At 35.6% G+C, this 1153433-nt stretch overlaps 5 protein-coding genes across 11 annotated transcripts; 2 read left to right on the top strand and 3 right to left on the bottom strand.

The window, feature by feature from the left end:
* Positions 1 to 49445: 49445 nt before the first annotated feature.
* On the bottom strand, positions 49446 to 117114 carry MTMR6 (myotubularin related protein 6). Of its 3 annotated transcripts, XM_051986566.1 has the most exons (15): positions 116929 to 117111; positions 109179 to 109295; positions 107243 to 107405; positions 105663 to 105820; positions 103151 to 103279; positions 100327 to 100461; positions 96373 to 96486; positions 95079 to 95211; positions 94436 to 94545; positions 84845 to 84970; positions 79688 to 79737; positions 78986 to 79186; positions 77226 to 77357; positions 77016 to 77142; positions 71402 to 73811 (listed from the first exon to the last, which is right to left on the bottom strand). In XM_051986566.1, exons 1-15 carry the CDS (start codon positions 116950 to 116952, stop codon positions 73548 to 73550), a joined length of 1983 nt encoding a protein of 660 aa, XP_051842526.1. In that variant the 5' UTR covers positions 116953 to 117111; the 3' UTR covers positions 71402 to 73547. The 3 variants fall into 3 exon arrangements, with proteins under 3 accessions (XP_051842525.1, XP_051842526.1, XP_051842524.1); XM_051986565.1 differs by lacking the exons at positions 71402 to 73811; positions 96373 to 96486 and adding an exon at positions 49446 to 49641 and having other exon boundaries at positions 116929 to 117114; XM_051986564.1 differs by lacking the exon at positions 96373 to 96486 and having other exon boundaries at positions 116929 to 117109.
* A 21227-nt stretch (positions 117115 to 138341) lies between these two features.
* Positions 138342 to 199777, top strand: NUP58 (nucleoporin 58). 2 transcript variants are annotated; one of them, XM_051986563.1, is made up of 16 exons: positions 138342 to 139315; positions 146216 to 146364; positions 148987 to 149022; positions 154182 to 154334; positions 155008 to 155142; positions 156577 to 156687; positions 157469 to 157493; positions 160115 to 160180; positions 160967 to 161141; positions 168534 to 168613; positions 171597 to 171715; positions 172127 to 172209; positions 179069 to 179270; positions 184920 to 185021; positions 186822 to 186917; positions 199506 to 199777. In XM_051986563.1, exons 1-16 carry the CDS (start codon positions 139206 to 139208, stop codon positions 199586 to 199588), a joined length of 1725 nt encoding a protein of 574 aa, XP_051842523.1. In that variant the 5' UTR covers positions 138342 to 139205; the 3' UTR covers positions 199589 to 199777. The 2 variants fall into 2 exon arrangements, with proteins under 2 accessions (XP_051842523.1, XP_051842522.1); XM_051986562.1 differs by lacking the exon at positions 199506 to 199777 and adding an exon at positions 188367 to 190626 and having other exon boundaries at positions 138349 to 139315.
* A 36763-nt stretch (positions 199778 to 236540) lies between these two features.
* On the top strand, positions 236541 to 243487 carry SHISA2 (shisa family member 2). The gene is made up of 2 exons (XM_051986561.1): positions 236541 to 238679; positions 242730 to 243487. Exons 1-2 carry the CDS (start codon positions 238343 to 238345, stop codon positions 243281 to 243283), a joined length of 891 nt encoding a protein of 296 aa, XP_051842521.1. The 5' UTR covers positions 236541 to 238342; the 3' UTR covers positions 243284 to 243487.
* A 17337-nt stretch (positions 243488 to 260824) lies between these two features.
* Positions 260825 to 1030221, bottom strand: ATP8A2 (ATPase phospholipid transporting 8A2). 4 transcript variants are annotated; one of them, XM_051986556.1, is made up of 37 exons: positions 1030132 to 1030221; positions 896753 to 896897; positions 838516 to 838615; positions 835028 to 835126; positions 833422 to 833467; positions 832404 to 832444; positions 830575 to 830648; positions 827200 to 827269; positions 826275 to 826402; positions 823820 to 823931; positions 817679 to 817844; positions 813857 to 813984; positions 812919 to 812996; positions 809946 to 810034; positions 808965 to 809009; positions 808155 to 808230; positions 795552 to 795657; positions 794203 to 794285; positions 792159 to 792208; positions 787896 to 787965; positions 784045 to 784129; positions 782734 to 782873; positions 763871 to 764009; positions 749825 to 749889; positions 669392 to 669564; positions 537841 to 538024; positions 531829 to 531939; positions 456609 to 456683; positions 450513 to 450635; positions 446446 to 446524; positions 425134 to 425195; positions 424438 to 424494; positions 418563 to 418670; positions 307748 to 307836; positions 299704 to 299808; positions 274374 to 274465; positions 260825 to 266508 (listed from the first exon to the last, which is right to left on the bottom strand). In XM_051986556.1, exons 1-37 carry the CDS (start codon positions 1030205 to 1030207, stop codon positions 266411 to 266413), a joined length of 3567 nt encoding a protein of 1188 aa, XP_051842516.1. In that variant the 5' UTR covers positions 1030208 to 1030221; the 3' UTR covers positions 260825 to 266410. The 4 variants fall into 4 exon arrangements, with proteins under 4 accessions (XP_051842516.1, XP_051842518.1, XP_051842520.1 ...); XM_051986558.1 differs by lacking the exon at positions 1030132 to 1030221 and adding an exon at positions 959767 to 960002; XM_051986560.1 differs by lacking the exon at positions 1030132 to 1030221 and adding an exon at positions 897227 to 898097.
* A 62013-nt stretch (positions 1030222 to 1092234) lies between these two features.
* RNF6 (ring finger protein 6) lies at positions 1092235 to 1103553 on the bottom strand. Its single transcript, XM_051986555.1, has 4 exons — positions 1103471 to 1103553; positions 1098068 to 1098279; positions 1097065 to 1097172; positions 1092235 to 1095157 (listed from the first exon to the last, which is right to left on the bottom strand). The coding sequence occupies exons 2-4, from the start codon at positions 1098258 to 1098260 to the stop codon at positions 1093392 to 1093394; spliced, it is 2067 nt and encodes a 688-aa protein (XP_051842515.1). The 5' UTR covers positions 1098261 to 1098279; positions 1103471 to 1103553; the 3' UTR covers positions 1092235 to 1093391.
* Positions 1103554 to 1153433: the final 49880 nt, after the last annotated feature.

Below are 1153433 nucleotides of genomic sequence, written 5' to 3'. Positions count from 1 at the left end.
GGTTTTCTTTGTGGGCCAGATGCTTAGACCAGACTGGTACTTATGTGATGCAGCCAAAAGTGTCAGTTATAGCATCATTTCTCTTTCCAATGTTTATTTGTCTGGATGGGTAAAGAATCTATATGCTAATTTCATGAAGCAGATATTGAGGAAAGGAACATGAAGTTAAATTCTTCCATAATCTAAAGATTTGATACTCATGCTGAAGGGTACAATGCAAAACTATAGACAGAATAGCCAAGCGCTAGAGCAGGGAAAGAAAAGCCAGAAACAGAGCATCATCGCTCAGGAAAAACAACAAGAAGGAATAAGGTAGGGCTTTCAATATTCTCCATTCTCCCCCCGGCCCCATACGCTCCCTTCTGCCTTCTATCCAACGTGCTTCTTCCCAGGATCTTAACCCGGACTCGGACCCAGATTTCTCCTATCTCCGGCTCACTTCTCATTGATCCTTTCCTCAGAGCTTTTTGCAGGGTTATCCCACAGAGCTTCTTCCATATGCCTCTAGCATAAGAGATCCACTTCAGGGACAGTGGATGGGTGCAGAAAAATAGGGGAAGAGAAAAGACAAGCAATGACACTTGAAGGGGAACAATAAAGAGATTTCTTCTTGAAAACTGCCAGAGTACTTAGAGCACAACCTCTGTATGGATGGGCATGCCATATGCTTATTTCTGCAAACACGGAAATGACTGCCCTCCTGGCACTCATGACTATTTCATACACCTGGAGACAAGCCCTGAGTCTACAATGTTGACTCTTAAGCTTGTTATCATGGGCCCACATTCCCATAATGTGGTCTTAGATCATTCTGCCATGTCATTTTTATCAGAGCAATAGAAGCTGGGAATAAAAGAGTTAAACCCTTTTAAGAAACAGGAGCCAGTGTTCTTCCTTAACTGCCTAATACAACCAGCTTTGCATTATTCCCAAACACTGGCATCCAGCCTGCTGAGTTAGGGAACAACAGACGTTCCTACACAAGGAGAGTACATAATCACTATAGTGATTACTATTCAAGATACTCTGCATATCCCAAACACATAGATATTCCTTTTTTCTAACCTTCTCTTTGTTTTTGCTCGAATTGGCTCTATAGTTGTGTTTATATAGATATGAATATAATTAATATATACATGTGTATATAATGTATATGTGTGTACATATGTGTGTACCCTCATACATTCCTGTGTACTAGGGCAGTCTTGACAAAATTGTGTAGTAGATTATATAGCTCTGGTACCTTCTCGTTCCACCTTTAGAGTCCGTCTCCATCCTGGCATTTCTATCCAAGGACCTTTATGGGTAGCCATGATGTGTGCCATGTCCTTGATCTCAAACTAGCAATAGAGGTTATAGAAATGACCTGCAAATAAACTGTTAGCAGACAAAAGGCAATTATAAAGCCTTATAATCTGATTAGAGTGGGTGAGATTTCAGTCTTGTGACAAGGCAAGCCAACAATACAGTTTAGGACAGGGGGAATATCCCAGTCCAGTCCTTATGTATGGATGGAGGAAAAATTGCCCGTGAAGAATGATTTGCAGAATGCCAAGAAGTACATCCTATTCCCCGCTGGTTACCATGTTGCCTGACAGTTATTCATTCATTCGTTCAATAGTCACTGAGTGCCTACACTCTGCAAGTTACTGATTACTGTTAGGTCTTGAAGGCTTTTCAGAATCCTTCTTAAAATGTATATAGCTTTACCTTATCTGCCAAACCCTCAGTAAGGATTAGTTGACAACTAGCTCTGAGCAAGACCTCAAGGAACAAGATACAGAATGTAGGTCTGTGCAGAAAGGGGAGGAAGAGTTGGAATTGGGGTTGGCAAGAATTTAGGACGAAGGCACCGGGAAAAAAATATGAGGGATCCAAAGAGAAATCATGCAGATGTCACAGGGTTTGTAATCAGACCAGTATTTCAGCAGCAACATGGCAGATCTTTAACTAGGAAAGGTCAGCTCTGTACTTGAAGTTAAATGGACAGTACAGAGAGGCTCTGGCAGGACTCAGCCAAGTATACTAATGATTACATTCGAAGAAGTCAGTTAAATTAGAAGAAGCAAATGATCACAGATCCAGACACACAAGGCACAGAATCAAGCATATTGGGAACCAAGCTTGAATTTGGGAGGAAAAGGAGGAAGGACTACAGGAAAAGGAATTAGGCAGATCAGAGGACAAAAATTCTAGGCAAAATTCAGGAACAAAAATGGGGTATGATATTGAGCCTATTTAGGAAAAGAACTCATATGCACATAAAAGTACCCCAGCCAGATTGCCCCAGAAGTATCCCTTTATTGTTGCCTGCCCCTGGGGGTTAATTTTCTTCCATGAGGGAGAGCAGATACTTTCTTCTGTTAGAGCCCCTGTTACAGTTGGAGTCACCCCCACTGGATATTAATGGTAAAGTATATACTTTTGGATTTAGCATTAAGGAGATCTTAATGCAAATCCTGCCTCGATAATTTATTGGATTAATAACACTGTTCAAAACATTAAAAAAAAAACTATGCCTCAGTTTCCCCATTTGTAAAGAACAACATTGTTGTGAGTCTCAAATAAGAGAAAATGTGTAAAGTGTTTTGAAAATCTTACAAAACTATTGAAATAGCAGGAATAAGACATTTACTAGCTGTGTTATCTGGGCAAGGAACTAAACTTCTCAGGTCTCAATTTCCTCACTTCTAAAATGAGAAGGCACTTTTTAGCACTCAATGGCTCCTAAAATCCCTTCCAGTTCTAAATCTATAATCTTATGGTCTTCTGCCTCCTAACACCCCTTGGTTCTCCCTTTTAAATGTTTTAGCCCAATTCCCTGGGGTGGCAAGGGACAAAGTCTTTGGCACAAATGGGAGGGATGGTGGTGGAAAGAATAGGCTGGGGGCAGGGAGGAAGAAAGAGGAGAGGGGGAGGCAGAAAAAAAACAAAAAAACAAGGGAGAAGAGGAGAGAAAACTTATTTTGCTACTGTCCTGTGGTAAAATACTTGCCTGTACCTTCCTGGTAAAGTCTGATCTCCAGCAAATTGTCTTCATTTTCTTTAATATACCTTTCCAGACCTCACCTCAATGAATAATAGAAAGTACAAAACAACAACAACAACAACAAAAAGAGTAAGTCAACAAAGGATTGTCAAGTTGAACTTGGCATCTAAGGATGTTCTAAGCATCTAAGGAGTTCAACATTTTAGGAGTCCACCCAGACCACTTGGGGTCTGTGGATTGATATCAAGGAGTCACTGAGCCTGAGTGGGAAAATAAATTACATCTTTATTTCAAGATGATTAATTTCCTTTATATTCCTGTGTATTCTCTCTTATACATTTAAAAACATTATTCTGAAAAGATATCTAATACACTTCACCAGATTGCCAAAAAGATCCATAATACAAAAAGGTTAAGAAACCATGAAACTACAAAAAAGGAAATCTGTAATGGATTGTACAGAAGAGAAAAGTAAGAAGCATAAATCTCAGCACAGCAGCATTTATATTCTAATAATTATATAATTATGATTTTTATGGTTTCTAATTTGAGACTTCTCCAAAGACAGACTTTCTGTGATGCAAGAGTAAGTTTGGAGGCTTTGCTAACCATGTATTTGAAAGGCCAAGAATGTGTCTAAGAAAATAAAGACATCAGGGATGACTGGAATATACTGAAAGTTGTAACACTCAGAATCCCTGATTCCCAGAATTCTTTGGTAGTTTGGGGGCAATTGTTCTTACATGGCTAAAGACTCAAGCTTTCAAAATTCAGTTTTGGCTTCAGAGATTAAAATTAGGAGTCATAGGAAAGGCTCCCCCTAATATAGAGTAAGGTCTCTAAACCACTGGATCAGGAAGTGAAGTTCCAAAAAAAAGAAAAAAAAAAAAAAAGAGCCAAGACTGCAAGCTAATCTAGCTGCACTTACAATAGTTTTCCTCAAAATCATTCTTACCTAGAAGTATCTCTGATCTTGCTTCCATAGAATCTGGCCCCTAAAATTGAGACTATCCTATGAAAGCTAAAAGGCCTCAAAGTTGGTGGGTGCTAAAAACCAGCTTTTATTCAAAAGCCCATTGTTCAATTTTCAGTGTGAATGTTTACACCTCAGAAGTTGGTAATCTCTACAAATCAGGGCTTGATTTATTGTTTGTTGATTATTGAGACTTTAGAAAGTGACAAGAAATAATAAAACAGATTAAATTTTAAAGTGCACCAAGTGTAATTTTTTTTTCAGAGATTCAGCATACCTTTGTTTCGAAACTACTTACTTCTCTAAAAAGAACATGAGAAGTCATTCTATTAGGTTGAAGATGAAAAGGCTGGGAAAGTTATTTTGGGCTTCTTTTGTTTTGTTTTTAACCCAGTGAATTGTAGTTGATCCTATGGCTAAGGACAACTACTTCTAAAAGAGTTACAAAAAGTGAACAGATGTCCAGGCTTTTGAATTAAAAGAACATTGCAGTCTACTCTTTTCATGAGGAGGAAATAGCTATACAGCCACATGAAGAAATAAGACTGTGTCTGACAGCATCCAGCAAAGGTGAGTCCAGCAGAACTATATCCAGTAAAGTTTATGTGTCCAATAAACAACATCCTAACAAAGGGCAACCAAGAGGAAGCAACAAGGGACTCTGACGTGGATAATGTAAACACCAGATGATGGTAGGCAGCAAAAGTTAGGGTTTGGCCATGTGAACAATTCACAATGGCCATTCTCTTTGGCAAAAGGTAGATTTGTTTAGGGGAATAGTTTACAAACAAAGTACAATAGACACTAGGAATGGTAATATGAAATAGAGTGGAAGAGCATATGAAAGACAAGTTCCTTAGTGGAACTCACAATTATCCAGTAGAATTATCACAAATATCCAGGAGAAAGGGAGCATCCCATAAGGCTGGAGCATGTTCTTAACTGGCAGGCTCAGTCCTGAAAGGGACTTAGCACCTTAAAAGAGTTAGTTAGTTGTAAGGAGAGAAGTGGGGTTGAAAAGCAGAATGGAATTAAAGGAGATACCACATGGAAGGGGAAGGGAAAGGAGTCCTGAAGGAGGGCAGGAGCAAAGTCATAGCCCATAAGTAGATTTTATGGGGAAATTTTAATTTCAGAGATGTGACTTGGATTTCTGACTGGACATGGTAAGGTGAAACTGCTCAAGTTCCCTATAGAGGGTAGTTCTCAGGGATTTGACATAATTTAGCTTTCTGACTGGATGATCTCCCCAGAAGGTGAGACCATGAAGCTCAACTGGTCTCTATTGTCTCTATTACTACCTACTTCCTGCCTGCCTCGGGGATCAATTCTTTAGTTTCCCTCTGTCCAGCACGCTATTCAGGACCTCATCAATAAATACCACTAGACAACATTGACACTGTAATTTAGGAAAATGCATAAATTGTCTCCTTTCCCCCTATATTCTGGCCATATTTGTTGCCTAGATATATGCTCCTCCACAAATGTTCATCCATGTGTCCTCTTTTCTCAGGATGGCATGTAAATTTGTGGGAGATTTATGAGGGAAATGTTCTTTGCAATGTTTCATCCTATGCTGTTTCACTAAATGCTTTTGTTTTAAATAAATTGTGTCTAGTAAAGGTAAGTACATCACTAAGATCTCTGGAGCTATGATTTTGTCATTTCCACTAATAATATCATATCCATTTCAGATATATTAAACCATTTAACAATGCCAAGGAATTTAGTAGCAAGAAGCTTCATTTATGTGTCTTTCGATAGGTGTGGCTATACTGTCTACAGAAGTGGTTTCCAGGCTGCATTTCTACAAAGGTTTTTTCATAAATGACTGCAGTGGGCTGAAAGTGTTACTCTTGGCCTTAGGGTGCTGGGCTTTCAAGATAGTAGTCAAGGAAGTGGTGGTGGTCTTGGAAGTGTGACTTTCTGGGGCATGCTCCTCCTGCTATTTCAACCAAGCTGATTTGCTGCTGCATGAGTGGCAATTATTAAAGCTAACTGAGGCTTTCTCCACAGGTACACCTTCCCTAGATCAGGACTTAATTTTTTTTCCCATTTACAACCCCTTTTCACCCAAGAAATTTTTACACATCTTCAGATATTTGGGTACATCAAATAGGTCTGCAAATCCAATATTTACTGACAATAAATCAAAATTCTGTGACCTTTAGTTATGTGGTAGCCCCCCTTTAAGAAGTTTAAGAAGCTTTGCCCTATTTGATGGCTATAATATAAATATTATCCCCATTTTATATATAACAAAACCGGGGGTCAGGAAGGCTGAATGACTTATTAAATTCACAACAAATAAGCATCAGATCTGGGATTCTAAGCCTGGTCTTCTAAATCTAACTTAACTTAAACACAATTCATTCCCAAAGGAAAATCCCATCTGAATTCCAAATAACTAACTTATAAATGGTTTGTCTGACTCATTTGTCAGGGGTTACCACTTCCCTGATTCTGAAGCATGATACTAAGAATGAGGGAGGTGAGAGATAGTCCCTGTGCTCAGACCTAGAAAACCCTCATCTGGAATATTCTCATTTGGGTACCATATTTTAAGAAAGGCATTGACAAACTGAAGTACACAGAGAGAAGAGTGACTAGGGTGGTGAGGGGTGTGGGAAACATGCCATCATAAGGATTTACTGAAGAAGCTGCTTTTTCCACTGTAACTGGCCACTGCTTCCAGCCAGGATTTCTTTTTCCTGTGACTCATTGCAGAATGGAATACATTTTTTTTGTTCTTAGCTCCTCCCCTACTTTCCTGTTCCGGAAACAGCATACAATCCTTTTCAGTGGGAGCTGTCCAAGACAGAAGAAATAGTCAAAGGACTTTTGGCAAGGTCATTGCTTTTCTATAACCCTGTTTTCTTCTTTGTAAAATAAAAGGGTTTGATTAGATCAAGGATTCTTTACCTGGGGTCCATGGACTCCTAAGGGTCCAATAGATTTCAGAGAATCCATGAACTTGAATAGGGGGAAAAAAACTATAATTTTATTTTCATAAATCTCTAACTGAAATTTAGCATTTTGTTCTATTATTTTAAAACATTCTAAGAAGGGGTTCCTGGGTATTCCCTGACTGTCAAGGGGGTCCATGACACAATAAATATTTAAGAACCTCTAGACCAGATGGGCTTTCAAATCCCTGACAACTTAGATAGTCTGTGATTCTTTGAGTTCCTCTAAAAGTTTTTAATGCCACCTGTCATGAGGGCAAACAGATACTACATAAACCAAATGAAAAGGAAATGGAAGGCCGAGAGGAGCCCTCACAGGCAGATAAATGTGTCAAGTACTGGCTGATCAAGATCAGTCTTTCACAATTTCTTCCATGTTTCATAGACCCACAGAAGTCTTCACTCTTCAGGAACAGCTGCTGGTCTGGTGCTTACTTGAAATCCTAGTTTCTATTAGCTGAGCCCACATTACTGTTTTGATATTCCACAGAGCAACTTTAATGTGGAAATATGTATAGAAGAACTGCACATGGTTAACCTATTTGAATTACTTGCTGTCTAGAGGAGGGGGATAGGGAAGGAAAGCAGAAGAATTCAGAACACAAGGTTTTGTAAGGGTGAATGTTAAAAAACTATCTTTGCATGTATTTTGAAAATAAAAAGCTATTATTTAAAAAAATAATAATAATATCTCAGACATCACATTCAGGCCTATCCAACCCTAAGGGAGTGAGAAATATAATATGTGTGTTGGGGGAGGGAACACACAAAGGAAAAATCGAGCAAGAGCTGAATGCATGGCATCCTTGTGTTCATGCATCACCTGATGGCTACTGCTGGGAGAATTTGTAAAGATCCACCCAAGCGTTTTTATTGGAGGGACAAAGGAAAGAATTGGGAAGCAGTATTCTCTCCCTCTCATTCCCTCCCAACCTTCAATAACTCCTACCCCTGCTGTGATTGTAAACTGACTTTCAGAGTATCTGATTTGAAAATAGCAGGATTATTTCTTCATCTGAATTAAAAACTAAAACAGATTACATGCTGACTTGTTTTAATGTGTTTGTTTTCTCACTCTCCAGGATTTGGGGTTTATTTAATTTCCTTTGCTAAATTCTTAATGTTCCTTCCATTTCATTTAGCTATTTTCTAAATTTGGGTCTCCTAAAAACAAGGCTGCCCTTGGTTGTTTTTTTAAATAGCTAAAGATGCTCTAGTTTTTGCCATGGATGAAACAATTCTCAGCATTGTTTTGGTGTGCAGTGGAGTGTGTGGTGGAAAAACTCCAGAAGGGCATTGCAGCTCCAAAAAGGCTGTGCTACACGCTGGGACTGAAAACAAACAAAGAGAAGTAGGAGGTCCAAGAACAATAAGAATGGGTTAAAGGATGGAGGCCTGGAATGGAGTGGGGGAAGGAGGAGAGAACATCTAGAAGAAATAGGGGAGGAGAGAAAAGGGAGAAAGAGAGAGAAAAAGATTTGTTTTAGTAGAGGCTCTGGACTTAGAATCACATCACAAAACTAAGTTCAAGTCTAGGTATTGGCCTTCAACAAGCCTTTAAACCTCCCTAAGCCTCAGTTTTCTCATCTGTATAATGATACAGTACAGTTGAAAGGAAACAAAATCTACCTTTGTTCTGAGGACTTCAACCAAAAGATCAGCAATCCCTGCAAAGCAACAACCTTTCAAAAAGTCAGTTATATTGCAGACACTGCGCAATAAACTGGCATTATAGGAACGTATCTGGTGATATTCTGAAACCATCACAAACTTAAGCCATCTTCAAACTATTACAAAGACTGGTTTATGGCTTTTAGAACCCATGCGTGATGCCCTAAATATCCCTTCATTGCCTTTGAAGTTTCTAGGGGGCAAGAATTCCAGGATCAGAGTTTCTAGGCCCCCTAATCCAGTTTATCAATTGAAGCATGGAATGGCACTGAACAAACAGTGCTAGTGCTATTACTTTTACTGAGTTAGAGCCAAACAAAAATATTCATATGAAAGCAATAAGATAATGCATTATCTTTAAACCACTTTAACTGCATTTTTATAGTAGGTTGTTTTTATTTAAAATGAATTTAGCTTTTGAGACTTTCTAATAGAAAGTTTCTGGAATGGAATTTGTCAAATTTGGAGCCTCTAAAAATAATATGCTTTTACTGAAATGCCTCCATGGCCTCTGAGGGCAATGGGACAGATTCTCAGAGATGAATGCAATGGTCAAACATGCCTGAGTCTGCCAGGGGCTGACTTGCATGGACTCATTGGAGGAGAGGGTTACCTCTGCCCAGGAAGATTCTGGACACTTTATTAGAGCTCTCTTTTTAAAATTCCTTTTAATGTGTTGTTCTTTGGGATTTACTCTTATGTATTGTCACGATTTTAAGGTAGGAGTTGCCAAGAATAGCTTTTGTAGGCAGAAAGTGCTATGATAGGGAGGATATGTCTTCTTTTTCTTCCTTATTTGTGCAGCATATTACCTTTTCTTATAACTCAAATGGGAGTCCATTAAAGCTGGGCCTTCAGCAACTCACAGGCCAAGGATGAGAAGCAGAGGAGTATGGACATAAGTTTCATTAGAGATCGCCTTGTCTAACTTTCATTTTACACAGTAAAGTACTTGGCCAAAGTCACACAAGATAGACAGTGTAATCCAGATTCACACAGGTAGCAGCATTGGGCTTCAATCCTAGGTATTTAGATTCCAAATCCTGTGTCCCTTCAGCACCACTCAAGTGCTTTTTAAAAAACACACACTTTTAATTATAGTACACATTACAGTCTTAGCCATAGCCTTTATTCTGACTTATTCAATTTAGCCATATTCTTCCCACCATGTGTATGCTCAAGTCCCACCCTCAGTCCTGTCTGAACTTATGGTTGCTTGATCCTCCTGTGTTCCTCTGGCTTCTCCTCCACTATATCAAGCTGTCACAGGACAAGGAGTCGTCGATGCATCTGGGGGAGGTATCTGTCTGCCTTAGCTACCAATGGCCAAAGAGTTCTACTGAAGCAAGGAAAGCCCCATGGACCAGAAGGTCTGCCACAATGAGCTCTAGGAACTCAATTTCATTTAAGGACTATGCACCTGTTATCTGTGGAATACTTGAAATGCAAAAACAAAACCAAATAATCCTTATCCTCAAGAAGGAGATACTGCACTAAAACACCCTTTCTAATATCACCAATTTAGAGTTCAAAAGGGCTAAAAGTTGTAGAATATAAACCCTTTGTGTTATAGAACCAGAAAAATTAAGTGACTACATAGATAATAAGTAACAGAGTAAGGATTTGAATGCTGGACCTCTAACTTCATTCCTCTGCTTTTTCCACTACACAATCCTGCCCTCATCCCCAGGCTGAACATTCTGCACATCCTGACCCTCAGCCCTCCAATTCCTCATCTCAAAATTAAATTGCCAGGCTTCATATTTGACATCCTTGCTATGTGGACACAGCATCCTCTGTAAACATTAACGGATTTACTTCTGGCTTAGGCAGAGCAAGTAAATACTAGTGGCAGTCTAAAAGATCCAGGGACATCTATTTCAGTCTAAACCAATGATCTAGGAGACCCGCCCCTGCAGGTCTATGAAGGGAAACATTCCCAGAAATACAAGGATTTGTGAAAAGTCATATTCTACCCATGGCACCCTACCTATCACTCAGAATAGCCACTGCAGGCAGCATCTAGTGACAGCCCCTGGACAGATCACCCGCCTCCCCCCAGGATGTTTGTAGTACAGGATAGGAAACATGTCCCCACATAAGTCATACAATTGTGGAATCCCTATTTTAGGACCCCCAATTCCAACCATTTTGAATTATGTTAATTAACACAGAGGCCCTGCAGGAGTTTTTGGAAAAGAACCAAAAGAAAGAGTTCAGCTGGAGTAACTGAACTTTGCCAGAGACCTAGTGTTATTTATTTTGCTTTATTTTTATCTTTTGTCATTTATCAAGAATGATTAATTTAGACTGCCACAACCATAGAGTCTTGAAAATCATCAACATCCAGGATTAATGAGCCAGTTGACAATAGAGGTGATATTCACCAAATTAGACCAGAGCGGAGTAGAGAGACGCACAGAATCTGGCACAGTTCTAGAAGTACAATGAATAGATATTAGCCTCTCTGACCTGGTATGACACATATGATGCCTTGCCGTTTGTACAACACTCTGTTTGAGAATTGGCATTTTAAATTTTCTGGCAATAGGAGTAGTTGTCTATTTCATTGTTGACTACAATGTCAACCAACTCCTTAAACACTGGGCAGAATGTCAAATTGGTCCAAATCATCCTTCAGCACCTATGTCAGAATAAATTAAAGAAACATCCAGTTGAGAAAAAAGAAATGGAATTCTTGGGGCATTTTAATAGGTCACCAGGGAGACTGGCTAGATACAGAGAAAGTAGAGTTCATCCTGCAGCGAGGGCAGCCTGACTCAGCAAACAACCGACTGAGACTCCTCACCAACATGAGATACTAACCATGTATTGATTTCTTAGTCTATAACAGACATTTATTTGATACCTACTACCTGCCCACCATGCTAAGTGCAAGGGATACAAAGAAAGGCAAAAACAAGCAATTCATGGTCTTATTAAGGGATGACAAGATGTAAACAATTAACCACGCAGAGTCCAGAGCAAATGCAACAAAGTGGTGCAATAAATACAGTGCCGGACCTACAATCAGGACCTGAGTTCAAACCCAGCTTCAGATACTTACTAGTTATCTTATTCTAAGCAAGTCCCTTAATCTCTGTCTTCCTCAGTTTCCTGAACTGTAAAATGGGGGTAATAAAAGTATCTTCCTTCCAGAGTTATTGTAAGGATCAAATGAATATCAGTGTGAGGAGTATAGCTAGATCATAGAGTAATTGGAAGGAAATAAAGTGCAGGAAGATTGGAAAGTAAGAAGAGGCTGGGCATTTCCTGGCTTTCTGCCCTGATGTTACCTCTCACAGACCTAGTGAACACTAGAGGGAGAAAATATATGTGGTTCAGTGGTGGAAGCAATGTAGCCAGAGGGTCCAGCTTTGGATGTTGTCTCTGACTCTTATTACTTTAGGGTCTCAGTTTCCTGAACCACAAAATAAAGGGATGAGACTGGGTAACCTCTAAGGTGCTTCTGCTCCTATATTCCCTGCAACAATTTTACCCTGGTCCTTAGTTTGTCTCCTAATGTGCTCAGAAACATTTCATCATGGAGAAGAAGGTACCCAGAATGACCATGGAGACTGCCCTCTAATGGGCCATGTTTTCCTTCTCTACCTCCTGTCCTATCTGTACTTCTCCCACAAGTTAATTTGTTGGGGTTGAGAAAAATGATTATTAATAACCAATAATTGGGAGATATCCAGAGTTCTTCCTTTTTTCTAAAGTCCTCATTTCAAAGTTCAGTCTCTGAAGGATATTAGTGATGAAATTGAATTAATTTTCCCCTCAATCTTAGACTCCACCCATTGGAGAAGTCCACTGTGCTCCACATAAGTTTGGATATATGTAAATTCTTTGATTAGATCACCCAAAGTGAGGCAATTTAGAAGCAAATGACATAAAATTATATCCTCCAGTCCTTCATTAGAATAGGTCCACCTCTTATTGTAATATTCACTCTCTCTCAATAATTATAGACCAGTCAGATTGATTGTCATCCTTAGGAACACCTACTCTTCCAAACCCACTGCCATGATTGGTCTTTGGTATTTGAGAGTATCCCTGACCCATCTATTAATAAAATACTAACATTATTAATAAAAGTGATTAATCACATCTCTCAAATATTTTAAATATCACAAAGTTAGGAGGTGATATATTTGAACTTAGGTATAAACATCAGAAAATAATATCATTTGAAAGGCATCCCTGGATATCAGACAACCTAATAGTTTATCAACCCTGAATATACTAACTAGTGTTCTTTACTAGCACTAACAAGCTTAGCAGTCTGCTCTTTAAACTGCATTTAGGCAATCAATCAACCAACAAGTATTTTTTAATTGATTATTATGGATCAGACACTCTAATAAGTACTGGAGATAAAAGAAAAAGCAAAATCAAGTGCTCCCTGTGATGGATAAGTAATTTGAGCCCTATTTACTCCAATCAGTATTATTCAATTTAATGTGATTCCATAGGGATAATGAATATTAGTATTATCTATTAAGATACATTTAATCAATATAATCAACTAGTATTCATTCATATTTTATATTTTTTTATATTTAGGGATAATTAGATATAATAGATTCTTATACTAGGCTCCAAAACCAAAGAGACTTACCTAAACCATGAAATTCTGACTAGAAGACTGGAGATTCTTTTGGCCTGATCAGTGCATGACCAAGGCCAACATGGGTGAGAAGATTTCCAGACTTCTGTCCCTAATTACCATGACTTTGTCCAGTGTGAATGAGATGTCCTAATGACTTAGAACATCCCCCGATTTATTTTTGTACTTCCAGACTACCCTTTCTTGCCTAATATGAGTAGGCACCTATTCTATGACTACTTAGAGAAGAAGATGACCCCTACCATGTCCATCCTGTGATCACCTGTGCTGAGGCCTTATTTCTGGCCCTCCTGGAGGATCAAAATCAAAGTCTATCAACCAGTGAAACTCTATAACTCATTTTGCTTCTTCTGTATCATCTGGCTATGAAGTACTATAAAACTAAGATCTCTCTAATGTCCACTCATTGAGTGACATTAGTGAAGAAATGAGGGCAACTCATATCATGTGAAGAATCGAAGTCCCATTCAACAAAGTGGGCCATGTCTCTTTAATAAAGTGCTATTAGCTCAGAGCTTTGTTTCAGTTTCTTTTATTGTAAAATGGATGTTTGGGCTGCCCAAAAAGTTTACATTCTAATGGAAGAAACAATACATGCATACATACACAGTGTGGATATGTGTATATAGATACATATATACATATATATAATGTGTGTAATGTATATATAATATATACATGATATACAGTGTATATGTAGTGTATATTTAACATATACAGAGTAGATATGTGTGTGTGTGTGTGTGTGTGTGTGTGTGTGTGTATACACACAGAGTAGATAGAAGGGAAATTTAGAGTGAAAAACAATAATAACTATGAGGAAGAAGGGAATAGAACTGGAAATGGAAGGAAGTAGTGCTTGAGCTGTCTCCTGAAGGAAGCAAGGGATTCTAAAAAGAAGTGATGAAGATCACCTACACAGGCAAGGAGTTGGGAAATGTACCAGTTGAGGAACAAGTAGGTCAGCCCAGTTAAACCATAAGAGCATGCAGAAGACAATAAGAAGACTGAACTGAGCTAAGAGAGAATCGGTCCCAGATGGTCTCATGCTTGTACATCCCTCCTGGCAATTGGCCATGCTCCCATCTCTGCCACAGAAACCCAGAAATAGGCCACATGGATCTGCCAAGACCCAAAACACAGTAATCTAGGCCTTTGGAGACCTTAACTAGGGCACAGTGTCTACTGGTATTGCCAGTTTTATGAAGCATGTGAATAGATCCAGAAGTCCATGTGATGGCCAGCAATTTTTTTGTAACCCTGAATTTTATCATAGATTTGTATCCATTTCAGGAAGTTGATGGTATTTCGACAGCAGGCACTCTGACCAAGATAGCTTACTTCCTCTTCTCTGCTGAATTCTACTTTTAGTGAAGAAATGTTTCTGACTCCATAGTCTTCCTTTTTACATCATTTCCATTAAAGGCCTCTGATCGGCTTTACACTTCTGAACAGCACTCTTCACAGCACCGCAGGCTAAGGTTTACTTTTCTAATGACACATTATCTAATGGGAAGAGTGATCCACTTGGATTCAAGAACAATATCCCTCTCCCTATACCTCCAACTTAGTATAACAGGGTAACTGTTTGCCCTTTTTTTTCATGAGCTGTATAGCTTTCACTGTCCATTTTTTCCCAGGATGGTTCCCACTCCAGTTAACGACAGTTGGAGGCTACCTTGGATGATGTAAACCAAACCCTACAGGCAGTCCACCATCATATCCCTGAGGAGCATCTAAGCATAGGAAGATAAGTCTGGCTACATGTCCATAACATCCATTTCAAGAAATCTTCCAAGAAACTAACAGACAGGACAATGGGGCTCCTTCCCCAGGTAGTGACCCTATGGCCAACTGGGCTAGGATAATCCATGTCACTCTGAATCTACCCCATATTCATTCTGTTGTTACTATAGCAGACTCACCTCAACATCAGACCATATGCCAACTCTTACCCTTACTCCACCTGCTTCGCCAAATTGCTGCTGGTATAATAGCAAGATTGGAGAAGGAAATGGCAACCCACTCCCGTATCTTTGCCAAGAAAACCTCAAATGGGGAAACAAAAGAGTCAGACAACTGAAAAATGGCTGAACAAACAGAACTATAAGGAGAAAAACTTTTATAAGAGAACTTATAAGAGAATTCATAACTTCATATGGAGTTTTCTTGATAAAAATACTGGAGTGGTTTGCTTTTTCCTTCTCCAGCTCAATTTACAGATGAGGAAATTGAAGCAAACTTACCCACAGTCAAATAGTATCTTAAGGTAAGATCTGAATTCAGGTCTTCCTGACTCCAGACATGGCACTATTATGCACCACCTAGTTACATAGTAAGTGCTTTTTAAAGTGCTTGCTTTTTAATTCTTTCATTCATAGGATTTAAAGTTAAAAAGAACTTTACAGATCATCTCCATGGATTCTTAAGACTTCCAAAGGGTTTGTAGATAGATTTCAGAAAGCCTATGAACTTGAATAAGGAAAAAGATTAATTTTAATTTTACTAATCCTATGTGCATTTAAAATATTATTCTGAAAAGAGTTTCATAGACTTCACTAGACTATCTAAGAATCCATTCATGATGCAAAAAAAAAAAAAAAAGTTAAGAACTCTTGACTTAATCCAACTCCTTCACTACAAAGAGGAATTTGGGATTAGAGAGACATTTGGGTGTCATGGTCAAGGTCACACAAGCAGTAAATAATAGAGCTAGGATTTGAATTAAAATCATTTATTCAATTAACCAATTAATAAAACACTTCACCCCCAACCCCAAAAGTGGAATGACCAAGTGTTCATTCTTTGGCTCAAGGGTGGGCTAGTAAATATTTAACAACTAGGCTCATTATAGGCACTTAATAAATGTTTATTAATAGATTAATTGAATAAATACAGTACTATCATGTTCAATCACTTCTGTATCTTGGACTAGCATTAAACATGTGAGTTCTGGTCCTGATTCTGCCACTGAACAGCTTGGGTAGCTTTGAGAAAGTCACTTAGTCTCAATTTTTCATCTGTTTAAAAAAAAAAGCAAGGGATTGGATGTAGTATTGGGAGGAATAAGAGAATGGAAAAAAGATAGATTGGTGTGATGACTGTGTATTTAAAATGAACCAGAGTCAGGAATTCAGGTTAAGGAAAAAATCTTCAATCTTTATTCTCAATAGAGGTAAAGAAGGATTGAGATAGCAATATGGGCAGCTGCAATAGGAAGCCAGCTAGCAGAGGGGGATCGGAGGTGAAGGGCGGTTGCGATAGCAATGTGAGTAGCTGTGACAAGATGCCAGCCAGCAGTTTCTCTTTCCACTTCCCTTTCCACTTCCCTGCCTCCACCCACCAAAATCGTCATTTCCTATACAACACATCAGGACTTGCACAAAGAGTGGGCGGGGGCCATTCTTTCTCCAAGCTTATATATTAATAGAGTATGGTCCAATTACTATTTAGTCTCATGTGCTTGGGACCTCAGTGCATCAACTCAAGCCTCAGCCCATTACATCTCCTGCTTTCTTTTATTTTAGAACACAGGTGGTCATGCCATCCCTGACTCCTCAGGGAGGTCAGAGCCCCCAAGGGGAGGTGATCACAACCTCCCTGACTTCTCAGAAAGGGAGGTGAAAGCACTAAAAAGGAGGTGATCACAACCTCCCTGACTTCTCAGGAAGGGAGATGAAAAACACCAAAGGGAAGTGGGAATTGCTAGCGGGTCTCTGAGCTGAAGGGTCTTATTAGAAACAGGTATGCACAAACCCATCAGCATGGGAAGTATTATACAAGCACACAGCAATAATGCAGAGGCTATTAGTGATGACTCTCCCCACAGTCAGTGTGTGTGTGTAACAAACATGAATTATATACCCAAGTAACGGTATAACAAACAATACAAATCAACATGGTGTTGTAAAAGATTGCCAGAAGTCCTAGAAGGAGAGTATGTAAACAGCAGTCACACATACACCTCTTCAGCAGCCAAGAGATAGTCCAAAACCAATCTATTGTCCATTGCTTCACATGTCAGGGAATCCAATGATCCCCCCAAGTTTTTGAAGTCCTGCAAAAGTCTTTTTATGTGTTAGGGAATCCAATGATTCCAGCAGATTTTGAAGTCCTGCAACACTTACCATTTCTCAGAAAAATCCAATGATTCCTGAGGGCTTTCAAGTCTTATGTCTCAAAGAATCCATTGATTCCCGAGGGTTTTCAAGTCCTACAACAATCTTTTGTCTCAGAGAATCCAATGATTCCCGAGGGTTTTCAGGTCCTACAACAATCTTTTGTCTCAGAGAATCCAATGATTCCCGAGGGTTTTCAGGTCCTACAACAATCTTTTGTCTCAGAGAATCCAATGATTCCTGAGGGTTTTGAAGTCCAACAATTTTCTATGTCCATGAGTCAAACGCCATAACTGCCACGCTCTTTCAATGGTGAGCACAGTCAGCAACAGAACCACCCGATATTTCTTGGGTCTTCTCCTTCGTTTCAAGGGTCTTCTCTGTCTCTCTGCGATGGACAAGGTGAATACGGCTTGTCGGCCCCCATCTGATTCCTTCTCCACCTGTAGAGATACAAGCAAACCCTCTCCCCCAAGTAATTAGCCTATCTGGTCCTTTCTATTCACCACTTTCTGGGTCTCTCCACATCACCTAGCGATTATCTAAAGATAGTAGAGCTGCTCGCACTGGACACTGCCCTTCCTGTGGGTTATAAAACCTGTCTGCCGGAACCAGTGCATCTTTGTCAAAAATCAAGAAGTTAATAGTAGATTGGAAACAGAGAGGATCTTAGTCTGTGTCTGACCTTGATAGGTAACTTGGAGCCTTAGATTCCCCAACTATAAAATGAGGACATTAGACCGGATAATTTAAAAAGGTTCTCTTAAGTTCTAAATCTAAGCTTCTAAGATCCTCTAGTGACACAATGCTAAGCTCCCTTCAGTTCTAAAATTCTATCTTTTGTAACCTCAAGTTGAGGCACAAAAGGGGCAAAGAAGGAAAGTGAAGCTTTTCTTCTCTCTGCGACTCTAGACAGAGCTTTTGTTTTATGCTAACAACTATTGCTTAAACTTAGGTAGTTGGTTGTCTTTTACTAAAAAGGGTGCAGGAGGAGCAGTAGACTTTATTTTGTTTTGTTTTAGTTTAATTTTTTATTATAATTTTCATTTCATTTTCTTTTTTTTTTCACATTCATTTTCATTTCATTAAAAAAAAACCATAAAATGACTTGTATGTACCAAAAAATATTCCTAGCAACTCTCAGGACAAAAAAATTGGAAATTGAGGAAATGCCCATCAAATAGGGAATGACTCAATAAACTATGGTATGTATTTGTGATAGAATATTATTGTTTTGTGTGAAATGATGAGCAGGATGCTCTTAGGAACAACAATAACAGTCCTCTATGAACTCAAGCAAAATGAAATGTATAAAAAATAATAGCAAATTGGTTCTGGGATGACCAGCTATAAATGACTTTGCTATTCTCAGTAGTACAATCATCCACAACTACACTGAAAGACTTATGAAAAATACATTCCCAGAGAAGGAACTGATTGTGTCTGAATACAGATTAAAGCATTCTGTCTTTCTTACTTTATCTCTCTATTTATTTATTTATTTATTTTTGCTTAGGCAATTGGGATTAAGTAACTTGCCCAGGTCCCACAGCTAGGACATATTAAGTGTCTGAGAACAAATTTGAACTCAGGTCCTCCTGATTTCAGGGCTGGTGCTCTATTCACTGCGCCATCTAGCCGCCCCTTAACTTAATTTTTCTTGAGAATTTTATTTCCATTAGCAAGGGAGATCTATGCTTTCTTTCACAACTTGACTTTTAGGAAAATGTTTTGCATAACTTCACATGTGGTTTTTTGTGTGTGTCAATAAGGGAGAGAACCTAGAACGCAAAAAAAATTTTTTTAATACTTTTAAAATTCATTTTTGAATGTAACTAGGGAAAATGTTAAATAAAAGAAAAATTTACAGCGCTCTGATTTTTTTTATTTTTCATAATAGCTTTTCATTTTTCAAAATATATGCAAAGAAAGTTTTCAACATTCATCTTTGTAAAATCTTGTGTTCCAAATTTTTCTCCCTCCCTCTTCTTTCCCTGCTTCCCCTAGACAGCAAAAAATTCAGTATAGGTTTTTAGTTTAATTTTTAGAAAATTTTATATCCATTTCCAAATTCTCTCTCTCCCTTTTATCTCTCCCCTATCCACTGAAAAGTCAAGAAACATGATTATTCCCTATTATACAGATGAAGTCATACAAGACATATTTCTACATTAATATGTCACAAAAGAAAAAAAGGAACACAATTTTTAAAATTAAAAAACATTATTTAATATGCATAGAGAGTCTGTAGTTCTCTCTGGAGATAGAATTTTTCATCATCAGTGCTTTGGTTTTATCATGGATTCTTATATTGATCAGAGTGGCTGTCTTTCACTATTGATTATCATAACTATTGCTTTACTATGTACAGTGTTTTCCTGGTTCTGCTAACTTCACTTTGCCATCAGCTCACATAGGTTTCTTAGGTTTTTCTGAAACCATACATGCCCTTTGTAATTTCTTAGAGCACAATAGTATTCCATCACAGTTATATACCACAACTTGTTCAACTGTTCCCCAATTGATGGACATCCCCTCAGTTTCCAATTTTTTGCCAAGGACTTGGGTCTTGGAAGTGTAATAGAGGAAGAAATGAAAGAACTCAAAGATCCCACTCTGGAATTTTAAGAAGAAAGATTTTAAAGAAAAGGGAATCTAAGGTTTAAAGTAATGGTATCACCACAAGCAGTAGTTTGGTTGGGATTATTGATGTTGTAATAAGCCATTGTGGAATAAAGTATGTGGAATAAAATACAGGAGGGGCAGAGGCAGAATTGAGAGAAGAGAGTTTGGAGAAAAAACAAGAAATATACTAAGCCTGCTTTCTAGCAGGGGTTGAATGCAGGAATTGTGTTTCTCCTTATGCTGTCTGCCATTTTCTTTATAGCCTCATTCCCTTCTTCTTCCTAAAAGATATTGTTGTACTAGCCTTCACATTATGGTTCTGTAATCTCCACATGTTCCAAATTGTGAACACTATATAAAAATTATTTTAAAAATAACTAAACAAATGTTGATTAAACATCTGCCATGTTCCACTTACTATGTCAAACTTTAGAGCAGGGGTCCTTAATCTGGGGTAGTGAACTTGCTTGTTTTTTATGAATGTGTTGATAATTGTATGAAAATATTACTGATTTCTTTTATAATGTTATATATTTTATTTTATGAACTTAAAAATAGTACTCTGAAAAAGGCCATATTGCCAGAGGTATACATGACACAAAAAAGATAAAGAACCCCAGTTGTAGAAATTTCTAGGTAAGAAAAAAAAGAATTCCCTGACCTCAAGAAGTTTAAATTCTATAAAGGAAGATAAGCCATACTACTGAGATGTGCTGTAGCCACCTCGAATTAATTACAGAGAGCCAAATACTAAATTATCACTGAGAATATTTATATCTCAAAAATCTGCACACCATCCAAAACAGAGTTTAATTTACTATTTCATTGGTTGCCTAGATATAACATAGTGATAAAGAAAATATTAATAATGCAGATTAACCTTAAAAGTATGTCATGTACTCTGAGGTATCACTATACACCTCTCAGATTGGCCAAGATGATGGGAAAAGATAATGATGAATGTTGAAGGGGATGTGAGAAAACTGGGAACTAATATATTGTTGGTGAAGCTGTGCACTGATCCAACTGTTATGGAAAGTAATATGGAATTATGCCCCAAAGGTTATCAAATTGTGCATACCCTTTAATTCAGCACTGTCTCTACTGGGACTGTATCTCAAAGAGATCATGAAAAAAAGAAAAAGGACCCACATGTGCAAAAATGTTTGTAGTGGCAAGAAACTGGAAACTGAGTGGATGCCCATCAATTGGAGAATGGCTGAATAAGTTGTGGTATATGAATGTAATGGAACATTATTGTTCTGTAAGAAATAATCAGCAAGCTGATTTCAGAAAGATCTGGAAAGACTTATATAAATTAATGTTAAATGAAGTGAGTAGAACCAAGAGAATACTATACACAACTACAACAAGATTATGTGATGATCAGTTCTGATGAATTTTGCTTTTTTTCAACAATGAGGTGATTCAGGCTAGTTCTAAGGGTCTTGTAATGGAGAGAGCCATCTGCACCCAGAAAGAGTACTGTGGGGACTGAATGTGGATCACAGCATAGTATTTTCACTTTTTTTGTTATTTGCTTGCATTTTGTTTTCTTTCTCATTTTTTTTCCTTTTTTTGATCTGATTTTTCTTGTGCAGCATAATTGTGGAAATATGTATAGAAGAAATGCACATGTTTAACATATATTGGATTACTTACCATCTTGAGGAGGGGGTGGGGGAAGGAAGGGAAATTGGAACACAGGGTTTTGCAAGAGTGAATGTTGAAAACTATCTATGCATATGTTTTGAAACTATAAAGTTTTAATAAATTTTTTTAAAGTATGTCATGTATACATTTTCACACCCACAACCCAGAACTGGTTGCTAAATATTTACAAGCATACCTCTCCTATAAAAATGTATACAAAATAAACATAAGATAAATTTGGGGAGGAGTCACTTAATAGCAGCTGGAAGATGAATTAGGTGGTACATGAGCCAAACTTTGAAGAAAACTGGGAGTTCTTTGTTGAGGAGATGGGAGGTGGTCATTGTAGGCATTGGGAATAACCAAAAGAAATCAGGAAGGAGAAATGGGCCTGTTGAAGAATATGATGACATGTGAAAATTTTCATTTTAAGGGTAATGATATTAATAGCAAATGAAATGAAAATGAAATATCTTTTCAACACTTACAGCAAGTTGTTTGACTTACTAGACTGTGCTGTGATTACACAGTGATTTCCTGAGAACAACCTTAAAGTGGATCAGTCATTCTGAAAACTTTGGTATAAAATAATATTTATAAAATACTTAAGGTCATAAGTATGTCATCCAGCTCATTAGACCAGTCATAACTCTCTTGTCACATAAACGAGAACTACAATGTAAAATATTCTTCACTACATTATTTTACCATTTTCTTGAAATGAAAAATGAGAACATTTTGTGAGAACTCTATTAAGGGTGGAACTGATAACTACCAAATTAAAAGTTCATTTATACTTCTGGCACTTGAGGAAATGTTGGATGTGAAGATTTTTCAGAAATGTCCTAGAAAATGAGAAAACATAGGAAAATGGAATCGTGGGATTTAGGGTAGGAGAGCATCTTAGAGAACATCTCTATTCCAGCCTCCTCAGTTGATCTCTAGATCAGTGTGGCTAAGGTGTGGGGAGGGTTAGGGCTGCATACATATCTATGACTAAGGATATTTTGACTGGGAAAAATGGTTGAACTCAGAGTCACAAAGCTAATAAGTGGCAGAGCTAAGACTCTGGTTCCAAATCCAGTGTTCTTCCTAACATACTACATAGAGCTAACAAGCTATGTAGATGACTCCAACTTCAGCCTTTCTTCTCAGCTTCAGACTTGTATCTCCAACTGTCTATTGTATATGAATGGACTGTCCTAAAAGTATCTCAACCTTAAAGCATCCAAAGCAAAACTCATTGTCTTCTTTCCCCTCTAACCCTTACAAACTCATCCTTCTCTTAATTTCCCTATTTCTATTGAAGGTACCACCAATTCTTCTGGCTACCCAAGTTAACTATCATAGTCATTCTCAGTTTCCTTAGTCTCTCTTAACCCACATATCCAATTATTTTCAAATATTGTTGATTTTACCTCCACAACATGTCTTACATTTGTGCTGGACCTCGTCAGAGAAACTTGAATTCAAATCTGGCCTCAGGGACTTCCTATCTATGTGACCCTGACAAGTTACTTCATCCTATTTGCCTCGATTTCTTCATGTCTAAAACGAGCTGGAGAAGGAAAAGGCAAATCCCAATATTTTTGCCAAGAAAACCCCACATAGGTTCATGAAGAATAGGACACAATGAAAGGATTCAACAACAAAAGTGGAAGTAATAATAGCACCCACCTCCCAGGATTATTGTTAGGATCTAATGAGATAATAATTGCAAAGCACTTAACACAGTGCTTAGTACATAGTAAACATTATATATAAATGTTATTTGAGATAGCTAGGTAGCACAGTGAATAGAACACCCATCCTAGTGCCAAAAGGACTTGAGTTCAAATCTAGCCTCAGAGACTTCTTAACTATACTCTGAGCAAGTTTCTTAACTCCAATTGCCCCCCAAATAAATAAATGTTTTGTTGTTGTTATCTACTCCTTCACCTCTTCTGGAACAGCTGATTCAGGTCCATGTCACTTCTCACCTGGACTATTGCAAAAGATTTCCCATTGGGCTCCTTCCTCAAATCTTTCCCCATGCCAATCCATCCACTGCAAAGTTGCCAGGGTGATATTCCTAAAGCACACTCTGACTATGCGACTTCCCTGCTCAATAAACTCCAGTGGCTTCTTCTTACCTCTAGAATACAATGCAAACTTCTCCCTTTGACAGTGTAGCTTCTCATAATCTGGTTCCAATTGATGTTTCCCAACTTTATCATATCTCACTCCTTTTCACTTACTCTTTTGTCCAGACAAATAGGATTTCTCATTGTTTCTCCCTTGCAACATCTTTACATTGAATATCACATTTCCTCCTTGCCTGTACTTCTTAGAATCCTAGTTTCTTTTAAACCACAAATCAAAAGTCATTTTCCATATGAGCTGTCTGTGCTCCCTACAATTTACCATCAGTTTCATGTGCCTAAGCTCCAAAATTACCTTATATTTATTTTGTACATTCATCAATCAGTAACATTTCTTCAGTGCCTATTATGCACCAAGCACTCTGCTAAGGGCTGGGAATACAAAAAATATTCCTCAAGTAACTTACAATATAACCGGGAAGTCATGTAAACAAATACAGAGATAGATAATAGATAGATAAATAAATAGATAGATGATAGATAGATAGATACACACACAGGATAAGTAGAAAATGATTAAGAGAGGGAAGACACTGGAATTGAGAGGGGTTAGGGAAGGCTTCCTGTAGGAGGGATTTTAGTTGGGATCTAGAAGAAGCCAGGGAGATCAGTAGATAGAAAATGTTTTAGGCATGAGAGAGCAGCAGAAAAAACGCCTGGACCATTGTGTACATAGATAGATAGATAGATAGATAGATAGATAGATAGATAGATAGATAGATAGATAGATGGCATGTCCCTTGGAAGAATAATCTGCTCTACCAGAAGGCAGGAATTATTTCATCTTTGTCTTTGTATCTGTAGAGCCTACCACAACACCTAACATTTAGCAAGTGTTTAATAACTTTTTTTTTTACTTATTTTGCAGATGTAGGAATTGAAGTGTTTTGCCAAGGTACATAGATTTAGAACTTCAAGGTACCTGAGTAGTAATCTATTCCATTCTCCTCATTTGTCTAATAAGGAAACTGGGATCAAGCTACATTGCATACTTATGAAAGGTCACACAGAGAGGCAAGATGCGAGGGCATCTTCTTGTAGGAAAAGAACAAGTCTTTATGAAGTCATACCACATCTAAAGGAATTCTCAGTAGTCTGCCCTGATGCTTGTAAGTAGTACCAAGCTCACTCAATTTCCAAAGCAATGACTTTGTGAGTAGACTTCTGGAAGGGACCACAAGGGAAGTAAGTAATTGGTTTACTCTATTTCCATGGATGTGGATGAAGTAAAACAGGGTTAAAACAACAAGTGTACAGGCAGAGAATCTACCCAATATGTCTATAGACTGAGGCATATTACTGATGCTTTGGAGGAAATCTTCTCTTGAACTTCAAGCACCTATAAATTCAGGACCCAAAAGCAGAAATGGCTAGTGGCAGCTTTTACTTCTCTCCACAATCCCAGTCTCTGTACTATATTTCTTAGATCACCAATCCTGGGATCAAGAGAAACAAACATAGAATGAATGTGAAAATAGAGCCATCTTCACCACAGTTCCTTAAATGAGGACATTTAGACCACCTTCACTTTTGGTCTCAGTTGTTCCCTCCCCATCACTCAGAAATATTCTCATTCATTAAACCCAGTCGAGTTGTACAGCTGGGCAGAAATCAAGACACATCAGAGAAACCAAAAGAGTGTCATCTCTGCTCTGGGAACCAGTCTCATTCAGATACATTCATAATTTCAACAGAACTTTGCACAATTTTGTTCCATTTTATTTTAAATGAATGAGTCAGAGCTGAAACAACATCAGGCACTTGGTTGAAGTCTAAGGAAAGAATAAGAAAGATTTTTTTTTAACCAATTGAACCAAATCTAGAATCCAAAGTTTGGAAGAAGATTCACACTAACTCAAAAGTAGACATTGATTTCTATCAAATTATAAAGTAATAAAACCCAGGTTTGGAATTTTGGATTTGAAATTATCACTCTGTGGCTGGAAGGAAAAAAATCAATTAGATGAGATTAACTAGATCAGAATGCCACTCAATTTTAAAGTCTTACATGCTACTCCTTTTTCCTCTGAATAATCCTAATTGAATATATCTTTGAATTGTAAATTGCATTTTTCAGCAATGGAATTGGAGTAAGAATAGTCTTCTCTGGAAGAAGGATTTTATTGATTAGACTTTTAGTTTGTAAGGCACTGATTTTTAAAAAAAAAATGATAGTGATAGAGATGGTAACAGACTTTTTCCTACCAATTTTTAATTCTCAGAGCTGGTGGGGGGAAGCTCATTTAACCATGACAACAGAAGTATCTATTTCCAATTATATTGTCATTTATGAGTGACAGCCCAGTGGGAAGCTCAGCAAAACACAATGAAGTCCCTACATATCAAGTCCTATTCAAGAATATAGTCTTTTTCCCAGACCTGAGAGGATAGAATTGGAAAAATATACCTTACTCCATTCACATGGCCCTTTTCATCTATTTTGGGGGGAGGTATTCATTAAAGGTTTCAAGATCAGAATTTTATTAATGGTTAACCAAGGAGCACCACTAATGATGCACCACAGGGGCATTTATTCCTCCCTGTCCTGCATCACTTTGTATGTGGTTCAGTCCTGTGGAGCCTAGCCTCTAATTAGAGGAATTAAGCTCATTTCTTTTATTCACTTTGGCTCCTTAGACACTTCCATCTTATTCCACTGAGACTATTTTAGTTTTGACTTATGTCTAGGGTCTTACCAAAAAGGAGGAACTTAAGGTACAATATGAGCTCATTTCTTTTATATGCTTTGGCTCCTTAGACACCTCCATCTCATCCCACTCAGACTATTTTAGTTTTGACTTAAGTCTAGGATCTTATCAAAAAGGAGGAACTTAAAGTACAATATGAATCAGATATGGGAGAACTAATTGATTCTATTTACTTAAAAATTAATATACATAAAAGAATCACAAGCATACATTAATAGAACAGGATCCAGAAATTTAACTTAAAATCACTTGTACAATCTGCTTAAAATCTGATGCTTAAATCCTGTTAATATTTATAAAACTGGCTATTAAAAGCATTTTGCATCTCATGTCTACTTTGCACTGTCCATTATCTAGTCATTATCTACTAATAAATAATTCAATTCTCTTATGAGTGGCTGACCCTCCAATGCCAACTTCTTCAGCTGCCAGCTACCTCCAACTACCTGAAACGCAAAGTCTTCACCTTTTGACTTCAAAAGCTCATTTCTAATGGTGAGCATGTCTACCTTAGAAAATCATTCACCTAAGAGCAGAAAAGAACACAAAAGAAGCAAAGGCAACCAGGGACCTAGGTATACCAAATGTCTACAAATATCTAGGAAGGTATTCATCCCCAAAAGATTCAAGGAATGAGTCATTATGTTTGCAGAGACCCCTGAAGTTTCCAGAGGAGATCTGGAAATATACTCTCTGGAATGTCTCCTTTAAGACCACTGACTTTCCATTGTAAGTATCAAAATATTATTGATCTTCATCAGAGCTATTTTGCCATGGAAAACAAAGATCTATTTCATCATATTCCATAGATAAGAAATTGTCAGATAAAGAAGCTGAGTTATCAATGGAAATAATATAATAGTGCTAAAAGTTCCTAAAAAGCATCAAGATAAAACTGAGACACAACTCCAACTATGCTCAAATAAATCAAGCAGTGTTTTGATTATACTTCAACATCAGTATCCTTGAGTGGATACAGAACAGTTTTTCAGTTTCTGTAATAGCTATTGGAAAAAAACATTCTCATGATAGAAGAGCTTTATTCACAGAAAGAAATTCATTTAGGACAGGATATAATAATAGTTTATGTGATGGGACCTTTAAGTCAGGATAAATTGAACAGTCTACTTATGAGACTCATAATCACTTAGAAGAATTTGAGCTAACTATTTCCACAGCAAAAATCAAGTGGATAAAAAAATGACTTTTGTCCTCATTATTGTAGGCAATTAATTGAGTGGACAACCTATACAGCTCACCTATTATCACATTTATCTTGGATTAACAATGAAAATGAATGGTCTATGAAACAAATCCAAAATTGAATAGGAGGAAAGCAGGCTAGCTTATCTTTTGAGAATTGTGCAATATTTTAATGACCCCCCAACTTTCTTCCCAAAACACTTGACTTTTTAACCAAGAATCCTTCTGATCATGTGTATGTCTACAAAGCATGAAATAATATAATGTAGAAAAAATTAAAATTGGTGGTCACTCACAGAGCAATGGAAAGGTGGGTATAAATAGGCAACAAAATATTTCCAGTGAATATTTTCACTATTTGAACAACTTAAAGTACTTAGCATAGTGCCTGAAACATAGTAAGTGATATATAAATCCTTATTTTTTCCCCCTTCCTTTATGATTGAAGGGAACTGACAGCAGAAGCTCACATTGGAAAGGTCAACCATCAAGTGGATTGGTCCCTCCCCATAGAGGATATCATTTGTAGACTTGTGACCAAAAAAGAGGTGAACTACTCATGTAGCAAGAATGAGAGATAAGTCCATGAACACCATTAGTGTCCATAAATTGTGAAGAAAATCACTTTGACTAGAGTACCTGGTCCAAGCATGGGGACTGGATTATGGAAAGACATTGCCGAGAGTTGAAGCAGTATGGGAAGGTATAGATGCACTGCTCTCTTTACATCAGTGAGATCAGAGATCCATAGAAACATCTAAGTATTTTGTGGTCTAAACTATTTGGTCCTGGACTTATTCTAAATCTTTTAATTAGGCCATTGTTTTTATATTCACATGAACATACAATGGCCATTTCCTCCATTGTGTCTCCATTCATGTTGTTCTACTCTCAGAAATTCCTTAAACATTTTCTGTTCTCCTCTTCACCAATCTAAATCCCAACTCACCTGAAATTCTAATGCATCCATACGAAGCATTCCATTCCTAGTATCTAATATCTCATAATATCCTAATATCTCATATTTATGTAAATTTATGCAATTTACAGTTAATAAAGCATTTTCCTTGACTCAGCTGTTAGAGCTAATCCTCAAAATGACAGTGGAAGATTGAATCATGAAAGAATTATTATTCTCATACAATACATGAGGAAACTAAAGTTCAGAAAGGTTAAATGACTTATTTACAGTCAGAGTTCTGGAGTTGAGAGGGACATTAAACGTCATTTAATCCAACCCTTCATTTTGCAAATGAAGAAACTGAGGCCCAGAGAGATATTTGCTCAAAGTTCACATAGATAGCAAGTATCATTGTCAGGATTTGAAGCCCCTACCTGTTTCTTGATGTCAGGATCCCTAAGCCAAAACCTCTCTCCTTTCACTCCTCTATTTTTACTATTAGGAGACATCCTATTTTCCAGAGCTAAAGCCCGCCAGCAAGTATAACAATTCTTTGGGCTCTTTCGGTAGGTGAACTCAGCCACAGAAAATCAACAGCCAAAGAATTGTTTCCTGAACTCAGACAAGCATCTGCAGGTGCCATGTTCCAGCCATGAAGTCCTACTATCAATCAAACATATCTTATTGTTGCTGTTATCCTTCATTGTCAGAGGTATAATTCACTGTGTAGTCATTGATATATGTATTAAGATTTGCCCACTCTAAAGTAAGTCTCCTACTAGAGGATATATCTAATTTCCCTCTTCCAACGGAAAAAAGAAAGTTTTTTGCTTATTGACTACTGCTATCTCTTTGTTTTTTTTTTAATTTTACTTTTCAGATTTAATTCTGGTTGTGATAACACATGTAAGCTCTTTGATATTTTCAGAATTAACAGAGGTTGTATAACCTCTTTGATTCTTTGGTCATTTTTCTTTCAAAGTTGATAGTGAGTTTCTCCCAGACTCTGCATTTTGAGGATGTGCCTAAACTAATCACTCTCTTTCCATTATTTTTCTTCCAATTCTACCCAGATCTTCTGATTTCAAGTTCAGGGATCCTTCCTTGAACCATAGTCACATAATTATCATGCAGTAGCAAGAAAGCCAGGATTTAAGTCCACTTCTTCATATCTCAAGTCAAGGTTCTTTCCAACACCAGTCTCTCCAATCTCAATTGTTTCCCTCTCCTTATTCAACTTCTGACTCTCCAGATTTCTTCACTTTTGGCCAACAATCTTTCCATCATTATGTCTGCCTCCTGTTTGGTAGCAGATCCTCCCATTTGGGGGAAGTACCTATGCCATCCATCCTTACTCCTTTATTCATCTTCCAGTTCTACTCCTGATACCTTGGATTACCTTTCTTTTCCATCTTCCTTTTTTCAACTTCTTTTTCATATATCATCTTTCCCCATTAAAATGTAAACTCCTTGAAGTCATGAACTGTCCTCTTTACTTATACTTATATTCCCAGTGATTAGCATAAGTGCTTAATAAATGCTTGTTGAGTCCTTTAAAATGTTATAGTATTTATAGCTCTATGATTCCTTGGAAAGACCATGTCTTATACTTCTCATATCCCATCATCCTTAGTGCCTACCATGATAAATATAACATGGTAGTAATCATAGATATTTATTAATGAAATATTATAAGCAGACTTTTAAGGTCCACAGGGCAACTGGGGCTTTTTGCCCCATATCTTCCATTATCAACCAATAAACAAGGATTTGTTAGGTATCTATTATATGCACAATGCTGGTAATATGAAAACAAGAGTGAAAGTCTGTGATCTTAGGAAGCTTTTATTCTACTAAAGAAAATAAATGTACATATAATTTTTACACCTCACTATGTAGTACCAGAGAACCCTGAGACATGGCCTACCCTGACACCATAGTGTCTTCTTCTTGGAATCACCTTCCCCCACCTCAAAAAAAGAGAGGGAGAGACAGACAGGCACAGAAGAAAATCAAAAACAGAAACAGACAAAAAGGAGACAGGAGGAGGAGGGGGAAGAGGGAGAGAGAAAGAGGGAAATTAGAAGTGGGGAGGCCACAGTATAGGGGGAAGAAACAGAAAAAAAAGAGAGGGGACAAAAGAGAGAGAGAAAGAAAAAGAGGAGAGGAAAAAGAAAAGAAAGACAGACACAGAGAGACAGAGAAGAGAGAAAGAAAAAAAAAAGAAGAGATAGAAAGGAGAGACAGAAGGAGAGAGGCAATAGGCTCTCCCTTTATTGATACAATAGTAATTACAGTTGAATTATCCTCTTCTCTGCCCTCTCTTCAATTGAATTTGTTCCCAGTACAAAGTTTCCTTTTTAATAGATCTGAATATAAGATGATGCAAAAAATAACTCAAATGGAGGAAATGAGAGGTGGAGTAATGGGGGAAGGAGAATAAGAGACTATAACCAACTGGATAACAACCATACAGTTGAGGTTTACAGAGCACTTTAGTGTCATTGAGCAGTGTAAGAAATTAACTGATATAGTCAAGAAACTTGAAAACTCTTTCCTCTCTATTTAGAAAATTATTCTCTTATAAAATAAAATGTTTAGCAGGGAACACAAAAAAACCCACAATTTTGTTATTACCTCATTAAATTTAACTTAACTTTTCAAAGACAGACTATGTTACAAACATAGTTTCATGTGCTTTTTTGTTTTTTGTATCTTAAAATGTTCGTGTTTGTTGATAATTGTTTAGTATGTAATAAAAATAACCATTGTAAATAGAAAAGAAAATCTGATAATATGCTCCTTCTTTGATAGGAGGAATAAAATAGTGTGATACTATTTGTACTCAAAGATTATCATTTGATCTGTGACTTCAGTTTCCTCTGACATAGCCTGGTGCTACTTACTGGTCACTGCCTCTCTCGGAATCATTCTTTTTCATTGCTTTTGTTAAAAAGAAGCCATCCTTTCCATTCAATATTTCTGCTTCATTAGATTAATTTCATTCCAGATATCAATAAACTCATGATTCCTTTTATGAAAGGGGTTCACTGGAAAGGTCTTATGTTATTTTACCTGGACCATCTAATATTGATTTGTCAGATCTTTTCTTTTTTTTTCATCCACTTTCGGTTAGAATGGAATGTCTAGCAACCTGATTTCAGTACGCTTTTTTGTTTGTTGCTTTTCTTTATTTCATTTAACCCCACTAGCCTCCAATAGATAAATATTGTTTAAAGATCAGCTTCAAAGCTTCAAAACACTCTTTTTAAAAATAAAGGAAGATAAATACTTAGAGATATGCATTCCTCATAGTTAGGGCATGATAGTAACATTAAAATAACAACATTACTTGGATCGATTTGCAACAATGCTTTATTTATAAAACTATCCAAGAATTCCACTGAAGACTTAGACAAAGTAGTAGCAAATTTCTTCTAGGAAAACAAACAAACAAACAAACAAACAAAAAAAAAAACCCAAGATCTTAAGGGAAATAATAAAAAAGAGGAGTGAACGACTAGCAATTCCAGATACTAAACTGTAATACAAAACATTTATCATCAAAGTTATTTGGTATTGATATAAAAATAGAAAAATAGCTCAATGAAAGAGATGAAATAAAGAAAACCCAGAACTAATCATAGCTTTGTCCAAGGAAAAGTCTTGACTCTAAAGATGGCTACCTATTTCACTTACCTGTGGTAAATATTTCTGAGGACATTGACTAATTGCATCAAATTTTCTCTCACCTTGTCAGAATATGACACTAGTCATGAATATGTAAAATATCATTCAATTCAAAATTCATTTTGATCTAATTGGCAATCATGACTCAAATTTTGAGATGTACCAACACCCATTTCTATTAAAAACACTAGAGAGTACAGGAATAAATGGAATTTTCCTTAAAATGATCAGTAGTATTTATTTAAAACCATCAACAAGTATCACATATAATGAAAAAAAAAACTAGAACCATTCTCAATAAGATTGGGGTGAAACAAGATTACCACTATCACAATTACTATTCAATATTGTTTTAGAAATATTAGCTTTGGCAATGAGAAGAAAAAGAGATTTTAAAAACTAGAGTAAGTAATGAGGAAACCAAATTATCACTCTTTGCAGATGATATGATGGTATTCTTAGAGAAGCATAGAGAATAACTAAAAAACTACTAGAAATAATTCACAACTTTTGCAAAGTTGCAGGATACAGAATAAATCCACATAAATCATCAGCATTTTAATATATTATCAACAAAGTCCAGCAGCAAAAACTACAAAGAGAAATTCCATTCAAAATAACTGTCAATAGCATAAAATATTTGAGAATCTATCTGCCAAGTGAAAGTCAGGAACTATATGAACACAATTACAAAATGCTTTCTACATAAAGTCAGATCTAATCAGTTGGGGAAACTATCATAGGTGGGCCAAAGGCATATAATAAAAATGTCAATACTACCTAAATTAATCTATTTATTTAGTGTCATAGAAATCAAACTTTCAAGAAATTATTTTACAGATCTAGAAAAAAATAACAAAGTTCATCTGAAAGAACAGAAAGTCAAGAATTTCAAAGAAATTAATGAAAAAAAAAATGCTAGTGCAAGTGGGCTAGCTGTGCCAAATCTAAAACTATATTATAAAGCACAGTCATCAAAACCATTTGATACTGGCTAAGAAATAGAGTAGTTAATCAGTGGAATAGTTTAGATTCACAGGACATATTAAACAATAACTATAGCAATCTAGTGTTTGATAAACCCAAAGACCCAGCTTTTGGGATAAGATCTCACTATTTGACAAAAATTGCTAGGAAAAATGGAAACTAATATGGCAGAAACTAGACATTAACCTACACCCAACACTTTACCAAGATAAGATTGAAATGGGTACATGATTTAGACATAAAGAGTGATATTTTAAGCAGATTAATTAGTGATAATTAAGCAGATTAAGCAGATAAGATAGTTTACCTCTCAGATTTGTGGAGAAGGAAGGAATTTGTGACCAAAGAAAAACTGGAACCCATTATTGAACACTAAATAGATAATTTTGATTATATTAAGTTTAAAAGTTTTTGTACAAACAAACTAATTCAGACAAGATTAGAAGGGAAACAATAAATTAGGAAGACATTTTACATTTACATTGTTAAAAAAAAAAGCCTTATTTCTAAAATATATAGAGAATTGAGTCAGATTTATAAGAATTCAAGTCATTCTCCCATTAATTGATTATTTTATAAATAATCAAAGGATATCAACAGACACATTTCAGATGAAGAAATTGAAACCATTTCTAGTCATATGAAAAGATGCTCTAAATCACTATTGATCATAGAAATGCAAATTAAGACAACTCTGAGATACCACTACATACCTCTCAGATTGCCTAAGATGATAGGAAAAGATAATGATGAATGTTGGAGAGGATGTGGGAAAACTGGGACACTAATTGTTGGTGGAATTGTGAACAGATATAGCCATTCTGTAGAGCAATTTGGAATATATTCAAAAAATTATCAAACTGTCTATATCCCTTGATCCAGCAAAGTTTCTACTGGATTTATATCACAAAGAGATCATAAAAGAGGGAAAGGGACCCACATGGGCAAAAATGTTTGTGGCAGCCCTTTTTGTAGTGGCAAGAAACTGGAAACTTGAGTGGATCAGTTGGAGAATGGCTGAATAAGTTACGGTGTATGAATCTAATGGAATATTATTCTATAAGAAACAATCAACAAGATAATTTTAAAGAGATCTGGAGAGACTTACATGAACTGATGCTAAGTGAAATGAGCAAAACCAGGAGATAATTATACATGGCAACCACAAAATTATATATGATCAATTCTGATAGACTTTTAACAATATCTTGTCTACCCATAGCCTTTGTGGCAACTCATTAAGCTCTTTAGAAGCCCAACCAAATAAAACAAGTATTTGGTTATAAATACAGATAATGATTCTGCAAAGTTGATTGTGAAGGACCACTTAGATATATAGAGAACTATGATAGTGTTGTACACCCTAAGGAGAAAATGTATAAAGAAAAGAGTCATCAATAATGTCAAATCTGCACAATCAAGAAGGGTAAGGATGGAGAAAATGGTTTTTGCTATATTTGTTAATCAACTCTTATTTAGTTTCCATTCCCTCTATCATGGAGAATGAGTTTGGTTTGGAAAGGATAAATCAAAACTAGATTACTCCCTCCTAAGGCAAATGATTCTACTTTCCTGAGGTATTCAAGGAGAACTAGCATCTCTGATTCCCTTTTCAGGCTACTCATTTATCTTTGGTGTTCATCTGTCACCTAACATCCATCTAACCAACCTAACATTGGTTACAAGAATCTGTAATATATTCAGTGGCGGGACCTGGGGGGGAAACCCTTTCCACAATCAGGATAAAGTAGGTCCCCCAAAAAGATAAAGACTTTTCCTATGAAAGAGGCAGATGAGAACAATTTGTTCTGAATGTGGCTGAAGTAGACATTGTAGAGCACGTAGGGCTTGATCAGATATCAAAGACACCGAAGTCATCCACTGATGGCCAATCATTTTGACTTTTGTCCTCCCATAGGATTTTGGTGATTACACAATTCTACTTCACTTAAATACAATTTACTCCGAAGTCAAGACATCATCCAAGATGTCATTAGTCTTCTTCAAAAAAGAAGAGCAAACAACAGTAATTAGGAACATTTTCCTTATATCAATAGATTAGTCCAAAATCATTTTCTTTGCAACTTCCATCCATTACTTCTAATTCTGTCTTCTGTAATTCTATTCAAGAAGAATAAGCCTAATAGCTTTTCACCATGATGCCCAAAGTTGAAAGCAGTTTTCATGATCCATTTCCCCCATTATCTTTGCTCAGGATTTTGAATCTTTGGTTGTATCATGGATCTCTTTGACAGTCTGGTGAAGCCTAGGGACCTCTTCTCACAATAGTGTTTTTAAATGCCTAAAATAAAATCCATAGGATTATAAAGTTGAGTCAAGTGTTTATTAAGTGCCTATTAAGTACTAGGCACTGGAGATACTGAGAAAGGCAAAAAGCTTCCCTACTCTCAAGGAGCTCACTATCTAATGGGAAAGATAATGTAAATAGCTATAGTCAATCAAAATATATAGAGGATAAGTTGGAAATAATCAAAGAGAAGGAAAATTCGAACAGGCTTCTTACTGAAGGTGGGATTTTAGCTGTGATTTGAAGAAAGCCAGGTAAGCAAAGAAGAAGAAGAAATAAGGATGAAGGGAATTCCAGGCATGAAGTACAGTTTGTTAAAATTCATAGAGTTGAAAAGATGGAACACCTTGTAAAAAATAACAAAAATGAGACCAGTGTCACAGGATCGTAACAAAGGAGACCGACTCATTTGAAATATAGTTATTAAAAAATTTTTAAATAAAAAAAATAAGATTCATGAAATCTAAGTTAAGAAACCTTGGACTAGATAATATTTCAGGTTCCTTCCCACTCTGTAATTCTGGGGTGCTGTTTTAGATGCTAATAGTCACTGTGCATATTTCACTTATTATATTGATGTTGTTTAACATTTGTGACTCACTCCTCAAAGCCCATTCATGGGGAGAATCTTATTGGTGAAGAATGATTGTTTGATGATCCCTGCTTTAGTGAGGGACAGGTCATATATCTCTTCATATCTTTTTTTAAATCTCTTTATATTCTTCATATTTATCATTTTTATAGGTGACTATATAACTATTACCTGTCTATATAATCCAATGGATCTAAGAACCTACCAATGTAGACATTTTCCCTACTGATGAAGATCAAACTCCATCCATACTTGCCCATTGATATCTCATCAGCACAGTATATAATTTAGTAATTTCTACCATCTTGGAAAAGCTTTGGGTATAGTTTCAGGAATCAACTCTGTATGTTTTTTAAGAACTAATATAGCTCAATATAGAGAATTATTAGGCTGGACACTTAATTATAAATTCTTTTATTATAACAACCCTTAAAACAAAGAAAAACACATGAATAAATTATGTTATTCAGTCATTACACTTTAGAAAAGTAATTTTTGTACCATTACAAATTTTATTTTTTATTATTATGCACCTATGAATAGTTTTGTATTATTTGGCTATAAAAATATGGCCTTTTCCTTTGTTAACATCTTTACAGAAAGTATTATGTAATGAATAGAGAGTGGATATTGGAAAAAAGAAAAGGGTTCAAGTTTTGTTTCTGACACATACTAGTTGTGTGAACTTGGGGAAGACACAACCTCTAGATCCCTTAGCTAATTTTCTAAGACTATAAATAGTAGGTGAGTTGTTCAACATCAGAGGAGGGAATTTCCATGCCAGGAGTTTCCTACACAAATGAAGGTACTGATCCATCCTTGGCTTATTATCTTGACAATGAAATCTTTGGACTAAAAAGTAAAATCAGTTTTGTAAATCTATTTTCTTTTATCATAATAGTGTAAGCTTTTTGTGGAATATAATGCTACCAACAATGCAGTAATGTATTTCCCTATAATACCTCTTTTGTTCTCAGTTGGTCAATGAAGTATAGTTTGTATAAAAGCCTCTGACAGTGAAATTATACATATATCACAACAGGCTATGTCCCTCTCTTGGTGAATGTATACCTGATATTAAGGTTTCACCTGGCTACCAGTCAGGTGACACCTGAACTTAGCACTAAGGAACCAGCTCATATTCATTGGATTCCCAGACCTGTCCTATACATTAGGACTTCTTCAACTTTTTCCACTCTCAACTCCTTTTGTCCAAGAAATTTTTATGTGACTCTAGTTATGTGTATAGATATATACAATCCTAATTTCACAACCTCCATATTCAGTTACATCATGAACCAAAGTTTAAGAACATTTGTTCTACATGGGTAATCCTTTACTTGCCAAACAATAGAACTAGAGAAAACAAAACCAAATGATAGTCTTATCATCATCTTATTATTTTATTATCATCTCTCTCTGATGATAACTTTCATCCAGCTCCACTCTTTCCCCTGAACTTCAATCCCCATCACCAATTGCCTAATGAACATTTCAAACATCTCGGAAACATTTCAAATTCTACATGTTCAAACCAGAACTCATTTTCTCTCCCCAAGACCCTTTCCTCTTCCCAACTTTCCTATTTCTGTTAAAGACATAAACATTCTTTCAGTCTCCCAGGTTTAGAATCACAACATTATCCTGTACTTCCCTTCTCCCTCCCCCTATCCTCACATCCAATCTTTAGCCAGATTCTGTCATTTCTATCTTCATAAGATATTTCTCACCCAATCCTTCCTCCCCATTCACACAGGTACCACATTAATTCAGGCTCTCACCCATCAGTTAGCCTAAGCTGTTGCAAGGCTTCCTAATTGGTCTCTCTGCCTCTCTCCACTTCAGTCCATTTTCCACACAGCTGCCAAAGTGATTTGTCTTAAGTGCAAATCTGACCACATCATTTTCCTCACTCAATCAACTCCAGTGGCTTCCTACTTTCTCTAGAATAAAATACAGACTCCTATGTTTAGCTTTAAAAGTCTTTACAATTTGGCTCTAATTTATCATTCCAGCCTCAAAGTGCATTACTCCCCTTCCCATACTCTTCAATCCAGCTAATTCAATTCAAACTAGCCTTCTCATATATTACACTCTCAGTGCCTTTCTATAGGTTATCTCCAAGACCTGGAATGCATTCAGTCCTCACCACCACATCAAAGAATCACCATATTTCTTTTTTATATCACTCAAGAACCATCTTCTGCAGCAACAACTTTTCTAATCCTTTCAATTGCTACCATTCCCCTTCACATACTAACTTATATAACAATAACAACACAACAACACTTAGCACTTACATAGTGCTTTAAAGTTTGCAAATACACATACATACATATCTCATTTGATCCTTACAACAATCTTGTGAAACAGATGCTATCATTATAACATTTTACCAAAAAAACCATAGGCTGAATTAAGTTCTTGTGCCTTTTTTCAGGATCACGTAATCAGGAAGTGTCTAAGACAGAATCTCAACTCAGATTTTCTTTATTCCAAGTTCAGTACTTTAATCCACTGTGCCACCTAGCTATATTTATTTGTATTTTCTGTGTGTATATATGTATATAAACATGTACAAAATAAAGTTAAAGAGAATAAATAAAATAATATGTAAATAAATATATAAATTAAGGATTTGCTTTGTTCTCCATTCCTTGAGGGCTAAGTATATTACATTTCATTTCTCCCTTAAGATTTTCTGGTATCCTTAGAGGGTTAGGGAAACTCTCACCTCTGCAATTGGCTAGAGCCCCCACAAGTTGTGTTACCCCAATTTTAGAGACACAGTAACTAGCACCGTAGTTTAATCACAATACTAGCTTAGCTTTTATAAAGAAAAAAATTATTTCAAAAATGTAACAAGAATAAGCACACAAGCATTTCCTCCCAAGTGAGTTAAAATATAAGTCTGATCCCTCTCTCTTCCTCACATATCAAAGTGGTGTGGGGAGATTATGGCCAGAGGTTTGGGGAAGAAATGCTTCCTCCCAGAACCTCCACTTTGAAGAATGTCCCTAACTAGTCATCCTTCATTCTTAGAACTTTACTACCATGCTCCAAAGTAGTACCTCCCCAACCATCTTTTAGCTTCCTCTCATATATACCCTCTCCTCCTCCCTACCATGAGAATGTAAATCTTTGAGGGCAGGAACTGTCTTTTTGTTCACATTTGTATTCCAACACTTAACACAGTGTGGCTGTGCTACATAGTAGCATAGTAGCATACATAGTATAGCTAATATAGTAAATGCTTAATAAATATTGTTGATTTGTTTCCTTGATTTTGGGTTACCCTAGCTAACTCACTTAACAACTTGGTAAGTCACACAATTCTCTAAGACTAGAAGCTACTGACCAGTCATTGGTGGAGATCTGGGGAAGATCTTAGATTAAAAAGACCAAGGTTTCATCCTATATCCAACCATCTCCAGTCATTCTGATGTCTATCTCTCCATTGGACCCATATAACTCTGGAGGAGAAAGTCATGTGGGGCTGGTGACTTTTTACAGCCCTCCCTCCCTTAAAGCCAATTCATTTACTTGCAAGACATGACATCACCTTCCTGATGTTACTTCAAGAACAAAGGATAAACAACTCCCTTCCCTCCCCCCACAAAAGACTATTAATACTACTTCCAGCTTACACATTACATTATACATGTGTTATTTCTAATAACAGCTATTTAAGATATGTAGGACAGCCATTACTTCCATTTAGAGATAAACAAACTATAGCTTAGTGGGAACCTAATTGTTTGTAATGCCAGAGAAACTGAGGCAAGACAGAAATTGGTTTTTAATCTTGTAATTGTGAAGAATTTAGGTTAGTTGACCAGGATGGGATTTATGTCCAAAAATCATTCGGGCCCTGAGTGACTGAAGCAGGGAACTTTTACAGCTACAATCTTATAGGGGAAACAAAGGTATGATGGGGAGAAGGAGAGGACACTGGGTGAGTGGACAAGCCATAATTCAAGGAAAGGATCGTAACTTAGTCCTGACAGGATAAGGGTCAAGATAAGAAGGTCCAGGGCAGAAGACAGCCAGGCAAAGGATAATACTCAAAAGAAGGGGGAATTATCCCAGCAAGTATTGAGATAAGATACCTGGAACTTTATGACTCAATGGTATTTCAAGGTTTCTTTTCTGACTCAGTTCTCCCTGTCCTAAGACAAGGAAAAAGGGGAAGGGCTATGATAATTTTATTCAGCAATTCGGAGCATAACAGTTCCAAAGGTATACAGCTAGGAAGTGGTAGAACCAAGACTCAAAATGGAGTCTTTTGGTTCCATTGTTCTTCAGAGTATCTTTCTAAACTAGGAGCCCTGTCCAGGAATCTGGGCCAGGAAGCCAGGTGCTTAGTCTATTTATTTAAAAATAAAAGGCTCGGTTAGATGGGTAGATGTGGACATTGAGAAATCAGAGTAAAGGACTGGACTAGGCCAAACTTTGTTTGACAAATACATGCAGGATCAGAGAAAGGCAAGCACTATTTTTAAATTTTTTTTTTTCTTAAGCAAGCACTCTTCTTTAGGCTGGCAAGCTGGGGAAGGTGTCGTAGATGACAAATAAAATGATATCAATAACCAGAGAAGTGTGTAATTTATAGCATGGGTCAGAGCAGGAAAAATCAAAGAAGGAAGTGAGATGGTAGCCAAGCTGAGATCAGAGATAACAAATTAGTTACACCCAGAGGGATATCTGGTCAGTTTGGTTCCTTTGGGAAGGTGACTTCATATCTAGATGTCTAGGAATCATCAACTGTGTCTTAGGAAGAGAATAGAGTAATATCATCAGAGAGGATAGCAGTCTCCTCTAATATCTAGATGAGCATGGAATCTTCAGACCCTCTGGTTATCATTCTCTGTATCCCCTAGAGTCCAAAGCTCTAGAATGACACATTTTCCCATAAAGCTAAAAAATATATTTACCACTGAACTGAGGTTTTGTTTGTTTCATTTTGTTTTTTTGGTTTCCCTCTAAATTGTTTTCTTTTTGAATTTTTTTCAGCCCTGAAAATATTCATATCTTCTAAGAAAGAATATTAGGAGGCATGTTCCCACAGACACTTGTCATTCAGTCATTAAGTGGCTACAAGAGAACAGTTATGGGTCTTAAGATAGAGCACTGCTTAGAATCTGGAAGACACACCTTCATGAGTTTTAATCCAGTTTCAGATATTTACTAATTGTATGACTCTGCAAAAATCACTTGACCCTGTTTGCCTCAATTCCTTATCTGTAAAATGAACCGGAGAAGGAAACAGAAAATCACTACCAATATCTTTGCCAAGAAAATCCCAAATGTAAAGTTAGACATGACTGAATAATAAGTGAACTGAAAGTACTTATTGTGTGGCAAACACTGTATGAAATGCAGGGGGAATAAAACAAGATAAAATACATTCCCTAGCCTCATGGTCAAATGGGAGAGACAACAAGCAAACAAATATGTATCAAAAAGGCTACATTCAGACACAAAATGATAGGTCATAATTAAGAGAAGGAAGATATTAGAATTAAGAGGGGTTGGGAAGGGCTTCCTGTAAAAAATGGGATTTTAATTGGGATTTAAAGGAAGCCAGAGAAGCCAGGAGACAGAAATGAAGGAATTTATTCCAGGCATAGGGAACATCCAAAGAAAATATTCAGAGTCAAAAATTTTATAGCATTGTTTTTTAATGATATCAAAGAATTGGAAACAAGATATATGTCCATTCACTGGGGATCTAAATTATGGTGCATGAACATAATGAAATAACATTTTTACTGAAATGATAAATATAGAAGCATGGAAAGGCATAACTTTACATAAATGGAATGATCAGAATCAGGAAAACAATATATACAATGACTACAACAATGTAAATGGAAAGAACAACAAATCAATTAAAAGAGATTATTATAAAACTATAATGACTCAGCCTGACTTGAAAGAAGAAATATGAAAAGGAACCTCCTTTCATTCTACCTCAGAAATAAGAATCTACCATTAGTCAAAGAATATAAATAGGCAGTTTTCAGAAGAAGACTCCTCATAGTCATATGAAGAGATGCTTTAAGTCACTATTGCTTAAAAAAAAAAAAAAAAGGCAAATTAAAACAACTCTAAGCCATCACCTTACACCTATCAAAAACAGCAAATACTGGAGGAAATGGAGTGAAGGAAGGGGAAATTGGGACACTAATGAATTGGTGGAATAGTGAATTGGTCCAAGCATCCTGGAAAACAATGTGGAAGTAGGCCCAAAGAATTATAAAACTATATATAGCCTTTAACCTAGCAATATCACCACCAGGTCTATATTCAAAAAAGATCAAAGGAAAAGGAAAAGGACATATATGTTCTCTTTCTGTCTCTGTCTCTATCTCTGTCTCTCTCTTTCCCCCTTTTTCCATATATATCAACTCTTTTTGTGGTGGCAAAGAACTAGAAATTGAAAGGATGTTCATCACTTGGGCAATGGCTAAACAAATTGTGATACATGATTGTGATGGAATACTATTGTGCTATGGGAAATGACAAACTGGGGGTTTTCTGAAAAACATGATAAGGTGCAAAGAAAAGTAAGAAGAACTAGGAGATCATTGTGCATAGTAACAGCAATGTTTTAATGATGATTAATGGTGAAAGACATTACTCCTCTCATTAATAGTGATCCAAGATAATTCCAAAGGATTCATGATGAAAAATGCTATCTCTAGAGGAAGAACAGATGAACTCTGAGAAAGGAAAGAAGGGAAGGAGGTAGCAAGGGAGAGAAGGAGGAAAAGAGAAAAGAAATAAGGATCTACAATTTGGAACACCACATATAACATTTTTTTTTTGATATGTTGATTCTTTTACAAGATTTTTTTTCTTCATTTTTATACTTTATTATAAGGGATGGCTCTCTGGGAGAGATTGAGTTGATTTTTTTTTTTAAGATTTTAAAAAATTTTTAAGGAAGATCATTAGAGTTGAATCAGAGTTGTATTCAAATCCTGACTGCCACTTACCACTATCACCTTGGGAAATTCAATTAAATTAAAAAAGCAAATTTTTAAAATGCCTACTACATGCAAGAACTGTGGTAGATCTCAGGTGTAATGCTGGAAAAAATGAGGCAAGATAGAGATTAGACAGTTTTTAATATTTTAATCATGGAGAGTTTGGGCTGGCAGACAAACAGGATCCATGGCCAAACAGCCAGCTGGATGCGACTCTTGTCTCAAAGCATCCAACAATGAGCAAGGGATTCCAGAGATTCTTATAAGGCTCCAGAAATCAGGGAAACAAAGACAAGGGGGGAAAGGCAGAGCATTGGCGAGCAGAAACTCCAGGAAAGACCATAATTTCAGTTCTGACAGGTTGGAGATAAAGAAGAAGGATCATAAATTCTCATGAGTTGGGAGTGAAGAAGCTAGACACAGAAAGTCTGGACCAGGAGATGGGGGGTACCATCTAGATATTTGAGATAAGCCATCTGAAGTTTTATGACTCTTTGGAATGCTAGAGTGGCCAGGGCTCTGCAGTCCTAATCTTAATGGCCAGGAAGGGGGGTTGCTACCAGGGAAATTGAAGCAGAACAATTCAGGGACACTGAGGCAGAACACAGGAAAACCAAGAAAAAAAAATAGAATACATCTCTGATCTCAAGAAGCTTATATTGTATTAGAGGCAGAGTACAACAAATAAGAGAGAAATAAAGACATAATTTGAAAAAGAAAACACTAACAAATGAGGAATTCAGGAAATAAGAATAATAATGTTATTTATTGTGTCTGACTCTTCTTGACCTCATTTGGGGTTTTCTTTTTTTATTTTTATTTTCCCCAGTTATACATTAAAAAAATTATTTCCCTTTGGTTATACATGAACATTCTTTTTTTTTTTTTTTTTTTTTTTTTTACATATTTTCTTGTGAATCTTATTGGGAGAGAAAAATCAGAACAAAAGGAAGAAACCACAAGAGAAAAAAAAATAGAAGAAAAAAGAAGAGAAAAATGAACATAGCATTTGTTGATTTACATTCAATCTCCATACTTCTCTCTCTGGATGCAGATGGCTTTTTTCAGCCAAAGTTTATTGGGATTGACTTAGATATTTGTGTTTTTCTTAGCAAAGATACTGGAGTGGCTTGCCATTTCCTTCTCCAGCTCATTTTACAGATGAGGAAAGTGAGACAAACAGGGTTAAGTAACTTGTCCAGGGTCACATAATTGTATCTGAGAATAAATTTGAACTCAGGAAGGTGAGTTTTCCTGACTCCAGGCCTGACTCTCAATCTATTGATCCTCCTAACTGTCCTAGTCTCTCAATTACATTAATATTAATCTTCCTGAAGATTGTTTGACTGTTAATGGAACAGCTTTAGGGGATACTTACTAGTTTCTCATGCAAGTGACTGAATATGAAATTTAAATCTAAGCACTCCAATTTTGTCACTTTAAATTCTTACGTTTAATGTGGCCTTCACTTATGGACAAAAGGAAAATTTGTATGTATTTAAATAACTAAATAAATGTATTTTTGAATTCCCTGGCTTGCTGCAAGCCAAAAAGGGCCTGTACTGCATGGAACTAGAAGTAGCCATAGGCATCTGGCTTTCAGGATGGTTCTTTTAATATTTTTGTTTTTTCTTGTTTTTTTCTCTTTCTTTGTCTTCTTTTTTTCTGTGGTTATAAACATAGAACTAAATAAAGATATATCATTTTTGTGGGATTTTTATATTTATATTCAGAATTAATGAATGCCAAAAAGAACATTTCCATATTAAAAACTAGAACAGAAAAAGAAGATGACGCAGTAGATAAAGTGCCACTCTTGGAATCAGAAAGATCTGAGTTCAAATCTGTGGGACACTTAGGAGCTGTTTGACCCGAGGCAAGTCACTTCTCCCATCCTCATCTATGAAATGAACTAGAGAAGGAAATGACAAATCACCCCAGTATCTTTTCCAAGAAAAATCCAAATGGGGTCACAGAAACATGACTGAAACAACTTCACAAAATTGAACAAATTGAGAGACTTAAGGTTCTAGGGATTGTTCTGCTTGCCACTTTTACTCACTCTGTTACTGGCAGGGGCTTGGGAATTGCCCTTTGACTACCTCTGCTTCCTGGAATTGCTGGCAACTCCTTACATCTTTTTCAGACTCAAGACCAGGCCAAGATGGGAAGGAAAAAGAGAATGGGAGGGGAGGGGGGTAAGGAGGGGAAGAGAACAAAAGAACAGGAGAAAAAGGAAAAGACAGACAGAGAGACCGAGTCATAGAGACCCAGAGAGAAATTCCATATTCTAAGTCTGTTCTTCCAAACTATCTTTGACAAAACCATGAACGGATGATCTTCAGCCTAGATGCTCTTTGGCTCTTTCCAAGTCAGAGGGAAATTCACAAACAATAATTACAACTTTGAATGTGAATGGGATATTTATAGCACCTCTTTAATATAAGAATAGTATATAAGATATGTATATTATATATAATATATATTATATTATGTAATCCTATAGTAGAACCTCTAAAATATAAGAATAATTGGACTTCTAGAAAATCGTACCAAAAAGAGAATCTTGACACAATAATGCAGGAAATAATTCGAGAAAATTATCCCAAAGAGATAAAACATAAGGGAAAAATAGACATAGCAAAGATCCAACCTATCACTACCTCAAAGAGATCCTTTGTGGAAAACACACAGGAATATTATTGCCAAATTTCAAAATCCCCAGATCAAAAAAAATAATTTCCAAGAAACAAGAAAAAACAATTAGAGCTACAATTAGAATTGTACAAGATTTATCAGCTATAATAAAATTCCACAAGTCCCAGAATTATATCTACTAACAATAAAAAGAACTAAACCTGCAGCCAAAAATATTATATCCAGCAAAATTATTTATAATTTTGAATGAGAAAAAAATGGTTATTCAATGAACTTGCAGATTTTCAGGACTTTCTATCAACCACACCTGAACTTAACAGAAAATTTAACATATAAGAGCCAATACAAAAGATCAGTTTTAAGGAGCTCAACATGGACAAACCTTTAAACGTGGACAACTTATTTATTTATTTTTTACATGGGAAATGTATATTTAAGATTCATATCAATAATAGAGTAGCTCAAAAGAAAGATTGGCAGAGTTAAGGTAAAAATAGTAATCATGTTATTTAAATGAGATGCAGAAGAAGAATAGACACAGAGGCATTAGAGGGAGGCTCCAGGGGGAGAGAGGCTCAAAGTTCTGAAAACCTACTCACATTGAGAATGGGTTCAATAGGCAACACTACAAATGTGCCATGAAGGATATAGTGCTCTTCATTTATAAAGAAATAAAGGGGAGGAATGGGCAGATGGGGAAGCAAAGAGTAAGGGAAGAAGACAAGGAAGGGATCATTGGGTAGGGGAAAGTTAAGTAATAGCAAGGGAAGTTATGGAGCAGAATTTAATTAAAGAGTCAGTAGGATTAGGAAGGACATGTGTGTATATGTGGTATGTGTGTGAGAGTATGTCTTTATGCATGTACATATGTCCATATGTATACATAAATATATCTTCTTAACTGTAAGAAGGGGTAAGAACTAGGAAGGGGTGGGTAAATCAAAGAGGAAAAAAAAATAAGGTGTACAGCAGAGAACCAAAGAACAATTTATAAGGAGGTAAAGAAAAAATGAGTATTCGTGAATATAATTTTCTAATACATATATTTTCTTGATCTGGTAATTTGTTATTATATATTTTGAATCCTCCCTGATGTTCTGCTGGGCACATGACAATGTTGTTTTGTTTTGCTTTATTTTGTTTTATATTCCTTTCTGTTTTTCTTTTTTTTCTTACTCTGTTTTCTCAAATAAAATAATTTTTAGAAAATAACAAAAAAAAAAAAAAAAAAAAGTAAAGAAAAGAAAAGCATGAGTGACTAAGCCCTTTGGGCTCTTATAAATACCGAAATTAAAAATAAAGGACATATGAAGAAAGATGCTATCTGCATCCTGAGAAAGAAATGATAAGTAGAAGTATGTATAGAATAATTTTACTTGCTTATACCTATTTGGGTTTAATGGCAGCCATTTTAAGGGCAAGGTTGGGGAAGGGGTAGAGTAGAGAAGAAATTTACATGATGAATTACATATTTAAAAGGAATAGCAAATTGTATAGATTTGTAGTTTCATGTGCAGTCATCTTCTTTATTGTTCTGTTATAGACATGTTTGTTTCGTTCCATAAATTAAACATAAAATAAATTCTTAAAAAATCTTATGGGCACATACATCTTCAGAAGGGCCAATCCCACAGAGCCAATGCTTTAGGTGGAAACAAAATATCTCCTACTACATTTATATATCCAACTAAACCCCAAGTCCTCCAAAGAAAAAATTGTATCTTATCTAAACTTTGAGTCTCTACTAGTACCTAGTACTCTAAATAGTAGACACATAAGAAATATTGAAAAGAATTGCTCTTGTGCTGTATTTTTATCCCTTATATCAGAATCTGAATTATATTTCTATATGTGTGCATTTATTTTTCTTGGGAAAGCAGTACTTGAAATTGAACGTTTAAAACTCAAGCTCACAGATGTACATTCCCAATATATCTTTGTTACTACAAACACTTGTACTGGTTAGTTCACAAATTATAATTTCACAGTATAAAATGTCCCCTCCTTATTCTCATCTTCATAAACACACACTGTTGTGTAGAATTTTCTCTTGGAGACCTTTATTTTATTTGGAGATTTCAATTCTTGTTTTTTAATTCTATTCCTGTCCTATCTGTGAGTTGGGGGAAAAAATAAGTCTGTAAATATTTGAGGATAAAACATGTATTTCCTGATAACCCAACCTTAATTCTCCCACATGACTCTCACATTTTATCAGTGTTTTGCAAATTCCTAATAAAGCCTTTTAAATTTTTGCTTTATGACTCTGAATGTTCATAATTTAAAATATTGTCAGACATATATTGGATCATTTGTTATCTAGGGGAGGGCATGGAGAGGAGAGAAATTGGAATACAAGGTTTTGCAAGGGTTAATGTTGAAAAATTATCTATGCATAGCTTTTGAAAATTAAAAAGTTTTAATAAAAAAAATAAAATAAAATATTGTTAGAGATTTCCCTCATGAAATTGCTTTAATGCACTATGCTTCCAGGATAGGCAAGTTCAATTTCAATCCACAAAGTAAATCCAGAATACTGAAAAAAGACCCGAGTTGGCATTTTCTTTTCTGCTTCTGTTTGAGAAAGGAGATATGATGATTGCTTGGCTCTTATTTGATTTGTAGATTAGTCTTAACATAGTAGAGTTGTTCAGCCTCTGAAAGAACATATAGGAAATCTGAGCACACTCCCAAAACATCACACTACTCCTGGGATTCCAGTTTCAAATGAGCAAGTTGACACTGGCTTCATTCATTCTCAATTCCTTATTGGTATTTATATGTTGCACCCTTTTCAACACTTACCAGCACTGCACCATGTCAGGTAAGTTAGAAACAAGATTCTATGTGATAGCTATGAAGTTCCACTGGGCAGTCTCCAGCTCCTTACTCGGTGAAAAGAAAAAAAAAAAAAAAAAAAATAGGTAGAAGCTCAAATAGCTGTGTAACCTTGACCAAGTCACTAATTTCTACCTCAATTTCTTCAACTGTAAAATGGAAATAATAATAGCATCTACTTCTCAAGGGCATTGTGAGGAAGAAATGAAATAATATTTGTAAAGTGCTTAGCACAGTGTTTAACATGTAGGTGCTATATAAATGCTAGTTATTATTATTAGTTGCTGTACATCAATTCAATAATTCCAATTCAACAAATTTACTGCTTTCTTATGTCCAAGGCATCATGCTAGTCTAACAAGGCTGTCTCCTTCATATAGCAAGGCTGTCTCAATCTACATGACTCAAAGGGAAGCAAAAATAGACACAGCTAGTGACCCTCTCTCAATCCTTCTTCAAAGGTCACTCTGTTCTCCTCAGGCAGAGTGGGTGCCAGCCTCAAATTATGTCTATCTGCTTCCTTAATTATTATTGATCTGAAGGGACTTAGTTTTCTGGTTCAAGGTAAACTCCTAATTGCCGTTTCTTGACAGGCAAGGAGAATCCCAAGCACTGATTGGATCCAAGGCTTGACTGCTTTCCTACCAAATGTCAGTTCCATGATGAACACTCATATAGCAAATAAAACAAAACAAACAAACAAACAAGCATCAAATCATTTATTCAAGTTGATAGCAAAATAGGAATCAGAGGAAGTATCCATAGGATAATATATACCCAACAGTGCAGAGCAAAAGGAGCTCTACCACTAAGAGTGAGGTAACTCAGTTCAACAGAGAGTCCAAAGCGGAAACTGTCCAAAGTCTTTTGTGTAATCACCTAAAGATAGGGACACACTGGGGACCGTCAGTTCCTCTTATGCAGATCTTTTTCCAGAATTCTTTTTTTTCATTGACCTGAAGTGAGGTTAACATGATTTATCTTCTGTCTTGAAGCTGAAGGTAAGAAGTACTAGAAGTTAGAAGACTCCCAAAATACTTAATAGCTCTGGAAGACTGAAGAGAACAGATCTCTCTTCTTCTCTCACCAACTTTGCCCTCTCTTTGGGCTCCTCAATGCAGGTGCAGAGTATCAATCTTCATAAGGGGGGGAGGGGGGAAGGAGGGGGAAGTTTCCTGCCACTGGTCTTTTGAGACAGGATTAGACTAGAAAAAAAGATAGCTTCTATCCTCAAAAAGTTGGTGATCTAATAAAGGGGAATTAGACATACCTGCAAATAAATATTTTAAGACAAAATATGGCTTCAAAAGAGAGGAGAGGTATTAGGGGCTGGGACAAAGGAGAGAAGGATAAAATTTTACTGAGAGAATTAAAGAAGGCTATGCGGAGGAAGTGGCTTTTGGACTGGGCCTAGAAAGGCTCAGCCTGAGGAGTGGAATAGGGCAGTATGAACAATATCCTGAGAAAAGGCACAAAGGAGAGGCAGGACAAGGAACGTTCTGGGATTACTAGATTACTCAATTTAGGGGTAAGGGAGAACAGTGTGAGAAAAGACTGGAAAATGTAGGTTGGGGCCAAATTTCAAAAGGCATTGAAGGCAAAGCTAAGAATTTTGACTTTATTCAAAGGCAACTAGGAAATATTGAAGATTTTTGAGCTGGGGAGTGATGCAATCAGAGCAACAGATTGAGAACATTACTTGAAATAGGAAAGAAACCGTTCTTTCCTAGCTGTAACAGTTTCATGAATTGATCAAAGAGTTATATATTGAAGAGTATAGCTTAATTTCCACAACCATGCAAAGATTCGACCAAAATTTTTAATTTTTTAAATTTTATTTTAATAATAGCTAATACTAATAATGGCTAGCATTTAAATAATTCATTAAAGTCTTGAATGGGACTGAATGAAGTATTTCTCAGTATTTGAGACTAAGAAACATGATCCCTATACCCAGAGCCCGGAAGATGAGTTCTTGGGCCTCAAGTTTCAGGAAGTCACATGATCTGTATTCCCAGACCTTGAACCCGGGGAGGCAGGAAGCTAGTGAAGTTACAGGAAGTGACATAACCCACAGGAAGTGATGCAACCCACAGGAAGCAGACAACATTAGTGACCATTGGTCAAAAATGGTTACGTCCTTTTAGTCTATCCAATGAGAAAGCTCGGATCTGTTGCTTTTTAAATCCTGGACAAATTGGAAGCTGACCGGTTCCGGGAGCACATGGCAGGAGTTCGATGTTTCCCGGGTGTGTCTGGGCCTCTCCCTGCAGGGACTAATGCTTTCTCTTGGTACCTGAAGATGGGAAAGGGGGTCTTGCACCCGTCCCACACAGTCTGCAAAGGACTGTACAAGCATTTTCTCATTTGATCCTTGTAACAATCCTGAGAGGTAGGTGTTCTTAAAATCCCCATTTATCAGATAAGAAAATTGGGACAAACAGAAATTAAATGACTTGTCCAAAGTAAAACAGCCAGTAAACAGGCATTCCTGATTCCAGGTTCATTTACCGCTAACTACAGTGCCCCCTAGCTGCTTTTGTCTGATTCCTTATGGGGATGCAGTAGTGATAGGTTCTACCACGGCCGGAGAAGCTTTGTCTATAATGCTGCCAAGTCTATCCCAACTGTCTGAAGACCAACACAATTAAGTAAAGAGACATTATCAAGGAGGCTGGATACTTGGCGAAGGGGAAAGAAATAAATCAAAAGAATAAAGAAAAATAAAATATGGCCCTCAGCCCTCCAAGACTTCGTTTATATTTCTGCAGTGACAGAGGCAGAGTAGTAGAAAGGAAGTAGAAATGACTAAGAATCTTACCATTTATTTTTAATTTTTTTCCAATTAACAAAATCTCTTTTTCCTTCCTCCCACCTACTTTGCTAACAAATATGCAGAGTCAAGCAAAATAAATTCTACCTTGGTAATATCCAAAAAGCATATCTTTTATTCTGCATACTGAGCACATGAATTCTGTGTCAGGAGGTAGATATCATGTTTCATCATGTTTTGGACAAAAAGACCTAACCTATTTGACTACAGAGATCACTCATAGCAGAATTATTTATTAGACTCTTGAGAAGCGGACCCCATCCTGTCTGTGAGCCAAATTTCTCAGCAGGATAGGGCCAGAGCCTTGAAAATGCTTACAGCTTTTATACATTTCAGACAAAGAACCTCCAAAATCCCGCCCTCTACATCTTGTGAATGGTCACATAAGTCTACTGTTCCCCTAGTTGATCAGTGGAATGTAGTAGAGGAGGTGATGTTCAGCTTCTTCGGCCACTCCCTTCATTGGACAATGGAATGTAGTCCAGGCCTTATCTAAACCCATGTGACTGCAGAGAAGCCAAAACTGAGGCCTATAAGGCTTGATCTACTTTAGAATCTGTAAGCTCTTCACCTTTTCCCACACAATCATGAATCCTCTGGAATTGTCGTTGGTCATTGCATTAGATTAGAGATCCTAAAGTCTTACAAAAGTTTTTCCCCTAACTTTACTTTTTTTTTAACATAATTTTTTTTTCTCACCAAGAAATAAAACAGAATATAAGGAATAAAAAGAATAAAACAGAATGCAAAATATCTTATAATAAAAACAGATCTGAAAAACAGATCAAGGAGAGAAAAATAAGAATAATGAGACTACCTGAAAGCTATAACCAAAAAAAGAACCTTGATACAATGACGTAAGAAATAATACAAGAAAATTCCCCTATAGAACAAGAGGGAAAAGTAGAAATAGAAAAAATCCACCAATCATCATTTCACTGAGATCCTTTTGTGGGAAATACATAGGAATATTATTGCCAAATTTCAACCCTCCCAGATCAAAGAGAAAATTTTGCAAGGAATAAGAAAAAAGCAATTCAAATATGCTGAAGCTACAATTAGAATTATACAGGACTTATCAGCAGTCACAATAAAAAAAAAAAAAACCACAGGTTCCTGGAATCACATATACCAGCAATCACAAGAACTAGGCCTGTGGCCAAAAATACCATATCCAGAAAAATTATTTATAATATTAAATGAGAAAAAAATGAGGCATTCAATGAACTTGCAGATTTTCAGGACTTTCTATTAACCAAACCCAAACTCAATAGAAAATTTAACATATAAAAACCAATTATCAAAGATCAATTTCAAGAAACAACATGGACAAATTGTTTTTTAACATGGGAAATATATACCATATGTTAAGATTGACATCAGCAATAGGGTAGCTCAAAAGTAAGATTGGGGCAAAGTTAAGGTAAAAATGTTAATCATGTTATACAATAAGGTACAGAGGAAAAATAGCCAAAGAGGTATTAGAAGGGGGAGGAGGACTCATAATTCTGAAAGCAGAAATTTAAAAAGATAACACTTCATATATACTATGAAAGATATAGTGTTCTCCAAAATTTATAAAGAAATAAAGGGGCAAATCATTATTAATCAGAGAAATGCAAATTAAGACAACTCTGAGATACCACTACACACTTGTCAGATTGGCTAGAATAACAGGGAAAGATAATGGGGAATGTTGGAGGGGATGTGGGAAAACAGGGACACTGATACATTGTTGGTGGAATTGTGAACACATCCAGCCATTCTGGAGAGCAATTTGGAATTATGCTCAAAAAGTTATCAAACTGTGCATACCCTTTGATCCAACAGTGTTTCTACTGGGCTTATACCCCAAAGAGATACTAAAGAAAGGAAAGGGACCTGTATGTGCCAAAATGTTTGTGGCAGCCCTGTTTGTAGTGGCTAAAAGCTGGAAAATGAAAGAATGTCCATCAATTGGAGAATGGTTGAGTAAATTGTGGTATATGAATGTTATGGAATATTATTGTTCTGTAAGGAATGATCAGCAGGATGAATACAGAGAGGACTGGCGAGACTTATATGAACTTATATGAACTAAGTGAAATGAGCAGAATCAGGAGATCATTACATACCTCAACAACGATACTGTTTGAGGATGTATTCTGATGGAAGTGGATCTCTTCAATAAAGAGAACCTTAATTGATCAAAGATGGACAGAAGCAGCTACACCCAGAGAAAGAACACTGGGAAATGAATATAAACTGCTTGCATTTTTGTTTTTCTTCCCGGGTTATTTTTACCTTCTGAATTCAATTCTCCCTGTGCAACAAGAAAACTGTTCGGTTCTGCACACATATATTGTATCTAGGATATACTGCAACCCATTCAACATGTAAAGGACTGCTTGCCATCTGGGGGAAGGGGTGGAGGGAAAAAATCGGAACAGAAGTGAATGCAAGGGATAATGCTGTAAAAAATTACCCTGGCATGCGTTCTATCAATAAAAATTTATTAAAAAAAAAAAAAAAAAGAAAGAAAGAAAGAAAGGGGGGGGAGCAAAAGGTAGGAGAAGAAGACAAGGAAGGAATCCATGGGTTAGGGGAGGTTAAGTAATACCAAGGTAAGTTAAGGAGAAGATTTAAAGCAAAGAGTTAGAAAAATAGGAAAAATCTGTCTCTGTGTATGTAGATATCTATATTTATCTATCTATAAATATATTCTTGCTTAACTATAGCATAATTGGAAGAAATTGGGGGAGGTGAAAAAGAGAAAAATAAAGTTAAAAAAATGTGTAGCAGAGAACAAAAGAATAACCTATAAGGAAGTAAAGAAAATATATACACTCAAATATAGTTTTTTCTACTATTATATAATTTTTTTTGATCTGGTAATTTATTATTATATATTATGAATCCTCCCTGTTGTTCTGCTGGGCACATGACAATGTTCTATTTTGTTTTATTTTCTTTTTCTGTTTTTCTATTTTTTTGTTCTTTTTTTTAATAAAATAAAAAAATTTTAAAAGAAAATTAGAAGAATATGGAACATACTACTTATCAGCCTTATGGATAGGACAAGGATTTATGAATAAACAAGAAATAGAGTACAGAACAAGGTATAAAATGGAAAATTTCAACAACATTAAAAAATTATTTTTTGTACAAATAAAACAAATAGAGCTAAGATCAGAAGGAAAGCAGAAAAAAAATTTTTCTCTTCCTCTCATAAATAAAATCCATAATTTTTAGACCATCTATAATCTTTAATATAGCCAATGTATTCGAAATGTGAAATATTTGTCCAGTGATCAGAAAGTAGGTCAATTACTACAGGAACTGAAACATATTCATTATAACAATCTCTATATAAAGAAAAACAGAAGACAAAAGGAAATCACAATTAAATGGAGGAATGGTTAACAGGCTCTTTTTTTCTGGAGAGATGAATAAAAGACTGGATAGAGTTGATTTTTTTCCATGCTTCCAAAGGCAACAAGAAATGGCATTTCATTGGACATTTGGTCCTCCCATATTTCAATGCTCCTAATTCGTATTTGCAACAACAACAAAAAAAGCCATAAATAATGTTTATGTACCACCATCTGTTGCAATAGATGAAAAGTACAGAAAAATTCTTACCTGCTCAAATAAACTCAACATACATGCTGAAAAGTAATGTGGGGTAGCACAGAGGTCTCCAAACTTTTTAGGTTATGTGCCCTAACAGTAAAGGAATTTTAGCATATCCAAATGAATACATATTTACTTATTTATAAATGTTACAGGTGAACTATGGTTACTAATAATGATGTACATTATAAAACTTTTACACACAAAAATTTTAAGGGTGAAATATTTTCAAAATTGTTTTATTTTTAATGATTTTAATGATTTAAATAATGATTTAAAAATGCTTTAATGAAAGCACAGAAATTGTGCTTTCACTAGATAATTATAAATAATGATATTTTAGTGAGATCATTGAATATGAATATGCTTCATTATTTTTTGATATCTTGGCTTAACACTTTGTGAAACAGTGATATGAAAATTAGGTTTTAAGTTCAACTGAGTTCAATATTTGCTAAATGGCTAAACAAAAGACTTCACTAAGACAAAGAGATCCAAATGGAAGAAGTATATTGGTGGCTACAGTTACAGACTCACAATACATAGTTTTTCTTGAAATTCATCTAGTAAACTTCTATCATCCCTATCATCCATGGCTGTTCTCACAAAAATAATAGACAGGTACTATATTTTTATATTTGTTAACAGTGGGTTCAAAACCTATTGAAAATTTCATTTGGAAAAATTTTAAATAGGTTAGAAAAGTCTGTTTTCAAGTTACTCAAGTTAATCTTACATAAGCAAGCATTTATTAAGCATTTATAATGTACCAGGCACTAAGTGCTAAGTGTTGAGGATACAGAGAAAAGGTGAAAAAAGTCCTTGCCCTCTAGAGACATATATTCTTTTAAAGATTTACAGGAGTAGCACAAGAGAGTCAGGCATAGATGGATTGCAATCCACATCTCTGGAGGGAATAGTCATATCAGTGAAATCTTTAGATCCAAGCATGTACAGATTATGACTTATTTTCACAAATTCCATTCTGGACAGAAATCTTTTTAAAATTTTTATTTTTAATTTATAAAATAAAACAAGTATTTCCATAACGTTGTAGGATAAAAAGATGATTGCACATGAAACTAAAAATCTATCATGTACAATTTGCTAATCCTTTTAAATATAAAGTTATGTGAATTTCTTTTCTTTTCTTTTCCCTCCCCCACTCTAGAGATGGCTATAACAAGACATATATATATATATATATATATATATATATATAATATATATATATATATACATATAATTATAGATACATAAAATCATTCTGAAATACTTCTATTTATCAGTCCAGTGAATGCAGATAGATATGTCTTTTGTAATTAATTTGGGTATTTATAATAGTCACAATGATTTAGTTGCACAAAAGTGCTCTTAAAATAATATTGCATCATACAATCTTTTCTTGAATTTGCTCATTTTGCTCTTCATTAGAAATCTATTTCTTAAAGTGATTTGAATAAGTATGTTTGGAAGAAGCATCCTAATCGCAGGAAAAGGAAGCTTTTAAAGTAAAAAGTCAGATAAATCTTCTTTTACTCTTTCTTTTTTTCTTTCTTTTCTATTTTCCTTTGAAAGACATGAGAAAGAAACAAATCTTTGGACTTAAAAATCCTGAAAGGAACACTGCTATAAATTTCATTACTTTAAACCCAAATCCCTAGGAACCAGAAAATGAACACTAAATCAGAAGGACTTAAAATGAAACAGATGGTTTAAGAGGAAACAGAAACCAAGTCACTGCAGAGTTGGAAAGTGGGTTAAAACATTCAACAGGAGAAATCATGGAGAAATGTCGCATCATACAGCATGCAAAGAAGACTTGTTCTTAAAGAATATTGGGCCTCTTGTAGCAACAAAAAGAAGATGCATTAAACATTTATTGATACCGTCTACTTTCACTTTTAGAAAGCATTTGGCAAAGATCCACTTGGCCTGATTCCTAGAACAGTGGCACGGTACTCTGGCTGCCTAGAAAATTGGCTAAAGAGTAAAAGATGTTATCTAAATGGAACCTTTGTCAAATTGGCAAAAGGCTTTTAGCCCAGTATTGCAGGAATTTCCATTATAAACCCAGATTCTTATTAAATCACATCAATATTGGAATTGAAAGAAAGAAGAAGAAAAAACTTGAGTTCCAAGTTCTAAAAAATACTAAAATATTTAAACCTATCTTCAGTTAGAGCTGGAGATTTTTCGTGGTGTTTAGGGAAGATGGAGAGAAAAAGTTTGGGAAAAAAATTTATACAACAACTTCAGAAAACTAGAGAATTATAAATTATTTAAAATCCATTTTGTCCTTTTTCATAAAATTAGTAACTATATTCAATTTTAAGAATCAATATTCTTGATCAAGTATTTATTTTTTATGCCCTTATTTTAATGGATGTAAAAGCATTTACTATATTCCTTCTGTGTCAGGCAAAAGGCAGCAGGGTATAATGGAGATAAGATCTTGAAACCAAGAAGACATGGATTCAAGTCCCACCACTAATACATATAAGCCTATTGTTTTCTGGGCAACTAAGTCTATAAATTATAGAAAAATGCTGACTTTGGGGGATAGAGGGATTTTCCTCACCCAGGAGTTTTTCTATATTGAGGAAATCAAAGCTTCAGTCCCTATCCCTATATGACAGATAGTAGGCTAAGTCCTGGAGATATAAAGATAAAAAGGAGCTCAAAAGCAGACAAGATGTCTGTGTATTTTCTCTCTTGATGTCTCCTCACATTGGATGCAAGGGCATCAAGAGCTGGGCATGGAGTCAGGAAGACATCTTTCTGAGTTCAAATCTGGCTTTAGACACTTTACTAGCCATGTGACATTGGACAAGCCACTTAACCATGCTTATCTCAAGTTTCCTCATCTATAAAATGTGCTGGAGAAAGAAATGGCAAACTACTCCCGGGGATCTCTGCCAAGAAAACCCTAAATGGGGTCAACGAGAGTTGGACATTATTGTACAGAACAACTCCCCCAATTAAGGTTGTTAGCACCTTCAGAATAGGAATTGTCTCTTTTTCTATGTATATCACTTGAGTTTAATACAGTGCTTGGTACAGGATAAGTACTTACCATTGCTTTTGTATTCATTCAAAGGCAGATACAGAATAAAATGAAATAAATATAAGGAAATTTAGAGATCAGTAGAAATGGAGGAGGGGAAGGCCAAATGCAGGGAGATCAGGAAAGGCTTTTGTGTAAAAATTAATACTTGAGCTGAATGCTTGAATTAATGTTTGAATCTAACTCACACTTACCTGACAATCTTGCAACTTATTTTCTAAACCCTATTCTTCTAAAATCATTTTTAATTCTTTAAGACCTTATAATTTTGTAAATGAAACTGCAGGATTACCAAAGATGGACACATCATAGTGGAGAGTTCTGATAAAAGGTGATCCACTAGAGAAGGAAATGGCAAACCACTCCAATATCTGCCAAGAAAACTCCATGGCCAGTACTAAAACGCTAAACAATATATCAGAGATGAACTCTTGAGATCGGAAATGCCTGGTATTCTATGGTCCAGATGGATATGACTGAATGACAAATTATTTAAGCAGTAATAAATCTATAGATCTATAGATCTTCTAGATCATCCTCAAGCAGCAAAGAAATCCTGCCCTTCCTTGCAGTGACTATTTTGGGAAAAGTTTTCTCCTGAACTTGGAGCAGTACCAAGCATATGAGCATTGAGTAGTAGTCAAAAGTTTAAGTTGAAGGCTGATGTTAATTTTTGCAAAAAAATATATTGTTTGTTGTTGTGAGCTTTTTCTTCTTAAAAAGCAGCCAGGTGATAAAAGTTCAGATCTTTTATTATCTCCAATATAGCCCGGTTAGCTTAGAGGCCTATCTCTCTGCTTGGTTCCAAGAGCTCTCTCCGAATGTCTTTAAATCCAAAGGTCTGGTCCTTCAGCCTCTGCCTCTGCTTTCTTCAGCCTCCAGCCAGCTCCAGTCTTCATGTCATTCCGGTGAAATCTCGACTTGCTCTTGGAACCAAGCAGAGAGATAGGCCTCTAAGCTAACCGGGCTATATTGGAGATAATAAAAGATCTGAACTTTTATCACCTGGCTGCTTTTTAAGAAGAAAAAGCTCACAACATTTTGGCGCCCCACGTTGGGCGCCAAATGTTAAGAGTTCAAATGTTGGAGTTTGTTCTTCTCAGAGCGCAGCCGGTTTAGAGGCTTGGAGCCCTTCGGATGTCTCCAAATCCAAAGGTTCTGTCCTTCAGCCTCTGACACTGCTTTCTTCTGCCTCCAACCAAGACAGAGATGGAAGGTCTCTCTTATCTCCTTCTGGGGAGCCCTGCCACCAACTTGACGCGGAGAGAGGGCTTCTGGTGTAGCTCCACTGAAGTCCGTTAAAGTGTTCTCTGCACAAGAGTCGTTCCTTTCGAGTCCAGCGCGATCAGCCAGCCAAGAAGAAAAAAGTGTATTCTAGAATGGCTGTCTCGCCTTATATGTGAACCTTCTGAGAGAATGGGATTATAGGTTTTCTCCCATAGTGCTCTCTGGCCCAAAGAGCTTTAAGGTGTGGTGTAGAAAGTGTACTTTTTGAAGCTAGCATACTTGTGGAGTCCAATGAGTAAAGGTGGGAACACAAGCCTTGTCTTGATTAGTTCTACTTAGTACCTTGTTTCAGGTTCTGGCCAAAACAACTTCTTGTAAGATTAGATCAACTCTAATTACTTAGCAGTTAGTAAGGATTCCAACAGTTTGTGCTTGTGGCGCTCAACTAAGTTGAGTACCATAAGGCCGACCTCATGAAAATCATATTAATCTTGAGGCTTCTTTTAGATTGTATTTCCCCTAGATTGCAAATTCCTTGGCAGGGCAAGGATTGTCTTTTGTACTTTTTGTATACACAGCATTTAGCACAGTGCCTGGTACATAGTAAGTGCTTAATGTTCATTCATTGATTGATTCTTTAATTGCCTGTCTTTCCAGCATTCTCAAATTTTTCTCCTTTCCAGGAGCTTCCTGTCTCTCCCAAGCATACATAGATTTCTCCTTTTGTAAACTTGTTTCTTGGCCTTGCTGTTTTTCTACTGAGATTTGCTGTGATTTTCCTCATTCTCCTATTCATTCAACATATATTAAAAGTAACTACTATATACAATGGGTTTAAGTGGGTTTAATGGCTTTGAAGACTGATTCTGGTACTTATTAACTGTGTGACCTTTAGCAAGTCACTGCACTACAATCTATCACAGAGGCTGAGGAAATCAAAAATCCTTGAAATATCAGTACTTGAACAATCAATACCTGAAGTATCCAAACAATGAAATATCAATGTTCAGATCATCTGGAGGGAGAAGGGGAATTACAAAGCCTAAGGCTGAGCAGGTGGATCTAGGTACTGAGGCCATGTTTTGTTTTGTTTTTCATTCTTCATAATCAATGACAGACTTTTCACTCCAGTGGTTTCCCTTAAGTGCATCAGCACCAGAAGAACTAAAAATACTTTCATTTCATTTGCAAAAATGAGGAAAGATTAGTGAAGAAGAAGAAGTGACACCATAAAACTCAACAACAACAAAACAGAAATAATTTTATACAAATTTCTTGCTTCTTAAAAGCAACTCTCACTTTTCTACTTACAAACTTCTGCCATACTAGTTTTAACTAAATCCATTCCTACAAGCTAAATTTTTCATTACACAAAGTAACCAAGCTATTAGGAAATATCTTTTTAAATATAAGTAGAGGGGCAATTAGATAATGCAGTGGGTAGAGCCCCCGCCCTGGTGTCAGGAGGACACCTGAGTTCAAATCCAGCCTCAGGTACTTAACACTCACTACCTATGTGACTGCAAGTCACTTAAACCCAACTGCTTCATTACTAAAAAAAAAAAAAGTTAGTAGAAAACATGGAATAGAGTATGTACAGACATATGCTGTCTGATGTGTTGTCACATAGTAACTAGGATTTGTTTCAATATTTTTTCTTGTAATAAGGAAGGAGTATGAATAGCAATTAAAGGGAATTATTTAGTATAAAAACTAAAAGTCAACAACACAACTACAAAAAATATATATGTTTATAAGGTGATTCTTAATATGAAAAATGCAATTATGGAAATTGTTCCAATAACTTTTTCCTTTGCTAAGCCACCATCCAGCTTTCACCCTCTAATTCACCACATTCTCCATGTCTTTTATTTACCTATCTCCTCCGTACTCTCCAGTTCTCCCTTCATCATCCCTCTGTAACACTAATGGGTGACACTGCAGGGAGGACTGTCCTTTCTGCTCCCTCCTTCCTTCTGGAAAGGGCAAAGCCAAACCTCATCCATGCCTGGACTATTTCACCCACCTTTTTCACAATCAGCGGCTAAAGATTTAATTACACACATTCTGTTAAAAGGCTAGGCCATAGATCACACAAAGTCCCAAATTACTCTTAGGCCTGACAGGCAGTGTTTATCTCTTTCATATACCTGCACTGCCAGTCAGTTTTCAAACTCCTATCTCACTTCCTTGTTTGTAGCAACCCTTTTTGTAGTGGTAAAGAATTGGAAATTAAATGGATTCCCATCAATTACGGAATGGCTGAATAAATTATGGTTATATGAATGTTATGGAATATTACTGTTCTATAAGAAATGATGAGGGAGCAGCAAGGTGGTGCAGTGTGATAGAGCACCAGTCCTGAAATCAAGAGGACCTAAGTTCAAATTTGGTCTCAGACACTTAATACTTCCTAGTTGTGGGACTCTGGGCAAGTCACTTAACCCCAATTGCAAAAGGGAAGGGAAGGGAAGAAAGGAAGAAAGAAGGAAAGGAAAGAAGGAAGGAAGGAAGGAAAGGAGGGAGAGAGGGGGGAAGGAAGGAAGGAAGAAAAGAAAACACATTCCTTATAGTTATTGTCTTCACTTTTGAATTTGTACTCCCATCATTAAGTAGAGTGAATAATAAGAATGCATTATTATAATTGCACAGTAGTAGTAAACATTTAATACCTTTTCATTCATTTCTTCATTCTTAACACCCTCTTTCAGGGGGATCTCAACAATTTCAGGAGTTAAAATGTCATTGCTATGCAGATGACTTCCAAAATTATAAATCTAGCAATAATCTCTTTCCTGCAAATAACCCCCCACCTAGATTTCCAATAAGCATCTCAAACTCATCATGTCCAAGCAATAACTAATCTTTCCTTGTTAGGTCTACCCAGACTACAAATGTATTTATTTCTGTTGAAGGCATTATCATATTTCTTATTTTTTTATTTATTTTTATTTTTTATAAAGCTTTTTTATTTTCAAAACATATGTACAGATAATTTGACAACACTGACCCCTGCATAGCTTTCTGTTTCAGATTTTCTTCTCATTCCTCCCACACACACCCTAAATGGCAAGCAATTCAATATATTTTAAACATGTTAAAATATATGTTAAATTCAATATGTATAAATATATTTCTACAATTCTCTTGCTGCACAAGAGAAATCAGGTCAAAAAAATAAAGTAAATAAGTAAGAAAACAAAATGCAAGTGAACAACAACATAAAAGAGTGAGAATGTTATGTTGTGATGCACATTCACTTCCTACAGTCCTTTCTCTGGGTATAGATGGCTCTCTTCATCATGAGATCATTAGAACTGGCATCAATCATCTCATTGTTGGAAAGAGTCACATCCATCAAAATTGATCATATAATATTTATGTTGTCATGTATAATGATCTTCTGGTTCTGCTCATTAGCATCAGTTCATGTTAAGTCTCCCCAGGCCTCTCTAAAATCATCCTACTGATCATTTCTTATAGAACAATAATATTCCATAGCATTCACATACCATAACTTATTCAGCCATTCTCCAACTGATAGACATCCACATAGGTTGCAGTTTCTTACCACTATGAAAAGGGCTGCCACAAACATTTTTGCATATGTGGGTCCCTTTCCCTTCTTTAATATCTCTTTGGAATATAGACCCAGTAGAAACACTGCTGGGTCAAAGGGTATGCACAGTTTGATAACTTTTTGACCATAATTCCAAATTGCTCTCCAGAATAGTTGGATTCGTTCACAATTCCACCAACAATGTATCAGCGTCCCAGTTTTCCCACATCTCCTCCAACATTCATCCTTGTCTTTTCCTGTCAACTTAGACAATCTGAGAGGTGACACCATCATATTTCTAGGCAAAATCTCCAAGTTACCCTTCCCTTCCCTGTCTCTCCTTCCCATTAACATATGTACTTTTGTCTTAAGTCATAGGTAAGCGCTTCCCCTCCTTTAAATATTGGCAACAGTCTCACTGCATTTTCCCAGGAATCTGTAGAAAAAATTAATTCATATTTATGGAGGGGGAGGAGGCCAAAAGAGAAAGGAGGCATTTAAAAAAAAAAAGAAAGAAAGAAAGAAAGAAACACAAATATTAAAAGCAGAAAATTCAAAAAGGTTTGTAAAAAATTTTAGGATTACATAAATTTACATATAAATATACATGTAAGCAATACTATCACCTCTCTCCTTTCCCCTTCCCTTGACTGGATTCATATGGTACTTCTTATATATATAAAATACACACGCAAAGGAAATAACAATTTAAAAATGTACATAGTTCTGAAGATAGATTGTAGATCTCTGAGGTTGTCTGACTCCAACATTCTTAGACTGCCCATCAATTTCACTGTGCCAATTTTCTAAAGCCTATGTGCCCTCAAATGAATGAATAAATAAATAAAGCCCTAACAATCTTATCTCTTTGGACAAAGGACAATTATGTTGCACCATTTAATAACAATAACAAAATTAAATCATTTAAAGTATTTGAGATAACTTAACCATTACAGACATCACCTCCTTCAGCTTCCTCTCCCTTCTGACTGGAAGGTGAAGTATCAAACTCCTCCAAGTGACTTACTTTATGGAAGACAGAAACTGGAATCTCAGCTCACGCCATTTTGTATGGGAACAAGACATCTCCCTGCACATTATCTCCAGTGTCCCATCTTTCATTGCTCCTGCCTCTATTTATGTTGTCTTTTCCCATTAGATTGTAAATTCCTTGAGATCAGGGATTGTCTTTATATTAATTGTATTCCCAGTTCCTAGCACAGTGCCTGGCACATAACAGGCGTTTAATAAATGTTTATTGAATTGAATTGAAGATGGACAATGGTGGTGGGGGTGGGGGTGAACTGATTTTTCACATCCTTTTGTTTCCTTCGGATCTATATCAACTGAAGGCACACAAGGAGGTTAGAATGGAGTACTTGTGTTCAATGAAAACAATGGTTTTTCTTTACATTTTGTTGGGAACTACAGCTGTAATCTACTTCTGCATCTTACTCCCTAAATGGATTCATTCCTCAGTTACCAAAGCAATTTTTAAAGTACAGATCTGTCTATATCGTTCCTCTGCACAAGAAACTTCAATGGCTCCCTATTGCCCCTAGGATAAACACTTGCTCTTTTGTTTCCACAGATTGGTTCAGCCTATCTTTCCAAATTTACTTTATATCACTTTCATTCACATGCTATGTTTCAGTCAAACGAATTTACTTGCTGATCTCCCATTCAAGCCTATTTCCCTATTCTTATTCATTTTCTCTTATTCTTGGAATGCATATTCTCCTCACTTTCTAGTTTCAAGATTGAGTTCATGTGCTTGTCTTAGTCTACATTATTCTATAGCCTTTTCTGTCAGCTCTAATTATTGATACTTTCTCCTTCAAATTATACTGTATTTATCTTTTTAAATATATGTTCCACTGCCAAGTAAAATGAAAGTATCTTGAGGACAGGGATTTTTCCCCCCAATTTTGTCTGTATCACCAGCATCTACCATATCATTTTGAATATAGAAAGCAAGTTGAATCCAAAAGTCTACTGAGTAATCATGTCAAGTGAGCTATCTCTGTTGCCAATCATAATAAAGTTCTCCAAATATTACTTGTCAATATTATAATTATGACATAGAGTCCTAGAATGCTATAAAACTTCCTCCGTGAAAGATAACAATGCAAAAGCATCTAACTAGCCACATTGAAAAAAATTAATGGATGAAAAATGTTAGGCATTGTTAGGCAGCTGGCCAAACTAGTTTGTCTGTTTTTGTATGTCTACATATACAAACACACATACAATCCATAATGAAAATAGTTGTAGGCCCCCAATGAGAAGGCAGAGAGACTGTAATCATCTAGATGGCATTTCACCCCCAGTGAAATTGTAGATTCAATGAAAAGTAGGGTGATCCAATTTCAAGATGAAGCAATGAGGCTACAAATGAGATTCAAATGAACATGCCCCATAAAGATGATTACATTTGAACAAATGGAGAAATGGGGGAATCAAATAAATGTGAACAATACAGACAAGATGAAAATGGCTTTAGCATAGGGTCTGGTTCAGAGATGTATCTGAAACAAGATATATCTGAAGACTAGAAACCTACATGGAGGCCCATATGCTAACTTGAAAGCAAGGAGTTGAGGTAGATTTTAGTATGACAGGAAACAAGGCTTAACCAAAGATTGTATGATCTTTTTTTGAATAATTTTGTAAGAAAGTCAAAGCTTTGACAGACTGATCCAAAAAGTTCTAACTACTTGGGAATTTAACTTTTGAGACCCAGAAGCTTGTAGATAGGATATATTTATGTAAAACAAGACTTGGTGACTAAGTGCTTGTGCTTAGGTTTATAATCTAGTGATTTGAGAAATGGTCTCAAAGTGAGATTAAAAATTTCAAAGTATTAAAATAAACCTTTTCCACAAATTCACTTAGAAGATTCCTCTTTGTCATCCTGAAGAAATCTTCTAAGGTATAAGGGTTTCATGAATGGTTTTTGACAACCTGGGGAGTAGCATATTTACACAAAACCTACAGTTGAATTATATTAACTCTGTCCATAATATATAACAACACTCAATGAAATAGAATCATTCAAGATAACCATTCCTATTTTTAAATGTATCTATGAATATAAATTACAAAGTCAGTTCAGTATATAATGCACAGTCCCAATTTATCAAAGGTTATCCTAGCCATAAAAAGTATTCACTCAGGCAGGTTTAGAAATATGCTGCTGAACAGAAAAGCCCTACTTGGTATGTAATAATATGCCTAAACTTTAGCAGTCTCCTTCATCACTGCCCACTGAGGTTGAGGATTTAAGAGAAAATTAGGAAGATAGGGAGAAGGAAAAACACAAAGAAGAATTCAGTGTTCTGATACCAGATATGCCTTAGATTTTGTTTTGCTCTCCTTTATTTTATTGCCAGTCATTTTCTCTTCTCAGATTCCTGTATTTTCCCCTTCTTTTTCCCTTTCCCCATCCTTATTAGCAGATAGCTACCAATTATCTATTTTTCCATTCTCCTTTGGCCTCTACTTTAGGTCTAACCTTCTAAAGAACTGCCCTAAATATATCACTGATAACAATTCCCCACAATAACCCTACTACTATAAAATTTCCAGGCTCTAAGCTTTGAACTACCCATATATATTGTGCAATTTTTTAAGCTAAGATATATAGTATAAAAGAAATACAAAACTGTAGCATTATTAGTCCCTTGGTTCAAACTGTTTAAAACAGGAAATTTAATGTCATCTTCACAGTCAAGATGTTTGTAACCTGTATTACCCCAAATATTGCTAATTTTTGACCACCTTTAATGTTTTATTCTCATATCTACTTGTAAAATTGTAATGTCTGGGCTAGGTTTCTGAAGGTCCTTCAGAAGGGCCTTGATCTCAGCTGGATTGTCACCATGAGGATGAACAAGAATAGAGTCCAAAGTCTTTATTGTCCCCTTCACAGTCTGTGTCTGTCATAGTCTGACCCAGTCTCCTCCCTAAGTCTGACAGTCTTAAACAGTCTCTCCCTGAGTCTGATTTTGTCCCCATTTAAATATCCTATTACAATTACATCATTACAGTATACTGAGCATATGTGAACTAAAGAACCATTACATCACCATGCTAAGTACTAAGTATATGTATACTAGAGAACAATTATCTCATCAATTCCACTGAGTTAACATCTTGTTTCAAGTATATTTCTCCAAAGTTCTGGCCTATTATATCTTCTGCTTTCTTTTGTTTTAGAACACAGGTGGTCATAACCTCCCTGACTTCTCAGGAAGGTGAGAACACCAAACTAAATATTGTTAGCAGGTTTCCTCTGGATTGAAACAGGTATACACAAATCCATCACCATGGGAGGTATTATACAAGCACATAGTTATATAACACAGGCTAGTAGTGATGTAACAAATAACATGAATCAACATGAGGAATTATACATGTCCATAAGTCCTAGAAGGAGGCTATAGAAATAACAATCACACATACGCCTCCTTCAGCAGCCAAGAAATAGTCCAAAACCAATTGTCCATTACTTCATGTGTCAGGGAATCCAATGATTCCTGCAAGTTTTTGAGTCCTGCAGTAGTCTCATCAACAATTTTTGATGTTCACTGTCATGCTCTTTTAGTGGTGGGCACAGTCAGAGATGGAACCAGATGTTTCTTGGGTCTTCTTCATGTCAAGGGTCTGCTCCGTCTCTCTCTGATGGACAAGGCGAATATGGCTCCCATCTGATTCCTTCTCCATTTATACAGATACAAGCAAACCCTTTCCCCCAAGCAGTTAACCTACCTGGTCCCTTCCATTCACCACTTTCTGGATCTCTCCACATCCGCTGGAGATTATCTAAAGATAGTGGATCTCGCACTGGACACTGACCTTCTGGTGGTTATAAAATCTGTCTGCTGGAGCCAGTGCATCTGGCTTTAATTAAAAAATTAATAGTGTAAAGAGCTAAATTTAGAAATTCTCTAGGGTTACCTGTGGCTTCCCCTTTTATTTTTGGAGTAGAGTCTTAATGTCTCTGTTTCTCCTCTTTACTATTGCCTGTCCTTGAGGATTAAAGGGTATGCCAGTGGTGTGTAAAATTTTATACTGTTCATAAAAGTGCAAAATGTTCAGAAGTATATGCAGGTCCATTATCTGTTTTTATTGCTTGTGGTATACCCATGATTGCAAAATCTTGTATAAGGAATTCAGTGACTACTCTTGCAAAAGTGAATCCTGAAAAGGTGTCTACCACAACATGGATAAAAGACAACCAAAAGATTTATAATGGGTCACATCCATTTGCCAAATTTCACTGGGTCTCAGACCACGAGGGTTTTTCCCTGGAGGGAGCATAGGAGCGTGGAAAGGAAGGCAAGCTGTACAGGCTTTTACTATGCTCCTAGCTTCCTCTTTTGTTATACCAAATTGCAAATGTAAAGCTCAAGTAGCCTGATATTTAGACTGAGATTCTTGGGCTGCCTGAAATAAAGGAGTATTGGCCAACATAGATAGAAGGCTATCTGCCTTTGAATAGGACCTGGAAGTCCACCATGAGAGTGGACATGCAAAATATAAATCTTACCTGGACACTTTCTCACTTGCTCTTGAAGTTCCTTAAAAAGCTGATATTAGAAGCTACAAATTTTATTTGGGCTATGGCAATTCTTTGTACACAAATTCACTCTAATTCAGTAGGTGAATTCAGTAGGTGAATAGGCTGCTGAACAGAAAAGTCCTACTTGGTATGTAATAATATGCCTAAACTTTAGCAGTTTCCTTCATCACTGCCCATTGAGTTTGAGGATTTAAGAGAAAATTAGGAAGATAGGGAGAAGGAAAAACACAAGGAAGCTGAATATTTTTGTATGTCTACATATATAAACACACATACAATCCATAATAGGCTGAATCAGATACTATATTTACATCTCCTGGATAATAAATAAGAGCTAGAATGATTGCATTTAATTCATTCTGCTGAGTGGACTGAAAAGGAGTTCTGATTACTCTCTTCATAGTTAAATTATGAAAATACAAAGCACAAATGTTATGTTTGGATGCATCTGTAAAGATAGTTGGTCCTTTAAGAGGAATTTTAGAAACCTTTTCTTCAAGAATCCATTGCCAATAGTCAGGTTATCTTTAATGGAGACCCGTGTGTAAAATTTGGAGATGTGGCCAATAAAATCTGCCATGCTGGGATCGTTTCACTGTATACAATAATTTGTGCATTGGTATAAAAGGTATATATCATGTCAGGTCTTATCCCAGATAATTGTACTACTTGATTAATGGCCTTTAACAAAATTCTAGCCACAAGCACTGGGTAAGGAGTAAGGCTTCGTTCTGGTTGTGCCAGGAGGTTCACCCACTCTATCACACCGTCTCCTTGATGAAGGACTGCTGTGGATGCCTCTTGTGTAGCAAAAACTGATATTTCCAAGGGTTTTTGAGCAACTCTTTCAACCACATTGGATAAAGCCAGTTCAACCTCTCTCTGAGCCTCTTGAACTTCTTTTGTAAGCTGGCGTGGTGAGTTTAAAGCACTGTCTCCCCTTAAAATGTCATATAATGGTTGTAATTAATAGGTACTTAAGCCTAATACTAGACACATCCATGGTATATCTCCTATCAATTTCTTAAAATCATTTAAGGTATTCAACTTCTCTGTTCTTGAAGTAAGTTTTTGTACTGTAAGCACCTTAGGATATACTTCACATCCTAAATATTGAAAAAGAGTGTATCTGAATTTTTTCTGGAGCTATATGCAATTTGTAGTTCCTTAGTGTTTCTATGGTCTTTTGTAGACATGCTTCTAACATTTGCTCCTCAGGTGCACATCCCAATATATCATCCATGTAATGTAACAATGTAACTTTTGGAAATGCTTTTCTTACTGGGGTAAGAGCAGCAGCAACATACATTTGACAAATAGTAGGGATATTTTTCATTCCTTGTGGCAAAACTGTCCATTCATATCGTTTATAGGCTCAGCTAAATTAACACTGGGTACTGAAAAGGCAAATCTTTTCATATCCTCTTTATTCAGAGGGATAGAATAGAAACAATCCTTAATGTCTATAACCCAAAGAGGCCATTCTCTAGGCAATTGAGATGGAAGTCCAGGCTGAAGAGTTCCCATAGTTTCCAAATGTTTATTTACTTTTCTCAGATCAGTCAACATTCTGGCCTTCTACATAAAATTATCACCTTTTGGGGAAACAGGTACAAGAGGTTAACTTCCTGTCTCAGTGATTTAGTGGTGCTATCCAAGTCTCAAGTTTCTTTCATTCTTAGATAAATCCTATGCATAACATATCTGACCTTGATGTTTAGGTACATATGCAAAGGCAGAATTAAATAAGTTTCTTAAAAGTTGCTTCTAGCTACATATTATGATCTTCAGAGTGTTATCACAAAATTGTGAGAACACAGTAACTGGAAAATGAGGTAGGCTATTTGACCCCAGCAACTCTGTACCAGCTGAGGCTGCTCTGGGGGATTTCTGGTTTTCTTTTTCACAAAAAGTGATAATAAGTGTCCTTACACAAGTATACAGTTGGCACTTTGAAATACAGGTTGCCATCTTTCTTGAGATAAATCACTGGCAATGTAATTTTTTATACACAGATCCCCTGTTCCATTTTATTTCACTAGTCATGGCACATGTAAAGTCTTACAAAACAAAAGGGTCAATTAAAGAACTAACAACAGAATGAGTAACAGAAAACTTGAGTTTGGATGATCATTACCATTGATAAGAATTTGCCCTATTTTATGCCACATGTATCTTATTTAACTGGTAGCTAAGAGGAAATCCCTTAGTTACATGAAAGATTAGGCTACAAATCAACATTACAATCTATTTCCAGAACTAAGAATGAACTCTTCATGTCCCAGCATTACTTCTTAAGCTATTGATATCTTCTATTTTGCTTCCCCTATCAAAATACCCCTCTTTAAAGGGGCCAAAGTTGACAGATTTTTTCTACAGTTGTCTTTCTTCTCATATATACTATCAGATCTCACACTAAATGAGAACAACTGCTTTCCTGGTTTCATGCAACTTTAATCTTCCCAAACTGAAAATGATTAAAAAAAAAAAAAAAAGATGAAATTCTGTTTGCATCATCAGAAAATGACATGGACATCATGAAAATAGCCCAATAATTTTTAGCAAATGTATTAGTTGCAGACTACTTTCCCTTTTTTTTAATCCAGTCTTTCTCTCCAAAAAGGAATTAATCTGCATGTCCACTTTGGATATTTTTAAATGAAATTTTTTTAACAAGTATATACTGAGTGAAAAAATTAATAGTGCTAAAATTTATATATACCATTATAAATCAATAAAAGTGAAGAGAATCTCAACAAAGAACCAGCTCTTCCTGATTTTTTAACTGGATCTTTTTCATTCTTATGCATAGGGAAAAGGGAATGGAACAGACTGGCACTTTTATTTAAAAAAAAAAGAAGAAGAAGAAGAGATTTCAAAATAGAAGCTATACATTTAATTAACTCTATATAATATATATGAAATAATATATATGTTATGATTCCCATACACATGGAATGTAAAGATAACTTTACAAGACATACACACAATCTCATTTTTACCAACATTTACTTTGTAGGACACTGTGAATGCTAAGTGATTTGTGTGTATATACTGTCTGTTTAAAGATTAAAACAATAAACCAGCAAAATACAAGAAATTTGCCATCAAAGACTTCAATACCCAAATCAGCAAGTAACAAGGCACCAAAGTTTCCCTTTATTAATGGATACAAAAATGATTATGCTCCCTGTCCTGAAGCTTGTAGTTGGAAGGGAGAGAACATTGCTAACAGACAAATTGAACATGTAACATTTTTTTGCTAGTATTTATAAAGGAGTGTTATTATTATGTAGTGTGCTCTGGAAAGCCATTTAGGGATTACATAATAAATTCTTCTATAAAGTAAGGCTTTTTTCCTTTTGAAAAACTTTAATGCTTTTGAAAGATTAAAATTCATCATAACAGATTTAAGAGTAGGACAGAACATGAGGTTTCCTATATAGCTTTCCCAACACTCATTCTTAAATTGTGCTACCCAAGTTACTCTGATTTAGAGCACATTAATTAGTTGAGATTGGCAATTGTGTGTGATCGTGCTTTCTTGGAAGGCTGAAATAAATTTACAGAAGTGGACAAATGATAACTCAAAACTCTTTGTTTTTTCCATGTAGTGATAAGGTACATATTGTGAGAACCATAACCAGATGCTAATTTTTGTGCTTATACTACTATTCAAAATAAGGCATCCACCATTTGTTAGTAGTACAGTTTTGAAAACTGCTTTTCCTTTTTACTAGGGAAACAGTGATGATTATATGAAGCATATAAAGGCTAGGAATAGAGGAGATAAAGGAGAATTTTATTTTAGCTGTGAATAAGCTGTTATAAAACTTGTCAAACAAACCTTTCAAGATATGTTATTAAAAGTCTTTTCCTACGGTTTCCCCTCTCATTAAAAAGAGAAGAAAAATATCCTATGCTCAAGTGAATTATTTTTTGAAAATAACACACTTTTAAGCAAACCTAAGCTACCTGTTCCTCTTATTTTGTTGTTAAAAGATTTTATTTTAACTAAGACAAACTAAGGACAACAGTATATGAGGGATAAGGCTTTTCTTCAATGACAGTCTATAATGTGTTTTTCATTATTTCTTTAAAGAATAAAATGTATTATAGGGTGTTATTGTTTTGGGCTCTTTATACTTCACACATTTTTACCAAAAAAAGAAAATTCACCACAGCAAACTGATAATTCATGAAATGCAATAATTGATACATACAAGCCACAGTCTTAAATATCCTGGCACATGCACTTGAAACCAATAATCTATACATGTAAATGATCTAAAATGGTAATATAAAAAAAAAAAAGGAATGGAAAAATCATCAAGTTTTACTAATTTTAGATTTAACATATTTGTAATTCTCAAAACTGTTCAGACCATGAGATTCTTAGAATATTCTATATTCATATGAAAGTTCTTAACAAGGCTACTCTTGCTCTCCACTCCCCATACATACACACACATATATGTGTGTGTCTATATATATATACACACACATATATGTATATGTATATATATATTAAGGCCCGTTTCAGAATATTTAACATGGCACTTCAACTTTAAACATCAATATTTACCAAATTCTGTAGGAATCTATTTTTTGTGGATAAGTAAATGTATCATTTCAGTTACAGAGTAAATAAAAAATCATTTTGTTGACTTTTTTCCCCAATTAAAATTAAGGTAATTCATGTTCACAGAAACACAGAATCATCTAGCTATAATAAACATAAACATCATAAACTAACATCAATTTTCAAGGCTACAGTGCAAATTGCATTTTTATTAACATCTCTCAAATAGTGCTCATTTCTTTTTATCACAAATGTCATCCCTTTCTAAATGAAATCAGATTGACTTATTCCCCTCACAAGAGCAATTTGCATGCTGTTCTATTCTAAAATCTAACATTAGATAAATTAGCTTTTGGTCATGCAGCACAGACCATCCTTTAATAATCCATCTCTTGCAGTTTAGTCCGTCCAAAAAGAAATACACTTCACTGTGATAACTAACAGGTCATCCTTGCTACTCCATACTCCAAACTGACAACTGCAGGTTCAGTTTTGGAAAACTCTTCAGCATATTCACTATAGCGATTGTCTGCTGTGTTGCTGCCCTCTATAGTTCGAATAGCATCATTCACAGGTAGCAGGGTCTGCTCCTTCTTAAAACACAGGGAAGGTTTCAGGGCTGGAGAGTCAGCATGGATACAGTGCAAAGATTCCTTGGTAAGAACTGTATCAGTATGCCTGGCTTTCTGCTGTTTGATTTTCTAAAACAAATTCAAATTTGAAAAATTACTGACTGTTAGGCCTTTTAGGTTTAGGTATTTATTATTAAGTTTAAAACTTGTAAACATTAATAAAAACAAGTTCAAATAAATAAAAGATAGTTATAAACACTGGCTATTTAAACACATTCTCATTAAGTTACAGTATTAAAGTGTTTTTTAATGAATTCAGCTAGATAGGACATGAAGGAAATCATTCAATCTCATCCTTACACATAATGTAGATATGCATCATTACCCAGAAAAATGTGCCCTATGCAATATAGATTCTTATATTTCTCAAACTTGACTTTTCATGGAAAATAGTTTATAACAAAGAAATTAAGATACCTATTACATAAATATTCTCTATAAAGCTTTTCCTGATTTCTCCAACTGCTAGTGCCCTCAACTACTAGTTTCTTTATACATACAAATGTATATCCTTATTATATATGCATTTGTCTCCTTTATTAAACTATAAGTTTCTTAAGAGAAGAGATTGTTTCAGTCTCCACATTTGTATCCTCAGCAGCTAGTACAATGTCTTAGTAATAGTAAGTGCTTAGTAAAAATCTGTTCATTGATTGATACTTCATATGTAAAAAAGAGTAAAAGAGAACATGATTGTGGTCTAATATCAGTTAGTTTAATTATGAACTATGACATAAAAAGTCATTTCTAATACTGAGTCCAACAAATATCTGATGTGCAATTTATAGTATATTCATTCCAAATCCACAACTCTTATATGATTTAGCTCAATAAACATTTATTTAAGTGCCAGGTACTAGGAATACAAAGACAAAAACAAAACAGTCCCTCCTCTCAAAGAGTAAGTCCATATAAAATAATTTAAAAAGCAAGAGAATAAGGATGAGAAAATAGCCTATGATAAGAACTGACATGCAAGCTGTACTCTAAAGGAAACCGGACATGTTATAAGACAAAGGTGACAAACTTCATAAACACGCTTATCTAAACTATCCCTAATGTACATAAATATTTAATAATGCTCTTCCCTACTATTGTTTGCTATGTTCCTATGAAGGACTTTAAAGTCTTCACACTTGAGGCCGATAAACTTGATTGATTTCTGACAAAATTTTGACAGCAAATCATTAAAAAAGAATGTCATCTATTTTTATAGAAAACATGAAGAGAAGTGGACTAAATGATAATATAAATTAGATAAATTTAGACTTGGCTGAATTTCTGGACTCATTAAGTAGCCACTAATTGTTCAGTGTCATCTTGGTTGGAAGTCTCTAGTTGAGTACACAAAGGATCAGAGTTCAACATGTGGTATGTGTTAAAGTAATGACATGCTCATCAAAATTTCACATGATATAAGGCTGTGAGAGAGATTAACACATTCTATGAAAGTCAGAATACAAAAAGATCATGACAAAAAGATCATGCTAGAGCAGGACTTCTTTAACATTTTCTACTTTTCACTTAGGAAATTTTTATGTGACTCTGAATATAGAAGTATTCAAATCAAACAATTCCTAATGACCATAGATGGGGTTGCAATTCACAGTTTAAGAAGCTTTGGGCTAGAGCTGAATCCAGAAAGGTAAATTCAATAGGAATAGAAGTAACTTCTTAAACTTGGGTTTATTTTTTTATTTTTTTAATAACTTTTTATTGACAGAATCCATGCCAGGGCAATTTTTTACAGCATTATCCCTTGCACAAACTTCTGTTCCGATTTTTTCCCTCCCTCCCTCTACCCCTTCCCCCAGATGGCAAGCAGTCCTTTACATGTTGAATAGGTTACATTAAACTTGGGTTTAAAAAAAAATCAAGAGTGCCAGGAAAAGCAAAATTAGACAGTAGTTTGTCTGAAAGAGATACTAAGATTTTAATGGGCACTAAGTCCAACAATTCAAAAGTGGAATGTGGTAGCTAAAACAAACAAATAAACAAAAAACCTAATATGGTCCAGAGCAACATTAAGAGAAGTCTAATTTCCAGAAATAAGGAAGTGATAGATAATCCCTCAACTCTGCCATGGCTAGACCAAACTAGATCTATAGTCAGTTCTAGGTGACAGTTTAAGAAGGAAATTGATAAGCTGGAGAATGTCCGAAAAAAGGAAATTAGAATAGTAGAACAGAATCCACATCATATAGAAAAAGCTGAAAGAATTGGGGATGTTTAGTCTGGAGAAAACTAATAGGGAACATGAGCTACCTCCAACTATTTGAGAGCTCTCATCATATGGACAAGGGATTGAATTTGTTCTGTTTGGCCCCACAAAGCAAAACAAGAAAAATAGATGAAATTTGCTAGAAGGCAAATTTTGGCTTCTTGTCATGAAGCCATTTAAGTAATATTTAGAACCAGTCAAAATTGGAATAAGCTGCTTTTGGAGATAGTGGGTTCCTCTTCATTAAAGATCTTTAAGCAGAACTGATATGAAAGGATGGTTTTTTAAAAGATATATATTCAGAGAGGGACAGCTAGGTAACATAGTGGATAGAGCACCAGCCCTGGAGTCAGGATGACCTGAGTTCAAATATGGTCTCAGACACTTAACACTTCCCGGCTATGTGACCCTGGGCAAATCACTTAACCTCAATTGCCTCAGGAAAAAAAAAAAAAAAGATATATATTCAGAGAGACTGGAATAGGTGGCCAGTGAAGTCTCTTCCAATTAAAATTCTATGATTCTATTCACTTTCCTTAGATTGGAAAGATAGAAAAGAAAAAATATTTCTCAGAAGATAAACTGAGCCTTTCAATTGCTTGAATTCCTTCAGACTCACCTTCTGTAATACTGACATCTCCCCTTTTGCTATCTTTGGATGCCCTCATCCTGTGAGTCATTAATTTCCACCATAGCATCAACCTCTAGGGAAAATATTTGAGAGATTGAGCAAATCTATGTGAAATGGTCTCCAAAGGAAACTGTCTGGGAAAAGTCCTCCTTGATGAGTGATAGATCAACCAGATTTTCTCCAAAAGTCCACTTTAGTTTTCCCTGATTTTAACAATTAACATTCTCTGTTTCTCAACTTACTTAATAAGGCCCAAAAGATAAAATAACTATATAAATGATATAAACTACCTTCTTTAAGGAAAAAAAAAAAAAAAAAAACAAGAAAGAAAGAAAACAGAGATTGGTCTGTGATAATACTATTGACTTAAAGAACTGAACTTAATAATTCAAATTAATATCATGTTTTTCAGAATACTCACAGATTCTAGTTCTTTAATTTCTTTTTCCAGTTGTTTATTTTGATCATTCTTGTTCATAATCAGCTTAAATACAGATTGCCTAGGATGCAATGTTCGGTCAAACTGATGGTACATATTCCTCCAAAATCTCAAAGGGAAGAAAATACAATTATTTTACTAGATTGTCTTCATAGTAAAAGATTATGTAGATGCTCAGGCAAGACTACTTACTTAAAGTTGAAAGGCACTGTATTAGGCTCCAGTACTGTAAATTTCTGAGAACTGGGAGTGTAGAAAGGATTTAAGTACTTTTCTTGGTCATCCAAAAGAAAGGGCCACAAGGAATAAGTCTTCTCTCTCAACCTAATCAACCATAAACAGAATGAGGAAGTTCTCAAAGTAGATAAAAGACACACCATTCAAACTCATTTTAGTTCAATATTGTGATTCATGCCTTTTACTCTTCTATACTCATTACAAATACAAATACAAAGCAACTAAGTTTTAATTAACTCAATAGATTAGAACTCCTGGAGTTTTGTCTGATTCTGTCCTCTTTATCTCTATTATCCAATCTGTCATCAAGAAATATAAATTACCTCTTAAATATTTCAGTTTCTATTTAAATATTTAACTTTCTCCTTAATCTCCATTGCCACTGCTACAAACTTAAGTACAGATCTCTGTGACTTCACACATAGATTTAATGCTGGAGATTCCTTGCAAGGTACTGGCAACTCTCCTCCAATCATTCATTTAACAAATAATTTCCCAACACTTTTTTACATGTGAAGCACTGTGCTGAATGTATAGGGTGAGATACTAAGACAATGCTGCCAGAGTAAGCTTCCTTAAACTCTTTCATCACAGCATTTCCCCATTCAGAAATCTAATCATTTCCTACTGCTTACATGGAAGTTAAAATGTTTCTGTATCACTTTCAAGGTCCTCCACAGAACCTCTTTATATAACTCCCAGGTACTATCAACTTAATTAAGTTACTATACCTAAAATATTGCTTAAGAACAGGAGATTTATACTGAGAAGGAACAAGTTCCTCCTACAAGGTGACACATTCGAGGAGTGAGAAAGAAATCCTCGAGGTTAGAAGAGTAAGAAAGTGAGTTAAAACAAGTTTCTGATTTAAACTTTATTACTAAGTAGAGGTATGAGTCTCTACAAGTTACAAGATTTCTGTGCCTGTTTTCAAGTATAAAATGTGGAAACCAAACTGGATAAACTGTCAGATTTAAAATTACATAGTTCTACACAGAGTGATTCTTGAAATAATCTGTGATTATTATAATGGCTAAATATCCTCAAATATTTCTATTTTTATTTTAATTTATAAAATTATTTACTGGGAATTATAAGAAACCATTTTCTTATATTTTAATTCATAGTTCAAAGTTTTATCAAATTTTCTTTCCTCCTCCAATCTAGTCCAGTAATTTCATCAGAGTATGGAACTTCCAGTAGGAAAACTCTAATCACTCATGAAAAACAGTAACTCATTTATATAAAGCAAAGCTTCTTAAACTTTTTACACTTATGACCCCTTTTCATTCAAGAAATTTTTATGCATATATATGCACGTAAAGTATATATAGAAATCAAATATTTACTGATAATAAATCATAAAGAAATTTATTTTAAAACATTCTTTGATATAAATATAATTTTACCACTTATTAAAGATGAAAACAAATTTGCATACTAATGAGATAGATTTGATATCTCTTACTGTTGCCAAATTTTTCCAACTCCCACTTTTAGTTATGAGACCCACAGTTTAAGAAGTTTTGGTATAGAGAAGATGCTTGGGATTTGAGAAATTAAGTGATCTGCCCTTGGCCACACAGAGCAAAGACTTGAAACAAGATTTTCATAAATCTAAGTCCAGGTCTCTTTCTATCTCACAATAATTCTGTACTTATCAGTCCTCAGTTTGCTAGATTTTTTTAAAACCCACTTAAAATAAATAATCTTACTTGAGATCTTCTCTTTCTTTTTGACAATTCCCAAGGAAGTTTCCAAATTGGCATGAATGGACATGCTCATGGATCTGAAGAAGAAATGCTTCATTGTATTCAAAAGCTTGTGGGAATTGTTCTGTCAAATGCCACACACATTCCAAAAACTGAGTAAACACTGGTGAAACTTCCTTTGGGTCACCATCCAAATGGCCACACCTATATAAGTCCCCCAAAGCAAAAAGTTTTTAAAATGTATGTGAAAGAATTTAATCAAGTACATATTATGTAAACTACATACAGGAAAAAAGTCCAAATATTTTTGTTGTGTTGGCAAATGAAAAGTGGAATTAATTTGCTTATAATAAGGTGTATATATACATATGTTTATTTATTTAATAGCAAGCCTTGCAAATACATTTCAATCATGACAGACTAAAATGTCTGCTGCATTCAATGTTGAATACTAAAACTTGTACTCAATAATTGAGTTACTTTATTTACATATCATCCAACTAGTCATTAAAATAAATACATCTAGAGAATTGAGAGCAATTTATTCTGGTAGGAAACATATTAGCTTTCTTGTAAGGAATAACATAATTTATAATAGCACTGATATTTCAAGTGCTTTCTGTCATTAGAATTCAATTCAAATAAATTATACAACATTTTAAGATTAAAATCATCAATTATACAAATTATACAACTATTCTGTACCTATCTGAAAATTTGTGTCCAAATGAGATCCAGTCTTTCTCTATCAAAACCTAGAAGAAAAATAAATTACCAAATGATTTCCAAAAACTACTTTTCAATCTATCTGAATGATCAAAATACATTAGGCATTTTTCCTAAATAGTTACCAAAAAAAAAGTCAAATTCTAGTATTTTCCTAATTGTAACGTTTTCTTTTCCATATCTAACACACTACTGACAAGAAAGAACTATTGGCGCTATTGATAAAAACAATTAGATTCCTATTATTCTTTAATAATGCTGCAGCTATCATTAATACAACAAAGGCGGCTTAAAAACACTGTTAAGAAATTATTTTAAGAGTACACCTTAACGATGAATCCAGATGTCAGTATCAACTAACTAGCTGATTCCTATAGGGTTGACCATAGACTTTAAAAAACTTTACAAAAGAAAAATTGCAGTCTTTGCTCAAGGAATTTTTTAGGTTAAAAAATAAAAAGAAGTTTATACTTGTGTAAACACAAGTTGACACAAAATTGTAATGAAGTGGATTTTTATAAGTATTATGAATGTCAGATTTTTGAGAGGATTCACAGAGAAGGTAGATTTAAAAGTTTTAAAGTATACTTTATATATAAAATAAATATATATTTAAGTATATCTAAAGTATAAATACTTTAAAAAGTATAAAAGAATGAAGATAACAAGAAGACACCTAGCTTCCCTTAATGAATTCAAGTTAACTTGGCCCAAATACATTCCATCCTCTAATTCTTTAAAAAAAAAAAAAAATGGCCAATGTGATTGATGAATTACTGTTAGTAATATTTCAAAGACCATGAAAAATTAGAGAAATACCACAAGACTGGAAAAAAGGAACATATTGTCCCAATTTTCAAAAAAAAATAATAATAAGAGAATAAAACCTGTATATTATAAGCCAGCAAACTTGACTTTTGATTTCCTGGGTGAAAGGATTTTTAATAAGCAATTATCGGGCAGAGATTCAGAGGTCCCCTCTTCTTCCAAAGTCTAAACTTTAAGTTGTTTTCTGGAAGGGCTTTACTAATAAGATTGCATTGATTCTGTTCTGGGTCAGACATCATCCAACTTAGCAAGAAATTTAATCTAGGATGGGCAAGTCATATTGTTCCAAGCTTGGATGGAGACAGATCCTTTTGTCTAAACAGTCCAAGGTTAAATAAAGGTAGTCTGAAAAAAAATAATTTCTATGTCCAAGGTTCACTCTCAGCCCCTCCTTGAACACCTAAGGACAAATAAACTGTGTTGGATTAAGAAATAATCCTCTGGCCTTATTAGTTTATATTGATTTTAGCAAAGCTTTTAATAAAATACAGCATTCTATGAAGAAGATGGAGAGATGATGATTAGAGATGATGATAAAATCAGATTCAGAACAGGTTAGATGGCAGTTCTCAAATAGTAGTTGGTAATGGTTCAATGTCAACATAGAGGGCCTTTAGAAGAGTATCTTAGGCATCTGGGCTTGGCCCTAGACTGTTTACCATTTTTATCAGCAGAAGATATAGATTTTGTGGATAATACAAAATTTAAAGAAAAGAAAAGAAATGGAGTGTGACAAATATAAGAGTCAGGATCCAAAAGGATCTCAAAACACTGGAGCACTGGTCTGAATCTAATAAGATGAAATTCAATAGGCTTTTATCCTTGGAGAGAAAAAAATAAACTTAAGTACAAGATGGAAGAGAAATAAAAGGTTAGACAGTAATTATTCTGAAAAATATCTGGGGGTTTTAGTGGATTAAAAACTTAATATGTTAACAGTGTGATATATCAGTGAAAGAAGCTAAGAAGATCTTGGTTACATTAAGAGTGGCAAAGCTTAAAATAATAGAGTTGTATCAGTGCATTCTGCCCTTAGGAGCTCCCATTTGTGCTCAAATCTGGGCTCCATATTTTTAAAAAGACACCCAATAAGGTGGGGATTATTCAGAAAGGGCAACCATAACAGTAAAGAGCCTTGAACCTACGCCACATAGGATCAATTGATGGAATGTGGGGTATTGAGCCTACATTAAAAAAGACTTGAGGGATATTCATACTGTCTTCAAGAATTTAAAGTGCTTTGGTCAAAGATATGAACAGGTAATTTCCTACAAAGAAAACAAAGATATTTATAGGCACAAGGAGAGAAATTTTTTTAAAAGTTGTGTGTGTGTGTGTGTGTGTTTTTTTTTTTTTTGGGCCGGGGGGAAAGAAAGGGGGGAAGTTAAGGCAATTGGGGTTAAGTGACTTGTCCAGGGTCGTACAGCTAGTAAGTGTTATGTATCTGAGGCCAAATTTGAACTCGGGTCCTAACAAGAAATATAATTTAAAACAACTCTAAAGTATCACCTCACACCTATCAGATTGGATAAAATGAGAGAAAAGAAAAATAACAAACGTTGGAAGGGGATGTGGGAAAACTGGAACACTACTGTAGATGGAGTTGTGAACTAATTCAACAATTCTGGAGAGCAATTTGGAACTAAGCACAAAGGCCTAAAAATCTCACATACTCTTTGAGCCAGAAATACTATTCCTAGGTCAGTATCTCAATAAGATTTTTAAAAAGATAGGGGAGAGTGAAAAATCGTATTTATATTTGTTCATTCTGTAGTGGCAAATAATTGGAAAATGGGGGATGCCAATCTATTGGGAAATGGTTGAACAAGCTATAGTATATTTGTGATGGAATACTATTGAGCTATAAGAAATGAGGAGGAGGATGCTTTCAGAACAATCTAGAAAGACTGACATGAACTGATATACACTGAAATGAGCAGAACCAGGAGAACACTGATAATAGTAACATCAATATTGCATGATGATCAAGTGAATGACTTAGCTATTCTCAGCAACACAGTGATCTAAGACAATTCCAAAGGACTTATGATGAAAAGTGCTATACCCCTCCAGAGAAAGAACTGATGGAATTTAAAGGAAGATCAAAGCATACTAATTATTATCTTTTTTCGGTTTTTTGTGTTTGGCTTGTTAGATCTATATTTTCTTTCACGAGATGAACAATGTTTTGTATTCATGCACATGTAAAACCTATATCAAACTACTTGCCATTTCAAGGAGGGGAAAGAAGAAAAGGAAGGAAAGAATTTGGAACTGAAAATTGTAAAAAACAAATATTAAAAATTGTTTTCATATATAACTGGAGAAAAAATTAAATTAAAAAAAAAAAGGATGTAAAGTACTAAAAGAGAGATTTATTTGTTCTGTTTAACCCAAGAAAGTGAAAGTACAAGTAAAAAGATGGAAATTGCAAAAATGTTAATTTATCCTCAATATCAAGAAAAAGTTCCTAACAATTAGAATTCTCCTAAAGTGATACAGCTTGCCTTGGTAAATGGTGAGTTCCCTTCCTTGAAGATCTTCAAGGATATACTATATAATCTCTTGTCAGATATGCCATAGTGGGGCTTTCTTTTGTGTATTGGTTCAATTAGATTAGCAATTGAAGACAGAGCAGTTGGGTGGTGCAAAAGATAAAATGCTGAATTGGGAAGGAGAAAGACAGATAAGCAGGGAGATATCTAAAAAGTTCAAATCTATCTTCAGATACTTTCAAGCTGTTGTGACTCTGGACAAGTCATATAATCTCTGTCTGCCTCAGTATCCTTACCTGTAAAATAGGGACAATAAGAGCACCCATCACAGGATTGTTGTTTATAAAGCATTTAGTATAGTGTTTTGCACACAGTAGGAATTAAATAAATACTTATTCACTTCCTTACTGAGTCCTTTCCAGCTCTCAAATATTATGATTCTATAATTATTTGTGCAAAATGAATTGGTTAACTTTGAAAAATATTACTGTTGCAAACAAACTGTGAGATTGAAATAAAGACATTCAATATCACAAAGAAGGCAAGTAACACAGCCAAAACTCAAATACACATTCTTGACTACACAAGTTTTTAAATAGTAGAACTTTTAGGATAAACCGACACAAACTCATTATGCCAAGAAACTCTGGCTTCTAAAATTCTCAGACACAAATTTCACATTATATTAGTTCATATTTAAATAATTCAAAATAATAATCATATGTACAGAAGCACAAAATCTCAGAGATGTGAAAGTCTCCAGAGGTCATCCAATCTACTTATATTTGAATAAGAATTGCCCTATGCCATCTTAAGCAGTTGGTCACCCAGGCTTCCAATGAACTCTTCAAGAGAGAAAGAACTCACCACCTCCTAGGACAATCCATTTCATTTTTGGATAGCTCTAATAATAAGTTAGCTTGCCTTTAAACTGCTCCCCAAATCTGATTCTCTGCAGCCCCCTAATTTGTTCTAGTACTGCTCTTTAGGCCAACCACAAAGTCCAACCCCTTTGCTGCAAGATAGTTCTCCAAATACTTGAATGAGGTTTTCAACATATCTTCTAAGTCTTTTGTTTTTCCCCAGGATAAATATCCCTAGTTCCTTCAACTAATTTTCATATGGCATGTTCTCAAAGCCAACTATCTCAACTATATAGTTATATATAGAATTATATATAGTTCTCAACTATCCTGATTATTGTACTACAGAGATCTTCCAACTTGTCAATTTAAGTACTAAAATATGGAACACAAAATTGAACACAGTACTTACTTTGACCAGGACAAAGCACAGCAGGATTATTACACTCTTATCTTAACTTCCTGACATGAAACAAAGTTTAGAAGATCACTAAATAAAAACGTTGTCTTAATTTGTGTTAGTTGTTGTCAGGTTCAATCACTTTTTGTTAAAAGATGGCAATGTGATATTGTATTTAACATAATACTTTAACATATATAACATGTATTGGTCAACCTGCCATCTGGGGGAGGGGGTGAGGAGAAAGAAGGGAAGAATTGTAACAAAAGGTTTTGCAATTGTCAATGTTGAAAAATTACCCAGGCATATAGCTTGTAAATAAAAAGCTATAATAATAATAAATAAATAAAGATGGCAATGTGTAATCTTGTATAAGTAATTTTAGCCGAGGAATAAGAAAAACAATTTTCAAAGTATAGTACTTATAAAAAGATTTAAAAGAAAATTCTAGTACACTCTTCATAAATTTTACAAAGTCACAAAATTGCATTTTGTACAGATTATGCTACCAATGGGAAACCTTCATACTAAATGTCAAATAAATCCTCACCATGAATCCTTTGATTGTTCTATAATAGGAATCCAATAAGAGAGTTCCAAGGGAACAAACTTGCGAGGTCCTGTCCCAACCATCAGAACAATGTACCAGCACACTTGCACTTTCATTCACTATTGCCTGAAAAAAAAAAACATTTGTGTATACACCAGGAGAAAACATTTTACTTGAATAATTAACTCTACTAATTATAAATCTATATAATCTCTAATAGCAAGGTCAACTGAAAAGATAATATTTGTCACAATGTTCTATGTTGAATTCATTTAGAAAATGTTCCTTGCCAGGATAATATAAATTAGGTCCTAAAAAAGTGCAATCTCTAGGGAACATACTATAAATATAACTTGTATTTCTAAAAACTGAATAAAAGTAAATGTTTCTTTAAAGATAAGGCTTATTAAAACTTATTCTAGAAAAAAAAGGAAGGATTGAAAAAGATAGCTAGTAAAATTCAGAAGTCAAGTATCAGACATAACTTCAGCTTCTAAAAAGTTTAATCCTGAAAACAAATATCTTCACATTTTTCAACTATAACCCAAAAAAGTCAAAAAATATTCAGAAGGGCTAATGAATTATTCAATCAACAAGTGCTGATTAAACTACTTATTATGTGTCATGAAATAAACTAAGGGCTAGGGATACAAAGACAAAAAAAGAAAAAGTACCTGATCTCAAGGATCTTTTATAATCTAGCCATGGAAGACACAAAACTGGTATCAAGGTGAGGAATAGGGGGTGAAGAGACAAAGAACCAATTCATGTAGAAGCTGGTACTTGATGGACCTCTTTGATAAAGAGAGCCTTAATTGATCAAAGATGGACAGAAGCAGCTACACCCAGAGAAAGAACACTGGAAATGAATATAAACTGCTTGCATTTATGTTTTTCCTCCCGGGTTATTTATACCTTCTGAATTCAATTCTCCCTGTGCAACAAGAAAACTGTTTGGTTCTGCACACATATATTGTATCTAGGATATACTGCAACCCATTCAACATGTAAAGGACTGCTTGCCATCTGGGGGAAGGGGTGGAGGGAAAAAATCGGAACAGAAGTGAATGCAAGGGATAATGCTGTAAAAAATTACCCTGACATGCGTTCTAGCAATAAAAAATTATTAAAAAAAAAAAAAAAGAAGCTGGTACTTGAGATATTCCTTGAAGGAAATTAGAATTCTAAGAGTTGGAGAGTAGTGCATTCCAAGTATGGGAGATAGTCAAAGCAAAGACATGGAGAGAGGAGGTGGAATACTAGCAGGAAAAGTAAAAAAGTGCAACTAAGGCTGGGCAACAACAAGCATCAAAGGGAGGAACATACAATAAGGTTGGAAAGATATGTTAAAGAACAATGATCAGTATTAAACACCGAAAAAGAGTTATTTGATTCTAGAGATATTATGGAGTCAATGGACACTATTAAAGTAGGGAACAATATGGTCTTATCTGTTGTTTGGTTGTTTCAGTCATGTCTGAGTCATCATGATCACTTGTGGGATTTTCATGGAAGAAATAATGAAGTGATTTGTCATTTCTTTCTCCAGCTCATTTTACAAATGAGGAAACTGAGGCAAACAGAGCTGTCTTGCCTAGTAAGTGGTCTACTGGGTAAGAGTCTGAGGCCGGAATGAAAATCAGGGAGATAAGCCTTCCTGATTTCAAGCCCAGTACCCTTTTCCACTTTGCTATGTAGTTGCCTAGGTCATCTCTCTACTTAAGGAAAATCATTCACAGTGTATGAAAAATGCATTGGAGTGAGAAGAAATGTGAGGCAGGAACATCAATTAGGAGCTGTTAAAATAGTTCAGAGAGGTGGTGATGAGAACCTGAACTAGAGTGGCAGTTATATAAATTAAGTTTTAGATAAAAGCAATATTGTAGAAATAGAAACAAGATTAGAAATTGATTAGAAATAGGGGGTAAATGAAAACAAAGAATCAAAAATAGAACCTTGGTAATTAGAAGGACCATATCATCAACAGAAATAGGGAATTTTGGAAGAAGAATGGGACTAAAATGAAAAATAATGAGTAACATTTTGCTTAAGATCTCTATGGGATACCCAGGTCAGAATTTCCAAAAGATAATTGATGATGTAGGCCTAAAACTCAAAAAGAGAACAGGACTGAATAAAGAATGAATTCAGATTCATCAGCCTAGAGATAAGGAGAGATGAGAGAGAGAGAGACAGAAACAGACAGATAGAGACAATGAGAGAGGAAGACAGAGAGAGAAAGAGAGAGAGAGAGAGAGGAGGCAAGGAGGAAAGAAATGGGAGAGGGAGATAAGAAGGGAGAAGGAGGAGGAGAACACTCAGGACAATACTTTGGGATTCCCATTTATGACTGGTGTTGTTTAGTTGTTTCACTTGTGTCTGATTCTTTGTAACTCCATTTGAAGTTTTCTTGGCAGAAATATTAGAGAAGTTTGTCATTTTCTTTTCCAACTATTTAAGGCAAACAGGGTTAAGTGAATTTGCCAAGGCAGAGAGCTAGGAAGTGTCTGAGTCTGGATTTGAAATCAGGTCTTCCTGACTCCAGGCCCAGTATTCTATACACTGTACCAGACAGCTGCCCACATATCTAGTTAAGAAGCATAAAATAGATGATAATCAAATGAAGGAACCTGGGACAGAGTAGTAAACCACAAAAGAACAATGCCACAAAAACCCAGAGAGAAGAGAGTTTGCAGGAAGGGGAAAAAGGTGGTTAACATATGCTACAGAGAAGTCAAGAAGGATAATGATTAAGAAAAGGCCATTATCTTTTTAACAATGAGATAACTGAGGCTAGTTGCAATGATCTTGTGATGGAGAGCCATCTATAGCCAGAGATAGAACTGTGGGAGCTGAGTGTAGATCACAACATAGTATTTTCACTCTTTTTGTTGTTCTTTGCTTGAATTTTGTTTTCTTTCTCATTTTTTTCCTTTTTTACCTGATTTTTCTTGTTCAGCAAGACAACTGTATAAATATGTATACATATATTGGATGTGACATTATATCTATTTATAGATATATAGATATAGATATATATTTGGCTGAGGCAATTGGGGTTAAGTGCCCAGGGTCACACAGCTAGGAAGTATTGTGTCTGAGGCCAAATTTGAACTCAGGTCCTCATGACTTTAGGGCTGGTATTCTAACCATTGCACCCCCTAGCTGCCCCCATTTTTCACTATTTCAAGAATTGTAAAGAATGCTATACAAAGAACCTTACAATGGGAATAGAGAAGAACAGGGTTCATCTTCAGAAAAGGACACTGAAGTAAAAAAAAAAAAAAAAAAAGCCTTTTCTACCTCAAAGAATTATGTTAAATGGCTACCTACCCAGAGAGAATTTATAGAACTCAAAAAAGACTTTAAAAATCCAATGAGATAAAAAATGAGGAAAAAGTGAAAAATAAAAGCCAGAAAAAACAAGAAGATTATGAAAAAAGTTAACCCACTAGAAAAGATAAAATCTTAAAGAAGAAAATAATTCTTTGACTGTCAACATAAAGTTATTATTAAATAAAATAAAATTTAAAAAAAGAAAATAATTCTTTGAAAATTAGAATTAGGCAAGAGGAAGCCAGTGAAGCTACAAGAAACCAAGAAATAACAAAATAAAATATAAAGACTGAAAAATAGAACAGAATATGAAACATCTTCTAAGGAAAACAACAAATCTAGAGAACAGATCAAAAAGAGAAAATGTAAGAATAACTGGACTACTTGAAAGCTGTGACAAAAAAAAGGAACCTTTGACTCAATAATGCAAGAAATAACCCAAAATTTGTCCTAGAGTGATAAAAGATGAGAGGAGAGTAGAAATAGAAAAATCCATCAATTACCATCTCAACGAAGAGAAACACATAAGAATATTATTGCCAAATTTCAAAAACCTCAGATCAAAGAGAAAACTTTGCAGGAAACAAGAAAAAAACAAATATAAGTAACAACCAAAACTATACAGGAATTAGCACCAGCCATAATAAAAGCCCATAGGTCCTAGAACCATATATACTGGGAATCAAAAGATGTAGGCCTGAAGCCAAAAAATATCACATCCAGAAAAATTATCTGTAATACTGAATGGAAAAAAAAAAAAGACATTCAACAAATTTTCAGGGCTTTCTCTCAATAAAACTCAAATCTAAGCAAAAATTGAACATATAAGAACCAATATCAAAGATTAATTTCAAGGAACATATGGAAACATATGTTTAAAATTGACATCAGTAATTGGGTAGCTCAAAAAAGAAGATTGAGGCAGAGTTGAATATGATCCTGCTCTAAAAAGCAAAACTATCCAAAAAAAGAGTAAAAACAGTAATTATTTTTTACAAATGAGGTGCCGAGGAAGAATAGATACTGAGGCATTGGGGGGGGGGGGGGGGAGGGGTAAGGCTCATAGTTCTCTTATGAATTTCTATGAATCAAACTTACTCACATCAGGAATAAGTTAGATAGGCAACACTACATATGTACCATGAAGGATATAGCACCTCCAAAAATCTATTAAAAAATAAAGGACAGAGATGGGGGAAGGGAGAAACAAAGAGTGGAAGCCAAGGAAGAGATCCATGGTTGGGGAGAGGTTAAGTAACAGCAGGTGAAATGAGCAGAACCAGGAGATCATTATACACTTCGACAACGATATTGTATGAGGACATATTTTGATGGAAGTGGATTTCTTTGACAAAGAGACCTGAGTTTCAATTGATAAATGACGGACAAAAGCAGCTACACCCAAAGAAAGAACACTGGGAAACGAATGTGAACTATCTGCATTTTTGTTTTTCTTCCCGGGTTATTTATACCTTCTGAATCCAATTCTCCCTATGCAACAAGAGAACTGTTCGGTTCTGCAAACATATATTGTATCTAGGATATACTGCAACATATCCAACATATAAAGGACTGCTTGCCATCTAGGGGAGGGGGTGGAGGGAGGGAGGGAGGGAAAAAAAAAATCGGAACAGAAACGAGTGTCAATATAAAGTAATTATTAAATAAAAATTAAATAAAAAAAAAAGAGAGAGAAAAAAAAAGTAACAGCAAAGCAAGTTAAAGAATAGAAATAAAGTGGAAGAGTCAGCAGGGATAGAAAAGAAGAAATACTAGACAAACACTACAAGTAGTATTGGGGAATTAAAAAAAAAAGTAGAGCTAGTAATCATTGATCTTAGACAAAGTCAGACTCAAAGATTCAATCAAAAGAGAAATCTATGTCAGCCAAACTAATATTGGTTTAGGTACATGTTTACATATAAGTAAATGGGCATGTGAGTGTGTGTGTGTGTGTGTGTGTGCATGCAGCTCTATGTATGTGTGCATAGAGATATTTGAATGTGAAAGGGTCTGTGGTTGGGTGTGAATGTATATGTGTGTATATATGTATATATCTACATATATATGTAAATATATCTGTGCTTAATTGTAGCCTACTTGGGGAATGTGGGAAGGTGAAAGGGGGGAAAAGGAAAAAAGCAAAATAATTACGCAGCAGAAAACAAAAGAACAACCTATAAGGAAGCAAAGAAAAGATGGACACTCATGAATCTAATTTCTTCTATTATTATATATGCTTTATTGAAATGGAAATTTATTGTTATATATTTTGAATCCTCCTTGATGTTCTGGGCACATGACAATGTTCTTTTTATCTTGTTTTGTTTCTTTATTTTCCTTTTCTTTCTTTTTTTTTCTTATTTTGCTTTTAGTGCAGTAATTTTTTTTTTAAAGAACGCTGTACACACAGCAAGTAGTAAACATACTTAAATACTGGCAATAATATAAAGCTTTGTCTTCCTACAAACTGATAGCTATATAGACCATTCCATGTTCATTATCAAAATCTCAGATAGGAAGAGGAAGGTCATAGACCTTGCCTAAAATCACACAAATAATCAACAGCACAACTTACTTAAGAACCCAAATTTCACTTCTAGTCCATGAAATCAAACTACTTCTGGCAATGTCACCTCTACAATTCAAACTGCTGACCAAGGGCAAATAACTTTCTGAATATAGATCAAGATCAGCCAGTACAACACAATTAAGTGGATGCTAAACCACCTGACCTACAAACATCTTTGCTCTGTTCTTTGACATGTAATAAGCAAGTGAAATGATTTTCATTATGTCTTTACTATAAATATAACTTATGGGGAAAATAATTTGCTAGGAATAATACTATATGTGTTCATTTTAAACTATTTTCACTAGCAAAAGTTTTGAATTATAAAACTTCCTTGAATTCAGTATTCAGGATGCACATAGATCTTGTAATTAAATCAAGTAAAATAATATAAATGTTTCCTGAGTAAAACTCCCCTAAATCTAATTTAATATTTGTTTTTCTTCTATCTAATTCTTTTTCCTTTTTTTTTTACACAAGGTCATGGGATTAGTGACTTGCTTAGAGTTATACAAAGTGTCTGAGGTCACAAGTAAACTCAGGTCTTCCTGACTATAGGCTCACAGCTCTATCCACTCTAGGCCATATAGCTGTCCTTTACCTACATTCTTCATGACAGTGTTTCCCAAGAAATTAATTGTGGTTTGAGAGCACTGTTCTTTGGAAATAGCTAAGGAAATTACTAGAAAGGAACTGAAGAATGTAAAGTTCTACTTTAAGTGATACTGCAGGTACTATCAGTGGAGCTGATCTTCCAGATTTAGTTTCTTTTATGGATTTGTTAATTCATTCCTCTAAATCCCAGACACTTATTTAATATAATGGTATATCTGTATGCCTTTCATACTCACAGCAATAACTTTGCCAAAATACTAAGCATTAGTAAAAAATCTTATTTTAAAAAGTAACTGTATATTCACAAAATCCTAAATCATCTTATATACATTAAATGATATTCTAAAACAATGAAACTAATTTTCAAATGCAAATATGAAAAGAGAGGAAAGAATATCATAGGAAGGTCAGAGAAATGCTACAATGAATAATTTTACAACAATATTAAAGGTCAACTCATTCAGTTTTGCACAAATAGTTGTTTCAGGCCAGTATAAAAACAATGAATTTACTTTGAAGGAATGACATCAAATTTTGTGTGATACAGAAAAAAAAAAAACAATTAAGTGTTAAACTTGGTATATAAAAAGGATATTTTTGCACATAAGTAATGTCAGGACTGGAGGGTTTTCCAAAGACTCCAAACTCATTATTTAACAAAAATTGCTAAGAAAATTTCAAAATAGTATGGCAAAAATTAGACATAAACCAACATCTCATACCCTATACCAAGATAAGGTCAAAATGGGTTCATGGTTTAGACATAAAGGATGAAACTATAAGCAAATTAAGAGAGTAAGGGATAATTTATTACCTGTCAGATCTTTAGAGAAGGGAGGAATTTATTACCAAAGAAGAACTAGAGAACATTATGAAATGTCACATGGATAATTCTGATTACATTAAATTAAAAAGGTTTTATATAAACAAAACCAATTCAGTCAAGATTAGAAGGGAGACAGAAAGCTGGAAAATAATTTTCACAATCACTGTTTTTGATAAAGGCCTCATTTCTTACATATATATATGTATATATATGAGTCAGATTTATAATCAAAGTCATTCTCCAATTGAGAAATGGTCAAAGGATATGAACAAACAATATTCAAATGAAGAAATTAAAGCCATCTATAGTCATATGAAAAAATGCTCTAACTCACTAATGATTAGAGAAATGAAAATTAAAACAACTCTGAGATACTACCTCATATCTATCAGGATGACTAAGATGACAGGAAAAGATAATGATAAATGTTGGAGAGGATGTGGGAAAACTAGGACACTGCAGCATTTTTGGTAGTGTTGTAAAATGATCCGACCATTCTAGAGAGCAATTTGAAATTATGCCCCAAAGAGCTATCAAACTGTGCAATTGCCTTTTGATGCAGCAGTATCTCTATTAGGTCTGTATCCCAAAGAAATTATAAAAAAAGGAAAAGGACCCACATGCGCAAAAATGTTTATAGCAGCTCTTTTTGTGGTGGCAGGGAACTGGAAATTGAGTGGATGGATACCCATCAATTGGGGAAAATGAATCTAATAGAATATTATTGTTCTATAAGAAATGATTTCTGTGAGTCTTATGGATTGTACTGGTTTCAAGGGAAGGTGGAAAGATTGTTTAACACCTCGCAGAAAAGGAAGAAGAGTTTTTGAAATTGTCTAGGGGTTCTGTTTTGAGTTCATTTTACATTTTCTATTAGGTTAAATAAAACTAGCACTATATCCTAAAAAAAAAAAAAAAAAAAAAGGACTGATTTCAGAAAAGCCTGAAAAGACATGAGCTGATACTGAATGAAGTAAGCAAAACCAGAAGAACACTGTACACAGTAACAGAAAAATTATAATGATAAACTGTGATAGATTTATCTCTTCTCAGCAATGTGATGATCCAAGACAATTCCAATAGACTTGGGATGGAAAATGCCATCTCAATCCAGAAGAACAACTATGGAGACTAAATGTGGATCGAAGCATACTATTTTCACCTTTTTTTTGTTTGTTTGTTTGCTTTTTGTTTCTCATGGTTTTTCCCCTTTGTTATGATTTTCTTTTACAATATGACTAATATGGAAATAAGTTTAAAATGAATGTGAATGTATAACCTATATTAGATTGTTTGCTGTCTTGGAGAGAGGGGAAGTAAGCAGAAGGAGAAAAAAATCTGGAATTCAAAACTGTACAAAAATGAATGTTGAAAACCATCTTTACATGTGAGTTGAAAAATAAAATACTATTGAAGGAAGAAAAAAGATTGGAGGATTTTTTTTTACATGAATACATAAAGCAATTGAGGAAGATATATCCATGACAACTGCACAAAGGGTTACCTAAATAGTTGCTAGATTTATTTCAGTAAGTTAAAAAGGTCAGACTACTACAGTGCTTAACAATATTTGGTGCTTAATAAATGTGATAGATTTATTCATTCATTTAACAGAATTATGGTGATGAAGATCTCTAAGTTTCTGAGCAAATCTACAAAAGAGGAGTGAACTTTAATCCTATGAACCTTTGCCAATATTTTAATTCACTGAACATTTATATTAGCTAGTCTGATAAACAATTTTACTGACCAAATTTTGTCCTGGTCACTTTCAGCTATTCCTTAAAAGTGAAATTCACCCTTGTAACACAAAGATCTGATGCCATCAAAGGTATATTTTTAAAAGTGCCATCAGTTCTGAAGATAATTAGCAATCAACTTGGAATGAAGAAATAATTTTACAAGATAAATACTTTCTTAAGGACAACATTCACATGGACATATAAATTCTGACATTTATTTTTTTTTAAATTAGCCTCCTTTTTTTAGAATAGTATCCCCATCTTAATAAAGTTACAAGGTAACTAGACTATCTACAATTTGAAATGTTTTGTGCAGTATTGCTCCAAGTAAACTAGATTATAAAAGAAAAGCAGAAAAGATATTGAAGAACCTATTTTTGAACACATTAGCATTCAATACTAATTTAATTGGAGAATGACTTAAAAAATACAAAAGTAATGAAAATACAAGGTAAGTTAAAGCTCTCCTCCTTGCTTTAATTATAAAAGTAAAAAGTTACTTTGGCTAAGAAGATAGCAGCATCCAAAACAGCTTTGATGTGACGAAGCCATCCAGAACTCTCCAAACCCGAAAAGAAATCACTCACAGAAAGACCTTTAGTCCCATTGACTAGAAAAGATAAAAAGTATTTTTATTACAAAACTGAATAAATTTCTACTTTTCTTATTCAGTCTGGTTAAAAAAAAAAAAACTAAAACCATTGCTTTTATTTTCACACTGAAAAATGCATGATTATTGAGGCACAATTATAATGTCAGACTATATCAAATAAATAGATAAGATTTCCTGTGGAAAAAAAATATTATCATTTCTTTTTTTGGTTTTAAAAACAAAAAGGATCATTAAATCACAGGACTTGAAACTAGGAGAAAGAAATCATTTAGCCTAATCCCTCAGAATATGGTAGTGAAACTACTTTTAATTTTTTTAAAGTTTTTAAAATACTTTATTAACTGAAACAGACTTAACTTGATTTTCCTAACAATAGCTATAAAAGCAGTCTAATATTAAAAAGAAACAAGATATAATCTTAGGTTTTTGCTACATTATACTAGTTATTTTTAGCATAACTTTCTAGAAAAAAGCTCTAAATAATTATGTAAAAAAAGTAATAATAAGTAATAAGCAATAATAAATCATACCTTCTAATAGTTTCTGCAAACTAGTTCTCATTACATGAATATTTTCAATTCCAACGAACTGGAATCTAATGTTAGAGTAGTTGTCTTCATTTTCATAACCTTTTCCAGCTGCTCTGTTAGCCATGGCATTCAGCTAAAATATAAAAAATAAATAAAAATTTTTTGAACCAAAGTTTATTTTTTTGAATTTGCTTTCTTTTAAAAATGTTTTATTATAAAATTACATGAAAAGATGTAAGCATGCCATTTTTAGCTAGCAGATACTTAAACTGTCCTCTTGCTAAATTTAATTAATGAAATTGATTAATTAAGAAACTATTTTAAACAAATGAAAATGTTACTTTTTTTTCCTAATAATGAAGAAAAATAATGCTAGAAAAAATATATATCTTTTAAAAAGGAAATCCCACAAGTTAAATTAATGAAGGGTAAATATTTCATGACTGAGGAATGCAGAGTTCAGACTTGAGCTGCTCTACTGTTTAATTTACTAGTTAAAATGTTTATAATATGTAATTTTCATATATAAAGCAATTTTCACTTATCTGAATCAAAAGTAATTAAATTGCTATACCTAAACATAAATATATAAATATATTTTAATTCTTCTAAGTCTTTTGGATATTCCATGATATAATAGAAAAAAAAATTATTAAATTTTTCTTATAATGTTTATAAGACATGGTCTAATGGGTCAAAAAAGAAGGGGACTTAATCATTTGATCTGGCCCATAGGCTAACAATCACTATTGTTCCGTATGGCAGAGTTATGCATTTACTAATTCACTGAATGTAATTGGTATATTATTTTTTTAAATGAAGCTATAGACAAAAATGCTTCCAAAATTATCACTACCTGATTTCAAGCCTGAGAGAGTTGTAAATTAACATGTATAAAGAGTAAATCATTCTCAAACCTATTTTTCTAAATGTCTTACATTATAATTAGATGCTATCTACAAACTAAAAAAGAACTAGTTCTAATAAATGACTCCACCCATTAAACTAAGCCAAAAATATAAAACTAAAGACTTTCTTACTGGAAATGTCACCAAAACTTTTGGTCCTAAAATATCAACTTTTTAAAAATTATTTTCACAAGTTAGAAGTTTTATAAGTTTATGCATTTTCTTCCCTTTGATACTTCATAATATTAGTCATTAAGTTCAACTCATCTTCCTTTTCACCATTTCTTTTTCATTTGCGACTGCAGGATGAGGTAAATTATGTCTAAAACAACTATCATTCCTTTAAAAAGCTGCCTAAGAATAGTCTTGGGCTCTAGATCGCTCACTCGCGCTTTCTCATCGCTTTCTCTTATTTTCTCATCTCTCCAGATTTTTGAAGAAATCCTCACTACAATTCTGCCAATGTCCTTTTTTGAAGCCCACCAGCTCTGCATGCGATGCTATAATAAAAATTAAAAGTAATGTTAGGTATAATGATCTAATTGGAAAGTTAAAATTAGTTCAATGTTCAGCACCCAATGTGAATTGATTTCTATTTTGCTTATTATACTAAGAAAAAAGTTTTCAGGTGCTGAGCCTATATATCAAAATTTAACTTTTTAATCAGCCAAAAGAGAATTTTTTTGTTTAATATTTTCATTCCTCTGGCTCAGTGTTTTCTAAAATAATTCTCCATCTGTTTTCCTAAATCTTTTAATGCACACTTTTCTCTAAATAAAATTCACTATTTCATTAATTAGGAAATTTCTCCAATTTACACTACTAAAATGGAAGACATCTAAATAACTCCATCTTCCAAATATGCTTTGTACTATATGGCAATATAGCTAAATTATAAATGCATATCATTAGCAAAATCCATTTTACATGGAAATTAAACTTAACTCAAACAAATTTTTTCATACTGGTAAAAATATAACTTAATCATTATTACATAAATGCCTGTATTTTAGGCCAATTTGTCAATCAGTTGATCTACAATTAAGAAAAAAATAGATTGAATTTCTGATTTTGTGAAAATTACTACCTAACACAAAAAAAAATCAGTTTATATTATATTATCAAGAAAATTTGTATAATACATAATTTTTACATATCAAACAATTTTTACTTATCACAATCACAATTATTAAATTGCTACATCAATTAAGCATACAAATATGGAAAACAGAATTGCTGGAACCCAACAAACCAAATAATAACTCTTCAAAATTTCCATGAAACACACTAAAAACATTAGAAATAATCAAGTTTTCAAAGGTTCACAAGTTACATACACATACACCAAAATATACTAAAGATGATAATTGTGTATTGCTCAGAAATTGTTCTTATTCTGTGGTGCTATGCTGGACTGATATTCTGCAATACTAATATGCTGTAATGATCATTATTAATCCCTATGAAAGAAAAGAGCAGAAATATAATTTGAAAGAGGATATAAGATTACTACTTCTCTCTAGAGCTCCAAAAGCAGTATATTGCTTGAACCAGGAGATCAGTATACACTTCAACAATACTGTATGAGGATGTATTCTAATGGAGGTGGATATTCTCAACAAAGAGAAGATTTAATTCAACAATTGATCAATGATGGACAGAATCAACTATACCCAGAGAAGGAATACTGGGAAATGACTTTGAACTGTTTTCATTTTTGTTTTTCTTCCCAGGTTATTTTTGCCTTCTGAATCCAATTCTTCTTGTGCAACAAGAGAACTGTACAGTTCTGCACACATATATTGTATCTAGGATAAACTATAACATATTTAACATATATAAGACTGCCTGCCATCTAGGAGAAGGAGTGGAGGGAGGGAAGGGAAAAGTCAGAACAGAAATGAGTGCAAGGGATAATGTTATAAAAAATTACCCATGCATATGTTCTGTCAATAAAAAGTTATAATAAAAAAAAATATATTGCTTGATATCTAAGGTAAAAGAAAAAATATGCCTCATCACTTGCCCCACCTGCAAAAGGTTTAATTGTGAAGTATGTTCTGAATTTCAAGCAAATAAAAAGCTAGAGTTTCATGTCCTACTCTATGACATCTTTAAAAATAAGATAAACAGTTATTTTAAAAATTCTTAGGCAATGATATATGGCTACTTTATCATTATATAAGAATTATCAATTAATGCAATCAAACAACCAGATAGTGCACTAAAGTGACACTTTTGAAATAATTTTAGCTTAGCCCCATTTAAAGAAACTCTAATTTTATGTTGAATAAATGTTAATTTATGTAATACATAATATAGTATGCAAATGTAAGGTACATTTAACAATTTTTAAAAACAAATAGAAAAATGGCTTGTATACATTTGTGGGCCCAATTTTTTCCCCAATATATAAAATCATGGTTTAGTAACTCTAAATTTAGACTCTCTAGGGAGATACTTAAGAAAGAATTGGAAGTATTGAAAATTCCTCAAAATTTAATTAAGAATACCTAATGACAATTTTATTTCACAGAGAATCCCCCAAAGAAGAAAACAAATTATCTTTGCTCATCGTAATCAACCTTACTTATAACTGACACAGATCCCAATTAACATATTATCTAAATGATATTCCTTAAATATTATGCTATATTATTTTTTTTATCTCTACAAAAAGCTATCTCAAGACTTGTCTATTTATATTTTAACCCCTCCCCCAAATATTTACATTTTTATTTGTCACATGAAACTTAAGCAACTTTGAAGATTATGGTCAATTTTGAATTTAATAAGGCTCCTTTCTAAGTTTAGCATGATTCTCCACATCATAAATATATGCAGTAAAGGAAGTGGCTTTGACTATTTTCCCACTTTGGGCAATTTAAAAACGTTTTTCTCATTTTCAGGAAAACACATCTTTAAAATAACAGAAAAGGAAATACCCTCTACATGTGATAATTATGAAGTTCTGTCCTTTTACAGCTAACATCCATTCAAATGCCAAATACTGGATTAAAAACTAGCAACAAGGCCAAAAGCATCAAATCACATTCAAGGAAGATTAAAATACTATATAACAGCTTTACTGTTACCACATGTTTGAGCTTTAAATTGAGATCTAAAGAAAAAATATGCCTCATCACTTGCCCCACCTGCAAAAGGTTTAATTGTGAAGTATGTTCTGAATTTCAAGCAAATAAAAAGCTAGAGTTTCATGTCCTACTCTATGACATCTTTAAAAATAAGATAAACAGTTATTTTAAAAATTCTTAGGCAATGATATATGGCTACTTTATCATTATATAAGAATTATCAATTAATGCAATCAAACAACCAGATAGTGCACTAAAGTGACACTTTTGAAATAATTTTAGCTTAGCCCCATTTAAAGAAACTCTAATTTTATGTTGAATAAATGTTAATTTATGTAATACATAATATAGTATGCAAATGTAAGGTACATTTAACAATTTTTAAAAACAAATAGAAAAATGGCTTGTATACATTTGTGGGCCCAATTTTTTCCCCAATATATAAAATCATGGTTTAGTAACTCTAAATTTAGACTCTCTAGGGAGATACTTAAGAAAGAATTGGAAGTATTGAAAATTCCTCAAAATTTAATTAAGAATACCTAATGACAATTTTATTTCACAGAGAATCCCCCAAAGAAGAAAACAAATTATCTTTGCTCATCGTAATCAACCTTACTTATAACTGACACAGATCCCAATTAACATATTATCTAAATGATATTCCTTAAATATTATGCTATATTATTTTTTTTATCTCTACAAAAAGCTATCTCAAGACTTGTCTATTTATATTTTAACCCCTCCCCCAAATATTTACATTTTTATTTGTCACATGAAACTTAAGCAACTTTGAAGATTATGGTCAATTTTGAATTTAATAAGGCTCCTTTCTAAGTTTAGCATGATTCTCCACATCATAAATATATGCAGTAAAGGAAGTGGCTTTGACTATTTTCCCACTTTGGGCAATTTAAAAACGTTTTTCTCATTTTCAGGAAAACACATCTTTAAAATAACAGAAAAGGAAATACCCTCTACATGTGATAATTATGAAGTTCTGTCCTTTTACAGCTAACATCCATTCAAATGCCAAATACTGGATTAAAAACTAGCAACAAGGCCAAAAGCATCAAATCACATTCAAGGAAGATTAAAATACTATATAACAGCTTTACTGTTACCACATGTTTGAGCTTTAAATTGAGATCTAAAGAAAAAAATATGCACCTTTTTCACAAGTCATATTGTAGCTGTTAGGAATATTTTATTTAAATACTACTCCACACTATTAGAGATACATACTTTAGGTCTGGTGTCCATGACATACATATACCGATTGCTTGGGTTGGCTTTATTGATGGCTTGCAACATGTGTTCATCCTCCAGACACCTGGCACTGAAACCTGAGAGAGGTTGACTGCATCTGCAAATGGCAGCCTAATTTTTTTTTTAAAAAGGGAGGAAGAAAGGAAAATATAAATTATTTAAATATCACTAAAATATGTTTTAGAAATGCTGAAAAGGAAAAAGAAAACCATTTACTTAACTTTAAAATAAATTTGTAATACCAATTGAAGGACATTAGTTTTAAGACACTATCTCAAGAGATAATCTCTAATATTTTGGCTTTTCTAGTCATTTTCTTAGGTCCCAAAATATTACTTATCTAGTTTCTATAAGATTATAATAGGTCTGAAGACTACATAAAAATAAAGTATATCCAAATCTAATGACCCTTTCTCATACTGAAATTAATTACAGTTTATAACACCTAATCAAATAAGATAATGCACATAAAGTATCATTACAAAATATCATTACCATTACAAGTGCTATATAAATGTGATCTAGTGTCACTGTTCTTCTGATTATTCTCTAAGTGAAGTCTGTCATTTCAAGGATGGATAAACAGTTAATTAACCAACAAACATTTATTAAGAACCTGTTGTGTATATTGACTAATATCTTTAGTGAATATCAATGCAAAAATTGTAAATAAAATTTATCAACATATCACAAAGACTATATGCTATAAACCTGCTGGATTTGTACAAGGAGTACAGGACTAGTTGAATAGTAGGCAACTATCAATATAAATGACCATATTAATAACACCTAAAATTACATGATTAACAGGTATATAAAAAGCTACTGACAAATTACAACATTCCTATTACAAATACAACAAAGCAGAAGAGTAAGCAGATCTTCCCTTAATATTACATTAGAAGTATCTACCTAAAACCAAGTGTCATAACATATAATTGTTATGGGAATAAACAAGAAGTAGAAAGAGAAAAAATATAAAATCTAGTTAAAATAACTATAGACAACATAAAATAGTTGGGAATCTACCTACCAACATTACATATAGTAATTATATGAATATAATCACAAAGTATCTTTTATTCAAATAAAGACAACTCTAAATAATTGGAGAAATATTAACTGCAAATAGGTAGGCCAAACCAATATCATAAAAATAACAATTCTACTTAAATCAATAAAATTATTTAGTACCATACCAATCAAACTACTAAAATATTATTTTATAGAGCTAAAAAATTATGACAAAATTCATCTGGAAGAACAAAAAGTCAAGAATATCAAGGAACGCGATTTTAAAAAAGTGAAGTTAGGTGGTCTACCCATACTGGATTTAAAATTGTACTATAAAGTGCTAATTATCAAAACAATCTGGTACTGAAGTGGCAGATCAGTGGAATAAATTAAGTACAGAAGACAGTAGCAAAAGACCATAGTAATCTAGTGTTTAATAAACCTAAAGATCCAAGTTTTTCAGATAAAAACTCACTAGTTGACAAAAACTAGGAAAACTAGAAGATAGTGTAATAGAAACTAAGTAGAGACCAATATCTCACACCATACACCAAGATAAACTCAAAATGGGTACCTGGTTTAGACTTAAAAGGAGATACCATAAGCAAATCAGGGGAGAAAGGCATAGTTTACCTCAGATTTATGAAGGGAAGAATTTATGATAAACAAGAGAGAGCATTACTATATGTAAAATGGATAATTTTGATTACCTTAAATTAAAAAGGTTTTGCAAAAACAAAAACCAATGCAACCAAGATTAGAATAAAAACAAAAAGCTAGGAAACAATTTTTATAGCAAGTGTCTCTGACAAAATGCTCATTTCTCAAACTTAGTCAAACTTGAATGTTTTACACAATTACACATGTATAACAAAATCAAATTGCTTACTGATTAAGGGAAGAGAAGGGGTAGGAAAGAATTTGGAACACAAAATTTTTATAAAAATGAATTTTTTTTACATGTAAGTGTAAAACAACAGTAAGTGTAACAACAGCTAATGCCCTCTTTCCAAAACTGCCTTGCCTTTAACTGGCAAAGCCTTTAACAACTTTGTTTACAATTAACTTTATATTTATGGCATATATATTTTTATCAGTACCTATTATTTCCCATATTATAATATAAGCTCCTTAAGGAGTAAAAATTGTTTCATTCTTTGCACTTATAGCCACAGAACTTGTCACAGAGACTGACACATCATAAGTGCCTAATAAACATTTGTGGATCAAGTGACTGGCAGAAATAGAAAAGTCTGGAAGAGACTTAAAAGTATGAGAGGAATGGTAATTGAGTTCTGATGAAATGTCCCTGGGATATTGTTAAAAATATCCAACAGGCACTGATATTGCAAAAACATATGGATATTTCAAAATCTACTAACTATTCAAAAAGGATATATGAAATTATTGATTTGGAAGTCCCTCCAGTAATCTAAGATCAAAACCCAGAGAGGCTTATCCAACCTGGACAGCATGTGTACATGTCCTCTCAGAAGCTCACTAAAGGGATGAATCTCAAACCTTCTCTGGAAATCTAAATTTCCTCACCTGCAAAAAAAAGGAATTAAACTATATGACCTTTGAGGTAATTTACAGTTCTAAATTTATGATCTTAGACACTACAAATTACTGGATGTCTACTTTGATTTACTTAAAAGTTTTAAAAATTTAATAAAGAAAATGAAACCTGGTTTCTCTCAGTAAAATCATTAGAAGTTTTTACACCTAGTTTCTATTACTTTGGATCAGTGAAATTTGAACACAGACTCATAATGCAACTTTGTACCTGTTTATCTTGATGATAATATGATAATACTGGGAATCTTCCTTTGCTCCGGAACTTGGAACTACCAACAATTGTTGGTTTATTTGCTGCTCGGGGAACATAAAGGTCTCTGGGATAGGTTTCACAAATCTGTAATAGAGCAAATAAATTTAAACATTTGATGCATATTCTAAAAATAATATACATAAAAGTTGCCAAAAGAAAACTCTGTATGTGGATTTTTACTTTTAAAAGTTATCTGATCCACCAGAATGTCCCAAAACCCTAATAACTAGAAAAAATATATCAAAATACCCCTCAAGGCATATTTATCATATTTATCAAATCACCAAAGTTCCTAAAAAAATAAACTTTAGAGGCAGCTAGGTAGTGCAGTGAATAGAGCACTAGCCCTGAAGTCAGGAGAACCTGAGTTTAAATCTGACCTCAGACACTTAACACTCCCTAGCTGTGTGACCTTGACTCAGCAAAAAATAAAAACAAACAAATTTTTAAAAATTAAATTAAATTAAAATAAAAAACTTTAGGAGAAGCTGTGGAAAGATAAGTGTACATTAATTTATTGCCAGCAGAGGTATAAATTGGTTCAATTCTTCTGGAGGACAATTTAGTATTATGTAAGAAGTTGCTAAATTGTCCATTCCTCTTAGTCCAGAGGTTATTAACACTGTTGGAACTGTACTCCATTCCCAATAAGATCAGGAGTGAAACAAGGTTGCCCACTATCACCATTACTATTTAATATTATATTAGAAATGCTAGCTTTGGCAATAAGAGTTGAGAAAGAGATTAAAGGAATAAGAATAGGCAATGAGGAAACCAAATTATCACTCTTTGCTGAGGATATGATGGTATACTTAGAGAACCCCAGAGACTCTACTAAAAAGTTATTAGAAACAATCCACACCTTCAGCAAAGTTGCAGGATACAAAATAAACCCACATAAGTCATCAGCATTCTTATATATCACTAACAAAACCCAACAGTTAGAGTTACAAAAAGAAATTCCATTTAAAGTAACTACTGATTGTATAAAATATTTAGGAATCATCTGCCAAGGGAAAATCAGAAACTTTATGAGCAAAACTACAAAACATTTTCCACACAAATTAAGTCTGATCTAACCAACTGAAAAAATATTATTAAATGCTCTTGGATTGGGCGAGCAAATATAATAAAGATGACAATACTACCTAAACTAATCTATTTATTTAGCGCTATACCAATCAGACTCCCAAAAAACTACTTTGATGACCTAGAAAAAATAACAACAAAGTTCATATGGAAAAACAAAAGGTCAAGAATTACAAGGGAATTAATGAAAAAAAAAATCAAATAAAGGTGGCCTAGCTGTACCAGATCTAAAATTATATTATAAAGCAGCAGTTACTAAAACCATCTGATATTGGCTAAGAAATAGACTAGTTGATCAATGGAATAGGTTAGATTCAAAGGACAAAACAGCCAATAACTTTAATAATATAGTGTTTGACAAAGCCAAAGACCCCAGTTTTTGGGATAAGAATGCATTATTTGACAAAAATTGCTGGGAAAATTGGAAATTAGTATGGCAGAAACTAGGCATTGACCCACACTTAACACCATACACCAAGATAAGGTCAAAATGGGTTCATGACCTAAGCATAAAGAATGAGATTATAAATAAATTGGAAGAGCATAGGATATTTTACCTGTTAGACCTGTGGAAGAGGGAGGAATTTATGACCAAAGAAGAACTAGAGATCACTATTGACCACAAAATAGAAAATTTTGATTATATCAAATTGAAAAGTTTTTGTACAAACAAAACAAATGCGGAACTATATTCCAAGAGGGTTCTTCACAGCAAGAAAAGATCCATCTACATAAAAATGTTCTCAGCATTATGTGTACCCAAACAAAATAAGTGCCCCACAATTAAGGGAAGGCTGAATAAATGATAAATATGAAAAATTCAGAGAGACAAGGGAACATTTCTGTTAGGAAGAGCCCAAAAAAACAAGTCACATAACTACAAAAATGTAAATAAAGTTAACATAGAAAAATAAAAAATTTCCAAACAAATAAAATGACTCATCTCATTACTATGATGTCAAAATTATAGACTAATTTTCTCCTTTTCTGTAACCAAATGATAAACTAATTTTGGAGGGAGGCCCCCTAGGAATGTACTACCACTAAAAATATTTTCATTTTAAACACAAAAGATATTAGGTGAAGTGTTAGTTAATTCCAGAATAATAATATTAGGTTATTAAAAAACTTTACAGCAGGACTTCTTGACTTTATCATGGATTTTGGTTACATTATACTAAATAACATACTGCAAAATGTAACTGGTTGAAATAATTTTACATAGCAAATGGCTATATAACATAAATCAAAAACATAAACCAAATATTATCATACCATTCTCTGATCTTTTCCCCTCTCCCTCCCTAATTGCTGCCCTTCTCCTCCAAACACAAGTGATTTTGGGATCTCTCAGGAAAAGTGTCAAATCTAGATTTACCTTGTAGTCTTGGTTTGCATCAGATAACTTCCAGTTTAAATTGGGAACATCCATTCTTCTATATTCCTCAGCCAAGTCAATGAGTTGCCAACCTTGAACCTGTTCAGACTCATTTTGCTTGGGATTATAAGAAAATGCATAGAGGTCTTCATATTTTGCTATTGAAAAAAAAAAGTAAATTTTAATAGAAGAATCTTCAGAAAAATAGCTAAATTTTAACATAAGTAAGGTAGTTTTGAAGAGATTTCTATAATAAAACTATCTCCAAAGAGATGTCTATTGCTTGAAAACATTTAAACACAACTTTATTCTAAAGTTTTTTAGATTCAAATATGTTTATATATACAGCAACTTATAAATTGTTTTAAAATATCATCTAATAATACAGGATGAAATTTAGCAAACTAAAAAACTTCAGATAGATGAATAACTTAGTATACCATAAATTTAATTTCTCTACAAAAGCTTTTCTTAGAATTTTTAAAAAAAAACTATTTTAAGCAATTAAGAACACTGGCAGGCACCTATCTGTTCATCTACCATCTCTCCCAAATGAGGTAAAATGTATTCATGCAATAGTAGTACTGTAATTAAAAAAAAAAAAAAAAAAAAAAAGATAAGAATAGCAAGAATGCATAAATCCTAAAGGAAACAGGATGATTCAGGGGCTCAAAAACTAAGAAGGCAAAAATTACAGGAAACTCAAAAGTGTCTACCTATCCAGTTAGCAGCCATTTAGTGGTACCAGAACCAAATTTAAAATGAAATAAGTGAGGTGATGTCATGAGTCCCATGACTTATGGCAGAGAGAAAAAGAAAGGAAATAGAATCAGAGAAGAATACAGGCATATACAATTGCTCCCAGCTCATCCTAAAAAGCTAGAGCTAGTCAGTTTAAAAAACAAAGAGTACCTAAGTACTAAATATTCAATTTTAGCTCTCAGGCAGATCCATTTAGAATAGAAAGTCATTCAGATTCCCAAAGCTAAAACAATGATTAAAAGTCACTCCTTATGTTCCATATTACTATAGACTCTAGGATGTCTTTCTCTGTTAAGCATATTACCTAGAGTATTTCTCTATGTTCACATTTCAAATAACCATTTCCTCTCTCCCTCCATTACCCCCCCCACATGCATACATAGCCAAGACAATCTATTCTTGTTGCTATGAGAAACTGTGCACAAAGCATGCTAACTAAAATACCCTGTCCTAAGTTATTTCATGCCCTCTAATGCCAAACATGATACTATTCACCCATGTCATATAATGCCCATTTAAAATGTGTTATTGCTCTACTCATTCCCTATATTGTCCCAAAGTATTTAAATGAATCTGTAAAAAGTATTATTCCTCAATATCTTAAAATATTCAGATCATCTCTCTGGGCTTTATTCTAACAATTCAGATTAGCACTTATCTGACTGTCTCCAAGTTAAAAATGATTTTCTAAGATAAATTATTCAAGAATCTGTACTGTATATTACTCATAAAGTCAAGCTAACAATAAATATCAAGATATTAAATATTCTATTCTAAAAGTGATTCAGTGATCTCTTGGATCTAAGTAGAAATCATACCTTGTCTTGAAAGTTGTAGCAAAGAGTTATAAATATCATGGCAATCTCTTTCTCTTGGAACAATGAAATGTACTATTCTGAAGTTTTTACACTGAATCACAAGGGGACATCCAGCAGTGGTCAAAGCAAGTTTCTCTACTGCAGCAATGTGATGATGCAATATCTGTAGTATACAAGAAACATTCAGATCACCAATGTGAAAAGATGAAAGCAATTTATCTTTATGGTCACACATAAATTAGTTTTGTAAAATATGTTATCTTAAAAGGACAAAAGAATACAATATACCAGAATTCAAAACCAAAAAAAGTAATATTTTAATCACTTAAATGCCCATGGTTTGTCCTCATGTAAAACTTTGTTTTGTACTTCTCTAATGTGCTTATTAGTATGTACTATCAGGAATGTCAGTTGTTGATGCTTATATATTATCTATTTCTATAGGATGAAATAAATGAGTTAATATCATGGGCCCTATGACTTATGGTAGAGAGGAAGGGAAGGAAATAGAATCAGAAAAGAATATAGGCATACAAAACTGCTCCCAACTCCTCCTAAAAAGCTAGAGCTGATCAGTTTAAAAAACAAAAAGTACATAAGTACTAAGTATTCAATTAACTGCATGTTGTTTAACTAAACCTTTCCATCTCCTCCTGAGATAAGCATGCTGCTCTGTATACAATGTGTCCTTAATAAATGTCTGTATAAACAAATGCTGTTAAGTATAAATTAAAGCACACAAGAAAAATGCTTTATAAACAAAAGATAAAAGATACAAATCTGTATTAGATATATTCTGACTCACATTCAGCTCATTTTTTAATAGGAATTTTAGAAGACCAAGTTTATTCATACAGATCTATATATGGGACTTCACTCTTTAAAGGTAATTTTGTGACTATTATTTTTGATTACTATTAATTAAACATTGCTTTACTCTTTTTTCCTTTAGGTTTTTTTTTTTTTTTGAGGGGGAGATGTATGTTTTCTTTCACAATGCGACTTTTATGGAAATATCTTGCATAATTTTACATATGCCTTCTTAATGTGGGGTGGGGAGGAAAGGAGAGAACCTAGAACTCAAAATTTTAAAAAGAAATGTAAAAAAAAAAAATTGTTCTGCATGTAACTGAGGAAAATAAAAATATTTCAAAATATTTTTTAAAAATTGGATTAAAATACCACTATCTAGTTAGATCAAAATAAATCTGGGCCAATTATGATGCTGAATTCATATCAAACCTAGTTTTAGGAATAGCAGAACCAATTTTAAAAGGCTGAGACAGGACAGTATACCATAAAGATAAGCTTTACCAACTAGCTACTTAAAAAAAAGAGAAATGTTTGACCTCTAATACTGCTTTTAGTTTTATGGAATTAAAAAATATGATTTTTTTTCTAATAATACCTTCTATCAATATAGTACTTAATAAAATACTTTCTCAGAAATTATCTTATTTGGCTTTCACAATAATCCTGTGAAGCTGTCAGCATCAAAGAAACTAAAACTCATGGAGATTTTGATTTGTTGGAGATCATAAAGCAAATTGATATTGGAGTTAAGATTAGATTACTAGGTTACAATGTTAAATTTTCCTTAATTTATTCATTCTCATTTTCTCTTATTTGCATAATGCTTACTAAAATTACAACAAAATGACAAAAAAATTCACCTTAATAAAATCTGATCAAAATAGAAGGGATCATAGTTTTATAAAAGACTGCTTCCATATTCATACATAAAAATTCCTGTTACAAGAAGACCTATGTTTGTCAGGAAATAAGCTAGAAGTAGTTCACTATACTTTTTATTGTAAACACAAAAGGCTGTTGTTGTTTTAAGAAAAATTTCAATCGTTAAAATTTTCCAAGTCACAGTCAAAGGGCAAAACGGCTGTTATTACCCAGCTAAACAGTAAGGATCCAGAATTCTTACCCAAGTTTCTTTCTGAAGAGAATCTATAAATAATAGATGTGTTGCTGTAAGGTAGAGTGTTCCTGTTAATGACTTGTTGCTTGTGCTGAACCGGTCAAGTAATTTCACTTGTTCAACCTAAAAGGAAACAAACATATGATTTTAATTCCAAGAATTGTACAAACACTCTCCATTATTCAATTTAACAAGCATTTATTCACTTCATTGTAAGAATGACACAACACAAAGTTAAAAAAAAAAAAAAAAAGACAAAAATCCTCATCTCCATAGGAAAAATGTCAGAGACAAACTTGATAAAATACAAAGTGTCTACAACAATGTGCATAAAGCTATTAACACTTAAAACAACAGTAAGACTTTGGGGACACAATGTATTAGAATGTGTTGGGACAAAGAATAAACATGGACAAAAAAAAATTTTTTTTTAACTTTTTATTGACAGAACCTATGCCAGGGTAATTTTTTATATTATCCTTGCACTCACTTCTGTTCCGATTCCCCCCCCCCCCCTTCCTCTACCTCCTCCCCGAGATGGCAAGCAGTCCTTTATATGTTAAATAGGTTACAGTATATCCTAGATACAATATATGTTTGCAGAACCGAACCGTTTTCTTGTTGCACAGGGAGAATTGGATTCAGAAGGTATAAATAACCCGAGAAGAAAAACAGAAATGCAAGCAGTTTATATTCATTTCCCAGTGTTCTTTCTTTAAGTGTAGCTGCTTCTGTCCATTCTTGATCAAATGAAACTGAATTAGCTCTCTTTATCGAAGAGATCCACTTCCATCAGAATACATCCTCAAACAGTATCGTTGTTGAGGTATGTAATGATCTCCTAGTTCTGCTCATTTCACTTAGCATCAGTTCATGTAAGTCTCGCCAGTCCTCTCTGTATTCATCCTGTTAGTCATTTCTTACAGAACAATAATATTCCATAACATTCATATACCACAATTTACTCAACCATTCTCCAATTGATGGGCATCCATTCATTTTCCAGCTTCTAGCCACTACAAACAGGGCTGCCACAAACATTTTGGCACAGACAGGTCCCTTTCCCTTCTTTAGTATCTCTTTGGGGTATAAGCCCAGTAGAAACACTGCTGGATCAAAGGGTATGCACAGTTTGATAACTTTTTGAGCATAGTTCCAAATTACTCTCCAGAATGGCTGGATGTAGTCACAATTCCACCAACAATGTATCAGTGTAACATGGACAAAATGTTACAAAGAAACAGAGGAAAAAGTACTTTCAGGAGGAAGAAGCCGATCCAAGCCCTAAAGTAAGAAAAAAAATTTCAACAACCACAGTAAGGTGTGTGGATTGCATATAGGATGCAAAATACAAGCTAATACAGGATTAATTAGTACAGTTCAGCTGACATATAAAATGATTAAAATAAAGTTGGGAAGAAAAGTTTAAAACTAGATCACTGAGTTCTTAAGTGTTTGGCGAAGTAGTTTAGAATTTGTCCTATAGTCAAATAAATAACTAATGAAGGTGTTTGAGCAAGAGAATGGCATGTCTTACACATTGGAAAGATTGTTTTCAGAACTGTGTAAACAAAAAAAAGGGAAACTTTTTAGGGGGCTAATATAATAGTCCCTACAAGAAAAGATGGAGTTTTGAATTATAGTGGCAGTATAAATGGAGAAGAGAGGGTAGGCTGGAGAGATTATGTACAAATAGAATCAACAAAACTTAGCAAGTGATTAAATTTAATGGAAGAAGAAGAAGGAGGAGGAATCAAAAATTATTCCAAGGTTTTGAAGCCAGATAATTCAGGAACCAAAGGTACCTGCCATAAACAGAGACAGGTAATTAGGGTTAACAGTAAGGAATTAGAAGCATCAAGTTCAGACCACTCTTTCTAGAGATATAGCAATGAAGGTAAGATAAATAAAAATAAATTGTAATACAAATACACACAATCATTAAATGATTCCTGCTGGGAATTGGAAGATATACACAATTCAGATAACACCCAGTTCCTATCTCCTGAAATTTGTAGTTGAAATATAAAAATCAACAGCTTTAATATACAATGTTACATAATAAACATATTACAATTACCAAAAAAAAGTGCTTCATGTAATCTGAGAGATAAATTCTTTTATCAATTAGGGAGCAGAGGAAAGCTTCCTGAAAGAAATTCAATTTGAGTTCAATTGAGATGAATAGAAATTCAAACAAAGAGAGGTAATTCCAGTCATAGGAAATAATCTGAACAAATAACAATTATAATAGAAATTTAGATAGCAATTCAGGGTTGGCAAAACACTTTACATATCTTACCTAATTTTGATCTTAACAATTCTAGATGCAGGGTTTACGGGCTAGATTTCTTTCTTTAAGAAAGAAGGACAAACAACTCTTTGAGACTTACATGAACTGATGAAAAGTGAAATAAGTAAAACCAAGAAAACATTGTACACAATAATAATACTGTATATGCTGATCTACTATGAATAACTTAACTATTCTCAGAAATACAATGATTCAAAACAATTCTCTAGAACTTATGAAAGATTCTGTCCATCTCTTGAAAAAGAACTAGTAGGGCCTAAATGTAAAACAAAGGTACTTTTTCTTTACTTTTTGTTGTTGTTTTTTTCTTTTTGGTTTGGGTTTTCTTTCACAGAATGACTTACATGGAAATGTTTTGCATGACTACACATGTATAACCTATGTCAAATTACTTGCCTTCTCAATAAGGGAGAGAGAGAATTTGGAACTCAAAATTTGAAAAAAAAAAAAAAGTTTAAATTGTTTTTAGACATACTTGGGAAAAAATAAAATATTAAGTAAGATTTCTAAAAAGTCTATTAAAAGGCTATACTGCCCTGGGCCTTTACTTTTATTGTCTCCTTACTTTAGACCTCTGTATTAATTAAGCTGCAGAACTATTGGGAAGGTATTTTAAAATAATATTATTTAAAAGGCACAAAACACTTTTAATATGTTTTTCTCATTTGTTCTCTATGGCAACCTGGAAAAGAAGGTGGAGTAAGTGGTGCTATTTCCATTTCACAGATTAAGAAACTGAGGCTTACAGAGGCTAACTTGTTCCAAATTCACAAAGCTATTAAAAAGAAGCAGAACTAAAACTCAAATCTCTTTAATGCAGAGCCAATGCTCTCTCTACAGTGTTATCTATACATATTCAACTTACCAGTAAGGAATGAATCAGGTACAGAGAAATAAAAAGCCTTTTATAATTTAAGTGATACCATCTCAGCAAAAATGTATCAAATTCATGCTATCAGTTAATAGTTATGATGGGAATGAACTCTTATCTATAATTCAGTGTCCTGAGCAAAAAGCTCTTAATCATTGCTTTTATGGGCGTGCTTTTTTTTTAAGCTACTACAATGATTTCCGAAATAAGATATGTATCTTCCAATGGCTAAGTAAAACTGTCCACCAGGATATAAAAAGAAATTACTAGACTATTTATGTTTATCTTATATTTAAAAAATAAATTAAGCTTTCCTAATAATTAACATGCGGTGCCCTTGCTCCTTAGATCAGCAGGTCATGTATCTTAAGCCAAGTATAAATTCCACAGTGCAGAAGGGTTAACATTAGGGCCTTGTTTATTTGTTTGTTTTCAGTATACTGAGATGTACTGCAGTCCAGTTGGATGAATTTATATATGTTATCTAAGTTTAACTAAAATTAGTCCTCATAAATTAGATAAGTGGCTTAGAAAAACTTTTGCAAAGTAACTTTATATTGAAAAGAGTAGTAAGAGAAACACAACAAATAAAAAAAAAAATGATGGCAATGACACTTCTCTACTCCTAATACAATCCCTTCATCAGTCACATTACAATATAAACACATTAACAATCTAATTAGATCTGACAAGAAATCAGACAAAAATTTCCATATTATTACAAATGTAATATATAATATTCCATATTAATTGAAATATACTTGGATCCATTGCCATTGATGAATCTTATCCTAAAATATTTATTTTCTTTGACATACCTTAATTAGTAAGACATTTAAAAACTAAGCTTTTGTTAGTGAAATTATGTCACCTAAAAGAACTCACATTTTTACACCTGAAAAATTTGGGGAAAGAATTCTCTGATCTGTATAAAAATCTCCCAAATAAAGAGTTTCAGTGGGTTTCAAATTCATTCTTCAAAGATATAAAAATGTAACACCTTCTGATTGATCTGCAATAACTGGTTAATATCAGGGATGAACATTTACTAGCAAAATTTCAACAAAAATCCATTAAGTAGTGGACAGGATTAAAAAATGAGTAAGCACCAATAAAAATAAGATTGTTTTCAGCTATAACAGCCATGAAAATCAAGTATCAAAAGACTTTCAATAGTGTGTATATGTAAAAAAGGGTTTTATGCTGTTAAAATGAAAAACTGTTTTAAGAATATCTATATCTCACCTTTATTTTTCTTGATCCTGTCTCAGCTAAGAAAAACAACTTCACAGCTAAGATTTTTAAAAGCTATGTTCTCAGTCTCTGATAGGTTTTTAAATAAATTTTATTTCATTTTTTACCCAAAAAAAGGAATATCTATATTTCACCTTCATCTTGTTATAAAGTTCTATTTTATGACATATAGTACAGGAAATGAGAGGCAAAAAATTAGAAAGTTGGAGGGGGAAATGAAGTACTGGCTGACTGAAAGAAGCATAACTAAAAGTATGAGAAAAGACTAAATAACAGAGGAGTCAGAATTATAAAAATAGATAGTAAGTCAAGAGGTATTTTTATTGTGCAGGTCTATTTTAGTATAGGAACAATAGATCAACAGCTCTTTAAGGCAGTATTATACAATACTTGCATGGCATAAAAATTAAAGATACATTACTTAGTCCCTATCTCCTAAATTCTAAGAAGCATATTTTTTTAAGAAAGCAGTTAAAAGCACAACAGATTTCTGAAAGATTTCTATGCATAAAAGAATCAAATTTTTAAAAGTTTTGAATTTGAAAAAATAAGCTTCAATAAAAAATTCACTTTTGGGGAAGAAGACCTGCAGATTCTAGATAAATCTGGTATTTTAGTACTTCAAATTTGCAAACTGTTTACGGAAAAATGATCATAATGACCCAAAGAAATCAACAGACTCGTTTCTCCAAAGAAAAAAGAAGGGACTATTTTTTATCAGATTCAAAACCCATAGCTCTACTATCATTTATAGCTAAACAACTATATACAAAGATAAAATTGTTTCATTGCCTTTAGTTAGGCTTTGTTTCCAAATGTTATCTTTTAAAATTGACTATCTTTTAAAAATAGAATAAGGGGAAAACTACAATTTAAAATGAATAAAACCTCAAACAATGCCAAAAAATAAATTATGCTCTGAATTGCCAGTTAATATTAGCAATCTTTTTATTCTGAAGGAGGTCTATATATCTAAGTTTTATATTCTCACTTATTTAATTTGTCTAACTAATGAAATATGGCCTATTTCTAAAGGACAAGCTGTTGAGCACTGCTTTTGGGATATGTATCTCTAATTAAAGGCTCAGATTTCCAAGAGAAAGAGAAAATACTATAATGAGTCCTAGGAAGTGTTATTTCACAAGGAATTTAGAATTATATGATTATAACTGAAAGGGACTTTAGAGAAGCTCTTACTCTCTTCCATCATTATCATCCTTTATTTCTTCTATTAAACTATAAAGATATCACAGTTTGATTTGAAATAGTATGGCATGATCAGTGTGTCAGAGGAAAAAAAGTTTGTATAATGAATTGTCTTTGTGTATTTCTCATTGTTTCTTGGTAGGATTACCTCATTAGGGCTAAATTAGCTCAGTAAACAGAGATGGCTCTGAAAAGAAATTGTCTCTAGTTTAGCAGGGCTCTTTCAGAAATCCAATCAGCCATTTACAAATTTGTGATCTTTCATAGATACCAAAAATTAAACCTGGAATAAGTTAGTATATTTATTCTTAAACATAAATATTTAAAAGCCTCTTATGATTAGTCCTTTTATAAAATAATTCAGTTTAAATGTATTTATAGTAGCATAAATAAATAACAAACTGACAGTAAAAGTATATAGGTATGCCAGGAAATTTGAAAGATAGAAAGTTTTTAAAACAATTATTATGCTTTGTTGCCGAATACGCAAACCAAGCTACAACTAATGAAAACCATGCTGATTGCCCAGTCAACAACACTAAGAGGAAGGAGGATAGTCTAACCACATCCATTCTGGGGGTCCATTAGAATTCATTTCCTATATATGTTACTGGATTAAGTCTCTTAATAATCATTTTTATTTATTTGGAAGATAAATTTGACTAGTAAAATGATTATAAAATCACAGAATTTGAGTTGGAAGGGAAATCCAGAGTCATTCAGTCCAAGTCATGCACAAAAGATACTCTGAGCACAAAAACCTGAGATGTAGTCATCCTCATTCCATGAGGCTGGAAACCTCATGAAGACTGAATTAAAGTGTCACTTCCTCCTATACATGGTCTTTTCCAATCCAATCCATTCTATTTCTCTCCCACTCCCTCCTCCTGGAAATTTTCCTGTATTTACCGTGCATATATTCTGTTTCAAATTATATGTATACCTATTGTGTGCCAACATATCAAATTAATTATTGTGACCCAGAATGAGGTCATTTAACCTTTCCTCATCAGTAAAAATGGAAATAACAGTACCTAGCTTCCAAGGATGTCTTAAGGACTAAATGAAATATCTATAAAGCACTTTCAATATATAAATGCTAGTTATTGTTATTCTTTATAGGATGCAAACTTCTTAAGGCTCAATTCTATCAGCAAAGATTACTTCAATATCTTAATAGTTCGGTTGTTTAAACACTTTCAAATCTTAAATTTGAACTACATAAAAACTTCATTTAAAAATAGGAAATCCAGTCGAAAGCAGAACAATAAGTTATGTACAAAGGAGTTAGTTATCACTGTTGATTTAATTCTGTATTTTATATACAAAGACAAAGTATGATTCTTTTTGGAACCTAGATACTTTAAATAAAAAAGATTCGAAAACTAGTTTTGAAATAGTTGTGATTGGAAAAAATAAAGGTAACAGTGTTTATCACCACCACTTCCCTAAATGAGTGGTATTTTTTTCAGATGGGCAGGATTGGATTGATGATTTCAGCAAAACACAGGAAGTTAAGATTTATTTTTCCCGGTAGTTTATTGTACAATTTTGAATCCAATCCTTTAACCAAAAAAAAAAAAAAAAAAAAAAAAGGTGGGGGGGGGGGGGAGAGTGAATCTTTTCCCTTTCCCTCCCCTCCCCCTGTCCCCGAACCCTGCAGTCAAACTTAAAAACAAAAGACAGGAAAACCAGCTAACATACTGGCATAGTAAGCATCCAGGGTTGCCCTAGGATGGAGAAGGTGGCAAGCGGTTCCAGGTGCACAGACTGACTGCTCATCCCTGACCTGCTGCCTTTTCTTTACAGGAAAGTGTGTCCGGGCGACGAGAGCTACAAATGAGAACTTCCTTAGACCTAAAATTCCCCAAATTATCCCCGTCTCAAGGGCGGAAGAAAGGGTACACAGAAGGCCTCCCTCCTTGGCAAGACCGGCTATGTTCCTCCGGAACCCCAATGCCAAGGCAGGTAACACTTCTGTCACAGAAGCAGGAGATGTCAGGGCGACCCCCGCCCCCTCAAGCCATAGACCCCGGGCGGCCGCCGACCCGGTCCCTCCTCTCGGAGCCAGGAGGGCGACGGAGACTCCCTACGTCCCGCCTGCGATCTACCTTGGTCGTGCGAATATGCTCCATCCCGAGGCCGCTTCGGACAGAAGGCCCCAAAGCCTGCTTCACGGGTGCACCATAAACCTGAGAGAAAAGCGACGACGACAGCTACAGACGTACAAGCCACCGCGACCGGAGTTACGGCACCCGGCACGGCGCGCCTCCGCCCACCAACCTGCCCCGCCCCCAACCTAGCGGATGTACGCAGCCGCAGGCGCCCGTCTCCTAGAAACACATTCCGAAACCCAGGCAAAGAAGAGAGAACGAGTTGGGAGGAGAGAATGCCAAACAGAAGCCAGCTACGTTCTCTTCGCTAGGCCGAGTTCCTCACAGCGCCTCCTTTAGGTCGGAGGAAAAATAAGCTCACTTACTGTTGACCAGGAATCCGACGGGACTTTTGGATTTTTTAAAGGGGAGGTGAAGGGATGCTCGGTTGAATGTCCGGATCTAAATTCTGGAAGCCTTTTCCCTCAGGCCTATTACTAAGAAATAAACTTCAAAAACTATGAAATAATGCGGGAAAATCTATCACAACATCTTTTTAAAAATGTAAATCAGAATTTTAAAAATATATATCTTAAACAGTCTTTCAGTTTCAATTTATATTTTCACTGTGAAATAGAAAAATTGCATCTCTAATTTGACTTTAAATAGGACCTTTTGAATTTTGTTTTGTAATTATTCATTTTTAGCATTTTTTTCCTGATTTTTAGTTTTAAATTTTCTCCCTCTCTCTAAGTCTCCCCCATCCACTGAGAAAGCAATTAATATGATATCAATAATACATATGAAATCATGCAAAACATTTTTCCATTTTAGTCCTAATGTTATGCCACAGTTTTCTTTAACTGTCCTGACTCAGTTTCCCTGTCTCAGTTTCCTTAACTGTTCTGTCTCTGACCCAGTAAAACTAAGGATTGTTCGCTCTTGGGTTATGAATTAGCAAGATAAAAGAGTAGATCTCCTGATTCTTTTATGGATTTACAATATTCCTTTAGAATATTCCAAGACCAACCCATGATATCTTTACTTCTTTGTCTCTGGAATTTTTAGGTTTTATGGCTTCCCCTCCCTGATAAAAAAACTTTCCCTCCCTTTCTCTTCTTTGTCTCCAAAAATGTATTTAAGAAGTTGTTGTTCCTCCATTCATTGCTGGAGAATGGCATCTGGCAGCTGTATGCTGGACGCTGGATTCTTTGGGTCCTCCAGCCCTGGGACCAATATGGATTCCTTGGTCCCAGTATACTTATCTCTGTCTGACTAGATAATCTGAGACAAGAGTCCTGTCCAGTCAATCTTACTCTCCCATTAATAAAATATTAAAACTCTCTAATCTCTCTCCTGCCTCAGTTTCTCCGGCATTACACTATCACAAAAAAGCAAGAAAAGTAAAGTATGAAAATTATACTTCAAGCTGCATTCAGTTCATCTGTTCTCTCTCTGGAGATGGATAGCAATTTTTCCATCATGAGTTATTTAAAATTAGTTCTTAGATTATTGTAATCGTCAGAATTGCTAAATCTTTCACAGTTCATCATCCTTAAAATATTGCTGTTTCTCTGTATTACAATCTCCTGTTTCTGTTCATTTTACATAAATGCTTATGTTTTTTAAAAACCAGTGTTTCTTATAGCATAACAGTACTCTATCATAATCATATGCCATGACTTAATCAGCCATTCCCCAATTGATGAGCATCCCCTCTGTTGGAATCCTTACTAACTGCTAAGTAATTAGAGTTGATCTAATCTTACAAGAAGTTGTTTTGGCCAGAACCTGAAACAAGGTACTAAGTAGAACTAATCAAGACAAGGCTTGTGTTCCCACCTTTACTCAAGGGAGTCCACACCTTAAAGCTCTTTGGGCCAGAGAGCACTATGGGAGAAAACCCATAATCCCATTCTCTCAGAAGGTTCACATATAAGGTGAGACAGCCATTCCAGAATACATTTTTTCCTCTTGGCTGGCTGATCGCGCTGGACTCGAAAGGAACGACTCTTGTGCAGAGAACACTTTAACGGATTTCAGTGGAGCTACACCAGAAGCCCTCTCTCCGCGTCAAGTTGGTGGCTGGGCTCCCCAGAAGGAGATAAGAGAGACCTTCCATCTCTGTCTTGGTTGGAGGCAGAAGAAAGCAGAGTCAGAAGCTGAAGGACAGAACCTTTGGATTTGGAGACATCCGAAGGGCTCCAAGCCTCTAAACCGGCTGTGCTTTGAGAAGAACAAACTCCAACATTTGAACTCTAACATTTTGGCGCCCAAGCGTGGGAACCAAGGACCCTACTTTCACTGAAGAAGTCTCCAGTGACCAGGAACTGAGTGAGTACAACCTTTTTTGGCTGAAATGGGACAGATCCTAGGTAAAGATTCTCCATCCCCCACCCCAACCCCCCCAACCCCAGACCCACCCAGGAGTGGTGCTATAGAAAGCCTGCTTAAGCTGATAGAAGATCAAGGGCTACTTGTAACTTGGGGACAGGCAGCTAGACTTCTGGCTACATTAAAACGCACCTCCCCTTGGCTCTTAGAGGAAGAGAAAATCTCTCTAAAAAACTGGGCATTGGTTGGTCAACAGCTCTCCGCATATTACAATGAAAACGGTCCTCATTCAGTTTCCATTGAAGTATTCTTTTTATATAATACGATACAGATGGCCTTAAAATACCGTATTTGTTCTAGGAGAAAAGGAAAAAACTCTAGGAATAGCCAAAGGGGGAAGCCTGAGATAAAGGAGGAAGACAAAGAACAGATTAATGGCCATATCCCCACAGGGCAGGGAGACTTAAGTAAGGCTCAAGGGTGGGGTGAATCTGAGGCAGCCTCAGCCCCACCTGAGGAGCAGGTAATTGACTTTCCTTCATCAACTCCACCCTCCCGGATGGAGGGAGGAGGGGTAGTGGGGGGGGGCAGTGACAGCATCAGCACCTCCCCCCCAGCATCTAGCACCTCCCCCCCAGCATCCAGCACCTCCCCCCCAGTATCCAGCACCTCCCCCCCAGCATCCAGCACCTCCTCCTATGAGTAGATTGCAAAAGGGACTAATTAAGGCCAGAGAAGAAGGGAAAAATGTAGCAGAATTTCAACACCACATTTTTCCTGTAATTCAACAGTTTAATTCTTCAGGTCAAGAAAGTAGAAGATACTCACCTTTTGATATAGAAATCCTCAAAGACCTGAAAAAAGCTTGCACTCTTTATGGGGCTACATCAGCTTATGTTAAGATGCTATTACAAAATTTGTCTTTTGAAATCTTGACCCCTAATGACTGGAAATCGATAGCAAAAATATGCCTAGAACCTGGACAGAACTACTTGTGGCTTTCTGAATATAGTGAGCTCTGTAGGATACAAGCCCAACAAAATATTCAAAGTGGAGTTCATACTGCAATCACCTGTGACCTACTAACAGGTACAGGTCCTTATGCAGATGTCACAGCACAAATTAGTTATTCTGTAGCAGCATATCAGCAAATTGCTGATAATGCTATCAAAGCGTGGGCTTCTCTTCACAATAAAGACGACAAGGGGGGGGCCTTCACAAAAATAACACAAGGGCCAAATGAACCCTTCGCTGACTTTGTGGGACGCTTGCAGACAGCTATCATAAGAACAAATGGAGAAAATGCAATAACAGACATCTTGATAAGGCAACTTGCTAAGGAAAATGCTAATGAGGTTTGCAGAAGAATTATACTAGGACTGCGCAAGGATGCTCCTTTAGAGGAACTCATAAGACGCTGTGCCACAGTGGGCACAGGTGCCTTTTATAGCCAGGCTATGATGCAGACTTCCCAAAATCCAAACATGAGAAGACAGAATCTCTCTTGGCAAGGGACTTCCAGAGAGACTCGTAGATGCTTTCAGTGTGGAAAAGTAGGACATCTGAAAGCTCAATGTTGGTATAGAGATAGAATGGGAAGACAAGGTGGGAGAACAAGACCCCAAACCCCATGTCCAAAATGCAACAGAGGCTTCCATTGGGCCTCAGAATGCAGACAGATTCAGGGAAACGGGATGAGGGGCCCAGCCCCAGGGCCCAAGGCAAAAAACACTTGGGGCATGATGGCAGCCAATGGTGCACCCAGAGAGTGCCTAGAAGTCCAGTACCCAGACATGACCAATCAGCCAGAAAGCCATATGATGGGAGAAGGGGATTACACAGTCAACCAGCCAGGAAGCAACCTGATGGCAGAAGGGAATTACAATTGGGGAGAATAGAGCTGTATGCAGCTGGAACAACTGAGATACCCCCTGGAGAGGTGAAATCTGTTCCTCTTCAGCCTATGGATCCCTTACCTCCAGGCACAGTAGGCTTGACCATTTCACCTCCTTGTATGTACAAAACAGTGTCCATCCACACACTGATGTGGGAAACTGGGGAATGTGTAGATAATATCCCAGTCACTAATACAGGTAGACAATGTGTGACTTATCACCCAGGAGACGTAGTAGCATCAGGGTTACTCATACAGAATCCTAATAAGCAGCCTCGTGATAGTCACCCAGGTTCTGACTCCAGACCACAAAAACCAGAAATATACTGGACAGCAGCTGTAACAGCTGACCGACCTATGTTCACTATCTATATAAATGGCCTACCATTGGAAGGATTGGTAGACACAGGTGCGGATCGTACAGTTATTAGAGGTGCCAGTTGGCCCAGTCACTGGCCAAAGATTAAAGCAGATACCTATATGTCTGGAGTAGGAGGATCAATAGCAGCTGAAGTTAGTGCTGCCGCTATGAGATGGACTTTTGAAGGCAAAACAGGAGTTTTTACTCCTTTTATAGTTGAAAAAATCCCCATCAATCTGTGGGGAAGAGACGTTTTACAACAATTGGGGTTAAAAATGAGTACTTCGGTTTTTTAAGCAGGGCTGCTGTTGAAGGCCTGCCAACACTTTCACCTATTCCTATCCAATGGAAAACTGATACACCAGTGTGGATAGAACAGTGGCCCTTAAGTAGCGATAAAATTCAGGCCTTATTAGATATAGTACAGGAGCAGCTTGAACAAGGGCATTTACAACCTTCTCTAAGTCCTTGGAATTCACCAGTGTTCGTTGTAAAAAAGAAATCGGGAAAATGGAGGATGCTCACTGATTTAAGAAAAGTGAACGAACAGATGGAAACTATGGGAACTCTTCAGCCTGGACTTCCATCTCCTACTCAGCTTTCTAGAGAATGGCCTCTTTGGGTTATAGACATCAAGGATTGTTTCTATTCCATTCCTCTGGATAAGGAGGATATGAAGAGATTTGCCTTTTCGGTGCCCAGTGTCAATTTAGCTGAGCCTTATAAAAGATATGAATGGACGGTTTTGCCACAGGGTATGAAGAACAGCCCCACTATGTGTCAAATGTATGTTGCTGCTGCTCTTGCTCCAATAAGAAAAGCATTTCCAAAAGTTATGCTATTACATTATATGGATGATATATTGGGATGTGCACCTGAGGAACAAATTCTAGAAGCATGTCTACAAAAAACCATAGAAACACTAAGATACTACAAACTTCATATCGCTACAGAAAAAATTCAAAGGCATGCTCCTTTTCAATATTTAGGATATGAAATATATCCTAAGGCACTTACACTACAAAAACTGTCTTTAAGAACAGAGAGGTTGAACACCTTAAATGATTTCCAAAAATTAATAGGAGATATCCAATGGATGCGTCCAGTATTAGGTTTAACTACCAATCAATTGCAACTCCTATATGACATTTTAAGGGGAGACACTGCTTTAAATTCACCACGCCAGCTTACAAAAGAAGCTCAAGAGACCTTGAGAGAAGTTGAACTGGCTTTATCCAATGTAGTTGAGAGAGTAACTCAAAAACCCTTGGAAATATCGGGTTTTGCTACGAAAGAAGCACCCACAGCAGTCCTTCATCAAGGAGACAATGTGATAGAGTGGGTGAACCTCCCAGCACAACCAGAACAAAGCTTTACGCCTTACCCAGTGCTTGTGGCTAGAATTCTATTAAAGGCCATTAAGCGAGCAGTACAATTATCTGGGACAAGACCTGACAAGATATATACCTTCTATACAAATGCACAAATTAATGTATGCTGTGAAACCATCCCAGAGTGGCAGATTTTATTGGCCATGGCTCCAAATTTTGCACATGGATCTCCATTAAAGATAACCAGACTACTGCATAATTGGCAATGGATTTTTGAGGAGAAGGTTTCTAAGGTTCCTCTTGAAGGACCAACCATTTTTACAGACGCAGCCAAACAAAATATTTGTGCTGTATACTCTCATGATCTAACCGTAAAAAGAGTAGTCAGAACTCCTTTTCAGTCCACTCAGCAGAACGAATTATATGCGATCATGCTAGCTCTCACTTATTACCCAGGCGACATAAATATAATATCTGATTCAGCCTATTCAGTAGGTGTGGTACAAAGAATTGCCACAGCCCAAATAAAATTTGCAGCTTCTAATATATATAAGCTCTTTAAGGAACTTCAAGAGCAAGTGAGAAAGCATCCAGGAAAGATTTATATCCTGCATGTCCATTCACATAGTGGACTTGCAGGTCCTATTTTTGATGGAAATTCAAAGGCAGATAGCCTTTTAACTATGTTGGCCAGTACGCCTTTATTTCAGGAGGCCCAGGAATCCCATTCTAAATACCATCAGGCTGCTCGAGCTTTGCGTTTACAGTTTGGGATTACAAGAGAAGAAGCTAGGAGCATAGTGAAAAGCTGTACAGCTTGCCTTCCCTTCCAAGCTCCTACACTGCCTCCAGGGAAGAACCCTCGTGGTTTGAGACCCAATGAAATCTGGCAAATGGATGTGACTCATTATAAATCTTTTGGTCGTCTGTCTTTTATCCACGTTGTGGTAGACACCTTTTCAGGATTCACTTTTGCCATACCAGCAGCAAAAGAGACAGCCCGAGTGGTCACTGAATTCCTCATTCAAGCATTCGCAATTATGGGTGTGCCACAAGAAATAAAAACAGATAATGGACCGGCATATACCTCCAAACATTTTGAACACTTTTGTGCACAGTATAAGATTCTACACACTACTGGCATACCCTTTAATCCTCAAGGTCAAGCAATAGTAGAAAGAAGAAACAGAGACATTAAGACACTCCTCCAAAAACAAAAGAAAGGGGGAGCCACGGGTAACCCTAGAGAACTTCTAAATTTAGTTCTCTATACCATTACTTTTTTAATCTTTGATAAAGATGCACTGGCTCCAGCAGACAGGTTTTATAACCCACCAGAAGAGCAGTGTCCAGTGCGAGCAGCTCCACTATCTTTAGATAATCGCCAGGTGATGTGGAGAGACCCAGAAAGTGGTGAATGGAAGGGACCAGATAGGCTAACTGCTTGGGGGAGAGGATTTGCTTGCATCTCTACAGGTGGAGAAGGAATCAGATGGGTGCCTACGAGCCGCATTCACCTTGTCCATCGCAGAAAGATGGAGCAGACCCCTGAAACAAAGGAGAAGACCCAAGAAATATCGGGTGGTTCTGTTGCTGATTGTGCTCACAAGAATTATTAGATTCCTGGCACATGAACTAATGGACAATGGAATCCTATTGGACTGTTTCTAGGACTTATGGACATGTGTAAATTTTCAGATTGATCCTTGTTATTTGTTACATTACTACTAGCCTGTGTTATATTGCTATGTGCTCATGTAAATTATGTATAATGCCTCCCATATTGATGGATTTATGTATACCATGTATATCTGTTACAAAGTTCTGGCCCATATTGATGGATTTATGTGTACCCCCTCAGAAACCCCCTATGTTTTAAAACAAAAGAAAGGGGGAGATGTTGGAATCCTTACTAACTGCTAAGTAATTAGAGTTGATCTAATCTTACAAGAAGTTGTTTTGGCCAGAACCTGAAACAAGGTACTAAGTAGAACTAATCAAGACAAGGCTTGTGTTCCCACCTTTACTCAAGGGAGTCCACACCTTAAAGCTCTTTGGGCCAGAGAGCACTATGGGAGAAAACCCATAATCCCATTCTCTCAGAAGGTTCACATATAAGGTGAGACAGCCATTCCAGAATACATTTTTTCCTCTTGGCTGGCTGATCGCGCTGGACTCGAAAGGAACGACTCTTGTGCAGAGAACACTTTAACGGATTTCAGTGGAGCTACACCAGAAGCCCTCTCTCCGCGTCAAGTTGGTGGCTGGGCTCCCCAGAAGGAGATAAGAGAGACCTTCCATCTCTGTCTTGGTTGGAGGCAGAAGAAAGCAGAGTCAGAGGCTGAAGGACAGAACCTTTGGATTTGGAGACATCCGAAGGGCTCCAAGCCTCTAAACCGGCTGTGCTTTGAGAAGAACAAACTCCAACATTTGAACTCTAACACCCCTCAATTTCTAATTCTTTGTCACCACACTGTTATGAGTATTTTTATGTGTACAGGTCCTTTTTCTTTTTCTTTGATCACTTTGGAGTACAGACCTAGTGATGATATTACTGGGTCAAAGGGTATGCACAATTTTGTAGTCCTTTGAGCATAATTCCCAATTGTTCTCCAAAATGATTGGATCAATTCAGAACTCCAACCAATAATTCATTAGTGTCCCAATTTTCTCCTTATTCCCTCCATTATGGTGTTTTTCTTCTTTAATATAATAAGATATTTTATATACAAAGACAAAGTATGAGAGAGAGTAGGTTTCTCGGGGGAGGTTTTCTGGAGGCAGCCTTAGTTTCAGTTAAAAGTAATAATCACCCAAAACGCAGCCAGGTGATAAAAGTTCAGATCTTTTATTGTCTCCAATATAGCCCGGTTAGCTTTTCTTAGAGGCCTCTCTCTCTCCTTGGTTCTAAGAGCTCTTGCAGCTTTGTCCTTTGCTTCTGCCTCTGTTTCCTTCAGCCTCCAGCCAGCACCAAGTTGAATCTGTCTTGCCTCCAAAGAGCTCTTGCAGTTTTGTCCTTTGCTTCTGCCTCTGCCTCCAGCCAGCACCAAGGTAAAAGTTGTAATGAATCTTTCTTGCCTCCAAGAGAGGGCTTCTGGCTCTCCCAGAGTGCTCTGTATCTGGCCCAGAGTGCTCCTGTCCAATGTAATTCAGCTGAACTCCCTTCACTAGGCCTCTGCTTTCTTCTTATATATCAGAAAGAGGAATTATGGGTTTTCTCCCATAGTGCTCTCTGGCCTTAAGAACTTCAAGGGAGGTGTGAATTTGGATATCTCATACTAAACCCTGAAATCTCCCAAACATGTGAACTCCAATGAGTAAAGGTGTGAACACAAGCATTGTATCAATTAGTTCTACTTAGTACCTTGTTTCACATTCTGGCCCAAAACATCTTCTTGTAAGATCAGATAATATAATCTATCAACTCTAATGAGTTAGCAGTTTGTAAAGATTCCAACACTCCAGGATTTGTTATTTCTGATAAGTGTGAGGTGGTACCTCAAGGTTGTTTTAATTTACATTTTCTAATTAATAGTGATTTAGAGCATTTATATATGATTATAAAAAACTTTTTTATCTTTTGAAAACTGCCTGTTCAGATCTTTTAACCATTTATCAATTGGGAAATCTCATGAATGTGTTAAAGAAAAATTAATTCAAAAAATGCAAATTATGCCAGTAGTAAATTGAATAGAATTGTAATAAATATGAAACCCAAAAAATAGCCTAATTAAAAACACTGGATTTCTGGCCAAGATGGCGTAGAGACACACACATCTACTTAAGCTCTGTCTTTTCTCTCTGAATAATTTATTTCATGACAAGCCTCAGAATTAGTGCTTGATTGAAAAAAAAAAAAAACCCACAAATAATTACCAAGAGAAGATATCATTGAAATTCGCCAGAAAAGGTCTGTTTTTGCTCACAGATGGGGATGGATAGATTGGACACAAACTGAAGGCAGGCAGCAGCAGCACAGCAGATAGAGTAGGCAGGCAGCTCACAGTTGAGCAGACTGGAGGGGGGTAGGGTGTGATCTCAGCCATTTCTGCGGGGAGATCTTTAACACAGTGTTGGCTACTTTGCCCTGGCAGCAAGCCAATAGACAAGCAGAGAACCTAAAAACACAGGGGGTAAAGATTATAATCTTGAAAAGCTGGGGTTTCTCGGGACCTGCCTACACCCACCCAGAGTGTCTCAGCATGCTCTCAGAGTGTCAGAGTTTCAGAGTGCAGACGCAGTGTAGCCATTGCTGGCCTGCTAGTGCCTCGCTGCTGCCCGTTGCAGTCTGTAGAGGAAGCTCAATAATACCATCCAGCCCAACCACCACCCCCCCCAAAAAAAAAAAAAAAAAAAAACAGACTGCATTGTTTTTCTTGTTTGTTTTCTTTGATATTTTTGACAAAATGAGCAAAAAATTAAAATGGACCCTAACCATTGATAGCTTCTATAGAGATACAGAGCAGACTTTAAACCCTGAAACCCTTTAAACCCTAAAAACAGACTGTCTCCAGATGAATCCCCAAAGAAGAATATGATCTGGTCCTCAACACACAAGACTCTCATAGAAGAAATTTAAAAGGCTCTCACAAGAGAGCTAGAAGAAAAATGGGAACAGGAAAGGGAAGCTTGGCAAAAGAGTCTGGATAAGTCATTGCACTTATTTAAAGATAGAGTGGATAAAGAAATCAAATCCGTGAAAAACAGAATTAGTGATTTGGGAAAAGAAAATAGCTCTTTAAAAAATAAAATTGATGAAATGGAAAAAAATTCCATAGAACAAAATAACTCACTTAAAAACTTAATTGGACAATTAGAAAAAGATATAAAAAAGTGAGTGAAGAAGATAACTCCTTAAAAATCAGAATCGAACAAATGAAAATGAATGACTTAAGGAGACACCAAGAATCAAACAAAACCAAAAAAATTAAATAATAAAAAAAATGTCAAATATGTTCTTGGGAAAACAACAAACCAGGAAAATAGATCTAGGAGAAATAATCTGAGAATCATTGAAAAATGTGATGAAAAAAAGAGCCTGAGCACTATTTTCCAGGAAATTATCAAAGAGAACTGCCCAGATGTTATAGAAACAGAGCATAAAATAGACATTGAAAGAATTCATCGATCACCTACTGAACAGACCCTAAAATCAAAACTCCAAGAAATATAGTGAATATTGCAAGCGGCTAGAAAAACCCAATTCAAATATAGAGGAGCCACAATAAGGATTACCCAGGATCTAGCAGCGTCCACATTAAAAGATTGAAGGGCCTGGAATATGATATTCCAAAAGGCTAAGGAACTTGGTATGCAGCCAAAAATAACTTACTCAGCCAAAATGAGCATCTTTTTCCAGGGAAGAAGAGGACATTCAATGAAATAAGTGAATTTCATCTGTTTTTAATGAAAAAACCAGAACTAAACAAAAAGTTTGATCTACAAATATAGAACTCAAGAGAAATCTAAAAAGATAAAAATAAATCTTGGGAACTATATTTCTATTATAAAGATATATAAAAAACACATGTATACATTGTTCTAGAAAATACAGGTAGAAAGGAAATTGTAGCTAGAAAAGGGTAAAGTGGGGGTACTACATCTCATGAAGAGGCAAAGGATTTATTATATCTGAAAGAAAAAATAGAGAGGGGTGAACATAGTGTGTAGCTTACTGACATCAGAATTAGCTTAAAGAGAAAAATATTAGACATATTCTATTTATGGTGAAACTTCTCCTACCTCATTGAAAAGTTGGAGGGGAAAAATGAAAAGGGAAGGAGTAAGCTAAGGGTAAGGGAATACAGAAATCATGAGGAAAGGGGTAAGATAGGGGGAAGAACCCTAAGGTGGGAGGAGGGATACTAAAAAGGGAGGGCTATGAGAAGCAAGTGGTGCTCACAAATTTAATACTGGGGAGGAGGGTAAGGGTGAAGGAAAGGAGAAAAGTGTGATGACCGCGTATTTAAAATCAGCCAGAGTCAGGAATTCAGGTTAAGGGAAAAATCTTCAATCTTTATTCTCAGTAGAGGTGAAGAAGGATTGCGATAGCAATATGGGCAGACAAGAAGCCAGATAGCAGAGGGGGATTGGAGGTGAAGGGCGGTCGCGATAGCAATGCGAGCAGCTGTGTCAAGACACCAGCCAGCAGTCTCTCTTTCTGCTTCCCTTTCCACCCCCCTGCCTCCACCCACCAAAAACATCATTTTCTATACAACACATCAGGATTTGCACAAAGAGTTGGCAGGGGCCATTCTTTCTCCAAGCATATATATTAATAGAGTATGGTCTAATTACTATTTAGCCTCACTTGCTTGGGACCTCAGTGCATCAACTCAAGCCTCAGCCCATTACAGAAAAGCATAAGCAGGGGTTAACAAGATGGCAAGTAATACAGAATTGGTAATTTTAACCATAAATGTGAATGGGGTAAACTCCCCCATAAAGAGGAAGCAGTAGCAGACTGGATTAAAAGCCAGAATCCTAAAATATGTTCTTTACAGGAAACACACTTGAAGCAGATCAATACATATAAAGTAAAAGTAAAAGATTGGAGCAGAACCTACTATGCTTCAGGTGAAATAAAAAAAGCAGGGGTAGCCATTCTGATCTCAGATCAAGCAAAAGTAAAAATTGATCTAAATAAAAGAGATAAAGAAGAGCACTATATCTTGCTAAAGGGTAACATAGATAATGAAGCAATATCAATATTAAACATATATGCACCAAGTGATGTAGCATTTAAATTCTTAAAAGAGAAATTAAGATAGCTGCAAGAAGAAATAGACAGCAAAACTATAATAGTGGAAGATCTCAACCTTGCACTCTCAGAATTAGATAAATCAAACCACAAAATAAATAAGAAAGAAGTCAAAGAGGTAAATAGAATACTAGAAAAGTTAGATATGATAGATCTTTGGAGAAAACTAAATGGAGACAGAAAGGATTACACTTTCTTCTCAGCAGTTCATGGAACTTATGCAAAAATTGACTATATATTAGGACATAAAAACCTCAAACTCAAATGCAGTAAGGCAGAAATAGTAAATGCATCCTTTTCAGAACACGATGCAATGAAAATTACATTATAAAAAGCCAGGGGATATTAAACCAAAAAATAATTGGAAACTAAATAATCTCATACTAAAGAATGATTGGGTGAAACAGCAAATTATAGACATAATTAATAACTTTATCCAAGAAAATGACAATAATGAGATGAAATACCAAAATGTGTGGGATGCAACCAAAGCAGTAATAAGGGGAAATTAAATCTTTACAAGCCTACTTGAATAAAATAGAAAAAGAGAAGTCAATGAATTGGGCTTGCAACTAAAAGTGCTAGAAAAGGAACAAATTAAAAACCCCTAGTCAAATACTAAACTTGAAATTCTAAAAATAAAAGGAGAGATTAATAAAATTGAAAGTAAAAAAAAAAAAAACCTATTAAATTAATTAATAAAACTAAGAGTTGGTTCAAAAAAGGCAAGAGAAAAATCAAATCGTTAGTCTTAAAAATGAAAAGGGAGAACTCACCACTAACGAAGAGGAAATTAGAGCAATAATTAGGAGTTACTTTGCCCAACTTTATGCCAATAAATTCGACAACTTAAATGAAATAGAAGAATACCTCCAAAAATATAGCTTTCCCAAACTAACAGAAAAAGAAGTAAATATCCTAAACAGTCCCATCTCAGAAAAAGAAATAGAACAAGCTATTAACCAACTCCCTAAGAAAAAAATCCCCAAGACCAGATGGATTTACATATGAATTCTACCAAACATTTAAAGAATAATTAACTCCAATGCTATATAAACTATTTGAAAAAATAGGGATTGAAGGAGTCCTACCAAATTCCTTTTATGACACAGACATGGTACTGATACCTAAACCAGCTAGGTTGAAAACAGAGAAAGAAAATTATACACTAATTTCCCTAATGAATATTCATGCTAAAATTTTAAATAAAATATTAGCAAAAAGATTACAGAAAATCATTCCCAGGATAATATACTATGACAAAGTAGGATTCATACCAGGAATGCAGGGCTGGTTCAACATTAGGAAAACTATTAGCATAATTGACTATATCAGTGACTAAATTAGCAAAAACCATATGATCATCTCAATAGATGCAGAAAAAGCATTTGATAAAATCCAACATCCATTCCTAATTAAAAAAAAAAAAAACACTTGAGAGGATAGGAATAAATGGACTTTTCCTTAAAATAATCAGGAGCATATATTTAAAACCATCAGTAAATATCATGTAATAGGGATAAACTGGAACCATTCCCAGTAAGATCAAGAGTCACAAGGTTGCCCACTATCACTATTATTATTCAATATTGTATTAGAAACACTTGGCAATAAGATTTGAGGAAGAGATTAAAGGAATTAGAGTAAGTAATGAGGAAACCAAATTATCACTCTTTGAAGATTATATGATGGCATACTTAGAGAACCCCAGAGATTTGACTAAAAGGCTATTAGAAATAATTCACAACTTTAGCAAAGTTGCAGAATACAAAATAAATCCACATAAATCCTCTGCATTTTTATAAATCACCAACAAAATCCAACAGCAAGAGATACAAAGTGAAATTCCATTCAAAATAACTGTTGATAGCATAAAATATTTGGGAATCTATCTACCAAAGGAAAGTCAGGAATTATATGAGCAAAATTACAAAACACTTTCCACAAAAATAAAGTCATATTTAACCAATTGGAAAAATATTAAGTGCTCTTGGATAGGTCAAGTGAATATAATAAAGATGACAATACTACCTAAACTAATCTATTCATTTAGTGCTATACCAATAAAACTCCCAAAAAACTGTTTTGATGACCTAAAAAAAATAATAACAAAATTCATCTGGATGAACAAAAGGTCAAGACTTTCAAGGAAACTAATGAAAAAAAAATCAAATGAATGTGGCCTACCTGTATCTGATCTAAAACTATATTATAAAGCAGAAGTCACTAAAACCATTTGGCATTGGCTAAGAAATAGATTAGTTAATCAGTGGAATAGGTTAGGTTCACAGGACAAAATTTTCAATAATTATAGTAATCTAGTGTTTGACAAACCCAAAGATCCCAACTTTTGGGATAAGAATTTATTATTTGACAAAAACTGCTGGGAAAACTGGAAATTAGTATGGCAGAAATTAAGCATGGACCCACATTTACCACCATACACCAAGATAAGATCAAAATGGGTCCACAATTTAGGCATAAAGAAAGAGATTATAAATAAATTAGAGGAACATAGGATAGTTTACCTCTCAGACTTGTGAAGGAGGAAGGAATTTGTGACCAAAGACAAACTAGAGAGCATTATTAATCACAAAATAGAAAATTTTGATTATATCAAATTAAAAAACCTTTGTATGAACAAAATTAATTTAAACAAGATTAGAAGGGAAGCAACAAACTGGGAAAACAGTTTTACAGTTAAAGATTCTGATAAAGGCCTCATTTCCAAAATATTTAGAGAATTGACTCTAATTTATAAGAAACCAAGCCATTCTCCAATTGGTAAATGGTCAAAGGAGATGAACAGACAATTTTCAGATGATGAAATTGAAACTATTTCCACTCATATGAAAGTGTTTCAAATCACTATTGATCAGAAAAATGCAAATTAAGGCAAATCTGAAATACCACTACATACCTGTCGGATTGGCTAAGATGACAGGAAAAAATAATGATGAATATTGGAGGGGATGCGGGAAAACTGGGACACTGATGCATTGTCAGTGGAGTAGTGAATGAATCCAACCATTCTGAAGAGCAATCTGGAATTATGCCCAAAAAGCTATCTGTGCATACCCTTTGATTCCGCAGTGTTACTACTGGGCTTATATCCCAAAGAGATAGAAAGGGACCTGTATTTGCAAGAATGTTTGTGACAAGTCTCTTTGTAATGACCAGAAACTGGAAAATGAATGGATACCCATCAATTGGAGAATGGTTGGGTAAATTGTGGTATATGAATGTTATGGAATTTTATTGTTCTGTAAGAAATGACCAGCAGGATGAATATGGAGAGGCTTGGAGAGACTTACACAAACTGATGCTGAGTGAAATGAGCAGAATCAGGAGATCATTATACACTTCAACAACAATACTGCATGAGGATGTATTCTGATGGAAGTGGATATCTTCAACAAAGAGAAGATCTAATTCAATTCCAATTGATCCATGATGGACAGAATCAGCTACACCCAGAGAAGAAACACTGGGAAATAAGTGTGAACTGTTTGCAGTTTTGTTTTTTTTCTGAACCCAATTCTTCTTGTGCAACAAGAGAACTATTAGGTTCTGCACACAAATATTGTATCTAGGATATATTATATTTAACATGTATAAGACTGCCTGCCATCTAGGGGAGGAGATGGAGGGAGGGAAGGGAAAAGTCAGAACAGAAGTGAGTGCAAGAAATAATGTTGTAAAAAATTACCCATGCATATGTACTGTCAATAAAATTTATTAAAAAAAAAAAAAACACTGAGCAATTTTCCAATGTCAATCCTGATGACTCCCCTTGCAATGTCAATCCCATATATACATACTCAAAGACCAATCCTATGAGCCATACAAATGAATATCATAGAATAGTGATTAGACATAATTAAATTGATATAGTACACTCTCAAATTCAGGTAGCTCCCCCTACCACAAAGGCAAGAAAAACAAAGACTATTCCAAATATGCACAATCTAAATTCCAGATTAAAAGGATTAATTGATTGAACTAAATTCTCAAAAAGTTCAAGTTTAAAAGTTAAAAGAGGATAAAATACTTTTGACCACAGCCTTACACAAAAATAAATCACAAAGAAAACATTCCTAAATATTCACTTATATAAACAGCTAGGTGGTATTGTTTGTTCCTTTAAATTATGTCTAACTCTGTGATCCTACTTAGGTTTTTTTTTGCAGATTATTGAAGAGATTTGTCATTTCCTTCTTCAGTTCATTTTTCTTTCTTTTTTTTTCATAATTACAATTTTGAAATGGAATTTAGATCAAGAATCAATCAACTCCAGGGATGGTCTATAAATTATCAACTAAGTTGAGAAGAGATTCCAAAAATTAGAGCAAAATGATGTTATAGCTGAACAATTCCCTCTCTCTTCCTTTTTAAAAAAATTTTTTTTAAAGCTTTTTATTTACAAAATATATGGATGGGTAATTTTTCAACATTGACCCTTGTAAAACCTTGTGTTCCCTCCACTCAACCCCTCACCTAGATGACAGGTAATCCAATACATATTAAATACATTAAATATATATATTAAATCCAATATGTATGCATTTTTATACAATTATCTTGCTGCACGAGAAAAATTGGATCTGGAAGGGAAAAAAAACTGAGAAAGAAAACAAAATGCAAGCTAACAACAGAAAGAATTAAAATGTTGTGTTGTGGTTCACACTCAGTTCCCACAGTCCTCTCTCTCTTGGTGTAGATGGCTCTCTTCATCACAAGATTATTGGAACTGATCTGAATCATCTCATTGTTGAAAAGACCCATATCCATCAGAATTTATCATTATATAATCTTGTTGCCATGTACAATGATCTCCTAGTTCTGCTCATTTCACTTAGCATCAGTTCATGTAAGTCTCCCCAGGCCTCTCTAAAATCATCCTGATGATTGTTTCTTATAGAACAATAATATTCCATAACATTCATATACCATAACTTATTCAGCCATTCTTCAACTGATGGGAATCCACTCAGTTTCCAGTTTCTTGCCACTACAAAAAGGATTGCCACAAACATTTTTTTTTTTTTTGCATATATGGGTCCCTTTCCTTCTTTTAAGATCTCTCTGGGATATAAGTCCAGTAGAAACACTGCTGAATCAAAGGGTATACAAAATTTCTCACATCCCCTCCAATATTCGTCATTATCTTTTCCTGTCATTTTAGCCAATCTGTCTCTCCCTTCTTTCCCTCTCTTTCCTTCCCTTTCTTTCTCAGCAAAGAACTGCTTTCAGGGAAAGAAAAAGTCTCAGATTTGTCCTTGGCCAGGTCTCCTGCACCATTACCACTATCATTTCTATCCCTGTCCCTTTAGCCAGAGGAGAATCTTCAGAATTTCCAAGATCTTGAAGATTTTGAACTTCTCTTTTGTTTCTTGTTGATATTATAGTCTAGCATCAGTGTCTACAATTAGGAGTTTAGACCAGATGGACTGGAATAAGATTTATCATCCTTAAGGGGAATTTCTTGAGCATCCACAAATGAGAAAAAAGTATTTGATTTCCAGAATTGTTCCACAATTATGCTGCACAAGAAAAATCAGATCAAAAACAAAGAAAAAATAAGAAAGAAAATAAAGTGCAAGCCAACAACAACAACAAAAAGTGAAAATACTATGTGATCGACACTCAATCAATAGGGACTGTGAGTTATTCCTTTGCCATATATGTTCTTTGAGCCTGAGTTCTCTTTTTACCCTGGACTCTATGTTTTTATGGGAGAGTTTGTTATTTACATCCTATGTAGGTATATCAGCTGGTCCTATTGTATCACTTTAGTAAATAACCTTTTCTAAAAAAGTAACTTTTGGTTGATAATCTGTAGGAAAACATGCCTGAATTCTCAGGGAAAGCTGTAATTATTGAAGCTCCAGGAACAAGACTTATCTATGAAAAAGGGAATGGAGATGAAAATCTTGGATGCTCAGAATTATATGGGATACATTGGTAACAATATTGTTTTATGAATCATATTAGGAAAGAAAAATCAGAATAAAAAAGAAATCATGGGAGAGGGAAAAAAACAAACAAAAAAGAAGTGAACATAGGAGGTGTTGATTTACCTTCAATCTCCATATTTATTTAAGAAAGACCTTTTTGTAGAAGATGATGGAGCTGAATCTAAGGAAGGAAAGAAGGGATTCAGTGAGTCAGAGGTCAACAGAAGACGCATTTCAAGCAAGGGGGACAGCCAATGCTGTCTTTCACACAGAAAGAGATGAATTCTCATGTATGAGATACAGTAGCTGTGTTATTTTTCAATCACGTCAGAATATTTGTGAAAATACTGGAATGGTTTGCATTTCCTTCTCTTGATCATTTTATAGATGAAGAAACTGAGGCAAACAGGATTAAATGATTTACCCAGAGTCACACAGCTAGTATCTGAGGCCAGATTTAAACTCAGGAAAACTTCCTGATCCTAGGCCCAGTTCTCTATCCACTTTGCCATTTATGTGCTTAATGAAAAACAGAGGTCTTTTTTGGCTGTGTAGTAAAGTACAGCAAAGGAAATAATTTATAATCAGGATGGAAAGATAAGTTGGGGTCAGATTATGTGAAGAGCTTTAAAATCAAAACAGAAGAGTTTATATTTTATCCTAGAGACAATAGGTACGATGTAAGTTTATTGAGTAGAGGAGTTACTGTGGTGTTCTCTTCTTTTGTATAGTGTGTGATGGTTCGCTGTGGAGCAGGTTTCTTGGGGAGGTTCTCTGGAGGCAGCCTTAGTTTTGGTTCAGAGTAATAATCACTCCAAATACAGCAGCTGATAAAATCCAAATGTTTATTTCTTATCTCTTTCCTTGGGCCCAGTTAGCTTTTTTAGAGACCTATCTCTCTGCTTAGTTCCAAGAGCTCTTGCAGCTAATCTTTTGCCTCTGCCAGCTTTGGCTTCTCTTCTTCCAAAGGTCTCCAGCCAGCACCAAGGTGAAAGTTGGAATGAATCTTGACTCTACCTCCTAGAGTGGGCTTGTGGGCTTCCTCAGAGTGCTCCTCTCCGACTCCTGGCACTCTTCCGAACTGACTCTGACTGACTCACTGAAGCTCTTTTTATGCTCGGTGTAAAAGGTTGACTCTTCCTCCGAGAGTGGGATTATGAGTTTCTGACTTGTGAATCTCATACTGAATACTGATATGTGAATGTCCCAAAAGTGTGAACTCCAACGAGTACTTAAATACATTAGTGACTAGAGAATTTGCTAAGTACCATGCTAAATTAGGCAATTGACTTAATCACTTTGTAAGGATTTGCTCTAAGATGTGAACCAATAAGCATAGTATCAATTCCATTGAGTTAACACTAGGATTCTAACATCTCCCTTGAGTTATCACCTTGTTTCAAGTTCTGGCTCATAACAAGTTACATCATTAGGTTTGAACTTAAAAAAGATTGCTGGCATTTGTGGAAAAGAGCAACTGGAAGGGAGAGATTTGAGACAGGGAGAGCAATTAAACCTTTATTGCAATCATTTAGCTGAGTGGTGATGAGGCCCTGAATTAAAGTGATGATTATGAGAGGGGAAGCAATAAATCAGATGTGAGAAATGTTGTAAAGGTAGAAATGGAAAGCTCAAGCAACTCCTTGGATTTGTATGATAGGAGAAAGAAGCACTCAAAACAAAAATGATAAAATTTGGAAGAAAGGCTGATTGATTGGAGGGAGGGAATAAAATGACTGCTTTGGGGGACATGTTGAATTTGAGATGCCTACAATGTTCAAAATTGTCTTACAGATAGTTGGTGATGTGGGACTAGATATTCCCAAACTGGCTAAGGCTGGATCAGGGAGTTATCTGCATGACTATTAAGCTCACTTGAGCAAGAAACCCAATCTCCCAAATTTGGGCATTTTCAATGGCTGTCCCCCAGGTATGTAATATTCTTTTCCTTGATGCCGTCTATTTGCTTGCAAACTTCAAGTCCCAGCTAAAATCCCATTTTTTTTTTACAGGATATCATTCCTCTATTATCTCCAATTTACCTTGTACATATCTTTTATATAGTTATTTGTAGGTTGTCTCCTCTATTAGACTTTGAGTACTAATAAAGCAGAAAGTCTGATTTTGTCTTGGTCTTCTTTGTCCCAGCACTTAGAAAATGTTTAGTACAAAGTAAGTGCTTAATAGTCTACTGACTGACTGAGCATTTTTTTTTTTTTCTGGCTGTCCTGGAGGCACTGAGCTCTCTCCTTTGACTACTCCAAATGGCCTTCTTGACTTGCTACGTGGAGACTAAAAACTCATTTCTTGCTGGGAAGTCTTTCCTAACCCTTCTTAATTCTAGCACCTTCCTTTATTTTCTGTGCTTTTGATTAAAGACCCATGGAGCACATTTCAGTCATTTTAAGAATGTTAAAAGGATGATAGAGGATCAATCAGATCAACAATGAAGCAGCAGCGTGAGTCCAGGTGCTAGTGTCACAAATGAAATTGAGAGTTCTGACCTTATACAAGAAGGCAGTGATTAAAACTTAAGTATTAACATGTACCATAAAACACCATTAAGTCTTTTGTATCGTAGTTACTTTAGCCTACAATTGCTCTCCTTAAAACCTTGGCAATTAATGCAAAGGCTCACACATAGAACTTTGATTCGTTCTCATCCCCCTTTTTTGTTTAATGGGGAAAGACTCACTGATGTCACCATGCTTTGTTATATATATTGTTTTTATATTTGTTTGCACTTACAAGGTGGTCAGAAACATCAATGAAAGGACACTCAAGGTCTCTCGAGCAATTTAGAATTGATTGTATGACATGGGAGATAACACACAGGACCACCCAGAACTGGATTAGCTCAGAAGAAAATCGAGATGTGCAAAGTGAGAGAAGCCGTGCCAAATGTTCATAGCGACTGCTTGTGTCTGACTACGGTTGAGTATCGGAGCTCGTAGTGGTCTGTTCAGCCAGTCCCACACATTGTAACTGGGCTCAACATCGTGATGTTATTTTGGTCCTCTTCCAGAGCGCAGGACAAAAACCAACAACCAGCTTGTTTTATATATTCGTTTGCTAGTTGTCGCCCTCATTAGACGGCTTGTTCCTTTAGGGCAGGAACTGAATCTTGCCTCTTTTTGTAACCCCTGCGTTTAGCACAATGTCTGCACATAGTAGGCGCTTAACCTACTAAAGCGCTCTGGCACATCGTTTTCTCAGTAGTAAAAAGAGATATGAGTGGAAAACATATAAAGTCCCCTCTTGTCACCCAATTTGTGGTGCAATGATTCTAATCCAAGAGCTCCATTCCCAAATTTGCCCACGAATCAAACAAATTAAGGCAGGGACCCAGGAACCTAAATAGAACGGCGGCTTTGGAGAGAGCCTGTCCCTTTAAGACGCGCACTGCTGACGTCTGGCTCTCTTCCCGTGGTGCATCGCGGTGGCTCAGCCGGCTCCCGCGCGGCGGCGTGCGCGGGCCCAGGGGTTGCGGCCGCTTCCTCGCTCTTCTTTCCCGCCCCCTTGTTGAGGGTCTAGAGGCCGCCGGGCCTCTTCGAAATTCTCCCTGACCCGGCAGGCCACGGTGAAGGGGATGCTGCGGGTTCCCCAGCGACTCTGAGACGAGAGACGAGGCTCAAGTCTCGGCCGGCCGGCTTCAACCATGTCGACTGGGTTCTCCTTCGGGACAGGGACGCTAGGCTCCACGGCCACCGCCACGGCGGGCACCGGGACCCCGGGAGGAACCTTCTCCTTCGGGACGGGCACTTCCAGGTAAGCTCTGTCTTCCTCCCCAGCCGCGCGCCCGTTAATTCCGGGCTCTGGGGGGCTCGCTTTTGCTTCGGTCCAGCTCGAATGCGGGAATCCGCCCCGGACTGTCCCTCCTCATGCTCAGCCCTCTGGCCTGATGTCGGGCTACGGTCTTGTACCTCTTCCGAGGGCGGAGCTGCCCCTGTTCTCCCCACCCCAGCTTCCTTCCTTTCCCCTTCCACTCTCCCTTCTTTGTCTCCCCTCCCCCTCTTCCACTCCCCGCCCCCCTCATCTCCCACTTACTCTCCCTCTCCCAAGCTCTCAGAAGATCTGTTTGATTCTGTCCGCGACCTTCCCTTTTTTCCCCTGCGGGAGCTTCGCTCTTTGATCATCCTTTTTCCTCTTGGGCTCTGGTGGGATACAAAGCGAGGTTCTTCATGAGACATCTGGGGTTTGACAAAATAGCTTGCAAACATTGCTTTTCTAGTCTTCGCGAGCCTGGAGGCAAAGGATGGGAGCCTAGTGATGGATACTAGGGGACAATGGGGAGAAAAGGAGGAATTGGGAAGGAGAAACTGATTAGAGTGCCAGCTCTATATTTTAGCTTCTTTGTAATCCTAGCGTTTGTGTGACATTTAGCAAATGTCTGGCACAGAGTAAGCATTTATTAAGCACGAACTCTGACAGACACTTTTATTGCTGGGGATACAAGGAAAGGAGGGGAATGGTCCCTAAAGACACATAAATGATGGGGATTATTGGTAACTTCATTTTGGACGCTAGAGCAAGGATTCTTAATTTTTTTGTTTGAAACTTACAGAAAGATTCTAGATGTATAAAGTAAAATATACGGGAGTAATTTTTCTCCCACCATTCACTTACACCCTGATATGTATCCTTAGATCTCAGATTAAGAACCATTTCATCCGCAGATTTGATAAGGAGTAATAGGGCTTTGAGTTTAGACTTCAGTTATATATCAGATAATGAAATTCTTAATATTAATGCAGCCATCTTAGTGGGCTTCCTTCCTCAATGACTTATAGGAGCATGAGTGCTTAGACTTCTTATTTGTATAGTAATAAACATATAAACATGTTTTTAATTTGATAGGAGTGGAGAAAGCAGTGAATAGTTAGCTTCAAGTTTTGGAAGCTTGAATACCTGAGTCTGAGACCTATTGCTGACACAAACTGACTGCCTAACTCTGGACAAGTGGTAACCTCCCAATGTCCCAGGCAGTTCTCCAGGAGTATAAATTTAAGGGAAAGAACTGAATTTATATACTAATGAAATCATAGATACTGGATCTTTTCCCTGGGATAGGCGTAAGACAAAAAATACAAAGGTCTGATAATAATGATGATAACATATTTATATAGCATCTTTTTGGGGACTAGTCACTATGCTAACAACTTTCCAATTATTATCCGATTTCTAATTTTACAGATAAGTAAATAGGCTAAGTGATTTGCTCAGGATCTCACAGCTATTAAGTTTCTGATCACAGCTTTGAACTCGGGTATTCCTGACTGCAGGCTCAGTGCATTATTCCCTGCACCACCCTAGCTGCCTCACATGAATGGTTAAATATTTATCACTAATGTTTTGCATGGATAGAATAGTATTAATTTTTTTTAACAGCTTTTGGTATTCATGATTGTTTTTAATTTTTTGATGTTTATAGCACCATAGTTCTCACACTACTGCTTAAATTTGGACCTGTCTTTCACTCCTGATTCTTTCACATTCATTTCATGATTTTCTACCTCCCCACTCTTGGATCTCATGCCATATCTTACATATATGCCTCTTGCAAGTTACTGCTGTTACTACATTTATTTGTTTGTGTCTTACATGTGGCCTTTTGGGGAACAGAAACTTAATACCATTTATTTCATGACATCCTGAAGTCATAACTGATCTACCAGCTTGAAGTACTTTCTTCTCTGATCTTTACTATGTACAGAAATTTCATAGTGTATTATAGAAAGGGAGTTTAGTGATCTTCTAGTCTATTGTGATATAGTCACTCCTCTCCATAAGGAGACAAACTTAATGAGTTTGTGACTTTCCTAAGGAGGTCATGTAGTCAGCGAGTACAGAACTGACTTCAAACCTAGGTATCCATACACTTATTCTAGTGCTGTATCCATTTGGTCACTTTATTACATTGTAACCTATTTTAGATCAAAGATCAAAATCTCTTAAGAGGGTTTACTCATTTTTTTCCCTTGTATTTCCAGCATCTACTACCACTAGTATTCTGCACTTTGTTCAATTGTTTTCAATTGTTTAACTTTTCATGACCCCATTTGAAATTTTCTTAGCAAAGATAGTGGAGTAGCTTGTCCTTTCTTTCTATAGCTCATTTTATATTTGAGGAAACTGAGGCAAACAGGGTTAAATGACTTACCCTAGATCATATAGCTAATAATTATCTGAGGCCAGATTTGAACTCGCAGAAACTCCCATTCTCAGCACTAACTGCCTTTTCTTCTGTTCTGTACAGCAAATGCTTACTAAGCGTTTTTGAATTAGCCACTTTTATATTTCCCATAATTTGTTGACAGGTAGGTACTGAATGGACTGGTTGAATAAAATATAATTTTATTTATTTATATTGAAATTATCTGCATTATCTTTCAGAATGCAAAATGTAAGTTATCAGTTTAACACCTATATTTGGAGTAGGATCAGACCTATAATTCACTAGTATTCTCAAATAAAGAAATAGGTTCCAATGTAGGTCAACATTTTCTTTGCAACTCGTAGTCTTAAGAGAATTAAGAACACAGAAAAGTGGCCAAATTATTTATCACACAGTCTGTCAGAGGCAACAAGTGAACTCAGATCTTCATGACTCCTAAGTTAACTCTCTGTCACTGTCTGTTAATGAGGAAAGTTGTATACTTGATGGGGACCAACTGAAAATTGCCCTTAATTGTATCTTTTCTTATCATCCTTATCTTTTGGTATATAATGCATAAATGAGGAATACTGTAGCCATAAAGTACCACTAGAAGGAAACTAATTTAGTACTATGTTATTTTAGTAATGCACTTATTGCAACTGAAGAAGATAGTGTATATTAAGTAAAGTACATTAATGAATCTTCAATGTGAGTCTTCCATTAATGGAAATCATAACTTACCCCAAACATTATCATAGTGATTCTTGTTCACACCCTCCCACAAATTCTTCATAGGTAGCTTGCTCAATTTGGAGCTTTCTTGACTTCAGATTGTAATGCCAGAAAAACTGAGCAAGACTGAGATTAGAGAACAATTTAATAGTTTATTAAATGGAGAGATTTACTGTGATCAAATGGATCCATGTTTGGTCCCAGGACTGAATGAGACTATCATCTCAAAGAATACAGCCCTGAATGTCGGATAACAAGATTCTTTTGTAAGGTAACAAGAACAATGACATAATGGGGTACATACCTGGATGGGGATGACCTAATGGTAGGAGGCACCTAGGATGATATAATGGGAGGTACTGGTGGAGAGGCTCCTGATATTCTAAGGATGTCTAAAATGGATAAAGACCTTTATCCCATTAAACATTAAGAGGGAATAAGTTTAGTCTAAGGTCTGGATATAAGACCATTATCCTATCAAACATTAAGAGAGAATGATTATAACCTGAGGCAGAGTAACTAAATAGGACAATTAGGGAAACTGGGTCAGGATATTAAAAGAGAACTGTGGCACAACAAGATCTCTTGACATTATGTAACTAAATAAAGCAGGAGGAGAGTAATGGACAGTTTTTACTTAATATATTATTTAAGAAAATTTGGGATGTACAAGATTGATGCTAGTTCTGTCCCCAAGGCCAAGAATATACTGAAAAATCCTTTAAAAGATATTTGAAGATAGCAATCTTGTTATCTCTGGAGCTCTTCTTCAAACTAACCTTCTTAACAAATGACATGATTTCAACTATGTTTACATGCTTTTTCCTCTGGTACTTTAAATGATACACTTAGAGGCATCATATTCTCGATGTGTTCTGACTAGGGTAGAGTATGACAACTCTATAACCAGTACTCTTTCTTCCAAGACCTTCCATTTTGCCATGTCTGTGGAAACTCCTTGATAAAGGACTGATTATAACCTGAAGAAATACTTCAGAATCTTTTCACTGAGAAGATAAACATAGAGAAGTGCATTGGAAAGATGGCTAAATTTGAAAGTTGAACCTTGATTCAAATTCTAGCTGTATGTGACCTTGGATCTGTCACTCAGTAGCATAATAAATAACTACTCTATGCCAAACATTGTGCTAAACCCTACTGATACTAAGAAAGGCAAAAGATGGTTCTAGCCATCAAGGAGCTTATAATCTAATCATCTCTTGAGTTTGTTTCCCCATCTGTAGAATAAAGGAGATTGAACTAGATATTTTTTAAGGTCCCTTCCAGCCTTTTATATGAACTGAAGACATAGCAGGAAAACTGATTCTGGGATTGCTACATTATAATAATAGTTCACTTTTTAAATTTTTGTGTCCTTTAGCTTATTTATACTTGCTTCTGAGTTGATGGAAAGAAATGAGCAGGATTGATTGGATTAAATGGAAATTGCATTAATCATTTCTATATGCCCCATTTTCTCCCCCTGCTACTGCTGCAATCTCTCAGTGGATTATTCTCTCCACCATATAAAGAATTTTTAAAGCTTTGAGACGTTGAAGTCTTGATAAAAGTATTTTAATAGTTTTGAATGGTGTTTACATGTATCTTGTCTAAAATAAATGGAAAGGTTTATCTGTTTAGTACTTTATTTTTAATAAGTTTGCAGAGGAGAGGACTGCTAGTCACAATAGCTGATAGAATGATTATACTTGGACTCTCTTAAGATAGGATAAATAATTATGTAATGAGCTTCAGTATTGCTCGGGCTGCTTAATTTAGTTCAGGGCTTCATAGGGACTTAGAAAAGGAGTGCAAAGGAGATAAGACTCTCCTGTCCACTTTCCCTACCATTTGGTAGCAAATATTTTCTAAATGGGTATTTTTGCGATATCATCTGCTACACCAGAAAAGTGAACACTCCTCTCCCGCTTTCATAAAACTTAGGAGCCAGATTTATTTGTTTAATGTTATTCTATTTTTCCAAATTCATGCAAAGGTAGTTTTCAACATCCACCTTCGCAAGATGTTGTGTATCCAGATGGTATATGTAAAGTATTCTATACATGCTAATTTTTAGATAATTATTGGAATTCCATCTTTTATTGCTTTCTTTTCCAACAACTTTGGAATGATTTGTATCCATTTCTTTGCCAAATTACCCATTAAAAACCCTCAGAGACAGAATCCTTTGATCAAACTATTTAGGGGGAAAGAAATTCAAGAAAATGACACTGTCACTCAAATATCTATGTTCTGATTAGTAAAAATCAAGAAGGGGAAAGGTAATTATAAGTAACAAGATCATCACTAAAGAAAAAAATAAAATCACATTCTCAGTCATTTGAAAATTTTTCCAAGGAAATTTTGGCCCTTTACTTTTGCCCCATTCTTGTATTTAATGGAGAATTTTGAGAGATCACAGTTGACTTGGAGACTGTTCAGTTGATGTTAGTTGATAGTCTGAAGCATTAACCTCATCTAATTATTTGTGTAATCTTTCCTCAACTTGCCCTTTACCCATCTGCCAAAATTATTTTACTAATGCATAGCGCTGATCATGTCAGTACTCTGCTTTAAAACCTTTGATGACCCCTTGCTAATTGTATTAAGTTAGACTATATCCACCTAACATGATATTTATTACTTGGTGACAGTGGATTTTTTGTGGGAAAGTATGAACATTCTTGTACATCTTCTTTACATCTTTTTTTCCAGCCTTATCTTAGGATGCTTTTTTTCCTCATATGCACACATTTCTATCGAACTAGATAATTCTTTGTGTCAGGTTCTGTGCTTTTTGCTTATGCTGCCTGTGGCAATGTTATATTGCTCTGTTCCACCCCAGTCCACAATCTCTTGAAATTTACCAATCTTTAAAGCTTGTCTCAGCTTCCCTCGCTGTTTTCCTGGCCTGAAATAATCTCTCCTTTTTGGATTATTTATGAAACTTTACCTTGCCTGCATATCCATTTGATCAGTGCAGAGAATTTCTGGTGAGGAAACTTCCTTTAATTTATAATCTTAGAGAGTTGTATTGAGTTCTTAAAGGTTAAGTGACTTGTCCAAGCTTACCCAGATAATAAGGGGAAGAAACTGGACGTGAATTCATCTCTCAGATTGAGGCCAGAACTCTATCCACCAGATACATTTATTGTCTGTATAACTTGAAGTACAGCTAAACAATATTAAAATGTAATTGGAAAATGTTTAGCAGACTAAAAATATATATATAATAGAACACAGTAATATAAATTTGTAGTTTTCTAAGTCAATATGCTGCCTGAATGTATCTGCTTTTCTTTGACACTATTGTACTATACCATGCTAATATGCTCCTATATTTTTATCATTTTCTTATGGTTTCAGCTAGATTGTGGGAGAAAAACTCAAATAGTTCTTGAAGGACTAGACAATGTCTTATTCATCTTTGTATCTCCCACAATTTAACAGTGCTATGTGTTCAATAGGTGCTAGATAAATGTTTGTCAAATTGAATTGTTTATATGTTATCCTGAGAGCAAATTTGCATCATGGAGATGTACATGCATGTGTCTATCTCCATGTATTTTAAAAGACAGAAGAGGTATATTTTTAAACTACTTCATAAAAAAAATTTGTATTAAGATTATACATTGTATATGATATACCAAAATAGAAGAACACATTGGAAATTATAAAACTCACTTTTCTCTTTCATTTCTGATAGTCTCGTTATTCTAGTCTATTGTATTGACTAATCATCTTTGTTTTGTGTTTTTGTTTTGTCTTTTGTTATTAAGTAATAGCACCCCAACAGTAGGACTTAATTTTGGGTCTCTTGGAAGCACAACAAATCCAACAACTACAACTGCTCCTTCTGTGGGTTTTGGAACTGGACTTTTTGGTTCAAAATCTACAACAGGATTCACTTTAGGAGGCACTAATACAGGTAGGGAATAATTTTAACTACATGTTTAATACAAATTTGCGAATTAAATTTCTAGCTTTTATGCATGTTAATTCAGAACCCTTTTTTTCAGCTTTGTAGCATATATTTCTGTTGATAGGTTTTGTGGTTGATTAATGATTGCTCTTATATTCTTCAGCAAGAGGTATATTGGGCAGGTGGGGATGGGAGAAGAGATGATATTAATAGACTGTGAAGGTTGAAAGGGATAGAAATTAGAAAATGGAAGGAGAAAAAAATCTAGCTAGTCAGCCTAGACCTGTTAAAAGACTCAGGTGTACATAAATGTTGTAACAATGAGTAGATTGCTGGAGTGAGTTAGACCAAGATTACACAATTTGAACTCATTTTTAAAGTGAGGCACTCACTGCAGTGGAGTAGAGCTCATAAGCCTCCAGGCATAGCTCATAGAAGTGAATGACCTACAATACATGTCTGTTCTTAGTTGGGTAGATAGTTATTAATATATGAAGCCTCAATAATATTGTAACTTAATTACTGACACAGTTCTCAGTAATAGCACAAAAGAATGTCTGCTTGTACATTGGAAAATTTTTGCCTGTCCAGTAGATCTAAAGTGGTACTTTAGGTCCTGTTGTGCATGAGAGAGATTTAACTTCTTCACATAAAAGTATCTTGTACTATTAATGCAATTTGTAAGCATTTTTTCTTCTTTTATAGTTATAGTGGTGTTTATGTGAAAATAATTGGAAATTCAGATACTATTTGGTTGGTTCAGCTGTTTAATGTTTAAATTTAATTTTATATTTCATCTCAATAGTTTGGTGAGGGTTTGTGACTTAATCTAGGTTTAACTTCATATCATAATTTTTAAACAATTAGAATCTCAGAAAGTAGGTATAAAATACAACACTATAGTGAAAGAGAACTTTAATTCACCTTTGGGTTTACTATATTGGACTGTGAGCTCTTAATAGTGAAGGCAAATGAAGATCTGGATTAAGTTACTTATCCAGGGTCACAAGGCAGGACTGGGATCGGAACCACAGGACTCTGACTCCAATCCCAGTCTTTTTTCCAAGTTAAAGCTCTGCCCATCTCTACTAAAGCAATGAGAATATATTTTATACCCCTTGTGCTTTGGATTGTTAATTTGGAAGAAAACTTTATGTTGCATATTTGGAATGTATAGAAACATGCAGTTAGTTTCCACTGTGGATATACCCCAAGGCACTGCCTTAGGCTCTCTTAACTTCTCTTGCTGTACTTTCTTTTACAGAAAAACTTATTATTCCCATGTAGATGACTCCTATATTCATAAATCCAGCCCTACTGGATTTATGCATTTCTGAATCCTAAGCCTATATCACCATCAGACTATTGGACATTTAAAATTAAATGTTTTTGTTAGTATCTCAAATTCAACATCTCAAACACTTCTTTTTCTTCCCTTATTTTAAATTTCCTTATTTTTGTTAACCTTGCAATTTGAAACCCCACAGTCATCCGTGACATCTCCCTCCTACCTCCTATATTCAGTAAATTGACAAAATCAAATTCTACCACCACAGTATCTTCCAAGTTCATCCCCTGCCTTCTGCTTTACATGGCCATCCTTACTTAGTTCAGGCCCTCAACCTGTTTGCTGGATTTTTGCAATAAAATTCCTAGTTAGTTTCCTTGCCCCAAAGTCTCTCCTCTATCCTCCCCATACAATTACCAAAATAATATTAAAACATGATTTGATCACATTATTCTCTTAATCTGTGTACTCTAGAGGCTTTTATCTTTACGATAAATTACAACTCATTCACATGTCATCCAAATTTCTTTATATACCATGAGCCTTTCTTAACTTTTCAGGTTTACTAAGCATTCCCCTTCTTTCACTTGGAATTTGCCAAATTGTCCTTCTTGCAGTTTCTTAAACACTTACAACATTACATTTCCTGTATCTGCTGGAGTGCCTCCTCTTAGACTCTTTAACTTCTTGAGAGCTCAGCTCAGCACTATCTTCACATGTAGCATCAGCTTCTAGGGTTTTCTTTTGAAAATTACATGGTATACAAATTAGATGTATATATGTTGTCTCCTCCAATTGAATATAAACCCTTGGAGAAGTAGGACTGTTTTTCTTCTGTCTTCATATTTACAAGTGTCACAGTGACTTGTAATGTGTACTTATTGATTGATATTGATTTTGAGCTTGCTTAATGGTTGCAGTGAAGAAGAGTTTTGTATGCTATTCAATCAGTATATATTTAAACCAAGCACTTCGCTACCTATTGGGAATACAAATTTTAGAAAATGTGAACAGTCTCTACTCTTAAGGAGTTTATTATTACTCCATTCCAGTAAGATGACATTAAGGTACTACATTTTTTTGTAGATCATTCCAGATCTTATTGGAATGTTATAAATAAAGTGTGAGACTTAATCTAGAAATCCTGGGTTCTTATCTTAAGTCATCCCAAGCCTTGGTTTTCTCATTATTAAAATGAGAATAGTAATATCTGTTGCACTGATGCCAAGAATTGCCATAAGACTCAAGTAGTAATAAAATATTTTGGAAACTTTAAAGCAATACATAAATGTCATTAATGATCATCATTGTTAATAATTCTTATTCTCTTTTATTTTTAGGAACAGCAACGACTCTAGGTACAGGACTAACTCTGGGTAAGAGCATTTTGAAAAAAGATCTGAAACTAATTATTTTATTGAGTTTAACCTTTTGGGCATGATATTCTTGCAATTCTGCTTAACTTTATCCTCAGAGCTGTGGATATGTGAAATGAAAATGCAGAAATAAATGAACATAAGTCTTTTGAATAATAAGTCTTTTGAAGTCTTAAGAATCTAGAAATTGTATTTTCCTGTTTTAACTGGCTTTCATAGTTTTTTTCATAGTGAATTTTTTTAAAAAATATACTACAACTGCTTTTCATGATTCACTTCAAGGACCCATCTTTAATGGGAAAATCTTTATACCTAAAATTCACCAAACGTGGTATCAATAATTAATTAGGAATAGTCATTTGAAGTTTGTTTAAAATTTGAACTCTAGTGTCAGTGCTGACCTGTGTGCCTAATTTCTCTATACCCTTTCACAGCATATGCAGACCTGTACATTGATTCTGTGCAGGAATCTTTCTAGTATGTTGACAGGGGTATTGGAGAATGTCTGGCAGTGGTTATATTTAAGTTAATTATTAACTGAGGTTTCATTCAGTCAGTCAGTATCATTCAAAAAACATTAAATACCTACTACAAGCTAGGCACTGTACTAAGCTAACATTGTTAGCATATAACTGCCTTTTCTGAAATAAAATAGAAGATCAGAACTGGCCTTCTATGGTGGTTTTGCCATTTGCCATTGAAATCAAGTGCCTTCTATACTTCCATTGACAAGATCCACTCTCCTAATGTTACCATGAAAGGTTTTATGTTTTACCTCTGCCTGAAAGTGCTGGAGATTGTTGGTCCTGATTGTTAGTGCCTTTTTCTTATTTTGACTCCAAAGTTTAAGAACAATAATAATTGGGCTTAAGAAAAATAATTTAAAATTATATTTGTTGTGTTGGCAACTTTTAAGAGAGCATACTTTTTAATATAATAATGGCTTTTTATTTTTCAAAATACATGCAAAGATAGTTTTCAACATTCATCCTTACAAAACCTTGTGTTCCAAATTTTTCTCCCTCCTTCCTTCCTTCCTTAGATAGCAAGAAATCCAATATAGATTAAACATGTACAATTCTTCTCAATATATTTCCACATTTATCAGAGTATACTTCTTTAAAAAAAAAAAAAAGGAAAAAACCCCTATTTTTATTTTTGATAGTCTGATTTGCTGCTCTTACTTAACCTTCTGCCATCTGTTTGCTTAATAACTATTTGATGATTTCAGTTATATCAATTTTTTGCTAAAATTTATTTTCATTATTTGGGTCAGCAACTATAGTTTTAAAATTAATTAGAATTTGTTATTTGGGATAAGTGAATTAAAAGGGGAAGGGAGGGAGTGTCATAGAATCATTGTATTCTAAACTTGGTCAGACTATTCTGACCATACGTGGAGTAGTTGAATGAACTTCTTGGTACCCAGGAGGGGCAGGCACCCTTAGTGTTAGTGAAGGAACTCCAAACTATTACCATACAAAGATCAGTGGGAAGAAGAATACTGGATTTGTAAACTTAGTTTTGAAGTTTGAATCTTGGCTACACTATTTCTTACCTGCATGGTGTTGGATTATTCAATTAATCTTTCTGAAACTCATTTTCTTCATAAAATGAACAAGTTGGACTTAGATGTCCTATGAGACTCCTTCCAGCTCTAAATGTTGTCTTATCCCAGAAAACTGAAGACCTGGTTTAATGTGAAAAAGGGTAATGTGATGTTATGGGTCTTCAAATATTTGAAAGATTGTATGTCATCACCTTGGTCGTAGAAGTCAGGGTTAGCATTAAGAGAGAAAAATTCCAGGGAACTAGATTTTGATTTTTTTGTATGGAAGAATTTCTTACTAATTAGTGCAGTTCAGATTACCTTGTATAATAGTGACTTGAAGTACACTGAAAGACTTCAAACAGAGCCTGGATGACTACTTGAGAGATCTTGTAGAGGGGATTTGTGTATTAGATAACAACATAACAACAATAATGGTAATAGCAACATTCATAGAAAGTTTTGGTATTTGAGAAATTCATGATACATATTAACTCATCTGATTCTCACAACAATCCTGTTAAGTTATTAGGCAGAGGCTATTTTTAGCTTCATTTTTCAGGTGAAGAAAGGGTTACACAGTTAAATAAGTGTCTGTGACAGTTGAACTTGTATTTCCTGACCCTATTTCCCCACAGTATATTCATTGTACCCCATGATTTCTAAAGACACTTTCAATTTTAGAATTTACTGCATAGAAAATAAATTTTGACCATGTTACAATACTGGCTTCCTGGGAATAATAGACCAAAAATGGAAACTAAATAATTTAATCCTAAAGCAAGAGGAGGGCAAAACAACAAATCATAGACACAATTGATAATTTAATCCAAAAGAATGACAGTGTTGAGTCAGCATACCAAAATTTAGGGGATACAGCCAAAGTAGTTATTGGGAAATTTTATATCTGTAGATAGATGTTTATTTGAATACAGTATAGAGATAAAGAAGATCAGTGAATTGGGCATGCTAAAAAAAAAAAAAAAAAAAAAAACTAGAAAAAAGAATAAATTAACTGCCCCTCGATTTGAAATTATGAAAATAAGAGAGGAAATTAATAAAATTGAAAGTAATAAAACTTTTGAGCTAATAAACAAAACTAACAGTTGGTTTTATGAAAAAACCAACAAAATAGGTAAAGTTTTAATTAATCTGATTAGAAAAAGGAAAGAAGAAAATTAAAATGCCAATATCAAAAATAACCACCAGTGAAGGAATTAAAGCAATAATTAGGAGCTACTTTGCCCAACTCTATGCCAGTAACTCTGATAATTAAGTAAAATGGATGAATACTTAGAAAAATATAAATTGCCCAGATTAGCAAGAGGAGGAAATAAATTAATTAAATTGTCCCATTTTAGAAAAAGAAATTGAACAAGCAATTAAACCACCCCCTAAGGAAAAAAATTCCAGGGCAGATGGATTTCTAAGTGAATTCTACTATACATTTAAAAGAATAATTCCAATACTGTGCAAACTATTTGGGAGAATGGGAAAGGAGGACTCCTACCAAATTCCTTTTATGACATAGATATATTGCTTATGTCTAAACCAGGTAGGGTCAAAACAGAGCAAGAAAATTATAGACCAATTTCCCTAATGAATATTGATACAAAAATCTTAAATAAAATATTAACAAAGAGATTATAGCAACTTATAGCAACCAGGATAATACACTATGACCAAGTAGGATTTATACCAGGAATACATTGCTAGTTCAGTATTAAGAAAACTATTATCATAATGGACTATATCAGTAACCAAACTAACAGAAATCATATGATTATCTCAGTAGATGGCAGAAAAAGCATTTAACAAAATACAACACCCATTCCTGTTAAAAATACTAGCAAACATAGTAATAAATGGAGTTTTCCTTAAAATAGTAGTATCTATCTAAAACCATCCACAAACATCATATGTAAATGGGGATAAACTAGAAACATTCCCAGTAAAATCGGGTGAAACAAGGTTGCCCACTGTCATCATTACTATTGAATATTGTATTAGAAATGCTAGCTTTGGCAATAAGAGAAGAAAAAGAAATTAGAATAGGTAATGAAGAAACAAAATTATCACTTTTTGTAGATGATATAATGGTATATTTAGAGAATCAACTAAAAAATACTAGAAACAATGAACAGTTTTAACAAAATTGCAAAATACAAAATAAATCCACATAAATCATCGGCATTTCTCTATGTTACTAACATAGTCCATCAGCAATAAAAAAGAGAAATTCCATTTAAAATAGCTGTAGATAATATAAAATACTTGGGAGTCTACAAAGCCAGGAATCCATTTTCACACAAATAAAGTTAGATCTAAATAATTGGAAGACTATCAAATGCTCATATGGGAAGGCCAACCTAATATAAAGCAGTGGCTTCTTTTAAAATAAGTTGTCTTACTCAACACTATATATTAGCACTTAAATTTGCAAAGTGCTTGTAGTTTTATTAACTGAAGTGAATAAACTGGCATCATAAAAAGAGCGCTAACTACAAATTAAGAGTTGTGGACCCTCATCTTGGTAATGCAGCTAACTGGCATTAAGAACTTAAGACGAATCATTTCACCTTTCTCGGTGAAAATTAGGAGATGAAATCAAAATGATTTCTAGTTTTGCTTGAGGAATTTTTAAGTTCTCAGATGTGTTCACTTTTTAATTTAGTCTCATTAACAACAGATATACTTTAGGAAGTAATGAATACTAGATGTATATGTATATGTATACTTTTGGGCTTGATGATGATAACCTGAGTTCAAATCTTTGAAACTTGTATTACTCTTAGCCTTAGTTTTTCTAGCTGTAAAATTACATAAATAATACCAGTAGTATTATAATCTTACAGGTTTGTTGAGAGGCTCAAATGAGATCAAATATGTAGAGTGCTTTGCAGAATTTTAAATATAAATAAAATAAATAATAAAAAACCAAAAATAAATAAATAAATAAAATGAACAAAAAACAATAAATAAATGAATAAATGAAAGAGTATTAGTTATTATTTTCTCTGTTTTGCAGTCCAGTTTTTAGGTGTGAACATAAGCAGCCTAGAGCAATTATTATTTTGGATAATAATTCATGTGGACTTTTAGTGGCATAATACTATTCTCCCATTAAAATGGACCTTTTTTCTCTTCTCCTGTCCATTTCTTAGGCTCTTCTTAGGCTTTTTCTTACTATGGCATCCCAGGACTAAAAAGGTTATCAAAACTTTTATTATATAGTCATATCTATTTTGATCAAGAGGAGAATTCACAAAGAACCCTTCAAATAGCAAGTCCTTAGTTTTTCTATTTTTCCATATCTATTCATAGTGACTTATTTTTCCATCCTCTCATGACAAAATACATTAGATCTTTTCTTTCTGCTTATTATTTTCCTTGCTGGTTTCACTGGTGTTTGCTGAAATTTTGAAAAGCAAAGTACTTCATATGCATCATCTCATTTGTTATTTGGCTCAAAGTGGGCATTTAATAAGCTGTCATACAGTCTATGAGGAAGGACTACAGGTGGTATTATTATATCCATTTTACAAATTAGAAAATTAACAGTTACAGTTATAGAATATTTATATAACACCATGAAATATTTTTGTTACAGGAACTCCTGCCACTACATCAACAACAACAACAGGTTTCAGTTTAGGATTCAATAAACCTGCAGCATCTGCTACACCATTTGCTTTACCTATTACTTCTACCTCAAGTGGTCCTCTCTCTCTTTCATCTGCCCTTACATCAACTCCAGCAGCAGGTAAGGATCACTTCCGTTTCTAATAGCCTTTCTCTAAATTCATGGCAGAAATATATGTTGCATTAAATTGGAATGCTTTGATTTTATTTGGTTGAAGATAATTAATACTACTCATTTTAAGAAAATTAGATTTTGTGAAATTTGTAAAACAGGCAAACTTGGCCTTTCTTAATACATGTGTGCCTATATACATACATACATACATACACATTTTTGCATTTCTAAATTAACTTTTTGGGGAGAGGAAAAATCAACATTATTTAATTTTAAGTGCAGGCTTAAAAGTTTTTATTTTGTTCTCAGGGACGAAGATAGCAATTGGTGTGTGTGTGTGTATGCATATATAATGAAGATTAATAACAAGAATGTATTTATAATTGTTCTATTATAGAGCAATGCTGGATAAGTTTTCTGTATTTTGGATTTTAAGGGCAACTTGTTATTCTAAATATTGCAATATAAATACATAAGTGCTGGTAACTAAATGTTGTCTATCAAGTAATGGATACTTTTTTTTTTTTTTAGCTTAACTTGAAAATTGCCCAGAGAAAAATTTGTGCCCCTTTTAATGTGATTTCATTCATTTAGGAGTGAAGTTGTACTTTTATTCAAGAAAATGCTATAGTCTATGAAGTAGGATTTCTATGCTTAGTCTTTCTTTTTTTCATTTCAGCTTCCACAGGCTTCTCTTTAAATTTGGGTGCAACACCTGCCACAACTACAACTTCATCAACGGGGCTTTCTCTAGGGGGAGCCTTAGCTGGTTTGGGAAGCTCTCTTTTCCAGAGTACAAACACAGCATCATCAGGTGATTGATTACTTTTGTTTCAAATTTATTTCCTTTTCAAATGTTAAAAATCCAGTACTAAAAATAATTTGTCTTTCTCTTATCCTTAGTTGCTATTTTCAGCAGGTTTATTTTCTTAGAGGATGAAAGTCTCTATTTTTCAACATAAACCTTTAAAATATTTTATTTGTAATTTGTATATGGCATTTTTTATTATTGAGCAATTTGACTTTATTTTTCAAATGTGTTTTTTCTGTTTTTTAGAATTTGTTGAACAGCTAGTGGTGTGCCAAACTCTAAATGGATATTACAAAACTATTTGAGGAGATCTCTAACACCTAAGAAAATTGATGTTTTTGTCAAATGACTATTCTCATTTCACTTTAAATTGGGATGTTGAATTGTAATGTTTTATGGTTTTTGTAACTTCATTCCATGTTATTTTTATTATTATATTTTTTGGGGGAGGAGACAATTGAAGTCAGATTTGAACTTGGATCCTCCTGACTTTAGAACTGCTGCCCCATATTCTTAAAAGTCATTGTAGTACCAGAGAACTTAGTTCATGGGGGGGATTGTGTTTCTGCATATCTATACTAGGTATCAATAACTGATTGTTATTTTAAGTAGCATTCTTTTATAGGTTGATTATAGTTTATTAAAGTTACTGCATTCTATAGAAGAAACACTTTGAATTGGTGATGATGATGACCAGATCATTTTTATCCTTGTTCATATTGATTTTACAACACTGTTATGTTATCCTCACCAATTAAATTTTCAGAAAATTACTTTAGAAGGTCCAAAAAGCTTTATAATTATAACATTGAAATGTAATTATCCATTATAAGAAAGTGAAGGAATTTTTTTTTCTTGTGAATAGTAAGTCAAATAGTTTTATACTCATGGATTTGTACTCTTATTAACTTGGATTTGCCTTCAACATTCAGCAGTGTATATTTTAAAGAGGTGTCCAGCCTTGAATTTGAGAAAACACGTTCAGTCCTGTTTCTGACACATACTTGTGTTACTATGGGCAAATTGTTGCTTCTCATTGCTCCCAGGAAAAATTCTAAGAAAGTTACAGACAATTGCTAATCTGCATATGTAGAGGAAGTTTCCAAAAAGGCCATCCAACATATTGAAGAAATCAACAGTCTGAAGTAAAAAAACAACAACAAAATTCCAAGTAACTTCAATTTCTACAAAAAGTTACTTTATTACTTTTTGGGTAAAATTGCTGGATAATGTAAACACATTTTGTTGAAATTTCAGTTTTCTTGAACATATTTTATAAAATATCTTATTCTGGATTTTAGCTGGTTTTCTTTTGTTTATTTCTCCTAAAAGCCAAGTGCAGAAAGATAATTCTTCGTTCTAGTTATTAATTTTTTTTACTCTGCAATATTCATAATCCATTTTTAGACATATTTTCCTTTCTATATCATTTTATAGGACTTGGGCAGAATGCTCTGGGCTTAACATTGGGGACTACTGCCACTCCTTCAACCGCTGGCAATGAAGGGCTTGGTGGTATAGATTTTAGTAGCTCTTCAGATAAAAAGAGTAAGTATTGATTTCATGTCATTTACATTTGTATTTAGGGGAAAGTAGAATGGGTATTGAAACCCAAACCACAAAACCAATCAGTGAAAATGCTTTATAAGTATAAAATAGATTATGAGTTACAATTTTAGTCTGAGTTTTGCTGTTTTTATTTTAAATTTTCCTTGATTTCATTGTTATTGAAGTAGGTGTCATAATTTTGGATTTGAATGTAAAATCAAAAAAAAGAAGAAATCTCAAATATTAAGGAAATAGTTTATTATACATTACAAATTTACTAATTAATGATAGACCCTAAGACTTAGAAGTAAATAAAGGCAGTATCTGGCCAGAGTGTGTTCGTGTAGAGGATTGTAGTGTGGGCTGTTTTTTAATAGTACTTTCATAAATGAACATACTTTGACTGATTAAAAAAAGAATTTTACTTTTTGTGGTACAGATTTTAATTTTATGATGGGTCAGATCACATATCTCCTATGGACTTGTGAGTCCTCACTAAAACACTTTCTTGAAGGGTGGGATCAAAACAAGGGTAGAAATAGACTTTTCAAACCTTTCTTTGGACACTAAATGCCTTATCTCAGAAATATTTTAAGCAAATTATTTAAATTCATAAAATCTAATAATATTGGACATTTACAAATTTCAAATGGGGCCAAGACTTTTTTTAGGTATATATAGTCATAGATTCAGACCACTAGCATTTTTTAAAAGTTCTAATACTTGTTTTTGAAAATTACATATATAATATATTTTAATACTGTACTTCTTTAATATTTAGGTGATAAAACAGGAACAAGACCAGAGTAAGTAGTTTTTATTTTTATTTATTTTAATTTTTTTTTGCTGAGGCAATTGGGTTAGGTAACTTGCTCAGGGTCACATATAGCTAAGAAGTATTAAGTGTCTGAGACCAGATTTGAACTCGGGGTCCTGCTGACTTCAGGGCTGGTACTCTATCCCCTGCTCCACAACAACTTAGCACTTAGCTCCTAAGGTTTGGAATAAGATTGCTATTTTCTGTTCACTTTGGAAAATTATTTTACCTTCTTGTTCTTATTGTCTTTCTAAAATGGTATAATAATCATTTATGACATAAACAAGCTAATACTAATAAATCCTATAATTATTTTTTTCTCTTCAGAAATTTTCATTTGCTTTTCTTTTGGCCTAAACTCCAAACTTAAATCTTTCAATCAGGGTCCTTCAGTCCTTCACACTCTTGTTTCCTGTGTATCTCTCCCTTTCTCTTTCCTTCTGTCGTCTCTCTCTCTCTCTCTCTCTCTCTCTCTCTCTCTCTCTCTCTCTCTTTCTCTCTCTCTCTCTCTCTCCCCCCCTCCCTCCCTCCCTTTCCCTCTCCCTCTCCCTCTCCCTTTTCTGTCTCTCTCTCCCCCCTTCCCCCAACCTGGTTTGGGTTTTCTGTCTGTGTCTTTCTCTCTTTCCCTCTCTCCCTCTCCATTTCCTTCTTCCTATCTTTTGTTTTTACACCACTTATATTTCCTTATTTCCACTTTTTTGCTACCACAAAAAACTGTTGCTATTAATGTTTTGATGAATGGAGCACCTTTCTTTTGATTACTGACATTCTTGGAGCATGTGCTAATCATGGAATCTCTGGGTCAAAGGGTATGGACACTTGAGTCCCTTGGTTTTGTGTGTGTGTGTATGTGTGTTTTAGTTTTTGAACATAATTCTCAAATTGCTTTCTAGAATAATTGCACTAAATCATAGCTCCACCATCAATGCCTGAATGTGCTGGCTTTTAACAATCTTTCTAGCATTGACTATTCTCATCTTTTTTCTTTTTGCCAGTTCTCTTGATAGGAGTTGAGATCTCAGAATTGTTTTTCTTTTTCATTTTAGTCATTTGGAACATTCTTTCATGTGATTGTTAATAGTTTGTAATATTTTTTTTAAATTCTTCTTTTGAGAACTGTTTATCTCCTTTATTGGGGAGTTATCTAATTTTTTTATTGATTCTTATGAATATCCTATGTTCCATTTATCTGATTTTGTCCAGCAATACTACATATATTTGAAGAATGTAAATAAAATTTTTTATAATACAAAATATAAGGTAAATCCACCAAAAAAATCTATAATTGAATATTATAAGTAACAAAAAAAGGAAATTAAGTTAGAAAAAGAACATTTACAGTAACAATGTAGCATTAAATATTTGGGCTTTAATACATATTACAGTGGCTAAGGCAAGGACATGAGTTCAAATTCTGATTTATCACTGAATAATTTTGTGTAAAATGAGACAGACCAAATAGCCTTTAAATTTCTTCTAAGTGTGAATGTGCAATGTCTTTAAAATAATTTTGACAAATTAGGAAAGAACTGAACACTTGGAGTTTTTTTTCCCTACAATGGTTATATCAAATGAATATTATATAAATGTTAATGCTTTTTAGTTAAACCATAGCTTTAATGAAAATAATATTTGACATACAAATAAACTAAAGAATTAGAGAAAAAGAAAACAAAATTCATATAGAAATTTTTAATGGAGAAATTATGAAAGGAAAAAGATCACTTGATACCTTGCTAAATTTTAAAATTGTTTTGAGTAGTAATAATAGACATTATGTAGTACTGGACAAAAGCAGTAAAGTAGAACTCTAAGTAATCCAGATACAGCATCATAGTACAAAAATGTTTGGAGTTTGATAATTTTAGATGAGGAAATTGAAATATTGGGGAGAAGAATAAAAATTGTTGGAAAAAAATCAGGGTGTTGTAAAATAGGTTTGGATTCACACCTTGTGTTACAAAAAATTAATACATATTTGTTACCTGAATTAGATTGAGGAATTATCATGTTGGATGGATTAAGTCAGAATTCTTCATTCTGGCATTCAGATAGCCCTCCAAATCTAGCTCTGCCTCATTTATTCAGTTTTATCTCCTTTAGTATTCTTAATAGATCTTTTACTCAAGTCTTGCTGGCATTTTTAGTAGCTCCCCTCATTTCTTCTCCTGACCCCAAACCCACCTCTAATGTTCATATCACGTTTATGTTTTTACTCATAAGCTTTTAGTATGCCTCTACTTACCTAGTTCATATAACAATAGCTTATGTTTTTATTCTGAAGCTTTAAAAAGTGTTTCTCTTATAACCATTTTCATGATTTTTTTGCTAAATGAAGTTGGGATAACTTTTAGTATTTTATGTGCATGCTAACAACAAGGAATTTATTGATGAATTGCTGATTTTATGGGTGTCTTAATAATTATAAGATAATCATATGGATGTCTTAATAACTATAAAGTTAATTAAAATTCTTCCAAGAAAGGACCTATGTAAATGGAAAATATTGTTGTCGTGCATGATTTTTGCCATTGTTTTACCTATTTTTGAAGCAGTTTTAACTTTTCTTTTTTTTTTTTGGTTAAAATAAATGTATAATGTTTTTCTTAGGGATAGTAAAGCACTGAAGGATGAAAATCTACCTCCTGTAATTTGCCAAGATGTTGAAAATCTTCAGTAAGTTCTAATAAGATTAGAAATGTTGAACTTAAAAGATAAGCATTCAAGTTGAATGTCTGTTTTCCTTGAAAATTTGGAGTTTGAACAAAAACTTAAGTATATATAAAAGAAATTTAAGCACTAGAGGACAGGAAGCAAAATATGACTGTTCTCCTTGGCATTTTATAGTATATTATGGTTTTATATTCAGTTGTTCTAAATATAGAGTTTATTGATAATATACAAACCAACCTAAAAAAAATATTGAGAATTCAAGCTGACTATTGCCTCACTGTTATCTGAACCTCTGTATTGGTTCCTGATTTGAGAAATGAAATAGCATAAATATTGCTCCTAAGCCAATACCTTTGCCCCAAACTTTGCCAGTTATTTAATGGCCTGGGTTGGCGAAAGTCTGTATTCTCTACTCTAGGACACAAAAGAGCAATGTCAAACTTTTACAAATATATAAACTTGCTCCAGTTTTAAGCAAGTAAATTCCAGTAACCTTAGGATACACTAGTAAAAAGTAAATCAGATTAAGTTAGATATCAGAGTTAGTTTTAAAAAATAAAATTCTGGTGCCAGGGGCTTTATTTAACTAGTTATGCAATATATTTGTCTCTTTCCCTCGACCTCCGAGGGGAATGGGCCTAGATTGTATTTCGGCAATAGGATAATGTAGGTAGACTTTTTTAAGTATATTTCTGACACTGAGATTTTGACGTTGGCCAGCTTATCATTAATTGTAGTTGGTTTAGAAAATAGATTTTTTGAAATTATATTTTCTTGAAACTTTTGCAGGAAATTTGTGAAAGAACAAAAACAGGTCCAAGAAGAAATTAGTCGAATGTCTTCTAAAGCAATGCTTAAAGTCCAAGAGGATATTAAAGCCCTAAAACAGCTTCTCTCGTTGGCTGCCAGTGGATTACAGAGAAATACTCTCAATATTGACAAATTGAAAATAGAAACTGCTCAGGTATTGTATAGTTGTTTTAAAATAATACAACCTAATTGAAACATTATGAAAACATCTGTCTCCATTGATCAGAATAAGAACTACATAAAATATTGAATTCTAATAATGATGCATGGTGGATAGCCATAATCTCTTAGTAACCCACATCTTCTAGAATCATTTAATTCGTAGTCAACAAGAGATACATTTTAACTCACGTATTTTCTATATTTAGAATTGGATAAGACCTAGTCATCTTATCCATCACCTTCATTTTACAGATAAGGAAACTGAGGCCCAAAGAGGTGAAATAATTTATCCAAAATCACATCAACAAAAGAGGCAGATTTGGCACTTGGAATCAAGTTGTCTGCTCCAAAACTAGTATGATTCTTTTTTAAAACATGCTACATTCCCTCACTTTACATGTTACAAAGTAGAGATAGGATTTGTTTAAATACTCAAAAATAATACCTACCTGGTCCCTTTTTTATGTTGGCAGATTCCACACAAGTTGGAGAGAAGTGATAGGTGATTGTTATTGAGTCCTTTAGTAATGTTTGACTTCTCACAACCCCATGGACCACTTCATCCATGGAGTTTTCTTGGCAAAGGTACTGGAATAATTTGCCATCTCTTTGTCTAGTGAATTCGGGCAACTAGGGATAAGAGATTTTTTTCAAGGTTATATAGTTAGTAGGCATCTAAGGCCAGATGATTCTAGACCCAGTACTCTATCCATTGAGCTACTTAGCTGCTTCTTGGCAATAGGTAATTAGCTTTAGTTATGCCTTTAAACCAAATAATTATCAAGTACTATTAGTGATGAATATGCTAAAAACGTAAAATCCTATATTAGAAACATAACATTTGACTTCTGAAGTCTTAATATGCTTTCAGGGGATATAATGGCCACTTCTAGGTTTTATTGCCCACTTCAGCTTCTATGACAGCTTGCTAGTAAGCTACTTAGTATTACTTCTCTGTGGTATATCTTCTCTTATCTGCCACCAGGTATTGACTACCTTAATTTACAACAAATACTATTTATGAAACTGAGAAGTCTTTGTATTTGACAAAAATTAAGTGATGTCACTAGGAAAAGGACTTTGTGGGTAGGGGGTGAGTGTAGTTATAAGGAAGAGAAATCTTAAAAAACAAACTGGAAAGTTAGAGGTAAGTAATTTATCAGTCGTAGAGTCAGGCTTCTAATACAGTTTAAATCCTCTTAATAATTCTTCAAGTCCATAGAATAGCCATAATTTTGGGGGCTGTTGGGATCTGAGAAAATTGAGCATATGTCAGATTTATGATGGCAGTCTAAAATAATTTCAACAAAATTTTATAGCCTTTCCCTTTAAGTAACCTAGGAAGGATAAGATTTATTACAAAACTGATCCATTTTGGACCTATTGTAAGGAATTCTGGGTACTAAAGAGGCCTTATTAGTTTTAGGTTTTTCCCCTGTAATGCATTCATATAGTACAAACTGGTGAGGCTAGTATTCTATTATAAAACAGTAAAAGTGTTTGGGTGCAAGGAGGGAATGCAACTAGAATTGTGTCTTATGCAGAAAACTAGAAACTAGATGGGAAAGCATAGTAGCAGCAAGCTTTAGGATAAAGATCAATGAAGCCAGAGACGTGGGTGATTGCCATTGGAGTATTTATATTACCTAGGCAGAGAAAATGCACAAGGAGTTTGGAAAAGAGATCACAGGCTTAGCACATTTTGTTGTAGTGTTAGAAGACTTCAGTTATCTGAACATCCATAGCTAACTTTCTATGCCAAAACTAGTGGGACTAATTATTTCTTGACTTGAATTCATGATAATTTCATCCTTCAAAAGATTGAACTAAAAATAGGAAATTTTATTCTGGATTAAATTCTTAACCAAGGAAGAACTAGTTGCTAGAGTAGAAATGTTAGGAAACTTTGGAAGAAATGACCACATCATTTTAGAATTTTTGAGGAGAAAAAAGCTGATAATAGTCTTACATACTTTGTAGATTTGAAAAGAACATATTTCAAAGGTTCTAAAGACAAGGTAATATCCTGTGTACTAAAAATTTATTGGGGAAATCACCCTAAAAAAAAGGGAATTTCTCAAGAATTAAGTTATAAAGAAACAATTTTGATAACAAAAAAAAAGGAAATTTCCTAAAGACACTAATACACATGCAAAGAAAATTGTTAATTTGTACACCCTGCCTTCAAGGAGCTTATATTCTAATTGGAAGAGACACTATATATAGGAAGGTGCATTTTGGGGGCAGATAACAAGACTTGGTGTCATAATAGCTCTAGTAGTAGAGTAAATAATAACAAAGTGAAGTAGATATTATTTGAGGTCAGATGTTATTTTGCTTCTCTTTTCCCTGCTAGAGTGATTGTGGTGTTGTGGGCAGAGTAAACACTTAACACTTAAACACTTAGATGCCAGAAAGACCTGGGTTCAAGTCCTGCCTCCTACACATACTTGGTCTGCTACCCCAGGCAAGTTATATGATCTCCTAGTGTTTTAGGCAACTCTTTGGAGACTATAAATTGCAGAATAGTTGCTGATCTACATTATAGAGAGAGTTTACTTTATCTGGGAATTTTCTATACCAGTGAAATCATAGGTCCAGGTCTTATTCCTTGTATTCATTTTCTGCCATGTAAAATGATACTTTGCTAGAAAGGATACAATAAAAATGCTTAAGAAAGAGTTGATATCTAAAATAAATAGGTTAGTAAGAAATGACTTACTTTTATACGTTTGTCATTTGGAGTAGATTAAACACATTCTGGATTGTCTGAAGAACTGGTAGAAGGTTTGACTGAGTTCTTGTTAAGGAGTCACTGAGAGGGAATTGGAGAATGGATTATATTTTGCTAGTTTCAAAAACAGAAAGAAGAGACTACACATTATAGCAAATGAACATGACTTGAACTCACAACTAAATTCCAGGGTATATTATTAAAGAAGTTTCTAATGACCATTTAGATAAACAAATTATCATTCACAGTAAGCATTTATAAAGAGCCTGCTTGACACATGCATGCAAAAGTAGATAATCTCTCAAGGTGCTTACTGTGGGTGTTATAGGATATTTGGAAAGAGTTACTAGCAGAGCTTCATCAAAAGTAGGTCTTGCTTGACTGAGTTACTTTTTTTGATAAGGTTATTAAACTAGATATACATTGGGACAGCCAGGAGAAATTTTTAAAAATCAATTTAGAATATAATTTTTTATGTGAAATTTTACAAAAATAATGTTAAAAGAAACTTATGAGCAGCATCATGTCATAAAATAGAAGCATTAGAAGGTAAAACCAATTAGAAAAAATTGGGGTGGTATCCAGATAAGCAAAACAATTTTGAGAGTATTGAATAACAGCAGTAAACAAAAGAAAAAGTGGGAAAGATCTGTAAATATTAATAGTGAACTATTTCCAGTTTTACAGAAAATAGATTGATTGCACTTTGACATCTGACATACCTCATTTCCACCTGTGCTTATTATAGAGGAGGTAAAAATTCTAGACAGAACAGAGATGGGACATGCAGCTAGATTTAAACCAGGTATATCTCAAGGATTTCACTACTGCAAGTTACATACTTGTGAGAGTATTAAGAATAGTAGAGAGAAGAGATACCAAAGATGTAACAAGAATCAAATTTTACTAATACTGACAAGGCAACAGATATTGTTGACAATCACCAGCCTGTATGTCTTCTTTGCTAGCTAGGTAAGATTCTTGGGAGAACTTTTTCTTTGCAAGATGGAGGGCATTTGTAGAGGGCTGGAACTCTGAAAAGGTATACTTGAATCTAAGACAGCAGAGTACTTAAGTATAAGTACCTACTCAGTGTGAGGTAATGGTTCTATAAACATATACTTAGATGGTTTGGTGATATGATGGCTCTCCTCACAATTGGTGCCTGATAAATGTGTTATGGTGAGGTAATCTTAGGGAAGGATTGGAGGGCTGAGGGAGAGAGTCAGTCTGTCTGCAGCAGCACGCTCAGCAGGGAAGACTTCAAGCTCCAGACTCCAGGATCCATCTTTGACAAGCCACATGGCAGCTTGCCTGCCTCCTTCACTTCTCCTAAAGACCAACGACTTTGACTGATCCTGACTCTGACTGATCTGAGACTCTCCAGAGAGCTAGCCCAGACATTATAGACATCATTGATAAAATTATTAGAAGGGAACAGTTAGGTATTCACAAATGAACTACATCTTTACCATCATATAATTGACTGAAAGATGCATTGAATACATGAACCTACTGTGGTCAGTATTTATTCATTATAAAAAAGACATTACCTTTGTGACTCTTCTGATAAGGGGTTGGAAGGTTCATCTTGTAATTCATTTGTAGCAATTTGTAGATCTTATCCAAAATTTAAATGGGTTCTTTTCCGTAAGAAATTCATATGACTTCATCATCATCTGAGTTTAAAACTTGCTCCAGATGCTTAATTGTATGTTGACCTCAGATGACTCCCTTAACTTTCTGTTATTCTTTGTACATCACAGCTATGTAAGATATCTTAGATGTCAATCATAAGTTGTACAATATTGTACAATGATCTCTTGATCATATATATGACAAGATATAAAATAGGAAGATGGATTCTCCATTGTAAAGGAGAAATCCTTCACAGAGCTTAAGCAGAAGAGGGATTCTTTGTGCATGGTTTTGTACTTTGTGACTGCTCTGATTTGTGGATAACTGTTATGGTTGCATTAAGTCCCAGAGATGCAGTCTCCTGGATAAAATCCTTAACAATTGAAAAGGGTTTGGCCTACTCAATCACACAGGAAAAATAAGTGATTGAATATTATCCTGCCTAGATTATGACATACTGTTGAATAAACAACCATTAAAGATTGTCCATCACTGTGTATAGCTGAGACAAGTACAAATGAACATAGAATTGGGTCCAAATAAGAAGAGAATAATGGTTTGCTTTGTCTTGAGGAAATTGCAAGGAACTTTAATGACCTCAAACTTTCTCCAGAAACAAAAGTGCTTTTTAATGCTGACATAATAGCTGTCACATTGCATGACAAGATTCATAAACATCTTGACAAACTAGTCTCTTTCCATAGTTTCAGTACTTTATCATTAACTTTTTATTAGAGATTTCAATATGTCTAATAATATGTCCCAGAGACATCTAAAACTTCAAATGTATAGAGGGCCACAGATAGTCAGGGAACTCTGGGTGAGACCCTTCAGCCCAGAGGGAACCTGCTAACAATGTCTGATTCGGCCCCCCATTTCCCCTAAGGGCTCTCCGCCTTCCTGAGAAGTCAGGGGGCAGCGAAGCAAAGTGATACCAGGTGGCAAACTATATATAATAGCAAGTTGCTTATGTGGTCCCACGTACAGTATATACTTAGCGTATGCCCAGTGTTGTTTTTATTACATAAGGATATTAGGGTATATAAAGGGAGAATGTCCTTGAAATAAACATACTCCATTTTTCCACCATCCTCAGGAGTCCCACTTCATCACTTCTTCATTAAGATGGTATATTTTAATCACCCCATATGGGGGCGCTAGAAAACAATGATACATTCTGTCATCCCAACTTGGGGGCTTTAGAAAGCAGTACACAACAAAAATATCCAAAACAGAACCTTTCCTTATGATTCCACTTCTCTTCTGAACTTATTTCTATCAAAGGCACTACCATTATGCTTCAAGTCACCCATTTTTTCAGTTGTTGTTTTTCCTGAATCTTCACATCCCTTGTATCTAGTCAATTGCCAGTCATTAATTCTCCACAATCTGTCTTTCATTCATCCCTTTCACTCTGTGTCTTTGCATGGCTCTTTTGTATCTGGAGTGCTCATTCTCTTCATATCCTCCTCCAAAAATGCCTTATTTCCTTCAAGACCTATTTCAGCAGAAGTAAGTGTAGACAATGAAAGAACCAGGACTTAATTGGAATTACTATATTAAATTTATTTTATACTCATAATAGTGATTTATGGTTTCATATAAAATTCTCTTAATTCTTTGTAGAAATAAATCATTGTTTCATATTTATTGTTTCTTATTCTGTTAAATTCAGATTAAAAAAAAAGTTTGTAAAGATTCAGCTGCCTTTTAAATAAAACTCTTACTAATCATCCCTGTTCCTAGTATCTCTTTCTCCATCCAAATAGGTGTGTATTTGTTTTGCATGTACCTGTATGTTTGACTTCCCTTGTAGTGTGTAGAGCATTTAAGGGTAGATAGACTTCATTTTTTGTCATTGGATTTTTAGTATGGTCAGGGACAGGAGCTTAGTAAATGTCTTGTTGATTGATAGAACCTTGGGTTCAGTTAAGTAAAATGAGATTGAATAGGGATTAAGTATAAAGTTTTACAAGTAGATTCAGACTTCAGAAATATAATATGGGGAAGGCTTAGGAAGCGGTCTATATAAAAATGCCTATAGCTTTTTTTTTTCAATAAAAGATAAATTATTATTGATATATTTTGGTTTTATATTGCCATTTCTCTAGAAACCAAAGTGCTTTTTAATGCTCACACAATAGCTATCACATTGCATGACAAAATTCACACCTTTGGACCTTCCATCTCTGCAAAGGAATAGGAGGAGGTATCTTCTTCTGTTTCTTGTCTGGGACCATACTTAAAATTTTGCAGCACCCATTTTCACTTGTTTTTGTAATGATTCTTTCCAATTACATTATGGCTAATCCTTGTATAACTTGTTTTCTTGACTCTGCTTTTTTCACTTTATATCAGACACTAGAAGAAGAAAGCTATTATTTTAGGAAGCATATGGAAAACTATGGTGTTCAGGACAGTAAAAATGACAAAACTTTGCTAGGATTTTACCATGTTGTTAGTGTTGTAATCTATTCTGACCTTTGTGTTTTGCGAAGATTATTAATAGGTTGGAAAATTGCATAAAGTAGTTTGACCGAGGTTGCTTAACGGCCTTAGGCTCATATTTTAGGAACTGGGGATTATCCTAAGGTAGAGAAAACTTGATAGGTTTTTCAAGTATTTGAAGGAATGTCACATTGAAAAAAAGTTGAGATTTTTTTAAACCACAAAGAGCAGAACTAGAAATAAAAGTTGGGAGCTATAAAGAGGACAATAATTAGAAAAAGGGAGTGGGAACTGCAAAAAAGGCAGTGTACATTTGACAAAGTATTTTCTAAGACTTGAAGACTTGAACTCATCTAAAATTGTGCGCTGCTTTGGAAGACCTTCAAGCAAACAATAGATGTCAACTTTAATGGTTTAATTTAGAGAGGATTCTTATTCACATAGTTTGGGCTATTTGAGGTTCCTTCCAGCTGTGAGATTCTATGGAATAATTGAAGGTCATCTGTATTTTCTACAACAACAAATAGCTAAAGTATATTTTCCCCTCTTTCCCTGCATCTTTAGGAGTTAAAGAATGCAGAAATTGCCTTAAGAACACAGAAAACCCCACCTGGACTTCAACATGAAAATACAGCACCTGCAGAGTAAGTGAATGCATTTTATACCAAATTAGCATCTCACTCTAAGCTAGTGTCATTTGCTTATTACTTCAGCAGACATTTTTGATTACTTATGTTCATTTGCTTTTTTATGTAACCTAACAGTTTTTTCACCAAAATGTATTTTCCAAATCATTGAAACTTCTTCCTTCAGGTGGTAGTACTTTAAAAATCATTGCAAGTTTTCCAGTATTACTTATTTATACCATGTTCATTGAAAATCTTTCTCTGTTGTTATACTTCATATACTCGTTAGCCAGAACAGGAAAAATAATATTCCTCTTTTTTGTTGACTGGGATTCATAACTATGAATATCAGTCATATTCTGGTGTATTTTCCTGATAGTTATATGAGGCTGAGACTTCTCACCTTGGAGTAAATGGATACACCTGCTCTTGGTTGGTTTTGGTATTTCCATCATTATCACTAGTTAACCTAAGGAGTCTTGTAGTGCACTTTCACCATTAGCAGCCATTCACCTTCAACCTTTAAATTTGTCGTCTCTTATTTGCTGTGACTCTGAAGTCCTATGACCAAAGCTATAGGTAACTTTGTGTTCAGTAACTGACTACAGAACCAGTAACTGGTCACTCAAAACATTGTGCTTGCTTCTCTGTGTTTAGAGGATTAAGATACTTGGGATGCTGAGACTTAGAATTTGCTTTGTTAAGTAACCATCTAAGCACCAGTTTTCCTCATGCTTTTAAAATAGGATTCAGTTGCTAAATTTTTTTAATTCTTCAGCAGCATTTCACATCTTTCTTCTTTTCTATTCCACCTTAATGGGAAATGATAGAGCAGGTCTTTATCCATTCTGCCATCTCAGATAGCTAGGACCTCAGATGGCTTGGTCTTTGTGTTTTGCAGCAGGACATTAACAACTATATGAGCTTTTTGTGAGAGGTGGCTCTTGAGTTCAACCTTTGACAAAAACTAGAACTTCTATGATAAAGCTTAAGAGCACTTTATAGTTAGGAGTGGTAACTTGTGCAAAGACAAAGATGAAACATTGCAGGACAAATGTAAAGAATAGCAAGAAAGCAATTTGTGTTGGTCTGTGGTGTTTATGTAAATCCAGTGCAGCAAGTTAGCAAAGTTAAGCTGCAGCCAGCTTATGAAGTGTTAAATAGAAAAGTTGTTTTTTTGTTTTTTTGTTTGTTTTTTTTTTTTTTAAGGGCTTAAATGGAGTAGTTAGCCTTGGAAAGGTGAAGGATAATGTCTTCCATTGTAATAATGAGGAAAGAGGGTTAATAGTCATTTGAACATGAAAAAGAGTGTCTTTTAAAGATGGATTTTTTAAAAAAATCTATAAAGCAGAATGTAGACCAGATAATTAAAATTGCTAGTGGAATCAATTGATCAGGTTTTTTGACCAAGGTGACAGTTGACATTCTAGAAACAGGGAAAGTTTCAGGATTAGAGAGAATGATAGGGGCAAAGACTTTAACTCAAGTTCAATAAGTTTGTTAAATGTTTCGATTTCTAATTTTTAGAGTTTTATAACTATAAGAATGGGGTGGGAGAAATAATAGATGAATGACTTAATTGGAGTGGGCAACATTAACATGACAATTCCCTCCACTAATGTAGATCAGCACGTCTATAACTTAAACTCTTAGAGAATTGTGTGAGCTACTGAGGTGTTGAATCATTTGACAATGAGGTGGCATAGAGGATAAGAGTTCTGGATCTGAAGTTGTGTCCGTAGACACTAGCTGTGTGGCCTGAGCAAGTTATGAAACCTCTCAGTCTGTTTTCTCATGTAAAATGTGGACAATAATATTATCTATTTTCCAGTACTGTTGTGAAGATCAAATGAGATTTGGGAAAGGGGAAGCCTTGTAAAACTAGCATAATGAATTACTGTTGTTATTATTAGTCACACAAATAGTATGTGTATGAGGTAGGACAAGTCTTTTTGACTCCAATATTAGTTAACTATTCGCTGGTGCTACCTTCTGAATGTAAGAATATAGGACTTCTGTTTGATGTTTAATATATCAGATTATTGTTTTTAAAATAAACCACTATAGGCCAGTAAGATGGCACCGTGGATAAAGCATCAACCCTGGAATTGGGAGGACTAGAGTTCGTATTCAATTTCAGACACTTAACAATTACTAGCTTTGTGACTCTGGGCAAATCATTTAAGCCTAGCCACCTCACAAAAAAAAACAAATAAATAAATAAATAAAAAATAAGCCAGCACTTGGATACTGGGATAAGACTACTTATATTTCATGCTAATGCCTTTGTTTTTGAGATGGAAAGACACCTTAGAAATCATGTAGTACAGTCCCTTTATTTTATTTTATTTTATTTTTATTTGGTTTTTTTGTTTATTTATTTATTTTGCTGAGGCAGTTGGGGTTAAGTAACTTGCCCAGGTTCACACAGCTGGGAAATGTTAATGTCTAAGATCAGGTTTTAACTCAGGTCCTCTGATTTCAGGGCTGGTGCTCTATCCACTGCCCCACTTAGCTATCTCTTAGTCCCTTCATTTTAAAGTTGAGAAAAGTGAAAGTCAAAAAGCTTAGTGACTTGCTCAAGTCATCCAAGTGTGTATTGGCAGAACTAGAACTTAAATCCTACATCTAACTGTGAGGTTAGTGCTTTTCTTGCTGCACCATGAAGTTTTTCATTTATTTTTGTTTATTGTGCTAAATTACTTAAGGTAGCATTTTTGTGTGAATCTTCATTGAAAAAAGCAAACTCCCTCTACTAATGCAGATTGACAACCTTTTGCAACTTACAGTCTTAAAAGAACAGCTTGGGCCATAGAACATCAGAGTTGGGACTTGAATTCACATCTTTCTCTGGCTAGATCTCTTTCCATTACTCCATGAAGTCATATTATTATGATTATATGTTTTCTATTAACATATATAAAATAAATGTCTCCTTTTCTCTTGCCCACTCCCCAACATAATGTCATTGATCTGATGATATTTAAATGCATTCATATAGCTACTTCAGAATCTTGGTTGGACAGTTTGAGGTACAGCTACAACAGTACAGACAGCAGATTGAAGAACTGGAAAATCACCTTGCCACTCAAGCAAATAATTCACATATCACTCCACAAGGTAATATGTTCTCTGTAATCATTTTTCACTGCAGCTTTTTCAAGATTGGAAGTTGAACTATATTATATAAATAAAATATCAGATGCTAAAATTGGTATTTTGGAAATGCTATTTGGAAATTTGCTTTTGAGGTTTTTGTTTGATTTGATAACATTTTTCTTCGTTAAATACAAAATACAAGGGATTGGAGAATTTGTAATAATAAAAAGAAGCTCCGTGACAAATATGTTATTCTATTAGTTTTACAAATTTAGCTTTTTCAGGCATTTCTTTGTACATATGTCTGTATGACATCCTCATTTTGTTTATAAAAATGTTAATGTGATTTTCTCTTTACCATGTACTACTAGAATTCTGTTTTGAACAATAGAAGTAGTAACATTTTTTACTAATATAAATTTTATCTTATAGATTTGTCAATGGCTATGCAGAAAATTTATCAGACATTTGTAGCTTTAGCTGCACAACTTCAGTCTATCCATGAAAATGTAAAGGTATGTCTTAATCTATAGTATGTATGTATATATTTAATAAATGTGAGATGCTATATATACCTCAAGTTTTAATAGTCATATTTGTAATATTAAGAACTGTTTGACTTTTTCAGACTAGTTTGTTACATAGTACTTTCTCATTTTTGTTTAGTTAAAAAGAATGGCTATTTTGATGACCAATTTTCAAGATGATTAAAAGAAAGACAGATTTCATTAAATGAAGAAAAATTATCAAGTACTTTAAGAATATTTTCCATATTTTTAATATTTTTATATTGCTTAACAAAATTTGAGTTCCAAAATCTATCTCTTCATCCTGCCCCTCACTTTACCCAGAAAAAGGGAAGCAATATATCAATTATACATGTGAAATAATGCCAAAATATGTTTCTATATTAGCCATATCATGAGAAAAAATAAAAAGAGAAAATTGGACTTCACTTTGCACTCAGAGTATATCAGTTCTCTCTGAAGGTAGATAACATTTTTTCATCAAGAATCCTTTGGAATTGTCTTGGATCATTGTATTGATCAGTTATCATCTTTAAAATATTGCTTTTGCAGTATACAGTAATCTCGTTCTGCTTACTTTACTTTATATCAGTTCCTATCGGTGTTCCTGAAACCATCCCCCTCGTCATTTCTTATACACAGTATTACTCTGTCACAATCATATGCCATAATTTGATCAGCCATTTCCCAATTGATGAATATTCCTCAGTGTTCAGTTCTTTGCCACCACAAAAAAGCTGCTATAAATATTTTTGTATGTGTACGTTTTCCTTTTTCTTTGATCTCTTTGAGATACAGATCTAATAGCCAAAGTTTTATTACTGAGCCAAAGTTTATAATGTCTTGATATATGATGTCCAGACTCTTTTTTTTTTTTTAATGGCTTTTAGGTAGTCCAACAATCTTAAATTGTCTTTTTTTGTTTATTTTCCAAATACATTTTTCTGATGCAATATTAAACATTTTCTTGTATTTTTTCATTCTTTGAGTTTTGTTTTACTTTTTGATGTTTCATGGAATCTTTGGTTTCCAATTCCAGTTTTTAAGTGAAAGAAGCCATCAATCACTTCCTGAAAGAGACCCCAAAATAAAATTTTTTTAGTCAAATTCCAGAACCTCCCAGGTCAAGGAGAAAATACTGTAAATAGCCAGAAAGAAAAAAATTCAGTTTGCATCAGAATTACCCAAACTGCCACATTAAGAGTACAGAGCTTGGAATTTCTTCAATGAGCTTTTGTACCTCCTTTTCCATTTATCCTATTCTGCCAAATTAAAAAATTCAGGTACATTAACCATTTTTAATTATAAAAAACTAATGAAACAAAAAACTGGTAGCTTTTGATTATATTGAAAATACACTTTTAGAAAAAATAATAATAAACTGACTTAGATGGTTATTTTCTGCCTTGTTCACATGAGAGATGAACTTGTTGATGTAGCAATAGTCTTTCAGAATTTCAGCTACCCTAAATTTTCATAAATAAGGAACTGGAGGAAAAGTAGCTTCAATGGACTCTACAATAAACTTCACTGTGCCATTTCTAAGGTTCCATAGGTCATTTAGGAAAAACCAAAAATGATTGTAAGCTTCACATGTCATATCCAAATAACCAAGTGTGGTTTAGTCTTTACTTATAAGTAGACTGTATACATAAATTATAAAGTAATTATGAGTAATTCAAAATTATGAATAATTCTGTAATTTTTTTTAAATAAAGCATCTGAGGTTATTTTTAAAAATCAGCTGCTTTTATGATAGTCTGAGCATATATGTCAGAAATTTCTTCTTTAGACTAACTGAAAAGAACTTGAATATTGATACATAAGTCATCTTTTTAGGCAATCTAGTTCTTTAACCTTAACTCTACCACTTCCTATGACAGTCAGTGGTTGTTTAGGGCAATATACCATTCACACGAAGCCAGAAGGTCTTTCCCCACATTTGTGAAGTAAGTAGCCCTAGAAAATGTTGCTGTGATGATGCTAGCAATCTTGGTACCGTCCTCAAGCTATGTACAAGATAGGGGAAAAAGTGATTAACCAAAAACAAAAGCATTAGAATAAGAGAGATTGGGAAAGGTTTCCTGTTAAAGAATTTTAGTTGTCACATAAAAAAAAAAATCCAGGAGGGCCAGAAGTTGGAATGGAAGAAGGACAGGGATGAGGAGAAGCCCGAGCAAATGCTTGGAGCTGAGAGATAGAATGTGGTGTTCTTGGAATGGCCAGGAAGCCAGTGCCACAGGATTGAAGAGTATGTTTTAGGAAGGAAGGTATTTAAAGGGCTTTGCCAAACAGTAATTTGTTTTTGATCCCAGTGGTGATAGGGAACCAATGGATTTTATTGAGTAGAGAAGGGGCATGGTTGATATTTTAGGAAAATCATTTTGGTGACTGAATGTAGAAGGAGGCAGGCAAACCCACAAGTTTACAAAGGGACAATTATCCATTCATGAGATAAGGTGTACCTGTGCGGTAATAGTGACTGTGTTAAATGAAAGAACTGGGATATAGTTGAGATATTTCAAAGGTAACAGCTTGGATATAAGGGATGAGGGATGGTGATGAGTTCAGAATGACCTCTAGGTTGAGCCTAGGCATTTGGGAGAATGGTGTTGCCCACTACATTATTAGGGAAGTGGAAGTGAGGAGAGGTAAGAATGTTAGTTGGACATGTGAAATTGGAAGTCAGCAGAGATTGGGGCAGGATAGGTAAATATGAGAATCATCAGCATAGAGATGATAATTAAATGAATGGAAATTGATGCGATCACTAAGTGAAATAATATAGAGGGAGAAGAGAAGGCAGAATGCAGAATCAGGCCCTTGCCACTCTTCTCTTTTCTTTCTCAATTTCCTGTCTTTGCTTACATCTCTTAGGTATCCTTTAAAAATCTGACTTTTAGATATCCTTTTAAAATCTGACTTTTACACCAGGGATTCTTTGTCTTAATGGCCTATAAGATAGACTTCCAGATATAATCCTTCCACTCAGATTTCTTAAAACTCAAGTCTAATCTTGTCACAATACTAATCCCCTATCCGAGTTTCTTCATTCAGTAAATTCCAGTGGCTCCCTAACTTGTCCCCTTACTCCCATTTTTTCACATCTTCTTATACCTTAAACTGCTAAAATATAAGATTGTCCTTTCCAACTCTAGGTGTTTACTCTGGCTGTTTCCAGGCTTGGAATTCACTCCTTCCTCATCTCTGCCTCGTGACTTTTCTTTCTTAAAAGTCCTGGCTAAATTCCTACCTTCTACAGAAAGGCTTTCCTTATCCCTCTTAATCCTAGTTCTCTCCATCTGTTGATTATCTTCAGTTTATTTTTCATGTTATCTCTAGTCCTTTAGGGTAGTTAGAGATGGTAATTAGACTATTTTCTTTAGACTATGAATTCTTTGATATCAGGAATATCCTTTGCCTTTCTTTTCTCCCCAATACTTTGCATAGAACTTGGTAGGCACATAATAGCTGCTTAATAAATATTTATTACCTGACTTTCTGGAAAAAGTGATACTTGAACTGGGTTTTTAATTTAGGTAGGATTTTATTTTGCACAGGAGTATCAAAGTTGGAGGTATACATATATATATATATATATATATATGAGACTACAGTAGCAGTCTTGTACATATTTTGATGGAAAAAGAGAGAACCAAACACAAGAATAGATTGAATGGAAAATGATCAAGACCACAGCTTGATGAGTTAGCTTTTGCAAAGAGAAGAATCACCTCTGAGATTAGAGAAAAGAATGAAAAAATGCTGAAGACATAGAAAAGTCTTGCAATATAGAGGAGGGGCCAAAGGTCAATGTTTGAAAAAGAATGCTCTCTGGAACCAGAGGTGTCAGGTATAAGATCTGGGACAATCCAGTTCACATAGACTCCTGAGTGAGACCTGAACCACTTTACTGTAATCAAAAGAAACCTAAGTTCAGAATTGGATGCTTTGTGTTAGAAAAGACATTATTAAGCTAAAGAGCAACCTGAGGAAAGTGACTTATCCAGTGAGATCAGGGTTAGTTGGAGGAATTGAGGATATTTAGCCTGAAAAAGAGGATACTTACAGGGGCTACCATAATCATTTTCAATCAGTCATCAAGCATTTATTAAATATTACTATGTGCTGAGTACCAGAGAAGACCATTAATACCTATACCAATCAGGAAAGGCCTCCTGCAGAGGATGAATTCAAATTGATTCATGGAAGAAACTAGGAAAAGGTAAGAAGCAAAGATGAGAGAGCAGGAAATTCCAGGTGTAAGGTCAACCAAAGCAAAGCCACAGAACCAGGAAAAGTGTCATGGGTTAAGTCCTGCACTTAGATAATAGTTGGATCTTGAGGTATTTTGAGGGCTTCATGTGGATGGGGTATCAAACTTATACTTTACAAAAGGGAGATCTATTATGTTCTCAGATATCAGAGTGAGAGTGGTGGTAGCACAGGAAGATAAAAAGGCCTGCTTAGAAAAGAAATGGAAAGGGAAATGGGAGTTTGGCCTGGTGTATTTGATTGCTTTGTTGTCTATGTACAGTCTCTGTATAGAGTGGAAACTGAGAAAATTTGTTAGTTTTTCAGTAGTTGCTCTCAAATGACAACCAACTGAAATTTTCACAGGAAAATTCTTTAGATTTTTACAAAAATGGCAAAGGGGCATTCTGGTATTATGTTTGATAATTAGTTCAACAAGACATTTAGGATCCTTGAGTTTTGTGTGTGTTTTTTAATTATATTATTTCCTTAAGCGTATCCTACAGAATATCTCATTTTGAAAAAATCTAATTTGTATAGACAATTTACAATAGTTGGATCAAGATTTGACTTTTAGTCATAAGCATTTATTAAGTTCTTACTACATGTCAGGTACTGCTAAAGTTATACCTCTTTTCTCCTAATACCTTGTTAATGTTGCACAAAGGATATATAATTGTTTGAAACAAGCTCAGTTTCTTTCTCTATTTATAATGATTCACTGATATTGACAAAGTAAAAAGTTTTCAAAGGGCTAATTTTTTATTCAGTATGTATAATTTCTATGAATGTAGATCATTTCTCGGTCTAGTAAACATATTTAATTTATAAAGTCTTGAAGCAATTATTTCTAAATAATGTTAATCAAAGATGTTTCTAGTTTTATTAACTCCTTTATGTAAAAATTGGAGTTCTAAGATGGATGCTTTGTTTTGTTTTTTGGTTGTTGTTTGTTATTGTTTTTGCTGAGGCATTTGGGGTTCAATGACTTGCCTAGGGTCACACAGCTAGGAAGAAGTGTTAAGTGTCTGAGACCAGATTTGAACTCAGGTCCTCCTGACTTCAGGGCTGATGCTCTAACCACTGTACCACCTAGCTGCCCCAAGTAGTTATTTTTTAGTGATTTCTACTGCACCAAAAATGGAAGTTTGTAAAAGATATGAATATCTAATTTTGTGCCTTAAGTCAGTGTCTAGATTGTTCTGTGCCTTTGGGGCTCTTGTATTCCCTTCCTCGCCTAATGGCCAGTTAGAAAATATTCACTTGAGCTACTTTCACTGGCAGCAGAAAGTTGAAATTGTAGAGAATACATGATTTTTATTTCTATTCTTAAAGGTGATAAAATCCTACTTGATTATACATTTTATTTACTGATGTCCTCAAAGCAGAAGTCATTTACACAATTATTTCTAGCAGTATAATAGCAAATACAAGCATAATTTGATGGGAATTCTACATTTTTCTTCTAGTACTTCTATTTTGTAGCTATGCATTCAAACTTATTTTTCATCTTTTTGATAAAAACTTTTCATTCTCCTCTAAGCAGGAAATCGGGTTCTATCCATTCCTTTACCAGAAAAAGTTGACCAATTGGGATTGAGTTAGTTACCAGGAGGAGAAATAGGTTTGAAATAGCTCTAAAAGTTTATTTCTTTATTCCAAAACTTAGCTAGATTTTCTTAGATTTTATTTGTATAAATATAACTATACTATGTCTACTCTCAATGTGGCAAACATAGAGAAGTAATACATAAAATGAATAAAGAGATTTTTAAAAAATAAATTCAGGAGAGAGCATACCCTTGCAAAAATTTGTCAGTTTGTTTATTTATTTATTTTTAATATTTTATTTTATTTTATTTTATAATAACTTTATGTTGACAGAATCCATGCCAGGGTAGTTTTTTTACAACATTATCCCTTGCACTCGTTTCTGTTCCAATTTTTCCCTTCCCTCCCTCTACCCCCTCCCCTAGATGGCAAGCAGTCCTATATATGTTAGATATGTTGCATTATATCCTAGATACAATGTATGTTTGCAGAACTGAACAGTTCTCTTGTTGCACAGGGAGAATTGGATTCAGAAGGTAAAAATAACGCGGGAAGAAAAACAAAAATGCAGATAGTTCACATTCATTTCCCAGTGTTCTTTCTTTGGGTGTAGCTGCTTCTGTCCATCATTCATCAATTGAAACTCAGTTAGGTCTCTTTGTCAAAGAAATCAACTTCCATCAGAATACATCCTCATGCAGTATCATTGTCGAAGTGTATAATGATCTCCTGGTTCTGCTCATTTCACTTAGCATCAGTTCATGTAAGTCTCGCCAAGCCTCTCTGTATTCATCCTGCTGGTCATTTCTTACAGAACAATAATATTCCATAACATTCATATACCACAATTTACCCAGCCATTCTCCAATTGATGGGCATCCATTCAATTTCCAAAATTTGTCAGTTTAGATGGAAGATGGTTAGTGGGGTGTGGCTATGGACTCTAGGATACATTGTTAATAATGTATTTCACAATTTATATGACTATTAGATACAATGTAAAGCCTTTTTGGAAACTTTTTTTTGTAATTTATCCTTTTAGATGCTCAAGGAACAGTATCTTGGTTATAGAAAAATGTTCCTGGGAGATCCCATGGATGTTTTTGAGGCAAGACGAGCAGAAGCCAAGAAGTGGCAGAGTGCTCCAAGAGTTACTACCGGCCCCACTCCTTTCAGCAACATACCAAATGCAGCAGCCGTTGCGATGGCTGCAACACTCACACAGCAGCAACAGCCTGCTACAGGTCTGAATGCATTCAAGTTATAGCTTATTAGTGTTACAACTACAGTCAATTTGTGTACATTTTTATATAAGGTCTTTGTGTTAGTATTTAAAGTTTCTATGAGTAGCTGTTATCTAGAGAAATCTGATCATTGTGACAAAATATATATGTTAGAAAATGCAGGGTAGACTTAGCAATAATAATAAATCAGTTAGGTATTTAATGTTGTCAGTATTCTTAATGGTATTTGCTGAATCACTCAGTACCTTATGGGACTTAATCTTTTGCTATTAAATTTCCCTAAAGAATATACTATTAAATTCTAAAATTGTAATTATATAGTACATAACTTCAAAGTCAGAAATAAGCAATCCAGCTACACGTTACATTTTCTTATGTAAAGCAATTGATTCATTTTCATCATTCACCATTGTATTTGGCAACCCACATGTACATATAAAATGAAGTTTACTTTTGCTGAAGGTATGTTAAAGGTAATACCGGTGTTATGTGTGTGTTTGTGATGACTGGAAGGCATATGTACTCACTCACCAAACCAATTTTTGAAGAAGATATGTGTTAGACCAACTTTTGGTCTAGTGCCTTGAAAATGAACAGAAAATGATGAAAGAAAAGAAAACTATGTGCGTGTTGAAATTGCTTAGGTTAGGTTGAATATAAAAAAGATACTTGAATAGAGGAAAACTAAGCTGATTATAAAATAATGGTTGAGAAGGATATAATCAGATTATTTTTAAATCTATTTCTAGGCAAATATGCATTTTAGGCTCAAATTAATTTTTGTTAGGTTTACTCCAACTCTTTTAATCTTTAGTCTTATTGCTTGCCCACTTTCACAGACCTGTTTTAGCTGTGATTGGCTGCACTAGATTTTGGTATATAGAAGACATGTACTTTATTTAAATGAAGATGATATTTCTCCTTTTTCATGGAAATAGATTTTTACAAAATATAAAAAACTAAGTTATTTCTTCCACAGCACCTTAGTTTGTTCTGGCATATATGTACCAAGAGGCTAGGTCTAACAGTAAGTTAAAATAGTGCAAGAAATTTAAAAAAAAAATTTTTTTTTTTAAATAAAATCTTGACTGTCCTATGGCCTTTCAATTTATATATAGCCTCCATGATGAGAATAACATGGATTAAACATTTTAAACACCTGTCCTGTGTAAGGTATTATGAGGGGTATGAAGATGAATAATGTGATCCCTGCCTTCAATGAGCTTGCAATCTTGTATGTTCTTTGATGTTTGCTGCTTGGTTGGATTATTATTCTCACTTAACTTCATAAATGAAAATGATATTGCTGACCCTCCATCATTAGAGCACCTTGAATTTTTTTTATGAGTGGTGATGGATTTGCACTGACCCATAGACACTTTCTACTTCCTGGCCATTTTGTGACCAGTGGTGTGTATGTGTGTGTACATGTACACAATAGATGACTATTATTAATGTATGATCTCTGGTCATGAAACAGAAGAATGTTAATGGTCCCTACAGAAAGCAAATCCATAATTAGGGAATCATTAGCACTGAGCACTGAGTTAACTACAGAATTAGAATAATACTAATTTCTTTCCTGCTTATAGAAATTTTTGTCAGTATCCATCCCAGGCAGAAAAAGTTGGGAAAAGTCAGAATTATTAAAGTATCATGCCAAAAATTAATTCTTCTGCAACAGACAACCAAGATAAATTATAATAAACTGTTCTGTCAGGGGGAAAGTTAAAACATCCTAATGAAACATAATTTTATTTTGAAAGTTCTTGGGGTTTTTTTCTGGTTTGGTAATATATCTATTTATTTATTATGAAGCTAAAGTTAGAGTGCCTGTTTAATTACCTGCAGAAACAATTTTCCCCTTTGCCCATATGCTTTCATTTTAAGATGCTGTCCTTAGGCTTTGGGGAAAATCAGTTATACCTTTTCATCATTGCAGAAATTCTGATACTATGAGTTTTCTCTTATGAAGCCTATGACTTTTCAGTTTGAGACAGGAATACCCCCAGCTTTGTTAGCCTTGTCAGTATTAAAGATAAATGAAATAGAACTCTTCAGACCTGAACAGCTGAGCAGTTTTGATAACCAGACTGTATTATGTTAGAACTTTGCTGTGTGTTCATTCTTTTCCTCCTTTTAGAGGTATTCTATGCCTACGATGCAGCCATTCTATTGAGCTTTTGCCCAGTGGAAAGCTTAAGTGATCTGGTGCAGTGATTGTCAGTATTAACATTTAACGGGAAAGAGTGCATGTATAAAGCAGTATTCTGATGAGTTTATTGACTGCTCCACTGTAAACTGAGTTCATTATTGATTTATATGCTCTGTTGTTCATACTGCAGAGGTAACTTATTCTTTTGTCCATGACTTTTTGGATCTGTTTTAAATAAGGGAAAACTCTTTCTCTAATACATGCTAGTAGAAAGTTTTAAAAATCATCTATGAGCAGCTAGGGTATTTTTTACTGTTTTCAGATGCCACTACTGACTTAGGCAAGATTTGAGCCATTTTCTAAGTTGTCAGGTGCTTTTTTGGTTTTTAAGAATAGATCCAATCCTTGCCCGTTGAGAATGTAAATATATGGGTGCAGAGCTGACTTTTTAGACAACTATTTCTTGCGGATGGTCCATATATCTTTCCCAGAGACAAAAATCAAATAGATGATCTGTTGAGGTCTTTTCTTAGTTTAGTTTTGATTTTTTTTTTTAATGTAGATATAGTTGTAGTTCTTAGGCAAGTGTGTTCTGTGGCTACTATTTTTCTGGAGGCTGAGGAGTACTGGAGATGTTAGAGAGCTGCTTGTAAGTGAACATTGTACATATGAGAAAAAAATGAGGATAACAGTTCTTAGATAAGTTAAAGGACAATGGGAAAGAACTCTCAATTTGCTCAACAACAGTTTCCTTAGCCTTTTTATAAATTAATGTATAGTAATTTAAATGTAATGTTTGCAGTATAATTGTTAACTGAATAGAGATGAAGAAAATCCTAACTTATTGAGTTATCATTCGCTTATTTTAAAAAGTATTTGATGTTTACATAATATGAGACTTTTTCTCATACTTGGCTGCTGTTCTTAAAGAAAGCTGAGACCATTTTGTTAGGAATTCACATTTCTAGCTTTGAATATAGGTTTGGAAATCTTAGGTTTTGTGTTAACCTGGAAATCCTAAGTCTTCCATCCAGAAATTTTAGGGGTTTGTGATTTTATTATTTATTAACCAAAGGAACATTCCCCATTAAATCAGTAAGTATGAAAATTTTCAACTGTGGGGAGGGGTGGCATTTGATTTTTTTTTTTTTTTCAAATAGGATTTGGTAACTTTAAAGTAGCATCTTGAGGTGTTTGGTCCTTGAACATCTTAAAGAAGTTTTAAGCACTTGCCTTTTTCTGTAAGTCAGATGTAAAAGGTAGAATTTATTGATAGAAAAATAGTAATTGCAATGTTAAAGCTTTGATTGAATTGTGTGTGAATGTTATGTGGTAACTTTGGTAAAATGTTACTGTAAGTAAAGATTCACTTTGGGCAATCATGATGGCCTATTACTACTTAAATGGTTTCTTAGTGGAGAGTTTATTTATTAAATTAACAGTCCTTCAGGTATAACTATTTTGAAAGTATACTTTTTTTGAAGTATACTTTTAGACTTGTTAGAATAACTCTTTTCTGAAGGAGTTGTTTCTCATCCTGTAAATGAAACCAGTTTATGATAGTAGCCAAAGAATGCATTATCTGCTAGTACTTTGGCACAAGACAAAGTTTTCACTATTTGAAAATGATGTACATTTGCCTACTAGATTATAAATGATGTTGCCTTCAGAATTTTATGTTAAAGTACAAAAATCAACTGAAGTATATATCCTATTTCTGTTGTACAATGAAAAAGCCTGTCAGCTTTAGGGATGGGTTCAGACCTTTTTTTTCTATAGCTTGACTGTTGGTATTTAGAATAACAATGTTCTGTTGGTCTTAAAATATACACACAAAACAACAAAAACAGTATGTCATATTTGATAAAATTCTTGATTCGGAGGGCTGAGAGATGTGGTGTTTTTATTCTTCTTCTTGGTCTTCCACCAGCAGTGCCTCCTATTAATGTGCAACTTGAGGCCTTCCCTTAAACTTGAAGAAACTGGACATATGTTTTCTGCATATTTTGTTCAAATTATGAAATTGTCTTTAGTTTATTTGTACTGTCATAACAGTTTTTTAAGAGCTACTAAGCAGATATCTGAATCTCAAAAAAATGGATGTAAAAAAATCAATTTTTTAACTTATTTTTTAAAAATAGTAGTGTAAGGACCTTGGCTGCTATCAATTATGTTACTTTTTGTTTTATGTTTACAATCTATTTGAAAAATCCAGTTTATCTCATTATTTTAGACAGAACAAAGTTTCTCAGCTATGGTTACCCATAAGTACTTTATAATTTAACACTAATTTTTGAATATACAAACCTTATTCTGCATTGGACAACTTGAAGATTTTGGTTTCTTTTAAAATTTAATTTTTTTAATGTGTGTTTTACTTGAGTAATCTCCTATCCCCACACTTTGAGATGCACTGATCACTGTGTTTGAAAATGACAAGACAATGAAGATTGTACTGTGCAGAAAACCTGTCGAATCATTTTCATAAATCATTTATCAAAATGAGAGATTTTTAGACTTTTATATTCTGGGTCACTAACACTGTTTAAAGAAGAGGCTAGTTTGTTTCTGTCCTCACCACACTCAGCCTAAACTATAAACTAACAGATGGGAAAAGAGTTTCTAAAGAATCTTGATCTGAGGTATTCCAAAATTACGGGGAAAAGTTTCTGAATTGAAATCTTGAATGTATTTATTGAATTGGTCAAGGTACACAACTGTGCCTTTGTAAATGTTTATTAATCTATCATATTTATTAATCAGGTGATTTGAATAATTTAATTTTATGGAATGGTGTAATGTAGCAGAACTTAACAACAGAACTCGGATATCACTTTTTGTGAACAAGTTTGAATTGTCATGTTACTGTGTAATTGATTTACTTTAAAATGAACAATAAATTTAATAAAATAAAACACTGTCTTGTTTTTTATCCATTTATTGTACATATAAAATTTGATCTTTCAAATGCAAAACCATAGCAAGTTTTTAGTTTTCATTCTTAGTATGATAGTTTTACAATGTTAGCACCAGTCTTTTTAAAATCTGACACTAACAGGAATCAAAGTTGCTCTCTAAATAAAGAACAAAATCCATGAAATCCTACACTTGATTCACTATCTAATTTTGCTTAAAAGGTGAGTAAGAGAGTTAAAACAATTTAAAAACTAAACCAAGAAAATTTGAATTGATAATACATTAAATATTTTTGTTATTTTTGGTGTATAATTTGTTAGATTAGATGGTTTATATTAATATACTTTGTAAGTTCCTTTCCATGTGGTAATACTGTCTTAGTTTTCTAGTATAAAATCTTTATCTTAGATTTCTCAGGGGGAAAACATAAGTTAGTTTTGGGAAAATTTTTGAGACTCAGAATTTAAAATTTTTAACGAAATTTGTCTAAAATCATGTTCATTCTTAAAATAAAGAAACTTAAATCTTGAAAAGAGTAAGGCAAGCTTTTTTTTCCCCATTTTTTTTTTTTATACCAGGGCCACAGCCATCTCTGGGAGTTAGTTTTGGAACACCATTCGGCTCAGGTATTGGCACTGGCTTGCAATCAAGTGGCTTAGGTTCTACTTCAAATCTTGGAGGTACACTTTAACTTTTCTAATGTTTCCTTTAACCTTTATATATCTGAACTGGTGATTACAAAAATTCTAAATGAGGATCTTCTGATGCTTCAGAAGTTAAAATTAGCTCTAACAGGAAAGATTCTCCTTATTTATTCCTTATAGTGACAGCCTCAGTGAAAGAAAATAGATGATTATTGAGGCTATGAAAATTCAGTATACAAAAAAAAAAAAAAGTGAAGGAGATCAATATAAAAGTAACATTTTAAATTATATTAATTTAATTAGTCTATAGTGTTAATAACCCTTTGGAAGCCTTAACTATTTTCTCTTAGTTAAGCTTAAAAAATTCTCATTTGTAAAAAAGGGAACATTTTAAGCAATGAAACACATTATAGTACAGAAAATAAAAATTGAACAATTTATATAAATTTAAAATTAGATATTAGCTTATTTATGATAAACTAAAAGTAATTCCTGGTTACTAGCTTTGCATATCTATGGCTGTTATTGCATTGTAAGTTGACTTTTAACAATGAAGCATAGTTCTTTGTTGAATGCCTGGTTATGCACCTGCATGTTTAAACATTGCAATATAATGTTAATGTTGCCATAAGATAATCCAGTGGTTAAAAAAAAAAAGCAACCATAATGTATTTCAATACTTTTGGCATAGTGAGTTGAGAGAGTTGATCATACTATGAATAAGCTGTTTCTGTATAGCATAGTTCCCCCGTGTTATAGTTCACAAAACAAGTTTTTCTTGGGGAATGAAGTTTTAAGTTGTAATTAATGAAAAAAACAATTATTCTGAAATTGTATCATGACCTTTAGATGTACAGATAACTGTAATGTTTAACACTAAAATGTCAGAGTCAGTATTTGAATAAACTGCTTCAGAAAGTTTTGTGAACTAATAAAAAGGTTTTTATAATGTAAAAAAAAATTTCAAATTATTTGTCATATAACTTGTTAGGATTGTTATACAAGCTGGTTTTCTTACATGTGATCTTAAAGGAATTCTTTATAATTCCTTTTGCAATTTGTATGGTTGGGGAAAAATACAGTTTGTTTTTGCATTTGTGAAAATAGTTTTACTGTCTACATAGAAACATTTTCTATTTTGTATCAGGACTTTTGGAACATGATAGCTAATTGGATTTCATGAAGAAATGGAAACTAGTACAGATTTAATATTTAATTGAAATTTTTGCATATTAAAAGCAAAATAAAATGAGCCTTTAATATGTAAAAAAAAAAATCTGTAAACATTGAATTCTCTAATAGTGATATGTGTCATGAAATTTAGAGAATCATTTTTCATTAAATGAAGTGATTTATAAAAGGGAAGTACTTTTGTACCAGATGAGCTGGAATTAACTCATGGTGTTCATTAAAAATGTCTAGCCCATTTGATAAAGAAGTTAATGGCTATGTTTTTGTTCGTGTTTTTGATCAGTTACCTGTTTTCTTATTTAAAATGTGAATTGTTAATATGGATTCTAAATGAGTGCAAATTTGTTTAATTCAAAATTAATATGATTGTTTCTTCATGACCTCTCCTAATTAAAGGAAAGTTTATGTGTCTGTGCAGTACTGATTTGAGCAAATGATTGCTAGATCAATGTTTTGTATGTAGTTATTTCAACAATTACGTAAATACAAATTGCCAGACAAGTTTTGAAATTAGAGTATATTTACATAGTTATATATACAAGATTGTATTTGTAAAACTTTGGACAATTTTAGATTTTATTTGTTAGTAGCTTTTGACTTATCTTTTATGTGCCATTGTATGTTTCTCTACCACCCTTCCACTAGGATTTGGAACTAGCTCTGGTTTTGGAAGCAACACCACAGGGGCCTCCACATTTGGATTTGGAACAACAAATAAACCCTCAGGAAGTCTTAGTGCAGGTTTGTTTGTGTCTGAATTTTAGAAAAATTTGAAAGTGTAAATAATTTGATTTAAAGATTTAAATAATGCTTTTATTCCACATATCCAAAAAAGATCATTTCACCCTATATTATAGTATACAAAAATATACCTATATAGATTTTAATCTTTGTCCTGCCTCTTCTTAAACATGTCAAATTTTTCAGACTTCTTAATTTAATCCCCCAATTATTCTCATCCTTAATAATGATAGCTGTAATAAAAATACCTAGAATTTATGTAGCTACCACTGTAGACTATGGTCTCTGCATAGCATTTTACATATATTATCTTTTATTTCTATTGACAAACTTGGGATATAGGGTTATTTTCCCCATTTTACAGAAGGAAACTGAAGGTAAAAGAGATTTAGTGAGCTGTCCAGGTTCCCCAAAGCACCAAGTCTCATCCTTTATTCATTGTACCACCTACTGCCTGCCTTCTCCAAATAGCAGTTCTTTTGGACACTAGTGACCCATTTCATTTGAAATCATTTAGCTCAGCTTAACAAATTTTATCATGAAATTGCTGCCAAATATTTAATAAAATTTGCCTATGGAACATTCTGGGGAAGGATTTCTGTTCCAGAGATAAGACATTTAGCAGTAAATGTTCCACTTGACCTTATTTCATGTGAAACCATAAGTCTGTGCCTAACAGAACATCTATTAACATTTAACACTTTACTTTTAGAATATAAATTTTGACAGCTATTAATACAAGGCCTCAAGTGAAATATAACTTTGGAACAGTTTTGGATTAGTACTAATAATTGATATTTTATGTTTCTTTAAATGTTCATTGTTTGATAATAAATAGCATGCCCCTAAAATAGCTTGTATTGATACGTGTTTATTTTGAAAGACATTTAGTGTGTGATTGGCTATGTTTCAAATGGATATGTCCAGCTAGCCTACTAAGCTAGTTGTAATGCTTTTCCCTTTTGAGGGCTATGAGGATTGCTGTTCTGAAGATGATAGTGGTGGTATGATTAACTCAACTAGAATGTCTTGTCATCTTAATTACCCAAAGGTAATTTTATCAAACCAGGCTTGCAAAATTATTCATCTTTTCAGTTTGTCCCTTGAAACTAGACATTGTGTGTGGTGGTGGGCTGCTTGGTTGTAGAAGGGGAGGTGAATGAGGCTTGAACGATTAAGATAAGACTCACTTCTTTCACACAGAGTTGAAGTGGTTGTGGTAGGCCTTCAGAAACAAAGCCCTTGGCCTAGTCTGCATGCTTAATCTCTGATACCAGAAAGATTTTTCTTGCCTAATGCCACATGTTAGAATTTTAGTAGCCTGAGATTACTGAGTGAATTTAAATTTCTTTCAATTCTTTCAGATACAGAATGCTTTTTCCAAGAAATATATGAAATTGTTGTTGTGATTTAATTTCTGACATAAATATTTTTTCCCCTACACACAAGGCTTTGGCAGCTCAAGTACAACTGGGTTTAACTTCAGCAATCCCGGCATCACAGCATCAGCTGGCCTGACATTCGGGGTGTCCAATCCTGCCTCTGCAGGATTTGGAACAGGAGGACAACTCCTTCAGCTGAAGAAACCACCAGCTGGAAACAAAAGAGGAAAAAGATAAACATTTGGGTGGGCGGGGCAGTAAAAACTGCAACCGCTCTATTCATTCTATAAATCTATTTTTCTAGGAACTGATGCAACAATTAAATTGCATCCCAAGAGATTTATAAGGTTTTGATATTTTTCCCTACTCTGAAATTTAAATTGTATCCACACCAGTCATGATGAACAGCTATTTTCTTGTTAATATTAACTCAATTGTGTATTTTTATTATTTTAGTTCCTAGCTTTAGAAATGTTTTGATGATATCACTGAGACAACTTGTAAAACCATTATTTAGCCTAATGTTAGCAGTGTTTTTGTTAATAAGGCCTATTCATAGACATTGATGCATCTTTGATCCTTGTACATATATAAAGTATATTCTAGTATGGATATAAGAGTTCATAATTTCTGGGGTGTTTTTTTTTTTTTTGTTTGTTTTTGAGAAGGCCTTTTGAAATCTACTGCAGGGCATTTCTGTGAATATGTATGTAAATATATACAGCATAATGCACACATGTGTGTACATATTAAAATATATATTTACACACGTACAAATCTTGCCTCAATGTTATCTTTACCCCCTTTTGAATATTTCCTTTTCCGTGTTTTTGTTTTCAGAGCCTCATTGCTTATTAAGATATTATGTTGTCTTCCATTGTTAACCAACAGTCTCCTTCATTGCCGAGCTGTCTTTTCTCTCTTCATTTCAGCCTTCACTTTTCATAGCCACTTCAAAGAGAGGACTTGCATCATCTGGTCCTGTGGCATATGCCAAGGGCTTTTAAAAACTTATCTGTTCCTATGTTGATCAGCATCCTGGATGAGAATGAGGTTTTAAAAGCTTGCTTTCTTTCCCCTCGCCCCCCCCCCCCCCACCTCCCCTTAGATTCACTTTCAGGAGAATATTTACAATTCTAGACCGTTGGTTTAGGTGCAAAGAACTATGAAGCCAAAGTTCCCAATTCTATGCAGGTGATGGATGCACTGACTTTAATGGCAACTTTTCTAGCCATTTCAATATGGAGTTTTTTCACATAGGGCTACTGACATCAGCACCAAAAGAAATGGCTTTTATCAGCTCTCAGTGTCTTAAGTAATTGTTTAATATGGAAAAGAGAAATAGTATGTTTTGAGAGGAAAATATTCATTCTTGCCAGCATCTATAAACTACCCCTAGTCTTTCTAACATAGGGAACTCCATGTTATAACAAGCTAATAATATCAAAGCATATCTGTGTAGTTAGTGTTTCTAAAGTAAAGTTTTAGGTGGAGGTTGGAGGGGAATCCCTTTTAAGGAATGAATTGCCTTATATGAGATATATCACAAAAATAACTTCCACCATCAATCAGTGTGTCATTTATCTTGCAAGTACAGGTATAAGATGGAGTGTAAGCATGGAACTTCATTGACAATAATATACTTTTTTTATATAGAAGGGTTTTGTATATAATGTGCATCAAATCAAATATTACAGGATCATTTTCACCAAGACAACTTTTTTTCTAAAACAAGTGTTGCATATACATGTGTATCTATCTGTCTATCTATATATATATATATATATATATATCTTACATATATATATATTTGGGGGGGGTATGTCAGTTGCTTTTGATTGTAACAATGTTGTCAAGTACCATTTTGTACGTTTGGAATGGTTCTACATACAGTGATTGGTCCTCATTGAAATGGATTATCTCTTCCTTGATAAATTTTAAAAGGGGTATATTTGTTTTTTTAGTACTAAAATTGCTTTCACTTTTGTTAGTGAATCTGAGATTAAGGGGGAGGGAGATAAAGAAAAAGCATGTTATTTGTCTTTTGAACATTGGACATTAAAACGTTGCATTCAAACCAAACTTTTCTTCAAAAGTTGTATTGCATTGGGCTGCAAAAAAAACAACAACAATCTTGGTATTTGCATTTCTCTGTTATTGCTTTTTTTTTTTTTTTTTTTAATGTTAAATTTTAAAATGTTGAACCACTGGAATTCTTGTACCATTTGTGAAATTTTTAAATGTGCTGCCATTGTCCACATTGTCTGCACTTTGTCTGCAACCTACCACTGTGTAAACAATAAAATTTATTGCATCAGTGCTCTAAACTCTTATAGCTATCACTTGCCCATTAATCTGAACACTTACTAGTGGTTCTTAGAATTTTAGCCTCTTAGTTGGATGGGTTATCTTGATGTATTTTAATAATTGGTTTATATTCTTTTAAATCCTCCAACAGTATCTCTTTTGTGTCCTCCACATCTGTTTGTTTGCTCATCACAAAAATGAGCATCATGTCAATTTTTTTTCTGAAAAAATGTTCCCCTTTTTTGAAACAAGCTAAGTTCCAGTAAATACTACAATAATGACTAGTGTTTTGCTATGTGGATATTCGTTTTTAGAACAAGTTAAATTTGTTCATTTGCATTTCTTAGTATGTACATCTAAGAATGGTATCCTTATATAGCATTCTCCAATTCATACAAATGCAGAATTACTTGATCAAAAATGTCCCTGAGGATTGAGAACTGCAAGTATACTTTTGGTCAAAAGACTCTAAAAACTTACTTTCTCAGTGGCACATGCAGCTTTTCTTTGTTCAAGGAGAGATTCAGATAAACCTGCCACCATATTGATTTTGCCATTTCTTTTGGGAAGAGTAACTGGTAATTGATTTACTTTCTGTTGCTACTTTAAAACAAGAAATTTAGTACCCAGCCTTCATGTACTGCTGTGTACTGTATTGGGGAAGTCTCTATCAAACTGGGTAATTGGTTGTTCTTGGCTTGTGTGCTTGGCTGATTGGGGGCTCTGTGATATGGTAAGCAGATAGAAGGTATACCGTAATAGGTTGCTAGATTTTCCTTTTACGCTAAATGTCAAATGTTTTACTTAACACATCAATAGAAAAGAAACTAGCTAGCATTATGGTTCCATAGGGGACCATTCCCCAGTGGAAGTAATATAACATTGAGTGGGAGGGGAATAGACAGGTTTTAACATGCTTTGCCTGCCCAGGAGTTCTTTGTATTTTTAGCAATACCAAAAAAACCAAAACTACTTAGACAATCATGTGACAATGGAGTACTTCATCATGAACTATGTGTATGATCTAGTTCATGGTTCCAATTTTGCTTAAATATTTTTCCATTTTGCCTTGTTGATTATTTACCTAAAGACTAATAATATTATATTTGCAATGAATTTAAAAACCTTTGGTTGACTTAGAGGGTATTATGATTAAGAACATGTGGATTCAGGGCTGGTTCCAAACTCTTAAACTATTTATGAAAAGTACCTAGATCTGTCATAGAAATATCCAGTTAACTTGTTACATATTAGAAGCCAGCTGGAATCAAGCCATAGGAGGACTAGCAAGCAAGGGATTATGACCAACCACTAGCCAAGAAAATGTATATTGAATTGAATAAAAATAAAATCACTATGTGCAAAGTACTGAGATACAGTGGTATACATTGAGAAAAAGCCAGTGCCTGGCCTCCCCAAGGCAGATTAAAATGTAGACAAATAAATTAATACAAAGGCATGTTATAGGTTCAAATTAAATAAATACCCTACATTTAGGGTCCAAAGGGGCCTTAGGAAATTATCTAGTTTACTAAACTTGATCATGTTATAAATAAGCAAATCAATTCACAGATTGTGATTGAGTCAAGTAGTAAATGGATAAACTGCGATTACATTTGGTATCTTCTGACTCCCAGTCCAAATGTATATATTGCTCTGTTGAATTTAGACTTTATGCTTTGTCAACTAAGGTGGGGAGGGGGTCAGGAGACGCTGGAAGTGGTGGTGCCTAAGTTGAGGCTTAAAGGATTTCAGCAAATGTTGAGAGGAGTTTATAACAAAGATGGATTATCTGGTATTGGCATTGTTGGCATTGTCTGGCATTGTTATTATCAAAGTCGGGTAGTAGTTCTGAAACTAAGTACTGGTGTAATGTTCATCAGATTATTTGGTATCAGATTCCTTTTCTATAGGGTGAAAGAATCGGAAAATGGGAGACAAAATGAGTATCATATCAAAATGAGTAAGTCCAATCTATAAATGTAACTTTTACTAATACCTACAAATTATTTTTATTATTTGGGTATACTACTAGTCCAGTTTGTCAGTATTTCTATTTAAGCATACATGCCAAAGTAGTTTTATTATGCATCTGAACAATGTGGGAAAAATTAGACCATTATCAGAAGTAATAGAGTGGTCCCAAAGGGTTTTAGGATTAGATCAGCAAATGATTTTCTTCAAAATCATATTTCAAAATTACATTGAAATTCTTTTTTACTTTGGTAAAGTCACAATGACTTGCACATAATGTTTATTGGATTGGATTTTTTGAGGTTATAAGAGAATTATAAATTTTAAATTGGTAGAAATTTACAGTTTGTACATTGCAGTGGGAAAGTACTGTATCTGGACAGAAAAAAGGTTCAGATTCCTGCTCTCCCTCTTACTGCATGACTAGGTAATTGAGCATTTCTGAATATCTTGTTTTCTTACCTGTTTAAAAAAAAAGAAAGGGAAGCCGGACTTGATGACTTCTATGTAAGGTCCTTCTTCTGACCCCATGATCTTTTATGACCCCTTTGTTTTAGATAAGTAACCTGAAGCTGTCACATAGGTAGGCATTCACAGTGGTAGAATTGGTATTTATGCCCAGTTCTCTGACTCCAGTCTATCTTACTTCCATTTTGAGTGCTTAAATATTTCATTATATAAGCCTGAAAGATTTATGATGATAGTAAAGGAAGTTGCATTTATAGGCGTAACATTTCAAAAATGAATAGTCCAGTATTTTTAATCAGTAAAAGCTTTTTTACACTAATGACCCATTTGGCCCTTTTGCATTGAATACTGCCAATGTGGAAAATATACCCAAATAATAAAAATAATTTGTAGGTATTAGTAAAAGTTAAACATTTGTAGATTGGACTTACTCATTTTGATATGGTATCACAATTATAAATAGAATAAAAGAATCTGATACTGTAGTTTAACACCTTTCCTTGCATTGTTATTTCTAACATAGACTGGGATCTAACAGGCAATTTTCAAGATAATTTTTTTCCAAAATCATTTCTTGATATTTTTTATTTTTGTTTCTCAATCATTTAAACTGTTAATCCAGATCCCCAGAATCACAATTGTATAACAGAGATAGAGTAGACACTAGGAGTTGAGATGACAAATTACACCAGAAATCTTTGTTTCTTGTACACAATTTGCCTTAAGATAGAAAATAAAATTCACAATTCAAGAGCTGGGGGTATCTCAAAAGATGACATAGTCCATTCCATGCCTCAGAAGAATCACCCTTACAGCAATACCTAAATGGTCATCCAGCCTTTGCCTGAAGATTTCTAGTGAAAGAAAGCCATGCTCTCTCTACTCCTCGCCCTAGGACCATTCTACTTTCTTTGGAATAGGCAGCACTAATTAGAAATGTTCTCTACTAAATTTTAGCTTTCATTTATTGTTCCTATTTCTGCCCTTCATGGTCAAGCAAAACAAGTCTAATCCGTATATGTGATCTATTTTCCAAAGACTTAGAGAAAGTTATCTTGTCCTTCCTAAGTTTTCCCCCCTCCCAATAGGCTAAATCATTTCTTTTCCTGACTAATACATTATAATTATGAACTACTTTTTAGAATTATACACTTTTAGGAACAGGTAGGTGGCACAGTAGATAGTGGGCCAGGCCTGGAGTCAGGAAGGTTCATCACCCTGAGTTCAAATGTGGTCTGGACACAACTAGCTATGTGACACTGGATAAGTCACTTAACCTTATTAGACTTACTTTCCTCATCTGTTAAATGAGCTAGAAGAGAAATGACAGACAGTATATTTGCCAAAAAGAAAAAAAAAAGGTTATGGCAAGTCAGATACAACTGGGGGGAAATGACAACACATTACTTCTAAAAAATGTTTGATATATTTTGGTTTTATATCACAGATAGTCCCAAATGTTGAACAAACAATTATAAAAATGAAGGGAGGGAAACAACTCGGCCTAGATAGCCAGTATATTAAAAATTGTGATTTCATTGATAAAAGGAGTTGACACTTGGAAATTTCTAGTCTTAGAGCACTGAGAGGTTAACTGATTTGCCAGGGTACCTCAGAGGTAATACCTGAATCCAGGTTCAGGTTCTATCTGCCTTGTTCTATCTGCTACAACAAGCTGCCTCAAAAAAAGACTGACATTCTGTAGTAGTCTATCCATAGTTCTCAACCCTTATTTTTAAAAAAATATGGAGCGGGGAGATGGCTTCTCATATCTTTTCTTTGGGGTCAAGCTTATTCGTTATGTTTTTATTGCATTGTTTTTATTTGTTTTCTGTTTACATTGTCATTTAGTATATTTGTTTTTCTAGTTCTATTCACTTTGTATCAATTCATGAGTATTCCTTTCTGGATCTTCTATTCCTTTTCTAATCAATTTTACTAATTTTTACTAATAAGATTCAGCTAATCATGTTTTGCTGATTCTACCTCCATAAAATCTCTTCACTTTTATTGACAACTTATCATCTTTGCAAATGACTCTCATCTAGCAAACCTTAATCTCCTGAGTTCCACAGGTTTGACTGCTAGCCATCTACATTTGAATCTCAAATTCATTATGTCTGAAATAGAACTCGCTATCTTCACCCACAAACCCTCCCTTCTTTTTAAATTATTACTGAAAAGGATGTCCACCATTCTTCCAGTCATCCAAGTTTGAAATCTAGGGGTCATCTTCAACTCTTTGCTCTAATAATATCTCCATCCTCCCATCCAATCAATTTGGTTTTTAGAGTCCTTCATAAACTGCCCCCCTCCCATTTCCAGTCAGCCTTACACCTTATTTCCCTCCTGTACCCTTCAGTCCAGTTGCCCTGGACTTCTGGCTGTTCTATGAACAAGACACTATCCTCTGGCTGTCCAACATTCCTAGAACACTTCATGTCTGTCTCCTGGCTTCGGTTAAGTCCCAACTAAAATTCTGTCTTCTAAAGGAAGCCTTTCCCAACCTTTTTTAATTCCAGTGCTTTACCTCTGTTAATTATTTTCCATCTACCTTAAATATTTGTCCATATTGTTTCTCCCACTTGATTGTGAGCTTTTTGAGGGCAGCCCTTAGTGTGAGTGCAAAGCCCAATGTCTGACACACAATAGACATTTAATAAATGTTAGATTGCCAGCCCCATCTTGTTGATTTTACCTCCATAATTTATCTTGTTGCTGTATCCTTCCCCTCCACTCACAGCTGCTACTCCAAGTCTTTGTTGTGCTAGCCTCCTAATTGGACTTCTCACCTTTGGCCTTAACTCTCTCCATCTTTCATGTAGCTTCCATATTGAAACTCTTACAACTCTGGTCTGATTGCTTTATTTTCCTCTTCAAAAAGCCAGTCAGAGTCTCACTGTTTGCTCTAGGATAAAACACAAACTCTCCTAATTGTCATTTATAGTCTCATAATCTGGTTTCAGCTTGTCTGGGAAGCCAGGCTAACTACAAATGCATTTTCATGCCCTCCGAATTCCAGCCAAACTGACCCACTTGTTCCCAGACATGTCATTCCACTTTTCAAGTATGTACTATATAAGATGCCTGTCCCTCATGAGTAGAACCTTTTCCCTCCATAACTTTTTTTTTCTTGGACCCTCTAGTGTCCTGTAAGTCTTGGCTCCAGGGCCACCTCCTATAAGACTAATTCTAATTCCCCCAGAATTAATAGCTTCTCTGAAACCTCGCCCCAATTGTATTACATTTATTTTATACTTACCTGTGTACATGTTTTTCCTCTCGGTAGGTGTAAGTTCTTTGGGTACACTTTTTTAATTTGTATCTCTAGGGACTCATCTGGTACTTGATTTTTGTTACCTAACATTAATTATACATCTCTCCCTCATATTGTATCATTAGCAAATTCAATAAGTAAAAGTATCCATGTTCTTATTCAAATCGTAGACAAAAGAAAATTTTGAGTGGGACCAATTTAAAATTAAAGCCATATTCCATTTTACTAACTTTAACCTTCTTGAAACTTTGTATTCATAGTAAGAGATAAGAACTGTGTACTATGCAAAAAAGACAATGAATTCAATTAAAGCCAATGTTTCCACATAGAGATACCCTTTCTGGATACGTAAATTCACATTTTAAGAAATAAAACTAATCATCTTTTTCTTGTGGAATGAAATCTTCCTAGAGGTGTCCACCTCAAGGCCCGAGGACAAAATGTAGCCTACAAAACTTTTGAATTAAAATGCATTGGGAAATGTTTAACAAAAATAAAAATACAATAAAACAATATTAATTTGTATTTTTTTAAAGTCAATAGCAAATTTGTTTTTGAGGTTAACATCACTCTTCTAGACTGTTTCCCAGTAGATACTGGGATTCCCACTGATTCCCAGTAGATACATGATTTCCTTATATGATTTCTATAGAGATGCTATGGTTACTACATAGTATTGGATCTCTTAATATTACTATTGGAAGGGCAGCATACCAAAGTAGTTCTCCTTGGAATCAGGGATACTTGAGAGTAAGTCCTCCCTACATATATTATGTGATCTCAGTCAAATCACAACCTCTCAGGACCCCAGTAATTCTCAAAAGATTGTGTTACCTATCTGTTGCTGAGGTATAGCCATGTGCATTGGAAATTTCTTAACTGAATGTTCTCTGTGCTGATGAAATCACAAATCTGCACCAAAAAAAGTATTGATCCACTGTAATATTATTGATATGTAATCTAATTTGTAGCCTAGCTAACCTAGTTATAAACATGTTCTTAAAATGCTTATACAAGAATCATCTTTAAAAGCTTATGCTTGTAAGTCACTTTGGACATGCAAAACTATAGAAATATTCATTGGGTTTTAAAGAGTATTTTGACAAATATTAACTGAGTTAAATGTATTATGTAGATAACAGTAATTAAAAGACTGCCTTACATATATGTTATGAAGAATCTTCAAATGAATTTGGATTTACTGTTTCAATTATGTAAAAAAAAGGTTTTAATAAATGGTTTTCTAGGTATTAGATAGAAATTACATTTACTGTTTATAATTCTTTAAAAATTTCTGTTATTCTTGATGCATCGCTAAAAAATTGAATTCCATTCATTTAGAAATAGTTTTACAAAAGTGAGCATGAATACTGCTTTTCTTCATTCCTTTACTTGGCTCCATTTATTTCTTATTTCCCTGTAAATCAGGATTTCCTGCCTGCTTAATTTCCTTGATTATTTCATTACTTTGCAGAAACATCTATTTTATTAAGTGTCATTTCTAAAATATTAATATGAGGCTGCCTATATAGTGTAGTGAATAGAGAACTATTCTTGACTCCTCAGACACACATTGGATGGGTGACACTGGGCAAGTCATTTAATGTTTTCGTGTTCTAAGTGATAAAGAGAATGAATGGACAGTTTCCCAACCCAAGAGTCCCTTATACAAGTGATAGATCCATTCCCTGACACTATGCTAATAAGACTTGAAATCTTGCTTATCTAGGTTTGCTTTCTAATATTCTATAAGAATTTCACATTAGTTTTCCCATATTTTCACTTTTTCCTACCTTTTTACTCTGTTTTTCCTCCTTTTCTATGATTCCTATGGATTATAGAGTTATACAGTTATAGAGTCTACAGTTATAGTCTTTATAACTTCACATTTTCCTTCTTCCTTCTTCCTTCCAATCACTTTGTCTAATTACTATAGAAGTTCTTTCTATTCCCTTGATCTCTTAATATCTTTGTATAGAAAGGAAAGGGAGATGCTATTCCACAATGAACAGATGGAGAAAGATATGCAAAGAGATTTAATCTTTTTTTCAAGATACTATACTGAGATATTCTGACTCCCAGACTACCATGGCTCATCATTTATATAATTTTAGGGATTTATTAATGCCTTTTGTCTTTTCACATCATAGCCACTTTCAACATTTTCCTACTTCCCCTTGTCACTTCCCTGGTCACAAAGAAAAAACAGTTAAGCCAAACTAACAAAATAAACTCATCTTACAGTATATTCAACACTTAATACTTGTGGTTCTCCACCTCTCTTTTGAAATTAGCAACTGTTCCCTGAGACCAGGACTGGTTACATTCATTGCCTACTTCCTCATATTTAGATATACATTTGAATTATTTAAAAGTTAGTTGGAAAAGGTAAAAAGCAAAACAATACTCAGGTGTGAGAATTAATTCATAATCATGCAAATTTGAATACTTTAAGGAAAAGCCAAGAATCATCTCCATCTCCCTGAAATAGTGAATTATTTTATTCTAATATATTGCAATTCTGTTCAATTGACACCAGATGGCAGGAGAAACCATCCTTTCTGTAGAGTTGGTTTTCTTTAAATGATGTTTTTTTTTCCTTTACATTTTCCGTTTGTCTTCTCCTCCTGTAGACATTTGAATAGTCACAACAACAACAACAACAAAAAATAGGCAACCACTCTGTAACTTTAAAGCCTCTACTGGCATGAACCTATCGTTTTTATGGTAAAGTAGGTTAAGAGCAAGAGGCTTAGCTGAAGGGTATGTTCGCATCTTCTGTTGAAGTTGAAAATAGGGAACTGACTTTTAAGAGCAATACTATAGGAAAGGAATGTTTGAGGATTTTCAAAGGATTTGTCAAAGAACAAAGCAGATGTGGGCTTGACTTGAAGAGGCATTCCTTACTCTGGCAGGATTTCTTCCAGTCCTAAGTTGTATGAAAAATAGATAGGCAAAGATATGCATACAAGTATATGTGTGTACATACATATATGGAACTTCTGATTCTAGTCTCAGATCAAGTTTCACACATGGCTTTTTAAGCACCCAAACAATCAACCAATCTCTAATTTGCTTCTTGGGAGGTGTAAAGAGACTAATATCCTGAAGAACTACTTGATTTTTACTATGCTTGAAAAAGAATATTGTTTAAACTGGTATTTTTCCTCTTTTTCTTAGATAATCACCAACCAATATCACTTGAACTTCCTCAACCCAGTGTCATACAGAGTAATGAACTTGGAAGAAAAATTCAGTTCTGAACAGTTCTACTTTGCAAAGAAGTTCTGAACCAATGTATTTCAAGCAAAATTTCTAGATGTGATTACTATATTCTCTAGAGACTTTTCATCTTATCATGAAAACAATTGCACTGGAAAGTAGGCTGACTAGTTCAATGGTCTTTTTCTTAGTTTCATGATATCTTGAGTAAAAGTAACTAATTTGATAAATTTGGTAGCTTTCTGCTGGCTTAAGGAAAAAAATGCTCTAAATTATGAAATAAAATAATGCCCTGTTTACTCATGAACATCTTCCCCAAGAATCCATCCTTTCCACCTATTTTGAGAATTTGAAGAAATGAAGAGAAATATTCTCTTAACAGCCACTCTCCCCTCTTCTTCAATACAACATACATACCTTTTTTTTTTTTTTTCCTCCTTTCCTATCCTGAAATAGCAATTACAGCTGCCTGTTGAGACTCTTGGGGGTTTTAAGACCATTAATCAATTTCACAGCTGGAGGCAAAGCATTTTCCATGGGGAACACTTTTTACATGAAACATTAGCTGTTTTTACCTTTCCAGGGCAGATAGGGGGTTAAATTAAAGGAGCAGTATACAGTACCTGAATTTAACAATGACTAGGATAGAAGAGAAAGTAAATCAGTAGCTTCTACCTCAGCAGAGTTGCTTCCTTTTCCCCTTCTTTTTCTATTTTCCTACCAGAACCACATCATCTCCGGCTCTGTCAGAAGACATTGGATCTATGAATTGGGGATGTAATAGCTACCTAGTCCTCCTTCCCTTGACAAAAGTATTTAGACCTATACCTGAAATGAGGAAAGGAAATCTTAGATGGAAATGGCATATTCTATCATTTAAAAAATAGTTATATTCAAACAAATCATTTCTCTTTCCCTCCTTTTGTGTGCTCTTGTGAACCCATTAAATATATACATTAAAATCTTCAGATAGTTATATATGCATATAAATATAAAATTATGCATATATTAAACACACACAAATGACATGTATGAATTATTTGTATACTATATATGCCATAACAAATGTGTAATTATACATATTAAGATATAGGACTGAAAGATGAATATTCAAATAATTTTAATGAATTTGCTTTATAAACAAAATATTAAGGTGAAAACAGGAGGAATTCTGTAGGTGAATGCTTTAAGATGAAGGCACTACAGAACCTATCTACAGAAACTAAATAGATATTATTAAACAGAAACATCAGTGGAATATAGCCTTCCTGTTGTTGACATCTCTCTTTTCCTGGGTGATCAAATAATTAAAAGGGGGCTGTGTGTATCCTTTCTAAAAGGGGAGTACTATTCTTTAATTCTCAACTAGTAGATGACTACTAACATTTCTAAAAGCTAGTTATACACATATATATACTAGTGGATGTTAAATAGCCATCTCTTAGAATACACAGCATAATTCTAAACTAATCTGCATTATTAATATTTTCTCTATCAGATTCTTTAATCCAGACAATCAAGATAAATCAAACACTGATTTGTAGCATTTACTGATTTCAGAGGCATGAACACTCACTGAAAATTTGGTAATTGATTCTTATTACTATGACATCTTCAATACTTCAGAGATGAGTAATTTTGACAATCTAGGTATGGTGTCCATCAATGCAGAGTATAAGCCATTTACTACTTAAAATACAGTCTTCATCAGCCTCTGGCCAATTCCAAGGTGGGTCTCATCATCCTTAAATTGACTGGTCCTTGAAGTGCACAGTTGTTGTTGCCTATCTGATCTCAAAGCTTTTTCACCTGGGTGGATCCTCCCAAAGCATATATTATATTGGAATAGCCCTTTAAGAAACAAAATTACCACACAATAATGAGACCGCAAAGTAGGACCCGAGGGAAGGCTTTTAAAATATTCCTAATAATAGTAATAACAGCTGCAGTTTGATAACACACCTATAATCTCAGCCACTGTGGATGGAGGTTGAGTCAGCCAGATTTCTTGCTCAGGAGTTCTGAATTGGACTAAGCCAATTTTATATGCACTGGGTTTGGCCTTAATAGGATGAATGGGATAAGGTATGAACCAGCTTGCCAAAAGAGAGATAAACTGGCCTAGGTTGGAAATAAATTGACCTAAGCCAGTCGCAGCGGTACCAGGCCCATGAGTTACCCTTATGAGAGTGGAGTAGTCTAAATAACAACAATCTACAAACGTGAAAGCAGCAGCAATAATGACCTTCCACAGTTTTAAGCATTAAAAATATCCTTTTTAACCTATTTCAAAGTAACAAAAAGTGCTTTACAGTCACATTGGATGTGCAAGGAAACTGACTTCTCTACTTGATTTCTAGTTGGTAGAACTTGTCAATGATCTGATTCTAGTCACCAAAAGAACTATGCCCTGGGAAGTCTATATTTTCCCCAGTGGTTTTGTACTTTGTCTCATTAGAGAGGTAATTCTTAGGAAATGCCAAGCTCTGGGGCCCCATCTGCCCCCCAATTCTACTTTCTCAGGGTATCTATGCCATCTTGTTAGCCCAAGGCAGGAATTCTTAACCTTGTTTAGGGTCATGGACTCTTTGGAAATCTGTTAAAGCCTGTGGGCCTCTTCTTAGAATAAAAGTTTTAAATGAACAAGTCAGATTTCAAGGGAAATCAATTACATTTAGTGCAATCATCATCATAAAAAGTTCATAGATCCCAGATTAGTAACCCCAGATTGAAGAGTTGTAGTCGATGCAGAAATTACCATGAATTCTCATCTACTGGCAATCCTGCCTTTTCCATATGTCATATTTTTCAGAATCCTGGTGATACTGAACTTAAAATAAAGGAATCAGAAGTCTCCTCTTCTGTACAAACAGACATGCTCAATTATTGTATCTAATGTTTTATTCTTTTGACAGAGTCAACAAAAGAAACAAAAAGAACATACAAAATAACATGTACCATGCAGGTCACAGGCATGCTCCAAACCCAGACGTTTGAGGAAAGACAAATTTGTTCAATTATTTTGCTGGAAGTAGGCAAAGCAGAGGAAATAAAATGCATCCCCCAAATAATAAACGCATGGACTCCACTCTCCACCTTAGCAGAGGATGAGATGGAGGTGGGACCGGGACAGAGATCTTCAGAGGCTCTCTTTCTCTTCCAAGGCAACAATCTCCAGTACTATCCTTCCTAATTTGCTGTGGCTGGGCTGCATAGGTCCATGACTATCCTACCAGCTCATTCTTCATCACTAGGGAAGTTGTGGATGTAGATAAGGGGAGACTCGACATATAGAATCTCTCCACTCCAGACACATCTGTGCTTCTATATCCTAGAACTTCCTTTTTGTGCAAAATGTATGTCACTGTTCTCTGAGTTTCTTCCAGTTGACACATTGAGGAGTAATACTGCCAAAAGCAAGAGTATCCATGAAAATTTTGGTGCAGGGCAGTGAACAAGGTAAGTGTCTAAGGCCCATTTTTAACTCAGGTCATCCTGACTCCAGGTCCAATGCTCTATCCACTGCCCCATCTAGCTGTCCTTTTCAAAAATATAAAATATCCAAATTATCAGAAGATCAGATAGAAATTAAATAGCTCAATCTCAGAAAAAGAAATAGATCTAGCCATAAAGAAATTCCTGAAGGGAGAAAATAAGTCCTGGTCCTGAAGGATTCTCACAAGAATTTTCCTAACAAACTTTTGTAGAACAATTAGTACCAAAAATACCCAAATTGTTCACCAAAATTAAGAAAAAGCCAACTTCTTTTATTAGACAAATATAGTCTCAAGACTATATAATTCTAAGAACTATATATATATATACACATATATATAGTTCTATATACATATATATATAGTCCCAAGAACTATACATCAATATTATTAATGAATATTAATTCAAATAAAATCCTAACAAACTATAGTAATTCATCTAAGAAATCACCTCTAATCTGATGAATTTGCAACCTGGGAGTTTAATTTAAGGACTGCTGGAGTACCAGCCCTGCACTGGAGAATCTGAATTCAAATGTGGCCTCAGACACGTGATGTTGTTTTTTGTTCTTTATTCTGGAAGAGCACCATGACATCAGGGAGAGGATGCCATGACATGCAAAGTGAATTGAATTGGTGTGAGAGAGGGCTGGTCAAGGTCATCTGTCTCACTTTCCCTCCAGAGCCATCTGGGTCCAGTGGCCAGATATAGATCAAGATGACTAAAGATGGCCCTGGATGCAGTGGAAAACTTTATCCTTTTTAATCTAAGTCTTCAACTGGTCTCAGTTTGCCTGTGGTTGCACCCATTCAATACTAAGGCTAGGTAGCAATTAAGGCAAAGAGTCTCCTTTTTCACCTGGTTAAAAAAAAAATATATATATATATATAAATCTGGGAGGGAAGATCCTCAGGGTTTCTGGACAAAGCAGAAATGATTGCTCTTTACATTTAATCTGAGTCAATCAGGACCCAATGACGAAATGGGGCTTGGCCAATAAGTGATCAATCAATACACTTGATATGTACAAGCTGTGTGACCCTGGGCAAGCCACTTAATCTGATTGTCTCAGCAAAAGAAATGTGAGTTTCTAATTCTATCTGTATTGAAAATTTGAATCAAGAGGGACATGTGTTTTATTTTGACGAATGAATGCCACAGTTTAGATTTTCTACTACTTTATAATGTATTAATATCATTAACATAAAATCAAAGAAAACATGGTCAATCCATTAAAATGTATCATTAACTTAACATTAACAAAAAGTATTTCTAGTTATTACTTCTAAGAAAAAAGTTTTGGGTGAGGAGAAGGAGAAACTGGAGAAGCATATCAGCTGAAGAAGAAGACAGAAAAAAATTGGAGGTGATTAGGGAGGCTTTGGACTTGGGACAATGGCTAGAAGCTGGATTTGAGACGAACTTGGGAGAACTTGAGAAGAAATTGGCAAAGTAGGTGAAAGGATAAAACTGAAAAAAAAAAAGGAGAAAATCTAAAGCTGAAAGAAGAAAGAGGAATCATTTCACGAAATGTCCTTTTAAAGAAAAACAATGAGAAATACCCCACCAACCCACTTTATGTGCTTGCCAAGTCCCCTTGGCCCACAAAGGATCTGTGATCTCACTGATTTTGGAGTTTTCCCCAATGATATAGATTACAAATGATCTATCCCTGTCTGTCTTGTATGGCTTTCTTCCCTGTCCTCCATAAATTCAATGCACGATTTTCACTCAACATGTCAGAAGCCTTTCTCTATATCTCTTTACATCAGCAACATATCAGTTACCAATGAAGCACTCTAGCTGTATATCTGTCATCCCGAACCCTCACCAAATAAATAATCTGCTCTATCTATTGTACAGCAATTTGATGGCATCTCTTACTCTTCTTCATTGAAGACCTTCACTTGTGATGCCCACGTATTTAAAATCAACCAGAGTCAGGAATTCAGGTTAAGGGAAAAATCTTCAATCTTTATAGAAGTGAAGAGGTGAAAAAGGATTGTGATAGCAATATGGGCAGCTGCGACAGGAAGCCAGCTAGCAGAGGGGGATCGGAGATGAAGGGCCGGCAATAGCAATGCAAGCAGCTGTGACAAGACGCCAGCCAGCAGTCTCTCCTTCCCCTTCCTTTTCCACTCCCCTGCCTCCACCCACCAAAATCGTCATTTCCTATACAACACATCAGAACTTGCACAAAGAGTGGGTGGGGGCCATTCTTTCTCCAAGCTTATATATTAATAGAGTGTGGTCCAATTACTATTTAGCCTCACGTGCTTGGGACCTCAGTGCATCAACTCGAGCCTCAGCCCATTGCACTCACTGCTTCTATGGAAGCTGCTCACACCTACCTACCCATTATTCTTTGGGGTATTTCTCAACTTCAACTCTTCACAGATGAGTTTTCCATGTCTTAAAACAAAATTAGTCAAATATTGACATTAAAAAGAGGAATCATTGTTCCTAAGGTATGCTTGCAATCATTAAAGAAGTTTTGTAATATTCAGAAGTAGTCCAGCTTTTTTTCTTTCTGTTAAATTCTGGGATCAGTTTGCATAGGTCCATTTTTATGTTCTGTTCCAATATTTATGTATAAAAATATATGTATATATGCAACTGGATAATCTATGTATTTACATAGGTACATACATTTATACACACACACACACACACACATATATATACACATATATATGCACATACACAAATTCTATATGTTAATCTTCCAAATACATAATATAATCTGAACCATAGATATTTTTAATTGATTTGGTATTTTCTAGCCAGCAAATCCTTTTGAGTAGTTAGAGATATCTTCCATGAAGATCTGCAGTGGTCTCAGCTTGATGCAACCAATGTGATGTCATCCACAAACAAGGACATCTGAAGGACTTCACTAGTCCAAGACATCCCTCTTGAATTTGGTCTCTGTGCTGGAGAGAGCAGCTATCACAAATGAATGCTTTTCCTAACCCTGATAACCCCTTTTTAGCCCCAATCATATGAAAATAAACATTTAATTTCTTATTCTATAACATTTCTACCCAAAAGTATTTCTGTCTCTTTAGTCACTTTGCATTTTGAATATTAAATGTCCATTCTTTGATATTTTGACTCATCTTTGCAAGAGACAGTATTTTGGGATGTCAGCTGATGTTCTTTGCTAAAATATATTCCAATTTTTCTTCTAATGTCTTATAACCACCTAATAATAGGTGTTTAATGTTTACCTCTTGCAATTATTTGTTGTCTGAAAGATTTGTTCTTTGATGCTGCAGTTGTGAAATTAGCTTACAATGTTTCTTGATAATTTGAACTTGATGTTTTGTGGGTTTTCTCAATCTGAACCATACCATCTGTTTTTAGTATTTTTGAACAAATTTTCTGAAGGATTTCTTAGAGTTTGATATTCAGTTTTCTTTTTTGGTTATTCTTTTCTATAAAGTCTATAGTCCTTAGATTATCCCTGAAAGCCCCATATCCAAGATCAGCATATTGGCTTTGTAGACCTTTCTCTTGTTTTATGACTTTCTGAGAGCTTTCAATGTATTCTTCCAATCTTGGTTTTGCTCCATTACTTTTTCTTTCTTTTCTGCATTTTCACATTCCACTTCTAGTGTTTTCTTTTTCAGCAAATCTACTGAAATGAAGAATATTTCTGCTTTTAATTTTACTTTCTCTAGTGGTTGGCTAGGAATAGCTAGTTTGCCAATTTGTTACTTAAGAATTCAATTTTATGTCATTTTTATATTTTAAGCGAAAATTAAATTAAATTTAATTTTTAATTAAAATCCAATTTTAATTTTATTTAAAATTAATTTAAAACTAAATTAAATCTTAATAATTAATTAAATTAATTATTCTTTGCTCTTAAACATTCTGGATATTCCTGGAGTTTTCCATTTTTGTTTCCAGGGACTTTGAAGAATCTGTTTTGTTATTTCCACCTTTCCTAGGAAATTTTGATTCTCTTTCTTCTGTTCTGAGAAACATATTTGCTGAGGAACAGCTAGGTGATGCAAGGGAGAAAGCACTGGTCCCAGAGTCAGACATTTACTAGCTGTTTGATCCTGGACAAATCACTTAACCCTTGCTTCAGTTTCCTCATCTATAAAATGAGCTGGAGAAGGAAATGGCAAACTACTCCAGAATCTTTGTCAAGAAGAAAACCCCAAATAGTGTCACAAAGGGTCAGACACTATTGAAAACTACTAAACAAACAGCAACTTATCTGTTGTGGTGGATCTTATATTTGAGTGTTTTTTCATTTCTTTTTCTCACTCTTTGCCTTTATTAACCAGTCACTGAGTATTATTTTTACTGCTGAAAATATACTTACTACTTGTTCTTTCCTTTCAGAATGTCTAACATTATTATATCTCTTTTCTAGCCTTTGTTTTGTGTTCTCCATTCTTTGAGACCCCTGTTGTTGGATGAGGTATATTTTCCACAGGGATAAGAGTGGCCAGTTGGGACCACTATTTACTGCAGGGAGATACCCAGCACCTACTGAGGTAGGACTCCTTAATCAGTCCCTTCTTTTAGGTTCTGGGTCCTCATTGTGTAAGTGGCTTTGTTCAGTCCCTTGTTCAGGTTCTGGGGCTGATTGTGAAATGGGGGGAGGGTCTCTTGGGACAGTGCTGTGAAGGGTGCCCCAATGCAGCCAGAACTCTTCACTTTTCTCTCTTTCTCTTTCCAGACTTCATTAGAAAGATTCATTTTCATTAGCTCAAATCTAGCCTCAGACACTTGCCAGCCACTTAACTCTCCCTGCCTCAGTTTTCTTATCTGTAAAATGAGTTGGGGAAAAAATAGCAAACCACTCAAGTATTTTTGCCAAGAAAACCCCCAAATGGGATCACGAATAGTAAGATATGACTGAAACTACTCGACAACAACAAAGATGCAGCAAGACCAAATAAGAAAAAGTTGATAAGACAAGGCAAGAAGTAAATAAGAGATGAGAAGTTGGGTGTATCAGCCACTAAAGAGGTGATAAAAAGGGTGAAAAGGAGAGTAACAACTTCAGAGTTAAATACCCTTACAAACACTTTGTCCTAAGTATACACCGATTACACTAAGTATACAATATATTGGTATTTTTGCAGCCATATATGTTTAAATTTGTGTTGATGTCAGTCCTAGAAAGAAAGTCTTGGGGCAGCTAGATGTGCAGTGAGTAGAGTGCTGGCCCTGAAGTCAGGAGGACCTGAGTTCAAATCCAATCTCAGAATATAATACTTCCTATCTGTGTGACCCTGGGCAAGTCACTTAACCTCAATTGCCTCAGCAAAAAAAGAAAAAAAGGAAGAAATGAAGGGAAAGAGGGAGGTAGGGAAGGAAGGAGGGAGGGAGGAAGGAAGGAAAAAAAAATCTCTCTGTGCTTCTAGAGATCAAGGAGAACTGATGTTCCTTTGAAAGTGGAAAGAAGGGTCAAAGTGTTAAAAAAAAAAAATAGTCATTCAATAAGAATTTATTAAGTGTCAGACACTATGTTAACTTTTAGGGATTCAAACAGAGGCATCAGTCTGAGTCCTTGACAAGCTTACAATCTAATGGTGGAGACAACAAGCAAACAAATATGTTTCAACAAGCTATATGTGGGATAAATAAGAAATAATGAACTGAAGAAAAGAATTAAAATTAAGAAGGTTTAGGAAAACCTTCTTGCAAAAGGTGGGATTTTAGTTGGGTCTTGAAGGAAGCCAATATAGGTAGAGATGAGTTAGAAGAACATTCCAGGCATGGGAGACAGTCAGAGAAAATTCCTGGAGCACAGAGATGTCCTGTTGGAAATCAGTGACACTGGATTAAAAAGTACATGGAGGAGAGGAAGGAGGAGGGATTTTTTATTTGATTCTGGAGGTGACGGGGAGCTACTGGAGTTTATTGAATAGGGAGGTGGTGTGGTTGTACCTGTGGTTCAGGAAAATTACTTTGATGGCTGAATGGATTGGGAAGAGATTTGTGACAAGCAGACTTGCAGGTTGCTACAATAGTGAGGTACAAGGGTATACACTAGAGAGGTGGTAATGTTGGGGCCGGGGAGAGGGGGAAAAGGGGAGAGGGGGAAGGCAAGATTATATACACATACATAGAAAGGTTAAAATCAATAGAATTGATTTTCCTACTGAAAAATATTGGATGAGTAATTGGATTGGATAAGTAAGGTGGATACAATGAGGCATTGAGAATGACACCTGGACTGATGCCCTGGGAATCTGAAATAATTGTGATTGCCTCAACAGCAATAAGGAAGTTTGAAAAAGGGGATTGTTTAAGTGAAAAGATATGAGTTCAATTTTGGACATATTTAAGGTATTCACTAACTATTTTGAAATGTCTGAAAGGCACTTGGAAAATAAGAAAAAGAATTATTAAAAAAATAGGAAATATGTGAGTTTTTTCCCTTTTGATCTAATTTTTCTTGTGCAGCATAATGAATATGGAAATATGTTTAGAAGAATTGCACATATTTAATCTATAGTGGATTACTTGCTGTCTAATGAAGGAAGAGAGAAAAAATTGTAACAAAAAATTTTGCAAAGGTAAATGTTGAAAACTATCTTTGCATGTATTTGGAAAAATAAAAAGCCATTATAAAAAATTAAAAATAGAATGTAATAGTAGCTTGAAGAGTAAAAGAATGTCTCACGGAAGAGATAGACAGAAAAGATCTCTGAATGCTGAAGCTAAGAAACAAATATCAAGCTCTTCCCAAAAAATATAAAGAGCATATTTCAAAGCCACATAGAGTGGCTATGAGAAAGAAAGAATAAAAGCAATAAAGATACCTAAAAGTCCTAATATTCTAATGGATCTGTAATCTCAATTATGTAGACATTTTCCCAATAGTAATAATAATTAGTAATAATAGATAACATTTATATAGCATTTACTATGTGATACTGTGTTAAGCACTTTACCTATATTTTCTCATTTGATCCTCATAACAATTCTGAGATGTAGATGCTATTATACCCATTTTATGGTTGAAGAAACCTAGTTAAACATGATCACACAGCTGGCAAGTATATGAGGAAAGATTTGAAATCCGGTTTTCATGATACCAGACCAATGTGCTTCCAACTGCCTCAGTGATACAAGTTGATGGACTCTGAAACACATTCTCCCTTAATTTCACTAAAGAATCATGTGATGTGATATCTTCTCTCCTTAAGTACTCTTGAGACTGCAGGTACCCTAAAAGAGTACATAGTGTCCATTACTCTTCCTCCTTCTTACTATGTGACTAGCCCTAACCTCCTTTTTTATTATACATTTTCAGAGTAAAATTCTTTACACTATATTGTTTAGTTGTGTATGACTTTTCTTGACCATATTTAGGGTTTTCTTGGCAAAGATAATAGGATGACTTTCCATTTTCTTCTTCAGTTTATTTACAGATGAGGAAATTGATACAAACAGGATTAAGTGACTTGTTTAGGGAAACACAACTGGTGAATGTGTAAGGCCAGATTAAATTCAGGAAGATGAGTCTTTGTAATTAACTTAGAACTCTATTCACTATGACACGTCTTAGCTGTCCCCTTTATGCTATGCCTCTTTTATTTCTCATTTGTAATGTTTTGTAGCCTGCTAAAAGTCACTGTGTTCGTTTTCATTGACTTTTAGATAATTCTCAGTTTCAGTTCCTTATGGATTGCAGCTTTCAATGACTTGCAGCCAGCTTTCATTAGGAAAATATTGGTATTAAAAAGACAAGCGCATACCCTTTGATCCAACAAGGATCTATATCCTAAAGAGGAAAGGATCTAATTGTACAAAAGTATGTGTGGAATAGAAAGATAAGGTGAAGAACTTACAGGAATATGTGAATTCTTTTTCTGTATTTTATTTTCATTACTTCTGTGTTTCCCCCATGACCTGTATAATATGTGCAGGCCCATATTTACTTGAGCCTTGGCCAGCTATACCACTGTCTGCTTAATTATCTGAAGCCTAAAGGACTGAGTTTCTGTTCCTAGAAATCAGATGATTTCAGGGAAACAGAAACCTTCCATTCCAATCTTTCTGGATAGCAACAACCAATTAGATGCCTCCCCTCCCCTTCTCAATGCTCTCTTACTTGTAATGTAATCTCTTGTATAAAATCTGTATATCTTTACTACTTCTTTAGCTCTCCTACCATGAGCTTTCTCTTTCCCTTATCCCGTGATGGAATGGCTTATCCTCCAGAGGCTTAATAAACAATCTTTCTGCTTTCTACTGAGTGATCTCTGAGTAGTCATTTTGGGTAAGGGTCTTCTACATCCCACACAAGTATTTATAGCAGCCCTTTTTGTGATAAGAAAGAATTGGCAGTTGAAGAGATGCCTGACAATTGGGTAATGGATGAACAAGTTATGGCATATGAAAGTAATAAAATACTATTGTGCTATAAAAATGACAAGCAGACAGATTTCAGAAAAACCTGGAAAGACTTATATGAACTAATACAAAATGAAGTAAGCAGAACACTGTTCACAGCAATAGCAACACTTTTCAATGATCTAATATGATTGATATTGTTCTCAGCAATACAATGATTAGAGACAATTCCAAAAGACTCATTACAGAAAATGTTGTGCACGTCCAGAGAAAGAACTGATGGAGTCTGAATGCAGATCAAAGTATTTTATTTTAATTTTCTTTATTTTTGGTATGTTTTTTTTCCTTTTGCTAACTATAATTTTTTTTTTGCAAACTGTTTCTTCTTTCACAACATGACTTATATGAAATCATGTTTTACATGACTGCATATCAATGTACCTATATCAAATTGTTTACTATTTTATTATTTGCTATTTTATTAAATTAGATGGCACAAGGGGTACGGTACCAGCACTGAAACAGGAAGACCTGAGGTCAAATTTGAACTCAGACATTTAATTTGACCCAAGGCAAGTCACTCAACCAGGACTCTCTTAAAAAATGTTTTTGTTTTTGTATTTTTAAAGACAGGTATGGTATTTGTTTCAGGGAGAATCTTGAAATCATTAAGAGAACTTGGCAATTTCTCAAAAGCAATTGAATTCAATCTTCTATTAAATTCATGGTCTAGATAATGGTTCATTTGCAATAATAATAGGCACTCTTTTTCCATTTAGTTTTTTCCTCATGGAAAGTTAGGACACTCTTTTGAATGATTGTGGATCTTATTTGGGACACTCTGCAGAGTTCCAAAGACTTAATGAAATCATCATGATGTCATCTGGTAATAGAAGGATATGGAGGACCTCACCACCTATAAAAAAAATCCCTGTTCAACTGGGATCTGTTGCTATCCAGCATCCATAACAATGTTAAGTATCTTTGGCAAGCATACATATCCCTGTTTTTTATCCAGAGAGTTTTCAAATAAAATTATATCTGCTGTGTGTCCACCAAAGCAAACTGTATAATTTTGACATGTATATGGGGTAATACCTTTTTTGAAGAGCTTCTCTAATTGAGCTTTCTATTTTATCAAATTGAATGTTCTTATTGAAGCCAACAAATATTTAATATAGTAGGATTTTCTACTTTACTACTATAAATCACTTGTGTAATAATAAATAGGTGGTTTATTATGGAATAACTCTTGTGAGAGCCTGCTCATTCCCTTTCAATATGGTCGTCAAAGATGCTCTCAATAAACATATAGATTTTTCTCATTACAATTTCATATAGATGGGAAGTTATTGATCCTCTCAATCAAAATTTTTTTGGTAACAATAAGGTTAACGACTTTTTACCTGTGCTTTGGCATCCATCCTTTTTTCAGATGTCTTGAGAATTTATTCTTTAATAGATCAACATTGTGTGGCCTCCAGCACAAAGTTTCTTGCTATCTAGTATCATTGCACTTTCTCAACATGCATATCTGTGACATTTTGTGGTAGCTCCACTATTCTTAATAGTAAAAGAGCTGATTGTAACAATCTTCACAAATGCTTTTCATTTTCCATTTCTTTGTTGTTCTCCTTTCTGTTTCATTTTTAATTGCCTTCAGCACTATTTTGCTTAGTTTGGATTCTTCTTAATCTCAATTTTTTTTTTTTTGCCTTTCCTTCAAATGCCTTTTGCTCTTTTTATGAGCTGATATTGCTGATAATAATATTTTAACATCTTTCTCTGTAATGTTGTATAAATAGTTATCAATTGTTAACTGGTATTGTTCTAGACCACCACGTTCTCTTATTTGACAAAGAAGTTGAATATTTTCTGATAAATATGGTTTTTTCAATGTTGTTTTAGCTTGTTATGGCAAGTGCCTGAACTTTTAAATCAAATTGGTATGATTTGGTGTTGATGTTCTTTCCCCAATCCATTTCCCTGTTTTTAGCATCAGTCCCTTGCTAGATCAGGTTAGAGATTTCAGAATATGACCTTCCTTGAACAAAATGACCAAAATTAATACAAATTGGAAGAAAAGCTATAAATGAAAAAAAAAAAAGAATAGAATGCAATGTGTTTTAATTGCATTCTATTCTTTTGTTCCTTTAAAGCTTTTCTCCCAACTTTATATTTAATTTTTATCTTTGATCTAAAAATAATTGTTCTCTTTCATTCCTTACTTTTAAAAATATTTTCCAATATATATATTATCATGGAGTCTCCAGTGGACTCCCCAATGGTCATCTTTGTTTTGAATGTAAATTTATATATTTTTAAAATTGAAGTCATGATTGAGCTCTTCATAGAACTTTTTCTTCATTCTCATTCCTGGCTATAGAAAATGCAATTATTTTCATAATGGTCTTTTTGCAAATATTTATTATGATGACTTCCACATGAAATTACCAAATGTCCCATGAGACTGTGCTAGCTTTGGATGCTGATAAAAATAATTTTTTCTAACTCCTCTTCAAAAAGACCCTATCCACTATTCTTATTTGAAACTTCCTCTTATCTTCTGATTTTGGTTACAGTGAACATGTCAACACTAATATAATTTGAATCTTCCATTTGAATTTCTATTTGTTGACTACTGGATATGGCTCTCCCATTTAAAATTCTGACAATGTTCATAGATGATCTATAACTTGGGCAAGTCTTAGAATTCTTTGCTCCCTTTAATTCTCTCTGCTACTTTCACTGTGAAAGTGGAAGGAGGTCACATTATGTTAATTATTTTATGTTTCCCTTAGGTTTTTCAGTTGTTGTAGGTAAGAATTTATCAACAAATAATCTGCCTACAGAGCTATCTGCCTAGAGACTGGTTTGTAGAAAGCAGATACAATCTTTTTTTTTTTTTATTGAAAATAAGGCTTTGATTTCTTTTATATAACTATAATTTCTCTTATTGTTCCTTTCCCTCCAACTGTAGAAGAGCCATTTTAAATAACTAACAATATTTTTATAAAGAAAAAAGAGGGAAAATCAATATATCATTATATTGGAAAAATCTAAAATTATGTACAATGTAAAATATGTATGGCCTCCCCTCCTTCTCAAAGGAATAGGACTGTCTTCTCATATCTTTTCGTTGGAGCCATGCTTAACTTTATAATTTTGCAACTTTTACTTTGATTTGTATGTGTAGTCAGTCTTTCCATTTTGCATAATTATAGTCATTGCATTTTTTTATTCTTGTAAGGTCAGGGAACTTAATAGTCCAGAATGAAGTAAGAGCTATTACTTCACTCTATCACTTCATTTAGATCTTCCCATATTTTTCTATATTCTTCTCCTTTTTCATTGTTTAAAACCACGGTAATATTTTATTAAATTCAGATATCATTATTTGTTATTCCATTCTTCAATTAAGGGGCACTATTTTGTTTCCTATTAGGCAAGAATTAAATGAAGTGAAATTTAATAGGGATAAATGTAAAGTCTTATATTTGGATTTAAAAATTCAATATTATGAGTAAAGTGACTCACCTGGAGTCACACAGCTATAGGTATCTGAGGCCTGATTTGAATTTAAGAAAAATCTTCTGACTCCAGATCCAGCACTCAATTCACTATGCCACCTCGTTACCCCAGTGTAATCTTAAGTTTTATTAAAGGAAACATAGTGTACAAGATTAAGTTTGCTGTTTTCTACCCTGATCACACTACTTATGACATAGTTGTGTTTAGTTTTAGGAAGGACATTAAAGGTAGAAAATGTTGATAAGAGAGCAACCCAGAAGGTGCAAGGTCTTGAATTCATTCCATATGAAGGTATGTTGTAAGAAATTTAGCCCAGAGAAAACTCAAAAGACTTGATGCCCATGTTTGAGTATTTTAAGGGCTATTATGTATAAGATAGATTTGGTTTGTTCTCCTTGGATCCCCAGGGGCAGAGCTGGACGTGGGTGGAAGTTACAGAGGAAATCAAGGTTTGATGTAAGGAAAAACTTTCCAGTTGGAGCTATCCAAAAATGGAATGAGCTGCCTTGAGAGGAAGTATGTTCCCCTCTTTTCCCCCCATCCATGTTTACACATAGTGGATTTCTCTATTTAAAAATTGTTTAAATTTAAATTTAATTAAAATGTTTAGCTCCACATTCTCTCCTTCCCTTCAACCCTAACTTAAAAATGTATTTGCTCTCTATCCCCAACTGAATTAATTTTGGCTTTATTTTACTTTGTAATTATAGACTTGTCATTTGTGTGTATAGTGTTCTGGTTCTCAAGATTTGTGTCATTTCTTGACCAAACCTTCAATAGTAAATTTGGTGCTGAGGGAGAACATCATAAGATACACTCCAGGGATATAGCCTCAATGGAAAAAATAGCAATTCAGTAGTCAGAGGATCTGGGTTTGAATACTGCTTCTACTGTTTACTATCTGTGTAATATTTAGCAAGTCACTTAACCTCCATCAGCCTCAGTTTCCTCATCTGTAAAATTATAGTATTAGATAATATCACACTTCAAGCTTGAACATTCTATAAAATCAACTTTTAAAGAAAAATTGAAATTATTAAAAGAAAAAAACTTAAGGAAAAGACACTTTGGACCTTGAGAAAGAGGACATCCCAGGATATTCTATCTCATTGAAGTCATAGAAACCTTGACAGCAATCTGTGGGTAAGAGAGGGACAGATCTAGGTCATAGATCTAGAATACTATCTTCCAGAGGAGGATTTTGATAGTTTCTAACTAATCTAATCATGAAAAGTGGGTGCTAAATTTAGTTGCTTCTACCTGCTTTAAAAGTACTGCCAGCAACTTCTAAAAACTTTGGAGCCCTAGGAAAAAACTCTAATTACTGTTGTGTCCTGCTTTCTATAGCCCCCAAGTTGGGGTAACAAATGTACCATGCTTTCTAGAGCCCCTAGGCCAGGATGGTTAAAATATATTGTCTTAGTGGAGAAGTGAGGAGGCAAGACTCCCAAAGATGGTTTAAATATGGATTCCATTTATTCCAAGTTCTTTCACCCTTATGTACCCTCATACCCTTATATAACCAAAGCAACACCACATATGTGCTAAGTTTATACTGCGAATTTGGGACCACATAAATAACTTGCAATTGTACATAGATGTCTCTTTGCCACCTGGTATCACTCTGCTTCAATCACAACACAGGTTGTCACCACTCCCTGACTTCTCAGGAAGGCTGAGAGCCCTTAGGGGACATAGGGAGCTGAACCAGACATTGTCAGCAGGTTCCCTCTGGGCTGAAGGATCTTATACCACACCCAGAGTTCCCCCACTATCTATGGCCCTCTATATCTCTCCCTTTCTTTTGTTTTTAATTGAAGCAGGTATATACCAGTGGTTAAATTCATCAGCATGGGAGGAATCACATAGGCAAGTTATAATATCATACAAGCAAGTAGTAACATAACAAACAATATGAATAAACAAAATGCTATAAAATATTTCCATGAGTCCCAGAAGGAAGGTGTAAAAAATAGCTATCAAAAAATAGCACACATACACCTCCTTCAGCAGCCAAGAGATAGTCCAAAGACAATCTATTGTCTATCACTTCATGTGTTAGGTAATCTGATTCCTGCAGGTTTTGGAGTTCTGCATCAGACTCATCATGACTTAGGGAATCCAATGATTCCTGCAGATTTTGAAGTTCTGTATCAGTCTCATTGACAATTATTTTTGATGTTCATGAATCAGTTGCCATACACATAGCGTTAACTGCTATGCTCTTTCAGTGGTAGACACAGTCAGTGATGGAACCATCTGTTGTTTCTTGGGTCTTCTTCATTTCAAGGGTCTTCTCTTTTTGCATCTCTGATGGACAAGGTGAATACGGCTTGTTGGCACCTATCATGTTACTTCTCCATTTGTGGAGATACAAGTAAACCCTCTCCCCCAAGCAGTTAGCCTATCTGGTCCCTTCCATTCACCACTTTCTGCATCTCTCCACATTACCTGGCGATTATCTAAAGATAGTGGAGCTGCTCGCACTGGACCTGTTGGGTTATATAAACCTGTCAGTCAGAGCCAGCGCATTTCCATCAAAAATAAAAAAAATTAATAATATATAGAGTTAAATTTAGAAGTTCTATAGGGTAACCTGTGACTTTCCCTCTCTTTTGTTTTTGGAGGAGCGTCTTGATATCTCTGTTCCTCCTCTCTAAAAAAAGGTATTTGCCTGTCCTTGAGGATTAAAAGGTATGCCAGTGATGTGTAAAATATGAAGTCTATTATCTGTTTTTATTGCTTGTGGCACATCCATAATTGCAAAGACTTGTATAAAGAATTCAGTGACCACTCAGGCAATTTCTTTTGCTGCTGGTATTGCAAAAGTAAATCCTGAAAAGCTGTCCACTACCACATGGATTACCCAGATTTATTTTTTACAGCAAATACAGGGAACTTCCCAAGGACTTAGAGAAGGTTGTATGTGTCCTTGGTCAAGTTGTTCCTGTATTATATCTGAATTTTTTCACTGGTTAAGGGCCACTGTTCTACCCACACTTGTGTATCAGTTTTCCATTGAATGGGAACAGGTGAGAAGTACTCAATTGTAATCCCAACTGTTGTAAAATGTCTCTTCCTCATAGATTGATGGGGATTTTTTTTAACTACAAAAGAAGCAAAAACTCCTGTTTTATCTTCATATTTCCATCTCAAAGGGGTAGTACTAAGTTCAGCTGCTATTGATGCTCCCATGCCATGGGTGTTTGCATAGTCTTTGGCCAATGACTGGGATATTAGCTATACATTCCCTATTTTTCCACATCAGTGTATGGATGGATACTGTTTTGTAAGCACTTTCAAGAGGTGAAATGGTCAAGCCTATTGTGTGTGGAGGCAAGAGATTTATAGCCTAGACAGGGACAGGTTTCAGCTCTTCAGAGGATATCTCAGTAGTCTCAGCAGGATACAGTTCCGTTCTTCCTGATTGCAATCCCCTTCTCACCATGGATTTGCTTAAAGACTCTCTGCAGTTGCCATCATGCCCCAAGTGTTTTTTGCCTGCAGTGCTGGAGCTGAGCCCCGCCTCTTGTAATGAGGACATGGAGGTGGACAAAGAGGCTTTATGGGCAGTGCCAATGGTGTCATTGCCCCTCCCACTTCTCCTCTCCCCCTCTACCCCCCCATGAAGGCCAAGTTGAGGAAGGAGGGATGGTCAGGAAATGGGGAATACTCTCGGGGCCATGCTCAGGTGTAGGCAAAATTGAAAATGAGCTTTGAAGGCGAAAAGCCAGCTCATCAGCAAGGTACTTAAGGTACTTAATTCCTTTTCTGCCCAACTGACCTTGCCCTGAAAATCTCCTAGAGCAGTAACAAGCATTATAAATCAGTAAAATACTAAAAAAAAAAAAAAAAAAAAAAAAAAAGCTTCCTTAGCTCTGCCCCAGGTGCTGAACCCCCCACAGCTACAGGCACCAACCCTCTGCTTGTTTTTCTCCTCATACTTCCTAGTTTGACCACCCAAGTTAAAATCTTTCCTCTTTTTAAAACTTGTGAGATTCCTTAAAATCAATTTTACTCCATTGTATTCAGTTAGTCGTTCTCCCACTAACTTCCACATCTCTGGCTCCAAACTCTCCTTCTTACAAAGCCATAGAGACTTGCACTCCAGAGCATCTGAGAACTCAGTGATCTGTTTCTGAGTTACCAACAAATCTTGCTTCTCTGATAACCTAACTAAGCACCCTTCATATTCCCTTGAGGGGAGGCTCTTTTCTTAGTATTTGCCCCATTTCAGCTGAAAAATGAAAGTGACTAGTTTAACCCTTACCAATTCTTTCCACTTGCCTATTTTTAAACTTACTCTTTTCCCGGGTCACAGGGACTTCTCCATTGAACTCCACCCAATGTGTCAGAACTGATGTGTATAGGACCTCACCTAGAGTCCCATGTTTAGGTGCCAAATGCTGTGTCCTGCTTTCTAGAGCCTCCAAGTTGGGGTGAGTAAAATATTGTGTCCTGCTTTCTAGAGCCCCCACACCAGGGTGATTAGAATATACCATTTCAGTGGAGGAGTGATGAGGTGGGACTCCTGAGGATGGTTAAAATATGGAGTCCCTCTGGTGTCACTCTGCTTCAATTGTTTTTGTAATTTTTTAGAACAAAATCTTAACTAGGGTCAGAGCACATAGTTAATTTGGAGTCAATCCAATTTTAAAATTTATTTCATGGCAATCAACTATCACTTAATCCTGTAAGATACAACTTTGTCCCATTAAAAAAAAATTACTCATTGCTGTCTGAAGTACTAATATCTTCAACTTTTTTTCTTAAAAATCAATGAATTGAATTTCATAAAGTGCTTTGAGAGCTACAAGAAAACAGGACAAAACATTAACTTTTTTGATTTGGTAGAAATATAAACCACATTTCCAAAACCTTAAGAGAGTTAGTAGTGATTCTAGAAAGTGAGCTGTTGCTAGAAGAATTTGCAAGGAAAACCTTTTCATTGGCATATAGTACTGTCTCACTAATCCATTCATGCCCAACTCTAAGTGATCCCATTTGGGGTTTTCTTGGCAAAGATATTGGAGTAGTTTGCCATTTCCCTTTCTAACTCATTTTACAGATGAGGAAACCAAGGCAAACAGTATCCAGGGTCACCCAGTTAGTAAATGTCTGAGACCATTTTTGAACCCACAAAGATGAATCTTCCTGACTAAAAAACAACTGAACACAGCAACACTAATCCAAAGGGCCTCGAGGGAAGACCTTTCTAGACTTCTTTTCTCTCTGGGAAGGAATGAATCTTCTTGCTCCAACTTCCCTGTGCCAGGATAGAATATTATACCTTATCAAAGCATGCAGCTCTTTTTCTGAATACTGAGCAATTGGAAGAGTGCCTTTTCTAAATTTGGTAAGATAAATCTCCAACACATTGACTTTAAAATTAAGCCAGATCCTTGCTCTCCAGTTCGTTTCCCCAGATTACCAAAATCAGTCTCTCAAACGATGATGAAAACAGCAGTTAGCAGTACCTTAGAGCTGCCTGATCATCATGCATAACTTGGAATCTGGCTTAATCCTTCTCTTCCCATTAGACAACATCTGGATTATATTTTCTCAGAAATGAGTCTAGCTTCAGCAGCTCAAGTTAGACTTTTGGAAAATGCCTGAAGGAGTTCAAAAGGAAGTAGTTTGTTTCTCAGCACCTATTATCCATCCTCTACTGAGGGAATATTGAATATTTAAGCACATATGAAATAATATTACAGAGACTGGGAGTTCTTTTAAAACATATTCAGCTCTCTTTTTCCTGTGGTTTCAACACTCAGTAGTGTGACCACTGCACTCAGTCTCTCTGGCCAGACCTTTCCAAGTGGAGTGAGAAATATTGGCTTCATTACACCTCATAAATATAATCACTCATTGGCCCCAGCATATCGATGTAACCATTTATTCAGATTGTGCTTAAACTATCCATTTGGCTCTACTAAGACCATAAATGTAAATTGTCTAAATCTGAAACTGATGGGGCCCATAGGTTTTGGATGTAGAATCAAGGTCAGAACACCTTTACAAAGAATGCCAGGTGTGTAAGAAGGATTCCCAGATGGCATAGGTCAATTGCTGCTCTCTACCCTCCCTCTTCCTCATTTAGGAAGAAGTGGAGGGGGATGGGGAGTGAGAAAAAACTTTATTTTCAAGTAAACTGTAAGTGTAAACATATAGGAAATGTGCTATTATGTACTCCTATCCCCATCCCACACTGCTGGACCCAGAATTTCTGTAGAATGTATGACCTGGGCTCCCTAGAAAGGGGAGAGAGCAGGTGGGAGGAACTCTGATTCTTTTTCTCTGGGTTCAAAAGACACAATCTAAAAAATTCGAGGATAATCATCTTTATCTTTCCTTCTTGGCCAACTCAAAGACTCCCCCCGTCCCCCCCCCCCCTCCCGGCCACATGTCTCTAAGACTTTAAGTGATGAAGCAGACATGTAGAAAAATTGGAAGTTACAGATGTATAGGGGAAGCTGGCTCCTGAAGATGTCTAGCTTGTCTCCAGAGACTTTCTTCTTGTGGAGATCATTGCTTCTTCCTTAATTTGAGTTGAGATCTCATCTCACTCTCAGCAAAAAGATCATTCATTCTTGTGTATTTTTTGCTATATTCTAATCTGTAAACTCCAATGTCTTTTTGTACTTTTGCTTGGATAAATGATTCAACTAGTTATTCACTATTTACGATGGTCTTGTATAACCAGTATTTGTTGGAAAATAGTTAATCTGACTAGTGTAAAGTAAGAGCTGATGATTAGGTCAGCATCTCTTATGGGTCAAACTTATACCCCAAGGCCATCAATATATAAGGGAAGAAAATACATATAATTCTAGTCCAGTGTTTCCCTTAAAGGCTGGAGAAAAGCATGCTTAGTTCTTGGTCCTCCTGAGAAGTGACTTTCTTCTTTTTCTCCATCACAACCTCGATTCTGCCATAGGTCCCACCATTAGGTGCAAGTTTTTTCCCAGGCATTTTTCCTTTCCTTAAAGAGAGATGACACCTCAGATAACACCAGTCCAAGCCCCTCAATAACTGCATCTACTCATTTAGATAAACCATATGGAATATGTATCTTATATGAGCACACATCTTGGTGGTATTGGCTGGAATGGTTTGGAATCATTTATCTGGTGGAGAAAAGGGTGGGCTGGGATATCTTTGGGAAATTGTGAGGTTATTTGAAGAATTCCAAGCTCCCCCTGAAACAAAGACCTGGTAGATAGATCCCCAAAATATTCCAGTAGTATCCTTAAACAGTCAAGGAGAAAGACCCTTGAAAATCCATTGAATAAATTCCCTTAGGTGAATTATGAGAAATTGTGGATGAGAGTTGTTCAGGAATGGATGAGTTGTGGTTTGCATTGTGGAGAGAATATCCACATTGATGTGAATATGAATATGGTATGAATCCATAGAATATTGGTGTATCTGTTACATAATAATTGGCAATAAGAGAGGCAATGTCACAGGGTGGATAGAAAACCTACTTTGTAATTAATACGACCTGGATTTAAGTTCTGTCTTGACACATACTGATTGTGTGACCCTTAACCTTTCAGTATCCCAGGCAACTCTCTGAGATTTAATTTCTAGAGCAGATGCTCACCTTCATTGGCAAAGGAAGATTCCTTATTAAAAGTTTCCCCATAGCAAGAAATCACAAGTCCTGACAAAGTAAAAAGAAAAAAAGTAACAATGTTATTCAGTTAAAAAAAAAAAAAACAACCAAAATCCTGTATACAGAACCAACATTAAATCTATTCTCAGTTTCTATTCAAGAATGTTAAAATGTTTATTTTGTTTGTCTGTGGATAAGAAGATTGAAAGAGTACTAGAAAGGAATCTTCAGGGGTCAACTAGTCCAGATCTCTGCCTTCAGGCATTAATACAATTAAACTACCCAGAATTGGAGATTACCTGGACTGATTTTTAAGGACTCTGGGGATGGGGATTTCATGACCCTTCTCAGTAACCTGTATTAATGCTTAATCATCCATACCATTCAGAAATTCTTCCTCATGTTGAGCTTAAGTCTCTTTGGCTACAATTTAAACCCATTTCCTCCAGATCTGTCCTCTGTGGAACTGGACAGCAACTGTCTAGTGTTCTTAACAAAATAACCCTTTAAAGAGTGGAAGCCAATTATTAGAGAGTCTGTGATACTTAGCTCTGCAAACTAAATATTGTAACACCTTAATTGTTTCTTCAATGGCTCTCTTTTCTATTCCTGTTATTGTTATTGTTTTTGGTTGTTCCTCCCCCCCCACCCCCACTCCGCCTAGTCTCATGTTACAGGAATGAGATGATTCTGTGTTTGAAATCAGATTTTTTTTTAAAGTATCACCATATTACAAAATTAAACTCCTTTATCCATGAAAGTCACTGGGAGATTGAAGCTGGCATTCAACATGCCAATGAGTTATTTATATAATTTGTTTTGGCAAGATGCCTGAAGTTGTCTGCCGGAATTATGAACCAGGATAATCATTAACCTAGAAAAAAAAGTAGGAAAACAATATTAATTGACTTCCTTTGATAACAGAGAGATTTGACAACATACTGCTAGAAGTTTTTCTTACTTTATTAAGAAATGGGTGGGAAAAAAACACATTAATGTAACAAGTCATCACTTAGATTTAAATTGTATTTCTTTCAATTTCATAATCTTTCAAGTCTTTTTGAAAGTAAAAGAAAAAGTTTTTCTTCTCATCAAGTTATAAAGGCAACATAAACTAAAACTCTAAAAATAATTATGTTGTAAAGAACAAAAATTTACTCTAAAGTTGAAAAATAGCTGAACTTCTGAGACAGGAATTTTGTTAGTATTACAAACTCTCAGATGAGAAAACTGCCTCTAGATATGCATCTGCTCTGAAACTTTTATTCTTAGAAAGTTACCTAAGACACTGAGATATTGGGTGATTTGCCCAGGGTCATACAATTTAAACAGGCAGGACTTGAACCCAGGACTTCCAAATCCTGAAGTTGACTTTTTATTCACTTGTCTCCTCTGTTATCCCTGTTCTCTCACTTATTTTTAATATCTGTTTACTTCTCTCATCCCTACAAAAATGCCTGTCTCTTCCCCATTGTGAAAAAAATTCCTGACCAGCCATCCTGCTAGAATTCCATTTTTCTCCTACCTTTGGTGGCTAGATTCCTTGAGAAGGAATTTCTTCTAGAATCCTTTTTCTATTACTCTTCTGAAGTCTGTAGTCAGGTTCCCAGCCTTATTATTCAACCAAAACTGCCTTCTCCAAAATTAACATTGATCTCTTAAATGACAAATCTAATGGCCTTTTCTCAGTTCTCATCCTTCTTCACCTCTCTGTAGTCTCTGACACAGTCCATTACCCTCATCTCTTTGAGAATCTCATCTTTGAGGCTTTGTGACACTATTCCCTCCTGGCTTTTCTCCTCCCTCTCTGACAGCTCCTTCTCTGTTTCCTTTGTAGGATCTTCATCCACCTCACTCCTGATAATCTTGGGTTTTCCCTCAGGGCTTTGTCCTAGGCCATCTTCTCTTTTCTCTTTATACTATTTTACCTCATTATCTTTCACTTTCAATTATCATCACTATGCAGATCACTTTCAGATCTACTTGGCCAGCCCTACCTTCTTCTTCTGATCTCATTTCTGCATCTCCTCCCACCCATTATATATCTTAAACTGGAAAATCCCTTAGAAAGATTATACACAATATGTCCAAAATCAAGTTCATTATCTTTACCATCACCTCAAGCCTGGACCCCATCTACCCCTCTTCCTAATTTTCCCATTGTTGATTATACCATCTTCCTATTCACCAGATTTGCAGCCTAGATATCCATTCTCCCTCTCTCCTTATCACTATATCACTATATATATCACTATATATAATCTATTGTGAAGGCCTTTGCTAACATCTCTTGAATGCAGCCCTTTCTCTACTCTGACACTACTACTATCCTGCTGCAAGCCCTTATTACCTCAAGTATGGATTATTCTAATAACCTGCTGGAGGGTTTGTTTGCCCCAAGTTTCTTCCCACTCCAGTTTACCTTGTACTCAGCTGTCAAAGGGACCTTCCTATGACTGACTATGATAGACTTGTCTCTTATCAGCAATATAGTGATCCAAGACAATTCCAATAGATTTGGGATGGAAAATGCCTCTGTATCCAGCGAGGACTGAAAGCAGATCAAAGCATACTATTTTCATCTTTTTTTGTTGTTGTTGTTTGTAAGCTTTTTCTTTCTCATGGTTTTTCCTTTTTCTGACTTTTCTTTAGCAAAATGACTAATATGGAAATATGTTTATAAAGATTGTACATGTATAACCTATATCAGATTGCTGCCAGGTTATCTTTGGGAGGGAGAAGAGGAGGGAGAGGGGAAGAATAAAATGGAACTCAAAATCTTACAACAATGAATGTTGAAAATTACCTTTACATGTAATTGGAAAAATAAAATACTATTGAATTTTTTTTAAAAAAATGTAAAAAAAAAGTGATGCATGTCTGATCATGTCACCTTTTACTCAAATAAACTCTAGTGACTTCCTATTGTCTCTAGGATCAATCTCTGGTTGATATTAAAAGCAGTTTATTCTCTCCTCACCTCTTCAGTCTTTTTACACCTACTCTTCTCTTTCTCCCATGTGCTCTGTGAACCAGTAACTGGCCTCTTTGCTGTTCTTCACACAATAAACTCGTGTTTCCTAGCCAGTGAAGTTTTCTCGGCAGCCCACTAAGCCTAGAATGCTCTTCCTTCTCATGCCTGCAGCCTGGTTTCTCAGACTTCCTTTAAGTTCCAGCTAAAATTCCACCCTCTACAGGAAGTCTTCCTCTTTATTCTAGTGCCTTCCCTCTGTGGATTCCCTGATTCATGCAGTTTGTGTTTTGTTTGGCCACAGTTGTTTCTATGTTATCTCCTCTGTTATATTATGAGCTCCTCGAAAGAAGCAATTCCCTTTTGTTTTAATTTGGATCCTTATTGCCTACCATATGGTAAGTGGTTAATAAATGTTTATTAACTGGATTTACCATTCTGTTTCTCTATTATGAACATATGCTCTATCTATTATCTAACTCTATAGCTATAAAACTGTATCTCCATCAGGTTGCATGATGAATCAGTCACTATTTGATTACAATTCATCTTTAAAAGATTTGGGATTTTTAGTGACTGGAAACTTGATACAAGCCAACATTGTGAAATCCCAAAATGGTCTCAAGATTACTTGAGATAAGGATTTCTGAAGTAAAGTAGAATAAAGCCAATCTGGTGTTCATACCAAGTGACATCATTAGGGTAAAGTTTCCAGGAGAAGGGGGCTGCCAGGCTTTTTAAGGATGGACAAACAAGTCCAGATCAGAAATGAAACAGATCAAAGCTTCTCTTTTGATCAGTAGTAGAGTCAGACCCACTGGACTTAGTGGCTAAATATCTGGGTTTGGAATTAGGAAGATCCAAGTTCAAAATTAGCCTCACACTTAGTGTGTGACCCTGAGCAATTTACTTAACACCCATCTGCCTGTTTCCTCAACCATAAAATGGGTACATAATAATAGCACTTCTCATGGTACTTGTGAGCATCAAATGAGATAATACAAGTAAAGAGCTTAGTACATAAGAGGAGTTTGTTTTCTTCTTGACAATTTGGCACCTACGACATGGGTGAAAAAAGGACATTCATTTTCCAAAAAGGGAAAAGAAAAAAATGGCAACTAAAAAAGTTATCCATCGAGACAAGCCTTGATTGTCTTGATTAGTCTTGTTATTGTCTGCCATGGTGAGATCACTTTGAGAATATTATATACACTTCTGGTCATCAAATTTTCAGAAGCTGCAGAATATACAATGACATTCTGGAGAACATTAGGAGAATGGCAATGAATTTGATGAAAAACCTTGAGTTCTCTAGTCTCTGCATCTCCAAATATCCACTATGCTAAATGAGGACTAGTTGAAGTTCCTGGACATATTTAGAGGAGAGAAGGTTTAATAAGGATAAATAATTGGAGGTCTGTTAAATGAAAGAGGAATTATACCTATTATATTTGAGTTCAGAGGGCATATATAATCAATGGAGAAAAGCTGTAGGGAGGCATCTTTAGAATGAAAGAAAAGAGAAAAAGATGTATTACTACTAAAGGATATCTAAAATTGAAAAGGTTATTTCAGGGGATCAAGAGCTCCCTCTCGTTAGGGCTTTTTATTCAAATGTTGGACAAGTACTGATTAGAGTTAAAGGATCTAGAGTCAGATCTTGCTTCTGATGTACAACCTAGAGACCAGAGTCACTGGATCATAGAACATATGGAGGATGGGGAGAGGAAGGTGTAAAAATTCTGAAAAGGAAAGGAGAGAGTGATAACAAAGTGCTTTAAACACCAGAGGGTTTTATTTTTGATCCTGGAAATGACAGGAACTGTGTAACCTCAGGCAAGCTACTTATTCTGCTTATCTGTAAAATGGGGGATGGTTGTGGACTAAATGGTCTCTGAGATCCCTTTCATCTATAGAGCTATGATCCTATGAATTCTTGCTTTTGATGAGGGGGAGGAACTACATGATTGTGGAGTCTCTTTCAACTTGAAGACTATGATTTACATTCTCAAATTTGGAGTTTCAGAAACAAGTTACTTCTGCTTTATACTTCCTGGCCACTTTAAATATCCTTTATCTAGTCCACAGGTATAGTTACTTAAGTAAACTGAGAACCTTTAAAGGAAAGACTCCACTAGGTGCCTGACTATGACATTTATAGGTGGGATACTATGATTTTAATTTTAAAATAAGGGGATCTGTATAAAATTTGTTTAGCCTTATATCCAATACTAGCTAGCACTGGCTTTGGCACTGGTAGGACCTGACTACATTTCAGGACTTTCTAACTGATGATTAGGACATCAGGTTTGGACTTCCTGTATTGTTATTTACTAACTCTGAATGAGGGTCTAAGTGAGGAGATGAAAGTCTGGGACAGTCTCCTGTGGTTAAGTGGAGTTAGGGAGGACAGATATGGACTGTATTGTTTGACCCATTGGAATGAGATCTGGCAGTGAAAAATAAATTCTGACTTGTAAACATTTATAACCTGATTAAATGATTTATTTATATGTGATATGTGAAAGATCATGATTTTTGTGTTGTATTGAATCAGAGGAAAAAAGGGTCATATTATCATTGCTGTTAGTTTCCAGAGTCATAGAATGCTAGACCACATATCCCCACTTCCTTCTTTGTACAGATAAGAAAAATGAGATACAGGAAGGTCACACAAATGGAAGAAAAGCCATGGTTAACCTAAGGCCCTCATCCCTTCTATTTCATCCACTCAGAAATTGCTAGTGCTTAGGTTCATGCCGTAATTATGGAATTTAAAAGGGGAGACTCATGAAAAACGAGGGTAGTCCTGAAAAGCAGAGATATATGGGCTATCTGGTGGGTCCTTTGGTTGTTGTGGTGATGGACTCTCTGCTTTCTGCTAAGCTTATATTGGCCACATGGTGGCGTTTAATTTTTCAATCAAACCAACTCATAAAGACCGACTAACAATTCCAACATAGTAGCACACGATGATTACATATCATAGAATCTTGAAACGTTGACACACAAGTAGCAGGTATGTATTGTTCTTTCCAGAGCATTCTCATAAGGGTACCAAATAACACCATGTACTCCAGGCTCGTGTTTAGAGATGAAGATGCAAGTTCCATAATGGGTAGAGGGAAATGGTCACCATACTACCACTATTGTTTGAAGTGTGTTTTTCCATATGAATTTCCACTTTCCAAGAAATTCCAAAAGCTTGGAGAGGAATCAAAAACTATTAATGTTCAAGCTTTTCCTTGACAAAATTGTTGCTCTGAAAGAGCCTTCTAGATCCTCATCTTTAGAAGAAGAGAGAAGTGATACCAATAAAGTCAAGAATTACAAGATCAATAGTGATCAATAGTGATAAATTGGGCCTTTCTGAGAATATTTACCTTCAGGAGAAGATCATATGCTTTGCTCCTTGCCCTCACAAAGTCCAATAGACATTGACCATTTGATACCAAATATGGAGATATCCTGACATTATTGAGTCTACATAACAAGAAGGGTATATCAGCAGCAGATACAAATATCGTGGTCATATATATGGCTTCCATTTCATAAAATTTCCATGTCAGTTTAACTTCAAGCATTAGGCCTTGTTGAGGCTACTCAGAATTTTTTAAAAGTTTGATCTTTAGAGAAACTAAGTTGTTGTTTTAAATTTTTCATCCTATGTGGTAGGTGAAAGGAAAGAAAACATAAATTGTGTAGGGATAGGAATAAAACCTTTACTAAGCACTTACTATAGGCAAAGCACAATGCAAAATGCTGGAGATAAAAGTGGAAAAGAGATGGGGCCAATGGGTGGATGGGGAAATGTTCAGAGGTCTTAAATTTTATAATCTAAATCTAAATCACTTCATAAAATCAAGCAATAAGTATTTATTGAGTTTTGGGGGAATCATATATTTAGAATTGGAATGAACTTTAGAAATCATCTAGTGCCTTTTGCCTCCGCAGTCCTGCTTTGTCTCAACTTTGCGGAAATTGAGAGAACCTTTGTTTCCTTAGGCAGCTAGGTGGCATTGTGGATAGAACACTGGATCTCACAGGAGCAAGAACTGAGTTCAAATTCAGCCTCAGATACTTATTAGCTGTGTGAGCATGGACAAGTCACTTAACCCTATTTGCTTCCGTTTCCTCATCTACAAGATGAAAGGAAATGGCAAAGAATTCCAAGAAAACCCCAAATTTGGTCAGGAATAGTTGGATACAAGCAAACAACAAAAATATAAGTGGTGGTCCCTGCTCCTGAGGGCTTTATAATCTTGTTGGACAGACAAAGCTGACACAACTGGTCAGACTACATCTGGAGTATTATGTTCAGTTTGGGATTGATTGAGTCAGATAATATTTATTAATTATGTACTAGATGCCAGGTAATGTGTTAAGTTCCAGGGAATTCAGAGTAAATTAAAATCAGTCCCTGTTCTCAAGGAGTTCACTCACTGTCTAGTGAGGGAAACAGCATCTAATCAACTGTGTACAAATAAGATAAAGATAGGATAAATTGGAAGTAATCGTCAGAGGGGAGGTAATAGCATTAAAGGGGATTGGGAATACCTTCTCAAAAAAAGTGGAACTTAGTTAGGAAGTGGAGAGGAGGAGAAGAACTTTGCAGATTTGGGAGACAAGCAGTGAAAAATTCCAGAAATGCCAGTTTTGGAAGGATATTGATAATGGCAGAGAATATAGAAGATATCCACAGGGTGGTAAGATGATTGGAGACTATGACAAAAAGAAATGAGAATATTTAGGCTGGAGAAGAGAAGACTGGGGAGAACAACCAGCTTCAAGTGGAAAAAAGAGATCAGGCTTGTTTTGCTTGAATCCAGGAGGGTGGAACTAGGAGCATTGGGTTAATATTAGAGATTTTGCCTTATTATAAGGGAAAAAAATCTCCCAACAAATTAGAATTATGTCAAAGTATGATGTGCTTCCTTGGCAGGTAATGGTTTCTCTTTTGCTGAACATTCTCAAGTGGATGTAGTCCAGTCTCTTGGCAGTTATATTGCAGAGGGAATTTTTGTTCAGTTATGGGTTGCACAAGATGGTATCCGAGTTCTTTTATCTCTGAGATTTTCTAATGTGTTTTTAACGGCAGGCAGCACCAACTTTTAGTTCTGTATCTCCAGTAGGCAAATATGTAATCAACAGAGATCAATCCAACATAATCATACCTCATTAAGAAAGGCAGGTTGGTACAGTGGGTAGAGAGTTGGGTTCAAATTCTATCTGTGACACATTTACAAGGAATGTGAAGTTACATTCCTTGGGCAAATCATTCAATTTCTATGTCTGCAGACAACTCCCTAAGACAGCAAATTGTAAAACTGTTATTGCCTCTCTGCTTAGGTAGGAGGAATGTCCTATCCAAACAAGTAAACAAAAAGCTTCAGTAAGAAATTGGAGTGTGTGTATGTATATATATGTGTGTATATGTATGTGTGGATATGTGTTTGAAAAATACACACAAATCCCATAAAGTCAAGGGTTAGATCAAAGAACTGAATTTGAAAATAGAGAATGTAGGAGTAAATTACTTTCCTGGAAGTTAGAGTATAACTTCATTACAGGAATAAGAAATGAGGGAGAAAATTGAAAAACTCAAAAGAAACTAGAAAGATTTTTTTGAATTTTTATAACCAGTTTTATTCAGATGAGGTTTGGGAACTGAAAGACAAAATCAAAAGAAATGTAAATTAACACATTTGTTTGGGTTTGAAGTTTCATTTGGCACTGAAAACATTTTAACTTAAAAGAAGTCTTCCTGGTAAACAAAATGTAAATTTGCAATAACTAGCTTATTTTTAAAGGAGAGGGAAAAAATGAATGAACAGTAAGGAAATCTGCTCTCTAACATACTAATGTCTGGTTTGGAGATGACAAGTACCATCTGAAATGTGCAGGCATACCACAGTCCCTGAAAACTTTCTGAAAACTGGATAAAATAGGATTACTGCCATCTGATCTGGAAGACCAATCATTTAGCAAGCTCACAAATAATTGTTGAATTATTTATGTATGTTTCTCTCATACTACTCTCATACTACTGAGGATCTGTTAGGCATTTTGATTTTAATTTCGCTAGTCCTTTTAAAATTATCATCAGCCCCCAGAGACCAGTTGGCAATGTGGATAGAAGACCAGAGGCATTTGAGACAGGAAGACCTAGATTCAGGTCCTCCCTTTGACATAGACTATGGGATCTTGGGCAAGTCCCTTAACATCTTAGAACTACCAGGCCTTTCTTCAGTTTAAAGAAAGAATTTCCGCACCAGAAATAGCCTACATAGATAAAGACAGAGTGTTGTAGTGGAAATTGTAATGGATTTGAAATGAGTGATACTGGGTTCAGATCTGAGCTTTGTTGTTCATTACCCTTATGATCTTATATATTATTTAATCTCATTAGTCCTCAGTGTTCATCTCTGTCAAATGAAGGGTTCTTCTAGCTCTAAATTCTGTGATTTTCCTAAATCATACACCTAATTCCTTCATACTTTGCTACCTCCCACCCCTACTCTCCTCCCTGACATATACAATGAACAAAATAGTGAAAGGTAAAATGATACTAGAATCTTTGAACTTTCCTCCAAATAATCTCTCTGGTTTTGTAATATTATTATGACCTATTATATAATATATAATTTGCACATTCTTCAATTCTGCTTTGCTTATAAAATACTGCACCTTCTCAGATGAGGACACGCCATGTTGGTCCATCCTGGGTTAGTATCTTCCATGTCTTCCACAATCAATTCTAAAGTTCTTAAGAGAGACTTTGAGAATGTTTTTGTATTGCCTTTTCTGACCATCTTGTGATATGTGAGTTCTCCACAAAATAATATTTATAATATTTTTGCTAAGCTTACATTGGGCATTCAAAAATGTGGCCAGCCACATTGCTTTCTGCAGTAGAGTTTGAATCCTTGGTTCAAATCCAGTTCAAGAAAAGATCTCAGTGTCTGGTACCTTAGCCTTAATTCCAGTCTCTCTCTTGAGTTACAGACTCACATCATCAACTGCCTTTTAGACATATCAAACTAGATGTAGAAATATCTCAAACTCACCATGCCCAAAACAGAACGTAATACTCTTCCTCCTCAAACCTTTCCCTCTTCCAGACTTCCCTATTCTGAAGATACCTCCATTCTTCCAGGTTCCTATGTAATCTTTGTACATATTATCAATTACTCCTTTGCCTCCCTCACTTATCTAACCGGTTGCCAATTGTATTAGATTTATCATATTTGGCTTCCTTCTATGTTGGAATATTTACAAATTGTTAAGTCATTAGAGTTGATAGAGACAATAATTATCTAATTTAGCATGGTTCAGTATCCTTGATCTAATCTTACAAGGAGATGTTTTGGGTCAGAACCTAAGTAGAACTAATTGATATAATGCTTGTGTTCACACCTTTACTCATTGGAGTTCACAGGTTTGGGAGATTTCAGGGTTTAGTATGAGATATCCGAATTCACACCTCCCTTGAAGCTCTTAGGGCCAGAGAGCACTATGGGAGAAAACCCATAATCCCACTCTCTGATATATAAGAAGAAAGCAGAGACCCAGTTAGGGGAGTTCAGCTGAATTAGATTGGAGAGGAGCACTCTGGGCCAGACACGGAGCACTCTGGGAGATTGAGAGCCAGAAACCCTCTCTCAGAGGCAGGAGAGATTCATTCCATTTTCCACTTGGCTGGCTGCAGGCTGGAGAAAGCAGAGGCAAAGGACAAGCTACAAGAGCTCTTAGAACCAAGCAGACAAATAGGCCTCAACTAACCGGGTTATTTTGGAAGGAGAAAATAAACGTTTGCATTTTTACCAGCTGGCTGCATTTGGGTGATTATTACTCTTAACTGAAAACTAAGGCTGCCTCCAGAAAACCTCCCCCAGAGAAAACCATCATTTATATTTTAAAGAAGAAGAACACAACACTTCTACCTATGCAGAGATCTTAGTACAAGCATCCATCATGTTGCCCATATTACTGCAATGACTTCCCAAGGAGTATCCTTTTCCCACTCCAATCTGTCCTATACTCAGCTGTCAAAGTAATTTTCCTTAAGGAAATCACAGATCTGAGCATGTCACTTCTTTACTTAATAAACTTCAATGGCCCCTATTACCTCTAGAATAAGCTTTTAAAATTCTTCACAATCTGGCTCCAACCAATCTTTCCAGTCTCATTGTGCATTGATTCCTTCTGCTCTCTTTGACTCATTCAAATCAGTCTCCTCACTTAAGCACTTGTGTGGCATCCTATCTCTGGTTTCCATGCCTTTGTACTGGCTCTCCCTCCATTTCTGGAATGCATTTGCTTCTCACTTCTGCCTTATAGAATCCTTCTTTTCCTTCCAGACTCAATTTTCAAGCACCACCTTCTCTGAGGAATCTTTCCTGCTCTTTTCCCCTTTACAGTAACTAATGTCAGTTTCCCCTGACTACCTTTCATTTATTTATTTTGTATTTATTCTCCTTTCATTAATTCTGCATATATTCATATTCATATAGCTTCTATAGACAGCTACAAAGACAGAATGTTAGACCTGGAATCAGGAAAATCTGAATTCAAATCCTGTCTCAGATACATCCTATCCCTATGACCCTGAGTCAGTCCTTTAACCTCTGCTGCCTCAGTTTCCTTAACTAAAAATAATAATAATAATAAAAAACACCTAACTCCCAGGATTGTTGTGAAAATCAAATGAGATAATAGCAAAATGTTGACTCTTTTCAACAATGAGATGATCCAGGCCAATTCCAACAGACTTGTGATGGAGAAAGCCATCTGCATCAGAGAGAGAATTGTGGGGATTGAATGTGGATCACAACATAGTATTTTTCATCTTTGTTGTTGTTGTTTGCTTACTTGCTTGTTTTTTTTTCTCTAATTTTTTTCCTTTTTGATCTGATTTTTTTTGTGCAGCATGATAAAAATAGAAATATGTTTAGAAGAATTGAACATATTTAACCTATATTGGTTTACTTGCTGACTAGGGGAGGAGAAAAAGAAGGGAGGGAGAGAAATATGGAACACAAACTATCTTTGCATGTATTTTGAAAAATAAAAACAAAAAATAGTTGCAAAGTGCTTAGCATAATAAATGGCATATAATATATATTTTTTCTTCCTTCTTGTATTCTCCCATTAGGATGTAGATTCCTTGAGAAGAGGGATTATTTCATTCTTTCTTTTAAATCCCTACCTCTTTGAAAGCTACTGGCACATAGTACAGATTTAATAAATACCTATCAATTGATTAATTAATCTTGAAGACTATCTAGACCTACTCAAACTTTAACAGGAATTCATTTTCACAACTGAAAAGTGGTCATTCCAACCTGGCTTGAAGACATCCAGTGAGGGGGAATCCATTAGGACTTGAGCTATTCCATTGACCTTTGGATTGACCTTTCCAACAATTAGAACAAATCTAAATCTGCCTCTTGTCAACTTCTTTACATACCCCCTACCTCTTCCTTCCTCAAGGCTAATTTCTGTCTACATAATGGCCAGAAAATATTTGAAGATAACCACCATATCTAAATGCTAAGTGCTTATTAAATCATCTCCCAGTCCTCTCTCCTTAAAGGCCTCAGTCTTTTCTTCTCTAGGTTGTTTAGTTGCTTTTCAGCCATCTAACCTCATTTGGGGTTTATTGGTCAAAGATACTGGGATAGTTTGTCATTTCCTTCTCCAACTTATTTTACAGACCAGTAACTGAGGCAAACAGTCACTTAACTTGCCTAGACTCAGTAAGTGTCTGAGGCTGGATTTGAACTCAGGAAGAGAAGTATTCATGACTCTCATGAGAGTCAAATTTTTCATAAGGTTGTTGGATTTTAAGTATGAGATAGATGACTTAAAAACTGGTACAATCTTTAAATGGTAGAATTATATAAGATTGTATAAAAAAGGAATGACTCATTCTTCTAAAGGGCTCTCCCTCTCTATTTCTGCCTCATTTTTCTTCCTGGCTTCCTTCAAGTTCCAGATAAAAATCCCACCTTTTAGTGATAGCCTCATGTTTAATTCTAGTGTCTTCCCTCTGAGATTATCCCCAATTTATCATGTATGTCTGTATACATGTCTATATGTCCATATCTTATATAAACATAGTTACTTGCATACTGTTTCTATCATTAGACTGTGAGTTGCTTGAGAAACTGTTTTTATCCCTCTTTGTATGGATAGTATTTAGATCATAGCCTGGCATAAAGTGGGTATTTAAGTGCTTCTTGATTTGACTAGCTTGATAATAGCATCTACCTCATAGGGTTGTTTGAATATAAAATTATATATGTTTGTATATATATATATATATATATATATATATATATATATATATATATATATAATGCTTTGCAAACTTTAAAACTGAATGCAGACTGAAGTATGCTTCCCCCCTCACTTTCATTCTTTTTTTAAATTCAAGTCTTCTTGCACAAAATGACTAATATGGAATGTTTTACATGATTGCACATGTATAAATTATATTGGATTTTTACCATTTGGAAGGGAGAGAGGCAGGGATAGGATTTGGAACTCAAAACTTTTTTTTAATGGTTTTAACATATATTGAGGAAAAAATAAAATATCCTATCAAAATCTCCTACAACATCAATATGGCCTACTATTATTATTTATGGTCACTAGACTCAATTTCAACTTCTAGAAAGCAGCCTGGACCTGCCAGTTCTGGAAAAGGAGTTTGTTTGTTTTACTGCTGAGTTATCTACTGTGGCTGTGATAATGGAGTATCTGAACGGTTTCATACGAGAATGCCTTTTACCTACAAATAAAATAGCTTTGCTTTCTAAGTAACATAAAATCAGGGAGCTAATAGGGAATTTAAATTTTACCTTAAAGATTATTTAATACAATCTCCTTATTTTACAGATGAGGAAAATGAGGACCCTCAGAGAGGGTCTACAATCTGTCTGGTGTTCTTTCCACTAGACTTAACTTAAAAAAAAAAAAACCCACAAACCCAATAACAAAACAACAAGTTTTTAAATCACCCACACCTGTTCCTTCAGTTTTATTAAAAAAAAAAAAAAACAATGGCTGAAGAAAGGCAGTTCAGATTGGTAAAGTTCATTCAAGTTCATAGGCTTTTGTCTTAATTCTTCCCTGATCCGTGAAAGCAAAGCCCTGGTGTTTAAGAGGCTAAGTGAGGGAATACAAATCTTTTTCTACCTTCTCTCTCCTAGAAGTTCCAGCTCATTTTCCTCAACTTCAAGATTCTTCTAAGAGCTGAAGTCGAAGAAAGAGTCTCACTCTTTCTCTACGTGTGTGGGGATTTCTTGGAGGAAGGAGGGAGAGAGGAAGGGAAGGAGACTGAAACGCATGCGCGCTTCTGAGAGCCAAGTGCCTATAATAAGAGAGCAAGCGAAAGGGGCAGTGAGCGCGAGCCGGAGTTGTGCAGTAGAAAGAAGGCGAGGGGAATGTGCGAGCAGCTGCCAGACGTCTCCCCAGCCTCCGCTGCCACCGTTCACTACCTCTCTCCACTGCGTGGCTTCTCCTAGTGCCCGGGAAAAGGACAGAGGCAAATAAAAGGGGCAGTGTTGGGGATCGGGGAAGCCGCAAGAAGGAGTGGTTCTGGTGGAGAGATTGCAGCGCTGTGCAGCCTGGTGGGAGCTCCCATCGGCCTGCAACTGGGAGAAGGGAGCAAGCCCTGGAGCTGCTCCCAGCGGCGGCAGGAGTACCCCCATCCCAGCCAGCAGGCACCGCACCGGCACCGGCACCAGCACCAGCACCAGCACCAGCACCAGCAGCGCACGAGACGAAGAGGTTCAGCCGGCCAAGTTAGCCGAGAGTAGGACGGCAGGAGGCAGCCGCCGCCACTCTCCTCTTCCCCCGGAGCCAGACACGAGCTGCTCCTGAAGCTGGTCTAGGGGGTCTCCGGTTTCTTTCGGCAGAGGGCTTGTTGGTGTTGGTGGGGGAGGTGCTTTTTTTCAGCGGGGTCCTCGGACTGAGTGTCCAGGCATTTCACATCTGCCCTCCATGGGACACTGGGCTGCTCCTCAGAAAGGGTTTCCTTGCACAGCGCGAGTTTTTCAACGTGAACCACGCGGACAAAGTTTGGAAATGAGAAGGGAGAAATTGAGGAGCCGCCGCACTTGCTGTTGCACTTGCTTGTAACAAGCGCCCTCAACACCCCCTAGCCCACCTCCCTCGCGCGCTCTCCTCTCCTTTCTATCTCCTGCTCTCTGCTGGTATAAAGCGGGTCCCGCCTCGCCTGTCACCCTGGAATCTGATTGCTGGTATCCCTCGGGAGTATAATTAATTGGCCCAGTGGAAAGGGCGTGGGCCCCGGGAAAGGAACTCCCTAGGTGCTTCTGTTGGCTTTTGCGGGGCGTATCCTCGGTGGGATGTCCGTGGAGTTGACGCTTGCTTGGGAACACCTCTAAGAGCCATCACTCCTCGCCACCATAGTGGGGACGTCCCCGCAGTTCCTCTGACTTGCCACAGGAACTACTACCGCCTGGGAGCCACCAGGCTTCCATTCTCTCAGACTCCTGGAAGCTCCTGCCCAACTACTCTCCACCGCGATTGTACCTTATTAAGACGCTGGAGAATGTGGGGATGATGGCTTAGGAGCCGCCTTCTCCATCAAATCGTCGATCACCCGTGTTCGGTTTCCCCTGGACTGGAGGGGGAAAGAAGGGTGCTGACCGCATGGAAAGGGGCGAGCTCCGCCAGGACTTCTTCTGAACCCCTTTGTGACTGTCCCTTCTACTCAGCCCCGGGATCTTTGTCAGAGCCCCGGGTCCGGGCGCTAACCGACATAAGTGTCCCCACGGGGTCCCTCCGCCCACTGGAGCCCAAGCTCCGGGTGGTGCCATGTGGGGCGGACGTCTGTGGTGCTCTTCGTCCTCCTCCTCCTCCTCCCCCACCCTCCTGCAGCTGCTGCTGGCGGCGCTGCTGGCGGCAGGGGCGCGGGCCAGCGGGGAGTACTGCCACGGCTGGCTGGACGCGCAGGGCGTCTGGCGGATCGGCTTCCAGTGTCCCGAGCGCTTCGACGGCGGCGATGCTACCATCTGCTGCGGCAGCTGCGCCTTGCGCTACTGCTGCTCCAGCGCAGACGCGCGGCTGGACCAGGGCGGCTGCGACAACGACCGCCAGCAGGGGGGTAGCGAGCCCGGCCGCTCGGACAAAGAGAGCCCCGACGGCGCCGCAGGTAAGCCGCGGGGACGGGGCCCCTGGGCGGCGCGGGGGGTGAGCGGGTTGGTTGGGTGAGGACCTGGCTAAATTTGGTCACCTGAGAGCCGCACTAGGGCCCTGGACTAGATGGGACTTCAGCGGAAAGACCTAGCTGGCTGACCCGGGTTGGGGCAGAGCTGGAGGGATGGAGCTCCGGACCCGACAGTTGGTTCTAGTCCTGCAGCTGGCAGGAGCTACTGAAGTCTGGCGAGGCACCCCGTGCCTTTTCGGCCCCTAGTTGCGTCATCCGTGTAAAAGTAGTGAGTTGCAGTAAATCATCTCTGCTACTAAGGATGTTGTGACTTGGTCCTCGATTTTAAAGAGAAACTTGAACCCCTATCACTGTGGATCTCCCCCATCCTCCTCCTTTTCCTCTCTCCCTGACATACTTCTGTTCCCCCCTCCCCCATCTTCTTGGAAGGTCCCCAGAAGATGCTTCCTGACACGGGATCAGTTTCACCCTATTTGAGGCTAAAGAGTTGATTAAAGTATTTCTTGTAGAAGAACCCATCCAAGTTTTTGCACCATTTTCTATTCCAGGCCGGCTATTCCCCGCCCCCCAACATAGAGACGTCTCCCGTCTTCCTCTCCAATTAAGCAAATTAAATTGTGAGGGAAAATAGAAAAGGTGGAGTGAATAGCAGTGAATCTAAACAGTAACTTAACTCCTTTCCCAGGCTGGGCCATGTGCCTGACAATGTCAGGTACTGCTCCATCCCCCTCCTTTGGTGGAAGAAACCTGTTAGCTCTCCCCTCTGCAGGAAGGGGGCCCTGCTGGACTTTCCAGTGGGTCAGGCTGTTCCTCCTCCATACAATGAAGGGTTTGGATTAGGTAAACAAAATTTAAACTTCCATCTCTTAGGACTTTCTCTAGTACAGTAATCGGACCAGGGGACAATTAAGTGGAAGTTTCTTAAATATAAATTGAATGGCCTTCACTTCTCCCCTACCCTGGCCCCAGGGCTCCGATGTTCTGCAACACCCATTTCCCTTCCTCCTTGTGTGCTGGCAAGGATAGCTGGCACCTGCACCTGAAACTGAATTGTGTTGCATCAGATGCCTGGCCAAATTGCCTGAGCCCCTGCAGAAGATGTTTAACTTTTTGTCTTTATGGCTTTAAAAAAAATTTTTCCTTTTAAAAGCTCTGTTCTTCTGAGACATTCTCTCTCCTTCCCCCTCCCTCCCATTTATCCCAGGTTCACCTTCTTTAGAGTGTATCCTCAAAGGAGTAGGATACTAGGGACTGAGTATTCTAGGCAGAGGGCAGATGGCAAACTTATCATCAAGGTCAACTCTCCTATGAAGCTGAGTAATTTATTTTAATTTAAAGGAATTTAGAGCACCCCTCATTTCATTCTGCCCCATTCTGTTTCTCTGTATCTTGAACTCACAGGAGACTATAAACTGCTGAGATGCATTATGAGAGGCAAAGAGCTGTTTCCTGTGACTGTAAGAAAAGAGCTCCTTTAAACTTCACTGCTTTTCAGTCAAGCATTTTATTACTCATACTACTAACCATTGTTTTGCCTTCTGTCTGAAGGGAGGAGAGGAGAATATACTGTTGGAAAATGTCTCAATTTAAAATGCCAACTCAGCTTTATACACACGTGTGTGTGTGTGTGTGTGTGTGTGTGTGTGTGTGTGTGTAATAAAGCATTAAGGAATGTGCCAAAATCATGGGGTAGTCTGATATTTACAAGTCTGTAGAGCTCAGTTTAATAGTAAAAGAAAAAAATAAATAAAAGGAGACCTCTTGGGACAAATCCCTGCACAACAATTGCTTCCCAACTCTGCCTGAAAGCTTGTCAAAATTATAAAGATGCTGACATGCGCATTTTGGGGACTTCACTGCACTTTACAAAGCTTTGTTCTAAAAAAAAATTATGCTTCACCAAATTTATTTCGCACCAATACTGTCCTATCTTGTCTAATTAAATGGTACCAGAGCTCATGGGAGCACTGTATTAATTATCCCTACATGCTGGTATGCAAGTCCAATTAAAATTCCTTGAAAGTGAACAATTATTATTTTTTTTAAGTGAGTAACACTTCATTACTTCTGACAAGACCTTAGGATAATGTGTGTGTGTGTTTGTAGATATAAAGTATACTAGATACTTAACCTTTTGATAATATATAAGGCTAGATTTCTTTAGAGGAATGCAAAGAAAGATTAATAAAAAGTCCAGCATCTTGTTACAAACCATTGGCTAATTCCAACAGTTAGGACGGGTTTATTCTTGGACAACTTTGGTGTAGCCAATTCTATAGCACCTGTTAGAACTCAAAAAATAAATCATCCCTTTGGGCTAAATTTTCATCATGAAAAACAAGCTTAGATCTAGGTGATTCTATAAGGTGTTATATTTTAATAACTTTGACTCTAGGTATTTCAGAAGTCATTAAGAACAATATTTAGAAGCACTGCTTAATTTGAGTGAATTTAGTCTGTACAGTGCCAAGGAATTTGGCTCATTCATTCAATGAATGTTTATTGTTTATTTAATTCTTACTAGATGCATGGTGTTGTAGAGGGATATCGATAAGTATAAAAGACAGTCCCTGCCCTCTAAGAGTGTGTAATCTAATAGAAAGATGTCTATAAATCACTTCAATATGGGATAAGTGTTATGAGTGACTCAGATGAGTACTAGAAGAACTCAGTGGACTCATCAAGAGTTTTTTTCCTCTTCCCTTTATATTTTCCACATGAGGAACAATTGATAAATAGTTCCAGTATTTCAGGATTTACAAAAGATTCACTGCTTGTGAAAATAATTTTTAAAAAGAAAAAACCCTGATCCTGAATGCTCGTTTTAAATCAAAATCTTGATTTTCAGAAGTTATTTTATGTGGAGGATGAATCTAACTTGTCAGAATTCATACTGTTTGTTTTATTTTATGATAGTTTCTTCCATTTTCTGGGAGCTCCCTATGATCCCCTGGTATCGGTTCATTTTTTCTATTGTCTTGGCCTGCTCATGTCTCCATAAATTCTCTTTCCATTCCTCCAAAATTATCTGCTTTTTACCCATGTAGTCTCTCCCCTCTCCCCCCAGGCTTTTGCCTTTTGCCTGAAATAGCCTTTCTCCCTGGTCCACATACCTGGCTATATCCCTCCCCCATCACTGAGTTTATTTTATCAAGGAAATTTTCTAAGACATCTGATTATGATTTGGGACTTTTTATTTCTTCCTCTCTCTGTTGTGGTAAAGATGCCTAAATTTCACCCTTCATTCAGAAGTTGTAATGGTTGATTTTGCACTGAAGTTGAGGTTGTATAGTCAGTGAAGAAAGTTTGCTATCCAAATAATATCAAAAAAGAAGATTGCAGAGGACATACTTAACCTAAAGATTTACATTCTCAGAATTACTCTTGTTATTGTTGTTTTCAGCCTTGTCCAACTCTCTGTGACCTCATTTGGAGTTTTCTTAAAAACTAGACTAATCTTCCATTTCCTTCCTGAGCTTATTTTACAGATGAGGAAAACTGAAGCAACAAAGGGTTAAGTGACTTGCTCAGGGTCACATAGCTAGTGTCTGAATTTGGATTTGAACTCAGGTCTTCCTCAACCCAGGTGCGGTATTCTATCTACTGTGCTACCTAGCCTCCCTCAAATATAAATATCCTTCAGAACTAGTTTGATTGGTCATGAGGATTTGTTCTTTTTGTATATTTGAAAATAATAAAATTATGTTTCCTTTAGAATTATCTTCTTCATATTTTCCATTAATCTAAACAAATTTTACACCCACATTGCTCATGTTTTAGGGACTAGATGATGTCTTTCTGAACTATTTTGATGTTTATTTGTTTTTTAATCTGTGTTTGTTATAAATCTCAATTCCATAGCCCCTAGCTGAGACTTAATCTTGTTAGGGGTCAGGAAGGGAATGAAAGTCAGAAAGAGTGGAGAACTCTTAAGCTATCAAGGCATGACCAAATCCTACCAGTATTTTAAGTATTAGAGCTGGATAAACATTGTTTAAGAGGAGTCACAGTTTTCTATCTGTATCCTTTCTTTAGTGCCCATCTATGTGCCCTTCCTCATCGTGGGGTCTGTGTTCGTTGCCTTTATCATCCTGGGGTCTTTAGTGGCCGCTTGCTGCTGCAGATGTTTGCGTCCCAAGCAGGAACCCCAGCAGAGCCGAGCCCCTGGAGGGAACCGACTGATGGAGACCATCCCCATGATTCCAAGTGCCAGCACTTCTCGTGGATCCTCCTCCCGTCAGTCAAGCACCGCTGCCAGCTCAAGTTCCAGTGCCAATTCGGGTGCCAGAGCTCCCCCAACAAGGTCACAGACCAACTGCTGTTTGCCAGAAGGGACCATGAATAATGTATATGTCAACATGCCAACTAATTTCTCAGTCTTGAACTGTCAGCAGGCTACGCAGATTGTGCCCCACCAAGGGCAGTACCTGCACCCCCAGTATGTGGGCTACACGGTACAACATGACTCCATGCCCATGACACCTGTGCCGCCCTTCCTGGACGGGCTGCAGACTGGATACAGGCAAATTCAATCTCCTTATCCCCATGCCAGTAGTGAACAGAAGATGTACCCAGCAGTGACTGTGTAAACTCACGGACAACAAAACTGGCTTTCAGTACCTAAGATGAACAGGCAAGAAATACTTTGGGAATGAATCCACATACGATCCATATGGGGGAAAAGTTGCTAAATGGAAATCTTTGAATGTTGGATGGCATTTTTTTTCTTTGGAAAGCATTTCTTTTTGATGGGTTCATTTGCACCAAACACTATGACAGTAGCTCTCAATTAACATGTCCAGATATGTTTCATTCCAGTGCATGATTTTTATTGGGAAAAAAAAGATTATGTTGAAGGTGTACATGTGTTTTTGATAACTCTGTGTGTGTGTGTGTGTGTGTGTGTGTGTGTGTGTGTGTGTGTGAAGAGAAATGCTTGAGCCAACAAGTGCCCTTTAGGTACAGTAGTCAGAAGAATTTTGTAAGTTGCTAGAGTAAGATGGTTTCTTTTTCTCCCCCACTCCTGCCCCTTCACTTGTACAAGATCATGATATTTGTTACCTCTTTTTCTTTTTGACTATTTTATAGACAATCAATTTGGCAGTGGAAGACAATATAATGCAATCATAAATGAAACTGTCCATTGGATCTCAGCATTTCCCAGGCACATCTTAGTTTCGGTGTAAAATTATGTATTTTGTCTAGTTTTGTGATTGTGAAAAGCTCCTTTATTTATGTAATAATCTTATGACAAAATGGTTTTTTATATACAAAAAAGAAAGTCACCATTCATTGAAATATGGTATAGAGGCTTTACCAAGGAAGACTCTGGGGTTATTTTTAATCTTGAAGAAGATTAAAGAAGGGTGGAATAGCAATAAAACCATGAACTCTCTTCCTGATTGTATTTTAATCTGACTTTATCATAGCATCTAATAAGGTGCAAGACTTGATAATTCACCTTAATGATATTTTATGCTTTCAATTTAAAAAAATCAGTTGCTGCCATTCCAAGTTACTTTTTGCTATGGAAATTTGTCCATCTTGGTATTTTGTTCTGCTTGGGTTTTCAGAGACTGAATTCCTGGACAGTAGTAAGTGCATTTCAGCTATAGATGAAAAGGAGGGTCACTATTTCTGCCTAAACCTGGTGAGAATGATTTACTGTTTATATATGATCAACATAGATAAAATAAAATACAAATTTACTTAATAGGACTTTTTTTTTTGCCACAATCCAGATGTTGAGTGGAAAATATATACCATAGACTTAGGACCTTTGGCCAAAATTAGAATATCTAACAGCTATTGGGGAATAGGCAAATATATTATATACCCTTCAATGAAACTTTTCTGACATGGCTTACTATTTCCCCCCTGGACATCAAGGACTCATATCAAGACAAAGGTTTACAAATATGCTAACTTTATTCAGTAAGGAAGTTAGGCATTTCTTGTTTTCTTCTCTCTTTCAGTCTCTCTGCAAGAAGCACCCCATTCATTGCACATACCCAGATAAAGACCCTTGCTCTGATTTATGAAATTCAGGTGAATCTCATTGTATATTGTTTACGTAATAAAAAAAGTAAGTTAAGTATGTGGAAATTATTTTATTAGCTGGTGGAGACATAAGATTCTGATTGTTAATTAAAATTTTGTGAAGTGTGGTATTTTACATGTTTTATATATGTCATGGATAATGCAAGACTATGTCAGTATCTGGTATGATTTTAAAATTTCAAAAAAGGATTCCTAACTAAGATGTTTTTACAATTGAAGAAAAAATATTGTTTCTTAATAAATATTTTATGGTGTGAATTTATGGGATGTTTGGGTTTTTAAAATCTCATTCACTCATTTTTCAAACAGTTCTCTGATTTGTTTTTTGGAATACATCTGTCAAACAATCTAGGAAAGGTTGCTGAATAAACATTAGTAGTATATATTCCTGTCCTCTTGATAAGAATCTACTCTTACATGTAATTGGCCACAGTAAATTTTTCAATCTAAACTCTCAGAGGAAAGAAACTTTCTTTTCCATATTCTGTGGGTCACACTGATCCAAAATTGTTTAAGTATTATCAAATGGTCTTAGTAGACCATTTTGGATAGTGAATTTCTTCTACTGTACCTACATGGAAATCACAGCATTACAGGAAGAGACTCTTGTTAGAGATGATCTAATTCAGTCTCTTAGCCAGTTTAGGGATGTCCTCTATAAACTATAAACCTAATCTATGCTTGAATTCTTGTAATGATGGAGAGTTCAGTCTCTTAAAAAAAGCTGTCAATTTTCTTTCAGTTCATTGTTTTTTTTCCTTAGGAAAGGGGAGAAAGAAAGTAATTTTGGTATTTCATCTAAGCAAATACTAAAGCAATTCCATTCTAGTTCTGAGCTTAATATTATTTGTGTCACTGTGTGTGCCTGAAAAGAAAGTCTCCTGGTGCTTTGGGGCTGCTGGTCCTCTATTGTGCAATAAGGTCAGGAGCAACCCTACTTGGTGAGAACAAATTTGCCCATTTAAATGAAGTAAGTTCATTGGGCAGAGTATAAAAAGATACATAATGTTGGGGGATGGAGCAGGGGGATTTGCATCTCTCTGTTCTGATATATAGGAGACTTCTTCCTCCCTGACCCTTTCCAATTTACAAATTCAAGAAATGTTGTTCAAATGTGTTCAGTATCCCCTGCTAACTCATCACAGAGTCAAAGGTCTCCTTTTCCCTGGTACTACCCCATTTCCATTTCACTGTAGTAGAAAGAAAACTGGATTTGGACTCCAGGAGGGCCTTAAGTTCAAAGCCTCAGTTTTGTTACCTGGAGCAAATCACATAACCTTTCTGAGCTGTCTAAACTTCTTCACCTGATAAATGGGGAAAATAGCACAATTGTGGGGCTAATTATATAACTCGCACTTCTGACCTATTTACCTATAATGTCCAGGCTAGCTTGGAGGACTTCTGGACAGCCTTCGTCTCAGCAGGATAGTCAGGAATAGAGTCTAAAGTCTTTATTGTCTTTGTCAAGTCTGTCTCCTTCACAGTCTGTGTCTGTCACAGTCTGACCCAGTCTTGATCTTAGTGTAGGAGTGCAGGAGGCGGAAGAGTCATCAGGAGGATGGTCAAAGATGGAATTTCTAGTCCTCTCAGCCCTTAAATACCCTATTATAATTACATCATTACAGCATACTGAATATATGTGAAGTAGAGAACCATTATACCACCATGCTAAGTACAAGTATATGTATACTAAAGAACCATCATCTCATCAATTCCACTGAATTAACACCTTATTGTAAGTATCCTTGTTTCAAGTATACTTCTCCAGAGCACTCTACATTTACCTTGATGTTAAGTGACCTGAATGTGCAAATTGTGAATGCCAGATACCCTGAGAGTTAAATAGTTCCCAATTAAATTTTAATTTTAATTTAATTTAATAATGCATTTCATACATTATATGGAAGACTTAAATCCTGATCTTTCTGGTTTGGAGGCAGGCTCTCTACAAAGAATCTTTTCACGAAATATATTTTTGTTTTAAGCTGTCCATTTCAACCTCTTCATTCTTATTGTTCAGTCATTTCAGTCACGTCTGACTCCTTGTGACCCCCATCTAGGGTTTTCTTGGCAAAGATACTGGGGTGGTTTGCCATTTCATTCTCCAACTCTTTTTACAGATGAGGAAATGGAGGCAAGCAGGATTAAATGACTTGCCTTTAAGTGTCTGATGCTGGACTTGATGCTTGGCATGCTATCCATTCTGCCACCTAGCCATCCTGATACAGCTTAGTCCTTTGAGATATTTTTGAATTCTCGTCCTTTGAGGATTAAATCACTGCCCAAGGTCACATAAACATAAATGAAAATCTGGAATTTGGACCCAGTTCCTCAAATTCTAATGCTAGTACTCACAGAAATAGAAAACCATATATCTGGAGCTAGAAATAACTTCAGATTCCATCTAGTCCCATGCTTTCACCTTACAAATGAGGCATCTGAGGTCCATTTTAAAGTCCAATTAAGAGTTTTCAGGGAGATGCTGCCAAGGTCATATAGGTCATGCAACATTCCCAAGGTCCTTCTCACTCCAGGGCCAGTGTTCCATCCACTGCCCCATTGTGGATGCTTTGGGACAAATTCACTACTTCTTTCTTATACAAGTTTCCTAATGTTTCTTTCCATTTTCCTAAAGCTTCTGTTGAAACATCTCACACAGCTTCTAATTAGATTATAATGTATTTTATGTTAGCTAAGATTTTGGTTGAGAGGTGGACACTCTCCTAGTCTCATTAGCTACTTTTACATGATTATTAATCCCAGTGTCTATAGTTAGTTTCAATTTAATTTAGCAAACATTTGTCAATACCTACTGCTTTTCTCTAACTTTATGGAATGCATTCTGAAAACTTCTGCTTCCAAAGTCATTGATCTTTCTATTATACTTATGACTTAAAGAATAATGGGAAATAAAATGTGCATATTTAAAATATGGAAATATGTTTAAAAGAATTGCACATGTTTAACCTATATCAGATTGCTTGCTGTCTTGGGGAGAGAAGAGGTAAGGGAGGAAGGGAGAAAAATACAGACCACAAAGTTGAATGTGTGTTGAAAATTATCTTTACATTTATTTGGAAAAATAAAATACTATTAAAAAAAGAAAATGTGCAAGAAGAAAAATCAGAGATTTTAAACACAGGAGACTAGTCTCACTGACAAAAAATTAGGAGACATGTTTAGGGGAAAGTTTAAACCAGGTTTTAATTGCAGAAGATGAATTTTTTTGAACTTTCCCCCAAATATTTGGGCTGCATTTTGAATCCTGTAGCTCTTCTTATACCCTGACTAGAGATTAGCATAGCCTGATATAGTAGGGAAGAATTGATCTCATAACCTGATATGGAAGGGAGAGTTGATCCCATCCCTGCATGGGACCTTGTCACCTCTCTGGAACTCAGTTTTCATATCAATTAAAATAAGGAATTAGATTAAGTCTAAGATCCTTTCTGCTTGAAATCTTTCAGATCATTTTCAGAGTAGGAAACTGAGTCCCATAGGAATGAATTTTCTTGCCTAGTTCAGTCTGCTAATAAATGTCAGAATGAAGATTCAAATTAGTGTCTTCTGATCTCCTGGCCATTCCTGTTGGAAGAATACAATGTTCAGGACTTCCTGGGCTCTTGTTTATCCCTAGATGATATTCCCCTCAAAGGCAAGATATCTTGAATCTTTTGATGCTAAGGAAACAATTAGCTGTTTGTAATTAAATGAGAAAACTGACCCGTTAGTTTTCTGATTTTTGTTATTGGAAAAAATAAGAGTTTAATAAAGATTCCAGATTCCAAACACATGGGATGAATACATTTCAATTAAAAAAAATTTAAAGCTGTTCCCCTCTTCTCTTTAGCTAAGCTAGTCTTTTAGTCGTCTAGGCTTTTGCAGAACTTTGCCAAATGCAACATTTCCCTACAAGGTTAACTTGAACTTATCTATATAAAATTGGACACATTTGGTTGGATGATTTCCAGGATCCAGACGTTTGTGTCTTACTATTCAGGAAATCTTTTGCCTTAGGGTAAGGGCTTAGCACCTGCGTCTTTTTCAGAATTACTGTCTCAAGATAACATGAAAAGCCCAGTGTTTGTTATTTAGTTGCTTTTTATCCATGCCTGATTTTTTGTGACCCCATTTGGGGTTTTCTTGGTAAAGATACTAGGACAGTTTGCCATTTCCTTCTCCAATTCATTTTACAAATAAGGAAACTGAGGTAAACAGGGTCAAGTGACTTGTCCAGCATCACACAACTAGTAAGTGTCGGAGGCTAGAATTGAACTCAGGAAGATGATTCTTCCTGACTCCAGGTCTAGCATTTCATCCACTGCACCACTTAGCTGCCCAAAAAGCAGGGGAAAATTAGCTAATATTAGCTAATATTTGCAAATATTGCTAAAATTTGAAGAGAGACAAAGTGTATGCCCACAAAATGAGGACCAAAGCAGATAGAATAGAAAAGGTGAAAGTGATCTTGGGAACCAGGGAGCTGAAGAAGGGGATGTCAAATTCCCTTAGTTCTTATTAGCTCTTAAACTAGTTCCCTTTTTCCTGTGTTTCTCAGTCAATTAATATATGTCAGCTTCAAGCATTTGGCAGCAACAACATAGAATTCATGTGTAAAATACCAATGACTAAAAATAAATGCTGTGACTTGATGCTTTGTTTGCTATTTGTTTGTGTTGCTGTGGCTATAGGAAAAGGATGACTGCATTTCTTTAAATTCAGATTCTGTGCCAGAAATTTAATAGTTTTATGATTCTGAGCAAATCATTTAATCACTCTGCCTCAGTTTCCTCATCTGTGAAATGAGGTTAATAATAGTACCTGCCTACATAGGATTTTTATAAGGATCAGATGAAATAATTAATGCTAGTTATTATTATTAGAATGGTTTGTATTTTAAGTTCTTCATTCATTTATATTGGACCTCTCTACCAGACTAGGCTGAATCAGAATTGACTTTAGTTTCTGTAAGGATAGTATTAACTGACTTTTACAGACTTAATGCTTTAGGGGTTTATAAAGCATTTTACATACTTTTATCTCCATCCAGTAATTCTGTGTGGTAAACGGCATAAGTATTATTATTTTCATTTTGTTGAGGCGGAATCTCTTCTATAGCCAGGCTTAACCTTTTAATAAGCATCAGAGGCATTATTTGAACTCTTATCTTTCTTAACTCCAAGTCCAAAACTCTTTCTGCTGTTACCATATAAGTAGCATTCTTGCTTATGCTCAATTCTAGATGAATGTCCCTCTGGTTTCTTTTTAAAGACAGGGAGGAAAAAAAAAGATTAGGAATGGACATGGTGAGGAGGGGGGGGTTCTTTAGTGAGTAAAAAAAAAGTCAAAGACATATGGAGTGGTTAAGTTCAGTAATGTTGGGATGGAGAGTGTATTCATTCTTATATTTATTCTCTTGGATGTTCTAAAGAGAAGAATTTAAAAGGGCAAAAGGTCATATTTTCTCTATTATCCCCTTCCTCTGAACCCTTCAGCTATGGACAATGAGCTTGTTAGGGTTCACTTTGTCTATTTCTTTTTTGCTCCTAATAGTCTCTAATAAAATTAGGTCAGTATATCGTGGATGTCTAATCTATTTTAATTGAGGTAAGATTTAAGGAAGAGTGGGTGCTCTCCCCATGATGCTGTCGTGTCTGACTCTTTGTGACCCCATTTGGGGTTTTCTTGGCAAAGATACTGGAATGGTCTGCTATTTCCTTCTCCAGTTCATTTTACAAATAAGGAAACTGAGGCAGACAGGGTTAAGTGACTTGCCCACAATCACACAGCTAGTAAATAAAGGATCACACACACTCCAGAAGTAACTTACCCTCTCTTTTTGCAAGGTTATTATAAAGACCAAGGATGTACACAAAGGGCTTTGTAAAAGCAGTTCTAAACCTTTTTGGTGTTATAGTCTCCTTTGGTATGGATTATAGACTTCTCAGAATAATCCCCTTCCTTCCCCAGTAATTGAAGGAAATGCTCAATTTCACTCATGGATTAGTGAAAACATAAATGTAAATTTTTTCCATCCGAGTTCACAGACCCCCTAAAATGGATCCATGAACTGCTAGGTTAAGAATCCTGCCTTGAATAGATAAACAAATACAAACTCTTTTAAATAGGGTTCTTCAGGGGAGACAAAAGGAAGGAAGAGCTTTGTTTTTTTTTTTTGTTTTTTTTTTTTCCCCTCCTAGTTCTGTTTTATGAAAGGACTTGGAAATACTTTTTTTTTTTTCTTTTTTTGGCCAGACCAGCAACAAAGTATTATTGTTTCTCTGTTAGGACTTGAGGATACATTTCTGTCAGGCAGTCCTGTGACAAAGTAACATGGATTTTCAAAGAAAGTAGAGGCTTCGGGGGTAGAGAGGAAGTCAACAATCTCACAGTATGGCACGCCAGGAATGCCCAGAGCTCCTGCCAGCTGTACCACATGGTAGTGAGTCTGTTGGGCTGCCCACATACTTTGCTGGCATACCAGATTTCCTGCAAGGGTCTTCCCTTTCCTGGGCTGCCAGTGGCTTTTTCTAGTTTCTTTTCATCTTTACGGCAGATGCCCAATTTCATGGGCTTTGGAGATGAGGGCTGGGAGAGACTTAGGTAACTGTTATTAAATTCTGAGTTTCACCAGCCTTCCAAAATCCAGATTGCTCCCTCTCTCAATTTGTCTTCTCGGCCGAAGAAGAAACCAACACTAAAACCTGGCATTGGGTTGGAACTAGACTGGATGAAATTCAGGGAATTCAGAATGATCATCAGTTAAATTTTTTTCTTATTCTTGATATTCTCTTTCCCTCTCCTTTCAGTCAACTGAGAATATAAACACTACTGTGATTTGAGTTTATGTACCAAATTGAGTGATTCTGGATGATGACAGAGGCAGAAATTGTCAAATGATATTTTTCAGGAAAATTAGGTAGTGAGGTAGGTATACATATTTCAGTTGATTTCCTTGGGCATATTTCCAGTAAGCTGCCCTCAGTTATGTTTAAGGAGTGTTAAAAATCCAACTAGCTGCTCTCAGTTGTTCTGTTAAAAAATTTTAGGCATTTGTGTATATTAAATTTAACTCTACCCTGCCAGGTCTGAATAACTGGGAGATACAATTACAAAGCTTTGTGTAAGGCTGTGGCTGTGGGAGTCAGTGTACTTTTCAGTTAAAACTTCAACACTTCTGGAAATGTAGATCCAAGATGAACAAAACCTGGGCTTATATCAAGAAAAAGAGAAATGTAAAATTAGAGCTTTCACTTTTAGTGCCAGAATAAAGATACCACAACATGGATAAAGCCATCAGGATTTTACCTAAGATTAATGCAGGATTAAAAAAAAAAAAGTAAAGGAATCCTAATTTGAACTGCCTTGGAAGTGTGGGTTTTTTCATTTAGAAAAATCATAGGTTCCACAGTGTTATTTATTCTGCAGACAAAACAGCATAAGGAGACTGATTACCATCTGTATCATGTATACATAATTACCACATATATGTATACATGTGTGGACATAATGATCACTGAAAAATTAAAAACAGTAAGAGGACATTTCATTTAAGTCTCTCTTCTCTAGAATCTTTAGTGATTTAAAAACATTTGTAATTAGGTCCCCTGCCCCTTCCCTTTCCACGCATATTCCATAGTTCACTCATGTCCCATTATTGTTTTATTAAGTTGGGTCAAACCCTTTAAGTTCTTTCTTTCTTTCAATATGATATACACAGCCTTTATTTATGATCTATCTTAGGAAGTTCTTTTCTTCTTCAGATTTTTCTCCCATGAATCCATTACTCTAAGACCTTTTCCTGAGTTATTTAGAATTCATTCAGATCGGTAAAGATCACAGATCAGATGTGTGAAATCCAAGGGTCCAATCTTGTGTTTAAATGGGACTTTCTTCTCTAGAGAATTGAAGACTCCACAGTAAGATGTTCCTCAGCTTCTAAAGCACTATTCCATTTTCCAAAGTCTTGAGTTGTCTTATCTCCTACCTCTGTGCCATTTCTTTGTAGGCACAAATGCTGTCTCCTATTCACTCTTGCATGTAGGGTCTTTTTAAACATTGCATTTGAAGCTAATTTGTCATTTAGCATCATTCTAGAATGAAATTTTAAAACAGAGGGGCTTAGTTTCCATCCATAGGACTTTTAACCAGAGTAAATCTGATTTGCCTCTCTGAAGCAACACTTTTGGGGTGGAAAAGAGAGCCTGTTTTATGCCAGTTTTAGTGTATTATCTTCCATGTCAGTTCACTCAGCAGGCTAACAACTTTCCAGCCCTAAATGTCACGGGACCTTCAACCCTTAGAATTTATTCCATTCTGCAGTGACCTTAGTGTCCAATGTTTTATCTGCTCATGTGTCTTGCCAAGTCAACAAAAATCTATTAGGATCTAGGTATTCTTCCTGTGGTTTTGTGATTATTTTAAACTAAACCATTCAGTCTTTTTGGCTTAATTTTTGGAGCTCAGTGGCCCAGTGGATAGACTATTGTTCCTGGAGCCAGGAGGACTTGAGTTCAGGTTCAGTTTTAGGTACTTTTTAGCTGCATGACTCTGGACAAGCCATTTAACTTCTGTCTGCCTCAGTTTCTCCATCTGTAAGGCAAAGACAATAATAGCATCTACCTCCCAGGTTTGTTGTGAAGATAAAATGAGATGATATTTGTAAAATGCTTACTAACCTTTAAGTGCTCTATAAATGCTGCTGCTATTATTAATTATTATGTAGTCCTGGGCAAATCACAAATTCTCTGACCTCTTTTTAGTTCTTTCATCTGTTAAACCAGGGATAATAGTGTTAGCACTGGCTCTCTTACAAGACTGTTGTGAGAAAAGCACTGTGTAAACTAGAATGTCCTACCTATGTAAATGCAAGCTATTATTATCTGCCTTTTGCTGATGAGATGGTGCAATTGTGAAGCCACCAGACCATCATTTATTAGCTTCTCCAGCACTACAGTCAAATCAATCCAACATTTATTAAGTACCTGCTAAGATGAAGTAGTGGATAGAGACTGGTCTCAGCTCTTGGATGCAAATCTGAACTTGATCAAATCCTGGCTATGTGACCTTGGATTTCTCAGTTTTGGAGGCCAGAGTTGTCAAACTCAGATAGAACCAGGGACCATTAATCCATAAGAATCCCTGCAAGCTGACTATTGACTTAGTTTTTAAAAAATGTAATGCTATTGATTTTATTGTATTTTCATTTATTTTGTTAAATATTTTCCATTTGCTTTTTAATCTGGTTTGGGCTGGGCATCAGCATGTTTGACTCTGTCTGAAGTGCCCATTATGTTTTCTTAATTGAAATTTCCTTATATCGATGAAATCAAAGGTCCAGGTCCTCTCCCTTTGTGGCAGGAACTCTATTAGGTTCTGAAAATAAAAAGGGGGAAAAAAGAAATATATTTAGTATTTCAGGATTTTATACAATGTTGGAGTAGGGTGGGGTAAGGAGACCAAGTGTAACCATGCAATCATATACAGAATTAATACAGAATAAATGCAAAGAAGTTAACTAGAAGGAGGGGGATACTTGAAGTTGGGGGCAATCAGGGAGGGCTTTTGCTGCATTTGAAAGAAGAGAGGAATTCTGTGAGCTGGAGGTCAAGAGAGTACATTTCACACCCAGGTCAAAACAAAAACAAAGATGGAGTATTGAGTGTGAGGAGTCTAGGGCAGTGCCCTTTGATTAGGGGGAGAAATGGCTCTACGAGGCCAGGAAGGTAGGTTGGAAGGAGGAAAGCTAAAGAGAACAGGGGAATTACTGCATTTTATTGAGTAGGGGAGAGATGGGGTTAGCTCATCAGGAAAATCTTGGCAGCTGGGGAGGAGCATGTACTAGAATGATTGGAACAGGGACTCTCTTAGGAAACCAAAGAACTAAGATTGAGAAAAAGAAAAAAGGAGGGAAAAGACATTCCCTGGAACCAGGTTAGCACATTTGAAGGCTCTGGTCAGGGGCTTGCAGGGCAGAGCAGGGACAGAGGGATCTTTGGGAGGAGCTGCTAGATAAATGTGAATTTCTAAGCCAGGAGGTTTAAAGGTAATTTTGTAAAAGGGCACATCAGACCGCAAATACCCTGACATTGATTTGACTTGACAGTGGAACCTAAACTCACTCACCCCGACATCTCCCTCCCTTTTTAGTGGGACACTATTTCATCTTCTCATTTCGGATTTCACATCTATTTTTCTTTTTATCCACCTTTGTCAGCTAACTAAAGGGTTAACAACGGCCTGCCTTTCATAGATTTCTAGGAGGGCCAATTGTGTAGAAGAAAGCAAGTTCTCTTTGCTTTGTTTTTATGAGAACATTTTTTATGGTGACCTTTATGAGCAGGGCTAACATTTGCTACTTCTTTCTAGGCTCTCTTTGATCATGATTTGATTTGGAATGCTGGGTGCTGGCAGGACACAATGCATTTTATGTGAGAATCTCAGAAAGCTTGAAAACACACCAGTCATTTTAGCAACATCTTCTGAAATCTTAAATTGCAAGGAGGGAAACAAGATAGAGTAGACATACTAGCCTAGGTTGGTATCTTATGGGCATTTATTTGGACAGTTTTGCTAAGACAAGAACTTTAAAAATGCAGCACTGACTTATACATTTCAGTTTTAGGCAGCACTAATTTATGGTAGGAGTCCTAAAGCATGGAGGGAATCACTCTAAGTATAGTAATTTTTTTTTAAATAGGTGAAGGGAATTGGTGGGGAGGGGTAACCTGCTGTAGTGCCTGGTGAAGAAAAAGTTAATTTATTCACTTATAAACCTTTTGAGTGGAGAATATATTCATGAAATATTGGAAAGATATCCATCTGTTGTTCTAATCCAGTTTTTAGTAGCCAAGGCAACATAGGTGGGCCCGACCTGACTTCTAATTCTTTTTCTGGCCCTGGAAGAATTATGTAGGGGTAATGGCAATGGAAGACCAGGTGTATTAGGCAATTTGTATTAATTGAGATGACTATTTTGGAATCTCCAATAATAATAGTGAGAATAATCATTGACACAAATTGTATTTTACATTTTACAAAATCCTTTATGTATTATTACTCATTCAAACCAAAACCCTGTCAGACAGGTATCATTATAGATATTAGTGTTCCCATTTTACAAATGAGGAAATTGAGTCTCAGAAAGTTTGAGTCACTTGCTCACAACTAGTATCAGAGGCCAGATTAGAATTGTGGCTTTCTAACTTCCAAGCCCACTGATCTATTCATAATGATTCCCTATTTCAAACCTTATCATAGAACAGAGTTCTGTTTAAGCTAGGTCTACCTTGGGCAACACTCTAAGGGGTTTAATTAATAAAACCCTCATAACTCTTTATAAAGCCTTGCTATAGAATCCAAGAACAGTGAAACTCCAGGGCATTTAATTACATGTGAATCAACTCTAATTTGACTTTTTTGTCAAAGATTTTTTGTTGTCTTTCTTTTAATAGCATTGCTCAAAGGAAAAATAGAAATAGAAAGCTTCAGTTCATTTCAGGAAGTCTTTATCCAATAGCAGGGGCTTTGCATCATGCTGTGTGTGTGTGTGTGTGTGTGTGTGTGTGTGTGTGTGTGTGTGTGTCTTACAGGACCATTTGCCTTTGCCCCGTCCTCACAAGACTTACAGTCTAATTGGAAAGTACAGTTTACACACTTGAAACAGGAAACGATACATGGTTGGTTACATGCCATAAATAGGAGGTAGGGATGCTGACATGTCAGGAGCAGTGTGGTCCAAGTATCGAACTTGGATTGCCTTAAAGGATGGGAAAGGTTTAGCAAGGAAGGGACTCAGAAGGGACAGAGAGAGTGGGCTGTGGGTTTGGGGGGGTAGGGATTCCTGATTATAATAGTAGTCATGATATTGGGGTGTCACGGAAGATGAGAAGGGAGAAGTGAGCTGGGTGTCTGGTTTTCCCACTTATTTGTTGCCATAGTCAAAAGAAAAATACCAGGAAGTTTTAAGATGTTCTGTTTTTTTTAAATAATAAAAAGGGGGATTCAATGATGTCTGCCAATTAATAGCATCATAGAAGAGCCTTAATACAACCCTGCCTGTTGTTAGGGGGTCTGTCCTATGGGATCACCTTAGAACAAATAGTTTTTGGCACTGTAAAACAGTCTTGCTCTTTATCTTTATTTTTCACTTCCTTGAGGATCCTGATGAGTTATTGGTGACAGTTTTTTTTTTTTTTCCTTTTTTTTTTTTTTTTGCTTCTGGTGAAAGAGATCTGCTTTTCCCACAGTTTTGCAAAAATGCTGATTTGGGCCGGAGGACAGATTTAAGTTCTGGAAAGCAGTGAAGAGAAGGAAGAGGAGAAGGAGGAGGACTATTTTAGTGAAACCCAAACTGGCTAGGCTTGTTGTGCATTAAGTTTTAGCTCTGAGGATCCTTAGCAGGATTTGCTTCAGTCATAACCACGGGCACAAGCTTTAACTTTAAAGCTTGAGCGCAGTTCTGTTAATCCTTCGACTCCTGGTGTAGGCCCTGCTGAGTGGGGAGTGAGAGAGCTGGCTTTTGGCAATGAGAATCATCAGACTGAGGATCTAGCTTTCCTTGGTCAGCCTGGGGTACTGGAGCTGGGAGAGCCCTGGAACAGTATCCCTTGGGTGCTCACAGCTGCCAGAAAGTGGGTTTATTCTTGTCTCCAAAAATAAGAAATGGGTTGAGTCTTTGCATACCTTCTCCTGCGTCCATGAGCTGCTAAGCCAGATTCTCAAGGTTAAGAAGGGCTTTTTTTCCCACTCTGGAGTAATGTGCATTTTTGTCTACTTCATTTTTTCCTGCAGGATTGTTATATATTTATACACACACACATGTATATTTAAACACAAAATACATTGTGGATTTGAATGGCTTTAAATCATTCATAAAGAGAGGCACTTCTGCTGAAGACTTATCAACATAGTCCTATGGCCTCTTCTATCAGCAGCATGCTGATATTGGGTCTCTCTCCCCAAATTAATTGAAAAATGGGATCACATTAAAATTTTTTCCAGCTAAAGTATTAAATTAATTTGCTCGAAGGTGGTTTCCTTTCAAGATGAGTGAGGGCTCCCACCCCCAATCTGGTGCAATTATAAATCCAATATGAAAAAAAAAAATTCAAGTGCCTTTCCTACAGTTGTCTTCCTCTAAGTGATTTGCAAGCGGCTTCTGTTACCCACTCTGGGAGAGAATGGGGAGTTTAACTGCTTTGTTCAGGGCTAATGAACTGCTCTCATTCAACTGACAGGAACACCTCACCCCTCTATTCAAGGTCCATTCCGAGAACAGCTCCAATAACTAACTATAGCCTTTGAGCCGACAGGCACCAAGTGCAAAATGTGTTAGGTCTGCAAAAGAATTTTTAATCAAAGTTTAATTTATGCAGAAGGACTATTTTGAAAAACGGGAGAAATTCACTTCATGTCAGGGATGATTCAAGGTTTCCTGTCTGCCTATTTATACAATTATTTTATGGTACCTCAAATCTCATCACCTCTTCTTTGAAAAAGCAGGGATAGTCTGTCTACCCATAATTCTCTTAACAAATGCTAGGTGGAAAGCTTCTGGGACTCCTTGTTCCAATATGGGCCGATATAATTGCCTTAGGTCTTCCTTTGTGCCTTGTAGTCCTTTTTAGCTGCATCCTAATCTCAGGGATGACCAACCTTTTAATGCTACTACTTTTCCCCGAGTCTCTTCCATTTACCTGTACATAGCTTGCTTGTACAGAGTTGTTTGCATATTTTCTCCATTAGACTGTGAGTTCCTTGAGGGTGGGGATTATGTTTTTGCTTTTCTTTACATTCCCGGCACTTACTGAAGTATCTGGCATGTATAATGAGCTTAATATGGAACCAGAGACAAGTTACTGGAGTTGAAGCCTTTGGGACGACTTCTCTTGATGATTAGAATACACATAAATGATATATGGACTTCTTTCATTCAGGCAGTAAACATTTAATTGCCTATTATGTGCCTGGAGTGGTTCTAAGGACCTTTTAGAAGCTGGAATCTTCTGAGTAACCTATTTTAAAGGCTGCTGTGCTTTAACACTTCTGGCCTGAACTGGAGGACAAGGAGGTTTGAGTCTAGTCATTTTTTTTATTCTGAGAAGTTGGGAACCCCAGCTACAGACTGAGCAGTCCCTGGAGCAAACACTTGGCTTCAAAATGAAAACATTGGAAAATTCTCTTAAAAGGATCACATGTATAACAGGAGGTAGAAGGAAAATTTCAAAAAGAAAAGAGGCTCTTTCTGAAGGAAGGTCTCCAGACCTTCCTCCCTCTTGAAGAAGTCTACCAGTTTATTACCAACCTCTGTGTTGATCCCTCTCCCCCTCCAAGCACATGCACATATGTAATAACATTTTAAAATAAATATCTTGGGTGTGAATAATTTTCCAAACTCTTTTGAGTCTTTTCCAGGAAGAACATGCTAATGAAGACATCGCCTTAGACAGAAACCTAGTATTCATTGACCTCTTCCCAAGTGCAACAAACCTTCATTCTATAAGCACAAATGGAGGCCGAGGGTTCCAGCAAGCTACAGAAGCAGAGACAAATTCTGCAAAGGCAGATCCAGGAAAAGAAGTCTTGTGGCTTTCAATGACGCTTAGTTAAGCCTTTGGGAATTGATTTTCATGTCTATAAATGTGATGCAACCTATGAGGCTGCTGATGGATGCAGAAGGGCGAGTGTTTTCTCTCCTGTCTAGGAGAGGGGCGGGAGACACAGATCTTCCCATCTACGTGGGGACTTATGTCTCCTTATGAGTCCAACATAAGAGTTTCATCTGTAGCATTGGGTGTTGAGAAGCACCAAAAGCTGAAAAGTTCTCTGCACCTGTGCCTCTGGCACTATGGCCACAGCTGAAAGGCCTGAACTGTGGGCCCCAAGTTCATCCCACACATACTACTAGAAAATGAGATTTCTTATGATTGGGAAAGCAACTGGAGCCATTGTGGAGCTGAGAGGGACAAGCCCGGAGTCTATCCCTGTACAACTTGGTATTTCCTTAATGGGTTCTAGTTTTTCTTTTCTGTCTCTTTTTGTGTTTCTATTTCTGTCTTTGTCTCTGTCTGTCTGTCTGCTGGTCCGTCTCTCAGGCTATGGGAACAAGTTCAATGTGAGCCATAAATTGCAATGGAGGATGTGGGCCTAGGAAGCATCTTAGCCATAGTCTAGTCCAGGGGTCCTCACACTTTTTAAATAGGGGGCCAGTTCACTGTCCCTCAGACTGTTGGAGGGCCGGACTATAGTAAAAAACAAAAACTTTGTTTTGTGGGCCTTTAAATGAAGAAACTTCATAGCCCTGGGTGAGGGGGATAAACGTCCTCAGCTGCCGCATCTGGCCCCCGGGGCGTAGTTTAACCTCTTGATTTTATGGATGAGGCAACTGAAGTTTGTCCAAGATCATACCCGTTTTCTCATAGCAGCTCTTGTACATGTGAAAATGTTTGTGGCAGGAGGTGAAACAGATTCCTGGGCACCCAGACCCCCTTTTATCCAATCAAAAAAAATTATATGGTAGAAATGCAACTTGCAAGACTGTGGAATGGAGCTAGGGTGCTTATAATGTTTATTTTCCCAGGGAATGGCATGGGAAGTTTTCTTGAGAATGGAATTTCCACTGCACAGATTGGGATGATCAATCATGTTGCACAGTTTAAAAAAGGAGGCTAGGTGATAATAGGACGAGGGACTGCTTATCTCACATCGCCCCTTGCAAAGAATCCTAGGAAAAGCAGAGGTTAAGTGACCAAGGCAGAGAATTAATCTCATTCTGAAGCTCCGTTTTTATTGTTGTTAGCAAATCCAAGCGGAGGGTCCCCTCACCACATCCATCCTTTTTTTTTTGCTTTTTAAAGTTTATCCTGAGTGCTCTGAAGCTACCCTAATCTGTAGCTCATGACTCCCCTACACTCCTGCCATCTTAATCATATTTTCTTTAAGCCACCAGTTCATGAAATCCAGGAGAGGCTGCACCTGCTGACAAAACCATTCTGCATTTCAATCTGGGGTCCTTGATGGCAGCAACTGCTTATTAATGGAGAATTCCAAAAGAAAACAGAGTCCAGTCATTTACTTTAACAAAAGGTTTATTTGAAACAGGTTTGTGCAGACATACACCAGTCAACAGGATTGATCAAAGCTACAAATCACTAAATTCTCCGAACCCTCTAAAAAAGAAAACAAAACAAAACGGAAAAAAAAAACGCAAGTAAATGACCTTCATTTGTATTCACTCCAGGAGGGAACCCAACTCCACTGTAATGTGCTCCTGTAATTTAACTACCAGAGGACATTAATAGGACGTGAAAATGGCAACACTTCTAGGGGGAGGGAAAGGGAGAAAACCTCATCCACCACCGAAGCTCCCGCCGCTCTGCTGGGAGCCAATTAAACATTCCCCTACAGCACTGCTTCACTCTGCATAACCAGATTAAAACCTCCCCATCTAAAACAATATTTAAGCAATCCAAGCACAGATATGACAGACAAGGGAGCACGTGACTTAACTTGCTGATGAAAGAGACACAATGATGATTCTGTCATTCAGACGGCAGAATATTTGACCTCCAGCAACAATGGGCCACACTCTAGTGAAATGCCCAGGACCGTGATAGGCTAATCAGCGCACTGACCGGACTGTTCCCCTGGGTCTTCCAGCCCTGAGTGTGAAGACCATCTTTGTGTCCCTACACTGGCTTTTTTATTTGCTGGGCTGCCATGTTTAGAAAGGGGCCAGCCAGCATGAACTCTGGGCATTGTGGGTTTGATGGGATTTTTTTTATTTTTTATTTTTATGAAGCATCCATTGCCGACAAAGTATGAAAGGGAGAGAATGAGGTTTAGTATTTGCACTAACTTCCTGATAAGAGAAAATCTGCTTATTCCCAACACTTGCGGCTTACAAAGCTTGGATTGCTTTTATGAAGTGGGATAGATTTTTTTTTTTCTATTTCTGCCCAATGACAATGGAATTGCACAGTAAGACATTCCATCTCTCTCCAACTTGACCAGCTCACCTTCTAAATGGGTTTACCTTATTCTATTCCTGAGGTTTCTGTCCAGTTTCCTTTTCCTCTCTTCCACTTTGGGAAAATTACCTCAAAGGGTCACTAATCAAAGTGATCTTGGCTTGACTCTCATGTTTTTCTGGGAATGACTAGTTGGAGATTAACCTCAAGTTCAAATTTCTTTTTTCTTTTCCCTCAGTCACAATAACCCTACACTAACTACATGGTGTGAATGCCTGAAGTATTTATTTGTTAACCTTTTTAGTAAGCTCACATCCCTTCCTTCACTGGCCCAGAAGAAATGCCTTCCGGTAATTGTTTGGAATACATGTGATCTTAGTTTGAAGTTTATGGTAGAAATGCAGGAGTAGATATCTCACAGGTAACCAGGGCAAGGAGTCTGCTTGTGAGAATAAGGTTCTTTGGTGGCTTGTATTTAGCCTCCTTCCTTTCTGACAGTGCTTAAAGGGGATATATCACTTCCATAGGTATTGTTTGTAGATAATTATTTAATTCTAATTATTAACTGTAATTACAAGTTAGATCTCCTCTTTTCCAGTCTTGGTTAGGACTTAATGTTCTGGCCAGTTGTTCTTACTTTTTTCCAGTAGCTTTTCTTGTTTCTCAGATTGCCTCTTTGATTCCCAAATCAAATGCTAATTAAGCATCCTATACTTTGAGTTGCTGATTTAGAGTGAGTTCATCTAAGATTAGGAGAAAAAAAAATGTGTGTATGTGAAGCTGGCTCATTCTGGACCCCAGGGAAAAACATGCAAAGAGGATAAATCATCAGTCATGTTTGCAAAGCCCCAAAGTTTCCTCCATTATAGAAGAAGCTGAGCCAGAGAACCCAATTTGAGCCTGTCCAAATCTCTGAAGGGAAACCAGGGCCATGTTTCTTTTGTAAACCTTGGATTTTTAGTAGAGGAATAGGGAAATAAATAGAGGAATGGGACCATTAAAGTTTTGGTCTTGAATCTGGACAAGTCCTATAGAGCCTCTCCCTCTCCTCTTTCATAAAACTTAAATCTTTGGCAACATGGGGAACCCTTAGGATTGTCCTCAGGCTCCTACTTCATAGATGTCTTCCTCCTATCCCTTTAGGACAGAAAAATAACCAGTTATTTTGGATGGAATGAGATTAAATCCTCTTCCCCAAGGCTACATCACTTAGATGAATGTCTGCCTTAGGCCAGTGTTGGCCAAGCACTAAAAATCCATTGGAAAATTCCCAGATTTTCACTCTTTTTTAGTCCCTGGTTTAGGAGCTCTGTATGCCCCCTACTCCCACTTCTCCTCTGTTCATTTGCATGAAGTATTCTCTGCCCCTTAATGATTATGATGGGAGACCTGATTAACTCATTTCTCTGATATGTTAGCATGTCAGACTTCACCCAGTTTCCAAATTCTCTTTTTGTATTTTTCTATGGATCTCAGGAGAGAGATGAAGGATTCCTTACAAATGCTGAGGTTAAATCACTCCTTGAATTACTTGAGGACTCTGACCGTGAACCATAATTCAAACCTTAGCTGAAATGTCTGCAGTTGTTTTCAAAACAAGGAATAGATCCCATGGAACAAGACTGTGTGAGGGGATTCCGGGCAGACTTAGGGGCTAAGATCTGAAAACTTCAGATTCTAGAAAATCGGGATGAAGACTCTTTCTTCATCATGGTTTCAAAAGCAAATTAAGGGGTCATTGTTGTAATAAATGGAGATTTTAGTTGCCTGAAAAAGTCAAGTTTGTGTCCACAACAGATATATCCAACACATTTCTCAACATTAGCAACTAACACTCTGATTTTTTCCCACTATTTCTCCTTGACAAGTTATTACCGATTTCCACTGCCAGCTCCCTACAGCAAGACCTGAAGCCTTGTCAAGGAAAAGAAAACGTCAACAGACTTCTCAGCAGTGCTCTGCTAAAACCTTGGTTCACTTTTAAAAATATTACTCTAAAGGTGTTAAAGAAACAGTATCTTCTATCCACAACGTGCAGATATGGCATGGTACCTTGATTTCTAACCAAAACTTTTGAGTGCTTTCTTTGCTGAGAGGGATGAGAATGAAGAGGGGAACGGGAAGGAAACCCTGAGCATCTTAAACTGAAGAGAATGGGGTAGGTGCCTCAATGGCTCCCCAGGACTTAGTTCCAGCATATTGGCCAGGACTTGGGGCTGAAAAGATCAAGTCCTTTTTGATCAGATCTAAAGTGTTAATCCAGATTGCCAAGCAGAAAGCTTCAGTTTGTTCTGCTCCACCACTCTGCCCAGTCAATCACCTTTTCCTGGCTACTTTCAAAGGCCGTCTTTGCTAGCATGAACATCTCCGCAAATGAACCCAGAATTCAGTTTACACAGAGTGATCTGTCCTTTCTTTTTGCCCAGAAGGTCCAGAACATGCTAACTCATTATTCACGCCCACCAACTCTCAAGTCAGTTGTGTAGCCCAATAGATTAAGGTTTGTAATGGTTCCAGAGAACAAGAATGCTGGGTCTTGACCCAGGGTGGGTTTTGTAGGATTAAACCTGATCCAGATTAGAACCCTACAGTCCGGATAAAGTTTGACCTGCCGGCCCCCATGTCACACACTGGATGGCCCAGGGACAGCTCCCATGTGGGATTTCTACTGAGACAACATCCAGCACAGGCCTCTTAGCCCAATCTACTGCTTCCCTCTGGGGAGGTTTTGTGCATGACATTCTGACCTCCATTTAGAGATAGGGAAAAATGACCAGCCTCCAAGTCTGCACTGGCTAAGTAAATCACATCAGATGACATCTGCTCCTCCTAGAAACTGGGATCATTCATTTGGCTCATTGGACTGAGGGAACAGGAGGTGTCTTCTCCCTCCACTCTTTCCTGTTCTATAGATTTCCTTAGTCTTTATTGAGAATGGTTCATTTTTTAAAGTGGAAAATATATTTAAATCTCAGTGCAGGTAATGTGTAGTTGTTGGGTAAAAAAAAAAGAGAGAGAGAGAGAGGTTAATGGATTTGATTTGGTAAGACTGAAAAAAAGCCAGAAAGAGAGCATTATTTCTTATTCTATCCTTTCCAAGCAGGATTAATTCCTCAATGAAAGAATACTTAAGATTCTAGAACTATGCAAATCTGCCCCGGTTTTCTTTTCTTCCCCATGCCCTGTCTTCTACCAACACACAAATACACTGGCTGTTTGCTACAGGTATATGAAACAACAGCATCTTTTTGTCGTCATTATCTTAGTCACCGTGAGTACCAAGTGGTCAGCTTCCAAGAGCTGTCCTGCATTATGCTATGGACTGAAAGAGCACATCAGTCTCCTTGGCATGTGGGGAAAGATTCTTCTGGACTGGATTTTTCTGAAGGAGATTAGCTCTTCATGGCTCCCTTCCCTTCACCCCTTTGATCCCTGACCTCTCCGTTCCACCATTCCATCCCTGGCAGTCTTTCTTTCTGTTTCCCTTTTTGTTCCTTTTACCCCTTCCCCTTCGATGGAGAAGGGCATTCCATGAGCCCCTCCACTGCAAAAGTTCAGGCTGGGATTGCTAACTCTTTGTCCTTTGCAGGAAAAAATAAACAAGGCATCGTGAGTGTGGCAGGTGAATATACAAGATGGATTCTGAAATCCCGGCTGCTTGGGGTGGACTCCAGCGGCAGGGGCTGCAAGGGCCCCCGCCTGCTGGCTGGGATTGGGAGGCCGTCAGCTGGACAGGTAGGAAGGGTGCTTCTCCCATGGGCTCAGCTGCCAGGTGAGACTGCCTTTTTAGGACAGGATTAATGCGTAGAGTATACGGGGACAGTCCTGTTCCCTTCTATGATGGGAGGGTCGGGACAGTGGGGGCGAGAAAGGTATTTCTCACATCCGGGTTAGGGTCCCGTTGAATTTGTGGGCCAGAAGCCGGAGGGTCACATGGCCGGGAGGGCTGCAGCATTGGGTTACCAGGCCTCTGGCACACCTGGCCCGCCATGCAGGGGATCAGAAGGACAGAAATACTGTCTGTGCAGAGGGGAGGAAAACCCTGTAGAAGGGGCGCAGCTTGGCTGCAGAATACGTTATCGGGACCCCCGTGTGTTAGCAGTGCTGGGGAAGAGGCTAAAAAGGGTAAGATAAATATTCTCAGACTTGTCATCCCGTTACATATTTGTGATTTTGTTGCAATCAAGAAGTTTATGTCAACTTCATACAAACAAAATTTAAATCAAAGCGAGGGGAACAACCAGCCTGGAGTAAGGTTTACATGCTGCTGGCGCACTTCATCTGCAAGTTAACAAAACAGGAAGTTTCCATGCCCCCATTCCAATTAAAGCAAGATAGGTTTCTCACGGAACATAAAATTCTTTTACCTTTCTCCCAGAACAACTTGTACCGATGTTTAAATATTGGTGAAACATAATGTTTTTAATTTCACACCTCACAGAGCACAGTCGAATGCTTCATAACAACATCAACAAAAGTTAGGCAGAGCATTGCAGACAAATTGAAACAATAATTTCCCCACCATATGTACTCAGGGCTAGCAGAGGGGAGACATAATTAGCAAACTTGTTGGCTAAGGCCACAGAAATGAATTCTCTTTCTGATGTTTGCTGCCGGCCTCGGTTAAGTATGCTGGACGCCATCAAACGTCATCAATTCGCGGTACCCCTCAGGGAGGGCAGCGTCCTACTGCACGCTGGCTCTCTGTTTGGTGGTGTCGTAGGAGCGGACCACTTCGGACTGGGAGACCACTCCGTGCTCTTCCTGGGAAAAGGCGTACCCATCTGCAAGAGAGGAGCACGGAGCAAATCAGCGCAAGAACACAATTCGGCACCCTGGGGGTGAAAAAGCTGTCACTGTGCCACAGAGAGCTGCGATACTGGCCAGGGAACCCTCCACCCAACGGAGCCGGCCCGGAGGGGAGGCCCAGAAGGTTCTCACTGGTCACGGAAGAGTTTGACTTTGACCCCTGGAGGGCCATTTCCCTCCAGAGTAAGGGTTCTCACCCTGACCAAGGATGGATTTGAAAGGGTCTGTAAATTGGATGAGGAAAATATTCATCTATATTTATACTAACCTCTGGTATTTTATTTTTATGATTTTAAAAACATAATTCTGAGAAGGGTCCATGGACTTTACCAGACAGATAGTCAAAAGCGTTTCAGACACAAAAAAAGCTTTAGCACCTTGCCACAGAGACTGTGTCCCTCAGAGCAGTTTCTGGCTCCATCTTCCTAAGCTGTTTCCCTTTCCTTTGCTGAAGGGAGACGCAATAACCCTGGGATAGACAGGTTTCCCAGTCAGGACCCTGCTGCTGCCAACCTCAGACTAAGATGTGTTAACAGGGGATGCACTGGTCCGTATCTAGGTTTTCCCAACACCAATCAAGAGATTTCTGCACCGGAAATGCCAGACTCTGCCTGTAACTGAAGGCTTGCAGAGTAATTTACAAAGTTATAAACATGCTGGAGGAAAGAAAAAATATTAATACTGAAAGTTGGCAAAGCAATTTCACGATGCCTGAAGCATTCCTCGGTTTTTTACAAAATCAGATTGATTCAGACTGGCAATCAAATATTTAAAGTGGGTTCCTTCCAGTTTGAGTAAATAAGGTAACATGCTGAACTTCTTAAGAGGAATTTATTGATCAGCAATTCAGGCCACAATAGGCTCAGTTCTTGCATGTGGTTCAAAGGAAGGATGGCATTCATAATCCAGGTTTGAGGGAAATTTTGGATTCCTCTTTCCTTTCTTTTAACATATTGGGCTTTTAATATATCAAGAAGGCAACGAAAGGGCCAAAACAATGCATTGTTGGCTGGATTTCATAAATCAAGGGGTTAGAAAGTTATCACATCCAAATGGTAAACACTATAACTAAACGGAAGCATAATAATAATAACAAAGAGGTGAATACCCTCATCCAGGTTTATCACTTTAAGCTAGTCTATGATTACCTGACTCATCACTGATAACGGGACCATTAATTAGCAATCATCCTTTAAAAGGAGAAAAAAAAATATCAGTCATGCAAACTTGGGATCAGGCAATGTCTACTGGATTCTAAAATAAAGCAAATTTGATGGGTGGATGAATTGCTCGTTAGATGTGTGGCAAATCACACATGTGTGAGTAGCTTGACAATAGTGAGAAGAAGCAAAAACAAAGAAGGAAGGGAAACTTCCTCCTTTAAGACAGAAGAGTGAAGGGCCGACTATCTTCAGGACACATTGAGATCATCCATTCTGAGCCATTCTCAAGCCTCTTGTATCCCAAAGCTCTATGTGTCAAGTTCTCAGCCAGCCTCTTGGCTCTCCTACAAAGGATGAGGAACAGCTTCTATTTTGGCTTCCAAGCAGCAGAGCACAAGGAAAGAACCAAGAATTAGCAAGGTTGGAGCTGTTGTGTCCATTGGCCCTGGCCTAAAGGGACTCGTGGCTGGCTTTGTAGATTGGGTTGAGCTGATAGCAATGCTGGGTGGGAACTAGGAAAATATAATGGAGAGCCACCAAGAGCCTAGGCAGTGGGAGAAGTCATGAATAAGCTAGAAAGAGAGAAAAGGGAAATGAGTTTAAGGGGAAGAGTTCAAGTAATTGAAACTCGGAGGAAAAGATGGGAGAGGAAAAATGGAGGTAAGAATCAAAGGCAAATTATAACTTTTCCCACCTCAAATTCTCAATAAACTCGTGTAACTCCCTATCACTTCCATGATCAAATATAAAACTCCTCTGTTGGTGTTCAAAGTTTAGCCTTCCCAGTCTTTTTACATCTTTCTCCAGCCTCTCCCCATGGCCCACTCACACAATCTACTGGTCTTCTTGCTATTATTCCATCTCTGAACTTTATACATTTTCTCTGGCTATTCCCCCATTTCTAGAAGATTCTCCCTTCCCCTCTCTCTTTCCTGGGGTCCTTCCAGAAGCCCTTCCTGATCCCTCTTAAGTCTACCACCTTGCTTCTGTGGATTAGTTCCAATTTAGCTGAATATAGTTTGTCTAGACCTGGCTGCCCCCCTCCATTAGAACACAAACAGCAACTGCCTTTTTCCTTTCTTTGGATCCCCAGCACTTGGCACAGAGTAGGTTCTTAATAAATGTTTGCTGATTGAGTGACTAAAGAAAAAAAACAGTGAGAGAATGAGGTAAGGAATAGTTTTTGGAAACTCTTTTAATAAGTAGGGAACTCCTCAGTAATTGGATATGTGAGCCTAGGGTTCTTCCCTTGATCTGTGCCTGGAAATGCCACTGACCTCCTCGGTCAAAATGAGTCCAGTTTGTGGGATGATCGTGTGTCTGTTTCTCCCCTTAGCTCACACCGGGGGAAAAAAAAAGTTTATCTGAAATCTTTTACAATTAGCTTCCACAAAAGGTGGTTTTATAAGCTTAGCTTTGATTCCGAATGCTTTAAGCCTTTTGTGCTAGCTGCTGGACCTCCAGGCCCAGAAACTACTTTCCCTCTTCTCAGTTTTCCCAGAAGCTTTTATATTTTCTTGGTGTTGCCTAAGGAATGGACACCATCGACATTTTCAATCAACAACCTGGACAATGAAAACTTCCCTCTCCCAGCTAGAGCTGGGCTGCTCCAAACCTCCTTTTCCCCTCCAGGCTAACCTTTCAAACCACACCTCAGGTTCCCTGCTCAGAACAAGGTGCTCTTTGTATAGAGTCTTTACTTCAGTCCAAGTAAGAAGCCTTTCCTCTGCAATTTTCAAAGCTAAAACTAATGAGTAATACCACTTCCCAAGGTAGGTAATCAGAAAGCAATCCTTTACGTTTGGACTTCTTGGGCATTTTTTAAAAACAGCATTTCTAGTAAACATCTGATGGTTTCTTGCAATGTTCAAGAGTCAGCAATTCCGGGACACAATGAAGGCTAACATTCTCTGGGTGTCTTCTGGTAAATAATTCTCTTCTTTGTGTACCTTTTTTTCTTCTCTAAGAAAAGGGACATAAAAAACTAGCTCCTGTGAAGCAGAGTTATAGGATGTTACTTCTGGGAGGGACCATGAAGATCCCTGGGTTGACCCATTCATTTCATACACGAGGAAGCCAAGAGCCGGAAAGGATGTGACTTGGCCAAAAAGCAAATTGAACATGAGTTCCACAGCACGGGCTCTTTGGAAGGAAGCAGTCCAGCCTTTTGGGGTTATTCTGAGCTTTCCTTCAGTAGGCAGACTCATCACTGATCAAACTCTTTTTGTCCCCCTCAGTACTCAGTTCAGCTTTTAGTATGACTAGAGAATGACTCTTCTTCTCCAGCTTTGTGTCCTTGTGAAGTTAGGAAGCCTTAGGTAAATGTGAACTCTCATCATCCTTATTCTCAGGTGGGCTCTGGTCTCACATCTCCAACTAGACCTGGAAGGGTCGCTGCAGGTCTTTGCTAATGCCCCCGGTGCTCAGCCAGCAGACCCTCTTCCTCAAACCCTTGTTTATTCAGAATAAATGCAAGATTTTGTTTTATTGATTATTTGAACTGGGAAACACTGGGCAAAGAGGGCAGTATCTTAAGAGCTACTTGTTCCCATCACTCAGTAGTAGTAGTGATTTATTGGGAAATAAGTTGTATGCATTTCATTGTACACAATCCATCTACTGTGGAGGGGTGTGTGTGTGTGTGTGTGTGTGTGTGTGTGTTTATGGAGGGATGGCCAGTAGCAAGTCAGAAAGAGAAAAGGAAGGGACTATACTGGGGAAATAAACTGCACATTTCCTTTGCAAAATTTTGAAGGAGGTATATGTGTATGAGTGAGTAAATCCTATATATCTGTCAGTGCAAGGAGAGAGAAATGGATGACTTGAACTGATGGTCAACTAGTGGCAGATTTCCCAAGCCTCAGTTCTCCTAGCCAGGATCCCTCACTGTCGGTGGCCAAAGAAAGGTGGCTGTGCAAACCACTGGCCAACCATGGAAACACAGCTGCCCTTTTATTTATTTATTTATTTATTTTCTTTTTTTAAAAAAAAGAAAAGAGTTTTCATCAGAAGAACTTGGATGGGCATAAAAATGAACACTGACTTGAAAGAATCAATGGTTTTTGTGTAGAAGCAATATGGGGGATGGAGGAAAGAGCTCTGGAGTTGGAGTCACCAGGACTTCAATCTGCTAATTGCTACCCGTGTGACCTTGGTTTCCTCATCTGTTAAGTGTGAGTTGGTTTGTAGGACATGGAAGGCCCCTTCCTGTTTGAGATCCTAGCTGTTGACTAGGGACAAGTAATTTTGCCTCTCTGGGCCTCCTCTGTGGAAGAAGACAATCCGCCGACTTGATCTCTGGAGTCCTTTCCGGCTCCAAACCTGTGCTTTTCGTGTTAGCACACTATGTTGTCTAGTCTGAGAAAGGCCGGCCTGTGTTCCTGCCCAGGCCCAGGATGCCCACTGGGTGTGTGGCGCTTGCAGGGTCTGCGGGCCTGGGGATTGTGGGCCCTTCCCTCGAGGGCTGGCGCTTCCCACAGGCATTCCAAGGGGGTTGCTCAGTCCTGCAGCCGGGGGAGGTGTGTGGCCAGGAGGAGGATTTTTCTTCCTACCCAACACGTCCAGGCCACCGGGCAGACAAAGGCTGCAGAGGTCACTGCCTTGGAAAAGCAAGGAGCAGCCAGCCAACCTCGAGCTTCTCATGATGTAAAACACCCGCTGGCGTTTCCAGAGGGCCGGGAGCCAGCCGGCTCCCACGGGCTGGCCGCTCGCCTCTCCGGAGGAAAGGGAAGCTGTGTCTGTGTTGGGAACAGAAGGCCTGATTTCCTCCAAGAACCCCAGGTAGGAACCAGACCAGCTGTGGGAGAACAGGTAGACAAAGCCACCTAATAGCCCGCCTGCCCAGCCCCCACAACATCAGCATGACAAAGATGCATGACTCTTCCATTCGGGACAGGGTAATGAACTTTTAATTGCTGTTTGCATCCAAATGCTTCAGCTCACGGGAAACTTTTTTTTTTTTAATTTCCCATTTTCATAAATCTTGCAGGAAGCCATAACAGCCTTGAAAGTAATGATGTGGACCCAGAGTATATGCTCAGTGGAGCCAGCTTGGAGCTTTCTTTTTCTTTCCTCATGCATATACTTCCTAAAGATCTACCACGACCAGAAACAGGGGAATAGGGAAGGGAAAGATGGGAGAATTTCCGAGCTATTTTCACCTCTCTCTAGTCAGGATATGAGATAAGACCCAGAAATCAATCATATCATTTCTCCCTCCCTCTCCCCCTCCTCTCCCCCACACCCAGCCCCATTAATTTAAGTTTAAATGCTATTCTCTAGTGGACTTTTAAAATCCAATAGGGTTCTGGTGAAATCTTATTGAAGACACAGACTTCTATCACTGAAGACAGGAGGTGGTCCTAATGATCAAATTTCATCAGCAGTTTTTTTGTGGCTCTTGCTCTGGGAATCCAGTGATGGTTTATCCTAATACTACAGGGTAAACTGAGGCACAAAGAAGCTGAGGGGATTATCAATGGATGGGATGGTGAAAGTCACACATAACCACAGAATGTTAGAGATGAAAGGGACCTTACTGATCCCCAACTTCTTGCAGATGTGGAAACAAAGACCCAGAAATGTTTTCAAACAACTTTACCTAATTCACACAGAGAAGAGTAAAACTTAGAGGCAGGAATAGAATTCAAGATTTCCTGAATCCCAGGCCAGTGAATTTTTATTATATTATACTATTGATGGCAGTAACAAGGAAGAGAAGCTTCTTAAAGCTCTTCATTTCCAGAAAAAATTAATCACTAGATAACCATTTCTGTTTAAAAAAACAAAAAAACTGGCTCTTCTTTGAGTGGTGAATTACTGAAGTAAAAATAAGATTTAAAAAACCTTAAAAATAAAATATTTTATTGTTTAAAAAAATCACCCTCTTCTGAGTCTTTTTTTTTTTTTTTTTTGGGTTGGTAGACAGTCTTGCCTCAGTACTGTTGGCTGCTGACTGATCAGGGTGATGTTTGCTGAAGGTATGATAATTTTTTTAAAATAAGATTTTGCAGAGGCAACTATGTCTCCCAGTGCATGGAGTTCTAATTTCATTTTAGATACTTCTCAGCTGTGGGACTCTGGGCAAGTCAGAATCTTTCTCTGCCTTAATTTCCTCATCTGTAAAACGGGGATAATAATAGCACTTACTTCCCAGGGTTGTTGTGAGGATCAAATGAGATAACATGCAAAGCACTTTTAAAGTCTTAAAGTACTATATAAATGCTATTATTACCATTAACAATATTATTAAAATTAAGTCATTTTTACATCTGGAGGTCTATTCACTATGCTTCCTGGATTGCCTGTTGTATATTCCTTCACATTCCCTGGAGTCAGAAGATGTGCTGCAGTAATTAATGTTTAGGAAATGAGGTTTCTTCCCCAAGAGCACGGACTTAGTTACTCCCATGAAATACATATCCTAAGTTATGTATGACCCTGTGTATGTTCCGGATGACCATTTGAGCCTTTATTCATTTATGAAGGGGGGAAAGGAAGGTTACCAAAAAAAAAGGTCTTTTTTTGGTTTGCAAGGTATTTTGGAATCTTAGCACATACAATTCAGCTCAGATTGTTAACACAAATCCTTTCAATGTCTGTGCTATGTACACAATGATGTATTTTTACAACCATTTACCGATTCATTTTCACCTTCTTGTGCTGCCAGCTATTTCCTCCTCAGCCTCCCTAGGGAGGGGGGAAGTCAAAAGATGGAGGGAGGGAAGCAGGAAGAGGGGAGAGAGGAAGGCAGGGAGGAAAGAGGGACAAGGAGGGAGCCAGGAGGGCAAGGGAGGTGGGACAGAGGATCGGGACATCCAGGGAGGAGGTAGGAGTGGGAGAGCCAGGGAGATCAGAGTCCAGGAAGGCAAAAGCAAAGGTCATTTGACATTAAATGGACCAAACAGGAAGTGCTGATGCTGCAACTTTGAAAGTCCTTCCATTACAAATGGTCTATACAACAAGCTACTCGGTTTGTTCTCCTTTGCCAAGATTTCCGAAGCCTCCAGATTGGTTCTTTGGGCACATTCCTGTGGGTTTCCAGGCCTCTCTCTAAAAGCTGGAGGTAGTCCACACCTCAGACTCTGATAAACCTTCAGTTCTTTGAACATTCTCTCCTAGAAGAATTATCTGTGCATCCTGGCCTAGGGAGGTCTGCCTCAAGGCCCAGGGGCTGTGCTGGCAGAAGGGCCTTCTTCAAAGGATGTGGTGTGCTCCTGCCAAGCTTAGGTGTCATTGCCAGGAGACTTAGCAACAAAAAGGTGCGAAAGTGTAAGGGAAAGCAGAGGAGAAAGAATGGGACTTGGATTAAACAACTTTAAGGTTGGACCATCACAAAAGTATGGTTCTATTTATATAAACCAGAGTTTATAAATTTTCTTTAAGAAAAAAAACAGAATTCAAAACAAAGTATTTTAGCTTAAAAAAAAATCTTTTTTGAGTCACTTATGGAGGGATCTTGAAAACATCATGATTTTAAATATAAGGATTTTGTCATTCAGGCATTTGATTGGGTCCCAGGGAATTACCTACATTCAAGCTATACTTGCCTGGAGCCATCTAGACTAATTCCACTTCCAAATTTATGTCTCTGAGTTGGCAGCTCAGTCCTTTCCCCTACTCTCTTAATTAAGCCTCCCCTTTCTCTTTACCTGTTTGGGTTTCAGCCAGTTACTTACGTGATACACCTTGCTGGATAGAATTAGAACGGAAGAGAGTCGGAGGCGTTTTTCTGCCCAGTCTCTTTAACAAGTGATCTCGCTCATTCAAGCTGTAAGGAAATCAAACAAAGGTCACTCTCCATCTCTTTTAAGTATGTCTCAGAGATACTCGCTGAATAACTTCAGGTTATAAAATAAAACAGGGGAGGGTGGGAAAGCAAGTTTCTGCACCTCAAGAAAAATGTCTTTCACAAGTGGTCCCCTTATTTACAAAATATGCAATCCTTCGGTGAAATCTGTTACTACATTGGGCGTTTTTCTTTAAAAAGCTCACACAGCTCTGGCCTTCCTCTTCCACTTCATTGATGGGTCCTACAAATGCCCTTTTCTGCCCACTTCCCAGGACACCTTTGAGAGGAGGGAGGGTGTATTTTTTTTGCTCCCCATTTTTAAAGTTGCTATTCCCACTTGGGAGCTTGTTTTTATGAACACCAAAGTCATAAATAGCACCAGTTCAAACCTCCTATTGCTTGCCTTTTGAAAGGCTTAAGAAAAATTTCTTTCTTAAAGAACTCACTTCTTGTGTTCAGATATGCAACACCTGAAAACAAAGTGAGTTTCTGTCTAATTCACAAAGATAAGAGTCATCATCATCATCATCATTTTTGTAAAAGGCAAAAGTTTTGTACTATTTGAAGAGAAACCAGAGTACCATCCTTATTTCAAAAATAACTGTTCCAGGGGTTGTCTTGACTTTGGGCGCCATGATGACTCCTGTTACTAAGCTACTAAAGCATCAAAAAGGCTGTAAAATAGCCCCATAGCTAAATGAGGTTATAGGATGTCATTAACAACAACTAACATTTATAGGGTGCTTTTAAGTTGATTTGTGGTTCATGATCTTGTTTGGGTCTCACAACAGCCCTGTTGAGGCAGATGCTATTGTTTCGATTTTTAAGATGAATAAACTGAGTTCTGGGGAGGTCTGATATTGGCATATAAAGGACAGGATTCAAATCTAGGTATTCCTGTCTCAATACTTAATCAAACCTTCCCATAAAGGGGCTAAGCATGCCCCCATTCCTTAATTTCTGGGAGTCTTGGCAGAGTCATTCACTTGCAAGTAAAAGGACCCCAGACAAAAAAGAGAGAGAGAGAGAGAGGGAGAGAAAGAGAGAGAGAGAAAGAGAGAAAAGAAAGAAAGAAAGAAAGAAAGGAAAGAAGGAAGGAAGGAAGGAAGGAGGAAGGAAGGAAGGAAGGAAGGAAGGAAGGAAGGAAGGAAGGAAGGAAGGAAGAAAAATGACTGAAGACACTACAGAGGTCAATATCAGTGGGTATGAGAACAGAAGCCAGATTGCAAAAAGTCAAGGCAAGAGGAGGAGAAGGATATGGAAGCAGCCAGATCGGGGGGAAAGGCTCTAGAGGGAGCTTGGTGATTACTGCTTTTTATTTGCTTTGTTTTGTTTTTGTTTTTTTTCTAAAATCACTGGAAACGGATTCATCCCAAGAAAGTTATAGTTCCTTTAAGGCATAAACCATCTCATACAGATTATTAAGGTTCTCAGCATAGTTCTCAATAATAATAATTTTAAAAAGGGCCCCAGACCACATTTTCAGGCCTCGAGGGGCAGAGAGTCTCATAGATCATACACAAAAAGGCTATATTCTCGCTAGCCCTGGTGGAGAGAATATCTTCAGTCAGTCTCTGGGGATTCTGAACTGCCTTAGCCCTTCTCTTAAAGCTAGGAATCCCAATGAGCAGGACCTGCAAGAGCTGGGCTGTGGTTCCTGGGTCAGGGTCTTTTTTTTTTCTTTCTTCCCTTTCTTTCTTTCTTTTAAAGAATGCCTCAGATTCTGTCTGGCTTTGGGATTTTACCTTGCCTCCCAAGATCAGGAAATGAGGTATGCTCCGCACTTAGGATCCAAAACAGACTATTTTGTAGTTGTAATCTTCGATAAGATCACAATGTTTAATTCAACACCAATTAAAAAGAAGCCTGGGCTTAGCAGAGCCAAGCAAAATGTCTGAGGGCTGATGAGGCAAAATGCTTTCTCTATGCCATCATACTGGCTTTGCCTTTTCTCTCAAATGCTTTTTTTTCCTTCCTTTTTCCACTGGCCAAATTAATCTCAGCGGACCCCTCCGAGCACCTGCCCTTGACCACAGTGACCCTCAGATAAACGAGGAGCTATTGTGTTCACGCTTGCCTGTCCCCATGCAGTCACCAGCAGCTTCCACAGCAGGAAATGCAAAGTTTTATGAAATTCCTGTCACCCTCCTTGCCTGATCCAGCATCAAAATGTCTCAGATCCTTTCACAGAATACAGAACGGATCCATATTCTTGTCCATATTCTAAGGTCCAGGGTTCACAAGAGGCAGTTGGAGCCTGACTAAATGCAAGGCTGTGCTGGACCATCCTACCTCCTACCCCACCACCCTACCAGGCCATGATAAAAGGCTAACTTCTACTTTTGTAGGAGAGGAAGGAGAGGAGAGGAAGAGGGGCTTCTCAGGCACCCCTCTCTATTCCCCCCATACTGACAGCTCAAATCTGCAGAGCCCTCACATGCAGAAGCTTCTCCCAGTACTATGGCATCATAAAAATTTCATTTACTTCCAGGTAGCAAATCATCTGACAGATGCTTTAGCCCTGTTTTTCTTCATACAAATGCCTCTTAACTTAGTTTCTCTGAACAGTCACATTTTTCTTTCTCCCCCATGCCATGCTTGGAAAATGCCACGGGCTTGGAGATCAAACATCAGAATGAAATTGCACAAAGTTGGAGTTTTTTCCAAGGCTCAACATCTCTCACAAACACCTTTTTCTAAGACTTTTTAAGTAACTGTGGATTTTTGGGGAGGGAAGCTTTTGGTTTTAGGTTTTGGAAAAAATTGTTAAATATTTCACTTTGAAGTTATGGAAGAAAAGCGAGTAAACCATCTGTACCTTTTAACCAGAGATCCCAAGCATATGTTCCAAGCAAGTCAAATACAGAAACAAAGGCTCAAGAGATGCCAGGACAGAGCAAACAAGGAACTGGGAACAAACTGTCTGTCATGATAGCATTTACACGGCATCTAATGTGTACCAGGCACCAGGCTAAGTGCTTTTTACAAATATTACCCAAAAAATACAACTAATATTTACAAATATTTGATCCTCACAACTAAGGGGTCAGGGTCATTATCATCCCTATTTTATAAGTGAGGAAATTGAGGGAAACATGTATTAAATAACTTGCCAAAGATCACAGCTAGTAAGTATTACAGGCTGGATTAGAACTCAGAACTTTTTTGACTCAATCCACTGAGTCACCAAAATGCTAATGATTGGGAAATGGCTGCAGAAATGATAGTATGGGGGCAGCTAGGTGGTGCAGTGGATAGAGCACCAGCCCTGAAGTGTCCTGGCTGTGTGACCCTGGGCAGGTCACTTAACCCCAATTGCCTCAGCAAAAAAAAAAAAAAAAAAAAGATAATATAGAACTATATAGTGGGATGCTATTGTGCAGCAAGAAATGAATATTAATTGCTATTCAAAAAAACACATGAATAGTGTATATGCAGAGCTAAGAGAATAATACATATGACTACGGCAACATAAAGAAGAAGATCATTATAAGTGATTGAAAAATTCAATGGTGGCCCTGAAGACTAGGTAAGGAACAAATCCCCTTCCTGGCAGAGATGTGGGGAATTCCAGGATAGAATATACTGTTATATTTGGTTACTAAATTGTATATTTTTGCTTCGTTTTCTTTCCCCATTCAATCTGAAGGAATAGGGGTTTAGAAATGTGATTTATAAAGATGGAGAACATTCCAATAAAACATTCAGAAACATAAAACATTAAAACATTCAGTGACTTCCTACTATGTGCTGCATACTGGCAAGACAAAGACAAAATGAAACAATTTCTTGTCTCAAGGAGCTTATGTTCTATTGAATATAGGGGAAGGCTCTCAAAGTATATAACCAAGACTATACTATGTCAGAGGCACAGACTTTCCCCGTTTTCACTGTCATCAATAGGTATAATCTGTCTGGGGATACCTATTATGCATCATCCACTGAAGCAGAGAATTTCTCCTATGCTTCAAAGATAGAAATTGATTTTGTTCAAATAAAGTATTCCATATCTAAAGGACATTTGTGTCAGTGTACCTTAGTGATGACGGAATCATGTGGTTTGTCTCTGATTTGCCTTTTAATTGGGGAGGTAAGTGGCTTCTGTGTATAGTTTTAAAATAAAGTATTCTTGCTAATTAGGTGCTAAGCTCAGTATTGTTATGCCTTTTTCCATTTCTAGTTCATTTGAGATGGTCTAGGGCAAAACTTCCTAAACTGTGATTCTCAACCTCACACAAAATTGAATGTGGGGTCGTGAAATTATGATTTATTATTAGTAAATGGCTGATTTGTATTTCTGTTTTATATACCTATGTGTGTCACATAAACATTTCTCAGGTGAAAAGGGGTCATGAGTAGAAAAAGTTAAAGAAGTTCTGGCCTAGGGGTAGCAATGTGCTTTCATTCTCAAAAATTCCTTTTATAGAAGGAAGATGACAGAAGTGTTGTGGTGACATCATATATATTTTTTTAACTTGGAGGGACCTAAGGGATAATTCTAATCCAATTTACCAAAAACCTCCTTTTACAGAAGAGGAAACAGAGTGACTTCTGTTAGCAAGCTGCCTTTAGGAAGTCAAAGCATAATTTGCAGTGAGCAAACCTGCTGAGGATGATGGAATAATTACAACTGTACTTTAGGATTTTTGTTCAGTAGCCATTCTTCTCTGTCAGAAATCACAGCTGAAGCATCAATAGGAATGCAAACACACACATACATTCTCTCTCTTTCTCTTTCCTTCTCTCTGTCTTTTTTTCTTTTCTCCTGTCTGTCTCCCTCCCTCTCTCTTTCTCTCTCCCTCCTCCTCCTTCTCCTCCTCCATCTTCTTCTTCTTCTTCTCTCTCTCTCTCTCTCTCTCTCTCTCTCTCTCTCTCTCTCTCTCTCTCTCACACACACACACACACACACACACACACACACACACACACCACCACCACCACCACCACCACTTGTATTTCTCAATTAACTGATGGAGACTGGGAATCAGATGGCTTGGAAGGAATTCCCCAAGAAGTCATTTAGCCTGACATGTCCTTCATTTCAAACAGGACCTTCTAGTTCTAAGGAACCCCAAGTGTGAAAAACCAAACTGATTCTGTTTTTCAAGGCTTCTGGAGAGTGATACTCCACAGAGGCACCTCACTGTATCCTTTAGTAGCTAGGAAAAAAGGAGTGGCCTAAATCAGAAATGTCAATTTAACGTCCTTAAAATTGAGTGTCTAGGAGAGATTATAATGTTCTAAATATGGTCTCATAGGGTTATGGGGGGACTATCCCATCCCTTTTCTGTATGTGATCCTTCAGTCAATACAGCCCAAGATATTTTTCATTAGCTTCTTATCTGCTTTATTATTTTATTTAATTACCTAACTTTAGTGGAACTTACATGACATAAAAATTTACAAGTCTTTGTCATGCCATTGTCTAGCTGCTTCTTTTCCAATTCTATGCTTAGGCAATTAATTTTTAAACTGAGTTTTACTTTAAACTTCCTGCTGTTGCATTTTTTTTTCCTAAATAGATATGGTCCATTGTTCTATCCTTCTGATACCTCATTAGAATCTCAGTGCTATTAACATTATCTGCAGATCCAGTCTATCAACTCTCTCTCAACTCTGCAATTGTGATAGGTTTGTTATCTACACCTTTACTCAAGTTATTGATAGACTAATAGAACTTTTTGACATTTGATCTAGAGATCTCCCTTCAGACTAGCATTGACTCATCGTTCATTAATTTTTGAGTACTATTGCTCATTCATTTCTAAAGTCATCTGATCTAATATCACTTAACCCATCTTTTTCCACAGCACTATGACCATACTAATTTTTAGAAAGAGCTTAAGTTATTCTCTTTGAAATCCATTGTTTTTTAAAAAGTCATGGGACCATAGAATTATAGATATAGAGCTGCAAAGGAATAACCTAGTTCAATTCCTTCTGTTTACAAGAGAGGATGCTAAGGTCCAGGGAAGCTAAGAATCTTGCTCAAAGTCACACAAGTAATAAATATTAATGATGGAATTTGAACTCAAGCCCTCTAGTTCCAGAATCATTACTCTTTCCCCACGGTAGCATGAAGACCAGAATATGTATTAAGCCTATATGTCACTTTTAGGAGTTAAAGAAACAAAATTTTCCTCTCCACATTTTGATCATAATTACCCTCTGTTTATTGTTACCCTGTGTTTATTGTAGCCTTCTTTAAGAAGCAAGAGGTAAGTTTAATAAAGAATGAATTTTTCAAGATGTTACCTCAATATTTTCAGGCAAAGTATATGAGAGGGAAAGTCAGGAATTCTTAAGAATATATCCAAGGATGCAAGAAAAATTTCCACCTTAAAAAAAGCGGTAGATTTGTATATCCTTAAATTAAGAAAGGTTGATAGAAGAAGTAATGAGCTGCAGAGGGTTGAGAACAAATCTCAAGGGAGAGCCACACAAGGCCTGTTCTTGCTTTGGATGGATTTGAAGAATGAAGTCGATATACCCACTAATGCAATGAGATATCCATTTGACCTAATAGCATGCAACTTAAATCAATCATGGATATAGGTAAGTGTATGGGGGGATACCTGGTAGGAAGGTAAATCATAAAGGAATACAAGGTTAACCTCAAGGGACCATGCTGTCCTGTCACTTACTTCCCCTGAGACAGCAATCTAGCAGAGATTTCTACAGATAGTTGCTGCTGAAAAGTAGTACCATACTGTCTCTTTCTGGGTTAAAGAAAAACCAATAATCTAACCTAGTTGGTCTCTATGAATTCTTTTTCTAGTTATGTTGCTGTACTATTTTTCCCTTTCGAAATGGTGCTAATAAATGCGATCTAACTATTGCATTTAAGAGGGGTGGGTGGGAAGAAACTCAAATACATCTCTCCTGGAGGCACATTACCCAAGGGAAAATCAGTCTATTACAGGCAGCTCTGTTTCTGACCTCATTAGCTGAGCAGGCAAGGTAGAATTTGAATGACAGCCCCAGTGCATATGGAAACCACAGCCTCCTAGGTAGTGAGGTTCCTCTCAAAGCAGGGAAGCCATGGGACTGAAAGCCTGATGGTTGTGAAAAGGTCAGGCCCCAGTCCTAAGATTATCAAGAAAAGAAGATGACATCAGAACAAGGAGTGAGTGACTGAGAGATGCAATAGTGTGGCGATGGGCATGGGGACAGTAAAAAAGGAATAAAGTGGGAAACCAGAATCTCAAGGGAAGAAGACATTTAAAAAACACAATGGTGATGGTCCAGAGACAATCTATGTTAGACTGCTATAAAAAAAGGAGTGGTTGGGTCAGTGGAACATTATCTGTAGCAAGTGATGAAAATGCAGGGAAAAGGAATAGGGAGTTGGACTTGGGAGTCAGGATGATCTGAATTTGAAAACTTCTGAGTTTCAGAAGGATCCTGCTAATTGATAGTCACATAGAACAGTGGTTCTCAAAGTATAGTTCAGAGAGTCCTGGGGTTTCAGAGGGTCTATAAATTAAAATTTATTTTTTATTTCTATTTTTAAATTTTATTCTAATTTTATTTCAAACATAATAAATATCTATAATGAAATGATTTTAGCCTTTATGAGCTTTGTGACTCTGTGGTCAAAGAACTTCTCATGCCTTGGTTTCCTCATCTTTAAAATGAGGGGGTTGGAGTCTACACTCTTAAGGCCCTTCCAGGTCTAAATCATGAATCTATGAGTTGAGAGAACATAAGCATGGTATTATTCCTTACCTTTTTCCTCAGAGCCACAGCTTCTCTTCCTATATTTGGGAAAAAGAGTAAGCTACATCTTATTCTGGAGGTAGCAACAGGAGACTGTGGCATAAACTATTGTTGGGGGAAAGTTGCTTTTGGTGAAGGGAAAAAAAGTCCTAGCCTTAGGAGGACTGCTAGGACTTAGGATATCTATAAGAAAGGCTATTCTAGCTAAGATGCAATTTTACACATAGAGCAAGTACCTTTGATATATTGTACAATGAGGGCTTTAACCTTGTTAGATTGAGTTGGGGGTAAAGGATGCTGCAGAAATAGCAGAAAGGAGACAAGGGACTTAGAATGCTTAAATCCACACTTCTAAAGAAATTTAGGGTTTTAATCTAAACTTCTTTGAATCTGAGATGGAATCAGACTTAAATCAGTGTTGAACCCAATCCATCCGTGTCTCTTCATCCTGTGAAATTCCAATTAAAGATCTTCCAAGGATCTTCCACCAAGGATCTGCCCAATATGGTGGAGGCTTTCCTCTTGTCAAGATCTTGTTGCATTTTGTGGGTATCAGTGAACTCTTAGGCTATCTCCCATTATTTCTGGCTTCCATTACATGAATGAATATCACAAAATGTCAAAGTTCAGAGGGATCTCTGAGGCCTTCTCATCCAATCTACATCAAAGAGAGGCAGGTGACCTTGCACACTCACTCATTTAAATCCAATTCACTTGTATATCTCAGCATCACCTCCTTGATATGATGGTCCTTATCAAGAATGAAGGGCAAGCAACACTAGAACAAGAGTTCCAGCTTTGACATAATAAATGCTCATACGTACATATGCTGCTTTTATGCTTGCAGAACATTATCTTATTTGATCCCTATAACTTTGTGAGGGGATTGATATCATTACCATTTTACAGATGAAGGATTGCAGAAACAACCTAGGAATGAACAGAATTTATTTTCTAACTTGGACCCATGCACATTTCTTATGCCTTTCATGAATTTCAGAAGGATCCTGCTAAATGATAGTCATGTAGAACAGTGGTCCTCAAAGTATGGTCCAGAGAGTCCTGGGGGTTTCATAAGGTCTACAAGTTAAAAAGTATAACTTTTATTTCTAACATGGTAAATATCTATAAATATAACCCACAAAACAAAAACTCTTTGAATCTCAATAATTTAGCATAAATATTTGAAAATAAAAGTTTGAGAACCACTGATATAGAACTCAAAAAAGGCTTGTAATGGTAGGAATGACATTTATTCCTCTTCAGTGATTTGCTTGTTGTGGCCAAGATAAGTATAACAATGATCTTAAGAATAAACAACAAAGTAAATAAAGTAAAATTGACAGGTGGACAACAAACTATGCAGACAGAGAGAATGAAGAGACTTTCATTTCTGTTAGGCTGGCCCACTATAAACTCTATGACCACATTTGGTCCTCCAGAACAAAAAGAAAGGTGGCTTTTTTCCTCCAGAGGTATAGTGACCAAGAGAAGGGAAAGGACCACCCAAAGAACCTTAACTTACAAATATTTTTTAAGGGCATGGGGAATTGTGCCTCCTCTAAGCAAACAATAATAAGAGTTTCAGATACAATGAATAGCTATTTTTATAGTACTACAGATACCAGAGATAAAGGACTGAAAGAGACCACCAGCTGTGGGTCAACTTTGTCAGAGTAGAACCTCCATATTCAGCGGTTAGACACACATATCTTTATGGAATTAAAATGAGCTACTATTGAGGAATTGTCCTCCCAATACAGGGATTAAAGGGTTCCATCTACCTTTCAGATCTCTAGGAGTCCTGCAGGGAACAAGTTAGCTCCTAGAAGATGCAGGGCCTGTTCATAATGAAGCCTCCCTGCCAGGCTCAGGCAGCCAACAATGGTTGGGCTTGAATTCTGCATGCTTGGGGAGCTAATTAGGCAGTTAGGGGATGCTGTGTGAGGAGGAGTAGGAACTGGAGTCAAGACCTGTGTTCAAATGTAGCCACTTATAGGCTGTGTGGTGTTGAGCAAGTCACTTAACCCTGTTTGTCTCAGTTTCCTTCTCTGTAAAATGAGCTGGAGAAGGAAAGAGCAAACTAGTCCAATTCTTCTGGCAAGCAAACCCCAAACGGGACCACAGAGAGTACAACATGACTAAGCAACAGCAACAACAAACAACAACATGTGGTAATTTCAGCTTATGTGTCCCCATCAGCACATGAAGGATCTGGTAAAGGTTTTCCAGCCTTTCTTTTATAGGGACTCCAGTGCAAAAAATATGCTGGAGAATATGGATCATGTTGGAGAAACAAAGAGCCCCAAAGTTCTGTAGATTACTTAGAAGTCTTAACTATGTATTCTGAGTTCTTTATGATAAGAGAAGGTTAGAAGGTGTTGGATGACAAATACTCAAGAACATCCCCAACCAGGGATGGCTCACATCCCTGTGCTACATTATAGTTTGGAAAGCATTTTCCTCCCAATGATGTTGCTTAGGCCTTTAGTGCCATCTGCCTCCATTTTAGAGATAGAGAACCTGAGTTTCAGAGTGCTAAAGGCACTTATTATTAGAATGTTATTAGAATGCATTACAGCAGCAAGCATTGGTTGGGGAATCTAGGTTTCTGATTTGAAATTTAGTGTTCCTTTTCATTACATCACTTACATAAGATGTCAAGAAGAGGTATTGGGATGGATAAAGCCTTGGGTCTGGAGTCCAGAAGACTTGATTTTCAATCTGGCCACAATTGCACAATCTACGACCCTGAGAAAGACATTTAACCTGTTTGCCTCAGTTTCATTTCATGTAAAATGGGGATAATGAGAGCACCGTGGTTACTGAGAGGATCAAATGAGAAAATATTGGTAAAAGGGCTTAGGACAATGTCTGATACACAGTAGGCACTTAATGCATACTAGCAATTATTATTGTTATTGTTAGAAATGTGATTATTATAACCAATTACTATTGTAGAATTGAGCAAAAGAAAAGTTAAGTCAAACATAGGGGCATATGTCTAAGCCATGGGGGAAACTCCCAAGGGAAGTGGCAGAAGTTTCATCACAGGAAGCATTGAAAATTAAATTAGACAGTGCACTGAATATGCATAGGCAAAAAATGAGCTAAATGACTGTATATTTTTTTTGCTAAGAAAAAATAAAACAAAATAACACAAACCACTGATTTTTGAATGCTACCTGTCCAGATGGCAAATTACTTGTATGTTTCCCAGTTAAGCTTAAGAAAATTTAAATTAAAGGTGAATTTTTATTTTTCCATGAACTTAAAGGTGGGAAAATAATTCACTTTTTTTTCTAGGTTCCATAAGGTCCCTCTTTCCTCCTCATTCCCTTAAGTCTCCCTTTCTCCCCTCCCCCACCAAAACAAACAGGCCTTAGGTCTGGACAACAAACATCTGTCTTTACAAATTCAAATGAGAACCATCCAAACAAAGAGAATAATTCAAAGTTGGCCACAGCATCCCTCGGGCTCATTTGCTCCAGTAATTAAAAAAAGATGAGCTTCACCACCAATTAACCTACTGAGCACTAATTAACGTTAATGAGCTTTGGAGGTGGCTGGCGAGCCTGACCCCTGTGTCCGGGCGGAACTCAACAGCCGGGCGGATGGCAAGGGCAAGCTCACCCAGAGGAGCAGCTTAAGGTGGGTGCAGGTGAGAGCTCCAGGCACTGGCTCCCTGGCTCCGAGTCATGGACACAGTCTCACCTGGACACCCCCAGACGTGTCTGCTTGTTGTCCTACACACGCACAGATAAGGCTACTTATGAATTAGCTGTTGTTTCAGCCTCTTTCTGCAAGCAGCAGATGTCCCAGATCTAACACCCAGCTTGGGTCCTGGAGTAGAACAGATGATGCCTTTTGCCGTTCCCATAATTTTCTCCTCCCTAAAGCAGACGACCCTATTTATGTTCCTGAAAAAATTCCAGAGTCCAGTAACAGCACCACAAATATTTGAAATTATTTGTTTTCCCATCATCTCATGTGAAGTAATGCAATATGGGCAGTCAAATACTACTCGGAGTTATTAAAAAAAAAAAAAAAGCCCTCTGGCAAGATGATTTGTGGGCGCCAGGCCTGCCAGCCCATACCTTCCTGCGACTGAATGTACAGCAAACATAAAATAGACACAGGTCTCAACAACTTGGAGTTGTCATAAAAGGCCCCACTATCACAGAATTCGGGCTGAGCCAAGAGCTGAGGAAAATAAATGTATAACTGCTTTTTTCATCGCCTGCAGGACTCTTTCCCAGCTCACTGACACCTTAGCTTTCTCCCACTCACAGGTGCTGAATCGCTGTGTCTTAAAAGTCTTTCCCGGCAGAGCTGCCACAAAAGTCACTTTTAGGTGATAGCAATAGCTGTGGAACAGGTGTCCAGGCTGACACCCTCCCTGGTGCTGGAGTGACTGTCACAGGCTGGACACTTAAGCATTTTGACTTTGCTTTCTGGGTCATTAACTTGTGATGGATTCCCATTAACTTTGTAGGCAGTGCTACAATTTCACTATCCATACACCTGCACCCAGCTTTTTTTTGACTAACTCCTTTGTTTCTAACTGTCAGCCACCATGGTTCAATCTCCAAAAGCTTCTCTTGCAAATTTGCTTGCATCATCCTTTTTGAGAAAGTTATATTCCTTCAAAAGAAAGTGATCTTAATCAATGGATTCTCAAACTTTCTATATAAGAAAAGGGCCAATAGGGTGATTATTTGTAGGTTAGTAATGTCAATGTTGGCAATAAAAAACTCTGGAGAGTTTTAGAGAGTTGATAGCACTGGCTTTTAAAGTTAGAAAAGTATTCCCCTCTGAGCTTGTAAATGGATTAAAGGCATTCACAGAATCAGTTCTGGAAGTCCTGGAAGAGGAATGAGAGGAGATGAATGAGCAGGAATATAAAAGGAGATGGGTTATTGGAAGCAGGATCTCAGTAACATACCCCCACCCCTTTTTTATACCATGCTATCTTTTAAATACTTCTATTGTCTACAAGGAGAGTTCACCCAGCATAGTGGACAGGAGATCCATCTTAAGAGTCCGAAAAACTTGAGTTCCAAACCCATCTCTGACATACTGGCTTGAGACTGCGACATCATTTAATTTTTCAAAGGTTATGATAATAACCCTCTAAGTCTATAAATTGCAGAACAGTTGCTAATCTGGGTGAATAGAGGGGATTTTTTCATTGTAGGGCACATATAATGAAAAAATCACAAATCTGCACCCTTCAAAACTGAGTAATCTCAGTCATTCTGTGGTGATCCTAATTTAATAGCCATTCCAGAACTACATCTGTAAACTATGGGAGACTAATGTGGTATCTTACTCAATAGCTGGCTTAGAAGCGTGGGTGGACTCAGGCAGAGTCATTAATCTTTTCATGGTATGATAGAAAGAGCAATGAATTTGGAGTTACAAGAACTGGATTCAAATTTCAGCTTTGCTACTTTTAACTTTGGAAAACTTACAATCTTTCTAAAACTTTACCTCTCTGCAAAATGAGATGGTATGACTAGACCCCAGTGTCTTAATTTGTGGCTTGTGACCCCATATAAGGTCTCATACATGAATGTGGGAGTTGTGAAAGCATGATTTTTTTTTTTAAATCAGTAAATGTTTGATTGGGATACTTACTTTATATACCTGAGGTCACATGAAATTTCTCGGGTGAAAAAGAGTTGTGAGTAGAAAAAAGTTTAAGAAGCCCTGGACTAGGAGAACTAACTCTCACTTCCCCTCCAGCTCAAAATCCTTTGATCCTTACAATCTCCAAGGGGGAAGTTACGCACATATGAAATAAATCCACAGTTGTAAAGATTTGGACTCATTCATAAGTCATAAACAGAGAAATGAGAGGTTCTGACAGGTCATCTGGTCCATTTCCCTTGCTCTAAACAGCACTTACACAATTTCTGGCAACTATTTTCTTAAAAATTTCCATGGGAGTCATGTTCACTGCTCCCCAAGAAGCATCGCCTCCATTCTCTAAGTTTACTCTGATAGGCTCAGCTGAATCATCCTCCCCTCCCCCTCCAAGAAGCAGAAGGTAGAAAGGCTTATTGTTGTAGAGTCTACCACACAGAAAAGAAAGGAGGTGGGGAAATAGAAGAATATGAAGAGAAAGTCTCTTTCTCTTAACTAGAATTATTTATATTGTGACTTTTTTTCTAGAGTAAGCTAACATCCAAGTTCTTACTCTAGCCTTTGTTCCTCACAAGTGATTTAAAAAAAACAACAAGTTATGAAATGTGAAAATGTAACATAAAACTAAATTCAGGCTCTAGTATCTATTCTGTGCACTGAGGAATAGATTAGTCCAGTTATTAGATGCAGAAAGAGTATATTTGTGTTCCTAAAGTGGGCTGGAGGTAGGGAACTGCTGCATTTTTTAAAAATAAAAGTAAAAAGGACAGCTTCTTTGCTTATGGGGCTTCTTCTAGATGACTTTTGATCTCAAGGCTGGTGAATATCTCAAATTTCACAGAATTTTATGTTTCTTGTCTTTCCTTCCCAAGCCTCAAAGGACTGAAAGTAGAATGAACGCTGCCAGTAGCAGCCATTTATTATTGTAAAGATAAGAAACAAGAGGCTTATTACCCTTCTTGCTCAAAAGGCTCTGGGGCTGATTGAGTCAGTAGTAAAGTTTTCAAGTTGAAAGAAAGTCAGAACCTGGCTCTATGACTCTGAAATCCACAGAAGCAGAAGGTGATTTTCACAATATTCAACTACATTTTATCTGAACCAGCCCATTTTTATAACTAATAATCCAATTCCCATAATATTAATTCTGTATGTTGCAGCAAAATGTCCTACTGGCCTGGTGAGGTTTGAAGTTAATTATGAGGGAACAAGCATTGTAAATGTTACATGCATGTGCTGTATGTGACTTCCATGGCACTCCAGAGTACTGGGCCTAGACTACAGGAAGACTCATGGTCCTGAGTTCAAATCAAACCTCAGACACTCACTAGCTATGTGACCCTGGTTGAATCTCTTCACCCTGTTACCTCAGTTTCCTTATCTGTAAAATGAGTTGGAGAAGAAAAGGGAAACTGCTCTAGTTTCTCTGCCAGGAAAACATCAAATGGGGTCGGAAGGGAGAGTCAGAGCTGAAAAGGCTGAGGAGCAGCAGCAGCAGCCACCACTGCTACAAAATTCTCCTCAGGAAAAAAAAGCATGGAAGCCAATTTCTAGCATGTGGGCATCTTTCCACACTGCAAATGGTATTCTGCTGATGCAAAACAAGTATAATGTAGCTCACAAATACTACCAAATGAAATATATGCTTCCAAACATCACTAGGTTAAATATACAAAGTATCCTAGAGACATTAAGAACATCCTTCATAGCATATGTTTGGGAGAGAATGAAGAATATTTAACAAAATATCTTTCTCATGCTCTCTCTATCCAGCTGAGGGTCTTCTTTCCTCCTAAAAATCAAATTTCCTCTTTTGGAACACCACCATCATAAGCTGAATGTACCAACTCGAAGGCAGCGTTTTGTGTCCAAAATTATTCTGATACTTTTGCCCATCAAATATTCCCTGGGTAAGATTTTTTTATTTCACTCCAAAATACTAGAAACTATAGAAATGCCAAGAAATAAAGGCACGTGTCTAGCAATGCTTACCAATGGACAAAGGAGCAGAGGATCGCATAACCTACAAATGATAAGAGATCTTACCATCTACTTAGTCCACTGAACAAGAATCCCATTTGGCATCTCAAACGGGTTATTGGTCCAGTCATGGCTGGAAGTATCCAGGAAGCAGGAGTCACCTGCGGCCTATGAGGGCCCATTCCACTTCTGTATAGTTTTAGAGGCAAGGAAAGTCATCCCCACATCCAGCTTCAACTTGCCTCTGCCCCTTCAATCTGTTGCCTCTAGTTTTAATTCTGGCCAATCTAATTTAATGCATGGTAGCCATCTTCAACTACTTGTCTCACAACAACAGTATCTTTGAAGCATTTTAGAGTTTGCAAGTGTTTGGGGCTCTACTCAGGACAGCCCTGGGAGGTAAGACACTACAATTAACCTCATTTTTCTTGGAAAAATTGGGGTACACACAAGTTCAGTGACTTTCTTAGTATCAAACAGGCGGTAAGTGTCTGAAATGAAATTTGATCTCAGATCTTCCTGGCTCCCAGACTCTCTCCATGTTCCACATGGTTGTGAAGACAGCTAGCAAGTCACCCCTACGTCTAAAGAAGACATCTCTTCTTTTTGTCCCTTTGATTAAGACCTTTGCCTTTAGGGCTGCTTTCCTAGGGACCATAATTTTGGTGAGCAGAACTCAATGAGATCCTCCAGATTGGTCTGGCTCTGACAGAGGCCTACAGGAGCATTTTCCTCTCTTGTTTTGGGGATTCTGTCTTTTTGAATATAACAATATACGAGGGTGATTTTTGTTGTTGCTGTGTATTATATGGTAATTCATATTGAGATTCTTTTCCAGCTGAGTTGCTGTATAGCCACGTATTCCTTGTCTCATATTTGTGGGGCTGACTTTTTTTGAAACCAAATGTAAGATTTTACCTTGGTAGTATGGCTTATTTGTGTCTTTAATCTTATTAGTAAAGAAGAAGAAAGCTTTGACTCAATTGTTCAAATTAGTTTCTGAATATACCTTTTCTCATCAGGCCCTTTCCTAAAAGAAATCTGTGAGGAGGGCTGAAGTTTAGCTCTGCATTTTATCTGAGCTTTCATGCCACTATTCTGCTCTGGTGATTCCAACAGCCCAAGGCAACCACCACGTCTGTATTTTTGGTGAAGGTGCCAAAACTCGGGACTCAGCACATGTAAAAGTCTGTGGGTGGGACTCAGGAAGGCCCTTTTGCTGGTCATTCATAAAACGGCATTACTGACCCCAGACCAAGGCTTAATTACTATGGGGCTAGAGAATAAACTGTTTCATTTTCCAGGCTAAGAAAGAACCCAAGGAGTTAGTCATTAGTAAGTGTGAATAATACCCAAGTAGCACCACCCCAGGGGTGTTAAACTGGGCAAAGGAAGAGGAATTACCTGAATAAACACTAGCATTATGAGCACAATACAAAATTAGCTGGCTCCACAGGCCATCTAAAACTCAAGGTCCTTCCATTAAGCGCTCACTCCTATCCCTTCCCAGACCCAGGAGCTCCAAGAAAGCAGAGGCTATTTTTTGCCTCTCATTAGGTCTCCAGGGCTCATCACAGTGCCTGGCACATAATAGGAACTCAACAAGGAAGGAAACAAGCATTTTCTAAGGCCTGCTATACTCCAGGTACATGCTTGGTACTTCACAATGATCCTCTCATTCCAAGTGCTACTCTTATTCCATTTTACAAATGAGGAAACTGAGGCAAACAGCGGTTAAGTGACTGGTCCAAGGGCCACACAGCCCTTGTTTGAGGTTGGATTCTCACTTAGGTCTTCCTGATTCCGGGCCTGGCACTCTCTGAGCAGAGTCCCCAAGCTGCTACAAATAACAATAAAAGAGAAAACAGGTAGCCTGGTTTAGTAGATAAAAGAACTGAAGTCAAAATCAGGTAGACCAGGGCCCACATTTTGGTCTTGACATCTACTGACCATGTGACCCTGAGTGACCATAACCACATCAATTATGGAGGCAGCTCTCTAAAGTTCACTGGGTAAAGGGAATGTCCTTTTCTGGGAGTTCTCTATACCAGTGAACTCCTACCTCCAGTCCTATCCTTATCCTACTCTAGGCAAGAATGGAACAATGGATTTATCAAAGTGCCCAATCCATACCCACCAAAGAGAAGATTATAGCTTTCTAGCTTATGGAAAACCAAAAAAGAGTGAGTGGGGAACCAAAAATCTGCTCAGGCTGCTGTGGACTTTCAAAAATTCAAATGTGAATTCTAAATTACCCTAGGAATTTCCCTTAAAATCATGTTCTCTCCTTAAATTTGGTCAGTCCATTATATTCAGTGATTACAGGCGGGAAAGTCTAATCATCATCCAGCTTGCACAAGAAGAACACCAAATAAGTCCATTTTATCTCAATTACTTTGGGATTGCCCACACAATGAGCAGAGTCGGGTTTCTGTAGGATTATGTCCAAGTTGTAACTCAATTTTAGCAGGGGTTTCTGGTTATCAGTTACCAGCTAACTGGAATGTCTTACTTTCTGAGATCAATCAGACCTGAAGGAGAAGGAGACCCAGAGGAGGGTCTTTAAATTGAAAAGCAAACAACCTACTGATAATGAAGCAGAAATGCAATCAACCAAGATCTTCTGAGAACCTCTTAAAGAGCTCATCTCTAACTGGAATGTTTAATGCTGATATCTTCACTATGTAAACAGCATAATGAAATAATCTCTGCCTCTGTAAATCTGCCTTCCACTGCTTCTATTTGCTGGCCTTGAGGGGCAAATGAAATCGATGTTTTACAAAAGGAGCCAAATGGTTCCTGGGTGTTTGCTGAAAGGATGCAACCAACCATCAGCACTAATTAATCTGCTGCTGAAGTCTGCTATGGGAATGGAATTGATCTCGAAGAAGTACATATTAATCAGGAAAGATGTGTAGTTCACATGTGATTATTGCTTTTAAGACAAAAGACAAAAACAAATGTATTAAGAGGTGGCGTCCACAGTGCCCTTCTCATCTCAGCCCTGAGTGAACTTTAGGTCACTGGATTTACCTCTGTGCACTAGCTTCCCTTCTCTGTAAAAGGGACAGGGGGAGGGGGAACCACATGAAAACCTTGCCTCTCAAGTACTTTGTGAGAAGGCTGTAATTAAAACCCTACCATAGCACTGGGCTTTAAAAAAAAATTACTTTCCCCACTTAAACCAACCACAAAGGCATTTGTGTTAAAGTGAATTGAATCATATTTTGCTGCATTTCTTGTGAGTGGAAGTTTAAAACTATTTTATTCATTTTAAAAAATGTACCCATGGGTCCAAAGACCTCTGATATCTTTAGTTACATGTGATAGCTCAGGCAGGTTTTACTTTCTTAAGATTGACTTTTTTCATAGCTCTTACTCCTACACCTCGAATGCAAATATGGTCACCAGGAAATCCCATTTGGATAATCCAGTGTCATTTCCTGGACCATTCATTCTCTTTGTTTCACTAGTGCTTTCCTTTACCTATTCCAGAGTTTTCCTCAATTAGGATGGGGATTTAAATCAGCCTCCTCTGCTGGTCAAGTTCACTGTCTAATTGTTCATTTAACTAGGAGCTTTTCCTTAATAATTAAAACTCTTCTTCTTATCCCCTTGACCCAATTCAATTTCACATTAAGGTCTGTACTGGAAATGTATCTTGCTCCTTTCAAATATTCCATGGAAATTATTTCATTCCTATTTCTCAGTAAGGCACCTCTTTTCTGGACTATACCAATATAAACTCTCTTTTGTCCCTAATATCATATTACTTAGCTTCTGACTGCTCATATCCCTTCTAAACTTCAGGGATTCATAAAGTAACAAGACTTCTAACTCTTGTACATTTTCTCTCCTAATTCTATTCTTGTTGAAAACAGTTTCGATATTTCTCACAGGATACTCTGCGTAAATTATTTTAAGAATGCTATTCTCAGACTTATGATTTCTAGATAGCTATCTGTTTCTTTCCCTGTTCTCCTTTTCTTCCCTCCACTTCTCTAGTTGTGCTCTTCTAAATATGAAATAATGATTTGTGGCATTCAGGTAACATCTAATACTGCATCATTCATGCCATACTACTTTTTAAAAAAACTGACTTCTTGAGTTCATACTAGAATTTTAATTAACTTGAATATGCTTTAGTAATCCCCCCCCCTTTTTTTTCCTCTTTAAATTCGTAAGATCATAGTTCTGAAATTGAAAGGCACCAACTGGCCTCTGAGGTCCAACCCCTCATTTTACAAACGAGGAAACTGAGGTCCAGGCAATTGAGGCAATTTGTTCTAGTGTCATTTTGATAGGATGAGAGGCAGCATCTGAACCCAGATTCCCTGACTCCCAAATCAGCACTTCCTCCTATGCATTATGGTTGCCATAGAGAAGTTAAGTGATTTGGCCAGATCACACAGAGGGAGGAAGGAGTCCTATACAGCAGATAGGAAACCTGGCTTCTAGGTCTAATTCTGCCAATAAGTCATGACTGTAATGGGGGTGGTTGGACTAGGTTCCTTCTGGTTCTGACATACCATCAAACTTAAATGTGGAGGGAATCTATGATTGGAAGCCTGGCAGAAGTGTGACTGGTTTGAGACAGGCTTCTTTACTGAAATGGCAAGAACATTTGAAAAAATGGATTTAAAATTTAAGAAGCCAAAACAAATATCTTCAAAAGAAAATGTCCCCCTCTCAATATTTTAAGATTGCTAGTTTGCTTAAAAGTCACATTCTGTCTCAGAAGCAAAACAGTATCAATTTGGTTTTTGTTTTTGGAGATCAAGATTATTCTTTGTTATACAAAATGTCTTGAGATATATTTTTTTAAGTTAAGTCCTCACTTAAAACTGTGTGTTTTTGAATATATTATTATATAATTATATTACATTATATATAATATATATTTTGTTACACATATAATATATATACATACACACATATATTTTATATATATATATTATATATATATACACACACACACACACATACACACATACATATATTTTTAATCTTGGTACCAAACTAAGCCTGGCATGGGGAGAAATGTCTTTTATTTATCTGAAAAGCTTGCTGATGGATTTCAGATTCTGTCCCACATTACATCCCACAAGGGCCACTTAGAGACCTAGCCCCAGGTCCTGGCTTTTCAGATCCCACCAAAAGTGAGGAGTTTGCAGCCTTAGGCCAGAGGACCAAAGCAAAAGCTGGCTCAGTCCTCCCTTTCTCAAGGACTCTACTGAGCAAGCAGACCCTCGCTGCACAGGCTGGGGCTGGGGGAGAAGAAGGGTGTCACCGGGACAACGGCTCATCTGTTTTCACCTCTGAAGAAGTACTACTGGAGGGGCAAAGAAGATAACTATCTCTGAGAGGGTGAAGGTAGCCTTGCCAATCTTTACCAAAGCACAAGAGTAAGTTATATTGGGTGAAAAGCACTTAAGTGAAAGAAAATCCCCCGGCCTCACTGGTGAAAGGCAAGAGCAGGGACAGGAACATCTGATATTTAAACCAGACTGAAGCAAACTGCAGAAAATTGTCACTTCACTGTCTCCTCTCCCTCAATGATAAAGATTAGAAGGGAGGGGAAAATGACCTAGATTAGCACAAGGTTTAGTCTGCAGTGCTGAACTACGTTTAAATGAGAGGTAAAGCAAGATAACATTTTCATCTGCTAAAACTATATATATTTTTTGCTTGTTATAAAATCTATCTCCCTGTCCCTCCCTTCAGGGTTGAGGATACAACCCTGAAATTTCAATACTATTGAAAATGATCAAAATATCATTTTATGAAGTGTCTTAATTAAGCCACACTCTTTAAAGAAAAATTTAAAACTAAAGCTATCATTTTGAAACTGAATTCGTTTGCCCTCCCCCCAAGCCTTAATGGGAAATCTCCAGGAGATGCTTCTATAGTAAAGGGAAATAAAAAATTTAGCCCCCCCCCAAAAAAAAAAAGTTAGAGAGGAAATCTATTTTTGATTTTGTACAAAACAGTATAAAGTAAGTTTTATATGGTTACTGTGCAACATAAGAGGAAGACCTTATTGCTTCATTGTTGTTTAAAAGATATTGCTGGATACGACAGTTTGTGAAAAATACAGTTTGCTAATAAAAAAGGATGTAATTAAATGAAAATATTTAAGCAAGGAAAAATCATCTTGCTTAATAAATAAGCACTGCTCTGCTTCCTTATCCTTTATTTTAAAACTTCTAGTATCTCATTAATAAACAAACTAAACATTCTTAGGTACTAGGATGAATAAACCATAGATCTTGACAAGTAGAACTCAAGCCTATGGATCTAATTGCTTTTCCTTCTCTGTGTACTTCCACTACCTAAAACACAGAGTTCTCATGGGACTCCTTTCTTCTGTCACAGAGTACATATATTATTCCAGTAGAATGTAAGTTTCTTGAGGGCAGGAGCTATAGCTCTCATTTTTCAGAAGTGTAGAATTGAAACATCCCATTCAGACCTTGACAGCTAGCATTTACTGTTTAATTTAAAATAAAAAGCTTTTGCTTTTTTCAATCCCATTCTTCAACCCCTTAAGGCTAAACAATAGTGACATTTCAATATGATAGTTAATTTGATAATCTTATTGTTTAAATGTGTTAATGGAAACAGAGCACAAGGTTTCTAGATCTTCCTCCTTCCCTTCCTCCCTTCCTTTCTGTATCCCTGTCTTCCTACCTCCCTCCCCTTGTCCTTCCCCTCCCTCCTTATTCCCCTTCTTCCTCCCTCCCTCCTTCCTTCCTTTCTCTTTATTTCCTTCTTTCCTATTTGAGGCAGAATTTCCTGAGAAATTCTTAGAGAAGAACTTTCAGGTGCCTTGGGAGATCTTTTCTGAGCATCCAGGACAGGGGCCTGCTCCCAATCGGGCCACCTTGGGCCTTTTAGAAGGACTGGCCTCCAAGAAATCCATTCTCATGCAAACTGAAAATGTTCATTGCCAGGGCTCTTCCTTTTTACTTCCAGGCTAGTGGTTTCCTCCACTTTCCCTGATTTAAGAGTTGTGAGCAGCAGCCCCAGAACTCTAACAATGTCTCTTGGCTGCAGCTTTGCACAGATAATCCCGGCCGGGGAGAGGGTCCTGGGAAGCCTATGGTCACCACAGACAGTCCTTCTCCCCTCCACCACCCTTTCATCAGATACAAACGGACTCCGGTTACTGGCTTTTCTCTTAGAAAGGATCTAGGTAAACACGAGTATCCGAGGGGCCAGCAGGGGCCCTCAGCAGGTCTGAGGAGAGAGAGCAGGGGAGCTACAGCACCAGAATGCAGCTCCTGGTCATTTTTAAACTTAGTGTATGGTCATGGTTGCAGAAGCCATCTCCCCTGCCCCGTATTATTTCCCCCTGGCCAGGCCAACGGCACCAATGGAAGCAGGTGTGAGGGAGGGGGCCTCCACACAATGGAGACAAAAAGGAACAATCTTGAGGCCCAAATCAGGAGGCTCTGACACAAGCATAAAGCCAGCACCTCTCCAGACTCCAGAACTTCCCCGTTGCTCTCGTTTGCAGATGGACCACACAGAAAATCTGGGAACAATTAGGAGAGGGAAAAGCAAGCTCATTGGGAGGTGGAATTGGGGGAGGGATTCCTTACATCATCTTCATGCAAGTTATGGGAGCAAGTTATGTTTGGATAAAGAGAGATAAAAGAGCTTGTAGTCCGAACTTAGGAAAATAGGAGTCTGTGAAAATACTGAATACATACCAGGAAAAAAAAATCAGGAGCGGACGAAGTTGTTAAGTTTTTATGACTAGACAATATGTAAACACAAATGAGGAAGGTGAGCAAAGTCTAGACAGATGTGCATACAAGGCAGGCTCCAACTTCCTCCTGATAGAGTCAAACAGTATTTCAATCTGCCTCAAAATTTTAAACAAGGAATTATCAGCAATAAAAATGTCTCTTTTCAAAACTACAAGTAGCAGATAGTTATTGCTAACATTATCATTAAAAAGTCCTAAATAAATATGGAAATCCCTTCAAATTTCCCAAAATAACACCTTTGAAAAGAGTTGAAATACTTCTCTTTTTATTGTGTTTCTATAAGATAATTAAGGTTTTTTCTATTTTTTCAAAAACCGATTTTTCTCTGGCCCTATCCCTAATACACAGGAAGGATAATGGCAAAAATTTAAATAGCAACTAATGAAAAGCCCTGTCCAGAAAGTCTCTAGGAATGTCAACATCTGTAACTGCAAAGGAAGAACTCATTTTCCCATAGCTAGTGTTCTGCTGCTGGACCATTTAAAGACTGGTCAACTGGTAATTTATTCTTCATCTTAGCTTATGCATGGCTACAAACATTTGTCCTTCCATTTGTGAAACACTGAGATGTGAAATTTTCCTCTATAATCAACTCAGTGTTATGTTGCCCTGATTTGTAAAGAAATTTTTCATTATAATGATAAAATCTTTATTTTGGGGAGTGATTCAGACTTCTCAAATTTCTTACTTCACACCTCAATGAATACAGAATACAAGTGCCTTGTAGGTTTCCATCTTATCATCCAATGACATGTTCTTATAGTTCTTAGTTGTTTTTTATATAGAAAGCTCTTGAAACAATTCCAAAATGATCCATTCAAACAAACACTAAAACCTATATCTCTTTGTGGGATCTTTTTTTCTGAGTGGGAAGGGCAATTTATTACAAATATAATTTATTAACAATTCTTTATTAAGAGCTTATTTTTAGTTTACAAAGAAGGTTTCTTAAAATTCAGTTTATTGTTTCGCTTTTGTGATAATAAATCAAGAAACAGTGGAACTTTTGTCTTTGGGCACTGTTGCAATCAGAAGAGATGACATAAGAATCAGTTATAACACTAGATTAGATTATAAGCTCCCTGAGGGCAGAGACTATTGTGGTTTTTGTCTTTTTAACCTCAGAACTTAATAGAGTACCTGGCACATAGTAGGTATTTAATAATAATGCATGTCCCAATTATTAAAGAACTCTTTTCACCGAGGGATGTGCATAATTCCTTTATTTCCAAAAAGACATCCCAAACTGAAAGAATGTTGATCTTGTCTATTAGGATGCAAACTTTTCTCAGGCACCAGGCTTTCTTCTCTTTGCTAATCTATGTCGTTTTTGTCAAATCTAATTTAATCACCATAACTGAGCATGCTACAGAATGATTCCATGCTGTGAACAAGGACTCATTTGCATGCCCTACTCTCGGAGATGGCTGGCCTGCTGGTGTGCAGAAGGCAGAGGAGGTGAGGAGGGGCAACCATTTAAACGTACACACAGAGAGAAGCTCTAGCTCACGCGACAGCCATGCTGCCACCGGGAAAAAAGAATTAATAAGCTGCTCAGGCCCACTCCAAGTGGCATGGTAACAAGGGAGGCGCATGGCCCTTGAAGATCAGCATGCTGAGGAATCCGCATTGGCAGCCCTGTACATTAGCAAGAAACCAAACAGCGCATAAATCCCCAGCAGAGGCGGCCTGGGCCAGACACCCAAACAGACTGCTTCTGCTCTCCAGTCCTCTGGGGGACGCAGCTGAGCCTGCTCTTATCTGCCTAAGTCACAAGGACCCTTTCCCGTGTCCGCCCTGGGCTCAGTCTGGTGCTGACAGGCCCCAAGACGGAATCCAGGCAGTGGAGAAGGAGCCTGCCCCAAAACGGGCCTGGTGGTGAGGAGAGCCTGGGCTCCACACTGCCACACACAGACAGGGGCTACAGCCTCACTCCTGCTTGCTCCCGGAGGTGCAAAGGCTTTTCTGGGGGGAGGGGGGAATCACAATTATTTTCAAAACTGGGAAGATGGAGAAAGACATGGGAGAGAAATGGGGAAAGGGGTAGGGAGAACTGATACTTTTTTTTTTTTTAAAATTAGGATGGAATTGCCCCACCTCTTTCCATTACTATCACGAAGCATAGTTTTCCCCAGTTCTCTGGACTTAGTTTCCAACTCCTGAACCTGCTCCAGCAAAGTTTTATTGTAGGTATGCTTGGCCCTGTATCATAAGGGAAAGACAAAAAGAGAAGACAACACATGAGGTTTACACAGCTATAGAAAAGCCCCCTAGTACCCTCTCAGAACGGAGACGGTCGTCCATGGCCACAGGAAGGCCTGGGATGTAACGAGGCGCTCAAAGCCTCCATGCAAGATATAGGGTATATAAAGTGGGAAGCCTTACCAGGATGCTGCTGATCAGAGCTAGCTTCTGGTTTACGAAGAGTATCATTATTCACCTACTTCACACAGCACTTACTCTTGTATGAACACCCTAATGATCTAGGGTTGAGCTGTGGAGACTCAACATAGACATCATGGGATGGCCCAGCCCTCAGCCATTCCAAGCAAAGGCCTGATGATTCACCGAATACTCAGCAAGTCAAGCAAGACAAATTCCCAATCTGTCCTGGAAGATCTTTTCATTGAAGAGGATTAGAAGCCTGATTCCAGGAGCGGATCATCCTGGTCCTTACAAACCTCATCCCAACGGTCACTCGTGGACAGTGCTTCGTTCCCTGAACCTAAGCTGTGAAAGAAACATGTGTGTGTGTGGCGGGGGCTTAACTGTGCCGGGCATTGCTCTCCTGCCTTTTCCATTGGCAGCCATTACACAAATTGTAACATGGTAGGGAGGTTTATCCTGGCAGAGCTCATGCTGAGGGAGTGAAGACTGACCCCAAACCTGGAAGGCAATGACAGTATGAAAATACCCGTGCTCCATTTTTTTTTTCTAGCTAACCACCTTTCTTTGATTGTATGATTATCTTACTTGATGGGCTTATCTCCTGTGAAATGAGTTGGATGTTAACAGTGCTCACAAAAATAAAGTTTACATACTAAAAGATGAATATACACCTAAGAATTTCTCCCCTTCCTCACAATACCATATATATGTATATATGTACACATATATATTGCATTTGAATTCTAGACATTTTCTGAGCTGTTCTTTCAAGAAACAGGCTTACCTCTTCTGTTTGAAGATATTAAAACACCATAGTTTTGATTTAAGACAAAACATATTACTGTTCTTATAATAACCTCCATATACTTAAAAAAATCCTAAAACCTTTGTCAATATTTTCCCGCAACTTGTTGACCACAGGATCTCTTCAAAGTGGAGAGACAAATCATTCTGGGCCTAGAAAATTACCACTTGGTAAACAACATGGTCAAAGAAAATGGAAAAGAAGACAGTCAGAAGCCTTCTGGGAAGATCTGGGCATGGAAGCTGTAAGATGGCAAAGAATTCAGATATTATCTACATGTCCTAGGATTCCTAATTTGTTAAACCCTTTATTTATTTAAAAAAAAAAAAAAAAGAAAACAAAACTTGTGCATTTGCTGTACCACAAAATAGATTCATCTGAACCCATGAATAGGAACTGAGCCTAGTGAATAGGACTCAAAGGTAGCAGAGAGAAGACTTAGCATATCTGGCCAAAGAATGAAGACAAGTGAGCAATTTCATCTAAGTCACCAATGGTAAAATCTTTATATTCAAACAAAAGTGAGCAGAAGGCTTTCAGTCTTCATTTCTAAAGCTAGGTTTTATAGAGTTTTTAGGTGATAACAAAATATTCACAAATTCAATTATTAATACTTTGAAAATAAAAAGAAACTTTTATCTTCTTGATGCATAAATTGATGCATTGATATATATATATATATAATTATCTATACATAACATGCATATTTAAAAACTAACCCATATGACGTAATTTTTAATGGGACATAATTTAGCTGTACAGATCCCATTATTTTTAATGTCATGAAGTGTCCAAGATTTTTCAAATCTTAATTGCATAGTATACATAGCAATATTTAAGTGAAAGATAAAACACAAACTTCTTACACTCTATATTAATCTATACCTAATGAGTACTCCAAAAGTACCGTATGTGTGTTTGTATGGTTTATTCTTCTATTCACAGAGTAACTAATATATCAATAAAAAGATTATCATTTAATATTTAAATAAAGGAAATACCATCATATCAATGAGACTATCATTACACATAAAATACTGTGACTTAGAAGGCAAAACTATGGCAAATTTATGGAAACTAAATAGTATGTGTGTGGTAGTGGGATAATCAGAAGAACACTGAATGACACTGCCACTTAATAGGGCTTAATATCATCAATCATTTTGAGCATTTCCTTTTCATTATACCCATTTTTGATAGATATTATTTGCAAGTCAGGCCAGTTGCACTTAACTCAAAAGGTAAGTACAGGAACTATTTCCCCAGCTTACAGATATTAGTCTCACAAGCTATCTTGTACACCCAAATACTGGCTGTCCTGTATTATTTCTGGCAGGTTCTTCCCAAAGACTGAGAATTGGTGGCTCTGAGCCATAATCCCTACTGACCACATGGGAGATGGTGGGAGCTGAAGCACTGGCAAGGAGGTATTTTTTGGTCTCCATCATCTCTTTGAGAATGGGGGTTCAAAGGCACTATGACCGAGGCTTGGGGGTTGTTCAAGATTTGGATGATAGCAGTTTTCTGGGTTATGGAGTCTTCCTTGCCCTCTCTAGCTCCCCTATCACTACACATTTGCTATTGTATCAAGTAAATCTGGGATTTTCTAAGAAGAGGAAATTCTCCATTGTCCATCTCTAGTCTCAATTCCTAAATTACACACATCCTGAATGGGTTTCTGGCACCTCTTCACACCAGGCCTGTGCTCTCTTAATTCAGCGTACATTGTGGAGTGCATTTCTTCCTGTAGAAATGATGTTATAAATGATGTTTAGGTTCTCAAACTAGTTCATAAAAGCCATTTATAACCAACCTACAAGGTGACTAGAATACTACAAATCTACAGAGGTATTTTTTGCTTTTATTTTCCTTAGTAACTGTAGATTAATATTGCTCCTAAGGCAAAATGTGTTCAGAATTCCACAATGACTTAGAGAAAAAATTTTAGAATATATCAGCATTAGTGGTAGGGACTTATTGACTCTAGATTAATACTGTGTTCAGTATGGAGTGGTATTGGTCATGATGACATATTATTGATAATAATTATGTTTGTTATACTGTATTTAGTTTGGAGTAGAATTAGTCATGATGACGTATTATTGATAATAATAGTTTATTTGTATAGCACTCATTTGTTTGCATATTTTTAATGTCTTCTTTGCTCATATAGAATGCTATAAAATAGGTAGATAGCTCTAATTAGGCTCATTTGGTGCACGAGTCAACTTTAAATGACATGCTCAATGTAACATACCTACTAAGTGTGAAAACCAAGATGAAATCAATCTAAGTCTCCTGACTTAAAGTCCTGTTCAACTCTCACTTCTCAACCCCCTTAAAATGTTCTAAAATTGGACAAAATCTTTGTCTAGTAATATATATTTGTGAACTGTATTAGACCTCGTACTAAGATGTCAAAAGGTATTTGCAAATTTATCACTGGCATCATACTGAGGAATTAGTACGAATCAGGACTCAGTCTGAGACGAGCTTTAAATGGAATAAGATTTACTAGGGCTACTTTGACCAGTCCCTAACTAGATTACATAGATTAAGCAGCAGTGGATTAAGCTCTGGTACAAACCTCTGTATATGTAATAGGTATTAGAATCACCTCTAATCAGTGAGCAGTTTTTAAGTTTTCAATTGCCTTAGAAATGTAAATATTAGAAATTTTTTATTTTCCATGGTTTTTTCATTATCTTAGTTTCTTTTCTTCCTTTCACACAAAGAACTGTTTCTTTTTCCTGAGATGTACAGATGTACAGATCAAAAGGAAATGTTAAATCTTCTAAGTGCTCTCACATGCACAAAGATACTAGTTAAAAGGAAAACAGCTTAATTATATGGTTCAAAATTTACTTGTCATTTCTATGGTTAAACTGTTGCTTTAATTTTTAAATTGTATCTATAGGGGATTATGGCAAGGGCAAAAATGGTTGGAGTGATGCAAATTTAGGAAATGAGGACTAAATTCCCGAAGGAGATATAATAAAATAAAAAGAAATCCTTTCAAATGAGTTCATTGTCCTTAAAAGAGCCAACAGATGATTTTGAGACAAATAATGAATTTTCCAATGTTGAGAGGTAGACAGTTTGGGAGATTATATAAAAAAGCCATCATTGGCAAATAATTTGGAAGAATGTAAACCAAAGATTTCTACTTCTGTGACCAAATAGGTTTTTTTTTAAAGTTAGGGATCATATTTATCTGACAAAGCAATTTAAATTAAAAGTAATAATAATAATAATAATGATGATGATGATGATGAGAGCTAGCATTATATATAACCCTTTATGGTTTACAAAGTACTTTACAAATATCTTATTTTTTCCTCACAATAACTCTGGGATTTGGTATTGTTATTCATACTTTACAGTTGGGGAAACTGTGGCAGACAGTGATCATAGAGCTAGTAAGTGTCGTAAAGTTGGATTTGAATTTGAGATTTTAAGTGCATGTCAAGCACTCTAGCCACTGTATCACCTACTTCTACTTCGAATTGCCTCTTTTTATCCTTAGAAGCTAGATTAGCCACAGGTAAGGAGAGATAATGTGGATAGAAAATCAACAGGAACCCAGGAAGTTGGGGTGAAAGAATCATCTCAAAGACTCTTGGCAACAGCTGAAAAAAACTCAACTTTGAAACAGGACAGAATTTTCCAGCTTTTTCAATATGAAGGGGCATTATCAAAAATGAAATTGCTCTGTTCTTGGTCCAATCCAGGAAGCAAGGAATAATCCTTCCAACAAAATCTTACAAGTATTGCTCTAATGGCATATTACATACTTTGTCACACAAGATTTATCTCAACTGTAAATTTATAATTATTTCTCCTAAATGATGAAGTTCAAAAATTGGGAATGTGGTGGACTTTCAGTCATCAGGGTGACTGTCTATTCATAATAATATGGTAAGCAAGAAGAAAAAACACTGCATGGTTTCCAAAACAGAAATTTAGGAATTGAGAGTAAAGTTAAACAATGTGGCACTAACAGAGCCAAGTATTTAATAATGTTTCCTCTTCTCAGAAGGGGAGGGAAGACATTCCAGATTTACTTGACTCAGCAGCAAATGTTTCAAGCCCAGGGCTGAAGCTCTGGAGCATGGTATGAGATAAGTGGTCTGTATGATAGTGGATTCTTCAAACAAAAGAAAACTGTAGAACTCAATTTGCCAAAACATTTTAATTTGGGACTAAGATGCCTATCCCAAACTGGATATCTACATCCCCAGGGATTCTCTTGGTGCTAGAACACTTGCAGGATCTCTGCCAAACCTCCTCCACTGCTGGCAGTACCATCTGCATTAGGTGATATCCTTTGTGTTGTTCATATGTGGATGCACAGGTCTGGCTGAAAAACAGACAGGCCATGTGCAAACACAAAAGTGACCTCTTCATGTTCCCTTAAAGTGTCTTTTTTCCAAGAAGGCCCTTGGTCCTAGCTCAAGTTTTGTCTGGCTAAGGGAATGTACTTTTCCTTCTTCCATATGTGAGGTTGGAAACTGTGTCATTTCCTAGTTAAAATATAAATGGTGTTAATTTTACAATGACAGAGGCAAAAAAAAATCCTGTTTTGTTTCTCAATGGTGATAATGACCTTCTGTTTAAAACCATTGGGAAAAAAATACAGAAAATCAGAAAGTGGGGGATAGGTTTTGGTCTAGTGAACGTTTTCATCTCGGCACATTCTGTCTTAAACATGGAGGTTGTGGAGGAGGGGGTGAGGAGAGTGAAAAGGGAAGTAGAGATACTCTTGTTGAAATCCCATTAGGCAAAAACTGAGATTTAGCAACAGAATTTTAGGAAACTAATTCTAGATAATTAAATCTTAATCAATCGAGACCACTTTACATCAAAACCAAAGCCTCTCATTCATTAGTGGGAAGAAGTCATACATGTAGGTAAGTCTGAAGGCATACTTGTCAGGAGGTGACTGGTACTTGATTTTCTTGCTTCATACAGAATATCTGGTGGACAGTGATTACATTGTGCTAGTCTGGGGCCATTTCCTAAAAGAGCAAATATGGGACATAGCAATCCCTTCAACTCTCAGTTACACTCATTTTATGCCTTTTCTGACTACCCTTAAAATTTCAGAGGATTCAGAGTACCATTTAATGGAAAATATTTTGGCACTTAACATAGTGAGAGTATGGCAGCAGCAATGGTCATTAAATCACTGTCTCTCTATATATTGTCTCTATAAAACTGGACTCAGACTAAGAGCCCAAGAAGAAAAGAAGTACTTAATTTACCTCAATAGCTAAAAAAACCCAAAAAACCTTAGTGACTTGCTGACAATTTTACACAGAATATTTTGGTTTTTTATATATTTTTCACATTAGGTATCATCAGTTGTCAAGATAATGCCAAAATGAAAAACTTCTTCAAAAGATATATCCTTAACTGTCAAGCAAGAAAAATTCTCATTGAAGGTGGGAGGAAGGGAATGACAAAAATGAAGCTCAATGTCTTTTCTTGGAAGCCTCAGATTAAAGCCATAATACTCTACCTCTAGGTCTCCCACCCATAATTATGCTTTGTCCTAAATGTAGCCAGGTTAGGAAATCTTTATCTTCAGGAAAACTTGCAAGCATTTGTGGGAAGTTTGGGTACCCATAAAATAAAAGGAAAAATTGTTCTCTTTAGACCACTGACTCCTTTGCTTATATATTAAGGCTATAATTTACAATGTTTTGTAACTTATTTCATTGTTTCATAATATGTAATAACTGTTCCTGACACTGTGCAAATCAAAATTAAAAAAATAGGATAATTTATCTCACTCTCACATATCATCTTGGAAATGCTTCGTCTTTATTTTTTTACTAATCATAAGTTGCGATGGGTTCCAAACACTTTTCGTTGTGTTTCTTTGTCTCCCCCTGACCCTTGATCATGTGTTTGAGTATCTGTAAGTCAATACTTAAATGAACCTGGGGAATTGTTATTTGAAGGAGTCCTGCTATGAATTCTTTTGATAAAGTGAAGAATCCTTTTAAAATTTGAGATCATATTATTTGCTTACTAACGATAGAGGTACTTTTGTTTAAAGCACATTAGGAAAACATCCAGAAAATTAGACAGTGAGGCTTTTGGTTTAGTGAGCTCTGTAATCAACACTCATTCTTTCTCTAAAATGGTGGAAATGCTTTGCTGTTGAAATCCCCACATTCAGGGTCTGTAATGGGATTCTTAAGAGACTGATTTAAGAAGAAGAATCTTATTTGACTGAGACCATTAAAAAAGAAAACCCAAACAAAGGAACCAGTCTATTCATTCACTACCGGGAACTAGGAGTCTTCCAACTCTTGCAGGTAAATCTGAGACCACACCTGGAGGACGTGACTTTTATTTGATTCTCCAGGAGACAATGACTGTATCACTACTCTTAGGCCAAAGAAGCAAATTTGGGAAAGTTTTGCCTTTTTTGGCTTTCTGTTTTTATTTTTAAGTGAGTTTTACAACCAACCATGCCTAGAATAACTGCTTACCTAGTTAGGACTCCTGGAAAGCAGAAATAAAAGATTTGAGCTCCCAAGACCTACCATTATTTGCTATTATCTTAAGAAAGAAAATAATGACTTGTGAGTATTGTTAAAAGCAAATTTAGCTGGGTAGAGAATGAGGTAAAAAGAGAAAGGAACTCTTTCTTTATAATAATAAAGGATGAGAATGAAGAAAATGAAGGAGTAAAAGTCTGCAGATACTATGTTTCTTTTCTAAAATGAGATTTTCATAATAACATTATATTCTTATTGAGATATATTCAGGCAAGATAGATCAACTAACCTCAAATGGAAAGTTTCCTAAGAATTCCCAGGGCATTTAACATTCTCATCAGACTATTAGCTTAATCTGAATGATGATGCTGATACTGAGAGAGAGATTATGATCATTATTAATACATTTACAATATTATTTCACTTTTTAACTTACGCTGTCCATGCCAAATCTTTAAGTAAGCATGCCCCGGGCACCAGAAGCAAACCCAGCCAGAAATATCCACATTTTAACACCATTCCTGCCTGCAAAGAAAAAGAAATCAATTCTTAATATCAATACTTTTACCTAGATCAGTCAACGGAGATTGTTTTCACAACTAGATAGAATAGTGTAATGTCCAATTCCAAGGGAAGCAAACGTAGTCCCCAAGATCGATATATTCATAAGGATTTTTTTTAAACCAAAGTCCATATCCTGTTATGTAACATTAACAGTGTAAGACAGAATATGGCTGACCATTGGCTTGGTAAAGAAGCAGGTAGGGAAATTTCTTGGTGATCACAGAGGAAGGATTCTAAATGGTGGCACCTGTGGGCCACAGAAACAGAACAGAGATAAGAGGTCTTCACATTTGTGATTGTTAGTAAATACAATCCTGAGGCACACATGTCAGAAAAGTAATTCATATTCCAAGCACAATAAAGTAGTGGACAGCCAGTGTGTGAAGTTTAAGTTATAAAGGAAGGTCAACAGACATTCTAGGAGACGTTAGACAATGGTATAAAGTGGATAAGACAATTGCCACCCCAGGCAATATATTCTAAATTGCTCATCAATGATAATTAATGACAACACAGATAATAAAGCTAATATGGATTCAGGCATTTAGGATTTGAAAATACTTGGCACATAAGGCTTAAGTGTGGTGGTCTGACTTGGAGACCGCATAAAAGCAATAGCAGAACGGAGGGAATCTGAAGGAAGCTGTTGGGATGAAAAGTGTGAGGGTGAGGCTAATTTATGAATCTTGCTAAGGGGGAATTTTAAATGATGGCAAAACTTCTTAAACTGTAGTCAGGACCACATATGGGGTCATGTGATAGAATGGAGAGGATTGTGAAATTATGATATATTATCCATAAATGTTTGATTTGTATACCTATTTTATATATTATATTATAATAAAAATATAATATTATAAATATATATTACATATATATATCTGCAGTTGCATAAAAATTTATTGGGCAAAAAGGGTTTGCAAGTGGAACAAGTTTAAGAAGTCCCATTTTAAAGGACAGGGTTTTTTTGTTTTTTTTTTTTAAATTTTTATTTAATAATTACTTTATATTGACCGAATCCATGCCAGGGTAATTTTTTTACAACATTATCCCTTGCACTCGTTTCTGTTCCGATTTTTCCCCTCCCTCCCTCCACCCCCTCCCCTAGATGGCAAGCAGTCCTATATATGTTGGATATGTTGCAGTATATCCTAGATACAGTATATGTTTGCAGAACCGAACAGTTCTCTTGTTGCACAGGGAGAATTGGATTCAGAAGGTATAAATAACCCGGGAAGAAAAACAAAAATGCAGATAGTTCACATTCGTTTCCCAGTGTTCTTTCTTTGGGTGTAGCTGCTTCTGTCCGTCATTTATCAATTGAAACTCAGGTCTCTTTGTCAAAGAAATCCACTTCCATCAAAATATGTCCTCATACAATATCGTTGTCGAAGTGTATAATGATCTCCTGGTTCTGCTCATTTCACTTAGCATCAGTTCATGTAAGTCTCGCCAGTCCTCTCTGTATTCATCCTGCTGGTCATTTCTTACAGAACAATAATATTCCATAACATTCATATACCACAATTTACCCAGCCATTCTCCAATTGATGGGCATCCATTCATTTTCCAGTTTCTAGCCACTACAAACAGGGCTGCTACAAACATTTTGGCACATACAGGTCCCTTTCCCTTCTTTAGTATTTCTTTGGGATATAAGCCCAATAGAAACACTGCTGGATCAAAGGGTATGCACAATTTGACAACTTTTTGGGCATAATTCCAGATTGCTCTCCAGAATGGTTGGATTCGTTCAAGGACAGGGGGTTTTGACCAGAAGGTTAGAACCAGATTTTCTGGGCACAGAAAATTATGTGAAAGATTGTTTCTCTTCTTATCACCCATCTGTCCTTTGTGGCTTTTGGCTAGCTTATTTGTGAATAAAAAAAGGACAAGACTAATTTTAGGGATGCAACACTCTATTATTATATATAGAAGTAATATTATGAACTTAATTCTGGGTAATTAGAAGGGGAAAATACTTTTGGGAACATTTGGTTTTACCACATGTATTTAGTCAAAAAAATGACAGTGGTAAGCAATTATAAACTCTCCTCTTCTCCCTTCTATGAATGTGCTGGATCTTTACTTGGAATTACTGAAGCTCAAGAGTTATTCCTGAATTCTGGCATCCTGAATATTTTCTGCCTCAATAAAGTTCCTTTTGCTTATCACTTTCCCACTTTATTTTAGGAAAAGGGACATGGTGAGAACAAAGTAATTTAGGGTAGCTGTGTCAGAGTTCAGATATATTTAGTAGTAATAAACTTTGGTAGGCTTGGTTAAGCAGCAGGTGTTCCCAGATGTTGCTATCATTTAGAGAATCCAAACCCCTGTAGTGTTTGCAGAATGACAGATAATGTGTTTTTTTTCTCTGTAGTGATAACCAAAACACATGGCATGTTAAAATACTTCAAGATACCAAAATGCAGGGAGATATTAAGTTTCTAGTTTCCTACAATCACTCATGCACTCTCTTTACCATTCAAGTTTCCTACAGTGTTGCCAACTGTAAATCTAAATTTTCTAAACAGGGATAAAGGAACATCAAAGTCATACTTTGTGAAATGTGTTCAAGAGTATTCTGCCACTGACCTATTTCAGAATCCTAGCAAGGTGGCAATTAAACAGTTTGTACTGGAAAACCACTCTCCCTCTAACTTAATATGTGGTTCCTGAATGAGTCCTCATATACCACTTTTAGGAAACTGCCAATTCCCAGAGGGTGAAAATGGAAACCAGGTCCAGTAGCACAGAAGGAAGGCACCATCCTTTGAGTTCTTCCAGGCATGATACTAATCGGGCGTAATCTTCATTTCTCTTTATTCTTATGTCTATTGATCCCATTAGTGTTCATAGGAAAGTCAGCACAGTGGTATGGGATATAGAATTCAGTGGCAGAGCTGATACTTCATTACCATATTTTCACTTTGTGAGTGAAAAAAAGTAAATGTGTCTGAGAGATAGAGCTAAATAAATCAAGTGTACTGTGTGGAGCCCTAATCTTAATGGTGCAATCTACACTTGCCTAAGGGACACTCCTGACATCTTCTTACCTACAAGAGTTGCCTCTCTGTTTTTTTTTCCCTTAAAAATTTTGATAGATGCTTTCTCTTTTAATGTTCCCTTCATTTCTAAATACATTGCCCCTTGCCCTCCCAGAATGAACCGTGCCTTGTAACAACAACAACAACAAAAAGATTAAAAAACCCCTTACCAATACAATGATTGAGTCTGACAGAATAATACAACATTCTACACCCATAGCCTCTCATTTTGTGCCAAGAAGGGGGGAAGGCAAATTTTTTTTCATCCCTTCACTTCATCTCTTTCATACTTCCCCTTAAAGTACTTCAGGCAGTACTTTAGTAATTATAATTATAAAGCATTAAGTTTCATATTTTTAGTTTTCCCATTCAGATTATTATAATAATTTACACTATGGTTCTAATTCTGCTTACTTCATTCTGAATCATTTAAAATGTCTTCCTAAATTTCTCTGTTTTCTTCATATTTATAACTTTTTTTTTTGCGAGGCATTTTGAGTTAAGTGACTTGTCCTGGATCACACAGTACGTGTTAAATGTCTGAGGCCAGATTTGAACCTAGATCTCCCTGACTCCAAGGCCACTGCTCTATTCATTATACCATCTAGCTGCCCCATATTCATAATTTCTTGCAATACAGTAATAGTGAATTATAAGCACAAATTACCAATCAGTGAGTATATGCTTTGTTTTCAGCTCTTTGCTTCTATTAAAAGTGCTAAGAATATTTTAGTGTATAAAGAACCTTTCCTTCTGTCTTTGATGTCTTTAAGGTCTAGTATAGCATCAGATTAGTTGGCCAAAGAGTATGGACATTTTAGTTATTTTATTAGCATAATTTCAAATTACCTTTCAGAACAATTAGACCAGTTCACAGCTCTAGCAACTATGTATTAGTATGTCTGCCCCTCCAACAGTGATTGTTCCAACTCTTGTCACCACTGTCAATTTGCTGGGATGCGAGTTGTGTGACTTGTGTTTCTTTTATTATTGGTTTGTTTAGAACCATCTTTTGTATAGTTATTAATAATTCACAAATATTCTTTTGAGAACTGTTTCTTTGACCATTTCTCCACAGGGAAAATTAAAAAATGATCAAAGAATATGAAGAAACAGTTCTCAAAAAGAAGACTATTAACAACTATATATAATATATACATAAATATATTTATGTATACATATACACATATATACTTAATACATAATATATACCTCTTTTTATAGGCACATACATTTATGTTAATTTTCTATCCATTTTGGGTATAGGTAGCATAACAGACTGAGAACTGGAGCTGGAAGCAGGAAGACCTGAGCTCCACTGATGCTTCAGATATTATTAGCTGTGTGATACTGGTCAAATCACTGAACTTCTCCCAGTTCCAGTTTTCTTATTTATAAGATGTGAATTCTAATAGTAACTTCCTCACAGGGCCATTATGATGATCAATCAAATGAAATACTATGTGTCATATTTTGCAATCCTTAAAGTGTTATATAAGTAATTAGCATTATCAGAGCTTCATCAGAGATATGCAATACAAAGGTCCCCCCCCAATTCCAATCAACAGCTTCCTTTCTTAGTCTAACTGCTTTTTGAAAGCAAAGGCTTTCCAATTTCATGCTACTGAAAAGATCTATTTCATCAGGGTGGTAGAGTAGAAAAGACTCCGAGTCTGGGACCAGAGAACCTGAGTTCAAATCCTACCTTCTATGTAGTCTTATATAAGATACTTGTAGAATCTCAGCTGCTTTACCTATGAAGCAAAGGACTAAACGGCCCTTTTAGCTTGCAAACCTTGCCTATGATTTTCTGATGATTTCATCTATTTCTTATTTCATTATTTTTTCATTCTTATTTCATTAAAAACTCTCTTACCAGCCACAGCTATGAATACAACCTCTTCTATTTCATTTACTGGGTCTATATAACAAAGGAATCATAAAAGAGGGAAAGAGAGCCATATGTACAAAAATGTAGCACCTTTTTTTGTGGTGGCAAGAAACTAGAAATTAAGGGGATACCCATCAATTGAGGAATTACTGAATGAGTTGTAGTATATGAACATAATGAAATTGTATTGCTCTAGAAGAAATGATGGGGATGCTGATTACAGAAAATTCTGGAAAGACTTACATGAACTGATGTTGAGTGACATGAGTAGAACTAGGAGAACATTGTACAAATGTGATGTGATGATCAATTGTGATGGACTTAATTCTTTTTAGCAATATAGCCAACTAAGACAATTTCAACAGACTTGGGATGGAAAATGTCATCCTTATCCAAAGAAAGAATTATAGAGAGACTGAATATGATAAACAAACTACTTTCACGTTTTTTGTTTGTTTTTTTCCCTTTTGTTTTGAATTTTTTTTTAAAACATGACAAATATGTAAATATGTTTAACATGATTGTACATGTATAATCTATATTGAATTGCTTGCTGTTTTGGAGAGGGGGAATGAGAAAAAAATTGGAACTCAAAATCTTACAAAAATAAATGTTGAAAACTATCTTTATATGTAATTGGAAAAATAAAATACTATTGAGAAAAAAAACAAAAACCATAATGATGTGACCATTAATATTTTGGGTACATATTCCTTTTGGATGCAAACATCCTTTCTATGATGCTATATTTTAATGACATTAATCTTAAGGAAGATCTTTCTGATCCTTTTCATCACAGAATTAGAGTTGAATCTTGGAATCGTAATAACCTGAGTTCAAATCCTCATTGTGGCAATGCTAGTTTTTAATCATGAAGAAGTAGCCTAGATTTCTCAGTGCCCCAGACAGCTCTTTAAAGCTACAAATTGAAAAGAAGTCATCGATCTATATCAGGGGAGAGACTTTCCATCCTGGCAGGTCCCCACATCAATGAAGTCACAAGTAAGGATTTTACAAAGAGATAGAAAATAATGTTCATTTTTTTAAACATTTCTAAAATAATGGTAGTAATGATAAAAATGCTAATTTTTTTTATTTGGAAAACTATAGTATATAAGTATGATGGATCATAGCTGGATCTGTCCAAATTGACTAGAATGACTACAAAGCTGTGTTCATTGCAAAGCTACACCTTATGCTACAATTATACACTAATGGTATCCTATAGAGTCTTGAACAAATAAATACTTGTTGAATTAAAATAATTACTAATTATTTTAGTTGTAGCAGATAGTTGTTGTTTTAACTATTCTAACTGTTCTAATAATAATTATATTTAACTAAAAACTAAAGTTGTTTTAACTATTCTAAGATTGCTCTTTTAATTCATATTCATTTTAGTTTACAAAGAACTTTTACTTTGATTATCAGCTGTGGGAATGTGTTATCCATGCTGAAATTAAAAGGCGACTAACTCTGTCAGAGTTGGGAATTTAACAATCGACTTAGAAGAAATACTAGAACTGTTGGCATGTGTATGGAATGCAAACACCCTCCTTAGAAGTTTTTCAGCTTTTCTGCCTCTCTGTGAGCTGGTTAGAATTTGCTCAAATTCTGTTCATGGGATCCTATTTACTCCTATTTGTAGTCGTAGGATTGGATTTACAAATGAGAGGAACTTTAAGGAGAAGAAGCTTTTCCTGGAAGAATGGTTTAGACCATGTGAATATATGGGCTTTCTGCGGGTTGTGTCAGAATTTCTAGGATGGGCTGTACAGTTATGAGGTGACAACAGTACCCGGTCTTGCTTTTGTGACTGCTTAGGATAAGCTCACAGCAGAGATCTGTCTGCTACAGCAAACAAAGATTCCAGGGAGAAGAATGTATGAAGTCCTGAAGAATGATGTGTCTCCCAAGGGCTTTTCTTAGGCTACTGCTCTGATCCTATTAACACAAAGTTAAATTCTCCTATCAATCAAAAGTAGCTCCCTGCTGTTCTTCTTAGGATATGGACTGTGGGCAGGTAAGTGTATGATCGTGTTTGGGGGAGCTCCATCAGCAGCTCCCAATCCATCTGTGGTCCAGCTCATCAATCTTAGGGTTTTGCCTGAGGTACTGGAGAAATTAAATGAGCCTTAGGGTCGCTCAGCTTCTAAGTTCAGAGGCAAAACTTAAACTCAAGCCTAGCACTCTCCATGAGACTAAGCTGCTGCTTCAATTATTCCAGTCTTACACATTTCAAATAATAGGACTCCAAAGTGGCCTGCCCAATGCCAAACTCCCCAGGAGGATTCATGACAGAGTTCCTGTGGGTGATGAACCTAATAAGAAATCGTGATGTTTTTACCTAAGAAGCTAGCTTTTAGACTCTACTAAGGAAGATAAAAATGGCTTTATCCCAAGGCTCAGCTGTGAACCCTCCATTTTCTCTAATAAATATAATTGCTCTGTGAGATATATAGTACAAACGTTATTATCCAATCAGCTGACAAACCTTGTTGCTCCTACCTCTATAGTTTTTCTAACACTGGCCTCTTCTCACTACTCAGATAGCTACCCCCTCACATAAGGAACCTTATAATTTCTTTACTTAGATTGTTGCAATGGCATTTACCCTTCTAACTTCCCTCTCTTTGTAGTTCCTTCCCACTCTGGTTCATCCTTTCAACTGCTGTCAAAGAGATTTTCCTTAGGGCAAGTCTGACCATGTTACTCCCCTCCTAAACAAACTTCAATAACTCCCAATTACTTCTCTGACTCAGTCCTTTACAATCTGCCCCAATCTTTTCTGTAGAAGTGGATTTAGTTGGGACTTGAGGGAAGCCAGAAAAAAACAGAAGAAAAAAATGAGGAAGGAGAGCTTTTCAGTCATGGCAGACAGCCAGTGGAAATGCCTGGAGCTGGGAGATGGAGTATCTGATGAACAGCTCTTCCACCTGATTTTCTACTCTAACTCTCATTTAGATTAAGGCCTTTCTGCTGTATGCCAAGAGCACTGATATGCTCTTTTAAATGGTATTCCTTACCCCATCTTCAATCCATCCTCCATCCATTGCCACCGGGACAGCCACCTTAAAATAGGACTTTGTATGTTCCCTTCCCAAGACATCTGTGGGAGCAGTCCAAATTACCTAGCCTGCCATTTAGAACCTTCACCCTACCTCTCTGGCCTTCTCTGATCATAGTCCTTCTTGAGCTCCATTTATAATGATCTTTGCTCATTCATGATCTACTCTGAATACGTCAGGATTTCTACCTTCACACCTCCATTAAAAATGCAGCCCAAGTCCCACCTTCTACCCCTGCCATTTATTCCCTTTTGGACTTTTCAATCAACCATTAATTCTGCCTCAGTTTCTTCATCTATAAAATTAAGGGGTTGGGTGGGATGACCTCTAAAGCCTCCTCTAGTCCTCCATCTATAATCCTATGACAGGATCTATAATCCTGTCATAGGATTATAGGCACCTATGAAACTGTCTCTGACAACTCTAACCTTTGGTGATAATTTTATCCCATGGCTTCCTATACTAGCATCTCTTATATTCATTTACTTCTTACTGTATGGCATTAGTTAAATTTTATAACTGTGCTATATTCTTAACTAGACAATAAGCTCTCTGAAAATGGAGACCATGTCTTATTCCTTTAAACAAATCCCCAGGATTTAGGCTATTGTTGTATCCCTTGTGAATGCTCAATAAATATTTGTGGAGGATGGTGCAACGGAAGAATGCTTAGCAAGAGCCTTAAGTGTATATATTCTCACACATACTTCAAAACTTCAACACCTCAAGCTATAGGAAGGGATCCTGATTTAAATAACTACTTTCTGAACCACTGGCAAAGTGACTACTGTGATCAGTGCTTCAAATCTTTATAATCTCCAAGAATTCAAACACTTGAGAAGAGGGTGGGAGCTACCTACCTACCTCTCCATTAAGGAGCCAGAGAAATCAGATGAGTTACTACAATTGCTTTTTTGACTATAAAATCCATTTTTTGGAAAATGCAATATTTTAATGAGAGAATCTTACCATCCTCCCACCATCAAAATAAATATATTTCCCTTTTCCTGAAAGGATATGTGTTCCAAATGGTTGAAGTTAGGAGGAGGTATATAGCTCAGCAATTAATTGATACTTTTCAATTTCAGCTTCTAAGAGTCCTAGTTTATATACTTTGTATATACTTTGTACCAGTCATTTCCATCTGGTCAGACAATTTTCCTTAGTTTAAGCTTGTTAAGAGTAGGAAAACTTAAGAGGAAGTATCTACAAGTGTTTTTCCCCTCCTGTTTTTTTCTTCAATTCTGACAGTCACAACTGAGCAGGAGCCAGGAACCTACAGGGATTCTTTCCTCCTGACTTGGTCCTTTTCTTTTTACTACTAACCTTCTCTACCTGAAATTCATTCCTTCTGTCCACTTCACTGTCTTTCTGCTTGAGAAATGACTTGTGCCAGACAGAGGTTTCATAATATCAAAGTGAAATATGCAAATGATACATTCCTAGGTCCCAAATATGAGGAATTTAACTAATAAATTAACTCCTTTCACCAGGGATTTAAGGAGGCTTGAGAGAGATACTCTGATTAATATCTGTGATTCCAGAGTGCTGGTAAAACAAACATATGAGCATTCTAAGGTGTTAATTAGCTTATTCAAATAATTTGTTAGAGAAACTAGTACTAGAACTTATCATTTCTGGCTACTCTCCCATAGGACAAGAGCAAATCAAAATATCTTGTAAGACAGCTTCTCCAGTGGAGACTGATCAATAGGTCATATAGACTACTGGTATAGCTCCCAGCAAAGTGCCAAAGTTATATCAATAGTTTTTAAGATCTGCTGGTCCATCACTGGAGGGAAGGAGAAGTTGTCTTATAAGACCTTCATGGGATAGCAGTCAGGCATTAGGTCCCTAGTCTCATTTATTAGCTATTTATTATCTTTAGTTTGAATAAATATTTCAGAGTAGCTGGCAAACCAACCACCAAAACCCAAGAAATGAGTAGCTGCAACTCTCTACCCTTCAGGGCCATCTTACATGCTACCTCTTCCACAGAACACTCTCCAATTTCCCACTGAGTCTGGGGAGCTCATTCCTCTCCACTGTAAGAGCACTTTCCAAGTGTAGGAGTCCTGAACCTGCATCGGCCCTGCTAGCATTCTACGCCGCCTCTTCATGCACCGGCCATGTCAAGTTACTAAGGGTGTTTATGGGCATCCTTTATTTTTACATCTCCTTCATTTTCTAATACGCTCTCCTTTTTGAGACTCATCAAGAACCATTCCTTTTAATAAACAAAGAGACAAAAAGTTCATTTAACCCAACCAATATATTAATCAAATCTGACATTTTTGTCACTTTGATTCACTTTCAGCGTCATCCATCTATGAATGGATAGAGGCAGGGAGCACCTTCTTATGTCTGTTCTTTGGGGCCAAGTTTGGTCATTAGCGTCAATTTATATTATTGCAATGACTATTTTGTGGTTCTACATACTTTACAGCAGTTCACATTTTACATTTATTTTGTATTTATCCTGTTGTTCAATTGCATCCAACTCTTAACAGAGAAACTGGAGTGGCTCACCATTTCCTCCTGCAGTGAGTGGCTCGCCATTTCCACCTGGAGTGAGTGACTCACCATTTCCTCCTGGAGTGGCTCACCATTTGCTTTTGGAGTGAGTGGCTCACCATTTCCTTCTCCAGCTCATTTCCAGAAGAGGAAATTAGGGCAAACAGGGTAAAATGACTTGTTCAGTCACACAGCTACTACATGTCTGTGGTCACATTTGAACTCAAGTCTTCCTCAGTCTCCGCCCAACCACCGAGTTGCCCAATATTCACTCTACTGGTTGGTAAAGCCAAGAACTGTGTATTACTTTGGTATTCTCCTCAGACCCGATCACAGTGCTCAGCACATGGTAAACTCAACATGGAATGAAATTGTTAGAATTTCTTCCTTTTAATTATTGATCTTGCCCTTGAAGGCCATTCTCTCCTTTTATGCCTCCCTTCTCCCTCCTCTCCAAACCACCGCAGACACTTATTCTGCAGAAACCAAAAAATAGACCCTGATGAGGAAAAAATGTGAGATCTGCACCTTTTCACAGTGCCAAGTGAAAGGGAAGATCAGGTAGAAAAAGACCTAAATCCAGAAAATATCTTGATCTCTATTTTCAGAAAATCCAATTCCTAATACAGTGCCTCACATGCATAAGATCCTTATAAATGTTTGCTGAATGCATTAATAAATATCTCATTAAGTTTGAGTAAATTACTAATGATGAAATTCTTTTCATTCTTGTCAGTATATCCTTATTTTTTCCTTCTTGATTCATTAGGATGAATCTATTGCTTATCCACTTACTTTTGAGAAACTTCTGACCCAGGCTCTTTCCCAAATCTTTCTGAAAGTCATGTTAGAATATTAATTTCATAAATGCAACAAAATAGACTTTAGAGAATGTGTGTATCCTTTGACATGGTGCTAAGGCTTTACCATTCTGTGCTAAGAAAGCTGTCATGCATCATTACCCAATAAAACAAACATTACTGTGTCTTACTGCACAATTAATAAACAACATGACACTGTTCTGTTATTAGAAAGTAAAGAATGTAAACAGACTGGAAAACTTTGATTTCATGCTTCTTCAGTAGTGCAGAGCAACTATTATACACCGGATACCAATTGTCATTAATTATTGAGCCTATTAAACAAAAATAATATTTCACATTTCAAGTGATCCCAGAGGGTACCAATAGGTTATGAAACAATTATTTCTGTGTATGCCATGTAAGCTCTATGTATGAGAGAGGGGAGAAGAATTTGTATATGAATTGATGGCAGCAGTTCTTGAGGGATTTCAAGCTCGTGTAAAACATAATGATGCTGACTGTACCCCACTCCTGTAGAATGGTTTGTCTCTCCCTTTGTGGCCTGTGAAGACTGTGTTAGCACCCTGGATACTTTAGAATCAGCCGGAGTCAGGATCAGTGAAAGTCCTTGATCTTTATTCTTTGTGGATGTGAATGGAATGGTGATCCAAAGTAAGAGGAAGCCAGACAGGAATCTGGCCAGGAGTCACTCTGGCTTTCTCACTCCACCCTTTTTTTCCTCCTCCCAAAATCTCTCTATAGGCCAACAGATCGAGCCAGCACCGAATGGTGGGCGGGCCATTTTCCAAGCAAATGCTAATAGAGTATTGTCCAATTGGTAATTAGCCTTAAGTGCTCAGACCTCAGTGTATCTGCTCAGTTTCAGCCCATTGCAGTGGCCTGTGTGGAAAAACTAATATGTTCACTTGGAAGGTGAACAATTCATGCCTCGATGGCTAAACTAGATTCTGTTCAGGCTCTTCACTTGAGATGGTAATGACTAACATTCTTACTGCATTATTAATGCAAATAATCAGTCATATACTAAGATTCTCAAAAGACCTATAGCCAAAATCTTTAGTACAAATGCCCACTATGTGCTAGGCATTTGGGCTATCAAGGTGAATAGTAACAGCCCCTGCCCTCATTGAAACTGAAACTTAGTGGAGAAAAGGAATCTATCTGAACTTTTGTGATACAAAGTGCAATGTGAGAGATGCAGTCAGAATGAATGCTAACAGTACATTTTGGAAGGGAAAGCTCAAAGATTGCTTCACGGGACTGGGGGCACCTGAATTGGACCTCAAAGTAAAAGGTAGTTTTCACATCTGGTGCTGAGGAGATGACACATTCAGAGGCACAAGGACAGCTGGGAAAAATTCATGGAAATTGTGGGGGAAGGGGATGTACTAACAACATCAGGAAATAGTCTCATTTGGAAAGAATATAGAATAAGTGAAGACAAGTACATTGAAATAGAGCTGTGGAGGTGGGATGGAGTCTGATTTTGGATGGGCATGAATGCTGGGCTAATAGTTTCACCTTATGGCTGATGGAAGGCATTGAAAGGTTTTGAACTTGTGTGTGTGTAAGAGAGAGAGAGAAAAAGAGAGAGAGAGAGAGAGAGAGAGAGAGAGAGAGAGAGAGAGAGAGAGAGAGAGAGAGAGAGAGAGAGAGAGAGAGAGAGAGAGAGAGAGAGATTCAGAACTTGGCTTTCTTGGCAATTGATTGAATATGGGAGATAATAAGAGAGAAGAAAAGGTCAATGATCCATTTTTTTAGTCTGTGTGAAAAAGGGTAGAAGAAACAAGGAACTGGAAGAGGGAAAGCTTTTGATAGAAATGTATGTTTTGAATATACAGAATGTGAGAAACAAGTGGTATAAATGATTTGATGTGTCTAATAGAACACTAGAAGATTCAGGCCTGGGTTTCAGGGGAAAGAATTTTCCAGTTTAGGGCTGGATTTCTGGGGTCCTTTGAGCATATGATCTAAGAAATTAGTCATCTGTATAGGTCATAATTGAAGGCATAGAACTGGATGAAATTGCCAAGGGAGAGGGTACACAGAGAGAGTAGAGCATCTTAGTGGACAGTCACACTTAGGGAAGAGGAAGATGAATAAGGAGATTGGGACTAAGTGGTCCCATAGGTAGGTGGAGAACCAGAAGAGAGAAATGTCACAAAAGTCAAGGAAGGAGAAAGTAATTAATGCCAAATTCTGCAAAAGCATCAAGGAGGATGGAATGTTTGAAAAGCCATTGGACTTGACAATTCAGAAGTCAAAGGTGACCTCTGAGAGAGAGCAGTTTTTTGCTAAGTAGTGGGGGGAAAAAATCACATTACATGACACTGAATGAGGAGGTGGTGAGGAAATGAAGAGAATGAGGGCAGGCTATTCTTCCTGAAATTTTAGAAAAGGAGATAAGGAGATAGAATTCAATGAAATAATATATATATAAAATACTTCACTGACCTTTAAACACCATATATGTAAACAGAAATTATTGTTATCACAGAGAACAATTGCTTGAAGTTACAGTATTTTTTTTTTCTTTTTAGTTTTACTGAAGATAAGGAGGACCAATCATGTTAATATGTATAAAGGAAGGAGTTAGAGGTGTGGACTGAAGATGGGGGGGAGAGAAGAGAAGGGATGGTGAAGAGAACAGAGTCCTAGGAGTCAGGAGGGAAGTGAAATCAAGACCTCAAGAAAAGGCTTAGTAATGGCTGGAGTAATGAAAGAGAGAAACCAATGGAGTTGAGAAAGCTTTATTTTCATAGTAAAATAGGAGGAAAAGGAATCAGCTTTGCTACGCCATCACAAAGAACCCAGGGAATGTTTGGGCTGCAACGTCTGGTATATTTCAGAGAAATATAAGGATGTACAATGTTCCCAGACAGAAGAATCTTTAAAAAAGCCTATGGTAAAGAGAGCTAGGGTAGGTGACCAAGTGTTCTAAGAGGACACTATCCCAGGTGAGGCAGGAGAAAGGCAGTGAGCATTGATGTGGGGTCTACGGGTGCCAGACATTGTGCTGAGTGCCCCACCTCTGTCTCTTCTCTCTCTGTACACACACACACACACACACACACACACACACACACACAATTTTATAGTTAAGGAAACAGAGGCAGAAGCTAAATGACTTGGGGGTTACACAGCCCCAAGTATGTGAGGCTAGACTTCACTCAGTTCTGCCTGACTTTGGGTCACCAGTTATCTATTCTCAAATAGGTAGCATTTACTTGGTGCTTAGTATGTGCCTTATTATATACAAGTAAGCAACTTCTTTAAAGTCACAAAGCTATTAACCTTAGCTTCAAGCAAAAGAAAGGAGGTATCTGTCTGTCTGTCCACCCACCCTTCCTCTAGGTATGAATCTATCCGTCTAGCCAGCAGAAGCAAGAAGCGAGCCAGATGAGAGAGAAGAAAAAGTTCATGTCAAAGGTGTTGGGGAATGAGAAGGAGCCTGAGGACTAGAAATGAAGGAACGAGACAAAGGAAAGAAGAAAAGGAAGCTCAGGAAGCCTTCAGATGGGAGGGGCTCTCTCCCCTTCCACCTGGCAGAAGGTGAATCCTCACATACCCCTTCTTTGTCAATGACCACTTGTCACCTTGCTCTGTATACTTCCTATTTTGCCAGGGATCCTTTATTCTCTAAGATAACCCAAAGACTTATTAAAAAAGTAGACATAACTCACTCACTCTGTTTGCACTTTTGTTCCCACTGCAAGCATAACTCAGACACAATACACATATCTACATTTAGGCGTGAAAGTTAACACCTTATACAGGAATATGAAATACTACATATGTACAACAAGGTTAATTTACAGTTGTCATGGGATCCATAACTTTGCAATTTCCTGGCTTTGGTCTGGATAGTATTTCAGACTCAACATTTCATTAGCATCATTTTTTTCCATTGACTATCTGAACTTTTGATTAGTTTTCCCCAATGTATTAGTTTGCATATTTCTAGGCTGAATATCACATTGTAAAAGTCCATTTACTTCCTCTTATTTCTCTTGGTTCATCTATAGTTTTTATATCTACCCTCCTGGGTCTGTACCTTCTTTTTGCTCTGTAAATTAAAGCCCTTTTAACTTTCTCTTTTGGTTACTGTTAAAAATGTAAGCAGAAAAAAAACCAAATTCTTTCATTGTACCCTAATGGAATTTCTTTGGATACGTTTCCCTTTTCAAGATATTTCAATGTACCTCTTCAATACAGTTTTTCTTCTCTAATTTTCAATCCTTCTCAATGTAGTCCAACATTCACATACTTGATTAAGCTTTCTGCCATCTGGTAGCTGACCACATGTTCACATTTCTGGCAGTCCCTGAATCTACTTGTCTTGAAATAAGATTAAATGTGTAAACAAAGATTTATGCAATATGTTCTTAATAAAATCATCCTGTCTTCTTTCATTCAATGGTTCTTCCCCCTTAGAGGCACTTACTTCCCTATGTGTCCATTTTTAGATATTAATGGTCTTCTCTTCTGATATTTACTTCATTGTTTTAATTAAAGTTAATTGGAGGTTTTATAAAGATCAGATCACTTTTCTTTTTTCAAAACCTAGAATTATAAATTTTTTCTCTTTTCATCATCTGTGACTCTTTTCAGCATTTGACACGTTAACACAATACCCCTATCTCCTGCTTTTATATTTTTCTTTTAGCTTCTATAATTCTGCTCATTTTTGCTTCTTCTCCTGTCAGACTGCTTCTTTTTAGCCTTCTTTACTTTAAGTCTTGGTCCCTAACCATGAGTATCTCTCCAAGATTCTTCCCTGGGTCCCCTACTTTTCTCTCTTGGTAGACTTTCTTTTGGTTTTATCTGCTCCTAAGAATGAAATGATCATTTCCATGCAAATGTCTCCTAAATCTATTCATGCAATAGGAAGCTCTTTTCCAAACTCTAGTACATTAAAAAAAGATATATACTAGATATTTCCATCAGTGTTTAAAACTCAACATGTTCAAACAGAACCCATCATCTTACCCCCTGAAACAACCTTTTCCAAATTTCATTATTTTCGCCAAGGGTAACCCTACCCTTTCAGTCATTCAAGTTAACAACCCAGAAGACATCCCTGATTATTTTCTTTCCTCCATCTCCCAAATCCAAATAATTGTCATATCTTCACATAGGATCATAGATTTAAGCTAGAAATCATTGTAGAAGCCATATACAGATGGGGAAACTTGAGTTTCCTTGAGCTGACTTGCCCAAAGTCATTCAAAAAGTAACAAGCTGACTTGGAATTTGAACTCAGATTCCAAATTCTACATTCTTCACACTGTATCTTGCTGCTTTAATTTTACCTTTATAACATAATTAATTTTTTACATATGTCTTTTCTTTACAAAAGTGGCTACTATCCTGGATCTGTAGAACTTTCTTCTCCTCTGAGAACCTCTCATCACAACTTCAATAGCCTCTTAGTTCACATCTCTGCTTCCAATCTCTTCCCTCCATCTTCCACACAATTATCAAAATAGTTTCTCTAAGGAACACATCTGAGCCTGAGATTCCCTGGATTCTAAATTTCCAAAGGTTTTCTACTTCTTATAAAATTTAACATATAAATGTTTCTGTCTGTCATTTAAGGTCCTCACCAAATTGGCTCCTTCTTACTTTTTCAGCCTTGATATTATTAGGACCAATTTAATAATCATTCAGGAAAGCCTATTATTGTGATCAAGAGACACTGTGCTTGGTGTTAGAGATACAAAGACAAAAATGAAATGGTTCTTGGTCTCCAAAGCATGGACATTCTACTGGTTACAGGTTAGATGTTACCATCCATCCCTTCTCTTCTTTAGAAACTCTTCCTTTTAGCTAGACTGGATGACTAGTTGTTTTTCTGAAAACATTCTATCTTCCACTTCTACAAATTCACACAAACTGTCCCCTGATTGATAGGGATACAATCCTTCCTCATTTCTGTCTCTTGGAATCTTTGACTACCTTCAGGATTCATTTTAGATCTTCTGTATTCTTATCTAATTCCCAGTTAATGTTGTTTCCCTCAGGTTACATTAAACTGATTTGTGTAAAGGTTGTATTTCCTAATAGAATGCAAAAAAAATTTAAAAAAATATTCGTTGAATTGAATTGCTACATCATACTCTTGGCTGTTTCATTTTTATTCAATGAATAATTACCTCAATCCCTTCTTTATCTCTTCCTTTTAAAAGTGAGGTAGCAGAAATAAAGTACAGGGCTCAAAGTCAGAAAGACTAGATTCAAATTCTGTGTCATATCATAAGTCATGGGACACCAGACAAAACATTTCATCTGTCTTTATCTCAGATTCATTATCTTTAAAATAAGGATAACTACAGAACTTAACCCACAGGTTTGCTAGAAGATTCAGAGAGTTGAATGTAAAGTGATTTGCAAATTTTAAAGCACTATCTCATTGCTGGTGATTATTATTACAGAGATTGTAAGCTATATCTTATTCATACTTATGGTTTGACATACGTATGGAAGGTACTACTTGGCAAACATTTATTGAATTTTTTAATGTTTTCACATGGACTTTCCTCTTTTAAACCTTATTTTTTCCTGCTCAAAATTCATTAATAAACTAAGTCAACATTTTCAGCTTATTCATATTTATCAATGGACTTACTTTTTCCTTAGGAAGAAAAAAGCACATACCCTACCCTGTTAAAGTTTGCATACAAATTATTTTCTCTCCAAGTTTCTAAAGTAGCAACAGTTGAGTTTACATCTTAATCTCTTATTTTCTATGAAATCCTTCACCGACTATGTCAAGAATGGAATAGGGGAAGTGTCAAGAAGAGGTTACCTGAGAAATATGTTTTTTGAATATTTTTCTGTTTACAGTGATCACATTGTATACAAATCACTGTCTTTTGTGATTTTCTTGTATAGCCAGTACTGGCAGGGAATATACTGTACACAATTTCCTTTTCTTATTGTGATTATTGAACATCCTCAGGTTTTAAGAGAGAACAACATTTGTTCCAGGTTGTAGAACAATAAATTAAAAGGTACTGGGAGGTATGAAACTAAATCTGATGAGATTTGCCCTCAAGGATCTGAGGACAAACCCAGAGCATCCTCAAGTTTACTTTTCAGTGAATGCACAGTTAGATTTCATAGATCTATGAGGCTTTATAGGGTTCACCTAACCCAAAGGCAAAACATGAAACCTCTCTAGGAAACTACAGAATGCCCTGCTGTCAACTAACCTGGAGCTTGCTGGATTCTATACTTCTCCGTCTTATAATGTCTTGAATCCACCTACCAGAGTGGAGAAGTCTATATGATCAATGGGGCAGCTGGGCAAGGACTGCTAAGGGAAAATAGCAATGGCTAAGAAGGTATTTCCCTGCTTCATGTGGGGAATAAAAAGGAGGGGAGAAATCAGGCTTGCCTTGCATGGCTTTCCCAGGTGGGCCATTAACTTTCCAGCAAACATTCAGAAACACTGCAGAACTCTCCCTTCCCAAGGGCTCACCCGTGTACTAGAATAGGGAGAAAGACTACACTTTGAAGCCTGGGTGCCACGATGTCTCTAATGAATGAACATTTTTAGACCTTGGGCTAAACTAAACTTTGTGGGAATACGATACCTTCCCGTTCCACTCAGTTTTCTTTTAACATGATGATTTACTGTTTTTCTTTTAATTAAAGGCCACCAGGAAAACATTTGTTTTGAGTCCAGAGATGCAGTCCCACTGAGGCTTATTTTGTAGAATGCTCACAGTGAAGGTTCAGGAGGCCCTGTCTGCATCTCCACAATGAATTACTTCCGCAGACACACAAGCCTAAAGCCTCCTTGAATCCTTCCCCATAATCCCCAACATCTGTTCTATGTCCAATCCAGGCCAACTGTGGGAATCAGCAAGTATCTGCTGTCAGCGTTAGCACAGATGAGTAAACACACGAGTGCCCGTGTCAGCTTGCCATGTGATTTCAGCTGAAAATGCCGGACATAAAGTGGGCTTCTCATTTAAACCATTTGCAACATAAAGGAAACACCTGTTTAGGACCCATCCAAAATAAATGTGCTCCAAGTCTTTTAAATGGGTCAGGACTGACAGTGATAGTTCAATTTATGGCACTCTTTTTTATGTGCAGTTTGGTCCATGAATACAATGTGCCCCAAATTCCTTTCCTATTAATAGTCTACATGAGTAAGCTCTTTTCCAATATTTCAATTTGAAGTGGTTGGATTTTAAGTTGACTTAAATCTTAGTCTTTTTTGGAGAAGATGTGGAAATGTTTATAAAGTATTCATTTTTACCTCTAAGTCTCTAACCTTTTCCAGTAATGAAAAGAAAACTCTTTTGGAATTCCTTATACCATTTATTCTGAAAAGGAATAATACTTGAATTATACACCAACAGTGTAATTTATCAGGTTTTAAGCACAACTTTTTTCTTTTGGGCCCAAATTTGTGATTTTTTTGGGATAGGGAAATCCTTGGTGACAAAATGCCCTTATTGCAGATCAGCAATTGTTGTGTTCTAGTATTAAAGTTAAAAAAATCAAGGAACTTGTCTAGAATCACACAGTTAGCAATCCCCCAGGTGGCACATGAATCCCAGTAGTTGTGAGTTAGAAAAAAAGACTTTTGCTACACTGTATTGCATCTCAAGCTATATGAACTGTTGTTCATATATTTAAGGAAAAATGATATAAACGGGTGCCCGTCTGAACCCATGTAATAGTAAGAACCATACCCACGCATTTGGGTATGCATTTGTATAGCATTTTAAAATTTACATTTTTTTTTTTTTGTTGCAACAATCATGTGAGATTTCAATCCTGTAATAACGTGGTGTTACTCTATCAGTAGGTTGGCATTCCTAATTCTTCTACACCACACAAATTTAATAATCTGAACAAAAAAGAAGATAACTGACATGTTTTTCATGTTTATTGGTAACTAGAAGGAACAAAGATGAATACTTTAAAAGATTTTACTGGGAAATCCCACTGAGGGTTTTCATTCTATACTTCTGATTGAAGTCACAGTTTGATAACTAGCCATAATCTGTAGATAGTTCTTGCAAAATGTAATCAAAAGTATAATAGGGAAATATCTTTATAATCTATTTCTCAAATGGTATCATAAAGAGTCAAACATGGCTTAAACAAATTAACAAAAATAAAACATCCCATTTCCTCTAAAGGAGGAAACATCCAATCACTAACTACCTGTTCTACTAGAAACTACCAATTTTGAAATTTTGAGTCACATGAATACAGTGCTTTTCATGTAATAGGTGCTTAAGAAGTGTTTGCTGAAATTAAGACAACCATGAGATACCACTATACATCTGTCAGATTGGCTAGAATGACAGGGAAAGATAATGCGGAATGTTGGAGGGGATGTGGGAAAACTGGGACACTAATACATTGTTGGTGGAATTGTGAACACATCCAGCCATTCTTGGAGAGCAATTTGGAACTATGCTCAAAAAGTTATCAAACTGTGCATACTCTTTGATCCAGCAGTGTTTCTACTGGGCTTATACCCCAAAGAGATCTTACCCACGTTTACAAAAATGTTTGTGGCAGCACTTTCTGTAGTGGCCAGAAACTGAAACCTGAGTGGATGCTCATCAATTGGGGAATGGCTGAATAAGCTATGGCATATGAATGTTATGAAATATTATTGTTCTGTAAGAAATGGCCAGCAGAACGATTTCAGAAAGACCTGGAGAGACTTACATGAACTGATGTTGAGTGAAACGAGTAGGTCCCGGAGATCATTATATACTTCAACAACAATACTATATGATGATTAATTCTGATGGACGTGGCCCTCTTCAGTAATGAGATAAACCAAATCAGTTCCAATAGAGCAGTAATGGGCTGAACCAGCTATACCCAGCGAAAGAACTCTGGGAGATGACTATGAACCACTACATAGAATTCCCAATCCCTCTATTTTTGTCCGACTGCATTTTTTATTTCCTTCACAGGTTAATTGTACATTATTTCAAAGTCCGATTCTTTTTGTCTAGCAAAATAACTGTTTGGACATGTATACATATATTGTTTTTAACATATACTTTAACATATTTAACATGTATTGGTCTACCTGCCATCGGGGCGAAGGGAGTGGGGAGGAAAGAGGGGAAAAATTGGAACAAAAGGTTTTGCAATTGTCAATGCTGATAAATTACCTGTGCATATATCTTATAAATAAAAAGCTATATAAAAAAAGAAATGTTTGCAAATCATTTTTAATCAGAGAAATGCAAATTAAGACAACTCTAGATACCACTACACACCTGTCAGATTGGCTAGAATGACAGGGAAAGATAATGCGGAATGTTGGAGGGGAATGTGGGAAAATGGGGACACTGATACATTGTTGGTAGAGTTGTGAACGAAGCCAACCATTCTGGAGAGCAATTTGGAACTATGCTCAAAAAGTTATCAAACTGTGCATACCCTTTGATCCAGCAGTGTTTCTACTGGGCTTACATCCCAAAGAGATTTTAAAGAAGGGAAAGAGACCCATATGTGCAAGAATGTTTGTGGCAGCCCTGTTTGTAGTGGCTAGAAACTGGAAAATGAATGGATGCCCATCATTTGAAGAATGGCTGGGTAAATTGTGGTATATGAATGTTATGGAATATTATTGTTCTGTAAGAAATGACCAGCAGGATGAATAAAGAGAGGCTTGGAGAGACATCAATTGATGCTAAGTGAAATGAGCAGAACCAGGAGATCATTATACACTTCGACAACGATATTGTATGAGGATGTATTCTGATGGAAGTGGATTTCTTTGACAAAGAGACCTGAGTTTCAATTGATAAATGATAGATAGAAGCAGCTACACCCAAAGAAAGAACACTGGGAAACGAATGTGAACTATTTGCATTTTTGTTTTTCTTCCCGGGTTATTTTTACCTTCTGAATCCAATTCTCCCTGTGCAACAAGAGAACTGTTCGGTTCTGCACACATATATTGTATCTAGGATATAGTGCAACATATCTAACATGTATAGGACTGCTTGCCATCTGGGGGAGGGGGTGGAGGGAGGGAGGGAGGAGAAAAATCGGAACAGAAATGAGTGCAAGGGATAATGTAAAAAAAATTACCCAGGCATGGGTTCTGTCAATAAAAAAGTTATTAAAAAAAAAAAAAGAAGTGTTTGCTGAATAAAGGGAAATGTTTGGAAATAGAAAGATGAATAACAAGCAGAACATTCTTCATTGCCTTTGTAATGAAGAAAAAAAGATGCACCTTTCAGGGACTAGGACTTGATTTTTCTGACATCATTGAAGAGAACAAGGCAGCTCTTGCACTCTCTCTCTCTTTATACACACACACACACACACACACACACACACACACACACACACACACACACACATTTCCACTGTCGGATAGACCTGATTGTTAGAAAATTCCTCCTTATATTAAGCTGAACTATATTCCTACCTATTGTTCTTTCTTTTGCCCTCATTAGGCAGACAGCATATCTTTCAATTTTTCAAATATTTGAAGATAATTATAGATCCCTTAAATCTTTTCTTTTCCAGGTTAAATATCTCTAGATCCTTCAGTTATTTCTCATAAGATATAGTTTATATGCCAGTGTCAATATCTCTTTAAAATTTGGCCTCCAGACATGAACATGATACTGTCCGTGTGACTTGAACAACACAGTGTACAGCGGAACTGCTTTGTCTAATAAATAGTATGACTGCAATTTTTACTTTTTAAAAAAATATTTTATTTTATTTTATTTAATAATAACTTTATATTGACAAAATCCATGCCAGGGTAATTTTTTTACAACATTATCCCTTGCACTCACTTCTGTAGCGATTTTTCCCCTCTCTCCCTCCACCCTCTCCCAGATACAATATATGTGTGCAGAACCGAACAGTTCTCTTGTTGCACAGGGAGAATTGGATTCAGAAGGTAAAAATAACCCGTGAAGAAAAACAAAAATGCAAATAGTTCACATTCGTTTCCCAGTGTTCTTTCTTTGGGTGTAGCTGCTTCTATCTATCATTTATCAATTGAAACTCAGTTAGGTCTCTTTGTCAAAGAAATCCACTTCCATCAGAATACATCCTCATACAATATCGTTGTCGAAGTGTATAATGATCTCCTGGTTCTGCTCATTTCACTTAGCATCAGTTCATGTAAGTCTCGCCAGTCCTCTCTATATTCATCCTGCTGGTTATTTCTTACAGAACAATAATATTCCATAACATTCATATACCACAATTTACCCAGCCATTCTCCAATTGATGGGCATCCATTCAATTTCCAGTTTCTAGCCACTACACAAAGGGCTGCCACAAACATTTTGGCACATACAGGTCCCTTTCCCTTCTTTAGTATCTCTTTGGGGTATAAGCCCAATAGAAACACTGCTGGATCAAAGGGTATGCATAGTTTGATAATTTTGGGGGCATAATTCCAGATTGCTCTCCAGAATGGTTGGATTCGTTCACAACTCCACCAACAATGCATCAATGTCCCAGTTTTCCCGCAACATTCATCATTATTTTTTCCTGTCATCTTAGCCAATCTGACAGGTGTGTAGTGGTATCTCAGAGTTGTCTTAATTTGCATTTCTCTGATCAAGAATGATTTGGAATACTCTTTCATAGTGGTAACAGTTTCAATTTCATCCTCTGAAAATTATCTGTTCATATCCTTTGACCATTTATCAATTGGAGAATGGCTTGATTTCTTATAAATTAGAGTCAGTTCTCTATATATTTTGGAAATGAGGCCTTTATCAGAACCTTTAACTGTGAAGATGTTTTCCCAGTTGGTTGCTTCCCTTCTAATCTTGTTTGCATTAGTTTTGTTTGTACAAAGGCCTTTTAATTTGATATAATTAAAATTTTTTATTTTGTGCTCAGTAATGGTCTCTAGTTCATCTTTGGTCACAAATTTCTTTCTCCTCCACAAGTCTGAGAGATAAACTATCCTGTGTTCCTCTAATTTATTTATAATCTCGTTCTTTATGCCTAGGTCATGGACCCATTTTGATCTTATCTTGGTATATGTTACCAAGTGTGGGTCCATGCCTAATTTCTGCCATACTAATTTCCAGTTATCCCAGCAGTTTTTATCAAATAATGAATTCTTATCCCAAAAGTTAGGATCTTTGGGTTTGTCAAACACTAGATTGCTATAGTTGACTATTCTGTCTTGTGAACCTATCCTTTTCCACTGATCAACTAATCTATTTCTTAGCCAATACCAAATGGTTTTGGTGACTGCTGCTTTATAATATAGTTTTAGATCAGGGACAGCTAGGCCACCTTCATTTGATTTTTTTTTTCATTAATTCCCTTGAGATTCTCGACTGTTTATTGTTCCATATGAATTTTGTTATTTTTTTCTAGATCATTAAAATATTTTCTTGGAAGTCTGATTGGTATAGCACTAAATAAATAGATTAGTTTAGGGAGTATTGTCATCTTTATTATATTCGCTTGGCCTATCCAAGAGCACTTAATATTTTTCCAATTATTTAAGTCTGACTTTATATGTGTGGAAACTTTTTTGTAATTTTGCTCATATAATTCCTGACTTTCCTTTGGTAGATAGATTCCCAAATATTTTATGCTATCAACAGTTATTTTGAATGGAATTTCTCTCTGTATCTCTTGCTGTTGGATTTTGTTGGTGATGTATAAAAATGCTGAGGATTTATGGGGATTTATTTTGTATCCTGCTACTTTGCTAAAATTATGAATTATTTCTAATAATTTTTAATTTCTAAGAATTTTTAGTAGAATCTCTGGGGTTCTTTAGGTATACTATCATATCATCTGCAAAGAGTGATAGTTTGGTTTCCTCATTGCCTACTCTAATTCCTTTAATATCTTTCTCGACTCTTATTGCCGAGGCTAGTGTTTCTAATACAATATTGAAATAATAATGGTGATAATGGGCAACCTTGCTTCACTCCAGATATCTTACTGGGAAAGGGTCCAGTATTTCCCCATTGCATATGATGCTTACTGAAGGTTTTAAATATATACTCCTGACTATTTTAAGGAAAAGTCCATTTATTCCTATGCTCTCAAGTGTTTTTATTAGGAATGGATGTTGGATTTTATCAAATGCTTTTTCTGCATCTATTGAGATGATCATATGGTTTTTGTTTGTTTGGTTATTGATATAGCCAATTATGCTAATAGTTTTCCTAATATTGAACCAGCCCTGCATTCCTGGTATAAATCCTACGTGGTCAAAGTGTAATATCCTGGAGATGATTTTCTGTAATCTTTTTGCTAATATTTTATTTAAGATTTTAGCATCAATATTCATTAGGGAGATTGGTCTATAATTTTCTTTCTCTGTTTTCAGCCTACCTGGTTTAGGTATCAGTACCATGTCTGTGTCATAAAAGTTTGATAGGACTCCTTCAATCACTATTTTTTCAAATAGTTTATTTAGTATTGGAGTTAATTGTTCTTTAAATGTTTGATAGAATTCACATGTAAATCCATCTGGTCCTGGGGATTTTTTCTTAGGGAGTTGATTGATAGTTTGTTCTATTTCTTTTTCTGAGATGGGACTGTTTAGGATATTTACTTCTTCCTCTGTTAGTTTGGGCAAGCTATATTTTTGGAGGTATTCTTCTATTTCATTTAAGTTGTCAAATTTATTGGCATAAAGTTGGGCAAAGTAACTCCTAATTATTGCTCTAATTTCCTCTTCATTAGTGGTGAGTTCTCCCTTTTCATTTTTAAGACTAACAATTTGATTTTCCTCTTTCCTTTTTTTAATCAGATTTACTAAGGGTTTGTCTATTTTGTTGGTTTTTTTCATAGAACCAACTCTTAGTTTTATTAACTAATTCAATCAACTCTTACTTTTTAAAAAATCATCTACTGTATAATAAATTTTGCTTGAGACTCACTTATATTCTGTATTTATCATTATATTTTAGATTTTTTAATGTTAATTAATGGGCAACAAGTTATTACTCATTCTATTCTTTTTATTTTATTGAATTCTCTAAATGATTCCCATTTAAGATTATGATCACTAGACTTGCTTTTTCTTTATTTCCTTTTTAATTTTTATTCTTTTCAGTTTTCAGTTAGGACTTTGTCCTTGTTATTGGTTTTGCTTATACCATTCTTTTACTGTTCTACTCCATATTTCTATAGGAGCCCACCTTTCATTTACCTGACATCCCAAGTTTCTTGAATGAATTAAAAATGTTAATTTCTGTGTTTATTTTCCCCTCTCTCTTTTGACTCTTCTCTAGCCAGATAAGCATGCAGTACATAATTCAAAATTATTCTCCTATGCCTAACACTTAAGTCTTACCTTCTTTTGTTTTAACAGCCTCCAAAGACTTTTCATTTACTTTGTCCTTATTTCTAAACTTTTAAAAGCTATTTTGAGTTTTCTCCCATCTATATGATGTACACCTTCATTAATTTCCTCTTTATGTCCTCTTCATTCTTTGTAAAAGATAGAGTTTGTCTAATAGCAAATTTGAGGTGCCTTCTCTATCTCATTTCTTTTATTGCATTTATTGCATGAGATATCGCCTCATATCCTCTCTCTCTTCCTGAAAGTTTATTTATGTATTCATTTAATTTCTCTTACCTCTTGTGATGCCTTTTAGTTTTTAGAGCCTTTAGCTATGGGTTCACATTTTCAAAGCCACACATATTCCATTATCTCTTTGGAATTTGTTTAAAGTGTGTATGGCTATAGTCAACATTTCTTTTATTTGAATTATGAATCCATAATAATTTTTATCACAAGTTTGCTATTTCCAATTCACCAACCAATTGTCCCTTATTAGTCAAAGTAGAAACTACCCTCATCATTGTTATGATCTTATTGCAGATGGAATTATCAAATTGATAATTTATCAGATTCCCTACTTTTAGGGGAATGAAACATCCATACAGATGACTTTTATGCCAGTTTTACATTAAAGTATTATGCATATCCTCCACTTGGCCAAGTGGTCTACTATAGACTATAATATATTATATTAAGAAGATATGTTTATGCACTAAAGTCTGTGAGCATGAAAGTGATTATATGGGGTAGAAAGCATTCCTATAGGTTAGAAAAAAAGAAGAGAAAAACAGATTCTCATATAACTAACTTTCTGTGTTGGCATAAACTATTTTTTCTCCTGCATATATTATTATTATTCACCTTTTCTATTGGCTTATTGGGAATACAATTTCTGTTTCTCTCTCTCCCTCTCTCAATGCACCCCCTTGTAATATACCCTGTGCCCTCCACAATAGAAGTTTTATAGTTTTAAAGGGCGCTTATTCACTCTATCTCTATATTCACTATAATCTCATTGGTATGAGTGGATGCTCCCAATAATGATACATCATCCCTATTTTCCATTTGGCCAGATGGCCTCTATTATAGCATTATAATGATATAATTTCTACTTTTCTCTCATTTTACTAGCAGCTTGGAAGGCTTTCTGTATCATACTTCTGCTCCAAAGCTAATAAATTATCATGCATAAGTATATCCTCTTGATAGGCTACAACTTTTCTACTCTTCTCAGATCATAAGCAAGGAATTGCCAAAGTCTCCGTTTAAAGAAGGCTCCCATACCAGCTGAGGCATTTCCCACAAGCTTGCTTGGTTTGATTTGGATAGGACTCCATCAAGCCCACATGCTGGTTACCTTCCTTGTGCACCCCTTCCTCCCCCCGCCTTCAGTTCTCTTCTGTGTGTTGCCTTCACTCATTAGATTGTAAAATCCTTGAAGGCAGGACTGTCTCTTTTTTCATACTTGTATTCACAATAAGCTATAATAACTGTCACATAGAAGGCACTTAATACATATTTATTGAGTTTTAATTAGTGTTTATTAAAGGAGTATTTATTGATACCTACTCCCTCCCCAATAACTAAATGATTTTTGAGAATTTGTGCCCCAAGTTTTTTTAACCACACTCTAGCCAACCTGGTAATAATGAGACTAGACTCTATGAATTTACCTAAGCTGGTCCTCAAACAACAGACATGCCCATTTCTCCCCCTCCTCAAAATTCAATTTATCCATCTTGATAAAGTAGGTAATTCTTCTTATTCTTAAGCTCTGTTTATGATAACGCTGAGATAACTTATTAAAATCAAAAAGCCATTTCACAAAAGTCCCAATGAAACCAAAAGGACACATTTTTGTTAAAGCTAAACATAACAAATCCACTAAGTTGATGGTTTCACCTCTCAAGAGGATAAAGATGTTTTTGGTCTCTAATTCTCAAATCTAAATAAATAATATCTTTAGTTTTCTAGTCTCATTTACATATTCCAGATCTAGCTTCATGGTCTGGGCGATGTTTTCTGTAGTGTTCCACATTTCCCTCCTTTCCCCTGCTCCAGCTGGAAAGATCCTTCCCTACTTCACTTACCAAGACTACTCTTTGAGGTTTTAAGGCTTTTTGCCCAGATTCTGCAGTGAACAAATTCACGTGCAAGGAAATTTTAGATTTACCATTTTGGGAAATCTTCTGTTGTCCTTGAGCTGCTTGAATCTTTCTATCTTGGTTGGATCCTGTGACTCAATTAAGTACTGGATTGTTAAGGCCGGTTCAATTTCTTAGGTAGAGCTTATTTTCTCTGCTAATTGCTCTAGATCAGCACCTAGAAATAATTCTTCCCCTAAAACTTCTGTGTCTGGTCAGTGGAAAATGTGGGCTGCTGCCATCACAAACCTTTTCTTATGTGTCTCTCTGCAAATGTCTCTAGCATAACTAAACTTCCCTTCTTGTTTAAACTTTGCTCATGACTGTAGCTTCAGGGGATGTCTCTGGACTCAGGGACTTCACATTCCAGAATTTACAGAGTTAAGATGCTGAAGAAGCTGTGTCCAATGGATGAACACAACTCGGAGGACAATCTTGACTGACTTTCCAAACACGTTTTCATATCTCACTCTCCAATGTTTCCTCTCCTTTCTAGCCTCAAGTCACTGGGTATAATCCTTTTTAGAATTCAGGTCCAGAAGGTCAAAATTATTTCAACATACAGTAATAACAGATAATTTCCATCACCAATGAGAGGTCATTTTCCCACACCCCTAAATACAGCAGAGATACCAGCACGTCCTTTAGAGATCTGCTTTTGAATGTATATATAAAAGAGAGGCAATAACCAAAAAAATACAGACCATCCCAAGTACCACCCCCCCCCACCAACCAAATTACTATTCTGGGTCTATTACCTCTTCCCTTGATTTTCTAACTCTTAGGAATGGTCTGGGGAACAATTTTAGGTATGTATATTCTGTATGACCATGGACATGTTTTAAATTCTCTGAGGCTCAGTTTCTGAATCTATAAAATGGGAATAATAATATTTTCACTATTGACTACACAGGGTTGTTGTGGGGAAGAGTACTTTGTAAACTTTAAAGAACCTTATAAATGTGATGATCTCAACAACTACTTCCTATGCCAGGCCTTTGATAATTGAAGAATATTCTGGCATTAACTAGACTGAGAGAGAGATAGGTCCCATTATTTGTACCTGCCCTGGTTCACACCAGTGATTTTATAGCTAAGGCAGAATTGGCTCAATCTTTAGGAGGTGACTTCAGAAGGTGGGGGCTATGTACCAAGGCACTGATCCTGATAGCTGGCTTTTTGTTGAATACCTATGTATACTTTAAACTCCGGGGTAGCTATAAAAAAGGGTTTTCTCCTTTTGGGAATCCTTGTATGTTACTTCATAGTCACTTTTTAGGGAATGGCCAGATGGGCAGAGAAGGATGAGATGTATGCTTTTGTGTTGAACAGTCAAAATACCCAGAACAAATCCTACGACTAACCATACATAATAGAACCATTCTATTTATTCAGATTTTTGGAGTATCAAAACAGTTCCTCCAAATGCTTGCTTTGGCTTGCTCAGAGTTTTAATTGGGGCTCCCTAAAGCTCATTAGCATGTTAAATCTGAGGGAAAAAAATCAGCAGATTTTGATATCATTGACTGTAAAGTATTGTTTTAATATGTTTGGAATCTCTAACTGCAAGGGTCACTATTGATTCTAAGATCTAACCTAAAAGATGTTTTGCATTTTTTTGGAGGATAAATGATTAGTGATATTGAACAATATTTTTTTCTTGAGGAGTGCTGTGTCCAAGGTGGTTCAGGGTGATCTTCAAACAAAAGCTTTCCTAGAGCTTCAAAATTATGTGATTTTTCATAACCAAGATGTAAAGGAATGAAGCTAGAAGTAGAGAGATGGCTAAGGAAGCTTATTGTACTTGGGAAATTAATCTACTTAGTTTTGAATCTGGGTCTGGTTTTCTTGATGGCAAATTCAAACTAGACTTAATCTATTTATATATCTGAGTGGTCCCAGAATTTTAGACTGGACAGAAATTCGGAGATTCAAATTTCATCCAAATATCTACCTTGTTATCTGCTTTGATGGCCATCTCATTACTCCATCTTCTCATCTTTCCTTTCTTTATTATTTTGTAGTGCCCTCTCTGGAAGGACAACCAGAATGTTTCTGCCTATAACTGGGGTGTCTTTGAACAGAGATTGGAGAGGACTCTCACAGCCCATGAACTCACCTCCTACTTTTCAGAGATGACTGACACCATGAGTCTTTTCATTTATACTCTTTTATATCTTAAAATTTCTCTAAATTTTCACTTAACCTTTTCGTCTTTCCCCCACTCTTAGAGGCTGAGGCACTTCTTACCAGTTAATTCTTCCTCTTATCCACTCTATCCCATTCTGTTTCCTTTCTGAGATCTCTCTAATCATACTCTTTCTCTTATTTTCAATTTTTCTCTATCTCTTGGAGCCTTACCCAGAGCTTCTAAATGTGCTTCCTTATTCTTAAAACACATACATACACATATCTTTTATTGAATCTGCTATCTGCTCCATCTCCTCCCTTTAACTCCTAGGACAAGTTAGTCTACTCCTCTTTGCTCCCCTACTTGTTATAGTTTATTTAACCATTTACATCTACTTTGTTTCCAACACTTTAAGTATCAATAGTATTTTATTTTTCCAATTATATGTAAAATAGTTTTCAACATTCATTTTTGTAAGATTTTGAGTTACAAATTTTTCTCCCTTCCTCCTTTACCTTTCCTCCCCAAGACAACAAGCGTATTTCCATATTAGTCATGTTGTGAAAGAAAAATCAAAACAAAGCATGAGAAAGAAAAAGCAAACAAAAAAAGGTGAAAATAGTATGTTTCGATCTGCATTTTGTCTCCATAATCCTCCCTCTGTATTTTGCTCCCCTTCACATCTCAACTCTATATTCTGTTTTATAAACCCACCTAAAAGACCAGAGATTGTAAATCACTTAATTAGTAAATCTAATTGCCCTTTTGAATTTCTCACTTTTTTTGATTTTTCTCTAGTAACAATAATCTCCCACTCTTTTTTTCTTACTATTCCAGAATCATAAAATCTAAGAATTGGAAAGAACTTCCAAGCTCATCAAGTCTAAGAGTTGGAAAGAACTGAACTCCCAAACTCATCAAGCCTACCCCATAACTGATCAAAAATCTCTACTAGAAAATACCTTTGATACCTTTTCAGGCTTGTTTCCACTTGTAGACCTCAGATAAAAGGAAACTCACTACCTCCAAGATAGACCATTCTACTTTCATTTTTGTTTGTTGATTTGTTTTCTTTTCTTGATTCTACTTTCAATAGCATGAATTGTTAGGAAAATTTTCCACACATAAAACCTAATCTATAACTTTCTATACCTTCCATCTGTCATTTTCAGTTTTGCTTTCTTTTAATCACATCTGTGTCACTAGTTTTTCCTAATTCTCCTACTTCTCTGCCTAATCATCTTTGCCTCCTCCAAAAGCTCATTATCCCTTGTATTAAGTATATTTGTCTTTTAAGATTCTACATTAGACTATCTTCTCTCTCTGTCTCCCCCGCTTTCTCCATCTCTTTTCCCCACTCCACTCTCTGACTGTCCCTCTCTAACACACACACACACACACACACACACACACACACACACACACCCCTTACCATTTCCTTGTTGATGTCATCTTCTATTAAGGACTTAATTATCATGTTTATAAAGATAATTTCCAAATTTCTATATCCAGCATGAATATCTCCTCTAATTTAGCCTCTTATTTTCCCTGAACATCCCACAGTCATCTCAAATTCAGCCTACTGAAAATTCAACTCATATTCCCCCTCCCAATTTTTCTATTTCCATTAATGATATCCTCCTTCTAATCATCCCAGCCATCCAATCATTTTCAAGTCCTGTTGATTCTACATTCATCAATCTCTTGAATCTGTTCCTTCTCTCCACTTGCACAGATATCATCTTATTTCAGGCCTCTCACCTCTAAATTTGGATTAGTGTAAAGTTTCCCAGACTTTCCCTTCTCCACTCCATTCTTCATACAGGTACTAAAATAAATCTGGAAAGATTATTCCCCTCTTCAAAGACTTTCAGTGGCTCCCTACTTTGTGGCTTATAAGATAAAACCCAAATTTCTTGGATTTACAATTAAGGCTGTTAGCCTCCTATCCAGATTACTATACTTAACTCTCCTTTATGAAATTACATTTGTGAATGAGGAAAGAATTGGTGAATACACAGAGAAATTCTGAAGCAGAAAACTAAACAGCTAGAGAGCTTATGTTGGATGGTTGCAATCTTGATAAAGCAGGAGATTATATCAATGAAAGAGTTGAAGAACTAAGAAGCATGAACAAGATTTGAGACAATTCATATGAAAACTACAGTAGGGAATTAATAAAAAAAATTAGGTTTAAGAATTGACTTTCTAAAAAGTGAATGAGCAGAAAATGATGAAAAGTATTCTGCACTCACTGTTTATTTTTAATTATTGTGCTTATATTCTGGGGCTTATATGATGCAATGGAAAAAAAATCTGAAACAAATTAAGTCTAAAAACCTTGCGTAACATGGACATTTCTCCTATAGAGATTTCTTTCTTCAGACTTGCAAGCATGCTTTCATCTTTATTTTTTAAAAAAAATATTTAAGAGTCCACAATTTAGTGGTTTCTGTGTGTATGTGTGTGCACTCGCACACGCTATACAATCGTAAAACAAATCAATAATTTATGACAGGATCTTATGTTGCTAAGGTAAACCAATGAGAGCAAACTGGAAAATTTCAACTACAAAGTGGTTCGAACCACAGTGGACTCTGTGTTTGATTCAATTTCATGTTTATTTCATTGGTGTACTAAAATATATGTGTGGGTTTAAACCATTTTGTAGTTGAAAATTTCTAACCCAAACCCCTCACATTTACATCTAATAAAATGATTTTCCCATGTGTCTCAAAACACATAACATGCCTATATGGCAAATTGCATAATAAAATCACGGAACTCTGAATCATTCTAAACATTTCGAACACAGACAATTCCAAAGCTAGGCCTTAAAAAAAAAGTACATCATCTACACTCCTGTTACTTCCTTAGAATTCCCAGCATTATGGGTGAACTGTTGGCTCTCCCAAACCATCTGCTACAAGAAGCCAAAGCAGTGTCAAAGGTGGCTTCCACAGCTAACATGGAACTACTTTAGAATTGCCAGCAAGGAATGTGGGTTTTGTAGAACTTACTGATTGTTTTCTCTAGGGTTTGAAAACATAACATTTCCATGCAGAGGAAACAGTTGAGGGTTTATTTTTTTCAACTTCATGAATATTAAAAATGATATAATAGAAGCCAAAACATAGGAAAAATGAATACAGCAACTCCAAATGTGGGTGTTCTGCTTGCAAGGCAATCTGTCTCTTTGTGAAATGTTTGAAGCCAAGGAAGGCAAATAATATAAACATGACACTGAATCAAACATACAATTCAAATGGAAGTGACTCCAAACTAGGTCTGGGCTCAAGCCACACTCTACAATAGAAGAGAAGACATGGGAAATAAAAACATTATTATACAGGGAAACTTCATGGCAGAAGGGTAGGACACAAATAGAAAGATTTCAAGTGCCAATTCTCTATTAAGCTTCAGATTCATTCAGAGTGGATTGGGCCTGGATTTCTAGGGTTTTATATTTCCCTACTTCAATTGAACAGCTAATAACCAAAGACTGTTCTAGATAAGGCCTTATAAATATTTTAAAATTTTCATCTGTTGAGAGCCAAGAATTACATTTCTTAACATGTTCTCATCTTCCCTGCAACCACCATGATGGTATTTCTCATCAAATTCTGCTGGCACCAGTAAAAGGACGTGTTTAGAGAAGTAGTAATCATTTGAGATAGATGAAAAATACATCTAATTAATTCATTTTCCTATTGATAGGCATGTGAATATTTTAATGGGGAGAAATACAGCTCTCAGCATACAAATTTTTTTTTTTATTTTTTTGCTTCTAATTGTAGATTTTATTATTTTATTTTATTTTTTGTGAATTGATTTGGGGGGGTTTATTTTTTATTTTTTTAAATTATAGCTTTTTATTTATAAGATATATGCACAGGTAATTTTTCAGCATTGACAATTGCAAAACCTTTTGTTCCAACATTTCCCCTCCTTCCCCCTTCCTCCTCCCCCAGATGGCAGGTAGACCAATACATGTTAAATATGTTAAAGTATATGTTAAATATAATATATGTATACATGTCCTAACAGTTATTTTGCTGTACAAAAAGAATCAGACTTTGAAACAGTGTACAATTACCTATGAAGGAAATAAAAAATGTAGATGGACAAAAATAGAGAGTTTGGGAATTCTATGTAGTGATTCACACTCATTTCCCCAGAGTTCTTTTGCTGAGTGTAGCTGGTTCAGTTCATTACTGCTCTATTGGAATTGATTTGGTTCATCTCATTGTTGAAGATGGCCACGTCCATCAGAATTGATCATTATATAGTATTGTTGTTGAAGTATATAATGATTTCCTGATCCTGCTTATTTCACTCAGCATCAGTTCATGTAAGTTTCTGCAGACCTTTCTGAAATCATCCTGTTGGTCATTTCTTACCGAACAATAATATTCCATAATATTCATATACCACAATTTATTCAGCCATTCTCCAATTGATGGCTCTACTCAGTTTACAATTTCTGGCCACTACAAACAGGGCTGCCACAAACATTCCTGCACATACAGGTCCCTTTCCCTTCTTTAGTATCTCTTTGGGATATAAGCCCAGTGGATCAAAGGGTATGCACAGTTTGATAACTTTTTGAGCATCGTTCCAAATCGCTCTCCAGAATGGCTGGATGTATTCACAATTCCACCAACAATGTATTAGTGTCCCGGTTTTCCCCACATCCCCTCCAACATTCATAATTATCCTTCCCTGTCATTTTAGCTAATCTAACAGGTGTGTAGTGGTTAGCATACAAATTTACACTGTAAAAGAATTAATACCAGAATTCCAAATACAGTGAACTTAAATAATACCATCTCATATTTGTTGTGATAACATATAGTTTTCTAATCATTTTCATTAACTCTTTTGATTTTCACAACTCTGTGAAACATTTTTAATAGAAGAGAAGACTGGAAGTCAGAGACTTTCAGGATCATACAATTAGTAAAGAGCAGAACCGAGACTAGAACCCACGTCTTATGACTTAATCAATTTAGTATTCTTTTCCTGGTGCCTGCACTGCTTCTCAGAAGAAAGTAATGACCAAAAAAGTAGAAAAAGATTTTTAGTGACCTTGAATATTTTTTCCCTTCTTTGAAATTTGTTGATCTTTAGACAAAATTCTTTTTGTTTCTTCCCCATCCTGACTTCTCAAAGGAGAATTTTTGGAGTTTTTGATTTTGTAGCTGACTATAGTGATGAGTGAGGGAAAAAGCATAAAAAAGGCCACATATAGATAAATAGAAAAAGAGTCAGTAGAAAGCCATACAAAAATAAAAAAAAATCAACTACAATTTAGGAATGTAGGGTTTTGGAGAGTGGGTAGGAAGAAAAACTAGATACTGTGCATACTTATTTTTGAAACCAGTAACAGGCAGCAGTGACAGAGATTATTTTAAGTCTAGCCAATTAAATGAGAAAGAGTAAGGGATACAAAAAAAAGCAAAAGGTGGGAGAAACAAAGACGGGGAAGGAAAAAAGGAAAGACTATAGAGAAAAAGGATAGACAAGACATTCAGAAGGAGAAAACTGGAATGAGAGGGGCTAAATAAATAGCCTGATTATGGCAATAAACAGGATTTTGTCTCACTGTTACAATCTAAGTAGGTTGTGGTCATCATGAGTGAGTGTTTTCAAGCATTCTCTCACCAGACATTGAGTATCTATAAGTTACAAGACTCTAAAACTTTCTATATAGTTTAGAAGGCTGCCTTCTGTACCTGCTTGTACTGCTTGTCTATTTTCAGGCTCCAGATTTACTTTTGAAATAAATATTTATTTTTTTCAATGTAGAAAATGATAAAACAAAGTTTTACCAGTATAAAAAAAGAATGAGTTAGGTTTTGAAAATTCCTTTAGGACCTCAGAATATTAAAAGAAATGTTAGTTCACCTGAAAAGTAAATTGAAAAGTCCCTTAGTTATCATCTGAAAAGTGCTTTGACATTCAAAATTCATCAAATTCTTTCTTTGAAAAAATACGGTTGTTTAATTTCATGATGTCTGAAGACAATATTTGCAGTTATCTTTATTTTGAAGCTATTCTTTTTTGGCTATTTGGATCCTAATAGAATCAACATATAATAAGAACAAAACACAAACTGAATAGCATGTTCAGGGGGAAAACACTTCAGGAAAAATGGAGTAAACTATTGTTTATAATTTATTGGCCAAATTTAATCAAATCTTTAGAGCTTCTGCTCTGGATGAGAGAGTTAACAGGAGACATTTGGGAACTAGAGAGAGAAATTATTTTGTGAGTTGCTTTGCTAAGACCAGAAAAAACTAATTCCTACAATGATTTCCAAGTGGCAAGTAAAATTTAAGCAGAGGATCAAATTTGGCTGGCTAGAGGTTGTTCATCCTTGGGTAGCTATTTGAAAAGTAATTCTCTTTGGTCTGAATTTCAATCTCATTGTTAGATGGTATCTATGCAGTCATTTCACTTTGTGCTTGTCGAAATAGAAAGTAATTTTGTGGACATATTCTCATCCAGGTTATAATCTGCAGTAAAGAAACTGGAATCCTTATAATCTGCAGTAAAGAAACTGGAATCCTCTAATACTTTAGCCCCTCTGAGACTTCCTTAGCTTGAGTATGCCTTCCAATAATTCAGATTAGAACTCCGCTCCTTCTGCCTTTCTCATGGGACCTGCCTTTGGGATCCAAGTATCTACTATAGAGGGTCTCACCCCACATACTTTGACCTTCCTCTGATTCTCCTGATATTTCCAATGACACACGATAAGCTGTCCTTCACTATCCCTTCCTCTCGCTATGTAACTAGCTCACCTTTTCCCCCCCAGTCATATATTTCCCTGATACACTGTAAAAGCAGGAATCTAACCACATTCCCACTACTCAATAAATACCAGTGGCTCTCCAGCACCTGTAGGACCAGGCCCAAAGTCGTTCAGCAGCTGCCCCCTGCCCTCTGCTTTACTGGGCTCCTTACACCTTATAACTTCTCTTTTTTTTTCTCACCCCTAAATTCTCTTATTCAGTTTCCTGGCTGTTTCTTACTCTGGGCATTTTCATTGGCTGTCCTGTCCTGTATATTTAGTGTTCTCTAGCTCCTCATTTCTACCTCCTAGATTCCTTCAATTCCCAGCTAAATCTCATTTTCTACAGGAAGCCCTTTGTGATACCTCTTAATTCAAATCCTCTCTGGGTTTTTTCCTATCTCATCCATAACCTGTTTGTAAGTATGTATGTCTTAGATATGACTTGTCTATACACTGTCTCCCTCATTCTCCTTGACACCAGGTTCTATCTTTTGCCTCTTTTTGTATCCCCAGTGCTTGGTACACAATTTTCTGTGTACCAAATATTTAATCACTGATTGACTAATCAATAAGGTGGAATATCTACCTTGGATTTATTTTACACTCTTGTTAAGGAGAGCTAAAATAATTCCCTATCTTGTACTTTGCTTTGTCTTTGGCTTCCCTGGGAAAACAGGAGGGAATGTAACTTCAGCTACAGAAACTGAAACACAGAGAGGTCAAATGACTCATTGCAGCATTTCCAAACAAGTCAACACCCAAATGGAGCTCAAATTCAAGTTTTCTGACTCTAGAAATCTCTGAATTCTGAAAAATGAAAATCAATAATATTAATCATTACAACATAACTTATATTTATATAACTCTTTAAGGTTTGGAAATACTTTTTATTTCATTTCAGGGCTATAATGATCCAGTAAGGTAAGTACTACAGATATTATTATTCCCTTTTTATATATGGGCTATATATAGCTCAATGAGATGCACTGACTTATCTACGGTCATCCAGTATATGTTGGAGGCAGAATCTGAAGCTAGGTCCTCTGGATCCCCACTTTGGTACTCTATTGCTTTTGAGGTTCCTTTTACTGTTAATCAGAAAGAGGAATTCAGTAGGAACAAATGCAACCATTGTGGATATTGTGTTTTGGTTAGATGAGATATGTGTTGGCTGGTGATTGTTACTAGGTGATCGGAACAAATTTTTTCCAGGGATACTGCATTAACTTGTACAATGCTAGCTGGGGTGAATCCACAGTGGAGGATCTTTATACCACCATATACCATATACCACCAAACATGATTATTACTTGGGCTTTCCCAGTGTGATCCATGGAACTTTATTTTTATAACTCTGATCTATTACCATTTCCTTCAGGGCCAACTTTCCATGCTATTTCATGGCAATATAAATGAGGTAGTAGATCCTGGCTTTCCTTAATCTTACCTTATCCCATACTAAAAAATGTACCCTGTCTCAGATTCAGGACCAACAGGAAAGAAAACCAAGACGGGTTCCTTATAAAATGTTTTCTCCAGGCATTTCCTTTGAGCCAGCTCTGCACCAGGAATTACAGCAAAATTTTCTTGTTGTCAGAAAATGTGGCTAGGTCACATTGCTTGTGATGGGTACAGATGAACAACAAATGTGTGTAACAGACTAAGCCTCCCACTTCTTGGGAAACCATACCCAGGAGGGATATTTGGAAGCATCCAAGCATATGCGACATGGCACAGTATTTCTAACAGCAAGCCAAAAAATAACACTTCAAAGTTGCTAACATTTTTGCTTAATACTGTACTTTCTGAATAAGCTCCAGTTATCACTTATTTGTAAATTACAAATACTTTGTGGCCCTGTATGGAGGCAGTTGGTTTATAGGAAACCTAACTACTCTCCCCCTTGACTAGAAAAATATACCATCTTTTGTCATTTAAAATAGCTGCAATTCCATAATGTGATAGCTGTCAGCTTACTTCTACTTTTACTTGGTTCCTTGAAACCCAGATATCTGAAGATTTCATCATCCTGTCACCAGCTATAACTAGCACATAAAACAGTGAAACAGAAAATCTTGGGAAAAACCAACCTATTCCTCATTTGAGTTCTCATAAAGATGCACACGATTCCAAGCAGGTGATAGTGTTTGCATTTTGACTGATTTAGAAGCCAAAGCTTCTAATAAGCATCACCAACTGACCATATAGGATCTTTTTGCTGCATTTTATCTCGATATTTTATAAGATAGAAAGTATATGAGAGAGATATGGTCACCAATGAGAGCCTGGATTTTTCCTATTTTGCTCTAGGCCCTGGAATACTTGCCATTTTTCAATTTTTATATGAGATTAGGAGAGATAATTTAAGAAAAAAGAACTCTACTATATTTGTGGTAAACTCAATTTAAGCTAGTAGCATGGGAGTAGCAAACTTAAACATTGCTGTCCTAGATTTTAAGCATATTCCCCACCCTTGCACACCTCTGATCAAATAAATGACAAAATATTTTCCACACTATAAATATAGCACATATTCTTGCTGCTCAACATATCACATAATCAATCAAAACCATTACAGGCCAGCTTCTGGGAATAAGCCTTTTATGTTAACAACAATATTTTATAGATAAACAAATAAAATTAGATCTTTGAATGGCTAGTTTGCTTTTAGTTCAGTTTTTCTGACTAGGCTTTTTTTTTTTTAAAGGAGTCCAAAGTTTCAATTATATGCTATCTTTAAAAATAGCTAGAACTAAAATATTCTTGAGAAATGTCATCATAGAGTAGATGCCCATTGACTGAATAATGGTTAAACAATTGTGTACATGATTGTAATGGAATATATTACTGTGCCTTAAGAAATGATGAATATGATAAACATGTAAGCATGGAAACATAAATGATTCAAAATGAAGTAAGGAGATAAAAGAAAACAATGTATGCAATAATTACAACAATGTAAATGGAATGAACAACCATAAAGTAATCAAAATCAAATATTGAAAAATTATAAAGAACAAGCCTGGTCTCAAGGAAGACATAAGAAGATACTCTCACTTGTTTGCTGAAGCTGTCCATAGGTGTGAAACATTGCATCTTATCAGACTTTTGATGTACTGTATCAGACTTATGAAGTACTGATTGGTTTTGGAGACTTTTTTTGTCTTGGAGGACAGAGGGAGATGAATCCCGAGAGGAATTTTGTAATAAAACCCAAAAGATATTAATAAAAATTTCTTTTAAAATAATGAAGTGAATGTCGCTGGGTGTGACATAGCACAAGCCTGTAATATGTACTATTGGAGAAGGTGGGTCAGTGGATTTCCTGAGCTCAGGAGTCACAGTGGGTTAAGCCAAGTGTGTGTGCACACTAGGTTCAGCACCAATATGGTGAACCTCTGGGGATGGGAGTGGGAATTTCATTGTCCCAGGAGAAGAACCAGCCTAGGCCTGAAAGAGAGTAGGTCAAACCTCTTGTGTTGATTAGTGGTGAAGACTGAAAGACTGAGGCGCTCTCGCCTTAATCCCCCAAACTGAATGTTGAAGAATTACAAAGAATAAGCATAGTTCTAAGAATGAGGTATGAGAAAACACCTCTCCCTCTCCAAGAGGAGAGGGTACCTACATTTTTAGATTTTTTTCAGTGTCCTGATTGATTGTATTAATTTTTCCCCTCTAGGGTTTCAAATAGTAGGAGAAATTTAGGTGATCGTTAAAAAAATTGTCCTCAAACTTTGTTGTAAATTTTCCCCCACAGAATTCTCCTCCAGAACTCTGTGAGCTAGAGGAAAATTTTATATAAGAAAAAAGATTAAGGTGATTTTGTATGTATTTAAAGAAAAGAATTATCACTAAGAAATAATAATGACTAAGAAATAAGAAAAAAATGTAATTAAAAAAAAGGAACATAAGTCTTACTTAACAATTACCTCTTTGTTGTAGTTTACCTTTCTATGTTGGAAGAAATTAGGGAATCTTGTCCTGTCCAAATCCTTTAATAATGGCTCTATTTTTGCCTGACAAGTGGAAAGGTTAAATGTTGAAAACCTGTCACTTAGATTCTTTTGAATTCTAAAGAAAAGAAATAAGGTAATCGCATAGGAAGATGGCTAGGTGGTGCAGTGGACAGAATGTTGCAGCCAGAATCAGGAAGCCTCATCTTCATTTGGGTTTAAAATACAACTTTAAATATATATTAGCTATGTGAGCCTGAGCAACTCATTTAACTCCACCTGTCTTAATTCCTCATCAGAGATAGCAAACCACTCCAATATCCTTGCCAAGAAAGCCCCAACTGGGATCATGAACAGTCAGATACAACAGAACAACATATTGGCACAGAATTTTATATATTAGGAAAAACACCATTTTCTCAACATTCTTCCCTTTTTAGTTTGGAAACACTTACTTGGCATGGAAATGACCTCTACTAGTCATCTCTGAACCTGATTGCCAGGATCTTGGCTTCTTCATAGGTCAATCAGTCACATGGACAATCATCCCAAAGTTAATTTTTGGGTGTGTCCAGTTTAAAGAGTCAGAGAACCAAAAATATTCCTAAAAATCTGTAATATAGAAGGGGGATAACACAATTCTGGGTCATTTTAAGACTTACAAAGCAATCTTCTTGCAGCAGTCTTGTGGGATAAACTGTACAAATATCCCCATCTAGAGAGGTTAGGTGACCTGCCTAGGGTCACACAGTTATTCACTGGCATAACTGGACTTCATTCTAAATCCTGTTTTTATTTAACATTCCATTCTACCTCCCAGTACACTCTATATCATGAGATCTTTGGGTACAAAAAGATTTTTAGAGGCAAACTAGTCTAATCTCCTGCTTATAGTCAAATGAAATAAAGCCAACAAGATTTTATTAAGTGCTTACTATGTGCCATCCAGTAAGGTACATAAACAAGCAAAAAGATAGTACTTGCTCTCTAGAAGCTTACATTTTAATGGGAGAAATCAGCATATAAAAGGGAGCTAAAAAGCAAGGGGGGGGATGAGGGAAGATGGTAGGAGAAGGAAGCTACCATGCGCAGGGAGGAGAAGCCTGAAGCATCAGGAGAGCACAGGAATGGGTCCATTCTACAATATTCTTGATGAATGGTCATCTTAGTCTGCAACGTTAATTTACCTATTACTTCCTGAGGCAGCCAAATTCTAATTTTGGACAGATGAAATTATTAGGAGATCTTCCTCATATGGAACTGAAATTCATTGTCCTGTAATTTTTATTAGTCATTCCTTACTTTGGAGCCACAAAGAATGAGTCTAACCTCAATTCTATATGATTTCCATTCAACTGTGAAAATAGTTACCATATCATCTCTCTTCTTTCCCTTTATTCTCTGGTCTAGGTAAAATAGAACCAGTTTCTTCAATAAATGATAGTCAATAAGAACCACAATGATCTTATTACACCTAGCCAGCTAGTCATTAATATAAGCACCTATTATGTGCAAAGATACCACAAAAGGGAAAAAGTAGATCCTGTTCTCAAAGGAACTCACTGCCTAAGAACGTTGACAACATGCACACAACTATGAATAAATAAGTTATATATAGAATAGATTGGAGATAACTGACATCAGAAAGAAAGACTTCCTGTAGAGGGTGGGATTTTAGCTGAGACTTGAAGGAAGGCAGAAGGTAGAGATGAAGAGTTAGAGCAATCCAGACCTGGGAGTCAGAGTCAGGAGGCGAAGGATCTAGTTAGAACAAGGAGGCCATTGTCGCTGGAAAACAAGTATAGAGGACAGAGGGTTTGAAAGAAGGTATAATAAGGTGTAAGAATGCTGGAAAGGTAGGGAGGAGCAGGATGAAGGACTCTGGATACTGCAGGATTTTATATTTGATTCTGGAGGTGACAGGGAACCATTGGATTTTACTGACTTCTCATTCAATATATGCTACAATCAGACCTGTTCTTGGGGAAGACCAATTTGATAGGTGTGTGGAAGATGGAGTAGAGTAGGAACAGACCTAGTGCACAGAAACTAGCAAGCAGATATTGTTGTAGTTGGGGAATGAGTGATAAAGGTCTGTTCCAGGGTGGTGGCAGGTGTTGGAGGAGAGAAGGAAGTGTGTATATGAGGGATGTTATGGAGATATAGTCTATAAGCAACGACTGCTTTGTTAATGTCTCTTCAAAATAGGAGAGGCCCTAGACACAGCAATGAATTATGCCTTCATGTCCCCATGCATCCCCTTCCTTCTGTATTTTTTCTTACCTTAACCTGTCAGTTATTTTTTACTATAGATTTAAATCAATGGTTCCTTGTGGACATTTGCTTTTTTAGGTTTTTAAGGTGAAAGGTGTTGTCCTTTATCAGCTGAATTTCAAGCCTCATCCAAGAAGGTGGGGGGAATATTATTCAGAGGGAGTGATATAAATGATCCTCTTTGTCAGTCAGCGCTGTCTCTTAAAGCTATTGCCATGCCTTTGTCTTACTCTAGAGCAAAAAACAACATCAGCCTCTCAAATGTTACTTGACCCTTTTAAAAAATAATCCAGTCAAATTTGGAACTCTCAACCACTTATAAAATTGAATCACTCAGGTTTATTATTATATTTTTAATATTATAAAAATATTCAAGTAGAATTTTGGATTTTTCTTTTTAACTAACTCTGAGCTCATGTGTCATGAAATCAGCATAAAAAATAGTAGATCAGCTTTCATAACCATGAATGCTTTATTCAAATCCTATAACCATTTCTTTTTCAAGCTAAAGAATTTCTTTCATGCATATGAATCCAGAACACACAATCACCTGGTCATTTTCATCTGTTAGATAGATCTTAATTTTTTTTTCCTTTTCACTTCATCTTACATGAGTAAGTCCCCGAAGTGTAGAGATTTATCCTGTGTTTTACTCTAACAATTTGCAGAATTGTGGCTTATTTCCTCTTTCAACTCATTAGCTATATAATCTTAAGTAATATATTTTCTAATATTGGCCCTTAGAAAGAAAGCACTATGTACAAATTCTTCTTAACTCTGTGTAACAATATTTATGTTCTTATTCCCTGTTGGATAACTTCTCCTCTCAAGTTAAACTAATGGGAAAGGAGCTTTTGTTTTCCTGAGTAAATCTAGAAGAGAAATACACAGATATGGATCACATATCCATAGAAATTAAACAAATCATACCATTTGTGTGTGATAACTTAGGAAGTCTTTTCATCCGAAAAATGAAGGATATGTTCTAGATTTCTACTGTTTCTTCCAACTGTAAATTGCTAAGTTTTGATTTAATATAAAAGTCCAGAGATTAATATAATATTAATATAATACAATAATAGTACATATAAAATTCAATAAAAATTTAAAAAATACACATAGCACCATATGACCCTTGTTTCTGACATTTGTCCTTTCTCTTAGTTCCTTCAGAACTATAAGCCTCAGTTTCTCTGGCTCGAGAATTTAATTTCCCTTTTTTGGTGATTCCTTTTGGTCCAATGGATGCCAGACACAATTTCTAACAGTAAACTCTACAAAGGGATCCAAACTTGTTGCAATTTGATTTGTTACCTGAGATTTGGTATCTTATACAATCCTTTAGTTGGCAGCAAAAAAAATGTGAGCTCTGAATAGGAATTTGACAATTATGCAAGCTTACATTAACTCATCAAAGCAACAAATAAAATTTTTTGGCTACCTTACTTCCTGTTTTAAATTTCTCTCCCCACTCTTTTTTATTTTTCTTTTTTTTAAATCTTTCTGATGTCCTTGTTAAGAAGCCTCTAATCACATCTCTATACCTCTAGCATCTTGAAGTATTTTATTTTAATCTGAATGTTTCAGGAAACCTATCCTTCATGTTGCCCTGGCGCCCTTTTATTTCTAAAATGCTCCTTATCTGGCAGTCAGTTTAATCTATTTATGTGGTTTGGCCAGGATTTCCACTTCATAAAAGATGAATTCATTGAATCTAAAAACACATGTCCTTCTACACATAATCATTCTCCTCCCCCAAACATTCCGTCTCATGTCATTTTTTTCTCTCATTTTACCTCTTTTTATTGTATGCAGTTTTAGTGTTTTCTAATATTCAGAGTTGGAAAATTGATTCTCAAGAATCTGCTCAGTAAAAAAAAAAAAGGTATGATTATGGTGACATGTCTAGTAGTATGATTATGATATCAAGCTACATTTGAATTTGTCACTTGCATATCCACCTGAGTTCCTACCCAGAACTATTTCTCTTATTTAATGTATGACAGTAGGGTGAAAATCAATTCTCAATTAATTTCACCAAGATTGACTTGTTTTTGGATAAGACCTGTAATTTTATTGGCATTGGGAAATACCAATTAGGAAAAACCTTCTACTAATATATATGGTACATGCTCTGCAACTAAAGTCTTAGATCAGGCCATGAAAAAATCAATATTGTCAAAATCTGTAAGATCTTTCTGAGCGAAAGGCAATATTTCTATACATTATGTTAGCTCAGTAAACTGTGGCTAGTTTTCTTTTTTGTAAGACCAGTAAACTAAGAACAATTTTTACAATTTAAAATAATGTTTTATTATATTTTAAAATATTAGAAATAATTTTAGATACTCAAATTTCAAGTCAAATTGATGTAGAATTGTCCAGCAACATAAGCATGCATGTGCAGCACAGGTTCCATCAGGGATATGTCAACGAAGACAGCTAACTTGCAAAACATTCTACATCTGTAATTTGAGCCTCCCCAAAAACATTGTAATGATATTACTGATGTAATTCCCATTTTATAGAAGAGGAAACTGAAACTTATGAAAGTTGTGAATTGATCATTGTCATCATCTACTCCACTGTTTTGAGACTTCTTTGGGACATTTGGGAATGTCTTCCTTCCCTAGGAAATTTATCAATGGGAAATCTCATGATGCTGCAAGATTTCTGATGGGACATTTTGACTAGAAGGCAAGGCCATGGGTTCCATTACCTGTAAGGTTGAGCTGAATGTTCTCTCAGGTCCCCTGATTTGAAGAATCATAGAGAGCTGGATTAAAGTCAGGTAGACCCAAATTCAAATCCCTTTTGTGACCCTTACTATCTATATAGCCATAGACAAGCTAGTTTATCTCCATGAGTCTTAGTTTTTCCTATAAAACCATTATAATTAGATCTGTAATATCTCCTTCACATAGTTTTATGAGGTTAAACAAGAAAATGTTAGTAAAGTATATTGTAAAGTTTAAAGTACCTTTTGTGTCAGGTATCATTATTGTCATTATTCTGAGCCTTTGTTCTTAGCTAGGATTGGTGCCCAGAAGTAAATGTTCTGAGTTGGATATATGCTATTTACTGGCAAAGAAGAAAAGAAAGAAATAAAAGGAAAAAGACTGATAAATGATGGGGGATATTGTGACTGAAAAAGTAGATGAGCTTATACTATTCAATTTAGGTTAAAGCTAAGATCTTGGAAGTTTGGGAGAAGCTATATACTGAAAAAGATAAGGAAATGAAAAAATATTCCAATAAGGACTATTAGAAAACAGAATAAAAGGACTTCTTTTAAGAAGAATGGGCATGGAGAAGAAAAAGTGAAAAATTAAATTCACATGCACTTATATAAATATCCACATTTACACTTATGCAAATATACATATATAAATATATGTGTATTTTTATGAATATTTGTGAATATACATAGATATAATCCCTTCTCCCAAATCCCCCCCCCCCCTTTCCCAAGATCATTCAAAGCTAAGTTGGAAGAACTTTTGGAAACTAGCACTAAATTCTCAGCTAGTGGACAGCTCCCAGGTGCCATGCTTATTCTACAAGAATTCACGCGTGTCAAATGCAATCATGTCAATGGCTTTGATCCAAAGTAGGAAATTCATAGAATGTTTCTAATGGGCCAGGTGACATCAGAAAAGAAATGATGACATGTGATTCATAGGTATGAAAACATTCCTGCCAGAGATCCTGTGAGAAAACCTGGGTACAGCTGTTGATCTTGTATGTTCTGGTGGAGTAAAAATGTTTCTTCTTCTAAATGTTTCCTCAGAGAGAACATCAGGCAATTTACAAAGCAAAAGGCTGGGGTTAGTTATGCAGACTTCAGTCTCAGACATGCTGTGCTCTGCCCTGGAGAAGACCTAACCAATGATTTTTTTTTTTTGAGTGGCTGAAGAATGGTAAAGAGAGCAAGTTCAAATGGAACATTTCTAATGAGTTATGGAGAATTCATCCCTAACATTCTTTATTCTTCCTTCCCCACATTATTAGCATTTATTAACTCAAATGCTTCCTTCTTTCCATCTTGCATTTAATTTGACTTAAAGCTGGCCAAACACATTTTTAAAAAATAATAGAGGGCTGAAAAATATCAGCTCGAAATCCCAGGATCTCAAGGAAACCAAACTAAACATTCATGTAAACAGATATGTGAACTCAATGAAAAATATATTAACATAGCCTAACACATTCTATTTATTAGTGGGAAATAACTCATGTTCTCATTCTAGTGATGTGGGAAGGCATTGAGCTAGGATTTTAGAAATGAAAGAGAACACAATCAAGTTCCCACATATAACTCACATTTTCCAACTGAGGAAACTGAGGACCAGAGAGGTCATGTAATATAGCCCAAGGTCCCACGGTTAATCATTGGTAGAGCTGGAAAAAGAACTCTGGTCCCCGACTTTGTCTATACTCCATACTACTTTCCAAATAAGAATGAGGGTCTCAGGCTGAGTCAAAAGTTAGATGTAGCTCACACACCATAAAATGCTTTTTTTTTTTTTTTTTTGATATGGTGGATTTGAACCTTACATACTCATGGAAATAAAAGTTGTCTGGGTTTATGCCCAATTTCCAATTACTGATGTACTACTTCATGACTACTGTAATAATAAATTACAATACAAAAGATCTCACTAATACCCCTAAAACTGAAGTAGGGAGAGAGAATTTTTCATGCCAGAACATTCTGGGCATGAGATAAAAGCAGAGAAATAAAGAACAAGATTAGAACGGAGTATATTGGGTAAGGAACTGCAAGGTCATTCTCCTTGAATGGTTGGGTATACAGAGGAAAGAAGATGGAAAGATAGGAAAGGGCCAGGTTATATAGGGCTAGAACAGCATCCAGAGGGGTTTATATTGAGTTCTGTAGATAGTAAGGAGACACTGGAGTTTACTGAATAAAGGAGTGAGTGTATGCGCGCACGCGCGCGCGCGCGTGTGTGTGTGTGTGTGTGTGTGTGTGTGAGATAGATATGGTCAGATCTACATATTAGGAAGATAACTCTGGGAGCTGATTGGAGGAACTGCAGATTACTTATAGGGCTGACAGAAGAGGTAATTTGATGGAGAAGATCAGGTTTGGAATGGGATCGAAGAGGGCCTGAAGAAGGATTTGCCTTGTCCAGAAGAAGGGCCATCGAGGTGGAGCCAAGATGGCGGAGAAGGCACACTCCATTTTCTAAGTATCTCTCCTACCCTCATGACCAACATTATATTCAGCCTCAAAAATAGCACTTGAGTGGTAAAACCCACTTAGACTAGAAATACAACAACTCACCAGCTGAAGAAAATCTGGAATTTTGTCAGAAAAGATTTGTCCTGAGGGGCTGGGGAGAAGATCAGCACAAGCAGGGAGAGAACCGGGCGGGAGTGTGTGCACCCCAAATCGGAAGTGACAGCACAAATCGCAGCCCAAGCTCGCAGCCCCAACCTGCAGTACGGGGCTTTTCCTTGGGGCAGTTGTGAACCTGCCAGGCAGGAGAGGCACAGCCTCTAATCTACACAGTGGGGGGCTTGGCTTGGGGTAATAGAACTTTCAAAGGGTGATTTGCTTCTGGACAGAGACACTTCCGGTCTGAACTGGGGCCCTCCACTGGTCAGCCACTAATACCCACAGCCCCATAGGGGCTTTGGTCTCGGGTAGTGACACTTTCACCACTTAGTCTCTAGTCTTAGATCAGTTGCTAAACCCCACAGCGGGATGTGGGCTTCTTCCACTGGGCACTTCCCTAGCTTGGCCGTGCTGAATCACTTCTGGTTGGGGAGGGGGGGAACTTTTGCCCAGAGCACTCCCATACCTCTCTACCTGAAACCTGTTTACATCTTTCCCTACTTTGCAGAGGAAGCTGGTAACCCCCTTGCTCTAAAGGCAGACCCTAAAGGCTTTAAAAAATGAGTAAAAAAATTAAAAGGACGATTGATAGCTTCTATACAGAAAAAGAGCAGGTTTGCAACACCGAGGATACTAATAGCAGTCTCCAGACAATATCCCAAAGGGAAATGTTACCTGTCCTCTTTTACATAACGCTCTCCTAGAAGAGACCATTAAAAGTCTCAAAAGAGAGTTAGAAGAAAAATGAGGAAAGGAAAGAGAAGCTTTGCAAGAACGTAACAACTTGCTGAAGTATGAATTGGAAAAGAAGGGCCATATCTCCATCTGAGGCAAAAGGAAAGAAGGTAACAACAAGAGAAGGCAAATGAAAGAAGAAGAAAAGAAGGGGATAAAAAAGAGCTCTTGGCAAATCGCCTCCTTTTTTTCAGTGAGTATGAGGCAAGGTTCTCAGTTGAAAGAGCTGGGAAAGCAGATAACATGGGATGCTGAAGGTGGTTAAGTTTGCCTTGCTGCGGTGAGGTCCTGATTGTAATTAAGCAACAAATCTGTAGTGGATCCAGTTAGCAAAGCTCTGTATTTTCTCTGGCTCTTTGCAGTAGCCTGCGTTTACCGGTGAACAGACATAGTAGGGAGCAGGAGTAATCCAAGTTTTAGGCTTGTCAGGGCACAATAAAATGATAAGAGGGCAAGGAACTCAAGGTTAGAGGTTGCTGTGGGATTGACCTGACTCGCCACAAGATTGAGATAGGGAAGGGCCAAGGAGGTAACTCAGGAAAGAACCGAGAGGGTGGCTGGAGTTTTATGGTGAAGAAGATTATCCTTGGGATTGTAAGGGAGAGGGAGAATGAGAGCAGACTGGGACCACGTAAGAGAATTTCAGACTTGATGAGCTGGAGGTAGAATGTACAGGTATTTCACAGGCAGCAGGCACAAGCAAGTCAAGAGAATGATTACCTCTGTGTGTTGCTGAGGTGAAGTGCAAGATGAGTAGAGGAGGAAACTGAGGAACCAGAAAATCAGGGTATTTGAGGGTGCGTGTGCGTGTACGTGTGTGTGTATACCCATACACACATACATATATATACATATACAAATATTTGAGAGAATATATATATATATTTATTTGTATACATATATCTATACAAATATATACAACCTTGCTATGAGGAAAGGAATTAGAGTGAAGACAAAAGCTATGAGTATGGCACTAGATACTGCACTCACAGAATGTTTACCGTGGGACAAAATCTCAGAATTTTGTTAATTCTGAATTAATTCAGAATTTGTTAATTCCCCAATGACTTTTTTTTTTTTTTTTTTTTTTTTTTGCTGAGGCAATAAATTGCCTAGGGTCACACAGCTAGGAAGTGTTAAGTGTCTGAGGGCACATTTGAACTTGGGTCCTCCTGCACTCTATCCACTGCGCCACCTAGCTGCCCCCCAATTTACCTTTTAATCTGGTTCAGGTGAGGGCGTTTTGCACAGGCACTCTCACCAAATTTCCCATCTCTAGGCTGGGGGAGGCTAAGCCTTGAGGACTGAGTTGAGGCCCATTGTCCGTTGAAGGGAGGGAGGTGACTGGGATTGCTCAGAGCCCTCACACAAATGTTAACATCACGGTAAGTGGTAATGTTATCATTGAGCTGGCCATCTGAGGCAGGTGCAATCTAAGCACAGCTTTTGGAGCATAAGAAAAATCCCTGAGACCAATTGAGGCCAGACAGCTGAACCCAGGGCTGACCAGAGGCATCCTGAGAAGGCCGACAGGTCGGATCTAGAGCTGGCTTAGGGGTCCAAGGAAAATCCCACAGATGAAGGCAGTGGGGATAAGCAGGTAGAATGAATCTAGGGCAATACAGTGCTCCTTGAGAAATATTAGGAATAAAGGTGAGGTCACAGAGTTGGATCCGGGTGACTCAGAGCTTTTAGGAAATTCCTGGAAGTGAGGGCAACAGCCATGGGCTGGGAGACTGAAACATTCCTGGGAATTCCAGTAGTTTATATGGAAAAGACCTGGGGACTTGTAGTAGATGGCATGCTCAATATAAATCAACAGGATAAAACTGAAGCTAAGTTTCCCCCCTCCTCCTCAACATGATCTTAATTAGGTTTCATTCACGGAAGCATAACATCCAGAAAAGAAGTGATAATTCCCCTGCAGTTAGCTTGGACCATATTTTGAGTTTTGTGTTCATTTCTGGAAATATCATTTTGGGAAAGACAATCAAGCTGAAATCCATCAGAAGGAGGGTGACCAAGACACTGAAAGGACAGGAAATCATATCATGTAAAGATTAGTTAGAGGAACTTGGATATTTGGCCTGTAGGAGATTTAGCAGGGATGTGAAAACTATCTTCAGTTATGTGAAAAGCTGTCATGGGGGGTGTGTTCTGCTTGCCCTAAAGGAACAAGAAACAATGGGAATTGCAGAAAAGCAAAGGTTAGTTTACTGTAAGGAGAAAACTTTCTACAACTGGCAGGGCTGCTCTCTGGGCTGTTGGCCAGATCTCTCCTTCACTGGAAATCGCAAGATGACTACTTATCCGGGATAGAGTAAAAAAGATTCTTGTTCAGTTAGAAGTTAGATCATCTGAATTCTCTTTTAATTACGAAATTTTGGGTTCCCTTTCAGATTAAACTTTCTTTGTATCCTAAATATCTAGCATAAATGAAAACTATTATTAAAGACATCTTTAACCACAGTTTATTTACAGAGGAAAAAAAGGTTGAATGCTGATATTTTATTTAGTATCATTATTCACAATCAACAGGATTTTTTTTCCAATTTAATTCTCTGAAGTCATCAATTGCTATCTTTTCATCATGGACACAAATACATGCACATTTATGGAGTAATCTTGATTCTTTTTGCAAAGTGTAAGGTTTGGAGGATTTTTTTTAGCTAAAGTTGTCAAGTTGGAACTAATTGTTTCAAAGTTTTATATATATATGCATGTGTGTTTGTGTATTTGCAATAAAGAAAAATGAAACCATACTTAATTTGAAAGATATGGTCAAACTTGAATCTAAAATAAAAGTTATCCCCTGTAAAATTAATAGCTGAAAGAGATGCCAGAAATCCAAATTCAATTTCCACTTATATAAGTGAAGCCTTTTGAATCTGTTTCCCTCTCTTCAGTTATGACTCCATCATCTACCATATAAGTAGTAGATAGCTCACTATTTGTTCTTAAGCTGCCAAACTACTAACTGAATCCTTTTTATGTACTTCTTTGTCATCTTGTGGATAAGTCTAAAAGCTCTCAGTGCATTTCCTCCTAGTTAAACTCAAATTAGTCCCCTCTACTGGACCCCTACTAAGATGCCTTGGTACATCACAGAACTCTAACTGAGAAAATCTCTTTTTTTAGTCTCTGCAAATCAGCACAGTACCTGCTACTCTGACTAGGCCTATGCCATTATTTATTACATAATAAGCTCTTGCTGTTGAGGGTCAATTATTCCATTGACCAGGCATTACAATAATTCTGGGTAATTAAAAGAGGTACTTATGTGAATCTGGATGCATATTGAAAGAAACATTAGTTCTTTTGTTCTCTTGGCAAGTCTATTGTCCTGAGCCAGGCCTAACCAATTAACATCTTTTGCCAATCCCTGTCAGCTGGGACTTGGAAAAGAGTGAAAAGAGGGTCAGTCAGATGCTAATTTAGATACAATTGTGACAGCACAGTTTGGGGGGAGTTGCTCCAAAGAAGCCACCGGGGTTTAATGAAGCAAACAGCTTGGGTCCCTGTGACCCTGCAGGGGTAATTAAAAAAGGGCTGCTCTGTGTTCCCCTGCCAAATAGGAGAGTGGCATCATAAGCCTGTCTATTAAAGAAAGGAAAAAAAAAAAGCAAAACACAACAAAACCCACAACCTTTTTAAGAGATATAATCATCCATTTAATCTGCTCATTAAACAAGTCTCTCATGCGGACTTAACACAAATTAGCACTTCTCTAAAAAGGTAAAATGTGACATAAATCAGAGGCTTCCCATAATTCCAAAGGTCACTATTCATTTTTTAAAACTGCAAGCTCAGTTACTGTTCATGTATTAATATTTTGGGGTATCAACTTTTGAGCAAAGAATGTTGTCTTAATTCATTTTGAGTGACTAAGCCTTCAAAGCTTTCCAGCCACTTGCATCTGTTGTTCTCCCCCCAGTGATCTTAAGTACAGACAAAAGGGAATTGACATTCTTCTGGTTTTAAGTTCTCTTGGTAATAGCCTATATTTTAACTCAAACTTCTGTCCCATGTCTCCCTCACACTGTTCCTTGCCTACTCCCCAAATCTGCTAACACATATGAGGAAAGTAATTCAACAGCTAGGTTGGTTTCAACTCAGCCTTGAGTTCCATGGGAAACCACAAAACAATGTGTGTTCCTTCTGGGGGTTTTAAGCTACCATTTGGTCCAACAGAAACACAGTTTTGGATGCGGTTGCTCAAGATGTTTCAAGCATCATGAAGATTTATGATTGGCAGGAGACTGGCAACACAATTTCCTGGAAAACATTTTAAATCTTTGTTCAAAGGCACAAAACAAAGATACACATAAGTCTTCCCCAGCTTCCTGAACCCAAATCTCTCAGCTCTGAGAAGAGCAGCAAAATTTGTTGTTACTTAACATTTAGTCACTTATATTTCAATGCTTCAAAATGTTCTGTTATTTTGCTTTCAGGGAGGGAAGCCTCATGTTATTAAGTGGTCATTCTGGCTGGATCTTCACAGTTCAGAGCTGTTTACTTGAAAAACAGTCAGATGGGGATTGAGTACCCACTAAAGAATTATTTCATCCTTAAACGAGCAAAAAGTTCCATCTTGGATTAGTTTTTGCAAATGTAAACATGACTCTCTGGTCAAAAATCTTTTGGACCACAGGGAAAGTGATTCTACTTTGAAAAGGCAAAGTATATTTTGCTCTGAAGTTTATTCACACAAAAAATTTATCAAGTTTAATGGGTGGCTCTTAAGAAAAATAGGGATCACTAAATCCTTGCCTTCATTCCATTTCTCCCCCAAACATATTTGAGGTGGGTGCAAACAAGATAAGACATTTGTTGGTATATGGCTACCTTAGTATATCAAATCTAAAATTACAGTACTAAAATAACTTGAAGACACACACACATATATAAATTAAATAAGATATTTTTCAGAATGATAAATTGTCAATGAAGAACACAAGTTCATTTTGTCTTCTAAAACTCTTTTCATCTTCATTGATTTAGCCCTTACAAGTTACGGAACACATAGTGTTATTCAAACTCTGTTGGTCAAACAAACTCTCAGAAAAGTCCAGGAAGCTTTAAAATGCTGCAGAGGCAAATGGGACAAGGATGATGTCTGTCATGGAAGAATCGCTCTCCAAATGTTTATTTCTCTTGAGTAAAACAGCGGTCAATTGGTATTTGAAATGTTTTCTTTATTTAGAGCTTGTTGCTTGAACAATAAGTCATGACAGCTCTGGCTCAGCCCCCTTGAGGCCTGAAGCAAGTGAAGCCTGAAGTTACCATTCAGCAGCAGCAACAGCAGCAGCAGCCATGAGATGTCTGGAATTTGTTGTGTGCACTGAGCCTTAAAATGGAACAGCTGTTGTGAAAGGCTTGTTACAAGACACCTACGGGGACATAAGGCTTCATGGACAGCCTTATCTACCCTGAATAGGAGGGGTAATTATGGCCTTACTGAACCCTTGCCAAACAAGAAGTTACAAAGACAGATGAACCTAAGAGAACCTAAAAGCAAATGTGGATGACATCAGGACTTCTTTCTGTCTCATTAGCTGTGCAAAAATTCCTGAATGGCTAAAACCATTGCAGAAGTTACTAAAGTTAAGTGTGATGGACACTCGTACTTCTCGAAAAGTTGTTTTTCTTAGCTGATGTGTCCATTTGCTTCTTGCACTAAGGTAAATGCAAGAGAGATTTCTGTTAATACTCTAAAAAGCGGGGTCAAGAGCTAAAATGGCAGAGCTTTGAAATGGCAGAAGTTTGAAGACCACTGGTGGGTCTTGTGAATTATAGTAAGGACTAGGGCCTTGCTGGAGAGGTTCAATTTTTTAGGTCCCATTGTTTTATCAGACAACTTTCTATCTGCTCAGACATATTTCTAGAACACAGAAATAAACCAGATTCTTAAAAACCAAACCAACCAAACAATCAAAACCAACCTTAATCAAACAAGACAGAGTTAAAGTGCCTAAATTAATTCAATGAGATAAAAAAAACAGGAAATTACTGACGCAGTTTTCACTCTAATGAAGCTCTCAAGCCATCTAGCTGCCTCTATAGTTTCCTATCACAGCCTAGGATTAGAAGGAATGGAAATTTAGAAGTACCCATGCTCAAAAACCAATGGGGTGGGAAGGGAGGGAAAACTTCTTAAGCCCAAGAAACAAATGGAAGAGGGTCTTTTAATAAAAGCTCTTAAAGCCTATCTAGGAAAAAATAGGTATTTTGGCAAAAAATATGCCCAAGACACATAGAATTTTAAAAGCTGGGAGAGACTTCAGAGTCACTAATTTAAGAACAATTAGTAACTTGCCTAGATCACATAGTTAGCAAAGCCAAGACTAGTACCCTGAACTTTTGAAATCTTAAATTCAAAGCTCTATCTTTTTTTGCAACCCTATCTTTCTTCAAATAATATGATTACACATATTTAGCAACAGAGGATGAGGTGATATTGGGGGAAATTTTTGAATTTTAGAGGTAGAAGGAAGTCTTAAAATTAGGCATTCAATTCTGTAAGCATTTATTAAGTTTTCAGTATTCGGTGTCTTTTGGTTCAGTCATGTTCAGTCTTCACATCCCCATGTGGTGTTTTTTTGGCATAGATATTGGAGTGATTTGCCATCTCCTGCTTAAGCTGCTTTTACAGAGGGGGAAATTAAGGCAAACAGGGTTAAGCGACTTGACCAGGATCACACACCTACTAAGAGCTGGAGGCCAGATTTGACCTCAACTCTTCCTGACTCTAGGCCCAACACTCTATTCACTGTGCCATCTAGCTGCCTCTATAGTTTCCTATCACAGCTTAAACTGAACTATTACAATTTAAAACTGTACCAATACTACAGTGGATGTGACAAGGGATGAAATGTATTCAGGAGGGAGCCAGGTTTTCCTGAGCATCAGCAGGAAGAAAGAATGTACAAGAAAGATTTAAGATAAAGGAAAGTTAATAAATAAATCAAGGATTACAGAGAGTGAAACATAAGGAGAGCAGAAAAAGACTCAGGGTAGAGTTGAGGTACATAGGGATTAGAGTACAGACAGATTTTTATATCTGTAGAAAGTGTCAACTGCAGGGAACCAGAAGAACAGAAGTTAGAAATGTGCTCACACTAGGACAAGTGAGAGAAATGAGAGGACGAACAGCAATGGTGGCTAGAAAGACCGAGTGGTAAAAGGCATTGATGGTAATGATGGCTAGAAAAGTTACCATTAGAAGGGGAATGAGGTATTTGATCTTGAGTAACACCTCAGTCGGGGTAACTTTTACTTTTTCTCTTGATTTTTTTTGTGAAGGACAGAGAAAAAGGAGCAGAATTTTTCTGCATTCAGAGGCCCATTTTGTACTGTTATTTGTCTTTTGGCAAGATGGCCAAAAAATTCATGACTTACTGGAAAACTTAACAATAAGGTTCATCCTTGGACAGCAGACATGGCCTATTGCTCGGAGTTTATTCTACAAAGGATAATAAACATTTATTAAGTGCTTACAGTGTTTAAGGCTCAATGCTACATGCTGGGGAATCATGAAAGATTACGGTTCTAGTCTCAAGGGAGATCATAGTGTAGTGGGAGAAGATATATATATGATGTGTACAGTGAAGTACCATGTAAGATAAACTGTAACAGAGGAAAAATTAAACCAAAAAACCCCCCAAGCCAAAAACAAACCCAAGAGCTATTGTTACATAAGTTTAGAATTTATTAGCATATTAGGATTTGCAGGGCAAAAGGACATTCAGTTTCAAGAAGAAATGTGGACTATCCCAATTAATATTTGAGCCAGAAGACAAAGGAGTTCTGCCTCAGAATCATGGAAAGACAGTTTGTAAGGGATAGAACAAGAGGAAGAAGCTGAGTCTGCATGAGATAAGTAGCCGAGGTAAAAGTGGGAGTGGGGAGGTAGAATCCTCAGTCTCCAACTGGGACTGGATGAACTGAACAGCCATGGAATGAGGGTAGCAGCAACTCAACCCTGCTTGGGATTAATTAGTGGAACTGGAGAGAGAAAGTACAGCCACTTCTGCCACAAGGGAAGAGAGAAGGGAGCTGAGCTGTGACAGAAAGGCTAGAGACCATGGGGGTAGGGAGGCACAAGAATGGTGGAACAAAGAACCTGGAGTGAAGCTGCAGCTTGCCTCTTCAAGGGCTGAGGACATTTTCAAAAAGGCTATTCTTTCCCTACTTTTCCCTTCCCATTCCTGTCTGATAATGGACCTTGCATAGTCTTTTGTTGTTGTTGTTGTTGTTTTCTTTCAGTTAAGTTATTTCCTTTATCTTGATTTGGCTTCATATTAAAACTGATGGTTATTCATGAAATCTTACATCTATACTTAGTCTATACCAAGAATGGGGAATAGAAAAAACCAGTGGGTTTAGGTAGGAATGCACAAAATTTAAATTACGGCAGAGAGTGAAGCCTCTTTCCAAATATTAAGATTTTTCTTAAATGGTGACTCTAATCTATTATTATTTTAATAAAAACTTTTCATCTGATATAAACTATGAAAGAATAGGGAAAGCAATCTTGTGATCTTTGAGAGCATTATTTTTCCCTGGGCTAGAAGTGTGTTTAATTTTTGTAAAGGGATGTGGATGATTAGATTAAGTCTCCCAGGAAGAGCAAGTTAGGACCAATAAAAAGGTCACACTCAAAAATGGTCTCAGGCAACTTCCGGTTAAGATGGCAGAGAGGAGGCACACAGCTGCATAAGCTCCACGCTTTCTCTCACTATCCATTTCATTACAAGCCTCTGAATTAATACTTGACTGAAAAAAAACCCCACAAACAGTTACCAAGAGAAGCCATCCTTGAGATTCGCCAAGAAAGGTCTGTCTTTACTGGAGGGCTGGGATGGTTTTAGATCGGGTGCAGGCCGAGGGCAGCGGCAGTGAGGGCACGGGAGCAGATGGGAGAGGGGGTGGGGAGTGATCGCAGCCGTCTCTGCGGGAGAGCTTTGCTACAGGTTTGGATACTTTACTCCAGCAGCAAGTCAGCAGCCCAGCAGAGAAGCTAAAAACACCGGGGCTGAAGAATACAACCCCAAACAGCTGGAGTCTCCCGGGACCTGGCCGTCCCCCCCTTCCCCCCCCCACCCCACAGTGACTCAGCACGCTCTGGGATCTCAGAGCGCAGGCGCAACACAGTCCTGCTAGTGCCTCACTGCTGCCTCCTGCAGTCTGTAGAGGAAGCTCGATAACATACCCAGCCCCTCCCCCAAAGAAAGACTCCAGTTTTTTCTGTTTTTCTTTGCAAGTTTGTCTTTGATTATTAGATAGAATGAGCAAGAAACTGAAGAGGACTTTAACCCTTGACAGCTTCTATACAGATATTATCTGTACAGGATTAGTGAACTGGAAACAGAAAACAGCTCTCTAAAAAACAAAATTGGCGAAATGGAAAAAAATTCCACAGAACAAAAGAACTCAATGGGACAATTAGAAAAAGATTTTTAAAAAGTGAGTGAAGAGAATACTTCACTGAAAATCAGAATTGAACAAGTGGAATTGAATGACTCGAGGAGACAAGAAGAATCAGTCAAGCAAATCCAAAAAAATCAAACAATGGAAAAGAATGTGAAATACCTTCTGGGGAAGACAACAGACCTGGAAAACAGATCCAGGAGAGACAATCTGAGAATCATTGGACTTCCAGAAAAACATGATGAAAAAAAGAGCCTGGACACTATTTTCCAGGAAATTATCAAAGAGAACTGCCCAGAAGTCATAGGAACAGAGGAAAAAATAAACATTGAAAGGATTCATCGATCACCCACTGAAAGGGATCCTAAAATCAAAACACCAAGGAATATAGTGGCCAAATGCCAGAACCCTCAGACGAAGGAAAAAATATTGCAAGCGGCTAGAAAAACCCAATTCAAGTATCAAGGAGCCACAATAAGGATCACCCAGGACCTGGCAGCATTCACATTAAAAGATCGAATGGTGGGCCTAGAATATGATATTCCGAAAGGCTAAGGAACTTGGTATGCAACCAAAAATAACTTACCCAGCGAGAATGAGCATCTTTTTCCAGGGAAGAAGATGGACATTCAACGAAGTAAGCGAATTTCATCTATTTCTGATGAAAAAGCCAGAACTTAACAAAAAGTTTGATCTACAAATATAGAACTCGAGAGAAATCTAAAAAGGTAAAGATTAATCTTAGGAACTATATTTCAACTATATAGATGTATAAAGAATACATGTATACCTTGTTCTAGAAATTGATGTGGAAAGGACATTGTACCAGAAAAAGGGTAAAGTGGGGGTACTACATCTCACAAAGAGGCAAAGGAAACCTATTATATCTGAGAGAAAGAATGGAGGGGGATGAATATAGTGGGTATCTTACTACCTTCAGAATTGGTTTTAAGTGAAAAATCTTAAGACATATTCAATCTATGGTGAAACTTCTCCCACCTCATTGAAAAGTGAGAAGGGAAAAGTGAAAAGGGAAGGAATAAGCTAAGAGGAAGGGAATACGGAAATGGGAGGGAAAGGGGTAAGATAGGGGGAGGAACTCTAAGGCGGGGGGGAAGGACACTAAAAAGGGAGGGCTGTGAGAAGCAAGTGGTGCTCACAAGCTTAATACTGGGAAGGGGGGAAAGGGGAAAGAAGGGAGAAAAGCATAAACCGGGGTTAACAAGATGGCAAGTAATATAGAATTGGTCATTCTAACCATAAATGTGAAGGGGGTAAACTCCCCCATAAAGAGGAAGCGGTTAGCAGAATGGATTAAAAGCCAGAATCCTACAATATGTTGTTTACAGGAAACACACCTGAAGCGGGGAGATACATGCAGGTTAAAGGTAAAAGGTTGGAGCAAAATCTACTATGCTTCAGGTGAAATCAAAAAAGCAGGGGTAGCCATCCTGATCTCAGATCAAGCTAAAGCAAAAATTGATCTAATTAAAAGAGATAAGGAAGGGCACTATATCTTGCTAAAGGGTAGCATGGATAATGAAGCAATATCAGTATTAAATATATATGCACCAAGTGGTGTAGCATCTAAATTCTTAAAAGAGAAACTAAGAGAGCTGCAAGAAGAAATAGACAGTAAAACTATAATAGTGGGAGATCTTAACCTTGCACTCTCAGAATTAGATAAATCAAACCACAAAATAAATAAGAAAGAAGTCAAAGAGGTAAATAGAATACTAGAAAAGTTAGATATGATAGATCTCTGGAGAAAATGTAATGGAGACAGAAGGGAGTACACTTTCTTTTCAGCAGTTCATGGAATCTATACAAAAATTGACCACATATTAGGACATAAAAACCTCAAACTCAAAGGCAGTAAGGCAGAAATAGTAAATGCATCCTTTCCAGACCACGATGCAATGAAAATTACATTCAACAAAAAACCAGGGGGAAGTAGACCAAGAAATAATTGGAAACTAAATAATCTCATACTAAAGAATGATTGGGTGAAACAGCAAATCATAGACATAATTAATAACTTCACCCAAGAAAACGATAATAATGAGACATCATACCAAAATGTATGGGATGCAGCCAAAGCAGTAATAAGGGGAAATTTCATATCTCTAGAGGTCTATTTGCATAAAATAGAGAAAGAGAAGATCAATGAATTGGGCTTGCAACTAAAAATGCTAGAAAAGGAACAAATTAAAAACCCCCAGTCAAACACTAAACTTGAAATTCTAAAAATAAAAGGAGAGATCAATAAAATTGAAAGTAAAAAAAAAAACTATTGAATTGATTAATAAAACTAAGAGTTGGTTCTATGAAAAAACCAACAAAATAGACAGACCCTTAGTAAATCTGATTAAAAAAAGGAAAGAGAAAAATCAAATTGTTAGTCTTAAAAATGAAAAGGGAGAACTCGCCAGTAACGAAGAGGAAATTAGAGTTACTTTGCCCAACTTTATGCCAATAAATTTGACAACATAAATGAAATAAAAGAATACCTCCAAAAATATAGCTTGCCCAAACTAACAGAGGAAGAAGTAAATATCCTAAACAGTCCCATCTCAGAAAAAGAAATAGAACAAACTATCAATCAACTCCCTAAGAAAAAAGCCCCAGGACCAGATGGATTTACATGTGAATTCTACCAAACATTTAAAGAACAATTAACTCCAATGCTAAATAAACTATTTGAAAAAAATAGGGATTGAAGGAGTCCTACCAAACTCCTTTTATGACACAGACATGGTACTGATACCTAAACCAGGTAGGCTGAAAACAGAGAAAGAAAATTATAGACCAATCTCCCTAATGAATATTGATGCTAAAATCTTAAATAAAATATTAGCAAAAAGATTACAGAAAATCATCCCCAGGATAATACACTATGACCAAGTAGGATTTATACCAGGAATGCAGGGCTGGTTCAATATTAGGAAAACTATTAGCATAATTGACTATATCAATAACCAAACAAACAAAAACCATATGATCATCTCAATAGATGCAGAAAAAGCATTTGATAAAATCCAACATCCATTCCTAATAGAAACACTTGAGAGCATAGGAATAAATGGACTTTTCCTTAAAATAGTCAGAAGCATATTTAAAACTGTCAGTAAGCATCATATGCAATGAGGAAAAACTGGAACCTTTCCCAGTAATATCTGGACTGAAGCAAGGTTGCCCACTATCACTATTATTCAATATTGTATTAGAAACATTAGCCTCTGCAATAAGAGTCGAGAAAGAGATTAAAGAATTAGAGTAGGCAATGAGGAAACCAAACTATCACTCTTTGCAGATGATATGATGGTATACCTAAAGAACCCCAGAGATTCTACTAAAAAGCTATTAGAAATAATTCATAACTTTAGCAAAGTAGCAGGATACAAAACAAATCCCCATAAATCATCAGCATTTTTATATATCACCAGCAAAATCCAACAGCAAGAGATACAATGAGAAATTCCATTCAAAATAACTGTTGATAGCATAAAATATTTGGGAATCTATCTACCAAAGGAAAATCAGGAATTATATGAGCAAAATTACAAAAAAGTTTCCACACAAATAAAGTCAGACTTAAACAATTGGAAAAATATTAAGTGCTCTTGGATAGGCCGAGCGAATATAATAAAGATGACAATACTCCCTAAACTAATCTATTTATTTAGTGCTATACCAATCAGACTTCCAAGAAAATATTTTAATGATCTAGAAAAAAAACAACAAAATTCATATGGAACAATAAAAAGTCGAGAATCTCAAGGGAATTAATGAAAAAAAAAATCAAATGAAGGTGGCCCAGCTGTACCTGATCTAAAACTATGTTATAAAACAACAGTCATCAAAAGCATTTGGTATTGGCTAAAAAATAGATTAGTTGATCAGTGGAATAGGTTAGGTTCACAAGACAGAATAGTCAACTATAGCAATCTAGTGTTTGACAAACCCAAAGATTCTAACTTTTGGGATAAGAATTCATTATTTGATAAAAACTGCTGGGATAACTGGAAATTAGTATGGCAGAAATTAGGCATGGACCCACACTTAACACCATATACCAAGATAAGATCAAAATGGGTCCATGACCTAGGCATAAAGAACGAGATTATAAATAAATTAGAGGAACACAGGATAGTTTATCTCTCAGACTTGTGGAGGAGAAAGAAATTTGTGACCAAAGATGAACTAGAGACCATTACTGGTCACAAAATAGAAAATTTTGATTATATCAAATTAAAAAGCTTTTGTACAAACAAAACTAATGCATACAAGATTAGAAGGGAAGCAACAAACTGGGAAAACATCTTCACAGTTAAAGGTTCTGATAAAGGCCTCATTTCTAAAATATATAGAGAATTGACTCAAACTTATAAGAAATCAAGCCATTCTCCAATTGATAAATGGTCAAAGGATATGAACAGACAATTTTCAGATGATGAAATTTAAACTATTACCATTCATATGAAAGAGTGTTCCAAATCACTATTGATCAGAGAAATGCAAATTAAGACAACTCTGAGATGCCACTACACACCTGTCAGATTGGCTAAGATGACAGGAAAAATAATGATGAATGTTGGAGGGGATGCAGGAAAACTGGGACACTGATGCATTGTTGGTGGAGTTGTGAATGAATCCAACCATTCTGGAGAGCAATCTGGAATTATGCCCAAAAGGTTATCAAACTGTGCATACCCTTTGATCCAGCAGTGTTACTTCTGGGCTTATATCCCAAAGAAATACTAAAGAAGGGAAAGGAACCTGTATGTGCCAAAATGTTTGTGGCAGCCCTGTTTGTAGTGGCTAGAAACTGAAAACTGAATGGATGCCCATCAATTGGAGAATGGCTGGATAAATTGTGGTATGTGAATGTTATGGAATATTATTGTTCTGTAAGAAATGACCAGCAGGATGAATACAGAGAGGCTTGGAGAGACTTACATGAACTGATGCTAAGTGAAATGAGCAGAACTAGGAGATCATTATACACTTCGACAATGATACTGTATGAGGATGTATTCTGATGGAAGTGGATTTCTTTGACAAAGAGACCAACAATGATGGACAGAAGCAGCTACACTCAAAGAAAGAACACTGGGAAATGAATGTAAAGTATTTGCATTTTTGTTTTTCTTCCCGGGTTATTTTTACCGTCTGAATCCAATTCTCCCTGTGCAACAAGAGAACTGTTCGGTTCTGCAAACATATATTGTATCTAGGATATACTGCAACATAATTAACATATACAGGACTGCTTGACATCTAGGGGAGGGGGTGGAAGGAGGGAGGGGAAAAATCGTAACAGAAGCGAGTGCAAGGGATAATGTAAAAAAATTACCCTGGCATGGGTTCTGTCAATAAAAAGTTATTATTAAAAAAAAAAAAGAACTGGGGAAAAATGTAGCATAAGAATGTAATGGAAAAATACCTTGTATTACCATGTGATAATAAAGAATTCATAGAAATAGGCAAGATTTGCATGAACTTATTCAAAATGAAATTAGTAGGACCAAAAGAACAATTACAAACAATGGTTATAACAATGCATATAAAAAGATCATTGAAATTAACTCTTGAGTGTAAAAAAAAAAGTAAAAACTTATAATGGTACTGAGGAACTGATCATAAAGAATTGAAACATCTCCCTTTCTCAGCAGAGAGGTGTGAGGACTATGATGGTAGGATGCTGTATAGATTGTCAGACAAAGTCACTATATCAAGTATTTTTGCTTGACTTTTTTCTTTGTTACAAGGAAAATTTATATTTCAAGATAAGGCAGGAAGAGAGGGTTATTTCCAGAAAACATAAAAGGAAAACACATATAAACTTATTTATCATTTTAAATGGTCTTTAAATGATTCTCAGCATACTGGGTAGATCTATAGAAATAAGTGGGACAAGGGGAAGGGAATAGCATTTTTATGATACCTACTATGTGCCAGATATTGTGCTAAGCGCTTTTTGCAAATACTATCCCAGTATTCCCAGGAGAAAGGTATGAAACTCACTGCTAATGATAAGATGCATATTGATGAGATCCTAGTTATGTTAAAGTAGTGGATTATAAAGTACTGTTACTTTAGGGATTTCAATAGTGGGGTAAGTGGTTTGAAAGCCTGAGAGCAGAAAACGTCTGGAACAGGTTTTGTGAGGAGTAAGTAAACTTGAAGATGCACAAAAGATAAATAAAACAACTGAAAAAAACTCAAAGTTTGAATAGGAGACTACTTCAGGACACCTCTTACTCCCAGGCACAGAAGGAAGAGCATGAAAAGATGGTTCAAGCTGCTAGATATCTAAGGGAATATCACTTTCCTCTATTCAACTAAATAAGCAATCCAACAGTCTGATTTTGGTATCTGGTATTCAATTTTAAATTTTAAAGTGCTACATACATCGAAATCATTTGGCCTTGTATGATCAAATGGAGAAAATCCCTTGAGTCTTTTCCTTGCACTAGTTTCTTTGGAATGAGCTCATTTTCAATGACTTAAGAGTGTAATTATAACTTAATTAAAGTCATCTTGTCGGTCTCAGAGGATTTTTAGATCCTTAAATTGTATCTCAATTTATAATCCCATAAGTAAAATCTTACTGTGCATAGCAATCATTTGAGTGCAACTCTTCTTTTTTTAAAGCAGTTGTCAGATAGCAATCAATAACAAACTTTTCAAGAAGTTACTTTTCTTGATTGATCTCTGCTATGGTTGTGATCATGAGTTTAAAAGAATTGATGCAATTTTTCCATTTGTGATCTAAAATGCACATGGTGTTGATATTCAATTGCTTCCCCTCCCCCAGAATAGAGTGCTTTCTATATGAATAGGAAGAGGGTACTATCTGAAAAATGTCTTTTATTTGGGCCAATAATATAGTTGGCCTGAACAGGCTGAACCACAATCTCTACAATTTCTACAAATGTTAAGCTTTCTCATGCCAGTGTGGAAAAAGAAAGAGTATAAATATATTACATATCAGTAGGATTATTTCTTCTGACTATTTCTTGCAATTGTGGATATACGATGGGGATCTATTTGCTTTCTGAAATGTAGAGATGAGAGTTAGGGATTAGAATAGTTTCCTGGAGATTCATTCAGTAATCATCATTTTTTTCCTGCTCAGTGAACTTTATAACTGGCCCATTAAAATCATATACTCTTGATTGTTAAGTATTTGCTTATTTATCTTTAACTTCTCCTGTTAGCTTAGGTCCAGAGAGTCCCGAATCCATCTTAATATACTAAAATTATTGTGAATTATATGTACTTCTGAATCTCCAATTTTGATACATTAGCTAATACCATATAGCTGATATTTTCATCTGAATCATCTGTACGTGCATTATTAAATAGAAAAAATTCCCTCAAGAGGCTTAGCAGTGATCTATTTTTTGCCCCCCAAATGATCATTTACAAATAACCACCATATCTTATTTAAAAATAATTTCTTAGCCAGCAAGCCAGAAGCATTCTCCACAAAATGATGGTAGTTTGGTTAATAAGCTCGAGTGAAATGTAATCTAACTTTATAAGTCATCTGGAGCAATTTTCATGTTCTTTGTGCCATATTAAGGAATACTGACACAGACAACATTGCCTTTGAAACTAGTGATCTTCAATCTTAAAGATTTGAATGTGTGGAGAAAAACTAGTGAAAACTTATGAACATTTCTGTATTTCTATTAAAAATGATTTTTGTCCTTCCCATTTCTGGCTTGGTTCTCTTCTAATATTAGCTGGAATTAAAAAGGACACTTTTTATTTGTAGTTAATATCTCATTTATTGGAAGGAAGGAATAGAGAATCTGAAAAAATATTTTTGAGCTGCCAGAGATCTGAGAAGTCATCTATATTTGAAACTAAGGCCCACAGAGATTAAATAACTCGTCCAAAACCACACAGGCAATAAATGGTAGAGATTAACTATATAACAGCCAGGACTTCTGTAGATTGAAGTTTCAAGATTTGCAAAGAACTTGACATATTCTTTTATCCTTTAAATGATCTTAAAATCTAGCTGCTATTACTATCCCCACTTTATAGCTGAGGAAATTGAGGCAGGCAGAGATTTAAGTGACTCGCCCAGAGTCACAAATAATCAAGTATATATCTGAGGCTGGACTTGAACTTAGCTCTTCCTGAGTCCAGGTCCAGGATGCTATCATACTTTCAAAGTCAATCATTTGTGTGAGTATGTATGTATGTATATTTTTAAAACTACATTTTAAATGAAATGTTTTTTCCCCTATTGCATTTTTTTTGAGAAGGGGAATGTTACTTGAATTCCCTTTTCTAGAAAAGTCCTTCAATTTAACAAAAGCCTCAGGCCTTCCTTGGTTATTTTCTTTCCCTACTCTTTTCTGTCCTCTTTGTGACTCGATTTTCAAATCCTCTTATTCCCCTCCCACTTGTCACCAGCAGCCCAGTAACCATCTTCCAACTCTCTAACAATGGTCATTGGCTATCTGGGCTGACCTAAAATGACCAAGTATGAATCTGACATGCTTCTCCTAGTGCTCGCTGAGCTGCAGATCAGACTAGCTATTAAAAACAGCAGCAGCCACACAAACCAAGCCAGACTCCCACAATCAGGGAGTTTCTCCTCTCCTCCCAATGCTCCAGGGTGATCAGAATGGAATCTGACTGGCTTTTTCAGGGCCGCCCCGATCTCTAGGCAGAGTCCAAAGGCACCCCTAGAGCACTGACAGCTTCCATGAGAAGGCGACCCTCAAGAATCCAGCCTCTGCCTAGTCCCTGCTTTGGGAAGGCAGGCCAATCTCAGGCTTCTTTGGTAACTGGACAGGTAAGGTTCAAGGTATCAGCTCGACCATAACTTCTCTTAGAGTTCAATCCAGCACTTTATGCTATTAAAACCACCACCACCTAATGCTATCAGTGCCTAAGCCAGGAGGAGACAGAGACCCCAAAACTTTGCAGGGGATGAAAACTCCAGAGAAAAAATGCAGCCATGACTCCAGTACAGACCAAAAGGCACAGTTGTTAGAAGAAGGGGAGAAAAGAAAGGAATGACAGGAAATGTGAAAAGAGAAAGAGTGGGAAAAGATAGATGAATAAAGGCTATTAAAGTCATATCAAATTAGGAAGCATTTATTAAGATCCTCCTAAATGTCAAGAGTCATGATAAACTCCTGGAATACAAAAAAAGATTCAAAATCCAACAGGGATGATAGGCTTTAAAGTAATTTATAAGGAGAAATGGAGCTTCCAATAGTTGTCATTTGTTAAGAAGCTATTTCCTAACTTAATTGAATTTTTTTTTCTGAGGTAATTGGGGTTAAGTGACTTGCCCAGAACCACATAGCTAGGAAATGTTAAGTGTCTGAGACCAGATTTGAACTCAGGTCCTCCGAATTTCAGGGCTGGTGCTCTATCTACTGCTTCATCTAACTGCCCCTGAATTGCAATTTTAACAGTCTTAAATGTGATCTTCAGTATTCATTTAACTGTATCCATATACATCTATGTAATTCTTTACCTTCATATTCAACTTGTAAATTTTCATTCTAAGCTAGATTCATTCACTGTATTTCACTAAATGTCTTGATTTCCTGATAAACATTTTATTCTCTGTCTTTTACCATAGGCATATCAACAAATAATCTTTCTTTGTATAATACATGGAGATGTGCATGCTTTGAACTCACTGGATTATGATGTGAACTCCTCTGCCCTCCTTTACTTTTTCTATATGCTACCCCCTCTTTTCTGGTAAAGAAGAAAGAAAAAAATCACGTTCAAATCAGTTAACAGGCTCTTTTTGGTTGTACGAAGTTGAAAGGATTGTTCTCTAGTTATCAATAAGGCCAGTTCTTTGGACAATAAGCTGAATATTTCCATTATCAAGTTTTTGAACTTGTATTTGATATCTATGACCTATGGTGAAGTCTTCAAATTTCTCATTTTATTTGCAGTTGTGCAAATGATTTGAATTTCAGGAAAGGTGAAGGTTGATTTTGCTATATAAAATATGCTGTTTGGATGTTTTTTTTAATAAAATAAAATTTCTATTTTAATTTTATTATTTAGCTTAGAACGCTGTTTGATAAACTTAATATAAATTTAATATTTACTATTGACTTTACTCCAGGATTTAATTTTATTTAAATTTCTGATATAGTAGTAAAATAACTTTGGTCATTCAGTTTCCTGTTGCCCTTTCTGCTATATGGGCAGTATGGTATGTTGTAATCTGGCTAAAAATTTAAGTACTGAAACGGACTTAGCAAGGGAGTCCTAGGCAGCAGTGGATCAGCCTTCAAATGAGAACTAGAATCCATTTCCAGAGTTCAAATTTCTATTAGACAGCATCAGCCTTTCAATTGCTAATTAATGTAAAGATGATGACATCAGTGTTTCACATTTTTATCACATAGGAACTTTGCCTGACACTACCAATATAATCCTGAGCAATAATCTCTTTGTTTCCTAATTTGTGAAAATGAAGGATTTGGCTTAAATCTCTAAGATCCCTTTCCAGTTTTACATCCCATGATCCACTTTATAGATTAGTAAACTGAAGACATAAAGACTTGGAAAGGAAACCAAAGGGCAGATGGCTAAAAATGTCAGTGCCATAATGCAAACAGTGATCTCTTTGAGTTCAGTGCCTCACCATGTCACATACTATTAGGACAAAGCCCTTTGTGAAATTAGGCCTTTATTTGAATTTATGACACTATATATAAGGAAATTCAATAATAATTGTAAAGTACTTTGTGTAGTACCTGGCACATACTGCTATTTAAATGTTATATATCTCATTATTTTTTATTGTTAGGAAGCTATTCCTTAATATGTGGGTGATTTTAGATAAATCATGTCACTTTTCAGGTTTCTCACTCATAAAATGGAAACATACATCAGTGGCCCCAATCTCTTTGAGTATGAGGAGCTCTCTTTTTTAAGTCTAAAAAAAAATCTGTCATGCTATTAATACCTGTTGATTGAGAAAAATACATAACGACAAAATGATGATTCTTGGTATGTGTAGATTTGGAAACTTGTTTAAATAACTTTATGTCCTCCCTCCAATTCCACTGAAATTTTTGTTTGACAAGGAATCACTAGAGTAAGTAATCTTTGAAGTCTTAGCTCTAAATCTTATGATCAAATTCCCATTTTCACTGGTTGTATCAGACAACTACCAATTGGCAAGAGATGACCAACAGATGGACTGAATGCTGTACTGCTATCTTTATAATGGTAAGAGAATAGAAGGCAGGTTCCTAGTATGTTTGATGGCTCCCATGTTGAGTTTCTAGAGAGATGAAAATTGCACAAGAAAAACAGTCATAGGTGTCTTGTGATCTGGTGTAGGAATACCACCTTGATGAAATCACAGATCCAGGGAATTATTAGGACTGATTCCTAGGCTCAGTGATAGCACTGCAAGCTTGTTAAAAACCAGTTTTTAAACTTAAGTACTATTTTGCTTTTAGCAATATTAACTAAGGAAAAGAAAGTCTAACAATAAAAACATTTTCAGCTGGAAATCTAAGTCAAATGTGAAGAGATTAAAATAATTTTTTGAAAAAGACAAGAGATATTTCATAATCCACCACCTGACAGAGAACACGTGGCATATCACACAATGGAAGGAGTTCTCTATCCTTGCAGACCTTTATTTTTCCAAAGCTCTGTTGAGTTGTAAAAATTCATTCCAGGTTGCAACTTGGCAAACTAAATCTTAACCTGGGAGCAATAGTTTAAAACAAATTTTCATAACATCTGTTGTGTCATTTTTAAGTGATACCTTCTGTTGCCATAGAATTCAAACATAGCTTTGTTTTTGAAAGTGAAATTTCTTAAGCTTCCCTTCCAATTGTATGGGATATTCATTTTTGGCAATAAAAAAGGCTCCCATTAGGGACAATGGATCCAAATGTCTAAGTATTCCTACCTCACAGATCTATGTTCAATTCCAGTCTATTCCATAAAGACAAAATGAATTCTGAAAAGTATAATTTCACTCCCCATAATGAGTTTCCCACAAAGTGTTATAAATAAGGGAAGTTCCTCCTCAGGAAAAGCCCAACATGAATCAGAGTTACAGATAGTTATAGCAGAAATGTTTAGCTAAAGAGAGGATGGTGGTTTGCCAAAATGTCTCTGCTGTTCATGTTTTTCACTAGCATAAAATCTTAGTTAAAAAGAAATGCAGAAATTATGATAGTAGCTTCTTGGAAAGAATGTTTCATATACATTCCTAAACACACTCTAAAATAATAATTTATAGTTCTATGTAAGTGAAGAACACTTTAATGATCTACCATGGACACCTTAAGATATTTTTCTATTCCTGGTGATCTATTTGTACTGATCCATATTTATTCTCTCCCCAAAATGGCCCTTTTGACTAATGACAATTTCTTGAAAGATGCTTGGCCAATGTTAGGTGTGGGGTCCCTCGTCATTGAGTAGAATGAAGACAAGTAAAACACCTTCTCACTACTATCATGCTTTCGCTAACCTAGGGATATTCATGTGTTTTAAAGTCACACAATTGCAATCTTAATAACATAGAAGGCAAATGATAATTTAATAACATAAATAATCTAGAGTAAGAGGGGGCATGAGGTTTTTTTTTTTAAGTTGTTTATAGTCATGACTCCATTTTTTACACCCACTTTTGGCTTTTTTCTCTCATCAATGTTTTACAATCTGATTTGCTTCTCTATTCAATCTATAGACTGTTCAATGAAAGGTAGTCTGTAATCTCATATGCACCAAATTTGATATACCCTTTTCAATCCTTATTTTCCTTGATCTGTCTGTAGCAATTAACATAATTTTATCATCCCTTTCTTCTGTAGGATCTTTTCCCTTCCCAATTCCCTTTGAATTTGGAAAATTCATAGACACCATATCCTTTACCTTTTGGTTTTCCACTTCTCTCTTCAACAACTATTTTTCTCTGTCTTATTATTTCCTTATTTTTTCCTGATCATTTAAAATGGGGGTTTCACGAGGAACCATTTAAAAAAGGGACTTCATGAGGAATTATCTTTGGCTTTTTGTTCATTCCTTAGGCCATCGTTCTTTGAAATTTCATTTACTTCTACAATTTCAACTAATGCTGCTCTACAGATGATTCTCGAATATCTTTTCCTAGTCCTTACACCTCTCTTCCAAGCTCCAACTCTACATCTCTTACTGCTAATAGGGCATCTCTAACTTGAAGAGTTATTTTCTTATTTCAACATTCTTATTTCTTCTTTCTTATTCTTATTTCAACAAAATGTTTTAAATCAAGTCTATTTTTTTTTCACTGAGACTTCTTCCTCCCTTTGTTACAATATTTGTTACAACAGCAACATTTTTTTTTTCCATCTCTTTTACTATGTTTGAGACCCTAGTGTTATCTTGAGGCCCTCATATCTCACATCCGTGGAGTTATCAAAGTTTGTTGGGTTTTTTCCCCTGTCTCTCCAATACCTCTAATAGTTATCTTCTAAAATTGATACAACTAAGAGCATACTGAAATCTTGCTATTGTGTACCGGTCCACTTAAATTCTTTTGTTCAGAGTTTACATATATTTGTATCTACCATCTTTTTTTCCCCCCCTGGACTGCTGGATTCCTTTAGGATGTCATCAACCAGTAATTCTTTAAGATGATTTCTGAGATATTTCATACATAAAAAATTCTTCTCAACTATTTTCAAGCTGATTAGAAATTATTAAAGAATAGTTCATGAGGCTCCTCAGGCACATCCTTCTCAACCTATGAGAATACACTTATTCTTTTTCTCAAATTTTATCTCAGCCAATCCCTCTATTCTGGCTTTCTACAAAGCCCTTGGATGGCTCCTCTTTATGAACTCAATGAATTTCAAACGTTTCATCATGGTATTCAATATCTCCACAATGTGATACAAAAATATCTTTCTACATTCATCCCTTTGACAGTTTATATTATTGTTACACTGAACTATTCATTATCCTCACCTAGTCCATGCTGTCCCTTCTTTATGACTTCTTCCCTATGTTCAGAATGCACGATCTTACATTTTACCTTACTCCAACATCACTTTTCCAAGAAAATCTCCTCCCAGTTGATCTTGACCTTTCTCATATTAGACTTAACATGGACCTCTTAACACAGATTGTCTTTATATCTGATAAGCATGCCATTTGTGTCTTCATCCAAGACAAAGATAAAGAACTGAACAAAATTGGGACAAAGATTTTATTCAGTGCCATTTTACTATATAGATTTCCCATCAGGCTAATCTCTATCTATTAATCATTCCTCTTTGGCTCTGGTTTTTTAACCAATTTGAAGCCACACAACTATATTTATATATAATCTGTATTTCTCCACTTTGTTCAAAGAGATCATGAGATTTTGCTAAATATCCTGTTGAAATCCAGGTAAAATGGGTTCTTTTGTTCATTAATCTTGTAATTTGGTTTTTTAAAAAAGGCTAGTTTTGTGATTTGTTTTTGATTAACACACCAATTTCCTTAATTATTATCCATCCTATAGTTTGAAGAATCTACTTTTTTTCCTCTTTTGGAAAATTAAGACTTTCTCCCATCTTCAGTCCTCAAGTCAGTCAGTCAACAAGCATTTATTAAATACTTTGTGCTAGGAATTGTTTTAAGTTCTAAGGGTACAAAAATGAGTAAAAATAGTTCTATTCTCAAGAAGCTCATGATCTAATTGATGAGATAACACATGATTTGTTTCCTACTCTCCATAATTTTTTTTAAAGAATACAGATATGGGTGGCATTGTGGATGGAAGGCATTCATTTAGAATGAATCATCGATGAATAAACATTTATTAAGCACTTACTATATGCCAGGCACTGCACTAAGGAAAATCTGAGTTTAAATTTCTCCTCTGACACTTACCAGCAATGCCAACCAGGGCAAGGCACTTCTCCTTTTTTTAAGTCTCATTTTAATTTGTAAAATGAAGGGATTGGATTCAATGGCTTCTAAGGGACCCCAAAATACCAAATCTATGATGCTATCATCCTAAGACAGAGGATCATCAAGCAACAATCAAATCTACTTTTGGTAACCTGGGATCTGGGGCTTCAACTTCACGGGCTGGTTTTATGCCTCAGCCAACTAGCCACTTTCTTATCATCTTCACACAGATTTTGGCACTTTATTTTCTATTAACTATTTTTGTTGTATATTATCCAGAATGAAGATAATTCTCTGTAAGAGAAAAGTGCGCTCTCTCTCTCTCTCTCTCTCTCAATCTCTCTCTCTCCTCCTCCTCCCTCCCTCCTTCCTTCCCACTGTCTCTTTCTCTCTCTGTCTCTCTTCCTTCTTTGCACAGAGATTATTTTATATCCCACATAATAAATAGTCCTGTTGCTACTTTAATCTTCTTTTCCCCTAATATATTTAAAACAGTCTTTAACTTGTTTTATATTTTAGCATTGCTGGCATTAATTTTATAGACTTGACCTCCTCCTTTCTATTCATCTTGAGGCAAATAAGTAAAAGATGAACTGAAGTTGTAAATGTGGGTGACTAAGAGGATAATGGTAAATTTGACAGTAAAAGGAAGTGCAAAGTCCTTTTCCATCCTTCAAATCAAAACTTGAATACCAGCCTTATCCAGCTGCTCCAGTCAACATCCATTTATTGTTTCTATCCTATATGCCAGGCACTATGGCAAGTACTAGGGATACAAAGACAAAAATTAAAATTGTTCCTTGCTTTAGAGACAATCAACTGGCACTTTTAATTTACTGTTTTAAGCTGTGGAGGACTTGAGCTTTTGGGGGGCAAACACCATCTCATTTAGACTAGCATTTCCCTGACCAAGCCATGGTATTATGAACTTGGTAGACACCTGAAATTGATACACTGTTTTTGATGAAAATCTTAAGTGACTTACAAAGTGTGAACAGACTAAGTTGGTAGAAGTAGAATAATTCAATATCAACATTCAGATTCTAGACTTGTAAGCAGACTGTTGGTTTTGCTGCTCCCTCTAACAATGCAAAACAAAATTATTTGGATTGAATTTGAAGACTGAATGCATGGTAATTAAATAAGAAACTGATTTAAGGGCTATCCACAAGTATTGGATTATACCTTTAAATTAATTTTAAAAGAATAATTGTTTAGTTAAAAGCACAGAAACTTTAAACAAAAGAAATTAAAATACTAAATGAAAAAAAAAAGTTACCATTCAAGCCAAACAGGAACCATGGCTGAATGCTTTTCAATGGCATCAGGGTGAATTGAGGACAGAAGTTTTCCCTTAACTTTTAAAAAGCCTTTCCATTATAGGTCTTAGGTCATACTTTTAATATTGCTTTTATGTAGACCATATAAATATATTATACAGTCAACTAGTATATGAAAAGAGGCTCTGGGTTTGCCAGTTGGACAGATATTATTAAACTTACCCAAGCTGCTTTATTAGTATTTTTTTCCCTTGGAAAACTCAACTATATAAAGTATAACCACCAAGTCTATGTATGTAGACCATCTTCTTGTTGAACACAGGAATTTCCTGGCCTTTTCTCTTGGCAAGTTAGGTTAGTGCTTGGAAAAAGAGTTAGAATGGCAGTATTATTCCAATCTGCCCAGATTTCTCCACCAATGGCTCCTAAATTCTAATCAGCCAAGGCCAACCTACAGGAATAAATAGAATGCTTTCCACACTCATTTAAATTTGGACTATGCTGCCTTTTGTGATGCAGTCACTAAGCCTAGAAATGTTTTTCTCATAGACAACTAAACAGCTACCAGATGGCACCAGAGTAATCTGGGCTGGTTCCAAGTGAGTGGCCCAGGAGTGAGGCGACTCCAGGAGGTCTGATCCCCAGAGCTCTTCGTTTACCAGTAGTCAGTGTCCAACGTACAGGCCTGAAAGCGATTTCTTGTGGCTCTGCAAGGCGTCGGAGGCATTTCATGCCATTGGGTTAAATTTAGTGACCTGCCTTCAAAAGGCAGACCAGCCTGCAGATGTGACACACAAAAGTGGAAAGAGGGGCAGGAGAAGGAAGAGAACAGATACAAAAGGGAAAAACCACAAAGCAGGCTCAGTCCAACTAAAAGCTTTCCCCAAATGCCATGTTGACATTTACTACCTTACCTTCTAGAATGAATAAAAAAGGCAATTTGGATTCATTATGCAAACCCACAACAAATCTCCTTATCCTGCCTCCACCATCCTACCCCCTTTTGTTGTTGTTGTTGCGGTTAATAATAATTTGGAAAACTTTCTGGACATTCATGAGTAGTTGCAGATGTGTAAAGATGTGCCACAGACCACTTCATCAAGGGACTGACAGGCATGCGTGCCAGTTTTCTAAGTAGCAATATGGGCCTGCATCTGAAGCAAAGAGCCTCAAAACCATTTGTACAACTCTTAAACCAAGAGATAAAAGGCAGCATTTGCCAGCATCCTCGTCTAAGAGATCACACTTTTAATCCAGTCTTTATTTCCTTGTACTCCTTTTGTAGCTATTTGATTCAGAATTTCTCCTTGGGATTCCAAAAAAAGCAATTCCATTGGATTATCTCCCCTTTACAATAAATTATTTAAACACTGTCCCTGAACAGGTAATCAAGAATCCAGGCTTTTATATGTGAATAATTAATTATCTGGAGCAACACAGATAACCCAGATAAAGCCAATTTATAGACACATAAAATTCCAAAATCATTATGGTAAAATGATGTTTAACATAATTTTGTAGACTGCATAGAGGCCAGGGGGAAAAAGAGGTGATTCATGTATCCATAAAAGGCCTGTCTTGATCAAACTCCTCCCAGCATCTGATTGTGATTTCTAGTTCTAATGGGATACAAAGCAGTAGAATCTGTGAAGAGGAGGGGGGAAAAAAGATACAAATATTTAAAAAAGGGAGTTGGAAGGGAGTTAGAGATGGGCAGATCTTGAGTTTCTTATTGTTTAAAATATCTTTATTTGACTGTTGGGAAATTACTTTTTTGTTCTTGTGACCATAGAATAGTGGGAAAATGCCAAATGAGGAGTTGGAAGAGCTGGTTCTATTCCCACATCTAACACCAATTCATAGTGTCACCTTAGATAAGTTATTTTACTTTTCTGTGATTTAATTTGTCAAAGAAGAAATCTGGAATAAAAGGGATCCAAATTTCCCTCTGAAATGTGAGAGAAAAACTTGAGTCTAAAACCAGATCCTATTTAGTGAGGTTCAAGGATAACAAAGGCAGCTCAGATAATTAATTCTCAAAACAAATTTTTAGCTTTTATATTCACCCTAAACTTGCGATCCATTTGAAATACTGAGGGGATTTTATTTTAAGGAAATAGGAAAGGGAAAAACAATAGTAGAAATAAAGCATCTGCTAATTTGTATTTTGTTCAGCGGATCAATCAACAATCATCACCCATCAACAATCAACAAAAGTGTAAACAGCAATGACAGGACAAGGGGATAGGGAATTCAACAGTAGAGGAATTAGATAGCTAACTATAGAGTCACTATTGAAAATGGAAGAAAGTAAAATCAGTGCAGGAATGATAGCCTGGAGAGACCAGTAGAGATAAGTAAAGGAGAGACCAGAAGTCAAGGCCATGTGAAGCATCAGGAGAAATGCTTATGGCTAGATAAAATAATTTCAAAATTCTTGATTATGGGCCCAAGGAAATGCACATGCTGCTTAGGCTCATGCATCTGTCATGTCTGCTGCTATTGCAGTAGAAAGAAAAATTAAATGGCAGGGCAAGGAAAGAAGAGAAAGAATGGTAATCAAAATAGACTGGCAGAGCAGCCAGAGCATCATGGCAACAGGAGGATCCCTGAGGGAAAACCAAAACTTTATCCACGGGGAGAATAGACAAGCACAAGGAAAGATCCACTAGGCTAGTAAAAAAATTAGGAACTTAAGAAAATCAAGAATGTAGCAAGAAGGAGCAGTAACTATAGTTTCATTTCCTTAGACTTTCTTCCATCCACCTTCCAACAGCTTCTGAATCTCTTCACCATCATTCCTCATTTGTCTTGTCATCCACTTCAACTCCCCATAATACCAAGGGCCTTTCTGTCTTAGAACATCTTCCTCCTCTAGCTTTCTTCGCCCACTGATTGAGTTCCTTTTGGGATCTCCATTTTGGGAAGGGATCCTAGCTGACAATCCTTCATTTCCTTCTGGCTTTGCTTTTGACTTCTAAGGTTTTTAGCCCTGTGTCCCAAGGCATTCACACTTCCTGCCCTTTTCAGCATCCTTTCCCTTCCCACCCTCCTCCTGCCATTGAGCTAGCTGGTAGGACCAGAAAAATGATGAACTCTCTCTTGTTTTTAGAAAACTATTGGAAGAGTATAATGAGGGATGAGGAAATGACATCCATTTTGGTCATTTTCTTCTTTGGAAGGATTTGAAACCTCCTTCTACCCCAATGATCTTCCAATGATCATCTCTTGGTCTTTCCCAAGCTGCTACTCATCTGTGGCTCCTGGGCTCCCAGGCAGGATAAGTATCTACAGCTCTAGTAACTACCCTCCCATGTCAGGCCTTCTGATTCTAGAGGGCAACACTTTTTACACAGACGTGGAAGGTTAACCTTGGGAGAACCCTTTGACCTAATTAAGGCTTGTTTCTTCATTTTGCTCTTAGAATTTTCAAAGAAAGCAATGGGTATCGCACAGGCCAGGGATAGGAGTGACCTCCCATTAGCTTTGAGGGAAAGTCATTAGGAAGAAAAAAAAGAAATTAAACATATAATTTTGAGGAGGCAAATATCTATTTAGTCTTTCTCACAGTGATGTTCTGTCATGCTGAGGAATATTCTAAAGGTAGCAGCTCTAGTCTTTTCTACTAAAACTTTTATCCAAATAAGTACAGTGGTAAAACTATTCCCTCTCTCTCCCTTCCACAGCCCATCTTTTGCTAGACTGCTAATGAACAGTGAAATTCCCAAGAGGCAGTTAGGAAAGGGGAATAAGAGGAGAAGCAAGGGACCCAGATAATCCTCAAATGAATCAGTCTCTAAATATTTGGGAATTGGCTGCTGGAGTGGATGACTGACAGGAGAGAATGAAATTCTGAAGCTGCCTCCCTTCTCCAACTATCGTATAACAGATCCTATCAATCCCAGGGATTTGTATGAATGTGCAGAATCTCATTGCAGTACTGCCCCGAGGAAGAAGTGGGAAAAGAATGATTAAAATTCAAGTTGCCCTAGATTGCTAAAGCCAGCCAGAGGCTACTGACCCAGAGGCAGATATTGAAAGACAGCAGTGGTGAGCAAACCTTACAGTTGTTCTACCGCTAAAATCTCCCATTAGATGTTACAAGTTAGTAATATTGATGGCACATGCTGGGTAGGAAAGACAAAAGAAGAGATGCACCTTTCCTCCCTCCCCTACCCCCCCCCCAATATCTGAAAAATGGAAAGGGAGCAAAAGGGGAACGAGCTAGCTAGAAATGTAAGCAGCCTCTGCGTTCTGTCCTCTCAGCTCCTCCAAAGTTAAAAGCAATGCAGGTGCCCAAGTAATCAATCAAACCTCTCAATGGCTTGTAAATGTTATCTGGTGTGCTCTCTGGATACACACCTGCAGGTCCCACTGGGATTAATGGGACTTCCATACAGCCGCAGCTCGGTGAATCTCTTTTAATTTGAGGAACCTATATGAAAGCATTGTTCTCTAGTGGTTTAGAAATGCAGAGCAAGGTCAGCAGACCTGGATCTGGGTTCTACGGGACAGCCACCAGTCTGGCAGAGCCTCAATTGAACATCTGCTTGGCATTCTTACATGATCACCAATTAGCCCCAGGGGAAAATGGTAGCTAAGATGTGAGGTTGCAGGGATGCACAAGACCCGTCATGGCTCTCAAGTAAAGCAGGACAAGGCTTTTTCATTGTTATTTCCATCACTCAATCAAATACATTTCTTATACACTTGGCAGCCCGCTGCCCCCGAGGAGCTGGTAATCTAGTGAGGAGAGATGGGTATGCACCTAGGCACACACATGCAAACGGATACAAGATAACTGGGGGAAGGGAGCTGGGAGCACTAAGAATGGCTCCAGGTAGAAGTGGCTCTTGCTGAGTCTGGGGGCACTCGGGGTTCTGCCAGGGCTGAAGCCAGCAGGCACAAAGGCAAGGGGAGGAGAGACAATTGTCTTGTGTGGAACAATAAGAAGGCCTATCTGGTCGGATTATGGCATCCATGCAGGGGAGTAATGTGAGATAAGGTGAGTTAGGGTGAGTTAGAGTCAGATCTTGCAGCTCTTTAAATGACAAATCAGAATGTATATTTGATTCTGCAGGGAAGAGGAGGTCTTTTGGATTTTACTGAATAAGGGAGTGACATGGTCAGATCTGAACTTCAGGAAGACCACGCCGGCAGTTGCATGGAAGGCAGATTGGATAAGGGAAAGGATAGAAGCAGGGTGAAAGAGGAGGAAATCATTGCAATAGTCCAGGTGAAAGGTGACAAGGGACTTGCTCAGGGTCATTGTGCAATAGGGTCAAGCACTGGACATGGGCCCAGGCCTTTCTGACTCTGATTTCTTTATCTGATGCCAATGGCATCGTTATGCTAAATAAGCATCCTTTCTTGGGCCACTAACTGATCTATCTGTGCTTCAATCCTTTATTGAGAAATTCAGTTCAGTTTAAACCTTTATTAAATGCTCTCCAGAGGAGGATAGCTACTATAATGGATAGAATGTGAGACGTGGAGTCAGGAACACGGGAGTTCAAATCTTGCCTCATACCTTAATAGCTGTGAGACCTTGACCTTTTGAAATCTCACTTTCCTAATCTGGAAAATAAGAGCAGCTATCTTACATGGTGGTTGTGAGGATCAAGTGAGCTGAAGAGCTCTGCAAACCTTAAGGTATTCTGTAATTGCTAGTTATATGGTGATGAGGATGCAGCTGCCTTCCTTTCTGGCTAACCATAATACCATACACTTTTCTAGCCTTCAAGGAAACAAAAATGGAAGAAACAATCTTTGGCCTCAAGTAGCTTATAGTTTAATAGCAGAAAAAAACATTCATTTCTGAGCATTTTATTTCATTAGCAAAAGAACTTTTCATTCATGTCTTTTTTTTTTTAAAGTTTTGAAATATAGGCAAATGACTTCATGTCAGTATCAGTTTTAGAACGACAATCTAAAAGTGAAAGAGTTATACAAAAAGTGGACCCTCTGTCCTGACTAAATTATAGCTATCGTTACCTATGTACCATCCCCTGCAGTCTTAGCAGCCAATTTTTTTCCTAGCAAGATTTTTTTCTGTCAAAGAAAATCCAATATTACTTAGGTTAAAACCACCTGGTTTCTAGTTCTCTAACATAATTCCTTAAAATTGATGGAACAGGGTTGTCTCTCATTTCTGAATGATGTCATAGAATCTTAGAGTATAAAATAATCTGTGAGGTCATGTAGTTAAACCCTAATACTGTAGATTTAACCCAAGAAGTTTGAGGGTTTCCCTTAGGTTTTAACAATTTCTCTAGGTTGTTCTTCTTATCAAGTGTTCTCTAAGGCTTTACCAGCATTCTCTAAGATGGCTCTCCCTGGTAAATAGTGCATAAAAATGCACTAATAAAGAACAAACCTAAACTTATTTGACATGAAATACAGTTTGTTCAAGTATCACTGTTGGTTCTATGTGAAATGGTTTCATAACATTCTGCACTGTACTAACAGCTGTCTTTGGGAGCTGACTATTTGACTTTGCTAGTGAAACCATAGCAACACAAGCAAAACCAGTAAGCCAACATCAAAACTCTCTTTGGGCCAAGCAGATCCCTTGATTAAACCTGTTCCTCTTAATTCCAAGGTAGTGGGCCGTATTCTTCTCCATACTAGTCAATTAGATATAGCAAAGACTGTAAGCCCTACAGGTTCAGGAATCATGCTTTAGCCCTTCTTGCATCTCCAAATATTTTCCTCATTGACTGATTTACAGTACAACCACATTAAGATTTGTTGATTATAATAAAAATGGATGTCTGTAGAACTCTCCGATATGTGACTCATTCGAATTCAACATAATAAGAATGTACCAATTAAAAGGTTTTTAAAAATTTTCCTGCAAATATTAAAATGTGTATTACCTATTGTGAACTAATAATAGCATTTGAAAACTATAGTGGTTTTTTTGTTCATAGATGAATAAAAGCACCATACATCCCTATTATATTTTCAAACAATAATACTTGGGTTTTAAAAAATATACTATAAACATTATATTGGAGGATCGAATTTCATTTTCCCACAGTAACAGAATTTTAGAACTAGAAAAAAATCTTCAAAGACCACCTAGGCCAACTCTCTCAATTTATTGAAAAGGAAACTGAGGCCTTTGAAGGTTAAGTGATTTGCCCGAGGTCATATAATAAGAGGCCCGGCTAGGACTCAAATACAGACTTTCTGACTTCAAAAGTTGTTTTCTTTCCACCCTGGTATGGAAGATCTCAAATTGCTCTTGTAAAACTTCAAGTTTGTTATGAATTTTACTGTTGATCTAATGGCCCTTCTTAAAGTTAAATTAAGTCTCTCAGTTCTCAAAAATTTTATTACACTCACTTAACAGATAAAGAAAAGTTAATTTTTTAATATTAACTTTTAATTAATATTAAATTATTAATATTAATTAATAATTAATTACCTTCTCAGAGACTTACTTACACAACTACATTGGACATCAGAGATTCTCTCATCCGATGATTTTATGAAAAAAAGCTGAAGGCCAGAGATGGGAATGGCTTGCCGTGGCCATCAGCAAGTCTATAACAAAGATGACCAGAGCTCAGGTCATCCGGTCCTCAGATTAGTGCTCTTTACAAATCAATGCATCAGCTTCTTTATTGTTTTACTGCCAGGTCATAATTGCCTCTCAACCTAAACAGAACTATCACTTTTTTCCAACAGAAGTCCTCCTGAAATTAGGCAAAATCATGTCCTTGCTCCTAAATAATTACTACATATGACTGCCAGACTAACAATAAACAGGTAAGTGTGATCTTAACTAGACATGAGACTCTCATACTTGGAATGAAATGAATTGCCCTGAACTTATCCAACTCAACCTTTCCAAAAGTCCAAATTCCAAAGACGATAAATGAATACAATCAAGTTATGAACCCAGTGAGCTGAAATTTATTATGGAAATGCTGACGGTCTGTGGAATACAAAGATGCTGACATATTCATTTTAAGCCTCTGGCAACTCCCCCACCCCATCCCCTTTCCGAACTTGAGCTGTATTTGTAAAAATACCCAAGGAAATCAGGTAAGCCCAATGCTTTCCAATGATTAAGATCTCGCCTATGAAAAGGAGCCTCCAGTTTCCCTTGGTTTGGCACTTAGCAGCTCTTTTTCAGTCTTCTTAAAATGATAACTACATCTTTTCAGTAAATATGTTCATTATTGTTTCCTCTCCTGGCTGCAGAACTGTCTTGCCTGATATTTCTCAAAGAGAGCCAGGTTTTCTTGTCCATTGGCCCCTGCATTCCTGCCAAAGCCCTGCAGAAATCAGAGCTGCTGCAGCTGCCGGGGTTTATTTACACACATTCCTCCCACAAATTGAATTAATGAGCATAATTTAACTCAGGCGATGTCCTCCACAGCTCTTGTTTCTCTTTGCCCCATTCGATAGTTCTTTCTTCTTCCCTTCCTGTAACTACTCCTGAAGTCCTTCCAGGAGGAGGCTTGTGTAGCTCTGGTAGGAAAAGTCAAGGCTAGCAGTGGAGACTGGTAAATAAATACACCTCTAACTGAGCAACCAGAGGTAGAATTCTGGCCCACGCTTCTTTGGATCATCCACAGAACCACCTTAGAGTTCAATGGGACCTCAGAAGCCATCTTGTTCAACCTGTAATTGAATAGGAAATCCCAACCAATGCTTTAGACCTTCAGGGGAGGAGAACCCATTAGCTTCTGAAGCAATTCAAATTTATTAGGTTGCTCTATCAGCTCAAAGATATCGGATCCCACTGCCTTCTGGGGGAACCTATATCAGTTTGATTCTATGTACTCAGTATAACTTATAAAACTCCAGGGCAGAGCTAAGCCAGTTATAATTCCTGTTACTTCCCAATACAATCCAAGTCTCATCTACAAACCAGAATCTGAAATCATTCTGGGACACTTAATTTTTACACAAAAAGTAAAAATAACCTCCATGAATGGCTTCAGCAAGGTATGGCTGTTTGCAGGAGGTCTGTTTATTGCATTGGACATACCAATGAGGAATTTTCTGTATATTATGCCAAAGGTAGAGCACAAGAACATTTCTCTGAAGTCTGTACAAGGAAATCAACAGATCTTTTGTGTATTAACACATTACATAGCTTTGCTTGCAATCCGTGGCAAAAACCTTTATAAATTCAACTAAAGGAGAAAGAGAAGGGAAAAAATTAGAGAATGAAAAAACAAAAGGAAAGAAGGAAGAAGGTAAATTATCATCACTTTACAAACAAGTGTCATTGTACTAGATTTCATTCTTCCTGGATTTGAATACATGCAATGCCTCCAGCGATAAATACCCTTAACCTTGGACCTAAAAACTGTTTGCTCAAGCCCCTATTAACTTAATATTTGGCTGCTTCTATAGAGAATGCCTTTCATGTTGAATTATATGTGAAAGTGGGATTGGGGTGAGACTTTAAAGGGTAACTTTCATTTATCTTTTAAGTCCATTTCACTGAGGATCCAGTAAAAAAGAACAACATTTAATTTAATACCCAAACCACAAAGACGGCATATTCCTTTTGAAAAGTTTTGATTCCTGCTGCTGGAAGGAATCCTCTTCAGCTCAAAAACCTCTGGGCCACTCAGGGTGGATACGATCACATTTCCCATTTCTGGGTACAGAATTTATAACAATAAATACTCTCCTTTTGGGTGGAGAAAAAGTAACTTACTGCCAGGATGCCTGTATTGTACTGGTTATTTCATCACATTTTAAAAGTTCAGGCTTGTTTTTTTTTTTTTTCCTTTTTTTCCCACATTGGAAATAGCTGAATTTGAACTAAATAGGTAGCAGAGACAATGAAAATATCTGTCCTCCTAGGAAAAAGATTGTCTTTAAGCAGTTGTCTTCTACATCCTTACTCTGAGAAGTAATTTCTTGTTGAGAAGGATAATTTGTTTTGATTGCAGTAAATGATCTATTTAATTTGAATTGTAATCCACCTGTCACTTCACTCATGTGATGTACTATCTAGCATATAAGAATGCTAATTAGTCTTTGTCTTTTATTGTTTTGTTTTTTGCTTGATCAATACTGATAGATTGCCAAGACAATTATTCTTTCGGAAAAATATCAGAATGTGTTTTTAGAACATCAGAGAACTTCTCATTGAACATTATTTGTAGATTATCACCCTATGGATCAGTGACTGAATTTCCTTGAAGCACAAATTTTGGATAATTCCTGACATTTAATTCAAGATCAATCAACTAGTCCCCTGACATCTAATCAACTTCATTCCTTCGTACTCCTCATTTTAACTCCTGTATGCCAGCAAGTTCATTCTAAGTAGCTTGGTAAAGTGCACAGTACATGAGATTTGATCAGATCTACCTCTTCCCTGTGTGACACTGGTAAAGTTGGTGAATCTCTCTGGGACATAGTTTCCTTATCATAAAGTGAAGTGGCTCACTCTACACCTACTTCACTACCTCTAGATGACTGGTGTCCCTGCTCTAATTCAGCTTCCTCCATTCCAGAGACAGTTTTCCTCCCTCAATCGTGTCACCTCTCTCACTGAATAGATTTTAGGGGTCCCCTATTACTTCCAAAATCAAGTATAAAATACTCTGCTTGACATTCTAATTCCTTTCAAATTTGTCTTGTTTTCTTCTGCCTTCTTCTACTGGGAGGACTCTCACTGTCCAGCTATCTGGGCCGCTGGGTGCCTCTCACACGGGACAGTTTCTCTCCTGGTTTTTGGTCTTTGATGGCTCTGGTAGACCTTGAGAGATGGAATACTCACCCTTTTAATTTCTGAAGCCTGGCTTCCTTCGAGACTCAGTTCAGACTCACATTCTGACCCCCAACTTAACTCCCATCCCACCCCCAAATCTTCCCAACCCGAATCATCTATTGGAGATTACTTTCCATTTACATTACATGCGTATTTTATATTTGTGTGTCTTCCACATCCATAGTTGTTTACATGTCTCCTCATTAGACTGTGAGCTCAAGGGTAGAGACTGTTTTTACCTTTCTTGTGTACTCATTGCTTTGCACAGTGCCTAGCTTCTAGTTATGTGCTCAATAAATGCTTTTTTAACCTGATTTTAAAGATCCGACCAGCTCTAGGTCTGTAATTCTATCATCCTTCCTGACTTTCTGTCCACATATTGTTTGTTTCCACATCTATAAATCTACTCATGCTGTGAATCCTGCTTACACTGCTCTCTCATCTTTTCTCTACTAAGTGTTTTCTTTAAGAACTATGTACCGTCACATATTTCCAAGGTCATTGACCAAAAAAAAAAAAAAAGTTCCATATACACCAAAATATTTATAACAGTACTTTTTTGTTGCAGCAAAGAATTGTAAACAAAGTCGATACACATCTACTGGAATATGGCTAAATAATCATTGCACATGAATATAATGGGATATTTTTGTCCTCTACAAAATGGCAAACATGATGAATACAGAAAATTATGAAAAGATTTATATAAACTGATGGAAACTGAAGTAAACAGAGACAGGAAAATAATATACATGACTATTAATATTGTAAATGGAAAGAATAACCATCAACAGAAACTGAGGAATGAACAAAATAAAAACTGAATAAGGATAAAACAATAGAAAATGAGTATTATGGAATTTAAATGATTAATTCAATAAAGGATTTGAGAGAAATTGTGAAGGGGAAAAAATATCAGGTTGGACAGAGAAATAAGAGCTATGGAAAACATCACTGGGACTAAATCAGGCTAGTCTGCTATGGTAAATATAGTAGGTCCTTAATAAAGGCTCATCTATTCCCTCTTAAGATAAGTCACTTAAAAGTTATGAAACAGGAATATATTATTGAGAATACATCATACTTGTTTACTGAAGAACAGTATATATAAAGTGAAATATATTTTAAAAAAGAAATGTCAACAAGTGATTTGGAAGATTTAATTTTCTTGAAAGAGCTAGTCAATTGGGTTATTCAATGTCTCTTTCTATTTTTCAGTAATTAAAAAAAAAGAAACATTTCCAGAGTGCTTATAGGAAACTTCTCTTATTCCTGTTTTCTCCCTTAAATATTGATGGTCAAAATGGACTCCTCAATCCAGGAATAAGAAAATATTGGGTCCCCTTTGAAATTGGACAAAAGGAATTTTAAAGCAAATAAAAGTAAAAACTAGTTTATTGCTGTAGGTCCTAAATTGTGGCACCTTAACCTTGAAAGGTTTTAAGTGATGAAAATATAAAGAAAATTTAAGTCCAGGAGGAGCTCAGACACAGTTTTGAATAGTGAAGCTAAAATAGGCTACTAACAGGAAACTTGAATATTCAAAATAACATGCCACATTCAAAATAGCATGAGGTTGAGCTGTCACCTAGTCAGAGAGCAATTTCTTCTATTAGATTATTGGTGTCTCTCAAGAAAGCATTAAGAGAATGAGGGAGTGAAATTATAGAATATCTCTTTCTGAAGGATAAAAGTTGTATAGAAAATTTAAATAAGACTAATAATATGAGTAATATGCCAATATTTTTTGCTGAAGCTTTTATGGTCTCTGTCTCTCCTATATAATGATAATAATAAAAATAAAATCAATAATAATAATTTGCACTGACACAAGGACTAGACTTGGAGTGAGGAGGACAGGAGTTTAGGCCCTACCTCTCTCACAAATTAGCTGAGTGGCTATGGGCAAATCACTTCACTTTTCAGTTCACCAGATGGATTTAAGATTATGAATTACAGATGATTTGAAAATCTGCACTGGAGGAAGATATTTCTATATTAATTTTCTTATATGAGGAAAAAAACCTATAAATTGGGATGAAAAGCTTTTCATTTTTGGCCTCTCAATACCTCCTTCCCCAGGTCTTATTACATTCAGTAGACTTTTAATACTTAAACTCACCTCCAGTTTCCCTGGTGTCCCTTAAGGTTCAGTTTAAATGCTACCTTTTCAAGAGGCCTGCCTCCCCTCCCTTTTCTCCCCCATCCTATCTCCCTAATCCACCTAGCTGCTTATTTCTTTCCCTTTCAGACAACTAAGTTGCCTTTTTTTTTTTTTAACTCCTCATCAGTAAATAATTATTAAATTCCTTCTGGGTGCCATGACCAATACCAATCTGGGGGGAGGGTGTAAAAGCAAAAATGCTATGATCCCTACCCTTAAAGAGTTTACATTTGATTGGAAAAGACAATGTGCAAATATAAAAGTCTATACAAATAAGTAAAGGATAAATTAAAGAAAAGGTATCACTAGCAACTGGGTGTTTCAGGAAAGATCTCACACAGAAGATGACATTTGAGTCAAGTTCAAAGGTAGAACTAATTCTATTGGCCAATACAGAAACAAGCAAAACCCCATTATCAGCTTTTTACCTAGAATAGTCAGCAATATGGTGCCTCTAACTCTGCAAAGGAACACATTACAATCTGATTTCCAATAAAGAAAACACTTTAAAAGGTAAGTGTCTGTTCATGTTCTGGAGGGAGAAATAAGACAATCACAGTAAACAAAGTTGGTCTTCAGTGCCTATCAGTTCTCCGCAGGATGCCCACTCTGTTATTAAAATCTAATGAAAGATAAAGGACTGGACACTAATAATATATGCTTCACTGTGAGTTGTGAGGGTTACCCCTTAGAGATATATACACACCTCTTAGCTCTTGCAGAATAAAAGGATTTGTTTCTTGTTAAAGAAATTCTGAAAAGGAGTAAGTGGGAGTAGTCCTACAATCATAGCATCTTGTTGAAAGTGGCCTCAGGGACTAACAAGTCTGGCCCATATCTAAAGAAGAAACCTTTCTGCAACTCCTCCAATGAGTAATCATCCAGCATCTGCCTGAAGACTTCTAGGGAGGGGAAGCCTGCTACTTTTGGTGCAACTAATTACTTCTCTAAAGCAACTTTCCCCTCGAATCAAGCCTTTCTCCCAATTCCAATTCATTGCTTCTAATTCTATCCTCTGAGGCTAAACAGAAGAAGCCTAATTCACTGTAGCCCTTTGAATACCTAAAAACCCCCACCATATTCCCTGCAAATCTAGTTGCTGTTGCTGTTTCTCTCCTCTCATCCCCCATCCAGCCAAGGTTAAACATTCCCAATTTTCATCTGATATGAAACTTTAAAACCTCATGGTGATTACCAAAGTCCTCTGGAAAATGTCACCCCTACCTAACACAGTACTCTAGATGAGATCTGACCCAGGCAAAGTACAGCAGTACCACAGCAATACCATCACTTCTCTAGCCTGGACACAAAGTCTCTCTGAAAAAAGCTTTCTTGACTGCCACGTTACAGGATTGACTCATAATGAGCTTTTAGTCCTTTCAAATCCCCAGTCTTTTAAAGATGAGCCTACAAACCAAACTTCCCCCACCTTGTACTGGTGAAATTCATTTTATGAACCAGGACTTACGTTAATCCCTGATATTTTTTGGAGTCCATGGTCCTGAAACCAAAGCTTCTAGGTGCTTGCTCTTGTTGAAAGAATTTTCTAAAGAGCTTATTAGGTCTCATTTCTTAACCATGGAATGAAAGGCAGCAGTACCCTTTGTTTTGGGCATGTGAGGAGGGGAGTGGGGAAATAACAGAATCTGGGAGATGACAAGAACCAGGAGTCTAGTCCAATAAGACCTCAACAAAAAGCCCTTCTGTATCACAAGACATTCTGTACCCAAATCAACAGCGTCATTTTCTGAAGTTTCCTGCAGTAAGTTTAGAGACAAATTTTTAAATACAAACGCAGGCATTATTTTTCTAGAAAAAACTAACAATTCAATATCTGTTTTTTAAACTAAAATGGGCATAATACTTCAGCTATTGATTTTATGAGACTGTGGTAGAGACTGCTTTGCAAATGTTAAGGTTCATACAAATTCTTCTTGGGAAAAAAACCTTAATTTTAACAAATCAAGATACTTTTCTAATTATATAATGTTATGTTCAACATTAATAATTATTGTACATTATGAATTATCAGGCTTATTTTATCAATGATAGCTTGACTAGGTCTTTGTTAAAATTATTCTTTTTAGAGATTTCTTCTTCAGGATTAACAAGTTTATTTTTCTAAAATTCAATTATGATACCCAGATGAAGTATTCAAGTTTGACATTTACTTTTCTTTAGCTGGGAGAAGGATTCATTTAAAATAGTTACATGGTTTAAGAGATGGTATGAAAGAGTACTAATTTTTTCCTTCAAGTTTTAAATTTTTTTTATTAAATTTCCATGTTGCTGGCAGAAAATTCAAGAATTCAGAGCTGTTATGATAGAAGGGAAATGCCTGTGGTCAATCTTAAGAAGCAAAATGAAACATTCTTAATGTTATAACCAATGTTTCCCATTAACTGTGTACTCTTTCGACTATTAAATTGTTAAATTCCTTCCTTTTATATTTAATGGTTCCACCTGGCCTTCTCTATCAAATTAAAAGATTGTCTGATCTTCCCTGTATTACTACTCTACTCCCTTCCACCCCTCTTTCTACAGTACCCTTCATGGCACTGTGATTAGTTTATCTAACTTAGATGCATTAGTTTGTATGCCAGCTTTGTGTGTGTGTATATGTGTATGTCTGTGTCCACACTTGCACACACTCATAGACTCTAAACTTTCCAAACTTTGCATTACATCAGGCTATTATTTCCTTTCATTTATTAAATCTTGTGTTCTGACTGCCTTAGCATTCTTAGGCCACTTGTCTAGCTTGGCTTCTGGGCTATTTCCACAGTGATAGGGAATAATCCCCCTCCCCAATCTAGTTCATAAAGTAGCTTTCTTCTAAACTATTTCAGAAGTTCCTCATTGCCCAGAGTAATTATAGGCCAAGTGCCCACTCATTTTCCACCAGCCTCCATTTCTAGCTAGATCTGAAATTTTTACAGCTAACTCTGGCTACCCCAATTATACATTGTAGCTTGCTACTTTAAAGTGCACTCTGCCTTGTCATGTGTATCTTACTCTTGCTGAACCATTCCCTCTCTTTCTCAAGGAGTTCAGGATATATTTTACAGACTTGCTGTTCAGGAAGGCTTGGACCTCATCCTCAATTTTACTGACATCCCTTGGGGATCTTTTTAATTCCAAAGAACTCATCTCCACTCTACTTCAATATCTACAATAGTAATCACATATTGAACTTCACAATAATCCCATCTTATTGTCTTTAAAAAATTTATATCACCTCCATGATCTTGAACTCTGAATCCTCCCTCTTTGATCATTATCCCCCATTTTATCTAACCTCTCTTATTCTCACACATATACTCTCTCTGTCTCTCTCCTTCCCTCTTTTCCTCCTCTTCCTCCCTCCCTCTCTCCTCTCTGTCTGTTAATTCCTTCTCCCTCCCTTCTTCTCTCTCTTCCCCTCTCCTTCCTTTTCTCCCTCCTTCCCCCTCCCTTTTTCTCTCTCTTCCCCCTTCCCCCCAATCTCCTTGACAATCATAATCAATCTTGGATTGTTTTTATTCCTACTACTGGAGAATGTCTATCATCTTGATGACTGGGCCCACTATAAATATTACTTCATTTTTTCAGATTCCAAAGTTCTACAAAACAAAATGGCACAGTAGCTAAGTCTTGAAGACCCGAGTTCAAATGTGGCTGTACACACTTACTAGCTAGGTGATCCTGGGCAAGTCACGTAACCCTCTTTGCCTTAGTTTCTTCATCTGTAAAATGAGCTGGAGAAGGAAACGGCAAGCCACTGCCCAGAAAACCTTAATGGTCATGAGTGTTGGACATGACATTAAAAAAATGACAACAGCAGCATCTAAAACAAAACTCCTTTTCCCTCTCTGACCCTCACTAGTTATAACAGAATCACAGAACTTGAGAGTTGGGATGACCCTTAGCAGTCATCTGGTTTGCTTCATACATGAAAGACATCCCCACTATAACATATATAACAAGTCATCATACCCTGCTTCTGCTTTGAGACTTCCAGGGTAAGGGTAGAAAAGAAAGCAGCATCTCTTTTTAGATAGCTTTCTTTGTGAGGAAGTTTGATTCTTGGCTTATTTTTGTTTTTAATGATATTAAGCCTAAATTAGCTTTCTTGCAATTTCTACTTGCTGGTTCTTGGTTTTGTCCTTTTGAGTCAAAAGAAAAATAAAATCTAGTCCCTCCTCAGTTGACAGGCCTTCAAATATTTGAACACTCTTCCTGAATCTTGTCCAATCTAAACATGTCTAATTCCTTTAACTAATCCTTTGGTGTTGTGGAATCAAGGTTCTTTACCACCTTTGTTGCCATCCATTGGTCATTGTTCTATTTATCAATATCCTTCTTACACAGTGGCGTCTAGAAGTTAACACAATACTTCCAATGAGGTCTTATGAAGGCAGACTACATTGGAACCATCCCTTCTCTATTACTGGAATTAGCATTTTTTGTCTGCGACATCCCAATGCTGATCCAAATGACTTTATCTAAATTATTGATTAAAATGTTAAACAGAGCAAGTTCAAGCACAGAAACTTGGGCTATTCCCCTAGAAACCTCGCTATATTGTTGTCAAAGCTTTAGTAACTACTCTTTTGAGCTCAACTATCAAGCCAATAATGAATCCATCATTATATTTTTGTTCTATCTCTATCTTTCCATCTTCTATATGAGAACAATATGAGACATTTTATAGAAAGCATTGCTAAAATCTAGGTAAATTTGTATCCACATTTTTCTCATCTATTAGTGTAGTAATACTATCAAGAAAGGAAATGGGGTTAGTCTGGCATTACCTGTTCTTATTGAAGTAATTCAAACTTTTTGTAATTTCCATTTTCCCCTCTAGAAATTTACCAACCTTCCCTGCAAAGCTCCTTATAGAACTTTGCCAGAAATTGAAGTTAAACTTATGGGTCTATATTCTAAAAGTGTTTCAGAATATTTTTCAAATATCATTGACAACAGCTTAAGCAGGTCCTGAGGATGTAGCCAAATAAGTTGAATTCAACAAAGGGAACCATGTGCTCTTACTATCTCCTCACTTATCTTGGGCATGAAATTCCCATTAGTCTTCATATTCTATGAGCTCACCTTATCTTATGCACATTTCTTTTAAAAATCTAAGTTGGTAGATGAGTTCCCTGGCCATTTAAATTGGTGTCTTTAAACAAACCCTGCTTTTCCTTTTCATTTAAATTATTTTCTATTGCTCTTTAGAATTTTATTCGTAAATATCTCTATAAATCTTCCTGGGCTGATTTTCCTGAACAATTTTAGTTGATGGGTACTATCCATCTTTTCTCCATCCATTTGCGCAATTCCATACTATGCTTAGAATTTCTTTTCTCTGTTACTTCTTTCTATTAGCATAGCTATGTAAATATGTAGCAGCATATCTGCGTGTATATACATATAAATATATGGATATATACATATATATACATACACACATGCAAATATAAGTAAGAGGCACATACTGAAAGACTGACAGTTTAGGAAAAAATAATTATTAATCACAAGTAATAGCTTTCATGCAGAAGTGCATGCTTTAATCTTACTCCTAATATTACTTTTTAATGAAGTTTTTTATTTTCAAAACACATGCAAGGATAATTTTTCAACACTGACCCTTGAAAAACCTTGTGTTCCAATTTCCATCCATCCCCCCACCTCCTCCCCTAGATGGCATGTAATCCATTATATGTTAAACATGGTAAAATATGTTAAATCCAATATGGGCATACATATTTATACAATTATCTTTCTGCGACTTCCGGCCAAGATGGCGGAGAGGAGGCATACAGCTGTGTAAGCTCTGCGTTTTCTCTCACTATCCATTCCATTACAAGCCTCTGAATTAATGCTTGACTGAAAAAAAAAAACCCACAAATAGTTACCAAAAGAAGCCATCCTTGAGATTCGCCAAGAAAGGTTTGTTTTTGCCCGAGGGCTGGGATGGTTTTGGATCAGGCGCAGGGTGAGGGCAGACAGCTGAGAGCACGGCAGGCAGCTCACAGCCGAGCAGATCTGAGCGGGGTGGGGTGTGATCGCAGGGAGAGCTTTGCTACAGGATTGGATACTTTGCTCTGGCAGCAAGTCAGCAGCCCAGCAGAGAAGCTAAAAACACCGGGGCTGAAGAATACAACCCCAAACAGCTGGAGTCTCTCGGGACCTGGCCATCTCCCCCCCCCCCCCCACCCCCCACCCCCCGCCTCCCCAGTGACTCAGCATACTCCCAGAGCGCAGGTGCAGCACAGTTGGGCTAGTGCCTCGCTGCTGCCCCCGCAGTCTGTAGAGGAAGCTTGGTAATACCACCCAGCCCCTCCCCCGCAAAAAATAGACTCCATTTAGGGGTTGTTTCTTTTTTTCTTTGCTAGTTTGTCTTTGATTCGTCTTTGACAAAATGAGCAAAAAATTGAAGAGGACTTTAACCCTTGACAGCTTCTATACAGAAAGAGAGAAGACTCTAAACCCTGAGGAGATTAAAAACAGACAGTCTCCAGGTGAATCCCCAAAGGAGGAGATCATCTGTTCCTCAGCACAGATGAACCTCATAGAAGTAATTAAAAAAGCTCTCACAAGGGAGCTAGAAGAAAAATGGGAATGGATAATGAAGCAATATCAATATTAAACATATATGTGCCAAGTGGTGTAGCATCTGATTTCTTAAAAGAGAAACTAAGAGAGCTGCAAGAAGAAATAGACAGCAAAACTATAATACTGGGAGATCTCAACCTTGCACTCTCAGAATTAGATAAATCAAACCACAAAATAAATAAGAAAGAAGTCAAAGAGGTAAATAGAATACTAGAAAAGTTAGATATGATAGATCTCTGGAGAAAATGTAATGGAGACAGAAAGGAATACACTTTCTTTTCAGCAGTTCATGGAACCTATACAAAATTGACCATATATTAGGACATAAAAACCTCAAACTCAAATGCAGTAAGGCAGAAATAGTAAATGCATCCTTTTCAGACCACGATGCAATGAAAATTACATTCAACAAAAAGCCAGGGGAGAGTAGACCAAAAAATAATTGGAAACTAAATAATCTCATACTAAAGAATGATTGGGTGAAACAGCAAATCATAGACATAATTAATAACTTCACCCAAGAAAACGATAATAATGAGACATCATACCAAAATGTATGGGATGCAGCCAAAGCGGTAATAAGGGGAAATTTCTTATCTCTAGAGGCCTATTTGCATAAAATGGAGAAAGAGAAGATCAATGAATTGGGCTTGCAACTAAAAATGCTAGAAAAGGAACAAATTAAAAACCCCCAGTCAAACACTAAACTTGAAATTCTAAATTCTAAAAATAAAAGGAGAGATCAATAAAATTGAAAGTAAAAAAACTATTGAATTAATTAATAAAACTAAGAGTTGGTTCTATGAAAAAACCCAACAAGATAGACAAACCCTTAGTAAATCTGATTTAAAAAAGGAAAGAGGAAAATCAAATTGTTAGTCTTGAAAATGAAAAGGGAGAACTCGCCACTAACGAAGAGGAAATTAAAGCAATAATTAGGAGTTACTTTGCCCAACTTTATGCCAATAAATTTGACAACATAAATGAAATAGAAGAATACCTCCAAAAATATAGCTTGCCCAAACTAACAGAGGAAGAAGTAAATATCCTAAACAGTCCATCTCAGAAAAAGAAATAGAACAAACTATCGACCAACTCCCTAAGAAAAAATCCCCAGGACCAGATGGATTTACATGTGAATTCTACCAAACATTTAAAGAATAATTAACTCCAATGTTAAATAAACTATTTGAAAAAATGGGGATTGAAGGAGTCCTACCAAACTCCTTTTATGACACAGACATGGTACTGATACCTAAACCAGGTAGGTTGAAAACAGAGAAAGAAAATTATAGACCAATCTCCCTAATGAATATTGATGCTAAAATCTTAAATAAAATATTAGCAAAAGAAAATCATCCCCAGGATAATACACTATGACCAAGTAGGATTTATACCAGGAATGCAGGGCTGGTTCAATATTAGGAAAACTATTAGCATAATTGACTATATCAATAATCAAACAAACAAAAACCATATGATCATCTCAATAGATGCAGAAAAAGTATTTGATAAAATCCAACATCCATTCCTAATAAAAACACTTGAGAGCATAGGAATAAATGGACTTTTCCTTAAAATAGTCAGAAGCATATATTTAAAACTGTCAGTAAGTATCATATGCAATGAGGAAAAACTGGAACCTTTCCCAGTAAGATCTGGAGTGAAGCAAGGTTGCCCACTATCACCATTATTATTCAATATCGTATTAGAAACACTAGCCTCTGCAATAAGAGTCAAGAAAGAAATTAAAGGAATTAGAGTAGGCAATGAGGAAACCAAACTATCACTCTTTGCAGATGATATGATGGTATACCTAGAGAACCCCAGAGATTCTACTAAAAAGCTATTGGAAATAATTCATAATTTTAGCAAAGTAGCTGGCTACAAAATAAATCCCCATAAATCCTCAGCATTTTTATACATCACCAACAAAACCCAACAGCAAGAGATACAAAGAGAAATTCCATTCAGAATAACTGTTGATAGCATAAAATATTTGGGAATCTATCTACCAAAGGAAAGTCAGGAATTATATGAACAAAATTACAAAAAAGTTTCCACACATATAAAGTCAGACTTAAATAACTGGAAAAATATTAAGTGCTCTTGGATAGGCCGAGCGAATATAATAAAGATGACAATACTCCCTAAACTAATCTATTTATTTAGTGCTATACCAATCAGACTTCCAAGAAAATATTTTAATGATCTAGAAAAAATAACAACAAAATTCATATGGAACAATAAAAAGTCGAGAATCTCAAGGGAATTAATGAAAAAAAATTCAAATGAAGGTGGCCAGCTGTACCTGATATAAAATTATATTATAAAGCAGCAGTCACCAAAACCATTTGGTATTGGCTAAGAAATAGATTAGTGGATCAGTGGAAAAGGATGGGTTCACAAGACAGAATAGTGACAAACCCAAAGATCCAAACTTTTGGGATAAGAATTCATTATTTGATAAAAACTGCTGGGATTAAGTGGAAATTAGTATGGCAGAAATTAGGCATGGACCCACACCTAACACCATATACCAAGATAAGATCGAAATGGGTCCATGACCTAGACATAAAGAACGAGATTATAAATAAATTAGAGGAACATAGGATAGTTTATCTCTCAAACTTGTGGAGGAGAAAGAAATTTGTGACCAAAGATGAATTAGAGACCATTACTGATCACAAATAGAAAATTTTGATTATATCAAATTTAAAATCCTTTGTACAAACAAAACTAATGCAAACAAGATTAGAAGGGAAGCAACAAACTGGGAAAACATCTTCACAGTTAAAGGTTCTGATAAAGGCCTCATTTCTAAAATATATAGAGAACTGACTCTAATTTATAAGAAATCAAGCCATTCTCCAATTGATAAATGGTCAAAGGATATGAACAGACAATTTTCAGATGATGAAATTGAAACTATTACCACTCATATGAGTGTTCCAAATCATTATTGATCAGAGAAATACAAATTAAGACAACTCTGAGATGCCACCACACACCTGTCAGATTGGCTAAGATGACAGGAAAAAATAATGATGAATGTTGGAGGGGATGCGGGAAAACTGGGACACTGATGCATTGTTGGTGGAGTTGTGAACGAATCCAACCATTCTGGAGAGCAATCTGGAATTATGCCCAAAAAGTTATCAAACTGTGCATACGCTTTGATCCAGCAGTGCTGCTACTGGGCTTATACCCCAAAGAGATACTAAAGAAGGGAAAGGGACCTGTATGTGCCAAAATGTTTGTGGCAGCCCTGTTTGTAGTGGCTAGAAACTGGAAATTGAATGGATGCCCATCAATTGGAGAATGGCTGGGTAAATTGTGGTATATGAATGTTATGGAATATTATTGTTCTGTAAGAAATGACCAGCAGGATGAATACAGAGAGCTTGGAGAGACTTACATCAATTGATGCTAAGTGAAATGAGCAGAACCAGGAGATCATTATACACTTCGACAACGATATTGTATGAGGATGTATTCTGATGGAAGTGGATTTCTTTGACAAAGAGACCTGAGTTTCAATTGATAAGTGATAGATAGAAGCAGCTACACCCAAAGAAAGAAAACTGGAAAATGAATGTGAACTATTTGCATTTTTGTTTTTCTTCCCGGGTTATTTTTACCTTCTGAATCCAATTCTCCCTGTGCAACAAGAGAACTGTTCGGTTCTGCAAACATATATTGTATCTAGGATATAATACAACATAATTAACATATACAGGACTGCTTGTCATCTAGGGGAGGGGGTGGAAGGAGGAAGGGGAAAAATCGGAACAGAAGCGAGTGTAAGGGATAATGTAAAAAAATTACCCTGGCATGGGTATTGTCAATATAAAGTTATTATAAAATAAAATAAAATATTAAAAAAAAACAATTATCTCGCTGCATAAGAAAAATCAGATCAAATAATAAAAAAAAGAAAAACAAAATAAAATTCAAGTAAATCACAACAAAAAGAGTTGAAAATATTATACTGTGATCCACCCTCTTTTCCACTCTGGGTATAGATGGCTCTCAAAGATCACTGGAACTGGCCTGAATCCTTTCACTGTTGGATAGAACCACATCCATCAGAATCGATCATGATATAAATCTTGTTGCTGTGTACAATGATCTCCTGGTTCTGCTCATTTCACTTAGCATCAGTTTACTAACATTACTCTTGACTTAGGTTAACTGGTTAGAATATGCTAACATCATTGGATTCTTTTCCTTCTAAAGTATAAGATGTCATGTGACCAACAAGATGGAGAGCTAGACTTTTTCCCTTTCTTGAATCTCATGATTTTTCAAATCTCTCCAAAATATGAATTATGTAATAGAGATAAAGCAATTTAAGCTATTTCCATAGTTTAGGATTCCAGGAACCCAAACAAGGTAAAAATTCAATGAATTAACCTCAAAGAATAGTAAAGATTTAAGGAACTAATAGCAAAGAAGGCTAATCCCAATCTTTCACATGTTCACCATTACATTAGGAATAGATTACTGCCCTATTTTTGGCAGAAGGGTTGTACAGTCCACTCATGAGTTTGCAACAGAACTCAATTCTATACTCCATCCTACTGCCCTCTTCCTAGTGATGTGGACCTGAGGATTTGGAACAGAGATCCAAATTGCAGAAATTTCTTCAGGCTATGACAGCAATTAAAGAGTATTATAACAGCAAGAAAAAATAAGTTCTATATTACCTGAGCTCAAAACTGAGGAACAGAGGGAACTGAGTCAGAACATATGTGTGTATGTGTGTAGGGGGCTCTGTAGTACCCCACCATGCCTGAGGGAAGGAGCTTAGTATTCAATATAGAAGTTTTGTGCCTCAAGAAGAAGGGCAAATTGTCTAAGTCACCATCATGGTGACTTGATTATTTTTGTTGCTCTTCCCGGAGCATCTCCAACCTCACATCCCTTTGAAGACAGAAGAACTAATACTGAGCAATATTTTTAATGTGGTTTAATTTAGGGGCGGAGCAATATTGTGGAAAGAGTGTAGACTTCACATTGGGATAACTCTTGGTTCAAATCTCATCTTTGACACTTAGTAGCTGAGTCATGGGTGTGTAATTTCCTGTTCTGAACCTTTCCACATTATAAAATGGGGACAAGAACGTCTACAGCATCTTCCTCACAGAGTTGTTGTGAAGACTAAATTCTCTGTAAACCGTAAAAGAGCTCGATGAATGCCTACTGTGATCACTATTATCAGGGTATGAAGCATAGACTTTGATGCCATTGACTTGGCAGATGTCTGAAAACATGTATAGCACTATTTGAACATGAGTACTCCATATGCATACATTTTCGCACTGAGAATGGAAAGGTTCTGAGGCCACATCAAGTATACTCTGCACTTAGTGGGCATAAATAAGGAGAACAAAATCAGCAGGTCCTGTGAACATCAATTTGTAGACAGATTTCTCTAACTTCAGAAAGAACCTACAAGTAGAAGCCTTACAACCTAGTGTATAAGCAATCGGATACAACCCAGGATGAAAGTAGCCAATCTGGTTAATCAGTATGATGAGAAATCAAACAATAATAATTTAAAAACAAACCCATTATCCCTAAAATGAAACTGATGGCTGAACTATGGGGTCCAGGGTCCAAGCTAATGGAAAGCAGAGCCGGTGTCCTCAAAAAGTGCTAAGACTTTATGCAACATACTAAGTAAGAGAAAAAAAATGACAGAAAGGTGGTTGGTCATTTTGGACAAAGACCTCTCAAAAATGCTACTTTTAAATCAAAGTTTGACTGTATTTCCTAGATCCTTTTCCATCAGTCACTTTGCTACAGTTCAGGGACATTCATTTAATTAAGACTAGTCAGAAATACAGAAAGACTGAGAAGGACACAATTAAGGCTGGCAGATGGGCATGACATTGAGAAAAGCTCAACTGGGTTAATTTTGCCTTTCAGCTATGCTGATGGCCAGTGTGGTTAAGGCCCAGGAGGACTGCTAGTGAGAATCTAAAATGAAAATTTCTGGAAGAGGAATTAATCTAATAAGGGTTGATTCAATTCAATGCAGTCCCAAGAGACTAAGAGTAAATCAGGGATTGTGACCCTGGCTTTTAATATATGGATTTGTATTTCTTGATAAGCTTTTTTTAAAAATAAAAACACTGATTGATTTCAAATGACATCCAAATGATAAGAACTATGTTTTTTTTTTTCCATGTAAATGGAGTATAGGCAATGCTTAGCAGAATTCAGGTGATGCTAACTGACCTCAGGTTCTGGAGCCCATATTGCAGCTAGGGACAAAGTTCATTCAGTGGCAGACCTGAATCCTTGGACTGACACTATCTCTTAGATAGATGTCTTTCATCTCTTAGATGTCTTTCAAACCAGATCATAATTTCTCTAAAGACTGGAATTGGACTGGTCTTCTGGGCTGAGGAGTTTTTAAGTAAATTCTTTTCAGTACTGATCTTTTAGTCTTTTCCTTATTTAAAATATAATCAACATTTAGGTAGAAATTTAGGGTTAAGTAGAAAAGCTAGGGTTTGAATCTGGAGAGAAAATATCCTTTTCATTACATTGTAGCCCCTTTTACAGGACAGGATTGCAACCATGCCAATAGAAATGTTGCCTTTTCTTTTCAGGAAAGGATGCTGGGCCCCCCAATCACTCACAAGTATGCTTGGGTTCCTCCACTCCTTCTCAGGGAAATGCATGTGGGAAGACATATATAGGGTAAGGACACATAAGGGATGAGAGCTTTCTGTCTGAAGAAGAGGAGGTGTAAAGAGAAATGGAAGAGAGGCAACATAATGCAGCTGAAAGAACACTTTATTAAGAAAGGCGTTGGATGAGTATTTTTGCTTTGCCATTTTATGACCCATGTAATCTTGAATAGGTCACCTTAACTTCTCCAGCCTCAATTTCCTCATCTCAAAAGGGGAGGAGGGACAGGGGACTGAACTAGATGACCTCTGAAGTCCCTTCCAACTCCAAATGGTCTTGCTCCTATGGTCTTATGAATACCATGGAGGGTGTGTATCCATATTAAAGTTTTGTAAGCAGCTAAAATTTAACACTGAGAGTAAACTTTCTCATCAGATGTTGCCAGACAGACATTCTATCTCCCGCCTTAATGCTTTTTGTGCAAGCTGATCCTCATGTCTAGAATGTATATTTGTACCATCTCTTTATTTCTCTGTACATTTTCTCTACTCAAAATAAGGAAAAAAGGAAACAAGCACTTACTATATGTTTACTATGTGCCAGAAACGATACTAAGTGCTTTACAATGATTTCATTTGATCCTCATAACAACTCTGGAAAGTAGGTAATATTATAATCTATTTTACAGTTGAAGAAATTGTGGCAAACAGAAATTAAATGACTATTCCAGTTACATGGTTAGTAAGTGTCTGAAACTGAATTTGAACTCAGGTTTTTCCAATTCCAGCAATTAGACTGTTATCGTAATATAACTCCAATATTATAGTAATGCAACATATCCACACATAGCTGTATATGTATATATTCCATTGCTATGAACACACACACACACACACCACACACACACACAAATATGTTTTTGTGTAGATGTATATGCTACATATAGTTACACCAATAAGAAATAGCCCCTGTAAGAGAATGATTTCTGCAGCCAAGTCTCCTATATTAGTTAGAGCCTTCCCTTTGCTGAAATCAAGTTAATCAAATGAGGGGGAGAAAGTATGCTAAACAAAATGTAGGAAGAAAGTTATTTAAAGTCAATTCATTTTGTACCTAAAGGTAATAATGGGAGGGAGTTGTAATATACTCTGATTGTTTGGCAGAAAGTACGACTGTATCATCATGCAAAAGACTTGGCTGCAGTCCCTAGACCATGGCAAGCTCTGATCCTTTTGAGCTGGTAACAATCTCAACAGAAAATGGTACAGCAGACTCTGTGTCTCTGCATATGCGCATAAGACAATGGGGGTCTAAACCAACAGTGTCACCTTAAACAATAAAAATATAGGTAAATTATTGCCAAGAACTATGACAAATATGTTTATTTGTTGCAAATAGAAAAAAAACAGTCCCGAATCTAAGTGCATAATTAATATTACAGATTATCTTTCACCCCTCTGGCCTATCTCAGCATCTATCAGGTTTGTCAAAAACAGAAGTCAACTTCTGTTTTCCAGTTTTGGAAAAATGCACACAATCTGGATACTCAAGCAGAGGATGGTTTTCACTAATACATTCTTTTTGATAACACTGAGAAAGAAAGCACATGAAAATGTGTATTCCCATAGGAATTTGTAGTAAAGAATTCATTAGTTTTCTTTCAGTCTTAGGAGTTTAGATTCGTAGACCCAGAGATGGATGAGATCTCAGAGGTTATCTACTTCAATCCTTATACCTAAAGCATGAATCATTTTTGTATTTGTGCTTTGCAGATCTTAGCATGCCATATACATGTTAGTGTTTACTATTCTAATTACATATTCTAAACATGACCTAGCCAAAGCAGAGTTATCTCCTTTGTCTACATGCTATATTTCAGTTAATATAGACTTGTATTTATAAATTCTATTCCAAGCTTATAGCAACTCAGACTATGTACAAAAAGGGCTTGCAGAAACTTATAAGGACCCCCAAACTCTGCTTGTTTTACAACTTAACCCTTGAAGAAAATGTTGTTGATTTCATTTAAAACTGTGGAATATTTACCAACAGCTAAAAGCCAGTAGTAATTTAAAATCTGTTAATAATATTATCATCTTAAGGGAAGATTTTGTGATCAAACAAGAGATAGAATCATGGGAATTAAAGTGAATAATTTAGATTACATGAAATTAAAAAGGTTTTATACAAATGAAACTAATGTAGTCAAAATTAGAAGGAAAACAGTACAATTAGAAAAATTATACCAATTTCCCTGATAAAGGTCTTGTTTTTCAAATATATAGAGAACTGAGTCAAATTTGTAAAAAATATGGACCATTACTCAGTTGGATAAATGGTCAAATGATACAAAATAGGTAGTTTTCAGAAGAAAAAAATCAACACCATCAATAATCACATAAAAATGCTCTCACTATTAATCAGAGGAATATGCAAATTAAAATAATTTTAATATATCATCTCACACCTATAAGATTAGCTAGCATGATAGAAAAGGAAAATGACAAATGCTAGAGATGAATGTGGAAAAATTGGGACACTAATGCACAGTAAAGTTTTTTTCTTTTTTTTAAAAAATTTTATTTTATAATAACTTTTTATTGACAGAACCCATGCCAGGGTAATTTTTTACAACATTATCCCTTGCACTCGCTTCTGTTCCGATTTTTCCCCTCTCTCCCTCCATCTCCTCCCCTAGATAGCAAGCAGTTCTATATATGTTAAATATGTTGCAGTATATCCTAGATACAATATATGTTTGCAGAATCGAACAGTTCTCTTGTTGCACAGGGAGAACTGGATTCAGAAGGTAAAAATAACCCAGGAAGAAAAACAAATATGCAAATAGTTTACATTCATTTCCCAGTGTTCTTTCTTTGGGTGTAGCTGCTTCTGTCCATATTTTATCAACTGAAACTGAGTTAGGTCTCTTTGTCAAAGAAACCCACTTCCATCAGAATACATCCTCATACAATATCATTGTTGAAGTGTATAATGATCTCCTGGTTCTGCTCATTTCACTCAGCATCAGTTCATGTAGGTCTCTCCAAGCCTCTCTGTATTCATCCTGCTGGACATTTCTTACAGAACAATAGCACAGTTAGTAAAGTTATTAACTAGTCCAACTATTCTGGAGAACAATTTGGAACTATACCCTAAGAGTTATAAAATTCTGACCCAGCAGTACTACTACTAGGTCTCTATTTTAAATATGAATATTATGGAATATTATTGTTCTATAAGAAATGATCAGCAAGAGGATTTCAGAGAGGCCTGGAGAGACTTACATGAACTGATGCTATGATGCTATGTGAAATGAGTAGAACCAAGAGAACACTGTTCACAGCAACAACAAGACTATGTGATGATCAATACGATGGACTTGTCTCTCTTCAGCAATGAGGATTCAAGCCAGTTGTGTTGGAGAGAGCCATCTGCAACCAGAAAGAGGACTATGGGGGGCTGAATATAGATCACAATACAGTATTTTCACCTTTAAAAAATACTATATGCTTACAGAGAAAGAACTAATAGAGCCAATGCAAATTGAAGCATATTTTGTTGATTTTCTTTACTTTTCTTGATTTTTTGTTTTATTTAAGATTCTTTTGCAAGATGGCTAAAATGAAAATATGTTTTGTATACCTGCACATGTATAATCTATATCAAGTTGTTTGCCTTTTCAAGGAGGAGGGGAACAAAAGAAGACAGAAGGGAGAGAATCTGGAACTCAAAATTAAAAAAAAAAGAATCTTAAAAATTGTAAATATAATTAAAAAAAAACAAATTATTTTTTAAAATGTTTTTACATGAAACTAGGAAAGATTTAACAACATAAATAAAAATATATTTCAGAGTTCAGATCTCTCAGTATGAGAAATAGGAGCCCAAATTATCTCTATGTCTCTGTTAAAATCAATTGAGTTTGTCATCTGATCAAAGTTTAAAGTTCCAACTGGAGAACAATATTGGAGTTTCAATTAGACTAAAAGTGAAAGTCATCCATGAATGGGTGCAAGACAGTGCTGAGAGTTTTCTCTTTCTGCAACAAGGGAAAATGTTGAGATTTCTATATCAACAGAACAGACCAACAAGGGCAAAATGGCCAACATGTTTCTTTGCTCATGAGATCAGACACTTACACTGTATGCGCACATGGTTAGACGTATATTCTAAGTTACTTTTATCCTGTATTTTGTACAGACAAATGACTGTCATGGACCAGGGACTGGCTGAGAGGGAAACTTAGCTCCAAAGATGAAGTTAGTAGTTTTTAGCCTTTGAAGTTAAAGTGTTTTCTTTTAAGCCCCCTCCTCTTTTTTCACTAGCAATGAACAGGACTTTCAAGGAGAAACAAGAAAGTTGGTGAGAAAAATTTTTCCACAGTCCATGCTGTTTGGTAAAAACTACCCGTATGGAAAGTTCAGCTCCCTTCAGGGGATTACTGCTGTTGCCTGACTGCATCTTATTTTCTCTGGCTGATTGGGTACATAAGACCATTGTAAAGAATTTAAGTATACTATCTTCTGCTATAATAACACCAAGCCCTAACTGAGGTAGACAGAGTGGCAGAAGATAAATGGTTCACATATAATAGAATGGCAGAAAAGTTTTGACATTATTATGAAAAGTACAAAAAGTCAAAGATATTCTGCAGACAATAGTGAGTTTTATGCCAAACTACATTTGCTCTCAAGAATGAATAAATAAAGCATTTATTAAGTACTTACTATGAGGGAACAATAATATTCCATTACATTCATATACCATAACTTATGCAGCCATTCCCCAATCCAATCCAATTAATCTCGTACACTACAAACCAAGAGAGGGACACGGCCCTTCAGACTTGAACAAAACTGTTAAGAAAGTCTCAGGCATTAAAAGTAACTATAAGGCAGTTTTTTGATCTGGATTTATGATCAAAGGATCAAATAGGTTAGAGCTGAAAAGTACCTCAGAGGCCATTTGTTCAACACACTCATTTTTGCAGATGATTAAAGTTAAGTGATACGCTCAAGATCATACAAAACAGTAATTGTCATTGGTGAGATGTAAATACAAATGCCCTGATTTCAGAGCCAATCCTTTTTAAAAATCACATCTCCTTTATCTGTAGCCATACCAAAATCCCATGTTTTAACTTTTGTATTAATACCTTTAATTAAATTAATTTTAATTTTAATTTAATTTAATAATTAATTAATAATTATTAGAGACAATCTTTATTTTTCCTCAAGTTGGAGGAGGATTTCTAAAAAAGTACATGTTTGTTGACTGACAAGTCCAACAGTCATATAATTGATAGGAAAAGTATGATTCTTTGTGGAAAAAAATTTATCCCTTTTTTCCTATACAATTTCATATTTGTGCAGCCGATTCTATCTTTGATTATTGTTAAAGGTTCTCAGTAGTCCTGGAACTTTCGTTATTTTTATACCTATTTAGACTCAGGAAAATGGAAGAACAGGAGGCTTGCCCCACACTCTCCCATGTCATTTTTAGTTGCTGAAAAAAACTCAACCCATCCTTACGTTTCAGATCAAATGTTTCCTTCTCTATGAAGTCTTTCCTGATTCACTGTTTGATCTTTCCCTTTTCATTCCTTTTGACTCATAATAGGACAAAAATGATTTTTCCCTTCTAAATCCTACTAATTTGTTATACTTCTCTACATGCTCCTCATAACCTATTTTACATTATAATTGTTATGTAATTCTTATTCTCTCTCCTAGATGGAAACATTCTTGAGGTCTGATATCTTCCATATTTTCTTCAATGCCTATACTACAGTTATCTGCAAATGTTTATTGAATAAATGAATAAATGTTTAAATTTCAGGCAGAGAAAGAGGACAGATAACCTTTTTGATTTAAAAAAAATTCCCTTTGAATTTGCTGGTTGATTTAACTTAATATGTTTTCATGTTCTATATTAGAAGGTGCTTTAGGAAAGAGAAAAACTCTTTGACAACTGAGAAATACTTGATTCAATTGTTGTTCTTTCCTTTGCCCTCAAGGACAAATCTGTATCTCTCTGCCCCTTCTCCCCCCTTCCCCACGACCCCCTCCCCCCAGCAAGAAAACCTTCAAATATAAGGGACAAGATACAGTAAAAATGGCTTCTTAAACTCTATTAGAAGCAGCATAATCCTTTTCATAAATCCTTTTCAAAGAATTTTCATCTGAAAGGTTAAATGAAGACATTTGATGGCTAGAGACAATCATATTTTCCGAGTATCCTAAAACACTGCCAACCCTAGCAAGAAGTTTTGACTAGTGTAAGACAATGGCTTAGTTCTATAGCTCTAAAGAATGTAATCATTTTGCCACATTGTACTTAGAAGACTTAAAAGAATTCATTCACAAAAATGCCTGAAAACATAAGTTAAAAATGAAAACATTTTTTTTTAAAGAAACCCTTTATATCAGCATCCTCTTAGGTATTTTTCAGTTGCCTAGAACCATGCAGACAAAAATGGCCTAGACAAATCCTAAGGCTTGTTTTAGGAAAAAAAAGAGAGGTAATTCATTTTATTAACTAGTGCCAAACCCAACTGCAGTTTACTTGATCATTGGCCAGTGTTATGACAGCATTTAATTCTTCTTGTGTCTACAGAAAACCTTCCTGAAACCTAATGCCAGCTTCAATGTCCATACTCTCCACCTAAGTGGTCTTTCAGCATTTTCAAAAGGTGACTAAAATGACTTTTTAAAAAATCACCACCTTCTTACATACTCCAAAATGACAATACAATGAGTCCAAATAAATCTGGATGGCATCAGGATAGGAGGGCATTATTCAGAATAACTCTCAAACTGGAAAGAGACACTGTATTATGACACCCCTTTCCCAAGAGCTCTCCTCTGGTGAAAGAATGAAAATGATGAACAGCTCTTTAATGCCTTAGACAGGAGAATTCCAACACAGAAACATGACTACACGAGCATTTGACTCCATTAATGATCTCATTCAATCACTCAGAATAAAGCCTGTGCACTCCATGAGCCATACTCCACAGTATTGTTTTACTCACAGCTAGATATTAATGTCACATCAGAAGATATCAATCAGGATAGGTAAACAAAACAGAAAATGGTAAAGTAACATGAGCTAAGTAGAAAAAAAAACATTTTGGAGACAATTTTCAAGCAAAAGTGAAATGCTAATTAATGCTTAATTTTCTTTGCTTTGGGGCCTGACATCAGAGCAGATGTTAAGTCACAAAACAATATACCAGCTTCTTCCTAACCTCATTTTAATTAATAGAAATTTATCCCATTTAACTTTTTAATATATGTTTACCCTCTATTTAAACAATGAAAATCTCAGTCATTACTGCATCATGAGCTTTTTTTCAAGGTAGACAAGAGTCAATCAAATTTAAATTATCAAAGGAACTGGCTTTTGTCTTGGTCAACATGCTGCTTTCTTCTTGTCAATTGTTACTCTCTATCTAGGTTAGAAAATTGTCCATGGCAATTGACTGAAGCCCCACCAATTGTTTTTCTTTCAAAAGTCCAGAAAATTTTACACAAATACATGCACGCACACACGTACACACATACACACATATATCTAATATATATATACATATATAAATATACACACATATATGAGTAGACTTAGCATTAAAAATCAATGGGATGAACATGTAAAAGAAATACAGTAAACACCAATATTTTCTACAGTAGGTATTATTGTAATATATGCTTTCCTTCTCTCCCCTTTTTTTGATCAAAGTAGCATGTAATACATTAAATACATTTGATGTATTTCTTTTCACAAAATATACCTGCTAGGAAAACTCTTTCATTACTTAGCCTAATGTCTTTATTAGTGAGATATTTTAAAATTTTAAGCTATTTCTTTGATCTGTAGGAGTTGGTAAAAACCTGGAATACATTCTGGTCTCTTGTTTTCTCATTTAATTTTACAGTACAATATGTTCCCAAAGTGGGGAACCCTAGTGCTACAGACAAATCTTAGCTTCATTCTTGTACCCAGAAAGATATAATATCCTATTATCCAGAGAATGTCAGAAAATCCTAAAGTATAAAACTGATTGCTATATGCTGAAAAAAAAAAAAGCAGTCATTCACAGGGGGTAAATACAGCAGTCCTGTTCCTCAGCTTTGCCAGGCCATGATTGAGCTTTGGCCCACAGCCCTTGGAACAGCTCCAGGAATGTAAGTTTGGACCAGGACAGTCTCAGGCGCTGCTTCTAGTTATCACCATTCTGGACTTCAGTGCCAAAGATGCTCAGGCAGGCAGGGAAGAGATCGAAAATCACAAATATGTTTGCAAAAGAAGGTCTTAAACATCTAGTCTCAAATACAAACTATATAATTTTTAAACTAGTCACACATTTTATATAGCAAATGCCCCATTCCACAATGATTGGGATAAGAATTCTGGTTAATATTTTGGTTTTTCAACCCTGCCATATATGCTGTATACAGATTGTCAAATTTCAAACAAGTAAATCCAGTTAGTAGCTTATATTTACTCTCTTCTTCATGAGTCAGAAAACCACTGCAGATTTCAGAGTGCTTTGCTGTAATCATGATGAACCTCAGCTCCCATGGTTCAGAACCTTAGCTATGTGGCAGTGCTAGCTGAGGAGCAGTTTCAATTTCAGTTGGATAGACGTATTTTTATTATAAATATCAAACACTTCACATAACATTCATCTGGCTCAGACAAACTCGGAGGGTTCTTTTGATTCCTGGCCTTTGCTTTTCTTCGTCTCTCTTGATGTAGGCAGGTAACTATAGCTATGATTGCTGTCAAAGATAGTAAGGAACAAAGAGCACTCTCTGGGAAGCATGTTCATCCCCTAGGAGGAAGCACTAACCTGTCCAACCATGTCTGGGGCGAGGGGGATGACGGGCCAGAAGGTTGAGTAGACTCCAAAAAATGCCAGCCAGAGTGCTATGCTTCCCCAAACAGCCAGGTGACTGAACTACGGAAGAAAAAGCAATAGAAAAAAGATCAGTTCTTTCTATTCTGAAAGGTTTGGCTTATTACAGATTTCCCTTTCCTTCAAGTGAGAATCTTGAAGGTAAGTCCCTGCTGCCACCAAGCTTTTCATTCTTTGCTCAGACTACAGATTTTAGCTATGGATTCAAGTGATAGCAGACAAAAGTAGTACTAATGACCATCTTGTACAGATAATCCTTTCCTTGCAACCATCTTTTAAGGATGACTCTGTCACTATATCATCCCCATTTTATAGATGGGGAGATTGAGACACAGTGACATCAATTGACTTGTTCCTAGTCATCTAGGAAATGTCAAAGTAGGGACATGAATATTGACCTGATTCTGATTTCTTCACTTTCTCCACTGTTGCATTGTATCTTTGAGAAGGCCAGGAAATTGAATATAGGCTCACACTAAGCCTCTACTCCTTCAGCTTATCATACCAATTCAGGGGTTGATTATTCAATTTGGAGCTTCTCTATGCTTTTGTGCTCTTTCCTAGGCAGCTAGTAGTGGATAGAGAGCCAGGTCTACAGTCAGAAAGACTGACTCCAGACATTTATTAGCTGTATGACCCTGGTCAAGTCACTTAAACCCTGTTTGCCTTAGTTTCCCCATCTGTAAAATGAGTGGCAAACCACTACAGTAAATTTGCCAAGAGAAACACAAATGACACAACCAATATGACTAAACAACAACATTTCTTGTATGCTCAAGAATACTATATATCTTATAGAAAACAGCCTTCCAGACATGAAATTCAACTTCACAAATTTTTCCCCTTTGGAAATGTTCGATAAAATTAGTGCAATCTCTTATTAAGTGCTAAATGGAGGAGCATGGCCAGAGTCATCTTCAGGCTTTACTTTGAATAATAAAGTGTGCATCAGAAACTAGCAAGATAAGGAAAAAAAATATGTGGCAGAAATGAACATTAGATTAGTATTAGATTAAGGAATAGACTTTTTCCAGAAAGATACTTTTCTATATTTCTCAGTGGGAAATGTAATTTTTGTTTTTATTTATGATACTCATTGTGATGGAGCTGGTCATAAGCCTGTGAATGAGGCAGTGCAACTATTATAATCTTCATTCTACAGATTAGAAAACTAAGGCTCAGGTTTTTAATAACTTGCCCCAGGTCACATAGTATAAATCAAAGCTGAGATTTGAGCTAGAATCTCTTCTAAGTTGGAGACAGAGCACTAAAGCTTTTTTTTATAACACCACAAAGAAAAGTTTAAAAGATCCATATGTAAAATTCAATTAGCTAAACATTAGCAAAGTACATGCATTTAAATATGGATTATAGTTAGAGAAAGTAAAGTTATACATGGAAAAAGTATTAGACTCAGGGCCATAGCCAAGTTATTCCTTGCCATGAGCCTCAGTCTCCGTATTCGTAAAAAGAGACTATGCAGCTTTTATGAAATGTTATGAGTAAAATTCTTTAAAAAATTTCAAGTTCTCTAAACATGTGATTTTAATTTTGTTGTTAATTGTTTCAGTTGTACCCAAACTTTTGTGACCCCATTTGGGGTTTTCTTGGCAGAAATACTGGTAGAGCTTGCCATTTCCTCCTTCAGTTCATTTTACAGATGAGGAAACTAGATTAAGTGACTTGTCCAGGGTCATACAGCTAGCAAGTTACTGAGGGCAGATTTTAACTCAGATCATCTTGACTTCAGGGCTGGCATTTAATCTTCTGTATCACCTGCCTGTTGCCCCATGATTTTAAGAGTTGTACCTGACTGCATCAGATCTAGCCTAAAATGAAGCACTTCATCAACAAGGACTTGTTAAATGCCCACAATGTACTGTGGGCATCTGTATTCAGTTCTGGGAATACAGAGATGGTAAAGTCCCTGCCCTCAAGAAGCTTTTTTTTTTTTTATCAGAGGAGATAATATTGATTCATGTTAGTATATGCAATATATATGCAAAAGAAATGCAAGATAATATGAGGGAGCAACCCTGAGAACTGACCATGATCAGCTCATGAAAGGCCTGTACAGAAGGGTACTCAGGCTGAGTTATGAAAGGAGCAATGCCTGAAGGAGCAGAAGAGAAGCAGAATCCAGGCCCCGAGTACAGCCTGAACAATGCTGGGGACTAGGGATGGAGCATCACTCAGGATGATCCACAAGAAGGCTAGGAGGCTCTCCTGGTCTTCCCAGCTAGCTGAGCCTTTACTCTAAGGCTCCCTCCCTTGTATTCTGCATATGCCTCATATGTACTTATTTATTGATATGCAGTCTCTTGTACTACTCTGTAAGCTTCTTGAGGGTAGGGACTGGTGTGTGTGTGTGTGTGTGTGTGTGCCTTTGTACCCCAAGCACTTAGAAAAGCACCTAGCACATGGGAGGTATTAAATGTTTGTTGACTGGTTAGGCATAAGAGCATATGGAGGGAGGTAATGTATAATAAGGGTAAAACAACAGGCTGATAGTAAATTGTGAAGGACTCTAAATATCAAAGAGAGGTTTGTATCTGATTCTACAAATAACAGGGAGCCAGTGGAGTTTCCTGAGCAGGGGAGGAACGTGGTCAGACATATGCTTTAGAATCCCGTACTTTTATAGCTGTGTGAAGGATGGATCAGACAGGATAAGTGACAGGGAAGAGACAGAATGATGTTTATAAAAATGCAAAGAATCTCTCTAAAAAATAAAAACAGGAGAGAGAAGGCAGTCTGCAGCTATAACACTAGCTAAAACCACTTATGGGTGTTTCGATGTGAGACATGTGAGGCAGTTTTAAACAAAGCACTTTTACAAAAAGAAAAAAAGAAAAATTCCCTATTCCTCATGCTGACTTTCCATTTCTAGACCTGCTGATCCTAGAGTCTTGGTCTCTTAGGGTTTGTGTTCCATGAAAGCAATCTACCTGATGATGGAGATGAGCATCAACCCAAAGCTGTGAACTTAATACTTTTTAAATAATGCGAGAGTCTTCACTTACAGACTCTCTTGCAGCTGAAATAATAACTGCTTTGCAGTTCTAGGCCAGCAGGTCAGACCCTGGCACTGTACCTTAGGTGAAGGCTGTCTGCATGGGAGTGGGGGAGATCTGCCCCATGGACAACTCAGCTCCCTCCCCATGAAAACACACCTTCACACACTTATACTTTCTCATGAACTACACACAGTCTTCCTCATCAGGGAGGTTTGAGAACACAGAAATCCTTTTCATAAATAGGAAGTACCTCACAACTAGAAAGACAGGGGTGACTTACAAAGTGACGAAATTAAAACAGATTTTTACTTGGATCAGTGAGTAATGTTTTAGACCAGAGAGAGATAATAATAGTAACTATCATATAGTTACATATATCATATAGTATAGTGATATACTATCACATAGTATACTATGATATACTATCATATAATCCTGGGAGAGAATTTAAAGCTATCCAATAATAGAGAATGCAGCAAGTCTCCAGGGTAGGGTTCACTGTCAGCAATGAAATCTTCTGGCTCCCCTAATGACTGTGACTTTCTTCGTACCCCAGATAAAAGAAGCATTGGGACCCTACAAGTTGGATACGGACACTGACAGGGTTGGAGAAGGTAATAATAGAAAAGGCTAGAATCTATATTTTCTCTCTCTGTTGGCTTAGGTCTGTGTTAATCCCTGCATCTGGCCCCTGTTTTGGAGGGGGAGCTGATGAGAGTAAATTAGGTATCTTTCAGAACACAGTCCACAGGTGAATGCTCCCAAATGGATTCCCAGAATCCCAGTGATGGAGGTAGTCCAACAAGTTCCAAATAAGAAGCCCTGCTGAGATGTGCTCCAAAGATGGTCATCAAGTCTTTGCTTAAGGATCTCAATGAATAGAGACTCTACCACCATTTAAGGTAGCTCATTCTACTGTTGGATGATTTTAATTATTTGGTACTTTCTTCTCACAAGAAGCCTGAGTTCACCTCTTTAATTTCCATCTTTTGCTCCTAAGTTTGGTCCTTGAAGTCAAGAACAACAAATCTAATTCTTCTTCCACACAGTAGTCCTTCAGAGAAGCCATCATGTTTCACCACCACTCTACAGAGCTTTTTTCAATAAATAGCGTTAGTTTCTTCAATTTAATCTCATACAGCATCAATTTGAGGCCCTTCACAATCCTGGATGTCTTCTTCTCCAGGTTGTCAAAATTTAAAAAAAAAATTTAGTACCTGGACCTTATCTGCCTTTTGTTATTTATTATTATTATTATTATTACATAGTATCTAACATAATTTATCAATCAATAGCTTATCTAACTTATCTAGTTTACCAATAGTTTATCTCCAAGATATCAATGTCCTTAAAATTTGGTGGCTTGAAGATGTTACCAATACCTGACCAGGTAGCGAACCAAGTAGTTGGATTACTAGCTTCCAGGTTTTTATTTCCTTTAGGTAACTTGTCTTTAGTCATGATTCATCCTTTGTATACTCAAGAAGTTGATTTCTTGTGATCATAGTATAAGACTTTATCTTTATCCATATCATATTTAATTTTAAATTCAGTCCAATGCTTTGGCCTGTTCATAATCTTTGTGTATTGTCTCTGTCATCCAGTGTATTGGGTAATGTTTCCAGCTTGGGCTTACTTAAAAATTCCTTTGGTAAAACAACATGATAAATATATATTGATAATTTAAGAAGTATAAGGCAATGTGACACTGTGGACAAAGAGTCTCCCAATTAGAAAGGCTTAGGCTCTACTGACACCCTTGACACTATGAGATGTGAGTTCCTGGGCAAGCTATTTAAACCCCCCCAGGACTTAGCCCAACTTCCCCTCTATCGATGAAATCACAAGATCTGCTCCCAAATAACTGGGAAGCAAAGAAATTATAAAGTGAAAATATTTCTTTCTTTGCTAGTCTTTTTTGCCAGCTTTGGGAGTAGGGTCTTGGATCTATGAATTCATCTTTTTTTAGGAATCCTATATTGTAGAAGGTCCTTATATTCAACAATTTCCTACTGCAGTGTATATCGTACTCTAAGAAGCTCATTTCTGAAAGCCTAGAGAGTATCTGGAAATTGGTAGTTACAAAATTTTCTCTTTACTAAGTTAATATTCATGTTGAAATATTGAGCTTACCATGTTATTTCACAGGATATATATAAAAAGAAAAAAATGATCTGAAGACTATGTCAAACTTTAGGAAATGAAGTAGAAATGGGAATTTAAAAAAAGGGGGAGAAAATAAGAGAAACATGGGCAAACAGTCAAATAAATGTGAAGGTATGAAGATACCAACCTTATTAGTTGCTTTTGGAATACCCGCACCCATGTTATTCCCCAAGCAGAGAGGCTACAGATCAGTCAGGCCTCTTGCTACATTATTAGTTGCCTCAGGAAAAGGATATGTGGTAAGCAATATAATCTAACTGTTCATAGGTGACAAGCTTGTAAAACCTGATTTTCTTCCCTCACAATATTTAGAGTGTACCTTGGCACAGAATGATGCCATGTTAAATTTCATTATAAACATGTGGGTCATTTAACACAGGTCTCAGTTAATGGAATGCTAAATGCAGTCTATTTCAAATGCCAGGCATGCAAATCCAACAGTCAGAAAACTTCAGATGGGAAATTAGCTGTGATCTAGGATCAACCCACAACATGAAAATGCAAAACACAAGTTTTATCTGTCACCCAAATTGCCCTGATTTTCAATGAGAAATCACAGCATACACAGTGATAATGACAATGGATAGTGCTGGCACTAAGAAAGGCAATACAAAAAGAATACTTACCTTGGTCCACGCTCTTGTCTCCAAACCAGCTTTCAGACAAACAGTAACAACAACATACTGTGGAAAGAAGAATGGAATCAAAATGTGCTCTTGTGCTGTCAAATTTCCCTGGAAGAAATCACCTTGCCCCAATATTCCCTCCTAGTAGTCTTGATGATATAACTATTTCAAAAAATCTGGCTGCTGAGGAACACAGGAACTTATTTTCTTCACTCTAGCCTACCCAACAAAGATTCTCATCTTGAGTAGTCCCCTTCTCTTCTGACCAAGTCTCAAGGCTTAGGTAACTTGAGGTCTTATCAAACCTGCTTATTTTATTTTCATCCACTTTAGTTAAACAAAACAGACCATTTGCAGGGGTTGTGAATAAATACCCAAGATTTTTATTTCTTTGGAAACATGTATGTGTGTGTATATATATATATATATACACATTTGTATATGTATACACACACACACACACACACACACACATTTATATTTGTCCTCAGACCTTAAATCTTTTACAAATAAATGGTCAAAAATCACTCCCTAGTAACTTTTGTCCTTCAGGAATGTACATCAAATAATTAAAAGCCCAATAAATAGAAATTAATCAATAATAAATCAATAATCAATAAAAAGAGTAAGGCCACACACCATTAAGAACAGCACACCTCAAATATTACATAAAAGGAAGTATATTGAAAGACTTACTGTATAAACAATGTTTCCAACAAATAAATAGTCTACAACACGACCACTTGCAAATACCGCATCTGAAAAATGAAAAAATCATTAATAAATCCAATGATATAAATATAATTTTTTGAGGAAAAAATCATCTTAAAAAAAATTCAGGATTGTTAAAGTTGGGAACACATATTCTCATATATATAGTAAAAGAGATTACACATTCCAATGTATAGAATAGGTATCAGAATCTGATTTTATCCAGGGAACAAATATTGAGCAGATGATATGATATTTATATTTTAAAGTTGTATTTTGTGTGATACCCTATGTTTCTTTCTCTTCTCAATGCTTCTAGCTTCTTTCGTTTCAAATTCCTTCCAAAAAGCTACTGTTAAATATATATATATATATATATGTATATATATATATATATATGATTTATTTTTCTTTTTAAAACAAGAGTTAAGATAAAAATGGAACATCTTATTACCCTGGCATGGATTCTGTCAATATAAAGTTATTATAAAAATATTTAAAAAAAGGAACTTGGCTTTTATTAGCATTTTTTCATATGAACCTTGACTAGTAATTTAATTCTAAAACCTTTGGTAAAAAATAAGTGGAAAATTAAGTATCTTTAGAAGGTATGAATCTTGGAAGTTTTTCAAATGTCCATTTCTTATTCTTGCTGGGCCAGAATAGAAGCTCTCGATAAGATGATGACTACATATACGCCAAATGAAATTATGATTTGGAAAATTCTCAAACATGATCATTAGTCCCATTTTATATGCAACTAAATTAGAAGTACTTATATTGATTTAATACTCCATTTTAATACTCTTGGGTAATAGGAGTAGAGTTTTATAAATTCAGATTTAATTTTTTTTTTTGGTCTTTTCCAGAATAGTAAGTACAGTATACAGCAATAACAAAACTGTTATTCTTGATTTCATTTCATTTCATGATGAAGGCCATGCTTAGACAATTATTTGAAATATTATAGAAGACTCACAGAAATAAAAAATCCTATCAGATATGAATCAATTCAAGGAGTTAATGGCATAGAGAAGCTGATTTGAGAAGATTTTAGAATATGTTTTATGCCTATGCAATATAAGAAAAAATAAATACCAGAGCTAGGAAATTCTGTGTGTATAAGAAATGAAAAAAATTTGTAAATGGAAAAGTACCCTTTCATCGATAGAGGTAGAAAAATTAGTTCTAAACAATAAAATCAAGTGACTTAGGGAGAAAGGGGGGAAATAAATGATGCAGAATGCAGTAATTTAATGGGGATATTTCCAGAAAAGAATAAACAATAAATTAGGTATACTACAGCCAAAAAAATTTAAGATTCCTGTGCTTTGAATAAAAAAAAATCACAAAAATCAGGGATGTGGGGAGAATTCTGTAGAGGCTACGGTTTTTATACTTTATTTACTTTAGGGCACCTCATTATTAGAAAGATAAAAATAAGAATGGGGAGTTCAGAGAAATAGAACATAGATAATTATGAAGAAGAGGGGCAAACATGTAGAAAGAAGTAGAATAATGTACTGTTTTGCTGAGGTAAAACTGGTGTATGAGAACACGTAACTATCTACAAATGGCTGGGGCTTAAACATACATAGGAGAAAAGAAATACGTAGTTTTTGTTTGAATAAAAAGGGTTCTGAAAATAAAAGTAACTTGATGGAATCAAAATTTAGATGCCTTGATATCCAAAAAAAATTTCTCTTTTGTGAGATCTCTTGGGATAGACCATTAAGAGAAATAAAAGAAACTCTTTCTGGGGGGCATTTAATGATAGGCAGACCAAAGATGTAAAATATTTATGAGATAATTTGGTATCAAAAAAGGAAAGGAAGCTGTACCAGACTTAAAACTATATTATAAAGCAGTGGTCATCAAAACCATTTGTACGGGTTAAGAAATAGAGTGGTCGATCAGTGGAATAGGTTAAATTCTCCTCTTGCTGGATATTTAGGCTTATTTTCACTTTTTTTTTTGCCATTACAAATAATGCTGCTATAAAAATGACTATAGTAATCTAGTGTTTGACAAACCCAAAGACCCCAGCTTTTGGAATAAGAACTCATTATTTCACAAAAATTGTAGGAAAACTGGAAATTAATATGGCAGAAACTAGGCACTGATGTACATGTAACACTCTATATCAAGATAAGTTTGGAATGGATTCATGATTTAGACATAAAAAGCAATAACATAAGCTGATTAGAAGGATAAAAGATAGTCTACCTCTCAGATCTGTGGAAAACGAAGGAATTTATAGCCAAAGAGGAAATAGAATACATTATAAACTACAAAATAGCTAATTTTGATTATATTAAATTAAAAAGTTTTCATATAAACAAAATCAATGTAGGTAAGATTAGAAGGGAAGTGGAAAACCAAGAAAAATTTTTACATCCAAGGGTTCTGATAAAGACCTCATTTCTAAAATATAGAGAATTGACTCAAATGTATAAGAATATGGGCCATTCTCCAATGGATAAATGGTTAAAGGATATGAACAGACAATTGTCAGATAAAGAAATTAAAACTATTTCTAGTCATGAAAAAAAATGCTCTAAATCACTAATGATCAGAGAAATGCAAATTAAGACTAATCTGAGGGACTACTATACACTTCTGAGATTAGCTAAAATGACAGGAAACGATAATGACAAATGTTGGAAGGGATGTGGGAAAACTGGGACACTGATACATTATTGGTGGAGTTGTGAATGGATCCAGCCATTCTGGAGAGAAATTTGTAACTATCCCCAAAGAGGTATTAATTGTGCATACTCTGATCCAGCAATGTTTCTACTGGGTCTATATCCAAAGAGATCATTAAAAAGGGAAAAGGACCCACATGTACAAAAATTTATGTAACAGTCCTTTTTGCAGTGGTGAGAAACTAGAAACTGAGTGGATGGACATTAGTTAGAGAACGGCTGAATAAGTTATAGTTTATAAAGGTAATAGAATATTATTGTTCTATAAGAAATGATCAGCAGGATGATTTTAGAGAGGCCTGGAGAGATTTACATGAACTGATGCTAAGTGAAGGAAGCAGAACCAGGAGATCATTGTACACCATAATAACAAGATTATGCAAAATTCAATTGTGATGGACATGGCTCTTTTCACCAATGAGCTGATTCAGGCCAATTCCAATAGATTCGTGATAGAGAGTCATCTGCATTCAGAGAGAGGACTATGGGGACTGAATGGATCACAACATAGTATTTTTTGTTGTTGTTTTCTTTCTCATTTTTTCTGTTTTTGTTCTGATCTTTTTTGTGCAACATGATAATTGTGGAAATATGTATATTAGAACTGCACATATTTAACATATATTGGACTAGGGTAGTCCAGGTACTTGGTCTACCAAGTCTTGCTGTCTAGGGTAGTGTATAGGGGGAATGAGGGAGAAAAAATATGGAATGTAGGGTTGAATGTTGAAAAGTATCTTTGTGTATATTTTGAAAATAAAAAACTACTATTTAAAAATAAATAATTGAATGAATAAATAAGAACTTCATTAAAGTAAAAAAAAAAAAAGGAAAGGGAAAAAGTAACTGTTTCATCTTTAATTTGTGATGTTTTACCAAATGCATTCCTTCTATCTATGATAATGAATGCCATTGGCTTCATTCTGCAGATACTACTACTTAAACAGAATTTCTTTTCCTTCATATAAAATTAAATTAAGATAGTATAATTCTGTATTGTGATTAAAAGTATGTTGGTTCTGGATAAGAGAACCAGGGCTCAAATTTTGGCATTATTATTTACTGTGTAATTTTTGATGGGTCATTGGGTTCTCCTGTGACTCAGTTTCCCCAACTTTAAATAAGGGGATCAGAGTATGATGACTTTCAGCGTCCCTTCCAGCTCTCCAAATCACTCTTCTGAAGTAAAATCAAGTGCCATACAAAGAATTTAAATCCAGAGAGGTAGAACTTCCTCATAAGTCAGGTCTAATGCTATCTTGAAATAATATTATCTTATTAACTGGAAAGGGAAGGCAGAATAAGATCAAGGATAGATAGATAATTTAGGAGTCGGGAAAACCTGGGGTCAAGGCCTCTCTCTGATGCATATCAGCTGTGGGATTGTGGACACAGTAACGAAGGACCTTTCTAAGACCAAGACTTTCTATATAGAACAAGATTTGCCGAGTAACTTAGAAAATAAAGCTGATTCAAAAACATCAAAAACATCAATTTCAAGTGGGAAATCTACCCAGAATATGCTTTTTCACTGACTGCAAATGAACCATTTTAATGGCAAGTAATTTTGGACTCTGTTCCCTAGTTATAAACTGCCAAAAAAGTTAGCCTTGCAGAACACAAGTTCTAAAGAATTTCTTGTGGATAAAAATCATCATAAGCCAGAGTCCACTGAGAATTCAAGGTTATACAACATCAATTAAGTTATTCTATTTGTTCTTGATGTAGATTGCCTACCATACAATTCTAATTTCTTTGTCTGGTTTAAGTCTAGTGTTGGGATTCCACCATTTCCCTCAGGGAAATTTCTTTCCTATAGTATAGCTGATGTCACTATTAGTCAGTAGTCCCCAATTACAAGTTATTTTCTAAGGTTCACATTTACCCTCCTTCTTCTTTGATTATTCCTGCAAATTTTTTCATTTAGAAACATCCTTCAAGTATTTCCAAATGTTCTCTTTTGCCTCTCTCTTAATTAATTTATAAATTATCTGAGTGTACCAAACAAGAAACCCTGGATGTAACTTCTAGAAAGTTTTCAACATAAGGGTCATTGAAAACTAATTTTAAAATGTTACTGTGGCAATATGATTCCCCCAAAACATTTCTAATTCCTAGTCTTAATAGTATATGAATTATTTTTTCCCTGTAGTTTTCTGTCCTTTTCTGGATTCTTCTTTAGTTTACTGGCTTTGTTTTTTTGCCTATCTTCCTTGATTATGCAGTCTATGAATCATACACTCTACTCGGTGATGCAAGGAACTCAAGAAGCCTTGAATTTGAATCTTTTCTCAGATACTAACAAGTCACTTAACATCACTAAGTCTTTCTGAGTTAATCTATAAAACAGGAATAATAAACTTAACTTACAGGGCTGTTGTAAGGATCAAATGAGGATAACATAAGTAAAAACCATAAAACACTTTATAAATATGAATAATAAGAATACTGATTATTATTACAGGCCAATGGGAAAGCAGGAGCAAGACAAAGAACTCACATTAGTCAATTTTGTTAAATATATAAGATGCATGATGGCAAACTCTGGGTAAAGGAAGAAAATGAATTCTGAGGCTATGTGGTGAATGTAATTTTCCACACTATCCCTGCCCCTTACCATCAATGACAAGTGAGAGCTTGTTTTATCAGTTCGTTTTAGAAACACTTCTGCTCTTTTCTAAAACAAAGTTCTACCTCTAAAAACAAACACAAATTCCTTTTGCTACCCCGTAGAGAAAACATTTTACTCAACACTAAAACAAATTTAAAGCTGGGAAAGATCTTAAACAGTCATCCATTTCCCGCCTTTCCCTCTTCCTCACCAGAATCACATCTTCATCAATCAAGACCTATGGTGGCCTCCCCTAATCTCAGGGTTCATCAGTCAAAGAGAGACAATGACTTCTCTCAGTGATCAGCTTCAGTGTTTAACATTAACTATCAGGGAGTTTTCTTATGTCTGACCTAAGTCTCCCACTGAAACTTCAGCCCACTTCCTCTTGTTGATCTTGTTACTACTCAGAAGCTATGAAATCCACATTTAGGATGGTTGTAGAACTGCAAGGCTTAGTTATCTTTTTTGTATTACTTAAAAAAAATCCCTAAACCATTTGGTTTTCATTAATAGCTAAACTTTAAATTCTAATGTCAAATGGTAGTATAAAACCTGGTTCGAATAGTCTTTTGTTTTCACCCTGGCACCACATGATATAAATAAATCATAGTTAAATAGCTGGAAAATGGCATAATCTGCACAAGAGGAAATAAGGTTGAAGATGGGGACATTTATTTCACTGTTGAAGATTCTATGGATAACATGTATTTCTTTCAAATGTTAAATTTTCAACATACACTTGGAGAGGTAGAGTATTATCATAGCTAAAGAACTATCTGAAGAGACAGAAATACCACAGCTCAAGTCCTTCTCTGAAAGATATGGGCAGTGTGACCTGGGACAGGTCATTTTATCCTGTCAGTGCCCAAAGGTACTTTCTAAGAATATAAATTATACACAATAGAACCAGCCACAATTCCAGAGACCTAATAATGAAACATGCTAGTCACCTTTAGATAGAAAAATAATAAACTCAGAATGTACATTAAAGCCTATTTTCTTTCTTTTATTGTTTTGGGATGTGGCCAATGTGGGAATCTTTTATGCTTGATTCTATGTATTTGCAAAAGGTTTTATTCTTCAAATTTTCTCTCTCTCTCTCTGTACATATGTATATCTCTACAGGTTATTTCAAAAATCTTAGTGTAGTTTTAATATGTAATATATGTTACATAGTACATACACAATACATATGTAACATTACATAATATGTGTTTTACCTAATATGTATTACATAAATACATATTTAATACAATAATAATACAGCTTAAAATAAAAAATAATAACAATAATGAAACTTAGGGTGTCACAAAAGTCTTAGTTCAGCTCTTAAATTTAAATAGCTCAAAACTGCACTGATACCCTGTATATACATAGATACATTAATTTATTTTAAATAAAAGAGATGTATAAAGTTTTAAATACTATTTAATATCAATATTAAAAGTTTTTTTTTAGTCCTTGTCTTCCTACATTAAAGAAAAAAAGAGATTTAATATTTCTAAGGTACCTACTATCAATAAATAAATAACTTTTTATTTAATTATTTAACTATATTTTATTTTATTTTTAATAAATATAAATGAATTAATTTTATTATTTTATTATATTATAAAAATAAAGTTTTATAACCCAAAAGATCAGGTGAGCTCTTTATCCTTCTTGTACTATGGGAATGATGAAAGTGTTGGCTAGATAAGCAAGATTTTACAATTCAGTGTTATAATTATCATCATTTGTGGATATGTCAGATGAGAGATGGATTTGGTATGTATTTCTTCCTAAATGCTATGATGTCAGACTAGAAGATACAAATATTAAAATGGATATGTCTCAGCTTAGGGTTCTTAACTAAGAAAAAATCTCCCTTTTGTTCAAGTTTAAGCATTACAACAAGAGAATATATTCTCATTTAGATCATGCTTATTTATTTTGGGCTCAGTTTTGCCTTAACAGGCAAAATATATGTATATATTATTATCATATATAATTAAAAATATATAACATGTATAACATATATATTGTGATGACCGTGCTAGCACCCAGGATACCTTAGAATCAGCTGGAGTCAGGATAAGCAAAATCCTTAGTCTTTATTCTTGGTCTTTAGGGGTAGAAGTGAAGGGGATGGAAGAGAATCTCCACAACCTCCTTCTTCCTCAACCACCAAGTGACCCTGGCTTGTCTTACTCTATCCCATAGTCCCTCCTACAATCCTCTGTATACACCAATCATCGAGCCAGCACAGGATAGTGGGAAGGCCCATTTTCCAAGCATATGCCCATAGAGTATTGTCCAATTGGTAAATAGCCTCAAGTGCTCAGCTGTCCTGACCTTAAGTGCATCGACTCAAGAGTTTCAGCCCTCTACAATATATAGTTTTAATAGTTATATATATTTTTGATGGGCCAACCTGATATGGATGAAAAAAACACAGTAAGAGGACTCAGAATAACAAGAGCTCACATTTATTTAGTGCTTTAACCTTTACAAGATATTTCATATCACAATCACTCTGAGAGCCAGATGGCACAGATATTATCAAGCCCATTTTATAGATGAGGAAACAGATTGAGATGAATAAGGTAATTTGTCCCCGGTGACTCAGCTAACGTGACCAAGCTGAAGTGTGAACTTGTTTCCTGACTCTAGCACACTATATTCTTTCAGGCGCACTGCCATTTCTCTCAGAAGATGACTCCCTGGCTCCCGCACATAATGGCTGTATAAAATAGAGAAAGTACACAACTTCTCTAACTTTCAGTTTCCTCATTTAACAGAGACAATTAAACTAGGTACTTTCAAGCATCACTACAAAGCTCAAATGAAATTAACACTCATAAAACTATGCTATAGATTGCAAATGCTTTATACACATTACAGAATCTCAATAAAATTGTTTAAAGTGATGTGACTCTGGGCAAGTCACTTAACCCCAACTGCCTCAGGAAAAAAAAGAAAAAGAAAGAAAAGAAAAGAATAAAGTGAAAAAAGACGACAGATACCATCCAGGATGATTAGTTGATAAAGTGACAAGGCCAATGTGAAGTTAAGGATAAAAACGATCTAAATGGAGTCTAACCTCCAGGGAGCTGCCTTACCAGTGAGACGAGCATGACCCAGGTCAGGGCTCTCACCCAGGTTTGTGAATAGGACTACTCAGAGGAGACACACTATGCTCTAACCCGGCAGGGGTCCTCAAACTACAGCCCATGGGCCAGATGCGGCAGCTGAAGATGTTTATCCCCTTCACCCAGGGCTATGAAGTTTCTTTATTTAAAGGCCCACAAAACAAAGTTTTTGTTTTTATTATAATCTGGCCCTCCAACAGTCTGAGGGACAATGAACTGGCCCCCTATTTAAAAAGTTTGAAGACCCCTGCAAAAAGTATGGAGCACAACCAGTATCTGCCCTCAGACAGATGTGTACTGAAGGTCTTTTGAAAATATCTGTGGAGGGAAAGAACTGTACACAGGCAGTTAGTGGTGTTTCAATATCACTATATGAGTAGTATAATATTTCAGCCTACCCAGAGGTGACAGTTTTATAACACATAATTGTTAGTAAATGTTAATTAAAAACAAATCATTTCTGTATTTTACTACTAAATAGTAAAAACTCCCTAAAACTATTAATCTGCCCAGAGAAAATTTCTCTTTTTAAAGACAAAGTTATTGTGGACAACTATAACTTTTCTGAAATGCCCTTTAAAAAGGAGGAATACGATCATATTAACATGATAAAATGATATTGATATAATAAATATAATTAAGACAGCTGATTTTAGGTAAAATTGTTTACATTCATTTTTAGTTTAAAAAAATGGCAGCAAAACAGAATCAAAATGACAAACAGTCTATACACATAAATGACTGTGTCTACATTGCCAAGGATACCCAATTTGCTGGGATCATTTCTCTGGGAGTCATTAAAAGTCTCACCAACCCTCAATTCCCATAGTCCTGACTTCTGTAATACTCCACTGCTGCCAGAGCAATTTTTTTTTTTTTTTTGAGAAGCTGCTGTGGAAGTGTCCCAGCTGCTGGAGATTCTGCCTGTTTTCCCTCTTCTTCCAACATTCCCTTCCTCTCTTAGCTTCAAATGGGAACTAAGCCTGTTTGTTTCTTCATGGCTCAGAGAAAGCCATTCTTTCTCTTATTATTCTTCTACTTATCATGGATTCTTATTATGTTATACTGACTGACTACCACATAGACATCTGAGGGGGATGCCTGGGAATATAATTGCATACTAGATTGACAGGAAAAGTCTGTTTTTTTTTCTTTTACTTTGTAATCAATACGAGTTTTCTTAAAGTAACTTCTCAATTCTTCTGAAGCCAAGAGCCCAAGTCTATGAATTATCCAGGCTCTTGACTCCTACCCTCCTCTTATTAGCAAACCTGGCCAGAGATCATTTTTAAAAAGGATTTAGAGCTGGAAAAGATCTTAGAGATGAAATTAAAATCTCAACTGTTCTCCTTAATAGCAATTTTAGTAATAGGAGGATAGGGTAGAAGTTAAAATAGGGTAGAAGTGAACAATTTAGATTAAGACCACAAAATAAAGAAGTTCAAGAAGTTCAGTCTTTTCTTCATTTATAGAAGCTGGAAGCTCTCCTTACCCTTGACAATGAGCATTGTCTTAAAAATTAAAGTGAGGTTTTAAGGTTCTTTTCATAGGACCAATTTGTTCAAGTAATTTGTGCTCCAAATTAACATACTTAAAGGGAAGGCAACAGGCATTTATTAAGTACTTATGGTATGTCAGATACTATGTTAAAATCTTTAACAATATCTTATTTAATCCTCATACCAACCCAGGGAAATAGGTGTTATCATCATCCCCATTTTCAGTTGAAGAAACTGAGGAAGACATTAGCTAAATGACTTCTTCACAGAAGTTATATGTTTGAGGTCACATTTGAACTCAGGTTTTCCTGACTCCAGGACTACCACTCTATCTGCTGTACCAATAAGCTGCCTTAGTCATTACATTTGACAAGAAGTGTGAAGCTTTTTTTTTTTTTTTAAATAATGAAAGTATGGAATTGTTGAAATAACTTAGCAAAACAGCTATCCTAATTCAAATTTGGCTTTACAAAATCTTGCTACATGTGTTTGTCTGGATTTTTCTAGAACAAAAATATATTTGCCAACAATTATCAAATGCCTTGTTCTTAACAATTCTTCATCCAGAGAAATGTGTGATTACTCTTCTTTCTACTCTTTTCCTTTGTTAAACCAGTTTTGCATCCTTGAAAAAACATTTCCTCTAGTACAACAGAAAGTATCTTTTTTAGTTGTTTTGTTTTTGTTTAGAAAAAAGTCTTAGGTGTGAAATTTGAGCAAGGGTTTTTTAATAAGTGAATCATGACCACTGGGTTTCCTTTGACTACATGCTATTTATTTATTTATATCAAGAAAATACAGCAAATTAGTGTGGCACTAATCAATCAGATTCTGGCAGCCACACTTTTCAGACTGCTCTTTGCTATCCAGATTCAGCTTAACATGAAATAATGGAGACCTTTGGGATTCAAATGTAGAACACTTCATCAATTTCATTTTGACAAGAAACAGGGGCTCAAGTAACACTATAGACAGTGAATGGTCCAATTCTCTCTCAACAAGAGAAGTCCATACGCATAATGACACATACCCAGAGAGCAATGAATCAAAATTTTAAGATAAAACTCATGGACTGGGGTAGAGTAGCATATTTCTAACCCAAATGGCAGCTCAATATTACTGGAACCCACTAAATCTTCAGTAGGATTATTTCATGGGGTATTATCTGCTATCTTTCCTCTATTAAAAAGATGGGGCTATAAGAATGAATGAAAAAATTTAAAGTTAAAACTCTATTTCTACAGGTAAAACTTTTTTTTCCTGCTTAAAGTGATTCTTTTGGAAACTTCAAGAAAAATATGGATGTATGTGTGCATGCATGTATAGGTGTATAAGCTGATTTAGTATTCTTTTGTGAGTAACCACTTTCCAATTCTAGAAGGAACAGTTAATTCATTTAGACTCAAAGCAGAAAACATGAACATGATTAGTCCATGGATAAAACTAAGTTGATAAGCTACATCCAAGGTTTGCCATTTAAAAGCAAATTTACTTTCCAAATCAAAGGAGGGTACTACTGATAGATTATGTGAGCAGGCTGTGCACACTGGAAAGGTAGATGAGAGGTTGTGTGGAGGGCCCAGTGTAAATGAACTGTTTGAATGAAAAACACATTTTGAAGTTTCAAGGAGATCTCGCAGCTCCCAAAGCAGAGAGGAGGAAGTGTTCTAAAAGGCAACATGAGCGTATTTGTTAACCCCAGTATCTCTAAGTACTAAGTAAAATATAGTAAGCAGGCTTGTAGGAAGTCCTAAAGATTCTTACTTCCCAAGATTGCTGATACATTTCTCTGGTAAGGACAACCCACATCAGCATAAAAAGCTTTGGGTTTGCCTAGGGTTTAGGTGCTTTCTCCACTTTGATTCCAGAGTTCTAGGTTTGGTAGCATTTGGATAGGGGATGACAGGGCAAGGCAAGCAAGAACAAAAAGGAAGAGGGGTGGGCCAGAGTGCTGGGATAAGAGGAGGAAGATCTGGGTCCTAGGTCTATCCCTGAGCCAAGCTGACTAGCATGTATGATCCTCAGAGGCCACTCTGTTGAGACTATGGGTTTTCACAGGAAATGCTGAGCCACAGTGCAATATGAAGTCTCCTCACTGCTGTTTTCCTTCTAGCCAGATAACTTAGCAGCTTGTCCCTATTTCTGTCTGGGAACTTTTAGTTCCCCAATTTGTGTTGCTTCAATGCACCTTACTTTTGGCATAATCTTAATTTGCAATGGTTATTATCAAATCAAATGGATTTTACTTGTAAGCATACATATATATTATTATATTTACAAATAAAATCCATTTAGGGGCACATAGGTGGTACAGTGGATAGGATGGTTAGTCTAGTCAGGAAGACTCATTCTTATGAGATCAAATCTGGCCATTTACTAGCTGTGTGACTCAGGGAAAGTCAGTTAACCCTGTTGGCTTCAGTTTCCCCATCTGTAAAATGAACTGAAGGAGGAAATAGCAAATAATTCCAGTCATTTTTACCAAGAAAACCCCAAATAGAGTAAGAAAGAACCAGACAGAACTGAAATGACTGAACAACAACATAAATTTGATCAGTAATGTTGATTGCCCGAGGAAGGCTTTTAAAGATTAAAATGTGATGTAAAGAGCATGAGATATGTAATGAGGAGACCAGAATTCATATCCTAGTTATATGCTATTAAATAGTTGTGGGATTTGGGAATAAGGTACTAAGAATTTTTTTTGTACCTCATCTTTAAAAAAGAAATGATTACTCAAAATTTTTGACTACCTCATGGAATCGTTTAGAGGTCAATTAAAAATATACTTAAAGTGCTGCGTAACTCAAAATTCTAACATTATTATACTTATAGTGTTATCTCATTCTTGTCTTGTTCAATGGAGATGAGAGAAATAATCCTGTTATTCTGTATTTTTTAAAATAGCTTTTTATTTTCAAAATATACGTAAAGATAGTTTTCAACATTTACCCTTGCAAAATCTTGTGTTCCAAATTTTTCTCCCTCCCTTCTCTCTCCACTTCCTCTTCTAGACAGCAAGTAATCTAATATATGTTAAAACATATGCATGTAATCTTTTATATTTAATATTTGTGGGTTATTTTGCAGTCATATAAAATAAGTTATTTTTGTGACTGAATAAAAGTAACAAAGCATAAGCTTACCATTGGAGAGCTCATTGAAAGCATTTTAGGTGGTCATCGTTTACCAATATGGTTTGGATTCTTCTGCTAGGTCTCTATTCTGAAAGCTTTTCATTCCATGTAGATAGGAGATGATCAAACTAGAAGCATGTATTAAGTATCTACTATGTATCGAGCACTGTGCTACATGATGGGGCTATAAATACTAATATTTATTTTAAAAGTTATTCTTAAATTTTTGTGGATCAAGGTTATGTTCTGTAGGTGACAGTAATTATAATGGTCTAGTTTCAGTACAGTTTATTTGTTGAATTTCTAAGAGTATTGAATATCTGTATCTCTAGTAGGGGGTTTGTCATCTGTTTATGAAGGATAGCAGGCTTCTGAAATATAACCTCAAGCCATTTGATTGAATATTTCTAGATGTTGAGTAGATGCCAGTTTTAGGAACCAAAAGTAGTATGGTGTGCATTTTTTATTACTTCCTTGCATAATATGTTTTGATTACCTTGCCAGAGTTTCTTAAGTGAGTCTTTCTGTAATTACTGGGGCTAATGAGGGGTTCTTGGATTGCTCCTACGGCTGTCAGCAGGCGCCATGATGCATGGAGCACCAGCTGGAGCCAGAGCTCCTAATTCAAATGTGACCTCAAACACTAGGGGTATGGCCCTGCATAAGTCACTTTGCCCTCCTCTGCTGTGGTTTACCTCCAGGGTTACTGTGAAGATAAAATGAGATAGTAATGATAAAGCACATAGTCTAGTGATTGGCACCCAGTAAGCACCATATAAATGTGATTGCTGCTGCCGCCATCATTATTATCCTTATCCTAGCAATTGTCCTTGCATTTGTTCAGCTCTCCTTTGCTGATTTATTATTGATGGAGTTCCTTTCTGGAGGACCTTTTGATTCTTTTCTTTGGGCCATCTCCTATCCCAGGAAGTAAATTTCCTTCTCACTTGTGTGGTATAAAATCCTCCTCCTTCCTTCCAGACACACTTCAAACATTGCCTTCTCCAAGAACCTCTTCTTGTTCCCTGTGATTACTAATGTCCTCCTTTCAAAATTATCTTCTTTGTCTTGATCATTATTCTGCATATATTTACATATGTACTTGTCTTCTCTATTGGAATATTTGCAAGTAGGGATTGTTTTACTCATTGTATTTGTACCCACATCCATTGTGATACCTGATTCATAGGAGCCACTGAAAATATACTAGTTGGCAGATTACTGTTGTCAAATTTATGGTTAATGTTAAAGTTGAGAAGGTTTACATTGACGCTCCTGAATGGAGCTAATTGCTTTAACTGTGAGAGTTTGAATTCAATGAGCTTGTATTTTAGAATTCCACATATTAATAATTCAGGCACAACTCTCTCCATTTACATAGTTCTTACTTTGTGCCAGGCTGCTATATTCTTTACAATTATTATTTCTTTTGATCTCTTATAACAACCTTGGGAGGTGGGTGATACTGAACAAATAATTTAATTATTTTCTCCATTTCTTCATTTGCATAATGGAAATAATAATAATACCACCGATTTAAGGGTATTTGTAAAGCACTTAGAACAGTTACTACCACATAGCAGATACTATGTAAACATTAGTTATTATTATCCCCATTTTACTTATGAGGAAGCTGAGACAAACAGGTTAAATGTCATTCTAGAGTCACAGAACTAGTGTCTGGGACTATATTTGAACTCAGCTCTCCCTGACTTCAGGCCTGGTCTTTTATCCACAAAGTTGCCCTTCTTAATAGCTTTACATTTATTTTGTCTTGCCTGATGTAGACCAAGATATTTTAAAATATCAACCTTCTCTATTGGCTCAATTTTACCTTTAAACTCAAGTTTTAAAGCTTCCAGTCTTTATCTTTATTAGTTATTAAAACTTGTAAACAAAAGTCTAAATGACATATAACTGAAGAAAAAAATCTATGAGGTAGAAAAGCTATTTTGTGTGTGTATGTATAGCCATAGAGCTTGATATTCATATATACTGAGGGTTTAAAAAAGATACTATGGACTACTTCTCTCCTTACTTTGGAAGCCATATATAATTCTATTGGGTACAGATGATAATTTGACTTAGGGCTAGGCATAGTCTAGGATAGTATCACAGGCTCAGGCTCCAACTGGGTCCTTGAAAAATGACATGACCAAGCCACAAGAGCACAACAGAGGGGCTTTGGGACATCAATAAAAGCCCTTCCGGAAGAGTATTCTGGACAGATGCTGGAGTAGGTCAGAAAATCCCAAGCTCTCCAGATTTCCTTTACAAACAAAATAAAAGCACACACTAGTGAAAAACAAGTAAGACTAGGGCACAACAGGGGTACTCGTACCACAATCAGGGAAGCCCTGAAGAAAGACTCCAAGATTGCATTTAATCAGTGTGAGATACAAGCGCCTCCAGACTAGCTCCACAGAAACATCAAATGGGGTCGCCTGGGGCTAGCCAGGTTTGGCTGGAGCCTTAGCGGGGACCACAGCAGCTTTCACCTCTTGAACAGTGTGAGGAGTCTGGGCTGTGCAGGCTCAGCTGGGCTGTAGAGAAGTGGCCCTGGGGGACAGGGAGCCAGCACCAGTGAGTGCAGAAGCAGTAGGGCAGGGATGCTGCTGGCTGTGGGTTGCAGGAGAGGGAGCTCTTGGTTGGGGTTCCTGCTCAGAAAGGAGAGCTGAAGGGAAGCTAGAGGCACCATCCCCCCACCCCACGATCAGAGGTGGCTACACTAACAAGTTCTTATTTTTAAAAAATGAGCAGGCAGTCAAAGATTCTGATAAAGGCCTCATATCCAAAATATATAGAGAACTGACTCTAATTTATAAAAAAACAAGCCATTCTCCAATTGATAAATGGTCAAAGAATATGAACAGACAATTCTCAGATGAAGAAATTGAAACTATTTCTAGCCATATGAAAATATACTCCAAATCATTATTATTCAGAGAAATGCAAATTAAGACAACTCTGAGATACCACTACACACCTGTCAGACTGGCTAGAATGACAGGGAAAGATAATGTGGAATGTTGGAGGGGATGTGGGAAAACAGGGACACTGATACATTGTTGGTGGAATTGTGAACACATCCAGCCATTCTGGAGAGCAATTTGGAACTATGCTCAAAAAGCTATCAAACTGTGCATACCCTTTGATCCAACAGTGTTTCTACTGGGCTTATACCCAAAAGAGATACTAAAGAAGGGAAAGGGACCCATATGTGCAATTCTTGGAAAATTAGAATTAGGCAAGGGGAATCCAGTGAAACTATAAGAGACCACCAAGAAATAACAAACAAAATATAAAGAATGAAAACATAGATGAAAATCTGAAATGTCTTATAAGAAAAACAATAGATCTGGGGAACAGATCAAGAAGAGAAAACATAAGAATAATTAGACTATCTAAAAGGTGTGACCAACTATGACCCAATAATATGAGAAATAATCAAATAAAATTGTCCTGAAGTGATAGAACATGAGAGGAAAGTAGAAACAGAACAAATTCACCAATCACCACCTCAAAGAGATCCTACAAGGAAAATACATAGAAACATTATTGCTAAATTTTAACATGCCCCCATCCCCCAGATCAAAAAGAAAACTTTATAAGAAACAAACAAAAAAGCAATTCAAATATGCTGGAGTACAATTAGAATTGTATAGGATTTATCAGCAGCTATAATAAAAGACCGCAGGTCCTGGAAATAACATATATTGACAATCAAAAGAACTAGCCCTGTATCCAGAAGTATCATATCAGCAAAATAAAGCATAATCCTGAAAAAAAAATGGATATTCAATGTATTCTCAGATTTTCAGGATTTTGTCTCAACCAAACTTGAACTCAACAGAAAATTTAACATATAAGATTCAACAGCAAAGACTAATTTCAAGGGACAAGGATAAACTGTTTATATTTTATATGTGAAAATATAAACCATATGTTTAAAACTGATATTAGTAATTGGACAGTCCAAAAGAAAGATGTGGGCAGAGCTGAATATTATATGCCTCTAAAACATAAAGCTGTCTGGGAAAAAGTAAAAATAGAAATTACGCTGTACAAATGAGGTGCAGAGAAAGTACCAAGACAGAAGCATTAGACAGGGAAGGTGGTGGTAGTTCTGAAAACCTACCCTCCCCCCCACAGTAGTGGGACAAGTTGTGTAGATTAATGGGAAAAGAATAAAGAGGGAGGAAAAGGGTGGCATAGAATAAGTGAGGTAAAAGAAGGATGTTTAGATTAATGGGAGTGGTATAAGGTGGGTAGATTAATGGTCATGGGATAAAGAAAGAGGGAAAGGGAAGGATCCATGGGTAGGAGAAGTTAAGTAATGGCAAGGCAAATCAAGGAACAGAACTAAAATAGAAAAGTTAGCAGATATAGGAAATAAGAGTTATATGTACAAACACAACACAAGGATCAGTAGTAAAAGTTATTAGAATAAAACAAGCAGGGCTAGTAATCACTGGTCTCAGACATAAGTCAGACTTAAAGATTCAATCAAGAGAGAAATCAACCTTATATGTCAGCTATATTAATATTTTAGATGCATGCCTATGTATGTATAAATGCATATGTACGTGTGTGTGCTTGTATGTATTCATGTAGATGTGTGTGTGTATGAATGTGGGAGGGGCTACTTCTACAGTGATATGGAATAATATATTCAGTGAATAATATATATGTTCATGCTTGCTTGTGGGAGGTAGAAGAGATGGAAGGGGAAAAAGAGAATAAAATAAAAAGTATACAGCAAAGAACAAAAAAATAATCTACAAGGAACCAAAGAAAAAATGGACATTCATGAATATATAATGTCTTCTATTATTATATTTCTTGAAATGGAAATTTATTGTTACATATTTTGAATTCTCCTTGATGTTCTGCTAGGCACATGACAGACAATTTTTGTAATTTCTCTTTTTCTATCTTAATTTATTTTGTATTTAGTTTTGAATAAATAAACAAATAAATATTAAAAAATTTTTTAAAAAGAAAAAGAAAATGTAAAAAGTGAAAAAAATAGCCATTAAATTATGGTATAAGTGTAATGTTACTTTAGAGTAATTATTGAAATGACAAATTATACTTTATCACATTTGGGGCTTTTTGGTATATCTTTTTAATTTTTTAGCCAACATAACATTTTCTTATTTTCTTTAGTAGTAAAAGCTATGAACACTTTTCAAAAATATATGAATCTGTAATTGGATCATGCCTACATGGACCCTGGAATTAATTTTTGGTAGTTCGATGCATTCTGTTAAGGAAGGGTAAAAGGAAAATGGAAAATTGTTTTTCTGGGAATTTACATATAACTCAGAAGCATTTAAGCTAAGAATTAATGTATCTGATGTCACTACTTTCTAGTTTGGTAGAGACTCTAGAGTTCCAGTTATCATCTTTGAGGTAACTATTTTTGTTGTTATTTTGAGTTTTAGTCATGTCCAACTTTGTGATTCCCATTTGATATTTTCTTGGCAAAAATACTGAAGTGATTTGCAATTTCTCTCTCCAGCTCATTTTACAGATGGAGAAACTGAGGTAGAATTAAATGACTTGCCAAGGGTCACACAGCCAGTATCTAAGGCCAGATTTAAACTTAGGTCCTCCTGATTCTAGACCCAGCAGTCTTATCCACTGAGGCACCTAGCCACCCTATTTATTTTTACCTATGTATTAGTAATCATTTTGCAAGCTTTCTGTTATCTTTAACAGCATGTTTTTACTGGGACCACAGAAATGACCCAAAATTGATAATTATGAGGATCATAATAGTAGTCATAGTGGTATTATTGAAGTGGAGAACAATTTTCTATGTGGACTTCAAATCAGTTATCAATAATATTTTACTGAAAGTATTGAGTTTAGAATGAAAGGGCTTGCATTTGAGTCCCAGCTCTGGGTAAGCCACATAAAGATAAATGATCAAAAATACAGTTCTTTCTCTCAAGAAATTTACATTAATCTGAAGAGAATACAGGAAAAAAAGCCCAAATAATTAAAATATGCAAAGTAATTTCAAGAGGAGAGAGCACTGGCACTTAGAGGTGGTGGTGAGGTAGATGATGGAGATAAAATATAGGAAACAGCTCCCAGTAGTGCTTTGAAGGAATCTAAGGATTCTGGGAAACAGAAGTATCAATGAATGAAGGCAAAGATGTGCCTTCTTTTCTTCAAGACCTGGGACAAAGCCTTAAGGGATACCCATGCTTCCTGGGTGGGAAAAAGATAATGGGATAGCTAGTTAGTAGTCAGGGATACCTGAGTCTGAATGCTACCTCACATACATACTAGCTGGCAAGCGGACAAGCCACTTAAACTCTTTCAGCCTCAGTTTCTACATTTGCATCACTGATTATTCCTCACATTTCCTTAAAAAGGAAAATTGCTCTCCTCTTTTCCATTTGGCAAAGATACACTGATATATTAATAAATATGGTTAGATGAGGAGGAAGGTGACAAAAATTTGGAAAAATCATTCATATGGCTGGTAGCCATTTTCAAGTCTTTGGGGAGCGGGAAAGATAAAGGCTGCTCTGGTTAAGTTCCAGTTTCAGTATGTTCCCTTTCATGCCAGTAGCATAACTAAGGTTCAAATGGAGAGATGTAAATGGGCTCCATCCCTAGGCAGAAAGTCATTGCTGCCATTATTATGTTGGTTTCTGCAAATTTTCTGCTTAGATGACTTACATGGAGAACCTGAAAACATGAAGTTAAGTGATTTACCAAAAGTCATCCAATCTATTATGACTAAAGGAAGAGAGCTTTAGCAACCAAATGTTCACAGAGGGTCGTATCTGTCCCTCCAAGCAAGCCCAGACAATTAATCTTTTTGTTGGCTACCTATAGTTAGAGTTTCTAAGTGGCAGGACTTTGAAGGAGGTAGGAACACACCATGCAATGTAACTAAAAGGGTCCTGCAAATGAATTCAGCATGTAACTATTATAGTTTTTCTATTAGTCTATAAAATTTTTAGTATGGGTTCAGAAACAAGGACAATTTAATACTTTTTCAGGCTCTATTCGCTACTGTTTTGTGATTCTTTTTGTCATTAAAGATGTCAATTCTTTTGAAATAAAAATTATACTTTAAGTCCTCAAAAATCAAAAATAATTTTAACTTGATTTAAGAATTCATTGGTTGACTTTAATTGTCTTTGACCTTTATTTATTTAATTATTTATTGGCAGAAAATGACTTCTATAACTCTACATTGCTTCATGGCTTAAGGATGTTCAGATCCATCGTTATGCTACTTAATCATCTAAAAGGGAAAGTGGGCCTGATGTTATTATACACAGGGACAGTCAGCTTGCATGGTGACTTGGCAAGGCATGCAAATTCAACATCCTTAAGCACTTAATGGGTTAAAATATATCTCAAGAAGAATTAATCATTTCTGTTTGAAGCTGAAAAAGCTTTTACACAGAAACACAATGAAGGATGGAAACTTTATATTCTTTGGTTCCTTGGACAATAAAAGGCCTTGTCTAGTCAAGACTTGGAATAATTTTTCCCAGGGGGATTATTACTATTTGAGGGGGGTGAATAGTATACTCTTTCATCTGTTGGAACTAAAGACCTCTGTCTTTTTTTAAGAGGGCATTATTTTGGACTACATTTTGGGATAGGTCAAGAAGTTCAAAAAACATACAAATAATACACTTCCTCAACTCCCACCTTTTAGCTCCAGTGAGAACAGACTAAAGTCAATGTGGTGAATTGATCTTCATCCAGAATTCAATTTGAAATGCTATTTCATTCTGGGGAAGTGCTTGGCCAGAAAGTACACTAGGACTTGAGAGCTACTGTGTGAATTGGAATATAGGCCTTGTTTGGGAAAGGGATAAATCTTTAAACTCATTGACAAGAGTTTCATAATAGAACTGTGCCTTCCATCCAACTTTGTGAGTCAAGCATTTATTAACGATTAGGTGTCTTTCACACCTTGTACTTCAAATCCATGTCAGACATAAAGAGAGCTGCTTCTGAAGGTCAGAGATGATAAATGTCTGAGTCTGGAAGTTATAAGCCAGAGGACTGCCTATCATCATTAGATTTAAGGGAAGTATTCTCCTCCCACCCCAGAATTTGTTGTACCTTCCATTTCTGTAGAAAAAGAAAAAAAAATGGCAAACACATTGGCACCAGTAAGACTGAAATGCTACTTGCTGACATTTGAAATAATGAAGCCGTTACCATGCTCCAGTACTTTCATTGGACCCCAGAAGAGAATGATGGAGTGGATCAAGGCGTTGATGCAGTGACCCCAGAAAACCTAAGGGAAAACAAACCAAGGGAGTCAGGAGGCTGTCCCAAACTCTTGACCTCTGTCTAACTCTCAACAAATGCCTTATTGTGAAGTTTACTGGCAGCATGTCACAATTTTCCAAAGCCAGAATATTATTCTTCAAAGTTTTCTAAATGCATTTGCTCATTTACCTTTAAGAATCAAATAACTGCTACTGCAGGATAACACCATTTTACTTTAAAAATATACACATAAGCTTGAGGCGTTAATAGCTAGTCCAAATCTTAATAGTTTGCTGTGCTCAGACTTATTTCAATTACTCAGCAACAGTAAAAGTTTGTTTTTTTAAACCTCTTTTAAAAACAAAAAAACTCATCTCCTTACTAAGTTATTTCTTTAAATGCTCCATTTTGTATGCATTTTCTTATAAAATATTACTTTATAAAGCATATCCTTATTTTTATTTCTTAAAATTTGAGAACTGCTCAGCTAAAAATAATTAGAACATTTCTTATTTTCAACAATAAATGCATACATCTTTAAAAATGAATTCAATATTTATGACTTCAGAGATTAGTCAAACAATGGAACTGGAAAGTCAGATTATTTTCCAAAACATATGTATCTCAATCATTTTTTCTAACCACAGAGATGACAGAAAAACTAGAGTGTATTAGTGTTATTTTAAAAATCCATGACAGAGACATGTTTAAAATAGGCAAGTTTAAATGATATAGTCAACTGTACTGAGCGAAGTGAGACTTATAGATAAACATCTTATAGTTTCTCTTCTTGGCTTTGTTTTTCTAAAGGTTGGTATTTGGAAACTAAGAATCCGGAAGAGAACTTCTATACTTTCTAATGTTTGTGAGGAGGAAAAACTAACAGCAAGATGACCAGAGTATGGTAATATCACTTGCATGTATAGGTCTCTGGGGTGGCAAAGAAAATATTTTTTCTTACCACATGATTATAATAATCCTTTGGGAATATGCAAGGACTCAGGAGAGGCAGTAGGCCTGGCATCCAGAAAGATCTAGTCCTCCCAGTCTCAGCTCTTAGTTTCATACCCTCTGAGGGCATCTCTATCTGCTCTGGAGTAATGTATTATTTGTTTTGTGTATATACGCTGTCTCCCACAAGGACCCTATTTTTCCTTTTTCTTTGTATCCCTAAAATTTGAATACACAGTAAGGGCATAATAGATGTTTTGTTGATTTTGATAACCTGAGATTTTATTTCTGCTGTGTGACCAAGGACCAGTTGCTTAATATGTCAATTCATCAGGCAACTCTTTAAGGTTACAGATAAGCTGCTGATCTGCACTGGGTGAAGGGGGGGGAGGAGGGGAAGGACTTTTCACACTAGGAAATCATTATATAGATGAAGTCACAGAGGAGATCTGTAATAAAACAAGGCTCAAGTTTCTAAGAGGTAATATGGAGGGGAAAAGCCCCTAAATAATCAACAAATGGTGAAACCAACAAATTGTTCCATTTATATAATTACAAATAAAAGTCTACCTATTTACCAATATTACATTATAGGACTGATTCTTAGGAGAAAATTATGAGTATAATTAATATTGATACTTAAGCATAAATATCAATGTTTTTAAAATGAAGCATTCATAGTTAAAAATTCAAACAAACAATTCAAACAAAATTCAGACAATTTTTAAAAATCTTGCCTATAGTTCGGTCTCCCCAAGTAATGAGATCAATATATGTTTGGACTGTCTTTTGAAACTGAATATTCCTTTCATGAGAGTGTCTACTCAGTGATATACACTAGGAAAGGTAGGATTAGCAGTTTCCCCATCAGAAAACATTACTAATTAAATAGATGGTTTAAAGTTACTTAATACATTATTCCATTCTTAGTGTAATGGTAGATTTTGGTGAGCTAGAAAAATCACAGAGTTTTTCAAACATTGCAATGTCTGAGTACTCTAAAAAAGAAAAGTGGATTATCAGTTCTAGATTATATCTTAAACCTATCAAGACAGAAGTATCTAGTCCCATAACAACTTTTTTTTTTTGATATCAAAAGCCACAAATATAAGATCTTTACTATCTTCCTGAGATTTTCTTTGCAATGTATTGGCTACTCTCTAGAATTTTGAAATATAGTCAGATGTGAGTGATAAGGCAGAACATTTATTCCACTCAATACAAAAAAAAAAATCTTACAATGTTATTAAGGGGAAAAAAGGTAATGGCAAAGTTGAAAGGGAATACCAAAAGTTCTTTTGGTGACTAAAGTAAAGATTGTTGATGACTGCAGAGAATAATCCCAGAATAGAGAGAGAATTTTCGCTCTGTCACAAGAAGATGACATTTTCTGGTTTTAAAAGTTTTTCTTTCTCCTTAATTTCTGTGTATGACTAAGGTTACCACCTGGCATACAGAAATAAGTCCCAGGCTGCTTGTTTTATTTTTTTTGTTATTGTTGTTGCATAACTTTTGAAATGATACTCCAATTTATTTTTGGGGCCTCTCATTCCTTTTAAATATCCGCCTTTGAGCTCCAGGATCACTGAGAAACTTGACCATTTGAAACAATGTGGGAATAGGGTAGGCAGGAGAAGAGTACAGAATAGAAAGAAAAATAAACAACTTAAAACACTTGTATATAAAGCTAGTTCTACAGAAGCTGGGATAACCAAAGTACAAGATAACTGAAAGTAAAAAACCAACAAAGAAAAAAAATCATAAAAATAAATTATCCTGGCTTATTATCCAGTATTTAAGGCTTTGGAAGTTCCTTAATTCTTGTTCAAAAATAATGCTACAGATAAAGGCATAAAATTTATGCTAGCAATAGAGACACCAATGAGATGTTTTATTGCTCACAGAAATCATCACAAATTAGGACAGATACAATCAGGAACTGAAGACCTATTCTGCAATAGAGATAATAGAATCAAAATGGCAATTTCCATTATTTCCAATCCCCAATATGATAGAATTTGTACTGTGCTTGTTATGAAGAAAGCCCCCTTGGAGAAGGGAGCTAAGGGAGGTATTTGTTAGAAAGAACAGGGGAGTGCTATCTGAATTTTAATGGTGCAGGGGAACTCTCAGGATACAAATACTAATTAGGCTAAAAATAGTCTTAAAAAAAGGTCTAAAAAATAAAAAAAAGTAATTGAGAACCTAGATTTCACTCCTATACAATGTATAAACAAGAAAGGATTCCCTGAATCCAAAAATCAAGCATCATTTTAAACATATAATTTTGTCAGCTAAATTTATATATACTCTTCTAATTCCCTTGTAGGCAAATTTTCACAACACAAATTTAACTTATATCTTTGTCTCTTTTGATTGTCAGCCTCTGTTAATCTTGATACTTCCAGCTTTACCCACAACTGGCAAGGAATATGACAGATTCTCTGTTGTAGCTCAGACACCATCTTTATGTGCAGCTCAAGGAAACCCTATTTTGTCTTTGGATGTTTTCCTACACATTGGATAGTCCAATTTTGGAACACACCTGTGATTGATTCTATCTTTGAATTCACTATTTACCAGCTGCTATGGGGCCCTTGAATCATACTAAGAAACAAGAGGCCACTCAGTGAATGGGCAGGATCTAGACATCCAGATAAAGGGTTTTGTAATGCAAGGATCATATAACCTTATTTAGAGTTGACCATAAAGCTTTCGACTTTCTATTCCAAATTGGTAAATGAAGGAAAAGATGAACAAAGATTAACAACTGAAGGGATCAAAACTTTCCCCACTGTCCTCCAAATTAAGTCTTTTTCTCCCCATACTTCCTATTACCCCTCAATTCCAGCCATTCCTTACTTTTTTATTGGTTAAATTATATGGAGAGGAAATGAGCCTAGTGTTCTAATCTCCTGTGGTTCAATTCCTTAGGAGAAACTGTTAGGTACAATTCAAAGTCAAAGGGAACAAGAATGTAGAGAGCTAGAAAGGCAGGAGAGGGAGATGGGATCATGATGGCAGTTTAGAAAGAAGTACCTTCAATAGCATTTTTTGCTTACCTTTGTGTTAAATCCCTCAGCATTCTGGGTAATCCTGTAGAGCTGTGGAAACCTGAGCATGCTCTCCTGAGTACAAGCTCGCTCAAAGATTCCCAGAGTGAAGGGTGGTAACGCAGTGAAAATCTATACAGAGAGAACAATGATCATTAAAATGGTCTGTTTGTTTTGCGCACTTTCAAAGTATTTCAGGTTTACAGAACGATGACTTAATTTTCCTGTCAAGCCCCAACCTGAGAATCCCTGATTCAAAATTCTCTAAGCACCTTCAGCACAAAGGAAGAGAATCAAAGGATAATTTCTTAATCTTATTGTTCCTTCCTTGGTCTAAAAATGAATAAATTGAGTCCCTTGCAATTACAGGATACAGAAAAAATTAGCAAACAAGTCCAGATAGATTAGTATCCATTTTCTTCTTCAATATAGGCTAATGACTGTGCAATAAATCCCAGTCAATATCATGCAACTACATTTAATTCCAAAGGAACTCAAGGTATGAATGTGATTTCCTAGACAAAATTTACAACTTAAATTGTAAATTCCAGTCTAGGAAATTCTGTACCTCAAATGTCAGGAAAAAACTTAGATTCATTTATAAAGAGCAAAAACCTAAAAAGGCTATTTGAAAATTATTAGCATGTAAACATTTACATTATAATCCCAATTTCCTGCCTTAATGTTATCAAATATACTTTAAAGATATTATCTATCTATCTATCATCATCATCATTATCATATCCATATGCATTTGGTTTTGGTATTTGGTCACTATAGGACCTTCCTCCCTCCATTTACACATCAGCAGAGATACCCTTGATCCTCAATTGATGTTCACAGTGACATTAGAGACAGGCAAAAGATTCCAAGGAAATCTTTAGCCTACATAAGTTAGAAGGAGATTGAGTATCTATGCCAGGGAAAGAAAAAAATTTTTGGTTAAAAAAAATATAATTTTAAAACAAATAGAGATGAAGTGATTAAGATTAATGAAAATCTCAGCTTCATCACAGGACCCAATCCTGGGTCCTATCCAAGGAACAGGGTCCGACATGGTTTCCCTAATTTGTTTTACAGGTACCCTTGAATGATTTCGTTAGGAGCTTCCCATAGCTTCAGCATAATGAACTACATAGTACTCCTGGATACTTTCCCCATGTCCTAATGAGAGCTGAAAGGTTTAAACAGGAAGCAAGAAACTGTCAAGCCCAAGAGAGAAGACCCCTTCAAGAATAATCATTATCCAAAGGAGAAATGATTTAGACAATCTGTCTATAAGACCCGTGTCCAACACACAAAATAGACTACTGAGTGGCAGCATGATGTAGTGGATAGTGTTGGCACAGGAGTCAGAAAGACAATGACTGTCCTAACAGTCATTATTGTTATTTGTAACCACAGGTTAAGTCTTTTAAGCTCTTAGAGACTAAATAGTATCTAAATACTATCCTAAATAGTAAAATGCAGATCAAAGAATCATCTAGACCAAATAACTTAAAATCTTCAAATATAGCTTAATAATAATAAAAGATAATTTTAGTACCTACTTCATAGGATTATGAAGATTTAAAGTTATGTAGACTCTCTCTAAACCTTGAAGTGTTATATAAACACCAGCCATTATATTTTAATATTATAAAATGTGAATCTGAAGGACACTCTACAATCACAAATTTGAGCCCCATTTAAAAAAATATGCCACATAGGGGAATATCCAAAGACAGTCAGATGACCTGGGTTTAAATCTCAGCTGGTGCAATAAACTAGCTATGTGACCGCAAGCAAACCATTTTACGGCTCTGACCTTGATTTCCTCACCTATAAAATGGGAGGCATAGAACTAGATGGGGATTTTTACACTAAAGAAGATAATCTTGGAGTACAGAGAGCAGTGGTCTTCACATTTTGAGATCTTATAGAACCTTTGGTTGAATTAAAAGAAGGCTGTGGACCAATTTATTAAATGTCATATCTGTGTACATACCAAAAAGGTCACCTTGGTAGAACAGTAATTAGGATGGTACCATTTTTAATGCCAAACCACAGAATGATAATATAAAAATTTATTTATTTATGAGAGGAATCCATGAAGGGAAATGTTACAGTATGAACATTAATGTAAGACATTAGCCTCTAGATTACCTAGAAGGCTCATAAGCAATTTCTCTGGCCATTTTGGAAAAGCCATTGTTTAAATGCCTATGGGAGCAAATATTATCTGCAGTTGTTATTACATTTATATTTAAAGTATTTACCTCTATTCTAGGCAACATTTTAAACTCCACTGAGTTTTCCAACTATACCTAGCAAGGTATACTGTGAGAAGGAATGTGCTTGACTTCATATACTTTAACTCATTTGCAGGTGGGACACATTGCTATAATAAACATTTTCAAAAAACCCAGTAAAGTGAGGCTTCTTACATTTGAAAACATACAACTACCTGAACTACTTCTGTAGGGAAAAAAGGAATGAGCAGAACGATTCTATGTTGAAGTATGAATGGTTGAAATTTTAAGAATGACAATAGTTATTGCTATTAATAACTCAAAAATCAGGAGGAGGGCGGCAGATATGCCAGTTCAATTCTAGCTCTTTTTTTCTGTTAAGTAGTAGATAGCCTGAAATAAATCTTGGCAAATAGTCTTGCCAGAGAGGCTGGCATAATGAGGTAAATATTTTCTATTAAGTTGCCATTAGAGTCAATTAGACTAAGAAAGGTATTTGGAAATGTGAAAATGGCTATAGTACATTAAGAACTAATGCTCAGATGAAAGAGCCAGAGCATAATGAGAAGTTGCAAAAATTAAGCTAAAATATCAAGCCAAAGAATTCAGAGAGCAGCCATAGTATAGTAGGAAGGCACTGGGCCAGAAGTCAGTGGACCTGAATTCCAGTACTGCTTTTGTTATTCATTAACTTTGTGTTCACAGATAGGTCATTTCATCTATATAATGGCTTCGATTTTTTTCATCTGTAGAATAGAGAAATGCACTACAGTAATCTCTCAGGTTTATTCTACTTTGAACTCTGAGATAGTCTGATTTGAAGGTAAAGAAGAAAAAAAAAATCTGTGTTGACTAATTTGGACTATTTAAGGAAAATTTTGAATTTACTGAATGAACAATCACCAGAATAAAGTTTTTAAAGAATTTTGCATGAATGGCTCCTTTGATTCTATTTGTGACTACTGAAATTTTGGGTTGTAAATTCCTTTTCTGAATTCAAAAGAAATCACAGAATTTTAGTGTTGGAAAAGGAACTCAGAGGTTACCTTACCTTACCTCAACCTATAAACCTGAAGCCACAGTGTCTGACACATAGTAGGCATTTAATAAAATACTTGGTGATTGAGGGAATGCTACCAAAGAGTGGTCCAAATAATTTGTGCAAGGTCATATATGACTAATAAATGCCCATATTAGGTCCAGAAATCAATTTTGGGCTTTTTCCATCTATCATGTTATCTTTGCAAACTATGAAAATTAAATTAAAATTCAATTATGGAAGAATTATCAGAGAATTATTAAGTTGAAACATTTCCCCTAAGCTATTATAACATCTTAAGCTAATCCCAACAAATTCATTTACTGCTTATATAAATCGTTTCAAGTTGTCCTTAACATAAGAAGATATTATTGACCTAGTACCATAAGAGAATAGATTCCAGACTAATTTCTGGTAGAGACTTAATTCACACTGATTCAGTCCACCTGCCTTCCAAATCTTATTTCCAGTTGCATGAATCTGAACATTAGTGATTATATATATATATATATATATATATATATATATATATATATATACACACACACACACACAAAATTCTCTAACCAACTGTATTCACCAACTATAGATTCATAGAAGTATTTCTAACACTCGACCCTAGTGTTATGTCCAAAGACTTCTAAAGCTAACTACATAAATGCATGCAGAAAACAAGTTCCCAAAAGGCATAAAAGCAACTTAAATAGGGTTGTAGGTACAGGAGGTATTTGTGTCAATGATGCTTTTGTAGAGAAAAATCATAATATCTGAGAATTAGAAAAGACCTTAAAAAGGCATCTAATCTAAAAAGTCATCTAGTCTCTTATGAGACAAATTTACCCATGAAACAGAAATGGATAGTTGCTTAAAAATCTGAACTCAACAATATGTTGCTTTTAGAACATTAGAGAGATACACACAAAAATAAAATAACGGGCAGGAATAGAATTTATTGTGTAAAAGAAGCAGGAATAGTAATTGTTATCTCACACAAAGTTGAAGTTAAAAAAGATTTAACCAAAATTGAAAAATAGATAAACTACATTATATGTTAGCCATTTTATCCAATATTGTTTTAGGCCATTTAAAACACTCTAAACAATATAAAATACCTGAACATATATTTCTCAAACCAGATACAGGGACTATTTGAACACAAACAGAAAACACTTTTTTATACAAATAAACAGATCCAAATAACTGAAATATACCCATACAGACACAGTTTATGGGTAGGTAAAGCCAATATAATTTTTATATCGACATTTTTTTACCTAATCTATTTATTCAGTGTCATCCCAATTAAATTACTAAAAATTATTTTATTGAGTTAGAAAAAGTAATAACAAAGTTTATTTGGAGGAGCAAAAGATCAGGAAATTCAAAGAAAGGAAAGAAAAAGAAGTAAAGGAAGTTTAATTCAGCAGTATCAGACCTTAAAGTCTATAATGAAGGAGAACATTGTTAAAGTGTAAAAAGGATTATTTGATTATTTTAAATTAAAATCTTCTTGTAAAAATAAAACCTATGTAGCCAAGAATAGAAGGAATTCAGGAAACTGGGAAAAAACTTTTATAGACAATCTCTCAAATAGGATGTGATTGGAATATTGCTATGGTGTTGGAAGAAAATGATGAGCTTGTTGATTTTGAAAAACATGGAAAGACTTGGAACTATGTGAAATAAACATAGTATGGCCTTACATATGTGTTTGAGTATATATGTATATATGTGTATGTTTATAGATATCTATGTACATGAAGATATACCCCTGCTTAATTGAAGCCTTGTTTGGGAGGGGGAAATAAAATAAAAAGTGCCCAGCAGAGAACAAAAGGAAATCAGCAAAGGCTAGGTAGCTCTAAAAACAGTATGTAGTATTTATTATTATATAGGTTTTCTTGAAATGGAAGTTGATGATTATTTTATATTGAATCCTTTCATGATCTGCTGTGAAACATAGCAATTTTTTCCTCTTCTCATTTTGCATTTAAATTTAAAAATTTTTAAAATTGCTAAATAAAAAAGTTTTTTTTAAAAAACGTTATCTAATCTCATGCTCTCATTTTATAAAGGAGAAGCTGAAGTCCACAGAAAGGATAGTATGTCGGAGAGCTGGGCTTGAACCCAGGTTCTCTGGCTCAAGGTCAATTATTCTTTTCACAATGGTAGCCTGCTGTTTAGTATCTCTGAAATGCTACAGTATAAGCTAGATTTCTGTTAACAATTCCTCCTTGTATTTACTGCAAAGTCAATATTGTTGTTTCTGAGTTCAGAAGCAGTCCAATAATTGAATAAGTTTAAAATCATTACAACAGTAAAAATGTTACATTACCATTTTTTTTATAGGATTCAGAAATATGAATTCATTCGTTAGTCTGATTTAAGTAGGAAAATAGTCTTTTACAAATCAATATAGTACAAAAAGAAAAACAATAATTATGCATTTTATGTGCATCCCTATGTTTGTAAATTCAGAAATAATTTTTCTGCAATGGAATATGTTTAGGTAAATTTTAGAAATTTTCATTTGGCCTAAAGAAATATTAAAGTGTCACAGCTCCAATTGCTAAAGAGGTTGCAATAGTATTTTATCAAGATATATGGAGTAATAACTTCATGGGGTGATTCCAGAATGATCTGCCATGATTGAAAACACATGTGTAGAGTTAGTGCTCCTGCAGGATGTGTTGCGGCCACAAAGGCCCTAAAGATGTATTTGTAGTGCATGATATGTATACAGATGATTGACTTAGATACACTTCCCAGACATAAACAACAATGGAATGTTACTGAAGTTCTGCAGGCTATCAAATGGAAATAGAGAGTGCTTACCACATTGTACAAGCCGATGCACCAGCGTTCAAATAAAATCTGTCCAGAAAATCCATTAACAAAGGCGAACCAAAGCTGAAAAAGAAAAAAAGTTGTATGAAGCTTTATATCAATATTGACCTAAATGTTTCCATACACTGAAGAGAAGTGGTATGGAATGTGGACCACCAGCTGGACACAGCTGCTAAGGAATAATTAGCTATAGAATCACAACAGTTGTTCTTTCATAAAATGCATTTTTTCAATAGATCATATAATCAATATTTTGAAGACACTGTCTGAGATCTTCTAATATTTCATTGTATAATTTGCTAGAAAATGATAAAAATAGAATTGCACATGATCACATTCAAATAAAAACAAATTAAGTATTATTACACACATATATGGCATATCTATAGGTTTATAAATAAGTAAGCAGATAAAATTAAGGCATTTATGCTATTCTTTGTTTCTATCTTTCCTATACTCTCATATTTTGTTTTTCTTTTTTCTTTATTAGTATTTTATTTTTCCAAATACATGTAAAGATAGCTTTCAACATTTATTTTTATAAAATTTTGAGTTCCAATTTTTTTCTCCTTCCTTCTCTTATCTCTCCACCCCCCCCAAGGCAGCAATCTAATATGGTTTATACATGTACAGTCCTTTTACATATTTGATGTTGTGTAAGTTGCAACAAAAGGAAAAAAAAACACAAGAAAGAAAAAGCAAACTAAAGAAAGGTGAAAATACTAATTTTTGATCCACATTCAGTCTCCACAGTTCTCTCTCTAGATGTAGATGGAATTTTCTATTCAAAGTCTATTGGGAATTCTCTTAGATCACTTCATGGCTGAGTAGAGCTAAGTCTATCCTAGTTGAGCATTACATTATCTTGTTACTGGGTATAATGTTCTCCTCTCCCTGTTCACTTCACTCAGCATCAATTCATTAAGTCTTTCCAGGCTTTTCTAAAATCAGCCTGCTCATTATTTCATATAAAAAACAATAATATTCCATTATATTCATATGCCATAACTTATTCAGCCATTCCCCAACTGATAGGCATCTACTCAATTTCCAATTCCTCGCCACTCTAAAAAGAGTTGTTACAAACATTTTTGCACATTGAGTCCTTTTCCCTATTTTATGATGTCTTTGGGATACAGACCCAGGTGTGATATTGCTGAATCAAAGAAAATGCATAGTTAGCTTGCTCTTTGGGCATAGTTCCAAATTGCTTTCCAGAATGTCTAGATCAATTCACAAATTCACCAACAATGCAGTAATTTCTCAGTTTTCCCACATCTCTTTCAACATTTATTATTATCTTTTCCTGTTATTTCTAATCTATAGTCAATTTTTCATATGACTATCAATGTCTTTCAGTTTCTTCATCTGAAAACTGTCCATATCCTTTGACCATTCATCACTTGGGGAATGACTAATATTCTTATAAATTTGAGTCCGTTCTCCATATATTTTAGAAATGAAGCATTTTTCAGAAACACTGGCTATAAAAAATTTTCCCCTAGCTTTCTGCTTCCATTCTAATCTTGACTGTACTTGTTTTATTTAAGTAATTTTTGTTTAATTTAATATAATCATTTTGCATTTTATGATGTTTTTTAGTTCTTTTTTTGGTCATAAATTCCTCCCTTCTCCATCTATAAAATGTCAGTATCAGGCAGCAGCTTCAAACCCAAAGTGATGGGCAGATGTGAAGTAATAGTGGAACTGTCGGATTAAGCATACGATTAAGAATAGTGATCCGATGATTATGTGGAGGCCATGGAAGCCTGTTGCAACAAAGTATATTGAGTTATAGATACTTTCTCCAAAGATCTGACAGTCAAACTATCCTTTGCTTTCCTAATTTGCTTATTGAATCACACTTAATGTCTAAATCATCAACCCATTCCCACATATTCTTTTAAATACATATATGTGTGTGTGTGTCTATGTTTATATATGTCTTATGTGCTAACTCCTTAAGGTTTCTTGTCTTTTTTATCTGTGTATTCTTCTCAATTCCAAATATAGTGCCTCATATAAATCAAGAGGTTAAAAATAGTTAATAGTAGGAACACACAAAAAAAAGAATATAAAGCATGTCTTTGATTGAAAAGTGACATACAGACTATAAATGTAATAGGAGTTCAAAGAATCAAGAGCTCATTGCAATATCAGAATAACTTTAACAAGCTTCATTTAGATGAGATTCTAAATTAGGCTTCAAAAGAAAAGTAGGTTTTCGACCTTTTGGAAAAAAGAGAGGACAAAGTAGCTAAAAGATAATCTGATCAACAGTAAAGCAATTATAAACTATCATAACCTTGCATGTACAACTCCTAGCAAGGTGGAGCAACCAAACTTGTTGACTGACTACATTTAGCACCTTTACAAACATATATTAAATGTTTACTGTGAACCAGGTCCTGTATGCTAAGAATACAAGGATAAAAATGGAAGAAAATTATATTCTGCTGGGGAGGGAAGATATGTTGTTTACACAAATAGGTAGGTTACAAGTTAAACTTGTAGAGGGCTAGAACTCTGAAAAGGTGTACTTGAATCTAAGACAGCAGAATACTTAAGGCTAAGTACTTATTCAATGTGAGATAACAATTCTATAAATATATACTTAGAGGATATGGTGATGTGATGGCCCTCCTCAAGATTGGCACCTGCTGAATGTGTTATAGTAAGGTAATCATAGGGAAGACACTTTCTGCCACAGTTCCAGAGTCCAAGATCCATCTTTGATGAGCCATGTGGCAGCTTGCCTATCTCTTTCACTTCTCCTCCTAAAGACCAAGGACTTTGACTGATCCTGACTTTAACTATCCTGAGACCCTCCAGAGAGCTAGGTTAGGCATTATATAAACTGAAGAAAGGAAGAATACTAACAGTTGGGGGGAGGGAGGGGTTAGAAAAGACTTGATCACTGAAATGTGCCTTGAAGGCACATAATTTGAATAAATTAAGCCAATTATAGTGGGTTGTAGAAATTTTATTACATAGATTTTTGTACTAATGGTATTAATTTCCAAGGTTCATCTGTATTTGATGAAGGTATTTTTTTTTGTTGTTGTATACATGTTTAAAATATAAGTCCATATACATTTTTGAATAACAGAATAGTATATATAATATATTATAAGCAAGACTAATTGGCATAATTGACAACTTTGTAGAAGGTAATTAGGATAATTGCCACAAAATTATCAATTGAAGATATCTCTAGACAGATATGTACACTATGATAAAAGTTAAAAATTTGTTACTATAGAAATTTTTGACAAGAACCTGCATCAGGATCAAGAAGAGAATCCAACATGGCAATAAGAGATATGATCTACAATCACATGTCAAAGAGTGAAAACTTAAGTAAGAAAATCAGTTTCACTAATTTGCTTCACTTACTCTTCTTTGGGTTGACTACAGGTCCAGTGCTCTTTCCACTGCACCATCAAAGCTACCTATTTAAAACAAACATTACTAAAATGTAATGCAATATATTTCTTTATTGGTTGATTGGGTGAAACTAACAGACATTTACTTTTTCTTTTTTAAAATAGCTTGTTATTTTTTTAATACATGCAAAAATAGTTTTCAACATTCACCTCTGCAAAACTTGGTGTTTCAAATTTTTCTCCTTCCTCCCACCCCCTCTCATAAACAACAATCTAATATAGCTTAAACTTGAACAATTCTTCTAAACAAATTTCCTTTGCACTATGCAAGAAAAATTAGATCAAAACATGAAAGGAAAAAAAATGAGAAAAACAAACAAACAAACAACATTTTTGCACATGTGGGTCCTTTTCCCTACTTTATGATTTCCTTGGAATACAAACCCAGTAATGGCACTGCTGGGTCAAAGGGTATGGGTAAGTACAGTTTTATAGTCCTTTGGGCAGAGTTCCAAATTGCTCTCCAGAATGGTTGGATCATTTCACAACTCCACCAACAATGCATTGGTGTTCCATTTTTTCCATAAGTCCTCCAACATTTATCTTTATCTTTTCCTGTCATTTTAGCCAATCTGGGAAGGGTGAAATGGAACCTCAGGGTTGTGTTTCTTTGCATTTCTCTAATTGATAGTGATTTAGAACATTTTTTCATATGACCAGAAATAATTTTAATTTCATTGTCTGAAGACATAATCTATGAGACAATGTCCAAAATAAGCAATGAGGAATGGATAAAAGAAATCTATAGACACTCCTTAAAGCCTTTGTTGTTATTCAATCATTTAGTCACTTTGGACTCTTTGCAACCTTGTGATCCATGAAATTTTCTTGGCAAAAGACCATTTTTTTTTCTCCAGTAGTTTAAGATAAACAAGGTTAAGTGATTTATCTAGAGACACTACCAAGTGTCTTGAGGACTGATTTGAAATCAGGTCTTCCTGACTCCAGGCCTAGCACTCTATCCACTAAACCACACAGCTATCCCCTAATCATTTATTATGTACCATAAGGTCAAGGAAAACATTATAGACATGGGAGATCTCTCAGTGCTCTAGACCACAGAAGTATATGCAAAAGTACAGAGGTAGTCAGCCATATACTAAGAACAGCTAGCAGGCCAATATGTCTACAATAGAGTACATAAAGAGAAATGACATTATGGAGAACTTTAAATACTGAATAGAGGAATTTGCATTTTATTAGAGTGGTCATAGAACTGAGTAGGTGATCAATATGGTGAGATCTGTTCCAGGAGTATCAATTTAACAGCTATATGGAATATGTACTAGAAATGAGAAAGATAAAACAGAATAATTGGGAGGATATTGTGGAAGTGAGGATGGACAGAGTCCAAGGGTATGGAACAGCAAATGAAAATGCCAAGTTGGGAGATACAGTATCTAGTCTAAGGAGAAATAAGTTATGGAGGCTCTTTAAAGCCAAATAAAGGATCATATATTTGATTCAAAGATCCATAAAAATCATCCAGATGGAGATATTTAGCAGGTAGATGGCAGTATGAAACAGGAATTCAGAAGATAATGCTGGAAATAGATTTGATTAAGTCTTCTACTTATTTGTGATATTAGATATTAAGATTTGTGATATGATATTAGAAGCTAATAAGATCACCAAGAGAGGAAGCAAACAGAAAAGAGAAAAGGACTTAGGAAAGCTGCAGAGGGGACATCTACATTTAGTAGATGAGGGGAAAAGGACGATCCAGCAAGGGAGACTGAGAAAGTTGGGTCAGGTGGGTAGAAGGGTTAAAAGAGCAATGGAAGAGACAAGAAAAGGAAGTGTGCCAGAGGAGGTGGAGTTTGCAGTCTGAAAGGTGCCGCGGACAAAGATTCTTCATGGCAATAGCTGTACCTAGTAAGAGACAGAGTTTGGCACAAGCCTACTGGGACTGTGAGAATGCTGAACTGAGGCCAGGTTGCTGGCTTACTCTGCAGCCAGAGGAGTGGACCTTTATCCCATCAGGTTATCTACTGGTAGGTACCCAGCAGAAATGTGGGCAGCGTTAGGAGCAAAAAGGAGAAGAAAGGACAGGTCGATGACATAAGCAGCATAGAATCCAATTCCATCCTACTTCCTTGATAGTTACAGATCTAGCTAGACAAGAGAATCCGAACACAATGAAACACTGTTTTCTTAAGGGAATCCACAAAAGTTACATATTTTTAGCATTGGGAGAAGGTACAATCCATCTTTTTAAGGGGATAGAGTGGATAAGTGCTACACATAGGAGGCAATGGGTAATGATTCAGATCTGAAGCCTGGGAGTATTATAGTCAAATCTTTTTGACCATCCAACAACAGAAAGGAGGAATAGGGCAAAATATGAGGGAGTGGCCTTGAACTTTCAAAAATGTGAGAAAAAGGTTTTATTTTTAAAAAGTAATAATGTAAATTGTTTTTTTTTCTTTTACTTTGTGTTACAAAAGCAGCTAGACAGAATAATTTAAATTTGATGCCTATGAGAACTGGCATGATAATTAGAATAATGTATTTAGCATCTTTTCAAGATAGTTCTATTCAAATGAAAAACAGACAAAACTGAAGATCTAGGCTGAAGCTGACCTATTTTTGGAAATGGTTCAAGAACTTTTAAAATGATATCCTTGACTCTGTACATGCTGTAGAGATAATATATATTAGTAATATTATTAAATAATTCCTTAATCATGACAACTCTGTGGGACATCCTCAAACCTGTTTTTTTTTTAAATTCATCTTTAATGGATTATCAACTCTTGTCATAACTCCTGATCTTTCTCCCACTCCCAACAATGGGCACATCTCCCCACCAACACTGCCATGTATTTCCTTGGTACATATTTTTAGTTATATATGTAAATGTTGCCTCTGGTGAAGTGGAAAGTCCTTGAGGGCTAGGGACCATTTTATTTCTATCTTTGTATTGCCAGCTCTCACATGGTGCTTCACAAGTGCTAGACATTTAATGAATTCTTATTGGTTTGCTCTCTTTCAGGTACTAGCAAAAAGAAATGAACATTACAGTTGCTTTAAATAGAATTTATTAGATGAAACAACAGAGATGATTAAAAAACAAAAAAGAGAAAACAGATTTTCATAACATCCCTTCACTCTAACTAAGCAGCTGGGTGACTCAGTAGACACAATGTGGGATTTAGAGTTTGAAGGATTCAAATTCAGACACACAGGTATGTGACCTTGGATAAGTCACATGGGCTTTCAGCCTCAGATTTCTCATCTCTAAAATAGAGATAATTATACCATCTATCTCATAAGGTTCTTGTGAGGATCAAATGAGCTACAATATGTAAAGAGCTTTGCAAGGTTTAAAGTATTATATAAATATTCGATCTTATTATTACTAAGATGTAAATTAAATTAAATATGACCACTAAACATTCTATGATCCAATGAACTGAAAGACCTTATAAAATACATATACTCTATTTCTGGTACCTCTCATAACCACTAATAACTTACTACCAAATAAACAGGAACCAATTTTTCCAACTCTTCACTCATGCTAGGATTTCAATAAATTCTAATTCTAATCAATAAAGCTGACATCCTGAACAAATTCCTCTAATTCTTTGGTCTATAAACTTTCTGGATTAACTACCTCATAGGCAAAAATTGAAGGGGTATGTAACCCAAATATGTATATGGATATCATATGTTTATAGATATATAAACTTATTTTTAAATTATATGTCTTATACTCTTATTGAACTTAAAATAAGAATTAAAAGATGATATAATATTGGTAATATTATATAAGAAACAACTGACATTTGTTGAGTAGGGGAGTGACATGATCAAATACATACTTTAGAAAGATCACTATGGTAGTTGTGTGGAAGACGGATGAGAGAGAGAGACTTTATGACAGGAAAAACAATTAGGAGATTATTGAAATGATCCTGACAAGAAATGATAGGAGTCTGAACTAAGGTGGTTGACATCTGAGTGGAGTGAAGATGGCAGATTTATGAAATGATGTGAAGGAAGAAACAACAAGATTTGACAACTATTGGGATGTGAAGTGAGGAAGCTGTGATAGTCAGTATGCCCACTTAGCCACTCGAGATAATTGTCCAGAGAATTGTTGGGTGATGATGGCTGAAGTAGGGCACTCAATGCTGTGGTGGATAGAGTACCAGGCCTGCAGTCAGGAAACCAGGAAGTCAGATCCTCAGTGCCTCAGGCACTTCCTAGCTGGATAACTCTGAGCAAGTCACTTACCCTCAGAAAAGGCAACCCTGGAGAAAGAAATGGCAAACCACTTTAGTGTCTTAGTCAGGAAAACCCCATGAAAAAAGTCCCTGGGTTCAAGTGAGTCAGACACAACTGAAGAGCAACAGTGGGTGAGTGGACAATGCAGCCACGCTAGCAACAAGGTCATAGCCCCTTACCTTGAGGAGGACTGCCCATGGACCACTCACCACCCACAATCCCCGCTCTCTGATTAGGTCATTGCACTCTACTTTGGGATCAACACCCTAAGGAATAGTTCTATCTGGTTCCTCATCAGAGTACTTTCTGAAGAGTTTTGGTGTTTATACTCAATTATCAATTCAGGTGACAGAAATCACATGCATCTTTCTTCAAGTCCCCACATAGTGTGAGGGGTTCCTACCCCCAGAACGCACAACAGAGCAGGGGATAATCAGAACCAAGAATTTAGTAGGGAAAGATACAACAAAAACAGGGGATGGGTTTGGTATTTGCCTTGTTTTGACAAAATGTTTGAAAACTAAAACTTGATTACATTTTCATTTTGGGATGATCCCACCAGGTGAAATTTGAGGAGAATGAGAACATGCTGTATTTTTAGCATCTTTACAAATTGAATTGCCTTCCCTTTTATTTAATTGTGTGAGAGGCTTGTTCAAGTTGTGTGACACGCTGTGCCATAAAATCAGTCTTTCACACTAGCAAAAGCCAATCTACACAGAAAGTATGGGCACAGTACAGTTCGTAAACACATGCATGTCATTTTTAATGGAACTCTAAGCTATAAAGCAGTACACTTACGTGCCTACAACTATACGCATCATATTATCGGAACGGAAGGACAAAAATCCCCAAGTGATTGTCTGTAGTTTTTAAAATTGTGCTTGTTTAGAGAGGCTATATTTTATTGTCTGAGGCTAATGGAAAAAAAGTCTTGTACCATAACCTTCTTGTTAACAAGGAATATTAAATACACATAAAGCTGAGTGAGGCAGAGTCTGGCTCAGTTTGACTCAGACTTAATACGTTGGTAGGAAAATCTGCCAAGTCTTACTGACTTGCCAAGCTCCTGGGGTTTTCAGATCTCAAGCACAGTACTGCTAAAAGCAAACTGGCCCAAAGTTATTAAATGGTTTTTCCTTCTTGGAAAAAAAAAAGATTCCTTTTCACTTAACTATTACCTGACTGTCAAAAATACTATTACCAATATTATCTAATAGAATATACTTATGTCTCAGAGAAATGTCCATCTCAGCTGTAAATGACTTTGTTATTTTCAGTAGTACAATCATCCACAACTACTCTGAAAGATTTAGGATGAAAAGTCCCATGATGAAAAATACCCAGAGAAGGAACTGCTTTGAGTCTGAAAATAGATTGAAGCATTCTCTACTTCTCTCTTTATCTCACTCTTTGTTTTTAACTTATTTTTTCTTGAGGATTTTTATTTTCATTAGGATGGGAGATCTGTTTTCTTCCACCATTTGACTTTTATGGAAATGTTTTGTATAACTTCACATGTGGTTTCTTAATTGTTGGTGGGGATAAGGGAGAGAACCTAGAAATCAAAAACCTTAAAAACCAATGTAAAAAAAAATTGTTACATTCAGTAATTGGGAGAAGGTAGTAAATAAATAATCTTTTTAAAAAGAGAGAGAGAATGTCCATCAACCTTCTGCTGACATCTGGATTCTCACTTAATTCAATGGGTTATTTAATGGGTAGTGATTACCACCATCCTAGGCTGTTTGTACATGAAAATGGTGTTAAATTTGGAAAAATGATAAGGTGTGCTTGTCTTTAGACTATTTTTTTAAAAAGGTGTGGTGGTAGTTTTCTTACACATTTGTTCAAAGCACAAACAAATTCATTTCTCTGATGTCCTAATGAGAAGACTTACAAGTAATGATTTTGTAGCTTATACATGAACTGGTCTGAAAATATAATATTATAACATATATGATATAATTATAATATAATATAATAAATATTTTTAAAATTAGGATCCTGAATTTTAAAACAGCATCATGATAGTGACCCATTCATGTGTCTGAAAGTCTGTGTCATCCATGATTATTAACAATTACTTATTTAACTAACAAGAATTTATTAAGCATCTACCACATACTAGGTACTGGTATGGCATATGGGATACATAGACAATGCTAAATAGTTCCCAACCTCAAAAAGTAAGCATTCTCTCAGGCTGCACCTGAGTTGTGGGACAGTGGAGAGTGCTGTATCTACAATCTGGAACATGAGTTCAAATATGGCCTCACACACTCTTATCACCAGCTGTGTGACCATGGGCAAGTCACTAAACTTTTCCTTAACTGTAAAATGGGGATAATACTAATCCCTACCTCCCACGAGTGAAATGAGACAATATTTGCAAAACTCTTAGCACAATGCCTAGGATATAGTAAGCCCTATATAAATGTTAGCTATTATTTTATTATCAAACAAAGAATAACTTCATATTTTCAATCTTTAACAAATATAGACCTTTACACAGACTACTTACCTAGCAAGGACTCTTTTACTTCGGTGGTTACAAAACAGCTAAGAAAATATACAACAAAATGCTAGTTTAATTAAGAATAAGGTCCTATGATTTAAAACATTTTTTTCAGCATTGTCAACAGAAATATGGTTCACTTTTGCTAATGGAGATGAAACCAAAAAGCAAAATTTAATGAAAATAAAACAATGTTCAGTTCTTGAGCTTTCTGAATTATTATTTTTTAATGCAAACCAAAAATATCAACGTGGAAATCCAGTTGTATCTTTAAAATGGTTTCCACTTCAATTAAAAAAAAAAGGCAGGAAAAGAAAAATTTAAATGATTATATGCAAATAAATTTAACACTACATTTATATGTTTCTTGAAAAACATAAAAGTTTACATTTATATGTAAACTTCTCTTAGCTCATTCAAATGATAAATACTGTATAAAGTTTAATTTTATGGATGAATATGAAATAGGAAAGAGAAGCCTTGTAAATGTTAAGAAATTTCCTTCAAACATTTACTTTCTCAGTACAACAGAATGTTTCTATTATTTAAAAAATTCGTGTTCACAATAAAGGGACATTAGGTAAATACAAAATTAGGATTTTTAAAAAAGAGTTTAATTTTGACCAGATGGAGCATGCACAATTAAATTGCTTTTTTAATAAACGATTCTTGGCCCAAAAGATTTTAATAGCTCTAAATTGTGTCAAGGACTACTTAAGATTTTTATAGTTCAAGAATTAGACTCTTCAGACCAAATATGGTATCAGTGGACCAAACAGCTCAAGAGACTAATAATGGAATAATAAGCCTTTCATTTAGAGGTCACTAGTTAGAATTTTTTCATTTATTAATGGCACCGCTATTACCAACTTTTTGATGGCCAAATTGTGGTAAGGGAATTTTTTTTAAAGGAATGGCAGCAATATGTATGAATGATTTAATTTATAAAAGTAAATGAGACTACAAATTCTATTACTTATAAAACAAGATTTTCGATTAATTGCTAAGTCAGGGTAAGAAAAATGAACAGCAGGTCAATGAGTGATGTACAGGAAGTCTGATTCCTATAAAGATGACTTCCTATGATCTGATGGAGCCATATTACCACATTGTATACCTTTTTCTTACAAGAACGGTGGCAAGGAGAAATCTGAAAACTTCTCTAAAGCAGCAGATTTCAAATTTTTTGGTCTCAGGAAAATTTTTTTATGTTTAAAAATCATTGAGGATTCCAAAGAGCTTATAATGCATATGGATTATATCTATCAATATTTCCCACCTTACAAATTAAAATTAATCATCTAAATATTTATTAATATACTAAAACATAAATAAACCCATTATTTGTTAATATAAATATTTTTTAAAATAACTTATTTAAAAATTTTAATGAGAAAAAATTTTGATGAGAAAAGTAGTAGTTTTGCATATTTAAGCAAATCTATGATATCACTTAATAGAAGATAACTGGATTCTCATATTTGCTTCTGCATTTAACCTGTTGAGATGTTGTGTTGGTGAGAATATGTGAAGAAAATTCAGTCTCCAAAAGCTATTTAAGTTGGAAAATGGAGGAATATTTTAATAGGCAGATAATGTCTAAGAATTATTATGAAAATAGTTTCAAACTTGTGGACCTCCTGAACAGGTCTAAGGACTCATGGGGATCTCTGGACTGCACTTTTCTGAAGCCCATAAGAATCCTTGTACAAAGAATTAAATAGAAATAATTTATAGAACTTTTCAGTTAGAGAAATAAAATAAGGTGGTAAAAGAACAATCTATTCTGGAAAATCCATTAAAAATAAGTTGGATTTTTTTTTAAGGATGTTCAATGAAGAAATGAGAAGTTCTTTGGTAATATGGTGATTAATTTCATTTAAACTTTGTTTAAGGCTAAATGAAGGTCAAGAGATTTGGATTGTCAGATCCTAAGAAAACAGACAGAATCTAAAGGAGCTCAGCAGAAAACATCTCAAATGCTATCTTCATGATGAAATTTTATATAATGGAAAGATATACACACGTGTCACACAAACTGCACTCCTCCCCTCCCTCATAAACACAAACCCATATCATATAAAGCATTTCATTCACATCCAGTACCAAAGTAGATGAAGATAGGCTAAATCAATCTATACAACTTAACTTCCCAACTTACTTGCTCATCAGTCTACCTATCTGCATGAATTCATGGCATGATTTTATATAAATATAAAGCTTTACACTGGGATTAAAAAATCAATTGCATAAGTATAGGAAGGGAGAAATGTTGTTAGAAAACAATTCACATAAAAAAAAAGATCTAGGGGATCCTAGTGAACTGAAAACTTAATATGAATGTGAATGAATGAATTAAAAAGCATTTATTAAGGGAGAAGGGAACAAGCATTTATCAAGGACCTACTATTAAGTTAATTTGTAATTTATCAATCTCATTTGATCCTCACAGCATCTCTGGGAGATGGGACTATTTTTCTTAGGTTTTGCTTTTTTTTTTTTTGTGGAGCAAGAGGAATCAAGGCTTTGTGAAGGAAGCTACTGATCCATTTTCTTTTTGCTTGGCCTTCTTTCATGTTCCTCTCCTGAGTTTGAAAGGGCCTATAATGGGAGATGGGGAATTGAGAGATAGGGGTCCACTCTGATCATTGTCATGACTACAATCACCAGGAGGTGGAGAAGCCAGGTGAGGGGGCTGCTAATTTAAAAGTTTATGATCAGCTTCTGGCAGTGGTCATGGAATGTTTTGATACTATGAATCTCCAAGAGCAAACTCCTCAGATTCACAAGATGAGGGATGTCGTGCCAGGTAGTTTGATCACAAACATATGGGAAGAAAATGAGGGAAAAATCACAAGCATTACTGATGTCCTTTTTCTTTGTCCTGGCTGATTCTAGACTTGTAAAGTTACTTAATGAATCTGCTACCATTTTCCTCTGGCCCAGCATTGTGAAGCTTAATTCTTCTTCATATCATCTGTAACAGTAATTTGTAGGGATTTCTTCTGGCGTAGGAAACAGCAAAGTATTTACTTTCTTCATTTTCAAGCATAGACTTATCCCCCATGACTGCCAATAAAGGTGCCAATTAGTAGCAATATCCATAGAGACAACTATTCTGTGTGTCACATTTGGGATATCATCTCAGCTCAAACAGCAATGGCAAAAAAAAAGAAATAACTCTTATTTGTACTGATCTGGGGTAGATTTATACTGGTGACCCAGAAATGGAGAGCTTAGTCTTCTGTAGCACTCCTGCATTCCCTAGCCACTGAATATTGTTTTCCCAGCCACCTTCTTTCATTCTCCTTACTTGTATTTTCAGAAAGAGAAAATGATATTTTCTCAATACATTCTTCTCCTTCAACAACTGTGAAGGCCACTTTAATTGCATTTTATTGCTTTATGCATAATTATGACAATATTAATTCTTGGAGTAGTAGGAAATAATTTATTTAAAAGAGCTTGAAGGCAATGGAATAGCAAATCATCCATTCTAAATGAGTATATTTATGATATCATGATAATAGACAGCTTAACAAGGAAAAGAAATATTTTTCAATTCTGCTAAAGGGCATAGAAAGCTAATAAAGTCAGGGTATCAATAATTGCCACAGGCATCAATTATAGCCACAGTAGATGCCTTTATAATATAAAGAAGTTAAATTCTTACAATGTCCTGTCTTACTACATACATTTTTATTTTATCCCTTCACTAAAAAGGTTAATTGATAGTTTAACTACAAAATAAGACTTACATATCCTGTGTGACAAGTCAGGAATGTCCTGATTAAATTCCTCTTACAGAAATCAGTCCATGAAGGTCCTGATACAGTAACCTTCAGTGCAGTAATAGAATATGCACATAAATGTTAATTCTGCAACACACATTTTATCTAGATTTATCAAGGCACTAATTTCTTATATTGTTTTTGTGATGGGGGAATGGCCAACAGCTTCCTTGGCTGATGCAATGTCCATATGTAGAGAAGCTGAATAGTTTGCTTTTGAGACAATTGTGATGTCATGGAAATGGAGAAACTGACATTCAGTTATTAGTTCTGGTCTACTAATGATGTTAGTGAATGGGAGGGTCTGCATTGAAAAGGCCTTCCACCTTTTCTCTTGTTCCAGTCTTTTGGATTGCTCTGTTAACTGTTGGACTTCCCTTTGCTCAGTGTCAGATAAAAGTCTATAGAGTAAAGTGGGAGATCTTGGGGTCCTCTACCCTCTGAAGTTGTATGGCCCTGAGAAATGAACACCATTAATTTCTGCATTTACTTTTTTTCCTAAGTTAAGGAAATTCATCTAGAGGTTAAAAGAGGAAGACAGAAGAATCTTGGAACTAGCATCCAGGCTGAGTTTTGCAGCCAGGCAAATTTTAATGTCTTCGAAGAGCATGGAGTGGTCTTTGGGAGCCAGGGTGGGGTAGCTGAGACAAGCACTTCCCTAGCAGTGTAGCACATCTATATCTCAACTTGGCAAGACCAGTGTTGTGTAGAAACTGTGCTAATGGAGAGCCACTTTTCTCAGAGACTGAAGGGACATAGGAGAGGGTGCTCTTGAGGTGTTGAGGAAATATTTGTACCTTTTTCACAGCTATATTTTCAGTCACTATCCCTTTATGAAAACTAATAAATGTGTTTAAATAGAATTGGGATGCTGATCATTGCCCCCCCGCAGTTTATATAGGGGAATACGACTATTGAGGGTTCAAAGCAATGGCAGTAGGAGATATCCTAACCACTCAAGGTTGTTCCTGGAATACCAAGAGGAAGCTGAAGTTGGCTTCTGAGAGAGTGAGCCAGAGCACACTAATTTTTTAAAGCATCATTAAAGGAAAGTCAAGCAGTTTTTCTTTAATTTGTAGTAATAGCTGACAGCTTGTTCTGTTTTACTGTCAGTTTCCAACCAAGTCTGTCAGCAACTAACATTTTATTTAGTTAATTCAATATTTCAATCTATTTACCTTTTTATATAATTATGTTGCAAGTCTTTTAACAAGCATCAAATAGAATATTTGATATGAGATAAAGAAATCACAGATTATGAATTTCCAAAGAGGCTACCTTTTCTTAAAATGAATGCTGGGGAAAAAAATGCCCTCTTCTGACTGCTATTTTCATAAAAAGAATAATAATAAAGGAGCAACAAAAGAGAATGGCCAGTGTAACACAGATTTCAAAACACTCAATGTGGCCTCCACTTGCTGCCAACCAATGCCTGTAGTGGGGAGATCTGACAAGTCTGATTCCAGAAGAGTCTTCAATTCAGAGCACACAAAGGTATATACCATCACTGTTGCCAGTCCATTTCCACCCACTCCTGAGCAAAGAGAAGCCTTTAAATTAGCTGCTGAATAAAAAACTGAAGTAAATAAAAATGATTCAGTGAAGAAATTCACTCTCTTCTCAGATGGTCTGTGAGGAGGGGGAGAGAACCCCTCTTACCCAGGCCAATATGTCACCTAAATAAATAGGGTGACTGGTTTACTCTCTGTTGTTTCATTCTTGGGGAATCAGTGAAGAAGACCAAGTGCCTTAGTCCATGAGTAAGGTGAGTTTGTAAAGGTTGAAGTGCCAACAGAAATCCAAGAACTGTAATGCCAGAGACCAATCCTGAATGAGGTAGTAGAAGGAAATGGGCCCTGGCTTGAGGAGAGGGGACTCTGTTCCAATTGAATAGTCTATTAAATGCTGCTTGTTTGTTTTTCCTTCCTACTATGTAACAAACAAAAAGTGGGCAAAGGATACACTGTATGTGCTGTGAGAACTGAGCCCCACAGGCCAACTGGTCCCTTGTCATACTAATAATCTCATTTCAGCCATAGAGCAATGCTATGAGGTTAATGCTACAGTGATGAACCCCATTTCTCACGTGGAGAACTTGAGGATCAGAGAGACCAAGTGGACTTGCCCACATTCAGGCAGAGTGGATTCGAGCTTAGGTCTTTCTGAGCACCATATCAATATTCAATCCATTATGCCTTGTGAGGATCATATCTGATACTTGTCAACAGCCTCTCATATCAGCAGATTTGACAGGTCCACCATTACTGCTAGAGATTATACTCTTTTCTTACAATACAGTCAATTAAATTCTATGACATTCTCTCTCTCCTCTGTCTCCCACCCCCTCCATTCAGTTACCAATCACTCTTTCTAAGATGCAAGTGGGTCCATATTACCCTGCTACTCCTTAAGTTCCGGTGGCACCACATTGCCTAAAAGAACAAAGGAAAGGGTTCTTGTTGGCACTCAAAGCCTCTCTGCATCTGGTTGTGCCTCCTTACCACGACATATTCTGTGATTAATGACAACGCCCTTCCTTGCATGGGACAATCTATTGCTCGACTCTGGACATTTTCACTGCTTGTCTCCCAGGTCTGAAACACTTTCTCCATGTCCTGGCTTCCTTCAAGTGCCAACTAAAATCCCATCTTCTGCAGGAAGTTTTTCCTGAGCATCCTTAATGTACAAGTCTTTCCTCTGTTAATTTTCACAAATTCATCTTTTGTATAGCTTATTTGAAGATAGTTTTTTTTTATATATAGTCTCTTCCAATACATTGTGAGCCTCTTGCAAGCAGAGACTATATCTTTAAGACTTTCTTTGTATTCAAGTTAAAAGAATCCTTTTTCCTTTCTCTTTCCTCCCTCTCTTCTGTTTTTTTCTCTTTGCCATCAAATAAAGGAATTATTCAGCAGTTCTAGTGAATTAGATCTATAGTAAAGACCCACAACATATGTCTCCTTAGTATTCTCTATTTAGTCAGCCGAGTGGGCTGCCAGCTTAAATGAATTAATTTACTACTTTTATTTATTATTATTACTAATTTATACTATTTATTCTATGGGTTTCACAGTCAAATACTTTCAGTTAAGTATACTAAAGCTGGAAATGTCTAAAAAATTATATTGTTTGTTTATTAGAAATAACATTTAATCATTATATCATATTCCAGAGTTTAAATTTGTTCAATCCATCCTCCTCTTCCTCTTCTTCTTCTTCGTCTTCTTCTACTGGAAGTTAGAGATCATAGCTTTTCAAGTGTCCATTCTTGCTCTCTATAAACTTTTCATATTAGTAGCAATTTTCACTGACACTTCATCCCATCTATAAACTGATGGTATATTGCTATATTAAGATCTGACTATCTTCTTCATCTAACCCCCAGAAAAATGATAGCAATAAAAATATATTCTCTAAGTAAGCTGAAAAAAGCTAGATTTGCTAAATTCAAACAAAAATTTTGTAAAAATATATAGCAAACAAAAGCACATTCAATTATGTTGCAGTGAAAAATATTTATTAATGTACTTTTCACCATAAATATTATCCTGTTTGAACTGCTTTGGAATAATTATTTGTTCTTTATTTGAATACAAACAAGAAAGCTTATTGTCTGCATAACTGAAAAACATGAATAGAATATCAAGAGACAATGATCTGAGATAAGTAGAAAAAAAGAGCTTTCTGATATGCACATTTATATATATATATACTCACACACATATCTTATATGCTTCTCTGACTATAAGAATGACTGTGATTAAGAACAATTCTAAACAGTAAAAATGGCTAGCACAGAAGGGAAGGGAATGATCACCTACTACTTAGATGTACATATTATAGAAATTTATAAATTTTTAAAAATTTTTTTATTATATTTTATAAAGATTATCTTATCAATCAGTCAGTTTCATGAGTCAAAACACACATACACACATAAACCACAAAAAACTAAGTAGTGCATTAATTTAATATTTCCTAGAATCCTTTAAAATCTTTATCATTTCCTCTTGTAAAGTGTCTCCTTTGTCTACACTAAATCCCTCTTTACAGGGAAGAATCTATATTTTATTTTGTTTGTGAATAGTCTATTATAGTATATTGTACATATTGGGACTTAATAAATGTTGCATTTATTTAACTTAAATGATGTCAACAAACTGACAGCAAGTTAGGTGCCTTGTGGTTTCTATGAGCCATAGATATTTTGGGAATTCCTAAGAAAGAATGAATGTGACTTCAAAAAAAATTAAATAGAAGTAAGATGATTTAAGAAAACCCCACAGTTACAAGGAATTACATGCAATTTTCAACATATAGATCAATTCTATAACTTAAAAAAATCCTATTCAACAAAAACCATTTTAGATAAAAAAATTTTTTTCAAAGTACTTCCCAATGAATGATCCACTTATTTTTAGGCAGTTTTTGACATAAAAAATTATAAATTTAACTTTAAAAAATGTTAAGTAGTCTAGAAGTACTATGTATTACTATATCACCATAAATGAAAAGAAAAAGAGATTTCATTGAACTTTAAAATAACAATCAATAACAATGCCAAAGAAAAAGTGATAAAATTATGCCCCTCTGCTCTCAGAAGAGCAGTGGGAATCTATAAGAATAGAACTTCACATACATTCCAAAAATGGTTACTATATTGGCTGTTTATGTTTAATTCTTTTTTCTTTTTTACTTGAAAGACTTAATTCTGGAGGCAACTGTGACAGATTGTGGTGGGGATGATAAAACCACACATTGTTAAAATAAAAACCACTAATAAAAATTATTTTTAAACATAAAAAGAAGCTACTTAATATTAATAGCACATGCATATTGGGAGAGGGAACTCAATCTACAATAACAATGATACAGACCTAACAATTAAGTTTCAGAAATAGTTCTTTGTGGGCAAAAACATAATTTTTCACAAAAAAATTTTAAGAACACTATTTAAAAAGAAGATAATTAAGATAAACTATTTTTATATTTTTTATCTTATTGCATATAAAAAGGATATTATATATACTATTTATTTTTATATATTTTATAAATCACACCTATTTTTAGCTTGGCATTCAAGGTTCTCTATAAATTTGTCCCAACTTTCTTCTTCAAACTTAATTCTTTTTTCACATATAATCCTACATTCTGGATTTAACCAAATCAGTCTTTGACTTCCATTTCATGATTAGTACCTTCCTCCCTGATTGGCCTGGCTTATGTACTTCACTGCATTTGGATGACCCTCCAGGACTGCTAAAATTCTATCCATCTTTCTAGGTCCAAGTGGAATAGAAATTGACAAGTGGTCAATTTCTCTATGAGATCTTCCTTGATCATTCTAGCCAGAGGCAACTTCTCCCAATAATTAGAGGTAAGTAAGTGGCATAGTCATTTGACTTTGTAGTAAAGAAGAATGAGTTCAAATTCTACTATAGAATGGGACCTTGGGCATTTGCCTCAGTTTCCTCATTTGTAATTATGCCTACAAACGTTGTTGTAAGAACCAAATGAGATAACGGCTATAAAGTGGTTTTGTAAACCTTAAAGCACAATATATGTCAGCTATTATTATTATTGTCATTACCAGTAAACTCATTTAATTCTTAATTTGTTCTATTTTTACATGAGCCACATATTGCTTTTTACTATAGAAATTTACACATACACACAAAGTCTCTCCAAGCTAGATTATAAATTCTCCCCATTTAAGAAACATATCTTCATTTTTTTATCCTTCCTCTCTTCAGCACAGTGTCTCATGTAGAATGGTCTTCCTATAGTATTAGAGTAGCTAATAATTCTTTTTCAACTCTTAATCCACGTGCTTAAAAGTAACTTGTTTAATTACTAATACTAATAGTATTGTAGCTAGATAGAGCAGCAGACTGAGGGTTGGGCCTCGTGTCACTTACTAATTTGAGTCAGTTTCCTCAACAGTAAAATAGGGATAATAATAGCATCTACCAACAAGGGTTATTTTGAGAATCATATGAGAGAATAATTGTAATGTGTTTTCCAAACATAACACATCATATAAAAATTATTGTAACTACTTCTTATATCTTGATCTGGTTACATACGCTGTAGTAGTAATTCAAAAGTATATTTTTTCTCTTCCTCTATTAAGAGACTAAGGAAGGAAATACATATTTATTAAGCACTTGCTATATACCAGGTACTGTGCCAAGCACTTTACAAAATCTTATTTGATGTTCATGACCTGGGAAATAGGTATGAGTTTTCTCCCATAGTGCTCTCTGGGCCAAAGAGCTTTAAGGGAAGTGTGAATTCACAAAGTTACAAAGTTTACTTTGTGAAGCTGGCATACTTGTGAACTCCAATGAGTAAAGGTGCAAACACAAGCATTGTACTAATTAGTTCTACTTAGTACCTTGTTTCAGGTTCTGCCCAAAACATCTTCTTGTAAGATTAGATCAACTCTAATTAGTTAGCAGTTTGTAAGGATTCCAACAAATAGGTACTCTTATTATCCCTGTTTCATAGTTGAAGAAACTGAGGCACACAAGATTAAGTGACTTACCTGGGGTCATAGAGATAATAAGTATCTGAAATCATATTTGAACTCAAGTTTTCTGACTCCAGGCCCAGCACTTTTTACTGCACCATTAAAATATACTATAGTTTCCATTGAATAGCAGTTTAAGTTGTTAAGAAAATGTCAGATATTCATAATTATGTTATTCATTTCCAATAAATCATATTTTAAACTAACTTAGGCTTCATTTACTAGTAGTATTTACATTATTAGCTGCTATAAATGTCATAATGCATCTATCATGAATCCTTGTGAAATGAAGGTTAAAAATGAGAATCATATTTAAATAGAAAATAATTGGGCAATAATTCATAATATATTTATTTAGCAGTAACACAATTCAATAGGAACAACTTTGGGCTGGGAGTTAAGAGACGTAGGGTTATGGTTATGGGGCTACCAATGCATAGGTGTGAAAGCCTCATAAATAAAAGCACAGTTGGAATGCTTCCAAAATCATACAGGTTGAACTCATTTGATACCAAGTCTTTAGACCATTGTTAACAGAAATAGTAGCTTGTGGTGGCTCTCATAACTAGTGGGAAAACAAACAAAATGACTTAATGGTCAAATAATTTATACACATCACATTAGAAAGGTAAAGCATTATGAACTATTATATAATAAAAATTATGCAAAATATGTTAACTACAAGGATTATGCTGTTTTGTCCCTAAAGAATTATAATTTATTCAGTTAATTCAAACTTTTACTTAAATATTATAAATCAAGATCACTTTTTCAAATTTTTAAATAGCATCTCCATTTCTGAATATACCACCTCTGCCTGATAAAAATTTTGAAAAGGGGGAGAGATGGAGAAGAGAAGCCAGGAACTTATCTGAGTTCTTCCAAGTTTCCCTTAGAAACAATATTAAATCAAGCCTCTGAAAGTATTCTATTATGACAAAATCCACAAAATGAGGGAATGAAACAATTTTCCAACTTAAGATAACTTAGAAGGACTTCAGGAAATATCTGTCTCACTGGGTAAAGGAGGAGTACAGCTTAACACTGGCAGTGAATAGACAAGCCAGTGGGAGGCTCTTTGCCATCGCAGAGATCTGCAACAGGGACCCCTTGATCCTGGCTCAGCAGGACAATGGCACAGCAGGTCAATTGTGAGCCCTCCAGCCCCAGAATCAAGAGAACAACAGGAGCAACTAGTTTGGGTCACCCCAGCATACTGAGCAAACCTCCAGTACCTCAGCAATATCTAAGGTTCCGAGGACAAGAAGCTTGGGACTGTGTCTCCTCTTCCCCAGGAGCAGAGTTCAACTTTAAAAATCACAAAATAGACCAAAAAAAGAACAAAAAACAAACAAAAAACAAATAAAACCTTGACTGCAGAAAGTTGCTATGGTTACAGATCAAAATACAAACTTAGAAGAAGACAACATTGTTAAATGCCTAAGTGTGAAAGAGAATCCTCAAAGAGGAATATGAATTGGGCTTAAACCTGAAAGCCATGTTGGAAAAGCTCAAAAAAGATTTTCAAAGTCCAATAAGAAGTAGAAGAAAAATTGGGAAAAGAAATGAGAGGTACGCAAGAAAGAGTCAACATCTTGAAAAAGGACAAAAATGGATTGAAGAAAACCATTCCCTAAAAATATGATTGGCCAAAAGGAAAAAAAAATCTACTGAAGAAAACAACTCCTTAAAAAAAGGAAAATTGGCATTTGACAAAAATCTCTGGGAAGACTGGAAAACCCAGTATTTCCCAGAATATGGGATGCCAGAAATTAGGCATTAATCAACACCTAACAACCTAATTCTCTAAATCACTATTCATGAGAAAAATGAGAATTAAGACAACTCTGAGGTTCTATCTCACACCTCTCAGATTGGTTAAATTGACAGGAAAATATGATAATAAATGTTGGAGGGGATGTGGAAAAACTGGGACACTGATATATTGTTGGTGCAGTTGTGATATGATTCAACCGTTTTTGAGAACAATTTGGAACTATGCCCAAAGGGCTATAAAGCTGTGCATACCCTTTCATCCAGTAGTGTCTCCTGGGTCTGTATCCCAAAGAGATCATAAAAGTGGGAAAGGGACCCATATGTGCAAAAATGTTTGTGGCAGCCCTTTTTGTAGTGGCAAGAAACTGGAAGCTGAATGGATGCCCATCAATTGGAGATTGTCTGAATAAGTTATGGTATATGAATGTTGTGGAATATCATTGATCTGTAAGAAATGACCAACAAGCTGATTTCAGAGCGGCCTAGAGAGAAAGACTTACATGAACTGAAGCTGAGTGAAGTGAGCAGAGCCAGAAGAACATTGTATATTGTAACAACAAAATTATGTTATGATCAATTGTGATGAACTTGGCTCTTTTCAATAATGAGGTAATTCAAGGCAATTTCAATAAGACTTGTGATGGAAGTGCCATCTGCATCCAGAGGGAGAACTATAGAGATTGAATGTGGATCAAAGCAGTATTTTCACCTCTTATTTGTTAGCGTGTGTTTTTTTTTTCTTTTGATCTGATTTTTCTCAAGTTTTTTTTTTTTTTTTTCCTGCAGCATGATGAATAAAGAAGTATATTTAGAAGAACTAAATATGTTTAACCTATATCAGATTGCTTGCTGTCTTAGGGGGAGGGGAAGAGGAAGAAAAAATTGGTATACAATGTTTTGCAAAGGCAAATGTTGAAAACTATCTTTGCATCTATTTAGGAAAATAAAATACTATAAAATAAACTAAAAATACAGTTGGCAAAATGTAAATGGAGACACACAAGCTAGCTAAAGAAATTATTTCCTTAAAAATTAGAGTTGAGCAAGTGGAAGATATCAAGAATTCACCAAACAAAATCAAAAGAATGAAAAAAAAAAAAAAAGTAAAGTAAACTGGAAAAACAACTGACCTGAAAAATATATCCAGGAGAGATTATTTAGAAATCATTGGACTACCTGAAAATCATGATCAAAAAAGGAGCCTGCACAGCATTTTTCAAAAAATTATCAAGGCAAACAGCCCTGATATCCTAGAACCAAAGGGAAAGAGGATCATTGAAAGAATCCAACAATCACTTTCTGAGATTCTAAGATGAAAACTCCAAGAAATATTGTAATCAAATTCTAGAATTATTAGTTCAAGGAGAAAATACTGCAAACAGGCAGAGAGAGACAATTCAATATCAAGAAGTCAGTTAGGATTACACAGGATTTAGCAGATTTAAATGAAAGGGCTGGAGGACTTGGAATATGATATTTTGGAAGGAAAAACAGCTAGGATTATAACCAAGAATCAGCTACACAGCAAAGTTGAATAAAATCTTTCAGGATAAAAGATAGACATTCAATGAAATAGAGGATTTTCAATCTTTCCTGATAATAAAACCAGAGCTGAACAGAAAATTTACTCTTCAAAGATAGTATTCAAGAGAAGTATAAAAAGGTAAATAAAGAAAAAAAATGTTATTCAATAAGGTTAAACTTTTTATATCCTTACACAGGAAGAAAATACAATTCTTTAGATCTCTGTCTTTATTAAGGCGGTTAGAAGGGAGTACACACAGACTTTTAATGCAATGATATAAAAGGGGGGAAAGCAGTTCAGCAAAATTAACTTCTATGTCAATCAACCAAATACAACCAAATGCATAAATTTCAATAAGCATTATCTTCTGTTTCAGCAAAGAAAGGATACATTTTTTCATCTCTTCTTCAGTCAAGCTTGGATATTATAATTACACAGAATTAAAACCATCCATCTACATTAATCTAGTGATATGTCTATTGTTTTCCTTATTATGCTCATTTCACTCTTTCAGTTCATGTTTGCCCATGCTTCTCTGAATTATTTATATTCAAGTGATAACATTTTTAAACACGTAGCAGAACATATCTATCCAAAATAGTGTTATCCTTCAAACAGTAACCTTTTGACTTATTCAAATAATAATCATTGCTCAAAACATTCTTACATTCCTCTATTTGGAGCTGTCTTCAGAGTCAGTTCATGAGTTAAATTAGAAAGTTATTTCATACTCATTCTTGTTATTGATCAAATTCTATTACCTAATTCATTGAGGAAACTTGACTCCAAATTAATTTTGAATGTTCCCCAAAAGCCAATCCAATCTCATAAGATAAAGATTTTCTATCATGGAAGAGATTTTAAAGTGCCATATACTTCGAAGGCAATTCTCAAAATTGAGAATTTTCTAAGGCTATAGTTGCTTGGGATAACTATTTGGACAGGATGTATAGATTCTTATGATTATCAATCAATGACATCTTTTTATAGCCATCCTATAGACCTATCCCATTTAAAATTTACTGAATGTCTTAAGTATTTTTTTTATTTTTGTAACCTCTTCACAATCTCCCTGGATCCCCAAAGTAAGTAAATAATAAAAGCTGGAGAGTAACAAGACTTAATCAAGTACATATGTATCTATAATATATATGCATACATACACGTAATTTTAGATTTGTAACATTTTGCAACGTCAGAACAAATTCAAGTCTACTGATATGTTAGCACTCAGAAAAAAACTGTCATGAACATATCGCTATGCATTTTCCTACATATTAGGCAAAAGATAGCTAGGTTCCTAAATGAAAGTGCCATATCTATTCCACTTAAAAGGCTTAAGCATTGAAATTCATGGTCTACAATGGAAACATTCATTTAAAAGAAGGACAAGAAATAAAGTTTCAAATAAGCATGGAGTCTACACATACATATATAAAACACATCTGTAACAGATAAATGACCTCAACAAAGGACAAGAGACAGTTAAATATAGTTTACTCAGTTAAATATAATTTTAAAAACTGTTAAGTGTACTTCAATTAAATTCAAGAACCTATTCTATATAAAGGGGTATATAGTGTGTTATAGGGCATACAAAGATGTAAAAAGAATCATCTACTCCTTAAAAGCTTAATGTCTAAGAGAGTAAGACAAACACACAAATTTCTACTTGAATATGAAACATTCAAAAAGGGAGGGACATATAAAGTGCAATGGGATTTATAGAAGGGATAGATTATTCAGGTTGGGGCTCTGTGAGGGGATCAAGAAAAGCTTTAAGAAGGAGGTTTTAAGCTGAGATAAGGAGACATGGGAAAAGACATTCCAGAAAGATGAAATAAAAAACTGAGGGGATGAAATGTAGGATACATGTAGAGGACTTTAAAGACCTTATGTGCATAATGCAAAGTTAATTGACCCAGAAGAACAGGATGTGAACATATTACAATAGTTCTGTGAATACAGGCAAGTCATTTATCCTCAGTTTCCTCATTGGTAAAGTGAAGATAATAAGTACAATCTATCTTAGGGTTGTTATTAGGAAAGCACTTTTTAAACAATGACCTGGTTATTGTTATATTATTAATAGGATATCAGGGAGGAAAGAAATATTGGGGTACCAATATTCAGGCTGAGGAATTCAGAATTAATGTGATTTCTCTAACAATAATAAAGAGAAAGTAATCAAGAAAAAGTTTGAGCTGAAGTAATTCACACTTTGAAATAATTTTTAAAAAGACATTTTTCATCTTTTTGAGCTTTTTCATTGTCAACTTAGTCTAATATGGCATTTTAACTTGCCCCATCCTGCTCTACTTCTACTTACTAATTAAGAGTTTAAGCATATTTCTGGTGTTCCTTATGAACAAATGCATTAACAATACTTCCTGATTTAACATGTGAAACCATTTCATATGATATATTTCAAAGTTGAGGAAGGCAATAGAGTCATACAATTAACATTTTGTAATATTTTATATATGACAGAGATCACCCAAATAATTTGAGGGATTGAAATCAATTCTTGGGTAATTTTAAAGAACTGATTAATGCTAATAAAAATATGTGGCATTTTGTCATAAAATTTTTTCTGCCAAGTTTTGGTTTTTGTATAACTATCACTATTGATCTTTTGTTTCAAGCAAATGTGTGTGAATTCTTTTTTTGTGGGGGAAAGAATTACTCTTATTTGGAATCTGTATATTCTAGACCATGGAGACAGCTTAAGTTGCTTTATCTTTGGTGCATAATTTTTATTTTCAAGAAGAGATCATGGAAATCAGAGAAAATATCTAGTCCTCCTTGTTGTTTACATCTTGGCTGCCCCACAAATTGCTCTTGGATTGTTAAAAGATGACTACTTTCTCTGCTTATTCCATTTTAGTTATTATTCATTCTGAATGTTCTTTTAAGGACATATTATAAAATGAATGTTTATAATGAACACAATAGTAATTGGCTAGTATTCAAAGAATCACTCTCCAATTAATGGAAACTCTATCTCCTTACTGTTTAATTTTTAAATATTACATTAATATTTTCTTGCCAAGTTTTTTAACCTTCAGATCCTCCTCAGGATTTAAGTTTTGTCCCAATTTTTTTTTAGATCCCAAATTAAAAGATTCTGATAAGATTGCAAGAAGAAACAAAGAAGTTCCTCTTTGGTCCATTTGAATCTCCCTAAAACTTGAGCCTGAGGAGCAGGTAGATCCCGAAAGTAGTAGCAGTTATGGGAGGTCGTTGTTGAAGGTTCAAGTGGAACTATTAAATTAGTCAGAACTGAAATCAAAATAATACAAGACTGAATTGTTGGGGAAACACAAAATCAAACCAAAAGAGAGAAGAATAACACTTTTTGTCATAAGCCTGTTTCAATTACACATATCCTACTAAATGCCAGATATGCAGGAATCCTGCGGTTTTCAAATCCCTAAAACAGAGATAATTCCTGTACAAATACCTGAAAGGTATGGTGAGAATCACCCTACCAAGCAATGAGAATCTGTTATATTACCATGTGCTGAGTCCTGTGGTCCATAGGTACATATGCGACAAGTTTTTGCCATCACGAAATTTATATATTCTCAGGGAAACAGAAACATTTAAGTTTATAAAAAGTAAACACAAGGCAAAGAAGAATTTGGTAAACTAATAAATATGAAAGGGAAAGGCACCAAATGTATGATTTAATTAGTGTAGCAAACTCTCATTTAAGGAAACTCACTGATCTACAAGTGATAGTCAGAGACACCTGATATGCTGAGAGGTTTAAATGTCATTTTCAGAGTCACACAGCCAGTGTGAGTCAGATATGGTACTTGAACCCACGATTTCTTGGCTCCAAATCTAGCTTTCCCTCCACTTCTCTCTAGCTTTTCATCCACTGCCTCTGTAGGATTATCACTTCAAATTCTACTTGTCATCTTCAAAGCAATCACAGAGTGAGAAGCACAACTTTAAAGGAAACCTGTTCAAAACTCAGAAGTTCAAAAAAGCATAGATGTAGTAGGGAAGATACTTTTAAACTCCAGAAGAAGCATGAGCTCCAAAAAAAAATCAAACCATCTTCACTAAAGCAGGATTCTTTGGTGGTTTCTCACTCAGAATTAAGGAAGTTAGGAGAAGCCCAGAAGGGGGCTTTTGAGAAGCTCTAAGATTTGATAGTCATTCTTGATTGTTTATACTATGACTATTTTATGTGTTAGCTTATTAATATTCATTAGAAATACTACACTAGGACTTCCGGTTAAGATGGCAGAGAGGAGGCACACAGCTGCATAAGCTCCACGCTTTCTCTCACTATCCATTTCATTACAAGCCTCTGAATTAATGCTTGACTGAAAAAAAACCCCACAAATAGTTACCAAGAGAAGCCATCCTTGAGATCTGCCAAGAAAGGTCTGTCTTTACTGGAGGGCTGGGATGGTTTTAGATCGGGCGCAGTCTGAGGGCAGCGGCAGTGAGAGCACGGGAGCAAACTGGAGAGGGGGTGGGGAGTGATCGCAGCCGTCTCTGCGGGAGAGCTTCGCTACAGGTTTGGATACTTTGCTCTGGCAGCAAGTCAGCAGCCCAGCAGAGAAGCTAAAAACACCGGGGCTGAAGAATACAACCCCAAACAGCTGGAGTCTCCCGGGACCTGGCCGCCTCCTTTCCACCCCCCCCCCCCCCAGTGACTCAGCACGCTCTGGGATCTCAGAGTGCAGGCGCAACACAGTCCTGCTAGTGCCTCACTGCTGCCCCCCGCAGTCTATAGAGGAAGCTCGATAACACACCCAGCCCCTCCCCCAAAGAAAGACTCCAGTTTTTTCTGTTTTTCTTTGCTAGTTTGTCTTTGATTATTAGACAGAATGAGCAAGAAACTGAAGAGGACTTCAACCCTTGACAGCTTCTATACAGATAGAGAGCAGACTCTAAATCCTGAGGAGACTAAAACAGACTGTCTCCAGGTGAATCCCCAAAGGAGGAGATCATCTGTTCCTCAGCACAGATGAACCTCATAGAAGTGATTAAAAAGGCTCTCACAAGGGAGCTAGAAGAAAAATGGGAAAAGCAGAGTGAGGCTTGGCAAAAGGAGAGGGAAGCTTGGGAAAAGGAGAGGGAGGCTTGGCAAAAGAGCCTGGAGAAAGTTAAAGAGAGAGTGGATAAAGAAGTAAAATCCTTGAAAAATAGGATTGGTGAACTGGAAAACAAAATTGGCGAAATGGAAAAAAATTCCACAGAACAAAAGAACTCAATGGGACAATTAGAAAAAGATTTTTAAAAAGTGAGTGAAGAAAATACTTCACTGAAAATCAGAATTGAACAAGTGGAATTGAATGACTCGAGGAGACAAGAAGAATCAGTCAAGCAAATCCAAAAAAATCAAACAATGGAGAAAAATGTGAAATACCTTCTGGGGAAGACAACAGACCTGGAAAACAGATCCAGGAGAGACAATCTGAGAATCATTGGACTTCCAGAAAAACATGATGAAAAAAAGAGCCTGGACACTATTTTCCAGGAAATTATCAAAGAGAACTGCCCAGAAGTCATAGGAACAGAGGAAAAAATAAACATTGAAAGGATTCATCGATCACCCACTGAAAGGGATCCTAAAATCAAAACACCAAGGAATATAGTGGCCAAATGCCAGAACCCTCAGACAAAGGAAAAAATATTGCAAGCGGCTAGAAAAACCCGATTCAAGTATCAAGGAGCCACAATAAGGATCACCCAGGACCTGGCAGCATCCACATTAAAAGATCGAAGGGCCTGGAATATGATATTCCGAAAGGCTAAGGAACTTGGTATGCAACCAAAAATAACTTACCCAGCGAGAATGAGCATCTTTTTCCAGGGAAGAAGATGGACATTCAATGAAGTAAGCGAATTTCATCTATTTCTGATGAAAAAGCCAGAACTTAACAAAAAGTTTGATCTACAAATATAGAACTCGAGAGAAATCTAAAAAGGTAAAGATTAATCTTGGGAACTATATTTTGACTATATAGATATATAAAGAATACATGTATACCTTGTTCTAGAAATTGATGTGGAAAGGACATTGTACCAGAAAAAGGGTAAAGTGGGGATAGTACATCTTATGAAGAGGCATAGGAAACCTATTATATCTGAGAGAAATAATGGAGGGGGATGAAAATAGTGGGTATCTTACTACCTTCAGAATTGGCTTTAAGTGAAAAATCTTAAGACATATTCAATCTATGGTGAAACTTCTCCCACCTCATTGAAAAGTGAGAAGGGAAAAGTGAAAAGGGAAGGAATAAGCTAAGCGGAAGGGAATACGGAAATGGGGAGGGAAAGGGGTAAGATAGGGGGAGGAACTCTAAGGCGGGGGGGAGGGATACTAGAAAGGAAGGGCTGTGAGAAGCAAGTGGTGCTCACAAGCTTAATACTGGGAAGGGGGGAAAGGGGAAAGAAGGGAGAAAAGCATAAACCGGGGTTAACAAGATGGCAAGTAATATAGAATTGGTCATTCTAACCATAAATGTGAAGGGGGTTAACTCCCCCATAAAAAGGAAGCAGTTAGCAGAATGGATTAAAAGCCAGAATCCTACAATATGTTGTTTACAGGAAACACACCTGAAGCGGGGAGATACATGCAGGTTAAAGGTAAAAGGTTGGAGCAAAATCTACTATGCTTCAGGTGAAGTCAAAAAAGCAGGGGTAGCCATCCTGATCTCAGATCAAGCTAAAGCAAAAATTGATCTAATTAAAAGAGATAAGGAAGGACACTAGATCTTGCTGAAGGGTAGCATGGATAATGAAGCACTATCTATATTAAACATATATGCACCAAGTGGTGTAGCATCTAAATTCTTAAAAGAGAAACTAAGAGAGCTGCAAGAAGAAATAGACAGTAAAACTATAATAGTGGGAGATCTTAACCTTGCACTCTCAGAATTGGATAAATCAAACCACAAAATAAATAAGAAAGAAGTCAAAGAGGTAAATAGAATACTAGAAAAATTAGATATGATAGTTCTCTGGAGAAAACGTAATGGAGACAGAAAGGAGTACACTTTCTTTTCAGCAGTTCATGGAACCTATACAAAAATTGACCATATATTAGGACATAAAAACCTCAAACTCAAATGCAGTAAGGCAGAAATAGTAAATGCATCCTTTTCAGACCACGATGCAATAAAAATTGCATTCAACAAAAAACCAGGGGGAAGTAGACCAAAAAATAATTGGAAACTAAATAATCTCATACTAAAGAATGATTGGGTGAAACAGCAAATCATAGACATAATTAATAACTTCACCCAAGAAAACGATAATAATGAGACATCATACCAAAATGTATGGGATGCAGCCAAAGCGGTAATAAGGGGAAATTTCATATCTCTAGAGGCCTATTTGTATAAAATAGAGAAAGAGAAGGTCAATGAATTGGGTTTGCAACTAAAAATGCTAGAAAAGGAACAAATTAAAAACCCTCAGTCAAACACTAAACTTGAAATTCTAAAAATAAAAGGTGAGATCAATAAAATTGAAAGTAAAAAAACTATTGAATTGATTAATAAAACTAAGAGTTGATTCTATGAAAAAACCAACAAAATAGACAAACCCTTAGTAAATCTGATTAAAAAAAAAAGGAAAGAGGAAAATCAAATTGTTAGTCTTAAAAATGAAAAGGGAGAACTCGCTACTAACGAGGAGGAAATTAGAGCAATAATTAGGAGTTATTTTGCCCAACTTTATGCCAATAAATTCGACAACTTAAATGAAATAGAAAAATACCTCCAAAAATATAGCTTGCCCAAACTAACAGAGGAAGAAGTAAATATCCTAAACAGTCCCATCTCAGAAAAAGAAATAGAACAAACTATCAATCAACTCCCTAAGAAAAAATCCCCAGGACCAGATGGATTTACATGTGAATTCTACCAAACATTTAAAGAACAATTAACTCCAATGTTATATAAACTATTTGAAAAAATAGGGATTGAAGGAGTCCTACCAAACTCCTTTTATGACACAGACATGGTACTGATACCTAAACCAGGTAGGCTGAAAACAGAGAAAGAAAATTATAGACCAATCTCCCTAATGAATATTGATGCTAAAATCTTAAATAAAATATTAGCAAAAAGATTACAGAAAATCGTCACCAGGATAATACACTATGACCAAGTAGGATTTATACTTGGAATGCAGGGCTGGTTCAATATTAGGAAAACTATTAGCATAATTGACTAGATCAATAACCAAACAAACAAAAACCATATGATCATCTCAATAGATGCAGAAAAAGCATTTGATAAAATCCAACATCCATTCCTAATAAAAACACTTGAGAGCATAGGAATAAATGGACTTTTCCTTAAAATAGTCAGGAGCATATATTTAAAACCATCAGTAAGCATCATATGCAATGGGGAAAAACTGGAACCTTTCCCAGTAAGATCTGGAGTGAAGCAAGGTTGCCCACTATCACCATTATTATTTAATATCGTATTAGAAACACTAGCCTCGGCAATAAGAGTCGAGAAAGATATTAAAGGAATTAGAGTAGGCAATGAGGAAACCAAACTATCACTCTTTGCAGATGATATGATGGTATACCTAGAGAACCCCAGAGATTCTACTAAAAAGCTATTGGAAATAATTCATAATTTTAGCAAAGTAGCTGGCTACAAAATAAATCCCCATAAATCCTCAGCATTTTTATACATCACCAACAAAACCCAACAGCAAGAGATACAAAGAGAAATTCCATTCAGAATAACTGTTGATACCATAAAATATTTGGGAATCTATCTACCAAAGGAAAGTCAGGAATTATATGAGCAAAATTATAAAAAAGTCTCCACACAAATAAAGTCAGACTTAAATAATTGGAAAAATATTAAGTGCTCTTGGATCGGCCGAGCGAACATAATAAAGATGACAATACTCCCTAAACTAATCTATTTATTTAGTGCTATACCAATCAGACTTCCAAAAAAATATTTTATTGATCTAGAAAAAATAACAACAAAATTCATATGGAACAATAAAAAGTCGAGAATCTCAAGGGAATTAATGAAAAAAAAATCAAATGAAGGTGGCCTAGCTGTACCTGATCTAAAATTATATTATAAAGCAGCAGTCACCAAAACCATTTGGTATTGGCTAAGAAATAGATTAGTGGATCAGTGGAAAAGGCTAGGTTCACAAGACAGAATAGTCAACTATAGCAATCTAGTGTTTGACAAACCCAAAGCCCCTAACTTCTGGGAAAAGAATTCATTATTTGATAAAAACTGCTGGGATAATTGGAAATTAGTATGGCAGAAATTAGGCATGGACCCACACTTAACACCATATACCAAGATAAGATCAAAATGGGTCTATGACCTAGGCATAAAGAACGAGATTATAAATAAATTAGAGGAACATAGAATAGTTTATCTCTCAGACTTGTGGAGGAGAAAGAAATTTGTGACCAAAGATGAACTAGAGACCATTACTGATCATAAAATAGAAAATTTCGATTACATCAAATTAAAAAGCCTTTGTACAAATAAAACTAATGCAAACAAGATTAGAAGGGAAGCAACAAACTGGGAAAACATTTTCACAGTTAAAGGTTCTGATAAAGGCCTCATTTCCAAAATATATAGAGAACTGACTCAAATTTATAAGAAATCAAGCCATTCTCCAATTGATAAATGGTCAAAGGATATGAACAGACAATTTTCAGAGGATGAAATTGAAACTATTACCACTCATATGAAAGAGTGTTCCAAATCATTATTGATCAGAGAAATGCAAATTAAGATAACTCTGAGATACCACTACACACCTGTCAGATTGGCTAAGATGACAGGAAAAAATAATGATGAATGTTGGAGGGGATGCGGGAAAACTGGGACACTAATGCACTGTTGGTGGAGTTGTGAATGAATCCAACCATTCTGGAGAGCAATCTGGAATTATGCCCCAAAAATTATCAAATTGTGCATACCCTTTGATCCAGCAGTGTTTCTATTGGGCTTATATCCCAAAGAAATACTAAAGAAGGGAAAGGGACCTGTATGTGCCAAAATGTTTGTAGCAGCCCTGTTTGTAATGGCTAGAAACTGGAAAATGAATGGATGCCCATCAATTGGAGAATGGCTGGGTAAATTGTGGTATATGAATGTTATGGAATATTATTGTTCTGTAAGAAATGACCAGCAGGATGAATACAGAGAGGACTGGTGAGACTTACATGAACTGATGCTAAGTGAAATGAGCAGAACCAGGAGATCATTATACACTTCGACAACGATATTGTATGAGGACATATTTTGATGGCAGTGGATTTCTTTGACAAAGAGACCTGAGTTTCAATGGATAAATGACGGACAAAAGCAGCTACACCCAAAGAAAGAACACTGGGAAACGAATGTGAACTATCTGCATTTTTGTTTTTCTTCCCGGGTTATTTATACCTTCTGAATCCAATTCTCCCTATGCAACAAGAGAACTGTTCGGTTCTGCAAACATATATTGTATCTAGGATATACTGCAACATATCCAACATATAAAGGACTGCTTGCCATCTAGGGGAGGGGGTGGAGGGAGGGAGGGAAAAAAAAATCGGAACAGAAACGAGTGTCAATATAAAGTAATTATTAAATAAAAATAAAAAAAAAAAAAGAAATACTACACTATATCCTTTTGCCTTGACAGTGGCTCCTTTCTTACCTCTGCCTATTAAAATTCCTGGTTTTTTTCAAGATCTGGCTCTTGTGCCACATCCTAGGCAAGTTTTCCCTGATCTCTTTAATGGCTTTTTGCTGTTTTAAATAATAGATTGCACTTATCTTTTCTTCCCATTCCACTCTTCCTTATGAATACCAAATACTTAATAATAAATATTTCTTGAAATGAACTTAATTCATATTTATAATGTATTACTTGCAAAGCATATTTTTCAAGATAATTGTAAATTTAGCATTGTGAGAATTATTATATTCATTTTATAGATAAGAAAGCTAGGGTCCAGAGTTTAAGCAATCAGTACTCTCTGTCCCTGTGCCACCTCCCTCTGATTGGAAAGGTTAGAAAGTGAAGAGTTCCTCCTAAGACTTCTATTTAAGGAGGGCATCCAGACCAAGGACATTTTCCACCTGGGTCTACTTCTCTAAAATTCACCATTATATCTCCTTCCTTATTGCCACTTAGTCTTTAAGTTCTTATTTGTGTTGGTTCTTCCCATTAGATCAGGGGGAGGCAGGAGCTGTCTCTCTCTTGTCTTTTTAAAAAATTCTTAGCACTCAGTACAGTGCTCGGCCTAAACAGTAGGTCCTTAATAAATGTTGATTGGTAACTTGCCAATGACCAAGCAGTTTGTGAAGAGCCAGGATTCAAATACAATTCTCCAGTTTCCCTCTTTGCAGCATACCACAATGCTTATCCTGGTCTATTCTCATCATTTGAAAGAAGTGAGTACTTAAAGGAAAGCAGCTGGCTAGGCAAAAGTTGATTTAATAGAATATGGGGAAGGAGATGATACTAGGTGATGTTTCTGACTATCCTTGAAGAACAAAAAAATGAAGCCTAGGGAATCTAGTGGGGACAGCATTGTGAGGGTCAAGGTGAAAGAAAAGGTAGACAGTTTATAAACTATATGGCTGGGATCCAAACTGAACATACTCAGAACCTCCTTTAACCCACATTCATTATTTTTCTTGTCCCAAGAACTGCTAGTGACAGGCCTGATAACAGTTCCAACACAAAATGTGCTTTGTTCCTTTAGAAAGTCTAAGGAATACAAATTATTCCAGTTCTTTCCATCTGGGATCTTGCCTTTTAGTATCCTCTTTCCTAAATTAAAGATGGTCTGGGAAACACATAGGCCAGGGATGAGACAAAAAGATCGAAAAGGTATTTATAATTCTATGGTAATGATTAGGAGCTACAAAGAGAATGGTGCTTGAAGAGAAGGAAAAACTATCACAAAGCTATGGTATAATGGCCATTTAAAAACTAAAGTTCTTTGAAATTATTTTCTCTCTAAAGTGTTATAACTGTTTCAACTTGTCATTCTACATCAAGGATGGCAACTTCAGCAGTGGAAGCAACCCTAAGAAAAAACATATCTTTTTTTACACTCTATAGGCCAGATGGACTAAACAGAGATAAATCAAAGTATATAATTTCCTCAGCTAATGTTGAAGGTCGCCTATATTAAATGTAGGTCCCCAAAGCAAAGCTGTGGTATTTCTAAGAGTGCTGGGTGACATTTTTCACAAATAATGGATGTTTCCCTGAGGGATTTTTGAATTATGTGGTGCCTGCTCATTTCTACAGTATCTTCAGAGTAGAAAAACTACTGTTTCTTGCAGAGCAAATGAAACAGACCTAGCATGTTTTCGGTCAAGAAGCTCAACCAGTGAATAATCTCAGGGACAAAATCCCTCATATGTTATAGGAGTCAAAGACTAGGCAAAATAAAATCAGGAAAATTGCCTAGGTATTTAAAATGCAGTTTCTATCCTAAAATCAAATTAATAAAATAAAATAATAAGAGAATTATTTTATCAGTAGTTACAAATCCAAGTCATAGCACATATGCAGAAAGCTAACACTAATTCATCTTTGAAAATGCCACATTTAACCTAGTATCAATATTCTTTCCACTTCATACTCTTCTGATGCCCATCATTCATTCTTTTAAAAAAAAATAATACCTGAAGTCAAGTCAAAAGCATTTATTACGTGCCTAATATGTGCTGGGCACTGCACTATCTATTCTATTCCTTATTTCCTTCTCAATACTTTCAAATTAATGCCTACAATATTAAAACATTCCAATCCCTGATGCTAACATGTGTGCCTAACTACTCAAAAATAAGCATTTCTTTTTTGGTTGGGCAGAACTAGGGGTTATGGGAGCTCTTTCCCAGTAATTATTTGTTCACCACTCATACATTAATATGTTCCATACTAGAAGCATTGCAAGGCATCCATCATAGGACTAAAACAAGCTGACCCTGATCCTCCAGATGGTCACAACTTTATTCAACTCCAGTATTCAAGGTTAACTGATCCTTCCACTATGCTACCTAGTTAATGCCTACAGAATTTTCAAGTTACTCTCAAGATTTACAGACCTGTAATTTCATTGGCACTGGGGACTACAGATAAAGAAACTTCCTGTACCATTTAGATTACCTTCTGTCTTGCAATTTATAATTTTAAGAGAGTTGCCTAGGGTTCTGAAAAGTTAAGTAACTTTCTTGGGTTCATATAACTAGGATGTGTTAGAGATTGGACTTGAACCCTGGTTTTCCTTAAAAGGTTCCTATCCTCTATATTTCTCTGTCTCAAAATTTGAAGTCTAAGAAATAGTTGATACTTAGTAAAAAAAAAAAAAACATGTTAGAATAAAGTCTCCTTCTTGCAAGATGTGCCCACAAAGGCAGGCCATGCCAATGGCTATTTATATCTACTTACAAAGTGATCATGAATAGCAACTCAGCCTCCAGTCAGAAAACATTGTGGAACCAAGCTATTTTCAAAGAGGAAGAAATAAGACACATAAAACAAAGAGCTCATTCTCTTTTTCTTCTATGTGTTTTTCTTTTTCTTTTTTTTTTGCCCATTAATTTCATTTATTTATTTATTCCTGAGGCAGTCAGTTCAGTTTTTGACAGTTATAATCGGAAGTTTTACTCATTATATTCAGAGCTAATTTCTGGATCAAAACAAGAGAAATGTAATCTTCCTTCAGTATAATAGCTGTTCACATACATGAAAATAACAATTACACATTCCCCAATGATAAAAAAAGATTTACAGCTAGAAGGGACCTCAGTTGCCATTGAGACTCAGCTGCTCATTTCATGGATGAGTTTAGAATAGTTTCCACAGTTAATAAACATTTGGGATACAGTTTGAAATTGTCTTCTCAGCTCCATATTTAGCACCCTACCCACTTTGTAGTATTGTCTCTATTAGGATTCATTCTTAATCTCCACTCTTACTGTTGATAGAAATGTGACCATGTGTGACTCAACATATCCCTTAGCATATTATTTTTCTTTAAAATGATGATAATGTTGTCTCAATGGCCTGCTTCATGGGTTACTATGGAGAAAGTGCTTTCTAAAAATTAATGAACTATTCAAATAGGAATTAAATGTCCAGTTCTTAAGTAAGACTATATATAGGGATAGAGAATATATCTGTAATTTCACTAAAAGAGGAAGTTATCTGATAAGGAAATTTCATGTACCAATGCAGCTAGGTACCTTTCTGATTTCAGAGAATTACATTGAGCACTGAGAGGTTGTCATTAGCCAGTAAACATTCATTGAGTATCTACTCTATGCTAGATACTATGTTCAACAAGGGGAATCTTTTTTTTTTTTAATAACTTTTTATTGACAGAACCCATGCCAAGGTAATTTTTTACAGCATTATCCCTTGCACTCACTTCTGTTCCTATTTTTCCCCTCCCTCCCTCCACCCCCTCCCCCAGATGGCAAGCAGTCCTTTACATGTTGAATAGGTTACAGTATATCCTAGATACAATATATGTTTGCAGAACTGAACAGTTCTCTTGTTGCACAGGGAGAATTGAATTCAGAAGGTATAAATAACCCAGGAAGAAAAACAAAAATGCAAGCAGTTTATATTCATTTCCTAGTGTTCTTTCTTTGGGTGTAGCTGCTTCTGTCCATCCTCGTCAATTGAAACTGAATTATCTGTCTTTATCGAAGAGATCCACTTCCATCAGAAAACATCCTCAAACAGTATCGTTGTTGAGGTATATAATGATCTCCTGATTCTGCTCATTTCACTTAGCATCAGTTCATGTAAGTCTCTTCAAGCCTCTCTGTATTCATCCTGCTGGTCATTTCTTACAGAACAATAATATTCCATAACATTCATATACCACAATTTACTCAACCATTCTCCAACTGATGGGCATCCATTCATTTTCCAGCTTCTAGCCACTACAAACAGGGCTGCCACAAACATTTTGCCACATTCAGGTCCCTTTCCCTTCTTTATTATCTCTTTGGGGTTCTTCTATGTGTTTTTCAAAGATTTCCCTAAAAAGACTTTCTTTAACAATTTAGCTTAACTGATTGATAAGGCACCATTGCTGATGACAGAGAAAGTTCATAGCTCAGGAAAAACTATCAAACTCAGGGGAGTTAACTTTCATCTTTATTGCACTGGAACACAACTGTAACTTCTTCAACACATATAACCCTGGCATGTCCATGGAGAAAATGCCTTTAGAAAATGCAACACTGGAATTTTAAAAGTAAAATCAAGAATCTTAGCAAACTTTCCTGATAGTTCAATGTTTCTTCACGATTCTTATATTAAATGTCCAGTGTTTGCCAAAGACATTAGGTAATTAGGCAATCCTTGGGCATAATTATATAAAATCCTATTGACAAGATTAAGGCAAAGTACAGAGCAGAGAAGGAGAGTTCTGCAGGGAAGCAAAGGCCCCAAAGCACAGGTATGTCCCAGAGAGAACACACATCCCTCTCCCACACACACCTCCCCTTCACACCCACACACACCCTCACACTCTTCCCCGACATATACACATCTCAACACACCCACACACATACATACAACTCTTCCCACACCCACATACACCCCCTCCCAATTCCTTTCTCTAATATTTAAGGATGAAGGGGTCCTTTTGTTGCCAAAGTTACCTATTCAATTGCATTCCCTATTGTGTCCACATGGAGACAGAAATGGCCATCCAGTACCAAGAGGAGTGAACAACAGCTATGATTGTTCACAATGGGTCCATCTTCCTTTTAGCTCGTTTCCACCACAAAGAGCTGGTCTCTGGCACTGTTCCCCTGATTTCACTTCCTTACCACCACTCTGAAATCCCTTTTAAACTGGCTTCTGTCCTTGTCTTTACTGGGGCTGCTTTCCTCCTAGTTCTTTAAACTCCCTAGCTTATTTTCAGTCTCCATTCTTCCAGATGTTTCTGACACAACAAATACTGCTGGTCACTATTCCTCCCAGGCACGTCCACCATGCCTTTTAGATTCCATGGCACTGATTTCTGGTGTTTCTCCTGTTTTTTGGCTGCTTAACCTCGTTTATCTCAGTCTGTGTTCCCCCAAGGTTCCATCCTCGATGCTCTTATCTGCTTTCTCTCTCTCATGGGATCACCTATGTCCAATGATCTTTTCTGTTCTAAGGATTTCCAATCTATACACCCAGCTAGAACCTCTCCTTTGAGCTCCAGTATTGCATCTCCAACTGCCCAGACAAATATCCCCACTTAGGTATCATATCAATACCACAAAAAAAGTGTTGAAGTCTGTTATCTTCCCCTGAAACCTAGGTCTTCATATAATTCCCTTCTTTCTGTTGCTAATGCACCCACCTTCCTCATTCATATATAATACTTGGGAGTCTTTTGATTATTCCATCATTTAATAGTTTCCAATTTCTTTCAATTTTACCTTCCCACTCTTCTTCAATCCTTTCCTCCCTTTTGCATTGCCCCCACAGTGGCTCCTCTAGACTATTGTAACAAGACCTTATAAATTAGTTCCCTGCTTCTACTGTATTCTCTTTTCAATCCATGTTTCAAATAGCTGCTCAGTGAACTGATGGGTATATAGAGATTTAACTATATTTTTCTCCTTGTCAAAAGCTTTCAGAAGTTCTCTGTTAATCTGGGTAAAATGTTGGCTCCTTAGCCTGGCATTTGCAGACCTTCCCAATGTAGCTCCTTTTCTTTTCCTTATTTCCACATGACTTACTCATTTTTTCATCTTCACTATTTTCCTTCATATAGTCTATATACTCTAAACAAAATGTATTTCTAGCAATTCTGTGGTCTCATTCTGTATTCTTTTATATATTCTCACAGACATTTCTACATTCCTAAAACATAATCCATCTACATCCCTACCTACTGAGGGTTTAGCTTTGGTACTAGCTCTTCTGTGAAGCCTTCTCTAATCTTGCAGATGAAAGATATGCTCTACTCAAATTTTCTTATAAGCACTATGAATTTCTCTCTTGATCATCACATTCTGTATGGTAGAATATGTATTTGTATATATATGTCATATATCACATATTTCAGGTCTTTGAGGCCTCGGTTTTGTTTTTTATTCCTGTAGCCTTTGGGCCTTAGTACAGTCTCTTATACTTTTCTTAATGGGAGGTGGTTAGGATGAACATATTAATAAAATACTTGTTACTTAAAATTAAAAAAATAAAGAAAATTAAATCTTAAAAAATGGAAAATCCCCTTTATCAACAGAAAACAATTGCTCTACAACAAATAGTTGTAAAGAATTGCACGAGAGTGTTAAGAAGTTAAATGACTTGCCTTGATTCACATCTGTACCTATGAGAGATAGTATTTGAACCACTTTAGCTGCCTCCCTATTGTCTTCTCTACACTAATTCTCTGCCCTGAACATAATTATCACTTAATATATGTTTGTTGATTTTATTAAGCAAGAGAACCTATAAATTAAATTCTTAGAAAATGTGCATGTCTGTTGGATGTTAATTTTACTCAGGTTCAAATAAATTAACTCCCTTCAAATCAAATTACCAGCTACAGAAAAACTTAATTTGGATTAAAATTGATCTAAATGTATGTCACTCACTGTGTCTAATTACAACTTGCTATATCAGTCTTTAACATATCCAAACAACCACATGATTAAAACAAGCAGAAAGTAGCTATATAAGAATTCAATAACACAAAATGCAGACAATTTGTATGGTTGCCAAGTTATGTTAAAAATGTTTTCAATGAGTTTGAGAAGGAAACTGAAAAATAAAATAAAAGACATCTTAAGTTAGATACTTTTAAAGAAAAATCATTCTTTGTTCTTTAGGTGAGATTCTTTCACCTTGTTATTTATGCTCTTCAACTCTCTCTCTGAAGATCTGATGTAGGAGCTAAAGGTAACAAGGGTAAACATAATATGCCTACTGGGCCACATTTTCTTTTATTGGAAGAATTACAGAAGATAGAGTTCTTTAGAAATAAGATTTGAAAAATACCACTAAAAAGTGTGCTGGTCTTCAGATCATTCTATGTAAGCAAATATGTAAAAGTATGTTGTACCTTAGAATTCCTTAAAGCATACCCATTGCCTCAAAATCACATTGACGCAGAACATCAAACATTTAAAACAAAACAAACTCCCACTAAACTTCTGGGCCACTATTTCATCAATTCTGTTCTTCCATACCAGCCTCTATATAGCTAGACATTCCTAATAGAGCTCATCTTGGTAAAATCTGTGTTATCTTCCTCTTCCACAAAGGCTAGTTCTATAGATTGGTGGGACCTATTGGTGACACTGGAATAATTACATAGTAGTCCTATAAAGTATGAACTTTAACTTATTGGCTCTACCACTAATTTTATCTTCTAGGAAGCCAGTTTTGTTCATCTCTGAGAGATTTAAGAGATGAGTATATCTGGGAGATACTTCTGGTTTCATCCCAATCTTATCCTTTGATAGGCTGAGATAATTCTCAGTGGGAAGGCAGTTAAGGGGCAAAAGGAAATAATCAACATTGCACATGAAGTTTTTTTTTTTTTTTTGTCTCCCCAGGACATCAAGAACATTTTTGTTATTAACCTTTTGACTCTACCTCTTTAGATTCAATTCTAATTCTGATAAACTATTCTCTAAGAAGGACCTTTCAGAAGAGGACCTCACTTTGGCAATATGGTGAATTCTATGGACTGCTTTTCGGAATTAGTTTATTGTCTATATTCACAACTGAAATAAATGCTAAATTTCAGTTAAGAGTTTAGGAAAAAGAAATGTAATTTTTTTTCCCGTTCATATTTATAGACTCCTGAAATTTATCCAGGGATACCTTGGGGAAGAACTTTTATTATATAGTGAATAAAAACTTATAGGGAAGAATACTATTTTTGCTTGAACAGTTTTCCAGAACATAATTCAACCTTATAAATAAATGTAAGGCATTTGAGAGCTAACATAAATGACTAACATTTGTATAACAATTCCAATTATATTATAGTTTCAATTATAAAGCAGTTTGCATAAATTTCATTATTTATTCTCTTAACAGCCCTGTGAGATGAATAGTACAATGATCATTATGCCCATTTTACAAACAAGGAAGCTGATGCTCAAAGAGTTTTGACATCACATATTTGAGAAACTACAGACCTTTTCTTTTCTTTTTTCATTTTTTTTATTTTGAAAAAAATTTCTTTACAACATTATTCCTTGCATTCACTTCTGTTCTGACTTTTTCCCTCCCTTCTTCCACCAGATGGCAAGCAGTCCTATACATGTTAAATATGTCACAATATATCCTAGATACAATACATGTGTGCAGAAATGAACAGGAAGAATTGGATTCAGAAGGTAAAAATAACCTGGGAAGAAAAACAAAAATGCAAACAGTTTACATTTATTTCCCAGTGTCCTTTCTTTGGGTGTAGCTGCTTCTGTCCATCCTTGATCAATTTCAACTGAGTTAGATCTTCTCTTTGTCGAAAAAATCTACTTCCATCAGAATACATCCTCATACAATATTGTTGTTGAGGTATATAATAATCTCCTGGTTCTGCTCATTTCACTTAGCATCACTTCATGTAAGTCTCTCCAAGTCTCTCTGTATTCATCCTGTTGGTCATTTCTTACAGAACAATAATATTCCATAAGCTTCATATACCACAATTTACCCAACCATTCTCCATTTGATGGGTATCCATTCATTTTCCAGTTTCTAGCCACTACAAACAGGCTGCCACAAACATTTTTACACATACATTCCCTTCTTTAGTATTTCTTTGGGATATAAGCCCAGAAATAACACTGCTGGATCAAAGGGTATACACAGTTTGATAACTTTTGGGGCATAATTCCAGATTGCTCTCCAGAATGGTTGGATTCGTTCACAACTCCACCAATAATGCATCAGTGTCCCAGTTTTTCCACATCTCCTCCAACATTCATCCTTATTTTTTCCTGTCATCTTAGCCAATCTGACAGGTGTGTAGTGGTATCAGAGTTGTCTTAATTTGCATTTCTCTGATCAATAGTAATTTGGAACATTCTTTCATATGAATGGAAATAGTTTCAATTTTATCATCTGAAAATTGTCTGTTCATATCCTTTGACCATTTATCAATTGGAGAATGGTTTGATTTCTTATAAATTAGAGTCAGTTCTCTCTGTATTTTGGAAATGAGGCCTTTATCAGAACCTTTAACTATGAAGATGTTTTCCCAGTTTGTTGCTTCCCTTCTAATCGTGTTTGCATTCATTTTGTTTGTACAGAGGCTTTTTAATTTGATATAATCAAAATTTTCTATTTTGTGATCAATAATGATCTCTAGTTCATTTCTGGTCACAAAATTTCTTCCTCCTCCACACGTCTGAGAGGTAAACTATCCTATGTTCCTCTAATTTATTTATAATCTTGTTCTTTATGCCTAAATCATGGACCCATTTTGATCTTATCTTGGTATATGGTGTTAGGTGTGGGTCCATGCCTAATTTCTGCCATACTAATTTCCAGTTTTCCCAGCAGTTTTTGTCAAATAATGAATTCTTATCCCAAAAGTTAGGATCTTTCAGTTTGTCAAATACTAGATTGCTACATAGTTGCCTATTTTGACTTGTGAACCTAACCTATTCCACTGATCAACTAATCTATTTCTTAGCCAATACAAATAGTTTTGGTGACTGCTGCTTTATAATATAGTTTTAGATCAGGTACAGCTAGGCCACCTTCATTTGATTTTTTTTTTTTCATTAATTTCCTTGAGATTCTCGACTTTTTATTGTTTCATATGAATTTTGTTGTTATTTTTTCTAGATCATTAAAATATTTTCTTGGAAATCTGATTGGTATAGTACTAAATAAATAGATTAGTTTAGGGAGTATTGTCATCTTTATTATATTCGCTTGGCCTATCCAAGAGCACTTGATATTTTTCCAATTATTTAAGTCTGACTTGATTTGTGTGGAAAGTTTTTTGTAATTTTGCTCATATAATTCCTGAGTTTCCTTTGCTAGATAGATTCCCAAATAGAAACTATAGACCCCTGAACTATACAGGGGCTCTTTTCATTATTGCCCTTCCTACAAATTACTATAATACTGTGAATAACAAATGATGAAATTTGCATTTCTTCCCGGCATCAATCTTTAATTACTTTGGGTTGACTGCTATATGTTCCCAAGAAACCTATTTTCTGTCAACACAGCCATATTCTCCAGATTATTAAAGATAATACATGCTTAGTAATTAAAAAATGACTAAACTGACCATCCCCAAAATGAGAAAACATGTAACATTCTTCTACTTTTTAAGCCACAATGATAACTTCTTTTCATTTCCTTTGCATTTCTTAAGAATTCTCTACTCAAAAGGCACTCATTTCAACTAAAAATACACATCCAGTATATTCTCTGACAGTATGCTGACAATCTGTCAACCTAAACTGTCAGTTTAGAGTGGTATTGCAAAGTTGACTAAATACCTTCTGAGCAAAGGCGTTTCCTATTTAAGTAAATTAGGATTTATAATTGTTACCATAAAAAAAGTTTACTTAAAGGTCTAAAATAAAAGATAGCACAGAACTAGATAAATATTTTATTTTTCCTTCTAATCTAATCTTCTCATCTCTACAATTTTGAGCTAATAAAGGAGAAGTATGAAATTTTGATGAGTCTGTGTCATATTTAGAGAAATTTCTACTCTTAATTCTTTTGCTTTGGAGACTCACTGGGCTTCCAGAAGATACAAAATGGAAGCCTCCATGAATACACAATTTGAAGCTAGAGATGCTGTATAAGTAAGTTTCCTCAAAATTCTCCCCTTTTTGAGAATTCCCTTGCTTGAGAGAGGGTCCAGTAGTCTCTCTTTTGTCTTAATTCTTAAGGAGTCTCAGAGAGGTATTTTTATTTAGGCTTGGATTAAAAACTTATTAAAAGCAAATCCTATGACAAAGAATAGCTTTATATACAAGTTCTTTCCATGTTCTTTTGGATGGCTCACATCACTAGTATTTTGTTGTTATGATTACATTATTAATTTTCCCATTTAAATTCCCTTTCTGATCTCCATACATATACTCAGCACTGTCTTCAATAAAAATACTGAAGTCCTTGTTCATTGTACTACAGGTGGATAAAGAGAGAAGAAAACTGAAATCTTCACAGCATTTAGGTTCTGTTAAACAGCAGTCATCCTTGACTATCTTTCCCACTTCAAATATTCAAACATCCATAACAGAACATCTGCCTTAACTCCCAGACATGTCATAAAAACCTAAGGAAGTAAAAAGATCAAGGAATTTAAAGGAAGAAAGAAGTGGAAGTGGGTTATAGATCATATCTACCTTTTTTTCCAGGTGAGTTTCAAAGTATTTTTGGCTCATCATATTGAATCAATGTAACACACTGGAATCAGAAGAATCTAGTTACTAATTTGCATGAGCTTGAGAAAGGAATTTTACAATGAGAGCAGTTGTTATTTCTCCAGTCCTTTCCGTAGGCTGTCATGTATCTCCTTGGTGCCTTATACAACTACCCAATGAGATGTGTACCAAAAGTGTCATTACTTCTCTTAGGGAAAGAAGCTAAGGCTCAAGTATGGTAAGCTATTTTCCCTACCCTGACTCAGAGATGGGAAGAGAATCCAAATCTCTGCTGAATTAAAGTATAGCTCTTTCCTTTATTCCAGGGATAGGGAACATTTGGTCTATGTTATTTAAGGTCCATGAAAGGTCCCTAAAGTTACTAAGGCAACTGCAGAAACATTGAGCTAGATACAAGAACCTCCTACTGCTTGAGTTCTATGAGTTGATAATTTTATATGTCCTATGAATGATGTTGTAAATATCCAAATGGTCCTTGACAGAAAAAAAAAAAAGGTTCCCCACCCCTGCTCTACCCCATGCTTCACTTCTCTAGGCCTTGGTCTAGAGAACTAAAGAACTAGAGAACTAGAATTAGACTTAAACTAAGGGTATTAAGAAGCCGATTCTCAAATTATCTGAAGGGAAGGACAGATACCATATGCTTGGTGGCCAACAAAACAAGTACCTACTAACCAATATTCCTACTGTTCTACTGTTACAAAAATCTTAATGAGAATAACCAACACAGATCTAGGTCATTTATAATAAAGGTATGAGGATGAAACAAAAAAATGTATTTTATATCAGACCATATCTTCAATATCACACAATATATTGAATGGTATAATAAACTAGATTTGTTGATTCTTTAAAAAAATTGATTAACTATGACAAAATATTGGCTTAAATAATCTTTTTTGATGAGTTATCTTGCTCTCATGCAACAAAATTATATGTGATTCTATGAAAGATGGAACAAGGAGGAATTCTGATTCTTCCCAACCACATCAGTCTTCCTACTTTTTGGCTGTCATCCCTATTTTCCCCAACTAGAAACTCAGATTCCACCCTGTGACATCTGACTCTGATAGGTGAGCTTTTGCTTTATCCTCTTCAGAATAGGTTCCCCACTGTTCCTGGTTATCTTTACATAATTCTTCCTGTGCTCAGGCCATAATTCTCCTCTGCTTTCTTATCAGAGCCTTAAACTTGGGCTCTGATAATAGGTGAATAACAGGAGGGTTCATTTTGTCCTTTCAACTTCCTGGCCACCTCTACACCATTACCTCCTTTCTTCACTCTGTGTCATCTCTCTCTCTTAGAATGAAATCCATTTGAAGGGACAGACTCTTTTGCTTGTTTACCTTTGTATCCCCAGCATTTAGCACTCTGTTGGTCTGACAGTAAGCACTAACTAAATGAGTATCCATCTACTTGTTTGTCTATCCATTCATGATAAATGAAGCTTAATATATATATATATATATATATATATATATATAAAACTTGCTTAAAGTTTTTTGTTACTGTCACAAAAGATATGTAATGCAGAATCCAAATGTAAAAGGGATTCCTTAAAAAAAGTGAGGTTCTTTCCAATTTTGCTTTGCATATCATGTAGTGCTGACATCATAAAGATCTAAATGAAATCCATTAAAAAAAAATAAACAAAAAAACAACTTGCCTAAACTGTCCACAAATTGGCTAAACTATCCACACAGGAAAAACTGAGTGGTTAACAAATATCTTTTAATCAGTGTATGATTTGCAGCTCAATGGACAATCCCAGAGCTGTTCCATTAGGATATTTGTGTTTAAATATCTTATATCCTAGACAGATACTGAATATGGACAAGAAACTGAGTCTAGAAATGAAAAGAAGAAGAAAGATGGGGTGTATTTCCTTGGGGAAATTGTGTAATGCTTTAATAATCCCCAAGTTTCTCTCAGAAACAAAGACTCATCTTTTTATCACAAATATTCTTCCAGTGATATTGGATGACTGTGAGTCATGGAATACCACAGTTTCTCAATAATTCAAGCTGTAGGTCACCCAAAGGGCAATAGAGAAGTGCATGATGGGTGTGACTAGCTCCCGACATATCACCAATAAACAAAAGCCTAAACATTTACCGACATGGCCAGTGTACTGGCTTGTTTTGCTTACTATACTTATTGGTAACAAGGGAAAAGATTCCTATTTGTGAAAAGTGTATGTATGTAGGGCAGAGACTGGGAGAGTTGGTTAAAAGTAATAGTGATGCAAAAAAATGAAGAAAAAAGCATAGAAGAAACATTAAAATGCATAGAAGAAAAAAACAGTTCAAAAGGAGACAAAAATAAACTGAATTATTTTGCTATTGTATGTTAAATTTGTTAAATTGTAATAAAAATATGAACTAGAAAACTTAGTTTTTTGTACTCAAATTACAGAAACTTTGTTTTGTAGACTAAAATGTTTATGTTTGAACTTGAGTTTATAATAAAAAATCATAAAAAAAAGATGATAGCCTAAGAATAGGAGCATAAAGAATATCAAAAAAAAAATGTATGGCTAGAAAAGAAGGTGGACTTCGTAGGGGCAAAGGAATAGAATTATATATTTAGAGCGAGAAGGAATCTTACTGGCCCCCTAATTTTACAGATGAGGCTCAGAAGAGTTGAGTGACGTATCCAGAATCACACAGCTACTACATGTATGGGATATACATTTCTTTATCCCTTTGAAGTCCAGTCAAGTTCAGACATTTTTAATAACTCAGAGCAAACTTTTTTTTTTGGCCGGGGTGGGGGGGGAGCGGCGGGGGGGCTGAGGCAACTGGAGTTAAGTGACTTGCCCAGGGTCACACAGCTGGGTAAATATTAAGTGTGTGAGAACAGATTTGAACTCAGGTCCTCTTGATTTCAGATCTGGTGCCCTATCCACTGCATTACCTAGCTGTTCCCTGAGCAAACTAATTTTTAAAAGGCTAAGGCTGGGTATTTTCACATTCCCCCCCTTCTCAAAGAGAAGAGACTGATTAAACCAAATAATTGGCTGATAAATATCTTCCCATTGGCAAAGGAAGTTTTCCTGAGGCAGGACTAAAAATAAGGCTTATTTGAAAGCTTAACCTTAAAAAAAACCCAAAAAACTTCCCCCCCCAACTTCTTTTGATCAGTGTAATTTTAAGCAATTGCTTAAAACAAGGATAAAGATGATAGTAGAATATATTTCTACTATGTTTAATATATGTTGGATGACTTGGAATCTAGGGGAGGGCTTGGGGGAAGGGAGGGAAAATTGGAACACAAGGTTTTGCAAGGGCTAATGTTAAAGAATTGTCCAGGTATATGTCTGGAAAAATTAAAAAAAAAAAAAAAAGCTTAAGTAAAAAAAAAGAAAAGATGATAATAGAGAATACACATAGTCTCAAAAAGCAATTCATTCAATGGTTTTTGCTAAGTATTTAAAACAATCAATCAACAGGTATTCACTATATGCTCAATTTTAGATAAGGTGGGTCACATAAAGGAAAGAATGGACACCACTTTTGTCCTCAAGGCACACATGACCTGCTAGAAACCATTAAGATGCTAAACATCTGCTAGTTTTTTTGCCATCACAAAAAGTCTTGTAACTATATGACTTTTTACTCTTTGGTCTCAATGCTATCAATGGGCCAAAAGGCATGTACTGTTTTCCAGAATGGCTGGGTAAATTCATAGTTATACTAATAGTGCATTAGTGTGCCTAGTTTTTCACAGCCCCTCCAACGTTTATCATTTTCCTTTTATTTCTGGTCATTTTTGCCAATCTGATGGGTATAAAGAAGATTGAAGGATGTCCGTCATTTGGGGAATGGCTGGATGAACTGTGTGGTATATGAATGGAATGAGATGCTACTGTGCTGTAAGAAATGAGGGAAAAATGATTTCTAAGATTCATGGAAAGATTTTGTGATGTGATGCTGAATGAAATAAATGAATTTGAAGATTTTTATGAACTGATGATGAATGAAAGAACAAGGACCAGGAGAATAATTTTTAGAACAATGATAGAAAAGACAGTTTTGAAAGTTGTAAAACCTATGATCAATCATCATTTATGATTTCAGAGGGCCATTGATAAAATCTCTTGACAGAGAAGTGATTAAAATTTAGGCTTCAGAATAAAACATGATTTTATTTTTTTTAATCAGAGCCAATGAGGGAATTTGTTTTGCTTGACTATATATATTTGTTATAGAAAAAAAATTTTTCCCAATGGAATGGAAGTGAAAGAGAAAATATTTTTGTTAATTACAAGAACATGTAAGTAATTATGGTAGTTGCTATAAATACATAATGTGATCAAAAATGAAGTTTTCATGAAAGGGATATATTTCTTGCTAGACTTTTTAAGTTGATAAAAGCAAACGAGAAAACTTCACAAATGAAAACTTCTGAAATGAAAATGTGGCCTACAATGAAATGACTAAAACAGATTATCTATCTCTATGATATGCGTAGAAGACTGGGAGCAGCATGGTATAGTAGACAAAGCCCTGGACCCAGAATTCTCTTCATTTCCCATCTATGTGACTTTGGGCAATTTATTTCAACTGTCTGGTTCCTCATCTGTAATGTGAGGGGGTTATATGAGATGGTTGCCAGCATCACATATCCAGCTCTCAATGTGTTTTTTTGGAAATGCCATGTGCAGATGGTTGGCAGAGAATACTGTGAAGCAGCCACATCATTCTGTTATTTCATAATTTGAGCTGAAGAATGACCTTAGGGTATGAAAGCTGTTCCTGGATCATAACCACAGCATAATTATAGTGTTATGGTTTTGTGTGTTTTTTGATTTGCAACTTTTAGAACTAGAGAATAAAAGCTGCCTTGTTACTTTTCCTGGTTCTTGATGATGAGCCTTATCAGCTTTGGTCAGAAATACAAATGGTTAGAATACTAGAAGGTGCTATGGATCCATCAGTTTGTAGCAACTGGGTAACAACTAGCTAACAAAGACTGGCAATTTGTTTCAACAAATAAGTGATGTCTGGGTTAATTTCTTGCCAGGATCCTCCCCCACACACAACTGAGAGAGCAGCTCATACAACAATCTGTCATTTAGGTGCATTGATTTAAACTTTTCTTGGTAAGTTCAGCCAGTCAGTTATAGTATATTTTCCATTTCCGGATTATACTTACTGAGGTATACAGTCCATTGCTGCCCTGTACCTGTAGAGAACCTGCTCAACAAGTATGATCCTAGAACTCCAAGGATAAGTGATGACTGAGAACATATTCTTTTAAGTCTACAGTTAGGCCTGGTGGGAAATCCCTGCGATCATCACAAGATTCTATTCACCTGAAGGCCATGACATCCCCATTATCTATATCACAGTGGCCTAAAGCTTTCAATTTCAGGCAGTGAAGTAGTGTTTTCAGTCAATTAGCAAATATCTTAAGGCAATGCCCTACTTGGCTTACAGAAAGAAGCAGATGTCTTGCTCCAGTACATACTGATGAACTGGTATCAATCAATGTGAGATGGTTTAGCTTGGAAAGAAACCAAGAATCTTCATGTGTCAGGGACACAAGAAGGCAACCTCTTTCACATGGATTCCTTCCAGGTCTATTTTACTCAGAGCCTATACTGATGGTTTAAAGTCTGGGGATTTAAGGGACCAGCACTTCAGTTTAAATGTTTAATGTTGAATTTCACTGTTATTGATGTAATTCAGGAAAAGTTATCGCAGCTGCAAGTGCTAGAGGCTGTGTGATTAAGTCACCAGCTCACTAGAGATCTGGGAAAATGTATCAGTTACTTTGAAAGAAGACTAATTTTGGAATTAGGGGGCCTGAGTTCAAATTCTACTTCTGATGCTTATTACCTGTGTGATCTGGCCAAATTATTTCACCTTTCTGGCCCTCAGCTTTTTTTCGTCTATAAAATTAGAGAATAACTGGCCTCTGAGAATCTTTTTAGTTTTAAATCTATGATCCTCTGATTCATAGTCCTAGCTGTAGTATAAGAGGGTGTGGATAATACTGCCATATTTTCACTGGCTCTATGATTTTGAGTAGGTCAATATAAAATCTGGGTCTTTGTTTTTTCAAACATCAAATAAGAAGCTCAGCACTGGTGCTCTCTATTGTTCCTTCCAAATCTAACAATTCATGAGTTCATTAGATTTTAGTAACTTTTATTACCATCACTATCACTATCATCATCAACATCATCATCATCATCATCATCATCATCATCATCATCATCATCATCATCATCACCACCTCCAACAAACACTTTTTGGAGAATTTTTGTGGGAAAGGAATGGTCTGACTATGCTATCAATTTGCTGCAGACTCTGACAAATCATGAATCTGATATTTAATAAATGTTTCGCACAATATTGTACTATACTATAGTCAGAAATGAAAAACAGTTTGTATAACTGATTGTAATACTAATTTAAGAAATTAATATCAAAAGAAGGCATGATCCTATAAAGGCAGCAATCTTGAAAGAAAATATTGATCATTACTCCATAGATCCTTTGCCCTTCTGGCATGAACTGGGATATGCACTTATGGGCTTACGGAAAAGCAATTTAACTTATTCCAGTACCTGTAAGGAAATATTCTGCATTAGCTCTATTTTGGGGCCTTCTAAAAAGTTTACCAGTTCTTCCAATGAACATTATATAAATCTGATAGGAGGATACTCTTGGACACTATCAGGAAAAAGATGTAGACAGTCAAATTTGTTGCTAGACTGGACTGAAAATAATTTACAATTGAAGAAGGAAAATAAATGGGCTACAGAGTATCTTTGTCTTGATTTGATACTTGTAAAAAAAGGAAGGAGTTAATTGAATTAGGTACTTTGCTAGCGTTTGAAATTTACATTTTGCCAAGTCTAGCTCTATTAGCTGTTGTGTGTCATTTGAATGGGATTTTACAGATAACTTTTAAATAATCTATCAATAATAGATTTTCTTTAGTTGTGGTCTATTGTTAAAGTCTAATAAATTTACATGTTATATTTCTCTGTAACATTAATTATATTTTTTGTTTTAGAGAAAAAAGTATACATATTTAGCTTCAAAAACCTTTAACTGAACCTTAGCATTTCCCTTATTCACTGGAAAACATTATTCTGAGTTTGGTGAGGGAAAAAAACATATATTTAGTGCCTTCTATATTGCTATCATAGTAGCACTTACAAACATTATCCCATTTTATCCATAAGAGTTGATAATAGGCTTTATTAGATTGCCAAAGGAGGTCAATTACAGAAAACAGATTAAAAACCTTCACTTCAGACAAGGAAAATTTGGTAATATAACTACATATTCAAAGAGTTTTTTCTTAAATCTTAAAAAAAATTTGTTATCTATTGAAATACTCTAAACTGATCAATGATTAATTTATTGAGAGTATACTGTGTGTCTGACATTTTGTTACTATGTTAGGTGCTGTGGAGGACAACTGTTGTAATGTAGTTTTTATTCCCAAAGTGTTCATTACTGCTAGCTTTGTTGTTTCTGTTAATGATACTATCATTCTTCCATTCAATTAGTCATCTTTGATTATCCTTCCCCAGCGTATTTCACCATCTCTGTCCCCATCAAATTGACTGAAAAGTCCTGTAAATTCCCTACATCATCCCTTCCTTTCTACTCTTATTGCAGTCTTTCTGATTGAGTCCCTTATTACTTCTTGCCTGTTCTAATCTAATAACTTCCTTGCCAGTCTTCTCACCCCCAATTTATCTATTCCCTAATCTACTTTCATACAGTTGGAGGAAGAAGTATTCTGATATATCTGGAGATGTGAGAAAAGTTACCAATAGTATCAGTCACATTCCTTCTGGGGACTATCTCCAATTTGTCCAATTTAAGTCTTATTGGAATACAGCTGCTTGCCTGCTGTCTCTCAGATCAAGCTCCTTCTGGGCAGGGGCTACTTTCTGCCTTTCCAAATTTATATAAAGCACTTAGCACAATACCTAGCACACAATAGGCACTTAAAAAATGTCTGGCAGACATTGCCTCTATCAACTAACTATCCCTTGAATAAAAGAAAAATAGAATTTATTAAGAGTTAGTACTGTGTGTTAAACACTGTGGATACAATTAGAAAAGGAAGCCAAAATCTGTCATCAAAGAATATACATTCTACTAGGGGGAGACAATACATATAAAGGAGAGATGTTTTGGTCTGGCAAGTTATCAGAATGCTAACAGGTGCCATGGAAGCATTAATATGCCCTTTCTAGGAACATTGAAATGACTGACAATTGCAGTTCCAGAACTGGAAAAAGAGGAAGAGGGGGAAAAAAGAGTTTTGCAAGGGGCAGAGCAAAAGATAACAAGTTGGACTGGGTGGTCCCGTGAGCTTGATGAGCATCTATTTGATTCCCCTATTAGAATTCTTGATAAACATGTTGGGATTGATGACTTTGTTTTTTCCCTTGCATAACAATGTTTTGTTGCCTCAAGTTAACATTCAACTATTGATAGCAACTCTGAGGAAGGCATTCTAACAAGTGTTTGGCTTTCCAGACCATGTTTTCCTCTGTTTGCTGGTGAGGATGTCATTTGAGACAGAATTGAAAGTCTTGTATATATGTTCTCTCCACCTTCAACTATGTTGCACATCTCGAACTGAAGTATGGAAAACATCACCTCTTCATTGCAAGTAAAAAGAAAAATTTCATTTGCAAGGTTGTATGTCAAACTATTCAAATAATATCAATGACAGATTTGCTGGTTTACTGTGTGCCCCTAAAAAGTCAGTGCAAAGTTACTAATGAGGATGTAGGATGGGAAATGTGACTTTTACTGGTATATTCAGAGTTTTGGAGATGAAGTTATTAATATAAGAGTGTTCTGAACAAATATTACCAAATGCATATCTATGTATTCAACTTCTACTCCTTTAATGAATTTTAAAATGTGATTAAATCTAAACAACCTTTATTTAAAAGCTCACTTTAAATCATTTAAAAGTACTTAATGAGAGCTAACCCTAGGTGTCTTAATTTTATTAGGAATTTTGGGATACAAAAGTAGCTGGTGACATAGCGCACCTCTTCAAAATGTGTTTATATTTCTTCTATATTATAACTTGTAGGATAGATTCATTTCTGCCAAACTGATTATATGCTTTAAAATATCTTGTTATCTACTGATTCTCACTTTAAAAGAGGTGATAGATTTCAGGGATTGTAGACTTATCAAAGCAGCTGGGGAACCCTTACCCTAGGATATTAAGCTTAGTCCAGGCACAAGCCCATAGCACTTGGTGTTATTTGGCTATGGGACCATATAGGTTAAGTGCCTATGGGTCAAATGGTAGAGAAAGTTACTATAGGCTAGAAAGGCAATGGAGATAATGGAACTTGTTCCTTGTCCACAGCTATTGATGTCCTTTGCACAGAGTAGATGGTCAATAAATACCTCTGTAATGGTCCTTGACCAGTAGACTACACAGACTTTTGTGGAGGTGCACAATTAATGCAAGGAGTCCATAAATCTATAAATTAGCAAAAAATTCTGGAGACCAAATAATGTTCCTCTCAAATATGTTTTTATAGTGTGCCTACTACTGTTATACATAAAACACATTCACTTAAATGCACAACTGAACTTAGGATAGCTTTCCACCATTATGCATTTTCTTAAGCCACAGATATAAATAAGAGTACAACTAATTACTATGGTAGTTTGAGAGATACTCCAAAATACTGTGAACCACTGGTCTATTGAATTGGTCTAGTCTTTTAAGAATGATACTACTATTAATCTAGAAAGAGCTGAGGTTCCAGAAACAGTTCCTCTCAAAGATGCCTGTGGGATAGAGAAAGACCATGAATTGGATAGATGGCCCCTCTGGTTCTTTCCAACCCTCAGTTTTTGAATGGCAACTGAATCATTAAAGCCTCCCAAAATAAATTCTAAGATTAGGCACGTAAAGGAATTTTGATCTTACATAATAGATGAGAAATTGATCTATTATTCTCTAATCATCAGCTCTCAAATGAAAGACTGGCAAAACTTTCCCCTACTTTATGATTTTATGTGATTCCTGATAAAGAGATCTTTATTTTATTAGATAAGGTAAAAAAAGTCAGTTCAAATGGGCTTACACATTTGAAATTTAGGAGAATTTATTAATAGTAAGGATTATAAACTAAATAACTTTGACAAGTTAACTTTTTACTGGTTTCCAATATATGAAAATACTTTATGATAAAGTAAATCAATTTTTAATTTAGAAATACTGTTATTATGCAGCATTTCAGAAAGACTCATATTTCTCATTCACTTAGTCTCACTTACCCAAGGCCACTAGGCCAGTTGCTGTGGGCTCCTGTTTTAGGGTTATGTTCCACACCATAGTTTAGGACAGAGTTTTCTAGTGTTATCTAATTCTAAGACTCATTCAAAGAAGAATAGGCATGAACTAATGGCCAAAATTATTGCATGTTTGCAAACAGAACTGTTAGAAAGATTTACTTTTTTCCATAATGTCCACGTCAAAGCCATCAAAAATCAATACTTATGTAGTGAATTTGTTCCAACTAGGGAGTGATGGAGAAAGAAGTATTTTTTTTTATTCTACCATTTATGAGCTAGATGTGTTTGCTGATGATTATTTACATATAAAACTTATATAAAATAAAATTTACATAAAAAGATGAAATAATATTTTATCATGGAATTAAGAGATAGCTACTGGAGTATATGAAGTAGAATAGAGTTGTATTTAGAAAAGTCATTGGCTCTTCTTGGAGTGGGGAGAGACTTGAAGCAGGAAGATCAATTAGGAATCTATTTCAACAGTCCAGACAAGTGGTCATGAGGACCTGAACTTGGGTAATTTCCGTGTAAGTAGAGAGAAGGGGCTAGATGTGCAATATTGTCCATTGATTCAATATTGGGAGGAAAGGAGGAGAGATGGTGAGGAGTCAAAATTCACTAGCCACTGCCCTCAAACTTAGAAATCACCAATAGAGGGATGCCTGCTATTGTTATTAGGTAATCTAGAGGCTTTGTATTAGCTTATGCAGACTTTTCCAATGATACTAATTCAGTTGCTGTTGGTCTTAATTGCTTTTAGGTTATAAACTACCCTGAAAAGACTATTGAACAGGAAGAGGGTATAGAATTGGGAAATGTTAGGGAATAAAAATAGATATGATTGTGTTAGAGATTAAACTCCTCACCTGGCTAATATGGGGAAGATAGGATATGATTCTCCTTCCAATTTTTTGATTCAATGTTTATATTTATTAGGCTAGTGCTCCAAAGTTCCATATTGAAAACCACCAAATGAGAGAGACTGCAAAGATGTTCTCCACCATAAGTCTATGCTTCTACAATCATATAACAATAAATGCAATGAAGTGATTATTTTTATTATTTTGTTTTGCTGTATGTTTAATATTTTGTGTTGTTATAAAATTGCAATACAGTTTTGAATAAAATGAACCATTAAGATTATTAGTATAAGTTATCCGGTGAGGGAAAAAAGTATGACAATGTTTTTGGTTAAAAAAATGGTAGAGGGAATGCAATGTATAATGTTTGGAAACTACAAACCCAGGATTCTGCTGCCTGGTCAAGTCTGCTATGTAATCAAGAATCCTGGAATTATACATAATGAATTATACTAAAAAATTAGACTGTTGGTAAAAAATAAAAAATAATGTTCTACTCTTCAAATACTAGGTCCTATAAAGATTTCTCAGAGATTATTTGAGAGCTATAATATATTTTCTCTTCAGTATTAAAATGAATGTATATTGATGAGAATTATGAAAAGGATAGAGTGATAAATGTTTTTTGTATATATTTTACATTGAAGACATTCATTACTAAAAAGATTACTAAATGAGCTATAGAAATATCAACAGGACAGAAAATCACCACGTCTTTAAAAATTCCCTCTTTAAAAAATTCAAATCATTTAGTATATTGCATACTTGGAATCAGCATGAAATATTAGACAAGATGTCAGGACAATGGGGCTGGATCTGATGAACTCTGAAATCTCATTAGAGCTTGAGATTCTAGGGTTTTTATCTGGAATGAGCAATCATTAGATATGTGATACTAGCTAACGTTATTTGACTTTAATGGACCTTAGGTTTTTTGTTTGTAAAATGAGTGGAATGGATAAAAGAATTTCAAAGGCTTTGTCTTTATTCATTCTATGATCTGTTCCATGTCCTAGGAATACCCTAAAACACGAGCATATCTAATCCGTTCAACCTGCTTACTCAAAATGAAAAAGAAAGTATTTCCCTGAACAGTGAAATAATCTGAATGGCACTGTAAAACTGCTAGATTAAGAGTATGAGATTCAGCTATGAATATAATTTGCCCTTTATTATAACAATATTACTATTTGCCTCTCAACCTCCAGTCTCTGAGCTCCCTGGTTTTTCTCACCTTCAACAGGGAACCTTTCCTCAATCTTCTACACTGATTATCTTAATTTATCATCACTACGTTTGTAGCAGCTCTTTTTGTGGTGACAAAGAATTAGAAAATGAATAGATGCCCATCAATTGGGGAATGGAAGACTAAATTATGGCATATGAAAGTAATGTAATATTATTGTTTATGAAAAATGATAAGCAAGCCAATTTTAGAAAGGCCTGGAAAGATTTATAGGAACTGATACTGAGTGAGACTGCGTGATGATCTACTTTGAAAGACTTGGTTCTTCTCAGTGGTTCAGTGATCCAAGGCAATCCCAATAAATTTTGGCTAGAAAATGTCATCTGCATCCAGAAAGAGAACAATGGAAATTGAATTTAAATCACCATATGTTATGTTCAATTATTTTTGGTTTTTTTCTCTCTCATGGTTTTTTTCCTTTTGTTCTGATTTTTCTCTCCCAATATGAATCATAAATGTATATTTAAAAAGTTAATATACATGTATAACTAGAATAAAATAAAACCATTAATAAAAAAGAATGCACTTAATAAAAGTTTATTTAACTAAAGAAATTTGTCATTGTATATATCTTATTTGTAATAGTGGTTTTTATGATTTCTCTCTAGTCTTTAAGTTCCTTGAGGATAGAAACTTTTTTCATCTCTTTGCGCCTCCCCCCTCCATCCCTCTTAGCACAGTACATGATACAGGGCAGGAGCTTAATGTATGCTTTTTTGTCTGAGTGATATATCTAATGCAAAACTCATTCTCTGTTGTATTTATTATGCCAAACATTAAATTGAGAAGCAAAAGATGATATTTTGATGAACCCATGCTGATGAACCCTCCTTACATCCTGTGTCTCTAGCAGGATTTAAGGTACAATTCTTTAAGAAGGATGGGGTCATTTTAGCCAAATCACTATTCAATCTGCACTACTTTAGGGAAATAGAAATTTTGGATTTTGGATTTCTCTCTCTAACTGACTCTCAGCAACTCTGAGGATTAACATAAATAAATGAATATTCCCCAAACAAGAAGTCAATCATGGATTAAAGCTGAGAAGGGGCAAGCCTACAAGCCATTTCCTGAGAATTATTTTATTTTTTAATGCAATAGGGAACTGAAATGCAAAGAAAAAACCATCAGAGTAGCTACAGAAAAAATGGAGTTATAAAACAGCTAAAGGGAATGTGAATATGTTTTCAGAAAAAAAAATCAGAGTACAGACACCTTTGAAACTTCTTTGGATCAAGCTGACAAAATATGAATGAAAAATATTTCATCATACTTTTTTAGATATATAGAGAAAATAAAAAATTGGAAAGTATTGCCTAATATTTAATCTATTTCTTGAAATGTTATATTTTCTCAAGTTTTTTTTTTTGTTTTTTAGCTGTTTTATGCTGGTCCAGATTTTCATGAGTAATCTTAGGTGGTGCTCCACATTAAAAACCACAAAACAGTAAGGCTTCATATTTCCCCCTGATTTTCATGTGGTTTAAAAAAATTTTTAATTTTTTTTCAAACAAATGAATTTCTACTTTTATCAATCTGAGTTAAGATTCCAGACAATGCATGTCTCTAGACTTATAAAGGCTTGCTAAGCAAGGAATGTGGGCAGTGAATGTTTGTTTTTAGAGTAGAGAGTAAGTAGCATGCCCACATAGAAACACACCAGTCTCCAGGTACTAGTTTAGTGAACTAAGGGACAGGTTTAGTCCCAACAGCCATTTGTCACTGTCACCTTTGAGTAAACAGGTTCATAGTCTGGTATACAAGTGTCAATTTATTTAATTGGCAACCCAGTTTTCTGAAAGAGAAATTATGCTCAATTCAGCCTTCATCCTTACCCACCATGTCCAATCAACCTAGCTGCCAAGTCTTGATTGCCATAACAACTGTGGAATTTCTTCTCTCTACTTCTAAGACCACCCCCCTAGTTCAGACATTCATCATTTCTTGACTAAATGACTGCAGTAGCCTCCTAAGTGGTCTTTCCATCTTCCAGTCTCTTCCTTCTTCAATCCATTCTCTAAAAGGCTACCAAACTGATATTACTAAAGCACAGGTTTGATCCCGTCTCTTAGATTTGGCACATGAAGCCTTTTAGAATCTTACTCCTGCCTATTTAAAAACTTTTACTGAACTTGCAATTCTATGTACATGACACTATCATTCCTGTATCCTCATGCAAAGAATAGTCCACCCTTCCCTCTCACTACTCACTGGAATCCCTCATTCTCTTCAGGGTTTAGCTCACATGCTTACTCCTATACAAGGCCTTTCCTTATTCCCTAGCATTTTCTTCCAATTCCTCAAATTCCTTTGTATTTACTTATCTGCTACTGTACTCTGCCACCTTCTCCAACCTCTCAGATCATAAACTTGGTGATAAAACAAAACATCTTGTCTTTGCCTTCATAGCTCTCTTACAAGCAGTGTCTTGTACATAGGGGTTGCTTTAAAATGTTGCTTGAATTGAAAGAATCAAAACCCAACTAGCAGCAAACATTATTTTCCTCCTTTTTTTTCTAAAATATGTTTATCTTCCCCTTCTACAAAATTGTCACCTTTGCATAAGAGGTATAGTCTGGTATACAACTGTCATTTTGTCAACATATTTTTATAAGCCATTTACTAAAGTTTCTCTTCAATATCTTATTATGGCATCAATCAGCAAGTATTTATGAAGTGCTTAACATGTTGTACTAAGCACCAGAGCACAAAAAAAGGACGAAGGTTAGTCTCTGCCCTTAAAGAGTTCACACTTTAATGGAACATGGGAGGTAATACTCAATTCTGGAAGGCTACCTGAGTGAAATATAGGCTCTAAGAGGCCCTGTTCCAAGCTGAAAAGGATTTGGGGATGGATTCAGCAATGTGTTGCCTATATAGATTGTTCTAAAGCTTATCATTAGGTTCACACAGTGTGTGACCAATTTTTCAGTCTCAGGAATCCAGAACAAAATATCCACCAAGTTAGAGTGGGGTTGTGATCTGTATTATCACTATCTATAAAATAATGATTTTTACAAACAATGATTCATACTTTCCATAGGCTAAATACTTCTACTCCTGAGCCTTTGTTTCCTCAAGTATAAAATGAAGGGAATAGAACAGAATTCTAAAGTCCCTTGCCTTTCTAAGATCTATGATTCTAGGGAATGCTGCTAATTAGCCATTTACTTCTTAGATATAATGGAAGATCTGTTCTGCAGGTGATACAAGTATTAGCATAGACTTCCGGGAGGCAAAGCCAAGATGGTGGATAGCAGACAAGACTTTCTGTAACCTCCTCTGACCGTCTCTCAAACCAACAGCAGATTAAGCTTCTAAACTGGTTCTGGAGTCAAAGAACCCACAAATATTTGGAGCACCAAACATTTCCAGAAGCAGATACCTTGGAAGAACGTCAGAACAGGTCTGTTTCAATGGGGTAAGGGCCTAGCCGCCATTATCCAGCACTAGAAATCAATGTGCAGAACTGCCCAGGGCAAATTAAAGCAGCTGTCACTTGCTCTTTTGCACTGAACAGACCTCAAGCCTTAAAAAAAGTAAATGAAAAACAAAAAAGAACTCTCACCCTACACAGCTTTTATGGAGAGAGAGAAGAACAGATTTCAAATGCTGAGATTCCTATAGGCAGAGCAACTCCAGAAGAAGCCCCAAAGGGAGACATGAGCTGGTCCCCATTTCACAAGGCTTTCTTCAAAAATTGTACAAAGGATCTTAAAAGAGAGAAGAAAAATGAGGAAATGAAATGAGATCGTTGCGAGAAATAATAGAAAAAATAGAAAAAGAATGAATGAACAAAAATATTTAATTGGCCAGTTATAAAAGGAGCTTAAAAAGATAACTGAAGAAAATAACTCACTAAAAATTAGAATTGAACAAATGGAAGTGAAAGACTCAATAAGATTTCAAGAATCAGTCAAACAAAAACAAAACAAAAACAAAATGAAAAAATAGAAGAAAATATGAAATATCTCTTAAGAAAAAGAACTGACCTGGAAAATAGATCTAGGAGAGACAATCTGAGGATTATTAGACTTCCTGAAAGCCATGATGAAAAAAAGAAGCTAGACATTATCTTACAGGAAATCATAAAAGAAAACTGCCCTGATATTTTAGAATCAGAAGGTAAAATAGCAATCGAAAAAAATCCACCAATCACCTCCTCAGAGAGGCCCCAAAATTAAGTCCCCAAGGAATATCGGGGCTAAATTTCAGAACTATTGTATGGAGGAAAAAATATTGCAAGCAGCCAGAAAGAAACAATTTAAATACCCAGGGGCCACAATTAGGATTACTCAGGATCTAGTAGCTTCCACTTTAAAGAATCTAAGGGCCTGGAATCTGATATTCTGGAAAGCAAAGGAACTGGGATTACAGCCAAGAATAAGCTATCTAGCTAAAATGAGTATTATCTTTCAGGGAAGATGGAAATTCAATGATATAGGTGAATTTCATCTATTTCTAATGAAAAGACCAGAAATGAATAAAAAAATTTGATTTCCAAACACAGAACTCAAGAGAAGCATAAAAAGGTAAAAAGGAAAGAACTCTTGAGAACTATAATTTTGTTGGGGGTATACTTAGAGAATGCAGGTATAATTTGATTTTATTATGATAATATGAAAAAGAAAGTAGAGGCAGAAAGGGGATCATACTAGAAGAAGAGGAAAAAGGAGGTAAAATAAGGAAATTACATGCCATGAAGAGGCAAAAAAAACCCTATTATAATTGAGGGAAAGAAGGGAGAGGGGATGAGCATTGTGTGAATCTTACTCTCATCAGATTTGGCTCTAAGAGAAAATATCAGCCATATTTGATATCACAAAGAAACTTGTCTCACCTTATAGGGAAGTAGGAGGGAAAGGGGAAAAGAAAGGGAAAGACTAATAGAAGGGAAAACAGAAGTATTAGGGGAAAGGCATAAAAAAGGGGGAAGGGCTCTAAAGGGGGAGGATTGTTTGAGGGAGGTGATCATCAAAAGCAAAATACTGGGGAGGAAGGAAGGGGGAAAGGAAAGAGAAAAGCATAATTTAGGGAAAATAAAATGGCAGGAAATATAGAATTAGTTATTTTAACTGTGAATATGAATGGGAGATGAACTCTCCCATAAAGCGGAAGTGGATAGCAGACTGGATTAAAAGCCAAAATCCCACAATATATTGTTTATAAGAAACACATTTAAAGTAGAGGATACATACAGAGTAAAGTACAAGGATGAAGCAGAATCTATTATGCTTCAGGTGAAGTAAAAAAAAGCAGAGGTAGCCATCCTGATCTCAAATTGAGTAAAAACAAAGATATATCTAATTAAAAGAGATAAGGAAAGAAACTACATCTCACTAAAGGGTACCATAGATAATGAAGCAATATCAATACTAAACATATATGCACCGAGTGGTATAGCATGGAAATTCCTAGAGAAGTTAAGAGAGATGCAAGAAAAAATAAACAAGAAAACTATAATAGTGGGGGATCTCAATCTTGCTCTCTCAGAACTAAATATATCAAAGCACAAAATAAGAAAGAAGTTAAAGAAGTAAACAAAATGTTAGAAAAGTTAGGTATGATAGATATTTGGAGAAGATGAAATGGAGACAGAAAGGAGTTTACTCTTTTCTCTTTACTCTTTTCTCACCAGTTCATGCATGGAATTTAGACAAAAACTGACCATGTGTTAGGGTATAAAGCCCTCAAAATCAAATGTAGAAAGGCAGAAATAGTAAATTCATTTTTTCCAGTCATGATTCAATAAAAATCACATGCAATATAAGGCAAGGAGAAAATAGACCAAAAAGTAATTGGAAACTAAATAATCTCATTCTAACGAATGAATGGGTAAAATAGCAAATCATAGACACAATTGATAATTTCATCCAAGAGAATGACAATAATGAGACAACATACCAAAATTTGTGGGATGCAGCCAAAGTGGCAATTTATAGTTACTTGAATAAAATAGAGAAAGATCAATGAACTGGGCTTGCAACTAAAAAAAAAAAAAAAAGCTAGAAAAAAGAACAAATTAAAAAACCCCAATCAAATACCAAACTTGAAATTCTAAAAATAAAAGAAGTGATTAATAAAATTGAAAATAAAAAACTATATATTGAATTAATAAATAAAACTAAAAGTTGGTTTTATGAAAAGACCAACAAAATAGATAAATCTTTAGTTAATTTGATTAGAAAAAGAAAAGTTGTTAGTCTTAAAAATGAAAAGGGAGAATTTTCCACTAATGAAAAGGAAATTAGAGCAATAATTAGGAGTTACGTTGCCCAACTTTATGCCAATAAATTTGATAACCTAAGTGAAATAGAGGAATACCTACAAAAATATAGGTTGCTCAGATTAACAGAGTGAGGAAGTAAATTAATTAAACAGTCCTATGTTAGAAAAAGAAATAGAATAAACTATTAATTAACTCCCTAAAAAAAAAAAATCCCCAGGACCACATGGATTTACATGTGAATTCTAACAAATATTTAAAGAATAATTAACTCCAATACTATATAAGCTATTTGAAAAAATAGGGAATGAAGGACTCCTAACAAATTCCTTTTATGACACAAACATGGTATTGATACCTAAACCAGGTAGAACAAAAACAAGAGAAAGAAAATTGTAGACCAATCTCCTTAATGGATATTGATGCAAAAATCTCAAATAAAATATTAGCAAAGAGAGTATAGAAAATCATCACCATGATCAAGTAGGATTCATATCAAGAATGCAGGGCTGGTTCAATATTAGGAAACTATTAGCATAATTGATTATATCAATAACCAAATTAACAAAAAACATAATTATCTCAATAAACACAGAAAAAGCATTTGATAAAATCCAACACCCATGCCTATTAAAAACACTAGAGAGCATAGGAATAAATGGATTTTTCCTTAAAATAGTCAGTAGCATCTATTTAAAACCATTAGTAAGCATCATATGTAATGGGGATAAATTGGAACCATTCCCAATAAGATCAGGAGTGAAACAAGGATCACCATTACTATTCAATAGTGTAGAGGGCCACAGATGGGGCTGGGGGGGGGAGGGGCGGGGAGGGAGGAGGGGAATAATGGGCAAGGTATAAGACCCTTCAGCCCAGAGGGAACCTGCTGACAATGTCTGGTTTGGCTCCCCACCTCCCTTTGGTGCTCTGACATTTCCTGAGAAGTCAGGGAGGGCATGACCATCTGTGTTCTACTTGAAGTAAGGGATACTTACAGCAGGGTGCCTTACTCAGTGTGATTGATGTGATGAGATAATGGTTCTCTAGTTGGCACATGCTTAGTGTGCTGCAATGATGTAATTATGCCAAGGTATTTAAGGGCTGAGAGGACTTGAAATAAGGACTCCATCTCTGGCCATCCTCCTGAGTCTCCTGCCTCCTTCACTCCTCCACTAAGACCAAGGCTGGTCCTGAGATCCTCCAAAGAGCTAGTCTGGATGGTATATTTTGGCACCCCAGCATGGGGGCTCTAGAAGCACATTACATTTTGGTGCCCAATGTGGGGCACTAGAAAGCAGGACACTATACAACAGTGCATTAGAAATGCTAGCTTTGGCATAAGAGAAGAAAAAGAGATTAAAGGAATTGGAGTAGATCATGAGGAAACCAAATTATCACTCTTTGCAGATGATATGATGGTATACTTAGAGAAATGCCAGAGAATCTGCTAAAAAGCTATTAAAAATAATCCACAACTTTAGCAAAGTTGCAGGATACAAATAAATACACATAAATCATCAGCATTTTTATACATCACTAACAAAATCCAACAGCAAGAGATACAAAGAAAAATTCCATTTAAAATAATTGTCGATAGGATCTATCTACCAATGGAAAGTCAGGAATTATATGAGGAAAACTACAAAATACTTTCTACACAAATAAAGTCAGATCTAAACAACTGCAAAAATATCAAGTGCTCTTGGATAGGTGGAGCAAATATAATAAAGATGGCAATACTTAAACTAATCTATTTATTTAGTTCTATACCAATCAAACTCCCAAGAAAACTATTTTATTGACCTAGAAAAAACAACCACAAAAAAAAAAAAAAAAAAAAAAGGTCAAGAATTTCAAGGGAATTAATGAAAAAAAAAATCAAATGAAGGTGGCCTAGCTGTACCTGATCTAGAACTAATCTATAAAGTAGTGGTCATCAAAACCACTTGGTATTGGCTAAGAAATAGATTAGTTGATCAGTCGAATAGATTAGGTTCACAGAACAAAATAGTCAATAACTATAGCAATCTAGTGTTTGACAAACTGAAAGACCCCAGCTTTTGGAATAAGAATTCACTATTTGATAAAAACTGTTAGGAAAATTGGTAACTAATATGGCAGAAACTAGGCATTGACCCACACCTAACACCTATAAGGTCGAAACGGGTTCATGATCTAGACATAAAAAATAATATTATAAACAAATTAGAAGAACATAGGATAATTTACCTCTCAGACCTGTGGGGGAAAAAGGAATTTGTAACCTAAGAAGAACTAGAGATCATATTGGTCACAAAATAGATAATTTTGATTATATTAAGTTAAAAAAATTTTGTACAAACAAAACTAATGCAGACAAGATTAAAAGGGATTCAATAAACTGGGAAAACAATTTTACATGAAAAGATTCTGATAAATGCCTCATTTCTAAAATATATACAGAATTAACTCAAATTTATAAGAATTCAAGCCAAAGGATATGAACAGACAATTTTAGATGAAGAAACTGAAACTGTTTCTAGTCATATGAAAAGATGTTCCAAATCACTATTGATCAGAGAAATGCAAATTAAGACAACTCTGAGATACCACTACACACCTGTCAGATTGGCTAGGATGACAAGAAAAAATAATGATGAATGTTGGAGGGGATGCAGGAAAAACTGGGATACTGATGCACTGTTGGTGTAATTGTGAACAAATCCAACTCTTCTGGAGAGCAATTTGGAACTATGCTCAAAAAGTTATCAAACTGTACATACCCTTTGATCCAGCAATGTTACTACTGAGCTTATATCCCAAAGAGATCTCAAAGAAGGGAAAGGGACCTGTATGAACAAAAATGTTTGTGGCAGCCCTGTTCATAGTGGCTAGAAATTGGAAAACGAATGGATGCCCATTAATTGGAGAATGGCTGAATAAGTTGTAAGTTGTGGTATATGAATGTTATGGAATATTATTGTTCTGTAAGAAATGACCAACAGGAAGATTTCATAAAGGCTTGAAGAGACTTACATGACCTGTTGCTAAGTGAAATGAGCAGAACCAAGAGATCATTATATACTTCCACAACAATACTATATGATGATCAATTCTGATGGACATGGCTCTCTTCACAATAAGAGGATCCAAATTAATCCCAATTGTTCAGTGATGAGAGCCATCTACACTGAGAGAGAGGACTGTGGGAACTAAATGTGGACCACAACATAACATTTTCACTCTTTTTATAATTGTTTTCTTTCTCGGTTTTTTTTTTTTCTTTCTAGATCTGATTTTTCTTGTTCAGCAAGATAACTGTATAAATTTGTATACATATATTGGATTTAACATATATTTTAACATATTTAACATGTATCTGGCACCTAGGGGAGGGGGTAGGGGAAAGGAGGGAAAAATTTGGAACAGAAAGTTTTGCAAGGTTCAATGTTAAAAAATTACCCATGCATCTGTTTTGTAAATAAAAAGCTTTAATAAGAAATTATACTACAATATATATATATATATATTAGACTCAAAGAACAGTAACACAGCGTGAAGTGTTTTGGTTATGTTTGCTCATTTACCCTACCTATTCTGAACTGCATAATAATGTATGAGGAAGAGAAAACAGTTAAGATGAATTTTAAAATTTTCATTTTTAAAACTCTTAAGTACTTAAAGAAGGGACAGTTTCATTTTTGTCTTTGAATTCCTAACTGTTTAGTATGATGCTTTTTTATAAAGTAGGAAGTTAATAAAGTAAGCATATGTTGAATTGAACTGAATTTATTTCAGGAGTAAAAACAAAAAATGTTGTTGATGTTATATTGCAGAATCTACAAACATATAAGCAGATTATTGTGCGCTGATAACAAACAGGATTCAAATTTAAGGCTGAGTCAGTCAGGCAGAGAGGAAAAAGCAGAGAAACCAAATGAAATTTCTTACATGAATGTTGCATTAAATAACATAGCTCTTCATGAGCTCAAATTAGCAACAAGAGTAAATTGCACTGAATCCCAGGAAGAATGTCAAATTCAAAGAGCTATACTTCCTCCTAAGCTTTCACTCATTTGGGTGATGAACATTCAACTCTGAGGAAACAAAGCCCCAGAGAACTTAGTCAATTAATAAAATGGGTTGACTTAGACTGAAGGGGCTACACTATCTTTAAAGAACAAAGCTCTATTATTGTGATGTGGTCCAAGTCACTATTATATGGTTATGACAAAAAGCATCAGGTAAAGTGTGAAACAAGGAGATGTACCCTTGCTATAAATATAAGCCAGTATAATGACTAAATTGAGAAGGGATTTCTTATTTATGGTCAGATAACAGTTTGGAAATGACCTTGTAATGACTGACATAGTCTTTTGCTGTAGTCTTTTAAAATAGTTTGGCTTATCTCTCTAAACAGGAAAGACAAACAAATGGATTCAGTATTTCAACATGTATCTGAATGAAAATCCAATAGAGCTGATTCAATAGGACATCTATCTGGAACGAATTACACACACACAGACACAGACACACACACACACACACACACACCAGATTCCATCCTCTGAGCCACCTTGCTACCCCAGAGGAGATTTTTTGAGCACAAGCATTTTTACTGGTGTGGCTATTCATCAATGTCAGGCTATTGTCTATGGAAGTCAAAATGTAGGCACTACACAGAGGGCAATGGAAAGGTTTTGTAGGTGAGAACAAGCTGCAGTTTAACCAAAAAAGAACCCCAAATAAGAGGAATGAAGGAGATCTTCAAAGAATGGCACAGCCGGATAAGGAGATAGGCTAGATTCAAGTAGGGCAAAAATGAGGAAGCCCAGCTCAAATAGCTACCAGCCAGAGTGTTTTCACTGGAACCCTCAAGAAAGAATGAGGAAGGCCTCCAGCAAATTAGGGAGCCTATTTATAGTAAATTCATAAGTGGATATAGATAAGAAAGGAACTGGACTGGAAAGGCACAGATGGGTTAGTCTGTATCACTGTAAGAACCCTCAGTGAATGAAATTGCAGATTCATTTGAGATATCAAGCAGCTTAATCAGGAGCTTATAGGATCTGAAGAGAAGGAAAATCATTTGATATACATATTAACATAATGATTAGAATGTATGGCAATATATATGTTATAGTTTCCCTTGAAAAATGAAACTTTATCTCTGTTACTGAGTTTTCTTTGTATATACTGTAAAAGTCAAGGGAAATGCTGAAGATATTAGATTGATAGCTCTTTTTTTTTTTTCTTTTCTTATTCTTGACTTGAAACAAAAAACTTGATTTTGTTGTTGTTTTATCACTTCCTATTCATCTCTAATACCTCCACCATAGTTTAGACCTTTACTACTTCCCCCATGGACTATAGGAAATCCTCAATTTACAAAAATTCCAAAAGTTTGTTTCTAATTTGGGGACTTAGAATGCATTTTTTCCAAAGAAATGTTATTATAATAATAGTTAAGTTCCTTGTATAGACCATAAAAAGTCTAATTAATCCTTAATGAAGTATAATTATGGTGTGTGTGTGTACCATAGAAACTAGTTAGAATTTTAGTGGCAGGACCATAGCCCTTTCTGAATAATTTTTACAAAGTTTTCTTATAGAAATTTTTAAAACAATTTTTTAAACATTTTTAAAACAGATGTCTTTGAGAGCTTTCTCCCCACTCCCAATATTTATGTTTAATAACTAAACAGTGGTGAGGAGATTTTCCCCCCTGGAGGATAAGGAGAGAAAAGACTTGTTTTAGAGACAAGATCACATCTGGCTAAGAGCAAATCACCACAGAAATCTGTTTCATCCAATCTAAGAGATATGGGTGAAGAATAAACTTAAAGTTACTATATAAAACTGATCTGTTATTGTTAACAACAATCATTTTATGAAATAACATCTCTCTCTAGTTATTAATGAGAGAAATATGAATCAAAACAATTTTGATTTCTGATTTTCACCTCTTAGTAAATTGACAAAGATGAGAAATGAAAATTCTATGAGAGAATGGTCTATAAAGTAAAAGTGCTAGGGAAGAAAGAGATCTTAACTTACTGATGGAATTAATTGTGAATTGGGTTAATAATTGTGAAAAGATAATTCAGAATATATCATTATGATAAGCATTATCAGTTAGTATTTATATACTATTTTAAGGTTTGCAAAGTACTGTTCATAGTTCATTTCATTCTTATGATAACTTTGGGGAAACAAATAAACAATAATCCTTAGAGATAAGGCTATTATTATCCTCATTTTACAATTAAGGAAACTGAGGCAGAGTTTAGAGACTTACCCAGTATAACACAGATAATAATTTTGGGGGGCTTTATTTAAACTTATCCATTGCGCCATGTATCTGACTCCAGTTACATACATAAAGAATTTGACCAAAATGTTTATACCCTCTGACATAGATTCTATTGCTAGACATATATATCCTAAGGAGATAAATGACAAAAAGAAAAGCCCCATAGTCATCCAAATTTTTTATAGTAGCATTTTCTGTAGTAGCAAAGAACTGGAAATAAAATAGATGCCTGTCCGACTGCAAAATAGATAAACAAGTTGTGATATGTGCATTTAAGAAAATATTACTTTGTTGTAAAATACAATGAAAAATAAATGTGGAGAAATATTGAGAAGACTTTTATGTGAAGTAAGCAGGAACACACTAATATACAATGACTACAACTGTAATAATATAATTAAAATTTAATGCTGAGAAATTATAATGATCAAGCTTGGCCCTCAAAAAAAAAAAAAAATGAGGTTAGCACACCCTTCTCTCCTTCTTTGCAGAAATAGAAAACCATGGGTGTAGAACACTATATATGACAAACTTTCTTGATAGAGGATTTAGTTTTCCTAAACTATTTTTTTCCATCTTTTTTGTTATTGTTGTTCTAAAGGTTTGTTCTCTGGGAGAATAGGAGTACAGGTGTTTTGGGAAACATTGGTGAGATAAAAAATAACATGAATAAAAATTTATTTTAAAAACATTATGGAAGGAAACATTTTATCCTAATCTAATCTAAAAGCAGTCACAGGTTTTTTTCCTTTTGGCTTTCAAAGCTACATCTTTTGGAAACATCAATATGAAGTTAAATACGAAAGTGACAGTGAAATCTAAATAGCTTTTTTTCTTAAATTTTTAATGTGCTTTAAAGTGTTTTTTCAAAGTAGGTTTTAAACAAATGTTATTTGGCAACAAATTTCAGGACTGAAAGTGCTTACTCTTTAAATCTTAAATTCCTTTTGCATTTTAAGTCAGAGCAGACTTTTGTTCTTAACCCTTACAGCCTCATCTTCCTGACACAGCTAAAAGCCACAAAGCATGGGTGATAGTAGGTGTAAATAAGTAGGAAGGAACCCCTGGAGAGTAGGAGGCTTAATGGGGAATGTCTAGATAAGAAGTCTAGACTATCTGTAATTGGTTGATAATGGGAGACACCAGATAAATAAGAACTTCCCAAAGCCAAAGGCTATGTAAGTTTAATATATACATGAAATTTGGGACGAAGTATGGGGAGTGGATACTGGGAGTCTCTTAAATTACTTCAATCTAATTATGTACTACTCTAAGTTACATATGGGCAAGCAGTCACTCCTATCACAATTGGAAAAGCAGAGACGAAAACATTTTCTAAGGGCTCAAAGGAGGCTACACATAGAAAGGAAGAAATAAAAAGATCAAACCTGTGAGAGCTAGATTAAGTGACCTCTAAGGTTCCTACCAGCTTTAAAGCTTTGAACCATGTCCCTATAAGAACTTATTGTTTCAAAAAAGAATGGATGTGTGAAATATGGACAAATCAATAATATATTTCTTTAATCTTTCATTTTAAACTTGAGGCTTTTTGTACATTGACTAAAACCTCTCATCCCAAACTTCATTTAAGATGTTTTTCCATGGAGTATTTACCATATATTTGCATAATACAGAAAAGCAAAAAACTTTAACAAAAGGATTTCTCTTAAAGAAGTAAACCCAACTTAATCTGCAGGGCTTTAATTATTTATTTTTAAAGTGAAAAGTGGCATTCTTTAATAAAAATAAACCCTATTCTTTGATTTATAGAGAAATTTTTGTTTGTACAGAATTGCCATATCCTAACAATCACCTCACTAGAGAATCATCAAGCTGATGTCAGTTAAGATAGGGGAAACATTAGCCAACATTCTAACACTTGCTTTTATACAATCTTATCAGGAGATAGTGAGAACAGTTAGGCCATATCCTATAATATCTGCATCTACCATTTTCAGGGACAACCATTCAAGGACATAAAAAAATAGCTGCTCTAATTATTAAGTCTAAAATGATTATTAGTTGGTTGTCAAAAAAGAAAAAGCAAACCTTCTATTTCAGGGTCATATAAACTTATAGAACATCACACTTAGACTCAGGGAGACCTGTGCTCAAATGTGATCCCTAGTGTTTAATAGTTCTGTGACTTAGGCAAATAATGAACCTTTCTGCACCTCAGTTTTCCATTTGCAAATAACATTTGTAGAGTGTATGTGAACCATAGGGCAGGTAGGAGGCATAATATATAGAGTAATGAATGGGACTGGACTTAAGAAGACCCGAGTTCAAATCAAACCTCACTTCCTAGCAGTGGGACACTGGGAAAATCACTCAATTTTTGTTTTCCTTGGTTTTCTCATATGTAAAATGAGCTGGAGAAGGAAATGGCAAACCACTCCAAATGGGGTCATGAAAAGTCAAATACAACTGAAAAAGAACTGATTGATTTGGGAATCTTAAAGCAAACACAAAGTATGAGTCATTACTAATGTTGACTGCCCAGCACAGAATCGGGTAGGCCACAGATCAAATTAAGACTTAAGTACTTAATAGCTGTATGAGCCTGGATAAATCATTTAACCTCTATGTGCCTCAGTTTCCAAATATGTAAGTGACATATAATAACAACAATAATACCCTACTTTCAAGCACTGTTTTGAGGATTAAATGAGATAATAATTATAAAGCACTTAGTACAGTGCCTGGCATATAGCAAGAACTATAGACATGTTAGCTATTATTTTTATTATCATCATTATTAAAAACTATAATATTCAAGATCAACTTTATGCCCACTGCTACCACCTCCCTAAAATTAATTGCTTGTTTTCCTCTTTATTCTTTTTTCTAGGAGAAGGGACTCTTGGATTGTTTTCTGTTAGTTTTCTCAGAAGTGATGGCAGATATTTTCAAGATTTATTCGTTCTAAGTTGGAAAGAGGTTCCCTTTTTCTAAATAAGTGTTTCTGGACAAGAATACACATATGCTACTACTGCCACAAAGCTGCATTTCTTTGCATATGGCATTGGTACTCACAAATAAGTGACCTTCACAGCAGCAGGAACTTCAATTTGACTTTGTGTGATTGTGAGAATTGTCACTTTGCTTAGCTTCAAAAAACATTGGCTTCAGGGAGTTATTAGAAACTGTCAATGATTTCAGCAATGGGATAGTTTACCTTCAATAGTATTTAGTAGCTAAGAGGCAAGATTTACTTTGGTACAGAAATTGACCCATAAATAGACCCCAGGCCTGATACTTTTATAGCCTTTGATCTTCAATGAGCTGTCCTGTCTATCAGCATCCTGGAATCAGTTTGACAACAAAGGCCGAACTCATTTGATATATTTAAGCAAACTTGATATTTTTAAGTAAAGTAACCAGAAACACTGAGAGCACAGAAAAATGGCAAGCCCAATGTCAAAAATGGATACAGACACTAAACTGTGTCCATGGAAGAAAAGACCTGGACTGACATAGGCTTTGCTGTGGCCACGAGGGGGTGGCCTATGTAGGTGGGAGACTTTGCCACTTAGTGTTTGTAATCCACTTGGCTTCAGCCACCTTTGGGAGCTAGAAGGCACAGATACATTAATTTGATGTTCCTATATATTGGTTTGGAAATAGAGGGGGATGAATTCTTTTTTCCTCTTCTTTATGCAGGTGATGAAGTGAGGATCACAAAAGTAGTGGGGGAAAAGTTCTGTTCCCCCAATCTGTTACAGGAATGCTTAGAATGGTCCCTAATAGCCGTGTTGGCTATTTTTCCATTTCTCAAAAAATGATAGTGATGTACAGATTGTTGATTCCCAGAGGCATCTGTATTTGGCACAGAGGTACATCATGACTCCACAAGTTATTCATGTCTCACATTATTTCAACATATTAGAATGACATCCTTTTTACAAATATTTTCAAATCAACAAATTATTTTTACTGACATTAATTAAAATCCAGAAATATTCCCATTTCCCCATGCTTTAAACCACTCTCCAGCTACTTAAATCTCTACCAAAGACTCATCTCTTTCACGGACAATTATGTTTCCATCCTTACCTCAATAATATAAAGCACCACGTTCTTGTAGAAGCAATATAAGATGCATTTGGTCACTCGATTATAACTCCAGGCTCCATGCACCAACAGCAGCTTCTCCAAATAGGCAAACTGAGAAGAGAGAAGTAACAGTCAATTCAAGAAGCTAAGAGCTCACCACTTAATATAAATCATTCAATGGCATTTTGAAAGACCTCAGGCTCTCACTGCTAGGTCTGAAGTTTTCCTTTTGTGCAGAAGGCTCAAAGGTCGAGGTACTGGGACAGAACCTACAAGATTGGGATGGGGGAGGTACAGTATCCAACCCTGGGGACAATAATTTGTCCTGTTAAACTAAAACTACTGCTTAATCTCCATTTTATGAGAGCACTTAAGCATTTAACATCTTTGCCTTAAAGCTGCTACAGACTGTTTGGCCTATCATTTGCATAGTTTAAGTAACAGAGTTTAGGGACCTTCATCTTTGGAAGAGGGATTAAGTCCCCAATCTTTAAAGAGAAGAGGATTTTAAAGGGAATGGAAAGTTTCAGTTAAACCATTAACTTTCTGCACAACCAGGGACAAATGAAAACAACTCCACTTTAATTTTCCTACCCAGAGAAATAGATACCTCCCTCTCCTAGGATTAAGCCTTCAGGAAAAACATACCCAAAAGGCCAAATGCCAATAAATAAACAAACAAATGGATGAATAAATTAAAAATAAATAAATAAATGATTATTCCCTGATATCCACTTTCTGAAAGTTAACATGAAGCAGAGGTCTAGCCAATAAGGAAAGTGATATGAATTAACTAATTTACAATAAGATGACAGGAAGACAGGGACAATTCAGTTATCTTTATCAGAGGGACTAGCATTTTGATAGAGACCTGTAGGCAAAAGAATAAACTCTCACCTTGGCACAAGGGTTTTTCTTGACTTTTCCTGACTGTTAAATTATTTCTAAGACTTACTTTCTTTTTATTGCATTGAAAAACCTTAAGGGTGAGCCTTGGTATGAGAGCAGAAATATCACTCTAACATTCTTAGGCTCTTAGCATGAATATATTAAAACTAATTTCATTCCCCCATCACAGTTTGGGAATATTAAATATACATTACTTAGGGTCCTCCAGTTCCCCTTAGAGTTTCCTTGAACTAAAACCTTAATCTCCTACTTCTAGTCTAAGGGTCAAGAGGACTCTGTCTCAACCAATTGCTGTTGTCAGTACAAAAGTACAGTACAATTCAAATTCCCATTATGTACCTAGAAGTGGCAGTTAAGACTATTTGACAGTCTATGAATATTAAAAAAAATTCATCGAATATTGTGAATCTTTTATTAGTTTCAGCCTGCTGCTAAAGTGCAATTGATTTTTTTTAACTAAAAAGTTATGATTTCAAAACAATACAAATAAGAGGAGGAAGTATATAGTCTAAATTACCTAAGGATAACATACAAGAAGAGGTGCTTCTGTCTAGTGTGAGACCATATTCTCAGGTGCTATTGCCAAATATCTGTTGCAAATAATACCTTAAAATCATAGTAAGTAGTATCATACTCAAAAACGAAAGTCTTGATGCAGAAACGCCATGAATAAGCACATATAGAAAAATAAAACTCTTCATAAAGGCTCATTAAGGATTCCAAAGGGGACTAGGAATCATAAAATAACTAAATAAAACAAATATAAAGGAAGTTTGCATTTGACCTAGACCCCCAATAGTAAACATCAATGAGCACAGAGAACATCTGCTTGAATCATCTCTAATGTCACAATTTTTAGCTTTGGAATGATTTATCTTCAGAAAAAAAAATTCCTAAATCAAAATTCTACTTTTCTTGGGGTGCTTTAAAAAATTAAGAAAGTAGGGAGATAAAAGGTCAAAGAAAAGAAGAAAGTTCTTATTTGTACAAAAATATCTATAGCAGTTCTTTTCTCAGGGCAAAGAATTGAAAATTGAGCGGATGACCATCAACTGGGGAAGTGGATGAACAAACCATGGTACATGACAGTTATGAAATACTATTATGCTGTAAAAATGATGAGAAGAACACATTCAAAACAACCTAGAAAGACTTATATGAACTCATGAAAAGAGAAGTAAGCAAAACCAGGAGTATATCATATATAGCAACAGCAATATTGTAATAAGGATAAACTATGAAAGACTTAGCTACTCTAATCAAGACAATGATTCAAGACAATTCCCATATGAAAGAACCCATATGAAAACTGTTATCCACCTCCAAAGAAAGAGGGGATGAACTCTGAATGTAGATTGAACATACTTTTAAAAAAACATTATTTTTATTATTTTATTTTTTTTTCTTTCTGCTTTTGCAATATAGCTAATATGAAAATATGTTTTGTATGACTTTAAAAAAAGTAGGGGGATGGATGACTCTCTCTAGAAGGGATGTCTCTCTCTAGAGGAAAGCATGAAGGCATAAGCTAAATCCTACCCTCATTTATTTAATAATAAAGATAGTAAGCAAAGTTGTATATTGCTGGAAGGGAGGTGGGAAAAGAAAAAGGAGTTGTCACTCAAGGGGTGGCAGTGGTCAGAGTATAGATTCAGAAAGATTAGAAGCATTGTATATCTCTACCTATGAAAAAGCACAATTATACTGGGAGAAAAAGACAAAGTCAATCCTTAGCAAAATTGTAAAGTAGACAAAGGGCTTCCAGGTCTTTCCATCCCTTCCTTTACTGTATTGAAGCAGTGCATGTTCTTCTTAAATTCCCATTACCTACCGTTGTTCTTAGGAAAAACATTAAAAATGTATTCGCATTAAGTTATTAATGACCAATAAGGCTAAAAGTGTTACCTTTTGCTTGGATCTTTTATATTTTAAAAGATGACCAAAAAAATTGATCTTCAAAAGAGGAGAGTAGAATTTAATAAGATCATAAAAGTAATCTTGGTCATGTAGTCCTCATTGGACTACCTCATTAGACTACTGAGGATACTGAGGCCCCAAATAACAAGATGGTTTGGCCAAGGTAACAGAAAGAAGTCACAGAGCCACAATTTAAAATAAAATAATGACTCCTGCTTCAGGGTTTGTTTTTCTACTCTATTATGCAAGGTGAAAGAGTAGGGGGAGATCCAAGACCTGGAAGACAGATAAGGAGGAGGTATAGAAGGCTGAAACTATAGAATCAATGTGCTGAGGTCAGGACTGTTGAGTGCTTGAGGCTAACTACTGATTGGACAATACTCTATGGGCATATGCTTGGAAAATGGTCCTTTCCACTATCCTGTGCTGGCTTAATGATTGCTTTTTACAGAGGATTGTAGGAGGGACTAGGGGGTGGAGTAAAACGAGTGAGGGACACACTCTCAGCAGTAGACAAGGAAGAAGGTGCTTGCAGAGATTCTCTTCCATCCCCTTCACTTCTACCCTAAAGACCAAGAATAAACATGGACTTTTGCTTATCCTGACTCTGGCTGATTCTGGGGTGTCCTGGGTGCTAGCGTGATTATTACAAGAATAAGCCTACATTTAAGGCTAGTACTGACTAGGCAGAGATTGAGAAAGAGAGGGTCTACAGAAGAGGCCACTTGTCTTTTCCACAACCCTTTGCAATTAGAAGCAGCCAGCTGCAACTAGAGCAAGAAAATCAAAAGGCCCTGTTTGAGAACACCCCTCTGCTTTCCATTCAGTGTTTTAATCTGAAGCAAGAAATGCTCAAAAGTCCAGTTCTTTTCTCATTAGCATTTTGTTTTCTGAAAGAAAATCTACTTTCCTAGATATTCTTAAATTGGGAAGATAATTACCTAGAATGCCCAGAAAATCTCATGAGATTCTCTTTCAGTCCTACAATTCTGTAAGTCAAATATTTTATAACTTCAGGGTCTATAACATTTAGTCTCTGTTATATTCTAGGAAAGCAAGATCCTCAAAGGGTTGTTTTTCTTATTGTTGTTGCTATCCTAGGCAAAGTCACATGTAAGAGAGTATTTGTAATATGAACATCACTGTTCATGCACATATCTTATTTTCTAGGACACTTTACCCTCTGCTCTCCAGCAGATCAGCTAATGTTTCAGAGACCAAGTTTCAAGTTTGCACAATCATGGCATTAATTCATAGAAGAACTTAAGGATATGATCTTCCTTAAAGGGGAAAATTTTTCCTATGTTGCTCAAAATCACAAGGATTTCCTTAGGCACAGTAAAAAAAAAAAAAAAAAAAAAAAAAAAAAAAAAAAAAAAGCACAAAATTATGTGGGACCTTTAGACATTACCTAATTAATCTCAGGATCTTGAGGCAGATGAATGTCTAAACCAGAGGCGCTATAGGACTGCTTCTGACTCTTTGTTGCATCATGTGTGCCCCTTTTAAAATGAAAGGGGAGACACTGATACTGATTCAAAATATTAGGTCTTTTGAAATACCTTTATCATTATAAAATGAGGGTACTCTAATTCTTATCATTGTTATTATCTCTAATGTTTCCCTAGAGCTTATTATGTGCCAGGAACCATATTAAGCTCTTTACAATTATTATCTCATTTGATTTGCACAACTACCTTGGGAAGCAGGTATTATTATTTCTGTTTCACAGTTGGGGAAATTGAGGAAAACAGAAGCTAAATAATTGAATAGGATCCTCAGCCATTAAAGAAGTCAGCTTTTTTGGATGTCAAGCCTGGGTCTCTCTGCACTGTGGGGCCACCTAGCTGCCTAAGCAACTAACAATAGAAGAAAAGATATTTCTTGATAGCAATATATTACATTACATACCGCTAGGATAAGACAGAAACTCCAAACTACTTTTCCAACTTAATTACATTTTACTTATTCTCACTCAATTTATAGTCCAGCCAATTTGGTCTTCTTCATGTCCCTTCTGCATGATCCCCTATTTTCTATCTTCACCCCTTTATCTCAGAATATTCCCATGTTTGTAGAGCATATATCTTGTTCTTTTCTCTGCCTCTTAGAATCTTTAGATATCTTTTGGATTCATCTACAATGCAGTCTTCTGCTTGAGGCCTTTCCTGATACCCCCCTCCAGGTATGAGGGCTACCCCCCAGGTACTTTGGGGATGTTTTCCGAATATATATGTTTTCTGAGTACGTACACACACACACACACACACACACACACACACACACACACGTACGTATGTTGTTTATCTCCCTATAAGTTCCTTGAAAGCAAGGATGGTTGTCTTAATATTACAATCTAGCACATTACAGGTATTTAACAAAATACTTGTTGATGGTGGATGAGTTAAAATATGGTTCAAGCCATTAGGAGTAAAGGTTTATTCTTTTTGTCTCTTGGATACCACTAAGTAAGAGATCAAAGCATTTCTTTCTAGTCCAATTGATAGTGACCACATTAAACATTCTGGATGTCTTCAAAATGGAGCTTTTGGTTTAGAGAGGAATTACATAAGATAGACTAGGTTTGTGTGTATGGTTATAAATGCTGCTGCTGAATACAGTCATTAAAATCCAAATGAAATAGATGTTCCCAGGGAAAATAACTCATGAAGGTAACAGCTAAACCAAAAGCTACCCTTGGCACTGAAAACAATGAGATGAGCATATTAAACTGGAGTGACTGAGAAGAAATCGTTAGAACAGAAGGTGGAGGCCTGGGGAGGTATGGAACAAACAAACCAAGAACTGCTCCACAATTAACTGGGAGAATGTGGGGACACAAAATTCTTTACCAAGAGACACTAAAGTAAACTGCAAACGTGGGTGGGAGGAGGATTATTATTAGCAGGACTGCAGACGTAGCTGTCATGAATGGCGCCTCTTTCCAATGACAGAACAATGTGGCAAGTCCCACAGCTGGCCCAGAGAAACTTAAGCTGTAGGAAAGGGTACTTCGAACTATGTTAAGATCAAAACCAAAAGGAAACCCAGATAGGCTGGCGGTATCATTTTTAGATGGCCAGCCTCACAAAAGCAGCAGAAATTCTACAGGACAGAACCCAGGGCGTCTGCCCAGCTGACATCTCTGTCAGCAGGCCCCAGCAGCTGTTCCTTCATGCTTCTGACCTGCGCGATGGCGTAATCGGAGGAGTTTGTGGCCTGCATGCCCTCATTCCCACTGATCCCCACACCAACGTGAGCAGTCTGGATCATCCCCACGTCGTTGGCGCCATCCCCTATGGCCAGGGTGATGGCTTTCACGTGCTTCTTCACCATGTCGACAACTTCAGACTTCTGCAAAGGAGACACTCTGGAAAGGAGGACAGAAAGAAAACTCCATCAGACCCTAGTCATGACCACATACATCTTTCCAAGGGAGACAGCTGTAATCTACATTTAGCTTGCAGAAGAGGGAAGCCATTGGAAAGTTTCCTGATTTGATACTCAAGCTTTAGGGCCTATGCCAAAAAAGGTTTTTAAAAAAACACCGGGAGCTTGTGGCTTTCAAGTGTTCTCTGACTTCCCAGAGGAAGCGCCCAATATGAGCCTGACTCGTGATCACACTTCCCAAGTGCCTGTCCTAGGTTATGAAGGTAGTTAGAATACTCCAGTTGCAAAGATCTTAAGAGAATGTCTTTCCAATCAATCAGAAGACCACCCTGACAGCACTTTTGAAAGTTGTGGGTCATACACACATTCCTATGCAAGGGAAAGAAGTATATGCAGCAATCTGCTCTCCATTACAGAAGGAAGACAGAGCTGGCAGAGCAAGGAGAAGTGAGAGAGGCCCTGAGAAAAGGGAAAGGCAAAGGGGAAGGGGTAAGCCTCTTCACCTTGTTTTTAAAAGGAGATTAAGTTTTAAAAGAGCCAGAATAGATTTAAGGAAGAAAGATGAGAGAGTATTAGATCTACTCCTGAAGAAATGCAGCCTTAAAGGATGGGGACAGAGGGAGAAGAGAGAATATTATAATAGCCTTCATGAATCCAAGTTTTCCACTTGGTTTACTGGAGTGCAAAACATTTCCACAGAACCCAAGAGGCTGATACCACATTTTGGTCAAGTTACTGACATCTTTGCCTCCAACTAGTTTTCAACAGTGCATGTGTCTGTACTCGGATATGGGAGGTGGAAATGGATAGATCAAATACCTGAATCATTCTGCAAAAGAAAAAAAACCAAGTGGGTAGCTTTCTGAAATATTCAGAGGGTATTCTGGCAGTGCTGGCAAGTAAATGGCATCTTATTGCCCTTTGAATTCCACAAACATGTTGGAGTCTTGTTTACTTAAAACATGTATATACCTGTATGTATAGTGTGTGTGTGCATATGTGTGTGTGTGTGTTCAAGCAGACTCTACCAGATTTGACAAAAACACAAGCAAAAAAAAAATTAACCTTTACTAAAATGTCCAATAAATTTTTAGAGAAGTCACACAATATCTTTCCATGAATATTATTAGGCATCATTCTCTACTCGCAAGAGCACTTTTCCCAGCAAATTAATCACCTAGCAAGATTAAAAGATATAGAACCTTAGTACTTTGAGACATGAAAGGGATTTTAGATGCTGATCTGCTACAACCTCTTCATTACTAACTCTAATAAGTAATAATTGACAAATTTTGAATTTCAAAGAATGGGCAGAAAATTGATTTTAAACAAATTAGAACTTAGTAAAGTAAACTTCACTGTCTACCTGACCATGGCTAGGAAATAAGCAAGGAAGTCTAAGTAACAACTGGAAAGGTATAAGGGACTACTTTTAAGGGTTTACTTTTGTTAGAGCTCTTGGGATAGCATAACTGGAGACGGGGAACAACAGGGTCTGGAAATACTCTTTTTGCTAAAGTTAAAAAGGGTTAAGTGGGTAGGGGGCTTTCCAGGAGATGACCAGCTATTTAACAGAACTGGGGAGCTCACTGAAATCTATACTAAACTGGGAATCTTTAACTCCATAGCAAAATAGGAAAAGGAATCCTCACCTACCTCTAGAAATCGAGAGTCAAGAGTCCAAGCAGCCCTAGGCCTATTCTGCCACTGACTTACTTGAAACAAATCAAAAAACTGTATCAACAGAAAAAAAGCTCAGATCCCCAAATAATAGGATTCTATTAGACCTGTCCCAGTCTTTGGGCACTAAGTTAAAGCAATAAGTTAAGAAAACTGCCTAATTTCTAGCATTTAATTCTCTTATCATATTTATCTGAGAAGTGAGTTACTCAGTAAAAAGTTACTCTTAGAAGATCTATCTGTTGACCCAAGCAGAACAGACAACAGATGTTTGTTCCCAAAGACCAAAAGTAAAGGGGAAAGAATCTAACTGGGCTATAAAAATGGTTCCCAGTGTTTTTAAGCATAAATTCACATCAAGGATTTATTATACCCTCAGCTATAATGCACTGGAACAACATAATTCATATATGTGCTGGAGGTTCAAAACAGACTTCAAGCAACTAATTTCTAAAGAACAGGATAAATGTCATTGCTCTTCAACCATCTATACTTAAGTATTGAACAAGTTAAATTATCAGCTTTTTTTAAATCTTAAATTTGTGAGCTGTATTCAAATGACACATTTAAAACATATCCCCATCAGACAATATCTAGATGCTGGCATTCATTCTATTATGATAAACTTGAGGGCACAAACTAGATATTTTTTGCCTCAACTATTTTGGTTGATAATGAATAAAGATGCAAAATGAAGAGCGCTCAAATATGTATTTCTTCAAGTAAATATCCTGTAAACTTTCTTTGTGACTTATGAAATGACATAGTAAATTTTCATTCTATTTTAAAAACAATTATAATAATTCATAATACGGGTATATCTATATTACAGATACCTTTCTACAATCAAATATTATACTGATTTTTATAAGCTGAATCACTGTATTTAAAGCAACTTAAGTTCAACCAACCTTTTTTTGGTGACATATCCTCAAAGCAAGGCATGCTTTTATTCTCATTATGTGTGTAGGTAAGTAGTTCAAGTAATATTTGCCCCATTGAGGAAGTCAGCTGGTGCAGTGGACTTAGAGTCAGGAAGACCTAAATTCAGATTTACCTCAGACACTAACTATTCAATTCTGACCAAGTATATCACTTGTAAAATGGGGATAATAACAGTAGCTACTTCTCAGTGTGTTTATGAAGATTAAAAGAGAGTATTTGTAAAGTACAGTGCCAGACACATAATAGACATGACAAATACTTATTCCCTCCTCCCTTCTAACTCCTATCCAGGGTGATGTTTAATAAAGAATTAGATTCTAAATTACATGGATGAAGCCTGGTTCAAAGCTCCAAAAATAAAAATCAAGTTCTCTTAGGATTTCCTTTGTAATAATCTAAATACCCCAAAATCCACTTGAGATCCTGAATGTTGCTGACTGGAAAGCAGAGTCAATTAAACCTCAGACTATTTTTGTGGAGAAGTCAGAAATAACCTGATAAGAGAATTTCATTACTATTATGAAAACAAAAACAGTGATAATAACTAGCATATATATGGTACTTTAAAGCTTGCAAACTGCCTCACAAAAATCATATCATTTGATCCTTACAACTATCCAGGGAGATAAGTACTATTATTAGAGATAAGAAAACAGACACAATGAGATTATATTAACTTGTCTAGGGTTTTAAAGTTACCAAGTATCTAAAGCCAGACTTAAATTCAGATCTTTCTGACTCCAGGTCTAATAGTCTATCTACTGTGTCACCTGCTCTAGGCTAAGAGTGAAATATTATTATTCAAAAAAAAGGCCATTCTTTTCAAGGCTAATATTTAGTTAACTGTAATGGAACAGTCTTAGAATTTCAGAGGCAGTCTTAGTGTAGTAGAAACAGAATGCATAATCAAAAAGTCCAGGTGCATGCCTGGCTTTGAGTGTACGAGTTTTCTCTTCTTTAAGATGGGGACAATATAGCACCTGTCCTATTCTTGGAAGATGGATTTCACATTCAAATATCAGGTTCAACTAGATGATTCTACCCTAAGCCACCCATCCTTTGAAGCTACTCAAACATTTCAGATTTACTTCTGAACTCATACCACAGAAACAATTTCTTGGCTAGAATTCTATTTCCGATATTCTACAAATCACATCATCTAGTTTCATTTGCCAATCTTACCTCTTTTTAAGTGACATAATCAAAATAAGTATCTATTTTAGTAATTTAAAATAAATCCACTTATTCAAATCCCAAACCACACAGGCAATTCTATAAAAGAAAATAACTATTGGCACCTACAAGATTTTATAATGGGCTGTCCTGTTCACTTAAAAACAGATTTCAAGCAACTCAACAGCTTTTCTTTGGAAACTATCCTTGCCACATCAAATTCATTATTTTTATTTTTGCATGGATAGTGGCTTTCGCTTCTTTTTTAGGAACTATAAAAATCTTTAAAAATCATTCATATCTTAAAACAACAAATATATAGCTATGTCATGAATCTAAAACCTATTACTTCTACTAGGCCATACTTACACAAACATACTTTAAGGCATTTCTGTGGTCTAAAGCATGGAAATTTAGTTCTTACTCTGAATCAGTTTCAGATTTTCAGAAAAGTGGAAAAGACAATCAGCAGTTCTAGGTCAGTACTAGAAGACTGCTCTTAGGCTACTCTTTTACAATGAGGAATAAGTAGAATAAACACAAAAACATGGGTAGATCCTTGAGATGAACATTTATTATTTGGAGGAATGTACAATACTGAGCAATCTTGCATGAGAAGACTTTACAGATGAATGTATTTCAGGAGCAATTCAGAGGAGATTTAGAAGCAAACAAGGACATAGATAGAGGAAGTAATATATTTTTAACACCATAAAAATCTTATGGGTTAAAGTGGTAGATATCACATGGGAAGAATGAAAGAATTAAAATGCTGGAAAGATAACTTGGTTGCCAATGAGACCTTGAAATAATAAATAAGTGAATTTCACCCCCACAAGCAGAAAATTACTACATTAAATTTTACAATTAAAGGAAAAATGTCAATATAAATAAGAACATATTTGAGAAATAAGGCAAAAATACCAGTGGTACTATATAATAATGATGTACTAGGATTAGAATATGGTCAGTGACACTAGGATTATAAAATCATAGATTTAAAGCTGAAAGAGACCTCAGAAATCATTTTGTCAACTCTTTCATTTAATAGATGTTGAAACTGAACTTCAGAGAGACCAAGTGATTTCCACTTCAAAGTCCAGAGAAAACAAACAGAAGTAACCATCTAAATACTTTCTTTTTTTATTTTAATAGTATTTTATGTTTTCTAATACATGCAAAGAAAGTTTTCAAACAACATTCATCTTTGCAAAACCTTGTGTTTCAATTTTTTCTTTCTTCCTTCCTCCTCCTCCTCAAGACAACAAACAGTAAGTTATAGATAAATAGGTACAATTTTTTAAAAACATATTCCCAAACTCATTATGTTGCACTAAAAAATCAGATCAAAAGAGAAAGAGACATGAGAAAGGACAAAACAAACAAACAACAATAACAAGATGAAAATACTATGCCTCAATCTACATTCAGTCTCCATAGTTCTCTCTCTGGATATGGATGGCATTTTCCATCACACATCCATTGGAATTGTCTTGAACCACTCACTGTTGAAAAGAGCTAAGTCCATCACAACTGAACATCTCTTAATCTTCATATTACTGTATATAATATTCTCTTGGTCACCTAAACACTTTCTGATTCCAAATCAAGAATCCCTTTTCATGGGGTATCACACTGGCTCTCACTAGAGAGCCATTATTTTAATTATTATTTCATAATACAAAGAAAATGGATTTAACCAAGAGACTTGAGGAGAAAAGATTAAGAAACTTGGCCAAGATCACAAAACTGCTTAGTGGCAGAGCAAGAACCAGTAATGAATGATTCTATGTGTTTACTGCCTCACTAGGTTTTGTAAGACATAATATGGTTGGCAAAAGGATGAAGAATTTTCAGTAAGCATTTAAGAAATGCTTATTGAACAGATTGATTTTTGACTCAAAACAACTTTGGAAGGCCATCCATTAAGACATAAAAGAACTGCAACCTGTTTTGATAAAAGAATGAAACCACACATTTCTGAAGTATTGACATATTTACAGAAAAAAATAAAACATTTAATGGTGTATATAATTATAAAGGGCTGAAACTTTGAATAGGTGCAACTGAATCAGACAATGGAGCACTTAAGGCTAATTACCTATTCAACAATGACTCTATTAACATATGTTTGGAAAAATGGCCCTTCTCATCATTGGTGCTGGCTCAATGTTTGGGGTTAAGAGAACTGTAGGCAAGGATTAGAGGGTGGGGTGATAGAGGTCAGAGATTTCACTTTGCAGCAGGACAAGGAAGAGAGAAGTTGGTGGTGAGCCTCTTGACAGCTTGCCTGCCGCCTTCACTTCTCCCCCTAAAGACCAAGTATTCTGATTCTGGCTGATCCTGAGGCCTCCAGGGAGCTAGCCTGGACTTTACATATAATCACTTAACTCATGAATCATCTGTGTAGATATTCCTTCTACTGACAATGATCATAGTCTTTCTCCTACCTTATTAAATAGTTCAATGAGCAGATGTTCATCATTCTATAACCTGGTGATGAGTTTTTCTGAACTTTGTATGTCTGGCGTCTGAGGATCAGCCTATTCTTATGTTGCCAGCCCCCCTCCTGAAGTTTTTAGTTCAGTACTGCCTTGTCATTCAAAAGAACAGTATTATAGAAACAGCTTCAGGAAACTGGGGGTCTCTTACTAAATGCCATGCTACAAAGAGTCAAAGTAACAAAGTAACAGAAAAAAGACTCAGAATCATTCTTTATCAGCCAATAAACAGCCAGTCAAAAACATTTATTAAATATTTATTATTTGCCAATCTGTTACTGCATTCCTTACAACATTTATGTAACCCAAGTGATTTTTTTTAAGGGACATAGCTTATCAACAGGCAGCTACATAGCAAAATGGATAGAGTACTAGGCCTAGGGTCAAGAAAACCTGACTTTAAATTAATTCTGTCTCAGATATTAATTAGCCATATGACCCTAGGCAAGTCATTTAACTTTTGTTTGCCTCAGTTCTCAGTTTCCTCACATGTAAAATGGAGGTAATATTAGTACTTACTTCTCAGGGTGGATGTGACAACAAGTGACATAACAATTACATATTACTTAGAAAAATGTTTGGCTTATAGTAAGTGCTATATAAATTTTACGTATACATGATGCTATAAAGTCATCAATTACTGTAACATTATTTTTATATTCTTTACTCCTTAACTAGCCAAACAACATGTCCTAACCTTGGATTGTCCATAAAATAGAATCGACAGTAGTATGGCAAAAGGATATGTGGAAACTTTTTTCATGAAGTAGGAACAAGATAGTCTCTTCCTTCTAGATCTAATTACAGCCATGATCCTATGGCATAGGGACATACTGTCAAAGTTGTTGACATTTTAGGTGTATTTTCTGAAAAGTGACCTTTATTAGCAGAAGGCTAATGATTTTGTAATCAAGTATTGACTACCAAAAATATTGCTATATCCAATATTCTCTTTTGGAGAAAATGGGGGCATAAAATTGATGCTATTTTATAAAAGACAAATTTACTGTGCTTGTAGGGAGTAGAACAATTAAGGTTATATTCAAGAAATAGTACTACATTCCAAAAGTAAAATACTTTGGCAAATTGGACTTCCTCTAAAATATTTTAAAAGTTGAACCACTCATTGCATAAAAACTTAATGGGTTCATTGTTACGAATTATATACAGTTTTCTATTCATTGGAACTGACTTGCTACAGTGTGTTTCCATTTGGACTGGGGTGAGAAGAATGGGAGAACACTCTAGGAAGGCTGGGATTTAAATAAGAAACATTAGATCCTTCTGTACCCAGGTTGCAATGGGGAATAAAATAGCACATTTAAATACCTTAATGTCTTTAACACAAAATACATTCATTTGGTACCCTATTTCCTTGAAATACTTTATTAATGCACACTAGGTATTCCTAGGAGTTTGCCTTTCTGGAAGTTTATGTACCTGTCCCCACTTCTACCACAAGCTTCACTAGCATTTCAACATCTCATGCCTGATCTCTTCTGCAAAGAAGGTGAATGATCAGAAATAGTGCAAAAAGAAAGCTGAGAAAAGTCAGATTTCAGAACAGTCTTTTAGAATCTAAAGGACCAGGCCCAATAAATTCATCTGTCTCTGAAAATGACCACTAAGATTTAGTAATATGGTTTTAATTAGACCTGTGCTTTACCTGTTAACAAAGCAAAATGAACAAAAGGCCAGCTGAGTAGGCTCTGGCCTGTCAACCCTCTGACTCCTTGTAAGTTTCCAGTTCAAATCAAAATATGAGAATCATATTGAAACAGATGACAGCTGCCAGCATGGCAAAATGCTTCACACCCTGTTTACTTAGTTCAGGGTCTAATGTATCTTTATTATTTCATCTGAGAAACTGTGGTTAAGACATTTATAAGAAGAAATTGGTTTAAAAAAGTATAAGCCTGTCTGTCACAACTTCCAAAGATAATGATAATAATAATAATAGATGCTTATGAACTAATCATCAATTAATCAGACATTACAGAAAATGGGATGATAGGCTTTTGTTTTCCATTTTCCTCTGTTCTCCCCACATATGATGTATGTGTAATAACATAGGAGTGCATCTTCCAGTTCCTCTTTATCTATCTTCTTACTATCTCTCTGGCTCATTTTCCCCTTAATCTGAACCCACCCTGATAGGTTTAGGCTTTTCAAGGGAAGCATCTGCTACAACCACACAGAGAAGAAATGTGGGATGATGGTGATATATTAGAGCCCAGAGGAAACCATCTTTCTGAAACACCCCACTTAAGCTCTCATGATAAGAAACTCAAAGAAAAACAAGTATAAATTCAAGACTTCACAAAGAGACTATCAGAATCTTGCAGAAGATTTGAGAAAAGGCAAAGTAGGAGAAAACAAGATACAAAAAAAAAAAAAAAAGTAAGCCCCAGTCCAAAAGCAGGAAAAATCAGACCAGATCCTGCTTCAGCAGGTACCATCTCAAGAGAAAGGGGCAGACTTCTGCCCAGTGCCCCTGCTCTAGCCACAGCAGGAAAAAGGGCTGGGGGACACACCTGGAAAAGAAAACATCTAAGCCTGACAGGAGACCTCCTACTAGCATCATCAGCAACATCTGACTGCACCCTGCCAAGATTACCCCCAGATTACAAAATTTAGGGTTTGGATCCACACAAGGAAGGAAACAGAACTAGTAAGGGACATGACCATATTTAAGCCCCCAAACCCAGCAATTCCTGCCAAACATGAGACCTCAGCTTAGTCACTGCATCTAGCATCAAACAGAGTCTCTACATACAAACTTCGAGTACAGAAGGAGCAGTGTCTGACCCAGGCATAAAATCCCAATCCAGAAACTGACGCTGCAAATAGGAGTAAACAGAAGAAAATAAAGAAATGTCATAGACTGAGAGAGGTCCACAAGGGAAATCTACAAGTGTAAGTAGAGCCCCACAGAAAAAAAGTCTTAAAAAAGAGTAATAAAAGCAGATAAAATAACAAAAATATAATGCTAAAGGAAACAACAGCTAAGGAAGAAAGAAGAGCCTGGACAATTTGTAACAATGGTAAATGTTTTCCAAAGATTGAACTCCCTAAAACTTAAAGTGTGCTAGATAAAAAGTAGTGATTCCACAACAAAACAAGAAATATTAAAACAAGCGAAAATTAAAACAAGAAAAAAAGAAAATGAAAGATATCTCCTGTCAAAACAAGGAACCTAGAAAACAAATCAAAGAGAAAAATCTAAAAATCATCAGCCAAAAAAACTAAAAACAACTTTCTCCCCAATCCCAATAAACTGAGGCCTATGTATCATAATTGGAGAAAACATAAATGAAAACTGCCTAGGCCTATTAGAACTAAAGAACAAAGTTAAATTAGGAAAGCATCTACTGTTCTCCTAAAAGAAACCTCAGAATGTAAAAAACTCTCAGGACTATCATAGCCAAAAACCAAAGGTTCCAAGTCAGAGAAAACTGCAAGTAATCATAATAAAAGAGTTTAGGTATTGAGGAGACACGGTCAGGATCACACAAGACTTGGCAACTGAAATTATGCAGAGGAAAACTTGTAAAATGATATACTAAAAGACACTGAACTAAGAATATCCTTCCCAGTAAAAGGAAGTATAATCCTAGAGGAGAAAATGGTTTTGTAATGAAATAAAAGATTTTTAAATGTTCTTGAGGAAAAAGATCCCAACCAAATAAAACACTTTGAAATGAAAATTCAGAAGTAAAATGAAACAATCAAAGGCAAATACATTTGACTGATTGGGAGAAGTTATATTCATTAATACTTACATTCTAATAGAAGCAGAAGAAAGTGTTGTTTCTCTAAAATCTACAAACTTCATAAAGAAAGGCAGCCAGGGGTTAGGAGTATTTTTCTTCTGATTTAAAGCAGAAAAAGGAATACACGGAGAAGGAAGAAAAGATGAAGGTAGAACTTCCCATGTTACATAAAGAAGTGCATGAGTTAAAAGGAAACACACAAGGAAGGAGGTATGGGAGTGGAGAGCTATCCCTAGATGCTGAATAAAAATGGTTGAAAATGCATACACACATACAAACACACAGAGTTCCAAGTAGAAATATATTGTTAATAGGAAAAAAGGGAGGAGACAGGCCAGAATAAGTGAGCAATCATACAGAAAATAAACTGTGTTGTCAGGAGATGGATCTTGAAGGGGAATTAAAAAGAAAGAATCAAAGAGAAAAAATCTATGATGAGAGGCAGAACCAAGAAGAAGAGAGGCAATGGAGAAGAAACAGATCACCTATATACTACTAGGAAGCAAAAACACCTTTTTGCTTCAGCTTTTTTTCTTTGAAAAGACTAATACAAGGAGCAAAGAAGGCATGAGGACAGGGTAGAGGTAAATATACAACAAACGATTTCAGCAAAGAGAGTGATTGGATGGATTCATCTATAAAAGGGAGGAAGATTAGCAGAATGGATTAAAAAGCAGATGTCAAAAATATATTGTTTATAAGAAATATCAATAGAGTTAAAATAAGAGGCTGAAATAAAGTCTATTACAAATTAGATGAATTAAAAAAAAGCAAGGGAAGAAATCATGATTTTAGATGAGAATACAGTAAAAATAACAATAAAGAGATAAGAGAAATTACATTTGTTATGAAGGCACCATATATAATGAGTTTTTAATCAATACATGGCAAAGCATCTAAAAAATTAGAGAAAATGTAATTGAATTAGGGGGTGAAGGGAGGGACAAAACTATAATGGGGGAATACAGTATGTTCTGTTCAGACTAATAAATTGACAAAAAAGATAAATAAGAAGATTAGGACTTTAAAATTTTAAAACTTAAAAGGAATTTGGTAAATACTATATGGAAACAGACAGAAATATACACTTTTCTCAGAATTGCATTATCACCTTCACAGAAAATAGAGTTACAATACAAAAAAGTATTGTGGTGGATAACAAATAGTGGGATATAAAAATTCCACAAAAAATCAGAAAAGAAGAAATACTCAATGTAAATTTTACTAACTACAATGTAATAAAATGTATATTCAATAAAGAACCTAGAAAAAAATCAATTTAGTTGGAGACTGAATCACTTGATCCTAAGGAATTTAGGGGAGGGGAGTCAGAAAATAATAGAAATAAAAGAAAGTTTCATCTAAATAATGATAGCATTGAGACAAAATATTAAAAATTTGGGATACAGCTAAAAGAAGAGGGGAAATTTATCTCTCTAAATATAATTATCAACAAAAAATGAAAACAATAGATAAATAAATTAATTTTATAATTAGAAAAAAACTAGAAAAGTAGTAAATAAAAATTCAACTAAATACCATATCAGTAATTCTGAAAATCAAAGAAAAGATTAACAAAAATAAAAGCAAACAAAATATTGAATTGATAACTGAGATTTAGGGGGGTTTTTTTGGAGGGGAATCTAAATACATAAATGGCAAGTCTGATTTAATGCTTGGAATTCATAGTAATTGAAGATAAAATGAATTTATCAGAAATTATTTTGCCCGATTATATGCCAACAAAACAGACATCTTAGATGGATGAATATTTACAAAAATACAAATCAACCTGATTAAAGGAACAAAACATATGTTACTCAAATACTCCATAAAAAGACTGAATATGGGACTTCCGGCCAAGATGGCGGAGAAGAGGCACACAGCTGTGTAAGCTCCGCGTTTTCTCTCAGAATCCATTTCATTACAAGCCTCTGAATTAATGCTTGACTGAAAAAAAACCCCCACAAATAGTTACCAAGAGAAGACATCCTTGAAATTCACCAGGAAAGGTCTATTTTTGCTCGAGGGCAGGGACAGTTTTAGATCGGGCACAGGCTGAGGGCAGGCAGCGGCAGTGAGTACGGGAGGCAGCTCACAGCCCAGCAGACCGGAGGGGTGGGATGTAATCTCAGCCATCTATGTGGGGAGAGCTTTGCTACAGGATGGATACTTTGCTCTGGCAGCAAGTCAGCAGCCCAGCAGAAAAGCTAAAAACACCGGTGGCGAAGAATACAACCCCAAACAGCTGGAGTCTCTCGGGACCTGGCCATCTCCTCCCTCCCCCCACCCCCCACCCCTCCCACCATCCACCCCCCACCCCTTCCCCAGTGACTCAGCACACTCCCAGAGCGCAGGGCAGCACAGTTGGGCTAGTGCCTCGCTGCTGCCCCCGCAGTCTGTAGAGGAAGCTCGGTAACACCACCCAGCCCCTCCCCCCAAAAAAACAGACTCCATTCAGGGTTTTTTTCTTTTGTTTCTTTGCCAATTTGTCTTTGATTCTTCTCTGACAAAATGAGCAAAAAATTGAAGAGGACTTTAACCCTTGACAGCTTCTATACAGAAAGAGAGCAGACTCTAAACCCTGAGGAGACTAAAAACAGACTGTCTCCAGGTGAATCCCCAAAGGAGGAGATCATCTGTTCCTCAGCACAGATGGACCTCATGAAAGAAATTAAAAAGGCTCTCACAAGGGAGCTAGAAGAAAAATGAGAAAAGGAGAGGGAGGCTTGGCAAGAGAGTCTGGAGAAGTCATCCCACTCACTTAAACACAGAGTGGATAAAGAAATAAAATCCTTGAAAAATAGGATTAGTGAACTGGAAACAGAAAACAGCTCTCTAAAAAACAAAACTGGTGAAATGGAAAAAAATTCCATAGAACAAAAGAACTCAATTGGACAATTAGAAAAAGATATTTAAAAAATGAATGAAGAAAATACTTCATTGAAAATCAGACTCGAACAACTGGAATTGAATGACTCGAGGAGACAAGAAGAATCAGTCAAGCAAAACCAAAAAAATCAAACAATGGAAAAGAATGTGAAATATCTTCTGGAGAAAACAACAGACCTGGAAAATAGATCCAGGAGAGACAATCTGAGAATCATTGGATTCCGAGAAAAGTATGGTGAAAAAAAGAGCCTGGACACTATTTTCCAAGAAATTATCAAAGAGAACTGCCCAGAAGTCATAGAAACAGAGGGTAAAATAGACATTTAAAGAATTCACCAATCACCAATGAAAGAGATCCTAAAATCAAAACACCAAGAAATATAGTGGCCAAATGCCAGAACCCTCAGACAAAGGAAAAAATATTGCAAGCAGCTAGAAAAACCCAATGCAAATATAGAGGAGCCACAATAAGGATCACCCAGGATCTAGCAGCATCCACATTAAAGGATTGAAGGGCCTGGAATATGATATTCTGAAAGGCTAAGGAACTTGGTATGCAACCAAAAATAACTTACCTAGCTAGAATGAGCATCTTTTTCCAGGGAAGAAGATGGACATTCAACGAAGTAAGTGGATTTCACCTATTTTTGATGAAAAAGCCAGAACTTAACAAAAAATTTGATCTACAAATATAGACCTCAAGAGAAACCTAAAAAGGTAAAAATAAACCTTGGGAACTATATTTCTGCTATAAAGATGTATAAAGAATACATATATACCTTGTTCTAGACACTAGCTGTGGAAAGGACATTGTACCAGAAAAAGGGCAAAGTGGGGGTACTACATCTCATGAAGAGGCAAGGGAAACGGGGATGAATATAGTGGATATCTTACTGCCTTCAGAATTGGCTTTAAGAGAAAAATTTCAGACATATTCAATTTGTGGTGAAACTTCTCCCACCTCATTGAAAAGTGAGAAGGGAAAAGTGAAAAGGGAAGGAACAAGCTAAGTAGAAGGGAATACGGAAACTGGGAGGGAAAGGGGTAAGATAGGGGGAGGAACTCTAAGGCGGGGGGAGGGATACTACAAAGGGAGGGTTGTGAGAAGCAAGTGGTGCTCACAAACTTAATACTGGGATGGGGGGTAAGGGGAAAAGAAGGGAGAAAAGCATAAACAGGGTTAACAAGATGGCAAATAATATAGAATTGGTCATTTTAACCATAAATGTGAATAGGGTAAACTCTCCCATAAAGAGGAAGCAGTTAGCAGACTGGATTAAAAGCCAGAATCCTACAATATGTTGTTTACAAGGAAAAAAAAAAAAACCTGAAGCAGGGAGATACATACACAGTAAAGCTAAAAGGTTGGAGCAAAATCTACTATGCTTCAGGTGAAGTAAAAAAATCAGGGGTAGCCATCTTGATCTCAGATCAAGCTAAAGTAAAAATTGATCTAATTAAAAGAGATAAGGAAGGGCACTATATCTTGCTAAAGGGTAGCATGGATAATGAAGCAATATCACTATTAAACATATACGCACCAAGTGGTGTAGCATCTAAATTCTTAAAGGAGAAATTAAGAGAGCTGGCAAGAAGAAATAGTGGGAGATCTTAACCTTGCACTCTCAGAATTAGATAAATCAAACCACAAAATAAATAAGAAAGAAGTCAAAGAGGTAAATAGAATACTAGAAAAATTAGATATGATAGTTCTCTGGAGAAAACGTAATGGAGACAGAAAGGAGTACACTTTCTTTTCAGCAGTTCATGGAACCTATACAAAAATTGACCATATATTAGGACATAAAAACCTCAAATTCAAATGCAGTAAGGCAGAAATAGTAAATGCATTCTTTTCAGACCACGATGCAATGAAAATTACATTCAACAAAAAACCAGGGGGAAGTACACCAAAAAATAATTGGAAACTAAATAATCTCATACTGAAGAATGATTGGGTGAAACAGCAAATCACAGACATAATTAATAACTTCACCCAAGAAAACAATAATAATGAGACATCATACCAAAATGTATGGGTTGCAGCCAAAGCGGTAATAAGGGGAAATGTCATATCTCTAGAGGACTATTTGCATAAAATAGAGAAAGAAAAGGTCAATGAATTGGGCTTGCAACTAAAAATGCTAGAAAAGGAACAAATTAAAAAACCCCCAATCTAACACTAAACTTGCAATTCTAAAAATAAAAGGAGAGATCAATAAAATTGAAAGTAAGAAAAACTATTGAATTAATTAATAAAACTAAGAGTTGGTTCTATGAAAAAACCAACAAAATAGACAAACCCTTAGTAAATCTGATTACAAAAAGGAAAGAGGAAAATCAAATTGTTAGTCTTAAAAACGAAAAGGGAGAACTCACCACTAACAAAGAGGAAATTAGAGCAATAATTAGGAGTTACTTTGCCCAACTTTATGCCAATAAATTCAACAACTTAAATGAAATAGAATAATACCTCCAAAAATACAGCTTGCCCAAACTAACAGAGGAAGAAGTAAATATCCTAAACAGTCCCATCTCAGAAAAAGAAATAGAACAAGCTATTAACCAACTCCCTAAGAAAAACTCCCCAGGACCAGAAGGATTTACATGTAAATTCTACCAAACATTTAAAGAACAATTAACTCCAATGCTAAATAAACTATTTGAAAAAATAGGGATTGAAGGATTCCTACCAAACTCCTTTTACGACACAGACATGGTACTGATACCTAAACCAGGTAGGCTGAAAACAGAGAAAGAAAATTATAGATCAGTCTCCCTAATGAATATTGATGCTAAAATCTTAAATAAAATATTAGCAAAAAGATTACAGAAAATCATCCCCAGAATAATACACTATGACCAAGTAGGATTTATACCAGGAATGCAGGGCTGGTTCAATATTAGGAAAACTATTAGCATAATTGACTATATCAATAACCAAACAAACAAAAACCATATGATCATCTCAATAGATGCAGAAAAAGCATTTGATAAAATCCAACATCCATTCCTAATAAAAACACTTGAGAGCATAGGAATAAATGGACTTTTCCTTAAAATAGTCAGGAGCATATATTTAAAACTGTCAGTAAGCATCATATGCAATGGGGAAAAACTGGAACCTTTCCCAGTAAGATCTGGAGTGAAGCAAGGTTGCCCACTATCACCATTATTATTTAATATTGTATTAGAAACACTAGCCTCTGCAATAAGAGTCGAGAAAGAAATTAAAGAATTAGAGTAGGCAATGAGGAAACCAAACTATCACTCTTTGCAGATGATATGATGGTATACCTAAAGAACCTCAGAGATTCTACTAAAAAGCTATTAGAAATAATTCATAACTTTAGCAAAGTAGCAGGATACAAAATAAATCCCATAAATCCTCAGCATTTTTATACATCACCAACAAAATCCAACAGTAAGAGATACAAAGAGAAATTCCATTCAAAATAACTGTTTACAGCATAAAATATTTGGGAATCTATCTACCAAAGGAAAGTCAGGAATTATATGAGCAAAATTACAAAAAACTTTCCACACAAATCAAGTCAGACTTAAATAATTGGAAAAATATCAAGTGCTCTTGTATAGGCCAAGCGAATATAATAAAGATGACAATACTCCCTAAACTAATCTATTTATTTAGTACTATACTAATCAGATTTCCAAGGAAATATTTTAATGATCTAGAAAAAATAACAGCAAAATTCATATGAAACAATAAAAAATCGAGAATCTCAAGGAAATTAATGAAAAAAAAAAATCAAATGAAGGTGGCCTAGCTGTACCTGATCTAAAACTATATTATAAAGCAGCAGTCACCAAAACCATTTGGTATTGGCTAAAAAATAGATTAGTTGATCAGTGGAATAGGTTAGGTTCACAAGACAGAATAGTCAACTACAGCAATCTAGTATTTGACAAACCCAAAGATCTTAACTTTTGGGATAGGAATTCATTATTTGATAAAAACTGCTGGGATAACTGGAAATTAGTATGGCAGAAATTAGGCATGGACCCTCACCTAACACCGTATACCAAGATAAGATCAAAATGGGTCCATGATCTAGGCATAAAGAATGAGATTATAAATAAATTAGAGGAACATAGGATAGTTTATTTCTCAGACTTGTGGAGGAGAAAGAAATTTGTGACCAAAGATGAACTAGAGATCATTATTGATCACAAAATAGAAAATTTTGATTATATCAAATTAAAAAGCCTTTGCACAAACAAAACTAATGCAAACAAGATTAGAAGAGAAGTAACAAACTGGGAAAACATCTTCACAGTTAAAGGTTCTGATAAAGGCCTCATTTCCAAAATATATAGAGAATTGACTCAAATTTATAAGAAATCAAGCCATTCTCCAATTGATAAATTGTCAAAAGATATGAACAGACAATTTTCAGATGATGAAATTTAAACTATTACCACTCATATGAAAGAGTGTTCCAAATCACTATTGATCAGAGAAATGCAAATTAAGATACCACTACACACCTGTCAGATTGGCTAAGATGACAGGAAAAAATAATGATGAATGTTGGAGGGGATGCGGGAAAACTGGGACACTAATGCATTGTTGGTGGAGTTGTGAACGAATCCAACCATTCTGGAGAGCAATCTGGAATTATGCCCAAAAAGTTATCAAACTGTGCATACCCTTTGATCCAGCAGTGTTACTTTTGGGCTTATATCCCAAAGAAATACTAAAGAAGGGAAAGGGACCTCTGTATATACCAAAATGTTTGTGGCAGCCCTGTTTGTAGTGGCTAGAAATTGGAAATTGAATGGATGCACATCAATTGGAGAATGGCTGGGTAAATTGTGGTATATGGATGTTAAGGAATATTATTGTTCTGTAAGAAATGACCAGCAGGATGAATACAGAGAGGACTGGCGAGACTTACATGAACTGATGCTAAGTGAAATGAGCAGAACCAGGAGATCATCATACACTTCAACAACGATACTGAATGAGGATGTATTCTGATGAAAGTGGATTCCTTTGACAAAGAGACCTAACTCCGTTTCAATTGATAAATGATGGACAGAAGCAGCTACACCCAAAGAAAGAACACTGGGAAATGAATGTAAACTATTTGCATTTTATTTTTCTTCCTGGGTTATTTTTACCTTCTGAATCCAATTCTCCCTGTGCAACAAGAGAACTATTCAGTTCTGCAAACATATATTGTATCTAGGATATATTGCAACATATTTAACATATATAGGACTGCTTGCCATCTGGGGGAGGGGGTGGAGGGAGGAAGGGGAAAAATCACTACAGAAGCGAGTGCAAGGGATAATGTTGTCAAAAAATCACCCTGGCATGGGTTCTATCAATAAAAAGTTATATATAGAGAGAAAGAAATTAATCCAAAAAAAAAAAAAAGAATGATTATGACATAAAATGAAATCCTCAAAGAAAAAAGTCAGATGAATTTACAAATGAGTTATATCAAAAATTAATAGAAAGCTCCAATATTATATGAACTGAAATAATAAGAAAAGGAGGGATTCTTCCAAAATATATCTATGACACAAATATGATTTTTCTAGGGATCAGGGCAAAAGCACAAAGCACAGAATGAAACCTATTGTACAATATCTCTAAAGGATATTGATACAGTCTTTGCTAATTGTGACAACAACATGCTAAAAGGATTAGTATTATCAACTTGAATTTCTCCCAAGAATATAATGTTGGTTCTATATAAACATAACTACAAACATATATGAATCTGTTTTTAAGCCCTATTGAAGTGCTGAGGCTGGTGAGGAGGAGCACTAAACAAGCTAAACAAGGAGTGGCATTCTCCACTATTAATTCATAAAGCTATTACATTTCGACCTATTTGCTTTCTTTGAATATAGACTGAGCTGTCATCCCTCTATCTCTGATATTTATAATTCCTTTTTTCCCCTTGTATATTTACTGGGGACTGGAGAAATGTCTGTTCCTCCATGTTGATTTAGAATAGTTATGTGATTACTGAACAGTTATGCATTGCCTGATTATGGCTTAGCTAACAAAAAAGACCATTTGGTTACTTTCTATGAAATGTTTTTCACTATGGAGACCTGTTGGTGAAACAGGAAGTGTTAGGGAAAAATAGGTCTTTAGAACTCTGTATAAGAAAGACTAGCTTTCTTCACTGTCACCTACAGTTGAAAATATTGGCAAGAGAAAGACTATAATTCTCTTTGTACTATCTCCTGCTCTCTGAGAGGTAAAGAAGAAAAATTTCTGATCTTAGCCAAAGGTCCCGGTGGTGTGATGGACTACCAGACACAGGCTCCAAAAAGGAGCAAAGGGTATTAAAGCCCAAGTTAGAGATGGAGTATTGTCCTGACTACACATTTTATTTGTATCAGGGATGGGATGCACTCCAGATTTATGAATGGAAATTTTAAAAATGTTTTTCTTATTTTGCCTTGTCAATATTAGGTTAAAATTAATTTACACTTCTTTTCACATGACAATCATCAATGTCCTGAATCACTCAAACCAATTATGAAATGTCAAAATATAGAGCAAGAAGAAAAGAAGTAAAGGGCAGGGAGTATTTTATTTTTGTCTTCATATCTCTAGCACCTAGAAAGATACTCAGTACATAATAGGTACTTGCTAACTTGCTTGTTGATAGATACAAGAAATTAACAGAAGTGGTCTAATATGAATTTCTGTCTAGTATATTTTTTAAAGTTTTAATTAAAAATTAATGACTATCAAAATTATAGGTGAATTTGGTTTACCTATAATACAGTAATGGGAAGGAAAGGGACTCTGAGCAAGTCACTTAACTTCTAAATGTCCTACGCAACTCTCTAACACTACAAATTGCATTGAAGATGAATGATAATTTGTTTTTTTGTTGTTTTTTCTCAAAAATATTTTATTTTTCCAAATATTTGTAAAAATAGTTTCCAACACCCAGCTGTGTAAGACAGTGTTTTCCAAATTTTTCTTACTCTCTCACTTAACTTTCCCCTTCCCCAAAAGAGTAGGCAATTCAATATGGGCTAAACATGTGCAATCCTTTAAAACATATTTTCATGTTTGTCATGTTGGGCAAGAAAAAATGAGATCAAATGGGAAAAAAGGGGGAAAAGCAACCAAAGAAACCAACAAAAATATGAAAATACTACACTTCAGTCCACATTTAGTCTCCATAGTTCTCTCTCTGGATGAGGATGGCATTTTCAATTCTAACTCTATTGGAATTGTTTTGGTTCATTGGATTGCTTGAGAAGAGCGAAGATCTTTATAACTGATCATCTCATAATCTTGCTGAAACTGTATACAATGTTCTTCTGGTTCAGCTCACTTCACTCAGCATTAATTCATTAAGTCTTCCTAGGCTTTTCTTAAATCCCCCAGCTCATCATTTCTTTTTAAAATTATTTCATTTTATTTAAATTTTAGATTATACATGTGCATTCTTTTTTATATACTTCATATGAGCCAGGATGGAAGAGACAACCCAAAACAAAAGGGCAAAACCATGAGAAAATGGAAAAAAAGGTTTAAATAGTATGTGTTGATTCACATTCAGTCTCAATATGTCTCTCTCTGGATGTGAATAGCACTTTCCATCCAAAGTTTATTGGGACTGTGATGGAACACTGAATTGCTAAGAAGAATCAAGTCTATCATAATTGATGATCACACAATCTTCTTGTTGCTGTATACAGTTTTCTGGTTCTGCTTGCTTCACTCCACATCACTTCAGATAAATCTTTCCAGGATTTTCTAAAATCAGTCTGTTCATCTTTTTTTTTTTTTTTTTTTTAAATAGAACAATACTCCATTGCGTCATAAACCATAACTTATTAAGGCACTTTCCAATTGAGGGGCATCTATTCATTTTTCAATTCTTTGCCATCACAAAAAGAGTTATTATAAATATTTTTGCACAAGTGGGTCCTTTTCCTTGGGATACAGATTCTATAGTCCTTTGGTCATTCTTCCAAATTGCTCTCTAGAATGGCTGGATCAGTTCATGATTTCACCAACAACGCATAGTGTCCCAGTTTTCCCACACCCCATCCAACATGTATATTAATATTTTTCTGTCATCTCAGCCAATCTGAGAGATGTGAAATGGGTACCTCAGTATTGTTTTAATTTAATGTCTTTAATCAATAGTGATTTGGGAGCATTTTTTCATATGATTAGATAGAAATGGCTTTAATTTCTTCATCTGAAAATTATTTATATCCTTTGACCATTTATCATTAGGTTATTATGTTTTTTGTATTATAAATTTGTATTTATATTGTATTATTTGTATTATAAATTTGACTAAGTTCTCTCTATAATTTAGAAAGGAGGCCTTTAATCAGAAACATTGGCTTGTAAATTTTTTCCCTTTCTCCTTCCTTTCCAATTCTGGCTATATTGGTTTTGTTCGTGCAAAATTTTTTAATTTAATATAATCAAAATTATCCATTTTGCATTTCACAATGCCCTATAATAGTAGTAATATAAGAATTCCCTATAATTCTTTTTTAACTATAAATTTCTCCTTTTCCAGAATTATCATTATTCTATTACATTCATATATTCATAACTTATCCAACCATTCCCCAATTAATGGGTATCTATTCAATTTCAATTCCTAGACAAAACAAGAGGAGCTGCTACAAACATTTCTGTACATGTGGGTCCTTTCCCTATTTTAATTAGCATTATAAGAAGGAGTTCCTCACCTAGTGTATATAAAGGAAATATATCAGATAGGCAAAAAAAATTAAATGACAATTGTTGGTATGCATTAAATATGTCAGTGTAGTCTTCACTGAATTCCAAATTGGCCTAATTAATCTGGAAAACAAACTGGAGATACCTAAAAAAATCACTCAATTCTAGATAGTTTTTGATTTAGCAGGCATCTACCCCAAAAAATAACAAAGACAGAGGAAAAATATTCTATAAACACAAATATTCATGATTGCATTTTCTGTAGTAACAAAGGAGTGGGAACAAAGCTGGTACTTATCAGTAGAGGAATGGTAGAACACATTATGGTTTATAGTGTAATGGCATATTAATGTACCATGAGAAATAATGAGAGGAATGGATGGATAGAAAGAAAACTTCTAAGACTTATATGAATTTATACAAAGTAAAATAAGCAGATCCAAGACAGAAATTTGTACTATGACCACAATAATATAAAGGAAAATAATTTGAGACTAAAGAACTCTTATCAATGCAATATTCAATCATGATTCTTAAGACTGATGATGAAACCTTTTGACAAAGAAAGACCAAATAGAAGACCAGAATGAGACATATTTTCAGACATGCCCAACATATGCATTTGTTTATTTGAATATATAAATATTTGTTGTAAGGGAGGGACTTTTTGGTTGGGATGGGGAAAGTGATGGCAGAGAAGGGCAGACATAGTAATTAAAAAAAAAAAAAGGTCAAGAAGCAAAGAATGTCAATGAACACTGAAAAAACACAAAGGAAAGATAAGAGAGTTCTCAAATACAACATCATATTTATAAAGTGCTTGGTGAATCTTCACACAAATGTTAGCAACTATTACTAATTTGAAAAATTAAAATTAAAAAAGGAAGATATAGATCCAGGTGGAAACAATTAAACATAAAAACTGAATGAATTAAGTGTCTATATAAAAGAAATACAAAGGCCTCTCCAGAGAAGCGAGAAATGGTCTCTCCAGTTTTTCCATTTTAAAGTTCTAAAATCCTTTTTTGGTTGAAAACAAGAAAAAACAACAATCTCTCTCCAAAGGAAAAAACCCAAACAAAACTTTCTCTTTCAAACCTGACTTTAGTCAAGTATATATATATATTAGCACAAGCACATATAATTCTAAGTAATAAGAAATTTTATATAGAAAGGGGAAAAAGAGCATTTGGTTTAACTGAAAGGCACAAACTCTAATTCTGCACAAGTGTACCTTAATAGTATATTTTTCCAACATTACCCTGAAGAATATAGTGAAATTTCATAAGGGAGATATTGGGCTTTAGATTGCATTCTTATTCATTTAAAGTAGCTCTGTCTTTGGACAAAGCTAGAGACTAAAATGAAACAATTATGATGAACGCCCTATTCCTGGAGTCTGTCCATATATCATCATCACAGTTTCTACTAAATAATTAGAACTGTGTAATGAGTGTACTGCACATTCTAGGGCATCCCCACCAAAGAAAATTCTGTCAGCTGTGCCTGAAAACAAATTACAAACACATGAATCAGTTACTGACATTATAAGAATCAGCCTCTGTACACAAAACTCCCAATTTTAAACAGAAGGCATTCTCTTTAAACATAAACTAGAAATTGTTTTTCTACACTTGCTTAATTCTCCAACCAAAAAAAGAAAAAAAAATCCCATCTAGGTGAAAATAATGGGGGTAGAAGCCCATAATCAGTTTCTTTGACAATGGAAAAGGCTTCATTAATTCAAAACAAAATTCCAGCAAGGGGCTATGATGGAAAATGGCATTAGACAAGCCAAAATGATAAATAGAACCATTCACTTTGAGATTAGAAAGAATATCATTTTAAATTAACCAAACATTCTAATTACCAAAAACATAGGAAATTTGTCACCTAAAGTGAATGGACTGCCTGTTGCTTTGTTAAAATAGAATTAAAGCTGAAATCTACTGCAATTACACAATTCAAATGAGATATTATAGCGGTTGGGGAATTAAATAAATAAAAAAAACAACCCTGCATTTGTTTTTCAAATTTGATTTGGATAATAAGAAAAGCCAAATTACCTTGCCAATTTTTGACATTTGACAATTTTCCAGAGTTCTCTTATTTGCTTGGAGTTTTATTTGATCTCCAAACCTCCAATCAATGTCCTTCTTAAATTGGAGACATTAATTTCCACTGTCATGAAGGAAAATGTTTCAACATTAAGAAAAAATGGGTCCTGGCTGGTTTCCAAGAAACTAGCTGCAGCCAATTAAGCCATATCAGTAAAAACTCAGTTTATATATAGGCATTTTTTTAATTCATAATTTTTTCAAAGCTAACTTTCCCCTCTTCCCTAGTAGGCAGTCAGAAGGACATTGCCTGAAGGATCCTGTTTCCTAGATAGGAACTGACTTTGAAAAGTTTTGGGAACCAACATGGTAATGAGTCCATTTCTACTGACTTGTTATCTTCAAAAGTGAACTCTTGGGCAACAGAAAAGCTGTAGACAGCACCAGCCTGTTACTTAAAAAAAAAAAAAAAAAGTATTTCTTGTCCTTTTTCCTTGTCCATCTTAAAATTCTAGTATTACCCTGATTTAAAACATGACTGCTCAGGCTTTCAATGTCTGACAGTTTTTTTTGTTTTTTTTGTTTTTTTAATATGAGGCAGCTCAGACCATTAGTGCTACAGGATCTGAAAATAATAGAAAACCCAAGTTTTCTGGATTGAAATGCCCTAAACCAATCAATACAAATGCATGGTACAAAGAAATTTAAAAGATTTCTCTACATTTCTCTAAACTTTTAATATACTATTACAAAAATAGCAAAGCTTAGTTGAGTAGTACCCTAATAAATATCTTATAAGCACATTTAATTATGCATACCAGCAATTATCAAATAATGCAGAATGATTATTCTCATCTCAATGCTATTTTCAAGTTAAATAAAATTAAGATAAGAAATGTACAGAAATGTTGGATAAAGTGTTCTTATGCTTCCAGGAGAGATACCAGAAAATATTTTAATTAATTTGAGATATATGGCTGAGACAACTAATTTAGGTTGTTAGATGAAAGTTTGGGACTGCATGTTCACTTTGGAGATCTGATTTAGGGTCAAATGGTAATTCTCTTAGATATAGAAGGATTCACTGGAGACAAGGGGAAAGGAGTCTTTGATGTACTATCAGTTAAGTAGGAACTATTCTCTATCTTAAAATGATTTTCATATAGCTGACAATTTGACCATCATCCTAATTTCCATTCAGTTCCACCTAATTCAGTGAAATAGAATTCAGTAGCATTTATAAAAAGCATTTATCATAGTTGAGGTTCCAAGGATTCAAAAACCATACTACAGACTGTGACCTACTGATGCAACATAAATGGGGCAAACAGCACTGTATCTCTAGGCATCAATATTAGAATAAACTTTCTTTTGCCGTTTTCTGTTTCTTCTTCAACCTCTAGAGTGGTTTTATCTCAGAGTGAACTGAATGTCCTGAGGGACTATCCTTCAAACCACTGTCTCAGTCCTCAGTTGGACTGTCTTTGAATGTTCTCCAGGGGCAGTTGAGGCTTTGCCTTGATCTCAAAGGACTAATAGGAGGAAATATGAATGTCCACATAATTATGATATAAGGGATATAGTTAAATAAGTACTGATGAAGAATCCAAAAAACTGCTATAGAAAATATGAGGAAAAGCATCAATTTCACCTGAGGATGGGGAAAGCATAATTATGGGAGTTCTCAAGAATGAGCAAAAAGCAATTAAGCACTTAATATGTCCAGGACACTGTAGGGGACAATGAGGGAGCACAACACAAAAAATAAATGTGATTTGACAAATTTTATAAAAGCAGAGATTATCTGGGATGTCCTCCCTTACCAAAAACTCTTACCTATTCTTCAAGACTCAACCCAAATAACATCTATTTAGTAAATCTCCTCCAAACTTGACCTACCGAAGTGTGTAGTCTATTACTGAAATTGTATAAACAAGGGAAATCAACAGGCATTTAATAAGTGCTTACTATAAAATAGGCACTATGCTAAGCAGCTGGAATACAAAGGACAATTTCTAAACAAGTTCTCATTCCCAAGACTAAAAGTGTAATAGAGTATAAGTAATTATCATTTATCACTTATTTTGGCACATATCCTATGATGCCCTATTTTGATCCCTACTGATTTTATTTCCCTGACTAGATTGTAAATTCTAGGAATACAGACTTTTTAATTTACAATAAATGTTTAACATTTGCTGCTGCTGCTGATTTCGCTATGAACTATTTTGCAGAAAAACACTGAAAAATTATCAATAAATATCCCATAGTGATAAACTTAGCACTGTTTTAAGTAGACAAATTGCTCACCAGAAACAGAAGAGTAAATGATAATGACATTATATCATTAATTTCATTTCTTACAACGTTAACATGGACAAGTACACAACTGATGCTACTAATAGGTGTGGTTGTTTTAGAGGTAAATCTTTATATATATCTGGTTGTTTTAGAGGTAAATCTTTATATACATATATATATATATAATTTTATTTTATTTTATAATAACTTTATATTGACAGAATCCATGCCAGGGTAATTTTTTTACAACATTATCCCTTGCACTCGTTTCTGTTCCGATTTTTCCCCTCCCCCTCCTCTAGATGGCAAGCAGTCCTATATATGTTAGATATGTTGCAATATATCCTAGATACAATATATCCTAGATACAATATATGTTTGCAGAACTGAACAGTTCTCTTGTTGCATAGGGAGAATTGGATTCAGAAGGTAAAAATAACCTGGAAAGAAAAACAAAAATGAAGATAGTTCGCATTCGTTTCCCAGTGTTCTTTCTTTGGGTGTAGCTGCTTCTGTCCATCATTAGTGGCTAGAAACTGGAAACTGAATGGATGCCCATCAATTGGAGAATGGCTGGGTAAATTGTGGTATATGAATGTTATGGAATATTATTGTCTCTCCAAGCCTCTCTGTATTCATCCTGCTGGTCATTTCTTACAGAACAATAATATTCCATAACATTCATATAACACAATTTACCCAGCCATTCTCCAATTGATGGGCATCCATTCAGTTTCCAGCCATTTCCATTTTTCTAGCCACTACAAACGTTTTTTTTCGTTTTTAAGACTAACAATTTGATTTTCCTCTTTCCTTTTTTTAATCAGATTTACTAAGGGTTTGTCTATTTTGTTGGTTTTTTTCATAGAACCAACTCTTAGTTTTATTAATTAATTCAATAGTTTTTCTTACTTTCAATTTTATTGATCTCTCCTTTTATTTTTAGAATTGCAAGTTTAGTGTTAGATTGGGGTTTTTTTAATTTGTTCCTTTTCTAGCATCCCCTCCAACATTCACCATTATTTTATTATTATTATTTTTTCCTGTCATCTTAGCCAATCTGACAGGTGTGTAGTGGTATCTCAGAGTTGTATTAATTTGCATTTCTTAGAGGTAAATCTTAAGTGGCTTTTGTTACAATTGTGATTAGTGTCACAGAAGTTTCTTCTTTTGTTATTATTCCCTATTCAGAATATATATATATTTCAAGAAAGGAATCAGTTAAAGGCAATGGACAAAGACATGGGCAAATTCTTTAGAAGACATACATAGATATGTTCTTGTATAGAAACATGTCTATGTAGTCTGTTTAAAATGAAAGTATCTTTTGAAAAGTTATCAGAAATTACTGCAAGTTTAAATAAATCAGACTTTTTTTCTGTATAACTAGCTGATATTAATCTCATAGTTACTGAAGGAATTCAAGTCTTCATTGGAAGAAAATAAACACAATGAAGAATGTGGGGCATTTTGACAAACCTGGATTTGGCATGTAATTATGTTATTTGGAACAAGAGTATTGGATTTGGTATAAAATCATGGGAAATTGTACAACTGCCATGGGTAATACATATGCACAGAGAAATGATCATAAGAAGAAGAAAGACTATTAATGGCAAATTTTACCCATTTATCAATTAAAACAAAATAACTGGTATAGATCCAGGCCTTTACATTTTGACCAGATTACATAAAATCTGGTGATCACCTCAAAAGAAGGCTCTTTAAAAATATAGTTTTCTCTGTCACAATTTGTCAGATTACTAAAACTTAGACAATGAGAAAACATTACTCATCTTTTGTTAATGCAAGTATTGTGCTTTAAAAGAAATGCTTCTTCAAATTTTAAATTAAAAATAATCTAAAAAGAATATAAGCAACTGACTCTGTAATGATGCAACTGAAAAAAGTGGAATTCTTTTAGCTCAATATCAACAAATGAGTAAAATAATGGAAAGCTGGAGAATACAGGTTCCTGCTTCTATGATGTTGGGCATGACATTGTGCTTCACTGGACCTCAGTTTCCTCATCTGTAAAATAAGAGATTTGGACAAGGTGATCTCAATTGTCCCTTCCAGCTTTGGATTTGTGATTCAGTGATCATATGTGAACTCATAAACAAGGCCCTCAATGGTGCAGCTCATGAACCATCCATGATTATATATCCTGTATAATTCTTATCCAGTTCCTCCCATAAGTCCTCCACGAAGTATCTACCCATCATGCCAAAGGTTCTCCTCAAAACTTCTTAACAATGGAGCATATGGGATGACCAATTATTTTCTTTTGCTCTGGCCACATGATTGGCCCATCTCTTCCTTGGTCACAGCTCTTTGATAATATCTTTTTGCCTTTTTTGCTTAATTTGTTACTTATTAAAAGCTACAGTCAATCTATACCCATCAAGCATTTCTCTTTTATTTTGGGACACTGACAAAAGATTCTTTAGAGAATATGGCACTGAGGACTCAAAGGCATGTAGCTTACAAAAAAAACTAAGACATATGTTTGCAAAATGTTCATCCCTTTTACAACTATATAACTGTTTGAGCTAATATACTTCAACCAGAAAATATCATAGCAGACTTACTACAGAAGCATAAATGAGATACCAACTGCTGTCAGGGATGCCAGACATTAAAAAAATATGCAAATTGATGTCACTCTTCTAGCTAAATGTTTTACTTTAGAAAACACAGATTTCTGGGGGTGGAGCCAAGATGGTGAGAGAAGCCAGGAAGCTACTACTCGAGCTCTTCCAGTTCCCCCCCCAAAATCACACGAAACCAAGCCTCTGAACAGAGTCTGACAGAACGAAACCCCCTCTCCAGCTCACGATGGACCGGCAAAACTTTTAGAAAGATCAGCCTTACTAGGGTGAAAAGGATGTTCATCCCCAGTCAGATAGGCTCTGGGAGAGTCTTAAGCACAGCAGATCAGTATCTAAGCCCCTCAGTCCTGGCTCAGGAGAGGAGCTCAGCACGCGGGCAGCCTCCAGTCCCAGAGCAGAAGCAAACTCTGGGAAACCAGGCTGTTTCCTGAACACAACAGGCGAAGCTACTTCCTGCAAACACAAGGGGGCGCTGTGCTCAAAGCCAAGGCTCAGAGCTGCACAGGAAGCTTGGGAAGCGCCCCCTTTACTCCAGGAGCAGAACTCCACCTTAAAAGTTAAAAAAAAAAAAAAAAAAAAAAAAAAGAGGAAAAACAAAAATAAAGAAAATGAGCATGAAACATAAAGGAACCTTGACTATAGAAAGCTACTCTGGTGACAGGACAAAGCAAAACACAAATGAGGACAGAATGTCCACAGAAGAAACCTCAATGAGTGAGATAAATTGGTCTCAAGCCCAAAGAGGTTTCTTGGAAGTGCTCATAAAAAACTTTAAAAGGCAAATAAGGTGGAAGAAAAATGAGAAATGAAATGAGTGGTATGAGAGTCAACAGCCTGCCAAAGGAAGGAAAAAATTGTTTGAAGAATTGTCAGAATTAACTCCTTAAAAAGTAGAATTAACTATATAGAAAAAAAGATAAAAAGCTCACTGAAGAAAATCACACATTAAAAACTAGAACAGGACAAATGGAAGCTAATGACTGTGAGACAGCAAGAATCAGTGAAATAAAATAAAAAGAATGAAAAACTGGAAGAAAATATGAAATACTTCATTGGAAAAACAGCAGACCAGGAAAATAGATCCAAAGAAACAATTTAAAAATTATTGGCCTATGTGAAGGCCATGATCAAAAATGTATAGCATTCTTCAAGAGATCATTAAACTGCCACAGTATTCTAGAAACAGAGAGGGAGTAATCATTGAAAAAAATCCATCAATCACCTTCGGAAAGAGATCCCACAAGGAAAACCCCAAGGAACTTTGTTGCAAAACTCCAGAGCTACAATTCAAGGAAAAAATACTGCAAGCTGCCAGACAAAACAAATTCAAATATCAAGGAGCAATAGTCAGGATTATCTAGGATCTGGCAGCTTCTACAGCAAAAGATCAGAGGGCTTGGAATATCATAATCTGGATGGCAAAGGACCTAAGGTTACAACCAAGAATTAACTACCAGTGAGACTCAGAATCATCTTTCAGGGAAGGAGATGGAGCTTCAATGAACTAAAGACTTTGAATAATTTCTACTGAAAAACAAAACAAAACAAAACCAGAACTAAATGGAAAATTTTATATACAAATATAGATCTCAAGAGAAGCATAGATAAGGGAAACAGGGGAAATCATATACGTGTGTGTGTGTGTGTGTGTGTGTGTGTGTGTGTGTGTGAAATTGTTTACATCTCTACATGGGAGAACAATATCTGTAACTCTTAAGAACTGTATCTGTTACTGGGGCAGATAGGGAGAGCATCAAATGGACTGATAATGTGGTTGTGAATAAACTGATGTGATGACATCAAAAAAAGACATTTAAAAGAAGGAAAACGGGGCAATTGGATCAAATGAGGAGGCAGAAAAGATCTATTACAATGGAGGGGAAGAAGGGAGGGGGATGAAAATTGTCTGAAGCTTAATCTCATCCATTTTGGTTCAAAGAGGTAATAACAATCATTCAGTTAGTTATTTTCTAACCCTATAAAGAAGAAGGAGGAGAAAGAGGAAAGAAAAGGGAAGGGGACCATAGAAGGGAGGGCAGAAACACTAGGAAAAAAGGTAAGAGAAAGGAGGAAGGGATGATAGAAGATAAAGTAGTGGGTGGGGTGGGTGAAAAAATTACTAAGAGACAGGGGAAGAAATGATAAGAGATAAGGTAGTGGATGGGGTAGGTTAAAAAAAGAAAACAGACCTAAGGATAGGATGGAAAAAGAGAATTAAAATATATACAGGGGAGAAAATAGGATGGAGGGAAATACAGAACTTGTAATCATAATTGAATGTGAATGGGATGAACTCTCTCATTAAATGAAAATGAATAGCAGAGTGGATTAAAAAACAGAATCCTACAATATGTTGTTTACAAGAAATACATTTGACAGAGAGACACATGCAGAATACAGGTAAAAGGCTGTAATAGAATTTATTATACTTCAACTGAAATTTTTAAAAAGCAAGGATATAAACAATTTTTTCAGATGATGAAATTAAAGCCATCTATAGTCATATGAAAAAATGCTCTAACACAACTGATTAGAGAAATGCAAATTAAAAAACTCAAAAAGATAATGATAAATGTTGGAGGGTATGTGGGAAAACTGGTACACTAATGCATTGTTGATGGAGTTGTGAAATGATCGAACTACCCTGGAGAGCAATCTGGAACAACAGCAAAGGGCCATAAAACTGTCCATACCCTTTGCCCCAGCAATGCCATCACTGGGTCTGTATCCCAAGGAAATCATAAAAGAGGGAAAAGGACCCACACATGTAAAATGTTTGTAGCAGTCCTTTCTGTGTTAGCAAAGAAATGGAAAATGAGTAGGTGCCCATCAATTGGGGAATGGCTGAACAATGGTATATGAAGATAATGGAATATTAGTGTTCTATAAAAATGATGAACAAGCTGATTTTAGAAAGGTCTGGAAAGATTTACATGAACTGATGCTGAGCTAAACAAGCAGAATTAGGAATACAACGTACACAGTAAAGCAAGATTGTGCGATGATCAACTATAAAAGACTTGGTTCCTATCAGTAGGTCAGTGATCCAAAGCAATCCCAATAGACTTTGGAAAGAAAATTCCATCTGCATCCAGAAAAAGAACTATGGATTCTGAATGTAAATCAATACATACAATTTCACTTCTTTTTTCTTTTTTTAAAATCTCTCTGATGATTTTTCCTTCCCAACATGATTCATAAAGAAATTTGTGTTTAAAAAAAAATACAGTTGGCTTTCATTATATATATTATGTTAAGCTGCACTGGACTTATTATGATTGTAGATGTAATCACAGTGATACAATTTATAGAATGCTAGATCTGGAATCAAGAAGATCTACTAAGTCCATAACCAGCCTCAGATAACTACTAACTAGGTAATCCTGAGCAATCCTCAGGCTTGACTAACTTTCTTCATCTGTAAAATAATAAACTGTAAGGATAACTGAGATAATGGTTGCAAAATACTTTGCAAACCTAAAATACAATATGAATCCTAACTTTTTTTTTCTTAAGGCAATTGGGGTTAAATGACTTGCCCAGGGTCACACAGGAAGTTAGTGTTAACTGTCTGAAGTCAGATTTGAACTTAGGTTCTCCTGATTTCAGGGCTGGTGCTCCCTCTATATCACCTAGCTGTCCCTAGCTATTATTTTAAAATGAATTTATAAATATTTTGATGCTAATATGATTAGTACTAGTAGATACAACCCATATAAACAAGAACTCTTTTAGATCCTCAATAGTTTTTAAGACTTTAAAAGGATCCTGAGACTAAAAGTTTGAAAAACAATGTTCTAATTCATAGTAGGTCTAATTACACGGTTAATGTGTGGTATCAGTGTACTTATGAACATTTGTTTATAGAAAACAAAAAAAAGTAAGTTAGTATTCAGGACATTACAAAGCTTTCACCCTTTATTTGTGGGTAAGTCCATCCCTTGTCACTGAGGCAGGCAGGGGACAGTGCGCAGTCTTCCTAGAATCAGAAGAAGATGATTTCAATTCTGGCTTTAGATATTTTTTAGCATTGGGACTTTGGACTTATCACTTAAATTCTATATGTCTTTTACTGTAAAACAGGAATAGTCATAACATTTATCTTCCAGTGTTGTGACAACCACATGAGATTTTTGCAGAGCATATAGGACATAGTATGAAGGAGGTACTTAATAAATATAAAGGACAACGAGGTGGCAGGGTGGACAGCAGGCTGGAGCTGGGGTCAGGAAGATACAAAGATTCATTTTGCTGAATTTAAATCTGGCCTCAGACACTTAACTAGCTGTGTGACCCTGGGAAAGTCCTTTCATCTTGTTTGCTTTAGCTTCCTCATCTGAAAATGAGCTGAAGAAGGAAATAAATGGCAAGCCATTTCCAGTATTTTTTACCAAGAAAATCCCAAGTGGAGTCATGAAAAATCACAAACAACTGAACAACAACAATAATAAATGCTTGTTTCCTTCCTTACAGAGTTTGGGAACAGTTGCAATATTCAGCTGCTTGATGCCATCAGGACACTATTACAAGCAAATAGGAAGGTATAGAGGACTTTAACATCTACAGGAAATCCTGTTTAGATTCCATGTTTTCATCATCCATAATTGTGGCAAACACCTTTGGTGAATCCATCACTCCCCATTCATTAAACTCCATTAGTTCCTTATTAAGAGTATGAAAGTGGGAAGGGATCTTAAGAGGTCATCTAGTTCAATTCAGACCCCAAAGTGTCCCTACTGTCACATCATATTATTTTTAAATTGTAAGTATATTGGCAAAACAGAAGCTAGAAGTTAATGTGATCATTTTTGTAGGGTTTCTGGCATATAACTTTTGATACTCAATAATAACTTGAGATTTAAAATTATTTTCATAAATTTTTCAAAGCAGCTAAAGGATTACAACATTTGTATTATTTTTTATTTTTAAAATATGAATGCTCACATCACACACACATACAGTTATACAAACGTTGGGGAAAGGGCTGAACTTGATTTTGGAAGATGTAGCTCTGGCACTTAGCAAATAGGCAGGTTCCTTCAATTCCACATACCTCAGGTTCTTCATCTCTTAAATTAGGGAATTGAACCAGATGATCTCTAGATCCCCTAGATCTAACATTTTGTTATATTGTTAAGTGTTCTACTACTTAGTCTGCTAGAAGAAATTCTTATAAGTCAATCTATCCTTTTAAATTGTTACCTCCAATTATGAGAATGTTTCAGTCTTAAAATTACCTAAACAAGAATTTTGCACTAGTGTAAACTTTTTTGAATTTTAATCTCCACTTATTCTAACAAAGTCAGAAGTTCTAAAATCCAAGAATTTTTAGCTTTTAAGTTAAAATTACTCAGCACAGAAGAATAAAATGAAGGAGTTGGGATTTAGGTGAGAAAAAAGATTTCCCAAGTCATGTAAACTAAACCAGAATAATTGCTAACACAAACATGCTCATTTCCCAATGTATATGGATCATAAGGAACTGCCCACCTCAAAGCAGCAGCAATAATACTGTTTACTCTCCATTTGAGACTTAAAAGCATTTTGGTTAGAGAGCAGACCCTGAAGCAGAAACATCTAAACCTATGCTAATGCCCAGCAGAGCAATAACTCTTTTTGATTGATTCAGCAGTTCTGAAAGTGCAGGGAAGGGAGAAAGATCAAAACCAAGCACTGTATTAAACAAATAACCAGTGTATTGCTTCAGTTCCCTACCATTAAGATGAAAGCTAGATGAGGTTGAATGAAAGAGCAACAAATAACTGGCCCAGATCAATGCTTGAAAGTAACATTTCCCTCAACCTCCTCTAAGCTCCTTCCCTCCCCCCAAGCTTTATATTTCCTTCTATGGTCAAAGTAAAATGTTACAATTTTCATAATAGAAAAACTTTCTAACAATTAAGGGAGGAAAAAACGGCTGTGAAGTAGTCAGAACCTCAGGGCAGATCAATAGAGTATGGTAGATAGTCTCATGACAAAGAATAATTTGGTGAATGATCTTTACCATTAAGGAAAAGGAAAACATTCAGTGAAAATGCTCTCCCCATTCCCCCCCCAATATTGGGAAATGCTTTTTCCCACCATTATAAATATTTCTTTCCCACGTTCATTTCATGGATCTGCTTTAAGTCAGTTAGTCTTTCAACAATTCTCAATATTTTTCAACATGGAAAGTTGAAAAGAACAAATTTATATAAAGTTCTCTATGAGAAGAACAATGCTTACTTTAAAATTAGGGACTTGAACTATGATCCACAAGGCAATATCAGCTATAATAATTTGCTGAACCTTAAGCCCTTGTTACCCCAAAGCCTTGGTCTAATTTTAAGTAAAACTGTACAACGACCTTTAGGATCCTATATTTTGTGAATGCAATCAAAATTGTCATCATTGTTTTTAACTAGCATATCACTTTAGTCAGACAAAATATTTGAATTTTTAAAAAATATTCAAGCAGAACAAAAATCAGATGAAAATTTTCTCCAAATTGAATATTTAACAATGGAGAAGTGCAAGGTACTTTGTTAATGGTTAACCTTACATTTTGAGACATGTCAGAGAATATGTTAAGTTCAGGATGAGAAGGCTTAGGCTGAACAAGTAAGTAGTCAGAAAAACATAAAGAATGAAAGAAAATATCAGAACTAGAGCCTTCAATCAGGAATCGGATGGAGAATAAGAATAAAAAGGATAGATTTTGTTAATATAGCACTTTATAGTTTTGCAAAGATTACACACATATATCTATAAGGAAACCAAGGCTCTCAGGCATTTAATGAATTGTCTATGATGAACAACCAGAAGGCTTTAAAGGCAGAGTTCAACTCAAATTTATCCTGATTTCAGGTGCAGGAACTTTTCCCAGCATATTATTCTGCCTCTTAAACTTTGGTGGATGTAGAGCAATTAGTCAGGTTATCAAGTATTTGTCACTGCTTTTCACAGGGAGTGGGAGAATGCCAATTGGCTATGCTGTTACTTGATTCTATAAGGCACATATTTGTGGGAGGTTGGGAAGTGGGCACAAAATGAATTTTATTCAAATATATAACTATGTTATTTTGAGCTGCTGCTTCAAATTTTACAACATAAATTCAATATAATTATTTTTATTTACAATTTCCCATTTGCTTCTCTCAATTTGTTTTAAGTAAAATTTTTTCATCCCCTTGCTAATTTTATACATTGAAAAGTATTACTATAAGGTATATGTCAAATAATTTTGAAAGGATTTGTTTTGGTACTACTCTGGATGTTAAGAAAGAATCTGGAGAATAGATGAGAGTTTTAGGACTTAATTTTTGCTACTTAGTAACAGATTAGTTTCTTTTTCAAATTTTCAAAAAGTTATTCTGTATCCCCCACCCCTATTCCTCAGTATCATGGTTGGAAAATACGGAAGTATTTTAAATAAGAATAAGAAGTTAAAGATGGAAGACTGATTGCTGCTATATGGAATTCATTAAGTTTCTTTTAAGGAAGAGGGTTAATGGAGTCTTACCTGATCAGTCATGACAATAAGCAATAAGAAGTTACCTCTTTTATAGGGAGTAAAACAAGTCAGAGGAAAAGCTTAGTAAAGCTAGTATCATGAGCCTAATGACAGACTAACAAAAAGCATAGAAAGGTGCTTGTTAACTATCAAGAAAAAACAACCATCCTAGAAAGAAGCTAGTACACTGATACTGCTCTCAGAATACTCTCAGGAGGGAGGAAACCATGCCAATCAACTTGTACAAAATCTAATATGCTGGAACCAGAAATTATAAAACCAATAATGAGGTGATTATTCATACATGACATCACCATGCTATATTTTTCAAAAAGCGATTCTTGTGAGAATTTTCTAGAGTAAGCTTATTTTACCGTTTTAAGGATCTATGATTATCTTCATTGAATACCCCTCTGATTCAAATGTCAATTTCTCCCTGCCTTCTGAATTCCATTAGTTTTGATGCTGTGCTCAAGCTTCATTCTCTTCCAGGCTGCAGGCTTTTTAGAGAAAGTAGCCAATGCAAAAAAACAAAAACAAAAACAAAAAACAAAAAAACCCCAAAACCCTCTTTATCATTTTACCCCTGCATTCCTCATACTGGATATATCCTCTATCCTAAAAGCCCCTTCCTTTAACTGGCTAGTTCCTCCCCAAACTTTCATTTTACAGAAACAGCAACCAATGTATCACATGCACATCACCACCACAAACAATATAGGAAGATACATATTTTCTTCTCTTTCTCAAGACCTCAGTCTTGAGTTACAATACATTTTTCTTTTATGTTGTTTTTGTTCTTTTTATTTACAGTCATTTTGTATACTATTTTCCTGGTTTTGCATATTTTGTCAGTTTTTCTCTTCCTGTGTTTCTCTGAATCATTTCTAATTATAATTTCTTATTAGATAGCAATAGTGTTTTTAGAGGGGCATAATAAATTTTGTTTCTTCATTCCATAATGAAAGGCCATCATTTTGTTTCAAGGGCCACTAACATATTTTGGCGTATTTGTGATATTTCAGTCTTTTATATCTCTGAGGGCATTTTCTTGGCAGTAGAATCTCTGGGTCAAAGGGTATGGACATTTCAATTATTTTCTTAGCCTAATTCCAAGTGCAAAGTGCTATTTCAAGATAAGTTATTCCAATTGCCTAACCAAATGAATTAACTATTTTCATTTTCTAATTTTAAACACTCAACAAAATACTCACAAGTTATCTTTTTGTTACTCTAACTTATTGGGGATAGTACTGAGAAGAAGGTCTTTGTATATCTTAAAATTCTTAAAAATACATTTATCCCTTGTTAAGAATTGTTTTAATCAATTTATATGTGTTTGTCAGTTCATTGGTAACTACACTTTCAACAGGAAAAAAAGGCCATCAATGTAAATTACATGTCTATTTTCTAGTGTTTGCAATGGGGATTCTAGTATTTCATGGAATTTTTATGCAGGTTCCCTGCAAAAGAATGAGAAGTCTTTCCCAATGAGCAGTAGAATCTCTCATGTCTGCTGGGTTTGGTGAAAATGACCTAGATAGCAACCACATTAAGGTGTAGTTTATTTCCTGCTTGGCATCCAGTCAGTACGACAGGGGTCAAATCTTATTTCATTTCTGTATGACTGAAAAATTCTAACCAAATAATGCTGCATTCCCATATAGACTTTTCAAGTCAATTAGAAAAACAACATTCACTATAATAAGTTTCTAAAGTAAATATGTAAAAGAAAAAACCTAGAAACTGATATATAATCACTTTTCCTATATAATATTCATTTCATTCTTTAGTTATTGTGTTATTTCTATGAGAAGGATATCCTTTGCTCCCACATATTTTATACTTAAATTAAAAATGCAAGGAGAATATCCTCAATGAAATAATAAAGGTATAGAAAAGCTTTCATAGATAACATTCTAAAGCAGAAAATATCTGTATGGCTAATTATTCAAAATTAACATTTAAGATATCATTATACTTATCATTTTGAAGAGGAGGGAGGGGAAGAATAAAGATTTATATAACATCTACTATATACTAGGCATATCTCATTTGAGCCTCAAACTATTCTACAAGGTAGATAATATCATTATTCCCATTTTACAGTTGAAGAAACTGAGACAAACAAGTCAAGTGTCTTGCCCAGGATCACACAGTTAACAAGTATCAGGGACCATATTTTAACTCCAATCTTCTTGATTCTTTGTCTGCTATGCTACCTAAGAAAAAAGCAGTAGACTTAATAGCACCAAGATAGGATTAAAGGCTCTTATTAGACTAGGAATTTCCCATGTAAACATCAGGTCTTAGCCAGTTAGAAAAGATGTGATTGTAAAGATAACTTCAATGGTATACTTAGTAGTAACAATCATCAAAAGGAGGGTCATACATTCACCCAGTGTTCATCAGTGTCTTGGAAGATAATCTGTGTAAGGTCCAAACAAAATAATAATTCTTTATTAATAGTGTTTCCAAATGTAAGCCAAGTAGGACAAAAACAGAGAAAGAAAATTATAAACCAATATCCTTAATGAATATTGATGCAAAAATCTTAAATAAAATATTAGCAAAGAGATTACAGAAAATCATCCCCAGGATAATACGCCATGACCAAGTAAAATTTATACCAGGAATGCAGAGCTGGCTCAATAGGAAAACTATTAGCACAATTGACTATATCAATAACCAAATTAACAAAAACTATATGATCATTTCAATAGATACAGAAATAATATTTGATAAAATCTAACACTCATTCTTATTAAAAACACTGGAGAGTATAGGAATAAATGGATTTTTCCTTAAAATAGTCAGTAGCATATATTTAAAACCATCAGTAAGCATCATATGTAATGGGGATAAACTGGAACCATTCCCAATAAGATCAGGAGTGAAACAAGGTTGCCCACTTTTACCATTACTATCCAATATTGTATTAGAAATGCTAGCTTTGGCAATAAGGGGAGAAAAAGAGATTAAAGGAATTGTAGTAAGTCATGAGGAATCCAAATTATTACTTTTTACAGATGATATGATGTATAGAGAACCCCAAAGAATCTACTAAAAAGCTATTAGAAATAATCCACAACTTTAGCAAAATTGCAGGATACAAAATAAATCCACATAAATTTATCAGCATTTTTATACATCACTAACAAAATCCAACAGCAAGAGATACAAAGAGAAATTCCATTTAAAATAATTGTCGATAGAATAAACTATTTGAGAATCTATCTGCCAAGGAAAAGTCAGGAACTATACGAGCAAAACAATAAAACACTTTCCACACAAATAAAGTCAGATCTAAACAACTGGAAAAATATCAAGTGCTCTTGGATAGGTCCTGCGAATATAAGGAAAATGACAATACTATCTAATCTATTTATTTAATGCTATACCAATCAAACTCCCAAAAAACTATTTTACTAACTTAGAAAAAATAACAACAAAATTAATCTGGAAGCTCAAAGGTCAAGAATTTCAAGGGAACTAATAAAAAAAAAATCAAACGAAGGTGGCCTTGCTGCATCAGATCTAAAAATATATTATAAAGCAGTGTCACCAAAACCATTTGGCATTGGCTAAGAAATAGACTAGTTGAACAGTGGAATAGGTTAGGTTTACAGGACAAAGCGGTCAACAACTATAATAATCTACTGTTTGAGAAACCTAAAGAATCCAGCTTTTGGGATAAAGAATTCAGTTTGACAAAAACTGCTGGGAAAATTGGAAATCAGTATGGCAGAAACTAGGCATGGACACACACTTACTACTGTACATGAAGATAAGATCAAAATGGTTTCATGATCTAGGCATAAAAAAATTAGATTATAAATAAATTAGAAGAACATAGAATAGTTTATTTCTTAGACCTGTGGAGTAGGAAGGAATTTGTGACCAAAGAGAACTAGAGATCATTATTGATCACAAAATAGAAAATTTTGATTTTATCAAGTTAAAAAGCTTTTGTACAAACAAAACTAATGTGCACAAGATTAGAAGGAAAGCAATAAACTGGGAAAACATTTTTATAGTCAAAGGTTCTGATATAGGCCTCATTTCTAAAATATTTAGAGAATTGACTCTAATTTATAAGAAATCAAGCCATTTTCCAGTTGATAAATGGTCAAAGGATATGAATAGACAATTTTCAGATGAAGAAATTGAAACTATTTCTAGTCATATGAAAAAGTGTTCCAAATCATTACTGATCAGAGAAATGCAAATTAAGACAATTCTGAGGTACCATTGCATACCCCTCATATTGGCTAAAATGACAGGAAAAGATAATGCTGAATGTTGGAGGGGATGTGGGAAAACTGGGACACTGAGGCATTGTTGGTGGAATTGTGAATGCATCCAACCAAAGTATGTGCATACCCTTTGACCCAGCAGTGTTTCTACCAGGCTTATATCCCAAAGAGATCTAAAATAAGGGAAAGGGACCTGTATGTGCAAAAATGTTTGTGGCAGCTTTCTTTGTAGTGGCTAGAAACTGGAAATTGAAGGAATGTCCACCAATTGAAAAATGACTGAATAAATAATGGTATATGAATATTATGGAATATTATTGTTCTGTAAGAAATGACCAGCAGGATGGTTTCAGAAAGGCCTGGAGAGACTTACATGAACTGATGCTAAGTGAAATGAGCAGAACCAGGAGATCATTATATACTTCAACAACAATCTATTTGAGGATCAATTCGGATGGACATGGCTCTCTTCAACATTGAGATGATTCAAACCAGTTTCAATTGTTTAGTAATGAAGAGAGCCATCTACTGCCAGTGAAAGAACTATGGGAAATGAGTGTAAACCACAACATAGAATTTCTACTCTCTGTTAATGTCTGCTTGAATTTTTGTTTTCCTTCTCAGGTTTTTTTTTTTTTTCCTTTCTTTCTAGATCCGATTTTTTCTTGTGTAGCAAGATAACTGTATAAATATGTATACATATATTGGATTTAACATATACTTTAACATATTTAACATGTATTGAACTAGAGGAAGGGATAGGAGGAAGGAGAGGAAAAATTGGAACAGAAAATTTTGCAAGGGTCAATGTTGAAAAATTACCCATGCATATGCTTTGTAAATAAAAAGCTATAATAAAAAATAGTGTTTCCAAATACTTCAATTTCCACCAATTACATGAACACTATATACTATATATAGTGAATGTATATGAATACTATAATAGTATACAAATTAAGAAGAGTATAGGGAAATCTGTAAGATATTAAAGAAATTTGTTTAATTATCCATGTGGGAAAAGCAAAGTTGATGGAAACTATATACTCCAGATTAAAAGAGACAGTTGGATTTCCAGCCCATTGGTTAGTTACAGGAACTATAGACAGACAATTATACTGGGGCCAGAAAGGACTGGATGACTTTTAAGAAGACATACAGGGCTTTCAAAGATTCTCAAATTGCACACTGCTACAAAAATCCACCCATCTCTTTAGCATTATCAGGGATTCTGAATAACTAAAAGTTCATGGAGTCTTTACAGCAATTAAATTTTTAAATATTCCAAATAGCAATGAAAAGATTTAGGTTGCATAAAGATATGCATAAAGATTATGTATGTACGAAATGGCTTCAATTCAAGAATTGGAGTGAAAGACATTTTCAAGAATGTTTATGATTAAGATGAAAGATAGACTGTACACAAATCAGGTAAATATATGTGAGAGTAAGTGGAGAGTCAGTGTGGTACTAGAATATTAACAAGAATAAGAACGTTTCTAGTATAGTGAGTAAATTTTTCTACAGAGAATTTATGAGAAAAATCTGAGCGAAAAGCACATAGGATATAGCATGTACCACCAACAAAAAGCAACACCAATAAAATCATGGAGACAAAAAATGAGAGTGCATGTTAAATTTCCCTGTCTAACTCTGGCATCATAGCATTTTACAGTGGTGAAGACAACTTTTCCATGAAATCAAGGTGAATATGGAATTGGTTTTAACACTCAGGTCTCTTGTGAAATGGCCCAATACACTATGTCAAATTATACTACATTATATATTTCACTGGTTTTTTTTAACTATCTTTGGATTAGGTACAAATTTTAAATTCTAAATTTGTTTTAGCTTGTCATCAAATATGTCATTTTCTCCTGCCATCATTTGGTTAATAATTATAAAATGCAAAATAACTTTTGTAATAATTGAGCCAAATCTGGGAAAGTAAATCTGTTGGCTTCCTACAAAACATTCCCAAATTCAAGGACTTCCAGAATATGCATTCCCAAGAACCTCTCCAATAGTTCAACTGAAGTTTTCTCCACAATTTTCAATCAATATTATAAATTAAAATACACATCTTTTAAAACTTCCATATAGTTTCTCAAGTTGTACAGGGTAATATTGAAATCTAAAGATGAAGGATATATGCCTATCCCCCTATCATTTTAAATTCTTGTACAAAAAAGAATTTGCTATCCAAGGTTAGCAATTTCTAATATTTCTACCAACATGTTACTATTTCCAGTTCCTTTCAACTTTACCCAAGAACACATACTGAATTGATGGCAGAACAGGAATAAGAGTTTTAACAACTTAGTTTCTCATTTGTTTCTTAGTCCATTGAACCAGATAGTTTCTTGATTTTTAAGACTGTGAAAAAAATTTATCCCAGGGATTGGGAATTCTATGTAGTGGTTCATAGTCATCTCCCAGAGTTCTTTTGCGAGGTGTGGCTGGTTCAATTCTTTACTGCTCTATTGGAACTGATTTGGTTCATCTCATTGTTGAAGAGGGCCACGTCCATCAGAAATGAATTGTTGGAAGTATATCTCCTGGTACTGCTCATTTCACTCAGCATCAGTTCATGTAAGTCTCTCCAGGCCCCTCTTTTTCATCCTGTTGATTGTTTCTTATAGAACAATAATATACCACAATTTATTCAGACATTCTCCAATTGATGGGCATCCACTCAGTTTCCAATTTCTGGCTACTTCAAAGAGGGCTGCCACAAACATTCTTGCACATATAGGTCCCTTTCCCTTCTTTAAGATTTCTTTGGGATATAAGCCCAATAGTAACACTGCTGGATTAAAGGGTATGCACAGTTTGATAACTTTTTGAGCATAGTGCCAAATTGTTCTCCAGAATGGCTGGATGTATTCACAATTCCACTAACAATGTATCAGTGTCCCTGTTTTCCCACATCCCCTTCAACATTGTGCATTATCTTTCTCTGTCATTCTAGCCAATCTGACAGGTGTGTAGTAGTATCTCAGAGTTGTCTTAATTTGGAGCAATAACTTTTCTATGAGCTTCCTGTTGTGTTACTATTCTGTGGATTATGTTACTTTTTCTAGTCTTTCAACTTTACCCAAGCACACATACTGAACTGATGGCAGAATAGAAATAAGAGTTTTAACAACTTAGTTTATCATTTATTTCTTAGTCCATTGAACTAGGTAGTTTCATGATATTTAGGACTGGTGCAAAAAATTTATCAGCATTCCTAAATATGAAATTGAGTATCTTTAAAACTAGATACTCCTTTCCCATTTCTTTTTGGAATTGACTTAAACTGTGTGAATTATGACTTTTAAAAAGTCTTTTGAAAGACACTTATGGTTTTTCATTTCCTAAGAAAAACTTTGGCCACCAAGTCTACATGTTTAGATAGAAGGATTAGATTCAATATATCCTATTAAACATGGTTCCTTGGAACAATCATTTATCCAGCAAAGTGTGGAGATGACCTAAGAGAAGAAAGTGAGAATTTCAAAACGTTAATGGTAGTTTCATCAACACTAAGTTTTGAACTGCACGCACACACACACGAGTGGGGCAGTGGTACAACCCTATAAATGCAAAAGACATCATAAACTCAAGAAATAAAAGAAATTAGAAAGCAGTTAAGAAAAATAAAATTGGGTAAATGATCCTTTCCAAAGAATCAAAACATATGGTGAAGATAGACATTTCCCAAAGATTACTAAAACAGAGCCATAACACAAGATAATAAGTGGTTTTAATCTTTTATAGTTGGTAAGAGATGACAGCTTATACTTGATGTGCCTTAAGTAATAGCTACAGTCTCCAGACAGGATTAATTCATATGCCACAGAATGTCAAAGGATTTTTCTTAAAACTTGAAATATTGTGACTAACATGGAATAAATCAATAGTTACCTCATGTTATGGCTCTTCTTCATAGGGCATTTAAGTTCATTCATCAATATAGTTTTTCATAACACATTAATTTTGTTGCAAAGGTTAAAAAAGATTCACCAAAAGGTGAAATGACTGAAATTGATCAATTTGTTGAAAGCTTCACAACAAGTCACTTGTGCAAATCTTTCTCAACGGTTCCACTTGTTGCTTCAAATCACATTTGTCCAACACTTTTCTCCTTAAGCCTACTTAGCCAAACATATGCCAAGTACTGATTTATGAATGACAACTGTTAATCAAAAGAGTGAATGCTAACCTCTAGTTCAGAGGGAGTTTAACTAACCAATTTTTTTGATAGCCATAAGGTTGGAGCTGAGGTATCCTTGGTATGGTAGCTATTATTTATTTCATCTAAGAATCCTTCAGGAATTAACTCAAATCTTATTTTCTGTAAGAAGCCTTTCCAGTCTTCCCCATCCCTTAATATGACTGCCTTTCTTCTAAGATCACCTTCCATTAATCTATACATATCTTGCATGTACATAGTTATTTATAGATTGTATTCTTCATTAAAATGTAAGCTTTTTCAGGACAGGGACCAGGTTTTTACCTTTTCTTGTATCCCCAGTACTTAGCCAGAGTGCTTGGCACATGGTAAACATTTAACAAATACTTATTGATTTACTGACTGACAAACCACTGTTTAAATTGTTATATAAAAACTTTTCCCTCTTAGCCATCTACATCAAGAAAGTACTAATGGAGACTGAATGTATATTGATACATAGTATTTTCACCCTTTTTTCCACCTGTTTTTCTTTCTTTCTCATAGTTCTCCACTTTTGGTCTGATTTTTCTTGCACAACATGACAAAAGTGGAAATATGCTTAAAGGAATTGCCTTGAACAACCTCTCTGGATCTCACTTTTTCATTTGTAAAGCGAAAGAATTATACTTGGTGTCCTTCAGGTCCCATCTAGCTTTAAATCTATGATACTATTGGGAAAGAAAAAATTGCATTCATTTTTCAATTTCATTGAAATTGCACACGAGGGTGAACTAATGCAATCTGGGAAACATAGAAGCTTGGTCATAAGCATGATATGAATACTAGTGTCAAGGATGGGCTAAAAATTATCAAGGCTTAAAATCAGAAGTTCCTCAGCCCTGAGCTGAGGTACCCTGATAAAGGTAGAAGCTGCAATACAAGAGCATAGCATGAAGAAGGCTGGGGAACACTTTCTGAAGGTTTGGGGGGTATCTTCGAGGAAGAGGTAATGTGAAAGATTTTGACTAGGCCAAGATAAAGAGCTAGGGTATTCTGACCATGAGGAACATTTTGTGCAAACAGGATAAAGATCGAGGGCAGAACCAGAGAAGTCTCAGAATTACATTTGGCTTAGATATTAGAATTCATGAAGGGGAGAGGTATAAAGCAGAAGCTGTAGCAAGGCAGCATGATGGCTTTTGTTTCTTATAATTGATACCATTCTCACTGTTCCTTAGTAAGTACTGAGCACCCTCTGGCTAGAAGTGGAACATCTAGATGTTCACTTCACAGGATTATGTAGAAGGAAATCCTATTCAGATATTAGTCTGTTCAGATGACCATTAAGTTCCCTTCCAAATTTGAGTTTTTGTGACCAGCTTCATTTTTCATCATAAATATTAGCTAAATGCTGGCTACTTTCTCAAATGACTCTATCACTTTGGTGATACTTTTGGTCTATAGTACCTTGTCAGTGTCATTGAGTAGGGAACTATAGACTAACCCAAATCCTTGGAATATGCTCCTGCCAAGAAGACTAGAATCTCCTAGACAGAATTATCTCTGTAGATAGTCTTTAATAATCTATTAAACCCTGTTTGCAATCCTATAGCAAAGCAAGATGTCTACTTCCTAAACAGGGTCTGTGCTGGCATTTTGGCTTGCTAAGTTTCTTCTACTCAGTTCTGGATTTTGCATTATTTTGTCTCAAATGCACTACTGTAAGCTGTATTACAAATTGTCATTTCCTATTCATATCTTTAATCCTGTTACATTATTTTACAGAACTTCCTCTGTCTTTCCAGGTTTTTTGAAACACTCTTTGATTTAGAATTATCTGCAAATTTCAATAAATACTGCTGACTTCCCCTTCCAGATTACTATAATGGATGTTAAATATTTCTGGTTCATCACAACCCTAAGGTACCTACTTGCAGGTTATTATGCTGTCATTCATGATTAGTCTTTATTTATTATCTTTTAGCTAAATAATATCTGTATTACTCTTATCCAAGTCAAGAATTTATTATGGAATTAAGAAGTTAAAGACTATTGTCAAAAAATCTTTTAAAAGATGCCCATTGTCACTACTATTATTCAATACTGTACTAGAAATGCTAGCTATCACAATAAGTGAAGAAAAAGAAATTCTATTATATGATAATATGAAAGAATCCTAGAAAATCAACTAAACAACTAGTTGAAATAATTAACAAATTTAGTAAAGTTACAGGATATAAAATAAACACACACAAAACACTGGCATTTCTATATTTTACCAACAAAGTCTAGTAGCAAGAAATAGAAAGAAAAATTGTATTTAAAATAAACATAGACAATATAAAATATTTAGTAGTTTAGCTAGCAAGACAAACTCAGAAATTACACAATTACAAAACTTTTCATACAAATAAAGTTAGGTCTAAACAATTAGAAAAATAGTAACTGCTCTTGGCTGAGATTAAAAATGACACATTTTTTTTTTCCTGAAATGATCCACTTACTCAGTGGCATATCTAATTACCAAAAAAAATTATTTTATGGAACTAGAAAAAATATGCTACATTTGAAAAAACATCAAGATTATCAAGGGAATCAATGCAAAAATAATTAAGGGAAGTAATCTAGACATACAAAATCTCAAACTATATTATGAAGCAGTAATTACCAAAATAATCTGGTACTAGCTAAGAAAAAGAGTGATGATCAGTGGGATAGATTGAGTAGACAATACAATATAGTAAATGACCATAGTAATCTGGTGTTTGATAAACCTAAAGATCCAGACTTTTGGGACAAAAATTCATTATTAGACAAAAACTGTTGGAAAAACTAGAAAACTATAGTAGAAACTAGGTATAGATTAACATCTTACAACATATACCAAGATAAAGTCAAAATAAATATATGATTTACAGGAAAAGGGTAATATCATAAGCAATTAGGAGAATATAGAATAGTTTACCTGTCACATTTATGAAAAAGGGGAAAATTTAGGATCAAAGAAGACATAGAGAGCATTACAAGATATAAAATGAATAATTTTGATCACATAAAATTAGAAAGTTCTTCCACAAACAAACTTAATGCAAACCAAAAGTATAAGGAAAGCAAAAAACTGGATGGGGGAATTTTATAATGACTATCTCTGATAAAGCTCATTTTTCAAATTCATAATAATACAAATCATTCCCCAATTGATAAATGGTCAAAAGATTTATAAACAGGTAGTTTTCAGACAAAGAAATCAATTATCTATAAACATGAAAAAAATGCTCTAGATTACTACTGATTAGAGAAATGCAAATTCTAAGGTATCACTTTTTATCTATCAGAAAAAGAAAAATGATAAATGTTGGAAGGGATCTAGGAAAACTGGGACACCAATACACTATTGGTAGAGTTGTAAATTGACCAACCATTCCATAGAGCAATTTGGAATTATGCCCAAAGGTCTAAAAAACTGCATAACCTTTGATCCTACCATTTCTAGGACGGCATCCCAAAGATATTTAAAAAAAGAAAGAGGAAAAGAATCTATTTGTACAAAAGTATTCATAGCAGCTTTTTGAGGTGGCCAATAACTGAAAATTGAGGGGTTGTTCATCAATTAGAGAATAGCTAAACAAGCTATGGTATATAATTGTAATGGAATATTATTGAGTATTGGAATGTAATTGTGCTATAAGAAATGACAAGCAAGATGATTACAGAAAACCTTGGAAAAATTTACATGAACTAACACAAAATGAAGTGAGCAGAACAAGGAGAATATTATTCACAGTAATAGCAATATTGTATAATGAAGAACTTTGAAGCCTTAGATATTAGAAATACAATGATTCAAGACAAGCCCAAAGTACTCATGAGGAAAAAAGGTTATCTTCCTCTACAGAAAGAACTGAGTTGTTTGAATACAATCTGAAGCATACTATTTCTCTCTCTCTCTGTCTGCTTGTCTGTCTCTGTTTCTTTCATCTTCTTCCAATATAACTAATATAGAAATGTTTCACATGATTATGTAGGGAGTGGGGGAGAGAAGAAAGGAAGGGATAGAATTTGGTACTCAAAATATAAAAAAAAATTAAGTTGTTTTTACATGTAATTGGGGAAAATAAAGTATTAAAAATAAGAATGTTATAAAAATAAAATAGGAAGAGAAAAAAAATCTTTTAAAAAATCTAAATGCTTTATTATTCTGGATAAATTTACCTCTCAATTTACCTAATTAAACACAATCAAAGAGAAAGGAAGTAAAGTGAAGATAGTTTAATATCAGGAAGAAGTTTAGAGGCTCCCCACTTCCCAAATTCCTCCAAAGAAATATAGAAAATATGCCAAATCCTGATCTGGAAATCCAAGAAAAAGTTACATTGAGTCCTTGTCCCAATCCAAGTCAGCATACAAAGAAAAAGTGGTCTGTGGATCCCGGAAAGTGGATACTGATATCAGGGTCTGGGCTGAAGATCCCACAGAGCCCTCCCACGTAGGCAGAAGCTGTGCACCTGGACAAGAGGAGACTCCAGATCCACATTGGGGATGTCACCTTTTATTCAGATTATGGTGGCAACTGGCAGCTTGTTGGTCTACAATAGTGGTCCTCAAACTTTTTAATAGGGGACCAGTTCACTGTCCCTCATACTGTTGGAGGGCCGGACTATAGTAAAAACAAAAACTTTGTTTTGTGGGCCTTTAAATAAAGAAACTTCATAGCCCTGGGTGAGGGGGATAACATGTCCTCAGCTGCTGCATCTGGCCTGAGGGCCGTAGTTTGAGGACCCCTGGTCTACAGCTATGTTTTGAGTCATAGATTCAGGGAAATGCAGGAGGGAACCTGTGTCCAGGAATGGTGAAAAGCCTAGGCACTGGCCAAGAGTGTTATGCGAAGGAAGGAGCATGTTCAGAAGCCAGGAACAACAGTGTGGCTCAGACCCCAGGAGCAGAGCAGGCCTAAGCACCAGCATCGAGTTTAGTGTGAAGCATGCAAGGAATAGACAGGGAGAGTATCTTTCCCCCTCCCACAACCTCCCCTCATCCCACCTCCAAAAGGGCAGCCCAAAGAGATACTCATCCGATGGACAGTAGCTGAATCACAGTATTCTATGAGTGATCAGGTTAGGAACCTGCAGAACTTAAATCATAAAGGCAGTGATTAGAGATGCCCTGGATAAGAACACTTTGAGAAAACTGAATGCCTGCAGGTTCTCAGTCTGAGCTGTCCCAGTGAAACTGGAATAGACTCAATATTCCAAAGAAAGTAGTAGCCAGGCCAACCCAGACCTTTCCTTCAGAAATCTGCAGAATCTGGCCCTGATATCAATTCCAAAGTCAGCAAGGAGACTGATGGAATGAACAAACAAAAAAGGAATCCCACCACAAAAAGTTATTATGGTGACTCAAGACACTCAAGACACAAACCCAGAAAAGAATGACTCCAAAACATTTACAAAGCCACAAAGAAAAACACAGTTTTGAGACAAATTCAATAAGAATTCCTAGAAGAAATAAAACTCTTGTTTTAAATGTTTTTCTTTTTTCTTTTTTTTTTTAAAATAAATGAAATGAGAGCACTTGAGGAAAAAAGAAATGAGAACCCTTTAACAGTTTGACCCAAGAGGTATATAATGTTCCCCAAACAACAAACTCCTTGAAAATTTGAATGAATTTAGTAGAAGCTAATGATTTCATGAGACAAGAAATATATTAAAACAAGAAGGAAAACAAAAAAGGAAATGTAAGGTTGTTCAAAGTCACTAAATCAAAACAAAGCAAAAACCCTGACCTGGAAAATGGAACAAAGACAACAAAATTAAAAATATTTTGACTATCTGAACCACCCTGACTGAAAAAAAAAAAGAAAAAAAGAAAAAAATCTTAGACTTAGTTAAAGAAAACTTCCCAGTTTTCTTAGAACCAGGGGGTAAATTAGAAACAGAATCAACTTCTTGTTTCTTAAAAGAAACCTAAAACAAAAACTCCCAGGGGCATCATAGCCAAAATTGAGAGCTTCAAAACAAAAACAAAACAAAAAAGTACCTTGTGTAGCCAAAAATAAAGAATTAAAATATCAAGGAGCCACAGTTGGGAATTAAAAAATCATCACAATGAAGGAATGAAGAGCCAGGAACATGATTATTTCAGAAGGCAAAGGATATACATTTAAGCCAAGATATACCAGAAAAATTGAGCATAATCCTACATAGAACATAAGAGATTCCAAGTATTCCTATTTTTAAAAAATAGAAAAGCATAGAAACTTTGAATTTCAAAAACAAAAATTAAAAGAAACATAAAAAGTAAACACAAATGATTACAAGATACTAAACAAGGACAAATTGTTTACATTCTAATATGTGAAGATAATACATGTCTCCTTTGCATTGTACCATCATGAGGGGTTGCATACTCTAATTAGAAGGCTTGAGAATAGTTTTGAGACATCTTCATACTATTAAAAGAATGTAAAGATATAGGTGGGGAAGAAGAAAGGAAGGACGATTAGGGAGAATTATTTTATATAATGTGGATGCACAAATAAAAGTCTATGAAAAAAGCAGGAAGGAGAAGAGCTGACTTGAACTTTATTCATCCTAATTGATCAAAGGAGAGAATAACACAGAAAACCACAGGGAAATAGGAGGAAAAGAGGAGAAGGGAGAATTTGAAGAAAGTAAGTTAACAAGGATTTTGTCGCAAGTAAATCAAACTCTAAGGATGCATGAAAATTCTTATAACTCTCTGATGTGGCAAAAAAAAAAAAATGGGGATCTGAAGGTGAAGATCATAAAGTGAGAAATGGCTGATGTTATGGCATATAAATGTGATGTAATACCATTGTTCTATAAGAAATGATAAAAGGAATGGTTTTAGAAAAAACCTAAGGAGACTTGTATGAATGGAAACAGAGCGAAGTAAGCAGAAAGAAGACAATGTTTTTACACAATGACAACATTATGGTAAAGGAAAACACTGGCACAAACAACTATAGTAAAAACAAAATTACTAAATAATGCTCATCAGTGTAATGATCAACTAAGATTCTAGAGGGCTAATGATGAAATATTCTAACCCCCTCCTGGCAGGCAGGTAAAAGACTCGCATATATCAAAATCACATATATAAACCCAGACACAGATTTCTTTTGCACATGGCCAATGGGGAAATTTCTTTTGGTTGATTTACATATGTTTTATAACAGGTGTTTTGATTTATTATTGTTCTCAACAGCTGTGAAGAGGAATTAGGAGGTACAGAAAGCAAATTTTTGCTGAATAAAAGAAAATTGTTAAAAAGCAAAAAAACTGAACATGAAGAACATGGCATTCTCCTCCCCCCCCCCCCCAAAAAAAAAAAATCTCCTATCTTGCTTATAGTGTTTTTCTAGAACTTGAAACAAGATCTTCCTGAGGATGATTTTTTCTGATGGATGTAGGATGGTCTGTCTCTATCAAAGACATGGACAGATTTAGAATCTTATTTGGTGAGTGGTCCAGGCCAGAAGGCCTATTCATGTAGTTATCTTTCTCCCCTTGCTTACCTATTAGCTGCCTAAGTGATTGGAAATTTATCAGGAATGTATATTAGTGATGACCATGGAAGCTTGCAGCTTGCATTCAATAATTCTATAAGGTTTTTTTTTAATGAAGAAATCTAAAGATGTACAGAGGATTTTCTTCCCCTCTTTTAGATAGCAAAGGACAAAACAAACATAGTTAAATGAGGATGTAACCAGAGATAGTTGAGGAGATATTAATGTGGCATCTAGATATTAATGAGTTCAAATGTCCAGGACTACCAAATTATATCTGAGGGCACTGAAAATTCAAAAGATCTGATAATTTGCTTAATGGCCATGACCTTGGAGGAATTATAAAAGATAGAGGAGGTGACAGAATCTAGACACAGAAATATCCCAGTGTTCAAAAAGAAGGTAGTATATACTGCAAGTAATAAACTGATAAGCTTGCTACTTATAAATCTCAAGGAAAATTTGGGATAATTTAATGGAAGATTTGTAAATAATTAGAACTCAATCATTAGGATCAACATTGGTTCATTAGATTGCCAGACTACTCCTTTTTCTCAGAGTTTTAGCAAACTTAAGTATTAATGAAATCCACTGAACTGAATTTATTCACTTTCAGCAAGGTGTCAAAATCTCACAGACATCCCATGGGAAAGACAAGGACTTGAGGGTTAAATGATATGAACATAATGTGAGGCTAGAACTAAGTCAACAACCGTACATAAAATGTATTGAGTAATAGATCAATGGCAACTTGGAGGGAAGTGTCAGTGATGTGTTTCAGGCCTTTCTTCTCCAAATTGTCCAATATTTCCCCTCAAACTTAAATTAAGACACTCTCAACATGTCTAAAACAGAACTATCTTTCATCTGACAATGTAAATAATCCCGGTTTTCTATTTTCCCTTTTTCTATTAAGGTCAACACCATTTTCCTGTTACTGAGACTGATAACTCAGCGGTCATCTTCAACTCTCTCTTTTGCCATTTGATCACTTTTCTCAAACATATCTAAACACTTTATAAGTCTTTTAAAATTCTTCATATCTCTCAAATATTTTCCCTTCCCTCTACTCAAACAACTGTTACCTTTATGGAGGTCCTCATTATCTCTTTCCTATACTATTTATAGTATCTCCTAATTGATCTTTCCCTATCTCCAATCTGTCCTTCACAAAACTGCAAAATTGATATTCTTAAAGCACACATCTGAGCAGCCCTGCTCTCTTGTATAAAACTAGGTCTCCTGAGGGTCTACAGAATAAAACATGACTTCCTCAATTTGCCATTTAAAGTCTTTCACATTATAACTCCAGACTACTTTTGAAAACAATTCACTTGCCTTCACATGCTGTATCTACTTTTGTTCTCATCTCAGTGACTGTACAAATGTGATTCCTCCCATGACTGAAATGCTTTACTTTCTCTTCCTTCATGTCTCCTACAATTCCAGCTTCCTTCAAGGCTCAGTTCAGTTTATTCAAGGTCTATCCAGATCTCTCTGTTACTGTTTACCCTCTTATTTACATTCTGTATCAATTAAAAAGACTCATCTACACTCCTGCTGACTTCTACTGGCAGGAAGGGTTTCCTCACCAGGGAGACCCCCCCTATCAATAATACTGGAAATCTAGTGCTTGTCTTTGTGTTCCTATTATTTTCTCCCAATAAAATGTGAGCTCCTTGAGGGCAAGAATTTTCTTTCTTACCTTTTTATTTTCGGTAATTAGCACAGTACCCTGTACCTAAGAGTTACTTATTAAATAAATGAATATAATTATTGAATTTCTGGCTGCCATGAAGCTAGAAGAGATAGCTTTATAGTTAAGGTGGCAGAATTTGATTTCAGAAGTATTAGATAACTGAATTAAAAGGCCAACTTAAAGATCAGATTTAATTGGGATAAAAATAATGTCCTATTTTTAAAGTTAGATTTTTTTGTTTGTTTTTTGCTTTTACTTTAAAAAAAAAAATCTACTCCATGAGTACAGGGGAGACCTGCCTAAGCAGTTGTTCAAGTGAGAAAGACTTGTGATTTTAGTATATATAAAACTCAATATGAGTCAGTATGGTATGTTTGCCAAGAAAGCTGATGCAATCTTAGGCTACATTAATAGAAATGAAATGAAGGGTAGACTAGATGGTCTTGATTCTAAGACTGTAAGTATAACATCCAGAACAAGGAAGACCAAAGTCCCATAGAACTCTGTGGTCAGACCACACTTTGGTATTTAGTTCTGGATGCCACATTTTAAGAAGGACTTTGACAAAATGGCATGTGTCCAAAAAAGTATGTTGAGACAAGGAGACTAGAAACCACATCCTATCAGGAATGGCTGAAGGAAGAGAGATGTTTCATCTGGCTAACAGAAAAATCTTCAGGGTGATTATTGTTTTCATACAAGAAGGGGTATTACCATCATTATTTGTGGCTTTGGGAGAAGAATGGGTACCTACAGTTTTAACCTATAGGGTAGTAGGGTAGATCTGGAAGAGCTTTTGAACAATTAAGTGTTAAAAAAAATTTGGATGGGCTGTTTCATGAGTTAGCGAGTTTCTTAATACTAGAAATGTTTATGGAAGAAGAGAATTTTCTCACTGTTATTTAGAATATAAGTTTTGGTGAAAGGTTGTAGAATATGACTCTAAAATCTTTTTCAAATCTAAGATTTTATGATTCTATGTTCTTAACTCTGGAGATGGAAGGGACAAATTAGGGAGTGAATTTATGTCACCATTTATCAATTATCTGCAAATATTTTGTCCTCTCATTTTAGAAAACATTTCTTACTTAAAAACTTATATGTAACTTATATGGTAAGTCTTAAGATTTAAAATCTTAAGAGTTAATATGGTAAATAATTAACTCTTAAGATCTTTAGAAGAATTATGCTTTCATTTTAAAAAGTTTCAGGTATCTGAAATTGACTAAAATGCTGAAGACAATGGTAACAGAGAAGATTATGGGAAGATAACAGTCATCAGAAAACTTACAGCTCTCCAAATTTCCTCCACAGAAAAATACAGGGAATGTAGAGCAGCAGAAATAAACCAAAGTCAGGGTAAAGCAGCTGTCCTCCTAAGGCAACCTAAGAAGACCCCAAAGACCAACCTCCAGTGGCAGAAGTGCAAACACCTCCAGGCCAACTCTGTGAAATGAACAAACAACAGGCCTTGAGGCAGCTGGGGTTGGGAGGCAGCCTCAAACTTTCATGTCATGGATAGTGTGTGTGTGGGGGGTGTCTAATGGCCAAGTAGGAGAAAACTGAAGGGCCTCCCACTTCCAGGGACGTCCAACCTAGTTGTGTGTGTGCCAGCGCCCTTGTTGGTAGGAGAGGGAAAGGAGGAGAGCACTGAGACCTTACTGGCTATCAGCACTTGACAGAAAGCAGAGTTCCTGGTTACAGCTGCAGGGCAGAGAACTGCTGTACTTTGCAGCCACCAAAAGGACTGAAGAGAACAAGATCATCTCTGGGACAACATGAGTCCAGACTTTAGCCATGGGATAGGAGTGGAAAGGAGAACTCAATACTGGGCCCTGGGGAAGACCTCAGAATATAACAGAAGGACCTGAGGCTTGGGGCATCATTCCCCATATGATTACACTGATAGCTTCTTAAAATAAAATAAAACAAAAATAAATAAATAAATATGATTAAGCAAAAGAGAAAGAAACCAACCATACATAGATATTGTGGGGACAGCGAATAGCTGGCTTCATATCCAGAGGAAAATAATGAAGTTTAAAAAGTCACTCCATTTTTTATGAGAAACATCAAATGGTCCCAAGCACAAAAAAAGTTCTTGGAAGAACTTAAAAGGACTTTAAAAATCAATTAAGAAAGATTGAGGGGAAAAATCTTTTTGCAAAGAGAGAAAATTATGAAGAGAACATCAACCAATTTGGAACAGAGAATCAGAAAGTTAATTGTAATGGGCTGAGGCTTGAGTTGATGCACTGAGGTCCCAAGCACGTGAGGCTAAATAGTAATTGGACCACACTCTATTAATATATAAGCTTGGAGAAAGAATGGCCCCCGCCCACTCTTTGTGCAAGTCCTGATGTATTGTATAGGAAATGACAATTCTGGTGGGTAGAGGCAGGGGAGTGAAAAAGGAAGGGGAAGGAGAGACTATTGGCTGGCATCTTGTCACAGCTGCCCATATTGCTATTGCAGTCCTTCTTCACCTCTACTGAGAATAAAGATTGAAGATTTTTCCCTTAACCTGAATTCCTGACTCCAGCTGAATTTAAAATACGTGGTCATCACGTGGGGCTCTCCTGCTTTCTTTTGTTTTAGAACACAGGTGGTCATGCCATCCCTGACTCCTCAGGGAGGTCAGAGCCTCCAAGGGGAGGTGATCACACCCTCCCTAACTTCTCAGGAAAGGAGGTGAAAGCACCGAAAAGGAGGTGATCACAACCCTCCTGACTTCTCAGGAAAGGAGGTGAAAGCACCGAAAAGGAGGTGATCACAACCCTCCTGACTTCTCAGGAAAGGAGGTGAAAGCACTGAAAAGGAGATAATCACACCCTCCCTGACTTCTCAGGAAGGGAGATGAAAAGCACCAAAGGGAAGTGGGGGTTGCTAGTGGGTTTCTGGGCTGAAGGGTCTTATTATGCACAAACCCATCAGCATGGGAAATATTACACAAGCACATAGCAATAACGCAGAGGCTGTTAGTGATGACTCTCCCCACAGTCAGTGCAGGCTTGATGTGGTGTAACAAACATGAATTGTACACACAAATAACGGTATAACAAACAATATAAATCAACATTGTGTTGTAAAAGATTGCCAGAAGGCCTAGAAGGAGAGTATGTAAGCAGCAGTCACACATACGCCTTCTTCAGCAGTCAAGAGATAGTCCAAAAACAATCTATTGACCATTGCTTCACATGACAGGGAATCCAATGATCCCCCCAAGTTTTTGAAGTTCTGCAAAAGTCTTTTTATGTGTTAGGGAATCCAATGATTCCAGCAGATTTTGAAGTCCTATAACAGTCTTATCATTTCTCAGAAAATCCAATGATTCCTGAGGGTTTTCAAGTCCTACAACAATCTTTTGTCTCAGAGAATCCAATGATTTCTAAGGGTTTTGAAGTCCAACAATTTTTTATGTCCATGAGTCAAACGCCTTAACTGCCACACCCTTTCAATGGTGAGCACAGTCAGCAACAGAACCACCTGATATTTCTTGGGTCCTCTCCTTCGTTTCAAGGGTCTGCTCCATCTCTCTGCGATAGACAAGGCGAATACAGCTCATTGGCACACATCTGATTCCTTCTCTTCCTGTAGAAATACAAGCAAACCCTCTTCCCTAAGCAGTTAGCCTATCTAACTCCCTTCTATTTACCACTTTCTGGATCTCTTCACATCACCCGGCGATTATCTAAAGATAGTGGAGCTGTTTTCAGCTTAGGTATTTCAACATATTTAACATGTACCTGCCATATTTAACATGTATTACCTGCCAGTTAGGGGAGAAGTGGGAGGAAGAAAAGTATGGTCCAATTACTATTTAGTCTCACGTGCTTGGGACCTCAGTGCATCACAACACTGCCCTGTTGTGTTATAAGGCCTGTAACCTCCCCAACTATAATCCTGATTGCTTTTCTGTTGGTTGATGACATCAGAATCCTGAATTTCTAAAGACCCTCTGGGTGTAACTTCAGCTGCTATCATGCCCCACCTATCTTTTGATTGATACCTTGGAGCTGGGCCCTGCCTCTCATTTCTCTGGGTCAATCTACATTCAGAGGCCCAGTGAAAGCCTCGGTTATATTTTAGACATGGGGCTTTGGGTTTTATTCTCTCTTCCTGTCTTCTCATTCTATCTCCATATCTACAATGAGCTCTCAAATGTCCAACTTTTCCACACTGAAAGCATCTACAAGTTTTTCTAGAATTCCTTGGCCAAGAAGGATGTCTTTCCATATTCAACATAGTTTGGGTATAATAAGCATTTGTGCCCACTGTGGCACAGCGCCTTATGAGCTCCTCTAAAGGAGCATCCTTGTGCAGTCCTAGTATAATTCTTCTGCAAACCTAATTAGCATTTTCCTTAGCAAGTTGCCTTATCAAAATGTCTGTTATTGCATTTTCTCCATTTCTTCTTGTGACAGCTGTTTGCAAATGTCCCACAAAATCAGCAAAGGGTTCATTTGGCCCTTGTGTTATTTTTGTGAAGGCCCCACCCTTGTCATCTTTATTGTAGAGAGAAGCCCACGCTTTGATAGCATTAGCAGCAATTTGCTGATATGCTGCTACAGAATAATTAATCTGTGCTGCGACGTCTGCATAAGGACCTACACCTGTTAGTAGGTCACAGGTGATTGCAGTATGAACTCCACTTTGACTATTTTGTTGGGCTTGTATCCTACAGAGCTCACTATATTCAGAAAGCCACAAGTAGTTTTGTCCAGGTTCTAGGCATATCCTTGCTATAGATTTCCAGTCATTAGGGGTCAAGATTTCAAAAGCCAAATTCTATAATAACATTTTAACATAAGCTGATGTAGCCCCATAAAGAGTGCAAGCTTTTTCAGGTCTTTGAGGATTTCTGTATCAAAAGGAGCATATTTTCTACTTTCTTGACCTGAAGAATTAAACTGTTGAATTACAGGAAAAATGTGGTGTTGAAATGTGATGACCGCATATTTTAAATTCAGCCAGAGTCAGAAATTCATTTTAAGGGAAAAATCTTCAATCTTTATTCTCAGTAGAGGTGAAGAAGGATTGCGATAGCAATATGGGCAGCTGTGACAGGAAGCCAGCTAGCAGAGGGGGATCGGAGGTGAAGGGCAGTCGCGATAGCAATGCGAGCAGCTGTGACAAGATGCCAGCCAACACATTTCCTATACAACACATCAGGACTTGCACAAAGAGTGGCTGGGGGCCATTCTTTCTCCAAGCATATATATTAATAGGGTATGGTCCAATTATTATTTAGCCTCACGTGCTTGGGACCTCAGTGCATCAACTCAAGCCTCAGTCCATTACAGTAAATGAAGAAAATAATTCCTTGAAAATTAGAATTGGCAAATCACTATTAATCAGAGAACTGCAAATTAAGACAACTCTGAGATATCACTGCACACACGTCAGATTGGCAGGAAACAATAATAACGAATGTTGGAGGAGATGTGGAAAACTGGGACGCTGATACATTGTTGGTGGAGTTGTGAACAGATCCAATCATTCTGAAGAGCAGTTTGGAACTGTGCCGAAAGAGTTATCAAACTGTGCATATCCTTTGACCCAGCAGTGTTTTGACTGGGCTTATATTCCAAAGAGATATTAAAGAAGGGAAAGGGACCCACATGTACAAGAATGTTTGTGGTGGCAAGAAACTGGAAACTGAGTGGATGCCCATCAGTTGGAGAATGGCTGAGTAAATTGTGGTATATAAATGTTATGGAATATTATTGTTTTGTAAGAAATGACCAACAGGATGATTTCAGAGAGGCCTGTAAAGAAATACAGGAACTGATGCTGAGTTAAATGGGCAGAACCAGAAGATCATTATATACTTCAACAACAATACTATATGATGATCAATTCTGATGGACATGGCTCTCTTCAATAATGAGATAATTCAAACCAGTTCCACTTGTGCAGTGGAGAGAGCCATCTATACCCAGAGAGAGAACCATGGGAACAGAATGTGGTTTTGATTCGCTTGCATTTTGGTTTTTTTCCCCCTCAGTTCTTCATTTTCTTCCTTCTTGATCTGATTTTTCTTGTACAACAAGGTATATAAATATGTATACACATATTAGATCTAACAGGTATTTCAACATATTTAATATGTACTACCTGTCAGTTAGGGGAGAAGCGAGGGGAAGAGGAAAATTTGCAACAAAAGGTTGCAAAATTACCCATGCATATGCTTTGTAAATAAAAAGCTTTAATTAAAAAAAAGAAAAGAAAAAAAATTAGAATTGGGTGATAAATGGTCAAGGAATATGAATAGACAGTTTTCACATGAAGAAATTAAAGTTATTTCTAATCATATGAAATAATATTTTAAATCACGATTGATTAGAGAAATGAAAATTAAAACAACTCAAGTATTACCTCACACCTCTCAGATTGCTTAAGATGACAGGAAAAGATAATGATAAATGTTGGAGAGGTTGTGGGAAAATAGGAACATTAATACATCGTAGGTGGAGTTGTGAACTAACCCAACCATTCTGGAGAGCAATTTGGAATTATGCCCGAAGGACTGTCAAACTATGCATAACTGCTGATTCATCGGTGTTGCTACTGGGTCCATCCTAAAGAGATCATAAAAGAGAGGAAAGGACCCAATGTACAAAAATATTTGTAGCACCTCTTTTTGTAGTGGCAAAGGACCTGGAAATTAAATGGATGAACATCAGCTGGGGAATGACTGAATAAGTTATGGTAAATGAAAGTAATGAAATGTTATTATTCTATAAGAAATGAGGACTATGTTGAATTTCAGAAAAGCCTATAAAAACTTACATAAACTGATGCTGAATGAAGTGGGAAGAAAAAGGAGAATACTGCACACAGTAATAATGAGATTATGTAATGAGTCACTATGACAGACTTAGCTTTTTTCAGCAATGTGGTGACATAAAACAATTTCAATAAACTTGGGAAGGAATATGCCATTTAAATCCAGAGGAAAAACTGAATGCTGACCATTAGGTTCACCTTTTTTTGTTATTTTTTTTTTTTTGTTGTTCTTATGTTTCTTTCTTTTACAATACGACTAATATGGAAATATGTTTAAAATGATTCTACATATATAATCTTTATCAGATTGCTTGCTGTCTTTGGAGGGGAGGGGTAAAGGCAGGAAGAGAAAAAAATTGGAACTCAAAATCTTACAAAAGGGAATATTAAAAACTATCTTTACATATAATTGGAAAAATAAAATACTATTAAGTGGAAAAAACAAAAAGAAAAAGAAAAACAGAATTGGGCAAGGGAAAGCTAATGACATTCCAAGACACCAAGAAATAATAAAACAAAATCAAAAGAATGAAAATATAGCAGTATGTGAAACATCTAATCAGAAAATAATAGTATCTCTGTTTTTTAGACATTTGCATAGTCAGACTACCGGAAAATTAAGATAAAAAGGGACTGTTAATTATTACAAGAAATTATCAAGGAAAATTGCCCTGAAATTCAAAAACAAGAATGCAAAGTAGAAATAGAAAAAAATCCACTGACACAACCTGAAAGAGATCCTAAGGAAAAAAAAAAAATTTACAGGATATCTTGGCCAAGTTTCACAGCTCCTAGGCTAAAGAGAAAATATTGGAAGAAGAGAAAAAAATCAATTTAAATATCATGGAACAATAATAAGAATTATATAAAAGACATAACAGCTACTACACTGGAGAACTGTAGGTCTTGGAATATTATATTTTGTAGAGCAAAAGAGCTGGGATTACAACCAAAGGTAACTTGCAAAGTTAAGTATAATCCTGAATAGAAGAAAAAAGACATTTACCAAACTGATAGACTTTCAAGTATTTGTGATTAAAAACAGCAGAATTTAAGGGAAATGTTAATATGTAACACTCAGGAGAAATATGGAAAATATAAGGATAAATGATAAGGTACTGAAGGCCAAATTGTTTAATTCTTATATGTGAAAATATAATTAGTTCTTTTATGACTGTCATTTTCATTTGGGTAGTTTGAAAGAAAGGCTTGGGTTAAGTTGAGTATGATGAGGTGATTCTAAAAAAGTAAAACTGTGTAGGGAGAGAGAAAAAGAAGCAATTACCTCAAACAAATGAGGCATAAAAGAAAACACTAATAGAGAAGAAACTAGTAGGGGGAGGAAGGGTAATGTTGAAACTGAACCAACATTGGGAATGGGTTAAAGAGGAAACACCATAAGTATTTAGAAAGGCATAAAAGTTTTCAAAACTCAGAAAGAAGAGGGAAAGGAAATGGGGAGAAGACAGAGAAGGGACTCTTGGAGTGGTGGCTAGATTAATGAATAGGAAGGCAAGAAGTAAAACAGGTTTAAGGAGGGACAGAAATAAGGTAAAAAGGAGAGAGGAAAAAGAGGAAGGAGAAGATTGTAGGATGAATTTACTCATAAAAAATTGATAGCAGATTAAAAATTTGAATTCAACAATATATTGCTTTCAGGAAATACTATACAAATAAGAGATGCACAGAAAGATAAAATAAAGGTCAGGAGTAGAACTTATTAAATTAAAAAACAGGGATAATAATCATGATCTCAGACAAAGTTAAAATTAAAATAATTTACTCAAAAGAGGAAAATAGGAAAACTACACTGTGTCAGGAATACTATTCAAGATTGTTTTAGACCATTTAAAATAACCAGACAGTATAAAATACTTGAGAGTATATATCTGACAAAACAAACACAGGAGCTATATGAACATAAACAAAAACACTTTTTATACAAATAAAGTCAGATCTATATAACTGAAGTAATATTTATTGTTCATGGATAGGGCCAATATAATTTTAAAATGGCAATTTTACCTAAATAATCTATTTGTGTAATCACAATTAAATCACAAAAATTATTGAGTTACTATTAAATACTAAAAAATATAACAAAAAATAACAACAAAGTTCATGTGGAAGAACAAAAGATTAGAAACTCCAAAGAAATGGGGGGTGGAGGGGAGAGAGATGTAAAGGAAGCAGATTCAGTAGTATCAGACTTGAAACGATATTATGAGATGAGAGCATTGTTGAAGTGTTAAATGGATAATTTTGATGGTTATAAATGAACATTTTCCTGTACAAATAAAACCTATGTGTTTAAGACTAAAAGGAACATAGAAAATTGGGGGCGGGGCGGAGAGCTTTCATACATACTTTTAGGTAGAATGCGACTAAGTTGGAATATTGCTGTGGTATAGGAAATGATGAGCTGGTTAATTCAGAAAAACATGGAAAAACTTGAACTTATGAAGGAAGATGCTATCCACCTTCAAAGAAACAGATGACACCAGATGACACATGTATATTAGTATGGTCTTACATATATGTGTGAGTGTATATACATGCGTATCTATGTATAATATCTGTGTATATTTGAATGAATATGTGTGTGTGTATGTGTAGCCACACTTAATTGTAATCTTCTTTGGGAGGGAGAGAAGAGAAGGGAAAAAATAAAATAAAAAGTATATACAGAACAAAAGAAAACTTACAAGAAAGCAAAGAAAGCTGGGCAGTTTTGAAAACAATGTATAGTATTTATTATATAAGTTTTTTTGAAATGGAAAGTTACTGTTTTATTCTGAACCCTCTTTTATGTTCTTCTGTGTAGAGAGCAATTTTTTCCTCCTCGTATTTAATTTTTTTTTCTTATTTGTTAAAAAAAAGAAAGAAAAAACCTTGCTGCCTTCTCAGAGGGAAGCAGCTTTGGGGAAAAAAATTGTACAAAATTCAAGAAGTTGTTGGTTTGGAATACTGGTTGGCAAAGCTCCAAAAGACATGTGACCATGCTTCAAAGTCCCTTTGCCTATAGTTCCTGGAAATGTAAAATGAGAATCTGTTAGCAGAAACAAAACAGCAATAACAAGCTACTTTTAGGAGACCCTCCAACTCTTTCATATTCTGTTCTAAATTCTGATTCCCCCAAATAAATTGCCCCATCAAACTTTCTTACTTGCTGCTGTCCAGCTTCATAATGCTGTGACTAACATTAAAATTCACAGTTGAAACAGTGAATGATGATAGGCTTCTACAACCAAAGACCTAGAGTGTCTTTTCACATATTGTAAGCACTAAAACGGGACTCAGACAATTTGATCCAATTCACTGCATTTTATACTAGAAGATACTGAGTCCCATAGTTGTAAAATGATTGTTTAGAATCACCAAGAGTTGCCAAACATTACCCAGAACTCATACTTAGGCCTTTTCATCCCAACAGCAGATCCTTTTCAAATGACTTTTACTGGAATTATGAAATGATAATGCTACTTAGGTGGGAGAGAGGTAAGTGTGGAAGGACTGTCATGTCATTCAAAAAAAATCCTGGAGAAGTAGAAATCAGCAAGCTGAGTTTTCAAGGTCCTTCCCATCAATAGGAGGTCAAGATTTTGAGCTGCCTATCTCTCCCAGTCCCCAAAGCAAGTATGATATTGAGATGATTTTCATCAAATCCTCTGTTCATCCCTGGCCCACACATGTGGAGAATTATGTTTCCTTCCAGGCACTAAGTTTAGGATGGGCATCAATCCACTGAATATCATTAAAAAGGAAGTAGTCAGAATGGCAAAGGCCCTCAAGTCCATGCCCCATCAAGATTAGGTGAAGACACTGGGAACATTGGAAAAGAGAAACTTGGGACAGAATGATAATTGTCTTCAAATACTTGTAAAGCTCTCACAAGGAAAAAAGATAATTCTGTTTGCCTCTATGGGGCAGGGAGGGGAATATTAGGTGAATGGTTTGAAAAGGTAAATTCAGGCTCGATGACAGGAAATACTTCTTCACATTTAGAGATTACCAAGAGAGAAATAAGATGAAAAATTCCTCTCCCTGCAGGTTTCCAAACAAAGGTAAGATAACCACTTGTTTGCTCTTGTAGAAGAAAAAAAAATTTTTTTATTATGAGTTGGATGAAATAGTCATTGAAGTCCCTCTAATCTCTGAAAATTGGTGAGTTTAAGATTAAGGGATTTGCTAAGTGTTACACAATACTGGAGTCAGAATCTGAACTCAAGTCTTCTGGACTCCAAATTAAGGACTTTTTGAAATAATTCTCCCTTTGGACAGCATTAGTCCTGACTGACTCACTTTTAAAGTTGCTTTATACTAAGCAATTAAAAAAGCACATAGAAAATCTAAAGAACACTCAAATTGAAACAAGTAATTAAAAGGTTGAAAAGTAAGGCTTTTGGGAAAACATTAAATGAACTGGTACTACTCTAGAGAAGTTTAAGCAGGATTTCACAGCCTTTAAGTATTTGGAAGTCTAACACACAGAGAACTGTAACAATTCCACTAAGCAAAGAACAAAAGGAAAATACATTTAAATTAAAGCAAAAAAAAAAAAGTCAGATAGAAAGAAAGATGATAAATAACCTTCTCAAAAATTCTTTGCAGGTGGGTATGAATTTCATCAGGTCTGGATGATTTTAAACATAGTTCTGGTTGAATAAAAGAGATGGAACAGAAGAATTCTCAAAATTCTTACCTATTCCAATTATTTCTCACATTATATTCCTCATGTTATATTATATTATTATATTCCTAGGCATACCTCCACAATCAATAGGCCAATTAGTTGTATACAATTAGTGCATGCTAAACTTATTATTTTAAATTAAATATAAGAAATAACACTAGATCTCAATAATGGTACAAACTACTCACAACTTCCTTCATAAAAATAAACACCTGGACTTCCTTTTAATATTTTGTTTCATTAAAACAACTACCTACAGGCAGAGGTCCATATATTTTGGGAAAATATGCTACTCCACTGCCAGTCCTTTTAATCATAACATGAGCTAACGTCTCTGTTAATCAAAATATCTGCAGCCAGTTAGATTACTTCCTGATTAGCTATTGAAAGCTTGTATAACAACTCATTTTATCATCTAAATTTCAACAAAAAAATAAAGTTACTGTATTTAACATAGGCATAATTTTTTAAAGACTACATTCAATTTTGTTACTTGTTTAGAAATTGCACCACTGAGACCCAAGAAAAACCCTGACCGACTATTATGTACATATGGAGGGAGGGCACAGGAGGAAGTTTCTTACTAAATTTTCAATAAATTTTCCAATAACTTCCAAATGTTTCTGCTTTCCTGCTTTTATTCACACCTGCTGAATAATAACAGCAATAGGATGGGTGTGATGGATTTTCTCAGCAATAATCTAGTTCCTTTACTGGATAAACTACTTACAACTTTGTCATTTTTTTTAATCCACATGGGACTTGAATTATTACTTCATAAAACACTCTGTCTGCTCTATTATCACTTAATCAACATTGGAAAAACATAACCAAAACCATGCTGAATACATTAAAAAAAAAAAAAAAAAAAACTTGTTCACTGGTAAAGATATTCACATTTAGGTTTGGGGTTTTTGTTTTTCTTTCGGTACAGTGCACTTTTAAAATAAGCTGTAATTCCACAGGAATGTTGGAAAAACTAATTTTTAAATAATTCTTATATAAGTCTAATTATGAACATAACCTATTTGAAAAAAAATCAGAATACTATGTTTGATTTCTGCTGATAGAAGCTTAATTCAAATTTATAATTTTATAGGCTTTTTAGAATGCTATCATTTGAGAGCCAGAAGTCATTGCAGATTAGACTATATAATCTTTTCTCATTTTCACAAATATGTGACAAACCTAAGAAATTATCAGTAGTAAGTCAGTAGGATATTTAGGATTAAAATCTAGTCTTCTGTTTTCAAGCCCAATATACTCATAAAATCCCAGTATTTTATCTGAAAGGAACCTTAAATCATCTAATCTAAGGCCTTCATTTTAGAGATAGTGAGAGTGCTTTGCCCAAGGTTGTACAACTAGGAGGTGGAATATCTAGAGCCCCAAACTGGCTATCTGACTCAATCTATCATTCTTTCCATTCTTCCAAACTACTCCATATACTACAAATCATCTCTACTTGAAAGAGAGTGAGTGGGGAATCCTGATCAATTTTTTACTCCTTTGCCAACAAATCTGATGAGATTACATGGTCGGAAGGGCATACTCTTATCTGAAAGAACTAATAGAACTCCTCTGATTAGTCCTCTTTAACTGTGAGTTCCTCTAAAAAGCCTGGAACTTATGAATCAAGAGGAATGAGCAATGGAATTTGATCCCAATAACTATCTTTTCATTTTTAAATTTGTGAAAATAAATTGTCAAATGAACTGAAAAAATGAGCAAACAGCAAAAAAAGAATTTGATCATAAAAAACTACTATGGTGGCTAGGAAGGTCAAGACACAAATTCAGAAGAACTTCTGACAATAAAGTGTCATAATAGACACCAACAAAGTCTCAAAGAAAAAAGTGTGAAGTGGACACAAGTTCAACAAGAATTATGGAAAGACCTAATAATGATTTTTTTTTAAAAAAAGAATAAAAATAGTAGAGGAAAAGTTGAGCAAAAGAAATGAGAGCTATACAAGAAAATTATATGATGACAATTAATACCTTGGTAAAAGAGGTACAAAAAGAATAACAACAAAGAAAATTTAATGCTTTAAAAAAACAGAATTGGCCAAATAGTAAAAGACATATAAAACTTTATTAATGAAAAGGACCAAAAAAAAAAAAAAAAAAAAAAGCAGAATTGGTCAAATGTAAAAAAAAAAAAAAAAAAAAAGAAAGAAAGAAAGAAAAAAGAAAAAAGGAATACAAAAGCTCACTGAAAAAAATAATCCCTTAAAATTAAAATTTGGCAAGCGATAGCCAATGACTCCCACAAGATATCAAGAAACAAACCAAAACCAAAGTCAAAAGAATGAAAAAATGAAAAGAAAAGTTGAAATAATCTCACCAGAAAAACAATTGACTTGGAAAATAGTTCAAGTGGGAATAATTTGAGAATTACTGAAATACCTGAAAGCCATCATTAAAACAAGAGCCTAGACGTTTTATTTCAGGAAATTATAAAAGAAAAATGCCCTGGCATCCTAGAACTAGAGGGTAAAATAGAGATGTAAAGAATCAACTGATTATCTACTGAAAGAATTCTCAAATGAAAATTCCAGAGCTCCTAAGTTAAAGAGAAAATACTTAAAGGAGCCAGAAAAAAAACCAAACTCCGTGGTGCCATAGTCAGGATCACACAAGATTTAGCAGCTACCATGTTAAAGAAGCAGAGGGTTTAGAATATGATATTCTGCAATGCAAAGGAGTTAGAATTACAACTAAAATTTACCTACGTAAGAGGGAAAATTGGATATTTAATGAATTAAATGACTTTCAAGCATCCCTGAGGAAAAGACTAGAGATGAATAGACTTTGAAATACAAATCTCAAAAGAAGCATAAAGAGCTAAACATGAAAAAGAAATCATAAAGGTCTCAAAGTCAATCTGTTTACATTCCTATATCAGAAGATGACACATATAACTTTTAAAAACATTATCATTACTAGAGCAGTTAAAAGAATTTCATACAGAAGGCATGGAAGTAAGTTAATTATGTTAGGATGATCTCAAAAAATAATGGATGAGTGATAAAGAGAAATTCCTTGAGAGAAGAAAAGCAAGAATGGAGAAAATTATCTCACATGAAAGAACATATAGAAGAGCTTTTACAATGAAGGGGAAAATGGGAGGGGGGAGAGTAACTCTTTTTTTTTTAAACAGTATTTTCTTTTCTTTTTTTTTAAATTTTATTATATTTAATAATAACTTTATATTGACAGAATCCATGCCAGGGTAATTTTTTTTTTTACAACATTATCCCTTGCACTCATTTCTGTTCCGATTTTTCCCCTCCCTCCCTCCATCCCCTCCCCTAGATGGCAAGCAGTCCTATATATGTTAGATATGTTGCAGTATATCCTAGATACAGTACATGTTTGCAGAAGTGAATAGTTCTCTTGTTGCACAGAGAGAATTAGATTCAGAAGGTAAGAAAAACCCGGGAAGAAAAAGAAAAATGCAAATAGTTCACATTTGTTTCCCAGTGTTCTTTCTTTGGGTGTAGCTGCTTCTGTCCATCATTTATCAATTGAAACTCAGTTAAGTCTCTTTGTCAAAGAAATCCACTTCCATCAGAATATATCCTCATATAATATCGTTGTCGAAGTGTATAATGATCTCCTGGTTCTGCTCATTTCACTTAGCGTCAGTTCATGTAAGTCTCTCCAAGCCTCTCTGTATTCATCCTGCTGGTCATTTCTTACAGAACAATAATATTCCATAACATTCATATATCACAATTTACCCAGCCATTCTCCAATTGATGGGCATCCATTCAATTTCCAGTTTCTAGCCACTACAAACAGGGCTGCCACAAACATTTTGGCACATACAGGTCCCTTTCCCTTCTTTAGTATCTCTTTGGGTTAAAACAGTATTTTCAATAGTATTTTATTTTTCTAAATACATGCAAAGATAGTTTTCAACATTCAATTTTGCAAAATCCTATGTTTCAATTTTTTCTCCCTCCCTCCTTCCGCCTCCTCAAGACAACAAGTAATCCAACACAGACTAAACATGGGCAATTCTTCTATACACATTTCCATAAGTTATGCAAGAAAAACTAGATCAAAAGGGAAAAATTACAGAAAAAAAAGCAAACAAAACAAAAAAAAAAAACAACCAAAGAGGTGAAAATACTATATTATGACCCACACTCAGTTCCCATAGTCCTCTCTTTGGGTGTAGGTGGCTCTCTTCATCACAAGATCATTGGAACTGGCCTGAATCACCTCACAGTTGAAAAGAGCCATGTCCCTCAGAAATGATCAATGTATAATCTTGTTGTTAAGTATATAATGATCTCCTGCTTCTGCTTACTTCACTCAGAATCAGTTCATGTAAGTCTTTCCAGGCCTCTCTGAAATTATACTGCTGGTCGTTTCTTACAGAACAATAATATTCCTTAACATTCATATGCCACAATTTATTCATCCATTCATCCACTCAGTTTCTAGTTCCTTGCCACCACAAAAAGGGCTGCTACAAACATTTTTACACATGTGGGTCCTTTTCCCTCCTTTATGATTTCCTTGAGATACAGGCCCAGTAGACACAGTTGGATCAAATAGTTATGCGCAATTTGATAACCCTTTGGGCACAGTTCCAAATTATTCTCCAGAATAGTTGGATCAGTTCACAACTCCACTAACAATGCATTAGTGTTCTACTTTTCTCATATCCCCACCAACATTACCTTTTCCTGTCACATTAGCCAATCTGATTGAGCTAAAGTAGTACTTCAGAGATGTCTTAATTTGCATGAGGGCAACTTTTGAAGCTCACTCTCCTTTGTGTTAGTTTAAAGAAAGAAGAACACACACAAATTCAATTGTAGATAGATATCCATATCCTATCCAACAAGGAAAAAAGAGGGCAAGGAAATATGAGAAATTGGGGGTTACCAAAGCACAGGCAAATCAAGGGAGGTAGTAGTCAGAAGCAAAAAGGACTTCTGAGAAGGGACATGGTAAAAAGAAAGGGAGAGAAAAGGATAAACAGAAAAAAATAGGATGGAGAGAAATACAGTTACTAAATCATCACTGTGAATGTGAATGATATAATTTACTCATAAAATGGAAAAGGACAGCAGAATTAATTAGAAACTGGAATCCAACAATATGTTGCTTACAAGAAACACACTTGAAACACAGAGAGAAAGAGAGACAAAGTTAAAATGAGGAGATGAAGGAGAATCTTTTATGCTTCAGCTGAAATAAAAAAAGGTAGTGGTAGCAATCATGATCTCAGACAAACAAAAGCAAAAACAGACATATTTCAAAGTGACAAACAGGAAAATTACATCTTGCTAAAAGGTACCATAAACAATAAAGTAATACTAATATTAAAAACATAAACACCAAAACATAACATTCAATTCAATAGTAAAATTATACTAGTAGGCCATCTTTCCCCTCTCAGAGAAAGAAAAATCTAACAATAAAAAAGAATTAAGTCAGGGAGACAAATAGGATTTTAGAGAAGTTACATATGATAGACTTTTGAAGAAAATGGAATGAGAATAGAAAAAGAGTCAAATTTTTTCTTAGCTATAGATGGAATTTTCACAAAAATGGACTACATATTAGAGCATAAAACCTTACAAATTCAGAAAAGCAGAAATATTAAATGTAGTGTTTCAGACCATAATGCAACAAAAATTACAATCAATAAAGAGCTTTGGAAGCAATAATTAAAAATTAATTGAAAACTAAATAATCTAATCCTAAAGAGTAAATGGATCAAAGAATAAATCATAGAAACAATCAATAACTTCATTAAAGATAATAACAAAAATGAAACAACATAAGAAAATTTGCAGGATGCAGAAAAGGGAGGATTTATTTCTAAATAAATAATTTATACTTATATAAGCATTTATTTTTAAATGCTTATATCAATATAAAAGAGAAGGATCAGGTCAATGAATTGCAAATAAAATAAAATGTAAATAAAACTAAAACTAGAAAATGAACAAATTAAAAATCCCCAATTAAAGACCAAAATGAAAATCATTAAAAATGATTAATAAAATGAATTAACAGTTATAATGAATTAATTATTATTAAATTGATTTATAAAATCAATTTTATTAATTAATAATGATGATTATTATAATTAATAAATAATGATAATTATTATAATTAATAAATTATGAAATTCATTAATAAATTTGATTTTTAAATAAAATTAATAAAAATTAACAAATTAAATTATTAATATTACTCATTAATTATATTGATTATTAATAAAGTCAATCATGAAATCAATCATAATTAATTGGTAAATTAATAATAGTGATGAAATTATTATAATTAATAACTTATTTTAATTCAATTAAATAAGATTTAATTAATAAAATTGTGGATGATTAATAAATTATGAATAAAATTAATTGATAAACTATTATTTAATTAATAAAAATGACAGTAAAAAATCTTCTACTATTATTCTAGGAACTTTTTAAAAAAAACAAAATAGATAAACCACTGATTAATTAGATTTTTTTTTGAAAGAAGAAAACCAAATTACCAGTATCAAAAACGAAAGGAGTGAATGTACCACCAATGAAGATGAAATTAAGACAATTATTATTCCAAGTTATTTTTGTAATTACACACCAGTAAAATTAATAATCTAAGTAAATTGGATAAATATTTACAAACTATTGCTCAGATTAACAGAAGAGAAAATAAAATATTTAAATTACTCTATCTCAGAAAAAGAAATTAAACAAGGCATAAATGAGGTCCCTAAGAAAAAATCTCTAAGACCAAATAGATTTACAAATGAATTTTGCCAAGCACGTAACAATTAATCCCAACACTATATAAACTATTTTGGGGGGAAAACAGCTTAAGAAGGAATCCTACCAAATTTCTTTCATGATACAAATGTGATTTTGATACTTGAATCAGAAAGAGTAAAAATGGAGAATTTATAAGCTAATTTCCCTAATGAATATGACATAAACAATGCTAACAAGATTACAGTAACATATCAAAAGGATAATACTTTATAACTAGGAATATACCAGGAATGTAGGGCTAATTCAATGTCAGGAAAACTTTAAGCATAATTGGTTGTATCAATAACAATAACAGCAAAATCACATGATGATACAGATACAGAAAAGTTTTTGATAAGATACAACATATTCCTATTAAAAATACTAGAAAGCATAGTGATAAATAAAATCTTTATTAAAATAAGTAGAACCTATCTAAAATAAAAAGCAAGCATTATCCATAAGTAAAAAACACAATCTTTCCCAATAAGATTTGGAAGAAGCAAAGATGTCTATCTTTACCATTATTATCAAATATTATATAATTTTACAAATGAAGAAACTGAATTTCAATGAAGGGAAGTAGAAAACCAGGAAAGAATATAAAGGAGAACAAAAATTATTATTTTAAAAAGAGCTTTCTATAATAGGTCCAATATTTAAGGTCCAAATGAGAGTGTTGGTTTAAAATATTCAAAAGCACCTACTTTGTAAATATCATTCAAATTTCTTTACAAATACACAGATTAAGTTCTGATCCTTTTTTGTCAGCACTGGAAAAATATTAAATAATCTTTTTTCAGCTTTTATTCTGTCTGCCTTTTCAAAAAAGAAAATAAATGAGTGTTAAAACCCCCTCCAACAACCTTTGCCTCAACTATAATGATAAACTATAATTACAAAGATGACTCATCCAAAAATTGTGTTTGTAAACCTGGGTGATGATTGATAGCCAGTGATAGTAAGTGTAGATAAATAAGGAATGGAAACATTTTTTTCCTTCAAGATAAACATTTAGGACCAAAAAAACATTTGCTTCAGATTGCTATCTCTACTATTTTTCATTTATCTTTAAAAGAAAGAAGGAATAAAAATCTGGAAAAGATCCTTTTGCAAGAATAATAATATAAAACTGAGTATCATTTAATTATAATGAATAAGCTTGGTCACACATGAAAAAAAAAAAGCATTTAGCTTTTCCTTTTTGGAAAAGGTATGTTACTGTGTCTATATGGTCAATCGATAAACACCTAAGTCCTGAAAAGCAAAGACAAGAATGAAATAATTCCTACCCTCTAAAAGCTGATGTTCTAATTATTCTGTCAGACTTGACTGAATTGGTGAAGAGCCTTTTGCATTTATTTATTTATTTGTTTGCTAAATTGCTTCTTGAAAACTGGGAAAGTTGGTCTACTTCAATCCTGCATTACTAGTCACACTCTCCACCATCATTCAAACACTGTCGATAGCAATCACAATCAGTAATATCATTTGTGGCCATGTAAATCACCATAAAAATAAGAATAACGCATTTATCTGGTGTTTTATAGTTAATAAAGAGGTTAGCAAACATTATTCCACTTGATCTTCACAACAATCCTATGAGATAGGTACTATTATTATTTCCATTAGGTAGCTTGTTGGCACAGTGGATAGAATCCTGGGCCTGGAATCAGGAAGATCTGAGTTCAAATCCAGTTTGAGACATTTAATAACTGTCTGTCTTAGGTTCATGTGTAAAATGGGATAATAATAGCAGCTACCTTACAGGGTTGCTATGAGCATCAAATAAGATGATACTTGTAAAATGCTTGCACAGCATTTGGCACACATCACATACTCAATTTGAATTGTTATGTAACTCTTCCTCATTCTAAGTCTATCTTGGAGTCTGCTATATCACACAGTTTCTGTATCTAGGAGTCGAGAGTAGTCATCTGGTTTGACAAATTCTCTCATATATCAGTGGACCTTTCCATGCGGTTATCTAATAAACAAACCATTGCCTCAGCACTACTAAGTGGGGAATCACCAGAACATTCTACTCTTGTCTTCTCCATCTGACCTTTATTGGATAGTCTTTGAATAGGGGAATCCATGTTATCACTTTAGAGCAAAAGTAGCTGACACGAGAAATGGAATGGTGAGGGAAGAGCCCAAGGCTAGTTGATGGTGGTAAACCTGAGTGATTGCAACAGAAAAAGGAATGCTTGGTAATAACAATATTTATGTAAATATATTAAATGAATATATAGATTTATATAGATGGTTACTAACCAATACTGTCAACTCTCTGTAGCTAACACACAAGATTAACTTATTTACTTTATCCTTTAATGACAGGCCCTATTACAAAAAACACTATTATTTTTGTTCTTTTACATTCTTTTCTACTTCTCTACTGCCTTTTTCAGATCTAGGTTTCCTTATTTCAACTGCCATCTGGGGGTGACTAAGGACAAGAATCTCAAGAATTGCATTGCACTTCCTCCCACTTCTTAGCCAGGGAGAAGACATGTGCAATCCCTGCCATAACACACATCACCTGTCATCAGATGGACCCGGGGGAAGGGAAGAATCAAAATACCTTTGGGAAAGAGAGAGCAGGCAGTGTGTATCAGGCATGCTAAATCATGACTTGAATGATCACCATTCATTCTTGACAAAGAGGACCCAGAAATCTGCTCAAGAGTCCCAGGAAGAACTGGGCTTTTTCTTCCCCTGGTTATTGGCTCTACTTCCAGCCCAGCCCTCAGAGACTTCCTTTTAGAGAATGATCTACTATCCCTATCATTACATCACAGAAGGTATATCAACTTCCATCAATAGAGTGACAAATCCAGGAAAACCAGAGAAATCCAGGAAATCCCCAGTCAGTATGGTATCAAGTCTTATGGAGATGCTACCTGGAAACTACCTCCTGGAAATGTTAAACCTTTCTCCCTTGTCAGACACAGCTACTGAAGATACAAGAAAGAAAATTATTCAAAAATCATTAGCCTTGTCAAATGGTTCAACAGCAGAAACAGATATGATTTCTTTTTCTTTTTTGAGAGGCAATTGGGGCTAAGTGACTTGGTGAGGATCACACAGCTAGTAAATGTTAAGTGTTTGAGGCTAGACTTAAATGGGTCAATACTCTATCCACTGTGCCATCTAGCTGCCCCTCAGATATGATTTTAATAATATTTTTACCCAATTATCTCATTTTTATTCATTCATTGCTTTTCTTATAAATAATACTTTATTTTTTCAAATACACATAAAGATAATTTTCAACATTCATTTTTATAAGACTTTGTGTTCTAAATTTTCATCCTTCATTCCTTACCTTCCTCTTCTCCAACACAGCAAACAATCTGATATAAGCTAAATATGTGCAATCCTTTTAAACATATTTCCATATTTGTCATATGGTACAAGAAAAGAATAAGACCAAAAGGGGGAAAAACACAAGAAAGAAAACAAACTTATACAAAACAGGTGAAAATATTATGCTTCAATCCATATTTAGTCTCCTTAGGTCTCTCTCTGGATGTAGATGCTATTCTAAGTCTTGTGGAATTGTCTAGAATCATGTCATTGAAAGAAAAGAGCTACATCCATCAGAGTTGATCATCACATAATCTTGCTGCTGTGTACAATGTTCTCTCAGTTCTACTCACTTCACTTAGCATCAGTTCATGTAAGTCTTTCCAAGTCTTTCTCAAATCATCCTGCTGGTCATTTCTTACAGAACAATAATATTCCATAACATTCATATACCACAATTTACCCAACCATTCCCCAATTGATGGGCATCCACTCAGTTTCCAGTTTCTAGCCACTACAAACAGGGCTGCCACAAACATTTGTGCACATGCAGGTCCCTTTCCCTCCTTTAAGATCTCTTTGGGATATAAAACCAGTAGTAACACTGCTGGGTCAAAGGGTATGCATTATTTGATAGCCCTTGGGCTTAAGAACTTTTGTTTTTCTACTTATATTTTCAGTTCTTAATGTGGTGCTATAAATAAATTCATTCATTTTTTTAAAAAAAATTATTTTATTAAGAAGTTTATCATCAGTTAACATTAATATTTCAATATATAAAGAACAAAAATAGTTGCATGAGCAACTGTGAACTTTAGTTACATTTTTGTTCTTATTGTTCAATTATACTTTTGTACTCTCATTTTGGGTTTTCTTCCAAAGATACTACAGTGGCTTGCCATTAACTTCTTCAGTCTTTTTATAGATGAGGAAAATAGGACTTTAAATAGGCAAATAAGACTAAGTGATTTATCCAGCTAGTAAGTTTTTGAGGCCAGCAAAATGAGTCTTCCAGCCTCTAGGTAGCTAATACATTCTATCCACTGAAATTAGCTGCCTTTGGTTACCCATTTTGATTTTTTAAAAATCATATATTAAAGCAGCTGTTTCCTTTTCAGAACACCTATCTACCTCTTCTTTGAAAAGAGCCTCAGATCTATTGAGTACAAGTATACTAAGAGGGAACTGACTAGTCCAAAACAATCTAATAAACAATAGGATTATCCTATGGAGTGTTTTCAATTATTTTTCAAATATTCAGAGTAGTATAGCAGCAAAATAATGGGAAATGAGTGAAGTCACCTGGGTTCTAGTTTCAGCTCTGTTAAGAAAATGCTATGTGATATTAGGTTAGTCAGCTTTTCTGTGACTGTTTTCTCACCTGTAATAGGAAGCGTGTGGACTAGATTATCTCTAATCTTCTCAGTGCAAATTCTCTAATTTCTCAAAAAATTGCAGTGCCATCATTAGAAAGTACTTGTGTAGAAAAACATTTAAAAAAACAAATTCTTTCATGAAGAGTTGAGCTTTTCTCTTTTTTGTTATATGATTTGAATTTTCTAGGTTTTCTCTAAATTTAAGACAATTGTTAAGAACATATACTAATGATGTAAGGGGTATGTATAGAAGAATAGTGGGTTTAAATGGCCAAATTCTAATATTTTTTCACCTTGTTACTCTTTCAGATTTGGTCTCTCTGAAATATATTTGATATTCCAAACATTAGAGAGAGATGGTACATATAAGTCTAAATTTAAGATAGTACATAATTCTTTGATAGCTTAGCTATACTTTGAAATAATAATTCATAAACATGGATCTATAAACTTTCAAAAATATATTTTGATAATTATATTTCAAAATATTTGGTTTCCTTTGTAATTCTACTTTATTTTACGCATTTAAAACTTTTTTTTTTTTTTTTTTTTTTTGTGAAGGGATACAAACATAGGCTTCAGACTGCCAAAGGGGTATATGTCACAAGAGGTTAAGAATCCCAGACTTAAATAACAGACTTTAGACGTTCTTACTGTGGGCAGTTTTCAATATAGGGACCCTGCTACACTTAATGTTTTACCCATAACTGAGGCAGCTTGGTAGGAAATTAAATAAGAGCATATTTTCACTGTTTTTGTCATACTTGAGGAAATGAAAGGATTTGAGTCTATCTAGCTTGGATAAATGTTTTCTTTATAAAAGTTAATCTATAATTACATTTAATGTGAAATATTATACAGAAAAACATCCCACATGTTTTTGTTGCTTGAAGAGACTTAATACTTTTTACTTATTATGGGTCCCCTGTGTTAACCTGAAAAATTTCCCCTTTGGGAAGCTTTACTCCAGATGATGGCTTACTTAAGCAGTGAATACTTCTAATTAATTTAGAATATGATTGCCTGTGGCCAGTGAGAATAGGCTGGTTCATTTTTGGTACTTCTAGGATATAACAGTAAAAGCTTTACTCAATCCATATGTTTCTCTCTTTCATTATAATAACAATAGAAACATGAACAACAACAATAAAGCCAGGTTAGGCTTCATGACAATGAACTTAACAACTGTCTAAGATACCTATTAATGATTCATAAAATATTGTAGGAGAATTAGTAAATTAATATTCTAATATGGTGAGACATTTAAAAACCCCAAGTTGGGTAAAAGCAGATCATCGTGATTTAGAAAAAAAGTTGTGCATGTACTGTTACTTCTTATCTATCCATAGATGTGCCTGCATCATCACAAAACCTGATCCAGAACTACTTCCTTGATTCACAGTGCATGGTGGGTGCTTATTCTTGCTCATGATTCAGTCAAATAAACAAACAAACAAATAAATATATAAATCATTTTCAATAAAGCAACTGAAGGTTCAAGAAAAAATATGCATCTTTTTTTTTAAATAACTTTTTATTGATAGAACCCATACCAGGAAATTTTTTATAGCATTATCCCTTGCATTCACTTCTGTTCTGATTTTTCTCCTCCCTCCCTTCACCCCCTCCCCCAGATGGCAAGCAGTCCTATATATGTTGAATAGGTTACAGTATATCCTGGATACAATATATGTTTGCAGAACCAAACAGTTCTCTTGTTGCACAGGGAGAATTGGATTCAGAAGGTATAAATAACCCGGGAAGAAAAACAAAAATGCAAGCAGTTTATATTCATTTCCCAGCATTCTTTCTTTGGGTGTAGCTGCTTCTGTCCATCCTTGATCAATTGAAACTGAATTAGCTCTCTTTATCGAAGAGATCCACTTCCATCAGAATACATCCTCAAACAGTATCATTGTTGAGGTATATAATGATCTCCTGGTTCTGCTCATTTCACTTAGCGTCAGTTCATGTAAGTCTCTCCAAGCCTCTCTGTATTCATCCTGCTGGTCATTCCTTACAGAACAATAATATTCCATAACATTCATATACCACAATTTACCCAACTGATGGGCATCCATTCAATTTCCAGTTTCTAGCCACTACACACAGGGCTGCCACAAACATTTTGGCACATACAGGTCTCTTTCCCTTCTTCAATATCTCTTTGGGGTATAAGCCCAGTAGTAGCACTGCAGGATCAAAGGGTATGCACAGTTTGATAACCTTTTGGGCATAATTCCAAATTGCTCTCCAGAATGGTTGGATTCGTTCACAACTCCACCAACAATGCATCAGTGTCCCAGTTTTCCCGCATCCACTCCAACATTCATCATAATTTTTTCCTGTCATCTTAGCCAATCTGACAGGTGTATAGTGGTATCTCAGAGTTGTCTTAATTTGCATTTCTCTGATCAATAGTGATTTGGAACACTCTTTCATATGAGTATTAATAGTTTCAATTTCATCATCTGAAAACTGTCTGTTTATATCCTTTGACCATTTATCAATTGGAGAATGCTTTGATTTCTTATAAATTAGAATTAATTTTCTCTATATATTTTGGAAATGAGGCCTTTATCAGAACCTTTGACTGTAAAAATGTTTTCCCAGTTTATTGTTTCCCTTCTAATCTTGTCTGCATTTGTTTTGTTTGTACAAAAACTTTTCAATTTGATATAATCAAAATTTTCTATTTTGTGGTCAATAGTGATGTCTAGTTCTTCTTTGGTCATAAATTCCTTTCTGTTCCACGGGTCTGAGAGGTAAACTATCCTATGCTCTTCCAATTTATTTATAATCTCATTCTTTATGCCTCGGACATGAACCCATTTTAACCTTATCTTGGTGTACGGTGTTAAGTGTGGGTCAATGTCTAGTTTCTGTCATACTAATTTTCAACTTTCCCAGAAATTTTTGTCAAATAATGCGTTCTTATCCCAAAAACTGGGATCTCTGGGTTTGTCAAACACTATATTATTAAAGTTATTGGCTGTTTTGTCCTTTGAAGCTAACCTATTCTATGGATCAACTAGTCTATTTCTTAGCCAATACCAGATGGTTTTAGTAACTGCTGCTTTATAATATAATTTTAGATCTGGTACAGCTAGGCCACCTTCATTTGATTTTTTTTTCATTAATTCCCTTGAAATTCTTGACCTTTTGTTTTTCCATATGAACTTTGTTGTTATTTTTTCTAGTTCATCAAAGTACTTTTTTGGGAGTCTGATTGGTATAGTGCTAAATAAATAGATTAGTTTAGGTAGTATTGTCATCTTTTTTATATTTGCTCGCCCAATCCAAGAGCATTTAATATTTTTCCAGTTGGTAAGATCAGACTTAATTTGTGTGGAAAGTGTTTTGTAGTTTTGCTCATAAAGTTTCTGATTTTCCCTGGGCAGATAGATTCCTAAATATTTTATACAATCAGTAGTTACTTTAAATGGAATTTCTTTCTGTAACTCTAACTGTTGGATTTTGTTAGTGCTATATAAGAATGCTGATGACTTATGTGGGTTTATTTTGTATCCTGCAACTTTGCTGAAGGTGTGGATTGTTTCTAATAACTTTTTAGTAGAGTCTCTGGGGTTCTCTAAGTATACCATTTTATCATCAGCAAAGAGTGATAATTTGATTTCCTCATTGCCTATTCTTATTCCTTTAATCTCTTTCTCAACTCTTATTGCCAAAGCTAACATTTCTAATACAATATTAAATAGCAATGGTGATAATGGGCAACCTTGTTTCACTCCTGATCTTATTGGGAATGATTGCAGTTTGTCCCTGTTACATATGATGCTTACTGCTGGTTTTAAATAGATGCTACTGGTTATTTTAAGGAAAAGTCCATTTATTCCTATACTCTCAGTTGGTTTTAGTAGGAATGGATGTTGGATTTTATCAAATGCTTTTTCTGGGGACTTCCGGCCAAGATGGCGGAGAGGAGGCACACAGCTGTGTAAGCTCTGCGTTTTTCTCTCAGAATTCATTCCATTACAAGCCTCTGAATTAATGCTTGACTGAAAAAAAAAAAAAAAACCACAAATAGTTACCAAGAGAAGACATCCTTGAAATTCACCAAGAAAGGTCTGTTTTTGCTCGAGGGCAGGGATGGTTAGATCGGGCACAGGCTGAGGGCAGGCAGCGGCAGTGAGAGCAGGGGAAGCAACTCACAGCAAGCAGACAGGAAAGGGGATGGGGTGTGATCTCAGCTGTCTCTGCGGGGAGAGCTTTGCTACAGGACTGGATACTTTGCCCTGGCAGCAAGCCAGCAGTCCAGCAGAGAAACTAAAAACACCAGGGGTGAAGAATACAACCCCAAACAGCTGGAGTCTCTCAGGACCTGGCCACCTCCTCCCCCCCCCCACACACAGTGTCTCTTGGATAGGCCAAGCGAATATAATAAAGATGACAATACTCCCTAAACTAATCTATTTATTTAGTGCTATACGAATCAGACTTCCAAAAATATATTTTAATGATCTAGAAAAAAATAACATCAAAATTCATATGAAACAATAAAAAGTCGAGAATCTCAAGGGAATTAATGAAAAAAAAATGAAATGAAGGTGGCCTACCTGTACCTAATCTAAAATTATATTATAAAGCAGCTGTCACCAAAACCATCTGGTATTAGCTAAGAAATAGATTAGTTGATCAGTGGAAAAGGTTAGGTTCACAAGACAGAATAGTCAACTATAGCAATCTAGTGTTTGACAAACCCAAAGATCCTAACTTTTGAGATAGGAATTCATTATTTGACAAAAACTGCTGGGATAACTAGAAATTAGTATGGCAGAAATTAGGCATGGACCCACACCTACCACCGTATACCAAGATAAGATCAAAATGGGTCCATGAATTAGGCATAAGAACGAGATTATAAATAAATTAGAGGAACATAGGATAGTTTATTTCTCAGACTTGTGGAGGAGAAAGAAATTTGTGACTAAAGATGAATTAGAGACTATTACTGATCACAAAATAGAAAATTTTGATTATATCAAATTGAAAAGTTTTTGTACAAACAAAACAAATGCAGACAAGATTAGAAGGGAAACAATAAACTGGGAAAACATTTTTACAGTCAAAGGTTCTAATAAAGGCCTCATTTCCAAAATATATAGAGAAAATTAATTCTAATTTATAAGAAATCAAAGCATTCTCCAATTGATAAATGGTCAAAGGATATAAACAGACAGTTTTCAGATGATGAAATTGAAACTATTAATACTCATATGAAAGAGTGTTCCAAATCACTATTGATCAGAGAAATGCAAATTAAGACAACTCTGAGATGCCACTACACACCTGTCAGATTGGCTAAGATTACAGGAAAAAATAATGATGAATGTTGGAGGGGATGCGGGAAAACTGGGACACTGAGGCATTGTTGGTGGAGTTGTGAACGAATCCAATCATTCTGGAGAGCAATCTGGAATTATGCCCAAAAAGTTATCAAACTGTGCATATGCTTTGATCCAGCAGTGCTGCTACTTGGCTTATACCCCCAAAGAGATACTAAAGAAGGGAAAGGGACCTGTATGTGCCAAAATGTTTGTAGCAGCCCTGTTTGTAGTGGCTAGAAACTGGAAAATGAATGGATGTCCATCAATTGGAGAATGGCTGGGTAAATTGTGGTATATGAATGTTATGGAATATTATTGTTCTGTAAGAAATGACTAGCAGGATGAATACAGAGAGGCTTGGAGAGACTTACATGAACTGATGCTAAGTGAAATGAGCAGAACCAGGAGATTATTATACACTTCGACAATGATATTGTATGAGGATGTATTCTGATGGAAGTGGATTTCTTTGACAAAGAGACCTAACTGAGTTTCAATTGATAAATGATGTACAGAAGCAGCTACACCCAAAGAACACTGGGGAATGAATATAAACTGCTTGCATTTTTGTTTTTCTTCCGGGTTATTTTTACCTTCTGAATCCAATTCTCCCTGTGCAACAAGAGAACTGTTCAGTTCTGCAAACATATATTGTATCTAGGATATACTGCAACATATCTAACATATATAGGACTGCCTGCCATCTAGGGGAGGGGGTGGAGGGAGGGAGGGGAAAAATCGGAACAGAAGCGAGTGCAAGGTGTTAAAAAAAATCACCCTGGCATGGATTCTGTCAATATAAAGTTATTATTAAATAAAAGAAAAGGAAAAAATGCCTTTTCTGCATCTATTGAGATGATCATATAGTTTTTGTTAATTTGATTATTAATATGGCCAATTATACTGATAGTTTTCCTAATATTGAACCAGCCCTGCACTCCTGGTATAAATCCTACTTGATCGTGGTTTATTATCCTGGGGATAATTTTCTGTAGTCTTTTTGCTAATATCTTATTTAAGATTTTAGCATCAATATTCACTAGGGAGATTGGTTTATAATTTTCTTTTTCTGTTTTCAACCTACCTGGTTTAGGTATCAGTACCATGTCTGGGTCATAAAAGGAATTTGGTAGGACTCCTTCATTCCCTATTTTTTCCAATAGTTTATAAAGCATTAGGGCTAATTGTTCTTTGAATGTTTGGTAGAATTCACATGTAAATCCATCTGGTCCCAAGGATTTTTTTTAGGGAGTTGATTAATAGCTTGCTCTATTTCTTTTTCTGAAATGGGACTATTTAAGCAATTTACTTCCTCCTCTGATAATCTGGGAAGCCTATATTTTTGGAGGTAATCATCCATTTCTTTTAGGTTATCAAATTTATTGGCATAAAGTTGGGCAAAGTAACCCCTTATTATTTCTTTAATTTCCTCTTCATCAGTGGAAAGTTTTCCCTTTTCATTTTTAAGAGTACTAATTTGACTTCCCTCTCTTCTTTTTCTAATCAGATTTACCAAAGATTTATCAATTTTATTGTTTTTTTCATAAAACCAACTCTTAAGTTTTATTTATTAGTTCAATAGTTTTTTTTTTACTTTCTATATTATTAATTTCTCCTTTTAATTCTAGAATTTCAAATTTAAAACTCCGTATTTTAACCATCAAAAAAAAATTTCAAGTTTAGTAACTGTTGGGGGGGGGGGTTAATTTGGTCTTTTTCTAGCTTTTTAAGTTACAGGCCCAATTCATTGATCTTTTCTTTCTCTATTTTATTCAAGTAAGCTTCTAAGGATATAAAATTTCCCCTTATTACCGCTTTGGTTGCATCCCATAAATTTTGATATGATGTTTCACCATTGTCATTTTCTTGAGTGAAATTATTAATTGTGTCTATAATTTGCTGTTTCACCCAATCATTCTTTTTTAGTTTCCAATTACTTTTTGGTCTATTTACACCTAACTTTTTGTTGAATGTAGTTTTTATTGCATTGTAATCTGAAAAGAACACATTTACTATTTCTGCCTTCCTCCATTTAATTTTGAGGTCTTTATGTCCTAATATATGGTCAATTTTTGTGTAGGTTCCATGAACTGCTGAGAAGAAAGTATACTCCTTTCTGTAATCATTCAGTTTTCTCCAGAGATCTATCATACTTAATTTTTCTAATATTCTATTTACCTCTTTAATTTCTTTCTTATTTGTTTTGTGATTTGATTTATCTAAATCTGAGTGCAAAATTGAGATCTCCCACTATTATAGTTTTGTTGTCTATTTCTTCTCATAACTCTCTTAACTTCTCCTTTAGGAAGTTAGATGATATACCGCTTGGTGCATATATGTTTAATACTGATATTGCTTCATTGTCTATAGTACCCTTTAGCAAGATATAGTTTCCTTTCTTATCTCTTTTAATTAGATCAATCTTTGCTTTTGCTTGATCTGAGATAAGGATGGCTACCCCTGCTTTTTTGACTTCACTTGAAGCATAATAGATTCTGCTCCAGCCTTTTACCTTTACTCTGTATGTATCTCCCTGTTTTAAATGTCTTTCCTGTGAACAAGAGATTGTAGGGTTCTGACTTTTCATCCAGTCTGCTATCTGCCTCCTCTTTATGGAAGAGTTCATCCCATTCACATTTACGGTTAAAATTACTAATTCTGTATTTCCTGCCATCTTAATATCCCTAGATTATACTTTTCTTGTTCTTGCCCTCCTTCCCTTCTTCCCTAGTATTAAACTTATTGGTCCCATTAACGTCACGCAGCTCTCCCTCTTTAGTATCCCTTCTTCCTCCCTTTGAATCCCTTCCCCTTTCTTGTACCCTTCCCTTATTACTCTTTTTCCTTTTCCCTTTTCCTCTCCCCCTTTTTAATGAAGTGAGAGAAGAATCTCTGTAAAACAAATATGTCAATTGTTTCCTCTTTGAGCCAACTCTGATGAGAGTAGGATTCACACAATGCTCCTCCTCCTCTCTAAGTTCCCTCAGATATGATAGGTTTCCTTTGCCTCATTGTCGCATGTAGTTTCCCTCTTTTTATCTCCCCTCTTCCCTTTTTCTGACACTATCCCCTTTCTACTTCCCTTTTTTATGTTATATCGGTAAAATCAAATTATACATATGGTTTTTATGTATATCCACAACAGAAATACAGTTCTCAAGAGTTCCTTTTACCTTTTTCTACTTCTCTTGATTCCTGTTGTTCGGAGATCAAATTTTTTGTTTAAGTCTGTTTTTTTCCTTAGAAACAGATGGAATTCCTCTATTTCATTAAATGTCCATCTTCTTCAATGGAAAAAAAAAATACTCAGCTTAGCTGGGCAGTTTATTCTTGTTGTATTCCAAGCTCTTTTGCCTTTTGGAATATCTGATTCCAAGCCCTTCGATCCTTTAATGTTGAGGTAGCCAGATCTTACATGACCCTTATTGTGGCACCTCGGCATTTGAACTGTTTTTTTCTTGGCTGCTTGCAAAATTTTTTCTTTAGTCTGAAAATTCTGAAGTTTGGCCACAATATTCCTCAGAGTCTTTATTTTAGGGTCTTTTTCAGAAGGTGTTTGATGAATTCTTTCAACGCCTATTTTCCCTTCCGGTTCTATTACTTCTGGGCAGTTCTCTTTGATGATTTCCTGTAAAATAGTATCTAGGCTCTTTTTTTCATCATAATTTTCGGGTAGTCCAATGATCCTCATGTTATCTCTCCTAGATCTATTTTCCCGGTCTGTTGTTTTTCCAAGTAAATTTCCAATTCCAATTTTTCATTTTTTTGGTTTTGCTTGACTGATTCTTGATGTCTCAATGAATCAGTCATTTCTATTTGTTCAGTTCTGATTTTTAGTGAGTTATTTTCTTCATTAGCTTTTTTTACTTCTTTTTGTATATGTCCAATTGAGTTGTTTTGCTCTATGGAATTTTTTTCCATTTCACTAATTTTTTTTTTAATGAATTATTTTCTTTTTCCAATTCACAAATTCTGTTTCCCTGCACTTCTTGGGAGTTTTTTACCTTTTCCAATTCACATTTCAGGAAGTTGTTTTCTTTTTCCACTTTATCAAATTTTTCTTTTAGTGAGTTATGTGCCTTTTCTGTGCTCTCTTGCATAGCTTCTCTTTCCTTTCCCCATTTTTCTTCTAGTTCTCTTTTAAGGTTTTTAATAGTCTCTTCTGGGAGAGCCTTTTATATTGGAGACCAACAATCATCTGGAGACTGTCTGCTCTTAGTCTCTTCAGGGTTGAAAAGCTGTCCCCTTTCTGTATAGAAACTATCAATCGTTCTTTTGATTTTTTAACTCATTTTGTTAAAGCCTGTAAGGTCTGCCTTCAGAGCCAGGAGGTTACCAGCTTCCTCTGCAGAGCAGTGAAAGGTATATGGATGGGTAGCTGTCCTGCCAGCCAGCTACAAAAAGCAGGGAGGTATTGGGAGTTCACTGAGAAAGAGATCCCCACCCAAAAGTAACTCAGGCCTGCAGGGCCGAGCTGGGAAAGTGCCCTGCAAAGAACCCCTGCTGTGTGAGATAACAACTGCCCTGGGGCTTGATGCTGAGCAGTGAGAGTTTCACTTTCCCAAGCCAAATCCCACCCTGGGGCTGTGGGTGTTAGCAGCTGAGCAGTGAATGGATTTGCAGGGACCGGGAGTGTCTGCCCAGGAAGCACAGTCAGCTGGGGAGGTTCTATTGCCCCAGGCCGAGCCCCCCACTGGGCGGATTAGAGGCTGCCCAGGCTGTGCCCCCTGCTGTGCAGATTAGTAACTGCCCCCGCAAAAGCCCCGAACTGCCGGATGTGGCTGCAGGGCTGCGGTAAAGCCTGCCTGAGTCACTTCCGGGTTTGAGGGGTTACAGCCAGATCTCATTAGGTTCTGGTGTTTTTTAGAAGACCCTCTGTTTTAGGCTTTAATCTCTCTGCCAGTTTACTGCTTTGTAGTCAAGGCAGAGCAGTTAGCCTATAGCAGAGTGCTCCCTATAACTTCTCTAGCCACAGAGATCACCCCGGCCCCTGGTCTGCTCAGGACTCTAGTCTCTCACTGCCTGTGCTGGTCTGTTCCTGGCCCCTCAGGACAAACCTTTCCTGGCGAGCTTCCGGATTGACTTCAGCTGGTACTTTGTAGTGCTTCTAATCTTCATGAATTTAAGCAGTGAAGAGCTATTTTTGAGGCTGAATTAAATAGTTGGTTATGAGGGGAATGAGAGGAGCTAGAAAGTTGTGTGAGCCTTCTCTGCCATCTTGGCTCCGCCCCCCAAAAATATGCATCTTTTAAAAGCCTGAAAACTTTCTGAATCAATTCCTGTGTCCTCCTCTCTTATCCTAAAAATATACTCATATGTACAAGTATACATACAGAATGTGTGGCTCACTTTTCTGCATTAGGAACCACCTAGGCCAATCTTTCCTAATTACAGGTGCATCTTGCTTTAAGGAAACCTCAATATTTGATTTATATAAATAACTTAGAATTCACCATATGGCTCCTTTAAATATCAAGCTACCATGAGACACTTTAAAAAAGGAAGAAGTCTGTGGAAATAAGATTAGGAAAAACAGGTTCACATGGAACCACTCAAGATTTTTCAGTGAATATGCTGAGTACAGAGATATCTTATTTCACCATAGGTGGCTCTCTGTGTGTTGGTCTGGATGCAGATGCCCCATTTGGCTTATGGAAATTGGTCTTAGAAATGTGACCTTAGAGTCACACCTGATGTCCTCCTGCCTATTTCTTGTATCAAGCAGTTACAGAAATCAGTCACTGTTCAGGACTACAAGTGAGCACCAGTAATGGCAATATATCATGGCAACCCTTAGAGGCAACAGTGGAAAAGAAATCTAAAGATATAAGAAATATATGAACAATGCAGAGTGTATTTAGAAAATCTACAGACACATTAATCAAGTAAAGTCAGAGTAGTAAGCCAGAAAAAAGTGTAAAGTTTGGAAAAGTAGAATACCTATGTTAAAATGCCATAATAACCAAGGCAAGTAGGAATCTTGGATCATAAATTCATGGAATTTAGATCTGAAAATCATCTTCCTTACTATTTAGTTCAATCACCTCATTTTAAGAGAGCTCAAACTCAAGCAAATTGCTCAAGGTGACACTGACAATAAATAGCAGCACTGCTCACTTAAATCCAGGCCTGGTAACCTCAGATGTCCTACTCTTTCTCTTAGACTAAGGATTCTATATCTTCTTTTAAATGTATAGACCCCCTTTGCTGGTCCTGTGAATTCTAAAGTACTCCTTATTATAAAAAAAATACAAAATATAGCACAGAGGTTGGCAAACAAAATCAATTATGTTGAAAAATAATTATAGAAAGAAAAATGTCCCTAGTTTAAACATAAGAACACTTGTATTAGACTACAATACCTCTTCATGGTCTTTTTATGAAGAAAGGATGTATGTGGCAGCACAGATTTAGATAGCTGGTTACTCTGTCCTTGTTAGTCACATCCAGCAACATGACGAAGTCAAGTTAGATTCTAAAAAGTTTTAAGCAATTACCAGAATAAAATGACTAATTCTTAGATACTGGAAGCTATATCACAACCTTCAACTCTTGCTCCAATCTCTGAGGTCTTCTAAATGGTTAAAGTTCCTTTCAAGTATCATAAACAAGAGGTCTTACTCATAATGTTGACCTTCTCATAAAAAATGGAGGCAAAGGCCATAAGATTTCAGTATCATAAGAGACCTTTGGTCTCACCTAGATTATAATTTATTTCTTCTCTTCTGACTCAGAAATTTGACATAAAAGATGTAGGTTGGAATCCATCTTTATGAGAAGAAAATTAAACAGAAAAATTTCTGCTGCCCTTAACCTCAAATATGTAGACATACAGGATGAATCTTGGATATATGTCCATAGAAAACAGGAAACCAAACAATGAAAGATTAAAGTAGATGCTTTTTCCATAGAGTATATTCATTAAGTTTTCTTGACTGTCTGGGTTCCATCCTATGATCGCAGAAACTTGTACAAAGTCTAGAAATTAACCTGTGTTTAGCTTCCTGACCCAGGAAAGAAGAGGACAAAGAATGAAAAAGTAGAGACTGGGTAAGTGAAGGCACCTTTAATCTAATTTTTTTTTTGCAAACTATTGAGTTTTGCAAGCATGAACATTCTTTTTAAATCTATATTTTTCTAGTTGATCTTTTACCAAAAACTTATTATGCACCTTTTTTGTACTATGCGTTTATATCTCAGAAAGTGACTAAGTTATGATAACTATCTGTAAAAGAGTTTTTCACCTAATTTATAAAAGTCAAAACTGATACAGATGAAATAGAGAATAAGTAAAATAAAAAGATGCATTCAAATTCCCCTTTTATGACTTACTCTAACTAATTGTAAGAACATGTCACTTAACATCTTTAAACCTCAGTCTCCTCATCTATAACATAATGGGGATGAATTAAATGAATTTCAAAGTCTCTTTCCCCTTTCAATTTCATGTTAAACCCAAATTACAGAGTACTAAGACAAGGCACAATAAGACAGTATTTTGTAACACCAGCATGAATGGGATGGAAGGGGGAGAACACTTAGTAGTAAACAGATTCATACAGGATAACAAAATCTAGATTTTAACTAATGAATTCACATGTTGGGATTTTTTTTTTTTTTTATGTCTCCTAGCACCTAGCATAGTGCTTTTAAAAAAAGTATGTACTCGATAAAAAGGCTGACCAAATGAAGCTGGATCCAAATATCTGACTGAGAAAACTCAAGAGGAAAACAACTCAGAGGCACATATGTGATCCAAATCCAAGGTCTAATTCAAAGAGACTGCGCATGTCAGAAAATGCCCCCTTTAAAAAAAAAAATCAACAACAAAACATACAGGAAGAGCATCTCCATCTCCCTTTCCCCCCACTCTCTTTCCCTCCCTCCACTTTAAATTCCTGGACAAGTTTGTTGAAGGAAAGCCCATTTCCCCCCACTCTTTTAACATACACCCATTTCCAGGTCTAATCAGTGTCAAGAGTCAATTAGAACAGAAAAAAGACTTATCAACTTCATTTATCACTATATAAAATGCTATATGTTGTCATATATAAGCAGGATTTTGTTTCTAACCATTTTAAACAAATAATTTTAAAATAATTTACTAGAGTTTAAATATTTCATTGTTATTCTTGGGCTGAAAAAATTATTTCCATTTTACTGTTTTCCAGATTTAGTCTCTTAAGGCTGAGCCTACAATGCTGGTCTAGTTGGCTGAATTGATGGTGATTCTTTAGTTCTCTACAGTCTAGTAAAATATTGATTTTTACAACATACATTGGAGGAAAGGGGAAAAATCAATATCCCCTAGACACAGCAGATTGGTATAAAAATAACAGATCGATCTGACAACCTTGTATATAAAACCAGCAACTAAGACTATGGGGAAGAGGCAGAATGAGGTCTGAAAGGACCAAGAGAAGGTAGGATACAGCTGTTGCTTTTTTAAAAAATGAAAGCAGCACAGATGTTGGCAAACAAAACATAGCAAACTAAGGGAAAGCTATATTTTTATATGAAGATGCTCCATTATTGCTCTAAATTTTTAGAGATTGCCTTGATCAACCCAGAATTGCAGAGTTTACAAGAGCTTAACCTATTTGAACCAGCCTATTTTCCATCTGAACTCTGACAATACAAACCATAACTTAGAGAGATGTGACATATGGACAATATTGTACTTGATGCATTTTCAGTAGCTTTAACTTGTTTCTTCTGTTTCTAAGATCATGACATCAAGCCCAACATCTTCATTTTTATACATTAGCAGCACTGAATCTTTAAATGACTTTTTAAAAGTCTGAGTTTTTAATTATTCTGACAAGTAGTTTAAATTCTTCTCTGGCCTTCAGTTGCTTCATCCCATTAGATTGTGTGTTCCTTGAGGTCAAGAACAGTATTTTTCCTCTTTTTGTATCCCAAACCCTTAGCAAAGCACTTAAAAGTGTTGACTGAATGAATAACCTATTGATTCAAGAAGAAAAAAAAAAATATCACACGAGAGTGCCTGAGAGTTTCAAGTGAGAAAAAGAATGATTAAACTTGTGGCACTTCAGATACTAACAACATAATGACAGAATCTCAGAAAAGAATTCAGAATTAGATCAGAAGCCAAAAGAAAGCATAGAAAGCAAAGAGTAAGGACTGAGTCAGTGGGCTAAAATAAAAAGAACCCTAGACTTGGATGTTTTAGGACCTTGGTTTGAATACCAAGTCAAAAGCTTGACTTTTCTGAGCTTTAGTTTCTTCATCTATAAAATGAGGAGTTTCGCCATGATCCTCTCTAGCACTCTTCTAGCTCTAAATATGAATGAACCAAGATAGTCCAATATGGAAGCTAAGGAAGGAAGGATTTCAAAAAGTAAAAAGGGATTCTGAAAAATAAATAGATTTTGGTGACATAGCACCTAATTTGTGCTGTTTTCTTCAAAGTTTTATATTTTATATCATATATTACTTGAAATAGTAATATATGTATGACACAGCAAAAAGAGTGCTCAACTTGAAGTTTCAAGACCCAAGTGCAAATGGTAGGTTCTGGTGAATACTAGCTGAATGACTTTGGACAAGCCACTTAAGCAAGAAGATCCATTCTTCAAATTGACCAATAGTTAAAGGATATGAAGTTGTTCTCAGGGGAAGAAATACAAGCTAACAACTAGTATGGGTGTATATGTATGTGTATATTTATAAGTTTTATATATAATGATATATCTATTTTTAAATTTTAAAAAAAATTTTAAAATTATTTTTAAATGATATATTTTATATATATTATAATATTTTATATTGTTTAATTTTATTTTTTTTAAATAATAGCTTTTTGTTTTCAAAATACATGCAAAGATAGTTTTCAACATTCTCCCCCTTGCAAACCCAACAAGCATATATATTTTTAAAAAACCTGTTCCAAAGTTCCAATTCAAAACCATCAAATTAGCAAAGTTGACCATAAAGGCAAAAGTCAAACTTTGGTGAGGTTGTAGGAAATCAGACACATTGATTCACAGTTGATAGAAACATAAACAGAGCTAGCCATTCTGGAAAGCAATTTGGAAGTGCCCTAAAAGTCATTATACTGTGCACACATATCTTCTGATCCACAAATACTACTACCAGGCTGATACTACAAAGAAATCAAAGAAAGAGAGAATGGATTAATACAAAATTGCCACAACAAAAAGAACTACTGTAAACAAAGAACTGAAAACTAAAGAGGTACCCATTAATTGTGGAATGATTCAACAAAGAATAGTACATAAATGAAATGAAAACACTTACTGTACTGTAAGAAAGGATGAAATGGACAGTTTGTAGAAGCCTAGAACACTTGAAGAAACTGGTAGAGTAAAGTGAGCAGAACTAGTAGAATAATTTATATCTAAACTTAAAAAGGAACTTCGAAAAAAAATTAAAATTGGCCAAATGTAATGATTGACCATGATTTCAGAGGACTGATTATAAAGAATACTACTCACTTTCTGAAAGACAGAAGTGACTGACTGCTTATGTAATAAAACAAATTTTTGAACAAGGCTAATATAAAAATTTATTTTTGCTTAACTGCATATTTCAAGTTTTTTTTTTTTTTTTTTTTTTTTTTTGCAGGAGGCATATAGAAGGAGAAAATATATACTTAATTTTAAAAGTTATTTAAAAGACTTTAAAGGCCACTAAACCCTTCAGTTTCCTCACATGCTAAAAGAGAAGTTGGACTAGATAGATAATTAAATATTTTTGCAGATCTAAATTATGGGTCCCAAAATTCTGCTTTAAAATCTATATATAGAAATGAGCTTTTATGTTAAAGAAAAATTCTCCTTTGTGTTTATTTAGCAAAAGCTACTGGGTTTTCAATATTTTTATGCAATTCTAATTGTACTGGGAAATGAACCTTATCAGGAATTATCGAAACAAATTATAAACATAAACTCCAAATGCTTAAAAACACTTAGTCTGGGTGTGTTCTCCTGGACACCAAACACCAGATGGAAACCTCATCTCCAGCAATGGATCCTTTTTGATCATGTGTATTAATAACAGTGCACATTTCTGTAGGACTGGGTTGGTGGTGCACAAATCAATTTTTTTAATGACAATCATAACGCCAGCAGTTCACATCTCTATAGCACACTCCTCATTACAATCCCATGAAACGGGGAGTGAAAGTATCATCTTCACTTTTGAGATATAGACACAAAGCAGATTCTGGAACCATGCTTCTCTGTGTGTAAGTCCATTAGTCTTTCCACTGTACCAGATATTCTCTGAATAAATAGGAATGGATTTAAGTCATCCAAAAACAAGCAGATATTAATATAGAAAAGTGCCAAGCTGCATCATAACAGGTCCTCAGCAGGACCTTATCTGTATCAAAGGGAAAAAGCTCTGAGGCTTGTTACACAATGTAAGAACACATTTATGCAGCAATCCTGAGGAACTTGTTGCCATCTGGTCCATCAATACTAGGACCATTAGACCTTGTTTCCTTTTCCTTTTTAATCTCGATTTTCAATGCAACCATTAAAAAAAAAAAAAAAAAAAACAGGGCAATGGGAAGGAAATTAAAATGCCAAAGACGGCAGGCTTAACCTTAGGTCTTAAATCCAAGCTGGATCCATAGGGACTTGTCACACAGTAGGTGATTGCAAAATTGCACATATGCTATATGTCTAAGATGAGTTAGAAAAGTATAGTTTTCATTTTAAATTTCCTCACTCAGCATATAAAACTGACTCATAGATATAGAAATCAGGAAAGTAAAGGGTGGAACTAGGAGAAAAACATCTGTTAATATAAATTTGTTACCTGCAAAATGAAGCCAAGTATACCTCCTCCTAAAGGGAGAAAGGGGGAAGGAAGGGAGGGAGGAAAGAAGGCACAGATGGTGACTCCCTAAGGAAGCATCTAATCAAATTACTTAAAAAAATACAAATTTTATTCTGACATTACTAGAATATCAGAACACTGGTGAAAAAAATTAGAGATTCAAAAATGTATTACATATCAGGGCATGCAAATTAAAAGTAGAAAAATAGGTAAAGGTCCTCAAGCCCTCTTCTTTAGGATAAAAAAACTGAGGTCCACAGCCTATGAGCTGCTATCCACTACTCTTGCTGTCTCTAAATCATCACTCAACATCATTTTAAGATATTTTAAATTCTCTGAAAAACAAATGCCCATAATTTTGATTGCATTCTCTCCTTACCCCAGACCTGTGATGTCATTCACTAAAGTAAGTTCTGTTGTGTAAAATACTTTCACACAAGCAGATAGCAACATGTCTACAATATATAGTCTTAGTTATGTGGCAACATATACTAATTATAACCCTGCTAATGGTTATATAAGAATATGATTCAGGATGATAATCTTTTTTTAGTTGAAGTTCTTACAGATGTTATATGGCACAGTGAACTACTCAAGACACTATGTATTTAGAATGTCTTATTTATCCAGAAGGGATCTAGCTGTCTTACATTAACATAATTGAGAAGTGGGAAGCAAGAAAATAGGGTCTTTGAAACACCAACAGGTAGTGCTACATAATCTAAGTACTATTGATCAAGTTCTACGTAAGAACTTGTGAAATATTTCTTTGAGGAAAAATACATGACTAACCATATGCTGTACACAATGCATATTTTATACAGAATTAAAAGAAGCTAGAGAGCTAAGCCTGTAACAACTTAGAAGCTACAGAAAAGGTCAGAGAGTGCTATAGGGGTGAACTCTAGAATGAAAAATTTCTCAGGTATTCTGGACAACTAAGATTGTACTACCAAACAGCATGATCTCAGCTCAATTCAATGGATGTTTCACATCAAAGTGATCCTGGCCTCTCAGAAATTATGACAATGAAATACATGTCTTAGCAGGTCCTATTAAGTTAGAAAAGCTTTCAGAAGGGGCCCAATGAAGGAAAACTTTTCTTCTGATTTTTCCTTCTTCCTTCCTTTTTTTTTTTTAAACGAGTTCCAGAAAACTGAGTGAATGCCCATCAATTGGAGAATGGCTGAATAAATTGTGGTATAAGAATGTCATGGAATATTATTCTTCTGTAAGAAATGACCAGCAGGATGAATACAGAGAGGCTTGAAGAGACTTACGTGAACTGATGCTAAGTGAAATGAGCAGAACCAGGAGATCATTATACACTTCAACAACGATACTATATGAGGATCAATTCTGATGGACGCGGCTCTCTTCAACAATTAGAGGAACCAAATCAGCCCCATTTAATAATGAATAGAACCAGCTACACCCAGCAAAAGAGTGTGGGAAATCAGTGTGAACCACTACACAGCATTTCTAATCCCTCTATTTTTGTCCACCTGCATTTTTGATTTCCTTCTCAGGTTAATTGTACACTATTTCAAAGTCCAATTCTTCTTGTGCAGCAAAATAACTGTATGGATATGTATACATATATTGTATTTAACATACATTAACATGTTTTGGTCTACCAGCCATCTGGGGGAGGGGAAAAATTAGAACAAAGATTTTAAGGGTCATTGCTGAAAAATTACCCATGCATCTATCTTGTAAATAAAAAATTATAATAAAAAAAAGAAAGTATGTTTAGTCAAGGAAATTATATTAATGAGTGCCCATCTTTTCTTTGTTTCCTTGTAAATTGTTCTTTTGTTCTTGCTGTGCACCTTTTTTTTTTAACTTTATTCTTTTCCCATCTTTTAATCCATTCCCTCCCAGCAGACTATAGTTAAGAAAGAATCTATTTATGTATACATAAACACATACACACACACCCTATGCACATTTGCCTTGTTATTACTTAATCTCCCCCCACCCATTTCCTTCTTTCTTCCTCATCCTTTGCTTTCCTGTCTATCCATCCCGCCCCCCCCCTTGTTTCTTCATAAACTTTGGAAGGTGCTATACCCATCATAGTATATATGTAGTACAGCCTATTTAATCCATTCCTGATGTGAATAGGTTTTCAGAACTACAAGCCCTCCTCCCCTCTCTGCACCTCATTTGTATAACATAATTCTCGTTTTTTTTACTTTAATTCTGCCCCAGTTTTCTTTTTTTTTTTTTTTGAGCTACCTTATTGTTGATATGAATCTTTTCTTTTCCTTTTTTTTTTTGCTGAGGAAATTGGGGTTAAATAACTTGCCCAGGGTCATATAGCTAGGACGGGTTAAGTGTCTGAGATCAGATTTGAACTCAGGTCCTCCTGACTTCAGGGCTGGTGCTCTATCTACTGCGTTGATGTGAATCTTAAACATATGCTATACATTTCCCATGTAAAGAAATCCATAAATAATTTGTCCATATTGAATCCTTAAAATTGGTCTTTGGTTCTTATATGTTTATTTTTCGATTAAGTTCAGGTTTGGTTGATAGAAAGTTCTGAAAATCTGCAAGTTACTAAATGTCCATTTTTTTGTTATTCAATTATGGATTATTTTGCTGAATTTGATATTTTTGGCTACAGGTCTAGTTCTTTTGATTGTCAGTAGATATGATTCTAGGATCTGTGATCTTTTTATTTGGGCTCTGTTATGGGCCAGAACTTTGAACTTGAAACAAAGGATTCTTACAAGGCACTAAGTCAGTGAAATTGATAAGAGACAATAGTTATCTAATTTAGATGTTCAGTATGATTGATTTAACCCTACAAGGAGATGTTATGGGCCAGAATTTGAAACAAGGCACTAAGTGGAATTGAAGAGACAGTGGTTAAATTTCGTTTAGCATTGATTTAATTCTAAAAACAAATAATGATTGGTGTATACTTAGTGTGGGGCATATAAACTAGAAGTTCTCAGGGCTAGAAAGGACAGGAGCACTAGCAGCTCTTGGAGGCTGAGACAGAAGGGAGCTCAAGCTCTTGAAACAAGGAGAGAGGAAGACATCCAGAAAAACTAGCCAAGGCCCAAGTGAAGGAGACAAGACTTTGAAGAAGATAATAAAGGATTTGGACTTCAACCTCTGGCTACTGGTGTGGTGATTACTGAACTGAAAGGAAGGATACTCCCAGAGACCCCAAGAAAACCTCAACAGAGAACATTACATTTTAGAGAGAAGATTACAGGGCTTCTGATAAATGGAGTTTTTGCAATTTGGCAATACTTATGTGTTTTTCACAGTATTGTTAAGTTAATGAAAGAGAGAGAGAGAGAAGGAGGGAGGGAGAGAGAGATAGAGAGGGGGGAAAGAGGGAGGGAGAGGGACAAATCTTGTTTACATTGTATTCTAATCAATAACTTGAACAGAATTATAGAAAGGAAAGTAGACTTTGGAAAATAAGAGTTAGTTTTTTTGTAGTGAAAATCAAATGAGATTATGTGGATCCTCCCTGCCTCCCCCATGTTAAACTATGTGGATTACATTGGAAAGGTTACATACTGAGAGGATTCTGGGAAGATGGCAGAGTAGGTTGTGAATTTCAATTTTTCCGGATTTCCCCCACAAATAGAACACATTTACGCCTCAGGGCGAACCTAGACTGGTGAAAAATCAGGAAGACTTGGGGCGTCCTCTTGGTACAATCTGAAAAGATCTGAAGAAAGACCTTGGGCTAGGGATTAACTCCTGTGAAGTGGGAGCACTTCCAGGCTAGCTCTGTAAAAACACCAAGTAGGGATTCCTGGAGTGAACTGGTTTGGCTGGTGCTTCAGCAAGAACCACAGAGACTTGCACCTCCTGGAGTGTTTTGTGCTGTCAAAGTCTGAGTCCTGGAACACTGAGGGAACCTTGGCTCATTAGGAATGTCAGCCCCAACTGTCCTACAGAGACATGGCCCAGTAAGTGTAGAAACGGTGGGACAGGAATGCTGCTGCTGGCTGTGGGCACTTGCAGGAGGGGCAGCTCTTAATTTGGGGTTCCAGAACAGAGGGGAGAGTCCAAATGAAGCTGGAGGCACTAACTCCCTACCCCAGGATTAGAGGTTATAAAGAAATAAGGGGGGAGGGATAGACGGACAGGGAAGCACAGGATGAGGAGGAAAGTCAGGCATTCTTTAAGCATTTACTAAGTGCCAGGACCTGTACTAAATGCTGGGGATGCAAACACAAACAAAAATACTGACAGTTCCTGAGTGCTCATTAAGGGAGATGAAAAGAGGGAGGAGAGAAGAAATCAAAGTATGCAGAGAGGTGGGGTGTGGTCGTTGTGAAGTTGGGAGGAAGTTAGGAAACAGGAATAGGAGAAGCCTCTGGGCAGGCCAGCCCAGGCCCCTCCAGGAGGAGCCTCCCATAGGAGAAGGAGGCCCCAAGGAGGCCTACAGGCTAAGAGAAGTTCAGTATCAACAGGTTGTGCAGAGAGCATGGTTTTGAACCCCAGACAAAGTCAGGAATGAGGAAAACAGCCCCTCAGGTTTTGTTCTTTTGGAAACTAGCAGAAAAGGCATCACAGTGACAGGTGCCAGAAAGAGAGTCCTTTTTGGCGTTCAGGAGCTGAGGTATGGATCCCAGCTCTGACATGTCCCCAGAACCAAATCAGACCATTCTTTTCTTTCGGTTCTGTTTCCTAGATATATAATGAGAAGCTAGGACTAGATGACTTCTGAGATCCCATCTAATCTTAAATGACAACTGTAAATATTTTGCTAAATCAAGCAGAAAGATAGATTAGAACATATGTTCACAACTTTTTTTCTATATACCATATACATTTTTTTATCTTTGAGTAATTAGTTTCTCTAAAGAATGCAAAATACCTTTGAGCTGTCATTCAATAAAAGAGTACATGCTTACTTTCTACTCTTTAATTGACTTGGGCAACAGAAATTTATGATATTTGCTGCCTTTCACAATCCCCACTTTCCTATCCATGCTCCTTTTAAAAATACCAACTATTATCAGAATGAACTAAATAAACCCCTGGAGTCCAAGAGGTTCAGGAACCTTGACACAGCTCAGAAAACTGATTAACAAGAATGAACAGAAGCCAAATCATTCAGCAGAAGCCTGACTCTGCTGAGCTAGCAAACCTTTGCAGATGACAAGGGTGATAAGGCTTTAAAATCACCAGTCGTAAAATTCAAACAAAACATATAGCTCTCCAAAGCTTAGTCCATCTGGGTTTACCATCTTAGTCCGTGTAAACTGGCCCAATCTTTATTTCACAGATTTACTTGGCCTTGAAGAGAACTCAAAAGAAAAAACCCCTGAGCTGTGACAAACCAAATGCTAGAATGCCCTTCTCTGGTGTCCTTCCTCCCTCAGCCACAGGAGAAGACAGAGAGAGGCCCAGACAGCCCTGCTAAATCCCTATGTGTGAGCGGGTGTGGTCCTGCTAAGTCCAACTGAACTCCCAACACAGCCTACTTGGGAAGTGAGAAATCACATGCTTACGGGAGGAGTACTAGCTGTCACGAGTTGTCACAGTCAGAAAAAGGAGAGTCAGCATTGATAATTCAGGAGCTGATAGATGATGGAAAATGTCAGCTGCACATACAGAGAAGTGGCATACAAATATAATTTTCTTTGGGACCAATTAATATAAGAACTACTTGGCATATTCTCAATCTTACATGTGTTGCGATTTTCTTAGTAGAAGTAGGCCCTTTTTAAAGGAAAGTTAATGTGACATTTTTTGTTTTGATAAAATATACACTGAACTATCCCACAGAAGAAAAAAATTCACTTTGCCAAGTGTGAACATCATCAACAATGCAAGACTTAAAATGCATAAATATACAAGATATAATCCAGATGTGTATGCTTTTGTGTGCCATATTTTTCACTTTTTTCTTGTTGTTATTTTGTTGTTGTTTTATTGATGGGAAAGACATCACCAATTAGGAGTTTTTCTCCAGGATTTTGGTCCACTTTCTGCTGCCTCATCACCTTTCCATAGATTCTACAATCAGTGACTTGTCAAAGTGTCATGCTGCCTTGAATTAATCAGTAACAGAAGTGAAGGAATGGAAGTAACTTAAGGCTGTAACATTTCCTATAGATTTCCATCTACTAAAAAAATATATAGCAAACAGGTTTGATATGATATAATCTCTGTTACCACAGTAATTATGTCACTGTTAAAGGAAAAGTCAGGCTTCATTTGATCACTGTGAATAAGGGATCATAAATACAAGCATTAAAGTGACGACAACCCCTGCAATAAACAGACAAAATAGGTTAGGTGAAGATTACCATCACGTAAAGCAATTGTCAAAATTTTCATTATGTTAGCTGGGCTTTAAGGACAAGAATGACACGACTTCAGTTTTACCTACAAATAAAACACCTATTCATGGGAAAGGTGCATCTCACTAACAAACATATTCTTTAAAAGGTATAAAAATAGAATTTTTCCAAATCTATTTTCATTTCCAATACCCTGTGGGAGTTTCTAACTTTAAGAAACTCTATAGTGAATCCTTTTAAAATACCACAGGGCAGAACAGTAACAAAGTACTGCATGTGAAATCCAGGGGTCTTAGATTCAAAACTCCACTCTACTACTTGTTATAATAATCTCTCCGGATTGTAACATGAAACATATTATAGATAAATATAAAACATATAACAGATAATGTATACAATCTCTCTAGCCTTAATAAGGTCATTATTTGTAAGAATGAAAGGTAGAAATTTATTTATTTTAAAGTTCTTTTCAGTTCAAATTCTGTTACCCTATAGGACCAATGAAATGGGTTCTTTTTAAAATGAATGATAAACTATCTATTCTCTTAACCTTAAAAACAGCTAAGACTGCTTCTTGGGAAAAGGAGATAGAATTATTTAATTCTTACTCTGCTTTTATTTTCTCTGCCAGGAACAGTACCTTTATATTAAAAATGACAGAAAAGATGGCTAATATGGAGATGTTAATCAAGATAAGTAAGAGGAAAATAAAGTATTGAGCTGTCATTTGTTTATACAAGCCACTTCATTTGTAGGCACTAAAAGAACTGGACAATATTACTGAGCCACTTTCAGAGATCTTTGAATAGAAACTATGAGATAAAACAGGATTATAGGATAGAAATGTCTACATTTGAAAAGAAGAAAGTGAATAGAATACAGAAACTCTAGACACATAAAATTTACTGAAAAGTAAATAGTGATAAGACAAACCGACTGACCGAGAGGGAGAGGAGAAAGAAGAAGGGAGGGGGGAGAAAGGGAATGGGAGAGACAGAGAGAGAAAGGGGGGGGGAGGGAAGAGGGAGAGAGGAAGAGACAGAGAGAGACAGAGAGAGAGAGAGAGAGAGAGATGGGGGGAGGGAGAGGAAGAAGGAGGAAGAAGGAGAAAGGAGGGGGGAGAGAAAAAGAGAGAGAGAGAGAGGAGAGAGAGAGAGAGAGATAAGAGACAGATTTGGGGGAGGGGAGAGAAGAGAGAAGGAAAGGGAGAGGGAGACAGAGAATCAACATCTCTGAATCAAGAATAGGTCATGGGATGTCAGCCACGGTGTGCATTTCTGTAATCCCTGCTGACAGAAAGGTTGGGTCAGCTAGAAGGTTTCTCAAGCTTAGGAATTCTGAGTTGTGGTAGATGAAGCCAACTGGGTATCAATACTAAGTCCAGCACCCAAGAACATTGAGCTACCGGCTTGCTTAAGAAGGGATCAATTTTTTGTGCTTATCAGATGCGGAACTGTAACCATAACTAGCCACTACCTTTCCAGCCTGGATGAAATAAGGTGACTAAGTGCTACAACTGACAAGCAAACAAAGGCCATGCTCAAATGAACAGGTAAACCAGACAACTGCTAAAGAAGTAGTTTACTAGTTGAATTCAACACAAAGAGAACTTTTAAAAATGCTTAATGTATGCCAGGCATTGTGCTAAGAATCAATAACATTCCTTTATGGACTATAAGGATAGTACAATTAATTGAATTCAGAGAGCTGGTTTTATAGTCAGACCCAAAGAGTAGTCATTACTGGCTTAGGGACTATTTTGAAGGTCTCCAGCACAATGAGTAAAGGATCTATGCTTGTTTGGTGCTGATCAAAATTTTTATCAATAACTTTGATAAAGATAAGGCAGATAGAGTGGATTCAAAAAGATCTTGACAAGTTACAGAACTGAGTCATAAGATGAAATTTATATTTCATAATAAAATGAAATTTAATGGCAAACTTCCAGTTTGATATGTTTATCCCCAGCACCTTACAAAATAGCTCAGACATACCAGGTGAATAATAATTATTGTCTGAATGATTAGATTAAAAGTCAACTACATAAATATGAGATTGGGTAGGGCAACATAGTAATTTATCTGGAAAAAAAATTGGAATTTTTAGTAGATTACAAGCTTCAGGGAATCAGTATTTTATGTTGTAAAATAGCAAAGATCATAAGCTACACTAAGAAATGCATGACATTCCAGGTGAGAGAGGTAACCAGCTTCTTAGCACTGTTCCAGAATTCTTTGGGTTCCATTCTGGTTCCTGACACTTTATTTTTTAAAATCAATTAAAGCTTTTTATTTTCAAAATGCATACATGGATAATTTTCAACATTCACCCTTACAAAATTTTGTGTTCTAAAATTTTTTTCCCTCTCTTCCCCCCATCCTCTCCCCAGATGGCAAGTAATCCAATGTGTTAAACATGTGTACTACTTCTATACATATTTCCACAAATATCATGCTGCACAAGAAAAATCAGATAAAAAAAGAAAAAAACTATGCAAGCAAACAGTAGCAAAAAGAGTGAGAATGTTATGTTGTGGTCCACACTCTGTTCCCACAGTTTTCTCTCTGGGTGAACAACTGAAACTGTTTTGAATCTCTCATTGTTGAAAAGAGCCACTTCCATCAGAACTGATCATCGTATAGTCTTGTTGTTGCCATGTCCAATGATCTGGGTCTGTCCATTTCACTCAGCATGAATTCATGTTAAGTCTCTCTAGGCCTCTTTATATTCATCCTGCTGGTCGTTTCTTATAGAACACTAATATTCTCTAATTCATATGCCACAATTTATTCAGTCATTCTCCAATTGATGGGCATCCACTCAGTTTCCAGTTTCTGGCCACTACAAAGAGACCTGCCACAAACATTCCTGCACATACAGGTCCCTTTCCCTCCTTTACATTCTCTTTGGGATATAAGCCCAATAGTAACACTGCTGGGTCAAAAGGTAAACACAGTTTGATAGCCCTTTGGGCCTAGTTCCCAATGGCTCTCCAGAATACTTGGATCCGTTCTCAACTCCACCAACAGTGTATCAGTGTCCCAGTTTTCCCACATCCTCTCCAACGTTCATCATTATCTTTTCCTATCATCTTAGCCAATCTAAGAGGTATGCAGTGGTACCTCAGAGTTGTCTTAACTTGAATTTCTCTGATCAACAGTGATTTAATGCACCTTTTCATATGACTAGAAATGGTTTTAATTTCTTCATCTGAAAATTGGCTCGACACTTCAAGAAGGAATCGGTTAACTTGGGGTATCTAGCGAAATGATGGTAGTAAAGTAGTGAAAAACTAGACAGTAGACATGAGCAAATAAAGATGATAAAGAGCTTCAATGTTATGCTATGAGGACCAAAAAGAACTGTCTGTTTAGCCTAAAGAGGAAGAAAGGTACCATTAGTACCTGTGTTTTCAAGAGCTGGAATGGTTGCCACGTGGAAGAACAATTAAAAATGGTTCTTAGTGTCATTGGGTAGAACTAAGAACAAAAGGTAGAAGTTACAAAGAAAAAATTTTAGGCTAGATGTTAGGGAAAATCTCCTAAGAATTAAAGTTATGAAAGCAACCTAATAAAGAGATATGAATTTAACTTTTTGTGTACCTATTTAAACTAATAGAGTTGCACAAGAACAGTGAGATTTTCCTCAAGGTTAACAAGATTAGTCCCTGAATAACTGACATATGATTCTATGTAGCAAGTTAAGGGCTCCATTTATGAAAATTAATTACTTCACATTTGTTTTCATTTCTCTAATTCTAGATTAGAACAGTATTCATTTCAAATTATAGTACATCAATTAGAGTGAATAGCCATGGTTTTCAGTCATTCTGGAGGTAATTATTATGTTTATTAACCACCTTTTTTATTTCTCATCATAACTTTTTGATTCCATACCTTAAGCTTTCTACTAAAAGGGATACACACACATACACACACACACAACCACAACCACATCTTAGTAATGGATCCAGGCATGTAATGGTTTTTTTTTTCCCTTTTCCTTTTCTAAATCAATAAAAATGAAATCTATATCAATTTGTTAGCTATGGAAATATACTTTTAAAGTTGTTTTAGTGAAAATTCAGGAGTCTTTAGAAATGTCTCTGTTCACAAAGCTCTTCAAATTCTTGCTATACTCAATCATTCAGCTGTATGTCTTTAACAAGTTGACTGTGAAAAATAACCATAAACTGGTTGTACCCAAACAAAATTAATCAAGAAATAATATTTCTCCTGGAAGCCAAAGAAAAAGTAATTAATTCTATATGAACTGCATTCAACTAATATGATTGACATCCTCAAATATACGAAAAGCCACAGCACAAATAATCCAAGGAAATGTTTAGTAACCAGACAACTTAAGAACGTACTCTTGGAGCAAAATGCCAAGGTACAAGAATCAGTAAGAAGTAAACACATCTAATATTGAGTATTCATAATTTTGAAAGAAACTTTAAAGAATGATCTAATTATTTACATCAAGTAGACATATTGGATCTTCACCAATATGGAGGCCAACACAAATGTAACTGGTAGTATAATTCCAATTACTATGTTTTGATTAAGTTTTGACAAACTGAATAACAAGTATAGCTCATATGCCTAAATATATAACACACAGAGGATACTAAATCTAGTTTTTTTTCTAAAAACAACAAAGCCCTTTACATATGAGAAAGAGTTAAACACAACCTAACAGATCAAATTGCATAGCAGATTCATTTCACCCCTTTTCAATCAATTAGTATTTATTTATAAAGAAATTTAGATTCCAAACACTGTACTAGATTCTAGGAATAGAAGCACAATTAATGAAACAATTCTAACTTGCAAAGGTCTTCCAATCTAATTGAAATAAGTATAAGAAAAACAAATACAATTATATTCCAATGGTTACATTGAAGGCAATTTGGGAGGAAAAAAAGGAATCAAGAAAGGCTTCATGTCTTAAATGGTCTTAAAGCAAAAAATGATCTTAGGGGAGCAGGTCAGGAGGAAGGGCATTCAAAGAATGAGGGATGGTCAGTACAAAGACAAGAAGATAAGAAATGATGTAGAGTTGTATGTGAGGAACAAAGAAAAGGTCAATTTGGATGGATTGTAAAGTCCAGGAGGTTGAGTGAGGTACCATGTGGCTGGAAAGACAAATTAGGACTGGATTGTAAATTGCTTTTAAAAGTTTATATTTAATCCCAGAGGCAATGGACAGCCACTGGAGTTTATTGACTAGGGACTGACACTGGCAGACTTATGCTTAAGGAAAACTCAGATGGCAGCAGGATGAACCAGAGTGGAGAGAAAGATTTCAAGCAGGGGAGCAAAGTTTCTCATGAAAGGAAATAGACACCTGATACACTGGATATGTGTCAGTCAGCAAAATAATTTTTTAAATGGATAGAAGATTCAAGATGACAGTAATAACTGATATGTTATCCCTTCATGCTAAACTATAGTCTTTATAAGTTACCAGCATCATAGACACTATTTCAATAACTCCAGCAAGACATGCTTTTAAGTCGCTTTATTGTTAGCAATTATGTATTTGTAGTATTATCTTTCCTGGTCTGTTTTATCTGGAGACAGAAATATAATAGTATGCACCTAGTGAAAAAATCTGAATTAACTGACCCATTTTGTAACATGGGCTCATGACCAATGTTTCATACTATGACGAACTCACCAATCCAACTGTTTTAAATTCCCATACTTGAAGAGTAGACTGCCTTATTTTTAAATCTGTGTTTTATTAGCAACTTGAACAATTTATCAGGAAAAAAGAACTTCCTCATACCACCTGAGTTTCTGATGGGTTAAGGTCTGTCTATAAATTTTTATATAAAAATTAGTGGATAAAGATTCATGTTCTTTTAAGAAAATACTAATTTTTTCATAACAGTGTTGTCTATATATCTGTAACTTGCCAGTTACTCCACAAGAGAGCTGAGATGGGGGTTCTGGCTTTATCATCTCTCAGTTATATGACTATGGCTAGGTGCCTTCCTCTTTCAGAGTGTGTCTTGCCCCTTCTGTAAAATAAGTGGATAATGCGAAGTAGGGGGTGGGGAATAGATCATCTCTAAGGTCCCTTCTGATTCTAAATCTCTATTATTTTACTTAAACACATTTGGTTTTGTCATTCCTTATGGGTGGGCATTTGGAAGGCAATGTAATATAGGAAAATGAGTAGAGGAAGCAACAATAGAGTAGAGACTAAACATCTTCTCTGGTCTCTATTACCTCTTCATAACAGAAATTATGGAACAAAGGTAAAGCAACAATAGTTGCCTATCATGATTCAGAACACTCAGAATTGAAAAGGTTAAAAGCAAACAAGCCCACAAACTGATGTCCATTGGATCTGACCTCCCTCAGCCCCTTTTCCATGTTACTAATGGGAAAGTTCCTTTAGTGATGCAGCTCCAGGCTGCAGAAGCTACTTGGTCCATGATTGTCAGCAGAGCAACCTCCAGGAACAAAAGCCCAAAGCACAGATACTGAACACAACTTAACTGCAGGTGCTAGAGGCAGTGCAGCAGGACCTCAGAACTGGGGACTGCTCATGATAGGAGTTGTGCAGTACTCCATCACACCCGATAAAGAGAGCCCAGTGTCCAGCTGGGCCCAATCTGACTAACCAGAAATCAGCTGAAGGAGAGATCTAGACGGATGAGCCTCGAAGGCCCAGTGTGAGAGGAAGCTTAAATGCTCTAAGATATGGCCCCTGAGGAAAGAACAAACAAAGTGAAAGAGTAAGTGACAGGGAAAAGAAGGGATGGGGCAAAGGTTGACATTACCAAAGATTTCAGAAAGAAGAAAATTTAAAGACCTTGAATATAAACAAAGAAATTAATGGAAACAATAACAAGAGAAGGAAATATGACTTCCAGATGTAGCAAATGAGATCAGGCACCTTTGAAAAAATACGGTAAAACAAAAGAAAAGGTTCTACCATGATGAGACAGAGAATCCTGTGAATTTTAGGGAGAATATGGAAGCTTAATACAGTTCCTGACTTCACATTTCTCAAAAGAGAAATGAGAATTATGAGAGCAGAATGTATAAGACGTCTTATACAGCAAAAATAATGGGCCACAAAAAACTATATAACCATGCATACCTTTTGACCTAAAAATACCACTACTAAATCTGTATCCAAAAGAAATAAAAAATAAAATAAAATAAAAAGGAAAAGTACTTCAATCTACAAAAAATATTTATAGCAGCTCTTTTCTGGGGGCAAAGAACTGGAAATTGAGGGGATCCTCATCATGGGAAATGGCTGAATAAATTTTGGTACGTGATTATCACAGAGTACTATTATGTTATTAGAAATGAGCAGGATGCTTTTAGAAAAACCTGGAAAGACTTTCATGAGCTGATTGATGCAAAGTGATAGCAATATCTTAAGATGATGAAATGAGAATGACACAACTATTCTCAGCAATACAATGATTCAAGACAACTCTGAAGAAGTTATGAAAATAAATGCTATCCATCCCCAGGGAAAGAACTGGTGGTAACTGAATGCAGATTGAAGCATATTTTCACTTTATTTTTCTTGAGGGTTTTTGTTCTGTGTTTTCTTTCACAACATGACTATTATGGAAATGTTTTATATGATTACACATATATAACCTATATTTAATTGCTTGCATTCTCAGTGTGGGGAGAGGCAGGAAGGGGAGAAGAGGAAGGGACAAAATCTGGAACTCAAAGTTTTAAAAACAAATGTTAAAAATGTTTTCACATGTAAAAAAGGAAAAAAAAGAATACTAAATAAAAAATACTGGGCAAAATAGAAAAATTGGAATCTGCAATGGCTAGCCTCACCAGAGAACAATTAATTGGGAATGCAAATACCAAGAAGTAAATGACCATCTAGCAGGAGAAACAACAAAAACATTAAGAAAAAATATGCTTATTATACAAGCAAAATACACTGATTCTAAAGATAGAGCGCACAGAGACAATATAAAGATTGTATTTCTCCCAGTAGAACATATCATGACCAAAAAAACCCTTAAATATAATGGAGGAAAGAAAAGACAACCTTTTTGAACTTCTGAACAGAAAAAAAAAAAAAGTCTGCAAACTCCAAGACAGTAACTAAATTTAGCAATTCAATTCACAAACAACAAATTCTGTTATTAGAAGAAATATCTTTAACAAAAGAATGAATATTTGAATAATATAGGAAAGAAGAGAATAATATGTTCTGAAGAGCAAAGGAATTGAAGAAGAGAGAAAAAGACAATCTACTTGTCTAACTGAGAGGAAAAAAGGGGGAGAAAGAATTTTATTACAAGATAAAACAGATAAAAAGGAATTAAGCAAAATTTTCCAAAGGGAAAAGGGGTAACAAATAAGAGGAGATAATCACAGGTGATGAAAAGAAAGTCAGTAGGAAGAGGACAACTTTAAAATAAAAATTAAGAAAAAGTAACTAAAGGGACACAGTTCTGTGTTTATAGCTTGAAAAGAAACCTATAATCAGAGACAGATGGAGGAAATCATAAACCTGAATCTCATAACTTTAAATGTGAATGGATTAACCAATCCAATAAAATGAAAAAGAGTACAGATTGGATAAGAAAATAAGATCCTACAGTTTGTTCCTTAAAACATATACATAAAATAAAACTGAGGGTACTGAGAATTAAATTATCTATTTCAACTGAATCCAAAAAAGCAGGAGTTGAAATCATCCTGACAAAAGAAAAACAAACATTCAAATTTATAAATAAAGAGACCAACAAGGAAACTGTATCATGCTGGAAAGGAATCATAGACAACAAACTAACAATAATAAATTTAGATGCTTCAAAAATCTTAGCATCCAAATTCATAAAAAATATCTGAGCTACAAGAAAACAGAGTAACACAATAGTTACAGGAGACTTCAATAGCTGTCTCTCAGTTTTGCACAAGTCTAACAGAAAGATAAAAAACAAAAAAAACTGTTGAAATGTACATGTTTCTAAAGAAACTAGATTTTAAAGACAGATGGCATCTTTTAAATGAGAAAGCAAAAGAATATATTTCTCAGCACTGAATAGAACTGTCAGAAACTGATGATATGTTATGATGGATATACTGCAAACAAATGACAAAAGGCAAAAATTATTACTAATCCTTTGTAGACCATGACATCACGCCTATACTCTCACATAATTTGGTGTAATAGGCCGGAACTCTGAAAGGGTGTACTTGAATATATGTAATATCCTGGCTAGCTCTCTAGTGGATCTTGGGCTTAGTGGGAGAGTGAAGTGAAGGAGTTAGGAGAGCAGCCACATGGCTGGTCAAAGATGGAATCTGGCCTCTGGAGTCGGGAGTCTGAAATCTTCTCTGTGGCTGAGATCACTTTGGCCAAGAACGCCCTCTGTCTCTGGGACTCCCTGAAATCCCCCAGCATGACCACATCATCACACCACACTGGGCATGTGCAGCTGTAGAACATCACATCACCATATTACCCTAAGTATACGCCAACTAGATTGACCGCATCATTACATGACATCAAGTATGTGCTTACAGAACCACCATCTCACACTGAGTAGGTACTTAACTACAAACATCCTGCTGTCTTCGATTCAAGTATACTCTTTCAGAATTCTGGCCGCTACAATTTGGGGATCACAGACAAAAGTTAAAGACGCAAATGAAGACAATGAAATTCTAAATGATTAATGAATCAGAAAACAGTTCACAATAACTATGCAAAAAGAAAATGATCATGTTTATGCAACATATCAAAATTTCTGAGTTGCAGATAAGACAGTCTTCATTAGGAAATCATATCCTTACAAAGACACCTTAAGAAAATAAAAATAAATTATTAATGACTGAATGTGAATTTTTAAAAAAACTTAAATAAGTACTAAAGAAAAGATGCTAAAAATTAAAGGAAAAATAAATTGGGAACACCCCAGAGAAATGATAAATAAAACAAAAAGTTGATTCTTTTGAATGACCAATAAAATTTATAAACCTTTAGCTAATCTGATTCTACAGTTAGGTGATGCTATTGATAGAACACCAGGACTAGAGTCAGAAAGATCCAAATTCAAATCTAATCTAAGACTTTTACTAATTATATGATCTTAAGCAAGCTAATTAAAATCAATGTCTGCCTCAGTTTTCCCAGCTGTAAAATAAGGATAATAATAGTACCTACCTTTTAGGGTTCTTCTGAGGACAAAAGCAGATAAAAACTACAAAGTGCTTAACACTGTGTCTCACATAGCAAAGCACCACATAAGTGTTAGCTAAGGTTTTTCTAGAAGCAGTTCAAAGTTGAGTTCAAAGATAAGTTGAGAGCTGCAGAACTGATACTTTTAAATAGTGGTACTAGGGAAGATTTTTAAGAGTTCCTTGGGGACAGCAAGGAGATCAAAGCAGTCAATATTTTTTTAAAAATTAATTCCTTCTATTCCACTGGAAGGTCAAATACTGCAGCTGAAATTTCAATCAATGGAACCAATGGAAAAGATCATAATCTTGGGTAAGACTGAAGGCAAAAGGAAAGGGGGACAGCAGAGGATGAGATGGAGAGATATTATTATGGAAACAATAAAGTTTGACAGACTCTGAGACATAATGGAGAATAGAAGGGTCTGGCATGCCATGTTCCATGAGATCATGAAGAGCCAGAGACAACCCAGTAACTGAAAGACAATAACAAAAAGATTGTTGTGAGACGAGATCTTTGTAGAGTACAGGCAGTTATTTTTAAAATAAGCTTTTATTATTTCTGATTTCATAATAAAATAGGGTAACCATAAACATCTTGTAAAAAATTAGTTTTGAAGTATTCCCCAAAGAGAAATTATGGGGTCAAAATATATGAACAGTTTTTATAACTCTTGTTACATTATTGTTAGATTGTGCTGCAAAAAGAACAATTTACTGCACCAGCAGTAACATATAACTATCAGCTTTTTCACATCTCACGCAAAATGGTGTTTTTAGTGTCATTTTCAATGGTTTAAAATAGCTAATTGGTTTGTGATGGTACCTGAAAGTTGTTTAATTTGTGCTTCTCTAATTGCCAACATGCATCCTTTGGATTCCTTTAAAAAAAAAAAAAATTCCGTGTTTCCCATATCTTCTTCATCATACTGCTTGTTTTCGAGTTATCTGAGTGTAGTTTATAAGTGTTTATCTTTGTATCCACCCTGAAAGGCAGAAGTCTAAACACAAGCTAGGAAATAAATCATGACTTTTCAAACTCTTAATTGGTATGCCAAGTTGAAATGTCTAGCTCTCCTTCCCTTCCATCTCCAAACCATGGACATCAAAAACCATAAATCATGATTGTTAACTGAGGCCAATCCCTTGAGTTCCATAACATCACCTCTGAGAAAATATAACCTTTATTTGCTTTGGACTTATTGTGGAGCCACAAATGATGTGTTGTGAAAAATTGATAATTCTTTAGACTTTATCACATATTTTATAAAAAATACACAATCATTTCTCAAAAGCAAAGACCAGAATTAAGGGTTAAAATCATGCCTTCAAATAGTAGCCCATGATTCCAAAATCAGTACACTTTCATAAAAAGGGAGGGCCACTGTTGAGAAAAAATTCAGAGTAAGGAGAAGACTAGTACTTACAACAATATAAAAGCAATGAGAACAGAGAGTTGTTTACTGAATATATCAGTGATGGTTTATATACTTACTGGGGGCCATTGCTCTTTTCAGCAAATGAGAAATTTTATTAAACATTAGCTGAGTGACAAATAGCCTTTAAAATGTAGTATTTATTAGGCGGAGCCAAGATGGCAGAGAAGGCTCACACAACTTTCTAGCTCCTCTCATTCCCCTCATAACCAACTATTTAATTCAGCCTCAAAAATAACTCTTCACTGCTTAAATTCATGAAGATTAGAAGCACTACAAAGTACCAGCTGAAGTCAATCCGGAAGCTCGCCAGGAAAGGTTTGTCCTGAGGGGCCAGGAACAGACCAGCACAGGCAGTGAGAGACTAGAGTCCTGAGCAGACCAGGGGCCGGGGTGATCTCTGTGGCTAGAGAAGTTATAGGGAGCACTCTGCTATAGGCTAACTGCTCTGCCTTGACTACAAAGCAGTAAACTGGCAGAGAGATTAAAGCCTAAAACAGAGGGTCTTCTAAAAAACACCAGAACCTAATGAGATCTGGCTGTAACCCCTCAAACCCGGAAGTGACTCAGGCAGGCTTTACCGCAGCCCTGCAGCCACATCCGGCAGTTCGGGGCTTTTGCGGGGGCAGTTACTAATCTGCACAGCAGGGGGCACAGCCTGGGCAGCCTCTAATCCGCCCAGTGGGGGGCTCGGCCTGGGGCAATAGAACCTCCCCAGCTGACTGTGCTTCCTGGGCAGACACTCCCGGTCCCTGCAAATCCATTCACTGCTCAGCTGCTAACATCCACAGCCCCAGGGTGGGATTTGGCTTGGGAAAGTGAAACTCTCACTGCTCAGCATCAAGCCCCAGGGCAGTTGTTATCTCACACAGCAGGGGTTCTTTGCAGGGCACTTTCCCAGCTCGGCCCTGCAGGCCTGAGTTACTTTTGGGTGGGGATCTCTTTCTCAGTGAACTCCCAATACCTCCCTGCTTTTTGTAGCTGGCTGGCAGGACAGCTACCCATCCATATACCTTTCACTGCTCTGCAGAGGAAGCTGGTAACCTCCTGGCTCTGAAGGCAGACCTTACAGGCTTTAACAAAATGAGTTAAAAAATCAAAAGAACGATTGATAGTTTCTATACAGAAAGGGGACAGCTTTTCAACCCTGAAGAGACTAAGAGCAGACAGTCTCCAGATGATTGTTGGTCTCCAATATAAAAGGCTCTCCCAGAAGAGACTATTAAAAACCTTAAAAGAGAACTAGAAGAAAAATGGGGAAAGGAAAGAGAAGCTATGCAAGAGAGCACAGAAAAGGCACATAACTCACTAAAAGAAAAATTTGATAAAGTGGAAAAAGAAAACAACTTCCTGAAATGTGAATTGGAAAAGGTAAAAAACTCCCAAGAAGTGCAGGGAAACAGAATTTGTGAATTGGAAAAAGAAAATAATTCATTAAAAAAAAAATTAGTGAAATGGAAAAAAATTCCATAGAGCAAAACAACTCAATTGGACATATACAAAAAGAAGTAAAAAAAGCTAATGAAGAAAATAACTCACTAAAAATCAGAACTGAACAAATAGAAATGACTGATTCATTGAGACATCAAGAATCAGTCAAGCAAAACCAAAAAAATGAAAAATTGGAATTGGAAATTTACTTGGAAAAACAACAGACCGGGAAAATAGATCTAGGAGAGATAACATGAGGATCATTGGACTACCCGAAAATTATGATGAAAAAAAGAGCCTAGATACTATTTTACAGGAAATCATCAAAGAGAACTGCCCAGAAGTAATAGAACCGGAAGGGAAAATAGGCGTTGAAAGAATTCATCAAACACCTTCTGAAAAAGACCCTAAAATAAAGACTCTGAGGAATATTGTGGCCAAACTTCAGAATTTTCAGACTAAAGAAAAAATTTTGCAAGCAGCCAAGAAAAAAACAGTTCAAATACCGAGGTGCCACAATAAGGGTCATGTAAGATCTGGCTACCTCAACATTAAAGGATCGAAGGGCTTGGAATCAGATATTCCAAAAGGCAAAAGAGCTTGGAATACAACAAGAATAAACTGCCCAGCTAAGCTGAGTATTTTTTTTTTCCATTGAAGAAGATGGACATTTAATGAAATAGAGGAATTCCATCTGTTTCTAAGGAAAAAAACAGACTTAAACAAAAAATTTGATCTCCGAACAACAGGAATCAAGAGAAGTAGAAAAAGGTAAAAGGAACTCTTGAGAACTGTATTTCTGTTGTGGATATACATAAAAACCATATGTATAATTTGATTTTACCGATATAACATAAAAAAGGGAAGTAGAAAGGGGATAGTGTCAGAAAAAGGGAAGAGGGGAGATAAAAAGAGGGAAACTACATGCGACAATGAGGCAAAGGAAATCTATCATATCTGAGGGAACTTAGAGAGGAGGAGGAGCATTGTGTGAATCCTACTCTCATCAGAGTTGGCTCAAAGAGGAAACAATTGACATATTTGTTTTACAGAGATTCTTCTCTCACTTCATTAAAAAGGGGGAGAGGAAAAGGGAAAAGGAAAAAGAGTAATAAGGGAAGGGTACAAGAAAGGGGAAGGGATTCAAAGGGAGGAGGAAGGGATACTAAAGAGGGAGAGCTGCGTGACGTTAATGGGACCAATAAGTTTAATACTAGGGAAGGAGGGCAAGAAAAAGAAAAGTATAATCTAGGTATATTAGAAAAGTATAATCTAGGGATATTAAGATGGCAGGAAATACAGAATTAGTAATTTTAACCGTAAATGTGAATGGGATGAACTCTTCCATAAAGAGGAGGTAGATAGCAGACTGGATCAAAAGTCAGAACCTTACAATCTGTTGTTTACAGTAAAGACATTTAAAACAGGGAGATACATACAGAGTAAAGGTAAAAGGCTGGAGCAGAATCTATTATGCTTCAAGTGAAGTAAAAAAAACAGGGATAGCCATCCTTATCTCAGATCAAGCAAAAGCAAAGATTGATCTTTAATTAAAAGAGATAAGAAAGGAAACTATATCTTGCTAAAGAGTACTATAGACAATGAAGCAATATCAGTATTAAACATATATGCACCAAGCAGTATAGCATCTAACTTCCTAAAGGAGAAGTTAAGAGAGTTATGAGAAGAAACAGACAACAAAACTATAATAGTGGGAGATCTCAATTTTGCACTCAGATTTAGATAAATCAAATCACAAAACAAATAAGAAAGAAATTAAAGAGGTAAATAGAATATTAGAAAAATTAGGTATGATAGATCTCTGGAGAAAACTGAATGGTGACAGAAAGGAGTATACTTTCTTCTCAGCAGTTCATGGAACCTACACAAAAATTGACCATATATTAGGACATAAAGACCTCAAAATTAAATGCAGGAAGGCAGAAATAGTAAATGCTTTCTTTTCAGATTACAATGCAATAAAAACTACATTCAACAAAAAGTTAGGTGTAAATAGACCAAAAAGTAATTGGAAACTAAATAATCTCATCTTAAAGAATGATTGGGTGAAACAGTAAATTACAGACACAATTAATAATTTCACTCAAGATAATGACAACGGTGAGACATTATACCAAAATTTATGGGATGCAGCTAAAGCAATAATCAGGGAAAATTTCATATCCTTAGAGGCTTACTTGAATAAAATAGAGAAAGAGAAGATCAATGAATTGGGCCTGTAACTTAAAAAGCTAGAAAAAGACCAAATTAAAAACCCCTAATCAATTACTAAACTTGAAATTCTAAAATTAAAAGGAGAAATTAATAATATAGAAAGTATAAAAAAAACTATTGAACTAATAAATAAAACTTAAGAGTTGGTTTTATGAAAAAAACCATTAAAATTGATAAACCTTTGGTAAATCTGATTAGAAAAAAGGAGAGAGGAAAATCAAATTAGTAGTCTTAAAAATGAAAAAGGAGAACTTTCCACTGATGAAGAGGAAATTAAAGAAATAATAAGGGGTTACTTTGCCCAACTTTATGCCAATAAATTTGATAAACTAAGCGAAATGGATGACTACCTTCAAAAATATAGGCTTCCTAGATTATCAGAGGAGGAAGTAAATTGCTTAAATAGTCCCATTTCAGAAAAAGAAATAGAGCAAGCTATTAATCAACTCCCTAAAAAAAAAATCCCTGTGACCAAATGGATTTACATGTGAATTCTATCAAACATTCAAAGAACAATTAGCTCCAACGCTTTATAAACTATTTGAAAAAATAGGGAATGAAGGAGTCCTACCAAATTCCTTTTATGACACAGACATGGTACTGATACCTAAACCAGGTAGATTGAAAACAGAGAAAGAAAATTATAGACCAATCTCTTTAAGGAATATTGATGCTAAAATCTTAAATAAGATATTAGCAAAAAGACTAAAGAACATCATCCCCAGGATAATACACCACGATCAAGTAGGATTAATACTAGGAGTGCAGGGCTGGTTCAATATTAGGAAAACTATCAGTATAATTGGCCATATTAATAATCAAATTAACAAAAACTATATGATTATCTCAATAGATGCAGAAGAAGCATTTGATAAAATCCAACATCCATTTCTATTAAAAACTCTTGAGAGTATAGGAATAAAGGGACTTTTTCTTAAAATAATTAGTAGCATCTATTTAAATGCAGCAGTAAGCATCATATGTAACGGGGACAAACTGCAACCATTCCCAATAAGATCAGGAATGAAACAAGGTTACCCACTATCACCATTACTATTTAATATTGTATTAGAAATGTGCACTTTGGCAATAAGCATTGAGAAAGAGATTAAAGGAATAAGAATAGGTAATGAGGAAACCAAATTATCCCTCTTTGCTGATGATATGATAGTATACTTAGAGAACCCCAGAGATTCTACTAAAAAAGTTATTAGAAACAATCCACACCTTTAGCAAAGTTGCAGGATACAAAATAAATCCACATAATTCATCAACATTCTTATATATCACTAACAAAACCCAACAGTTAGCGTTACAAAGAGAAATTCCATTTAAAGTAACTACTGATTGTATAAAATATTTAGGAATCTATCTGCCCAGGGAAAATCAGAAACTTTAAGAGCAAAACTACAAAACACTTTCCACACAAATTAATTCTGATCTAACCAACTGGAAAAATATTAAATGCTCTTGGATTGGGTTAGCAAATATAATAAAGATGACAATACTACCTAAACTAATCTATTTATTTAGCGCTATACCAATCAGACTCCCAAAAAACTATTTTGATGACCTAGAAAAAATAACAACAAAGTTCATATGGAAAAACAAAAGGTCAAGAATTTCAAGGGAATTAATGAAAAAAAAAATCAAATGAAGGTGGCCTACCTGTACCAGATCTAAAATTATATTATAAAGCAACAGTTACTAAAACCATCTGGTATTGGCTAAGAAATAGACTAGTTGATCCATAGAATAGGTTAGCTTCAAAGGACAAAACAGCCAATAACTTTAATAATATAGTTTTTGACAAAGCCAAAGACCCCAGTTTTTGGGATAAGAATGCATTATTTGACAAAAATTGCTGGGAAAATTGGAAATTAGTATGGCAGAAACTAGGCATTGACCCACACTTAACACCGTACACCAAGATAAGGTCAAAATGGATTCATGACCTAGGCATAAAGAATGAGATTATAAATAAATTGAAAGAGCATAGGATAGTTTACCTCTCAGACCTGTGGAAGAGAAAGGAATTTGTGATCAAAGAAGAATTAGAGATCACTATTGACCATAAAATAGAAAATTTTGATTATATCAAATTGAAAAGTTTTTGTACAAACAAAACTAATGCAGACAAGATTAGAAGGGAAGCAATAAACTGGGAAAACATTTTTACAGTCAAAGGTTCTGATAAAGGCCTCATTTCCAAAATATATAGAGAATTGACTCTAACTTATAAGAAATCAAGCCATTCTCCAATTGATAAATGGTCAAAGGATATGAACAGACAATTCTCAGACGAAGAAATTGAAACTATTTATAGCCATATGAAAATATGCTCCAAATCATTATTAATCAGAGAAATGCATATTAAGACAACTCTGAGATACCACTACACCCCTGTCAGATTGGCTAGAGTGACAGGGAAAGATAATGTGGAATATTGGAGAATCTGTGGGAAAACAGGGACACTGATACATTGTTGTTGGAATTGTGAACACATCCAGCCATTCTGGAAAGCAATTGGGAACTATGCCCCAAAAGTTATCAAACTGTGCATACCCTTTGATCCAGCAGTGTTTCTACTGGGCTTACACCCCAAAGAGATACTAAAGAAAAGAAAGGGACCTGTATGTGCCAAAATGTTTGTGGCAGCCCTATTTGTAGTGGCTAGAAGCTGGAAAATGAATGGATGCCCATCAATTGGAGAATGGTTGAGTAAATTGTGGTATATGAACGTTATGGAATATTATTGTTCTGTAAGAAATGACCAGCAGGATGAATACAGAGAGGACTGGCGAGACTTACATGAACTGATGCTGAGTGAAATGAGCAGAACCAGAAGATCATTATATACCTCAACAATGATACTGCTTGAGGATGTATTCTGATGGAAGTGGATCTCTTTGAAAAAGAGAGCTAATTCAGTTTCAATTGATCAAGGATGGACAGAAGCAGCTACACCCAAAGAAAGAATGCTGGGAAATGAATATAAACTACTTGCATTTTTGTTTTTCTTCCCGGGTTATTTTTACCTTCTGAATCCAATTCTCCCTATGCAACAAGAGAACTATTCGGTTCTGCACACACATATATTGTATCTAGGATATACTGTAACCTATTCAACATGTAAAGGACTGCTTGCCATCTGGGGGAGGGGGTGGAAGGAGGGAGGAGAAAAATCAGAACAGAAGTGAGTGCAAGGGATAATGTTGTAAAAAATTACCCTGGCATGGGTTCTGTCAATAAAAAGTTATTTAAAAAAAAATATATATATATATATTTAGCATTTATTTCTTAATCCAAAATATAATAAGGCTTACTCAAAATAGTAGATGTAGCAAAGGTACTTGTTAAAATGATTAGAAAAGGAAATCCAGACAGTTCTGTAACAGGAATGAGAGGTAACCGATGGGAAACTCATGGAAAACAAAATAATAAGACCAAGGATATAAACATGTTGGATAGATAGTCTATGGGAGAAACATGAAAATCCAGAAGACTCTTGCAGAATGAGAGGGTAATGTAATGAGGAAGGAATATCTATCCTGAAATTTCACATCTTCTACAATATTCAAGAAAAATATCTATGTACTGTCAGTAAGTTAATAGGTTTTATTCTTTCTGATACTTCTGTTCTCAACCCAAAAATCTCTATATTGAACTTGAGGTTAGTTAAACTTGTTAGCAAAGAAAGTGATCATTCCCTTCATTTACTTCTTTCTCCCAGTCCTGAACTCCAGCTCCTCCTAACAATTATTTCTGAATCCAACACCCTCCATTCCCCAAATAGATCAATTACAATAAAAGGTTTAAAATGACTTTATAGAAGAAAAAAACATGGAAGAAGAAGCAGCCTAGGAGTTGCAAAAGTAAGACCCAGCAAAAGAAAAGAGACAAATAATGAGAAAAGCTAGAAAAGAAAAACTTGAAGTTTAGCCCTTACCAAGCTTTTCTATGAAAAATACATCATGGTATATAGCAAAACATCACAAAACAAAACAAAAACGCACCAATTACCAACATGCTGATCCTAAAGGGAATTTCTTTATTTTTTAAAATAATATTTTATCTTTTACCCAGTTATATGTAAAGACAATGGCTAATATTTCTTTTGCTTCTTCTTCTCTTTTTTTTTTTTTTTTTGGAGAGGGGAGGGAGGGAGCAAGAAAATAGAGGTTAAGTGATTTGCCTAGTATTGCTAATAAGTGTCAAAGTATCTGAGGCTGAATTTGAATTTAAGAATTCCTGAGTCTGGGCCCAGTAGTCTATTCACTGTTCTACTAACAACTACCATATCATTTTCAAAAAAGTATAAATGTCATTAATGCTGCTAATATAATAAGTTCTCATCTTGTAGGAAGTTTTTTGTACAATATGTGTGCATGCTTCAACATTCTGTAAATACCATCAGTGTTTCATTTAATTTAGGCCACTCTACAGGCCAAGATTCAACTGCTAGAGAATAAAGAGATTATGTGTTTTGTTTAGAAATGGTCATCTCTTACAATTTCACAGATAGGAATTATGACAAAGATCTTAATAAATGTTTAATAACTTAGATATGGTCTCCATAGCTGATGAGGAAATTAACACTGAGAAGGGAGCTAGAAAATTCGCCTTAGAGAGATTAATAATTGCTTGAAATCTAAATTTCAGACTATTTTCTAGTTTACTTTATTTATAATCAATACTGTGAATATTAACAACTAAAAGTAATCTATTTAGTTTATATTTTTCTTTTATTTCAGAATATCTGTCCCTCCTGTTTCTCTGAAATTAATTTTGTTTTAGTTTTAGTCTCATTTATCATTGCCATTCATTTATAATCTGATTGCTCTCAACAATTCAATTTAAAAAACATTTAATGATCAACTACTATATACAATGAACTATGCACATACAAATATCACTGTCTAATTTTTTAAAAATATACTCACCTGCCTTCAAGAAATGAAATATTCTCTCCCAACAACAACAACAACAACAAAAAAAAAAAAAATCAGAAAAAGAAAATCAAAAGAAAATGTTAGAAGTTTAACTTTATTTAAACATTGACAGTTGAAATATTAAATTTCTCATTTTCTCTGATTCTCATTAATTTTCCCTAAATTCCACATCATGGTAATATTGATCAGAATATATTTTATAAGCTAATTCCACATTATTCCTATGAATTATAAACTCTAATGTGTATTTTTGGTATCTGTGTATCTGAATTTAAACAACAGACATGCTTTTTAAAAAAATGTATGTGAGCTAAATAATTTTATAAATATCAGGGGGAGATTACTGTTTAAAGGCATAGCAGAACATAATTTTTTAATAAAGTGAAGCATTAGTTAATAAAAGAAATCATGGCCTGACATTTGTAGTTGAAGAAAGAATATATGTGGAGTCTAAAGACCATGGCTCACTTTCTCCCTGTAAGCTTTAGGCTTGTCATTTCTAAATAATAGTATTAAGCCATTCTACAATTGACAAATGGTCAAATGATATAAATAGACAATTTTCAAACTAAGAAATTAAAGCCATTTTTAGTTATATAAAAAATGCTCTAAATCACTATTGATTAGAGAAATGAACATTAAAACAACTCTGAAGTACCACCTCACACCTCTCAGATGAGCTTAGATGACAGAAAACTGTATACTAATGCACTGTTGGTGGAGTTGTGAACTGATCCAACCATTCTGGAAGCAATTTGGCACTATGTATGTGCAAAGGGCTATCAAACCCTTTGACCCAACAGTGCCACTACTGGATTTATAGCCAAAAAAAAATCATAAAGGAAGGAAAAGGACCCACATGTCCAAAAATGTTTGTAGCAGCTCTTTTTGTGGTGGCAAAGAATTGGAAAATGAGTAGATTCCCCCTAATTGTAGAATAGCTAAATAAATTATGGTATATGAAAGTGATGGAATATTATTGTTCTATAAAAAATGATGAACAAGCTGATTTTAGAAAAGCCTGGAAAGATTTACATGAACTGATGCGGAGAGAAACAAGTAGAACCAGGAATATACACTGTATACCTTAACAGCAAGATTGTATGATAATCAAGTATGAAAGAGTTGATTCTTCTCAGTGATTCAGTGATCCAAGGCAATTCCTATAAACTTTGGATAGAATACACCATCTGCATCCAGAAAGAGAATTATAGCGATTGAATGTAAATCAATACATGCTATGTTTACTTTTTTCCCTATTTTTTTCCTCTCTTGTAGTTTTTCCCTTTTGTTTTGCTTTTTCTCTCTCGACATGATTCATGAAGAAATGTGTATTTAAAAAGTTAATATACATGCATAACCAGAAAAATAAAACAATTTAAAAAAAGAAATCCATAAGTGCTACAAATCAAGAATGGATATTATGTAAATTGTCTTGAAATTTAAGAATGTGACCAGGAAAGTGTTAATAATGCAGATTAAGCTTAAAAGTGTGTACTCTTTTTAAGAGCCTATTGTTAAAAATACACATATACATTTACTAGCATACTGTGAAAAAGAAGGAAGATAGGATATGGGTTGGGTAAAGAGTGGGTTAATAGCCTAGTCAAAGAAATATCATGAACCATATGAAATGGGAGGTAATCAACAAAAAGGAGGCATGAGGATTACCAATGATAAGGAAATGCTTTTTGCAGAAGGTAGGATTTTTACCAAGACTTGAAAGAGGCCAGCAAAGTCAGGAGGTGGAAAAAAGGAGAGCTCAGAGAGAATAAATGAAAACTAGTTTCAGAGATGGACTTCAAAAGCAAATTCAGCTTCCCTTTCACACACCATGCAGTCTGGAGTTCAGAAGTGCTAAGTCTTAGCTTTACATGAAATTAACCAGACTTTGCATTATATCTATCAGAAACAATGAATTATGCTTTTGTAGGACTATAAAAGTTTTGTTGTTGTTGTTAATTTTCCCCCAGAAGGAAGCAGCTTCCTCTCTTGCTTCAGAATACAATTTATTACAACTACCTTTTGAAAGATCACTAGTGAGAATCCATTTTGGCTGCAGTTTCTATCTGAGGCCAAGGAAATAAACAGAACTTAAATATTTTAAAAAGTGTGACTGAGTGGTAAATAATGTGTTTAAAAGGTTCATCCTATATTCATGCTGAATTCTAGGACTCTTAAAATACCTTTTTAAAAAATACTTTCCTTGAGAGTAAATCAATGTACCATCATGTTTAAAGAAATGAAAGAAAACAAAAAAACCCAAAGAACCAGATTCCCCTCCTCAATTAATGTTTCTGTTTGAAGACTGCAACATATTTAATTTGAAATTTCCTTCAGCTGTAGCAAATTAGAGATTGAGCTCCTTCCTGTGAAGTTTTGAATTGTACAGTCTTACGTGACACACAAAATACTGTTCAAACAGTCGAGAGTAGGAAGGAATTTTTTAAAAATGTTTTTCTTTCTTCAGTATCATGCACCTGGCAAGAAAAGGGACCGTTCTTGTAAAGCCTTAAAGGCATTCCGCACTCTCTCCTGAGATTCAAACCTACTTATTTTTATTTCCCTTTGTAAACCTATGAAGTTACATCACTTTTTTTTTTTTTTTGGCTTGGCTTTGCAATTTTCAGTACTTTTCCATGTACATTGTTCCTTGTTCCTTTCCTCTTTGCCTCCCCTCCTCCCCCTATAATTAAAAGTGATGGTTACTTGACCATGAGGGGCATCTGGAAAGGAACTGGCTCACTTCCGATTCGTTCTGGCCTCAGGGAGAAGCACCAACAGTTTGTAGTGTCATATTTATTTAGTTCGAAATAAATGAGCCAGTCACACAATCAGGCATATGCTTACTCAGTTACTTTACAACATAAACACAAAGAGAAAGCTGTAAGGGAGAAGTACTCCCCCAAACTCCTTCCACACTTCCTAGGACTCCCACTCCCATGACTGACTCAGACCAAACAGAGCTAAGGTCACAGCTTCAACAGAGAACCAGAATGCCTGACTGGGACAGGATATGTAAGGATAATTCATATTCTTTCAGAGTTGGAAGGCACCAACTGAGCCACTCAGTTCATCCCACAAAGGACCTAGACATACTGGAACCTATGAGATAGCTGCTGACAAGTGGCTAGGTGGCTTTTGTTAGAACTCTTCCACTGGGAGTTCTACCACCCCACTTAGAACACTTCACTTTTAAACAGAACTAACTGTTAGTAAGATCTTTTCAGGAGTCAAATCTAAATTTACCTCTGGGCCACTTTTACCCTTGCCCTTGTCTTTGCCCCAGAGTACCCAACAAAACAATCAGAATCCCGTTTCTAAGTCACTAGTTTTAAGTACTATCTTAGGTAACTATCTTGCCACAGAATAAAGGGCTAGAACTTGAGCCCATAAAAAAGTGCCAGCCAAATGGAGTCTGGCCCCTCCAAAGTCCACTAGAACAGCTGTACCTTATTCTGCTGAAGTCACAGTTCCTGTCGGGCACTTCTTTGGGTGGCAAAGTGGACAAACTGGTCAGGAAGACCCAAGATCCAAGTCATTTTCAAATAATTACTAGCTGTGTGATTTAACTTCTCTTTGCCTCAGATTTTTCATATTTAAAATGGAGATTATAATAACATCTACCTTGCAGGGTTGTTGTAATAACTGTGAAGTATTACTTAACACAACACTTGGTACCCAGAACTTTGTAAATGTTCCTTATTATTATTGTAGAGTTATATTCCAGGATTGAGCAGGGCTACCAATTATCACTGTATCCCTGTAGTTTTATTTTTTTTTTAAACTTTGCAAACAAAGAAAACCTCCTTTGGTTAACTGTTCAGTGTCTTGTGAATGCTTCATTTTGTCCCAATAATGACCCTTAAATAACACAGTGTAGGTAGGTGTCAGAACCACTCCTAATAGAATCTTATGGATTTATTAATAGGGCATGCTTGACCAAGTGACCATATCTCATGTTGGAGGAGGCAGAGATCTTTCTAAAAAACTAACTCAAGAGAAAGAAGACTTTACAACTCAATCTGTGCTCCAGGCTGTGAAGCATCCCTGTCAGCCTTCTGTATTCTTCTAGGATTCCCTGTCAAATACTCTATGATTAGACGGGAGGTGCACCCCCTTCCCTCAGTCATTGCTGGGTCTCCATTTGTTAAGATGTGTTAATGTGGGGCTAGGATTGAAGGGCTAGTTGTCGAGGAAAGCAGATCCTATAAATGACACCGATGAACAAAATGGACATGATGGCTCTTAAACAGCAAGGGAGCATGACCATGTGGGTTCCCTCTCTCCTCTGTGCAGTAGCACTCCTCTCGGGAGCCTCTCTGACTGCCTCACCAGCTCCTTCCCAATCACAACTTGCTGCTGTCCTTCAAGTCTTGAATCAAATCTTCATCTTACAGTTAAATAGTCAACCAGTTGGTTTCTACCACCCAAATCCTCTACAATTTCCCATATTCCAATCACAGTACATATAAGAGCCTTACAAAGAGTTCAGTACAAATAATTCCATCCTTATTCAAAACAAGGAAGCAAAAAAAAAAAAGTCAACCCACAATTAAAGAAACAAAAGTGATGAAAATACTTCAAAAAATTCATTCAATCACAATAAACTGAAAAGCCAGATTTCTTATCATCCCAACACATCCTAAAAATGACTAAAAATTCCTGCCCATTTCCTGAGATATTCTCTTCCTTTTTCAAACACATCATTTAACTAATCTCTCTTAAAAATAAGCTAAACATATACGCAGGGTTGCTATGAAACATGAGACACCACATGAAGCACTAGCAACAGAAGATGAAAAATTACATAGCACCGACTTTCAAGTGGTATAAACTCAGTAGTGAGATTGTATGTGTATATACATACGTATACATATATGTGGTACCATGAATACATGCCCACACAGGTATATATGCATACATAAACATGCAAGTGTTTATACCTATATGGTGGTGTGAACATGTATACATATATGTATACTTTCTACCACATGTGCATATATACCTGTATAAAGAAAATGTGACTGCTTGGTATACTATGTACACACTTATACAAACGTGTGTATATATATGAATAAATATGGAAATTGTGCGTATGTATTAGATATTATATACTGTGATATTTATAATTTAAGTATAATATAGTATATATTCCAATATCATAATAGATTAGGATGCTTATTATATGTGTACATTGTATCATATATACTATATATTGTATATTACATTTTAATTACATGTATATAGTATAGTGTATGTGTGTATATACTGGAATTCCCTCATAACTAAATCAATCCACAAGCATTTATTAAGTGATTAGGCATTAATCTGCTTCTTGGAATACAAATACAATAAATGGAACAATCCCTCCTCATAGGTATCTTTATATTCTACAATTTTTCACCAATTCATCCATGCTAGCACTCCTTAAGCAACTTCTGCTCGTGCTCTTTCCCAAAAGTTCCCCGTAGAGGTTCCACCGAGCATGTTCTTAGCTTTCCACAGTTATCCTTTGCTCTTGCCATATGATCAGTCCCTCTTTTCTTTCTGTCATGTTCTTCTGAGTTTCTCTGGATTATTTGTTTTTGTCTGCTTATATTGACCATGTGCCTTTCCATGACCGCTTTGTGTGATATTCCTTGATGACTGTTTTAAGGCAGTGAATATGAATGATTATAAATAAATTAATATGGACCATTGGAGCAGGATGAGACATTTAAGAATGGAGGAGTAATTACTAGTCAAAAGGAATTAGACAATCAATAGAGGGTCAAGATAGGAAGTGGCATTTGAAGTGAGTCTTGAAGAATGATATTTAAAGAGGTAAAGTTACCTCCCTTCAGACACAGAAAACTACATGGGCAAAAGCACAGATTAGAAACCTAAAAGTATATCTAAGATTCAAATGGCACATGAAAGAAATGTGTATGAAAAGAAGGCTGGAGCTAAATTTTCAAGAGTCTTTAATGCCAGCATAAAAGTTTGGATTTTATTCAAGAAATGAAGATTTCTGAGCAGACTCATTGTGTGATAAACTATGCATTAGAAGAACTATTTAGATTACAGGATGAGTGATAGCCTGGTGATGAGACAAAGAAGTGCCAAGACAACTAATTGAAAACAATAATGATAATAATGATGAAAATATTCACATTTAGTGTTTTAAGGCTTACAAAGTAAATAACATAAGTACTATTATTATTCCCACTTTATAAATGCTGAAACAAACTCAGAAAGGTTAATCCACTTACCCATTTTGCAAAGCTAATAAATATCTGAGATAGTATTCACAACTTGGAATTTCCTGATTCTAAAGTCAGTGCTTTTCCCCATATAGCCCAATCAATGGTCATTCGCCAATGTTTATGTTGGAATCTTTACAAACTATTAAGTCATTAGAGTTGAGATGTTTTGGGCCAGAACCTGAAACAAGGTATTAAGTAGAACTAATTGATACAATGCTTGTGTTCACACCTTTACTCATTAGAGTTCCCATGTTTGGGAGATTTCAGGGTTTAGTATGAGATATCTGAAATCACACCTCCCTTGAAGCTCTTAGGGCTAGAGAGCACTATGGGAGAAAACCCATAATCCCTCTCTCTCATATTTCACAATTCCTCTCTCTCATATATAAGAAACAGACAGAGGCTCTCGGACAGAATTCAGCTGAATTACATGAAGAGTGGAGCTGAATTTAGATTGAGAGGGGAGCATCAAGTGAGTTCAGGCAGAAGCCCTCTCTGAGTGAGGAGTTTTACTTCGGAACATTGACTGGGGTTGGAGAGGAGCACTCTGAGAGATTGAGAGCCAGAAGCCCTCTCTCAGAGGCAAGACAGATTCACCTTGGTGCTGGCTCTGGAGGCTGAAGAAAGCAGAGGCAGAAGCAAAGGACAAAGCTGCAAGGAGAGAGAGAGGCCTCTAAGAAAAGCTAACCGGGCTGTATTGGAGATTGAGAGCCAGAAGCCTTCTCTCCGAGGCAAGAGAGATCCATTCTGTATTTTCCACTTGGCTGGCTGGAGGACTGAAGGACAAACCTTTGGATTTGGAGACATTCGGAAGGAGCTCTTGGAACCAAGCAGAGAGATAGGCCTTTAAGCTAACCAGGCTATATTGGAGACAATAAAAGATCTGAACTTTTATCACCAGGCTGCCTTTGGGGTAATTATTGATCTGAACTGATACTAAGGCTGCCTCCAGAAAACCTCCCTGAGAAACCTGCTTACTCCCACAGAGAACCATTATTATATTATATTATTTTAAAAGAAGATCACCACATGTTTAAATAAGTCCTCAAAGAATATGAACAATTAGTTCTCAAAAGAAAAAAATGCCCACTATTAACAACCACATGAAAGAATTTTTCCAAATAACTGAGAAAAATGCAAATTGATACAGATCTAAGAATTTGTCTCCACAGCAGCAAAGATATCAAAATGACAAAAGTTAGAAACAGGTAAAGTTGGAAGGTCCCCCAGAGAGTAGGCAAATTGACTAAGGAAATTAAAGAAAGAAAGAAAAGTTCCCAGATATAGCAACATTTTCATTTGTGGCAAAACATTTTATGATAGCATGAAAAAGAAAACATAGCAGATGGACCACTGGATGTGGAATAGCTAAACAAAATGAGCAATAAATATAATAGCTCATTGCTTCACCATAAACAAAGTATTAAAAACAACATTAGACTTCAGAAAAGTAGAAGATATATCAATTGATGCAAAGTAAAGTAAGCAGAACCAAAAAAAAAAAAAAAAAGACAGCAAAATAACAATATTATCAATAGAAAGAAAAAAAAGATGAAATTAAATGTTATAATTATAATGACTAAATGTGGTCTAAAACAAGCATGGTCTCTCAGTGTCTTGTAGAGACATTTGGTGGGATGCTACAAGCATAGAACAGTACATAGTTCATATAATAATTAGAAATGATTGATATACTGGTTAGTTTTGCTGAATTGTTGTTCCCCCTTCCCTTGTATTTTTTTTAAAACAATGTTGTGTGCACAAAATAGAAAATTTTGATTATATCAAATTAAAAAGCCTTTGTACAAACAGAACGAATGCAAACAAGATTAGTAGGGAAGCAACAAACTGGGAAAACATCTTTACAATTAAAGGTTCTGATAAAAGCCTCATTTCCAAAATATATAGAGAACTGACTCAAATTTATAAAAAATCAAGCCATTCTCCAATTGATAAATGGTCAAAGGATATGAACAGACAATTTTCAGATGATGAAATTGAAACTATTACCACTCACATGAAAGAGTGTTCCAAATCATTATTGATCAGAGAAATGCAAATTAAGACAACTCTGAGATACTCACTACACACCTGTCAGATTGGCTAAGATGACAGGAAAAAATAATGATGAATGTTGGAGGGGATGCGGGAAAAGTAGGACACTGACGCATTGTTGGTGGAGTTGTGAACGAATCCAACCATTCTGGAGAGCAATCTGGAATTATGCCCCCAAAATTATCAAATTGTGCATATCCTTTGATCCAGCGGTGTTTCTATTGGGCTTATACCCCAAAGAGATACTAAAAAAGGGAAAGGGACCTGTATGTGCCAAAATGTTTGTGGCAGCCCTGTTTGTAGTGGCTAGAAACTGGAAAATGAATGGATGCCCATCAATTGGAGAATGGCTGGGTAAATTGTGGTATATGAATGTTATGGAATATTATTGCTCTGTAAGGAATGACCAGCAGGATGAATACAGAGAGGCTTGGAGAGACCTACATGGACTGATGCTAAGTGAGATGAGCAGAATCAGGAGATCATTATACACTTCGACAATGATATTGTATGAGGATGTATTCTGATGGAAGTGGATTTCTATGACAAAGAGACCTAACTGAGTTTCAATGGATAAATGATGGACAGAAACAGCTACACCCAAAGAAGGAACACTGGGAAACGAATGTGAACTATTTGCATTTTTGATTTCCTTCCCGAGTTATTTTTACCCTCTGAATCCAATTCTCCCTGTGCAACAGGAGAACTGTTCGGTTCTGCAAATATGTATTGTATCTAGGATATACTGCAACATATTTAACATATATAGGACTGCTTGCCATCTTGGGGGGTGTGGAGGGAGGGAGGGGAAAAAACGAAACATAAGCGAGTGCAAGGGATAATGTTGTAGAAAATTACCCTGGCATGGATTCTGTCATACAAAGTTATTATTAAATAAAATAAATTTTAAATTAAAAAACAAAAAACAATGTTGTGTGTTAGGATCTTACAAAGTACTAAGACAGTGGAACTGATAGAGACAATAATTATCTAATTTAGCATGGTTCAGTATGATTGATCTGATTCTCCAAGGAGATATTATAGGCCAGAATTTGAAACAAGGTACTAAGTGGAATTGATGAGATAATGATTCTCTAATTTACATGTACTTAGTACTTAACTATAATTCCACAAGATTCACACCTTTAAGAGCATATATAAGGAGGCACTCTCAGGGCCAAAGAGACACAAGCCCACTAGAAGCTCTGAGCCTCAGCCAGGATTAAGTTGAGGAGATTCATAAGCCAGAGAAGAAAGAGGACTCTCAGAGAGAGAGATGGGCCTCTAGAAAGCTAACCCTGCTGCAGGAAAGGAGATAAGACTTGGAAAGATACAATAAAGGATTTGGACTCTAATAACTGGCTGCATTTGGGGTAATTATTCTGAACTGAAACGAAGGCTGCCTCCAGAAGCCCCCCAAGAAACCTGCTCCCAGAGAACTTTATATTTTAGAGAAGAATATTACAGTTGGTGTCTGCTGAGTCATTCTGAACACATTTAGTCAGTGATAAAGTATCTTTAAGGGGTTTTAGCAACATACGAATGACCCAAAATTCTGGTAGAATGACAGGGGGAACAAGAAGTGGTGTTAAGAGTCATACAATGGTCTGACATAGGCATGAATAAGGTTCATTGCTAAAAAAATCACAGGGCCAGTGAACAGTGGTAACATCAAGTAAATTCTATGTTTGGCCAGCTCAGAATAGATGAAGCAGAGTTTGGGGTCAGAGCAGACAAAGTAACTGCACACTCTCATCATCAGATGAGTTCCAAACATGGTCATAATATTTTCATGAATCTATGTTGTCAGGGTGGTTTGAGGACTGGTGCACTTAGATCTTCATTTTGAGAGGCAAAAATTTTTGTGTGTATAGTTATTTTATTCATGGAGAAGTCTCCTTTGCTGGCTTATTAAGAACTCATTTCCTCTCCTCTCATTTGCCCTTCTTTGCAAACAGCTTTGTTTTCTTCTCATCATAACATAGTTATCAACAGAATGAGATGCCACCCACCTTTATTAACCCTGAAAGATTAACATGAAAAAATATACAGAGACTGTCTATACCTCTACTGATTAGATTACAACAGGAAAATACACATAATAAAAACCAGACCCCAACTCCTTATTGTCTGAAAGGAATACTCAACCACAGAACTTGAGAGAGAAGCTGACCTATGACAAGAGACACATAAATAAACACACACCACACTTCTGGGAGTTGGGCGCTTGCCCAGACATCCAGAATTAGAGGGCCTAATAGGCAGAACATATGGGAAGCTCCCACCCTAATGGTAATCAGACCCTTCTCTGTTTTGTTCTTCACTATCAGCACATGATTGGAGCTACAATGTCATACTATATGGAGGATTTTAATTTAAATTTCATCATTCTAGTAGACACTTAACAGTGATATACTAGCTCCTAAAAATGTATAACTTCATGACTAAAAACATAAATTTGGACCTTGCAGATTGTATAGGATCACTTTGCATTTAGAGGAGAAATTTTATTTCTGTTATCTTCATATGAACAAAAATACATTTTAATACAACAGCAACACAAAATTGGGTGAATATTGAACACCTTCTTACCTGCAACAGATGACTGCTTTACATGAAAGGGCCAAATCCAGGAAGATCTGCCTGACTTCGAACGAGAGGGCATACTTCAGTGTGTGGCCATCAATGATCAAGGCAATGTCATTTTCTTTGCCCAGAGAACTTCCAAGGCAAGTGCAGTGCTGAGTAAGAGCATCTCTTGTTGCCTGAAATAAGAAAAGTATGGGAGAGATAAAGAGTAAACCTAAATTCTTCCATCAAAAAGTCTTGAAATTTCTGTATGACCTTTCACAAAATGCATTATCGCTGTTCACATCAACTTTATACATTAACACTTCACCTAAATGTCATTAAGAGTCTGCTGTCCTAATCAGCATGACTTATATTGAGGTCTTTTTGGTACTTCAGTGAATAAACTTATTTTGAGGTAGTTCTGGATCTCAACTATTCAAATTCTGCTTTTTATTAAATAGTTTCATTAAAAGAGATCATTATGTATTTTTTTGTGCCTTCTCTTATGTCTTTCTGTGGCCCTTAGCCTCTAATTACTAATGGAAAGAGAAATTCCATATGAATATTTACTCCTAATTCCATATGAATAAAGCTAGTGATGCCATCTTCATAATCAGATAATTTGGCAAATAATTAACTTCCTCAATAAGGTAGTAGAAGTGTTTTAAATGTGTTATGAAATTTTTGTCAGATTCCCTGCAAGTAGCAAAGTGGAAAAATAACATTCATAACTCTTTCTTCTGAGACTTTCTAGAGACCTTTAGAAAGAAATATTTTTAATGTATCCTTAAGAAATTGACTTCTCACAACAAGAAACATGCATGAAACACCAACCAGATATTATAGAATTTGATGTCCATTTCCAGTTGGAATTAAAATATTGGATTATATCAAGATAGTAAATTTTGATTCATGGACAATTATACTCAAATCAATGAGGGTTGTAACTCTAAACTTAAACTCTAGAAAAGAAATACAAGGTCAGAATAGGAGTGGTAACAACAACAGGGTGCCATATTATGGTCAACTTGAGAGTAGATATGGAGCTCAATTTTAAAAGGCACTATTAAGCTAATTAGGATACTATAAAGAGTAATTCAGTCATTCTTTGCGTGTGATACTGAATATAGTGCATATGCCACAAATAATCTGCATATTTAATTAAGTGCATAGAATCAAAATAGATTCTCTCCCCCTATCGAGTTTAATTTTAGACCCAGCTATCACTATAAAATTAGAACCGCTCATCTTACTGAATCATTTTTCATTTTCAACAAGAGACTTTGAGTCATATTAGAAGGGAATGCATTTAGAACTTCCCTTAACCAAAAATAACATTTGATATTTCTACTACCAAAAAGAATAAGAAAGTAGCACTAAAGGAATGAATTGTTAATCGATGAAGATATGTTCAGGAAGAAAGGTAACTGATATGTTAAACTAATTTTTTATTAAAAGGGGCGATGAATAGAAGGTTTCCCTATATTATTTATTATTCCCTAGAATGAGTCCATTGCTGAGTCAGGCTCATCCTGAAAAGCATAAGATCTCAATTTTGGTCTCTAGCTTGCTGTATAGTATTAGGCTAGTCATTTAACAAATAGGGTACACTTTCCTTTGTAAAGTAGAGTTAAAGCCACCTGCCCCATATGCTTAATGGCAATATTGAATGACTGTTTTGATCCTAAAAATGCTATCCACAAATACAATGTATAGCATTATTTTTAAAGAAGGTACCCAATTATGGAATCAGCCAACAAAAATTTGGAACCTATGTTCCTGAGACATTGTAGAATTATGTGTTTCAAAGCTGAAAGAGACCTTAGAATTCATCTAGAATTTTTAAAAGCCTTGAATTTAGAGTCAGAAGGACTAGGTAGTTCTGCTCCTGCTAGTCAGGTGACTTTAGCAAGAAACTTCCCTTTCTTACTCCTGAATTTCCTTGACATAAAATAAAGGTGTTGAATCTCTAAAATCCATTTCCCAGATAAAAAATTACATAACATTTCAATGGATTCATTATTCTCTCTGTCTCAATACTCCCTTAGTCAGTGATTGTAGATCTCAACCTATCTGCACTTCAGCAGAAATCTCTCCTTCATAATATTCTTCAAAAGAGTGTGGAAAGGAAGGCATCTAACAGATTCCTGCCTGCATACAGCCCTCTGTGTTGACCATTTAGTACTAAGGTTAATCATGTTTTGTTTGTTTGTTTGTTTGTTTTGTCTTGGATCCACTGGGCAGTCTAGTGGCACTATTCTATCATTTAAGAATGATATACTGCATAAAATAAAATACACAGTATAACAAAGGAAATCAATTTAAACACACCAGTATATTTAAAATAAAATACCAGGAAGTAGCTAGATGATGCAGTGAATAGAGCAGTAGCCCCTGAAGTCAGGAGGCTTGAGATCAAATCTGACCTCAGACACTTAACACTTCCTAGCTGTGTGACCCTGGGCAAGTCACTTACTCCCAATTGCCTCACAAGAACAAAAACAAAAATACACAAGTCCTTTCTTTAAATATATCCATAGATCCCTAGCTTAAGAAGCCCTGCATTATTAGTCTGATTCATGTCAACTCTATCAAGCCTGGTTTCTGGCTGCCTCCTACTTCTCCAGCACCATTGCATGTGAATTCACTTTCTTTTCATTTACTGAATGTCCTGCCTTCCATCTCATTCCCTTACTGTTATCTCTTTGCTGTCAGTACAGCGATCCACAGGGATTCAGTCTTAGACTCTTGCCATCTGGTCCATCTCTTGGAATTTGGGTCCTCACAGGAAATGTAGTTTTTAACTTATATTTACATATGCATGTATTCTCTTCCTGGTTATGATTAACTATAAATATGTACCTTGATTTTTACAATATTCGTGAACAGCTGGATTGTATTTTGCAAAAAATAAAAAAAAGTTGTCTTATAACTAGTTTATATGTTCCAAGAGGAAACTGCCATGTAAAAGAATACTAAGGTGAATGCTTGCATAAAGCAGCTCACTACTCCCTAGTTAACTTAAAAAAAAACAACACCAGAATTTCATATAATAGTTATTTGTGAAAATTTTAGTAAAACATACTTTCTTTGAAGAATTTAAGTCCATAACATGGTTACAATAAATTCAGGGGGGAAAAAACCTAAGCTTACAAAAGTCAAATCACAAAACTATATTCTTATTATTTCCTTTCACTGTAGCAAATACCGTTTACCCAAATGATCACTGAATTTCAGAGGTCATCTAGTACAATCCATGCTTGAAATATGTTACAAATGGTCACAGCCTGTGGTAGAAGATCCCTAGTAATGTAAACCTCTGGGTTTCCTGAGCACTTTTCTTTCTCAGACAACAATATTATTTTCCAGAAGTAGAGTAAAAATCTATTTCTCCATAACTTCCTCCCTATGTTTCCAGCTCTATTCTATGGGGACAATCTCTTTTCCACTTGATGGCCCCTAAAATACTTGAAGAGCTATTCTATATTTTCCTTTGGATTCCTCCTGTCCCCCCAGCTCTTTCAACTAATTCTTTTGTTTCTATGAAAATTAAGTGAAGTTATAGATATACATATCCACACCCATATACAGAAATTGTATGTGCAGATGGGTGTGCATTTATAATATACATATATGTATATATTATATATAAGTATGTGTATCTTGATTACAAAAGAATATTTAAACCTCTAAACCTAATCTACTTGAAATTTAAAATTTAATCGCATTTTTATTTCAAAGAAATTTAAGAAATTTTTATTGATAGTTGTTTTATTTTAACAAATTTATGTTCATGTAAAGGACTTATCTGTCCTCATTCCCTGCTCCCCCCAAAGAAAATAAAATTTTAAAGAGAATGCAAAATAAAACTCTAATCAAAAAAGCACGTAGTCTATCTAGCAAAACAAATTCCTTGCCTAAGCCTGAAAATGGGTCTATCTTTATATTTTAAATTCATGACTTCTTTGGAAGGTGGTAAGTAGCATGTTTCATCTTCAATCTTCTGAATTCAGGTTAATCATTGCATTGGTTAGAATCTAGTTATACAAAATTGTTTTTCTCTATTTGTAGATGTCATTGTACAAATTGTTTTCCTGGTTCTGCTCACTTCAGTCTGCATCATTTCAAAGAGGCTTTCCTACCGTTTCCTTTAAAATTGTCCATTTCATCATTTCTTATGATGAGTTTTTTTGTAGAACAGTTTAAGGTGTGATATTGATATACTCTTTCTTCCTCAATTTATAAATTATCCTTGAGCTTCTTGACCTTTTATTCTTCAACGGATCCCATCATTTTTACTAATTCTGTAAAACAGTCCTTACATAGTTTTTATTAGTATAATACTGATAAGTAAATTAAGTAATATTGTTAGATTTACTACGTTGGCTTGATCAACCTTGACATCTGATGTTCTGGCAATTATATAGATGGAGTAGGTCTGTTTTTATTTCAGGAAATATGTTTTATAATGAGATTTATATATTTTTGAGTGTGTCTTGATAAATAAACTATGAGTTATTGTTTTTAACTATTAGAACTGAGTTGCATTTAGACTCATATGGACATAAAAATCTCACACAGGCACATAAAATCTTACACACACTGAGTTCCAAAATTTTTTAGGTTACTTGATAGAGATTTTTAAACTACTGAAGCTTATTGACTATCTCCAAATTATCATATATATATATATATAAATATAGATTTTGTTTGCACATAATTGTTTATAAGAGGATGCATTTTACTTTTCTCTGTATACTCAGAGCTTGATAGTGACTAAACACAATAAAAATTTAACAAATAATTAATGACTAACAAATGGCTCAGCATCTAACTATTTAAAAGATAAGATAAATAAATGATTTAAAGGGGAAAATAGTGAAACTCTTAATTCAGAAAACCTTAATATACCTCCTTTCAGAGACAGATAATGTAACATACATACATACATATATATATATATATGTATATATATATATATACACACACATACACATGTACATATATGTATATTATATATACACCATATATTAGGGCATAAAAATCTCACCAAAAAAGCAGAAATAGCACATTTTATTGATCATAATGCAAAAATATGCTTTCAATAAAAGATATTTAAATAAAAGATAGAAAATTAGATTTTTAAAAAGATAACCCAAAATTGGAGGTCCTAAGAACAATGGTAACAATGATACAATATATCAAAACTATGGGATGCAGCCAAAACAGTTCTTGGTATAACATTTATATTTTATAAATTATATTTCTATATTTATATTTCTAAACACATTCAGTAACAGAAGAGAAAATGAACATATCAATGATTCAGATATGCAACTAAAAGGACCAGAAAGACAAAGAAAAATATTAAATCCAATAAACAAAATAAAATTGAAAATAAAATAAAATTGAAAGCAAAATACATCAATTTAAGTTTTTAAACCTTAATTATTTCCTTTTAAAGTACAATAGAAAACTAATTTAACCATTTTAAAGAAAACAATTCTATTTTTTAAAGGAAAAGGGAAAATTATGATTATCAAAAATGAAAAGTAATTTACAACATATGAAGAAAAAATAATTAATTATTAATAATTAATTGGATATAGAGGCAGTATTCAAGGGAAGAAATTCAAACTTAACAACAATCATGTGAAAAATGCTGAAAATCACTTAAAAAAATGTAGAGAATTGCCAAATAGAGTAAAACTGATATTCTACCTCACACTTATAAGACAGTAAAGTTGACAAATAAGGAAAATAAATATTGGAGAGGTGTCAGCAAAAGGGGCACATTAATACACTAGCTGTGGGGCTATGGATTAACCCTTATGGAAAACAAATTGGAACTGTGCTCAAAGTTACTAAAATGTGTATAACCTTTTGACCAATAATACAACTACTAATCTTGTACTTCAGGAACCAAAGAAAGAAGAAAAAGACCCATTTATATGAGAATATTTATAGCAGCTTTTCTTGTGGTAACAAAGAACTAGAAACTAAGGGAATATTTATCAACTGAAGAACAGTTGGACAAATTGTGGTATACAAATCTAATGGAATACTACGCATCATAAGAAATGATGAAAAGGGTGGCTTTAGAGAAACCTGTGAAGTCTTTTCCAAACTGAAATAAAGCCAAGTGAGAACCAGAAGAACAATTTATATACCACAACAACACTCAAAACAAACATGTTTGAAAGACTATGGGAATTGAAATTGATAGATGCCATGACCAATCAGGATTTCTGAAGTCAGGTAAAAAAGCATGCTACTCAATTCCTGATATGGAAATGATGGACAAAATATGCATAATGAGACAAATGTATTTTGGATATGGCCATTATAGGAATTTGTTCTACTTGACTATATGGTATATATTTGTTTCAAGAGTCCTATTTTCTTTTCAGTCACAGAAAAGGAAGAGGGGGAAGGAAAAGAAACAAAAGCTTAACTAAAAAATTTTAATGAAGAAAATTTAGTCCCATGAAAGCAGGGTCTGTTATGATTTTCTATTTTTATCCCTTGCACTTTGTGCTATTAAATGCTTAACCAATGTTTGTTTGTTTTTTAATTCCTTAATTTACAATCTGAGTCATCCATGACTCTTCCTCATTTACCATAGCCAATCAATTGTCAAATCTTGTCCTCTCCTACATTTCTTTCTTTCTCTCCACTCACAGATACTACTCTAGTTCAAACATTTATCTATCACTCAACTCCTGCACCACTGCAAAAGCTTCCTCATTGGACTGTTGACTTTTAGTCCCTTCCCTTGCCAATCCATCTTCTTTTGAGTCTGTCAAAACAATCTTACTAGAGTACAAGTTTTACCATACTCACAAATCTTCAGGGACCTCTTATTGCCTCTGGGATAAAACACAAATTAGTCATCCTGGCATTACAATGTGGTTACAGCCTACTCAGGCTTATTATATATTTTTCCTCTGCATGAATCAAACTGGACTGGCTTAGTGTTCCTGAACTGGGACTCTATCTACTGCTCCAGGCCTTTTCATACTTCAAATTAATACTCAAGAACCTACCATGTATCAGGCACAGACTCAGATATTGGGAATAAAAGAGCTGAAAATAAAACAAGACTTATGTGCCTTCAAGGAGATTATAATCTATTCCTTCTCACCTGGGACTCTTAGTATTTCTAGTTCCTTCAAGTCTTAGCTCATGTGCCATCTCTAAAAGAAACTTTTTTTCCTGCTCCCCTTAGTGGGTAGTATTTCCTTGCTTTCTCAAATTGTCATGTACATTCTTATATTATAGTCCCAGCAGCAGAATGGAAGCTCACTGAGAATGGGACCTGTCTTTTGTTTTGTTTTGCTTTATCTAGCATCTAGGTATATACAAGGTAAGAATTTAGTAGGTTCTTGTGGGATTAGATTTACTATTTGTGGTAACACACTTGACAGGAGCAAGGGAATTATATCAGTATGTGATATCTATTAGTTGTGTCAAAACAACTGTCAGTGTTCAAAACTAAAAAAATGATATGTAAGAGAAAGAAAATCTGCAGTCTAAGTGAAAAGATTAATACAGGATATCTCTGAAGTAAAAAAAAAATAATAATAATAACTACATAATTTCTATGTGTCAGGCACTGTGCTTTGAAATTATCTCATTTATTCCTCACAACAACTATGTAAATAGATACTATTGTCATTTCCATTTTATACCTGAGGAAACTGAGGCAAACAAAAATATCTTATTCAGGGTCACATAGCTAGTAAATAATCAGGGAGCTTGACTTGTACTTAGGTTACATGATCTAAACCACTGGACACAGCATCTCCCATCTTGATAGAAAGGCAATCTGCTCACAAAAGATGTCTAGCCAGTCTCTGAAAAATCTTGGGACATTTGATGCAGGCATTGTATTACAGTCTTTATTCAATCTATTTATATAACATAGATTTTCCACTAAACTTATACTACTTAGTTGATGAAATCATGAACATTCCTACATGAAAATATATCATTATACAGATATGGTCATTTTTGTATGCTTACAAACACGTATGTTTTAGTAATATGGATTTCCTGAAGAATTCCAGATTTCATTCTGCAAAGATTTAGCTTTGCAAAATACACACACACATATCAAACATCTGTAAAGATAGTGGTAAAATTCCACAGAGAACAAGAAATATATGCTTAGTAATATAAACATTTTGAATAAAAAGAGACCCTGAGTGAAAGCTTCTAGTAGAGACTGTGATGGATTTCTTCTCTTTATGGATTAGGATTCATTTATTTCTAGACCTCCTCAATTCTGGGATGCTTAAAGGAACAGAAGAAATATTTCCTGAAAAAGGCAATTTAAAACAGGATGAGTCTTTCAGAGTGACTTAAGAGATGAGTCTTGCTCCACAAAGAGCTCAAGGACAGCTATTAAATGATCAAAACTGCTCATGTCTAGGTTTAATGAACCCAGAAGAACCTCTAAGTCAGGTAGATCCTATGCCATAGATGTTGTAAATCACACTCCATTATAGATGAAAACATTGAAAATTTCAGAAATATTTAGATAGCAGCAATAATAATTCACAGAAGAGTATGTTGGTTATTGTGTATGACAATATGTTGTGGGTAGTAAAAATGTAGCCCCTACTTTCTTAAATTAAATGTAATATATTGGTATCTAGTACCATAAATGATACTTTGATCTTTTTTTTAAATAAGTTTTCTCACAGAAGAGAGGGAAAATATTGATCAATTCACTTAAGACTCCTGAACATTCATACTGTTCACATTAGTTGAAATAAAGTCTGCTTTAAATCAGAATTCTTGAGACACAGAAATAAATAGACCAAGAGGTTTCTAATTCTGGTGCATTCACCAACTGATTATTTTTATTCATAACAGTAGGTGAACTTGATATAGTTGGTCTAGAGGAAAGCCCCAAACTACAGAGCACAGAGCAGAAGCAATCAGGTCAATGCTGTCTTGAACTTCACCTTGTCTCATGATAAACACTTACAATAAAACTAATAAAAGATAAGTGGTGTGAAACAGAGCTCACTTCTTAGGGGCTTTCATGGCCAGTATCAATTCAGTAACATTGTTTTTCTGGGACCATGAGCCTGAAAAAATAAATATTGGCAGAATGATGGTAGGATGTTGAGCCAGAAGCAGCTCAATACCAGAATTGTTCTCCCAGGCAGCACAATGCACAGAAGCTTCCTTCTGCTTTAGATCCAGTAATCATTAATATCACTACTGCAGCATAAAGGGAACAATGTTGCATTGGGACCAAATGGTTCAGAACTCAAGTTTGGTGATGCTACTGACTAGCTGATTACCTGGGGCAAATAAATACTGAGCCTTATTCTCCTTACTTGTGAAATGGGGATAATACTTAAACTATCTGACAGAGCTAAATGAAAATAAAATGAAATCAACTGTGGCACTCTAACCCTAAGTTCTGATTATTATAGCCATTTGGTTTAGCACAAAAAGAGTTTGGCTCAAATCCAGGAAGGTTTGGATCAAGTCCTAAATGCATTTTTCTATGTGATCCTGGGAAATTTAGGAATCGGTACTCTGGGCAATTTTTAAAGATCATTAATTGGGAAAAAAAAAAAAAAAAAGCACTAATCTCTAGCTGTAGGGAGAGTTTCCTACACAAATAAAAACCCACGTCCACTCCATATACTTATAGATTCTGATTATAGCAAATTTTTATTTAAAGGTAATCCAATGAAGAGAGCCATCTATACCAGAGAGAGGACTGTGGGAACTGAGCATGGATCACAACATAACATTCTCACTCTTTTTGTTGTTGTTTGCCTGCATTTTGTTTTCTTTCTCTTTTTTTTTCCTTTTTGATCTGATTTTTCTTGGGCAGCAAGATAATTGTATAAATATATATATACATTTATTGGAGTTAAAATATATTTTAGGATGTTTAACATATATTGGATTTCTTGCCATCTAGGGGAAGGGGTAAATTTGGAACACAAGGTTTTGAAAGGGTTAATGGTGAAAAATTATCTATGCATGTGTTTTGAAAATGAAAAGCTTTAATTTAAAAAAAAGAAAAAAAAGTAATCCAAGTCCTAGGTTTTTCATTAATCTTAATTTATATATGTATATGTATATGTATATGTATATGTATATGTATATGTATATATATATACTACCTATTACTAACTATTTAGCTGAATGTGATCAAGAAAATAGGTGAGAACAGTAAAAGGAAATGAAACCTCAATTACTGTATGTTGTCATTCATTGCAAGCTTCATATGAGAAAAAAATTTAACTGATAGTTAACATGGGGCTTGAGAACCACACTGAGTTTTCCAACTTATTTTTTTTTTTTTACTATGATCATGGATAATAATAGAAGAAAAAATACAAATAGGAAAAAAAGAATACCTAAAATATAGTGCCTTGAGAACTTCTTAATCAAAATATTAAGAATGGCTTAGGATGCTCTAATATGAATCACAGATAGGAATTCATTCGTTCAACAAGCATTTTATTGTTGTGCACTGCTTTAGTTATTTGCAATTTCAAAACAAAAATGAAGTAAATTTGGTCATCGAAGAATTTATATTCTATTAAAAAGTAGCTATTAGACCAAGTATAAAGATGTTAAAAACAGAGGTAGGGCTAGATATAGTAAAGATAAGCACAACTAAAAGTGAGATGCACGTTTATTTATTTTATTAAAGCTTTTCAATTTTCAAAAAATATGCATGGATAATTTTTCAATATTAACCCTTGTAAAACCTTGTGTTCCAATCCCTCCTTCCATTCCCCTACTCCCTCACCTAGATAGCAAGTAGTCCAATATTTGTTAGACAGGGAAACAATATATATTAAATCCAATATATGCATACATATTTATACAATTATCTTACTGCACACGAAAAATCAGATCAAAAAGGAAAAAAAATGAAAAAGAAAACAAAATGCAAGCAAACAACAAAAAGAGTGAAAATACTGTGTTGTGTTCCACACTCAGTTTCCACATGCCTCTCTCTGGGTGTAGATGGTTCTCTTCATCACTGAACAAGTGGAACTGGTTTGAATTATTCATTGTTGAAGAGAGACACATCTGTCAGAATTGATCATTGTATAGTCTTGTTATTGCCGTATATAATGATCTCTTGGTTCTGCTCATTTCACTTAGCATCAGTTCATGTAAGTCTCTCCAAGCCTCTCTGTATTCATCCTGCTGGTCATTTCTTACAGAACAATAATATTCCATAACATTCATATGCCACAATTTATTCAGCCATTCTCCAATTGATGGGCATCCACTCAGTTTTTTTTGCCACTACCAAAAGGGATGCCACAAACAATTTTGCACATGTGGTCCCTTTCCCTCCTTTAAGATCTCTTTGGGATACAAGCCCAGTGGAGACACTACACTGCTGGGTCAAAAAGGGTATGCAAGTTTGATAACTTTTTGAGCATAGTTCCAAATTGCTCTCCAGGATGGCTGGATGTATTCACAGTTACACCATCAATATATCAGTGTCCCAGTTTTCCCATATCTCCTCTAACATTCATCATTTTCTTTTCCTGTCATCTTAGCCAATCTGAAGAGGTGTATAGTGGTATCTCAACATTGTCTTAATTTGCATTTCTCTGATCAATAGTAATTTAGAGCATGTTTTTCATGTGACTAGAAATGCTTTTAATTTCTTCGTCTGAAAACTGTCTGTTCATATCCTTTGACCATTTGAGATGCACATTTATAAACTACAATTCAAGACTTCATAAATCTAAGAAGTTCAACTACCTTTTTAATGGAAACCAGTGTATCCTGCATCCATACAATTCTGCTAACCAATTAATATTTCTTGAATGCTACTATATGCTTAGCACAATGCCAAATATAGAATGTGTGTGTGTGTGTGTGTGTGTGTGTGTGTGTGTGTATGGATGGGGAAGGAAAGAAGCAAAGAAGGAAGGAAGAGTGGGAAGAGAGAAAAGAAGGGAGGGAGGGAAGGAGAATAGAACAGAGGAAGGAAAGAAGGAAGAGAGGAAAGGAGGGAGGAAGAAAGGCAGAGAGGAAAGGAAAGGAGGGAGGAATGGAGGAAGGAAGGGAGGGAAGAAAGGAGGAAGGGAGGAAAGGAGGAAAGAAGGCAGGGAAGAAAGAAGGAAAGAAGCGAGAAAGAAAGGAAGGAAGGGAGGGAGGAAGAAAGGTAGAAAGAGAGGAGAGGAAGGAGGTAGAAAGAAAGGAGGGAAGAAGGGAGGAAAAAAGGAAGAAAAGAGGGAAGGAGGACAGAAGAGAGAAAGGAAAGAAGGAAGGGAAAAAAGGATGGAGGAAGGCAGGGAGGAAAGAAGGAAGGAAGAGAGGGAAGAAGAAAGAAAGGGAGGAAAAGAGGAAGGAAGAGAGGGAGGAAGAAAGGCCAGGCAAGGGGAAGGAGGTCATTCTCCTATATTAATTAAAGTGGGGCTTTCAGACTGAAAAATATAAGCAAAATAAACAATACAATAAACAATAATAAACAAATAATAAAACAAAAATTTAACTATTTGAGGGACTGTTGCACTTAAATGCTAGCAATCAGTATAACAGCTGAGTTCAAACTATAGATGTGAATTTATTGGAAGATGACAAGTATGTCTAACCTATGATCTTGTCTACCAACTTTGAGAGAAAAGAGTCAACACTAATGAAAACTGATACCATGCTCAGCAGAACTGGATCCTTGGAAAGAAATCCAAAAGCATTTTTGGGAAAGACAGCCAGCAGTCAATAACTAGATCCCACAGTCTAACACAATCAATCAGCCTGAGAAAACTCAGCTACACCCTGCTCCCAGAGAAAATGAGGAGCAAAATCACAGAGGGAATGGAGGCCTGACCACTGGCAGCACAGACAGTAGGAGGAAAATATAGAATAAGAAAATGAGGCAGAAAAACAAAATTCTGGAATATGTTTTAAAGATTTTTTTGATGGCAGATGAAGAAAACTGTGGCCAATTAAGGTAAAAACACAACTAAAAAAAAAAAAAAACCTACCAATGCCAGGTCACTGTAATCTTTCAATCTAAGGTTGGACTGGGGTCTCATTAGAGTTCCAAGAAAGGATATTCTTCCAGAATCTCCCCAAGCCAAGAGGAACTTGGGAAAAGAAGAGAAAAGAGGCAAAGAAGGAGGAAGAAGTGACTCAGTACACAAGAAATAAATATATAGGTAACACTGAGGAAAGCTGAAACGGAATTCTCTGATTGATATTATAGTCTAGAGTATGGCAGATAATAATCTTTATTTAAGCTTATATTTAAAGAAGTTCAAATTACTATAGATGATCTATGAGATATTTTCAATTCTCAATTCCCTAAAAGATAAATACAATTTTGAAAGAATTTTTCAAGGATTAGATTGGAGGTGCAGTGGGGGAGGGGGAGGAGTGGGGAGGAAGAGGATGAAAACAGTTTGAAAAAACACTCTTTTTACAGAAGAAAAAAAATTAAAACTTTGGGCTCTCCAACAGCATATTTATATTGGCTTTAATGTTCTTGCTACTTTAGGAAGAAAACTGTTATTCTTGCTCCAAATTGTCATGAAATTATAATCCTGGGCTTCCTTAGACCCAATCCATTTTAAAAGAATTTTAAAAGTCTCTGGAAGAATAAGAAATATTCCAGCTCTTACAGTAATAACAATTCAGATAATTCTATCACAACAAGGAAAAGCATTATATAAAGTCTCAATGTCCTAAAGAATTAATATGACAGCAAATTAAAATGAATCTCCCAAAAGGATATGCAAACACTTACTAGTGGCTTCAACATGTGAAAAATCACGCAAAAATATTGGCATGAATTCCAAATTCATTTTAAAATATGCATTGTTTTAATAGTATTCACATATTCCTAAATCAGAGAGAGCACAGGATTTCTAGTTTATGTGAAGCCATTTGTTTTCACCATAGCCAAGCAGTCTTGGACAAAGGTTCAGGCAATCACATAGGGTAATTTGCCACTCCCTTAAGCCTGGCACAAACACTAATAATCACTGCCAGCCTACAATTTACCCACTGCCAGATCCTATATTGCTACTAGCATTCAAGGCCACTCTGGCCATCCTCCAGAAGGCAACTTGGTAACTCAAGTTTAACTTTGATTCAAATCAACTCTAGAAGGCCTTTTTCCCTCTAAAGAGATGAGTTAATTAAAGCCAAAATCTGTTACAACCTCCTTACAGTAATATATTCAAGTTATTCAGTTTGACTAGTCTTCTCCCTTTTCCTCTTTTACCTGTTGAAAAAAACCACAATACACTGGCGGAATTATTAGAAATAATTCATCAAGAAGGCCTGTGGACCTTAGAGGTTCCACTTAGATACAGAACATTAAAATGGCTCTATGTCAGAATTGACAGACGATTACCAGGCCCCCAATACCAGGGAAAAGTGTTATGAGTTCAAATGTTGGAGTTTGTTCTTCTCAAAGCACAGCCGGTTTAGAGGCTTGGAGCCCTTCGGATGTCTCCAAATCCAAAGGTTCTGTCCTTCAGCCTCTGACTCTGCTTTCTTCTGCCTCCAACCAAGACAGAGATGGAAGGTCTCTCTTATCTCCTTCTGGGGAGCCCAGCCACCAACTTGCCGCGGAGAGAGGGCTTCTGGCGTAGCTCCACTGAAATCCGTCAAAAGTGTTCTCTGCACCAGAGTCGTTCCTCTCGAGTCAAGCGCGATCAGCCAGCCAAGAGGAAAAAATGTATTCTGGAATGGCTGTCTCGCCTTATATGTGAACCTTCTGAAAGAATGGGATTATGGGTTTTCTCCCATAGTGCTCTCTGGCCCAAAGAGCTTTAAGGTGTGGACTCTCTTGAAGTTAGAAAGTGTACTTTGTGAAGCTAGCATACTTGTGGACTCCAATGAGTAAAGGTGGGAACACAAGCCTTGTCTTGATTAGTTCTACTTAGTACCTTGTTTCAGGTTCTGGCCAAAACAACTTCTTGTAAGATTAGATCAACTCTAATTACTTAGCAGTTAGTAAGGATTCCAACATCTCCCCCTTTCTTTTGTTTTAAAACATAGGGGGTTTCTGAGGGGGTACACATAAATCCATCAATATGGGCCAGAACTTTGTAACAGATATACATGGTATACATAAATCCATCAATATGGGAGGCATTATACACAATTTACATGAGCACATAGCAATATAACACAGGCTAGTAGTAATGTAACAAATAACAAGAATCAATCTGAAAATTTACACATGTCCATAAGTCCTAGAAACAGTCCAATAGGATTCCATTGTCCATTAGTTCATGTGCCAGGAATCTAATAATTCTTGTGAGCACAATCAGCAACAGAACCACCCGATATTTCTTGGGTCTTCTCCTTTGTTTCAAGGGTCTGCTCCATCTTTCTGCGATGGACAAGGCGAATGCGGCTCGTAGGCACCCATCTGATTCCTTCTCCACCTGTAGAGATGCAAGCAAATCCTCTCCCCCAAGCAGTTAGCCTATCTGGTCCCTTCCATTCACCACTTTCTGGGTGGGTCTCTCCACATCACCTGGCGATTATCTAAAGATAGTGGAGCTGCTCGCACTGGACACTGCTCTTCTGGTGGGTTATAAAACCTGTCTGCTGGAGCCAGTGCATCTTTATCAAAGATTAAAAAATTAATGGTATAGAGAACTAAATTTAGAAGTTCTCTAGGGTTACCCGTGGCTCCCCCTTTCTTTTGTTTTTGGAGGAGTGTCTTAATGTCTCTGTTTCTTCTTTCTACTATTGCTTGACCTTGAGGATTAAAGGGTATGCCAGTAGTGTGTAGAATCTTATACTGTGCACAAAAGTGTTCAAAATGTTTGGAGGTATATGCCGGTCCATTATCTGTTTTTATTTCTTGTGGCACACCCATAATTGCGAATGCTTGAATGAGGAATTCAGTGACCACTCGGGCTGTCTCTTGCTGCTGGTATGGCAAAAGTGAATCCTGAAAAGGTGTCTACCACAACGTGGATAAAAGACAGACGACCAAGCCGGTTTAGAGGCTTAGAGCCCTTCGGATGTCTCCAAATCCAAAGGTCTGGTCCTTCAGCCTCTGCCTCTGCTTTCTTCAGAAAAGTCTGCCAATAATTTGGCAATATTCAAAAAATCAGAAAAAAAGAAAGCTTTTAAAATTCCAGCCTGACATAAAAGAATCAAAATGAAATATCTGATGCATAAAAGGTCATATAATGACAGAGTTGGTATTTATTCGTAGGCCTCCCAATTCCAAATTTCAAGCTCTTTCCATTACATACCATACTAATTCATTGAATAACTTGTCAAATCAATGAGCAAATATTTATGAAATGCCTACTATGTGCTCAGAACTTTGGCACTGTAAATAATGCCAATCCTATCATCCCTACCTTCAAAAAGTTTCAAAAGTAGTTAGGGAGACAATAACATGACAGAAGATAAAATGCAATAAAATGCTGTGGCAATTTTATGATGTGTCCCCAAGTCAAGGCAAGGTGACAGGTCATATTCCAATTCACCAAAGAATAAATGATGGACCCTATGCACCATCCCAAAGACAACACTGTTTTGAACAAAGTAGAAAACTTTTGAAATTGCTAAGACTTTCCTGCTACAGAGTCTGGTTGCTAATAAAAGGCTTTATACTTCATTGAAATCAAATCAACAATTTTAGGCAATCAAGCAGATCCCAATTGTCTTTTTTTTAAACTTTGCAAAATGTTACACCTATCTTAAATCACTTAATTTGCTATCTCAAAATCTATTTTGTTTTTACAAAGTTAAAATTTCCTTTGTTTTGGCTTAGGTAAAGGTAAATGGAGAGCATAAGAATATAATTTGTTGATTGGCAAATAATTAGAACAACTTGAAGCAAATAAATTCTTGTGTGGTCTCTTCTAGATCTTATCTTACATTTCTGCTAAGCCTTGAACTGACTTGTTTGTATTCTCTCTACCTACTGCCTCACAGAAAGACTTATGCTACACTGGTACAACTCACTAGCTTATGGAAAATGATGTTCATTGTAACACTCGTAAAAACATTTTTCTGAAGTGGACATTGAAAAAGAAAATCAGTAAAGGTATGCCTTCCATTCTGTGGAGCAGTGAAATTTGAGTTTAGTATAGATAGAAGCTTATTTGGATTTTAAATCTTCAATCTGTTTTATTTACTACCTTCCAGACTTATATAGTCCCATACTGATTAACACCCCAATATTGACAAAAGAAGACTAGAATGTAAAAATTGTGTAAATGTAAAATGCTAAGGGCCCTGAGGAAGGACTGGAACTATGTAAACTAGAGTGCGTTCAAGCTGTAAAACATATTTATTTGGTCTTGATAAAGACAAATCTATAATCACGTTTAATGTTTAGACTTTGTGGCCTTCTACCTTATTTCTTATTCCATGGTTAGGATCCTAGAATAATCAACTTTATGATAAAACTTGGTTAAAATGACAATAATGACATCATTATATAATCATGTTAGTTAGGGGCAAACTTCATGTACTCAAGGACTATCCACAGTAGAGAGAATATTAGACTTTATTCCAGATCTTCTAAATTCAAGCCCAAGTTACAACTGTTTGTTCTGCAATCTTGAGGGACTCTTTAATTTAAGAATTTGGCTCATTTGTAAAATAGATAATTCTTGTATTAGCATTTGAGCTATTTGTTATAAGGACCAAGTGCTTTCTAACTGTAACTTCATGTAAAAAAAGTATTGCTAGTGAACTTCTACATAATCATGACATTGTTAGATTATTAAATAGCAAAAAAGAAACAAAATTTATTATCTTATACTAAAACTTTATAATTCATAAAACCTTGGGTTTAATCTACATATATGTAGATTATCTATATCTATCATCTATCTGTCTGTCTATCTATCTATCTATCTATCTATCTGTAGTTAAGAGGGTCACTATTATGAAGAAAGTCACTATTATCCAGGAGAGTGTCTGGAAGAAAGCAAAAAGGAGGATGAAGAGAGTCTTGGGTCCATGACATAAGAGCCTGTGAGGCTGGGAAGAATAGAAAATAATAGAAAATTCAGAGGGGGCATGAAAGCTACCATCATATATTTGAATGCCTGTCTTGTGGAAGAGATTTCTTCTTTTTGGTCCCAAAAAGAAGAATCAGGAGGAAAGTTATTCAAAGTCAGTTTAGACTTGGTGTCAATAAAAAAATTCCTGAAAGTGAGGCACTCTAAAGGAGGAATGGGCTGCCTTGAGATGTAATAGATTCTCCTTTCTTGGAAGTATTAAAACAGAGGTAAGATGACCAAGTACTTGTGGGATCTGATGGTATAATAAAAAAACTTTTCATGTATGGTTTGGCCAAGATGATCCTGATTTACACAGGAACAGAGGGAATGGAATGGACTCATGGCAGGTTGAGACAGAACAGGGAAAGAGAAAAAACACAATTCAGCAACTAACTGATGAATGGAATTGTTGGAAACCATAAAACCAGGTTGGGGTGGGGTGGAGGGAGAGAACATAAAAAGGTAAAAATGCCACATTGTGATCCACATTCAGTCCCCATAGTTCTCTCTGCATGTGGACGGCTCTTTCTATCACAAGTCTATTAGAATTAGCCTGAATCACATCTCATTGTTGAAAAAAGCCCATGTCCATCAGAATTGACTGCCACATAGTCTTGTTGCCATGTATAATGATATCCTGGTTCTGCTCATTTCACTCAGTATCAGTTCATGTAAGTCTCTCCAGGCTTTTCTGAAATCATACTGCTGGTCATTTCTTATAGAACAATAATATTCCATAATATTCATATACCATCATTTATTTAACCATTCTCCAACTGAAAGGCAGCCACTCAGTTTCCAGTTTCTGGCCACTACAAAAAGGGCTGCCTCAAATATTTTTGCACATGTGGATTCTTTTCCCTTTTTTAATGTTTTCTTTGGGATATAAGCCCAGTAGTAACACTGCTGGGTCAAAGGGTATGCACATTTTGGTAACCCTTTTTTTTTTTTTAAACTTTTTTTAACTTCCTTTGGGCAGAGTTAACTTAAATTATAAAAGTCTCAACCTAACTTGGCCTTGACCTAACTTTCTAGCCTTCCTGGCTGTCTCCTACCCTAAACTGGATCCCTCTCTCTATTTCACACATGGCAATCTCTGGCTTTGTAGTGGCCCTAAGTAATGCTTAGTATGCATACCCTCTTTGCCATTACTTCAGAAAGTCTCTCTCTTCCATTAAGATGCAGTCCAAGAATCATTCTTGGCATGAAGCTTTCCCAAACTACTTTGTATATTTTGCCAAACTACTCTTTCCTAAACTACTTTGTAGTTTGTGTACTTTGTATACTTTGCTTATATTTTTGTATATATTGTGTTTATTCATTTTGTTTGTGCTGTTTCTATTTTCGATATATTTATCTCCCTCCCCAAAAAAACATGGTAACTATGAGTAGGGATTGTTTCATTCTTTCTACTTGTGTACTGCAGCCATGTGGAATCAGGTCATTACAGAAGATTTCTCTTCTAGGAACCTCTTGTTATTTTGCTAAGCAGGGACAGGAGTAGGGTTGGGGGAAGGAGGGAAGTTTGAAACTGGCTTATTAATGATGATTTTTAAAATATTATGGATAGAATTAAAGGTCAACAAGAAGAAATGACAAAGCTATAAGGCCTAGCCTCATTCTGGTGAATTGTGAATGAGAAGATTCTTCCTTTCTAATAATTCGGGTTCACCAACTTATTTACTGATCCTTACATATAGTATCATCTCCAGAGTTTGGGCTTTTTCAAATGGTTGCCTCCCTGCAATCACAACATCTCCTGATTGTTCTTCCTTTGTTTTCCAGGGCTCTGTTAAGACATTTCACATTCCACTTCTTGCAAGAGGCCTTTACTAGTACTCTGCCTCTTCCATTATGACTGACTTCCCTGAGATTACATTTAATATATATGTGCACATCATACATATATACACATATAAATAAAATATAACATACATGTAATATATGAACATAATATACATAAGGATAAAATATATATGTATTTGTATTATTATCCTGATATACTGTTTTCTCCTTTTGAATGGGAGCTCCTTGAAGACAGCATTATGGTTTTTATAGTTTTTGCTTCTTTTTGTATGCATATGATAAATGTTAGATAAATACTCACTATGATTAAAGATGCTATTTACAGCATTTTTATTCCTACTCCAATTACTTGAAAAGCTACTATTTATGGCTGCCATTACACTTAAAGTTCCAATTAAGCACTTATAAATGTAGTCTGTGCTATTTTAACAAGACATTCCATCTCCAGACTCTTGTAATTTCCTTTCGTTGTCCCCTTTTTCTACAATGCTCTCCCCTCCTCATCTCTACCTTCTTATTTCCCTGGCCTTTAAGTTTTACCTAAAATCTCACCTGCTACAGGAAGCTTTTCCTAGTCCCTCTTAATTCTAGTACTTATCTTGTCTTGATTACTTCTAATTTATCCTTTATATGGCTCATTTGTACATAGTTGTTTACATATTGTTTTTCCTATTAGATACTGTGCTCTTTGAGGGAAGGGACTGTGTTTTGCCTTTCTTTGTATCCTCAGCATTTAGCATAGTGCCAAAGACAAAGTGACTGCTTCATAAATGTTAACTAACTCATGTCATTTCTCACCTTCAAACCTACTTAACCACCTATCAGGCATGGGAATTAAATATCTATTCATTGGATATATTCACTAGAGTGCTACACATCTCTATAAAACAGCAAAAGTAGGTCAGAAGATTTTTAGAAACAAATTAATACAAAGCCATTACAAATCAAATCCAGTAAAAATGAATGGATGCCCATCAATTGGAGAATGGCTGGGTAAATTGTGGTATCTGAATGTTATGGAATATTATTGTTCTGTAAAGAATGACCAGCAGGATGAATACAGAGAGGCTTGGAGAGACCTACATGATGCTAAGTGAAATGAGCAGAACCAGGAGATCATTATACACTTCGACAACGATATTGTATGAGGATATATTCTGATGGAAGTGAACTTCTTTGACAAAGAGACCTAACTGGGTTTCAATGGTTAAATGATGGACAGAAGCAGCTATACCCAAAGAAAGAACACTGGGAAACGAATATGAAATATTTGCATTTTTGATTTTCTTCCCGAGTTATTTTTACCTTCTGAATCCAATTCTCCCTGTGCAACGAGAGAACTGTTCGGTTCTGCAAACATATATTGTATCTAGGATATACTGCAACATATCTAACATATATAGGACTGCTTGCCATCTAGGGGAGGGGGTGGAGGGAGGGAGGGGGAAAAAATTGAAACAGAAGCGAGTGCAAGGGATAATGTTGTAAAAAAAATTACCCTGGCATGGATTCTGTCAATATAAAGTTATTATTAAATAAAATTAAATAAAAAAAACAACAAATCAAATCCAGTAGAATATAAGTTCCTGGAGGATAGGGATCATTTGTTCAGTCTTTGTTTTGCACAGAATGCCTGGTATACAGTACGTACTTAACCAACGTTTATAGACTGAGAAGCACCTAATACATTTCTTGAATTGACTTGAATCTTGTTACAACTCATTTTAAGGGATCAGTGAAACTTGATTTTATTACAAGAGTATTATGTAAAACACATTGGACTATCAGCTGGGACTTGGAAATTTGTATCATGTGAAGATTTTCATTACATACCCCTTCTTGCTGTAATAAGATTTTATTTATGCCCAACAATTAAAGTAAATTAATGAGATCTATTGTATGGCAGATGGAAGTTTCAAAATCACTCCTGGATTCATCATCCTTTTCTATTTAACACAACTAATCTATCAGACTTTACACCACATATATGCTTCAGACTCAGAGCTAGAAAAGACTCTCATCTATTAACATGTGAAACTGTTTTCCAATTGGCATTCTGATAAACTATAATAATACTAGATCGAGGACTTCAGTTCCAAGAACTCAGAATAAACAGGAGACCAAGAATATCACTGGGAAAAAACTAGCCTGCTGTTTCTTAACAGTAAATCTGAAACATCAAGGAGGAGTTCAAGAGGTTCTCATGAAAATCTTTCAATACTGTAGCAATCATAGTGAGGTACGTGGATTTAATAAAGTGGAAGGAGGCAGTTAATCCTTTTGCTTTTTTTTTTTCCTCCTAAGGAGAAGGAGAGGCATTGGACAGAGTAAATAAGTTAGACCTGAAATTGGGGACTAGTGAAGCCCAAGTTCACCTGGGAGAGTCTGAGATCTGAAGCTTTCCAAACTAGTCCTGATTGTGTTAACCTAGACACCAGAGACTGGCAGTATACAGAGCAGATGTTCGAGGACCAGGGCATGTGGCAAAGTAGGTAAATCAATGTTTGCTGATGGTGCTCCCATTTCTCTAAGTCTCCCCCTCTCTCCTTCAGTCTCTTCTCTCAATCTGTTATCCAAAATCTCTGTGATTCACCCAGGCCCCTCCAAAGATCATGCCCTCTTCCTAGTCCCAGGGGACTGTCATCAGCTTATCACTGAGTTCAGCATTATATTAAAGAATGAACTATGATCAAGTTAACTGTCAAAACAGTTGCATTTTTAAAGGAGCTAGTTACTGCAGGCAAATTTCTAAATGGTAGAAGTATGTAGATGATTATTTATATGCCTACAAATCACATAAAATCAGAATTAAACAATGTAAATGCCTTATAGGCTATTTGTTTTCTTTCTCTTGCTGGTATACCATAGTGCCTTGCTCATAGTAGACACTTAATAAATGGGGTCAAGATGAAGTTTCACTGTGGAATTTTGGGGCTTAAAGGGCCTATTATTAGAGAGAGAGCATTTAACATGGAATGAGCCATGGATGTTAGCCTATTATGGAATGCAAGAGAAGCAAAAAACCTAGGGAGATCTGTCTGACTCTCTTCTTTTTACAGATGAGAAACTAAAGGCCCAAAAAAACATTACCAATTACTGACAGGTTTAGGACCTCAAACACCTTGGCTCCTTGTCCAATATATTTTACACTATTCCACAGTCTCTCCTACACATCAAACATCGATTGGAAATTGCTTTCTCAGTGGATAATTAGATTCATTGTCTCTCACTTGCAGACATCCAGATAGAGCTTATGCTTTTCTCATTTCCTTCCTTCATCTAGGTAGTATGATTTTCAGCTTGTGAGGTTATTTCTAAAATTTACTATTTAAAAAAATCTTCCTTGGACTCATTTCAAAGAGACTATAAAGACATAAATATACCAAGGCTGACACTTTTCAGCCAAGTTTGGAGGAAAAAAATTTTCCACTGCTATCTTGATGGTGAACCAGAGGAATCATCATCTGCTGTTTGAAGCTATCTTGTTCCTATGCTCTGAGGATCAGTAAAAGTACCTGGGACAAAGGCACTTCTAGTGGAGAAAGGATGATGAGAATAACAAAAGGAAGACCAACTAATGTTTAATCCAAAATATTGGAAGAGAATGTGTCAACAGAACACCTGTTCCATAAGAAACTCAAAAGAAATTATTCTAACAAAGATTTCCATCTTCTAATATATTTTAAATAACAATTTCAGGTGTGTGTGTGTGTGTGTGTGTGTGTGTGTGTGTGTATTTAATTAAATGTAAAAGGACTTGAAAGGTCTTAAAAAGAGAGGGGACTGGGGAAGTCACACAGAAATACTTTGCTTATTCTATATTATCAGCAGATACAATATTTAAGGGAGGCATGAGATAGTATGATCTGAAAGTGTTATGGATGATTCCTTTTATGAAAAAGAATAGATTATATTATATAAATAATGATAACAATAATAGTAGCATTTACTTGGCACTTTAAGGTTTATAAGTAAGATATTTTATTTATGTTAGCACATTTTATGTTCATAACTCTGAAAAGCAGTTGCTATTACTAATTTGGTTAATTTTTAAAAATCTTAATTAATTAAAAATTTAAAGTTTTTAAAAATTTGATTAAAATTATTCATTTTAGAGATAATCAAATTAAGCCACAGAGCTTCAGTCATTTGACAAAGATTATACAGCTAGCCTCTAAATTCAATACTCAGTCCAATCAAACTAATACTCTTTACTAAAAATCCAAGTATGAGACACCTGGGAGATAGTGAGAATATTTGACAAAGGCAATAGTGATGGGCCAAAAATCCTTTCTCTTTTACTTACTATCTTTGTGATTCTAAACAAATTAATTATTTTTTCTGAGCTTCAGTTTTCTCAACTATAAAATGAAAAGATTTTATTAAATGATTTCTATACTTCCTTCAAACTCTAAAAGCTCTGAATTAGGTGAAAGAAAGGAGAATGTGGGAATATAATTATAGTTAACTGAAAATTATGCATCATATGCATAAAACAAGCCAAAATCATTAGAAATTGAACAATTCTATAATGATAGAGTTGTGAAGAGAGAGGTACATTCATTCATTACTGTTAGAATTGAAAAAAAAATTAGAAGGTAGAAGCAGTGTAGATTTTATATGTTAGGGCTCAAATAGCACTGCTGACAGTAACTGCAGCCATGAAATTAAAAGTTATGGCAAAACTGGACAGCATACTAAAACAAAGGTCCATATAGTGAAAGTTATGGGTTTTTTTTTTTTTTTCAGTAACAATGTATGACTAATCTAGGGGAGAGGGTGGAGAAAGGGGGAGGGAAATTGTAACACAAGGTTTTGCAAGGGTTAATGTTGAAAAATTATCCATGCATATATTTTGAAAATAAAAAGCTTTAATTAATTAAAATAAAAATTAATTTTAAAAATTAATTAATTTAAAAAAAACGAAGTATGGCTATCAGAGCTGAGCTATAAAAAAAGCTGAGTGCCACAGAATCAATGCTTTTGAATTGAGTGGAAAAGACTTTTGAGAATACCTTTAACAGCAAAGAGCTCAAATAAGTCAATACTTAAAGAAGTTAATTCACACTATTCACTGGAAGAACAAGTACTGAAGGTGAAGTTCAAATACTCTGGTCACATAATGAAAAGACAGGACTCATTGTAAAATATGCCAATATTTGGAAAAATTAAAGGTAAAAGAAGAATGTGGCAAAGGACATGATGAATAAATAAAACAATAAACATCATCTTGGACTGACTTTGGGAAACAGTGAAGGATAGCATAGTATGCTCCTGTGAGGCAACAAAGAATGAGTCATAACCTAAACAACAACAAATCCCCAAAAAAGCAAAGGGGAAAAAAAGGAAAAGGATCTTTATGAAGAAAAATATTTAAATAAACATTTGTGGTCACAAAGAATTGAAAATTGAACAGATGCTCATCAACTGAGTAACGGCTGAATAAGTTGTGGTGTATGATTGTAGTGGAACACTATTATATTGTAAGAAAAAATGAGCAGGATGCTTTCAGAAAATCCTGGAAAGACTTGCCCAAATTGATACAAATTGCACAGAACTAGAACAGCTTACATAGTAACAGCAATATTGTATGACATTCAACTGTGAATGATTTAGTTATTCTTAATAATACAACGATCCAAGACAATTCTAAAAATCTTATGATAAAAACTGCTATCTATCTCCAGAGAAAAAACTGATGCATATGAATGCATATTGAAGCATACTTTTCTTAAACTTTATTTTTCTTAAGCCTTTTTGGGGGAGAAGTAGGAGACATTGTGTTTTCTTTCACAACACGATTAATGTAGAAATATGTTTTTCATGACTGAATGTAATTGCTTGTCTTCTCAGTAAGGGGAGGAGGGAGAGAATTTTGAACTTAAAATTTAAAAAAAAGATTTCTAAAATTTGTTTTTGTATGCAATCAAAAATATAAAAAACAAAACACCATTTTTTTCTCAAGATCCATATCAGTTTATTTATTTGTTTAATTTTACAACTAATCTACTCCTCTATCTAATAGCAGCACAAAGTTTCACAATCTAGGGATTTTGAAGATTCCAGAATACTTTTTTTTTTCTGACTTCATGCTCTTATTTCAGATCTTTACAATTTGTACTTATTTGTTCAGAAGACTACTCATTCAAGTTCCAATATTTAAATAAGTAATTGTACAATTAAACTAAAATTCTATATCTTATCTATTCTGGCTCTATTATTTCTACATAAAATTTCTGCTTTAGTATGTCTTCATCTTTATACATCAGTGAGTCTTCATTCATCTATGCTCAGAGTCTGCTTGCTTCTATAAAATTTGAATTCATCACCTTAATTTTTCCCCAATTTGTAATTTAAAAAAAAATTCTTCAAAGTTCATATTTAGCAACAAATTTTCTCCCTTGTAGAATTTAACATATTCAAAATGTTTAAATTACTGACAGTATAGAAGAGAATGGAATTATTTTATTTTCATCAGTATTCTCTTCAGCTACTAAATAAACATTAAATTTGATTTACTCAAAAAAAAAAGAAAAAATCTCAGAGTTTTTGGCTGATGGCTTCAAAAATAGGAGGATGTATTGAGATTATATATTTTATGATTCTTATTTATTATATATATATTATATATTTTTGCAAAAGTAAACAGTTGATGAGCCTTAAGATGGAGATATTTGAATGTTTATTCTCTGAATCAGGGAATAATATCAATATTCTGAGACAATTCTAGGAAAATAAAACACAAATTGGAATCCAGGGATGCAGGAGAGCTTAAATTAGGATGTGATATGGAGTCAAGTATAATTTAATTTCAACATATGTATTAAGGCCTACTTGAAAATATTATTCAAAAACAACTATTCTGGATCTATTAATAAGCTTATTTTTTAAGTACTGAAACAATCAAGTTGTAGATATATTAAACACTGTTATTATAATATTTACATAAAATAAATATTTATTTCATTAAATTAACTTAAGAAAAACAAACTTTCACAGTATTTTTTATTTTTCACTTTTACACAAGTTCTTATCTACCCATTAGCCAATGGACTGTATAAGAATACAGAATGTAAATAGATTAATTTTTAATTGTGGTCCTAAACATATTTTGTTTCTTCTTTAAAGAAGGGTGATATTGATGCATATAAAAGTATGGCATGGAAAAGGTAACCAATACCTCTATTATGAATTTAACAGATAGCTCTTCTTGATTTAAGCTTGTCAGTACTTTGACAAGTCTGTCTCCATCCTATGTCTGCTTTCCAATAGGATTTTGGTGGAAACATCAGCATCAGAAGAAGCACTACATTAGGACTGTCAAGTGCATGTTAATTTAAAGACTCAGAGCTGCTGAGGGCCCAATTTATTTCAGGTCCGGTTTAATTCCTTTTAGGTTTGGGGCTTGTAGGCTTATCCTTATCCAGCATGGCTACTTAAATCTGCAGTATTTTATGTTAACCTCAGGTCATGTGACTGCTCTGAAGCTTTGTCAGTCACACAGAAAACATTAAGGGTATTCATTTTCACACTGAAGACCCTGCAGACAAATGATCCTTCCCTCTTTCTGCAAATGCTACAAAGTTAAGAAAGGATTATTCAAAGTATAGTAATGCTTACACTGGGAGTCACAATTTTATGTCTTAAGAATTTGGGATTAAACCCCATGTTGAAGATGTAAATTAATTATGACCAAACACAGAGTACAGACACTCTTGGAAGGGAAGCAATCACACTAACCTTGAATAATATCCACAAAAGTGTACAATCATAGACCCAACTATCCTAATACTAGTAGCAACTTTCTCTCCTATGCCCCAAGCTTCCTTCAGGCCTCAGTTAACCTTTGCTCATGAAACAGCCTATGACAGAGATGGTTAATGGAATGGACTTGCCACAATCATCATTTAGTGCCCCCAATCCCTTAGAAAGAGCCTCATATAATTATATTGCTTTTTATTTTTAGACTGTATGGTGCTGAAGCATTTTTGCCATGATTCTCATTTTTAAATCTCTGTTTTTTTCATCTTTGAAATGTCTTAGTTTTGACGGCAGACTTAGCTGTGACTCAATAAGAATGTGCTACTTTAGAAGGCAATGCCTGCCAGTCATTTAAATAGAGATACTGGTTATATTATATTGGTGCTTCAGAATTTACATCCTACATGTTTCCACTTTTATTTTACGTAGGTGGTATTTTGACAGTTGGATATATTTCAGAGCCCCCTGGAAAACTATGCAAATTGGCTTTATCCTATTTATATTATCACTTGTTAAAAGAAAGCTTTTAATCCATTCCTGCAACAAGAAATATATTTCAATAGTTGCACTTGTCACAACCTTTTTTCTTTTTGTTTGATTAGGCTATAAACTCCACCTATTCACAAAAAAAAATAAAATAAAATAAAATAAAACAAAACAAAAAATTGGTTTTAGACCTGAATTTTATTACTTTTGTCATTTCTTGATAATTTTGTTCATTCACCTTATGCTTCTGTTATTTAGTATTCTTATTCATTGAAAAAACCACTCACCTTTCTTTTGTTTTTGTCTCTTCAACGGAATGTCTTGTCTATTTTTTTTATTTGTGATTAAGCTCCCCTTTGCAGATTACATAACTTATCTGAGTTGCATTTTGAACCCAATTCCTCTTTAGAATATAATATTCTATTCTCCTGGAATTTTTTCTGAATATAGAATATACTCAAATAGCCATTCTTTCATATTTTGAAGGTTTTTCCTTCTTGTTCATTCATTTTAGTCATATCTGACTCTTGGTGACCTCCTGGGGTGTTCTTGGCAAAGATACTGAAGTGGTTTGCCATTTCCATCTCCTGCTCATTTTTCAGAGGAGGAAACTGAGGCAAGGATTAAGTGATTTACCCTGGGTCACACAGCTAGTTAGTTTCTGAGGGCATATTTGAATTCAGGAAGACATTTTCCTTACGCTAGGCCTGGCACTCTATCCACTGTGCCATTTAAGTGTCATTGTTTTTCTCATAACTACTTGCAAAATGTATTGGTTTTTATTGAAATTTGAAAATTTAACTACTATATAAGATACAGTTTGAAGCACAAGTTCTTTTTTTCTTTTGTAATAGCTATTTATATGTTCTCTTAATTGATGATTTTTAATCTATATGCAAAAGATTTGAACAATTGTCTTGCATTATTTCCTGTGTTACAGTATTTAAGATTTTTGATATGGTGAGTTCTTCTGTGAGTGCCAGGATTCTTACTTTATTTCTGTACATCTTCATTTAAGATCAATTTTTTTGGCTAGTATAGAGTTCCTGTTTTTGTAAAGTAATTTCAATATATTTTTGTGTGTATTCCAAGTATATTACTTCATTTAGAGCATCTACTTCTTTGGAAACTCTCCATAATTTATTCAATATCCCCCCCTCCCAATCTCTACATTGATCCTTCTCTGAAACTTTTTATTTTTGTCCTAATTCTAAATTTCTTCCTTAACAAGTTTTATTTCTCTTTACAACTGCCCTGTAGTTTATTGCTTCCATCCTGTCTCAATGGAGTTTAAAAGATCCTCTTTTAAATCAGTAATATTGGTTCAATGTCTTTCATGTTATAATATTTGTTCAATGCACTTTGGTTTCTTGTTTTTACTCATTCTTCCTTCATTCTTTTATGATCCTGATTCTGTGTCGTTTCATCTGTGGTGGGCTAGGTTTTTACTCAGGCTTTCTTGATCCCAGGCTGTGTTAGTGTTTATCCTGTATTTCTCTCCTCTTCCTCTCTTCCCTCTCCCTTGCCTTTGAAAACAATTTTCATTATTCAGTCCTCCTTCCACTATTGCACAAACACGTAAGAATGGACTATGAGCATCTTCAGAAGATTGATGTGAGGAGGTCTGGGGCTGGCTAAGCTCTGGCTACTCTTTCAAGGCAGAGGCTCCACAGGTTTTGCAGTACTCTGCTTTGGCTCAGTCATCAGCTCCCTCTTAGCCTATGGCTCTAAGTGTAGCGTGTGAGGAAGCTAGGGACCACAAAGGTTAAACCATTTGTTTCAGATGTCTTTAGTCACATTTGACTTTCCATGATCCCATGTGGGAATGCTTGGCAATGCTTTTCCTTCTCCAGCTCATGATACAGGTGAGGAACTGAGGCAGACAGGGTAAGTGACTCAGGCAGGTCCCATCACTGCTAAGTCAGAGGAGTCTTCCTGACTGCAGGCCTGGTCCTCTATCCCTCTCTAAGGGACTTGCCCAAGACAATACAGAGACCCTGAAGTCTGATCTTATGTGCCACACTGTGAACCTTCCATCCTTTCCCAGGGCTTCTCTTCTGCCCCCTACTCATCAAACAGAACTACTGGGCCACGCTCTATTCGGGGAGAGAATCTGCCATGGAAAGGTCCTACAACTGGCTCCCAGCCCGAAAGCTTGCTTAGGCTCCTGTGTAGACACATCGCCTTAGCTGGGAAGCCTGGGGCTGAATGAGATCTTTAAGTAATAGAATCCATGAGGTTTTGCATCTTGCACGGGAGTTCTGTCTTAGCCGGGAGCCTCCATATCCCATACATTCTTCATTGCACTCAACCCTCTCCACCAATGCCTAGCATCCTCCTTGCAAAGACATCCAAGAGAACACTGCCCCCATTCTATGAAATCCAAGATCACAAGGTCCTTATTAAGCTAATAGGGTATGAAGACCATTATAGCCCAGGCACACTATGGATCACCTAGGAAGAAGATAAGCTGAAGCAGCTGGTTATGCCATCTTAGAAAATAATACTGACCTCCTTCCCCTTTCTGCTATTACCTAAAGACTATTCAACCCAAGGTTCCAGCAACTAAGACCATATTGCATTCTTTCCCTTAAGTGTTCTTCTCTTCTTTTTCCAGGTCCCTATATTCCTTTCCCTGAACATTTTTAAGACTTTAAACCTCCAATTTTCAGTTAAAAAATGACTTGCTTAATGATTTTCTAGTCTTATCTCTTCTGTGAATCCTAAATATTTTTTAAGAATTGGAAAAACTTATAGAGAAAGAAAAGTATTTCTAACCAGAAACACAAAAAGCAGAGAGGGAAATAAAATACATTGTTTTTAGGGTCACCAGTCCTCCGGAAAACATCAACAATGTTGTGATAGATATTTTGTCAAAATGAAATTTTACTTTCATGAAACAAATATTTCTGAACTTTAATCTTAGTCCACTAATAAATTCCTAAAAACAATTTCTACCTAGCAGATTTGCTCTGAGAACTATGTTTAATTCTTTGTGTCACATGGTAACAAGTATGGAAACATAGTATAGAATATGAGAAATATCATGTGTTTTGTTTGGGGAAAGAGGATTTAGTAGGGAAACAATAATTATTGTATTGTTCATGTATTGAAAAAATTCACAAGGAAGAACTAGATTTATTCTATGTAGTATCACAGAAAACAATTAGCACTAATAGCAAACATTAGTGGGCAATAAATTTTGGATCAAAAGCAATTATATTTGTCCAAATGTAGAGTGAGACTGCCTTGCAAAGCAATAATCTCCTTATTATTAGATGCAGAGACTGAATAATCACTTTAAAAGTATGTTGTAAAAAGAATTCTTGCATCTGCAGGAAGCTATACTATATATCTATACTATTTAACTCAAGTTGTATGATCAATTTTGTGGGGAAAAAGTTACGATGTAGAAGATAAATGCTTTGATATCATATTTAGAAGGCCTAACCTGAACTATTTCACTTTTCTAACAAATCAAATATTAAAAAAAGCATCCTTTTTTATCAGCTTCCTTTTTACAACAAAATGTTCAAACCCAGAGTTCTAGGTAACTATTTTTAACTAGTCCACAAAAAAAGTGAGCAAAAGCCTAGTTACAATTTCAAGAGGCTGACTTTGCTCACAATAAGCTAATTTTACATGCAATGACATGCTTGTTAAAAAGAAGGTCACTTTTCCAAATGTCTTCCCCAAAGGCAGAACTGCCAAATTGACTGGTGATCTATTCTTTAAAACCTATCATTTATTCAGTGTCATGCTGAAGGCTAACAAGGGAAAGCTTTTGCAGGGCCACTTTTAAAAAGGAGATAGCTGTCTTACAAGGTAGGACTTAAATATTTCTTTTCAAACGATTCAACACATGATTGCACATTTGGGAAAATAACAATCTTACTTTTCTTACAATGACCTAACAAAGGATTAGAACACCATCTTTTCTTGCATGCTGAAAAGTCCAAGTAAATTGAGTTCACCCTTGCACAATCCAATGTGATCCTGCTTTGCTTTCATGCATCAGCAGGGAAGTATTCCATATCCAGTAGCACATGGACAGCTTATCTGGAGACAGGCCTTTGGGATTTGGTCTAGCAACATTAAGATGGACTGGAAAATAGGAATAGCATCCTTGCATGTTATTCCATACATTCAGATTGGCAATTGTTGAAAGGTTCCATTACATAGAAGTCTGCCTCCAAACCATGACTTGGCAGTAAACTCTCATTAAGTGAAATTTGAGTACAATAGCTTGTTGATGGCAACATGTCTAAATTTCCAGACTTGGAAAGCAGGTTAAAACCTGCTATGTCAATAATTCAGCAACCATAATCTACAGCTTTTACATAGAGCTGCTACAGTTTTTAAGGGGTCATCACTTCCTATTATCTTTAAGACAATCAAAAAACATTTTAAAAACTGTTTATGCTGATTTATGAGAATTCCCAGCAGCAGAAAATGGCTACATATAAATTGACCTGTAAGCAAAGAATCTGATAATCAATTTTCAAAAACCAGGTACCCCAATTTCCCTATAATTTAAAATTCCCTTGACACCTCCTGTTATTTATTACACATATCAAAAGTAAAGCTCACAAGTTCTACTTTAATTTCCTATTAATATGGGTTAGATCAAGCAAGCTACTGAAATGGCCATCCAGTGTAAGTCAGTAAATACTTACAAGCCTAGAACATGCAACACTGTGCTACAAGCTAAGTCATTCAACACTCCTAAGAACTTGAAATAGTTCCTAAAATATGACTTGAAATAACTTGAAATCAAATAGAAACACAGGTAATTGATAAATGATTTAATGGAAATCCCAACTCTGGCCAGACAGCTTTATTAGCCTACTAAACAATACTTCTCTCCCCCCCCCAAAAAAAAAAATTCAATTCTGTATTTGCAACAAAGATTACTTTTTTTTTTTTTTTAAAGGCAATTCATTGCCTTTGAGCCCAACTGTTGTTTGAAGACATCTCTCCTTGCCATAGCAATTCATGCTGGAAAATGCTATCCAAATTCTCTATTAGCTTTATACAGCAAGAGGACTCTGGGTCATAGCTGGGAGCATGCATAGCATTATAATAATTATTACTATTCTCTGCTTTTATTTAAAGGGATTTTGGTAAATTGGCTTGTTGGACCTTGTCAATATTCTCAGGCAGTATTAAGGTAGCAGATAATATTTTGTTTCTATGGTCAGGGATATTAAGGTGTAAGGGTCACATAACAAATCTACTCCTGGAACTGGAGAGGAGAGATTCCTTAACTTAGTATAAAGTGCTCTCTGAAACATGCTGTCATGCATCCCCAAATAAACTTGGCATGCCACACTTCTGTAATCGTGTAATTTAGATTAAACAATTGTTTCCTGCTTATGCCTTCACACATTTTCACTTCCTGACCCTCAACTCCAAAGAGGAATCTCCAACTTATTTTACTCAGTTTTCCAGAAAGCAGCTTCAATCCCTGAACACAGTTCAATCCCAACTGGGAAGTTTACATGCTGAATTAATGAAGAAAATTGTACTTTAAATAGGGACTGTGAATCTCATTGATCTGACTCCACTGGATCTTTTATTAAAAAAAATACCAAAACTCTAAAATAAGTAACAGCAGAATTCATTTAGGTGCTTAAAATAAAGCAGTTATTTTAAAAACTACTTAGGGAATACAATGCTGAAAATAAAGTGCTTCTAAATTTTACCAAACTATTGTTGATGTGTGTACTTATTTAGCTCTTTCCTTCAAATGATGTTTTCACTCACTGAAATGTAACAAGCAAAACATTTTAAAAACTCATAAACATGTAAATTTATACTGTACAATGCACATCTCTCATTATCTATCAAAGTTTTTGTAGTGATTCTTTTAAAATAAAGAAAAATGGGATGTATGCCTGCAGTAGGACAAACAACTTTTCTAAATTTTGTAGAGAACAAATTAATGTATCATTGGATTTCTACATAGGGTTAGTCTGGCACAATTAGCAAGAAAGCAGCCTGAGCATGCTGGAGGTCAGCCCTAAGGGTCAAAGAGGACTCGGTTCCAGAAAGAAACCTTTGCAGCTGCTCACCCACATAAACTCCATGGGCTTCCTTTACACTACAGCTGTACGGCTAATCACAGTTTGGGGGTGAGGGTGGGAAATCCCATGGCCAACAGCTGCACCATGTCATTCTGTATCTGCTTCCGTCTCTAGAACTCCCTGACTGCATTAAACCGCAACAGTAATCATGTTCTTCAGGATGAAGCTGGAAGACTCCACGGAGGTAACTGGGAAACTGTACCACCCACAGGGGATGAAGTGATCTCCGACATCATCCATGTGGAATTAGAGGCATTCCATCTCCTGCCCTGGAGACCAGTTCCAAAAACTCCAGGTTCACTCAGAGGTTAGTCCAGCAATTCCTAGACCCAGGATCAATTCCTTCTATATAGTAGATCTTAGGAATTGTGCAACCCTAAACTAGCAAGATTCTACTTGTACACACTCATCTGTCTAATTTTACTCCTCCCTCACACTTCATATTTAGATGCAATTATTCCTCTTGGCAGGTTATTCATTAAGCCATTGCATCCTAACAACCCCAAATCCCACCTCACCACACAAACTACGGCACACCCACCAGGAAAGCTCTCTTTTATAGTTTTGGGAGAACTTCTGAATTACATGCCAAGGGACGGATAGCTAACAAGGGACCCTATAATATGAATGTCATGAGGTTAAAAACAGCTGCATCCTTGATATAACAAGGGGAATGGGGAGGAAATCAAAGGATGAAGTTCTTTCAAAGGAATGACCTCCTACTAATCATCATCCCATCATGTCTCACTCCCTAAACTCCCCCCAAAAAATCCCCAAAGCAAATGGATGTCTCCTAGTGCCTGAGAGGCTAAAAGAAAGACAGAGGCTCAGTAGCCTAGCATCTTACCAATGTGCCCAGTCACTCTTGGGGGGCCACCCGGCCAAATCTATTATATAGAAGTGAATAACCTAAATGAAGAAATTTTTTACTTTCCTGGATAGTTCTTTCCCTGAGACAAAGGATCAATTCAAGAGACAGCAGCAGTCACGTATCTCTACCCACATTTAAGGAAATATTCTACCTTCAATATGCCTGACTATGATCACCCAATGTTTGCTCAAATATCTCCAAAGAGGAAAAATTCATTATATTTCAAAATTGCCCATTCCATTTTTAATTTTGATTGTTAGCAAGTTGTTTTTTATTTGTTTTTTTAAATCAAGTTCCAATTTACCATTTTGCAGTGTTCATTTCTACTTTTCTCTATAGCCAAGGAAAAAATGCCTAACTCCTCTTCCACATAAAGACCATTCAAATATTTGAAAATAGCTTTTTAGTCTTTTCTTCCAACTCCTTCATTTAATCTTTATGTATCATGAACTTTCAAACCTTTCACCAGCCTTGTTGACCTCCATTACACTGTCTCCAATTTGTCAAACTATTTCCTAAAATATGGTACCTAGGAATTAACTCAAATATGCCAGATATGGATTTATCTGTGGAGAGTTCAAGGGAACTGCTACTTCTTTATTTCAAGATGATACATTGCTCCAACCCTAAAATTACATTAACTTTTTTCCTGCCATATCACACTATTAATTTATATTGAACTTACAGTCCATGACAGTCCCCAGGTCTCTTTTGAAATTGCTGGCTAACTATACATCCCCACTTTAAATCTATCTTTTATAATGCATGTTGTCCAAATGAACAAATTAGATAATATTTATAAAGTGGTTAGCATTGTGCTTGCCACATAGTAGACAATATAATTTTTTTTCTCCCTCCCCTGAATAAAAATACAAAAATCTCTTCTGCAGAATATTTTAAATGAGATCAACTAAATTTCCTCTCTTAACTATCCTTCAGCCTATGGAAAACAATGTAAACCCACATCTTCCTAAGTGGGCCCATTCCATTTTTAGATAGTTCTACTTCTGCAGTTTTTTCCTCATATTGGGCAAAAAGATGCCTATCCAACTTCTATTCACCTCTTCTTACTTAGTAAAACCATATCTGATCCCTCAAGCTTACAATGAGTCTTCCCTCCATTTCAACTATCAAAAGTCAAAAAAAATATGAAGTTCACAATCTAATGGAAAAGACCATATGCAAACAAATATATACAAAACAAGCTAAGGCCAGATGAGATAGGAAATCAGAATAAAGGCACTGAGGTTGGGGAGGTTTCCTTGTTAAAAAATGGGATTTTAATTGTGCTAAAGGTCAATTCATCTCCCTAAGCATCAGGCTTCTTACTTAGAAAATGAGCAGGTTAGATATAATCATCTCTAAGGGTCCTCATCATTCCTGAATACCAAGCATTTCACTTGAATCATTCAGACAGCTCTTACTAGCTGCTACCCTTATAATCATATCTCTGGCTGCTTTCTTTATAATATGGTCTGTAGCACTCTTTTCCTCTGGCCCCACCTCAAAGGAATACGAACTTAAGTTTTGATAATACTATTTTCAGGGCAGAAGACCTTTGGTTTTCTTTTTAATTGTTGGGAACTTCTAAGTCCTGTGGCATATACACTGAACTTTCTTTTATTACAGGGGAAAAGGGGAAAAATGGAAGAGGGTTACAAAGGAGAGCTTTTTTAAGTCTGTTTCTCATTTAATGGGAATAATAATAGCAGGAGAAATTCATACTTTCGTTCACAACATACAATCCTCTTCCCCATGAGATAATTTTATAATACTATACAAATTTTACAGATGAATTAACTAAGACTCAGAAATTAGGTAAATTGCTGAAAATCACAGCTAAATAGGAATCAATCTGAGGAGATATAGACCAATATGATTTCTATGACATTATGGTCCCAGCAAAATGCCCCAAAACGACTTCCCAAGGGATACATGTCTGTTTCAGAAACAGGAAAGGGTTAAAACCAACAGATCATATTTTGTTGGGCAACGGCAAAGGAAGGGGAGAAACTTGATCAGATACAACAGGTGGCAGGATTGGAAAAAAGGAAACAGGTGGGCCAAACTCCACAGGAGGCACAGGTGTGGATGCCTGCACATGCATGTGTGCAGAAACACATACATGTGTACTCATGTACACTTACAGAGGAAGGCCTGATTATCCATTGCTGAGAAATATGCAAATAGGCAGAAGGCCTTCTTCACTTCACAGTTCCTTACCCTCAACTCCTTTTGAGACTCATTTTCCCCCAAACATGTAATGGGCTGAAGCTCTTGAAGTTCTGGTAGCACTGAGGTCCCAAGAACTTGAGGCTGATTAGCAAGTGGACAATTCTCTATTAATAGATGCTTGGAGAAAGAATGGCCCCGCCCACTCTCTGTGCAAGTTTGATGTGTTGTATAGGAGATTGCATAGAGGATTTGGTAGGTGGAGTGTGAGAGCCAGAAGCACTGCTGGCCAGATTCGTATCTGTCTGCTCTCACTTTGTATAGCCATCCCCCTTCACTTCTGCAAAGAATAATCAAGGATTTTCCCTTATTCTGACTCTGGCTGATTTTAATATACTCTGGGTGCTAAACGCGGTCATCACACAAACACATAATATCCAGCAAACATTTGTGCCAGACAAGAATTGTCTAGGATTTTATGACATCCTTGAAGTCAAGGACAGACCTCTACTGCCACTGTAATAGGCAATATAAGTTCCAGGCAGGATTTCAAATCTATAGTCATTTAAAGATAGTACAAAATTTCATCTACATTATAGTTTTGCTGGCTAGTGAATCTAACCACAATATTTCTATGGAAAAATGTTTTATAATTTCCATGTTATAAATAGCCTTGTAGGACACAAACTTTTCAAAAACAGGGTCCTGCTTATATAAGAAAAGAGGAAGATAATAATTTGGTTTGGCTACAGAAAAGCATTTTATGTGTACTTATCATTTATACCCATTGAGAATATAACAATCATTATGTAGATCACTAACTATGTCAAGTAAATTTTGTTTCAAACTTAATCACAACATAAAATTCTATAGATATACTTGGTTGTCAGTTTACTATTCATGCAATATGATCATCTATTCAAGTTGAAAAAAAAAACCCACTTAAGTTACTTACTGTCTTAGTAGTCTACTGAGAGATGTTTTCCAAATTCCTTTTTAAAAGCCCTTACTAATGATTTGGTAATCTATTTATAATTTTCCAATGAAGTGTGAAGTGTTGACAATTGCCAAACTCAAGGCTTAAAAGCAGTTATTGTTTATTCATGATCTTTATTTCATCTATACTGAACTGCTACAATAGTAGAAATGAAAAAGGAGATAGGAGAAATACCAAAGCAGTCCTTTAAAAATAACCTTCAAGGAAAGAATTGAATCAAATCAAGCAAATAATTATAGTCATTTGAAAACTAAAATTAATTGAATAATTTAAAAAAATCTCCAAATTGATATAAGGGAATACCAATACCAATAAGCTTAAATAAACTCTAAGAAAGTATTTGAAATCATTGTTAATTAAATGTATATCTAGTTGAAAATTTTAAGCTTAGGTCATATTTATATACTTGTTTTTACATCAATGATGTACATAAACTTTGCATGTCCAATGAGTATAATATTTTCTCATCTTTTCTTTAAAAAAAAATGTATATATATAAATGCCTTGAGTTATTTTTTCTGAATGCACATCATAAGTATTACACACTTACACCCACATATTTACTGGCCATTCCCTTGTAACAAAGAAAAATATTTAGTGAAAACAACATAATAATGCCTGATAATGTGTAACAGTAGTGTCAAATTCAGAAAGAAAGAGATGTACATCGTAACTGTATATCGACTTAAAGAACAAGTTAACATTATGTATATATTATCATATTTTTTCTTTATTTCCTTAAACATTTTCCAATTACATTTTAAGTTAGTTTAGAAGTATAGTAGACTATTTGAGGCTCTGAGTTTTACACTTCTGATGTAAGTGACCTAACAGAGTGCTACCTATTTTCAGCAGGGGGACAGCTGAAGGTACCAGGTGAGGCTTTGTTATTGAAGGCTGGAGCTGAATCTTGAAGGAAAGAGGGATTTCAGGAAGTGGAGGTAAGGAGGCCCTGAATAGAGAATAAGGTCCTTTGGGGCTAGAATGCAAAGTGAAAGGATAAGAAGCCTGGGAGGATGGAGAGGGACTCCGTTAGGAAAGAGTTTAAATGTCCAGCACAGGAATTTGCTTGGCATCTGTGCAGTGGACAAATTGACACTTTATACCCAGCTGGGTGAGGGTTGAATTAGCCTGGAGAGGTGTCTGAAGCAGGAACCCAACAGCAAGGTACTGCAGCACTGTATTAGTGAAAGGTGATGAGAGCCTGAATGAAGGTGGTGGCTATGAAAGCAGAACCAATCAATCAAACAATCATTTACCAAGTGCTTACTAGGCACGAAGCATAGTGCTAAGTGCTGGGTACCAGGGAAGGGTTTTGGATATCTAATCAGTTCACAGAGTTGACAGATTCCTAGCCAGAGGTGGTGTACAAATAAAAAAGAATGCATTCATCAGGGGTTATGAAAAACCTAAAAAAAATTAGAAAAGATGGAGGAGAGAAATGAAAATCTGACTATCCCTAAAGTTAAACACCACAAAGAGAAGCCATAAAAAATCAAGAAAGCAGATGAAATATGAAGAGATTCACAGAACACAAAATCCAAGAAAGAATCAATAGTACAACCCATGGCCTCCACTGCCTGTATACAAATGCCCAACATTTGGAAAACAAACAAGAGCACCTGAGAACTGGGAGAATGAAGCCCATACTGAACTTTTGCTTCTGGGTTGCTATGCCTTGTTCAAATTAAAAAAGACAGCAAAGAAGGACGAAGTGGAGTAACATTGTATATTAAAGTACACTCATAAAAGGAAATCCAGGAACTAAAGTGGAGAAAGCATGATAGACAATATTTAGGTCAAGGTCAAAGGAAGAAGAAATCAAAATTATTTTTTCATCGAAGTGCCAGACCAACTGTATAATAGAAGAAATTATAAGGAGCTTGGAAAAGATCATAAGCCTGGTACAGAGCCAACATATAGTAAATAGAGCCATCATAAAGTCAATGACTTTAATTATCAAGACATCTTTTAGTGTTCTTAGCTGCTAAAAACAAAGCAGCTAATAACTATTTTAAGCAGCTCATAAATATTGTTATATTTTTCTTAGGGATAATTGTATTCTTTAAAAGAAAGAGGAATTAATGTGAAGAAATTCTATTGTAGATTTGATTCTTTCTAGCAGAGAAGAATTGGTTTCTGGAGTGAATGGAACAAAATAATTACTAAATTCTAGAGACTATAATACAGAAGAAAGGAAAATCTGAATAGAGTGTGGTAGACCCTAAGCTTTGGGGAAAAAATTTCAAAGAGATCAGAGAAAAATGGATAATATTCCATGGGCAAAAATGCTTCAGAGTTAGTCCTAGGGGAATGGGAGATACTCAAAATGAAATTTTGAAGAAAGAAATCCTAACAATTCTAATAAATAATAAAAGTAAGATTTGTCTGAAAAAGTCTGATATGACTGCACAAGGAATGGGCCAACCAACTTAGAATTTTTTAAAGAAATTTTGAGAAAATGGAAGCAAGTCTCTAAAAATAGAAGATGAAAATAACAGTCCTGTCAAAAGAACATCAGGATAACTAAAAATCAGAATGAACTAAAGCTTATATGGAAAGCTAACAACAATAATGGGGTTAGCTATATTGGGAGAAAAATGACAATTACAGGCAAATGTATCACTGATAACTAATTATAGAGAAAAGTCAGGGCTTCTCAATTTTTGTTTCCATTTTTTCTACCATGAAGAATGATTTTTACACCACCAATGCCAGAAAAGGAATGATGATCAAGGAGTTGAAACCCAGAATAAGAATTGAGCTAATAAGAGTATTTAACTTCCTTGGATGAATTGAAGTCATCCAAAACAGATAAATTTCATTTTCAGATCTTGAAAGCAAGAGTAGAAGTCATTCCTAAGACATCTATAAGGATCATCATGGAAAATCATCACTATAAAATATCACACACAACAGGAGAGGTAGTACAAGATTGAACAAATGTCCTAATTTTCTCAAAGGAAAAGGAAAAGAGACTACAAACTTTTGTCTAGTATGTTTGACTTCAATTTCAGGGAAATTTCTAGTATGGATCATTTTAGATTTGGTATGTATATATTTATAAAGTGAAACAATTATTGCAAGTAGTCAGTGTGGTCTTCTCAAGAACAGATCATATGAGGGTTAAGATTATTTCTTTCTCATAGGATGATCAAACAAGCAAATGAGAGGAATGCAGTAGATATAATTCATCTGGGTTTCAGTCAAAAACTTGATGAAGTATCTCATTCTATTTTTGTGGAGAACTCAGAAGAAAATGGGTTAGATAACAATGCAACCAACGAAAGCTAGAATAGGGAAATGGTTCAGTATCAATGCTGTAGGAATTCTTCTGAAAAAGGATGTGACTTGATTCAATATGCTATTGAACATTTTTATCACTGCTTTGGATGAAGTCACAGATGGCATGCTCGTCTAATTTGCTGATGACACAAATCTAGGTGAGAACTTAATACAGTAAATGCCAAAGTTTGGATGTTAGGATTTGACAGGCCAGAAAAGCTGGTTGAATATAAAATGAAATTCAATAATGCAAAAAAAAAATCAATTTCATCACATCAATACAGGGTGTGTGAAAGGCAAAGAGAGCATTTATTGTGGGGAGGGGGAAGAACTGGGTGTTTTAGTGGACTACAAGTTCAATTTAAATCATCAGAGTGTTCTAGAAAATAAAAACAAAACCAAAAATGCTGCTGTGGTATTGGGCTGCATTAAGAGAAGCACCACTGTACTCTGCCTGGAGTATGATACTCAGTTCTGGGGTCCTCAGTTTAAAAAGGATTTACAGAAATTGAAGTGTGGAGAGAAAGACAACAAGGGTGGTGATAGGCCAGTAGTCCATAACATAGGAGGAAAAGCTGAAGGAAAATGAGTAAGTTTAGTCAGGAGAAAAGAAGCTTCAGGGGGGAAATGGGTACCATCTTTAAGAATCTGAAGGCTGATTCTGGAGAACAATTTGGAACTATGCTCAAAAAATTATCAAACTGTGCACACCCTTTGACCCAGCAGTGTTACAACTGGGCTTATATCCCAAAGAGATCTTAAAGAAGGGAAAGGGACCTGTATGTGCAAGAATGTTTGTGGCAGGTCTCTTTGTAGTGGCCAGAAACTGGAAACTGAGTGGATGCCCATCAATTGGAGAATGACTGAATAAATTGTGATATATGAATATTGTGGGATATTATTGTTTGGTAAAAAATGACCAGCGGGATGATTTCAGAAAGACCTGGAGAGACATACATGAATTGATGCTGAGTGAAATGAGCAGGACCAGGAGGAGATCATTATATACTTCAACAACAATACTATATGATTATCAATTCTGATGGACCTGGCCATCTTCAGCAATGAGATGAACTAAATCAGTTCCAATGGAGCAGTAAGGAACTGAACCAGCTACACCCAGGGAAAGAACTCTGGGAGATGACTAAGAACCATTACATCGAATTCCCAATCCCTATATCTTTGCCCACCTACATTTTTGATTTCCTTCACAGGCTAATTCTACAATATTTTGGAGTCCGATTCTTTTTCTACAGCAAAATAATGGTTTGGACATGTATACTTATTTTGTATTTAATTTATACTCTAATATATTTAACATGTATTGGTCATCCTACCATCTGGGGGAGGGAGTGGGGGGAAGGAGGGGAAAAATTGGAATAAAAGGTTTGGCAATTGTCAATACTGTGAAATTACCCATTCACATAACTTGTAAATAAAAAGCTATAAACATTAAAAAAAAATAAAATGAGGTCATTTAAGTATTAAAAAAAAAGAAAACTTTTAAGGCTGTCATGTATAGGACAAATAAGACTTATTACATTTGGCTCTACAGGTTAATGTTAGTTATGAGGAACAATTATAAAGTACCAAATTCAGACTTCTCAATTATGTGAGATTTCTTTCATATATGGGATGGACATATATTGTTCAGGGGTTTTTTAGCCACATCCAACTCTCCGGGATGCCGTGGTTTTCTTGATAGAGATACTGGAATAGTTTGCCATTTGCTTCTCTTATTTTACTGATGAGGAAACTGAGGCAAAGAGAGTTAAGGACCTGCCCAAGGTCACACAACCAGGATGTGTCCAAGGTTCCTGTCAGAGTCCTTATTCAGAGATTAAAAGACACCATTTGTCATCAAATAAAGTAACCAAAAAAAGGAATAAGTTACTAATTAGGCATAAATGAAAATCTCTGAAAAGTAGGGACTGTGAACACCCTCATTTTGCATGCTGAGAATTAGATTACAGTTAATATGTCATTCAGGAATAGGGGTCAGTCAGGAAGATGATGCACTCCAAAGATCAAACCAGCACTTCATGAGATGCCAGAGTCAGTATACCTGGCAAAAAAAATGTGGTCTGAGGAGAGTCAAGTCATGTTGTTCTCTTAACTACTCACAGATACCAAGAAGAGGCACTTAAGGTATCCTCTTCAAGAAAAGCGTAAAAGTCAGCATCATTTTATGGTGGATTTCTCTATTTGAATGTTGATGTTTCAAAGATGCCTAAAATTTATATCACTGTTATAGAATACATTTCTACAATTTTCTATTACCATCAATGAGAGACTTAGTGTAGAAACCATTTTGGTTCTTCTAAATATGCATTCAGTAATTTCTCTCATTTAAATAGAATAGATAGGTCACTACAAAATTCCATTCTGTTTCTAATTTTAAAGCGGTTGCTTTTATAATAAATTTATCAGTTTGATTTAGATGGCACAGTGATTTGTTTGTATATATGCCAATTCAAATGAAGATTTAGCTTTGCCTTTTCACCTTTAAAATATGTCACTTTTTTCTGCTAAAAACTTTTGAAACATATTTAAACTATTATTAAGCTAGGGGTTGTGAAAAAGTTATGGAGTGACCTATCATCCTAAATTATGTTACACTATCAGGTACAAGTATGTGTTTATCAGTTATTAAAAAGAATCCAAATCCTAAAGCCTAGCTTCCATAATTCATATGCAAAACCAAAAACAGATTTAGCCTTTTCTCATGTAATGATTCATGTGGGAAAGTCTATCTACTTCACTGGTGAATTTATGAGTATATATGCATATGTATGGATGGATACTGATACCTATATATGTGGACCCAAATGTACAAATTATTAGTTAAGATACAATGAAAATCTCTGGAAACTACAGTCAACAGACAGATGCAAATATTGTAATTAAGCATTGACAATCCCTGTGCTCAGGCATTTTCCAGGGAGAAGCTGATGGCCTGGGGCACAGCCAGAGGCCATTAAATTGAGATGGTTCTTCCTTAATCCCCAGGAAATACTCTATACAAGTCACAGAAACAGCTAAGTACCACCCCCACATACCCTTTCATATCCCTCCTCATACACATGCCCATCACCACAACCAACAATAACCATTTCTCAACAGATCATGCAGTTGTCTTCAGTATGCCCAAAATATTCATTAGGAATAAACATCCTGTTTATTAACCAATCAGATTACTCAAATTATCTTCTAACACTCCATTCATCTGATAAACATAGACATGTATTATTAAGGAATATATGTGTGTGTGTATGTATGTATGTAACCAAAAAGCTTTCTAATAATTTCCTGTAAATCATTGACCTCAAGGAAATGTTTGGAAGATTTTTTTATTCCTAACAGTCCCTAAGAGTTGTCTGCATCCAGCAGCTAGTAGTATTTATCAATCTAAGCTTCCATTATTTAGAAGAGAGTTAGCCTGAAGCCAGTTTATAAATGATGGGATAAATACAGATGCATGTGAAATGAGGATCAAGGTAGGAACAGATTTGCAGGGGAAATTGCCTAATACCAAAGGGGAATAAACTTGAGTCAGGAGATAAATGTCATATTGAAAGGGAAGGAGTTCAGTTTCATTCATTCATCATCTCCAGGGAGCTAATGCAGCTACTTCTCTTGGGCATACTGAAATAGCAAGTCTAGACTTCCTGTCCAAGAACACATTTGTGTCCCTTAATTGTCCTTTGAATACATTATTTGTACTCACTGAAAAGAGAATTACATCTACCTCAAGGCCAGGCAATTAAGTTCCTCAGAGACCTGCCTATCCCTTATTCTCATGCTTATTACTTACAGAGAACAAAATTTTAGCAACAGTTCATCCTACCTAAAGTTGCTCCCTGCTCTCCTTTCCTCTCCCTTTGGACTTTAAATAGGGCCAACCAAAGGAAAGTAGAGATCAAATCAGAGATCTAATATTGTTCTTTTCTACAGTATACCAGAAAATATTCTTTTCTTTCTGAAAAATTTTGTCAAAACAAAACCTCAAACAATATTAATATTTAGCTCTTCTGAAATTTGAAATAGAATTATCTCAACCACCAAATGACCAGGACTAGTTAACTATCTTCTCACAGATCTGAAGTTCTTTCTCACAACTATCAAAAGGTATTCATGAACACATTAGAATAAATTTGTCAGAACATTAGGAACAGCAGAACAAAAGAGCTTACATATAAAAGTCAGATTGCTGCCTCAGCAGCTCATGTATTTGTGTTAAATGAGAATGGATTAGGAAAAAAAAAAAAAACAGGAGAAGGAAATTAACAAGAAGGTAAAATAAACAGAAAAGCTGGGCAAACACACTCATCTCACCTACATTTGTTATTCCTAGATTTCAACATATTGTATTATTAAAGAACATATTTTTCATGTATTGACATACGAGTTTTCTAAGACTGTTCTATAGAACTTTCTCCTCAAGGAAATGCTTGAAAGAGCTTTCTAGTCATTATTTCTATTACTATCTTAGGCTCTCTAAACTACTGAGATTTATCAGATGTATGCATGAGTTGCATTATCACTGACAAAGTATTTGTAGAGTTGTTTCTGGAAAGCTAAATATTAGAATTCATTCTATAAGCAATTTTTTTAAAATCGGGGAAATAATTTCAGAACTGAAAGACACACAATTCCCAAAGAAGACTGTCAGGAATTAAATTATCAGCACTACATACTCTCAAAGATTAAATGACTTTTTAATTAACTCTCTGAAGAAAATTCCCCTTAAGATTGTTTCTCATTTTCAAACACTGAAAGTAATTAAGCTCTTAAGTTTATATATTAATCTATGCTTTCTTCTTTTCAAGATTCAATCCTACTAATAGCAAATTAAGTTTTATATTAAAAATAAATTTCACATTTTTCCAACAGTTTGCTTTTCTGGTCTCTCATTATCATTGTTTTTAAAAATCACATCATTTGTAAAATAACTAGTCTAAATACTTTATAATCAATATTTGTAATTTTAAACATATTTGAGTAATCAGTTTAGATAAAAATCCATTTGGCCTTCACTTTAGGTGACAATACACTTAATGAATCTGTGAAGTTAATGATGTTGGACACTCCCTCCAAAGGTCAGGAGGACAATCCATGTACACCTTCTTATCTAGTATACCTTTTGCCCATGACATCCTACAAAACCTCCACAAAGGGTACACTGAACAAGATGGCAGCCTGCCTATCACTGTCTTAGTTTTCCAGGAATACTAGACATAACCCTCTCCGAAGTACTTTCTGCTCTGTGGGTTTTCACGACACTGCCCTCTCTTGATGTGTCTCTTCCTCCTTGTCTGACCACACATTCTGTTAAGATGATCACCAGGAGCCTATCCCCAATTAATCAGGTACTCCAGATCTCTGTTCTAAACCTTCTTTCTATGTATTCTTGGTGACGTGACCAGCCAAGTTTTATTTCTATGTGGATAAATCCTAGACACACATACCCAATTCTATCAACTGCCTTATGAAATGTTTCCAATTGGATGTTCTATAAGCAACTTAAGAACAATGTGTCCAAAAGAGAACTCATAATTTTCTCCCTGACACCATTTGTAGTTGTTGCATTTCAGTAATTTCAGTTGTGTTTCACTCTTTGTGACCCCTTTTGAGGTTTTTAGCAAAGATACTGAAATGATTGGCCATTTCCTTTTCTAGCTCATTTTACAGATGAGGAAACTGAGGCAGACACGCGTGTGCACACACACACACATACACAAACAGCCCTTGATTATGTTGTGCCCAAGTCCCTGTTCCATGAACACTAGTCCCAAAGAACTTATATTCTAGTGAGGGTAGCAACAAATACATACATACATACATATATGTGTGTGTGTATAAAATTTCATGTAGCATAATATGAAATAAATAAATGCAAACATACGTCATTATCATAAAGGTAATTTGGGAGGAAGTGTACTAGTAGTCATGGGGGACTAAGAGGTCAGAAATGGGGCCACGCAGAAGATGGGAACTGAATTGCATTTTAAGATAAGAGAAGTACATTTCATTTCTGAGGACCAACCAAAATAATGTCACAGAAATGGAAAATGGACTAGGAGGAAGAGTAGGCCGCCTTGGCTAGCCTGCAGAGTACAGGATGGGAGTTTATGTCCAATGAATCTTAAAAGTTATGTTAGGGAAAGGCTGTACTTGGTTGCAAAAGGCCAGCAGAGGAGTTGATATCATATCCTATATATATAAAAAAAAAATCCTTGGAGAGTCATTATTCCTCTTCATAATTTATGTATATGATGAAAATTAGCTTCCTTGCTGTCCCTCCCCCAGTTATGCTGTGTCCATGTCAGTCTTCTTGCACAATCTGTGCCCCATGCCAGATATGGGTTTGCTTCTTAGCACTGCCTCTAAGAGTTTCTAGTTTTCTTCAAAGCTTAGCTAAGTTATGTCCTGTATGCAATAAATGTTGAATATATTAAGCCTTTAAGGCTGTATATGCCAAGCACAGCCTTTCCTCATTTCCCTAGTTGCTTGTGCTGCCAAATGACTTATTTGCTTGCCTATTTTTGTTTTGGAATGCATTTATAGATATACATTATCTCTCCTAATAGAATATGTCTCCTGAAGGCAGGGGTTGTTTGATTATTGTCTTTATATCACCCAGTATAGTGTTTGCTGCTTAATATATCTATTGTTTAATCTAGTGTTCAATCATTCACTAGTGTCTGACTTTTCATGACTTTGTGGACCATACCGTCTAAGGAGTTTTCTTGGAAAAGATATTGGGGTGATTTGTTATTTCCTTTTCCAGCTCATTTTACAGATGAGGAAACTCAGGCAAACAGACAGTGTCTGAGGACAGATTTATATTCCGATCTTCCTGACTGTAGGCTACTGAGGCCATTATCTTTTTTTTTTTTAAAGAAAAATCTATATTACAAGTTTCTCTGATAAAGGTTTAATTTCCAAGATATGTAAGAAATTGACTCAATTAAAAAAAATTAGAGCCATATTCTAATTGATAAATGATTAAAAGATTTGAACAGGAATGTTCTCAAAAGAAGAAAACCAAGCTATCAATAACTATATGAAAAAATGCTCCAAATGATTAATACTAAGATAAATGAAAATTATAGTGAAATAACTTACACTTTTTACCTATTAGATTGGCAGAGAGCAAAAAAGAAAAATTGTTGGAGTAGCTTTGAGGTAGGCACACTAATGGATTATTGGTGGAATTCTTTATTGGTCTAGAAATTCTGGAAAGAAATGTGGAAGTGTGACCTAAAGTCACTAAACTGTTCAACCCCTTTGATCCAGTGATATCTCTACACACTTTTATTCCAAAGAAATCAAAGAAAGAGGGAAATGACTCAATGTACACAAATACTTTTAAGACTTCAGTTCTATTCCTTTTGTTTTTTTTTTTTTTTTTTTTTAAACTTCTGCTTTCCCATATATTTCCTCTATGTCTTACTATCTCAACCTGTAATGTGCCTCCTATTCTTTGGCCATCTCATTCTGGAAGATTCCTTTGACCTCATGCTCCCTCCCATTCTTGGATTGATAATGTTTTCCTAGAACCTTCATTCTGAAAGACTTTCAAGGCTAGATTCAAACTCATGAGGCCATTATCTATTGAGCCACCTAGCTGTCTTCTAATCAGTTGACTGATCAATCTTAAGTATTATTTTGAAAAAAGTTTTTTCTTTTATATCTAAGAAATCATTTATGATGTCTTAATATATTCATGGGAGAAGCCTTGACAAATAAGGTTCTTTAAGCAGAATTTTCCTCTATTAAATCAATGTTTTAAAATAGTCAAATAAATAAGCATCTTGCCTATCATATGACTATAAAAATATAGTCTGCTTTAAAATGTTGTTTGCAAAAGACCAATTTTTCTCATTCCTTCATCACAGATTTCTGTGTATATTGTTTTTAGAAAAACTTTGTAAAGATGTGAAACTAAACATATGGATACAGAATTACTGGTAGGCTTGCAATTGCCTTGGAGAGTTGTGAGGGAATAAATTTCATGAAATTTGCAAATATTTTGTATTTCTAAGCAATCACTTTTAAATATCTTGAAAATCAATATCTCAGTTTTCAAAATTCTGGTGTGTTCAGCATAGATTTCCTTTGTATGTGTATAGCTTCTTATCTTTGATTCCTTATTCTCATTTTCATTTCTTACAAACTCTAAAAAAACTGTGATGTAAAAATCCAACTATGGGAGTTCCATTGAGTTTGAAACAAAATTAAAAAAAATTCTTTTGAAGATTTTTTTTCTGCTTCTTTGCCTATGATTTTCCTCTTATTTTTTCATCCTTCAATGTCCTTGGAATGATTTCATTTAAGTGAATCTCTAAATTAGTTTTTTCCTTCAAAATTTCAAAAGTATTTTTTCAATTACATATAAAGACAGTTTTCAGCATTCCTTTTTTATAAGATTTTGAATTCTAAATTTTTTCTCCCTTACACCCTTATTACCCCCTTTCTAAAACATCAAGCAATCTGATATGGGTATATATGTATAATCATTTTAAATATATTTCCATATTAGTCATATTGTGAAAGAAAAATCAGAACAAAAGAGAAAAACCACAAGAGGAAAAAAAAAAAAAAAAAGCAAAAATTTTCTGCCTCAATCAGCAGTCTCTACATTTATCTGGATGTGATTAGCATTTTCCATCCCAAATCTATTGGAATTGTCTTAAGTCATCACATTGCAGAGAAGAACCAAGTCCATCAAAGTTGATCAACACACAATCAATCTGTCGCTGTTGTACAATGTTCTCCTGGTTCTGTTCAATTAATTCAGGTTCAGTTCTTACAAGTTTTTCCAGGTTTTCCTGAAATACATCTGCCAGGTTGCAGGTTGTTTAAAAAGGCCAGCTTGTAATTGACTTAATTACATGTCAATTCTTTTCATTTTTATTCAGTCTTTTAATTCCATAATTATTTTGATCTTTGATATAAACTAGTCAGTGATTTAATACCAGACAAATGACTTTGAAATGACTTCCATATCAGTAATCAACAAGTATGTCTGTTTGAATTTTTGGGGGAGGGCGATTTGGTTTAGCCTTTTAACTCTGGTGAAGTAAATACTCATGAAATATACGTAAAATCCTTCTTTATAATTTACCTGCTTTTGGCAGTTCACGGTTTTTTTATCCTGAAGTGTATTTCCCCAAAATACTCTTGTGATATTCTTCTTTATGACTACCTTTGCACTAAAGTGAAAAAGCATCAAAAGTACATTGATTTATTTCTTTACCTCCACATTCTCTGCAACAGATATGGACACATAAGTTACAATTATCTCCATGGTATTTGTTTTTTGGTTTGGGGTTTGTTTTTTTTTTTTGGGGGGGGGCAAATAAGTTATCGTGAACAATGCAATATGAAGTAACCAAATATCCCATGAAATGAGATTTTTTTTGTGTGGTCTTTAGGAAAACAAAAACAATTTAAAGGAAAATTCATGGATTGTTCTTCCATTTAGTTGTAACTTTCTATTTCATTCTTATTTTAATTGTAGCATGAATGTCAAATTGACAGGATATTGTTTCTCCAATAAATTTACCCATTTCCTCAGTTAATCTGTTCTGAAATTTAAAATAGAAATAGATAAGCTAACGCTTATTGAAAGGAAAAAAAAAAAAAGACTTTCTAAAACACATTTGTCTCCTTTGTCTTTCTTTCACTGTTAATGCAGAAATGAAAGGTCACAAGAGAATGAAAGCTGACTTTCCTTTTCTTCTGTTTCCTGGTTTGCCAGAACCAAATAGTTCATCATCAAATGTGAAAACTTAGTTATATTCAGAGATTCTACATAATGAACTAGGTTGTTCCTTGGAAACCAGATGGTATTTCCTAGGATTGTAACTTGAAGCTTGTTTCAGTGTAGTAGAACCTACTGAAGTTTGTATTCTATTGGCAAAGTATTGGAGAACTCCGTACCATCATTAAGTATTGCAACAAAACTTTGAGTAGACTACTTAGAGAAATTGCTTAAATCCTCTAAACCTCTAATTTAAAATGAAAATTAATCTTGCTTCACTTGGCAAAGAACTGGAAACTGAGGGCTGCCCATCAAATTTGGAAATGGCTGAATGAGTTGTTCAGGTATATGAATATAGAGTATTATTATTTTATAAGAAAGAATGAGCAGGTGGATTTCAGAAAAATTTGGGAAGACTTCACATGAATCAATGTTGAGCAAAGAGAACACAACCAAGAGAATATTGTACATAGTAACAACATTGTGCAGTAAACAACTATGAAAAATAGCTCTTGGCAGCAATGCAATGATCCAAAACAATTCCAAGAGACTTGTGATGATGGAAAATGCCAACCACATCCAGAGAAAGAACTATGGAGTCTGAAAACAGATCAAAACACACCATTTTAACTTTTTTTTCCTTTTCTCATGGTTTTTCCCTTTTATTCTGAGTCTTTTTTGCAACAAAATTTATGTGGAAAATATGTTTAACATGAGATTGCCTATTATAACCTATATCAAATTGCTTGCTGTCCCAGGGAAGGAAGGGAAGGAGAAAAATTTGGACTGCAAAAAAAAAAAAAATGTTGATAACTCTTTACATGTAGTTGGGGGAAAAGTACTATACTTTATGGGAACTCTTAAGATCAAATGATAATATATATAAGAATATTTTATTAACTATAAAAATTATGTAAATATATATGAACAGTAAATCAAATATAGAGATCTACATTTTTAACATCATATTACATATAATACAGAATAGAATTAAATACAGTATGTCCCTTGTTTCCCACAACACAGTGTTTAATTATGTTGATATCATTGTAGCCTGCAGGTCATTTCTACAAACCCATTATCTTTGAAGAATTATGTAAAAGGTGACAGAATTTAACAAGATAAGCTAGGTACTCACAGAAGGAAAACTGTGCTTACATTTGGGTTTTGAGGGACCAAAAAAAGTCAATCTGTTGGAACATGACCAACCAACCAACCAACAAATAAATAAACAAATAAAGGAAAACTGAAGAGTTTACATCATGCCATTATCAGAGGTTAGCCAACAGTTAAAAAAATGAAATCAGAGTAAGTCCCTTCAGAGAGAAAGAAAATCCCCAAAAGGTAAACTACCCACAACAGAATTACAACTGAGTTTGAGAGGTTGCTTACAGTTAGACAATTATTCGGGTAGATGTTTGGTTTTCTTTGAAAATCCAGATGGGGAAAAGATTTTTTAAAAGTATAAAAAATTCAAATTTGATATTTATAAAGTTGTTAGGATTCTGACAAGGTGCCAAGTCAGTGGAATTGATGAGATAATGATTCTCTAATTTACATGTACTTAGTACTTACTATAATTCCACAAGATTCACACCTTTAAGAGAGCACATATAAGGAAGAGTTCTCACGGCCAAAGAACAGAAGCCCACCAGAAGCTCTTAGAGTCTCAGTCAGGATTCAGTTGAAGAGATTCACAAGCTAAAGAAGGCAGCTTAAGTTCTAGGAACCAAGACTATAGAAGGCCTCTAAAAAAACTAGCCGAGCCCCAAGTGAAGGAGATAAGACTTTGAAGGAGACAATAAAGGATTTGGACTTTTAATACCTGGCTGCATTTGAGGTAATTACACTGAACTGAAACAAAGGCTGCCTCCAGAAGCCCCCCAAAAAACCTGCTCCCAGAGAAGATTACACTTTAGAGAAGAACAGTACATAAAGTTGTAATGGACTGAGGCTTGAGTTGATGCACTGAGGTCCCAAGCACATGAGGCTAAATAGTAATTGGACCATACTCTATTAATATGTAAGCTTGGAGAAAGAATGGCCCCCACCCACTCTTTGTGCAAGTCCTGATGTGTTGTATAGGAAATGACGATTTTGGTGGGTGGAGGCAGGGGAGTGGAAAAGGAAGGGGAGGAGATGGGTCAGTGGGTAGAGCACCAGCCCTGAAGTCAGGAGGACCTGAGTTCAAATCCAGCCTCAGACACATAACAATTCCTGGTTGTGTGACCATGGACAAGTCACTTAACCCCAACTGTCTCAGCAAAAAGCAAAAAGAAGAAGAGAAACAAACAGCTAGCAGAGAGAGAGAGAGGTCTGAGCATGATTATCTCCTTTTTAGTGCTTTCACCTCCCTTCCTGAGAAGTCAGGGGGGTTGTGATCACTTCCTTTTCGGTGCTTTCACCTCCTTTCCTGAGAAATCAGAGAGGGTGTGATCACCTCCCCTTGGGGGCTCTGACCTCCCTGAAGAGTCAGGGATGGCATGATCACCTGTGTTCTAAAACAAAAGAAAGCGGGAGATGTAATGGGCTGAGGCTTGAGTTGATGCACTGAGGTCCCAAGCACATGAGGCTAAATAGTAATTGGACCATACTCTATTAATATGTAAGCTTGGAGAAAGAATGGCCCCCACCCACTCTTTGTGCAAGTCCTGATGTGTTGTATAGGAAATGACGATTTTGGTGGGTGGAGGCAGGGGAGTGGAAAATAAAGTCTAACCAGATTTATTATATATTTCTCTGATTCAACCTACTAGTGAAAAATCAAGGCCCTCATTAGCTTAGAACTTGGAAATTATAATCAAATCCAACAATAAACCTCATGAGTGTTCTGTTTTTCTACAGGATATCTATACTGCTAGCATACATATTTGTAAGACATAGATACATACGAGTAAAAGCAGGAGGATTGCTCATTCATATGAAGTTATAGAAAAGGCAACGTGGTGATGAAAAAAGTCCTGTGTCTAGAAGCAGAAGAAAAAGATTCAAACTCTCGCTTTATTTACCACAAATATGGCAAGTCTCGAGCAAATATTTTAGCTTCTTTGGACCTCAAATTCTTTTTCTATGAAATGAGAGTTAGACTTGACCCTTCAGGTCTCGTTCAGCCTTAAACATAAGATCCTATTAAATAAATTTAGTTAAGCTCTTCACTTTACTTTCTCTTTCCTAAAATAATATCTCCTGAACAAGGTTATGAAATAGTAATTATAGAATTGCTAAATTTCTTGACATTACAATTTATCTTATCTCTATGAATACTCATTATGGCATATACCATTAAAGCAATTCAATGATTTATGAAAAGAAGCTCAGTCTTCAATTCATGATTATTTTTATTTAGCTGTATTTCTCAAACAAACTTAAAACAACTTCCAAGTAGATTTAAATGGTCCTGGTACTCCCCAAAAACCAATAATGTTATTAGCAAATACTTAACTCTTTTATCACTTTTTATAACATCTTCCAAAATCTACAATGAAATAGTCAGTCCGGTGTAGAGGACTGAAACTCTGAATAGGTGTACTTGAATCTGAGAATGCAGAGCACTTAAGGCTAATTACCTATTCAATGTCAAACAATGGCTTTATTAGCATATATTTGGATCATGGCTTTCCTCACCACTGGTGTTTGCTGAATGTTCGGTAGTAAGATAATCTTAGGCAAGGATTGGGGGATAGGGGGACAGAAGGGAGAGTGACTTGGTGGCAAGATGAGGAAGAAAGGCTGGTGACTCCTAACTCCAGAATCCAGGATACATCTTTGGCAAGCCTCGTGGCAGCTTGCCTGCCTCCTTCACTTCTCCTTCTAAAGACTAAGGACTTTAATTTATCCTGACTCTGGCTGACCCTAAAGCCCTCCAGGGAGCTAGCCTGTACTTTATAGTCCCCTGTATTCCTTAAAGCATTTTTGCAACTCACAGCTCAAAATTATATGTATTATTTCCTGAAAAGTTAATAATCCTTGATTATTACTGGAATTGGAAGTATATATATTTAATATATTTAAACCTGGAGGTCTAATTAGCAGCTGAAATTCCATTTCTATACTAACATTAATAATTACAGACAATGACCACACTGGATAAGAAACTTTTCATGTAGAACACTACATATTTTATATGACATTAGCACTACTGCTTTTACATATATTTTGCTGAAGACCCAATTAATACTCTGAAAGGCAGCATTTATTCTATTCTAATAAAAAGTCCTAGTAAAATAAAGTTTTCCTCTCAGTTAACAACACTTCTAAGATTTCACTTGAGGACACAGACCTCTGTGCAAATCCCAAATAACCCATTATATATAATTTTCTCATATCTTTATGAAACCTAAAGTCTTATAATTGAAACTGATTATTCTAAATTTTAATTTTCTTTCTTCCACTCTCAATTTTTTCTACAATTACCTAATCATCAACCTGTTACTACCAACTTTAAATATGACTCCCCTGACTCAAACTACTCCATGCAGAATGACTTTCTGAGTAGCTTTTATAAAACTGTTTTTCCAAGTGAATTTTGGAAAGTTTTTCTTCTGAAAGCTCTAAAGGAAAAATAGAAAATCAAATGACTGTCCTTTGATGAATTGAGGCACTTTACATGGGAAAATGAAATCATATGCTTCAGCCAAAAAAAAAAAAAAAAAAAAAAAACATGGATCAGTACTGATTTGCTACTTAAGGGTTTTTTTTTTTTTTTTTAATGATACAAACAAAAAATTTATAGGAGTTGAAAATAGAACTGAAAAACTTAGTAAATGAGAATTAGAGTAACTATATAGATCATACTATATTGGCACAAGGCAGCAGTTGTTTGTTTTGGTTCGCTTGCTTTCCCCCCTTGAAAAACAGACTGCATAGATACTACCAGTCATTAGCAAAGTCTAATTCACACAACTATTATCCAACTACTTACTAACTTGATAAATATATAATTGGACATGTTCCTCAAAAAGCCTTCTATAACACAGTATTTTGTGAAATAAAAGCTCCCCAACAATATGCACTTTGGGATCACATTTTTCAGCATACATATAACACATAACAATGTCCCAAGCGCTTTATAAATATTCAAGAAGACTGTATTTGACTTTTAACTCCTAAGTGACTTCTTATTATATTTCTACACTGCCAATAAAATATCAACTCAATTGAAGAGTAGAAGGCAGTAAAAGACTTGCCCAGAATCAGCTAAAGTTAGAATTAAAACCTATAAATCAAGCCTTCACTCTCGTTTATTTTTTTTTTGCTTCCAAACACCCCACATAGTTAATTTAAACTATCCATTACTTTCACATATATTCACACATACATATATATATAAATGTATCAGTATATGTATATGTATATATATACATATATATATATATATATGGGCCCAATATAAATAATAAATAAATAATAAACCTGCTGGTGTGTCATTTCAGAACTAAAGCTAATTTAAGCTGTTAGGAGACAATTCCAAGAGACTTTCATAGAAGTTATAGTCACTCAATTATATAATAAGTATTTTGGAGGACTGCAAAAAAATAAAGAGCTAATGTTCCGATCCTCAAAGAGTTTATGGTCTAGTTGACTAGGCAGGGCATACACATACACATCTGGTTCGATTCCTTGATCCGTCTGTCACTTACTATTGATATGACCTTGGATATGTTACATAGATTCCACAAACCTCAATTATCTCAGGCATAAAATGACAGTGGGACTAGAAGACTTGTTAATCCTTTCTAGCTCTAAGGCAATGACAATACACTCCTAAAACACAAAAACACTGGGGTAGAATAATGGATGGGGCAAGAGAAGGAGGAGCAGAAGAAAGAGGAGGAGGAGGAAGAAGAAGAAGAGGAGGAACAGAACAGCTTGAGGCCGACTTAATGATAGGTGAGTCCTTGTGCTCATCCACCAGATATGGATATTTCATATCAGGATCAGATTAGGAGTTTTAGCCATGTTTCTCATTTTCCTCCAAAACACTATCCAATTTGCTTCATCTTTATACTGGTAATCTTCTACATCATATGCATCTTAACTTTCCATTCTCCCATTACATCATGTCTTCCACTAATTGAATATAAATTCTTAGAGAGTAGAGACCATCTTGTTTTCCTGATCATGTATTGTCCATGCCCTGAATCACAGAAACACCTAAATGCTTTACCTAATTTTATCTTGCTCAGATTTATATCAAGCTTTAACCAAATATAAACATGATTCCTGATAAAATGTTTCTGGTCACACAACCATAGCTATAAAAGCAAAAAACAACCAAACAAAAACTGATACTCATTCCTAGCAAAGATCAGTACTCTAACTCCATAAAGAAAGATGTGGGGATGGTGGTGTAACAGGAATAATGGTACAATTGGGCCCAAGAATGAAGCCTGGGATTCTGTTGAGCATCTATTTAAGTAGTGATGCTGTCTTGGTAATGATAATGGCTTGCAGTTATACAAGCATTTTAAGATTTTCAAAACCCTTCACATTTATCTCATTTGCTCTTCACAGCTATACTTAGAGGTGAATGCCATTATTATCTTTGTTTAACAGATGAGAAAATGAAGACAAAGATTAAGTGATAAAGATTTTAAATCTAAATTTAACTTAAAATTATGTTTAAATTTTAAATTACAAATAAAGACCCAAAATATAGGATGTTAAGAATTCTAATACCTCCAAGTTGTTTTAATTTTTGAGAAGCCAAGAGCAGATGTGAACTCAGGTGTTCCTGACTCTAGACCTAGCTATCTTTAAAGGACCTTCTTAACTCTTGCATTTCTCCTACTTCAAATTACTTTTTTTTTTTTTTTTGCAGTGTGTCAAGGAAAATGTTTTACATTTCAAAATCTATTTTTAATCATAAACATGCAAAAACATTAAAGAATGTGGAAAGTTGGTTCAATTTAAGCAAAACTTCAGTTTTCAGAAATTCTTGAATACAAATAAAACTCATACTAAAAACTTCACATAGTTAGCATGATGTGAGAATTGGACAGGGGTTTAGTATCTACAGAGTTATGAAAATTAAATAAGAGAAATACAGAGAAATGCTACTTAAGTTAGAAAATTGAAACCTAAGAAATGGAAGTTAGGACTAAGACATAGAACAAAGAAATAAAATTTTAAAAAGGAAAACATAATCAAGGTGGAAGATTTAGACGTGAAAAGCAAAGAATGTAATGGGGTAGAGATTTACAATAAGAAACACTGTTGTAAAATGTAATTAGAATCACTTAAACATGATAAATGTAATGTGATCAGAAGACAAGACAAACACATGTGGGGAAATTAAGACTCTTCAGATAGGGTATCAGGGGAGGGACTGAACTAATTCCAAATAAGATGAACACCAAGGGAGGAGTAATGATGAATGAGAGTGGAGATTCATCCACAGTTGGGGGTATTATGCACTCCTGATAGGTTGAAACCTCTGGTACTCAGCCAAAGGGGCATCAAGGGAGGTACTTGCCTTTCAGGTATAAAAAAAGATAAGTATTGGTTCTAAGTGTTATTCTATGGGACACCCATCTGTGCAGTTGCATAATTAAAGACTTTTAATTTCACTCTTCCTCCCAAGGCCAGTGGAGTTATTTTTTACATTTGGGGATAGTTCATGAGGATAAATGAATTCAATGAGTTCTGCAAGGGTAGGTGAATTTATCTTCTGTTCTCAAACTCATTTTTTAAAATAAATACTTTCTGTACTTGCTTGAACCTGAAGATAACAGGTATCATAGCTTTTGTCTGTAATTTTCATAGGAACATACATATAAAGTTGGAAGGGATCCTTGAGAACAATCAATCCAAGCAACTCCCTCATTTTTCATGAGGAAACTTAATTCCAGGGAAATTAAATTATCTGCCCAAAGTCACACAAGTACTTAATATTTGAACCCAAATCTAATCACATATCAAATACAATGTTCTTTTCACTATATCAATACTTTCAATTTTCTGACTGATTCACAAAATTAAAATAATTCAGGGCTATTAAAATTTATAATATTTTGCCTCATATCTATAATCTAAATTTTTGTATCTAAATTAGGAAATGCATTACCCCATTAAATTACACTCCTCAAGTTAATATCTCACACACGATCCATTAATTGAAGACTATAATATAGAAGTATAGAAGATAGTAATATGGCTATATATCAATATAAGCAACTGTTAGGTGTATAATGTCAAAATAAACATCACATATACTTTTTTTTGAGAGATTTTGAGAGATAAACAGACAGACACCAATCAGGCCATGATAACAATTTCTGGAAATCTGAAACGTTTATACTCAAAAGTGTGTTAAGACAAAATGGTGGGAAGGGGAGGGTGGAAGAGGGAAAATGTTACCTGTATGACCATATACAAGTCATCTTAACCTTTCTGTACTTTTCTTATCTGTAATCTGGGAATAATAGTATTTAATTTACCTTCCTCATTAGATTGTTTTGAGGAAAGCACTTTTTAAGCCATAAAGTGCTAATATAAGCAAATATTTTTATATTATTAATTTTCTTCTTCATTAAAAAAATGTTTTTGCCTATGGAAGGCAAAGAATTGATTAAAGAGGAAAGTGATAGATTCTTTTTATTTGATATTTCTACTCTTCTCTTTTCTATTATAACAGATCCTTCTTTCCCCCATTTTCACTGATTTTTCCCAATCATGAAATATAAAATAAAAGGGGAAGTGAATAGAATAAGAAATCTCATTAAGATCTGTTGAGATTTTTTTTTTCTGTATCTTCTCTTAATACTCAAATGCCTTGAAAAAAGGTCACAATTTTTCTTTTCACAATGTAAAGCTGAGGATACATACAATAGACAGACCCTTCAGTTACAGAGTGAGCTGTAATGCAAGTTTGGAAGATATGAAATAGCTATCTTCTACCACTTCTCATATGTCTGTTTATTTATTGTAGATTATTCCATGACAGAAGAATAAAATCTTTTACCCATCCCCAGGTAACATCTGGACCATCCAATTCTTAACTGTTCCATTTTCCTAGGAGCTGGAATCTTATCTCTTTGTCAGGACAGAAAACAGAACATGGCAAATATCAACATAAGCCAGAGTAAAGAACAAAGAACTCATTTTAAGGGGTAAGATTGTTATCTTTCCATTGCTGAGAAATTCTTTGAAGAGTATAAGGGAGGGACCATGAATGCCAAATAGGCTTAAATCAAAATCAAGGGTCAGCAAAAGATTGTCTGGAAAGAACTGAGAAGACTGGAAAGAGTGAGTGAGACTGAAAGGAAAGATAAATGGATTTCTGTTCTACTTTGGATTCCCTATAAAAGTAAATTCAGTTCTCTAAATAATTTTGTTTTTTCTCTTGTTAAAGGTATCAGCATTTAATCTTATTACTGGTTGTGAACCTTGGTTAAATAAACTAATTAATTAATTAATTAAATGAACCTAAAAGAGTATGCAATGGTGATGCTGATTACTTCAACAACTTAGAAAATGTTAAGTACTTTCTGTTCAGACACCTTCTAAGATAACACCTAATTTCATAAGTTACCCAAGATCACACTGCTAAGTGTCTAATGATAGATTTGAATTCTGGTCTTCAGAACTCCAATTCCCAAATTCTATCTACTATTCCACTAAGCTGTCATTAGGACTAAAATGTATTTTTGTAATAAAAATCACAGAAACTAGGACAAAAACACACAGCTATGAACATTGTAATAACAGCCTATATATACAGACTTCAATTTATTTTTCTTGGGCTCTCTTCTTCCTGCACCCCTAACTCCTTCTAACTCTATTAAAAAGACATTTATGCATTGCCCTCAAAATGAAAATGAAACTATCTAGCAAAATTCATAATAAAGATGAGGAAGAGAACAAATGACAAGCTACAATCTCAGTGAATAGGAGTAGGAGCTGTCCCATCTGGGACCCAAGTGAAATTGACCTGTAGGGTAACATAGGACTTTTCTTGCTTACTTCCCCTTCCCTTCCTTTTGTCCACAAAGGGTATCATACCTTTACCTGTGGATGCTAGGACAAAGGAATGGAAATGTTGGTCACTGAAACCTCCCAGGATACCTTGGGATTTATAGGCTAGACCATGCCTTAAACCCAAATCATTCAAGCTCTCATTAATTGACCAAAGATAGGTCCCAAGACAAGCCCCACTAGGTCATTGTTTGGGCTTGGATGGCTTTAGAGAAAAAGGAAAGAACAACTGTTTCTGTTTTGGCCTTTGCCTCCCAGTTTTACTAGGTAAAAAAGGTCATTTTCTGCCTCTTTTCTTGACTCAGTCAAAGTGAAGAGCCAAATTCTCCCTCCGCATCCAGGGCCACCTCCAGTCCTCCTGATCTCTCTCTGGCCACTGGACCCAGAGGCTCCGGAGGGGACAGTGAACCAGGTGCCTTTGCCCAGCCTCCCTCAATGAAGTCCAGTTCACTCGCCTATCATAGCCTCACTCCATGATGTCGTGGTTCTCTCAAAGCAGGAAAGACAAACAGCACCAATGGACAGGAGGCAGAGAGAGTCCCACCCCTGCCCCCGCCTGCCTCTGTCCTTTCCCCTGAGCTCTCACCAGCCCGCCTCCCCCGCTCCCCATAACTCCATGTGATTCACTGGTGTGCACATTCAGATGCTTGGCCTTTGGGATACTGGATTCTGAGATGCAAAACACTCAGGCACCTTCATAAACTCCCTGATGCTGCCAGGACTGGGTGAAAGAAGGCTGGGGAAAGGGAAATGAGGAGCTGGGCTGCTGATCAAAGCCAAGCCAAGACAAAGTGCAACAAAGCAACAGACTCGGGCTCCCCAAGTTCCTGCCAGGATGCATGACCTTGGAGAAACTGCTGACCTTCTCAGAGGCCATTTCCTCACATATACTAGGAAGTGGAGGCCCTTTTCTAGCTCTCATTCAGCTAAAACTGGGGTAGTTAATATGACACCTTCAACCCTAAGAAAGATTTAGACATCTTACTGGCTTTTCTCCTGCACTGGCCACCCAAATGATGAATATTCTCTGCTGTTAATTTTTCTCCTGCAGAATCAAAGAATTTGAATAATAAGAGGAGAAGCATTTATATTGGGAAAGGCTTCCTGTAAAAGGTAAGATTTTAGCTGGGACTCAAAGTCAGGTGGGAGAAATAAGGAAGGAGAACATTCCAAGAACAAGAGACAATCAAAATGCTCAGTTTCAAAACAATGATCCATGACAATTCTAAAACATGATGAAAAATGCTGTCTACCTTTAGAGAGAGAACTGATGAACTCTGATTGCAAATTGAATCTTTTTCACTTTATTTTTCTTGCTTTTTTAAATAACTAGCTAGGTAGGGAATATGTTTTGCATATTTTTATATGTGTAGTTTATAAATTGCTTGTCTTCTCAATAGATAAGAAAGGTGTTGGAGGGAGAGATAATTTGGAACTCAATTTTTAAAAAATTCTTAATTCTTAATAGAATTGGATTTACTATTAGATAATTAATGACAGTTTAAATAAAGACATCATACAATATGAAAAAAAAAAGTTTTCTAATGAATATAGTCTCAGGTCCCTTTTTAGCTCTGTCAAACTAAGTATATTTAACCTAGAGAAAAAAATACTTGCGGAGACTTGGTCATTAGGTGAAAAAATGATTTAGATCTAAGATACTAAGTCAACAAGAAAAGTAGAAGCACTGATGGAGGCAGAGAGAACCAAAAAGGTGTCAATTCAGCATGAGAAAATATGTCCTTCTGTTTAGACCTGTGCAAATATGAAAAGGGCTGAAACAATAAGCTGATCACCTACTGGCTTTCATGTCACTTGCAACTGATTTTTCTGAAATCAAAGTATTTTACAATTCCCTAAAACCCTAATATTGGTATCTTTTAACAAGATATATTTTCCAGTGATCTGGAATCACAGAAAGCACTACACAATTTTCTGAAGGTCTTTTAATTAGCTTGATTTTCCCCATTAAGTTCTGATCCCAATTTATTGGCATCAGTCTGAAACAAGTACTAATGAAGGAACTCAATGAAAGTTGAAATGACAATTAAATTTACCATCAAATGTTGGAAAAAATATATTAGGCATGTCTTAGTTATAGGAACAGCAAGGAAGCTGGTGTTCACTGGATTAAAGACTACAAGGGGTGATATACCTAGAAGGGGGGTTAGTTATGAAGAATTTTAAATGCCAGAGAATTTTATATTTGATCTTAAATTTTATTGAATAGGAGAATGACATGATAAAACATGTGCAAAAGGTAGATGAATTTTATAACTGAGTGGAAGATATACTGGGACAGGGAACCTACAGTCTGTCTTTCCATCCTCTTCTTAAGAATAGTATGAAATACTTTATCAGAGGCACTGCTAAAATCTAGGGAAACTAAAGCCATAGCATTTCCTTCATCTAATAGTTTAGTCATCTTACCTGAAAAAAAATGAGCTATGTATGGCATAACTGTCCTGGATGAAGCATCCATTTCCATGTATTAGCCAAGTATTTCTTTGAGGATGCCTTCTGGGATTTCCCAAGAATTAAGGTCAATCATTTTCAGACTCCATTTTCTTCTATTTTTTTTTTGAAAAAAAAAAAAAAATCAGAACATCTATTTGCCTCTCTCTCTAATGGTACCTCTTCCCTTTACCACAATCTTTTTGTATATCATGGACAGCATCTCAGGAAGCCCACCTGCCTGTCTTTAGCAAGGAAGGATTACCAGGGACCTGAATTCAATAAGGGCTGCAAGGTGCTCTCTTACTACCTTCCCTCTTTAGCTTGGTTATCACATTCCCATTACAGGCACGAAGGATCATTCCTCTTGGTGAAGAAAAAGAAGCAAAATAGAACCAAGCAAATCTGCCTTCCTTCTGTTTCAGTATCCTATTTACTCCAAGAAGAGATTTCTTCTTTATAATCTTTTCCCTCTCCCAATACAAAGGCAAAAAAATGAAAGAAAAGAATATCTCCTTTGTCTCTCATTTCACTTGTTAGTCTCATTTTATTCTAAATTTTAGCTTTCTTGATTCTGTTTTTAATAGCATTGTGACATGCTCCATCCTATTACTTGGTCTTACTTCCATCTTTTTTTCAAATCTGAGGTAATCTGTCAAGTTCCCTGTGTATTTATATCCATGTCTCCAGACAAATCCCATTTTTTTCTTTTCATTTGGACTTTAGAATTTTATTCTTGAGCATTTTTCATTCCTTCTAACCCAACTCCCATACTATATTTTAGACCATAGAATCTCACCTGTTTTTCTTCTGAACCTTTTGAAATCTGATTTCCCCAACCCAAGGGTATATATCAAACTAAGATCAGATTCTACTTCTCTCTTTGCAAAATCTCGGAGTAAATAATTAGTTTCCTACCATGGTTCCCATCCTTTCTACTGCATGAGTTCCTGGATAGAACAACAAACCTTTTGGGCATAATTCCAGATTGCTCTCCAGAATGGTTGGATTCGTTCACAACTCCACCAACAATGCATCAGTGTCCCAGTTTTCCCACATCCCCTCCAACATTCATCATTATTTTTTCCTGTCATCTTAGCCAATCTGACAGGTGTGTAGTGGTATCTCAGAGTTGTCTTAATTTGCATTTCTCTGATCAATAATGATTTGGAACACTCTTTCATATGAGTGGTAATAGTTTCAATTTCATCATCTGAAAATTGTCTATTCATATCCTTTGACCATTTATCAATTGGAGAATGGCTTGATTTCTTATAAATTAGAGTCAGTTCTCTATATATTTTGGAAATGAGGCCTTTATCAGAACCTTTAACTGTGAAGATGTTTTCCCAGTTGGTTGCTTCTCTTCTAACTTTGTTTGCATTAGTTTTGTTTGTATAAAGGCTTTTTAATTTGATATAATTAAAATTTTCTATTTTGTGATCAGTAATGGTCTCTAGTTCATCTTTGGTCACAAATTTCTTTCTCCTCCACAAGTCTGAGAGATAAACTATCCTATGTTCCTCTAAATTTATTTATAATCTCGTTCTTTATGCCTAGGTCATGGACCCATTTTGATCTTATCTTGGTATATGGTGTTAAGTGTGGGTCCATGCCTAATTTCTGCCATACTAATTTCCAGTTATCTCAGCAGTTTTTATCAAATAATGAATTCTTATCCCAAAAGTTTGGATCTTTGGGTTTGTCAAACACTAGATTGCTATAGTTGACTATTCTGTCTTGTGAACCTAACCTTTTCCACTGATCAACGAATCTATTTCTTAGCCAATACCAAATGGTTTTGGCGACTGATGCTTTATAATATAATTTTAGATCAGGTACAGCTAGGTCACCTTCATTTAATTTCTTTTTCATTAATTCCCTTGAGATTCTCAACCTTTTATTGTTCCATATGAATTTTGTTGTTATTTTTTCTAGATCATTAAAATATTTTCTTGGAAGTCTGATTGGTATAGCACTAAATAAATAGATTAGTTTAGGGAGTATTGTCATCTTTATTATATTTGCTAGGCCTATCCAAGAGCACTTAATATTTTTCCAATTATTTAAGTCTGGCTTTATTTGTGTGGAAAGGTTTTTGTAATTTTGCTCATATAATTCCTGACTTTCCTTTGAGAGATAGATTCCCAAATATTTTATGCTGTCGACAGTTATTTTGAATGGAATTTCTCTTTGTATCTCTTGCTGTTGGGTTTTGTTGGTGATGTGTAAAAATGCTGAGGATTTATGGGGATTTATTTTGTATCCAGCTACTTTGCTAAAATTATGAATTATTTCTAATAGCTTTTTAGTAGAATCTCTGGGGTTCTCTAGGTATACCATCATATCATCTGCAAAGAGTGATAGTTTGGTTTCCTCATTTGCGCAAGGTCATCTGCCTTACTTTCCTCTCCAGAGTCATCTGGGTGCAGAGACCAGATAGAGATCAGGATAACTGGTGATTGCCCCTTATTACTAAGAACTCTAATTTTATAGATAAGATCAAGGCTATGGTAACCTGGGAACTTAGTTATAAACAAGATCTTGAAAGAGGAATTCAAATTGAGGAAAATCTATTTGTTAAAAAAAATCAACATAGTACAAGATCAGATGAACTCTATATAATGTTAGAACTGTTTTTTTTTTCCTCTTTTTTAGTATTATGGGAGAGTTCATGCATTTCATAGATGCTTTATTGTATGCCTTTTAGAAACACATTAAATCTAAGTTACATCAACCTCCATGTTGAAATGATGTTTTCCATTGAGATTGTTATTTTCCTTTTAGTGTTCACAAAGTGAACATATATAATGAGTTAGTGATCAGGGAAAAGTATTTTGGTGAGGGAATCTAAAGAAATGGTGAACACTTCCTTTTTCAGAGTGATAGTGGGCCAATTCCATGTGGTATCCAATAAGAGTAAAATGTTAAAGAAGAGGTTGGGTGGGAAGGGTAAACAAAATGTAGGATGAAGACAGCTTAGGAGTAGCAGCATGGATCCATGGTTTCATGTATATAATTAGAATTCTTAGCATTAAGGAGAGAGATCACTCCTATAACCATGATATCCTGATTCTAAGAATGGCACTACCATTCTGTGAAGGATTCCCAATATGTGATTTGAAGAATAATAAATATAACATATTAAAATATATTATAAAATATCAAATTAAATATGTACTATAAATATGTAAAATAGAGAACATAAAATATTCATCTTTCCTTCCCCTTGGATATAAAATGCTAGGGGCTTAATTCCTGGCAATTTATATATAGGCACTAGAGAAGAATAAAGTTACAAGAAAGGAATAGAACTAAATAATTTCAAATTTAGGAAATATGTCACTTCTGTCACTATAGTAGATTAAAAAGTACCAAGCTAAGCCTATGCAGGTAAATGGACGCCTCCGTACAGTCATTAAGTGTACCTTGGATAGGGACCTATAAGTAAACAGAAGTGCCTGTTTAAAATAAGCTTACTCTCAGAGCTTTAATTATCTTCAAGGATTGAAAAATAAAGAAGTAAGGATATAACAGAATATTGATCCTTTTACCTGTACTTTTTCCCACAAAAATTTAACATGTCATTCAGAATAGAACATTAATGTATATATTCACTTATAATTTCTTCCTGGAAATGATAGGATATCTTAAAGCTAAAGTTAAAAGAAAACTTCTAAGTTCAAAATAAATAATTTCCTTACTTCTTAACTGTCAGATGTTTCATTTAGGCACTAGAGAAAACAAATGTTTAAATAAAAAGACCATTATCAATCTTTGCCCCCAAGACAACTCAGCACCTTTTTAAACATGTTTCAGAGGAAAGAAATTATGGTGATTAACACGGGCTATTTATTATTAGTGCTAATTATTCTTGCTGACTCTAACTTATGGCTCTAAATTACTCTTTCAAAAATTACGTAGGAATTTCTACTCCCACAATTCATTGCTAAGTCAGACTTCCTCCCTCTTGGTAAATGATTCAGTTACTTTACAACTTAATTTCATAAAAGGGAAAAGAATAAAGAGAGAAAAAGCCCTAAAATTTCAAAGCAAGCTCTGAATAATTTAAAACCACCAAATAAGAGAATATCCTTTTCCTCCCTAGGAAGTGGTCACAGGCTAAATGAATGTGAAAATGGAACATTAGACTTTAAAGTTCGAAGACGCAAACACAGTGTGTTATTTAATCTACTTTGTGCAATCAATTTAACAACAAGATTTATTAAACACTTATCTAGAGTATGTTGTGCTAGGTTTTGGAGGGGAAAATGCAAAGATTAGGTAAGGCAAGGAGCCTTGTAATGAGTTGACTTGAAACATTCTCATTCTCTCTCTCTTTCTCTCTCTCTTCCTTTCTCTCTCTCTCTCTTCCTTTCTCTCTCTCTCTCTCTCTCTCTCTCTCTCTCTCTCTCTCTCTCTCTCTCTCTCTCTCTCTCTCTCTCTCTTTTCTTTCACCCTATTTCCAACTGCACTCTTTAAACTGCTGGACCTTACTATTTCCTCTGCCCATGCTCTGAGGAATGGTGTTTTGGAACACCATCTTGGAGCCCAGCCTGTCCAGGCTGATGAATATTCATATGACTTACTCTATTTAGGCAGCCCTAGGCTGCTTCACATTCCAGTTCAATTACCATCAAGTCAACAGTCTTCCTCATCACTTTACGGCTCTGTAACCATAACTTAGTTGGCACTGCCATTGGCAAGGGCTCATTGGTCATTGGTCAAGAGCTCCATATATTGCCCCAAACTTCCCAAACCAGAACATTTCTCCCTGGCCACCATCCCCTTATATACCATTGTCTCTCTATTAGACTATAAGTTCTATGATTATCAGACTTGTATATCCATGGCACTTAGCACCATGTCTAATAAATGCTGATTAGTTTATGATGAACCACACTCACCAATGAACCATAATTTATTGGTATTGCTATTCATTCCAATAGTGATCAAATCCATTCATATTTTATCATTCAGGGTAATTCATTTCATACCCTTCCAGAACATCTCCCCCCCAGATAGATTCCATATATCAGACGAGAAGCCTTCTTTTAGATTTCTTGGTTCTGATAGATGAGTATTGGGGTAACACTCATGCTATTTATTAATTGCTACCCCCCACATGACTAGCCCAGTTTTTCTGGGTAATAAATGTCATGGATATGTCTTTCATGTCACCTCTCCTACATTTTCTTGTTTATTTAATTTTTCTTTTGTTTTCCATTTTTAGTTTAATAAGCCAATTGATTGATTCACAAATTTCACAATGTCCCAGAATTTATTAAATTAACACAATGCCTTTTGCAAATAAAAGCATTTAGAAAGCTTCAGTATTTATAAGGAACCTCTCTTCTCCTGAAGTCATCATCCAATACTTCTTGGAGTCCTTACAACATGGAAGATTTCTACATTTTGTCATATTTCCTAATTTGTTGGTGATGAGGTGAAACTAAAAGTCCATTATCTTTCATTAAGGGGTACTGTACAACATTAATAAAAGACTCATGAAAAAATATTACCCTAAATGAAATCAAAGCACCAAGGTCACAGAAAACAAAGCACAGATCTAGGTATTTTGGCATTGATTCTCTCTTTTACTCCTATCATGAGGGTTAGAAAGGAATATGGTTCATAGTCAATAAGCCTATTTGTTCACGAAAATACATTTAATTAAGTATGTCTCATTAAATCAGTCAGCCACTGGAGATAGAAATCACACACTGAAACCTGGTTAGAAGATTTCAAGTCAATAAGACAAATGAACCACCCAGAAATTTAAATCAGCTGAAATACGAAAATGTTCAGCAACCAAAAACAACAAACCTAATATCCTGTTTCAATCAAGGTTGTTTGATAACTTAACAAAAATACCCCCAAAATGAATTCATTAAGCAATTGCAAAGGAATAGTATGGAGCCATTAAAAAGTTCTTGTAACAAACTAAATTCAAATAAAATCAAGTTCAAGAAAAATAACTTCATTTTACATTCAGTTTGGCAACAAGAAACATTGTTTCCATACAAGTACAGAAAGTTTTTCAGTCATATTCTAAATATCATTTTAGGGCTTTATCTCATCTAGTTTGTATAAATGGAGTTTTACCTACCACCCAAATCATGATTCAATTCTACAGTAAGCCATTTTTATGCCTGCTATAATTTCCTTTTTGTGATATTCTAGCCTTCAGCATCATTCTGCAAAATCATTTTCAATTATATATTTAATCTTTATGTTATAGCTTAAATTACAGCCATAACACACTCTGCACTGAATCTACAAAACTAGGCATGTGGCTGCCATTGCCTTCCAAAGATGAACAGCTTCAATAGGAGACTCATGTGCCAATCTGCCACCAGGATGGCCTAATTTCAACAAACCACTTTCTTTTTAAAAGTTCTATGGGATTTTTAAAAAAGATAATATGCAAAGTTCATATGATACTCAGGATTCAAAGAGGTGATGAATAAAAAAAGTATTTCAACCCAAAGACTAAGTAAATCTCACTAAAAATGTAAGTCTGCAGAAAAAGGTCTCTTTCCATGCTGAAAAGTGTTCCCAGCATCATTACTTTCTTTGCTTTTCAAAGACTAATAACTATCTCAGAGATCTAGAGAACTTACCAAGTTATTCTAAATCACATTTTAATTGTCAAACTTAAGCCCAATTCTCCCAAGTCTAGGGAAGCATTCCCCACCAAGACTGCTAAAAAAAAAGGATCTCTTTACATGATTCAATATAGTCTATTCTTGGAACACAGATAATGGGACATCATAAAGGTACATATTTTATGGTGTTCATAAAAGAACATTATTGGACCAAGAACCTTGCTCAGAAAAAAATACTCCAACTCCTAATACATGGATAAAGTAATATTTAATACATGTTCAGGAAAGGAATTTGGAATTAAGCAAACAAGGTGACTAAAATGCCCATATCTTTGGCCCAGAAATTCTAGTATTAGGCAAATTGTCCAAAGCAGGCTATGAAAAAGAAAGCCTGCCTATGCACCAAAATATTTGTTGCAACAATTTTTGCAATAGCCAAGGACTAGAAACAAGATAGATGATCATTAATTGGATCACCCCCATTAATTGGGGAATGGTTAAGGAAGTTGTCGTACATAAATGTAAAAGAAATATTACTATGCTATAAGAAACAATCAACAGGATAAATTCAAAAAAGCAAAGTAAAGTCAGAATAATAATAACTTGAAAAACATAAATGGAAAGAATGACAAAACAATCAGTCCATAAGCACACAAAAGAGGCACTTTATATAAAGTTAGCTGGAAAAAGGTTTCTAAAAATTTTATTAAAAAAAAGTCAGTGACTGTCTAACTTAAAATTAAATTCTGGGCAATTGTAATGATCCCTAAAAAGAGATATGAGAAGACATCTCTCCCTGTTTGTTTGTTTTTATAAAAGTATTCCGTATAAACAATCAGATAGAAAACTGGACATTTTCTCAGTTCCTCAGAAATTCAATGAACTTCTACAAATGAAAAATTATGCAACTGTCTCCACAATCCAGACACTATTAACCCTAAGGAGGTAACCAATAACAGAGAAGGCTAGTGAATTAATGTTCCCTCATCATCTTTTACTCCATTAGACTCTGGCACAAAGACACAACCTAACATGTGTACTCCCTGTGAGCTGCCCAGGAATCCCTTTGCTGCTGCTTCCTTCTTTGCCAGTGAACCCTTCTCCCCCTTCTCCCAATCATACTGCAACAAGCAACAATGCCACTAAGACTCAGGGCAGTGCAACAATATAGGAGGCTGATATCCAGGGGAGGCCGGGTCTGGGCCTCAGCACGGGTCCCACCTAGCCACACAACACCCTTCCTATACCCCTTCTGGAATGGGAATGAGAAGTGAGGCAAGAAATTACAGCTGGCTCCTTGTTCCACAGCATGACGGGATAAGGGCTGGGGACAGCAGCAGCCAGGGGATCACTGCTCAGATGCCAGAATACAGGCAGATGACTGTTGTGGAACGCCGCTCCGCCCTGGGGGGGAGTCAATGCCTTTGTACACTACAGAGTAGTCCTCTGGGTTACCTCACTAACTTGTGGTCTCCTCAAAGGTCTTGGTGTGTCTTTGCATAGATCTCAAGACAGTTGCAATTAATCTACTTCTTGCATATAATTCTTCTATTAGAAAGTCCAAGGAGTTCAGGATAACTGAAGCAATGTCTAGTTCCCCATTACTGCAAATCATAATCTTCATTGTCACAACTGAATGGGGAATATGCAACTGTGATTGATTAAAAACATTACACAACTTGTAATTAAACAACTTGTTTAAGTAGTGTCAAACAGTGATTGATACATGTATTTGTGTCAAAGTGATACACATATTCTCGTGTCATAGAAAAATAATCTTTTTTTAAAAAGGCTGCTTTACTGATGGTTAAATTCAATTTCCTGTATTTGTAAATGAAACTATACTAAGTACACTGAGATCCTCACGGAAGGAGATTGGCCTAAATACCTACATTGGAAGAACTAAATGGATGAGAAGTGTGTGGGAAAAGGTGAAGAACTTACAGCACATATTGATTAGAGACTGTTAGCTAAAGTAGATGAAGCCTACAGGCCTCAGTTTCAGCTTCTCTGGAGTCATGTGATTTTAGATAAGGCCTGAACTACATTCCATTGTCCAACGTGGCCTAAGAAGCTGTACATCACCTTGTCTACTGCATTCCACTCACCAACTAAGGGAACAGTAGACTTATGTGGCCAATCACAGCACATAGAGGGCGGGATTTTGGAGATTCTTTGTCTGAAATGTATAAAAGCTATAAGCATTTTCAAGGCTCTGGTCCTATCCTGCTGTGAAATTTGATTCACAGACAGGATGGGGTCCACTTCTCGAGATTCTAATAAGTAATTCTGCTTTCTATGAGTGATCTCTGTAGTAATCAAATTGGGTAGGTTTTTTTGTCCCAAACAGAAGTAAGTACATATTACTCAGATTGTGGCAACCAATTAGATGAGCAGTCTCTTGAGCTATGCTATAGGTGCAAGGATGGGGATGGTGGCAAGAATAGTGTGACATAATGGAAAAAAAGTTAGCATGTGGGTCAAAAGGTCTGGGCTCAAGTTATGTACCTGATACATACTGAATGTGTAATGCTGAGCAAGTCAGTTTGCCTTACCACCCCATGCAATTCATAAAAAAGTGATACCAGAACTAAAGCTGATCTACATTAATGGGAGTTTCCTCATGGGGAGATCTATACACTGAAAAAACCCTACATTCACATTTTTAAAAATCTGCAACACTGTAAAAAGCAATTTGGAATTATGCAAATAAAGGGACTAAAAATATCTCCATTCTTTAACTTAGACATTACACTACTAGGCTTATACTCTAAAGTTACCAGAAGAAAATTCCTACATACAATAAAGTATTTCAAAAAGCATTTTTTAGAGCAGCAAAGGATTAAAATAAAAGATGCCCACTGATCAGAGAATGCCTAAACAAATGTGGGACATGAATGTAATAGAATATTACAGTGCCATAAGAAATAAAAATATGATACATATAAAAAAGGACTAGAATTTTTTATGGGTTCTACTGCAAACTGAAGTAAGCAGAGCTAAGAAAACAATATATACGGGTCTCTTCAACAATGTAAATAGAAAGAAAAACCTTCACAAAGCAATCAAATGTAAAAGCTGTACATTAACAAAGAATAAGCCTGGCTCCAATGAAGAGATCTGAGAATATCCCTGAGAATATCACTGATGGGCGATCCACAAGACTGTGCATTGTATACATTTGCAGACTATTTTCAATACATTGACTGGTTTTGCTTATTTATTCTCTTCCTCTTTTATTTTTAAAATATCATTTGTTCCATAAGATGGTTTCCTGGGATGAGGGAAGGGAAAAGATGCTAAGAGAAATTTTAGTGATTAAAAAAAGAGATATTAATGAAATTATTTTTTAAAACTAGAGGCAGCATAGAATAAATAGTAGATGGAATTCAGGAATTGGAACAGAAGAAGGAATAAATTCAATTATCACCCTAGACACTCACTATCTGTGCTATTCTGAAAATTACTTTCTGTATCTCTATTTACTTATCTGTGAAATGAGAAGTGGTTTTGATGACTTCTAAGGTTCCTTCCAGCTCTAAAACCCATGACTATAGAACATTGTAAGCAACCTCAAGATTTTTTGATGTTAGGTTTAAAATTTTTTATAAAGGATAGAACTCTGTGTAGGAGTGAAGGTGGAGAGAATACAGTGAAAGATGTTAAGTGATATGAAATAGAAGATATCAATAAAACATTTTTTCTTTTCTTATTTTTTCTTTTTTTATTTTTTGCTGAGGCAATTGGGGTTAAGTTATTTGCCCAGAGTCACATAGCTAGGAAGTGTTAAGTATGAGGTCAAATTTGAACTCAGGTCCTCCCAACTTCAGGGCTGGTGTTCTATCCCCTTGCCACCTAGCTGTCCCTAAAATTTTAATAATGAGTTTAAATAATAGAGATCAGGTACAGAGAGCCATGGAAAATACCTAGGCTTAAATCAAGACACAGTAATTCTAATCTTGCATCTTTGTTACCTTGGCCAAATCAATTAACATTCATAGACCAAAGTTTCTTCATTTGTAAAAAGTAACAGCTGATTTCTGTTTCTATGTCCAAGCTCCTTTAATTATAGTGATGAACAGTAAACAGTCCCTAGCTCCTGAAGAATGAACAAAGGAACAATAAGTGGGGAGAAAAGACAAAGGCACTTAATTACTATGTGCCCCTACTCCCCCAGAGCTCATTAATGGGAATTTTCAGATCAAAGTCAGATGGGAAGTCTCAGTGTTCCATAAGGTGTATTCAAGTAATGCATCTTCATCACCACTTCCATCCATAAAATCACATCTGTTGAACAATTTAATAGGGCTAAAGACTTGGGCTATGAAAGTTCTCTTTTTTGCATCTTTATAGCTGCAGAGGAGCCAGGACTTAGAACATCTGCAAGGGAAGCTGTCAGGGTGTATTTCTACCAGGGGTGTTACCCCTGGATAATGGCTGCTGGGAATAAGGGTGCAGACTTAATGCAGGGCTGCTTTCTGGGGAGGGCTGCTATTCCACAAGATCTTGCAGCTGAGATGTCCCTGTCCTCCTGCACAGGGGCTGTACTAAAGGCTATACCTGCTGGGCAGCAGGACAGAAGAAGAGCCGGCGGTCTGAGAATATTCTTTTCTCTCTCCTTGTATATGAGGTAATATGGGCCCAGGGGTAGATTTAGCTGCTCCCTTGGGATGCTGTGCTGCTGCAACTGCCCTGTTCTTCTGCCACTCTGATGGCTGTTGTTTGGCAGCGCATGGGGGCAGTAATGGGGATGATATATTCTTTCTCCACAGGGAGCAGTCCCCTGAAAGATGGCGGGAAGGACCAGGCTGAAAGCAGAACTTACCCCCAGGCAAGAGAATGAGCTATCATCCTACAAAAAAGTCCTTCTTGATTACTCATCTCTTCTTCATTGGGCACACATGGGAATAGAGAAGAAACAACTGAGAAAAATTGGTTTGGAAAAGAAACCCTGGGAGTGCAGTTTCCAAGAAGCTCCAAGTGTGAAGTTTTCAGGCCTACAAACAGCCCCACTCCCGAAAGAGAATCAGGCTCTCCTGATGGATTCTGAGGCAGACTAGACATACAACAGGACATCCCTGTCCAGAAAATACCAAAGCAAAGCATAGGTAATGATCAAAAATCCATTATTGCCAATGATGGAGCTCAGACTCACAATTTCACATAAAATTCTTTTTTTTCTCTTCCACTAGGTTTATGGAAATATTTTTTTAATTTGAGGGGTGACATTTGACATTTTTTAAGTCTTTTTCCAAAGCTACAATGATAGATCCTAGTGAGTCCTACAGGTTACTGAAAGGATTGAGAAAATTTTCTTGAAATGTACTTATCTGTGTCAGAAAGGGTTTTCACATTATTGGAAAAACATACATAAACTGGTTTGAATATGTGTGCCAAATCCTCAGAGGAAATTATGAGGTACAATTTATAGAAAACTGGACTTGGAGTAAGAAGCTCTTCATTCAAATCTGGGATGATGGGCAAATCAGTTAGCTTCTGTCTGCCTCAGTATGTACATCCATAAAATGGGGATAATAATGGCCTCTATCTCTCAGGGCTGTTGTGAGGATCAAATGAGATAACATCTATTTAAGGTGCTTTACCAAATTTAAAGTGTCATATAAACACTAGCTGCTATTATTTTTGTTATTATTATTGTTGTTATTCCCCAAACTTTTATCCTTAAGGAAGTTTAGTTTTCATAAGGACATTAGTGAAGAAGTAGAAAATGGGTGTAGGAACCATGTAAGAATTTTTTAAAAACTTAATTCGGGGAAAACTATGATTGGATTTTTGTTTGATTGGGTTTTTTTTTTTTTTTTTTTTTTGGTATATGAAATAACTTGGGTAGTGTCAGTATTACCCAATAACACACTTGTCCTATTAATAAATCACCACTGATTTATTAAAATTTTGAACAGCCTAGGCATTCATCTAATTTTTTTAAAAAAACTAATTTTTTCTTTATATCTAAAAGGCTGGAAATCGAATTGAATTCAAAAATAGCCAAGAAAAGTATCTATTTGGGAAAAGTCTTGCTCAAGCAAGTCAAGAGGTGTAAAGTTACCCTAATAAAATAGCCAATTTGTTACATTTTTATTACTTGATGATCATACTAGATTACTACAATATTCTTTTAATATTTATCTGGGTTTGACCCCATGTAGAAGAAACATAGGCACTCATCTATTTAAGGTCATTCTACTTGAAAGACACTTTCCAGTCACCAAGACTTAACCCTCTCTACGTTCCCATTCCCACCTATTCATTGATACTAACATTTGTCATTATGAAAATGAAAGACATATTTCAAATCAATTAAGGTTAAATATTACTATAAGGAGCAATGCAAAAGTTCCCATTTCAGAACTAGCCAATCTCAGCTTCAAGAAAAACAACTCTCTTTTGAAAGTAAGGGCTAAAATCATTTCTTTAAAAACTTTGACATGTAGACATTTAATTACTTCAGTCCCTTTTTCTTAAGACTCCTGGGTCTTCCTTTGATATAGTTTACATGACTCCAAATAATGACATTAGTCTTGTGATATTTTAACCTAATGCTAACTAATATAACCAGGGAAAACTATTGGCTATTCCTAAACAAAGATGCATGTGATTTTCACTTCATCAACTTCCAATTTCCAAAATTTTCTGTTAAATGATGACTTCAGGATTGGTTTTTTTTATTTTTGTCCTTAAGCTCTAAGACCAATCCTGAATATATGATTTTTTTCTTTTATGATAAATGCTTGAATGAAATATCATAAAATATATGTTCAGAGTAACACAAGACTATTTTTAGAAGATTTATAACTTAATTTTTAAGAGGAATTTGATCAAAGCACCTGAGATTTGAATGTCTTCAGCATTTCTATCAAAGAAATTCTATTGGACTTCAAAATATAAAAGGCTCAAGCAATATTCAACATCTGCAAAAAGATATGGTGAATGTAGGGTTCAATCAGGAATGGTATTATCTTCAAAAAGCTATTGTGGATTTAATTGAAAAATAATTGGGAGATGTTTCTATTACCTTAGTGCAGTAGGAGGAATGTTAACCACTCAAAAATGAGCCAAAATAGTGATAATGATTTTCTAGCACCTGTTGCATACCAAGATAAGAAATAGAAAAACTTTCCATGAGAGAGAATTGCATCCATTTCTGAAACCTTGGCCAAAACTGTTGAAAAATCCATTCTTTGCTACTATGACTTAATTTATGAAATATATGAAGTTATTTCAACTTACAAGGTTTTACCCAAGATAAAACATGAAAGCATGAAGCAAATTTAAGGAGGTAAAGGCTAAGAAAACATCTCTTCACCTAATAGTGGCTATCATCCAACCAATTCATGCAAAAATATAGTTATCATGTCACCTTTCTGCTAAATGTAAAAATAGATGAAATTTTTTAGACAGACAGGATTCCATACTGCAAGAAAAGAAAGAAATGGGTCAGCTAGGTGGCGCAGTGGATATAGCCCCAATCCTGAAGTCAGGAGGACCGGAGTTCAAATGTAGCCTCAGATACTTAACACTGCTGTGTGACCCTGGGCCTCAGCAAAAAAAAAAAGAAAAAAAAAAAAGAAAAAAGAAAGAAAGAAAGAAAGTATCTAGTTTACTTTAAAAGTCAAGCATAATAATTGTCATGTGAACCAAGTAAGCAATATCATAGGTTACATGTGAGATCCTGCTTAGAAGTTCCTCCAAAGAAAACACATCCAGGTTTACAGGAAGATATCTTATCTTCAGTCCTTACCAGAGACAACAGCACTTGGAAACCTGAGAGTAAAATGAACTTCATCATGAAGCCATTTGATAGACATAAGCCTCTGAAGAAATGGTAATATACTTGATTTACTGCCTCTGTAATAATAAAGGCTATCTTGTGGTAGCCCAAAAACCTGTTATCTGAGCTCAAGCATCACCATCACTGATAATATTCCTCATTTCTCATGACATAGATTGAGGACATGCCATGTAATCACCAATTTTCTTCAGTGAGGAGGCCAGGGGCTATAAGTCAAGAAGCTCTGGGAACAGCTGACAGATTATGGTGCTTACCAGTTCATTCCTTCTATGCTTTTAACACTTTCAGTCCTTCCATTTGTTTGGAGGCTGGCCAAAGACAACTGATGTTGTGGACTTCTTCCTCCCTATCTCACTGGCCACAGGTGAATTCTACCATCATCCCAGAGCTATACTACTTAGACCCCCTAGATCAGGGGTCCTCAAACAGCTGAGGATGTTTATCCCCCTCACCCAGGGCTATGAAGTTTCTTTATTTAAAGGCCCACAAAACAAAGTTTTTGTTTTTACTATAGTCCGCCCCTCCAACAGTCTGAGGGACAGTGAACTGGCCCCCTATTTAAGAAGTTTGAGGACCCCTGCGATGGTAACCAGTTACTTTTATGCCCATTCTTAAGAACAATGGTAGAAAATTTGACCAGTATAGACTCTGTTCTACAATCATGTATTTGCACAATGAATTAACAATAGGTTAGGTCATGAACAATCATAGTCTAAGGTATTAAGCGTAACACATTGAATCAACTGTTAATTTAAGACATGCTCATTTAAGTAAAAGCACTGGTTACAATAAAGGTGAATATCGAATTTATTTTCAGTGCTTGGGCCTGTATTTTTTTTAAAAAGAAATATTCTGCTCCTTATCTTGCTTTATTATTACTTATAAGGAAAACAAATAAATCAATAAAAATGTAAAATGGAAGCCATTATCAAAAGCTACAAATTAAAAAGTCAAGAAATCTTATTCTTTATTGCTTATGACTACTTCTTATAACAACATCTTTCACCCATCCTACCTTCAATCATTCAGAAAGCACAATGGTTTTCTTTTTTGAAATTCAAGATTTGTGAGGTTTAAGAAAACCCCTGGCTGGTGTTTCCCTGTCCATCCCTCCAAAACAAATATACCAATGAAAATTAGTTAACAAGTTTAAAACAAGATTATTTTTAGCCCTTTCAAATTGCCTTTACAGCCAAGGGAGATGAGTAGGGAAAAATATTTTTTTTTTGATCCCCATATTTAAATATGCAGTAACAGGTAAAACTTCAAGTGTGAACTTATTACTAATTTGCACCTGTCCAGCACTGCCAGGAAATGATAAAGGGGATGGTACAAGCTAATTCTCTAGCAAAGTCAAGAAGATAAAAAAGTATATAAATTTGTATAAATATGTGATTATAATGTTGGGTTCATAAAAAATTAAATAAATTCATGATCTGTAACCGATTGTTAAGGGAAATAACAGTATATTCAATCAACAGAACAAGAAGGAATGTGAAATAATATACATGCACCTCATGTTCTGATACAGATAATTCTTAATCTGCAAGGAATCTTTAGTATGGGCAAAAATCCTATCAAAGGGGCAACATGGTATAATCAAACTGAGGCAATTCTGTTCTCAACAAGTGCTGCAACAGCAAGCAAAGATACATTTCTAATCCTCAATTTTCATTATCTGTAAAAGGGAAATAATTCTTGGCCTAATCTCCTTCATAGGATTATTGTGAGAAAAAAGTCATATTCTACTCATGAAAACACTTTGTAAATTGGAAAGTATTTCATAAATGTATATGATTTATACATTCAAGTGTTATTTTTACTAAATTTTTTGCAAAGAATTAGAATTAGATTAATAATAATTCCCTATAACCTAAATTTTAATCACCACTATTAAGAAGTGATTACAGGGACATGATGCTATTTAGAAGGAAGACCTTTGTGGTATTTTAATAAAGTCCCAATAAGCAAGACTAGATAGGATTCAGAAATAACAAAAAACAATCCTTCAGTATAAGAAACTTCTTATGAATATGTTACCTTAATCTTTTCCTTATTTGTTAATATAAATCACATGTTCCAATTAGTAGATTTAAGGCTAGATTTTTCTAACTACTTAAATAATTGAAACAAAGCTTCATCAAGAAGAGACAACCCTCAGACTTACTTTCATCTTCAAGGTTTGTATTTGTAAGGTGCCCTTACAATAAATCTAAGTTAGTATGAATAAACAGGAAAATATTAATGTTTAATTTTTATTTTCCCTATGCACTCCTTTGAGTTATTATAAGAAGATGGAAATAAGCCCCAAAGTTATAATTTTTGATATATTCAATTATATGTAATTATGAGGAAAATTTACTTACATCCAAAGAATGTTCATTCACCAAAATAAGAGACATGTTTTGTGACACCAGTTTGCAGGCATAACCTATTAAGAAAATGAAATTTAAAAATTACACATTTCCAATCCCTTCAATGAGTTCTTGATTTTTAAAAGTTAATTGGCTATTTTATGAATTATCCTCACTTTAACTTTATTGTACCTTTAAAACATTTCATGGCTCATTACCTTATCTATATATGTTAGGATGAAAAAAGCTCAACTCAACATATTTAGCTTTTTGAGAACAAGTGCCTGAGGAAAAAGTCATTACTAACAACTTAAACAAATACTTTCAAAATTTCTATGAATTTTTCTTTATCCTTACTATCCTTATCTCCCAATAGCTTCAGTGAAGACAAACATACAAAGGAATAGGAAGAATTATCCTTTCATATCTTCAATTGAGACAAACTTGGTCTTTATAACTTTATAAAATTTGGTTTCAATTGTTTGGGATTGAGGTTGTTGTTCTTATTATACTGGCATAATCACTATGTATGCCGTTTTCTTGATTCTATTTCCTTCCCTTTGAATCAATTCATTTAATTTATTTTATACTCTTCTGTTCATCATAGCCATCATTTCTTATAGCATAGTTAACATTTCATTAATATTTTAAAGCATACAACTATTGTTCTAGAATGCCAATATAATCATGTAATTCTCAAAACAAACCAATGATATAGATAGGTAACAAATATACATTAAGAGGTTTTTGTAAAGAACAAATCATATGCTCAAAAAGTCTGATGTTTGATCAAAAAAAAATCTTATATGTTGTCAAAAAGTGGCTTCCAATAAAGAATAATTAAGATTTAGAGCAAACAGCAACAAGCAAAAAGCAGATTATATAGCATATGATTACTAGAGAGATAGTTCAAATCATCTGTACCCCTTTTTTGTATGCTCAAGTATTTGTATCCTCTTTATTTTTCATTTCCAAGTTGAAGAACTTGATTTCTCTCTTCCAAAGGCTGAACCCTCAGATTAAGTCCAGAAGGAAGGTGCTACATTTTATTTTCACTTAAAAGGGGAAGAGGCAAAGAGATATTGTAACTTTAATCATTCCCTCTCTGTGGAGTACTCTTCCCCTAGAGAATACCAGCAGCTTTAAGCAGCAGACTGTTACAAATTCAGTATAACTAATTCCAAAGGATTTTCTAGTAGTTTTTGATTGGAACAACAGCTGCAGCAGTCAGTGAGCAGTAATTTTTAAATACCAACTCACTGCTTTATTTCACATCTTTCCACTCAAGCAAGATGCCATTTGACAAGTGAACCTGGACAAAGATATTCTGGAGAAAATGTTTCAAGTATTTCCTGGTCAGAGAGTCAGAGGGAGGGCACCCCTAAGGAACTTGCAGCATATTCAAATATGCAGTGAGTCAAAGCTCTAAAACCAAGGAAAAGCATTTTCTAAAATGTGTAGGATGAAGCTAATTTCCTTAGAAAGTCACCACATAGCACAGATGTAATTATAAAAGCCACGGCTGTTTTGTGGAGTAAATTTGGGCTTAGCTAATGTGGCAAATTAAATTAAGTCTGCTCCAATTCTGGTGTAGTTGACTTCTGATGTTTGTGGATAAAATGAGATCAGCTCCTGGGTCAAAGCCAGGTATGAAATGTCAATCCACACTTGTAAATTGAGGTCTAGATCTTTAATCTAGCCATCTAACAAGAGGATCATAAAGTGGCTGGGGAAAAAACCTTTGGGAGCTTATGTTTTCTGCCTCTGAAATTAACAGCGCTGCAAAACTGTTTGTTTTTCATATTATTTTAAGGTAATCAAAGTTCAAAGAAATCAAAATGTAACATGCGGTTTATTTTACTTTTGTTCTCAGAAATAGACCTTTTTTATTTTAAAGTTAAAAAAAAAATACACTGGAAATCATCCAACACAAATCAAATCTATTGACCCTTTGAAATGCTCTGCTTTTATTTTAATTATATTATTTGTTAAGATAAAATCATAATAGGCAAATTTTCTATGCCAGTTTCTTTAAAACAACAACTCAAAAAGTATCTCTCACTTATACCAAGAAATGTCAAGTTCTCCCATGAATTGGAGTTTAGGATGATTCTGAATTTAGACCAAGCCCACAAAAGATGTACAGGTGGGAAACTGAGAATAAGTAAGCAACTTCGTTGTCTTCCATAGTTTTCTTAAACTCCACCTTCCTTTCTGTACTCCTTGCTCATGACTGTAAGTCTTGTTGAAGTTGTTGTTGAAACTCTAAAAATCATTAAAGGAGAAAATCTCCTTCAACTCTGCCTCAGTGAGGGACCCCATTCTGAGGGACAAACAATTTCATCCTTGTTATCTGGGTGCAGTCAGCTCAGTCCTGAAACTCACTGAATTCAATTCAAATTCCAACTCAATCTAAAACCCAGCAAGGAGCCAACCTGGAACGCCACCCGCCACCCCGAGTTCCCTTCAGCTAAGCTCCCATTATAAAAGAGCCAAACAAAAACCTTCTCTTTGCAGAGGTTCCAAATATGCCATGCTAGGGTAGGCTAGGCTATGCCATGCTATGCCAAGGAGCCTCTGTCCACTGGAATACTCTTTCCAGTGCCATCCTCTCTTTATCCTCACCTTTTTCCTAACCAGACTTTTTGCTTCTGTCAGTATTTCTAACCTTACTTCCAATCCCCATAATAAAACTCTTTTCTCAATCTACGTTTTCGGGTCTGTAAATTCCTTTACAGAGAATCTCCGCGCCACCAGAAGGGAGTCCCCAAAACTCCCTACCCTTGCACGGAATGCCACGGGGTTGCAGGGAAGCCAAACATTTCCATTTGGTTCTTGAACCCTGAACCTGACACTAAACTTTATCATTTAACTCCCTGACCACTAGAAACCCTAATCTCATTTTGGTTCCCTAAATCTAGACCTTATCATTTTGATTCCCTGACCTCAAAAAACTAGACATCATTTGGCGACCGAACGGAACCCCAAAATTCTGGACACTCAGAATCAATTTGGGTTTTGAGCTGTTGGTATGTATTCTTCAGGGAGAATACCTGCATTCTCTGACAAAAGGCCTTCTTTTGTCTCATTCTATCTTTAAAGGTAGTAGGCACCCAGACCGGCTCTGGGCTGTGGGCAGTATTCTCCAGGGGAGAGTACTTGCATTTTCAGGCAAAAAGGCCTCTTTTCTAAAAATAGAATTTTTAGAGATAATGGGACCAGGAAATACAGAACACTGGACAAGGTAAAAGACCTTTTTTTTTTTTTTTTTTTTTTTCTATAGCAAATCTAGACAGAGATGCTGCAAGAATTTGGGAAAACTAAAAGCTTTTACCTGTCCACAATCTAGAAATACCGCTGCCTCTAAAATCTTTCCTTGAGCAGAGATACTTGGCTTGAGGAAACTCCCTCAGTCCAGCCCCTCCAGAAACAAAGGCCCTTCCTTTGCATCTCAAGGCACTTCTAAATTCTTTTTTCTCTCACCAGAAAGCCCTGCCCTCAGGCAGGAGACACTAGAGGAAGTATCTCTTTAACACTCCCCCCCAGACCAAGGAGACACATGGCTGTTCTGGGGACCCCTCTCGGGGGTCCAAGGCCAGCACTCTCTTTGATCTGTTCTGGGAGATAAATGGAGAAACTTAAGAGAAGCTATGCTTGAGTCCTTTTCCCATTCCACTGTTACATACACTGGGGTCTCTAATGATCAGGCTGTGGCCACGAGGAGAAAGGTCACTGAACTGGGGTGAGCTTGGAGAACATCTCTCTACCCTTGGCTGCTACTCCCTGACAGGGGGAGGGGTGTCTCTTTCAGGTCTTGCTCTCCCAGCAAGATTTGGGGGTTTGATCAGCTCCCCCTCCCTCAAGTTCTAGTGTGGAATCAACAGAGGAGCCCTCGCTAGAGGTAAGAACATTGCATTTCTTTCTCCCCCACTCTTGCCCAGCACCTCTGGCCTTTCCTCCCCCTTCCCCATGGAGTGGGGATCGCAGAGCACCTCAAGGTCTGTTTCAGACCTCTCCCATATGGCTTGATAACCTGCCGTTTAAATGCTCCTATCCTGTCCCCTTATTGAGGTACTATTCAGTGGGGAGATTGGGGACTCAATCTTATCTTCTCAAATCTCCGGAAAAGTTTCCTACCAACTTTTAAACTAATGGACTAACCTGGACAAGCGGGCCACGCCCCTCCCAGAACCTTTGTCTGGCTCTTAAAGGAGCCGCAGCTTCCAGCCCTCTCAGGAAGCAAGCTCGTCCCATACATTTTAAAATAGGACTTGGTTTCCCTGATTTCTATCTATCCTGCCTTAGAGCAGTAACTTTTGTTCTTAGCATATTCTCTCCTATTTTTTGGGATTGGCATTCTATGCCCTTGCCAACAATTAAAGGTTTCTTTTCTAAGCTCCAACCCTGGCCAGGTTGCAGCTTCAAGAAAGACCTTTGGAATGACAGATAGGGAATAAAATTCCAAAACAAATTTAATTAAATTGTTAAGAACATGAAGATAGCTTCTTTCTTTCTTTTCTCTTCTCATTCCCTGACTGCCGCAGGAAATGAGTTAGAGGGAGAGACTGAAACTATGCCCGAGAAAATTGCAAGAACTGCTAATTCTTGAACCCATACCTAAAACCCATGGCTTTCTTACTTTTAAAGGATAATAGTCTTTAAAGGATAATGGTTTTAGGAACCAAAAATTTTGGTGCAATTCCAAATAAAAGTAATTAACCATCTATGAAAACTCCTTAACTACTTTCAATTTGGTGAACACCTTTTAAAGGGAAAAAAAAGGTCTTTCCTGTAGCCTTTTCTCTAGCTTGCAGAATTCCCTTGTGGGGATTCCTGTGGTTTCTCTCTAGGCTTTTTCTCTATTCTATATCTGGTCCCTGACAAATTCTCCCTTGCTCTGTTGTGCCACAGATCTGCCTCATTTTCTATGGCATTACAGATCAAGGAATATTTTGTTGCTCTGCTTCTCTAAAGAAGAACAAGGGGCTATAGAATCTGGATACTGTCTTAGAGTCAGAGAAGTCAAGGATTTCAAAGTCTTTGTGATTTCGCATTTGGTGACTGTTCGCAAAGTGTTTTTTTTTTTTTTTTTCCCCAGTAAGCCACCACCCTACCCTTGTCCTCCCCAAGGTGGGGACATCCTGGGGAGTGGTCAAAGCTGTCTGGAGCTTCTAATGCTCAGCAAAGTCTTTCTATAAAGACGCTTATGCAGAAAACTCCTGAGAACTGACAAAAATTTAGGTTTTTTGCCATATTTTTCTCTCTTAGGGAAGCTTATGGAGAACGGAAAAGCTATAGAATTGGGGGGCTTGGGACCTGTTCCCTTATCCCTAAAGACTCACCTTTAGGCTGTCTCTTAATGCAGAGACACACTTGGCTTGGAAAAAATAACTCAACCTCAAAATTTGAACACTGATTAGATTAGCTGAAAGAGATCCAATCTTCCTCCACCCACCAATTCTCTGGAATCCTTGAAAGGAGCCTTCTTTGCTTCTTAAAAGTGCTGACATGCCCAACAGAATTGTCTCTTTTGAAGTTGAAAAAACTCCCAGCCTAATCAGACCTGGGATCCACCACCCCCCCCCCTCAACTTTCAGGGGTACAAGATCAATATACTAAGGCCAAAACTAGAGGAGCCCATTCTGAGCCCTCAATGTTTCTCCCACTATGCTGTTACAAAGAGCTGTTGGTTTTCTTTTAACTCTCTCACCTGAACTAAAAAACCCAAGACTCCCAGATCTTTTCTTCTCAGGGCAACTTCTGCCTCCTGAAAGGACACTCAGAGTGGAGATACCTTGTTAAATTAGCAAATCCCTCCCAGACTTAGGCCAGGAACCTGAGAGATTTGTGCTGTAGATGCCACAGGAACTGTCCAAGGAGAACCCAGTCCCTATCCTGAGTTCAAGCAGGAGGAGCACTGGAGGAACTGTCTTTTCACCATGACAACAAACACCACAGGGGTTGAACTGGCCCCCCCAGCATCCTGCTCTCTGGTAGGAATTTGGGATCTGGTCTTGTTTCCCCATCAGAACACCGCGGGGGCCGTAAGCTGGGTAGGCAGCACTGCTACTTTGCATCCCCTCTGGCTCCTTCCACCCCTCCCCCGTAAGGAGTGGGGATAAAAGGGGGAAGGCTCAGGATCTTTGCCCAAACCATCTTGGTGATTTTTTTGGTGAGATTGAGGAACCAATTCTCTCTTTAAAAAAAAAAAAAAAAAAAGCAGCACAGACAGTTAAGAAATTTCTAAAAGCTTAAACTGCATTCTTATCTTGCTCTGCAGCCCTGACAAGCGGGGACACGCCCATCTCTAGATCCTGCCTCACCAAAAAAAAAAAAAAAAAAAGAGATCAGTGGCTATTTTTAATCAAAAGCCTCATAATCAAAGAGGTCTACATATTAACCCCAGGGATTCCGAGCATTTAAAAAAAAGCCTATGGACATCAGTGGCTTATTAAACCTAATAGGTATCAAAGCCTCCTGCCTAGCCTGACTCTCTGAGTCCACACCCTTAATCCCTGCCACCCTGATTCAAACCAAGGATAAACTAGATTTCCTGGAAATTGGAAGGAAAGGGCTAAACTTTTTGCTCCTAGCAATTTCTTTGGCATTCGATATTGTTAGATGGGCCATCAGCATTCTTACAGGCAGCCCACAGAAGGGACCTGATGCATTTCCTGCTAAAGGCCCCATTCCCAAATGTCACCATCTCTACCCTGGATGACACCCCACTTTGAATCTGCTCCCAACATCTGCTTTCTCTAAGCTTCAAACTTTGGATTCTCAACTGCCCTTCAGCCAAGAGAACATGGAACAACTGACTAGAGATGACTGACCCGGACAAACACCCCTTAGATGCCCTGCTACCATCCCCAAACCCCACACTTCAAGCCTCATCTCCTGGCATGAACCCCCCAAAATTTCTACAATCCTTGCCAGCTTGAAGCAGTCACATGAAGAAAAGATCTTTGGCCCTGTATCCCAAATGCATTTGGAAGTGACTGCTTGAGGGGGGAATGAAGAGGGGACCCCAAAACTCTAAAAATCCTTAAAGGAGAAAATCTCCTTCAACTCTGCCTCAGTGAGGGACCCCACTCCACGAGACAAACAGTTTCATCCTTGTTATCTGGGTGGAATTGGCTCAGTACTGAAACTCATTGAATTCAATTCAAATTCCAACTCAAGCTGAAACCCAGCAAGGAGCCAACTTGGGACTCCACCCACAAGCCCCCTTCAGCTTGTAGCCAAAGGCCCCTATTATAAAAGAGCCAAACTAAAATCCTCTTTTTGTAGAGGTTCCAAACATGCCATGCTATGCCAAGGAGCCTCTGTCCACTGGAATATTCTTTTTCAAGTGCCATCCTCTCTTTACCCTCACCTATTTCTTAACTAGACTTTATGCCTTTGTCAGGATTTCTAACCTTACTTCCAATACCCATAATAAACCTCTTTTCTCAATCTAGGTTTTTGGGTCTGTAAATTCCTTTACAGAGAACCTCTGCGCTGCCAGAAGGGAGTCCCCAAAACTCCCTACCCTTGTGCCAAATTCCAAGTGGTTGCAGGGGAGCCAAATCTCTCCATTTGTTTCCCTGAACCTTGAACCTGCCACTAGATCTTATCATTTAACTCCAATTAAACCCAGAAACCCTAATTTCATTTTGGTTCCCTAAATCTAAATCTTATCACGATCAATGGCATGCTTACCCTTGATTCCTTGCAAGGTTTAGTCCATGGATCCCCTCCCACTCAAAAGGATTTTTCCAATTCCCCCAAGGTTCTTATTTCTTCATTATGAATACGTTATATGCCCCCAATAGCATGTAAACAACTCAAGGTCAAGACCGTCTCACTTTTTATTTGTATCCCAAGAGCACAGTGTCTGATACATAGACATACACATACTCTCACACATACATATAAAATACACACACACACACAGAGTTCATTGATTATTATATGTTATGTATTTACTTATCTATATACACTTTGTTTTTTCCAAGGGAAAATGAGGTCCTTGAGGACAGAAAATATCTGATTTTTATGTCCCTATGACAATGCCTGTTACACAAAAAATGAGAAAAAATATAACTGGGTGCTAGGGACATTTGCAAAATAAGTTCAGAGACAAGAAATCTAATGCTCATTGACCTCAATAAATCAATCTACATTTCTCATTTTTTTCTTTGTCCAGAATGCCCCAGTTTTCCCCAGAATCAGCCATTTGAAGTCCCAAATTTCCATCCCACCTCTGAGATGGTGTCTTTCCTAACCTTTCTAGTTCATGAGAAGATAAGATTGTTTATCTATGAACTTCTTTTGTATCTATCTTTAATACACAATTATATTTTGTCTTGTTCTCCACTTTGTTTCAGGTTCAGATTTCATCTCTCCAGCTACTGCACAAGTTCCTTGAGAGATCAATTCCCATTCTTCCCCATTCTATCTCCTTTTAAACCCCCTACATTCCCTTCTAGTGATATGCATCTATCTGAAGCTCAAGGCATAAGATCAAAGATTTAGAATTGAAAAGGCCTTCTAAGGAACTTCTTCCTTCCATATGAGGAACTGAAGGTCAATGAATCTTAAATGATTTATCCAAGATCACCCTGGTGGTAAAAGGTAGACCACAGTTGGTGATTAATTTGTTGGGGAAAAGGGAAGAGAGAAAATTAACAGATTTAGAACTCAATCCAAACATTATAAACTTCATGGTCCAGAGTGAATCAGGAATGACAACAGGATCTTTTAAAAGACCAGCCCAATGAGTAACTGTTTGGCAAGCCCATCACTGATTAAATTCATCCCTTTTGTCAAATTTTCAATATTCCTCTCATAAGTGATAAAAAAAAAAAAGCATTAAATGAAGGTAAAAAAATTTCCCTACTGACGAGAAATTTGCAAAGTATCCATTAATTTTAGGCTAAAAGCTAATTCACAACTTAAAAAAAAAAAAAGTCATATATTCACTCAAAAACTTTTGTTCCTAAACTACTTCCATTTAAAAAAAAAAAAAAATGGGCTCAGAAAATTATCTGTCCAATCCATTTGTATCACTAGCTACACATAACCATAGAAATTATTGTCAGCAACAAAAGAATCCATGATTACGTGAATCTCAGTACTGGTTCCATATGAAATTTCACTTTAGACAAACCAAAACCATATTTTTAAGCTAAATAAAACTGCCAACTTCTGGAACATGGCTACTTAGCATAAGTTTAAGCACAGAAAACCAAAATTCTGGCTTTATGCCAAGACCAGGCTTCCCAAAAACCATAGGATCTATATAAATTTTGCTAGGTAAGGCTCAATGGGTCAGTTTGATTCACAAAAACCACAAATTACCTTGAAATTGGGTTAAATTTAAATCAGCATTTTTATTTCAGCAAATAAAACTGAAAGAAGAAAATGTTTATTTGCATTAAAATAATTTTTAAAGTGGCAGAGATGATTTAAAAAAAAAAAATCACTAAGTCCTAAGTTAGCAAGTCTTTCATTTAAAAGATTAGCAAATTGTCAAATATAAACCTAACCCATTTTACAGAAATTGTTGTTAGTTTCAAAAGGCAATAGGGGAATGGCACAAACAGTTGTGCTCTGCAAGTCAGAGGTTGGAACTCTAATACCAATTCTGCCACTAACTCACTATGATTTCTGTGTCTCCTCATCTGTAAAATGAGAAGATGGATTAAATGATCTCTGAGGTCCCTTTGAGTTCTGAAATGTGATAGTTTCATATGAAAAATGTCAAGTGGTTTCATAAATCACATCTATATCCATAAATTTAACAACTACTTGATTTCCCCCAAAATACATACCGTCTACCTACCCACAACATACCGTCCACCTACCCACAAACACTTATTAAATCATAAAAGTGATCACAATACTTAAACATTAGGCTCAAAAACTTAGAAAGATATAGCCTTTTATAAATTACACTGTCAAACTTTCCCAAATTGTACATTCAAAATATGTGCCCTCCTTCTCCTTTCCATATCTTTTTTTCAAAGAAAATCAATAGGATCCTCTAAATCCTAGATGAAGGCTGAAAAGCCTACCTGTTGGGGAAGGCAAAATCATTTCAAGAATTTAGAAAAATAATGAGTCACTAATCTACAATTAGCACTGATGGTACAAGGAAGAACAGAGAGAAGCCAGTTTCCTTGGTTTCTTTTAACTGTAAAATGAGGTAAATAAAAAATAATGGACTAAATGACATCTAGGTCCCTCCCTAGGGTCTATGGTGAAAAAAAGTTAATAACAGAGAGATTCAGAGAGAGAATGGAAATAGAAAACAAAGGAGGAAAGGGACTATGAGGAGTGGATATGGATGAGAATTGAGGGAAAGGCAAATAGTGATTCAATTACAGAGATTAGGGAGAACAGGCTTTGGAAAACCACAGAAAAGATTTATTAATTAATCAGAGTGCTCTGTCCACTGCACTCTACTGACTCTGTGACCCCATTTAGGACTTTCTTGGAAAAGATACTGGCATTGTTGGCTCTTGCCTTCTCCAGCTCATTCTATAGATTAGTAACTGAGGAGAATAGACTTAAATGACTTGCCTAAGATCATACAGTTATTAAGTGTCTGAGGCTGGGTAAGATGAGTCTTTCTGACTTCAGGCCCGATATTCCATTCACTGTACCCTAGCTCCCTCCTTCGCCTCTATAGGCCTCAGTTTTTATATCTATAAAATGAGGAGGCTAACTAGCTGACTTCTAGGGGCCTTTTCCAGATTTAATATTGTGTGGTGGCCCAAAATAAGGCTGATCTTAAGAAACATCCTGAGGCATGATAAAGCAAAAGGCTTTCCCGACTCTAGCTATAACCAGTCAAATATAAATCAATTTACTTCATGAACTTCAGTTTTCTTCCATATAAAATAGGTATGACATCTGTACTCAGTACTTTGTACTTCTTAAGGCTTAAATGAGAATTTTTATAAAGCATATAAAGTTCTACATAAAGATAAATTATTACTATTTCTCAAAAATATAAATTCTCTAGCTCTTCAGACCACGGAACACAGGAATTGTTTGGCAGAACTATACTAGTATGTTAGGGGTATGGGAAGAGGTGGAGATGGAGAAAAATGGGGGGGAGAATCCTTTATAATAAGGCAATATTATTTTGGCAAAACTTTCAGTTTTTGAGGAGGAAGCATTCAGAATCAGTTATACTTTTCAGATAGCCTTTATTAGTCAATTAAATATAATCTGAGAGGTGTAAGCAGCATGAATTAAGACATTACTACTAAGTATTCTTTGACAAGGAATCAGTATAACTCAGACACAATCTGAGAAGCCATTGTCTGTGAATCAAGAAATATCACTGGCTTATTTTGGAAGCCTTTGAGGGTAAAGGATAAAGAAAGCCTTATTCAATAAGCTGGTAAAAATTCCTTTACCTAGCAGCAACACATCTATCTTATCTAGATTGAGCTTCATTTCATGTTCTCATGTATGTTCCTAACTTGGCCAGACTTTGGTTGGCTCAGGCCAAAAAAAACCAAAAAAAAACAAATCACACTCACACACTCAAGTACTATACCCATAGCAAAGCTTACTTGGATGGGATTTAGAGCAGTAGAGAAAGAAGGCAATTATTTCCCCACCCTTCCTCCCCTCACCAGCACCATCCAACCTATTTTTTTTTTTTTTCACCATTTCCATAACAAGACAATTCACAGTAACTAAATTTGAGTTTACAAAGAGCACGGGAATTGAAAAAAAAAAAACTTGTATGAGTAACATTTCAAGTAGAAAAGTAAAGAAGATTTGAAACAAAGGGAAGATACACATTTTAATGTGTATCACAAAAAAGAAAATGCAGATTTTTTTTTTTTTTTTTTGCTTTTAATACATTTAAAAATTCACAAAGAATAGTTCCTTTTCAAAGCTACCCAAAAAGTCTACAAAATATTCCTCCATGGAAGGTAGCTGGATGGTATAAACTGGAGTCATTTTAACCAAACCCATACTTCAGTGGCTTGTTATTCCAAATAATGGGAATCAGGAACTAAAAGCTCAATCTAGGCTTTGGAGTCAAAGATCTGTACTTCCATGGGTATGCTTAATGCCTCCACAAATATAAACTGAGACCCCTGTGGATATAACAGAGGATGTCATGGCTGCAACAAACATAATCTTAAATCCAAGCAGGAGAAAAGCCAATCTGACAGATATACAATCTATCACCCAGCTGGTATTATATTAGAGACTTTTAGAGCCTGAGGTTCAGCCACCAAGAATCTAAGCTTACTTCTACTACAATGATGCACTAGAAAATTATTCTCAGAAATTGATCATGCACATCCTTTCCAAACACCATATAATATCACCCTGTAATTTAGACTGTCCTTTCTTTATAATTCTGATGTCATGAGATCAGTAGAGTATGAGTTTTCAGTGTTTTTTTTTTTTTTCCAAAAACAGGGATATGATTGTACAAAATCAGTTTTACAGTCTTACTTAGTCCTCAGCATAAACAAAAGATATTCATTGGCAAGCTGTTCAGCAAGAATTCTCGGATTCAAGGTGTATTGTAGTGCTCAATGTATATCTCCCCTTCACATAGATGCATGTGCTCGTGCAATCACACACACTTTTCACTTTATACTTATGCTTTACTTTTTTAAAAGACTGCAAGTAGTAATAACCTATTTTGCCACCTTATTTTCCATCCTAGACTATGAATAATTTGTTTCCAAAAGCCAAATACTTACTCTACATTGAGAATATTCAAAAGAGCAAGTTTAAGAGAGACCTCAAAACTAACTCCAAGTAACTTAGAAAAGGATTACCCTAAAAAGTTTAAGAATCAATTGTGTATACATAAGTACCAGTACATTACTTTTTAAGTGACCCGCATACAAACAATATCATGCAAAAATCTGCGCTGACCAATAATGTTTTGCAACAACATTACCAAATAATAAAATCCAATGGTAAAGTTGTAAAACTACCTTATAATGTTAGGCTATTTGCCCATTGATATCATTGTTTCTATAGAGTTACTCCTCCCCATGTTGTTTTTATTTAATATAAAAGTTATAGGAAAACACACAGGACATCAGGTAGGCTATTCCTATACACCATTATGTGTAACCACATTTTCATATTCCTTAGTATTGGTTTTAGGAAAATCACATGTATTAAATTTCAAAGCTAATTCTCAAACTTAATTTTGGTTAGCACATACAATTTTTTCCACACTTAAACCTTCCATGTGCATTGCTAACAAAAGTAATTAGACTGATTTCTAGTTCATCTTCCTTTCTGATTTCTCTTTCTCAGGCTGACTAGCGCTAAATAAGTCTAAGGTACAGAATGAAGGAAGCACAAAATCCAGAAAACCCGCCAACTGGATGTGTCTCTAAATCAAAACTGGTGAGAAAGTAGCATATAATAAAATAAAATTTTAAGAGGGGAAAAAAGGCTTTATATAAAAGCACACATTTCTGCCAGTATCTTGCATTTTATGATATCTTGCTGGGAAAGTTATAGGTCTTCACTTATAGTAGCTAAGTTTGAGTTTACAAAGAGCACAGGGATTGAATAAAAACTGACATAACTCAAAGTTCAAACAGAAAGTAAAGGAAGATGTAGACCACAATACAGAAGAGAACATTACCTTAGAAAATCAGAATAACAACATAAATTTTTATCTACTTGGATATGATCCTGTTATAGACAAGGAGTGTTCAAGGAATCTGTGGATTGATTTTCAGGAGTCCATTAACTTGAATGGGAACAAAATTATATCTTTACTTTCACTAACCTCTGACTGAAATTTAGCATTTCCTTCAACAACGTGAGGAGGAATCCACAAGTTTCACCAAATTACCAAAGGGTTCCATGGCACACAAAAAACTGTTCAGAATCTCCTGCTTTCAAGAGGCTTTTCTCTTGCCTCATGATAAGAAAATCTCAGGGGGCTCCACTTTTCAATTAAAGCTGAAACAACTATAGATCAGTTACCTGTCTTTGACTCTAGAATGTATTTTTCATCATTATCACCAATTTCAAAATATTGTCTTTTTAAAAATCTATTACCTATGTTAATTGCGGTTTCCTGCTTATCTCCAGTTAGGATCCATATTTTAATTTCTGCTTTAATTAGTGTTGATATAGTTTCTGGAACGCCGGCCTGAAGACGATCCTCAATGGCTGTAGCTCCAAGAAGTAAAAGATCCTAATTTTAAAAAAAACAAAAAAGTTTTTAATCAGTCATAGGTCTGAATATATTCAAGTGTAGCATCAACAATAGAAGATCCTGATGAAATATTACTAATTTATTTACTTCACTGATTAATAATACAAAATGATTTGGAACTCATGGGTGTCATTATTTCAAACTCCATTCAGTAGCATCAGGATTATCCAAAGCACAATAGTCATATCAGATAGAATGGATATCATCTGGTATTGTAACTGATGGGCAAAAACCTATGTCTTTTTAAGTCCTTTTTATACTAAGGACTTAAATAATGGAGAGGGATGAGGAATCCAATCTATTATTACATTATGCACATTCATTGTGATCAACTGTGAGATGAAACCAAATTTTCAAATATTTCAGGACACATTTTTGGCCACACAAGTGCCAAAAAAAAAAAAAAAAAAAATCTTACAGCACTGATGTTCCAAGATCATAGAACTAAGAAAAACATAACAAATCTCCAATTCAGTAAGATAATGCCCAATATAATCATTCATATCTCAGTGAGGACCCAACTACAGGTTTTTCTCAATTGAGGCAGGGCTATATAAGATAATGAATGTTTATACAATCTTGCAAAGAAAGTGACGTGGAAATGTGAGACATCATTATTATTGAAAAGTTTCTAGAAGAGTGGAAAGGGAAATGGTCTCAGTGTTAGGGGGGATGTAGCCTTTAATACAAAGAGAGAGAAAGAGAGAGAGAGTGTGTGTGTGTGTCCTTAGGTGTGCATTTTAAACTCTCATGACTCCAAGAAACTTTGATTCTATAAGATGCTAAATAGCAGTTTGCCAGAATTGGTAAGAATTCCTCACTGAGAGTACCCAAACCCAATGAAATCATAGATCATAAAATATAATTAATAGAAAGCCTACCTTTTGACCAATTAATGTAGTTCACAAAATGATGCTTCTGAATAGAAGGCCTCAATCTTTGTATCTCACTCAATTAACAAATATTTATTTGTTAAGTGCCTACTATGTGCCAGGTGGTAAAGATATTCAAGTACAAAAAAATGAAACAATTGCTATTTCTTTTTTAAAACATATAAGCCTATTTCTTTTTTAAAAATATACTTCAATCTGTTTTCAGACACAATCAATCCCTTCTCTGGGTTTGGATAGCATTTTTCATCATAAGTCCTTCAAAGTAATCTTGAATTATTGTATTGATGAGAATAGCAAAGTCATTCACAGATGATCATCCCAGAACCTTGCTATTACTTTGTACATGGTACATTTCATTTTGTATGAGCTAATGGAAGACTTTCCAAGTATTTCTGACAGCATCCCTGCTAATCATTTCTTATAACAGTATTCCATCATAATCACATACCACAATTTATTCAGCTATTCCCCAATTTATGGGCATTCCCTAAATTTCTAATTCTCACCCCAAGAAAAGAACTACTATAAATATTTTTTGTATATATATACACATATACATACATATCTATCTGTCTATATAGATAGATAGATATCCTTTTCCTTTTTTAAAATCTTTTTTGGAAATCAGGTCTAGTAGTGGTATTATCAGGTTAAAGGACATGCATGATTTTATAGATTTTGGGGCATAATTCATTTCTTTTGATCATTTTTTAATTGAATAATAGAATAAACCTATATCTTAAAGAGGCAGAAAACAAGTACTTACAAAAATGTATGCAGAATTAGTAAAGAGTTAATAAGTACAAATATATACAAAATAGTTATAAACAAGGTAGTTTGGGAGGGAGGGAGAACACTAGCAGTTTGAGGAGATCAAGAAAGGCTTCAGAAAAAAGATCTTAAAGGAAGAGAGGGACTCTGTGACAGAGCTAAGGAGGGAAGGTGTGTCAGAAACGGGGACAGCTAGTGCAAAAGCACAGCTATGATAGATAGGGTATTGTGTGTTAGGAAAATAGAGAAGGCCAGCTTGACTGGATCAAGAAACACAGGAGGGAGAATCGTGTCCAATGAGGTTGGAAAGATCATGGGAGGCCAAGTTGGGTAAGACTTTAAAAAGCTAAACAGAGAAATTTGTATTTCATCATCAAATCAGTAGGAAGTCACTGCAATTCCTTGAGTAGGGGAAGCACATAGTCATCTCTATAGTTAAGGAAAATTATTTTGCTAAAAGACCAATTAAGAGGCTATTACAATGATCTAGGCAAGATGAGAGAGCTTCCACCCAGCTAATAGTGATGCGAGTTTGAAATTATATGAAATAGATGCTGTAGAGGAGAAATGGCAAGAGCTGGAGTGAGAGGAGTCCATGATTGCAAACTTGAGAGAATGAAAAGATGGTGATTCCTCCAAGAAAAATAGGAAAATTTTGGTAGAGGGTTTAAGGAGAAACATGATCTAAAATTCAATTTTAGATATGTTAAGTTCAAGATGAACTTGGTAATGCAGTTTGAAATATGTACTAGGAGGCTAGTTATGTAAGACTAATAGTCAAGGCAGAAGAGTTAGATATATAAACCTGGGAGTCTTCTGCATAGAGATGATAGTTAAACCTCCAGGAGTTGATGAGATTATCAAGTGAGAAAGTGGCAGGAAAAGAGATCTTAGGGCAGAACGGTGAGAAACTTGCACAGGCTGGATGCATGATGAGCTAGCAAAAAAGACTGAAGAGATCTCAGACCTATCATATTCACTATAGCTTGATGGACCAGCAGAGAATCTGAAAATTCTTGTACAATTCTTGAAGGAGACAGGAACTTTCTAGGTTATTTAGTATACCCCCCCTCATCCCCCTAGCAAATGAGCCCCTCAACATCATCTCTCCTGTAAGTGTCATCCTGTGAGTGTTTTCTATATGTATAGGAAGCTCATACCATTAGAACAGGAGTCCTCAAACTATAGCCTCTGGAGGGCCAGATGTGGCAGCTGAGGATGATTATCCCCCTCACCCAGGGCTATGAAGTTTCTTTATTTAAAAGCCCACAAAACAAAGTTGTTTTTACTATAGTCCGGCCCTCTAACAGTCTGAGGGACAGTGAACTGGCCCCCTATTTAAAAAGTTTGAGGACCCCTGCATTAGAACATTGGTTCATTTTTAGACAGTTATAATTGTTAATAAATTCCTTTTACTAAGTCAGAATCTACATTCCTATCATTTCCATTTGCTAGTTTAATGTGATCATCTGGAAACACACAAAAGTCTGTATGTCTAGGTAAAGTCAAACAATGGATACAGAGTCAGAATGCCTCCATTTTACACATAAGGATCTTTGCCCAGTGATCATCACAAGGTAATAAATGGCAGAGGTGGGATTGGAACCTAGTTTGTCTGGCTTCAAATCCAGCATTGCTTCAGTTTCCTCAATTATAAAATGAGGATAATAATAGTTTCTATCTCCAAAGATTATCATAGATGTCAAAAGAGATATTTAACAGTGGCTGGAAAACATTTATTAAGCACTTTTTATGAGCCCTGTGCAAAGTCCTTAGGGATACAAAAAGAAACAATAGGCAATTCCTGTCCTTAAGGAGCTTACAATCTAACCAGGAGACAAAATGCAAACAAATGTATACAAAATACGCTCTATATATGGGACAAACAGGCAATAATTAACAGAGGCACTACATATATGCTTATTTAATTCCCTTTCCTCCTCCTGATGTATGCTATGGATAAGTATGCAATATTAAGAGAATGATTTCCAACATATTAGATGGACCCAACTAGAATGAGTGCCCTCACTGAAAAAGATCACAATTTCATTACAACACTGGAACTAATAGGGTGAGAGGAGAAATCAGTTTTCAGATTAGTAATAATAAAATTCTATTTGAGTGGTATAGAGATAGTATTAATAAAAAGCATTCCTAGTCACCCACCAGCTGTTCCAAGATAGTGCTTAGATAAAAGCATCCTAATTGCACTATGAAGCTAGGGCTTGCACAACTTTATATTACATGTAGAAGCAATTGAAATTTACAGCCAATCACAGATATGAAGATCCTGGTAATGGAGTAGTCAGGAAAATGACTCTCAAGTGGGCTGTGGTCTCTGATGTTATACACCCTAGATTGGATGGTTAGTGCTTTATCCAGTTTCCTGTGTTATATTTTATAACTTTAAAAGGATACCACAGGGTTTTGACAAGCACGCTTTCACTGAAATCATATACAACATATCTTTTTGCCATCTGTATGTTTATCTTAGGAAAATTCTGTTCCTTTTGGGGGAAAAAGACACAAGAGAAATGACTGCAAAGGCTATTTTATTTCAGTGCTACAAAATATGTGAACTTCTAACAAAATATTTTATATGAGGAAAAGACAAAAGATGACATATGGTAAATGGAAGCTCATGTTAACTTAACCATTGAAGCACCATATTTCACTTATGTCAAAATTATGGACTAAAGAATAAAAATTGCCTTGCATGCCTTCATCTAATAGAATGTAAAAATGAAGTTTGAAAGTGAGATTTCCCTAGTGTAAGCAAAACTGTAAATTATCATATACAGGGACTATTGCTGGACAAGGAGCTGGGACCAGAAGTGAACAAAATAAAGAAAGTGAGAGAATGTGCGATTGGAAAGTTGGATGGTGTTTTTAACAACTCCAAACTTCTCTATGAAACAAAAACCAAGCTTTGTAATTCCAGTGCCCTTTCAATGATACTATATGGTTTCTAATCATGAAATAGAAACAGATGACCTAAGAACAATGGAGAAACCCACGGTAGGCGTGAATAAGCAGTAGCATATAGCCAACAATAAACAGCATAGGCAGAAAGCAGCATAAAATATATGAAAGAGATGCATGACTGGAAAAAGACAAATCCTAGTCATGTAACAGGGCAGTGAGGCGGTAATGTGGATAGACTACTGGGTTTAGAAAGGCCTAATTAGGAGATAATTCCTAATAAGGAATATTAGGAATAAGGAAAGGCAAGAATCAAACTAACATGACTATGATGAGAATGAGAATGTGAAAGAACGCAGGGAAATTAAAGAACATGGTAGAAAGAAAATCAATAGGGCTTAGCAGCTGGTTAGATATGAAGGTAAGGGAGAGGATGAGGCTTGAAAATATTATTTGTACCATCAGCAAAAGATAAATAGATTATATTTTTCAGGAAGATAAGTCTAGTTTTTGGCAATGGAGACTTTGAAGTGCCAATAGGATTTATAAGTGGAAATAAGTAAATATCAGATAAAGACAAATTCGAGACTGAAGTTTAGAGCAGCAGACATGAAGGAGACAGTCAAGTATGGAAGTAGAAATTCAGAATTGCCCACACAGATGACAACGTGAGCTGGAAAAGCATACCACCACCAAGGGAGAAAATATAAAACGAGAAAGAGAACAAGAACATAGCAATGAGGGACAGTTTCATTTAGGAGATGAGAGACACAAAGAGCCAAAAATACAAGGAAAAACTAAGACCAGAAAGGTATGATGGAGTCAGATTTTGAAGAGTTCTAAGTGCCAGAGAAGTTTACACTCAGTCCTGGAGGAACAAAAAAATATACTTACTTCAATGTGGAAGATGAAATGAAGAAGAATCAGGGAGGGCTATGCTCAGAGCTGCTTTGGAGGAAAATCACTTTAGCAACTATGTGGAAGATGGATTAGAGTCAGAGAAGACTTTTCAGGGAGACCAATAAGAAGGTTCAGTCAACAGGTGATTAGGAATTAAACTTGAGGAATGGTTGTTTGGGTACAGAGATATCGTAAAATGAAGAATAACAAGATTTGGCATATCATTTCATTCTCCCGCCCCACTGAATGCAAAGATAAGGGTTCTATGGTTACAAATCTGGATGACCAAAAGGAGGATGCAGTATCCTTGGCAGAAATCAAGAAGCTGGAATCAGTAGTGCAAGGACCCCAACCCATAGGAACTGAAAAGAATACAAAGTGATAAAAGAAGCATCAGGACAGCATTTTGAGATATGTCCCCAGTTAGAGGGGAATAGCATGTATAATAATCTAGTAAATAAGAATTTAAAGAAAGAAGTTATCTGGGTAGGCAAAGAACCAAAACAGAGCAGTGTCACAAAACCCCAAAGAGAACAGAATTCAGCATGGTGACTGGCAGCATCCACTTCAGCAGAGATCCAGAAATAGGAATGGTGACACAATGTCATTTGATATGTGAATTAAAAGATCATGAATAACTTTGAAGAGAGGTATTTCAATGCTGTTACCAACCTACATGAAAAGGGTTTTTTTGGTTTTTTAGGGTTTTTAAAAATAGCTTTTTATTTACAAAACATGCATAGGTAATTTTTCAACATTGACCTTTGCAAAAACTTTTATTCCAAAATTTCCCCTTCTTCCCTCCCACCTCTTCCCCTAGCTGGCAGGTAGCCTAATATATGTTAAATATGTTAAAATATATGTTAAATCCAATATATGTGTACAAATTTATACAGTCATCTTGCTGCACAAGAAAAAACAGATCTAGTACGAAAGAAAAAACCTGAGAAGGAAAACAAAAATGCAAGCAAACAACAAAAACAGAAAATGCTATGTTATGATCCACACTCAGTTCCCATGGTCCTTTCTCTGGGTGTAGATGGTTCTCTTCATCACTGAACAATTGGAACTGATTTGAATCATCTCATTGTTGAAGAGAACCATGTCCATCAGAATTGATCATTGTATACTTTTGTTGCCATGTATAATGTTCTCCTGGTTCTGCTCATTTCACTTAGCATCAATACATGTAAGTCTCTCCAGGCCTCTCTGAAATCATCCTGCTGGTCATTCATGAAAAGATAAAAGAGAATAAGAGCAGAAAACAGGGAAGTTATGAATGCAGGTGGCTTCTACAAGAGTTGGACTGGGAAAGTGAAAAGACAAAGACTAATTACTTGCAGGGACGGAAGGATCTAGTGAGGCTTCTTTTTTAAAGAATAAAGAAGACTTAAGCATGCTTGTAGGCACTAAGAAAGAAACTGGTACCTAAGGAGACAATGAAGATTAGATGCAAAGAAGGAATGATTATGCGGGAAACCTGTTTCAGAAAATGAGAGATGATAGGCTCAAGGATAAATGCAGAAGGTTTGGCGTTAGAGGAGAAGATCACAAAGAGATTGGAATAAAGAAGATACTGGTAGAAGTGGTCGGGTAGGGGAGCAGGTATATGGTAACTAGAGGCTATGAGTTTAGGGGTAGGTAAAAAGTAGTTGGCAAAAAGTAGTCTCTATTTTTAAGTTAAATATGAGGTGAAGAAGAAAGAAGTTTGCAGCAGTTTCTGTAGAAAGTAAGAAACTCAATTTTGTTGTTCCATAATTTTCAGTTGTGCCTGACTTTTTATGAACTCATTTAAGGGCTTCTTGGCAAAGATACTGGAGTGGTTTGCCACTTCCTTTTCTAGTTAATTTTATAAATGAGAAAACTGAGACAAACAGGAGTAAGGATCACACAGATAATAAGTGCCTGGGACCAAATCTGAACTTGGGTCTTGCTGATTCCAGGCCCAATACTCTATCCACAATGCCACTTAGCTGTCCCATAGGATCAATTAGGCAAGAGTCAAGTGACTTGCAAGTCAAAGCTTGTTGTACTGAGACAGCAGCTGAAGTCATACATTGTCCTATCACTGCTCATACCCTGTCAAACTCTATGCCTGTTTCTTAGATTACCTTAATATCCACCTTTTCCATTTCTATTTAAACACTGCTGAGCATCAATAGATGATATCATGCATCTACAGAAGAGATTTATTACAAAGCTATGTAATCTTATTTCGATTAGACTTTATCCAGACCTTAAACTATATTCAAGCTGGATTATGTTCAAATATGAACCTGGAACTTTAGTTGATACTTTTAAGTATCAAACCTATTTGGTATTAGTTTTTAACAAAAATAAGTGGATTAAATCAGTCAAACAGAAGACATAAGCAAGAATCAAGGAAAAAATTTTTCTTAATAGGTTTACAACTGTAAAAATACAAGCTATAGAATTAAATAAGACAACAACTTCTCAGTCTGAAATGAGGTACTAGATATGAATTCAAAAAATGAGAGAGATAATAGGAATCCAACTGAGTGGTTCATCCAGCAGAGTTATACCTAAGAGAAAAAAGCTTTTATTAGTCCTCCTCCCCCAGTAACTTTTTTAATATACATTGCTTTGTGAATCATGTCGGGAGAGAAAAATTAGAGCAAAAGGGAAAAACCATGGAAGACATCTTTTAAAAAAACTGAAAAAAGAAATGAGCATAGCATGTGTTGATTTACATTCAATCTCCTCAGTTCTTTTTCTGGATGCAGATGGCATTTTCTGTCCAAAGTCTGTTGGGATTGCTTTGGATCACTGAACCACTGAGAAGAATGAAGTTTTTCATAGCTGATCATCACATTCTTGCTCTTATTGTGTATAATACATTCCTAGTTTTGTTTGTTTTGCTCAGCATCAGTTCATGTAAACATTTCCAGGCCTTTCTAAAATCAGCTTTTTCATCAAGGAAAAAAGCTTACAGAACCAAAAGCTGTGCATTACTGTACTATACTACCGTATACACTAAGTTTGAGCCCACTCTTTCCATGGGCTATCAATTTGTTGGAAAATGTATCTCAAATTTTGGCTGGAGAGATGGGGGATTTATGTGAATTTATTTTCTCAAATTAATGTTATAATTTCTAATTTCTTTAAGTATATCATCATATAACCTGCAGAAAGTGATAGTTTTATTTCTCCATTATCTATATTTATACTTTTGCTTCCTTTCTTGTCATTGCTATAGCTGGCATTTCTAATACAAGTGCTACTTTTTATAATATATTCTTAGTATATGCCTTTTAAAATAAAGAAAAAGGCTAGGTCTACTGACTTTTAAAAAAACTTTAACTTTAATTTTTTTTTTTCAGTTCCAAATTCTATCCTTTACTGGACCTCTTCCCACCATTGAGAAGTAAGAAATATAACCATTATAGATATAAAGTCAAGTCATGCAAAACATATTTTGGCATTTTCTTTTTTTTTTTTTTCTCCAATAGTTTATTAAATGGAGAGATACTGGGACCAGATGGATCTTGGTCCCAGGGCTATCATCTCAAAAAATCCAGCCTTGGCATTTTCTTGTAAAAAAAAAAGGGGGGGGGCAAGAAAAATCAATTTAAAATGTACTTCAATCAGCACTGTTATTATTCTAGCTCTATAAAATAATTCTTTGCTATTCAGATTAGTAAGGCACTGAATAATTAAATTAAATTAAACATTCTTTTTTTTTTTTTTTTGTTATTTGGTCTTAGCCTACTTATGAACAATTAACGTCTCCAATTTTTTAGATTTTTACTTTGTGTGAAAAGTGTTTTGTTACTATAGTCATATAATTCCCATACATGTCTGAGAGGTAGATTTCCAAGTACTAGCTATTTTCTGTAACTGTTTTAAAAGAATTTCTCTATCATTTCCTGCTGAATTTTTCTAATAATATATAGATATGTTCATGATTTACATGAGTTTATTTTTTCAAACTTTCCCAAGTTAATAAGTTAATTTCCTAATTTCTCTAAATATATCATCATACTAACTGCAGAAAGTGATAGTTTTGTTTCCTCGATGTCTATATTCTTTTGCTTTCTTTCTTGTCATTGCTATAGTTGGCATTTCTAATACAATACTGAATGATAATGGTAATAATGAACATTCTTGTTTTCACCCCTGATCTAATCACAAAAGTATTTATTATCCATTATAAATAATATTTGCTTTTGGTTTTATATAGTTACTACTTATTTTAAGAAAAGCTCCGTTTATTCCTGTACTTTCTAGTGTTTTGTAACAAAAATAAGTATTATGTTGTCAAAAAGCTTTTTCTGCATCTAGTGATACAATCATGAATTTTTTGCTGTTTTCATTATCGATAAGGTCAATCTTGCTTATAGTGTTGCTAATATTGAACTAGCCCTGAATTCCAACTTAATTTAACATACACGATATGGTGCTATAATCTCCTTGCTGATATTTTATTTAAATTTTTTATAGCAATGTTCATTAGAGAAATTGTTCTATTTCTGTTTTTATTTTGACTGGTTTACATATCAAACTCATATTTGTTTCATAAGAAAAATTTAGTAGAATTCTTTATTTTTTCAAACAATTTATAATACTGGGAGTTAATGGTTTGTTAAATGTTTTGTAGAATTCATTTGCAAATCTATTAGGTCCTGGAGATATTTTTCCCCCTTAGCTTAAGGAGCTCATTATGTTTTGCTCAATTTCTTTTTCTAAGGTATGATTACTTAAATATTCTATTTCCTCTTCTGTTAATCTAAATAATTATATATTTTTTAAAAATATCCATCTATTTCATTTACCTTGTGAGTTTATTGGCATTTAGTTAAGCAAAGCACTTTCCAATAATTGCTCTAATTTCAGCATCATTGTTCATTCATGCTTGTCATTTTTGATGCTAACATTTTTCTTTCCTTTTTTAATTAGCCAACATTTGGTTATTTAATTTTTTTCCAAAAAAAATCTCTATTTTAATTTATTAGGTCAAATTTTTTCAATTTTCAATTTTATCAAACTTTTCTTGGACTTTTGGTATCTCTACTTAGATGTTTAATTGAAATTTTTAATAGAGTTTTTTTCCCAATTGAAGGCCCAATTAATTGATTAGCTCTTTTATTAATGCAAATGTCTAGCGATAAAAATTTTTACTTGAGTACTACTTTGGCTGCATCCCACAAATTTCAGTATTTTTTCTTTGATTATTATCATTATCTTAAATGAAATTGATTGTTACTGTGATTTGTTTTTTGTTTCTTTTATATTTTGGGTCAACATTCATTATTGATATTGGTCTATAATTTTCTTTTATTAAAGTTTTTTTTTTAATTTTCAAAACATATGCATTTTCAAAATTCACCCTTGCAAACCTTTTGTTCCAAAAATTATTTCCCTCCTTTCCCCCTTCCTCTCTCCTAGACAACAAGTAATCCAATATATATGTTAAACATGTGCAATTCTTCTATACCTGTTTCCACAACACTATACTGCACAAGAAAAATCAAATCAAAAAGGAAAAAAATGAGAAAGAAAACAAAATGCAAGCAAACAACAAAAAAAGAGAAAATATTATATTGTGATCCACACTCAGTTCCCACAGTTCTCTTCATTAGAAGACCATTGGAACTGGCCTGAATCATCTCCTTGTTGAAGAGAGCCATGTCCACCAGAATTGATCATCATATGATGATCTTGTTGCCGTGTATAATGATTTCCTGGTTCTGCCCATTTCGCTCACCATCAATTCATGTAAGTCTCTCCAGGACTCTCTGAAATCATCTTGCTGATCATTGCTTACAGAACAATAATCATATACCATAACTTATTCAACCATTCTCCAGCTGATGGGCCTCCAACCCAGTTTCCATTTCCTCACCACCACAAAAAGGGCTGCCACAAACATTTTTGAACTTGTGGGTCCCTTTCCCTCCTTTAAGATCTCTTTGGGATACAGCCCCAATAGAAACACTGCTGGGTCAAAGGATAGGCATGGTTTGATAGCAATTTGGGCATAGTTCCAAATTGCTCTCCAAAAATGGTGGGATCAGTTCACAACTCCACCAACAATGTATTAGTGTCCCAGTATCCCCACATCCTCTCCAGCATTTGTCATAATCTTTTTATGTCATCTTAGCCAATCTGAGAGGTGTGTAGGGGTACCACAGAGTTGTCTTAATTTGCATTTCTCTGATCAATAATGATTTAGAGCACCTTTTCATATGACTAGAAATGATTTTAATTTCATCTGAAAATTGTCCATATCTTTTGACCATGATTTGTTTTTTGACCCACCAATTCTCTAGAATTAGTTTCCAGTTATTTTTATTTTATACTTCAAAAGTCACTGAAGGTAATTTTTATTGCATCATGGATTAAAAAAAGTTATTTAATATTTCTGCTTCTCTGTACTTGTGTTTTTGAGGGTTTGTGACCCAATAAACAGTTAATTTTTGTGAAAATTCCATGCATAGATAAGAAAGGTATATGCTTTCTATTTCCAATCAATATTCTCCAGAGTACCTATGTATTTAACTTTCCTAAAATTTATTTATCTCAACTTCTTTCTTGTTAGGTCCAGGCCTGAGAGAGGTCAGTTGAGTTCTTCCACTAGCATAGTTTTACTGTTCATTTCCTCTTATAATATTTGATTTTTCCAACAATAATTTAGATGTTATGCCATATATGGTATATATGTGTTCAGTACTGATATTAATTCATTGTCTATGTCTTTAGTTAGCAATATGTGATTTCTCTGACTACCTCTTTTAACCAGGTCTATTTTTGCTTTTGCTTTGTCTGAGATTACAATGTCTATCCTATTATTTTTATTCCAGCTAAAGTATAATAGATTCTGCACCAATTTCTTATTTCTTCATGTGTTTCTTTCTGTTTGAAGTGTTTCTTTTAAATAACATATTGCAAGATTCTAGTTTCAAACTCATTCAACTGTTTACATTTACAGATGTGATGATTAATTGTGTATTTCTCTCCATCCTATTCTCTCATATTTAGCCTTCTTTTTTTTCCACTGCCCACCCCCCGCCCCCAAGAGTCTGCTTTGCTTCTGACCATTGCCTCCTTTATTCTACCCTTCTTATTCTACTCCGTACCTTCTCCCAGTCCTTTTTCCTCCCACCTCCCTGTTTTGTAATATAGGTTTTTATACATGAATAAGTATGTATATACATTCTTTCCTTCTTGAACTAGAAGAGCTGTTAGTGAAGTCCAAGTATTACCCACTTCTTACCCCACATTTTCCCTTTCATAGTATAAATTCTTTATATATTTCTTCTTTTATGTAAGATAATTGTCCCCATTCTCCCTCTCCCTTTCCCCTTCTCCAAATGCATTACTTTTTCTCAACCTTTCATTATTCTTTTGAGGTCAACCCAACATAATAGATTCACACTTATGCTCTTTAAGTAGATACCTTTTAATTGTCCTAATAATAATACAGTTCTGAGGAATTAAATTTATCATTTACCATTTAAATTTATCATGCAACCCAAGATAGTCAGCAGTCCTGTGGGAACTTAACCTACCAGTATAAATTCAAGTTGGGAGAATTGCTTTAGAAAAGAACTTAGATGTTTTCTGATTATATATTCAATGTTTCTCAGTGACCTGATTTGGTCTTTTCAAATGAACTAATGTCCTTCTTGCATATGGCACTGACTGTAACTGGTTCATGCATGCCCTTATCTTATTTTCCTAAATCTATCAGTCTAGCTCATTTTGGTCAAGAGATAGTCAATCCAAACAATTCAGATTAAATTCTTTTACTGCTTTCTGCTAAACCCAACTAAGAAAAAACAATCACCAACTATTCCATTCCCTACAGTGATGAGCTTCTTACTTTTAAGTCAATGAACATGTCTCTCAATGCTCTTTAAAGGCATCTAAACCTGCCTGCCCTTCAAATCCCCTGGGGCTTCTTGTCATGCTAATTATAATTATGTTTTTTTTGCTCACTAGATGCAGTCAAGAAGTCTATAGATTCCTGGGGCATAAGAATTCCGGTAAGCTAAAGAAGCCAAGTATGGAGATGAGAAAGTGGTCTCTGTAAAGAAAGCATTTTCTGTGATGCCCTTTTTCCCATCCCAAATACATGATTAGAGCATTACTTGTAGTGGAATATTTATTTGTCTTCATTCAGTCATTCACAGACTTAATAGTGGAACTTTGTCCTTAGAGAATAAATGGCACCTCTGCTCTCTTCCACTTCTATCCTTTCAAATTCAAAGCTCACAAGATTTCCCAAGTCATCAGCTTCAAACTCTATTTTCTATAATGAAACAGAGATCTCTATTTGTGGTAGAGAACACTTAAAAATGGGAACATTCACATACAGTGAACAACACTTGAAATTGGCTACATTAATGTCCCAGAACAATAGAGTGAGTTTAATAATTTCAAATGCCAACACACACACACTGTGGAATACAAATAAATGCTGACATTAGCAAATTACTGATTGACAGCTTTCCTTAAAATAGTCTCTGATGTTTACTAACTGCAAAAATGTAGGTACTCACAACTTCTCCCAGCCTTAATTCTGTCATCTGTCAAATGGGGATAATAAATACCTTTGGCTCCTATCTTACAGGACTGTGCAGCTCAAATTAAAAATCTGTAAAAAAAATTTTTAGAAATTTTAGCAGGGGAGAGGATTCTGGGAAGATGGCAGAGCAGGACATAAAATTCCAAGCTCTCCAGATTTTTCCCACAAGTAAGACAAGAGGCAGGGCTGCTGCTGGCTATTGATACTTAGAAGAGGACAGAGTTCTTGGTTTGGGGTTCCAGAATACAGGGGAGAACCAAAAGAGGACCTGAGGTCAGAGGCACCATCCCCATACCCCAGAACTAGAGGTGATTACATCAACAATCTGCTAGAAATTTTTTGAAAATGAGGAGGCAAAGAAGAAAGAAACCAACCACAGCAAGTTACTATAGGAATAGGTAAGACCAGGGTTCATCTTCAGAGGAGGGTACTGAAGTAAAAAAGGCCTCTTCTATCCCAAAAAGTAACATTAATTGGTCACCTATCCAAAAAGAATTCATACAACCCAAAAGACTTTAAAAATCAAATGAGAGAAATTGAGGAAATATTAAAAAATAAAAAATAAAAATAATCCAAGAAAAACAAGATGATAATGAAAAAAGTCAATTAACTAGAAAAGAAGATCCAAAGTATTAAGGAAGAAAATGACTCTTTGAAAATTAGAACTGGGCAAGGGGAAACCAGTGGACTTATGAGACCAAAAAATAATAAAACAAAGTAGAAGGAATTAAAAAATAAAAGAGGTGACATTTCATATGAAAAACAACAGATATGGAAAACAGATCAAGAAAAATTAGACTACCTAAAAATTACAATTAGAAAAAGAATCTTGATGAAATAATACAAGAAATAGTTAAAGAAAAATGTCCTGACATATTAGAATAAAAGGGTAAAATTTCCACCTGAAAAAGATCTTGTAAAGAAGATGTACAAAAACATCATAGTCAAATTTTGAAGCCTCCAGGTCAATAAGAAAAAAAAAATTCAGATATGGCAAAGCCACAATTAGAAACACAGAAGATCTAGCAACAGCTACCTTAAAAGACCATGGGCCTTAGAACACTATATAACAAAGGGCAACAAAAAATATTTGAGTTGCAACCAAAAATATGCCCAGCAAAGCATAATTCTGAATGGGGGAAAAATGGACATTCAATGAACTGCCATTTTAGACTTGTAGGGTTTTATTGTAAAAAGACCTGAATTTTAGAGAAAATCTGACATATAAGATCCAAGAGAAATAAAAAGTAAACATCAAAGATTAATTTCAAAGAATTTAATAAGTGCAAACTATGTTATATATTGAAAATGTAATTGACACAGAGGAATTAGGTGGGGGAGGAAGGCTAGTAGTTCTGGAATTCTACTCTCATTGAGAATAAGTAAAAGAGAAAACAATACATATATATCTAGAAATCTTCTAAATTTGTAAAGCAATAAAGGGGGGGAAGGATAGGATGAGGAGGGGTAGGTATAGAAAGGTGTGTAGATTAACAGGAATGGAATAAAGTATATAGATTAACAGGAATAAAATAAAGAGAGAGGGAAGAAAGGAGAAAGGATAAGGGAGAAATCCTTGTGGGGAAGGGGTAAGTTAAGTATTTGGAAGGCAAGATAGGAGGTAGAAGTAACGCAAAGGAGTGGGCAGGGATAGGAAAATAGATTTGATTAAAAGAGAAAAATGGGGAAACCACACTATATGTCAGTCATATTGATCAATATTATTTTAGATTATTTAAAGTAACTAGTTTAAAGTTGGAATATTGCTGTGGAATAGGAAATGATGAGTTGGTAGATTTAGAAAAATATGGAAAGGCTTGGACTTAGAGGATGCTGTTATCCACCTTCAGAAAAACAGATGACAAAGTATGATCTTACATAGAGATATATATGTATATATATAGATATGTACATTTTATACACACACACACACACACACACACACACACACACACACACACTTAATTGTAGCCTTTTTGGGGAAGGTGGGGAGAGGAAAGGGGAAAAAAAAATAAAGTTAAAAGTGCATAAGCTAAGAAAAAAGAAAACTTACAAGGAAGCAAAGAAACGATGGACAGCTCTAAACAAATTGTAGTATTTATGTATAGTAGGCTTTCTTGAAATGGAAATTTAGTGTCTCACATTTTGAATTCTTTCTTATATTCTGCTGCATAGCAGAACAAGTTTCTTTTTCTATTTTGTATTTATTTTAAATAATTTTGTAAAAAAAAATTTAAGAAACTTTAGCAAGCTATACATAAGCCAGCTAATGTTTTATGTGTATGCATATATACTCATACATGTAAAATGTATGTGTATATGTGTATATACACATACATAAATATATACACATTAAAAAAAATTTTGTCCCCCAGTTCTTCCCTATAGGTTATATAAGTCAAGGAAGTAGATGTGGGGATACAACAGGGGAGAGTGAGATCTTGATCACTCCGGAACCTGCACAGGCCAGATTAGACAAAAGGAAAAGGAGGAAAGGATAGCCTCAGATGCCTAGAGCATTCTTACCTGTCACACTAAAGCAAGGAGCCTAGATTTCATCACAACTGGTCGACCTGTAATAATCTTGTGATTAGCAGAATCTTTCACCCTTGTTCTTCTCCAAATTAGCCCAACTTTTCTGATGCAAGCTGTGACCATTCCAATTCACCTTTAACCAATGTTTAGGTATTTAGCTATGCCAGTTGAAAATTAAACTTTCTGTAAGTATTGGAAAAGTGCTGTTCCAGACAATTTTGAGATTGACAATAAGTACACTAGCTTTATCAGAATGGATTGTTAATGGCTCTCAAGATTTAACAAGGACACAAGGTAAGCCCTTCCTGGAAGTTCCTTTCCTCTGAAACATTATTTCTATATTTCAGTAGTCCAATAGGTCTTGATTCCCTCATTTTCGTAGAATACATCCAACAGAACTGGAAAACAGATGGAAGGGACAACAATGATAAAACACTAGTCTGACCTATTTTGCTAATATGGGATCCAACAATAATTGCTACAAAAACAACCTGATACCTGAGAAAGATATTCTGGACCTTCCACCGACCTCCCAGCACTATAAAACCACAAGAAAACTATATTTTTTATTTATAGCTGTTCATTTTGGCAGATGCCAACTAGAATTCTCTTATCACCCTTTTAATGTGGCCTAGAAAAATCAACTAAAGGAAATGATTTCAGAGAATGAGGAATGAGGAAATAATTTTCCTCAGAGAAATAAAACAAATAAAGGAATTACCAGCTCATATTGTCTTAGCAGCTATGTTTCAAAAACTTTTATGGCCTTGAGATCCACAGTTTCAATCATGTTTTTTTGTTTGTTTATTTGTCTGTTTTGTTTTTGTTTTGTTATCTACTTATTGTTCAAGATTACAGAGAAGGTGCTGACCTGCTTTGGTAGTAGGACTTTATTCTCTTTAGAACATCCCTCTATCAATGAAATTACATGTTCAACTCCTAATTCTTTCTTTTGTTAATATTCAGAAAAGCTGAAGAACCTAGAAAAAGTCTCATTTTAATAACATTAAAAAGTTTTTCAGAAACAATGCCCCCTAGTGGCACTAAATGAAAAAAGAGCTTATTCAGGAGGGAAAAAAAATCAAACATTGAACAACAAAGTATCCTTTTTCGTTTTATGGGGATTGTTGTTTGGGTGTTTTTTTTTTTTTTTAAACATTTATTTCATAAGTAACTCCTGAGGTTTTTCCCTACTATCAGAGTCATATGGTATAAAACCAATTTTAAGATACGTTGAATCAGATGTGCCAAGTAATATAATTTGTGCCTAATATTCACCTGGAGAAATTCCACTTTTCTCACACTATAGTACAATTGGTTTATTACTCTAGTATTCAAAATACTCAAAATCATAGGAGCACAGAACTTTATAGCTAAAGAGGAAGTTGGACATCCTATGGCCCAATTTTCTTATTTAGATCCATGAAATGACTTGCCAGACTCCAGGTTCCTTTTTTCATAAAGGGCTACATTGTGTGAATAGACTTGATTTGCAATTATTTTCATACCTTTGAGCTCACCAAACTCAATCAAGACTTAACACTTAAACAAGACTAACAAACATAACTTCAAACTCCATTGAATTTTATTATCAAAGGAAAATCTGAAAAATTCAATCATTAATTGGTATCATACATTTATAGAGAATGCATAATAAGACTAATGTGAAGCATAGCAAAGTGAAACTAACACAGCATCCCATGAGTCTTGAAAGGTTGCAGAACTGCACTTTGGAACTTGGATTTCTCACAAAACTGTTTTAAACTCTAGTTTAGCTTAATGTTTCTTTTTCAGGAAAAGATGTCTAAGAATGAAGTAAACATAAGGTAGTAAAAGGAATGAAATATTATAGCTTAAGCCTTTTCTCTTAAATTATTTTAAAAGAAGTTTCTTTTGCTAAGACACAAAACCCAATTCTTCAAATATTAAAGATCATGGAAAAATTTTTTAAAAAGATGAATGCCAATTTAACACAAAATGATGCTATGAAGATCTCAGACAAAGCAGGCCATATTTTACTCTCAAGTTCCTATTATCATGAGTGATTTTTGTTTTGGGTATTTTTGTACATATGAAAATAAGCTACTCAGAGGGAAGCCAATTTGGTAAAAGAGAATCCATTTGTTCTGGTTACCTTTTCAATGATTTCGTAGCACTCTTCCAGCTTTCGATGTCTATCTTTCAAATTTCTACATGCTGTCTGATAAACACTCAACCATTCTTGGTAGACATCCTCAGATAGATCCGCATAGGCAACACAGAGTGTTCTCAAGCCTGGAGAACAGCAAATATAGAAAGATCATGCATGCCCTTGTCAGTTCAGAGGGACTTATCACTTGAAAACAAAAACCAAAAGTCTTCTCACACATCCCAAGCTTTATGAAGTCTTTCAATAATTCCTGCTATTTTTTCAGTGCTTAGGATTTATAGGCATAATGAACTCCTAGTACAGAAACTCCCTTTACCTCTGCCAATAAGTAGTTTACCTATAACTCAACCAAGTAATAATCCAGCAGCACAGCACTAGGAAACTTGTTTGACATTTTGGAGAACCTTTGGTGGGAATGAAGAGAGGAAGAATAAATTGTCTCCTAAGAATTGCAGCTATTTATTATTAACAAAGTCCAGAACTTTTAAAGTCAAATCTCGACTTTAGAAGAGTTGCCTTCTATTTCATTCTAAAGTTCTTACTGGCAACTCCTTTCTGTTATCTATCTGGGGTACACTTATGTTTATTAAGACAGTAGTCAAAGGTACCAGTTACCTCAGAAAAGAGATCTTTACTTTTATGCCATAGATAAAATAAGCATGTCAGAAACAGGAACTCCCAAGCTCAGATATGATCTTGGGCAAGAGAGTCTATGACTTTTGTCACCTTCACAAACAAGGAAGATGGTAATCTGCACCCTGATTTAAAATGTCTCAGAGAATGCTTGGGGAGTCACTATGGGTCCAGTATCCATAATGGAGGAATGAAAAGTCAGCATTATATAGTTAACAAAAGGTTAAGCCCACTAACTTAGGAGCTAGTTCAGCTTATATACTTAGTGAAAGCTTCTCTGAGTGAGAAAATGATGCTATGAAGATCTCAAACAAAGCAGGCCATTTTTTATTCTCAAGTTCCTATTATCACGAATGAGCCTTGGACACCTAACCCAAACACACTGAATAGAGCATAATGGATTGTAGATTCTCTATAGGAGCGAAGGAAGTACAGAATAAGCATAAATATGTTTTCCTGCTGACATGAACACAGAACATGATGGAGTTTTAAAAGCTGCAATGAGATACATTCATTCAGAATTACAAACACTTCAACTTTTGACCCCATCTGAAAGTGTGATTACTGGCTAAATAAAAGAAGTGCTATTCAAGTATAAAGTATTATTGTTGATATTCACTTTATTATTAATTATAATATCAAAAATGGTTTAACATAACTTACCTTCTGTTGCAAAATATTCAAGATGACACAAAGTTTGTTCTGTGAACTCCGAATTCTCTGACAGTCTCTCAAAAATCACATTATCCTATCAAAGAGGAAGTCATCACATAAAAAATTATAATTCAATCTTCCAGTCTTCTAAATACCATCTTAGAGCTTTATGTTTTCTACCTAATGGATCAAAAAGTATTTTAAGAAGCTCTGGTAAGAATAGCTGAATTCCAATCCACAAGCAATGAAGAGCTTTGAACTTCACAGTGTATTGAATTGTTTAGGAAGCACCTCAGAGAGCAACCTCTTTTCATTTTACACATGAAGAAATCAAGGCCCATACAGCTTCAATGACTTGTTTCTAGTCACCTGGGCAGAAAGAAGTAAAACTTGTATTCAAAACTAGTTCCTATGATTGCACATCTAGGACTTTTCTCTCACCAAATCTGGTAATTATGAAACAAACCAAAATGTACATTTTCTGATAAACTGCAGAGCAATATCTGGTTTAACATTGCAAAGCACCTTTTTCTGACTGTTCTGTCATTACAACAAAGACCCATTTAGGTTTTCTGATTTCTATGTGAATAAGGATAAAGAGGTCTAAATCGTCTAAGATGTGAGATTCACTCTTTCAAAATTAGTCTTCACGTATAGAATTTGGACAAAATCAAGTGTTCTTAACCCAGGATCCACAAATTTGTTTTTAAAAGGGGTGTGTGTGTGTGTGTGTGTGTATACACTCGCAAGATATAAATGTATATGTATAAAAAGATATATATATATACCCACCCCCACATATCTATTATATTATTAATTGATTTGAATATGATTGGCTTCATTTGTAATTCTATATATTTTGTTTTGTATATTTAATAACATTAGAAAGTCTAATATATTCTTCACTATATACTTCAATGGTGTCAAAGGTGCAGTGTCATAGCACCATCTACTTTCCCCTAGATCATTTTTAATGTCTTTTCCCACTGTGACAATCAAAGGTTTTATATTAAGTTCAACTTTTCTTAACCCTCTCAATTTCTCTTGTTGTGATGGTTGCAATACTCTAACAACAGACACATTTATAAATCTAGTAAGAATGTTTTCAAAACTAGCATGAACAACAAAATGTTATGTTAGCATTTTAAATGTCAACATTTAAAATGCAATTCTTAAGAACACAGATATACTAAATGCATGCCTAGATATGAATACATGCAGATATGTGACGTTTTATCTTTCCTCCAATCAGAGGCACCGTTCAGATAAGACCACATGCCAGTTTCCCCCAAGTAGAACTGCCTTTTTTCAGACTAGATACTGAAAGTAGCAGGCAGCTGCAGCTCCTAATTTTTACTCAGAGGATCTGTACTTATTGCACATTACCACTAAATAGTAACCAGAAGATCAACTTAGGATCACTTTCCAAGTCAAACAAGAGAGAATTATGACCCACAAGTCTCACTAAATCTTAGCTATTGGATAAAGGACAGCATCTCTGACCTGGAAAGAGTCTCCAAATTTATCTAGTCAAACGCAGTCTGACACAGTGCCTGACTGTACTACCCCTGAAAAGGGACCTTCGAGGCTCCCCTGGAAGATTTACAGTGCCCGGGAGCCCCTGAGCTCCCAAAGAAATCACAAGTTTCTTATGCTTCTATCTAACTGAAATTTGCCTTTCTCCAATTATACCCACTGTATCCCCTAAGTTAAACAAGGCCCATAACTCTTCCACATGACAGGAGTCCTGTCTTCCCCACTCCCTCACTAAGCTTTCCTTAATAAAAGCTAATCAACACCACGTTTTTCAGCCCTCATTATATAGCATGGCTCCAAGTCTTAACATCACTGGCTGCCCTCCTTGAGCTGTATCCTAGTTCATCCACTTGCTTCCTAAACTGTAGAATCCCACATTTCTCCAAACAACTAAGGGGTACAAGTGGGAGAGCACAGGACCTGAAGTCAGGAAAACCTGAGGCTCCAAATCCTGCCTTGCAAACTTACTAGCAGCATGACCCTGGAAAAATCATTTCACTTCTCTCAGCCTCAGTTGCCTCTTTTTCAAAATAATACCAGCAGGTATTACCACTTATCTCACTGGGTGATTGTGTGGATCAAAGAGAAAATATATTATAGAGTGCTCTGTGAACCTTAATAAGATATATAATTATCAACTATTATTCTTTTTATTCATGTAGTCTAAGGCTGAAGGTCAAAGGGCTTTGTATCCTTTGCACATTTTCTTTATAACAAAATCTTCCTATCTAATAGCTTATCTTGAGCTTGCCATCTACTAAAACACATGTCTTTCTGACATAAATTGACAAGTAGCCCATCTACCCAAGTCTGTGCTTGTCTGCCATTTCTCAGATGAGCACTGAAATAACACTTTCATAGGATCACAGTATTAAGGACCATGTCTAGGTGAAGAGACAGGCCAATTCTCCAAGAGCCTCCACAATGTGAATCATAACCCTTGAAGAGGTTGTGGGGCAGCTTTTGCTGACACAAGTGTTGCTTGTGGACTGGAATGAAATAAATTGGAGGCAGAGGGAAGAAGAGAGAGGTCAGACAACGCAGCTGCTTTTCAATCTCCTTGTATCACTATCATCCTCTCACACGAAGAGATCCATTCTACAGTCTGAGTTAGACCTCCAGCAGCCACTGACAAGTGGCTCCCATATCACAACATCACAGAACCTCAGCTTGAAAGGGACAGAAGCTGTACCAAAGAAATAGACCTTTTCCATGACATATCCAAAAAATGATCATCTCAAGATTTTCTGAGAACCAATGGAAAGGGAGAGAACCACTTGTGAGAGACCCCTTCTGGAACAGCTCTGAATAGAAATATTTTTTTTCCCTAAAATCAAATCTAAATCTTCCTCCTTGTTATTTCTACCTGTGACTCCTAGTCCTACCCTATGAACTCAGCAAAATAAGTCTGATCCATTTTCCATGTTATAGTCCTTAAATACTTGCAAAAAGTTATAAAATGGCCTTCTTTTAAATCTTCTATTGCACACACTAAACATCCAAAGTCATTAGAAGACTTAAGATATTTTTCCCCATCTCACTGGAAAGGTTAATTTGGAAAAGAGGATGGACCTTAATAGCAGACAGCCAGAAGGGAGCTTCTGTTAAATAAGCTAAACATTCCTAATTCCTACAAGTAAATCTCACATGGCAAAAACTAAAGGCCACCTCATTCCATTTTATCCATATCATTCTGAAGTTATAACTCTCAGAGAGTTCTTTAGATGGGGTCTAACTAGAAGAGAAAAGAGAGAATATATTACCTCCCTAATTCTGGAACCCAGGCTTCTTTTAATACAATTTAATTATTGCATTAGCTTTTGTGACAACCATATTTCAGAAACAATTCATACTGAACTCAATGTTTACTTAAACCCCAAGACTTTTACTTTAAAAAACTTTTCTCTGGCCATATCTTCCCATCTGGTATCTCTAAAGTTGATTCTTTTTTTTTCCCCAAAATATACAACTTTACATTTATATTGATCATTTTATCTTCTTAGATGTGGCCCATTATTCTAGCCTGTCAAGTTCTTTTTGGATCTGGCCTTTGTCATCTAGTATGTTAGTTACTTCTCCTTTCCTACTTTATGTCATTTGCTAATTTGGTATGACCTCTATGTCATCAACACAAGAATCATCAATCATGATCAGCACTTTTACCCCCATGGAATCAATATAAAATTAGTCACCCATATATGAGACTGGGAACATGAAAAGGAATACTATAAAAAGCTATTAGTGCCAAAATATTTGTAGCATTTTCTGGATGGCAAATGACAGCAAATTCAAATTGCAATGCAAGCAACCATTCTTGTACTTACAGCTCCTTTGCAATAAAGGCGAATTTGTCCGGCTGGTGTTCGAACAATTACCGACATTCTTTTTCTGTCACTATAACAAAAAAAGAAATTATCATTAGTCTCTTTTCCTGGTCAAACTACCAAATGACTAAGCTAAAATCAGAAACAACTTAAAAATATTTTGTTTTGTTTAGAAGGTGAAAGAAAGCAGATAGAATAAATGGAAAACTTTAATAGGACTTTAATCTCAGTTTACTATTAACAGAATTATTGTTGGATTGGCTACTATACTGACTAACTAGCCAGATGCATTCATTTTCTCCTTAAACAATACCATTGAATTCTCAGGAATTCAATATTGCCTAAATTTGGTTTTAAAAAACTATTTTTAATATGGTCAAATGAGAAAAAAAGATGCAAATTTCTATGATTTTACGGTATAATTAGTTGATAATTTCCTAGTATGATCAAGTAATTTATTAATAATAACACTGAGACAATACTACATGATGATCAATTCTGATGGACATGGCTCTCTTCAACAATGAGAGGATCCAAATCGGTTCCAATTGATCTGTAATGAACAGAACCAGCTACATCCAGAGAAAGAACACTGAGAAATGAGTATGGACCACAACATAACATTTCCACTCTTTCTGTTAGTTTGTTTGCATTTTTGTTTTTGCTTCTCAGGTTATTTTTACTTTCTTTCTAAATCCGATCTTTCCTATGCAACAAGATAACTATATAAATATGTATACATATATTGTATTTAACATATACTTTAACATATTTAACATGTATGGGACTACCTGTCATCTAGGGGAGGAGGTGGAGGGAAGGAGGGAAAAAGCTGAAACAGAAGTTTTTGCAAGGGTCAATGTTGAAAAAGTACTCATGGATATGTTTTGTATATAAAAAGCTATAATAAAAAAAAGAAAAAATAATGTTGAGAGATAAGAATTTCCTTCATTTAAAATATTTATTTCATAAATATTTATGTATATGCATACATGTATATGTATGTATACATGTATATATAAACACATATATATATACACATTCCTCTAACTTATTTAGTAGATGTCTACTGAATGTTGAATTAAAGTATGTTGAATTACTTGTGTAATTCACATCTGGGGGGAGGGGGTCAAATTTGGCTTAAATAAAAAAAAAATCTAAATCTCTAATTTTACTTGCACAATATAGCTTAGAATCAGGATAACCTGGTTCAAGTCTCATTTCGACACACCCTAATTTTGTGACCGTAAACAAGTCAATTAATCAATGTCTCAGCTTATTTTCTAAGATTTTAAGTTACAAAGGATTTGTTGCGTATCATAGAAGATAATCTCCACACCAGGAGTTCCTTACACTAAGGAAATCACATGTATGAACTGGATTTGACCCTCTCTCTGCCTTTCCCACTCCTAACCACCCCCATTTAAAAATTCTGACTAATTTTAAAAAAATCAAAACTATGATTGACTGATGAGTTTCACAATTCTCCTCTTTCTCCAGTCACTCTCTAAGACCTGTGAAAGAATAACAACAATCAGCTGAATAAAACCTCTTTTGAAGTAAAAAAGGCCTGTTCTATAGTCAGATCGGCATCACCAAGACACAAAACTGTATCTGGGAACAGTGCTTCCCATACTTTTAGTTACTAAAGTCATCAGAAAAGAAATATAAAATATAACAAATAATAATATAATTATTGATCCCATTAGAAAGAAGGTATTTCTTTTTTTAAAAAATTTCATTTTATGTTTAATTTATGGAATAAAACAAAACAGTATTTCTTCAGCTCTACCATGTTTATTCTAATTGAAGAACACAGACTACAAGAAGAACTAAATTTCTCAGTTTCAGAGATGTAAATATTGACATAGAAGTAGCTGGCAAAAGTGTAAAATGGAAGCAGAGGAGGCAGAAAATAACCTGGAAAGGAATGGAGGAGAATCTTTTAGATGGTACTAGACAGATCTAAGCTAAGTATGCCCAAATATGTTTTATCTCCCTATTTTTTGACACTTCCTCTTTTCTATGTTCTCCAATTTCACTGACTCAGAGCTGGAAGAGACCTTAGAGATCTTCCTTATAGTTGATCTTTCCCCCTTCTTCAGATACATGTCCATATTGAGGAACTTAAAAAGGCTTCTGAATGAATAATCTCCAGCATTTGCTTCTTTTCTCTTCTTGAATGCCTGTCCATAATGAGGATAGGATGGGGAACCACGGCAGTTGTCATTCCTGAAAAGCTCTGTCAGTAAATTTTACCTTATGCTGAGAGTCTCAATCTCCCTCCTTTTACTCCTAGATTTAGACTCACAAAGAACAAGTCCTCCTTTAACATGATAACCCCTGGAATAGTTGAAGACAGTGATCAGTCATATTTCCTTAACTGCTCCTCAAAGGTGATGGATTTGCGTTCCCATTATCCAAGTCAGCTTTTAGAGGGCTTCAGGAGAAGTGGTGCTACAGCATTGTCAGACAGACAGATCTGATTCCTTTGCCCCTTCTTTCTATTCAAACTTCTTCACTTTGAACTGCAATTTGCTCCATAGACAGGCCGAGTTCAGTGGAGAAGCACATGGACAACTAGCTAAGTAATTCTTCCAGAACATCAGATATTAGGTGGTAGAGCCCCATAATGGGAGAAAGATGAGGCAGAAGAAGCTTTCAAGCTTTTCCTACCTTAGGACTGCTGCTATCTTCATCCTTTTCACCTCTCTTACTTTCTCAATTCCCTCTAACACTAGCACCTTGAGCTGTTCAGGAAATCCTTTGTATACATGCTGAATGCTAAGAGGCAATGATTAAGACTAAAATGTCATAAAGACTTGATATGATTTTAAAATATCTTTTAAAAACCAGTTTACGCAGCTTGCTTCAATAATGGTTAAGTAAATAAAGCAATGTCATTATGCAACTTTTATTGACTAATGATTAAATATATCATTGAGATGGGCATTCTGATGACAGAGAAGGTGAGCAGGATAGAATATGAGTGTTCTGCTAGAAGCAATAACCAGATGTTAAGAAGAGAGAAAATTATACTAGATATTAGGAAATATTTTATTATGACAGTCTTATTGGAACAAAAAAACTTTCTAGGGAGAAGAACAAACATCCTCAGGCCTTAAAACATTTTAAAATGGATTTAAGGGAGAGGGCTTCAGAACATGTCAAAGAAACCATCCTACATTGACCCTACAGTGGGATGAACTGATGATCTCATGAGTCAGTCTTTTCCGTTTCCAATTTTTTAGCTCCCACATTAACAGTGCTCAGATGGCGCAAGAGGTATGACTTCACAAGACCTGGGGAAACTCCAATGAAAATAATACCTTTAACTATTCAGACATGTCTGCTGCTGCCCTGATGGGAATTCTGCCCCAGCTGCTAGAGCACTGAGGCCTTTGAAATGGAAAAGGAGACTATGATATGAAGATGTATTGAGTTTCTTTAGAAAAAGACATTTAGGAAGGAAAACAGATGATTTCATTGTCCACTGCAAAGGAAAAAAAAAGTTCATACTTCAGGTTCAACTGGACTTCTGAATATCAGCCATCTTCATCACATTTATTAGGATGACAATGTATTAACTCCTATATATGACAATTTAAATAACGCCCAGTTCTAAAATCCTTAAGACACACACACACACACACACACACACACACACACACACACACACACACACACACACACACACACACAAAAATAGGGGTTCTTACCCACTGGGTCCACAGATAACCAAAGGATTTGTGGATAGATTTCTGAAAGTCCACAAATTTGGATAAGAAAAATAATGCATCTTTGCTTTCATCTTTCTCTAACTAAAATTCAAAGTTTACTTAAGTTATTTAAAAATATCATTCTAAGAAGATCGTGGGTTCTTCATATTACCAAAGATGTCAATGCCTCAAATAAACAAACAAAAAAAGGAACAAAAAAACAAAAACAAAACTAATGTTCAGAGCTCCTGAACTCCTGCCTTACAGGAACTTTTTTTTTTCTTTTCTGAGGGCCTAAAAGGTGCTTGCCCTAATTTTTATTCTACATAAAGCATTTAGGCATAATGATAGTGGGGGAGGGGGAAGAGGAGGACTGGAAATGACATGTTGAATAAAACAAAGATCTGTTACTAAAAGCAACAGTCAAATATCCCCCCCCCAAAAAAAAAAAATCCCACACATTCATATCATTATATGAAGGAGGCAGAATGTATCCCTTTACTATTTATATTCCAGATTTAAGTGCATGGAAAAGTTAACATACCTTGAAAACTCCAGGACATTAAGAACTTCAAATATTTCCTCTTGACCCAACTGCAAGAGGAAAAAACAATCTACTTTTACCAATAATCAAAAATCAATTTCCCCCATTATATCCAAATCTCCATACTCCTCTAAACCATATGCATACTCCACCTTCATTTTCAAGAAATTATTATACAGAATTTGTGTTATGACAGCTCCCTCTTCTGTTCAAAAAGAGTCTTAATTTGCCAGCTGAGCAATCTTTCTGAAAAGAGTCATTAAACTCATGATATATTCCTGGCTAACAGAGCATTTTAGGGCCAACTGAAAACTAGACAACTAAAAGTGCTGCTCAAAAATGAAAGAAAAGAAAAAGTTATAGGTTATGGTAGAACATCTAACCAACGGAACAGAAATGACATATCCAAATAGAAATAGAAATCAAGGAGCCATTACAATATACATGGATAAGCAAACAAATAAATCAGACTCTTGAGTGGGTGGGTAGAAGAAAGATTTTCAGTTTTTATATCAGCTAAAGTTTTCTATTTGATTTTAGTTACTACAAAAAATAAAAACAGGTAAATAGGGTGGCAGAAAACATTGGGCAGTATCAAGAACCCTAGATTTTACCTCTGACTTAAGAAATCAATTATCTGTGTGAGCTTTGGAAAGCCTTTTAAACTTTCAAAAACTGTTTTTTCATTTGAATCTGATCTAATCATCTCTAAGTGCTTTATTACAGCATCTTTAAACATTCTTTGAAATTGAAATGCTTAAATGGATCAGATTGCTAGATGCCTTTCTTTAGTTCTTTTAAGACTGCATGAGTACCAAATGTTTTCCATTGTTATCCCAACTATCTGACAAGACACTCCTTTTTCAGAGCATTCATTATCCCACCTTAGCTCACTTCTCCAGTGTGGTTATTCATTGAATTACTCATACTTACCAAATTCTATCTCTCCTTTACTCTTTGGATGGCTTGCAACTTTATTCTCTAAAATTTTTGATATCCTATCTATATCTACATAATCATATGAAGCATTACAGAAGAATTTGATATTTAAGTGATTGATTTTTTGTTTCAGGGAGAATCCCTGAATATTTTTTAAAAATATAAGTCAGCTGTTTCTCTCATTTCATTCTGTGTCTAGTTCATTCTTCCTATCCATTGTCTATCAAAAGATGCAATGGGAAACTTTGACCTTTTTAAGATGAGATCTTTAAGTGATTTTTGTTTGACTAAGGCAACACTCAATAGTGAGTAAGACTAAATTAAGAAATGAGGTACAGAATGGCCTCTTTTACCTAGTTAAAAAAATAAAAACAAACAAAAACAATCTGAGAGGGGAAAACTTTCAGGGTTTCTGGCCAAAACAGAAACAACTGCTATTTACATTCATTCTGAGTCAAGGGGGGGCCCAAATAATGACCAAGTAGGACTTGGCCTGCAACCTATTGTTGTCCAATTGATGATAGTGATTTGGATTTAAGTCATGGTCCTTACGGACTATAGGCTACAAAAGGTTCAGGTCTCCCACTGCTTCTAGAATCATCTTTAGTTGTTCTGGATCTGAATGGTTCTGGAGGAGAAAGTGAGGCTGATGACTGCCCAACCATCCCTCACTTAAATCCAATTCACTTCTGTCTCTTGGCATCATTACCCTGATGTCCAGTCCTCTCTAAGGATAGACAAATAACCCCCTCTGGGAGTGGTACAGACACTGATCAGTGGGGCCACACAGCTTCTCCTCTCCTTTCCTTTTCTTCTGTCCATATATCATACCCTTACCTGCAGGTGCTCTGCCCAAAGGAATGTAAATTTTGATTGCTGAAACCCCACTAGATATCTTAGTTTATGGACCAAATTTCTTTCTCAAGAACCATGCCTTAAAACCCAAATCATAGGGGTATACAGCAAAATTCAACGAAGATTATTGCACCTTGCTATACATCAATACTATATGTCTGTTATTAGGGGAAAACTTTCCTGAAAGCATAGTAAGAATTTAAGAGAGATTTGTTTGATACAATGCCAAGTTCACAAGCATCCTACTCACAGCTTCTATGATAACTGAGTTAGGAGTTCTTCCGGTAAAGACAAAGCCAAGTTTTTTTGCTCCTTTCACTAAAGCTCCTTCATCTGTTGATAAGAAATCATCCATATTAATAAGGGTTAGAGAGATAATATTTATCATTATGATGGAACTATATTGGTACATTTCAATAAGATTCACACTACTGTAAGATAATTGATCTTATTTGATCAGTGGAAAACAAATGAGGAACTATAAAGGATCTAAGGGCTTTTTCAACCATTGGATAACATTTTGTATAATGTAAACAGTAATATGTTAAACAGTTCTTCTAGGAGTTGAAAAATCGGTTATTTTATGACCTGACACATTTCTCATATTCCTATTAATCATTCAGTGATGTGGATCCAAAGGTTTAAATCATATTACTATTTTGATTATTTGACTATCTTGTCTAGAAAACAAAGGCTCAGGGGAACATAATAACTGTCTTCATGTATTTGAGGGAAAGACAGTAATGTGGAAATGGGCATATGCTTACTCACTTTGACCTCAGAGGACTTAACAAAGGAAAAAGGAATGGGAGCTGCCAAGAGGCAATTTGTTTGAATTCATTCTAGTAAGGCTAATTCATTCTACTAAAAGTCATCCCAAAATGTATGGCTGCCCCAGGAGGGCATGACTGGTGAAGGTTGGGAAGAGGATATTCAAATAAAGCCCAGTTATCAGGTATGATATAGAAGGGATCTTTTTTCAGCTTATATATTGCATATATATATATATATATATATATATATATATATATATATATATTATGTATATATACATAATATGTATATATACATAATATATATATATATATATATATATATATAATATATATATATATATATAAAATGCACTGTACCAGGAAAAAACAAGGCAATAAGAGATCATTTTCTCTATGCCTAATAATAGGAAGACGCTCTCTCACACTTAAAATCTACTAGCAAAACCAGAAATAATATCATTCTCTCCCATTGTAGTTCACTTTTTCCCTTGCAGGACATAAGAGGACTTAACAACTGCTGCTGGGAAGCCAGGATGAAGAGAGAACTTTTGGGTATTCTGAGGGTCATGTTTCTGCAGCTAAGGTGTTGTAAAGTTGGGAATTAGGCAATGCCATCATTCTGTAGCACTGACACCTTTCTCACACAACTGCCCTTAAAACACAGAAAATATTTCTGGCCCTAAGCAAAGCCAAATAAAGAAATAAACAATTTTTTTCACATACAGCCTATACCACCAATCAACAGAATCGCCAGGAACCTCAAAGGCAGAATAATCATCTGGTGTAAAAGGTAAAGGTAGAATATCAAGTGCAACACACTCACCTGGAGAAGAGGCCTGGTAGTTGATAGTATCTCCGGCTTTCTCTGGAATAACAGTATGACAAACAGCCAGCAACGTGAGGAACTCTTGTATACATCCAGCAGTGGGCTACAAAGTATTTTATGTATTAAAGTCGGATCACCAAATTGTCATTACTTTCAGGTTTTAAATATGTGAGTGGCCTTCTACTGGGGTCAGGCTCCATCTCTGATCGCTATCCCACTGCCCCACCCTTGTCCCGATTGCCTCCTTTCTTGGAATCTGCTCTCACAGCCGCTTCATCTTGCTCTGGGACACCACAAGCACCAGCATCCTCTGACTTCTAGTAGCAAATATAAGCCCTTCTCCCCTGCCCAGGCCCTCTTACTTTTCCAGCTCCTATTTCCCCCCAGGCCCACCTCTGTGCCTTTGCACAGGTTGTCCCTTGGGCCTGGATAGCTCCCTGCTTCCTTCAGACCCCAGCTTCTGCTACAGGCCCTTCAGATTCTCCCCTTCTCTTTCCCCCAAGCCTCTAGTGACATCCTCTTTGGATATGACGTTTCATTTATACTGAGTGCACCTAAAACGTACAAGGTTCTTTACATGACATCTTCTCCATTAGACCATAACCCCCTTGAGGATAGAGACCATATTTTTGCCCTTCTTTATGTCCCCAGGGCTTAACAAGGTGCCTAACCACCATAGTAATATTCAGGGAAAGAAAGAAAAAGGAAGGAGGCAACTAAAATTTGTAAATGTAATAAAAGTGGATAATTCTTTTAAGACCTATGATGAGAACTCACCAGAAACAACATCATGACAAGAGAGCAGTCTGGCATAATGGAAAGAACTCTGGATTTGGGCTCAAAACCTGGGTCTGAATTCTACTGACCACTTACTATCTGTGTGATTCCAGGATAATTATTTAAACTCTCAGAGCTTCCGTTTTGTCTGTAAGGACTAAACTAAGGTTCTTTCTAGCTCTCACATGCTTTGCTTAGTGAACAGGTTTGTATCAAAACCCAACATTTTGACAAACATTAATAACTCTTGCTCAAATTCTTCTTATACCCTCTTCCTCACCAAAGTGCATAACTATGTCAGGCAGTAATTGATTAATTGTATTTCTGGGCAAAAATTAAATTCTACTTTCCAAATCATAATTTCACCACATAAGATTTCACTGAAGTAAGAGATTCTATGTAAGAAATTCAAAGAGAGCGTCTGGTGGCAGAGAGAGGGATAAGAATATTTTTATTTATATAACATTAAATAATGCCTACTATATGTCAAAAACTGTGCTAAGCAGTTCTTTTTTAAATATATTATCTCATCTGATCCATACAACAACCCTAGGAGGCAAGTGCTATTATTATTATTATTATTAGTCCCACTTTTACAATTGAGGAAACTGAGGCAAATAGTAGTAAAGTCATTTGCCCAATATCCTATATCTAGTAAAGCCATAATTGAACTTAGGCCTCCCTGACTCCAGGCCCAGCGCTCTATCCACTGAACCACCAACAAGTAAGTTGTAATAACATATAGGAGATTATAAGATACTTATAAATCTATAAAAGCTATCATATATACAGGTGTAGGTTGTAAGCAAACCCATCTCCTCAATTCTAAAGATCCTTAAATTATGAACCAGCTATCAATACCTTGAAGCTGCCCCAAGGGTGCGACTGTTCTTGTTCTCACCTTCACCTTCAAAGAAAAATCTGAAACAATTGTTTTAATGTATGCTGCACATCAAAAACACACTGCTGTTAGAGAATTGAGGAGAGATTCAGCAAATTTGAAAGGAAAGCCACAGTGAAGGAAACCAAAATCTATAAAAAATCTATTTTGGCTGGCAAAAGTGTTGGACAATTAGATTTTTGCCAGGATGCTGCCTCCACCTTCCATATTTTTCCTTCCTGCTTTAGATGCTGATAGAAAAAAGGTTTGATTTCCATGCACACACATATATAGTACATGAGATTCATATTTCAGCATCTGCTCCTGGAAGACTTCAGAGTTAGATTCTGATATCATCTTGCCACTTGTACATTGGCCTTCAAACTGGGGCAATACAACCATTCTTGGATAACTACTTAAGTCTCCTACATTTCATATTCTGTCTTCAGCCTTTCAAAGGGAGATCAAGAGAGCCTTCAGCTGAATTTGTTGCTGTTCTTTTCAGTTTGATAGATTACTTGACAGTTATTCAACTACAGATCATAGAACACCAGACCTTGCTTATCACTGCCATTCTCTCTCCAAGCTGTCATATGTCTGTTTTTATTCTTCTAACACAAAACACCCACTACCTTAATGAACACAGGGAGAAGATGATAAATGGTCAATGTCTGGAAAAAAAATTAGGAGGCTTTACTCTACATCAAAGTTGTATGGATAAAGACTGGGAGGAGGGAGGCTTGGCCAAAGCATACACAGGGATCTAATCAATCAACAAGCATTGATTTAGCATCTACTATATTTCAGGTTCTAGGAATATAAAGACAAAACTTAAATAGTCCTTGCCCTCAGAAAGCTTCATTTTATTGGGGTAGACAACACATACATAAATAATTCAGAAAGCAACAAATTGGGTTTTTTAAGCATTCACTAAGTGACTTCACTAAACTAAGCTATACATAAAACACATGCGATATAATTCTTGATAAAAGTTGACCCCTAGCATCTGGGAGAGGAGTCAGGACAGCTTCACATGAAGGTACAGCTTAAGCAGAGTGCTGCAGGAAAAGTTGGCTTCTAGGAAGTGAAAGGTACAAAGCAATGCATTCCAGGCATGGATGAGAGCCACAAGCAAAGCTCAATGATGAGAGACCACATGCTACATGTGGAGATCAACGTGGTTGGCTCTCAGAATAGAAAAGTCTAACCCACAGCAAAGCTGGAGAGGTAGATGGAAACCAGGCTAACCAATGACTGGGAAGTCAATGACAAGGCTGCAGAGTTCACAGAATACTGGGTCTAGAAGGTCCAAGTTCAAATCTGACTTCAGACCATTAGTAATTTTTATCTGCCTCAGTCTGCTCAACTCTAAAGGGGGAATAATAATATAACTTCTACTTCCCTGATTTCTTAAAAGAATCAAGTGAGATGATATTTGTAAAGTACTTAGTACAGCAACTGGCATACAGTGGGGATGTAATAAACACTTGTTTCCTTCCTTCCTTCCTTTTCTCTTCCTCTCAAAGCCAACAGGACTAAGAAGCAGGACACAGTGAGAAGGCGTGCTTACTTCTGGATCACATGTAAGTACACCAAGAGGAAAAAATAAAAGACATCCAGTCCTGGGAAACACTATAATGGGATGCATTCCTAAAAACAAGTAAGCTGGTCACGTCACAAGACAAAAAACAACACATGGGCAGCATTACTCAAGCAATGTTGTCAAGGTAGCCAGAGCAAAACTCTTGGCATGTAGGTAAATTGTCTAAGTGACTTATGGGATTGTGTGGATAAATGTCACAAAGAACTGAAATTCATGAGTGAACTATATGAACTCTGCCACATCAATGAGATCACAAATCTATTCAAGTATCAAAAAAGGAATGTCCTTGCATTTATATGTGATGTAGATAAAATAGCTTTACTGGATTATTATTTAGGAACAAAAGGGATTTCAGTGATCACTGCTTTTTATAGACAAGGGCAAACTAGTTGCTCAAGGTCACCAAGGAAGTTACCAATAAAGCCAATACTTGAACCCAGAATAAAAACATAATAGATATAGAAGTGGAGAAAACCTTGAAGAGCTAATCTTTCATCCACATTTTAGAAATGAAGGAACTGAGATTCGGGGAATGAAAGTACATTTTCCAATATTACCAAGTAATAAATGGTAGAACCAGGACTCACGCCCATTTCCTTTAATGCCAAATCCCATGCTTTTCCCACAAAATCAGAAGATTTTAACATTTGATTGTACTTGGGGTTAAGATGCCCTTTTCTCCTCCTCTTCCTCTCAATTTCCCAGGAGGGACACTGGTCCCTTAACAATTTAAGACTGGATACTACTACTGTTAAAAAATGAAAAAAAAAAAAAAAAAAAACACTCTTTGAAAATTACACAGGGGCACCATATGATATATATGTAAACATATTAACCTTCCCATTTAATAAATGTCCAAAAAATTCACTCAGAAGAATTGAAAAATTGCCTAAATTTAAGCCATAGCAATTCAAAAAGGTCAAAACCTATTTAATTCTAGGTGGGCACAGTGCAGAGTCTTACATGGCTTCTTTGGAGTCTGAAAATCTTTTAGTAGATAGACATTTCCTGTTAACAACTAAGAATCCTCTGGGAAGATGTGAGTTTTCATCTGCTATATGAGCCTGTTTACCCAATGAGTCATTTTCAATTTATTTGATAGCTTCCATAATGACCAGAGAAATGCAAGCGTCTGGAGTTTTCTTGTAAAGTCAAATGATTTCTATAAAACAGGCTTTGACAAATAATATAAGGGTGAAAATGTAGTGTGAATACATGATCTTTTCAGAAGGTTTCTGGCTTGACAGTTCTCTAGGGACCACAAAAGAAACAGTAACTTTACAAATACAAGTTCTGCTCTTTGTTTCATCCACATATAGAAAGTCACTGCTTAGGAATGTTATCAAAGGACAAGGGAGTTATTTTCCATGGACACTTTCTATGGAGTGACTGAAAGCCAGACACAGCCTTAGCCAGCAGTCCACATTTAAAAATTTAAATATGAGCTTAAAGAGACCCATGACGATGACCCTTCAGCAGATGGGAAATATTTCATTGGGAGAGAATAGCTTTTCTTAAGTTTAAATATTTTAAATTTTGTCCATGATTGGGTAATCCTTTACCCTAAAATAATTTCTACTAATACCTTAATGGAATGAAGGTTCTCTAATTTACAGAATCTGACCACTGAAAGGTCTTTTGCTTGGGATTCTTGCTCATGTCTTTTCATGAATCTTCCACTGAGGATTTATGATGCTTCAAGAGGACAGCCAATAGAGAAATAAAATAGAGTCCTTGCCCTCAAGGACTTTATGATCACTTCCTTTAAAATCATTTGATACTGATATGGGCTTCTGAGGAATCAAGGAATTTGATATTATTGAATACAATGAACAATTTTCCAAATGTAATTCAGTCTACTTTCTTCTCAATTTTAGGGCCTCTTTAGAGCCCAAGATTGTGTATAGGTATGTAAATGCTTATAAAAATTTTTTTTTGGGGTGGGATCTTTGGATCTGAATTCTGATTGTATTGGTACATGAAACTTTTCTTGAAGAAATCCCTTCTACCAAAACAAATCAGTCAACTTTACAACTTAGACTCTTAGTGAGTTACCTAAGGCAATGAAACATTGAAATTACTGGGTAATGGTGTTTCTCATTAATCTTGACTTTCCAATGTGAATGTTTAAACCTAAGGTATCAAACCTATGGGCCAAAGTGACTCCTAAGTGTATCCAGAACCAGATTAAAATATAATTAGGAAATATTTTAAACAAAATAAAAATACAACAAAACAAAGATAATATTAATAGATAGTTTTGTAAGTCAATATATACCTGCAGGGATCTTATATACAGTTTAGTTCCCCTCCTTTCTACTTTAATTTAACACCACTTATTTAGACCAATCTGTTTTGCATAGATTTCTCTAAGGATGCTTTGTAGTGTTCTGGATCACAATGTAATTAATTAGTACAATTTCATCTACAAATACAAATAAAATGAACTTCACCATAAACAGAACTTTTTGGAAAGGCTTTGTATATCTTTAATACAGGTGAACAGACATATTTGACACTTCATTTTAGAAAAAATCAGACACCAGGAGATCTTATCTTCTCTACATACCTCAGCCAGGTGTGTGACAATTGACTGTGACCCACTGTTGGAAACAATGAGAACCCACCTGTTTCTTTCTCATACCTGAGTACCTCATGCCTGCCATTTTCTTAAGAAGATACTGCATGCTAGCCATCCCTCAGCAATGCTGGGTGCTTTCCCTCTAGTGTCCCCAGACACAGCAGCCTAGGCAACACACAATTTTTTCTTGGCAGCTCATTCCAAGAGCACTTCATTGCTGGTTCCTACTGAACTCTCTGTTTCTTAAGGAGGTCCCAGCTGGTTTTATTGTGACCTTCCCTGCCACAAGCCCTGCTCTCATATTTGGGAGACATCAGGGTACAAACTACTCGCATCCCAGGAGCACCTTGTCTCAAAGTCCCTCGACTTGTTCCTTTTCACCTAGACTTATTTTTTTAAAGCTTCCTCATTGTGGCACACATAGGGCAAAACTCTTTATCTTAACTTCATCTATCCCTGCCCCTAAAGGATCAAAAGCTGACTTCATTTATACCTGTGGTTTTAAAAACCCTATGCAAAAATAAAGACCCTAGGTTATAAATGATAGAAAAATACTAAATGGAAAATCTGAAAATACCGCTCCTCTTTTCCCCATTTCTAGTCTAAACTTTGTAATGAACTGCTTGACTCTTCTGGGCCTCAGTCCACAGTATCTGAATCTGTAAATTGGGCTAGGGAAAAGATGAATTATATATGCTATCTTAAGTCTTTCCCAGCTCTAAACATTTCTTGATTATAAATAAATGTAACATTCTAGACTCAATGAAATGAGCATCAATGAGTATTTATACCACCCAAAAATAAGTGTAGAAACTGCCTTTTCTTCTTTTTTCCCCTAGCTTATATAAGCTAAACAGAAGCAAATTCTGGTACATACTTTGGAAGTGAAATTATATTCTCCCTTCTTACTATTCTGGGAAAGGGAGAGGAAAAGGAAAAAATTTATTTTCTTAGAATGCCCAGGAAGAGCACCCAAGAAAAACATCTAAGTTGTCTTGAGAAAGATTCCATTGATACAATGACACTAGGTATTATTTTAATTTTTAAGGAATTTTTAAAAATATGTTAAGTCTTAGCACAGTACATTCATATCAGGATATAAAAATTTCAGAGATAAAACTTTTGTCTTGAGTACATAGCTATAACCCAAGAAATTTCTCCCTTGGTGGGCTGCTGTAATGATCCTCTTCAGAATCTCATGACTCTTTGGTAAGAAATATTGTCATAAAAGCATATCAGCACAGAGAGCTAAAAGCACCTTAGGAGTCATGGACTCCAACTCCCTCATTTTATGGATAAGGAAACAGATTCAGAGAGATCACACAGATAATAAACAGAAGGCACATGGTTCTAACTAAGGTTCTTTGACTCTGAATCTAGTCTTTACACTGTAAAGTGAAAAGACATGAATTTTAAAAATGAACTGTGAAATGTTTCTCTCTTGTATTACATATAAGTAAAAGAAAATTGTTTAATTAACTTATGCAATCCTAGACTGATTTGTAGAATCAGGTATCACATATTTTAGAATATTGGTGATAGTTTTCCCTCATCATCCAGTCATCTTACCAAGAATGAAACTAAAGGCCAAAAAACCAAAGTCACTTATCAAGTCACAGAGATCATAAGAAGGAAGCAGAACCGATATTTGTTTTGTTTTTTTCTTTTTTTTTTGTTAGACATGTTAAAATATGTTAAATCCAATATGTATAAACATACTTATACAATTCTCTTGCTGCACAAGAAAAATAAGATTAAAAAAAAATAAAGTAAATGAATAAGAAAACAAAATGCAAGTGAACAACAACAAAAAGAGTGAAAATGCTCTTCAATTCCCACAATTCTCTCTCTGATTGCAGATGGCTCTCTTCATCACAAGATCATTGGACCTGGCCTGAATCATCTCACTGTTGATGAAAGCCACCCAGAACCAATGTTTGAAAACCTGCCGTGTAGTACTCTTTCTATCGGACCAAGTTGTCTTTCAGGTCTTCCATGGAAGTAGTACTCCTACAATCAACCTCTCTTGTCCTCAGGTTATCTTCCCCAAACTGGCAAGATACTCCATCTCTCAACTTCAAATCTTTTTAAAAATTGTTTTATTTAATTATTTCCAAATTACATGTAAAATATATTTTTTAACAATCATTTTTAAAAGTTTTGAGTTCCAAATTCTAGCTCTCCCTATATTCTTCCTTGCCCCTTGAAAAGAGAACCATTTGATTTCACTTTTACATGTGAGGTCATGTAAAACCTATTTCTATGTTGGCCATGTTGTAAAAGAAAATAAACATGTAAAATAAAGAATTGTTTAAAAGTATGCTTCGATTCTATTCAGAGATTATCAGTTCTCTCTCTGGAGAGTGGATACCACTTTTTTTTCATCAAGAGGTCTTTGGAATTAACTTAGAATCATTGTCTTTATCAGAGTAGCTGAGTCTTTCACAGCTGATCATTCTTAGTATATTGCTGTCACTGTGTAGACTTTCCTCTTTTATTTGATCTTTCTGGAATTCAAATTTATAGAAGTATCGCTGAATCACAAGGTGTACACTATTGTATAACCCTTTGAGCATAGTTCCAAATTATTCTCTAGAATGCTTAGAAAAGTTCATAACTCCATCAACTGGGCATTATTATCCCAATTGTTCTACATCCCCTCAAGCATTTATCATTTCCCTTTTCTATCATGTTAGTTAATAGATGATATTTCAGAGTTGCTTTAATTTTCATTTCTCTAATCAGTAGTAATTTAGAGCATATTTTCTTTTTTTAAGCAGTTGATTTCTTTTTATTGATATGTGCCCAATTACATATCTATATATCTTTTGTGACATGAAGGCACATGTCATATATGCATTATATATATACTCTAGAGTTATTCTTATAGAGTATTTATTTATTCTTTTAAATGCCAATTGTATTTTATTCTTTCCAATTTTGAGTTGCAAAATTTTTTCTCCCTTTCACCCTTCTCCCTAAGAAAGCAATCTAATACAGGTTATATATAGTTATATAGGTATAAACATTTCCATCTTATTTATATTGTGAAAGAAAAATCAAAACAAGATTAAACTATGAGAAAAAAAGCAAACAGCAAAAGAAGTGAAAATAATGTGTTTCAATCTTAATCTCCATAGTTCTCTCTCTGAATGCAGATGGCATTATCTATCTCAAATCTATGGGAATTGTCTTAGATCACTGCATTGCTGAGAAGAGCTAAATCTATCATTATTGATAACATAATCACATAATTACTGAAAATTCTCCTAATGTTCTCCTAATTCTCCTAACTTCACTCAGCATGAGTTGATATAAGTCTTTTCAGGCTTTTCTGATTCAGCTTAATAGAGTGTATTTTCATATGATGATGCATAGCTTTGATTTCTTCTTGTGAGAACTGCCTGATCATATTCTTTGAGCATTCATCAATTAAGGAATGGCTTATTTTTATAAATTTGGCTCAGTTCCCTATCTATTCAAGAAATGAGGCCTTTATCAGAAAAACAGGGGAAGGGGAGAAGATTTCCCCATAGTTTCTGCTTTCTTTCTAATCTTAGCTGTATTGGTTTTTTGTTTGTGCAATTTTTTTTTATTTTAATGTAACTAAGATTATCCATTTTTTATTCTATAAGGCACTTGTGTTCATTTTCTGTGTGTGTCTATGTCTGTCTGTTTCTATCTCTCTGTCTCTGTCGGTCTGTCTCTCTCTGTGTCTCTCTATCTCTGTCTATTTCCTTTTCCAAAGATCTTACGCTATTCCATTCTCCCATAATTTGCTTATGGTATCATCTTTTAAGTCTAAGTCACATTCGTATTTTGACCTTATTCTCTCTGCAATATTTGATAGTATTGATCTATTCTCTTTTTTCTCCTGAATATTCTTCCCTCAATTTTCCAAGAGGACTTTTCTGGCTCTCCTTTATGTCTCACCACTCCTCCTCATGCTCCTTAGTAGGTTCATAATCCATATTCTTCCAATTTTAACAAGTAGACTGTTTCTGTACATGTAATGTCCAGACTAGCCCTCTAGAGGATCTCTGGACAAGCCTTGGTCTTAGGTGGAGGAGTAATGAAGGCAGGAGAGACACCGGGACGATCTCTGTTTCTGTCTCCATCTTCTGTATCTCCTCAGCGTCTGTGTCTAAGTCTGAGTGTGCGAGTATGAGATCTCCAAGTCTCCAGTCCTTTCAGTCCTTAAATACCTCAGTATGATTACATCATTACCACACTAAATATATGCCAACTAGAGTGATTACATCATTATATCATACTGAGTATGTGTGAACTAGAGAACCATTATCTCATCAATCACACTGAGTAAACACCTTGCTGTAAGTATCCTTGCTTCAAGTGGAATACACTTCTGTATTCCACTTCTCAGTGGAAGTGACTTCTCTGACTTCTCAGGAAGGGAGGTGAAAAATTCCAAAGGGAAGTGAGAAGCCAAATCAGATATTTTTAGCAGGTTTCCTCTGGGCTAAAGGGTCTCATACCTCTCTCAGAATTCCCCCACTATCTGCGGCCCTCTACATGTACATTTTTTTGATCCTATGTAAAATTACTTAATTTTATCCAGTAACTAAGTTATGGTTCTTTGTCTTTGAATTTAGTTTAGAAATTCAACTGTCCTGTAATGATTAAAATTTAGAAATCCAATTCTGCTAACCTCTAATATATTCTTGTCTCAAGGAAATCTGCTATCCCTGGTGGCCACCAGAAAGTCTGGTCTGTTATCTTTACATCATCGTGAGTATCCTTCAAGAGTGTTTGATTTGCTAACCCAAGAAGTTTGGCCTTGTAGCCCTAACTTTGCAAGTGGACTCAAACAATGAACTTTCTTAGTCATAAGCGGGAAGGAGGGAATGGTTGCTAGCCTCTCATTCCCAATTTTCAAAGTATCACACTGTTTCCCATGTCTCAGCTATTACAATTCATAATCCTTGACCTCGTGATGCTGCCAACCATATAACCAATTGTATTATTTCCTCACCTATCCCATTCTGATCTTTATTTTATGCTTATAAAAGAGATCTGTGCCTCACAATCTTTGCCTAAACTGATGCAGCCATTCATCTGCTTTATTAACAAATTCAAACTTTGCTAATAAATAATGATCTTGCTCAGAGAGAACATGCCTTAGTTCACTTTTTGTTTAATTTTACTCATGATTCTCTCTTTTCATTAATCTCATCAGATTCCATTGATTCAATTATCTCTGTATAAATGACTCCTAAATCTGCTTACCTTCTCCTACATTACATATCTCCTGAACTTCAGTACCATATTTCTAAGAATCTGCTGGATATCTCCCTAGTCTTCCCACAAACATCTCAAACTCATCATGTCAAAAATGAAATTGTGTTTTCAATTACACCTAACCATTCCTCTTGAGGACATCACTACTCTTTTAGTCAAGCTTGTTAACAAGCAATGACCCTTAATAATTCCTGCCTAGCCCCCTCCCCAAAGGTAATGCTGTGCCAGTCCTGTTGACTTAGACAACTGCAACAGCCTTTTAAAAGGTTTTCCTGCATCCTGCCACCGTCCACTTCATCCCATGTTTCTCACCAATATCTCTGAAGCACCACGTTACTATCCTCTGCAAGAAGTCCCAGTGGTTCCATTTTCTCAAGAATAAAATATTCCTTTAACATTTAGAATTTTTCAGAAGTTGGCTCTAACCCATTCTTCCAGACTAACTACATGTTTCTCATCCTCATGCACTCTATATTCTAACCAAATTGGAATGCTTGCAATTTTCTCCATAAATCTCCATGTCTCTTCCTTTGCATGAGTTCATCTTCCAAAATTAAAATAGTCTCTCCTTCAAACAACTTCTTTTTGAAGCCCCAAGCAGTATTTAAGCCTCAAATAAAACATCATCATCTCCAACAAAAAGCTTTTCTTGATTCTGCTGTTTTTCTTTTTATCACTTCTTCAAAAAAAAATCTGTATTTATTCTGAATAAACTTTTAATTTGCTTATCTGCCTCTATGTTCCTCTGCCCTCTCAATAGAATATAAACTTTTGGAGGTTAGAACTTACATTGTTTTTGTGTCTACAAATAACCCCCAATTCCTAGAATATAGTAAATGCTTAATAAATATTTTCATACTTTCAGGAAGTAATATCACAATATAACTGTAAAGATAAGTGTGCAACTAGAATGTGAAAGACCTTTTATACCAGCATAAGGGTTAAGCATTTTATTCCCAAAGCAACAGAAAACCATTAAATTTTTTTGAGGAGAATGAATGTGATCAGATTTATGTATCTGAAAGATAACTTTAGCAAGCCTTTAAAATTTTTAAATTATCTTTATATCCCCAGGACTTAGCACCATGCCTGGCATATAGTAAGGACTTAATAGACGCTACTTGACTGACTGAATATATTACTTTTCTATACCCCATTTTTCTTAAACAATTTTTTTTTTAAAAAACCTATTTTAAGATGCTTCTTAAATAAGAATTCTTCAGGATCTCTATCTGATAAAAATAGAACATAACTGACATATTCCTACCCCTAAACCAATTACTTCACTGTGTAACATTTACATTCAAGGGCATACTATCATATTCAATGTTCCAAGCTGAATAATATTAACATAATGTCTCTTGCCTGAGGTGCTGATACATTTTAAAATTTCAAGATTCCAGCCCATCCCTATGTTTAGAATTCACAAAATTTTTAAAGTACATTGCTTTAGAGATGTACAGCATCAGCAATTAACTTGGCATCAAACCAAAAACTTACATGATCATTTTCAATGTTCTGTAACAATCTTGGGTCATCGAATATACATGAATCACTAGTGGGAGGAGGCAACTGACTATAAGGAAGAACAGAAAAAAAAATTTCATGTGATAAAAATATATTCTTATTAGCATGTGCATGTTTATGTTACATCAGAGCTCATACCTAGAAAGGACCTGAAGGCAACATCTGTCCATCCTTTTGCTACTCAAAAAAACTAAAATTTAAGTACCACTAGGTACTATAAGGGTGTAGACAACCATACAAAACATTATTACAGCCCCCAAGGAGCTAACAAGGCAGGGCACACCTGCCCTCAAACAACTTGTATAAACATATATTAAAGAAAAAAGACTTGGGTCTGTAGGAGCAAAAGGAGAATGTTATTGCTTGCATTCAAATCAGCTATGGCAAAAGATGAATAGCAGGACAAAGAAAAATCATAGAGATTATGAGAAAGAAAAGGCTAAAAAAGGAAATAAAAGCAAGCAAGAAGGTACTAACAAAACCTGAAATAATATTCTCCTATTTTTCATTTAATGTATCCATCTTAATCTAAGAAAAAAGTATCACGCCATCAATATTTCTCAGCCCACAGCGGGCATTCTTTTATACCTCCCTCCACCATTATTTAAGCCACAGTTCAAAAAGTATTATGATTATACAGTATTCTTAAAATATATAAATAAATCTTAAAATTATGTCCATAGACATGCAAATGATATGTACAAACAAGTCACCATTAATAAATAGATAGACAGATAAAGCCACATGCATGGTAACTTTACATTAGTTCTAACAGATAATCACCTGAAGTCTTCTGAGGAGCGTTCTCTTTCCAGCTCTGGAAAATGGCTGTCCATTAATGTGGGAGAAAAATGCATTCATTATAGAACAGTGTGAGCACAACAATATATTATAACAAAGGTTGAGTCAACAAATGATTTATAAATTTGCTGTTTATTGTATTAAATATGTAATAATTCTAATAATAGCATATACACACGTATATCACTTTGAAGTTGGCAAAATGCTTTACAAAGATTATCTCATTTGATAATCATAACAAACCTGGGAGGTGAATACTATTATTATCCCCATTTTACAGATGAGTAAAACTGAGGCAGATAGGGGTTAAGATTTGCCCAAGGTCACATAATTAGCAAGTGTCTAAGTAGAATTTGAACTCTGGTTTTCCTGCCACTAGGAAGCCTACAAAATCCTTTAGGCTCCTCATGACAAACTCTTACACACACACACACACACACACACACACACACACACACACACACAATACATGTATACATAATATACACATATTAAATAAACTAGGGTTTTCTGTCACCAATGGTTTCTATTAAAATTCCATTAAGTATTAGTTGAACATCTCTTCATATAAATAAGTATGCTTCTTCCTATGCTACTATGCAAAGGATCTGTGATTTTGTTAGTTTAGGCAACCCTTATCAGCAGTCCTGATTACAACCTATCTATGAGAGTGATAAGACCTGGGGAGTTGCCTCAAGAACAGGGAAGCTAAACAACCAATCAAAAACCATACACTATATAAAATAAGAGCAATAGCATCTGATTCCAGGTCATTCTGACTCTAGTCTACTTTATCCACTATCCCCCAAGTTACTACCATATCAAGGATAGATATACTTCATGAATAACTTTTCTTTTTTCACAAAAAAAGTAGAATTTCCAGGTATCTGTCAAAGCAACTAAAAATGAAGCAAAGTAAACCCAATGGAAATTTGCAGTGAGGTACAGAGAAATGATACTAACCCATAGGTTACTCCAGCAATGCTACATTTCTTGAAGGTCATAATATTGCATGTAAGGGTTCCTGTTTTATCAGAAAATAGATATTTAACCTATAACGAAAGAGAATAGCAGAATGGTCATTATTATTCAAAATTCATAATTAGTAAAATCTATTTCTTCTAGAACAAAGGCTATCTAAATTCAAAATCTGTAACCTGCCATGGAGTCTAAACAGGTCAAACGCTCTCAATCTTTTATACAGAATCATAACTTTCTCCAATGTAAGACTTATTCATACAGTAATGTGCCAACAAGAAAATGAACATCAATTCTAAAACTATTACAAAAACATAAGATTAGCAGACAACTCTATTCATCATTTCCTTGCTTCTAAATGACTTAATGGAAACATGTCATTCTATATTTTCAAATGTACAGATTCTATAGCTTCCTCCAAGTCCCACTTCCTTATCCCCAAGCCCAAGTCTCTAAAATGTTCTGCAATAAAATTGTACATGGAATGGATACTCTTAAAACCCTAAAAAATTCCATTTTTTTCAATCATGTGTCAAACATAAACATTTCCATAGCCATTTCAAGCATGGATCCTCCTCCAATACTCAATTCTAAAAACTTAGAAACCCTGTAACCTGGTCTGGGGCATAGGACAAGGAAATCAGATGCTCATTCATCAGTGTTCAGTCTAACTAAATAAGGTGAGAAAAATGGCAATGTTACAAAAGTTTCCAAGCTGGGGAATGTTTCCCCCACATAGGAAACGATAGTGATAATAATGGCTAGCATTTATATAACACTTATGTTACAGGCACTGTGGTAAGCTCTCTGCAAATATTATTTCATTTGATTTTTACTATAATCCCAGGTTGGTAGGTACTATTATGATTCTTATTTTACAGATGAGGAAACTGAGACTAATAGAGATTGAGTCATTTATCCAAGTTCATATATCTAATTAAGTGTCTGAAGATAATTTGAACTGAGGTCTTCCTGATTCATGCCTAGTACTCTATCCCCTGTGCACCCCATTCTGTCTTATGGATACTGAAGGCCAGTATAATGTGTTTGATGATTAATAATTTTGGAATAGCATTCAGATAGGCCAGATGTACTGTAAGGCTATCTAATCTGAAGATCCAATGATATGAAAATATGTAGTTATGTTCATCAGTAAGCACACTCAAGTTAGAGAGGGAAAACAAAGAAGTGACATTTCCAAAGATGAAAAAAATCAGATTTTGCTTTAGTGTTGCTGTTAAATGAAGGCTTTTTGATAGTGTCACTCGTTTGAACTCTCTCACACATTACAATCAAGCAATTTATTAAGCATGTATTAAGGACTTATAATGTGTAGAATATTGTGGTAGGCAGTTTCTGGAAATATACTGGAAAAGTAAAAATTATCAGGTTTCCTGACTGGCTCCACAGTCAGAGGAGTTTGATCCCAATTCCACTTTGATCTTACTATCTGTGTGACTTTGAGCAAGTTATTCAGCCTTCCCACCATGAGTTTATTCACCTCTAAGATGAAATGATTAGACTGAGTCCTTCCAAATCTAACCCTAAAATGCTGAACTACAAAGCAACCAAAAGTGATTATTGCAAAATTACAAAGAATAAACATAATTCTAAGAGATACATGAGAAAACACCTCCAACTTAGTCTTTTGGGGTTTTTTTTGTTTGTTTGTTTTTAACTGAGGCAATTGCAGTTAAGTGACTTGCCCAGAGTCACAAAGCTAGGAAGTGTTAAGTGTCTAAGGTCACATTTGAACTCAGGTCCTCCTGACTTCAGGGCTGGTACTCTATCTACTGTGCCACCTCGCTGCCCCCCAAACTAGTCTTTTGAAAATGTGGGAGATCTATGGATGTAGGTACATTGTAGCATTTATTAATCTATTCAGTTGACTTTTTCTTTTCTTTTTCCTCTTTAAAATATATTGTTACAGGTGATGTAACTTGGGGAGGGGAGAAGGGAGTGATACGAGGAGAAACATACACACACACACAGACACACACACACACATACATATACATATAACATATAACGAACATGTCAGAGTCAGAAAGGAAGAAGAAAAAGTACTATAAGAGATCACTTTTAACTTCCTGCAGGGGAAAGCAAAAATTTCAAGGAGAAAGTAATTTGAATTGAACTCTCACCAAACACAGACATAAAGATTGAGACAGCCTGAACAAATACACTGGGCCAGAAGAAGATGGGCTAAGTCTGATTTGGCTTGAATGTGGAGACAGTGAAGATTTGGATAAGGTACAGCTGGAAACAGAATCTGGCAAGCAGCTAGAATATTTTAAACATCAGGCCAAGGAGGTTGCATTGTATCTTATCAGCAATGGGGGAAAACTGAACATTCTAGAATGGGAATGGAGTAAAAATAGACCCATGCACAAAAAAAATTAAGAGATGACAATAATCTGGACTATTACAATATTACAGAAAAAGATGATATGATAGAGATGAGGAGACAGATATAGGGAATGGTCCTGATGTAGCTTCCAATAATTCCTGCTTGTTAACAATTAATAATGATGGCAGCAAAGGCTACTCAAATTTATATAGCAATTTGAAGGTTAATAAAGAGATTTCTTTAGGAGACCACTCTGTGGAGTGAGCAGAGCAAACATTATACCATTCCCATTTTATAAATGGGAAAATGGACATTCCACAGGGCATCTCCAATAAGAGAGGCAGATTAGAAAACCTCACCACATCTCAATGCTCAAACTCAAAGATAGCAGAGCAAGGTCTTTGCTTTAACATGGCTAGACAGATTAAAAGTCCATCTCTTCCTTTTTTCAGATGGCCACATCCTAGCTTTTGCTGCCTTTGAGGGGAATCATCTCCTGTAGTTAAGTTTGATTCTTCTCCTTTGCTTAAATTTTCCCTTTTGTCTTCCTCAAATGCTCCTTCCTACTCCCCATCCTCTTTCTGTAATTCTAAAAGAAAAGTTCTCACCTGTCCAAGCTCTTCATTCAGGTTTGATGTCCGGGCCATCGCAGGGGTGTCATTTTCCATATAATACATATCCAGGTCCTGAAAGAAATAGGAGGACATGGAACAAGTCAAGAAGTGCCACAGTAGGGAAAAGCTGACAATTCTTTTAGAAAGCCTACACATCATAGCTGACTCACTGGGGTGACTGCCACAGAGGAGGAATACACACACACACACACACACACACACACACACACACACACACACACACACATATACACACACCTATGTGTGTATGTATGTAAAATTATCACCAAAGCAATCATCTGAGAAAACATTCCTGAAGCTCTAAATCAATTCCATGATTTCTATTTAAAATTCCCTTCTGAAATGCATCTACCCACTCCTTTGCAAAGGTAAGTCTTTGGATTTCAAATATTGCATATATTATTAAATTTCTTTAACATATGAATAAGGTTTGCTGGATTTTTTCATTTATTCCCCTTTTTCTTTAAAAATATGTTTTTGTTATATGTGATGGCTTTCTGAGAGGGATGCTGGGAGAAATTTAAGCAATAGAAAGAAAAAAAAAGATGGAAATTAAATTTGTTTTTTAAATTATCTTTTCAAATATTTAAGTCTCTTCTGGAACTCCACTAGACACTATCCTCTTCAATATATACTGATTTCTAGGTCTCTTAGTAATGCTTTGGCATTTCTCTCTCTCTTTCTCACACACACACACACAGGAACCTCTCTATAAAATGATATATGGTTAATATACATACTTCATAATGACTAAAAACCAAAACTGTTTAGAACTTACAATCCAAGACACTATTTGCTAAGGTGGCTACAGTTTATTTCCAAAATGATTAATATGAAAGTGAAAATGTCAAGCTGACACTGTCCTGTAGCTGAAAAAACTTATCTTAATCATTTCTGCTTTGAATACTCACCCAGTTTATAAAAAGGGCCTGAATAAATTTTACAACTTCAAGAGTGACCAGAAGACTAATTGGAATGAGATTGTTATACAAGATGATAAATGTCAACAAATTATATCCAAAATTGTTGGAAATTCCCTCTGTGAAAGAAAGCCAATAAGAGAAAACCATATAGTTTGAGTTAAAGTTTCTATATAGTTTCACATACTGTCACATTATCTAAATGCATCATTCATGGACTTTGTGCTAGGAGGAAAAAATTAAAACTCAAGTTCTAATTTTAAAAAATATGAAAACATTAACTTTAATATTAAAGAGTCAGTCTTGCATCTCCTTCATAAAACATACAATTATCAAACTTTTATGCACCAACACATTAAGGACATTTCATTTTGTCAGCATAGAAAACATCTTCAATGGCAACTCACAAACCATCTATAATTTTATAGAATTATATGATATAGGGCAACTCATCCACGGTCATACAGCTAGTAACATTAGAGGCAGGATTTAAACTCAGGCCTTCCTAATTCCAAGGCTACTACTTTATCCACTATATCATTCTGCATTTGTTATAATGATTAATAAATATTTATGAAAAAATGCAAAATTAAGCCTATCCAATTATTTAGTAAGTTAAAAATTTGAAAGCTAGACTGAAAGATCTGAAATTTTTTGTATGAAGTACAATCTTCATTGACAAAAACATTCTGAAATAATAAGAATGCAACCCACTCTCACTAAAAATGTATTTCAAAACATTGAAGTAGGATTATAGGAGTTTAAAAAAAAAAAACAACTAATATGACTTTCCAAGTCATCCTGATTCCAAAATGAGCTTTTTATTTGCTATTCAATTCTAGATTTTGATATACAGACCAATCATAGATTCTCAAGAGCTGGAAAGACCTGAGAGGCCATCCAGTTGAAGTAATGTAAGCCCACATCCTTTCTATCGCAGCTCTGAAAAACAACCACTTGCCTCTATTTAAGGCCCTCTATGGACAGGTTATTTCTTATCTCCTAGAAAACCCATTTCATGTTGGGTCACTATAATTTTGGAGAAGTTTTTCCTTGAATCATGCTGTAATCTCTTCATGGCTTTCATCCACTGATCCTTGTTCAGCCCTCTTGTTTTCAAACAACCTAAGCATAATCCTAATCCCTCTTCTAAATAATAATTCTTCAATTACTTGAAGACCAATATGGTAACTTGCCTAAATCTTCTTTTGTCCAGATTTAGTAACTCCCATTTTCATTATTCAATTCCCATAAGAAATGGTTTTGAGTCTCCTTAACATCCCGACCACATATTTTGTCAATTTTATCTTATCTTTCCTAAACTGCAACTCTCAGGCTTAATGCAATATTCCAAATAGACTATGTAAAAGAACTATCACCTTTTCATTCTGGATCTATGATTCTATCAAAAATAAAAGAGATCTTTACATATATTGGTAAAAAAATAAAATAATATTGAGGAAAAAAGTGTATATAAGAAACTAACTAAAAAAAAGTCCCCACTCTCCCATAAAAATACAAAAATAAATGAAAGAATAAAAGAGAACTTTACATTTATAGATGGTGATTTATAGCACTATAAACTACATTATCTCCTTAGAACAATGTTTCTTAAATTGGGATCTAAGAAAATCTTTTCTTATTTGTTAATTATATTTTAATATAATTGATTTCCTACATAATCCTATGTAATTTTATGCATTTAAAAACACTTTTCTGAGATGGGTCCATTAGTTTCACAAAACTGCTCAATCCTGTACAATCCTGTAAAGTAAGCAGAGCAGGTACTGTCCTCAACATACAAGTAGGGAAGCAGGGAAACAAAGGCTTGGAAAAAATCATATGCTTAGTGAAGAACACTACCAAGGCTCACATTCCTTTTTCTGATTTCAAACACCAGCAACCTTTTCTGCTATGTCAGGCAGTACTACACATGATCCATTTTATATACTTGGATCAGGATTACTGGTTCTGTAAGGTAAGCAGACAAGCAAAGAAAGGATGGAGGGAGAATACTGGAGAATTGGTGTGAGGTTAAAGTGAGCAAAATATGAAACATAGATAATTGATTTAATAATGACACTGCAACTCAGTTTTCTTTACGAAAACCCAAAATCAAGATGTTAAGTGAGTCACCTCATTAGCTTAAAGGTCAGCGGGAAAAAATCACATTAATGTAAGCCTCTGCACTTCAGTGGGCCTCTCTCCAAGTTGCCAGGCTTGAAAAACTCACAATTTTAGAGCCAACTTGATGATGGATCTCTTAAAAGTTAACAAGGCCAATCTTTCTATTATAATTGTAATAATAATAGCAACAACAATAATACTAAGCATTTATCTAGTGCTCTAAGATTAGAAAAAACATTTTAAAGATATCTCATTTTTACCTCACAAGGAAACTAAGGCAGAGGATAACTTGTCTAGCTCACATAGCTTACAAATGTCTAAGATTGGATTTGAACTCAAATTCCCTCATTTCTAGTTCCACAGTTCTAATCTCTGTGCTACCTAACTACCCCACCAGAATTTACTGGAGGAAACCAGTGTTGGAGAAGGAAAGGAGAGGAGGGAGAAACAAATGAGCGTGTACCTTGTTCTCCAACCTATCATTTTCTGCATCCTTTCCTGCATTCCCTACCCCATTCATTTAATTGACAAAAATTCTATTGGCAGAACAGGAAGAGTAGTAATTTGAAAGGACAAAGTACCAAGAACTGAAGTTAAAGGCAAATTGGTGAAAAATGGGAATTTGGAGCTATTACTGTTTTCTATCAGAGCAATTGCAGTCCTCACCATAAAGATAACATCTCTGTTAATAAGACAGAGTACATTAAGTGGGAGAGCAGAGGACAGTTCTTCAACACTAAATCATGTAGCTACTAGAAAGAAATTATCCAAACAATTTCACTGCCGTTTATTTATTTTCCCAAGGCCTATAATCCCAAGATAGTGTCACTGTTATACATTACCCAGAACCTAACACATTTCAGCTAAGTATGTATGTATATGTATAAACAGAATCATCAAAAGAATCTATAGTAACTTTCCTATATATTTATTCCTATTTCAAACTAGAATGGTCTCTCTTGTTTTGGCCACATTAAAACTACACAAATGGTATACCATTTTGGTTTTGGTTTTGTTTTACAGCAGGTTTTTGAAATTTTAAATATAAATATTGATAACCTGAAATCAAGACTAGAGAAGAAATGGAGTAAGAAACCAGACTATGACAGTTTCTGAAATCCTGGATTCTGATTCAAATTGCAACTAACATAGTCCTGAAACTTGGGCCCTTTCCTTGGAAATGGCAACATTAACAAGTGTACCCTCCCTTGAGGGCTCTTTGATTACTTTGAGTTTCTCAGGTGAAAGGATAGAGACAAGCATAAAGGACATTTTAACAGTTCACCCTGCAAACAATAAATCATATAAAGAAAATCCATAAAAAGAAAAATCAATTTTTGATTCAAGAGTTTATTTTTAAATTTTTTATTGACAAGATATTAATCTAACTATTGAACAACCCTATTTTCATCACCTTTTGATCTTACTCTTCCATTCTTCCCAGCAAGCAGGCTATGTTACTGCCAATGGGAGAATGCCCAGAAGAACACTAATTCCCAGGAAAAGACCCCCCAAAAAAGTTCTATTCCTAAAAGTGCTGAATTCCTATTTTCAAATATATACTGGTTAAAGACATTTCCCTTATTTAATCAAAGAAAGTTAATAGTAAAACTAAAGCCTTCAACTCATTGAAAATGGTTGAGTTTAGAAAAACAGTGCTTTTGTGCCCCATTCACTGAAACTTACCTATTTCGCTGAAGTACCAGCTCACACTTTCATGGGTTTGGTGCCATAGCAATGAACCCACAGAACTCACCAGGGCCATGACCAGTAGGATGCAGAACAAAACCAGAATTTGCACATTGGTCACTTTCTCAACATTGGATCTCTTGAGAGGTGCTTTAGTTGAATTCTGGATAATAGCACAAAAAGTCAATGTTCACGCAGCATATAGAGTGGAAGAGAGGAATAATTCCCTAACAGAGGGCTATCATTGAACTGTAAGCTCCTTGAGGACTGGAATTTCTTTTGCCTCTTTTTGTATTCTCAGCACTTAGCATGGTGACTGGTACATAAATGGTGCTTAATAAATGTTAACGAATTGAACTGGGTATTATGGCATTTTTTGGCTTAGTAATCTGTTCCACTGATCCTCAATCTAATGCTGTCTTCTCTCTAGTAAAACTCACACCTGAAGGTCACTCAGACAGTTCCTGATTGAAATCTAAAAAATATCACGGGCTTCATTTCCCTCTCTACAACAAATACTTCAAGAAAATACTATATATAATTATATTGTTCTACTAGTTCTGGGGGGGGACAATAACTATGTCTCTTGCTTCCTCCCTCCCCATTACCCCTCTAACCTGAACTGCTAATCTAAGTGGAAGAAAAGACATAAATATGACAGTCAACAGATGTGAGGCTGCATATGATTACATGACAAAATGAATGAGACAGTAGGTACTAAGAAGCACAACATGGGTAGGGAGGAAGACGCTCTTATACAAGAGGCAGTGCTTGGGCTGGATCAAAAATGATGAACATAAAACTTAATAACAAAGAGACAACTATAACAGTATGAAGAAAGGATTAGAATTTATTTTAAAAAAGCACAAAAAAGGTTTGTGAACACTGAGATAACAAACTTGTTGAAAAAAGTATTAATGGTCGATTTGTATTAGAAAGTAGACTTTCAAGTAATTTGATGAAGATAGATTTAAGATAGATTAGAAAAGCCCTGAGTGCCAGTTACAAGTTAACACACAGAGAGGAAGACATATCATATATCTTTACATGTGTGTGTGCCTGCGTGTGTGCATGTGTGTGCATGTGTGTGTGTGTCTGTATGTGTGTGTGTGTGTGTGTGCATGCATAATTTTTGTAAGGCTTGATCAAAAGCATTTTGGAGCTTCAAATTCTTACAAAGATGGTTTGAAGTGAGTGGGTGAATATCAATTCTTCCTTTGTTATTATACTCTAATTTGCCTTTGGAAGTGATGGATCTAAAAGCCTTGAAAAAAATAAAAAAGATCAAGTCATCAAAATGAAAATCAGTCAGGATGAGAATGAAGGGAAATTCATGTGCAAAAAGCATGAGATCTGCTTATATCTGCTTATACCCTACAGCCACAAGATATGTATCTGAGTTCTGGTGGAATCATAAATACTGCTCTTTTTACTGTATTTGGTTTTCTCAAATGCCAGGATGACAATATTCTCTGGAATTAAAAGCCCTTACAAGGAACGTACCCTGTAGCCACATTTCCTTTGTCTTTACACTCTTTCCACATTTCACTTCCCTAAAAGTGAAGTCCCTCAAACTCTGGCATTTACTTTATTTTTTTTTTAAAAAGACCCCAGAGACAAGAAAAGGAAATTCATTAGAAGAAGTAGATCTGTGATTAATCCATTCTACCCCCTTCCCATCCCTACCTTATAGTACTGCACATCCACATCTGGTCTCACAGCAGTATCCCTCACACAAGGGTTCCATTTAAAAAAATTGCTGTAAATTTGACAGTTCATGACTGCCTTATCAAAATTTTAATAAACACTCAGTGAATGGATAGGCAGGGAAAATAAATATACTTTGGCAATGAGCTCATTTCCATGATCCCATTAATTTATTGACTTTTGATCTTTTCCAGTGGTTGGACTCTTTCCAGTTAAGAGGGTTATGCAAAGCTATCTTTCACCTGGGCTGCTGGAAAAAATCCACCTAACAATACTGTAATAATTACCCTCCAAAAAACCTCTGACTTTAATAACATCTGCATTTCATGGAAACAAAAACTCTGGGGTATATCAGCAATGTCAAGGAATGAACTTTTAATGTGAAATTCCCATCAGCATTACAGAAACTGCTATAAAGCTCTTTACAGAAAGAGAAAACATTATAGTTTTTAATGTAATTCAGTTCTAATTTTAGGAAAATTTCTTCCAAAGAAAGACGGTCTATATGCACAGAAATTTGCAGAATCTGTATAATTACAAGAATGAAGGTCTCTAGGACATTATAAAGAATTTAGGGGATTGTTTTAAAAAAATAATCTCATTAACTATCTATTGACTGAATTAAAAGAAAGTTCAGTCCAAAGGAAATTCTTGTTTAACATGCCACAAGAGATGTTCTAAGAGGGTAATGAGCCAGCAATATAAAGGCAAAAGGAATATAAAATAAGCACCCCAAAGCAGTCACATTTCCTCTCTGTGGTCAAGAAGCACAAGCACTTATTACAAATATTATTTCACAAACAGGATGGCCTTTAGGTAACATGATGCTTTATCTTTCTTTAGAGCTCTTTTTTAAATCTTTTTTGCCTTTAAGACACAGAAAATTTCTATGTACAGATATTTTGGGACTTTCCATTATTATGGTTTGAAACCATGAAAACTAGAAATAACCTTGCAAAGAGCTATACAAATAGACCTCAAAATAGTACATAACAACAAAGCATATGTCGTTTATTAATGAACTAAACTATGTACAATGGGGCAGAGAACCAGATTAACTCTAGATTAAATGTGAAACACTTAGGTTAGTATATTTTTTATCTGTTGCTATAGAAATATAAAGCTATTACCTGAAAAATTACCTACATATTGCTGTAATCAATAGCTTTTTGGTGTTTTTTTTTAAACAACATCAAACCTTGCCCAATTATTAGAGGGAGAGGAATATGGAGAATATGGCAAATGTTGTTCTGACCTATGCAGTTTTTAGTGGCTAACACAAATTCTCTAAAATCTATGTCAAAAGGGGAGAGGGCCAAATCTGAGCTAGTGAGCCACAATCTGAAGTAAGAGATGATTGATTCTCCTACCTAGGAACAAGCAAAGGTACCCAATATATGCCCACATTCACATACTAGACTGCACCTGTAACTTCAGGGGGATCAACAAAGGATGAATCAGAGTAGAGATGTCAAGTACATAGGCTTTGATAATGCATGTTACCCATAACACTCTTCAAGGTGGCCTGAATCAGATTAAAATACAATTGGGAAAAATTTAACAAAATAAATAAAAACACAATATAACATAGATGATATTAATAAATGATTTTTTAAAGTCAATATGTGGCCTATAGGGAAGCTTATGCATGGTTTCCATTTCTATTTGAGTTTGACACTACTAAACTAGAGCATTATCATAAGAAGGTACTTGCTTAAAACTAGAAATCAATTTTGTTCAGGAGTTAGAAAGTCAAGGAGGTAAGCTGGCACTGGGCTGCAGACTCAAAGAGATCTGTGGCTTTAGGTCACAGAATCCAAAGTTCTTGTGTCATATAAGTAGGAAAAGCAATGCTACTGTCCAAGCCAGCCAGAAAAGGTCAAATCAGAATGATGCTTCAAGGTGACTGACAACAATAATGCAAAAAGAGAATGAGCAACTTTCTGGGAATCAGAATGTAGAGGATGGGGGAAGAACCCAAGGGTAGATGGCCATGAGGGCTCAGGGGGCCCCTTTCATTAATCAATGGATGGAGATTTTCCCAAAGCATAATAGACAAATATATCAGGGTGAGGAATCTGGAAAATGAAAAAGCTTCACAGTGTGGTTGGGAAAAGGAAAAGTCAAAGGATATCAGCAAATATAACAATTAGGAAGAAAGGAGCTGCTTAAATTCTAGACTACCAGGAGCATAGTTAAGGTCAAACACGAAGCAGCATGGGTACCCAAATCTTAGAAAGAAAACTCAATGATTTTGCACTGGCTTTCTCCCCAACCTCAAGCCTGGAATGTACTCCCCACCTCACCACCAAAAGCAGTTCAATTACCACCTCCTACATGAAAGCTTTCCTGATTTTTTCCAATTGCTATTTCACTACCCTCCCAAACTACCTTGTACATATCTACTTTGTATTTATTTTATTCTCTTTATCACTTAAGTTATATATTCTGAAGTGTTCTTGTCTCCCCTGATAGAATCTACATTGCTTGTGATTAGGGTTTCTTTCATTCATTATATTTATTTTCCCAATAAAAAGCACAACACACTAGTAAGCACTGACTTAAAAATCAATCAATTAAAAATCAAAAAATACTTTTTGATTGATTAACTGAAATTAATATAAAGGCAAAGATCAGGTAAAATGTTTAACAAGAAGGAACTAAGATCAGGCTAAATGTTATACCTAGCACAATGGACTAAGATTCTATCCTAAGAACCCTTGTATCACAGAAATAGAACTTATCGGTGTAGGGAGAATAGGTACATGTTTATTCATAATGCCTTGTAGTAAATCTTTCATAACATCTAAGAAATTGGTGGCCTCTTAGTATAGAAAAAAGGGAAGAAAAGGAAAAGGAAAACTACAGCTTTCCTTCACAACATTGCACTGACAGACAACCCAGGAAATCCAAAGAAAATGATGGTGGCCAAATCCCATAAAATAAGATGGAATGCACATCTCAATAGTGAGGAAACCTCACAAGGCTAAGGTGTGCTGGAGGTGCTGGATCCTCTACAGGGAAGGTTAGGATCCTCTAGAGAACAACTAATAGTTCTACGATACACTATGAAAACTCAAAATTGAAAATGTTTAGACTCTAACCTTTAGAGGATTCTATAAATGTAAGCTGTTGCTACTTAGTTTGACAGTGGTTCAGTTTCAATTCAAAATAATAATCAGGTCATAATCATTTGAATATGGAACTTTAAGCCTGGCTGTCCCATCCAAAGTCCATCCAATAAGTCATCAATCAACATCGATCCTAGTGAAGGCAGCGTAAGACCAAGATAATAGTTCATCACCCCTCCATTCATCTGGTTAAGTACTTCAGGATTAACAATGAGCACTCAACAAAAGTTAAGCCCAGATATTCATGACCTGGAAAATACAAAGTGATCCTTCAGGACCTAAGGAAGTGTTGTGACATTGTAAAACAAGTTTTGACTTGAAGTCAAAGGGACTTTCTGGTCCAGACATTTAGTGTTACCTGTGTGACCTTAGACAATCCAGTCAATTTCTTTGGGCCTCAGTTTCCATATATATATAATGTGTAACAACTAGTCAAGGTGATACTCAAAGTCTCTTCTAACTCTCCATCTATCATTCTTTATGTGTAGACAACCTATTTTGATCCTGGTATGTCACATCTCAATTCCATTAAAAGGCTATTGAGCAAAATGTATCTTTATTTTAAAATTGCTATGACTCCCTCAAGTGTTAAAAAATACTGTATCAGAAAGAAAGGCAGTGGTATCTTCAAAGGTATTCCCTTTAACAGGAAGAGTCTCTCTCTAAAGCAAGAGGGCCTTCAAGTACTCTCAAAAGGAACAGCTCTGAAGAACAGCACAAGGCACTGATTCAACAAAAATCTGGAAAGTCCCCTGGTAAAGGTAAACCATAAATGTCTAGACACACTAAAAAAACTAAGGCCAATTTAATTTCGACAAACTAAAGAGTCTGTTGAGGGAAGGCTCCTGATGTTTTCTTTTTGACATATGTAATGAAAGCAGCTCACTAAATAATAATTAAAATGCCCTTCAAAATGTGAATTTGTTCTAAAACTCCAACAAATGGGTGAGAGTGGGAAGAGGTAAGAAATCACTATCCCTGTCCTAAAGTTCACAACATGGAGGACAATTATATTTCATGTAAGATTCTTTAAAAAAGAAAAGAAAAGAAAAGAAAAGAAAAGAAAAGAAAAGAAAAGAAAAGAAAAGAGAAAAGAAAAGAGAAAAGAAAAGAATCAAAGAGAATGAATTTTACCCACCCACAAAAAGAAGGATGGAAAGGTTAACCTGAGGTAGCTAAACAGAGCTGAGTCTCAGGCATTAGCTTGATTCTATATTTGCCTCTTCCACTCATGGATAAACAGAGAGAAAAAGGAAACAGTGACAAAGAATAGTATCATGTTGGCACAGAAAGGCTTTACCTGCATGAGCTTGGTGTCGTGTCCAGTGTATACAACTATGCCAAAGACCCACTGAGTATTTCTAAGCTGGGCACCTCTTAGTAAGATCTGGTCAGGCCCAATTGAAACTGAACTAAAAATAAGAAAAAAATAAAATTTATATTTAATGATATATTGGCAAAGATTTTTCTACCATTTTTATAATATAATGGCATAAGCTTTCTCCTTGAACAAATACACAGCAATATTTTTTCAGTCAAGTTTAACCATTTTGTAGGGAAAAAAAAAAGTACATTTTAAGACGGCCTTTTGCCAAGAATGCTTAATCTTAAGACAGTGTAAAAATAAGATTAATTTTTAAAAATCATCAACTTTTACTAGAGCGATGATGAATTCCTATGAATCTATAAGACTGGGAAGGAAGATGCTTCTTTAGTACCTGGGCTGGGATCCATATTAAAAGTGTCATTAGTGAAGTCAATAAATAAGGCCTTTACTCTTTATTTAATAATCACTTTGCATTTCAGAAAATGTATAATAACATTGCAAGGCTGACCCTGGAGCCACATGACAACTCCATTCCTGATTTATCTATTTAAAAGAACTATAGTGTAAAGCTAGTTAGGGCATGCAAGAGAAGACAATTTCAGCCACTCAAGTTAACATCGGTGTTCCTTCTCCTGACTGGCTCCTTTCCAGCCCTTGCCCATCTGAACAATCTAAAAGGTGATCCCATAGAAAGCATAAGCAGCAGGAACATGAACAGGCAAGGCAGAAAAGAGAAACAAGAGCACCAGACACCAAACACCATCCTGAAACAAATGATGGAAATGCCACCAAAACACAAAAATGAAAACACAATGCAGACAAGGGGTACTAAATGGAAATTTAAAAATGTTTTCCATTCCTACATCTAAAATTTTACTGTCAACAAATCACTGCTTTGAAAAAGAAATTCCGTCAATACCAAGTAGCCATTTCACTAACCACTTCATCTGTTCCTATATGCCTTCAAAACTTTAATTTTCCAAGAGTACCAAGAAATGTTTAAAATCATTTCTCTGCCCCAGTTATTTTCTTTACTAAGATTCCTATGATCAGTGGTTCCTAATTAATTTCTCCCATTATACAACATATCCACATTAACTGTTCCATTACTCCCTTGATATTAAAACTAGCATTTTACTTAATTTTCAAAGATTTATTTATCTTGGTCATCTAAAAACTCCCCATATTCATCTTCATCTCATCTTTTCACTTGTCATCATCCCACAATGCAATGTGCCAAGTTTCACCCTTTCTACCTTTATACCATCCCTACTATTATTTTTAAAGTAATCATTCTGTTTTACATATATATGTGTGTGTGTGTGTGTGTGTGTGTGTGTGTGTGTGTGTGTATGCCCTTCACTTAATATGGCCCCATCTTGACATAAGTTCTTATCCCCTAACACCTGGTACTCCAAAAGCCTTCTGCTCTGTCTCCCTGTACCAAATTTCTCACTGCTTCAGGCCATGCCCTATTCAGTTTTCAAGGTTTCTTCTGTAACTTTTAAAGCAAAGGTTTGATACATCGCTTCCCTCACCCCCTCTATTTAGCAAACAGTAGTGACTCCCCACAAGAGATAAGGTATAAAATTCTGTTGAGCTTTTGGAGCCATTCCCAACCTGGCCCTTTCCAGTCTCCTTAGGCTGGGCACCCTCTACACGTTCTCTAGTTTGATCCACTGGTCTACTCACTGCTCTCACACAGTCACCTCCCTTTGCTGATGCCTTGCTTTCCCCAGCTTCCCCCCATCTGGAATGCTTTCCTTCTTCTCCAGTTCCTGGTTGCCATGGCTTTCGTAAAGACTCAGTTAAATAAAATGGTTCCCAGGATCCTCCTCTCAAGGTTCCTACCTTGTCTATAAGATTACTTTCCACTGATACTGCACATATCTTCAATGTGCAATTTTTTTTGCATGTTATCGCCCCCATTTGAATGTAAGCTCCTAGAGGAAAGAGACTTTTGTGTTTTGTTTTGTTTTTTTTGGCCTGTCCTTGTATAACCAGTGCTTATCACTAGGCCTGAAAAATAGTAGGCATTTAATAAATGCTTGTTGACCAACTAAGCAAAATGTTTTTCCTGACCCTACTATTTTGAGGAGGAAGGGTATAAGTTATTTTATGAAAACCGGACAGAATTTTAAGCCCACACATAAAAACATTAGCATATTCCCTGTCAAGAATTTCCTCTAAATACATGTATTAAAAGTGACAGTAATTCTGTCCTATTTAGAATCATACTATACAAGTAATTTCTCAATTAACATCATGTTGAATAATTACTATATTTTAAAGGGTTTTTTGATGAGGTTTGTAGGTAAAAATCATCTGTAACCACTACACTAACCAAAACATTTTTTGCCACCTCCTCTAGAGATTCAGATTACTATCATGCATCAAGGGAAAAGCTGTCTAGGAAGAAAAGTGATACCTGTTACCGTCTAAATACAAGTTTCCAGAGAAGTCATAAAGATGGCGGTTGGGACCTTCACATTCTATTCTTCCAGATACTTTTATCAACTGCTCCCTTGAATTTAGGTTAGCTGTCTGAGCCAAACTCTGGAAATCAGAACCAAAAATCAGAGATAGCTCAATAGTCAATGAATCTAGCAAAGCAGAATATCTCTACTTCTAAAAAGTTCAACAAACAAAAGCATAAATGTATGATTTTAGCACCTTTTTATATATATATAGATAAATATACATATATGTACATGCATATTTTTGTTACCAAATATGTAAAATTTGTTATTTTTTACTCTAATTTGCATATCTCATTTTTAAAAATGAAAATTACAGAAATTAAAAATTTCAGCTGCAATCTTTTTTCCTGTTCTTTGCATGGTTAAGAGTGTGACTAAGAATACCTTTGGAAAAAAGCTAGAGAAAAGCCCTTTCTATTTCATAATACCAATCCTTACTTTAGAAGCACAACAGAGAAGATGAGGCCTCCTAAGGTCATCATCTCCATCTTTTGGATCTACTCACTGATCTTCCATATTTCCATAGCTTCCAGACAAGGATCCAGGAAATCACTCATGTATATGTATTGCATTATCCTATGTATATGTATTATCCTTGGTTTAAAAAAAAAAAAAAACAACAGAGAGAATTGCTGGCTTACACTTAATAGGACAATTACTTATCTTTTCCCCTTTAGCAATGGGTGAATGTCTCACCCCCACCACTCACTCACCTAATTACCTACATTATCTAAAGTATATATTTTTCCAAAGTGTCTTAGTAGGATCAGTCTGGAAGAGTTTCTCAGTTTTCAAAGGTAAGTGGTTCATCTGCAGATTGACCTGAACATTGGACTCAAAAGAGAATGCTAAAACTAAAAAGGCAACTTTTACCTGCCGAATTTTGAGATTAGTTTCTCCATCCAGACTAGATGTTTCAACATAGCACATTGCCTGAGGTTCACTAAAAAAGCAAAGAAAATCAAAATTAAATAAATTTCTTCATATAATCTACATACACATCCAAGAATAAGTACTAGCACATCTATATGGAAGTATCCATGTGTAAATTTTCTTCACCCTCAAAATTTACCAACATTCAAGAGTTACAATTATATTATGAAATATTTCCTGCCAAATAATTTTAATTTGCAAAATGATAAATGTAGCAAGAAAAAAAAAGTTCAATGTCCATTCCCCTCCCTTACAATCTTCTCTCTGTAGTTCCCAGAATTCTGGAGCAAGTGGACCTAATATCTGGAGAGAGCCTAGTACCAGACTATCCCAAGACTATTTAGGAGCAGCTAGGTAACTCAGTGGATAGAAATTCAGATAGAATTCAAATCTAGCCTCAGACATTTGGTAACTGTGTGACCTTGATCAAGTCATTTCACCATTGCCTGCCTCAGTTTCCTCATCTGGAAAATGGGGATAATTATAGCACCTAACTTCTCTAGAACATATTAAGTACTATATAAATGCTAGCTATTATTATTATTATTTCCACACCAATTCCAAGATTAAATCAAGCATGGAAATAGTTCAAGATGAATTTAGAGTGGAATGTGAACTACTTATCTCATCAGTCTTGCCCCTATAAAACAACTTCTTCTTCTATAAATCCCCCTATCTTAGCAAGCAACCCACAAAAATATTTTATATGTATATTTAATTTTAAGAAACTCAAAACAAAGTCTTTTTTTCTAACAATTTATCTCTCAGAGTAGTGAGTCTCTACTTCGTAGCTTTACAGGCAAAGAGCCAAAAAGCTACTCAAAATAAGGACATCCCATCAACCCATACAATACTATTAACATTTTTCTATGAGGATACTTCTTTCCCCATTTCATTCTATAAGATCTTAAAATCCTACTTTCCCCCTTGATTCCTCCTAAGACACTACAGCATAAAAACACTAAGTAATTTGTATTCAAGAAAGAATTAGACTTACGGTCTACATTACTAGGGGCATTTGTGAATGCCAGTCTATGCTACTATAGAGATCTTTTCTACAGAGACAATGGGAGAGCAATGCTGATGTTGTGGGTTCTTTTTTGAATAATCCATCTCCAGGAAAGAATTAATTTTGGGGGAGAGGTAAGGAAGACTTAATCCTAAGAAATAAACTAAAAAAACCCCAAGGAAACCAAGTGGTCATGATTCACAATCTGGAAAGAAAGACCAGACGAAAATCATAGATTTCCTATCACTGAATAAGAGTCTTGTCTTTCCCCATTTTTAAAAGCTCATTCTTGATGCTTTCTTATTCCAAAATCCTCTCAAGAGAATACAAATACCATTCTTTTCATCCTTCACAACCCAGTCATGTTTACTTTAAAAGAAAAAGTTCTTCCTAAGTTCCTCTTTTTTATTTGTTAAAGACCGTTTTACAAAATTAAGATTTTCTTTTCTATAGCTAGAAACTATATAATTTGTTTTCTGAAGTCACTAAACTCAGTTATAAACCTCAATCTTTTACTCTGATAAAGTCACTTGAGAAATCACTTACAGGATGCAAGCCCTAGCTCCCAAAGATTTCAAAGAGAGCCAGAAAAAAGGTACTTAATATGGGCACTTGTTAGACCTAGTATTTAAGAGCTCTCCATGTTCAGATAACAAGAAAATGTTCTAGAACTTAAGTCATTCAACACAGTAATAACCATTCTGCAATGGTACTGCATAAGCCCAAATCTCCATTACTGTACTATCTATTAGTGCCAATTTTACTTTCACAAAGTGTTTTTATTTCTATTCCCTAATTTTGTTCTAAAAACCAGTTGTGAATTATATATAAGGCCAATTTTGTTGTTATTTAGGAGATGAGAAAACTGAGGTACAAAAAGATGAAAGTGTTCTAATTAAAACCACATTTCTTAAGGTCTCAGACATCCTTTCCAATAAGAGTAATGGCTCTTGATCTTTCTTTGCTATATCTCTGAGTTGGACAGAATAAAAGATTTTCTACCTAAAAGGGAATATGGATAGTATCTACTATTATCCTATGTAAGCATTCTTATATGAATTTTTTTTAACAAAATACAAAAATAGCTCTCCTAACCATTAGGCTATACTCAGAAAAGTTCCTAGGCCATATGTCCCAAGAATTCTCTTATATTTTCCCCAAACTAGGAAGTTGATACTTCAAAATTATCACCAGTAAGAGATGCCCTTACCCTCACCCTGTCATATTGCTTCTATAATTGGTTGGGAAAGGGATTTAATCTTGAAACTATTCTAGAGTCATCCCCATTCCAAGAGGCTGAGGGACACATTTTTCTTGATCCTTCTATAGATTGTTGGAAGATCTTAAATTGGGTCAACATAATTTGACAAATACTTATTGATTACTGACTCATAGGCAATGAACAGTTGCTGAATCTTCCTCAATAAGAAGGGTAGACCCTAAGACAAAGCAAAGATGTTTTAAGAGGGTAAAAAGCATTTTTAAGAGGGTAAATGATGCATTTCTCCTGATTAATGATGGAATTCTATCTCCATATAGCTAAGTCTAACTCCCAGACAGGACTCAGGATGAAACTAACTTGGATTAGAGCATTTAACCATATGATTCTACTCATTGGACCCAGTGGTTAGGTCTTAGTTGTCTGGGTGAGTTTTGAGCACTCTGAATGATTATTTTTCCTAAAAACATATTTAAATCTTATCTTATAGATAGATAATCTCTTGCTTAAGTCAAGGTTGACTAGAAGTTACAGAAAAACAAAGGGGTGAATAGCCAAAACTGCAGGTAAAGACTTGGGCCTGGAAAGAGATATGAGGCAGCATACAGAATTTTTGGCACCTCCAATTATCTGAAAACATAGGGAGAGATCCTTTTGCCTGGAAGAGAATGAAATCAAAATCCCCCAAATGCAATAAAGTTAGCTCAATTCCCACGGATAGGAAAAGACCTACACCCTGACAATCAGTAATGCTTTATCACTAATTGCTGTATAACCTTAAGCAAGTCAATTTCACCTCTTTCCATGACTCAGTTTCTTCATTTATAAAAACAAAAATGTTCACTTGCATTTTATCCAAAATACTTTCATACACAGTTAAAGTGTACTGTGCAAATTAAGGTAATAAGATGACCCAACAGAGAAGAACAAAAACAGATGGTAGAGCTATGAGACTTGAGTATAAAGGGAGTGAAAGAAGAGTCACAATATGAGGACAGAAGAAAGTACTAGATTACATTATAAAATTACATTTAACTTTCAAGTTCTGAAATTTTAATTCAGCATAAAAATGTCACTTCATACTGACCTGGAAGAGATAAGGATTAAGTCTGCTGGAAGATATTGCTCATTGGTGACTTTCACAACATCTCCAACAGCTACCTGTTTAAGGAAGAGCAGGGATGTGAAGCACGAACAAAGAAAAAAAAAAAAAGGTCAATTATATCAATTGATGACACAAGGTTACCTCTAAAAAGCTTTTGAAGAGATGCCAAAGATAAGACTTTTAGATTAGAAGCATTTCAATGTTTCTAAGCAGGTCCTTTCTCCGGCAAAAGTAAGCTTTAATGGATGCTCAGCCAAATCAAGGCAAATACTACTTACAGTCATTTTGTAAAAACAAGTTAGAAAGGCATTACAATATGATAGGGCAACCAGCTGCACAGAGAAAACTATAAATGGGAACCTGCCCAAGTGATGCCACAGTAAAGCTCTATTAGACTATATTAATAATCCCACAAAATGATAGCCAACTTTGACTACATTTGTACATTGCCAAAAAACAAATCTGTTACAACTGAGTAACCAAAAGCTCTGTTCTATATAACATCATGTTCTTCTTAGAATGTTTCAGTCTTCCACATGAGACTTTTTTTTTAAATGTGAGAGAAGAGGTAGACATTCCCTAAAATTCCAAATTATTCTTATTAGAGATACAAATTGAGGAGGAAGGAATGAATATTTTTTAATATTTTGTATATACTACAACTTGATGAGAAAATGTAGCTGTTATAAAATTCGTGTAAGAAATATGTTTAGAAGGTATATTTACTTAAAAGCTATGCAATTACTTTAACTATCCTTGATAATTTTTTTTCCTTTTGAAAAAAAGCTAAACATCACACTTCACATTTTTTGGTAGAGAGAAAAAGATTTACAGATGATGCAAATTCTACAGGCGGACAAACAGGTCACAAAGTAGATTCTAGATACTGTATTGTTCATCCTTAGTAATAATTACAACAGGGGCAGCTAGGTGACATAATGGATAGAGCACCAGCCTTGAAGCCACGAGGACCTGAGTTCAAATATAGTCTCAGACACATAACACTTCCTAGCTGTGTGATCTTTGGCAAGTCACTTAACCCCAATTTCCTCAGTAAAATAAATAAATAAATAAATAAATAAATAAATAAATAAATAAATAGATAGATAGATAGATAGATAGATAAATAAATAAATAAATAAATAAATAAAATTATAATTATAACAACTCCCAAAACAACGTTGTTGTGAACCTTCAATCTAGTTGCCAAGAGACTCTCTAGATCTCTTTAAAAAATGGATAGCAATTTTTTCAAACTTAGTCCTACCTTGAGTCAGAAAGCAGATAACTATCAACCTCAATTCTATGATTTCTCATGTCTAGTGTTTACATTACCCCCAAAAAGGTGAGATTTGAAAAGTCGTTTAGAAATAAAAGAATTAAGAGAACTTTGTACACATTTGGAAAAGTTAAAATTCATTTTCTGTGAGTTTATTTCCTGAGAGATAATGGGGGAGGACAAAGAATCATTTTACTTGCCATCCAATTATAAAGTCGTTTACTTATCTCAGAGATCATCACAAAAATTAAGTACACAAGTAAGTTCTTAAAACTGCTGTCCCCTGACTTGCATTCAACTACATAGTATACTACATTACTTCATATATTTTAGAATATTCTAGAAAGCAGAAAAACATTCAATATACTTATTTCTTCCCATTTTCATGAGCATGTCAAAACTTAAGTACAACTAATAATCAAATATTATCCATATTTAAGACAATAAACTTGTTTTGCAACAAACAATTCTCACCAAAAAAAGAACACTACCCAAACAACAATTGCTAAATTATCTTTAAATTCATGTTTACCTCTTTCCAAATGATGTTCTGCCACATTCCATTTCTTAACACTGAAAAAGAAAATAGTTCTGTATTACTTTTCCATAACATGGATGACACATGCCAAATAACTAAAGAATATTTCTATAAAAACTAACTAAATTCATGATTAGTTAATTATCTTTGGACATTTTAATTCTTTCTGTATCATAGCATAGATCAAATAATGTGTGTGTGTGTGTGTGTGTGTGTGTATCAGATTATATATGAATCAAGATAAGAACAAAATATCCAAACTTAAAAAAAAGGTAATAGTCCTCCTACAGAGGGGATGAAAAACCTATAATCTTCACTTTTAGCCTTAAAAAGAAGAAAAAAAAAAGCCTAGTCAGGAAAACATATAAGGTGGAAAACCAGTCTAAAATCCTATAAGAAACACATTTTAAACTATAGGATAGGTGAGGACATTTTTGTTAAGACAAAAAAGAGATATAAGGCTTCTGGTATTTTTGCTTTTCAAAAACTATTTCCTGAAAATTGTACTCTTCCCCTTTTCTTCAATATTGCATTATTCTAAGTAGAATAAATCAAATACTAGAAAAATAGAATAATTAATATAATTGTGTTTTTATTTTCTTTTTGTGTTTAGTTGTTTCACTTGTGTTCAACTCTTCATGACCCCATTTGGGGTTTTCTTGGCAAAGATACTGGAATGGTTTGCCATTTCCTTCTTCAGCTCATTTTACAGATGAGGAAACTCAGATAAACAGGGTCAAGCAACTTGTCAAGTCACATAGATAGTCTGAGGCCAGATTTGAATTCAGCAAGATGAGTCTTCCTGAATCAAGACCTAGCACTCTATCCACTGTATTACCTGACTATGTTTTGTTTTTAATTATATTCCGTTATTTTATCAAACACATGGTAGGAGTTTTTCCTACTAAAAAATACCAAAATATTTAGATATTAATTCATTGCTTAAATCCTTCGGGTAATTTAGTATATAAGCATTCCTACTGTGAATTTTGAAACAGAAAAGTAACCTTACCTACTGTTTTCTTTCGATTAACTGTATTGTCAGCTTTATGACGTTTCTATTGTAGAATAAACCAAAGAAAAACATTTAAAAATTTTGAATTTTAAAATATATATGTTAAAGAAATTATATCACCATTGATATGTTAATATTAAAGAAATTATTGTTAAATATTAAATAAAACATTAAATTCAAGAATTCCATATCAATAATCTATCTAATAAACATGATAAACTATAATAATACAAAATACAAAAGAACAAAAAGCTCAGTTTTATAATTAAGAAAGGAACTTAATTCAAGCATTCCCTGTTATATTATGGTTTTCAATATTCCACCCCCTGTGTCTTTTTTCAATATCTTAATATAATATATAAGTAATTCTGGGCTCTTGCACTGTACTCCAGCAGAGTTCTACTTCTGGAATATTTTAACAAATTGAAAAAGCTTAGAATGTAGGCCCAAGAGGGATCTGTATCTGTCAAAGGCCAGCTTTGCTTAAGTTCTAAGAAGCTCATCAGAGGGTTTACAAGACCTTAGATTTAAAGTTACAGTGGATTTTAGAGGTCATTTAGTCCAATTCACTCCCTTCCCTCCACATCACAGATGAGGAAACTGAGACTCAGAGACATTAAAATGATTTGCTGTGGACAGAGGTAATAAATATCAGAGTCAGGATTCAAATTTAGATCGTCAAACCCCAAATCCAGCACATTATTCTCTTTTTACTGAAAGATTAGACCTATTTGCTACCAAGTGATTATTTTTTACCCACATGATCTCATTAAACTATCTATTAAAGCATTAAAATTATTTATTAAAGCACTCTGTAGAAGAGTATCTGCATGGATAAATCATGAATTCTTGAAGTATTGACCTAAATATTTAATATGAGAACTATGGGATAGAGTAGGTAGTCAACATCATGAATGACATAGGCTTTCTTTTCCAATTTTTGTGAGCTTAGTTAAAAACATGATCCTGTTATCTAAAATTTTCCTACCAGGAAAAAAAATGTCCTGATAACATACCTGTTTAAAATAGAGGTATGTGAATAGCAAGAGTCAGGTAAAATAGAGGTATGTGAATAGCAAGAGTCAGGTTCACAGGATAAAGATTGTAGAAAACAAGGGAAAAGAAGGGAAATGGGGACTTATAAAGTGACAGCTGGCACACAGGAAATCAAGAAAAATATAAAATCAGAATCCTATTGGGCATTTCCCATTCACAAGGCTGAAAGTAAGACACAACCTAAATAAAACTAAAACACAGTTGTAACTTCCACTTTCATATACGGTAATAACTGGTATTCATTTATCTGTTCCTTCCCATGGGCTTTAAGGTTCTCACATGTATTTATTATCTCTCCAACCACATTATCACAATTTATGTGGTAGTAAAAGGGATCTTGTTCAAATGTTTTATTACATAAGCAAAAAAGTTATATATCCTAATTTCTTTAGCAGATATTTAATTTATATCAACTAAAAACATAAGTATACTAATTTCAAACAATTTCATATAGTCATTAAAAATGCATGAATTATTCTAAAGGTCTTATTACATCCAATTCAGTACTCTGAGAACATGTTTTTTCTATGATCAAAAGTAAACTTACATAATCTTCTATAATCTCTTTGATGCCTGCAACTGTTAGAATAAATATGAATGGCACCAAGGTAGTATATCTGCCTGTTGGAGACACATCTGGAATTTGCTGCAAAATAATAAAAAATGCAAGATTAACACAGATGCCAAAATAAGACAATGGTTTAAATCACTTAACTGAGCATATAGCATGTCCAGGAAATGACAATTTATGGAAGAGTTTTATTGTTAGTGGGTCAAATCTGTCCCTGGAACACTCCAAAAACCACTGTAGAGTTGGAGAGGGAGAAAATCACCAAATCCACCACCTTTCAAAGGCTTCATATTTAGAGCTTTTATTTCACTTTCAATTTTAAAAATTTCATATCAAAAAATTAAGTTTACAGAAACTCTCCCCTCCTTCAAAAATGGTTTAAAATGTTTATTCTCTAAAACAGATAAATTTAGAGCCATCTACATTTGGGGCCAGCTCTACCTGAATGAATTATTATTTGGACCTTCTACTCTAACCAATCAGACTCTTCCCATTAGCTATGCTTCCTTTTTTTAGTTCATGCTTCTCATACTTAGGGTACTATTTAACATCTCCAAAACTTGTCTGTCTTTTGAGATCCAGCTCTAAGGCCTACCCAAGAACTTGATCCACACTATTTTTTACTGCTCAATAGCACATAAATACTCATCCTTCTGGTATGAAATCATATGCTGCTTTGAACTTCTGCAGTGTGTTCAGTTTTAAATCTGATCTCCATGGTCAATCAATGAAAGTTCATTAAAGGCTTGTCCGGATGCCTCATATGATAATACACACAAAGGATGGGCAAGGATTGCAGTTACCTCATAAAATAAATGTGCATTTAATAGGCAACTCAAAATATTCTTACTGTAAATGGAATTCCATTTTTCCTATTTCACTGCTATTTCAAGTCTAAGTGAAACAACTCCACAATGTAATATAGCAGAAAGTAATATAGCGCTTCCTGACATTTCTTTAATATATTGTATTACTGAACTGTGCTGTGCTATATAAAAAGGGGAAAGAATACTTCAGTGTTTGGAATAGAATAGAACTTGGACCTAGAAGTCCTGAAAATTTATTTGCTAACTGCAGAAAGTCAAAAGAGTAGTAATACTCAAAGGTTCTGCTCTACCTTGAGTCTGCAAGAAAGTTAAACTCTTAATTCTACTTTCCCAGTCCTACAGCTTTGAAAAATGAAACTTAATGTGACATACCAATCATACTACCAAAAAATTACAGCACTAGAAAACATAATAAAATTCATCTGGAAGAAAAAAAGGTAAAGAATTTTAAGGGAATTAACGAAAAAATGCAAAGGAAGGTGGTACCAGACCTTCATATATTATAAAGCAGTGATCATCAAAACCATTTGATATTAAGAAATTGAATGGTGCATCAGTGGAATAGGTTAGGTTCACAAGACACAATAGTTAATGACTATAGCAATCAAGTGTTTGATAAACCAAAGACTATAGCTTCTGGAATAAAAACTCACTATTTGGCAAAACATTACTAGGGAAATTGGAAAACATCATGGCAGAAACTAGGCACTGACCAACACCTAAGACCCAATATCAAGATAAGGTAGAAATGGGTTCATGATTTAGTCATAAAAGATGATACTATAAGCAAATTAGGAGAAAAAGGGATAGTCTACCTCTCAGATGTATAGAGAAGGAAGGAATTTATGGCCAAGGAAGAACTAGAGTAAATTATGGAATACAAAATGGATAATGTTGATTATATTAAATTTAAAAGGTTTTGTACAAACAGAACAATACAGACAAGATTATAAAGGAAGCAAAAACTGGGGGGAAAGTTTTTATATCCAAAGGGTTCTGGTAAAGGCCTCATTTCTAAACTACATAGAGAACTAAATAAAATTTATTCTCTAATTGATAAATGGCCAAAGGATATGAACAGACAATTTTTCAGAAAAAAAAATTAAAACCATTTCTATTCATATGAAAAAATGCTCTAAATCACTACTGATCAGAGAAACACAAATTAAGACAACTCTGAGATACCAGTATACACCTATTAGATTGGCTAAGATGACAGGAAAGATAATGACGAATGTGGGAGGGGATGTGAGAAAACTGGGACACTGATACATTGTTGGATGTTGGATCCAACCATTCTGGGGAGCAATTTGGAATTATGGTCAAAAAGTTATCAAATTGTGCATATCCTTTAATCCAGCAGTGTTACTCCTGGGCTTATATCCCAAAGAAATCTTAAAGAAAGGAAAGGGACCCATATGTGCAAAAATGTTTGTGGCAGCCCTTTTTGTAGTGGCCAGAAACTTAGTGGATGCCCATCAATTGGAGAATGGCTGAATAAGTTGTGGTTTATGAATGTTATGGAATATTATTCTATAAGAAATGATCAGGAGGATGATTTCAGAGAGGTTTGGAAAGACTTACATGAACTGATGCTAAGTGAAATGGGCAGAAACAGATCATCATTGTAAACAGTAACAAGAAGACTACTCGATGATCAACTGTGATGGATGTGGCTCTTTTCAATAATAACGTGATTCAGACCAGTTCCAATAGACTTGTGATAGAAAAAGCCATCTGCATCCAGAAAGAGGACTATGGAGACTGAATGTGGATCACAACATAGTATTTTGCCTTTTTTTTTTTCTTTTCTTTTTTTTTTCCTTTTTTGATCTGAATTTTTTGTACAGCATAATTGAGGAAATATGTATACATATTTAACATATACTGGATTACTTGCTGTCTAAGAGAGGGGAGAAGGGAGGGAGAAAAAATTAGAATACAAGGTTTTGCAAGTATAAATGTTGAAAACTACCTTTCCATATATTTTAAAAATAAAAAGCTATTATTTTTAGCACTTTTAATGAAACTGAATGCTAATGTATTATCCATTAAAAACTAATATTTTAGAGGACAGGAAAACATCATATTTTTTTTTTAATAATGGAGCTCACTTAAAAGATCTAGCATAAAAAAGGAGTTGTCTGGAGAAGAGTCAAAAATGGCTAAATCTAAATAGAAAATATATCCCAGATCACTAATGGAAAATACGCATATGTCTAAGTTCTGCTATTTTTACTTTACATGTAAGTGCATTAATACAAGGTGAAAACCTTCCTTTCAACCAAGATCTCAGTGAATTAAAAAAAATAGTTATTTATCATTAGAATATCTGTAACCTAACTTGTAAGTTTTAATGCACTTCTGGTTTTGCCGAGAATAGATAAAAAAATCCAGCCTACTGGTCCCCACTAAACATATGTACAATCTCAGTGTGAATGTTTTAGCAATTAGAATTTTTCTTACAAACCAACTTCCCTTACACAGGGGCTATAAAAACTCAATTTGAAATAACTTTTACAAATTAATACATCTTACAAAATTGAAGTTTTAGCTATTTATTATTGTTTGCAAGGACACACTTATATTTGCACCAAAAATAACAAAAAAACAAACAAACAAACAGAAAAACATTACCTGCAATAAGGCAATGAAGAGGAAGAAGGCATTGGCAGCTCTTCTAATCTGCTCATACAAGAATCGAGGTAGAAATGTCACCACACTGTATTTTGCAGTGCTGCGGATAAACAAAACAACAACACTTTCAGTTAACAGACTACATTACTGAGGTTGGTGTGGGGGAGAAGAAGAAAAACCTTTTAAAAATAAAACTTTGTTAAAAATCCAAAGACATCTTTTAAAAAAGTCAAAATGATTACTGAATAAAGTAGTTGAAGCAGGCATTGTGGAGTGCTTACAGACTGGTCAGACATAGAAGACTCCAAGATTACTCAATACATCCCAGACTATCACCAGTCATCCTGTCTTTTGCCTTACCATTGAACTGGGATAACTGTGGAAGAGAGAGTGAGGTTGGCAACTTTGCCTAACTCTGCCTCACTCAGATCCAATTCACACGCAAGTTGAGACTTCCTCATCACCTACTATTTTACCTCAACACTGTCAAGTCATTAGTCCTGTTCAAAAATGAAGGACAAAGAACAACAGCAACTAATATCAGACAATTTATGGGGACCTAATCTTCCACAGATCATTTGTCTAGAAAAAGAATATATTGCTATTCAGAATTTCTATTCTGACTTTGCATTTAAGGAACCTAAATTATGAATCTAGTTGGTACACAACAAATACCTGAATATATGTGTTTTCCTCAAAAATCATCACCTAAAAATATAGAGGCTTAGTAAGTTAATCTAAGGTTCTTTCCAGCTTTGAAATTTGATTTTATGAAATTGAAATCAAGCAGCAAAAAGCACAGTATTTATCATTAACATGAAATACAAACAAGGCAGACATCGTCTTCAAAAAACTTGGCAGGATCTTACTGTTTATTGTAAAGCTATAGTCTAAAAATCATGTTCTGGATAAAAAGTAAGATAATATAAGCTTAATAATTATTATAAAACTCATTTTATCAGAAACTAAGAGATAGACACATGAGCTTTATTCTTCAATAAATATGAATGATCTTTTAAAATTACTTTTTCTTTTCTCCACAATTCTGGAAAACATATTATGGGATACATACACATCATTATTTTACATTTCATATGTGTATATTGTGTGTATATATTATCTATAAATGTGTTCATATATACATATACACATTTATATCCTTTACTTTCCCCACAAATATTTAGTATTCTAATTAAAAAGCAAAATATTTCTGACAGTAGAGTCTGTCAAAAGACTCTCTCAAAAGAAAATAATTTCTTTTCATTCAAAAAGATTAACGAGTCCTGCCAAAGGAAAATATGAGCAAGAAAATACACCTACAAATAAATCCTGCCACTTTTACATGGAGTGCATTAACATAAGGTAAAATATAATATGATACAAAACATCTCATTCCAAGCCATTCTGCAGAAGTTGACCTCATCAGAACAATTATTCCTCATTAGTAATTTGAACTACATAATTGCAGCCATGCCCTATCTACCATTATTGCTTGGTACCTAGAAAACACGTCAGCATTAAAGAGACAATGAATGTCATAGAGACCATACTTCACCTATTCATTAAGCAACAGGGTTCTGGAAAATAGATTAAAAGGCAAGGCTCAAGTAGTAACTCACATCTATCATCAAATATCCAACTGCATCTTGGGCAGTGAGCCAAAATGAGATTGTATGATATTTTTATGAGTAGGGGGAAAACTTCTTGTAGATCAAAACATAATTATTGGTTCATTTATGACTGTTCATTTAACTTGTTGGTTTAGTACAACTTCTTCTGAGTTCCCCAAAGTTCTCTTTTAGCTCATGCCAGTGATTTCTCTAAAATACTAATACATCACTTGTTTGAAAAAGCATTCATCCATAAGAATGTCTGCTCCTTGAAATCAGGGACTTTTTCTTTTCTGTATTCCTGGAGCTCAGCAAAGGGTCAAACATATCAAGTGATTAATAAATTCTTGACTTGTAACAACTCTCCAGAACACAGTCCAAAATCAGATAATGTGCAAAAAACATTTTCTTAACATCCTGAAATATATATCCCAGTTTAGAGTCATTCTGCTTTTATTTTAAGGGTGATTCTTAGAAGTTCAGTTTTTGCTTCATAAGCTGACAGTCAACTGGAAGCATCAAACTCAAAAACTGGGATTGAGGTTGGTAAGGAGAGGGTGGAGAAAAAGAGTTGGGAAGAGACATGTCAAGGAGAGAGTTTGCTAAAAAAACAGGCACCAATGGTAACATGAGATGATAAATGAGAGGAAGGAGAGCAGACTGAACTTACACAGCTATCTAGAGATATTAATGAAGAAGCTAGCAGTTTCACGTATCTCAAAAGGGACAATGGGGCAACACTATGTCCAGTATAAGAATTGCTTCCTAATGACCATAAAATAAGAACAAGTCAAATCATAATAAAAAAGCTCTGTTTAAGAAGACATAAAAATATTTGAAAAACAATTTTGACAACAAAATAAATAGTTAAAAAGAAATTATTTTGTCACAAACTACTAAGCTTCAGTTATTTGGAAAATTCAGTTTTTTAAACTTTATTCCCCAAACATAATGGATAAATGAGATATTTTTGCTTGAAGCACTTAGAAAATATCTTATACTGTATTAATTTCCCCATGTTGATAATTCATTAAGGACTCAGGGATCCAAGTCAAGACTTTTATTTCTATAACATCACAAACAGATACAGAGCATCCTTCCATTAGAACTTGGTGGTGCCGATCATTTTTTTAAAAATTAATTTAAAAAGCAAACCAAAAACAGAAAAGATAAATGACAATACAAAGTGATTTTTAGAAATACTTTGTCTTCTGTCAGTTTAATCTAAGAAGAGTCATTGATTCAAAATAATTATAAAGATAAATACTAGATAAACACTAATGTATATAGCAATTTAAGGGTACAAAGAGCTTTATGCATGTTATTCCATTTGATCTTCATGAGCACCCAGTGAGAGAATTACTGCTGCCATCCCTGCTTTACATATGAAGAAATTGAGTATCAGAGAGTGACACAACTAATAGGTATCTAAGGCAGGATATGAACTCAAGTCTTCCTAGTCCATAATTTTCTGGGCCCCGCCTTGGATTTTTTTTAAACACACAGGCTTCACAATTGTACTTGAAAAGTTGAGATGGGGGAAGAAGATGGGAACTATCTAACAATTCCTTATTGAGCGCAATACTCCTGCTACTCCTATCTATTGGAAACCACATTAAGTGTTTTTGTTGTTGTTCAAGTCTTTTCAGTCATGTCAGATACTTTGTGACCTCATTTGGAGTTTTCTTGGCAGAGATACTGGAGTGGTTTGCCATTTTCCTTTTCAGCTCATTTTATAGACTTGAAACTGAAGCAAACAGGATAAAGGGACTTGTGTAGGGTACCAGCTAGTGACTGAGGCCAGGTGTGAACTTAGGAAAATGAAATGTCCTGAGTCCAGACCCGATGTTCTATTGCTGTGCCACCTAGCTGGTCCATAGGAATATAGCAGTACGAAGAACATCTTGAATTCCAGCTCTGCTACTTACTAGCTACTTTCTATTACTCTACTACTTGTGACTCTAAGTCTGAACTTCTCAGGGCCTCAGGGCTTCCTATGTAAAATGAAGGGGTTGGATTCAATGACTTCTATGTCTTCCCCAACAACAACAAAACATTTATGTCCTTGAGAATAAAGATTTTCACTTTTATCTTTAGAGTCCTAATACAATGTACGCACTAAATATGTATTTCTTGATTCACTTCTCTAGGTTTTCTTCTCCTAAAAAAAAATCTGTCCACATTCTTACATCATGTTTTGTAACTACCTTTTACCTAAGGACTGAAAACACTCCCTTCCTTCATATTCAACTATCAATAATCAATACAGACAGCTAAACTGAGCTTCTGCAAGTTGTGAACAAGAAAATAATAATAATGCCCTAAGCAACCATTGATGTCTTTATATCAACCAAATTAATCTATCTTCAGCATTCCTCTAAATCACCTCCAAAAGCCAATCTCCTACTGTTCTTCTGCTGTTACTACCAAATGGATAGCAACACACATATATGTGCGCACATGCATGCATATGTACACACACACACACACACATCAACTCCACTAATAGCTGAGCTCTAAGAATACAGAAAAGAAAAAGTCCCTGATTTCAAGGAGCCAAGAGGTCTTCCCAAATTATATTATGAAATGCTCATCTCAGAAAATGAGTACTACTGCTCTCAACTATTCAGGCTTTTTGATCAATTTTCTCCATTCACAGTCATAGAATTTTAGACATAATTTATCTTAGGGATCATCAAATCCAGTTCTTCCATTTTACAAATCAAGAAACTCAGACAAGATAAAAAATTTGTCTTAACGTCACAAAAATAATTTGCTGCTAAAGCTAGGACTATTAGAATCCGAAATGATTGGCTTATCTCATCGCTCTGCCAATATATCTCTACGAGAAGATGATCACAGGAAAAGTGACCTGTTAAAAATTACATGTCTACATTAACTACTTTTTAAATTTTATTTTTAACTTATCATTTATTTACTTTTAACATTCTTTTCTTTTTAAATTGTGAGTTCCAAATTATCTCTTTCAGTTCCACTGTTCTATCACCCACTGAGAAGGCAAACAATATATCAATTAATTATACATGTGAAGTCATGTAAAATATTTCTATATTAGCCATATAATTTTTAAAAAGCAATAAATAAATAAGAAAGTTATACTTTAAATTACACTCAAAGTTTATTAGTTGTCTCTGAATGTACATAGGATTAGCTTCATCATGAGTTCTCTGCTCATTATATTCATCAGAATAGCCAAGTTTTTCACCACAGAAAAAGCTGCTATAAATATTTTTATGTATATAAATCTTTTTCTTCGATCTCTGTGGGGTACAGATTTAGTAGTGGCTAGTAGTGGGATAGAGATCTAGTAGCTGGATCAACATGTATGTACCATTTTTTAACCCATTAGGCAGTTTGAAATTGTTTTCCAGAATGATGGGATTAGTTCACAACTCTACTAAAAGATCATTTCTATAATCTATTTTCCCTCATACCTTCCAATTTTTGTCAATTTTGCTAAGTATGAGGTAGTATCTCCAAGTTGTTTAATTTGCATTTCTTTAATCAATAGTGATGAATACTTTATATAGGACTATAAACAGTTCTGATTGTTTCTTTTGAAAACTGCCTGTTCTTATTTTTTGATAATTCATCAAAAGATGAACAGTTTATTTTTCACAAATGTGACTCAGTTTCCTATATATTTGAGAATTAGGCATTTACTGGAGAAACTTGCTATAAATTTTTTTTAATATTATTTTATTCTCTATGGTAACTGTTAGCAAAATATAATTTTCCTGATTATTTCTTTCAATTAAATCAATTTTAGGGGCAGCCAGATAGCACAGTGGATATAACATTAGCTGTACAATAAGGAGGTCCTGAGTTCAGAACTGGTTTCAGATATTTAACACTTACTAGCTGTGTGACCACGAGCAAGACACCTGACCCAATTTCTTCATACATACATAAAATGGAGAGTCAGTTAAATTGGATTCTGCTTTTGCTGATTATGAGATCATAATTGCTATTCCTGCTATTTCTGCTCCTGCCTATTATTTTCACTCTGTGCTTTTATGTTTCAAGTGTGTTCTCTTACAAACAACTTATTATTGGATTCTGGTTTCTAGGCCACTCTACTATCCATTTCCATTTTATAAGTGAGCTCATCCCTATTCACATTCATAGTTAGAATTACTGTGTATTTCTATCCATCATATTTTCTTCTGTTTATCATTCTCTCACTTTTTAATCCTATCCTTCCCCAAAAGTCTGCTTTCTTTCTGATCACTGCATCCTTATTCTGTCCTCCTTTTTATCATCCCCTTTCCCCATAGTAATCTTTCACCTTTGTTTTCCAGTTGTAACAGAGCTACATAAACAATTGAGAATATTCTTTCCGCTTTGAACCAATTCTGATGACAATAAAGTTCAAGCACTGCCTACTATTGCATTTTCCCCTCCACTATAAAAGCTCTTCCTTGTGCACCTTCTTTTTGTGCAAAAATGTGAGAAAATGTGTCCTATCTCTTCCTTCCCCCTTCTCCTACTGTATTCCTTTTTCTCAACCCTACATTTCTTTTTGGAGATTGTCCCAGCATAATCAACACACTGTGCCGCTATCTATGCAGACTTCTAACAGGTTGCCCTAAGAATGCTAAGGTACTAAGGAGGCATAAGGGTCATTTTTTTTTTTAATTAAAGCTTTTTATTTTCAAAACATATGCGTGGATAATTTTTCAACATTAGTCTTGCAAAACCTTGTGATACAAATTTCCCGTCCTTCCCCTCATTCCCTCCCCTATATGGGAAGTAGTCCAATATATGTTAAACATGGTATAAATATATGTTAAATCCAATATGCACATACATATTTATACAGTTATCTTGCAGCACAAGAAAAACCAAATCAAACAGGAAAAAAAAATGAGAAAGAAAATAAAAAGCAAGCAAACATCAGCAGAAAGAATGAAAATGCTATGTTGTGATCCACACTCAGTTACCACGGTCCTCTCTTTAGGTGCAGATGGTTCTCCTCATCACTGAACAAGTGGAACTGGTTTGAATCATCTCATTGTTGAAGAGAGCCATGTCCATCAGAATTGATCATCATATAGTATTGTTGTTGAAGTATATAATGATCTCCTGGTTCTGCTCACTTCACTTAGCATCAGTTCATGTAATTCTCTCCAGGCCTCTCTGAAATCATCCTGCTGATTATTTCTTCTAGAACAATAATATTCTGTAACATTCATAAATCACAACTTATTCAGCCATTCTCCAACTGATGGGCATCCACTTAGTTTCCAATTTCTTGCCACTACAAAGAGATCTGCCACAAACAATTTGCATCTAGCCACTACAGTAGCCCAGTAGAAACACTGATGGATCACAGGGTATGCACAGTTTACTAGCCCTTTGGGCATAGTTCAAAATTGCTTTCCAGAATGGCGGGATCAGTTCTAAGCATCATCTTCTTAAATAGGAATGAAAATAATTTAACTTTAGTGAATACCTGATGTTCACCTTTTTTGTGATTCCCTTAAGTCTTCTATTTAAAATGTCATTTTTTTTTTTATTCTGCTCATCTTTTTATCAGGAAAGCTTGAAAATCCTTGATTTCATCAAATATCCATTTCCCCTGATATATTATATTCAGTTTTTCTGGATAGCTTATTCCTGGTTGTTTTTGCATTCCAAAATATCATATTCTAAGCCTCCACTTTTTTAACATGAAAACTATTCCATCTTGCATAATCCTGACTATGGCTTCTCATTATTTGAATTCTGGCTCTGATAATATATTTTTTCTTCATTTACTCATTTTCCTAGCCTATTTCTTGACTCTGAACTTTATGTTAAAGTTAGGCTCTACTCACTTGGGGGTAAGAAGGTACTATTCCAAGCTTCAGGCTTTTTTTGCTGTTGTCTTCAGAGCTAATTTTGGATATCTGCCAGTTGGGAAGAGGTGTAGTCACTGACCTCCTGATCTGTGTTCTGATCTGTACCCAGGAAAGGCCTCTGGTCCCCTGCAGCTGCAAATGTTAACATTTCTCTTAGCCCTAAAAAAATGACCAGCTCCCCTGATCTGCAGCCATAAAAGCTAGCACTCTTCTTATGGAACTGTGATCAGGTCTCCTGCTCCCTTTTGACTGTCCTCTCTGTCCTGTATTTCCATATAATCAATGGATTTTTCTACCAGCATCAGCTGTACCCAGTGCCAGCAAAAGGTTCCATGTAATCTCTCTCTCTCACCAGTTATCTGAGCCTCTTGCCATCTCTGGGCTGCTGATGCTGATGCTGATGCTTTAACAGTCATCTCCAATATCTATTTCCAGTGCTCTGGCCTGCTCCAAACCATTTCTGAAGTGACTCCCAGGTCAGTGTAACTCTTTTGTCAACCTCCTACGATGTTTTAGTTTGGAAAAATCTCTCTCTCTCTCTCTTAACATTTTTAGCTCTTCTGCCTCCACGTTTGATTTGAGTTATTTTAAAGCTAAAAAGTAATGTTGGAAAAGTCCAGCTGGGTGGCTGCCTATATTCTGCCATCTTAGCTCTGCCCCTATTGCCTGCTCTTCAAAAGCTTTATTCAAACATTTTTAGAAAGTATGTTTTGATCAAGAATCTGGCATTATCTACATCAGGTTTTGTTTTATTTTTATAGGCATTTTCTAATTTCCCCATGACCTATGCTTACCAATATAGCTTTTTCTACCCCATTCTTACTATAGGAATCTTTCATATCCTCTTGCTAACTACTGCCAGGTGAACTAGAATAAAACCAAACAAAGCTTGTAAGTTTTACTTGAAGTCTGGGTTCACAAGAAGACAAAGCAAAGAAAGTGGCAAAAACAACTTAAAGTGACTTCTGGGTAGGCAATCTGACTGGGGATAGCCTACCTATATGATAATTCTCCTAAATAATTATCATCTTTCTCATTATTCCTAAAATGTTGTCATTTCACATTTTTTTCCTCTGACCTGAAATTCCACCAAATAACTTTAATAAATGGCCTCTTTTATAATTTTTTTTAAAAATTTAACTCCTCCAGAAGGGTTAAGGGAGCTGTAAGCCAAATTTACCTTATTGTGAATTATCTAAATTTTTCTACTGCTTAAAAAAAATAGTTGAAAGAAGTTTTTGATATCCTGTGTGTGTGAGAAAGGGAAAAAAAGAGTCATGTAGCAGCCTGAATTATATTAGAAAAAATGGATAGGATCTACTAGTGTCTTACTACTCAGAGTAAAGGGCAGCTATAACAAAGGGCTCACAATAGCTTGAGAGCATTAAAGCCTGGGACAGAAGGAATCAAGAGACAGGACAGAAGAGTACAAGGATCACAAAGCCAAACTTAGTCTTTTTAAAAATTTTAGCCAGAGGCCAACTCTACATTAATTAAGCCAGAAGGAAAAAAAACAAAAACAAAACTCTTTCCCTGTTATATCACTTATTGCCCTCTATTTGGGGGACCCAAGAACACAGTGATATTTAGAAATGCATTACCCCCTAAAAACAATGGCACAAATTTAGAAGATAATCCATAATCCACATTGCTCACAAAAATCTTTTTAAACAATTGAATAGCACTTGAGTAAAAATGAGGCCTAAATATTAACTAAGAAATGAATTTTTAAAACAAAAACTGTAATGGGCCAAAATTCTGGAGAAATTCTTACAACAAGGTGTTAACTCAGTGGAACTGATAAGACAATGGTTATCTAGTTTAGCATGGTGATTAATAGTTCTCTAGTTCAGTACATGTACTTAGTACTTAATAGAATTCTACGAGATTGACACCTATTCTACAAGATTCACACCTACAATGATGTAATTATAATAGAGTATATAAGCTGGCACAAACTCAGCCAGAGACATTCATTTCATTTCCCACCTTTGTGGTGGCTGGAGGTTGGAGCACAAGCCCTCAAACTCAGAGAGACATTCCATCTTTGATCAGGGGTCCTGGTGGCTCTCCTTCATTTCTCCACTGAAACCAAGTCCTGTCTGAAGGCCCTCCAGAAAGCTAGCCTGGCCCCAAGTGAAGGAGACAGACTGTGAAGGAGAAAATAAAGAATTTGAACTTTATCCTTGGCTATTCTTGTGGTGATTACTCTGCTGAAATGAAGGCTGGTCCAGAGACCTCCAGAAAACCAATCAGAATATTACAAAAAACTATGAGCAAGTTGGATACTGCTCATGATTCCTATGAAAAATTAGAATCTACTGGGGATCCCATCTGATTTTAAAATCCTTAAGAGAAAGGACCTTATTTATTGTGACTAACAATTCAGAACACATTGCTTTTTGACATGAAGTAGTTGTCAGCAGAAATATCTCAATGTGTTTTAGGATGAACCTAGGAAAATAAGAAAGGTATAAGAAAAAATTTTGAACGTATAGCACACTAGCAGACAAAACTGACAGTGCTGGCAGTCATCAAAACCATTTGGTCCTGATTAAGAAATAGAGTAGTACATCAATGGAATAGAATAGGTTCATAAGACAACAGGTAATGATTATAGCAATCAAGTGTTTGATAAACCCAAAAACCCCAGCTTCTGGAATAAGAACTCACTATAGGAAAACTGGAAAACATTATAGCAGAAACAACACCTAATACCCTATACCAAGATAAAATCAAAATGGGTTTATGATTTAGTCATAAAAGGTGATACTATTAAGAGAACAAGAATCTGTGGAGGAGGAAGAAATTTATGGCCAAAGAATAACTATACAACATTATGGAATGTAAAATGGATAATTTAGATTGTATTAAATTAAAAAGTTTTGTAGAAACAAAACCAATGCAGCCGAACAGAAAAGAAGCAGAAAACTGGGGGGAAATTTTTTATGTCCAAGCTTTCTAATAACTTGTTCATTTCTATAATATATGGAAAATTGACTTAGATTTGTAAGAATATAAGCCATTCTCCAATTGATAAATAGTCAAAGGATATGATAGACAATTTTCAGATGAAGAAATTAAAGCCATTTCTAGTCATATGAAAAAATGCTCTAAATCACTACTAAGACAACTCTGAGACACCACTTCACTCCTCTCAGATTAGCTAAGCTGACAGAAAAGGATAATGATAAATGCTGAAGGGAATATAGGAAAACTGGGACAACTATACATTGTTGGTGGAGTGGTGAACTGACCCAGCCTTATCAAACATTAGCAATACAACATATCCTGCAACTATCATAAATATACCTATGCTATAAATGAAAAAGACTGATTGTATCATTAGTTGTAGGGAACAAGTCAGGAAAGACAATACTCTAGGCAGAAGGGGAAAAAAAGCAGACAAGAGTAATTAGTCTATTAATAGAAGCTTGAATTGATGGAAGATTAAACCAGAAAAGAGGGAAACAACAGATTTTTCAGGAATGGGATTTATCTCCATATAAAATTCATGAGAAAACAGCATCTGAATCTAAAGTTTTAAAAAGTCATTTACATACACATATAGACACACAAAAAGAACCATACTTTCAAAGATGTTAAAAATCCTGACTTAGAAAATGAAATTTTTTTTTAAAACTCAGAAAATAAAAATGAAGTTGATCAATGGAATAGGTTAGGCTCAAAGGACAAAACAGCCAATAACTTTAATAATACAGTGTTTGACAAACCCAAAGACCCCAGTTTCTGGGATAAGAATGCACTATTTGACAAAAATTGCTGGGAAAATTGGAAATTAGTATGGCAGAAACTAGGCATTGACCCACACTTAACACCATACACCAAGATAAGGTCAAAATGGGTTCATGAACTAGGCATAAAGAATGAGATCATAAATAAATTGGAAGAGCATAGGATAGTTTACCTCTCAGACCTGTGGAAGAGGGAGGAATTTATGACCAAAGAAGAACTAGAGATCACAATTAACCACAAAATAGAAAATTTTGATTATATCGAATTGAAAAGTTTTTGTACAAACAAAACAAATGCAGACAAGATTAGAAGGGAAACAATAAACTGGGAAAACATTTTTACAATCAAAGGTTCTGATAAAGGCCTCATTTCCAAAATATATAGAGAATTGACTCTAATTTATAAGAAATCAAACTATTCTTCAATTGATAAATGGTCAAAGGATATGAACAGACAATTCTCAGACGAAGAAATTGAAACTATTTATAGACATATGAAAATATGCTCCAAATCATTATTAATCAGAGAAATGCAAATTAAGACAACTCTGAGATACCACTACACCCCTGTCAGATTGGCTAGAGTGACAGGGAAAGATAATGCGGAATGTTGGAGGGGATGTGGGAAAACAGGGACACTGATACATTGTTGGTGGAATTGTGAACACATCCAGCCATTCTGGAGAGCAATTTGGAACTATGCTCAAAAAGTTATCAAACTGTGCATACCCTTTGATCCAGCAGTGTTTCTACTGGGCTTATACCCCAAAGAGATACTAAAGAAGGGAAAGGGACCTGTATGTGCCAAAGTGTTTATGGCAGCCCTGTTTGTAGTGGCTAGAAGCTGGAAAATGAAAGGATGCCCATCAATTGGAGAATGGTTGAGTAAATTGTGGTATATGAATGTTATGGAATATTATTGTTCTGTAAGGAATGACCAGCAGGATGAATACAGAGAGGACTGGTGAGACTTACATGAACTGGTGCTAAGCGAAATGAGCAGAACCAGGAGATCATTATATACCTCAACAATGATACTGTTTGAGGATGTATTCCGATGGAAGTGGATCTCTTCGATAGAGAGCTAATTCAGTCTCAATTGATCAAAGATGGGCAGTAGCAGCTACACCCAAAGAAAGAACACTGGGAGATGAATATAAACTGCTTGCATTTTTGTTTTTCTTCCCGGATTATTTCTACCTTCTGAATTCAATTCTTCCTGTGCAACAAGAAACTATTCGGTTCTGCACATGTATATTGTATCCAGGAAATACTGTAACCTATTCAACATGTAAAGGATTGCTTGCCATCTGGGGGAGGGGGTGGAGAGAGGGAGGGGAAAAATCAGAACAGAAGTGAATGCAAGGGATAATGTTGTAAAAAATTACCCTGGCATGCGTTCTATCAATAAAAAGTTATTTAAAAAAAAAAAAAAAAGAGTGGGTGCTGAATGTTATCCATTCATATATTTGGAAAATAAAAAGTTTTAATTACCAACAAAAAAAAAAAAAGAAAAATGAGCTACTTTGAAAGAAGTAATCTGTTATTTTGAATTTCTGCCATAATTTTATCATTAGACTTTATTCAAATTTATTGAAATAGGTTAGATCCCAATTTGGAATTATAAAGGAAGAAAAAAAAATGATCACACAAATGAAAATAAAATACAGATAGCAAAGAAATAATAATAAAAAACATAATCCAAATATTTCCAAGAGAAGCTTTCCAAGTGTCCACTTGGGACACACCCAGGAAGTTAGTCATAGGAATACTTAATCAATATAACCAACTCCTCAAAGCCACTTCTCATTTCAAAGAAGAAAAACCGTGGATCACTCTCTGATGTGACAAACAAAAGGACCTAAGTAAGAGTTTGAGAATTTATATGATGTAATAGAAAGTACACTGGTTCTAAAGTTAGAGGACCTGTGTTCAAATTTCACCTCTGTTACATATTACTTGTGTTACCTCTTCCTTCATTTCTTCATATATAAAGCAAAGGGGTAGAACAGATGGTCTCCAAGATACTTTCTATATACTATTATCAGACGCTCCTGAATTCAGCCTTTAGGGCAGGGATACTGCCTGAAGCCTTCACCCTTAAACAGAGAAAGATATACTACCACTTTGGTGTTCGTTTTTGTTATCACTAAACAGTAAGTCATTGCTCTACTGCTTCTAAAACTTTATCAAGCCTTTTTGTGTTAACTCTACAGTACCCTCTGGTGGCCAGCTATTAGATCATCCCATTCTCTCTGTAAGCTAAATGAACTTCAAGTCTTCTCTTCAGAATTACATTAGCCACATCATAAGTTCACATAATTAGAATCAGAGAAAACCTTCAGTATTATTTAACTTAATTCCTTTCATTTTGAAGATAAAGAAAATGAGGTTTAAACTAAATGACTTATCAGCAGTCACATGATGACCTGAGATTTTAACCCAGTTCTGCTGACTCACAAGACAAAGCTCTTTCCCCCAGCCATACTATTTTACCTAATCTAGCTAAAAGAGGACAGCCAAGTTCCTTAGGGATAAAACAACATCAGGGCATTTTTTTTTTTTTTTTGGAAACAGAGGTAAAAACTGCATTGTAGCAGTAGGGAGCAATTTTTGATTACCTCTTTCAATTTTCTAATATAACCTTAATTTTTGTTTATATAACACTTTAAAGTTTATATACATTAGCTCATTTGGTCCTCATAATGTGAGTGAAATAGATGTTATTATTGCCCTGAAGTTAGAGATAAGGAAATGGGCTGATAAAGGTTAAGTAACTTGAACAATTGTTAGTTCAACTAAACTAGTAAATTTTTATTTACTAGTAAATATTTATTTTTTTGTTTTGTTTTGCTGAGGCAGCTGGGGGTTAAATGACTTGCCCAAGGTCACACAGCTGGGAAGTGTTAAGTGTCTGAGGCCAAATTTGAACTCAGGTCCTCCTGACTTCAGGGCTGGTGCTCTATCCACTATACTACCGAGCTGCCCCTCAACTAGTAATTATTAAAGAGATTTGAATTTATAGTTCCCTGCTTCTAAGTCTAGTACTCCAGTCATTATACACTGGAAGCAAAGTTACTTCCAAATTTGTATAAAACAGGAATACATCAATTATTAGATATTAAACAGTTACAATAAATGTAACACAATACACTGTGCAAGATGTTGGGGATACAACACAAGTGAAAATATCTCTTCCCTCTAAGATTTTTTTTCCTATTTGGGGAGATCACATATAAAGGTATACAAGATAGCCAAGGTATACAGAGATAAAAAGTATAAGAAATACAAAAGGTAAATGCTAAATAGTGTTAAGGTTTTTTCTTTAACTCCATATGTATGTGCATTGGTGGATAGTGTTTGGCCATTTCAGAGCTTTCTTGGCAAAAATTATCACATGGTTTACCATTTCCTTCCCTAGCTCATGAGAAAACTGAAGCAAATAGATGAAGTGACTTGCCTGGAGTCACACACCTAGTAAATTTCTGAGGCTGGATTTGAACTTAGATCTTCCTGACTCCAGGAACTCTCTACTAGTTACCCCAATGTGCATATGGATATGCATTCATTTATGTAAATACATATTGTACATATATTTTATATTACACACATACTGGGCCTCTTCACTCTTAACAAAGTAATGACACATCTAATGAAAGTCAAGCCAAAGAACCTTAATATAGAACCCAGAATCACAGACCGCTTTCATGGCAACAAAAACACAAATGGGATTTATTTCAGTTGAAGGCCTCTGATCCTGAGAGTGTTAAGTGTGCACATGTTCATGCATATCTCCCAAAGCTAAGTGTGAGGTATAAACATCAGTGCCCTAGTCCCTAAAAACAAAAAAATAAAAACCAACCTCATTTTCAAAATCAGTCTCGAGGTTTTTCTTCTTTATGTTCTTTTATGTGGTGGTCTTTTTCCTCACCATTTTTTGTGGATGTTAGAGAGCATGCTTGCAAAAGAAGCTGCTTTGGGAGAAGTCTCCCTCAGGCAAAACCTAGATGACCACTTGTTGGACAGGATGGCCTCTGAGGTTCCTTCTGGCTCTGAGTTTCTGACTGGAGGGGGGTTGGTATTAAGGTAAGGCGAAATGCCTTGCACAAGGTCATATACTTAGTGTCAAGTGTCTGAGGCCACATTTAAACTCAGGCCCTCCTCACTTCTCTGGGCCACCAAGCTGCTCCCTGCACTCAAACAGGTATACAGACACTTTGATAACTCGGTGGAAGAGCAGCATCAACAGTATACACACCAGCAGGAAAGAAACACATGGTTTCTGTATTGTACCTGGCACAAAGCTATTTGTAGCCTATGGCATTTTCCACTAATGATATCCATGAGAACAAACATCTACTATTCAACATGACCTACTGAGAAAGATGTTAGCAAGACTGTGACAAGGCAATAAAAATTCATGTGCTCAAGAGAAAACAAACTCTCAGCTTTTCTTCCAAATCTACTTTTAAACATTTTGTTCCTCCTATAAAAAAAATGAGAATTTCTATTCTTGATAGTGTATAATCTAAAGTAAAAATTAGTAAGGAGTCCTAATCTATATAACCCTTTCACTTGAATAAGAATATGACTTACTTTCTTCAGCAAAGACAGACAAATATCTAGAAATCCTCTTTAGTGTTTTCTATAATGAGCAAAGATTAAAATAAAATTATGCTAGAATAAATAATGCTCTCTCTCCATTCTGCATACTCATTTATTTATTGGTGAATCGTGTTCAGAATTTTAGAGAAGAAAAAGCAAACGATTGGAAGCCCAAAGGTTCAACAATCCCAGCTCTGCCACTAATCTGCTGCATGAACTTAAGTAAATCACTTAGCTGAGCTCACAAGAATCAAGCTTGAATGAATCTTAGCAGCATTATATAAACCAATTAGTTCATTTTACAAATCTTAAAAAGAGACAAATAAAGTGACTTACTCAGGATCACTAACTTAAGTATTAAGTAGAAGAGATAGGATTTGAACCCATGTCCTTTTATTCCAAATTTAATGCTGTTTCCATACATTCATACATATATATTTTCCATATATTTATAAAAAGGTTAATTCACTCAATACACAATAAAGTTAAGAGGATGAAGTTAGTGTAAGATCACTTGTGAGGAAAAGGCAATAAAACTTGATATTTATTAATTTGCAACAAGATATTTGGACCAAAGTCACAAAGGTTATGGAAAACATGGGGAAAATATTGATTCAAAATTAGATTAAGAGTAAAAGAAAGTTATAAATAAATGGCCAATGGATATATAATTTTAAAAGGAAAAAAAATCCAAGCTTTCAACAACCAAATGAAAAAAAAATGCTACCAATCACTAAATAATTTGAGAAATGCAAATTAAAGTAACTGAGGTTCCATCACATACCCATTGGATACTCCAAAAAGGGAGGAGGGAGAAAGTGTTAGGGGTAGAGCTACAGTAAAACAGACATATTCATGGACTAAAGGCAGACTTTAAATTGGTCCTGCCATTCTAGAAAATCATTTAGAATTATGCACAAAGGGTATGTTCATATTCTTGCATCAAGTAATATCTTTATTGGAACTATACTCCAAAGAGATCAAAAAAAGGAAATGGATCTACATGCATAAAAATATTTATAGCAGTTCTTTTAGTAGTAACGAAAAATTTCTAAAAACTAAAGTGGTGCACATGTATTAGTAAATTACAGTAAAATATAACGTAGCCATATCATAAATTATAAATCATACAATTTCAGTAGAAACTGAGAACTCTTTAAATTGATGCAGAGGCTAGGAAAGCAGAACTACGAAAATAATTTATTCAACAATAACATTATAAAGAAAAACAACTTTGAAAAACTTTGGAACAAAGCACACAGCCATAATAATTCACAAGTCCAGAACAATGAAAATGAAACACATCACTCATCTTCAACCAGAAAGATGATGGGTTGACAAAGAAGAATAGATATACATTTTTAGATGACACCAATGTAAGATTTTATTTTGCTGGACCTTGCATATTTTATGAAGATTTTCTTTTTCTTTTTTCAATTGTTCAATCAGGGAAGAGAAACAGTAAATGTATATAAAAGATATTTATATTTCACATGTAAATACAGTGTTACCTTGGAATTTGTTTGAATTTGGTATTGACTCATTTCAACAAGAAAAAAGTTTCACTATTTCTACTCATATGAAAAGATGTTCCAAATCACTATTGATCAGAGAAATGCAAATTAAGATAACTCTGAGATATCACCACACACCTCTCAGATTGGCTAAAATGACAGAAAAAGATAATGCTGAGTGTTGGAGGGGATGTGGGAAAACAGGGACACTGATACATTGTTGGTGGAATTGTGAACAAACCTAACCATTCTGGAGAGCGATTTGGAAATATGCTCGAAAAGTTATCAAACTGTGCATACCCTTTGATCCAGCACTGTTACTACTGGACTTATACCCCAAAGAGATCTTAAAGAAGGGAAAGGGACCCTTATGTGCCAAAATGTTTGTGGCAGCCCTGTTTGTAGTGGCCAGAAACTGGAAACTGAGTGGATGCCCATCAATTGGAAAATGGCTGAATAAATTGTGATGTATGAATGTTATGGAATATTATTGTTCTATAAGAAATGACCAGCAGGATGAATACAGAAAGGCTTGGAGAGACTTACATGAACTGATGCTGAGTGAAATGAGCAGGGCCAGAAGATCATTATATATTTCAACAACAATACTATATGATGATCAATTCTGATGGACGTGGCCATCCTCAGCAATGAGATGAACCAAATCAGTTCCAATAGAGCTGTAATGAATTGAACCAGCTACACCCAGCGAAAGAACTCTGGGAGATGACTATGAACCACTACATAGAATTCCCAATCCCTCTATTTTTGTCCACTTGCATTTTTGATTTCCTTCACAGGCTAATAGTACACTATTTCAAAGTCCAACTCTTTTTGTACAGCAAAATAAGTATTTAGACATGTATACTTATATTGTATTTAATTTATACTTTAACATATTTAACATGTATTGGTCAACCTGCCATCTGGGGGAGGGGGTAGGGGGAAGAAAGGGAAAAATTGGAACAAAAGGTTTGGCAATTATCAATGCTGTAAAATTACCCATGCATATATCTTGTAAATAAAAAGCTATAATAAAAATTTTTAAAAAGAAAGAAATGACCAGCAGGATGATTTCAGAAAGGCCTGGAGAGACTTGCATGAACTGATGTTGAGTAAGATGAGCAGAACCAGGAGATCATTATATACTTCAATAACAATACTATAAGATGATCAAATCTGATGAACGTGACTCTCTTCAACAATGAGATGAATCAAATCAGTTTCATTTGTTCAATAATGAAGAGAACCAGCTACACCCAGCTAAAAAACACTGGGAACTGAGTGTGGACTACAACATAGTATTTATACTCTTTCTGTTATTGTTTGCTTGCATTTTTGTTTTTCTTCCCAGGTTATTTTTACTTTCTTTCTAAATCCGATTTTTCTTGTGCAGCAAGATAACTGTATAAATATATATACATATATTGTATAAAAGATATACTTTAATATCTTTAACATGTCTGAGACTACCTGCCATCTAGGGGAAGAAGGGGAAAAGTTGGAACAGAAGGTTTTGCAAGGGTCAGTGCTGAAAAATTTCCCATGCATATGTTTTGTATATAAAAAGCTATAATAAAAAATAAAATAAATCTTCAGCACTTGAAGCTTGCTTGGCACTTGTTGCACTTGTCTTGTAGGGTTGTGAGGTTGACCAGCTGTCTTGCTCAGCCCACTGTTGTGCACTTCTATTGCCTTGGCTACGAGCAGCTCCTATCCAGCAAAAGCTGGCAATGCAGTGTCAGGTTAGAGCCCACCACACTGAGGATGTGCACGTTGGTGGCAAGACTGTGAACATTTAAATATAGTGTGTAAAGAAGCAGTGTGATATACCCGATAGGGAGCTTATCTCACAATCGAGAAATCCTGGGTTCAAGTCCTAGCTCTAATAAATGCTAGATGTGTGACCCAACTTCTTGGGGATATTGCTTAAATATCCCCAGGCAATTCTCCAAGGCAGCACAGTACTGATAAAGTAGTGAAGTGTACAGCAGCTCCTCATCTGTACTAGCAGCTTTTTCACCATTGTTGTCCATATCAATGAACTTGCAAGTTCAGACAAAACAGGTGACAAAAACATAAGTCACATTTTAAAAGAGCATTGATTTAGCCTGTGACTTTAGAATCCATCTAATCCTTTCTCCTCACTTTTATGAGATGAGACCCAGAGGTGGCTTTGCCAAGATGACACTGGTAGAGTTCGGTCCCTACTCCAAGGACATGGGTGGCATGGGGGACAGAGTGCTGGGATTAAAGTCAGGAAGGCTCACTTTCCTGACTGCAAATATGACTTTGGATACTCACTGTGTGACCTTGGACAAGTCCCTTAACCCTTTTTGCCTCAGGTTCCTCACCTGTAAAATGAGTTGGAGTGTCTTTGTCAAGAAAACACTGAATGGGGTCATAAAGAGTTGGACATGACTAAAATGAATGAATCAGGATGATGATGATGATGATGATAACAACAGAAACCAACTTTTACCCTAGATCAAAGTCTGGATGTTAACAAGGGTATGAGAAAATTAAAATTGATTTGTATCATTTTCTCATTGATCTTTTTTACAAGTAATTGATTTTGTCCTGTAACTACTTTAGTTCTGTACCTATTTAAGTCATGGTTCTTTGTCCCTGAACTTAGCTTAGAGTGCAATGGGGTTGTAATGGATTAAATTTTAAAATCCAGCTTTCCTGGTCAAAGAATTTTTGCTAAGCTTGGAGAATATATGAGAAAGCAAGGGAGTTTAGGCCCGATATCTTTACTCCACCAAGTTTTCTCTCAAGGATGTCAGGTTTGTTGTCCAAAAATCTGGATCATTATCTCACATCAAATAAAGTCAACTTCTCGGTTTCATGAAAGTAAAAATGAGATAGGGAGCAGGAGGGCAGGGGTAGCACAGTGCACCAAAAAGTGGGATTTTGGAGGGCTTTTGCTGACTATGAAGGACAACAACCAGTTCCATGCCACTTGCCTGGACACATTCCCTTCTTTGTTACCTTAATCTTGGCAAATCATCAGTCTGGTCCATTGCTTAAATATCCACTATGGCAAGACTACAGCAGCATAAACGTCTAATGCATTGCTAGCCCCTATTATCAAATTTCCAACCAATCATGTTATTCCCTTCACCTCAGCTCTGTAACCAATCATTTTGCCCTTAAATCCCATGACGTTATCTAAGTTGTTTAATTCTTTGTTCTGTAAACCCAAAACCTGTGTTAAGGGAACTGTCCTTGTGCTTGGGCTCTTTGGCATTAATGGAGATGAACCATGGAAATGTTTATTGATAGGGAGTGTGCCCCTGTTAATAAATGCAATTGTAATGAAGATCTGCCTCAGTTTGCCTTTTTGTTAAAATTCAAATGGAACATGATCAGAAACAGATGAAGGCCAATCATAGATCAAAGAGAGGCTTTCTATGGATATCCCAAGTGATATATCAATATCCTTTAGATGTTCAAAGAATCAGATGGAAGCCTCTAACCTATTAGGTAACTCTCTCAGTACAGGATGTAATGAAATACATGTACAAGTATGTAAGTAATTGGAAAAATAGGCTTACATAGGATAGTAAAGAGAAAACTGAAGAAATAGGGACACTGGAATAACATGTAGGAAGGGAGATTTAAAGGTGATTTGTTATAGTATCAATGCCTGCCTTATTCCTAGACAACTGCACATATTCAAATCACAAACAATGCAAAGAAAAGCCTAAATATTAATATCTGGAATCAAGATAAATTTCAGTCAAGCATATCCTTACCAAGAAACTAGGATTACAAACTTGATAACAAGAAGTTTACTATTCAATTCAACAAACATTTATGAAGTGCTAGGTGCCTAGAAGGACTGGAGATGGATAAAATGGGACACCTTGGCCTTTTCAAGGCTAAGGTCTTTAACAGGTTTCAATTTGTCTGAAGCAACACCCATTCAGTGATTAAGAGTAGGTAGAAAATAAGGGGGGAGGAAAAATGCCTCTTTTACAACAGTCAGAAAAAATCTAGAAAGGGAATACCCTTAGAGTTTCTGACCATTCAACTCTGAGATAATAAGGGCCCCAAAGTCACCAAGTGGGGCTCCACTGGAAAAAGTAAAGCTAGTAACTTTGTCCTCCCTCCCTTTAATGCAATTCACTTGCATGTCCTGGCATCCCCTCTCTGGGGAAGGATAGCCAAATAGCAAGGTTCTGGGACACAACCAAAACTGAACAATGTCCTTCCTCAAGCAGTTACTATATTCTCCTGGGATATAAAACATAGACCTAGCATGGAAGGGTCTTTTAAGAATTAAAACAAAACAAAACCTTTTTTGTTCAAATGAATATATCAAGAAGTATGATTTTCTCTAGTCTAAAAACACTTCCTAGAAATCTCTTATCAGGAAAGTGAGTAGAAAAAAAATAAATAAACTGGGAGAGGATTTTAGGTGATAGTGAAGTAGGTCAGTAAATTTCAAGATCTCCAGATTTCTCCACAAACAGAACAAATTTATACCTCATGATGAACACAGACTGGTGAAAAATCAAGAAGACTTAGGCAGAAGAGGGGTTCTCCTGGTACCACCAAGAAGATCTGAAGAAAGCCCCCAGACCCAGGATTAATCAATATGAAGGCACACACCTTCTGCAAAAACACCATGTGGGGACCCCTGGGCCTAGCTGGGATTGGCTGAAGCCTCAGCAAGAACCACAGAAACGTTCATCTCTGGAATGATGTGGCAAGTTGGGAGTCTGAGTCAGGGAAGCCCGAGTGAACCTGGGCTGATTCAGCATGCCAGGTCTAGCTTTGCTGCAGAGACAGAGTCCTGGGAGAGAAAGAACCAGTACAGCAGGTGACTGCAGAGGCAGCAGGGCAGAGATGCTGCTGGCTGTGGGTACTTGCAGGAGAGTGGAGCTTTTGGTTTGGGGCTCTTGGTCAGAGGACAGAACTGAAGTGAAGCCAGAGGCACCATCCCCCCACACCATGATTAATGGTATTTACACTAATATTTCTCATTTTAAAAAAATAAAAATGAATTGGCAAAGAAGGAAGAAACCAGTTTACTATGGAAATAGGGAAGATTGAGGTTCATCTTCAGAGGATTAAAAAAAAAAAGTTACCCCAAAGAGTAATGTTAATTGGCTCCCTGCCAGGAGAATTTACAGAACTCAAAAAAGGATTTAAAAATCAAATCAGAGACATTGAGGAAAAACTAAAATTAAAACCATCCAAGAAAAAAAGAAAATTATTTTTAAAAGTTATTTAACTAGAAAAGGAGATATAGAGTCTTGAAGATGAAAATAATTCTTTGAAAATTATTACTTTAAGGGGAAGCTAGTGAGGCTATAAGAGACCAAGAAATAACAAAATAGAATATAGTGAACAAAAAATAGAATATAATGTGAAATATCTTAAAAGAACAAACAGATCTGTAGAACGGATCAAGAAAAGCAAATATAAGAATAATTGGACTACCTGAAAACTGTGACCAAAAACAAAACAAACAAACAAACAAAAACATTGACACAATAATGCAAGAAATAATCAAAAAAAAAAAATTGTCCTGAAGTGATAGAACAGGAGGAGAAAGTAGAAATAGAAAAAATCCACCAATCACCATTTCAAAGAGATCACCAGATCACCAGATCAAAGAGAAAATTTTAAAAGAAACAAGAAAAAAAACCAATCCAAATATCTTGGAACTACAATGAGAATTGTACAAGACTTATCAGCAGTCATAATAAAAGACAGCAAATCCTGGGAGCATATATACAGCCAATCAAAACTATTAAGCCTATGGCTAAAAATATCATGCCCAGCAAAATTAATAAAAATGTACAATCACTAAACTTGCAGATTTTCAGGACTTTCAATTAAATCTGAACTCAATAGAAAATTAAACATATAAGAGCCAATATTCAAGATTAATTTCAAGAAACTTAACATGGACAGATCATTTATGTTTTTTACATAGAAATTATATACCATATATACCGTAAGATTGACATCAGTAATTGGGTAGCTCAGAAGAAAGAATTATACAAATGAGGTACAGAGGAAGAATACGCTACAGAGATACTCACAGAGATTTTTTTTGGGGGTGGGGTGGGGCTGGTAGTTCTGAAAACCTACTCATATAGGAAATGGGTTAAACAGGCAAGACTGTAGTCTTGTATATAGCAATAAGGGGGAAGGGATGGACAGAGGTTGAAGTAAAGGAAAAGAAGACAAGGGAAGGATCCATGGGTATCCATGTAAAGTAATAACAAGGAAAATTAAGGAGTAGAATTAAAGTAGAACAGTTAGCAGAGATAGGAAAGAAGAGATATATACAAACACCACAAGAAACAGGAATGAATATAGAGATATATGTATCTGAGTGGGTCTGTGGATGGGTATGAATGTATATGTAAGTGTGTGTGTGTGTGTGTGTGTGTGTGTGTATACATGTATGTATGTATATATGTATATATACCCCTGCTTGGTGGAGGCAGAAGGTATGAAAGGGGGGAAAAATTAAAAGTATGCAGTAGAAACAAAAACAACCCACAAGGAAGCAAAGAAAAGATGGACATTCATGAATATAATTTCTTCTTCTAATACACAGCATTTCTTGAACTGGAAATTCACTGGTTTAAATTTTAAATCCCCCATGATATTCTGCTGGGTACATGACAATATTTTGCTTTGCATTGTTTTGTTTTATTTTCCTCTTCTGCTTTTATTCTATTTTTTAACAGAAAAAATTGAAAAAATAGGCCTTTTCATAAGGAAATTAAGATCAGTTAGGATGCTTCCTTCCTAAGCCCCTGAACAAATTGGCACTATGGTACACTTAGAAGCAATGTCCTCTTTAGCATTCAAAATTAAGATACTGATCAAAGGAGAAAAAAGCATTTTTTAGTCCTAAAAAGGAAATCCAGAAAGGAACTCAATAGTGACTAATATGCAAAATTAGTCCCAAATTAAATTCAATATATTGTGATTTCTTTCTTTTTCAAGATTTCTACAAATGTTACCTCAAATTGGTTCAAGTTATAGAATCATATCTGAGTGTATAGTGGGTCTGGACGACATATGGACAGTTTGGACAGCCCTTTAGACTAAAAATGCTTAAATAATAGATTAGTAATGAAATAAAATTGCTTCTGGGAGAACTTGTGCCTGCTATACAGGGTAAATACTAAGTAATACAAAAGGATTTCAAGGAGAGAATACTGACAAGGAGTAAGAAGTGGAAATAATCAGAAAAGTTTTCTTGCAAGAATAATAATAGTAGAAAGCATTTATGTAGTGCAGTTTGCAAAGGACTTTATGAATATTATCTCATTTTATCTTCTCAACCAACTCTATTATTGTTCTCATTTACAGATAAGGTAACTTAGGCAAACAGGGCTTAAATAATTTGCTCAAAGACAGCTAGAAGGTATCTGAGGTCAAATTTGAACTCAGAAAAACACATCATCTTGACTCCACTGCGCCACCTAGCGGCTCCATTCTCCCCAGCTGTGTTCGATTCTCCATGATCCCTTTATTTTCTTCATATAGTGGTTTACTATTCCATGCTCTAACGGGGTCCTCACACTACAGCCCGCGGCTAGATGCAGCAGCTGAGGATGTTTATCCCCCTCACCCAGGGCTATGAAGTTTCTTTATTTAAAGGCCCACAAAACAAAGTTTTTGTTTTTACTATAGTCCGGCCCTCCAACAGTCTGAGGGACAGTGAACTGGCCCCCTATTTTAAAAGTTTGAGGACCCCTGCGATAGAAGGAAACACAGGTTAGGTGACTTGCCAGAGGTCAACTAGTATCTGAGGCTGTATCTGAACTCAGGTCCGCCTTACCCCAGGCCTAGAGCTTTATCCACTGTGCCACCTACAGGGTTAAAAAAGAACTATCCCTTAAACTGCTCTTTGAAGAAAGCTAAGGTTTCCCACCAGGGAGGTGATGGCAATTCAGTCCTGATATAAAGTCACAGGAGAGAACAAGTCATATCCAGACTAGCAGGTCACTTTGACTATGAAGAATACAGCAAGAGGGGTGAGAAGCAATAAATCTGGAAAGCCAGGTGACATCTAGATTGGGGGGGAGGGGAGAGGGAAGACTATGTACCTAAGGATTTTGTATTTGTTTTAAAAGTAAAAAGTGTTCACTGAAGATTTTCTGTGTTGGTTTTTTGAGTTGGGATGTAGTCTTCTGGTTGGTTTTCTGGAGGTCTCTGGACCAGCCTTTGTTTCAGTAGATTAATTACCACAAGAATAGCTAGGGATAAAGTCCAAATTTTTTATTGTTTCCTTGCCTGGGGCCCAGGTAGCTTGGTCTCAGTAGAAGAAATGCAGGAGGACAGGCCAGTCATCACAATGGTGTGAGATGGAATGAATATGTCTGGCTGAGTTTGTCCCAGCTTTTATGCGCTATTACAGTTAAATCCGCTCATCTCACTGAGTATAAGTCAATCATTACATCACTAGGGAACCGTTATTTGTTGTAAGATTAAATCAATCATACTGAACCAGAGAACTATTAATCACTATTCTAAACTATATAATCATTATTTCATCACCACTTAATTAACACTTTGTAAGAATCCTTGTTTCAAGTACACAGTTCTGGCCCATAACATTGAGAAACATAAAGAGATACCAAATAGACAGAGCAAGTCAGACACAAAGACAGAGACCGAGAGAGACAAAGAGAGACACACAGAGAGGAGGAGAAAGGACAGAGTAAGGGGGACAGAGAACGAAAGAGAGGGGAATACTTAAATTTAGGTTTCAGGAATATTATTGTAGCATCTATGTGGAAGATACTTAGAACAAGGAATCAATAAGACTTAATCAGGATGCTACTGTGATATTCAACGTCAGAGATGAAAAGCCCTCAGTAGAGGTTGTATGACTATAAAAAAGGAAATAGATGCTGTAGAACAAGACTGCTATTTCATTTATCATGGGTATTAGGACAGAAAGAGACCCTGAAATATTATGTCCAATTGCTTCATTTTACCGCTGAAGAAAAGAAGGATCCTGGAGCATCATGTAGCTACTATGGTACAGATATTATTTGTACCATATGTAGTTGGTTTTTTTTTTTATCAAATCATGCTGGTTTGTGTCCGTATGTGAGAAAGTCTTTTCTAGATTAAAAAAGAGGAAGAGAAAAAAGTAATCATTTGTTTAAATGATGCAGCCTAAGAGTTTCAGAGCAGCCCTGACTCTATGGCAAGGACTTAATTGCTTACTTTATGGACGTGTTTTAAGCAATCATACCTGTTTAAATGCAGGAAATTACTTTTCATATAACATTTAAAGTCACTATATTAGTCTGAAAGAAATAATGTACATTGAAATTAATCTATTTTGGTGCTATTGTCCCTAAATCCAGTCATTTTGCTAATTTGCTATTTTGCTAATGGCCACTAGGTGGCATTATGGGTTGAGTATTAAACATGGAATCAACAAGAATGGCATGGCATGTAAATGCTACCCTTAGGTACTATACAGCCATGGACTAATTACACTTTTTTTTTCCACCTCAGTTTCCCCAACTATGAAATGGAGATAATAACAACACCTACTTCAAAAGGTTGCTGTGAGGATCATAAATGAAACACCAATATGTAAAGAATTCAAACCTTACATGATATGCAAATGCTAGCTATTACTGCTGTTTCTGTCATTTGGTGATATCCTCTACTTCCACTCTCAAAAATAGCTCACAGTTTTAATTTTTATTATTTTCTCCCAAACATGGGATACCATAGGATCATAGCACTAGCACCGCCAAGGATCTCAAAAGCCATCTAATCCAACTGAGTCACTTCACAGCAAACTGAGATCCAGAAGCATTAATGCCCAATTTAAACAGACAGCATCAGATCTAGAACATGCTCTGAATCCAGGAGGAAGGCTCTTTCCATTGTTCCATGCTCCTACTCTCACTTAGGCAGATGACTCCTGGTGAGAAAATTCTCTCTATTAATATAAACTAGCAATTATTCTGAAGCTTCCTTTCTTAAAGTTAGGTGGCTTATTCAAGTCACAGAGCCAATCTGTGTCACAAGTGGAACCTGAAATCAGGCCTTAGTGAACAGAGCCAGCCAAGGCTGGCTGTCCATACACCAAACAGTAACTACAAAGAGGAGACGTAAGGAACCCAGAAACTGCTTTTGACAAACTTTATTTTCTTGACAAGCAGAAAAACAAGTAACAAAAGACCACACTGATTTAAAATTCTAAGTTTACCTAAATAACCACAACAAAGAAGGCTGAAGACTGTAAGCAATCACTTCACAAACCCTCCAAAAGCTAAAATGAGCCTGTAGAGAGATTGACCCATGATACAATTATACCAGATCACACTGGATCCATTTTCAGATGCAACTAGAAAAGAGCAAAAAAAGGAGTGATATGAAACAGAACTGTCAAAGTTTCTGTGCTGCTCTAATCAACACTGACAGTAGAACACTGCATTTAGATTCCATTATCTATCCTCACTTCTCACCTGGCTGCACTGAATTTCCAACACTATGGTCATGGCAAACTCCTTACTGGGACATTCTCCTCACTGTGTAAGATTTCATTAGCTTGGGGACTTCACCAGTCACCAACCTCTGCCTCTCCAAAGGGAGGGGCCATGAGCTCCAAACCTCGGACATCTTTTCACTTCTCACCTGAATATGCCCCTCCCCACTTTCAACCTTCCCTTTTGTATGCTATCTTTTTTTACTTTACACACACATACACACAGATGGATATGTATCCATATTTATAAATGATTCTCAGCACATAGTAAACATTTAACGTTTATTGATTCATCAGAACCCAAAATACTATATGAGAAAGCAGTAGTGACACTTATGAAAACACCGCAGTTGGTAAATAAGTTAGATCTGATCAAAGACAGAAGAAATTCAACTTGTACATGAAAGAATTAAAATATTAATAATCAGTATGAAATACTTCAAAGAAGCACAGATTCCAAGAGAATGGGAAATATCATGGATGATCACTATTACTTTTCAAAGATAATCAAGAAGACATTAGCAATGACCAACTTCACATAGCTATTTTTTTCCTTTTTAAAAATCTTGAAGTCTTTACATGAATTGAAGGTATTCTTGATTTTTAAAAAATGAAAACAGAAAAGGATGGCTTTTGCAGAACTTTTTCCTATAACAAGCTACATCTTCTCAGTCCCATAAATGACCAAGTCTAAAAAATAAGTTACGACCATTAATAATTTTGGTTGATTGCAAAAAAAAAAAAAAACATTTGACTAAGTAGACTGAATTGTAGCATTAGATGCTCTCTACATAGTTTCTCTCTATGTAGACAAACTTGTGGCATAATGACTAATAAGTATCAATATCAAGCTAAGCATTAAAAAGGCAAAGATTTTTACCTAAGATTTCTAATGTCCCAGAAGAGAAAATACATAAATTCCAAATAAAAAATGATTTTTCTATCAAGTTTCTAAGATGCTTTTTTTTTGAGGATGGCAATGCATACCAACATAGAGGATAGGATTAAATCCTCCACAATGAGTTAATATACCATTATTTAAAACAAAATGCAGACAGACAATGAGTTGAGCCCTAAATTTAGTACTGAAACATGAAATTTAGGCAAATATAGTGTTTTCAATGAAACACATTTCTTCCTGTTGCAGAAGCTTGTCTTTTTAACAGCAATATTTACCCAGTGATGCTATAAGACTGAGAGTCGCAAATACCATGATCTTGGAAGAATTAAGAGTACAGACTATCCAAAATCCAACAGCAATATGTGTGGTAGATAAAATATGGCAGAAATATATCATCAAAAATGACTTATATAAAATTACAAGCAACAAGCTTTTGCTTATCAAAGAAAAGCTATGAGAAGACAGTCATTCCTCTATTGAGAAGAACAGGAATATCTCAATCCAACAATCTGTTGCCAGATTTTTTTGTACGTTGATCAATTTTGCTTATTTAAAAATTGTTTTGAGAAATGATGGCTTTGGGGAGTGAGGATCTGAAGTTACAAAGGGAAATTTAGAAAATTTAAATAAAAAAACATTTTTATTAGCTTGACAAATAAATGACGGCAAGCAGAGGAATCAAATATAGTCTGGCAACACTCCCTAATAAAAGCTGAACTAGATTTAAACATATTGTATAACTCTGAGGTACTACTTCTCACACCTACCAGACTGATTAATATTACAGAAAAGAAATATATGCTGAAGATGATGTGGGAAAACTGGAACACTAAATGCACTGCTGATAGAGTTGTGAACCAATCCCAACAGTTCAAGAGAACAATTTGGAACTATATTCAAAGGTCTACAAAATTGTGCATACCCTTTGATTCATCAGTGTTTCTACTGGGCTTACATCCCAAAGAGAAAAGGGAAAGGACCAACATATATCATACACACACACACACACACACACACACAGAGCAGCTCTTTTCTGGGGGCAAAGGATTAGAAATGGAAGAAATGCCAATAAACTGGGGAATGACTGAATAAGTCGTGGTATGAATGTAATAGAATACTGTTGTTCTATATGAAATGAAGGGGCAGTTAGCTTGTGCAATGGATAGAGCACCAGCCCTGAAGTCAGCAAGACCTGAGTTCCAAGTTTGGCCTCAGACACTTACTAGCTGTGTGTGACCTTGGGCAAGTCACTTAACACTGTTTGCCTCAGTTTCCTTATGTGTAAAATGAGCTAGAGAAGGAAATGGTGAACCACTCTTGTATTTCTGCCAAAAAAACCCCAAAAGGAATATCTTTATTCCTAAATACAATCTTTACAAATGCTGGCAGTATGCTCAGAGATGCATGAAATTCTGAGCTGTACAGTAATTGTTCATCCTTTTATACTCCTGCAGTATGTTTTGCCCCAAAATGTTCACAGTCTTTAGAAATTACAAAAGTACCATCCTTTTCAACATTATGTGGTGGGTGGCAACTATTCAGATTTTTAAAGGCCCAGAAAAAAAAAAAAAAAAACTCGGGTATATTTTCTTCTTTTTTCAGCTTTTTTTTTTTTTTTAACTTGTCCTCTTTTCTACAACAGAAAGTAATTTATTTTGTTTTCTATGGTGGAATTGAACCTTTTCTTAACTACCTTATTAAACCAATACTCTTCTTCTAAAGATGGAGACTTTTAGGCAGAGGAGCCCCCTTCTCCCATTTTCAAATTCCTCCTAAAGCCTTCATTTTGTGGAGAGGCACAGAGCAGCTTTCATTCTCCTCCCAGCCTTATTCCTCGCTTCCAGATTTCAAAATGATGCCTTTACCATTGTCTCATCCTGGAATTTACCTCAGAACCTGGGGCCTCTTAATTCTGGAATATCTAATCACCTTTGGGTCCTTCTCAACTTGGGAATATCTTTCCCTAAGAGCTGCCCCCTTTCTTTTTATTGAATTCCTTCTGGGGCCTCCATTTTGAAGAAGAGCTCAGATCAGCCTTCATTCTGTTTCCCACTCTGTTCCTGGCTTCCAGACCTAATCATGTCTCTTTTCTGGATACTTTCATCTCTGACCACCTCAATCCTTTCCCCCCAATCTCTAAACTAACATTAAAAACATAACATGTTCTCGGCCCTGTCCTGCCTTTCCTAGCTTCACTGTGCTCCAAAGCCACCTTCATCTATTCAAGTTCTTTTTGAGCCCTGAAATGCAATTCCCCACCCTTTCACTTTGCCTAATTCTTACCCAACTTTAAAAGTTCGGTTCAAAGGCCATATTTTTCACCCACAATATTCTCTGACCTCTTAGAGTAACATCCAGACAAACTGAATCAAACTTTTCATTTTATAGAAGAAGAAACAGAGAAGCAGAGGGATGAAGTTACTTCTTAGAATATTTACTATATACATTCTCATTTACTTTGACATCTAGTCATGTATAAACTTTGTATTGCTAATTAATTGCCACAAGTAGTTATTTTTGACTCCTAGATCATACTCCTCCAAAAGTAAGAGCTGGAAGAAAGAACTAAGAATAAAAACTATTAATTATAGAGAAACAAATTTGAGCATAATTTAAGAAAAAGCTTTCTAACAATTAGAGCTGTTCAAAAGTAGAAAAGGCTTGCTGAATATTTGTTGGAGATGCCAAGAAAGGATTTTTCTTAAAGTATGGGTAGGATTAGATGGCATTCCAGGTGAGTCAGGACAAGAAGCATTTATTAAGTGCCTTCATGGTGCTCAACACTTGAGAAACAGACAAGAACAGAGACCCTCCCTCTTGGAGGTTACACTTTATATGTAAAATACAAACAACAATCTCAAAGGGAAAACCAAGAAAAGCTATTTGAGCTGAGTCTTGAAAGCAATCAGGGAAGCTAAGAAGTACAGGTAAGAAGGAAGTTGACCATTCCAGGTCTGGCCAGTGACAAGAGACACAGGAAGGAGAGTATCCTCTGTCATGAACAGTGAGCAAGGCAGTATAACTAGATCATGGAGTAGCAGGAAGGGCTGAAAATGGAAGAAGACTGGGACAGCAGGAAGGTACTAGCTAGTGAATGCCTTCAGCGAAAAACAGGATATTTTCTATTTGATCATTAAGCATCTTCTGGAGTTTTATGAGTAACAGTCAAACCTGCACTTAAGCAAAGTCCCATGGCTGCCCGGTGGAGAGGGGCTGAAGTGCTCAGGTGTCAAAGCCCTGATTAAGCAGATGGATAGAAGGGAGCATCCAGGAGACAGGGGGAACAATAGGTTAGATAGTCAGGCGAGTGTGGTGAGCAGTCAAGGCTGGTGTAAAGGCTACAGACCTGAGCGGCTGCATGAATGCTGCTACCCCTGACAGGAATAGGAGCTCTGAGAAAGAGGACGAGGATTGGGGAGAAAGATGGTGGTTACAATTCTGGACAAGCTGAGTTTAAGCTATGGAAGAAACAGGGAAAGATGTCTAAAAGGAGTTTATCATGGAGAAATGTTGCCTAGGAGAGAAGTTAGAACTGGATATATAGATTTCAAATTATTTGTAAAGAGATGAAACTGGAATCTATGATAACTGCTGAGATCACCACATGAGACTATAGAAGAAAAAGAGAAGAAATCCCAATGATGGAGGCCTTGGGGAACATTTGGAATCAACAAGCATAAGTAACAGGGATCAACAATCAAAAAAACTACCAAGATGGAACAATTAAATTGGCAGAAGGAAAACCAGACAGGATCGATGTTTCAAAAACCTAGAGAGAAAAAAGTATCCAAGAAGAGATAAGATTGATAGTGTCTAAATTTATTCTTTTTTCTTTGTTCCCTAAACCTTTCTTTTATGATAGTGTTCATTCCTGCCTTTTGAATATTCATTTGTTGTTTAATACTCTATTTCATAGAAAAATAAAATGTGTGGAACAGGATGAGAATTGCAGCCCCAGTTTAAATTCTTTCATATTTCAAAGTATGTGTAGTTATTGCTTTGGTCAGGTTTACTTTTATAAGATTGACTTTATCCAAATGTGCTTAATATAAAAAATAAAGGATATCAGAATTCAGAATCAAATCAAGCATTATATTTAATACTTAACCCAACTTAATTTTTGTGACTCATCTATGTCAAAACCATTCAACCAATTTCAATCAGTGTCCAGCTCTGATTTTCATTCAGCAATGCAATCTTTCAACTTCTTGTGAGTCTTGCTAATTCAGACAAATCAGGGTTTTCCTCCCTGAATAGTCATATTTTGGAGTTGACATTCAGTACAGATCCATTTCAGAGTCTTCTATTCTCTCCTTTTCACCCACTCCAACAGCATCCCTATCCCTTACAGATGACACTTTCTCCTATTCAACTAAAAAGACTGAAAAAATTTAACATTAATTACCTTGATTTTCTACATATATTCTTCACAATCTCAAAATCACTCATTTCCTCTCTACCTTTCCCTTCCATTTTCTCCTTGTTTACAGGAGATATAACCACACAACTCACAAAAGCTAATCCTCTACTTACATCCTTCAATCTATATTTTTTCACTCTTTCCAAAGTCCTAAATCTTTTGGTCATTATTTCACCAGAAACATATTCAGTCTCTACTTCTCCAAAGACTATTTAGTTACCTACAAGAATGTTCCCCTAATCCCTTTTTTTTTTAAAGGAGCACTTTCTTTTAATCCTTTCCTGAACACTTTGTCTTCTTTCCTTCTAAGCTTTCTGCCCACTCACCTACATACAGAAAATGTTCTAAAGTTAGCAATAATACCCTCATCCAAAATTTGACTGTCTTTTTTCATTATCCATAGAGGTTTCTCTGTAGTTTGACACTATTGAATACTATTCCTACTAGACTTCCTCTGGTCTACCTGCTTTAGAAGCAGCAGGCTCTCATGCCATCAGTTAGCTGATCACGGGTTCCCAGGATTATCTTTAGCCCTCTCTCCACCAAATTATTTTACCTCTAAATCTCCTTTGAATGTTAATATTTGTACTACTAAGAACAGAATTTTGAGGGTGCCCAATTTTTCTTTCTCCTCTTCTCATACTTAAGCACTCACCATGACTTATCAATTTCCCCTCTAACATCTCTAGAATTCTCTTCCACCTCTATTCCCACTTTTACCACACTAGTCCAGGCTCTATGACCATCATTCTGCTCTACAATCTGAACTTAATTTACCTTTCCAGATTTTCCATAGTATTTCCTACCATATACTCCATACGCCAATATTACTCTGACACCTTTCCTTTCCCAACATTTCACATTTTCATTTACATTGTTCCCTATGCTTGGAATATGCTCCTCTTTATCAAGTGCTTTATACTACTTCCTCTGTGCAACCTCTCCTTCTTCCCTCCCCCCTACTCCTTTTACTCCCTCCCCTCCCCCCCCCAATTGGTACTGACTTTCTCCCTCATGGAATATTTAGATTTCCAATTCCGGAATGTATTGAGAACATAAATAATGTGTATTACTACCAGCTTGGTATCTTATCTCCCAACAACACTGAAAACTTCTTTAGGGCAGGGATTAAGTCTTACATAAACGTTCCCTGGAGGCTAGCAGAGTTCTATTCTATTCAACAATATATATCATTTAAAAAATGGAGCTAGATACAACTGTTTTAAAGCTTTTATATTCCATAACTAAATTCAAGACACCTGGAGCACAGACTTTTCATTCTTTGGGTTCTACCTTTTTGAAGGTCAACCCCTAAAAACTCAGGATTGGGTTTTTTTGGGGGGAAGGAGGGTTAAATGGAGAATGGAGGAGGGAAAGACAATTACATATGCGATTAAAAAAAATATCAATGTGACCATAACAATTAACGGATGAAATAAAACCTTCTCCAAAATAATATTTAAGACAGAAATAAATGAAGAAACTAGTGTATGAGTTAAAGTTTATTGCGATATCAAGATACAAATCAATATCTGATTTTATCTTTAACTTTTCATATTTTATCAAACAAAACCTTTATACGGGTAGGAAACCAAAGTTATCCTGAAAATATAAAGAGCTCTCTCTGTCTCTTTCTCCCACTCCCCCTCTCCTTTTTTCTCCCCCTCCTTCTCCCCTTCCTTTTCCCTCTTCCTTTCCCTTTCTCCCCTCTGTCTCTCTGTGTATCTCTCTCTGTATCTGTCTCTATATGTCTCTCAGTCTCTTTTTTCACACACACACACACACACACACAGAGTTTCTAATCACTCTCTGCTATTCACTATTTTTGTTCTTCCCCGAGCTTACAAAATGAACAAATATTCAGAGTCCTTTGTAGTGTGGTTTTGCTTTTTAAAAAGCTTTACATAAATATTTATGAGTGTTTTAATATTAGCAGAAAGTTCTCTACAGCGGTAGAGAGGTCAGGCCTGACTCTCCAAATTCCACATGAAGATTAAGAGAATATGTTACTACAGGAAAGTGTATATGGCAATTCTAGGCCAAGATCATTTCAGTCATTCTAATCACTAGGTCCCATAAGGTTATCTTCCTACTATAAAAGAGAAGTAACTCTGGGTTCTTGGTTGCACTAGCATTTCCAAACTATTAATCATTAACTTCCAATGACAGCTCTATTTATGCCTTATGCTAGTGGGGGAGGTTAATATACACAAATTCATATTAGCTATACCATGATATCACAGAAGGTCTGAAATAAAAAGGACCTCAAGAAGTGATCACTGTCTGAATGAAATCCTTTTACAAACAAAGCAAGATAATTCATTTTCCAGAAGTGAACCCAGGTTCAAATACATTAACTTCATGTATTAAAATTATGTCCTTTATTAACAGTATATCTGAAAGCTATATGAACACCTATTGCATAAGCTCTTTTATATCCTTTCTTTTATTTAATGGAATGGCAACTCATATACTATGAAGTAAATTTGATTACAAATAGGAAAAAAAGAAAACCTCAACAGGATACTAACAGAAATAAGTATCTGTATTCATCCTATAAGTTACTTCTTTTGGGGCAGTGGGTCTGCAAGTAATATAAACTACCACAAAGTGAATGGTGTTATCTGGGTTCTAGTTTCCCGGTTTCCACTGCTGATGTTTCCTTCTCACCAGACTGGTTTGGTTAACTGGGCTACTAAAGAGAAACTTTTCCATTCAGTTACTGTTGTCCTTTCAAAAAAGAGGTACTTTGGTTAAAATGGAGGAAAGCAACAATTGCTACATATAAAGAGATTTTATGAAGGGCAACACAACCTAGGGGATAGAGACTAGGTCTCAGAATAAGGAAAACCTAAGCTGAGGTCCCACTCATGACACACATAGGTTATATGACTAAGACATTTAGTTTCTCAATGCACCCCAAGCATGAGAGAAATTAGAATGGTAATATCATTTAAATACTGATTGAAATAGGCAATGGTTAGTCTGGAGAAGAGAAGCTTTGGGAGGGAGGAGGAAGAACAAGATCCCTATTTTCAAGTACTTAAGGTCAATCATGTGAAGGATAGTTTATACTGTTCACTTTGGCCTCAGAGGACAGAACTAAGTAGAAGCTGCAATAAAAACAATTAAGATTTGATATCAAGAAAAAATTTCCCAACAATAAGAGTTGTCCCAAAGAGAACTGGACTGCCTGAAGAAGTGGAGGGATCTCCTTCTTAGGCAACTTCCAACAGATGTTGGCAACCATTTTATTGGTTAAGTGATAGTAGAAATTTCATGAGTTGGACTATATGGCCAAGAAATTTTTTAACTCTCAAATTCAATGATTTTGTGAATTTTATTTCATATTAAAATTCAGCTTAAAAAAACTAAGAATAATTAATTTGGGGGTTCTTAACCTGGGATTTATGTACAAAGGGAATCTGGGAATGGATTTCAGGGGAGGGAATCTGTATTTTTAAAAATATTTTGCTAACTATTTTTAATGATTTATTTTCCTTGTCATTCTAAGTATTTTTGTTACACATTTAAAAACATTATTCTAAGGACTTTGGCATACTGTCAAAGGTGATCATGACACAAAATAAAGTTAAAAACCCTTGTTCTACTTGAATTAGAATATTTTTCTGTACTTAAAAAAAAAAAAACTTTAACATATGCAGATCACCAAAAAATGACAATCATCAGAAAGAAAAATATTAATTCTAACCTCACTTCCCATACACAATTTTGTCCTCTTTTGAACTCTATAGTTAGCGAAGCAATAGTATGCAAGAAAATACTGGTAGCTGTGCCTGAAAAATGGGCTATTTGTAGGCACAGAATCACTCTCAAATTACAGATACAACTCTTGACTACTTAGAACCCTGCTCTGAACTATGGTAATCTCTCACAGTTCCTACACTGTTATTTATCCTACTGATTTGATAACAATTGGTGAAAAAGAAAGCCTGAGGAAAAGAGGAGAAATGCAACATCTGCTCAAATTATCAGCTGCAAGTTCAGCATTCCTAGCCACAGTCAAATATTTCAGAAGCTACTTGTTGGCCTAGCCCCACAGGAATATGGCTTTTGAAAAGTTAGAGAGAATGTAGCAGCCTATACTGCAAGCAAGGAAGGCATTTGAGGTTATTTACTTTAACAAGGGAGGTGGTTTCCTCAAGAAAGTGTCATTATAACATTCCAAAAAGTTTTAGAATTACTTAAAATACACCTTGAAAAATATTTATTTATCCAGCTTAGGTTATGTAAGGATTCTCCAAGGAAAAAGGTCAATGAGGTAACCAAGAGTTATACATTTTATTGGAAAAAGGAATAAAGAAAAAAGAAATTATGAAGTCTGAGTCACTGTCAATTCAAAGTGAATAATCTCAAAGGGCAGAAAGAATAAGTGTGTACTCATAAAAATATCTCACAGTATATTGATTCATAAACATGAAAAGTCACTACAGAAGCTAGCTGAATTCTTTTTTTTAATTATAGCTTTTTATTTATAAAAACATATACATGGGTAATTTTTTCAACATTGACCCTTGAAAAATCTTTTGTTCCAACTTTTCCCCTCCTTCTCTCCACCCCCTCTCCTAGATGGCAGGTAATCCAATACATGCTAAATATATAAAGTATATGTTAAATCCAATATATGTATACGTATTTATGTAGTTATCTTGCTGCACATGAAAAATCAGATCTAGATAGAAAAAAAAAGTCTGAGGAGGAAAACATAAATGCAAACAATAGCAGAAAGAATGAAAATGCTATGTTGTGATCCACACTCAGTTCCCATGGTCCTCTCTCTGGTGTAGATGGCGCTCTTCATCACTGAACAAGTAGAACTGGTTTGAAAAAATCTCATTGTTGAAGAGAGTCACGTCCATTAGAATTGATCATCGTATAGTCTTGTTGTTGCCATGTACAACTATCTCCTGGTTCTGCTCACTTCACTCAGCATCAGTTCATGTAGGTCTCTCCAACTCTCTCTGTAAATTATCCTGCTGCTCATTTCTTACAGAACAATAATATTTCATAACATTCATATACCATAACTTATTCAGCCATTCTCCAACTGATGGACATCCACTCAGTTTCCAGTTTCTAGCCACTACAAAAAGGCTTGCCACAAACATTCTTGCACATATGGGTTCCTTTCCCTTCTTTAAAATTTCTTTGGGATATAAGCCCAGTAGTAACAATGCTGGATCAAAGGGTATGCACAGTTTGATAACTTTTTGAGCATAGTTCCAAATTGCTCTCCAGAATGGTTGGATCCATTCAGATTCCACCAACAATGCATCAGTGTCCCAGTTTTCCCACATCCCCTTCAACACTCATTATCTTTTTCTGTCATCTTAGCCAATCTAACAGGTGTGTAGTGCTATCTCAGAGTTGTCTTAATTTACATTTCTCTGATCAATAATGATTTGGAATATCCTTTCATATGACTAAAAATAGTTTCAATTTCTTCATCTGAAAATTGTCTGTTCATATCCTTTGACCATTTATCAATTGGAGAATGTCTTGATTTCTTATAAATTTGAGTCAATTTTCTTATCTATTTTGGAAATGAGGCCTTTATCAGAACCTTTAACTATAAAAATATTTTCCCAGTTTACTGCTTCCCTTCTAATCTTGTCTGCATTAGTTTTGTTTGTACAAAAATTTTTTAACTTAATATGATGAAAATGTTCTATTTTGTGATCAATAATAATCTCTAGTTCTTCTGTGGTCACAAATTCCTTCCTCCTCCACAGGTTTGAGAGGTAAACTAATCTATATTCTTCTAATTTGTTTATAATGTCATTCTTTAAACCTGTATTATGAACCCATTTTGATCTTATCTTGATATACGGTGTTAAGTGTGGGTCCATACCTAGTTTCTGCCATACTAATTTTCAATCTTCCCAGCAGTTTTTGTCAAATAGTGAATTGTTATCCCAAAAATCTTTGGGTTTGTGAAATACTAGATTGCTATAGTTATTGACTATTTTGTTCTGTGAACCTAACCTATTTTACTGATCAACTAGTCTATTTCTTAGCTGGCTGAATTATTAAATAGTGCTATGTATGCTGCACTTGTCCATGAGAACCTTCAATAAGTCTTCAAAAACATATGTCTAATTCTAGATTTTAAATTTAATCATTAATATTTCAACACCAACTATGCTCACAACACTGAGCTAGAGAATCATCCCTGAAACAGGATGGAGGGACACATTCATCAAAACCTCCTTCTGCTTAGTGCTGTGCTGAATCTCTCTCCCTTTTAGTGCTTGTAATCCTATCATCTACCAAGCAATCGTGGGGAAGGCTTCAGCTTCACAGCATCCTAAGCCAAGCACAAGTTCAACTTACAAAAGCTTCTAGGCCATATCAGCTTTTATAGGACATTCAAGGCATGAATAATTTCCTGTAAGATCCCAGAGGGCAGGAACCACTTTTTGTTTTATTTTGATACCTGGAGGACTTAGCACAGTGCCCACACAGTGGGCATTTGAGGAATTTTGCTGTACTGAACTCAATTTATCATAAAAGCAAAATATAAATTTGAAACATGAGGGAATTCTAAAAGAAGCACATATTAGAATGTGACATTTCCTATATTAGTATTAACTACTTCTCTATTCCAAGAGTTTGAGTATTGCCACTGATTCTATGTTGAAACTTTTAGCCCTAGCAATCCTTCTTCATACAGAGGAGGACTTCAACATTTCTCATCTTTCAAATACACATTAGATTTTTATAGGTTTCTGAGCATTCTGTGATAGCTAGGTGGTATAGTAAATATAGCACTGAACTTGGAATCAAAAAGATTCATCTTCATAAATTCAAATCCAGCCTCAAGACACTTCCTAGCTGTGTGACCCTAGACAAGTCATTTTAATTCCTCATCAAAATAAGCTGAAGAGGGAAATGGCAAACTATTCCAGGATCTTCACCAAGAAAACCTGAAATGGGGTAACAGAATTGGACACAACTAAAAATGACTTAAATATAACAACATGTACAGAAAGCAAGCAATCAAAATTTCTGCTACCTTCATTCAAGATTTAACTATTCTAATAAAACTGTTCAAAGTAAGTATCTATTCTTTGTGTTGGCACTTTTGTTTAGCTTTTAAAGCCCGATTCAACCTGCCCCTAATTTAGCTTTCCAGATTCACTGGATATTACTTTTCCTCTCACACTCTGTAACTCAAACTGGCCTTCTTTCTGTTCCTCATATAACACATTCTAATGCCTTTGCAATGATCATCTCTAAACCTAGAACACACACTCTTCCTTTCTTAACCTCACAGAACCTAAGATTCTTTAAGACATAACTCAAACACTATCTTCAGCATCAAATTTTCCCCGATCCTCCTTCCTCCCCCCTAAAAATAATAGTATCTTTCTTTTCAAATTATCTTGTATTTATGGCATATACATATGTAAATATGCATGTAAATATATTCATACTTTTCACCCCTCATTAAAGTATAAGCTAATTAAGAGCAGAGATTGTTTTATATAGGGATTTATATTCCTAGCACCAAGCAAAGAGTTTGACACACAGAAAGACCTTAATGCTTAATGACTGACATTTGTTATAATATTAAAGAGTAAATATACATACTTTTAGTTCAGTTCTCTTCCTTACTGAATTCCTTCATACTTTCCAAACCTAACATTTCATAGGATTAGAAGTAGCCAGTGGGGGTAAGAAAATGAACTTTTTTCTGGATTCTTACAGAAATAATGTTCTGGGTGAAATTTGTTATATAGCAACCTTAATAAACTTCAAAAAAAATTCAATAACAAAAATGTTCTAAATCACATAAGTATTCACACATTGTTTACTTCTGTATGAGCAGGTATCATAGAATTACATTCCATACTACCCCTTAGAAGAAGCATTCACATAATGTAAAAATAATTTACATTTACATAAATTTGGAATTGTCTTAGATTACATAAAAGCAATACATAAAATTACATTATTTTACAAAATCCCAGCTCTGTCTCATTGCCTGTGTGAACTTGGGACAGGTCCCTAACTTCTCTGGCTGTCATGTTTTCTTCTGGTGTAAAATGAAAGGTTTGAACTAAAGACCCTCTGGGATTCCTTCTAACTCTGAATCTATGAGACTATGAGATCGCCTGACAAGGATAATTTTTACATTGTAAAAAAATCATTGTATTTTAGAGCTCAATGTCATGAAATATGTGTGGCTATTAAGTTTTTTTTTAAAGAAAAGTGCTTTAATACAGAATGTTTAAAGAGCATCATGATTAAAATGGAAAATGGTTAACCATTTTGAAAATCCAATTGGCGAAAACCAAAATAAATTCTTGGTGGCCCACTCCACTAAATTTATAAATACTTTAAATACCATATTGTTTTATTTAACTTTCCATAAACCAAGATCACAACACTTCAATACCTTAGTAGGGAATAGTCATGAATTACAGTTAAAATTTATTTTAAAGAATACTTATTTTCTCAAGTACCAGAACATCCTCAGTGGGGCATACAGTTAACAGTAATAAAATATGTTAGTATATTAGTGGGATTTTTGCTTGTTTTTGCTCAAACAACTATCTAAGGTCAACTTTGTTAACAGATATCAAAGTGACTTGTACAATAAAAGAAATCAATCCAATCCAAATAAACATTCAAAATTTATTATCTGTCATGTGCCAGCTACAATGCTAAATGCCTGGGATACAATTAATAAAAAAGAAAGACAATTCCTCCTTTAAATAACTTAAATCTAATGGAAGTGGGGAGAAGTGGGATAACAAAAGGAAGCAGTGGGGAAAGGGGGACACCAAGGGATACCCACCAGGGCATTTTCTTCTGTGGAGCTGAACCCAGGCAGAGCAGAAGATGCAGAGAGAAAAGTCCAAAAGTTCATTTTCTGCCCTCCACAAAGGGAGGCAATGAGAGGAGCTGGTACTCCAACCTCAATCAGAGGCAACAAGAGGCTAAGGGAGGTGGTGTCCATCAAGGCTTGAAAAGGAGCATGGTGGCAATTACTTAATTCTGGGAGAGGCACTGGGGACTCAAGGCCTGGACCTAGAAGCATCTTACTGGAGCTGATATAAAAGACTCAACAATAGAATTTAAGAATATCTGTTTCTTCCTCCAATTCTTCAGCATTGCTCAGTCTTGGTCTCATGTTTTTTTAATTTTGAGGATTCAGTTCTCAGAGCTATGAAGTACTATAAAGTTGCTGCCTGTTTTAATAGGGATTATTACAATAATCATGATATTAAACACAATTCCTCTTAAGGCCCATGGGATACTTAGTATTACTAAAGGGTTAAAACTGGAAGAATATGGGAATGGATAAAATGACTAAAAGCAGGAAATGACCATATTTTTGAAGTTTTTTTTTCTGATTTTTCCCCAATTACATGTAATTTTTTAAACATTCATTCATTCCCTCACCCTCTTTGAGAAGGCAAGCAATCTGGTATAAGTTATATATGCAGAATCATGCAAAACATATTTCCATATTTATCATGTTATGAAACAAAACAAGAAAAAAAGAAAGTGGAAAATAGTATGCTTTGATCTGCATTCAGACTTTGTCAGGCACTTTTATTAAAAATTCTTTGGAATTGTCAGATCATTGTATTGCTGAGAACAGTCAAATCATTCAAAGTTGTCTGTCGTACAATGATGTTATGGTGCACAATTCTCTTGATTCTTTTTCGCTTCACTTTGCATCAGTTCATGTAAGTCATTCCAAGTTTTTCTCAAACTCTACTTTCTCATCATTTCTTATAGCTAAATAGTATTTTACTACAATCATACACCACAACTTGTTTATCCATTCCCCAATTGATGGGCATTCCCTTTATTTCCAGTTTTGTGCTATCACAAAAAAGAACTGCTATAAATATTTTTTGTACATATGGGTCATTTTCCTTTTTTAAATCTCTTTGGAACACAAACTTAGGTGTAACTATTGCTGGGTTTTTTAGCCTTTTGGGCCCAGTTCTTTACAACTGTTGGATCAGTTCACAACTCCACCAATAGTGAATGTCTGTGAAATTGTAGAGAGCTACAAAATTTTACAGGATACAAAACTAAAAGTGTTTAAGTGAATTGGTTATTACATTAAGTGAGTTGGCTAATTAACAGACTATTGCTAGGTAGATCAAGAAATATCCTCTTTGGGTCTTTAGCTCTATGATAATTAAAGTTAAGACTGAAGCCTCTTCAACCACTTCTATCTATCAAGGACTAGTTATCCCCAAAACAATGAGAGCATCTATACACTTGAGAGAGAATAAAATAATGTTTTTACAAATCACACTTCCACTTCCACTAAATTTCTGCCAATCTTTCTCTGTTTCTGTCTCCACATTGGCTATTTGATAGCATTGCTTCCAGCACCTGTCACAATGACTAGGAAATAGAAGATATTGAAGAAATGTCTGTTGAAAGAATAGCTTTACTAAGCAGGGAGGAGGGTGGCTGGCCACCACTGGATTAACTAATCTGCTGCTTATGACTAAAAAAATTAAGGCAGGAAGAAAGCAGGTACACCTGTTCTGACAAATCTCAAAAAATGTCTTATCCTCCAATTTCAAAGAAAATTGGCAAGATTTGCATGAAACAATAAAGTGAAATGAACAGAATTAACAAAGTAACATACTCTAACAACAATGTTGTAAAAACAATTTCTAAAGATGTAAGAATTCTGATCAATAATGAGTCTGAAAGACTCATGATAAAGAATGGTACCTACCTCCTGTTAGAATAGAAATAAACTAAATATGCACATGAACAATGCAGTCATTTGTTTCCCTTGCCTATTCATATTTGTTGCAAGGGTATTTTCTTTCCTTCACCCCAGTAAAAGGGGATAACAGGGAGGGGAAAAATAAATATTTGAAAATTGAAGAAAATATATTTAATTGGAAAAAGTAAATATCCTGTGCCCTAAGAAGACCGTTATACAAAGAACTAAATTTAGCCTATCATCTCAGCAGCAGATGCAGTCAGCTGACATCAGAGCTCTAATGGTGGGCAGAAAAGAGAAGGTAGGTAAAACATTTTATCCATCTGGACTACAGGAAGCAGGTAGGATCCCATGTAGGCATATCGGGTATGAGAGAGATCTGGTGTTAGTGTTAATGAGGACTAAGTCATGGGAACTAGGGTACAGGTCAGAATTCTTAATCTCTGAAAGGACTAGCACCAAAAATATAGGGTCTTTGCTCTGCTGAATGAGATCCAGAATAACTTCACAATTTAATCCAGGGTGCTAGATGGAACAGTGGATTGAGTACCAGATTTAGGGCTTAGACCACCTCAATTCAAATTCTGCCTCAGACACTTAGCTTTGACTTTGAACAAATTACAATCTCCTGATGTCTCAATTTCATCACCTTTAAAATATAAATAATGAATGTAAATTGTTTTGCAAATAAATCCTAGAATGACTAAATAAAAACTAGCTATCATTCACCAAGTACTTCTATGCCAGGCACTGGGGAAACTAAGACAAAATGACAGTTACTCCTTTTAGGGACCCTACGTTCTAATGGAATGGGTGGCAGGAAGAGGGAAATGCTCAACATATAAGTCATATATAGTCATTTCAAGAACAGCAAAAAAGAACAACTAAGGTGATTAGGAAAGGAATCCTACCAGAAGCCCAAAAGCTGTATTTTAAAGGAAGGCAGTATTTTTATGAAGTAGGAGTGCACTCCAGATATTGCTCGTGGTCCAAATCACCCATTTTATGTTTACATGGACAGAAAAATAAGAGTCCAAAGGCTGAGAATGGGACATCTAGCAACTTTATTACAGATGCCAGAGCCCCAATTCCCAGTATGAATACGGGATCATTGTGGGAATAGCTATCAACATGTCTAAGATGCTAAAGTACCTGAACAGTAACACTACAGGTTTGAATATCACCAAATGAAGATTTAAATGTGACCCAATCTATAGGGATATTATCAAAGCAAATCAGGAAACTACATGGGATATATCAATAAAAACATGCAGAACTAGTGGAGTGGAAACCTTGGGATAGTCTTCTGAAATGGCACAGCCAGTGTTGAAAAGACAAGTCAGCTCCTACTTTTTGACTACTTCTACACCTGTGTGATAACCTCTCCCATCTGTTCTCATGGCCCTCTGCCAAATCTGAAGTACAAAGGACAGGTATAATGGGGAATGACAGAGCCTTGCAATATCATAGCTTGAGCCAAACTAGAATGTTCAGTCATCTTTGTCAACCCATATCTTGCAAGTGACTTAGCAAAAAATTTCCAATATTTCCATTCCTCATTTATTATGACATATAGACAGCGAGGCTCTTGAAAGATCATAGGATAAAAGATTCAGAGTTCAGAGAATCCTTACAGGTTATCTAATCCAAATCACATTCCTTCTACCACCATTAGTATTTTAGAAAACTGAAGCCCACAGAGTTTAATTGTGATTCAGGTAAAAAGTGGTTATGTCAAAGGAAGACCTAGGCCCTCTGACTCCAGAGATGAGTTCTTTCCAGGGCACAAGGATATGCCAGCAAGATGCAAAAAAGGGGTAGGTTTTACAAAACACTAAGGGAGAAAGGCTGAAGTACAAGCCCAGCAACAGCCTGCGTCAGCCATAAAGGTTTGAAAGTGGGTATCAAACACTAGCGACCTACTGACAAGGGGAGAAGGGGGATGTTATATTTGGGCCATGGCCTTGAGTAAGGCAAAGAGGGACTGCAGTGTGCATCACTGCAGAGGCTTTACATCATTGAAATTATTAATTCTTGGTGTAGTAAAACAAGATATAACAACACTAAGAAGTTACTTCCTCTGTGTTTACAAAAAGCACAGCACTGCCTTCCTTAAACATTTTCACTGAAGAAGAAATATAGCTTCTCACCCTCACCTTTGAAGTCTAATAAGTAAACAGCTACTATGTATATAGACAGCATTTAATGGCCTGCAAAGTGCTTTACATATACTATGTCATTTAATCCTCACTTACCTGTGAGGTAGGTGTTACTATTACTCCCATTTTCCAGATGAAATTGAGGTAGACAGAAACAGAGATCATATGACTTGCCAGAGTGACTAGCTGTGTGGTCATGCAACAGATAAAAATGTTTGACACAGGATTCAAACTCAGTTCTTTTTGACTCCAAATCCAGTGCTCTATCAATTATATCAAGCTGCCTATAAGAACTTTCTCTTACAAGTCTTCTCAAGAAACTAAAGGCCAAAAAGAAAAAGGAAAAAAAAAAGCTGAAACAAATCAAAAACCCTGATTCTATCTATGTGTCTTTATATCCATTATATTAATGTGCTATCTATTTATTTCATTGAAAACAATGGCTAAAACTTCTACCACTCTATCTCTATCATCATTTGTTTATTTTTTTGCACCAGCAGATGGCAGTGGCAGAAAAGGGAAAAGGGAATAAGCATTTATTAAGTATCTCCTATGTGCCAGGCACTTGTGCTAAGCAATTTTTACAAATATGACTTTATCTGATCCTGACAACAACCCTATGAGGTAGAGCCTATTATTAACTTTAGTACAGGTTGAGGAAAGAAAAGTAGAGTGGAAGCGACTTGACCAGGGTCACACAGTTAGTGTCTGAGACCAGGTTTAACTTAGGTCTTCCTGACTCCAGACCTAAGATTATCCCTTGCATCATCTAGGGGCCTGCAACAATAGCAAAGTTCTGTGGCCAAGCTTCCTGGGACCACAGAAGACAAGGCAGAGCTCAGAGCTCCTAGACCAAGAGAAGGGTAGCAAGCAAAGCCAGAAACATAGGAACAAACTCAGATTTTGCCCTGCCCTGATCCAGCTGGTTACATAACCTTCCCCAGAGAGACCTTGTTCGAGACAAACTGTTACTTGATAGTCCCAGTTAGATGATGTTCTTTCTCCAGCCTCCAGGCTTTTTCAAAGGATTCCCCATACCTGTAATATTCTACCTCTTTATGCCTCTTAGTACTTCCCTTATTCCCTTCAAAGCTCAGCTTTAGTACTGCCTTTTACCTAAAGCCTTACCTAACAACAACCCCTACCCAGTACTCTTACCCCCTCAATTACTTTATAATTGCTTTGTATATATTTTTAATTATTTATATGTATACATAGTCTTCCCCACTCGAATGTAAACTCTATCTGGTCAGGGATTTTTTTTTTGGTCTTGATATTCCTAACACCTGCCTGGTACACAGTATACAATTAAATGTTTGTCATTTTATGAAAAACAGTAGACGTTCATGGTGGTTGGAAAAAAATTTCATTTTATTTTCTTCCCATTTCCTAAGAAATAGAAAAGAATTTGCTGAGGGCACAAGAAAGAAATAATCATCCAATCTAATATTTACTTAATCTGGAAACAATAAAATTTATCCCTAGGCCTTAAGAATGTCACCTTTAACACCTGTTCATATTTTAAAAAACAAAATAAAACCTTTGGTTTAGTTTCTCTGGTTGCTGTTTTTATCTAATAAATGGATTTTTCCAGAATTTAGAAATTATTTTCCCTTTTAATGAGAACATAAAGTGAAACATCAACTTCATTTAAGACAGATGTGCTTACCAACCCTTCAGGACAGCTGGCAGGCACCACTGCAATACAAAAGTTAATGTTTCTACCCGCTTTTGGCAAAGCCATTCATATAAAGTAATTAGATTTACCCTGCTATATCAAGACTGGAATGATTAAAGAACTCTAATTTTGTAAAGGTAACAGATTAAATATTAATATAAAGTGGCATTAAACAAAATAAGACTGAGCACGAAGAAAGTAATTATGTTATTATTCAGCAATAGTTTTTTTTTTTTTCAAAGGAAAGAGTTCTATTTTTAAGGACTGTCAAATAAAGCAAAGTAAGTTTCATTTCACAGACTGGACAATAATATTTATCTTAATATCTTTATTGCACATCAGGTTTATTAGAAAAGAAAAACATTTTTCATTATGTAATTTAAAGTTGACTGCTACTCTATCACACAGGGACCAGTTATTAAGTATTAATATTTAATATTAGACAGCCACAATGCTAAATATTATAGGTAATGTTATAAAAGCACAGTTCCTTACCCTATAAATTTCAAAGACCAGGAAAATAAGGTAAGAAAAAACAGGTATTAAAACATGTGACATTCTACCCTAAAAGTGTTCATTTTAATTAAGTTACTTAAAATACCAGCTATGGTTTACTGTCAATTAATGGTAAACTTCCAAACTGTCTGAATCCATATTAAAGCTATCGTGCACATATATCCAAGCTTGACCAAATTAAAAAATAAAAATCTATTAAGCACCATATACAAAGTACTGTTCAAGATATGGGACAGATCAAGACTATCCTTATTTAAGATTTTTATATTAATCCTCATTAAATTTCACTTTAGTTGAATTAATGAAGCATTTCAACTTATCAAGATCTTTTTTAAAAATCCTGTCATCCAATGTATTAGCTATTCCTCCTAGATTTATGTTGTCTGCAAGTGTGATAAGCATGTCATCTATCTAAGTTACTGACAGCGATAATCATAATGATAACTAACATTGATGTCATGTTTTAAGGTTTGCAAAGTGCTTTACAAATATTATCTCATAGAGCACAGAAGCAAGCACAGATCCCAGGGGCATCCCATTATTGACTTCTATCCAAGAAGACATGAGATCATTGATGACTATTCTTTAGGTCTGATCATTTAACCAGTTCTGAATCCACCAAACTGATCTATTAACTTTTCCAAATCTGATCTTCTTCATAAGAATGGCATGAGAGGATTTGTCAAATCTATATCTTATAGCTCTTAGAGATGTGGAACATGTAAACAAGAAATTATACCACTGCCATTAGAGATGATATGTGATACCATCACAAGGTATCAGTTACATTACTTAGCTTTTATGATCTAAGCTCAATTGTGGGCCCAGATAAAAAAGAAATTCATGAGCCTTTATAAAAATTAATGTGTATTGCTTTAAAAACAGTAGTTTGTAGAATTAGCTATTATTTAAAAACAGGAAATAGAAAAGGATTAATCAGCATTTAATGCCAGGCCTAACCTTGCATGTTCTGGAAATTACTTTGCATACATTCTACCATCCCAACAATGAAAGAGCTGATGCTTCTTTTGTTTTCTTTATTCACATAATCCCTCTTGAAAGAGGCTGCTGATTAGTGTTTTTAATAATGAATAAGTTGTTGGCTGAAGTGGTTCACAAATAAGAGTAACCATGAATAACATGAACAAACTATATTCACTCTCCTGTGTAAAAATCACAGACAGCAATGTCCTATGACCATCAAAATCAAGTTTTCAGAAATGAAGTTATTCATCATCAAGTTTTTTACCTCTCATCGAAACCAAAAAATCATTATAAACTCCTCTGAAATCAGATCATTTAGGATTCACATTCTTAACACTTTTTTCCACCTAATCTTAACTCCCCCAAATGAGCCAAGTAGAATTCATCTGTCAGAAAGCATTTTTAAATACCTATATGTGTCAAGCACTACACTAGGCCCTAGAATTACAAGAAACAGCATACAGAAACTTCATACTCACAATAAACTTGTATACATATGAAATATATACATATAAATATATATGGCATAAATATAAAGTTAAACGCAAAAATATATAAATTAGTCAAACAACATGTTTTGAGTTGTAGGTGCTAGCAGATGAGGGCTGCATGTTAAAAGAAGAGAGACAGTCTATGAGACAGAGACAAGGAGGAGGCGCATTACAAGTAAGAAGGATGGCTAATACAAAGGAATGAAGACAGGGACTGAAGTGAGGCATGGGAAAAACAGAGAGAAAGCCCACTGGGCGGGATCACAGAGTGCCAAAAGGACAATGTCCAATAAGGCTGGAAAGAGGCTGGTGTCAAACAGTAGAGAGCTTTAAAAGCTAAACAGAGGAGTTCATATTTTATCCTAGAAGCAATAGAAACCTACTGTAGAGGCATCACTTGGTCAGGTCTGCATTTAAAGAAAATTTCTTTGGCAATAATTTGTAGGATTGTAGTAGTAAGAAAGTTGAGGAAAGAAAACCAATTGTAATAACTAGGGCAAGAGGTATGGAGGGCTTGAATTAAGGTGACAGTTGTATGGCTATAGAGAAAGGGTCAGATATGACAGGTGAGGAAAGTGGCCTGCCCAGCATCACACAGTAGTAAATAACAGAAATAGAATGGTACAGTGGCTACTACATTTGGAGCCAGATTCTCTAACTCCAAATGTAGTAGCCACTGTACCATTCTATTTCTACTTCTTTACCATGTAGGACTGCTGAACGGTGCTCTCTGCCCTCAGCCCCAACATCAGAGCTGTCTGTAAGTCAGTTATGTCTTTGTCCAAATGTTGGGAAATTGAAAGATAATCTTTTTTGCTTTTAAGCTAGCTAGATCTAATCACTAGGGTTTTTGATAGTAATAACACTGAAGTTTTCACTCTTCCACTGATTGATTTTCTGAACCTGAAGTACAACATATCAACACAAAAACTGAAGATGAAAGTATATATGTCCTAGATGTCAAAAGTGTTTTATTTAAGACACTGATTATGAGATATTTGCTTTTCTAGAATGTCTCAGGTTGACTTGAAGCAACTATTTCAGAGGGTATTCTGAAAAGAGAGCTATCTAGAATAAATACACCTAGAATTCAGGGAGCAAAGTCTCAGAAATAATAGCAAACAGAACTGAGAAGGCAAGTTAGTATAAGCAAGTCACTGCACCTCTCAAAGCCTCACTTTTTTCATCTGTAAAATGGGGATAATCCTTGTATTTACTGTTTCACAGTATTAGGAGTATTATACCAGCTCACTATTGTTAGTTATTATTCAGCAAAGAATTGTTTCAGGATCAACAGAACCTCACAGGTCTTAATTTCTCTATGTACAAAGTAGAAAGGTTGTAGTAGATGGCCCCTAGAAGATCTGTGAATGATCAAGCATATATTAAAAATCCCTAATTTAACCCCAGATTCTAACCAAAGGCCTTTTTTCAGTCGAAAAATATCCATCCTACCACACTGTCCTATACAAATATTTCCTAATGTTAGGTCATCAGAGACCATATGGGAGACTTCTTTGAATTTCTAGACCACATCTAGAAATAAGACCTTGGCAAAAGATTGAGCTAAAGAAGTCATATCTCTTCCATGGCTACATAATCCTGGCTCTGAAGATAGCTCTATTTTCCTCTTACTTGTTCTTGACAGAGTTTGAGAACACAAAGAAAGCATTGGTTGACACATCATTCCCCATCAGAATTACCTAGTACCTTGCAGAATTTTTCCACCTACCATTTGTTGCTAGGGGGGAATACCACCATTTGAGGTGACCAGAATAAAACAAAGACACAGAGTGCACTCTACAATTGGGGGCTGAAAATATAACCCTCTTTTAGGATATCTCATGACTGCACACATTCCACCCTTATCTTATTACTCTACCATCATCCAAGCAACTGCAACTCCTACTTTCCTAAATAATTTCTGCAATGTTTCCTTGGCTCTGGCTCTCTTCTTCAGGACAAAACCCCACACCTTTAGAATCCTCATACCCTTCTTTAATTCTTCTAGTGCTAAAAAGATGCCCTTTTAAGAAAAGGGGCAACAAGTATCCTATGGGGCTTGTCCTCTGCTGCTCTAGTCCCAAGGTAGCATGATTGAGTAAAACCCACAGCAGTCTCAGCCCACAAAACTGCTGCTGTTGCTGAAGGTACCATCTGTGGGAGACCCGATACGCCCTAGGATTACCCTGCTCTGCTGCAGAGGACCTTCTAAATGCTGATCAAGGCTGTCTCGGGAAAGACAGAGCAACGTGGAAGTCTAATTAGTTGAGTCTTTTAACTAAGGGAAGGGTTAAGAGATTTACTAAATTCCTATGAATTACCTAGTAGTGCACCAGGAACTATACTAAGTGATTTATAAATGTTTTCACATAATTGTCACAACCCATGTGAAGTATTTCTTCATTTTACAGTAAAGGAAACTGAATTCAAAGGATTAAGTGACTTGCCCAGAGTCACATAGCCAATAGTGTCAGAATTTGAACTCGGGTTTTCCTGATTGCAGGCCCAGTGATCTATATCCACTGTGCCAACTAGCTCCTAACTTATTACTTACACAAAAGAATAAGGAAAAAGATCCGCGTGCACAAAAAATATTTATAACAGCTCTTTTTGTGGTGGCCAAGACGTGGAAAGTAAAGTAGTACCCATTATTTTGAGGTATTAAATTAAGGAATGGAACAGATAAATGTGTTTTAAGAAATGGCAAAAGAGAATGTTTTAAAAAATTATTAATTTATATGAAGTGAACACAACTAGAAAAACAATATTATACAATAACAATAAAAAAAAAAAAGAACAAGATCAAAGCAATGATCAACCATGATCCCAGAAGAATGATGAAACATGCTACCTGCCTCTTGGCAGAAGAAATACATTCAAGATGCAGAGTGAGACATATTTTTGGATATGGCCAATGTAGAAATTTGTTTTGCCTAGTTACACATTTTTAATATGTTTTTGTTTAGATTTGAGGCAGCAGAAAGTGTGAAGTTTAGTGGGAAGGAGGGGAAATAAAGGCTTATACATTTTTTAAAAATTTAAACCTTCCCCCAATGTAAGTAAAATAAGTCCTACATTTGGATAATTTCAATATATATTTACTATGTTCTCTGAGGGCAAAGATAAGCAAATAAGACATTTAAGCAGTCCTTCTAATTTCTTAAGAGATTTATCCTTTCCTTGAAATTAGTAAGATGACAAAAATGACTAATGCCTGATATAAAACATTAGCCGGCTGACTTTTCAGTTTTGAAGAATAAAACTCAATAAGCACAAATGTAGAGTAGATGACTAAAGTGGAAAATCCATGTGACAAAATTTCATCTTGGAGGTTGATTTATCTGAATAGCCTAGTAAATCAGCAGGTGTCTTCATAGCCCTGTAATTTCTCTGCACTAGTTAAAAACAAAATTCCATGGAGGGTTTGTATCTATTCTCTGGCATTTGTTGTTGTTTATATAAAAAGGAACATGACAATAATCTTATTGCATTCATTTTCAAAGAGTGCTCAGTGTTTGAGCTGTAGACATAATGAACATGATTGCCTCAGAATCCAAACTGTCTGAGAGAGAGCAAAAATGTGTGGGCTGTTTCATAAAACAGTTAGAGATTATTATAAATAATGTTTTTAAAAATAGTATATAAATATTTTAAATTAAAATTTAAAAAACATATCAATTTCACAAATCTTTAAGCACTTATATGCACAATAATAGTCACTAGGAATATGAAGACCTTTAAAAGGGGTAGTTCTTACACAAGGTAAAGTCTATATTTATCTTGCTTTGTATCATGGGAATATCTGTTTTACACTCAGGGACATGTAAAACTTCCACATTTTATCCAAAACAATATACTTCTTGGTCTCCAAAACTTTTACTTGCAATATAGATCATGGTAGAATATTTGATTTATCATAATTATATTATAATTCTTTTTCCAATTCTACTCCTTCCCTGTTTCCCAACACCTTGGGGTTACTTACAAAACACCTACATTCTGTTGTCACAAGAGAAGGTAATGATCACCAAAGACTGCTTGACTTGCACTGGTCAAAACATTAAATCATATATCGCAATAGCCCTTTTTGTTAAAATCTTTCTTCACCATGGTCTCTACTCTAGTGCTTCAGGGTGACATAGAAGTAGACATGGATTTCACAAGCTTTGCCAATGAAATACAGGCTGTCAGTCCTATCAAGTTGGAAAGGATTTGAGTAAAGATATTGAAAATGAACTGTGTGTACATCTCATGTGATACCCAACTAAACTAGATCTAGAGAGGTTCCTCGACAGAAAGTTAACTATCAAGTGATAATTTGCAGATGGGAGTGCACAAAAAGTCAAAATCATCCTTTAAGGCATGGAAGGAATGTAATCTGTATGGTTGGAAGGAATAGCCAGATGGATAAAGCCACAAGTGTTTCAAGTGTAAAATAAGTTGATGTTATTCTTACCCAAGAAAGGTTTTGCTCTCTTTCATTCTTTAGGGGCAAAAACCTCATCTTAGCAATATCAGAAAGAGGTTCTCAAAAACCAGGCTCTTAGCACATAAACAACTTACATGGACACTAAAATAAAACTATAACCCTGTATAACCAAAGCCAGTAAATTGGCATTACTTTATAAAGGAAGACAACTATATAATTTAAAGTCGCTGAATTCAAGGAAATCTTTTATTGACAATCACAATTTTACTTCAGCTACACATATGACTACCTGAGGAAGTAAGCTTATGTATCCTTTGGAATTAAAATCCTACCAATGTTATTTGGCTGCCGTTCTGGTAACTGGTTGCTTGAACTCTTGAATTATTTTTGCTAGAGAAAACTCCCACTTGAAAGGGATGATGCATTAAATACCTGGCCATATGCTTTTAAGAATTCAATCTCAAAAGATCTGTGAAAATGATTTATAGCTTTGAAGTCCCATTTCAAGAATTAGATGTTTATAACCACATAGAAAGGCCACATCTAGGCACAAGGCCCAGTTCCTGATTATATGAATACTGATTTCTCAATGTATGAGTTTTGCCTGTGTGTGTATGTGTATTTAAATTTTATTTTGAACATAGATATATCTACCTCTGAGAAAACTAGCTTTATAAATCAAATTGAGAAATGATTATTCACATAACAAAAAATGTTCACTGGCTTTTTTTTTAATAGCTAACTCTCATATCGGATTTAAAATACAATTCAAGCTACAAACATTTGACTTCCATTCAAGTTAATAGAAAGGCACTTGCTGCATTATCACATGTAGAGCTATGTCATATTTTTTTCAACTACTTCAAATCCCATTTCCAAATGACATATGTCAACATGATTCTATGATTTGGTTCATTTAGTCAATGGATGGAACTCCTTTTACAGATACTATCTATCACATAGTTTTTCAGAGCTTCTTAAAGTCCCAGCAACATTATTTCTAGCTTAAATATTTGGGGACTTATTTTTTCTTGTTCAATTGTTTCCAAAAATTCATTACCCCATTTGAGGTTTTCTTGGCAAAGATGCTAGAGTGGTTTGCCATTTGCTTCTCCAGCTCATTTTACAGATAAGTAAACTGAGGCAAACAGGCAAACCCTGGATCACATGGCCAGAGCAAATATTTTCTGAGGTCAAATTTGAAGTCAGGAAGATGGTCTTCCTAACTCTAGACCCAGCACTCTACCCACAGAACCACCTAAATGTCCCTAGGGGACTTGGCTACAGATTTTAAAATAATAAGAGAACTATTAGAAAGACAAATGCTCAGGGTAAAGTACTATATTTCAGTGCTATTAAAGACAGCACATACAGTATGACTAGTTCAAAAAGAATTTTAGAGCAATCTTCTTCTTCCTGCTTTCTAAGATTCCTAAAGTTAAGATATTATTCTTTATACTTAAGATAAGCTCAGAATTAATGCTCATTCCCTTACCTCTGCTTTCTGAAAGCTTAGCCTGTTCTCCATCTCCTATTTTAGGTGCCAACTTCATAGTTACCAGAGTAAAGATTCCCAACTCTGATCCTTTTCTGAGTCAAGTCTTTGGCTGCCCATCCTTGGTGGGGAAAAAAAAGATTAGCTTCCTGGCAATAAGGTGCCAAGTCAGTAAAAAGTTAGGAGAGAGAAACCAAGAACCATACTTAAGGTAGGTCCTAACAAATTGCAGATCTCTTTATATAACTGTGACCCACCCCATATAATTTATTTGGTGTTAGTCTCTGGGAGGGGGGGGAAACCAACATAATATTTATTCTTCCTATTTAAGGGGGAAAAATGTCAGAGATCTAGAGTCTGAGATTGTAAGATTCTTTTTTTAGTAAACTGTTCTTCCTCAGAGTGATGTGATTTTCCTAATGCCTTAGAAGAAGGAAACAAAGTACTAAAATCATGATGTTCAACTTTTTTCTGTTTTAGAAAGGTTTTTTAAACAAACCTTTGTGGCCAAATAGAAGGGCCTTGACAATTATTAATAATTGACTGAAATATTTAAATAAAGGCAATCTTCAAAGTCACTATGGTAATAAATGATGCCATAACTTACCCTGCAATAACCATTAAGAGTTCAAGCAAGTTTTTTCAGTAATTCTTGATGAAACTATATGCTATTTATGATAAGCCTCCTAGAGTCAATGTTACATGATTGTTCTGCATATCATTCCTACTGACAGACATGTTGTATATCAAGAATGTGTGGGCTCCAGGATCATAAAACAAATTACATTTAGATGTTCAAGATCTAAATATTCAATTTTGAGTCAATTTTATGCTGACAGTACATGCTATGAAATTTAAAAGCAATATTTTAATAATTAATAAGTACAAAGTTCAGCTAATTCAATTCTAATTTAGATCACTTATACTGGATTTTAATCCTGAGACATAAGAGAAGAGAGAAGGAGGGAATTCCTGTTCTATAACCTTTTTCTTGCTGCTAGTACTCTATAGTTTACATGCACATCATATCAGATCTTAAACAATGCAACACACTGCCTTAAAATTTTTGCTATTAAAATGTAATGAGACCCTCTCCCCCCAAAAAAGAATCAATTTTGTCCAGTATAAATTGCAGGAATTAAACTTCCTTTACTACAGTCCTTATATACAAGTTAAGAAAAGAACTAAAAGCTTTTTTCACAAAGTCAAGGTTGACAAAAGATGCCTTTCTCCTATCACATTTTCCTCTGTAGAATTTAAAGACAAAGATAAATATAAACACAAATAAAGTCTAAATTATTGAAGTCAAATATAAAGAACACTTGTCAGCACACCAATCTCTTGAAAGAAAAATATCCTAACTGTTCAATTCCTGTCTTAATGTAAAATAGTTTTATGATTTTTTTTTTACTTTATACATACAAGTTACAATAAAAACTATGAATTAAAGTACATAGATATATCAGCACAGGCTGGACCCAGTATAACTCAGAAAGAAAGCCTTTCTTCTAAATGGAAGCTGGGAATACGAACAGCTTGGAAACTACTGAATGAATAAAACAAATCTCCCCAATATCTCAATCCATCAGTGGTCAGAGACCAAGTCTGAAAGCCTGGTAAGAAAAGCATGTGCTTTTTCTAACAATAACATTAAAACTATCCTTGTGCGTAAGGCAACATAAATCATTCTATTGAACTGATCAGAGGCTCAAAGAGAAAATCCATGATACCCATAATGCTCTTCGTCAAGAAAGAAGTCACTCCATATGTTAGTACCACTGTTCATTCTAAATTAAGTCACTTATAATAGTTGCTGACATAATCTTTCTTTAACAGAATTGTCAAAATATTTTCTCCCTTTAATAAAAAATGAGGAATATTTTAAACATACCCTTGAAGAGAGAATGTTTAGTTAAAAGTCAAAGAGAGCAAGGTTCTAGGACTGGTAGGTCCCTGCTAACATGTAATATGAGCTCAGACAAATCACTTCACCCCTTCTAGTCTCAGTTTCCTTATCTGTAAAAGGAGAGGACTGGAAAGTACCTCTAAGGCACCTCTTAGTGCTAACATTCTGCAATTCTATCTATAAATTCTAATATCAGAGAAGCTGAGAGTAACATCTGGGCAAAGTTAGTTCTCCTAACTCTAAGCTCAAACAAGTGAAGAGTAGTTGTTTCTTATGACACAGGCTATTAGACTAAATAACTGCCAGATACAGTGCTTGGTTAACAAAGTTTTATGTCATTTCTTTCTTTTTTGTTAAAGGGTGCCTGTATAATCTATAAACAAGAAATGTCATCTAGTGGTTGGCTAAGGGCCCTGGGATAAGAAAAGAGCCTTCTCTTAGAAGGGAGGGGGAGCCTTTGCTCAGGGTTCCAGGAACTCTGTGGGCTGGAGGCAAAGGATCCCCTGAGCAAAAGAGAAAAGGCATAAGGCAAGTACTTCAAACCGGAGAGGTCCAAAGACTACAACTATTGCTGTTTGGGGGAGTTGAGTCACTAGAAAGAAAACGGCACCAGCATTCTAGCTGCATGCACCTTCGGTTTCTCCTTGCTCCTCCTCCCGTGATTTTCTTACCTGACCCGGTTGTCGTGGAACTTGGTTTGCTGGGGCTGGTTGAAGTAAATGGTGCGAAGGGGTGCTTCCTCGGGGTCCACAGTGGATGTGGTAGCGGACATCTCATCATCCGCTTTCTTGTAGCCCGAGGTGGTATAAACAGGTCCTGCAGCAAGCCACGGAGACAAGGCAGGAAAGAAAACAAAGAAGTCAGGAACCAGGCAAGAGGCGAACAAACACTGGCAGCTGCTGAGGACGGAGCTGGGGGAAGGATGCTCTCAGCACGATGCCCAGGTCCCGCCCATGTACCTATCCCCTCCCTAGAGATTGCTGCTGCTGCTGCTGCTCCCAACTCCTCCCCCTTCGTCTCTCCCTCCTCCCCCTCCCCAGGCTGAGACTCCAGCCAGACAGCAGAGCGCAGGGTAGCCGAGGTGGCCGTCCCCGCCTCCCGCCCGAGGTAGGACTGGCGCAGGCGCTCGCTCCACCCGCTCTTACCTCCCCCGATCCCCGACAGCACTGCGCTTGGGCGCTGGAGCAGAGCGCACCGAGTAGGAGCCGAGGGCCAGGCAGCAGGCCCCTCAGCCCGCGGGAGCTTCGGGGAGCTTCAGTCTGGTGCAGGGAAGGAGCCAAGTCCAAGGCCAGGCCAGGACTGAGGGAAGGGAAGTCAGCTGAGCACCGAGGGTTCTCTGGTAGCCCCAAGTCACAGCAGCAGCACAGAATCCTCTTTGGTAATAAGGAGGAAAAAGACCGATTCTCACCCGTCGGGATTTAGGGAGGATGAGGGATGCAGCCACTTGTCTCTGAGAGGCAGACACGGGGGAGGGGAGGAGAATGGGGTTTGATTTCGATGGAGAGATGCAAAATGATTTTGCTTGCAAGCGAAGGATGACACAAATCAATCTTCAGCAACCTTACAAATAAGCTCCACTGGATGATGGAAGGAGCTGTAGAGCAAAGAGGATCTCTGACAAGTGTGCGGCGGCTGCCACATCCCCCGCGCTGGGAAGGATTTCCCATCCCAAGGTCCTAAGGACAGTCTCTTTGTGAGTTTGCTTGGCTACCTGAAACAATCCAGCCCACGATCGGATTTGGGATATTTCATATGCTTCTCTGGATACAATACAAATCTGACCCTCCCTTTATGATGCTTCCTTAGTCCCTACATAACACAATTATTTTTGTTTCAGAATGACATTTGTGTGAGGGTAAACTCAACCCCCACTTAGGTAAGAAAGCAGGTCAATATTAGGTCTTAATGGATCTCTAATCAGACATAATCTCTAAACATTCTGACACGTGTCACAAAAAATTCTTCAATTTATTTTCATTGTTCCCTTGTCCCAGTCCCCAGCACATAGAAGGATCTTTCACTAAGTTCCTTAAGAATTCATCTCATCTACTTGAAACGAAATATTTTTGTGATAACAAAACTATAGACCAAAAGAATTACAAACATCTTGCAGAGACTCTCATTTTAGCTTCCTTTGTCATTTAAAATAATAATTTACACATGAAAGCTTAATTTATAATTTAATATGTAATTATTAATAAATAATTTACATAGAAGATGAATGTCTATTCAACATTTTTGAGGTAATATAAAGCAAATTCTTTTCCCCTTATCCTGTCTCACATCATTTAGGAAACTGACAAGTCCTTGGGAAGATAGATGTCTCTTTCTATAGAATATGCCACACTTTACTTTCATATTTCCACCCCACAATTGACTAAAATTAACATTCTCCCAATTACAAGTGGGAAACTGTCCAATCAACTTTGTAGTCATATTCTTCTTTCATCCTATAAAATCAAGCATCAAATCTGCTCTGTAAAGCCATTCACAATCTAACTCCAACCTATTTCCAATCTACCTTCCCATGCTTATTATATTTTTCTGCCCTTATAGTTCAGTCAAACCATGGGGCTTGTTGATGTTCTCTAGTCAATTGGCATTTATTTATTATGCTACAATATTCTAAAAAATTAAAAATACAAAGAAAGGAAAAATTCAGTCCATGTTTTCAAAGAGGGACAACAACACAAAACTACTATGGTACAAAGGATACATACACAGGATGGTTAGTACAGGGGAAAAGATACCGTCTAGTAAGATGCTTTAGTGAGCTTTTGGCAAGAATCAAAGATCTGGTGAGACTAAATGATAATGAACAGACAAGAAAAATCTTTCCCAAAATAGACATTTTCTACTCTAGAAAGTGGAGTGGGTTTAAAATGCTATAATTTTATATGAAGTGGCTAGCAAGATAAAGAAGGCATCTCTTTAGGCAAAGACTACATTTATACCTTAGTCCTCAGCCACTTTCCTACCTACATAAAATCCTCAGAGAAATTTGGGAAGGAAAAAAATGAAAACCTAAAATCCCTAAAGAAACATGGAATGACTGATTGAAGGAAGAAGCTTCTAAGTAAAGAAGAATTTGGAGAAAGGAAGAGCAAAACCTTCTTCTTTCTCCAGACTGTAAGAGATAAATAGCTTCATAAATAAGGTGATTACAGGAGATCAGCAGAGCTGCTCATCCTAAAGAGACACCACCAATTCACCAGTAGCTTCCCAGAAATAAAACATCCTTTCCTACCCAGGCTTACAATCAGGAAGCTATAGCGAGAAGTTAGTATAACCACCAAGGATCCTATCAGGCCTAGCTTAGCAGACCAGCCCATCCACATGAGACATCAACTCCTAGGATGGAGCCCAGAATTATCAGAACAACAAAGAGTGACTCACAGAAAATTTCATGAGAATCTTCTGGAGAAAGTACTTTCTGGAGAAAATGACTGTATCCCTTACACTTGCACCTAATTATTGTACTCCAAGTTCTTGCCCATTCTTCCTTCTTCGGTATTCTGCATGTATTTGTAGGAAAGTGTGCCCCTGGGGTTAGGAGAAAATAATTTGAAATTAGACTAGTTGCTAACCATTTGAATAAATATCTTTATCAGAGCTCTAAGTCTACTGGCTTTTTTATTTTGCATTTATTTAAAGATTGGGACACACTCTCACACCCACGCTGGAAGTATAGTGGCTACTGACAATCTGTTCAATCAATCAATAAAAAATTATTTTTTGTTAATGTTCATTCATGTCTGACTCTTCATCATCCCACTTGGGATTTTCTGCCAAAGATACTGGAATGGTTAGCCATTTCCTTCTCCAACTCATTTTTACAGATGAGGAAACTGAGGCAAACAGTATGAAATGATTTGCCCAGGGTCAGAAGCTACTAAGTATCTGAGGCTGGTTTTGAACCCAGATATTACTGATTCCAGGCCCTGAACTCTATCCACTGTGCCCCCTTGCTGCGCTTACTGGGCACCTATTATGTGGCTGATAGGCACAGTGCTAAGCACTGGGGATCTAAGTCTGAAAAAATAATCTCTGCCCTAGAAGAATTTGCAAATGACTGAGAGAAAACAATAAACAAAAGCTAAAAAGCAAATGGGGGAAGGAGATGAAGTATGTGAAAAGGCAAAGGTTCCCAACTCTGGACCATAGTAGAGAAATCAGAAGTCTTAATATAGTCCAGTCCGGTGAGAAATGAGGTTTAACCCACCCTTGTCTCAGAGAAGCAGTGATGAGGTGGAGTAGTAAATCCATTACAGATCAACACAGAAGCTTTGACTAGCTCCGTTTCCAAACAAGGACTGTTCATCTGTCTTTAGACAGGTTTTTCCATTTTCTTTACATCCTCATCTGTGTATAAAGTCCCCTCAGAGGGACTGACAAAAGCCCCTCTCCAGAGGTTCATTCATATTCATTCATTCATAGGGTAGACACTCAATCATCTTAATCCCACTGCAGCTCAAAGTTCCTGAGGTGGCAAGGATTTGGGTGGGTGCCACCAAACTGAACCTACTGAGGACTGTTAAGGGAAAGCACACCAGTCTGGGTTTAAAAATTAGGGTTTAACAGGATAGTCACCCAAGTTGCCTATAAAATCTTTGAAGTGTTATCAGCTATCCCTCTGGGGGCCCAACTGGCTAGCAAAAGTGTGAACTGCTCACATAAACTCTGAAGGGACACACAGATGAGGATGTAAAGAAAATAGAAAAACCCTATGTAAGTTTAGGGAAACCATCTTCTCTGTCCCTCTAACAAGGAAAGTAATCTTAAAGGTCAAAGAAATGGAGCCTGCAAGGTTGTGCTGGACCTATTTCAAATGGAAGTCTCTACTTCAGTCACCTCATCTAGGGTGACCATAAGGCAAATGCAAAATTAAAACACTTCCCTCCCCCAAATCACCTGACACAATTCAATGAAAAAGCAAAGTAAAGGAGCAGGCTCAACTTTGCCCTATAACTGTGTATAATTGTGCGTGTGTATGTGTTTGTGTGTGTGTGTGTCTAGTTATTTCACAACTGCCCATCTTGATTTACTGCCCTCTAGTCAATAGACCAAGGGAGGAGGAAATTACTCTTCAGAAAGTTTTTGTGATCTCTGGGCTGAAGAATTCCCCATCAGGAACTGTTTACCTCTGTAGTATATAAACTGGAAAGCAGAAATTGTCATTTCTGTATATCTCCAGCTCCTAACATAATGCCTATCTCATATAAGACACTTAATAAATGCTTGTTGCTTGACTGAAATCTAGAATATTTTTTCTCTGAACTTTTATTAATTTCTCCTGCTATACCATCCTAATCTAGATGCAAATTATCTCTTAATTATTCTCTTAAGCCTCCTAATTGACTTTGCTCATCCAGGTTCAGTGTTTCACTATCATGTACACCACTGCCAGACCTAGCTCAAACTACCTTAAACTTAAACTATTCTGCCTGGCTTTTGAATCCTTCCACAACTCAACCCTATTAATCACTCTTATTTCCATATATCGTATCTTCTCAAGTTCTGAATATTCTGTACACATCATACTCATTCACAGTTAACACAATTTCACTGTTATTCTCCCTGCTGTGCTTGTAATCCCAATCCTTAAATCCCTTTTCTTCTTTATTTCTTATTTAGAAAGGTTTTATTTTCCAAGCCCCAATCTTTTCTAGTCAATCAACTAGCATTTAAGGCCCTATTATATAATAGGCACTATGCTAAATTCTAGAATAAAAAGAGAAGAAAAAAAGATAATCCTTTCTCCTTACTTCTTAATTCCCAGGCTAAAGGGAAAGATATGGAAACAACTATGTAAAAGCAAAATAAATATAAGGTAACTTGGATTTACTATCAGAAAAAAGATTGGAAAAGAACTCTTGCAGAAGATGGAACCTGAGTTGACATTTCAAGGAAGCCAAGGAAGCCAGGATGTGAAGATGAGGAGTCAGACGGTTCTAGAAATGACAAGCAATCAGTGAAAATATCTAGTGTTGCAAGATGGAGTGTCATGTATAAGAAACAGCAAGAAAGACAATGTCTTTAGATTAAAGGATACAAGGGGGTAAGAAGTAAGAAGACTGTGAAGATAGGAAGCACCTAGGCTATGAAGATGCATGAAAGCCAGAGTATTTTATATTTGATCTGGGAGAGAGTCACTGAAATTGAATGAAGGGGGAAACATGTGATATGGTCAAACTGGCATTACAGAAAACCAAGCTGACAAGTGAATAGAGGATGTACCAGATTAGGAAGATTCGAGGCAGGAGGGTCTAATGTAATAGTCAGGGTGTGAGGTGATGAAGGCCTGCACCAAGGTACTATACCTGCAGCATTAAAGTAGAGAGGGAAGTGTATGAGAGGTATTCTGAAGGCAAAAACCACAGTTACCAGCCACTAATTAGATATGGATAGAAGAAAGAAAAAAATAAATAACTGAGATGGTACTATCCTTAACTATAAGAGGGAAGTTTGGAGAAAGAGAAGGGATTGAGGGAAGAAAAAATTAGTATAGTTTTGGGCATGTTCTGTTTAAGTCTTCTACAATTTGAGATGCTTATAAGAGGTAGTTGGGGATACAAGACTAGAAAGTCAGAGCTACACAAATGGATCTGAGGATCATCTAGCGAAATGATATAGAGGGAGGGCAAAGTCTGGTTTTGTTCATAAATCCTTTCTCTTCTCTCACATAAACATTAAATTTACTTTTCTTCATCCTCTCCTTCTCTTCCGGTCCCCTACCCCATGACAAAGCAGTCAGTCCCATGAGATAACCATTATTAGTGAAAACTGGAAGAAGATCTGGCAATGGAGACTGAGGAGTTGTCATTCAAGTATGTGGAGAACTAGGAGAAAGCAGTGTCACAAAAAGCTAGAGAGAAGAAAGTATCGTAGGGAAGAGGCTAATCAACAGTGTCAAAGGGTGGAGAGAGAGCAGGAAGAAGAAAATTGAAAAAAGGCCATAGATTGGTAATTAAAACAACACCAATGACTTTGGAGATAGTAATTTTAATTGAATCATGAGTTTGTAAGCTAAACTACAATAAGTTAAGAGTGAGAGACAAGGAAATGGAAGCACCAATTATAGAAGGCCTTCTCTAGGAGTCTAGCTAGAAAAGAGAAAAGCTACAGGATAAAACCTATCCGGAATGGATGGATGAAGTGAGGTGTTTTGGTTGTTTGTTTTTGTTTTTTGTTTTTTTTAATATGGAGAAGACATGAATATGTTTCCAAGTACTGGTGAAATAATCAATAGACTGGGAAATTTCTACTGAAGCGTTCCCTGACTACTTTAGTCCTTAACTCCAGTTTTTCTAAAAACAGCACCAAACTGTTTAGTAATTAACTGCCCCACTTTATGTTTTAATTATAAACTTGAAAGCACAAATAAGATTTTACAAAGTAAGCTGTAAGAAGAAAGATCCAAGATCATCTGGAGGAAGAAGCAGGGGCTTAATACCCCCTTAACCTATAATGCCCCACAATGAGTGAGGCCAGCATCCCTGAGTGAAACTTGTCAGTGATCAGACTACTGCTCTGTGATTTCTGCAGTGCTGACCCATTATATCCCAGACCTCTTGGGAGGAAAGTAGGTATCCCCATTTGGGTTGACTAAGAAGGGGTAAAACGGTCTATCGTCTTCCTTGCCTTTGGGAACCAGGGTAGTGCCAAAGAAAGACTGCTGGATCTAGGGTCACTTAATTTTTTTATGTCTCAAGTTCCTCAATTATAAAATGAAAGGATTGTACTACATAACCTCAAAAGGTTCTTTAGCAATCTAGGATCTTATGAAAGTGAATGGAATACAGTAATAATTTATGTTCTTTCATGTTTAAGATAGTGAGTTATGAAAACTGTAATAAATAATTAATTTTATTTAGATATTATGAAAGAAAATTATTTGGGTGGGTTATATGTGAATGAAACTGACAGTTTATTACAGTTTTTATAACTCACAATATTAAAAATTGAAAAGTGAGTGGCATTTGTCGTTATTGTTAAAAGGGAAGAGGGTAAGGATTGTTACTATATAAAATTTGGAAAATCAATAGAGTAGAAGCTTGATAAATGTATTTATTGGCATTTGGAAAATTTTTTTAAAAACATAGTAAGAAGGAAGAGAGAAGAATAGTCACAGAAAAAGAACTATGAGAGAGCAAATGAACTGCCAGTATATAATATATTCAGGAGTATAAAATATATGCACATTTCACTAATACTCCCACTTCCACTTCCCCCATCTTCCTCTTCACTAAAAAAGCTCTTCTGCACTTCTTTCCTGTGAGATAATTTACCTTATTCTACTTCTTCCTTTTATCTTCTCACCATGTACTCCTCTTTCCTCACCATTTTTCTTTTTTTTTTTTTTAAGATATCATCCCATCATATTCAACACACAGACATGTCCTCTATGTATATACTCTTAACTGTCCCAAGAATGATAAAGTTCTTAAACTTTAGAAGTATATTCTTATGTAGGAATGCAAATAATTTAACTTTATGGAATCCCATTTCTCTTTCCTGTTTACTTTTTTTATGCTTCTCTTTCTATTCTCATATTTGAAAATCAAATTTTTTATCTGGTCTTTTCATGAGCAATGCTGGGAAATTTTGTTTTATTAAATATTTACCCTTTCCCTTCTTTCCCCCCTCCCAAAGAATTATACCCAGTTTTCATGGATAAGTGATTCTTGTTTGTTATCCTAGTTCCTTTGCCTTCTGGAATATCATATTCTAAGCCCTTCACTCCTTTAATGTGGAAGCAGCTAAATCTTGTGTGATCCTGACTATAGCTTCCATGATAATTCCAACAGCCAGTCATCAAGTTCTAGCTATTTGACACCCACAATATCCTTTGCATCTATTCCCTTCTCTTTAACTAATAATACTGCCACAAATCTAGATCAGGCCTTCATTATTCATTGCTTGGACTACTGTAATAGCTACCTAAATGTTTTGTCTCCCTGCATCTAAGTCTCTATTCTCCTCGAGTATCCTTCACATAATTATTCAAGAAATCTAACAAATACAGAGTGGGATTTAGAACTGACAGAGACCCTAAAAAGTCATCTTTTTCAAAGCCTTCATTTTACATCAAACTTAAGCACTGGGAGATTGACCTAAGGTCACACCGCTGGTAAGTGGCAGAACCAGAACTTACTCTAAATCTGGAATTCTTTTTCTATACCTCATGCCCTTTAAGCCTTAGCATATTATTTCACAAACCCCAAGTCTTCTATTTCTCCCTATTGCAAATAAGAAAATAAAAAATCAACTCCATAGACTAGTGTTTCAGGCTTTTTACAATCAGAATGCAACTTCATTTTTAAAATGTATATACTATTATTCCCTTTTACATATACTACACTCTACCCCAAATAGATAATTGCTAATTGTTCTCAACTTACATTCCATTTCCTGCCTCTGTTTATTCATAAAGGCTATTTCTCATATAAAGAACATATTCCTTCCTGATCTCTGGCTTTCAGATTTTTCTTTAATACTCTATTGATACTCTCCTTCCACAAGGCCTTCCCCTAAATTAAAGTACTGTCATTTCTCCAATTTTCCTAGAGCCCTATGTCTGAGTCTTTTTTTCTGTCCCCATAACACTCTACCTTGGATAACATTTACCTTTGAATGAGCTATTCTCTCCAGTAGAGCTTCTTGTAAGGGGAAGCTTGTAAGCTTCTTGAAGAAATGGACTGAATTTTTACATTTATGCCTCTAGGGACTGGTAAATTACCTCTCATATGATAGGTATTTAATAAATATGTGTTTGATTTGAATACTTACAAAATTCTTATGGTCTTGTGATTTCATTGGTGAAGGGAATTTCCATTTGAGCAAGCTCTTTCTAGCAATACAAATTGGTATTTGATCTGAAATTTATAGTCAGAGTTGTCTGGACTGAAAGATTTAAGCAATATAGCTAGGGTTACATGATTAATATATGTCACAAGCATGAGTATGTTGGAACCAGTTCTAATCAGTTCAGAAGTATTATTTTTTCCATATTATATAATTTACACCAAGAAAATACTACCAATCAGAGATTAATTTATTGTTTCATTGATAATCTAGATTTAATAAGTAATGAAGAAATTGTTAACATCTCTGATAAAAAAAATTATTCAGACTGATCTTAAAAATATTTCCTCCATTCAGTTTTTCCCTATTTGTAGAGTCAAATGTCAAACATTTTCCAGAATATCCTTGATTACAAGGAAAACTGAAATTCATGTATTCTTGACTCAAAAGGATGGCTTGTTATCTTCCCATTTATATACCAACACCTAAATTATTTGACATGAGTGTTAATTTAGCAGATTAAGAAAATTCAGTTTAAAAATCTCAAAATACAGTTCAGAAACAAAAAAACAAACAAGCAAATAAAAACTCAGCATTCGTTTCAAAGTTCAGTGATTGTTTATTAAGAAAGCTTACCTAGCATGTAAACATAACAAAATACTAATTAGTATGAGAGGGGGAAAAAAGGAACAAGCATTTGTATAGTGTTTACTATATGCTAAGCACTGTTAAGCATCATTTGATAAAACAATCCTGATTTATCCCACACACTCAACCAATGGAACCTGATATTCCTCTGGCCTTAAAAGAGCATTTGGAGAAGAGAATCAAGGATGATTATTTTTCCTTTATCTACCAAAGGCCTTAAACTGCCAAGTGTTGTGCAAATGTAAAACATCACAGTAATTCTCGCTTTAGTATGAAAAGCAAGCTCTAAAACCTTCACATACTTCAACTTCCCCTAAATTCCATATTTCCAGATATTGCAACTGTGCTGTTTTTACCCCAGGATTCTAAGGAAATAATGACTGGCAAAACAAAAAATTGCTATTGAAGGAACATGATTTCATTTTGTTGCAGAAATGATAAAGCTGCTCTCCTGTCCTTTTTTGAGGGCCATGGGGCAAGAGAGAGAAAGGAGAGACAAGAAACAGAGACAGGACATTCAGAACATTGTGTTCTTGCATACAGCAAGCATCCAAATATATGTTGACAGGCTCCTATACTTTTTTAAAAATTAAATTTTGAAAATGGATTTTAATCATTGAAGCCTGATACTTACAGATTCAAGCTTCAAAACTCACAGGTTTCCATGGTTCCATGAATGGTGTTGGGGTTACCAGTTAATGTCTACCATCGCTAGAACCTAATAATTACATGAAACACTCAGTTACCAGAATAGAAATGAAGTCAGGTATATGGGTAGCTAAGAAATAATTAACATGTAATTTCTCAAAGTCAGGTTTAGAAAGAAGGACAGGAATTCAGCTAAACAGGTCTCAGTTTCATAGACAGTTATTAAAAGCAAGACAGGGTTAAAAAAAAAAAAAAGTTCCAAATTCAAATTGATAGGAATTAAATCAGAAAAAGGTAGCAACAGTCAGATGGTAATATGCACTTTTGCTACCAGACCAGGAATAAATAAGCTCTACTTGGTGGTTACATCTGGAAAAGGAAGGGGTAAAATTTCAGAGGTCAGTTCTGACATTTAATAAAGGAGTAAAGAAATGTAGAGGTAAATCAAGGCACCAAGTATATATTTCCCAAGATAGTAACCTAGTATGTTATCCTGGGATTGATTACTGAGCTTTTACTATGAACTCCTAGAGTACTAGTTAGGCAGGTAATGATAATAATAATAAAAATAGCTAACACTTATATAGCCTTTACTACTAGCCAAGAACTATGCTAAGTGCTTTGTAAATATAAAGATAAGAGCTTGGAAAAGAAAAGCTTAGGGGTTACTGTTGAAAAAGACAAATAAGAAGCAGGGAGTAAGCTAGGTTTCCATGACAATGGTTGTGAGCATATCAAGGACAAACCTTGAATTTGCAAGCTCAATCTTGAAACACAGGTCCATTTGAGTAAAGTTAACTTTGTAACCATATTTATATTTAAGACTGATAGGCATAAATGAATACACTTATTTAGTACCTACTATTAGGCCGATTTCCTATCCACTTATATTCCCAGTAAAGGACAGAGGAAACATATGTTCAAAGAAGTTATGACATAGTAATAGAACAAAATAAACACACTTGAAAAGACAACCATAGGTCAATAGTCATTCTAATCCCAGATAGAGGGAATCCTTATACCCACACCTGATAAATGATCAGCCATTCTCTGCCCAGAGACCTTCAAAAATAGAGAAGCCTTCCATTTAGCCAGGAAGTCCACTGCTCTTTGAGAGAGCTCTGGTGGTAAGAAAGTTATCCTTTATCTCCAGCCAAAAACTGCCTCAATAACCTTCATCTATGGCTCTAATTTCTGCTATTGTTAGTCAAGCAGAACATACATACCTCCTTCCTTTTTCCAGATGATAGGGATGGGTCATAGCCAAAGGTCTACTCAAAACTGCTTACCCAGCTAAAAAATGTGGAGCAATAAAACCCTTAGCTGTTGCTTCTTTTTGTCCTCTGCAACAAACAAACAAAACAAAACAAACAAACTGAAAAAAAAAAAAAAAAACATCCTGTCTGATCCACAATACATTGCAAAGACTTTGGTTTCCTTATCTGGATGAAAAAACTTTCTGGCTTCTTCCTTATCTCTTATAATTTACAACCTTGTAGACTCTAAGCCTGCTAGCTAAGTCCCAAATTTTCAGTATATAAAGATCTTCCCAAACTATTTCAAATTGCTAGACTCTCTTTACAGAGTAGTTCATCAATCAACAATGGTGTAAATAAACTTTTTTTGTGACTTTTAGGAGAATCTCTTTGAATTCTTTCAAACTATGAACTATGATTCTCACACACTTCAAAAGCCCTTCAAAAACCTGAAAAGAGCAATCATATACTCAGTTCCCTACTCCAACCACTAGTCAAGTCTTCTCTTTTCTAGGCTAAATTTCCCATTGCTATCATGTCCATAGGAGCAAATTCTTTCCAGTTCAAATACAAAAACCAAATTTTAATAGTATAATTTCAGATATTCTGAAAGTTTTCACCAGATCATCGAGTAAAACGCTAAATAAATTACACATGAAAGAATTGTATAGAAAAACTACACTGTGTTTTTCCCATAAGAACCATAATTCTGTTGCTTCTATGACAGAGCAAGATCCAAGTAATAAAAGCACTAATACAATACTTATTTGGGGAAAAAAGATAAATCTATTTAAATATTCTATTAATGGTATTACTGCTAATGCTCAATCCATTAGTGATCACTATTCAACTTCTGCCAAGCTTATTGCTATGACTAGGCTTTCAAATTATGTCCATAGGATGATGGGATAGAGTCTCAAAAGTGCTAAGTCAGGGCTGCCTCTTAAAGGCTGCATCATAGTCTCAGCCCTTATCAGAAAACTGAGCCTTTGCCATGGGGCACAAAACACCCTGGAAAAGGTGCAATAGCATACTTAATGATCCACTTTTCTGAAGGTCAACATAAACCATGGGACAAACACAGACTTGCCTCCATCAGGCAATTCCTCCTCAGGAGATTCAGATAAGAAAGAAGTACCTTTCCCAAGCCACATTCATTTATATACACCAGGATTAGTTAGGTTGAACTCCCCTCCTCAAATATCCTGGCTAATTTAACCCCTGCAATGATTTCATTTTCAAAGCAAATAATGACCCTCTCTACTTTTTCTGCCTTAGCACTGAGTGAGCCGGCCACCATCTCCTATAATGCTTTTGCTTGTCCCTCTTAATAATTCTAAAATTTTAAATGATATTTTGCATCCTGAGTGTGCCATAAGAATTTATTGGAATAGACTTTTAAAATCCAATCTTGTATTGTCTCTTCCAAAATAGTCTAGTTAGCTTTCTTTGGTTCCGAGAGCTCTCGTTGCTCGTCTTTTGCCTCTGCCAGTTTCTGCCTCTAGCTTAACTCTGACTCCTGACTTCTCAATCCCCTCGACTGACAGCTCTAAGAGCTTCTTATATATGATCTCTTAAAGGTGTGAATCCAAAGGCTGACTCCTCCTCTGAGAGAGTGGGACTGTGGGTTTCTGACTTGTGAATCTCCCTAACTTGTGAACTAATGTGTGAGCTAATGTGTAAACTCTCGAAGGTGTAAACATAAGCATTGTTTCCATCAATTCTAGGGACTTAACACCTTGTAAGGATTTGCTTTAATGTGTGAACCAATTATATAAGCATTGTTTCTATCAACTCTAGTGACTTACCACCTTGTTTCAAGTTCTGGCTCATAACACAAATCTACCCTCCTCAAAAAAATAATAATAATAATAATAATACACCTTAACTACACTGTCCTTATTATATAAGAAAAGTTGAAAATACAAGTATTAACATCTTAGATCAGTTATCTTATGTCAAAACCAAAGTTTATGAGGCCTCTCTCGCTGTAGATTCTGCCTTTAATCGACAGTATTTATGGTCAGTTTCTCCAAAACTGACAGGATGCAATTCTATCTAAAAGGCTAGTCCTTTGGATTTCCTCCAGTAGACAATGTGAGGACTTGAAAGGAACATAGTGGAACAAAAACTGAACTTGGAGCCAAGAAAGATCTATGTTTCAATCCTCCATTCAATTTTGAATTCAGTTCTAGAGCATGTAGAAAAACTAGTCTAAAGAGTCAACTAAAAATTAATTGAAATAATAATTTCTTCAAACTTGAAGGATATAAAAATAAATCAATACAAATCTGTAGCATTTCTACAAAATACTAGTCAAACAAGCAGAAAAAAATACATTTCACTTAAATGTATTACAGAAAGTATAAAATACTTAGAAAATCTATCTTTTAAAAAGCACATGAGAACTATAGAAACACAAGTATAAATAATTTTATGTAAATACAAACTTAGGGGCAAGCTAGGTGGCTCAGTGGAGAGTGCACCAGTCCGAAAGTCAGGAGAACCTGAGTTCAAATCTGGCCTCAGACACTTAATATTTCCTATCTGTGTGACCCTGGGCAAGTCATTTAACCCCAATTAAAAATCAGGTATGGAGAAAGATAGACATGGAATGTTATATGTACTTTTAAATGTGTTCATTGAATTATAAATTTCCCATTTTATTTTGTTATAAGAGACTTCTTGCAAAGTGGGAATAATCTGTGTTTTTAATGTAAAGAAAATTTTCTAAAAATAAATTGTGCATTCAGCACTTAATTTAAACCAGGTAAAATCGGTAAATTGGTAAAAAACACTTTTTATTTGTAAAATGTGTATTAAAATATTTTCTAAAAATTCTTGATAGGGTTTTTGAAAAGTTCAAATAAGAATATATATAAAACACTTTGTAATTGTAACCCTTAAAGCACTGTGTAAATTTCAATTATTACTATTATCTCATACTACCATGATTATCATCAAATGGCCACAAACTAAAATGGTTTGGTTTTCAAATTTACAAATCTCTTTCTTCTAAGGAAATGTTGTTCATTCCTACAGCTGTCTGTCAGATTCCCTCCCAAGAAACATGCACCTGGACACAGCCTTCAAATTTCAGCTTGCTCTTTCACCTTTAAAAAAAATTCCTAGTATTGTCAAAATAATAAGATGATCCAGGGAATAAAGCCAAGATGGCAGAGAAAAGGCAAGGACTTTGCTCTCCCAAATTCCCCTTCAAACATTTTAAAATAATAACTCAAAATGAATTCTGGAGTGGCAGAATCAACAAAGAAATAGAATAAAATAAATCTCCAGCCTAAAACAACTGAAAAGATCAGTGTAAAAGTCTGTTGTACCAAGATGAAAGTAGAGCACAATTCTGCACGGGCAATTTCCTGGCAAGGCAGCAGTGGGCCTTTGGGGCAACTGAATCAGTAGCATAGCATCTGTACCTCTCAGCCCACAAACAACCCATCAGAAGAAGGTTACAGAGATTCCTTTTCTGGCACAAGGCACAAGATGCTGTTGCATTGTCCATACATAAATCTGGGTCTCAGTCTCAGGGTGAAGAAGAGCACCAGCACACCAGAATTATTGATGACAAGGGAGTGAAGACCCTGGTCATAATTCCAGGGCAGAAAAGAATGCTTGTGGTCACTCATAGACCAGAACACAGGCCAAAAGTAAACACTTCAGATCATACCATGTTGGAAGAACTGAAAATTACAGATCTTCAGAACTAGCTCTCAGAACAGTTGCACAAAATAAAACCCTGAAGTTTTAAGACAGATTCCTTAGCATGCTGGAAGTAGAGCCTAATTTTAACATCAAATTAAAAGTCAAGAAAGAAGCTAGAAAAATAAGCAAACAATAAAAAAAAAATTCTAACTATAAAAAGTTGCTTTGGGAACAGAGAAAATCAAAACAAAAAATTCAGAAGACAACAACATTAAAACAGCTACAGCCAAAGCCTCAAAAAAAAAAAAAAAAAAAGTGAATTGGTTTCAGGATTGTAAAGAATTCCTGGAAGGCCTCAAAAAGAATTTTTAAAACTCAAAATGAAGGAGGTAGAAGAAAAATTGGAAAATGATAATAATAAAAGAATCAACAGGTTGGTAAAGTAAACATAAAAATACTGAAAATAATACCTTAAAAATAGAATTCATCTAATAATAACTGGCACAAAAATCCATAGGAAAGAACTTCAAAAGTAGACTTAGCCACCTGGGGAAAAAGGCACAAAAATTCAATGAATAAAATGAACTTTAAAAAAAAATAGAATTACCCAAATGAAAGAGATGGTACAAAATCTCACTGAAGAAAATAATTCCTTAAAAATCAGAATTGGGAAAGCAGAAGCTAATGACTTCATGACGCATCACAAAATAATAAAACAAAATCAAAAGACTGAAAAAAATAGAAGAAAATGTGAAATCACATCAGAAAAATAACTAACCTAGAAAACAGGCTAAGGAGAGATAATTTAATTTAAGAATTACAGGACTACCTGAATGCCATAATCACAAAAAAGAACTTAGAAATCATCTTTCAAGAAATTATCAAGGAAAACTGTCTTGATATATTAGAACCAGATATATTATAGAAATTGATGAAATCCATCAACTGTCTGCTGAAAAAGATCCCAAAATGAAAGTGAACGAGATGAGGTAAGATCTTTCAAGACAGTTGTGAAAATCTAGTAAGGCTTCATCTATTTCAGAGTTTGAGTAGGTTTGAAGGTCTTTGAGCATGGATTCAAGGGCATATTTAAGTCCCTTTCCTGCTATAGTCCCATAACATTATTTTCTCCCTATTTCAATCAAATATGGGCAACTACGTACTTATTGGTCAAGTTCAACTTGTTGGATAGTTCCCGCATTTAGAATGTAAGACCCTCATCCAATGAGGATGAGGATCAGTGGTGGGAGAGGTGTTTGTGTTAGGGACTATTTAAGTGTAAAACCTAACAGGTGCCTCCTTCCCTTCAATTGTCTGCTCTACGGGTGGGATGCCTGATTCTCCCAAGAACGTACAATAAACTTTTGTTTTGCTCCTAGATATCTCCCCACCTTTTTTTTTTTTTTAATGGTGACTCCTCACCATTTCTGAGCCACGCAAAAGTGTCAAGGATAAAATACTACAAGGAGCCAAAAAGAAATAACTCAAGTATCATGGAGTCACATACAGAATCACATAAGATTTAGTAGTATCTACAATAAAGAAATGATATTCCAAAGGGCAAAGGAATTAAAATTACAACCAAGAATCACCTACCCCACAAAAATTGAGAATAACCCTTCAGGGGGAAAAAAATGAGTATTCACTGAAACAGAGGATGTCCAAGCATTACTTTTGAAAGACAAAAGCTGAATAGAAATCTGATTTTCAAATTTAAGACTCAAGAAAGATAAACAGGAAAGAAAGTTATAAGGAATTCAAAACTATTTACATTTCTATGTGAGATGACACCTTCTTATTATTAAGGCAGTTAGTTATCCTTAGACAGAAGACATAGAGGTGAACTGAATATGACGAGATAGTATCTAAAAAAATAAAATTGGGGGTTAGTGAAAGAATAATATGAGAGGAAATGAAAATTAAAAGTAGAGTGGGATAAAATATCTCACAAAAGAGAGGTTTAAAAGAGTTTTTATAGTGAAGGGGAAGTTAGGGGAAGTGGCAAGGGGAGGGGAGAGCACTTGAACTTTACTCTCACTGGAACTGGCTCAAAGAGGGAATCACATATATACTCAATTGGAAACAAATGTATCTACAGAAAAATAGGAGGGGAAGGGGATAAAAGTAGTAGGGAAGTTATGCTGATAGAAGGAGGACCAATGGGGAAGGCAGTAATCAAAACATTTCTGCAGAAGGACAGAATGAAAGGTGAGAATAAGTAGGATAAATAGAAGGGAAATAGGATGGGGGAGAGGGAAATACACATTTAGTAATCATAACTAAAAATATTTTTACAGAAAGTTTCTCTAAGGCAATTTTTCTCAAATATATAGAAAACCGAGTCAAATTTGTAAAAATTAGAGCCATATCCCAACTGATAAATGGTCAAAGGATATAAACAAGGCATTTTTTCCAATAATGTAATGAAATCTACATAAAATGACAGGAAAAAATATTCTAACTTACAACTTGTTAGAGAAATGCAAATTAAAACAATTCTGAGATACCACCTCACACCTAGCAAATTGCCTAATATGACAGAAAAGAAAAATGCCAACAGAAAAGAAAAATGCCAACAGAAAAGAAAAATGCCAAATGTTGGAGGGGATTAGAAAAACAGATTGAGAGTTGCAGATGATTCAGTCATTTGGAAAGCAATTTGGAACTATGTCCATAGGGCTATAAAACCATACATACTGTTGGCCCAGCAATACCACTACTAGGTCTGTATTCCAAAGCAATTTAAAAACAAAAAGGAAAAGGATGTATATATACAAAAATATTTGTAGTGACTCTTTTTGTGGTGGGACAGAACTGAAAATTGAGGGGATGCCCATCAATTGGGGAATGGCTGAATAAGTAAGTAGTAGTTAGTACATGGTTGTGAGGGAATATACTATAAGAAATGAGAAGCAGAATATTCTCAGAAAAATCTAGAAAGACTTATACTGATGCAAAGTGAAATAAGCAGAACTTGGAGGACATTCTACATTATAACAAAAATGTTGTATGATGATCAACTGTAAATGACTTAGCTTTTCTCAGCAAAATGATGATCTAAAATAATTCCAAAGAATTTATAAAGAAAAACATTATCTCCAGAGAAAAGACGATAATCTAAATACATATCAGGGGACACTTTTTAAAACTATTTTTCTTGAGGAGTATTTTAGAAGGAAGAATTCCATAACATGATATATGGAAATATATTTTACATGACTGTATATCTATTTATCTATATATCCCTTCTCGTGAGGGATAGGGAAAGCACAGAGGGAAAGAATTAATTTGCTATCAAAATTTTTTTAAATGAATGTTTACATTGTTTTTAGATATAATTGACAAAAATAAAATATTTTATTTTTAAAAAATTTTAAATGAGTAATAAGTACACATAAAGGTAGAAACTACTATTTCAAAAGAAGCAGGGGTTAGCGAGGGAATTCTTTAAGAAAATGTAACAGTCATCTTCTAATCAAGATGGCTGCAAGAACAGCAAGCAAACTTCTCAGAAGCCATCTATTTCAGCAAAACCCTGATGTTCGCATTAGACAGAATAATGAATAATAATTGCTCAAAAAAAAAAAAGTAGGAATTCATTTAAACTTTAATGTTGAACATTTCCAAAACACAATGTTGTTTGTGTTTTACTATTTTGGGGCGGGGGTTGAGGGTTAGGAGTCCCAGAGTCACACAGCTAGTCCATGCTAAATGTCTGAGTTCAGATTTGAACTCAGATCCTCCTCATTCCAGGGCTGGGGCTCTATCCACTGCACCATGTAAGTTGTTTAAAGGAAATAATGCCGATTTTAAAATAACTATCCCTGTTCTTACTAAGTCAGATTTGTATTACAGAATCAAACTCACAGAATTGGAAGAAAATTTAGAGGTCCTTTCATCCACCCCTTGGAAAGGTAGGTGGCACAATGTTTGGACCTACAGTCAGGAAGACTCATCTTTCTGTTTTTAAATCTGGCTGTGATCCTGAGCAAATCACTTAACCTTATTGGCCTCAGTTTCCTCACATGTAAAATAAACTGGAGGAGGAAATAGCATACTATTTCAGTATCTTTGCCAGGAAAACCACAAATAGAGTTAGCAAGAGTCTAACTTTTCCCTGAAACATGAATTACTTCTCTAAAATTTCCTGCAAGTATGTCATCCAGTCTCTGACTGAACTTCTTCAGGAATAGGGAAATCATCTACTTCACAAAGTCACTTAATCTTTTTTTTTTTTTTTGGACAGTCCCTATGGTGAGGAAGTCCTTCCTTAAAATGAGTTAAATCTACTTGCCTATAATTTTCACCTAATCCTAATTCTGTTCTTGGGGGGAAAAGAGAACCAATTTTAATCTACCTAATTTATTTGCTACCTAGAAACACATTAGGAAATTTCAGTGTGGAAAATCTTTTTGGGGAAGGGTCACTAACTGTAGCAATGGAAATGAGAGTTTTCTATTAGAGTGAGAAGTACTTAAATAAAAAGATTATCAATTTCTCCCATACATATCCATTTCTAAATATACTAGCAAGGAGGTCTCCATATGAATAATCATTTGATAATTCATAATCTAAAATAGGGAAATGAAAAGGACTCAGTATGTATCCCAAGATGATTTGTTTGACACAGAAGATACTTGATATAGAGAAATGAGGTTCCAGGATGATGTAATCTTCCAAATTTTTGTGCAAATGGGATAATTCCTCCAATATATATTTAGATCTAACAACTTACTCTGTTCTACACCATACCCCATTATGAAGTTATAAATCAGTAGACCTCAGTTAATTTGGAGTGAAAAACAAAAAAGACAAGCAATTAAAATTACATAAGTATATAGGACAATAGCTTAATTAATACGACATGCACAAATCTTTTGGAGAGTTGCCTTCAAAGTGTCTGGCCACGACAACAGGAGGCTCTAGACTTGTATTCTGAAACAAGGATCAAAGAACTTTCAGGTGAAGGTGCTGATATATTTCCTCCTTGGGATTCTACATATGAATGCTAACTCTAACTCTATAAACTAAATAAAAATAAATATCCAAAAAATAAACATCTAAAACACAAAGAACTCAATATGAATAAAATGGCTTCAATTATTAATACACTTTTGCACCTCTGTATATACACATAAAAATATGGGTTTTCATATATTCTTTGTTCTCAAGCAATATCAAGTCACTTACATTTCTCAAAGGAAGGATAACACCTGCAGTTACAAAATTCTAAGAAGCAAACATATCTTTCATGAAAACCACATTATAGCAACCACATATCTAGAAGGTATAAGCAAACTGCAGAAGCGCTAATTCATAGGGCCTTGTAACACTCCTTGATACTTTCTTATCCTGTGCAGTTCAGACCAAAGGCATTTCTTTAAGTTTTCTAATAGTATAGCACTGTCATAATATATGTATACCATTCCAATTATTCATCTATTACTTGTTTCTTGTTACATAACCAATCCAGTCATAATTCTAGTTAAATATTTCCTTTATTTATTTTCCAACCTTTATTGTGAACTGATCATCAATGACACTGCTGCAGCCTCGTTCTATCCAATGTGTTTCTCATTATTAACTTTTACCTGCAATTCTTACACTACAGAAATTATTGTTGTTCTGGGATTCAGTCAAAGAGCATCATCAGAAACTGGTTGTTTCAAAGTTCAGACTATATTTGGGAGCAATTTGAATTGTTTTCTATAAGATACCTCACACTCTGAAGGTTGTGAATATGTTTCAAAGTCTTCTTTCCTTCATACTAAACATCCTCAGCTCATTCAACTTATGCTCCAATAACATGGTTTCCATTTTGCTCAGGATCCTCTTTTTAGCATACTCCAGCCTATAATAAAGGGAAAGAACTGAGTACAACATCCTATTTGTCTAATAAGGACATTTCTGAGAACTACCATTGCCTATATTCTACTGGACCTCTTTAATAAGACAGCCAAAACTGTGTTAGCTAAAAAAAAAAAAAAAAAAAAAAAACCTAACACCAAACTGAGTCATCTCATTTCAGTTCAATGAAATCCATAGGACCTTCTTGTGTTCTAAACATAGTTCCCCCAAACTGAGCTTATTTTTTTTACATAAAATAAATTGATTTCATTATCTGACCCAGAGTTTCAACATTTTTGGACATCAATTCTGTGACCTTATATTTTGATTATCATTGTTAGTGTCACCTATAAATATGAGAAGTCTATCTTTATCCAAGTAACTGATTTTTAAAAATAAGGCAAATATAAGATGACAGGAAAAGATAATGATAAATGTTGGGATGTGGGAAACCGGGGACACTAATATATTGTTAGTAGAGTTGTGAAGAGATCCAACCATTCCGGAGAGCACTTTGCAACTATGTGGATACCCGCCAGAGAATGGCTGAACAAGTTATGGTATATGAATGTAATGGAATATTATTGTTCTGTAATTTTGAAATGACAAGTAGGTTGATTTCACAAGGACCTGAAAAGACTTGCATGAATTTATGCTACATCACTAAGTAGAACCAAGTGATCATTGTACATACCAACAAGGTTATGTGCTAATCAATTCTGATGGAGGTGACTCTTTTAAACAATGAGGTGATTCAAGGCAATTCCAATTGACTTGTGATGGAAAGTCATCTGAATCCAGAAAGAGAACCATGGAAACTGAATATGGATCAAAGTAATATTTTCACTTTTTATTGTTTGCTTGTTTTTTCTCATGTTTTGCTTTCTTGTGCAGCATAGCAAATATGGAAATGTTTAGAAGAATTGCACATGTTTAACCTATTTTGGATTGCTTGCTGTCTATGGGAGGGGGTAGTGGAAAAGAAGGGATAAAAATTTGGAACACAAAATTTTGCATGCTGAAAACTATCTTTGCATGTATTTGAAAAAAAAAGTTATTTTTTAACAAGGCAAATAAAATATCCAAAGATGGAAGATCTTCAGCATGAATTAAGTTGGCAATCTATTTAGAAATCCAGTAAAACAAGTTCTGAATTCTGAATCTATCTAACTGTACTACCACCTATTATACATGTCTCTATCTTATTGACAGTCATATTATGAGAGACCTTTTCAAATGTCTTACTAAAATACAGGTATACTATATCACATGCATTCTTTTGATCAACCATCAAAAAAGATAATTGTTTGTCCTTGATTACCCAAGCTGACTCACAGTGATCACTGATTCCCAAAGAGCTCAGAACTGTTTATTAATCCATTCTAGACTTTTTACAGAAATTTATGTCTAGGAAGAAGATAAGACTGCAATATAAATTACTTCATGTGCCTGGAAAAATTTTTATTTAAATTTTAAGAGCTAATATTCTGTAATATTTTTAATTCAAAAAATACATATGCTTATTTTGTTCAAATGAATATTACCTTTACTAAGGGGGGAAAAACCTTGTGGTTTTAAATTTTAAAAATGTTTCATATGTCTCCAGCATTTTATAAAGTTTAAAAGCATTATATACCATCTAAGATGAGCAAGAAACAGGTACAAAAAGAAACCTTGACTCCTAACCTTTCTGCCAATTCCTCCTTTTCCTTCTACCTCCTGATCAGATAGATACTGATTCTGCACACATATATTCCCCCTTTCCGAAGGAAAGAAACCCTCTATCCCAATTATCCAACCTGCTCTATCCCCTTCTCGAGTGGTAGATTGGTGCAGGGTCCTTACACCTCTCTTCTCTTGCTGGATAAACATGGTTACTCACACTACTTAGAAATCTTTTCTATAATACAGAAGACTACCAGGCCTTACCATCTGTCCTGCAAATATACCGTAAGGACACTTAGGCCTTGCCATCTGCCCAGAAGTTCATCCCTTCTGCATGTATTGTGATTACGATTTAGAATGTGAGCTCATTGTGAGCAGGGCCTTGCCTCATTTTTATGTCTGTACCAGATGACTAGTTCCCAGGGTGAGGAGGTATAATCTCTGGACAGAAAACAAAATGACACTATTTACCTTGAAACACAGTCTTGTCTCACTAGCTTTTAGTCCAAACCAAGGGTCTAACTGATCATATAATACACTGAACTCCAGTTCTAATCCAGAATTATTTCAAGTATTCTAATAAATTTTGTATAATGCAGCCTCAGAACCTGAACTCTATGGTACTACAGAAGGATTTTACAAACAGCCAGCAACCAAATTCATAGAAAAATTTAAAATTATTTATTTCAAGTTTTTTAAAGTAGCACAAAAACATTTCATATAACATATGTGTAATATAACGTACAAGAAGGGTTCATTGATCTAATTCAATAGCCATTGAATTTTTTTTAATCAGCTATCCTGTTTTAGGATTTCTGAAGAATAATATTTCTCTCAGGCATCTTCCTGCCTGGATTTTATCCTTATCAAGCCTATTTAAAATTATTTCTCACAATCAAGCCATTCTCCAATTGATAGATAGTCAAAAGATATGAACAATTTTTAGATGAAGAAATTGAAACTATTCCAGCCCTATGAAAAGATGCTCCAAATCATTATTGATCAGAGAAATGCAAATTAAGACAACTCTGAGATACCATTACACACCACTCAGATTGGCTAAGATGACAAGAAAAGATAATGATGAATGTTGGAGGAGATGTGGAAAAACTGGGACATTGATACATCATTGATGAAGTTGTGAACGGATCCAACTATTCTGGAGAGCAATTCGGAACTATGCTTGAAAAGTTATCAAACTATGCATACTCTTTAACCCAATAGTGTTTCTACTGGGCTTATATACCAAAGAGATCTTAAAGAAGGGAAAGGGACCCATATAAACAAAAATGTTTGTGACAGCCCTTTTTGTAGTGGCTAGAGCCTGGAAATTGAATAGATGCCCATCACTTGGGGACTGGATGGAGAAATTGTAGTATATGAATGTTAGGGAATATTATTGTTCTGTAAGAAATGACCAGTGGGGAAAAAATGTCATTTCTATTCATAAAACTGAGTAGATTTCTGTGGTTAAATCACTTGATATGATAATGACCTTGGAGGTAAGAAATTTCTTTTCTAGTTTTTAAGTAACTGGGGCTCTTGAGGAAGCTGGGGTCTGGACCACCTGCAGAGGGAGTTCCCAAGCTGCATTTGCACAAAGATTCTTGCCCTCCATAAAGGACAGAGGATCCAGCTTCATAATAGGACTGATAGAATGGGAAACACTGCTCTTCCTAAGGCTCTTTAAATATATCATCTATTACTTCATACAAGTCAGTGATGAACAGACAGAGGGACAGAGTCCTAGAGCACTTTATTAGAATTCTTTCTTCAGATTCACAGCAAACCATCCACGCCTGTGTTTTGTCTTCAGTCATTCAACCACTTCTGAATCTATCCAAGTACATATTATCACCTAGCTCCCATTTCTTGATGTCTTGTAACACTCTGCTGAAATCCAAGGAACCAGAGTCTACAAAATGACACACACATTTATATATCATTTTACCAGGAATAATTTCATTCCACACTAAAATCCTTCCCTTTATTCCGGAGCTATATGTTGTCTATCAGATGCCCATGTGATTCAGAGGCTATTTGAACTCCCTTTAAGTTTCTTACATATCCTTGCATCTCACAAAGTACTGTGGCAAATCGCATCACATATTGTAGTTATCTTTGCTTTTCCCTATCTTTCTATCTAGATACATCTAGTAGATACTTTATCTAGTGGATAAAGTGTGCTGAGCCGGGAGTCCAAAAGCCCCGATTTCAAATCAGTCTCAGATACCTTCTGCCTGATCTTAGACAAAAGTCACTTAATCTGGCTGCCTCGGTTTCCTCAATTACCAAATGAGGATGATGACAGTACCTCCTTCCTAGGTGACTGGAAAGGACCAAGAGATAATATCCACAAAGTGCCTGGCATGTTTTTCTTCCAACATGATTCTGCACCCAAGGAGAACTTGAGTGGTTTGTAAATGAACAATGAAGCTGATGAGAGTAAAACTCTTTAAGTTATATAAAATCACCAACAAAAAGTTATACAAACCCAAATAGTCTTGCATCCCCTGGAGACAGGATTCTCTTAGACTCATGCATAAAATGAGTTTTCAGAAAATGTCTCCTTTCATATACAAACTCAAATGGTCTTGCAAACAGGATGTCAATGTTTACACTCATGTATAAAATGAATCTTCAGAAAATGTTTCTTTGCAGATCACTTCTCTCTTGAGAATGATACTGCCTGCCAAGGAAGTCTTTCTCTTGGTGTCTCTTTAACAATAAAAGCTTTTTACCATAGCCTTTGAGTCTAGTGAATTTCCTTCACTGCTAACTCATGCCTTTAAGAACAAGGAAACCTTATCCATTCCTGCCAAACCTCTTCTTCAGTACTCTTGCCCTCATCAAAGCCACTCTTGAAGTTTAGATAGTATCCCAGTGATATGACAGCAGCCACCCCAACTCTGAGAGTGTGGTTAAAACTACCAAAGAGCATTTTGGGAAAAAGGCCTACACAATTTGCTTTCAGCCAGCCACCAACATTTCAAAAGCATCTCAAGAGATGCCAAAAGTTCAATTTCTGTTTTAAAAAAAAAAACAAAAAAATACTCAACTAAAGAAGCCACTCTTGTCATTACTTACATTTTCCATGAGATTTGAGGAAAACATTAGCCTCTAGTTTATTTTGCTGCAATAAAGTCAGAGGTGATTAACTTGGAAAGGAAACTCAAAATTATAATCGATAGTCTTGTTACTTTATTTCTAAATATTTAATTGAGACATCAAGGAATTTTCAGAGTTAAAGAAACTTCCAAACACCATATAGTCTCCATAAGAAGCCTTCTACGATATCCACAAAGCCATCATGCAGCTTCTCATTTGTAATGGGCTGAGGCTTGAGTTGATGCACTGAGGTCCCAAGCACATGAGGCTAAATAGTAATTGGACCATACTCTATTAATATATAAGCTTGGAGAAAGAATGGCCCCCGCCCACTCTTTGTGCAAGTCCTGATGTGTTGTATAGGAAATGATGATATTGGTGGGTGGAGGCAGGGGAGTGGAAAAGGAAGGGGAAGGAGAGACTTTTGGGATTGCCTTGCCATGGTTTGCTCAGCTCACATCTCTCTCTGTTAGCTGGCTTCCTGTTGCAACTGTCCATATTGCTATCGCAACCTTTCTTGCCTATATTTGCTATGGCAATCTTTATTCACCTCTTCACTTCAATAAATATTGAAGATTTTTCCCTTAACCTGAATTCCTGACTCCGGCTGATTTTAAATACGCGATCATTACACTCATTGAAGACTTAACAAAGGCAAGAATTTTCCAAAAGAAAGTTGCTAATATTCTAAAGAGCATCAATGCCAAACAATAAAACTTTCATTTCCTAGAAAATCAAATTAAATGAAACATTTTATTCTTCAATTAACTGTATCAATCGAACCAAGTTGTTTTGGTACAATTAGTTTACCTTTCAAAATCAGTGATTCCCCTTATCTAGGATCTATGTGTCCTCACCATAACACCTTAACAATGTCAGAGCTTTTGCCTAGCATGTAGGTCAACAGACAAATACCCGATATCATTGATCTTCTTCAAAAATGAAGGACAAACAAGATCACCAGAATATCTTAGTAGGAAGGTGGTGGCTATCGCCTTTCAGCTATCCATAAGAATGTTGCTTTACAGAACAAAAGAATACACAGGTTACTACATAGATAGATAATGTAAATGAAGACACAGCTATCAGAATTAAATTTTAAATACAATGACCAGTCTTGCAGATGTTGAAATACTTCCTTCTCAGTAGACAGGTGTTTGACTACAGGTGTAGAATGCTATCTATCCTGTCAGATACAGTAATTGTGTGTTTATTACAAGGCTCTATAGAAGTAACAGGATTTTTGCTAAGTGACTTTGATGTAAAAGACAAAACACAAATACAATATTTTTTTAAAATAAAATACACTGAGTAGAAGAAATGTTACTTTAAGGAAAGCCTAGGGAGCACCTAAACAAAACATGTTACATGGCTGGGCGTGCCACATACTACCAAATTGAAGGCTAGATCTCTGTTTTCAATTGGGCCTTTACTGCTCTAAGCTAAATTATCGTGATGAGTATAATACTAGTAATTCAATGAATATTTAATAGTATTGATAAAGAGATGCTTTTATAACATGCTGGACAGTCTATAAAAGCACTCAAGATGAGTGGTAAGCATCTCTTTAAATGTTAAAAACAATTGTCCTTCAAAAATGTACCTTAAGCACAAAGTTTAGATAGTATCCCAGTGATATGACAGCAGCCACCCCAAGTCTGAGAGTGTGGTTAAAACTGCCAAAGAGCATTTTGGGAAAAAGGCCTACACAATTTGCTTTCAGCCAGCCACCAACATTTCAAAAGCATCTCAAGCGATGCCAAAAGTTCAATTTCTGTTTAAAAACAAAAAAAATAAAAAAAACCCAACTAAAGAAACTAGGATCATTAGGTATTTAAAGCCAGTGAAGAATTTAGAGATCTAGTCCAAATTATTATCATTGTCTTTGTTAACAGATAAAAAAGCTGAAGCCCAGAGCAACCCTGGGAAGTAGGTCCTATTATTATCTTCTTTTATAGATGAGGGAAACTGAGGCTGAGAAAGATTAAGTGACTTGCTCATGGTCACACAACTACTAAGTCTCTCTGACAGGCTCTGAACTCGGATCTTCCATATTCTAAATCTAGTACTCTTATTCTTTGCCACCAGGCTAGATTTTAAATAGATAAAATTAAAAATAGGTTAAATGACTTAAATCTCAATTATCAGCCCTCACAGGAGAATTATTCATTGACTTATCAAGAGATTACTTCAAAGATATATTATAAGTAGTTGTTTGATTTAATCCTAATAAATATGCAGATAGTATATAAATTTACTTTTCAAATCCAGTTATGCTAGGTAAAAGGTTTTATAGAAAAATTAATACAATCATGTCCTTTATATCGATCATTTCCTCCCATAAACAATCATTTCATTCACATTTTAATCATGCCTTCTAAGATAGTATCTGCCTATTTGTTTTCATCATTATCTCTATTTATATTCTATTTCTTATCCTTTTGGCTGAATTTAAATATTTTTCTAACTTCATATGCTGTACCTCAGCCCATATTCTCCCAAGCCTCCCACCCACCCCAATACCACCAAAAGAAACCTTAGCTTTTTAAGATTCTAAGATATAAATCACAAAGATAGACAGACCATACAAGTAAAAAGGGTCAAAGTCAAGGTCTTAAGGCAGACTTATTTTGTGCTCATGCTCACGAGTGACCAAAGCTTTCTTTGGTGAGGCAGCTAGGTGGTAAAATGGACAGCGTGCCAGCAATCAGGAAGGTTCATCTTTCTGAGTTCTAATCTGGTCTCTGTGTGATTCTGGGCAAGTCCCTTCACCCTGTTTGCCTCAATTTCCTCATCTATAAATGCACTGGAGAGGGAAATGGCAAATCACTCCTGTACCTTTGCCAAGAAAACTCCAAATGGGGTCCTGACCCAACTGAACATCACCAATCTTTGATGACCAAAGTATCTTAATCTCCTTTCCATATATTTACTAATACAGTAAGCTTGGGGAGCAGGGATGCCAGAAGAGAGAAAAATGACTAACTTATTTTGTAAACATTATAGAGATAAACTGAAGTGATAATACCACTAAATTTGCTTTACTATTTAAAGGCCCTATAAGGGGTAAATGCATCACTATACAGGGTATGTTTACAGTCTCAGTATAAACTTTAGTACCTTAAAACTGCACAAAGACTTTTAGGAAAATCTTCATATCTATAAAGTATTTATCATTTCATCCTTAGTAGTAGTTAGCTCCCCTTCTTAGGAGTAGTAAAAAGCTCAAACATACTAATATTTTTACTTGAAGAATAGTATGTATCCACACAATTTTATACCCAATCAACATATAATCTCTATTTATATCCAATATCCACACAATTCTTGCTCCACTTTAAATTTAGAAAACCATAGTCCCAGATAACCTACACTGCAAGAAGTATAAGTAAAGGGAGAAAAAAGGCACCAAGTATTAACAATGAGCATATATATTTACAGATGAGGTGTGGAGTTTTTATTCTTTTTAAGAATAAAAATGGGGATTCTTTAATGTGACTGTAGCATCTCCAAGACAACCAAACAGGTTATTAAAATCTCACAACCTATTCATAGCACACTTCTTAAAACCATTCCCCACCTAGATTTGGCATAAATCATTGTTGATTATTTGGTGCTAATCTGACACCCCTGGTTTTATGCCAGGAACAGATAAAAAAAAATCATAATTTGAAGCAGTCATACGGTTGGGTAGCTCCTGGCTTTAAAGGTTTTCCCCTATCCCTACATCTTTCAGAAACTGTAGTTTCAACAGCTCATTATCCCCAAGTTGATCAGAAATGCATGGCAATGCAAGTTTTTTGGATCACTACAGTTTGGTTCTAAGTAATGATTATGGGCTAATAAAGGCCTTGTCATCTGAGACATTATTCTCAATAGTTTTAAGCCGAGAGGACAAAAAAAAAGAAAAAAAGAAAAAAAGAAACATGTTCATCCATGATTCAGCATGACATTCCAATTTGATGAAAAATACAAACTCCTGTTTAAAAAAAAAAATCAATGTCTATTTTTATATTGTCAGTGGTACACTATCACTAATGGCAACCTGCAAATGTACTGTGAATAAACATTTCCTAGAAGTAGCTGAGAAATTCTGAGATTTTTTAGGTTAGTAAAATGGTTTCTGACTAAAATTAAAGTTTCCCTATTCTCACCCTCTCCAGCTTTTCTTTTTGACAACAGCTGGGACTGACAATATGATCTTAAATTGATAATGTTTTCAAATTAATACCATTCTGGGCATAAAGCTGAGTTCTCTTACTATGATATGTCTGCATATTGTCTAACTTATTTTTATGGCTCCATCTAAAGTGTTTCAACTAGCAGAAGGCCATTTAGGGGATCTCACTGACACTACTGTTTCAAACTAATATTTTTACTTGAAGAATAGTATGTATCCACACAATTTTATATCCAATCAACATATAATCTCTATTTATATCCAATATCCATACAATTCTTGCTCCACTTTAAATTTAGAAAACCACAGTCCCAGATTCAAGATTATAAAGGATAAGAATTATTGGGCACACACTTAGCAGTGGCTTGGAAAAAATGTTTACTCTTGTAACTACCCTTATTCTTCACATCAGCCTTAAATCCCATACCCAAGACAACAAAATGACCCATTCTCACCTATAGAGCAGCATCTTCCCAATCTGTGGGATATCTGAGGCATAGTACTCGGGCTTTAACCTAGCTATATGCAGAGAAGAGCAGCAGGAGTCTCAAAAGGATTAACAAAGCTAATTAGGGCTGGTGATCCTCATGGTAATCTGGGAGAGTTATATTCTATGCTGACAATAGCATCCTATTTGTTAGTTGTCTAGCAAAAATGTAGTTTCTCTTTTAGAAAGGGTCTAAGATATCCATTGTAACTGTCCAAGATTCCACAAACTAAAGCAAACAGGGCTTCTAATCCTCACAGATCACAAGTGCTCTTACTTGGGTTTTATAAAGCAGCAAGTTTATCACGAAAAGACCAAGGCACAATTCTCAAACAGACTATGAAACCTTGGCACAGTCACCTCATTTCTGAACCCAAGTTCCCTTCTTAATATGATAATGCTAATTATCTTGCATCATTTCCGAATTTAGAGGGTTGCTATGAAGATAATGTGTTAAGTGTTATCATCATAAATTGAATATTTTCTTAGAGAAAAAAAACTTGGAGGTTAATACCTGGGACCTAAACTTAATTTTTTTTTTTTTGCTATTTTAGTATAATTGATTTTCTTTGTAATCTGATTTTATTTTATGTGTTTAAAAAACTTTATTTGAAGAAGAGATTCAGAGGATTCGCAAGACTCCCAAAGAGGTCTTTGACATTAAAAAGATTAAGAACCCCTACTTTAAAAGGACTTGCTTACTTAATTTTTTCTTCTATTTTTTAAAATTGGGGTTTGAGGGACAGTCTATGGAGATTTGAGAAGTTATAGGTTTGTATCAGAGATTTGTTTGAGAATTGTGCCTTGGTCTTTTCTTGATAAACTTGCTGCTTTATAAAACCCAAGTGCTCATAGCAGAGCCAGAATTTGAATCAGAAACTTCACACTACAAATCTAACACATTTCCCCCACTGCATTATAGAATGTATACATCAAGCAGGCTGATTTCAGAAAATTCTGGACAGACTTACACAAACTGATTATAAGTGAGGTAAGCAGAGCCAGGAAAACATTGTACACAATAGCAAGATTATGTGATGATCAGCTATGATAGATTTGGCTCTTCTCAGCAATACAGTGATGCAAGAATTCTAAACTTGGGGTGGAAAACATCATCTGCATCCAGAGAGAGAACTACGGAGACTGAATACAAATCAAAGCATATTATTTTCATTTTTTGTTTGTTTGTTTGATTTTTCTTTCTTGTGGTTTTTCTCTTTTGTTCTGAGTTTTCCTGCACAATGTGGACTAATATGGAAATATGTTTAGGATGATTTTACATGTATAACCTATGTCAGATTGCTTGCTGTCTTGGGGAAGGGGAGGAAAAGAAGCAAGGGAGAAAAAATGGGAACTCAAAATATTACAAAAATGAATGCTGAAGGTTATCTTACCTATAATTGAAAAAAATAAATTACTATTTCAAAAAAGAAACTATACAACAGCCATATAAAAAGTCACTGACAAAGCATGAAAAAACATCTACTTCATTTCAATCTGAAGCTACAATGAATTAAGTTTGGTTATTTGTTTGCCGAACTCCATTCTATTGGCACATGAAAGAATTTCATAAACATTTAAGTGCCAGTTGCACAGATCATTAGTGTGATAGGAGCCATAATAATAGAAATCAAAAGAGAGGAAATTGAGGTAAGGCATGGATCCTGTCTTCATAGCACAAGGGCCCTACTATCTATTATGGACTTCCAAAACCCTACGGTGATGAAGGGGAGAGTCTCTGTTGCTCATTTAATCTAGACTGACCCACCAGAGAGAATAATGGCCCTGAAACTGTGTTTGTTTCAGGACCCCAAAGGCCCTTGGTCATGCTAGGCCTTCACCAAATGGGTCTATTACTTTATGGTAAGTGGGAATGGACTATCTAGGAAAGAAAATTGGCTCTATAGGGAGAGGGCTGTGCTCTGCCTTATTGAAGACTTGGCTATGAGTCCTTTAAGTCTTTGTTACTGCCTTAAACAAACCTGCTTTATTTTCATGCACTGCTCTTTCTACCTCTATGACATCTGTCCTATGAGACCTCTTGTTTTTACTCAAACAAATGCTATCTTGTTTCACACCTTGCTCATTTCTCATTGGACTACTCCAACTTCGGCTCCAGGCCTATAATCTCTCCCTACTAAGTTGTCAAAGTCATTTTACTTCATTCACCACATCATTCACCTACTCAATAAAATCCAATGGCTCCTAATTATCTCTAGGATCAAATATAAACTTCTCAGTTTGGTTTTAAAGCCTTTTACAACCTGACTCCAATATGTCTTTCCAAACTCATTACACAACTACTCCCTTTTCACATACTTCAGAAGTCAAATCTATTTCTTGTCTTGGTTTAAATCAGAGAGGAGTCACTATGAATCTATAAAGGAAAAAAAGGAAAGGAAAAATAATGTTACTGGAAAGTTAACTGGAAAAAAATTATGAGAAGGAAAAAAAAAGTTCTATTAGACTGGTTTTAATCATGTAATGATTAGAGCATCTATTATAACCCCAGGACTCAGGATGCACTCTTGAATGTGCTGAAATCCTCTAGCTGTGAGGGAGATCACTTTAATTATATAATAGCTACCTGCATAGTAATGAGGAAAAACCTATAGACAGGTCCTTGCAAAACCTTTCAAAGAACCCATAAGAACTAAGATTGAATCTACAAATACTCATGGTCAGCACCTCTCTTTCATCACCCTCCCCCAAAATGCACCACTATCTAGATGTGAATGTGTAGTTGGATATACTATAATGTGCCCAAGTCAAAATAAATGAAACTCTAATGAAGTCTCTATAGTCATATGTCTTTTAAAGTTTTCCCGTAAATCTTCCTTCTTCATTGTGAAAATTCAGCACAGTTGTGATAAGGTAATATATATCTCCTGTAAAATATTAAATCTTACAAGACAGATAGCATTTAAATTGTGCTTTGAAATTTGCAAAGCATTTTACAAATATCTTATTGAATCTTCAAGAGAATTCTGTGAAATAGGTACTATTAATAATCCTAGTTTAAGGATGAGGAAACTGAGACAGGCAGTGATTAAGTTGAGTTGCCCAGGATCACACAGCTCATAAGTATCAGAAGCTGAATCTGAATTTAAGCCTTTTTGACAATAGGTCTTTCTTGACAACACTGCCCCATCTAGATGATTAATAAACGCTCTTTGAATTTGACTATTTAAGGAACAGCAAACAGATCTATCTGGCCACCTGGTCTACAGGAGGATGAGGAACGGAAGGGAAGCAGCTTAAGACTAGATTATAGATAGGCTTAAAGGCCAGTTTTTAAAGTGACATGAAGCCACTAAAAGTTTGAGGTGAGAGTTAATAGTGAAAAGCTTATAGAACAGTATACTAGTAATGGCATCAGGATGCACTAGAAGGAACAAGGCCCAGAAGTAAAAAATTGAGTTATGAGACTCTTGTAATAATTCAGGCATAATCTTTGTTAAACATTTGAAATTACATGAGTATCCATCAATTGGCTGAACCAATTATATAGATGGATAGTATATTATTGAGCCATAAGAAACAACAGATAGGGATTTACAGAAACATGGGAAGACATGATTTGGTAAATAAAAATAAGCAGAACCAGAACAGTACACAATCAGTGTGATGATGAACACAAGAACACTCAAATGAAGCCAAAGGCTCTTATGACTTTTCATGGCCCCAGAAAAGGGAGGAAAGAACACTTTTCTCTTTTTGGTAGAGAGCTGCAGTGCTAGGGGTAAAGAATGCTAGATACAGCTTCAAACACTATCATCATGTCCCTGAATTTATACTTAACTGTTTTCTTTGCTATAAAGAAATGGTAAGGAATGGAGTTACAAGTTGAAGGAGAGTTAAATTAAAAATACAAAACACCTTGATTTGGGTGTGTTATTAAAAATTGATGGAAATAAATTATGAAGATACACAGGTTGACAATGACACATGGGAAACAAGAACTCTAGAAAATTTCTCTCATTTTGCTAAGAAGTCACATGAAAGAAGAGGGTAGTGATAGAAGATTCAAGCATGCATCATAGGAATGAACACAAGCCTGTAATGAGTCTTGACATTGCTCAGGAGGCAGAACAGAGTTTTATGCCTAATGAAAATCAGGAAATATTATAGTTGGAAAGGATTTTAAGAAATCACTTAGTCCAATCCCCTTGGTTTACAAAGGAGAAAGCAATGCCCACAGAAGTAAACTGACAACTAAGTAGTCAGACCAAATGGGTCTATCACTTCTTTTTACTCAAACAACTGCTATCTTGTTTAGTGAAACCATAGGTTTCACTGGATCCTGGGACTCTGAACCTTTCTCTTTACCTACCATAGTAGGCATCTAGATGGTCCAATCAAGTGGAGTTCTGGTCTTGGAATTTGAATTCTGCCAAAGGCACTTAGTTGTGTGACTCTGGGTAAGTCATGTAGGCTCTCATCCTCAGTTTCCTCATTTATAAAACAGAGCTAATAAAATTACCAAATCCATAGGGTTGTGTGAGAATCAAATGTTAAGAGCTTTACAAACCTTAAAACAATATAAATGTCAGCTATTGTTATTGTTACATAGCTTTTACTCTAAAGTATGCTCTTATTATGGAGAGAACTGTAGTGCCTCAACATATTAATAACTTATCATAGAATTCTAGGGTTCAGAGCTATCTTCAATGTCATCAGATTAACCATGACTCAAAGAATGAATGGTCTCTACAAAAGTCCTTAAAAGTAACCAATTCAACAAGCATTTAAGTGTTTCCATTCCAAGTAGAGGATACTAAGACGAAAAAGAAACAATCCCTGCCTGCCCTCCAGGAGCTCACTAGCTATTAAAGGAAACAACATGTGAGTCTCTCTCCATGTATGTATAAAGATAACGTGTGTCTATATGTATATCATGATACACACAGCCACATATATTTGAATATAAGAAAATAAAACTAAATGAATGCAATATAATTTGGGGGAAGGCACTATCAATTAAAAGGTGGGAGAAAACAAAAAAGCTTCATCCAGTCTTCATTTGAAGACCGTCAGTAATGGAAAACTTGGCACTCCCAATTCCCATTTTCAGGTCCCTCTAACTGTTAGGCAGATGCCCTTTTTCAAGAATGAAAATGCCAAACAACTGATCCTAGTTGCATAAGCAAAGAAAAATAGACTAAGTTTAATCCTCCTTTGAGAGACTTTCCAAACATCTGGATGTGATCCCATCCTTTCAAAAGAGGCTAAAAAACCCAGTAACTTGAATTGAGTTCTTTATGGCATGGCTGACTCTTCTCTTGACAGTCTGGTCACATTCCCTCTAACCATGCCCCAAAGTGCAAAGACCCTCTTGGAAAAGTGACTCTTACAGTAACTTATAGTAACTTACAGTCTGAGACTACTGACCTGGTCTAGCCAAGGCAGATGAATGTGTCCATAGAGTACCCTCATCTATTTAGTTATTATAACCCCTGCCCAGGGTAATTATTTAGAGAGAGAGAACATAAGAACAGGTGATAAATAGTCTCTCAGTCCCTTACTCCCATCCCTTCACTGATGGTGTCAGGCAGTGTGTCCCTGCCTCAGGAACAAAGCCAGGTGAGAAGATCAAGGGAAAGAGATATGGACCCTGGGGCCCAGGAGGCGCTAACTTTCTCTTTCTTCTACTGACCTTGAGATCTGGACTGGCTAGTAACGCACAGGGCAATGGCAGTAGGCTGTGGGACCAGAGTTTCCAGGCTGCCCTGCAGGCCCTGAGGGAAAAACATGCCACAAGACAGAGTCCTAGGCATCCACGAGCCACCTAGAAAGACAGGACTACTGTTATGGCTGCATTCAGAGATGTAAGTAGCCCTACATTTGAGGTAAGGAATTCATCCACATCCGTCCCAAGTCATGAGAGCAGTTACTTTGATTCCCCTGGAGCTGGTAAACTGGAATCAAATTCAGCTTCTCTTAATGCTCTCCTCTAACATAATCCATAATCTAGAACTGGAACACCTGGATACATACTTCCCCTTTATTCCTTTTCCATTATCTGTGTAGGTATGTGATGTGACAATTTCCTTAATACCCCTGAAGAACTTGGAGGACAAGTAAGAGAAGATTTAGGGAGATGGCTAGAGGTATATGGATCGATGGCTAGAGGTATATGGGATCCATTTGTGAGTGCTTAACTTTTCCTTCTATTTTTGCTATGTTCAGTTCAACTATGTCATCACAAAGGGAGTACCAGAGTCTTGAAAAACTGGGGAATTGTAAATAGTGAGAAGAAAACTCCGTCATGATCTAGCTCTGAGATTACTCAGACTATTTGCTGTTTTTACTCAGTAGTTTTTACTTTTATCTAACTCTTTGTGAGCCCATTTGGGTTTTTTTTCCTTTGCAGAGATAATGGAGTATGCAGATGAGGAAACGGAGGCAAACAGGGTCAAGTGACTTGCCCAGAGTCACACAGCTAGTAAGTTGTCTGGAGCCAGATTTGAACTCAGGAAGATGAGTCCTCCTGACTCCAGGCCTGGTGCTCAATCTACTGTGCCATCCAGCTACTTTCTTATAATCTACAGATTAAATTTTTTGATGTACTTACTAGCATTCGATTGCATCCTTATAGAATAGATTGTAACCCAGCTAGCAGGGCCACTTGAAGACAAGGTTGGTGAGGCGAAGGAGGGGTGTGATGGTGAAATCTTCCAGGTATCTTTAGAGTACCCTCTGGAGGACAGTTAAGATACTACAGGTGTTCGAAAGGCTGTCCTAATAAATCCAGCTCTTAGCTCAATGAGAGCACCACTTAGTAAGCAATCCAGATGCTGTGCTCTCACAGGATTACTAAAACTGTAACATGCCTTTCTGTAGGTTTGAGGCAAGTAACACAAACTCGTTTGGACTGCCTAGCCTTTGGGGTGCTACTAGTTTTACAAGTACCACTCCTGAGTCTAAATCAAATTTATCCTATGAAACAGTTCATATTTTGCTATCTAGTTTACAAGTATATCATTAGATTTTCAATGCCCTGATGAAATCTAGGTAGTCTATATCCAAAGCATTCTAAAAAGTTATGTTTACTAAAAGTAAACATCAAAAAATTATAAATGCTTAATCAAGCATACAAAATGCTTTTAATTTGATACAGAGAAGCTAGGGATTTTCTTCAGGGAATCCATATCTAGGAGGAATACTTCTTCCACATATGGCTTCTATAACATACTAGTTATGACCAGGCTTCCTAGGGTCCCCACTCCCCATCAGGCTCCTATGGCTTTCATGTCTCTCATGTGACAGACTAACTCCAACACACTGCCCATCCTGAAGACCTACATCATGTAAAAAAATGCATGATCATAGTTTACTTAGAAAACCCCAGAAAGTCAACTAAAAAAAACTAATTGAAAAAGTTAGCAATTCCAGGTCACAAAATAAACCCACATTAGTCATCAACATTTCTATAAATTACTAACAAAATTCATCAGGCAGAGAAAGAAAGAAAAATGACATGTAAAATAACTACAGATACTGACTAAAAAACAGAGTAGTTGATCAGTGGAATAGGCTAGATCCACAAGACTATAGTCTTGACTATAGTCAATGACTGTAGAAATCTAGTAGTGGATAAGCCTAAGGACTTTGCCTTCCAGGATAAGAACTCACTATTGTACAAAAATTGCTGGAAAAATTGGGAAATGATGTGGCAGGAACTAGGCATTGACTAGCACCTAATACTCTATACCAAGATGAGGTTGAAATGGGTTCATGATTTAGACATAAAAGGTGATACTACAAGCATATTAGGAGAACCAAGGATGGTCTACCTTCAGATTTGTGGAGAAGGAAGGAATTTATGGCCAAAGAATTACTGGAGAACATTATAAAATGCAAAATGGATGGTTTTGATTACACTGCACAAACAAAATCAATGCAGCCAAGATTGGAAGGGAAGCAGAAAATTTATATCCAAGGGTTCTGATAAAAGCCTCATTTCTAAAATATATAGAGAATTGCCTCAAATTTATAAGAATTCAAACAATTCTCCAATTGATAAATGGTCAAAGGAGTTCAACAGACAATTTTCAGATGAAGGAATTAAAACCATTTTTCATCATATGAAAAATGTTCTAAATCACTATTGATTAGAGAAATACAAATTAAAACAATTCTGAGATACCACTACACACCTCTCAGATTGGCTAAGATGACAGGGAAAGAAAATGTTAAATATTGGAGAGTGTATAGGAAAACTATGACATTAATACAATGTAGGTGGAATTTTGAAATGATCCAACCATTGATCCAACCATTCCAAAGGGCAATTTGAAACTATGTCCAAAGGGCTTTAAACTATGCATACTCTTTGATCCAGCAGTGTCTACTGGGGCTGTATCTCAAAGAGATCATAAAAAGGGAAAAGGACCCACATGGTCCTTTTGTTTATAGCAGCCCTTCTTGTAATGGCTGGGAACTGGAAACTGAATGGACATTCATCAGTTGGGAAATGGCTGAATAAGCCATGATATATTAATGTTATGGAATATTATTATTCTACAAGAAACAATCAGCAAGATGATTTCAGAGAGGCTTGGAGAGACTTGCATGAACTGATGCTAAGTGAAGGGAGCAGGACCAAGAGAACATTGTACACAAGAAGATTATGTGATGATCAACTCTGACTGATGTGGCTCTTTTCAACAATGAAGTGATTCAAGCCAATTTCAATAGACCTGTGATGGAGAGAGCCATCTGCATCCAAGAGAGAAGTATAGGGACTGAATATGGATCACAACATAGTATTTTCACTTTTTTGTTGTTTGCTCACTTTTTCCTTTCTTTCTCTTTTTTTCAAACCCTTTTTGTTCTGATTTTTCTTATGCAGCATGATAAATGTGGAAATAAGTTTAGAAGAACTGTACATGTAGAAGAACTATATCTGATTACTTGCTAGCTAGAGGAGATCCATAGTGGGAAGGGAAAGAGAAAAACTTGGAAGACAAGGTTTTGCAAGGGTAAATGTTGAAAACTATCTTTGTATTTTGAAAGTAAAAAGCTAGTATTAAAAATTAAGAAAATAACTACTGACGCAAAACAAATATCATTATCCTTATTCATAGCCTACTCCTTATCCAAACTTCCTTATTTCTATCCAAAATATCACCCTTCTTTCCAGTATCTAAGTTCATAACCTGAATATTTTCCTTGCTATTTCAATCTACCTCCACAAAATCTCTTGCATCCAACCCTTTCTTTATAGTTATATAGTCACCATCTCAGTTTAAGCCCTTGCCACCTCTCAGCTCATAGAAATGGCTTCCTAATTGGTCTTTCTGCCTCAAGTTTCTTCCCACAGCTCTCGATCATTTTCCTTGAGTCATCTGAATATGTGACTCCCCTATTCAATCAACTCCAATGGCTTGCCCTTTCTTACCTTTAGGGTCAAATATAAATTCTTTTGACTTTTAAAGCCCTTCAAACTATGGCCCCAAACTATCTTTTCAGTCTTGTTATGCAACTATTTCCCCTTCCGATACGCTACAATACAGCCAAACTAGATCACTGTTTTTAACTCTCAAAACTTCATTTTCCATCTCAGTCTGTGCCTTTACTCAAGCTATCTGGCCTATATTCCATCCTCACCCCCAATTTACTGAATTCAGCATTTCCTTCAAAATTCAGCAAAAGCATGACCTTCTATACAAAGTACATTGTTTCCTAACTATCTGGTATTTATCTTTACTTCATATATATACATAGAATCATATATAGAATGAAAGCTGCTTCAGAACAGGGACTCTCTTTGTGTTATTTGCTGATTGATTCATAAATGTTTGCTTCTACTCATCACCCCCCATATCCAACCACTCACCAATTTTATTCTTTAGAAATTCTTTCATACTATTTCTCTTCTCTCCCCATCATACCTCACCTAAACTATTTCTATATCCTAATTGATCTCTCTGCATTTAGTTTCTTTCTCTAATTCATTCTCCAAACAACTATCATACTGATTTCTGAAATACAGAACTGATCATGAGGTTCTCCTGACCATAAAGCTTCTGTAGCTCCATTACCTCAAAGATAGGATAGAAACTCTTTGAAACATTTGAAATATTTCATAATCTGGTTTCAAAATATTTATCTAGCCTGATTATTGCCTCCCATGTACTTCATATTCTTGGCAAACAGCCCTATTTGTTTCCTGTACTGGCCATCCTATCTCCAATCTCAAGACCTTTACAGAGGTTTCACTTGTTCCCAGGCCTAAAAAGTTCCTCTTCCTTCCCTTTACCTTATAGAGTTCCTAGGTAATTTCAAAGCCCAGTTCAGGTGCCACCTTCTACAGGAAGACTCCCTTCATCCTTACTCCTTGGTTAAGGTTCCTTTTAATCTTTAAAATGAATTAGTTGATATTACTTATCAGTGTACATTTTATATCTCACCAGGCCCCTGAGAGAATGCACACTCCTTGAGGCCTATGTAACTTCTTGTTTTTTTCTTTGTGTCCTTAGCAATTAGGATGGTATCTGGTAAATCATGCGTGCTGAAACTGTTACCCTTCCCCCTTAAGATCACTGCCTTCCAAGATTCTCAAAATTTCTATTTCAACCCATTCAGATTAGCCATTCCCTTCATCATTTCTTTTTCCTCCTGAAGTATGAAACCAGCTAGAAAATAAGGCAAGAACTTAGTGGCTACTCTCGTTTATCAAAAATTTGTAGCAGATTCCTAACATATGAAGTACCCTTAGGACAAGTATATGCAGCTCTCTCCTTTATGTGAAGAACTCATTCTCTCTAACTGCTCTGATAATCTAATACTTTTATGACACTACTGATTCTGTTTTACTCCTTCAGATTCATAGCTTCCAAACAAGATATATTTACTTCATGTGTAAGGCTATTCTACTGTCCCTTTTATATACATTTTCCCCTTCTGAATGAAGTATTTTTTCATTGCTATGTTCCAGCTGTGGATCACATTCATCTTAATTTAGGTTACATCCAGGAGGTCATCTTTATCTTCTCACTTTAAAATCTCCAGTTCATTCTGTTATTACTCTTTCCCTACAGATTGAAGCACAGACATCAAAAACCATGACCAACATTTTTGCTCTTCTTCCTGGCTATTTTCTCCTATGAATCACTGAGCATCTATAGCAGGGGTCCTTAAACTACAGCCCACGGGCCAGATGCAGCAGCTGAGGACGTTTATCCCCCTCACCCAGGGCTATGAAGTTTCTTTATTTAAAGGCCCACAAAACAAAATTTTTGTTTTTACTATAGTCTGGCCCTCCAAAATTCTGAGGGACAGTGAACTGGCCCCCTATTTAAAAAGTTTTAAGACCCCTGATCTATAGGATATCTGCTTTAAAATCTGTAACTGGGTACTTTATTCTCTTCCCAAGTTAAGACCATATCCAAGAAAGCATTCATCCCATCACTCATTAAAGGCATTTTATGCTTGGCCAAAGTCCTTATAATTTAGTAATTTTAGTATCATTCTTTGATAGTCTTCAGCAGCTACTTATTTTTCATAAGCTACTTTCTTTTTTCAAGCCCCAACCAAGAACTGGCAGCAACCAGAAAATCCCTATGACCCTCAGTATTAAGCTTTCTGTACATTTCTCTAGAATCTCTGGATTATTTTTCCAAGCTTTATTCCACTTATTTTCATATCTAATCAAATTATACCCCAATTCAAAAAAATTCCTGATATAGAATATAATATATATAATAATTATAATATAATATAGAAAGTCTCTGGTGTTTAATATCTTTACATTTTGACTCTAGCTTACCTATTCAGGCACAATGCACATTATTTCCTTCACAAACTTTATATTCTAGTCAAATTGGTTTGTTTCCTGCTACCTATAAAAGAACAAGCTCCCATTTCTGTGCCTTCCACAGGCTGTCTATCATGCCATAGCTGGAATACAGTCACTTCTACCTCTTGAAATCCTGAGCTTCCTTCAAAGTTCAGATAAATTACTACTTCCAACATGAAGTATAATTCTTACCCTCTTAATTCCTCAATTATGCAAGTATGTTTAACCCCCAAGTAGAAATTAAGTTCCTTGAAAAAAGGATTTTTTTTTGGTATCACCAGTGCCTAATGCAGCACCAAGCACATAGTAAGTACCTAATAAATATTTGTTAAATACATAGGACATCTCATCAGAAGTAAGTACTTATCTTCAAATGTGCTATGTCTGGGGAAAGATCTCACAATCTGAATATAAAACCCTGGCCCAAGGAAGCTGGTACAGTTCCTAACTGATCACAATGGATTCATCCCCAGTGCTTCCATATTGCTAGAAAAGTCATCACCTACCAAGAAATCACTTTTTCTTGGGCCTAATAGCAAATGTTTTGTACTTTGGGAAATTTTTAGATTCCCCCTTACCTTTCTACCATATGAAAAACTGATTGTTTTAAAAGACATAAAATTATATATAGATATAGGTATATATATATGTGTGTGTGTGTATGCATAATACATATGTGTATATGTATACATACATGTATAGCAATCAATCTGATTGCTAAGTGGAAGGCAGACTGAAGTGAGGTCTTGAGACTTGAGGTTGGCCGACCCACCAGCAGAATATTGCATGATCCAAGTGTGAGGGGGTGGGGGCCTGCATGAGAGGGCTAGCACTAGAGGAATATACTATACATATGTGTACATGTATTATATGTGTATAGCACCATATTAGGGCCAGATTCAGAACTCCCAAACTCCAACAATCCTCAGTATCCCTGGAAGCTGGAATTATAGGTATCTGCCATCATGCCTGGTTTAGACCTATCTTCTACAGTAAGAAATTTATACCTGTTTTTTTTTTTTTTGAGGGAAGTGCAAAAACTCAAATCCTTCAGCATTTTCTCTACTGCGTCTTCTACACTCTAACTTTTTGACACAAATCCAGGTTGCTCTCTACATTCTGGTTTGTTTTTGTTTTTCCATTTTCTTCCCAGATTCTTTATTCTAAGCTGATGGAAAAACAAAACAAAATAAAAACATCCCTTTATTCCCTCTGTTAAGCCATGGCATTCTTTTCTCATCTCATCCTACAGAGGAAACTGTACTTCATGCAAAATTGTTGGCAATCTGTTTAAAAAAAAAAAAAAAGGCTTAAACATGGTTAAAAAAAAAATTCTACTGAAACAATTGTGTTCAAAATACCACTAAAAAAGGTCCCAGAAAGACTTTTGTCCCTTGAACATGGTTCAGTGAGGGGGGGGGGGGGGGGAAACAACAAAAAAGAAAAATACAAAACAAAATTAAAAACTCCTTGGTAATACCTTTGATGGTAGCAGTGATGATTCCTAGAAAGAAAACAAGGAGTCTTCTGTTTAGGGAGTGTCCTAGAATTTCATCATACTCAATTAGATGAAGAAAACATGCATTATGCTTGAGTAGCAGCCGAAAAAAATAGAAGAGCAGACATGCAAAAAATGACTAAGGTAATATCACTAATTAATTGATCGATTAGCATTTATTACACATCTACTCTCTATGTTCTAGGCACTGTGCTAAGCGCTGGAGATATAAAGACAAAAAGAAAAGAATCCTTACTTTCAAAGAACTCAGTCTAATGGATAAAACAAAATGCAAACAACTATAGCTACAAATAAGATATATACAAGACATACAGGGGTAGTTTCAGAGGGAAGGTATTAAAATTAAGGAGGACTAGAGGATGTTTCTGGCAGAAGGTGAGACTTAAACTGACAAACTTGAAGAAAGCCAAGAAGCAGACCTGAGGAGGAAGATATTGAAGGTGGAATGTCAAGATGAGGAACAGAAAGGAAGTCAGTGTCCCTGAATCACAGAGTAAGGTGCAAGAAAACTGGAAAAATAGGAAGGGAACAAGTTATGAAAAGTTTCAAAAGACAGTGGATTTTACATTTGATCTTGGATAATGAAGAGCTTCTGGAGTGTATAAAGGAGAGGTAGTAATAAGAAGTGAAAAAGGAGGAGGAGGGGTTGAGGAGAGATGGTCAGACCTGCGCTGGAGGAAGATAAGTCTGATCGCTAAGTGGAAGGCAGACTGAAGTGAGGTCTTGAGACTTGAGGTTGGCCGACCCACCAGCAGGATATTGCATGATCTAAGTGTGAGGGGGTGGGGGCCTGCATGAGAGAGGGCTAGCACTAGAGGAAAGAAAGGAGCATCCAGGAGAATTTACTAAAGGTAAGAATGACAGGAGTTGGACCAGAACCCAGGCTGCCCTACTTTTAGCCTCTAGCTCGTTTTTTGGTAGCACTTTGTAAATCATGTCACAGTTATGAGTCTGCTCAGTTACCTATAATATTGACAACAGATGTGAGCGAAGAAGAATCTCTAATGGAATTCAATTAGAAAAAAAAAAGATCTTTGTATTTATTTTGTCCTCCACATACACGTGCACAAGGCATGCAAAGCTCACCACATCACAGGACGCAATATTTTCAGATAGGAACAGAGGCCATGCTTCCAACAAGTCATTTCAAGATGTGGAAATAAGCCAACAGGCAGAAACTATTCATCAAAGTGGCAAGGGAAGATAAAGAGCTAATTTTTACTCTTCTCCATGGCCCCTAAGATTTTTGGTGGCTCTGTTGACAAAGTTCAAAAAAAACTATTTTTTACGTTGGCTGTAGAACCCTGCTAAGGGGAAGAGTAAAACTTTGTGAATAGGGATTGTTTCGATCATTGTATTTGTATCCCCAGCACAGCACCTACCACATAGTAGGTGACTGAGAAATACCTGTTGACTGATTAAATAAAAAAGGAATAATAAACATCTCCAATGGAAAATTTTTCAGTATTTAATACCTCTCAGCTAAAAAGCAAGAGTTCTAGTGGCTACCATTCTAAGAAGACACCAGTTTCTTGGTATTCATCTTCAGATGGTTTGCTTAACAGTATAAATTATTTTGCCAACTCCTCTACCTTCAATTTAATTTCACAATACTAATCACAGTGTTTTGTACACAGCAAGTGCTTAATAAATGGTTGTTTAATTGATGAGAGAAATATAATCAGTGAACCTATTTTATTTCACTCATACATATGGAACAAATAGTTGCCAAACAAAGTTAGTTTTTTTAGGCCTTTTGCCTGGTCAGTCAAGTGGCCAAAAACCAGGACTGTCCCAATCCAACCAGAACATCCCACTACCTTTGATACAGAGAACTATATAGGTTTGAACAGTGATATAACTCATTTTTGAGGAATGAGATCCTATTAGATATACCAAATCCCAGGGAGGAATCTTTCTACCAATGCAGACTGGCACCTGTTCTGCAATTTATAGTCAGAGAGATTCCTGGAACCATAAAAGGTTAAGTGACTTTCCCAGGGTCATACAGCCAGCGTGGATCAGAGGCAGGATTTGAATCCAAAGTATCTCATCTCTTAATTCTGCCCTCAATCCCACCTTTCTATTTGGATTATGTCTGGATTTTCTCTCATATCCTGTGGTTATGTTTGGATTTTCTATCACAACCTTGTACTTTGGATCCCTGTTAGTATCTTTTGCCTACAAAATTTGGATGAAGCTAATCCAGCAGAACAAATTTTGTCATCAAATATGGGAAGCTTCCAACTTTAGTTTAGGCTGAAAATATCTCTGTGTCACCACTTTCCAATCTGGTCACAAATGGAAGAATTTATGACTAGCAAATTCTGAACCTCAGGAATTTAGAATCTGAGGGTTCCCCCCAGTTCAGGTCACTTCCTTTCTTTTTGGTTAGTAGGTCAAATCACTCCTTAAAAATAGCCCTCAAAGAGGCCATTCATATATCTAGTTGTGTGAGTTCATTGGTTTATTTTAACAGAGTACTGAGTAGCAACTTGGAGTTTATTTCAAGCTGCCTTCTGCGCTGAAATAGCAGAAGAGACCATGGAAAGAGACCATTTATGTGACATTGCAGTTTATTCAGAAGCACTTGATATGGGTTACCAGTTTCATATTTAATACATCTCTAATGACTATTTCTAATTCATCCTGCATCTAAGTTGTTTATACATACTTGTTTTCTTGCTAAGTCTCCACCCACCTTCCCCTCAAATAGAATACTAATTTTTTGAAAGGATATTTTGTTTTGTTTTTCTTTAAACTTCCTTTGTATCTAAGCTCTTGATAAATATTTGTTACCTTACTATAAAGCAAGGATCTATGATTTTGTTAGCATGGGAAGTTAATCCATTTATAAATTATAGTATCCAACTGTTCACTGGATATCTTGAATATCCCAAAAATATCATATAGAATACGTTTCCCATAAATCCTACCCTCCTCAAATGTCTTATTTGCTGTCAAGGGGACAACCATCCTCCCAGTCACTCAAGTTTATAGTATAGACACCACCCTCAAACCCCCCCCCCACATAATCTGTTACCAAGACTTGCTTACATCTCCTGTATGTACTCCCTTCTTTTCTCTGGCTGCCCCCACTCTGATTCACAACCTCATCTCTTCATCCCTGGACTATCCTAACAGCTTTGATCTGTCATCCTGCCTCAAGTGTCTCCCAATATCCTCCACTCAGCTCCCCAACTGATCTTCCCCTAGCACAGGTCTGATCATGTCATGACTCCAGGCTCTTCCCAGGATCAAATACAGTTTGACATTTAAAGCACTTCATAACCTAGCCCCCTCCTTTTACTTTTGCAATATTCCCACATCTCACTCTTCTCTATGAACCAAAAACACTGATCTCCTTGCTATTCCTTATATAAAACACTTAAATCACCCAATTCTGTGCATTTCACTGACTATTCCCCAAGATGAAATTTTATCCCCCTTCCTTTCTACCTCCTAATTTCTTTAGCTTCTTTCATACTAGCTAAAAAAAAAAAATCACATTTTCTACAAGAAGTTTTTCTTAATTTTCCTTAATGCTAGAGCCCTTGAAATTATACAATTTATCCTATTCATAATTTGTCTATATTTAGCTGTTTGCATGTTGTCTCCCCCATTAGAATGGGAATCCCCTGAGGAGAGGCACAGTTTTTACCTTTCTTTGTACACCTAGATGTACACATTAGCTGAATGCCTCGCTTAATTCCTAAATAAGTGCTTAATACCAACCAACTTGGCTTGTTTACTTAGTTGTCCAAGGTCCAAATAAGTTAAGTTATTTGATTTTTATTTATTTTGTTAAATATTCCCAATCCCATTTGCATTCTGGCAATATCCCACAAGGTTGACCCTCTGGTTTTAAGCACTAAGAAGTCAGATGACTTGCCCAGGGTCACAAAATCAGTAGGAATCAGGTGAGATTTGAACCTAGACCTTTTAACTCTAATTCCAGCATTCTGGTCACTATACTACACTGCCTCTCCATGGTTTTCAAAGATTAAGTATAAATTGTTTTTAATACTGGAACTACACTTCTTTTAGTACTTCAATTCACACAATTTACTTCAATTAGAAGCTCTAGAAATTCAAATATTTTCAATGATTTCTTCTACCTCGGCACTTATAAGTGACTGGAGACAAAAAAAAAGTACACATTACTTGGTACCGTGTTTCCCTGATAATAAGACCTATTCTGAAAATAAGCCCTCCCCTTACTGTGTAAGATTCCTCTAAAATAAGCCCTCCCCCGAAAATAAGCCCTATTGAGATTGCTACTGTAGTGAAGGTGATCACCTGCACTACACGCTACATTACGGTACCCTCTAAGCGGGAGTGAGGGGGCATGATGGAGGATAAAAGGGGCATGATGGAGGATAAAAGAAGGACTCAGGGGGCATCATGGAGGATAGAAGGAGCACTCAGGGAGCATGATGGGGTTAAAACATTATTGAGGGGCATGATGGAGTGAAAAGAAGGACTGATGGTCATAATTTTATTATTCTGTCTGTTTTGACCCCCAGACATGAGTACAAAAAGGAAGAGCTATACTGTTGAGTACAAGAAAGCAATTGTAGAAGAGTCACATGGCAAGAATCTTGCAGTTTTCTGTAAAGAAAAACTTTTGAATCTTCGAATGGTCAGAAAATGGAGAGCAGATTATAATAACCTCAATCAACAGGTGGATGAGGGAAAAGGGGAAAAGCGCAGATCTGGATCAGGTCGGCAACCCTTATATCCTGACTTGGAGATCCTCATTGGTGAATGGATTGCTGACAGGAGAGCAAAGGCCTTGGTTGTGCGCAGGGCTGATATTCAAGCATTTGCCCTTTCAATGGCACCAGAGTTTGAAATGGTCTCAGAAGGATTCAAAGCATCACAACACTGGTTTGACGGTTTCCTTCAACGGTATGAACTGTCCCTAAGAAGATCAACAACACTGTTTAAGCTGGAAGATGCTGAAGTTATTAAACGTGCACTTGCATTCAAGTCCTTTATTGATAGGATCGACATTTCCAAGTACCAAACCTGCAATATGATTGCTATGGATGAAACTGCAGTGTTTGTGGGACAAGGATCTCAAACAACAATTCAGGGGTACAACGTCAATCTACATTCCCACCACTGGCTATGAAAGTGCACGGGTCACCTGTGTTTTGGCAATTCGTTTGGATGGAAAGAAAGCCACACCTCTAATCATCAGTAAGGGCAAGAAAGATAAGATTGAACGTGTATCAGACATTTACGTTCTTGAAACTGAAAAAGCCTGGGGTACACAAGCCTATAAGAAAGTGGGTTGATTTAATGCTGCCACTTGTTATGCGAGGTAACCAAAGAGGTCTGATAATCTGGGATTCAGCCAGCACTCACCACGCTAAAGAAATGAAGAACTTCTTTGCAGAGAGAAGAATAGATCAAGTAATGATTCCTGCAGGAATGATTGCCTATCTCCAGACCCTTGATAATGCAATAAACAAGCCATTCAAGGACCATTTGAGCATGGAAGTCAATGACTACACTGAAAATAGAATGGAAAGAAATCAGCGTGGAAACTTTGTGAAGCCCTGTCTGCAAGAAGTCATGACTTGGGTGAAAAAGTCATGGGATAAAATTACTGACAATTATGTCGCCAAGGCACTATGAATAGGTTACCTGGACAAGACATGTTCATTTAAAGAGAGCTATGTTGCTGGACATGACAGATTGGGTCCACTTCTTCTGAAGGAAATAGAGGCGCAAGACATCCAGGATGGAATTCAGGGTATGGACACTTATGACGATGTTGTTGAAGAAGATGACATGATCATTATTGAATAAAGGTACTTTTTTTTGTTGACAATTACCTGTTTATTAAAATTGCTGTCAATGTTCATTAAAATAAGCCCTCCCCTGAAAATAAGCCCTCTGGTGTTTTTCTGTCCAAAAAAATAATAAGACAGTATCTTATTATCGAGGAAACACAGTAGAAAACATTCTTATAATAGTTTCTTCTGAACATGCTTAGGCTCACTTCAAACCAAAGCTAGTCCATCCCAACTAAGCAGAACCTATAAGGACTTATTACACTCCTAGTGTAATACCCCCAGAGCCCAGAATCGCCTCCACACACCATGAAAAGACATTAGAGTAAGGCTTCAGGTCCAGCCCTATCTACATGAGATGGCCTATCTTTCTCTGATGATACAGAAAACACTTAAGGATCTTAGTGTCCAGCATATATCAACATTCCAAATATGCTTCTGTGTCATGCTGCAGAAGCAAAAAAGAGGCTACCAATGACTCAGCTGAACGCCTTTGTAGAACATATCACTGACAAAGAACTGAACAGAGAGGCACCCTCAAAACACGAACACCCAGATCCATAGCCCACCTCTTACACATACTAAGTGATCCCTTAGCCTGAATGTGTTAACTGGAAAATGGAGTAATTAAAACCACTCAATTCCCAAGGTATTTTTTTGAGGATCAAATGAATTTATATTTGTAAAGTGTTTTGCAAACCTTAATGTCCTATATTAATGCCAGTTAATTAATAATAGTACCTACCTTTTGGGATTGATGTTAGAATACCATTAAATATTCTATGGACAAGACATGAGCCTATGAGCTAGAAAGCAGCCTGAACCAGATTAAAATGTAGTTGGGAAACAACAAACAAAATAAAATATGCAATCAAAGTTAAAGTTCATCTGTTAGTAAAGTCAATATGTATCTGCAGGGATTCATATGTAGAGTTTAATGGCTTCCTTTTCTATTTGAATTTGACATCACTGCTCTAGAACTAAGCTTCTTAAACTGTGGGCCTCAACCCATATGGAGTCATGTACCTGAATGTAAGGTTTGCGAAATTATGATCTATTATCAGTAAATGTTTGGTTTCTAGGTATTTGTTTTATATACCTATATGCTGAATCAGTAAAAATTTCTTGGCAAATAGAAGTCACGAGTGGAAAAAATTTAAGAAGCCCTGCCCTAGAAAACTTTCTGAAGATATAAGTTGCCAAGATAATCAATGCAATCACAGTTCTGATCTAAAAGTAAAATTTCTAATTAATCACTTACTTACTTTTCATTTCTCTCTTTCTCAAAGTGGAAAGAAATAAGTCATTCACTGGGTTTTACTGTCTATCTAGAATTCAAATGTTTTCCTATAATATAACCATGGCTTAAATATGATTTTCTATGTAATATGGCTTATTTATAATCCATCTGGAGATCAGCATCTAAGAAGGGATAAAGTTAATAATCAAATTCTATCTGATAACATAAAGTTCCACACTCAAGAATGTTCCTAAAATGTCAAATACAACATTTGATTGTGCAAGAAAGGCCTCATTTGTTTTAAAGCAGCTGCTGCTAAAAATAAATAATAGCACCCTATATTTATGGAGCATTTTATGATTGCAAAGCACTCAACATGGATTCTCCCATTGATTCTCACAATGGCCCTGCAAAGTAGATAGTAAAAAACTTATAGTCATAAAATCATAGCTCCAGAGAATGAAGGGTCCTCAATTTACGGATGAAAAAACTGAGGCCCTGGTATCAGAGCCCTGCCCAAGGTCACCCAGAACCCAAGGCCCCCAGTTCCAGGGCAGAGGTTTCTTCAACACTTCCCTGACAAGGGTCCCAAACACTCCACAAGGACTCCCAGCTCAGCATTTTTCCTGTTATTCCCTAATTCACCCAAATATCAGCTAAGCACCAGATAAGGCTCTTCCTGAGGAATTCTGCTCATCTTCTCCACATAATACGCACAAAGCCAAGCAGCTCCACTGAATAATAGTTTACTATTATAACAAGAGAAAGAAAGTGAGAGCCATGGAAAAGAGGACTCCAAATAATGTCAAATTCATCTTGCATGGGTGCTAATGGTGCAGAATGATGGAACTCGCCCAATTTGAGAAATTGGTAGAAAATAGGTAAAATTTAGAGAGGTAAAATTTTAGGAAAAAAAAAAGTCTTCCCACCATACCAGTACATGTTGTCATTCAGCCACATCTAAAGCCCTGTGACCCATTTGGTTTTCCTTAGCAGTGATGCTGGAGTGGTTTACCGTTTCCTTCTCCAGCTTATTTTATGATAAGGAAACTGAGGCTAAAAGAGTTAACTGACTTGCTGAGAGTCACACAGCTCTCTGATGTCACATTTAAAGTCACAAAGGCAAGTCTCCTGATTCCAAGCCTGGTGCTCTGTTCACTGAATCACCCAGCTGCCCAACATACCTACGCACACCTTCTGTCAAAAAGTCAGTCAAGACAGGTGTCGGAACTGGCCGAACTGTCCAAAAACTAGAAGTTTTGACAAATTTGGGAGGCTGATGACTGCTCATTCAAGAATTTGTTTTCTCTTCCTTCTTTCTTCAGTAATAATCATGTTTACAAGTGGGGGTCCATCATAAACACTTTGGGAGCTGCTGTCAGGCTATACCATATATTTATTTCTTGGGTGAGAACTAAAAGTCAGGAATGTGAATAAATTACTCAAGAGCCTTCAGGTTCTAGATCACATGAAAATGTTTGTGATACAAGGGCTATACCCTATGGCTGAATATTAGTTTTCTAAGCATATAAATGCACAGGATACATATTTCAAAATCAAATCATTAATGTAATAAGTCTTAACTTTACATGCATCATAAATTCCTCTGGCAGTCTGATGAAACTTATGGATTCCTTCTCAGAAGAATGTTTTTTAAATATATAAAATGAAGTACATTGGATGAAAAGGGAAAAAAATTATACCGAAGTACAGTTATCCAAATTTTAAAAAAAAAATTAATACCCACATATTATATGGACAAATAAACAAATATATTTATTTATTATATATTATTAATAAAATATTATTTAATTAATATTAATATAGTATTGATAAATATGTATATTTATTTTATTATGTTATAATATAAACAATTGGAAGAATATCAAGTGCTCATGGATAGATCAAGGTAATATAACAAAAATGACAATTCTACCTAAATTTATCTATTTATTAAGTGTCAAACCAATCTAATTGCCAAGAATTACTTCATAAACCTAGAAAAAATAAATGCAAAGTTCAACTGGAAGAACAAAAGGTCAAGAATTTCAAGAGAATTAGCGGGAAAAATGCAAATGAAGATGGCCTAGCTGTATCAGACCTAAAATTATATTATAAAGCAGTGGTCATGAAAACCATTTGGTACTGGCTAAGAAACAGAACAGTCGATCAGTGGAATAGGTTAGGTTCACAGGACAAAATAGTCAATAACTAAACTCAAAGACCCCAGCTTTTGGGATAAGGACTTACTATTTGACAAAAATTGCTGAGAAAATTGAAAAATAATATGACAGGAACTAGGCATTGACTAACATTTAACATCCTATACCAAGATAAGGTCAAAATGGATTCATAATTTAGACATAAAAAGTAATAGCTTAATAAGCTTTTAGTAATAAACAAATTAGAAGAACAAAGGATAGTCAACTTCTCAGATCTGTGGAGGAGAAAGGAATTTGTGGTCAAAGAACTAAAATACAGTATGGAATGCAAAATGGATAATTTTGGTTATATTAAGTTAAAAAGTTTTTGTACAAACAAAACCAATGCAGACAAAAGGGAAGCCAGTTAAAGTGGGAAAGAATTTTTATATTCAAGGGTTCTGATTAAGCTCTCATTTCTAAAATATATAGAGAAATGACTAAAATTTATAAGAATACACGCCATTCTCCAATTGATAAATGGTCAAAAGATATGAACAGACAACTTTAAGATAAAATTAAAACCATTTCTGGTCACATGAAAAAATGCTCTAAATCACTATTCATCAAAAAAATGCAAATTAAGACAACTCTGAGATACTGCTACAATCCTCTCAAATGACAGGAAAAGGTAATGATAAATGTTAGAGGGGATGTGGGAAAACTGGAACACTAACACATTGCACATGTTTAACATATATTGGATTACTTGCTGTCTAGGGGAGGATCACAAGGTTTTGCAAGGGTAAACGCTGAAAACTATCTTTTCATATATTTTGAAAACAAAAAGTGATTATTTTAAAAAAAGAAAGAAAAAATTAATATACTCCAGGTTAAAAGTGCCTATATGTTAAGAGGAAGGTCTCTAACATGGTAGTTAGATCCTCTTGGAGAGGTTTATGAGTAGTCTTAGTCAAGAATCACATGAGATGAAAAAATAAAAGATGGGTTTACAGTATACACTGGCAAAGAAAAAACCCACAATGAAAATCTCACACAACGAAAGTTATCAAAGTGCATGTTTTTTTATAAGCCAAGTTTAAGACTACCGAGTTCCTTATGCTTTAAATTTAACAGATCTTTAATCAAAAAGCCTTTGCATAAAATACCACCAGTCCTATCCAAATGTATTTCTTTAATCAGTAGCCTTCCAACATTTATAACATTATTCCTATGCAACTAACTGCCATTCTTCAGTAAAGTTGCTTTCATAGAGAAAATGTTAAAAGGAAGCAGAGACAAGTAGTTTTGAAAGTACTGTGTTGAAATGGAGATTCACAACTGCATGTATAATCATCTCTTGTGTTCTGTTACATATTGGAGCACATTTTTTTTTTTGAAGTTTAAGTTCATATTTTTAAAATATAATTTAAAAAAAAATTATCTATTTGAACTTATCTGCCCTAAAGGCAAATTCTCTCCACACCATCCCTGATAAAGTCTGGCTTACCTCTAGTGACAAGAAACTATAGTTCAAACTATTTTCAGTCTGCTTTAAGTGTCCAGAAATTGTCTCTTTTGTTAAGATTAAATGTGTTTCCTTTCATTTTTCCTATTAATTCTAGTTCTGTTCTCTATAGAGGTACTGATGGGGGGAACCCTGAAATTGTCCTCTGGCTTTGGGGGAGAAGCCATGGGTGAACTCTTGAGAAACTCCCCTCTGAGAGAGGCCCACCTGAGGGAATCAAGATAAAGTGGCTTCATTCTATTATCTTGGTGGGACTGGCTATACCCTTTATTGAGTTGAAAATTAGTCCAGGACCACTCCTACTTAGCTTGAATTTAAGTGGTCTCATTCTAGTGGAAATCTAGGCCTGGGAGCAGGAATTTCATTCAATTGAAACTTCAGTCTCCAATTTCCTATTAAAGGGCAATTTAAACTCATTTCTTTGAAGAGGCCCAAAGCAGGACCACACCTTGTCAAAGAACCTCTCTCTCCTTAGCACAGCTGCCTGTCAGGACCCCTGCCCGCTATGAAGACATTCTCTTCTCAGTGTTAACACCTCTATTTACTTCCCTGCCAGGACCTTGCCACTGAGGAAGTCAGTCCCCTAGGAAAGCTGGCTTCTGCAGTGCCAATAAAACTCTCTTTTTCCATTCAAACTTTTTTGGGTTCGTGAATTCTTTCATATTAAACTTGCGCTGCTGACCAGAAGGGGATTCTCATACCTCAACTCTCTGCACTGCCACCAACCGCATCAGTATAGCACAAATAAAATATTTCTTCCACATAACAGTCCTTCAAATATTCATGTTCCAGACATTTTCCCCCTCCCCTAAGACTTCTCTCCTGAGTTAGCCATTTCCAGATCCTTCAACCAAGGGTCACACAACAGGACACATAAGGAGGAGGTACTAATATATTACAGAAGAACAAAAGCACTTAGACCTTAAGTATTAAGGAATAAATTTCGGTGAAAGGTGCAAGAATGAATTGATAGCAAACAAGATAGTGAAAGACCTAGAGATTAATCAGCATTATTTTTCAATTAAATTAATTAATAATCAGCATTTAATACTAAGCATCCAGTATGTGCCAGGCTATCTTGAGGAAGAGGGCTCAGAGTTGTTCCATTTGAGGCAATTAATTGGAACAGTAGATAGAGCCTTGGATCTGGAGTCAAAAAGAGTTTCAGATACTTAGTACCTGTGTGATCCTGAGCAAAACAATTAATTTCTGTTTGCCTCAGTGTCCTCATCTTCAAAATAAGGATAATCTTAGGATTGGTGTGATGATCAAACAAAATAATAATTTAAAGCACACAAAATGTTTGTGGCAGCCCTGTTTCTAGTGGCTAGAAGCTGGAAATTGAATGGATGCCCATCAATTGGAGAATGGCTGGGTAAATTGTGGTATATGAATGTTATGGAATATTATTGTTCTGTAAGAAATGACCAGCAGAATGAATACAGAGAGTCTTGGAGAGACTTACATGAACTGATGCTAAGTGAAATGAGTAGAACCAGGAGAGCATTATATACTTCAACAATGATACTGTATGAGGATGTATTCTGATGTAAGTGGATTTCTTTGACAAAGAGACCTAACTCAGTTTCAATTGATAAAATATGGACAGAAGCAGCTACATCCAAAGAAGGAACACTGGGAAATGAATGTAAACTATTTGCATATTTGTTTTTCTTCCCAGGTTATTTTTACCTTCTGAATCCAATTCTCCCTGTGCAACAAGAGAACTGTTCGATTCTGCACACATATATTGTATCTAGGATATACTATGGCATATTTAACATGTATAGGACTGCTTGCCATCTGGGGGAGGAGGTGAGAGGGAGGGGAAAAATGGGAACAGAAGTGAATGCAAGGGATAATGTTGTAAAAATTACCCTGGCATGGGTTCTATCAATAAAAAGTTATTTAAAATAATAATAATAATAATAATTTAAAGCACAGTGTCTGACACAGTAATAATTATACAAATTCTAGTTGTTATTATAAATTGAGATATTTATAAAATGCTTAGCACAGTGCCTGGCACATAGTGGTAACTATATAAATTCTGATTATTATAATTTGAGATATTTGTAAAGCCATTAATAATCATTGGAAGCCTGAATTGTTAGAAAAATTATTTCTATACACCAAGTCTAAATCTCCTTTTTCCCAACTGCTACCCCCTGCTCCTAGTTCTTCCCCTTTGGGCTAGCTGAAATTAATGGAATGACTATTGCGCCTCCTATGTGCTAGATACTGTGCTATGCACTTTACAATTATTATCTTAGTTTGTAATAACAATTTGTATTTGCATTACACCTATGTGCCAGGTACTTTGCTAAGTATTTTACAAATATTCTAAATATACAATGATAACCAGCACTTATATAATGACTATTCCATGGGAGGCATTGTGCTAAGCACTTTACAAATATTATTTCAACTTATAGTAACAACAGCATTGTTATATTATTGCTCCTATTATGTGCCAGGCTTCAGATCCTTACTAGCTACAGCTAGGACCAATTCAAACCTGGCCTCAGACACTTACTAGTTGTGTCACCCAGAGGAATTATATCACCGCTGCTTGCCTCAGTTTCCTTATCTGTAAAATGGAGAATGATAATAGTTACCTCCTGGGGTTACTGGGGGATCAAATGAAATAACAATTATAAAAGGTTTTACACAGTGTCCAGCACATAGTAAACTGCTATAGAAATGTTATCTGTTAGCTATTAAAACAGGATAATGATAGAAAATACCTTCCTAGGTTGTTATTCAGAGGGAGGTTCCATCTCACATTTTAATGTATCTGATGAAGGATTCTGCACTTCAGAATAGTTTTTTGACACTAATATTCCCTAAGTCTATTCCAAGAGGTACCAGAGCACTCCATTCTAGTCCATATAGCGACAGCCACCTCTGGCAGCTCAGGACCAGGTGAGGCCTCGGCCCAGGGCCAGCTTCCAGACCCCCCCGGGAAGCAGCCATGGGCGGAGGGGCACGGGGGTGTTTGTTGGGGGAGAGGGGCACGTGAGCCGGGGGTGTTTGTTGGGGGAGAGGGGCACGTGAGCCGGGGGTGTTTGCTGGGGGAGAGGGGCACAGGAGCCAGGGGTGTTGGGGAAGGTGTCCCAGGAAGGGACAAGGGAGCAGCTGCATGAATGTGAGGCGCAGGGGAGAGTACTCCCAACTGCAGGGCAGTTCCCAAGGACACTCACCGACGCAGAAGAAATGGTGGGAGCTTCGGCACTTGTACTTCTGGGACCTTTTACGTTTGCTCCATTTCCAAAACGGGCTCCTTCGCATGCAAAGGCAGTATATGCGCCCCACCTGGGACCCCCTTGGCTGCTCTGAATTCTCTGTCTTCTCTGCCTCCATGCCCTGACCCTAGGATATGCTTCTCCCCATCCAAGACGCTCTCAGGGCAGAGGTCAGGGGTCAGGGGTCGGAGAGCCAATCCCTCCGCACTTCCGCCAGAGCTGCTCGTAGAGCATGTGGCATTTCCTGGTGCCGGCTCTGGTAGCTGAGGCTTCTCAGATGGCAGGCCCCGCACGTGGGGAGAGGGGCAAGAGGCCACACCCCCAGCACTGCTTCCTTTTTTCTACAAGGTCATAGCTTCCACTCGAGGTGACGGTTTCACAAAGACACTTTTCAAAGGGGTTTTCCTGGAGAGACTATAGATCCCATGTGCTAAAGCCATTTCTTCTTACCCTTTGTAACTTTTTTTCCTTTCATAAAATAAAGCGGCCTGAATTATGTCGCGGGATTGAGCCAGCGCAAGCACACTCTGAAGCAGCATCTCTCCCTGGCCAGAAGCCATTATGGCAGTTCTGACCTCAGAGAGGTTAACGGAGGGTTAGCAGGCTGCTCCATTCAGGACTCAAGGCAGCACTGAGAATTCAGGAGTGGTCTCACAGATCCTAAGGGCAGCCCTGGCCAGCGGGCCAAGACCACCGTAAGCACCGCACCCCCCCCCCCCCATGGGGTCTAAAGCCACAGGGAAGGAAGGACCGATCACGGAATCAGTTCGAGGCCTGGCTCTGCCCTTTGCTCTGTGACCTTGAGCAAATTTCCTCTGTGAACCTAGGAGGCCGCAATCAATGACCCCCAATTTCCCTTTTAAGTCTACACCTCTGGGCAGGATCAAGAGACAGATTCCTCGAGATTTCTGAGCTGCTAAGACGGTGCAGAAAATAGCCTCTTCTCTATGGAGAAGTCTAAAAGTCTAAAAAGTCTAGTCTAAAAGTCAGAAAAGACTTTCTTAGACTATTGTGGGGAGAGACGGCTAACCCAAGTATTAACAGGGGTCCAAAAGCAGAAAGGCCTCAGAACTCAGGTTCTGAATGAATAATCCTTTAAGGGCAGGATGGTATAGTAGAGAGGGTAAATTATTCAGTCAGAGAATCAAAATCTGCCTCTTACACTTTATTATACCAATATCTATGTGATCCCAGGCATGCCATTTACCCACTTTTAGTCCCAGTTTCTTTTCCAATCTGTTAAATGAATGTTGTATTAGATATCCAATAATATTCTTCCCAACTCCACATTTTACATTTATTTTCTGAATCCATGGCTTGTATTTTGCTTTTTTTTTTTTTTTTTTTTTTTACACCGGCTACTTCCTTGCAGTGACAGCATGGTCATGGTCATATATCCATCATTACTACTACTTCCTGATTTCCAAGTCCTAATGCAGACCAGGTTCCTTATGATTCCTTTTCTTTTCTTCTTTCCTTCCTTTCTTCAGTCCTTCTTTCCTTCCTTCCTTCCTTTCTTTCTTTCGTTTTTTTCCCCTGAGGCAATTGGGGTTAAGTGACTTGCCCAGGGCCACACAGCTAGGCTGTGTTAAGATCTGAGGCCAGATTTGAATTTGGATCATCCTGACTTCAGGGCTGATCTTATGATTTCCAGAGAAAGAAAATTATAGACCAGTCTCCCTAATGAATATTGATGCTAAAATCTTAAATAAGATATTAGCAAAAAGGCTACAGAAAATCATCCCCAGGATAATACACCAGGATCAAGTAGGATTTATACCAGGAATGCAGGGGTGGTTCAATATTAGGAAAACTATCAGTATAATTGGCCATATTAATAATCAAATTAACAATAACCATATGATCTTATGGTTTCTATTAAAGTTCTACTTGCACAAAAACTAAATTAGCTTAAAATTCTGAAATGAAGACAAAAAAAAAAATCAGTTCATATTCTACCAAGGAATAATTTACATTTAAAAATAAATCCATGCTTCTATTTGCATTTCAAAGAATAAATTAATTGGGTTGGAATGGTTTTTAAAGTGCTTACTTACATTATTCCTAGTAGAAATAAAATTTTTTATTGAAATTAGAGCTTTGATAAAGTTCACTCAGAAATAATTAATAAACAAGCATTCTGTTCATGAAAAACATACCTAATTAACAAATTCTGGGCCTCCCTACTGTGTACCAAAGTTACCCTACCTTCACAAATAAAATCAGATCTATTACAATCATTATATATTCTCATTTTTCATTCAACAGCTATGTATTAAACAGTTATTACATACAAAACACTATGTAGAACGCATAATAAGTCAATAAGTCAGTTTGTCATCATGAAGTTTATCATTTAGTAGATGAAATAAAACTGTTAGACATTTTTATTTCTGTTTACTTGCGTTAGAATCAAGAACAAAGTGTGAGAAGTACAAAAGTCAAGCAATAAATAAACCACTTAATAAATATTAAATTTTAATTAATTAATTTAATCAAATATTAATAATTAAATATTAATATAATATAAACCACTTCAAAAATATATAATGGGATTTATTAGCTCTTTTACAAAGGGAGTTCCTTTCTCTTTCCCTTCATCTTTTATCATCCTTTGTTAGCCATGTCAATGTGATTTGATGAACAAAAAATAAAAACAAAACAAAAAAAATCTAATTTGAGCTTAAATTTAAGAGAATCGCAGTGTCCAGAATGAGAAAGTGCCTATCTACTCTGGACTCTATACTGGTCAGATCACATTAAGGAGTAGGGAAAGACATGGAATATAATAACTATATTTTCAAATATTTCAACAGGAATATAAGAAGTATTTAACCCCAAAGAGAAGAAAAAAAAAATCAAGAAATAACTGGAGAAATTTGCAGTGAGGCTGATTAACATTTGGTTTAGTGGAAAGGGTGCCTAACAATTAGAGATAACCAAAAGTTCAATTCATGGGAGATCTGATAGGGACTGGATGTTCATTTACCCAAAATGCTATGGAAAGAACTCCTCTTCAAATACAGTTAAATTAAATGGCTCTTTCCTATGACAAAATCCTGTAATCTTTTGTCTCCTCTCCTTTGTGTTTTTTATCCAGTCTTATTATTACCAGCTAGATTAAGACTAAAAATCCAAAATATCAATCAATATTGAAACATTATACCAGTGGAATACAGGAAAATTATAAGACAAATTTCTTTGGACTCAAGTATCACCAATCCACTTGATAGCTGAAAACACAGACTCTAGAAAGCACTTTTTCCACTGATATAAACAGAAGATATGAGCATCTAGGGAGAAGGGGTGGGAAAATATGATGGAAAAGCTCAAAATAATAGATAAATTTCAAGTAAAATAATACCCAAGAACAACCACAAAAATAGTGCAAACTTGGTTATTTTTACATTTGGTATAACAGCTTAAAGCACTGAAAGAAAAGAAGCTTTGCCTTCCAATTCCATGGACTTCATTCAGTCATTCGTTTTCTCTCAACATTTTGAGGCACAGATACATTAAGAAAAGGTTTGTTTACTGCAAGGTACTGCTTCTTGGCATTTTGTGGAAAGGAAACTGGCTTTTGAACTGAACATTTACTATTAAAAACTAAATATCAGATTTTAAATGTTATTTTAAGATTCTAATACAAATATCAAAAGGAAATACAAGCAGAAAACAGTTCAACTATCATTCATACTTAACATTTAGCTAATGCTCTAGATAAAAATAAAAAACAACTCCAAATCAAAAAATAATTTGTTAGAATATCAGATTTAGCAAAGTAACATTAAATTTGGTTTATTGTCTATTAACTAGTTTTTAACTTTTTTTCATGCAAAAGCAGTATACAAAAGATTGTGCATTTCGAAGTAACTGATGTCAAAACAAGATGTATTAATAAAAAATAAATTGAACATATAGCTGAAGCTATGCTTTTTTATAAGGCAGCTAAGTAATATAATGGCTAGAGTATTAGGCCTGCAGTCAGGAAAACCTGAATTCAAATCTAACCTCAGATGCTTACTAGTTGTGTGACCCTGTATAATCACTTATCTCTATTTACCTGAGTTCTCTCATCTATAAAACAAGATGGAGAAGAAAATGGAAAACCCCCCAAGGGGTCACAAAGAATCAGACAAAACTGAACAGCAGGAAAATACTTTTTATACCCTTGTTATATGAACACACACTTGGTAAGTGCCTTCTATGCCCAAGGCACACAAGACATGAGGAAAATGCAAAGACAAATTATAGTCCCTGTCCTTGAAGAGCTTACATTCTATTGGATATAAGTAACATATGTTAAATCACTTTATAAAGGCTATTACTACAGCCATCTCTGTACAGGGATATGATAACTTTCTAATATCTGTGTTCATAAAACATTGTGAAAATGTTTCTGTAATTTGAGTCTCTTTAAATATACAACAGAGGCCAAATAGAAATAAAACCTTTTTTAAAAGCCATCCCTCCTTTGCTTGATTATTTTTATTTGCTATGCATAGATCAATTTTATATAAAGAAAATACATTTGAATAACAATCCTAAAATCATGGCATATTTTAATAAAAATTAGAAACCACAACAAATACTAAGTATTTGTATGTGTATACACACACACACACACACATATATTTGTATGTAAAATATATGTAATATATATTTATATGTGTATATAAGTAAATATATAGTTTTAAGTAGAAAAATGATTATATAGAGGTAAATATGTAGTTTTTTAAAGTAGAAAGATGTTTAATGTTTGTCCTTTTTTTAGAGTTTTGCAAAGACCCATCTTTTCCAAAGATTCAAAAGATTTAGAAATTGAAAACTTGGCTGTTTAAATTTCCTAAGTCAAATATTCAAGGGTTCTTTTAATTGCTTGCAAGTCCTATTTCATACTAGCATTATCTAGGTTATACTGGCACCTTCCCATTTAGTGTGTAAGGCTGATTTAGTATTAACAAGGACAAAAAGGGAGAGAAAGGATGTGGATATATCTGTAGACAGATTTCTATCTTATAGAGTTGCAATATTATGGAAAACATTCACTTACCTGTCCCATTAAGAAATTGCATAAGAATACAATTCTTCAAAAAGCTCACCTTTTTCTCTAGTCATTATCACCAACTCTTTTCTACCCCCAATTTCTTGTACTGCAGCTTTTCCTCTTTATCTTGGCAACTTGATTGTCATTTGGTCTCAGCTGCACTGTTTTCTCTATCTCCTTTCATTTTTTTCCTACTAATATCCCCTCCCAACAGAAAATGAATTCTGTAATTGGGTATGCCTATAAGGTAAAAAATATAGTAATCCACCTGGACCCTCCCCTTTTGAATTTAAAATGCTAAGTGACTGAAAAACAGTGATTAAATGGCTGGATTTTATATTTTCATTTTATTACATAAATAGTTACAGGAGAGCATATTCATTTTGAGACTAGAAGAATTTTTTTTAAAAGCACAAAATAAGTTTAAACCCATGCTATGAATTCACTCCCATCTCCAAGGAAGCATAATAGCTACTTTCACATCTACCTTCTAATTATACTAGCAACTGGTAACTAATGGGAGTACTAGTAGTCATTAATAAAAATTTTAGCCTAATTCAATGGATCTTTGGGATAAACTAGTCATGAATACACATGACTATATGCAGACCCAGTTTTCAATTTCTTACTTTACTTACTTAAAATTTCAATTAAAAATTCAATTACTTAAAATCTTTTTTATTTTCAAAACTGGCAAAGGGATCTCCTCTCAATGGGAAGTGTAGACTTTTCAATATCTCATTTTAATGCATCATAATAGATACTATTTGAGGTTAGGTTTCATTGTTATTTTCTTCATTTTGTTTTATTTTATTCAGTCTTGTATAAAAGCTCAATAACCAAACCCAAATCCCCCTTCTTGTTTGGAATTTAAAGGTTTAAGAGAATAATTTTTCCAAAAATTATATGGGTGTTGAAATAGAAGTTTAGATGTAATCCTAAAGTGAAAATGTCACAGTAATCCAATATTTGCTTCAAAAAAAGCTGAAAAATAATAAAACCTTAAAAATATTACCACCATAACTTAAAAGAGGAAAATACGAATTTTTTTATTGCTAAGTAACCTTCAGTAGCAAAAGAAGGCATTGAATGAAGGCTATACTAAAAAAAAAATTAATTTTATAGGCACCTAAATATTTGTCATTTCCTAGAAAATAGTAAAGAAAAACAAGCCCATCATTTCACTAGGAGATAGAAGCAAAACTTTATATCAATTTAATGGAAGAAAATTATAATAGAAAAGTGTAGTTAACTAAAAAAAAAATTATTTTTGATGCAAAAAACCCCAAAAGCCATAAACATTATTTTGTTATGTTACATTATGAGCAAGTGGCAAATATTTTTTTCTACCACATGGATGCCTACAAAGATACTTTTGAATATTAAGACTATATATACATATTCTTTTGTTTTTCTATACAACATAAAAAAGAATTGCAGCAATTCTCTAGATAACTCAGACATTTTCTCCCTTCCACACACTTTTATGGCATCTCAAATTTGCTTTGCTTTAATTATCCCATGTATAGGTCCTCAGTTTTGGAATTTACTATTTTGCCATGAGAATTCTAGTCCAATTTTCTATCAAAACCCAAAAAAGAGGAGCCACAGAATCACTATGGCTCTTCACTATTATTAGAGCATTACAGAAACTTTGTCCTTGAATACATCTTAGATCACCTAACCCAATGGTTCTCAAACATTTTTGGACTCAAGAACCTGCAACACTTAAAAAAATAATTGAGAACCTCACTGTCTCTCCCCTCCCCTCTACCATTCATTACCATAAATTCATTCCCCCTCCAGTGTTTTTATCATGAGTATATTTATTGGTATTTTGAAATTAAATATCAGAAATTAAAATATCTTAATAATATTATAAAAATTGTTTTTATTTCATATAACTCCTAAAAAGGTCTAGGGGAATCCTCTAGGGTTCCCAGACTATCCTTTGAGAACCAATGAACTTAGCTTAACATTATTTTAGAAACGAGGAAACCAATACCCTTGAAGAAGATATAATTTGTTCACAGTCATGTCCCATACCTTCCCTTCTGCATGCTTTATGTAACACAAGAAGCCTAAGAAACAAATAGTATTTATGTTATTATTCTCAATTTACAGATAAGAATACCAATGCTCAGAGATCTCAAGTAATTGTTCAAAATCACACAGACTGGAAATGTCTAAGCTGGGACTCAAATTCAGATATTCAGAAGGCAAGCATGGAGCTCTTAACACACCCCATTGCATCTCTCTGTATGATTTTTGGACCGAGCTAAAAAAAAAAAGTATACCTATATATGATTAATATCTTTATAAATCTTCACTCAGGAGCAAAACCAAGAGAACATTGTACACAGCAACAAGATTATGTGATGAACCACTGTGATAGATTAGCTCTTTTCACAAGAAAGACAAGGCAATTCCTATAGTCTTGAGATGGAAAGTGCCATTCATATCCAAAGAGAACTACAGAGATTGAATGCAGATCCAAGCATACTATTTTTACCTTTTGTGTGGTTGTTGTTTGCTTTCTCGTGTTTTTTTCCCCCTTTTGATCTGATTTTTCTTTCATAAATATGAAAATATGTTTAGAGGAACTGCACATGTTTAACATACATTGGACTGCTTGCTATCTTAGGAAGGAGGACAGGGAGAGAGGGAGAAAAATTTGGAACATAGTTTTACAAAGGTAAATGTTGAGAACTGTCTTTCTGTGTATTTGGAAAAAATAAAATACTATAAAAATAAGTAAATCTTCATTCAGATAGTAAAAACATTTCTGTTGAATTAAAGACTAATGATCATGATAATACTGAGAAATGAGTTCCTAGAATTGAAGCTCCAAGAAAGAACTCTCAAGTCTTGCTATTCAGTCACAGAGTGGTAAGATGAGATAATAACTTGTGAGTCTGAACTCTCATGAAGATAAGAATGAGACACACTGGTTATCTACCCCTTCACAGAGTTCCTCTAACCTAACCTTAAATTTTTACTTCAAAATTCAAGTCTTTGGGTTACCATGGAGTCCAGTTTTTAACCCGAACAGTTACCCGTCTTATGATTCCCCCATCACGCCTGTAGAGCACAGTGTATAATTACAAATGCTTTTCTTTCTTTTGTAGTTTACTATGTTGCTCAATTTATGCTGACAATAATAATGGCAACCTAAAAGAAAAGCAAAATATCCACAAAAACACAAAATCACTAATAGCAAAGGTACTTCCTCCATTTTCTGAGGGGATAAAAGGGAGGGGGAAAATGATAAAAGGAACCATTTGAGCAACAGTCATAAATATTAATAACAGTAATGTCATTCTAGCTGGATTACTTCAAGAGATCTGTAGCCATCAGAGCTTTTTATGCTTCTCCTGATGTATCATCTTAGCCAAATAATACAAAAATAGTACAAAGCTAATGTTTCCATTGACTTAGAACTTGGGTTTGTTTGGGGATTTTTTTTTTGGTGTAAATTCTAAAATTTCTGTAAAGAATATAAACACTTAAGACAACAAAGACCATCCAGAATCAATAATGGCCTATCTATGCTTACTGTCTGATGGATGCATCCTACAGAAAAGCAAGGACCCACCTCCTGACCCTGGCGCCAAGACTGAAACTAGAGTCTCCCAAGAGGCTTGCACAAAAAAAGTCTTTCTCTCTCTGTGATCAGAATTTTTTATCAAATAAATGGAAAATAAATGCTAGTACAGATGAGATGGGTGAAATTGAAAAGCAAAACAGACTCAAAGGACTGGGAGGGTGCCATTTGGGCATTGCCAATATTCTTGCTTGGCACTGTTGCCGCAATAATGGATATTTGGTGTTTCACTGAAATTCCTACTGACTATAGCATGGGTTTCAGAAAATACCAATCAAGTCTAACACATACACAGACAAATAAATTAAAAAACGATCACACTGTTCTCTTAAGGAAGGATCAAGATTAGGTGGGGGAAAAAAAGCCACAGTTGCCATGGTTTTGTGTAGTCATTAGTACATTCTGAGCTTTCTCAGAGATCAGGTGTGACTATTCTGCAGAGGGATCTGTTTTGCCTTTTATTTCTCTAAATTTTTTTTTGCTTGTAGATGAATTTGTAATCTGTTTTTCCCACTACCCTCTCCATTAAAACAATAACAAAATAACAAAAATAAAACACATAAACATGCATAGTCCAACAACAAAAAAAAAATCTTATATTGACCATTCCCCCAACTGTATGCCTTTTCATTTTCAGTTCATCACTTCTTTAGCAAAAGATAATAGTGTGTCTTACCTTCAGTCCACTGGACTTATAGTATATTGTTGCATTAGTCAGAGTCCTAAAAGCCTTCAAAAGTTGTTTTTCTTTATTATGCTGTGAATATACAATAAGTAAGGGAGGCCCATTGGTAAATAAATTATTTACACAACATCTGTTTCCTATGACCCTCCTCCTTTGGGAGCTGGTACAAAAACTGAGGAACAGACAAAGTGATTTGTGTGAAGTAGAAGGAAGAAGGAAGTAATAATGCATAAACACTAACCATTGGGCCATGGTACTACTTCCTTAGTGACTTTAAGAGAGCAATTCCAAACTAATGCTGTAAAGGGAATCAGGCTACAATGTACTTGTTAGATTGGAAACTGAATAAGGTGGTAAAATCCAGAATATCATGGAGGCTGATGGCTTTGCAAGTATTCAGTAACAATTATAGTAAAACCTCCACTAACTCTAACTCAGATAGTCAAAATAACCTGGAGGGCATTCGACTTTTTTGAGACAGTAGCAAAAGACAAGTAAGTAAATTAGAGGCTGTCTAGGTTAATAGAAAGTAGAATGGGATGAGGATCAGGACTATACGATTCACTGTGTGATACTGGGCAAGTCACTTCCCCCATTATAGAGTCTCAGTTTCCTCATCTGAAAAATGAGGGGGGTCACCTAGATGGCAGGTTCTTATATTCTCTGATTCTAATTTTAAGAATTTACTCAAAAAACCATAATATAGTGGAAAGTATAATGGAAAGAACTCTGTTTGGGGAGTCAGAGGCCCTCCTCTGCTTCTTCCTAGCTATATGACCTCAGATCAGTTGTGACGTCTCTGTTCTTAATTTCCTCATCTGCAAAATTAAAGGATTGGATTAAATAGTTTTTGAGATCCCATTCAACTCTTAATCTATCATTAGATGATCCGAGGTCAAATCCTGTGTCTATACTGATTAATTATATGACTTTAGACAAGTCCAAGTATTGCCTTGGCATCCATGAAATAATAAAAGATCCAGAGGGAAGGCTTCTGGCATATTGATTAATGCTGTCTGGAGGATTTATAGAAAGACATGACAAGACTTGTATGGATTATGATGTCACAAATTATATTGCAAGCTACATTGCTGGAGGATGAAGAAAAAAATGACTGAACTTTTAATATGACTAGAAAGTCATATTAACAAATATATGGAAAGTATATGCTAGTATAGATGTGCTAAAAATATGAAGAAAGACTGGGAGGGTGCCATTTGGTCACTGATAATGTTCTTGCTTAGCACTGATGCTCCTTTTTAACAAAAATTTAAAACTTCAAAAAGATCTGAAACTAAAGAATTTTTTACCTGATCTGTAAATAAAATAGTTTTTAAAAAACTTACACTAGATTCCTTAAGAATGGTGAATAATTAAGGCTTTACTATAATTTTTATTTCTTATCAAGTAGTAGGAATTCCATGCACCAAAGAATCACTAAGCAAAAAGCCAGAAAAATCCTGACAATATAATGAAGTTGATCTAGAAAAGGTGTTGTGGTTTTTTTTTTCCTTTAACCAAAACTTTTTTCAGAGATTTCAACTAAAAGAGAGGTTAGGACCTAAATCTTTCAGATAACTGCTTGAATTTTTTTCCCTTTGGTATTGTATAGGAGGGCAAAAAGTAGTGTATGTATGTTCTATAATGAAAGGAACTTTAAAAAGATACCGAAACGACTTCCATTCTGTGACTTTCAAACATTTTTAAAAGAATAACCCTTGAGCTGTTCATAAGACCATGAGTAGCTAAAGGTATTATAGTAAATATGCCACAATCACAACCTAAAAATGTATTTCAGGTCCCTCATAGATAATGTAACAGACTTAAAAGTATTTGAAGTCACTGAATCATATAATTTTAGAAGTCATATGATAGGGGTGGAGAGAAAGAGATTGGATAAATCATTTAATATCTCCAAAATTTAGTAGCTTTTGCTGTAAAGTGGGAAAAAAAAGTATTGCTTAGTAAAGCAACAGGTAAGAAGATTAACCAGGTGATTTTTTGAGGATGCTTGTAACTCCAAGATCTATGATTCTGCCTCTTATGATAGAGCACCTGTAAATATTACAGAATTTTTCTTTATATCATGTCAGAATTTGATTATTTGTTTATTCTACTTAGTACCTCTAGCCTGTCAAGCCAACTTGATAAGTCAGCATGTTAAGGACCTTATCTTTTTAAAGAAATATTGATTACTGAAATTACTTCTTGACATCAACATCTCTCCTGATACCTAATGCATCCTGTTAGGGTCAATATTGGAAAAAATATTATTTTTAAATTCATTAACTCCTGTTCTAGCTTGCACAAATCTAAAATTTTATAATGTTATGTCCACAGTATATGCCTGATGGGTTTTTTTGTTGTTGTTGTTTTCATTTGATATGAAATTCCCACCATAACCTGTGTCCTAATTTATTTGAGCCTTTTTGATTTGGTTTTGGGATACAGGTTATGTTGTCTATGTATCATCAGAGACTAAAGAAATATCTTACATATATATAATATGATCTTAAGAAATGTTTGCTAGGCCAATTCCAATAGGCTTGTGATGGAGAGGGCCACCTGCATCAAGAGAGAGGACTATGGAACTGAGTGTGAACCACAATATAGTATTTTCAACTTTTTGTTGTTGTTTGTTTGCTTTTTGTTTTCTTTCTCTTTCTTTTCCTTTTTTGATCTGATTTTTTCTTGTACAGCATGATAATTATGGAAATATATATAGAAAAATTGCCTGTGTTTAACATAGATTATTAGCTGTCTAAGAGAAGGAGAGGGGGTAAAGGAGGGAGAAAAGATTTGGAACACAGAATTTTGTAGGGGCGAATATAGAACACTGTGAAAATAAAAAGCTAAAAAAAAAAAAAGAAGAAATTCTTGCTAGATCAGATTTAAATGGTTTGGAATGCTGGACAGACATAAGACAACTAGAACTATCAGATCATAAGAGTTGGATGGGGACTTTGGAAATTACCCACCCAGTCCAACCCTGTCATTATGCAAATGTGAAAATAGTGGTCCAATCGCTCTCTTTCACTGACAAATTCTCTGTTCAGTATTCACTTTTTAAAAAAATTTTTCAAATGTTTTTGTAGCTACACTGGCCTTTGTCACTTTCATAAGAGACTAAAAGTATTAAATTGCTTTTAATACTTTCCAGGTAGGCCTTATAGCTCATCTAGCCACTGTACATCTTTTCCCTAGAGTACTGTGTTTTTGTATCTCCCACAAATAAAGTGGGAAAAGGATACAAAGGAATTAACTGAAGAGCTAGAAATTGAGAAATATATTTTAGATTCAAACAAAAAATTATTTGGTTTCCTGTACAATTATATAGTGTCACAAAAGTCTCAGTTCAGGGTTACTTTTCAGGAGAATCTGCATTATGATCTTTTCAATTTTAATCAATTTTTTCCCCAAGAGATTTAAGGACTGTTTAAGGATAACTAGGTGGCATAGTAGATAGAGCCTGGGCTTGGAATCAGGAAGCTTGATCTTCATAAGTTCAAATCCAGCCTCAGACTCTTATTAGATATATGACTCTCAGCAAGTTTCTTAACCCTGTTTGTTTGTTTCCTCATTTGTTAAATGAGCTGAAGAAAAAATAGCTCTAGTATTTTTTGTCAAGAAAACTCCAAACGGGGTCATGAGGAGTCAGATAAAAAGAAGTAATAACAAGTTTAAGTTACTTGGTCAGGATTCCTTGGGTCTTAACTCCAAGTTCAACCTTCTACTTATTATGTTGGGTAGCCTTTCCAATCTGGATAACAGATGATGTAAATGCTAAATTTATCTTTTCTCTCAGACTAGCTACATGACCTCAGGTTATGTTGTTTAATCTCCTAATGTTTCCATTTTCACATCTATAATTTATGTAACATAATAAAAACTTTCCTATTATATAGGAAATATAAAATTTTCCCTTCTCAAAGGAAGGAAAAGTTCTACATCAGAGATCAGCAATTTTTCAAAACTGAGTTGGGAAATTAGGGTGAGGAATACATTGATTCTAAGGCAGCTGCAAGAGTGGAGAGACCCCATCTCTCAAAAGGAGAGTGGCAGGGTGTGGTTAGTCATAGCAGCAGGAGGCTGCAGGTCCAGCCATGGGACAGCCAAGCTCTGGGCCATGTGACTTCTCCTGGCTGGATTGCCATCTTCAGCAACAACCTATGTGCAGACCCCATTTTACTGAGCATCATGTTTACCACTTTGCGGATTTCTATGGAAAAATGATTTTGTCCTTACCTTAAGGACCTCTGAAATGAAATACAGAATGGCCTGTCCTCTTGCTTTCCAAACCCTTTATTCATCCCCTCCTTTTTTCCCTTTCTGAAGGGTGCATAGATTACTGGATTCCAGTGCTGAACTTAAATTTACAAGTCTCAGGGGTCATACTTCTTAGTGGAAGGCTCTATTGCCTATAAAAGTACCATCAATGAAATATATTTAATTACAACTCTCCATGCAAAAATTTTTAAAGGGGGAGGAATCTTCTCTAGTTCATTAATCTTACAAATTTAGAAGATCCTTCTTTTACTGTCCCACAAATACTACAGGGGCTGCTGAGGTTCTTATTTCCTGGCAATGCAGTTAACCTTTCTTAAATAGATGGAAAAAACATTGGTTGGCTGGAAAGTCAGGAGACTTGGATTCCAGACTCTTGATCTACCAGTAAGTAGTTGAGTGACCTTAGGGAAATACACTTATCTGGACCTTAATTTCTACATTTGTAAAATGTGGCATGTTGGGCTAGATGGTTACTAAGGCGACCTTCTAAGGATTAAATCATATCTTATAAGCCCAGAACCTTGTTATACAATTAGTCTCTATACAATCTATCAAACAAATGCATCTTTCTTTTAAAAAAATGAAGTTGAGAGGATTCTGGGAAGATGAAGGGGTAGGTCAGAAAACTCCAGGCTCTCCCAATTTCTCCCACAAACAAGACAGAATAACACCTCAGGGTAAATGTAGAATAATCAAAGAAACCCAGAGTTGGGGCAGAACAGTGGTCCTCCTGGGACAACCAGAGAGCTGAAAAAAGAAACCAGGACAGAGGTTTGGCCCCTGGGAATTGGAAATACCTTGGCTAGTTACACTGAAACAGCAAGTAGCAGGCCCTGGGGCTAACTGCGTTGGAGGTAGCCTCAGTCCCAACCAAGAATTTTTACCTCCAAGGCAGTGTAGGAAGCCTGGTGTCTGAATCTGGAAAGTTTGGGGGGCCTTCGGCTGGTAAGGAACACCAGGTGTAGCCACTTTGTCAAAACTGATCATCGAATGTCTTGCTGTTACCGTGCACAAGATCTCTTGAAGAACCATCCTTACAGAAGGGTGCAGTTCTTGGCTTTGGATTCCAGGCCAGAAGGAGGACCTGAGGGTAGAGACACCCCCACCCCATACGCCAGGATGAGAGGCGATTACATGAACGATCTGGTTATGTTACTCAAGAAGAAAAATTGCTTCAGGAAATTTCTAAAGGGGGACCCCAATGTATAATATCTTGCATGGCTGCTAGGGTTATTAAGCTACTATGGATAGAGTTCTAGACCAGGAGTCAAGAAGAGCTGAGTTCAGATCCTGCCTCAAAAACTTATCCTGTGAGTCATAAGTCATTTTGCTTGTGCTTCAGTTTCCTCATCTTTAAAAGGAACATCATGATAGTATCTTTCTGCCAGGGTTTTTGTGATGATAAAATGAGACAATATTTATAAAGTGCTTGGCAAACCTTCAATGCTAGCTATTATTATTAGCTTCCTGGAAAGCAGTTTTTTGGAGTTGAGGAGTATATTCTTCTATACCTGGAATCCAGACAAAAAAATGCGAGATCAAATACAATGTACTTTGTACATAATAGGCTTTCCAAAATGTTTATTAATATTGTGAGAGAGCAGAAAGAGGCCTAGCCTAGAAGTTAGGATCCCTAAAACTTTTGAGGGCAGGGACTGCTGCTTCCTTTTTGAATTGATATCATTAACACCTTATTGAATGTCATCTTGAATGGAATTGAACAGTTTTATCAGCTCTGAGACCTAGGACCAAACCGCTTAAGTTCTCTGAATGTTTCCTTATCTATAAAATGGAAATAAAGCCATTTCCATTCTCTACCTAAAAGCATTTTTGAGTCAAACACTTTGTAAACTGCAAAGCTCTTTATAAATGTGAACTAGTATTATGTATTTGTTGACAAAGGGTATTGATAGGAAAAAGCTTTGGATCATGATGTGGTTTGGAGAAAGTAAAGAAAGTGACCCAGAGAGTAATTCTTTTACTTTGTTTATCCTCACAAAGTAAAAAGTAATAAGGTTTTATATGTTCAAAGATCTTCAAAATAGCATTCTGCATAATTACAGAAAGCTGGAAACAACCTCAATGTCCCACAAGTGAGAAATATTTAAATAAATTGTAGTACAGTAATGGAATGGAATGCCATTAAGATCGACAGTATGAGGGAAACAAATCTGGAAAGATCTTTATGAAATAATAGAAAAAACAGAATACTGAATTACATACTGAATTATGATTACATAACAGAAAAACTGAGCAGCAATGCATAGACAAGGAATATTGATGGGGACTTGAAAGGACTGACTAAAAAATTGTAACAATACTCTACTCACTGAAATTAATTTAAATGTAAATATTTATGGTCACATGAACAACAAGACAGAGGACTAGACATTTTCTCTGATCCCTTCAACTCCCAAATCTTTTCAAAACAGAAATTACGCGCCAAAGATAAAGCAACTTCAACTTTCCCCATGATCTAGAATACTCAGAATCCAAAAGAAAGTTAAACAAAAAACAAAAAATCATGGAGTGAGATTCAGTGATTCTGAGTTCATTCAGTTAGTTCTCCTCCCCCACCTCCTCCATTACCAGCAGCAAGACCATGCTAGCAGACCTAAGAACTAGACAGATGGATCAGAGATTACAATAAAACCCAACTCCATACCCGGGACCCCCTTTCTCTTTGAAGTACAGTGGAGCCCCTAACTCCAGGCTGCATAAGTTTGCTTGGGCAGCAACAGACTGACATCATCATAGCAGGTAGCACCTTTTAGGAGCAAAATTCTGCTGGACACCATAGCCCTGTAGTACCAACTCTGCAAAGCTCTAAATTGCCAGTGCCAGGGTGTGCACAACTTCGTAGCATCAGTGCTGCAATTCTATCAGAATAGATAACTTCATGGTACCAGTGCAACAGCTCTCTGACCTTCCCAGAGAACCAGAATACCAATATAAGACACTGTGTGTATGTGTGTTTGGGAGGGGAAAAGACACTCTCTTAAGCTGAGGGAAACAATACATTATCATCCAGGTGGGGTCAGTTCTAACTATCCAAAAGTCACTGAATAAGAGACCAAAAATGTCAAGAAGAAGAAAACTTAAAGAATTTGAACATAAGCAAATAAATCAACAAGGAAAACATTAACAACAGTAGGAAATGTGGCTTCTAGATATAGTAAAGGAGATCAGCTATCTGTCAAGTGAAATTGTTAAACAAAAGAAAATGATCCTACATTTGATAAGACAGAGGACCCTGTAGAATACAAGGAGAACATGTAATTGTATCAATCCTGGGTGGTACAAAAGAGAATTTAGAATTATGAAAATAAAATTGCCTGCACAGGAAAAAATAATGGACAGAGCAGAAAAACTGGCATCTGCAATGGCAATCATTACCAATAAAACAAACAAAACAAAACAAAAAAAACAAAAAAAAAACAGCAATAGATTGGGAATGCAAATGCACTAAAGTGAAGAACAGTCTAAAAAAAGGAAAACAAACAAAAAAAAAAAAAAAAGAAAAGAAAATATCTCCACTGTGCAAGTAAAATATACTGATCTCAAAGACACTGTGATCAAAGATATCCCAGAAGAATACAACAGGACAAAAAACCTTAACAATATAGTGCAAGATATAATACAAAAAAGAACTTCTGAAATTAGAAAAGGAAATTCCAGTTGAAAGTTCACAGATTACCTTTAAAAACAGAAAGAAAAAAAAAAAAAAACCTAAGGCTATAAATTCCAAGACACTTAATAGTTAATTTAATAATTCAATTCAGAAATAAGTTTTATAAACAATCAGGGTAAGAGTCTTCAAATACAATGGAAAATGAAATTTGAATACAACAAGACTGTTCTGTATCCACCATAAAATATAGAAGAGATTGAAATAGTGTGTTCAAAAAAAAAAAAAAAAAAAAAGGAGGACAAGAAGCAGCCCACAGTGACATACCCTGCAACTAAGCTTGAATACATAGAAAAAATAAATGCATGTTCAATAATAAAGAGGACTTTGAAACCATTTTATTAAGAAACCGAAAACTGAAGAGATTGTTTCTCAAACACCCCATTCAACAAAAATTCAGGAAGAGTGATATCAGAGAAACCAGTAAAAAGTTTTTTTCTAAATGTACACAAAGAGACAGATGTAAAGGCAGAAGTCCTGCAGAAGAAACAGTGAAAATACATATCTGTGAATTATGGACAGAACATGTAGACAGGGTATCTACAGGTGAATCAATGTATTTTTTGGTGGGACTACATTACAACATGTAAGAATACATAAACTAATGAAGGGGATCAGGGCGCTGGAGAGGAACATGTACTATGCCAGAGTCAAATCTAGGACAAATAACAAAGGAAATATTAATCCTATGGTCTCATATACAGATCACAGTCTACAAGAAAATAGGTGGAGATGGGGGAAGAAGGATGAAGAAAGGAAAAAAGGAGACTTTGCTTTGATGGTAGGAGGGTGATCCACCAGTGAAAGCTATTATAGATGAAGAGAAATGGTTTGTGAAGGAATATGGGGATCTTGCATTAAATGTTACTTGGGGATTTCATGCCTTAAATCATTCTTAACTCATCCTATCTCCAGAGGTAGAGAGATGGAATTCCGGGGAGGGGAGGGGAAGAGGGGAAGGAGCGAGAGAAGGAGGGGAATTGGTAAGTTGGGAAATAGGAGATCATAAACTCAGAGAGGAGATTTTGAGGCAAATGGTGAAAAAAGGCAAGCAAAGGACAATATAAATCGATAGGCTTTATACAGTTGACTATATCATCAGTGATGTGGTAGGGGAGGGGGCTCATAAAGGGGCAGTGTTTTCTTTGACACCTGCAATAATTGGCCTTATTCTGGAAGTGAGTATAGTATGAAAAAGGGATCCGAGGTAAGCTGTCCAAGGCAATGGCAGGAACCACATAGAAGGGAGAGCCTAAGTGGACAACTTGGAGATTCTGACTGCAAGAAGAACACAGAGAAAAGAAAAAAATAATTATAGGGGTCATGAATCAGAGGGTGAGAATTCAGAGCAGATAGAAAGAGAATGGATAATGAGAAGAATTAAAAGAAATCTTTTTTGGGGACAGCTAGGTGGCACAGTGGATAGAGCATCCCTGAAGTCAGGAGGACCTGTGTTCAAATTTGACCCCAGACACTTCTAGCTGTGTGACCCTGGGCAAGTCTTAACACCAACATCAACACCAATATCAACACAACACCAACATCCTTTTTGGAGAAGTGTATAAAAAATTTACAAGGCTAATAAACAAGATAATTGAAGGAAAGAAGAGGAAGGGGGAGATTAAGGTAAAGCAACTGAAGGAATATAGTATTGTGTTTATAGTATAAGAGGGGAAAATCATAACTTGACAAAAATCAATAATAGAGAATGAATGTTCCAACTCATTAATAATAAGAAAAAATGTAAATCAAACATCCTCACATGCTACAAGTATGGTGACAAGTATTGGTAAAAGTGACAAAAATGACAATAGGCAAAGAATTCGAAATTGGGGGGGAGGCTGGACAGGTTGAAGTATATGATTGTAATGGAATATTATTGTGCTGTAAAAATGATGAAGGGTATGCTTTCAGAAAAATTTAGGAAGACTTATGTGAATTGATAGAAAATGAAGTGAGCAGAATTAGTAAAACATTGTACACACTAACAATACTGTAATGATAATTAATTGTGAAAGTCTTAATTACTCTGGTCATTATAAGATACATGACAATTCCAAAGAACTCATATGAAAACTTCTATATACTTCCAGAGAGAGAGAACTAATGAACTCTGAATACAGATTGAAGCAATTTTTTTCACTTTTTTTTCTCATAAACTTAATTGTTTACCATGCAGAAAGATGGTAATCAAGTTTTTACACTTTCCACTAATTAAAGAAGACAAATACTGCATATGAAGGACATTTTATCCAGAGCTTTAGCACACCAAGATCTTCTGATCTTCTGTACAGTGTTACACTGAAGCTATGTTAAGTGTAGAATTTCACTCATGTGGTTACTATGTCACATTAAAGGGTCAGCTGGTCAAGCAGGATCAGTCATCTCCACTGTTGTCACAAATTATGCCTCTGATTCTTAGCAACCACCTCCATCGAACACCAGAGTATCTAAGTGAGAATTGGACAAATCAATACAAACCCATCACTACTATTGGAAAAATAGTTTTAAAAAATCACATGTTCCTCCACTGATGGTAAATCAGTAAATGTGGCATATTACTTAATTGCTGAGCCTAGCATCAGAAAAACACTGAGTCTAGCATCAGAAGAACGGGATTCAAAGCCAGTTTCTGCCACTTCTACCCTCCTAGGCCTGCATTTTCATACTTGAAAAATTAAGGAGTCAGATAAGATTGTCTTTTAGCTCTAAATCTATTATTCTTTTTATTCTCTATGCCACCCGCAAACTAAAACTGTGATTTCTTTCAGGGCAGAGATCACATTTGGTTATCCTTCATTAAACAGTGACTAAATACTTACTATCTTTTAGGTATTGGGAAAACAAAGACAAAAACAAAACAATTCCCAACCTTAAGGAACTTTACATTCCACTGAAGAAAAACATTATGTGCACCAAGACGGAAATACAAAATATACACAAATAACTGGGTGGGGGTAAATCAAGGGAAGGACCTGACTAGATTTTGAGTAGGGAGTACACTTGGGCTAAGCTGGAAGTAAACTTGGGATCCTACAAAGCCAATATGAAGAAGGAGTGCACTCCAGCCATAAAAGGCAGCATATGAAAAGGCCTGGAAGTAGGAGATAGGATGTCATGTATAGGTAAGAGCAAGAAGACAGGATTAGCTGAAACACAGAATGTAAAAGAGGAATGCACTGCAACCAGTAGTAAGTAGGAAACAGATTATGACAGGAAAAATCATGGTCTGACTTCTGTTATAGGAATTTCAATTTAGCAAATTATATGTCAAATTATAACAATTCTGAAATTCATACTTAATCAAACTTCATACTTAATCAGATTGGCTAAGACAAAAGAAAAGGAAAATAAATGCTGGAGAAAATGTGGAAAAATAAGGGCCCTAATGTGCTGTTGGTAGAGCTATGAACTGTCCAAACATTTTGGAGAACATTTAGGAACTGTCCCTAAAAAGCTATAAAACTGCATGTCTTCTGGGGATCCAGCAATAATGCTACCAGGTCAATATCCCAAAGAGATCAAAAAAAGAAAAGGATCTATATATACAAAAATATTTATAGCAATTCTTTCTGTGGGACAAAGAATTCGAAATTAGGGGGAGGCTGGACAGGTTGAAGTACATGATTGTAATGGAATATTATTGTGCTGTAAAAATGATGAAGGGTATGCTTTCAGAAAAACTTAGGAAGACTTATGTGAATTGAGAGAAAGTGAAGTGAGCAGAATTAGTAAAACATTGTACACAGTAACAATACTGTAATGATAATTAATTGTGAAAGTCTTAATTACTCTGGTCATTGTAAGATACATAACAATTCCAAAGAACTCATATGAAAATTTCTATGTACTTCCAGAGAGAGAGAACTAATGAATTCTGAATACAGACTGAAGCAATTTTTTTCACTTTTTTTTCTCATAACATGGCTAATGTGTAAATATATTTTGCATTACTTCATATGTATAATGTGTATCATTTCTTGCCTTCTCAATGCATACAGAAAGAGGTAGTGGGAGGGACAAAATTTGGAACTGAAAATAAAAAATTGAAATAAAATGAATATCACTTTGATATCTGTGGAGAATAAATTGGAAAGAGACTGAAAGTACAGAGGTTAATTGTAATAGTCCAATCAAAAGACTATTCAGGAAATTTAGGGAATTGTTGGAGCAGCAAGTAATAGCGAGAATTGAGTGAACTACATTAATTCCATCTTGTGACCCAATTCTGAAGCTAGTTCAGTTCCCTTTCTATTCAATTATGTGTCTAGCCCAACAACTGTCTTGTGAGAAAACTTAATCCAGTTGTGGGAATTAGGAGAGAATCTTATTAAATTGTTTGAACTTAACCATGTATGGCTGGGAAACTGAACCAAATCTATCATTTAAAGATCTTTAACTAGGGGCCTGGGCTATGCTGTCCAATAACCTGGTCAGATGCAAACAATTTTCTCACAATTATATATTTCAAAAATCCTATATGTCTTACCTGAAAATTAATCCTGTATTGATCAATCAGTTAATGTTTCCATCTTCTTTTAATTGTTTACAGATATTTATGGGGAGTGGGATACCTCTTTTTCTAATTTCAGGGAAGTACCCCTGTTCACTTTCCCATTCCCAATTTGGAAAGTCCCTAATCTAATTAAAAATCAGATTTTGGGTCTCTGGATATCAAGGACTTTGTCTTTTTGGTTTGTTTTATGTTTTTTTTTATGTTTCATAGGATAATTGATCACAACTTCAGGGCACTTTGAAACATGCCACTAACAACAAGCAATAAGGGAATGAAAAGGAAACAAAACTTTGGCAAGTTTCTGTAACAGACAGGACAACAGACCTTATTTCTGATCATTCAGACTTGACGTCAATATTTGAGCAGACAGAGAAGTTGAGTGGCTAAAGAGTGGTAAGAACTGTCTGCTAGTCTGTTCTAGCCAGAAGTGCTGATTTCTAGAAATTGCCATTTAAGGAGGAAGGAGACTTTACAGGAAGGAACATGAAAGAGGAAATAAATATAGGTGAATATAAACAGAAAGGGGAAGGGAATAAACAAATACTGAGTAAAGTTAGAAACAGAGCACTGCCAACATTGAGCATATGGATTTCAGAAATATGACTGAAGGAATCAAAAATAAAACCTCATCAAAATTTTTATTTTTATTCTAGACCTTATAAATAAGGTTATAATGACATGCACATGGCTCAGTGTATATATGTTTGTGGTTTTTTTTTTTTTTTTGATGAATTCCTAAACAATTATGGCATTGTAATTCTGGACTTTATCTGAATTACTCAATCTGAGGAACTACAAAATCAAGATCTAGTAGAAGCTAGGTGGTTCAGTGGATAGAGCACTGGATGTGACATTAGGAAGATCCTGCTTCAGACACTTACTAGCAATGTGACACTGGCAAGTCACTTACCTTCTCTTAATTTTAGTTTATTCATCTGTGAAATGGAGAAAATAGTAGCATCTGCCAACATGATAGAGTAGCTGGAAGAAGTGTGACCTCATCCCTCCCCCCCAAAAAACCCCACCTGCTTCAAATACATCTAGAAACTATATCAGACTGAATCCTGATGGGGAAATCCATGAAAAGTTCAAGGGAAGTCATTTTTCCAGCCCAGATCAGCATAAACAGACAGAGGTGTAGATATTGGGAATGAAATCAGGCTATTTCATACTCCACGGAGTGCTCTACGTATCAAGACAAGAGGAGGCCTTGGATTCATACTGGGGCACTTGAGTGGGAACACGGGCAAACGGTAGCTTTATTGCCCACTACCTAGTTCCTGGATACAGATTCTAGATGGAGCTAGGACAGAAAAACAAAAGTGAAAGTTCGGTTCTCAAGGAAATTACATTCTAATACAGGAGACAACCTGTCCATATTTGTGAATGACAAGACATGCTCGGAGCTGCTCTGCCTGTTTCCAGCTGATCACACGTGTCTTATGATGAAAGGCTTGTTCTTTGGGGATGATGAAGTCATCTCCTTATTGGCCACTGAGCAGGAAGAGCCAATGACTCACTGGATGTTTCAAAGGACCCTTAGAAAAGAATGTTCACAAGTGTCCCCTTGAAAAGTGTTCTTCCCTCTTTCGGTCTCTTACAGGTGTGATCGTGCAGCTTTGGGACTTCCCATAATGGGGGGTGGGGGGAGGGGTGGGGTGGCCCTTCCCCGCCACAGATGCCTCCGGACAGCTCCCACATGGGGACGACAGCTGGGACTGAGCCTGGGCCTCTAGCAGTCTCTGATGCTCTGATTTTCTTTGCCCATTCTCCTGATCCTAGCTACCGAATCCATCTTGAGGTGGAGGCGCCCTGAAAGGTCGGGAGATCCAGAGATGAGGGCTGTCTCACTGGTGCAGCTTGCGTCCCAAAAGAAATGCCTGGGATTTTTCCAAGCCGGAAGAGCTCAAAGCCCCAGCACCGGGGCACGGACCCGGAGAGAGCTGTTTGGGCCGCGCGACCGCCCCGGGTGAGAGCCTCTCAGGCTCACAAAGCCCGCCAAGCCCGCACGTAGCCATCTCCAGAGTGAGGTCTGTTCACCTGGGATAAGGTAGAGAGGTGCGGAGAGGGCTGGCTCACACTTGCCTAACCCAGCCCGAAGAAACAGGTCGTCCGTCAACGGGTTGTTTGGGTGGAAAAGGGCGGGATAAGCTCTGGAGACGCATGACGCCATCTAGAGGAAGAAATGAAGGCAAAGCCGGGGTGGGATCCCTTCCAGAGAAGTCTGCTCCTCCTGCTCAGGGCGCGGTAAGCTTTGCGGACCCAGCGCCCGCTCGGGGCTCGGTAAGCTTTGCGGACCCAGCGCCCGCTCAGGGCGCGGTAACAGCGCCCGCTCAGGGCGCGGTAAGCTTTGCGGACCCAGCGCCCGCTCAGGGCGCGCGCGGTAAGCTTTGCGGACCCAGCGCCCGCTCAGGGCGCGGTAACAGCGCCCGCTCAGGGCGCGGTAAGCTTTGCGGACCCAGCGCCCGCTCAGGGCGCGCGCGGTAAGCTTTGCGGACCCAGCGCCCGCTCAGGGCGCGCGCGGTAAGCTTTGCGGACCCAGCGCCCGCTCAGGGCGCGGTAAGCTTTGCGGACCCAGCGCCCGCTCAGGGCGCGCGCGGTAAGCTTTGCGGACCCAGGGCCCGCTCAGGGCGCGGTAAGCTTTGCGGACCCAGCGCCTGCAGAGTACTTTGTAATGCCGGAGAAACTGAGGCAGGAGAGAGATTAGAGAGGTTTTAAAATATTTTATTAATGGGAGAGTATAACTGACTGGACAGGACTCTCATCCCAAATTATCCAGTCAGACAGAGATAGAGATATACTGGGACCAAGAAATCCATGCTGGTCCCAGGGCTGGAGGAGACTGTCATCCCAAAGAATCCAGCATCCAGCATACAGCTGCCAGCTGCCAGCGATGAATGGGAGAACCCCAACTTCTTAAATACCTTTTCTCTGAACAAAGGAAAGGGTGAGAAGCTCGGAAAACTTCTGTCAGATTGGGGGAGGCCACAGATCCTAAAAGTCCAGAGACAGGATGTCTGAATACACAGAAGTAAAGATGTCAGTGAGGTAGCTTGGAATATTTTAGAGGGATATTGTAAATTCTTGAGGGCAGAAAAGAGTCAGGAGGTCTCCTCTCTTGTTTGTCTTGCTAATTTATAACCTTAGAGCAAATGGTCCTCAGTCTTAGTGGGTCAGAGGGGGGTTTGCAACTAAAGAGATTGAGACAGAACAGTTAAGGAAACTGAGACACGGGAAACTGGTACAGGGAAACTGAGTCAGGACAGTTAAAGAGAACTGTGGTATAACATTCCACACTCTCTCTCCTAAATACTCAAACCTTTGAATATTAGCACCTTCCTCTAGATACCCAGGAGGTCTTAGCACCATAATTTTGACCAACCCAAAATAAAACTAGAAAAATGTAAGGACTCATGTGGCAAGAGCAAGTCTCTCCCTGATAACCCCAGAGTTAACAGCTATACAAAGACTCCCTTGTTGCAAACATGTCAGGTCCTCTACAGTTCTGGAGCACCATCTCAGCCAGAGAATCCAGTTTGAGATGGACAGTTAGGTCTGTGGTCATTTGTGCACTTAACTAGCAGCAGGGCTCAAGGGCTCATTCAAAGGGCAACCCACTCCAGGGGAGAAGGGTAAGGCTTGGAGTAGCTTCACCTGTCTCCACCCAGAGCTGCTGCTACTAGAATACAGATTTCTGAGCAGATTATACAGAGTTAGACCATCAAGGCAGGCAAACCCCAAACTTTTAGATGCCTGATACCAAACTTCAAGGTCCTTTGGGAAATGCTGAAATACTTAATGAACTGGGGTTACAAGACTGAAGAAAAACAGATCAGAGAGACTGCCAGTCCCAGGACAGGTGTCTGATTTGTAAAACTTTTCTAAAAAATATAATCCCCAAAACTGAGTCTGCCAGGGCAATTTTAACAAAAGGGATTCCAAAACTAAAACATCCGAATTCAATCTGAACTAGTGAGATGGGGGGGGGGGGGGGAGAAATGCCTAAGGCAAAGTGAATAGGAGCTAGGGATTCCCATTCTTTCAGGTATTTTGAAAAAATATACCAGTTTCCCCAATGTTCTATCTCTTCCTCCCTTTTTTTCCCTCCCGGAAAGGAATTATCAAATGACCATTCCCCATATAAATCCCAAGAGTGAATCAAAATCCCTATACATAATAGACTAATACAATAGCATTTCCTAAAAATCCCTCAAACACAACAGCAATAATTACACAGTTTAAACAAATCCCATCCCAAATCTTAAACACACAGTAATAGATGATCCAGGCAAGGTTTAACAATCAGTCATCAACCATTCCCAAAGTCCCTCATATCAGTCCAAAGTACACTCGATGCAGTGTCCAGTCCATCGTCTCATTTAAAAAACTGCTGCTCCAGGCTGTGAAGTGATAGGAGGCTCTCATTCCATGCAGGGGATGGATATGCCATGCTGAGAATCAAAGCTGATCAAAGCTGATCCCGGTCCCAAAAGCAAGCCAATATCTGTAATTTGACCAAAATCTAGAACAAAAACACAAATCTAACACATAAAGATTAGATCAGTCTCAGATAGAAAGACTCAATTCACCAGACTGCTGCAAAATATGAGGGCAAAATAAATTGGCCAGCAGTTTCCTATGTGAAGAGATGAGTTTGTTTTACAAACCAAGCAAATGGGTGCAGTCCCAAGTTGCAACATCAGTGAGGTCTCACAGACACCTCTTAATTGTCCTCTTATCATGTAGAAACCTTAAAGAAACAAAACACAAATATCCAATAACAGACAGATGACCAGGGGAAATACTTAGTTGCCCAAGCATTTAGGATATGATGATTACATATAACCAGACTGAAAATAGCAAGGCATGACATAATTGAATTGCATTAACAGTTCTATTGACCATTGCTCTGATCACAGAGATCAGTTACAGAAGAAAAAAAAATGCAAGAACATAACTATAACATAATATAATCAGTTAAAACTCAACCTTCAGCACATACAGAATAAAATAGCCTTAACCCAATTTTGTTCCAATCATCTCAGTAACAGTCAGAGGGTTATAGTATTAACTAATTAACTATAAGCCCAAGAACTTTTACCTCCAATAACAGATGCCATTAATCAAATTTCTGATAACTCTTAAACAATTATTTATCATTACCTTGTAGTAATAACAGAAAGACATTTTTCCTCAGTAAGTTCACAACTTAGAACAATTATCATATCTAGGTAGATGTTGCATGAGTGAACATTATACATACAAATCATTTTGCTTTTAAAATACCCAATACATAGAAAAATATCCCAAATTGCATATTGTCCATAACAGAAACATTTTCAAAAGGACAAAAAAAACCTATTATTTTCAGAGGCCCTTTAAATAATCTCAGAATGACCCAATACAATCAATTTAAACTTATACAAAATTTTCCAATTCCACATAAAAGAATTCAAGAAGTTTTTTTTAAATAGCAATTAAACTTTTAGAAATATTCCTACCAAAGTATGGATCACATTTATGACCATATTTCTCAACCAAGAAAACCTTTATGTATCAAGAAAACAAATATTTAATCAATTAACCTAAAAGTAAGCATGTCCTTAAAGATCACAGTTTGCTGCACTGGCTGTAATCAGATAAGAAAAAAAAAATGGCAGGAACATACTCAGCGGGGTGAGGGGAGGAGAGGATTCCACATAGCCACCCTTCCCCCACTCCTGTCCCCTAAAAAAACCTTCCTTCAGGTTCCCCGCTCAATTTCCTACACAGGGATCCTTTTCAAGATTTAGCCCATCAGTTTCCCAACAGCAGGTTTCTTCCCAAATTCACCCATTTCCAACTTTCTCTTTCTCCCTGGCTACGTACTTGAACAATCTCTTTAAAGAACTTTCCTACCAGATGCTCCTTCGGTAAAGTAGCAGAAGGCAGTGGGGGTGGGTGGCTCCCTCCCCCACCTCTTCACCTACTCCCAAAAGTCTTTCACCTTCCTAAAACCATGCAGACCTCTAATTTCCCCTACAAATCAGTCCTTCCTAAATCACCTGCATTCCTCTTTCCTTTTTCCTTCAAAAACCTGTAAGATTCACACTATAGTGAATAGCCAAATCTCCATAAAACCCCCACATGTCCAACAAAGCTAAATTTAAAGTATAGCTTATTTTAATAAATAACTCAATATATTTCAGAAGGTAACAAACTGAATCAAACTAAATACAGCTGTTTTTAAAAGTTTTTTTTTTTCCTTTTCTTTTCTACCACATTTCTTCTAACAGCTATTAACATCTTATCTCCAGAGCTTTTTATTGCCTAGGCCAGGCTAAGCTTGAATTTTATTGCTCTTTACTCTAGTAGGCTTTTCCTTAAAAAAAAGTTTAAAATCACAAGCAAATTTTCCTTAATCATGGTTCTTAAGAGTTAACAAAGCTTTTACATCAGCAAAAGCAGACTAGGGGCTTTTCCCAGGACTTCCACCCAGGGAGAGAAGTTTGTTTCACCTTGAATTCCTTTTTCCCTTTCCAGAATCCAAAGGGGCTTCTGTGAACTTCAGTGCTTTTTCTCTGCCTTGACAGAGAATGCCTAGATATTCCATTCAAACTTCTTTCCTTTAAATGTTAGCACACTGCTCTTCTATATATATATTTTAACTTTCCAAACTTTCAAATCCCTTTCAATCTATTTTTTAAAATTCATTTCCTTTTTTTATTTCTTCCCTTCTCTCCCTTTTCTCCCTCTGCTGCAGTCAGCCAGGGACAGAGACAGAAGGAGAGAGAAAGATTTTTCAAACTTCTTGATATTTTCTAAGTCTGCAACACAGAGGCTGAATTCTTATGCTCTTACAAGCTTTTAACACAGACACACACAGACACACTCGGAGCTCCATTTTACTAAGCACAGTTGCAACGTTGTTCTTAAAAAATTTCAACCAACAACATAACAGACAAATCACACAGAACATAGAACACACATCACACAGACTACACAGTTCCAACATTAAACAAACATATAACACATACCCAGAGGATATTTTCCAGCATCCCAGAAAATACCCGTCTCAGAACTTTTAAACCCGTCGGTATTTATTCTGAGACCACAGGTTGCTAGCAAAAGACCAGACCAGAACCAGAATAACCAGAACCAGAACCAGATAGTACCCCAAAAGGTACCCAGACAGACTTACTCTCCCAAATGCCGAATCGATTTCGTTGTCCACTGTAGGCCCAATTGAGGCTGAAAAAATGCTTCCTTTTCCCCGGAGGCTCTGGAGATCTTTTCCCAAGAAACAGACCCAGGTCCTGAGCCCCTTCAGGCCTAGGTGGACTCCGAGAGGTCTCTCAACTTCACTGCTGAGCTATGCCTGTGCTTGGACAGAAGCACAGGACAGCCCTGGGAGTACTCTAATGTAGAGATATATTCGGACGCATACCGAAACAGAAAACAAACAAAGGGAGGGGACCAGCGGTACAAGAAGGTGGTTCTTGAGCTGTCTTAAAGAAAATAAAGAATCCATGCGGTAGAGAGGCAGATAGGGGAACAGGATCTTTTTCAGAGGAACCTCAAAAGGATGGCCTCTCCAAAATGAACTGGTTCATTTTTGCGTTGCCAGTTCCCTAAGCAAGGTTTTGAAGGTGTGGAATTATGGAAGAGGAAGGGCATGTCTGCTGAATGAATGAATAAATGAATTCCTTACAACTCACAGAAAGAATGGGAGTCAGATAGCTCTCTCCTTATCCTTCATTAGCTTCCTTAACACCGTTAATTATATGAGATTCTACTTCAGAATATTTACACAGTATTATAAGTAATTTAAATTACACTTGTCAAAACACATATAGTGGGGAGCCCTCAATTTTTTTCAAATTGTTCTTATCATTTCCTTACTGATTGACTAATTTTCAATGTTTAATAATAGGCAGAGGTGTCATGTTTGTAGACAGTGAAAGAGTCAAAAAATTTTCTCTTGCTATCAAGTCCTGAAAGCCAAAGAACCTAGGATCAGGCTTTACCCTAAGGTATTATGCCTAAGAGTAGCATAAAAGAAGTTGCTCACAAAATGACTAAAAGACCTGATTGCCTAAAAGTATCATTCCTTGCCCTGCCCTTAAGGCGTGATCTACAGAATGTCATTATTAAAAATGCAAGCATGGTTACTATCATCAGTTTCATCAACTCTGTGACAGAGAAAAGGCCCTAAAGGGTTAGGACACAAGACAGATATAGTTGATGATGGAGAAGAGATTAAAAATCAAAACCTCCAGGAGGTGAAGGGAGTGCCACAGAATGTGCCAGAGGGCATCAAAAAAGGGTCCCTTACAGGGCAGGCTAGATGTGGTAGACTCCTATCCTCCCTCCTACTGGGTTGCGGCTGGTGAACTGCTTGAGTTAGGAAGTTCTGATTTGCAGTAGGATTAAAGTTAATTGGGTATCCCACTATGATTGACACCAACATAGTGAGCCTAAGGAGCAGAGGTTCCATAAGTCTGTCTAAGGAGGGGAAAATTGTCCCAGGTTAGAAATGGAGCAGGTCAAGCTTTCATACCTGTGAGCAGTGGGTCTCTCCTATGATTGGTTACTAGACTTCCAGATTGGGAAATATATGGAGAACCAGGTTCAAAAATAAAAATTAAAAAACTAACCCAACAGTCAATTGGCTAATTAGTTCTTGTTTATAATTTCCTTATAATATGAGATTATTCTTGTGATCATCTCACATTTATCATAAACTGTTATCAGCAAAGTATAGCACATTATGACACCCTCCCTGAATTTAGCAGGCAAGATCAGAGACTATGTTTATATTCTAGGGAAGACAGAGTGCTAATGGGCAGTAGGATGAATGATATTGTTGGATTAAGTCCAGATTGATCACTTTCAGGGAACAAGGACCTAAGACATTTGAACAGGCTGCTAAGGTACAGAAAGATATGTCGAGTTACAAAGATCATGTTGTTTGTTTTTTGTTTTTGAGGGTATTCGATGACATGAGCAGATGAAGATCTGGATATAAAAAAAAAAAAAAAGATGGAGGAAAGATGAGCATAGTTGATAAAATCTGATTTGCCTTTAATTTCTACTTTAGAGAATCAAGCAGGGCTGGCCCCAAGGCAAAATACTGAATCAAATAAAGTTCATTTTTTGCAGTATGGTCTTTGTGATGCTGTCCTTCATAATAAAAAATCAAAATAACATCATAATGTTGGGGTTAATGTACAATGCGGCCGATCAAACCCACAGGAGCTCAGAAGGCTCTATTACAGCTTGGAACCAAATAGCCCTTATGAACATTTGGGAAGAAGACGTTTCAGAAGTTATACATCTCATGTTTCTTCAGACATTGGTTCAAATCCTCATTCTAAAATCCGTTATCCCTGTGACCATCAGCAAATCATTTTACTTCTCCAAAACTCAGTTTTCCAATCTGCAAAGAGATAACTATATTTGCACAAGAGTTGTTGTGGGGAACATACAGTACAGATCTTCAGGGGGTATGTGATGTCAACAGTTCTCATTCACACCCTCCCACCTCTATACTTTCCCTCTTGCTTTCAGTGATTTTATGCTTCCAACTTTTCTATAGGATGAAAAGTGGATAAATGGAAATTTATGTGATATCCCTCCCAAGAATATGAGAAGATGACTGGTAGAGGGAAGATAATGTTTCACAAGAAGGAATGAATTCTAATAAGTGGATTGCCATGCCTGGGCAGAGGAGCTATTTTTGTAAGGGTAACCTTCCCATTATCCTTCAGACACCCCCCCTACAGAGTAGGTGACTGGGCACTCTGACTATGCATAATGCTGGCCTTGAATGAGGAATCTGGAGTAGAGGAAGGTTAATTAACTTGTTTTATGTGATTTAGCAGCAAATCTGGGGTTATAACTCAATGCTTAGTATCCCATTAACATAGGGCCATCTTTAGGTTTAAGAATCAGAATTTCAGACTTGTAAGGGACTTAGAGATCATTTAGTAAATGTCTCTTTTCACAGTTGATGTTAGGAGATCTGCCCAAGGCTATGCACTGATCTTCTGGCAATCAGGATTTGAATCCAGTCATCAGGCTCAGCCCAGCATTCTTTCTTCCTTATACAGCCTTTCCTGCCCACGCAAGAACAATCCTCTCGTTATACTTCTTTCCTTCCTGGTTCAAGATTTCTTAACACAATGCCAGCTAGGTTATCCTAGCCTTCTAAACGAGAAAGAGGGTTATCTTCTTATGTTTTAGGAGAGGTAGGGTTCAGAGGCTCTTATTGAGAAGTAAAGTCATCTTATCACTATTTTGCTGATGTCCAGATTGACACAGTTAGATACTGTTGAATTGGCAAAGAAGGAAATGGATATAACTGAAATGTTATCTGTGTCTTCCAGTGTTGACTGAGAAGTCAGGATATCATGACATACAAACATGGTAGATAAAGAGAAAATAAATGTTGAAAGGTCCTTATTCAATGTTATCATTTCTATTCATGCTGAAAAACACATTCAAACAAAAATACTGAGATGCAATGACCATTCAACCTGCTGTTGCTTACTAACATGCATTCATCATCTATTTTTCTTTTTTATTTTTTCCCCTCTGAACCAACTAACAAACTGGCATTTGTCCATTCCAACTCTGGTCTAAAATATATTCATTGTCAAAGAAAGAGAACTTAAAGCAAGAGAAAAACAATGTGAAAAGTGTTGTTCTGGGGTAGAAAAACTCAAGAGTTACATTTAAAGGAAAAAAGAGCTTGCTTACTCTGCTGACTTTTTTACTTCAAATATATTCATTGCAAATGTTGATTAAGCCATTTTGTGGCTGTCATCTCTTTTAGGTTTAATCTCTAATGTGGCATATACAAACCTTCTTGGTTTTTTGTTTATGCCTAATTTGATAGATATTAGCCAGAAAGGGAAATACTTAACATCTTCCCTATTATAGTAACATCTGACTCATTTGGAGATTTCATAGCATGATGTAATAGAAAGAATATGAGATTTGTAGCCAGAGAATTGAGTTCAAATTCTGGTTCTGCTTCCTTGAGAAAGTAATATTAACTTCACTTGACCTCAATTTCATAAATGAAAGGCTTAGACTACATGATTTCTAAAGTCCCTTCCAATTCTAAATCTTATAAACTCTGTGGACTTCAATCTTTAGTCTGGGTTCAAAGAAACAAAAAAGAAAGATGTCACAAAGATATGTATTTTGTCCTGTAGGATATATTCTCAGGCTTTTACTAAGGAACTACTTACTCTTATTTAACATATAATTTTAACAGACTTGATTATCTGGTTTCCTAGCTCATGAAAGACTAGAAGGAACAATTATAAAGAGATCAGTGGGCTGATAGAGACAGACACAAGTAAGGCATAATAATTAGCAAGGGACAGTCTGACAGCTGTAGAGGGTATGAAAAACTAAAAAGAAGACCTGGGGATGTACTATGTATTGTAATGAGCTATAATACTGAATATTCATAACAATGATCTTCAGTCATCAATAACATTTTTAATTAAATTCATTAGTCTCTGCTAAAAGAGGCAAAGTATATAATACATTTTAGAAAGATTTTTATCAAAATGGTTAAAGGAAACAAAGGTTTGGTTCACATAGGTATGTTTCAGTTGTTTATAAAATTAACTTATGGGAAACATCTAATTCTCTGACAATGTAAGAGAAATTAAGTATTTCTATATAGTACATGCTTCTGGCAAGGATGAACACATTTTTTTCTTTTTCTTTTCAAAATATATTAGTAGTTTTCAATATTCACCCTTGTAAAATCTTGTGTTCCAAATTTTTTCTTCCTCCTTTTTCCCCACCCCTCCCTTAGATCAAGTAATCCAATATATGTTAAATATGTGCAATTCTATGCATGCTTCAACAATTATCATGCTCCACAAGAAAAATGAGGTCAAAAAGAAAAAAATGAAAAAGAAAATAAAAAGCAAGCAAAGAAAAAGGCAAAAATAATATATTGTAATCCACATTTAGTCCCCACAGTCCTCTCTCTGGATGCAGATGGCTCTCTTCATCACATTGGAATTGGCCTGAATCACCTCATCTGTTGAAAAGAGCCACTTCCATCAGAATTGATCATCATATAATCTTCTTCTTGCTGTGTACAATGTTCTCTTGGTTTTACTCACTTCACATAGCATCAGTTCATGTAGGCCCCTCTGAAATCATTCTGTTTTGATTGTCTTTTATAGAACAATAATATTCCATAACATTCATATACCATAACCTCTGATGAACAAATTTTAAAAAGCATGTGTGAAAATTGTTATCCCAAAAGGTTCCTCTTATATATGTATGCGTGAGCCTCATTTATGAATAGGTTTACTTCATTTTACTATATCCAGATAATTCCAACTTCCAAGAATTCTTATACAAAGTCCTTCCAGTGGATTACTCTGGGGATACCAGATTTGCTATTTTTTATTGCCATATTAAGCTATGTCACCATTTTCTCAAAGATGAAGCCATTTTTACAAATGTTAGACAGATATATCAGAACTAAAGCAATAGACAAAAATACTATAGGAAAAGAGGGATCAGAGTCTGCTTTGGACAGACTGGAAAGGAGACAATAATAAGATCATTAGTCTCCCATGTGTTCTTTGTTCATTCACTGATTTCTATGTGATTACTTCAGAGTGAATATAAATAGCAATTGTTTGTTTTTGACCAGAAACATGAAGGGTCTTGCCCTCCCAGGGCAAGATTTAAAAAAAAAAAAAAAAATTGTTTAGGCAAAAAAGGCCATCCTTTCCCTCATTCTTTCTTATCCAGCCTTAATCACTGAATGGATTCTTGCCTCACTCAAACACACTGAAACCTGTTAAAAAGGCCAAGCTTAAAAAGACCGACGTCTCCCACTGCACTTGGGACCATCTTCAGTCATCCTGATTTAAAACTACGGGACTCAAATGACTTCAGAGGTGACTGACTCAAATCAAATTCATTTGCATATCATGGCATCACCTCCCTGATACCATGGGAGGTGTTTTTGAAAATGAAGAACATAGAATAACAACAATTTACACTAGGGAATTTTAAAGGTAGAGCTTGGAACATGGAGTCAGGAAAACCCAAGTTTGAATCTGCCTGAGATATTAGTAGCAAGGTGGTCCTAGGCTAGTTATTTAATTCCTTTGTGCTTGTTTTCTCATCTGTAAAATGAGGGCAATAAAAGCACCTTATTTCCCTAGATTGTAAGGACCAAATGCAATATATATGGAAAATACTACTTATACCAGTTTTGCAAGCCCCATGGACAGACAGCTAAATACTTAGTCATCTGTACCAATTACTAAGTAACACCATCAGTGACTCATAGAGTTTGCAATTAATCACTATATTCAGTTTTATCAGGTGCAGATAAAGCAGACACAACTCTTCTAGTTGGTTGGATTTTGCCAGTAGCCCGGATGGGCACTTGAACCAGATTTCATAGTCATGATCTCATTGTATACTTTTGACATCAGCAAACTAGGAGAAAACAGTTGTAGCCAAAAGTCGCTCTCATTATTAACTTTTAAAAATTTTTTGCTTAATACAATTTAATAGTAATTATTACTATAATTAGTAATGACATCAGGAAGGTGATATCTTGACATGTAAGTGATTTCGATTTAAGTGGCAAAGTCACCAGCCTCACTCTCTCCTTCAGAGCCATCTGGGTGCAGTGACAAGATATAGATCAGGATGGCTGGAGATGACCCTGGATGCAGTGAGAGACTTTAGTCTTTTTAAGCTAAGGTCTTTCTCATGTCTCAATTTCTGTAAAAGGTACATGTACATATTGGACACCTCAGTAGGGCATGACCCCAGTCAAGATAAGAGGAGAGAAGCAGGAAAATATATATGAAACTAACAAGTCCAAGAGCTTGCATAAGTGCTAAACCATCTCAAACATACTTTTTTTCTTCCTAGTCCCTACTCCTTGAGAATTTCACATGACATATTAGGGGACAAAAGATTAGTAGAGGTATAAGGTAGAGTTGGCTGCCCAATAAAGTATTCCCCAAATATTGGTAACTCCTTTCCTTCAGAATATCTATCAGTCCCCAGTTATCCTACCATCACCAGTCCCAGGAAACTGTCAGGAAATCTCTTTCTTCTTGGGAAGGAATAGGGAGTGGTAATACAGGGCATAAGGAAGCACCCTTCCAAGAAGGTGAGGGAACAAGGGATGACATATTACTTTCCTTTAATACTTTTATCTTTTCTTCCATTTTCCTCATGTTTTCCAGACAGCATCATCTATTTTATTTCTCTATCCAAGTCTTTACCAAATTTCTTCTCCTTTTCCTTTTATAGGTTTGAATAATCTAGAGGTACCAATAATTATTTTGCTTCCAATTACTTGATTCCAAAAATCTCTTTAGATAGGTTAGTTTATTCAAACAAATCATCCTCCAGGGGACCACTGCCAAGGGGATGGGGGGGCGGGGCTCCTAAGCATATATATTCCTCTGAGAAACTGTTGGAAACATACTGGTTTGGCTATATTCACTAGCTATATCCATTAGAGGGGTCCCTGAATACAACTTTGACTCTCTGCATCTACTACAGATGACTACTAACCCAAATGCCTCTTATTCAGAATTTAATTTATTTAGATTCCCCTTCCAGGGCTGGCAGAGTGTGAACAACTGTAAGGAGATTTATTAGATAGAAATTGCAGGTCTTTTTACCTGCTTAGAAAAGCTATCACATAATTCAGCTCTGCCTCAAGTCCATGAGAGGAATCCCCACCTCCTTGCCATCTTTGTTACGTTAAGAAAAATTAGGAGATATAAACAATTTCAACTTAAAAAGAAGTTCATTGTCACATGCAGTAGCCTGAATACATGCATAGGAATTGAATATGTACATACAGGTAACCTTCTGAAGGCTAAAACATTTCTCTCAAGCGCTCTAATTTTTTTTTTTTTTATTAAAGCTTTTTATTTACAAAACATATGTATGGGTAACTTTTCAACACTGATTCTGGTAAAACTTTCTGTTCCAAATTTTCCCCTCCTTCTCTTCATCCCCTCCCTTAAATGGCAGGTAGTCCAATATATTAAATATGTTAAAATATATGTTAAATCCAATATATCTATACATATTTATACAGTTGTCTTGCTGCACATGAAAAATAAGATTAAGAAAAAAAAACTGTGAAAGAAAACAAAAAGCAAACTAACAACAACAGAAAGAGTGAGAATGCTATGTTGTGGTCCACACTAAGTTCCCACAGTCCTCTCTCTGGATGTAGATGGTCCTTTTCTTCACTGAACAACTGGAACTGGTTTGAATCATCTCAAGGTTGAAGAGAGCCACATCCATCAGAATTGATTATCATATGATGATCTTGTTGCCATGTATAATGATCTGGTTCTGCTCACTTCACTTAGCATCAGTTCATGTAAGTCTCTCCAGGTCTTTCTGAAATCATCCTGCTGGTCATTTCTTATCCAACAATAATATTCCACAACATTCATATACTATAACTTATTCAGCCATTCTCCAACAGATGGGCATCCACTCAGTTTCCAGTTTCTAGCCACCACAAAGAGGGCTGCCACAAACATTTTTGCACATGTGGGTCCTTTTCCCTCCTTTAAGATCTCTTTGGGATATAAGCCCAGTAGTAATGAAGTGGAAAAGCACCCCAAATGGGACCGTGAGAAACATAATCTTGAATCTTTGTAGTTAGAAGTTTATTACTAGTTCTTCACTCCCTAATGCAGATAGTATTTTTAACAACCTAGATCTACTGTCCTGAAAACCTGAGACCTTGACAACCTGATAAGCTTAAAGAAATACTGGTGTTGCTGTCTGGGAATGACCCCCTTAGAGTGATAACGTTTTGCCTCCTGTTTAGAATAGAAATTCTTTTATTATGACAAATGTATCAAGAAACATTTTGATGTCTCTCTCTCTCTCTTCTTTCTATAAATGTGACCCTGAAACCACTCATTACTGACCCCTCCAATCTTGGTGTTGGGGAATCAGTCCTGGCCAGTAATAAATGCCCTTAAAACTTCATTATTTTGGCTGCCCTGTTTTTCTCTCACCTGGGTACTTCAGTAACACTGCTGGGTCAAAGGGTATGCACAGTTTAATAACTTTTTGAGCATAATTCCAAATCATTCTTCAGAATGGCTGGGATGTATTCACAATTCCACCAAAAATGCATCAGTGTCCCAGTTTCCCCACATCCCCTTCAACATTTGTCATTATCTTTTCCTGTCATCTTAGCCAATTTGAGAGGTATGTAGTGGTATTCAAGTGCCCCGATTTTTTATTCTTGATCAAACAAGCCTAGTTTCTTTCCTTTGCCAAACATTATTCCCTAGTTCTTTGAAATACATATTCACAGGTCAGGTTTAATCACTAGTTTTAAATAGCAAAGATCAATCAAGCTTGCTATCTGGAAAGAGAAGCTTTATTCCTACAGTGGTCTGAAAATAAATGGGACTCTCTTTTCAGGTGTTAAAAATCTTCAGATGAGCAAATTGAACTAGGAAAAAACTTCTTTTATGATACTCTCAGTGTACAGGGCAATGCTAAATGAAAACAATTTCTTTATAGCCATTTTTACACATAGCATTTTCCCCCAGGATTTCCTATGCCATTGGGAATTCCATTGCAGGTCCAGGATACTTGAAATGTGCACCAATGGATCTCTCTCACTGCAAGGGAAAGCCTATTGAAATTCCAAACTTATTTAATAAAAGAAGGATCGTTCATATGTAAAAGAAAACAAAAACACTTTATCACTGAATAACAAGCCTGAAGCTCCCCCAAAAAGGGAATTTGATCATTTTGTTCTGAGTATTTGGGGTTTCTAGGCAAGCAGACAAAATTTACCTTCAAAGTAAGGGAAGCAAATTTTATTTTAAAAATAAAATACAAAAAAGCAGAATACAAATAGAAACACCAACAGATTTTAATGAAGCAAAAATTCATACATTTCATATTAGCCAGAATATCAGTACCCATAAAAGAATTAATAACATAGGAGGTAGCAATATTGAAATATTAAAACTATGCAAGAAAATTAACTCAAAAGGAATTGGTTTAATTAAAGGAAACATACTGGAAAAATTGACTAATTGTCCAGGTGGAGACATAAAGGTCCAAGGCCTCTCTCTGGAGACTTAAAAGCCTACTCACACATCCAGGAAACAGAAAGACTGATTCACCCCTTAAGTAACTTTTTGTAAGCTCTTTTCAATTCTGCTTTAACCATTGAGAAGGCTCACCTTCCCACAGTTAGCAGACTAGAAACAAGAAGCAGACCAGTGAACATTTTCTGACATCCATATGAGGTCTAAGTCAAGTAGAGCATGTTTCATGTACTCATAAGGACTGAACTTTCATTGGCCAGTTCTAGTTCCTAATACAAGTATAACATGAAAGGTTGGAAGGAAAAGAGAAAAGATTTGTTTTCCCCTCCACTTCACACATGATATATTCTGCAAATATATCATGGCCTACTCATTATTCTTTCAACTCAGAAACCCATGCTGTCTTCATACCATTGAAGGCTGTCCCCTGTGTTTGTGTGCAAGCTCATATTTGTGCCATTCCTATACCCCAGAATGAATTCCCTCTATACTTCTATTTCATAAAATTGCTAACTTCAATTAAAGTTCAGCTCAAAAAAAAAAAAAGGAAAGGAAAAAAGAACCCTATCTTCCTGCCCATCTCGACCTGACCAATTATTAGCACTCTCTGTTTTTAAATTATTACGTGCATATTTATCTGTATTCTATTTCCCTAAGGGCTACTACTATTGGTTACTGGGTATTTTTGTTTTATTTGTTTTAATTTTTTTTCTTTCCCTGGAGAAACCTCTGCTATGAAGCCCTGCTTTCCTGATTGGTGACAGCCTCCCAGACCACTCCTGACTCCCCTTAGATATTAAGCAAAACCATTTTGATAGATTATCTTCAGAACAGCTTTGTGATGATCTTAAAAATGGAGTATGGCCAATTAGGGAATTTTCCTTGGGACCCAGGAACAGGACAGAATATTGGAGGCATTAAATCAAAGAAGCTATCACATAGGTGTATGGAAGTGGTTGGGACTGACACAGCTGGTAGTAAAAGAGACCTAAGGTATCCATACATATACAATAAAATCTAATATCTTCATAAAATCCATCTCTATAGACAGGACTGCTTTAACTACTTGACAATAACATCCTCCTCTCAGCTAATCAATATACTTTTCATGCCTTCACATCATTTTGTGATAATTTTTGATTTTTTCTTTTCACCATATTTTACCTGAATAAAAAGGGAAATTTCAACAATGCCAGAAGGAAGCTTTTATATGAATGGAGAGCTTTTTGATGCTACTGTACTAAGGAGGGGGTGTGTGTGAATATAGATGCAGCAAAATGGATTCTCATTAGTGACTCATATTTGATTTTAGCTTTAAATCAAGGAAATGGAAAACATTTCCCTCAGATTAATAGGAAATCTGCCTTGAGATAAAGATTGATGAACAAGGATGATATTAATTGATAAAGGTAGTGGTCATGAAATGTATATATTTTTTAATGCCTCCACTTAGGGCAGCAAATAGGGTGCTCTTAGACTTTTTTTTTTTTTTTTTTTGTGCTCATAGTCTCAAGCTAGTATTGCTGCCATAAGTCCTTGAGAGCATTTTCCTTGTATTGCTAAACAGGAACTGTTCTCTCAGCAGTCACTCCCGTGTCTGTTGTGGAAGGATAATTATAGATGTAACATGCATATATAAATATATTGGATAAGTTATAATGTAACAGTTTACTCTAATAAAGTAAATTAAAATCTAAAAAAGGGGGCATTAAATTAGCATGGGGAGTGGAGTGCAGAGGGAAGACAAAGGAATTCAGATATTTTAACCTTGCAGCTCCCTAAAAATTGTCCTGATGACTCCCCTATTGCCACAGCAATATATCATGTTTCCCCGATAATAAGACCTATCCCGAAAATAAGCCCTCCCCTTACTGTGTAAGATTCCTCTAAAATAAGCCCTCCCCCGAAAATAAGCTACATTACGGTACCCTCTGTATGCACTGCCCCTCCCCCCCGCCCCCGGGTGAAACGCACGCCGTGCTCCAAGCTGCATCCAATCAGAGCTGCAGCAGTGAGCGCATCATCCTGTTCTTCCCCAGTGATTTGCTTGCTGGCGCCATTGAGAGCAGTGCCGTGGAGGAGAGCTGAGGCAGGACAACATAAAAGCCCGGTATGTAAGTGGGAGTGGGGGCATGATGGAGGATAAAAGGAGCATGATGGAGGATAAAAGAAGAACTCAGGGGGCATGATGGAGGATAAAAGGGGCATGATGGAGGATAAAAGAAGAACTCAGGGGGCATGATGGAGGATAAAAGGGGCATGATGGAGGATAAAAGAAGAACTCAGGGGGCATGATGGAGGATAAAAGGGGCATGATGGAGGATAAAAGAAGAACTCAAGGGGCATGATGGAAGATAAAAGGGGCATGACGGAGGATAAAAGAAGAACTCAGCCAGCACTCACCGCGCTAAAGAAATGAAGAACTTCTTTGCAGAGAGAAGAATAGATCAAGTAATGATTCCTGCAGGAATGACTGCCTATCTCCAGACCCTTGATGTTGCAATAAACAAGCCATTCAAGGACCATTTGTGCATGGAAGTCAATGACTACATTGAAAATAGAATGGAAAGAAATCAGCGTGGAAACTTTGTGAAGCCCTGTCTGCAAGAAGTCGTGACTTGAGTGAAGAAATCATGGGAAATAGAGGCGCAAGACATCCAGAATGGAATTCAGGGTATGGACACTTATGACGATGTTGTTGAAGAAGATGACATGATCATTATTGAATAAAGGTATCTTTTTTTGTTCACATTTACCTGTTTATTAAAATTGCTGTCAATGTTCATTAAAATAAGCCCTCTCCTGAAAATAAGCCCTCTGGTGTTTTTCTGTCCAAAAAATTAATAAGACAGTGTCTTATTATCGGGGAAACACGGTATGAATAAATGAAGCTTTAGTTTCTGAAGTACAGATAATTTCTTCTGTCTCACCAATTTAGAGGGCTACTTAATACTTAACTTAAGCCTCAGAGGAATCAGGACTTGCCCACAAATCACATAACTAACTAGTTAACTGGTAAGTGCAGTACTCAGGTTGGTGCAGCGGAAAACTTGCTAAATTTGGAGTCAACAGATCTCAATTCAAATTCTTTCTCTGCTCCTTATAGCTTGTCTGATTTTAGGCAAGTCACTACCTCTCTGGATCTCATTTTCTCATCAGTAAAATCATTTGAAGAGGAAAATGGCAAACATTCTAGTATCTTTGCCAAGAAAACCCAAAAGAGTCAGACATGACTGAAATGACTGAACAATATTTAAATTGTCAGGATGATTTCCTGTTTCTAGCCCTACCACAAATCACTTAATCTCCAAAATCCATTTTCTGTAAAAAGAAAAGTGTTTGGATGAGAATGACTTTGCTTCAAACTCATTATCAGATCTCTTGGTTTGAACTATTATAAGTTCATTTATATGCTAATTATCAAATTCTTTCTTTATTTTCACTAAAGATGTGTTAATTCCAGAATTTGAGATTCTTGGACTATATGATTTCTAAGGTCTTTCTTAATTCTAACACTTTATGATTCTGAAATATTACACAAATACTGTTTTCCTACTACATTTTCATTCTTCCTACTTTTTTTTTGTTTGTTTTACTTCTTTCTACTTTCTTCATCTATAAAATGAAGAAATTGAACTAGTACAAGTATTCTTAATCTTTAAATATATATGTATATATGTATGTATATATATATATATATATACATACATATATACATATATATTTCATACTCTTTAGCTCCTCTTGCCTTTCATTCTGTGAAATTTCCTAGGAGATAGATAATTATATTCTTTTTTTTTTTTCTTTACACATTAGCCCTCATGCCATTTCCTCTTCTTCTCTGTCTAGATATCTATTGCTAAGTACTGGGCTCTCTTCTACTAAAGAAAGACTTTCTTGGCTATGACAGTCATGTCCTTGAATTCTTCCTCCAGCAGTTTTCTATAGCAATTCTTCATCTTGTCAACATCCTGTTCATTGGTGTAGGACTAATCTCCTTTCCTGACTATGTCATTAAAAAGAACATGTAATAAAACAATGATATATCTACCATTATAATGAAATTAGGAATTTCCAAAAATAGGAGAGAGACTCCAAAGAGACAATAAAATAAATTTATAGAAAACTTAGAGAACAAAAACAATAAATACAAAGGAAAATGAAATAAAAGCTATTGAATTTTCTAATCCATAATTTTCATTGTTATCAGGGCTCCAATATCATCCCTGTAGAACTTTAATAAATATCATCTCTAAGGGACTTTGTTTTTTTTCCTAAAATAAGTCCCCTTAAGTCTGTCCTAGAGTAATTACAAAGATTCAATAATGAAGGTTTTTATTTGTATTCATTTTAGAGAGTAAAAAAAAAAAAAATGGAAATTCACATATACCTATCCAAGAAGTAGATCATTGTTAAGATTAATTTTATATGAAGTAAGTCTAAGGCCTGGGAAACATTTCTCTTTCTTCTGTGTTTTATGTCTTATTTAGTGTGATTGGACAGGCACTAAAGATAAAGTGGAATGTAAATGTGATCTATCAGTCAAGATGTATCTGTCTGGAAAATTCCCCTCAAGATAGGTTATGACAGTAGCAGAGACAGATGTATAAAATAAAAATGTGAAAATAAAGGTTAAAAATTTGGGGAAAGTTTGGAGACTTTCACCTACAGACAACTGTGCCATTTTATTCCCTACCAAAAAAATAATCTGGAATATTGTCACACACTCCTGACATGGAAGAGCTTTGGAACCAAAGCTAATTAAGAGCTTTTTTTTTGGTTGTTTGATCACATCCAGTTGCCTTAGTCTCAAGCTGTGAAAGATCTTCTTCCTTTTATTTCCAGGGATAGAGGATTAAGAAATATGTCATCTCTACCTAATAGTCCAAAAAGATGATGTTCCCAGTTCTATGCTTGCAGCATCATCTCAGCAGCTGGGATGTCTGAAGGAAATGTTCTGGGAAATTCCAAACAGAAAAGTGACATTCAAGTTGGGTCATGAATCTTGATGATTGGAGGAAACTGCTGATTTTGATCCCCAGAGGGGGGAAAAAAGGAATCTGACTCCATTTACATCTCTCTACAACCCAAGCCATTACAAGGTTTAGCATAATGCAGTACAGTTTACAGGATGTATGCCAAATGGGTGCAGGACTTTCAGTGGCTGCTGGCTCCACTTCTTCCTAATTTACCTTTTAGTGATCTCACATTCTCTTTCAAGGTAAGTCACAAAGGCAGGTGGTGGACAAAGTTCTGCTCCTCAAGACTAGATATGCCTTTCTCCCCAATTTGAGGAAACATTGAAGTCACGTGGAGAACTATTCTGCTTTCATACCAAGAGAAACATCTTTTCCCCTACCCCTGTACAAATTCAGGGCATTCAGAGGGCATTCTTTTGTCTTTTTCTACCTTTGAACTACTAAAAACTGCATGACTGGCTAATCTATTACATAGGTATCTGGTAAGTACCAACTGTTGCAAAACAAGATGAAACAAAAAATCCTTCAGGAAGTAAAGATAAACTGTAATCAATAAAATGATGGGATTAGACTAGATAATCACTGAGATCCCTCCTAGCTCTAAATCTCATGCTGGAATAATTGAGATGTGATTTGTTTTTAGAGAGGTTAATTTTTCTGTAATTATTGATATTGAGAAGAAACAATAAGCCCAGAAATGAATGTCTGGCAAATATGACTTAATTGGTAATATGAGCAACAAGGAGGACAGAATTATGATGCTAAGTGGGAATTGTAGGGAATTGAAGTTTATAGAAGAAGTGTACACAGAAAAGAAAAAGGCTTAAACAAGAAAATGGGTGGTGAAGTAGGGAAGAACCTTGATATTATGTGCCAAGAAAAGAAAACTTAGTTCAGGAAAAACATAGGAAACATACAGGAAAGACAACTAAGCCAGGTTTCAAGTGACTTCGCAAAGAAAAATTTCAATTTGAGAGCCAGAAAGGATCTATGACTTACCTAAAATTTGCTTATAATATATAGCCTAAGATCCTATTGTGATTTAAAAAAAAATAGTTGTTCAGTCTAAAAAGCTGATTGGGACTTATATAGGAGAGGTCATAGTATAGAAAATCAAAAAAAAAAAAAAAATGCAAGGAAAGGGACATAAGTGTCTGAAGGGGAAAACTTTATCCCCTGTTTCACTTCCATATTCACAGTCTCTAAAATTCCTTCCGTAATATTTTATTATTTTATCTTTCTCTATTCTTTTTGATCCCAAACTCTATTTTTCATACTCAAGATGACTTCCATTCCTTCCACCCTTCTGTTCTTTTCCAGAACTGCATTGGTTTCTCTCTTGCCTTCTTTATCTTAATTCCTTGATAAATGAAATCAACTTTACACCTCTACTCAAATCCTTGACTGCCTTTTGTATCACTGATCACGTCTAATTAAACATCAGCTCTGGCGTGCCTCCTTGGTTCCTATTTATGTTGGATCTGGAGAACATCATAAAACTACAAACTGGATCTACTAAAAAATTGATGTGATTTAATTCCAACTGCATCTTACAGCAAAACCATCATTTTATACCCCTCCTCAATTAGTTTTGCTATCCTGCTTTAAATAGTAGTATTCCAAACCTTTTTGTCTCTCTTTAAGCATCTCATGGTATCCCTTATCTATTGAGGATCTCTCCTCAAATTTCACTGACAATTAAAATAATATATCATTAACCTCTGCTTTTCCACTCCTCATCATACATTACAAATTCTCCTATTGTTTCCTTCTTTTTTTCCTTTTGTAAAAAAGGTACTCCTTTTCTTCCCAAAGCTAAACTATAAATCTACCCCGATCCCATCCTCTCCTTCCTTCTCCAGAACATTGTTGCCACTAACATTACCACTTTCTCTTTTATTTCAATGTTTCCCCATTAGCTCCTTCCTTCTTGTCTACAAATATGTCCATGCCTCTTCTATTCTTTAAAAATCCTCATTTGAGTCTGTATTCTAAAGATATCGATAAAAAGGGGAAAGGAGCTACTGGTATAAAAATATTTATAGCAGTTCTTTTTGTGGTAGCTAAGAATTGGAAATTGAGGGGATGCCCACCAGTTGGGTTAAACAAATTGTGGTATATGATTGTGATGGAATATTATGTGCTGTAAGAAAAGACAAATAGGGTGATTTCAGAAAAACCTGGAAAAACTTAAATGAATCAACAAAAAGTGAAATAAGCAGAATCAGAACATTGTACACAGTAACAGCAATTATGATGAATTGTAAATGACTTTGCTATTCTTAGCAATACAAGCATCCCAATGGACTTATGCTATCTGCCTCTAGAGAAAGAACAAATGTTGTCTGAATATATACTGAAACATTCTGAGTGTCTCTCTTCTCTTTCTCTTTTATTTTTCTGTTCAAGTCTTCTTATACAAAATTACTAATGTGGAAATGCTTTACATAATTGCACATGCATAACTCATTAGATTGTATGCCAGTTTAGGATAGGGGGAAGGAGGTAGGAACAGAATTTGAAATTCAAAACTTAAAAATCTAAAATTTTGTTTTAACGTAACTGGGGGAAAAGAAAATTTATTTTTTTTAAATCCTCATTTCAACCTACTTCCCTGCTAGCTGTCATCCTACATATCTCAATCCCTTTAAAGCCAGTCTCCCTAAGAAAGCACCTATAATCAGTGCATCCACTTGCTCTTCTGTCACTCACTTCTAAACCCTTTACAACATGGTTTGTGACTTTATTATACAACTGAAACTTCTCTCTCCAGAGCAACCAATGAACTGCCAATTTCCAAATATAATGCCTTTTCTTAACTCTCATTCTATTTGACCTCATGAAGTCTTTGATACTTTTGATCAACAGCTCTCCTAAGATATTTTTTCCTCTCTAGGATTTTATGACACTGTTTTCTCCTGATTCTAAACTTATTTGTTTGAGCACTCCTTCCCAGTATCCTTTGCTGTATTTTCAATTCTATCCCCATTAACTATGGGAGTGGAGAGAGAAATAGCCCAAGATTCTGTGCTGTCTTTCTTCTCTTCTCCCTCTATAAGATATTTTATTTAGAAATATCATTATCTACCACAGGTTCAATTACTATCTATGCAGATGATTTCTCAGATCGATCAATTGATCTATCTATCCCCCTAGTTTCTGTCCTAAGCTATTTTCTTCTATAATCAACTGTCTTTTGAACATCTCCAGTTGGATGTCTTATAGGTATCTCACACTCAATGTGTTCAAAACTGAAGTCATTATTTTCCTCCAAAGCCTTCCCTCTTCCAAATTTCCCTATTATTGCCTAGGGTACCACCATCCTCTCAGACAACCAGCATCACAAATTCAGTGAAGGCTTCAAGTCCTCATTCTCAACTCTTGCCATTTCTACCTCTGCAACATGACTTGTACATGTCCCCTTTTTTTGTTCACACAATCATAAGCCTAGTTTAGGCCCTTATCACCTCTTGTCAGAACTATTACAACAACTTTCTAAATTATCTCCCATCTTCAACTCTTCACCCCAATCCATCTTTCACTTAGCTGCCAAAGTGATTTTTTCTAAAGTATAGCTCTGATTACACACCCCTCCAGTGGCTCCTTATTACCTCCAGAATCAAATATAAAGTCCTCTCTTTGTCATAAAGCTCCTCAAAACTTGACACCTTCCTACCCTTCCAGTTTTCTTATACATAACCCCTCTCCACAAACTCTACACACTCAATTCTGGGGATTGACCTTCTTGTTCCCTTCACACAACATTTTATCTCTATGCTTTTACATTTACTGTCCCTCAGGCCTGAGATGCTTTGTCCTCTCTCCTGCCTATACATTTTAGCTTTTTTGCCTTATCACTTTTTTACCTTATCACTCAGATAAAATCCTGCCTTCCACGAGAAGCCTTTCCCAGTCTCCTCACAGTGGTTTTCCCTCCCATAATAGCTTCCATTCATTTTTCACCTGGGAACAGCTAGGTGGTTTACTGGATAGAGTGCTGAGAATACACCAAGGAAGGACTCATTTTCCTGAGTTCAAATCTGACCTCAGGCACTTACTAGCTGTGTGACCCTGGGCAGGTCACCGAAACCTGTTTGCCTCAGTTTCCTCATCTGTAAAATGAGCTGGAGAAGGAAATGATAAAACCTGGGCAGATCACTGAAATCTGTTTGCCTCAGTTTCCTCATCTGTAAAATGAGCTGGAGAAGGAAATGGTAAAACACCAGTTTCTTTGCTAGGAAAATCCCAAATGGAGTTGTGAAGAATCAGACTAAAACAAATGAATAACAAAAAATTCTCCTTCTATCAATCCAGCTCTCATTTAGCTAACTATCTGTATGTACAAATGTGTACATATAATGTGTATATACATATATTATTTACATGTTATTTCATTCTATTTGAATATGAGCTCCTTGAAGTCAAGTATCTTGTTTTTGCCTTTTTTTAATCCCCTGGGCATTAATTAGCACCATGCCTGACACATAGTACTTAATGTATGCTAATGATCCACATTATACCATATCATCAAAATGTACATTGCAATTTTGTCTAAAATTACCTTTTCTCCTTTATTTCTACTTACTGGCATAAATTTTAGTTATAAGTTCTCAAGTTAAACAAATACATTTGAATAGTCTCTTTATACTTAATGAATGTAAAATAAATAGATGTCCCTCAGAGTTGGTCTTCTATAGGCCTTCTATGGGCTCCTCTATGGGTCTCCTAAAATGCAAGGGCACTTAAATAATATTTAGCCCAATGCTATCTAATGGTGAATTCCTAGTTTAATGCCTATTATATTACACATACTCAGCCTTACTGATTTTGGTAATACTCTGTTCACTGCTTTATATTATCAAATTACTTTTTAAAAATTCCAAGGTGCGGTTTGTCTAAAAGATACTGAAATAAAAATCTCTAAGGCTGTCCTGTAGGGAATTTGCTTATCTGTGGTTTTGTATCTTTAGACTGATTATTGCCATGATAAAAGTTCTATTTTTATTTTTAATTCTTTTCTTGGTCAGCCTCCCAGAAAATGATTTAAGACCAATCAACTTTTTGGCTAAGTTTCAAAAGTCAAGGGTATTAATTCTTTCTGTATTACATTTGTTTTCCCTTGATGTTGAGAGTTGTTTAGAACTTTTAAGGGCTTAGAACAAGTAGCATTTACTCGCTATACATATCTGTTCAACTGAAATAAAGGAGGCAAAGAGAAAAATCTCTTCAGCTAGCATAGAAAGTAAGAGTCTCTGACACTACGATTTATGTGAATAATTGAGAGTAGAGTGTGAAAAGAAGATCAATAAAATTGGAAAATAACCCCCAAACCATTTTTTAACTAGGAACTTAAACTGATTTTCCTAACAAACATTTTGTCAGAGTTATTAATAAGACAAAAAATTAAGGGATGTTTGTTTCTTCTTCTTCCCCTTTTTTCTGGCTCTGTTTGGAATTTGAGCTGATGAAAGTGGGAAAGATAATTTAGTTAAAAAGGATAAACAACATGCCTAAACTTTCAAAATAGAAGAACAGAAGACAATGAATAAAGAATCAAATCTCACTAATTTTCTCACTAGTTTAAACCAATTAGGGTAAGACTAATCTGAATGAATGAACAAAAAGTAGAATTTATTCACCAAATATACGCAATAACTATGATCAAGCTAAAAAGAGTAAGGGTAGAAAGGAGGAGATAAATAAATAACTATGAATCTATTTGTATATTTGTATATTTTTGAATATAGAAAAATTTGTATTCCCAAAGTGCTTAGAAACAATCTTTTAAATGCTTTATATATTCTTACAGTAATAGTGTACTTCTCATTTGCTAGCTTAAAATGCCTCCATTTCCCCATAGAACACAATTAAACTTTAGGTCAACTACTGTCCTAACAATCACAAATTCTCAATCAGTAGTTTCTAAAAGAATGAAGTTTTATCATATCTCTAAATCAAAGCTCATTATCTTTTTCAACAAACCCTTACTGACTCATTCCCAACTTTCCACTTAGTATTGATGGCATCATTATTCTTCCAAAGTCATTTCTTTGAGATTACTTTCTGTTTCTCTCCTCTAGCACTCAAATATAATTTAATGCCAAGTCTCACAATTTCTTTCTCATTATTTCGTAGATCCCTCTGCCTCTATTGTTGTTGCTGTTCAGCTGTTTTACCATCATATCTGATCCTTCATGACCCCATTGGGGGTTTTCTTGGCAAGGATATTGAACTACTTTGCCTTTTCTTAATCCAACTCATTTTATAGATGGGGAAACTGAGGCAAACAGGATTAAATGACTTGCCTAGGGTTACACAACTGATAAACATCGGAGGACAAAAATGAGAATTCCTGACTTTGGGTCCATGGACTATCTAGCTTCCCTAGATGGTTACCTTTTTATAACAATAATATTACTTTGTCCCAGGTACTAATCTTCAATCAATCAATCAGTAAACATTAGGCATCTGCCATATTCCAAACACTGTCTTAATAGTGTCATGTCTGCACTGACATACAACCAACAGCTCCCAGTTTAGCCTTTCTACTTCCAATGTCTCTATCAATCCTTCCTATCTCTCATCACTGGCTAATCTTTAATATAGTAACCAGATCATGTTCTCCTAGTGTCTATGAATTACAATATTTTTCCTCATTAGAAATATTACCTCAAATCTGTATTCTTAACTTTTGGGTTGAGTCAATATTTTATTTCTTTCAGGCTCAAAATGTCTTCTTTAGGGCAGCTAGGTGGCGCAGTGGATAGAGCACCAGCCCTGAATTCAGGAGGACCTAAGTTCAAATCTGTCCTCACACACTTAACACTTCTTAGCTGTGTGACCCTGAGCAAGTCACTTAATCCCAAATGCCTCAGCAAAATAAACAAACAAACAAAAAAAAAAAACCCTCCTCTTTATATTTTTTCTTTTTGTTCTATATCTGTATTTTTTCTTTCTTTCTCATTTTTTCCCCTCTTTTATATACCTGTATTTTCAACATGTGGTTATCTTCCATTATGGCTTTTAGCCATGTTTCCTCCCTCATTCTCTTTGCATAATCTTACCATTTTTCTTTATACATAATAAAAGAGAAAAAAGGATCTCCAGGGGACACAATCATTTTCTTGTTCTGAAAGAGGAATTGAATTTGTTCTTTCTATGACCTGAGGGAAAGTATTAATTCACTTCTGTCTATATTCTAAGTGTCTGACATATAGTAAGTGCCTAATAAATACATGGTGGTGGTGCACTTTTGGTTCTCTTTTCTGTTTTAAGAAATAACCAATTATCCTTTTCCTACTTGAGTATAGTCAGCTCTTGGTGTTCCACCTCTATTCCTGACAAATTACATTATTTATCATCCTCTTTACCTCATTTGTGTCTCATTCTGGCACCTAAAACAAGCATTGTAAAGCTAGAAGTGATATCACCTACTACTAATTTTGTATTAACTTTAGTAACCTTTACATTTTAGAAATAAAGCAAAAGAGGCTGAAACAGTTAAGGTGAGTTGTCCAAAGTTATGCAGGTAATTTATAAAAGGATTTGTTTTCTGACTCCAAATCTCTTGTTTCTTAAAAACAGAGTTTCTTAAACCTTTTTCATTTGCTACCCCTTTTCACCCAAGACATTTTTATATGACCTGGGTATATAGTTATGTAAAGTAGGTATACAAATCAAACATTTATTGATAATAAATCATCATTTTGTGACCCCTCCCACATTCAGTTATGAGACTACATAAAGAGTCACAAACCACAATTTAAGAAGCTAAGTAACTGAACTTCCTTTCCTTCCCTACATTGACTAAAATATTCATTTTAAAAGCACATCTAATCATAAAAGAGAAGAAAGGAGCCACATGTGCAAAAATTTTTGTAGCAGCCCTTTTTGTAGTGCAAGGAACGGAAATTGAGTGGATACCCATTAGTTGGGGAATGTCTGAATAAGTTGTGGTATATGAGTGCAATGAAATATTATTATTCTCTAAGAAATGATGAGCAGGCTGATTTCAAAAAAGCCTGAAAAGACTAACATAAACGAACATGAACTAACATGAAGTGAAGTGAGCAGAAGCAAGAGAACATTGTACATCATAACAGTTACAAGATTATGTAATGATGAACTTAGCTCTTTTCAACATTGAAGTGATTCAAGGAAATTCCAACGACATGTGATGGAAAGTTCTAGTCACATCTAGAGAGAAAACTATGGGGATTGAATGTGGATCAAAGCATAATATTTTCATCTTTTTCAGTTGTGGTTTGTTTGTTTTTTCTTTCTTGTGTTTTTTTCCCCTTTGGATCTGATTACTTTTGTGCTGTATAACAAATATGAAAATATATTTAGAAGAATTATACATGTTTAGCCTATATTAAATTGTTTATTGTCTTGGACAGGGGGAAGGGGTCGAGAAGAGGGAGAAAAATTTGGAAAGGTTTTGCAAAGATGAATTTTGAAAACTATCTTTTCATGTTGGGGGAAAATAAAATACTATTAAAATATTTTTTTAAAAGTACATCTAATATTGAGTTTTTAAGAAAGCTGCTGCAAGTAAGATTCATATGATGAATTTGAATGCAATTGTGAAAATCTTGTTTCAATGATCCAAACATATATGCTCTTACATACTGGACATTGTAACCTATTAGTATGCAAAACTTAGTGGCATCGGGAATTCACTCATGCTGAATGGTCAACATGGAGAGCCATTAAACATTTTGGTTAGTCACAGAACTAGAAATTCTTAAAAATCATCTGCTGTAATCACTATCCGAAGCATCTCCTCTACATCTTTGAACACTAGTCATTCAACTTTTACTTGATGACTTCCAGTGGAAGGTCATTTTTAAGGCTGTCCACCTCATTTTTAAACATTTAAAAATTCCTCCTGATGTTTGCAAAAAACCTGTCTCCTTACTACTATTTCCCTACAATTCTGACTTGAAAGTCAAGTGGAACAAGTCTGATGTCTCTTTTATTTGACAATGATTCAAATGATTGAAGGCAGCTTTTATGGTCAATCTATCCTCCTGTAATATGGGTTTGAGAATTGAAAGAGATCTAAGGATTTATGATTCAGAGGGATAAACATTCCCTTCTCAACCCAAAGAATGACTTGGGTCCACTGTAATCTTTGAGCAAAAAGCTAGAACATTGTTATACAACTTTTGTGTTCTTAAAAAGATAAATACCCAATCGATGAAAGACCGAGCAGCAATGAAGTTCAGCCTGTCCAAAAACAAGCTCATATGGAAAAATTCAGTAGCAAGAGATTAGCATTCCATTTGGCCATTTTCTACATACACATATGCTCTTTATTGCCTTTATTTCCACTGGGAGACCTATTTGAGAAAGTTATAAATTATAGAGTAAATATAGACTTAGAAAAATTTCTGAAATATGTTGTTTAAAAGAATAGGTCAAAGCTAATTACTGACTGGCCTCTGGGAAAAAAAAGCTGTTGCTAAAATGTCCCATTCACTTTTTAGTGCTGATAATATATGAGCCATTCAGTTTTTACCAGCTGTTGTACCTAAGTTTTGCTTCACATGCTCAATGCCCTCATTAAGTAGTTTAAAATTTGCTGGTATAATGAATTCTGTAGATATTCTCTGACTCTCTGCCTACCTCCTTAACTTCTATGGTATTGATGCCAGTTGTTTTACTCAAGACTCAAAGAGCTAAATTGTGCTACAGATGAATTAGAGATTCACTATAATGTTCATATTTAGTAAGAGAGAGGTCAATGTTAGATCTTAGATCGATTAACAAGCATTTCTTAATCATTACTATATGACAAGCTTTATGCTAACTGCTGGAAATAAAAAAGGCAAAAACATCCTTTCTAATAAATATTTATTACTATATTTACCTAAATTCTAAAATATTCACCCATTTTGTGACCTTACACATAGTACTATAGTGGATAGACTACCAAGTGTGGACTGATCTTCCTGAATTCTAATCTGGCCTCAGACATATAGTAGCTGTGTGACCCTGGGCAAGTCATTTAATACCATTTGCCTCAGTTTCTTCATCCGTAAAATGAGCTACAGAAAGAAATGGTAAGCCACTCCAGTAACTTTGCTAAGAAAATCTCATTCACAAAGAGACAAGGCTGAAACAACTGAACAAAACAACTTTAAACAAGTCACTTCATTTCCAGACTTAGTTTCCTCATCAGTAAAATGAAGGAAAAAGATTTTTCTATGGATTGTTTCAACTCTAATATGCTGTGAATATATGACCATTGTTTATTCACCATTCCTCTAACAAACACAGAATATTATTATAATATTAATTATAATATTTTAATACCTGTATTCAAGGAGTGTTAAATTTAGAAGGCGATAGCACACAAAATAGAGATACCATACATAATGTGTTTAGTACAGCCTCAGCCTATATTATGTACTAATATAAATGCCATTTATCATTGTTATTATTACAAAGCTTCAAAAGGCATGAAAAATTAAGAAAGGGGGGAGAATTGGGAGCTCTTGCTGAAGTTGGCAAGGAAAAGGAGATGGAGAAAAAGAGAAAAGGGGACAGAGGACAGTTTTAGGGGATACCCATTTTTAGTACATAGGAAATGGAAGATGATCTAAAGGAAAAAGAGATTGAGAAGAAGCAGTGGTTTGATACAATATTTTCTGTAGGAAAGTAGAGACTGAAGCTAGATACAGGAGGAACTTGTATGGTAAGGAAGTAGATATTGAATATAGAATAATTATTCCTTTGAAAAAATTGGCAGTGAAGTGAAAGAAAAAGAACAGTAACCTGAAGGTGTATCATGATAAAAAAAAAAATGTATCATGGGATAGGATAGACCTGAGCATATTTGTAGGGAAAGAGGAAGAAACCAGTTGGGGAAAAGAGTTGCATGAGAGAAAGGAGACAACTGATGAGGAAAATGTCTTGAAGAAGAAAGGAGAAAAATGGCTTCCACATCTCATTCTTTACTGCCTCAGATGAAAGAATTAGCCTTAGGAAGGACAGAAGACATCTTTTCTTATGAGACACAAGAGAAGGAAAGGTGAAGAAAAGTGTTGAGACAAGAAGAAAAATGTTAATAAGCAGAATAAGTAGATGATCCTGAAGTAAGTCTCAATTCAGTGTGCCAGAAGTGCAAGGCAAAATCATATGTGAGTTAGATTAGGGGCTTAATGATTGAAGATTAAAGGAAATATTTGAAATAAAGTCAGTAGAAAATCTGATGGGAAGTAAATAGACCAAGAAAAGAATAGTGAGTTGTAATAAAGGCCAAAAACACTGAGTTGAAATGACCATAGCAAATGATCATAGCAATATGTGGTAGATGAGTCAAGAGGAAAGATAAAACAGATGTTGGAGTTGACCTCAGGTTGGAGAGTCAAATAGTGGGATAACTGACACCACAGAAGCAGCTGATTAAGCTCAAGCTTAATCAGGTTAATTTAACAGACCAGCCAGTGACTGTGTGGAAGCTTATTGGGAAGCCAGAAGAATGAACTTCTTCCTTCATTTTACTTATGGAGAAACTAAGGTCTGGATTAAGTTTAAAGTTGTTAGTAGGCATTGTTGAATGCCAATGCCATTAGGGCTATTAATATTCGATAGGAGGGCATTAGCTTAAGTTTGAGGTGAAATTCATTGACAAGCAAGAGTAAAGAAGACTCAAAGGAAGACCAAGGGAGAGTTTTAAATGAGGATAATCATATGGTTAAAAAGATTTGGGCAGATGGTTGATCCTGTGGTGAACTAAAGATCATTCTCAAATAGAGTTTTACACTGCTCTTCTCTTTCAAGGTAAATTTACTCTTTTAGAATATCAGTGTTTCATGTAGCACCAGGAAGAAGCAGCTTACTAGAAAGCACCCTGGACAGTGGTTTGATCACCCTAGTTTTCCATATAATTAGATTCAGTAATAACATTTAAAAGGCTCATCATGGTTTCTGTTCTAGGATCCTCAGAATAAGTTATTGATGTGACAGCATCTAAAAAGAAAAAAGAAAGAAATAGAGAGAAAGAAACATAGAAAGAGAAAGAAATATAGAGAAAGAGAGAGAAAGAGAAAGCAAGAGAGAAAGAGAAAGAAAAATAGAGAAAGACAAAGAAAAAGAAAGGGAGAAAGAAAGAAACAAAGAACTTGAGAGAAAAAAGTGTCAGATCTCACTCAAAAGTTAATATGTTAATTATTTGTATTTTGGATAATTTGTGTAGGACCAGCAGAGATAATATTTGTCAAGTCTACTACGTGACCCCTAGTAAATGCTTAAGAAATATTTGTTCTTTTTTCCTTTTTTCTCTAAGAATCGCACAATCTCATTGTAGATAATGTCTACCTCTAAATATATCATATGTGAAATATATGTGAGATTATGAAATGAAAATGATGTAAACTGAGATCTTTTTAGGAAAAATGATATAACCTTGGGGGAGCCCGGATACTCCCAAACCCTGCGAAAAGTATACCTTCCCAGACAAGCCCTTCCCAAGTTAAGTGGCTTTATTCAATCAGAGATCTTGGTCAAATCACCCTCATTGAAAAGGAGATCTTTTGGGGGTGGCCCCCCTTTAGGGGGTTCTCAGATTTTGAAAAAAAAGCCGTGGAATTCCCAGTTAAGTGATTTTATTCAATTGGAGCTTTTTGCCTGATGAAACTTTATTGATTAGTCCAGACAACCCCCAGCCCCAGGCCAATATTCACCCATATAACCAGAGGTCTGTTAATACACCTTTGCCAAATTCCTAATTAGGAATTTTGCCTGCTAAGAGAGTCTTCTTAGTAAACAATAAACTTCCCTTTTGCCATACAGACTTTTCCGATTTGTGAATTCTTTCTCATTGGACCTGCGCCTTCCAGAGGGGATTCCTTACCCCAATTCTTGTACCTCTTCACTATCAATTTATGTTCTTTCTTCAACAACAGTTAGGGAGACGATAAGACTATGGCAGTGAGATATGTTGACAAATGGCTCAAAATTCAGTAATCAAGACACATACTCTTAAAATTGGAAGGAGCTCAAGAGGCCATCTAATCTATGCCTTACCCCAATCATGAAGAATTTTGTCTACAACATTCCTGAGAATAGATCATCTGGCCTTGCTTACTCTTTCAATCAAGCCACTACATTTTTGACAAGTCTTAATTGGTAAGAAGTTTTGTTAGTTTTTTTTCCCCCTTGTGATCAAATAAGATTGCATGTTGAAAATGTTTCATATTCTTAAAACACTATATAAAATTCGTCTCTTATTATGCGGAATCAGAAATCTATTATCAGTACCATTTACCTCTGGCACTAGTTCCACCTACTGAGGCAGAAATTCTCAACCTTTTCTGACTCTGAAGCCAGCTCGGAATCTACTACCAAGCTGTCCCTTATCCCTATAGAATTTCACCTTAATTTCAGCCTATTATTCTACCCTTTCAGTTCTGCCATCCAATATGTTATTTATCACTCCAAAGTTTTCATCATTTGCAATTTGCTAAATATATCTTTTTACTTCTATCTAAGTTAGATAAGAGAATAACATCAAAGACATGATCCCATGGTATTCTGGCAGAAGTCTCCCTCCACTATAGCTCTGATCAACATTCTAAGTCCCATTCTTCTATTTAATATCCAAAATTCTAGGAAGCAATATAATGTCACCCCTGATTAGGAATAAGAGATGGGAAACAAGGGGAAAATTTATAAACTGATGTAGAAAAACACAAACCTAGAGAAAACACCAAGAGGAGACTGACACACGTGCAGAGAAATTACTATAAACCAATGACAGGGATAGACATGGGTGGGTAGTCCTGCTTAGCAGTCCTTAATGTTGAAAAACAGATATACTCTTTTCCAGACTAGATGTCAGAATGACTGTATGGCTATTATTTTGGTTCATCCTGCTGCCACTGCTATATAAACCAACAAGGGAAGTATTTTCTGCACATTGTGCCATTTGCCCTATCTCTGCGGTTACTTCTGATGCTTATGGAGAAAAACCACAGTGCAGAACAGTGAGCTCATTTTTATTTTTAACCCATCTTAATGGTTGTTAACATTTGTTCTATGTACTTCCACTGGCTTAAATGGATGTAAATAACAATTTGTACCCAGTGTGGTATTGAACATTGTTTATTTTTAGTGAACATAAAGATTCAGGAAGGAAAGGTAAAGACCCAGCTTTGATGATTCCACATCCTCCCAGAAATGATTGGAAGCTTTTTAAAGAATAATTTTAATCTAATGCATTTGTCTGGACAAGCACCTTGGTGAGGGGAAGGTTTAAGATAAAAGATATGTCCCTAAAGCACAATAAATCAATAATTAAATAAGCAAAGCCATTAGCCAGAATGATTATTAACCACCTTCATAATAGAAGGTGGTAAGCACTAAGGCTGGAAGTACTTTAATACAAAGTGATAGCTGGGAGTGGTGACTCACATTTATAATGCCTGCTAGGGGGAGGCTGAGGCTGAGGCTGATGGATTGTTTGAGCTTGGAAGTTCTAAACTGCACTGGGCTAAAGCCAATCAGGTAATGAGCTAAGTCTAGCAGATCCTGATAATTTGGGGACTATCAAACTGATTAAGGAGGAGCAAGCTGGATCAAGTCAGAAATAGAGTAGGTCACAAAGCTTCCATACTAAACAGCAATGAGATTATTGCACTTCCAACCTTGGAGAAAAAAGAAGGAAGGAAAAGGAATGTAAGAAGGAAGGAAGGAAAGGAGGAAGGAGGAGAAGAAAAAGAAAGGGAAGGGAAGGGAAGGAAAAGCAAAGAAAAAATATCAGTTGATAAACTTCTGAAACCTCCATGTATAATTAGTGTGTTCTTTGGCTGGCTCTTTTGTTCAATTAAACAAATATTTATCTATTCTGTACTGTGTACAAAAGGTTATGCCAGTTACTGAGATACAAGTTTAGATAAGCCAGTCATTTCCTTATGGAGCTTACAAGTCTGCATTTGTCATTTTCCAAAATTGTTTAATGAGAATGAACGATATTCTGAATTACATGTTTCTTTGTTCTTTACAGAATATCTACCATAGTATACTTCCTTGCATGTAGAAGGTGCTTCATACATATTTGTTAATGAATAAATGAATGTAAATTCCATCAAGTTATGCCTCTAGTAAGGTCTCTTTATACAAAGACCAAGACAAGGGAAATTTTGAAATAATTAGGGCTTTCTTTAGTGATGAAATCATTAGAATGATAGTAGAAAAGCATAAGACTTTTTAAATTTCTGAAAATGATGGTAACAATAATTTAATGCTTTCATGTGGTGATTCTTGTTCTTCTCTAAAATATATAATAAATATGGAAGCGAGAGCAGGTTTCGCTGGGGAGGTTTTCTGGGGGCAGCCTTAGTATCAGTTCAGATCAATAATTACCCCAAATGCAGCCAGCTGGTAAAAATACAAATGTTTATTTCTCCTTCCAAGTCTTGTCTCTTTCCTTGGGCCTGATAGCTAGATTCTTAGAGGCCTATCTCTCTGCTTAGTAACAAGAGCTCCCTCCAAATGTCTCCAAATCCAAAGGTTTGTCCTTCAGCCCAGCCAGCCAAGTGGAAAATGGAATAGATCTCTCTTGCCTCGGAGAGAGGGCTTCTGGCATAATTCTGCTGAAATCTCGACTTGTAGTTTCTTCCTCTGAAAACTCTTCTGACTGGCCCCTTTGAAGCTCTATTTATTTGAGAGAGAGGAATTGTGGGATGTGAGAGAGAGGGATTATGGGTTTCTCCCATAGTGCTCTCTGGCCCTAAGAGCTTCAAGGGAGGTGTGAATTCACAAAGTTACAAAGTTTATTTTGTGACTCTCCCATATTTGTGAACTCTAATGAGTAAAGGTGTGAACACAAGCATTGTATCAATTAATTCTACTTAGTACCTTGTTTCATGTTCTGACCCAAAACATCTTCTTGTAAGATCAGATCAATAATCTATCAACTCTAATGAGTTAGCAGTTTGTAAAGATTCCAACACTTTCACATGTCATCTAATCTTCATACAGAAAATACTTCTAAACCATTGCCTGTGACTGTGTATAATATTCTCCTGGTTCTGCTCATTTCACTCAGCAGCAGTTCATGTAAGCCTTTTCTGGTTTTTCTAAATCCACCTGCTCAACATTTCTTATAGAACAATAAAATTTCATTTCAGCCATTCTCCAATTGATAAGCATTCAATTTCCAGTTTCTTGCCACTATAGAAAGAGCAACTACAAACATTTTTTGCACTTGTGGTCTTTTTCCCTCTTGTATGATCTCTTTTGATATATAGAACCAGTAGTGATACTGCTGCATCAAAGTGTATATACAATGTTATAGCCCTTTGGGCATAGTTCTAAATTGTTCTCCAGAATGGTTGGATTATTTCACAACTTCACCAACAATGCATGTGTCCCAGTTTCCTCACATCTCCTATGGTATTTATCATGATCTTTTCCTGTAATATTAACTAATCTGATATTATCTGGCATTTTCAAAAAACTTCATTCACAGGGATGGAGCCAAGATGGCAAAGAGCACACACAACCTTCTGTGACCTCCTCTAATCTTCTTTCAAACCAACAGCAGATTAAGCCTCTAAACTGACTTTGCAGTCAAAGAACTCAAAAATATTCGGAGTACAACACATTTCCAGAAGAATATACCTTGGAAGAATTTCAGAATAGGTCAAATGGGTAGTGGGAAAGTCTATTGAGCCCAGACTGCAACACAGGGAGACTGTGGCAAGGACCTGGGGCAGGGAGTCAGAGAGTTGCAGCTTCCACACACCTGAGAATCTTCTGTGAGCCTCTTAGGCTACTCTGTCCTGGTTGCAAGCAGGTGGTTTGGCAGATATGCTACAAAAGGCAAATTGTAAAGCACTGAGGCCCAGAAGAATGCCAAACGTAGCCATGATTACCCCAGCACTGGAATTCAATCAGCAAAACTGCCCCAGGGCAAATTAAATCAGGTGTCACTTCTTTGCATTGAACAGATCTCAAACCTTTAAAAAAAAATGAGTAAAAAAATCAAAAAGAACTCTCACCATAGACAAGTTTTTGGGAGAGAGAGAATAGACCTCAAATCCTGAAGTTCCTAAAAGCAAAGCTACTCCATATGAAGCCCCAAAGGGAGATATGAGCTGGTCCCCATTTCACAAGGATTTCTTGAAAGATTGCATAAGAGTTAGAAGAAAAATGGGTAAATGAAATGAAATCATTGCAAGAAGGAATGGGAAAAGCATATAATGCCCTCCAAAATAGATATGAAAAAGACACCAATTCACTGAAAAAAAAATTTGTGAAATGGAAAAAAAATGCAATGGACAAAACAATTCAATTGGCCAATTATAAAAGGAGCTAAAAAAGATAACTGAAGAAAATAATATGCTAAAAATTAGAATTGAACAAATGGAAGTGAATGACTCAATAAGACTTCAAGAATCAATCAAACAAAAACAAAAAAAATGAAAAAATAGAAGAAAATATGAAATACCTCCTAGGAAAAACAACTAACCTGGAAAATAGATCTAGGAGAGACAATCTAAGGATTTTTGGACTGCCTGAAAACCATGATGGAAAAAAAGAAGCTAGACATTATCTTATAGGAAATCATAAAGGAAAACTTCCCTAATATCTTAGTATCAGGAGTAAAATAGCCATTGAAAGAATTCACAGGTCACTTCCTGAAAGAGACCCCAAAATTAAATCCTCAAGAAATATTGTGGCTAAATTTCAGAACTATCACACCAAGGAAAAGATATTGCAAGCAGCCAGAAAGAAAAAAATTTAAATTCCGAGGAGCCACAATTAAGATTACCCACTTTCCACCTTAAAGGATTGAAGGGGTTGGAATTTGATATTTTGAAAGGCAAAGGAACTTGGATTGCAGCCAAGAATAAGCTATCCAGCTAAAATGAGCATTATCTTGCAGGGAAGAAGATGGAAATTCAATGATATAGATGAATTTCACCCATTTCTAATGAAAAGACCAGAAATGAGCAAAAAAATCTGATCTCCAAACACAGAACTCAAGAGAAAGATAAAAAGGTAAAAAGGAAAGAACTCTTGAGAACTATATTTCTGTTATGGGTATATTTAGAGAGTGTGAGCATAATTTGATTTTATTATGATAATATGAAAAAGAAACTAGAGGTAGAAAGGGGATCATACTGGAAAAAGAGGAAAAAGAAGGTAAATTAAAAGGGAAATCCCTTGCCACAAAGAGGCAAAGAAGACCTATTATAAATGAGGAAAGAAAGGAGGAGGATAAACATTGTATAAATCTTACTTTCATCAGATTTGGCTCAAAGAGAGAATATCAGACATATTTAGTTTCATAAAGAAACTTGTCTTACCTTATATGGGAGGGGAAAGTGAAAAAGAAAGGGAAAGACTAATAGAAGGGAAAACAGAAGTATTAGGGGAAAGGTGTAAAAAGGGGGGAGGGACTCTAAAGGGGAAGGGCTGGTTGAGGGAGCTAGTCATCAAAAGCAAAATACTGGGGAGGAGGAAAAAAGAGATAGGAAAGAGAAAAGCATAACTTAGGGTAAATAAGATGCCAGGAAATACAGAATTAGTTATTTTTAACTGAGAATGTGAATGGGATGAACTCTCCCATAAAATGGAAGAATTCTCCCATAAAACAGAAGCAGATAGCAGATTGGATTAAAAGCCAGAATTCTACAATATGTTGTTTATTTTTTTGTGCATATATATATTTATTATTATTTTTAATAGCTTTTTATTTAGAAGTTATATGCATGGATAATTTTATAGCATACAATATGTTGTTTAAAGGAAACACATTTAAAGCATAGTGATACATACAGAGTGAAGGTAAAGGGCTGGAGCAGAATCTACTATGCTTCAGGTGAAGTAAAAAAATCAGGGATTGCAATCCTGATCTCAGATCAAGTAAAAGCAAAGAGAGATCTAATTAAAAGAGATAAGGGAAGAAACAATATTTTACTAAAGTGTACCATAGATAATAAAGCAATATCAATACTAAGCATATATGCACCAAGTGGTATAGCATCCAAATTCCTAGAGGAGACTTAAGAGAGATGCAAGAAGAAATAGACAGCAAAACTATAGTAGTTGGGATCTCAACCTTGTTCTCTTAGAACTAGATAAATCAAATCACAAAATAAATAAGAAAGAAGTTAAGGAGGTAAACAAATGTTAGAAAAGTTAGGTATTATAGATCTTTGGAGAAAATTGAATGGAGACAGAAAGGAACTTACTTTTTTCTTAGCAGTTCATGGGAGTTATACAAAAACTGACTATATGTTAGGGCATAAAGCTCTCAAAATCAAATGCAGAAAGGCAGAATAGTAAATTCATTTTTTTCAGATCATGATGCAATAAAAATCACATGCAATATAAGGCCAGGAAGAAAGAGACCAAAAATTAATTGGAAATTAAATAATCTAACCCTAAAGAATGAATGGGTGAAACAACAAATCATAGATACAATCAATTATTGTATCCAAGAGAATGACAATAATGAGACAACATACCAAAATTTGTGGGATGTAGCCAAAGTGGTAATAAGGGGAAACTTTAAATTTTTAGATGCTTACTTGCATAAAATAGAGAAAGAGAAGATCAGTGAATTGGGCTTACAAATAAAAAAGCTAGAAAAAGAACAAATTAAAACCCCCCAATTAAATACCAAATTTAAAATTCTAAAAATAAAAGGGGAGATTAATAAAATTGAAAATAAGAAAAATACTGAATTAATAAATAAAACTAAGAGTTGGTTTTATGAAAAAAATCAAAAAAAAATAAACTTTAGTTAATTTGATTAGAAAAAGAAAATAAGAAAATCAAATTGTTAGTTTCAAAATGAAAAGGGACAACTTTCTGCCAAATACAAGGGAAATAAGAACAGTAATTAGGAGTTATTTTGTCCAACTATATGCCAATAAATTTGATAATCTAAATAAAACGTAGGAATAGATTTACCCAGGTTAACAGAAGAGGAAATAAAGTATTTAAATAGTCTCATTTTTTTTTAAAGAAATAGAACAAGCTATTAATGAACTCCCTAAGAAAAAACCTCCAGGGCCAGATGGGTTTACATGTGAATTCTACCAAACATTCAAAGAACAATTAATTCCAGTACTATATAAATTATTTGAAAAAATAAGGAAAGAAGAAGTCCTACCAAATTCCTTTTGTGATACAGATATGATGCTGATAGCCAAACCAGTTAGGGTAAAAACAGAGAAAGAAAATTATAGACCAATTTCCTTAACAAATATTGATGCAAAAATCTTAAATAAAATATTAGCAATGAGATTACAGAAAGTCATCCCCAGGATAATACACTATGACCAAATATCAGGAATGCAGGGCTGGAACAATTATTAGGAAAACTATTAGCATAATCAACTATATCAGTAGCCAAACTAAGAAAAATCATATGATTATCTCAATAGATGCATAAAAAGCATTTGATAAAATCCGACACCCATTCCTATTAAAGACCCTAGAGAGTATAGGAATAAATGGAATTTTCCTTAAAATGATCAGTAGCATGTATTTAAAACCATCAGCAAGCATCATATGTAATGAGGACAAACTAAAACCATTCTCAATAAGATCAGAAGTAAAACAAGGCTGCCCACTATCACTATTACTATTCAATATTATATTAGAAATGTTAGCTTTGGCAATAAGAGAAGAAAAAGAGATTAAAGGAATTAGAGCAGGTAATGAGGAAACCAAATTATCACTCCTTGCAGATGATATGATGGTATACTTAGATAACCCTAGAGAATCAACTAAAAAACTATTAGAAACAATTCCCAACTTTAGCAAAGTTGCAGCATATACAATAAATCCACATAAATCATCAACATTTTTATATATTACCAACAAAGTCCAGCAGTAAGAGATATCAAAAGAAATTCCATTCAAAATAACTGTTGATACTATAAAATATTTGGGAATCTGTCTGCCAAGGGAAAGTCAGGAATTATATGAACACAACTACAAAACACTTTCCACACAAATACAGTCAGATCTAATCAGTTGGAAAAATATCAAGTGCTCATGGGTAGGTTGAGTGAATATAATAAAAATGACAATACTACCTAAATTAATCTACTTATTTAGTGCCATATTAATCAAACTCCCAAGAAATTATTTTACAACTCTAGAAAAAATTAGTAACGAAGTTTATATGAAAGAACAAAAGGTCAAGAATTTCAAGGGGATTGATGGAAAAAAATTGTTAATAAAGGTGGCCTAGCTATGCCAGACTTAAAACTGTATTATAAAGCAGTAGTCATCAAAACCATTTGGTATTAGCTAAGAAACAGAGTAGTCGATCAGTGGAATAGGTTAGGATCACAGGACAAAATGGTCAATAACTATAGCAATCTAGTATTTGACAAACCCAAAGAACCTAGCTATTTGACAAAAGCTGCTGGGGAAATTGGAAACTAGTATGGAAGAAATCAGGGCTCGATCCACAACTAACATCACATACCAGGATAAGATCTAAATAGGTTCATGATTTAGACAAAGTGATATTATAAGCAAATTTGAAGAATATAGGATAGTTTACCTCTCAGATCTGTGAAGAAGGAAGGAATTTGTGTCCAAAGAACTAGAGATCATGATTGAATACCAGATAGAGAATTTTGATTATTTTAAGTTAAAAAGGTTTTGTACAAACAAAACAAAAAAGGCAGACAAGATCAAAAGGGAAGCAATAAATTGGGAAATCATTTTTACATTTAAGGGTTCTGATAAAGACCTCATTTCTAAAATATATGGAGAATTGATTCAAATTTATAAGAATTCAAGACATTCTCCAATTAATAAATGGTCAAAGGATATGAACAAACAATTTTCAGATGAAGAAGTTAAAACCATTTCTAATCATATTAGAAGATGCTCTAAATCACTGTTGATCAGAGAAATGCAAATTAAGATAACTCTGAGATACCATTACATCCCTCTCCTATCAGCTAACATGACAGTAAAAGAATATGACAAATGTTGGAGGGGATGTGGGAAATCTACAACACTAGTACATTACTGGTGGAATTGTAAATGGATCCAACCATTCTGGAGAGCAGTTTGGAACTATGCTCAAAAAGTTATTGAACTGTGCATCCTTTGACTCAGGAGTGTTTCTATTGGGCTTATATCCCAAAGAGATCTTAAAAAAGGGAAAGGGACCCACATGTGCAAAAATGTTTGTGGCAGGTCTCTGTGTAGTGGCAAGAAACTGGAAACTGAGTAGATGCCCATCAGTTGGAGAATGGCTGAAAAGTTATGGTATATGAATGTTATGGAACATTATTGTTCTATAAGAAACAATCAGCAAGAGAATTTCAGAGAGGCCTGGAGAGAATGACATGAAACTAAGCTAAGTGAAATGAGCAGAACCAGGAGATCATCGTACACGGTAACAACAATATTATACAATGATCAATTCTGATGACTTTTTCCAACAATGAGATGATTGAGGCCAGTTCCAATGATCTTGTGATGAAGAGAGCCATCTACACTCAGAGAGAGGACTGTGGGAACTGAATGTAGATCACAACATAACATTCTCTCTCATCAAGAAATAAACAAACAAACAAAATAAATAAAAACCTTATTCACCCTATCAAATAAGACCTCATTTCTTACTTCACTGAGGAAATTAGAAAATTAAGGCTATTCATCTAACCCCCATGCAGAAAATACTTCTAAACCATTGCCTGTGACAGATGCATAAACCAACTTGTTCGGTGTCAATATTTAACAGAAGTCATCATCAATTAGTCAATTAATATCTTAGTACCTCAAGAAAGATGATATAAAAACTGAAGGAATGGAGAATAAAACCTGCTTTCTCCCTTCCCAGGGAAGGGCATAAATACAAATTAAATAGATTAGTCAATATATGTGAACTATGAAGAGACACAATGTCCAAGCAAAAACTTGGGTTCTAGTTCTGACTCTTCTACCAAATATGACTCCTTTTGAGTCCCTTTACTTCTTATCTCATCTCAAAATACATTGACATCATCACTGTCCCCTGCTTCCTCCTTTTCTCTAGACCCTGATAAAGAGAACTTTTCTTGCCAAGGTGAATTCCTTTATAAGTGCTCTTGATCCTGTCCTCTCCTTTCTTCTTCAGAATCTTTCCCTTTCTCTCTCTCTTTTAAAGTCTTTCCCCCACTATATATACTAGTTCCTTCTCTGTTTCTCAATTATGCCCAAGTCTTTCTTATCTTTAAAAAAATCTTCACTAAACCCTACCATTCCTTCAACATATTGTTCTACATCCTTCCTCCTTTCCTCAGTCAAACTCCCAGACAAAAGCTTTTACTCTTATTATACTCCTTTTTTGCACTCCTTTGCACTCCTCCTTTGTAATCTAGCTTCCAATTTCATCATTCCAATGAAACTATTTTCTTCAAATAGCCAATAATCTAATTATCAAATTTGACAGAATATCTAAGATTCTTAGGCTTCATCTTTTTTAATCTTTCTGCTACATTTGATGTTTTGATCACTCTCTTCTCCTAGATACTATTTCCTCTCTAGGTTTTCATTATATCTCTGATTCTTCTACTACCTGTTTAGTTGATCCTTCTTAATTTCCTTTGCTATTGTATTCCTAAATGTGAGTTCCCTAAAACTCTATCCTGGGCTCTCATTTCTCTAGATATTCTTTCTTGATGATTTCATCAGCACCAATGGGAGTTAATTTTTATTTTGATGCAAATAATTCATGGTTTTATTGCAGTCAGTCTTTTCCTGAGACCCAGTGACATATCATCAATCACCTATTGATATTTCAAAACTGATATTATAGAGATTTCTCAAAATTCAACATATTCAAGAAAGACTTTATTAACTTTCCCACTAAATCTATCCCTCTTCCAAGCTTCCTTATTTTTGTAAAATGTACCAGCATTCTTCTAGTTTTCCAAGTTTATAACTTTACTATTATTATTGACTCTTCACTCTCCTTCCCTCTGTATATCTAATCGGTTGCCATATCTTGTCATTTAAAGTTGTCAAGACAGCAAGCATTTATTATGTACTGACTATTCGCCAGACATTATTCTAATTACTGAAAATATAAATTAAAATTAAAAAAAGAATTCCTGCTCTCAAGGCTTGCATTATAAAGGGAAGACAGCACATGAGCGATTTTGTACAAATAAGATATATGTAAGGTAAAATGCATATAATTTCAAAGAGAAGGCACTAAGAATACTGTAAAAGACCTTTCACAAAAGTTGGGACTTTAGTTAGTTGAAAGACTGCAGGGAAACAGAAGGCAGAGGTGGAGAGGCAGAGAGTTATAGATATGAGGACAGTCAGTAAAAACATTAAGAGTTGGGAGATGATATGTTTTGTAACAGGTGGCTAGTATTGCCCAATCTTTGAATACATGGTGGGAGAGGGAGTGGAGTGTAGTATGGTGTAAGAAATCTGGAAGGGTAGAAAAGGTCCAAGTTATGAAGGGCTCTAAAAGTGGAACAGAGAAATTTGGATTTGATCTAATAGGTAGCAGGGAGCCACTGGAGTAGACAAATGGAGCAGTAATGTGGTCACACTTGTACATTAGGAAGATTTAATAACTGAGTTGAAAATGGATTATAGTGTGGAGAGACTTGAGGCAGGGACACCAAACAGTAGTCTATTGCAATAGTTCAGGTCTGAGGTGAGGTGAGGGTCAAAAGAAAGAAGTTTGAAGATAGAAACCATAGGACTTGGCAACTGATTGTATATAGAGAAAGTGAAAGGAAAAGGTGAGGAATCAAGAAGATACTTAAGTTACATGCCTGAGTGACTAGAAGGATGATGCTATCCTTGACATTAAATAGAGAAGTCTGGAGGAGAAGAGTGTGGATAATGAATTCCATTTCAAACATGTTAAGTTTAAGAGAGCTATAAGAAATCTAGCTTAAGATGTCCAGTAGGTAGATGGAATTGCAATATGGTGATCAGGACAGAGATTAAGGCTGGGCAAATCTAACAGTTATCTGTTTAGGAATGATAACTGAATCATAGAGAGCTGATAAGATCATCGCACAAAATAGTATATAAGAAGAAGAGAAGATAAGGATAGAGCTTTGGAAACACCAAGTTAGCAGTTAGCAGAGGTGATCAGGATGAAGATCCAGCCAAGGAAACTGATATGGAGCAATTAGAGAAGTAGGAGGAGAACCTGGAGAGAGTAGTCACGCACTAAAAAGAGAGTATCAAGGAGAAGGAGTGATTGTCACTGTCAAAGACTGTGAAGAGGTCAAGAAAGATGAGGGTAGAGGGCTGCAGATAGTGGGGAAACTCTGGAAAAGGTATAAGACCCTTCAGCCCAGAGGAAACCTGCTGACAATGTCTGGTTTGGCTCCCCATCTCCCTTTGGTGCCCACCTCCCTTTCTGAGAAGTCAGGGAGGGCGTGACCACCTGTGTTCTACTTGAAGCAAGGGATACTTACATCAGGGTCCTTATAGTTAGCACTTACTCAGTGTGATTGATGATATAATGGTTCTCTAGTTTGCACATACTTAGTGTGCTGTAATGATGTAATCATACTGAGATATTTAAGGGCTGAGAGGACTGGAAATGATAACACAGACACTCCATCCTTGACCAACCTTGTGGCTCTCCTGTCTACTTCACTCCTCCATTAAGATCAAGGCTGGTCCCGAGATCCTCCAGAAAGTTAGTCTGGTCATTACATTTTGGCACCTGAACAGGGACCTCCAGAAGGACACTACAAATGAGGACTGAGAAAATATTAGATTTGTCAACTAAAAGACCATTAGGAACTTTGTGGGGGAATTTCAATTGAATGAGTTTGGAAGCCAGGTTGTAGAAAGATTTAAAAAAAAAAAAAAAAGAAAGATGAAGGAAGTGGAACTTGTATTTGATGACAAGATCAAAGGATATAATTATCTCTGTGTGTAGCTGAGGTAGGGTAGTAATTGATTTCTGCTTGTATTTACCTATGGTAAATGGTCTTCTTAAAGAATTTAGTAACAAAAGAAAGAAAAGATGTGGAACCATAGCTATCAGGAATGGATGAATCAAGTGAGGGATTTTGAAGGACGGAGAAGACATGGGCGTGCTTGTAGACAGTGAAGAAGCAGCCACTAGATGGGGACAAATAGAAAATAAGTGAGAAAATGGGGATGATAGGAAAATCAGCAGAAAAATAAGATGGAATGGGTTCATTTTGATATGTTGGGATGGTTTTCATCTCGACAAGGAAAAAAGAGCTGATAGTGAAAGAAGGCATCTGAGTGATGAAAGATGAAGACAGGATGGTTTCAGCAAATGGCATTAACTTTAGGATACATTATGAGGCAAGATTCTCACTGATAAGAGAGGGGCAGGAATAACCATAGGAGGTTTGAGGAATGATCTGGAAATTCACCTGAGGAAAAGATTTTGAAAAGCTGCTGTGATAGGTAGTGCATTAGTGAGGTGCAAGAGGATTGCCTTATAGCAGCAAGGACTCAACTGAGATTACATAACATACATTTGGATTGGAGCTAGTCAATATGGTTTTAAGATTTTCTTCAGCTTTGTTCAGCCCCATTTAAGTAAAAGTAAAGGCAGTCCATGCTTGAGGCTTGCTAAGGCAAGATCTTCGATAGGAAAAGGGACAAGGGACTCAAGAGAATAAGACAATTTAGAATTGAATTGATTCAACAACCAGTCAAAAAAAAAAAAAAAAGATGGGAGAAGATGCACAGGAGTGATGAGTAGGGAAAGAACTGAGGAGCAGAGGGATTGGATATCAGGAAGAAGATGAAGAGCAGAGTGTGGAGTTGCAAGACAAAGGAAAAGACAGAATAACAGATTGGAATTAGATAAAAGAATTTCAGAGTTTATGAACATGGAAGTGGAACTTGTGATTGATAACAAGATCAAAGGATATAATTATCTCTTTGTGTAGCTGAGATAGGGTAGAAGAGTAGTTGATTTCTGCTTGCATACTATCTCTTTCATCAGACTCCTCTCTACTATAGCCATCATATTCCCTACCTCACATTTGGACAATTACAAGAATTTCCTAATTGGTCTCCCAGCTTTAAAACTTTCCTCTCCAATCCATCCTTCACAAAGCTACCAAAATAATTTTTCTTCAGCACAATCCTGAAAATAGCATTCCATTCTCCATAAATTTCAGTGGTTTTCTCTTGCCTGTAAGATGAATATTATCTCCTTTGGCTTTAAAACATTTTGAGCAATTGAGAGCAATTTAAATCAATTAAAGCAATTGAACCCAAACTTTCCATTCTCATTATACATTACTCCCCTTCTCTGTAGTCTATTGTCTAGCCAAACTGAACTTCTCTGTATTCCTAACAGATAATATTCTATCCCCAGTTTCCCTTTTTTCATTAGCTATAACTAATTTTTGGAAGACACTTTCTTTTCATTGAACCTCCCACTTCTTTCAAGACACAAATCAAGCACAATTTTTCACCCTAAATGCTGATAGACTTTTGCTCTATCTTATTTTTAACTATTTTGCATTTATTTTATAATAAATCTGCCAACCTTCATTCTATAATGATAATATCTATGAAGATATTGTTCAACCAACATACAAGATATTTGAATGAGAGAAAGATAGAAAAGGGGTGCAAAAATTCTTGAACTTTGTTAATATCACAAAAAGGCGACTAAGAAAACATCTACTGATTTGTATGACTACTCTCCCATTAATATGAAATCTTTATGAGTATAATCTATATGTGAATTGAGGTCATCCTGGGTAAGGGAATCCATAAAAGACAAGTAGGCTTTTGAAAGTAATATTCAACAGTGGCCCACATTTTCACCACTGATTATCAGTTCTATCATTAATATTCTTCTGTGACTCCTTGATTCTATTATTTCCCTCTTTCCCCCTTTATAATTAGATGGAAAACAATTGGCAAGTTAAACTTTGTTTCTTAATGTTTATATATAACTTAATGTATATATATATATATAGTAAATATGCAGGTACATTCTACAATTGAAATAAGACAGAAGGACAAGGCAATTGGTGGAGTCCTTAGCATATACTGTTGGATTCCAAATCTTCCACACAGACTTTGAATGTAAAAAGAGAAGAGAAATGACAACAGATATGTAAAGCTCTCTGCCACTGAACTCAGAAGCCAGCAAGACCTAATCCTTTCACCCTTCTCAGTGAAGATGGGGCTTCACAGATGATGATGATGATGATGATGATGATGATGATTTTGCTAACAAGTACATAGTAAGGCACTTTATATAAATTATCATATTTGATCTGCAGAACAGTCCTGTGAAGTAGGTACTATTATTATTATTCCCATTTTACAAATAAACTGAGGTTAAGATACCTGCCCAGAGTCGTATATTTCCTAGGTGTAGGAAACAAAATTCAAACTGAGATCTTTCTGATTCTGATTATAGTTTTCTAGCCCTGACTGAAATTCTTGGTGAGCACTATGAACTTTCAAGAAGTGAAAGAGACAAGCAGAGGAGAGATCCAATGCAATAGAAGCTCTTTCTGGAACTTGAGAAGGGCTGAGAGTAACTAGCCCTTCGGCCAGTCAGTAAACAAGTATTTAGTAAATGCTTACTCCATGCCAGCCATTGTACTAAGTACTGGGATTACAGAGAAAGGCACCATTGACCCTGTTCTCAAAAAGCTCATATTCTAATGGAGGGAAGGGGGATGGTCTCTCAGGCTAATAGCCTAAACTCTGCCCACAGAAAGAATGTAAAGGACTTTTCAGATTTCACATCTCCATGCCTATTATAAATATGAATTATTGTTTTGTTACACCCTGGGCTGCAAATGGAAGATGAGATATTGACCCCTATAATTCTGTGACTTGGATATTGGCTGAGAAGACTCTGGCTGGGGTAGAATTGGGGATACAGAAAGTCACCAACTCTTTACAGGGATGAACCAGGAATTGAATGGAATGTCAGAATTATATTGATGCTAATAATGCATTTATCTTTTATTACCATTTTACTAAATCCAATTAAACTAAGTACTAAAATAATGATTCTTTGCACAGATGGATGGCTGTGATGGAGAAAGTCTAAGCAAGTAAGAGTACAAGTTGATTTGATTGAAGGTCACAACACACACACACACACACACACACACACACACACACACACACCCTAAATGAACATCAGAACTCAGCATTGGAGACACAATTTAGGGGATGAAGCAGTGGATTAGATCCTCAAGATCTTGATTGAGAGATGGAGGCCCCAAATACAGCATTCCCTTTTGGTTTTATATATGTATATATGCATATACATATGTATCAGAGACCTAAGTAATCAAGCAACCCAATACATAATTTTGCAGCTAGCGCCAGTCTAAAAATGCTTTTTTCTAAACTATAGAAATATCACTCATGTTTCAGAAGAGTTTTAGCTGACAAATAGAGTTTATACATTGAATTTATAGTATTGTCAGCTTCTCTAAGTAAATCCAAATAAGAGTATTTGCTCAAGCAATGAACTTCCCAAGTCATAGAAGTCCTGCTCTTTTTAAAAAGCAGTTTGTGCTATTGATCTACACCACTATAATGCAAAGAACTGTCAGTAAGAGAAATAACTATTAAATATCTATTGCCTTCAACAGGAATAAATTGCTAGTTAACAGAAAACAAGTTAACTGAGTTTTGACTTTTTATTATATCTAGAGTGATATATTAATAGCATAAAATATAATATAAAACAACCTCAGTTATTGGTAGTATAAAAATTAATCCCATTTAAACTGAATATAAAGAGTCAAAGATACTCAGCTTTAATGGTTCCATATTCCCTTGTAAATGTTTAAATATTTTCACAGTTTATCATTATTTGAGAGAAGTCCACAACTCAAGTACCACCATTCTTTTCAAATGTACCTGTTTTTTTTTTTAAAGTCTTCTTTTACTTTTCCCACCAAATTGAAAAAAAAATAAATTATGAACACTGAAAAAGTCTAAATCTCAAATAGTTTATTAAATATTAAGGAAACTTCTAAGTTTGAAGGCTTTGATGCCTAAGACAAACATCTTTAGTAGTAGTATTAGCAGAGGGCAGTTCGCATTCATGACATTCAATATCTGAAGTATGAAAGTCAATTATATTTAGATGTCTCTCTTCTCTATAAAAAGCCTGGAATCAAAAAGACTAACAGCTTCCAAATGTAAACAAGGTGCCTCCTTCTTCATTAGGCTTTAGGAAATTCTTAGTAATAAATGAATGTTTAAGTCCCTGAGTGAAGGTCACATTTTCATTTTCATCACACTAAAATTGAGATTACTCAAGATCATAAGGAGCAGGGCAACCCATCATGCTTATCCACACCGGATACCAACGAAAGAACTTCTTAATAACTAATAAAATAAATAAAACAAACTATATGCTTTCAGAGATGTACAAGATCAGGAATGCTGAATTTAAGGCGCTAACATTTACCTCTAGATTGTGATTGTAACAATATTCATAACAATAGGAGTAAGTCACTTATTCGGTTCTTGATCATACACAAAACATGTCACTTCAAGGTAGGTCATACACATATTATAGAAGAAGAAACCGAGACTAGAAAAGATCAATTGACTTGCCCAAGATCACATTGCTATTGTATCTGAGCCAAAACTCCTCAGGTTTTCGCTTCAAGACCATTGTTTTTTTCCATAATATCACAATATCTTGAATCGCCAGAGGCTGCACGTATTTACAATGTATACAATATGAAGACGTGGTGTTTGGGGTGTGTTTTAGTTGGCCTGTCAGATTTGGGGGTTAACTATCTGTGCTCTATTTGAGGAACTGGTTTTTTGTGTTTTCGGATTGAGAGAACTAGATCTACTCATAAACATCTTCAACTCTTAACCTTTCCCTCAACAAGACACTGTACAAATAAAAACAACAAACAAAAATCCTGGGAGAACCCAAAGGCTCCACACGCAGCCTGCGGACGTCACCGAGCTCTGCTTGCCGATTGCAAGCACCCTGACCTCAGGAACCTGGACGTCCTTCACTCGCTGAGGGCAAAACACCGCACTGACTTTTAGCGAGCGGGCACAAATACACACAGGCAACGAACCCCACCGTTATTCCCCGCTCCCTCTTTCCCCCACTTGTGTTTGCCCAGCTTGGGAAGTAGAGGCAAAAAAGGCTGGTTTTAATCAGGCTCATTTCTCCCAGTCACTGCCCCCTCCTCCTTCCACCACCATTACGAGGAAGCTGCGATTATCCTAAGCCTTTGGAGTAAAGGAAGGCATGAATATATCTTTTAAACATACGGCGGACCTTTGGTCTGCTTAACCAAATAACAAACGGCCGGGACCAAGATGTCCAGGGGAGGGGCAAGGGTGTGTCAGATAACAGCTTGGAATAGGAGGCCCAGTCCCGCCCACCCATCCCGGCTGGCTGGCTGCGTGCACTCCTCCGGTGCAGCCCCCTCCCCTGGCTCGGCTCTGCCGGCTGGTTCTTCCTTCTCATTTCTCCTCCTCTCCCCTCCCGATCCGGCTCTGCAATCTCCTCCCCGCCCCCCGCCCCCGGTCCCCTACCCCGGACTGCCACCATTTTCCTGCCCTACCTGCTGACGAGTGGATCTTCGATTTCCTCCGCAGAGACATCTTCAGAGCTTTGTCCAGGCCCGAAGTGTTCGGCATCTTGCTCTCGAACAGGATCGGCCGGCGGCCCGGATGGCATGCAGGGGCTGGAGGAGGAAAACGGCCGCGGCGCTTGCTGCGGCTGCTGCTGCTGCTGCTGCGGGGGCTGCGGCTGACACTGAAGGGTCGGACTCCTGGCCATGGGCTTGCGCCGGGGCTGGCTGGGCTGCTGCAGCTCCCAATGCAGCTCCTGCGGCCGCCCGCCCCGCTGCGGCTACTGCGGACTCGGCTGGCCTCTGCGCAGCGGGCGGGGGTGGGGAGCGGCTCTGGCGGCGGGGAGCGGCTCTGGCGGCGGGGAGCGGCTCTGGCGGCGCTTTGCTCCAACCTTCCGCCAGAGCTGGGGGGAAGGAAAGAAGAGGGGAGGAAAGCAGGAAGGATGGTGAGAAGAGGCTGGGAAACTGAGCCGGAGCAAGCTGTAGGGGCCAAACGTTTCCTTTGGTGCCGGCCCGGGGGCCCGGATGGGTGGGCCTGGGGACATGGACTTTGCCAAAGCTTTGGAGAGCTTAGTTTCACACCCCCAGATACACACGTGTCCCCAGCATCTGTATGTCAGACTGTCTGTCTGTCTCCCTGCCTGTATCTGTCTGCCACCTTTTGTCTGTCCGCCTGGCAATGTCTTTTTGCTCGTCTGTCTCTCTTCTATCTGTCCGTCTTTCTATCTGTCTAGTTTATCGTCTCTTTGTCAGTCTGTCTCCCTTACTGGTTGTCTTCCTGCTTGCCTTGCTATCCGCCTGTTTGTATATTTTGTCTGTACTCAATATGACAGAATGTCCCTCAACTTTTTATTCATTCCTTTCTTCGATACCACATGTATGATTTGCCTGAGGCATTTGGGTGGATTTTCTGATAATAATCTTTGTGTGAACTCTGGAAGTTTTGGTGTGAGTTCCTAGTACACCTATGTTCCTGGTAAACCTGGAAGTCACATGGGTCTTCAGCTTTCCCCTCTGAAAGCTCAGCTGCATTGCACTCCATTTCTCCTATTGCAGGAACTGTTTTGATTTTTTGCCTTTGTGGTTTAAAGTATAAGGATTGTTGGTTGTTTCCACAGATAGGCTTCCGTGCATTAATGAAAAGGCTGAATTTCAAAAGGAATGTTCAGAATAAGAGAAATTAATATCTTGTTGCCTAAGTGTTAGAACCTTATCCAGTAAAAGTCTTAAGTCAATAAGTAAAACCCACACTGTTTCCAGCTATTATGATATTGTTAATTTACATCCATCAAGCCTCAGTGACCTTCAGAACAAAGCACAAGAGAAAAAAATAAAAGGATAAGCCTTCCCATCAGTCCCCTCTTCCCATGTCTAGACTGACAAAGAACAAGAAAAAAGAAAACAAAACTATGCTCCCACAAGAAGTCCCTTGTTGTGCTACTATGAAAGATGAAAACCTAAATATTATAGATCCCAATAGAGTTTGGTAACTGTTCTTTGTATTATCATTCACCCTACAAAATTTTTTTTTTCTTTCTTGACATCCAGGAAAATATTTACTATTTTAATTAAAGCATGTAGAACCATAAGCTGTTAGATTTAGAAAGAACTTAAAGGTCATCTTGTTTGTACAATTCCATTAATACTTGGGGAAACTGAGGCCAAAAAATTGAAATGACTTACACAATTAGGAATGTAGCCCCTGGCAGAACGATAATTAGAATCCTAGAATATTGTTCAGTCTTTTAGGGCTGCAGAGCTTCATCCCCATAGTAACAAATATGAAAGAGCTCTGTATTTTCATCATCATTGAGATCTGTTTTTACCAATAGACAAAACTCACATAAGATATAGTAAATAAGTCCTAGAGAATTGTCTGAATCATGTAGCAATAAAAATTACTTGTCCAGGGCCACATACCTAGTAAATATGAGAGGAAGGATCTGCAGCCAGGGTTTTTGGACTCATTTGATTTGAAACTAAAACTGTCCATATATGTTGTCTCCTTCATTAGAATATGAGCTCCTTAAGATCAGAAGTTGTCTTATTTTTCTATTTGTATCCTAAATACAGTGCTTTTCACATAGTATGTTTTTATAAATGCTTCATTCACTTATTCTTTCATAAAGTTACAGCTCTTAGCACAGTGCTTGGCACATAGTGTGCCCTTCAAAGATTTAGGCACAACATGGTAGATGATAGATGAGTGCAATAAAGGATACTTTAAATATAATGATAATAATAACAATAAACATTTACATAGTAATATTTCCTTTGCCAAGCTATCACATTTGTGACTATTACATTTGATCACATGAACAGCCCTTTGAGTGTGATACTACAACTTTTGTTTATATCCCATGTTAAAGATGAGGAAACGGGCTAAGAGAATTTAACTGATTTGTTCATCTAATAAATGCCTGGAGTGGGATTTGAACTGTCTGATTTGAGGTCCTATATTCCAAAGGTTTCAAACCGAGATGCCTGAGCCAGATTAAAATGTAATTAGAAAATATTTAACAAAATAAAGTAAAATGTAACAAAACAGATAATGTTAATGTGTTTTTCTCAGTGTAAAGCAGCAAGAACCCTTATTGGCCTCTCTTTCTATTTGAGTTTGGTACCAATAATATACTCCATATATGACACCTCACTGCTTCCTAAAGTATTTTTTCCATTCAGTGTGATATAAGGGTCTATGAATTCTGATAACATAATAAATATCTTTGTAGCCATGAAAGTTTTTCAAAAAATTGCATTATTATCACTATTAAAGTGACAATCATATGGTACTTTTAACTGTGCCTCTTTTTATATAACTAATGCAACATCTCTAAAAAGAAAGAAATTATTCTTTTAAGAAGTAAAATTATGTTCCTGCTTTTATTGAAAAAAAATAAAGCTTTCAAATTTTTCCTAGGAAGCACAAATCTCTTGGAAATACCATTGATCCCATAGTTTTCTACCATTTCCCAGTATCTTTCTTCATTCAACTATAATTTCATCTCAGCTCTGAAACTTGTTTCATTTTTGAGGCCATTCACAAAGAGCTCCCTCTTTTCCTCTCTTCATTTTTGATCAGCCAGATGCCTTTTGCCACTATTTCCTCCTTCACCCCTCTCTCTTGAGGAGGTGGACTTCCTCATTGCCAAGATCTGTTGATTTTGCCTTTGTAACATTTCTCCTCTGACACTGCAACCACCCTGGTACAGGTCCTTATCACTTCCTGACTGGAACATTGTAGTAGCTTGCTAGTTGGTGGGCCTGCCTCAAATCTTACCCCTCCTCCCGGTCCCTCCTCTACTCGGGTGTTAAATCTTCACCCTCTCACTCCCAATAAACTCCATTGGTCCCCTGTAATCTCTGGGATCGATTGTAAAAGCCCCTCTTTGGCATTTAAAGCCCTTTCTAAATCTGTCCAGTTCTCCCCTTTCCATTCTTCTTACACTTTACACCTTCACCTCCATGTACTCTTTGATAAAGTGACATAGACCTTCTCTCTATTCCTCCTTCTTCTCCCAAGGCATTTTCACTAACTGACCCTATATCTGGAAAGTTCTTCTTTTTCATTTCTGCCTCCTGGTTTCTCTAGTTTCCTTGAAATCCTAAGTAAAATTCAATCTTTTGAAGGAAATCTCTTAATTCCAATGTCTTCCCTCTGATGATTTTTTTTTCCTAATACTTTGCTAGTATATACTTGTTTGTTTGTTGTCTCCCTAATCTCAAGAGCAGGGCCTGATTTTTACCTTTTTTTTTTTTGTTTGTTTTTTCAGTGCTTAGCATTTCGTATGGCATCTAGTAGGCACTTAATCAATAAGCATTTATTAATCACGAACTATGTTCCAGGCACTGTGTTAGGGATGCAAAAAAAGAAAATGACTATATGGGTCTGTCATTCATCTTCAGTTTCTCTTTATGCACTGGCTTCTTTTCCTTCACTTAGGAACAACAAACTTAAGTTTGCCCTGTCCTAAAAGCAAGTAAACAAAAACTTTCTTCTATTCTGCTCTCAATTAAAACAATCAATTTAGGGATGGCATATTAGCTGTCAAAGTATTTGAAGGGTTATCTTGTGGATTAGATCTTCCATCTCGATCCCAGTAGATCTGGGAGAATTAGGTAGAAATTGTAAAGAAGTTATAGTCTTTTTGTTTCTGAAGCTAAATTCTTAATATAAGGAAAATGTTTCTAACAATTAGAGTTGTCCCAAATTGGAATGGGTTGATTGGTTGATTAGTTGATTATTTCTCAGTTTTAAAAGTCTTTTAAAAAAGCCTTCATGTGCAACCATCTTTAAAAAAAATTATACTGTGTTATAGAAATGCTTGTTTTATTCCATAAATTAAAATAAGTAAATGTGGGGGAAAATAAATTTAAAACAGAGAAGGGTGCATAACAGTTTAGGAATTCTGGAAAGGAAATTCTAGTTCAGCTACATATTTGACTAAATCTGTAACATCTGAGGCATTTAAAAAAATTCCTTGATGCCTCTGCTTTTCCCTCAAACATTTATTTCTCAGATCTTTTAATCTGACCTCAGTCACCATCTCACTGAAATCTCTATCTGAAATGTCCCCAATGGCTTCTTAATTGATAAGACCAAAGATTTTCATCTCTTAATATTCATCTCTCAGCAACATTAAAACTATTGATCACTCCTCCACCCCTTCCTACTTATTCTTTCCCAGTTATCTTTGCCATTATAATCTTTTGATTCTCTTCTTACTTCTCTAGCCACTCCTCCTCTGACCTTTTCCATATTAACTTTTCTTCCTTCTACTTTCTTAAGAAGACACTGCCTCGTGGCTCTTTCCTCAGCCTGCTTCTCTCTCTACATTATTTCTCTTCATGATCTAATACACTTTCACATCTCCAACTCAAGCTTTATGTGGATGACTTCCACATCTATAGACAATCATGGGATAAAAGGATCATAATGCTGGAAAGGCCAACAAATCTAAACCTTTTCTTGAACAAATTAGGAAACTAAATCATAATAAAGAGGTTAAGTGACTTGCCAGGATTCCATAACTAGTGTCTGAGACACTATTAAGAATCCATATCTTTCTGACTCCAATTATAATGCCTTAGCAATGATGTCAACCTGTCTCTCTGATGAATTCAAATCTTGCATTTCTAATTACCTACTGGACATCTCCACTTTCTTGTCAGATACTTTAAATTCACCAGGTCCAAAGTATAAATCATAGTGTTTCCTTGAACTTTGTCCTGACATTTCTGTTTCTCTTAATGAGAACTCCATTCTCCCAGTTACCTTGAAGCAGACCAAAATCCCAAATGCCAATGAAAATACAGACATCATTTTGTTGCTCTTAAAAGAGCAATTTGGAAGATACTTATAAGTTCCTTTTAGTTACGTATGGCAGTTAGTTTATAGTAACTGAGGAAACAATCTGAGCAAAAGTAATTTGTTAGGTAGGCAGTAGTAATAAATGGACTAGTGGTCGTCCCTGTCGGTCTAAAGACCCTGACCACAGAGTGAAGCCGATTCTTATACAGACACACAAAAAAATAAGAACAATTAATTATAATAAAAACAATTAACCAGGAAATAAATCAGAATACAAAATTACGTGATCTAATTTCTAACTGAAAGAAAGATTAATTTTCCAAATTGGAAGGGAGGAAAGAATAAATTTGGATCAAGTTGTAAGGAGAATTAGTAGGTTTCAAAATTCTCTATTCATAAAATAGAAGGATGTTGATTAATTTCATTCATTTGCATTTATGAAACAATAGATAGTTTGTAAAATCTTGCTTTGTAAAATCTTGCTTCCTATGGCTGAATAGCAGAAAGACAACAAGAGGGTAGAGAATACATGTTGCAGCACAAAGTTTATAAGATAGAATCTGAATGGTTCCTTTGATTCCCATATTAAACCAACTCCATTTTGTAACTGATTTTTATTATATCTCATCATATGTAAAATTGTAAACCTCTTGTACACATAAAATCAATACAGGAGACAATTCAAAGAAAAGATATTGACCTGAAAAACACATTTGCATTTGACATCTCTGATAAAAATCTGATACATAAAATTTATAGAGTATTGACAAAAATAGAAATCAGTTATTCTCCAATAAACTAGTTTTTAAAACATAAAAACACAGTTCAACAGAAAAAATACAAATCTTAAACAACATAGATATTACTAATGATTACTAATAATGAATATTAAAGAACTCAAAGGCATCATTTAATTTCCATTAAATTAGTATAGTTGTAAAAAGGATGCAAAAATTCATTGTTATCGACTACGGAACAGAAGCATTTAATTCATAGTTAATAAGGTTGTTATTGTTATTGTTGTTATTTAGTCATTTCAGTCATGCCTGATTTTTTATGACCCCATTTGAGGATTTTTGTTTTGTTTTGTTTTTGGTAAAAAATATTACAGTGGTATGCCATTTCCTTCTTTGGCTCATTTTATAGATGAAGAACTTAACAGGGTTAAAGTAACTTGCCCAAGAACATGCAACTAGTATTTAAGTTCAGATTTGAACTCAGGAAGTTGAGTCTTTCTGACTTCAGTTCTGGTACTCTATTCACTGCACCACTTAGCTGGTCTACCTTGTTGACAGAACTATAAATTAGAATTATGCTAGGAAAGCTAAAACATTATTCATACCCTTTGACTCAGAAATCCCACAAAAAGGATTTTGCTCCAAGGAATTAGAGACAGCAAACAACAATATTTGTAGCATTATTATTGCGATAATAAAACATTAGGGAAAAATTAGGAATAAAATGGATTCCTAATATTTGGGACATCATTGAACAAAAACATAATATATATGTGCAGATAATATTTACACAGAGAGATACATAGAAAAGAAAGTAAATCCAAAGTAATAATATATCCAGTGATTAAAACAATGTAAAAACACACAAAAACAACAACAATAAAAACAATAAAATAATACAGGTAAAATGCAGGGAATAGTATTACTAAGAATTTATCAAAGATCAAGTACATGGTCTTCCTCCCAGTTAATAATCAATAAGCCACAAATATGAAAAACAGGATATTCTATAAGTCACATTTGCCATTTTAGGCAGCTTTGTCAAACTGTTTGGAGAAAACGTTCTTGGAGGAGAAGTGTTTGTTGGAGAAGTACTTTTTATTTCAAATGGAAATGTAAATAAAAGATATATGCAAAAAAGAGAGTATTTCCATTTCTAAGTACACCAATATCAGAGCAACAAAATCATAGTAACTAAACACAACTACATGGCTACAGAGTCACTGATACAACCAAAACTGGTGGGTTTGCACCTTCAGTCCAACATACACGTCTTCATCTGTAACAAAATAAATATGTGCCAAGGAGAACAAGATTTTCTGACATTCAAAATACTAGCATTTACTTTAAAAACAAATATGAAAAAGAAGCAATAGGATATAATAGAATCTTAAAATTTTAAACTCCTGATTCAAATCCTATTTTTGAAACTTATTGGGCAAATAATTTTTAATCAAATTACTTAACCCATCTGGGCCTAAAGTAAATCTAAGGCTTCAAGATTGTGAATGGAGTTCCCACACCTAGAAGCCCTATGTCCATGAAATTACAGGTCCTTAATGTATAAAGATAAGATTTATCTCATTGTGATCTCATCAAGGTTACACCTTTCTTGTCTAATCCAAATACTGATATAAGTAGGCTGTGTGGGAGTATTCTGTGTTGCCTGTATAAGTTATAAATATCTACATGGGTCATTATAAATGAGTCTTGCAGGGAAGCAAGTATAGATATTTTTAAAATCTCCTTTCACACTTCTCTAGGAGAAACGTGGATGGCTATCAGGAGAGGAAGTAGGAGGTTAGAGACAGAGTCTGGACATTCTGCTCTTCTTGGAAAAAAGGGGATATTGGACTAGATTTATATCTGCTTCCCTAAATATTATTAATCTAGCAGAAATAAATTTCAGATTAAATCTATGCATATGATGATTTTCATTAACAAGAAAGGAATACCCCAAATATCCATTTCTACAAAGAACATACATAGCAAAAAATGAATAAACTAATTTATCTAAGTTGATAGCAAAATATAAATCATAAAAAGCATACAAAGGAGAATATGTAACAAATAACACGTAGTGTAAATAAGTTATATTTTATTAGGAATGAGATGATTAGTTTAACCAAGAGAAAGAGTCTTGGATATCACTTGAAGAAAAATTTTCCAACATAGCTGCCATAATAAACTGGGGATAGTGATGTGATTGAAGTTCAAACTCTTCTACATGTTGGCTTCTTCCTAGAATGCTTCAGAAACCTGAAGAGTCTGGAATGGCATGATTTCTCTCTTGAAGTTTAAAACCAGAAGACCAGGATATCTCCTTTCTTAACCTTTAACCAACTCTATCCCTCATGTAAACCAAAGTAGTGAGTATTCAAATGAATATTCAATTAGGAAAGTGGGCTTTGAATCTCTGGGTATTCTGGTTCTGATAAGGATAAACAAATATAAAAAAGGTTGCTTTTAGTTAGAAAGTATATATATATTATATATATATATATGTGTGTGTGTGTGTGTGTGTGTATATATATATATATATATATATGTATATATATATATGTAAAATTGGTCCTTTATATCACTGACAGAATAATCTTTTTATATACAGATCTAATCATATTGTCCTTCTTACTTGAAAATCTTCAGTATCTTATTTGCCTGCCAAGTAAGTTTCAGATTTCTTTACCTGGCATTCAAGGCTATATATAATCTGGTTCCTCCTTTTCCATTCCAATTTAATCCTGCATAAAGACAGTACATATATTCTCTCTTTCAGCCAAATTAGACAATTATTTTCTTCCACCTGAATATGTCCTATGTTTTCCCTTTGCTATTCCTTTGTGATTCCCTATATCTGTAATGACATCTCTCCCCATCTCTGTTTTTTGAATTATTATCTGTAATTTACAATGCAGTTTAGATACTATGTTTTCCTAATAACCTCTTCTAATTTCATCCCTTAGAAAAAACCTTCCCTCTGTAGACCTCATAGTTTTGTTTTACTTCTCTTTAAGGCATTTATTATATATGAATGTGTATTATAGTCATTTATATTTATGCCTTACCACCCTGATAGACTAGAGGAGATAATTTTAGATATAAAATTATCTAAATTTTATATCTTTCATATAGCCAACAAGATACTTTGCACAGAATAAACACTTAATGAATATTTTATGAACTAAATTAGATTCAATAAGAGTTGAATTTGACTTGCAGAATATAATGTCTTTCCTTGCCAATACTTTTACTGTTTAGGGGGTCTTAGAACATTCATTCAGAAAGTAGATGATCAGCTCTGATCAGCTGGCCTTTTTAAATTGACCACTTTGAGAACTGTTTCTGAATCTCTTCCAAGAGAAAACAGACACAGAGACAAACAGAAATCTGCAAAGAAATTGTGTTCTTTCAGGACCAGATGAATTTCCTCTAGATCATAACTTAAGGTGACTTGATGAAGTTCATTACATATCTTTAAAAAAGGGACACATAAGAACATTTCTGCTTTATCATTTTATGACAACTTCCAATGCAAAATCTATGTAGGAAAGACCATTTATTGATTCCATCCCCAAGATCATGAAATTCCAATGCAGTTTCACCCATCCTACTTAGAGCAGACAACAATTATGCTGATAATAACAGTCTGAATCAATAGACATAGGAGTAGGGGTTTTGAAAAGCAATTCCAGGAAGGAAAAGAATGAGAGCAATAAACTAACATGATTGTGTCCATACATGAGATCTGATTATCTGGGTAGGTAGTACTCCCATTCTTGTGAGGTAGTGAATGGTGCGACCAGATGGTTGGTCATTCTTGTGCTGCCTAATGGAGCAGTTTGTGCAGGTCAGGCAGCTAGGAGGTGTAACAATTAACATTCCCACAACAGTCTGGACCAGGTAGAGAAGCACAGACATCAGTCCTGGCACACTCCTCTATAGCCAAGATATTTCTGCCTTCTATATTGTGAGAAAAAAAGTGTTGACCTGATTTCCTTTTCCAGAAAAGGCTTAGGGAGTAAGGGGTTAATTTGGTCTCACCACTTTGCATCCCAGGGAATTTAAAAGGAGTCAAAATGATTTTCTTAGTGTCATAGGCATTGGAAGAGCATATTGAGAATTTATTTCCTTGGTATTATAATACTTTATATTTTAAGTAAATGATTTTTGTTCTTTGTTGTAATGGAATTCTAAATGATTTGTTATCAACATCCTCGATCTAAAAGGAAATGGGAAGTTTATAATATAGATGATATTCAGGTGAGGGGATTTTTGCATGTGAAAAACATGCATAAGTTTAAATCAAAACTATGTCAATGTTGGGTGGGAGGGTATTTACAGTAAGTAAGAATTATAATCTTCACAGGTATGCACACATACCTGAGAAATCATTAGTGCAAATAATCTGCCTCATATGTATGTTCAAAAATCTGCCAGCAGAGGTCAGTACCTAGCAGGGAAATAATTCCTATGTAATTCAAAAGAAGCATATTGTCCACTTTTACATTTGAAAAAAGAAATAGGTTATCCATGCTATTTCTATGACATGTTATGAGCTTATTCAACATTAGCTTAGGGAAGCTAGGTGGTGTGGTGGACAGAAAACAGAGTCTGAAATATGAAAAACTCATCTTCTATGGTCAAATCTGGCCTCAGACATTTACTAGCTATATGATCTTGGGCAAACATTTAACGTTATTAACTAAGTTTCCTTATCTGTCAAGTAAGTTGGAGAAGGAAATGACAAACTACTCCAGTAACTTTGTGAAGAAAACCCCAAATGAGGTCACAAAGAGTTAGACATAACTGAAATGACAAGCAAATGGAAGTTAAATGGTGTGCCCAAGTTCACACAGGTTCAGAGTCCTGAACTGTTTCCATTGTGCCATCTTGGGTACATCATTTAACTTCCATTCCCCTATTTCCTCAGGTGTAAAATGGGGACAATAATATCACCTATCTCTCAAGGTTGTGAGGATCAAATGAGATAATGTTTGCAAAGTACATAGCATAGTTCCTAGCTCATTATATTAATGACAGCTATTGTAATTTTTGTTGTTTTTAGAAGTCTCTGGATGGCAGTATATATAATATTAATTCTGGAAAGTCAGAAAAACTCTTAGGGAGATGAAATCTGAGAAATGTTCTTGGAGCTACCACAGCCATAACTGTTGAAGACCCAGAAAATAAAGTTCATGTCACCAAAGTCTTTAGCTCTGTCAAATAACTCAAGATTAGAAATGAATGCAATTTTATCAGTGTAAATGATATTATAGAGTAGGCATTAGTATCTGCTTTGCTACTGCACCTCAGGGACCTCATGGGACCTTTCTATCTGACTCACAGGTGAAACCTTTCATGGATGTTATCTCTGCCAATAGAATGTGAGCTCCTTGAGATCAGAGACTATCTTACTTTTTACCTTTACCCCCAGTGCATAATAAACACTTAAGAAATACTTTATTCATTCCCTGATAAAAAGTATAAATCCTAAGTATATAGCCTCATAGAGCTAGACCTGGAAGGAGTCTCAGAATCCACCTCATCCTCATCCAATGACCTCATTTTCCTGAAGTCACATAGGTAGAAAGCATCATAAGTAGAGAACTTTTTTTGACTCCAAAGCCATGGTTCTTTCTACTACATTATACACTAGTGTATAAAATTGCTTTGGTCAAAAAAATTTCATTACCCAATAGCCAAACAGTTGATAAATTTGAGGTGAGTCAAGCTGATCTTCAGACAACAGACATGCAACTCATCACTGTGTTTCCCTTTACCAACAGAAATTACAAATCATAGAAACATATTATCATAGTCTTTCCTCCTTGAAGTAGAAGTCAACATTTATCATGGCCTTCTAGAATTCAGGATTACTTCTCCATCATGATGAGATATTAGAAGATGGGGAAACTTTAATAGAAAAATACTATTTTGGAAAATGCAACACTAGCACATTAATAATAATATTTACTTCTGAGCATCTTTTGCCTGTTGGCATAATTCATATGGCAAAGCAGGATCATTAAAATCAAGCCTGCAATTTCAGCAAGTCCATGAGCACAGAAGTAAAATTGAAAAGCAATTACATTCAGTGGGACTTTGTGAAAAGGATGAATAAGAACAAGCTACTAAAGTAACTTTTTTGTGGGTTTTGTGCTACAGAGAACAAGTTTTTAGACAAATATTATATTCTATTTCCACTGTAACTTTTAAAAGCAACTCACAGTATCCTAATCCTTAGATGTCTTGAAGATGAAGGAGGAAGATATTCTCAAATTCCTTACTGTAGTAGAAATATTCTGATGAAACCAACTTGGTTTCAAATGGAGCAATAGATTGAAAAATTATGTACATTATAAATATGAAGAGAATTTCTAATAGGAGTTTGCACAGTTGTTGTTTTTGAAAATCTAACTAACACGAGTATATCCTAATCCAGGAATACTGTACATCAAATTCATTTTTTAATATTTTACAATTTATTACATCTATCATTGGACATTTATCACTTGACACCTTTATTAATCAGATTCAGGAAGCTTTCTGGGAGCTTTGTCCCTTGGTGATTATTGATCCTATAGCTGATTACCACTGTTTTTTTGATGAAATCCTCATATTTACCTTCCAGCCTCTCAATATTCTAAGCACTATGTAATACAGAATCCCCACTTTGATATGTGAATATTACCATTGTTTGCAACAATAAAGAAAATTACTCACTAGGTCTAATGTGATAGATATCTCCTGGTAGCAGCCATGGGAGGTCATGCCTAATCTCTACTTCTACAGGAATTCAGAGGAAAATGAAAAAAAAAAGAGAGAGAGAGACATCAGCAGCTGAAAAAGAAAAAGTACAAAAGAGTTCTTTCAAGGTGAATGAACTGCCTCAGCTCCAGAACTCACTGTTACTCCATCTGAGATCTGAAGGAATTTAATTGCCATTTGTGCTCATTCAGCAATTCCTAATGACTGAAACATTCAGTCTGCTACTGAAGGCTAGTCTACAGCTCCTTACTTCTTAGGTCACTGAGTTGGTAAGAAGTAAGCTTTATTCCATATGCTTTTGACTACTGTTAAAATATGCTGAAGGAAAACAAACACCAGTTTCTTACAACAGCAACAAAAAATCAGCTGATGCTGGACAGACTACAGTAGAAAGGAATGCTCCAAGAATGTCCTGAAAAAGAACTCCAGGAAATGTAGCACAGCTGTAAAATTCTGGGAAATATATCTGCCAAAAGAGAATTCTGATAGTTGACAAATTAAATTGCATTAGATAGACTGGCTTGTTTTGAGCAAAGATGTCTAACAGCAAAGGGAAATCAATTCCTACAAGTGGTTATAATGGCTACAAAACAAAGAGCAATATTTGCATAGGAAAAAGGTAGCAAGATCTTGATCTAACACTTGTTTTTCAGTCACATTTTCTGACCCATGGATAATATTAACAGTGACTTTTGAACATCATATGAATTCGCATGTTATGATTTCCATTATAAGAATCCTATCAAGACAGATTGAATTTCATGATCATAAAGAACTCCTAGAAGGTTGAAAAATTTCCCTATACCTTATTTTATTTACAAAATTCTAGATATTAAGAAGAATAGTTTTCAAAAATATAATTCTGATAACTATCCTACCTCACAAATTCTCAATTTTTTTTCTTTCTCAAGTAAGCTTTATTTTGGACAATATTATTCTGCACAGATTTTCAAAGAATGAAATTTCAAAGAAGATTTAGTTACATGATTTCCATTACATATGTTCCTTAAGCTTAACCCAGTTTTTATTCTGATAAAGATGAAAATAACTTTACATTTAATATTAAACATCTACTTAGTAGTTAAGTGTGATACTATATGATAAATAATATACTAAATGTTGTGTACAATGATGAAAAAATATAAATGTATCCCTGCCTTCAAGAAATTTATATTCAACTAGCAGGGGTCCTCAAACTACAGTCCGCAGGCCAGATGCAGTAGCTGAGGACGATTATCCCCCTCACCCAGGGTTATGAAGTTTCTTTATTTAAAGGCCCACAAAATAAAGTTTTTGTTTTTACTATAATCCGGCCCTCCAACAGTCTGAGGGACAGTGAACTGGCCCCCTATTTAAAAAGTTTGAGGACCCCTGAGAATGATATAGAATGTTCTAAGTAAGCATGTTGCACTTGTTTTCAATTTTGACTATATGTCTCCAGAATATATCAAAGCAACCTAATTCTAACCATAAATGTTTGTTGAATTGAATTAAATTACTGAAACATTGATTTTCAATTCTAAAATGAATTTGTAGAGTAGCTAATATATATTTACTGTGTTGTCTTTCTTGATCATTCTTTGAAGATCATAATATTTATAGGTGAAAAACTTTGATCCTATATATCCCAATATAAGTGGCAATTGTAGAAGCATAATCAGTTAAGGAACATCAAGTATATGGGCATGGCTAAATTCTCTGAAGTAAGAATAGCAATACCCATCCAGTGCCAACACCAAAGTAGTACCATGGATAGTTCTCAGTTAAGAAACCACCTCTTCCATAAAGAATGCCAACTCTCCCACCCATATCCCAATTGTTAGTACTTACTTTCCCCTTAAATAACCTTGTTTGATGCATACATTTAGTTATATGCTGTGCCTTTCTCTTCCCTTTCTTATTTTTGTATTTGCAACTTCCTCCTCCTCCCTCCTCCCCCCACCCCTCCCCATCTTATCTAGACCATAGGCATTTATTAGAAACTTGTTGATTGACTAGAAAAGGACTAAAGGAAAACCAAGAGAGGGGGAAAGAGCAGAGTAGAATGAATGGGAGAGAGCAATGAACTCGCCTTTATTTTTATGCCAGACCATTAGCCAAATGGTAGACTTTGTTTTAATGTAAAGAAAAACTTCATAACAATTAGGACTATCTAAGAGTAGAATTGCCACTTCTTTCCCAGAATTCCTATAGTTCTAAAAGCCTCAGCTTCAGTCAAGTCCAAGAAATAAAGACCCAAATATATACATAATAACATGTGCTCTCTCTCTGTCTCCATCTCTCTTTGTGTCTCTTTCACACACACACACACACACACACACACACACACACACACACACACACTTTCTCACATTAGGAACCTCTATGTATATTCTTAGAAGTAGTATGTGATAATTAATGCTCTGAACCTCAGTTTTCTCATATTTAAAATAAAAATAAAATTAATATCTAACTCATAGAGTTCTTTTGAGATTCAAATGAGATGACATATGTAAAGTACTTTTCAAAACTGAAAGTGCTATGTAGATATTATTAGTTATTATTAGACACACACGAAATATCAATACATATATAGAAATACTCATATAATAATTTATGTTCACAAATATATGCATAAGATTCACATATAAAGACAAACCCACACAGAATACTTTATTACCTTAATTTTCTACCACCACATGCAGAAATTTTGTACTGAAGTAATCCTAAAATTATTTATAGGTCTCATAAAAATATAAGTAATTATGATGTAGGAGAGGAGAGATAGACTTCTATCTAAGTCCTGGGCATCAAAGCCAAAGCTCTGAGGATACAGCCACTTATGCTGAGAAACTAAAGGAACAAAATGAAAAGTTCTTTTTAATATTAATTTGTATTAATATGTGTGTTTTAATGCCAAAAACAACTCTTCATAGCATGTAGGCATTTTTGTATTGTCAAGCACATGTTATAGTGAATGCTTACAACCTCTAGTTCAGCATCACACAGACAACAAAAATTTCAAATCTTCCAAAGGGCACACAGATACTTACTCTAGACTCTGTTGGACCCTAGAATTCAAACAATTCCTGCTGTGTGTTCTATCTGGAAGCTGCATTTTCTCCCCAATCTTTTTCTTCAGTGTCTCTTTTCTTCTCATTCTTCTGTTTTCCCAGTCCTAGTTTTATCCATTAGCCCCACTGTTTAGCCTCTCAACCCTAGTCTCTTTATTCTCTTCTCTACCTTATGTTCTCTCCTGCTTGTGAAGGATCAGGTAGTAGTTCTAGTTAAATCTCCAAAAGTGGGACAAAGAGTCAGTTGTTACTGGACCTGCAGCCAGACAAATGTGGTAAGGCTGCCATGGAGACTGGCAGAAGGGAAGTATGGGAAGGGCCTTTGAAGACAGAAGGTATGAAGGAAAGCAGAGAATATAATTTATATTTTTAATTTAAATTTATATATTACATATATATATAATTTAAAACTATTAATATGAATTTGAGACAATTTGTGGAGTGGTTGTCACACAGATTCAACATTACTTGAATTTATCCTAAAATAATGGTTACAATTTTGCACTCTATCATTTAAGAGACATGTGGAAAACTTTTAAAAAGTTTAAAATTTTAATGAGAATATATGAACAATATAAAAATAGACCTAAGGGTCTAAACATAGGGTCAAAAGATGAGAAAAAGCTGAAGGAACTAGAATTATCAAAGATAATGTGTCAATGACTGAGGTTTTTGAAATATATCTAACAGGTCTTCCTGACAACTGGATAGCTTGATTTGGATAGTAACACTGAACTTTTAACAAGGTGTAACTTCTTGTTCATATTACTGTGATGAGTAGGTAAACTAAATAAGATAACATAGTGGTTACTTTAGCACATTCAGTGTCTTGACATTAATTCTTAAGTTTTGTAATATCAAAAGTAATAAGTGGATTAGCCTCTGAATTCCCAAAACATTACATGATCAAAAGACTATAGTAAAGTAATAATACTGTCCTTGTCACTTAAAATTTATGTGGGGACAGCTAGATGGTGCAGTGGATAGAGCACCATCCCTGAAGTCAGGAGAACCTGAATTCAAATCTGATCTCAGACACTTAACACTTCCTGGCTGGGTGACCCTGAGCAAGTCACTTAACCCCAATTGCCTCAGCAAAAAAGAAGAAGAAGAAGAAGATGAAGAAAAAGAAGAAAAAGAAAAGAAAGAAAGAAGGAAAAAAATGTATGTGATGTTATTGGGTCTATATCCCAAAGAGATCATAAAAGAGGGGAAATGACCCACATATGCAAAAATGTGTGTATCAGCTCTTTTTAGAAATTGGGTGGATATCCATAAATTGGGAAATGGCTGAATAAGTTATGGTCTATAAAGGTAATGGAATATTATTGTTCTGTAAGAAATGTTGAGCAGGCTGATTTCAGAAAAGCCTGGAAAGACTTACTGACCTGATGATAAATGAAGTGAATAGAATTAAAAGAACATTAAACACATTAACAAAATTATATTATTATCAACTGTGATATACTTGACTTTTCTCAAAAATGTGGTGATTCAAGGAAATTCTAAGACTTGACATGGAAAATGCTTTTTTTTTTCCTCATGTTTTTTCTCTTTTGGTCTGATTTTTCTTATACAACATGACAAAGAGAAATATATTTAAAAGAATTACACATAAACTATATCAGATTACTTTCTGGATTTTTTGGAGAAGTGGAGGTAAGATAGTAAGAGAGAAAAGTCCTTGAATCTGAGATGATGACCTCAGCTGAGATTCCTTTGTATCCTCCCTGGTCAACCCTGCAAGCACAATCTACTTTGGATTAGTAAAATTTCAAAGCTAGGCACGATACAGACCAGTGATCTCTGACTGAATGATTTCACAGATCTGTTTTGGACTTAAGTTTTTTGTCTTTGTAATGGTTCAATAAACACCCAGTTGGTCCTTAAAAATAATTTACCAGGGGCAGCTAAGTGGCACAATAAATATAGCCCTGAAGTCAGGAGGACCTGAGTTTAAATCTGGTCTCAGATACTTAATACTTCTGGCTTTGTGACCTTGGTCAAGTCATTTAACTCCAATTGCCTTAACACAAACAAACAAAAAAACCCAACTTACCCACATATTGATTCACTTCATGGAGTGACTGGAGAAGAGTAGAGTTAGTTGAATAAACTTTATCCAGCTATGTATTAAGACATTAGACTTCCTAGCATGGACATTTTGTCATCAATCTTACTGTTTTTCTTATCAAGAACAATAACTTTTCAATACTCCAGAGTCCAGGAAAGGGAACCAAGATGGTAGAATAGCAGAAAGAAATAAACTGAGCATCTTCTCCTTCTTCCTATAACATCTTCAAATATTACTATTCCTGATCAAGAAATCAATGGGAAAAAAAATCACAGTGAATCTTACGTATAGCCCAAGACACTACAGGGTGACAGAGTTCTGTGGACACTGCAGATAGGGATCTAGCCAGTAATGGCCACTCAGAGCCTTATAGCAGAGTGAAAAGGTTGCATACTGAGCAAGAACAGATGTCTGAACAAAATCAGGAAAGAAAAGATCCAACCTTGTTCAGTGTACAGGAGTAAATGCTAATTGGCAATTCCATTGCTCATTATTCAGTTTCAAATCACAGATTCAGACTGTGATAGGCACCTTTGCCTAGGGGATAGTCCTAAGGAAGACAAACTTTAATAAATGAAGGAAAGAAAGGAAATAAACATTTATATAACACCTCCTGTATGTTCCAAGCACTGTGCTAAGTACTTTACAAATATTCTCTCATTTGAATCTCACAACAACTCTCGGAGATAGATGCTATTATTAGTTACTATTTAGCTTTGCGGATTTGCTTTGAAGCTGGGGTGTCCTGATTGGTGTGTGAATGAATGAAAATTCAACCAAGTCACTATATTGTTAGTCAAAGTTTATTGAAAGATGAAGACTATTGCTGGAAATTGATAGGCTGTCCTCTGTCCTGGAGACCTATGGCATTTTTCTGACTTGAAAAGAGTAGAACCACATTGTTTAGAAGGGTTGAGAACCTTCCTTAAATATGAGTGAATTCCTGGATGTCTCTTACAGAATATCATCATTTCAGATGGATGCAGGAAAATCCCATATGGTATCTATGTCCCCCTGTTTTGGGGCCCCTTTTTTTCTAAACATCCTATGCTAATGGATATGCTTATTACCTCCTCATTATCTGGCTTTTACTTTTTTGTTCTTGGTGAGTCTGTGATGGTAAGGCCTTACCAAACAGCCTTGGCATTTTTCTGATGGGACATCTCTCTAAGACTGTTCTAACCACATAAGGACACCTTTAAGAGTCTCAGACACAAGACATAATCTTGTCTTTAGATTTAAGGCAGCATTCTAAAGCTGATATAAATGATTTCCATACATGAGATGATGAGTCTGAGTTATTATTTGTAAAGTATGGGCTAGCTCCCTGGAGGGCTTCAGGGTCAGCCAGAATCAGGATGAATTAAAGTCTTTGGTATTTAGGGGGAGAAGTGAAGGAGGCAGGCAAGCAAAATCCTGGATCCTGGAGTCCTGAGTCATCAGCCTCTCTCCTCCTCATCCTGCCACCAAGTGCCTCTGCCTCCCTCCCTCTGCCCTCCAATCCTTGCTTATGATTATCTTAACACCAAACATTCAGCAAGTACCAACAGTGAGAAAAACCATTTATCCAAATAAATGCTAATAGAGTCATTGTCTCAGATAGAGTAGGTAATTAGCCTTAAGTGCTCAGTTGTCTTATTCAAACACTCCTTTTTGGAGTTTCAGCCCTCTACAATTATTGATCAAGTTAGCACAAGCTTAGCTTGAAAATCTGAGATCTCCATCTTGGTTTGATATGAGGAAACCTATTCATAAAAACAATTAGTACAGCTAAGAGAAATAGTATAATTTTCTAAACAGAGGCAAATATTGAAGGCTAATTGACTCCTGTGATACTGCTGAGACAACAGCCACACTATTAGTCCACCATTGCTTAGAGAAAACAATTACTTTTTTTTTTGTTTTGTTTTGTTTATTTTGTTTTTCTTGTTTTTCTTTTAACTTTTTATTGACAGAACCCACGCCAGGGTAATTTTTTACAACATTATCCCTTGCACTCACTTCTGTTCCGATTTTTCCCCTCTCTCCCTCTACTCCCTCCCCCAGATGGCAAGTTGTCCTTTATATGTTAAATAAAAACCATTACTTTTGAAAACAATAAAGGCAAGAATAAGAAGTTCCCCTGTAAAAACAAATTCAGAGGAGAGTTACTTTCTTTACCTACCAAACCTTTCCAGCAACTGGAGATGAGTTGGAAGCACAATCCAAACAATATGTTTGACAGAGTAGAAGTGCTGGAAGCTGGTAAGGGCAATTATACCAAAGATCAGACCCTCATGCTGTATATGTCAAGGATGTCTGCAAAAATAATGGAAGAGAAGGAGCACAAGGAGGTCAACTTCATTATAGATATGATGTTTCCAGAATGGGAGTTTAGCATCAAATTAACTTCAAGGTTGCCATTTAAAGGCAGTCCTTTTAAATCCTCTGCTCTTTCTGCAACCTCTCTAAATGCATCTATCTCGTTCTATATTTGTGCAGTTGATTTTTTTGATACTAAAAATTAGGATATAACTTAAATTTCTTCTTGATTCTAGCAAGATCAAACAACCTATTCAATTGTGATAAAACCAGCATTTTTCTCCCTTATAACCCCAGTTTCTGTAACTCAGCTTCCTCGCCACACATAACACACACACAATTTGGGGATCCCAGGTTCCCTAGCAATTTCCCTAATGCAGTTTCCTGTCCCTCAACTCCTCAAATGCTCTCCCCATGCAATCTGATTGAACCCAGCTTCCCTCATACAACTTCCTGATAAGGAAACCTAGAAAGTTCCAACTAGGTATAGACTGGAACCCTCAGACTTGATGGATACCTGAGACCACACAAGTCACCATGTCTGATGATGTATTGAACAGAGGCAATTTTCAGACAAAGTGAGCCATCTCCAGAAAAGTTAAATATGATTGTACCTTTGTATATTCTGCTGTTTTAGGACATCTTCCTTTGTTAAAAGTTCAGCAATTTGTGAATGAATGCCTCATTTCATTCCCACATGGAACCTGAGCTTTGAGGGTGCTGGCTTTGGAATCACACTAACAATGGTTATCAAGGATTTTTAGGTGCCTATTGTGACATCCAACATATTAGCTATTCATACCAATTTCATCAGTTGATATTTTGATAAACGCATAATCTATGTCTTCATCCAAATCATTGGTCAATGATAAAGATAGAGATTTGGGGTGCTCCACTAGATGATAAAGATAGCTATATGAGTGCTATTAGACATTTTCCTCCAGATTGACATGAATTTATCAATCATATCTCTTGGGATTTCTAGGTAGAGGAAAACAGCCTTAAAAACAAATAGAAAAATGTATTTACTTTCCAAATCAAAAGTAAGATATTTTAATCAACATATAAAATAACTTTCTTGGCTTTAAAAAAATTAGTAGCATGTCAAACATAAGCAGAGACTGGGTCATTTTGAATGGGATTGGCCATGTATCCCCTCTTTCTTTACAGTAAGCCCTAGAAGAACAATCTCCTATAGTGGATCAAACCTTCTTAAAATGATTATGTGGCTCAATTGTTTACAAACTTTTCAAATATAAGCAAGGCATTTTTTGCTTTGAGAGCCTACTCACTGAAAATCTGGAATATTTTTCAAAGAATTTCAAACACAAACGTCCATCTAGAGTTCCATATAAAATCCACAGTATTATAATATTAAAATGTACATATTTTTTCTCATAAAAGTCACTTTTTATGCCAAATAAAAATGTTACCATTTAAATAGCCGTCATTTGATATTTTGAATAAAAATATTTAAGATGGTATTGGAAAATTATTTTTAAAAGTTCAGAATTCTGAGTTCATTGGTCTAGGGAACTCCCCATAAGGAAACCCACTCTATAGATTAGAACATCTGTGATTTATCATCTTCAAAGATTTGTCTGGAAATAAAGAAATTGTCCTGAGTAACAGAGACATTATGTATCTGATGAAGTTAGATCTTTCTGACTCTGAGATAAATCTCAGAGATAGATCTCTATCTCCCTGACATGTTTTGTTTTATTTTGAAAATTGGAACATTTGTTCTCCAATTTTAATTGTATTTCTCCCACTTTCCATTATTTTTCATGTATCACTAATAATGGCTCAGTGTTTATATTTGCCAATTCTTTCAGGACCTGAGGGTGTAGTTTGTTTACACCTAGTGACTTGAATTCATCAAGAAAAGCTAAGTCTCTTACTATCTTCTTACTCTTCTTGATTATCATTTTTGTTCCATAATCTCCAGTGTAAAAGCCATTCTCTTTTGCAGAGAGAACAAAAACAAAACAATAATTTTAGCAGCTTTACTTTCTTTTTGATGCTAGTTATTATCATACCATCTACCTCAGAGATGCTATACTTTCTTTGATCCACAAATTTTCCTCGTAAACAAAACAAAACAAAACAAAAATCCTTCCATAAGTTCATTCTGGATTTTAGTTGTCCTGATATTTATAGGCCATGCTTTGATAGCCATTTTATGTTACCTTATCTTGCTTTCATTTTTTTTTTGTATCTTTCTTTTCCTTGTTGTTCCTCCCACAAAACATTCCATCTTTCAACTCCATACATTTTTACTAGCTATGTTCATTGTCTGGAATTCTCTCCTTCATCATCTCTGTCAAGTGGCTTCCCTGGTCTACTGTTACTCCTTTACTCAATAATCTCTAGTAGCTTGCTCTGTTTGGGATGCACCTTTCCAGTTTCTTATATCTGAAAACCCTTTCTCCCACTCCCTTTGTACTCTATGAACCAGTGACAGTGACAGTGACCTCTTTGCTATTCCTTGAACAAGACACTGCATCTTCATTGACTGTCTCCCATGCATTCTCCAGGCCTCTGGGCTCCTTCAAGTCTCAGCTAAAATCCTACCTTCTCCATGAAGCTTTTCTCAACTTTACTTAACACTAGCTCCTTCTCTCTGTGCTTGTCTCCAATTTATCCTGTATATATTTTGTTTGTACATAGTTGTTTGCATGTTGTGTCCCCCATTAGATTATGAGCAATAATGAATTTTTTTTCTTTTTTTTGTATGTCCAACACTTAGCACAGTACCTGGCTCATAGAAGATATTTAATCAATGCATGTTGACTTGAATTGACTTTTAAAAGATTCAGGCCACAAGCATTGATTAAATGTCTCCCTTATTCCAAGTATTGTGCTAAGTAAACAGTGGGGATACAAAGATGACCAAAAGTAGTCTGTCTTCAAGGAACTCACATTCTAATGGGAAAGACCACTTGTAAATAACTATGTACATGGAAGATATAAAGAATAGATGGTTTCCACCAATGAAGAGGAAATTAGAGAGATAATAAAGCGTTACTTTGACCAACTTTATGCCAATAAATTTGATAACCTAAGTGAAATGAATGACTATTTCCAAAAATATAAGCTTCCCAGATTAACAGAGAAGGAAATAAATTGCTTGAATAGTCCCATTTCAGAAAAAGAAATAGAACAAGCTATTAATCAACTCCCTAAGAAAAAATCCCCAAGACCAGATGGATTTACATGTGAATTCTACCAAACATTTAAAGAACAATTAGCCCCAATGCTATATAAACTATTTGAAAAAATAGGGAATGAAGGAGTCCTACTAAATTCCTTTTATGACACAGACATGGTACTGATACCTAAACCAGGTAGGTTGAAAACAGAGAAAGAAAATTATAGACCAATCTCCCTAATGAATATTGATGCTAAAATCTTAAATAAGATATTAGCAAAAAGACTACAGAAAATCATCCCCAGGATAATACACCATGATCAAGTAAGATTTATACCAGGAATGCAAGCCTGGTTCAATATTAGGAAAACTATCAGTATTGGTTATGTTAATAACCAAATTAACAAAAACCATATGATCATCTCAATAGGTGCAGAAAAAGCATTTGATAAAATCCAACATCCATTCCTATTAAAAAACACTTGAGAGTATAGGAATAAGTGGACTTTTCCTTAAAATAATCAGTAACATCTATTTAAAACCATCAGTAAGCATCATATGTAATGGGGACAAACTGCAACCATTCCCAATAAGATCAGGAGTGAAACAAGATTACCCACTATCACCATTACTATTCAATATTGTATTAGAAATGCTAGTTTTGGCAATAAGAGTTGAGAGATTAAAGGAATTGGAGTAGGCAATGAGGAAACCAAATTATCACTCTTTACTGATGATATGATGGTATACTTAGAGAACCCCAAAGATGCTACTAAAAAGTTATTAGAAATAATCCACACCTTTAGCAAAGTTGCAGGATACAAAATAAACCCATATAAGTAAGTAACTACTGATAGTATAAAATACTTAGGAATCTATCTGCCAAGAGAAAATCAGAAACTTTATGAGCAAAACTATAAAACACTTTCCACACAAATTAAGTCTGATCTAACCAACTGGAAAAATATTAAATTCTCTTGGATAGGTGAGCAAATATAATAAAGATGACAATACTACCTAAACTAATCTATTTGTTTAGTGCTATACCAATCAGACTCCCCAAAAACTATTTTAATGACCTAGGAAAAATAACAACAAAGTTCATATGGAAAAACAAAAAATCAAGAATTTCAAGGGAATTAATGAAAAAAAAATCAAATAAAGGTGGCCTCACTGTACCAGATCTAAAATTATATTATAAAGCAGTGGTTACCAAAACTATTTGGTATTGGCTAAGAAATAGATTAGTTGATTAGTGGAATAGATTAGGTTTAAAGGACAAAATCATCAATAATCTTAATACTCTAGTGTTGACAAACCCCAAAAACCCAGCTTTTGGGATAAGAACTCACTGTTTGACAAAAATTGCTGGGAAAATTGGAAACTAGTATGGCAGAAACTAGGCATCGACCCACATTTAACACCATACACCAAGATAAGGTCAAAATGGGTTCATGACTTAGGCATAAAGAATGAGATTACAAATAAATTAGAGTAACACAGGATAGTTTATCTCTCAAACCTGTGGAAGAGGAAGGAATTTATGACCAAAGAAGAACAAGAGATCATTACTGATCATAAAATAGAAAATTTTGATTATATCAAATTGAAAAGTTTTTGTAGAAACAAAACTAATGCAGACAAGATTAGAAAGGAAGCAATAAACTGGGAAAACATTTTTGTAGTCAAAGATTCTGATAAAGGCCTCATTTCCAAAATATATAGAGAATTGACTCTAATTTATAAAAAATCAAGCCATTCTCCAATTGATAAATGGTCAAAGGATATGAACAGACAATTCTCAGACGAAGAAATTGAAAGTATATCTAGCCATATGAAAAGATACATTGTTGGTGGAATTGTGAATACATCCAGCCATTCTGGAAAGCAATTTGGAACTATGCTCAAAGAGTTATCAAACTGTGCATACCCTTTGACCCAGCAGTATTTTTACTTGGGCTTATATCCCAAAGAGATCTTAAAGAAGGGAAAGGGACCTGTATGTGCAAAAATGTTTGTGGCAGCCCTCTTTGTAGTAGCTAGAAACTGGAAACTGAGTAGATGCCCATCAATTGGAGAATGGCTGAATAAATTGTGGTATATGAATAATATGGAATATTATTGTTTGGTAAGAAACGACCAACAGGATGATTTCAGAAAGGCCTGGAGAGACTTACACGAACTGATGCTGAGTGAAATGAGCAGGACCAGGAGATTATTACATACTTCAACAACAATACTATATAATGATCAATTCTGATGGACCTGGCCATCTTCAGCAATGAGACAAACCAAATCAGTTCCAATGGAGCAGTAATGAACTGAACCAGCTACACATAGCGAAAAAACTCTGGAGATGACTAAGAACCATTACATCAAATTCCCAATCCCTATATTTTTGCCTGCCTCCATTTTTTATTTCCTTCACAGGCTAGCTGTACAATATTTCAGAGTCTGATTCTTTTTGTACAGCAAAATAATGGTTTGGACATGTATAGCTATTTGTATTTAATTTATTCTCTAATATATTTAATATGTATTGGTCATCCTGCCATCTAGGGGAGGGGGTGGGGGGAAGGAGGTGAAAAATTGTAACAAAAGATTTGGCAATTGTCAATGCTGTAAAATTACCCATGCATATAATTTGTAAATAAAAAGCTATTAAAATTTTTTAAATCCTTAATTGGAAAAGAAAATTAAATTTGGTAATTTGAAATTAAAAGAAAAGAATAGATGGAAGGCTACCTAAGAGGGGAGGACATTAACTTTGTGATCTAAAATGATTGGGATCAATGCTGACCCACATAAGGAGAATGCCAATTTGTGAGCCAAGCTGAGGCTTTAGTGAAGTAAATGAAGTACTTAATGAACTCCTTTACCTCCAAAAAATTAGCAGTATGCCAGTTATCTTGAGTTCATACAGAGTTTTTTTTTTTTACTTCTTTTACTGTATTCTGAATATACCTCAGTAGCTTTCTTAATAGGCAACCCATTTTCCCCCTGCTAACAAAATATAAAGACTTCATACAAAAGCTACAGGAGACTTTCAATAACCCAAATGACTCCAAATCCATTGAACTGAAGATCTGTCATCTCCAGCAGGGAAAAGGTTCAATCACTGGAGTTTACAAGGAACTTCTGCATGCTGACTCTGGATCTCCTGGAGGAGGAACTAGCTGACTGAAGGATTTGTTTATGGAGAGCTTGATAGACATGATTTGGGATAAGTTATCAAGAAATAAAATGAAGGGGCAGACACTTGGTGCAGTGGATAGAGCACATCCTGAAGTTAGGAGAACCTGAGTTCAAATCTGGCATCAAACACTTAACACTTACTGACTGTGTGACCCTGAAGAAGTTGCTTAACCCCAATTACCTCAGCAAAAAATAATAATAATAATAATAAATAAAAATAAAAATAAGATGACACCTACCTTGGGCTCATGAAATAAACTTTATGCTTGGATAGAAACTTTACATCTAAGCAAGGCAATGTCAGGCTTCATACAGGTGCCATCCACTTCATTTTCCAAACCCTGCCCTATCTCTTATCCCCCACAAATCCATAAAGTTTTGAGTAGGGAATACAGAAGGGGGTCATTGCATTGCAAAGCATTCCAAAATGACACCTGCAAAGTAGACCAGTTATGTGTTTTTACTACCTTTTACTACTACTTTTCTACATCCTTAGACAAAAGAATGTCATATTTTCACTATGAAGGGACTGTGGACAGAATAAAATCTGCTACCTCACCTCCTATCCCAACCCTGCCAACTATCCAGAAAAATGCCTTTCTTATTTCACTCTTTGAACTTAAATATAGACCCCAGCTCTGGGTTTTGGTAAGATCGGAAACTTCTTCCAGCTTCTTGGAAATAAAACTGACCAGAGGGAGTAAGAACTGTTCCATCCTTAGATATGGTCAGGAGCAATAAAGAGCACCTTTATCTTTTAAATCAAGATCAATGATTCAAAACCTCATGTTTACATGGGCCTCTGTGGAAAAACAAAAAGAGCACTTGCTCTAGATGTCTCCCAAATCATATAGATTTCTTTTGGTCCAGGGGTGCTAATGAATATTTTCAGCCAGTTACAAATAAAAATGGGCACTTTTCTTCATCTGTCTCCTGTGCCTAAATGCTTTTCCTTCTCAGCTACACCTACTGACTTCCCTGGCTTCCCATCCCAACTAAAATCCTATTTTTCAGGAAATTTTTTCCCAATCCTTCTTAATTCTAGTATCTTTCCTCTGTTAATTATTTCCTACTTATGTCGCATGTAGCTTGTATGGATTTTTTTTTCACATTTCTCTCCCAGTAGATTATAAACACCTTCAGGACAGGGACTGACTCTGGCCCTATTTTTGTATCCCCAGCACTTAGCACAGTGCCTGGCAACAACGTGGGGTCTTAATAAATGTTTGCTGATTTATTGGTTATTTTTCCATAATATGTTTCAGGCCTCACAAATCAGCAATCTGGCATCCTGCCACAGAAGGAGACCCTAACCATTTTAACTCAGCCTTTTCTGCATATGATATTACATCTAGGGAATATGGCAGCAGCAAAAGTTTACCTAGATCTTATCAAGTTTACTGAACAAGTGTAGGATTTCTACTCTCAGGCCCAGCTGTCTATTATCTAGCAGGAAAAAAAAATCTTTCCAGAAAAAAGAACAGAATTTGATAGACAGTACCATTTCTGATTAAGAAATGTTAACTTTGGCAATAAGAGATCTTTGCCCTACAAAAAGGGTTGCTACAAACATTTTTGCGTATGTGGGTCCTATTATTTTTTTTAGGTCTGTAAAATAATTTCTTGAGAGATTTTATTGGTATAGCGCTAAATAAATAGATTAATTTAGGCAGTATTGTCATTTTTATTGTATTTGCTCGACCTGTCCAAGAGCACTTGATATTCTTCCAATTGTTTAGATCTGACTTTATTTGTGTGGAAAGTGTTTTGTAATTGTGTTCATATAGTTCCTGACTTTCCCTTGGCAGATAGATTCCCAAATATTTTATACTATCAACAGTTATTTTAAATGGAATATCTCTTACTGTTGGACTTTGTTGGTGATATATAAAAATGCTGACGATTTATGTGGATTTATTTTGTATCCTGAAACTTTTCTAGGGTTGTAGATTGTTTCTAATAGTTTTTTAGTTGATTCTCTAAGCTTCTCTAAGTACACCATCATATCATCTGCAAAGAGTGATAATTTGGTTTCCTTATTACCTATTCTAATTCCTTTAATCTCTTTTTCTTCTCTTATTGCCAAAGTTAACATTTCTAGCACAATATTGAATAGTAATGGTGATACTGGGCAGCTTTGTTTCACTTCTGATCTTACTGGGAATGGTTCATATGATGCTTGCTGATGGTTTTAAATAGATGCTACTGACTATTTTAAGGAAAGGTTCATTTATTTCTATATTCTCTAGTGTTTTTAAATAGGAATTGATGTTGGATTTTATCAAATTTTTTTATGCATCTTTTGAGATAATCATATGATTTTTGTTAGTTTGGTTATTGATATAGTCAATTATACTAATAGTTTTCCTAATATTGAACCAGCCCTACATTCCTGGTATAAATACTATTAGTCATAATGTATTATCCTGGGGATGACTTTCTGTAATTTTGTTGCTAATATTTAATTTAGATTTTTGCATCAATATTCATTAGGGAAATTGGTCTATAATTTTCTTTCTCTATTTTCATCCTACCTGGTTTAGTTATCAGTATCATATCTGTGTCATAAAAGGAATTTGGCAAGAATTCTTCTTTCCCTATTTTTTCAAATAGTTTGTATAGCATTGGAGTTAATTGTTCTTTAAATGTTTGGTAGAATTCACATGTAAATCCATCTGGCCCAGGAGATATTTTCTTAGGGAATTGATTAATAGCTTGTTATATTTCTTTTTCTAAAATGGGAGTATTTAAGTAATTTATTTCCTCTTCTGTAAGCTGAGCAAACTATATTTTTGTAGGTATTCCTCCATTTCACTTAGTTTATCAAATTTATTGGCATAAATTTGGGCAAAATAACTCCTAATTATTGCTCTAATTTCCTCTTCATTGTGGAAAGTTCTTCCTTTTCATTTTTGAGACTACCAATTTGATTTTCCTCTTTCCCTTTCTAACAAATTAACTGAAGGTTTATTTATCTTAGTTTTATTTATTAATTCAATAGTTTTTTTATTTTCAGTTTTATCTCCCCTTTTATTTTTAGAATTTCAATTTGGTAGTTGATTGGGGGTTTTTAATTTTTTTCCTAGCTTTTTTAGTTGCAAGCCCAATTCATTGATCTCCTCTTTCTCTATTTTATGCAAGTATGCATCTGTAGATATAAAATTTCCTCTTCTTACCACTTTGGCTGCATCCCACAAATTCTGGTGTGTTTTCTCATTATTGTCATTCTCTTGGATGAAATTATTGATTGTGTCTATAGTTTGCGGTTTTACCCATTCATTCTTTAGGATTAGATTATTGAGTTTCCAATTGATTTTTGGTCTATTTTCCCTTGGCCTTTTATTGAATGAAATTTCTATTGCATCATGATCTGGAAAAAAATGCATTTACTATTTCTGCCTTTATGCATTTGATTTTGAGGTCTTTTTGCCCTAATATATGGTCAATTTTTGTATAGGTTCCATGAACTGCCAAGAAAAACGTGTACTCCTTTCTGTCTCCTTTCAATTTTCTCCAAAGATTTATCATACCTAACTTTTCTAACATTTTGTTTACCTCCTTAACTTCTTTCTTATTTATTTTGTTGTTCAATTTATCTAGTTCTGAGAGAACAAGGTTGAAATCCCCTAATAGGATAGTTTTACTGTCTATTTCTGCTTGCAGATCTCTTAACTTCTCATTTAGGAATTTATGCACTTGGTACATATATGTTTAGTACTGATACTGCTTCATTATCTATGGTACCCTTTAGCAAGATATAGTTTCCTTCCTTATCTCTTTTAATTAGAACAATTTTTGCTTTTGCTTGATCTGAGATCATGATGGCTAACTCTGCTTTTTTTTTTTTTTTAACTTCACCTGAAGCATAATAGTTTCTGCTCCAGCCTTTTACCTTTACTCTGTATGTATCACTCTAGCTTTTAATTCAGTATGCTATCCACTTCTGTTTTATGGGACCGTTTACCTATTCATATTCACAGTAAAATGACTAATTCTGTATTTTCCAGATCTTATTTACCCAAAATTATGCTTTTTTCTTTCCTTTCCCCTTTCCCTCCTCCCCAGTATTTTGCTTATGAGCTCCATTTGCCTCAAGGAGCTCTTCCCATTTATAGCCCCTCTCCCTTTCTTATACCTTTCCCCTACTATTTTTTTTCCCCTTCTAGTAATCTCCCCTTTTCCTTTTCCTTTTCCCTGACAATTTTCCTATAAGGTGAGAGAAGTTTCTCTGTGAAACCAAATATATCTAATATTCTCTCTGAACCAAATCTGATAAGAGTAAGATTCACAGAATGTTCATTCCCCCTATCTTCTTTCCCTCAATTATAATAGGTTTTCTTTGCCTCTTCATGAGATGTAATTTCCCTCATTTTATCTCCACTTTCCCCTTTTTCCAATACAATCCCCTTTTCCACCTCTAGTTTTTTTTTTTTATATTATAACAGTAAAATCAAATTATACATGCACTCTTTATGTATACTCATACCAGAGATATAGTTCTCAGGAGTTCTTTTCTTTTTTGCCTTTTTATGTTTCTCTTACGTTCTATATTTGGATGTCATTTTTTTTTTTTGTACAGCTCTTGTCTTTTCATTGGAAATAAATGGAATTCACCTGTTTCATTGAATGTCCATCTTTTTAGCGGAAAGAAAATGCTCAGTTTAGTAGGGTAGTTTCTTGGCCATATTCCAAGTTCCAAGTTCCATCTGATATTTTGTAATATCAGATTCCAGGCCCTTTAATCCTTTAAGGTGGAAACTTCTAGGTCCTGGGTAATCTTTATTGTGGCTCCTTGGTATTTTAATTTTTTCTTTCTGGCTACTTATAATATTTTTTCCTTGGTGTGATAGTTCTGAAATTTAGCCACTATATTCCTTGGAATGTTAATTTTGGGGTCTCTTTCAGAAAGCGATCAGTGAATTCTTTCAATGGCTATTTTACCTTTTGATTCTAGGACATTGGGGACAGTTTTCTTTGATGATTTCCTGTAAGATAATATCTAGGTTCTTTTTTTAATCATGGTTTTCATGAAGTCCAATAATTCTTAGATTGTCTCTCCTAAATCTATTTTCCAGGTCAGTTGTTTTCCCAAATAGGTATTTTACATTTTCTCCTATTTTCATTTTTGTTGTTGTTGGTTTTTCTTGACTGATTTCTGATGTCTCATTGAGTCATTAATTTCCATTTGTTCAGTTCTAATTTTTAGTGAAATATTTTCTTCATTTACCTTTTTTAGTTCTTTTTGTATTTGGCCAATTGAATTTTTAGATGAGTTGTTTTGTTCTATGATTTTTTTTCCCATTTCACAAATTCTGCTCTTCAGGGAATTGTTTTCTTTTTACATTTCACAAATTCTGCTTTTCAGGGACTTGTTTTCTTTTTACATTTCACAAATTCTGTTTTTCAGAGAGTTATTTTCTTTTTCCATTTCCATTTTCCAATAGTCAAATCTATTTTGTAAGGTGTTATATACTTTTTTTCCACTTCACTAAATCTGTTTTATAAGGAGTTTTCTTCAGATAATTTCTGTTTCCTTTCTCAAACCCTCTTGCAAAGTTCTCATTTCTTTTCCCCATTTTTCTTTCAGCTCTCTTTTAAGATCCTTTTTAATTTCTTCCAAGAGAGCCTTGTGATATGGGGACTGATTTATATCACCTTAGGGCTTCATCTAGAAACTAACTACTTTTAGTGATCTCAGAGTTTGAAATCTGTTCTTTTCTTTCATTATAAAAAACTGTCTATGGTCAGAGTTCTTTTTGTTTTTTTGCTCATTTTTTTTTAAGTTGAGGTCTGTTTTTAGGGTAAGAAAGAGGCTGTCCAAGCTTCCTCTACAAATGGTAGCAGCTGTGCTGGGTTAGTGTTGACTGGGTGCTGAATGGGTATGGCCACATCCCATGAAATTCTGACATTTCAGGGTTTATTATTTACCTTTTGTGTTGGATGTTTTATAACTTCTCTGCTGATCTACTGGCTTGCAACCAGGGCAGAGTAGCCAATATTGCTAGATTCGTTTCTATAGATTCTCTGTCTTGGAGCCCACACCGCCCCAGGACCGTGCACTGCTTGCCCTAGCATCTGTGTTCGGCTTGCTTGCACTTGGCCCACCTCCCTCTATATTTGATTGAAACAAACCTTTTCTGGAAGTTTGTTTGTTCCATCCAGAAACTAATTCAGAGGTTGGATTTGCTATTTAGCCTGAGGGTCATGGGAAGAGCTCAGAAAAAGATGTGTGTCTTCTCCACCATCTTAGATCCACCCCTCATCCCTAGTAATTTTTTAAATGATTTGATCCAATTTTTTTAGACTGTCAAAATATTTTTGGATCCTCATGTTTTCTATGAGACAATAAGAAAATAAATAAAAAATTGTATTTAATGTTCGTTTTCAGAATGAGTGCACACAGTTGTATTGGTCAATGTATAATCACCCAAGACTTACCTGTCTACCATCTTTAAAAATATCAAATATTTCTTCCCAGGTTATTTCTGCCTTCTGAATCCAATTCTCCTTGTGCAGCAAGAGAACTGTTCAGTTCTGCACACATATATTGTATCTAGGATATACTGTAACCTATTTAACATGTATAGGACTGCTTGCCATCTCAGGAGGGGGTAAAGGGAGGGAGGGGAAAAATCGGAACAGAAGTGAGTGCAAGGGATAATGTAAAAAATTACCCTGGCATGGGTTTGTCAATAAAAAGTTATTTTTAAAATATCAAATATATATCTATATATATATGGAGAAAGGTAAAGATTAGAGATGTTTGAGGTAATAATGCAAAGTGAATAATCCTTTAGAATATTAGTATAGTAACCCAGTGTTGTTGGGTACTCCTTAAGTTATCTCACCTTGCCTCTCTCTATTTGGAAGAAATTGAAGTCATCTTTACATATACAGAATCATAACACTATAGTTAACAGTGATCTTAGAAGACATTTAGCCTGACCCCTTGTTTTACACATGAGGAAACCAGGCCCAGCAATTTTAAGTCACTTGCTGGAGTTGAAACAGATGATAAGAATTCAGTTAGTCAACAAATAGTATTTCTTATGGGCCAGACATAATATTAAGCACTGAGAATACAAAAATGTAATATTCTTCTCTAAAATATAATGTTCTCTGGGAGCAGGTTTCTTGGGGGGCTTCTGGAGGCAGCCTTTGTTTCAGTTCAGTGTAATCACCCTGAATATAGCCAGGAATTAAAGTCCAAATCCTTTATTGTCTCATTCAAAATCTTATCTCCTTCACTTGGAGCTCAGCTAATTTTTCTTAGAGGCCTTCTGTAATCTTGGTTCCAAGAACTTAAGCTTCCTTTTCTGGCTTGTGAATCTCCTTGACTGAATCATGGCTGGGGCTCCAAAAGCTTCTAGTGGGCTTGTCCTTTCTGGCCCTAACAGCTCCTCCTTATAAATCCCATACTGAGTATACGCCAATCATTATATCACTAGGAAACCATTATTTGTTGTAGGGTTAAATCAATGCTAGACTAGATTTAATCACTGTCTCCTCAATTCCACTTACTTAGTACCTTGTAAGAATCCTAACACAAAAAACCAAAAACAACAACAACAACAAAAACAAAGCAAAACAAACAAAAAAAGCATGGTCCTTGAAGTCAAGAAGCCTTCATTTTAATGAGAGCTCACATGAAATAGAAGTTCTCTGTCTCTCAAATCATTGCTCTTCTTATTGTTGTCAACTAATTGGAATTCTCCATCCCATTATCACTATTCTTGTAAAGCCAAAAGGAACCACTAGGTAGAAGTAGAGGACAAATTAAATACTAAGAAAGTCAATAATCTAGATTCAAGATTGCTGTTGTTGTAGTAGGAAGCATTAGTCTTACATATATCTTCTAAACTCTTCTAAAAGAACAAAATTTGAAATGTCCTATGCGCAGTCTCCTTCCCTATAGACCCTAAAAAGTGAGGCTTATTTAGGAATGTGATTTATTTAGGACTTTATGAAATCTCTCTCTCATAGGATCAAATGATCTTGAGTCCTTGGAATTTCTATTTCCTCAACTCTAAATAAATATATTTGGATTGCACAAAAGCCCCAGGCTTAGAATAAACTCATTGGCTGCTTGGCAGAGAGTAAGTAAAATCTAAAGAATCTGGTGCACCATTTTAGAGGCATAATATGTAGATAAGATTCCAATTTAATTTCCTGTTAATCCGGCTACAATGCATTCAGTTATTTGGTTCCTGTTTTTAATTCACAAAATCTGTATTTCTTTTATTTTTTTTTTAAATCTAATTTCAGACTCTCCATTTAAAGTGGAGGCTAAGGAGTCCTTCCATTTGCATTCTGGGCAGCTGTTTTCAGAAATGCAATGGCATCTGAAATGATGCAAATAACCTCTGCCATATTAAGGAAAGCTCCAATGAATTCATCTGGCTTCTCTAAATTAATTTACATTTATGCTTCCTGTTGCAGTAGGTAGCTTTGAAAGGTCTATTGTTTACTCTTTGGCTAGCTCGCAATTGAAATTCAGCTCTTCCTCAAGATCCTGTCACTGACATGATCAAGTTGAAAAGTCATCTGATGCTTGAATTAATTGGTGACCCTCTCAATTGTTGAGAGTGATGGATTTATTAATTATTATTTCAAATTCTATCATTATTTCTGCTTCAATAGCAGGATAAAGGACAAAGCTGCAGGAATATTGTCATTGCAGAAATAATTTTAATGTGAATTTTAAATGTCTATCACCACCATGACCATGGCAAAGATCTGGAAGCAGCACATTTACAATTTTTTAGTCTTTCCTCCTTCTGTGAGTGACCCTCTACTCTAAATTCCCCAAGTACATTTTGTCTTCTCTGCTTCCTGAACACTCATAAGAAGATGATATCAGTTTAATTACAGTCTCAGAAGTGAGCAGGTGGGGATTGGAGCTGAGGGGAAATATGAGAAGGGGGAATTATCTTGACAGAAAAATATAGGTCATGGTTTGGGTTCAAGATTCCTATCATTCTTGGCATCTGTCTGATCTAAATATTCATTAGGGCATAGTCCAGGAAAAGAGCATCCCTTCATGGAAAGAATTGGTTGTAAATTATATCTGAGGCAATTAATTATCCATAGAATCAAAGGAAATATGATATTATAATCTGAGTTAAATCTCAGTATAGACATGAAACAGATCTTAGTCATACAAGTGACTGATCAATCCTTGAAAGGATAGCATTATCATTTATAGTCACTGAAAAAATGCTCTAGAACACAATTGATTAGAGAAATACAAATCAAAACACCTTGATGTATAGCTATTGATATTGGCTAACATGACAGAAAAAAATGACAAATGCTAAAGAGGATGTGGAAATGCAGGAGTGCTGATGCACCGTTGCTGCAGTTCTAAATTGGTTCAATCCTTCTGGAAGATAGTTTGGAATTATGGCCAAAGACCTTGAAAACTGCATATCTTTTTACTCAGCAACCACTATTACAGCTATATTCCAAAGAGATCAAAGGGAAAGGAAAAGGACTTATGTATACAAAACTATTTGTAGCAGTTTTTTGGTGGGTGAGAAATAATAAGAATTTATCCCCCTCATCAATTGGGGAGTGACTAAATAAGTTGGGGTATATAATTGTGATAGAATAGTATTCTGCTAAGAAATAACAAGCAGGATGATTTCAGAAAAACAACCTGGGAAAATGTATATGAATTGATGAAGAATTAAGTGAATAGAAACCAGAAAACAATTGTACACAATATTGTAATAATCACTAAGACTTACTCTAATCAATATGATAATGCAAGGCAATTTCAAAGAACTTGTGATGAAAAAATGCTATAGAGAGAATGCAAGTGAAGTATAAATTTTTCACTGTATTTTTCTTGCCTTTTTTGCAACATAGCTTTTATAGAAATGTTTTTTATGATTACACATGTATAATTGATGTCATATTGCTTGCCTTCTCAATGAGAAGGAGAGAATTTGGAACTCAAATTTTTTAGAATGTTAAAGTAAATAAAAATAATTTTAAAAAGAAATGATGGCTTTATAAATAGTTTTGCTTAGGAATAAGAAAAGAAAGAGTCAAATTAGATTCCTGTATTTGAGAACCTTCACTATTTTGGATGTCCTTCTGGATGGTACAGTAGATATAACCTTGAACTGTAATCATAAATGCTGTCTCCAAAATTTACTCTCTGTATAACCTTAAGGAAGTCATTACTTCTGCCTCTATTGCCTCATCTGGAAAATAAAGATAGTAATAGTACCTACATACCAAATTGTTCTGAGAACTAAATGGAATAATATTTATAAAATGCTTTATAAATCTTAAAACATTATATAAATGCTAAACATTATTATTGTTGTTACTGTTATTATATTAGTATTTTCTGGATGTTCTGGCTTATTACTGAGCTTCCTAAACTATGGTGCCCAGAATTGAATACAATTCACCAACAATAATTTGACTGAGGAAGAGTGTAATGAGCCAGCCTTTTCTTATTCTTGAAAGCAATGCTTTCTTAAAAAGTAGTAGAGTTTTTTTTTTTTTTTTTTTTTTTGGCTTGGACCCAGAAGGAAGAGCTAGCAGCACTGGGTGCATAGTGGTATAAATGGAACAAATTTAAGTTTGATGTAAAGAACAATTTCCAAGCACATTAAGTTGTCCAAAAGCAGAATGGACTGCCTCAGGAGTGGGAGCCCACTTGCTTGAGGTCAAGCAAAAACTACTTGTCAAGTATATCTAGTAAAAGGGCCTTTTTCAAGTATAGAATGATTTAGATGGCCTTTGACCCAACCATCTTTGAGATACTTTGATTCTATGATATTCTTGAATAAATTCCATGAAAGATATGCCAGGCTGTTGATTCATCAGTTATAATGTTAATGTCATTCTAGTATCTCAAACCCTGCTTGCCTCAGTTTCTTATTTATAAAATGAACTGGAGAAGGACATGACAAATCATTATGATAGTTTTGCCAAGAAAATCTCAAATGGAATCATGAAGAATTGGACTCAGCTGAAATCTCAACAGTAGTCCTATACATACCTTCTATAGGTGAACTAGACAACCATGGGGTCTTCCTAGTCTATATGAGTTTTTTTTTTTAATCATGAAAGATCATGAACTAGGAATTAAAAGATCTAGTTTCATGTCCTGTGTCACTAACCTGCTATATGACCATAGGCAAATGAATTTATTTTTCAAAGCCTCTTTTCAAAGTCTCCATTCATGAAATGAGTTAAAGCAAACAGTTCTTTAGAGATGCAACCCACCTACCTCTCAGGGTCATTGTTAGCTGGGTCAGAATACTGTATCCCTGAAAGAGCTGTTTACTTGGGATCTTTAAGGTTCCTTCCAGAGCTAAATATAAAAATCCTATAATTGTAGGATTCAAACTCAGGGTCTCTGACTCCAAATCCAGTGTTCTTCCCATTGCACAAAATGTTTTTTGTATTTTGGGGCATGTTGCTGGGATTCCTATATCCCTTGGGAGGGGTCACAATGATGACACAACACACCAAGACCAAGTACATTCTACTCCCTGAAAATAAGTTCACTGATATAAGGGAATGCTATAGGATTTTTATATTTAGCTCTGGAAGGAAACATAAAGATAAAATAATGTAAGTGGGCCAAATAATGTCTTAGCAAGATCCATGGTCTAGCAGACACTTGGGCTTTTCCCTCTCATTGGTGACATTTGGTTAGTGCTTGGAGTTGGTGTTGGTGAGTGAGGCACCTTCTTCACAAGGATTGCTCTTTTTGATGATGGCTGCTAAGGCTGGCTGCAAAGAGAAGAAACAAGTAACCATGGTAACAATTTTTAAAAGCACTTGGATATCTCTCTTCTGAGATTCTGTTCCCTAAAAGGTTTTATGTTCACCTTTAGTTGTTTTTCAGTCATATCTGACTTTTCTTGACCTCATTTGGTGGTTCCTTGGCAAAACACTAGAATGGTTTGCCATTTTCTTTTCTAGTTCATTTTATATATTAGGGAACTGAGGCAGAGTTATGTGTTTTGCTCAGAGCCACATAGCTAGTAAATATCTGGGCCAGATTTGAACTCAGGAAGAAGAGTTTTTCTGACTCCAAGCCCAACACTCTATCTGTTGTGCCATCTAGCTCCCCACTCTATAGTTTATAGGTCCTATACCTTTGCAAAACTCTGTTTGTTTGTCCCAAGTCCTATTTAAGTTCTCCATATTTCCTCAAAGGTCACTTCTAATTTGTGACCAAAGATGAACTAGATATCATTACTGATCACAAAATAGAAAATTTTGATTATATCAAATTAAAAAGCCTTTGTACAAACAAAACGAATGCAAACAAGATTAGAAGGGAAGCAACAAACTGGGAAAACATTTTCACAGTTAAAGTTCTGATAAAGGCCTCATTTACAAAATATATAGAGACATGACTCTAATTTATAGAAATCAAGCCATTCTCCAATTGATAAATGGTCAAAGGATATGAACAAACAATTTTCAGATGATGAAATTGAAACTATTACCACTCATAAAAAAGAGTGTTCCAAATTGATCAGAGAAATGCAAATTAAGACAACTCTGAGATACCACTACACACCTGTCAGATTGGCTAAGATGACAGGAAAAAATAATGATGAATGTTGGAGGGGATGTGGGAAAACTGGGACACTGATGCATTGTTGGTGGAATTGTGAACGAATCTAACCATTCTGGAGAGCAATCTAGAATTATGCCCAAAAAGTTATCAAACTGTGCATACCCTTTGATCCAGCAGTGTTACTTCTGGGATTATATCCCAAAGAAATACTAAAGAAGGGAAAGGGACCTGTATGTGCCAAAATGTTTGTGGCAGCCCTGTTTGTAGTGGCTAGAAACTGGAAAATGAGTGGATGCTCATCAATTGGAGAATGGCTGGGTAAATTGTGGTATATGAATGTTATGGAATGTTATTGTTTTGTAAGAAATGACCAGCAGGATGAATACAGAAAGGCTTGGAGAGACTTACATGAACTGATGCTAAGTGAAATGAGCAGAACCAGGAGATCATTATATATTCAAGAATGATACTGTATGAAGATGTATTCTGATGGAAGCAGATTTCTTTGACAAAGAGATCTAACTCAGTTTCAATTGATCAATGATGGACAAAAGCAGTTACATCCAAAGAAAGAACACTGGGAAATGAATGTAAACTATTTGCATTTTTGTTTTTCTTCCCAGGTTATTTTTACCTTCTGAATCCAATTCTCCCAGTGCAAGAAGAGAATTGTTCAGTGCTGCATACATATATTGTATCTAGGATATATTGCAACATATTTAACATATATAAGATTGCTTGCCATCTAGGGGAAGGGGTGGAGGGAGGGAGGGGAAAAATCGGGACAGAAGTGAATGCAAGGTATAATGTTGTAAAAAATTACCCTGGCATGGGTTCTGTCAATTAGAAGTTATTATAAAATAAAATTAAAAGGTCACTTCTAATGGTTCAGCAATAATAACTGAAAGTTCTTACAATAATCTGAAAATTATTCTACCCTGAAAGATAATGCTCAATTTAACTCGAAAGTTGATTGTAAAGGGCTGAAATTCTGAGTAGGTGCACTGGAATCAGACAACTGAGCACTTAAGGCTAATACTTATTGGACAATACTCTATTAGCATATGCTTGGAAAATGGCCTTTCCCCCTATTCTGTGCTGGTTTGATCTTTTGGTGTATACAGAGAATTGTAGGAGGGATTAGGGGGTAGAGTAAGATAAGCCAGAGTCACTTTTGAGGTGGACAAGGAGAAGTGAAGAGCTTATATCCATTCCCTTCACTTCCCTCTTCCCTCTCAAAGACCAAGAATAAAGACCAAGGACTTTTGCTTATCCTGACTCCCACTGATTAGCATCCAGGGTGCTAACTCAGGTCTTCACAGTTGATTCGTTGACTCTTGGCTACAATCCAAATTCCTTTGCCTTTTGGAATATCAGATTCCAGGCCCTTTTATCCTTTAATGTGGAAGCTACTAGGTCCTAGGTAATCCTGACAGTGGTTCCTCCATATTTGAATTGTTTCTTTCTGGTTGCTTGCATTATTTTTTCCTTGATCTGATAATTCTGAAATTTAGCTACAATATTCTTTGGAATTTTCATTTTGCAGTATCTTTCAGGAAGTGATTGGTAAATTCTTTCAATGGTTACTTTACCTTCTGATTCTAGGACATCAGGGCAATTTTCTTTGATGATTTCCTAAAAGATGATGTCTAGGCTCTTTTTTTCATCATGGTTTTCAGGAAATCCAATAATCCTTAGATTGTTTCTCCTAGATCTATTTTCCAGGTCAGTTGTTTTTACAGTGAGGTAGGTCACATTTTCTTCTATTTTTTCCACTTTTTTGGGGTTTTGTTTGATTCTTGAAGTCTTATTGAGTCATTCGCTTCCTTTGTTCAGTTCTAATTTTTAGTATATTATTTTCTCCAGTTATCTTTTTTTTTTTTTTTTTTTAGCTCATTTTGTATTTGGCCAATTGAATTTTTAAATGAACTGTTTTGTTTATTGCATTTTTTTCTATTTCATAAATTCTGTTTTTCAATGAATTGGTTTTGTTTTCATATCTATTTTGTATTTTTTCATCAAATCTATTTTGTGGACAGTTATATACTTGCCCATTTCATAATATCTATTTTTAAGGAGTTTTCCTCAGATAATTTGTTTTTCCTTTTCCATACCCTCTTGCAAAGTTCTTATTTCCTTTCCCCATTTTTCTTCTAACTTTTTTAAAAGATCCTTTTTGAAATCTTCCATGAAAATCTTATGAAATGGGGACCAGCTTATGTATCCTTTGGGGCTTCATCTGGAGTTGATTTACCTTTAGGAACTTCAGGATTTGAGGTCTGTTCTTCTCTTTCTCCATAAAAGCTGTCTATGGTCAGAGTTCTTTTTGCTTTTTTTAACTCATTTTTTAAAGGGTTGAGGTCTACTCTTAAGGCAAAGGGGCAACAGCCACTTTACTTTGCCCTGGGCCAGTTCTGCTGACTTCCTGTGCTGAGTAATCATGTTCCAGAGCTCAGTGGCTTACAATTTACTTTTGGGTGTCTTGTAAGAAATTTGCTAAACTACCTACTTGCAACCAGGACTGAGTAGCCCAGAGTCTCATAGTCCTGATGCATGGATGCTGCAATGCTCTGGCTCCCCACCCCAGCTTCTTCCCTATACTGCAGTCTGGACTTGGCAGACTATCACCCTGACTGATTGAAACAGACCTGTTCTGACATTCTTCCAAAGTATCTTCTTCTGGAGATGTGTTATACTCCAAATATTTGTGGATTCTGTCACTCCAAAACCAGTTCAGAGGCTTAATCTGCTGTTGGTTTGAGAGAAGGTCAGAGGAGGTTAGACAGAGATGTGTCTACTTTCTGTCATCTTGGCTCCACCCCCTGAAAATTATTCAAAAAGGTAATTTGTATAGGTCAAATGACTTAAACTCATTGAGAATATTTAGGCATCCCTAAGATCAGAACCAACCACTTCTCTCTTGCTTTCACTCTGAAAGACTTCTTTAGCCAGCCTAGTTTACAATGCCACCTCCTGCCACTGACTGGACTCTCATAGAGCCTCGCCTTCTCTTGCTCTACCTTCTGAGAGACAGGGTTTTGGGAAGCTCAAAGAATCCATTTCAATTGGCTATAACATATATATATATATATATATATATATACATATATATATATATATATATATGTATATAAAACATATATACATATATATAACCTATAAGGTTGAACTTTAAGAGAAGACCTAGAGCAGGCTAATTTGACCTCAATGATCCTCTCTGTCTCTGTTTCTGTCTCTCTGTCTTTCTTCCTCCTTCTCTATCTCCCTTCTTCTCTCCCTCCTTCCTCCTCCATTTTCTTCTTCTTCTTCTTCTTCTTCTTCTTCTTCTTCTTCTTCTTCTTCTTCTTCTTCTTCTTCTTCTTCTTCTTCTTCTTCTTCTCTTCTTCTCCTCTCTCTCTCTCTCTCTCCCCCTTCCCCCTCCACCCCCACACTGAGATGCAATTCCCTTCTCCTTCTTCTCCTTAGATTGTTTTGCTGAACAGCCTTTTCCACTTTCACTCATCCCTTCAATTCACTGGTCATGGTGAAAAAGGTGGAATACTCCTTGTTCTCTATTATTATATTTGGATTGTACCTCTAACACTATCAACCCAGCAACTTTTCTTCCTTTGAGACAAGTTTATCATCCATTCCACTCTGGTGGGCATTGCCTATCAATCCCTGGGAAATTGTTACTCCTTTATCAAAGAGTTCTATTTCTATCTCCATTTCTTTACCCTGTCTCCAATTTTAAATAGTATTTTTTTCTATTTTAAATAGTATTTATTATCTTTATATGTAAAGACAATTTTAATATCAATTTTTAAAAATAAAATTTTGAGTTCCAAATTTTCTTCCTTCATTATCTCCCTCCTCTCAAAAAGGATAAGCAATATGATATAGATTATATATGTACAATCATGTAAAATATATTTCCATAATAGTCATGTTGTATAATAAAAATAGAACAAAAGGGAAAAAAACTACATAGGATGAAAATAGTATGCTTTGATATGTATTCAAGAGTCCATCAGTTCTTTCTTTGGATGTGGATAGCATTTTCCACTATGAGTCTTTTAGAATTGTTTTGAAAAAAAATTAAAAAAAGAATTGTTTTGGATTATTATATTGCTGAGAAGATTGTCATCCACAATGATGCACCATGCAATATTGCTTTATTGATTACAATGTTCTCCTGATTCTGCTCACTTCACTTTACATCAGTTCAAGTAAGTCTTTCCAGGTTCTTCTAAAACCATCCTGTTCATTATTTCTTATAGCACAGTAATATTCCATTTTATTCCAATGATGGATATTCCCTCCATTTCCAATTCTTTGCCCAGCTCATTTTCTATCTCTACTGTCATCTCCTGCTCTAACACAAGGGAACTTCAATATGCCTATTGATGCTCTCTCAAATACTCTAACTTTCTGGTGTCTCAATGCACTTAATTCCTATGACCTACTCCTTTTTTCCTCCTTAGCCACACATAGAGATGGGCATTACCTTGTTCTAGCCATCAGTCACAACCCTCCTACTTTCTATGTTCACAAAATCCGAAATTCCTTTATCTAGTGAAAATCTTTTAATGCTCCATCTTTTCTTATGCCTTATAATCTCCAACCTTGTTCCTGATTCTTCCTATTTTCCTTCATCTCTCAATTCTTAACCAGATCATCAATTTTATTTTAGTTATGTTTGCTTTTTAATTTTTCCTATCTTTACACTATTTTTTCTTCTTGAATTACTTGCCTTCTTATTCTATTGCTTGCCATGCATTGTTGGTCCTCTAGCCTTGATTTCTTCCACTATCTCACCTTTCACTATTCCATATGACTACACTTGTATTACTGAATGAATCTGGAGAAAAATCAAGAAATTGTGATGACTAATTACTATAAATTTGTGATACATAATCTCAACTAGTCCCTCACTGCAGCAAGACTATTTCTGTTTGATTTGCTATATGTTACTTGCCAAAAGGGCTATTCCAAACATTTTCCTCTTCCCTTGAGCCTCTCGAAGCATCCCCTTTCCCTGCCTTTCAGGTGAGTGCTTTGCCTCATGTTTCATCAAAAGACGCCATTAACCAAGAGCTTTCTTCTCCACTTTATCTCATATCACTTAGACATTTCCTCTTTCATTGTATGTCTCTAATGAAGAGGTGATCTTTCTTGCCAAGGCAAACTCTTCTAAATGTACCCTTAATCCCATTCTCTCCCTTCTCTGGAAAATAATCCCTATGATCATTTACACTACCTTATTTGTAATTTCCTCCTAAAGTTCTGGTTCATTTCTACAAATGTGCCCAATTTTTCTCTCCCCCCTCCAAATCCTCCTTAATCCAACCATTGTTAATGTTGCTCAGTTGTGTCTAATTCTTCATGACCCCATGGATCATTTTATCCATAGGTTTTCTTGGCAAAGATACTAGAGTGATTTGTCATTTCTTTCTCCAGTGGATCAAGACACACAGAGGTTAAGTGATTTGCCCAGTTACTAAGTGTCTGAGGCCAAATTTGAACTCGGGCCTTCCTGAGTCTAGGCTCAGTGCTCTATTCACTGATCCATCTAGCTGCCTCAATCCTGCTAACATCTAACCTCGTTCCTCCCCTCCCCAATTAAACTCCTCTACAAAGTCTACATGGGGTTCCTTCAATTTTTAAGCCATCTATTATCTGGCTTTTAAGCTCATCATTCTTCTTGAAACTACCAAAGCTATCAATGATTTATTAATGGCCAAATTTAATGGTCTTTTTTCAATCCTCAGTATTTTTGATTTTCTATTGGTCATGATTTTCTCTGTAATATTTTCTATTCTCTAAGTTGTTATGATGCTTTTCTTTCCTGTTTCTCCTACATGTTCAACCATTCCTTCTAATTTTTTTTTGTTGTTGTTGGATCTTCATCCATGTAATATTTACAAAACATGGAGTACATTATCTCTTTTACATGAATGAAATATTCTGCCTCATCTTCAATTGTGAGACATGGGAAACATTGGCATAAGATTACCCAGCACAGCATGCCCGCATCAAAGAAGGTATTGTGTTCTTTGAGTAAAGCAGAATTGCAGCGGCTCAAAAGAAATGTGTATAAATTTAGAGACATCTCCACTCCAAATGTTCATATGGACTATTTGTGTTGGACCCATGATAGAGCCTTCCTCTTTAAGAATAAATAACAATAACCAACCAACCCACCATGACATATGTATGTATGTATGTTAGAATGTGAGAGAAAAGATAGTATTTTTGCTTTTCTTTGAATCCTCAGTGCTTAGCACAATGTCTGTCACATAGTAAGTGCTTAACAAACGTTGATTGATGTCTACTAACTTCCTACTTATCTTGGCACATTTAACCTTCCTGCTACTCCCATCCCCTTCAATCTGAAAGTGATTCTTCTTGACAGTGAAATTGAAGAGAAATAATGCTTTCTGTCATTTATGAATATTATTCTATCCACTCCAAAAAATAGGTTTATCTTTTCCTTGTTCTTTTTTTAATGCCCTTACTATGCCCTCTTTGTCATGCTTGGCATATTTTGCAAGCCTCAACTCATTCTGGGCTTTTGTTTTCCTAACACACCCTAACCTAAGATATCAATGTCACTCTTGAGGTCGTCCTAAGTTTTGTGTCCTTGAATGAATCTTTTGCATATAGCATAGATTCCATATGATCAGAAATACCCAACTATGCTAGCTTCAATATAGGCTGTCTGAAGATAAAAACACTTAAGGAGTAATGAGAAAAGTATTCTGATCCCATGTAGGCAAAATCTGATATGAATGCATGATGTTCCCTTAAAATAGATCTGGCCAAACTTTCCCTCTAATTAAAAAAAATCTTCATTGGGTTTCTAGTTCCAATTAAATTTCCTGCCACTAATTAAAAATCTCTATAATCTGGCCTCACCTTACCTTTGCAATTCTATGGCAATTTAAATTCACTGATTACTCCAACCAAATGGGTCTATTCTCTGTTCTTCCATTGATCTATTTACCCTCTATGCTTTTGTTCATGTTGTTCTGTATGCTTGGAATATCTCCTCCATTACCTATTCCCTTCACTCGTGGATATAAACTCATTCTGTAAGCTCATCCCAAAAGCCTTGCTCCCAAATAGCTAAGGATGACTTTCCCTGTCCACTTTCCCTTTGTGCCTTGCTCTGTAACACTGTAATCTAGTATTTGATGGTTGTTTATTAAGTTTATCTGTGTTTGAGTCTTTCCTTTACTAGACTGTAAGCTACATGAAGGCAAGGATGAGATGTCTTATCTCAACTTTCACAGAATCTTATACTCGGAAGTAAACATGAATCTCCTTTAACAACATTTCAACAAAAACAGTCACCTGTCCTTTGCTTGAAAGCCTCTAGTAAAAGGGAGCCTCAGGAAGCAACCCATTCCACTTTTAGATAGCTCTAATTAATAGGAAATTTGCCCTTATATCCAACCTAGCTGCCTCGGTAACCTTCCAAGTGTGGTAGAGTATTATCACATAATTTATTAATTTATTACATGATAAATTCTTAATAAATGTTTATTGAATGGTTGAATAGGTTTTTTTTTTTTCCCTTAAGAGGGTAGAACCTCCCAAATAGGTTTTTTAGGATAAAATCCTGAGTAATAGAGTAATTTCTTCCATGGATTTATGTAGTTTGCTGGGCTGCTTCCAGGTAATGATGCCCTTCTGGCCCAGAAGACTAGAATATTTTTTGTCTCTCATCTGTTGCTTTTGCCTTGAACTTTAACCACATGACATAGACTACTTGCTACATGTTGCAATCCCTGCTTAGCTGGACTTTGATACTTCTGGCAAGGGACTTGCAGCCTCATTACTAGTAATTACTATCTTTCTTTAAAGTTCCTAAGAAGAAATGCAATTTGTTATAGTGGCAAAGGGTATTAAAAGGGTCTAAAGATTGGTTTGGTGTAATTGACTTGAATAAGTTAAAATCAGGGGGTGGTTCAGGTCTAAGGATGACTTTAGTTCTGTTTATAAGTAAACTCTCTAACTTTTTTTTCAGAAAGCTATTGTAACAAAAGAGGAGCTAGATGGCACATTGGATAGAGTCAACCCCAGTGTCAGGAAGACCCATTAAACTAAATTCAAATCTGGCTTCAGATACTATTTGTGTGACCATCAATAACTTGTGTACTTCAGTTTCCTCATCTGTAAAAGAAAGCTGGCAAAGAAAATTGCAAATCACTGCAGCAACTCTGCCAAGAAAAACCGAAATGGTGTCAGGGAGAAACAGACAGTTGACCCAACACCAACTAAATTGAAATAAAGTGAGAGCTTGGTTTAGATTTGATACCTTCAGGCTGGGTGACCCTGGAAAAGATCATTCAACCTCTCAGTGCCCCTAGGCAATTATCTAAGGGTATACATGGCAAAACAGATGATGATCTGAATTGATAAGAGGGAGTTTGCTCATTGGGAGATCCTTTTATCGGTGAAATCACAGGTCTACTTCTTGCTCCACCTGACAATAGTATACATCCTATCACAAAAATAAAAGGGAGACAAAATGGACAGATGAGGCTGGACTATGGCATAAGCCAGACATTAACAGAAAGATAATTCTGGGTTTACAGAAACAATAGAAATTAGGTCAAGATAGCAAGAGGTTTTACTGAAGTATTAAATAAACATTTATTAAGCACTTACAGGCATTGGGCTAACCTGAAGTATCAATATGGAAACATGATAAAGTAACAAAGGAATAGTCTCTCCGGAGTTTGGACTGGAAATGTAAAAGATTATGCCAATATATGTCAATGATATGATAATTAGGATAAATAACAACAGTAGAAATGAGGTATGAAACTAGGATTTGAAATTTGGGAAGCCACAAGGGAGTAGTTTTATCTAGTAATGTGATAGAAGGGGAAAGAACAAGGATAATGGCCTCATGAATTTAATTCCTATATTACTGAGGGAAAAAGGGAAAGAGAGAAACTCAGACCTCACACGCCCAGGGAATATACACTCCTCAGCAGATAAGTAGATTTATACCTAGACAATTTCAGGTTTCTTCTAAATTATTCCTGACTTAGGAAAGTCACAATGAGGAAGGATTGGGGAGCAAACAATTCATGGCAAGCCTGAGAGAATTAAACATCCAGACACATCTTCAGATCCCTGCTACAATTAAATTCAAATAATTATCCTTAATGACTTAGTATTATCTAAATTTCCCTCTTCACAAAACTACATGGTTTTAGGCTTGTTCTCAGTTCTTGTTATTTCTTCCAACTTTCTGTACTTAGCATAGTGCCTGGCACGTAGTAGATGCTTAATAAATATTTATTGATTTTTGATTGATTCTGCTGGAAGAGCATCTTTGAAAGCTTAGTTCTACCTATTCTTAGCTCTTTCTTGGCCAGTTAGAAGGACAGTATCAAGTAGGGGTTCCTTACCTGAAGAGGTGCCCAGACAAATTTCAAAGGGTCTGGGAGGAGGGAAGAAATCCTATCTTTAGCTTCAAATGTTCATCCTAGAAATCCCACTTTCTGATTTCTACTCTAAGGATACTAGTGAAAGAAAGGACCATCTGTACCAAAAAAAAAAAAAAAAATTCATAGCAGTAATATTAGTAATAGCAAAACAAAACAAAAACAAAAAGCTACCAACAATTTTGAAAACAATCCAAGTGCTCCCCAATAAGGGAAGTGGTTGACTAATGTGACTTTGACAATAAATATAATGGAATAATGTATTATAAGGAATGACGGAGAATTATGGTGAAAAAGGAGATGGAAATGGTGTATTGAAGGGAACATAGGAAGATTACATGGAGTGGAAAAGAGCAACATATACACTGACTCCACTTACTGAAGATAACACCAAGCAACAACAAACTTAACAGTAAATACAATGGACAATGTTGGTGCTATCTTATTAAAGTTAGTATATTTATTCTTCATTTTGATTGGTTGTTGCCCAAGTACCAAATAGTACTAGCTTATCGGTGATCAGCAAAATGTTGGGAAAGATGATTTCCAATTAAAAGTTCCACAGGAAGGAAATATATATAAAAAATATGGAGTTATTAAAGCAGAAACCATTTGTGAAATGATAATAAAGGGTTATAGTTAGCAAAGGAGGCAAAATCCTCATGAAAAAATAATAATAGTAAAGAATTTATTTAAGGTTTGTATTTATTCCCCCAACATCCAGAAACAATCAGCCATAAGAAACAACTTCATAGGATTAAGCATTATAGTCTGACCACAGAAGGTACAGGGATCAGGGTGGGGATGGGAAAGAATCCTGCCTGGTTCTTAGATTACAGTGACTCATCTGACTCTTCTTAAGAGGCAGAAGAACTTGAGACTACCCAACTATAAGAATGGGAAGGTAGGTGGCATGGTGGATAGAGTGCCAGAACTAGTCAGATGGATGCATCTTTCTGAGTTACACTCTGGCCCCAGACACTTATTAGTTGTGTGACTCTGGACAAGTCATTTAATCCTGTTTGCCTCAGTTTCCTCATCTGTACAATGAGCTGCAGAAGGAACTGGCAAACCTCTTCAGTATCTTTGTCAAGACAACTCCAAAAGAGATAAAAAGAGTCATATATAACTGGGATGACTGAACAAGCATAAGAAAGAAAAGGGAAGAAATGGTTTGATAAAGAGTATAAAGCTATTAGCACAAAATCAGCTAGGGAAAAAAAAAAAGATTTTCCCATGCCTAAAGGCATGGGGACTAGAAAGATAATGGTAAATGGTCTTCATCCCAAATCAGTCAGCTCCTCAATCTCCTCAACTTGAGGATGGCTAACATCTGGGTCTCTAGGGAGAAAGTATGTCTTAGCAATGGAAGCATGTGAGGCTACAATTTGTGAGAAAGGAAGCCAAAGACAAGCTACTCATAATAGAAGAAAATGAAATGACTATGAGACCCAAAGTCCAAAGGGGATGAGCTAAATAAAAGTACAGATAGATATCAAAAGTAAGATTTATAAAAACAGAAAGAAAATTTAGTAAAATTAGTAAAAAAAAAAAAAAAAAAAAAAAAAGGTTTTTTTTAATGTTTTATATGTATATACATTTTATCATCTTAGAAAAGCCTGTAATGTAAACTGGCAGAGAAGTTAAAGCCTAAAACAGAGGGTCCTCTAAAAAACGCCAGAACCTAACGAGATCTGGCTGTAACCCCTCAAACCTGGAAGTGACTCAGGCAGACTTTACCGCAGCCCTGTGGCCACATCCGGCAGTTTGGGGCTTTTGCGGGGGCAGTTGCTAATCTGTACGACAGTAGGGCACAGCCTGGGCAGCCTCTAATCGGCAGTGTGGGGGGCTCGGCCTGGGGCAATAGAACCTCCCCAGCTGACTGCGCTTCCCGGGCAGACACTTCCCATCCCTGCAAATCCATTCACTGCTCAGCTGCTAATACCCATAACCCCAGGGCAGGGTTTGGCTTGGGGCAGTGAAACTCTCACTGATAAGTATCTAGCCCCAGGGCAGTCGTTATCTCACACAGCTGAGGTTCTTTGAAAGGCACTTTCCCAGCCCGGCCCTGCAGGCCTGAGTTACTTTCGGGTGGGGAACTCTTTCCCAGAGCACTCCAGTACCTTGCTGCTTTTTGTAGCCGGTTGACAGGACAGCTACCCCGTCCATATACCTTTCACTGCTCTGCAGAGGAAGCTAGTAACCTCCTGGCTCTAAAGGCAGACCTTACAGGCTTTAACAAAATGAGTAAAAAAATCAAAAGAACGATTGATAGTTTCTACACAGAAAGAAAACAGCTTTTCAACCCTGAAGAGACTAATAGCAGACAGTCTCCAGACGATTGTTGGTCTCCAATACAAAAGGCTCTCTTAGAAGAGACCATTAAAAACCTTAAAAGAGAGCTAGAAGAGAAATGGGGAAAGACACATAACTCACTAAAAGAAAAATTTGATAAAGTGGAAAAAGAAAACAACTTCCTGAAATGTGAATTAGAAAAGGTAAAAAACAGAGTTTGCGAATTGGAAAAAGAAAATGACTCACTAAAAAAAAAAATTAGTGAAATGGAAAAAAATTCCATAGAGCAAAACAACTCAATTGGACATATACAAAAAGAAGTAAAAAAAAAGCTAATGAAGAAAATAACTCACTAAAAATTAGAACTGAACAAATATAAATGACTGATTCATTGAGACATCAAGAATCAATCAAGCAAAACCAAAAAAATGGAAGATTGGAAAAAAATGTCAAATATTTACTTGGAAAAACAACAGACCTGGAAAATAGATCTAGGAGAGATAATCTGAGGATCATCGGACTACCAGAAAATTATGATGAAAAAAAGAGCCTAGATACTATTTTAAAGGAAATCATCAAAGAGAACTGCCCAGAAGTAATAGAACCGGAAGGGAAAATAGGCGTTGAAAGAATTCATCGAACACCTTCTGAAAAAGACCCTAAAATAAAGACTCCAAGGAATATTGTGGCCAAACTTCAAAATTTCTAGACTAAAAAAAAATTTTACAAGCAGCCAGGAAAAAACAGTTTAAATACCGAGATGCAACAATAAGGGTCACGCAAGATCTGGCTGCCTCAACATTAAAGGATCGAAGGGCCTGGAATCAGATATTCCAAAAGGCAAAAGAACTTGGAATGCAGCCAAGAATAAACTATCCAGTTAAGCTGAGTATTTTTTTCCACGGAAGAAGATGGACATTTAATGAAATAGAGGAATTCCATCTGTTTCTAAGGAAAAAACCAGACTTAAACAAAAAATTTGATCTTCAACAACAGGAATCAAGAAAAGTAGAAAAAGGTAAAAGGAACTCTTGAGAACCATATTTCTGTTGTGAATATACATAAAAACCATATGTATAATTTGATTTTACTGATATAACATAAAAAAGGGAAGTAGAAATGGAAAGGGGATAGCGTCAGAAAAAGGGAAGAAGGGAGATAAAAAGAGGGAAACTACATGCGACAATGAGGCAAAGGAAACCTATCATATATGAGGGAACTTAGAGAGGAGAAGGAACATTGTGTGAATCTACTCTCATCAGAATTGGCTCAAAGAGGAAACAATTGACATATTTGTTTTACACAGATTCTTCTCTCACTTAATTAAAAAGTGGGAGAGGAAAAGGGAGAAGGAAAAAGAGTAATAAGGGAAGGGTACAAAAAAGGGGAAGGGATTCAAAGGGAGGAGGGAGGGATACTAAAGAGGGAGAGCTGCGCGACATTAGTGGGACCAATAGGGAAGAAGGGAAGGAGGGCAAGAAAAAGAAAAGTATAATCTGGGGATATTAGGATGGCAGAAAATGCAGAATTGGTTATTTTAACCGCAAATGTGAATGGGATGAACTCTCCCATAAAGAGGAGGCGGATAGCAGACTGGATCAAAACTCAGATACGTACAATCTGTTGTTTTACAGGAAACACATTTAAAACAGGGAGATACATACAGACTAAAGGTAAAAGGCTGGAGCAGAATCTATTATGCTTCAGATGAAGTCAAAAAAGCAGGGGTAGCCATCCTTATCTCAGAGCAAGCAAAAGCAAAGATTGATCTAATTAAAAGAGATAAGGAAGGAAACTATATCTTGCTTAAGGGTACTATAGACAATGAAGCAATATCAGTATTAAACATATATGCACCAAGTGGTATAGTATCTAACTTGCTTAAAGAGAAGCTAAGAGAGTTGCGAGAAGAAATAGACAGCAAAACTATAATAGTGGGAGATCTCAATCTTGCACTCTCAGATTTAGATAAATCAAATCACAAAACAAATAAGAAAGAAATTAAAGAGGTAAATAGAATATTAGAAAAATTAGGTATGATAGATCTCTGGAGAAAACTGAATGGTGACAGAAAGGAGTATACTTTCTTCTCAACAGTTCATGGAACCTACACAAAAATTGACCATATATTAGGACATAAAGACCTCAAAATTAAATGCAGGAAGGCAGAAATAGTAAATGCTTTCTTTTCAGACCACAGTGCAATAAAAACTACATTCAACAAAAAGTTAGATGTAAATAGACCAAAAAGTAATTGGAAACTAAATAATCTCATCTTAAAGAATGATTGGGTGAAACAGCAAATTATAGACACAATTAATAATTTCACTCAAGATAATGACAACAATGAGACATCATATCAAAATTTATGGGATGCAGCCAAAGCAGTAATAAGGGGAAATTTTACATCCTTAGAGGCTTACTTGAATAAAATAGAAAAAGAGAAGATCAATGAATTGGGCCTGGAACTTAAAAAGTTAGAAAAAGACCAAATTAGAAAAGCCTGTAATGGCTTGCAATAGAAGTATATATAAATAAAATCATATAGACAACAAAATGTATATATAAAAGGTATATACAAATCCACATATTTCCATTGTAATACAAGTTTTTTTGTTGCTGTTTTAAAAGAACACTGGCTTCATCTTTTGGAGGCAATCAGGATTAAGTGACTTCTTCAAGTGATTTTATACAACTAACAAGTATCTGATGGCTTTATCTGAAGTCAGGGAATACTGCTTTTAGAGGAGAGGTATCAAATTCATAGCCTAAAAGAACTAAGCCAGCCCCAATATTCTTGAGAGCTGCCCAATCCAGATTAAAATTGGGAAAGGCTCAACAAAAAAAAAAAAGTTCAAAAAAAAAAAAAAAGGGTTGGAAAACCACGAAACATAAATGTTAATGCATTTCTATCGGTGTCAGTCATCCCCGAGGAAATAGCTTGATCTCTCTTGTCTGTTTTCACATATATAAAATGAAAGGTTGGACACTTATCTTTGAGTTTCAAAGATGATGATATCATGATTAGACAATGTGTGTGTATGTGTGTGCGCGTGCGCGCGTGTGTGTATATATTTTTTTCCTACACACACATAGAAGAAGTGTGTCAGTGGATAAGGAGCTGACCTTAGAAACAGGAAGACCTAGTTTTTTAGTACTACTCCTGAATCAAATTGGTTGTGTGAACTTGGATAAATAATCTTAGTGTCTTAGGTAGTTAACCTTCTAAGACTCAAAGCTGAAGAGAATGTACTAATGTGCAAATCTTCATTGGTAGAATTTCCTTACTAGAGAATCCTGTATGTAATTTAATAAGTCGAGCCTCTCTGGACTATCCTACATCACACAGACACACACACACACTCTGTGTGGTAGACCATAAGTAGTATGGATAAATTTCAGATTGGGTGTCCAGTCTACTCCCATCTCCAAGGAAGGTCACAATTTTGCTCTGTGGAGAACAGAAAGTGGGCCAAGCTTCCAGTAGCTATGGAGGGATGGGGGACAGGGTAGACATGATCCTGGACTATCAAGGTTGAATGATCTCTCTTCTACTCTATCTCCATGAGGGTTATCCATCTAGAATTTATCTGCCATACATCAAATAAATATCCAGTGTCTAGGAAGATAAGAGGTTCAGAACCTCTTTCCCTGATGAGTCTCAAGGGGAAAGTAACAATTAAATTTGTCTTGCCAACTGAACTCCCTCCCACCAACTCTGATTACACAAATGACAGGAAATGAATAGTTAGTAAACCTCTTTATCAAAATAAAAAGAAATCAGGGAAGTTACATATTTAAGGTAAATACGCCAGAATGAGTTTTTTTTTTTTACTTCGGAGGCCATAACAAGATAATCTCTCTGGAGGGGAATCTGCTTTTAATAGCCCCTGAAGTTGCAGGTTGTAATGTTTGGGCTAGTTTTCTGGAGGTCCTCGGGATCAGCCCGAGTCCTTGGTCTCAGTAGAGAAGTGATAAAGGCAGGACAGCCACCACAAGGCTGGTCAAAAATGGAATGTCTCATTTCCAGCCCTTATCAGCTCTTATATACCTTACTACAATTACATCATTACAGCACACTATGTATGTGTGAACTAAAGAACCATTACATCATCATACTAAATACTAAGTATATATGTGAATTAGAGAAGAATCATCTTGTCAATTCCATTGAATTAACACCTTGTTTCAAGTATACTTCTCCAAAGTTCCAGCCCTCTACAGCAGGTGCTGAGAATCAAGAGACATGGTAGGAGGTTTCCCCACATTTCAGAGTTCTCCAAATCTTCAGTCAAAAGTTCATCTTTTTTTTTTCCCACAATGGCCTCCCTCAAACCCTTTTTCTGAAGTGTCTGCATTTTATGGAGGTATGAAGTATCATTAGCCAAAGAGTTAGCAGTCATTGAGAAGCATTCAGCATCACAAGGATGTTCAAGACTTCCCAGGCTTGGACAGACATGCAGTTAACATATTTACACATATACATACCTCCAGCGGGGCTCTGGGACCCCTTAACAGTCATGTCCCTCCTCACTCGAGACCAGGATCAGCATCCAAATGTCACTCCAATAATCTTTGTCATTTTTTTTTCACTGTTTTGAGTATTGCTTTTTACTTTCTGCTTTGGCTACAGTCCCTATTTAAAAAGTATTTGCTAAAAGCTCCCAAAAACCTGTATGCTAAGTTAATAAAATATTCATTCATTCACAGTGGACCTTGGTGAAGTCTTTGGAAAGGTCCATTTTAAATAAAGATTTGTTCCTTTTTTTTTTTTTTTTCCCGAAGCAATTGGGGTTAAGTGACTTGCCCAGGGTCACACAGCCAGGACATGTTAAGTGTCTGAGGCTAGATTTTAAACTCAGGTCCTCCTAACTTCAGGGCCAGTGCTCTATCCACTACACCACCTACCTGCCCCCATTTGTTTTTAAATGACATTTCTGTGATTGTATTTCAATTAATTAGTTATATAAAAATGGTGTATCCGAAAAATTTGAAAATAGTTTAATGTCTTTAATATTTTAAACATTACATGTGAAATCTATTAATTTGTATTAATTAGAATTTGCTAAGCAAAGAAAACTTTCACTTTCTTCTTTGAATTAGGATAAGTTCTGAATTGAAGTTAAAGTGAATGTTTTTTTGTTTTGGGGTTTTTTTTTTTGTACCTGTTGATATTGCTTTTTATTCTTAGATTTTTTTTTTTTCATTTCATACATTTCGTCTTTTATGGATGGTCATTCCTCCTGTCCTCTAAAGGTTTGTCCTGAACCCTTCGTATTGCCTGCACATAGCCTTTATATAAAAAATCTCCATCACTTCCATTGTTCCATCACCTTTCTTATCTCCTATTTAAATCTCCAGCTCTGGTTTCTCCCTCTATTTCCAGCCTAGCCCAACATCTATCCCTGATTAGCATCTCAAATACAACATATCTAAAACTGGAGGCATTTTCTTTCTTGTCCCAAACCAATTCTTCCTCTAGACTTAGCTACTTCTGATAATGGTGGCACCATTTGTCATTCAGGTCAGAATTTGGGAATTATTTTTAAATTTTCCATCTCTCTGGATCTCCATATCCAGGCAGTTGCTAATCAGTTTTCAAATCTTCATTCTTTCTAATCATTTATACCCATCCCTTTGTTTAGTACCTGCTGCTGCTATTTTAGTTCCACTTTTTATTATCTCATGCCTGGACAATTCTAAAAGTTTCCTAACTGTTGTCTCTAATTTTTCTTCCCATTAATATGCCTTTGACATTAAAGCCATATTAATTTTCCTAAAACATACTTTTTTATCATGCCAGTCTTATTTAAAAATCTATTGGAGCTGATGAATGTTGGAGGGAATGTGAAAAAACTGGGACACCAATACATTGTTGGTGGAACTGAACAAATCCAGCCATTCTGGAGAGCAGTTTGGAACTATGCTGAAAAAGTTATCAAACTATGCATACCCTTTGATCCAACAATGTTTCTACTGATTTGTATACCAAAGAGATCCTAAAGGAGGGACAGAGACTCAAATGTGCAAAAATTTTTCTGGCAGCCTTCTTTATAGTGGCAAGAAACTGGAAACTGAGTGGATGCCCTTCAATTGGAGAATGGTTGAATAAGTTATGGCATATGAATGTTATGGAATATTATTGTTCTGAAAGAAACAACCAGCAAGATGATTTCAGAGAGGCTTGGAAAGACCTATATGAGCTGATGCTAATTGAAATAAGCAGAACTAGGAGATCATTATACATGGCAACAAAAGACTATACAACAATCAGTTCTGATAGAAGTGCCTCTCTTCAATATTGAGATGATTCAAACCCTTCCACTTGTGCAGTGACGAAAAGAGCCATCTATACCCCAAAAGAGAACCATGGGAACAGAGTGTGGAACACAACATAGCATTCTCATTCTGTTATTTGCTTGCATAGTGTTTTCTTTCTCAGTTTTTCTTTTTCTTCCTTCTTGATCTGATTTTTCTTGTGCAACAAGATAATTGTATAAATATGTATACATATATTGGATCTAATATGGATCCAATATGGATTCCAACATATTTAACATGTATTGGACTGCCTGCCAGCTAGGGGAAGGGGTGAGGGGAAGGAGGAGAAAATTTGCAAGAAAAGATTATGCAAGGGTCAGTGTTGGAAAAATTATCCATGCATATGCTTTGCAAATAAAAAAGCTTTAATTAAAAAAACTGTTTAGGAAAATGTTTCAGTTTCTTGTAGCACATGGGACGCTACAATAATAATGTTGAATGTCAGACAAGCATCCCTTATTCATTATTGTCAAGCTCAAATACTAATGGGAGCCATTAAATCATACATAGGTATCCTGAACTTAGCTTTTAAAATGTTGTGTTATCTATATTTTATTTCATTTTTATTCATCTTGTTAAATATTTCCAATTATATTTCAATCTAATTTGGGCTACATTTAGTAGTGTGAGTTGATTTGCTCAGGTTGACCCTTCTACCATGAATCCTCGTGTAGTGTCCTGCTGAAGTACCTAAACGAATTTAGACATATAACATCTTTTGAGATTTGGGAGAAAAAAAAAATGCTTGCTAAAAACAATAAAGTGAGGATGAGGTTTATAGTAGTTCTACAGTGGTCTAAATTGTTGGGTCAAATCTTATAAGAGGAAATGTAATCCAGAGGGATGTAAAGTTTTATATCTGGTTTCAAAAAATTAACTTCACTGGTAAAAAGTGATGAAAAGAAATTTTGGCTGAAGAAGATATAGAAACTTTAATAAATGTAATTATAATAGTAAAAATGACAGTGATGATGATGCTTAAAATAATTAAAGCTAAATTTGAAGATTTGCACACAAAAAAATCTGTTGGAGCTTCCCCTTGTTGATAGGACCAAATAGAGATTCTGGGGCAATCTCTTCAATCTCATCTCCTATGTTGCCCTATATAAATCCTATGCCAAGTAGTCTACTTGATTCTGAACACACCTCCATTTTCCTAGCTCCACAAATTTGCTTCTGCCATAACTTGCACTATTCTCTTTTACTAATTTGTCTCATCAGAGCAAAATTTCACCCAGTTTAAGGGGGTCAAGGCCCAATTTAAATCCTATCTTCTCCACAAAGCTTTCCCAGAATAACAACTACAATTCTTCTCTCTACTAAACTATAGCATTTAATATCCACATCACTTATAGGTCAGTTATACATATAAATAGGCACCTAGAGGAAAGAACTGTATTTTTTACTTCTTTGTATTTAGTTTACATACTTGTACATGATCTTGCACATAGTAGGCATTTAGTAGTGAAACTTAAAAGTCAAGAAACCTGGATGGTGCAATTCCAGGTAAAGTTATTTCTAGAATTCATTTTCTTCATTTATAAAATGAGTAAGTAGGAGTAAATAATCTTAAAGGTCTCTTCCAGAGCTAAAATCATCATTTCTTCTATTTTCTTAATATACTATCAGGATGATGAACATCTTAAGGTGAGTACTTTATATTATCATCTCATTTAAGTCTAATAATAATATAATTATAATAATAACTGACATACTAAGTGTTGGGACTTTTAGAGATCCTCTAGTTTGGTAATTCTCAAACTTTTGCTTTTAATATTTCTTTATACTGTTGAAAATTGAGAATCTATCCAAAGGGTTTGTGCTTATGTTGGTTATAAAGATATTTATCACATTAGAAATAAAAACTGATTTTGCAGACCCTTTGAGTTTCAGAGACCCCCATGATTGTCTTTGAGAGCTGATCTAGTTCAACTTCATTTTACAGATTAAGAAAATGAGGCCCCAAAAAGGTTGATTTGTGCAGGGTCAATAGATAATAATTATTGGAGATATATTTGAAGGTCAAGAATTTTTATCTCATTATGAGTCACCAGGTTACAACTTTACCCACCCAGTTTGGAGAAGTAGTATGCTGTCTGTTGCCCAGCAATGACAATTCAAGAGTGTTTTAATTCATCTGCTGCCTACTTCTGCTTCTCTAACTACCATATTCCCACCAACTGCTATTCTTCCTATTCCTATATTATTTTGTTGCCCAAAACCTAGGAACAAACTATACAAAATCCCCACCTCTTGTTTTTTTTTTTTTTTTTTTTTTTTTTTTTTTAAATCTTCATTCTTCTCAGCTCTATCCAAATTCCATTCCAACCCTGCTAACTCAATTCCACAGTATCCTCTGGAATTCCAATTTCATAATGAATAAACTTCCCTTCATTCTACAACTATTCCTCTCATAATCCCTCAACTTTCTGATCTTACTAAGACCTTCCAGTTTTCCCAAGACAACACTGTACCTCCTTCAGCAATGGATGTAACTCACACTTCTCCCCAATACACTAGTCCTACTGTAGGAGAGTTGAAATGTCCTTTGCTCCCAACTATCACTTCCAAATTTCTGCTGTCATCATTAAGTAACCTAACCTTTGAACTCATGATATTAAATTTTTGTACACTATTCAAATAACAATAGCTATTATATACTGGCATATAGGTGATACTTTTCTTAGTACCTGTTTCACTTTCCTCCTAAACAAACTTCTGCCTTATTAGAAAACTACAACATTAAGGAAACAACAATGTTTCCTATAATTACCTAAATTTTTGTTTCTACAATCTCCTTAAATGCCATTACCTATTTCTGCTTCTCCTTCATACTCTACTTCAGCCACATAGTGTACACAAGCATTCTGTTTCCCTGGTCAAAAATGGGAACATTTCTCAATCATTTCCCAATGGCTTACTTCTTCTTAAACCTTTTCTTTGCCACTGATGAGACATCCCTCCCTTTGTCCTTTAGTATTTGCTGACATTACTTCTACTTTCCAATCTCAATCCTATACTAAACTCTCAAATCCCTCACACTGTTATCCCATTGGAGCTCATTTCCTATTAAACACCAACCCTAGACTATTCCCAACACCCACCCTCTTCTAGTCCTACACACACGCTGCCAAACAGAGCTGGAGGAAGGCACATAACCATGCAAATTAGATAACCCTATATATTTGTTATACAATTTTAAGTGGACTCTTACTACAGCATTTACTCTTCCTTGATTCCCTCACTTTCCCCATCCCCAGATTTTAATCCCAATCTTCTCTCCTCAAGCCATCTATACTTTTTCCTCAGTAGGAACTTTACTTAGAAAATGGAGGTCATTCAACTGTGAGCTCCCAGGGCTCTCCTCCTTTTTTTTTTTAACCTCAAAACTCATCTACCATCTCTAATTCTTTCCACTAGTTTCTTTTGAGATAGCCTCTTCTTACAAAAACCAGTCATCTTATATGTACCCTTGATCCTAGGCCCTTCTGTCTTCATTAGATTGCATCCTCAATAATCCCTTCATGAATACTAAAATTATTTTCCCCTTACTGTATATAAAGATGTCCAAATTTCCCATGTCCTAAAAACCAAAAAAACCCAAATCCCTTTTCATTGGTCTCTACCATCACTTTAAGTTTAAGAAATCTACCCTTGTTTTCATTTCCTATCCTCTCTCATTCCTAAATTCTTTGCAATGTGACTTCCTACCTCATCACTCAATTGACATTGTTATTTCCAGTTACCAATGATTTCTTTTAATTGTTAAATCTTATAGCTCTTCTCAGTCTTTTGTTCTTTTCCCGCCATTGCTCTTTTCTGATTTTCCTACTTTAGACCACTCCTTAGTCTCCTTTCTTAGGTCACTGTATAGTATCATATCCCCTAATTGTGGATGATTCTGAAGTCTGTCCTGGGTCCTCATCTATGTATTTTTAAAAAAGAATTTTTAATTTTTATTTAATTACATGTAAAACAATTTTTAACACTCTTTTTTTTCATAATTTTTGAATCAAGTTCTTTCCTTCCCCTTGCCTCCTTGAGAAGGCAAGCACTTGATATAGATTATACAGATGCTGTTATATAAAATGTATTTCATATTAAACATGTTGCAAAAGAGAACACACACCAAAAAAAAAAAAAAAAAAAAAAAAAAAAGAAAAGAAAAGAAAGTTTTAAAAACATTCTTCAATCTATATTCTGACTCCATCCAGTTTTTCTCTGGAGGTAGATAGCATTTTTCATCATACATCTTTGGAATTATTTTGGACCATTACATTACTCAGAATACCCAAGTCATTCACGGTTGATCATTGTACAATGTTGCTATTATTGTATACAATGATCTGGTTCTGCTTAGTTCATATTGCATCAGTTCACGTTAAGTCTTCACTGTTTTTTCTTATACCTTAATTATAGTCCATCACACTCATAACTTTATGGTTTTTCTTAAGAGACCTTTTAAGCTCCCCTGGCTTTAATTACCATCCTGTAAAATTTTTCATCTAAAAAGACTCATAGATCTATATATCCAGCTCCAGTAATCCCCTGTGCTTCAGTCCTGAATCAACACCTGCAGACTAGGTGACTAGTTTACTAAGAAATTTGGAAGTATAATTCATGTTTTGAGAAAGCATGAATTGATGATTTTTAAATTCCCATTTTAGCTCTAAATTACTTGAGCTTATAGGAAAACTTAGAGGTCTCAAAAAGTAAAATGAACTGCCTCAGACAATGATTATAAGTATCACCAGAGATCCTCAGAAGCTGTACAACTGCTTTCTAGGGATATCATAGAAAAAATTCTTGTATAGTTATGAGGTATATGGGTTCCCAAGACTCCTTCCAACTCAGATTACATAATTACAAAAATATTACACACAGCCTTTGCATTAATGTTTATTGTAGAAATAGAAAGGTTTTTTTTTTTTAATACATGACTTTTGGTGTTCATATAAAGTCTACATTTTCTTTATTTTATTATGTCTCAAGGAGAACTCACTATGTTATCTATACATTTTATTCAGTACAGAAATGGTATCCTTTCCAAAAAACTTTCTAATATAAGTTTGAGAAACCGTGCATATTGTATACATTATTTTATAATCCAAGAGAAGTCTTTGCATTTTCAAAATAATAAAGTAAAAAACAAGTTGAACCAAAGTTAAAGGAATCTAGATATCCTAAAATTTTCATGTTCCATTTTTGAATTCATATCTATTTCAAGTTCAAACATACTATAAAGAAATACTTGTTTACTATAATAGATTGCTTGCTGCCTACTGAGAGTCAGATTGTCAGAAACATTGTACTGAACTGTATGTATTTTTAATGTCACCTTAATCCACCCACTTTCCAAGATGAACTTATCAACATTAAGCATTGTGTAAAACCACATGCAAAAATTTCCAAAAAGTTTAAATAGAACCAAACTGGTAGTTTTCAGACTGGACATTTCAATCTTAAAAAAAAAAAATTATATATATATATAGACATATATATATATGTAGGTATAGGATACTGCATATTAAATTGAACATTTCAAGTAACTTAAATACTTTTAGCAAACATCCAGCAAAAGATTCTTTTATGAAAAGAAATTGTTCTTAGAACAAAAAGCTAATGAGTGACTATTTAGACACCAATTTCTTGACACAGTACTGAGTCTGTGAAAATTTGAATTCTAAATAAAGTCTGTTGCACTGTTAACAATAAGCAAATTGATTTTATCCTACTGTATTCTACATATATGAAAGTGCTTAGCATAACAAAATAAAAACATATTAAAGATTATTTGGTTCTAGCAATATTAATTGTTCTAAACTTTAGTAATTTATCATTTGCATTTTAAAATGTATGCAAATTTCCTACCTCTTGAAACAAGTTTTTTTTTGTTTTTTTTTTTTAAAGAAAATAGCCCAAACCATTATCTAAATTATTATTCATCCCAGTTGGCTCATTACAAATAGGCTAAAAAATGAATGCTTAAACACATACTAAGCTATGATAAAATATAATTATGAAAGCAAGTTCCGTTATTTTATCCATTGTCTGCTATATTGGATCCTAAAACAGGTTGCCGACAAATAGGACAAGTACAGTTCTCAGATAGCCATCGATCAATACAATGAATGTGAAACTCATGCATGCAAGGTAACTGCCTGAGCTTGTTTCCTGTTACATATTCATTGATACAAACACTACAGGTTTTACTTAGTTCACTTTCAATATCTCCAAAGTTCCGTGTAGAAAGATTGTCAATCTGCTCTTTGGTTAAGCCCCTAAAGTGCTCATCATCATCATCCTCATTTAATAAAAAGAAATGGGCAAGACGAAGAATAGGTAGTGTCCCACTTTCAACTAAATTGTTTGCATCTTGAGATTGCCTGTTCTCTCTATTTTCATTGTTGCGGTTATTAGATTGGGTCCTCTCATTTTCACTACTCATTTCAATGCTGCCTTCTTGGGCCTGCCTGTCTTGAAAAGATACTTCATTTTGTTGATTGCCATCAACTGCATTTGAGTTACTCACCTCTGAATGCATCTCTCTTAAATGTTGCCCACTCCTCTGAAATTCAGATTCAGATTCAGTTTCCATTAGAGAACTCAGTTCCCCAAATCCAGTCATGATCTGCCTTAAAATTGACCGTAAAGCAACTGATGATGGCTCACCAAGTCCATTCTCTGAAATCCTACGGAGTGGAATCCTTATGGTACTGACATAAGTTCGAATGCCAGCACGCTCTGAACGAGAAATGGTTCGACGAAAGCCTCCACTATTGCTCTCAAAGGTTACTGTGTTTTCTGCCAATCCTACTCTAGATCGAGTTCTATTTGCAATACTATCCCGATCTCTATTTTCTCCAGGACGAATCCTTCGAACCTGAAGGTCTAGTGTGATAGTTGGATGTCGCCTCACAGCAGCTGTAGGCCTAATGGATTCTTCCCCTTCCACTGTAATTCTTGACAGTAGTCCTGAATTGGACAGCGGGGTATGAGTAGTGCCTCTATGTTCTCCAGCTGGCTCTAAATAGACACGAGCCACATGTCTCCTCCTAACTGACCTTCTAAAGGTTTGTTGTAAAGGTCTATTTTCCCTATGTGAATTATGTTCTTCAGAATCCATAGCATCACCTTGTCTTTGAACTGGTGACCGGCTTCGACTATTTACAGCAGACTCTAAATTTACTGGTTCTTGTCTTTGGCTTGCACTCCTTGTGGGAACAGGAGTTCTACCTCTGTTTCCCTGGAGCTGTGAAGATGCACCTAGCCCTTCTCTCAAGTTGTATTCACTAGTGCCCTGGGGGTTTGCATGACCACTCAGAAGATTATTATTAACAGAATTTGTTCTAGAAACGCTTACTGACCCCCTATTTCTGCTCCTCACCCTTCCCAACATAGAAAAAGACATTTCAACTGAATTCCGCCTCCTTGAACTTCTTGCCATTCTAGTCCTTGGGACCCTGAGACTGTCACCATTCAGAGTCACTGAGGTCTGGCTCCTTGTTCTCCTGGCCACAGGACTAACTGCTCTTTGGTGTCCATTTTCAGGATGATTTCTGGTGGCATGAGAATGAGAAACACTTGCATATTCATCACTAGGAGCTTCAAATCCATTATTTTCGTGATTTATATTAATTTCCAGACTAAACCGAAATTCTCCACTGTTCGGATTCGTTCGACTCACAGCTCTCCAAGTTTGGTTCCCACTCTGCCCACTTCGAGTTGCATTGCCTGTCCGACGGAAAGTGTTCAGCCATTCTAACAGGGAGTCTCCATTTGAATTGTCTCTAGGGATCTCTGCATCTAGGAAAAATGGGGAAAATGAATTTATACATACATACTATTTTCATAGGAAGCTTATAAGTCTGACCACATTTTAAAGTTTCAGGACTACCATAACATCACAAAATTTAAAATCATTTATATGAATCCTCATTTGAACAACAAACATCAAGACAAGTATGAAATACTAACAAAAGACACCATAATGCACTGGAAAGAACTCTGGACTTGCTGTAGGATATCTGGATTCAAGTCTTGTCACAAGTTACTATTTTGTGTGACTCTTTAGGCAAGTCATTTCATCTCTAAATCTCAAGTTACTTCATTTGTTCAATGAGGGGAATGGAAGGTAATCTCTGAGATCCTTCTTAGTACTCATGATTTATTAAAACCATATGAATTAATGTTATGTAACCATAAAGCACTTTGTAAGTAGGACTTTTTATATTTTAAAAAGAAGCTTTTAAGATTATCTTACCTCACTGTAAAGAGAAGTAAAAAGGCAACAGAAAATTCACATTATGTATGTAAAATTATTTTGGTCAAAACTAAAAATCAGAACCATCAATCTCTGAAGCCAAATTAAGATCCACTCTAAATCTAGAGCTTCAAGAACTGTACCTTATTATTCAGGAACTTCTTCAAGTTTAGAGCTCAAGAAAAGATTTCTGAAGATAATTGCCAGTAAAGAACTGATCATCTGACATTATTTCATTGAATAAGTGAATGATATGAGAGCTTTCTACTGCCTGTATGTACACAGTTATTAGTGTTTTCTACTATTATTAGATTAGCAAATTCTAACAGAAAAATTCACATGAAGTGGGTTTTTCAGAAAACCATAGCGCTAACAAATTAAGTTACAAAATATCATTCTATCCACAAAATTCTTCCATTCACTAATAACTATTAAAAATAGATGAGATAATAATAGTTTCACAATATAACTGATAATTAGATAATAAGGGGAAAATTTAAATGGATAGGAATATAGATATTTATTATAACTACCTAGTATTAGTATATTTACTCATAATTAAAGAATGGATGATAGAGCAATGAAAATACCTCATAATCAGTAACTTAAGGCTCTTCATATTTAAAATGAAAGTTTTTGAATTAGATTACCTTCAAGGAAGGTCTCTATAAGTCCAAAACATATTGTTTTGTAATTATAATTTTATAATAAATTCTTTTTTCCATTAAAATATAATCAAATCATTGGCTTCATGGCCTTTCAAAAACTTTCTAATATAATATAATATAATTAAACAACATATATGTGAGTATGAAGAAGCAAATGGGTTATTTATTTTTTGGCCAATGAACTCATCAATAAAAAGACACTTAAAACAAATACTGATGATTTAAAATCATTTCCTTACTTTAAAACTTAAATACATAACAAGACTGCACAGAATGTCTAACCAGATAGACTTTATTATGTTTTCCAAAGATGTAAGATGGTATCAAGGAAAACAGTAAAAAAAAAAAAATAAATAACTTTCCTATATATAGTTAACATCTATTCCTCTTTCACATTCAATTTTTTTAGTTCATGACAATTTTAGGATACTTTTAGTATTTCATTGTTAAAGCAAGAAGTCTAAGAATAAAGCTTATTAAGTGGCAAAAATGAAAAATGTATACATGTGTATATTCATGCATGGAAATGTCATCAGGCATCTAGACATTTAATAATTCCATTCTATATTGATAAACAATTCGAAGTTAAGGTTAGTTATATCTTTTTGGTAGGCAAGTTGCACATTTGTAGGGTAAAGCCAAATTTAATAATGAATCTAATTTTGTATCAAATCAAAAATTAAATATGTAAGACTAGACTGTCCAACCAATATATTTCACAGTTGTATATACTCAAATAAAGTGTGTTTCTTGTGGAAGTAAAGAAAAACTGCTCAAAGTACCTCCTAAAGTTCCTCCCTCAGCTTGTCTATTCTCCAGGTCAGGCTGCGATGCCAGATGTTCCTTGGCTCCATCTAATCGTTGTTGTAACTCTTCTGATGTTATTTCTCCTAAAAGCAATTAGAAAACGTAAACTTTAAGGTAAACTTTTAGTTGCTCAGTTTTACAAGGGGAACATATGAGATGCAGAACAAATCTTTAGCATACTACAACAGAATGAATTTAAATATTCATTGTTTTGGAGATGCTAAAGGAAAATGAAAAAAGTGTAAACGTTGGGCCCAAAGAATATATAAGTAGGAATTTTAAACTTCTAGTTAACACATTCTATGTATTCATCAGAAAATCCAAATAGTTGTTTCTTTCTTTTTTTTTTTTTTTAATGTTTTTATTCAAATTAAATTTATCTCAATCTCCTGGCAAGCTGTATTAGGCTGATAATCTTTGGACTACAATTCTGCAGATTTCATCAACTTATTTATTTCCCAAATCTTCTTGAGCTTCATTTATAATTCTTATCATATATAATCCAATGATCAATTTAGATCTGCAAGTACACTGGCTTTTTATGAGAGGTAGTAAATCAAATGATTCTACTAGTATTTATACCTAAGATATGTAAACTCTTATTCTGAATAATGTCTGTAATTATATTCATGAAGATTTTAATTAAGATAAATGTGTATATGTGTATGTGTATATGTATGTATATATACACAGAGATGTTAAATGTGTGTCTCTACCTCTCTCTAGAACATCTTTTGGGACAGATGTCCTTATGTATCATCATCCTGTTTTGTTATTAGGTTGCTTGTGAAGCAGAATTATTTTTTTTTGCTTTTCTATCCTATACCAACATAAAGAAGTATTCCAGGTTTTTTTTTCCTTGTCACTTTAAAGCAGAAACTAGTATTATGATTCTCTGAAAAGAACTCCTCACTTGCTACACTTCTAAATTGCCTCCTTAAATGCCAAAGTATTTCTCTCCTGCTATACATCTCTTACCAGGGGTGCCTAGGAGATTGTGGTCTCTCATTAACCTATAATCTTCATCATTGAGTTCATTAATGAACTGGTAATAGGCCTCTTCCCTGCTGAGGCGCTCTTGCTGCCATCTTCGCTCATCTTCACTGTGACGGTGGTCTTGAGAAGAGGCCTGTTCACTACCTCCACCTGAACTAGACCTAGACTGATCCATGCTGTGATATCCTGGCTTCCTGTTCAACCGATACACAAAAAAAAGTCAATGTGTTAATCATAAGTTACAGGTTGCTTCATTTTTCATTTAAGTTGGACTAGAAAACCTTGTTTTCCTTTTCCTTTGTACCCAACCAGACTTCCAGCCTCCCCCCCTTGTAAAAGAAGACACAGCTATTTACTTCCCTGGGAAGATTAAAGTCAAAAGACTAGAGATTCTTCACCTCTTCCCCCCATTTCATTCCTATACCTTGGCGTCAGTACTCTTTCCTCCTTCTCTTTGGCAGCAGAAGACAAGATATCCTTATTCTTCCTTCCTAAAATTAACCTACCAACTCCTTTGATCCTATTCCCTCCCCACCTCTCCAGAATCTTATTCCTGTATCCATTTCCCCCTCTCTTTCTTCATGAGTCTTTAATCTTTCTTTCAAAATTGGCTTCTCATCTCCTAAAAAACAAACAACAAAACAAAAACAAAACATGCTCGGATCTTCCCAATTCTTAAAAAATATGTAAAGCCCTATACCCCTTGAAACCATTATTTATCACCTCATCTTTCTTATCCTTTATTGTTAAAAACTCTTGGAAAATTTATTAATATCTAATCTAAGCTTATACTTTTTCCTATATCTGAAGTCCCTCTGACTTCGCTCTATTCTATTTATCTAAAATCAAAACGATGACACGGGGTACATTATAACATACATATACACACATCTCATGTCACTGTTTTGACAATATATTTAATTTTTCTTTCTCATTACCAATCCTGTCAATTTTGTCTCTAGAATATTACCCCTTCTTCATTCCCTCTTCTATATTATTCAAGGACCCCCATATAGGTCCTTATTACTATTTGCCTAGGTTATTAGCTTTCCAACCTGTTTTCTATCTTTATTCTCTTTCTGTTCAGTTCATTCTTTATAATGATAACAAAATAATTTTCCTTACACATGAATTTGGGCATATCCCTCCTTGGCTCAAAAATTTCAGTACATGGTAGACAACAGCAAGTGTTAAATATTACACAACAAAACCTGCCCAACCTTATCTCATATTACTTCTCTTCATTTACTTTATACTCTAATCAAACAAAAATATTCTCTGCTTCCAAACCCTTTATTCCATAGGCTTTCAAGCTTCCATGATACCTTTGCTCAGACTGCTCTCTATACTTGCAGTGTCTTCTCCCTCATTCTCTAGACTTTGAGTACCTATTCATTCTTTCAAGCCATCTCAGATACCATCTTTTCTGCAAAGTCTTCCTTGATTCATACCCATAGTTTTCACCTATGAATTCATATAGTGCTTTGTTTTGCAACTCTCCAAAATGGTTAGAGAAATAAAAAGAATGGAGCAAATTAAGTATGATGTGTAAGGTGCTGTACCAGTATTACATAAATGGCAATATTATGCATTATTTCCCAATAGACTATAAGCTCTCTGAACGAAGGGACTAATCTCATGTAAACTTTATACTTTACCAAGCAGAATCTTTGCCACAAAAGATAATTAATACTTTTGCTGAATGATGTATAAGTTATAAAAGGTGAAAGAACCAAAAACTAGATCTTTTGATGTGCTTTTCCTGACTTTACATATCAAAAACTATTGCAAGAAAGTCTAAACAAATCTGAATTTGAGTCTTAGATCTAATATTTACTAGTAATAAATCACAATCTCAGCTTTAGTTTCCCCATCTGTAGGTGGAGTTAATAATACTTGTATTATTTACATCACAGGGTTATCAGGAAAGTACTTTGTAAACCTCAAAGTACTAGATAGAGCTGAGTTACTACTAAAAAGCAATTTAAATGAAAATATACTCTAAGAGGTTAAAAAAATGAATTAATATACCAAATTAGGAATAGCTAAAAGACAGTTGTCTTCAGTGTCAGTCTAGATTTATTTACAGTGTATATTTCTCATACCAAAGTTACCTCAAAGTGACAAACAGAGTTATCTAGGTAACTGCCAAACATCCAATTTGTGACTCAATTTTCAGTATAATTCAACTTAAAGTGAATTTTAATTTACTTTAATTACCCAGGTAATTCCCATGTTATACAAAGAAACACCTGAATATTATAAAAATAAAACAGTATATTCAAGTAGATTTCACAAAATCCAAAAGTATAAAATATTCCCTGTACCAGACTTTGCTATAATTCCATCAACTACACTCTATCCACTCTGCTAGAGAGGTTATTTCCCCAAAATCAAAAAGAAATATCTGTTACTTTTCCAAGGACAATATAAGAAATCTCATAGGAAACTGCTACTTCCACACAGATGGCTGGAGTCTGGAGTATTAAATTAAGAGTATCTGATAGTATTAAATTAAGAGTATCTGATAGGTCTTCATTCTAAACCTCAACCCTTCCCTACCCAGTGAACATTGTCCTATTGTCTGACTAGTGGCAAGCCTTGCTGAATGAAACCTGTCAATGAGAGGATAGTTTAATTAGACAACAAGAAAAATTTCTGGCTTATTGCCACATCTATTTCTCCCCTGAAGCAATCGCTTAAGTCATGATTCAAGTCAATGGGAATTTTTTTTATTTTGTTTTGTACATTTAAAAAATATATATATTTTAAGGCAAATATCTGTTTCATTAAATGAAACTACCTGTAATCCTGTGGCATTTGATGCTACATTCATTAAACCCAATAAACAATGTGCTAGTGATATAAAGATAAAATGAAATAAGAGTTCTTGCCTCACGGAGCTTGTAATCATATGTAGGTGATAAGGTATATACAAATATAACTATGATACAAAGTATAATGTGATAAGTGTAGAGAGATACAAACAAAATACTATGAGAAATTTTAGAATAGACCACTTTCAGCTTAGGAGCTGGGAGATAAGAGTATCAAAAGAAGGCTATACTGAGTATCATCCAAGTTGGATCTAGGAAGTAAAGAATTTCAACAGGAAAAAAACAGAGGAAGAGAATGAAAACTTAAGTGGATTCATTCCAAGCCAAGGGGCAGGGAATAGGCAAAAGACAAAAAAAAAAGGGGGGGAGGTCAAGAATGAATAATATAATAGTGCAGTTTGGTCAAACATAAAGAGTACAGAAAGGTGAAACAAGCGTAAAAAAATAAGTTAGTTCCCAATAGTGGAAAGCCTTGAATGCCAGGATATGAAATCCATACTTTATTTAGTAGGCAATAAGGAGCCATTAAGAATGTTGGGGGCAGATGAATTCATTAGAAAAACTATAAACAGCAGTGTGAAGGATAGATTTAAAAAGGAGAAAGAGAAGAGGACTGCATTTACTTTTAACAGTTCCAGGATAATCTGAAAATATTAATCTATTTCCTTTACTTCTGGGAAGTGACTGAAGGCAGAGAAGATTCAAATGCAGTATTATACAAAATTTCTGGTAATTTAATCTACATCTCCTATAAAAATATATTAATTTTTTTAAAAATTAAGTATTCCCTTACATCCACAAATAAGAGTTGTCAATGTGGCTTGGATTTTAAGAATGTTATATATAGCCAGATACTGCTAGATACTATTATTAGTTCCCAACATGGTAATGAAGTTCCACAAAAAGTAACAAATATGCATTCTTAGCTGTACTTCTCTATTGCTTTGGCACCAAGTTCCTTCCACTGTTCACAAAGAGCTCTTAGTTCTAGATATCTGATCGGTGTAGCAAATCTTAACAGTTGCACCCAGAGAAACTATTTTAAATGCAAGAGCTGGATATTTCGTAAATGAAACAACTTTCATTCCTTGGTAAGTTCAGGCACAGTTACATATTACATATCTCTTGGACTACATATATAAAACTCAACTACTGGGTTTCCAGCTTAAACTTGAGAGTTCCCAATCATCACTGAATATTTGATACAGCTGTAAGGAACCTTACTTCTCACCTACTCATTTTAGGGAAGAGAAAACTGAGGGCAGACATCAAGTAGTTTGGCCATAGCCACAATTTCTGGCAAAATTCAAATTAGAACTCAGATCTTCTGATTGCACTCAATGTTGTTTCCTCACCACATGATAGAGTGGGAATATTTTAAGTAAAGGCAAGGAAGATCCATACACCTAAGGCAGTGCCTGAAAGAACAGATAGGGAATGTTCAAATGATATTTATATGTTTGAGTACTTTAAATTCTCATTCTGATTAACTTTAAAAGCATAAAAATGAACTCAGATATAAAAATGCGTCAAACGACAGTTAACTAACATGGAAATAAACAGATGTATAAGATACCTGTCCATTTTTTAACTTTTCAAATCAGGACATGAACTACCATTAGTCAAGGAACATAAGATCTTTGTTATTATTTTCTTCTAAATAATTGGGAGAAAAATAATTTCTGAGTTCATGTTGTTCTACCATTATTGATGATAAGCTGAATACTCCAAAGATATTTTCATGAATGATTCATCATTTAATCATAAAACTTAAAACACAGTTTAACTTCCTTGCAATTTTTTTTAAAAAGGCATAAACTTATATTATCCGTGAAATACTCTCCCCTCCTCCCCATAGGCTTTAAAAGCTAGGAGAAAGGGATAAAATATTCAAATGAGGTGGGCTCTTTGAAGCCCTGAGACTTCCTGGTATTCTAACACAGCTGCCGCTAACAGACTACAAATTCTCCACGTGGGATTTTGACTGACAGGCCTAGAAAATGAAATTCCCCAGCAAATTAAGTTGTGAAAAGAAAAAGTTGTGTGTGCTTTTTTCCCACACGGGATAGGACTTGCCTCTAAATCTTCTTCCTTATCCACTAACCCCACTCAATAACTATGGCCGTAGTTCAAGTTTCGTCCCATGGGCTCCAGATGCTCTTTTAAACTTCCTGCCAAGCCCACCTAGATCTGCTGGTCCCCTTCCGGACAAGGGCACCCGCCTAAAATCAGGGGTGGGTCAGTCGACCCCAGGGCCCCAACCCTTTCCCAAATCCAGCCCGCAGCGGAGCGTCCCTCAGCAACCCGAACTCCCACCGAGGCAAGTTTGATAGACAGCATTCTCTAGCCAATCCCAGACGAGAGGCGCTCATTAGCGAGGACCTCGACCAATCAGAGGAGAGGTGGGTGGAGCCGGCGAGGGCGAGGATGGCCTGCTTTCCTCCTCCTCCTCCTCCTCCTTCTCCTCCTCTTCCTCCACCTCCTCCTCCCAGGGCAGCGGCGGTCGCTGGGTCCCACCGCAGCCGTTGCCACCGTGCCCCCGGCTCACCTCACCCTTCGTTCTGGGGTCTTAGTCCGGCCGCAGCGGAAACGGCGGCTCTCCTCGCGGGGCCCTGGAGGAAGTGGCGGGGGCGGCGGCCGCTTCTCCCCGAAGCGGTTCCTGGTGCCGAACGGCCGGGCCCGATGGGCCTGCTGCGTCGGGGAGCCGTTGATCTGGAGACGGGCCAGACCGCGGCTAGGAGAACGACCGGCTGGAGGAGAAAGGAGACGCGGGGCGGAGAGAGGGTGGAGGACGGCTGCTGCGACTTCTTGCCACCCCCGATCCCTCCCCCGGAGCCCGTCCACCCGTCACCTGCCAGGCCGAGCCGCCGCTCGAACGCGGGGATCAGCTCTCCAGCGGACTGAAAGCATCGCGGGTGCAGCTGGAATCGCCGTCCGGCGGGGAGCCAGGATTCCTGAGTCCTGCGTTCCGCCCACTCGACCACTCCTAGGCTCCACACCCCCCTCCCTCCCAGCTGGTTATCACATGGCCGCCTCTGGGCGTGACACTGCGCTCCTCCTCCTGCCTTCTCTGCAGCACTCGCAGCTGGTGTGGGTGCACTTGAGGGAGAACTTGGGTCCAGGCTTCCTTTCCTAATTATGTAAAATCCAATGTGTGGTGGGGGTGAGGGCTGGGCACCATTCTGGTGTCCCTTTCCTCTAATGTGATTTACCTAAAAGAAAGTTAACTCTAATGGAACACATTGTTACTGGGATTCAGCTCAATTTAGCAAACTTTGACTAAGCTCTTCCTTTGCACTGTTAAATTGTAGGAATACAAAGACAAAAATGAAACAAATCTTCTAAAGAACTGGTATCAGAATAAGAAGACAGATAATGACCATGCTGGTACCCTGGGATAAATAGCATAGTTAAAATGAATGTTTATTTTAATATTATTAATATTTATTATTATTTAATTAGTATTTAAAATAGTAAAATTTAATAAAAATAAACACACACATATATATGTATGTATGTAGATATAGCTGGAAATGGTTTTAGTGGACCACAGGTCGAACAAGTCTGCAAGGGATGAGGGTAGGAATCAGGAACCTAGGATTTCATGACTGTAGGGAACTCCCCAGGTACAAGTTTGTTTATCTTTCTCAATGTAAGGTAGTACTTTCTCTACAAGTTAGTCTTAGAGAATTGCCTAAGTAGAGTATTGATGAATGATTTGCCCGGGCTCTCCAGATTTATTCCCTCTGCTCTTAGGGAGTTGGGCTCTAGTGCCCCAGTTTAGGAAGGACTGCTAAACTGGAAGAAAAACCCAAGAAAGGGAGTGTGATGATGAAGAAGCATGAGACTCAGAAAAAGAACATGACATATAATCAAGGTTGAAGGAATTGAGGGACAACCAGGAAAAAATAGGAGGTCCTAATTGTAGATAGCGAGGTGCCTCAGTGAATAGAAGGCTGGACCTAAAGGCAGGAAAAACTGGTTCTGATGAGGTGTGGGAATAGAGGGGAGAGATCCCCTCTGCTGCAAAAGAATTCGCAAACCCAAAATCTGTGTGGCAAAAAGGTAATTTTTTGCTAAGAAGGACGTTTTCTTAGCAGGCAAAACTCCTGATTAGGAATTTGGCAGAGATGAATTGACAAATCGGGATTATATGGGATATATCTTGGCCTGGGACTAGGAGATGTCTGGGCTAATCAATAGAGCCCCATCAGAGAGAGATCTCCAATTGAATAAAATCACAATTAAAGGAACTTGAAGGCTTTTCCCAGGGCCTGAGAACTCCCAGAAGGGGGTACAGTTTCTGGCCCCCCCAAAAGATCTCAGTTTATGTCATCCCCCTTTGGGCCTCTTCCAGAGGATAGTTTGGACAGTTTCAGGGTTCACCCCCATTAGTCCAAATTCAGTATAAGATACCTAGCTAGCTGTGTGACCCAGGTTTTTGTTTGGTTTGTTTGGTTCAGTTTCCTCTCTGTAAATTGTAGATAATAGTATCTACCTCAGAGCGCTGTTTTGTACCTTGTAGGGATTAAATGAGATTTGTACTAGCTTAGTATTTGGTACATAAGCACTATATAATAATGTTCCCTTTCCTTCTCTGATAGTTGCCTATTAAAGTGCTGTTTTTGCAGAAGTAAGTTAGACTTACTTTGATCCAAAAAGCAGCTAGAAGCAAGGATCAGAAGATATAGAGAAGTAGATAACTTTCTAAGTGACCAAAAATGGAATGGGCTACTTTAAGAGGAAATGGGCTTCTCTTTGAGGTCATCAAAGGAATGCCCATCCTTTTGACAAGTTAGATTCTTATGGAAATGTGAGTTGTTCTCAGTAGTCCCAGGTTAAATGGTTTACAGCCAATTGGGGTCAAAGGACAACTTAAATCTAGATCTTCTGTAAGCCTTTTTTTTGTGTGTGTCCGATTCATGCTGCAAATCTCTTAGAATAAAACTAAATAAAATAAATCAAGGAAATCTTTTTGATCAGAATGATAGTAATAATAAGAATATAATATGGTCCACACCATTAAGGCATAGACAGCTAAATTGGGACAGAAAAAAAAAGTGAAGAAATAAAATAATTTAAAGAAATATCAGAAAGCAGTACTTTAACAGTGTCAAATGAATGGTACAAACAGATAGGATAAGATCACTGGAATGGAGTGATCTAAGAGCATTTCATAGAGGACAATGCCTTTGTTGGTCTTGAACAAGGGACACTATTTGAGAAAGGACAATTGTGAATCATTAGAGTCCTAAATATCAGGATCTTTTGGAACCACTATGAGAAAGTCTGGAGTCTACTTCATGTTCTATGAGTTCTCCATAGTCTTTGGATAACAGGTTCTAAGCAGGCTCATTTATCACCTACTTTCAGCTAAGTATTAAGATCCAGAGGATCTCAGATTTAGAGTTATAAGGATCTTATCAATCACTCAATGGATAAGGAAATTAAAGATGGCTTGCCCTAGGTCACATGGGTGGCACAGAATAGATTTGAATTTAAGTCTCCAAATCTAGTGTTACTCTGCTCTTCCAGACACTCATAGGCTTACCTGTCCATTAGTGACAGTTGGTTAGCCGTTGGTATTGGTTTGGTGGGGGGTGGCGGAATGGGGGCAGGAGAAAAATGTGTGTATTTTGAAAGTGAAGGGATGAGGGGTTGGACTCTGTCTCTAAAAGACATTTTAACACTCCATTTTAAATTATTAGTACTTATTTATACTGTTCTTTCTAGCCCATGCTAGTTCTTCCAGAATAAAAGTTAATTCCTGACCATGCCTTTCTTTTCCGACTTATTTATGAAGTGTTAGGGTCCAGTTAAAGTTCTTTCTTTGAAGTCTCCAAAGTCCCTACCCATGTTACTGTGCTCATGAACTGCTTAGCCTCACTAAAATTATAGCATCATAGACTTTTATAATTAAAACATACCTTAAAAATATCTTGTCCAAACGTTTAGAGTTAATAAGAAACTCTATTATAGTATAAGTGAGGCCCAAGGTTAAGTTAAGTCTAGAACCCAAGTCTCCTGACTGTTACAATGAAATCAGTCCTCAGACTAACTTCCAACTGGACACAAATTTTATGTTTAAAGGCATAAAATCAGTAAGAGTACCTCTAGGCTTCCTATAATAAACCATTGCCCAAGAAGATCAAACATTGACCAGCTGACAATTGTAGCACTTGCCTAGTATTTCACTCAAGTTCATCAATGCTTGACAGATTGCCTGTTTTGTTTTAGCACATTGCCTAGAACATCAGGGCTATGTAATAAATGTTGATTGAATTGAAATGAAGTCTTTTGGTCTCTACCAGAACTGATTTTGGGAACACTGGTCTGATCTATGGTGCAAGAAGTACTTGGTCTCACAAATAGACTGGCCATAATATATCAAAGAAATAGTATATCAAATAAAAAGTGAAAATCAATAGAATACATTTAACAACAAATAGGTCCCAGTATCTTCAAATTCTGAAAACCTTCTGAAGTCACATATTATTGCGCCAAAACCATGAGGAAGGCGCAGTATGTGAAACAGAATCCTGACTAGAGTCTGGGTCCAATTCTGGATTTGCCTAAGACTAAGTCACTTCTTTGGGCCTCTATAGGTTTTATTATTCAAATAAAAGCATTGAACAAGAATACCCTAAACATTCCTTCTACCTCTAAATCTATGATCCTTTGGAATAACAGGATAGGATTCTACCAAGAGTCTGTTTGCCTTCACACAATATTACTTCCAATACAAACACCCATCTTTCTTTGAAGTTTCAGTTAAGCAAGACTCTTTACTTGATTCCATGAACTTATGTAGGAGAAAAAAAAAACCTTCAACCTCCAAAAGAAATTCAGTTAGGAATTAAAGCAACAAAGCAATGCACATCCTGAGAAGGAGTATGTAATTGTCACCAAATTGCCAAAACAGTCCTTGACCCCCCCCAAAAAAAGAGAGAGTTGCAAGGGGCTTATGGTAAAACAGCATGTTAGAAGCAGTTGGTAGTACAGTAAAAATGACACTGGGTCAGAAGTCAGGAAGACCTGACTGTAAATCCAACCTCAGACAATATCTATGTGACTCTGGGCAAGTCACTTAATCTCTTTACCTTAATCCACTGGAGAAGGAAATGGCAAATAACAATATCCTTGCCAAAAACAACCCATAGACAACATCAATATACTCTGGTTCACTGGATCATGAAGAGTTGTCCATCTTCCTTCCAGAATGTGCTGACACCTCTGGCCCATGCTCCATGCACATGTATATAAGTAGATCATCTACATTCCAGTTCTTAGGAAACTATGGTAATCCTGGATTTTTAACCTCATAGCATCACTGGAAAGAACGTTTTTGTTATAAAAATGGATTTTTATATTGAGAACAGCTGAGGATTGTTGTAAACTCAGGACAGTTTCCCAAATGTAGTACAACTCTTCTTCCTATCCAGTTCTGAGCTGACCTTATTGTCTACTTTGTCCCAGATACATGTACTGATATAGTAACTCATCAGACTGGCCATTCAACTATATTCCATAGTTTGGACAATGCACTTTTTTATCCATTTAATTTTTCCTGCATGACTTGTTTGGTTGAGCAACCACAGATCACATTGTGGAAGACATGTAATGTTTTAGGTTTTGATGATGTCAGCTCAACATGGAAATATCTAGAATATCTCGCCATCTATAGGAAATCCCTTACCAGAATGTCTTATGAACATCTTTAAAAGTGGAAACATCTCTGGATTTATCTCCCTATTTTATGCCTCATTTGGTATTAATAATTAGAAGATTGTTGAACAGAGTTGTATTTGTCAAGAAATAGTGTTTAGTATACGATCCTAGTATGCATATACCTTTAAGACTATATCTTGTTCTACCCAATCTAATGCTTTTTTGGTAATCAGCAAACAATAAATAAAACAGACAATAAACTTGGTAAGGTATTGTATTCTGTCCCTTTCAGTCAGTCATATGTAACCATAAAAATGTTCTCTGCTATAGAGAATGATTTTGGAAAAATTGCCTATTTCCTTCTCATATTTGCAAAGGGTACTTTTGATGTATATAGTTATTATCATGAAGACTTTATAGAGATAAAAAAGAAGGCATATTATGTAATAATATAAATATATACATATGTAAATTTAAATATTATATCCACAATATAATTATGTATTATGTACATAATACATGACAATAAATATATGTGCATGATATAAATGTGCATACATATATAAACTTTTGTCATTTTAATCATGTCTGAATCTTCATGAACTCATCTGGGATTTTCTGGACAGAGATACACACACACGTGTGTGTGTGTGTGTGTGTGTGTGTGTGTTATTAAGGAATTTTCCTAAATAACTTGACAATCAAAACTATTTAAACAACCCAACAAAGAAGTTCCTCAAACAAAATGATGGCATTATAGAGCATTGGTTATCAGATAAAAGCAACAGACAATACAGGAAACCTATCAATTGACTGGTTGAAGGCTCAGTGCCACACCCCCTCCACCAGGATCTTTAAAAAGCATGGGTCTGGGGGCAGCTAGGTGGCGCAGTGGATAGAGCATCAGCCCTGAAGTCAGGAGGACCCGAGTTCAAATCTGGTCTCAGACACTGTCTAGCTGTGTGACCCTGGGCAAGTCACTTAACCCCAATTTCCTCAGCAAAAAATAAAATAAAAAAATAAAAATGGGTCTGCTCTGAAGAGAAAATTTGTTCTTTATCTTGTTCCTTGCACCTCCTAAAGAGTACAGTAGGCAAGTGGAGGGGATTTTCTTTTCTTTTCTCTCCCATTAAGAGCACATGGCAACACTGGATGGAACAGAATTAAACTATGAAGTCTAATTGAAAGAGATCAAAAGTCTGTCCAGTACCTGAAGCTGGGGTAAAGACTCCTGCTGGTCCTAGCATATGGGTCCTTGTTCCTTCTAAACGTTCCTTTCAGTATGTTAGCCCAGTGCTAAGTGAAATGAGCAGTACCAGGAGATCATTATATACCTCAACAATGATACTGTTTGAGGATGTATTCTGATGGAAGTGGATCTCTTTGATAAAGAGAGCTAATTCAGTTTCAACTGATCAAGGATGGACAGAGGCAGCTACACTCAAAGAAAGAACACTGGGAAATGAATATAAACTGCTTGCATTTCTGTTTTTCTTCTCGGGTTATTTATGCCTTCTGAATCCAATTCTCCCTGTGCAACAAGAGAACTGTTTGGTTCTGCAAACATATATTGTATCTAGGATATACTGTAACCTATTCAACATGTAAAGGACTGCTGGCCATCTGGGGGAGGGGGTGGAGAAAGGGAGGGGAAAAATCAGAACAGAAGTGAGTGCAAGGGATAATGCTGTAAAAAAAATTACCCTGGCATGGGTTCTGTCAATAAAAAGTTTAAAAAAAAAAAAAAAAAGATAGATTTCCTAGATAAAATCTTTTTACTGATAAAAAAAAAAAAAAAAAAAAAAAAGTATGTTAGCCCAGGATTTCAGCTAAGCCTGAAGCAGAAACAGTGGAGAGACTGACCAAAAAGTGAGTCATGGGCCCCAACTAGGAGCATGCCCAAGGTTTCTATTGAAACAACTTATCCTTCAGAAATGCCTTAACCCATAAGGAACAACTCAAGAGTGTCACCCCAAGATATTGGAAGCTCAGTAGCACCAAACTTTAAGATATTCAACCACATACTCTCCTTCATATGTGATTTTCCATTTATACTTTTTATGTGTTTCCATTCTTTTTATTTATGCTTCAAATATTTGTGAGTGTCTCAAGTTAATGGGGGTGATATTTTGTTGCTGGTTTTTTTATTGCCATTTTACTCACTACTTCTGCTTTGAACTATGTCCCCAAGCTGATACCAAAAGTTAAAACATTTTGAAGAGAGTTCAAGAACTTATAGATTTACAAGTCAGGAAGGACCTACAAAGTAAGACTTTTGAACCTGAGGCAGTTATTTCCCCAGGAGACCCAAACTGGAAAGGATGATTTAAAGGAGGCAATTGTAGATATACATAAGACATATTTCTTAGGGAACTCATTTGTGATTTGCTATATTTCTTTTTCTAAAATAAGCCTATTCTATGTTCTATTCTATTGATATGAGCATTTGATGTTTTTATAAATATTTACCCATTTCATTTGAATTGTTAGTTTTATTGGCATATAGTTGGAGAAATGGCTCCTAATAATTGCTTTTATTTCATCTTCTTTGGTTGTGAAGGTACCCTTTTCACTTTTGATACTGCTAATTTGGTTATCTTTCTTTTTCTTAATTAAATTAGTCAATGGCCTAATTATTTTGGTGTTATTTTGTTTTAAAAGCAATTAATTTCTAGTTTATACTTCAAAGGCCCATTATTGAATATAATTTTTATTGTATTGTGGTCAGAAAATACATATTTCAAAAACTGGCCTGGGTTCTCTTTCTATTCATTCAGATGATAAAAACTATGGCAAAAATACCATACATTGAGCAAATTGGTGATGTTTTTCCAAACTTTTAAGTTTTTCCTTACCAATACTCATGTAATTCATTGTTGGGCTCATAGGTGTGTGTGTGTGTGTGTGTGTGTGTGTGTGTGTGTGTGTGTGTGTGTGTGTGTGTGTGTGTGTGTGTGTGTGTGTGTGTGTGTGTGTACCTAGTGTGTGGTTCAGTGGAACAAATGCTGGATTTTGATTCAGAGGACTACATTTCAAATCCCAAGCTTTCTCACTTGGGAAAGTGATAAACTTCTTGGGACTAAAAGCTACCTCTATAACTATCAAAGGGTTAGACTAGATGGTTTTTAAAGAGTTCATTATTCCAGCTGGAAATCTCTGACCTTGGGAACATCTTTTATGATTATGATACATGCTCAAACTACTGTTGTTTTTCATTTATTTATTTGCTGAGGCAATTGGGGTTAAATGACTTGCCCAGAGCCACACAGAAAGTATTAAGTGTCTGAGACCAGATTTGGACTCAGGTGCTCCTAACTTCAGAGCTTCAATGGTGATCTATCCACTGTGCCATCTAGCTGTCCCTACTGTTAATTTTTTTGGGGGAAATAAAGTGATATATTTTAACTCAATATTAGTTAGTATCATGTAGAAAAGCAAATACTCATTTAACATGTAGGTAATATTTTTTTAAGATCAGTTAATAAATGAACTCTCTGTTTTTAGAATGTTCAAATATTTGCTAGATTTTTTGATCATGCTGATATTGACATTAGAGGAATTTGGACTTTGACTATGACATGGATGCCAACATATCCTTTTTTTCATACCTATGCATACAAAAACTGAATTTTTAAAAGACTTCTCTCTTTTTATATCTATATACATATTATCTTTGCTTTAAGTTGGAGGCCCCTTTGGATGTAGTAGGATGGTAGGGTGGACAGCAGTCATTGATTAAAAAAAGGAGGATGGGTGAGGGTGAAGGGGGATATGGAGGCATCATGAAATAATGGAAAGAGAACTGAACTTGACATTGAGTTAAAGGACTGAATTCATAGTTTGTCCATAAGCCATTGACTTTTCTCAGTCTCACTTTTTTCTTCTGTTAAAGGAGGATAATAATAACTGAGGAGAAAGTGCCTTGTAGACTATATGACTATATATGTGACTATATATACTCTCTCTATATATGTATAGACTATAAATGTGAACTATTATTTATGACATATGTTTGTAAGTTGGAGCTTGCCTTACAGGAGGAACAAATGTCCATTTGGATACACTATTATCTGGTCATCCATTTGTAATTTAAGACATTTCCAACATAACCCCTCCTACCTTCCTGAACCTTCTGACTACACTGGTTTATTTGTTATTCCTTCCACATAACATTCCATCTCTTTATGTAATTCATGACAGGTAATAGAAGGTAATAAAGATGTAAAAGTAAGCAAAAGTCAGATTGTGGAGGTCTTTTATTGTCTGATTAAGCAGTTTGCATTTATTCTATGGGCAGTGGAGAATTGTTCATGGTTCCGAAAGACCTATGATTTAGGAAGACTATTTTGGAAACATGGATTAAAGAGAGGAGAGACTTAAAACAACCCTGACCTATTCTTTTTAATTATGTGGGCTAAAAGTTTATCCATTTTGTTAGTCTTTTCAAAATGCCAGCTTTTAGGGGTTTTTTTTGAGTTCTATAGTCTTTGGGGGTTTTACTTTTTCTATTTCTCTTTTAGTTTTCAATATTTCTTCTTTTGTGCTTGCTTTGGTTTGGTTCTTTGTCTTTTCCCTGTTTCTATCTAATTTGCAAAATTGATCTCAGGCAGATCTTAGACATGCAATCTTTTTCTTTAATTTTTCCCATGATATGTTTAGTATAAGATTCAGAACTGCACTTCTGAAACCTTGACTCCAAGTGATTAATAATTTTTTTTGTAATACTACTTTATTTAATAAACCATATGGCTATATAAAGTTGATTGCCTAGGTAATATAGAGAGTGATGGGACAACTAAAAAATTTTTCAAAGGTGAAGTGGGAGATCTAGAGTTCTATATTATATTATTTTTTATAATTGTGAACAATTTTACATCACTCCCAGAGTTATAATTCAGAATACAGACAGAATGCTCTTTTCTTTTTTTTTTTTTTTTCATTGACTATTCACCCCTTGTGAAACAACTAGTGTTGGAAAGGTAGGTAACTTGTGTGTGTACAAATTAAAAGTGTCTACTATCAAAGAAACCTTGAGGGGAATCTTTGATGTGATGTATTGACTATAGAGCCACCTGCTGGGCTAATTATATATTACAATTACTTTGATTAATTGTGAAGTGATCTTTCTTCTTTCTATGGAATTAAAGGTAGAACATAAACTGTTGTGAAATTCTGCTGCTATTGATTTTATTTCCCACCTATCTCTACTCTTTTAAATTGGGTTTAATCATATTCCCAGGAATTTCATCATCAGGAAATTAATATCACCAGCTGTATCAGCTTTAGCAGTCACATCTCAGTACCCTCAGTACCTGTGCCCTTAGGATTTTAGAAATGAAGAATGAAGCAAATAACTTCTCCCAAATCCTCCATTTAAAGAGGATTTCCCAAAGACCTGTATTTGCAAGAATGTTTGTGGCAGCTCTCTTTGTAGTGACCAGAAACTGGAAAGTGAGTGAATGCCCATCAATTGGAGAATGGCTGAATAAATTATGGTATATGAATATTATGGAATATTATTGTTCTGTAAGAAATGACCAGCAGGATGATTTCAGAAAGGTCTGGAGTTCATTATATGAACTGATGCTGAGCGAAATGAGCAGAACCAGGAGATCATTATATACTTCAACAACAATACTATATGATGATCAATTCTGATGGACATGACCATCTTCAGCAATAAGATGAACAAATCAGTTCCAATAGAGCAGTAATGAATTTAACCAGCTACAGAACTCTGGGAGATGACTAAGAAGCATTACATTGAATTCCCAATCCCTATATTTTTATCCGCCTGTATTTTTTATTTCCTTCACAGGCTAATAGTACACTATTTCAAAATCCGATTCTTTTTGTGAGACCATAGTAGTACATATAGGAGGGGGTAAATCCAGTGATATATTTTCTAAATTGAAGGACAGTTAGTCTTACTGATTAACCCACTTAAATATACATCGGACATGTATACTTATATTGTATTTAATTTATACTTTAACATATTTAACATGTATTGGTCAACCTGCCATCTGGGGGAAGGGGTGGAGGGAAGGAGGGGAAAAATTGGAACAAAAGGTTTGGCAATTTGTCAGTGCTGTAAAATTACCCATGCATATAACTTGTAAATAAAAAGCTAAAAAAAAAATAAATAAATAAGGAGGGTTTCCAAACTAATTTAATGATCTAGAAAAAATAACAACAAAATTCATATGGAAGACAAAAAGTCAAGAATCTCAAGGGAATTAATGAAAAAAAATCAAATGAAGGTGGCCTAGCTGTGCCTTATCTAAAACTATATTATAAAGCCGCAATCACCAAAACCATTTGGTATTGACTAAGAAATAGATTAGTTGATCAGTGGAATAGGTTAGGTTCACAAGACAAAATAGTCAATAACTATAGCAATCTAGTGTTTGACAAACTCAAAGATCCCAACTTTGGGGATAAGAACTCATTATTTGACAAAAACTGCTGGGAAAATTGGAAATTAATATGGCAGAAATTAGGCATAAACCCACACTTAACATCTCATACCAAGATAAGATCAAAATGGGTCCATGATTTAGACATAAAGAATGAGATTATAAATAAATTAGAGGAACATAGGATAGTTTACCTTGCAGACTTGTGGAGGAGGAAAGAATTTGTGACCAAAGATATGATCATTATTGATCACAAAATAGAAAATTTTGATTATATCAAATTAAAAAGCCTTTGTACAAACAAAATTAATGCAAACAAGATTAGAAGGGAAGCAACAAACTGGGAAAACATTTTTACAGTTAAAGATTCTGATAAAGGCCTCATTTCCAAAATATATAGAGAATTGACTCTAATTTGTAAGAAATCAAGCCATTCTCCAATTGATAAATGGTCAAAGGATATGAACAATTTTCAGATGATGAAATTGAAACTCATATGAAAGAGTGTTCCAAATCACTATTGATCAGAGAAATTCAAATTACAACAACTCTGAGACACCACTACACACCTGTCAGATCAGCTAAGATGACAGGAAAAAATAATGATGAATGTTGGAGGGGATGCGGGAAAACTGGGACATTGATGCATTGTTGATGGAGTTGTGAACGAATCCAACCATTCTGGAGAGCAATCTGGAATTATGCCCAAAAAGTTATCAAACTGTGCATATTCTTTGATCCAGCAGTGCTACTACTGGGCTTATACCCCAAAGAGATACTAAAGAAGGGAAAGGGACCTGTATGTGCCAAAATGTTTGTGGCAGCCCTGTTTGTAGTGGCTAGAAACTGGAAACTGAGTGGATGCCCATCAATTGGAGAATGGCTGAATAAATTGTGGCATATTAATGTTATGGAATATTATTGTTCTGTAAGAAATGACCAGCAGGATGAATACAGAGAGGCTTGGAAAGACTTACATGAACTGATGCTAAGTGAAATGAGCAGAACCAAGAGATCATTATATACTTCAACAATGGTACTGTATGAGGATGTATTCTGATGGAAGTGAATTTCTTCGACAAAGAGAAGATCTAACTCAGTTCCAATTGATCAATGATGGACAGAAGCAGCTACACCCAAAGAAAGAACACTGGGAAATGAATGTAAACTGTTTGCATTTTTGTTTTTTTTCCCGGGTTATTTTTACCTTCTGAATCCAACTCTTCCTATGCAATAAGAGAACTGTTCGGTTCTGCAAACATATATTGTATCTAGGAAATACTATGACATATTTAACATATATAGGGCTGCTTGCCATCTGGGAGAGGGGGTGGAGGGAGGGAGGGGAAAAGTGAGTGCAAGGATTAATGTTGTAAAAAATTACCCAATAATGGGTTCTGTCAATAAAAAGTTATAATTATTTAAAAAAAATAAAAAATAAAGAGGGTTTCCAAGATGCTATCTATTTTCCACCTGACTACCTTTCTTTGGACTTCTAGTACCCCCTCTTCCTCATGCCTCTTTAGCATCTCTTTGTGTATTTTACCTGTTAAATTGCAAGTTCCTGAAGATAAGCACACCCTTTTTTTGTATTTATCACAACACAACGTGCCTGACACATAGTAAATGCTTGAAATAATGCTCCTGCAATACCTCGTGTCACATGGGACAAATGTGTATGCAGCACACATCATTGTTGTATCTGATTTAGTTCCTCTGGTAGTATATCTTCACTCCCTGGATGAGAATCTCTCATTTTGAAAACTGTTAGGTTATTGTTTATAGATAATTCCCAAATTAAGTGTTTCTTGCCTTTCCCTGTCCCCTTTTCTGTTACTCACTGCAGAAACTAAAAAGGATTGTATGGGACTAAAGGCATTTTGCATTTGTCTTTCACAGTTTGCCCTGGACATTTGCTGCTCTGTACTTCCTAGACCCTCTCTGAGAAGGTACATCCTCTTCTGGTTTTCACTGTGACATCCCCTGACTCCCTCTTCTGATCTAGCATCTTCCGACCCTCTTCTTCCTCACTGTCAAATTAAGATTTGCTCTGCACCTATCAACACTTGCTTACTAGTCCCTCTTCCTACTCGCTGGCACTTCTAATAATTTTGTGGAAATGCCACACAGCCACTCACATATATCAGCCATTCTTGCAGTCTCTGTATATAAGAAAATTTCTCAAATTACTATAGCATCCACTCCATGTCCAGCTGATGCTCAGACCCACAGCAAACAATACTATTTGTATGGTATTTCTCTAAATATGGACCTCATAATTCTGCCATTGTAGAGTAAGAGTATTATGGATAATGGTCTTCTTCCCTTTGCGTCTTCTATCTTCTTCCCTTTGTGTCTTCCCGTTAGTCTATGTTTTTGTGTTCTTCTGTTATATCCCAAGAGTAGAGGTAATCAGGGATGGCTTTGTGTATCCTTCTGGGGGCATTCCCCTTTCCTCTGATGAAATGCCTTCAGGTCTCTCCAGTATTTAGAAGATCAAGAGAAATGAATTAATGACAGTTTGAGCCTGAGACTCAGCTTCTTCTTTGATATCATCTGAGACCCCCAATCAATTACTAAACTTGAAATTCTAAAATTAAAAGGAGAAATTAATAATATAGAAAGTAAAAAAAAACTATTGAACTAATAAATAAAACTAAGAGTTGGTTTTATGAAAAAACCAATAAAATTGATAAACCTTTGGTAAATCTGATTAGAAAAAGGAGAGAGGGAAATCAAATTGGCAGTCTTAAAAATGAAAAAGGAGAACTTACCACTGATGAAGAGGAAATTAAATAAATAATAAGGGGTTATTTGCCCAACTTTATGCCAATAAATTTGATAACCTAAGTGAAATGGATGACTACCTCCAAAAATATAGGCTTCCCAGATTATCAGAGGAGGAAGTAAATTGCTTAAATAGTCCCATTTCAGAAAAAGAAATAGAACAAGCCATTAATCAACTCCCTAAAAAAAAATCTCCAGGACCAGATGGATTTACATGTGAATTCTACCAAACATTCAAAGAACAATTAGCCCCAATACTTTATAAACTATTTGAAAAAATAGGGAATGAAGGAGTCCTACCAAACTCCTTTTATGACACAGACATGGTACTGATACCTAAACCAGGTAGGTTGAAAACAGAGAAAGAAAATTATAGACCAATCTCCCTAATGAATATTGATGCTAAAATCTTAAATAAGATATTAGCAAAAAGACTACAGAAAATCATCCCCAGGATAATACATCATGATCAAGTAGGATTTATACCAGGAATGCAGGGCTGGTTCAATATTAGGAAAACTATCAATATAATTGTCCATATTAATAATCAAATTAACAAAAACCATATGATCATCTCAATAGATGCAGAAAAAGCATTTGATAAAACCCAACATCCATTCCTATTAAAAACTCTTGAGAGTATAGGAATAAATGGACTTTTCCTTAAAATAATCAGTAGCATCTATTTAAAACCAGCAGTAAGCATTATATGTAACGGGGACAAACTGCAACCATTCCCAATAAGATCAGGAGTAAAACAAGGTTGCCCACTATCACCGTTACTATTTAATATTTTATTAGAAATGCTAGTGTTGGCAATAAGAGTTGAGAAAGAGATTAAAGGAATAAGAATAGGCAATGAGGAAACCAAATTATCACTCTTTGCTGATGATATGATGGTATACTTAGAGAACCCCAGAGATTCTACCAAAAAATTATTAGAAACAATCTACACCTTCAGCAAAGTTGCAGGATATAAAATAAACCCACATAAGTCATCAGCATTCTTATATATCACTAACAAAACCCAACAGTTAGAGTTACAAAAAGAAATTCCATTTAAAGTAACTACTGATTGTATAAAATATTTAGGAATCTATCTGCCAAGGGAAAATCAGAAACTTTATGAGCAAAACTACAAAACACTTTCCACACAAATTAAGTCTGATCTAACCAACTGGAAAAATATTAAATGCTCTTGGATTGGGCGAGCAAATATAATAAAGATGACAATACTACCTAAATTAATCTACTTATTTAGCGCTATACCAATCAGACTCCCAAAAAGCTACTTTGATGAATTACAAAAAATAACAACAAAGTTCATATGGAAAAACAAAAGGTCAAGAATTTCAAGGGAATTAATGAAAAAAAAAATCAAATGAAGGTGGCCTAGCTGTACCAGATCTAAAATTATATTATAAAGCAGCAGTTACTAAAACCATCTGGTATTGGCTAAGAAATAGACTAGTTGATCAATGGAATAGGTTAGGTTCAAAGGACAAAACAGCCAATAACTTTAATAATATAGTGTTTGACAAACCCAAAGACACCAGTTTCTGGGATAAGAATGCATTATTTGACAAAAATTGCTGGGAAAATTGGAAATCAGTATGGCACACACTTAACACCGTACACCAAGATAAGGTCAAAATGGGTTCATGACCTAGGCATAAAGAATGAGATGATAAATACATTGGAAGAGCATAAGATAGTTTACCTCACAGACCTGTGGAAGAGGGAGGAATTTATGACCAAAGAAGAACTAGAGATCACTATTGACCACAACATAGAAAATTTTGATTATATCAAATTGAAAAGTTTTTGTACAAACAAAACAAATGCAAACAAGATTAGAAGGAAAACAATAAACTGGGAAAACATTTTTACAATCAAAGGTTCTGATAAAGGCCTCATTTCCAAAATATATAGAGAATTGACTCTAATCTATAAGAAATCAAACCATTCTCCAATTGATAAATGGTCAAAGGATATGAACAGACAATTCTCAGACGAAGAAATTGAAACTATTTATAGACATATGAAAATATGCTCCAAATCATTATTAATCAGAGAAATGCAAATTAAGATAACTCTGAGATACCACTACACACCTGTCAGATTGGCTAGAATGACAGGGAAAGATAATGGAGAATGTTGACGGGGATGTGGGAAAACAAGGACACTGATACATTGTTGGTGGAATTGTGAACACATCCAGCCATTCTGGAGAGCAATTTGGAACTATGCTCAAAAAGTTATCAAACTGTGCATACCCTTTGATCCAGCAGTGTTTCTACTGGGCTTATACCCCAAAGAGATACTAAAGAAAGGAAAGGGACCTGTATGTGCCAAAATGTTTGTGGCAGCCCTGTTTGTAGTGGCTAGAAGCTGGAAAATGAAAGGATGTCCATCAATTGGAGAATGGTTGAGTAAATTGTGATATATGAATGTTATGGAATATTATTGTTCTGTAAGGAATGACCAGCAGGATGAATACAGAGAGGACTGGCGAGACTTACATGAACTGATGCTGAGTGAAATGAGCAGAACCAGGAGATCATTATATACCTCAACAATGATACTGTTTGAGGATGTATTCTGATGGAAGTGGATCTCTTCGATAAAGAGAGCTTTAATTGATCAAAGATGGACAGAAGCAGCTACACCCAGAGAAAGAACACTGGGAAATGAATATAAACTGCTTGCATTTTTGTTTTTCTTCCCGAGTTATTTATACCTTCTGAATTCAATTCTCCCTGTGCAACAAGAAACCTGTTCGGTTCTGCACACATATATTGTATCTAGGATATACTGCAACCCATTCAACATGTAAAGGACTGCTTGCCATCTGGGGGAAGGGGTGGAGGGAGGGAGGGGAAAAATCGGAACAGAAGTGAATGCAAGGGATAATGCTGTAAAAAATTACCCTGGCATGCGTTCTATCAATAAAAAGTTATTAAAAAAAAAAAAAGATATCATCTGAGGCATTTTTTTCCCCTCAAGGCAATGTCTTGGCTGTGGTCAAAGATTGTCTCTCACACTCTCTTAGGAGGTGAAGACATATCTGTAAAGTAGAATAGGAAAAAGGGATAATGGGATACAAAGTGTTTGGGGTGTTCAGAAAAGAATGGGATAAAATAGCACGAATGAGATCACAAAGGCTGGTTATACCAGGAAGAATGGGTATCTGTATTTCCATTTGGCTAGGGCACAGAGTGTTTGTAGTGAAAGAATAGGACATAAGGCTGGAAAGGGTGTTGTGGGCCTGGAATACTAGACTAATGAGTTAAGATTTTACAGAGTCTATCAGTGGGGAACTGGTTTGTTGAATACCATTATTCAGCCACTCCCTTTGGCTTTCTCATACTATTACTGACTCAATGCCTACTTGGAGGTTCTAGTATAAACATCCTTCCTCTGCTCAGGAAAGTTGTAACAAAAGGAATCTTTCTAGCTGACTCCCTTCAAGAAAGACAACACAGTTTAAAATTTCTCTATCTTTAGCCTCTTTACCTGGAATGATTACCATCAGCCTTCTCTCAAGTGTAATTCTAATTATACACCCAGATTTGCAAACACCTATATTTAGTATTGTTTATAAAGACAAAGAAAACATTGAGACAAAAAAAGATAAACTGACCTTTGCAGTGACCAAGCAAAAAGCTTCAGGCTACATGGAAGTACCTGGCACTGCCAAATTAGAGAAAGGCCACCAGGTCTTTTCCCCACCCCCATCTCTTCTTTTTTCAGATCACCTTCATATTCTCTCTTTTCAGATCAACTTCATATTCTCTGTACATATCTTGTATGTGGCTACATATTTATATATTGTCTTTCCTATTAAAAGGTATAGTTCTAGAAAACAAGTATTCAAAGCACTTTATGACACATAGTAAGCACTTAATAAATATTTGTTGACTGATTTACAGGCTCACATAAAGGAGTACAAGAAGAAAAAGGAAAAAAGAATTACACCTTTGACCTCTATGTCTGGAGAATTTCATCAATCCAGCATCCATCCTGACATTCCTAGTGTTCAGTCATTCCACTCTGCCTTTTTCTTTGAGTCCTGTTCTCATTGTTTCTGGCCCATAGTTCTTTTCCTCCAGCACTGTGGTCTTTTCCATGTCTCAGTAGGAGGGTTCAGTCTTTATTCTGGGGCCAGCCTATCTTCATGGGAACTGGCTTTTAAGGGTGATCCAGGTAGAGTAAATCATTTCATGACTAATAGGTTTACTCCCTTTCTAATCCACTCAAGAGACTTGTTCCACTTTCATAAAAGGATTACTGAATGTCCTTGCATTTTTACAGTCAATTTAACACATCACAACTTATGTTTTGTGAATAGGTTCCCTGGGCTTTCAGAGGACAATTTCTTTAAAAATAGGATGGTAAGATCAGAGACTTAGAGTTAGAAGAGAATTTAGAGGCCATCTGTTCCAACCCATTCATTTTACAGTTGAGGGGACAGAGGTGCATTATGAGAACTTCTCAATGATTGACAAACTGACAGAATTTCAGAATTGGAAGAATTTAAGAGGCCATTTGGTTCAAGCTTTACTGAAAAAGGATCCTCACTGCAACATTCCTATTGTAAAAGGACATTAATAAAGCTGCCTTAGGGGCTTTAGGTATGAAGAATTTCCAGGTAACTTCTCAGTGGCCAGGTTTGACTCAGTTCTGGTTTAAGAATCTTCCTTAATTAGCCACCAGGCAGTATGAACTGCTGACTCACTGGAACTCCAGTGAGTTCTTTCCAAAAGGAAAGGACTCCAGAGGAACTTTCTTCCTTCTATCCACCAGGTAGCATTGTGTAACTTAGAAACTTCCCATAAAGTCTGTGAGAGGGTGACTTTGTCTCAGGAGCATATTAGCTGCTCCCATGTAACTGCAAGAGCAAGATTAACTGCAAGAGCAAGAGGACTTAACTAGTAATGAGCACGGTCCTTTGACTGTCTTTTCTACTTGATGTTTCATTGCTTGATCATAGGTGACTGAATCAGTCTTAAAGTGAATATGTTCAGATCAGAAGGTGATTTTATGAATTGCAATTTGGATCTTGGGTACTCAGGTGAGGCTGGATTGGAGAGAGTGGTGGTAGTGCTAGTAAAAGTTGACAATGGGTCTAGATGAGTGGGTGGAATATACCCTAGGACCACGTTTAAATTTAATCTTCATGATTACCATTTTCTTTCTCACTTTATATTTTAAAGCAATAAACATTTGTTGATTTTCAAAATTGTAAATGTTCCCACTGGGCAGCTGGTGGGTAAAATAGAGTACTGGGCTTAGAATCAAGAAGACTCACCTTCCTAAATTCAAATCTGGTCTGAAACACTTTGTGTGACCCTGGGCAAATCACTTAACCCTGTTTGCCTCAGGATTAGTAAAATGAGCTGAGAAGAAAATGGCAACCCATTCCAGTATCTGCCAAGAAAATCCCAAATGGGGCCATGATGAGTTGGACATGGATGAACAATAGAATGTTCACACTAAAAATTTAACAATGACTATTTTCATTAACCAGTTTAAGCTGGCTCTAGTATACTCCTGAGCTAGTTACACTTTAAAGAAGATTCTAGCAAGTACTCCAGCATGATATTTGTTACAAAATATCTACCTCAAGGGAGGACAGTGATGAGGGAAAATAAAATATGAAATCCTTATTATTCAACATCCTGGCAAATGCTTTAAGTTTAGATGATGCTGTTAAATCTCAAAGTCCTGGAAGAATATAACATTAATTATCATGCTCCTTGTTTGTTTGTTTGTTTTTAATTTTTATTTTTCCATCAATGTAAATTAGTGAGAATTTTTGTATTAAATATGTATATGTATATCTATCTCTATATATATCACTCTATTTGCATGTGTATAGGAAATTTCTCTATATATATCACTCTATTTCATTCCTGATTTACATTATACATTGACTACCCTTCTACTTCCCTCTGTGGGGAGATCCTAGATACAAGCCAAAATATAAGCTTATAATAAATCTTAGCTAGATCACATTGGGAAGGGGTTTAATGAATCAAAAAATGTGAAGAAGAGAGGGAAGGAAGAAAAAAAAGAAGAAGAAAGAGAGGAAGGAAAGAAAGAAGTGGTAAAGGAAGGAAGAAATATTTGACCAATGAGAAGAAAAAGAATTCAGCCGGTCTTGGGATAATAGACAAAAGAATCAAATACAGCACTGATACCCATAAAATATAAGAATCCTTAAAGAAGGTTAATTGCCAGCATGTTGGGAAGATATTTTGTTTAGGATCTATGAAAGAAAATGTATGAGAACCACACAAGATGAAAAAAATATAGATGGATTATGATTTATTTGGTCAAGTGTAGGTCTATGTCACCTCCCTAAACCCTGTTCAATAAATTCCAATGACTCGCTATCATCTCTAGGATCAAATATAAGATGCTGTGTTTAATATTTAGTGACTTTAAAAATTTTATTCTTTCCTGTTTTCCCAGTTTTCTTTCATTTTATGCTTCTTCTCATACTTTGTTTTGTAACATCTACCTTCTCTTATTCAAATCCAACAGGACATGAATGTCCTGACTGTGCCTATTTAGTAGCTGTACCCAGTAATTAAAATTCTGTCTCTACTCATGCTTGTCTACTGGCTTTTCTTACTTCCTTCAAAACTCAGCTCAACTTCTACCTTCTGCTAGGGGCCTGTTCAGATGCTCCTATTGCTAGTACTTTCCAATAGTAGAAATTACCTACTATTTATATTTTATCTTATATGTACATAGTTGTTTTGCATATGGTCTCCCCTATTAGAATGTGAGCTCTTTAAGAACCAAAAATAGGTTTTTACCTTCCTATGTATCCCCCGTACTTAGCAGAGTGCTTAGAATATCTTAAGTGCTTATTAAGTTTTTGTTGATTGCCTAAATGAAGACCCTACATCAATAAAATAAGAGATCCAATAAAATATTGAAGTACAGTATTTATTCCACAATTAATCTTGAGTGTGTATGGCAGAGAATATAGCTGTTGTGGGACTTACAAAGAAATTTGAGAAAGGGCTCTACTTTGCTTGAGTAAATAATCTCTTTGGAGATATATTTACACAGAAATAACTAAAATACAAGTACAGATGTGAATCGTATGGACAACAGATGATAAAGGACTTTAGGGAAGAAAAAGATCATTGTGCAAAGTTTTATTTCAGCTGTGAAGGATGAGTAGGACTTTGATAGATGATAATGGAGAGGGAAGTTAAGTATATTATCTACACATCAAATAGTATAAGGAGAAAAATGGAAAAAGGAAAGTATGAGTCATGTTCAGAGGTTAGGGAGTAGACTAATTTGGATACATCAGAGGATCCTCATTTTTTTTTTTTTTTTTTTTTTTTTTTTCTGAGGCAATTGGGATTAACTGACTTGCCCAGGGTCCCACAGCCAGAAAGTGTTAAGTGTCTGAGGTCATATTTGAACTCAGATGTTCTTGCTGGTGCTCTATCCACTGTACCACATAGCTGCCCCAGGATCCTCATTTAAAAAAAAAAAAATTCTGAACTTAATAAACACCAAGATGAATATTTTCATATATACAATAAAACAGAAAAAGGATTATACTTGTGAATCTCCAATCATGAGGAGCTTGCTTTAAAATATATATAATAAATTCATCACAAAACTTTCAAAAGACTCCTGCTTCTCCACATGTTTTTGTCCTTCCTTCTATATTCTTGTGCATTAAAAAATGTGTCAATTCTTTAATACCTTTTCTTTCTTTTCTTTTCTTTTGGAGGGGAGGGGAATGTAGGAGACTTTACCTAGTCCCCTTTTCCCTTCCACTCTCACTTGCCATTACAAAAAAAGAAAAATAAGCCTGTATGTAAATATATGTAGTCATGCAAAATCAGTTCCCACAATAGCTATGTCTGAAAATTGTTTAGTCATCTTGAGTCTCTCATCTTTCTCAAAACATAGGTAATATGTTTATTTATTAGTCCTCTTTCCAAAATTATTTCTCCTTCCTTTATAAAAGAATTAAGCACACATACCTTCCTTACTACACCAATCTTTGCTTTTATATTAAGAGATTTTGATATATATATATATATATATATATATATATATATATATATATATATATATATATATTGACATCCTTTCAGACACTCTGGCCTACCAGTTCATCAACCTTCTCACTTTCCATGATCTGCATCTTTATTCCACCTAATCTGCCCACAAAGACATTCCTTCCCTTGATATAAAAGGATTCTTGTAGGAACAATAATGAAAGGTAAAATTGGAAAGAAAGGTTAAAGCCAAATTTGGGGGGTTTTTTGCAGATTAGTGCTTTCCAATTTTTAATTCATGGCAATCTTGCCATGTTATATTATATATAACATATATAAATCTTGCTGTTATATTAAATTGTTATAAAGTTATTCTTAAAACATGGTTTAAAGAATTGACTCCTGATACATTTCCTTTTCCCATGGCTCCTTTCCTTTTTATCCCTTGGCTTTTCCTTTCTCCCCAAGTCTATGTCCCAGTTCCCTAAGCCACTCAGATTTGAGAACAAGTATAAAGTTATAATTAAAAAATAGACAGTAATCCAAAGTTGATCCATAAGTAGGCTGCATCACATCATCACTAATGATGAGCCTGGCACGTGGTATGAAAAATATCACCAAAATCATGTAGCCTAGAAAAGAACTTAGTCAGTTACATGAAGAGAACCAATAGATGGATGATCAAATGCTACCTGTTTATTTTGGGGTTATTAAAAAATAGTGGTCAATCTGCCTTTCACTAGGCTCTCCTTAGTCTAGGCTATCCAGTCCAGGGATTTTCATAAATCATAGATCTGACCATATCACCCAGCTACTCAATGAATTCCAATATCTCCCTATCACCACCAGGCTCAAACATAAAATCCTGTGTTTGACATTCAAGACCTTCAGTTACCTAGCTTTTACTTTCTCCATCCTTTTAAATCTTCTTTTATCTTTCCTGGTTCCTCCACCCTCACCCCATGAAGTCTTCAATTCATTTACACTGGTCTCCTTGCTGCTCCTCAAGTAAGACATGCCATTTCTTTGCTTAGGCCATTTCTCTGGTTGTTCTCCATGCCTAGAATGCTCTCAATCCTCATCTTTATGTCCTGACTTCTTTTAAACCCCAATTAAAATCTCATCTTCCACAGGATACTTTTCTAAACTTATCTTAATTATAGCACCTTCCAGAGGATTCTGGGAAGATGGTGGAAGAAGTCAGAAAATTTTAAGCTCTTTAGATTTCCCCCACCAACAAAACAAAATTGTGCCTCTGCCTGAATGTAGACCTGTGAAAAACAAATAAGGGTGGGGCTGGACAGAGGTTTTCCTGGGATAACCCTCAGAATAGAGGGTTGAGGAGTATGAAATGTGAACATCTTCAGGTTAGCTCCAATAAAACTGCATTCTGAGGTAGCCTAAGCCCCAACCACAAGAACTTTAATCTCCTGGACAGAGTTGGGGATCCAGAGTCTGAATCTGGAAAGATTGAGGGAAGCTCTGCTGATAAGAAATACCAGGTCTAGCTGTGCTGCAGAGATGCAGTCCTGGGCAAGAAGCAACTAGCTCATGCCTAGTGAGTGCAGAAGCAGGAGGCAAGGAAGCTGATGGCTGCAGGCACTTACAGGAAGGTGAAATTCTTGGTTTTGGGGTCCACACCAGAGGGGAAAACTAAAGGATGGTCTGGAGCCAGAGGCACCATTCCCCACACCCCAAGACTAGAGATGAATATACTAACAAGCTCTTTTTGTTTGTTTGTTTAAATAAACAGGCAAAGGAGAAGGAAACCAACCATAGAAATTTACTATAGGAATAGGAAAGACCAGGGTTCATCTTCAGAGGAGGATACTGAAGTAAAGAAAAGCCTCTCCTACCCCAAAGAGTAATGTTAAATGGTACCTGCTTAAAATGAATTCATAGAAGGATTTAAAAATACTTTAAAAATCAAATCAGAGAGATTGAGGAAAAACTTTTAAAAACAGAATAAAAAAATCAAGAAGATTATGAAAAGAAAGTCAACCAACTAGAAAAGGAGATTCAAAATCTTAAGGGAGAAAATGACTTTGAAAATTATAATTAGGTAAGGAGAAGCCAGTGAAACTATAAAAGACCAAGAGATAATAAAACAAAATATAAAGAATGAAAAAATAGAAAAGAAGATGAGATATCTTGTAAGAAAAACAATTCTGGAGAACAGATCAAGAAGAGAAAATATAAGAATAATTGGACTAACTGAAATATTTATATATTTCAAAAGAAGAACTTTATACTGTGTGAGATGGAAAGATGGAGGACTTACAAAATAAGTATTGTATGACTCCCCTCCCCACTTTTGTCCTGCATAAGTAGAATATATGCAGACATATTTACTTAACACTAGCCAGTGACATTTATCAGTATTTGTCATTTATTGATGTTTAGTCCATTAGCTTGACCACTATTGGCTTGATTATCTGAAGCCTGAAGGCTTAAGTTTCAGTTTCCTAGAAATCAGGTGTTTTGGGGGAAATGTAAACTTTCCATTCCAATCTTTTTGGGTAGCAACAACTAGTTAGATGGCTCCACGCTTCTCAATGCTCTCTAATTTGTGATGTAGTCTCTTGTAACAAAATCTATAAAAGCTGTGTGTATTCAGTGATTCTTCGCCTCTCCTGCTGTGAGTACTTTCACTTCCCTTTTTCGCTCATGGCTGGAATGCCCACTTCTCATGAGATTCTACAATAAACATTCTTCTACTTTCTATTTTGAGTGATCTCTCAGTAGTCATTTTGGGTAAGGGTTTTTAGGTCTTACACAATTGGGGGCTTGTCTGGGATCAGGGATCTATAGGGGAGATGGCTGTACACCCCGAATGGGGACAGGTGCTCCCACAGAGTAGTTCTCTCCATGGTCTCTGGCTCTGAGTGTGCAGCCTCCCTCCTCTCTTAGACAATGACCTGAGGCAGAGGTACTCAGTGGAAAGTAGAATTGAAGATTGGAAGGAAGTAAAGTCCTGATGGCCAGAGCAGTCTAGTCTGAAAGACTTACATGTGTAACTCAAGATAATCTCTTGGGAGTCTGGGGGAGGTCTATTGGATGGGTCAAGGGAGACCCAAGGGATTAGCCCTCCTAAATTTGTTTTTGGTAGGGACTGTTGTCAACTCCAGTGATAAAGGACTTTCCTGAGGAAGCTCTCAGGTGACTGCTGGTGTGAGGGTGACCTCTGCCGATATCTGGTTTGGGGCCAGGTTGAAAAATGGAACAGAAGCAGTCCAAGATTCAATGTCAGAACCTTAGTCAGGGAATTCCAGTTGACAGCCCTCTTGGGAGTTGACTTAAAGACTGGGATGAACTTCCCAGGTATAAAAGGAAGGATAAAAAGATGATGATTAAATATTGCTTCGTTGTTTAGAGTAGCCAGAATAGTGATGGCAGAATAATTTGGTCAAAGTATGGTTCTGCTGAGGATTGAGTGTGTCAACAATTGAACATATATGATAAAGATCCATATAATCCAGAGGAATCAACCTATGCTAGTTTCTGGCTACCAGGGATTGCTAGAGCCATGAAAATCTTTTTGAGTAAGGTGGAGGGTAATGGTGAGCAGGATACGGCTAGGGGAAGAACCAAGTAAGTCTCAAGACCCCGAAACTAGCCATTGGGATCCTCTTCCCGTTCTCCCCTCCCCCCCCCCCCATGCAGCACCTCCCTCTGCACCGTAGGATCCTTCTCATCCCCCATAGAAGAAGTCCCTTTAATAGATTTAAGCCAAGAGAGCATAGATAGAACTCAGAGTAGTTCATATGGGTGCTTACGTAAGGAATTGGAACAGTTACGGCAGGATATTCTAAACCTCCCCTTCAAATAGAAAAAGGATAGAGCCCTCTTGAATGAGTCACTCAGGGGGTATGTATACACTCAGAGAGGTCCCGCTAGATGGGGCTCAAGGAGGAATTAGGTTTGTAAATGTGCCTCTGTCAGGAAGTAAGGTTAGGACATTTAAGAAAGAATAGGTTTCCATTATGGAAGATTCGGTTGGGACATCAAAGCAGTTAGATCAATTCCTAGACCTCAACCTTGGTTGGATCAATACTTGGTCAGAATTGATGCATATATTATTCATATTATTCATTCCTGAAGAACAGTGTTCAATTCAGACAAGAGCTATGATGGAATGGGAAAAAAGACATCCACCCCTGAATGAGGGTGCGGTCCCAGCTGATCAGAAGTATCCACTGAATGACCCAGAGTGGGATGGCAATAATCAGGCACACAGGCAAAATATGCAGGATTTGAGAGAACTGGTAATTGTAGAAATAAGGGAAGACTTCCCAAAGAGACAAAATATAAATAAAGCATTGGCCATTACCCAGGAAAAGTATGAGTCAAAACCCCAGTATTTAGAAAGACTTAGGGAAGGGATGAGGAAATACTCAGGAACAGATCCTGATAACCTGGAGAACGAGCAGATATTGAAGGTGCAATTTGTGTCCAAATCTTAGCCAGACATCAATAAGAAATTACAGAAAGTGAGGAATGGATGCAATCTCCTTTAGGAACGCTTCTGGAAGAGGCTACCAAAGTGTATGTGAAGAGGGATGAGGAAAAGGAGAAACAGAGGGATAAATGGGAGTATCAGAAGACTAAGATGCTGTTGCAGATGATTCAAGGAATTCAGAATAATGGTAGAAGGAAAGGGGCTCGAGGTACATGGAGGCCCCATCAGGAATGAAGTGAAGAAGGGAGGAAGAAGGTTGATATGGCCTGCTGGGTTATGGGAAATTGGGTCACTTTTCCAGAGAATGCCCGCAGAAAAAGGAGAAACAGGTGCTGTCTCTGGTGGAATTAGAAGATTAGGGATGTCAGGGGCTCAATGGGGGACCCCACCTAGAACCCTTGATAAATTTAAAGATGGGGTCTGCAAAGGAGGAGATGATTTTTTTGATTGACTCGAGTACAGCCTGAACTTCAGTGACATGGGTACTTACAGGAGCAAAATTGTCTTCAAAATCTATAATGATTTCAGGGGTTAAAGGAGAAATTTTCCTGGTGCCCGTGTCTGAGGTATTGCCTATAGAATATGAGGGACTTGAGGTTCTGGGACAATTTTTAATAGTCCCTGAAGCAGGGGTGAATTTGCTAAGGAGGGATTTGACAACAAAACTTTCAATTAGCCTTGTGCCCAGAGGCTCTCTGCTGGTTCCACTTCAAACCTATGTAATGAGGTAAATAGACAAGCAGCAGATTAATCCTGAGGTTTGGGCAAGCCCGGAGAATCCAGGACTGCTGTTTATTGTCCTGACACAGACAACCTTAAAAGACCCACATACAGTTCAGGTCTGATAATATTCAATTCCAAGTGAAGGAAGGAAGGGGCTGAAACCGGTAATTGAGAGCCTGTTGAGGATGGGACTAAGTGAACCTTGTGTTTCACCATTCAGTACTCCCATTCTCCCTGTGTGAAAGAAGGATGGGACATAAAGAATGTTTTAAGATTTGTGGGAAATAAATAAGATAGTATTGCTCTTCCATCCAGTGGTTCCGGATCCTTACACGATCTTGGGAAGGATTCCTGAAGGCAATACATGGTTTAGTGTAATAGATTTAAAGGATGCATTTTGAAGTTGTCCTTTATCAGAGAATAGTGGAAATCTTTCTGCAATTGAATGGAAAGATCCAAATCCAGGGAAGAAACAATAATATTGATGGTGTGTGCTACCCCAAGGGTATACAGAGTCCCCCAGCTTATTTGGGCAAATATTAAAATTTTGGGAATCTAATTACAGGGGTGCGAGTTTTACAGTATGTGGATGATCTTCTTGTAGCCAGATGGAAGAAAAATGCTCTTACCCAGGTCACTATTAACTCGTTAAATTATTTAGGAGCACAGGGGCTGAGAATCTCTCAAGACAAATTGCAACTTGTAGAGTATGAGGTAAAATATTTAGGCCACTTTATAATTGAAGGGAAAAAGAAATTAGATCCTGTATGTGTAGAAGGAATTTGCCAGATTACGAAGTCTGGAACCAAGAACGCCCTCCGGAAGTTTTTAGGATTGGTGCGGTATTGTAGAACTTGGATTGATGAATATGCACTATTGACTAAACCATTGTACACTCATTTATTAGAGGAAAAACCTGATAAAGTACAGTGGGACCCAGAAGGGGAGAGGAATTTTGAACAACTCAGACAGGCTTTAATGTCAGCTTCTGTGCTCTTATTACCATCATTGGCTAAGCCTTTTCATCTATATGTAAATACTGTAAATGAGGTAGCTTTCGGGACTGACATAAGTCAGGGGAGGGCAATGACATCCAGTGGTCTTTCTGTTAAAAATTTTAGATCCAGTGGCAAAAAGACGGCCCATTTGTATTCAGGCAGTTGCAGCTACTGCATTCCTAGTGGAAGAAAGCTGGAAATTAACATTCGGTGGTAATCTAATAGTGAGTGTTCCATATCAGGTCCAATTGATCCTAAATCAGAGAGCCAGGAGGTGGTTCACTTAATCCAGGATTTTGAAATACGAGGCAATATTATTGGAAAAGGATGATCTGGTGCTTTCACAGGACCATAATCTTAACTCAGCTCTGTTCCTATCTGCTTCCCCTGGGGAACATGTATCTCTTGAGCATGAATGTCTGAATGTAATTGATATCAGATGAAGGTTAGGGAGGATTTGCAAGAAACCCCTGTGTTGAAAGGTGCCCTGTGGTTTGTAGATGGATCTTCATGGGTGGTGAATGGAAAAAGGAAAAATGGATATGCTAAAGTCAATGGGCATAGTTTGTCTCTGGTTCAAATTCTACCAAAAGAATGGTCAGCTCAAACTAGCGAGTTATATGCATGGAATCAAACATTGAAATTGCTTAAAGGGAAGAATGGGATTATTTATATGGATTCAAAATATGCATGGGAGGTAGTCTATGTATTTGGAAAAATATGGGAGGAATGGGGAATAGTAAACAGTAAAGGCAAGGGATTGGCACATGGGGCATTGGTCACCAAAGTTTTAACTAATCTTATGTTGCCTAAGAACATTGTAGTGATTCATGTACAGGGGCACAAAAAGGAAATTCGTTTGAGACAAGGGGAAACCACCTTGCAGGTAAGGAGGCAAAGCAGGTTGGAGAAAAGGAATCTGTAAGGACTGAAGAAATGATGGTGCTAATTCTGGCATATCCATCTCAAATGCCTCCATTTTCCCTTATCGCAGAAGAGAAGCAGAAAATCCAGGACCTTGGTGCTCAGGAGACTAAGGAGGGGTACTGGTTCCTACTTGATGGCAGAGAGGTATTGATCACAGCAGGTATGAGACATGTCCTCCAGCATTTACCTCAGGGCAGTCACTGGGGTGTCCAGAACTGTGTGATGCAGTGTTGACAAAGTTTGTAATACCAGGCCTGTATATTATACCATAACAACTTGTCGACTTGTTGAAAGACAAATAGGATGGCCCAATGAGGAGTCCTGAGAGGAGAAAGGCCTCCCAGCATTAGGCCCTTTCAAAGCATACAGATGGACTTACCAAACTGCCATTTGTTGGGCGTCTCAAATACCTGCTGGTCATAGTGGACCATCTGACCTCATGAGTGGAGGCCTTTCCCCTCATCCGGGCAACTGCTTCGGCAGTCATGAAAATGCTCTTTGAGCATATCATTCAAAGGTATGGGCTGGTGGAGCAGATAGATTCAGCCAAGGCACTCATTTCATGGTTAAGATCCTCTGGTCTGTGGCCCAAGCTCTAGAAGTATCATGGGATTTACATACCCCATGGCATCCGCCCTCATAAGGGTGATGAGACCAGAGCATGAACCAAGAAATTAAACAGCAATTGACTAAATTAGCTTTGGAGACACAACTGCCCTGGACCAAGTACCTTCCCTTTGCCTTATTAAGAATTAGAACAAAACCCCGAAGGGACATGGGATTGTCACCTTATGAGTTGTTGTGTGGTCATCCATATCCGAAAGGGGATTCAGAATTCCTCTTCAGATCCAATACTGGAAACCAAGAACTTGTTTTTAAGGAAGTATATTATGTCTTTAATACAACATCTGAAAACTTTGCAATTAAAAGGCCTTATTGCTTAGATTCCTTCTCTAGGGTTCACGGTACATAAGTTCCAGCCTGGAGACTGGGTCCTGATTCAGACATGGAAGGAGGACAAGCTGATCCCGATTTGGGAGGGGCTATTCTAGATCCTCTTAACATCAGACACAGCGGTGTGTACCATGGAAAGAGGTTGGACTCATCATACCAGAGTCAAAGGACTGGTGGATGCCCTGAGGGAATGGACTGCAGAACTAGACCCAGAGAACAAACTGAGACAGATGAACTATGCCTGTAAAAATCTTAATAGGGGTCCTATCTGGGGAACATTATTAGGGCTTTTTCTGGTAATCCTGGATAAGATTTTCTGTTGGATAGTATTTCAATTCAGAAATTTGACCTATCATTTGATAGAATGGGGATAGAACAAAACTTACAACATTGGAGACTGTGCCTTATATCCTTATATCTGTTATTTCCCTCTCCTGTCACTACTCCTAACCCTTTGCTAAAGAAAGAAAAGTTTTCAGGACTTGATTCAAACTATTGTAGATACATTTTATCTTAAAAATTGCTGAATATGTTGGGGACCTGAACAACTCTCACAATGGCCATGCGTTCCTATTCCCCTACTTCCAGTTTGGATCTTGAGCAATAAATCAACCATACACAATGGTACTGGTTTTTGGTCAGCCCAGGAAGAGCATCAGTGGACATTAACTAGCCCTGTCCTGGGAGGGAGGTACAGGGCTGTGGATGGGAGAGAGTAAGCATGAATGGACCTTTACTTGCTGACCAGAGAGGGTAGATATCATAGATTGTAGCGAGAATAAGAATAGGTAGAACAAATCAAATATTGTTTGTGATGATGGATTGAGGCTTCACTGTGTCCACCGGCACTCATTTGAAGGTAATGAGGAATATCTGAAGGAATTGAGAAAGAAGCCTAATTGCCACACCCCCTGTAATCTATGGAGATACATAATGCTAAATAATATAGCACTGGACACAATTAGCACTATAATGGAATGGAAATGGGAAAATAGAAATGGCACTGTTAGGAAGATGTTTAGCAATTTCTGGAGCAGACTTCATTGGAGAAAATAATTGTAATTGTACTTGGGTGTCTGAAAAACAGCTTTGGAAATGGAATTCAAAAAGTATGAAAGGAGGCTCATTAGGCACATAAGATGTTAAATATTTTCCACCCTCGGGGGCTTTATATTTTAGTATGAGAAAAACCCAACTTTGACAAGACATTATTGGATTTGTGACCAAACAGCATATACAAATCTGCAAAGAAATTGGACTGGGATTTGCTATATAGGAACAATAAGACCTAAGTTCTTCTTTCTCCCAGAGGATAGTGATAGGCAATTAGGAATAAGACTCTATGACAATCTGAGAAAAGAAAAACGGAGTCTAGACTATTCCCTAACTAGTATTGACACTTCTTTGACTCAAACTATTGATGCTAATGGGTGGGAGACACCTGGCCTCCAGAAAGAATCATCAAGCAATATGGGCCAGCAACATGGGCCCAAGATGGTAGCTGGGGATATAGAACACCAATATATATTTTGAATAGATTGATTCGATTATAAGCAATCTTAGAAGTAACTACCAACCAGACTGCTCAGGCTCTCAATATATTAGCCAATCAAGTACTCAGACAAAGGAAGCTGTTTTACAACATAGATTGGTCTTAGACTATCTGTTGGCAGAGGAAGGGGGAGTTTATGGAAAACTAAACCTGTCTACTTGTATGCGAATTGATGACAACAGGCAAGCAGTGAAGGAAATTACTAAAGGCATTTGGATGATAGCTCATGTGCCCATACAAGTTTGGGAATTTCCATTCACAAAATGGCTGGTGGTCTTGGTTTGATGGCAATTGGTGGAAGCAACTTTTATGAACTTATTCAATTAGTGGTATTATCTTGTTGCCGCTATGTCTGCCTTGTATAATTACATTAGTAACCAGAATAGTTCAATGGTCCCTGTCAAAGATACTGCATACAGAGGATGTTATCAAAATGATGATTCTTCAGAAAGAAGGTTGGAATGTAGTAGAGAGAGATGATCCAGATGGTGAGCTTGATAAACAATGTGTAGATATGTTGGCTGATTTTGAACGGTCTGTAAGCCCTTCAAAGAAATATGATAAACATCATTTACAATTACAGGGGAGATTGTGTGAGATGGAGAGATGAAGGACTTACAAGATAAGTATTGTATAAATCCTACCCTCCCCTCCCCTCTTTTGTCCTGCATAAGTAGAATATATGCAGACATATTTACTTAACTGTAGTCAGTGACATTTATCAGTATTTGACATTTATTGATATTTAGTCTATTAGCTTGACCCCTCTTGGCTCAATCATCTGAAGCCTAAAGGCCTAAGTTTCAGTTTCCTAGAAATCAGGTGATTTTGGGGGAAACATAAACCTTACATTCCAATCTTTTTGGTAGCAACAACCAATTAAATGGCCCCATGCTTCTCAATGCTATCTAACTTATGATGTAATCTCTTGTAACAAAATCTATAAAAGCTGTGTGTATTCAGTGATTCTTCACTTCTCCTGCTGTAAGTACTTTCACTTCCCTTTTTCGCTCATGGCTGGACTGCTTGCTTCTCATGAGATTCTACAATAAACATTCTTCTACTTTCTATTTTGAGTGATCTCTCAGTAGTCATTTTGGGTAAGGGTCTTTATGTCCCACACAATACTGATGAAGTACAAGAACTGAGAGTAAGAAATCCTCTCAATGTCACAGATTCTTTGCAAAAAAATTTGCAAACCAAGTTTGTGGCAAAAGGGGATTTATTTGCACCAAGAAGACAACTTTCTTAGAAGCAAACTCTTGATTAGGAATTTAGCAAAGATGGGTTTATACTGAGAAGAAAATATCTTCATCAGTGGGTTAAATACAGAAGGGCAATTAGCAAAGCTTCAGGTTTCAAAGTCATCTTTTATTAGCTTTCTGAGATCTGGGGCTTTTTTGATTGTTTCCCCAAACTGAGGCCAATTTTCAATTCAATTCAAAATTGAATGAGATTATTTATCTTGGGAAGGGTGTAGAGAGTCAGGGTTTGAGAGTCAGGAGAACCCTTTCCCCCAAAGAGGACACACTTCACAATCAGGGCCTTTTCACCCCTCTTCCCCTCAAGATCTCAGTTTATATCATTCCCCCCTCAAGCAGTCCCCCAAATTCATTTGGGGCAAAGGGACAAAGGTCTCATTTTCTGTAGCTGCTTCAAGCTGACAAGGGTCATAGAGTTGTCCCTATGTTCATTGTGGATTCAGGCCAGGAGGGGAAGTGTGAGATCTGAAGATAGCAGTGGCATCTAGGGAATGTGGAGTGTCCCATGATCTTCAGACTGAAGGAGTAGTTACAAGTTTGCTTGGAGCCTGGAGGAAACAAATCTCAGGAGCATATTAAAAGTGGGGTGGCATCCAGGGTAGAGATGGAGACATTTAGGAATGGGGCCTTTGCAAAAAATACATCAGGTTCCATCTGTGGACTGCCTTGAGGATGCTGACAGCCCACCTAACAATCCTGAATGCCCCCACTGCCTATGGAGCTCCCTAGCTGAAAGGCTAAGAAGGAGTTAACACCCACCTGGCAGAGGCCACAGAACAACATCAAGAAAAGCCAGAGAAAAAATGCTAGGGACAAAGTTCTCATGGTGAGAAAGGAAGGAAGGAGATTATAGTGAGAGACAGACAATTTCACCCTTCTTTCTCCAGAGTGCTCACAGGAGTACTCTATAATACCTGAGAATTAAAACCTGGACTACTTGTTACTCTGCAAAGAACTAGGCAGGCTTAGGCGAGGTATGATCACTTTTAGCAAGCTCCTTGATACCTCCCGAGCCTTCTCAGTTCTGCTTCTACCCAGTTAGTAAAGATGTCAACAAAAACCAGAAGCAACTTGAAACCAACCTTCTCTGGGTATGTGCCCTTTTTCTGAATAGGCTTCAGGAGAAGGGGAAGTTTAACAGCTCCTTCAGGATTTACTTGTGCACAAATTGGGCAGGCTTGGCAGACCTGTCTGATTGTTTCTCTCAGCTTGTGACCAGTAAAAATGCATTTTACAAGGGATTGAGAAGCATTTTCTTTCCAGGTGCATAGCCTGATGAAGACCAAAGATAAGTTTCAATTTACTTGCCTCTATGATTGAGTTGGTTTGAGAGTGTTTGAAACCAGACAGAAGGAGAATGGGTGTATCCCCTTTTTTCTGCAAGAGCTTGCTCCTGTGGGCTATAAGAAGGTGTGAAAGAATCAGGGACTTGGGAGATTAAAGGGGTCCATAGTCAGGGGTGAATGAGCAGCAGTTTTAGTTGCAAACTCACTCCCCTTTGCTTGAAATGAATCTCCCTTCTGGTGTCCTTTTTTTCTTAAAAAATATATTTTATTTTATTTTATAATAACTTTATATTGACAGAATCCATGCCAGGGTAATTTTTTTTTTTTACAACATTATCCCTTGCACTTGCTTCTGTTCCGATTTTTCCCCTTCCTCCCTCCACTCTCTCCCCTAGATGGCAAGCAGTCCTATATATATTAGATATGTTGCAGTATATCCTAGATACAATATATGTTTGAAGAACTGAACAGTTCTCTTGTTGCACAGGGAGAATTGGATTCAGAAGGTAAAAATAACTCAGGAAGAAAAACAAAAATGCAAATAGTTCACATTCATTTCCCAGTGTTCTTTCTTTGGATGTAGCTGCTTCTGTCCATCATTTATCAATTGAAACTGCGTTAGGTCTCTTTGTCAAAGAAATCCACTTCCATCAGAATACATCCTCATATAATATCGTTGTTGAAGTATATAATGATCTCCTGGTTCTGCTCATTTCACTTAGCATCAGTTCATGTAAGTCTCTCCAAGCCTCTCTGTATTTATCCTGCTGGTCATTTCTTACAGAACAATAATATTCCATAACATTCATATACCACAATTTACCCAGCCATTCTCCAATTGATGGGCATCCATTCAATTTCCAGTTTCTAGCCACTACAAACAGGGCTGCCACAAATATTTTGGCACATACAGGTCCCTTTCCCTTCTTTAGTATCTCTTTGGGGTATAAGCCCAGAAGTAACACTGCTGGATCAAAGGGTACGCACAGTTTGATAACTTTTTGGGTATAATTCCAGATTGCTCTCCAGAATGGTTGAATTCATTCACAACTCCACCAACAATGCATCAGTGTCCCAGTTTTCCCGCATCCCCTCCAACATTCATCATTATTTTTTCCTGTCATCTTAGCCAATCTGACAGGTGTGTAGTGGTATCTTAGAGTTGTCTTAATTTGCATTTCTCTGATCAATAGTGATTTGTTCTGGTGTTCTTTTCAAAATATGACTGAAACCTCTCTATAGCTTGTAGTAGCTGTAGAATTTCTCCTGCATATTTAATAGGAGAATACTTTGTTGTGAAAAGTCCCCTTTCTTTCCATATAGCCCCATGAGCATGCAAAATATGAAAAGCATATTTGGAGTCTGTATAGATGTTCACTCTCATTACATTCCCCAGTTCCAAAGCTCTGGTTAGGGCAATGAGTTTGGTTTTCTGGGCAGAAGTCCTAGGGGCCAGTGGTTTAGTCTCCAAGATGCTAGTGAGGATAAGCTTCCCACTAGTAAGCCACTGATGCCTTTTGGCTTCTAAAATGCTTTGGTGTCCCAAAGTTAATTTTGAGGCTTTTTCAATTAAAAGGCTCTAAGGCAGAGGGCCATCCTGGGGAAATTGAGTCCACTTTCTTTGAGAAGTAGGCCTTGCCCTGCCTTTGGGGACTACAGATTAAGATAAGACTGCAGTTAAGTGGCTCCAAATCTCATAACTCTTTGGTTAAAAGTTTATGCTTAAGAAATTTCTTAATCCTGACTAAGGCTGGAGTGGCCCAAACAGAGGAATCTATTTTCTCCCAGATTTTAGAGAGAATATGGGAGGGCTTTGAGAGCATCACAAAAAGACCATCTGGAGGTCGAAGAGAAAATTGGGTCCCCATTTTCACCATCAAATCACTCCCCAATAAGGGGTCAGGATAGGAAGGGATAATAAGAAGTGAGTGTTTAAATAACAGGTCACCAAACTGGCAAGGCATTGTAAAAGTCTCCAAACAATTCTTAAGCTCCCCTGCCATTCCCATTCTATGGGGGGAGGGGCAAGTGAGACCAGAGTGCCAGATCAAGAAAGAAGTCCCTGTAGTAAAAAGAAATTCAGGGTCTTACTGGCCATATCCTGGTGTTGGGCTGTCATGGTGGAGTGAGGGGGAGCTTGACCAACCCTTAAACTCCTGCCGGAGGGCAGGGCATTGGTGGGGCAGCTTATGCCCTGTAGGCAGTCTCTCCTCCTGTGCTCCTCAGGGCGAGGACTAAGGAGTTTCCTTGGACAATTTCCATGACACCTAAAGCACAAACCTCTGTGGTTCCCAGAAATGTCAGCAGTCAAAAGTAGACTCTGATCTCCAAATCTCTTTAACTCTACGATCTTTTTCCTTTGCTGCTGTTTGATCCCTATTATTAAAGATTCCAACAGCTGTTTCTAACAACGGAGTGGGAGAAATTTGAGGACCCAAAATTGGCTTCTGCAGCTTCCTCTGTATTTCTGGGACAGATTATTTAATATTAACATCTCCCCACGAAAAATCAAGAAGGGCATTGGCCTTAGACCCCTCCCAAAACTGGGTGGGGTCCTCAGAGTAATGGCCAGGTTTTTTCCTAGTCTGGCAGAAATCTGATGTTGAAAGAGGTATCTCTGCTCTGAGTGTCCCTGAGAGTCTGCTGCTTCTCTCAGAGGGCAGAGGTTAGAAGGAATGGCTGAATTCTGAGTATCCTGAGGAGGAGAAAAAGGGGGCCTCACTCCTTGTATCAGAGGAATTGAGAAGTGCTGGGAAGACTCAGGAACTGGTTCAGGTGAGGGGGATAGAGTTAAAGAAATATTGTCGGACATAAGGTCCTGTTCTGGAAGGGATTCAGAAGCCTCCTGATAAGGACTGCATAGGGGTGCAGAGGAGGGATCCTGTGTCCCTAGAGGAGCAGGAAGGAGGGAGTTTTATTTCTTTCCAACAAATTTAAGCAACATCTGCAAGTGCTGTTTTAATTTAAGCTTTTTAGTTTTGAGATCGTTTAAGCCAAATTTGTGTCTGTTTTTTTTTAAGAGACTGCCTAAGGAAGAATCCTTAAGGATTGAGACAGAGGTAGATTGTCTCATTTTGCCACAAGCCTTAGATTTTCCCGATTCTATTGCGCCTCATCCTTCTCTCAGGCATCCCCACAGAGGTAGATGTGACAAAACATTCCCTGAATTCCCAGTTCAGACATTCCTGAGGGAATTCTGCTCCAGTGTGAAGCTCCCAATTACCCAATTTTTTCTCAGAAATTTGAGTGTGCTAGCTATAGAATAGACAACCAACAAGAAAAAGGCTTACCTTGGCTAGACTCTTGGGGATCCCTGTACAGGGCCACCAGATGATAAAGTGTGAGAATTGAGGGTAAAAGATCCCCTAACATCAATGGGATCCCTTTGGCTGGTGGCAGGTTTTGTGAACGAATTCATAAACTCTAATAAATACAGGCACGAGATTTGTGGCAAAGAATGGGTTTATTTATGCTGAGAAAACAACAACAACAACAACAACAACACACACACACTAAAAAGACAGCTTTATTAGCAGCAAACTCCTGATTAGGAATTTAGCAAAGATGGGTTTACATTAAGAAGATCTTCATCAGTGAGCTAAGTCCAGAAGCTTCAGGGTTTCAGTCATCTTTTATTAACCTTCTGAGGTCTGGGGCTTTTTTGATCTTTGGCCCCGAGCTGGGGGCCAATCTCTGGATGAATCAGAGAGACTGATTTTCAATTCAATTCAATTCAATTCAAAATTGAATGAGATTACTTATTTTAGGAGTTGTCTGGGAAGGTATGCCAGGGAGGGTTTCAGAGTCAGGAGCACCCTTCTCCTTAAAGGAGACACACTTCACAACAGGGCCTTTTCAACCCTTTCCCCCAAAGATCTCAGTTTATATCAATACAATAATACAAAAAATAATTTAAGAAAATTGTCCTGAAGTGATAGAACAAAAGGGAAAAAGAAGAAATAGAAAAAATCCTCCAATCACCACCTGAAAGAGATCCTATAAGGAAAACATATAGGAACATCATTGCTAAATTTTAAATTCCCAAATCAAAGAGAAAAAAATTCAAGCAACAAAAAACTGAACAACAACAAAACCACAACAAAAAAGCAATTCAAGATACAATTAGAATCACACAAGACTTAGTGGTTACAGGTTCTGGAATGCCATTGACAATAAAAGAACTAGACTTGTAGCTGAAAATATTATATCCAGAAAAATTAAGTATAATACTGAATGAAAAAAAAAAAGGATATTCAATGATCTGTCAGATTTTCTGAATTTTGTTGCAAACAAATCTGAACTCAATAGAAAATTTGACATATAAGAGCCAACATCAAAAACTAATTTCAAGGAACTCAATAAGGAAAACTGTTTATGTTTTAAATATGGAAATGTAAACCATATATTGAAGATTGTCATCCATAATTAGGTAGAAATATAGTGCCATTCTAAAAAGCAAAACTGTGTAGGAAAAGATAAAAATGGTAATTATGCTACAGGAATGAAGTTCTTGTTCTTAAGTAGTTCTGAAATCCTATTCACATTAGGAATGGGTTAAAGAGGAAATTGTACACACACACACACACACACACACACACACACACACAAATCTATAAAGAAATAAGAAGGGGAAGGAATAGGATAAGGCAGGTATAGAAGGATATGTATATTAATAATAATGGCATAAGGTATGTATATTAATGGGAAAGGGATAAAGAAGGAGGAATAAGAGGAGAAAGGAGGCATCCTGGGGTAGGGAAAGGAAATTATGTAATAGCAAGTCAAGCTAGTGGGCAAAAGTAAAGTAGAATTAGTAGGGATAGGAAATGAAATAATGTGTATATGTGTATATATGTATGTGTACAATACACACATATGTATATATATGTAAACATAAATATATCCATTCATATTTAACTGTAGCCTGCTTGGGGGAGGTGGAGGTAGGGAGGAAGAAAGGGGAAAAACGAATAAAGTAAAAAGTACGTAGCAGAAAACAAAAGAAACCTACAAGCAAAGAAAAGATGAACAATTCTGAATACAGCATGGTCTATTATATATGCTTTCTGGAAGTGGAAATTTATTGTTACATATTTTGAATCCTCTTTTATGTTCTGCTGTACACAAGACAATGTTTTCTTTTTTTCTACTTTTTCTCCACTTTCTACATAAGCTTTAAATTTTTAAAAAATTAAAAAATTTTAGCACCTTTCCTATATTGCTTATTTCTATTTATTTTGTGTACAGCTTGTTTGTCTAGAGTTGTTTGCATGTGGTTTCCCCAGTTAGATTGTGAGTTTCTTGAGGAGAGAGACTGGCTTTTGCCTTTCTTTGTGTCGCTAGTGCTTAGAATATTGGCAGATACATAATAGGTGCTTAATAAATGCAAATTGATTGACAAATGAAGAAACTTAAGTTTAAATGACTTACCTAATGTTATAGAGCAAATACATGTCTGAGTTAATCTTCCTGATTCAATGTTTAGCACTCTATCCACTATAACTCCTAGCTATCTCTAGATGACAAAAGGTAATAAAAGTCAATGTTAGAGGTATTTTAGGAAGTTAGGTACAACAATACACTGTTATGGTACCTGTGAATTAGTTTAATCATTCTGAAAAGCAGTTTTTTATGGAATTACACAAGTCACTAAACTATTCATATGTTTTGCTATAATAATCCTACCACTGGGCATATAACCCAAAGAGGATAAAGGCAAAAAGAAAGGTACCAAAAAATATATAAAGTGAATATACCAAAATAACAACCCTTTTATGAAAATACAATATTGGAAACAAACTAGGTAACTTATTTTTGAAATGGAAGTGAATGTGATGAAATACTATTGTGATGAATAAAACAATGAATATGAGAAACTAACATAGACACAGGAAGATTCATATGAATTATTATAAAAAGATGAAAGAACCAGAACTATATGCACAATGAATGAAGTAATGTAAATAGAAAAACAACACTAAAAGGCAGCTAAGTTAAAATTAATTGCAATGATCAACTTTAGTCCCAATTCACTAATACATTGTTGGTGGAATTGTGAATACATCCAACCATTCTGGAGAGCAATTTGGAACTATGCTCAAAAAGTTATCAAACTGTGCATACCCTTTGACCCAGCAGTATTTTTACTTGGGCTTATATCCCAAAGAGATCATAAAGAAGGGAAAGGCACCTGTATGTGCAAGAATGTTTGTGACAGCCCTCTTTGTAGTGGCCAGAAACTGGAAACTGAGTCGATGCCCATCAATTGGAAAATGGTGAATAAATTGTGGTATATGAATATTATGGAATATTATTGTTTGGTAAGAAATGACCAACAGGATGATTTCAGAAAGGCCTGGAGAGACCTACACGAACTGATGCTGAGTGAAACAAGCAGGGCCAGGACATCATTTTATACTTCAACAACAATACTATATAATGACCAATTCTGATGGATCTGGCCATCTGTAGCAGTGAGATGAACCAAACCAGTTCCAATGGAGCAATAATGAACTGAACCAGCTACACCCAGCGAAAGAACTCTGGGAGATGACTAAGAACCATTACATTGAATTCCCAGTCCCTATATTTTTGCCTGCCAGCATTTTGGAATTCCTTCACAGGCTAATTGTACAATATATCAGAGTCCAATTCTTTTTGTACAGCAAAATAACGGTTTGATCATGTATATTTATTGCGTATCTAATTTATATTTTAATATATTTAACATCTATTGGTCATCCTGCCATCTAGGGGAGGGGAAAAATTGAAATAAAAGGTTTGACAATTGTCAATGCTGTAAAATTATCCATACATATAACTTGTAAATAAAAGGCTATTAAAAAAAAAACTTTAGTCCCAATTATGAAATAGTGAAACACCTTTGTCTGCTATCATTAAAGAAGTTGTAGAGTGAACATGGAATGTTTCTGTTTTGAAACAGACTTTATTTAACTATTTTTTATTTCTTTGTCCCTCTCTCCTTCCTTCCTCTCTTCCTCCTTGCTTCCTCTGTTCCTCCTTACCCTTCTTTCCTTCCTCTCCCTTTCTCTCTCTCCTTTTCCTTCTTTCCCTCTCTCTCTTCCTTCTTTTCTTTCTCTCTTTCCCTCCCTCCCTCCTTCTCTTCTTTCCTTCCTTCCTTTTTTCCTTTCCTCCTTCCCTCCCCCCCCTTTCTTTTTTTCTTAGATTGTAAGTATTACTTCTGACACATACTGTATAATTCTGGACAAATACCTTAGCCCCTCAGTGCCCTAGGCAGCTTTCTAAGATTATAAATTGCAGAGCAAGTACCATCATGTATCAGTAGCTGCCATTTTTTCATCAAGAATTACCTATACCAAAGCAAAAACAGGCCCAATCAAAACAAACTTCTCTTTCTGAAAAATTAGGGTTCAGTGAAAGGTAGAGAGTGAGAGTATATTTGGAAATGACCATAATGTTTTTTTAAAAAAAAGGCACCAAAAATACTAGTTGGGAAGATTATTATGTTAGTCCAAGTATAAGGTGAAAAAGAATTAAATTAAGTTAAAAGAAGTAGGATTGGAAAGAGATCAATAAGAGGATCTATAAATGAAGAAATAATGGATTCATGGATAGATAAGACTGGAAAGAATCTTAAAGATCATCTAATTCAATTTCATCAATTTTATACATAATGGAAACTGAGTCTTTTTTACTTTATATTGGTAAATAAAATCAAAAAAGATGATGAATTCAAAGATAACTCCAAGGTGTCTAGCCATAAAACAGGAAGAATAATGGCACCATTAACTGAAATTTAAAAATGATAAGTTGTAGAATCACAGATTCTTAAAAGGTATCCCAAATAGATATAACAGCCTGATAACCAACCCAAGTATAACAAGTTAATAAATACATAGAAAATGCTAAACTAACAGTCACATTCAAGTGTAATGGATATATGGTGGGGTATGAAGGTGGGGGTGGGTGTCTCCATCTTCTCTATACTGCTTCACAACCTTCATACAGACATATGAACACTTAGTGGCCTGTGCTCTGGCTTGCTTGGTACAATTTGCTCTTACTCTGACAGAGAAAGACAATTATCATGTAGTTACTCTTAAATTTTTTTCAGGACCCTAGAGATAGGTCTGTTGTAGGGGAATACACTTACATTACTCACCATTTTAGCTCTTAAGTCCCCAATTATATATTTCTTTTTACATAAAAAGCCAACACAGTAATTTCATGGTTAGATATTAAATATAACCACTTGTAATAAGGCCAAAAATAATATCACAGGCACTCAAATATTAAAGCATGTATATCAATAATAAAAAATATTTTGTAATCCATCCATAAACTTGGATAATATTCTCCCATCAATGCACCCAGTCACTGTGGTTTTTACCACAGAAAAAAACAGAGAAACTTGTCAGAGAAATATATGAGAGGAAAACCCATATACTTGTGGTATTTTACAACACTAGACTGCAAGGTTTACATAATATAATTGATCTACTTTGTACTACATGAGAAACTAACTCTCTGCTATTTGTTTACTGATCCTTCTCACTCTCCAAGTGGGCAAATCCTTTCCTCTTTTCACACCAATATAGCAATTAATAATTCTTTAGAATTACAATCATCCTTAAAGGACTTTACAAAAGTGTAACACTATTGAATTGCCTTCTAGGTAGTCTCCCTTTAAGTCAAAGAAAATAAGTTTGTCAGTTTGGCTATGTCTAGGCATAACAAATCAACACAACTAGCTGTTTGCTTATCAGAATGCTTTATCACCTAATAAAGTTACTGCTTACCAAAAACCCAAGCTGACTCTCCTGGTAGAGCAGATCATTCAAGCCAGCTTTTTCTTCTCTTCTATTTTATTTTCAGTTCCAAATTCTTTCTCCTTTTCTCTCCCCCATCTATCTAGAAGGCAAGAAATATAAACCTATTACAAATGTGAATTTATATAAAAAACAAATATCCATATTAGTCATGTTTAAAGAAGAAGAAAGAAATATGCTTTAATATATATTATTCTGAATCTATCAATTCTTTCTTCTCTCTCCCTCCCCCCTCTGTCTCTGTCTTTCTACCTGTCTCTATTTCTCTATCTTTGCCTCTGTGTGTGTCTGTCTATCTATCTCCCCTCTCCCCTGCCCCCTACCCTAATGGGAGACACCAATTTTTAAAACTAAGTTCTTTGGAATTCCAGTGGATCAATGGGTTGATATCTTCAATTAGGGGGTGTTGCAATACATAGAGTGCTAGGTCTGAAGTCAAGAATACTTATCTTCCTGAAAATCTAACCTCAGATATTAGTTGTGTGAGCTTGGGAAAGACATCTTTGCCTTAATTTCCTCATCTGTAAAATGCATTGGAGCATTTTACACTTCAATGTCTTTGCCAAGAAAACCTCAAATGTGATTTTTGAGCTGAGCAATAATGACAAAATGTACTGTTCAGACTTGATTGTCTTTATAATAGTGCTATTACTGTATAAATTGTTCTACTTGTCCTTTACTTTTCTTTGTGTCAGGTCATATAGATCTTAAATTTTTCTGAAATCATCCCCTTCAAAATTTTTATAGCACAATAATATTTCATCACATTTATATACCATAACTTACTTAGCCATCCCTTACTTTATGGGCATCAGTTTTTAATTTTTTTTGCCACCAAAAAGATGCTATAAACATTTTGGTACACATGGGTCCTTTTAGTTTTGTGCCTTTGGAGTATAGATCTAGTAGTGGTATTGCTGAGTCAAAGAGAATGTTTGTATACTTTAACAATTTTTGGGGCATAGTGCTAAACTACTTTCTAGAGTGGTTGGCCTAGTTCACAAATCTACCAATAGTGCATTAGTGTAGCTATTTTCTTACATTCCTTCCAGCATTTGCCATTTTCCTTTTCTGTTAATTTAGTCAATCTGATGGGTGTTTTAATTAAACTCAGAGTAGTTTTGTTTGCATTTCTTAAATTATTAGTGATTTAGAGTATATTTTCTTACTATTAAGTCCTTTGATTTTTTCCTCCGAAAACTACTTGTTCATATCCCCCCTTCACCGTTTATGAATTGGGAAATAGCTCTTATTCTAATAAATTTGCTTTATAATTTTAGCTTCCTAAACATTCTAGAAATGAGCTCTTTATGTGAGAAACTTGTTGCAGAGATTTCCCGCTCTCCCCCCCACCATTGCTGTATTTCTTCAAATTTTAGCTGCATTGGTTCTGTTTGTATAAAAACTTTTAAAATTTTATGATAATCAAATTATTCATTTAGCTCCTATGAGTACCAGCATCAGGAATTGTCCTTCACCTTTGTTTCCCCTCTCATATTAGAGGTGGCAGAAAAAAGCAGCACATGCTACTGAGAGTCTTTATTTTTCTTAAACTTTAGTATATAGTGAAGTCCTTGTGAGGCTGAGTTTCTAAGCAATCAGAAATCATGAATCTGAAGACTTCTATCACCTTCTCTATACATAGTTACCATTTCTCTACACATAGTTCTTACAGAGCTACTCTTTTAACATGCTACTGTTTCTTCAATCTTCATTTACCAAGTACTTGTAGTTTCAATATCAACCTAGTCCTTCTCTATGTTATATTTTCCAATGGTTTAAAATAGAGCTCCTTGGCACTCAATGACAGCTTGCAATTAAAAGGTAACAATTTAAGAAATTTTCTGAGAAATTAATAGACGTTTCAAAATTAATCTCCAAATAAACATATGAATTTTCATCTTTTGAGCTTTACTCGCTTAAGTTTTAAAATAGATTTCTATGTGGACCAGGAGTGCAGTAATCAGACTCATAAATCAGAGCACATGAGGAGCACTGAAAGTTTGCAAGTACCCAGTCTGTCTCTGAGATCCTGAAATAACATATCATTCAATACCCCCAAGAAAGCAGTAATAGGTCCAGTCCAGACCTGTAGAAGTATGCCAGAACCCAGCCCCAGTATTAAGTCTGAAGTCAGAAAATAGGCTGGAAGAATAGGGAGGAGAGGAGAATCTCACCATAAAAAGTTAGTATGGTGACAGGAATATTCAAGACACAAAAGCAGAAGAGAATGAGTCTGAAACACCCATCTGTAAGCTAAGTCTGAAAGAAAAATGTAGATGGGATACAAATTCAGCTAGAATTCCTGGAAGAGATTTAGCAAGGGTTAAAAATATTTTTGTAAATGAAACAAGAGCATTTTTTTTTTTTTTTGGTGTGGAGGCAATTGGAGTTAAATGACTTGCCCAGGGTCACACAACTAGGAAGTGTTAAGTGTCTGAGATCACATTTGAACTCACATCCTCCTGACTTCAGGGCTGGCACTCAATCCACTGCACCATCAAGCTGCCCCAAAACAAGAACATTTGAGAAAAATCTGGAAATCTATGGAAGAAAGACTTGGAGAGAATTAACTTGGCACATGAGGTATAAAACCTTACTCAGGAAATTAGAATGGACCAAATAGATGTCACCACTTTTGTGAGACAATAAGAAATATTAAAATAAAGTTAAAAAACTGAAAAAGGTAGAAGAAAATGTAAGGTTTCTTAAAGTTAAAAGCAGCTTACCTAGGAAAGAGATAGAGGAGAAAAAAAATTTTAAGCATCATTAAAGTACTTGAAATCTATGACCAAAACAAGAGCTTACTACATCCTCTTTAAAGAATTCTTAAAAAAACAAACCCACAGTTGTTTACTCCTTTTAGAACCAGATAGAAGAATCTTCACTTTTCACCTCCTGAAAGAATCCAAAAATGAAAATCCCCAGGAGTATCATAGTCAAAATTCAAAGATTCAAGTCAAAGAAAAAGTTTTCTTAAGATGTTTTTCATTGTATAAATCTGAAATCTGTCTTCCTGTAACCATCACATATTGGTCCTAGTTCTTTCTTTATTCTTAGATCAAGCAGATGCAATTTCTTTTCCTTATAACAGAAATAATAGCTTATATATTATATATAAACTCACAGTTTATATATAATATATACCCCCATACATATATAATATATACTATATAAATATGTGTATATAATTAACAGCTTATTTATATAAAACTAGAAACTGAGAAGCTTCCCATAAATGAAGAATGGTTGAATAAGCCATGGTATTGAAATGTAATCGATTATTATGCTGTGAGAAATGGTGAAAAAAGAATCAGAGAAATTTGGGAAGACTTGTATGAACTGATGCAGAGCGAAGTGAACAGAATTAGAAGAACAATTTGTAGAATGAAAATAATATGGTAAAGGAAAAGAACTTTGAAAGACTTAGGAACTCTGATCAATATGACTTAACCATAATTCTGAGGACTAATGATAAAACAGGCTACCCCTCCTCATAGGGAGGAGGGATTCAGATTGAAGAATGAGACAATTTTAAAAATATGGACAACTTAAAAATTTGTTTTAATTGATTATTCATGTTTCTTGAAAATAGGAGCCCAAATCTGGAATTATGCCCAAAAAGTTATCAAATTGTGCATACCCTCTGATCCAGCAGTGTTTCTATTGGGCTTATATCCCAAAGAAATACTAAAGAAGGAAAAGGGACCTGTATGTGCCAAAATGTTTGTAGCAGCCCTGTTTGTAGTGGCTAGAAACTGGAAAATGAATGGATGCCCATCAATTGGAGAATGGCTGGGTAAATTGTGGTATATGAATGTTATGGAATATTATTGTTCTGTAAGAAATGACCAGCAGGATGAATACAGAGAGGACTGGCGAGACTTACATGAACGGATGCTAAGTGAAATGAGCAGAACCAGGAGATCATTATACACTTCGACAACGATATTGTATGAGGATGTATTCTGATGGAAGTGGATTTCTTTGACAAAGAGACCTGAGTTTCAATTGATAAATGATGGACAGAAGCAGCTACACCCAAAGAAAGAACACTGGGAAACGAATGTGAACTATCCGCATTTTTGTTTTTCTTCCTGGGTTATTTTTACCTTCTGAATCCAATTCTCCCTGTGCAACAAGAGAACTGTTCGGTTCTGCAAATATATATTGTATCTAGGATATACTGTAACATATCTAACATATATAGGACTGCTTGCCATCTAGGAGAGGGGGTGGAGGGAGGGAGGGGAAAAATCGGAACAGAAATGAGTGCAAGGGATAATGTTGTAAAAAAATTACCTTGGCATGGATTCTGTCAATATAAAGTTATTTTTAAATAAAATTTAAAAAAAAGAAAAGAAAAGAAAATAGGAGCCCAACGACCAGGATTTCTTTCTCTCAAGCTCTTGACAACTGTCTCTGATGCAGATATGGAGCATTAAGTAATCAGTCTTTACCAATGAAGAAAATCCTATATAAATGGATTATGAGCCATAGATTATACTAGTACTATGTCAAATAGAATTGGTGACAATGTACATCCTTTTTTCACCTCAATTTTTTGGAAAGGAATCTAGTTTGTTATAAAAATAGTATCACTTAATTTTAGATATATTCTGTTTATAATCATTTTAAAGGTCCATTTTATTATTTTTTAATTAAAAAATAGAAAAGGCTGCTGTATTTTGCCAAAAACTTTTTCTTCAGTAATATGATTTTATTGACTTAATGTGGTTATTAGAGTTTATAGTTTTCCTAATATTATACCAATCCTGCAATTCCTGTCGTTTAAGTCCAACCTAATCACAGTGTATAATGTATATAATATTATTTTAGCCTCTTTCTAATATTTTAAGATTCTTGCATCTGTTTATTATGAATATTAGTCTATAGTTTTTTCTTTTTTGATTTTCCCTAGTTTATGTAAAAGGCCCACATCTGTACCATAAAAGGAATTTGATAGAATTTCTCCTTTTATTATTTTTGCAAATAATTCATGTAATATTTGAATCAATTTTCCTTCGAATGCCTGATAGAATTTACTTCTGAATCTTTCTGGTTCTAGTGTTATTGTTTTTTTTTTTTACTTTGCAAGATCATCTGTGGCTAATCAAGCATCATTCAAAGGGTAGCTTATGTTGTTTTGGCTTTCTAAAGATCAGAATTTCTCACTATATCTTAGACCATTTGGCTAATGTTCTACTCTTTATTAAATATTAACCTTAATATATAGGGCTTCACAGATATGGGGAAAAAAGGAAATGGAATGAGTTCTCACCCACCTTTTCCCCCATCCTAACTTAATGCTTCCCTCCAGGAACCAGCTATTTATAGTTTGTTTGTTTGTTTTTTTCCCCTTCAATAGTGTTTTATTTTTCCAATTACATGTAAAGATAGTTTTCAACATTCATTTTTGTAAGACTTTGTGTTTGAAAATTTTTTCTCCCATCCTCCCTCTTTTCCCCTCCCCAGACAGCAAGCAATCTGATATATATCTATAATCATTTAAAACATATTTCTATATTTGTTATATTGTGAAATAAAAATTAGAACAAAAGGGAAAAAAATATGAGAAAGAAAAAGGAAACAAAAAAAGGTGAAAATAGTATCCTTCAATCAGCATTCAGTTTTCATAATTCTTTCTGCATGCAGGTGGCATTTTCCATTCCAAGTCTACTGAAATTGTCTTGGATGACTGTATGCTAGGAAGAGCTAATCATAGTTGATCACAGAATTTTGCTGTTACTGTGTATAATGTTCTCCTGATTTTGTTCACTTCACTTAACACTAGTTCATGTAAAGTCTTTCCAGGTTTTTTTCTGAAATCAGTCTGTTCATCATTTCTTATAGAACAATAATACTCATTATAGAACAATAATATTACATTCATATACCTTATTCATCATCCCCAAATTGATGGGCATGACTTATAAACCAATCTTGTCAGCTCTTCATGAAACAGGGTTTGCTTTTTTCAATCAGCTCCAAGCAACAGCGTCTCTCCTATAAGGAATATAACTCCTAACAAAATAGCTGTAAAGATTGCTTTCTTCTTTTTTCCTTTGGTTGTCTCAGTTTGTTGTTGTTGCTCAGTCATTTTTCAATCCTGTGATCCCCTTTGAGAGTTTCTTGGCAAAGTACCGATTGATTTGCTCTTTCCTTCTCCAGCTTATTTTACAGATGAGGAAAATGAGGCAAATAGGGTTAAGTGACTTGCCCAGGGTCACACAGTTAACAAGTGTCTGAGGCCAGATTTGAACTTGGGAAGATGATGAGTCTTCCAAATTCCAGGTCTGGAGCTCTATCTACTGTCCCACTCAGCTATTTATTTATGTCCTTCTTAGATTGTAGGGGACAATAAAAGGCAGTATAGGCATCTTTGAGAAATTTCCCCCTTGATGAGCTGTAGATGGTGATAAAGGACAGAACAATTGTTTGCCTGCTAATCAGCTCTCAAAAGCTGAGTTTTGTATTCAATCAGCATAGTTCCCAGAAAAATGTCTGAAGAGCATGTCTTTCTCCTATTAGCTATATCATCTCTAAGCAGCTATTTCCTCAGCTTATCTTCTGTGTTTTTGATTTTCCATCTTCTTTTGATTCTACATTCAACTTATGACATCT

Source organism: Antechinus flavipes, chromosome 3 (assembly GCF_016432865.1).
Source record: "Antechinus flavipes isolate AdamAnt ecotype Samford, QLD, Australia chromosome 3, AdamAnt_v2, whole genome shotgun sequence".
Taxonomy (NCBI): domain Eukaryota; kingdom Metazoa; phylum Chordata; class Mammalia; order Dasyuromorphia; family Dasyuridae; genus Antechinus; species Antechinus flavipes.
The sequence above is the reverse complement of the archived record's forward strand: the minus strand, read 5'-3'. Positions and strand labels throughout refer to the sequence as shown.

Coding starts and splice junctions, on each gene's coding strand:
- MTMR6 (XM_051986566.1), bottom strand. CDS start 116,952: ATGGAGCATATTCGCACGACCAAG. Junction 79,738..84,844: donor GAACAATCAAAGGATTCATG/GTGAGGATTTAT, acceptor TTTTTCTTCTAG/GTTTTGATAGAGAAAGACTG. Junction 73,812..77,015: donor AAATTAAAGAACTAGAATCT/GTGAGTATTCTG, acceptor AATTTGTTTTAG/AAAATCAAACAGCAGAAAGC.
- NUP58 (XM_051986562.1), top strand. CDS start 139,206: ATGTCGACTGGGTTCTCCTTCGGGACAGGGACGCTAGGCTCCACGGCC. Junction 156,688..157,468: donor TAGCTCTTCAGATAAAAAGA/GTAAGTATTGAT, acceptor TTTAATATTTAG/GTGATAAAACAGGAACAAGA. Junction 161,142..168,533: donor TGAAAATAGAAACTGCTCAG/GTATTGTATAGT, acceptor CTGCATCTTTAG/GAGTTAAAGAATGCAGAAAT.
- SHISA2 (XM_051986561.1), top strand. CDS start 238,343: ATGTGGGGCGGACGTCTGTGGTGCTCTTCGTCCTCCTCCTCCTCCTCC. Junction 238,680..242,729: donor GAGCCCCGACGGCGCCGCAG/GTAAGCCGCGGG, acceptor TCCTTTCTTTAG/TGCCCATCTATGTGCCCTTC.
- ATP8A2 (XM_051986556.1), bottom strand. CDS start 1,030,207: ATGCCGAACACTTCGGGCCTGGACAAAGCTCTGAAGATGTCTCTGCGG. Junction 812,997..813,856: donor AGGCCCTTTTTATAAACTGG/GTGAGTATTCAA, acceptor TATTTCTTTCAG/GACCTGGATATGTATTATAT. Junction 810,035..812,918: donor TGAATGAAGAGCTTGGACAG/GTGAGAACTTTT, acceptor CTTTCGTTATAG/GTTAAATATCTATTTTCTGA.
- RNF6 (XM_051986555.1), bottom strand. CDS start 1,098,260: ATGGATCAGTCTAGGTCTAGTTCAGGTGGAGGTAGTGAACAGGCCTCT. Junction 1,097,173..1,098,067: donor CAATCTCCTAGGCACCCCTG/GTAAGAGATGTA, acceptor AATTGCTTTTAG/GAGAAATAACATCAGAAGAG. Junction 1,095,158..1,097,064: donor TGAGGGAGGAACTTTAGGAG/GTACTTTGAGCA, acceptor CATTTTTCCTAG/ATGCAGAGATCCCTAGAGAC.